Below are 1153433 nucleotides of genomic sequence, written 5' to 3' on the forward strand. Positions count from 1 at the left end.
GTCAAGGCTTTGTCTTTAAGAAACAAAATCCCACTGTAAACTAGTGTGAGTACAGGTTGGGAGGTAGGGTTGGGGGGGCAAATAAATACAAGGGAATGTCGTGAAGCCCATGGGCTCCTGGGCTCATGTGGGACTGGAAAACTTTAAGACATTACTCCCTATCTCTTTCTGTGTTGTCTTCTCTTCTTTATTTCTGTACATGTCTTTCCTTATTTTCTCTGTGCATATGGACATTTCTCTCTGCTTTTCCATGCATTTTTGTACTCCATGACAATCCCATAGCTCTTGAGTTTTCCTGTCACCACTTCAAAAAGCATCAGAGACTGAACTTATCCTTTCTGAATTCCAATTCTGAACTCCCAGGAGAGAGAAGTACTGGCCGGTAGGTTATGATTGGCTAGAGTCATGGAATTTAAATTTCTATGATAGGGGAATTGGGAGGGAAAATCCACAGAAAGACAGTTGTACAGACAACCCCAAAACTGTCTTTTATGCAAATGTTAGGTTTCCTGGTAAAAAAATAAGCAGCTTTAAAATGAATTTTCTTTCTTTTTAATAATAAAATCCTCATGAATATGTTTTAAAGAAGTTCTCAGTTATGGTTTTTTACTGTTTGATAGACAGGGAAAAGGAAGCACACTGGTAAAGCTTTCAAGGCAACTAACAGTTCAGTTTTGAAGCTGTTAAATTATAAAAGAAAAAAGTATTGGGTATACTCATGTTCTTTTATACACTTTGTTCCTGCCTTCCCCTAGAGGCAGTGTTAGGTCACTGCTCCAGCTACATGACTAGCCATCTCCCATAAGACCCACGGCTGCTGTAAATCATGTTTCTCTAGAACGGGGAAAAAAAAAGAAAGCCTCAATATTCTATAAAAAAAAAGTATTTCCACCTTTCTCAGACTTAAAAATACATATTAAATTTGTCTATTATAATATCAGTGTTCCCTTAAAGTTTATGATGTTTAACTGCACTGGTAAAACAGATTAAAAATATCAGCACATAATTTTTTCTCCAACTTTTTATTTAGAAAGTTTGTAAACTTAAGCAAAGTTGAAAGATTCAAAAAATGCTTTCCCCTATATCCTCCAGGTAGATTCACCAGTTTTGCCACATTGTATCTCCCTACATGCTTGCATCTTTCTTTATTTATTAGACATGGCTTACTCTGTTAGAAGGAAATCATATAATTCCTCCTGGAAGAACTTAATTACTCTCATTTTTCTGGATACTGCAACCCTCTTTTTTTGTCAAATAAATTATGCTCTTTTAAAACTATACCACGAACAAATGTGTATAACTAAAAAGGCTCAGGGCCTTTACAGTTACCTATTTTGTTCCTCTTGCATAGTTAAGAGGCTTATTACAATATAGATATAACTTTATCTCTTGTTAGGAAAAACTTTATCCGTGGTTTGCACGCAAATTGTCTCTAAAATCTGTGTTGCTACTTGTTTTCTAGACCAGTTTGCCCATGCTGATTTTATTTTGATTTTTTATTGATATATGCTGGAAAATGATTTAGAATCAACAGCAGGTGGCAGTGCTAGTAAAGGTTGTGACTTTTGGTGTATAGTCAGCTTGGAAAGGAATGTATCTTTTAAATCTACACAAGTAATACCGTTAGTAAGGAATCTTTAAATTTATCACTAATTCATTTTATTTCAAGAATTATTTTTGCAATCAATTGCATATAAGATAAATGTATTTAAAAATACTGGTTTAGAGACTGAATTTTGTTTTAATTGTGGGACTAATAACTGAGAAAAGTCAGCTTATTTTTTTCCTTTTTTTTTTTTTGCTTATTCTACAATAAGAAAAAATAAACACCGAATACTTAAAATTAGAAAGATTAGGTAGTTTGAATCCTGTTAAAATTTGCAGGAAAAATGTTACAGCAAAATCTTTTATTTTTCTATTGATGAAGATGTGGTTATTTTGAAATTTTGTGGCAAACTTCAAGAAATCTTTTATGAAGCTAAAATACTCTATTTTAACAGGGTAGCACATTTTAGAAAGCTTAAACTTCTCTAGGCATTTGTGGAAATAATTTAAAATTTCCTCTTTAAGTTATAATTTGTTTCATAGATCATAATTTTGCTGTGTTTGTCTGCTTTCATTTTAAAGAAGAGAAACCTGGAAAATAATTTGTTCCCATTGAGGTATTCTACTTGGTTTTTCACAATTTTTTGTGTCATTTTACCACAAATGATGAATTTTGAAGATGTATCAAAAATTTGTTTCTTAGATTTTTAATAGATCTATACATGTGTTTAAATAACTTACATATTGCATATTTAAACATTCATATGTTTGTATATCCATGTGTCATCTAGACATTAGCTTACAGCAGACTAGTTGATTTCTGTTATTAGCCCAATTTAACTTATTAAGAACTCACAACACTTAAAACTACAAGAGAATTGGGAAATCAGGGTCATTGCTCAGATGAAGAAACTGAGGCCCAAGAGAAATTTCACTGAAGGAGACTTAATGTTGTGGGAAGACCTTGTTACATTGATTCTTGGGACTCAGGAATGACTCAGTTACAAATTATTATTTTATTTACTTACATTCTCTGGACTTCTGCTGTGTTCCCCCCCCCCCCCCCGCAGGGAAGAGGGGGTGGAGGGGGCAGTATCATTCACTAGGTCCTGTATTTTATTATGAAGAAAATGATTTTAACAAATATTCTTTTTCCTCCAGGAAGCACATAGTTAGCCACTTAATTAACTGAAGAGTTGACTTCATGCTTGATGTGTAATTAAAATTAGATGAGCTTTTCTGAACCCTAGTTTCAGTGCTTCCTGAGAAATACCCTATGTAGTGACAGCTATTATTATCCCTACTTTTTAAGAATAAGTGAAAAAAGTGACAAAATATTTTAGTTGCTTTAAGATAAAACACTGAGTTATCAGGAGATTTGAGTGGGACAAAAGGACTCTTAGGCGTAATCACTGTTCCCCAAGGAACAGCTTTTTCCCTGAAGAAGAAACAAAACAGAACCAAATCTTAAATTTTTCTTCCAGAACTACATTAGAGCTAGGAAATGAGATGGAAACATCTATACATTGTATATTGGGTAAATCATTATGAAATAGAAACACATTGCCTTTTTTCAAAATATCAATGGTTTATTAAAGTTATTAGTTAACTCAGACAATTTTTTGTACTTTTGAAATTTAGTTGTGATTAATTCTTAATCATTACCCCTTAAAATGTAGTTTTTACACACAGAGTAGCTTTTTTTTTTGTTAAGGTTAGGTGAGTCACTGTTTCTTGAAAATTCTCAGGTCAAGTCCATAGCCAAGTAAAGTACCTTTAAAAAAGAACTTTATCAAGTTTGGCCTGTAGTAATCTATGCTTTAAATTACAGCACAACTCATTCCAAATCAATATAATGAATTGATTTGTAAACGTTTCAGGCAGGATTGCTTTCTTTGGATTTTGTCTATTGAATGTGCACTACAGTTAAAGCATCTTCTTTTTTTCCCTGCATAATTAAGTCTGTGTTCTTGGCCTTTCACTGAGTTTAAACTGGTTTTAAAAGGCAGAAATGTATGTTAAAGCAAAATTATGCACATCCATTATTCTTAGTCTTATAAATATTGAAGCATTTTTTTTCTCTTTTGTTGAGAAATAGAAGAGAAAATAAAGCTGAATGCCCTCAACTTTAGTTCCCATTTTTTAAGGTATTTTATGCCTGGAAAAAATTGAACTTACTGTTTTCGAATGCCTAAATTTCCTGAATATACAGTAAAATTCTTTATTTTTATAGATATGATTATGTTTAAATTATGGTATATGACAAAGCGTAAGAAGGAACATGATAGTTGTTTAAATTTTGAAAAATCTGGAGAGATTTTGAGTTAATATGTACATGGAAGGAGCTGCAGGGAAAGATCAATTCAACTAACATTTGCTGAGCACATAGAATAGTGCCTTCTATGTGCCCGGCACTGGGCTAGTCATTTTATAGGTATCTTTCAGTTTCCCAGGAATCCTGCAAGGAATAAAATACCTAATCATTTACATATATGGAAAATGGAAAGTTCAGTGCACCTAGGATTAAAACACAGGTCTTCAAAATGATGCTTTGGACTCCAAAACCACCTTGTTGCTTCATCACCTAGTACTTTTCAAGTACTGGGAAATGTAAAAATAAATCAGTTCAGTTCCTGTCCTTAAGAAATAATATATGGCGGTCTATTGGGAGAGATAAGCATTCAAGCAAATAATTTGTATTATCATGTGATAAGTCCCAATATATAATGATGTACTACAATAAGGGAGGGCATTATTTCTGATAGAGGGAGGTAAATATGTAATCATTGGGATGTGCAAAGGTATAGTGCTGAAGAAATGAAAAGTATTGTCCTATGGCTGATTTTGAGGGCATGGAATTTTATGCTAAGTAATTTAGGACCCGTGGGTTATTCTGCTTTCAAACAACCCTCAATACTGTCTTCCTAAGTCATTGCTGGGGCCAGTAGATTTTAACTATTTTATATCTTTGAATGCACAATTAATTTATCAGACTTTTGTAGGACACATCAGACTTTTGTCGAATAGGATACATTTGAACACCTGTATTTGCAATGCTCATTAGCAAAACATACTCACTTTTTAAAAAAGATACACATATTTATAAAGTAGATTCCAGTTGTCAATGATTATTATTATTGTGAAAGAATGCATGCACAAGGAGGTGCTGGTAGGGCTCACTCGTTAACTTCGTATCAGATTTTTCAGTGTTTATGAACCATGAATAAGGTATTTTAGGCAATGTACATGGTTGCATTGTAAGAGAGATGACTTGTAGGATTTTAGATTCTTTGGAAGTATGATTATAAAGAACATTTCTGGAACTGGCAAACACCTAATGTTCTGAAATATGTATTTGCTGTGAACAAATCTGACACACTGAATAACATACAGGAAACCTATGGATTGATACCTTGCAGGCATTGGTGATATTTGTAAGTGCTATTATCTACTGTGAGAAATCATTGCATTTTTCAGTTCAACCACCCCAAATTGTATTTTTAAATTTCATTTGTAATTTGGGAATTAACAGAAACTTACATATTTGGAGCATCATCCTATGTAATATCTGACTTTAGCTTGATGAAATTGTGTTTTCTGTCTCCTTAAATGTTATTCAGTTATGGGATTTCTTGCACTCTTGGTTTAGTGCACTTTTGTGCCCTTAGTAATAGTAGTTGTATTTTGAAACCAAAGTTATTGATTTATAGATATATCTATTGGTTCTGAAGTACTTTTCTGACAAAAATATGAATGTAATTTAAGTTAGGAATTTAAAGTCCATACAGTGCTCAAGTTACACTTCAACCTTACAATGTGAGGCAGTCACCCCACTAAGAAAAAAATATATGGAAATGCAACAACAGTTCTCTTCACAAATACTTTAAATAGTAGTTCCTCTGCCATATGTAGAGTTTGAACGGTTGCTTCTCTTCACCACAAAGCAGATATCCTTATCACTAGCAGCAACATAAACTCAGAAATAAAGCTTATCATTATAATTTTTACATTTTTCCTAAATGCTTTCTAAACATGAAACTTATTACTATAAGTAATAATGCTTTCTAAACACGAACTTATTACTATAAGTAATAGAAAGGAGATTTTAAATCAGGAAAGGAATAAGCAGTCTTTCTTTTTATTATGGGTGTCAAATTAAACATAATAGAAGGGTAACAATTGATCATTAGTTGTTGTTTTTTTTTAAGATCTCTAGGTTTAAAGGAATTAATGTTTCCAAGACAACATATGAGTCAATTGAACTATAAAGTGTGTGTGCGCGTGTGTGTTTCATCTTGCTATTGCTACTTTTTAATGAAAAACAGCTACGTTTCCGGTGTTCTTTTTAGGTTATTGTTTTATAGAAGTCATTTTCATGCTTTGTAAACAGGCCCAAACAAATTCTAAGTTGATTTTTGTCATATCGGTATCAGGAAATAAGGCCTGTGATACCTAATCATGGCCTTACTGTTGAGTTGTTTTATGCGTAGGAGGCAGAATCTACAATTCTTATTAGCTTGTTAATATGTCAGACATAATTGGAAAGTATGGAGTGCTTCCTAATTATTATCCTAGTAACCTCAACTCAGTCTACTTTGGTTTTCTCAACAGTGTGAAGAGGTGTGAGCTTCAATTAATATTTGGGATTATGAAATCACAGATTTAAAGGTGTGAAGTGTGTAAATGTCATTATTCTAATAAAAATTCAAATTTACAAGATGAAACCTTTGAATAGCCTTGAATAAATTGTATCTCCCAATAAAGCAAATCCTAAAATGACCATAAGAGGGTGCACAGGCATTGTAGAAACAAACAAACCCAATTCCTAGAATGACACAGAGAAGTTTATCTTTGTGACCATAAAATATTTAACATTTTAGAAAACATTCAAAGCTTCCAGAGTATTTTGTTGAACATGACATGAGTGTATGCTCATCTGAGTATAACCCTACTTTTCTTGATTTCTTCTCAGTGCACAAATTGTCACTATGTTGGTTCTTGAAAAGCTTAAATAGGATCAAATCAGGAAAGCAGTGTCAAAAAACGGGATGTAATTATAGCTGTTGCTATTAAACAACTGAATCTAGGGGTTTTTAAGTCATAAATTACCATATTAGGGAAATCTAGATCCTGTTTTATGCTCTACTTGGAAAGGTGGACTTTTCACTTTAGGGAAGGGGAAATTAATTCTTAGAATAAGAGGCTTTGGGAAAATTCGAGAAAGACAAAAATGCTATAAAATGTCTTCTAAATGCAAAGTACAAGGTTTCCATTTGTTATTTTGGGCCTTAAAATTATTTTCTACTTTAGATTATATAATTTTGTGGAACCTATCAGTTGGCTGACTTTAATGAACCATTTCATCCTTTGCAATTTTTAAGAAATAAACCCAATTTTTTAACAAAGAAAGAAAACCAACTTAGACAAAATAGCTAACCTAAAATTAACTTTAAATATTAGTAGATTAATTGACAAATTTTTGTTGCATTAGACAATTAGATGAGATCAAAAATTTTTTTAATATAACATCTTTTGTTTCGTGATAACCTTAGAAAAAATTGAGAATTATATCCCCTATTAGTTATAAATGAGAGGAAATAAATGATTGTTGGGCATTCAATATTAAGGCTATATCTAAAGGAACTAGTTTAGAAATAATCTCTTTGGTGATTTCATGTTAGCTTTTCAAAATAAAGTCAACTTTTGAAGTGAAATTTTATAGTAGATGTTAAGTCAGTGGAAACATTTCTTGGTTGTAGTAGGTCATCTACAAAGAGAAGCCCCAAAGCTCACAGCATTCCTCAGTTTTTTCCATTAGGATCTTAGAAACACAGGAAGCCCTCCAAAATCACCATCGCCATATCTTTTAGGTGACTATTCGCCACAAGAGCTGAATTAAGGGAAGATCTGGTAAAATGGTTCTTCACATTGCTGTGTATGTAAGAATCAGATTCTTGGAACTTGGTTATCCAAGTAGATATCCAGATCATAACCCAAGTAGATATCCAGATCATAACCAGATCATAATCCAGAGCAGTAGAAATATCTCTGCTTATACCTCAGCAAATTTTTATTACAGGTAAATTATTATAAAGAATTCTTGGAGTGATAAAATAACAATTGTTGAATACTATAGACAGGTGTATGAATGTTAGAAATTATCAGCGAAGTCTGGGCCTAATCTAACTTACACTCCAGTTGCTCAGTTTCTAGTTGAGATGGAGAAGGTGGTCAATTTAGAAAAGAAAATTGATATTCTTGCTGAACTTTCAAAAATGTATTTCAGCAATGATTGAAAGATCTACTGAGATTCATACTGATCTCAAGATTTAACAAAGGATGGGCGCCTGGGTGGCTCAGTTGGTTAAGCGACTGCCTTCAGCTCAGGTCATGATCCTGGAGTCCTGGGATCGAGCCCTGCATCGGGCTCCCTGCTCGGCAGGGAGTCTGCTTCTCCCTCTCCCACTCCCCCTGTTTGTGTTCCCTCTCTCGCTGTGTCTTTCTCTGTCAAATAAGTAAAATCTTAAAAAAAAAAAAAAAAGATTTAACAAAGGTAACATAAACCTCAGCTGCGTAAAATAAGCCAATAAGAATCTAGATGTAAGCAATGACACTTTTTAAAGACGGATTTATTTTATTTTAGAGAGAGAAAAAACGTGCGTAAGTGAGGTGAAGGGTAGAGGGCGAAGAAGAGGGAGAGAACCTCAAGCAGACTCCCTGCTGCGTTTAGAGCCACCCTGAGATCATGACCTGAGCCAAAATCAAGAGGTGGAAGCTTAACTGACCGAGCCACCCAGGCACCCCACAATTATACTTTTTTAAATTGAAGTATAATTGACATACAATATCCTACTAGTTTCAGGTGTGCATCATAGTGATTTGTGTTTTTTATATATTATGAAATGATCACCGTAAGTCCTGTTACTGTCTATCACCATACAAAATTGTTACAATTATTATTGACTATATTCTCTGTGCTCTCCATTACATCCCCAAGACTTATTTATTTTATAACTGGGAGTTTGTACCTCTTAAACTCCTTCACTCATCCCCTAGCCCTTTACCACTCTGGGAACCAACAGTTTCCTGTATCTATGAGTCTGTTTCTGTTTTGTTTGTTTTGTTTTTTAGATTCCACCTATAGTGGAATCATATCTGATTTATTCCACTTAGCATTAAACTAAGGTCCATCCTTGTCACATATGGCAAGATTTTATTATTATTTTTTTTTATGGCTGGGTAATACTACATTGTATGTACATACCACATCTTCCTTATCCATTTACTTGTTGATGGACACTTAAGTTGCTTCCATATCTTGGCTATGCTGCAGTGAACATAGGGGTGCATATGTCTCTTTGAATTGGTGTTTTTGTTTTCATCAGGTAAATACCCAGAAGTGGAAATTTTGGATTGTATAGTAGTTCTATTTTTAGTTTTTTAGCGAACTTCCATACTATTTTCCATAGTAGCTATACCAATTTATATTCCCACCAACAGTGTACAAGGGCGAGTTTTTCTCTACATCTTCACCAACACTTGTTATTTTTGTCTTTTTGATAATAGCCAATCTGACAGGTGTGAGGTGATGTCTTATTGTGGCTTTGATTTTCATTTCCCTGATTAGTGATGTTGAGCATTTGTATGTTGGCCATCTGTATGTATTTTTTGGAAAAATGTCTGTTCAAGCCCTTTGTCCATTCTTTAATCAAGTTGTTTTATGATATTAACTTATGTACGTTTTTATATATTTTGGATATTAACTCCTTAATCAGATGTATGATTTGCAAATATCTTTTCTCATTCAATAGGCTGCATTTATGTTTTGTTGATGGTTTCCTTTGTTATGAAAAAGCTTTTTAGTTAGATGCCATCCCAATTGTTTATTTTAGCATTTGTTGCCTTTGCCTGAGGGGACTAGTCTAAAAAAATATTGCTAAGACCAATGTCAAAGAACTTACTACCTATGTTTTCTTATAAAAGTTTTATGGTTTCAGGTCTTACATTCAAGTCTTTAATCCGTTTTGAGTTTATTTTTGTATATGGTGTAAGACAGTGGTCCAGTTTCCTTCTTGTACATGTAGCCGTCCAGGCAATTATACTCTGAATGAAAAAGAAAGCAAAGATATGTTAATCCACATTTCATACCGGAAGGAGAGAGAGGTCTGAGCATATTGTGAAGGGCAGTAACTAGTCATCTTAAAAAGAACAAAGGACAGAAGAAAGAAATATAGTCCATTTATTCAGCATTTAGTTACTATATGCCAGACATTGGTCAACCTGTTGCTATTTTAAGACTCATCAGCTCTTAGTACCTGGAGTTCTAAAGAGATGAACTTATCTTTGTCTTAGATTCTATGTCTACTCAGAAGATGTCAGATATCCTAGTACTTTTAATAAACATTCCAGTCACCCTGCATTAATTACTAGACACTGCAGACTTGGGCATAACTGAGTTCTAAAAGGCAGTTATGTCTTCTAATTTAGTGTTGATATGGGTCTTCTGTGGCTCATTATGCTACATTGGTATTTTTCATAGTAGTCAATTAATTTTGTAGCTCAAATGGACAGAGTTGGTGCTACTTTGACATTTAATGTCAGGGTGGCAGAGAGTTACATTTAAAAAAGAAAAATTGCACTAGAAATAGAGAGTGTTTAAAGGAATTGTTTTATATAGTGAAGATAGCTAATGTTTTGTTTCATTTTGCTTTTCCTGACTCATAGGCACTAGGGACAGCCAAGGTTTTTTAATTCATTCTTCAACCTGTCATAAGGATTCCATGTCATCCTTCAAAGACAGTTTGATATTTATCTTCTTTAAAGGTCTCAAGGGAAGGAAAATCTATAAGCTACCTTGGTGACCCATCTTAGTGTAGAATAGCCCTTATACATTTACATAAGAAAGAATGAAGAACATTTCAGTTTGACATAAAAATTATCATTTACAACAGGTCACTGAGGATGAGGGGACGACTACGCATTCTTTCTCTACCCATGTGAAGACTAATGACCTCTCACAGCTCTAGCTTCCCCTGTGTTCTGCCTGAAATCCTTGTGATCTGTGAGTGTTAAATGAATGGAGATCAAGAACAGCTCTCAGGCCGTGGATGTAATTTTGGGGAAATGAGAGGTTGAGGAAAACTCCTGAATATCCTCCTCTTCTTCCATCTTTTTTTTTTTTTTTTTTTTTAATCCATAGCTTTTTTTCTGACTTTCCGCTGGTCTCATCCATTTCTCCCAGCTCATTTTCTCCCAAGTTCCCGTCAGTGAATACAAGCTTAGGTCATGACAAGTTATGACATTCAGGTGCAGAACTCTCTGAGGCTCTGTGACAGAAAGGAGGCGATTTTTTTAAAAAAGAAAAAACAAAAACCAAAACTGACTTAAAATGAATGAGGTTGGGCCAGGCATAAAAGCTGGAGTGTACATCTCAACTCAGAAGTTGATGCCCTGGGGATAGAATGGACAGGTGGTGGGTGAAGGGAATACATTTTGAGGAAGCAGCATAGTAATTAGACTCTTGGGCCTCTGTTTAACATAAGGCCCTGTTGTGTTAGGTCTCAGGGATAATCTGTGTTCTTCTGGCTGCATATACCATAGTTTGAAACTTTAAAGAAAACAAGTAAAAGCAACCAAAGCAGGAGTTATATTTTAATAAGATGATAATTTTGAACTACTCTCTCCAGAGATGGTCTATTCAAAAGTTTTGTGGGTATGATGCTCTTTTAATGAAAACATGAGAAATGCATCATATTACTACATAATCAAGCTGTGATAATGTTTTCATTGGCTATTACATCACTGCTCTGTGATCTGCTCTGATTCCAGATGAGATTTAAGGTGTTGACTACGGACTATAAAGTCCAAAATTATCTGGATCTTGATTGCTTTATTCTCCCCTAATGTGATCATTGTAAATTTAGAGTTCTGGGGCATTTTTGCTGCTAGTTTTCATTGATGGAAATTGGAGAATAGGATACATGTGTCCTTGCTTATTAGGAAATCAGCTTTTTGAGGGGGGTGGAGAGAGAGAGAGACAGGGTGGACTTAAAAATACAACAAACAGCATCTGTGAACACTGAGCTTCCTTTGAGAGAGGAAGTTTTATTTCAAAATGTTAAATATTTAAATTATTTTAAATAACTGGTTGCTTTTAAAATCTTAAGTATTGTTTTGCATATATAATCTTGTACTTAAGTTGTATGGAGTTAAATTTATGTTATACAATAATGCGGTTCTGGCTTAGGGCTAGAGGTGTGTTATAGACTGAATGTTTGTGTCTCCTCAAAATTCCTATGTTAAAGCCCCTGCCCTGAACATGATGGTGTAGGAGTGCTGACAGTGTTGGGATTACATGTTCTGGGCCTCTTGGAGATTAATATACATACTTTAGAAATAGCCATCAAGGCTGGGATGGGGGGAGGCTTACTTCAGGCTTCCATAAATCTGTTAGAGACAACATAGTTTTTTCTTTTCCTGACTCACAGGTGGCCCACAAAATCTAAAGTTTAGCTGTCAATTAGGTGTGCCAACCCTTTGAAATGCATGCAAACTCTTTGGTCTTTCTATAGTGCCCACCACCCTTGCCCCACCACCTGTCCCCTTGCTCTATAAAATTTATAGACTAAGGTCCAGACTTTGCAGAGAATAGCTGTTCAGGGTCTGGGTCATCACCTGCCCAGTCCATCCTGGCAGTAAGTTACCCTGAATAAAACTGTGTGAACTGTATGGAGTCAGTCGCCTGCTTTGTTTTTCAATCTCAGAGTGCTTCCTCAATTTGGGGGATAGTTTTCTGTTCCTCCCCCACCTTCTAGTAGGCAGTGTTTGTAGGTAAGGACTTTAAGAAGTAATTAGGTTTAGATGAAGTTTAGGTTAGATGAAGTTAGGTTTAGGTTAGATGAAGTCGTGAGGGTGGGGCCCTCATGATGGGATTAACATCCTATAAGGGGAAGAGAGAGGGGAGTGCTTCTCCCCGCCAACTCTACCCTATGAAAACTCAGTGAGAAGGCAGCCTGCTGCAAGTCAGAAAGCTGGCTCTCACCAGGAAGCATATCTGCTAGCACCTTGCTCTCGGATTTGTCAGCCTCCAGAATTTTGACAAATAAATATGTATTATTTAAGCCACCTAGTTTACAGTATTTTGTTATAACAGCCCGAGTTGACAAGGATAGGATGGGAATATTGAAACAATTCTAAGATGTAAAGTATTATTCCATTAGCTTCTTTTATGAATGTCCCTTTGAACTTTCTAGCTATCTTTCACAAATCCCTTGCTGCCATGGACCCATCCTGGTGGCTTCGGAAAGTATCCATCTCTCAAAATCTGTACTTTGGAATTTTGCTTGTTTTCTATTACACAGCCAAAAAACTATGTCATTTATTAGTACATCCCCCTCCCTCTTAACCCATATTCAAATTACTACTAATTCTCATACCAACGCCCTAAAATATTTTGATTCTCCCCTTTTTATACTTATCTACACTAGTCCAATTTATTACCATCTCTTGACCTGATTGCAGAAGTCTCCTAATTGGGCCTCTACTTCCACTCTAGCTCTACTCCAATCCATTTTATTCAAAGTGATCAGCAGCATCTTTTTTTTTTAATGGGTTTATTTTTCAAAGCAGTTTTAGGTTTATAGAAAAATTGAGTGGAAAGTACAGTTTCCATACACCTCCCTGAACCCAGTGGTTTCCCCTATTATTAATGTCTTGCATTTTTGTGCTATACTTGTTACAGTTGATGAGCCGTAATTGATAGATTATTATTAACTAAAATTCATAGTGTCATTTTAGGATTCTCTCTTTGTAGTATACATTCTATAGGTCTTGATGAATGTATAATGATATGTATCCACCGCCAGAGTATCATTCAGAATAGCTTCACTGCCTTAAAAATCCTCTGTATGCTCCTGATTCATCCTACCCTCCCCTCCCTTCTGGTACCCACCAAACTCCCATCCCTCTCCATTCACTATTTTGAGAATGAAAGTCTAACATTTTAACACATTGTTTTCTGGTTTATCTGTTTATGCTATTAACAATATCAGAATTAATTTGTTTTACATTATAAAGTCCTAGAGCAGTGTGTTGTGGTGTTTTTGTTGTTGTTGTTGTTGTTGTTGTTGTTGTTTTTAAGATGAAACCATTTTGAGGATTTCAAGGAAGTTAAGGACCCCTCATCCTGTATTCACTGATATCCATCCTATCATGTAGTTTCACATAAAATTTCACTGGCTTTCAGTATTAACTAAAATGTGTAAATTTAATGTGCAAACTAAAATTTTAAGCTGTCCTCCTGGGGTAGCGCTATTGGTTATAAAGAAACAGAATTTACTTTTAGAACAAATTTGATGAATATATTTTTTCTCTGGTGAATAGGGATTTCTTTCTACCAGAGGTCTGAGTTTTTAAGATTGCCCAAACACTCATAGGTTATAAAAAGTCATTCTCATTTCTGTGTTTGTGAAAGCCATTTCAGTCTGTGCTGTTTCTCATTTGTAGCATTTTCTCTTTTTCATTTTCTGTTCCAATTGTTTTAACCTATTCAGTTCTTCTTATAAATTATTCCTTCTCCAAATATGGGATTCTGTTTCTAGATAGAATATTTACTGAAGATACTGGAGTTCATAGAAATAATAGGACTGCCGATCTAGGAAAACCCTCATACGATAACATTAATTTCCTTGGCTTGTCCCTCTCTCCACCATGATCCCAACAGGTTCCACAGCAGATTGGTAAGAGGTCCACAGCTTCATTGCCTTTCCCATAGCCATGGTCCACTCTCTGGAGTTTGCAAAGGAGGCCTGAGGGTTCCATGGACTACTGGATTTCAGCAAGATCTCCCAGTCCTGTGTGTTTGATGAGTCTACCTCACTAAGACAAGCTTAAGGGAAGGAAGCCCAGAGACCTCACTTTTTTCTGGTAAAGCAATCACTCTTCATTTATCTTATGACTACAAGTATCCAAGGTAATAATCATCAAAAAATGCTGCATTTAAACTGCTTACCCTTCTAAAAAAAAGCATCAGGACAAATCCCATTATACTTTTCTCTCATGTTTATCTAAGTCACCTTCAGAAGCCCCCAAATTTCAGTTCAAATTTCCAGATCATCACCTGGTCTCATGGTCCATAAGCTTCAAATATCTCCTGATATGACCATGTCATTTGCCTTCACACCATATTTCAAATTCTTTCACTGTGCTTTTACAGTGTATCATGAAAATCTGAAGTCCTTGATACTTGTAACTCTTCTCTCATCATTCCCTTTACCCTTTTTTCTTGAACTGAGACATGGTCATTCCTGAGGACATTGATTCTCATCTAGTTCTCTTTATTGGTGGCAATTTTAAAATCTCACCTCCTACATATAATGGAGACTGAAGATGAGGTAGATGTCCTCCTTCTGTTTCACTGTTCTTTCTAGATCGCTGTATTTCCCTCTTCTCTCCAAAAGATAAGATCCTCTGAAGTACATCCCTTCTTGGTAATCTACAAACCTCTCCCCATCATTCACTGAAGATTTGAAAACCTGGATCACTGTTTTCATTATGATGACTTCAGTAATCTTGAGGATGATCATACTCAACCCCTCTGAACTTCTTGACCTCACTTTTCCTGACCACACTGTAGTCCATGTGCTAAACTCTGTCATTACCAAGAGGTACTCCACCTTTAAAATACTGAATTCAAACATTCCACTCTTTAACCAATTGTATTAGTTTCCTATTGCTGCTATAACGATCTTAGTGGCTTAAACAACACCATTGTTTTATCTTATATTTCTGGAAGTCAGAAGTCTGAAATGGGTTTTAAAGGCTAAAAGCAAAAATTCAATAGAGCAGCATTTCCTCTGGAGGCTCTCTGGAAGAATATGTTTCCTTGCCTCTTCTGGCTTTTAGAGGCCACCTACTTTCCTTGGTTTGTTACCTCTTCCTTACTGTTCAAAACCAGAACCATGGCATCTTCAAATCTCCCTCTGACTTTCACTCCTGTTTCTATCATCATATCTCTTATTTGTCTCTGATTTTTCTGCTTTCCTCTACTAGTGGCCCTTGTAATTATATCTGACCCACCTGGATAATCCAGGGAAATCTCCCTATTTCAAGATATTTAACTTAACCACATCTACAAAGTTCTTTTTGCCATATAAGGTAACATATTTACAGGTCAGGGGATTAAGATATGGACATCTTTAGTAGGCCATTATTTTTTTCTGTCAGATCAACTATCTTATATTTCCAGGTCATTTATTGATTTTTTCTTCATCATTATTTGATTACATTTGGATCTAATTCATTTAATATACTACTTATTCATTGTCTATTACTGTTTTAACAGACTCACTTTTCTCCTTATCCAATTTATATTTGATGGTTTTTTACTCCTTTACAGACACTCTCAACACCCCTCTCCCTTTCTCCTCTGCACCCCTGCCTTCTGTAACACTCATCAGGTTGTATTCCTGGTTACACACAAGCAACTCTCTGTCCACCCACTTTGCACCTGCACCTGAGCAGCAGAAAGTGGCTGTTCATATGTTGAAAAATTAAAATATGAAAAATTTTAGTATATAGCAAGAAAAGTTTTGTATACCAGAGTCTATTTTCTTTTTTTAAAAAATATTTTATTTATTTATTAGGGAGAGAGAGAGAGAGAGTAAGCATATGCAGGGGGGGAGGACAAGGGAGAGGGAGAAGCAGACTCTCTGCTGAGCAGGGAGCCCAATGCAGGGCAAGAGTCTATTTTTAATAGAAGTATGTAATAACTAACATCTATCAAATATATCAAACATATATCAAATTGTGTGTTCTTCAACTTGGGAACATCTTTCCTCTTGTCAGAAGCATAGAATATTAATTTAAATTTTGGAATTGAAGCAAAAAGGCAGAGTGGTTAAAGAAATCATTCAATAGAGAAAAAATACACCATTTCTTCTTTACAACATGTTAAAGGGGAACAAACAAATTTTTGTTTGAAAAAAATTTTCTTTGTGCCCTTTCTGAGTTCAGGTGCTTGAAAAAGTGAAAGCATGATAAGAGATTCTCTTGAAAGCGTGATGAAATTTGGTTCCATTAGCAATGGTTAGAGAAATGCTGCTAAACAGGAAAAAAGTTTTTTGAAGTCTCAGAGTGAAAGATATAACAAATACCTCCTGTTCCTCTTTTCTGATAGTAGACCTAGGTTTCCCTTTTGTGAGTCTTCCCTTTCCACTTGCAGCCCCTGTGATTCAGGTGGGCCTGATTGCCCGCCTAGTTCCAGAGGGTTTCAGAAGGATATCAGGCTTGAATGATCACCATGTTCCATATCCCTGGCCACAGTCACTGGTACAGAGATGAGCTCATGACCCAAGCAGTCTTGGTCAATGGTAATGCCAGGACTTCAGTTGGAACTCTTGGAACAAAGTGTGCATTTTAGATGGGCTTGATTGGCTTGGTAGAATATAAAACTGTGGCTGCCAGGGCTGTCTTGCTGGAGGCAGGCCAACTCACTGAAAACCAATTCTACGAAAATGAATTTTCTGAAATTAAATTTCCCAAATGAAAATTTGCTTCAATGACAAATCTACCGATTTACCAAAATCTTATTTCTTTTAACTACTTACAAGGATTACTACAATTTAAACTTATTGGAATGCTTTTAAAAGATGTAAATGCTTTTTAAAAATAAGTTTTTATTTTTTTAGTTATTTTTATATAAGCATCTTAAAGAATTTACAGTTGATAAATTCTAAGGATCATAGGGTGATTTATTCTTCTAAATAAATATTTCATATTTAGAAAACAATATTTCATCATCAATAACTATTAGAGCATGTCATGTGAATTTTTTCAGTTTCTGTTTACTTCATATCTTTTTAATATCATTTTTTTATTGTTAAGATTCTTCTGCCAGTCTTCCATGTGATATTTAAATTTTAGTTTATTTCCAAGAAGTGGTAGTAAAATTTAATATTTGGTGTGAGTTTTTCTTCTTTCCTGTTAATTTTATACTTTAAACATATCATTTTTAGGATTTTTAATCAATTTCTATTCCAATTCTCCAAAATTTTTTTTGTTTCCTATATGCCAAATATGACACAGTAATCACTTAGTACATTACAATAATAACAGCAGTCGCCTCTGTTCATCCTAATTTTCCTAACACTGCTTTAAATAATTTTATTTTTTAAAGTCAAATCTCTTAAATTATTTCCAAGTTCATATATTCAATTGTTTATTGTGAGAAACAGAATAACTTCTTTTCTTTTGGATGATTTTTTTTATGTCATATTCCCTCCACTTTGGGGCATTTTTAGCTTTCATATACCACTTCCTCAGATAACATATGAGCTTAACTTTATTTTTAGCAATTGTTTGCAAAATTTCAACAAAGATGTTAACACCAACAAAGTTATTAGACAAATTTATTTTCACAGAACTGATTTTGGAAAAAATAATTTTGGTAAAATGGCCTAAAATCTACTTTCTACTACAGAGGAGAGACTTGTCAAAAATGAATTGAATGCAGAACAGAGAGATAGATTGCTGACAACAACATCATTTGAACACCTGGATCCTACTGTGCTTTAAGATAGAGTTTGGAGATTGGGTTCTCAGGGATGCAAACTTTGAACTAGACATTAGCATATAAGACATATATTGGGATCATCACCTATGGAAGTGAAATGAAGGAGGCTGATTGGGCAGAGAGAGAAGTTGGGCTGTGATGTAGTCTCAACAAGGACTGCAGACAATCCCACTTTTTCGGGGGGCTGGAATGCCTTGATCTACCTCTGTCTTTTCCTAGCATCAAGGTACCAGGGAAGCTGAATTGTAAACAGAAGGTTGCATGGGAAACAAGGGGAAGTAGAGACTACTCAGCACATTTCATGTGAATTTTTTCAGTTTCTGTTTACTTCGTATCTTTTTAATCATTTTTTTATTGTTAAGAACTACAATACCCCTGCCTTAAATTGTTTGACCTGTGTTTCTGGCCTCCCCCAACCCTCTCCTCTTCTTGTAAACAGAAGGTTGCATGGGAAACAAGGGGAAGTAGAGACTACTCAGCACACAGTGAAGCCTTAGATATCTTGCGCAGTGGAGGATTTCTCTCTGGTGACTTTTTATGTCTTTTAGAAGTGGTACTCTCTCCCATGGAATGTGTTGGACAGAATCACAGTGCCAGTTCTACCTCTGAAACTCCCCTATTTCCAGTCACACTATTCATAACTTTTTTGTAACAAAATTTAATTTCTCTTATTTCCCAGTTCTTCTGGAAGGCTCTTGCTAGAGCCTCCATGAATAGCTTCCATGTGACTCCTTCTGCCTTTGACTCTTAGAACTAAACTTATGTTGTTAAGACTGATGAACATGTAAATGTTTTCATCGCACAGGAAGTAGCTGTTTCTGGGAAGGGGAAGTCTCCAAATAGGGCTTTTACTTAGTATCCTGTATAAATGGGGCCTATTTTCACTTGCCTTGAGGCCAAAGTCTTCATGGTATTAGATACCAAGACACTTAACATCTGTCTCTGAAAGACGTAAAGCATACAGGCATACCTCTTTTTGTCGTGCTTTGTTTTATTGTACTTTGCAGATACTGTGTTTTTACAGATTGAAGGTATGTGATAACCCTGTGTTGATCATGTCTGTTGGTACCATTTTTTCAACATTTGCTCACTTTGTGTCTCTGTGTCACTTTTGGTAATTCTCGTGATATTTTAGACTTTTTCAAGATAAACATGATCATTTCAAATAGTGATAAGTGCTCTGTAGAAAATATAGCAGAGTAATGGGCAGAGAGTGGAAAGAGGGAGCCACTTTAGATAGTGTGATCAGAAAAGGCCTTCATGGGTGACATTTGAGCTGAAAACTGAATAACATGGCTATGTTAAGGCATGGGAAAGAGGATTCCGTGCAAAGAAAATAAATAAGTGATGATGGTGGATAGGAGCCTAATATAGACAGTAATAGACACTTGGATTTTTATTCTAATTGCAATTGTATTCTGGTGGAGGATTTTAAGTCAGGGAACAATATAATCTGATTCATGGTTTAAAATGATAACTCTGGATTTGGGGGACATAAGATTGTCAGGGAGCAAGAGAAGAGGCAGGGAGACTGGTTAGCGATTATAGTAATCCAGGAGAATGATGATGGTGGCTTGAAGTGGTAGGGTAGCTGAGAAGATGGAGAGAAGTGAGAGAATTGAGATATACTTTAAAGGCGCGACTATAAGACTTGCTGATAATTGAGATAATGCTAGGGAAGATAGTAGTGAGGAAAAGAGAAAAATCAAGGATGATAAATTTCCTTCTTTCTTTCTTCAAGCAGTTTCCTCATAAGGTGATGGTCTTCCTTTGCCACTTCCATATCTGCCCCCTCTCATGTTCAGTAATAGACCACCTTCCAGGTATTGTCATGAGAGCTACTTTCTGGAAAGAAAAATCTATCTTTTGCTCTGACTGCCTTGTTTTTGAGAAACAGGCTACTAGAATTTTGTTGACTATATATTTCCATCTTGAAAATACCATGTTATATTTACTGCCTTTGTTTTTGCTGTTACCCCTTGAATGTTTGTGTCCCCACAAAATTCATATGTTAAATCCTAACATGTTTTTTGCTATTATCCCTTGTTTGTGTCCCCATAAAATTTATACGTGAAATCCTAACATGCAGTGTGATGGTATTTGGAGATGAGGCTTATGTTAGGTGATTAAGTCATGAGGGTAGAGCTATCATGAATGGAATTAATATCCTTATAAAGAAATCTCAGTTTCCTGGACCCTTCTGCCATGTGAGGACACAGCAAGAAGACAGCCCTCTATGAACGAGGGAGCAGGCTCTCACCAGATACCAAATCTTCAGGGACCTTGATCTTGGACTTCTCAGCCACCAGAACAATTAGAGATAAATATTTGTTGTTTGAACCACTCAATCTATTGTATTTTTGTTATATCAGCCTGAGTGAACTACAAAACCCCTGCCTTAAATTGTTTGACCTGTGTTTCTGGCCTCCCCCAACCCTCTCCAAGCTCTAGAAAGACAATTTTATCTTTCACATATTAACTCTTCTCTTTAGTTTTCCCCACTATCTTTAGCAGAATTAGCTGCTCTTTCCTTCTATATCTTTTTGTACCTGTCTCTAATATTTTATTAGAACACTTCATGCATTCTATTTTCGTTGTTTAAATTTGTGTCTCTTCTGTTGGAATGTGAGCTCTTCAAAGGTAAGAAAAACGTCCTTTTTCATCCTGGTATCCCTAGCACAGAATCTGGTACATTATAAGCTCTGATTAAATGTTTGATCAATTAAAGGCATTGAATTACCTCCCATTCTGTTTTAATTACTTTTACTTGTAACCAATTACTGAAATAATCAAAAATATTATCAAATGGCACCTAAGTGCCATTCTTACCAAAACAGTTAATTTATGTGTTTAATGTTTATTTAAAGGGATATTTTAAAATTTGCATTATATGTTTCCAGTCTCTAAAGTTCTTTGCTATACTGGATCCAACAGATGTCTCAGAAAGTTAAATTTTGCTTACCTGTGTGAAAACAGGTGAATACTAACTGACCTCTCTCCTTTTCCCTTGGTCCTACTAATGTCAGTTCTGGAAAGCTTCAGCCCTGTGCTGTTTGATGGAAACTTGTCAACAGTATGTCACAGTGTTGCCACATGAACTCTTCCTAAGGAAGACTGTGGAATAGCATGGCTTTTTTTGAGGAGCATCTTGCTTCTGAAAAGCAACTTGTTCTCTGTTGCCTGAAGTCTGCAGGTAGAGATGCTGATGGTGAGAGTGATGTCCTGCGTGAAGGGTGACCAGAGATTTTAGATTTGGATTCATCTCCTGAAAATGTGTGTGTGTCTTCTAATTTTGGAAGACTTATCTTTTTTTGCTTTGAAGCAAAAGGATAAGGAGAGAAACAATTTGATGATTCAGAATAAAAAGGGGAAGGCACTAGTGTGTGTCATATGTTGGCAGGAACGGATAGAAGGATAAGTACACCTTTCACACTTTACCAAGGTGATAATTGTGGTAACTAAGTTGAACTAGGAGAAGGCATTCATTGATCGAATACGTTTTTTTTTTTTTTTAAGATTTTATTTATTTATTTGAGAGAGATAGAATGAGAGACAGAGAGCACGAGAGGGAAGAGGGCAGAGGGAGAAGCAGACCCCCTGCTGAGCAGGGAGCCCGATGTGGGACTCGATCCCGGGACTCCAGGATCATGACCTGAGCTGAAGGCAGTTGCTTAACCAACTGAGCCACCCAGGCGCCCTGATTGAATATGTTTAAAAAGTATTAAATTGTTAGCAGGATTGAATACGAATTTTTCTAAGTTAATCATTGAAGGGAAACCAAAATAATTTATTTTGACCAAGGATAGAATTGAGAATTGTGCTACTATTACTGCCATCTAAAGAAATGTGTGACTTGGGGTACGTCTGTGATTATATTTCAGTCTCAAGCAGCTTGCCATTGATATATATTGGGAACCGCATGGTATTGGCTCATCTTAAGATAAAAATCTCCTCTGCAGCCTGATTTCTTTGCTTCTTTTTTTGCAGTAAAAGTCCTCAAAATGGTTATCTGCACTTGTGGTCCCTGAGTCCTCTCTTTATATCTCCCTACATTCACTCTTCTCAGGCTGTTGCCACTCCACATCCCACCAAAATTTCTCTCATCAAGGTCAACAGATAGCCTCAGGCTGCTCAGTCCAGTTCTCAGTCCTCATCTTACTTGACTATTAGCAGCTTTTTACACAGTCAAGGATTCCTTTTTTCTGAGAACTCTTTCTTCACTTAGTTCCCAGGATACCACACTCTTCTGATTTCTTTCTGCATTACTACTGCATCTTCTCTCTCTCCTCTTTTCTGATTTGTCTTATTTATCCTGACCTTTTAACACTACTTTGGCTCAGGCCTCAGACCTTGGATCCTTTCTCTCTCTCTCCTTACTCTGTTGGTGATCTCATCTGCCTCGTGGCTTAAATTTCGTCTGTGTGTTTATAATTGCCAGATTTATATCTTTTGACCCAGACCTCTCCTCATTCTAGAATCATATATCCAGCTGACTATTTGATAGCACCATTTAGATCTCCAATAGATATTTTAAAATTAATATGTCCACAGAGGGATTTCTAGTCTTGCTCTCCCCCAAATTTATTTCACTCACAGTCTCCCCCATATCAGTTAATGATGACTCCCACTTTCTAATTGTCCAGCTCTGAAAGCTTATACATTGACTCCACCTTCAAAACAAATCCAGAATTTTGCATCTGCTTACAATCTCTTTTGCTACTAACACAGTCCAGTCTACCATCATCCCTCATTGGGACTGTTGTAATAGTTTTCTAACTAGTCTCTCATGTTCCATACCTACCCCACTCTAGTGTATTCTCAAATGACAGTCTGAATAGTCTTGCTAAATGTAACCCATATCATATCACTCTTCAAATCACATTCCACCAATGGCCCTCTGTTTTCTTCAGAGTCAAAGCAAAAGGCCTTACAGTATATTATGTATTAGTAGCTTGGTTAATTACATCAAACTACCATAGACTGAGTGGTTTAAACAATAGACATTTATTTCTCATAGTTCTGGAGTCTGGGAAGTATAAGATTAAGGTACCAACAGATTTGATTCCTTTTTTTTAAAAGAAGATTTTATTTATTTATTTGAGAGAGACACAGAGAGAATGAACAAGGGGAGAAGCAGAGGGAGAGGGACAAGCAGACTCTACACTGAGTGGGGCTCAATCTCATGACAGTGAGATCCTGACCTGCGCCCAAATCAAGAGTCTGATGCTTAACTGACTGAGCCATCCAGGCACTCCCAACAGATTTGATTCTTAATGAGGGCCCTCTTCCTGGCTTGCAGAGGGCTTCTTATTGTATCCTCACATGGCAGAGAGAAAAAGCTCTGGTGTCTTCTCTTCTTAGAGGGGCACTAATTCCATCATGGGAGCTCCACCCTCATGACCTCATCAAAACCTAGTCACATCCCAAAGGCCCCACCTTTAAATACTATCACATTGGGAGTTAGAGCTTCAACATTTTGGGGGAGACACTAACATTCAGCCTATAACAGCTTATAAAAATCTACCCCCCCCCCATAGTTCTCAGGCCTCCTCTACAATATGCTGGTCTGACCATGACAGCCTTCATAGTTTTCCTTGAACCTACCAGATAATATCCCACATCATGGCTTTTGAACTGACTGTTTTTCCTGAAATGTTCTTTCCCTAGATACATGTATGGATCTACCCATATGCCCCTTTAAGACTTTGCTCCATTGTCACTGGGTAAATGAAGCTTACTCTGAGCAAGTTGTTTAAATTTGTGACCTCCTTCCCAACACTCAAAATCCTTTTTACTTTTGCTCACTTTTATCCCATAGTACTTTTTACCTTCTAATATATTGTATATGTGATGAAGACAGTGGTTTGTACTCATTGAATATACTTCCTGGCTGTACCTCTTATGCCTCTTGCATTTTGGTGGGACATATAACTCTTTTTTGCATATGGAATATGTGTGGAAGTGATGTGTATCACCTCCAGGTCAGGGTGGTTCAGAGCAAGTATTTCTTCCTCATGTTTTTACTTTCTTTCCTCACCTCTTGGCAGGATGCAGATGATTAAGAGAAACCACTAGAAGGAGAAGCCTGACTTTGTGAATCACAGGAAGGATGTCCATAGAACACCCAATTGAAACATGGTATGAGGAGGAAAAATCGTTATTGTATTCCAAAGTTATGTCCAGCTTCCATTCTAATTGGTTAATGCCCATGCTATTTTATTTCATTATTTCATTATTTCATTATTTATTTATTTAAATTCAATTAGCCAACTTATAGTACATCATTAGTTCATTAGTTTCAGATGTAGCGTTGAATAATTTATCAGTTGTGTATAACTCCCAGTGCTCATCACATCATGTGCCCTCCTTAATGCCCATCACCCAATTGCCCATGCTATTTTAGAACATTTAGAATATCACTCTGGGTACATAAATGGATCAGTGCATTCTCCTGAAGCTGAGTGGGATAAGTAATAGTTATTAATGGAGGGGAATATCAACAATTAATATGGATACTATAGGTGTCATCAACAATTTCAACAATTCCTTAGATGAATTGAATAAGGATCACATGCATTCAAGATCATTTAATTTTGACAATAATTTGGGCTAGTTTATGTGAAAGTTAGTATCTTAACTTGCAAATTTGAGGAAATTCAAAGTCATTTTCATTCTTTCAATGTTACGGATGTTCATCAGCAAGCATTTTACTTTAGCGTTTATTCCTGACAACATAAGTTCAAACAAACCCCAAATTAATACATATATTGTTTCCTAGCTATGGAAGTTTGCATATCCATGACTTATGCTAACATCTGAACTGTATCCTGCAACTTATCAGAACTGAGGCTTAGTTAGGAGTAGATGTGTCAATTAGGATAAGGTAGGGGCAGGAGAAGAGAAAGCTCTACAGTCCTGAACAGGTGAAGTAGTAGACCTTAAAAGAAGGCATGAAGCTGAGTTTTAAACAGAGCAAAAATCTTAGCTAGTGAGTTGGACAGGTCAGGAGAAAAGGTTTCTAGAAGGGAGTCAAGATCCTACTTTAGATGTCTGAGCCAAAGGTAAGGAACTAATTATTATATTTGGAATTCAAGAAACCAAATGTTCAGGTAAAAAGTGAAATCTAGGTGCTACTATGAACAGCCATATATAGGCTGACTTGATAATAAACTTTGGGGCTTTGAGTTTATGGTACAAAATTGGTTCCTGCATCTGATATAAGACTGAACTTAGAATTGAAAATTTAATGTTCCAAAAGCTAAAAGTTTGAGTGATGCCAGGCAAGGAGACAGAAGATGTTTTCACCATTGCTTCCCAATAAATACCCCCACAGTGCTTTGTTAATAAAATAATGAATAGGCAGAATGGTTTAATTTAGATATTTAAAAGATAGTTAACTAAAACAATCTTCAGTTGTTCAGTGTGTTAAAATATATTTGGTTGTATCTTGGTAATCTGAATATGAATTTTATTTTCATAATTTCAACTTGTTCTTAAGCTTATGTGGGGAAGTTTTTAGATATGAAATATATATAAGACATTTTGTGACACAAAGTACATCCAGTTGATCCTTGAACAACTCAGGGTTTAGGGGCTCTGCCTCCCCCTGCCCAGTGTAGTTGAAAATCTATGAATAACTTTTGACTCCCCCGAAATTTAGCTGCTAATAGGCAGAACCAGGAGAGATCACTTTTTACTGCCATGTGCAATTTACTAGAGAGATGAACTGCTCAGGGGGAGATGATTGGTGTCACACGGCATTTTAAGCAGATACTTGCAACCCTTGAGCTCTCTGCAATAGCAACAGGAAGTGGCTATGAAATTATTACAGTAGTACAGTATGTACTGTAGTTAATTTTATGCAGTTGATTGAATTCTTCATCTTTATATTTGTTTACATTTCTAAAAGTGAATGGCACCAAGTATGGTCTGTACATGTCTGTGTGCATAACTTTTGATAAACTTTAACTTTTTACAATAAATTTGTGTATGTTTTAGAGTAGTAAATGATAAAATAGAGTAGTATCTATCTGTATTTTATGCATTCATGACATACCTAACTTTCTCTTAATTGTTTCAGTATTTCTAGGCTACATGGTTTGTCTCTTGAGTTTTTTCATTGCTAAAAATCTTCCAATATACTTATTGAAAAAATCCTCATATAAATGGATCCATGCAGTTCAGATTCATGTTGTTCAAGGATTAATGTGTATTATTTGCAGTTAAAGCCATTTAATTAATAGTAACTTAAAAATAAGTAAACAAACTAAAAATAGGGATAGCATTAGTTTGAATTAGCCTTTTTTTTTAAAAAAAAAAGACTATTTGAGAGCGAGAGATAGAGAGATTGAGATAACGAGTGGGGGTGGGGGTAGAGCGTGAAGTAGACTCCATGAGGAGCAGGGCGCCCCACGTGGGACTTGATTCCAGGACCCTGGGATCATGACATGAGCTGAAGACAGATGCTTAACTGACTGAGCCACCCAGGCACCCTGAATTCACCTTTTGTGCATAGAACTGCCAATACTTAGTGTGTATAAAAGTGACCATGTATTTTCAAAAGTCCACAGGTTAAATTTCTTCAAAATGTAGAAAACTAGGATTTTAATATGAAATCTCATATGCTTGATTTCCTAGGTCAGGAAATTAGGGTTTGCTTCTCAATGAACAAGTAGGAAAAGCCAGAATTATATATATGCTAATTTTGTGTTGAAATAAACTTTTGTTTCAAGAAAGATGCATGGCCCACACCCTCTTTGGGTGGGATTTAATGCTCAGCTGTATGGCTCTTTATTAGCTGGAGTGACGGGTGATAGTAAAAGTTATATTCAACCGCCCTTGCTTTGTTGAATCCAGCTAAGTTCTCTTAATGGTGAGCTGGAAGGTTGTGTTGACCCTTTGCCTGCTCCCTGAAGATGTGGCTGGTGGTTACTGACTTCTTGTCAAGTTTCTCTCCGTTGTCTCCATATTGCCCTCTCTTGGTCCACAGGCAAACATGAGAATTTTGATGAATTGCCTAGAGATTGTGTATGTTGTTGTTATTGTTTTAGAGAGGGAGGGAGAAAGAGAGGGAAGGGGCAGAGGGAGAAGGGGATTGAGAGAGAGAGAGAGACAGAGAGTAGATGCCCTGTTAGTGCAGAGCCTGATGTGGGGCTCGATCTCACAACCCTGAGATCATGACCTGAGCCAAAATCAAGAGTTGGATGCTTAACTGACACCCAGGTGCCCCAGAGATTGTGTGTCTTTGATCTTATTGTTACAGTCACTCAAATATCTTAAATAACATTCTAGCCACCATTCTAATCAATGCTTTGTTGTGTCAACTCTCTATAGCAGGATAATCTTTTGAGGTTTTTAAAACATATTTCTCCCCTGTATTATCTCCTTTTTCTTTTATGCAAGTAAAAGATTAAGTGCTTCCTTTGTTCAGAGGTGTATGGAACAGCATAAATGTAAAAATGGTAACTAAAATTTATTGAAGATCTTAAAGATTTTTTTTTATTATATTCAGTTAGCCAACATATAGTACATCATTAGTTTTTGACGTGGTGTTCAATGATTGATTAGTTGCGTATAACACCCAGTGCTCATCACAATACATGCCCTCCTTAATAACCATCACCCAACTATCCCATCCCCCCACCCCCCTCCCTTCTGTAACCCTCAGTTTGTTTCCTGGAGTCCAGAGTCTCCCGTGGTTTGTCTCCCTCTCTGATTTCTTCCCCTTCAGTATTCCCTCCCTTCCCCTGTGGTCCTCCGTGCTATTCCTTATGTTCCACATATGAGTGAAACTATATGATAATTGTCTTTCTCTGCTTGACTTATTTCACTTAGCATAGTCCCCTCCAGTTCCATCCATGATGATGTAAACTGTAGGTATTCATCTTTTCTGATGGCTGAATATCTTCTGAATGTCAAGTACTTTACTACTTTCTAAATGGGAACTACTTTAATTCTCATAGCACCTTATAAAATGGGTATCATTTTTATTCCCAATGTTGACACGAGAACAGAGAGCTGCAGTGACTATATCACAATCATATTATGCAAAACAGAAATGGCTAGGGTATTTTCCTTTCTAATGAGAATTTCCAAAGCTGAAGTCACCTGAGGAGACTAAAACTGGTGTCCTGGAAATAGAGGAGAAATGGCATATCTCTAAGAGAAAAATAACAGGACAGAGGAAGATTTTCCTATGATTAAGGTGAGATTCCCCAGACTGGGAAGAAGAGGTTTGTGCATCTCAGAAGGCACAAGACCTTTTTTGATTCCTGAGGCAGGATTAACATACTCTAAAAGCTGGTCATCAAACTATATATAGCCTGTGGGCCACGTCCAGTTGGCTGCCTATTTTTTGTTTGTGTTTTCATAGACTTTATTTTTTACAGCAGTTTTAGGTTTGTGGAAATATTGAACATAAGGTAGAGATTTCTTATATGCCCTCTGCCTCCGACACATGCATAGTATCTCCATTATCAACATCCCCCACCGGAGTGGTACATTTCTTATAATTGATTAACCTATATTGACACATCCTTACCACCCAGAGTCCATAGTTTACATTAAGGATCACTCTTGGTCTTAAATTCTATGGGTTTTGTCAAATGCATGATGATATACATTTACTATTGAAGCATCATACAGATTATTTTCAGTGCCCTAAAAATCCTTTGTGCTTGGCCTATTCATCCCTCCATTTCCCTACCCTTGGCAACCACTGGTTTTGTTACTGTCCCTATAGTTTTGCCTTTTTCAGAATGTTATGTAGCTGGAATCATATGGTATGTGGTCTTTTCAGATTGGCTTCTTTCACTTTGTAATATGCATTTAAGTTTCTCCATGCCTTTTCATGGCTTGACTGTTCATTTCTTTTTAGCCCTGAATAATATTCCATTGTCTAGATGTACCATAGTTTATCCATTCATTGCTGAGGGACATCCTATTGCTTTCATGTTTTGGCAGTTATGAGGAAAGCTGCTATATGCATCTGTATGCAGGTTTTTGTATAGACATAAGTTTTCAGCTCCTTTGAGTAAATACCAAGGACCATGATTGCTGGATTTGTGTGGTAAGAGTTTGGTTAGTTTTGTAAGAACCTGCCAAACTGTCTTCCAAACTGGCTGTCCCATTTTGCATTTCCACCAGCAATGAATGAGAGTTCCTGTTGCTCTACATCATAATCAGCATTTGGTGCTGACAGTATTTTGGATATTGGCCGTTCTAATAGGCTGCCTATTTATGTAAATATATTTTATTGGAGCACAACCATGCCCAGTTGTTTACATATTGTTTATGGCTGTTTTTGAACTACAGTGGCAGAGTAGAGTAATTGTGACAGAGACCTATGACCTGCAAAGGCTAAAATATTTACTGTCTGCCCCTTTACAAAGTGTTTGCCAACCCCTGTACCATGGGATTGCTGTTACCATATCTATTCTAGGTATGGCTGTTTTACATCAAGCTGACATTCAGAAAATATTTTCCTGTTTCCTATGACCCTATTAAAACTCTTACAATATCTTAGTTGTTATGGATTAAACGAATTCTTGAACAGACTTCTGAGGCTCAATATTATTTTTAAAAATCATGCTTTAGGAGTGCCTGGGTGACTCAGTCAGGTAAGCATACGACTCTTGATTTTGGCTCAAGTCATGATCTCAGGGTCATGAGATAGAGCCCCGTGTCCTTGGGCTCCCCGCTCAGGGGGGAGTCTGCTGGAGATTCTCTCTCTCTCTCTTTCCCTCTGTCCCTCTATCCTCCACTTCCTTGCTGTCTCTCTCTCTAAAATAAATAAATAAATCTTTAAAAAATCATACTTTATTTTGATTTATAGTCACATATCTTTATTTCTTAGCAGTCATTTTTTTATCAAGATAAAGTTATTTCCTTAAGTACATGAATTCAATTAAAGTTTATTTTTAATATATATTTTGGAAAGTGTAACATTTTCTTTTAGCATTCTTTATTGCCCCCCTCTTTTTTTCTAACAAGCAATTATGCCTTTCCCCCTGTTTCACTGATTCACCCTCCTATGTAGCAATTTAAAATAGTGCCAAGGAAAGATGCTTGTCCCTGTTGAATCTGTCAAGCTGTTAACTAGTTTCTTCTCAGGTGTCTGCTGAAGATGAAGCAGGTTTTCAACAAATGTGTTTCAGAGACACTCTGGCTAGTTTTTCATCATTATTTTCAGCTACAAGAGGGTTCTAACCAAGAGAATCCTTTGTATTCTAAATATTATTTTACCAAATTGCCATCTTCACACCTGTAGTAACTTCATATTTATTTGGCATAGACAACACGACCTACAGAATAATTTATGATCTAAATGTGGCTTGTAATAGCAGACTTGCTGCTGGTGCTTAGAAATTAATTCAGAAATCACTGTCTGTAGTGTAATAATTTACCATTGTTTTTGAACCATGTTATGGAACCTACAAGTATTAATTAAGAATTATGGCATAAGGCCAAAGAGAATCTGGTGAAGTTTTATATTGTAACAAAACAACCAGTTATCAAAGTATTTTTAATAAAATAAACATTTTCATGTTTCCATATCAGGTTGGGAGAGATACTGTTTAATGTACTCTGAGGGCTTGAATCATGCCAACACCACATTTAGTCTACAATTTGGATAGTCTAATAGATAAATATGTCACATTTAATGAATTTTAAAAACTTAGTAAGAATAATTCACCAAGTTTGAAGCAATTGCATGGATTTAAAATTGAAGTGAGACTTAAAGAGGAGGATTTAATAAAGCAGGTCAACAGTGGTGATTTTTAAAAGTTGGATTGAGTTGAAAAAATTCATTAACAATTAAAAATAGAGCAGAATGAAGTGGAGATTCATGGGATGTTTAAAAAATATGGTCTGTCTCAGATATAGTGCATCCCTGAAAACTTAGTTCAAAGTAACTTTCTCTCCAAGCAGTTACCAGAATATCCCTACTGAAAGTGATGATGCTGATTAGAATGGTCATTAACATCTTACAGCATTTGATAGCACTCTAGTCTATAATGCCCTTTCTCAAAATGAAGCTCATTTGATTTCGCAGTGTGTCTAGAAGGTATCTTTATTTCCCGAACTCCTTTATTTATAATTGCCTGTCAGTGCAATATTCTTCTATCAATCCTTCTTTATCAGGGATTTATGTCCAAGATTCTAATTCGGGAAGAAGGTCTGGGATTAGGCCCCCAGGAATCTAATCTTCCTGATTCTAACATGTACCACCAGGATCAACTTGTATGAAACATTTTATGTGCTCTTTTGCCTCTATGTTCAAGATTTGTTTTTCCAACTGAGGCAACAATTATTAAATGAATTATAAGGCTAATCAAAACAAAACATATCCATAGAATAGGAATCCTAGAAATTAAAACCTGACATTAAAATTTTACAAAAAACTTCCATTTGTCCAGAATTTAACTCAACTTAGTTAATATGACAACTCTTCCAAGTATTATATGTTAAGTATTACAGAGACTTCCAAGCTGAGTTAAACATGCTCCTTGTCCTCAAAGAGCTGGCAACGTGGGAGGTGAGATAAAACAAAGCAGAGTATTATCACAAAAGGAAATCCTCAGATTAACTGAGAATTATTACAGTTATCCTAAAGAGGCTATTGATGGCCAAAGAAATAAGAAAGCAGTATAACATACTTGATACCCAAAGGCCACTGTATGATTTACAATATTCTTTTGATGCTTATGGAAGAAGTATGACTTCTCTCTCTCTTCTAATGTGTTAGAATCCAGGAGAATCTACCTTTTGTGGGAGAGAACCAGACATACTAAATAGGGGAAAATAAAATGGCATCCAAGAAAAGTGTAGATTGCAAATGAAGGCAAGTTTAAGTAACCAGTTGGGGGGTTAGAAAACTGGAAAAACAAGATGATAGAGAATGGGAGAAGATTGGGGATTAATTCCAGATGATAGAATCATGTGCGCCTTGCCGAGGTTTCTGTGTGCTCCCAGGAAATGTTCACAAACAGTATTTTAGGTACATATAAAAGGGCTGTGACTGGTGGACAACTTGGAAATAGCTACAAAAATATTGGAGGATGTTACGGTTAATTGGATAATAAATAAAAAGTTATTTTTTCTATGCAGAGAAAGAAATTCCTGAAGTGTAAACTGTGCTTCGCTGTCAAAAATTTCTCCTATTTTTTCTTTTAGTAATTAATTCAGGAAGGGCATACACCATACAGCTATGTATCACAACTGATCACTAGGCACTACATGGCACTACTACAATCTAATAAAACCTTGTCATGCAGAGTTTTTTTCCTAGTGAAGAAATCTCTGTCAGCTTTGCTAAAACATAGATTTACTGTCTGGCATTGTTCTTTCAGGCTTTCACTTTATGAGGCTACAAGTGTTCTCGATCCTAACAGGAACCCGTTTTTGTTGTTACCTGTCTGGATAAGTGGCTTCGTTTTCTTTTGCTGATGGCCTGAGGTGGATTGGGCTGAAGACAGTACTACATTAGGCTTGTGTTCTTTTGAGGCAAATACAGTTTGTAAATAACGGTGGAAACATACCTTGATGAAGAATGTTCAATAGACATTATGCTTTTGAAAGTGCTTAGCCTTTCCACTATATGTAATGGGATAAAGATTCATCCTCTCAGTTAATAATTAGTGAGTGTTTGTTATAGACCAGGTAGTATTTTATATGTTAGCAGTACAGTGGTACACAGGCCAGGATTCTAAGCTAAACAAGTTTATTAAACAAGTGAGCAAGTATCTGAACAAGATAATGATTATTGCTAAAAGAAAACAACAAATTGGTGGGATAAAAAGTAATGTGAGTCAGAGTCAAGTGGTAAATTCGGTGAACTGATCGGGGAAAGCCTCTCTGATGATGACAGGACATTTAAGAACTGAATGACAGAGACAGTGGCATAGGATGATCTGGGGCTCTGAATGTTCGGCACAGGGAACCAAACTAGCACATCAATGGCTGGATGGAAGGAACAAGACTATAGGTGTGAAGAAGCTTGTTGGGCATTTCTTAATGTTGACTTGGTAGAGATGTCCATGTAAGCCCTAGTAGTTCAACTAGGGTTGGAATACAGCTGAATTTGGAAATTTTGATAAAAATGAAAACTTTTCTTTATTTGTTTTCTTTGTTGTTTCTTCTAACCAGATGAAAAGTATAAATAAGTTACCAGGGGAGGGCGTCTGGGTGGCTCAGTCGTTAAGCTTCTGCCTTTAGCTCGGGTCGTGATCCCAGGGTCCTGGGGTCGAGCCCCTCATCAGGCTCCCTGCTCAGCGGGAAGCCTACTTCTCCCTGTCCCACTTCCCCCTGCATGTGTTCCCTCTCTCACTGTCTCTCTCTCTCTGTTAAGTAAATAAATAAAATTGTTAAAAAGAAAAAAGTTACCAGGGGAGAAAATTAGTTTAACCTACTTAGACAACAAGCAATTTTCTTGTTTAATCACATAAGATTTACACCCAAAAAGCAAAATGATTTTATATTATATAAAATTGTGTTTTATGTTATTAAAGCAGAATTACCAAATAGTTATTGGCAGTGTTTTATTAATCTTGTATAATTGTTGTGGGATGTGGAGTAAATGAATGTTTGTGAGCACCCACAATATTTCAGGATGCACTGTTCAAAATTCTTTGTAACTGTTGTCTTCTTTAAACTTGCTCCATTTTATGGACAGGAATCTGAGGTACAGGGAATTTAACTTACGCAAGTAGGAGAGCTGGGCTCTCATGGCTCCTAAGCACAAACCTGCCATATTACTCTTACCCTTACAGCTTGAAAGTATTGACATTTCTTTATAAATAAACAGAAGAATTGTGATCTATCACTTGTTCAGGTGAGGTATCTTTTTACCTGGTTCTAAGTAGTGAAATTTGTCCTGGATATGATAAAACATACATTTCTTTTACATTTGTAAACTTTGATAAACCTTATTATTTTTTTTTTACTCCGTTTCAGGAAATTTTGGAAGATTTCAGGCCACTAGTATCATTTAAAGTTTTTTTTATACAATTTTTTTATTATTATGTTATGTTAATCACCATACATTACATCATTAGTTTTTGATGTAGTGTTCCATGATTCATTGTTTGCATATAACACCCAGTATCATTTAAAGTTAACTAAAGCTTATTATGTGGAAGCATTAAAGGTTTAGATGGCTTTGTTATTATTTATCATCCAACCTACTGTTGTACTGGGGCAAGAATATAGCATTTGGGGAAAACAGAACCACTGGTTATTTGACATATTCCTGTACAAGGACTTACAGTTCAGAATGAACTTCATTCCAATACTGCTTTTGAAGTAGCTGCAGTTTTGAAACTTTGTGACACAATTCATCACTGTGATTTAAATTTTCAAAATTATTCATTTCTGTTTCTACTACTGGAAATGTTTTACTTTAAAAATGATCAGTCCCCTGCAGGCCTCATAGGTATAGACTTGCTAATCCATATACTTAGTTCATGGCTTTGAGTTACAACTTGTATTCTCAGTGACTAGGTTAGTGGTCACCAAGAAAGCTAGCTACTACACGTGACTGGTTTAGTATAACTCAAACAGTGTGTCATAACAACTGTAAGTTAGCATATCATTTTGAAATACAGATAACACGTTGAAAAGAAAATTTCCCATCAAGTCATAGAAGCCAAGAAATCAATGCTTTTTTATGAAGAAATATTTGGAAAAAGAAACCAAGCCGCATAGATCCACCCTGGTTTTATTTAAGTGAAATGAATGTCCCCTTATATAAAGAATGTCCCCTTATATATTTTCAGTCTTTTTGAAGAGGTAAATGAGAAACGGTGTTTCACTGCTGAGATGTATCTTGCACATTTGATGGAAAATTACTGAAGAGAAGCAGTCACATTTCAGAGTCTCAAACCTGTTAGAAAGTAAGAGCAGTTTCTCTCCATGGAATTATTATTGTGAAAAAATAGGCTAGCTTATAACACTGGGGTGCTTGATTTCAAGTCCAAGTTTATATTGGGCCCTCAACAAGTGTGGGACTGTAATAGGATGTGGTGGTTTGATATAGGTAGTTTATAAGTCTGATCCTTAAAAGCCCCTGACATTCTACTGAGAATTCTCTGCTCTGATTTTTCTCAAGTAAGGAATGTATGTATGGGGGTCACTGTTAGATATTCTGAGTGGTTAAAGAAAATAAATATGAAACAATTACTACTGTATGGGAACATTTCCTGAGTGTCTATGTTATGGTATATCTCTGGCATATTTGAATTCTTGGCAAAAGAAGAAAAAACTACCATAGATATATTGATACCCATAATAACTTTGGGACAATATTGGCCATATTTAATTATCTTGGAATACAGCTGTTCTACTCATATTGTTTTCAGAAAAGAGATAAAAATAAGACCAATTATAAGAAGACCCAAGTCCCCTAGGTTTTCTCTTCAGTGGGTAAGATTTCAGGGAAATCCCAATTTATCTGATTTAATGTCTGTGAAAAAGTAATTCCCAGCATATAAATAGTTCTAATACAGATCTTTTCATTGCTTTACAAAATCCTCAGTGTTTCAACCACCTTTAATTACTACCATGCTGACGTGTAAACAACGATCTATAGTGATCACAGCATATGTCCTAGGCATGCTTACTTTGGCAGATCCCACTCCTTACTGTATCACATTCTAATTCTCATGCACCTATTTGAATGCATCACATTAGATTGATTTTTTTGATGTAAAATTTTTAGATAATTTTATTTTAAAAGAATAAATTATTTCTTTTGCTCTTGAGATTTAATTTTTTTGTATTTGCATATGAGCCGAGCAGCAGTTGACATTCATTTCTGTGGACATTATTTGTACATTGATTTATTTTTGTTTTTGGAGCTGATGATAAACAAATTTGGGGGAGGGGGCCCTTGGAAAGCTCATAGTTCCTAGGTTTTGTGTTACAATACCTAATGCAAAAAATTTCCCTGGCTGTGCAAAGCTGGTCTAAACTACTACAATTCTATACAGTGGTTCTTATGGAAAAGTTGGTAAGTATTTGCTTCTACTTTGTAGAAGTACTGTTGAAATGTTTGGGTTTCTTGAGACAAAATACTGTCACCTTAAGGATAGAATAACTGTCAGAATCGATAAATCTGAGGTGATACTGCTACTTAATATAGAATAAGTATTACTCGGATACCAGTTTTTCAATCTAACATAAAATGATCATTGGTTAATTACACATATACATCCACACATATGTATGTATGTATAACTTTTAAGATGACCATATTATATGTCTTTATAAAAAGGAGACAGAAGCCTTCCTACCCCCACCTATACTGTAGACACTGCAGATTAAAAAAAAAAAAAAGGTTGAACCTTGTGGATCGAAGATGAGGCAGGAGATATAAAACGGATTAAAGTTAAAATGAAGGTAAATTCCTGAAAGCAAACAAAGGCATGAGAAAATGCAAAAAGCTTTCAAGGTTAAATAGAGTGATAATCTCAAAAGCCAAATGAATTTAAAGTTTTATCACAACCTTTCACAAATAAGACCTTAAAGAGATGCCTGGGTAAACATGATGAGCTGCTGCAGTAGTTCCCCACAGGAATACCATATCTATCATCTGATTCCCTCTTCCTTACAGTTTTCCCCCTATGTAAAAAAGTCTCAGTTTGAGACTGTTTTAATGAATTACTAATATATGGGTCGTCTCAATACAATGTGTATTTTGTTTTCAGTTCAAATCATTGGCTCCGTGAAGTGCGGTTACCATTTGTTAAATAGAGAAAGAATATTTAAGTTGTCTGAAAATGGTCAACACCCCGCATAGAGTTCTGTGCCAATGTGGCTGGATTTTGTGTTTAATATCTCCATAGAACAGCTAGTTTTACTGTGGCATTAGCTGAAGATTTCTTTCTCTTCCCATTAATCTTTTCCTGTATACTTGCTGAGGGCTTTTGACCTGGTCACTCACAGACTTGCCAGCCAGCAGTTGACCAGTATGTGTCCTTTGTTTTGTATTCTGGATGATCTGGTGGGTCATCAGGTCACTGCCCAACTATATTAGAAATAATAGCTGTAAGTTAAATCATGATGAGCCTTTAAAAGCCCATAAAATGGAGAAAAAAAGCCATTTGATCACATGTAATGTTTAAGAAATAACCTGGTAGAAGTTTGTGTGAAAAATGACAGGTGCATGTACTACAACTAACCCTGACCACTGACTCTTAGTTTATAGCAATGCTGAGTCTTTCTAGTCTTCAACAATGCTAAATTTGATTTTTTAAATACTAGGATAATTGGAAAGGGGGTTACAGTAAAGATAGTACAGAACATCTTCATTTGACTGCTAAATTTCTTTCTAAGGTCATACTGTGCTTCCTGTAATTTCAAAAAGAAAGTATATATTGTACTTGCATTGCTTGACTGTTTTCTAGTAGAAAGTATACCATGTTGTAAATTTATAGTTTAAGAATATCGTGGATAAGAAAAGTATCATATCCAAAATTAGAATTTGTGGAAAGTAGAATGAATAATGTATGTATTCAAAAGTTAAAAAATAAACCTTGTTTCCCAGTGGAATGTGGAGTTACTAATGTGGAGAATGAAGGAATGATATTAAAGCTCGAGACAGCAGAAATTCAAGGAAGACAGGCGTTTCAGGTATCTTATTACTTGTGAGAAACGACTAAACCTTTGAAAGTAGGACACTGAAGTGAAAAAGTAAATCTGCAGGAGGTATCAGTAGATATGCAACCCACCATTATCTTTTTGTTGTGGGGACTGAGCCAGAAAGTTGCTAGGTACTGGTAGCTGCTAGCCTGTGGTGGAGTCAGGTGGGAAGCAGTTTCCTAGTCTTGCTCTGAGAAAAACACAATGGAGATTAGTGTGGTTGGGGAGAGGGGAGGGAGAACTCAGATAAGATTGTAGATGACAAAAGTGATACTGAATTCTGGACCAATTAGAAGTGGCAAGGTATGGGCTTATGAAATTCTGGATAATTTACAGCAGTGTTTCTCAGAATGCTGCTTGGCTGCCTGGAGGTACTTGAGATGATTTTAGAAGGTACATGGGCACAACATTAAAAAACACTGAGCCACATGGAAAGAAAGTCACTTTTTTTTTTTTAAGATTTTATTTATTTATTTGAGAGAGAGAGAATGAGAGACAGAGAGCACGAAAGGGAAGAGGGCAGAGGGTGAAGCAGACCCCCTGCTGAGCAGGGAGCCCGATATGGGACTCAATCCCGGGACTCCAGGATCATGACCTGAGCCGAAGGCAGTCGCTTAACCAACTGAGCCACCCAGGCGCCCAAGAAAGTCACTTTCTTCGCAATTTTTTTTCCTAATTAGAATAAGGAGGAAAAAAAAAAAAAACCCAGTGTGGGACTAGTGTGTCCTTAATAGCTCACTAACATTTGCTGATCTCCATGTTTAATAATTGGAAAGCAGGTCTTGGCAAACCACTGCGTCTAGCTAGAGGTTTTTGGTATTTTTTACTGACACATACTGATTTTTTGTTTACAGTAGAAGTAGACAGTTTTTTAATGTAAATTCATTTAAGTAAAAATAATGATTCCATTTAAACTAAAATATTAAGAGTATAAGAGTCTAGGTGTTATAAGGATAATATATAAGTCATGACAGCAGCATGCAAATGAAGGCAGTTTGGCCAACATTGATGGAGAGAGATGGTTCAGGTCCTCTTAATGAGAGATTCTGGAGATACTTGGCCAACCATACATGCAAAAGTTGTCTTGTGTGTCTCCACCTTCTTAGTGGTCAGAACTCTATTTACTGGGAAGAGATAAAAAAAAACTTCCCATGTCAAAAACTAGGAAAAGCAATCAAATAGTTCAAGTGGAGGCTTAGATAGACCATCCCTGCAATAAAAAGGTGACTTAATACTATTTTCATCCCCAGATACTCATACTTCTCATTTGTACAAGTTAGCTTGCAATAGTAATGTTTTTGGTAAATAAATGGGGAAAATACTGACTTTTCTGTTGACTTTTAAAAACATGTGCAGTTTATTATACAGGTTGGATATTTAAAAATAAAACATATTTGGTAATATTTAAAGAAAAGTATAGCTAAAATTTGGGCCTTAAACAAAAATCACAGATATATTCCCTCATCTTCAATAAATCATAACATAATTATGTGTCAAAATATTCCATTGAGGGGGCAGTGATTCTTGAATGGTCTGGGCTGGTACCTAGGAATCCAGAATGGGATATATTTGGCAAGAGTTAGTCTTCTTACTCTGACTCTCAGTTGTACTTTTCTTACCAAACCAGGGTCATCTAAGAAAGTAATACTCACAAGTTATATGACTTTTCAGCAAGAAACTAACTCATAAATTTAGAGGTTGCCACTTAAGAGGACAGTGATGTAAGTGGATTATTTTATGGAGGCTTTGAGGCCTCCAATAACTTTCTGTAAAGATTCTTTGATGTATTAAGAGAGCTTTTGCACAGCTGATTTATTTACTGCATGCTCTTTACCCTCTGCACCATGGGCATTAAAAAAATGCCTTGAGGGCTAACTAAATCTAGAAGTGGCTGAGTTGAGTATGGTATAGAAAAAAAGTTGAGTTGAATGATAAGCATTTAAGAATATTAAAAAGAAATACATGTGGGGCGCCTGGGTGGCTCAGTCATTAAGCGTCTGCCTTCGGCTCAGGTCATGATCCCAGGGTGCTGGGATCGAGCCCCATATTGGGCTCCCTGCGCCGCTGGAAGCCTGCTTCTCCCTCTCCCACTCCCCCCTGCTTGTGTTCCCTGTCTCGCTGTGTCTCTCTGTCAAATAAATAAATAAAATCTTTAAAAAATAAAAATAAAAAGAAATACATGTATATCCGTTGGGCTCTACTGGTAACAGATTGGTTCAATGCAGATCTCAATAGGTTATAAGGTAGTATTGGCCGTTTTCATGTCCACCCTCAGCCCTGAAATTGCTTTTTCTTCAGTGCACTTTGCTTTTCTTTTTTCCCTAAACACTCTCTGTTCTGTGTCGCAGTTAGTGGTGGATGCATCGGTCTTTTTTGATAGGTTTTTAAGCTCTGTATCTTATATATCTTATTCAGCTCCCAAGACACTGTCTTACTGATAGTAGCCTTTCAGTCACTGCTTTTTGAATTAAATCTTGAGAACAGTTTAGCCTGCGTCAGGAAATAAGCAGACTGTCTAGAGCCTCAGGTGCCATTCCAGCTTTACCACTTGCTACCTGAGTGGCCTTGGAAAAGTTACTCAGTCTCTTTAAGGCTTAGTTTATCCACCTGAAAAATGGGCTAATAATAGTACCTGTCTCTTAGAGTTGCTGTGAAGGTTGAATAAAATAATTTATGTCAAGACTAAGAACAATGCCTAGGGCCATATACGGGATACATATAAGGGAGTCAATACATTTGAGATACTTGATTTTGATGATGATATCCCAGTACTTTTTTCAGAGACTACTTAAAAAGATTATAGATTAGTAGTAGAAAGAAAACTGTATTGAAATCCTGGAGATTTTCATCTTGTTTTTATTGGTATTTATGTAACCCTTACCCTGAGCAGGATTTCATGAGCTTGATTCCTCATTTAGAAATGAAGGTGTTTGGACTTGATGTCTCTAAAACTCCGTCCAGTTTAAAAGTTTTATGATTATTATCCTGTTTATTCTAATGGAAGGGTATTTTAAAAATACAGGTTAATATATGAACCTTTAGGATATTGCATAATCTGTGTATAATAGATAGTACTTGATTAAAAGTTGAAAAATATTAAGGCCTTATTGAGACCATAACAATTAAATAATCTTTTTATCTGTATAAACCTCATTTAAATGAAAGTAAGATGTATGGTTTTTTATAGAATTTGACATTTTTATCTGCTTAGCAAAAGTTGAAGCTAAACAGATGATTTATTTTTATTTTATTTTATTTTTTTTAAAGATTTTATTTATTTATTTGAGAGAGAGAGAATGAGACACAGAGAGCACGAGAGGGAAGAGGGTCAGAGGGAGAAGCAGACCCCCTGCTGAGCAGGGAGCCCGATGTGGGACTCGATCCCGGGACTCCAGGATCATGACCTGAGCTGAAGGCAGTCGCTTAACCAACTGAGCCACGCAGGCACCCCTAAACAGATGATTTATTAGGTGAAGTGATTAAGCCAGATATTGCTAGAATTGAATAAAATGCTGCACAAACTTAATGAATGTGTCATTTAACCAGGGGCAGCTTCCTAATGCTTTGGTGACATCTTTGGATCCTTTATGCTTCTGTCTGGATGACTGCTGAATAGTTGAGCTGTTCTTCTGGAGTTCTCTCTGTGACTTGGGTTCCAAAGCAAATTGACATTTAAATCTTGATGACTGGAAAGTAGAAATGACCCATTCCATCAGGTTGTCCTTGAAAACCTGGATTCGAAGAGATTACCCTGGATCTTTCATGGTTCTGAGTCACAACACATGATTGATTAAATCTTCTTTTTACTTTAAATACCCAGCAACTATAACTCTTTTCTTTCCCCTCTGTTGAGTTTTGAAGTGATAACATTTAGTGCTGTCTCTCATTCCTTGGGCCCCATTCACTCTCCAAATCATTGCAGTCCAATTTCTGCCTTGCCACTTCATTGAAACTTCTTTGGCAAAAGATAACACCTTCAAAATTGTTAACTCCAATGGATATTTTTATCCTTTTTTTTTTTTTTTTTTTTACTCTACTGCTTTAGACGATATTGCTACATTCTCCTTCTCTAAACTTCCTTTAAACAAATATACTTTCTTTGCTCTGTGCATTCATAACTTGTTTTCCTTTCTTACTGACTGGTCCTTCTTATTTGAGACTTTGTATTATCTTTTGAACCTTAATTTTATCCTTTCTCATATACTCAAACTCAAAAGATCCTGTGAGCTCTACTTTCTTTTTTTTTTTTTTTTAAGATTTTATTTATTTATTTGAGAGAGAGAGAGTGAGAGAGCACAAGAGGGGGGAGCGGGAGAGGGAGAAGCAGACTCCCCGCTGAGCAGGGAGCCCGATGCAGGACTCGATCCCAGGACTCCAGGATCATGACCTGAGCCGAAGGCAGTCGCTTAACCAACTGAGCCACCCAGGTGCCCATGAGCTCTACTTTCAAAAGGTACCTGAATCCTACCAGTTCTTGTTACCACTCTTAACTACTATCATTCTCTCATGAATTAATGGTATGGTCTTCCAAAACAACAACAACAACAAAGGCCTGTTTTTGCTTTTGCCCCACACAGTAGATTCAGTAGGTAATAGCCAGAGTAGGTTTTTTAAAACATAAATCATATTACTTTGCCAATTTAAATTTCTACTGGCTTCCAATATTATTGAAAGTAAAATTCCACATAATGAAGTCTATATAATGTTCATTAAGGCTCTACTTCATCTGGCTCCTTATTCTTTCTCTGACATCACTTCCTTTTACTTTCTTTGTCCATTTGTAATATTTTTCATCCGTACTGACCCCATGTTGTTTCCCAATCCAAGCACACTCATAACTCAAGAACCTTGCATTTGCTATTCCTTTTTCTTGGAAAGCTCTATTCCTAGATATTCATATGACTCATCTTCTCACTTTAGATTTTTGCTCAAAATCACCCTAAAAGTGAAGCATTTCCTAACCATGCCATATAAAATAGCAATGCTCTCCCCACTCCAGACCTTATTTGATTTTTTTAATTGTACTTATCTTCAACTTATTATACTATTGGTGGCAGCTAGATATTTTGTCTTGACTTTTCTTCTAAGCTTCCTGAAAAACATTTCTACTTAATTGTCCTAAGGACACCTTGAATGCACGTGTTCAAAACTTAAGCACATTTTATGCTCCCTGAAATACCCCCATTTGTAACCTGAACAAAACCTTTGGCATCATGCTTCTATGTAATTATTCATATTCTTTTTCCACTTGTAACACTCTTTTTCATTTGCTAATTCCTACCCATGCTGTAAGATCAGATTTCATTTCTTTTAGTTTTTTATTAGCATTCTTTCCACCCTTAGAATGGTTAATTGTTCCTCCTCTCTCTCTTTCTATAAAACCTTGAGCTTATCTTTAACCACTGTATGTATTGAATTATAGCAATTTGATTTCTTTAATTATCTCTCTCCCCTAATAAATTATAATCTCCTTAAGGATAGGGATTGTGCTCTACATATCTTTCTGTTCCTAGCACCTTAGTATTGTCAGCATAGAAGGCACTCAAGGAGTGTTTGTTAAACTGATTAGAATTTTAAAGAAACGACTAGCCCAAAAGGGCAGAAGAGAAGAGAAACAGGAGGAAAGGAACTTTGTGCCCCAACCCGATTCATTGCCAAGATTAATCTTTATGCAACTCCAAAAACTTGAAGTCTTGGGGACTGGAAGTAAGGCATTGGGGTAGAATAGGATTGGCATGGGACAGATGCACTTGAAGAGAGGGAAGATAATAGAGGTAAAACAACAGAGCCTCCTTCTCTTAAGTTTCACAGCACTGTATCAGGTGGCTGGCCCAGCTTTAGTTATCCTGTTGGATGGTGGCAGAAAGATAAATTACACAACAATGAATTCTTACATCCAGAAGCATCTTGCAAACAGAAGGAAAATAGAGAACAACGTTATGTTTCAGAGAAATGCCATGAATGAACAATATAAATAAACTTTTAGTATATTTCAAATTTTAGATAATTGGATAATTGATTTCCTTTGATGCAAGGTTGTTTTCTTATCCTTTTCTAACCAATGGCAAATAAATAGATGCTGAATTGAGGCTTAGGGTAGATAATTCAGTGGTTGATGTTTCCATACCTAGTAATTAAAGAGAATAGAAATCTACTTCTGACTCCAAATATTTGCTTTTTGTTTAATCTCTTGCTTCTTCAGAAAGAAATGTTTCCAAAGACATGTATTCAAGTGCTGGCTTCCTTCCTTACTAATTAATCACTTAACTTACTGGATTCAGTTTCCTGATTTTTGAAATGAGTGTAATAATATTTGTACTACCTAGCTCCCAGTGTTGTTGTTGTGAGGCTCCAATGAAAACTATAAAGTGCTACATGGAGGTATTATTTTTAAGATCACCATAAAAACAGGAGACTGTCTAATTGGTATATATTGTCATCTCATTTAAAATTATATTATTTGATGTTTGGTATATTAAAATGACAAATAACATTTACTTTAAACTATTGTTTGTTATTATTACTTCCAGAACAAGCAATATGATTGATAAATTAATTATGAATATATTGAAGCCTTTCTCTGAGACAGTCTCCACACTCAAAAACTCAGAGTCCACACTCAAAAGCCAGTTATGATGAGCATGTTTTCTTTTGTTTTTGCTGGTGGCTTATGCTTCCTGAATGGATTCCAAGAAGGAATCATGTTATATTGATTTCCTCTTGTAGCAGGTTTGTTGTATAGCCAGCTTGGAATGTATACATGATTGTAGGAGTTCATAATATTTGTTAGAGGAAGCAGATCTATCTTTATAATAAGCACTTGGCAGACCTTTTTTTTTTCAGGAAAAAATATTCCAAGTTTTTACTGGATATTAAGTGAATTATCATTCATTTACTCATTCAACAAATATATACTGAGTAGCTATTAAGTGCCCATGTTTTAGGCATTTGGAAATATCTATGAGCAAAATAGTTTCCAGCTTCTTGTTTCAGTAGGGGGAGACAAACATTAAACAGTAAATATAATAAATGAGTATATTATGTAGTATGCTAGAATGTGAAAATTAATATGGGGAAAAAAGGAAAGCACGGTAACAGAGATCTAGACGCTGAACTTACACAAATAGTGAGTATTTAAGTACAACTGCAAAGAAGGTAATATCTAATTCATAGTGTACTAGCAGTACTTAGAGAAATCCAAAATCTAGCTTGAAAACATCAGCAAAGGTGGTGATGATATGGGGAAATGAGGCTAGCTAACAGATTGCTAGTGGGTGTGTGAATTATTCCAACTTGTAAGTAACATAATCTGGCATTATTTATTAAATTTATAATGAACAACTATTTCACCAACTTCTGTGAATCCATCCTACAAAAGGGAAAATATTTGTATATAAGGAGTTTATTCCAGCATTTTCTGTTGCAAAAGAAGGAAAAGGAGGTGATTGGGTAGGAGCCAATGCACAACTAAAGCAGAAGATGAGCACCCATCTGAATATTACCAAACATTTAATGATAACTGAATCCATGAAATTTCATGGATAATACCAGAGAAAATAGAATTAAAGAACAAGTAGGATTTTAAAGCAGTATAATTTATATCCTTAAAGAGATTAAAGAAGCTAATGCAACCAGGAAACAATGACAGGCTTAAAAAAATTAGCTGATTAGAGATCATCAAAATAAAAAGCTCAGTAAATGGGCTGAACAGTAGCATAATCAGAGATGAAGATTTAATTAATGATTAAGAAGATGGAACAAATGAGTTTACTTAGAATTCAGCACAAAAGACAAAAATATGAAAAGTATGAAAGAGATAATTCATTTAGGTTCAAAAATTGCTATATTCATTTAAACGATCTCCAGGAGTTTCCAGTTATTGCGGAGTGAGTCACCATGAGCAGCAAAGGCTCCAGAGACACTCTACAAGGCCAGGGTTTGGGGCGGGGTGGCAGGGTGGTGGGGTGGGGGGTGGGGGGGTCGGTGGAAGGGGAGGGGGAGGGTCCTGCGTGGTAACCAGGAAGTTTTTGGAGATGGTGGAGCTGCAGATCATCTTGAAGAACTCTGACCCTCAGAAGGACAAACCCTTCTTGGGCACCATCACGCTTAAGTCCACTCCCTGCCCCAAGTTCTCTGTATGTGTTTTGGGGGATCAGCAGCACTGTGATGAGGCCAAGGTTATGGATATTCCCCACATGGACATTGAGGCACTGAAGAAACTCAACAAGAATAAAAAGTTAGTCAAGAAGCTGGCCAAGAAGTATGATGCCTTTTTGGCCTCAGAATCTCTGATCAAGCAGATCCCACAAATCCTGGGCCCACACCTGAATGAGGATGGCAAATTCCCTTTCTTGCTGACCCACAATGAGAACATGGTGGCCAAAATGGATAAAGTGAAGTCCACGATAGATTCCAGATGAAGAAGGTGCTGTGTCTGGCAGTGGCTGTTGGCCACGTGAAGATGACAGATGATGAGCTTGTGTACAACATCCACTTAGATGTCAGTTTTCTGGAATCATTGCAAAAGAAGGATTGGCAGAATGTCTGGGCTTTGTACATCAAGAGGATCATGGGCAAGCCCCAGTGCCTGTATTAAGGCACAGCTTAATAAACTCTAGTGCTACCATTAAAAATGACAATAATAAATAATAAATAATTAAAAGATTTCCAGGAGGAGAAAAGATTCTGTGACAGTACCTGTACCTGTATAACTGTATATTCTCAAACATTGGTTATTTTTAATGTAAACTTTTTTTTTTTTTTTTTTTGCAGATCCAATAGGTTAAAACTTATGAATGGCATTGAGGTTGAACATCATTTTCTTTTTTTTTTTTTTTTAAAGATTTTATTTATTTATTTGACAGAGAAAGACATACCGAGAGAGGGAACACAAATGGGGAGTGGGAAAGGGAGAAGCAGACTCCCTGCCGAGCAGGGAGCCCGATGCGGGACTCGATCCTGGGACTCCAGGATCATGACCTGAGCCAAAGGCAGTCGCTTAACCAACTGAGCCACCCAGGCGCCCCTGAACATCATTTTCTATATGGAGTAGGTATGTGTGTGTGTGTGTGTGTATTATTTTCCCTCATCTATTACCTATTCGTGACCTTTGACTTTTTTTTCTATTAAATTATTGCTTTTTAAAATATATAAACCTTCTTTCTATGTAAGGGATAATAATCTTTTGCTCATCATATAAGGTTCTAATACATAATCTTAGTTGTCATTTAAAAAATTAGTTATATTTCGTCTTTGAGATTTTTTCCCATTTATTCAAATGTCAATATTTTCTTTTATGTTTTCTGAATCTTATGAGTATCTTAAAAAGTTTTCCCTTTTGCTTAGCCCTCCCAACCTGACCTGTATTTTATTTAACTCCTTTATAGTTTAGTTTTTCAGTTTTAGATCTTAAATCAATTTGAAATGTATGTTTAATTACCATGTGAATTAGGTAGTTCTCATATTAAGTCTGTGTGTATGAGTTTAAAAATTTGAGCTATTATGTTCCATTCATCTCCTTACTTACTTTCCTCCTAGTACCATACTGTTTTAGTTACCAAATCTTTATATTTATAACTGGTAGAGAAAGTGATTGCATATTATTCCTTTTTTCCAAACTTATCTCTGCTATTTTTCTATATTTACTCTCTAGAAAAACTTAAGAATCTATGTTGTTTCTGTATAAATTATGACTTTTTGTTTTAAAATAAAACAAATATGTAAAACCACAAAAAAATATATGAGCTTCATGAATTAATATAGTGTGAACACCCTTGTAGCCACTACCTGAGTAGGAAATAGAATTTTGTCTGCCATCCTAGAATCCATCCATGTGCCCTATCTGAATCCCAATTGCCCCAATAAAAACCACTACCTTGATTTTTATACTTATCACTCCCTTGAGTTTCTTTATTAGTTTATCACCTGTGCACACCAGGGTGCTAAACTAATAAACTCAAGGGAGTAATAAGTATAAAAAAGAAGACAGTATAAATGTTTAATTATTTCTTGTAATTTACCAGTTTCCAAGATACAGAATTGATTTCCAGTCATCTTGCAGAGACCCATTGGCTTTTTTCCCTATCATTATGAACTCATAGATTTAAATGTGTTGTGATATGTTTCAGTCTCTTGGCATTATTATTTTTCTGAAGCATAAATTGTCTCATTTTTGCCTAGTGGGAACCTCTTCCATTTGGCCCATGAGTGTTTTGACAGTATTCTGTTAGTTTTTGATTCCTTCCTTTCTCTACTCTCTGTCTAGTTTGCCAGAAATTTCTGGCCTTATCTTGTGTATTTCCCATCTCAGTCCTAGAATCAGCCTTTTTCCAAGAAATCAAACTCTGGATTATTCAGTGGAAAGTTGGATTTCAAATTTAAAATCTGGATATTAGGGATACCTATTTATGTTGGTCTAGTCATTGTTTCTAGGCATTTTAATAAAATTAAGTTTGTAGGAAGAGGCGGGAAGCACATAGAAATACTATACCTTTAAATATATACATATCCAAAAATAATATATGAGTTTATATTGATATTTTCCAATAAATTTAAGTACTATAGGATTTTTATGTAACCTCTTCTCAGGGACATAGGAGATGATCAGATTAAAATTATGCCATAATTTCTAATTTCCTTTATCCTGAATTATACATAAAACAGCCTTAAAATGACATTACTAATACAGCCATTATCAATATGAGTATGGAACACAGTTATAAGTAATTTTTGTATATGCTATTCACATTCCTTGCTCATTTCATTTTTTAGTGGTTGAACTATAAGGTCTGAGTATATAACAGTTACATACTATATCCTTTTCCTTTTAATTTAATTCATTTAGTTTTAGTTCTAAATGTAATTATAAATGTAATGCTCAGTCATCAGTGCTTATGTTGATATTTCTGTAGTCATTTTGGTTGCCAGAATTCTTTCCATAGTAGATTTCTTAGGAAGTGCTTACGAGAGCATTCCTGAATTCTTGAACGTTGGTAATAGTTTGTCTTATGCCCTTTATATTTGAAAATCAGTTTTGCTGGATGTGAAGTCCTTGAGACACATATTCTGTCATTGAGATTCTCAAATATATTATTCCATTTTTTTCTGGCATAAGACATTGCTGTCAAAGTCCGATGATAATCTAATTTTATTTTTCTTATAAGATAAATGCTTTTAAAAAAATGCCCAAAGATATTTTTTCCCTTTAAAGTTCAGTAATTTTTTAGAGTATTCTTTAATGATAGTAGTTCCGAGTCTGTAAGGTACATGGGTGCTCTTTTAATATGCAGTTTCAAATCTTGAACTCAGGAAAGTTTTCTTGTATATTAGTTTTTAGTATTTGTTCTATCCCCTTGCTTTGTTTTTTTTATTTCAGGGACTCCTATGATCTATATCCCAGACAATATCTTCAGTATTTTATCTCTTCAATATTTGTCATGTCCTTCCTTCTAAGCCATTTTTGTCATTTCTTTTTCAAAAACTTCCAAGGTGTAATTTACATAAAGTAAAATTCACCCATTTTAGTGTACTGTCCTTTGGATTTGAGGAAATTCACTAAATGGAAATGGTGTAAATGTGGTTTAAATGTCATCACAACCAAGATATAGAAACAGCTCCAGCACTCCCATCCCCCAGACTTCTCTGTACTCCTTTGTGGTTGAGAATTTCCCCCACACCAATCCCTGGAACCACTGATATATTTTCTGTTTCTATAGTTTTGCATTTACAAGAACGTCATATAAATGGAATCATATAGTATGTAGCTTTTTGAGTCTGAGTTATTTCATTTAGTGAAATACATTTAAGATGCATACATGTTGCATTTATCATGGTTTGTTCTTTTATTGCTGATTACTGAATAATATTCTAGTATGTGAACGTACCACTGTTTGATTCTTCATTCCTCAGTTGAGAGACATTTGGGTTGTTTCTAGTTTTAGGTAATTATGAATAAACCTATAATATTTTTGTATGAGGTTTTTGTGTGAACTAAGTTTTTATTTCACCTGAGTAAATACATAAGTGTAGGATTTCTGGTTGATATGGTCAGTATGTGTTGAGAAAGGCCTCTGCATCTAGAAAGAATGAAGCTGGTGTGAAGAGAAAGGAAGAGCTGAGTGATCTAATGGTATTAAGTTCTTGGTCTCAATTTTTCCTAAGATCCAGATGCTTCTTTGTTTTCCCCATAACTTGGTTGTTCAGTTATTCTTTAGATTTCATAAAATAAACTAATGTCCTTTGGATAATTCATTTTTGTCCCATTAGGCAGTTCTAAATATATTTCTGATGTGTGCAACAATGTAAAACTTGTTTTATAGCAACCTTTTATTGAGCATTTAGAGGGAACTAGCCACTGTGCTCAATCCTTAACATGCATTTTATAATTTGTGCACTGAGATTATCCAGCCCATTGTACATTGGTTGCAATGACAATTTAACTCACTGTTGTGAAGAAGAGAGAGAAGGAAAAATGAAAATAACCTCATGTGGAACTGATGTGTTTACTATAGGGTTTGTAACAGGCTGTCAGGCTGTGCCAATGTATTTATTGTTTTGGAGAAATGCACTTTTGATTACAAAAGACTTTATTGTTTAGTACAGGAACTTAAATGTTGACAAGTCTACTTTGCACAAAAGAACAATCACATTGCTATGAATTCACACATAAATATGTAGATTACTTCTTTGTTGTATATATTAATAAATAAAATATTCATGAACTAAAGCCTTAAAAAGAGAAATTTAACATCATGATGGTTAAAACACTTTGCTACTTCCATTAGTTCTAACAAAATCCAACTTTCTGGTTCACTTTAGAACAGATTTTTAAAATATAAATGATATAATATACCCCTCAATTTGGCCATGACCTTTATTGAATAATTTAAGATATTTTGATTTTCCTTCTGTTTTGGGATGAATGTTGTCTTTTCTTGATTTATTTTATTTTATTTTATTTTTTTTTAAAGATTTATTTATTTATTTGAGACAGAGAGAATGAGAGAGAGAGAGAGCACATGAGAGGGGGGAGGGTCAGAGGGAGAAGCAGGCTCCCTGCCGAGCAGGGAGCCCGATGCGGGACTCGATCCAGGGACTCCAGGATCATGACCTGAGCCGAAGGCAGTCACTTAACCAACTGAGCCACCCAGGCGCCCTCTTGATTTATTTTAAAAGGACACATATGATAGGTGCTATTTGAGCAGTCCAGATGCTATGTGCTTCTGGAGTCAAGAAGAGGGAGAGGTCAGTTTCTGGGTTGGATCTCAGGGAAGGCTTTGTGGAGAAGGTGATAGTGGAATGGGGCCTTGTAAGTTATTTGTGTTCAGAGACCACTGGTGCTAAAGGAATACCTTTATTTAATCTCTATATAATATACTAAACTGGTGTTCTGGTAAAAGATTCACCTAAAAAAAGTAATTAAATTTCTTTTTCACAGTATTTTGAACATACCATTAAAATCATTAAATCCATATGGCTGGATTCTTGACTAATTATTAAAAGAAAATCATGCCCTCTCTGATTCTATTTCCTAGAATACAATTATTCTCTTATCTAATTCATGGTGGAATTTTTTTTTTATTTAGCCATAATTCTATATTGCATCATTGTAATTGATTGACATGAATTCCAGCAAGAGTTATTTTTAAAGTTTCATGATCTCCTAGAAAAATAATAGGTCATTAAAAATGAACATTATTTATTCAGTAGAGATCAAAAGAATCAATGTGGTCACTCAGTAAAATATACTTTTGGACTTAAAAATGACTCAAATGGATTTTTAGAGTAATAAAACAATCCAGAATACAATAAAAGTACACTTCAAAACAGGAAAAAAATCATCATGACATTTAGAAGCAATAGAAAAAATAATATATAACCTATCTGTAATTGATTACAATAGGACCTCTGACATTTCTGTGTACTAAGGGGCTTGTTCATGGAGCCATTGCTAATAAGCAGGGAAGTGTTGCTGATTATTTATGAAACATTTAAGAAATAATGGTTCATACTCGGCATAAATTCTGAATCAATGTCTTGAATAATTGTATGCTATATAGCATTATCAGCCTGATATGCTGATATACAGGGATCACTATAGACACTTGTAAACATAAGTTTTCTTAATATTTACAAGATGTTGAAAGATTTGATTGCCTTAACCAGAAACCGCAGACATTTGCTATAATGTTTGTGTGTCCTATAGTAAATGTGGTGTTTTACATGTGGTACTGTGTTAAGCATCACACAAATGAATTTAATCCACTATGCAAATTTTATTTAGTAATACAATAGACTACACGCTTTAAAATGCTTGTGTAGTCATTGATTGATTCCATTAGTCTTTAGATAACATCAGTGGGGCATATTGTGGCCCCAGACTCTGGGCAGGTGAACCTCTTTTACTTTATCTAACCTGCGATATAGGTTCCAATTTTTATTTTTATTATCTTTATTATTCTTAAAGATTTATTTATTTATTTGAGAGAGAGAGAGACTGGGGTGAGGGGCAGAGGGAGAAGCAGACTCCCTGCTAAGCAGGGAGCCCGACTCGGGACTTGATCAGTCCCAGGATCCTGGGATCATGACCTGAGCCGAAGGCAGATGCTTAACAGACTGAGCCACCCAGGTGCCCAAGTTCCAATTTTCATATATGCCATGCCAATAAAAGGTTTGGGAAGCTCTGAAAATAACATTTATTGATCATTAATTATGTGGAAGATATTGGCCTCAGAACTAAAAATGTTTAAAAACAACAAAATATCTTATGCTTTTAGAAGTATTTAAAATCTAATGTAAGAGGACTGTATAATGAATAAAAAAATACAGATTGGTTATTTCTTTTTAAATGAACTTAACATGTATTCCAAGTCCCCATTTCTACTATAATGGAAATCAATCTTGCCAAATCAAGGTAACTTCTAGTCTAAAGCTGTATCTTCTGGATAAACTCCGGCAACTTAAGTCTCCTTTCCTGCCCCTCTTCCCCAGGAGGATCTAGGTTCTAAGGCACTTCCATATTTTCATGACATTGGAGGGAGATAATAGGTCTGGGGTTCCTATCTGCTGTGTTCAGTGCTGGAATACCTTGCCATCTGTTTTGTCAGTGTCAGCAGAGGGCAGTGAGCATTCTGGGAAGTTCATTCTGTGCTGTAAGCCTCCCCACCCTCACCCTATTTCTCATCCCCTTAACCTTCAGGGACACCATATCTTAATTTTCATTTATTTTTCTCCCTGACTTGGGCAAGAGAGTCTTTTCCGATTCTCTCCACATCCTACAGGATTCAAGGAAGGATGGTGGAGTGGGCATGAATATCAAGATATTTTTCTGTCTATGCCTGTCCTGTTGTAATCTATACTCAAAAGTGATGGCTCCATGCTGGCAAACATCACACTACTAGGCTGCCTAACTCCAAAATCCACACAATAAATGGAGTTTTTTTCTGCCTTCATATTCTTATGAAAGTTTTGGTGGTTTCTGTAGACTCTACTTCTCTGGGTTTCAAGCCATCAGTGGGAAAAGAAAGAGTCTGGTACAACAGTTGAGCAGTTATGCATAGCACCCCCCCCCCAAGTCCTCTACAAGCTCTCTCTCCCATTATCACCCATGAACATATGAAGGTTCTGGACAACTGGACTTACATAAGCATATTCCTCCCCCTCCCTAATGTGGTTTATAATCTAAACTAGTATTCTTCAAATTTCTTTTTGATAGAAACCCTTTGTGAGATATACATTTTCATATCAACCCCAGAAATCACACGCTTACCTTAGTCTTACTAATTGCAGTGTACTCTGTTCTAATTAATTAGGGAAGAAACAAATGAAACAATGCTAGTCTAGACCTAGGAAATTGTTTTTGTGACTTACCTGTGGGCCTTGAGCACCAGTTTGAAAAGCAATGCTATAAACCTTTGCCCTGAGATCCTTCTTAACTCCTGATGAACAAAACCAGATTTTTAGAATTCTAGTAGACATCTTTCCCTTTCAAGTGGCTGGGCCTTGCAAATCGAAAGAGCTCTGACCTTCAGACCAGTATCAATGCTATATGCTTTAAAAATCCATTTGAATTATTTGTTTTGGTCTGTACCCCACTCTCCACCTTTGACAAGGAATAACTCTGGATATATGGGCAGACAATAGTAAGAGAAATGTGGGAAAGCATCTACAGATTTTATCCTGTTACATAAAAATCAGACAGAGAACCATAAAATTTTAAATTTCCAAAGACACTTAGATTAATTTTCCCAGCCAAGAAGTTCACAAAGGACACTGCTATTCTGGGGGATTATCTGACTTGTCCAAGGACACAGAGCTTGTTAGAGGCACAACTTGAACCCTTGGCTGTTGACTGTCATATGATCATTTTTTCCACCTAACACTATTTGGCCTTTTCTTAAAATTAGAAAATTGGTCAATTGAAAAGTAATATAAAGTACTAACGTGGAGTGGGGGCTGATTTGCATCATGTGCTTACTAATTGTTAGGGCTTTTTGCTCTTCGTGACCTTAATGGGTCTGCGGTTGAAGTATTCATTGTGTCTGATCCAGTTCCTAATTTTATATATTCTCTCTCTTTCTCTCTTTTCCATCATACTTAGGGTGCTGAAGGAAGAGTGAATACTGCATTTATTTTTGTGGGGTCAATATTAAGCCTTGGCGTTAGAGAGCCTGGCAACTCATGTACCATAAGATAAACGTTTGGGGATTAAACTGGTAGTCACTTTGTTCTTTGGCTGATTTACTTGGTAATATAGAACCATCTTCCATTTCAACTCTTCTTAGAGAAAACATATTTCATACACTGACATACAGATATCTGGACAGTTTTGATGATCTACATCAGGGATCAGCAAAAAGAGGTTTATTTAAAAAAATATATATCTAAAAAGAAACATGTCGGGCGCCTGGGTGGCTCAGTTGGTTAAGGGACTGCCTTCGGCTCAGGTCATGATCCTGGAGTCCCTGGATTGAGTCCCGCATCGGGCTCCCTGCTCGGCGGGGAGTCTGCTTCTCCCTCTCCCGCTCCTCCCTCTTGTGCTCTCTCTCTCTCTCTGACTCTCTCTCTCAAATAAATAAATAAAATCTTAAAAAAAAAAAAGAACACAATCCCCTTTTAAAAAAAATAAATAAATAAAAAGAAACATGTCAACAATTCTTTTAGAAAGTGCTTTATGAATGTGTCAAAGATCTTTGAAATACACACGAATATTTATCTCAGAGTTATGTCTAATCACAAAATACTATGTTGGATAAACTTAAATATCAGCAGTAGGAAGATGATTAAGTGGATTATGGTACTAGTGCAAAATAAATTATTATATAACCCTGAAATATGATATTTGATGAACAGTGTCCATGACTGTGGGAAATGTTTTGCGTTTTTAGTTTTATAAAGGACATATAAAATTGCATCCTCAGTATGAGATTAACTATGTAAAAACAATTGTATAGAAAAAGATTAGATAGAAATAGATTAAGATAAAATTTGTACCTTCTCTTTTCCCTTCCAAATCTTATTTTTTTCTTCAATTATCATGCACTACACATACTTAGAAAAAAACAGTTTAATAGAGGTATTTTACAAATATGTAGTATCAGTTTAAAATGTTGGAAGCAGGAAAAAAATCTCAAGTTTTGAGTTTTTATGGATTTTAGGTTGTGTTTGATTATAATGTTCAAAAAAGCTTTGTGAGTTGAGGCTGTAGCGCAGTTTTTCTCATGGAGTATCCGGAGATGTAACATCAGTGAATCACAGCCCCTATTAGTAATGCCCAATATGAAGAAAGAATATGTTGAATGGAAAGAACATCAATCTTTAAACAACAGGTGGAGCTATTATTTAGCATTTTGAGTGGGTCAGGGTGTTTGTTTATCTCCTGCTGCTATTTATAATTCAGGACTGTTGTTATTTGATCCAGAATAGAGGAGCACGTTGAAAAGAGAAGAAGAAATGAAAAGCTCCTCCACCTCCTCTCTAAGGAAGCTTACCTGCAATCAATCCTGCCTGAATGAGCAGCCCTTACAAGTGGGTGTGCTCTCTTGAATTCACTGGCTGTACCCACAGTCCCCGCTGCAGTAGTTGAAGCAATCTTCCTTTGAAGATATTGATTTCCTATGGAATTGTCATTTGAAATGATGGATCTACAGTTGGGTTGGGACCTGGAGGAAAGATGGTTGTGTTTGTGTTGCAGGCGTGAATCTTGACAGGCTTTGTCCTCCACACAAAGGACAAAAGGAAAGGAAAGAAATTATTAGAGTTGGGAGAAAGATTAAGGAAAATACTTTAATTGGCTTCTGGTTTTATAGGCCAATTTCTAATACTTAGGACAAGGTTATTTATGGGTACATCATTTCACAGCAGTTGAATTTTTTTATTATTTCTAAAATGAAAGTAGTAAGACTTATGGTTGTGTACTTTACAACAGAAATGCAGAAAGTTTTCTGTTTTGGCTAGAGTATTCATTGGTCGTAATTTCTGTTTCTCAGAGGTGGTCTGAAGGCTGATCTTTGGGTCACAGTGATGACAGTCCTTTTCCCATAGGTTAGATTTCCTGGATCCCTGGAGCCTTCCATTAAGAAGGACTTGATTCTTGATTGTTTCCATCCTAAAATATTGGACCTTACTCCTTTCTTTCCACTCTCCCTTCTGTTATCTTCTTTTAAATAATATGAATTTCACATAAATCATATTTTTCTGTAATTATCTTTGCTTTTTTTTCTGCCATACTTTGAGGCAAGTTATTCTATCCTTTCTTTTTTTCCTCTTGTCATTTGTTTTTCCTGTATGCTCTACTTTTTACCTCAGAAACAACCAACCTCATTGGGTTGGGGTTCGTTAATCAGACTGATTATTTGCTTGACACACATTCTTTTCCTATTATTCTAAATAGGCCCAAAGATATTAAGATACCATTTTGTTTTCTTCATTTTTAGAGAACAGTCAATGATGCAAAGTATGTACGTGAGATTCTTAGAGTGTCTGATATACAAAAACATTAAGTTCCTACAGCAGTTAGTGAATACCTATCATCAATGAATGTAACATTCTTCATAAATAAATTTTATAACAACAAAAACTTAGCTTTATTATCAGACTATATTTTTTTTCTTTTTTTTAAAAGGTTTTATTTATTTATTTGACAGAGAGAGACACAGTGAGAGAGGGAATACAAGCAGGGGAAGTGAGAGAGGGAGAAGCAGGCTTCCCACGGAGCAGGGAGCCCGATGCGGGGCTCGATCCCAGGACCCCGGGATCATGACCCGAGCCGAAGGCAGACGCTTAACGACTGAGCCACCCAGGCGCCCCTATCAGACTATATTTTTTAAACCATTTTCTACAGAAAATTTTCTGTAAAACTCATTTTTCTACCTACATCAATTATAATAAAGTTAGATCACTTGTAGGTGTTGGAACATCATCAGTATATACTGTATATATGGTACTTTTCAGAGTTTTTTGGTCATTGAGTCATTATGTCCTTAGGGTAAATGACCACTGTGATTCTTTGTTATTGCATTTAATATATATACTGGTTTTTTTGATATTGCATTATATATATATGTCTTTAAGCAGCTGACTTTTCTGTCTTATACATGTGCTTTCCCTCTTTTCTCATTTTCTACTTTTAATCTACTATGTACTAGAAAAATCATATCTGTACTAAGCAGAATTCTGTCTGATGTAGGAATAAGTAGTAACTGCGTAATATTTAAAAACACAAATTTTGTAATGTAAGAGTTGAGTTTTTGGTGCAGCTTTGACCTCTATTTTTTTGCTGCCTTGAGCTCTTTAATAAAACACTTGATTTCCTGATTCTTACTAGGATTGCAGAGATTTGAAGTTGTTGGGTGAGTGGGTTATTGAAATATGTGACTATTTCTAAGCAATGCCCATAATAATAGGTAGATCAACTCTCAGAATGTTCTGAGGATTAAATGTATGCTATACGTGAGCATTTCATACATGATAGTAACATAGAGTGTGTGTGTGTGTGTGTGTGTGAAAGAGAGAGAGAGAGAGAGAGAGATATGGAGAGAGGTAGGAGTGGGAGGGAGAAACCAAACCCATCCTCTCAGGAAAGAATTGACCATAAGGGGTGGCTTAAAACTTCTTTGGTAAGCCATCTCTAGCATATTTCACTGATCTGAATCACAATTTTCAGCACCAATGTCAGGCAAACAGCAATGCCACTTTCATCTTTGTTTTGTTTAGGACACATTCTCTGTATTTCTTTTATTTAAAGAATCTATTTAGTTTGGGGAATGGACTAGGATTTGTGTATGTGGATTAATGTAAGGTGAAATAGAGTGTGAAAACATCCAATTGGAGTAGTGATTCATCTGATTTTAGTATGCAAATGAATTTCTTTCACCCCCAAAAAAGGAAAATTCACTTGGTAGATGCTTGCTGATGATCACCTGTCATCTTGGCAGTGACTTATTACTGAATAATTAAAATCACACTTCCAAACTAGAGAAACCCTTCCAATTTGGGCATAAACACGTACTAGGATGCAAGTACCATTTTAGATTTCAGTGAATGAAACCTTAATTAATTAGAAATCAGTATGTTAGGAACTCAAATAGATTTCAATAGTTAAATAATTTCTACTCTATAATGGTAAAATAAAACAGCCTAATATTTTTTAAAGATTCTTCAATAATAACAACAACAAAAATGTGTATTTTCTAGGAAACTCTCAGATAGCCAGAGTTCATCCTCCCATTTCTGATAGGATATTGTTAGTTGAGTTTTTATTTTAACAGTATTTTTTTTCCTTCTTTTTTTTTTATTCTTATGTTAATCCCCATACATTACATCATTAGTTTTAGATGTAGTGTTCCATGATTCATTGTTTGTGCATAACACCCAGTGCTCCATGCAGAATGTGCCCTCCTCAATACCCACCACCAGGCTAACAGTATTTTTAAGGGAGAAATTTTTACTCCTTCAGGACAGTGGGCCTATATGCATCCTTTAAATTCGTACAAATCAAATTCTGATTAGACATATTTATAAAAGTTGTTTGTTATGGATTTTCTATATAAAGAGAAAGATTTTTATATTAGTCTTCTTCATGCATGTCCATTATTAATGGGAACAATATCATTTGAAAAACTATTTTACGTAGATTCTCACATTTATTTTAGCAAAGTAAGTAAATTCTATTTGGTGTTCAGTGAAACAGGCTAAGTTATGTTGCTGGATGTGTAAATATGTGCCATTTCTCACTCATCTTTGTTTAGACAAACGTTCATTTCTGACATTTATCTATCTTATTTACCAGTCACTGCTATTTATATTAGTAGGCAACGCTATTTCCTATTTAACTTTGGTATGATCACTATGCAAGTATAATTTTGAGCTCAGCCACCTGTTTACACATTCTGTCTTATGGCAAAACAAAACTCTTTCTAGAGTAAGTATTTAAAAGGAGAGAGGCAATGGTGTGAGTGAGACATTTGGCAATCCTAACCATAAAGCAGCCTTAAATTAGATTTTTTTAAACTGTTAGCCTGCATTAATTACTGAGGAGGCTTATTGGTAGGCAGTATAATTGAGATGCTGGTGAGTATGGATGGAGTAGCAGGACCATTATGGATCTAAGCTTTTAGCTTATAAATATTGAAACTGTGTTAACATGTATTGATGTTTGGTCATGAACCCAGGGGCAGTGAAATACATAAAGAAGGCACTGAATACATAATAGATGAAGGAGCCACAACTCTGCTGTTACATTGATGATGTACTTTTCACAAGCATTTTTTTTTTAACATGGAGAATATTCTTTCTTGTCAAATATTTGGAAAGGAGCTATGAAATCTTCTAGTGCATAGGTTTGCCAAATTTCAGCAGTTTACAGAAAAATCTCAGAGTAAGCTTCTCAGTGAGTGTGGTGTACTAGGGATTCTAGAGATCAGAGTTTAATTACCTGTGTTGTTTTCCACCTTAACACCAGGAATCCATTTGGACATCGATTTCAATGATCTATTATTAGGTGAATGTCATTTTACTGAGTGCTAAAACTGAATGAAGTCCCCCAGTCAAATGTTTTGTCTTGTATACAACAGTAAAGGATGCATGAAAAGAATAATTTACTTTGAGAATATGGAATTTGACGTGGTAGGCTCTGCTGTAAAATAAGGAATTCTGTTTTCCTGAATTAGGGGTAATCTGGGCATATAAAGGAGATGGAATTCTGGTGAGCAAAAATAGTTAATATGTTTTTGTTAATGAAAACCATTTATTTCTGATATCTTTTTTTTTTTTTTTTAAGGTGAGCTGAAAGAAAAGCTATTAGACCAAACTTTAGGTAGTGGAATGAGAGTTTTGACCAAGGTTTTTTCTTCCTATCATTGAAAAGAGTTTTCTGAGTATGAGTTTCTAACAATATGGGTAATCAGAAATTTAGAAAAGAAAAGACTAGTCTTGTAGGATGTCAGGAAAGGGCATGAGCAAACATTAGATTAAATGAATGCACACAAAAAAGACCCCTAATGGGATGAATACCCAGCTTGTCACAAAAACGCTTAATGATGGAGGAAAATAAATTTGTCAGTTTCTCATTTCTCATATGTGAATATTCATCATATAGTCTATGCAGCTGTATCTTAGAATGCCATTTCCTTTTTTTTTTTTAACATAAAGCAGATTAGTAATTTATTCTTAGGTGCTGCATTGTGTACCTTGTATACTTAAATGAACTGTTGTAAGACAGGACTTTAAATGATATTTTGTTATTCTCAGTATTTTTTTTCTTACTGTATGATCGGTTTTATGGAATATGGACTACATTTTTTTTTTTGGAAATAGGCAAAATGTTATGTGAAATGGGCATATTCCTAGTTGGTACACAGGTATTCCGATTGATATTTATGGAGTCTTAAATGAAACTTGTGCTATATTAAATCATATATGCACATATATGTTAAGGTATGGACGTTGTACCTGATTATTTATTAGTAGAGGACATGATCTCTATTATTTCTCTAGTATGTTTTATAGGTTAATGCAAAGTCTATCATATCTTTTCAGACTCAATAACACATATGACTCGAATTTTACAAAACTGTAACTTGGAAGTAATATTTATAATATCTTATTGGTCTTTATAATCTTTATTTCAAACTAATTTAAATGACCAATTTAAACATTTAAAATAATTAAATATATAGATTGATAGTATAGATATATATAAAATACCTGACTCCAGAAGTGAATTTAAGATGAAACTCATGAAGGTTAAGCCTTAGGGCCCCCACTTGCACAGGTCCTTTTCAATTCCAGTGTATCCTCCTCTCTGGATATAGAGAGGAAGTGCAGATCATACTGTAGGTAGTAGTCCTCTGACTGTGGGTGGTTCTGGGTCACCAGCATCTCCACGTCTACCCACCTCCTCCATGAAAACCTTATCCTGGTAGAACTCATTGTTCATCCAGACCCTACCACTGTTTATCCCAAGGATCTGAACAAATGGTATTCTCTCCCTGTCTGTATCAGGGGCCTCTGAAGGTCTTGATTTGTGGCCATTTGTGTCTTCTCCCAACAAGGACCAGCTCACAAGGGGCAAGGAGGACCTAGCTAGGTCCAGGGGTAAGTCTAGGGAGGATCTAGCCAAGTCCATGGGGTGGGGCATATATTACAGATCAAAGTGCTGAGATTCTTCAAGAGCTTGCCCACAGTGATCGTAAAACACCATAAAACTGTGGTTTTATAGTGAACATCAAACAGTAGAGTAAACATAAAACAACATAAAAAACATAAAACTCCCTCTATGCTGAAGCTTGAAAAAAAAAAACCTTCTAAGCTACCAATAACACAAAACAAATTTCCATTAACCATGCTAGAGGAAAGACTGAATTATCATTTTTTTGAAAATGATATACAAATTATTGATAGAATGAACCCAAAACGTAGAGGAAAAAGTATTACACAAGTATTATGGAAGTAGCAATTAATAATATTGTTAAAAGTGATGTTATTTTTTTGGATTTTGTTATGTTCATAGTATTTTTCAGCTTTTTAAAACTTTATAATTTATTACAAATTCTTTCCTCATTCTAAATATATACTCACTTTCACAGCTACTTTTGTATTCATAGTATTATATTATTTTCTAAAAAAACAGTTCTCTAGGCTACACAAAACCTGGATCCCTTCTCTGCCTGGTACATAATAGCTATTTAAGACATGTTTATTTTATTCCCCTCTAGATCCATTAAATTTCCATTGACTGTATAAGTAATGATGACTTTATCTACTAATATTTGTTACATACAAATGCATAGTGTCTATCAACTATGTTTCACTTACTTATTATGCCATTTTAGTGGGTTGAATGATGGCCTTCAAAAAGGTATGTCCACATTCTAATCCCAGAAATTTGTGAATGCTATCTTATTTATAAAATCAGTTTTTGCTGGCCAACAGACACATGAAAAAAATGCTCAACATCACTTGGCATCAGGGAAATACAAATCAAAACCACAAGGAGATACCATCCCAAACCGGTCAGAATGGCTAAAATTAACAATTCAGGAAATGACAGATGTTGGCGAGGATTGTAGAGAAAGGGGAACCCTCTTACTCTGTTGGTGGGAATGCAAGCAGGTGCAGCTACTCTGGAAAACAGTATGGAGGTTCCTCAAAAAGTTGAAAACAGATCTACCCTATGACCCAGCAATTGCACTACTGGGTCTTTATCCCAAAGATACAAATGAGGTGATCTGAAGGGGCATGTGCACCCCAATGTTTATAGCAGCAATGTCCACAATAGCCAAACATGGAAAGAGCCTAGATATCCATTGACAGATGAATGGATAAAGAAGATGTGGTATATATATATATATATATATATATATATATATATATATATATATATATATATATATATATATATATATATGATAGAATACTACTCAGCCATTAAAAAAATGAAATCTTGCCATTTCCAATGACGTGGATGGAACAAGAGAGTACTCTGCTAACTGAAATACGTCAATCAGGAAAAAGTTATCATATGATCTCACTCATATGTGGAATTTAAGAAACAAAACAGAGGATCATAGGGGAAGAGAGGGAAAAGTAAAACAAGATGAAATCAGAGGGAGACAAACCATAAGAGACTCTTAATCATAGGAAACAAACTGAGGGTTGCTGGAGGGGCTGGGGTGGGTGGATGGGGTAACTGGGTGATGGAGATTAAGGAGGGTGCATGATGTAATGAGCACTGGGTATTATATAAGACTGATGAATCACTGAACTGTACATCTGAAACTAATAATATATCGTATGTTAATTAATTGAATTTGTATAAATAATAATAAAATGGGTTTTTGCAACTGAAATTAAGTTGAGGATCTTGAGAAAAGGAAGTCATCCTCCATTTTTCAGAAAGGCCCTAAACTTAGTGACAAGAAACAAATAGAGAGGACAGACAAAAGAGGAGGAGGCAATGTTACCATGGAGGTAGACCACAGAGGAGGAGTGATGGGTACACAAGTCAAGGAATGCCAATAGCTACCTGAAGTTAGAAGAAGCAAAGAACATAATCTGTCTTAGAGCCTTCAGAAGGACAGTGGCCCTGCTGACACTTTGGTTTTGAATTTCTAGTCCCCAGAATTGTGAGAGAATAAACTTCTGTTTTTTTAAGCTACCTGGTTTGTGATAATTTGTTACAGCAGCCACAGAAAACTAATACACCATTCATTTTATCACAAACATTTTCTGATGTTATCATCATGCACATTTTATTGTAGTAAACAAATGACCAGAAATTAGGTGAAGGAGGTGGTATTGGAGGCTGAGAGGGAGAAATAGAACAAATTTTGAAGACAGAGCAAAATCAGGATTTTATATTAATGAAACAGACAATTCTGCCTTTTCCTTCCCCTGTTGCATTCTTTCTGATATTATGGTTTATTTTTTTCTATCTGTATTGGGGAAATGGTTAAAGAATAGACTTTATTAACACTTTGTGAATTAGAAAAGAGCCTAAGGATCACTGTGGTAGTTCAGGACCAGAGTCACAAGAGAAGTAAAGAAGAGTAGTTACAAATTTTATGAAACTTCTCAATTGCACAAGGAGGCACACTGTGTTTTAGCCATATGAACAATCACCTAAAATACATCCTTTTCATATATACAGGCTCAGAAATGTATCATTACATCAGGAGGTTGTGAATTTTCCAGTTTGTCATAGGTGTGACTTATTAATCATACTGTTTCCCTGAGTATATAAAGATCTTGTTTTTATTTTTATAATGCATTTTAAAAAGTATTCACTTAAATAAACTGACTTCAGTATGTTTTTGCTTCTTTAGTTGTACAAATGTTTTCATGAAAATATACGATGTAAATACTCATAAGCTAATTAGTATACAAGTTTTTTTCATTAAATAGGGACAGTGATCTAGACTTAAGAATTGATGTGACTGTTAGAAAAAATATATTAGTCATTTAAATGAATGTTAGGAAATATACTGAACTAATATATGTGGAAAGATTATTTCATTTTCATCCAAGAAAGTAATTTAACCATTTATATTTAATAATGGCTTCCTGTTTTGATGTGTCTATATATTGAATTTTTATATATTATCTTTGGAAGGTATAGTCATTTTTCTTAAAAATTGATGAGGACCTCATGAATTGTATCCACTGAAAATCAGACTCATTGTTCTCTGTAAGAATAGAGATGAGAAGGAATGCTTTGTTTATCTTGTTTTGTATTAAAGGACATTTTTTCTTTTTTTAAAGATTTTATTTATTAATTTTACAGAGAGAGAGAGAGAGGTAGAGCACAAGCACGGGGAGCAGCAGAGGGAGAGGGAGAAGCAGGCTCTCTGCTGAGCAGGGAGCCTGGTGCAGGGCTTGATCCCAGGATCCTGGGACCATGACCCGAGCCAAAGGCAGACTCTTAATCCACTGAGCCACCCAGGTGCCCCAAAGGACATTTTTTCTAAGAGGAACTTAATGTATGGACCCTGGGACCATGACCTGAGCCAAAGGCAGACACTTAACCCACTGAGCCACCCAGGTGCCCCAAAGGACATTTTTTCTAAGAGGAGCTTAATGTATTTTATCAATATTGGCCCAGATTCTGTTGGTAGTCTGTCCATTAGAAAGAGAGGTGGGAGATGACGGGTTCTCTTATTTTTTTATTTTTTATTTTTTGAAGTCTATTTTATCTGATATAAGTTTGGCTATCTTTTAAAATTTTGATTATTATTATTATTATTGTTATTATTATTATTATGGTTTTTATTTTAATTCCAGTTCGTTAACATACAGAGTAATATTAATTTCAGGTATACAGTGTAGTGATTCACCACTTCCATATAACATCCGGTGCTCATCAGGCTGGCTCAGTTGGTAGAGCCTGTGACTCTTGATCTCCGGGTTGTGAGTTCAGGCCCCACATTGGGCATAGAGCTTACTTAAAAAAGGGGGTTCTCTTATTTTAGATAAATCTCCTATGTTGTTCCATCCCAATCTATCCTCTGAATCCAATTCTATTTATAAAAAATATAAGTTGCTTCTCATTGTCCTCAGGGTAAATTTGAGTTGTTTAGCATTCATAAAAAAGCCCCTTTTAGTTAAATGACTCCATCTCCTACTATTGCCTCCCCTCTTCATCCTCTATCATTTTATATTGCAATTATACTGTACTATTAAGCCATGCTATTCTATGTCTCTGTACATTTTTATAAGTATGTCGGGGTTCTAAGTGAGATGCAAACATAATGTAATTTGTCTGGAAAACTTGTGGGGTGGGCACTTTTCCTACATTGACAGAACTTTTAGAAGAGCTTATTCTGAGGCAAAAAGAAGGATGAATGTGTTGTAATAAGTGAACCTTGGCTGCAGAAGGGCAGAGCCAGCCTCAAGTTCAACATGTTGTGCATCACTTGTTTAGCTTCCTGTTGGGCACGTGTCTGAATCCTATGGAGACTAAGTAGGAGAGAGATGTAGAAAAATCATAAGAAATGTTAAAAGGTAGTAGGTCGGGGGGGATGGGTGAAATACAGGATAGGAATTAAAAAGAACACTTATGATGAAAAATAAAATGATAAAAAATGGTAAAAGGTAAAAAAAAATCATAAATCACATTTCCCCTAAAATCTATGTAAAACATTTAGGCTGCAGCATCCTTGCTTTTTGAATCTTCTTTTTGAGTGGAATTCCTACTATGCTTTGCCATAGAACACCCTAGAACTTGGATTATATGAAGATCCAGTGATGGCCCCCAGAGAGCTTGGTTTCCTATGATATGATACTCCCTTCATCTGTTGATGCCAAGGAGATGTTCCTGGGAATATACTTTATCATAGGTTTCTAAAAGACACTTTCTATCATCTCAGAAATATCTGGTTGCTGGTTGGTGTTGGAATTAGTAGAAACTATACATTCTGAGTTAATAGATAGAGAAAAGTTAGAAACTTTTGGAAGTTTGGAAGTTCCTGACTTAATTATTTGGTGTCCTAGAGTCTTGCTAAGTAAATGAATCTTATCTGATATATTTACTTATGTTATAATATTAGTGTCTGGAAATGGCTAAAATATGTTCCCTCTACTGCTATTTAAATATTATCAAACTATGAAATTTATCCAGAAATTAAATTCTTTAATTCAAAGACCTAACTCTATTATGGTGGGATTTTAGTCCCTTTGACAGGGTTGCAGACCTGATTTTTGATGAGATGTTTTTCAGGTGTCCTCCCAAATCACACCTCCTAACTTCCTATAGCATCAATCCTTCCAGAACTGCCTCCAACTAAGTACATTTCTCTGGAATCTAAGGGCCCTCCAAGATAGCCGATGGCTCTCTGAGGAGAGGGCAAGATGCTCTATTTTTGACTCCTGACACACTTCACTACTCCCATCTACACATGAGAATCCTCATATTTACATGGAATATACTGAATAGGAAAAGGTCAGTGGTGATGGTTGATAGAAAAGCCAGTCCAAAGCAGTTATCAAGAAAGATGTACTCTTTATCTTCTTTTTGTTTTGCTTTATGATAACCCACAGAAATATCAAATTAAAGTGAGGAAACAGTCTTGGCATAATAACATTGTGGGTTGAGATCTACTAGCTTCATGCAAAATTCAGATTTGTGCATTGAAAGAAGTAATTGGTCCAAGAGAACTCAAAAGACCTGAAATAGTTATTGCATCCCCTTCGGAATAATATAGTTAACTAACTTATTAATTAGTGGGAATTTTTGAAATCCAAACTTTTATCTATAAAACCTCGATTAAATTGAACAGACAAGCACAATCTTAACACTTGACCTATGTGGATGGAGGAGAACTTAGATAGCGTCACATGAACTAGGGATAAGAATGACCACCTAGGGTTGTGAGCATCCCTGTAGACAGACCCATTGTTGGGATCTCCTGCCCCTCAGTCTGTGTATTGCTCTGCTGAGGACCAAAGTGGACCTCCACATCCTGTTATGCCTGAGATACTGCTGGTCAGACTTCCTTCCTCTTTAGTACATTTTTGTGGCCCCAGTTTCCGTATTTTTATGCAGATTCCAACAACTGGGTTCATGAAGAACAGTATTCTTTCTGTTTTAATGGCATTCAAGTGTTTCCCTCTTTGAAATTGCCTGACCAAATTTTATCACTCTGTATATGAAGCATTTGGAGAAGTTAAGCAGCTTTCTGTTCACATAGGTTGCTAAGACCAGAAGCCAGGTCTTGACTGAGACAGACCAGAGCCAGGACTCTTGTCTGCCTCTCAGTCCATTCAAACTTTTTTTTTTTTTTTACATTATGTATTTTTTGACTAAAACTCAGAGTAAGTGGCTCCTTTTCTATCTGAGAATGAAAAATGGCTGAGGTGTTCTTGGAAGTAATTAGAGCTTACTATCCCAGCCAAGGGAAAAACAAAGCTAAGCCTGATCGCTTATTTTTAAGTATTTATTAAATGGTTTCTTGGTGTGGGCATTGAAAAATATAAAACCTTAATGAAGACCATACTACATGACATGGCATATTATATATTTATTTGAAAAAGGAAACAATGAAATTATTTACAAAGCACATAATGGCTATACTTACTTAGCTGCAATTTGGAAATTTGAGAGCACTTAAAAATTTTTTCACAAATATTAAGTAGGAGTCTACAAAGTGTCAGGCACTATGTGAAGTGCTTAGGATGAAATGATAACAATTTGGACATGTCTCCTGCCTTCATTGTGCATACTGTCCAGAGGGGGATATAGACAAGTAAGTGGGTAAGTAAGATGGAGTGGGAAAATGAACATCAGAGGTGAAGTACAAGGCATATGAGTACTTAGCAAGGGCACCACATCTAGAAATGGGGAATATAAGTTTTGCCAGTAGTAGTGACATGTAAGCTGCAAGGTCAAGGATGAAGAGAAGTTAATGTGGTGAAAATAGGAGTTGGATGGGGATGGACAAGCATTGTAGATAGAGGAGCAGCATGTGAAAAGGTTCCAAATTAAATGAAGAAATAATTTTTTTTCAGGAACCAAGAGAAGTTTAGAATTGTTGAAATATACCAGCTATGTGATGCCCTCAGCTTTGTTTTTCTTTTTCAACATTTCCTTGGCAATTCGGAGTCTTTTCTGATTCCATACAAATTTTAGGATTGTTTGCTCCAGCACTTTGAAAAATGTCATTGGAATTTTGATCGGGATGGCATTGAAGGTATAGATTGCTCTGGGTGGCATAGACATTTTAACAATATTTATTCTTCTGATTCATGAGCATGGAATGTTTTTCCATCTTTTTGTGTCTTCTTCAATTTCTTTCATGAGTGTTCTGTAGTTCCTAGAGTATAGATCCTTTACCTCTTTGGTTAGGTTTATTCCGAGGTATTTTATGGTTTTTGGTGCTATATTACAAAGCAGTGATCACCAAGACAGCATGGTACTGGCACAAAAACAGACATATAGACCAATGGAACAGAATAGAGAGCCCAGATATGGACCCTCAACTCTATGGGCAAATAATCTTTGACAAAGCAGGAAAAAATATGCAATGGAAAAAAGTCTCTTCAATAAATGGTGCTGGGAAAATTGGACAGCTATATACAGAAGAATGAAACTCGACCATTCTCTAACACCATACACAAAGATAAACTCAAAATGGATGAAAGACCTCAATGTGAGACAGGAACCCATCAAAATCCTAGAGGAGAACATAGGCAGTAACCTCTTTGACATCGGCCACAGCAACTTCTTTCAAGATACATCTCCAAAGACTAGAGAAACAAAAGCAAAAATGAACTTTTGGGATTTCATCAAGATAAAAAGCTTCTGCACAGCAAAGGCAACAGTCAACAAAACAAAGAGGCAACCCACAGAATGAGAGAAGATATTTGCAAATGACACTACAGATAAAGGGCTTGTATCCAAGATCTATAAAGAACTTCTCAAACTCAACACCCAAAAAACAAATAATTAAGTCAAAAAATGGGCAGAAGACATGAAAAGGCACTTCTCTGAAGAGGATATACAAATGGCCAACAGACACATGAAAAAGCGTTCATCATCATTAGCCATCAGGGAAATTCAAACCAAAACTACACTGAGATACCACCTTACACGAGTTAGAATGGCAAAAATGGACAGGGAAAGAAACAACAAATGTTGAAGAGGTTGTGGAGAAAGGGGAACCCTCTTACACTGTTGGTGGGAATGCAAGTTGGTACAGCCACTTTGGAAAACATAGTGGGGGTTCCTCAAAAAATTAAAAATAGAGCTACCCTATGACCCAGCAATTGCATTCCTGGGTATTTACCCCAAAGACACAGATGTAGTGAAAAGAAGGGCCATATGCACCCCAATGTTCATAGCAGCAATGTCCACAATAGCCAAACTGTGGAAAGAGCTGAGATGCCCTTCAGTAGACAAATGGATAAAGAAGATGTGGTCCATATATACAATGGAGTATTACTTAGCCATCAGAAAGGATGGATACCCCACTTTTACATCCACATGGATGGGACTGGAGGAGATTATGCTAAGTGAAATAAGTCAAGCAGAGAAAGTCAATTATCATATGGTTTCACTTATTTGTGGGACATAAGGAATAGCATGGAGGACATTAGGAGAAGGAAGGGAAGAATGAAGCGGAGGAATCGGAGGGAGAGATGAACCATGAGAGACTATGGACTCTGAGAAACAAACAGGGTTTTAGAGGGGAGGGGGTTGGGGGATGGGTTAGCCCTGTGATGGGTATTAAGGAGGGCACGTACTGCATGGAGCACTGGGTGTTATATGAAAACAATGGATTGTGGATCACCACATCAAAAACTAATGATGGTATGGTGACTAACATAACATAATAAAAAAAATGAAATATACCTGCTACAAACTTTTCTGTGGTTATTTCAATGGTAAGTATACAATGTTATTTTTTTCCTCAGGGCACACATTATTTGGCAAATAAATACTTTTTCTAGACCTGGACATTTAGGAAACAATTTTGGCTTCTTTTTTTTTTTTTTAAGATTTTATTTATTTATGAGAGAAAAAGAAAGAGAGTGGGCAGGTAGGAGGGAGGGGCAGAAGAAGAGGGAGAAGCAGGCCTCCCTGAGCAGGAGGGAGCGGACGGAGGGCTCAATCCTAGGACCCCGGGATAATGTCCTGAGCTGAAGGCAGAGGCTTATCCGCTTAACGGACTGAGCCACCAAGGCGCCCATCCTTTTTATTTTCTGAAGAAAGGACAGAATGATAATCTCCAAACATACTGGTTGTTTATTATCTCTGCCTCATGTTTGTGACTGTGTGTGGAAGTGTTGCCTGTAGGAGTGGATACCATGCTTTTACATAACTTGAACTCTGTGAATCCTGACAAATAAATGCCTTTTGTTGTCACTTGCAACACAGAATGCAGGCATTGTGGTAAAAAAAAAAAACCCTTGTGTGACTTGTAGGATACAATAGTTAACATGTTTCCACGTCTTGGCTCTCTTAAACTTTATTTTATATATTTTATAACTTTCTTGTTTACTTACAACACTTCAGAATCCTACTTTAAAGCTTGGAAGTTTCTGAGAATTTTGCCACATTGGACAGTTATACTTGACAACTGAAAGGGAAAAAAAAAGATGCATAAGAAATGATCGTAACTAACTTATGCCTATCCAGAGCAAACTGGTGATGAAAAATTGTCCTGTTTATCTTTCTCTGTACTGAAACAACTTGCTCCCTTCCAGCACAGCTGATGCTTATATATTAGGTCATTCAATATTACAGTGATTATGTAGATTCCTAATGCACAAATATGCCCTCATAATGTATAGTAATTATTAGCAATTATCATCATCATCGTTATTAATGGTATTAATAGCTAAAGTTTGTGTCATGTTACTATATATCAAATACTGAGCCAAGTGTCTCATGTTTATTATTTCATGTAATCTACATAACGTTCTTATGAAGCAGGCATTATCATTTTCTTTATCCTACAGTTAAAGGAATAGATGCATAGAGAGGTTATATACCTTGCCCTAAATCACAGAACTAATATGTGGGAGGAAGAATTTGAATCTAGGCTGTCTGACTTCAAAGCTCACTTACATACTATTTAGAGTCTGTTGCTGAAGAGAGTAGCATCACAAAAGTTTGCAAAAAGTTTGCAACTAGCAGCCTGCCTAAGAAACCAGTTGAGTATGACATTAATTTAAAGGATAAGTTTCCTTGGCATGATGGACTATCTTCTTATGAGTATTTTCAGGATATTTATTAGGTTAAAATTAACTTGCCGTTCTTGTGGATGCTAATAAGCTGCCCTGTTTACCTTTAAGCTGAACTTTACAAATGGTATTGTACCTTTATAACCTTGACATTTATTAGGGTTTAAAAAGTGCTGTTCACTACTTGAAAAAAGAGTAAATGGACTCTTAGAGTGCTTTGAAAAAAAATCAGTGCTATATGTGTGAATTGTTTGAGTGGTTCTTTATGGTACACCAAGCACTTTTGCATTATTTTATTTTATTCTTAAAGCGCTCCAAGAGAGATAGAGTGGGCATTATTGCCTCTGTTGTGCTAAGGAAACTGATTCTCAGTGAGTTAAGGATGAACCAGAACCAGAACATGGAACTCTACTATTTTCCCTATATGCTGCTTTTCCCTATATGCCTCTATACAATTTGGAAGAAAAATAGATTAAGGAATTTCATAGTGAATAATATGTAAAAAGATAGTCATCTCCCGTTCAGGTGAACTAGAATGTGACACTGCCTCTTGACTGCTTAACATTACCAGATATGACTTGGTTAATAACCTCACTGTAGACAATGAAATTCCCAATGATCACAACTCATAAACATGGCACATGGCTTTTTTGCTGGCACCTACTATGTCATTAGAAGATGGAGGGTGGGCTTCATGGACTTTAGTTCTCCCCCTTTACCCTACACTGATGCCTCCATGGAAGGAGGACAAGTGTTTATAGACAGTAGCTTTATAAGCCCTAGGAGAACTTGGGAAGCTCCTTCATTTTTTTATGGAGGAAACTCATTGACTGTCTTGGCAAGGATTTAAAAAGAGTTTGTTATTTTAGTAAATAGAACTAAGGTAATTTTCTTTTTGAGAACCCATTGTAGGAGGAAACTCCATTCCAATAATTTGCCAGCATACTCAAATTCTTGCTAAAACTTGTATTCAAATAATCTGTGTTGTGTTTTGGAAACTGTAGGTCAAAATTTTCCATATTGAACTATAGAAATAAGAATGAGGTAAGTGGAGGGGTGACTGGGTGGCTCAGTTCTTTGAGCATCTGACTGCTGATTTTGGCTCAGGTCATGATCTCAGGGTCAGGGGGTGGGGAGATCCAAGTCCCCACATCAGACCCCACACTCAGCAGGGAGCCTACTTCTCTTGTTCTCTCCCTCTGTCCCTCCCCCTGCTTGCGCATGCTCTCAATCTCTCTCAAATAAATCTTTTAAAAAAGTGAGTCAAGTGGTAAAATAATTGAGTTGAAAGTGTGGATTTTGGTAAATAATGGGCAAGAATTCGATGCAAAAACATGTTTGAAGAGATCGTGGTAACAGTCCCAAGACACCAACAATGTTAGCCTAAAGCAAGTATCTGAAGTGGCCAGTGTGCATAGTGATAGGAGGGCAGGTAGGTCAAATAGAAAAGGCAAAAATCCGTGTACATTAGCCAATAGACAATATCTTTTTCATTAAAATAGTGTTAGAATAATTTTACAATGATCACATGTTATGGGAACTTTTCTTCAAATGTTATGATAAAAAAATAATTTTCTTCTATTGAAGAAATACTTCATTACCAGGCAAGTACTTAATAGTCAGAAGCCTGGGTGGCAAAATTGCCCATTGTATTGGCTAAAACATCCAGCTTGATGCAGACCAGGAAGCACTACAATCTTAAGAACTTGAAGAAAATAAAATTACACAGGGGTGGATGGGCTGATTTAAGACTCCTTTAGAAAGAGAGATTGAGGTTTGCCCGGGGCAAAGACTTCATGACTCTGGTGAGGAGGTCTAGTCTCTGCTTCAGAGATGTAGGCCTTAATCAAATCTGTTATACCTGGGTTTAGCCCAACTCTAGTTTATGTACTTAACTTTAGCAATATCTATCATGGGTCTGCCTCGAACTAGCTCTGTGACCTTGGTCTAATACTTAACCTCACTGGGTTTTTTTCTATAGCACAATCAATATACTTCCTGCTCTTTTTCAGTCCTCACAGGGATGCCTGTGAACAAATAACATAGTAAATGTGAAGTTGTTTTGAGTTCCTCAGAGGAAAGACGCACTGAACATTGGAAATTATTGCAGTTATTAAAGTTGATGATTATTATTAGCAGTACATTGGGATAAACAACACTGCCAGTCAAGATTTGAGTATTCTGAGCTAAAAATCGAGAGTTAAGCTTAAATGTTATGAGGGTTCTACTGGAGTAGATACAAGGTTCAGGTATAATATCTTTTTTTTTTTTCTTCTGGGAATGGCATTAAACGATAGGTTTATTTAGGACCCACTAAAACATTTTCTTAGATTTTTTTTTAAAAATTATAATTGGAAGGTGCTAAAGTATCAGAAAAAATCTGTTCTATTAGATGAGATTTACTCATTTCAGTGATGACTGACTCACTTCAGTTTTTTTTTTTTCTGCTCCCTCTATACATCCCCTCTCTTCCTAGGCCCCTCTACATACAACTGTGAAATAATTATAAGAAGCAATGCACTGAACAGTCTCAGCTCAGCAACATGCAAATATGTAATATTCAATTTTTTCAATATTTTGTCAGCATTATTTTCTGTTCTGCTACCCACTGATAAGACTGGGGAGTAGAGAACCTTGATCTTTACAGTAGAAGTATCTCAATACATTCAGATAACTTTTTTCAAGTCACATTCAGTATTTATTATGGTCAATGTCTACTTTCAGTGGAGGGGTAGTGGCCTGCATTCTCTTTCACCTGTGTTGGTTGAAGTCTGGGATCTAGGTAAGGACTAACTCTCCATGTGAGTTGGCCATCACCTCTTCTCCATCTAGCTACTGGCTGTCTGATAAGATTTGATGCAGCTGGTCTCTAAGTGCCTGTTCCCTGGGATGGCACTTGAGATGGGCATGGGTGGCTAGGGGCATTCTCTCTGTGGCCCCCTAACTGAGAAACTTTATGGGGATGGTGTCACTTCTTTTTCCTCAAAATCCTTAATGGATGGTCTCTGTATGGGCTCCTGCAGTGACAACCTATCCTTGCCTGACATTATCTTTGTAGCCTGCTCTGAGCACTCAGAAAGCCTCAGAGCCCCTGCCATGGAGCTTCAGCCTAGGGAGAAATTGAAGAGAGTAAGCTTTGCCCTATTCCCAGTTGTTTGCAGGTCTTGGTGCTTAGCAAACAGCTGTATAATGAATGGCCTATGAGATGTCTGTCTACTTCCACAAAGGACAGAGGAGAAAGGAGGAAGTGCGAGTGCTCTACAAATTCTCTCCCATCTTTTCTCCATGGATACCACTTCTCTCCTACAACTAGGCTTTTTAAAAGTTTTTATTTATTATTTTTTGGTGGCAAAATTTCGGTTTATTTGGAAATGCCTAATGCCAGGTAATTGGCATAAAGACCACTCCATTTCACATCCCTACATGATTCTTGAATGGTTCTGAATCTTTTAGAAATTAGTTTGAAATTTGTTTTTATTCATTCTCTTTAATTAGGCAAAATAAGACATCAATATTTCATGGTAAATGAAATCTCTCTCCTATTTTAAAAAATGCCAAGAGATAAAAATCTAGGCTAATCAGTTCCAAATTAAGGATGTGTGTGTGTGTGTGTGTGTGTGTGTGAGTGTTTGTGTGTTTCTTCCCACAAATCAGAAATGTAGACATTGTTTTCCTGGCTTTACTGATGTGGAAAATTAATCTCAGAGAAGTTGTCACATATGTAATAGAAGGCAGAGGATATATTCCAGTTGAGATTTGGCAGACTTCAGATTCTGCATTCTTTCTGCTAGACACAACTACCTCTTAGCCTGCCATTCCACTTGGTTGGCCAGCATTTGAACCCTATTCCTATGTATGGGAATGACCTTTTCCTTATGCATTTTGGAAGGGGCATGACCACTTCCCATTATAGAGGGTGAAAATATTAGATACTTTCTTAGCGTCCCTTTTAGCTAGGACAAGGACATGTGATCTAGGTACTGACAAGTCAGTTCTGGTCATCCTAGAATAGGGGGCACTTTGAGGAGTTCTCTCTTGTCAGCGGTAGGAGTTGCCTTGTTGGGTTGAATCTCAGGGGGAGCCAGAAGAAGGTACTGCTTCTGCCTGTGTCCAGTGTCGAGGGCTGGCAGTGCTGATGGTGCAAGCTGCAAAGTCTAACTATGTGTCTCATTTCCCAACTTTGCCAATGAAATTGTGACATATCTAATATTCTTTTAATAGATGCCTTCCTATTTAAATTAGCTAGGATTGGTTTCATTTTGGGGGTAGTTCCAATCTATAGTCTTCTGAATCATTTTTGGCCTTATTCTTCTGTGTTTGATTTTTTTTTCTGGGTTTGGGGTCTGTGGTGTTTACTAGAGAGCAAGGTAGTATTACCATTGGATGTGTTTTGCAAAACACTATCCATTGTTTCCTTAAAACTAAGTGTGATCATTAGGATACAAAGAATAAAATTGCTGTAACATACCTGGCAATATGCAATAATATGCAAGAGCATAAATGAGTTTCCCCATAACTTAACAGGTACGGGATTTGGATTTTGTGGAAAGGGAAGCAAAATAAGCATCCGAAGGGATTAATTTTATAAAGCGATGCCCTTCAGTTGCCATCTGCCTAGCAGCACCCACTCAGTTCAAGAGTTAATGCATTTGAAGCCCTTTCTCTGTCGACTCCTCCCTTTCCTAACAAACCAGTCTCTCCTTTGATTTTACCTTTACATTCTTTATTAATTAATTTTTCTCTCTCTTTTTTTGTAAGCTTATTCCCAACACACACCGATACATAGAATACATTCAGTGGCTCCTCAGGGTTGTGTCTCATTTTCATTTTCTTCCTCCTCCAAAATCAAGGATACTGTGTCTCATTTGCATTTTTCTCTCCAAAATCAAGCCCAATGCCTGAAATAGAGTTGGCAATCAGTGAATATTTATTTAAAGAAACAATTAGTACTGTAAATTCTGGTATGGTTAATTTCTTTCAAATTTCACCTTTTCTTAAGTTAAATTTTCAAGAGAGGTATCTCTGCATGATTTATGTAATTCTTCATTAAATTTCCATGATTTATTTGGCTTCTTCTCAAACCCCTTGTTCTTTCTTAACTCCATCCTTCCCATATTCTCTTCCACCACTCACCTCCCCCATGTAAACCCACATATAACCTATGTGCCCTATACAACAATGTGGTCCAGGGTTCATGGCTATTTTTTTTTAACTTTAAAAATCTCCTCTGAAAAACCTTGGTATTAATAGCAGCACATTTTAAACTACCTTGTATTTTTACTTCCTTTGGCTCCACTCCATTGTTGCTACTCTCTACCCACTAATACTTAGGAAAAGGGTTTTGATTGCTTAGTGACACATGGTTATATTCAGCATTTTAAATATAATTTTGGGAAGAGAGAAGTTTAGATTGGACTTAGACATGCCTTTAACTTTATATGCTTAGAGCCTACCTCCCAAAGTTCTCTGGTACAGTCATTATCCTAGTCTATAGTGTAAAACTCTATTTGTGTTACCTGTCTCAGAATTCTGAATTTCATGCTGTGAAATATGGGGTTCCGTTTTGTAACACTCCCTTTCTAGAACCTACTCTTTATTTTCAAAGAGAACAAGGATTATAGTGGAAGAAAAGAATGAGGATAATAATGGCTCCATTTTTACAAGCACCCTGTCAGGTTTTTGTGATGTAACCTTCGTCAATTTAAGTAAAGGCAGGTGAGAAAGACCCAGGGGCTCCAGCCACACAAGGCTGCCCTACATGTCCCTACTGTTCTATCTAACCCTAACTCTCTCCCAGTCTTTTCAGAAGGAGAAAAGAAAAAGACATGAATAGTTCCTGTCTGTTGTACTGCAAACTGGATAGAATATTTCAAAGAGGAAATTATACGTCTGGGATTTGGAAAACATTCATTATAACTGATCATAGAATAAATTGACAGGGACTAGTGCAATGTGCTGGCCTTACAGTAGATTTGAATATGTAGAACAAAGGCAAGGACAAGCAGTAACTTAACCTTGATTTTCAGTCAATTTCCTTAAATATTCTTTTAAGATTTCTACTGTATTTTGGGCTTAAAAAATATTGAGATCCTTTTCTAAAATGAAACTATGTTAAGCATCACATTGTATAAACAGATACCTTTGAGGCATTTAAAGTTTAGTCAGAGAGGAGGCAGGGAAGAAATACAGCAAATGATAATACAATGTAAGATTTAATACTAACTACCTTACAGTGATTAATTACCTTGTGCCTTAAACTCTTTTAACTGCCGCACCAATAGGACCTCATTTAATCTTCATAACAACCCTATTACTAATCTGCATTTTACAAAGAAGGAAACTGAGGCACAGAGAGGCTGCCCAAGGCCACACAGAGAGTGAATGGTGGAATAGAATTCAAACCCAGACAGTTTGGCTGCAGAGCATGTATGCATGTTTTAGACAGTAATAAGAGGTGACATAAGGCAGGACATGCTAAATGAATGAGTATTTCGGAGGTGGCAAGATGGGGGCTTGGGCTAAATCTGTTCCTTCACTCTTTGGGTCACACTCTATTTTACCTGCAGGTTGTTTTGAAAAGTTTCTGTGTATTTTTAAAAATTTGAAATTAATTGCCAGTACTTAAAAAGTGAGGGGTTTTCCATAAATATTCAGATATTTGGCTCTTCCTGAAAATTCAGAGGAAATCCACATTCTTATGAGGAAACATTTTGCAACTCTGCAGCTGTTGTTCACTTAAAGAGGCATTACTCTTCAGTTTGCTACAGTCCTCACCACTCCCTTTTATTTCCCGGACAAACATTGTGTGTCAGCTGCCGTTTATTTTCCCACTTCAATATTTTTTGTTTGTTTCTCTTGTGGTAGAGTTAGGATGAAAATTACTTCTTGTACTGGTGTCTATGTCAACTGTGAGAAAAATGAGAAATGTACATAGATACCAAGCATTTACAGTTATTCACTCATTTATGTTATTTGTCAGGTTTGTAAACTTGAGGTTGTAAACTATGGAGGCCACAACACAAGGCTCACTTGGATAGGAAAACTGCTAAATATAAAAAAGGAATTTACTTGGTTCTTAGAGAGTGGATAGGATTGTTGTAGGTAGAACAAAGTATGTTAGGGAAGGTAGGAAGGTTAAATGGGTAAAAATGAAATCGCAATTTGTATAAAAAATAGATTCTGTAGCAAAACGAGCATTACTTAGTTTTTGACTGGAGTCATTTGCGATGGTTTTGGTGGATTTTGAGGTTGAAATGAATGAAATACATAAATAAATCTAAGAATGTTTTAATGGAAGGACAAATTATGTTTTCTCTTTCTCTCTGCCCCGTCTGTAAGACAGACACATGTGCACATACACACACATACTCAGATATATATGTATATACCCAAACATACAAGTATATGCACACACAGATACACATTCTTTTTCCCTTTGAATTGTTTGATGGCTTTAAGTGACAGGATAAGACATAATGTTGATGCAGCTACCACAGTAAATTAATTACTGGACCATAATTGCACCCGTATGATCAGGTATAGTATTAGAGATACTATATTCCTTCAGACAGACATCTATGGTATCCACAGGGTCACAGAATCAGTAGGGAATAAGGGATGAGCCATGAATCCCTTACAGATAGAATCAACAGGTAACCAAGTCCATGTGATTGCCAGCTAGTAAAGGTCTGGCTTTTCAAATTACCTGCAAGGTCTTCTATTGTCATCTTATCTCTACAAGCTCTGAGTGCAGCATCCTCCAACCCTTGTTCCAGATGGAAGAACTAGTTTTAAAAAATATCATTTTAAATAGGTTATTACCTGCCATCTTTCAGAATAATAAAGTAAAGAACAATTTCAGAACTGTCCTTGAGTGCATTTGACTGAAGCATCTTCATGCGCAGTGAGGCTCACTGAGCATCAGTTTGTTACACTTCACTGTACTAGAGACAGTTCACAGTGCAATAGTCCATTCCAATTTATCTTATGCCAAGAAAATGAGTATTTTTTAAACTCCGGAGGCACAATTTCCTTTCTTACGTGTTCTGTCTTAAAAGAAAATATCACTTCCAAACAAAAAGCAAATATTTAAATCTCTCCCTTACTCCTTTCCATCCCTATCTTTAAAAGATTAGATATCAGAGCAAAATAATTTGTGGTAACCATGCAAATTTTTAAGATGTAGCCTGGCTGAGCTACTTCTGTTCAATACATAAAATTTTTCTTAATAAACTGCTTGAAGCAAAATAGGAATTTCACAGATGTTAAGTCTATTTTTCTCTCTTCAGATATAACTGCTGATTTCAAACATGTAGATTTGGGACCCATGAACAATAAAATTACTGTCCTGCAGATGCATAATAATAAATAAACATTAAAGGTTGAAAGTATATGCAAAGCACATACAAAAGCAAGTGCTAACCAGGTTTTATAATTGAGAAATGTCAGCATTTGCTGCAGTGGAAAAAGCCTAGACATTTTGGAGTTTTGTTCTGTGGACACTAATTTCCATCTGTAAGGGACTCTCTTCTTTCCTTCCTTCCTTCCTTCCTTCCTTCCTTCCTTCCTTCCTTCCTTCCTTCCTTCCTTCCTTCCTTCCTTCCTTCCCTCTTCCCTTCCTTCCTTCTTCTGTCCCATCTATTCTTTGTAAAGACCATGTCCTCTGCACCACTTACTGTACCAGGTGCTGGGACACAAACTCCCTGTATTAGTCTGCTTGGGATGCCATAACAAAATACCACAGATTTAGGTGGTATTTTCACAGGTGGTATTAACAACAGAAATTTATTTTCTCATCTCCCTGGAGGTTAGAAGTCCAAGATCAAGGTTTTGGCTGGTTTGGTTTGTGCTTACACCTTTCTCCTTGGCTTGCAGACAGCTGTCTTCTTGCTATATCCTCACATGGTCTTTCCTCTGTGGACATGCATCCCTGGTGTCTCTTCCTCTATTGATCAGTACACCAATCATATTGGATTAGGGTCCCAATCTTATAACCTCATTTAGCCTTAATTACCTCTTAAAGTCTCTATCTCTATATGCAGTCACATCCTAAGGTACTGGGGGTTAGGACTAATATATGAATTTGGGAGGTACAGTTCATTTGGAGAGGTTTATAAAAGAGAGAAATAGAGAAGGGAACAAAAGTATGAATCTCTTGACCAAAGATACTTGGTCACTTCACCTGTCAACTTCTCACCATTTTTCCTGTAAATGAAGAGTTGGGTAAATAATATCTAGGGTTCCTACCAGCTCTGATGGTCTGTGATTCCAAATCTATGTCTAAACTTAGGCTTGACACACAGTGTGAAATAAATATGGAGAATGGGAGAAGACCATGACTAGGCAGTGGGGACAGTAGCAACTGAATAGTTACTACTCTCTTTCCAGGGGCTACTGGTATGACTGCCATCATTCCCCTTCAATTTTCTAAGAATGGTTCCTCATCTCCCATGTATTTCAGGCAGTTGGTGATTTTTATTAATCAATCACCCACCAACTTTATATTCTGAAAGAATGAACTAACATTTAACAAATTCTAAGCAAAACAAAACAAACAAGAAAACCCAAATCTCTCTCCTGGGAGTTGGGCAGACATTTTGTTGCCTGATTTTAGGGACTGAGTTCCTGAAAGAATTAAAAAAACATGTGCCACCAATCAATAAAGTAACTTCTCCCCTACCATAATATCAAATGCATGCAATGGAAACCCTTAATGTTGCATATTCAGTGACATATATATAAGGCTTGTTTTCATAAATTGTAATTCCTCTTTCCAAAAATGAATTTCCCTTTTTCTTTTTACCTTTTATCCAGTGTGAAGTAATTTAAAAATCCATTAACACATATTGCCATGTTAATTGGATGATATTTTTCAAGGTCAAGAAACTATCAATAGATATTGAATAGTGACTATAAATAAACTCATCACAGTAATTAGATTTGTCAATTAAAATTGGGAACAGCTAGCTCTTTATGACTGGATTAAAGGTGGATCACTTTGGGAAAATAATTTTACTCAACATAATAGATGAAGTTTGGATGATGATCTCATATGCAAGTTTGACCCCATGAGTGAAATAAGCTTTTGATTTTTTTTCATATCAACCAATTCTGAAACTCTAGGATGATGTATGGATACTGCTGAATTTTCTCTAAAAATATTTAAAAAATTAAAACAAGTGAAAACTCCAACATATTTATAAGACACTCTAATAACAAGATCTAACATTTATTAAGAACTTGGTCTGTGCTAGCCTGTGCACTAAAACTTTAATGGTTTGTATTATCTTTTTTTATTCCTCATAAAAACCACATGGGGTATATAATTATCTTCTTTTTGCAGGTGAAACTTATCCAAGGTCATTCATGCTACTAATAAGTGCCAGAGCTGGATTAAAATTTAGGTCCATCTGACTCCAAGCCCAACACTCTTGTCACCTCTCTGCATGTCCATGACTAGATAAATATTTTAATTAGTTTCACTTTGTTTGTTACTCTCTCCAAGTGAGAAGGTTTTTGGTGAAGAAAAATGTAACTCTTGTTGTTTTAGTTTTAGTAAATTTGGAAAGGTTATTCTGAAAACCAGATCGCATAATTTATTGCATATTTCTTCCTTTTTAAATCTGGATATTGTACAGTATATAGAAATTTGTGGCCACTATTTGCATTCAATTTTGTTGGTGACACAGAGCTGTATATTTTTTTTCCCATGTATTCCTTCTTTATAAGGAGGTCTAAATTGCATAGCAACTTTAGCATTACTGGTCTGGGGATGTCAAGTGTTTTGAATGCATGGAAGAGAGGTATGACTGTTAATTTTTGATACTGCCGAAGTGACCTATTCACTCAGCAAATAATCATGTGCCAAGACCTGGTCTAGGTGCTGGCAATACAACAGTGTAATCAAAAGACAAACATTCCTGAATTCAAAGAATTTATATTCTGGGGGTAGAAAGGCAGAGCTAGTGTGTGACCTCAGAGCTGTCTGACCCCAACGTGCGTACTCTACCAGTAAGCTATTCTGCTTTTATATCTACTGAGTCACTTTTTTTTTTCTTACATAAAACACATACATTTGGTGTGTCTGTGTGGGGGGGGTAAAAGTTTGGGGTGTGTATAGAATGTGTGGGTCATAGCTGGGTAGTAACATTTAAGCTTTGTCTGCTTTAGTTTATCAAAGAGTGTCACTCACTACTGCCATCTGAGAGCATGATGCAGTAGGGCAGCGTTCCTACTTTCTGACTGTTGCAGAAAAATGTCTGGACTTTGTGCTGTGCTGGATCCCCCAGGGGAGCGGCTCCCAAGAACGTCTGTGATGAGTGAGGGATTATTATATGGACTAGCTGTCATTGCTGATAATCAATTTGAATGCCAAGTTTTTATTTGTTATTTTAATAAGTATTGCCATTGAGGAATCATTATGTTTTAGGTTCTGGAGAGTGGAGATAAGTAGAGATTTGGAAAAATGACACAATGGGACATATATAGCAAATATCAAATATTTTGACATGGATATCATATTGACTGGAAGTATAACTGAAAATAAGGCTGAAGAAAATAGAATGTATGCTGTACTGAATGGTGTTTGATCTTATGGCAGCCCATATGAGCTTTTCATGCTTCTCATACTGGGAAGCAGACATCTCTGGGAACATGTGGTTGATGCTAAGTGGTATAAAGGCTGGTATATAAACCTGTTCTCTCTGTAATACCAACTTTTTCTTGATTACCCAAAGGAAAAAAAAATTAAAAATACTGAACATGGATAGATTACAAAGAAACATGCAAAGTCTATATGCATTTTAATTTTTATATCTATTTTTGAAGTATAATACACAAGAGAAAAGTAAGCATATGTGTAGAGATGGTGAATTTTCACTAATGACAACCAATATGCCATCAAGAAATAGAACATTACAAGCACCCTGAATGCCCCCATGCACTTTTCTGGTGTCTACCTCCTTTCGCCAAGAGTAAGCATTCTCTCCAGACTTCTAAAAGCACAAAGTAGTTTCACCTGTTTTGAACTTTATAGTCATGGCACCATACAGTGTGTATTTTTTTGTGTCTGGCTTCTTTAACTCATCATTATGTTTGGGAGAGGCATCAACATTTTCTGTATAGTTGTAGACTGTTCATTCTCTTGGCTCTATAGTGTTCATTGTGTGATTATACTACATTTTGTCTATACACTCTGCTCTTAATGGGCATTTGGTAGTTTACAGTTTTTGACTAACACAAGTAGGTGTGATATGACATAAAACTCTGTCTTTTCATGGACATATGTGTGCATTTTTTTTTTTTTAAGATTTTATTTATTTACTTGAGAGAGAGAGAATGAGAGACAGAGAGCATGAGAAGGAGGAAGGTTAGAGGGAGAAGCAGACTCCCTGCTGAGCAGGGAGCCCGATGCGGGACTCAGTCCCGGGACTCCAGGATCATGACGTGAGCCGAAGGCCGTCGCTTAACCAACTGAGCCACCCAGGCGCCCCATATGTGTGCATTTCTAAGAGCCACGTGGCTGGGTCATGTGTTTGTATATGGTTAGCTTTAAAAGATACAGTTTTCCAAAGTGGTTGTGTAATTTATATTCAGACTAGCAGTATGTTAGAGTTTTGGTTGCTCTAGATTCTTGATAAAAGTTGCCATCTTTTTAATTTAAGTCATTCCAGTAGGTATGCAGTAATACTTGATTGTGATTTTTAATTTGCATTTCCCTAATGAAAATTTTTGTATTTTTTTGTCATTTTGGTATTCTTTTTGGTTAAGTGTTCATTTTTGTGCACTTTTTTAAAAAAAGATTTTATTTATTTATTTGAGAGAGAGAGAATGAGAGAGAGAGATCATAAGCAGGAGGGAGGGGTAGAGGGAGAAGCAGACTCCCACCTGATCAGGGAGCCCCATGTGGGACTTGATCCCAAGACCCAGGGATCATGACCTGAGCCAAAGGCAGACGCTTAACCGACTAGGTGCCCCATTTTTGTGCACTTTTTATTTATTTTATTTTTTTTATTTTTACAGATTTTATTTATTTGACAGAGAGAGACACAGCGGTAGAGGGAACACAAGCAGAGGGAGTGGGAGAGGGAGAAGCAGGCTCCCCACTGAGCAGAGAGCCCAATGCGGGGCTCGATCCCAGGACCCTGAGATCATGACCTGAGCTGAAGGCAGACGCTTAACAACTGAGCCACCCAGGCGCCCCTTTGTGCACTTTTTAATTGGATGTTTCTGTTTTTGTTTTTTTCATAGTGATTTGTAGAAGCTCATTATGTATTCTGATATTAGCCCCTTGCCAAATATCTATGTTAATAATATCTTCTCTCAGACCATGTGTTGACATATAAGTATATTTAGCTAATATATGTGACTTGAATAAAATACTGCTCACAAGAAGGCACTTTGGGTTATGCCCCAATCATAGGATGAAACTTTTCTCGTGTATTTGTTCCACTACCACTTAGGGGTCCAGGTACCATATTCTCCAGCCCTGTCCTGGCCCCCTTTCAACCCAGAAAGATTTGAGAAGTGATTAACAAGGCTCAATTCATAATGTTTACTAGTACACTTCATAGTCTCAGGAATATTATAGAATTTAGGATATGGAGTCATATTTAATGGATTTTAGAAAATTAAATTCATGTTTAAGGATGAGTTGCACGTGCAATTGAATTAAATCCATGTTTTAGGAGCCTTAGGTGGTTCTCACTCAAAGGAAGAAGTGGTTTTTAGAAAACAGTGCCCTTTTTGTTAGTAGATACATGGCATGTTTTAAATCCGAGAATGACAACACTATTGTTATGTTGAAGCCCCGGTAGAAAGGTCACTGATACCTTGGTCCATATCTTGTTTGTGCACAATGTAAGTACTTTTCTCATTCTGTTACTCTTCCTCACTATTTAAATATATGTATCGGTTAAGAATGCATTCTTCTATAAATAGCAATTTAAACCCATGAGGGCTTATTGGTTTTATGAAACAAATTCGGGGTGAGGAGTCCAGAGCTGGTATAGCAGCTCAAGATGGTTGTGAGGGACCTGGTTGCTTTCCATTTGCACACTCTCTTCTCTTTAGCATGTTAGCTCTTTGTCCTCCTGCTAACTGACTCAGGGTTATAGGATGACTATTGAACCTACAGGGAGATAATATGTTATCCAGGCAGGAAGAAGCCAGAGAGCAAAAGAACTAATAGGCTAGTCCCTAGTAGGCTTTATGTTCATATTGAAAATCTCTAGGAACTTCTGCCTAGTTCTTATGGCCTGAACTCTGACACGGCTGCACTTGGCTCCAAAGCAAGCTGAAAAGTGCGATGTTTTTGCTTTCGAGCTGAGAGAGTAGGCAGACATGGACAAAGAGACCTGTAAAAGGGATATAGTCCCCAGAATAGGCCACAGAATCTTCACCTCCCTCTCTCCTTTCTTACATATTTTTTAAAACTATTGGTTATCATTATAAAAGTATTAGAAGCTTATTGAAGAGGGGGCGCCTGGGTGGCTCAGTCGGTTAAGCGTCTGCCTTTGGCTCAGGTCATGATCCCAGGGTCCTGGGATCGAGCCCCGCGTCAGGCTCGCTGCTCTGTGGAGAGCCTGCTTCTCCCTCTCCCTCTGCCAGCCACTCTGCCTTTCTGTGCTCTATGTCTCTGTCAAATAAGTAAATAAAATCTTAAAAAAAAAAAAGCTTATTGAAGAGTAGTTGAGAAATACTTAACATCCTGTACAGTCACTATAAATATTTTGGCTTGCATTTCCTAGTCACTTTGGAAAACAAAATTGGGGTGCTCAGTGTCCTCATTGGTTTTGGGGGTGTCACTGCTCACAGGTGTTCTCAGTGGACAGAGGTAGGTAATACACACATACACATTCCATCTATATTTATTTCTACACGTATCTGTTTATTATGAAATAAGTGAGTTCACACGGATATATTTAATTCCAACCCCACATCATCTTAGCTGTGTTCTTTCCCCCTCTATTTGTCAGCCCTAAACACTGCGAGAAACTTGGCTCTCTTTATCCTCTACTTATTTACTTATTTGATCAATCTCTCTGTAACCAATCTCCTGTCTTACCACTTTCCTCTCCCATTGCTCTGGATGTCTTCCTAGCTCTGTCCAGCCTTCAACATCATGTGCAAGGCTGCTCCCTCACATAGACATGACCTTCTCTTCCCACTTGAGCTCAGACAACTATGAGGCTGCTCATCTGCTCCTGCTCTCTTCCTACTTCCTAGAGGAAGCCCCATCCCCTAGAGGCAGCTGAATGCTGCAGCTTCTCACTGGTTCAGTGGACCACCTACCCCTACCTTGATGGGTCCTGGTAGTTAATTCTGGACTGAGTTTGGCAGGAAAAGAAGGGAAGGAGATGAAAGCAACCATTTGCCTTTTTATTGTACGCTGTTTTCTGATGTTAGAAATTTTATATTTTCTTTAAGTAAATTGGTTGATCTTTTTTGGGTGATTTAATATATTATTTTTAAGTCTAAAATAAGATGCCCATAGAGATATTGAAAAATATATTATTTTTTCTAATTTTTTTGCATTTAGTTATCTAATCAATTGGACATTTATTTTGTCATTTAATCTTCCCCAAGAGGGGAAGATCTAAGCTATTTTTTTTTCTATGTTATTGCAATACCACCTTCCTTTTTTTTTTATTTTCCTCATATTCTCTTCTTGTGGCTCCCCTTATCCCTTTTTTGTTCCTTCTACTTGTATTTACTTTTCCTCTTTGTAACTTCATTTCTATATTCCCTCAGATCCTGCCACCAGAGATCACAACCCCTGCCAACTCCGCCCTAGAGTGCCCTTTGCTTTCCCCTCTGCCATCCGCGGAAGGCTCTCTCTTATGCCTTGAATAATTGTCAGCTAGGTTTTAGGCAATCAGGCTGAGTCATTCATAGTAATGAAGGCCAAATAAATCACAGATATGTAAGGCTCTTCCTAGGAGAGGTGAGGGAAAGAGAACCCTCTGATTCTCTAAGATCTTCCAGCCCTAGCTTTCAGTCAGCAGAATTATTTTTTTTTTATTCTTCTCTGTGAGGTGACTGTCTTACCTTATGCAAATTATGACTTGCTACTCCAATAGATTTCTACCCTTGGGATACACTGGTCAAAAAAGGTTTCCCATAATATCTAGGTCAAATATTTTACCTGTTGGAGAGGGTGAGTTTAGAGGTTCCAGAAACATCCCAGGACAGCTGCCTCAGTCCTCCTTTTTCTTTCCCTCCTCTTTCCCAGATAAACAGAAACATGCCTAGTTTGCATATTGGAAACAGTTAAGAATGTGAACTGCTTGATGTTTCTGTCTCAGTAAGATACCATGAGAGTAACAATTACTCATTTCACTACTGTAGGTTTTATATTCCAATGTTATTTACATTTTCTAATATATTTCTAGTCTTTAAAGTCCTAGGGCATAGTTCTCAGACCACAACTTAAAATAAGTAGGGATTAAGGGGCTAAAGAGATAAAGATGAGGTTTAATGAAAATGAGTTGGAAGGACTAAAGGACTGTAAGTAATTTTCCTCTCCTCTTGATTCCTAAGTGAATGCGTTTGTGAGGAACTTTTAGAAGGATGCTTATGTCCTGAGTAAAGTCAAAGAAAGCACTAAAACGATGTGGTTACAATTAGGAAATGTTTGGGGATGGAGAGGGACAGAAAGTATATAACGTATTTGTGAGCTGAGTGATTTTTGAAACTACCTTCAAGGTGAAAGTAATAAGCCAACGCTATGTCAGTCTTTCTGGAATATACAGTCAACTCTTGATTATGTAAGGGAGCAGTGGAGTGGATAATTAGCAGAGAATGGATAGTTCCCTATGCTTTTCTATTAATGCGGGCAAGAGGGTAATTGGATAAGGTTGTTTAATAGAGGAGAGAGAGAATCTTTTTTCTCCTGAACCTTCTCATTTTAAACCATAACTTTGTTTCTCATTTCATAGAAGTAATCAGGAGAGAATTTCTTTAACTTCCTATCATCACATCATTCAACACCCCGCATCCATACACATAATCTCTTTCACTATGGGCAAAATGTATCTAGTTACGGTAATATCCTCTGTCTCCCCACCCACCCCAACAATTTACTCTTTTTTTTTAAAGATTTTATTTATTTATTTGACAGAGAGAGACACAGCGAGAGAGGGAACACAAGTAAGGGGAGCGCAAAGGGAGAAGCAGGCTTCCCATGGAGCAGGGAGCCCGATGCGGGGCTCGATCCTAGGATCCTGGGATCATGACCTGAGCTGAAGGCAGACGCTTAATGAGTGAGCCACCCAGACGCCCCCTGACAATTTACTCTTAAGACCCTACGCTCTCTGGCCTAGTTAAGGGTGTTACTCTAACAAATCTTTTCTCTCTTGCTTTATCATTTCTTGCTTTTTACCAGATCATTCCAATGAATTAACCTATAAGCTTTCTCCTATCTTCAAAACAAATGACAGTAATAACAAAACCCCCAAATTCCCTGTACTCCATTTATTTACTCTTCTTTTGCGTGAAACTTAGAAAAGGCTTTCTGTACATGCTGTATACTCTTTGTCCTCATTCATCTTTGAGCCCACTTGATGATCTTGAAACCACTCTCATAAAGTACGCCTGACTTTTATGTGGCTGAATGGAATGGTCAGCTATCACCTTGTCTTACTCAGCCTCTCAGTATCATTTTACACAGTTCAACACTTTCTAACTTCTAAAACACTGTAACTGATTTCTAGGATGCCCCTTCAGTCTTGGTTTCCTACATCACTAGAGATTCCTCCTTAGTGTCTCCTCGCTACCCTGACCTTTAAAATTTGGAGAGCAATTTCTTGTTGTTCTTTTCATTCTTATGGCTTTAAATACCGTCTCTGTGCCAAGGACTTCTTTACCCATATATAAACAGCTTGGTTTTATTTATTTAACTTTCTTGAGGTTCCTGATCAAACATTGGGTTTTTAGTGTCTTCCCCGACCTGCCTTTGTAGAAGAGTGAGCCTCCATAGTCACTCTCTATAGGCCCTGATCTTCCTTTTTCTCCTCAGTCCCAAGCAACATCTGACATGCTATATATTTACCTCCTAAAGTTTCAATAGACTATAAACTTACTGAGTCAGCTTTTTTACTTTGTAGACTCCTGACTCCTAGCACCTAGAACAACATCTGTCATGTAATAGGTACTGAATAAATATTTACTGAATGGTTGGTAATAGAAACAAGCATACTTATTTTGCTTAAAAGTTGCAAGGGCTGGAGTTATATCATGTTTGTGTAATAGGGTGGGAAGGGGAAGAAGGACATGTTGTGGGAAGAGAATGGAGGCCAGAGTCCAAGGGTCAGCTGGTTGGGACCAAACCAAACGCTTTGGAAGGGAATTCTAGCTCTGTCTGAGTTATGATGAAGTGATTCATGCAGTATAAAGATGGGTGATAGACTTTGTTAGGCATCAGGGTAACCAATTAGGATATCCTCATGTGGAGGTGGATAGCTCCAAAATTTTTTGTTCAGTTGGAAAGCAAACCTGAGGATGTGCTAGCTAGAAGAAACTATTTTCAGGACTGATTAGCCCCATGAATTCTTCAAGTCTATTTGTCACAAACTATAACTTCTTCAATTATATATATATATATATGCAAACAATGAATCATGGAACACTACATCAAAAACTAATGATGTAATGTATGGTGATTAACATAACATAATAATAATAAAAAAATAAAAAAACAAAAAAATATACTCTAACTAAAATACAAAAAAATATATATTTTTCTAAAAGATGGGAGACTAATGTTCTTTTCTTAAGAAGTATTTTTGGCTTACAAAGAGAGGCAGCAGAAAAAAATAACAACACATTATATATATGAAAATCAGCAGCTGCGATGGGATGAAAATAAGGCAATGGGATTTTTAAATTAAAAATATTCTTATTTCAAACCTCCTGTCTCTTACTATTAAAAAAATTCTCTAAGGCAACAAGATATAGCTATAAAATAAGCTTGAAATCTGTTTTAATCTTGGCTCTACTGTAAAACTAATGGAATAGCAAAATGAGGAATTACTTATATTCTCATTACTTTCGCTTTTTTAATTTGTACATTGAGGATGCTGGACTGGAGTAGAGCTAGCAAATATATTTCATCTGCTGTGCCAACTGTGATCTATTGGTAAGGGCAGCCTAGAGCACTGTGTGGATAAGCATTGGAGACCACACCTAGGCTCAGTGAAAAAGAAAGCTGAAATTGATTGTTGCTGTCTGCCTTGGGTTTAGGAAAGATGAATGGTAGCACATGTGCATTGTGTCTTTGCTATCCTACAGTATACACTCTATAAGATATTTTCAGTTCTAGAATTCAGTGATTGGAAATGCCTAGTATATTATGTGCTGTCTTTGCAATAAAGGCAATGATAAGATTTTATATGTAAGATATTAAAATATATTTTTAGTGTATGTTTTTGGAGAATCTGAATATGTTTCCTATCCATTTCTCCTAAATGTCCTGGGATTTATATATATTAGTCATAGTATTTTTACATTGTGTGCTAAGTGCAACATGATTAAGTCTATACAAGCAGCATATAGAAAGAGTAGTATTATTTTGCCAGGGAAAACTCAAGTTAGCATAATGAATATAATTTTTTATAGATTGTAGTTTAATTTCAAAATAATTTTGCTGTTTTTCCCACTGGCTTTGCCTCATAAAAACCCATAAGAAGTACTATTTTAGCATCCAGGAAATGAGGCATTTCAACTGCAGTCTTTCCAAATTACTCTAGAAACTTCTATAAATCAGTGATTCTGTCTACGTTAAAATATAAGGATGAGACATAAGGAAGACTACCTAGAAATATTTAGAGATAATTCAACATTAAACATGGAACCTTAATTATGATGCTTCAATTTGTATTTCTTAGAGTAATTCTTCTCTACCCTCCACCCCCAACATACCATGCAAAAGAAATAGGAAATTTTGGGTCAAGCATATGGGTCTGATAGAATTTAATCTATTTTTCCAGTAAAGTACCAAATATGATACAATTATGTAACTGGATGAAAAAATCATTATGTTTTGAATGTTTTTAGTGCCAGTAATCTAAATGATCACAAGAAAGAAATGTCTGTTTGTAGAAGTAAGCATGTGTTCTTCATGTAACTATTAAATGTGTTTAATTCATCTTCAAACCTGGCACTGAATTTGGCACTTAAGTTCTTAAACTTTTTGAATAGAAATAATTTAAACTGGACTTTGGATAAATGTATTCTGAAATATATTATTCCATGTATAATCCTGGAGTTATTTGTGATGTTTGGATGGCCTGGACACATTTTCTCTAATTCCTAAACTTGATATATAATGAAGGGATTTCTTTTTTCAGAACTGAAGAAGGATAGTTAGAAATCATCAAATTCAATTTTCTCATTTTCTTTTCCTCGCCTTTCTTTTACTTTATAGTTGATATGATTTCTGTATTCATCTTGGTCATTTATTTTTCTTCTGTTTTCCCATCTTTCTTATCTTGCTCTTATGATTTTAGAAGTACTACAATGAAACAAGCCAGATCCCACTTTCTAGATGAAGCTTAGAGGCAGCTAACCACCTGGTTCAAAGTGAAATGTCTGTTAAATTAACCGAACACTGGTTTGCTTTCACACCCTGACCAAATTATTTGATTTTAGTCTGGACTGGGTTGATGGTTTTCCATTCAGGCTATCCAATTTAGTCCTTTTAGTAAGCTGATTTGATTAACTGAATTTATTTTACTCACATTACTGTAATCTCCCAACTAATGATCTGCAGGTAGCTCAAGGGCTTGAGGGTTTTTTGTTGTTGTATTTTTACAAAGCAGTCATCTGCTATTGGACAGGTCCACGATGTGTTCATCTTTCAACATCTTGGACAGTGCTGTCTACCCAGTAGGCTCTCAGTATTTGGTTTATTTTAATCTCTATGTATTCTCTTATTCTATTTACTTGAAATATAGGTTAAGAGGTTTTATCATAAATTAGGACCTCACTTATGTGGTTATGATATGAATTCTCTGGAGTCTTCGTTGAATCACTGGATATTCTTCTGAGCTCTTTCAAAGTCTTCCCAAATTTTGACCACCTTTCAAGACTTCATGTTAATGGGAATTCTATCTGGTATCTGAGATTCTTTCAATAGTTGCAAATACCCTATTCTTTTCGCTTTTTATTTTTTAGATTTATTGAAACTCCAAAATTTGTTTTTTCATTGAGTGTTAGTGATATGTGTATAGATGAAAATTTCTGAATAAAGGTTACCTGAGAGAAATGTAGGTGATTAAACCCCAAATCTCTTTTTGTCAATGATAAACCACTACAGAGGGAAGAAGTGTATTTAAGAACACTGAAGGAAATGCAGAAGTGGGAATCTTGTAGTCACCATAGGGAATTCAAAACTGGATGTTGACAAGCCTCTTCCTTTTACATATAAGGAAATGAAATCAAAGAAAGATTAAATGATTTATTCAAGATACACACTAGTTAGTGACTGAAGGATCCTGACTCCTATTCCAGTGCTCTTTTGATGCCACTGTCCTGGGAGGTAATTCCTAAGTTCCTTAGATGTTCTCATCTCTCCATCTCTATTCCTGCCCTTTCTTCTGTCTAGAGTAAATCATAAATGGCCGGGTCCCTCTAAACCTTTTACTGAAACTATTAAAAGAGAAACAGTGAAAGATCCTGCTGAGCTGGGGGGTAGTTAAATGTGGGAGACTGGTAAGGGTGAGTAGTGAGTGGTTAAACATCAAAGACTTCATAGGTCATGTTTATCTAATATTTTCAAAGTTGTTAAAAAACCTCACCACCTTGGATGGGCTTTTACAGCAAAGACCAACCATCGCACAATCATCAACACTCTCCAGCAATGATTTTCTTCCTTATTCTGTTATATAGGAGTGCATTCCAATTTAAGGTACTTTAACTGTCAGAAATATCAGAAAGAGCTTTTGCACTTTAAGCAATCTTCTCAAACCCCTCTCCAGTAGACACACAGTGAGAGCAATTTTGAAGCAATCCTTGTTTTGCCTTCCCATTGCCCTTTCACCCCAGATGTAGCTTTCAGCTAATTAGCTCTTCCTGACATCGAGATGAGAGTTATAAGGTGCTCTACCTAGAGAGGTAAATTGGGGAGGTCACACAACTCTAGCCTTGCTGGGATTTATTTGTGAAAGCCATATTTTGTTTAGCTACTTGACACCTAACTTTTCAGTTGCCCAAGTGCTCACAATTTCAAGGTTCCAATGAACTGAAACCTACCATCTTAACTTTAGGTCAACCTCTTTACTCTGCTCTTGCCTCTTATCCTTAGGTATTACCAGTCCCAATCATAATCCATTTTTATTTTACTTTTTAAAAATTTGAAGAAATATTGAATGTCAGGACAGAATCACTGGACTTATTTCTATAGGCACATTACTTGAAGATTTAAAAAGGCAATGAAAGAACAAGGACCCCCTCAATATTTTTAGCATACAGTATGCTTTGGGAGGCAGCAAATCAGAGGACCTTGCTCTGCTAGACCTTCAGAGAGGAATGAAGCCAATTAATGTACAATTACCAGCAGCAGTGCTTTATTTGAAGGGTCTTTTACAATGAAACTTTTTTAACAGGGTAATTGTAGACATCTGCTTCATGTACCGTAGCAGCAACATAGCCAGTATTTGCTAAGATCTTCTGAGCATTTACAGCTTTACACAAAAGGACATATTGGCAATTCCATTTTCTATATAATAGGCAGACTATGCAAAATACCGAGCTAGAATTCAGCATTGTTGTAGAAATGCTCAATGTCACCAGAGCAATTGACTCATTCCACCTGGCTTTCAGACATTTGGAGAAGCAAAACATATGTACCTTAATTGCAAATATGGGCTTAATGAACGTGCAGGCGTTATGTTATACCAAATGCAACAATTGACATGATGGCAAGCTGCTTAAGAACATGTCACAATGTTTGGTTTTTAAGAGGTTTGCCTTTGGCAATGTTTCAGAGAAGAATGTGTTCCTTACATTTGCAGTCCTGTGAGCCAATAATAAAATGTTCAGCATATGAAACTGGTATTTATTTTAAATTGCTATGTCAATATTTTTGTTTAAAAGCAGGTTTGATTCCCTGTGTGGACTTTGTTGAAGCCTTCTATCACTGCTTTTTATTTGAGTTTGATTTAGCTTCTTTTCCCCCTGATTTTGTGTTTTGCAGAATGGCTTGCATGAAAGCCTTCTGATTGGGTTGAGGGGGATAAAGTTGCTATGTGAATTTCAAAGCCCAGAAAATGTAAAAAGGAGCAACACTTGCTGAAGGCATCAGAGAAGTGAATGCAATCAAGCAGTGTTGGTTTGTGACCTTGAAGCTTCCCAGAATAGCTACCACATTTGGCATAATGGAAGCCCTGGATTCAGATGCCTCAGGATGACCTCATCAGCAGCAGCCCCCTTCCTCCTACTGTGATGTCTCGGGGCTTTATATCAATGTTTAGTCCGTTAGCAGGAATCCAGAAAATCGGGCTTTTGTTTTCAAAAATACAAAATAAAGGCAGCCATTATGGAATATTGCATAACTGATTTAATCCTAATGTGATGTCAAAACAAATTTACCCCACGTTTGAGAGAATGCTTTATCTACCATGGGTACCATTGCCTTGTGGATGTTGGGTGCTCTTTCAATAAATTATTGGGCAGTTGTGTTCATGAACTCTCATGATTCTCCATCCAGGGCACATTTCTGTGGGGTAATTAAAGCAGTCTTTTTATAACAGCAGTATGAAACAGTATGCATCATCTATACACACTGAACTGAAAAAATATTGTATTCATAAATTAAATTGGACATTTTGAAAGGTTAACGCAAAAAGCTACTTTGCTCTTGGTAATCAATAAGGAGAAAAGGATTTCAGGTAATTAAAATCTGTGAAGTGAACATTTCTCATTTGGAACCTATTAAAAAGAATATAAGCAGACAGAGGCAAGAGATAAATATGGAAAACAAGTACTTCAAAATTTTTGTTAAATGTTGGCAAGGGAATATAATAACATATATTCAGAGGTCCGAAAGAACATAACATGTTATTACAGATAATATAACAAATTATACAGTCTGTATATAAATTATATATGTACATTATTTAATTTATGCATTAGGTTGTGATTGTAAAATATGACTGTTCTATATTTTGGGCTCCAGTTTAGCTATTATGTATGTCTTCCTTACTCAAAGTGTAACTCAGGAACCAATATGAACCATGGATGCTTGAGAAAAATACAGAATTACAGGCCCATCTCTGACCTACTGAATCAGAATCTGCAATTTAATGAGATCCGCCGGGGATTTCTATGCACATTAGAGTTTGAGAACATGGCTTTGGGTGATTGTCTTATGGTAAGGTGGGTTGCCTCTTAGAAATTTGTGTTCATTTTCTTAGATGCAAATCAGTAGTGTTTTTGTTGGCTGAATGCAAGGATAATAAGACTCTACAGAGGCTATTCTAGAGTGCCCGACTTCCTGCAATGTAGCAACGAGGGGAAATACTCTCTGAGAGTGGAGCCAGGCTCTAACACATCTTACTTCTGGGCCCTTGTTGACACACCTTTTCTTTTTGTCCAGTGGCAATGTTCTTTCTTTCTTTACCATTTGCATATCAAAATTTAATCTCTGGTTCCAGGTTACAGTTTCCTTTATCTAGACTTCAGAAATCACCTCAGTGGAATTTTTTTGATACCTTTGTTGGAATATTATCAGTTCTTTAGAATTTTTCTAGAATTTTGACCCTGGTTATAGATGCTAGACTTTGAAACATCTGAACACTTGCCCTTCTGTGGTGGTTCATTTTATGTGTCAACTTGACTGGGCTAAGGGTTGCCCAGATAGCTGGTAAAATATTATTTCTGGTTGTGTCTATGAGGCTGTTTATGGAAGAGATTAGCATTTGAATTAGTATACTGAGTAAAGCAGTTGGTCCTCCCCAGTGTGGGTGGACATCCTCTAATCCACTGAGGGCCTAAATAAGCAAAAAGTCTGAGGAAGAGTAAATTCACTTTCTCTTCTCGAGCTGAGACATCCATCTTCTCCTGCCCTTGGATATTGGACATCAGCTTCTGGTTCTTGAGCTTTTAGACTCAGACTGGGACTTACACGATCAGCTTTCCCACCCTCCCTCCAAGGTGGGTCAGTCCTTAGGTGGCCTGCCTGTGATTCCTGCTTTCCTCATTTAACCTTCTGGTCTCAGGCATACAGCTTCTGCTAGATACAGTATGCTAGAATATAAAATTCATTTTGCTTTCTCTTCAGTTTTCATATAGCTCTTAGAACATTGAAGTGGTAGCATATGCTTCATTTTAGTTTTGACATAGAGTTGCAAAGATGTATTGTTTTTATGGTGGAAGAAATTTGTTTTTTGCTAAGGATTAAAATATATGGCTATGGATTATGGATAATAAATATTAATTTATCTATTTATCTATCTCTCTAAATCTTTTCCAGTGAAGAATAAGGCCCTGTGCTGTGTGCTGTGTGGTATAAGGATGAATTATAAAAGACATGGTCTAGAGCTCCTAGTGCATGTAACTGTAATACAGGTAGGCCACTATATAAGTGCTATGAAAATAGAAATGACAGGAAGGGCATTAGGCACTCAGAGTAGAAAGAAATCACATTAGCCTGATATTCAGGAAAAGGCTCAAAGAAGAGGCAGTGTATGAATAGAACCAAAATGGAATAGGGAAATGGTATTCCCAGCCCAGGGCACAAAAAGGGCACAGATGCTAAAAGAGATTTATATATGATATACCCAGAACCATAATGGACATTTTGGTGAAGCTGAATGTATGTGAAGGCAAATGATGAGAGACAGAGGAATCAGAGGATAATGTGCTAAGCATATGAACTGGATCTCTGGAAGGAGCATAACTGTTAGCAACAAAAATGGGAGGAAAATAATGCTGGAGGAAGAAAGGACACAAAGTTCAGCAATTTTGTGCCCGGTTACTAAAGGCTAGCCATGGAAAGGTCACACTTAGCAATGAAGGAATGTATATGAAGTCTTTTTTTGTCAGTCTAAACAAGATTTCTCATCAAGACGGAAAAAGGTGTATCCTTTTAATTAGACATTAATGGCACCATCAAGTGATGGGCAGCTATATTGGGAATACTGGAAGCCCTGGACAGACAGAATAATACATGGGCCATATGTTTGGCCAAATGGATCTAATAGATTGGGAATCCTGCAAACCCATTTATCAAACTTTGCAGCTCAGGACAGATGAATCAAGAAAAGTGGTTCTCATGTACCAGAAGAGAACAGGTGAGTGTGGGGTAAATGGAGAATAGTGTAATGGAGAAAGCATGGACCCAGGACTTAAGACAAGGACTACCATTCAAATACTGTCTTGATTCACAGTGTGACTTTTGGCAAGTCATTTCAACTCCCTGGGCCTTGGTGTCCTCATCTGTAAAATGAAGATAGTCTCTATTCCTGACCACTGTGGGTACTTTTTGCCTAATTTTCTAGTTCTTTTGAAGATCACCAGTGAACCAACAAATTTCAATTGGGAGACTGTGCCAATCAATATGATGAGGTGGGCAATTTATATTTCTTTCTGAATATCAAGATAATAAAAAGTTTGTTGGGTCTACATTCCAGATATCGATTCACATGGAACTGTTGTTGGACACTCAGGTAGTAGTGGTTGAAGTGCGGTGCTTGAGAAGAAGCACCAGTGGACCCAAGATCCATGTTCACGGCCTTTTTGACCACTGGACTGCTGGAGGAATCAGAGGAGAGTAGGGATTAGAAGTTAGTACTGGGGACATCCCAAGGTGCCTCTGTAGCATAGGACATGATATTGGGTCTTCAACAATAATATTCCACCCCTAGCTTATGCCTGAGTCCATGATGCTTCAACTTCAAGTTATATGTGTTTTGGGTTCATCATTATGGAAGTTCTTACAGCAATTTGTGATTAAGACTTTTGCTCCCAAGTGTGATACAGTCAGTTTATGCCCTGCAGGGAGTATCTGCCAATCAAGTAATACATCTCAGTGCAATATCAAAAAGAGAAAAAAATTCTGATGGCTGTAGTCCCTTCTCATTACAATTTTCTGCACAGTCTACTCTGGAAAGAAAACTGCAAAAATAGAAAAAGGTGTATTTTCAGAAATTATTCACAATTAATGCCGAGTAAAATCCCTAAATGTTTAAATGTCAAGGGAAAGACAATGCTAACTTGACCTCCTTCAATTTTCATATGGAGGCTTGTGAGGTTTGGGTAGGATAAAGAGAAAAGCACCTTTTATTCCCAGAAGCTTTTTAAACCTGCCTTTAGTAGGCACTGTGTGTCTTCTTTTTGTAATCTCAGGTTTTATAGTCTCCTTTATCAATTGTGAGAGGTGTGGAAGGGCTAGTTTATATCTTTCAGAAGGGACACCTGGGTCAACAGGTTGAAAGAACTTTGAAAGTTATTTGTATCTTTGCCAGTCACTGCATTGTGTGAGAATCACTGTAGCTAGTGTGTAAACTACCTTTGAATAAGAGACAGAAAATGGAATTTATCAGGGGACAATGCCCTTTGTTTAGAAGGAGCAACAAAAGATGAATGAAAGACCACAGCCAGTCTTCTGTGTTTAGTGTCCCATTTTTCCAGATAAAAAAGGGGATAATATTCAATCTTGATTGTGCACAGAGGCCTTTGGTACTTTAAGGAGATGGAGGAAGAAGGGAAATGAAAAAGAAATAAAGCGACCAATATGTTCTTGAACTGTGACTTCTGGCAGCTGCCTTTAAAAAACAACCATTACATTTTGTGGGTAGATCTGTGAGGCTTATCCATTATGTGTGCAAACACAATCTGATTAGTATTTGTTATAAGCGCGTCCTGTCTGCTTTTATTACAGACATCACCTTCAGATGTGGGGCCACTGCAGCTATTAAATCAGGAATATTTAGCTATTATTTGTAATAAATGTCAGCAGGGCTGAACTGAAGCCAGCAGGAAATGTTCAGGGCAGAAAACACACTGACATTCATTCATGCAAATTTGTACCACTGGTAGAATTAATCATAAAGAGGGAGGGTAGAGCATACAATGCATTTATATTACTGGTTTGGCCAATTCTCCTTCTTCCTGAATATGAGAATTATAATGAAGAGAAAGCAATTTGCTGACAAATAGTCCCATGTGAAGTGCAGGCGGTGAGATTAACTTTCCAAAGCAGACATGTCTGGGTTTATAGTGGACCACCCCTCCTTCCCTCCACGCCAACCCAGCCCTCTGAGGCAGCTTTGTGGTATCCTTTTTTTCTCTTTAAAAGACATCTAGATTTAGCATGCACATAACTATTACCTCTTAAAATCCCAGGGACACTCTAAAGAACATTCCATGCATATTGCTGAGTATTGGATCAGCCTTACCCTATTATAAATCAGAATGCTTACATAACCCAGGGAAGGTATGATGATAGGAACTGGGTGGATGACTATGAAGAAATTGTAGTTTACCAAAATGGAGAGAATTTAAATTTTTAAAAAATCTGCGTCTGTGTAAAGTGAGGAGAAATAACCCATACAACTGAAAAATGTCTCCTCTGAGAAGATTGCAATCACCATCATCAACAAAGTTATGGCTTGCACTGAACCTCATGGAGTATCATTTCATTGTATGAGTGAGTAAAGTTAATACCAGAAAAGAATTAGTGTACTTATTTTTTTTTTTACAAAGTTGAGAGAAATATAAGATGAAAGCATCCTTTAAAATTTTTCTCATTTTCTCACAGCATGAAATTATTATTCACTGGGAAACAAAAACTACTTGAAAGAACAGACATAAAAATTATAGGTGACTTCAAAGATATTAATTATTCTTAGTTGTTTTAGTCCTCTGACTTGAATTAAAAACATGGAGAACATGAAATAAAACTATGCTTAAGTTAACACAAAAATTCTTTTAAAAATTGTACACTAATATTGGTCAAAATTAAGAGAAGTCTTCTAAAATGTTTTATGTATCATGGAAGTCGTTTCAAAGTAATGCTTTTCTAAAACACTGTCATTTTCTCCCCACTGCACTGAATTTATAGAGTGTGTATTATAAACTGAATACTTTTCTTCCTCATTTTAATCCCTGATGTGATTATATTGCTTGCATTATTTTTCTTTGTATAGATTTTAGAAGAGAGCTTGTACAAATCAAATGGAAAGGGACATTTCTGTTGATTAAGTGAAAATTGTACTAAGTATAGTAACTGAATTGAATGACTTATGCTATAATTCGGGAGATCAGTAGTGGCATCAAGGTGAAGGATGGAGTGTGTTTTCACCTGTGGGGTTTCTGCAGCACTAATGGAGAAAATCAGAAAAGCTGATGCAGCATTGTGATTTCATGACTTTTCAAAGCTGGAGCTACTTTTTTTTTTAAAAAATAATGCCCTTATAGTATAATTATTGATTCCATGTCTTATTCTCCAGAGGATTTTCAGGAATTATATTGAACATATTTTTAAAAAAATAAATGGAGAAAAGATGTATAAATTATTGGCAATAGTTAACATATACTTATAGGGAAGGTCTGTATAAGGCGGATACACATACACAGACTATTAGGTCTTACATAATTTTTAAAGCTGAGTCAAAATTTTGGCTTTGGGCTTCCTGGCGGCCAAAGAGAAAGAGCAATGTAATTCTTATGTGATTAATGTTGTTGGAAAGAAGAAAAAGTATTAATAATATGAGGCAGGCAGACTCTGTGGTAGCCCCCAAGATTCTTGCCTCCTGGTGTTCATATCCTATGTAAACCCTTCCCTTTGAGAATGGGGAGGATCCATGACTTCTAACTAGTAGAGTATGGCAAAGGTGAGGGGACATGCATGATTACATGTGAGTGATGATATTACATAAGATTATACCACCATCTTGCTAAGACTTTCAAATTCTCCCTTGCTGGCTGTGAAGAAGCAAGATGGCATATTGTGAGCTGCCATATGGAGAAAGCCAATGGCAAGGGGAGGGTAATCTCCAGCAAACAGCCAGCAAGGAACAAAGGCCCTGATGCTGGCAGCACAAAAATTGAATGCTGCCAGCAATTGCATGAGTGGATCATTTCCCATTTGAGCCTCAGATGAGACTGCAGGCTTTGCTGACACCTGTATTAAAACCTTGTATGACTCTGGGGCGCCTGGGTGGCTCAGTCGTTCAGCGTCTGCCTTCAGCTCAGGTCATGGTCCGAGGGTCCTGGGATCGAGCCCCGCATCGGGCTCCCTGCTCGGCAGGAAGCCTGCTTCTCCCTCTCCCACTCCCCCTGCTTGTATTCCCCCTCACGCTCTCTCTCTCTGTCAATTAAATAAATAAAATCTTAAAAAAATAATAAAAAAAAATAAAATATGACTCTGAAACAGAAGGCCCAGGTAAGTCATTCCTGAACTCCTAACCCACTGAAATTGTGAGATAATAAGTGTGTCTTGTTAAAAGCGCTGAGTTTTTGCAGCAATAGATAACTATACAAAATATAAGGAGAAATCTTCAGTTTCTCTTCTGTTTGGGTCCTAAAACTATTCTTTATGTTTAATTTACCTTTGGGACCAAAGGATTTTTTTTCTTCTTCTCCCCCCATCAACTTGCCTGCATCCTTCCCCCTCTGAGAAATTTGTTCCCTTTGCTCTCTAAAGACATCACTTTCCTATGTTTCTTCCCTTTTCCATCTCGAGACAGTTCTTTCTACACCCAAAGAGAAATGAATGTCCAGGGGCACCTGGCTGCCTCAGTAGGTAGAGCATGCTACTCTTGATCTCAGGGTTGTGAGTTTGAGCCTCACATTTGGTGTAGAGATTACTTAAAAATAAAACCTTTAAAAAAATTAACATCCAATCTCTGGAGAGACTACCTGATGTTTTCCTAAGAGATTTTGATGCTGCTTTAAAAAATAAGCATAGCAAACACATATTTATTATGTGTCAGGCTCTGTTCTAAGTGCATACATGTTAACTCATTTTACATTAATAAAAACCTTTTTTTTTTTCATGAAAGAATTGAAACTCCGAGAGATTAAAGTATTTTCTTAAGGTCACACATTTGTTAGTGCAAACTGGAATCTGATTCCAAGCAATTTGGTTTTGGAAGCTGTACTTTTACCTAGTAAGCTATCCTCCCTCTTAAAGGCTAATAATAGGGAAGATAGCTATTAGAGTGTGTATGTGATTGGATATAAACCTGAGTCTAAGTTTCTTTGTGGTACTTGCAAAAGGTGAATGTGCTAAGTCATTTAATTTCCATCATGTAAGAATACATTTATGAAATGGGCAAGGAATCAACCATAAAATAAAAGGCAATTCAAAGTTGTTTTGGCTTCTCTGTTGGGCATGTGGCCCAAATCACCTCATCAGGAGGCTCACTTCAGTGCCAATTTTGATTACTCTGAACTTTACTTAAGAAGGCAGCTTTTTCTTTCTCTTTGATTATTCTCCTTGAACCTTCGAGTTTAAGCAACAGGACCAACTGGTGTGTCTTTAAGAATAAATCACCTTTGGCCTCCTGTAGCCATTCCTCCATCTCTACCTTTACTTGCTTGATTGCTGAAGTTTTGTATAGTGTGATGATTAATTTTCTGTGTCAGCTTGGCTGGGCTACAGTGCACAGACATGTGGTCAAACGTTATTCTGGATATTTGTGAATGTTTTTTTTTTTTTTTGGCTGAGATTAACATTTCAATCTGTGGACTCTGAGTAAAGCAGATTGACCTCCCTAAGTGGGTGGGTCTTATCCAATCAACTGAAGGTTCGACTAGAAAAAAAAGACTTACCTCACCCCAGCAAAAGGGAATTCTGCCAGCAGATGGCCTTTGGACTTGAACTGAAACATGAGCTCTTCTTGGATCTCTGGCTTGCTGGCCCATCCTGCAGATTTTGGAATTGCCAGCCTTCATAATCATGTGAGCCAATTCCTTAAATAAATCTTTCTACATATATATACACATCCCAATGTTTCTGTTTCTCTGGTGAACCCTAATATAGCAGCCATGTGCTTTGGAGGGAGGTTGGTCCTCCTTTCAGCAAAAGGAGGTAAAAATGAAATGTCAGAGGAATTCTACTGGGGATATTTTAGGTAATGTTTCCTCAGTGATAAAAAGAGATACAAAAGAGGAGAACCCTCTCTTACATCACTCTGGACTTTATTGACTGGTGGGACACCAGGGCCAGTGCTCTTCAACTTGGGATGAGAAGAGAAGGTAGCCAGAGAAACTGAGGTGATATGCTCAAGATGGCAAAGCAGGAAGATGAGAGATTATAGTCACTTGAGATACACTGAACTGCTGAATTAGGCAACCTAAGAACTGAGTTCAGAACTTCTTGACATATAATATCTGTATTGTTTAATAAATTCTATTTAGATATTTATTTGCTGCTGAAAATATGCTAATGGATATTTTTAACCACAATACATCTCTAGGGAGCTGAACAAGTAGATGTGCTATGTAATTATGGATATTGATTACTAAATCAGGTTACAACCTTTTGAGAATATAAGGTCCAGGTAGTTAATGTATTTGAGTGAACAGTAGGGAGTGGTGAGGACTGTGGGGTACTTGAAGAGGGTATAATCTGCCTAAGGGGCAGCTACCCAGCTCCTATAAATTGTTGCTATTTGAAAATGCTATCCTTGTACTGTCAGGTTTTTTGAATTGTTGAGAGAATCCGAAAATCTGGATATTTCTTTGAAATCTCTCAGTTCTTTTTTTTTTTAAGATTTTATTTATTTATTTGAGAGAGAGAGAGCCCGTGTGCAAAAGAGAGCATGAGCAGGGGAAATGGCAGGCAGAGGGAGAAGCAGGCTCCCCGCCAAGCAGGGAGCCTGATGTGGGGCTGGATTCCAGGACCCTGGGATCATGACCTGAGCCGAGGGCAGACGCTTAACTGACCGAGCCACCCAGGCGCCCCTGAAATCTTTTCAATTCTTAAAGGTTTAGAATTAATTCAATTTAAATAAAATTTAAAACATGAGTGGACCAAACAATTCAAGTTGAAAGCCAGAGTCTACCTATAAGCTTCTAGTTTGCAATTCCTGACATAAAAAAGTGGTTTCTGCTAAATATAGTGATTTCTTGTTTCATCTTATGTTATTGTGATTAATATTTACCTCCTTTTCTTTGTACTACATAGGTAGCACTACTAATGATCTTTTAAGGCCATTCCTGGGTAATGATAAGACGACCACATTATCTGAATACAGGAGAATGCTTATCTTCCCATTTGCTTTAATTTAAAGCATTAAAAAGTAATTATGATATAAAGTTTAAAAGACAGAATGTAGAACACATTCTTTTTACTATCATTTAAATTGATATCAAGACACCATTTGCTCTACAGAAATTTTCTATGATTTCTTATTTTCATTTTGTTTAGAAACATGCTTGCTGAATTAGCAACGCAGTCCGTCTAGATTTTAAATTCTAAATGAATATGCAAAAATTCCTATGCAGGCTCCACCACCATTTATTTGACTCTGGGGAAATTATTTAAGCTTTTGAAAGCATTGTTTTTCCTTCAGTAAAATGTGAAAGTTGAGAATTTAAATAAGTAGCATTCCTTTTGACTTTAAGATACAATGATTCTTGGTTTATGGCAATAGCATACAAGTTACATTTTGGGAAGCATTTATGGTACTGTCTTTGTAACATTATTCTCTAGTTCAAGTATGTTACCCTTTAAAAAACTTTGTAAGGGAGTCAATCTGTTAATCCACCTCAACCTTTAAACTTTTTCAGAGTTACAATTTGAATAACATTTTGGGGTTAATGAGTTCCATATGTTCTCTAATCAACAGGTAATGAAGTACTTCATTTGTTCCCAAATAGAGATTTTAAAAATGAACCACAAAAATAAAAATATTTACATAACTTGTCCTCATAGGTGGGACTATGACACCATTCATAATTTATTTGCAAAATTAAAAAAATAAATCTATAAAAGTATAATGAAATGGGTGTAGTAATGTTACTGTGGTTTACTACAGTGATGAAAAAAATAGCAACATCACACCATTGTGGTATCATTTATTAAAAGATGACTTACACTTTTTCAAGTCGACGAGTTCCCCAAGCACACTCCAAAGGCATTCTGAATTTTCTTTTTGATTCGCTTGTATCTCTTTTCAGGCTCTTGGCTAATTATGCCACATTCTATATATCAATCTTCTGTGTGAATAGAACACATATATGCTAAATAGAAGTTTCTTACTGAATGTGTACACAGAATTCATTGACTAACAAATATGACCTAACTCTTTAGGGAAGGAGAATGAAATTGACATGTTCCCTAACACTGAGGTTTGGTGTTCACAGTGAATTGAAATAATCTGGTCTTCATCAGAGTTCTCACCTGCTTGAGAAGATTTTTGTTATGTAGAGATTTCAATGCCCTCTACTTTACATTGTAGGTGTTTAATGACCATTTGTGTAAAAGAAAATTTTACACACAAAAAAAGAAAACACTGCCCCAAATAGGTTTATTTTGAGGTTGGAATATTTAAGAATTTTATCCTCTTCTCGAGATACTTTTTGTTATATTCAGCACTAGGAAATTTTTAGAGATCCTGGAAGCAGTAGGGATGAGTTATTGTGTTTATTAAATCTAAGTTAAAAACTCTCACACTTGATTCCTCAGCTGGCAGCTCTAAACTAGAGTATTTATGTTTGTTAAAAATTGATTTTTACCATGGCTAAAAGGTTTGTTTATTTTTCTCCTTTTTTCCCTCAACCATTCTTATAAAAAGGAATGAATATAACTGTTTTTGTGAAATTCATTCACTTTATTTTTTTGGCAGCTGAGATTTCTCTGGTTATTTGAATATGACCTTGTGATCCCCTATCACCATGATCTGAGATTCTCAAATGTCTTCCAGTTGAGGTAGGAAATACGTCAGAACTCATTAAGAGGTTACCTGCACACTATATTGATTTTTATAAATTGCTCCTTAAATTGTAATGGGCAGCCTGACACACATAAAATCACTGAGGTCAGGTAATATTTGGATGAAATTAATTCATTTTGCTAGTAGTTATGGATATAGCTATTCTCTGGTACTGTGCTATAAATAATTGTCCTTTGGTAAATTATTTAAAATACATATTTTTATCTTCATTTTAATGAAGGTTGAGTAAATTGTGCTCATTGTTATGTTAAAGATGTCAGTCTTGGTGCCTAACAAACCATGATTCTTCTCAGGCCAATCTTACCTATCTACAGCCATTGCTGAAGAATCTGACCTCTGCAGATAATGGAACCCTGTCCCCTTGATTTGACTGTTTGGGAAATTGGGAAACATTAGTGGTTAAGAAGGGGAGCAGAAGCTGAAAGATGTCATGAGATAGAAATAGAACTCTGAGTGATGATCATAAATCAAAGTTCTGAGGCGGTAGAATTGTGAGTAATCAAGTGGTTACAAAGAGGAGAAAGGATTATAGATCTGTCTCAAGGTGTATGAATAGCGACGATGGAGTATATAATTGGCAAAAACAAACAAACAAACAAAAAAAAACACCCTAAGTTAAGGTAATGCGAGAACACTGGTGTAAATTCTACCATGTCACCAGGATTTTATCCTTCTGAGCTCCAGATTGTCCTGGGTTTCTGTAGCTGTGTAATCCTTACGGTACATTTCTTGTTATATAAGGTAACTCAAGTTTGTCTCTATTTCTTGACATACAGTGAGAATTAATCCATTTTTTTCTAGCCACAGACCCCATTCTTTAAGTGAAATATTTTTTTAGCTCACTAATCTATAAAAGCAGATGAAGTCCTGCACACTTGAAGCAGTGGTGGGGAGTGTCTCTCACGCTCTTCCCTTTTTCTCCCCATTCCTTATTGTCACCTGCTGAGACAATTTGTAGTCCCCTCCTCCTAGTTTAAAACCCACTAATCTGAACTGAAGATATAGGGAAGCCCATAAACAGGTGATGAAAGGGACAGAGATATCCAGATACACAGAGGCATTTATTTTTCTTGGTGGTTTTGGATCATTATTTTATTGTGATTCCAGTCATGATTCTTTGGCTATGGGACCTCTTCTCTACCCTCATTCCTCCCATTATCTCACAAAATACCACAAAATTGTGTTCAACTTGTAAGCTTAATATTTCCAGCCTAAACCACTTCCCAGAACTCTGGATTTCTCTGTCCAGTTGCCTACCAACCGTGCCCTTTGTGTGGCTAATAGACATCTCATAAAATAGTGGGAAGAAAGAAGCCATTACACAAAGCAGTTGTGTAGTTACACTGAACGTATGAAAAACTGTGTTATAGTAGCCAGTACTGTAAACATGTTGGATCTGGTAATTTGACTAAAGCAAAGCATCATCAGACATTACATTAAATTAGTATTAATTTTAATTTATTGCTTTATAGCTTTGATTATATTGAATTCATCCTTTTGATTTTATGTTAAGTGAGGAGTTTACATCTGGATTTATGTTTTAAATATTTTAATTACCATGAACACAATTGAAATTATTGCTGGTAATGTACAATGCTTTCTTTTTCTATAAAGTATCAGTGAGAACCACTAACTGACACCATATAACATACTGTTAACATTATTTATGTAGTTTTTTTTTATCTTTTATCTGTAAGCATCCCAATAGCAAAACTTTTTTTTTTTTAATCAGATAGTTTTAGAATGGGAACTATATACTTTTGCTGAAAAAAACAGGATAAACTGATGAGGCCCCCTTTTAATGTGTGAAAGTAGAAAAGCACTATTTAAGACCAAGTAGAGTATACAAAGATATTCCTTATATCCACTTCATTTTTGACCCTTACTATGTCTTTGGAAGGAAAGGTTATGTTTAGAGTGTTTGTTGAGAGTCAGTTACTAATATGAATAAAAAGGTAGTAAGTTAGTTTTTGAGGTAGTATCAGATGTCACAGCTTCAAAATACGTTGATTTGCTGAAAATATTTGGTTTACTTGAAAACAGATTTCCTTTTAGGAATACATGCTTTTGTTGATACCAAGAGACATATTAGTTTACCTTTCCTTCCATATTCCCCTCTTTAATAATTGTGGTATGGCAAAAGGACAGAGATTATGTGTAATTGGAGGAAGCTAAAATTGAAGTAGAGAGGAAGAGAATAGTGGAATAGGGAGGAACCAAGAAAATGCTCAGATAAAATAGAATTTCATTGATACTGGTGATAAAAAATAAAACTTCCTCTGGCCACTAGTATTGTTTTTATCGCTAACAATCTTAGTAAAATGATCTCCAGAATTAAACTCAAAAGAAGTGTTTCTGCTTTTGCCTTCTATATAATTGTGGAGAGGTTGTTTATGGACAGATAAGATTTTTAAAGCAGATAAGAGATAAGAGACTGTGAACAGTGTTTCTTACATAATTTTACCCTCACAAAAGTCTTCCAGGTCTGTGTTAAAACTCTCGTGCAGACTATGAAATAGAAATGCCAAGTACTTAGGTAATATGCCCTGGGTTGGAAATATGTAGTGGACGTGGGTGTCAAACTCAGAGTTGTCTGGCTCCCATCTTCATAATTTTGCCATTACATCTCTTTAATGAAAATGAGAAAGATGACCATGGAATACTATGCATTTAATAAAACATAAGTCTTGTGTTCTTGTAAAACTAGTTCTAAAGATAATTCCTATATTAATAGTCTAGTAATATTTGAAGCCCTGTCTGTATTTTAAACCTTCCCAGATAACTAATTTAAAGAAAACAACACAATTTTATATTTATTTTTAGAACATCAACCCAAAACAAATATTATTTTTGAGTTGCACTCCATAGAGTATATCCTAAAAAAAGATATAGTGACTGAAATACCTGTCATGTTGAGACGGTTGTCTTTCAGGATCTAGAATTATATACCTAATATTCTTACAATATGTAGACCAGTATACTAGTTCCTTATTATTTCTAACATTATTAGTATTAATCTTACTACTAATTTCCAAAATTGGACACTTTCTTGGACCTGTAAATAATTTTGAGAATTATTGGACTCTTTCATTTCTCCAGGCTAAAGCGCTTGATCCCATTAGGTCATAGTTATCAATACCAAAAGACCATTCCAATATTCATTTTTGGGACACCTGTTAACTTGGCAGTTATCAAGAAAAAGGTGATGGTATGTGTTTCTTAAATGATTAGTGGGAATTAGAGAACACACTAGTTCTTCCCACAACCCTTTACCACTGACTTCCTAGAAACCTACGGTCAAACTTAGTACACATTTGTTATAACTAAGCTCCATTCTTGGTAAAAAAAAATGGTTTCTCATCTTTAAAAGTTTTTTATTTCTTTTCTGAAATCCAATTTTATTGTTCTATTCTCACATATACATTTTTTTGGCAATATGCTTATAATTTAGATTGTTTCCAATTCTTTTTAGAAAGAACAAATATTCTCTTTCCACAGAATAATATAGTATTACCTTGTCAAATACAAATAAAGGATAATTTGGTTGTTGAAACTATGAGGCCAAGGAAAATTATGACTAGAGACATAATTTATTGACTGTATTACTGAAATTTATCATTGTCTTATCATACGTCCTGTGTAACAATACTACCTTTCAAAAAGTTGTCTAAAAGGGGTTGCCTTTGTAAAGTTTCTTTGGAATATTACTGGCTAACTGCTTGAAAAATGTGAAATGGCAAACCACAGACTGTGTGCATGTTTAAAAGTTGATCTTCACAACTAAGAGGAAATAGTGGCTTTTGACTTAGTTATTCATTCCACACAGCAGTGGATGGGTGGTTATTGTACAACACCAAACATTCTGGGGCGAGATTTGCTGTAATAACACAAACCAACAGGTTTAAACCTCAGAAATGACCTTTTAAAGGGCAGGCATTCAATTTTGACAAAAATGATCAACAGCAGGCTTGAAGGTAAAATATAAAAATTTAAAACCCTACAATTAGGTAGCTTATTTAAAAACACAGGATGAGAGGCACAGATGGTTCATATTAACAAAAGCAAACAAACAAAAGACTAAACACAGGAGTATAAAATTAGCAATGTCAAGAGATGAACTACCTTAACAGACTGGCTCTAAAAATATATACCTCTTCATCTATGAGCATTTATTGGGAACTGGAGGTAAAATAGAAGTCTTTGCTTTAAAGAAGTTTACCATCTAATAAGGAGGGTAGAATTTATATCAGTTATTTAAATCTATGTGCAAATGAAAGTTCACCCTATAAATTTATCTGTACAGAAGTATGAAACAAGTTTTGACAAAGATTAAAGAAAACTCATGCATGGGTACAGATACCGATGTAAATTGTTGTGCTTCTATATGTTCCAAGGGCTATATATTTCTCTCAATCTGTTCTTCTGCCAAATTATGTAAAATCAAAGTATAGAAAAGTGATACTTGTTTCCAAGAGTAATCACTGGATTCAGATGATTGGACTTACAGTTCAGGTAACATTTCTGAACCAGTGAACCATCTACTACGTCTGCATCGTACTTCATTGAAAGCTGGGTGAGAATGAGAAGATAGTGGGTTGGATAGGGGGCATGTTCATAAAAAAATATGAGTGGTTTTTGTCCTTATGAGAGTAGTAGTTTGAGATTATAGTTATGGCTGGGAGAAAAAGAAGTGTGATTGAATGTATTCCATAAACTACTCTTCATCCCCTTTTTGCCCTTTGTTCCTGGGCTTGTTCTTTCTCTTTTTAAAAATCTTTTATTTCCCAGATAATTCTGCACTGAGCCCAAAGTGGTTTGAATGGAAGAAGTTGGATTGCTTATGGGGCAGCATTTTAGTTTTTCTTTTCTATTAGCCTCAATTCTTGACTCAGTTCTTAGTCACAGTGGATCCACATTTGTGACTGTTTTTGGCTGTGTGTGGAAGGGCAATTTGATTCTTTTGCTCATCTAAAGGCTTGGGATTCTGGATTTTTCCTAATTTGAGGGCCTGAGCAAGGGAGGAGAAGAAGAGGCCTTCTCAAATGCCAACTAACTCTGAACTTAGTTTTATGAATGCCCTAGGCATTTGATTGTTGTCCTTCATAGATACTTTCTGTGATAGTATGTGAGGCTGTCAATAGGAAGCTAATCTATTTGATCTCTTAAAGTGAATGGTTTCAAGGACACCTGCTTATATGGAACACTATTCTATATCAAATTGCTTTTATTAAGTTATTTTATAGATTGAAAAACTGAGTAGCATAAAAAGTTTAGTGACTTTCCAGCACCGCTCAGCAAGTCATTGTCAAGATAATGCAGACTCCTGAAACTGAATGTAAAGCCTAACAATCAGGTAATTGTATATGTGCATTTTTTTTGCCGAGGCCTCTTATGGGCTCCATTATATTTTTTGTGGTTGCTTGTTTCTTTCAGCTGGCCATACTTCAAAAGCACCAGCTCTCAGAAGCAGTAACTCTGAGAATGGCACCATTGGCAGCATCTGGCTCATCATTGACCTGGAGACTCTGGCTCTGTGTAGCAGCCCATCCACACAAATGTGCCTGTGATTGACCCACAAAATGTACTCACTCCATGAGTGAGATTGAATGACTTGAATGGGCCAGGGGTAGTAATGTGTGCACAGAAATCTATAACATATTTTTCTTTTTTGAAACTGTGAATGCCACTTGTCATAATAAAGAATTTTCTTTTCATTTGCAAGATTTCGCTCTGTCTCCGACTTCTCCATGTTTCCTTTGCTACATTAGCCCTGAATGAGCTGTAAATGGGATAATATGGAGCACGGGAAGGATAAGATGTTCAAAGGGAGCAAGGTGGTGGGGGTGGGTGGGTGGTGGTGATTCTTTTCACAGTTGACTTGCTGAGTGGTGCTGGAAAGCCACTAAACTTTTTATGCTACTCAGTTTTTCATTTGATCTTCTAATGACTCGTTCAGTCTTCCAGGTGGCTGGCCCCGTCATCAGTACTAACACTTGAGACAGTGCACCCTTCCAGCTGCTAGTACCTTTGTCATACCTACTGTTGCATTCAGTGCCAGTCTGACAGGGCAGCGTTGGCAGAATTTTTCTAACCTCAGGTACAAAAGCAAAGCAAAACAGTTATATGATAAATGGATCAGAGCCATCTCCTATCTCTCCTTGAAAGGAAATACTTACTTTTCTTTTTCCTCAGACAAATGAGGGTGAAATAAGGCAGGCTTGTTGTGGGGAAGGAGATGAATCAAAGAATTTCCTTATGTTTCAATCAATACTAAATGCTTTGACATATGTTTTCCACTGGGAGGGCGGAACTGGGGTTGTCATAGAGTAATTAGAGGCTGGTGCACTGAGCATTGTTTATGCCCTTCAACCAAATACCACAGGTAGTTAAGCCTTTTTGTGTGTGTCTGTGGCAGGGATTCTCCTTCCTCGCGGTGATGGAGAAGTGTCTACAGATGTTTTCTACAGATATCTCCCAGTGGGAACTCCCTTTTACTGACTGCTTTCTCTTGTCGCCTGCTTCCTTTCTTCTCTCTCAAATCTGTCCATTTCCTCCCAGTGAACTTCTTGCTGCTGTCTGTCTCTCATACCTGCCTCCTAGATCCCTTGCATCTGACTTAGCTTTGTCCCTTCTTCTTCCTTGCACCTGCAATCTGGCAAGAAGGCTATCTGTTTTTTTCCAGATCTTTTGTCAAAACTCGGTTTTGGAAAGTGTTTTCAGTATATTACCACAATAAGTACATTTCTAAAGATTAATTGTCATGTATTCAAAGGAAGAAACAATATATACACACACATAAGTATAATAAAAATAGTGTCTCTAATTTAAATCAGGCATTATATGTGAGTATATGCTATGCTTAATGCATTCAGTTAATAAATATTTACTGATTAAAGGGGCCTGCAAGTCTAGATTTAGAAATAAATTTGACCTGCAATGAAACAAGATATGAAAAAGTAAATAAATACATTACTAAAAATCAAAAGTTGGTCCATCAATATTGAAGCTGTATTTTCTTCTGTTGATATGATTACCATTAGATACATTACTATTATACTAGGAAGAATAGGAAAGTCTAACTGAAATAAACTGTTGGACTAGATAAGCAATCTTGTCAACAGTTAAGACTTTTTGAATTTTTGTGCAAAAATAATATATACAGTATTTTAAATTTGTTTAATCCCCCTGGAAAATTATTTTTCTTTTACTTCTATGTACTTTTATTTCTCCTCTAGATTTTTCTGCAGAACATATTGTTTTCCCATTCATTATTCTCATACTATTGCTAGCATACTTCTATACTTCTAGTTAAATTGTACAAGTCCAGAGTTTTAAACAAATGTTTTTAAAATTGTAATTTATTTATTTGTTTATTTATTTATTGGATTCTTTTTTTAATTTAAATTCAATTAGCGTTTTTTCTAAATTTAAATTCAGTTAGCCTAAAATTGTAATTTATAGGGGTGCGTGGGAAGCTCAGTCAGTTAAGCAGCCGCCGGCTCTTGATTTCCATTCAGGTCATGATCTCAGGGTCCTAGGATCTACTCTGGAGTTGGGCTCTGCACTCAGCAGGCAGTCTGCTTGAGATTCTCTCCCTCTACCACTACCCCCACTCGTACTCTCTCTCAAATAAAAAATAAATCTTTGAGAAAAAATAAAATTGTAATTTATATTAGTTTTTGTAATCAAAGATAATCTGGATACATATCAGATTTATTATTCATTGTTTTTATTCTTTTGATAGACGACATACTGGTCAGATTGATAAGGAACCCTTGGGGAGCATTTATCTGCAATTGTTTGCATAGCCTATCTTTCCATCTCTAACTAGCTTTGGAACCTAAAAGGAAAGGAAAAATATATACCTTGCTAAAGACAAGAGAAGCACACATGGTGCTGGAACACAAGAGTTTGTACAGATGTGGAGAATGTGTTCTGTCCTGGCTCACAATTGAGAATCAATTCTATAGAAAGGGAGTGGGGACAATCTGAAAGTGTCATTAGCTTCTTAGAAATCATTTGAAGTGGAAGCAGAGAAGAGATGAAATGGGATGAGTAGAACAGAGGATAAAAATAAATGCCAAACCTGGAGGCATTAAAATAATACTCTGTGTATTTTTTTTTGGGGGGGGGGGTTAATTCTCATTTTTGTTAGGAGACTTTATCTTCTTAATAGCAATAAACTGATTGATACCTTTAGCTATAATTTTTATCCTGGGTGAAATTTACAACCATGAATGCAAATCCGAGTTGTTTAGAAAATATTCCAGGTGTGGAACAGTTCTTTTGCTTCTTGTATTTTTGTGTTAGAATATGTGGGAAATGCCTGAATTTGGGAACCCTGTGGATACCTAACCATTTTCTTTGCCATGATATTTGAAAATATGTTACTAAAGACAGTATGTTACTAAATTCTCACTGTAAACCAGCGAGAATTCTTCCATTTGCCTTTTTGATACCTGAAGACAGAAGAGAAGCAAAGATGATTTATAGTAATGTTCTGTACTCAGAAATTTTTTTAGACAAATACTTAACTACATAATTGGGTGACTTCATCTAGGGAGGAGAAATTAGCACACTTTATTAAAAAGAGTATACACCAAGGGCAAACAAAGCTTTAATGAAAATTCACTAAAACATTTTTAAAAGTACTTTTCTAAAAAAATATTTTTCAAAGAAGGTAATTTAAAAGTCCTTTGGTGGAAATATGCTCATTTTCAGACATAGGCACCTCTCTGGCATCATTACATGAACACTAAAGATCCATTAGGGCCACTCAAACCACCAAGGAGAACAGAGACTTCAGCTGAAAAAAATGAACAAGTCTTTCTACTGTAGGGGAATCTTTTTAAAAATCAGACCTTTTCCTGCTTTCTAAAGTGGTAACAGAGTTTCAAAGTTATCTCTCCCATGAGGCAGGTGAGTTCAGGAATATTATAAATATAATGATAACTCTCTTCCTGATATTGCTTTCAGGAAAGTCCTTATCTATGGAATGCTCATAGTAGGATGTCCTTGTTTTAAGATTGCCAAAGGTAAACAAACCTAGAATCTGTAGATTTATGAAACATACTCTCTAGGATCTTGTCTGTTACTGTGGGCCAGAAAGTTTGTTGTATACAAAAGGGAAGGTCTTGTAGAATTATGTGGGATACCCCAGAGCCCTCCTGGCTTCACCTATGCCTCTTGATTCTGGGTAGGATCTATGATTCATGTGAGTCTTATGTGACAATCTAAACCTTTGTGTTGCCCCCAAAATAGCTTCAATGTATTAAATAACTAAATTGGATAACTTTTGCAAAAAAGTATTTTGTAATACTTTTATATATGTGATCTCATTGGATTGTCACAAGAACCAAGTCATTGCCCTTATTTTACAGAGGAAATAACTGAAGCTCAGAGAGGTTACTAATTTGTCTTAAGTTACACAGTGAATGGTAGAGCCTGGCACTATGCTAGACTCCTTACATTCAAATGAAAATATAAAATCTAGTTTCTGTTTTCCTGTAATAATCCTCTATGTTTCATACAAATGATATTCCCTGTCACAGCAAATAACATGTCAGACTTTTACTAAAAAGAAACATGAGTATAAGGTTGAAGCAGTAGTAGGATAAAACCTATTTAATTCTGTGTGTAAAAAGAAAAAGACTTTATAAGGAGGGGATTTAACTGGAAAGGAGACTGAGAAGACTGTAATTTCAGGGAATTTGAGAGAATCTGAACTTTGAGTAGCTAGGATAAAGGCTAACAAAAGAGTAGCCAACTTGACTTATATTCTGAGATATGTGAGGAATAGAAGTGTTTCAGTGGATGTTAGAAATCATTTCATGCCATCTACTCTGTAGTGATGTAAATCTCAGTCGACAAAATCGGGTGTGCTGGAAGTGTAACTTTACTTTTTATTACTTATTTTAACCTACTCTAGCCTCCTTTTCACTGGGTAATGGAAAATCTAAGTCAAGTCACAGTTCTGATCCCTTCCCTGAAGTGAGTTTAAGTTCTAGGGGCCTTTGAAGAGCCCTGACAATGCATTGATACTGGAACACCCTTAGGTCCTTGATACCTGCTGAGCTGTACATCAACTTATTGGATCCTTGGTCTTTGCCTTTTTTTTTTTTTTCCCAGATCATTGCTGTGCCATGCCTTGACTTTTGGCTAATAGGCTGCTAAGGGCTCATTCTAAGTTTGTTCTCTTCCTGCATTATCCTAGTGCAAGTAGAAACTGCAAGCTTATCTCAAGCCCATTGTTTTAAACCCACCCACTGTCATGTCTGATGTGCAGGGAAATTCTGGGGTCTTCCTACCTCTTTGGGCTTTACTGGGCAGTGAGGTAGTTTCCCTGTAATCTGAACTTCCAACAACTCTTTGAAATTGTTTTCTCCTGCTGTAGACTCTTGGTCTGATAAGGGGTATAGTAAGTGCTCAGGCAACTTTGTTCGGGCCACATAATTATCTAAGCTCTCTTTGCTTCCCCTCTGAATGAAAGTAGAAAACTTTACTTTTACTTCTGTATTTTTTTATATTCTGGAAGTCCCCGTGGCCTTAGATTTTAGACACTCCAAAGTTTATTCTGTGTTCTCCTGCTGTCCCAAACTTTTCAGAGATGCCAAGTGTTTAACTGCTCAAATGGGAGAAGTTTTTAATTTTTTTATTATTTTTATTTTTTTAACATTTTTAAAATTTAAATTCAATTAATTAACATATAATATATTATTGGTTTCAGAGGTACAGGCCTGTGATTCATCAGTCTTATATAATACCCAGGGCTTATTATATCACGTGCTCTCCTTAATGTCCATCACCCAGTTACCGCATCCCTCCACCCTCCTCCCTCCAGCAACCCTCAGTTTATTTCCTATGACTAAGAATCTCTTATGGTTTCTCCCTCTCTGGTTTGTCTTGTTTTATTTTTTTTTGCTCTCTTCCCCTGTGATCCTCTGTTTGTTTCTTAAATTCCACATATCAGTGAGATCATATGATAATTGTGTTTCTTTGATTGACTTACTTCACTTAGCATAATACCCTCTCGTTCCATCCATGCCATTGCAAATGGCAAGATTTTTTTCTGATGGCTATCAAATGGGAGAAGTTTTAAGCAGTAACAGGAAATAGGAGAAATGTAAAGATGAGAAATGAGAGCTGGGGGGTTGAGGAAATGGACTGAAATCGAGAAGCAGAGTCAAAACTATTAGGTAGGTAGTTCAAGTTTTCTTCCTTCCATGATGCCATAGCCCGTGGACAAGAGAGAAATGTTATAGCAACAGTAATAATGATGGCTAACTTTTGTTTATGGCTTACTCAGCTGGGGACTCATCTAATAAGTATTTATAAACTACCTCATGAATCCTCACAACTCTACAAGGTGTATGTATTTTCTTCATTTTACAGATGAGGGAACTGAGGCACAAAGAGCAATGGCATGTGCAAAAAGAAGCAGTAACAGCGACCTTCTATGGTATTCTACTTCAGTGGTAATAGGCCATATGGTTATATTAGTTATATGTTGCTTCATAACAAATTACCCAAAATTTAGCAGCTGAAATCAATAAACATCTTATGTTGTTTCTGTTGGTCAGAGATTTGGAAGCAACTTAGCTAGGTTGTTCTGGCTAAGGCTTTTTTTTTTTTACCAAATTGCAGTTATTGTATAGGCTTGGTCTACATTCACCTGAAAGTTCGAGTGGTGCTGATGAATCTGCTTCCAGTGAGGGTGACTCACACGCCTGGTTAGTATGTTCTTGCAGATGGCAGGAGGCCTCAGTTCTTGGCTGTATAGACCTCTCCACAGAGCTGCTTGAGTTTCCTCATGATATGGTGGTTGGCTTCCAGACAGAGTGATGAGAGATGTAGAGAGGAAGAGAAGCTGCAATACTTTTTATGTCCGAGACTTGGAAGTCACACTCTGTCACTTCTTTCATATTTGCTTATTAATTTGTTAATTTCATTTCATTTGTTAGGAGTCAGTCACTAAGTCCAGCTTATCGTTCAAGGGCAGGGCAATTAGTCTCCACCTTTTGAAGGGAGGATATCAGAGAATAGGTGGGCATATTTTAAAAGCATCAAAGTGGACATTCCACATTCATCATGAATGTTATAATTTAGTCTAATTTGACTTCTAACTTGCTCTTTACACATGTGTGTAAAAAAATCGTGTCTCTATAAAGAAACATATCCAAGACCTTATTAGGAAGCTATCTCATATGCAATCGAATCTGCCCATACTTTGTGCTAGTACTATGGTATAAAATGATCAATCATAGCTTTGATGTGTGCTCTATGGTGCTTAGGAAGCAAATTTTTAATTTATAAAAATGTTAGTTTCCTTTGCTTTTATTTGTAGCTATCTTTTGTGGGTTTTCCACTTTTCCCCTTGATATATTGAAGTCAGTCTCTGTGATATATTAATCAGCCTTGGGTTACATTTCTAGGTAAAATGCAGTTTACAGGCTCCAACTCTACACACATAGGTTCAAATCCCCACCTCATCACTTAAGAGTTTTGTGATCGTGGATATATTAACAGTTTAAATCTCAATTTCCTTGTCTGTAAAATAGAGCTAATAATAGTACACATGAAAGATTATGCTGATTAAATTATTTAACTGCATATATATTGTTTAGTCCACTGCTTGATATGTTAAGTGTTCAATAGAGATTACTGTGTCATTGCAGTTATTTTTCTAATTATCTCATAACAGAACAAGCGTAATACCTGCCAAAAGACATACTAACTTAAAAAAAATTTTTTTGAGTGATAAATTATATGAGACCACCAATCTCTTTCTCATGGGATCATAATATTTAAAAAGTGCTTCCTCTTTAAGAATGAAGCTTTAAACCAATCAGTTGTCATGAACCTGATTTTTAAGCACCTGACTTTCAAAAAAATGTATTCATATTCCCATAGGATCAGGCCAAATGATTTAATTGATTTCTCTACTTCCTGCTAAGGTCAGTTGGTTAATGATGGTAAAACACTTAATTGTGGTAGAGTCACAGGTCAAACTTCCCAGGTCATTTCAGTTTTACTGAGAATTCGTCTTTTGTTTTCTCTTTTCAGCTTTGTTTTCCATTAAGTCAGATCTCAGATGATTGTATTATCAATCACTGTGGCAACACTTACTCTATATGCCCAATAATATGCTCAGAAAATCGTGTACATTCTTTTCATGATACAATTCTATTGCTGTTTTCTTTTTTTTTTTTTTTTTTAAATTTTTTTATTCTTATGTTAATCCCCTTACATTACAACATTAGTTTTAGATGAAGTGTTCCATGATTCATTGTTTGTGCATAACACCCAGTGCTCCATGCAGAATGTGCCCTCCTAAATACCCACCACCAGGCTAACCCATCCTCCCACCCCCCTCCCCTCTAGAACCCTGTTTGTTTTTCAGAGTCCATCGTCTCTCATGGTTCGTCTACCCCTCCGATTTCCCCCGCTTCATTCTTCCCCTCCCGCTACCTTCTTCTTCTTCTTCTTTTTTTTTTTTTCTTAACATATATTGCATTATTTGTTTCAGAGGTACAGATCTGAGATTCAACAGTCTTGCACAATTCACAGCGCTTACCAGAGCACATACACTCCCCAGTGTCTATCACCCAGTCCCCCCATCCCTCCCACCCCACCCCCCACTCCAACAACACTCAGTTTGTTTCCTGCGATTAAGAATTCCTCATATCAGTGAGATCATATGATACATGTCTTTCTCTGTTTGACTTATTTCACTCAACATAATACCCTCCAGTTCCATCCACGTCGTTGCAAATGGCAAGATCTCATTCCTTTTGATGGCTGCATAATATTCCATTGAATATATATACCACATCTTCTTTATCCATTCATCTGTCGATGGACATCTTGGCTCTTTCCACAGTTTGGCTATTGTGGACATTGCTGCTATAAACATCGGGGTGCACGTAGCCCTTCGGATCCCTACTTTTGTATCTTTGGGGTAAATACCCAGTAGTGCAATTGCTGGATCATATGGTAGCTCTATTTTCAACTTTTTGAGGAACCTCCATACAGCTTTCCAGAGTGGCTGCACCAGCTTGCATTCCCACCAACAGTGGAGGAGGGTTCCCCTTTCTCCGCATCCCCGCCAACATCTGTCGTTTCCTGACTCATTTTAGACCCAAAGACACCCCCAGATTGAAAGTGAGGGGGTGGAAAACCATTTACCATGCTAATGGACACCAAAAGAAAGCTGGGGTGGCAATCCTTATATCAGACAAATTAGATTTTAAACCAAAGACTGTAATAAGAGATGAGGAAGGACACTATATCATACTTAAAGGATCTATCCAACAAGAAGATCTAACAATTGTAAATATCTATGCCCCTAACATGGGAGCAGCTAATTATATAAGGCAATTAATAACAAAAGCAAAGAAACACATCAACAACAATACAATAATAGTGGGGGACTTTAACATCCCCCTCACTGAAATGGACAGATCATCTAAGCAAAAGATCAACAAGGAAATAAAGACTTTAAATGACACACTGGACCAAATGGACTTCACAGACATATTCAGAACATTCCACCCCAAAGCAACGGAATACACATTCTTCTCTACTGCCCATGGAACATTCTCCAGAATCGACCACATCCTAGGTCATAAATCAGGTCTCAACCGGTACCAAAAGATTGGGATCATTCCCTGCCTATTTTCAGACCACAATGCTTTGAAACTAGAACTCAATCCCAAGAGGAAAGTCGGAAAGAACTCAAATACATGGAGGCTAAAGAGCATCCTACTGAAGAATGAATGGGTCCACCAGGAAATTAAAGAAGAATTAAAAAAATACATGGAAACTAATGAAAATGAAAACACAACTGTTCAAAATCTTTGGGATGCAGCAAAGGCAGTCCTAAGAGGAAAGTATATAGCAATACAAGCCTTTCTCAAGAAACAAGAAAGGTCTCAAGTACACAACCTAACCCTACACCTAAAGGAGCTGGAGAAAGAACAGCAAATAAAGCCTAAACCCAGCAGGAGAAGAGAAATCATAAAGATCAGAGCAGAAATCAATGAAATAGAAACTAAAAGAACAGTAGAACAGATCAACGAAACTAGGAGCTGGTTCTTTGAAAGAATTAACAAGATTGATAAACCCCTGGCCAGACTTATCAAAAAGAGAAGAGAAATGACCCAAATCAACAAAATCATGAATGAAAGAGGAGAGATCACAACCAACACCAAAGAAATACAAACAATTATAAGAACATATTATGAGCAACTCTATGCCAGCAAATTAGATAACCTGGAAGAGATGGATGCATTCCTAGAGATGTATCAACTACCAAAACTGAACCAGGATGAAATAGAAAACCTGAACAGACCTATAACCACTAAGGAAATTGAAGCAGTCATCAAAAATCTCCCAAAAAACAAAAGCCCAGGGCCAGATGGCTTCCCAGGGGAATTCTACCAAACATTTCAAGAAGAATTAATACCTATTCTTCTGAAACTGTTCCAAAAAATTGAAACGGAAGGAAAACTTCCAAACTCATTTTATGAGGCCAGCATTACCTTGATCCCCAAACCAGACAAAGACCCCATCAAAAAGGAGAATTACAGATCTATTGCTGTTTTCATTGCACATGATAAGCAAAGCAATATGCCAGTTTCTGAGCTGGGAAGTGGAATGTACCAAGACATAGAATTGATGCTTTTTTTTTGAATTCAGGAACTATTCAAAATGTTTAGTTCCTGGGCTTTTTAAGACTATGATTCTTAGATTGAATCTCTAGAAAAGTAAGTAATTTAATTATCTGAATTCAAATAAGTGTATGCTTTCCTCTCTTATAATGAACATCATCACTATTTAATGATAACATTGGAATATTCTGTTTCACAGAAAGCAGTGAATCATCCAGCTATCTATGAAGGCAGGGTATGATAGATGTGACAGTCCACAGAAGATTCTGTGAGGTAATTTGGCTTCAGTTTGCCTAGACCAGCCCAGTTCAATGCTTAAAACTATATATCTCTTCAACATATAAATGGGTATTGTTGTCTCGTGGCTGTGGAACTTTTTCCATAAAAGTTGTTTCTCCAGAGAAAGTAGTGGGAGGGAAGAAGATGCTTTAAACTTTTTCTTTTAGGAGGCACTTGAGTAGCTCAATTCGGTTAAGCATCTGCCTTCAGCTCAGGTCATGATCCCAGGGTCCTGGGATCGAGCCCTGCGTCCAGCTCCCTGCTTGGTGGGGAGCCTGCTTCTCCCTCTCCCTTTCCCTTTGCCCCTCTCCTGGCTCCTGCACTCTTTCTCTGTCTCTCAAATAAATAAATAAAATCTTTTTTTAAAAAAGCATTTTTCTTTTAGTAGTTTTATAGAAATTCTCAATTCTAGGTGTACATCAGAATCATCTATGGAGCTTTAAAATATCCAGATGCCAAGCCTCCAGCCTAGATAGACTTAATGAGTCTAAAATCTAGGGGTTGGGAACAGAGGTGTATAAATTTAAAAATCTCCACTGTTAATTTTAATGCACTTTTAGATTTGATAGTTATCACATATGTTGAAGTTTTGTTTGGAAAAATATACCAGGAGTCATTTTGCAATTTCCTTTTACTAAAAGCATATACTAGGAATTGATATACAGTAAACAAGCTCTTTTGTGAGTAGGGATTTTGCACAGAGCTTCAAAGCCAGTGTTGAAGGAAATAAGGAAATGAGGAAGTGGTTATAGGGAACCTCTCTGTTCCTGTAACTTGGATTAGAGGAATTATTGGGGAAAGCTCTGCTTTTAGCAGAAATCTAATAAATTATGACCTGGGTTTCAATTTTATTTTTGACAAACATTTCAAAGTTATTTTTTTCTCGTGTTCAATTCTACAGACTTTATTGACTTGCGATTCAAAGTAAAGTTGCATAATGATTGTGTTTTTGTGATAATTTATACTTTCTGTTTAGAATCTATTGTATTCTAGGAGTGCCTGCGTGGCTCAGTTGTTAAGTGTCTGCCTTTGTGCCAGATCATGATCCCAGGGTCCTTGGGTCGAGCCCCACATTGAGCCCCGCATCGGGCTCCCTGCTAGGCAGGAAGCCTGCTTCTCCCTCTCCCACTCCCCCTACTTGGGTTCCCTCTCTCGCTGTCTCTCTGTCAAATAAATTTAAAAAATCTTAAAAAAAATAAAAAAAAATCGATTTCATTCTATAATCTTGCATAGGTCATTTGCTAATTTCAAGGTTTAAAGTTTCAGAATGAATGCTCTGTTACATTAATCTTACTTTCGGTTGTGGATAGTTGTGGATATCCTTGTGGATAGCTCATGTGTTTTGCTCACAACTCTGTATCTATATATGCTTATTGTGTTCACTGTTTTGGCTCTACCTCCAGTGTCTAGCCTAGTACTTGGAACATGGTTAGAGGTCTTTATCTATTGAATGGATAAATTCTCCAAATCTGCTCAGTTTTTACTCTATTATTCTACTTCTTTTGGTGTGATAGAAATGTATGACATGTTTTATTATAGAAGCTTTTTTTTTTTTTTTTAAATACCTGCTATGACCATGTGGTACTTTTTGGAGCATGAAGAAACATTTCCACTGAGAACTGAGTTAGTCCCCTACTCTGTTCCCTTTGCTACTTCACATGACAACACCTCTCTAAGATAGTTTTAAGTGTTGAACTTGAAATGTTAATTCATTTGTGTTCATGAGCTGGACCAATTCTTTAAAGCCATCACCATCCTGCTCTTCATAGTACAATTAACCACTTTGCACTTAGATTTTCTGGCGCCAGGCTGCATATGTATTACTCTGGAAAAATATCTTGGCTTTTGTGAAAGATGGCTTGGGAGAATTCAATGTGTGTGAAGTGAATGATAGTGAAAATAAGAATTATTTTTAGGAAGATGGTCTTTAAAAACTAGTTTTCAATAGAAAATAAGACAACGATCCTTAGCAGTAGTATATATGTAGCTTTTAGAAGTTTTACTGATTTTGCATATTTTATCATGTTTGATATCATTTTTAATCCTCAAACAACCGGGGATAAACTTGAAACTTTGTACTTCAAAGATTAAGCAGTAGAGAAAGTGTTGCAGACTTTCTTATGACAGTTAATAGTTATAATAATATCTATCATTTAAGGAACTATTGTAATATGTCAGGAGCTCTGCTGCTTGTTTTATAAATATTATTTTATTTAATTCTTAGGGCAGTCCCCAAAAGTAGGCATTGTGAATAGGCAAACCGAGACTTAAAGCAATTATCATGCTGAAGACCAGGCTATAAGTGGCACCGTGCTGGGGTTTGGCCTCAAGTCCATTGAAAAGTTCTTGTTCTTAACCACACTAACATGCTCTTGGGCTTGAATGCAACTTTACTAATAATGAATTCTTATGTTCCCCATTACATCATGCTTTCTCTTTATCACGACGACTATAGGCCTCAAATCCATGAAGACAATGTGAATATGTTGTCCACACTTTATTTAGTTTTACTCAAACTAAAGCATTATAAAAGTTATACAATAATGAGTTATATGATGAATTTCAGTATTGATACTCAAAAGTAATTATTATTTGATTTGGATTTTACTGTTTTACTGCTTCCTAGCATGCAAAACAATAATAACCTGGCTATTGTTTACATTGAGATTTGTTGTTTTATAAACTATAATTCTCAGAGAACAGATATTCACTCTGACCAAATAATATCTTTCCTCTATCCCAAGCATACCATTATTCACAGGTGTACTCTAAAGAAATCCTTTTGGATTACGGTGATATAAGTAGCTAGTACTTTAGAAAATCCACAGAAAAGCAAGCCATGGAAAGGCCAAATAGGCTGGTTTTGAGAAAAATCCTTTTCTTTTCTTTTCTTTTCTTCTTTTCTTTTCTTCTTTTCTTTTCTTTTCTTCTTTCTTTCTTTTTCTTTTCTTTTCATCTTTCTTTTCTTTCTTTCTTTCTTTCTTTCTTTTTTCTTTTCTTTCTTTTCTTTTCTCTTTTCTTTTCTTTTCTTTTCTTTTTTTACCAGTCCTCACCTTCACCTCTTACCCATTGCATGGCTGGATTTGCAGTGCTTCTGTTAATGTGCTGTTTCTCTTTGTCCAATTTACTGGCCAGATGACTGTGTCATAAAACCACCATCACCACCACCACTTCTGGTACTAATTAGCACCCTGTTTGTCAGCTTCAGTCCAGTGGTGAGGACTTGAGTGGTTATAAATCCTGTAATACCTTTTCACCTGTGAAAGTAGCTCTTCCAAAGACAAAGAAGAAAGCACAGCAGGCAGGAAGCCTGCACAATTGCCACCTGAGCTATTCCTTTCTCTGGACAATTTCAAGCTTTAACATCTGTTCTAAACACTACATTTATTAAACTAAATAACAAAATACATTCATCGTGTATAATAGTCCTCCCATGGGATACAGAATGGGATTTCCCTCTTCTTAAAGAAAGTGAAACACAGTGGACAGAGTCTCAGGTCTGTTTAATGTCAAGAAAAGCAGCCCGGGAAGTAGGAAAGGAACTTATTAGGAAAGATTTTTTTCCCCTCTTTGACCGTGGTATGACTGCTGCTGAGGATATGCTTATGTGTATTCTCCTACAATTTTTAATTACTGGGTTTAATTGTTGGCAGGTGGGTAAGAGTTCTGTTACATGTAATGTTTAATTGTTTATCCTTTGCTCTTTGTTAGAAATTGAATGCATTAGTTTGAAAATGAGACTCAAGAGGTCTGTTGTGGTAATGTGTTCTTTTCCCTGCTAGAGGACAAAATAAACTCAGATTATAAAGTTCTCATTCTTGCAAGGTCAGAAACTTTCCTCACAAATAGAAGTCACATGACTACCTATGACTATGTAGGTCACTCACTTCACATTCTTAATAAAAGTAAAGAATGGCAGGAAAATATAGCCCTTTTTAGATGAATATCAAAGTCCATTCTGAAACTAACATAGAGACCCCATCAATAAATATTCCAACTTTCTCCCTGCATTATGATAGTTAAGACTTAGACCTTTACTCTCTTTCTCTCATCTTTCCCCTACTTTCCTCCTAGTCTCCTAAAGACTTCATCCAGATTCTGAACATACTTCCTTCATTCACAAGACTTTCATTTAGAACTCCTATGCTCTCAAGCCTCAGTCATCTATAGACCACAACCCCTGTCAGTTTACCGAGCTCACAGGAAATGGCTTGGCTTTTAGAAAAGGGACTGGAAGAGTGGAAAAGTCTAAAGGGGAGTAAAAATAAACTGGTTATAGTTTATAGAGGAAGTTGGTGATAGATGTGATTCTAGGTTATGAATGGTGGTGAAGTGTTGGAGGTAGTGGAAGATAGCACTGAAGTGGGAGCAGTAAGTTAGGGGGGAAGGGAGGAGGATAGGCCTTAGGGAAGATGAAAAAAATGTATTTGGTGAACACTGGAAGAAAACATGCTCTGAGGATGTTGGTAAGCTTTTGAAATAAGGGAAAGAAGACAAAGAAGGTTCAATACTTAGTGGTCTTGAACTTACATTAACAATATCTATAGTGTACCTGGGGTGATTATTACCTTATCCGCAAATACACTGTTTCTCATTGTGACCCACATACGATTGTACATTTATGGCACATGCATGACTACTGACTCACCTATCCGGTATCTGGGTAATATATGGGAGCTTGACCTTTTGTAAAAACATACCTGTGGTGTGAAATGCAGCAAAAATACTGAGTGGTATGAATTACTACTTTGAGTTTGACAAAGAAGTCTTTTGTTTAGCCAAGTTAAGCAAAAAAAGTACTGTATTTCACTTATGAAGAACTTTATGGATTTTATGAATCCAAGGGAGAGGTGCAGTTTGCTTGCTATAAACTTACTTAAATTGGTGATTTGGCTTGCTAACCTATCATAAAGTGACTTTTTTTGGTTGTTGTTATTAATAGGTACAGGAAAAAACTTAGATCATTCTTAGATCTAGACCACGATAACCATGAATTCACATTCTCACATAGTTCCTCCTGTTCACCTTAAAATGACTCAAGCTGATTCCTTGGTATCTGCCTCCATATCTTTAAAGACCATCTGTGTATTGCACTTTAAGACATTATTTATTGAATTTTCATTAAGAAATGTGAGGACTTAGGGGCACCTGGGTGGCTCAGTCAGTTAAGTGTCTGCCTTCGACTCAGGTCATGATCCTGGGGTCCTGGAATCGAGCCCCACGTCAGGCTTCCTGCTCAGCGGAGAGCCTGCTTCTCCCTCTCCCTCTCCCTCTGCCACTCCTCCTGGCTTGTGCTCTCTCTCTCTCTCAAATAAATAAATAAAATCTTTAAAAAAAAAAAAGAAATGTGAGGATTTAGTTTTATTTCACCTACTGCACATGTATATTTCCCTTCCTTCATACTCCCAAAATATTATAAGTCTGGGTAGGTCAAAATTAGGTATGAGGAACTAAATGCTATTTAAAACTGAGCCATGTAGTATATTCTTAGCACTCTTCCTTTCTTACACAAGAGTGGGAAGGAGAGGGCATTTTAAGAGAACACTGAATGAATAGCTCTTGATGATCTCAAATGGGGTTGGAATTCTAAGTTAAGAGAATTGTCTCTCAGAAATTTGAAGGTGTTGTCCTACCAAATTTGCTTTCCATTATTTATTTGGGGATGTCCAAAGGTCTTTAAATGCTTGATGCTTTGTTTATGACTTTTTCCTCCTTTCTGAAAGCCAATACAATCTTCTTTTTATCTCTTGCAATTTGGTCTTTCACAGTGATTGTTTCGATGAGCTAGGCATTCATTTAGAGGACTCTTTCTTTTTTTTTTTTTTTAAATTTTATTTATTTATTCATGAGAGACAGAGAGAGAGAGAGAGAGAGAGAGGCAGAGGGAGAAGCAGGCTCCCAAGGAGCAGGGAGCCCGATGCGGGACTCGATCCCAGGACCCTGGGATCATGACCTGAGCCGAAGGCAGACGCTTAACCATCTGAGCCACCCAGGCGCCCTAGAGGGCTCTTTCAATTGGAAATTCATATTCTTCAGTTCTGGGAAAATCACTTGATGTGTCTCATTAATGATTTTCTCCCTTCTGTTCTTTCTGTCATTTCCATTATTAGCATATTAATGATAGTTTTTGAGGTTTTCTTTATCTGGAATGGCCTGTTTCTTTCTAGGTGATTTTTTTAAAAATAGGATTTTACTCTACTTCATGTTAGAGACTTTTCTAAGATGTCTGTTCACATTTATAAGGTGCTAAAATGGTGGTTGGGTATTCTGAATATTTAGGTGGAGCTTATCAATTCTGCACTTTACTAAGTTGGCCTTGGATGGGCTATTTCCTCTAGGAACGCTTAATGCCAGTATCTTTAAATCTTTTCCTATGGGATGGCTGGACTCCCAAGGTGAGTATTCTCCAGCCATCTTCCTAAAAGATATTAGCCTGGCTGCGAGATTCTGAAATCCAGCTGAGAGAGGAGCCCTGTGGGTGACATGTAGGGCGAAATGTTGTATTCACTTATTGCTCCTATTTCCCCATATAGTCTTGCTGTCAACTGTGCCTGTAAGCTCTAAATTCAAAGATTCTTTTTTTCACCCTCTGTGAAAATAAACTTCCAATCTTTTGCAGGGATGAGGCAGTTCTTTGGCTGCACAGTGTGGGAGAGAGGGAAGGTATCTATGAACTCTAACTACTTCTAATGTAGATTTCAACCAGACTTCCTTTCTTTAGTTCTTCTTTCACCCTGCTTCCAGGGGTAACTAGGTGGAACTGAACTCAAGGGATTCACTGCTTGGGGAGCATCAAATTGAACACAACCCAAGGAAGTGCTGAAAGCAAAGAACTTTTTATTACTTGTTGCAAGTAAGGTGACAGGGAGATAGTTCTCAAAGCACTCTCTCCCTCTGTTAGTACAGGAAGCTTTTATTCAGTGCATTAGGGGGTGGGGGCAGGGAGCTTGCATAGGCACTTTGGTTCTATTGCACATGCCTAGTATGTCAACGTGCTTGTGCATACATGGTATGTTCAAAAAACAGTAGAAAACTCTACCTATAGGAGGAGATCTTAGTATTATGATGAGCTATAATGAGATCTTACTATTACAGTGAGTATTATAATGAGGTAACGAGGTCAGCTCAGGGAGCTTCTGTACAGGCTCTCAGCACAAGGTGGCTCATGTAAGGGCCACTTAGCAAGGGACTATCAGGTGAAACACCTCCTTGGGTGTCTCCTTACTTAGACGTGTTGGTTCTCCAAAATGAACCACATTCCTTCCCTGCTTTTGTTCCTTCCCCTCCTTCCTTCAGCTGAAGGCTTTCATCTCTCTTATTTGAGTAACTTCCCATCGCATCCCAGCTAACGTAGGGAGGGGCTCCAATTCCTGAGTTTTTGTGGATTCTGAGTGTGATTATTTCTTTCCTTTCAGGATCAAGTTTCTCATAATTCAGTTACAACTCATCCATCTACTGTCCAGCTTCAAAATGTCATTGCTGCCTTCTTCTCTTATTTCTTTGTTTTTTCTTCTGAGTTAATACCTTTAAATAGCACTTTATTATCATTTTAATGGGGTTTCAGGAGAGAGCTAGAGTAAAAGCAAGTATTCTGAGAGCTTTACTTGGAAGTTGAACATTCTTTTAAAAGTACTATTCCTCTCTGAAATGTTTATTTTCTCTCAATTGGGCCAATATTTGATATATTGTTCTTAGAATATTGTGGAAACATTCCCTCCCACACTGAACAATAAGGAAAAAAAAAAACTTAAAAATTTATAAATGTAGCCAAACCTCTTTACAATGCTGGTTATGCAATATCTACCTGATCTCAAACTTTTACCCTGGATATATGTGTTTTATATGTTTTGACCCACTACTTTGCAGTAAGATTAAAAGACAAGGTAAGCTGGTTTTAGGGTAGTTCTGACGAAGCTAAGAAATTCTGGCATATAGACACAAGCATGCCAAGTGATAATTGCCAACATCTCAAGAGGAAAAATAAATACTTTAGATCTCCAACATTCTGGTATAAAAAACACCCATAGTACACACAAATCAATAATAACATGTAATTTTTGAAATAAGATTTTATTTAATGACTGTCAACAAGAATTTAATCCCTGCATTTCATTGAAAAAATGTTTTATCCATTTGAATACATAAGGTGTTTTTTTCCTTCTTAATTTGTGACTCTAAAAAGATTTTGCAGACATTAGAACAGCTGCCAGTGTTATAAATTATGATATACACTAATTAGAATTGCACTGAGTATTTAAAAGGGAAAAAAAAAGAAATGTACAAACACCTTTAAGGTATTAAATTGTTCAAAAAGGCATTCTTGTTATTCCCAAATGCATGTAAAACTTCATAAAATGCTACATAAAGTTATTGTCCATTTGGTTACTTTGGAAAGAAATTTGTGAGTAGTTTAAACAAGGCATTTTTTATTGTGTTTGCAAGATATTTCTCTATCATGGCCGCTCTTATTAATTTTTGTGTGTGATGTGTATGTGGGAATTAGTGATACTTGAGAGATCAGAGCCTATTCAAAGACATAAAAGGAACATACTTTTAGAAATTCATGTTAAAACAGCCTGAAAACTCCTGATACTGATGTTTCTCAAGAACTACTTAACATTTTAGAATTCTGAGCCAATGTATCTATGCCGGAAAATAGTCCGTCTTTGAGTTTGGTTCTCCATTGCCTTGTCCTCAGCCCACTTGGTTCAGGAGAACAAAATACTTCTTTGTTGATCCAGATGAATCGATAGGAGTTAATTAAAGCAGCAGTTCTTCTGCCTAAGACAGTTCCAAAATGAAAAGAGCTTGATTTCAGTTTTTTGGGGGAAGTTTTTCTATTTACCAGTGCCTTTTTATGCATGGATGAGGTTTCCCCCCCTGCAGTTAGGACTCCAGGAAATGTTTGATGTACAATATTTAGAACATTAGGGACCAAAACAGACAAGCAATATTCCCTCACTTATCAGGGAGTTCTTTACCTAGCACCTCCTCTAGATGGATCACAACAGAGAACCAAGAAATGAATAAATAAGGTTTGTGGGTTGCCAACATATATGCCCATGTACTAAATAAAGCTCACAAACTGTACTCATAGGAAATCTTCTTAGATCCTTTTATAACAGTTGTTCAAGTTTCTATTATAAACGTCCAATAGGTTCTTTTCTACTATACCAATATTATTTCAAAAATATTTTAAAAGAAGGGGAAAGGGAGGTAGAGAGCTGGATGCAGAAAAGCTGAAGGGACACATACTGTAGGTGAGGGAGGAAATAGGTCGATAAATCCCTAAGATTCCTGAGGACAGCACTGCACAACTCAGAATATAATGGTGATGTTGATAGTGGTAGTCATTGTAATGGATTTAATTTCCTGAGCTGTTTCTATGGGCCAGGATTTGCTTTATGTAAACTTTCATACTTGATCTTTGTAATAAATCTGTGCAATACAAGTTGTTTTCCTGAATTTATAAATGATGTACCAGAGGCACAGAGAGGTTAAGTCATTTGAATGAGGTTCCACAGTTAATGATGCAGATACGGGGTATGCACTTCTACAGCTATGCTATGCTCTACTGAATAGCTTTCATTTGATGGCTCTTAGTCATCAAGAAAATGTTAAATTGTGCTCAAGATTTTTGGTTAAGAAGATAGTACTGTAGCATGATTAGAGGGATAACTGTCAGTTTTCTAGAAGAATTCTCTTTTATCTAATTGCAAGTGTATGTGAGGGACAACTAAACAAGGCCCAGTGACAAACCTCTCAGGGATAAGAGAGGAAATGTTTGATGTGCATTTATTATGGATGTTAGTCGAATCAGCAGGGTCTGATGAATGACATTCGAGATGCCTGAGACGAGGGTGGATACTGCTGCAGAGCCATTAAGGGCTGTTATTGAGGATTTATTTGAGGATAGCCAAGTCTTTCAAATTTGTCCAAGGGAACATTTGTTTATAAAAGGAAAAGCAATCTTGTTGACATAGATGAATAGAATAAAATTCAAAAATAGGAAAAATACTAGAATAGTCAATGCAATCCATACCATTGGGTACAGTCAGTGATACCCCCCTTTTTTTTTCTCCTATGAATGAGTAATGTCTTGGATAATTAAAAAAAAATCAGTCGATGTCAGTCTTTAGGTGGGTATGCCTATGAGTAGAAAACCACATAAAGAAGTTGTGCTATCTCAACCTCAAAGTGGGCTTAATTTTTTTAAAGTTGATTTATTTATTTTAGAGAGAGAATGAGAGAGAGGGAGAGTCTTAAGCAGACTCCGAGCTTAGCACGGAGCCCCACATGGGGCTCCATCTCACAACTTTGAGATCATAACCTGAGCTGAAACCAAGAATCAGACACTTAACCCACTGTGCCACCCAGGCACCCCAAAAGTGGGGCTAATCTTTGATGTAATTGATTTTTATCAAGTTAAAAAATAATGTGTCTTAGATGAAACTTGGTACATATGTATCAAGATGCCTATGACTGCTAACAACTTGGATGACAAATGTGCTAAAGTTGAACAGATCATGAAAAATTAGAAAATAGCCAATAAAAGTCAACTAGGAGTGATTACTTGCAAGTATATTAATGATAAAAAATTAATAATATATATGATTGAAAAAAGCCTGGCTTGGAAGAAATATGCCTGGAGATTACCTAACAGAGGACTATAACGAAAAATAAGAATCACAAACCTAAATGTGAAATATATACATGAATTTATAACATCTAAAGTTATTAAAAGTCATTAATTTAATAGTATTTCTGATGGTTTCATCGATGAAATTAAACCAGGATTGGGAAAGGACCCTGATCCAATGTCCAAATACCAAAATAATGGCTGAACTAGATAACACAAAAGAACAATGTTAAAATTCTATATTTCACACTCCCTAAAAAATTTTTAAAGTTTACTATGCATCTTTTTCATGACTATAATTTAAATGATGATTTTTAAACAATTATTTAGTATTATAAAATGGAATATAGAAAGTCAGCTCTTAAAGGTAATTGCATGTTCCATTTTTTAAAACATGTTGTAGGTTGACATTTATACAACCTTTCTTCCATATTTCATACCTTTTCTTCAGTGCACTGCAATATACTTTCACTTTATATGCTATGTTGTTGTAGAGACCGTTAGTTTTTAATGCTCTCAAGCTGAATTGTAGTGATTTGTCTTCATAAATAGGCCAAAGTTGGGGCGCCTGGGTGGCTCAGTCGGTTAAGCGACTGCCTTCGGCTCAGGTCATGATCCCGGAGTCCTGGGATCGAGTCCCTCATCGGGCTCCTGGCTCGGCGGGGAGCCTGCTTCTCCCTCTGACCCTATCCCTTCTCATGCTGTTGCTCTCTCTCTCTCAAATAAATAAATAAAATCTTAAATAAATAAATAAATAGGCCAAAGTCATAAAAAGCATGATTTAATGCATTTTCTTTTTTTTTTTTTTTTAAGATTTTATTTATTTATTTGACAGAGAGAGACACAGCGAGAGAGGGAACACAAGCAGGGGGAGTGGGAGAGGGAGAAGCAGGCTTCCCGCGGAGCAGGGAGCCCGACGCGGGGCTCGAGCCCAGGACCCTGGGATCATGACCTGAGCCGAAGGCAGATGCTTAACGACTGAGCCACCCAGGCATCCCTATTTAATGCATTTTCTAAACAACATATGACATTATATAATTAAATCTTAAGTAACTTAATGCATAAACAATGTGATTCTAATGTGCTTCAGAGTTTTTGTGTAAAACAACACAATAAAGGTTCATTAAAATCTATTGTTTATTATGGCTTTAAGTGTCCTAAGCCCAGAGTTCATTGTATGAAGTAGACTTGAAATATAACTTTTGAGAGAAATTTAGACTTACTTCATGTTACCCTAAGTAGTATCCAAAGTTTGGAAACAGGTATTTGAAATTTGGGAGGTGTCAAAGTAGATAGTGTAAGTAGTAATACAACATTTACACACATGCATACACAAATCCCATCATGTAGTGCTACTTATTTTATAAAAATGTTTTATTTGTACAGGCCATGTTTATCATGTGCAGCTCTAATAATAGCTAGACAGAGTAGGGAATGATTAGAGGGACAGTTTCTGTTTTTGCTGTGAGGAAATTTTAGGAGGAAATAGCTTAATAGCACATGGTAAAGTTCCTGTTATTTTTGGTAAAATCAGATCAGAAAGCAGCATATAAATGCTTTCTAGACAGTTGGATTTAGAAATAACGTAGATTATATCCTTATTATAGACAATAATATATTTAGAGTTGTGGTTCTCCGTTTTCATTAAATCTATACTCCTCCTTCTTTCCATATCTCTTATTTATAATCATAAAATTTTCTTTCCATTCCCTAGATTTTGATATACTTCCTTATCCTGCAATCTAGCTTGAGAAACACTAATTTAGAACATGACTTTGAAAACAGTGACTCAGTTTTTCTTTTGGGAACCACCTTGCCCTCTTTTAGTCCACAGAGTTTGGTTGAGCTAATTCCAATCTAATCTAGAGAGTTAGGAGTACTCCTGGATTTTTTTTTCTTTAATCTCTAGCTGCAGTTCAAAGATTGATACATGAAGTAATAGGTACACAAAATTCAATTCTAAGAAGAACTTTGGCAAGAACTTGTAGAAAAGGCTCTTTTTACTTATTTATATTCTTTGTAGGATTGCTTTCTGTTAGGATAGTGCAAGGTTGGAAATGTCAGTACTCACAATATAGAGAGGTCATGCTAAAATACAGTTATTGCAAAATGAAGCTGTGTGAAGTGTTGGAAAATGATGAAGGACTGATCATATTGTTCGAACCCCTGGGTCCAACCATGCCTGAAGCTAACATTTTTTTTTCTGAAATTTTCAGTCATAGAAAATAGCAAATTAATGCCCCTACCCCATTTTTCCTGTGCTTTAATGAACTGATTTGGCTTTCCTTTCATTGCAAGCAAAACATCCTGACTAATACAGAAATGATTCATGGAGATATGCATATTCCATTAATTAATTCTTATCTGTTTGTCAAACACACCCACACCCACGCACATGCACACACGCACACACACACACACATATATGCAATGCAATATAGTTTTCCTCCAGCTTGTTACCTCTGTTATCCACAAGCTCTCTGGCAACATGAATATGGATTAATATATTCAGTAACCATAATAGAAATTATTCTTGAAGCACAAACAATTACTTTCTTCAGATTGGATACTAACAATCATGTCCTTTTAAACCAGTGTAGTTAGCTTATTACCATGTTTACCTGCAACCTCTTTATCACTAAAGCTGACAGTATTCTTTTGTGCTCAGTTTATGATTCTCCTCTTAATTCATAGTGTAGCTGTTGCTTGGCTGTTTTGTTTCCTCATCCTCTCTCTTTCCAACCGAGTTTCTGTTTTTGAGGTGTTACTGACTTTTGCTCCTTTTCCTTTCTCATACCTACTATATCCCTTACTGCTAATCCTTAACTTACCCCTACTATATCCCTTACTGCTAATCCTTAACTTACCCCTCTGTCGCAGCTGCTCCTTTGCTGATCCCCTCCCCCCTCTACCAGTCCTTAAGGCATCTTCTAGGAGGTACATGTATGAAAGGAGTTTTGTGACTACGGTGTTTGGATTTCTTAGCACAGTGTGCCAAGGACATAGCAGGCGTTCAATACATGTTTATTGAATTAGTATAAACTTACCTTACTAAAATAGCACTCTAGACTTCTAAGAAAATTAATGCTGTTTCAGAGCTGCCTGATTTATGCCCAGAGAGCAGATTAGGCAAGGAGAGAAGTGAGCTTATTAATCTTCCCTTCAACATATGGTTAATTTTGATGATGCCTGTTAATCACTTGCTGCTGTTTGGAAGGTAGTAGCAGCCATGTCTCTCTTCTAATGAGCTTAGGTCTTCCTACAAATGCTCTAAGAGCTAAGCAGTGAGACTTCAAATGTTGGTAAGCAATTGTTTATCTTTCAGCACAAGTTCCTGTACTATTTTATCCATTTTTTAAAAGTTTATGAGACTCTGGGGAGATTATTAGGAAGAAAAGGCTGCCATACTTTTGGCGTTGTACTATTGCTGCATTCTCTATTTCAGATCCTCTCCCACGCTCATTGCCCTGTTTCTGCCCTTACAGAGACCTCTAATGGCCCAGTTCCTCATTTCCCTCAGTCATTATTCCCTCTTACTGCGCTGGAGTCCTTGCTTGTTTAGAATTTTTGTCAGTCACCTTTGTACAGTCCTAATGCCCTGGGTTGCCTGTGCCTTCAACCTCTAGCCGCATCTGCTGTGTCTGGATCCGGTCCTGGCCAGTTTATCCTTTTTTATGTTCCTAGGGCTATAGAATATCGGTAGAGAATCATTAGCAAGTGTTGCTTTGACTGGCTGTGGGCTCTAATTTACTTTTTAACTCACTGTGAATAGCAAGACTTTTTAAATTCATCTATCAATTTCCTAGTAACAATTTTTCTAAAAATTTCTGATTGCTTCGATCCTTTAATCTCATTCCACCAGCCCCAATATTGTCAGATAACCTTACCTCGGTTCACAAAAGGATAGAGACCATCACTTTAGTCACACCTTTGCCCATCTTCCCTCTTTACTTCTCATGAGTACCCTCTCTTGATACTCTCCTTTCTTCCTTGTGTCCTTTTGTGTGGAAGTTGTGTCCTGCCCTCTTTTTAAGGCTAGCTGCAATCCATTTGCTCCTCAAAGACTCTACTTATTCATTCTTTTCTTGATCTATAGCATCTTCAATCTTTTCATCATCAAACTTTTCTTCTCTGAAACCTGCAAATGTACAAAGGTCTCACCTCTCTTTCACCATTGCCAAAATCTGAGATTCAGAACTAATAATCATTGTCTCTTTATAATTATGTACTCTAAGCCACTGTTTATTTAGCTTCGCTATCTTGAGTCTACGAAACCCTTTCTTTAAATTCACCTATGGGACCCTAATTGACAAATCCAACAACTTTTTCTGTTTTTACTCTCTGAGCACTTGGCTTTCTCTAACATGCTGTCTTGTCATTAAAATTCTTTCTACCTTTGCTACAACATCTTAAGAATATCGTTTTTCTTATCAATAGACTCTGCCTGCAACTCCCTACTCCCATGTCTACTTTATTTTCACCTTACATCTGCTTGGGGATCTAGTATACTACTGTGAGGTCATCTTTTACAATGCTGGTTTATTATGACTCTATGCTCTTGAAAACCAAGATAAGGTCTTAACCTCACAGCCAGGCAAATAAAGGCAGCAATCTTCATCTCTCCTACTTACCCTACTTACATTATCTCACCCAATTTGGGTACTACCCCATCCCAACAGGGATTTCATGCTACCTCTAAACTAATTTGCTCACTTTACTAAAATAATTCCCATAGAACTCCTTCCTTTTTGCCAGCTAAAATTTCTATGACTGGGGAAAAATAATACTCTTAGAAGCTTATGATTTCCAAACATCTATGATGAACAGAAACACTAACTCACTTTTGCTTTCTTTGAAATATTTCCTTCCTTTGATGGGAAAGCTAATATTTATTAACTTCCAGATGAGATATCCACAGAATATGGGTCTGTGCTGTTGAATATCTAAAGTGTGCCACGACTGAGCTAGGTTTAGGGATGGCCTGAATGAAAAAACAGGCTCTACTCAAAAGGACCTCAGTGCTAGCCTGTGGAGTAGGGCATTAAGCCTAGCTTTAGCTCATATCTGAAAGCTTTCACTAGTTTAAATATGGTTACTTTTTAAAAATTAAAATATTCCTACTCGTGAGAAATAAGTAGATGTTTTATTAGTATTCCTAAAATCATGGCGAGATATGTATATATTTTTTTTACCCAAATCAGTAACACTTTTGGTTCAGCATGTGAAATTTAATTATTTTCAATGATGTATTGCCACTTATCCAATTCTAGAATATGGACAAATCCATGTTAGTGAGTTTATAGTTACTTTATGACTTACTAACTTACTATATCAAAATCATATCCATTTCTGTTTAAAGGTTTTTAACAAAATAATCATTTATGCTGAAAAGAAAATATGTTATATACATATTTACTCTATTACCCGATGAAAACACAAACACAGAGTCCTTAAAATGAATGTTTACTCAAATACACAGTGCCCCAATTTTTCCCTCTTTAATGGATTATTATTGGTTTCAGGTGTTATGCTATGTTAAATATATTATATCATGGCATCATATTCATGGAGAAATAGGAACACCCACTTTATGTGTGTGCTAGATACAAGACATTTGTTATAAATGCTTCCAGTGGCTTGCATACCTCAGTTTAAAATGTGTGTACACTGTCACTTTTGGGTTTCTCCAAAATATTGTATAGTCTATAATCATCATTAACATGAATACTGTGAATAGCAAGAAAAGTTGAATTTTTTTCCTTATAATTTAGCTACACCTCTTTGTGAAGAATCATTATTAATTTATCTGATGACTTCAAATGATTTAAAATGCTGCTTTTGATATGGTTATTTTATATACAGTAACCTAGCTTCTTACATTTTCTTGCATTCTTTAGGTTACATGAAGGTGAGTAAAGAATGCATGTTTTATGTGTAATATATATTATATGTTACATATGTATATATAATTTGCTTTCTCTTATACTACTCTTAAGGAAATTATCAAGATTAGTTTTAAATGAACTATGTCTTCCCATGGAATGTTTTAAAAATCCTAGTCTATTTCAAAACAATATATTGAGACACTCCCCATAATAACTCAGAAAGAAGTTTGAAAAGTGACGTCATGAATCCTAAAGAATATGAAATATGGGTTCTTCTCTTTTCATACTATTTTGAGGTTGATGTTTGCCAGTGTACAAGTCACAAAACTTCATGGTTTAACTTCTTTACCCTCCATTAATGAAAATATATGTGAGGATCATGAGGTCACATCTACCACAAAATTCTTCCACTGGTATCCATTCTAAATTTGTGAAGACTTTGTCTTTCTTGTTGGGGTTGGATTTGGAAGACATGTGAGCTTTGTGGCCTTTATAAAGTCTACAGTTCCAATAGTTTTGCTTGCTTTATTAGCCTATGGTCCTCTGGGGTCCTCTGAATTTGACTTCAAAGACAATTTGGTGCAAGAGTGAGGTGAAGCCTTTCTGTACTGCAATAGTGACGGGTTTGGGTGTCTTTGCTTCACTAGAGGTCTGATTGCCTGCCTTGCATCCTACATAAATGCTTTTTTATTTTTAACTGAGAGTCTATTTCCTTTGATATGGAACTCTTTTGGACAATATGTCCTCTGACCTGAACCCAAATATCATTTCTTGTATGTTGGGGATCTAATGAGGCATTTCTAGGATGTCTGAAAAATCCCTAGAGCATACGATCTTTGAAATTACTACTTCTCCTGATAGGGACATAATGTGAATACATGATTAAAAGCCTGGTTCTGTTTTTGAAATGTCTGAATACAAACACAGAACAGATAAGAAAATGGTGTTCAAGGCCGATTGCCCATACTTCCCTGTATACTTAGCCAACTCAGAAGAATGGCTAATACTTTCCATTCTGTTTACAGAACATCCTACCCTCTGCCCAGGTCCCGCTGAACACAAGGGGCTAACAGGCTAATAGCCTGCTCTATGGTTTGGTATGTTTTTACAGTTATACTACTGGTTGGCTTATATGCTTACAACAGTGTATTCCCAAACTGATTGTGTCAATTATTATTATAATTATGTAATTTACTTGATAATCTATGAATTAATGTAGTGTGAGTGTGAAAAGAGAGTTGTTTCCATGATAACTAATTAGAATGCTCTGGAAAGGCTTGATAAAGGTGAATTGCTAAAAATACTGTGTTTGCTGTCAAATTAGGTGTGAGCAAGCCCAGTATAAACAATTGGAGGATAAGTTATTAAAACATAGAAATTTGTTTTTTGATAGAATTTTAAAATTCTTGCTTAAAAGACGCTAAGTAGAAATTGCATATAATGATTTATATGTATGATTAATGAAAGAAGGAAAAAGGGGAATTACAATCAGCAGATCCATATATTTGTTAAGAAAAAAGCCTTGTCCTGCATCAAAATATATAATGAGTGTGGTTTATTTTTCACGTAAAATGAAATATTTAAGATGTTACACAGTTTTTCTTTGATTTACATACTTTTTCTTTGCTCTTTGCTTTCCTACTTTTTCAGTTATCTGACCAATCACTGTTCTAGATAGCATAAGACCTTGTCTACTGTAAATGCTTTGGTCCAAGTAACTGTCTTTTGCTGCTTATTTCAACTCAGAATCCCTAATTCCGAGTAGGAAGCAGATTTTTTGCTTGGTCAAGTCGAATTTCCTTAGTGCACTGTATTCTCCTGCATGGGGCTTCTGCACTACCTTCCCAACATCCTCCCCAACCTTTTTCTTATACATCCAAAGCAACAGCCTCATCTGACTCCTGACTACTTGGTAACATGTCATAGACTTACACTTTTGATCATATCGTTTGGTATTGCATCAGCTTCCCACCAATCTGATCCATCCGCTCTGTCTACTAACAAAGTCCTACTCAAGTATTCCAGCTCAAATATCATCTCCTCTGTAAAATCATTCCCATAGGGAACTCCCTTAATATTCCAGGAATACTTTGTTTTAGCACTTACCACTCATGTTGCAAGATGATTTTTTTTTTCTTTTAATGCAGCATTTATTTCAGCCAGAGTCTAAGCTCCTTAAAGGGGAGAGAAACCATGTATTGATTGTTTCTGTATCCCCAAATCCTAGCAAATACTAGGTATTCAGTAAATGTGTGTAAAATGAAGTAACAAAGAGATCAAATTTGTTTCAAATTGAACTAACTACTAGAATCTTCAGAGAATAAGGTCTCCTTCAGAAGCTTGTGAACTCCCTTGTCTTTCCACCTTAAGTTACCTCTTCTCTCTTTTCCTCTTACCCCATTCTTGAATGTGTCTCAACTTCTGTATCTTTCATTAATCCTAAACCCACTGTATTTCAGTTTCAGCCCCCACAAATTTATGGCAGATTTTTAAGAAGATGGTAAACAACTGCTGATGGTGCATTCTAGAAGGAATTAAACTATCAGATGGTGGGTTTGACCACGTTAAATTTAAGGCTCCCTCTTGCGCTAACATTCTGTGAGTTATCTTTCAGCAGGTACTAGTTCCCTCACAGATTTATGGTGCCCTTCACATTACACCATATGGACTGTCATCCATTCTACTTGGTAACTGTGACTCTCTTATGGAGCCTCTCTTTTATCATCCAGTTGGTGACAAGTAAGAGGGAGTGGGTAAAGTGCCCATTTACTCTTCTACCTACTTCTTAATAAATCCACAGCCAAGGGAATGGACTCTGTAGAATTGGAAGTCTGTCCTGGCAGATCAGATGGCTGGCCTTGTTTACACATCTCTACATTCTACTCTCTATTATCTGAGATTAGCAGAGTGATAAAACTTTGTGTGTGTGTGTGTGTTTCCTACTTTACATCCATAATCTACATGAAACAGAAAGGACCATGTACTTCCAGTATATAAAGGAAGTTGCAAGAAGAAACAGAGTGAGACATATTCAAACACTGGGTCACATCTTATTGTCAAATATATTCAGATGGATTGGGATAAAGATGGTCCAATGCATGTATCCCTATTACCCCTGAGCATAAAAGCTGATATCAGCAGATTCAATTTAGGATGAACATTTCTCTAGGATTAGGTGGGGACAGCAGGATCTTAAGTACTCAGGGGTGAATGCCAATTTCTGACACAAGTACTGCCACAAACTCAAAGATTTCCTTATCATCAAAGAAGAGTAGATTTTTTATTGGTGGAGCATTTAATAGGACTAAGATCATGGAAATTATCTAGAGCCCAGTATTTGTAACACCCAATAGTCAACTTCATGATGCCCTATATAGAATTCTGCTATTTCTGGCCAATGGATGATCATTTCATTTGTTTGCTGATTATTTCCTAAAAACATGCTATACACTTATATTCTACCATGAGTGGTTAAAAACTCTGAAGTCTTATTTTTTTTTTTTTTTTGTGATTATATGTTGCTGATCATTTTATTTCTCTAAAGCTATTTTGTTGGGAGCAATTTGGTTTAAGATTTCAAAACAAAATGTGGGGATTTAACCATATGACTTTCCACTGTATTTACAAAAACAAAGTTTCACTAAATAAGTTTATACATGGCTCTGAAATTATACCTTTATTGAGACTAGAAAATAAACATTTTGAAATAGGTTTCCTGGAAATCTGGTTAATGCTAGCATTGCAAATCATGTATGTAGGTGTGTGTGTGTGTGTGTGTGTGTGCGCACGTGTACGTGAGAGACCTACAAATAATAAGAAACAAAATGTAGTAGATCAACCATCTATAAAATCAAACAGGACACAGACTAGAAACAAATGAACACTTTCAAAACTTAATAAAACACCCAATTGAGGGTATGTGGGCTAGAAGCACAGCTACATCTTTTAACCACACAAAATTGCATTTCATTTCAGGTTCCTGTCAAACAAAGCTACATGTATCAGACACTTAAAATGAAAACTGACATTAGTACCAGCTGTTGGATGAAGGCAGGCAAAAATCTTTCTTAAGTTTAGCTTTTGCTGCATCTGTAACCTGCAGTTAGCTGTGACTGATTCAAGTTTATGTCCTTGAAATAGAGAGTGAAGCACCCTGGTAGATAAAATTAATTGATGAAATTTAAGTATATGATTTAATGTACAAAAATGAGTCACATGGAAAACAGAAATTAATATATATTCATAACAAAATTACCCCTTGGCTCACTGACAGCAGGGAGCAAAATAATTCTGGAATCGAGAGGAATTCAGGTTAGAGCTGAGGGACTTTGCCGGTTATGCAATTACCTTGTGGCCTGAAGGGGCCAGTGTCTTGCACTAGGCAATGCTATCACTCTCAAGTATTCCAAAGCCCTAAACAATTCACTCACTTCCCTTCCAAAAGTGTATGCATAGATGATAATCCAGGGGAACTGGGGAGCTTCAGATGCCCTATTATTAATATCTGGCATGTAATATTTCATTCATGAAGTAATGACTTTGGTTCTTTGGACCCTCAGCAAGAAACTAAAACAAATGTGACTACACTTTATAATAAGCGACAAATCTCTTCTTGCTCCCTTTTGGTATTTATTCATTGTGATATCATTAATCAGTGCTGTACTCCTGATAATAAATCATGATGTTCCCGAGAATGCAAAAATGCATTATTCTTCTGTTGTCCAGTATTCTGTATGCCACAGTCTTAGTTAAAAACAGCTAGAAGGGTCTAGGAAAAGCATTTAGTTTAAATTCAGTTATTCAACTGTTTTACTTTTGAGACCATCATGATTACCTTGGGATCTCATTAAGAATTGTGAAGATTGCTTTGTCATTTGTCTATTGTCCCTGGAAGGAAAATAAAATTCCTTCTTTTTGATTTTGAATCTGTAGTCTAGGAATGTTTGCTTTTTTCAATCTATATATTATGAATATGCATATTTGCCTGTTCTAGTATCCATTGCAGATGATGGACATAAAAAAGGAGGCAAAAATTATGTCCATTTGATCCACTTCCTAATGGGAACATTATCCATCTGTTCTTAATAGACTGTAATCAGCCCTATTTATTTTTGATTTTTTTCTAAAAGAAATTGACAAAGACAAAATAAAAGATGCATTTAGGATTCGAGAAAAATAGCTTCCTCATCATGAATCTCTACTAGATCTAATTTGTACCATGTCACAGATCACATCATGAAAGCAATATCAACAGATTAAAATAATACTCGTACAATCTGCAATCAAAACAGAAACAGTTGGCATTTGATGTCTGACACTTATGTTTTCCAAGTGTATTTTTAAAATTGAAGTAATAGTAATATCCACTTACTAAAAAAAGTAAGATGGATTTATAAAATAAGGCTCAGGATGAGTTTTCTTTTGCACCACACCCCAGGCTGTTCCTGGAGGAACTACACTCAATACTTTCAGCTGTTTTATTCCTGATATCCACCCCATATTTCTATAGTAAGTGGTTTATGTATGTGTATGTTCTTTTACTTCTACGATTGCCCCAATACTGGTACATCATAATATTTGATTAAATAAATATTCAGTTTTTGCATTAAGGATTACATATATACTTTTAACTGGTAGGTCAGGGGCATAACCCACTACCTTTCTGGTATTATACATTTTTTTGAAAATTGCCTTTTTATATTTTCTATCTAATTTCTTTCAGACTCTTCAGTGGAACTGTGAAACACTTCTTAGCACCTTTATCCACACAGTAAAATATATCAGATAATCTGTCAATTTCTTTTTTTTTTAACCAGGAGACATCTGACTTGGAGCCCTCCCATGCTCACTTACAGGCATAAGGCGGCTTGTGCTACACAACCCCAGGGTGTGCATTTGCACAGACTATGATGTGAATGGCAGTTTCTGTCTCTATTCCAACACTAGTTGTTCCCCAGGCCTGATGCATCACTGTTGCCTTGAGTCTTCTTTTTACCATTATTGCGATATTCCTTTCATCTCTCTCTCTGTGTTTTCCTGGATTTTAGATTTTCATTGCTCTAGGTTCTCTACATCATTTTAGAGGAGCTCTTTTCTAGATTCCAGAAGGCATGCAAAGGATGTAAAGCTTACAGTTTAACAATATTTTCATTCTACTCTCCCACTTGCTTGATAGTTTGGTTGGTTATAAAATCATAGTTTGAAATGTTTTCCTCAGAATTTTAAGGCATCTCCCTCTGTTGATGTTGAGAATTGCTGTGTTATGTTGTATCTCAATCCTTTGTGTATAATCTTTTCATTTTTTCTATGGAAACACTTTAAACCAAATGTTTTAGAATTTTATGATAATGTGCCATAGCGTGGTACTTTTTCAATCCATTGTGCTTGGTATTTAGAGTCCCTTTCAATGTGGCAACTAACCTTCAGTTGTGGGAAATACTATTTCTTATTTAATCCCCTTCCTCCTCCTTTTTTTTTTTTTTTTTAACTTAGATCTCTTGCTAGGTAAATGTTTGACTTCTTCCTCCAACCTTCTAATTTTCTTATTCTTCTTATTTGCCAACTTGCTTTTTTTTTTTTGTCCTCTTTTTGCAAAGTAGGCTTGATTAAATCTTTCAAAGTTTCTATCAAAACTTGTATTTTGGGACACCTGGGTAACTCAGTGGTTAAGCGTCTGCCTTTGGCTCAGGACATGATCCCATGAGTCCTTGCTCAGTGGGGAGCCTACTTCTCTGTCTGCATGCTGCTCCCCACTGCTTGTGCTCCCTCTCTCACAAACAAATAAATAAAATCTTTAAAAAAACCCACCAAACTTGTATTTCATCTATTCTGTTCTAACATTTCCATATGCTCTTTGTTTTTTATACCCCATTTTAAAAAACTACACCTTTTTTTTTTTAATTTTGAGGATGAAATAGCTTCTTTTATCTCTCAAATAATGTTTGTTTGTTTGTTTGTTTGTTTTAAATCTCATTACATTGTCTCTGTTTTTGCCAGGTTCCTTTTATCTGCTGTCTCTTTTTCATGTTGGAGGCTTCTTTTTCAAATCTCTTTGGGTTCTTGGCAACCATTCAAATGTAGTAGTGAGGACTGAAAAACTGATGGGAAACTTTATGGTATGTATGTGTGGAGTAAGTGTTATTTATAGAAAGTAGATCTAACACAGATCCAGAGATTTGTTGTGGGGCCCCTGAATGTCTTGTTGGCCTCTTTTCTGATCATTTTCTCCAGAGATTAATTCATTCTATTGCTAGAGTGTATGGCTGCTAGCATGATGAGGGTTTAGGTGGGAGAGAGGGCTGGAAACTCATTGTTCAGTACATAGAATTTATTCTCTATTTTAGTAATAGAATTTAACTTTATTCTCCTCACCTCTGCCTTCACCAAGTTTTTAGCTTCTCTGGTCAATTTCTTTCTTTTTTTTTTTTTTTTAAGATTCTATTTATTTATCTGAGAGAGAGAATGGGAGACAGAGAGCATGAGAGGAGAAGGGTCAGAGGGAGAAGCAGACCCCCTGCTGAGCAGGGAGCCCGATGCGGAACTTGATCCCGGGACTCCAGAATCATGACCTGAGCCGAAGGCAGTTGCTTAACCAACTGAGCCACCCAGGCACCCCCTCTGGTCAATTTCTTTAAAGACTGAAGCTCTCCATCTCTTTATAAAGGGAATAGTTGCCTGGTTGTCTAGGGTAGGAGTCTGGGCTTGAGGAGAGGGGTTGTCTGAGGGGAAGCATTGTACTATATACACTTCTGGCTTTTTGCCTCCTACTCACCAAATTCTACACTGGCAGAGGCTTCCTAAGGCTCTCCAGAATTCTGCAGCGTAAACTGGCTTTATCTCATTGGTGTGCCCCACCGCATATGCTGACATTTTAGTTGTCTGCACTCACGTATGTTACAACTCATTCACTTCCTTTACACATCCCAACATTTGTTGACATATAATGCCTACTGTTTCCTCATTTTATTTTCCTTGTGGTTTAAAACTCTTTATTATCTTGTTATCATTTTGGTAGGGGCTCAGAAGGGAGTAAACATAAATACATGTGTAAAATCTGCCATGTCGTACAGGAAATTCTCTTAATAGAATTTTATTTATCAAAGAAATTGCCATATTGAAAATATCTGTGTGTTTATATACAGAGTATTTTCACTATGCTAAAAATCCTCTGTGCTCTATCTATTCATCCCCCCCCCCGCAAAGCCTTGGCAATTACTGATTTTGGAATCAGTTGGAATCATCCAGTTTATAGCTTTTTCAGATTGGCTTCTTTCACTTAATAATATGCATTTAAGTTTCCTCAATGTCTTTTCATGGCTTAATAGTTCATTTCCTTTAAGCACTGAATAATTTTCCGTTGTCTATATGTATCTCAGTATTTTTATCCACTTACCTAATGAAGGACATTTTGGATGCTTCCAAGTTTTGACAATTGTGAAGAAAACTGCTATAAGTATTCATGAGCATGTTTTTGTGTGGACATAAGTTTGCAACTCCTTTGGGGAAATACCAAACATATGATTAGTTTTGTAAGAAACTTCCAAATTGTCCTTGAAAGTAGCTGTACCGTGTTATATTCCTACCAGTGGTGTATGAGAGTTCCTGTTGCTTCACATCTTCACCAGCATTTGGTCTGTCGTTGTTCTCATAGGATCCATGAACTGTCCTGTGAAGTGGGATGCTGGGGAGCAAGAATGACAGATGTTGAATTTCATGCCCATTTAGCTGAGAGACAGATTCATACTCAAAATTACTTTGATTTAAAGAATGTGAAAAATTTGATAATCTTTATATATCTGGTATTATGGGTGCTGTTCATGCCCTATTGCTGCTCTAACAGATTACCAGAAACTTGGTGGCTTAACACAAATTTATTATGTTACAATTGTGAGGTCAGCAGTCCTAAAATCAAGGTGTCAACAAGGTTACATTCCTTTTGGAGGCTTTACAGGAGAATCTGTGTTTTTGTCTTTTTAGCTTCTAGAGGCAGCCTGCACTCCTTGCTTCTTAGTCCTGTCCTCCATTTTAAAAGCCAGCAGGGTAGTATCTTTTTTTTTTTTTTTAACAAAACTTTTTTTTTTTTTTTTAATTCAGTTGTAAACAAAATGAAATTATGGTCTGCTTTGGTGGGGCTTAAGCCATCATTCTTAAAGGAAGAAGCATATTTGGATATACATTTGGAGCTGAATTGAGGGACTCCTTTTTTTTTAATTTTTTAAATTTTATTATTTTTTTATTCTTATGTTAATCCCCATACATTACATCATTAGTTTTAGATGAAGTGTTCCGTGATTCATTGTTTGTGCATAACACCCAGTGCTCCATGCAGAATGTGCCCTCCTCAATACCCACCACCAGGCTAACCCATCCTCCCACCCCCCTCCCCTCTAGAATCCCCAGTTTGTTTCTCAGAGTCCATCGTCTCTCATGGTTCATCTACCCCTCCGATTTCCCCCACTTCATTCTTCCCCTCCCGCTACCTTCTTCTTCTACTTTTTTTTCTTAACATATATTGCATTATTTATTTCAGAGGTACAGATCTGAGATTCAACAGTTTTGCACAATTCACAGCGCTTACCAGAGCACATACCCTTCCCAGTGTCTATCACCCAGTCACCCCATCCTTCCCACCCCACCCCCCACTCCAGCAACCCTCAGTTTGTTTCCTGCAATTAAGAATTCCTCATATCAGTGAGATCATATGATACATGTCTTTCTCTGTTTGACTTATTTCACTCAACATAATACCCTCCAGTTCCATCCACGTCGCTGCAAATGGCAAGATCTCATTCCTTTTGATGGCTACATAATATTCCATTGTATATATATACCACATCTTCTTTATCCATTCATCTGTCAATGGACATCTTGGCTCTTTCCACAGTTTGGCTATTGTGGACATTGCTGCTATAAACATCGGGGTGCACGTACCCTTTCGGATCCCTACTTTTGTATCTTTGGGGTAAATACCCAGCCGTGCAATTGCTGGATCCTATGGTAGCTCTATTTTCAACTTTTTGAGGAACCTCCATACTGTTTTCCAGAGTGGCTGCACCAGCTTGCATTCCCACCAATAGTGTAGGAGGGTCCAGCAGTGTAGTATCTTGAAATCTCTTTTTTCTCTGTCTTTTTCTCTAAACTTCCATTGTCACATCTCCTTCTCTGATTGTCCTGTCCTGATGAACCTCTGTAATTACCCTGGGTCCACCTGGATAATCCAGAATAATCCCTAACTCAGGATCACATCTTGAAAGTCCTGGTTATAATGTAAGTTAACATAGTCATAGGTTTTGGGGATTAAGATGTGGATATCATTGGTGGAGACATTATTCTGTCAACCCCACATGAATTGAAAATATTGCATACAAATGTAATTTGGATCAGAAGAATATAATTTTAACTCAAGAAGGAGAGGACCAAAAACAAACAAACTGACAAATAAATAAGGGTTTATAATTCATAGTTGAAATATTTTATTATTTTTTATTATGAAATAATCCTGTGTTCATTATGGCTCATCCAACTAGTAAAGAAACAGTTTATAAATATGTATACTGTATATATATAGTTTCTTCACTTTTATTATATATGTATATATACATATACATATATATTGTTTCTTTACACACACACATATATATTATATTATATATATATATATATATATATATATATATAACATGAAGTAAAAATTAACTTAAAATTCTAAGGCCCATTGACAATCACTATTAAAATTTGGTGTTTATATTTTCAAATCTTTGTCTTTTAAAGAGGAATATCAATCCATGAACACAATAGTGAAATCTGATGCATGCTTCAACCATATTGATAGACTGCATATTTCTTTGATGGAAATCCAGGAAATGATTGGCTTCAGGTCAAGTTCTGTATGTCTGTTATTCTAAATAATTAGTTCATTATTTCCTGTTTTATTCACTCACTATGAATGTGAAATGTCAATTTTAACCTTCTACTTTTACTATTCATTACTTATCCCTTATTAATCTCCTACTTATCCTACTCATTATTTATCTTAATTGAGGAACAGACTGTGTTTAGATCATCACTTGACTGAATCTTAATCCCTTCTAACATGAACCTCCTTGGTATTCATGTCATTTTATTATTCTACCATAAATTTTATATTTAAATTTTATTCTACAGAACATCGTTTTGGAGTCTTGTGGCAAAGAATTATTAGTATTCAAGATTTAATAAAATAGGAAACAACCAAATGAAAAATGAGCTAACAAAGTAAGAGTATATTCCTTGAAAGACTAGCAATATAGCTTTAACTGTGCCAAGACAGATGAAGAAAAAAATTTAAATAAAGTCTGTTTTAAATAGAATATAGATATAAGGTAGCACTTTTAAAAAGAAACAACAAAGCCAAAAATTTACATGAAATGTAAGGTTTTCTAGATGTAAATGTATAATTAATGGTCCCACTGTATGATGAATTAATAGTAGGAACCAACCATCTGAAAGGGGTATCAGGCCTGAAGGGTTTTACAAATACTTTTATTCAAAAGCTCTAAAAACAATAAATCTTATCTTGAACAAAATGTTCCTGTTATTGGCTGGCTCCTTTTATGTAGATATTAATACCAGGGATGCCAGAATAATTCAACAGATCAAGATAATTTTCTATACAGAGTAATATAGAACAAACAAGTGAGCATTTCAATTGATACAGGGAACAATTTGATAAAATTCAACATTTATTCATGATAAAAATCTAACAGATTAGGAATAGAAGGGAACAGTCTTAATCTGATAAAATTATGCATTAAAATTATTTAAAAGTATAACTAATGGTCAATCAGAGAAAGACAAGATCATATGATCTCACTGCTACGAGGAATTCTTAATCTCAGGAAACAAACTGAGGGTTGCTGGGGTGGTGGGGGTGGGAGGGATGGGGTGGCTGGGTGATAGACACTGGGGAGGGTATGTGCTATGGTGAGCGCTGTGAATTGTGTAAGACTGATGAATCACAGACCTGTATCTCTGAAACTAATAATACATTATATTATATATAATTATATATTAAAAATAAAAGAAGGTAGTAGGAAGGGAAAAATGAGGGGAGAAGTCAGAGGGGGAGACGAACCATGAGAGACTATGGACTCTGAGAAACAAACTGAGGGTTTTAGAGGGGAGGGGGCTGGGGGTATGGGTTAGCCTGGTGATGGGTATTAAGGAGGGCACATATTGAAAGGAACAGTGGGTGTTATATGCAAACAATGAATCATGGAACACTGCATCAAAAACTAATAATGTAATGTATGGCGACTAACATAACAAAATAAAATTTTAAAAAAGTATAACTAATGGTGAATAAATAGTACAATGTTACTTTTGGGACAACTTTTATTTCTTCTACTTTTGAAAATGATAAGCTGATATAAGAAGAAGAAAGGTAAAAATAAAATAGAACAGCTTTATTATTGACGAGGATTCTTAGAGAACTTGATTTGTACATACAGCCACATTGGCTTTCTAATTCTTTTCTCCTGTTTTGAACTTGTTTCCCAAATGGAAACCTTCCTCTGCCTGTCTCAAGGTGAGTACTGCATAGATGACCAAAGAATCCAGGATTCCAAATGGTAAGTGGTTTTGAAGAAAAGTACCCCAGAAGGGGGTGATTAGAGCATGCTTAATTCCTTATCCTAAACTTAGCAGTTTGATGAAGTAGTAGCCATAGTCACATGGTATTGTAAACTTGGAAGTCTATGGAAATGTGAGGAATGAGTAATAAAGTTATACCTTAATAGATTTTATTGAAGCCAGGAACAAGGTGGTGATTCCTACATTATATCCACTATTTGATATTGTACTAGAGAACCAGGACAATAGACTAAGTCATCAAAAATAAATGGTTTAAGGAAATGAAAGACACAAAGGTAACAGATGCAAAATCAAGAAAAATAGATAAGAAGTTAGAAACATTAAGAGAGTTCCATAAAGTTGCCAGATATAGTATAAATATTGAATATTGAAAAAATAGAAGAATATTGTAAAAAGGGTAAAAGAAAGCTTGAAAACTGGAGAAATATATTATGATTATTAATGAGAATACATATTTTATAAAGGTGACAGTTTTCCTTCAAATCATTCTATACATTAAATGCAGTATCAATTACAGTCCAAAAGTAATTTTTTGTGTAAATTTACAAACTGATTTAAAAATTTCTGTGGAAGAGTGACGGCCCAATAATAGGTCAATAAGAAAAGGTAAGAATATGGAGATTTGCTGATAAAATATACTAGGAACTCAGAAACAACTCGTGGATCTCATGGAAATTTGATGTATTTGATATGAAATAAAGGAAGAGAGGTAGATTATTCAATAAATGGTGTTAATTCTATTGATTTTCATGTGAAAAAAGAAACATTACCAAACTGTGTACAAAAAGGAATTATTTAAGTTGTAGAACTAATGTAAAACATAAAATTTTAAAACAATTCGAGGAGATTATGGGTGGATCTTATACTTTTTTGTAGGAAAGTATTTATTAAACCAGACATTAAAAATATCAAACAAAAATGGAAAATTTATAGGTATGTCTATTTCACAATTTTAATATACTGAGAATATATTTCAACATAAATGAAAAAAGATTACAATTAAAATTTTATGCATTTTCATGGGCCCCTGAATCCTTTGAAAATTATACAGAATTGCAAAATTATGTCACAGGCATTTTATCAGTCTGTAAAATGGGTGTATGACCCCCAAAATTAATTATAAGAATCACTATTTTAGGCGATCTGTACTAAGCTATACACGTATTCATGTATACTCAGGAGAACAGGAGAGTGCTCTTTAATCTATTTGTTCCTCAAATTCTAACATTTTTTGGCACTTGTCTTTGCTCTTCCACTGGTCCTTGGCTTTTAGACTCAGTACATGTATACTACTCTCCTTTTTAGGAAGAATTTGATTGACTTTTCAAAAGTGTACCTGTTAATGATAGTCTAGGAAAGACATCTGTTTCCCTCAGTTTTGCAATAGAACTATGGTGAGGTCATTCCCTCTGAGAATTAGAAATTAGGAGCAGATATATCTGACAGCTGTACCTGATAGCTTGAGTGTTAAATTCAAATTTCTTATGAAATTAAAAAACAATGAATACTTCTTAGTATAAGTATATCCTATGAAATATTTTGAGCATACTTCTAAAAATGTGTGGCTAATGTGAAATTAAAATTTAAGTGGTATGATACATTTAGCAACCCTACCTTTCTATGGTGTGAAGATCCTTATCATTGCCCACTCCTAAGTAACTTGGATAAGACCAAGGTGTCCATTCTTTGCAACATAAATAGGGATTTTATGAATATTGCTCTCTGACCCAGAAAATGATTCAGCCCTGGACTTCTACATTAAATTTATTGCAGAAGACCAAAACCATTCATCATTCATTAAGTCTATCTTCCTAGGTGATTAAAAAACAAAAAACAGAACAAAACAAAACAAAAAACCATGATTTAGCTCACCAGGATTACCAAAAGTATTCAAATCATTTAAAACTGTAATTTGAGTCAAGTTTCTAAAACACCAAGAATCCTAAATTTACAGATTCTCTTTGAGAATGTTTCTTCTCTCATCATTACCCATCATGTCCCCACACATACACATTATTATTATCTCCAAGTCTGTTGTTTGACTTTCAAGTTTTACATTCCAAATACATTTTTGGTGTGTGTTATGCAGGAAATCAGGGAACTAATACATAAAAGCAAGCCTTAGAAAAATCTAGTCAAAATTGAAGAATTTAACTGTACAATACCTTTTGAGTACAAGAAATTTAAGGTTCCTTTTAAATCTATGCTCTCTGATCCATAGCGTTTTAAAATATTGACTCAAATTATACTTTATGTGATTAAATTCTTTTGGCAATCTTGGTATTCTGTAGCATGATTTTATATTTTCAAATCATCCAGGAAGGTAAATTTATGAATAATGAATAATTACATATTTGAACTTAATTACTGTAGGAGTCCAGGGTGGGTGTGTTTTCTGGGACTGTAAGAAACATGAATAATATGATGATTTAAGGTGAATTGTAGAAACTGTCATTTTGCAATTCAAAGAATAACTTTAAGGATAGATGTTGTGGAGGCAGAATAATGGCTCCTCAAAGATGCTTGTGTTCTAATACACAGAACCTATAAATATGTTATTTTACATGCAAGGAGGAATTAAGGGTACAGATGAAATTAAGGTTGATAATCCGTTCACCTTAAAATAAAGAGGTTACTTTGGATTATCCAGTGGGCTATGATCACAGGGGTTCAAACTATAAGAGGGAAGCAGAAGAGAAATCAGAGTCTGAGAAATATTTCAAGATTCTATTCTGCTTGTTTTAGAGACGGAGAAACTATAAGAGGGCAGCAGAAGAGGAATCATAGAGAAATATTTGAAGGTTCTATTCTGCTTGTTTTAGAGATAAGTCAAGGAGCATAGGCAGACTGTTGAAGCTAGAAAAGGAAAGGAAACAGATTCTCCCCTAAAGCCTCCGGAAGAATGGAGCCCTGTTAATATCTTGGTGTTAGTCCAGTGAGACCCTTTTTGGACTTCTGACCTTCAGAACTTAAAGTTAATAAATTTGTGTTGGTTTAAGCCATTACATTTCTGCTAATTTTCCACAGCAGCAATAGGAAACCAATACAAATATATAATTTATATAACACAAAAGATTTTCAATTCTAGGCTAAAGTTTCTCTCTTCTAAGATAGTGCATTAAGATGGTATATTTACTTTTTAGCCATCATTTATTGGGCTCACTATATGTGAGTACTTTGCTAATGCACTTTACATATTTTACTTCATTTTTTCCCCAACCAATTAGGTTGGTTATTATTGTGCTCTCTTCATGGATAAAGAGGCTGAGCCTCAGCGAAATGAATTCATGTGCCCATCTTTGAAAAGCAAAATAGATCTATCCGAATTTAAAAGCTCCTAAGTATTATATTTCATCTTCATTAGTGGAAATAGCTAATGTGTGATATGCCCATTGTTAAAACAAATAAATTTTTTGGGGGAAAGGATACACTGTTCTCAAGGGCAGAAAGATTAAGGAAGATTTTGGAAGAACTTTGGGTTAAGAAAAGTTTGCGTGTATTGTTTATAATATAATCTGGGTAGACATTTCTAAAATTTTTTTTCAAGATTTTACTTATTTATTTGACAGAGAGAGAGAGAGCACAGCAGGGGGAGTGGCAGGGGGAGAGGGAGAAACAGGCTCCCGCTAAGCAAGGAGCCTGACACGGGGCTCGATCCCAGGACCCTGGGATCATGACCTGAGCCGGAGGCGAATGCTTAACCAACTGAGCCACTCAGGTGCCCCTGGGTAGACATTTCTAAAGAGACACTATGCGTGTTTTCTGGTGTGCTAGTACTGAAAGAGATATATTTTACATGGGTTGAAAGTTGTGACTTTTCTTGCTTCATGCTAATGTTGGCATTTTGTTATACATTTAAAAGGAAATTCTGATATTAATTCAAGTTGTGACCTTAACTAATATTGGTTGTACTTTTGGTCCTGATAAAAATATGAGTTGTGAACATGACACTGGATGTAAGATGGCTAGAAGAGAAATTGAATGATCTAAGCAGTTCACAGGAATAGCATCATATTGGCCTAAATGAAACAAAACTTAATTTGCCCAACCTTAACTATATATCAGGGCTTGCTAATGGAACAAAAGATGGGGGAGAATCTGCTTTATCAGTTAATTCTAAAATTCTCTGATACTACTTTTCTACTTTGTTTTATTCCATTTGACTTTATTTTAAAACAATCAGGAACCATGAATAGAATGTCTTCTGTTTTATTCTTTGCCTTATTTCCTGCCTGAAGGCAAAATCCCGTTCACTGCTGGGGTTTATCTCATCAACTCTTTTTCCCAGATGAGAACTTAGTGGACCACAGTTAATGATAAATAAGTGTATGCAGTATTTAGATAAAGTTTATATTACTTATAACTGGTATTTCAGAAAGTGTTCAGACTCTGGGGGGGAAAAGGAATTGACTGAAAACTAAGAAAGCAGTTAAATTGCTTTGATAGACATCTTTTTTTTCCTTTTCTTTTTATTAATTGAATATTGTGATACTTCGCTTTCTTGTGTCTAATGTTTTGCATCTGATGGGTGATGTCTCTATCTTTACCAGAGTAGATTTCAAGAACTTTTTGTTTTCCAATTGTGTGGCCCAAAGCATTCCTACTATTTCTATGAAAGAAACTCTGACCCGATCTGGCTGAAGCAAAGAGACTCAGCTTACTGAAAAGTCCTAGTGTACAGCTGTCTTCATGGGCTGAAACATCATCATTAGAATTGACTTCCTCCCATCTTTTAGCTCTATTTTCCACTGTTTGGGCTTTAATCCTGTGGGGGCATCAAATTCCTATCATCGCAAAATCAGTTTCAGGGGAAAGAGAGCTTGCTTTCTAGGTTTGAGATCTGTTGATATAACTGGTTTAATGTAAATCTTGTGCCCTCCCTGAACCAGCCCTGTGGTTGAGCAGTGGAAAATCCTAAGTAGCTAAGCAGAAGTTATGTATTTCATTTGTGGGGGCGGATTCAGCCTCAACAGATCCAAATAGTAGGAGACTAGTGGCATCATTATCGTAAGAAGTGGAAATGGATGCTAGGTTGCGAAACCAATGAATAATCACGAGGTCTTATTTTTCTAGACCCTGCTTTACAACCAAAGTGTGAGGAAAACAGTCATCCTTGATTGTTTTGACAAATGGTACTGTGCATTCTCTTTGCCTGGTTAGGATGAGTTGAGTTTAGTGTTTCCTTTGAGGATCGTGGAAGTGACTTGACCTTTGTAAGAATAAAAGTAACACCACTGACATCAGCTCAAATGAAACTAGTTCTCCATAGTCAAGTGAAAAGTTGCTGAACAGTGCCTATTCTAAAAGCAGATTACAATGAAAGATGACACACAGAAGAATTAAAGTAGCTGTTAATTTTAGATTCTTGCTAGTTTTAGTTACAAGAAAGAATTTAATTAACTTCAGTTTAGGTAGATAGCAGAAGAGAACATCTGCTTTCTTGATCTAGAGGGAGTTAAAATCAGTTTTGAGCCATTAAAATAGAAGGGTTGGGAATCCTGATTGAACTTTATAGCAGATGAACAAGTATAGGAATATAACTTTCCTAAAGCTACATACATGACTAGCTCGAGTTTTTTTGGACTGGTTTAATGGCAGGATAGGTTTATTATTAATTGAGTGAAACCCTAAACATGTTCAACGTCATATATAAGTACCACATCATTTAAAATTATGAGTAACTTTCTTAGAAAAAGATTCGAGGAAATCAAGTTTGATAACTTGGATGACCACGTATATTTACTCACTGAAGTGAACTTTTAATCAGTTTGTTTTAAATGACAATGCAGTTGGGATCCAAGGAAATGAATCTCATTTACCACTCCCATTATCCAACTAATTGAAGTCAAATGAGTCAGACTTAAGCACTGCCTTTGGTGCTCTGATGTGTATAGTTTTCTGGTTTGATTTCTAATCCAAAGAATTCATTGATGTGGCAATTTGGTATGCTGAGAGCTCAGCCAGCTAACAGAAAAATGGTACACAATGTATAAGAGACTCCTCTGAAATCCAGTTCAATGAAAGATAGTGTTTAGGGCTTCCTGAATGAATTACAGCCTGGTAAGATACTGCTATAAAAGCGGCGAAACCATTAGCATAGACAGTAGAGATGCTCGGCTGGAATGCTTTTATATGCCAATTTAATGTTTGTGATTATGCTGCACAGATTCAGTCCTTCATAAACCCATTTCTATGGCAACAGAGAAATGTTGAAAGCCCATGGCATATAACTAAGACTTTTGTGAAAATTCTGACTAATCTAAAGGAATACGTTATCTTCTTTTAATGCACAAATTTTGAGAAATTGAAAATTACTGAATAACACATGAAGCAGAAGATCTGACATCTTATAGTTAAGCCTGCTGAAAGCCTTATTTGATAGCTTATTAAATGCAGCTGGTATATTTAAAAGTAAGACTAGAGGGGGAAAAAAGAGTTGAGTCTGTAAAATGCTTTCGTCCAAATAAGCCTTTAACACCTTGGTGATAGTAAGAAAATTCAGCCAATCTTCCTGCAGCAGTTTACTTTTAGGATTCATTTTCAGTTTTTGAATGGGATATTGTGAGATGCAGCACAGAGATTTCAATAACAAATAAATAAACAGAAGATAACCCATGGAAACTTTTAATAATCTGATAGCCTTGTAAATGCTTTCTTCAGAAATCAACTTTGGGGACTTTGACATTTATTTTCTTATAACAAGGGTGAATCGATTATTGAATGGTTGAAAGCACACAATGCATATTGATCTGTTCATGCGTAGCCACTTTCTCCCAGCAGGCACCTTGCTGCCTGCAACATATTTTTAAATAGGATTACTACTCATTAAATTACAATGACCTGAAGCAATGGTCAACGAAAATGAAATTGCCTCGGTTCATCATGGTTTGGAGCATTGCCATGGACATTCAGTGGCTTGCTTTCCCTGGTGGAAGTCGACCTGAAGAATGTACATAGATGACTGCTTCAATGTCTAGAATTTAGCTAAGCAAACCCCAAATTTTGTGCCTATGACCAAGACTGAAATATGATCAAAGCATTATATCATAATGACAACTAGTTTTAAGGAATCTTTATTAAGCAATATATATTTTTAATCAGATATCTGATATTTTGTATAGCAGTTTACCAGCTACTGATGCAAGAGATTAGAGTTTAATTTTAGTCAATATCAGAATGCTGATGAATACAAAAACCTGTTTTCTTGCTGTGAAAATAAAGCATGTTTTGTAATCTGTACTATACAAGGCACTCTTTTGAAAAACAAAGTAATTGTCCTCCCTGATTTTATAAGCTAAGAGGAATTTTTTCCTTTTTTTTTTTTTTTTTATGGCAGAGAAAGCATATAGGCAATCACTTTAAAACAGTGTCCCAAGATATTAATGGAGGCATCTAGATTAGATGATCATAAGAGGGTAGGAAGAGGTATAATGCGGACGTAGTAACATTTTTCCAAGGGTTATGTATTATTCACATAGTAATTCTTTTTTTTTTATTTTTTTTTAAAGATTTTATTTATTTTTTTGACAGAGAGAGACACAGTCAGAGAGGGAACACAAGCAGGGGGAGTGGGAGAGGGAGAAGCAGGCTTCCCACGGAGCAAGGAGCCCGATGCGGAACTCGATCCCAGGACCCCGGGATCATGACCTGAGCCGAAGGCAGACACTTAACCGACTGAGCCACTCAGGCGCCCCTCACATAGTAATTCTTGACCATCAGGGATAAAAGGCCTTAAATGTCTTGTTACTCTTTTCCTGCTTATATTTTATTATTCTATGACTTAACCTATATTTACACATTATAATCTGTCTAATAATTTCCACCTTCTTAATTCATTTGCTGATACATGAGGACTTGGTATTCGTATATGTTTCATATCTTTCTCTGAGAGATACAGGGCCTAGGTTATGATAAAAATTTGGGGGTCCAAAGCCCTCATTCAGGTATCTTATAACTCTCTGTCTACTAGGACTTCCCATTGTATACCTTTATGCATTGGGAATTTGTTATTGGTAGATCATGTAATCTCTTCATTTCCTCTGAGAAATTGGGGCCAAGTTCAAAAAGCTCTTCTGATAAAGTGTCAGGACCATAAGGTCAGTCACAAGGTGTGAATTTTCTTTTCTTTTCCCCTTTCTTTACTTTTTTCTTTTCTCTTCATTTCTTTCTTTCCTTTCTTTTCTTATCACATGTAATATAGCTAGTTAAACTTACAGAAGCACATTTAGTTCCACATCTTCTGTCTCTCTAAAGTTCATGTTATTGCCACGTTATCTTCATTCTGGTGTGACTCTGACTTCTATGTCTACTTGAACTATTGTAACTCTTTGGAAACTCAGAGACTTCACTATTGAGTTAAGGCCCTCGGGCTCTGGGCTGGGGTAGCTATGAGCTTAGAGTTCCTTGATGGCACATTAGTGACCTTACTATCCAGGCGTGGTCTTAGTGTTTACATGTTGTCTCTGTATCCATACTATTTCTTTACATTCAGAGTGAGCTTCACTTTTTTCTGGGGTATCCATAATAGGACCTTTAGCACCCCACTGACTGTCCTATACAAAGTGACACCCTCTCTCCACTCCAGCATTCCCTGTTGTGTTACTCTGTTTTGCTTTCCTCTATAGCACTTCTCATCTGACATACTATACATCTAATTATATATTTATTTATTGTTGGTTTCCTTCCATCTGAGCCCCTTTAGGGCAGAGACTTTGTTTACTGTGGTTTCTCCTGTTCCTAGATATAAATGCTAAGTAAATATTAGTTGAGTGATTGATTATATGCATGAAGGGCTGAGTTTTGAGGGTTAAGAGCCTAATCGCAGTCTCATCTCTGCTATTAGGAACAATTCATTGACAATGAGATTCATGGGTCTTTGAGGAGGATATAAAACTGAGAGATCAAATTGCATTCCTGATATTTATAAAAATGTTATAATTACTTTAGCTTAACAGTTTCATGTTTTACTGATTGGCACCTTCTGATTATTTAGATCCGCATAAATTGATATTATCTGTGTTGCAAAGAAACAAGAAAAAGTGGAAGATTAAAAACTGATTTCTATCTAAGAATGATGTTGCCCTTTTGGAGAATAATATTAGGTAATATAGGTAAGAAGTTTCTGTGTAATAGCTTTTGCTTTATTTCTGGTGCTGAATTAAGCTATTCACTTTTATTGTTCAAAAGTGTAACTACTGTTTGAATGCAAATATAAATGGATTATGACCTTGATAATGTAATGTTTGGAAAACTTAACAGTTCTTTCACCATAAATCCCAGGAGAAACTAGCTCCTCGTGGTGGGTTCTGTGCAACCTTTCTGTTGTGGAAATAAATAACATGACCACTTATGAGAAAGAACTATCACCATAAAAGAGAGATCATTGCTCAATCAGGGTGAATTTAAGGATGGAAATTTAAAATGCAATAAAAAATGTCAGCTGTTTAGGAATAATTGGTCAAATGGAACATTCAGCCTCACTTGAATGATTTTAGATTATGAGTCATGACTTCATCTCAAAAGTTAAGTATTGCAAACCCCTGTGAATTTTAAAGTCTAGTAAATAAACCAAAAAAAAAAAAAAAAGGAAAACTAAGCTGGTTGGAGTATAAAAAGATGTTAACAAATGAAAGTTCGCTTGAGGATATGAGCAGATGTGAAGTTCCGGAAAATATCTAGAATTGATGATCTTTTCTTTATGCTGTTCGTCATTTCCTTCTAGAAATTGTGCTGCTTCCCTTCTTGGAATTCTTCTCTCCCTGATTTTATTATCCAAATCTTACCCATAACGAGGGCTTCCTTCTCCAGAAAACCTACCCTGTCATAATTTACGCTGAGAAATCTCTTCTTTTATAAAATCTGGGAGACTTTATATTTATATATAATATTTCTAAACTTTAGTTCTTTGATTCTTCAATAGGATTTTCAGTAACCAGGGGGCAAGGACCACAGTGGTTTTGCTTCCTCATCCTTTTTCTCCTTCTCCTCTTTCTTCTCTTTTTTATTTCATTTGACTGCTGGCCCATTGATAGAGTTGAATGTGTTTTCTATTTCAAGGTGCTTGATACAGTTTGGGGAACGTGTAGTACAGTTGAAGGGTTTGGAGTCACACAGGTGTGGCATTTAATTAATACTCTGCCAAAGATCTAGTAGGTTCTTTGACCTTTGGCTAGTTTCTTCCCTTTATTTTTAAGTGACCACTTTAAAATGATATACCTGTTAATGTCATTGTGAAATTAAACTCGATAATGTATGGAACCTGTTTGACATACAGAATGTACTCGATCATGTCCTATCTCTTCTCATCTTTATTTTCCTCATTTGACTTTGTGTTGATCCTAATTTTTTGTTTGAGTCATGAAAACTTGTATGGCAATTCTAAATGAAGATACTCTGCCTGATCACTGTGGTGCTACCTAGAGGTGCTTGGTAAAGTGGAAGATAGAAAGAATTATTTAGTCAAGTAAATGATCATTTTGGGGGTATAAATATTGTTCTTTCATTTCAGTTTTCTGACTTTTCTTCCTCTCTTCCTCCTTCCCTTCCTTCCTGCCTGCTTTTTTCCCCCAAAAGCTTAACACCTATATCCAGAGATAAAAAGCAATTTTTAAAAAAAAATTTTTTTAATTTATTTATTTGACAGAGAGAGACACAGCGAAAGAGGGAACACGAGCAGGGGGAGAGGGAGAGGGAGAAGCAGGCTCCCAGCTGAGCAGGGAGCCCGACGCGGGGCTCGATCCCAGGACCCTGGTATCATGACCTGAGCCGAAGGCAGACCCTTAACGACTGAGCCACCCAGGCGCCCCAATAAAAAGCAATTTAAAAACTTTAATATAGTGGCTTATAAAGTGGGTATAGGAATATAATTCATTTTATAACAGCTCAGGAAAAAAATGGTATTTCATTACTTCAATCCTTCCTTAGTTTGACAAACAGAAGCAGTATACACATAATACATTCTTTCCATTGATGAAGATATTCTCCAGAAGCTCACAATTGTGAATTTGAAACTATACATGACTCTGATTAGGCACATCTTGCTATCATTTCAAATTCTTATCTAATTCCGGTGGTTAAACTTGACATTTCTTTCCTACATTTCCCACAGGTGATTTACATTTCATATGATATATAAAATTAACATCAGTTTTCCTAAACTTAATCTAATTTTATTTCTTGTCCACATTTCTTTTTACTCAGGTCCATTTGTCTAGCTTTTCTGTCCTTACTGAAATTTGCAACACCATCTAATTTATCATGAACTGAACATTTCATTTCCTAATCTTTCTTCCAAACCATTACCGATCATGTTAAATGAGACAGATTCATTTTCTGTCCACTCATCAATTCCTTAGTGGGCTCTATTTTCATTATTATTTACCTTTACTTTTAGCCCTTAAAATAGTTTTTATTCTCTATTATAATATTTTTATGGAGGCCATTTAAAATTTTTGAATAAAATTTTATGATACACAAAATGTTACCAGAACTGGAATTCGTTATGTCTCTGGTACTTCATTTACTCTCTCTCACTTTATATATATTTATATGTATATTTTTTAACTAAAATTAAAATGTGAAGAAATTGCACTTTTCCCTTACGATGAACCAGTGTTGTTTCTTTGTACTTTTATTTCTTAGTATCTTTTCAATTTTTATCTTGCTTTTTATTTGCTCATTCCAGAATGGAAAAGCTTTGTGCACTAGAAAATATGGACAGGATTAGGCTGTTTATTTGCTTTATTTCACTTTTGAGCAATATGTTTAGTAACATCTTTCTTGAGAAAAATTTATTTGGTTGATTTTTATAATAACTACTCTGGCATAAGAGAGAAATCTCTATACTTTTGGGACCCTAAAATAACCTTGTATAATTTAGAAACAGTATTTCTAATTACTGAGCTTTTTGTAACTTTGATGATAATATTTATTTCTAAACTTTTCCCATATTCATATAAATAGATCTGTACTTACTATTGATCTTGTGACCTAATTTTTCTCTCTGGGCCATTTTTTTTTCTTTTTGTCTGAGAAAAAAGATGCATTTTCAAAATACCTAAGGATCAGATTAAATTTAAAAAAATATTTCCAGCATTAAAGTTTTAGTTGCATCTACAGTCATTTTTTTTTTTTTACTAACCATTTGAAATAATTTTGCCTAAAGCAGCTCCTTTTTATTACTTTCTTACTGGCACTTAAAAAAAATATACATGTTGCCATCTAAAACTGGCATCCCTTCCTCAACCTTAATGTATTCACTAAGGAGTGGTTGTAAAATTTTAACTTAAAGTACTTTGGGGTTGTTTCCCATTCCAACAAGCTCTACTGGAAAAGAAAATATCTGGGAGGGGAGCATACCTAGGAATGATTTAAATATAAATATGGTAACTAATGTTAGTCTCACTCTATGAATATATTTATCATTTTAATTGCTGCATAGGGATTCTAATTATTATTTGTCCTTGCCATTATTAATAATTTTTTTCATTTGGCTTCTTTTGATACCAATTTAAAGAAATGTTTTCTAAGAAGTAAGGCTCTTGTAGGATATTGTGATCTTTAATAATACAAACAACTATTCAGACAGATTTATAATCAGAGATTACTTTCAATTTCTGAATTCCTTGATGTAAATTGGCACTTGACTATATATTTAAGTTTTTTAAAAAATTTGGGTATAGTTGACACACAATGTTACATTAGTTTCAGGTGTACAACATAGTGAATACTCGACTATATTTAATAAAGCTTCTAATTTTACTGCTCCAGGCTAGTCTTATTCAAAATTTAAAATTAAACCTACTTTTCTTTAAGGCTCCTAACCTCTATTTAAATCATTTCTTTTGAATGTTTAACAACTTAGTAACCAGGTACTAGGGGTGTTTATTTCTTGTATCCAGTAGATCTGGCAAAGACTCAAGATGGTTCCAAAAGTTTCAGCAAGAATAAAACTTTCCTGTGTTACATTTCTTTGATTCCCTGAGCCTAGCTATAATAGATTGTGTTAAATTATATGGTCTAATTTATGTTAATGTGTAAACTAGCCAATATGTTGTAAACTTCTCCCCAAATAGTTTCTCCTCTATCTTATCAACAGAGAGAATTTCAGAAAGTGCAATTTAACAGAAGAGGTAAATTTTGCCATCTTGATATATATTGCATCTCCCACATCATAAGGCTTTTTTATCTGCCTATTTTTCCCACAAGTAAAATCAGTTCTGTTGAGGAGACTTCAGTGTTAGGGCCTCATCTGGGTTAACTGAACCTGATCATGTTTATCTCATGAGATTTTAATTGGTTTGATACAAGTATGATGCATTATGCATTCAGCCCCAAATTAGTGATAATCTATCTATGTAGTACAGTATCATTATTGATTGCATTTATCACATTTTAATATACTAGCAATGTAATATTTCTAAAATTTTAAAATTTAACATTTTTGAATAGGTAATCATTTACATGGCTTAAACATTCAAAAACTGTAAAATGATAGTAAAAATTTCCCTAAAACCAATGTTTTTCAACCACCTGATTTTTCTTCATATAGACAACCACAGTTATCCTTTCATTTATATCCTTCTGAAAATATTGTATGTATATGTAAGAAAGTACATAAATTCACACACATCCTTATTTATCTTTTTTAAACCAAATGGTTGAATATTATACTCATACATATCAGATATCATTATTTCATATTAGTACATAAAGATGTAGGTTATCCTTTTACTATGGATGCAATATATAGATGTACCACGGTTTATTTAACTAGACCCCTATTAATGGATATTTAGTTTTTTCCCAAACTCACTCTAGTTTAAACAATCCTACATTGAATAACCCTGTACATAAGTTATTTGTACCCATCTGAGTTGAATTATATTTGAATTAGTTGAATTAATAATATTTGATCCTGATTTAATAATATTTGGTGCCTTGCCTTAGTTTATGGAAGTTTAACTTCCCTTTTATTGAGTTAAATTTATAAGCATTTCCAATTAAAACATTTTGTCACTGAAAATAGAAGGATGTTATACCTTTTTTAAAAATTACCTTTTAAAGAATGAAGTATGAAATGGTTGATTTAATTAAATTTAAGAAAAAGGACAACACATTCAGTGTTGGATCTGACTTATTCAACTAGTATAGCATGAAAATATTAGAAGTAAAAGGATTTCTAGGATGCTTTTCTGTAGTAAGCCAAAGAATCAATGAAGGGGGATAAAACTGCTTTTCTTCTTATTTCTAAAGCCAATTACAGCATGAATTTGAATCTGGATATGGCAAAGTTTTTGGTTTTCTTGCTTCCCAGACTTGGTGTTTACTATGAGAAAGAAAAGCAGGCACTCATTTGAGGCTGATTACATTTTGGATACAGGGACAAAATCATAACATCTCTCTTCCTATAATCACATTTTCACCTCCTCATGCAGTGCACACCTGTGCCTTGTTGGCAGTTGTACTCAATGGGAAGTCACACATCACATAGCTCCAATAAGGGAGGAAATTAGTTTCTTGCAATATGTGTCTTTTCAGATGACACTGGGTGTTTCTTACTGAAGACCTGCAAACTAAATAAATAAAAACTCAGAAGAGAAAGTTTGAACAGAATTCAGTGCAAAGAGCTTCTGGCATGATGGGTACAGATCTCCACGCCATGGGTAATGGAATCATAATGACTTTAGTAAATGCTCATGCCTCAGTTTATTTAAAATTTAATAGCAATCCAAGGAAGAAAGTGTTAGTATAAAATTATGTATACTAACTCTGCACTTTGCATGAATTTTCAGGCTGGCTCAGCTGAACAATTAAGATGTGGCAGTGCATTCATTTGCCATATGAGTTCAACATTGTCTTCCCCTACCCCACCCCCTGCCCAGCCCTCACTGGAAATATTTTGCAGCTGTGTGACTTTCACATTGTAAGACTCTGTCTGAATTTCTCTTGTGAAGCCAAGATAGTTCTTGGAACTTTTACTTTGCTAGATCGTTTTCAGCTTGCCAATTATTTAATCTTCTTTTCATTTTTGTCTTATTGCTATTAGCTACTTTCAAGCTATCTTTGCTATCTATGACTTTGTTTTACATATTTTACAATCTGGACTATCACATGCTTGGATGTGTTTTGCTACCTCCTTAATACAATTAATGTCTGTATATAAAGGGAAATTACTGCATTTATGTATTTAATTTGTCAAGTTGGATTACTCAACAAGCATATTAGATATATGATTAGGGCAAAAACAGAGTGGGAAAATCATTCAAAATTTTATTTGAAGTCATATGTTTATTTCACAATAAACACAAAAGTAGTCATAATTAGAAAAAAATCATGATTTTGATGGAATTATTTATTCTTATTTTGTGACTTAGTGTTGTTTTATTTGGAATTATATCCAGGAGACCATGAAGTCTCTTGAGATCCTTAGGATCTTTAATAATTTTAATCTGATCCTACTCATGCATTCTCCCAACAATTATTTTGTCTTCTTCCCAAGTTCCCAGATATTAGAAAAGAGAAAATCTATTTTTCTTTTCATTTGTCTACCTCATTCTTTTTATGGGCAGGTTATTGTGTCTACAGAGCAAAAATGTTCATAGTTCTAAAAGCTTGATCTATTTTAGGGGTTGGCAATGATGGCACATGAGCCAAATCCAGTTTGCCACCATGTCTGTATGGTCTACCTGCTAAGCAGGGTTTTACACCTTTTAATGGTAGGAAGAAAATGAAAAGATGAATAGTATTTCGTGATAAATTAAAATTATATGGAATTGGGAGACCTTTACTTCCAGGAAGAAGGAGTACTCCTCCTGCTAAGTATATCTAAAAACATTACATATGAAACAAACAAAAAGACCCTGAAAAATAGAGAGGAAAAGACAAACAAATTAGGGTCCTCAGGACCCAAACAATAACACTGTGATGTTGTGATGAGTTTCTTTATTTTTCTTTTTGGCTCATGTAGCCTACACTTGGAGCTGAAAGAACCAGAAGCCTGGAAATGTCATTGGTCACACAATAACAAAAGCTTCATCTTTCTAGCCAAACACTAGGAAAGGGACAGCCTAGGAAGAAAATTTTCTGACAATAGCTGCTATACTTCAGCCAAACACCACATAAAGATTAGTCCAACTCCCAACTTTTCTGGCAAAGGCTGAGTATGAAACCCTTGCAAGGCTGTAATGAGGCATCCCAACCTCAATGGTTTTTCTACCAGGGTCCATGTGGTGGTTCCCTACTTCCATCTCCCTAGCATCTGTGGAAACAATGTGGGGAGCCTAGACTCTTATCTAGTAGTAATGAGATGCGTCTCCTCCTTCCCACTGTGGTGGTGTCAGAGGAAGCTTAGTGATGATTCAGGATTTTCACCAGTACCCAGTTGTAATGAGTCCACCCCTTACCAACCCATGGTGTCAGTGGAGGCACTCCTGTTCCTCCCAGCCATGATAGTATTAGTGGAGGCCTAGAGGGGATCTAGAACTCCCACCCTGCCAGCAGTATCAAGGAGGCCTTTCTGCCCTTGAGAGTCCGTGGATGTCAGGTGGAGAACTTGGATTTCTACCCTCACTTTGAAGTAATGAGATGGTAAAACTCCACATTTTTCCTTTGGAGCAGTGTCTAAAAATAGAGGATTTAAAGAATATCTAGAATCTCATAGGATAATACTGAAAATGTCCTATTTCCATTTGAAAATCTCAATTTGAATGAAAAAAATCAGTATCAATATCAATATGACAAAACCTTAGAATATCTGACAAAGATTTTAAAGCAGTCGTCATAAAAACGCTTTGATGAGCAGTTACACAGTTGAAATAAATGAAAAAACAGAAAGTCTTAACAATGAAATAGGAATTCTCATCAAAGAAATAGAAGATATAAAGAAGAACTAAATGGTAATTTTAGGATTAAAAAATACAATAACTGACATAAAAACTCAATGGGAGGACTCAACATCAGAATAGAAAGATCAGACGAAAGTCAGTGAACTTGAAGATAGAACAATAAAATTTACCCACTCTGAACAACAAAGGTAAAATTGCTTGAAAAAATAAATAAAGCTTAAGGACATGTAGGACTGTAACAAAAGATCTAAGACATCACTGGACTCTCCAGAGGAGAGGAGAAAGAGGGTGGGTCTAAAAAAGTATTCAAAGAAATAATGGCTAAAATCTTCCTAAATATGTTAAAAGTCAGCAAGTTGTTGTTCAAGCCCAGAACCCAGGGAAATCCACACTGACACATTATAGTCAAACTTCTGAAAATTAAAGGCAAAAAAACCCCCAAAAAACAAAAAACAAAAAAAAAACTCTTAAAAGCCATGGGAGAGAAATGAGTGTTTATTAATAGGGACAAACAATTCAAATGGCAGTGTGTTTTTCATCAGAAACCATGGAAGCCAGAAGAAAATAGTACACATTTTCCAAATCCTAAAAGGAATGGGGTATTAACATAGAATTCTTTATCTGGTGAAAATATCCTTCAGAAATTGTAAGGAAATCAAGACATTGCTAGATGAAAGAAAATTAGCATAATTTTTCACCAGCAGATTTACTCTAAAAGAATGACTGAAGAAAACTCTCTAAACAGAAAAGAAATGATAAAAGAAGGATCTTGGAATATCAGGAAGAAATAAACAACATAAGATCAAAAATATGGGTGAGTACTATAAAATTTTCTTCTCCTCTTGAGGTTTCTAAAGTATGCTTGATGGTTAAAGCTAAAATTATAGTACTGTCTGATATGGTTTTACAAATATGTATAGAGAATATTTAATCTAATTACATTACAATATAGGCAATTTTATCTATAAATTATAAATTATATTATAATTGGTAAAATGTTAACACCAGTAGACTGTAATGAGTTACTTATATATAATGTAATACATAGCACTACTACTACATAAGCAATGCAAAGAGCATCCTGAAAAACTGTTGGAAAATCAAAATAGAATTCTAAGAGAATGTTCAAGTAACCCATAGTAAAACAGGAAAAAGAAAAAATGAACAGAAACCAAAAAATAAAATGGCAGACATAAGCCATAGCATATCAATAATTACACTGAATGTAAATGGTCTAAATATATCAGTTAAAAGGCAGATTGCATAGTGGATTAAAACACACACACACACACACAAACTTGACCTTGCTTGTATGTTTTCTATAAAATCTCACATTAAATGTAACAAAACAGTTAGGTTGGTATTTATAGATCATGTGACTATTAGTATATGAATAGCATATATAATCCTAAATATGTATGCACCAAACAACAGAGCTACAAAGTATGTGAAGCAAAAACTGATTGAACATGAGGAAGAAATAGACAAATACATAATGATAGTTGCAGACTTCGACACACTTATTTAATTTCCTAAAATGTCCATAACAAAGAGGGTGAGACTAAAAAAGTATTCAAAGAAATAACAGCTAAAATCCTCCTAAATATGTTAAAAGTCAGCACGTTGTTTTTTGAGCCCAGAACCCAGAGTCATCATAAAAATGGTAGCTTAAACCAATAGAAACTTACTCTCTTTGAATTCTGGAAGCCAGAAGCCTCAAATCAAGGTGTTGGCTTTTTTTTTTTTTTTTTCTGGATGTTCTAAGGAGAATCTGTTTCATACCTCTCTTCTAGCTTCTGGTAGTTGCCCAAAATTCTTGGCATTACAGACACCAATTCAATTTCTGTTTCCATATTCCCATGATCCTCTAGTGTGTGTCTCTGTGTCTCATATCAATCCCTCCCTTTCTCTATTAAGGACCCTTGTTGTTGAATTTAGGGCACATCCTCTCTTCAGTATGATCTCATCCCAAGATCCTTAACTTAATTACACCTGCAAAGAGCCCCTTTTACAAAATAAGGTCACCCTCACAACTTCTGAGGGAAAATGTCTTTTCTGAGGCCACAAATTAATCTATTACAACTCCTATATCAGCAACTGACAGAGAAAATAGACAGGAAATTGGCAAGGATAAAATGATAACACTGCTAGCAACCAGTAAGATATAATCAACATTTATAGAACATTATACCAAACAGAAGAGTACACATTCTTTTTAAGTGTCCGCAGAACATATACCAAGATAGATCACTTTCTGGGTATAAAACAAACCTCAAAAAATTTAGAAGGATTGAAATCATACAGAATTTGTTCTTTTATCACTACAAAACTAAACTAGACATAAATAACAGAAAGAAAACAGGAAAATCTCCAAACACTTGGAAACACAGAGTTCTAAACAACACATTTCTAGATAATTTATGGGTCAGGAGAAAGACTCAAGAGAAATGACAAAAGGAAACATTTAATTAAATGAATATTAAAATAAAACAAATTTGTGGGACACAGGTAAAGCAGTTTTGGGAAGGACATTTATAACACTGTTTAAATTAAATAAGCAGAAATGTCTCAAATGAGTAATCTAAGACCCTATGTAAAGAGCCTATTATATAAGAAGACCATAATTAAACCCAAAGGAAGAAGAAGAAAGGAAATAATAAAGATAAGAGCAGAAATCAAGGAAATTGAAAGCAGAAAAACAATGGAGAAGATCAATGAAACCAAAACTGGCTCTTAGGAAAAAATAAAATCGACAGACCTCTAGCAATATTGACAAAAGAAAGAGAGAAAAGACAAAATATTACCACTACCAAGAATGAAATGGGACCTGTCACTACAGACACTTCAAATATCAAGAAGGTCATGCAGGACTAATACAATTATATACACATGTATTTGACAACTTAAATGATTTCTGAATTCCTCAAAAAGTACAAATTTCCACAACTCACCTAATATGAAATGGGACATTTGTATATCCCTATAAATATTAAGGAAACTAAATTTGTAATTTAAAAACTTCTGAAACAACATATCTAAGCCCAGATGCTTTCACTGGAGAATTCTAGTAGAAGTTTAAAGAATTAATGCCATTTCTATACAATCTTCTTCAGAAAATAGAAGAGGGAGAACATTTCCTAATTCAATTTATGAAGCTCTTATTACCTAGATACCAAAACCAAAAGCAGTTAGAAAGATAGAAAAACTATAGAATTATATCCATACCATGCCATACTACTGAGCAGGAAAGAGGTACAAATGTGACGCATGCAACAATTGGGTGACTCTCCAGAAAATTATGCTATATAAAAAGAGCCAATTGCAAAAGGTGTATTATAGCATTCTTGAAATGACAAAATTATAGGATGGGGAATAGATTAATGGTTGCTAGGAATTAAGAATGGGGGTTGGGGGAAAATGAGTGTGGCTATAAAAGGACAACATGAGGGTTCTTTGTGGTGCTGTAGATATTCTGTATCTTGACTATATCAATATCAATATGTTGGTTGTTATATTGTACTATGGTTTTATAAGATGTTACCATTGGGGAAATAGGGTGAAGGGTGTATGGGATCTCTCTGCAGTATTGTTTACAACTTAAGTTAATCTACAATTATCTCAAAATAATCAAAATTATAGAAAATTCAAATTTCAGTGTCCATAATTAATTTTTTATTGGTACTCAATCACATTCATTTTGTCTATATATTGTCTATATGTGCTTTTGTGCTGAAACAGCAGAATTGTTTAATTGTGACAGAGACTTATGACCTATAGAGTCTGAAATATTTACTATCTGTGTTCTTATAGAAAATGTTTGCTGAGCCCTGATCTATTTGATGAACTTCCCTCATCTCTGCTTCAGCAGCTGTCTTTTTTTGCCAGTCTTTAACATTTTCTTGGTGGCTCAGTCCTGCCCCATACTTACCACCTGATATTGTTTTCAGGCTGAGAATGTAATGCCCTTTGGCTCTCTTGATTAGTGCTCTGCTGTTAACTTTACTTCTGGTCTATTCTAGAGCTTACCTTGTATTGTTGGTCTGGAAACTCATCTTTTGCTTTATTTCTGAGGACAAGCCTTTAAATTGTATCCCATTTCTTTTTTTTTTTTTATTTTTTTTATTTTTTATTTTTTATTTTTTTGTATCCCATTTCTAATAGGTGATTGCTATTTGGCTGCCTCAAGAATATTTGTTTTTGAAACAGGATAGTACCTTGTTTGGATTTCTTCATTCAATAAGTACTTATTAAATTATTGTTATGTCAGACCCTAGAAATTCAGGATCAACAAGGCAGACAGTTTTCACTCTCATGTAACTTAAATTCTTGTGGGATAAACAGACAACATTCAAGTAAGCAAATAAATAAACAAGATAATTTCAGAAAATAAGAAAGTGTTGTGAAGAAAATAAACCAGTGCGTGAAGAAAATAAACCAGCGAGAGGTGGTATGGGCGGCTGGCCTTAACTAGGCAGGTAGTGGTGTTCTGTCTGAGGAGGAAGCTGTTTCACTGTGCCCCTATGGAAATATAGAGCCAGCAAGAGAATATCCTGGGGAATAGCATCACAAACCCTTTTAATAGCAATTACCAAAGGCCTAAAATGCCATTTGCTTGTAAAGCTTAACTTGTTTGAGCAACAGATATGTGGCCATTGTGGCTAGTATGCAGTGGGTGGTATATGAGATGAATTTGAAGAGGTAGCAGAGGCCAGATCAACTGGAGCCTTATAGGCCGTGATGGCAATGAGTTTAGATTTTACCATAAATGAAGAAAAGTCATAGGAAGATTTTAAGTAGAGGAATAACATGAACTGACTTATGTTTTTAAAAGATCGTGTTGACTACTTAATGGATCTTGTGATAATCTGGACAAGAGATGATGATGTCTGCCTATGTATTCTCAAACTGAATTAATTAAAAGTTCACGTTAAGTAAATAAAGGAAGGGGAACATTAGAAGTGGTTAATTATTTCAAAAGTTCTCCATGGGAGCAAGAACATGAATAATGGAGTCTTAGCTCCTTGGTTATTTGATCAGTTGAAGGCTGAGTATCCTGGGAAACTGGAAGAAAAGGAAGGTTCATGTTATCATTAAATATTAAGGGTTACTTCCAGAATAGTCAGGTATGTGATACATCTAGTGTGGTGTAGTGGTAGGGTTCTTCAGAGAAACAGAACATATATACATTATGTATATGTGTATATACATATATATGTATATGTGTGTATGTGCATACATATATACATATGTGTGTGTGTAAGAAAGAGAAAGAGAGGGAGAGAGGGTGCAGGGTTGATTTAAATAATTGGTTTACACAATTGTGGAGGATGGCAAGTTTGAGATTGGTAGGCAAGCAGGGAAGAGCTGATGTTGCAGCTTAAGTCCAAAGGTAAACAGCAGGTAGAATTCCCTCTTCCTCAGGAGTGATCAGTCTTTGTCTTAAGGTCTTCAACTGATTGGATGAAGCCCACTTGTGTTATAGAGAGTAATCTGCTTTACTCACTCTACTGATTTAAGTACTAATCTTAAAAAAATAACTTCACAGCAACATCCAGATGTATTTGTTCAAATATCTGTGTACCATGGCCTAGCCAAGTTGACACATAAAATTAAACATACCTAGAAGCCCCAGTCGCCTAATGGATAAGGCTTTGGCCTCCCAAAATTAAACATACCTAGGGAAGTTGGACTGTAGATACCACAGCCCTGAAGAGACCATGTAGACCAAAGCATAGGAATCTCAGGAATAATAGGTGGAGTCAGATGCTTAATGACGAGACGGAGACACCTTGACTTTGGGGCTGTACAAGTCTTGTCATAACTATTGTTGAGGTATGACTAGAACCTTGGAAGTAATAATTAAGATTAGATTTATCAGCTGTTTAGAGAGATGAAGGCTTAGAACTGGATTTAAGTTGATTCAAAGAAAATAAAAATATAAACATGACATAGAATGCCAAGGAGGTTGAGAGTAGTTCATAAGTTACATTTTAATTTTATGAGAAAACACCAATTTAAGAATTAAAAAGGCACAGGTAAAACCTCTATTATTTGTGCTGCTAGTATTGGGGTAGGATGTCTCTTTTACTGCTAATTCTAGTCAACTTTGGTTCCTGTTTCCCCTCTGAGACTTGGAGCACTTCAGGAGGCAAAGAATAAGAAAGACCACTATCAGAGTTTTTGTGATTAATTTTCAGAGTTCTCATTACAACAAATATACATTAGTCATCTTCTATTTGTAAAACACGAGCTGTATACTCAGGGCAACACAAAGACATAATTTCTGCACTGAAGGAATTAACACTGTAGGTGGAGGTCAATAAGGAGGCAGTGTATATATTGGCCACTTTGGCTTTTGGGTCAGACCAGTAGGGGTTATAATTCCATACTTTAACTACTAGCTGTATGTCCTTGGGCAACTAATATATTCTCTTTGAGACGATTGTAAAATGGTAATAATACAGTGGATTCACATGTTATACTTGAGTTACTTTCTAAAGTAAAAGATAAAATGATAATCCCATCTAATCAATATTCTGCTTGAAAATATCTCATCACTTATGAAATACTGCATCCACAGTTTCATATATACAGAGCTACACGGTACCTCTTATGTAGTAAAATTTGGCAATTTCTAAATTGGACTTATGAAAGAATAAAAGGATAGTCTGTAAATAAGTGTCTGAGCATTCAACCATTTTTCTTTCAAAATGGCCATCAATCCCCAGGGAAAAAATGGGGAGTTATGTAGGGAATTATTTGTTTCTGCTTTCTTAAAGCATTTTCTCCATAATAAATCTTTTTAATTATGTATGTGTGCTTATAGATTTGATTTCATTGTGAGAAGTAAATTGAATAGTGAAATAGCTACATTTTTTAAGGAGTCGAGGGAGAGGAGATTTACTGGGAATATGTTCTAAAGCAAGTCTAACTGCAACTCCAATGTTGTAAGACCATTGTGCAGAGTAAATAAAATACTTAGATAAATCACCTATTATCACACATGACATAGGGTAAACACTCAAATGGTAACTATTTTTGGTTATTTTAATTGATTTATATATTGTAGATATAATTTGATCATCACAAGTTTGATTGAACTAGGTGATGTTTATAGTTTCATTCAGCCTTAAATTTTCTTAAATATTTTTAAAGTCTAATACATGATTGATTCTGACAATTCACACAACTGTTTAGAGTATCTTGAAAAGGGAAAAAAATGATGCCTGGTTTGGAAATCAGGAAGGGTCTCATGGAAGGTGGAGGGTTTTTGAGACACCCTTGAATAGTGGTGTTTAAAGGCTAAAGAGTGATGTTGACAGCCACCTTTGGTCGAATATATAATAGTCACTCCTCTCCCTAATCTAGCCTTTCCCTATGTCCTTGCTGGTAGAGCCCTGACTCCACAACAGACCAGAAGCTTTCTTTCCCAGCTTTCCGTGCAGCTAGGCATAGACATGATTTATAAGTTATGGCTGTTGGGTAGCTTTGAGGAGATCTTTTATCTCTGATTATCAGAGAGAAAGGAGAGACAGACAGACAGACATTTTCCCATGAGCACAAAAATATAGAAAACATTTCTGTAATTCTATGTGCCACATGCCATTTTACAATTTTTACAGTTTTTCATATTAGAATATTAAATCCTCACTTTACATATATTAAGCCATTAGACCCTAGAAACTATTTTTATCTCTATTATAGATGAAAAAAATAAAGCTTGGAGAACTTATATGTATTCTGAAGGTTATAAAGCAGTAGATTTTATTTTTAACTCAAGTTGTCTAATTCCAGCAGCTGTGGTCTTGACTATTAGCTATGTAATGAATCCCAGCAGATTGAAAGAAGGAAAACACTGGCTCCTTGAAAACTGTTGGGTCAGAAAATTAATCAAAACATGCAACTGAGTTCCTCTGCATTTATAGAATTTAGGAATATTTAAGGTCTTTATTGTTTAACTCATGGTTAAGTGGATTTTCTATTATTTGCAAGTAATAGAGATAATCTAGGGATTCCTTAGGCAGTACTGGTGGTAGTGTTGGAGTGGGAAATGAACATTTCAAGCAGAGCAGCATGGACAAATTCAAGGATGGGTTGGGTTTAGGGATAGTTATTAACCTCCATTTGCTGGCCCAGAGTCCATTTGAGAGAGGCGTAGGCAGTGAGTCTGGAACTACAGGATGAGTTTTAAAGTAACAGCATCTAATTCCAATCTTCACTAATTCCAGGTAGCACTGAGAGTTTCTTTTTAAGGTCATTAATGTGAGAGCAATGAATGGAGAACATTGCTTTAGGAAAACAACCAGATAATGCAGAAGGTCTTTCTTCCAGAGATAGGGACAAAGCAGCAATTACATTTCATAAATGTGGCTACAGAAACAAATTTCTCTATGGCATCTGTAACTGAAGAGTTATCTCTGGCCCTGAATTGTAGTTATATATATGCAAACTCCTAAGAAATATCTGTGCCAGGACTATGTGCTGCCCATTATGTTTGCGTGGAGATGTTTGATTTCTCACTATTTTCTCTTTAATCTATTGCAAAATGTTTTAGAGCAAAATTACTTCCATTATCAAGTCCTCTAATGCTTTTTTTCTTAGAATCCATATAACGTACGCTTTGTAGTTCCCCTGTCTAATGAAACACTACAGCAAAGGCTCTAAATCAAACTTGGGCTTCTCTTCAGTCCTCCCATTTTGCTGAAACTGAAGGACAGATCATCTGTATTACCAAGATTGGCTGTTTTCTTTTTAACATTACCTCTATTCTCCTGATAGTAGAACATTCTTTCCAGTATAAAGTAAAAAATGGGTTTTGATTGAAACAGAACTAATTTCAGATGTGGCTCTAACATTTCTATTTTATGTCCTTGGATAAGTTCTACTTAGGCACTCCAAGCCTCAGTTTTCTCATATGTAAAATGAAAATAACAGTTCTTTCCTTGTAAGGCTGTTGTGAAGGATAAATGAGTCCATATATGTGTTCAGTAAATGCTAGACATCTTATCCTTTTTTCTGACTCCTAAAGAATAAGTGGAAGTAATTAAGAGTTTTTGGAATATATCCTGGAAATGTGAAAGATTAAAATTATTTTTAAAAAAGGAATTAATCATTTTGAATCTGTTTAAATGTTACTTTATATTATATAATTCAAGATAAAGTGTCTGCTTCTTTTGGAACTCTTTGTAACTTGTTTCTTTAAGATTCTTGTATTACATTGATTTGTAGAGAGCTTAACCCATAATTTTTATATCTAAAAAAATATCTGTTTCTTCTATAGTCATCTGCTACCTGTTTATGATATCAACAAGGCAGTCACTATCAAATGGTAGCAAAATGGAAAATCAAATGAAACATGGAGGGCATTCTTTGTGTCCTATTTGTACTGATTAGTTCTTTGAAAAACAAAGATTTTATCATAGGTTCTCAAGGAAGTTCTTACTAAATTTGAATTTATGTTCACAGATTGATAGTAACAGATTTTCACTTTGTTTTGACAAAAAGCAACCATGACATTTAACAGTGACTCACCTGCAAGAGAATGATAAAGAAATCAGGCAGTAGATCAAATGAAAATCAGTCACTAAGTCATATATAAATCTGATTCACTCTGATACTCACCTTTGGTTGGATTTTCATGGGTATCTCTGTCTGGAAATTCCAAATGTATCTACTAAAAGCAGATACTTTAATGGTTATAAACTTAGGGATACTCTGAACAGAGAAGTTCAGGAACTGGGAGACCCATAGGCAAAGGCATGAGATAAATAAGTCTAAATTCAGGACAGGTCCAGGACAAATTTTCTTAATAATGTGATATTTTTCACAGAACTGATAACTTCTAAAAAGAGCAACAAAACTAAAATCATCCTTGGAAATTGAAAGCAGTTTCATAATTTCCTACTAAATAAGTATTGATTTAATTTTGACATTCAGTATTTAAAATTGGTTTCACCATGTGTCATTCAGAGTTGAATTTATCCCAGGGACATTTAAGTAAGTTGCTGGTAAGTGTAGTGTCAGTACAGTAATGATAATGGGAAGAAAATTATAAAAAATCCATACATTTCAAACTTTAAAAAATTTTGTAGCACAGTTACATTACATATTCCAGATAGAGCCCTTACCATCCCTGTGTCTTCCCTTAAACATCCAAGGGAATTATAGATGCAGTATCAAGATTTAAAGAAAGGTCCAAAAAGCATTTTAGATCCCCCAAATAACACAACTGGAAAGGACTTTTTTGATCCAACATACTCATTTCACAGGAGCAGAGACTGAGGCACTGAATTGACTTATGTTGAATGACAACAATAACAAGGTTTAGGAAGATTTTACAATCCAAGTAAACAGGCAATCACTGTAATCACATTATTTGCATGTGAACATCAATTATAAGGAGAAACTTGAAGGTGATGGTCTTTCCGATAATACTTGACATAGAAAAGAGAAGAGAAGATAAAAGGACCACCAAATATGACAAATAAACATGTAAAAAATGCTTCACATTGTGTGTCATCAGAAAAATGCAAATTAAAACACCAGTGAGATATCACTATACACCTATGGGAATGCCCAAAATTCAGAACACTAACACCACCAAATGCTGGCAAGGATATGGAGCAATGAAGGGGGACTCTTATTGCTGATGGGAATGAAAAATGCTACAGCCACTTTGGAAAAGAGTTTGACAGTTTCTAATCTACTAATCATACACTTACCATGTGATTAGCAATTGCACTCCTGGTATTTCCCCTAAGGAGTTAAAAATTTATGTCCATATGAAAATGTGCACATGAATGTTTATAGCAGCTATATTCATAATTGTCAAAACATGGAAGCAATCAAGTCCTTCAGTAGATGAATAGTATATAAACTGGTGTATCTACACAATAGGATATTATTTAACACTAAAAAGAAATGAGCTATCAAGCCATGAAAGGACATGGAAGAACCTAAATGCATATTACTAAGTGAAAGAAGCCCATATGAAAAAGCAACATACTGTATGATTCCAATTATATGACATCTGGAAAAGGCAAAACTGGACACAGTAAGACCCAAGTTGCCAGGGGTTGGGGTGGGGAGTGGAGGAAGAAGGGATTAATAGGCAGAGCACAGAGAATTTTTAGGACAGTGAAAATACTCTGTATGATACTATAATAATGTATACATGTCATTATACGTTTGTCCAAACCTACAGAATGTACAACACCAAGAGTGAATCCTGAGGTAGACTATATGGACTTTCGGTGATTATGATGTGTCCATGTAGGTTCATCAGTTGTAACAAATGTACCACTCTGGTAGAGGATATTGATAACAGGATGCAAGGCCTGTGTGGGGGCAGGACATATATGAGAAGTCTCTGTATCTGTCTCTCCATTTTACTGTGAACCTAAAATTGCTCTAAAAACATAGACCTGAGGATAGAAAAGTTTGAGAGAGATAGTAATGGGTTAGCCTGATCCCAGATTGTCTTGGTGGAGTTTGTGATGAGCTCAGTCTAATCCAAAGGAGCCATTGTTTTCACTCCTATAATTTGTTAAAGACAAATTGCACCAAACAGGTTAAACTGGCAAGGAAGACTTTATTCAAGACTATTGTAATAGGGATTGAGGTTATTGAAATAAGGGAGACAGTGAACTCAATTCTGTTGAAACAAAAGGTAGAAGAGTTTTTAAACACTGGGGTAAATTATTGGAAAACTACAGGAGGACACACTGGTCAATGTGATTAGATCATCTGTGTTTGCTAATTGTTGCTTATCAAAGTTAGGCTCCTACCTTCCCACAAAGACTCAGAGATAGGAATACTATCTTTCTTGATGATTACTTCTCAAGGGGATGGTTCCTGGGTCTTAGAGGAAAATATCTTTGGGTTACAAGAGTCTCAGAGAAGATTTATATCTGAGAGGCAGAGAAAGAATTTACAATTGCAAGTTTTCAATAAAAAGGGGAATTGGGGCTTATATTCAGGAAGACACCTGTCTAAAGTATTATCAAGGTAAGGCGAATGGTAAGGCTCTCTTGGCATGATACCACTATTTTGTAAGTCACCTTTTGTACATATTCACATGACATTTATGATTGTCTAGATGAGTCAGATGCTCAGGGAAGTACATGCTTAGAGTCTCACAATAAAGACTTGAAGGAAGTTGCATTTAGACTTTTCACTAGTACTTATTCTACTGTGTTAGCTTGTTTCTTTAAAATAACTAATATTTGGGTAATATTTACAGTTTCTATAGCACTTTCATGTAGATTATCCAATTTGCATTTCACACTGAAGCACAGGTAGAGAAGCAATAATTACCTTTAATTATAAATGAGGTAATTGAAACTCTGAGGAATTAGGAGACTTTCCAAATAATGGAATCGGAATCCAGATCTCATGATCCCATTAACTAATGAATTAAGCACATATTTAGACAAATACCCAATATGTGTTCAAGTTCTATGTCAAGAGCTAGAGATTCAAAAGGAAGCAATGTTTCTGCCCTCGTGGAGCTTGCATCCTAATGAGAGATGAAAAGACAGAATGAAAGGAAAGAAATATGAGAAGGAGATTATGACAGGAACCAATGAGGGCATTGAGGGAAAGGGTATCCTGTCAGGGAGGCTAGTTTTGCTTCTTTGAATGAGATGTTTGGGAAGGCTTCTCTGAGGAGTGGACATTTGAGCTGAGAACTAGCATGATAACATTCCTAAGAGAGGGGACAGTAACTATACAAGTCTAGAGGGGGAAGCAATCAGCAAAATACTTATTATGTGCCAGACATACTTCCCAGCCCTTTATGAATATGAACTTCTCTAATGCTCAAAGCATCCTTTGAGGTAGCTTTTTTTTTTTTTTTTTACTCCAAAGTTATAAATGGCCACTAGAGGTACTGGAGGAAGGCTGGTGTGGCTGCTGCATAATGGGAAGGTAGGAGTATAGATAAAGCTGAGGTCAAAGAGGGACATAAGAGTCAGGCTGCTCAGGGCCGTGAGCCATTAGAAGGACCTGGGGTTTTATTGTACAAACTATGAAATAAACTAGAGTGTTTTCAGCAGGGAAGTCATGAGGTCTGACTTACCTACATCACATCAAACATTTGTTTATAGACTCCAGGGTGCCTGGGTGGTGCATCCGTTAAGCGTCTGACTCTTGGTTTTGGCTCAGGTCATGATCTCAGGGTCATGAGATAGAGCCTCGTGTCGGCCTCTGCACTGGGCTTTGCACTCAACACAGTCTACTTGAGTTTCTCTCTCCCTCTGCCCTTCCTCTCCATGCATTCTCTCTCTCTCACTCTTTCTCTCTCAAATAAATAAGTAAATCTTAAAAAAAAATAGGTATTCCTTCTCTCTAATGTTTGCTATTTATATTCAGGAACTACTCCTGAGGCCAACTATTATAAGCCCTCTACCTTAGAAAATAGGTGAGGGGAAAGAGTAAAAGGGTTGGTTGGAGAGAGGTGGGGCTGAAGCTAGACCATACCTTATTGTGTGGAAACCCTCCAGCAAAACACTGGGGCATGTGTTACAGTATTGATATTGACAGATATCTGTGTCTTGTCAACATGGGAGAGCTTTGGGGTATAAACATTATAGTGTTTTTTATAAACATTTTACTTATTTTTTTTTTAAGTTTTTTATTTATTTAATAAATCTCTATGTCCAACATGGGGCTCAAACTCAGGACGCTGAGATCAAGAGCTGCATGCTCCACCGACTGAGCCAGCCTGGTGCCCCTCTAAATGGTCATTTCATTTTAATACACTTACTGCAACTCCTTATCACTAGTAGCATCATTCTGGATATTTTTTCAACAAGCACATTTATCTCTGGTTATTCAAAGTAGTTGGCATGTTGATCTGCAGATTTATGCCTCTTTGAAGAGACTGTGTTTATTATTACTATGTTGAGACAGTTTATCAAGGTTAAAGTATAAATGAAAATAACCAATATCTTACACAGGAGATTCAGGAGGAAAGTTGCAATTCGTTCTTGATTCTGAGTACATGGAGCTTAGGTTGATACTTGATATATACCTGGGAAAGAATATGATGGATGTATTGAAAGTTAATGGGAATAAAAAAATAAAAGGTATATAAACTGCAGTCTTAAAAATGAAGTTAAAATTTTTTCAGCAGTTTGTATTATAGATTGTATAATCCTTTAACATCCTGAAAATAGAAGAACTTACACAGAGATTTAGTGACTTTCGAGTCAAGCAAATTAGTTGATGAACAGGGATCATACAAGAATATCTTTCTTAATAGAAAAGCCTGAGATGAATAAAAACCCTTAAAATCAAAACACTAAAAAGATTAAGCCAATTGAGTTCCAATCAGCATACTTCTCAGTAGGCAGAAGAGTATTTTCAGCAGTGTTCAATGAGTTCTTTTTAAAAAATGATATCTGAGTGATGAAGTGACTGATACTATTACAATATAGGGAGAAACACTGATGGCACTTCTCTCCCTCCTTATTTGCAGCACTTCCTTCAGTGCAGTTGGTGGTCTTGTTACAGACAGAAGAGCCCACTCAGCATATCCAGTGTTAGATATTTCCAACTTCTAACCTTGCATCTGGGAGAGATTGAGGATGAATGCCCTGAGAGCTCTGAGTGTCACAGGATGAAGCTCACGTAAGTGCCAGTGTGAATACATTTATTCCTGGGAGTAAACATTCTTTTCCCTTTCTCCCTGGACTTTGGTAGAATATCTTCTTATGAACTTCTAGGTGGGTACTGTCCTTACCTAACAAATCTGGATTCTGGGTCGTCTGTTTAGTAAATGCTCTCCGAATCTCCAATGTGCCAGACCCATGCAGCTGTTCTTGTTTGATTGTCGACTTAACTGTGAACTGTGCCTCCTGACATTTGCTTGTGAAGATAACTTTGGCAGAGTTGTTAAGAAGGAGAGAAGGAGATTTTGTGTCAGTTAAAATGCATCAACATTTTAATTGTTTTAGTTCATTTTCTGTCCAGAAAGCTCTTGAAAGTTTGCCCATTGCGCCTGGAAATCCTGGACATTTATTCTGCCCTGGGGGCTCTTGGTGCTCGGGTATATCCATTTGGCCCTATTTCTCTTTGGTATGATTTCATGTTTATAAATTATTGTTTTTCCCTTTTGTAATAAGGCACAGGACAAGATACTAGGGAGGAAGAGGGAATAATTACTATTACCATTCATGGGGAAATAGAAATATGGCAAAACTGTCTTGCTTCCTTGGAGCGTTTGGGATGAACTACCATGATTTGGAAGCATTTTGTGAATTTGCAAAGATCTTTAAGACTAACCATAGGTTTCTGTGTTAATTTCATATTGATTTTTAGCAATTTCAAAAGTTTGAGACTTAGCTTAGTATGTGCTTCTAGGCTTTTTAATTAGATCTGTATATATAATCCCAAACTGTTGATGGAAACTTTATGAATTGTTTTAAGGTTTAGGAGAAAGAAAAAGAAAGAAGCATTTTATCCTTTTACTTAGTGGTGATTTTCCTTATGGTGATTGAAGTGAATACAATGGAGAATTTTACTCTTGTTAGAATATTTTGAATATTTTAAAACTTTTATAATACTGGGCTTTCATATCATTCCACTGTGTTAGAGCATGACATTTTCATAATCCAGTGTTAAAATAAACTTCATAAAATAAGAAATTGTTAAGGCTTTATTTTGTTTTAGAAGGAATGTGTATATTTTTCACTTAATTTTCTAGGCTGCTAATTTAGTTACTAAGAGCTTCATAGATTCTCTTTCTATAAACTAGAGAATTATAGGATGATTTACTAAAGGCAGTGCATGTGGAACAAAATCTAAAGGTTTTACAATAGCTGCTTTTCAGTGAAAAATGTGATTTAACTTTTTTTACCTGGATAATTTTGCTTCCTGTATCACTAAGACATGTCTCATCTTGTCTCCACTTTGATCATCTTTCACAGGGATTAATTCACAACCTCCCCGACTTGTCATTTCCTCTTCATTCTCACACACCACCAGCTAGTTCATTCTGTATTTTAGTAGAAAGCCTGCTGTACTTTAGTAAAGGCTTGGCTCTGAGTCTGGTTTATGCCACCAAATAACACTATGATTTGGGGAAGATTATTTGATAATAATCTCTTCATGCCTCACAGAGTTTTGTGATTAAAGACATGAGATAAAATACATTGGGACGCTTTTTAATGTTTAAGTGCCATATAAGTAAGAGGCATCCCACCCTTATTTATGTCATTCCCTTGCTCAGAAATCTTCAACTGTTTTCTGTTCTTAAGTAATCAATTCAAACCTTTCCTATCATTCAAGGACTCCAATCTCCTACCTTAATATTGCCCCTTAATATTACTCCTTCTTTACTTTTCCAATCCTCTTCCATTCCCTCTCATGCACTATTGATTTCAGTGATGTTTTCCAAATTCTGAGCTTTTGTACATGTTAGTTTTTCTACATAGAATTTTCTGGCCCAAATATTCAAATTGTTGTGCATTCAGGAGGTTTTTCATGACTGTGTTCCTACATATGGAAGCAATCTTTCTATTATCTGAAAAACCAAATCTGTTTTTCTTTATTTCATCACTTTCTATGTTATTTATGGTCAGACCTTATTTCCTGTACTTTAGTTTCTTGAAAGGTTCTTTGTACCCCAAAGTACCTAGAATTTCCCACTGCACATTTTAGTTGCTCTGTAATATTTGATGAATAAATATAAAAGAGCATATTGTTTTTCTTTTTTCTCTCTCTTTAAAATTTTTTTTAAGCTTTTGACGTATAATTGACAAAGTAGTAAGATACTTAACATGTACAGTGTGGTGACTTGATATACATATACATCATAATGGGATTCCCCTCATTGAGTTCATTAACATATCCATCATTTAACATATTTACCATTTTTGTGTGTGTAAGAATATTTAAGTTCTACTCTCTTAACAAATTTCAATTATACAATATAATATTATCAACTATAGTCACACATTAGATCCTCAGACCTTATACATCTTATATTTGAAAGTTTGTACCCTTTTATCAACCTCTTTCTATTCTCCCTCTCCCCAGCACCTGGCAATTACTTTTCTACTCTGTTTCTATGAATTCGACTCTTTTTTTTTTTAGATTTCACTTATGAATGATACCCTGCAGTATTAGTCTTTCTTTGTCTGCCTTATTTTACTTAGCATAATACTCTCCATTTGCAACCATGCTGTTGCAAATAAGATGATTTCCTTTTTTTAAAGGCTAAATAATATTCCATTAAATGTATATTTGTGCGTGTGTGTATATACATAGATATATAATATATAGATAGATAGATATATCAAGATACAGATATTCTTGATCCATCATCCGTTGACGAACTCTTAGGCTGTTTCCATACCTTGACTATTGTGAATAATACTGCAATGAACGTGGGAGTACAGATAACTCCTCGAGGTGGTTTTGTTTCCTTTGGATATATATCAGAAGTGAGATTGCTGGATCATATGGCAGTTCTGTTCTTAATTTTTTGAGGAAACTCCATGCTATTTTCTATAGTGACTATACCAGTTTACATTCCTGCCAAAGTGTATCAGGGTTCCCTTTTCTCCACATTCTTGCCAATATTTATTGTCTCTCATCTTGTTCATACCCATCCTAACATACTGGTTTAGGATAACTTCATAGTGATTTTGATTTGTGTTTCTCTGATTAGTGATGTTGAGCACCTTTTCATGTGCCTGTTGGCCATTTGTATGTCTTTTTTGGAAAACATCATCTGTTCAGGTCCTTTGTCCATTTATTAATTTGGTTATTTGATTTTGGTTTTTTTTGCTATTGAGTTGTATGTGTTCCTTATATATTTTGGGTAATAGCCTCTTATTGAATGTGTAGTTTGCAAATATTTTCTTCATTTCCCATTCCATAAGTTGCCTTTTCATTTTGTTGATGGTTTCCTTTGCTGAGCAAAAGCTCCTAAGTTTGATGTAGTCTCACTTGTTTATTTTGCTTTTGTTGCTTTTGATGTCAAATCTGAAAAATCATTGCCCAGACCAATGTCTGTGGAACTTACCCCTATGCTCTCTTCTAGGAGTTTTACAGTTTCAGATCTTACATTTAAGTCTGTAATCCATTTTGAATAGATTTTTATGTATGGTGTAAAATAGGGGTCCAGTTTCATACTTTTGCATGTGGCAATCTAGTTTCCCCAACACCATTTATTAAAGACACTTTTTTTTTTAAAGATTTTATTTATTTATTTGAGAAGAGAGAATGAGAGACAGAGAGCACGAGAGGGAAGAGTGTCAGAGGGAGAAGCAGACCCCCTGCTGAGCAGGGAGCCTGATGCGGGACTCGATTTTGGGACTCCAGGATCATGACCTCAGCCGAAGGCAGTCGCTTAACCAACTGAGCCACCCAGGCGCCCTAAAGACACTATCCTTTCCCTACTGAATATTCTTGGCTCATTTTTCATAAATTAACTAATCATATATGTGTGGATTTATTTCTAGGTTCTGATTCTATTCTATTGTTCTATATGTGTATTTTTATGCTACTAACATACTGTTTTGATTTTGATGGCTTTGTAATATAAAGTCAGAAGTGTGATGCCTCCAGCTTTGCTCTTCTTTCTCAAGAATCCTTTGGCTCCTCAGGGTCTTTTGTGGTTACTTACAAATTTTAGAATTGTTTTTTCTATTTCTGTGAAAAATGCCATTAGAATTTTGATAGGAATTGCATCATTGAATCTGTAGATCGCTTCGGATAGTGTGGACATTTTAACAACACTAATTTTTTGTTTCTTCTTCAATTTCTTTCATCAGTGTCTTATAGTTTTCAATGAATAGATCTTTTACTTCCTCGGTTATATTTATTCCTAAGTATTTTATTCTTTTTTAATGCTATTGTAAATGAGATTGTTTTCAGATGAAGATTTTTTCAGACTTGAAGGATTAATAAAACATTAGTTTCAGAGAAATTAAGACTATCATTTTTCTTATTCCCCGAACTCCTTTCAAGAAGTTTCTGTGCTTAATGGATCCTAAAGAAAAAAAAAATGTTACTATGATGATGATTACAAGTATGTACAGATTGCAAAAATATGTCAACACTAATTTTTTAATTGAAAGTTAGATAATGAGCAAATTTTTCATTAAAAACTACTTTTCTGTGTAGAGATTTGTCATTGAAGGTTATCAATTTCTTCTGACAATCCCCTCAAGTTAGTAATATCTCTTGCTTAGACTTTACTTGCAGGGACAAAATGCTGGAATATTGTGAAGGCAAGGAAAAATTTTTTCTGTACCCTCAACGTCTTCCAGAGAGACAGATTAACAGGAGAAAGAACAACAGCTTTAGAACATGTGCACAGAGGCCCAATAATGAAATTGAGTCCTAAAGAAATGACCAAGGCAGGCAGTTTTTGTACTTTTTAGACAAAGTAACAATAAATCTGTGAGGAGGAGTTGACAGGACAAAGAAAACTTAACTTTGTGATCTTCAATTAGTAAATAATTCGAAACAGAATTTGTGTTGTGTAAATTAGTAAGAAGTAATAAGGGTTGTTTATACAGCCTTCTCAGCTCTAAATTTCCCATCTCTGACAATAAGGATGTCTCTTTATTTTCTAGTACCTGGAGAGTATCGTTCACGTGAGAGATTTATTTCCTGCTTTCAGGGGGACATAGGAGGGTCCAAGTGTCCTTCTTGCCTCGACTGTCTCTTAAGTTAACTTTTATTTGAAATAATCGATATGCCAAAGTGGCCCAATTGCGGGTAGCCTACCCCTGACTCCTACATTTGGAAATAAGAATGAGGAATAAAAGGGACATGTATCTATCCTATTATTTATCTCTTGGCCATATTAGGGATAGTGTGTGTGTGTATGGGAAGGGAGGTGTTGGGGTTGTCCCAGGAAATGTGGGCAAATGACAGGACTTTGAGGCTCATTTGGGAAGATTTTACATTTCATTTGATCTTAATGATAGTTCAAAGTATTTAATAGGCATTATGTTATTTGTATTTGTATAATTGATGGGACATGCTCTTCTCTTATTTCATTAAGGAATTGAATACCTATTTGGAAATGTTACACCATTCCTAAAAGGCAGTAAAAAATGAAGGGAAGAGTTAGATTCACTAAGTGGAACATTTGTCCCAAGTTTACTCTATATTTCTTTTATGTGGGTGTTCTAGTCACTATAATGGCATAGTAAAACTTCCTAAAACTTTAGTAATACAAAACATCATTTATTATTTTCAGAGATTCTGTGGGTCAGAGATCTTTTCAGGACATGATGGGCTGCTTTGTCTCTGCTCCATAATATGTAGGGCCTCACCTGGAAGATATGAAGACTGGAGGCTGGAATTATTTGAAGGTTTCTCTGGGCATCTCTGTCTCTAGCCTCTCTATGTGACCTTGCTAACTTGGTGGGTTTAAGGTAGTTGGACTTCTTGCAAATTGGCAGAAGACTCCCAAGGCTCATGCCCAGAGAAAGAGAGGGAAAGCCAGGAGAAGCCAAATTGCCTTTTTTGACCTACTCTCAGAGAAGTCACACAGCATCTCTTCCTGTATTCTCTTCGTCAAGGCAATCACAGAGTCCTACTCAATTTCAAGGGGAGGAGAAATAGACCACACTTTTGGTGAGAGAGCAGCAAAGTTCCAGAAAAGCATGTGGGACCAGAAATCTCACCCTGGCCATTTTTGGAAGACTGTGATGTATGTGTTGAACTTTCAACTTAAACTATGGTATAGGATTCCAAAATTTAACATGAATTACAAGGCCTTGGTTTGGGAGTGTAGGTCTATTTCAGACTACTATTCTAGCTTTATTTATTTATTTATTTTTTTGGAGGGTTTTAGGATTTTTTAGTTTTTCTTGGTAAGTTGCTTCAGCAATGGTCATATGCTTGACAGCAAAAAATAAAAATTAAATGGCCATATTTAAACAAACATATACTCCTACAATGATTTCCCCAGAAATAATGACCGTGTAGAAGTAATTAGAACTTCAACTGTGTTAAAATTGGCTTCCTTTTGCTGACTTGGTTCAGCAGATGCTAATCAAGATTAGGAGATGCTAATACAAGCTTGTAATTTCAGCATACAATATCCAGAAATGAACGTGAAGAACTCTGTGACCTTCAGAGATGGAATTATGCCCTTTCTAGCAAAGCCTTTTATTTCTAGAATGTGTGCTGTTTTCAGCAGGCCTGAGTCATTAATGTCTGTCTCCTTTCCATGTTGTTCTGGATGGCCAAAGCATCATTATTGAGAAACTACTTTGTGCAGGGCACACTTTTTTCCTAATTGCTTTGCATAGAGATGAGTGCTTTTTCAAGGTTGAAGCCTTTGGATGAGATAGACTGCTACTGAGCTAATCAGAGCATATGTGAGGAGGGTAAGGGGGTCAATGATGTTCTAAGAACAGAGCCTTTTTCTCTTTACCTTTTTCTCTTTTCAAATACAGATCTATTCTACAAACTTTAACATTTTCTTATTGTTGTTTTGCTTTATTCACACCTGTATATTAATTTTCTCTGTCACAGTAATACCCCTTAGACACACACATGCACGTGTGCACACACACACAAACACACACACATATTAATTCTAAGAAAGATTAAAATCAGTATTTCCATGATATGGGCCTTATTTTAGAAAACGGTTCTTTTGTGTTGTTATGAATATTGCAATCAGTTGGTATATTTCTGTTAGCCCACTCTAAATATACACTTTATAGAACTGAAGGCAGAGAATACATACTTCGGCCTGCAACTTTATGCTTCTAGAGTAGTCAAGATTTTAGTATATGTCATGATCTAACTAACTTTTAAGGCATAGTGGTAGACCACTTTTTTTTTTAATAGACTTTACTAGGTTGATAGTAAAGTAGTAAGTTGATATGTTGACCGCTTAAGTCTATACTTCAAGTGCCATTTTTTTATTCACTAATTTTTATGCATTTTGATTTAACTCATTATATTTTTGCCCTGAAATAATTCATGCAAAATGTGCCATTCAGAAAAGCAGAGTATATCCTGCATGATTGTTAATGTATTTTTTACATGGATTTAGATAGCTGAAGTGCAAAATGAAAATGGACTTCTTGCTTCAATAATGAATATTTTAGTCCTTGTCCTCAGGGAGGTGAAAGTGCTGATGATGTAGCTTCATGACGTGCAAGTCTTGGTATTAGCATTACTTGGAGTGGAGAAACTCAAATGAGGTATTTGTGATGCACTTTTCTTACCCACACCCATGTTTGTGTGGCCCAGTGACATCTGTAATGAGGTGTCTCTCAGGGTCAGGGTGCAATATTAGTTACCAGCATTCTGTGATTTCTCCAATGGTTCAGTGAACCAATGGTGTTTCTAGTAATAAAATAGGAAAAGAAAAAAGGAAAGAGGGACAATGCAAAAATGAATAAAGGAAAATACATCTATGTGTAGGCAAGAAAGCGAAGATTAGATTAGCCATACGGAAGCAATTCCTGTCTGATTTGTTGAATAATATAATTTGAAAAAATGAAAAAGGAAAATTGAGCCAAAGGAAATAGCATGGGCATATGGACCAAATTGAGTCAAGATTATAAAATTAGAATTTAATTTTTTTTTGCCATCTTCTGTTTCTCTAAATGTTTATTTCTGTTCAGAATCTATGGCTATAAAGACATATGCATCTTTTCTCTGCATGTTTTGAAATGTTTTTCTGAAGTCTGGGCTATACCAAAATTTTAGTTGTTTATTATGAACTTTAGGTTGCTTAGTAACTTTCTATATTCAATAATAATAATGCCAACAATATATTAAATATCTACTCTGAACCAGAAATTACACACACACACACACACACACACACACACACACCCCTTAAGAGTAGATGAAGGTGTGCAGAATTTACTACCTCAAAATATTCCTTTTTGGCATATGGGTTATTTTAGGCTGATTATTTTTAGGAAACAGAAGACAGGAAAAGCTCTGAAAACAGTAAAACTTACCCTTTTGTAAGAGACATTTATATATATAGGGGAAATCCCTCTCTGTACCATGAAGTGAAGGATGACCCCAAATCCCTAGAGACTGCTATTAATGAAGAAGGTAATGACTTAAATCTGCATAGAAACCTTACCCTTGTTCACTGTGCTTTTCTTGGTAACCTCCCATAACTGGCCCCCCACTACCCCAACATGTTCTTTTGTCTTTAGCTGGAGATGGTATTTAAGGTGGTAGCTTGGGCCATTTGGGGTAGTTACTCAGCTTTCCAGGGTGTCTCTCATGTATACTGGAGGTACACATGCTATTAATCTTCTGTTTGTTTTTCTTCTGTTAATCTATCTTATTTTACAGGGGGGTCTCAGTCAAGAAACTTGAAGGATAGAGGGAAAATTATTTTTCCTTCGCCACATAGATCATTTTGATTTCATTATACATATGGCAAAACTGAGATTCAGAATGTTTGCCCAGAAGTACATATTTTTTAATTGGCAGGCCCCAAACTACATCTTCATAAAAAGTCTGTCCTTTCCCTACTGTTCTGTCATATCTGTTGGTCACAAGTAAGTCATAAAATTTAGAATGATAGTTCTTAATGTAGCTTCTGCTTACCAGATGCAATTATTTATAACTCTGGTCAGATTTTAAAAGGAAGTTCCATTGTAAGTGGAAAAAGGCTTAAACTTGTGTCAGGATATTTGAAGTTGCCCATTGATATTATGGTTTTGTTTTGTTTTGTTTTGTTTTGGTTCAGTTATGTCATCTTAAAAAAAAAATGTAATCTTTATCTTTTACCAGCTAATCTACAGTTAAAAGGTCCTTTTAGAAGAATGAATTATAGATCAGAGGTTTATATTATAAGCAAAAAGATCAGAAAAAAGGGAATTTAGTTGTTGCCTTAATAACATTGATAGCAAACAGATATAGTCTCTATGCTTCTGCTTTCTCCATTTTTCTGCTTTTACTAATCACACTAGAATTTAATCTTGGTCGTATCCTCCTTCTCTTACCACTCAATTTTCAAAAAGACCTAGTTCAAATGCAGCCTGTTTCCAAAGCTTTCCTTAATACCTTTCTTCCTTCCCCAAATAAAGCAAGAATCTAGTTTCTGTTTTCCTGTAGCATGTTGCTTGGCTCTTACAGCACGGTTCTAAACTAACATCGTTGAGCAAGAATTCCTGTCCCCTCAGTGGCCTTTCTAGCTGGACTACGAATCACACTGACATGAGACAGATTAACAGGAGAAAGTCAAATTTAATAGGTGTACGTATGGGGAATCCACATAAATATGGAAATTCCAAAGACAGGCAAAATGAGGTATAAATGTGATTCTGAGGGGTAGGAGTCTGGGATTTCAGATGAAAGGAATGCAATTCTTGGGCCAAAAGAAAAGTAGTATTTGGTAATTAGATGTTTGCCCTGCCATATAGGTAGGTCACCCAGATAAAGTTTATCTCTGCTAATAACCCTTATTCTGGGAAAGACCCCCAATTCAGATTCTTGTGTGTGATTAAGAGAGGGACAGAAGTTTCTCTTGAGCCTCCAGGGTTTCAAATGCCTTCAGCTCAAAATAATCCATATTCTGGGGGAGCTGTCCTGAACCCCTTCATGGTTGATTAATTATTAGTTATTTATAAAAGTCTCTTTTCTGTCTTTTAAGAGTAGCCCTAGTGTCCTCCCCAAAAATTCATCTTACTGGTTCATCCTTGATAACATCTCAAAAAAATGTAGGTTAACCAAAATATTTGTTACCATCTCTCTGTGACTTCCTTTTATCCTCATACTCTTAATTATGTTTCTGTTGATGTGAAAATAGCAAATAGCCTGTTGGCATTTTTAGCATTTGCCTAGCACACCAGTAGAAGAACATACTGGAGAAGAATTATTAATTGAAATTTCAAAATCTAATATAAGTAGTCATTATGGGGGGAATCTATCTCTGGATAATTTTTATACCAAGTGTATAATTTAGTATTATTCATGAATTACATATGGAGGGGATGAGGCTGGAAATGAGGGCTAGGAATGACACCTTTAGGTTTTATTTATAAGATATTAATTCCTCCTTGATTCCCATTCGTAGGTTCACAGATTTCCATTCAGTTTAGATCACAGTTCGTACTACTCACTTCTCTCCTGCTTGATTTTCAATGTGGGTTTTCTCCATCCTATATCCTATGAACAAAATAAATCCTTCTATTACTTCATTCAATAGATCAATGTCCTATGCCATTGTATTTATTTCCATATGTTAGTATTCGCAGCTGCCTTTGTTCAGTACCAGCAATCAGGGCAGTTTGATATTGTTTGGTTCTCTAGCACAGAAGGGAAGTGGCCCTGTGGCTAACTAGAATGACCTGGTGGTAACTTGTGGATATTTATTCAGGAAGGTACGTCCTTTAGGGGCTCCCTCTGTTCGTCTCAGTGCAGAGCTGGACTTCCTATTTAAAACTTGGGCTATAATGGGCTGCACTGTAGTTATTCTTTTAAAAAGAAGTGTTGATATTTCATTCAATTCCTATATTTCTGAGAAAGGCCAACAAATATTTCTCTTTTCTATAACATTAGTTTAGTTGTAATTTTAGTGGGGAAAATGCCTTAAGTAATTTAACTTGGGATTTACAAAAATTAGATGAGCAGGAACAGAGCTTGAAATGTAAGTGGAGAGCTGAGCTGCTGTACCGGGTCTTTGTTCTTGAGAAAGTTGCCAGACTGCTTACGTGTGAAAGAGAGAATGTGTTAGGGTCCCATGGTGCCTATTAAGGCTTTCAAAGTAACAACTGAACTTCACTGGGCTCTGAGTGCTTGAGGTAGATAGATGGCTGATGCTTGGATTCAAATGCTACTCCTGCCTGAAGGCCCTATTTTTTGAAATACTGAGATAGCTTGTAAATTCGCTGAATGCAAGGGAATAAAAGTGACTGTTATTCACCAATTAAATTCCTTCCTCCCAGTGCAGAAATCAATCCTGTACTTTAGTCAGTGGGGGAGATAAAACTCTAGGACAGCAACCAGCTATGGTGGCAGAAGGAAAGGCAATGAGAGTTTAGAGACAGGAGCCACGCTTGGCTAAAACAGGGGAAGAGAATGGACTCAAATTGGCATTGGGTGTTCACTCAAGGGCATGTATCCTCTGTCCTCGGCATAAGCTGATAGAATAAAAATAGACCACATGGGGCAAAGGGCTGACTTAAAAAATTAGTTCAAGCAGCTTGGTTGCCTCCCAGAGATGTGGAGGGGCATTCTGCGGTTACATCCCAAGGGTGGACAGGAAGCAATACTGTTTTCACTTTGTTTGCCATGACTATTAAAGAAAAGTCCAGGAGATGGCTGTTGGAGTAATGAAACCAGCGTATTATGGGTGAGTGGATACCAGGTGACTGGGAGCATTGTGGACTGAATGCAAAGTACATTAGAATGAATAACCCAAGGCAGTGATTGTAATTGAGTGAGATTAAATTGGAAAACTTTCAGGGGCCATGACGAAGGCATTATATTGCTCACAGCACTAGAAGACAACATGCATGTAAATTAATTGAGCTCATGTAGGCCAGAACCTGGATCAGAACATCTATATTTCGAAAATGGTATTTATGGAAAATTATGCATTTGATGGGTAGTTATGAGTAATTAGTGGTAGAAAAGAATTCTTTCCCTCTTGAGTGAAAAAGCAACCCAGGAGTCCTGGAATAGTGAATTCGCTCTAGAATTTTCCCCATGTTCAGTTTCCCATCCCTAGCGGATCCCTGCCTTACAGAAACAGGGACTGTGATTTATCCCTGCTGTGGAACAGGTGGCTCCACGTCCTTCATTATACCTGAGCAATTTGTGATGGTTCTGTCACACTCTCAATTTGCTTGCCCATGGATTGGTGGGTCTTTTGGGGTCACAGTAGAAAAAAAGCAATCCCAGAAGTTCCTCCTTTTAAAATGGTATTCTTAGGATAATCTAATGTTTTCACTATTTTACATCAAACGCCATTGCAAGAATAGCTCACAGGATTGCAGCCTTGAAGAAGCATGGGGCTGGAGCTTCAGAAGCCCCAGCTTACCTTGTGTTCTTTTTTGTAGGGCTCTGAATAAGCCATACACAGGGAACATCACAGTGGTAACTCAGCTTAGTGATCACAATTTCCTGCTTTGTATTTTTGAAAAGTTTTACTTCTCAAAGGGCCTAGATCAGTAAGCCCTCTACATCAAACTTGGACAGGATTTTTGAAATTTCATTTAAGCACAGAAATTTAAAGTTGCCTGTGATTGTAGCGTGCATTATCCCCAAAGTGAATTATTTCACATGTTGTGCTTCTGTGCAAAACAAAAATGCACATGTCCACACATGTGTACATCCACACACATATGTTTAAAAGGGTGTTTATTGATGAAAGTGTTTTTGGTGACCACGTTTTCAGGCCATATGTGTAGCAAAAGATGCAGTCATGTTTTACCCTGTGAAGTGGGGTAGGTAGCCCTATTGTGTCTATTTGCACTTTGGGGGAAATGAGTTTATTACACAAGATAGCCAGTTATGAGCAAGGACGTGAGTGAACAAGAGGCAGAGGATGATACGTTGAAGAAAGAAAGGAGAGAAAAGGATGGTAAGGAATGTGTCTTACTTGGGGGTAGTGCTTATATGACCTGAGAGATAACATCATGGGAGGTGGGAATGGAATTTGGGAAGCCCAACTCTTGACAATTATATGTAGCTTTAAATGATCTCTTGCTGTTAGTCATCTATACTTAATATTGAAGGGGAGCAGAATTTGCCACTCCAAAATATCTCTTTGGCATGAAGATCTTGAGCTGCTTATTTTTAGGAAACAGCAGACACAGGAGAAGCTCTGAAGACTGAGTAGAAGTTATCCTTTTGTAAGAGACATTTAGATTTATAAGGAAAAAAATCTCCATTTGTAAGAGTGTTTCCCTCTCTGTCCCAGGAGGAGGAGGATGACAAAATCTACCCTCATCGGTGGGGCAGGCAACTAACTTAAATCTGCAAACAGCCAGACCTTTATTTACTGTGCTTTGCCTGATATCTCCTATACCTGGTTTCCCTCACACACAATATCTTTCCTCTTTAGCTGGAGATGGTATTTAAGGTGGTAGCTTGCTTTTCTCCTGTTAATCTGTCTTGTATTACAGAGGAGTCTCAGTCAAGAACCTAGAAGGGTAGAAGAAAAAATTATTTTTCCTTCCTCTAATATATTTTTCATTCATTGCATTGGAAATTCAAAGTCCACCACCTTTCTCTTTCTCCCTTTCTCTTTTTGGTGAGTCACCCCATTGTTTTGTCTTTCTTAATCTGGAAACACAATAACCAAAATAACATCATCAACAAAAATAATAATTCTTCGCTTTGCATTTTTAAATTCCTTTCATTTTGCTTATTTTTATTGCGTCTTTTGGTGTTCTTCTGAAAAAAGGTTTGCATACAGGAGGTAGGTAAATATGAAACTGGCTGCATCAGGGGTCATACAGTTGAGTCTAGTGATCATGAGTTTCTGATTTCTGGCCTGTTTCTTATGCTTCTTCTTCTTTTTTTTTTTTTAAGATTTTATTTATTTGACAGAGAGAGCACAAACAGAGGGAGAGAGAGGGAACAGGTTCCCTGCTGAACAGGGAGCCCGATGTGGGACTCTATCCCAGGACCCTGGGATCATGACCTGGGCCGAAGGCAGCCGCTTAACCGACTGAGCCACCTAGGCGTCCCACTGTTTCTTATGCTTCTAAGCATAATGGCAGAAAACCTGACTTGTCTTTGCTCTGTTTCCTATACATGAAAAGCCCTGTTGCAATGACATTGGTTTGATGTCTTTAAATCACATAAAAGTTACTAAGTGTAACACATTTTTCCAAATTTTATTTTGCTTTTTAATTCATTTTCACTTTTTTTACATGATGCTGTTCAAGATTTTACATATGTGCACACACACACATGCACATACACATAAATATGTTTCTTTTCCTGAGTTATTTACTGTTTTTTAAGTCCTTGCTGTTTCTGAACCAGTTCTATAATAATGTCTTCAGTTTTTTGATACACTTTTTTTTCTTTAAATTAAATTGTCTGAGATTTGTATCAAAGTATGCTATGAAGTGTAAATGTGCTTTTTAAAAAAAGTAATTGTTTATACCACCTACTGAATAATTTACCCCTTTGTTATTGGTATCCATGATCCTTTATATCACATATTAAATTCTTTTGTACACAGAGGTCTATTTCAGGGTATCTTTGTGGTTTTCATTATGTCTGTAAATTTTCTTGCCACTATCACACGATCTTATTATTATAGATTTTAAGTACACTTTTATATTTAGCACAATAAATTTACCTCCATTATTTTTCTTTGTCAAAAATATATTAACTGTTAGACATGTCAATTCCAGTTTATATACAGGGAACCACTGTGATAACTTCAAAAACAGTTCATCTGAATTTTATAGGCAGTGGCATTAAATCTATATATTAGTTTAGAAGAATGTGTATTCATAAATAAATCAATTTTCTTTTTAAAGATTTTATTTATTTGTTTGACAGTGAGAGAGAGCACAAGCAAGGGGAGCAGCAGGCAGAGGGAGAGGGAGAAGCTCAATGTGGGGCTCGATCACAGGACCCTGAGATCATGACCAGAGCCAAAGGTAGACACCCAGGTGCCCCAGTAAATCAACTTTCTGATTTATAGTAGTGGAATAGTTTATGATTTACTCAAATTTTAATATTTTATATGTTTTTTATGAAGATCCTACTGAAATTTTGCTTGCTATCTGAAAGGAATTTTTTATTATAGTTTATAGTAGCTAATTTAAATTATTTGCTTTTATTATTTTTTTCTTATAAGAGGCTACACTAATTAATTCCATTGTTAACTATAAAATTTTATAGATCATATGGGGTTTTCTCAGTATAGAATTATACTAATGAGAACACTGTTTCTTTGTGTATTTGTTAGAGCATTTAGAAAAATGTTAAATAATATTAGGAAATTCAATATGTTAATCTCATTCCTGAAACCTTTAGAATTTGATCACCAAAAATGGTTTTGGTCTGATTTTAAGATACATTAATGGTGAATTGTTCATTTCTTAAAATATGTATTGATAGTAAGTATTGAATATTATCACATGTCTTTTGGAGTCTATTGAGATTATTAAAAGTATTCTCTTATTTGAATACTGCTGTTAAAAAGATTTTCTATGATTTGTATTCCTGAATTAAAACCGGCTTGGTCATGGTAGAAGCACTGTTGAATTTAATTTGCTTGTATCTTATTTAGAAATATTCATACCTATATTCATAAATGAATTTTCTTTAAGGTTAGTTCTATGTGTCAAATGTAATAATATTAGTCAAATTGAAGTTTAATATTATAACAGAATTTAAGTGAATATAGAGTAGCAGGACATTTTCAAACTTTTTATGCCATTCTCTGCAAGGCACCTGACCATGCTTTTCTTAAGGCAGCATAGTTTTGAAAAGCCACACATTTGCATAATGTCTTTGCTGTTGTTCCTTTGTTCTTTGAGTTGTACTGAACTAATTGCTTTAGAAAGTTATTTCCCAAATTCTTCCCACAGGAAACATTTAGGTAAATCAGGCTCTTCAAAGTTAGAATCAGGGACTTGGTACTGCTGGTGTACATCCTAGAACATCAAAGAGCAAGACTAGAGACTCTGAAGAAACATAACATCAAAAATTCCTCCTCCCACCACTCCTTTGGTTAAAATGTCCATTCTGACTAGAAAGGAATCAAGAAGGAACCAGGAAAAAGGCAATATTGCTGCTAACAAAGTCTTAGGAAAAGGCATTCCTTCACATTGATTCTGATGAGGGACTTACATGCATCAGACCATCAAACTTTCTTCAGATACTTCCATCCAAAGTCCCTTTTTCCTAGCTTCTTTCTTTAATGGTGTGTATTGCAATTATCTATTCCTTAGGAATGTGAAAGAAGTTACTGAACTGAAAGAAGTTACTGAAAGCTACTGAAGTCACTTTCTTTTGAGACATTTTGTAATCTTTTCCACAATTCCACTTTTTATTATGGCTTTTTTTTTTTTTCAGGTTTTCTACTTCTACTTGAACTAGATTTTGTAACTGTGTTCCCAGAAAGGAGTACATCTCATTGACACTTTTAAATTTACTATTGCAGAATTGTACATACATAATTTAAAAATCTTCTCTGTTGTTGCTTATATAGGTCCTTTGATGATTAATCATTAATTTGGTAAACTATTTCAGGTGGATCCCCCTGAGCTATAGTTCACTCTGAAGGTTTTGCTGAGATTTTTCCATTAATTTCTAATTACAACAGTAGAATTAAATTTCTTTTTATAAGCTTTCTTGTACTATACATGGCAGTTGTAACTTTGACACTCTTATCATGTCACTTGGATTTCTGTGTCTGGGTGCTCTGTGGGCACAGTGTCTTTTCTTCATTCAGAGTTCTAAATTTGCCCTTGGCAGTGAGCTGTCTCTATTTTATGACATGCTGATCTATGAGCTATATCTCTCCTTTGTCTGTTGTTGTAAACAAACCTGAGATGACTGGGAGTATTTCTCTAGTGAATGAATAGTCTGCTTAACATTCTACAGTTTCAAGCATGACAATATAAGACACTCATAAATACCCTGGTTGTCTTGCCTCATCACTGACTTTCAGGAAATCATACTTAACTTTCATATCTTTCCTTTGGAATGAAAACTTGGAGGCCTTCTGAGAAGCTTGAAAACAATTTCATTGAAAGATGAAGGACTTCTTTGTATTAGCCAGGTATGGAAGTAAAGTATATCTGGTTGTTTTCTACTCTTTCAGCTTTCTATTGACCTTCATTGGATATGAGATTTAATTCCCTCAGACTCCTCACAACATATGGTAAATGATTAGGAACCAGTGATTCCCATCAATTGTGGAAAGTGACAGGACAAACATCTGAAAATGCGAACATTTTTTTTTTTGTATGTGTAATGACTGATTTGCCATGAGCCACCTACATCTCTCTGTTTTCCCTTTTACAAAGACATGGATCTGCCAAGCAGCTCATCTCTCTATTGGGGCATGGAATAGAATTTTTCTTCCAATTGGTGATTAAAAACCTACTGATTGCTTTTACTTGAATCATTCTGTAGTATAGAAGCATAGACTCTACTTAAGACTGATCTTTTTTAAAGTAAACCTATCATCCATGCTATACTGTTTTATTTAATAATAGCCTTTCTCACTAGCTGAAGTCATATTTTATATTTTAATTTATTGATTGGTATTTATTCTATGAAAATATAAGCTATATCAGACTAGGACTTGTCTGTCTTACTCTCTATCATATCTCTGTTGTCTAGAATAGTGCCAGGCATTCAGGAGTAAATCGTTCCAAACTTTCTGATATATTTGCCCTTCTTTTTATTGGCGTGGATTAATATTTACATTTTAAGTTGAATAGTCTCATCTATATGTATGTTAATATTATAAGCTACCTCAAATCTTTTTAAAATATATTAGAGTACAAATGAATAATAATTAAGAAACCAACCAGCATAATGTACTTAGAGATATGGCCTGAATTTTCTTAAATTATGTTGTTATATTAAAAATATGTCAAGAGAAAAGGGAAATAGATATTCTCATGTACTGTTGTTGAGCATATGAATTGGTATAACTTTATGAAAGGCAGTTTGGCAGTATCTAGCATAATATAAAAAGCACACACCTTTTGACATAGTGATATCACATTATCAGTGTTAGAAATGTTTATAAATATAGTCATGCCAGTGCACAAAGATTTTTGTAAATGAATATTTATTTCAGCATAGTTTTATTTATTTTATTATGTTCAGTTAGCCACCGTATAGTACATAATTAGTCCTTGATGCAGTGTTCAATGATTCATTAGTTATGTATAGTTTTAATAGGGGCACTGGGTGGCTCAGTCATTGAGCGTCTGCCTTCAGCTCAGGTCATGATCCCAGGGTCCTGGGATCGAGCCCTGCGTAGGGCTCCTGCTCGGCGGGAAGCCAGCTTCTCCCTTTCCTACTCCCCCTGCTTGTGTTCCCTCTCTTGCTGTCTCTCTCTCTGTCAAATAAATAAATAAAATCTTTTTTAAAAAAAGTATAGTTTAATAACAAACAAAACAAAACAAAATCAACCCCTCCCCTCCACCAGACAAATCTGGAAGAAAATCTAATGACCAAGAATCATTGAAAATTATTATGGGGTATGATCTGATGTAAGATTATGAATCAGTTAAAAAAAAAAAGGAAAAGAAGTAGTTCTGCAAGTTCTGACATGAAAAGGTGCCCAAGACACAAAATAAACAAGTTGCAGAATAATGAAGTAGTATAATTTTTTTAAAGATTTTATTTATTTATTTGACAGAGAGAGCACAAGCAGGGGGGAGCAGCAGAGGGAGAGGGAGAAGCAGACTCCCTGCTGAGCAAGGAGCCCGATGCGGGGCTCGACTCCAGGACCCTGGGATCATGACCTGAGCTGAAGGCAGATGCTTAACAGACTGAGCCACCCAGGCACCCCGCGGTAGTATAATTTCGCTTTTAAAAGGTTTTTATTTTCATATATACATAACAGTAATTTAACAAATACTAGTGGAATTACCAAAGTAGTTAGATTTTGTATTTTAAGATTGAGAGCCAGTTTGTCAGAAACATAAACCAAGTAAAAAGAACAGTGTAATGACTTAACTTTTGGTGAATGTATCACAGAATCATGGATATTCTCCAGGTGAGGTTCTAAGAAATCATTTAGTTGAAGGAGTGGAAGAAATTTTCCTCAGTCCAAGGTTCTTCCAGCTGGACAAAGAATTAAATTTACATGAGAAAGATTAACAGGAGGAAAAAAACAAAGTTTTATTATGTGGGCATGGAGGCCCAATAATGAAACTGAGTCCTGAAGAAATGACCAAAGCAGGCAGTTTTAATACTCTTTAGACCAGGAGACAATAAATCTATGAGGAATTGACAGGACAAAGAAAATTTAACTTTGGGAGCTTCAGTTAGTAAGGAATTCTGAACAGAATTTGGGCTGGGGTAGTAAATTAGTAAAAAGTTATAAGGGTTTGTTTTGTTTTGTTTTTTTTAAAGATTTTATTTATTTATTTGACAGAGAGAGAGATAGTGGGAGCAGGAACACAAGCAGGGGGAGTGGGAGAGGGAGAAGCAGGCTTCCCGCAGAGCAGGGAGCCCGATGTGGGACCCGATCCCAGGACCCTGGGATCATGACCTGAGCCGAAGGCAGACGCTTAACGACTGAGCCACCCAGGTGCCCCGGTTTTTTTTTTTTTTTTTTTTTTTTTTTTTTTTTTAATGCACCATTCTTGGCTCTAAATTTCTTCTTGTTGGTGATAAGGATGTCTCTTTACCTTTTGGCACAGGAGTGTACCTTTCACGTGAGAGATTTATTTCCTGCCTCCAGGAGGACAGAGGAGTGTCTGAGTGACCTTCTTCACAGGCTGTCTCTTAAGTAACTTTTATTTAAAATAATATCCCCAGGTGGCATATTTGGGGGCAGCCTGCCCTTGACCTCTACATAGTGTAGTGGAAAGGAATGTGATTTGGGGACTATAGACAGGGTTGATTTTTAGCTATGACCTTTGATTGCTATGTAATTTCAGATCATTACTTACATTCTCTGAGCCCCACTTTCCTAATATATAAATCGGAGATACTAAGAATGGTTGATGTGCATTGAGGGCTTACTATGTGCTTGAATACTTATTTAAAGCCTGTATCACCAAGCCCGTAAGGAAAGTAATTATTTCCGCTTTACAGATAAAGAAACTGAGGCACAAATTAAGTAACTTGTCCCAATAATATAGTTAAGCAAGTGTTAGACTTGACATTCTAACCCCTGCAACTGGACTTTGTATCCTAGCCACTTAAGCAACATTCCATACTATTCCCTGTTGATACTCATAGCTAGTTTGCTAGAAAAAAGATATTTTATTTGACTGTCATAGCAGAATGCCTGACATGTGGTAAGCTGTCATTAAATAAAGTTATTTTCTTATTCCAGAAATTATGGTACTGTGTTCTGTTGGGTCTAGAGAGCAGAGGACTGAAGAGCCAAGCCTTTGTTTAGTATTTTAGACTTCAACAATTTAATTAAATGTATGCTTGCAAAATATAAATTGTACAAAACTGATTCATATGTTACAACTAAAAAATAATTAATACCCAGGCTGGTGAAGTTTTTCCCCATAATCAACCAGCTAATGAAAAGCAGAACTTTTCCTTCATTTTCCTTCCTTCCTTCCCTCCTTCCCTCCTTCCTTCCTTCCTTCCTTCCTTCCTTCCTTCCTTCCTTCCTTCCTTCCTTCCTTCCTTCCATTTCTCTCCCTTACTCCAGTCTTCTTTCTTTCTTTCCATACATAGGGTGTGTTGGGATGGCATATACTTGGAACAGGGGTATATGCTACCTTTAACATTAAAATCTGAGCACCTAAGTTAATGAACTCTTAAAGAAACTGCTGCAAGTTTGGCAAACCCATAAAAATAGCAACATGATTTGGAGCTTGATCACAGACAGCCAGAAGTGGGGATCTGAGGGTGGGAAAGGGTCACTCTACGGCTGCCAGCCAGATGACTGTACACCTGCAGGAAGGATGGGTGCCAAATAAACTCAGATGGAATCCTGATACTCAGCAGTGGAAGATAAAATGGATCCCTAATTAGAAATGTACAATTGGGGGCGCCTGGGTGGCTCAGTTGGTTAAGCGACTGCCTTCGGCTCAGGTCATGATCCTGGAGTCCCGGGATCGAGTCCCACATTGGGCTCCCTGCTCGGCAGGGAGCCTGCTTCTGCCTCTGACCCTCCCCCCTCTCATGTGTTCTCTCTCTCTCATTCTCTCTGTCTCAAATAAATAAATAAATAAATAAATCTTTAAAAAAAAAAAGAAATGTACAATTGGGAGAACATAATATATTGATGGTAAGCATACAGTGATGTAGCGTGTGAGATTGCAATGTGCCACGATTATCACACCTCACATTTGAGGGAGGTTAGCAGAGCCATCTGAACAAATTGAAGGATGGAAGGGCATAGCTACTGGAAATGTAGTCTTTTATTAACATAGACTATTAGGTAAAAAGCAACTTAGAATCCATGTTGGTTTTGGTGAGCACCAGGTGTTTTATGCAACTAATGAATCGTTGAACACTGCATCAAAAATTAAAGATGTACTATGTGTTGGCTAACTGAACATAATTAAAAAAAATAAAAACAATGGTCACCAAAAAAAAAAAAAAAAAAGGAATCCATGTTGGTTCTTAAACTTTGCCCAGTAGCAGAGATGAATGACTTTATAGTTCTCAGGAATTCATTCCTGGAATGCTTCAAAAATGTTTTAAGAATTTCTAGCATGAGGGTCTGCGGTAAGCTCAGAATGTGTGTGTGTGTGTGTGTGTGTGTGTGTGTGTGTGTGTGTGGTAGGGGAGGAGGCAGTGAAGCGACGATCCTATAGTAGTGTTGGGCAGGAGCAATCCAATTTTATTTCCCGATTCTTATGAACCATATTGGTAATTTGACACAGAGCTCATGTGATGGAATTAATAAACTTAAGTGATGCTCTTATTTCAATTTTGGTTTATAGAACTTTGAAACCTTGCTATTTTATTATTTTGCTGTCAGTTTTCCCTGGAGTAAACCTTGGCATAGGTTCATTTGATTTTTTTGTAATGTTAATACTATTACTGCTAGATATTTATTTTTAGCAACATTGTGAGCTTTTATATGATGTATTTTCTCTGCATCTTTGCAGGATACATTTTGAGTTTTTAAGGTATATTTTTGGTTGGCATTGTATCATTGTCAAATGCATTATCACACTGCCATCCCAATTCTTATTCAAAATGTACAAGGTAAAACAATTCAGTTTGTTTTCTTAACAAACTGAACAACAAAACCAAAAAAAAAAAAATACCTAATTTGTAATAGAGTGATCTCCAAATTGAGGAGGTCAGGAGGGAGAAAATATTAATGCAAATTTGATGTAATTTAGAACATTGATTAGCTTAATCTGTGAGCTGTCACTCAGGTATTGAAAGTAAACTTTTCCAAACACTAGGATAAAATAGAATGTTGCATATTTGCATTAGAATTGTTTTTTTTTCCAAACTGAATTTCTATGCAACTTTTCTTTTAATTCAAAAAGGCATAGTAATTAGCTCAGCTGATGATCTCGACGTTGGTCACACTAATTTTTCTTAAGTGAATTAATTTTTGAGTTGTGTAAAAATACTCTCAAGCCTATGGTATATTTTTTAGCTTTTTAAAATTGAAATAATACCAAATTTTTTATTGTTTATTTTTTCAAAATAATTTTTGATGTTATAAAATCAAATCCTTTCTACCTACAAGTGTGTTATCATAGAAATTGTATAGTTTTGCTCTTTTGTACATGAGGATTTCTAATGAAGAGTGTGACAAAGTGTCCATTTCTCTGGGAACAGTACTGTTTCTAAAACAAAATGTCTCCCCTCCAGGGTCTAAGGGTCTAAAGGTCTGAAAAGGTCTATGGGTATGGGTTTACCTAATGAAATGTAAAAATAAAAGAATCAAAGCTAAAAGCTATGTAAATGAAACAGGATGGCTTTTGTTAAAAATAAAACCAATATGTGAAACAATTAGCAAATATAAAAATAGACTCATGAATAGAATCCCCTCTTAAATTAAGCCCCTTTACCTAAATTTTAGTATCAACCATGTTGATATCATGGAGAACTGTCAGGAGAGCTGACATTCTTAAAAGACATAACATCCCCTGTAACCTTTAAAGAAAGCTGCTTTCTGAAAGCCCTAAAGGCATACTGGTCAGACTGGCATTTGTATAGTGTGGTAGGAGATGTTAAAATAGCAACACATGGAACCCTTTCAAGCAATTTTTATGCCATGGGCAGTGAGGCTTTTGGAAAGAAATCTATAAGTAGTGATTTGTCACCACTTATGTAAAGTGGAATAATTTCAGACAGTCTTTTTTTTTCTTCCAGATCAGAAAGTGCTATACCCAAAGTGAATAATAAATCAAATTTGAATCTTTTTGTCTTGATATATACATCTCTGAGGATATTATTTTTAAACCTAACATTTATTTCTTCATTCTCCACAGAACTAAAGTCCAATTTTATAACTTTGCAAATTTTTTCAATCACTTCCTTTGGTATAACAATTACAAGTGCAACATATTTGTAATAAAACTGTCAACCATGGTTCAACTCAAAATGTATCATGGGGAAGTCAGACTTCTGAAGTGGGAAAAATCTGGTACTTTTCTTTGAGAAGCAGTGAAGGTAAACTCACAGGACACTTCAGAATCAAATAGAAATTTCCCAAACTCAGGGAAGTTTGGAATCCAACTTTTCAAAATTACAAAGCAGACTTTAAGGGTACTTATAAACTATTGTCTGCACCTTTTAGAGCCAATATGGTGTGCAACTTCTTCAATTGTTGTCTACCCTGAGAAAAGATTGACTGCATATTAGAGAAAAAGATGAATATCTATTAATAATTCACCCTCAGTCAGCTGTATTTTTACTATCAGTGAGGCTTTTGAGATCATTGTGACTTTTGTGTGTGTTTGTGAAGTCCAAAAATGAAGCTGTATCTCCCCACCACCTAAAATATCCCTGGAAGACTTGTAAGTCCCCTATTTTGTATACTTTATAATCTGAATATACTCTGTAATTATTTACTGAGATTGTCCTCTTGAGTTTTACATCAGAGATTTAACTTTATTGCTCAAGATTCTACATTTGTTCACAGGATTCACAATTTCAGTTATTCATAATTGAGTATGTGATGATGTGTAGTATTGATTTTGTTTAATACTTTCATCTCAACAGTAGTTTATAAGGTAGATGGAGGAGATATTATAGCTGAGGTTTTGGTTTCCTCGCCATCAACATTTTGTGCTACAGTAGGAGAACAAGCTGAGATTACTGATGAACTTTTTCTACTTAAACCAGGTTACTGATGAGGTTCAATGCATAAGAAGAATTTGGGATCTGACAACTCAAGAATACATTAATGGCTAGGGTTCAAACCATAGTTTAATAAATATGCATAGTTAGGGGTTTTACTGTTTGAATGCTGTCTCTTAAAACAAACATCTATTTGTAATTTTCATATTTATGTCTTCTACTGATTAAATTTTAATTCCTAAAGTGTAGAGGTCTTATTTGTGCATGTTGAATATATATATATATGAGTAAGTATTCAGTTCCCAAAGTAAAACTCCATTTTTCTATCGACTCTGAAGATTTACTAAATTGTGATATGGGTATTTCGGTAGGGCATATGGAATTGCTGAGTATAAATGTCAGGATATTGTAAGATTAAATGTAATGGCCTCATGCCTTCTAAAGTAACCAGGCAATAGTAACCCTATGTAGACGTTTCCCTGGGTGAACAACCCATCGATGGCGAATAAGGTTAATTATCACTTCTTCCTTGCCTCTTTGATCATTCTAAACCCCTGAGTTATGTATACTTTACTCTGAAGATTCATCATCTGGGAAGCTTTCCTGAATCATCTTTAAAGAACTGAACTTCCCAATATGTGATTCTTTAGGTCATCTTCTTACGTTGGAAATGTGACCAGTAGCAGTACATTAGTACTAAAAGATAGAATGAAAATTCTTTTATATTGAAATCCTTTAGGAGTCATTTTGGAAATTACTTGTGAGTGAAAAATCTAAAACATGGTTTTTTATTTTTGGTTAAATTTTTAGTAAAGTAAATTCTTTTTTTCGCAAAGTAGGTTTATTTACCACTGTGAAGTCCATAATTTAATTTCGATAGAGGATCCTATTTACCAATAGCAACATAATGTTTTGAAAACATTTATTAAATTGAGTTCATATTTCCACAAGTGACTCGTTCAACACCAAAAAAGATCATTACATACTAAGAAATTCTTTATCCTCTGAAGTTGGAATAATGTAGAATGTCCCCTCATTCCTAGATAGTGGTGACACAAATCTGATCCTTTTAGTTTTCTTGTCAGAAGGAAAAAAACCTAGGCGAGAATTTGCACATTAGTGAAGTTACTTTTCTGAGATAAGCTTATATAATAAAGAACAGCCTTTACTTGAGATATTTGAGACAGTGCCTTTTTCCTAAAAGTTAGACACACGCGCACGCACACGCGTGCACACATGCATAGCCTTAGAAAAAATATGTTGATCTTATGACAAACTTTTAATTCATTAAGTTACTTTTTTGGTAAAGTTCATTATGATCATGTGAAAGAGAGAAAGTGATGTTTCCTGACTTTGAGATAGCTATATCAACTCTTTTATGGCATCCAAGTAAGATATAAAATTAAGTGAGAGCCAACCGGCCCTATCTGCTTTCATGTTTCCTACAGTAGATCTCAGTCTTTTGAACCTTAAACTTTTAACTTGACTACTATTTCTGTTATATCTGGGCATACTTCTTGCATTTTTGGTCGCATTTCAATAATTCTAATTATTGAATGCTGTCTCTTAAAACAAGCATCTAATTATGTTGTTTTCCTTCAAATTGAAGGGGACTTAGCCAAAAGCAATTTGCTCAACACAATATTTTGTTAGAAAATACATATTCCTAGTTCCAGGGTTTTTTTTTTTTTTTAAGGCTTTTTTAAATTCTTCGTTGTTTCATATTCCTCTTTTAGTAATTTAACTTTACCTTGTGCTCTTTCAGTACTAAAATGTTGTAGTACGGAAATATAACATGTAAGTATACTAATCAAAAAAATCTATTAGAAAAACAATAAATACATATATTACATATTAGAAAACTACCCTGAAGAGTGTGACTTGTGTATGTGAATGTCCATACATATGTCTGTGGACACAAGCCAGTAACAGAAGTCGACACTGGATAAGTTAGAAGAATAATGGGTATTTTAGATTTTCATATATTGATTTCTCTTGAATGAGCCTGCATTGCTTTCATAAAGTGAACTCTGCTTCCATTTCTCATTGCTTCAAGAGAAAGAGGGTCTAGGCCTAGACTTTGCAAGATACCTAAAATGAGAGTTGCAAGACAGAATTGAGTTTGAGGTAGAGAATGAAAATACCACGGGGAAAATGCCAGTGCTACACAAATGTGAGCACACGTCCATATGTGCACATACACACACATACCACATACACACAGAGTTTGCTTTTCTCACATATCATTCTGGTCACATAATAAAGAAAGCAGTACTTTGAGAGAAAGATTCAGCTAATAATACTCAAATGCTTTATAAATATTCACAATGGTTTGCAAACTGGATGCTGATCCATTAGGCCCAGTAGTTTATTCACCCTGTGCCTGCTTTTCAGTACAAAGGAAAAGATACTTGACTAAGCAGATGGGATCAGCATGATGCAAGTACTGGTAGGAAATGCATAAAAGAATGTCGCTTGAAGAACAAAGTCATATCTCATTTCAATTTCAAAATATTTTTAAACATTCTGTAATTTTGGTCAGTGTGTGGTTTCGTATTTGCAGTTATAAAGCATTATATTTACACATAAATTGCAGACTCAGCACTTAGTGAGCTATTGGCTGGCATAAGACATTGACAACACTTTAGAAAGCTTGTGTGTTTGTATGTAAGATAGTCACATATAAGGGATGAGTTCCTGAAAACCAAGCACAATTCAAAGTTATCATATTTCAAGAAAATTTTCTTAGAAGAATAAAGGTAAACCGTGAGGGCCTCCTTTGAATGCATAAATATTCAAGTTTGTAGCCTATTTTATTTATTTTATATTTTTTTATTTTTTTAAAGATTTTATTTATTTATTTGACAGAGAGAGACACAGCGAGAGAGGGAACACAAGCAGGGGGAGTGGGAGAGGGAGAAGCAGGCTCCCCGCAGAGCAGGGAGCCCGATGTGGGACTCGATCCCAGGACCCTGGGATCATGACCTGAGCCGAAGGCAGTCGCTCAACCGACTGAGCCACCCAAGCGCCCTCAAGTTTGTAGCCTATTTTAAAAATTATTTTTATTTTCTCTAAAATAGTCGGAGTAATTTCTCTGATAGTAACATTAGGGAGAATCATAGTCTTTCAGTCATCATTTGTATCAGTCAGCGTCCATTCAGAAGATAAAATCTATGGAATGATTTGAACGAGGAAAGTTGTGTTAAAGGGTTTGGTAGTTAGAATTCTAAATATTATAGTATTACTGATACAAAGAGCAGCTCCTACCCCTAGGGATGAGATAGAGCACCCAAGGAAGAGTTGCCTCTGGATGACTGAGAGGCAGACATTGAAGGAGGTGGCACAGGTGGGGCTCACTGGGTGACAGAAAAATCATTGTAATGCTGCACTGGTAAAACTTGCTAGAAACCTGCCTTCTAGAGCTTGCCAGAACTCCACCTCTGAGAGTGCTGGGGAAACCTCTTCACCATGAGGTGTCTCTCCAGAAAGTTCTCAACTACAGGACTGCCTGACCCAGGTGCTATGGAAACTCCTGCGCTCTGGGTGCTGGTGGCTGGTACTAAGGAAGCTGCCTGCAGTGCAGGACCCTGTCCAGGAGCACGCCAGAATCAGGAAGGAACACACTTTTCTCATGCAATGTCCTCCTAGCACCCTCCTGACAAAGCTTAACGTTCTGCCAGCAAGCAGAGGAAAAAAAATACTTAAAGGGTTCTATTTTTTCATTGAGCAGGCAATGAAAAATGTATTTGGAGCGAACAGACAGTAAGTTGATAACAGGCACAGTCTTTATCTTAACATTTCATTGCCTCTAAATTTTACTACCAAATTACGGATTTCCAGATTTTTTTTCCCCTACCACCAAGCACCATTATGGCCACTTCATCACTTGAAAAATAAAGACTATAAAAAGATTTTATATTACATTGAAGGTGTACATTAAAATAATGGCATGAGATGCACTCAAATCATTAATAGATGTATTTAAGCACATAAAAATGTGTTGCCCAGATAATAGGAATATTCACCCAATGAAATGAATTTATAATTTATAGTTCAGTCACCATCATTTTAGAAATTAGGCAATTCTTGATGTGTTTAATTTTTCAGTATTTGTGTTACTTTATACTTTGCATACAATAGATTCATAAATATATTTTTATCATATTACTTTAAATTTCTGAAGTCAAGTTCATAGAAAATGTGATTTCACTAAGGATATCCTCCATCACGTGGTTAAACCATTATCTTACTCTTCGCTGTTGGAAGAACAGACAAGAGAGTGTAGATTGATTATCCTAAAGCTAATCACTGTAAGGGAAAGAGTTGTTTCATCTTCCATCCATCCCAGTGATGACTTGGTTATTTTTCAACACTCTAACATTGTCATTCAACCTGTGCTTGACTCATTCTCACTTACATAGTTGAAATTATACTTGGGGGGATTTCTTCATCTTCTTAAGCCATTTTACCTTTCAGAGTTTCACATTATTTTTAGAAAATAGTAGTTTGGGGTTCTGGGCCTGGAGCCCAGCACTCTATCCAAAACCTCTAATCTGAATTAATCATTCTGTAAAATCATGCAGGTCATTTAACCCTTCTCTTCAGCTTCTCAACCTCTGAAGAAGAGGTGCTGTTTTCACCAATAATGCTGAAATCGAAGTCATTCTACTTTAAAATGCCATTAAGTTTAGAAAAAAACAGGCTTGGGTCATATTTTAAAAGCAGTTTTCTTCAAGTTGAGCTTTCCTTCTGTAAAACCAGTGCTAATATTATAAGGAGAAAGCATTTTCCAAGACGGATACTTGGTCGACATTCCTGGCTCATGAAAGACAATGATTTCATGTAAGAGAGTGCCAGGGATGCCTTTGGGCTTTATATTAATTTGTGAAACATTCCTTTCATTATGTTTCCTGTTCAAAAATTATGCACATTTGAATCAAAGCCCAATGACAGTGTCTAGTAACTGAAAAATATTTATTTCTCCTTGGAAATCTTACCTGCCTAATTATCCAATCTTTTGGGAACACAGCCAAAGCCTAGAGTGAATTTTTTGTTGTAGGAAGAAAAGTGAAAAAATAATTTGGTGCTAAGGGGAAACAACTCTCTTACAGCTCTTGTGGATCATCTTGTCATGTTTGGAGTCACTCCTTCTAGGCTGCCATCGTTATCTGGTCTTGTGTCATTACAGTTCACATCCTATGATAACCTCAAGGTAAAGAACTCATTTCCTTTACCACCCTTCTTTTTTCTTCTGCTCTTTCATATTCGTGTCCAACTTGCTCTGGCTTGTTCATATTCTGGGAGTAATGGGGTGAAGTTAATATAAGACTGTTAACTCTCAGCTACTCAGGGGCTAATTATCCAGTCTATTGATTGCACAGTCCAGCCTTTGCTTTCCCTGCCTTTTAAAGGGTGGTTGACTGCCTGTTAGGACTTGAACAAGACAAGAGTAGGCGGTGGAGAGAGACAGGGATAAAATTCAAATCTATCTCTTTTGCAGCTTATTAGTGCTGGTTAAGAGCATAGGTGAATGGCAAAAATACAGTTTGGGGACACTGCATGTTAATTTCGTCTTACTTTTCCTTGTCATCTTTTACCATGGGTAATTGAGTTGGCTTCATTACCTTCTGTTCATATAGTTAATTCTCAGAAGTTGGGTTTTTTATTGCTTCAGGGCCGTGACTTAATGGATACTTAAGGCATTTGAGGGAGCTATGGGTAAGCTACATAAACTTCATTTTTCAAATAAGGAAATGGAGACACAGAGTTTTCAAATTGAAGAAGGGCCCTTGGTGGAATAATGGGTCAGAGAGACTTTTCACTCTTTGGTCTGAGTTCACAGATATATAGATCTGATAGAACTACTTGATGCTAGTTCGTCTCATCCAGTGGTTCCCTGACAACGGTCAGCGAATCTAGTATAATACGGCCATGAGGAGTTCTGAGGAGAGTTGGCACAGGGTTTGTCTCTTATTTGTGCAACTTGTGGAGTCTGATATATAAATATATTTCACTTAGCGGAATGTTATGGAATGTAGTAAGCACTCAGTAAAGGGTCAGCTTAATTCAAATTGTAGTAATCATAGGTGTAATGGTATTAGTACTACTACTGATGAAGTCTTTGGTTTTTTAATATTTCAAGAATAATAGAACCATGCATTTACCTGTGGCAAGGCTGTATAGGTTATTAATTATATCAATTAATTATGTAGTAATTTAATTTCAGATTATGGTTTTATGAGGTTTTCCTTAGTGCAACTCCCTTATTTTATAACTACAAACACATAGGCCTGAAGAGTATAATTATTTTTCTAAGTTCGCCCAACAAGGGCAGAGATGCCAATGGAATAAAAATGTAGGACTAAGCGGCTCCTAACTCACTTTTTATTTTTTACAATTGTACTGATGTTGGATCACCAGTGATTTAATTCCTAGAATTAATAAGTGACCTACATTGCCTGTGTTCTTGATGTCTTGATTGGAAATGGGACAGAAGAATAACTTTTATGAACTAAGAGACCTGGGAGAAAGGATAATAGCAGCAATCCTTAGGTGTTAGTAGTCGAACAAAATGCAATGGAATTGTGGTGGAAGTAATGTGTGTCACTTCTAAGGCAAGCCTTTTAGAAAACAGATTTGCCCTTCTCATATTATTTCATGTTCTACCAGCTGGGTGCAGAGAACCATGAATTCTTAGGGGATAGAAGACCTACAAGATAGATATGTCTTGGGTCCCTGGATTGCTACATGGAGGAAAACAACTTTCTAAACAGGAATATCTGCATCAAACTATGAGGACGATGAGAAACTTCCATCATCATAACCTAATGACATTTGGGGGCTATGTTAGTAATACTCCAAATAACATCTACACTAATTTTTTACAAAAGATGTTATAAACTCGCAATGTCTGAACTATAATACATATGTGCATAAGTAATATATTTTCTTATAAAAAGAAAATTCAGTTTGGCATAAGTACTTAACTGTTTATTTTCAAGAGGCTTCTTGTAGTTAATTTGATAAGGCATTCATATAATACTATCAAATTGTAGTTAATTTGATAAGACATCATATAATACTATCGGAAATGCTGAAATATAAATCTACATTCTTCTCAAATAATATTTTGTTATGGCAAACAAAACAAATTACATTTCAAATTATTTGGACTAAAAACAATAGTGAACAGAGCATGCAGAATAGCACATACAAGGTAGGCAAGAATGCATGAAGTTAAACAAAACAATAGTCATGTACCATTATTTGTAATAAGTATAATACTTTTTTTTTCTGCACAGCAAGAAGTCACCACACTATGAAATTTATGTGAATTTCTGTAACTAATATTTCTCTTTCAAAATGAAATCAAATTTGTAGGTTTTTTTGTTGTTATCATTTCACAGTGTCTCAAAACTATGGTAATGTTCACAGTTCCTCCTAATGCCACCTGCTATTTAATCACATATATTCACACACAGAGGCGTGAGCACATTTTAAAAGAAAAAGTCCTACATTTGACTGTCACCATACCCTAGATCCCCATGCTTTTGTCTTTAATGCTTTAGCTAAAACCTAATGTCCAAGCTTTCTTCATGTTCCTCTCTTCCTGCCAGGCTCATTTATTCCTTGCTTCTCATCTCAGAGATTCTTTAAGAGTATAACCAGTGGTTCCTTTCCCAGAAGTACCCGTTTAGAAGACTGAGATTTAGAGCTGACTTAGAGAAGCAGAGTGTCTGGGTCAAGAACCTGTGGGTGCTCCTGGTGGGGCAACAGTTAAGTCATGCCAGATTGGGCTGATCAACCAGTTCTCAGCCGGGAAGCTTCCAGATTTCATGGCTATCAATGTGAACAACTGTGCTGGCCACTCCATCCAGTAATGTTGTTGCACAGCATGACCTGAGATGAGATTCCACTCCTCTCAGATTCAATTGCTGTGTGCCTCTCACAGTGCAGGCATATCACAACCCTGAGAAGGAGCAAAGCAAATATTTTTCATATAACATACCTCCCATACTTCATCTAGTACTCAACTAAGAGACAGTAATCTGCTTCCAAGACTGGAGGGAAAAAAACAGCCCTGCGTCACTGTTGAACTTACTGAAAAGATCATCATCAAGCAAAGTTGTTAATGGTTGATTCTACATGACTTTCACTCTCTCTATATAAAGAGACTTTAGAACCTGAGTTCTGAGTAAGATGTGGGAATCCTGGTCCACTGGGATTGGAAGTAACAGATGATGCTTGCATATGGCTTTCTCATGCCCATTGTCCCCAGCCAGGAATGCCTTTTCCCCTTCCTTCCTCTCTCCCTCCATTCCTTACTTCCTTTTCTTTTCTTTTTTAATGGAGACAGCTGCATCACGTTTGTGGAACCCAAGAATAAGTATGTAGCCCTTCCCAGGTTGATTATTTCTGTACACACTTTCCTTCCATTTCTCTGATAGCACTGAATCAAGCTTGCCTTCACAACTGATTCTGAGAGGTAGCTGGTACAATTTTTGGCAAAACAAAAAGATTCGCCTTTCTTCCAAAAAATCTATTTTGTTCCACTTTCAGCCTTACCTTTTGCCCTTGAACAATACATTTTACCTTTCTCCCTCTCTAATTGGGGATAGTTTTTCTGTCTCACAAATAAAAATTTGGAAAATGCAGATATCTCAGGAAAAGTCACTTCTTTGACTTAAAATCATTTGTTCTGGGAGTCAAAAATTGCTATAAGTCTTTGACCTGAAACAAAGAGGAGAGGGAGTTTGAGGTATGTGTGTCTGTGGGGGTGGGGGAAGGCCTTGGAGGCTGGGGAGAATTCATGACTCAGAAGGATTAGAGACCACAGAAAGAAGCTGGTTTAGATTTCCAACTTCTTTTTGCTCACGGCCAGCTCTGTTCCTCTTCAACTATGTGGATGCAAATAAAAAAGAGGCATTGAAAATATGCTACTGGCATAGTCTACTCTTTCATATTCCTTTGTAATATGGTTCTCTATCAAGTTACAGTTCTAATGAGAAATTGCCTCTTTGCAACTATGGAATATGTACCAATGTTCTGGAATAATCTTGCTGAGAATGCAGGAGGAACACAAGCAATAGACAGAATGTTGCAAATCAACCCATCCGAGTTTTTTGTTATGGGCGGGGGAGGCAATCATACTCCATTCCTGCTGACAGAACTCTTGCTCAGAAATAAATATTGGCAACATCTCTTTTCTATACCAAATACAATGAATATTTTTTTTTCAGGATAAATGCCATAATAAACTTGGTATGTTAGGAAAGAACCGAGATGAATGAAGCTTGGCGTTCCCTGGTTTATACCCAGAGAATAGCTATTCATTGTGTTTTATTCTCATGCTACAAAGTAAAATATGCAAGTTTATCTTTTAAAATTACTCAGGGAAAAAAAATAAAATTACTCAGGAAATGACAATGAATTGCAAAATATAGCACAAGAATCCGGAGCAGAGAAAATAGAGGATATACTAATTAATAGAAATGTCTTGTCTCCCCCATAGGAAATCAAACTAAAATATAATAAATTTTTCCGTAACATAAATCTCTATTAATGATCAATAATTCAATGTCTTGTCTGTTTATGCTTTTAAGCCTCAATGCAAATTGCAGTGGTTTGATATCCAGTCTGAATCTGTTATCATTGGGCTGATGCAGTGGGAGAAGTTGCATTCTGCCCAAGGCTCTAACAAGCCTGCCTAGTTTTCCATCAAAAGACTAAAAACAATCAGCGGCTTTTTTGTTGTTATTTAAAAAGAATCTGTAGTGGGAAAAAAGACTGTTCTGGAAGAAACAGTTAATATATTCAGTGGTTTGTTCAATTAGACCCACAGTTTCTTGATGGCCACTGTGGTGTTCAGCAACACTCCATAAAATTAACATCTAAAGCACAAAAGACCCCCAACGAATAGTTTTAACAACAACAACAACAACAACAAAAACCACAACAATCCCCCAAATTAGCAAAGAAGCAAAATGCGAACTGAGGAGATCCTTAAGTTAGAGACCAACCTGTCAGGAGATGTTTCCAGTTTCAAATCATATAAGGTAAGAAAAGTATGAGATTGTACAGGTGCTATATCATAAAGCTGAACTTTAGCACTGTACTTATTTTTTTCTTTAAAATGCAGTACAAAATGGACTCATCTTTATTGTAGTCTTTAAATAATTATTAGGCTTAATTGCCACAATTCATAGAAATTTTAAAATTAGCTAGTGGTGCTTATCTCTCTGCAGTGCTCTGTGTTAATAAAACATGCCGCTCCATAAACACATTTCACATCATATTTGTCCATGATTATTTCATTGTTTTTCCAAGTACAGATGCCAAGAGACAAAGTGTTGCCGAATTCCTGTAATTACCAGCATTTCCCTCGATTTGTGTCCATGAAGTATGTAGTCAATCTCTATTGTCTTCTGCCTTAGTTTTGAATCTGTCCCCAGTGCAGGAATGTCAAAAACACCATTTAGCTACACAGCCTGCTCAATTTAAAAAAAAAGGAAAACCGCATGCAAGCTACTAATTAAGAAAAGAAGAGGAGTGAGCTGTGAATAAAAAGAACTGCCTTCTAAAAGGCTTTAAAGAGAAACTTGCAACTATGCTGCTTTCCAAAAAGGGATGATTCTTAGTTATCAAAGCTAAATTCTAATATTGCAGTTAGAGGCAAGATTTAACTAACGCCTTAATATTTTAAAAGCAGTGATGTGAATGAGAATTCAGGTAATGTCCATTTCTTCTCTACCTTTAAAAGGAAGCTTAGTAAATTGATTTTTTTTTTCAGTTATCAGACACTCCTTTTTCAAGAAGCTGCTTCCGTCTCTTTAAGGTCATTTTGACAATTTTGTTAAATGTGCATTCCTTTGAAAAAAAATACAGTGATGTCCTATAATGCACAGATATTTGGCAAAGTTGTCAATAAAGTTGTCTCCTCAATGGATAATTCTTCCAAATGATTTATTTCAATAGCTCTTCAGATATATTTAGAATAAACCATATTTTGATCACCGTAGATATAGGATAAATGATTTAGACAGGTCAATAAATAGCAAATAGTAAAAAAGAAAATTCTCCTTCTGTTTAATGTTGCAATATAGAACTTCCCTGCAAGAAAGTGGTTAAAAATTCCAGGTATAGATCTAAAAGTAGAATCTAAGCAGGCTCTGTAACTATATCTACCTTGAGAGCAGGAAATATATGTTCTCTTGAAATTAATTCTTCATTACTTAAAGCTCTGTTTTATTGATTGACAAAAATATGAAAAGGTCTATATATTCAGCAGTATGTTACTGATTTTGGTTTAACTGGATAACTGTGCTGGAAGAATACAGCTATATTAAACTATTTGGATATCTTATGTTTCTTTATGTTCACACCATGATACTTTGAACATGGTAGTCTAGTCACTTGCCCTTATTTCCACTGTTATTCTCCCAGAAATGAGAAACCCATTGAAGTCCATCAATAGTTCACCATGTTTATTTAGGATCTCATTTTCTACCTTAGGACCTAGGTCTAGGGGCACTTACATAGGAAGGCCACTAGATGCTGCTAGTATTCTTTCCATTGCTCAGTATTCTGCAAAGACTTTGTCTTCCAGGATGAGAGTCCTCAGATATTGAAGTCTGTCTTCTCAAATTGGAGCCATTTGGCTTCCCACCTTTAGGAGTAGTTTGGTTACTATCTTCAGACTATTCCTTATTTTAGGCAGGAGGAATTTAAGAAGGTCCAATTTTTGAGACTTATTGTCAAATGACCTTGTAGGATATTATATCAGTTTTTACCAAAATTCTGTGTTTCCTCCATGCCTGCACTTCTGCTTTGGACCTCATGCAGTGTCTCTGAGGGGTTGGATTCTTAGCAGTCTCCATTTTCCCTTCTACCTTCAACCCCAAAAGACTGGAGTTTTATTTTTCAACTTGATTTTGACAACTGGGTTCCTGCTAGCTCCTGAGGAATGGCCTGTCTTCCAGTTGCTGATAACCATGTGAAGCTTCTCTTGGCTAAAATACATGTACTGTGCATATATTCAAAATTAGTTCAGATGGAAGGACAATATAGCTTCACTGTGGTGACCAGACCAATACAAGGGTTTCATCTGCTAATCTGCTAGCTGGAACAGTGTCCTTTTCCTTTCTGTAAGTACTCCTTACTTCTACCTCCCTCCACTAACTTATTTAATAGAGTAAAATCAATGAAGATAATGTCCTTTGATATAGGAAATTGTTCTTTGCCCAAGGTTATGGAAGTAGCCCCCTTTCCTGTGATAATATTAAAGCTTTTGTTCTTATTTGAGTGAATTATGTTTCCTAAAACTTAAAACTTAAATGTGTTGCTTGTAATGAGATTATTTTCTAAACTAGTAACAGTTCTTGAGATTTATTGTAAATAATATATTGTTGTTTCAAAACTTCAAAAGGAAATTGAAATAAGGAAAACTTCAAAACTTCACTTATCTATGCTCTTGTATGATATTTCCATTATAAATATATCTAGAACCTTTAACGCTGTGCCAATATCCTATTAAACCCTTTATAAGCAGTATCTTTTTAAGTCACATAACCATATTAAGTAGGTACAATTATTTGCTCTATTTTTCAGATTAGAAAACTATAACAGAGAGAGGTTGCCCCAACTTATCCACTGTCTCACAGTTCAAGGTAGTAGGACTTGAATTAAAATGTAAGTTGGATACCAGAGTTCAGTCCATCAATCAATGTAATACATCCTTCATCTACTTAAACCAAATTTGTTTGCAAGAATTAGAATAGCTAATAATTCATCACTTAAATTCTTCGCTTTATATTCTTTAAATATACTTTGGTGAAAAATTATTAAAAATGAGCTTTGTTAAATTATTTCTTTTAAATATGTATTTGCTCTTTCTCTGCTGGTAGTCAGGCCCTTACACAGTCTCATCTTTCGCACATTTTCAGTGGAACTATTTGGCATGAAAGGTCCATGAAGTTCTTAAAGCAAAAATATGTCTTTAAGGAAAGGCTAGTATTATGTTGAGAAAGTTATTTTTTTCTCATGGATTTCTGAGTTCTTCAGGGATCTGGATTTCGCTTAAATTAGTGGAGTTCCTATCAGTCAGATTGTTCACTTTTCACTTGTGATGCTTGCTGTCTATCACTTAAGAGAAATGCATGGATCCATTTTGTTCAGTGTGGTCTCTAAAGGACAAGTTTGATATGGAAAGAATTGAAAAATGGTAGCATGTAGTAATTTATGGATTTTTTAAATATACCCTCTATAGTAATTAGGTTTCATCTAAAGACTGCAAGGAGAGTGTTTTCCCCTAATTCTGACAATAACAATTATTCTTATCTAGTTTAGTTAAGAAGGAAAATAATTCAGGTGCTCATAGCTCAGAAACTAATGACAACTTTCAAACCACTTCACAGCTCTGCAACAACTCCATAGGCTATAAAGAAGATAGGAACATATCCTCCTGCAACAAATACTGAGCTTTATTGGGTGAAAATGAACTGCCTATTATCATTTGTTGGAAAAAGAAGATTCAGATGTAGATTTGAATATGAGGATATGCGGCAGAAAAATGCTAGGTGCCATTAAAGATAACATACTATGGTGTCAAAGGAAGAAGCCATATTTTCTATCTGAGATGATTTTGCAAAATATACCTGGGTTAGTGGACATCCTTCAATAAATATTTAAAATGTGTGCACCCTAACTACAAGTAAACTTAACAGAAAAAATATTGTACATGGCACACGATACTGTAATAGATTTTAAAGACTACAGAGTCTATTCAGTTGCTTTTCAGTGTTTCTGTCTGATTTGTTGATATCTGAGCCTGGTTTCTTAAGTGTGTATTAATCAATGTAACTTGGAGGTTTACAGTAGATCTCAAGTAAGAACAACTGGGCTCTATGTTTAGACTTAACATGAATTAATCATGGTAACTTTGTTAATGATCTTTATGCCTCAGTTATTTTACTTCTAAATTTGGGATACAGTTAGTCCTCAATATTTCAGAGAGAAAATTGTGACACCCTCTAAGTAAAAGCTAACATGAATTGCTCACATGGGAAGAGAGTCTACCAAGGGAGATTGTTCAGGAAATGGGTAAGAGGGAAATAAGAGAAGGTGATTAAAACAAAAGGATGGAATAGACAGAGAGAGAGAGCTGTTCCCAGAATTAAAGAGGAAAGAGAAAGTTTCTTAGGGGTGGAGAACTAACCCCATCTTTCAATGGACAATTCATCAGGATATCACCCATGAGAGATCTATGAATTCCCATATAGGTATTATGTTTTGGAACTTTGATTATGAAGTCAAGAGGATGACCTTGGAGGAATTGTTTTCATTTATCTAAATACCAAATGTAACTACAAATACTAACCATAGCTTTACTCAAAATGACATGAATTATTACTTTCAAATTGATACCTGGAAACCTGTATTTAAGCACCAATGATCTGAAGGACTGACTACTCCAAAGCAAGCAAAGAAAGAAATAAAAATCGTTATATATATTCATTAAATAATTTCTACACATCCTTCAATTTTTATAAAGATATTGAAATTTTAAAGTTATCTAAATATTTTAAATGGTTGGATTTTGAATGTGTAAAACTTAACTCCCACATAGAGAATGAGACTATTTTATTCTAAAGAAAAGGGCCAAGGAAGAAGATAGTTAATTTATATATTGAGACAAAGTATTTAAAATATAAGTAATACATATTTTAGAAAGAAGCTGGTCATAATGTGACAAAAGGATTGTCAGAGATACTTACATTAGGTGCAAATCCATTTCAAAAGAAGCAAACAAGAAACTTTCCTCATATTGGCTAAAGGCTGATGAGGGGAGGGGATATTTGTATTCTGGATATTGTCACTTAACTGTAATCCTGAGCAAGTGCCTTCATCCCTTTGAGTCATCTTTAAGGGGGAAAGAGTAAGAGGATCATTAACTGCAGATACTTGGTTAGAAAGCTTCATACTGAAAGCATGGCCTCCAATAGGAGGGAAGACAGGATGAAAATATAGCAGAAGTACTGCTGAGGTTTGCTATTACTTTTTTAAAAAAGTTTTTGTTGACATATAATCCATATATAATACAATTCACCAATTTAAATTATATAATTTGATGTCTTTTAGTACATTCACAGACTTAGACAACCATCCCCCAATTCAATTTTGGAACATCTTCCAAAAAGAAACCTCATGCCTATTAACAATGATTCCCCATTTAGTAACCTTCCTTTCAAGGCCTTCCCTAGGCAAACACTATATGTACTTCTATCGATTTGCTTATTTTGGACATTTCAAATAAAGAGACTCCTACAGTAAATGGTCTTCTATTACTGGTTTCTTTCATCTTGCAAAATATTTTCAGTGTTCACCCATTTCATAGCATGTATCAATACTTTATTCCTTTTTGTACCGATATGCCACATTTTGTTCATTCATTTATCAGTTATTAGACGTTTGGGTAGTTTTTACTTTTTTGCTATTATGAATAGTGCTGCTATGAACATTCTTGTCCAACTTTTTATGTGGAAATATGCTTTTATTTCCATGATTACTTTTTGTATCAGAAATATTTTATATCTGAGTAGTTTAAGGTAAATAGATTAAAAAGTATGACAAAGACAATAAAGGAAACAATATACATTTAAGTTTGTGAGGAGTAACCTATTTACTACATTGTCCTTGTGGAAAATAGTTTCTTCAAGATAAAATTTATAAAGACATGAAATAATTATAAATGTAAAAGTTTTTTTGAGCTACTCAAATGAAAGGCAGGATATTAATTTAAGTTTTGGGGTACTTATTACTGTGACTCTGGACTAGAAGATGTTGAAACTGAATTCTATCATAAAGGAGGAGATAGCTGTTATAATTAAGAAGAATGTTTTGCCAATGAAGTCAGGCTTCTGCTTATGATTTCAGTGTATTTGAGTTTGGTATCCCTTGATAGTTTATACTATAGAGGTCATACTGTTGTACATCTGGCATTGTGTCTTTTAGGGAAATTCCATCTCCACAACACCAGGTGGACTTTCAATACATGATACATCCCTTTGGAGCAAATTAGCTGGGAATAGAAAGATGTGGGTATATATTTTCTTCGTACTAAGTGATTAGTGAAAATAGACATAGTGATGAATATAAATAAAAATTAAGAAAAATAAACAGCTGTTCTCTATTTAGATGTGGTAAACAGATTCTAAAATGAAAAAAAACCAGACAATTTTGATAACCAAGGAAATACTTAATAAATGGGTCAATAAATTTCTGACTTTTCAAGTTATCCAAATAACTAAACATTTTAATTCCAATACATATGTTAACATAAAAATCAAATCTGAATTTAAACTAAATGCTAAGATGTTTGAAAAATGTCTTTAAAAAAGCTTTTTAAAAACTTGTTTAAGAAAAAATAAAGTTGGTTTTATCTTTCTATCCTTGAAGATGTAGGCTCTGGTCCCAAATAATAATAATCACATAAAATTCATAAGCATACTGAGAAGAGTGGCTAGAGAAGTCCTAATAAATGAATAAGCACATGTGTAGTGCTGCAATTAGAATATAAAGCAAAATCCTGGGGTGTCTGGGTGGCTCAGTTGGCTAAGCATCCAACTTTTGATTTCTGCTCAGGTCATGATCTCAGGGTTGTGAGATGGAGCCCTGCCTTGGGTTCTGCGCTGGGCATGGAGCCTGCCTAGGATTCTCTCTCTCCCTCTCCCTTTGCCTTTACCCCTCTGTCTCCCTCTCTGGGAAAATAAATAAATAATAATAATAAAAAAAAGCAAAACTCTGAAAGGCATTCTGTTGAAGTTAAGTTTCAAATATCTAAATATGCTTTTTCTGGGACTGGATTTTTAACATTAAAAGTTGATACTTTTTCAGACACATTATCTCAGAGTACATCATATTCTGATACTCATATGCCTATCTGAATATCAGATTCTATATTTATATTTATCCTCCAATTGGCATATAGCTCAATTTTGCACTCCCAATAAGAAATCTTTTGTACAAGACTTCATACAGTTTGTAAAAAATATTTCTTCAAAAATAAAGTAGGTGATACTGCTCTAGCTCTTGTAGTTCTAAGCATGAGACAGCTTGTCATTGGTCTTCCCTTGTCAACCCTTCTCAGATATAGGAACCATTTAGATAATAATGACTAAGGTTCTTAGCAATTCATTTTATTTTAAATTTTTCTGGGGGAGGGAGCTGGATTGAAGGAGAACAGTAGGAAAAGCATGAAATGATATGATTTGATGGATTTAAGAGCATTTATAGAAGATATAAGCATAATGAAAATAATAGACGTTTGCAGGGTTTTTTTTTTTTTTTGAATAAAGACAAGCATAAAATCTTACTTCTTTTGTTCTTTAAATTTTCGTTTTTCATTTTGATTGCCTGATTGCTTAAGTTTATATTCTAGTGGTATTAACTACCTTGTTCTATTTGCATTAGTGCAATGATAATCATAGCTAAAATTTCTACTTAGTTTTTCATACATGCTGGGCACTGTTCTAAGTACTTTCACATACATTATAATAATTGTTATCATCAAAACAAATTACGAGGGAGAGAGATTATTTTCACGTAAGGAAATGAAAGTGTGGAAAAGTTAAGTAATTTGTCCAAGGTCACCATACAATTAATTGTCAGAGATGGGATTTGAATTTAAGCAGTCTGATATCAGAGGTAAATAGTTAAAAATTACTGCATCTGTCTTTCATATGTTAATATTAACAACAGTCTCATTTGGGTTTTTTTTTTTTTTTTTTTTTTTGTGGATAAAGGTGGGTGATGTAGAGAGTATCTCTAAATATAGATTCATTATTTGCCACATTTGTGTGTGTAATATACTTATCCCTTAAGAGTATTTGCCCATTAAAAAAAAACAACAACATTGTATTAAAGTCAAAATAAATTATTCTGATTTTACCTGAGAGAGAGGAAACTTCTAAAATAAAATACATTATTCAGTCCCGGCCTTGCCAACACCAAAGTTTAAGGTTTCAGGTTCCTAGTCCTGTTCATTACATGGCACTTCCCTCTAGGAATTAAATATAACATCAGCTAAATGTGTCAAATCTAACTCAAAACCTAAAGTTATGTTGTTCAGATCCTCTAGAAAAATAATAACCTTTGTGGAATAGAGAAAATGAAGGTGTATCATTTTGTTTTAAAAATAGGTATTATGATATTTTAAATATACCATAAAAGATAATGTCAGCATTTTTGAAGGAATAAGACAAAATAAGTCAAACTTATTTGCTAAATTCTCCATAGTGCTTCAGTATCAATGTCTTTCAAGTACATTTTTTTCATAACACCTCTTCTGAAGACATATCTTTCATTACCCCAATGTGTACCCTAAAATTAACTATCATTTTTTTTCTGATATGAATTTGCATTTAAATTAATATAGGACATTTAGTTTTGTTCATGTGAACTTCATAACTGGACCCTTATTATCATAATGTTTTATTATTTTTCTTCACTTGAAATTCAGGTTCCATTTTGTTTTCTTTTATTCCATGTCAGGATGCAGTTACTTTCAGCAATGATGAGAACATGGCAAAAGGCTAATTTACAGTGTCCACTACTGTGTCTGTCTCATCATTCAGTTAATGAGGGCCCCTTTAGGGATCCTAACTAGAAGCTTTGGCAATTTTATAAACTCAACAGAATCAGTGTCAAACCATGATTCTAAGGTGGTGCTGTTTTTTTTACCTTCCAAAGCATTTTCCTCTCTGATTATGGAAAAATGACTTTGATGTGGTGTGATAGACTACTGGGTATTGATGCCTTTTTAAAAATCTACTTTAAAACAGAAAGATACCCAGCTGTGACAAAATGACAATGAAGAGGAAACAGGTTGATTTAGTTACTCCCCTGTGTATCTCTTCAGGAACATTTAAAGATGACTTAAAATTCAGGAATTAGGAATGTGTGTGTGTGTGTGTATCATATATATAATATACGATGAGTGAATATTTACACTAGTGCAGTGAATGAAGCTCCTAGGGAGTCATGGATAGCTTTCTCAGCTGTAATTTGGGATTTAGTGATGGTACTATAGTAAACATTTTTTTTCATGGAACTGGGTTTACTGATCTGGAGTTTCTCAAGGAATGTTGGTCAAGGCATGTTTAATTATGCCATCAGAGAATTCACCAGTGTGCTGAGTGCATGCCACCACTTGCTGCACATTAAAATATTGCAATGAAGGCAGATGATCAAGTTTTGCAATACTATCCATACCACAGAAGCAGTTTGTGTTTGACCAAAAAAAAAAAGTAGATTAAAAACATGATATTTTTATTAAAAATAACTGGAATAGAAGCTTTTAAGACAAAGGAATTATGACTTTGAATAGTGTTTTGAATAGTCCTTGTAAAGTGTAACCACTCAAATGCAATTAAGTAGCCACTGTGGTAATTATTTCATCTATATTTTATTTTTTCTCTCTCTCTCTCTTTCCTGTGAACACTCTGCTCTTTGACACAGCAGACTGTGATACAAGAACTTTGTCAAAAGCACTTTGAATATGGTTCTCACAGCCTTAGTGGCTAGCATCTTTTTTGCCTTTTGAGGAGACAGAGTCATAAATTGCTGGTCACAAATACAAATGAACATTGCTTGCCAAAACTAACAAGCTAAAAACCAATAAATAAATAAATATTTGAATTTTATTCTAATCTCATATAAACCAGACTACATGCTTTCTAAGAATGGGAAGACCTGTAGCTTTGCAGTTCATCTGAATGACAAATATTAATTAGGAATACTTCACGAATAATTTATATGAATATTTAAACTGTACAATGTTAGGAAGCAAGGTGTCTGTAGAGGTAGTTGGCAGGTATTTCTCGTATGTGTTAAGCTACCAAAATTGGGCTGTTGAAAAATATTATTCTTTTATAACTACATCTTTATTAGAAATGCAGGAAGTACTTACAATGTTATTTGAACAGCCTCCCAACATGTAAGTTATGTGGCAAAGCTTAGATGTGGTAAAAACATGATGGATTAGAAAGAGGCTTTACATCTTTAAAAAAGAAAGATGTTCAATTGCATTGTCAAAGGAACCATACTTATTTGAATTAATGGCTGCTGACTTTTGCCTGGGGTTTTTTCCAGATGTCAACAGAAAGGATAAACATAATCCTCAATTAACTCCCCCTGTATCTGCCAAGCAGTCAGGCCAAGTCCAGGTGAGCAGCAGAGAGAATCAAGGGGAAAGGAACCCTGCCATCCCCTTCCCCATTCCTTTAAAGCAGAATTAATGCCATGCTAATTAAAATGGTTTCATTTTGTTCAGAGTATTTCTTGAAAGTTCAGGCACTAGGAAATGTCAGTTGTTATGTTTTGGTTGAAAATGGATTTTAGAAATACTTTAAATGGTATTGTTATTGATCTCTTGAAAGGAACAGTTGAGTATACTGCTCTAAAAACACACATACACAATAAAATCCTAATATTTTCCATTGAGATTTAAGAACACAATGACAAATCTTCCCTCAAGTGGTCCATGGGGTTCTCGGAAGCATCAGGATTCCTTGATTAGTTTTTTCAGAGTGCCTTGAGGAAGCAAATTTCAGGAGCAAGAGTATTCTCTAACAGTGTGGTACCTGAGAGCAGTTAGATAATGTAACATTGACCAAGCACCCATAACTGGGGTTCGATTTCCATTCGTAAAACGGAGAGGAGTAAGGTCCTTTTTGGTGGGTACCTTAACCACCTTGAGAGGACCAAATCTCTGAAGATTCAGTCTTATTCTCCATCTGTTAATATTTGTAGATTTTGCAAGAAAATGGCTGTAAAAGCTCCCTTTAGGGAGTGAAAGGATACATTTCTCTGGTTCAGTTTTCTTTTGTACTACTCAGACTGAAGCATTTTTTCCATCTTTTCCACTTCCCTCCCTCCCTTCCTTGCTTCCTTTTTATCTTTATTTCTATTTTTGGTCTTAGATGCTTATTAAAATCAATAACAACTGAAACATCTGCTTGAGTTAAGATGCTTATTGGTTTTCTTAAATTAGAAGTTCAGAGATACACTGGATTCAACTGATATTTGATCAGAGACCAGCGCAAGTACTTAGTTTCTTTCCATTTCTGTACTTTACCTTCTACAGGGTCAGCTTCATCTTAATTCAAGCTTGTCTTTAAAGACTACCTCTTTTCTGATAGCTTTCATGGGAGATCAGGAAAAACTTTTTCCTTGAAGCTCATCTCTTCTCATAGCCAAAATTTGACTGGACCCAAACCTGAAGTCACTGCCAAGCAGGTGGAATTTCTGATTTGCTTAAGCCAAGGCATTTCACTTAGGGCTCAATACCACCCCAAATGCCTGGCCCCAAATGGAGGAGATGTGATTCACTAAAAGGAATCTGCATGCTATACTCAATTTCTAGCCAGTTTTACCTGGTCCTGATACTTTAAATTTAATTCAACAGCAGTGACTCTATTATATATATTATTTTACATAATATTTTACATAATAAAAAGCAGTCAATTAGACCAGTTCCTCCCCTTCTTCCCCTCTCTATATAGATAGATAGATAGATAGATAGATAGATAGATAGATAGATAATTATGTTGAGTTTGTGTACTCAACACCTTCACTTTAATGTATAATAGGCCCTTACAATTTAGCATGTCTCAAATCAAACTCTTTTTTTTTTTAAAGATTTTATGTATTTATTCATGAGAGAGAGAGAGGCAGAGGGAGAAGCAGGCTCCCAAGGAGCAGGGAGCCCGATGCGGGACTCGATCCCAGGACCCTGGGATCATGACCTGAGCCGAAGGCAGACGCTTAACCATCTGAGCCACCCAGGCACCCTCAAATCAAACTCTTGATTTCCATTCCCTGTCCACTATTTTCCACCTCTACTCATTCCTGTCAGTAAAAATTCACCCAGTTGCTGAGCACATTTTGAAGTTAACTTTGAGTGCTTGCTTTTCTTGACATTTCAAATCTGTTTGGCTCCATATTCATTATGTATCCTGTCTTCTCCTCCCTCCACTACTACAGCTCTCATAAAGCTACCAGCACCTCGTTTCTGTAATGGCCTCTTACTTTACTTGGGACTTCAACTCTCACTCCGTTATTTTACTCTACTCACTATAAACAGGGTGATATTTTAAGATTTTTTCAGAAACACTAATGGCCTCCCATCACACTGAGAATAAATTCCAAAAAAGATCCTTCATAATCTGCCCCTTGGATATCTTACTGCTTACATTGTTTCCCCACTTATAAGTCCTGTTTCAGTCTTATATCTTTCTGGTAGTTCCTCAAAAGTAATAAACACATTTACTGTGAGTGTTTCACTAAAAATCTATTTTCAAATAGATTGATAGGCCATCTTTCAAAGTTGTACCACCTTACACTCACTGACAATGTGTAAGAATTCTTTTTGCTCCACATTCTTGCCAAAACTTGGTCTTTTCAGTCTTTTGAATTTTACTCATTTTGGGTTCTGCTATTCATTCCTTCTTTTTCCTGCTGTTTTTCTTTTCTTTTCTTTTCTTTCCTTTCCTCTTTTCCTTTTTTTCTCTTTTTCTTTTCATGTATGAGTGTGTATGTGTGTTTGAAGGGCTTGCCTTTAGCAGTTTTGCTTGTGCATAGGAACCATTAATGAGTAGAAATTAGGTATCTGGGAAATTACTTGTAATGATTAATCATCTGTTTTGTTAAAGATGGATTCTTTTTCTTCTTTCGGTGAAGTAATATTTACTGAGCAAAAATAGGGTCTGCCTAAATAAAGTGTCTTGAAGTCCTAGAGTTCATAGTCATGTCAATTTATTATTTTTTTCTGGATATTTTTGTTTTTATATAAGAAGTAGCAGACTCATTCATTTTTTATTTAAGCTATCTTGCCTTTCCTATTTGCTCGGATGTTAAACATGACTAAGAGTCTTTGGGTCTTGTCCTGTGCCTTTGAAACAGGAATATATATGTGGGATAGCATTTTAAGAAGGTTTTATTTTACACCATCTATTTGTTATGTTGTAATTTACTAGTACCTTATTGGGTCCTCTCTGTTGAAACATGATAAAGTATAATTAACTATAGGCAAAGTCCAGATTTGGGTATTCTTTCTTCTATCATTAGAATAAAAAATTGCATGGACACCATTAATTATGTAGATTCCAAAGTGTGGATAAAACATGACATTATTTCTCTAAGTCTGGAGGTATTAAATTATCTTATTATGTAAACAAATAAATACATGGTTTAGGAAAAAAGAGTTTTATGTCGTATTTCTCTTGTTATTTTGTAAATACTTAATCTTTTGGAATGATTACAAATTTATTGAAAGACATAAACTGTTTTCTGTTTGATGAATTTTTATTATTTTTGTTTCTCTTTAAGAGGTTAGAGTAGTGTGGATTTGGAAGAAGAGATGGAAATAAAATCTTTCTGAAGTTCTTCTAAATCCTTCAAGATAAAATATGCAAAATTTGTTGAAACTGCCTTTTATATGTAAATCCTAATATGTAGCACATAGTAGATTCTCAATAAATATTTGTTTTATGGCTATTTTAATGGTTGAGTAATATTCCACTGGATGAAGAAACCACAATTTATCCTCTCCCTTGTGATAGACATTTGGAATTATTTTTTCTAGTTTTGGACAATTATAAATAAATCTGCAATGAAAAATAATATTAAATGTATATATATATATAAATAGCTATAAAACAAATATTTATTGAGACATATCTAGCAAAATGTTGCTACAGCCAATGTCAGAGAGATTACTACATGTACTCTCTTCAAGGATTTTTATGGTTTCAGGTCTCATATTTAGGTCTTTAATCCATTTTGAGTTTATTTTTTGTATATGGTAAAAGAAAGTGGTCCAATTTCATTCATTTGCACGTGACTGTCCAGTTTTCCCAACACCATTTGTCTTTTTCCCATTGTGTATTCATTTCTCCTTTGTTGAAGATTAATTGACCATGTAACTGTGGCATTTTTTCTGGGTTTTCTGTTCTATTCCATTGATCTATATGTCTGTTTTTATGTCAGTACCATACTGTTTTAATTAGTACCACTTTGTAATATAACTTGAAATGTGGAATTGTGACATCTCCAGTTTTGTTTTTTCTTTCTCAAGATTGCTTTGACCATTTGTGACCTTTTGTGGTTCCATACAAATTTTAGGGTTGTTTGTTCTAGATTTGTGAAAAATGCTGTTGATATTTTAACAGGAATTGCATTAAATGTGTAGATTGCTTTGGGTAGTATAAACATTTTAACAATATTTGTTCTTCCAATCCATGAGCATGGAATAACTTTCCATTTCTTTGTATCATCTTGAATTTCTTTCAGCAGTGTTTTATGGTTTGCAGAATATAAGTCTTTCACCTCTTTGGTTAAGTTTATTCCTGGATATTTTATTCTTTTGGTGCAATTGTAAATGGTATTGTTTTCCTAATTTCACTTTTTTTTTTATTAGACTCCACAGTGGGCCTAATGTGGGGCTTGAACTCACGACCCTGAGATCAAGACTTGAGCTGAGATTAAGAGTTGGACTCTTAGCTGACTGAGCCACCCAGGAGCCCCTTGATTTCACTTTTTACTGTTTCATTATTAGTGCATAGGAATGCCACAGATTTCTGTACATTGATTTTGTATCCTGTGACTTTCGAATTTATTTATCAATTCTTGTTGTTTCTTGGTGGAATCCTTAGGGTTTTCTAAATTCAGTATCATGTCATCTGCAAATAGAGTTTTACTTCTTCCTTACCAATTTGAATACTTTTCACATCTTTATGTCACTAATTGCTGTGGCTGGGAGTTTCAGTACTATGTTGAATAAAAGTGGTGAGAGTGGACATCCTTGTCCTGTTCCTGACCTTAGGGGGAAAGCTCTCATTTTTTCCCCATTGAGGATGATGTTACCTGTGGGTTTTTCACATAAGGCCTTTATTATGTTAAGATATGTTCCCTCTAGACCTACTTTCCAGAGGATTTTTATCATGAATGATGTTATACTTTGTCAAATGCTTTTGTCTGCATCTATTGAAATGATCATATGGTTTTTGTCCTTTCTCTTATTGATGTGATGTATCATGTTGATTGTTTTGTGAATATTAAATCACCCTTGCATCCTGGAACAAATCCCACTTGATTGTGGTGTATGATTTTTTAAATATATTCTTGGATTCAGTTTGCTAATATTTTGTTGAGGATTTTTGTATCTATATTCATGAGAGATACTGGCCTGTGGTTCTCTTTTTTTGTGGTATCTTTATCTGGTTTTGGTATCTGGGTGATACTGGCCTCATAAGGCACCTCTAGTTCTTAGAGTTCATGAAGGCCATTAATTATTTTTTCCAGTGAAAAGACAAAGTCAATTTTTTCTTCAAATTATAGTCACATTGGCTTCATGATATATCCATCAGCCTAAGATTCCTTAGGACAAGGACATATCCTGCAGAGATGTGAGTTCTATGTCCCTGGTGACACTGTTTGGTACTCAGAAGTTGTGGCATTGTCTCAGATATTGGAGGTGCAAATGCACCTTGCAGTTACTAAGGAATTACATTCTCTGTTGCATTTGATTCTGTGTTAAATCCTTCTGTGAAAAAGAGGCAGATAAGTAAGAGACTCTCTTGGGTATAGCATATATGGGAAGGGGCATCTCAACCAATTCAGTGACCATTCTTAAAGTCAGTCCCCCCAGTTCCACTGAAACAGGGCTAACACAGTATTTTAAAGATCTGAGATTAAATACTGTGTCTTTAAGTTGTATCCGCTGCTTCTTTAAACCTCTGGAATTGCTTTCATGATGATGAATTCTGGTTCTACTGATATGCCACATCACAAATGTGACAGGGGACACTTGAGAATTATAGCAGAGTGTACTTTGGAGAGGTCCCATTTTCTATATGTAAAAGCCACTGGGTTCACTCTTTATATAATTCTAACTTGAAATGAAAATTAATATATGGTAATCAGAGTTCATGTCATGAGAATACTTATCTTGAGAATACCTCTTTTATCTAAGTGTTCATTAGCAAAGGTAATAAATCTAATAATCTCTCCCAAATAATCATGCATTAAAAAACTATTCCTGAACAGGGATACAAATGTATGTCACCTGAATTAACTAAAGAACAATTTTGAAGAATTTAAAGATCAATTTTAAGCAGGTGCTAGGATTTTATTAACTATTTTTTACTTGCTAGAAAAGAGAGCCATCTCTCTTTATCAATCAAGGCTCATACACTTCATTTAGAATTTTTGACATTTGTAGTTATAAATAGAGCATGCGAACAAGAGCAGGACATTTAGGTGACTCTTTTGGTAGAGTTCTGAAGGATGGGGTTATGCACACTAATAATATGATTATCAAAATTGTTTCTGATGATGTATAGTATTGAAAAATGGGTCTGATGATTTCTTAGTCTGTACTCTACCTAAGGGAAATGGAAATAGATGAAAAGATGTATAGCAGTTAAAAAGATCAGGATACTGAAAGAGCAGTTATCATTATTACAGTAAATTTGGTCTGGAACATTTGAAAATGAGCCTGAGCACTTGGTTGATAACCATTGCCCTGAAGAAACCTACAAATGATTTCCCTTGGAAGTAGGCTAAGGAAGATAATTCCAAAAGAACCTTCTTGATTATAGTTAATAAGCTTTCAGCCTGTAATGATGTCCATGCACATGGAATGAACAAATTCCTGAAGTGGACTTCTGAATTCAGTAAGTCCTCAGGATTTTCTTAAGTAAAAATTGTCCTTTGTGTGTCTTAACAGTGGAAGTCCATATGTGTGGGTCCATTTGTATATGCAAATCAGAATGCACATGTATGCTGTATTTAGAGAATACAAATTCTCATTCTCTTGTACATTTAGCTATTTGCATTGATGTCTGTGAGATTGGATATTATTCAGTAGGAATGGCATAGTAATTCTCATTTCATTTACATTTTATAGGTTTGTACCAGGTGTGTGTCACTCCATGTATAGCATTTATGACTCAGAAACAGCTCTATTTCAAGTCTGTATTTGTGAGTAGACATGTGTTTGTAGGTTTCTATTTTAGGAATTTAAAGGTTAATTATATTCACCTGAATAGTGTTATTCACCTTTGGATGGGATAGCTTAAGTCAGGGAACTATATTAGGCAAACATCATGGTAATGAAAATCTCAGAGGAGAGGAGGCTTTGGAGCAGGACAACTTGGCCTTGAATCCTGGTTATAATACTTACTAGCTACTTGGCTTTAGTCCCTAGTTTCTTCACTTATAAAATGTGAATAATGATGACAATAGGACCTACCTCATAGGATGTTTTTAAGATTAAGTGATATTACAAGTGAAAAGCACCTAGCACATTGCTTGAATGAAACACAGTAAATCTTGAATAGCTGGTAGATATTGCTGTAATTCTTTCTATATCAGTAAACTTCATGAAAGGGGTGGTGGTGGTGATAGAACTGCCATCTATTGTATTTCCAACCCAACCAGCTGCCTCACCATTATGTGCTATGGGCCAGAAGAGCAAAGAGATTACAGATGGTCTGGAACAAGTCATTCCTTCTGCCTGAGAAATAATTTAGAATGAATTTTGAGATTTAATCTTCACAGTACATCAATATTCTTTAATAGACAATTTAATAGACAAAATTAGAAGGCTGAAAGAGAAACAACACACTAAGTCTTCAAAATTTGGTATTCCAAGGTGTTTTGGAAGAACTTATTCAAGATATACATACATGCCAGGGTTGAAGAATCAAAATGAAGCATAGAGTTATTTAGAGAACACTCACAATTCCAAAAAGGCAGTCTGGGTAATTCATAGCAAATAGTGGTGGCTTTATAAGACAACTATCATCAATAAACATTTATAAGCATCCACTAGGGCCAAGACCATACCTGGCACTAGAAATTACTGAATGATTGCTTAACTCCAAGTCTCACTTTAGTTCTGGAGACCTGGTTATACATTGGTGCTTAAGGGAACAGTCATGATGGGAAATGATCACAGTAAGCTTTTATTGTGACTACTGAAAAACACGTCACACATGGTTTCAGATTTTTGATGGAGCAACTGAAAATATGATTATGTTAAAATATGTCATATTCATCAACATGACTTTATTTAATGTACGAACTGTTTCAATGAAATTTTTAGAAGACTTGAAAACAACATTTCTACACACACACACACATGAAACCATGGGGGAATTCTTGCAGAGAAATATTTAAAGATCCCAACTTTATTTCAGGCTACAGCAGAATAACTTATAGAAGACAGAGTGAGTACTAATGATTATACTAAGTGAGACTCTCTAAACTCTATTTTGCCAGTGGACTTGGTGTAATTCATGTCAGCATGGAAAGAATGGAGTAAGAATGGACAGTTTGGGGTCACTCATATATTGTGCTTGGCTCATGAGCAACATTAATGTACCTTGTTAGGTAATTCTACATATCTCAGCATTGAACGCTATGCAAGTAACATTAAGATTACCTTTTATTTTCAGAAAGAAGCTCTTAATTACTACATTGGTTACATCTATCTTTAATAAAATGTCCCCCCCCCCTTTTTTAGACCTAGGGCTTCTCAAACTTTGTATAGACACATCATGGGGACCCATTCTATTAAAATGCAGATTGTGATTCATTATGTTTGGGGAAGGATCTGAAATTTTGCATTTCCGACAAGTTCTCAGTTGATGCTGTTGCTTGTAGTTCATGCACCACATTTTGAGTAGGAAAGCCTGAGCCAACACATTGACAGTTACTTTATTTTAAATGGAAATGCCTTAAATTAGGGAAAAGTCTGCCTTGGTCTTTACTGGGATGTGGTTGCTTTCAGTTCCAGAACCATGAGGAAAGTCTTTCTAATGACATTCTATCAACCTGAGAGAACAAATCTTATATTCCAGGATATTCCTTGTTTTATGTAAGACTTCTTTCAGATTTCCTGACCTATGTCAATAGTGAAGCCACATTTTTTATTTTGTTGTAAATTTATGAGGATAAGCTTATCAGAAAGTAAGCATCATCTTGGAAACAAAATCTGAAATGTTTTATTTCCATTCCTTTACAAATTAACATGGATGGCTGTGTTTTCGATCTTGGATTTTCCAATCTATTATTTTACTTTAGTTTTAGTTTTTTTTAAAGATTTTATTTATTCACTTGAGAGAGAGAGGGAGAGAGTGCACAAGCAGGGGAAGAGGCAGAAGGAGAGGGAGAAGCAGACTCCCCACTGAGCAGGGAGCCTGATGTGGGATTCAGTCCCAGGACCTGGAGATCATGACCAGAGCAGAAGACAGATGCTTAATCATCTGAGCCACCCAGGTGCCCCTATTATTTTATTTTAGTCCCTCATTTATTATTGGGTTAATATTTTGAAAGAATACCAGAGGTAAGTTTCCCTTTTATATAGTTCTTTTTTCTTTGCATCCTGGAACCTTTCTCCCAGTAGAGCTAGTTCAGGAGGCTGAGGCATATTACCCACTGAAACAAGCACGTAAAATAATCTAAATGGAATAGTCAAATTCTTGACTTTTCAGCTCGTAGGTAGACTTTTATAAATCTATTGCGAAGTCAGAAGTTTGAAAGTCAAAACTCTTTTGGCTGGAATGGGTAGACTTTAGTCAGAGAGAACAGTTTTGTTTTGTTTGAATTCCAAAAGATGGGCTCTGAATATCAAGAGCAAAACCTAGAGAACTCAGGGCACAGAATTTACACAGCAAACCACAAGACTGTATGAATGCCATGAAAGCATTGTGCCTACTCACATGGAGCCAGTTTTGATCACTGGTTGAGAGAAGATCAGAGGGAATGTGACTAGAACTCAGAGGCTGCCTAGAATCATGATCTGGGTGGTGGGGGTGAGGAGTGGGGCTGGGCAGTTTATAAATACACAGATATGTTTGAGAGAATCTGAGAATAGAAGACACATGTGACCTGCTTCACAGAACATAGGTTGGTGAGAACTACAAGCCTCTTTTGGAAGATCTCTGTGTAATGTATTACTGAAGAGACACAGCAGCGGAGGCTGAGAGGAGTACCTGTGATATACCTGGTGGACTCTCTTGAAGTCCTGTCCTCTTAAGATGGGGAAGGAGATCTTACAACAAAGAAGCCTAGTCAGAATGCAGAGCGGATACATGCTTGGACTGGATCGAGGCCATCAACAGAAAATATCAGCATCTTATAAAGGAGACTAGAAGAGATGAGTTATATACAACACTGAGAGTGAAGAGTCCTGGGCCAGATGCCCAACAATACAAACGGCCTTTGAGAATATAGATTACCTCAAGAAAGAAAGGAAGGGAAGGTCAGAATGGGATGGAAGTGGTGGAAGAATCCTAAGGAGTGACCCCATTTGACGGAGTTATGCTACACGGAAATCAAGATTTAAACTAGAAGTGATTGTGCTTAACTTGAATTGCAGACTGAGTTACCATCTCATCACTGGGAATTGAGGAATTGAGGCTAAATGAGCTAAATTAAGTTTAGCAATGTAATAATAAAGTTAAAATTTATTAACCTGAGTTCTGTGCCTACATCAATTCATAGTATCTATAGTAAGAGAATGATAATAATAATGCTAGCCCTACTTGCTTCAATTTTAATTAGGAGAAAAAAAAACACATTCCTATTGAAATTCAGAGTAGGAGTCAACCTCAGGGATAATCAAGTTTTGTCATCGCTCTTCTTACAATTTTTGAATACTTTCCCTCGTGTTCTGCATAAAGCTCTAAGTCCTTCATGAAGCCTGTGAGAGCCACGGGGTCTTGCTCCTTGCCAGCCCTGTAGCCCCATCTTGTTCTGTTTGCCCTGTCACTGTCTTTGTTCCAACCACACATTCTTTTGGTTTTTCAAACTTGACCTGCACTCTCCCACCTCAGGGCCTTTTCAGTTGTAATTCTCTCTGCTTGGAAGATTCTCCCTTCCAACCGCAGGTCAAGTTTCCTTGTTAAATGCTTCCAACATCACCCTGCGTTGCTTCTTTATAGTACTTAATCACAGTTGAAATATGTGTTTGTTGTTGTTGTGGATGACATGAGTCTTCCCTCACAGTCTGTGGACTTCCAGTGCTTCAGAGACTGAGCCTATGTTTTTTGCTGACATAGTCCCAGTGGATAGCACAGGCCTGATGTGGTTACTCAATACTTGAGGAGTGAGCAAGTGAATGAGTGAATGGTATGATCCAATTTTACACATGAAGATGTAGGGACTGATGAGGCTGAGTTTTCCAGATATTGCTGAACTATAACCAAAGGTGTTTTATTATACCTTGGGAAGAAGATGGGAGTAAAATTTTCTCTAATCCTCGAAGATACTCAAAAGAAATTCAAGAACATCACCTTATTTAAGAAATCATTACCCCATCTTCTACTGTCCCAGCCTTTTTAAATACATATTATGTTTATGTTTATTACTGAAACTTGTTCTTTTTTTAAAGATTTTATTTATTTATTTGAGAGAGAGAGAATGAGAGAAAGCACATGAGAGGGGGGAGGGTCAGAGGGAGAAGCAGACTCCCCGCTGAGCAGGAAGCCCGATGCGGGACTCGATCCCAGGACTCCAGGATCATGACCTGAGCTGAAGGCAGTCGCTTAACCAACTGAGCCACCCAGGCGCCCCTGAAACTTGTTCTTAAAAGAATCATTGGTCATACCTATATCATATCTTATATATAGTGTTATGGTTAGACTTTAACACATTTATTAACTGCAAGTTGGTCTCCTTGGCTAGCTTCTTAAATTTTGTGGGATTTTTTTGAAAGATGAATACCTATCAGACTGACAATTGCCTCTATAGGTATTTTTTTCTTCCCATGTTAGCCAGAAAGGTACATGATATTTTGAAAAGATGTTTGCTATACCATCAAAAGTGAAGCAATAAAGACCACGGAGACAGCCATACATGTCACTAGACAAAATAAGAGAGTCTCAGCTTGTATTCTCTTATACAAAATTACACAATTTTAAATTGCACTAAATTGGTACTAATTTGGCAATCTTAGCTTTGATATGCTTCCAGTCTTAAAATTCTAAGGACTCTAGACTTGAGGGAATTCACACCAGGTTTGAATGAAATGTATTTCCAGCACAGTGGGAGAAAAGTTTTATTCTATTCCTGTTTTTCTCTATGCTTCTTGGTGTGGAAGCTGTGGAACTAACCAAACCTTGTCAATATTTAGCATCTCTTATTTAAAATGACAAGCTTTCAAAAAATAATTCAGTATCAAGGTAAATAACCATAGCTCTGGCTGCCTAGGTATGTTTTAAACACTGTTGAGGAAAGGGAACATTTCTCCTAAGAAAACTATATGAATGTCAGGCAACTATTTTTTTCTATAAGGCCTTATAAATAATAACTAACATTGTGCTAGGACAATAGAGGATTTTCTCAATATCCTCTGGGTGCCAGGTAGAGTTCTGGCTGTTAGCTCGCATTTATGACAAAGTATTATTTTTCTGCTAAAACAGATAGATTTTGAATTGACATTTTGACATCACAGGAAAATACATACTGTCCTTTCAAAGACTCCTCTCAGATACATCAGGAAAGCAACTATTAAGTGAAATGTATGACAGCAGGACTTCATTCTACTTTTCTTATTCGAGTGTTTATTTGTTTAAATTGGCCATAGATAGGTTCCTAAGGATTTGAACTGTGTCAGAAATGATTTGATTTAAGTCAAACAATGAACATAGTCACACCTTGTCACCACTCCCCAAATGACTTTTTTGGGGGATGGGCCACCTTCATGGGCAAAACGTAATAGTTCAGTAAAGCTTCCCTGGGCATTGTCTCATTTGTAAGATATATTTAAGACTGGAAAATGACATAGGAATATTTATCAGATATGGATATTAACAAAACAATTTCTATTCCTATAAATGTGAATATGGAAGTGCTTAGAGGCAAGTATGTGACAGCTTGAAAATAGCATGTAAATTATATAGCATACCGGATAGAGATATTACCAGAATAATTTCTGTATCTATAAATATAGACTTAGGGATGTGTTGGAGTTTTCATTACAGAAATATTTACTTAGGGGAATTATCACAGTGGGGATTTTATTGTAACTGTGTGTGTGTAACAGGCAGTTGGTAAAGATTTATTGATTATTGTATTTAATTAGGTATGGGGGAATATTCAAATCTATTTTATTTTTTATTTGAGAACTTCCTGTTATTCTTCTGGTGCAGACTTCTCCAAGTTTTCACATATTTGTTTCTTGAACCACTTACTAAGTTCATTCCTTTGGTTTAATTTTCTATTTAGATATGAGATTGTTCCTAATGTAAAAATATACCTTATGCATTTTGATAACCCTGTTGAAGACATGACTTCTGGTCACATTTGCCTTATCCACACTTACCCCCTGCCTGTATGAGCTGTTGTAGTAAGCTGTAGATCATTGCACCTTTTTCTTCAGTTCTTCTGAAATCATTTTCAATCATTTTGATAAAAGCTGTCTAGTCCTTATTCATTTTCCCATTCAAAAGGACCCAAAAGTCACTGGGTTCTCATTTGCATGCCTAATCCAGTCTTGTGTTATTAACAGTATAATATGAGCTTAGATACTATTCTTCTCCAACATGAGCTTAGATACTATTTTGTTGAGATAGTAAATGACATTATAGGCAAAAGTAGTTTATTATTACTATTGATATTAATATTACAGACATTTAGTTGTGACTTTTTTCTCAAGAACTTTATTTGTAAAGCTGGCTAAAAATTATATTCATTTTATGTTAACTTTACCCTTTAAAAATCATGTTTCTAAATCTTGTGGTTAATACTGTAATTAAAAAGTGTTTCAAGGTCCCCTTTCCTTTACGTGAAACCAGTTCAGTCAGCAAAGTGGAAGTCAGAGCTTTGATTCTCTTCTTAGGTGTCTCCTTATTTGAATGATCCAGCTTTCTCTTAGATTACAATGAATCACATGAAAATGAATATGCCAAAGTATATAATCCAGGAATTTTGGATATTTTTAAATTACTTGTTCATGTAATTTAGACATCAAATCCATATCAACCTTATAATTTAGTCAAAAGAAAGATGTTGTCAAGCAATTATTTTGAATTCCTAAAGTATGCCAGGTACAAGCACTTTGTCATTTCAACCATACTGTTGGGGATGGCTCCATGCAATGAGGATACAGATGCTTACCAAGGTTGAATAACTTGACTAGTTATTGTCAATATAATAACTTGACTTCTGAATGACAGAAGTGTGAGTCAAATTTGTGTCTTTCTGTTTCCAAAGACCGAGATCTACTGAATTTTTGGATTAGCTTCTTTCATGTTTGTTTTCCTCACCTCTAATGCTTTTAGACCTCGGGAGTGAACCTAGGGATACAAGCTGAATAGTAGATTTTTAAGGTTTCCATTGCCAACATTTTTCCTCCTCTTCAACAGATTTTTTAAATGATTCAATAAAAGAACTAGTTTGGTTGAAACCTAAAATTTGAGATAAGAGATTCAATATTCATGCTTTTCAAAATTCAAGCTTTTTACCCATTCTGTGCAAATATCTCTCATGGTATTTGGAGATAGCACTGAGAGAACCTCAGGTTCTCAGGTATCAACCATATTGTATATGGTTATTAATATTGTAAATATTTTACTAACAATTTAACTATTCAGTTTACTTCTGTTGGGAGAGGTCATCAAGAAGATATAACTGCCAGTTGACCTGTGAGCTGGGTCTGGGCAATTAGAGGCTCTCCACCCTCTCACCTGCCTTGGAATGTGTGTTCTGCTTGCTTTCCCTGCTCCCAGAAGCTGCTCCAAGGTTCAGCCTTGAGATAGGAATGTGTTGAGGCTATCTGGACTGGGTATGTGACTAAACTCAGTTAGGGCCTCTTTATAAACCTCTAAGAGCTGGCTGGTGAGTGCAATCTACCTCTTTTTGCGGCTGTCCAGGACAATCCTCATGCATTAGTTTCCTTGATTATTAAACCGGTCATCTACCAATCTGGAGTCATCTGCCTCTTAGGTCTTTCCCTATCCTTCATGTATGGGGGCCAGTTTCAGATTATATTGGGAAGTTCCAGAAGAGGTTTCTAACCAATAACTTTTACCACTTGTAAGGAGTAAAAGTGAATAGCTATTTTGTGGGATGCCTTGGTTACTTTGCTCTTTCTCTCAGGGACCCCTGTTATAATATTGGTCTAGAATTCGTTCTGAATTTCAGATGATGGTAGACAGTGAATAATCATTAATATTTTTAGGGTTTCCACAGAGTATGTGATACAGATGGTGAAAAAGAACATACATCAAGAGATTTGCTAATACATAGATGGCTTAATCAAACCCTCACTTGTATCATAGAATGATAGAGTGTGAAAGGTAACACATTCTTCTTTTAATTGAGGAGAATGAAGTCTAAAGGAATAATTAGTTGATAGTAGAGCTAAGGCAAAAACCTGTTCATCCACAGAGCTGATCAATGAAGGAGCCATGATTTAAAGTCTGGCTGCTTGAGTTCCCATCCCAGTATTCTATGTAGTCTCTGAGGACTGGATGTCCCCTGAGTAGGCCATTAAAGGGTTTTTAGAGGAGGATTGGGTCATATATTTCCTTCCAGTGAGTTCTGAGTGTGGGTTGCTCTCTGGAAGTGACCTCACATGGTGTCCCCCGCAGTTGTAGAGTAAGCTGCCTCCACACTGCCCCCACCCACTGCCCCGCCAAGCAGTTTGTGTTGCTGCTCGGACTCCTGGGTGGGGCTGCCAGTCCAGGACTATTCTGAACCTCTACACAGACAGGTTCAAGTTCCTCCTCGATGGTGAGCCACTGAAGTCACCACGGCTCCAACATCATCCATGCCATTCCTAGTCAGGCACAGGTTGAGAGTGTTTCCTCCTTATCCCACGGCTTGGGATAAGATGGAGATTGCTGGATTCACAGGGCAGATGAGGATACCAAGGTACAGAGAGGGGAAGGGACTTGCCTGCAGTCACAGAGCCAGGAAACAGCTGGTAAGTGCCAGGAATGGCCAGCAATCCCTGTACCAACGGATGAAAGATGACTCCAAACTTCGCCGTGAGAGAAGGCAAGGGAGTCAACGCACAGAGACGAAGACCCTTTGCTCTTCTTTGCTCCCACTTTTATTGGTCCTTTAGGATATCCTTATCACTGTTTCTCAAGCACGTGTTGTGTGACAAGAGGTCTTACTGAAACTGAGAGGATTTACGGGAAAGAGAAGATGCTAATCTGCGCCTTCTACTAAACGTAGCCTAAGGACAAGCACTGATGTAGCTGTTTCTTCTTTGCAGCAAAACTAGAAGAGGGGTTGATTTTCCCCATCTTACCCTCTGAGGAAGCTGAGGCTCAGAGGGCCTAAGGAACTTGTTCAAGGTCACAGAGCTGGTAAGGAGGACGAATAGTAACAATAACAGGAATAATAATACTTAGGTAACACGCTTGATAGTTACTGTATGTCAACCATCATCTCACTGAATGGTCACAGTTCTAGGAAAGTAGAGATTATTTACCCCCATTTTGCAGATGAGGAAACTGAAGCCCCAGAAGTGGAGTAAAATGTGAAAGTCACATGGCTACTTAAGTAGGGATGATGACTTTTAAATCATTATGAAGAATCTATAGTTTAATTCTATTTATTTGAATAAATGTAGAATCTTGTGTATGTACTAAGAGTCTTTTGTATATGGTAGCTATTCAATGGTTATTTGTTGATTTGAATATTTTAATTAGAAAGAAAATGGAAAGGAGTATCTTCATACCATTTCAGAGAATCCAGGAGTCCTATTGATAAGGGGATTTATTTTATTTTATTTTATTTTATTTTATTTTTTAAAGATTTTATTTATTTATTTGAGAGAGAGAGAATGAGACACAGAGAGCATGAGAGGGAGGAGGGTCAGAGGGAGAAGCAGACTCCCCGCCGAGCAGGGAGCCCGATGCGGGACTTGATCCTGGGACTCCAGGATCATGACCTGAGCTGAAGGCAGTCGCTTAACCAACTGAGCCACCCAGGCGCCCTGATAAGGGGATTTAAACCAAAGGGCTATTCAAGAAAGGGTAAGAAAATAAGCCCCAAAGGTAGGAAGAAAGAGTATGCTAAGGATAAGGACCCTCATGCTATGAGATTTAGGGTCCTGATGGAGAGTGAAAGTGGATTTAAGAGGGCGTGAAAGCAAATGTGCCTATTCAGCTGCTGATCAGAAAATGACAGATGGATTCAACAAGAAAGTTGAAAAGGCACACCAGGAGAAGAAAACAATACTATTATCTAAGATAATGGGGACATTCTTCACAGATCATTTCTGGAAAAATCAGCCAGCAAGTTTATCCCCTGATTGGGGCACTGAATACTTTTCAATCAGAGCACAATGAGTTGACATAATAAAAGTTCTCAGAGCAAAAGTAAAGCAAAATAGAAGACATTATGGGCAGCAAGCGTTTTACCTTTGTACATTTTGCAGTGCCGTTGAGCAATTACATTAACTATCTTTTTTTTAAAAAAAAGATTTTATTTATTTATTTGAGAGAGAGAGAATGAGAGACAGAGAGCATGAGAGGGAAGAGGGCAGAGGGAGAAGCAGACCCCCTGCTGAGCAGGGAGCCTGATGTGGGACTCGATCCTGGGACTCCAGGATCATGACCTGAGCCAAAGGCAGTCGCTTAACCAACTGAGCCACCCAGGCGCCCCTACATTAACTATCTTAAGGCAGTGTTTCTTGAAGTGTCTAGAGGTATTCTGAGACCCTTTCAGGGTTCTGTGAGGTCAAAACTATTTTTATAGTAATACTAAGATGTTATTTGCCTTTACCAGTTTTACTCTCTTGTGGATACACAATAAATTTTTTCCAGAGGCTACGTAAAGTGTGATATCACAACAGATGGAATGCAGATTTGTGAATATAGCTGTCTTCTATTTAGTAAAGATACTAACGAGGTTTCCAAAAATATAATAGAATGCCCCTCCTTTGTTTTTTTGTTTCATTTGGAAATCTAGTTATTTTTACTAAAAAAATATTATTTATTTTAGTGTATGATGGGTATATTATTATTCTCCTAAAATAAATTCATATTTTTAAAATTCCTCAGCTTTAATTTCAAATATGATAAATATTGGTAGATAAAATAAACATCAGCAAAAGCCCTTAGCACCCTCAGTGATTTTTTTAAGTATAGAGAGAGCCCAAATCCAAAAAGTTTCAGAACCTCTGTCTTTAGGGATATGAGAATATTTCTTCTAAAAACTGCCTGTGGGTGCTAGAGATTGCACGTGATCACCAATGTCCATTTCTCTTCTCCTTTTGGAAACATAGGAGGAGAATACTTCCTCACATTACTACAAATAAGCAGACTTATGTGACTAGTTCTAGAATGCTTTGTGGGTAGCAGTGATACCTCTGTGTCACTGTCTGTCAGAACCTTTGATGACCAATATGAGATTTTTAAGAACTCTCTTTTCCTGCCATTGTGACCATGGAGGCATGTGTTGACATAAATATGCCAGAGATTAAAGTGGCCTGGAATACTGAGCCAACCTTAGGAGGAGAGTGGCTCTGGGGGACCACCTGGACCTGGCATGAGTGAAGAAAAATTTTTTGTTAGTGATAAATTCCTGAAACTTACAAGCTAGTTACTACTCTTGAACAAACTAGCCTATCCTGGCTTGTACCAGCATCGACAGACAATATTAGGGGCTCATTACATTGAGAACTAAGGAAAAGTCCTCATACTATTAGAATAAAAGGTGATTCAGAATATTTTTCAAAATTCTCATTATTTTTTGATGCTTTAGAGGTAATTAAAAAATGACATCAGGCTCTGTGTACCTAATGTACATAGATAATATGTAGTTCCTTCTCTTGAGGAACATGTGACCAAAATGCTGTCCTTTTACTTTGGGTGGTTTGGGAAATCCAGAGCTCGGATGTAATAATCATTTGCGTTTATAGAAAGTAACGTTTTCCTAATGGTAGCTCACTGAATGATGGTTATTAAATGATTACTATGCAATATGCACTTTGTTGGGGATAACACAGCGATGAATACAGTCTTCAATGTCACCATTTAACTTACAGGCAGGAACTTGAGGAAAAAAGGGCAAAGTCTGTATACCAACTGAGTTGGCACATTTTCCAGTGCTTTCCAGGAAGTCCCTGCAAGGCCTTACGCTTACATCTTATTGACCACTCTTAGCTATGAGGAAGGCTGGAAATCACAGGGTTTTCTTGTTAGGTACATTGACACCCTGCAGAAAATTGGTGGTTCTCAATAAGGTGGAAGAGCAGATAGATATTGAGTAGGGAGCCAGCATGTCTTCTATACTTATCCTTCGTTTTTTTGAGGATCTCTCCACCTTAATTATGTTAAAAACATGAGTTCTCGCATGCTGGCAAGGTATGGAGTCCTTAGTCCCCAGTGCTCCAGAGTATCACTGTATCACCCACCACCCTGGTTCACAGGGCTGCTTCAGGTCCAATGGCATTCTTCTCACATCTTACTTTGGAGGCTGGGACATCTTTGAAAACTGCCTATGGATCCATCTGCAGCTATGTACCACATAGTCCTACATCCCACCCAGACTCTGCTCTGGGAGTCAAGCCCAAGTTCCCTTTGCTCTTGGACCCACAGATTTCTGTTCTCACAGTTTCTTTATAATAGCAAGGAAATTGGCTTTCCTTCGTGTTGTAAACCCAGTCATTTTGTGTATACCTAAAAATCCTCTCCATTCTTTGGAAGCAGAAGAATTCATGGACTATTTTTTCTGATGCATCTCTCCATAAAGCAACATTTTCAGCACCAACTACCCATTGGAATAGAAAACAGGGAGAAGAAAATACCATTTAACATCACAGTGTCGGTCTACTACATTAGTGACTGGTTTTCAATATAATGATGTAAGATTTCTGATATGCATATGCACAATGTACTATGGGAAGCCCTAGGATTTGGTTCCAGGGGTTTTCAGTGATGACTTCCTGGAAAAGGTTATGTCTAAACTGAGAAGTTAGTTGAATCTATCCAGTTGAAAATAAAAGCGGGAGGGAGAGACTAAGAAAGGGAGAGAATGAGAAATATTCCAGAGAATGGAAACAGCACATGTAGAAAGAAGAAAAAAAAATATGAAGGAGTCAAGGGATTGTCAGTAATTCAGTCTATGGCTTGAGAGTACACTGTGAAATAGAGAGTGGTGGTGATGGAGAAGGAGTAAGAGAGGAAAAGCTCATTTGGATTTTATCCATGAGGAAACCAAGCAGCCCTAAAGGTTATATTTGGTAGTATCGCTCTGGTTACTGTTTGAAAAATGGATTCAAGCGGTGTAAAACTGGAGTTAGGGAGACCTTTTAGAGATCATTTGTAATTATTTTGATAAGAGATGATGTAAGGTTGACCTCATGCTATAGCAGTGGGAAGGAAATAATTGAATGATTTGGAGGGTTATTATGGGTATAGAATAATTGCAACAACACAAATCAACCTTTGTCTTTGGATTGGCAGTTGAGTGTATGTTGGTGACATTCTCTGAGACAAAAAACATAGGAGGAGGATCACATTCTATGAAGCAGCCCCCTTATCTAAAGTCCCTCCCCATTTCCTGCTCTATTTATTTTTATAACTTATCAATATTTGTTATATTTTATTTTTTTCTGAGTTTGTACATTGCCACTACAATGTAAACTCCTTGTGGGAAGACATTTGTGAAAGTTGAGTTCTCTACTGTATCCCTGACTTCTAGAACAATGCCAAGTACATGGTGGCTACTGAATAAATATTGGATAAATGGTTGAGTGACTGATTGACTGCCTAAATGAATAAGAATGGGCCAATAGTAAGATAAATAATGTTCAGTATTTAGACCTTCTGTGTGTGAGTTGCCTTTTGACATTCTTTTGGGGATGTCCAGTAGACATTAGAGATATTGTATAAAGCTCAGATGATGAATTGATGTAGATATAGAACTTTGTGAGGGTCTCAAACTATAGATGGCTTTTGAAATAATGAGAGTGAATGAGATGTCTATCCTGTGATTCAGCTCTTGGTTAAAGAAAATATCCCATCAGTAGTTATTCTTCTTCACAGCTACTTTTGTTCTGGATAGAAATTTCCTTTCTTCCTTTTTTTTTTTTTTTTAAGATTTTATTTATTTATTTGACAGAGAAAGACACAGGGAGAGAGGGAACACAAGCAAGGGGAGTGGGGGAGCGAGAAGCAGGCTTCCTGCAGAGCAGGGAGCCTGATATGGGGCTCCATCCAGGACGCTGGGTCATGACCTGAGCCCAAGGCAGCCACTTAATGACTGAGCCACCCAGGCACCCCAGAAATTTCTTTTCTTTATCAAGACCATGGAAGACTACTTTTTGAAGGCACCTTTCCCACAGTTCACTCTCTCAATCTTTTCTTCACCAGGAATATAATCCCTTCATTGAGATGTATCGATTCTTATATTTCATATTATATCTTACATGTCATGTTCTATCTCATGGCTTAGGTTACTTAGGTACATGGGGACCTTATAAGATTTGGTGATTGATAACTAAGAAGTTGCCAGAAGCAAAGGCTACTTATCTTGCACTCTTTCCAGGCTTATTTAAATGCTCTTGGAAGATGTTATATTCATGTAAGTATTTTCCTAACACCTCCCATTTTCTTTCTTTCCAATTATTCCTTTTTACATTTTTTAGATGACCCACACCTAAATGATTTTTCTCAGGAAAAAAGTTTAAGATATCAGATAGATATTTGCTTTTTTTTTCTTTTCTCTTTTTAGATGGAATTAGCCTCTAATTTGCCACTGATTGTAATAATAAGGAACTCAAAATTCTTCCCACTAGTCAGAGCCAAATTTCATGAATCAGTTCTAGAAGGTAGAGGTTAGTGGTGGCTCTCTGTAGTAGTTATTTTGGGGGTAACTTAATTTTTTTTTGCTTTATTTTTTAGAGTAAATGTGAGAGGAGTCCTCAGATGGAAAATGTTGATGCTCATAAAAGTGGCTGGAAATGTTATGTGGCTGAGGAACCGATGGGGGCCAGGCATCACTAGTATGTTATTTTCATCCCACGTAACAAGGTGCACTGCAGGGGTCTTGGGAGACTCAAGACAGATTCATGAAGTGGGAGATAAATTGACTGACTTTAGTGATAAGAAGAAATATTTCCAGGTTTTATGTGACAATTGGAGTAATAGTTTCCTTATAGCTTCTAATTAATTGATAGTGTTTCTATGTAAGAGCTTAAAAGAGTTTGAGGGTTGGGGATGTGAAAAAGGGAACTATCTGCCTAGTATTATTTTTTTCAAGAAAATATGCCGTTATGTTGAGATTTCTTAAAAGTCATCCAGCCTCTTGTAGTAGGCTTCTGTTCACCCAGTATGAGGGATGGCTATTGGTTGTTATAAAATTGTTTGCAATCAATCTATAAATGACTCTGGAAACATGAATGAAACCATTGAAAACTTGGCTTTGCCATATAAATTGTAACATTTGTGAAGTCAGGGACTGTGAGTTATTTTTTAAAATTCTATTCATCATATGTCACAGCACCTCATCCCCATAAATGAGATTAAACAAATATTTACTGATCATTTGTTAATTACACAAATAATTTGAAATCATGCTTTAATACATGATCTTTTTTTTTTTTTTTGGTAGAAGCTCAGTGTTTGCTGTATGCAGGATGTTTGTTTTTAGCTTTTAATTCCCTAACTTGGAAGTCTTATAGGTAAAAATTTGAGGTACAGAGTGCTTTACCCAGAAATTTATTTGTAGAGTTTTAAATGGAACCAAGGACTTTATATTCTTAGTCTTTGTATTAGATAATAGAAATGATTCTTAAAGTGTGTTTTTCCTTGTGGTTAGAGAAAGCCCTTTGGGAATCAGTTATTCCTCAACTGTACAATGAATAGTTTCCTCCTTATCTTGAAAAAGGAAAACTCTTAGAGATCAGCAGATATTCATTAAGGGAAAGGTTTGAGGGTGAAACATGGATCTACCCATTTGTAGTGCAGTTCGTAGATAGTTGTTTGAAGCTCTAAGCAGCAGTCTCTATATTCCATACCTTACCCTCCTTCATCCACAATCATAAGAAATGCTGACATAGTTAAAAAGCTTTTAAAGTAGCAAGTTCATCTTCTGTCTTTGGGGGAGGAGGTAATGATAAAATAATTATTGTCCATAGAAACAATACCAGCTCTTCATTAAAAATCTAGTAACAAATTGCTCATGGAGTCAAATAAAGATCATCTATTTCCTTCCAGTTTAAAAGTCCCCATAAGTTCCAAAAGCAGATTGTTCTTTAACCCTTCTTTCAAAAATATTTTTGTTTTAATCCCTAAAACCAATCCCTGGCATTGGTGAATAGCATGATTTTAGATTCAAGCTCGTTTCCTACCTCAGGCTTAACACTGAAAGTCACAGTTTTAATAGAATGATTAATTTTGGAGAGGTAGGCAGCCAAGCAATCATGTTAGATACTGGCTATTTATTAATAATAAATGTAAAATACCCAGAGAAAATATACATTCTTAAGTTAATCAGACAAGTGGCTTCAGGAATTACAACACAAAATCTTTCAGCTGTTTCTTGAAAACACTGGAGCACTGGAGTTCAATATTGATTGAAAAAATCTGTAAGCACCAGCATGGAATACACAACTAATCTCTTTGTATAGTCTACACAGTGAATGTTTTATGTCAGTGTATGTGCATGTACAGCCAAGGAATCTCTATCTAGGAAAGTGTGACTTGTGGTTAAAGGACTTGCTCAAGTGAGCTAAATTACTTTCAAGTACCTGGCTCTCAGAAATGCCATGTGATTTAATGTTGTTCCTCCTGATCCATTCACTTCTATGAGACAGAAACTTCCAAGGAAGGTCAGTGGTATATCTAAGAGATTATGACAGCTGAATTATGGTTTCAAACAGGTTTGGCTTTTATACTACCCTAGAAAATGAAATAGCTTTTGATTTAGAGTCATTTTACATTAATATGCATTTCTCTCTTGTATATTTCACTTGAAATTAGGCAGGCCCAGTTTATACATTCTACATTACTTCTTGAGATGCCTTCTGAATTACATATTTTAAACAAATCATTCTGTCTAAGCTGACATCAGGTGCAAACAATGAGAGAATAAGTAAGAGGCTCTGAATTTCCCTAGCTATTAATAGCAACACTAAAGGCATCGAGACCTCTGTCTGACATGCTAGTCACGGTATATTTCTCTGTTAATGATCTTGTATGCAGCAAAAATTTTAAAAGCACCAGATTTCAGGTTCTATGATATCCAACATATCCATCTATGATATCAAGTTTTTTTTAAAGTTATGAATAATTTGGGAAATAAATTTTCAGGTTTCTGTGACTTTGATGATAGGAAACTGAATCCCAAATTGTATAAACTTATCAGTAGTAGAAGATAATGCATTTTCTTCTACCTGCTAAAATGTACTATTTCCCTTTCTGGATGGTCTTATGATTTTCCTTATTATGCTTGACTGGATAGAAACTTCACATCCAGGTAGCATTGACATCTTCACAATATTTATTCTTCCAATCCATGAGCATGGAACGTTTTGCCATTTCTTTGTGTCTTCCTCAATTTCTTTCATGAGTATTTTATAGTTTTCTGACTACAGATTCTTTGCCTCTTTGGTTAGATTTATTCCTAGGTATCTTATGGTTTGGGGTGCATTTGTAAATGGGATCAACTCCTTAATTTTTCTTTCTTCTGTCTTGTTGTTGGTGTATAGGAATGCCACTGATTTCTGTGCATTGATTTTATATCTTGCCACTTTACTGAATTCCTGTATGAGTTCTAGCAGTTTTGGGGTGGAGTCTTCTGGGTTTTCCTCATAAAGTATCATATCATCTGCAAAGAGTGAGAGTTTCACTTCTTTGCCGATTCACATGCCTTTTATTTCTTTTTGTTGTCTGATTGCTGTGGCTAGGACTTCTAATACTATGTTGAATAGCAGTGGTGATAGTGGACATCCCTGCTGTGTTCCTGGCCTTAGGGGGAAAGCTCTCAGTTTTTCTCCATTGAGAATGAAATTCACTGTGGGTTTTTCATAGATAGCTTTTATGATATTGAGGTATGTACCCTCTATCCCTATACTCTGAAGAGTTTTGATCAAGAAAGGATGCTGTACTTTGTCAAATGCTTTTTCTGCATCTACTGAGAGGATCATATGGTTCTTGTTCTTTCTTTTATTAATGTATTGTATCACATTGATTGATTTGCAGATGTTGAACCAACCTTGCAGCCCAGGAATAAATCCCACTTGGTCGTGGTGAATAATCCTTTTAATGTACTATTGGATCCTATTGGCTGGTATTTTGGTGAGAATTTTTGCATGTTCATCAGGGATATTGGTCTGTAATTCTCCTTTTTGAATGCTACCTAGAGCAATCTACACATTTAATGCAATCCCTATCAAAATACCATCAGCTTTTTTCAAAGAAATGGAACAAATAATCCTAAAATTTGTATGGAACCAGAAAAGACCCCGAATAGCCAGAGGAATGTTGAAAAAGAAAAGCAAAGCTGGTGGCATCACAATTCCAGACTTCAAGCTCTATTACAAAGCTGTAATCATCCAAGACAGTATGGTACTGGCACAAAAACAGACACATAGACCAGTTGAACAGAACAGAGAGCCCAGAAATGGACCCTCACCTCTATGGTCAACTAATCTTCAACAGAGCAGGAAAGAATGTCCAGTGGAAAAAAGACAGTCTCTTCAACAAATGGTGTTGGGAACATTGGACAGCCACATGCAGAAGAATGAAACTGGACCATTTCCTTACACCCCACACACAAATAGACGCAAAATGGTTGAAAGACCTAAATGTGAGACAGGAGTCCATCAAAATCCTAGAGGAGAACAAAGGCAGCAACCTCTTCGACCTCAGCCACAGCAACTTCTTCCTAGAAATATTGCCAAAGGCAAAGGAACCAAGGGCCAAAATGAACTATTGGGGCTTCATCAAGATAAAAAGCTTTTGCACAGCAAAGGAAACAGTCAACAAAACCAAAAGACAACCGACAGAATGGGAGAAGATACTTGCAAATGACATATCAGATAAAGGGCTAGTATCCCAAATCTATAACGAACTTCTCAAACTCAACACCCAAAGAAAAATAATCCAATCAAGAAATGGGCAGAAACATGAACAGACATTTTTCCAAAGAAGACATCCAAATGGCCAACAGACACATGAAAAAGTGCTCAACATCGCTCGGCATGAGGGAAATCCAAATCAAAACCTCAGTAAGATACCACCTCATACCAGTCAGAATAGCTAAAATTAACAAGTCAGGAAATGACAGATATTGGCAAGGATGTGGAGAAAGGGGAACCCTCCTACACTGTTGGTGGGAATGCAAGCTGGTGCAGCCACTCTGGAAAACAATATGGAGGTCCCTCAAAAAGTTGGAAGTAGAGCTACCATACGACCCAGGAATTGCACTACTGTGTATTTAGCCCAAAGATACAAATGTAGTGATCTGAAGGGGTACGTGCACCCCAATGTTTATGGCAGCAATGTCCACAATAGCCAACCTATGGGAAGAGCCAAGATGTCCACCAACAGATGAATGGATAAAGAAGATGTGGTATATAATACAATGGAATATTATGCAGCCATCAAAAAAATGAAATCTTGCCATTTGCAACGACGTGGATGGAACTAGAGGGTATCATGCTAAGCGAAAAAAGTCAATCAGAGAAAGACATGTATCATTTGATCTCACTGATATGAGGAATTCTTAATCTCAGAAAACAAACTGAGGGTTGCTGGAGTGGTGGGGGGTGGGAGCGATGGGGTGGCTGGGTGATAGACACTGGGGAGGGTATGTGCTATGGTGAGTGCTATGAATTGTGTAAGAATGTTGAATCACAGACCTGTACCTCTGAAACAAATCAGACATTTTATGTTAAAAAAAAAAGAAGATAGTAAGAAGGGAAAAATGAAGTGGGGGGAATCACAGGGGGAGACAAACGATGAGAGACTATGGACACTGAGAAACAAACTGAGGGTTCTAGAGGGGAGGGGTGTAGGGGGAAGGATCAGCTTGGTGATGGGTATCAAAGGGGGCACGTATTGAATGGAGCACTGGGTGTTATATGCAAACAATGAATCATAGAACATTACATCAAAAACTAATGATGTAATGTATGGTGATTAACATAACATAATAAAATTAAATTAAAAAAAAAAACAGAAAAGAAACTTCACATCCATCTGCATCCTCTTTCAGTCTCTCTGGATGACTTTTAAGGGTACTTGAATCCAGGCTTTAGAAGGATAGGCAGAGTGTCGACTGATAGTCCCAAATCTTTGCACTGTGGTTGACCGCAACTTTTTGAGCTTGAAGTTATGCTATTCTGGATTCTCTTACGTCTAGGTTTTGAGTGTAAGAAGAAATGTATTTTATAACACAGGAATACTGACTTAGGTTTGCTTTCCCTTACTCCATTTACTCTATGGAAGAGTGGATCTAGTATCACTAATTCATTGATTTATTTAACAAATGTTTGTCATGTTCCTGTTGTCTACCAGGTCTTGTTAAAGACATTGAGGATACAGAGATGATTATAACAATGTTCATGCCTTATAGCACTAATTTCTCACTAATGAATTAATAATGTTGTTAGTGGTGGCGCCTGGGTGGCTCAGTCGTTAAGCGTCTGCCTTCGGCTCAGGTCATGATCCCGGGGTCCTGGGATCGAGCCCCACATCAGGCTCCCTACTCAGCGGGAAGCCTGCTTCTCCCTCTCCCCCTCCCCCTGCTTGTGTTCTCTCTCGCTGTTTATCTCACCCTGTCAAATAAAAAAAAAAAAAAAATAATGTTGTTAGTATTATTTGTTGAAATTAACTCTGAACACTTAAGTTTCCATTACATGATGAAATCTCACAACTTCTTAGTCATAAAAGGAAGGGCATATCAGGAGAGAAAGAATAGTTTTATGCATGAATAATGGGGGTTGAAAGGGAGGGAAAAGTTCTGCAGGAGGCAGTGATGTGGAGGCCCTCACCCATGTTTCATCCATCAGCAATGGCCTTTCTTTGGTGCTAGAACACTTTTCTTATATTTTAGTTCACATAGTGACTCATTCCTCAGTAAACCAAATGCTTTCTGCATGCCTGATATATTTATCTAAATTATGTGTACTAAGGCATCTCTTTATAGTATTCAGTATGCTCAGTTTGAGGAAACTATTTTAAAGACAGAATTATATGGTGTTTCCAAGGAAAGAGACATGGGACCCCATTAAAAAAGAAGATGACCTGTAATAAAGTTGCATGAAATATTCTCACAACCACCTGAAAAATATTTAAATGCAACTAAGTTCTTTGTTGATAGAAAGTTTGCAGTTATTTTGGAGCATTAGAAGCTTTTGGTCTTAGAGGGACCAGTTAACCAGGAGCTCTGATCCCCACAGCAGGAAGTATTTTTTCTTTAATATTACAGATTTATTCCTGAATGCACGAAGCAGTTTGTGCTGCTGGAGCTGATGATCCTCCTACTATCTTGTCTTTTCAACCAAGCCTCTTTTAAAGATCAGGTCTATGCTGGCATGCTTCCAGCTTAATCTGTTCTTCTCCATATAATGCTGTCTGCATCATTATTATTGATTTGCTATTTACTACTGTATTATATGCTTCCCTAAACATTGCTCTGTGCCTACCATGCGCTGTGTTTCAATCAACAAATTATAAGTAAATAAGTAAAAAAAAAAAAAAAAAAGCCTTTAACATTGAAGTTTGCAGGTTAGTACAGTTATTCTTAACTATAGATGAACATTAGACTCAATGGAGGACTTTTAAAAAATGTGGATTCTTATTCCTCACCAAGTCTGATTGGAGAATTGTATCAGTACCTTAAAATTTTTCTCCATGTGATTTTACTGCATGTCTGCATGTCCCTTGGAAGTGGAAGAGATGGCCTTGACAACAAATAGGTATTAAAGAATACAACAGAAGCATTGTCTGGGTAGAGCATATAATGCGCTTACAGATGGGACGGTGCCTAGCTCTGCGTGGGCAGGTCACCTGACTGAGGAAATGATATTAGTTAATAGATGGTTAGAGTTATATCGGTAGAGCAGATAGGGAAGGTCAATGTATGCAAAGTGCAGGGAGGCACGAAATAACTAATATTATAACAGTTTTCTAGTATATAGAAAAGTTCCAAGAGTTGTATAGTGAATACACATTTACCTTTACCTATATCCCCAAATTGTTAACATTCTAAAATAACTCTTGGGGAAAAAACAAAAACAAAAACAGAAACAACCAAAACAAACAGAAGAACCAAAACAAACCCTAACCAAACAACAGACCTTTAGCTTCTTAATGCAAATTATCAATGAAATAAAGGCATTTGATGTTCTAGTTATACTTTTCTTTTTTAAAAAAATATTTTTATTTATTTATTTGAGAGAGAGAATGGCAGAGAGAGAGCATGAGAGGGGGGAGGGTCAGAGGGAGAAGCAGACTCCCTGCCGAGCAGGGAGCCTGATGTGGGACTCGATCCCGGGACTCCAGGATCATGACCTGAGCCGAAGGCAGTTGCTTAACCAACTGAGCCACCCAGGCGTTCCCTAGTTATACTTTTCTTGATGCATAAATAATATGCCTTTTAAAAAATTAATGTCCCCCTATCAAAATAATCTTACTGCATTTATGAAACAACAGTTTAGGTTTTCTGTACAGTTTTGGCTAATTCTAAAAGTCTGAGTCTGTGTGTGTCCATGTTTTGCTAACAAAATAGGCTGAACATATGATACACTTTATATAAATGTATCTATTTTTAAGATAAAACTTTATGAAAACATCTCTTCCTCCTTCAATCCCAATTTGTGAGAATTTATTGCCATATCTCTTTGGGAAATTATTTGATATATTCCAGTTCTGAGATGCTTGTTTGCTCTCCATGAACATCTATGGTAATACTGGGGAAGGAAAAAGAGGACTGTCAATAAAGTTATTTCACAACCAATATACAGCAGTATGTTTTCCATTAGAAATTTGAGAATTAGTGACTCTGGAAAAAAGGGCAAGAGTTAATATTTAGGATGACAATTTTTTTTCTGGACATAAAGGTAAATGCCTAAGGTAGGAACTGTACAGCTTTCTTATTTTTTTGAACCATATATTGCTTACATTCAGGAGCATGTTGGATATTGTCTATACTCAGTCCTATGTTCTGTATTGAATTGTCTTTGATTTTAATTATGCAATGTGTGCTATTAGAGCATTGGTAATCTCTTGAAATAAATAATTTAAACTAAAATGTTTCTCAATTACCTTCTAAGACATGTCTTATAACTCTATGTAATATCCTTTAGAAATTGTTCTAAAATATTATTTTGGTTCATAACTATTTCAAGATTTTTGGAATTATTCCAACCTTGCTCATTGATTTTCACTACTTACAATGTATCTCTTTTTTTCTTTTTTTTTTATTATGTTAGGATAGTCATCATACATCATAAGTTTTTGATGTAGTGTTCCATGATTCATTGTTTGCATATAACACCCAGTGCTCCATGCAGAATGTGCCCTCTTTAATACCCATCACCAGGCTTACCCATTCCCCCCACCGCCCTCCCCTCTAGAACCCTCAGTTTGTTTCTCAGAGTCCATAGTCTCATGGTTTGTCTCCCCCTCCGATTTCCCCCCCTTCTTGAGCAACACACAACACAAAATACACAAATGGTCATATTATGTAAGATGTATCTGTATTAAGATAATTATTAATTCAGGAAATAGAAAAGTCAGAACCACTGAGGTGGAATTTAGAGTTCTGCTCAGTGTTCAGCATTATTTTATTAGTTATCACATTAAATTGAAACCATTTGAATCTACTTTTGGTAACTTATTTTTGCTCAAAACAGATAGTGCTTATGAATTGCAGATATGTGAAACTTCTGCAACATTACGTGTTATTAAGGTTTAATGTTTGTGGTTGTCAGAACTATCAAATGCAAATTTCTCTCAGGTGTTCATGCAGTCAGGAATGATTTTCAGGATAGATATGCTAGTTTGAAGCATGGATTAAATCATTTCTGAGGTGATTCCACTTCTTTTCCTTTGGGCTGGACTAACTGCTATCTCTATGTTAGATATATGGTGACTTATAAATGTGAAGCCTGATTGTAGCTCTAGAAGGAAAAAATAAATTGTTGGTCACCTCAGGCATTTAGACTGCTGCTGTTAAGCAAAAGACATTTATAAACACTATCACTTGAGGAGGGCACTTGTCCCAGATTTCCAGTGTATCCTCTGCTGTCTTGATTTGGGGACCTTTGAATAATGTATACACTTTCTTATATGTTAACAGACATATTTGCATTAAAGGTTAGCCATACATCATCATCATCATCATCATCATTTCCTTCAAAATCAATGCTAAGATTTTTGGCTTGAAGTGGATAAGTCTTTAAAATTTTGACTGCCCAGCATGAATTCCCATTTCTTAACAATACCCTGATTTTCTTTTGAAAAATTACCTCTCCCCCTATATTTGGTCTGGAAGGGGGAGTTAATCATATTGTACTGTTTTTTGGCTTACTGAATTCAGCTAGAAGTTCCCCCACATTTTAATACTCATATACACTCAAGGGGAACATGTGAAACCCAAGTTTAACCAAATAGAATCTCTCTTCTAGGATTTTAAATCTTGAGTAGAATGAAACAGGGTGGAAGAAATAGCTAGAACTCTTTGATTCCAGCAGCTTTTTTTCTTACAGAAAAGCAGTTCTAGTCTGGGTTTTTGCTTTGATTCCAATCCTAGTTCTCCACAACTCCATCCACTTGGTAATTCCCCGATATTTTTCTAATAAGTTCATTTTTATTTAAGTTTATTTAGAATGGGTTTCTGTTGTTCGCAAACAAATTAATATAGGTCACACTGAAGTTAAGTTACATAGTTAAGTAACACCAGTAATTTTGAACAAGGAAATTAATATAGCTTTTAGTCTTGTAGTCCAGACTTTTGTTGGTGTCTGGAGACTATCAATTAACTGCCACCTTTTTTGAATTTTTTTTAAATTTTGAAAAGTTCTTTTGCTCTTGACCTTCAGAAATGAACAATTCTAATAAAATATTAAAAGATATGGACCTGATTTATTTTAGTAGAATGAAAATGAAAGGGGAGAGTTTTTTTTTTTAGCTTGACAATATCTATATCTACTTTCCTCTAATTTTAATGCAGAAGCTGTCAGTGTACATTGGAGACAACTCAGTAAATCTTTACAGAAAGGAGACATTGAAAAATATTCTCCTGATTATCCATTTCCATCTTGAGACCAGAACTACACTACACATGATATACAATAAGTTTCAACCAAAATGGAAAATATAGCTAATTACCATTTTAGTCAAACACATCAGGGATTACCCCCGAAAAAAAGTAAGCAAATAGAGCCTATTTCTAATTATCCAGGAAGAGAAACTTCCGATTGTGAATTATGTTTTCATAGATCTTTTTCTCTTAGTTATTCTTCTCTGTTTCCCTCTGTGTGTGTGTGTGTTATCACCTATTTGAAACTTTCTTTTGCTCATTTGCCACAAAAAAAGAGGATGCATAAGCAGTTTAGCTCACAGTGTTCTTGTAAAGGGTAGATGGAAAGCAATTGCTTCTATTGAAATCATGGCCATTTTACTCAATTTCACTGATATACATACTTACATAAATAAGCCAGAGAGCTTCTTTAATATTCCGGCAATTTTCACTGTAGTGGAAAAATTTGGTCCTGGTTACACTGAAGCTGTTTACTTTCTGTATGACTTTGGATACATCACTTAACCTTTTTCAGGACTTGCTCTTTATGCTGCATAATGAAGTGCTTGGATTAAGTGATCTCTAAGGACTTTTTTCCTCTAAAATGAGAAAAGTAGATATTGTTACAAGTGATTGTCAACATATGCATCTCTAGGATCAATTTCTTCAGTTGAGTGAAGTCAAATTCTGGTAACTAATCTCCTTTTCTGTGGAAAAAAGCCAACAACAATGATTGTGTATAATTTGCTGTGTTTCATCCATATTAGTTTTAGGCTTAGATAGGGTGTCTCTTCATCCAGTGCAGTCTTCACTTAAAATATCTCATGAACAGGATGACTCATCTAGTTTTAAAATTAAATCTTAGTGGCCAAAACATGGTATTTGAATCAGATCCTCAGAGTTTTAGGATGAAATTGGAGGCTTAGTGCTTGCTATTGCTTTTGAGTGGTTTACTAGCTTGAATATAAGACCTTTATGCTCTGTCTGGGTGAGGAAAGTATTTTACAATGTAGAACACTATGTGGTTTATCTCTCAATTTTAAAAAAAAATTCTTTTCTATATATCTCAGAATAAGTTTAATTTGACAAACATTTATTGACTACCAGGGATGGTTGTGGAAGATAATGGTACAAAATAAAATAATAGCTGTATTATGCAATAGTAAGCTGCAACAATCTACTTACTGAATATGCCTTTCCAACCTTCAGCTCCTTTTTTTCACTCTACCCATACATTAACTTCAAAGTAACTTTTAGATCCTTGATTTTTCAATTTTCTATTTCTCTACCCTAGCTTCATTTTCTTCTGCATTTCATCTTGAAACCATGAACCTCATTTTCATCTCCCTTTCTCCCATAACCTCAACAGCTTTGTCTCCTTATCTTTCTCAATATCTGCACGTTGAAGCCTCATTGTCAACCTGGATTATCTGTTTAACTGTGTTCGGGCACCTGAGCACTGCTAAAGGAAATCACATAACTATGGAAGGATGGGACAGAACAGATTTACAGTTTCTAGCTTCAGTTAGGTACTTAAATCTTCCTGGAAATCCTTTAAACTTTTCATCCGTCTCTCTCCTATGCATTATTATTCTAGGTTTCCATAACTCTTCCCAAATTCCCTAGCCTACTCCTATCCTTCGACTCACAGAAGTTGACTCTGCTTTGGAATTCATAGAGAAGACAGACCAGACTAGGAGGACTTTTCTAGTTTCTCAACATATCTGTATCTGCTCTAGCCTTTTCCCTCTCTTCTCAGAGGAAGTATTCTTTCTGTTAAAAAAAAATCCCTCCTACTTTGCTATGGGTGCCATCATCCCCATTTCCTCAGGGACATCAATCCATTAAATATCATGGCTGAATCTTGTAACTGCAAGATTCCTGTAACTACTCCTTTCAATAAATTTCCATCTCTGCAACCTAAAACAATTCATAAACCCAGAAATCACTTCAATCTTGTATATTTTTCTAGCCATCACACCATATAATTCTGTCCATTAACAACCAAGTTTATTGAAAGAATGCCCCTCATCTCTTACTCATGCCACTTATATATAGCTCACTGTGATTAGAATCCCATCCCTGGAAATTACTGGAACTACTTTTGCCAATATTTCCAAAAACTTCTAATTGTAAAATTGGATGGTTCTTATATAATTAATTTTTGAGTAGTATTTGATAGTAGAGTTGACTTTTTCATTTTCTTCCCTTTACAATGCTTTCCTCTCTTGGCCTCTTTGTTTTCTTTCTACTTTTTGAACTGTCTGTCTTAGCATCCTTTTTGGAGATATATCCTCCACCATATTCTCTATTTCTGTGTTTCCCATGGTTTCATCTGAAGCCCATTACCTTCTCAAAAAATATGCTGGGTGACAAAGGTGCAGATTCTGCCACATTTTCTGTTACCTCACTATTACCGTCAGCTGCTTTTGTGCTCTCCTCAGGACGGAAAAGCTTGGGAATCAGGTTTCTGAGAAGACCCATGGCTATAACAAAGAAATATAGATTGATGACTCACAATGCCTGACTCAAACACAAAGTTGCTCCTGTGCATCTTAGCCTATCTCCGACAGTTCTATGATTGCTCCTGTTAACTGGCCAGTGGCACCGCAAATTCAACTTGCATAAGACTGAACTCATAATGTCTCTCTCCTAAATCAACTGTTTCATTTTATCCTCCTTAGTAAATGGCACTTCAGTTTCATCTGATTTCATAAGCTAAAAATTGGAAGTAATTTTTGTATTATTCCAGCCCTCCTCATTCCTACTGTTCATTAAATCCTGTCAATTTCTAAATGCATCTTCAATAAATTCTGTTCGCCCTGTACTCAGACTCTATCTTAGCTATGTTAGCTTTGTTTAGCATAAATATCAACTGTATTATTTCAGTAATCTTATAACTAATGCTTTTGTCTCACTTAGCTTCTTTTTATTCTTAAAGACCTGATTGTTCAAACTCTTGTGTGAAATCTTCAAATTGTTCTTTATTACCTTTAAGAGAGAATTCAAGCAATCTTGGGTGTAACAAACAAACAAACAAACATGTATTCATCTTATTTGATCTTTCCCATGTGTTTCCTTCCATGCAGCCCCTTTTTGGACCATACCCTAATGCATGCTTTTTGAGTTTTCTGTGGCTCTGCACTACAATCCCTTAATGCTTCCTTTCTTTGATTCAGGAATCACTATAAATATAATCTCTCAAAAGCACTTTGATGGTCCACTCCCAACCACACCTATTGAATTCTTTTGTGCTGCCCTTCTCATGCCTTGTTCTTATCTGCTAGGATAACACTAATGATGCAGTATCTTAAGTATATTTTAATAGTTTGGTAACTTTCTATTTAGTTTATGACAATGTGAGATCTTTGAGGACAGGAGCTATATCTTTTCCTGAGTGCCTAGCATCTTTCTTATATAGTGCCTATGAGATATAACTAATATAAAATAAAAGACTGATAAATGAATCAGCTCTAGTGGCTTCCAGAGTCCCATGAGTTCTATAAAAATACTTAACAAATTTGTAACATGAGTGAGATTTTAAAGGTAAATGGGCCTGGTCAGTCATGGACCTGGAGCTCTGATTTTTAACTGCTCTCTACCATAAACTTATAAATGACACAACCTTCTCTAATCTCATGTTAGACAGTATGTACTCGTATCAGAATTATGTGAACAAGTTTCTTGATGATTAATGAGTTCAATGGAAAAAAAAAGTGTACCTTGCAATGTCAGGATAAATAATTTCTTTGCCTGGACAGGTAGTCAAGTTTCCCACAGAAGGAGCTAGGGAGATATTTATTCTTAGTTTTTTTTCAGACTGGAATGGATTATTCAAGTTAACTTCTGAATCTGCTTTCTGCCAATGGTCACAAGTCATAAAAACTGTTCCACAAAACTCCTTCAGTTTGCAATATTGACTTTCCTGTCCACTAACTTTATTCTGTCTCTTGATTGATCTTATTTGCCCTTTGGATTCAGTACAGTTTTCTTGCTACAAACTTGGACAATAAATATTGTGGTTCTAAATCCCAGTTACATAGCCTCAGGCTTCCTTTTGGTGTAACCCTTCCTTGGTTAATCTAGCACAGTGTTTCCCACTATGGCTGTATACTATAAATATCTAGAAAGCTTAAAAAACACAGATTAGCAGTTTTCAGCCCAGACCAATTAGAGAAATCCCTGGATATAAGGTTCAAGCGTGGACATTTTTTAAAAAGCCAGACATGAGTATTATTGACAGAGACCCAATGGCCTAACACAGTGACAGTTTTGTTCTAAAAGCAGAATAAAAGACACCATCCTCTGTTCTTTGGAATAGGGAGTTGAGAAGAATCTATAACTCAGTGTGGAGGTATAGTTTTCGATCAAGGCAATATTCTACTAAAGGAATTCACAGATAAGTAGAGAAAAGTAGGTTTTAGAATGGTACCGTAAATAATTCACAAAAACTACAAGATCATTGATTCAATTTAACTGTGTTTCAAGACAAACCAATTTCCTAAAATCTCACCTAAAACTTTTGATGTGGAAATACTTTTGTAATAATACATGAACTTTTGGGCGCCTGGGTGGCTCAGTTGGTTAAGCGACTGCCTTCGGCTCAGGTCATGATCCTGGAGTCCCTGGATCGAGTCCTGCATGGGCTCCCTGCTCGGCGGGGAGTCTGCTTCTCCCTCTGACCCTCCCCTGTCTCATGCTCTCTCTCTCTATCTCATTCTCTCTCTCAAATAAATAAATAAAATCTTAAAAAAAAATAGTACATGAACTTTTATTTTTCTCCTGATTACATTGAGTAGAGGATATGTCTAAGATTTTTAGTTTCCAGAAGTTCAATTAAATTTTCTTTCAATTCAAATTTTAAGTTTCCTCTAATTGAAATTCAATCTAGTGGTAGCAGTAGTAGTAGTAATAGTAGTAGTAGTACCAAACTGTTAAAAAGCTGTTAGCAACATATACTCATTGGTTTCCATTAATGACATTAGTACAATAAAAGTTTGTTTCCAGCATTTTTGTTTCTGGGGAGCTCTAAAAGCTGAAAAGCTTAATCTCTGAACACATTGTTTTTATTTGCAGGACAAAAATGAAATAGGTTTACTTTGAAATTAGAAATTGCTAATCCTATTTCCTAGAGCTGTTAACAGTGAGTCACTGTTTACAGTTGGATTATCCACTGAACCAAGGGCCACATACCATGTGTGATGGAAATTGAAAAACCCTGTATGACTAGCTGCCATTGATTTTATGTTACTGCACAATGGTAAATGTGCCATCTCTTTAACACTATACTCTATAGCTCTATTAAAGTGCAATTTCACGATTAGAAGCATGTGAAAGTAAGTCATTGGTGAGGAGAAAATTTTAAATACAACTATAATATTAATGAGACTGACTTAACTTTTGGCTGCCCCAAATTATATATATATATTTTAGGAAGGCATTTCATAAAAATGTGCAGGTGTTATCAAAGTCATCATGCCATTCTGGGAGATAACTATTCTTTTCATGTTGTTTTCATTACTAGATAACATATGAAACATGAGTTGATCTCCTGGTCCTCATGTTAGGATGTAAATGTTATCTTCAGTCGTCTTATGTAACAGTATATTACTCAGGGTACTGCAGAGAAATGGAATGTGTGTGTGTGTGTCTGTGTCTGTGTGTATAACGGCATCGGTACAATAAAAAATTCTTTCCAACGTTTTAGTTTGTGTATCTTCATTAGTATCTATATGTCTCTATCACTATCTATCAAGAGATTTATTATAAAGAATCGAGGAATGGGCTCACATGATTACAGAGGCTGGCAAGTCCCAAGATCTGTAGGGTGATTCAGCAAGCCAGAGACCTGGGAGAGCTGATGGTATAGTTCTAGTCCAAAGCCAGCAGAGTCAAGATCTAGGAAGAATCGATATTTTAGTTCAAGTCTGAAGGCAGAAAAAAAGCTATCTTCATAATTTTTCCTTATCTGAGTATCATCTGTAATTGGATTCTCTCTCTTTGTCTACACACACACACACACACACACATTTGAAATCAACTTTTTCACTGTGTTTTTTTATACTCTTACTTAAATATTGGCAATAATAGAGCATCTATATAGTATATATATATATATATATATATATATATATATATATATATATATATATATATATATATATAATTTGGGGGTGGGGTGGGACCCACCACATCCTTTAATTACAAACACAGTCCCCCTTCCCAGCGTTATCATACACATAGTGGCAAGGGATGCCAGGGTCTGGGCAGGAACAAAACCCAGACCTAGATATTCCTGTATTTGTAAAAAACATACAAATACATTATATAAAATTATATATACATATATGTTTGTAGAGAATAAAAAATGATAGTTTGATTTAGGTAGGGCAGAGAGTTAGGTGAGGAAAGTGGGGGTGGGGGGGGCAGTGCCCCAGTACATTGCATTCTTTAGAGAGTATGTTGGAGGATGTATGAGCATGAGTGGGACTTGATAGCCAAGATACTGAGAAATGTCCTTGTAGCCTGTTCTCCTTAATCCTATCCAAGGGAGTCTGAAGGCCTGGGTTCTGCCCAGGACCTGGGTTGGTCCTAGAATGTAGCGTTCTAGTTTACTTTGCCTAGCGGCTGATGGTGCCCTGGGTTTTGTATAGGTGACATCTCCAATTTAAACCAAGGTTTCTGAGGAAGTCAGTACTGGAGCAAGAGGCTGCCATGCTTGGGGGTGGCAAGTAAAGGAAAAGGTAGCTAGAGAGCAGGACTGCCTCACTGCTAGAGATCTTGAGCTGGAGCCTGCTCCTCCTGCTAGAGTCAGAGAAGCAGGAGACCCAGGTGTAGGGCAAGCTGTAAAAGTTGAGATGAGGAGAAGAGCTTAGCACACAGGGTCCTGGAGTTTCCTTGTCTGCCTGACTGCTTCCCACACTCCCCCTCCTCCTACCAGGGCCAAGGGTTCTACCTACCCATTGGTCAACACACCTGACAGACCTGACCACTAAGTACCATGTTCATTTTTTTCTCTTCTTCCGGAAACTTTCTTGTGGGGATGTGGGCAGAGGGAAGGCACAAACATTAACTTTGTGCCTCCTGGAGTCCAGACTGGGTTTGCCTTGTGCAGTGAGTACCAGGGATAAGAAAGAGTACCCCCACCCCTCATTATGGGGAAGAAAGTCCATGTCTCACAACCCCAGGGCTACAGAGGTCTTGGCTGCCCCTCTACTTGGGGAATGGAGCTAGATCCACCTCTGCTCCACCTCCCTGCTCCCCCAAGAGATGATCACTCCCTGCTCACCATGAGAAAAGGATGCCTTGGGATCAGTGACCCCCAGCTCCAGAGCCCTGAAGCAGTGGAGGTGTCAGTCATGGAGAGTCATTGTGGGGATGATCAGAAGAGAGAATACTTTTTCTTGAGTTTGTTCTGCTTCCACAGAACAGTTTGTCAAATTCTTCAGAAGATTTGGAAAGATATGGAAGATATGGAAAATACCTTTGATAAGTCCTCACTTGACAGACACATCTCAAACCTCATCTGAACCCCACCTGGAGGTGCTTGGTTCACCTCTCATCGGTTGCTACCAGCATCTCATAGTGACAGATCTGTAGGCCTGGCCTTCCATTCTTACTCCCCATGGGCCGAGGTCTGTGGACTGTAGCTAGCTCAGGGTGGTCTTGCCACAGTCAGAGAAAGAACACTTAGTTGTCCTAGGGTTCAGGGAGGTTCGAAAAGGTGTCTGATCCAGTAGGGACTGGGTTTTCTTCATGTAGGCAATGACTTTTTCATCTCTTCCTTCAAGATTATCTTTCTCAAGTTAGAAAGTCACTTTACTGAATTCCTGTCTTTGACCCTTCCTGAGAGCCTTCATCTCTTTTCTGGGGTTATCCTCTTCCTCTCCCTCTTTCTGTGATGCCTTCTCCTTCTTTCATCCTATCTCCACAATGACCAGTGACAGAGGGCATGACCAATAATCAGTTTCAATCTTGGTGGGCTTGTTGGAGTCAGGGGCTGGGCTGCAGGGAACATGGATGGCTAAATGATAAACTCCTCAGTGAAAGGCTTGCTCTGAGAGCTGCCTTTCATGCAGTCTCTGCTTGTGGATGTGTAGCTGCTTATACGTATTGGAGTCTGAGTAGGATGATGATAGAAATGGGCCAGGGTGTTTTGGGGTGGGGTGGGGTGGGTCCCAGTGATTCTTGGGGCTGAAGTCTTGGAGATGGCTCCAGGGGTCTGGCTCTCTGCCCTGCACCTCTGGGGATGGCGGGGAAATACAGATTTGGATGACAGCGAGATCTTGGCTTCTGAGCAGTTCCATGTATTCCAGGAGGGAATAGGGACAGTGGCGCTTGTAGATCATGATGAGGTCAGGTCATTCATGTCCAGGATAGTTTTGTCCTTGGGGCTGGCAGCCAAGTCCCTGTAGCCCAGCACCTTAATATCCTTGGTGTTTGTGTGCTAGCTCTGTTTTTCCAACTGACTTGAGAACAAATGCACAACCAATAAAATATTTGTAAAAATTTGTAAAAATAAGCCAGATTATCACCAGCAGTTTGCGATAAATTAAAGTTTGGGAAAATTATTGTTAAAAGACTGTGATACAACTGTAACTTGAAAAGTTTAAAGCAACTGTTTTTTAAAAACAAATGTTTAATTTTGTGTAAATGCCTAATAGTAGGCTATATGTGGGATTTTGGTAAACTAGATGTAAGAACAATTTAGGTCTAAATAAATGAACATGGATGTATTCATAAATAAATTTAATGTCATATATAACATATATGACATTAATGTATTCAATGAGCTGGAAAACATTTACCAGAATTAAATTTTTTTTAAAGATTTTATTTATTTATTTGAGACAGAGAGAATGAGAGGGAGGAGGGTCAGAGGGAGAAGCATACTCCCTGCCGAGCAGGGAGCCCAATGTGGGACTCGATCCTGGGACTCCAGGATCATGACCTGAGCCGAAGGCAGTCGCTTAACCAACTGAGCCACCCAGGCGCCCCGAATTAAAAATCTTAACAGATGATATATACACATGAATTGAAGTGGATATATAAAAACAATTTTCCCTACAACTCAGTTAATAGTCTTGAACAACCCTTAGTGCTTATACTCCATTGGGTCACGTCTGTAAATCAACATCAAAATCTGACTGCTTCAATGAATCAGTGATTTCTTATTTTTTGAAGACTCTCCATTTTTTGCCTTGATCTCTTGAGATGCAGTTGTTTGTTTGTTTATTTATTTATTTCATTTATTTATTTTTAACCCCCCCCACCCAATTTCTATTTGACTACTTTTATTTTAGTTGCGGCATGGTGGTAGCAGAACAAAAGAATAGATTGGGAAATCAGGAGAACAACTACTACAGAGCCAATGCAAGCAGATTTAGGTATACTAATTAGTGGTTTTCAAGAATGTTCAATATAGATGTATTTTCCTAGAAAAGCTTCAGCTACAAACAAAACAAAACATAGATAGGTGAATTGGCAAAGAGTTACTTTGCAGACTGCCAACTCAGTGTTACATTACTTCACAGTTTTTTACTATGAACTTAAGGGCAACCAGGACTTCTTCAGTTTTTGCTTATGAAAGCACAAGGAAAACCTTCTGTTTTAAGTAGGATGTGGCTTGTAGAAGCATCTTATTAAAATGACATTCTCCCTGTGGGCATATGTATTAAGAACCAGTTCACCCAGCCTAAAATCAATTACTTCTGCCTATGGTAAAGAAAGTCTGAGTTAAACATAATTCTCAGAGGTAGTTAGCATTCCATTGAAGGTTATTGCTTCCATCCAAGAGAGGAGTTACCCAATTTAATCAATTCTCTGAGTGTTAAACCTCAGATGGTAAACAACTTAAATTATATAAACAGTGCGATTATTAAGTGTAACAATTAAGACACTGTGTTTTAACTAGATAATTCACAGAGTAATCACTGGTTAGCCAGAGAGTTCTGGTGGTTTAATACTTATTTGGACTCTTACTCAGAAGTGAACACAAGACACCTTTGCATATTAACTTATTTCCATGGCTCCAGATTTGCCCTCCTCTCATATGTTTTGCATATAGCAGTCAGAATTTTCTTTCCAAAGGAAAAACTTAGGTTGCTCTTCTGCTTAAAAGAATCACTTTGCTCTTCTGTGCTCTTTTGGTAGAATTCAAACAAATTTATGTGGTTTAGTGGGTGCTTCATGATCACGCTATTTGCTTCCTTAGCATCATCTTTTTATCTCTGTGTGTCTTTCCTTTCTTTGACTTGACTTTTACACTCTGGTCATTCTGGATTTTTTTTTTTTTTTTTTTTTTTTTAGTTTCTCCAGACATGATAAAATCTCTCACTTCTGGACATTATTATAAGCTGTTGCCTCTATCAGGGACTTTCTTCTCCTACTTTTTGCCTAACTTATTTCATCATTTAGTTTGCAACATAGTTACCAATTCCACTGGACATCTTTCCCTGACTGGCCAAGATGGAATTGATATTCTTTCTGCATAGTCCCGTAATGCTCTGTTTTATACCTGTGGTGAGTCTCTCCATGCTGAACTTGCTGGCTTATTTAATCCTATGCCTCTTCTTCACACTGTTGTATTCCTATAGGGTAGGCATTAAGCGGGTAGTAGTTGTTCAAACAAATGTTTATTGAATGATTGCATGATAAACTCTTAGTTAATGTAAAGGTGTTTCTCAATCTCTTATGGGTAATAAAGAAATGATTCTCAACGCATCCTGGAAATTTGATCCACTTCCATTAAAAGCTATAGCTTACTTTGCAGTGGTTTTAAAGGAAAATGGGAGGCATAGGAACATCATTATAGGAGGTGTGTGTGGGGGGGAGGGTATATTTAGTTTGAAGAGTTCCCAGGTAACTCATACATTCCTCTGCAGCAATACGGCTTCTGAACAAGATTCAGTAATTTAAGCACAGAAGTTTGAGCTCTTCCTAAACCAGCTACATTTTAAATACAACTTGAAAGTCTTTACACCTAAACCTTGGGGAGGGAAAAAGAAAAAGACCTTATCATTTGGATGTTACAAGGAAAGAAGAAAATGGCTAAGCAATTACCTGTGCCTCCATTTTCCCATTCTAGTTTTAATAGTTTCATTTCTCACTTGGGAATTCTTTTACTTTCCATTAATGTTAATGGCTCCTTCAAGATCAGAACTTAGCTGTACTAGCCCCCTGTTTAAGAGGTATGTGGAGGTGCTTGTTAGGTCCTAGGGTTTACCCAAATAGCATGAATCTTAAACTACAGACAGAAATCTTATCTGTAAGCAGCTACTGTCCCTTTTTATAGTTAGAATTCATTAAAAGATTTGGGCCCTGTATTCATACTAAAAAATGAAATAATACATGGATATTAGAAAGTAAAATGTTTAGAGATTTTAAAAAAGCAAATAGTGGCTTTCGGAATCATCAGCTTTTAGGGAAAAATTAGGAAGGGGCTTCAGAAGGTTCAGAATTCTCTTTTATATCAATAAGGAATTGGCAGGTACTGTCTTAATCCTGGACAGGATTTACTTAAGTGTTGGGGAAGCATAAGGGAAAAATGGTTTTACTGAGCTATTTTTAAAATTTTTGCACCGTATATCTTAGAGATGGAATGCTTTTATAGAGAGGAACTTGCTATTTGAGAACAAATCTTTGAGGATCATGATGGATCAGTCAATTAATGGTATAGAGATAGGAGGCTCACCTCTTAAAAAAGCAAATTTGACTCCTATATCACACAATATAAAGTTGATGACTTAAATGTAAAAAGTGTTTTGTAGTGCTTGAGGAAAATACAGGTAAATTGTATAACTACTGACATTAGTAAGTCATCTAAAAACCTAACACCAGAAGCCAAAATCATCATAAACCTCTCTAGTAAAATTCACCACAAAAAATTAAAATAGATATTTTTCTCTCATATATAAGTCAGGTTGGGGAAGTGTTTGAAAAATATATATCTAACAAAGAATTTTCTTTTTTAAAAAGATTTTATTTATTTATTTGACAGAGAGAGAGAGAGTACAAGCAGGGGGAGGGAGAAGCAGGCTCCTGCCGAGCAGAGAGCATGACGTGGGGCTCGATCCCAGGACCCTGGGATCATGACCTCAGCCAAAGGCAGATGCTTAACCGACTGAGCCACCCAGATGCCCCTAACAAAGAATTTTCTTAATTTATAATGAAATTTCACAAATAAATAGGAAATAAAAATGGAAAAAAATGAAAATCTTTATGCTAAAGTGTTAAATAGGCATTTCATACATGCAAAAGAATAACCAGTGAAATGAAAATGTTGAAAATCAGTAGCAACATGAAAAGATGCATTATAGGGGTGCCTGGGTGGTTTAGTTGGTTAAGCGACAGACTCTTGGTTTCGGCTTAGGTCACGATCTCAAGGTGGTGGGATTGAGCCCTGTGTTGGACTCCATGCTGAGCATGTGGAGTCTGCTTCGGACCCCCCCCCCCTTTGCCCCTCCCCCCACTTGCTTGCACACTCTCTCTCTCTCCAAAATGCATAAAGTCTTTAAAAAGAAAAAAAAAGATACATTATAAAAAATGATATGTAATTTACATCCTTTTTGACAAAGGACAAATAGTTTGGTAATGCCATATGTTATCGGAGGTATGGGCAGAAATATACTCTTATACACAGCTTGTGGGGTATGCATTGATACCCTTAAGAACATTCAATTCTATTGGCATTGAAAGTTTGCATACAGAATTTATTGTAAAGATAAAAGTAAATCAATGATAAAGATGCATGTACAAAGATATTATTTTATATCCAAAATGTTAAGTTCCATGGGAGCCCAGAATTAGTCTATTTTATTCTGTTCTATGAAAATTATCTAGAACAGTGTCTGACACATGGTAGGTACTTAATAAGTACTTATTTTTGTTGTACTTGTTTGTAATAATGATAAAAAGCAATTTAATGTGGGGTGGCTGTGTGGCTCAGTCAGTTTTAAGCATCTGACTCTTAATTTTGACTCAGGTCATGATCTTGGGGTCATGAGATCAAGCCCCATGTCAGGCTCCGTGCTCAGTGGGGAGTCTGCTTGAGATTCTCTGTCCCTCTTCCTCTGTCCCTACCCCTGTACACGTGTTCTCTCTCTCTAAATAAATAAATCAATAAATAAAATCTTTTTTAAAAAAGCAATTTAATGTGTAAAAATATAGAAATGGTTATATAAATTAGGATACATTCAAGAAATAAACTTTTATGCAGTTATTTATTTATTTATTTTTAAAATTTTGTTTATTTAGTTGACAGAGAGAGACACAGTGAGAGAGGGAACACAAGCAGGGGGAGTGGGAGAGGGAGAAGCAGGCTCTCCGCTGAGCAGGGAGCCTGATGCGGGGCTTGATCCCAGGACCCTGGGACCATGACCTGAACCAAAGGCAGATGCTTAATGACTGAGCCACCCGGGCACCCCTTTTATGCAGTTATTTAAAAGAAAGATAGGAAAAGTGTGTTATGCAAGGACTTTTATTTTATATTATATATGTACATATATCATTTAAAAAGCAGGTAATTTAACATTATGTTCAGTATAGTCTCATGTTTCTAAGTGTTTTAAAATGGTGTACATTGAAAGGTTAGCTGTGGTGAGATATCATGTAATATTATTTTTTCTAATGTCATATTGTTACGTGTTACTTGCCAAATAAAATAATAAAATGAATTAGTGAAAAATTCATGTGAATAATTCTCCACAGTTTATGGAACACATTTCATACTGATTAATATTGCTAAAGGCTTCTGTGATCTTACTCCCATTGTCCTTTGCATTTTAATCAACTACTTTCTCTTCGTGTACCCTTTGTTTCAGGCAACCTGAGCCCCTAACTTATCTACAAAGATAACTTCATTCTATTATGTCTATTTTAACATTGCTTCAAATATTTTCTTTTTCTGAAAAGACCTTACCTTTTATTTCTGTTAAAATTCTTTTATTTGTCCAAGATGTCTTAATAATAAAATCTTCAATTTTTGAACACATAATTTTTAATTTAAATTATTTTCATTCCTCTATTTTGTATCGCTCTTGTGGCATTTAACTCTTTACATATTATATTTCTGTTTTCTAAACATGTAATTTTCACTATAGAATACGTTTTTTGATGATATGGACTAATGTCTTATTTATCACTTTACACCGTATAATGCAGAGCAAAACACCTTGAGTAGAGCAGATGATTTTTTTGAATTACTGAGCTGAGATGTCAGAAAAAAGTTCGAATACAGTCTTACTCCTATAGAAGAAAAAAAAGGAAAAAAGATAATGTTTATAAGGTAGCTTAAAGTTCTAAAGGGAAAGTTCAAAATATTTGGCAAGTTTTTATTTCGCTTACAAAATAAGAGTTTATGTATATATTCTTAAATTTAACTAATTCAAGTATAGAGCGTTGGAATGAGGGATATTTTTAAACCATTGTTTTATTCATTCTGGGTCATTGTTTTCTGTCATTTTACGGCAATTAATATATGTCACTGATCTTATCAGATCACACATGCAGGAATCAGAGCAAATGTGATTTTGAAGCTCTCCTGAGTAAGAGATTTGGACTGATATATGCCCGCAGAAGTTTTTGTGATTTTCTCTAACTTCCAAATATCTGAAATCTTTCAGAGCTGATCCATCTGAGAATTTAAGACCAGAAAGTTTAGATAAGCATCTTAGGAATTATGACTATGTTTTCTCAAATGTGGCAGGTGTGCAGCACTTTATTTTGGCTTTCATACAGAATCTTAATCCATGCAGGAAGTATGCCACTTTATCTGTCTCAGTCATTAGTTCTACTGACACCACTAAGTTGGGAGATCCAAATTGCAATCACGGATAGCACACACCTGTTTAACACTTAACAGCTCTTGTCATGGTGGTCATTTAAAAAGAAGGTGGTTTTAAATGCATCCTTGTTTTCCTGGGCAAGTCATTGTGGGGTAGGCACATTTCCTCACCGAGACACTTGTCTGACCTTGCTTCTGTGGCCATCGAGTCCTTCCACTCTGCCATTAGCAAGCAGTCGTTCAGCTGTGAGGTCCCTGTTGCCTCGGCTGGACCCTCAAAGCACTCTGAACTTAGAGTACTCAGATGCCCCAGGACTGGCTATTTTTATTTCTGTTTTTCCCAAGAATGGCCAAGTAGGTATGTGTTAGACTTGAGTTTATGAAAGAGCCGAAGCAAAGCAGCCTGTTCCACAGTGAAAAACAGGGAAGTCTCACTATGAGTTGCCCCAACTCTCTGAGCTGGGGATGAGCTGTGCTGATTTATTTTGAAAGGGTTTTTGCTCAGATCTCATTACAGTGCTTAAGAGGCTGCCCCAACTGTCCTCAGGTATGAACAGGAGAATAAACTACAGCCCAGGGAGAGGGTTGAGCACAGATGTCCTATTGATATAGGGCCTTTTTCTTTATTATCAACAGCAACAACAATAATAGCAACCGTCACCATCACAAAAAACAAAGATATTTTCTATTTTTGCTTATACCCACAATGCATGTCTAGTCAGGTTGCCCATTTGCCTGGAGAACACCACTAAACTGCTTTCAGACCATTTTTTTTCATGTCACTCATATGATTATGTTGTAATGTTGCAGATGTGATCATGGATATTTAAAAAATACAGTTGAATTGTATTGTAATTTGCTTTTTTCCCCTCGGTTTTCAAAGCTCAGGCACTTTAACAGTTTACAAAAATATTTTAGGGTTTCATTTTTTTCCAGATTAAGACAATGTATGCCTATAGCATTATTTAAGAAAATGGTGTTTTTCTCTTTCAGACTCATTATCAGAGAGCTGAATTCTAAATCAGAGACTGCGGAGGAGAGATGTGCAACCTGAATAAAACATTTCCAGAAGAGCCTGAATAATGGTCCTGAATAAAGGGAACTGAAATGTTCTTGAATTATAATTGGGAAAATTTTAAGTGTGTGTACTCAGGAACACATGTACTAAGAAGAGGTTAGTTATTATTATTCTTTGTGCTATTTAACATTTATGGGGCCCCCAAAGTATTTTTAGTTCTGAATTGAACAGAAGTGGTCTGATAAGTGAGCTCCCAACTAAATTAGCCATGTGGAGATTCACCTGTAATCATTCTCTGGGTGGAGAGAGGCAGTGTTGATAAACTACTCCTGAATAAGTGGACTGTTTATACAGCCATAGAGTCTAACTCACAGCAAAATAAAATAATTAGTTCAGACAAATATGGCCTTTAAAAATATCACTTGACCCTTTTTTTCTTTTACCTAATTTCTCTGTGGCAGGGCATTCAGAAATTAGCAAACACATTTGTTGGGTTGATACAAGTTTACTGAGAAATTGGAGAAGGAAGTAAAGATGGAAAGATGAGGAAGACTAAAGATTAGGGTCAATCTCTGACTCCAACAGCTTTATGCTCCACAGGTAAGTAATCTAATATTGTTTCTTCTTTGTCTCATATCAACAATATAGAATAAAGAGTGATGGCGACTTTTGAGAAACTGCCTCTGATACTTAATTCTGAAAAGCTATGGTAGAAAAATTTCTGAAACAGTAAATATTATAGCCCAGAGGAAATTAAAAAATAAGAATGCTTAATCCTATGATAATTGAATACTAGATAGAGTTGAGAAAGGTAGATATGTGAGCTGTGATAGAATCTATAAGAATGAATACATGCTTCTAGATGTAAATTTCTGTGCCTGTTACTTAATAGGCACAAAAGTAAAAAGTGGTCCTACCACCTAAGAAGAAACCAAACATCCACCCGTAATTATAATATAGGGGACACTTTGAATTCTAAGCTAAGAAATATAGACTTTATTCTCTAGCCATTGGGGAGCTGTTGAAAATATTTGAGCAGGTGAGTGGCATGTCCAGAACTGTGTTTTATGAAGATTAACCTGATGGCATTTTCAGGATTGATTAGCATGAAGCCTGTATTGTGACAGAACAGATTGTGGTAATGCAAGTCTGAAATATGGTGGTGGCAATGAGAATAGAAAGGAAGAAATTGATTTGAAAGATCCATGACAGTGGACTACAGGACTTGATTATTAAATATGTGACCTGCAGTAGGGAGATGTCAGTGATGACTCCAGATACTTTGAGACTGGATGAGAAACCAAGTATGGAAGTTTCAGAAAGAATGTCCTGACTTTCAATGGTTTATTATTATCTCTTAGATGCTGTGAGTCATGTAATCGATTACATTCTAAAAATCTTGGGCCCAAATCCATGTTCCACATCTACTAAGCATGCTGTGTCATCCTGCCATTTATTTTTTGCACAGTCATGCATTGCCAACCATAGGTATGACATTACTAAGAAGTATAGCATGTGGGAAAACTATAGTTGACTACACCAAGAGAATGCAGAGAAATTTCATTTAATGTATTTTTAAAAATTTAACTTCAGTAAATAAAAATTTTAGTAAAAATCCACTTCCAAAATAGACCAGATCATTGAGTTAGAAATCTTTTGTAAATTTATCTATCTCACTGAAACCAACACTAAACACACACACACACACACACACACACACAGGTAACTTTTCTCTGAGATCACTGTTAGTTGTTCAGGAAATATTGCTGAAGTGGTGTAATGTGCTAGGGCAGATTCTTTTAGAATTTTTATATTATGCAATGTGCATTTCATTTTAAAGAGTTCAAACCACCCCTTACTGACTCGAAAGTTAATGTATCTCACACTTACATTCTCCTTTGCATTTTTAGCAAGTTTCAGCCGAGTGCTTATTTAACTGCTTCACATGTTCACAAATTGCCAAGATCCTGAAGGACATGTATTTCTACTCTTCTCTCCACATATTAAAGCATACGGGTTTTAAATAGATGCCTTATACTTGAAGCATCCCCTAGACTCATTTAAATGGTTCAGAAAACTGGTAAAGTAATAATTCCAGTAGACTCTTTTGCTTAAAGGGATTGGGACTATTCTTTGTGGAAATATATGTGTGCCATTTAAAAATTTTATTCATAGGGGTGCCTGGGTGTCTCAGTCATTAAGCGTCTGCCTTTGGCTCGGGTCGTGATCCCAGGGTCCTGGGATCGAGCCCCGCATCAGGCTCCCTGCTCGATGGGAAGGCTGCTTCTCCTCTCCCACTCCCCCAGCTTGTGTTCCCTCTCTCACTGTGTCTCTCTCTATCAAATAAATAAATAAAATCTTTAAAAAAATAAAAAAATATAAATTTTATTCATATGTAATTATTCTGCAGAAAAACAAAAACATGATTGGTAAAACCACAGTTAGTAAGGCATTTTACTAATTTCATTTGTGATTTTAAATATATTCCACTTTTATTTTCCTCTTTTTAAATTTCTTGTCTTTAAAACTTTATTTTCTTTAACAATATGTGTTTTCATTCTCAAACTGTAGAGGTATCATGGTGGTACAAAAAGCCAGAGGATAAATGTCACTATCTTTATGGAAAGTATGAAAATGTTACTCTAATTTTTGGGGAGAGGTTCTAGCAGTAAAATAAAGCTTTAGCAGTAAAATAAACATTTACTGTTGTTTTTGTGTGTAGGCAGCATTCACAGGAATTTAAGTGATAAACTCAAAATTTCAAAAGGATGTAAGGTTTGGAATAGGCAGCTTTATACTCTGCCCATGTTTCTGGAGGACTTGCTCACAAAGTGATGTGAGCTTCGTGGCCAAGACTTCCAAGTATTAGGATCAGACAAATTTGTTTGTGTTCTGATTCCATTATTAACTAGCTGGGAGGCCTTGGTATTTATTTAATTTCTGTAAATGTTAGCTTCATTGTCTGTAAAATAGGAGTATTACTATACTATGTGGTTACAAAGATGAAATAAGATATTGAGTGTAAAATACTTAGTACACCCTGTCACATGATTGGTGGTTCACCTATGTTGCTTGTATTAATTCGCACCTGCTATTAGCATTATATGGTGCTCGTAAGAGAAGATACCTGTTTGATATTGTGAATTTTAAACACCTTCCTAGGGCACCTCATAAGTTGGACAGTTGTTTTTCTGTTCATTGCTGTGTCAACTTTGTGTTTTTTCCTTCATTACCCCATACATCTCTACATTGTCATTGTGATTTAATAATCTGGTTGCCTTTGTTACTACAAGGAAAGTGTGGCTTCCTGAGTACTCGTTCTGGGAGTGGATATGGATCTCCCAGTATACACTAAGTGGGGATAGGTTTGTGTAAAATCATATCTAAACCTAAAATTCAAATATTGTTCATTACAAATTTTATTTGTATATTTCCAACTTGACTGAAAACCAAAATACTTTATCAACTTGATAAAGTATGGAGAGTGATCCTGGGGATTGTCTGGGTTTCTCTCCTTCAACACAGGCTTAATTTTGGAAGTGTGTGTGTGTGTGTGTGTGTGTGTGTGTGTAAACAAAGTTGTTTAAAATCACCAGTTAACATATTCTCCTTGTCAAAGATCAGAGTTAATGAATGCTTGGCTCTTTAAGGTTAAAGTATTTTGAACATTTTGAGGATTTCTTATATGTGGAAAGATTTGGAGTTGTCCTTCATTCATAGGTGGGTGTGAGATTATCTGAGGAGCTGTGTCCTTCTCAGACCGGGACTCTTTGAGTGTGGGTTCTCAAAACGCAGGGAATTAACCACTGCTAGGACATGAGCTAATTTTAGGTAGGAGAAAAACAAACACTTTTTAACTTTAATAGCTGAGATTTTTAATTTAAGTGTGGGGTAGTAAAATAACAGCTAGTGAAATAAACCAGAGATTTCATGAGATAACTGGAATTAGTGTGAAATCAAATAGGTAGTGTCAGTAGCAAATATCTGTATTCTTTTCTCATGATACATGACATGTCTTATAAGGATTTGGCCAGAATTATGAAGATATTATATAAATGATTGAAGTTTTGTTAAAACTGCCCTTAAAAGGGAAAAAAAATCAGGTGAATCATGTATTTTTCACTCCATCTTATTTCAGTGATGGATACTGAGCATTTTGTGCTTTCACCACCAATGAACAAGGGTGAATGCATTAGACTAATATCTTCCAATGGAGAGAATATAAGCAACTTTGTATGTACTGTCTGCTAATGCATTTCTTTTGCTTACTTTGGTTTAAGGTAACACAGCAACTCGTTTTAAATTGTACATTGTGAAGAAAGCCGATCAGTTTTAAGTAGGGTTCGTATTCCACGTTAGAAAATTTAAATATCCAGAGAACACATATTGGTTAAATCTGTGGGCACATTTTTTCGTTGACTTGTACATTCAACCAATACTGATTAAGCTTCTATTTTCTCTTTGAATTAACTATAATATACTTATTACAATATTCATTTTTTAAAATTTTACTTTAATTTTTGTTGATATCAGGAAAAAGAAAGCACTCACACTTATTTGTTAGGTAAAATTATCATAGATTTTATTATTTTTCTTGTTGTAAGAATCTAAAGCAGTGTTTTGCAAGTATTAGGTCATGCACCATCTTAAGAAGTCTCCTGAGATACCTTCCAAAATGTAAGTTCTCTACAGGTGGGGTCTGGAAGTCCATAACTGTAATGAGTTCTTAAGGGATTTCTATTTGTACTTCAAAGATTGGGAGCCACTGAAGAAAAGAGTACGGACTGAATATAGCATTTGTGCAGAATTCTACATATAGATAGATGTTAAGCACACTCCTTAAATAATTAATAAATATGGTTCTATAATTGGAAGAATAGCTGATTGGTTTTATTCTTCTTTCATTCTCAACTCCCCTCTTTTCCTTTCCCTTTCTCCTTCTTGCTTCAAACCCCCTCCAAAGGCAACCACACATAGGTCCCTAACTCCTTAACTAAGACTACTTTGAAAAAGTTGATTCCTCCACTATTATCTTTATATACTCTTGGAGACCACCCAAGTACAATGTTTCAATTTCATTTCCTTTTCAAAAATGCTTAAGAAGTGAACAATGCACATACAATGCTCTCAATCTAGAAGCTGAAAAATAAAGTGCCTTGTTTCAGAGAATGCTGTGGCTTGAATAGGTGACTGTGCTTTAAGATATTTTCATTGATTCATTTGATTCACTTTCTGTTGAGCTGATCACAAATTGCCAGAGCAATTGTCAGTTTCAGGATAATAATATTACTACTTCTAGCTGTACCTTGGTGAGGAAAAAAAAAATAAAGGGAAAGTTAAACACATCTTGTTCTAATGCAGAGATGAATAGCACTGAAAGAGCCCCATTGTGGTGCTTCTGGCATTGGTCAACAAAGCTGAAAAGCAACATGGGACAAACAAGGAAAAATGGGGCAATGTTCCCATAAATTCAAAATTAAGTTCCTTCTTCAATTTCCGTGAAGCAAACTCCCCGTGGTGAACATCTGGCAGGCCATTAACTTTTGTTACTTTATTTTATTAAAAAATCTTAAGGTGAGAGAAATTTCTCCATTTGGAAACTTGATTTAGCATTGAGGCTAAAGTCTGGGCCATCGTGTTGTCATTTGCATAGTACCCATGATCTGAGAGAACATATTGTCCATACAACCTTTACTAAGCTTTCTACCAAAGGTTGCAATTCTTTGTCATTTTTAAAAATCATTAATCCTGAGAGTTATATTTTTAATATATAAATCAGCTGATCAGTGGCCTATATCTACTGGAGGCAAAGTGACTGTGAGATTCTTCATACTTTATGGCTTCTCGCTTGCATTTTTTTACTGTATTATTTTCCTACAGGAGCTTGAACGTCAAAACTATTTACACAGAGCTTTTTCAATGATCCATCAGAAGGATGTGAACTGTTGATTGCACCATTTTCTTTATTTGTACAGCTGCTATAACCTTCACTCTAAATCATTTTCTTACTGTGTCTTCCCTTTCTCTTTTCCTTTTCTTTTGTGAGCTGTCACTTTCTAAAGTAAACATTTCATATTCCACCATCAGAACTATTTGTGCACATTAACTTTAAAGCCATGAACTTGCTTATTAGTCAAGTTATTTTCTGTAAAAAATACTGGGTAAATGTTAGAGAAACAAATGATTTATGTTTTGTTTAATTTAATGTAATTATGAACTTCCGTCTTTATAATGTATTTGTTTGATTGCATGTATGCATCTATCATATCTCTGTCATCTATCTTAATTATTTGACATACGATTTTTAACCTAAGCAATTTAAAGTTGAAACATTTATTCAGTTTTGGGAATGATTTTAATAGATTTTTCTCTAAAATAACACAAAAATACAGTTTCTGCTTATTATAGTTACCTTGTCGCTGAACATTCATACAAGAATTACATCAAGCTGCTAACCAACCCTGTATCTTTCAAGAGTAGAAACTTTTGAATGTTCTTCTTTCAGTCTTACAAAACCTTTTTGACTATAGGCAGGCAGTGAAACTTCAATATTGACTTCTGAAACAATTCCAATAACTTTTTTTCAGTTTATAACAATTTTTTGATGTTAATATTTTTAGACATAAAAGATTAAGTAGCTGAATCTTGAGTTTTATTTTTGAATTCTAGTATAGTTCTGCATAGTGAGTTACATTAAAAACAAAAAATCATTGGTTGTTACGTATTTTTCCCCAATAGTCTCAGCTTAACTTAAATATGTACATCTGCCCAATCAGTGTACTGAATGCTGTGCTGTTTGCAAAGTGAATTTTGTAGAATTACTTTGTATTTGGCAGTAGCTCTGAAATTTGAGTTAGGGTAGATATGATTATGGAGATGAGAAGTCAAGCAGGAAAGACATGATTTTGAATAGGGAAAACAGTTCAGATTTTAAGGGATTTTTATAAAGGTTTATATGAAAAGTAAGTGCAAAGTTTTATGGTTCTAAATGTGCTGTTCTTTCCTATATAGTGGAGTTTATTATATTTTTGGAGAATTTTTAATTTTATCAAACAATTTTTAAACATATATACAAAATAGGTTATAAGAATTCAAACAATTTTTGATGTATAATTGAATCCCATAGCTCTTTGAGAGAAATATAGGACCCATAAAGTATTTTATATTTGTATTACTTTTTAATTATATGAGTAATACAGAAACACTTGATAAATTATTCTGAAACCCTGAAGTATATAGAATTAAAACAGGCAAGGCTACTTTTAAGCTTTCAGCAACAAATTCTAGTTCCTTCTACAATGTAACAATGCAATTTCCTTATCTATTTACTACTACTTGATTTTTTTCTTTCATTTAAAATGTCTTAGAGTTCTTTTCATATGACTTATCTTGTTCTTTTTAATTACTTCAGAGTTTTCCATAGTAACAATATGATATAATTTTATTTAGAATTCCCTCATTATTGAGCAATTTATTCATATTTTTGCTATTAACAAACTGTGCTCCAGTGAACTTCTTTTGTGATATGTCTGTATACATAATATTTCTAACAGATATGTTCCTAGGAAAAGAATTAATGGTTCACCATCATTCTCACTTTTGAGTTTGACACATCTTGCTACAGTACCTTTCTCTATTAACAACATATAAGCGATCATTTGTCTCTACCAGTGCCAAACCAGATAAAATCAATTATAATTATTTTCTACTAATTATTACATTATTACCTCAATTTCCATCTCGTTGACTGTTGAGAGTGTAGATCAGCTTTTCCAATATTTTTCCTAGGAATTGTCTATCCCTTTTTTTTTTTTGACTATTTTTCTGTCAAGTTTTTTTTCTTATTGATATGTAGAAGTACTTTATGTAATCTAGTCAAAATCTAAACATAAAGGAGATAGAAGAGTGAGGTAAGTTCCCAGCCCTTTCTTCCAGCATCTGCAAAATATGGACATTCAAGGCACCTTTCTCATAATAAGGGCTGAATAGTTATTAGGTGTTATATCTTATGATTATATATCTAAATCTACAGTGCTCTTTCTAAAGAAGTCTATCAAGACTCTTTAAGGAGCACAAGAGTACAAAACAGGGTAGACAAGTTCCAAAAATGTTAATTATATGTATTTCTCTTACCTAACTTGCAGATTCCCAAAGGGCATCTTTAAGAGGGTCTTCGGGCTCTTGTCAAATATTAAACAGACACTCACTGTCTGATTCATTTAATCAATATGGACACAAAGGGAGTTTGCTCAGTCCTCCTCCCCAAATAGATATCTTTCTGATTCACTTAAATTTATTTTTGTATTGGATAATTTAATCAGATAATTGCTGATTGCTAATTAATTTATTATTTATAGATATAACTAATATGCCTATAAAATGGGAATTTATTTTCAAATTTAATTACCAGCTTATTTCAGATTATTAATGTTTCATGAAGTCCCAATATTAAGTCTTTTTTCAATGACTCTTTGCATTTTCAGCTCCACTGTTTATATTTGTGTATAAGTATATATTTATATATATTTGCATATTTTATCAGAGAAAGATTATTTAGAGAAGTGGAGGAAAAATGAACCTACATCTGACCAGAAGACATACCTTATTCTTGAAGAACAAGAATCTAATTCTAATGTCCGTGCAGACAGATTGTAATAGGTGATTTTCTTTTGTGAAAGAATATGTAAGGACTTTTCCTTTACAGTGTTCTCATTTTGTAATTCCCTAAAATTCCTAATAATCCCAAAGACTTGAATACTTTTATCACCTTACTGTACTTTCAATCTTTTTTGAAGTTTCTTATGCTGTTGCTCTTTTATTTGGAAACTTGATTCTTACCCACTTGATCTGTTAATTGGGGTTTTACCTTCTGAGGTTCTTGGAACTGCTTTTTCTTACCAGCTGACTCTTTGTGCTCTCAACATGCATCTTTACGCTCACTCTCTGCCTTTTCATCTCTCAGTTTATATCATCTCTCTCATTCCTCTTTTCTTCAGCTGCACTGGGCTTGTTTTATTTTGTGCACATAGACGAAAAATGCCCTCATGACAAGAAATGTCACCACTAATCTTATTTTCCATTTCTAGTGTGTATTTTATTAATTTTTTTTTTCATTTCTTAACCTACATAGCGACACAGTGCCAGGCTTATTTCAAGATTTTTAACTCAGTCAACACCAACTGGGATGTGTTAAACTAGGAGAAAAAAAGAAATCAAACAGAATAAGAATTACCAGAAATCAACTGCACTTTCTGGATGAAGAACTTTGGTAATTGAATTGTTATATAGCCACTAGGTGTAGGGAAAGGAATACAGAATGCCCAAGATAAAACTGAGGAGAATTCTTGAGTCTGTTAAATTAGATTTGAATTTGCTGCTGTGATAGAACCTATTCCTATAGGAAAGCATCATAGGACTAATCCTGAAAAGAAAATTACTGTCAGTCCTAAAGCTCATTGACAACACAACAGCATTGCCAGACATGTAGCACATTAAGTAACATAACCAAGTGCCTGGTTATGACTGACCATTAGCATCAGGAAACAAACGTCGCATATGTATTAGGTTGAGAGTAGCATTTGTCTTTTTCCCCATGTGTGAATAAGAATGGGCAAACGGAAAGATTTAAAGTTTTTCTGTTTTTGGTATTTTACTGAATAAATTGAGGCTAGCCTGGAATTTTAAAATATCTTGAAAATGTATTTTCACTGTTTTCATCACAAGCTAACTCTTTGCACATTTTGGTGTAAACATTTGTTTAAGTAACCCTACACATGTGGGTGTATGCCGTAAGGTGAGGGGGAAAAAGAGTGTCAAATAGCATAATTTTCTCCAGAAAGAACTGTTGATTTCTAATGATGAAAAATGAAATTAAGTTTTAAATACAATGAGAAATACTGACTTATGTCGTATCACAACACTGCATTGTAATGATCTTTTCCAAAGCTGGAAGTCGTCCCAACGTAATTCTAGTGTTTCTGAAAAGGATTATTATTATTTATACCTTATAACCTTTCAAAAGAATCTCATATTTTGATGCTTACAGAATATCCTCTACTCAGTCAGGTGGTTTAACACAATCCTTGAGGGTCAGATCCCTTGTTGCAGGATGGGTTTGCTGGTCTTCCATAACAATAACAGCTTTGGGTTAGGTTTTGATGTCTTATATCCTAAAAAGAAAGAAGAAGAAGGAGAAAAAGAAGAAGAAGAAGAAAGTTGAGTTTTCATTTTTTAAATAAAAACTATGAAAAATATGGTAATCTAAAAAATATATAGAGCAAAGAGTTGGGATGAAATTTAAATGTAGTCTTACATAATATGGATAGATTTTATGTAGCTTAGATCCATAATACTATTAATCTTTTTATCAAGCTGATGAAATATATCTCATCAAAAATATGTTGCCATTTTCTTGTATTTCAATGTAATTTGACTACTTCCACTTCAAAAACCACAGTTGCCTGATGGGTTTTACTAGTTATGTCTTGTGAAAGAGGCGAATTTATGCTAAGGCCATCCCAGTTTCCCTGCATTTATTGAGGATTAGCAACTGATTGGTAGATAAATGATACCCATGGAAAGCTAAGGATACATTGAACTTATAAAGCTATTCTTTTGTTTTGATTTGCAGGGATAGGGTTGGCATCAAAGGCCTGCTGTGTCTGCTTCCAATGCTTTGTACTTTATCAGTATAATCAAGAATGGCTCAAGCCTAAAGTAGCAAGGGAGGAGTCAGGTCCTCAGTTCAGATAAGGTGTTGGAGATGTAGGAGAAAACCCCTACTTGCTCAGGGCTCTGGGCTTCAGCTCCCCTATCGTTACCATGTACTTCCTCAAATGTTAGAAAAGTACAATTAGAATGACATTCCACATGGCTGGTGCACAGGATAACAATGTCGATACAAAGGATAAACAAAACCTGGACCCACATATTTTATGAGAGAATTGGGAGAGAAACACTAGCTAAAGAAAAACAGCATATAGATTTTATTACATGCTGAATACTGAGAAAAATAGAACATTTTCTTATACATTAAATTGCAGAAGTAGATATTTAGAACAATTTTGAAGTCATTGTTGATGATGGGAACAAATAGGTAGTGTTTTATATATATATTTTTTTTTTTTTCATTTTCTCCAAACTGGTAAATGTTTTCTATCCCTTCTCAGCTGATGATATTGCCTTTTAGATGATTGAGGATGACTTCCTTCTAGGAGTTCAGATTATAATATAATATTTATATAAGACATTATAATTCACAAATACCTTCACATTCACTGTCTACTTAGTATGGCCTTTATTGTGTGTGTTGTGCATTTTATTCCTTAATATTTAAGGACTAAAAGGAAGACATAGTTTAGTATTCCCCATCTTACTTCACACTATTTTCTGTAAACCAAATTTTTGATCTCATGAAAAACTCCAGAGCTAGACACCAAAAAGAAAATAAAAGGACTAATCAATTTGAATAGGTAATAAATTTTGTTTCTGAATGGGAGAAACATAAAACCCATATGGAATGATGAGGAGAATAATGATGTGACGGTATATGATTTTTGAATTGCTATCTATTCTTTTAAATTTCTTTGTCCTAATGAAACTTTTTCATTCAGACAGCTAAGCATTTAGTGTTTTTGCTTCAAGAAGGGATGAGATCACAGAAAGTAAAGAAAACAAAGCACATTACTTCTTGAGTTCTGATATTCAAATTGCCAGTTCACATTAAGAGCCAAGAATTATGGTTCTTTTTTTAAGATGTTATGTATTTATTTTGAGAGAGAGAGATAGAAAGCAGGGGGAGGGGCAGAGGCAGAGGAAGAGAGAGAATCTCACGCAGACTCCATGCTGAGCATGGAGACCAACGCAGGGCTCCATCTCAGGACCCTGAGATCATGACCTGAGCCAAAAATCAAGAGTCTGATGCTTAACAGACTGAGCCCCCCAGGTGCCCCATGGTTCATTTTTATATCCTACACTCCAAGAAGAAAAATAGAATTGGAAGAGAAATAATGTGTATCACAAAAGATTAAGTGAATGGGTAGATACAAAGATAGGGTGGATCCCAAACAAGAAGCTTTCAGAGCCATTGCTTGCCAGGAATGGGCTTGGGTAGAGCACTGAGGTTTCAGGGCAATTTGAGGGCATAGATGACCTGCCCTTCCCTTTCTGTACAAAGTTCAGGTAGCATCAGGACAGAGGGGAAGTGGCTGTGAGGTATGTCTAGTCAGGGAGAAACAGATGGGGAGCAAAGTAGTTCATGCACTCCAGTGAAGTTTCCAAATAACAGAATGAACTCATTTGTCTCTGGCCAGCTTATATTAGTAATGAGTGAAAAGGGGTTTCTGAAGAGACCATGTAATTGGGAACAGGGGTGGTTTAATGTTCTCTATAGGTAGTGATGTTTGTACACCTGATAGAGCTATGTAGATGGTTCTACGCCACCCCTGGCAGAATGTAATCCCCTTAGGGGTGCCTGGGTGGCTCAGTCGGTTAAGCGTCCACCTTCAGGTCAGGTCATGATCCCAGGGTCCTGGGATCGAGCCCCGCACCGGGCTGCCTGCTCAGCGGGGAGCCTGCTTCTCTCTCTGCCTGCCACTCCCCCTGCTTGTGCTCTCTCTCTCTGTCAAATAAATAAAAGCCTTAAAAAAAGAAAAGAAAAAAGAATGTAATACCCTTAAACCTAACGCAACCCTGGGTATAGTTAGGAGGAGGCCTAGATTGATTGGAACTATGCTTCTATCACTGAGTGGAATAGAGATTAATAAATAGATTTTTTTCTTAAATTAGATTTAGCAGATTAAGGCTGCCCTGTTAAGTAGAAGGCCTCCTTTCCCTGACTAAAGGAGGTTCTTTGGCAACATGGTTGTTAGGCTTGAGAAATTTGGTATTAATTTAAAAGGTTGAAAAATTAAGTGAAACTAAAAATTAAAAACAAAACAACAAAAACCTGTCACATGTGCTGGTTCAGATGAGTTATTAGTTACTTGTATTTAAAATTCAATGCTACTTAATATGTGATTAGTAGGTTGTAAGTGATTACTGTGTTGTAACTAAGAAGGAATGGTATAAAATAATGTGTAATTTTGATGACAAATTATTTAAGGCAGCATCTTATTAGTTTTAGTGTTTTAATGGGTTTGACTATCAATTGCATACTAATTATGCTTCATATTTCTGAATTTTATCTCTGGTTTATTATGTAGATTTTAATTTCCTCTTATGAGTGTAGCCTTTTAACTGTTTCAGAGTGGGTCTTTTTTTTTTTTCTGTACTTTTGCTAGACTTTCGATTTTGTTTAACCGTGTTTCAAAAATACATATTCAAATAAATTTTCCTCTTTATACTGGTGCCCTGCTGGCTCATTTGATAGAACATGCAGTTCTTCATCTCGTTCAGGGTTGTGAGTTCAAGCCCCACATTAGGAATAGAGTTTACATTAAAAAAAGAAAGAAAGAAAAAAGACACCATTTTAAAATGGGCTATCTGTTACTTCCATGTCTAAGTTATTTTCATTCAGCTTAGCTAATGATACATAATTTTGAGTTTCACAAGCATACCAGTTGGCTTATTTCAGTTGGAGATTAAATTTATAGTAACTTATGGAAACTCAAGGCAATTGACATCATTCAATTACTTGACTCTTCCAACAGTCGCATCTTCTTCATGAGAGAGAATTTGTGTATAATAAGAGCTAAAAAATCTTCAAGTGGACCTGGGAAAAATGGATAACAGGTAAATACATGCAGAAGCCTGAATGATCTTTTCAAAATGCAAATGCAATCATATTATTTCCCTCTTAAAAACGTTCTATGGCTTCTCGTGGCATTTAGAATAAAGTGGGGAAAAATATTTACCTTTACCGACAAATCCTGGTATGATCTATTCCCTGCCTACCTCTCAAACTTCACCTATGTCTCTTTGTCTCCTTCTGCAGCTTTATTGACTTTTTCAGTTCCTCCAGTGTCTCATGCTCTTTCCTGCTTTAGTGTCTTTTGTATGTACTGCTTCCCATGCTTGAAAGCTTTTCTTCCCGGCTTCTTCAATCTGGCTTTTACTCATCTTTCAAGTCTCATCTTGAAATATAATTTCTTCTGGGGGCACCTGGGTGGCTCAGTCGTTAAGCATCTGCCTTCGGCTCAGGTCATGATCCTGGGGTCCTGGGATCGAGCCCCGCATCGGGCTCTCTGCTAGGCCGGGAGCCTGCTTCTCCCTCTCCCACTCCCCCTGCTTGTGTTCCCTCTCTCGCTGTGTCTCTCTCTGTCAAATAAATAAATAAAAAATCTTAAAAAAAAAGAAATATAATTTCTTCTGTTACTCTGGACACTGGAGTGCCATTCTATAATTCTAGACAGAATTATGTAATTTCTCCTGAATAGTACTTTTTCATGGCTTTTTCTATCACCTAGCTCATATCTTGACACATTAAGGGCATTCAAGGAATGCTTATTGACTGAGGGATCGTTGGACTTCTGAAGCCTCTCAGACTATATTTCTTAAGTATCAATACATCTTTATGTGAGAGTTACTGAGATCTTTGCTATTTCACTACCTCATCATACTTCATACCCCAGTGACTGTATACTTCCATTCCAAATTAGTGTTTAGTTGCAAGTTCAAGAGCTTTTGATCTCCAAATTCATTGCTCTAATCTTCAACACTCAAATTCCAAGTCTTTAATGTTTTCCCTCTTTCCCCAAGTTCTATCATAAGGGCCGATTGGGAAAGACGGTGCTGGGAAGGAGAAGTTGAGCAGAGCAGCTCAGACATTCCTCTGGAAATTTCCATGTTTATGGCCCTTTGAGATGAGGCAACAGAACATGCTCATTTCAGCCATCAGATAAAGAAACTGCTTCCTAATGTTTTATATCCTGATGTAAATGGGTGAGGAAATATGAGGACGGATAGGAGTAGATTTCTCAGTCTGTAAATTTACCTAAAAGCTTGATGGCAAGCATTACATCATGGGGTATTTATATCTATGGAAAAAGAAACTGCATTTTTTTTTTTTTTTTTTTTTTTTTTTTTTTTAGAGATTTTATTTATTTATTTGACAGAGACAGAGACAGTGAGAGCAGGAACACAAGCAGGGGGAGTGGGAGAGGGAGAGCAGGCTTCCTGCTGAGCCGGAAGCCCGATGCGGGACTCGATCCCAGGACCCTGGGATCATGACCTGAGCCGAAGGCAGTCGCTTAACCAACTGAGCCACCCAGGCGCCCGAAACTGCATTTTTTTTTCATTATTTTATTTTCTAGTTTAAGTTTCTTTCTCTTGCATAACTCATTGTGCAGTGAGAGTCCCCACGGATCAGTTGGCTGAGCAGCAGTCTGGAAACTCAGGTGCTCTGTAGCCCATCCCCTGCTGGGTTTTTAATGTGCTGTGTAACCTTGAACATACCTCTTAATATCTCTGTGCTTCAATATCAGGATCTGTAAAAGAGTGGAAAAAAGTATTAAACTTTGGGCATATTTGTGAGGAAAAACTAGTAAATGTGGTTGAAAAGCACTGTGAAAATATAAAGTCCTGACCATAAGAAAAAGAGAAAATCAGCCAAACCCTAGAACAACTGAGACTGTCCTTCAATGTACTTATAGATGCTGATGGAGAGACTGAGTTTTGATGTGAGGAAAATTTTCCTGACAGTAAGTTGTTAAAATAGGCTACCTCTTTGGCTTATAATATTTCCCTGCTGTTTCACATTTTATTATGACAGTGCCAATCTCTCATCAAAGTATATGTGGAAGCTATAAAATAGAAATTGTCATAACTACAACCAGTTATATGAGACATGGCCAGGCTTTGAGTAAACAGCCTTTGTTAGTGGTCACGTTTTATCTGTATCTCAGATAACTACTAGGCTGGTACTAGCAGAATTTGTCAGGAAAAATAATGGGTTTTTTTTTTTTTTTTTTTGTGGCTTTAGAATTTTACAGCTTAAAGTATTGTTCTTTCCAAGAATATTTGCTTAATTAAATACCAATCCAGAAATGGCAAACTGTTGAATTTCAGGCCCTTGAGAATAGGGGAAGAATATTATATCTGTGTACATTTTAGGGGCTACAGGAACCACATCCTATGTAGTCATTTATTTTCTTCTTATTTCCAAATGTATTACCAGATGTATTTAACCTCTTTCTAGAATACATGGGAAGGAGCTGACATCTGATAAGGAATGACCTTCTGGAGGAAAGGATTAAAATAGTGATTTAGGAATTGATGTGGATATGAAATATTGTTTAAGGGGATTCTAAAATATTTGCCTTTAGAAGTCATATAATGATTTCATAGAAACACATTAGTTTCCAGAAATCCACTGTTGTTCTCTTGAACTTTAATATTAAAGTTTATTAGATCTACTTTTTTATAGTTGAAACATCGGTCTCCTGAATGTGTGCATGATCAAAGACCCCACCTTTGAAATCAATGTCTTTGCAGTGATATCTAAGCAAGATTAAAATGTTGCTAATAATATTGAAAGTCTTAATTAAATGTAAAAGCCAATGTAAAAATTCTGTGGCATTACCATATGGTTAAGAGGTTTGCTTTGCATTTTTAAAGATTGTCCTAGATATGTCAATAAACTCTGATGGATGTGCATAATATTTCCATCAATTTATCTGAAGTAAATCTTATGATTCTTACACAAGAGAAAGGAGCTTGAAGATTGTGAGATCATTTTGGTTTTATCTACAGTTTTTAAGTTGAAATATTTAGTAGTTTTATTTCAAGTTTTTGTCCCTAACTTGTCTGTCCTTGATGAAAAACCTCAAAGAATTTGGAAGCATGATTTCAATAAATTAGTCAATTTGCAGTTTTTCCTAATTGAAATCGAAACTTTTAAGCATACAGCTTTTACTTGTAGCTATAGTATGTTACATTTGATTGTTTAATTGTTGAACGTATAGTGCAGGCCTTTCTTAACATATATTTCACATACAACTTTCAGTTTCTGAGCTATGGTCATATCTTAAATGGATATTAAATTATCTATCCACTCTTGGCCTTGAAGTTTCTTTTTGATATGACCCTTTTCTTTCTGTTTTTGGTTTTTGAATTTATAAAAAGCAGTGGTGGCAAATGCTTTCCTTTGAATTATGGCATGTTTAAAGAAGTTTAATTAATATCCAATACAACATATAGAATTAACAGCATTTTAGGCTCTTCATTTAGTTTTCTTCATGATCACAGTAAGTATATCTTTTTCCAAGAGGAATATACAGTGTTTCCCTTCAACAGCATAGGTTAAAATGAGAGAATCTTAAAGGAATAATGGAAGAAAAGCAGATCCAATGAAGGCAAGAGCTATATCTTACTTAGAAAACCAGGAGCAAAATTTATAGTGCACTCTTTAAATAATATGTTAGTTTGACTCCTCCTGTGCTATATAATTTCATGCATTTAATGTGAACTTGGGGACTCATTTATATGTAGACCAAGTTAATCTTACCTGCGTCTGTACCAAGTGAAGTTGCTGCAACTTATAGGACAGGCAGGAGAAGCAGTAACTTATTCATATCAGTTCTCTGAGACTAGTTGAATCTTACTGGCTTATCACAAAACATTTGTTTGATATAGTGTGCAAAGCAGCATTTAGTATGTTAAGACTTTCTCGTGTGGCATAAAATCCTATTGGTCATTAATAATATTAAGACTTCTGTAATTCATATGATCACTAAAATTGAAATTACATGCTCTATTCATATTCTGTTCACAAATTATGTGCTCTTTCACAATGGAAAGTGAAGAACTGAAGAACTGACAGTTATTTCCTGGAATATACTCTATTGGCTAAAAAAAAGTTAAATAAATATCTTGCCTTCAGATTTCATCTATAGGACAATTCTTTTCCTAAGATCTGTTTTACACATACCTCTCAGTACATCACGATATTGTTCATTTTTTCTTTCTTGGTGAGGATTGACTAGTTAATGTTTACAAAGTATTTTGAAGGTGTAAAGTGCTATGCAAGTGCTAAACCCAATAAAATGTATTTTATACTGAATCTGAGAGCTGATTTGTGCAGCATCGAGCTTTGTGAGTGAATAGAGCAAAGATGATTAAAATCAACATCATTTGTAATTTAAAATACTGTGAACAACAAAGAAGATCCTACTATGGCTTTCGTTTTGGCAAGCTGCAAATATAGATTGCTGAACAGCGGTAGTCTGTCAATATAAAGCATTTAGCACTTCACTAAGCAGCTTGAGAGTTTTCTACATTAGGAAGAAAAAATATAGATGAAGTCAGATTTGGTGTAACATTATTTTGATGGATTGACTATATCATTATTAAAAAGAAAACTAAAACTCAACAAAATCTAAGAAGAAATAGTCTTTGCTATAGAACTTATCAGCGTGGTGAATGTTCAGAATGAGACTCTCTCCATGAAGGCTCCCCACTCCATTCTAAATATGCAGAGGGATGATGACAGAAACCAACTGCACAGGAAAACAAAGCACAGAATTCATAAAGAAAGATTGAGAACAGATAAGAGATTGACAGCCACTCATATGAGAAGTTGTTTTGGAATCCAGCTGGGCAGTTTCCACGATCAGTTTCAAAAATGCACAAGATGTTTTATTAAATAATAAATGTTGATTGAGTCCATAAAATATTCTCAGAACTTTGGGGAACACTTTTATTTATTATATTTATATAATGCCAGTCTTAAAAATAATTTAAGATTGCTCTTAAGGGATAGAAAATGAGTAGGACACAAATAATAAACTCACGGAAGAAATAGTTGGGGAACTATAATACAATGCCTAAGTATAATATCTATACTACAAAAGAGAATGTGGAAGTTACATGATTAAGATATTGATTTGATATTTTGGGAATTCAGAGGAAGAGATACTGCATCCATCAGGGGAAACTGAAAAATACTTCTTAAAAAGTGGTGCAGTTTTGCCAATATCTCTATCTATCTATCTATCTATCTATCTATCATGTATTGAATTGTTTCTGAGAGAAGAATTTAAGGTAACAACAGCAATATAAAAAGATTAATTTGGTTCATTAATTCCACAAATATTTAACCTGATTCTTATATTTAAAAATAAAAGTCTTGTATTTAGAAAATGCATTACTTTGTTAATAAGTCAAGGTTGTGCATTTACAGTTCACTGATAGTTTTTTGTTCTGTTGTGAAACATTACTAAGACTAGTGTGTTTAAGAACAATCCACACATATTTTTTGAAAAGTTACAAGATTCATTCTCATGTTTCTTCTTAAGTTTTGGGCAGATAGGTAAAATCATTATGCTTCAATCATTCCATTGGCCAGTGGACTTCCTCAGTAACAAAATTGGAGATATGATCTGCCAAAAAGCTAAAGACAACTAGACACTATGATAGTAGTAAAACTATAGTTTTATTATTATTCTAATCCCTTCTACTGATGCTTTTATTCTTTAGATTATAATCTTTTATACCTAGGACCCCCATACTGCTTCTTAATTTCCTGCCATCCATATTCCTGCACTCCCATCACTTACTTGTTTTCTTTCTCCTATTAGAGTTTCTTGTGTATCTATTTTAATATGCACACTCATTGAGGAATATTTTAAAAATTTAGAAGTATAAGGATATTAATAAAATCTCTCATGATCTCACCATCCAGAGATATTTTTTAATATTTTTGGGTATGTCTTTCGAATCATTTTTTTTCATCCCTACACTTTTAAAAGTTAGTATATGGAACTAGAGGGTATTATGCTAAGTGAAATAAATCAGAGAAAGACAAGTATCATATGATCTCACTGATATGAGGAATTCTTAATCTCAGGAAACAAACAGAGTTGCTGGAGTGGTGGGGGTGGGAGGGATGGGGTGGCTGGGTAGACATTGGGGAGGGTATGTGCTATGTTGAGCCCTATGAATTGTGGAAGACTGATGAATTACAGACCTGTACCTCTGAAACAAATAATACATTATATGTTAAAGAAAAAAAAAAAAGATAGTAGGGAGGGAAAATGAAGGGGGGAAATCAGAGGGGGAGATGAACCATGAGAGACTATGGACTCTGAGAAACAAACTGAGGGTTTTAGAGGGGAGGGGGGTGGGGGGATGGGTTAACCTGGTGATGCATCTTAAGGAGGGCATGTATTGAATGGAGCCCTGGGTGTTATACGCAAACAATGAATCATGGAACCCTACATCAAAAACTAATGATGTAGGGCGCCTGGGTGGCTCAGCCATTAAGCGTCTGCCTTCAGCTCAGGTCATGATCCCGGAGTCTTGGGATCGAGCCCCGCATCGGGCTCCCTGCTCAGCGGGAAGCCTGCTTCTCCCTCTCCTACTCCCCCAGTTTTTCATTAAACATTGGGCTTCTTGAGGCTTAAGATAGTTTAATTCATTTTTAGATCAACAGCACCTAGCACAAAATGTAATATATATGGGGTGGTTAATGAAGGGTCCTTGAACTGAATGACAGGGCTATCCTAGGTTACTTTAAGATGACTTGAAGTCCATTTTTGATGAATGATTCCTAGGTTATATGTGAAACACTCATAACTAAAACAATAACTATTAATTCTATTAACTAACTATTAATAACTATGAATTCTGGTCTTCCCCACATGGCAAGTCCTTATGCTGTAACAGTCAGTGTGCTTTTGTATATATTGGCTGATATCACCTTCAGAAACCTTAAGGAGTAAGGACCCTTATTGTCATGATTTTACAATAACTGAGGTTCAGAATCTTAATTTTCTCTAGTTCATGTAGTGAGCAGGTGGGGAACAGTATGTGGACCCAGTTCTGACATGAATGTAACCATTATACCAGACTGCCTCACAGAGGGCACCAACTAAAAGGAGGCACCAGGTATAAGAAAACAGAGCTTCCAGAACGTAAAATCACCCATCAGTTTAGTTTAAAAGTGATCTGAGAAGGTCCTTAAACTCATTTGCATTTTCAGCCCCCCCCCCCCCCCCCGCCGCTTTTGGCCAAGAATTGTGATGTGCTATGTTAGATGAAATAACTAAGTTCTGTTAAGTAGAGGTAAGACATACTAGGGAGTTTTTTTGTACTGTATTCATTTCTAAATATTTAATTCTAAGAAGGATATTTTCAAATTGGGATTTATCCCACAGAGAGTGAAGAAACTAAAACCCATTTCATTTAAGAGTTACAGTAACAGGGTTTTAAGAGCTAGGAGAAGAAAGAGAAAAAAGAAAAAAAAAAGAGTGTGTGTATGATTTTGAAGGAAGGTTGTTTGAAGGATGTGGGGGTTGCAGTGAAGTTTGGGGATGTTGACAGGAATGGAATCCTATTCAAAATATTCCACATTGGAGTGTGGACTTGCAGAAGTCTGAATGGGAATCTATTCCATGTGACTGTGGAGTTCAGACTTAAGAACAGCGGATGAAAATTCCTAGGAGACCAAATCTAACTGTGTATAAGGAGTATCATTTTAACAATTTCAGCTGTCCCTGGCCACCAGATGGCAGGTGACTGTGCTTTTGATCTTTTTTATTACCAAATGCCTGGCAACATGCCTGACTTGCAGTCAACTTCAGTGTTGGTTTACTAAATACATGAATGGGTGTTCAAAAACAGTATAAAGAGCTAAATTATGAGGTATGGATTCCTATTAATGTAAGGTTAATTCATTCACAGGCATTGACAGGAACTGTCTAGTATGCTGTGGAATGGTTCTTTAAGAGTCTGGCAAAAGGAAAGCCTGGCATCAGGCAAAGTGCAGAGAGTTTGCTACAAAAACCTGGTTGCCAGGTTAGAGTGGAGCTGCAAGCTGGACAATGAGCTATGGATTCCTGCTTAGAGACCAGATGAATCCTAGTGCTTGGGTGGGGATGAGGCTGTAGATCCGCACTAAGAGGTTCCAGCTGTCAGAGAACAGGCAGGCCATTTACATGAGTCAGTCTTAGACAACTTTGATATAAAAGATTTTAGCATTTTGATGAGTTACGATTACTTGAACACTTGGAAAAATAAAATTGCAGATCTTTTCATAAACTGTTAGTAATTACTAAAAGAAATCATTTCCAGAAATAGTATGTTCAAATCAGTGGTTCTCAAATATGACAGCATAACTCCCAACTGAGAGCATTAATTCTGATTTAGGAGTGGGATGAAATTATTTCTAAGTTAACTTTTCTCTTTTAAAAGAAATTAATCAGCCTCCTCTTCTCTTTCCCCAACCAATAAAATATAATTATACAGTTTTTTAAAGTTTTGGGTGTTCTCTGATATATGGAAATGTTTTTTTCCCTTATATTTATGAACATCAGTGAAATATTCAGTTTAAAAATGAAAGTTTAATTAGCTTTTGTTTACATTATGGTAAATAATAGACTGTTTTCATTTTAATTAGACTGAATCATCTAGTAGTTTTTTTCCCCTAGGAGGCTAGTAGTCTGTTTTTAATGTTTTTAAAGTGAGAGAAAAAATTCTGTCCGTTCCAAGTATCAATTCTTCTCTTCTTATTAATAAGAACCCCAAATTTTAGCTGACTACCTTGCTGCCCAGCGCAAAAACTAGAATTCCTTTGAAATGGTTGTGGCCTTATGAGTAAATTTTGACCAATGAGAACTAAGTGTTATTTGCAACTTCCAGCAAATATCCTCAAAAGGAATGAGGTTTCCGTTCTGATTCTCTTTCTTTATTCCTGGGATGTGGAATGATGTGGATGATGACCAGACACAAGCAGCCACCTTGTGAAATGAGGCAGCACACTAAGGATGGTAAAGTAACAGGAAGCTGCCAAACAGCTCTGGGCTGCCTAAATCTATTACTGAATGAGAATAAATGTTGTCCTTGTTAATCCTATTTTATTGGTGGTTTTTGCTGCTGTTGTATATTGCTGAACTTATTGCTGCTATACCAGATTTAACTGTCAAGGGCACACACACGCACACACACACACACTTTCACATTTGTGTAACACTATTGTAATTGATTTGTGTTGGAGCTGCTCAGTAACCTTTACAGTTGTGACAGTGATTAAAGTTTACCAAACACCTTTGGTGATTTGAACTGTCACAAATTGACACCAGTGACTGATGTATTTCTTGATTTTGCCTTCTGGGAAAGAGGAAAGCTAACCTTGAATCTTCCTCCAAACAGTATTCTCTAAGTTGTTGAAATCTGTGTTTGGAAAATAAATCATACATGGGAAAGAGAATTTAGAAGAAAGTAATAAAGTTTTTAGTTAAATAAAATGCATTTTTGGCACTTTGAAGTCTATAATAATATAAGTTTGTGATAAATATTATTTTATTTAAAAGTACTACAGCTTAGGCTGTTCATTGAAATGGTGTGGAAATGATGTAGAGTAGTGTAGGGTGGATTGAGTCTCAAGTTTTTGCTTCTTCTCGTGGTCTGGTACCTTTTTATCCCATGGGTTTGCTCTTTAGCACAGACTTGACTGCAATTAATTAACTGAAATCTTGCCGAATTCCGTTCATGGAAGCTGGAGCCAAAGGCTCCCTCTTTGCCTTTGGGTGCTAAGGGCATTGTGCTGATACTTTGATTTGAGGTCATGTTTATTCCTTTATTCATGCTGTTCACAATGTGACTGCTAAATGTACACCTATATTAAGAATTCCTGCTGTTAGCGTAGGTGTACCAAATGGAGTCCAAATAAATGCTCTATAGGGAAATTGGGCAAAGTCTGTGAAACTTTTTTTTTTTAAGCCCTAGGAATGTTTTAAGAATATCTTTAGTAGAAGCAACTAAATTAGATTTCTATTTAAGTCTTGTTTTAAACAATAGTTCATCTGAGGCAAGAGGAATATGTAAAGATTTTTGTGACTCTAAGATCTGTGAAAGAAAATAATTGAAAAAACACTTTACACCAAAAGTAATTCTAGCTAATTGTTTTTAAAACCCATGTGTTAAAAGTAACATCTGAAAGAGTTGTGTTGCAGAGAAGATTTACAATTTGTTATTGTGCAAAAATTACTAATAAATGTACTGCTACCAGGTATATATAATACCAGACTCTCCTTGTATACATTCATCTACACAGATGGGCCATGTAGTAGAGAGAGAAAGTGAGATTTGTAATTTCATTTTAGCTGATTCCGATGTGGGACTAGGGAGCACAGTTTGAAGAAACTGACTTGTTTATCTCATCACAAATAGAGGGAGAGCTTATGTCATATAGTCATATATATATGTATGTATATATGCATATGTATATGTGTATAAATATGTTATTCACTTATTCTTAGTCTTTTAACCTGCCAAGTATAATATATCTATATAAATGTGCATATATCATAAGTGTGCAGCTCAATGGATTTTCACAACCTCAGAATACCCAGGTAACTAGGACTTATGTTAAGTAAAAGAAAATTTCCAACTTCTCAGGTGCTCTTGCTCTCTTCCAGTCCCAACTCATCATGAGGGTAAGTAGTATCCTAACTTCTAATAACATAGATACTTTTTTTTGCATTTTTCTTAGTTTTAAAAATTGAGGAGTAAAATATTTTCTTTCAAGTGAAGAAAGTACAAGGGTTTTAAGAGTTCAGCTTAACAAATGTTTATACATATTATATACTCATGTAACCATCATTCAGGTCAAGATGCAGATCTCTCTCATGCAAGAAGGTTTCTTCCTGCCCCTTTCCTGTCAATTCTCATCTCTTCCCCAGAGATAACCACCACTCTTACTCTTAATTATTTATTCAATGAGCCCTTATTGTGTTAACTGCTGTGCTGCCTGCTACAAATGAACAACATGTCTCTGCCTCTGAGGAGATCACTGTGGAGAATCTAGATCTATAAGCAAGAGATTTCAGTATTGTGCGCTAGGAGCTATGATCCAGATAAGATGAGAGTTACCTGGGAATACCTAGAAAGAGCGCTAAATCCAGCTTAGACATTCGGTAAGGCATCGCAGTGGAAGGGTTGACTACACCAGAGGTGAAAGCCGGGGAGGAATTAGCCAGGGAGAGGAACTACAGAGGAAGCCCTTCTACTGAATCCTAGAGGCTTGAAATTGAATGGCTTGGAACTCAGAAGGACTGGATCTTAAAATGTTAGGTGTAGAGACAGAGAATGAACTTCAATGATAGTCAGAGACCAGGCCACATAAGAATCTGGGCTTTGTCGCAAGTTTGTGGCAGATATGATATGAGCAGATTTGAATTGCAGCAAATTCACTGGCTGTGATTTAGAGATTGAATTGAAAAGAGCAAGAATGGATTTAGGGGATTTAATCTTGAATTGAAGAAAGGGGATTGTCTCAGTATTCTAAGTGACACTAGAACCAGAAACAGGAAAAATAAGAACTACATTTAACATTATAGCCCACATTAACCAAACCATTAACCTCAGGCACTGCCATGTGCTTTCATTACTGACCATTTGTGGATCCTCAACATAGCAACAGGGGCAGATATTACCAACTCCATTTTATTGATGACAAAACTGAGGCACACAGCTGAGCAACATGCCTAAAATCACACTGTGAGTGATGGAGCCAAGGTTCAAACTCAGAAAATCTAACGGTAGGACTTGCCTTCTTAACTACTCTGAACAGAACTTCTCTGTTAACACATTTAATTCAGCATTGGCAAGTGTCTTCAGTTCACATGCGCTGTGAGCTGAGAGGACTTTTCTCTATGGGGAGAAACCTGTTGAGTTTTCTCCTGTTTAGCTTGTACTCCCTTCCTCACTCCCATACATATAAAATGTTCTTGGGCGCCTGGGTGGCTCAGTCGTTAAGCGTCTGCCTTCGGCTCAGGTCATGATCCCAGGGTTCTGGGATCGAGTCCCACATCGGGCTCCCTGCTCAGCAGGAGGCCTGCTTCTCCCTCTCCCACTCCCCGTTTGTGTTCCTGCTCTCGCTATGTCTCTCTCTGTCAAATAAATAAATAAAAAATCTTTAAAAAAAAATGGGGGCGCCTGGGTGGCTCAGTTGGTTAAGCGACTGCCTTCGGCTCAGGTCATAATCCTGGAGTCCCGGGATCGAGTCCCGCATCGGGCTCCCTGCGCGGCGGGGAGTCTGCTTCTCCCTCTGACCCTCCTCCCTCTCATGCTCTCTGTCTCTCATTCTCTCTCTCTCTCAAAAAAAAAAAAAAAAGTTCTTTACTATGAGCTAAGGTGTTATAATAATAAAATTCTTGCAATTTTTTGATTGTTCAGTTAATAATTAGCTTGATGACCTAAGCATATCATTAAAGAGTTCTCGTTTTCTTTACAACAAACAAATAAAACAAAATAAACCTTGTTTTTTTCTATGTTCTAATTGCCATCTGAATCCAGTTCACACTCCCTAACCCAGTACCTCAGATCCTCCAAAATTCTGAGGCAGTCTATGGCTACACTCATTTTTCTCACTCCAAATCTCAATATATCATAAGTCAAACTCCACCTGAAATTCTTGCTTTTCCTTGTGCTGCCCTATTCTCTCACACTTACTTTTGTTGCCATCTTGGATGCTCTCTGCCTCTCCGTTGAAATCCAAGGCACTCTTCAGGGCCCAGCTCTGGGAATCATGTTTAACCCCTCATACCTTTTCCTTAGACTCCATTTAGGCTTCCTCCTCTACTAAACCATTGTATTTCCATAGTATTGTACTTTGTTTATACCTTTATAGCACTCAGTGAGAATTCTATTTGGTGCCCTTTCAAGGAAATTAGGAAGGACTGCTTGCCTGCTAAAGTGATCTCACCATCTGGCTCCTATTGCCTAAAGTTTTACAATTAAAACCAGAAGCAGATTTGCCACGAAGCTAACAAAGTTTCAGCTTCAGTGCCCCTCATTTGAACAGGCCCCTGTGAGTGCTGGGAGTTGAGGAATGTTCTAGTAGAGAATGGAGGCAGGTTGCTTTCAAGAAGCATGTATATATAATCACATTTGAAAATTTTCTAGAGATCTAAAAATATAAACATGCATGACTCTCTCAGGTCTTCAATGTTTTGTTGGCATTCTTTTCTTATTCTAAAGCCATGATCACTTTCATACCTGATTTTGCATTTATAATTTTATATATTTTTTTTAGCCCCACAAATTATACAAGCTTCAGGTTTCCCCAAATCTGGATCCATCCCTAATTATCACATTATTTCACTCACTTAAGTCAGAGTAATGCCTTGCCTGGTTTCATGTTCTAACATATTCCACTTTTATTGCTGAGGATACTTAGCCATCTTTCAGATAAATGCCAGGCCTGGTTAGAAATCAGTCCTATTCCCAGCCAAAGCTTGAAAGCAGCAACTCAGTCTATCTGCAAAGGTCAGCGATGTTTGGATCCTCTTCTGGTCTTGTAGTCAGGTTCTTAGGAATCTGGTACCTTTCCTCTGTTTATTGTCATTGCCTGGCCTATTCTAATGACTAAGTCACTTTGTTTCCCTGAGTCCCTGCCTGGGATATTTGTTAGGGAATATCATCTCAGAACTGTAGAAAAGGACATACTGCTTAGGAAAAGCTTTGACTCAAGCCTCTAGAAAGACTAGACACTGGATTATTTTAACACACACAGCAACAGCAAAACAACAACAACAATGGCAACAAAAAGTCGATATTGCAAGAATGAGGAGTAGCTTGAGTGGAATCAGCAAGGTGGAAATGTAGGACAAGAAGGGAGCTGACTTGCTAAGAGATGGGTAAAAGGGGCGAGGTAGGAAATGGTTTGTCAGGGCACTGGGACATTTGAGGGCCTTGGTAACTAAGAATGAGAATTATCATTTATCATGACTTGCCCTGACAGCACAGTATCAGAGAATATTTCTGACTTTTCTTGCTTAAGTGAGCCCCTGGATATACTTTGAGCTATTCTGAGTCACACTAAAAAGTTAACATCTGTTTATAGATAAGGGGAGTATATAGGATTCAAAGTATATTGATAGTACATGAACAAAATTATCTGTAAATTTCTTTTGGTTACGTTTATAGATGATTGATTGCATTTTTTTTCTTTTTTTGCTCCCTCTGCCAATTGTTCTGCATTAAGCATTTAGTTATTTTTTAATTAGGGCAAAGCAAAACTATTACTATTAAAAACTGTTTGGAGAAAAAGATATAAAACTAAACACAAAAAATGGACTCAAAGATCATATACCAATTTATTTACAATGATTATCTTTAGATGGTTGAAATATATGGGTTTTAAAAACATTACCTTATTATTATTATTATTATTGTTATTATTTTACTTTGTGTCAGTTGATATACCCATGTTTTCATATTTTGGTATATATTATTTTTGATTAGGAAAATGAATAATATTATATAAAGAAAATATGGGAAGAAATACTCTGAAATATTAAGAACGATTATCCTTAAGTGGAACTATGTGACAAGATTTCCTTGTTTTGACATTTTCTTTTGAACAATTTCTATAATGGAAACTGTGTGCATTTCAATTTTATTTAAAATAAGTCAACATATTAATATCTATTGTATATAACTATTTTTGTGTATAACTATTTCTAGAAGAACAACCATCTTTTCAAAAAGCTATATTACTTTGTTACCATATATTCTAAATAAATAACTAGTATATTTCCTATTATGCATGTCTTTTTGACAATATCATTTTGGATGTCTCATAAATTTTTTTGAAGTATTGGATGAATTCATTGCAGAATGCAGTAAGCATAAAGTTAACATGAGTTAAGAATTAAATAGTTATTCATTTCTTCTGCAATAGTATCTCATACTTCTTTCATTTTAATAGTGGCAATATGATAATAAATGAAAATATTTTCAAGAATGATTCCATCGATAGCCACTCTAACACAAGTGATTAAGTAGAAAACCATAGTCTGTAGTTACTAAATGATAGTTTGATTCCCTTCAAAATAGATATTCATCTTGGTTGGCTACTCCAGTAGAATTTTGTTTAAGACTCTAAGACTTGCATTAGAAGGCAGATGTGACTTAGTCTAGCTTTAAATTCTTGTTAATATAGTACACAAGGAAAGGACAACTAGTCAAAGAATCAAAATGTATACGTCTTAATCCTGAAAGTGCTATCACTTCAAAGTGAATTACAGCACTCTATGGAAAAAGGCTTGCATTGTTATTTAAGTTCATCCATTCATTTCAACAGGATTAAAATAAATGATGCACTTACCTTACATAGCACTGAAATTCCTGGTGATGAAAGGAAAGGGTGAACTTCAAAGGTGCAATGTGCAAGAGTTAAGATTTGATGGAGGGATTTACTTCTCAAATTGTCATTGCCATTGATTGGATTTACTAATCAATGAGCAAGAGTTGACTGAAATGAGGAGCTGTGCCTAAAACTGGCAAATCTATACTTCATATTTTACTTTTGCCTTTTGAAAGACAGGGCAATTTTGATCAGTGGCTGAGATAACATTATGTATGAACCTCCAAAACTTATATCCTGGATCCTTACCTAAAACCACTTCAAAAAGCACATCTAAATTTTTTTGAAATCTATTTATTTGGAAATGTTTTTCTAAAACAATGTTTTATAGTTCTAGATTTTAATAATGCCTAGATTCAAGTCATCTAGCCTTGTGACTTCATTTTTGTATTTCTACATTTTTATAGCCTTGACATAACTTTCTGCTTTTGTTTATTTTTATTGTTTGAGCTATTTTTTCAATAGTTAGTATGATTTTTGAGGACATCAATCGTAATCATTGAAATTTTATATAACAATGTATGATCAATTAGATGAAATTAATCAAAACTACTGTATGTATTTTGCAGGTTTAGTGATGAGTTGCAGTGGTTTTACACTTTTCCAATAATTATTTTAAGCTAATTCCCTTTTTAGAAAATATATACGTGATTACCAATCATATTACTTTGAGGTTGCATTGATCATACCTTATGGCAGCCATGATAGCAAAACCATTCTTTAAAAACATTTTATTTTACCAAGTTTCTGTTTGGTGTGGTGAAAATGGTTTGGAAATACAGTAGTGATGGTTGCACAACATTGTGAATGTAATTAATGCCAGGGATTTGGACATTTAATAATGGTTAAAAGGGCATATTTTATGCTATATATTTTTTAGTACAATAAAACTAAAAACCTTCAGAGAAAAATTAAGTTCTGTGTATTTTGCAATCAAAATAGCATTTAGAAACATTAGGTTTGGGACAAAAGACTGCCACTATATCACGACAGGCTCGTGTCGATGATTCAAGGTCTTCATCTGAAATTTTAGAAAAGAAAGAGTTTGTAAGTTGCTCTCATTGAGAACTTTTTACCGAGTTCCCCATGGTTGAATATGAACTTGACTTTTGGAGTCTTCTGAGTGACTGACTCTGTGGAATTTTCAGTAGATAATGTTTTGTAATTTTTCCATCTGATTTAATCAACAAAGGGTTTTTAGGAGTATCCCTCTCCAATATGGAGGTTGAGGTGGTTGGCAACTTGATCCTCTTATTGCTGTTGGCCACCCTCCCCCTCGCAAGAATCCCCAACTCTCCACAGCAGCCAAGTGCTGCTTAGAGGCATGTGGAGAGGCCAGGAGTGTGACTCCCACATCCTCTTAAAATTCTGTCTTTCTGTTTGGACTAGTCATCCCAGTCCTCAAAACCATCCCTGAGAAATGGGAAGGGGAAAGCTCAGGGTGAGAGAAGTGGGATATTTCAAAATTTTGCCAGAAACAGCAAGACCGGAAAATCCTTGGCAAAACAGAAGAACTGGCTACTTTAACACCTTTCTCATTCCTGAGATCCCCTGTTAACTGCGGTGCTACTGTCCCCAAAGGTTCTGTTTTTGCAGGTGGAAAAGCAGTTGGAGCAGTAGCACCTTCTCTCCAACTTAAACATATTTTTCCAGGCCCTCTGTGGAGCAGCTTGCTCCAGTGAGCACAGCCTTCAGCTATCAAATCCCAGAAGACCCATTAGACCTTAACCAAACGACAGCCTGTAAAGTTCCTTGGAGTGAAGAATTAGGTTGAGCTGTTAACCTTCCCCATGCAAAGGACAACAAAGAAATTCTAGTAAGAGGTAAAAGGACAGAAACTCAGTTTACTGTTTTACTATTAAATTCTCATCCCTTGCTCATGGAAAAAAAAATGGCGTCCGCTTTCACAGCCATTTTCCTTTGGCAGTTGGCATAGGAGTCTACCTGCAGCATCAGCCTTTGCTTCTCTGCCACTTATTATCCCATTGCCGCTTGCTGCCTACTCCACTCAAGCACCTTGTATAAAGTGATACTGCTTAAGCTGAAGTGCTAAAATCGGCCTGCCCTAAATGGGATATGAAAATGTGGGAATATTAGCCCTTAAACAGTAGGCTAGAATTTCTTTCATCCATCTATCCCTAAGGCAAACTGGGTTTTAAAGCCAAAATCACAGGTTGCCTTTTGCTTTGTAAATCAGCAGTTGAATGTGTAATTGGGATATTTTTTTTAAATGTCAAAATGACTCTTGGGTGTTGATCTGGCAAGTGGAAATAACGTAGAAAGGCTGTATAAGTAGTTTTAGAATGGCAGTTAAAATCTCATAATCTGACTTTAACAATTGATTTTGCTCCAAATTTCCATATTGGTATTATTCAGCTTTTGGCTGAAGATCTGGAAATGGAACTTTTCCCAGTGAAACTTGGACTAAACCTAATATTGGACTTATCGTGTTCATAGTTTGGGTAGGTAAATTTTATACATCTAATTTGCAGACCAGCTTATAGAAACAGGAGATGAAAAGACCATTTCATTTATTGCCGTGGTGGGGTGGAACATTTTCTCCCAATATGTTTTCCAATTTACTTTTGAAATTTATGGAGCTTAAGAAAAGTACCATTCCATTATCTAATAGTTCTTGCTAATAGGCAGTTTCCTTAAATACCCAGCCTCAATTTTCCATTGCTCATCTGACTTCAAATCTTCACCATTTTCCAATCTTATGGACTTTATAACTTAATGTTTGCTAAATCCTTAGTTAATAGCCATTCTCAAGATTGTGATTTAAAAAAATGTATATTAAGTGATTTTCCTCCCTTAGAAATTCTATAAACTACTGATGGAATGTGCTAAACATTTATGCTCAATTTCTAAAAGAGTAAAAACTATTCACAAACTATTGCTCTGGATAGCAAGGGATGAACCCATTTCTTTTGCCTTGGTAACAGAATTGTTTTGCTTAGTTTGATGCTATCAAAGTATCTCTAAGAAAGAATAACATGTGAATTGATCATGTTTGTGGTTGTTTTCGAGGTGGAGCCAAGAATGGTACATGTGGAAGGACATAATACATTTAACAGAACTGGAAAGCAGCAATTTCTTTCAATCATTGGTAACCTGCGGGGTGTTTTAATCATTGACCTACCAGCAAAAGGCTGCATCTTCCATTACCAGTTCACTGATATATTTGGACCTTTTAGTCCACTCACATTTCAGCATTTTTTTCTTAAGATTTTACTTCTTTATTTGACACAGAGAGAGAGAGAGCTCAAGCAGGGGGAGCTGCAGGCAGAGGGAGAGGGAGAAGCAGGCTCCCCTCTGAGCAAGGAGTCTGCCATGAGGCTCAATCCCAGGACCCTGGGATCATGTCCTGAGCTGAAGGCAGATGCTTAACCAACTGAGCCACCCAGGCACCCCACATTTCAACTTTTATATTAGATATTGAAAATCTGTCTTTACTAGACTTGTCAATTTGGCTGCTTTAAGGATAACAATTGTGAATATTTTCTGCATGTTCCTCTTTATAATTAATTTCAGCTATTTGGTAATAAGAGCTAAAATATATTGAATACCTACTATGTACCAAGTGTTATTTGAAGTGCTTTGTCTTTATTTATGTAGTCTTGACAGGAATCTTATTTGTTAGGTATATTTATTATCCCCATTTCACAGGTGAAGGAAATGAGATACTGATTAATTCATTTGCCTAAGGTTTCAGCACTACAATGAGGCAAATCCAGAATTAGTCCCCATGTATTCAGTCTCCAGAGCCTATGCTTTTTTTTTTTTTAAAGATTTTATTTATTTATTTGAGACAGAGAGAATGAGAGAGAGAGAGCACATGAGAGGGGGGAGGGTCAGAGGCAGAAGCAGGCTCCCTGCCGAGCAGGGAGCCTGATGCGGGACTCGATCCAGGGACTCGATCCAGGGACTCCAGGATCATGACCTGAGCCGAAGGCAGTCGCTTAACCAACTGAGCCACCCAGGCGCCCCAGAGCCTATGCTTTTAACCACAACTCTACAATGGTCAAAATGTGAATATTTCTACTATTAAACAATACTTCACAACAGCATTTATGGAGTATTCTTGCCCAAAGTATTAAATCTGAATTCGATTAAGCTTTTAGATGCAATTTCCAATTTATAGGAAACACGATAGTGTTAAGGAACCCACAGTGACACTGTCAGTGAAATCCAGACTATGGGAAATTGGTGGATAATACAAGGAATCTACTTTCTTCAACAAATAAAATTGCAAGGAAGAGAATGTATGCATGTTAAAGGAGTAGAAATCTGTAGATTAAAAAAGACTTAAGAATCTGTACTCCCATGTTCATTGCAGCATTGTTCACAATAGCCAAGAGGTGGAAAGTACCTAAATGTCCATCACTAGATGAGTGGATAGAGAAAATGCGATATATACATACAATTGAATATTATTCAGCCTTACAAAAGATGGCGGGAGATTCTGCCATTTGTGACAACATAGGTGAATGTGGAGAATATATTATGATAAGTGAAATAAGCCAGGCACAGAAGGACAAATACCATACAATACTACTTATATGAGGAATCTAAAGTAGTTAAACTCATAGAAGTAGAGAGTAGATTGGTGGTTTCCAGAGCTGGGGAGGAGAAGAAACAAGGTGGTATTAATCAAAAGGTACAACGTTCCAGTGACACAAGATGAATAAGTTGTAGGGATCTGCATGGCATAGAGACTGTAATTAACAGTGCTGTGTTGTATACTGAAGAATCTTTTAAGAGAGTAGATCTTATGTTAAAGGTTCTTATTACAAAAATAAAATAAAATAAACCGGGCAGGAGGAAACTGTTGGAGGTAATAGATAATGTTCATGGCATCAATTATGGTGATGGTTTCACAAATATATACTTACCTCCAAACTCATAAAGTTATATACTTTAAATACTTACAGCTTTTTGTATGTCAACCATACCTCAATGAAGTGGTTTAAAAGAAAGTAGGAGATTTAGTAAATTTAAGCCACTAGTAACAATTAGCATTGTTGACTTTTTTTTTTTTTGAGAGACTTAAACATGTATCAAACAGTAACTATGCAGGGAATTTTATTTGGATCCTTATACAAGAAAAAAATTAATAAAGACATTACTTAGACAATAAGAAATTTGATCTGGAGATTTGATGATATTAACAAATCATTGTAAAATTTTTGAAATGTAATTTTAATGTGGTAAGTTTAAAAGAATCTTCATCTTCATTTTATATATATTTGAAATGAACATTTCAAATATTCATTTATATTTATTCATATATGTATTCATTTCAAAAATATATATTCATGTATATGAAATATTTAAGAATAAAATTATATATGATATCCAAGATTTATTTCAAAATAATATTGGATGGGACAAGGGAGTAAAAGTAGAGAAGATAAGAGATTGGCCATGGATTGAAACCAGTTGACATTATGTGATAGGGATATGCAGGTTTATTCTATTTTTGGTTTCTTTTGTGTATTTGAAATTTTTAAAAATTAAGAGAAAAAAACAGAAAAAGGATAATTAATGACAATCTTTTCAGTCATTTTCAAAAACTGTGTGATTTATAACAATGTATGAAATTAATTACTATGTAAGAGTGAGCCAAAAGGTTTCAGCTGCTTGTGGTTTTATGTTTTTATGAGCTGTCATTTTCAGATTTGAATCAGCTTATGTTTTCTTTCATGAAGAACTCTGCAAGCATCATTGTGACTTTAAGGGACGATAGTGGGAAAATTTATTTTCAAAAGGAGCTGACAGCAAATAAAAAGATTGCCGAAATCCTTCAGAACAGAATATGATCAGATTTACTCTAAGTGGTACTCATTTACCAAAAGTGATTAAATTATAGTCAGGATGTACCCTGAAGTACCCACTTCAGTAGACAGCTGGGAATATATTTAGGAAATATATAACACTGCAGTACCTCTGTGTATTATCTCGCACAAACTACTCTTATATTTTCATGATAGTAGAACACATGACTGTGTTTTCATTGCATATTTCTTTGGGGCTTAGAACATGAAACTTGTTGCAAAGAAAGATCATATTTTTCTTAAGAAAAATTGATCAAACTTTGTTAAAGAAAAGGCACTATGTGCACTGTTAATTTTTTTTCTGTAGATATTAGAAGATAAACGTCCTAAGAAAGGTAATCTCTGATTTAAAAGGAAAAAAAGGTAGTATAATCATAAAAGTTAGAAAATGCCACATATGGGAATAACTTCAGCCACAACAGAAGTGCTAACTTTTGTTGGTAATGCCTGGCTGACTTCCTTCAAGCAAGCATAACTATATGCTTTGGGAAAACCATGCCCTACTGGTTATTAAATGTATTTTCCTTCAGGAATGGCAGAAATAACTGCTCTTAAAATTAACTATCAAAGTAAGCATTCCAAAATATATAATCTGTCAAAAATCATATTTTGGCCTTCAATACCCAGAAGGAAATCATTATGAATTTATTGAGCCAGAGCCATAAATACATATAACATCTGCCGTATACTATGCTTATGAGAACTACTTCATCTGCTAGATTAAGGTTACATTTATTGTACTTGAGTATAGTTAAGCAGAATACTTCAAAACCTTATCTTACTGCAGTTTTACCTCTCCGCCATAAATTACCAGCACTTGTAGCGGAAGAAACAACTTGAGAGGTGTGCAACTCCTGATCCCCCTGTTTATCTCTGTTCTCTGTAACAGAAATATCAAGTTTACATTTTCATTCAACAGTCTGCAGGGGAGAGGAATCAGACAGATCGTGACGAAAGCATGTGCCTGACAAAATGCCCTTTGCACTGTAGGACACAGCCTTGCCGCCGCCGGTAATGGTGGGGTGAATAGCAAAGTTATACCACCAGATCAGTTCATGCCAGTTATTTCAACAGGTTTTGTGCATTAATATATGATACGCTGGTTCTTAGATCACATGGCAAGATGCTAGTGAAATCCTTTTCCAGGAAAATGCTAAAGACCCCTAATTGGCTATAATATTTTAAGTCAAATATTCCACTTATTTTTTAGCTGCTCGTGGATAGGTAGAAACAGAAGTCTTTTTGCCAAAGATACTTGATTTCCAGGAAATTCAGTGTTTGCTGATTATGTTTGGTTGTCTAAAGGATTTTTTTAGCATGATTTTTAAAGCAAATATTTTATTGACAATGTTCTGGGCAGCGTTTTATGTGATTTATTTACCTTAGAGAGATAAGGTAAATTATTATAAACTTTTGTTATTTGCTTTGGACACAAGGATTCTTTTCTATCAATTGTAACTCATTTTTTTCCCTCAAGAAAAGGATGGTTTAAAGTTAAAAATAATTATTAATTTATATTATGACAATTATGATTCCCGAGAAAATAATCTTCCGTTATCTATACATATCTGTGAATGAACAGTTAGTGGATACATTATGCAATTAAAATGTTTGTGATTATTTGATTTATCCCTCTGTGTCACCTGTAAAATTACAAAAAAATGAAAGGATGAAACAATTGGATGAAGATTTCTTTCCGACCTTAATGGTTTCAAAATGAGGATGTATTATGAACTGAGTGATGGGAGATGCTATCATTGCCTGTATCATTTTACACAAAGTTCTGATTTTATGTCCCTGTCATAAATACTAAAAGCTGGAAAAAACAATGATTTGTCACTTTCTAGTTTTTCTCAATTCATAAGTTCCCCTTGAAAAGCTGATTCCACTTGAAATATTTCTGCACATACCAAACAAATATTTTGTTTTACAATCAACCATTTGCTTATCACAGAGTGACCATTATTTCGTTCCTGGTTTACAACTTTTCTAGCTGTGTAACTATTATTAGCACCCATTTTCACTCTAAAATCGTCTGGATTAGAAAATAAATCTTATGGTCAATCGAGTCCACAGCTGTATACATAACTAGTTCAAAAATTCTAGTTGACTTTAGAATCCTGCTCTGTATGAAATGAATCTTATGCAGTTACAGTCTGAGTTGTGAATTGTGATGGGGTGCAGGATATGCTCCCCCCAAATATGGCAACTCGGCACACTGATTATTTTATTTTATTTGTTTATTTTTTTAAAAAGATTTTATTTATTTATTTGACAGAGACACAGCATGAGAGAGGGAACACAAGCAGGGGGAGTGGGAGAGGGAGAAGCAGGCTTCCTGCTGAGCAGGGAGCCCGATATGGGGCTCAATGTGGGGCTCGATCCCAGGACCCTGAGGTCATGATCCAAGCCAAAGGCAGACGCTTCATGACTGAGCCACCCAGGACCTAACACACTGCTTATTTTAAGTTGAAGAAGTTTGAGAAAAAGCAGAAGCAAGAAGGTCACTCTGGGAACTTTCTCCCACCTTCTCCCTGAAATAGGTTAGAAAACCCTCATGTGAGAAATGCCCTCTCTATTCCAGGAGTAAAGGAACATCCTTAGGAAGACAAAAGGATGCCTAGGATAATCCTAACAAACTTTCCTTGCTAAGTTTCCCCCAATTTATTGCACTTACTTCATACTCCTTGATCTATCATATTTCTCCATGACTGTCCATCGTTCATCAAACCCAGTGTAGAAATAACTCATTTATTTCTTTGGGTCTTCATTTCCTTATAAGGGCTCCGTGTCAGGTAAAACTTACATTAAATACATTTGTATGCTTTTCTTCTGTCAGTTTGTCTTTGTCAGGTTAATTTTCAGTCCCAGCAAGGGGCCCTAAGAAGGTTGAGGAAAACTTTTTCCTCTCCTACATTTGTGTTGCCTTTTCTATGAATATCAAGGATAAAACAAGAAATGCTGAAAATTTAAAGGGCTTTAAATAAAGTATGACTTTAAAGAAATCAGATTATAAAATGTGAATCAGAAATTAATATATTAAACATGTTTTATTAATTTTGGAAAAAAGTAGAATATAATGAGTTGTAAAAATATATTTGAGCAATAATATGTTGATACATACAGGAATTTCTCAAAAATGAAAGTACATTAGACTGACAAAAATTTCAACAAATATTTGTCTGTAGCAGTCTGTTCAGCAATGTCATATACATAAAATACTAAAAGTAGATAGAATTCAAAGTATTACAATGTATTTTTTATGTAAATTATATTGGAAAGTTAACATTATGCATATATATTTTTTTAAATGGGTCAAGTACAACACCTTAATTGATCAATGGGGAAATCAGCTTATGACATTTAGATTCACCCATGACCTCCTGTAAAATAGAAATTGTTTCCTGTGCACTTTTTAAGGACATTGGACTGGCATCAATTATCTGGGGAAATGGAAAAACCTGAACTGACACTTTAAAGGATAAAGAGCCTTTTAGACACCTCTAAAGTGTGTCTTAGTAAACCATGCAGACTGATGCTATAGTATCCTGAATGTAACTTGCAGAATGAAATATGGATAATAATTAGGTAAAATGTTATTTTGAGATTTTTTATTCCCAAATGGTTTATTGCTTTCATAATCTAAATTCCAGTGCCTTTGTAGGTCCAATTAAGATGCTTAATTGACGAATTCCAAGTAAGCAGACTGCCTTGGCAAACAGAGGGGATTGTGCCTTGTAATGATAATTCTGAATTGAACAGAAAGAATATTCACAAATTTTAGCAGAGGAACATGTATTTAATAATGTGACATGTATTTTCTAAGCCTAAAGAAAATCAAGCCTGAGAATCAGGGGTTCTGTGGTAACCTAGAGTGCCCTTGTTTTCTTTTTTCAGGTCTATTTTTTTTTAATTGAAGTATAGTTGACACATATGTTACATTAGTTACAGGTGTACAACATGGTGATTCGACAAGTTTACATATTGTATTATGTTCACCACAAGTGTAGCTACCATCTGTCACCATACAATACTATTACAGTATTTTCAGGTCTAGGTTTAAACTTCAAAGGTTCTTCATTCTTTCCTCCACAATGCCTTCATTCTTAAGTAATGGATAAACATAAAGGTAGAGGTAGCAAATTTTAATTCATTAACATCATTTTCTGTTTTTTGTCAGTAACTTTCCTTGAAATGCAGGGTGAGGCAAGCCATTCTATGACTACAAGGCACTCCTTCCAAAGTAATCTATTAGAATAACCCATGCTTTAGTTTGACTGAGGGCACTAAAGAGAGAATTGCATACACATATTTGATTTTGACATGCGCATTAGCACCCAAGGATACAAGGCCTTGTGTTGAACCAACCCATCGTCACAATGCACTTCAACTCTTTTATGTAGGGACTTTTATTATTTTACATGTCCTCTGTCATATACATGTGGAGGCAGGTGTTCTCTGTACTGTGGATGAATAACACACAAAACATGGCAGAAAGGTAATTACTTGTGTAGTATTTACATTTCTCTGATAAATTGTGTGACTATAACTGTGTTGTGTCTTTAACATTTCTCTGTTACGAATTATATTTACGTCTTATCAGAGTGTCATTCCAAAAAAACAGGAAAAAAGGGTAATCACTAATAGAGTATCATTCATCTTTATAAAAGTTTAGGACTTTATCCATGACACATAATTTATCCATAAATTGTATATTTATAAGTATATATAAATATATATACAAACACACACACATATAAATGAATAAGAATAGAATAGAATATAAGGTCCAAAGGTATTTTGTAATATCTTTTAGGTATATTTGACCATGGGTTTGTCCAGCTATATGATGAGAAACAAATGGAAAGCTAAAATTGGATATAGTCATTTTCTACTTCTATCTGAAGATGATTAACTTATTAATATTTTCTTATTGTGAATAATTGTATCCTTGTCCCCACTGCCCTGCTCTCCTTGTTTGAACTACCCCTTCTGTGTTTGAGAGTCATTCATTTTTCCATCTATTGGCATTTTAACCCAGTACTCAGACCAACTTCTGTAATTTCCATACACTAATTTTCTCTGGAAGTAGTACGAGTAGCGCTAATGTTCCTCTCACTGACCAGCAAGTATTAGTAGTCCTTAGTCACCACGCAGAAACAATCTCTGCCATATATGCTGCATATAAAACTAGTGCCTTGCTCACGGAGCAGAAGGCAACACTACAAGTACGTTTGTGTTGTTAGAGCGCTGCCTATTGGTCAAATCTCCCTGATCATTGCTTGTTGCCAGATTCATTTGTCTTCTGATTTACCACATTTTGGAATCATATGTCTGAATAAAACAAATACTGCTCATGTTCAAATAGTTTAGAGTTGTCAAGAAGTTAAATACATTGAATTAAATCACTTCTTATTCAGTTTACCTCTTGAGGGACAAAAGCTAGAGGAAAAATTATCATGCTTTTGAAGCCAGTTTATACAAGTCTTTTTGCTTAATTTACATGAGGAATTGACTCGTGGACTTTTCTTCCTACAGGTGACGTTTGTGTGTTTTTAAAATATATAACAGAAAAAAAAAAAGAATTCAATTCAAATAATTCCTGCCAGCCAAGCCACTCTATTTGACATAGGTTTGCATCTTCTGTATACTCTGCTCCAGAGAGCAGGAACTAGATGTAGTTTTGCTTCAAACAGGTGTTATGAGAGAATTTTTCAAAATCAATGGGATTCAGCTTTCAAAATTTGTTTTAGTCTTTCTGTTTGCCCTTCTTGTTGAAAACCCATATCCTCAAAATAAAAACCTTCCTTCAACCTCCTGACTTAAATTATTGGTATTTAGTTAATGACTGCTATTAGGCGTTACCAAGACTCCTGGGAACAAACTTGGTGAAATAGAATATAGAAAATTATGAAAAAGTAGAAAAAAACTAGTGTTAGGAACATGGTGTATAGCAAATAAGAACTTTTCACCCCAAAGAGATTACTTTAGTTTCTTGTTTAAGTGGTTTTGGTCCTGGAAAACTTGATCAGATAGAAATAAGATGGCTCTATTTTCAATAAGAGTAAAGAATGCTTATTAAACATACTTTCTTTTGTATTAACTTGTGTGTTTAGCTTCCTTATTTCAGAGACAGCAAAATGTTACATTTTTCCATTTCAGCATAAGCTTTAGTCCACTGAAATATTTATTTGCCATCTGATAAGAATGGGAATACCTTCCAGGTGCTATCTCAATCAAGAGGGCATCGCTACAGGCAACCTTTGCCTCTTATCACTATACTTTCCTGAAGATAAGAAAAAGTATAAGCATCTGGGTTAGACAAATAGTGCTCATGTTGAAATAGTGCTCTTCATTCTACATCTGGCAGGCAGTGGAATTTGAATTGGCTTGTTTCTTATGCAATACTACAGTGCCAGGATTTACTGCTTTAATGGTCACACCAATACAAAATATGTAGGTGTGAATGTGGTATGGGTGTGTGTGTGTGTATTGTGTTTGATAAAGAAATGTTTACAGGATACTTCAATTGATATTTTATTGAGAATGTGTGTGTAATTCTTTTTCAGTAATGGCTATCTATATCTAAATTTTATTTTTATTTTATTTATTTTTTTGAAAACCCTTTTTATTTTTCATCTTTTTACTTATATTTTTATTTAAGTATAATCAGCATAAGGATTATATTAGTTTTAGGTGCACAACATAATGATTTAATAATTCTATACATTATTCAGTGCTCATCACAGTAAGTGTGCTCTTAATCCCCTTCACCTGTTTCACTTATCTCAATCCCCTCCACCTCCCATCTGGCAACCACCAGTTTGTTCTCTATATTTAAGAGTCTGTTTTTTGTTGTCTGTTTTCTTTGTTTATTTTCTTTCTTAGATTGTACATATGAGTGAAATTATATGGGATTTGTCTTTCTCTAACTGACTTATTTCACATAGCATTAAACTTTCTACATCCATCCATGTTGCTGCAAATGGCAAGATTTCATTCTTTTTTTATGGCTGAGGAATATTTCATTTTTACATACATACCACTTCTTCTTTACTGACTGTCTGTTGATGGACACTTGGTTGCTTCCATATCTTGTCTACTGTAAATAATGCTTCAATAAACATATAAGTGCATATATCTTTTTGAATTAGTGTTTTCATTTTCTTTGGGTGGATACCCCAGTAGCGGAATTACTGGATCATGTGGTAATCCTATTTTTAATTCTTTGAGGAACTTCTGTCCTGTTTTCCACAGTGGCTGCATGAGTTTACATTCCCGCCAATAGTTCAAGAGGGTTTCTTTTCTCCACATCCTCACCAATACTTGTTATTTCTTGTCTTTATGATTTTAGCTATTCTGACAAGTGTGAGGTAATACCTCATTGAAATTTAGCATCTTTTCATGTGTCTGTTGGGCATCTGTATGTCTTACTGGAAAAATGTTTATTCATGTCCTCCGCCCATTTTTGAATTGGATAATTTGGTTTCTTTGGTGTTGAGTTATATAAGTTCTCTGTGTGTTTTGGATATTAACCCCTTATTAGATGTATTGTTTGCAAATGTCTTCTTGTATTCAGTAGGCTGCCTTTTTGTTTTGTTGAAGGTTTCCTTCACTGCATAAAGTTTTTTATTTTGGTGTACTCTCAATAGTTTAATTTTGCTTTTGTTTTCCCTGCCAGAGGAGGCATATCTAGAAAAATATTTCTATGGCTGATGTCAAGAAATCACTACCAATGTCTCCTTCTAGGATTTTTATGGTTTCAGGTCTCACATTTAGTTCTTTAATTCATTTTGAGTTTATTTTTGTGCATGGTATAAGTAAGTGGTCCAGTTTCATTGTTTTGAATGTAGCTGTCTAGTTTTCCCACCACCATTTGTTGAAGAGACTGTCTTTTTTTCATGTATCTTCTTGCCTCCTTTGTTATAGATTAATTGACCATAAAAGCATGGGTTTGTTTCTGGGGTCTCTATTGTATTCCATTGATCTATATGTCTATTTTTTTGTATGTAATTATCATACTGTTTTGATGACTACGGTTTTGTAGGATATCTTGAAATGCGGGATTGTGGTACCTCCAGCTTGTTCTTCTTTCTCCAGATTGCTTTGGCTATTTGGGGGCTTTTGTGGTTCCATACAAATTTTAGGATTATTTGTTCTAGGTCTGTGAAAAATGTTGTTGGCATTTTGATAAGGATTGCATTGAATTTGTAGATTGCTCTGGGGAATATGGATATTTTAACAATATTGGTTCTCTCAATCCATGAACATAGTACATCTTTCTATTTGTTTGTGTTGTCTTCAATTTCTTTCAGTGTTTTATAGTTTTCAGAGTACAGGTCTTTCACCTCCTTGGTTAAATTTATTCCTAGATATTTTGTTTCTTTTGGTGCAATTGTAAGTGGAATTGTTGTCGTAATTTCTCTTTCTGCTACTTCATTATTAGCATATAGAAATGCAACAGATTTCTGTATATTAATTTTGTACCTGTGACTTTTGATGGAGTCTTTATGGTTTTCTGTATTAAGTATCATGTTATCTGCAAATAGTGAAAGATTTACTTCTTTCTTATTGATTTGGATGGCTGTTATTTCCTTTGCTGTCTAATTGATGTGGCTAGGACTTCCCATGAAGTCCTAGTTCTATGTTGAGTAAAAGTGATGAGAATTGGTATCTTTGTCTTGTTCCTGATCTTAGGAGAAAATCTCCCAGTTTTTCATCATTGAGTATGATGTTAGCTGTGGGTTTTTCATATATGGCTATTATGTTGAGATACGTTCCCTCTAAACCTACTTTGTTGAGAGTTTTTATCATGAATGGACATTGTACCTTATCAAATGCTTTTTCTGCATCTATTGAGATCATTATGGTTTTTATCCTTTCTCTTGTTAATGTAATGTATCACATTGATTGATTTGTGAATATTGAACCACCCTTGTGTCCCAGGAATAAATTCCACTTGATTGTGATGAATGATTTTTAAATGTATTGTTGGATTTGGTTTGCTAATATTTTATTGAGGATTTTTGCATCTATGTTCATTAGAGAAGTTGGCTTGTAGTGGTTTATTGTTATTTTTATTGTGTTATGTCTTTATCAGGGTGATGCTAGGCTCATAGAATGAATTTGGAACCTTTCCTTTCTCTTCTACTTTTTAGAATATTTTGAGAAAAATAGGTATTCATTCTTTAAATGTTTGGTAGCATTCACCTGTGAAGCCATCTGGTCCCAGACTTTTGTTTTTTGGGAGTTTTTTATTTTTATTTTTAATTTTTATTTTTTTAAAGATTTTTTAAATTTGAGACAGAGAGACAAAGAGATCACAAGCAGGGGGAGGAGGAGAGAGAGAGGGAGAAGCAGACTCCCCATTGAGCAGGGAGCCTGATGTGGGGCTCGATCCCAGGACCCTGAGATCATGACCTGAGCTAAAGGCAGATGCTTAACTGACTGAGCTACCCGGGCGTCCCTGTTGGGAGTTTTTTAATTACTGATTTGATATCATTGATAGTGATTGGTCTATCAAAGTTTTCTGTTTCTTCCTTATTCAGTTTTTGAAGGTTATATGTTCCTGGGAATTTACTAATTTCTTCTAGGTTGTCCAATTTTTCATAATATTCTCTTATAATTCTTCATATTTCTATGGTGTTGGTTGTTATTTTTTTTCCCTTTATTTCTGACTTCTTGCTCTCTGTCTCTGTCCTTCTCTCTCTTTCTTTATGAGTCTGTCTAAAGGTTTATCAATTTTGTTGATCATTTCAAAGAACCAGATCCTGGTTTCATTGATCTGTTCTGTTGTTTTTAGTATCCGTTTCATTTATTTCTGCTCTGATCTTTATTATTTTCTTTCTTCTGCTGGTTTTGGGCTTTGTTTGCTCTTATTTTTCTAGCTTCCTTATGTGTAAGGTTAAATTGTTTATTTGAGACTTTTCTTGCTTCTTCAGGTAGGTTTGTATTCCTATAATCTTTCCTCTCAGAAGGGACCTCTCAGAAATTGACCCATACATTTTTTGGTAGTGTGCTATCTCACCTCCATGTATTTGTGTTCTTTCAGATTTTTTCTTGTGATTGATTTCGAGTTTCATACCATTGTGGTCAGAAAAGATGTATGATATGATTTCAATCTTTCTAAATTTGTTGAGACTTATTTTGTGGCCTATTATGTAATTTATTCATGAGAATATTTCATGTGCTCTTGAAAAGAATATGTATTCCACTGTGTTTGGATGGAATGTTCTGAATGTATGTTAGATCCATCTGACCCCATATGTCATTCATAGCCACTATTACCTTGTTGATTTTCTGTCTGGATGATCTATCCATTGCTGTAAGTGGGATATTAAAGTCCCCTACTATTATTGTATTACTATCAATTTCTTTCTTTATGTTCATTAATAATTGCTTTATATATTTGGGTGCTCCTATGTTGGGTGCATAAATATTTACAGTTGTGACGTCTTCTTGTTGGATTGCTCCCTTTATCATTATAGGTGTCCTTCTTTGTCTCTTGTTACGGTCTTTGTTTTCAAGTCTGTTTTGACCAATGTAAATATTGTTACCCCAGCTTTCTTTTCACTTTCATTTGCATGATGAATGCTTTTCCCATCCCTTCACTTTCAATCTGCATGTGTCTTTAGGTCTGAAGTAAGTCTCTTATAGACAGCATATGGGTCTTGCTTCTTTATCCATTCAGTCACCCTATGTCTTTTGATTGGAGCATTTGGTCCATTTATATTCAAAGTAATTACTGATAGGTGTGTATGTATTGCCATTATGTTATTTGTTTTACGATTGTTTTTATAGTTCTCCTCTGTTCCTTTCTTCTCTTCCTCTCTTGTAGTTTGATGGCTTTTTTTAGTGATATGCTTTGATCCCTTTCTCTTTATTTTTTGCATATCTATTACAAGTTTTTGATTTGTGGTTACCATTGGGTTTATATATAACATCCTATGCATATAGCAGTCTATATTAAGTTGATATTTGCTTAAGCTTGATCCTGTTCTAAAAGCACTAAATGTTTACCCCCCACACACATTTTATATATATGATATCATACTTTAGATCCATACTATTTGCCATTTTAATTACTATATATCTCGGTGTGGGCATCCTTGGGTTGATTTTGTTGGAGGGCTCTCTGTGCCTCCCGGATCTGGATGTATGTTTCCTTTCTGAAATTAGGGAAGTTTTCAGCTATTATTTCTTCAACTAAGTTTTCTGCTTCCTTTTCTTTCTCTTTTTCTTCTGTGATCACTGTAATGCAAATGTATTTACACTTGATTATGTCACCAAGTTCCCTTAACTTATTCTCATTTTTTATTATTCTTCTTTCTGTTTGCTGTTCAGCTTGGTTGCTTTTTATTACTCTGTTTTCCAGCTTGCTGATCCATTCTTTTGCTCCCTCTTCTCTACTATTGTTTCCCTCTAGTGTATTTTTAATTTCAGTTTTTCAGCTGGGATTGGTTCTTTTTTATATTTTCTATCTCTTTGTTGAAGGTTTCACTGAGATCCTCCACTCTTCTCATTAACCAGATGCCTTCCCTCATCCCATTTGCTGGAACTGTGGTTGCACTGAACTATAGGGTGCTTTCCTTGCATCATCCCCTGAGAGGCTTTTATTGGTGGGCATGGTGTACAGTTGGACCAGATGTCTGCTCCCAGTCTATCTGTTGGGGTTGCAGTGACCCTAAACTACAGGGCTCTCTCTTTTTGCTACCCCCTGTGAGGTTTTTGATGGTGAATGGGCCAGGAGTCAAATCAGATGTCTGCTCCCAGCCCACTGCTCCAGCTGCAGTGGAACTAGTATCTTTGATAATCTGCCACTCTCCCTAAGGCAGGGGTCACTTTGGAGTGGTGCTGGTCACTATCAGGGTATCCGGAGAGCTACTTTGGAGGGACTCCTGATGAGTGGGGCAGGTTAGATGGGGTAAGTCAACAGGAGAATAAATGGGCAGAGTGTGGGTGTTAGTAAGCCTAGATGGCGAATATTTGTTCTGGTTTCCAAATATTACCTAGGCTGGGGGTGGAGGGAGAGAAATGACACTTGCCAGCTCTTTTGTTCTTGGAGAAGTCTCCCAAAGATCTCTACCCCTTCAGTGCACATTCTGAGATTAGTAAATAAATTTTCCCATATAGTGCAGGCACTTTTCCAACTCCTTCTTCTATGTGGGGTTGTTTGTTATGTGGTCTCTTTAAGGGTGGGGACTCAGTTTCCTACTGCCCTCTGGCTTTCGCAGAGCTAAGTCAGCTGATTTTTAAAGTACCCATATTAAGCTCCATTGATTGTAAAAACTGGTGAAGTTAAGCCTCACTGGTTTTCAAAAGCAAATGTTAGGGGGACTTGTCTCCCAGTGAAGGTCCCCCATGTCTGGGGTGCCTGGCTTAGGGTCTGTTCTTCTCCCTTTTCCATGCTTGTGGTGTCCCTGCCATTTGTGGTTACACTCCCTAGCTGTTTGATTTCTGCCCACGTACCCACCCCTCCTACCCTTTTAGATGTGACCTCCTCTCTATAATTAACTGTGAGGAGTCTGTTCTTCCAGTCTTCAGGAAGTTTTCTGGTTTAGTTGTACTAATACAGCTGTTACATGGGTGATAGTATCTGTGGGAAGAGGTGAGCTTAGGCACCTCCTACTCTGCCATCTCCCCAGGCTTCCTCTCCTATATCTAAATTGTGCATTGTAAAATAATTTTATGTTTGAATAAAAGTTAGGTGAAGAATATTAAGTAAATTCCCATTTAGAGCAAATTGTCTCTAAAACTTGCTTTTAGACAAAGCTGTGTTTTAATTTGCACTAAGCATCTTTTTAAAAACTATGACTTAATATTAGCAGATAAATTCCCACCCTTTGAACTGAATTACAAAATTCATTACTTTGGGATCAGAAAAAAAAAAAAAAGACAACAAAATACTAAATAATACCTTACATAATGTACAAATCAGTTACATGGGTATTTACTTTTCTGTTTTTAGAAAGAACTAAGTCTCTTATTTTTTGAAATTTCTTATAAAAAAGGAAATGCATATTAACTTTTATTCAGGTCATTGTAAGTAAAATAAACAGCCTGACCTTAATAACTAACTCCTGTATTAACTTTGTACGTGCTCAAGAATTATAGGCACAGCTGAGTAAATTACAGGAAGAATAATTAGAAAAACAAGAACAACAGGTGACAGTTTGGTCAGGCTGCCAAAATCCTAGATTATTAATTTATTTATCTATCCTTTTCCATTTTACAGTTTTCCTCTTGATATTGGATACTGTGCTCATTCCCTATTGCTCATTTTAATGAATACTTAACCATATAAAATATTTGTTCATTTCAAGGGAATTCCCTCTGGTTTCAAAAAAGAATGCAGAAGCCATTTCAGAGCTTAATTAGGGAGATTTGGAACCTCTATGCTTGTTCAATCGATTTTATCACAAGTAAAAGCATTTTAACTATTCCCTTTGTCTACACATCATTTGCAACCCAGCAAAAATATTCCATTCCTTCCACAGTAAGCTTAACTAAGCAAGACAGTCAGTTGGAGTGAGGTCACACTGGAAAATGTTTTTAAAAGGGTTTTATAAACCCTTTAAAATTTTAAGTTAAGTTTTAATGAGCATTGCAGAAGAGTTAGATTCCCCGGGGGCAAATCAATTTTGAGTGTTACAGTGCCTGTTCCTTTTAGCCTGTGAAGTACCACCTTAACTGACTTCTCCCTGGTTATGTTGAGCCAGATATTTAAGATGAAAGAATGCAAATATACAGCCTGTGAATTTCTCCCTTACCAAGGGGTCACCAAATCCTTCAGCCATTTTATTTTTTCAAGTGGTGAGAGGGATGGAATGGGTAGAACAAAGTAGTTGGCTATTTCAGCACTAAGAGAAGTGTGAGGTTTAAGGTGGACCATGCAGGGTTTCGGAAACTGCATCAGGAAATGTTTAGTCTTTGTTGTTGTTGTTGTTGTTGTTGTTTCCTTTCCCCTGAGTCTAGATCAGCTCCTGGTATATAGTAAATTTAAAATTCAGTCTGGGACCCACTGGTTTAACGTGACTACTGAAGGATGAAGGAAAGCTGCCTAATGAAGTTCAGAGGCCATGTTTACTTTCATTTTTTTCTCGCAGATGTGCTTTGTTCTCTGGATTTTTAGGCTCTCATAATGTTGGACGTATAGGATTCTCCCCTACACAGTTGCACAATTGCTTCTTCATATAGTACCTCAAATAAACTGACACCATGCATCCTCCTAAAAGGGCATTATGCTCCAGAGTGTACTTCTCTGGAACTGTTTACTACATTCTCTTGTCTCCCTGCAGTAAGGAAATTATATATTAAAGATTAACTGAGCATATCATTTCCTCTCTCTAGGCTGCCATGAAGTAAGTCTACAGACTACTGCTCAGTATTTTTGCAGCTTACCCCTCTGAAAGAAAAATTTTAAGGCTAGATGAATGCATGTTCTTTAGCCCATCTGTGAATAAATATTTAGCCTTCTACAAATGCTAAATAATGTACTGTATTGAGCCCTAGAATGTATTTCTAGAATGTGTTCTATTACTACATTTACCTGTTATCTTTTCAAATTTTTGTTTAAAGGTCATCTTCTCAGTGAGGCCTACAGAACTGTCCTATTGAAATTTGCAACATGTACCACAGCCCACTCTTTATTCTCCACCCTTACTCTAGTTTTTTTTTTTTTTTTTTTCTCATGGGATTTTGTAGCACCTAACACAGTGTATCTTTATTCTTATTAGTTCTGTCTTTTCCCCAGGGAAAAGACATAATGCATGCTGCCATGGGCCGGTAGTTTTGCCTGTTTTGTTCACTTACATATCCTAATTATCTAGAACAGAGCCTGGAACAAAGGGAGTGACAAATAAATGTTACATTGTGTAAATGTATTCAGTAAATATTATTATTAATAAAATATAGATTCTAGATACATAAATAAATATAAATTGATAAAAACTGAGCTCATATATTATTATGCTCATTTTTTTCATAGCTGCATTTCACACATGATTTAAAATTTATACCAAACCTATGAGTAGCTGTTAGTCCCATTTCATTGAAGAGGAAACAGGGAGGTTGAATAACTTGTTTGAGGTCACGTGGTTTGTAAGAGGTCAAGGTGGACATTAGGCCCATTTGTATCTGACTCCAGTGTACATATTCTTTATACTTCCTATGAGATTTTGTTTATCTTTGATATGTCTGAGAGAAGCCCTTGAATAATATATGTAATCATATTAGTTTCTTCTTGATTAGAACCTTCCTTTTTTCTATCTGAATTTGCTTTGGATATTTCAGTTCTTCTATAGGAGAGTAAATAATCCCTGACTTTAGATAGCTCAGTTTCTTCTCAAAACGAGAGTCTAATCACTGACCAGAATTTAAAGCTGAATTTAAATCTGTTGGCTCCTTAGCATTTATTTGACTTTGACCTTTATATAATCCTTGGGCTTCTGGTGCTAAATGACACTAAGGATGACTGGCATCTTATTCTTGTACTTAGCTATTTTGTAAACATTTTGTAGCTGCTTCATAAGAAATTGCTTGCAAGTATAAGGAGCATAAACAACAAAAACTGTAGCTAATTTAATGTAATTTTTCCTGGATGAATTATTTTAAATGTTTTTAAAGTGAGGATGTAATTTCTTTTAGAATTCCTGATTGGATTCATCCCCCAGTTTGGAAACACAAAAAAGAACATAAGCTATTTAAAATCTCATCACCAAGGGGGAGGGAAGGATTAAAAAGCTATTTTTTTAAAATGACTTTTTCAATACATTGTTACATTAAACAGGATAGATTAGATTATACTGAGGTAACAACCTGAAAAATTGAAGTTGTTTACAGCAAAACTTATTTCTTCCTTCCATCCGTCCCTGGTCAGTTACTGTTCTGCTCTATCCTATTCATTTCAGGACTCAGGCCGATGGATCAGCCTTTAGCTAGAACAGTACCACTGGTTGTTCCAGAAAGACAAAAGAAACCTGGCAACTCACATGCTGGTTCTTAAAACTTTTGCTCAGAAGTGGCACTTCATCAGCCTAAACAAATCACACGTTCATGCCTGAATTCAACAAGGCAAGGAAGGAGCCACCTGCCTCACTTGATGACAATGGGGAAGGGGTGCATGATAGTTTTTAAGGGAGGCGAAGAGTAATTTTAAACATTAATAAGATCTACTTAAAAGATCTTTTAAAATTTAATGCACTGGTTTTTTAAAAAATTGTTTCTGTCTCAGAATAATGTGAGAATGTTTTTCCTTGATTTTTGCTGTATCTTAAACATAGCTAGGCAAGACTATATTGTCCTATATACACACTTACATAACTCTCTAAGACCACCATGCTTTCCACTGATGGTCAAATTAGGTAAAAACATTTCCTACTACATTTTTTTGGAAGTAACTTTGTATTTACAATGAAAAATAGAGTTTTTGTTCTGAAAATCACTCGTTTGGATAACCCCACCCTAAGCTGGCTCTCCCAGTGTTCAATTTCACCTCATATGTTTACACATACACATTTGTTGTCATACCTCTGCCAAACGGGAATAACCTGTGTCAACCATGCTAGCCAAACTGTAGTGCCTTTTACATAATGAGAATGCAGCTGGCCCAATGGATTGATTCCACATACTCTGAACATATGGCTTGGAGAAGGCCAAAGGAGCTCTGATCAGGAAACTCGATTCCGGTTAGAAAAGATGTATTAGAGTCCATAGTCCTGTGAAGAAAAATATTGTTTTATAAATATAGGCTTCCTTAAGCACCTGTCTGCACAATTTACCGAGGTTATTCAAGTTTAAAGTAAGAATAGCAATGAGGGATTATGCGTCAGTTTGAATATCAAAATTTATTTTGACTAAGGTCAGGACTACAAAGTAAAGTGAAACATAAACCTCTTTCATGCACCTCTTACTACTGGAAATCTGAAGGTTGACTTCAGTGTCCATTTGGGTTTCCAAATCACTAACAGGCTGATATTTTTCCTCTTTGACCAAAGAGACATTTAGACAGCTTTTGTCCTCCTGCCTGAGATATTCCAACAGTAAAGGTTACATTCCTATTCCAATTTATTGTGTTCCCCAAGAATGTGCTCGGGGTAGGTAGGAGGGATAGGGATATGCTCAGTGTCCTATGGGCTTGAGGCCTTGGCTTCAGCACAGATTAAGACGGCTGCTTGCATTGCGTCATCTTCTATCTCAGGCATTATAGGCTGCAGGTACTTCTTTTTTAAAAAGATTTTATTTATTTATTTGAGAGAGAGAGAGAAGAAGTAGGGAGGGCAGAGAGAGAGAGAGAGAAGCAGACTTCCTGCTGAGCAGGAAGGCCGCCCTGGGGCTTGATCCCAGGACCTGGAGATCATGGCCTGAGCCAAAGGCAGACGTTTAACAGACTGAGCCACCCAGGCACCCCGGTTATTGGGTACTTTTAAGGCAAACTTTTTCCTCACTGTAGGAGTTGGGTGTTAGAGTTCTGTCAGCTGCTTCTACAGCCTTTCCCTTATTAGTCTTGAACTTCCAACATCCTTAGTAGAAAGCTGCTCCCAGGAGCTCCTGGTCAATAACCATGTGGCCCCTTTTGAGAAGTAGAGAGCAATAATTTGGGGCATAGACTCTTCCCCTCCATCCTCAATCAGTTACTTTATTCATCAGTTCTATCATCTAGCACCCCTTGGGATACTACATTGCAGAGCTTTATTCCTTCAGGCATCAGCTACTTAGGAAGCTCTTTTTGATCTTCAAGGATTGCCTGGTAAAGTTAGATTTGGAAACACAGCATGAGATCATTGTATTCCTTCCACAGCCTGTTAGTTAAAGGTGATTTCTAACACGGCATTAGTGAATATTTAATATTGGAGCCAAATGCTTCCTCTGTTGGTGGTTCTCCTTAGAGGTATGAGATCTAGAAATAAGTGGTCTTGTGCACAGAACTTGGTGGGTGCTCAAGGAATGGCTCTGAGTTTCCTACAGCTTGTGAAGAGCTAACTGTGTTCCAGAGATTTTCCAGGTATTCTCCATTTATCCCACCACACCCATGATTCTCCACCTTTTCCTATGCCTCAAGAGGTTATCATTTTGAACTGCATCAGTAGGTACACTTGCCCTCTGGCTTCTGGTTTGGTCAAGGAAGGCACTGGCAGGAGAATGGAAGATGAAAGGAGAGTAAGGTAGGGACATTTAGTCCCATGGCTCCCACCCTATGCCATTTTTTATAGTGGCTGCTCCATCAGTCCTGAAAGATGCAGTACCTTTCCATGCTCCTAAACCCTGGTAATCTGAACCATTCCTTCTTTGAATTAACCACACATCTGTAATTTGTCCCTTAGGTAAACTCTCCTCCGTAAACCCTTTTGATAGATCTCCTTCTTTTGTGGCTTTGGATGATATGAAGGCATTTTGTAACCAAATGATTGCGACTGTGAATAACTGATCCAACAAATTATGCACACCATTGTGTATGGTACATTCCTGAAATGCTGTTTGCTACAACTTGTGGATGCAGTTGATATTGTTTAATTGTATCTCATTAACTTTTATTCTACCTTTGTGTTCTTAGTTTCTTGAGATAAAATCTTTCCCTTCCCTTACTACCTAGTCTTCCAATTTTGATAAGGTATGTTCCTGGATTTGGAATCCAGCAGTGTAGGGACACTAGTTTTCTATTCAGGTTGACCAGAAGCAACTCTTTGTTTTCAGGAGAGTTTGGGAAAAATGATTAGAGTGGAGAAGGGTGAGCTAGTTCTCTGGTTGATTTTGTAACTCTTGAGTAAGAGTTTTAATGTCTCTAGATTATAATTTCCACTTTTGTGAAGTGAGAAAGCTGGGCCAAACAAGTGCTTTTTTCCATGACTACAGTTTTATTCCTTTATTAAGCCTCATCTATATACTAGGCACTCAGAAGACTGCTGATGGTCTATTAAAAATCTAGAGCAACTTAATGGAGAATTGCTCTAGGAAGTACCATTTTTGCTCCTAAATTATTTTCCCTGTTTCTAGCATTTCCTAAGTTGGGAATCTGTCATCTTTGGAAGGTCCATGGGTGGTCTTTAGGTAGGGTATATAGTCCTTTGAAATAGTATGTTAAAAAATGGAGTCCATGCATGTTTTTCTGAGGTGAATGCCTACATTTGTCCTGATTCTCAAAGGACTGATGACTTCCTTTCTCACAAAAAAATCAAGGACCAGTGTCCTTTTCCTTTTCCTCCCCCTACTCCTTTGAAGGCATGGGGATGTTGCAGTTCCAGATTTCCAAATACATAATTTATGTATAACCTACTGCCCCAATAAATGCATTTATCATGTACTGTGAGCCATCTTCTTTTCACAAGTTTTCACATTTCTTTAGAATCTACTGATGGATTTTCAGATCAACTTTTGACTTGCAGATATGAGAAAGAGGCTTTTTGTCTATGTGACTTTCTTTTTAGCTATAAACAGCAGAAATATTCAAAGATTCTGTTAGGATAAAGAAAAGAAGCAGATTTCTCTCACAGAGAAAATCAGATTAGGAGACTTTATTTTAAAATAAAGTGTGTATGTTCTGTTTCTTACTGTGTTTTTCTTTCTCTGAAGTACTAACTGATCTTACAGAATTCTCATTGAAGTTTCTGTCTCTATCACACTGCTCTATCAAGACTTTGTTTTTTCTTTCATTGATTTTTTTTCTCCTGTTCTCCTTATAAAAGGCATCAGGTCACATCTACATAATAGTAAGTAGAGTAACAGATCAGTACTTTCATACAGAATCAAACTCTAGAGGAGGTAGAAAATTACTTGCCTATGGGTGATGTTTCTTTTTTCAAAATATCTCCCTCTCTCTTCAGTATATTTCAATCCATTTTCCGATCCTCAAAATTCACCCAAAACATTTTAGTTTAACCAATGATTGTCTATCTATCTCCCTATCTGTCTACTTGCTGATCATCCATTTTTTTAAATCTTTGTCATCTACTTTTCTATCATCTATTTGTCGATCTCTGTTTATCAATCCTGAGAGAATTTTGAGACATTGTTTTAAGTACTTTACAAGAATTAACTCATACTTTATAAGAATTACCTTATTTTATTCTCAAAACCTGTAATTCTCATTTTTTTTTTCATTAGAGACCCTTTATGCTCTTAAAATTATCAAAAATCTCAGAGGATTTTTGGTTCATGTAGGCTTTCTCTATTGATGTTTTTTTCATATTTGAAAATAAAATTGAGAAAACTTCAATATTTATTAATTAATTAAACAGTAGTGATAAAGCCATTGCAAGCTAAAATAAATAGTATTTTTATGAAGAATAAAAATATTTTCCAATACAAAAACAGTGTATGAAAAGAGTAGCACTGTTTTATGTTTTTCTAATCTTTTCAATGCCTAGTTTAATAAAAGACAGCTAGATTCTCATATCTTCTTTTGCATTCAGTCTGTTGTGATGTGATATTTTATAGGAAGCATATGAAGATATTCCAGCATCATTTAAATATCTAGTTGGAAAATGTATGACTATTTTAATAACCTAAAGGTTATTTCAGTGTTGAGTCCAAAATCATGTCAATAAGTATTTTATAGTCTGTTACATTTGAATCCACTGGAGTATTTTTCACATGGAATGGATATTTTTACCCATGTAGAATTTTGGAACATCATGCATTAGTCATTTGAAAAATGTTGTTTCATGGATATATGCAGACCTTGGTAGTGTTTACACATTTTGTTGTATAATATAAAAGAACAAAATGAAATAAAATTAATATTTTTTACTGCTTTGTCAATAACATTCTTAAAGGAAAAAGGAAATTGGCTTTTTTTTTTTTTTTAACTTCAAGTGTGTTGTGTAGAAGAATAGAATCATAATATATGTTACTGCTACTACCTTGGTTTGTAGAAGTCAACGCAGTGAAAAAGACAAATAATGTTTTAACATTATTATGAAAGTGGTTTTAAGCTCACACATCTCCTGAAAGGGTCTCTAGAATTCTCTCACATCCACAGAGCAAACTTTGATAAGCACTGCTCAAAACAGCCTTTTGAGGGGTGCCTGGGTGGCTCAGTCATTAAGCGTCTGCCTTCGGCTCAGGTCATGGTCCCAGGGTCCTGGGATCGAGCCCCACATCGGGCTCCCTGCTCTGTGGGAAGCCTGCTTCTTCCACTCCTGCTCCCCCTGCTTGTGTTCCCTCTCTCGCTATGTCTCTGTCAAATAAATAAATAAAATCTTAAAAAAAAAAAAAAAAAACAACAGCCCTTTCAGTAAGGTTACCATTATTTCCATTTTATAAATGAAAAAAATTGAGGCAAAGGGAGTTGTTGTGGCTTACTCTAGGACCAAGTAGTAAGTGAAGGAGCTGGATTAATAACTGGGATAATCTGCTACGAAATTCATGTCCTGGACCTCCATTTTGATAAATGCAATAACATTTTTCAGCCCTCACCTTATTTGACCTACGCTATTTGTCATTACTGTTGTTTCCTGTCTCAACTATTTTCTTCCCTCTGCTTGCATAGCACAATCCTCTCCTACTTTTCCTATACTGCTCAGGCAACTGGTTTATAGCCTCCTTTGCAGTTTCATTGTCCTGTAACCATCCATTCTCAAGCCAGAATACCTTAAGCCTTCCTCTTTCCTCTCCTATCTTGCTCACTTTAAACTCTCCTTAGGCAATATCCATGTGCAAGCTTCAATTACCATTGATATGCAAATGACTCAACGATTTATATCTCCAATTCTGATTTCTCATCTGTGAAACATTTTTTATTTTTAACTCATTTTACATGATTTCTTCTCAAACACATTCTAAACTCCGTAGGACTGTAAGCAGAACTAGGCATCCTCTTTCCACCCATGACTCCAGCTACAGCTATTTTTCTGTTTCCTATTGAATAAATGTTATTTCCATCTACCCACTTGTAAGATAGGAGCTTAGGAGTTACCCTGGTTACTTTTTTTTCCCCTCAATCCCACTCCTTACCACCTATAATACTCCCAAGCTGCCATTGTATCTTATGTGGCTACCAAAATTGTCCCCCTTCCACCCATTTTCCACAGTGCAGGCAGAACGTCATGTAAGTTCAGACCTGTTTCCTTTCTTCTAAAGAAATTCAGGGACTCCTCACTGCATTTAGGATAAAGCCTAATACTTTAAGATGGCTGATGAATAGGATGTTACCCAGCAACACAGTTAAGCCTGTTGTTATTAGTGGGAACCTGTTTCACCTTCAGAAGTGCCTTGGTTTGGATGATTAACCTACATGGCCAGCCTACCTAAGGAGATCCTGCCTGATTTGGTCTCTGAAAACATGTACAAAGCTCCCTCTTACTGTGAAATTCACCATGAATGCCTTTCTTCTAGTCCATGAGTTACAAGTATTTTTATTAACTTACATCCTATTATTTTTTTTCAGATTTCATCTCAGATTTCATCTCACTTTTTCATCTTGATAGTTTTGAAATTTTTTGCTCAAATTTTATAAATGTTACATTTATAAATGTTACATTTTAGGGTAGGCTTTCAAATTCTACCTGATTCACCCCATAGCACCATAAACACTCTCTATTGTAGTTCTTGTCTCATTTTGTAGTGGGTGGTTTTGTGATAAATTTCTATAATCAATTTTAGACTATAAGCTTTGTGGGGGCAAAAAATGTGTCTTTTTTAGCACACTGTTGTATCCTCAGTGCTTTTCAATATTTGGACAGAATGTACATTCAGTAAAATTTTTCAAATAAATAAATTTTCAATGCCTGAGATAGCAATTCATAATCTTTGCTAAACTTTGTGAAAAAAATGTTTAATTATTTTTGGATACTCTTTTAAAATGCAGATATGACTAGCTTTAAGCAATGTTAAGATCTCTTTTTTCTGAGTTAGTTCATCAGAGAATTTTTTCCTCTTTCTAGGAAGAGCCAATGGGATAAAACTGGAGGGGGAGAAAGGGAAAGATCACTCAAGAATACGGAGATGGCAAGAGTTTGTGTGTGTGTGTGTGTGTGTGTGTGTGTGTGTGTTTAGTTTAGTGTGGCAGGAAGCTGATGATTTCTGCCTTGTAGCCCTACAGGGTAAGATGCAGAGTCCCATGCAATTTTAGAGTTTAACCAATAGAGAAAAATATTTGGATACAGGCAAGCCAATGGACATTTTTGTTTTTCTATTTTTCCATTCTTGGCTCTCTGGTCCCCCAGCATGATGGCACTGCAGTTCACTGAAGGAGAGGCAAGAGGAAATGGTACAGTTGTATGCCAGATAAAGAGGGTAGCTGGAGACAGGTCACTGTAGCTTTGTTTAATGAGCACATGGGAGGACACAACCTCTGCCCCCAAGTCATCAGAATTTTCCAGGAGTTCAATATTGATATAATACCCTGAGTCATAGGTAATTTGATAAAGGCCTTTATTATAAATGCCTTGAAGAAAGCTTCCTTAAAAGGGGTCAGTCTGGGATCATGCTAAATTTGATAAATGTCCTCACATATTTTAGCCCATTGGTTGGCAGTGGATCGAAAAGTATAAACACTGGGCACACACTTTTTTTAAGCTAAAATTATGAAAACATCAAATGACCTCTGATCTATAGGACAGCAGGAGACACTTCACATTGCTTTGCTGACCTGCGAAGTGGCACATGACTCCTATAATTACATGAGTCAGAGCTCTTCCTGAGCCTCTCTACTTCCACCTTCAAGGCAGATGATGTAATAGCCACATGTCAAAGCATCTGAGGATATATTGAAGGCTTCTGGTATTTAGTTTATTTAGCCCCAAGGCGTGGTATGTAATCTATTCCCTTGAAAGGTACCAGACACATTTGAAATACAGTTTGGTGTTGTGCATTTTTTGTGACTTAATGGTAGTGCTTGTTTAGCTTTTGTGTAGAAATCTTCCCAATGACTAGTATTCAGGCATAAAGACAGTGACTAAAAGTGTTAGACATTTTTATAAAATAAATAACAAAGCTTGTCTCTATCAGTCAAAATTTTTTTCCCTCATAATTTTCTATAACTTTTCATTTGGTGATTACACCCTTGTAACTTTGAAGGTTTAATTTAATCATTGGTAGCAATATGTAGAGAAGGAATTCTTTTACCTCTGTAGTCTCCATTATTAAATGTGTAGGAATGAAGATTATTCCTACCAATCTAGAAAACTAAAAAAATGAATTTTAATTAATGCAGATCTCATCATAAATTCATTATTAAATTACTTGTTAAATTTCACCTTACTTTATATTTTTGTTTTATAAACAAAATTATCAAAATAAATCTCTTCTAGAATTAGGGACTAGAAATAATTAAAATAATGTACATGTAAAACTCAAAGCCTTGATAGTTTTGAAATTTTTTGCTCAAATTTTATAAATGTTACCTTTTTTTCCACTTAGAATATAAATTAAATGCCACCTAAGAACATATTTGGAAATGAATGATTCAGTTTGGAATTTGATTTGTATTGTTATACATTTGTCCATAAATTTTAAAATAAATGCTCTAATAATATTTGTTTGACTGATAAATGTTTTTTAAACACTAGCAATGTTCAGATCATAATTAAAACTATCCATTTTTAATAAGCAATGTTCATTAAATACACATTTTGACATCCCTTTATTATAGAATGTGACATGCTGCATTGTCATTATTTCTGCAAATGTCTCTCATCACATCAACTATAAGAACATCTATTGGAAAAACATTGCGATTTATTTAAGTTTGTGTCTACTGAACAAGCACAATTTCTGGTCCATGGCCAGGACTCAATAATCCCTTGTTGAATGAATAAAATATCTACAATATATACATAATTATAAGGGGGTAAACTTATAAGAGGGAGAATTGACTACTCAAAACCCAAATTCAGAAAGATAACTCAAACACAAATATGTCAGCAAAGAGAGTTGATGATATACTGTGGAATCAGTAGAATTTCTACATTGAGTTTTGCTTTCTGGTATGTATATGTGTGTTTGTGGGGCTGAGGGGGCTGTCAGCATGACACGGTCAGGGACAGTGGAGGATGAGCATACCATAGGGTCTGAGAAATTCAAGGTAGATTTAATATAGCAACATCATCCTAAAAGTGTGTTATTTCGTTCAACAAATATTTATCAAATGCTTGCTATTTGTACTGTTTTAAATTGTGAGGTTGCATCAGTAGATAAAACAGGGCCTCTACTCAGAGCTCACTTTCTAGTTAAAGAAAATAAGTTTTGGAGGATAAAGGGGGTTCATTTGTTACAGAGACAATATGAAGATATTTTTCTCACTGTAAAGATAACATTTAGATCATCTCTGACAAAAAGAGATGCTGAGAGAAAAGATTCCTGGATTTCCATCTAATTCTCTGAATGCTGAACAGATTTACCCAGAAAGAAATTTTTCCCATTGTCTTACCATGCCCCGCCCCCCCCCCCAAACACACACACTGCATTGTTAGCCAGTTTCTTTAGCATCTGTGCATAATGGGAATGAAGGTAAAGGAAGGATAAATGCTAGGATTAAATAATGGACAGGAGAGGAATGTTTATCAGGAGAGAAGAATTAGGGGGAAAAAAAGGATATTAAACTACATTTAGATTTTATTTCCAGAGCAAGTAGAAATGAGAAAAAAAAATGTTTGTGAAAACAGCATCCTGCTTGGCTAAGATCTCATGTGATTATATTCAAACCTAGGTATTAATTTTTACACCCTTTTCTTTCTTTAGTATATTTTCTCAATGTGTTGAACAAATATTCTTTAATCCACCCTTATTTACTTCTCTGTAAAGTTGAACACATTATAATTTTCTTTACCATTTAGGTGTAGATTTCCTTTACCATCTTTTGCAATCTTTACCTATTTTTCTATTTACATGTGATCCCCCAAATATACCATGGTTATCAATTTTGCAGAAAATTGTTATGTTTCTTTCTCTCTATTACTTTGTGCTTATTAAAAATCATCTATCTTTTTTAAACACTAGAAGTTTTACATTTTTATATTAGGGAAGTCCTGAGATTTCTTTGGAGGGCTGCTTGAAGCTATCTCTTTATTAAAACTCTATCGACATATTATTAAAGAGACATTTGCTCATGTCAAAACTTGAGAGTCACTGGAGAATGCAGAAGGCCTACCTCTTCCCTCACTGAAGCCACCAATATATACCACATCTCTCAGTAATATATGTTGCTACCATGATCACTCTACTTTCCATATCATTCAGCATAGTGCAAAAAATAGTCATTTTCCTATGCCACTTATGATTTTATTGCTTTGATTTTCTATTTTTTTTCTTTTGCATAAATGTATTTTAATAAGCTAACACATTCTAAGACAAAGTATCATTCTAAGACAAGGTAAAAATATGTAGTCACTATGACCATTTTTTTTTCTCCTTGTACTTCCAAATTCACTTATTGGTTTTCATGTACTCTGTCTTGAAATTAAAATCTTGTTACTGTCTATAAACCCAGTCTTCTTTCTGGATAGTCTAGTTTTATAAGGGCAGAAACATTTTTGTAGGTAGATTCACCAATTCACTGAAAATTGTGTAGTTTAACAGCCTCCGGGCTATGAAAATTTAAAGACTTAGGCATTCTTCAACTCCAGTGCAGTTGATTAACCTAAGGATTTAGTAGTTAATACAAGTTACACATTTGCACAGTCATTCTTAATGTTTATAAAGGTGTAAGGTTTGCATAACATTTGCATTGTTATCCTTGTCAATCAGCTTTAGCCATTCTTAGTTTGATAAGACTAGACAGGTGTAGTTGGGATATGTATAGAGGCATGAGGCTAGGAAAAGCAGTTAAATGTATTTGGTCACGAAAGTGAAATAAGATGAATTCAGGGTCAAGAGTGGGTTCCTTAGTGACCACCAAATTTATTGGACATTATTCTTTCATTTTAAAAGTATTTAGGACTATTAGCCTGATTCTTCATTTTCTCTTAACTGCAGTATTTTCACTAGTTGTGGTCCTACTTTGCCCTTTTAAAAAGTTACCTTCCTATGTGGTTGCTCTCTTCCTTTTCTAATGATAGCACACAAGAAAGTCATTTAAACCGTAACCTCTAAAGCCACTTAATCAAATCTTACCTATAAAGCGGAGTGTGCATCCTCACCACAGTACATTCACATTGGCATTAGAAAAGTGAAATCTTAATTTTCAGACTTATGTAGTTGAAAGGACTCTACCACAAAATGTGCATGATGACATTTACACAGCCTCAATGACACAACACTTTAGAATGAGAGCTCCAATCTCGACTGTGGCCCACCTGCAAGTCATTAGAGACCATAAAATGTTTCTCAAGTCCTGACCACGTTATTTATAGAGCTTGACCAGCCTGTCAGAGAATAATAACAGCATTTTATACTTCTGCTGTGCCCTACATCTCAATGTTCCTTACCAACATGAATAAATTCTTATATCACTTCTGTGCGGTATTGGATAAATATTATGACATCAAGTTTTACAGATGGGGAAGTAGAAAATGAAGTACAGATGTTAAATAATTTTCTCCAATCCCAAGTCACTATGTAGCACTTTTCTACAGGCCATATAAATAATATCAAGGATCAAAACTGATGTGTAGGGAAGTAGGGATGGGTGGAGGGAAGTGGGGCTCATTTAAGTCAATTGAATATAGAAAAGCCATAGTGGGAGTAGTTAAGCTAAGAAAATGATTGAAAAAAAAAGAGGGATTAAGTCACTATGATTTATTTATAGCTTCTATCCTACTAACTTCCAAAAAAGGATTTGAAATTGGAGAATTAGGATATCTCTCTCCCCAGGGTATTTCTGCAGGGAAAGGAATGGGAATGGACACTAGGAGAAAATTGTGAAGATTCCTGATGAGGGATTATTGCTCAGTTGGTCTGATTGTATTTTTTGGTAATGAGTTTGTAGATGGACTAAGCAAAGAGTTGGTTGAGAATTGATATTTATTATATCTTTAGCCCTAAAACTCTCATCTTCATTCTTTTCTTCCCCTTAATCTTTATCCACATCTACTCGTAGCTGGTCACTTCCCCACTCCTGTATGTAATATATATGATTGATATGTACTTAATAATATATAATTAAATGTTAATATGTAAGTAATATAAAGTTAATTTATATATAACTATATAATATAATAATAATATATATAGAATATATACACAGTATGTATTATATATCTATATACCATTATTTTTGTTTTAATATTTTGATTTTCTTAGAAACTCAGATTAAACCAAGGTTCACTCCACATGCAGATCCCACATGATTAAATAGCTATTTGGATCATTAAGTCTTTAATATCTATCACCTACAATGGACTCCATGACAGCAGCAGGAACCATCTGTCAAGTTTCCAGCTCTACTTCTTTCTCTGATATATACCACAGGGTCTGGCATATCATAGGTGCTCAATAAAAGTTTTGTGAAAGAGTCTCCCATGGGGATAGAGCATACTGTCTCCAGTGGAATATACAAGGCACTCATGGAAAGTGACTTTAGAACAAGATAGTAAAAGGGCTTTAACTTTTTTTACCTGCAGAGAAGCTAGGCTTCAATTGAGTGGTATAAACAATAAGATGGAAACATTTGAAAGAAATCTCTAAAATTAAATTAATATGGAATTTATCATCATCCTGAGAACAAATTAAATGGGAGAATTCACAGTTACCCACTAGAATGCTCTAGCAATGAGAGGATTAAGTGGGAATATTTATTATACAACAAAAAATGCACTGAATACAATTTGGTTCTATTAAAATGCTACAGATAGTTTCTTGATTATTCTGAAGTAGCATGGATATTTTCTTGATTGCTTTGTTTTAGACAGTGGAGATTGACTAGCAATCAAGATTCTGGACTTTGTGGAAGCTACGTTTAACCACATGGAATCAGATATTACACACCTAAACAAGTAATATAAATACGGTCATTTTGGATAGTAGAATTACAAAGAAAATAATATAGTGTTTTATTAAGAAGTAACTAGAGTAAAGATGAAGATGGATAGCATTTTTCAATACAGTTGCCTGAGATAGTTTCTCCAAGGACACTGCATTTGAAGTGAATCTAAAGGGATAAAAAAGAAATTAGACATATTAGGAGCTGGGGGCAGAACATCCTGGGGTGGAGGGTGGGGTGGTGGCTGTAAGCACCAAATGCAGAGGACCAAGGTCGAAAGAGGCTGCCATGGCACATTTGAGAAATACAAAGGCGGTCAATGTCATTGTAAACATAGCTGTAGAGAGAGAGGACTATTATAAAAGGAGGCCAGAGACATAGACAGGAACTTTATTGAGTCCATGTGTGGTCCATGGAAAGTTGTTAGGCAGTGAATTTACATGGTCTAATTTACTTTTTTAAAGGATGGTTCTGGGTCTTATGAGAATGGAATGCATGAAGACCATAGCAGAGGTGGAGAGAGGTAAGAAGTTCTTGAAGAAGTCTGGGTGACATTACGATGACTGGGAGTAGGAAGATGGCATTAGAGGTGGAGATGTATAGGAGTGAATATCAGTAGAACTGGGCAAATACTGACGGGCTTATTGTGAAGAAAGATGTTTAAACTAAGAGATATTCCAGAGATATTTGGTTTAAGCTATGGATGTATGGTAGTATCATCCTGTAAGATGAGAAAGACTAAGAGAGGAACAGATAATGAGAGTTATAACCAGGAGCTTGAAATTGGACATGCAAAAATGTCAAGTTGGCCTTTGTTAAGTAAGGCTTTCCTAGGAGATAACTGTACTGCAAATGTATGTTGTTTAAAGCCACTGGACTATGTGAGAATACCTAGAGGTGAAAAGTGAGGGATATGCCCAACCTAGGCCTAAAACACACTAGCATATGAAGATTCTGTAAGTCCTTGTTACTTAAAATACATTTTATGGACGTACAGCGTCAGAATCACCTGGAATCTTACTAGAATTATAGAATTGCCAGACTTACTGATTTATGATCTGATTTTTTACAGGAAGTTCTACTATACAGCATTATATTATAGTCAACACTAAAGTGGTATAATGATTGAAGTAGAAGGAATAACTAGGAACATGTGGTAGCAGAAATGGCAGAAGAGGAAAGGGTTTTAGGCTTGACGAAGTTGTCAAACTTAAGGAATGCCCCTGATAGGTCAGATGAGGTAAGGACATTCAAATTTTTTTGAATTTCATCCCGATTTACTTTCTTAAAGAATCAGTTTAAAATTTTACTTATTATTATTAATAATCCTCATCAACATAAAACATACCCTATTGGCTCTCATGAGGTCCTCTCTTTGTCTTGTAACCACCTCTAGTACTAACTCATTATTCTCCTTTTTTCAGAAAAACCTTCAAACGAACTGATAAAACAATTGTCTCTGTGTCTTCATTTCATATTTCCTCTTCAAAAAATTCCAATCTGGTTTCTCCCCTTATTGTACCAGTTATGGAGGATAGAATAATTTTACGGCTGGACTGGGAAAGTTTAATGCTTTTGTTGGGGAATCTTAGATATTTTCTTTGAGTATGAAAACTATTTCTTAAAAGTACTTTTAAGTAAGTATCGCTAAGTAGGCCAATTTTATGTTCATTATGGGTATAACTTCTATTTCCACATAGCAATCATATCTAGGATTGAATGGTGCATCTATATACAAGCATAGAATAAAAATGAGTTTAAGTAATCACCTTCATGGTAAAGTGGATAAAATTAATACTGCACCAAGGAATCTGTCAAGATAAATAGAAAGAGGAAATTGAAGATGTTGACAGCTATATCTATCTGGGTCATGTGTTGATGGGGAATTTAGCAGAAGAAAAAAACTAGAGTGTGTAAAAAATAGTCATCATTAGGTGAAGAGCTGCTAAAAACAAGAAGAAAGGAAAAAAATAAAAGAGCTATATAATTCTACCATCCTGTCTCCAGCTGTGCAAGTGCCACATGTCTGAAAGATGCCACTAAATGCTAGGTGAGAGCTCTAGGAAAAGGATGTAATCTTTAAGTAACTCAAGGTGCAGTGAACAGAAAATGCACTCAGCTCTACTGATACATTATACTTGGGCTGAGTTATAGTCATAGTGTGGCAGTTATAGGGCAGGTAATGAATAATTCAATTAAGTTTAATTCTTTTTCTCAAGTTATAAAGCTAGGCCCTGTTCTAAATATCAAGATTTGTAAGTTGATGGCATCGCATTTAATGGCAGAGGAAAGGTATGTTTATCAAAATGTTACTAGAGACAGCAGCAAATGGAAATTCCCAAATTACAGATGAAGTGTGGTGTCTTTCGGGGACTGAGGAAAGGAATAATCACATTAAGTTGTGGGGATGAAAAGGCATCTCATGAATAAGAAATCTGCATTTTCTATGCATCCCCAATACCAGTTATAGGACCTACTACATAGGCATACACAAAATATGAGTTGAGTGCCTAACTAAATGAGATAGAAGTTTAGGAAAATTTAAGGAAGTGTCTAAATGTATAAATGGGGAGAAGGAACATGAATTAAGGCACCAAACTAGGGAATAATAGAGGGTCCTTTGAAGAACAGGAAATGAACCATTGTAACAGGAACATAGAGTGTGTTATATAAAGTGTTTGGTTTTGCACTTTGTGATGTCCTACCATGCTCTACTAGATGAGGCATGTGCCCTGGTATGCAGGGTATGCTTATCCAAAAGAAGAGGACAAGTGGTAGTGTGCTCTAGCCCAAATGTGTGCCTGCAGGATTATATCCTCCCAGAGTTAGCGTCTTTTTCTAATTTGCACAAATGTGCCCTATAGACTAGGGTGGTTTTGTATAAGAAGGTATTAGGGAATGAGTCTAGGAAGGTAAGTTAAGGGCACATAGCAGAAGATCCTGAATATTTCTGGGAGCAATCTGTTCTTAATTCAGGAGGCAGTGGGCAACCTAATCAAGGACAATTTTTTTTTAGCAGAGAAGGGCCATGTTTGGAGCTATAAATCAGATCTTATAAATGGTATGGGAAGCAATGGGATTGGTAAGATCAATTAGAGGAGTAGGTCACAGAGATTTAGTTAATATAAGAAGGCAGTATATTTTGTGGATTAAATCACAGATTATGGTAACTATGTGATTCATTAGTCAAATGTGAAAGCACATCTGCATTACTACACATATAAAATCAATGTCTATGACTAATAGAAAAATAACTTCTACATATGTACATGTTACACAAGCAAGACAAAATTTGCATAATTTAAAAATGTATACATAAGACAGTTTCTACAAGCCAAGCACTGGCCAGCTTGGTTATTAGGGATATTAAAATTAATAAAACAGGGGTGCCTGAGTGGCTCAGTCAGTTAGGTGTCTGACTCTTGATCTCAGCTCCGGTCTTGATCTCAGGGTCATGATTTCAACTCCCGCATTGGGCTCCATGCTGGGTGTGGAATCTACTTAAAAATAATAATAATAAAATGAAATGGAATAGAATAAAATGAATGAAACATAGTCCCTGCTATGGTGAATGACAACACTTAACACGCTAATAAATATCTTCTCTTGATGTTTCTGGAATTTAATTATTTTAAGCTAAATGTTTACATAGTGATGGTAAGGTAAGAGTATTCTTTTATCATCATCAGTTGTTCCTAGTTTTCACTGGTATTTTATTCTTTCATTTTTACATGGGAAAGTCAACTTTATTTAAAATGGTATGATAAGAGTTTTTATGATACTTAAGTGAATAAACAACCTTTAAATCTTATGTATAAACATAAGAAAGTTTCATGAATATGTTACTCCTGATTCAGATGCTGTGATATCTATAGTCTTTAGCCTACTACATTATTAATAGAAGCACCAAATGAAAGGAGATATATATTTAAGATATGTCAGTCACTTCATTTAATGTTGAACAGGTATCATAAGTTATTTTTTGTTCTAACACTATTGTTAATTTCCGTTATATCTGGATAATCTATATTAGTACCAGAAACAATAGAAATAATTTAATTAAAAATTGATTAAAATTAATTAAAAATAGAACTGGATTCAGGACAAAGAATTGGGATGATGAGAGTTCATATCAGGGTGAGAATAGATTGGACCATAATTCAAATTTGCAGGGAGGGAGATTATTAGATGGTTGCCATTTATCCTTCCCAGTTTGCTCTCCACTCTTTCTCACTCTGTTCTCATAGCCAGCAGTACTACTCATGTGGATCACAACAATGGGCTTTCTTGCTACCAGTTGGGTTTGGCTAATGGGAAGGGTATTTATTCTCCTGACTTCCTCTCTGCAGGACCATCTTGGGTTGGCTATTTCCCTCACTGCAGTTCACTGCTCTTTCAAATGTGACTGACTTTCACCTAATGTATTCTAGTAACCATTCCTTCTTGTTCCTTTGGTTCTTCCAGGGCTTAGAGCAATTCTGATTTTACTAGCTGGGCATTATCCTACAGTCCCTTACAGTATTGTGAAATTTTGCAAATAATCTCTTTTTAAACTCTCTTCAAATTATCCTAATCTGAAAATGATATCTCTTTTCTTTTGGGGACACTAAAGGGACAACAATAGAGCAGGAGGTTGTAAGAGCATGTGCTGTATTAAGTGGAAGGAATATCCTGATCTTGCCAAGAGGGCAATATTCAGATATTATTAAGGTTGAGAACACTCAGCCAGGCAGAGGAACAGTCCCTTGGAGAACAGAAATTAGAGATTAGAGAAAATAGGCAGGTCTAAAGTTCTGGGAAACCATCAGAACACAAGAATTAAAAGATAAGGACAGAACATGTGGTAAAACAGACATGATATCAGTGAAAAGGAAGATATTAAAGGCAATCACTTTATTTCCCCCTTATCTGAATGACTGCAGGGACAGGGACAACATGTATGTATCTATGACTGTTTGAGCTTCTGATTGGAAGCACATGGCTAAGATAATCGGGGTAGAGGCATATATGTTAGTTTTACCCAAATCTCTTCCACCTCTTCTACCAAGTCTGAATCTCAACTTTTTGTAGTTCCTAGGGATAAGCTAAGAAACTAATAGCAAACGAAATTAAGAAGAATTATTCAGGTGATATGGTAGGCAGAATGATAACCCCAAAGAGGTCCACATCATAATCCCTAGAACCTGTGAATATGTTACCTAACATAGCAAAGGGACTTTGTAGATGTGATTTAAGGTCAGGAATTTGAGACTGGGAAATTATTCTCATTTATCTGGGGGGCTCAATCTATTCACATGTACTAGTCTCCAAGAGCAGAGAACCTTTCCTGGCTGTGGTCAGAGAAATGGATGAGACAAGGAAGAAAGAGAGAGATGTGACTTTTCCGGCTTTTATGATGGAGAAAGAAGACCATCAGCCAAGGAATGTGGGTGGAATCTAGAAGTTGGAAAAGACAAGGACATAAATTCTCACCTAGAGCCAAGAGAAAGAAATACAGCCCAAGCAAAACCTTGATTTTATCTCGGTAAGATCCATATTGGACTTACAGAAACATCGATGATAAATTCATCTTGTTTTAAGCTAGTAGGTTGGTGGGGATTTGTTAAAACAGTGATCAAAAACTTATACCAAATGGGTTCACAGAGTATGGAACTTAGAAATTTTGGATAAAGAAATAAAATACAACAGATAATCCCAGCTCTCTTGGGAAAAAGTTGATAAGGGTAAATGCCTATCAAGAAAGACCCTATACTAAGGTGAAAAAAAGTGATAAAAAAGACGACCAATAGGTTAATGATCGGTTCTGCCAATAACTATATAAAAGGTCAATAACTTATTCATAGAAAGTTTGGTGTTATTCAGAAACTCAAGAATATTCACTTGTTTGGCATATGTGGGATATGACAGTGATGGAGATGAAGAGAAGGAACTTAGTTTATAGTTAAGCAAGGATCACTGCTGCCACCTGAAGTCACCAAAAATATGCCCTCTCCTACTCACTTTTGTGTGCTCTTAACTGTTGCATAGCACACCTATTTGCATTTCTTAATTGCCCTTGCTAGGGGTAAACAAGCCCATTTAGTGTACTCTTCCCAGCAGTGAAACTGAGGTTAGTGTTGGCAATGCTTATAGAGATTTTTATTTTGATCATGCTGTTTTAGTGTTGATTTTCATTTTGATCACACCATTTTAATGTTGATTTCTCAAAAATTGTCAAGAATTTAACTCTGCCTTCTACTTTAGAGAAGAAATAAAATATTCTGACATGTTGTTCTGTCCATTTCAAGAAGAGTGGCTGCAGGAATCTCTATATGATTTACAGATAAAGATCCATAGGTTCTCTATAGCCAATCAATTTCAGGAGAGACTGTAGAGTTGGAGAATGGGATTCTTCTCTCATTTAAGGCTAGAGAACAAGAAGGTTTTCACACTTAAAGGAAGAAAAGTATAAGATATGTTAATAAAACAAGCCTGTGTATACAATTCATTTCTACAGGTCATAACCCAATTTGAAAAGCAGTTAGACCAAAAGAGAAAGAATTATGGAACTTTTTCTAAAAGCATTCAGTATTTTTAAAAATTGGTGCTTTAGATTTTGTGATGAGTGTACATTAAAAAAACAGAAGTCAGCTGGATAATTCAATGAATGTAGATTTTTCCCCCACATTGTCGTGTTTCAATACAGTTCACAGCTGTATAAATAATGCCATTCATAAGCAGAACTCAGGCAAATTCAATTCTGTTTCTATTAATGTGGAATGTGCTAAAATTTTCCACTTTTGTTTGCTTAAAGAACATGTATGTCTTGGCACACAAAAGCTCTCTTGTGTTCATATAATTGTAAAAAAAAAAGTTAAACACCCACCTCAAAATCCTAAGGGCATTAAGCAGTCATCCTTCCAAAGAGGTCTATATTTTCAGACATGACGTGTATTACTGATTGTGGAACAAAATCCACTGTATGATTTCTGCGGTTGTCTAAAACAGACAAAGCAGCTGGGAGAAAAATCTTACTGGTTGCTATTTCCCCAGATTGTCTTTCATCTCCCTCTGAGGAATTTGTTTTCAGAGCGTACACAACACAATCCAAAAAGGGAGCCTTTTTTCAATGAAACATGTTCTGTCTTAAGCGAGTTCTAAAGTGACCTAAATGTGAAGCTTTAGAATCTGATGATACCTACCCCATGGAGGCCTGACAGTAAGTCATGTAATACATCGATGAGTTTATGGGTTTCTCGGTTAGTAATTCCAGATGGTGTATCTGTGCTCCGGCTGTGCACTCTGTTTAAATCATCTCACTCACAATCAACAGATATCCAGAAGCACTTTAATTGGAAACATTTATTTTTACCAGTTATTTATAACTTTCAATAGAATCTCATTCAAGAACATGGAGCCCCTTGTTTTTCATATTAGCTGAGCTCTTTCTTTTTCTTTCTATCTTTCTTTTTTTTTGGAGAGCAGGTTTTGATCGGGTACATACTGCCTGAAATGATATTTTTCCTGAGATTTTTGTATGCTCAATATATTTGGGGCTTAGTCTTAAGAAATGCTCCTATCAAATCTTCTGCCCCTCTCAATACCACCTTCTTCTTGCCAACTCTTATTTTGGACTAGGAAAGACTTCAAAAGAAAAGCATGTTTGCCATCGTTGAAAAATTATTGCTCTTAATGCCAGGGTTTTGGTATCAACTCTTCAAACCACCATCATTAATCTTAATTAGAAAACTAAAGCAAAGGTTTTTACCATTTGCAATTAATATGGGACCTAATTTGGATTCAGATTCCAAACTGAACTCACTGTCTGTCTGTGTTGGAAAGCGTGTTTTATACCTGCCAGTACCAATATTGTTTTAGTAACCAAGGAAAGAGCAGTGCCTTGACTGACATCAGAATAATCTGTGTCGACCATAAACATTAATCTTGTTTAGAAAGTCAAGCTGAACTTTGTCAAAGAAGAAAGGTCTAGGAGAAAACACACACACACACACAAAAACACAAAACAAAAACCCAACAACCAAAAAAACAAGTTTACTTCAAGGCTATACATAGTATCAAAAACACTGAGCTACATCTTCACCTTTTTCTCCCTGGAGAGGCAGTAGATTTGGCCATTTGTAATGAAGGCCCTGTACTTTGCTCTTTCTTAAATTGTTCTACATTCTTTGGAGGAAATATGACATCTGAGCTTGTCCCAGGAACATCAGGAGACCTACTTATGATGCTCTGTGTTGAAACGATGCAAAAACATTTGTATAAAATACTAATCAAGAGAAAATATCTCTAAATTCTCAGAGACATTACTTCCAACTTGGCAAACATTTCAAGTTGCTTTTAATTTTATTGAATTTAGATGAATTTACTAAACACGGAGATATCTCTAAAGAGATATTGGCCAGACTATTTATTATATTGGAACCACCGTTTATCTCACCTTCAAAGTGAACCTCTTAACACTGATGGTCTATTTTTTTTTTTCTAAAAGTCTGTGAGTGGGGTTGTGAGGACTTTTCAGGGATGTTGAAAATGGAGCTATAGTGTTTGAACCTACTGAAAATTATCTAATGTTCAGAAGATTTTATTTTCAAAAATTTACCAACTGCTATAGTAAACTGATACTTGTATGCATGTAAAGAAACACACATATCTTGGTATTTATATGTGTATAAATATCAGCTTATTAAAGCACATGTACATGTGTGTATATATATATTTATATATAATATATACATATATAATATGTTACTTATGTTTTATACATTTTTCAAATGTGAAAAAAGAAGTTTTTAAAAGGTATATGGTAGCAGGCAAATCAGGACTAAAATTCCTAGTATCTGATTTTTAGTATATTGATAACTAACCTGCCTTTCAGTTTTAGCATACCCAAATAAACAAAGCTAATGATTGTTATTTAAGTGTTTTACCTAGTTTTATTTGGCTGGCAGAGAGGTGTGTGACTGCTAAACATTCTCCTAAAAAGGCTTAGAAATTTCTGATAATTTCTGATGCTGTTTTCGTATGGTCTGTATTTAACCAAACTTTTTGCATCTTGATCCTAATAAAGAATAGAAAGCATAATATGTTTGAAGATGGATATTATATATATGGAAATTCATCATAGTAATTTGTGTATGTTTTGCCCATATTTGAAAAAAATCCATAATAAAACATTTTATTATTTTATTTTTTAAGATTTATTTATTTATTTTAGAGAGAGTGAGAGAGCATGAGTGAAGGGAGGGGCAGAAGGAGAGGGAGAGAGAGAGAAGCAGACTCCGGTGAGAGCAGAACCCTCCACAGGGCTTGATCTCATGACCATGAGATCATAACTTGAGCCAAAATCAAGAATCGGATGCCTAACCAACTGAGCCATCCTATAATAAAACATTAAAAAATATATTAATATGGTCAATAAATAAATATGGTCAATAAATTTATTCTGATTGACCAGAATAAATTAAATAGATTCTCAAACATGACAGCTGACTCTATTGACTTCAAAATATACTGCAAATATAAACCTTTCCTCAAAGCATATCCTTCTTACCACTCTCTTGGGCCCAGAAACTTACTCCAGCCAAATATAGCTGAATTTCACCCATCCCTAAACACTTGGTAATATCAACATTAAGGGAGGTTGGCAACTGTGAAGAATTTTGCTCTTTCAAAGAGTATTCACTTTTACCTTCTCAATTTCATTATAAGAATGGCGTTTCTCACAGTTTTATATAATATGGTTTTATGTGTATATACAAATGACTTTTCAGTGTTAGACATTCACTATCAGAATTCTATTAAAATAGTGTTATCCTGGTTTTGAAGGATGTTAGATGAATTAACATGGGGATCATTTATGTAGACAATATTCATTATTCTTATTTAGAAGCTCATATTTTCTGATGGCCATGAAAGGGTTTTATTTTGTTTCTGAATTCTCAGTTGGCAACTAAATCAAAAACCCATTTCCAATAACTGCCACTACATAGCTCACATATTCCTAGGCTTCATTTTCTTCAGTTATCTTATAAAGTGTAAGTGTGATAAAGCTGCGGAATAATCTTCTCTTGCAAAGGGCATCAGTAGACACCTAGTTTGTATTTTCTTATCACTCTATGTTTCTCACTAAATACCGCATTGGCTTTATCTTTTAATCTCTAGTTGTAAACTCCTTCATTATTATCTGAGGGGAATTGTGCTAATAAACATGATGCATTAGGAAATGTCTTTAAAATCTGTAGTCTAGTGAATAATTCCAGCAGCAGGCTAATACTTTGTAATAAATTTAAGAATACTTTAACTGTGGAGTATCTTACTGTCTGCTTTCAGTGTTTTTTTCTTTTTTTTTAGACTTTCGATCTGTAACGTTTTGAAATAGAAGCAAAGAACGTCTCAGAAGAGATCTTGGCAATCCCAAAGGCAATCCCTGTTTTGCATATAGTACCATATGTCAAAAGACATTAGTGCCGAATGGCCCTATTGTGGCAAGTTGTACATTTTTCTTACTTGTTGGGGTTTCCTTTGGAATCAATACCTTTTTTTTTTTTTTGTCAGAATAAGGAAGAGATCCAATTGATTGAAATATAGAATGTAATTCAAGTCGTGTAACATTTCAAAGATACAAACTAGCTAGTCAAATATTTCTTGAAGAACATATTCGTAAATTAGTTCACAATTTGATTAAGCTTAATTAGTCTTCCATTTATGGTCTTTCAACATACAGTGACTCTGAATAAAGATGCAAATAGCAGTTTTTCATATTAAACAAAGTGACATTTGTTTTGATTTCTATCAGCTTATTCTGACTGACCTAGTGTTATGGTTTGTAAATGTTTCAGAAGTTTGGGGGGAAACTAGGTCATCATTTTAAATTGAATTAATTAAAAATGAGTTTTTGGTTAAAAATAAAATGCCTAGGGGGGCCTGGGTGGCTCAGTCAGTGAAGCATCTGACTCCTGATTTTGGCTCAGATCATGATCTCAGGGTCCTGGGATTGAGCAACGCCTAGGGCTCTGCGCTCAATGCAGAGTCTGCTTGTCGCTCTCTCTCTGCTCCTCCCTTTGCTCTCTCTTTCTCTCTCTACAACAAATAAATAAAATCTTAAAAAAAAGAATAAAATGCCTATAACACTCCTAACAAGTTTTAATAATTTGACTACACCCTTTTGAAAAATAATTGTTACTAACTTAGGGGAAGTATCTTCTTATAAAGTCTAAATATTGATGCTGACCTCTGGGGAAAAATGTAAGAAATAGCATGAAGAGAAATAGAATGATTATTTCCATATCATTTTCCTATAAATATATGTCTAGAAGTAGCAGGGGCTTTGGAACAAGTGGGGCCCAAATCTAAAACTGTTACATAAGAGCATTGTATTAAGTCAAAGTCACGCATATATAATTAAGTTCAGATAATACTCTGCTGAGTATCTCGGGAGATAGTGGTATAAAGTCTTGCAATATTTTCATTGTATGTTTTTTCCATATACCACTAGAGGCCACACAACTCCAAAAATAAATGAATGATTACATAGACTGCTAATGAAAGCATAAAAGAAAATAAGAAGTTAAATGAAAGGATTACCACTGTCTGCATGGTAAGGTTTTATATTCAGGGATTTTCCTGGAAGAGTTTAGATGGCTCTTGTGAAGCCACCAAGATTTGTGCTTTTTACTTCTTTCTCTGTCTGCAACATACTCTTCTGTTGCACACCCCTTACTCAAACCTTCATGCACAGAATATATGAGATGTGTGAGTAAGTGCAAACGGCACACAGAGCTTTGAAAGAAATATAACACTGAACCTAATAAATTATCTACTAAGAAACTGAATTAGAACAAAAAAAAGCACTGTATTATAATTTAGACTGCTAAAAATTTGCTTGCTTGCTTTTTATATTAGGATAAATAACTCTGTTTACATGTGTGACAAAAATATGACCATTCTTTGTCAAACTTTACATTATGCCACAAACATATTTATATAATAATTAGGTAAAGAGCCCTGGAGATGAGCTGCCTTATTCCTTCAAGAGCACACCTCCTCCCAGATGATCTGAGAATAGCGCGGGGATACACGTTACATTGCCAGTAAACAGACCAGTGTTCTGGATCTCTTCTTATATCCTAAGTAAAATTAGATGTAGCGTTTTCGGCCTGGTTTCTAACTGTTTTGTCTGCCAGCCGGCAGCTTGTCACCTTGAGCAGACTTAACCAATTCAGTTCTGTGGTTCCTGGCTAGACTTGAATCATAGGAAGCTTTCATACCATCTCAGAGGAAGTTTAAACTGTGATTTCTATGGTGAAAAAGTAGTGTCTAGGCTCTGGGAATTTATTTTATTAAAAACTAATAGCACCTGTGCTCATTTTTATAGAAGTCATGGTAATGTTAACAAGCATTTCTCTAAATGCCTTTTACTCTGGGCATTTTTTTTTTTTTTCATTCTCACATAATTTTTCTTTTTTCTTTTTTTTTTTATTATGTTATGTTAATCCCCATACATTACATCATTAGTTTTTGATCTAGTGTTCCATGATTCATTGTTTGTGTATAATACCCAGTGCTCCATGCAGTACGTGCCCTCTTTAATACCCATCACCAGGCTAACCCATCCCCCCACACCCCTCCCCTCTAGAACCCTCATTTTGTTTCTCCGAGTCCATAGTCTCTCATGGTTCGTCTCCCCCTCCGATTCCCCCCACCTCATTTTTCCCTTCTTACGATCTTTTTTTTTTTTTTTTAACATATAATGTATTATTTATTTCAGAGGTACAGATCTGGGATTCAACAGTCTTACACAATTCACAGCGCTCACCATAGCACATACCCTCCCCAGTGTCTATCACTCTGGGCATTTCTAACAGTTTTCCTGATGAGTAAACATAATTTTTCTTCTTTTTCAGCTAAGAGAAGAGTAGTTAAGGGATGTTAGATAGCATTGTGATAGCAAACTAAGATCTAAGGCAAAGTGTCCTCGGATTTTTCAACTATAATAGTTCATATTGACAATTCATAAATGATGTTATGTCAGAATTAATAGATCAGAATCCTACAGGACTTCTCTTATGTCCAGAACAGTGTAGACTACTCAGGAGATATAGAGATATGTAAGGCCCAGTTCTACCTCCCCAGAAACTAACAATTTAGATATAAAACTAAAAATATATCTTTAATACCAATATAACTATATGCTGTTTACAGAGGTACATCTGAAATAGTTAAAAAAGGCTGGTCAAAGATAGAGGATTACCATAAGCAAAATAAGAAAACAGGATGGCAATAGTGTTCTTGAAGAGGAACACAAAATAGAAAGAATTAAAGAAAACAAAATGTTTACCTTATAAAAGAGACTGCAATCTTTGCTGAAGCTCAAAAATATTAATATTTTCCCTCCAAACAAGATAGCTTCACAACACAAGGATATTATAAATACAAGGAAATATCAACAAAGAATATTGATGAGATACTTTGAAACAACATTATCAATGTTTGGAAAATCAAAATGAGTTAATAATAAAGAGTTATATTGTCTACTTGAGTAATATAAGTAATTGTGGATTATGTAGATATCCTTGACATTTTATATTACATATAATTCTATATAGTATGCACTTTATGTTAGATATTTATAAATACATTATATATAATTTATCTATGTATATATATGCCTTCTTCTCATACCTAATATATATTCATATATTTTGTGTTACATATTATATATATCACATATTTGTACATAGTTATATTTTAGAGAAAAAAAAAATCTACCTTTCATCAAATGGTATAGAGAAAGGATTAATATATTCCAAATTTCAGATATTATGTTTCTTTTTAAATCCCATTGGAAATAACTATAAACTAATAAAAACTTTAAAAATGATAACTCTTAGCATTCATAAAAATTATCATATGGGGGGCGCCTGGGTGGCTGAGTCGGTTAAGTGTCCAACCTTGGTTTTGGCTCGGGTCATGATCTCATGGGTCATGAGATTGAGTCCCGCCCGCATCAGGCTCCGCTCTCAGTGGAGAGTCTGCTTGGGGATTCTCTCCCTCTATCCTTCCCTTTTTTCTTTCTCTCTCAAATAAATAAATAAATAAATAAATAAATAAATAAATAAATAAATCTTTAAAAAAATTATCAGAGTAATTCTTACATCAAGACATATATTTGAAGAGATATTTAATGTTTATGTATTTTTAAAACTTTTAAAGTGTCAATACTGCCTAGGTATAGATTCAAGGTTGCTCAAACAAGTTTTTTCTTTTTTTTTCTTTTAAAGATTTTGTTTATTTATTGAGAGAGCGAGAGAGAGAGAGAACGAGTGGGGGAGAGGGGTAGAGGGAGAGGCAGACTCCCTGCAGATGCAGGGCTCGATCCCAGGACCCTGGGATCATGACCTGAGCTGAAGGTAGACACTTAACTGACTGAGCCACCCAGGTGCCCCAAACAAGTTTCTTCTTAAATAATAAACTGTTTCTAAAATTTGTATGGAAGTACAAAGGGCCAAGAATAGTCAAACCTCCCCAATAAAAGGAAATTAAAAAGGAAGCAGATTAAAAAGCCTCTTAGAAAACAAAAATATTAGGATTGTTTAGGAGTGATTTGGGAACAGATAATTGCCAATAGTAGAGAGTAGAAGATTGTGAAAAAGACTTCTATTTAAGAGGAACTTTGCTTTATGAAAGACATGTCATGGCAGGTTATCGACCAAAGGAGTGACTATTACCTTTGGGGATGTGGAAAACGTAGATTTCTTATACAAGAAACAAGGCAGCAATCATAAGTAAAAGATTGAAAAACTTGGTAATATCAAAATTAAGAACTTTAGCACTACAACAAAAACTTATGATGTACTATATGTACATTAACTGATTAATGATTAATTAACTATATGTAAATTAACAGAACATAATGAAAAATAAAAAAATTTAAAAAGGGAAAAAAAGAACTCAGGCTTGTGAAAATGCATTTTAGGGTAAGTTAGAAGATAGAACATGAACTGGGATAAGATATTTGCAGTATATGTAAACAAAAAGTATTAATTTCCAAATCTTTGAAGACTCTTAGAATCAATAAACAAGTAAACAGAACTGAAAAAAATCTTCAAACTTGATCAGGTATTTTGCAAGAAAAGTAATACAAATGGCTAAAAAAGATGTGATGTGTTGAACTTCGTTAGTATCACAAAACTGTATGTTAACTATATGCCCCAGTTATCTTTATTATACTTTAAAAAGGCTTTTTAGTAACAGATGGTAGATGTGAAAAGACAATTAATATAAAAATATGACTAGAAAGTAAAAATGTAAAATATTTAGTCAAGCAAAGGGTACAGTCTGATAAACACTTTTCATTTTTGATGGAAGGGTAAATGGAGACAATCTCCCCGCAAAGCAACATATTAATATCTAAAGAAACTTAAAATATTTTCTTCTTTAAGGAAGTAGTTCTTAGACTCAGTTCCTAAAAATAATCAGTGATACAAAGATTTTATATAAAGATATTCATCACAGTGTGATTGACAGTAACAAAAATTAGAAATGAAATGTAAACTATTATAATTATATATAGTATATACACAAAATGCACATTAGGCAATAGTTAAAATTATGCTTCAAACTTTTTAGAATAATCAGTTAATTATTTTATACCAAACAATACCTAAATATTATTTTAAGAAGCAAGCAGAAGGGGCGCCTGGGTTGGGCCTCTGCCTTCGGCTCAGGTCATGATCCCAGCGTCCTGGGATCAAGCCCCACGTCCAGCTCCTGGCTCGGCAGGGAGCCTGTTTCTCCCTCTCCCTCTGCCTCTCCCCCTGCTCGTGCTCTTGCTCTCTCTGTATCTCTGTGTCTCGAATGAATAAATAAAATCTTTAAAAAAAAAAAAAAAGAAGCAAGCAGAAGAATCAGGAAATTAAAATATGTCTCCATCCAGAAATAATGCATTAGGAGAATATTGTTCCTAGTTACCCCATCCCCCTTTCTCTCTTTCTTTTTACTTATTTATTTATATATAAAAATAAATGAGTATTAAATATAATATATATGTCTTTATTTTACACACAGATCCCTCTGATTCATGAGTTTTCAGGAATATCTCTTTTACCGCCATTGTATGTGAACAAAAAGTTATCACTGTTTATAATATTCTTGCATCAACATATATTCCTTTCAGATATATAGATAATTCGTTCACTGCTATCTGAAATTCCTAGTGGGAAAACCTGAGGCCAGTTGACTAGGTCCACCTCTAACCCCCAATGGTGACATTTTCTGCAAGGATCCTGAAGAATTCTTTATTTTTCAAGTTTGACGGTATAATCACAATATTTTCAATATTTTATTATATGTCACATTATTGAAAAATGCAGTGTACCAGTTTAATATTTATATATACTTTTATGATAAATGTTTGTTCATTTGTTGAATTTTCCTTTTTCAGCCTCATTTAGATCAATACTATGATTTTGGGGCATAGCTATCTATTCCACAGGTTTCTAAGTTAGTTTTTATTTCTGTAAGATTTATTTTGGTCCGCTTCACTATAATATTCCTGATTTTTCTTGATTGTGAGGCACTCTCAACGAGCTGTTGCTTTTTTTTCTTTTCCTTTTTCTTGCATTGTGTTTCCTTTTAGATTGGACTCTGACAGTTTTAAAAATGTGTTGTTCATTTCTTTTATCCATTTCTGTGGTATACTTGTTTACTTGCTAAATATTTTCTTTCTCTCATCTCACTCTGCCAAAACCTTTGTTTGTTGTTATATCATGTGGATTAATTCTCCTTGATTCCATGACTACTATGTCTGAAACCCATCTTTTACCCTCTACCCACCTATAGTTTGTGACTTGAGATGTGACTTTTTGGTCCATTTGGGAGGAAGAGCTTTGCTGGAATTACATGTAGCTTCTGTTTGATATCCTGGACACTTCTTACACTTCTTAGTTTATGTGAGATGGTATGAACTAGGGTTGTCTGTACTTAGCTAGAGGGAATATCATGATCCTTTGGCAGAAGACTTGGGTGCCTCAAATCACTCCCCCTAGCTCATCATGCAATACTTGTAAATGGCTAGAAGCTTTTATTCTGTAGGGGTTGAGCCTCTGCTTTTCCTAGACTACCTACTTATCATGTTTATCTACTGGTCTTCAAATTGGTGGGTATTGATGAGAATTTTGGAGATTTCCTTGACTCACATTCTCTCCGGAAATGATGCACACATGTTATAACACAAACATTGCTGTAGCAGAATTCTTTTCCTGGTCCAGATTTTTCAAAGATTATGGCATGAAATCTGACTTCTAACTTGGTTTGTTTTGCAGATGTTGAAATTTCTATTTGCTTATTTCTACTTTTCAAAATTTTGTCTAATTTTGAGGGATGTAGATTTTGTAATCCTGCATTGTTATCTGGAAATCTCCTTTTATTTTTTATGTTTCTTTTTAAGGTATCATTTTAAGTAATCTCTACACCCAACGTGGGGCTTGAACTTATAACTCTGTGATCAAGAGTTGCATGCTCTACCGACTGAGCCAGCCAGGTACCCCAGAATTCTCCTTTTAAATGATACATTTCTGGAAAAAGAGACATCCATATGAACAGTAAAATCCCCATATTGTAAAACAAACAAACGCTTAGAAAAACAATTGTAAAATAATGAGTAATATATTTTGTTAGGGCTTTACTGGTTATTTTATTCTTTATTTTATAATTTTCTCTGTTTTTCAAATTTATTTTTCTGAGTATTTGCTGCTTTGATTGTCCAAACAAAAACTGAATTATTTCGGAAATACATAAAATTCCTCAATCATATCAGAACAAATAAAAAATAATAATTACTTGCATTTTGCAAGATTTAATTATGTTTTAAGCTTGATGTAAAATGTTGACTGACTGACTGGTAGAACCTTGTTAATGAAGTCTATTAAGTATATAGTATGCAGAAAGTTTAAACACAATAGTATGCAGATAGGAGAAATTCTGAGGAATGTGAAACCTCAAACGACTTTTACAAATATCAAAATTTATTCAATTATATACCTAGTGCTCATTCCATCGGAAATCAATTCTGTTTAATTCCCCTTATTTCCTGAGTCTCTGTACTTGAGGATATTCATGTAAGTTGTTACCTTGCACCACTACGTTTCTGTGATTTTCAGATTTCTGGTTTCCATAGACCAGGCTCATTTTAAAATCCATTTTGGAATTGTTAGAATATTGCCAACATTTTGTTTTTCCAAGCTCCAAAATGAAACAAAATATGACTAACATCTCTTTTTACCATCTTAAAGAAAAGATGGTATATACCTGAATAATCCCCAATAATTATAGGCTTTGAAACACAAGACCTATTTTCCACATTTGGTTCCCCTCACTTAAAAAAAGTTTGAAACAGGACACTTTGTGACTCTCCCCAGAAGTTAAAGTTTCAGTATTCAAAAGCGAAGTGCTGGTTTAAGATTAAAATGATGCTGGGGCACCTGGGTGGCTCAGTTGGTTAAGCGTCCGACTCTTGATTTTGGCTCAGGTCATGATCTCAGGGTTGTAAGATGGAGCCTTAATGTGGATTGAGCTCTGCGCTGGGCTCTGTATTGGGCTTGGTGCTGGATGTGAAGCCTGCTTAAGGTTCTCTCTCCCTCTGCTGGATGTGAAGCCTGCTTAAGGTTCTCTCTCCCTCTGCCCCACCCCAAACCCGTCTCTCTCTTAAAAAAAAAAAAAAAAAAAAAAAGATTAAGATGATGCTAATAGTAAGTTGTGGAGTTGTGACTGTTAAAAAAGCTTATAGCTTTGTCACAAGCTATTGGATTATAGGATAAGTACAGTAAGAAGTATGGGGCTCTTGAGCACATTGTTGCAATGTAAGGTATATTACATATAACACAGCACTTTCTGCATTAGGAGGTGAGAGATGTATATCTTGGTTTAATTGGAAACATCCTTTTCCTCTAGAAAAGATGATTCACATACCCCACTGGGTAGAGCACACTCACAATTCAAGATACAAAATGGACTTAGCGCAGTCACAGAAACAATGAGGAACTGAATCGACTGCAGGCAAATCATTTCAATTCATTACCAAATGAAAGTTAGGCCTGGACTATTTTATTTTGGATTGCTTTTTGCAATCTCATAATCTCTTTAATGGAAGTGATTTGTTAATAAAACAGTGGTAATGAAACAGAAGTATCTGTTTACAACAGTCCCCTTATATTTCTTGTGCTTATGCCTGCTTTCATTATTCATAGAGAAAGGTACACAATTTGGTCTGGTATATATCAGTAATAGAAAGCCACTTAGGAGGATAGGAAAGGACATCATCAATAGAGTATAATCTCTGTTTCTGGAATCATTATTGCCCTCTTTGGAGTGCTTTTTCAACCTCAAAGGCAATGGATCTTGAAGCAAGCTAAAAGCTATAATAAAAACATATTTTACCTTTAGTCCTTTAAACAATATTTCTTTGATCTAAATGGGCTCTCTGCTTAAGCAATTACCACTTAAGTTTTTCTCATTTCTTGACTTGGGAACCTATATTCTAGTCTTATCCAATAGTAAAATTCTAGAAACAAAAAATTCTCTTTTAAAGATAAATGAATTATTTTTCTTCATGTGGCAAAATCCCTTTATAACACAACTGATGTTGCAATATCTTGTTGTGTCTTGCATAAAAGTCTGAATTCTCTTAAAATTAGTGGATAGTTACTGATAGAGGGGTGGTAAAAGCCTTATCCAGGATATTAAGACAAGCTATATTGATTAAAACTGGGGCAGAGAGGAGAAGACTTTTGATCTAAAGCATTAAGAAGATTAATAGATTTTTTATTTTTGAAATGGCATCTCCGAACTAAAAATCATATGGGAATCTTATATTCCCGCATGATTCCCCAATCAAGGATTTTCTATATAGTACAACATTTCCAACCTTGCCAGTCTATAGATAGTGTTGCCTGTTGGCCGTGATGTGATTCCCAACTCCACTACGTAGCTGGTGACATATAACCCTCTTCAGGCAGTTTCCTCATATCTAAAATAGAACTAATGATTAATTCCTATAATAAATGGATTTTTATGGTTAAATTAGATAATTTATCAGAGCACAAAATCTGAAATAAACATTCATTTAACATAAGCTTATCAATAGCATATTTCAAGGAGGTGTGAACTCACCATTTACAATGATGTTTCAGGATACTTAAGTCATTCAATTCATAAGTATTGCACCTTATATAATTTTCAATCTGTAGCACTTAAGATGTCATAGACAGATAGAGACACAGAACTATCCCACTAGAATATCTGTGGGAAGGGAGGGGGCATTTGTCTATGGAAGAATAGTGGAATGTTCTTATGAACCCTCTGCATAATCTGCCAGATGGAAGTGAGTGGCTTAAACTCTTCAGGTCATTTCCTGTTGCTGAGAGCTCAGAGCAAGATCAGCTACATACTTTGTGGGGCTCAATGCAAAATGAAAATGTAGGATCCTTTTCAAATAGCAGGAAATAAGTGCTAGTAAAAGTACTAAAATATAAAATTCTTTTCTTCCGGCAGTCTTTCTCCCTCTTTCTCAACCTAAGGATGTAAATATAGATATAAATACATAGTTTTAAATTTACTGTTTACTTGCATGCTCTTTGGGCAGGAGGATACCTGGAGGGTGATTGCAGACATTCCCAGGCCCCTCAGGGCCCTGTCTCGTGACTGAGTGTGCTTGCATGGCTCACCATATGCTGGGTCCCCACCTCTGGCCAGGCTCCAGACCAACATGCTGAATTCATTGAGCAGGGAAGTCAGGCCAAAACCACAAAGGGCACTAAGACCCCTGCTTCTGGAGGCCCTAGCTACCTAGCTCAGGGTGAGTGAGAGACTACTGTGGAATGTTCCAAGGCTCTGCCATCTAGGGAGGAGTGATCACCACCAAGTCCCACCAGGGTGAAGGTGCCTGACCTCCACCCTCTAGATGCTCATGACCAGGCCCTAGCTGGTGACAGAGGGCCAGTGCTATCATTGGGCAGGCAGGAGAGGAGGAGGCTGAGAAGTGGTCCAGCAGAGGTGGAGGGGGATGGGACTGCAGGTAAGGAGACATTCTAAATCCTTGAACTCTGTACCCCTGGGCATCTGAGGAGGCAAATCTGATTATTCCTAGTGTTTAGGATGTGCCTCCCTGGAGCATTAAGAAGAGCTGGGATGTGGGGCGCCTGGGTGGCTCAGTTGGTTAAGCGACTGCCTTCGGCTCAGGTCATGATCCTGGAGTCCCGGATCGAGTCCCCCATCAGGCTCCCTGCTCGGCAGGGAGTCTGCTTCTCCCTCTGACTCTCCCCCCTTTCATGTGCTCTCTGTCTCTCTCATTCTCTCTCTCTCAAATAAATAAATAAAATCTTAAAAAAAAAAAAAAAGAAGAGTTGGGATTGTGGCTTTTTCATTTCAGTTTGAAAAAAAATACCAGTTTCTTTTTAAAAAAATTTTATTTGTGAATAAAAATCAAGCAATATCCTCTGAATGAGGATTGTTTGGAGTAAATTCTCTTTGCAATTGTATGCCGACCTGATCATGATTTGGTTCCCCAGCCAGTCTCATACTGCCTTTTGGATCGACCAATAGGGAAATTTGTGTTTATTACCCAACTGATTTTCCTGACTGCCATTCCACTGCCCTATTGACTAATGTGCTTTTCCTCCTGTTTCAGTAGATAGCCTATTAGGATTCTCTGTGTGATTTAATTAAATAAGGCGCTCCCCAGAATTCAAAGACAAAGTCAATTGACATTGAAACAATTAGAAATACGCATAAAATATGTGAAATTAGGTGGAAAGATTTCACGGGCACTGTTTCTATTACTTTTCTCCATAGAGAAGTCTGTTCCTTCTCTCATCCCCCACATGCTTCATACTGAGGGTGAGGATGGGAATGCATCTTCCTCTCATGATCAAAAAGCCTCCTTCTTTAATGCTCAGGATATTGTTTTCTTACATCCCACCCACTCTTAGCCAATGCTGTCCATATATTCTTTTGAGAATTTGACAACTAACTCAGGGTCCTTCTTCTCCTTCAGTTTTCTCAGGTTATCCTGGGAACCTCAGGGCTGTTCGCATGATGAATCCAGCACCTTGCCTGTTTGATTTTCCTGGTGAATCTCTATTCCACTTCATCAGCAACCCACACCTAAGGGGTCACACAGGACAGCAAGTCATAACTGAGTTTTTTCAGTTGTGAAATCTTGGAGTCCGTTGCTCCACTTTTACAGTTTTCTGTTTCTTCAGATTTCTCACCAGCTTGCTCTCCTTACTTTTGCTCTTCCACACCCTTATAATTCCCAGTCCTTTGCTTTATTTCTCTGGATGCTACTAGTCCTTACTGTGTTCCGTTTCTTCCTTGGGCTGTCACCTTAATCTTACCTGATTTCTGTTTCATCACCACCACCTTGCAAAATTTCAACTTTGATTCTGTTCACACCATCCTTCTCTGTTTCTGTGCTTTGTAAGGGGCATAATAGAATGAAGGGGGAAAAATCTAACTCTAGGATCGAGTTTTACTTCAAATTTATAGTTTCAGGTCTTTAGCTGAGCAGGACCTTCATTGTTCCCCAGGATTTATTGTTTATTTAAATTCAAAAATAAAATTGTTGGGGCACCTGGGTGGCTCGGTTGGTTAAGTGTCTGACTTCGGCTCAGGTCATGATCTTGGGGTCCTGCAATTGAGCCCTGCAGTGGGCTCCGCATTGAGCAGGGAGTCTGCTTGTCCCTCTCTCTCTCTCTCTGCCCCTCCCCCTGTTCATTTTCTTTTTCTCAAATAAATAAAATCTTAAAAAAAAAAACAAAGAAAACAAATATAAAATTATGTAGCCAGCTTTTTCTCCCATTCCCTGTATGTACATGCTCATATTTTTGTCACTTTCCTCTGCATTTAATTCTATTTAAGCATTCATTCAACAAACTGCTTTCCTACTTCACAGAAAATCTAGAAGCTAATTGCCAAGATTCCATATATTCATTCCTCCTTCCTTTTCAAACTACAAAGTTATGTATGTCTCCACCAGTTCTTTCTCTCACCATTCAAACTCTGGCATGAACACTCTGGTCTCTCTTTGGGAGTTGTGCTCCATCAGTCATCCCTTCTATTTTTATCTTTAACAATATCATATCATTTGGCCCCTCTCCTCTAACATATAAGAAAATGATAATTTCCCCTACCTTATAAATATGGAAAACAAAAACTTCATTTCTCATACCGTTATACTACCTACTATCCTTTCTTTCTCTAGTTTACAGCTGAAATTTATGAAAGAATATTCTATATGGGCTATCACAATGCTTACATCCCACTTATAAGTAAACATTCACTTTTACTTCATTTCCAAACATACTGTACCTGGGGACTCCAAAGATATCTTAAGGACATTTTCTTGTCTGACTCTACTTATCTGAGGCATTTGGCATCATTGATTACCCCTGTCTTCTTGATTCGACTTAAACTTTTGCTATTCACCCTTATCTGAGAAAAAAAATTACTGGAAGGAATTAATGGGAGACCAGATATTACAAAAGATAATATAGTAAATTTGAAGCTATAGGAACTCTCCAAAATGGGAAAAAGAAAAAAAAAAAGAGAGAATAAAAAGTACATATAGACCTGTGGGACAACTTCAAGTAGCCTAATATACTGACTTTCCTAAAAGAGAGTGGGAAACAGAACATTTGTCACCAAAAATATTCCTAATTTGATGAAAATTATTAACTCATAGATTCTAGGAACTAAGTAAACCCCAGACATATACACATGAATTTCAACTTCTGCATATTTGTGGAGGACTGTCAACTAAGGAATACACCATTTTATTTTTTATTTTTAAAAAATTTAAAAGATTTATTTATTCATTTTAAGGGGGGGGGGGCAGAGGGAATGTGAGAGAGAGAAATTCAAGCCGACTCTGCCCTGAGCACCAGTGGGAGGCAGGCTTGATCTCACCACCCTGAGATCATGACCTGAGCCGAAACCAGGGGCCCCAGGCGTAACCCACTATGCCACCCAGGTGCCCCCCGAAGACAGGCTTTTCGATCAATTACTGTTTTATATAATGGACAACCTATTAGACATCTTTACCTGGATGCCCCGTGTTAGACTTTAAAGACAATATGGCTACTCCTTTACCTATTTGTTTGTCAACCAGCATTTATTGAGATGCTGATAAGTTCCAGACACGGCAATAGGGATCAGAATTACAAAATTGAAAAGAATGGTTCCTGACCTCTAGGTGTCTACACAAGGCAGACAAGGTATTTAAGATGCGATGTGTTAAATTCCATAATGGTGATGACTAAAAGGTAAAAAGTACCACAGATGAAGGCATAACTGAATCGGACTGGGAGAATCAGCCAAATGTACTAGTATTTCAATTAAATGCTGAAAGTTGCGCATTGACTGTTGTATTCAGAAAGTCATTTGTGAGAGCTCTGCTGCAGGCTTGGCAAGGGGAGCGTCTTGCGACCCTGGCTGCTTCAGCCACCAGAGGGCGCTCATTCCCCGCCCGGAAATCCGTCTGCTCCCGCGGGAGGCCCGGTTGCGGCAGGCTACACGAGTCTTGTTGGAGCGTGGACGAGGTGCCGGGCCCCAGGTGGTTCGGGGGAGAAAGGCGAAGGCTGAATGGGGGCACTTGAGGGAAGGGTACCTGAGAACAAAATCTAGGGGCCAGGACTGAGCCAGAGGATGGCCCCGGGAAATGTGGGGAGGGGGCTGGGAGACGCGGGGGCGTGGACGCGGGCTCCTTGGGCTCGGGGCGGGGGTGCTTTTAGAGGCGGGGGTCTTGGCCTGAGCAGATTTCTTAGCATCGAGAGAGGCGAGGAGGTCCCGAGAGTATAGACGTGAGAGGAGGAAGCTTGTGTCTGGAGAGACGCCCGCCAGTAGCTGCGAAGAGTCCTGCCCGAGTCCAGAGCGTTTGGGGGAGGCGGGTGAGAGAAGAAATTTGTTAGAGAGAGAGAGAGAGATCATTTGTAACTTAGTTAAAACATATTCATTAGAAGAGTAGCGACATAAGTCCGATTACAGTAGGATGAATAGGATATAAAGGAATGGAAACAGGAAATACAAATTACTTTTTCTTTGTGGGTAGTTACGTAGGAAGGTTAGAAATGGCATGATCACCAGATCAGAAAGTAGGGATGACACCTAAGGGGAGAACCATAATTTTGCATAAACATTATGGGATGGAGAGTGGTAGTGCTCACCAGTATCTGAATTCCCTTCTTCTTGCAACTCTTACCCTACATCCGGCTACAAACCCTTGCCTTTAGTGGGGCCATAGGACTGACTTCTGATCAGAGAAATTTGGGCAGAAATTATGCTCAATACTACCAGATATGACCTCTAAAATCTCTTATGGACTCTTCTGTATTCTTTATAAAATTAAAATAATTCTTGTTCTCTCATGTGGTGCAGATGATCCAGAAGACTTGGTGAAATGGTGGAGCGCAAGGGGGAAAAAGCCTTGGTCTCTTAACCACAGTGTGGAAGCTCATCTACGGACATGGTACTGTGACATGACTATCTTTAAATTTAATTTCTATTTCTTTAAGCCTGGGGATATTTGCTTTGCAATATTTCAGGTTGCAGCAGTTTTCAAAACCAGAGCTTCTAAACTCTTTGAAGGGTTTTAATAATTCCTTAACATGTTTTATTGGGATGTCCAAGTATATTCTTTTATTTACTTGTGATTTATTGCCTCTGGATCCCAAAGTCCCCAGAATTAACATTCGTGCAGTTGGGTGCAGAGAGACAAGCCAGCCCCTGTGTACTGCCCCCACCAGAAGTCACTCCTCTCCCTCCCCTTCGTTCACTGCCACCCATCTGCTGTTTCTGCACCTGCTGCTGTGGATCTGTACCCAGGTCCTGGCCAGCTTTTTCTCTCAGAGCCCCAGGAGTCCTGGAGAGGGCTAGAGAGGCGCATTTTGCTTTGACAAGCCCACCTGTGCTAGTTGCTGCCAAGTGTATCTTTTTTGCTCATAGACAAGGTCTACTGTTACAGAGGATCTCACTTAGAAACATAGGTCCTGAGATGAAAGTATGTAAGAATTTCAAGAAGGCAACAGCAGAGCGTTAAACCAAGTGTGGAGATCCCTTCTGGGCATGGAACCTTGTACAACTGAGCAGATCACCCGGAAACGGAGCCGTTGAAATTCCAGAGGTGGTTCAGGTTTAGGTGCTGTTTGATCCAGAGGTTTATAATGTCAGGTTTTCATTCTGTTTTTCTCTGCAGTTTTCTCTGATTTCTCACTCTGAGTTATTTCGTATTGGTTCCATCCTTTGACTAGCTTCCTGCCTGGAAGAAAAATGATCTCTTATGAGTGTATTAGGTAGTCCTAAGCAAAATTGTATTTTTGTTCCAGATATCTCATTCCATGTCTTGAGATTCTCACCAGTCAATTAGGCATGGGTTACATGGCGTGTGCTTAGGGGATAGGCTACCTGATTGGCTTAGTGTAGCTTATGTGCTTCACCACTGTAGTAAGGTTTCCTGGAACCAGTGGCTCCCAGCATGATAACTAAGGACTTTTGAAAAGTAGGAATTGATACTATGGAAGAAATCAGAAATGTCCACCACAAAACATTTCTTGCGTTAATGATTGACAGATTGGAATACTTTATCCTGGGACAGGATTTGTAAATATGCTTCTTGTTTCCAAAGTCTTAACTGAAATTGTAACTAGGATCATATAAGCTGCTCTCTAGGTAAATATCATATGACAATTGTTAAAAAACTGTGATGAGAAACATCGGTCTATTTAGGGATATTGAAAAGAAGCACTGGGTACAAAAAATGCTCTGTGTTTTTCCAGCACTGCTGGAGGAAGATGTCTCAAGGCTTCAGATGACCAGTACTAGTTACATTCTAGATTTATGTATCTCTGAAGATATAAAGAATAAAATACTAGCCTGATGTAAATATCCTTGAAGCAAGGGAAACATTTCCTATAATTGTTCTGTGGTTAGTGGACAGATTCTCTTATATGATTTGGTTTGCGTAATAAAACTGCACACCGGGAGGAAGTGGTATATACAAATTAATAGTAACTACTAATAAATTATCAATCTAGCTTAAAATAAGCCTTTTAAAAGAGTTCTGAGGTGTTCCATCTCCCAAGAAACTGAATTTCATTCAGGAATTGAAAAACCAAAGAAAAGAACAAAATTTAAAACCAGGTAAACAAAAAGATCTTGATGATGGTCTTAGCTTGTATAGCTGAGGATCTGACCCCTGGTAACTTCATGCATTTGTTTGTCCATTAATTAGTTAATTAATTAATATCACACATTGGGCACTCTAATATTCTCAGATTTGTGCTGAGATGCAAAGATAAGGCTAATCTGATGGAGTGGACCTTTGATCATTAGGCCCCAAATCTTGTTTTCTCATTGTCTTAACAATAAAACCTAGCCACTGTCCCTGATTCCTATGCTTCACCACCAGATTGCAAAAATGCTATTATATAAGTTTAGCTATGAGAATATATACTTTAATTTATACATTAAATAGGAAAAACAGGCATGGAATGAAGAAAATTGTAATGTATTTGTTTTGATTATTAAATAACGCAGCATATAACTTGATTAATTTCAAAGGCATTTATTTTTTACTATGATAGCCACTGAATTTCGCTTTTGGGGCCTACGTTATTTTTACAAAATAGATTATTAGATTATAATTCCCCTCCTCAAGTCATTTTTGGTTTGGGTTTTCAGTTAGCAAGACAAGCAATTACTACTGTTGAATCTGGCAGCTAGCCAGTGTTTTTAATTGAAATGGTATTTTGCAAAATAAAGAGCATGAAGTTATTCAAGGAAGTGGTGTTGATGTGTTAACAGGAGCGAAGTATAAGGAATGGTGATTATATATTTTTAACATGCTAAAAATGTTCCAAATTAACAGTTGGTAAAATTGTTATGAATGTTGCAGCAAATTCATCTACTTCTTGGAGAAACTTGAATAATATGAGGGCACTTGCAAAGATGCTTTTTAAAAGAGACAAACAGATCATAACAACATCACAGGAAAGCAGGGACTTAGTTTAAATAGAATTGGCATGGCTTCAGAGTTAGATTGACCTGGATGATCCCATATTGTCCATCATTTAGATGAATGACCATGATTAAATACTGTAAACACTATGAAGCTTCAGTTCTCTCACCTCTAGAAACTGGATACCAATTTTACATTACAGATTTTTTGAGTGTGTGTGAAGATTAAATGAGATAATATCTGGAAAACACATATCCCTGTGTCTGGTGTGTAGGTTTTCAATAAATGATAAATGCTGTTTTTATGTTTGCTTATTGGGGACATGTTGACAGAAATGTATAGAAAAACTGATAACTTGTATAAAGAAGTTTTACATTCTACTGATGTTGTCTATTAATATATATCCGTATTCAAATCTCTCAATATACTTCCCTCAGTTTAATTTAGCTTCTCCTTCTGCTCAGTTTTTTTTTTTTTTTTTTTCTTTCTTGCTCGGTTTTGTTTTGAACTCATCTAGAATGAGTCCAAAGTCAGGATTTAAATCTTGCTAAGCCTATGAAGCCTATGCTGACCTCTGAAGTTCAAGTAAAAGTTATATTACTTTCTGTAAAAAGTATGGACTACACAAAAGAATGATTGGTTGCATAATCAAAGTAACCAAAGTCAATTAATTATTAACTTATTAATTAATTCATTTATTTTTTCAACAAATTGTTGTCTTGTGACTGTTGTAAGTCAGGAATAATTTGGGGCACTGGAAGATTAATCTTGTTAGTTTAATGGTTTTCAGCCCTGATCTCACATTAGACTCATGTGGGAAGATTTATAGAGTACCAGTGCCTGGGCTCTATACCCAGAGATTCTGATTTAACTAATTTGTGTGAAGCTCAGATGTTTTTAAAACCTCCCCATGGCAATTCTAGTACGTAGCTGTGCTTTGAGAGCCACATATTTAAAGTAGTGCTTCTCAATCTTGTGAACAATTGTAATCGCCAGGGAAGTTTTAGAAAAATACTGATGTCTGGGTACCATCATTACTGGTGTAAGAGTCTGCAATGTATGAATGGAGGTCTAGGTCCTTGGATTCCCCACAAGAAGATTTACATGGGGATCTGTGCTGGAATATAGACAGCAGGAAGGAAAGCAGCAAATACAAAGCAGTTTATTAACACGAACGTACTCTCAAGGTGGGATAGGGGACAGGTTCTAGTAGGTGGAACTGGCCCCTAGGTGGTTTTGGCTATTATTGGGTCTCCCAGGGCTAGCAGCAGCTGTGAAGTACAGAGGGTCGTAATGGAGGCTTTTTCCAATCATTTGGGAGACTTCTCCCACAGGTTGGGAGAGGGAGTTTATATGTGTTTATATGTAGCTGGTATTTTGAAATTAATGTACTTTTTATTCTTGTTCATTCCTGGGAGTTCCTTTTCCTTTTCCTTCATTTTCCCTACTCATTTTCACATTTTTATTTTGCTTTTTTAAGGTATAATTGACAAAACTGTAAGACATTTAAAGGGTATAATGTGATGATTTGATATAGATATACATTGGAAAAGGATTTCCCTCCATTGAGTTAATTGATATATCTATCACCTCATATGATGTGACTTTGTTTTTGTTTGGTGAGGACATTTAAGTTCCACTCTCAGGAAATTTCAATTCTATAATACAGTGTTATCAGCGATAGTCATCATGTTAAACATTAGATCCTCATACCATCTTCACACTTTGAATCAGTAACATTCATTGCTTAAGGCAGATTTATCATAGAACAAAGAAAACATTGCTCAGATTTGATTGGAAAATCAGAGATTTTTACACTCATAGTGTATCAGTGATAATGAATGCACTGGTTTATAAATTGCCCAAATTAGTTATTCTAAAGATCAGTTATAAAACAGAAGATCATAGGGGAAGGGAGGAAAAGTAAAACAAGATGAAATCAGAGAGGGAGACAAACCATAGGAGACTCTTAATCATAGGATACAAACTGGGGGTTGCTGGAGGGGAGGGGTTCAGGGATGGGGTAACTGGGTGATGGACATTAAGGAGGGCACATGATGTAATGAGCACTGTGTATTTTATAAGACTGATGATGAATCACTGAACTGTACCTCTGAAACTAATAATGCATTATGTGTTAATTAATTGAATTAAAATAAAAAATAAATAAAAATTTAAAAGATAGTGGAAAAAATAAAGATCAGTTTTACAATCTATTTTTTTCTATATTAAGGGACTGAACCTTATGAATCTTTAGCATAAGATTTTTCAAACCAACAGACAGTAAAGTCAATATAGGAAGCTAATGCAAGAGCAATTCTCCTGGGCTTGGGAGATCAATTTTTAGGAAATTAAGAGAAAAGATTCAAAAATGTACTCTGGTGTTTGCCTGGGGAAGACCTTTTGCCACGTGACTATCTCTTAGAGTGACATTCCTTTGGAAGAGAGGGGTAGGGTCGTGATAGAACTACTCAGGTAGATTGGGAGAATCCCCAAGCCAAAGACTTTTACCTTATTTCTCAAGGTAGAGTCCAATCCTATTAATGAACACTTGTACCAAGATGAATCTAAGTTGATAGACTTGAAGAAAGCTTCACAGAGTACCATACATTTCAATATGGCTTCAGAAACTACAGCACATGAATCTCCATGAAAGAGATGTTGTACTACTGGGATAGAGGAGGGTAGTGACCATAAGAAACTAGATTTGGGGATGACAATGGACAGCAGCAACTGTTAGTCAGCAGCACTAACCAGCATCAACCAGAAGGTTGTTGTGGAATGTCTTTAATTTATTATTAATTTGATTAATGTAATATAAATTTTTATTGAGATATATAAGCATAGAAGTACACTGATCTTAAGTGCACTGATGAATGAATCTTGCATATGTATATCTCTGCATAATGACTGCTCTGGTCATTACATTTCTTCCACCCCAGAATATTCCCCATGACTCTTGTAATCGATAATCTATCCCTCCCAAATAATTACTATTTTATCATCTTTTGTTGACAGGTAGTTTTGCCGGTTCTTAAAATTCATGTAAAGAACTGTACAGCAAGTTCTCTCTTGTGTCAGGCTTTTTCTCCTCAGAATAATATCTTGAGATGTATCCATGTTTTGATGTGTACTCACTGTTTTTCTTCTCAATTTCTATGTAGTATTTAATTCTATAAATATACTACAATTTATTATTTTTTTCTCCTCTTGATGGACATTTGGATTATTTGCTGGTATTCCTGCCCTTGTATGATACCCTTCCCTAGAGTGTGAGCTAGATCTAGTGATTGTTTCTGATGAACAGAATATGACACAGATGAGACAATGCTACTTCTATTAGGTTAAAGTTAGAAATGACTGGTACTTCTGTCTTTTTGGCATTCTCTGTTTATTGTCTTACTGTTTTGTATGCACTGATGAATCAAGCTGCCATTTGAAGATCTGGGGTAGCTGTGGCCAACAGTTAAGCAAGAACTAAGGGTTTCAGTCCAGTAGACAGGAACTGAAAACAACCACCTCCTGTGTTTGGAAGCAGATCCTTCAGCAGTTGAGTCTGTGGGTGATACCAGAGCCATGGTTGACATCTTGATTGTAGCCTTGTAAGAGACTTGGAAACAGAGGGCCCACCTTAGCTGTTCCCATGTTTTGGATACACAGAAACTGTGAATTAATAAATATGTGTTGTTTTAAGCCTGTAAGCTTTGGGGGTAATTTGTTATTCAGCAAGAGATAGCTAGTTAAATTGGGCATATTGTTTTATAACTGTCAAATTTGTTAATACTGTTGTTTAGATTCTTACTGAAACAGGTAAACAACTGGACCAATTACATGAAAATAGGTTTTCTTAAGACTTTGGACATCAGACAGTCACATACAGTGATATTTGAGAGATGGGAAACTAATGAGGTGAAGTTGTGATTGCCCAGTTTAGTGCCTTAAAAAGAGTTTTCAGGCGACATTGAAAGGAGGGGAGACTTACATGGAGCCTAGAAGACTCCCTTATTTGAGGAGCCAGAGCAAACATTCTGGGAAGAACAGGGCAGCTTAAGTCCTCAGAGCAGAATATCCACAAGGAGAAAGGAACAAAGACAATTCTGGAATCTTCCATCGGTTTCCCTCTAGTGTTTGGTGGATGCATTAACAAATACATGGTGTAAAACTATGTTAAGTCAGGGAGAGGGCCACCTGAAAAAAGTAGAGGGAATAATATTCAGAGCTCACACAGAGCCAGGAAGTGTCTGTTTCTAAGTCCAACTGTGAACAATCACAGTTCATAGGGCACTGATTAAATCAGAATGGTCACGTTTTGCCTCTTGACAATAATTAGCTTTAGAGAAAATACTGCTTTGGTTCCACGAATTTCCAAGTATTTTAACTATGTTCTAGAACAAAGCTTGAGCATATTTATAGAAATTACATTATATATAATATATATTAATGGATATACAGATGTATGTGTGTCTCTTAGCCAAAATCTAATAAGGTAAAATTCACAATGTCCTTCATCTAATGAAACATTTTGAAGCATGCAAAAAAGAATCAGATATGTATGATTATGAGGAGGAAAAAAAAAAATCAGTCTAAACCTACCTAAAACTGACACAGATGTTAGAAATAGCATACAAGGACTAAAGCAGTTATTATAACCCTGTTCCATAAATTCAAAAAGCAAAGGGAAGTTGGACATTTTATATAGAGACATGAGTTAAAAAATACATGAGTAAAACACTGGATGAGGTTAATGGCATGTTAGATATGGAAGGAAAATAATGTTAGTGAACTTGAAGACATAGTAGTAGAAACTATCCAAAATGAATGCAGTGGGGAAAAGGGAGGGAAAAAAAGGAACTGAGCCCAGGAGACCTGGAGGACTACAAGTGGTCTAATATATGTGTATTGGAGAAAATCAAAACCTAAACCCAAACTTCTTTCCTCACCATTTTATCCCCAATGTCAAGCACAGAGCTTGGATTATGGTAGGACTCAATAAATATTTCTTAGGTGAATGAGTTAACATTTAAAGTGAATCAAATTGTGAACCTTATGTTAAAATTTATTGATTTGAAGTATATTTATTAGGCAAGTGAAAGAGAACCAAAATCCATTTTGTGGGAAATACTGATTATTATATATTATATACACAAATATATATATTATTGCTTAAACAGATGTTTAGATCACTATTTTGAATCTTTAGTAATTAAATCTGTTTCTATATGTTTAATAATCAAAAGGAGAAAAATATACAGTGAAGAAAGAGTTCACATTTGAGCAGCAGATATACAGATACGCCACAAACCTGCAAACACAGTAGAAATACACATTTATTCATAGAATAGAGACAAATGTATTTATTGTATGAATGCAATAAGAACAGGACTTTTGGGGCACCTGGGTGGCTCAGTCCTTAAGCGACTGCCTTCGGCTCAGGTCATGATCCCAGGGTCCTGGGATCGAGCCCCGCACTGGGCTTCCTGCTCGGCAGGGAGTCTGCTTCTCCCTCTGACCCTCCCCCCTCTCGTGTGCTCTCTCATTCTCTCTCTCTCAAATAAATAAATCTTTAAAAAAAAGAAAAAGAAAAAGAAAAAGCCCTGATCACCCTTGCTTTTTGCTTCATTAAGGTATAAAGTCACTTTTACTCAAAATCCTGCTGTTTTCAAAGCATCTTTCTTTTCTTAGGCCATAATCTTTTTTTTTCCTTAATAAAGTCATAGACTATTAATGTTAAAACAATAAAAGAGATACTTAAGCTCATCCATTATATCTTACTAACTCATTCACGAGTCCCATGTGGAATAATCTGAATCAAAGGTCATCTACCGTATGTTTGAGCACCTTTAGGGATGGAAAACTCAATATATTTTGGAATAGCTTAGTCCACTGTTGTAACAACCCAATTATTTAAAATGTTCTTTAATAGTAACTCTTAGTTTTGCTTCTAGTCATTTTTCATTTATTATAGACCTGCCTTTGTTTCTTTCAACCTTTAAATAGAGGGCATTAAAAAAAGCATGTATGTAATTTAAAATTTTAATTACTTTGCAAGTACAAATGGCAGAATAAATTCATAAACATCAATGAAAACATATTTTATGCAGCTTTAATGTAGTACATATTTAATAGCTATCATTTTAGTGGCATATCATTAAATATTATTTCTCAACTTGTGGAAAGTGTGTTTCAGTTAATGTTAATAGTTCATAAAAATTTTTAAGACTATCTCCAACTCATCTAAGAAATGTTATTTTGATCAATAAAAAAGTGCTTTAAATGGCACCATAAAGAGTAATCTACTAGAACTAGGTTAAAGCAAATGAAGTAGTGAAGAAATTTTTCTTTATCTGAAAAATTCATTGAAGAATATTTGTAGGTTTTAAGCACATCATTAGGAAGCATTATCATTAGGGATGTGGTATGGAGAGATACATTTAGAGTGTATATTTATCTAGCTATCAAAGGTAGAATAAAAATGTGACTTGAGGAATAATATATTACTCTTGATTGTTGCATCTATTACAAAAAAGAAAAGAATGAAACCAATTATGTGTGATTTGAGATTTCATAAATATTAAATACAACAATAAAAATATTAACCTAAAGAAATAGTATGAAAACTTTTTTCACATTCCTTCACATGTTTGCAGTTAGTGTTTATAATATCTATAAAGTTATTCAATTTTAATATTCCAAAATGAGGATTAAACTCTGTATTTAAAGAACAATTGCATACCTTATGCAAAATTAAAACATAAATTATACTTGTTCTTCATTTGACATAATGTTTGTTCTCAATTTTGACTGGCCAGCCCTCTATATTTCCTTAAGTGTTCTACAACCTTGATATATACAGAATTGAAGAACGCCAGATGTGGTCAATAAAATGCTACTAATTCTACTCATGTACTTCTAATAATGCAAGTTAAAATTAATTCTCTTTTTATTGCTGTCTTTCTGAATTCTCTGTTTTGGACTTATGTCTTTCACATTAGTGATTACTTTGTCTGATGTACCTATAACTATGCTCACTTTAATTGCAGTTATCTTTACCATGAATATAGGTCTTTACTCTCATCTAAATTTATTCTTGTTGGCCTTATATTATTCACTGTAGGGCATATATCCATATATTTCTATGGATCTTTATATCCTCTACAGATATAGATATATTCTGTAGATATATCCTATCTATTCCTATAGATATAGATATATCTCCTACAGTGAATAATGTGATGGTTAACCTTATTTGTCACCTTGACTGAATCACGGGGTGCCTAGATATTTGACTACACATTATTTTTGGGTGTGTCTGAATCATCGAAGCAGATTGGCTTCCCCAATATAGATGGAGATCATCCAATCCTTTGAGGGCCCTGATAGAATAAAAGATGGAGAACGGAAGAATTTATTCTTCTCTGCTTCAATCATTTAACCAGGACAAGAGTAATCTTCTCCCTATTGATTGAGATTTATAGCCTCAGCTCCCTAGTTCTCAGGCCTTTGGACTCAAACTGAATTATATTTCCACTTGAATTACACCAAGCTTGCAGGTGGTCTCCATAGTCATGTGAACCAACTTCTCATAATAAATATATAAGATATTTTAAGATTTTTAAATATTTTAAATATTACAATCCTTCTATATATAATATATAATATGTATTTTTATATATTTATTTATATATGTTTTATATATATTTATCTATATATCTCCTATTGGTTCTTTTTCTCTTGACATTCCTATAAAATATATGCATTTATGTATGTGTATATGTATAAAAATAAGTTTCTATCATAATATATCACAATATATGTATCATGATATCTATCTGTCATAATCTATCTATCATGCCTATGTTTGGGCTTCCAGGCAAGTTTCAGTAGTGAATTAGGTCAGTGATTTGGGTCAAAAGTTTGGGGAAAACAAACAAACAAACAAACAAAAACAAAAAAAACCCTTAAAGGATAAAAACAAAAAGAAAGGATAATTCTGAAATCATTAGTGTAAAGATGTGATAAGTTTTTTAAATAGACAGAAAAATTACATTAATTTTAGTAAAAGAAATATATATGTTATTTTAAGTAATTAATTTACCCTACAAGTGGGATTTGAGTTTCTAAGGCAAGAAATGAATGAGTTTTCTCTCAGATTGTTTCCTGAAGACATTCTAATATACTCTTTTGGTCAAAAAGGCCAAACATATCCCATCTGTCATCAGAAATAATATGGGGAACAACCCAGAAAACATCATTATAATGTTATCTTATTTTTCATTGGCGTTAGCAAAAAGTCAGAAACATTATGAAAACTCTCAAGTCCTCTGGGAAATCTGTAGGAACCATGATGTCAAAGGTAACACTAGAACCTCAAGTTCACTAGGACTCTTCTCCCCATCCATCTTCTGTTTCTACTTGTCTATTCTTAGCTTATTTTGCAGGCTGTTTCCCTTTATATGGTTGGGACAATGACCATCGTTAGCCATTCCCAGTTTTAATCATTTTCCCAAGAAAGACAGCATTTTTTTTCCCACTCTTTTCAAATCAGTCCTGGACTCTGATTAGTATGACCTGTTCCCAAACCAATCCCCATGTCCAGGAGAAATGAGCTAATTTATGTTGATCAACTCTGTATCAATATATGTATGCTGAAACCAGGGAATTAGGCATTAAGTTTACAATCAAGAATAGAAGGATGAGGAAAAATACATCAGGTGGCCAAAAACAATAGACACTACACTCCATTATGTATAGTAACATACTGGATGTAATGTGTCTCAGTCTGTATTACTAAGTATGATTCTGGTTAACAAATTTTAATAAATGCAAATCAGAGCTTGAATTAAAAGGCAATATTGTATAGTGATACATTTATTGTACCAGAAATCAGGGGTTATAGATCCTAGGTTAGTCCCTTAATACTCACAAAGTCTTGGACAGGTCGTCTAAATGTTATGTTATTTTTTATTTTTTAAAATGAGAATTTTACTGCTGTAAACACAATTTTCTTCAAAGTATCTTTGAAAATGTTTAGAAAAGACTAAATAAAATGGTAAAGGGGAGAAATAGTTATAGACCTAAACTATTTTATCTGTCTATATACCTATCTGAAGTAATTATGAATATTATAGCATTTAAAATGCTGTCTTCTCTGTAATTCTTCAATGACATTTAAGGTGGGCAGAGACTATTGCATAGATAGATATCTATCTATGCCTAAAGAGAAATACTTCGTCAAATTATATGTAAAGTTTATTTAGTTAAATAATTTTACTTCTTGCTTTAACTGTTAGAGCCTTGACACTTGTACAATTTTACCATGCTGAATTCCAAATACAGAGTTTTGAATAAAACCTCAATTCCCCTTAGACTATTTACAAGCTTACTCTGAACTATACAAAGTACCCCTGATCAATAAAGTAGCACTAACCAGACTTGCCCTGTAGTATGCAATCTTCCAATTTTGTTAAATATTCAGAAGCCATCCGTGATAGGAAATCTGAGTGGTCTTCACTCTTTCTTTGTCTCTAGTATCGACTTTTATATATGATAGGAAGGAGGAAAAGGTATATTTGGTATGCTCCTCAGCTCCTTTCTTAAATATTTCATCTTACCAGATACCCAAATGCCAACTCTACTTTTATGCCTGAATGACTGCTGTGGCTAGACAGTTTACCTGGAAGCTCACAACTTATACAAATATCTGGAAATGTAGAACTAGAAATACCATAATGCTTAGAACTGTAATGATATGGGATATTATGGACAGAGAGTCTAGGGCCAAACTTCTCCCACCTTCCAGAACTTCCAGTTATGCCTTAAATATTCAATAAGGAGAGGAGATAGAAAGGGTAGATAAGATCATCGGTATTCATCACAGAATGACTTCCCCATGCATTCATAAGAAAACTATAAGGATAATCCTGTTAGGGCCATTTGTTGTATTTTCATATGACAGCTTAGGACCATTTTTCTTTCTTTTATCCTGTGGAACAATACAGTAGTATTTTTCTCAAACAAAAAACTCTACAGCTAGCTTAACTTGCACTTAGATGAATGTCTACTGACATGATGGTTTCTCAATTTGCTATTTATTTCATACTTAAAATTGTAGTTAATGACAAGAAAAACTATCTTGTATTACAATTATATAATAGTTACATTAAACTGTAGAACATACACAGTCTTTACAGTCATTGTCATTTTCCCAGGAATAGCTGATACAATAATGAAAATATGACAAAAGAAAAACTAGCCATTGGAGTCACAGAAACCTGGTTTTAAATCATGGCTCTATCCATTTCTAGCTCTTTGATATATGGAATTTACCTGCCTTTATGAATGTGTACTTTTTAATCTATATATAGCATAACAGTATCATAGCATTGTGTTAAGAATATATTATACTGTCTAGAATGTTAGCTTTCTTCCTTCGTTCTGTAGTACTCTCATAGAGAGCCCAACTGTCTTTCACTGATTTCTCCCCAAATTAGAGAAGAGTGTTTCTTGTATTTGTATATGGTGTTTATGTTAAGAGGTAATATTTTATAATTTACATGCATCAATGAAATTATTGCCTTAAAGGGGTGATGTAAATCATGAAATTGCCTAAGACTGTACATGTGAAACCAAGTTTCTCAATGGAATTGCATGTCTGTCTGGGAATAGGAGGTAATTGGCGAGTGGTACTTCACTTCTTTCTATATTTTATTATTACAGCATTTCTTCGTGCCTTATACTTTATTTTGGCTAAAATTAGCATGCTCACTCATGCCTCAGAATTTCTCGTGTTATCCCTTGGGGTGAGAGAAATAGATTATGTGATATGTGTAAACAAGGATTAATTTAATCGTAGTCAAATTCATATTTGCTGTGTGAGTGAGGTTTGCAGAGGATTGTATATATGATGACGTTAGGTACAGTTTGACATCTTGTTTTTTGAGGCTAACAGTTTTCGAAAGCATTTATAAATTACTTATTAATTGTGTTTTGCAAAGTCACAAAAAAAGAAATCAAAATGAATTGAGCAACAAGTCAAATTTACTTTGAATTGAATGTTAAAAAATGTTTCATATCTATTAGAATAAAAATTAAGTTTGATGTGATTCTAAAAGCCATCTCTATCTTCTTTGCAAATGGCAGTTTTCTTGCGTAGGGATGTATGTCAAAACAGTATCATACTTGGGACATCCTGTTCATTTTTATTCTCAGCATTGTTCATCACTCAACAGCACAACACTTACTTAGTGGCAGTCTATGAACTCTATAGAGTAGGTAAGTTTAGTGGTAAGGGTGTGTGTGGGGGGAGACTGGGAGAAAGAAGCCTAACATACACATGGCTAGAAATGACATAAGAGGAAATCTTAAGCAATCATACTCATCCTTGGTTTAAGCTTTAGCTATTTTGTGGTAAAAAAAAAAAAAAATTGTTTGGGGAGATTGGACTTTATCCAAAATCAATTTACAACTCTCAATTTTTTAAAGCCTTCACAGAGGGAGACATGAATTTGACACCTCTATTAGAGCTAAACTTCTGAGAATATCAGGAATTGACATATCAGTTTAATAAAGAGCGAAAAAAAATCCAACCAATGCAACATCAAGGTTTGGGATGCAATAGAGTAAGTTGGGGATTTTCTTTCAGAAGACTGATAACAAGGTAGTGTTAACTTGTGGGATGTTGAGAGGTATTGGAAACTGGATTGTATAAAAGAATTGAAGATATCATTAAAATAATAGAGATCCCATTTGTTTTTAATATCTTGTAAGTAAAAGAGTAGTGAAAGTGAAAGTAATGATGCTTGAAGTCATTAAAAGTCTTGACTAGTCAAAGTGTAGAGGACTGTGAGCCATAAAGGGTTATAGCTTCTGCAGAGTCAGAAAATCACAAATAGAAGCGATACTACATGCCCAGTATAAATGAATTCATCTGTGATTACGAGCATGAGCTGTCTGCGATTAGAATCAAAACTATCCTGTCACAGTTGGAGCCATTAGAATGGGCTTGGGTGGGATTTAGAATGTGAAAAAAATCTGAGTTTGAATCTTGAGACTGTCCTTCAAATTACAGAAAGTCCTTAAAAGCTTGCTTCCCATAGAAAATTGTACGGTTAAACCAGAAAAGAAAACAGGACTTTGACTATAGGTAGGCTAAAAGTCAGCATTTAGGTTTAATTTTTTTTTTAAAGATTTTATTTATTTATTTGAGAGAGAGAGAATGAGAGAGAGCAAGCACATGAGAGGGGGGAGGGTCAGAGGGAGAAGCAGACTCCCTGCTGAGCAGGGAGCCCGATGCGGGACTCGATCCAGGGATTCCCGGATCATGACCTGAGCCAAAGGCAGTCGCTTAACCAACTGAGCCACCCAGGCGCCCCATTTAGGTTTAATTTTAAAAGAACAAATTTAACCATTCTTGAATGATCCCATAAGAATCTAAAGCTCTAAATAGGAGAATGTGGTTTGTGAAAAATTTTCAGAAAGGAACATTTTCGTGTGTGTATTTTTTTAAAAGAAAGGTAAGAAAGTTATTTAGGGTATAGATTGAGTAAAGAGTTAAAAATTTTGTCATGATCCTAAAAAACTCATTCTGGTTTCAGCCATTTAAGGAGTTTCTATATATGGTTTATTAAAAAACATTTTCCTTAATTAGTCACTGTTTAATCTTTACTATATCCTACATATTCCATTCAAAGATCCATAAAAAGTAACATCATACCTATTTGGTTATTTTGGCTTTATTCAAGGTGGATTTTTTCCTTTTATTTTATAGCTACCCTAAATTTGGGACCATTATTCTCTTGATTTTATTACCTCAGCAGGTGCTGTGCCCAGGTTTTGGCTACCTAGCTTTGTTCAGGTTAGATTCTCAGAGGCAGGAACTTAAAAAAAAAAAAAAAAATAGTGTGATGGCTAAAATACAGATCAGGCACCTGCTGTCAAATAAAATCAACATGGAATAAATCACCATTGCCTGTGAGTCAAAATTTTAACTTTACTTTGGCATCTGCAGAGCATAGCACAGCACCTGAGACATCATTATGGGATGCTTTTGTCAAAGAGCACCATTGCCCTTTGATATCAGATGCCAAAGAGTTTATGTATGCCTGGGATTTATAAGACTTTCTTTGGCTCCGTCTTGATATGATCATGATCAGAGTTTATTTTATTATTATTTGTCTATTAACCATTATTTCATATTTTCTATTAGGTTTGATGAGAGATTTTTAGCCATACAAGTTACCCTTATATAAAAATTTTTAGGAGTGCCTAAGTGGCTCAGTCAGTTAAGCAACCGACTTTTGATTTCAGATCAGGTCATGATCTCAGGGTCCTGAGATCTAGCCCCTCATTGGGCTCCATGCTCAGTGGGGAGTCTGTTTGAGATCCTCTCTCTTTGTACCCCCATAAAATAAATAAATCTTTAAAAATTGTTTTTAAAAACAAGTAATGTATTTTGCTAAGTAGATTTTATGAAAGTCATCCAATTCATAAAATAAAAAAATTGATTCAACTGGCAAAACCATACTCATTTCAAAATGTAATTTTTGCTGAAGTAGAATCATATCCCTTGTTTTGAACCACTTAAAATAATGTAGTGATATACTCATTCAATTTTTGTTAACACCATTCGGGCCTCTACTATATGTAAAGTTCTTTTTTAGACATAGTAATTTAAGATGATGGGTAAGAGTCAACCCTCCTGTCTATAAATTTATAATGCACGGTGATCAAAGAAAATAATATATGCATACCCATATGCATATTTGAAGGAAAATAATTTAAGTGACATAATATAGAGGTTCTCAAAGTTTTTTTTTTTTTTTAAAGATTTTATTTATTTATTTGACAGAGAGAGACACAGCGAGAGAGGGAACACAAGCAGGGGGAGTGGGAGAGGGGGAAGCAGGCTCCCCGCAGAGCAGGGAGTCCGATGTGGGACTCGATCCCAGGACCCTGGGATCATGACCTGAGCTGAAGGCAGTCGCTTAACCAACTGAGCCACCCAGGCGCCCGAGGTTCTCAAAGTTTAATCCTTGGATCTCAGTATCAGCATCACCTGGGAACTTATTGGGAATGCAAATTCTCAGATTGTATCCCAGACTTACTAATTCAGAAACTAGAGGGTCCCAGAAATCTGTATTCTAACAAGCTGTCAAGATTATTTTGATACATGATTCAGTTTGACAATCACTGTGCAGTATATTTACGAACAATATTTTCATATTCAGGAAGTAAAAGAGAGCGTTTTTCTTTTTTATTGAAAGGAAGACATCTTGAGCAGGCAGTTTTGAACCAAACTTTCAAGGGAAAGTAATAAAGGAATAAAGTCTTATTAAATACCACCTATGAGATAGAATATTTATTTAAATATTACAATAATCTATGAGATTACTTTCACTTTGCAAAAGAGGAAATGATCACAGACTTTAGTGAAATTGCCCAAGGTCACAAACCTAACTCTTGACCAACACAGGAATTGAAACTTGATATATTAAGATCTCAGTGAGAAGAATATATAAGAAAAAAAAATCTTACTCAAATACAGTTTTCTCAGCCTCATAAGGACTCTAGTAGGCAGAATTCTAAGATGACCCCCAAGATACCCAGCCTCTAGACACTGCTATAAAAGGATTTTAAAAAATCAGTTGACCTTACAATATGGATATTATTTAGTTGAGTTTGGCCTGTTACACGAGACCTTTAAATCGAGTCAAGAAGTCAGAGAAAGATGAAATCACAGATCTGAAGCATGAGAAGGATTCTAGGAAGCCTTGCTTGTTTGAGATGAAGGGAGCCATTTGGCAAGGGATGTAGTTGATCGTTAGTAGCTGGCAGTGGCCCCTGGTTGATATCAAGAAAGAGGAAACCCATTCATATGGCCACAAAGAAATGAATTCTGCCCACAACTAGTTAGCTTGGAAGCATATGCTGAACCTCACATGTGAATTGCAGTCTCAGCTGAAACCATGATTTTGGACTGGTAAGATCTTGAGCAGAGGGCCCAGGTAAACTAACTGGACTCTTGACTCCCAGAAAGTGTCAGTTCATAAATTTGTGTTGCTTTAGCCCACAGAGGTTATAGTAATTTGTTATGCAGCAGTAGAAAACTAATACAGATTTTGGTTAACAGAGGTGGTAAGCTGCTATAATGAATACCTAAAAATGTGGGGAGTACACAGTTGGAACTGGTCAGTATGGAGAATGTGGGAGAAATTTGGGGAGTGTATAGAGGAAGCCTAGATTCCCTGGAACATAGTGTTAGGAGAAATATGGATGTTAAAGGCATTGATGGCGAGAGGTCAGAAGGGAATGAAGAACATGATAAAGCCTAAATAGCCTTGGACAGATTGTGAGTGGAAATCTGGACTTTAAGGATGCTGACAATGAGGGCTCAAAAGGAGGTAATGTATGTGTTATTGGAAACTGAAGGAAGGGTGATTCTTATGTAGAATGCTTAGCAAAATTGTTTTCTACAGTTTTGGGAAGAACTTTTAAGCAATGAACTTGGATGTATAGCTGGGGATGTTATAGGAAAAAATACTGGAGGTCCTGCTTGTTTTCTTCTTGGTGCTTATAGTAAACATGAGAGGGGGAGACAACTGAGGAAAAACTGGTTAAAATAAAAACAACAAAACGAAACAAAGCAAAAACCAAACCCCAAAACAAAACAGAACAAAACAAAACAAAAAAACCCCAAATGCTTGATGATTTTGGAAATTAGCACACTATCTTTCCATGTGGCAAAAGATTATAAAATTAAGATTTGCTCTCAAAATATGGCATAGAGTAAAAGCCGAGGGTATGGCTATACAGTCTTTTGTTAAAACCACAGGAAGATAAAAGATCAATCACATGAGAGGATCTTTTAAGAGATTAAGGGTGTGCCTCACCAATCTTCTCAAACCAGAGCATCTCTAGGTTAGGAGAGTTGTCCCTTAGCCATCTTAGCAGGAACAACAAGAACAACTATATATGTATATATATATATAAAATCTCCAAAAGATTGTAGTTGTGGATTTTATGTAATGGAGTGAAGCCGAGTATAATTCACAGAAGATATTTATGATTCTTGAGAAAATTATATCAACAGAAGTGTTTCTAGGTTAGATTTTAGAGGAAAGAGGGAGAGGGTATACAATGAAGAGGCTGTCATACACCCAAAATTCTGTTGGGGAGCAGGCTGATAAAACTGTTTAGCTGCCAACACTTTCTATTTGTAATGACTCGGTCAAATCAGGAGCCCAGAGAGGGAATGGAGCTGAAAGCCCAGAAGGCTTATTCCTAGGCCTTGAAACCTGATCAGAGAAGTCTGGTTGGATTTTGCCTGGCTGGATTTCAAAATTGCTTTAACCCAAACTCCTTTTTAACTTATATTTTCCTTCTTTTTAAAATCAACTGCCTATAATTTTTATCCTATACCAATTCCACCATTAAAGGTTGTGAGTGTGCATAACTTGGACATATAACTTTATCTTCAGTTCCACAGGTCCACAGATAGGAAGTAATTGTGATCCAGCAGGGGTTTGAACTTAGAATCTGATCAGCCCTAATTCAGATCATTTAGATAATGAGATTTAGATGATGAAATTTTAGACTTGAGCCATTGTTTGAATGGGGTGAAATTCTTGGAAAGCTTAGGAAGTGGTGAGCGTACTTTTGCATTTGGGACGGGCATGAGTCTTTGGGGGCCAGAGCACAGACTGTGTTAAGCTGGATTTTAAGATGGCCTCCAAGATGTACACACATGTTTACTATTCAGTCAAACATTCAACTAGTTACTGCTGTGAATGGGTTTTTTCCAGAAATAATTAAGGTCCCAAATCAGTTTTCTTCTAAACTACCTGGCAAAAATATGTATTATTATTATTTTTTAAATTTCAATTCTGGTGTAGTTAACATACAATGTTATATTAGTTTCAGGTGTACAAAATAGTGGTTCAACAATTCTGTATATTGCTCAGTGCTCATCCTGATAAGTGTACTCTTATCTCCTTCGGCTATTTCACCCATCTCCCCTCTAGTAACCATTAGTTTGTTCTCTACAATAGTCTGGTTTTTTTGTTTTGTTTTTCAGGCATTTTCTGGGGTATTTACATTGATGTGAGTGTTATCTAGTTGTATCCATGGGACAGTGAGTTTAAAGTCCTTTTACTCCAAACTCTTCCCCAAAAGTAAAAAAAAAAAAAAAAAAAAAAAGTATTTTTTTAAGAGTAGATTATTTGTGGAATATAAAGTTGTTTTGAATAGTGGAGCCCCAAATAGCTGATACAAATGGACCACTGTTTTCCCAAATTAAATATTATTTGCTTTCTTCTATATTGTTCCAAATTATTGCATAAATTACCTCACTTCAAGAGAATCCTTTAATTTGTCACCTGAAAAGGTAATCATTCCCTCTGTCTGAATAATCTGCTTTATCTTCCATTCATTTTTAGGTCACCATCATTAATGTCAAATGCCTTTTTTCTATTTTTTCTCTTTTCTGTTCCTTTTTGTTTTATGTAGTTGTTTTTGGAATTCACTTTGAGCCCAGAGTTATTTTAACTTAAAAATACCTAGTTTTTGAAAATATTTTAATGTATTTTTAGATTTTGTCTTAAGCAATTTCATTGTATACCTTTGTGTATTTAACAGAAACAATTTTAGTGTTTTGTTTTAGGTTATCTTTGGTACCTTAGAATTTTGGGGCATTCGTTGAAACAGATATATACTCACTGTTTCTCTTGTATTTGCAGTAGTTAGTAGCAGTACACGGGTTCACATGCAATAAAAGTTTGACCTTTCTAGGTACTACAGAGATATAGTCCATGTTCATCTTATAACATAAAACTAGTGCCAGCCAAATACTTTCCTGAATTCGACCATCAAATCCATTACCACATGAATTGGTAACCAGATTTTTTCTGCTGAGAGATCTATCAGTAGAATGGACTATAAATTTAAATTTGACTTAATTAAAACCGGATGACCTTTTTAAAAGCCTCTTGGACATTGTTGGAGAGGGAAACGAGAGTAAGTACACAGACCTTCAACTGCCACATTATATACAATAGCTGATTTAACTACTTTATTTAAGTACCACATTTCAGATTGATTTAGACTCCCTAGAATGTATGCATGGGAACTTCACTTTTGAAAAGATCTGTTTCTCAAAATTACAAGATGACATTTATTTTTCAGATGAAACCCACTTGGAGAGGGTTATCATTTCCAGGTAAAGTTAATTTCTTCCTTTGGTTTGAGTTCTATCTGTGAAGCTATATTTGTTTAAACCACTCTATAATGTTGGTAGCACTAGACTTGATTCTCTTTAATTGTGTGATCCCTGTTGTAGAATAAAGTTGATTTCTCTACATCATGAATGAGGTATTGGCAGTTTCTGATGTAGGAAAAATTTCGGTGTGGAGAGAAACAGAAAGATGGAAGAAGGGAGAGAGAAAACTCTTAAGATAATTTGATTATTAAATTTTTCTTCTTAACCAAGCTTATTGGCAAAATAGAACTAAAAGCTATTGATACTCTAACTTATTTAGAACCTTACCCAGTGGACATTTTCTACATTAAAAAAAAAAAAGATTTATTTATTTATTTGAAAGAGAGTGAGAGAGAGCATGAATGGGGGAGAGGCTTAGGGAGAGGGAGAGAGAGAATCTCAAGCAGACTCCCCACTGAGCACAGAGCCTGATGCTGGGCTCAATCTCACAACCCTGAGATCATGACCTAAACCAAAATCAAGAGTCAGATGTTTAACTGACTGAGCCACCCAGGTGCCCCAACATTTTCTACATTTTAGGGTTTTACCTCCACAATTAATAATCTTTGTTCATGGGTTTTACTTCCACAATTAATAATCTTTGATTTGGACAAACTATTACCTTATTAATTGTGCTTTTGGTGGATATAATGTATACATAGGTATACATATATGCACATGCATTTTGTTTATCATGTGGACTCTCTGAAACAGCCCTAGAAATGTCAGCAAACCTCCTGGAGGCAGGAGGTGAGATTCATTTCAATTTTAAACTACATTAATTCTGAATGAAATCAAGCCTATTTTCACATTTATTATGGTAACATGGCCTGAGGAAAAAATTGCAAATTTTTAATAAGGGCATTTCCATTGGTTTCCTTCCATTCCCAAAACTCATAAATCAATTCCTGTCTGTCAGCCATTATAAATTTGTCAGTTGTTATGAGTAAATGTGACAGCCAAATACTATTTAAATCTAAAAGTTATATCTCTGTTAGTGAGCTAAACACAATGTTGGCCTCAATGATGCCCTCTTTGTTTTTTAGAGTTTATTTTTTTTCCAGCTCATTTAAACTATCTAAAACAACAGAAAGACTTTACCCAAATTGAATATATTCCAAGTACCAGTGGAGTATATATTTCTTTGAATAATCTAGCAAAAAGTAAAATTAAACTAAAAGTCACAATAAAGAAAGTGGGAATAGCAAGATATTTTATCCAAAGTTTTTTTAAAGGATAAAAATATATATTGTACTGTATTATAGAAACAAATGACTTTTAGGATCTTCAAAACTTAACACTTCATATCCTTAACACCTTTGTATACACATGGTAAACATTAATTTTGGGGTAATAAAAATGTGATTTAATACCATATCTACAGCTTTATGCATATTCTGAAAGTCTCAGCAGACTAATTAGAAGTATCACATTTTATGGAATGAGCATTCCTCCTTATTGGCCTCTAACTACTGTGTAAAATTTAAATAAGGGATGTGTGTCTACAGCAGAGAGAAAGGTGGAGAAAATGCTAAATAGAACTGCAATTAAGATAATAAGGTGAATGTTTTGGGTCTATAATTTTTGCACCAACAAAAATTCTTTAGAAGGGTCACAGTGAAAAAGTGATGATAATCAGACAAGTAAGATATTTGAACATTACAGAATTTATGATAGTATCCAAGGCAGTCACTCCTTAGGCCAGCTGAATAGATGTTAAGAAACAGTCAATAGTACTAATTTGTGCTTATTATTTCTTACTGCCAGTCATGGAGCTCTGTAATTGAAATGCTCAGTAACAGTTTTCTACCTAAATTTTAATGATGCCCTTTATAATTCTCTTTTTAATGCAGTTCCTGAACTTTAGAAAGGTTCCTCACTGCCAAATGTCAGTTCATTGTGAAGTGCTGCATTGGAAAACCTTGTGCTTAATAAAAAGGAAAAAAAAGGTAGTATTGTTCATTGTATCTGTTGAAAATCACATTGTCCAGTCATGTGCTAAAATTGTTGATCAGTCCTATTTTACCAAAAAAAAAAAGTAGAGAAAAGATTACTTAAAATTAACAATTTGTTGGGGTGCTTGGGTGGCTCAGTCATTAAGCGTCTGCCTTCGGCTCAGGTCATGATCCCAGGGTCCTGGGATCGAGCCCAACATCAGGCTCCCTGCTCGGCAGGAAGTCTGCTTCTCCCTCTCCCACTCCCCCTGATTGTGTTCCCTCTCTCTCTGTGTCTCTCTCTGTCAAATAAATAAATAAAATCTTTAAAAAAAAATTAACAATTTGTTTTCTAATGAAACAATTGTCATATGCAAATTATCTGAAAAGAATATTTTTAAAGTAATACTCCCAATTAATTTATTAAATGGCATGTGGCTGTCATAAACAACAATTTTATAGTTACTTAGAGAACTCTAAGAATTATTATCATGGCATTTACCTTTAAAATTTTCCAGATAATTACCAGATAAAATTCACCAATTGTCACTTTTTACCCAATTCTTACCTTCTGGGAAAGAATTTTCTCTTTTCTTGTATATTTTAGAATCAAAAGGCCCCTTTGCCCATTCTACTTTTTTGATCTACTGTGCAAAATCATGTGAAACTGGAATTCCTGATACATACAAGTTACTAATTTTCATTTGGTAAAAGGAATGCTTGAAGAGCAGAAAGAGACCACCAGAATTTTTCAGAGTAAATGAATTATTTACTTTGCTATTATTTTAAAACTTGATGACAAATTGACAGTTTTGTAATCTGGTTCTGCGCTGAGCAAATATAGTTTAAATTTAGTTGAAGAGACAATAATGTTCATCTTTTGGACATTTGGACATTTATTAAGATCCCTAAAAGTAGGAGATCAAAATTAAAAGCCAACTGCAGTCTTATTTATCATTTCAGAGAGAAGGTTTATTATAATGTATTCTGTTTATACCTATTTAACAGTTGTGTCTGCGGACTTATTGAACAAAGGTACATGTGTCTTTTGGGATTCACGGCTTTGGAGAGATTAGGACTTTTAGATTTGCTTTTCTTGTGGAGCTCTGCCAGAAGTCATTTATAGGCAAATTATTCTGATTAGGAATAGATCGTTTCTCAGGACTGCCATAAAATAAATCTAAATGTCTCAGCTGTGTTTCTGGTCCAGCAACACCCTCATTAAAGAAACACCACACAGTTGCTGTGTTGGCAGCCCCAATTTTAAACACCAGTCTAGGCTGCATGCAAAAGAGAATAAATTGCCTTCTTATTCCTCTAACGGTCAGTAATGCTTGCAATTTAGGATTGAGAGGCTCTCTGAGAACAATGTCCAGAAGCATAAGCTACTTCTCCTGTAAGAGTATGATACCTGTGAAACAGATGTCATTAACTACAATTCTCAATTTTTCATGTTTGACAGGCAAAGCCAAATATTTTAGGGATTATGTAACCATTCTTAATAGGTAATAAGTGAAAATACTCCCAAGTTAAATTTCATTTCCCAGTTTCAGAGGACTTCATTATCCTTAGTAAAACTAGTAAGTGTAATGTGAGAAGAAGAAAAAAAAAAACCCTGAATTTGAACACTCAAGATACTAAAAAAATTAAGATTTCAGTGGGGCTTCAGTCATGTCATAGATCAACTGCAGTGCTTTTTTGCAGTGCTGATTTTAGAATATAAGCTCTATAGCTTGTGTTTTTAACCAAGACAACCCCTTAGGGTTTGAGAATATGAGAAACTGGCCCTGTCAGAAAGCAGACTGCTTAGAGGTAAATTTTCAGTATCAAATTCACCCTTATTTTTAAAATGTGGCTTTTGGGGTAGTTGTTTACCACTTACTATGCTATTTCTAGCTGTCATTTGTGCTGACCTGCTTTCAAAATGAGGAAAATTATATATGTCTCAAAGCTAAGGAAAAATACCAGAAGTGAATGAAGTAATATGTTTTGCCATAGAATTCCATTATGAAAACTGAGCAAATATTAATCCATTTTAATTACCTATGCACATACCATGGATTCACATAATAAAGCAGAAAATGAACAAATGGCCTGTGCATGATAAGATACACATTATATACATTTTGTATCAAGTTTTATGTTAGTAATTGACCTCACTGACTTTATCCTTTTTATCATAATGACAGAATCACTGGACTAGGACTTTTGAGAATACTTGTAACATTTTGATTCTTTGTTGAGAAGAGGAAGAAAATGTTCAGTTCAGCCCAGCAGACATTTAATGAGCACTTACTCTGTTGCAGTCACCACATGGGACCCTTAGGTACACAGTGAAGAGAACAGTTTCTAACTCCGATTTGCCTTATAGTCAAAAATAATTTACATATTTATCCAGACTAGAGTGCATGTTCAACTCCTAGGTTCTCTCCAGCTAAGAACAGTAACACCAAAAATCAAAACTACTAAACAAAAATCTACAAAGGATGCACCAAACATCAAACCATTAACAGTTTCAACATGAACATTTTGTTTTCTTTCTCTGATCCTCTCTTCACTATAACTTTCGCACTACATAAATAAAATTACTTAAAATTTTTCCAGTCAAGAAGAGGAAGTAATGAAAATTAGGTAATTCATCTGGCCTTTCCAGAAGCTTTTAACAGGTGTGGGAGAAGGAACCCAGACCTCTGGCATTTTATTGAATGGAAGAATTGAAATTAGAAGACTGTGCCCTGAATCTGGCCTCAACACCTCCTATTTATGTAACTTATTTCTATAAGCTGTATGACTGAAGAAGTCACTTAGATTTGTAGCACCGTAACCAATTCACCTATAAAGTGGCCTATGATACTTTTTCTTCCCACCTTACAAGATTGAAATGATTGATAAATAATATATAAGAGCAAACACAATTAGATATCTCAGTTTTGTAATAAATAGATTTTAATGTAAAATATTCCCCTGATATTTACTATTTCTCATATTAAGAAATGCCAAAAATTCTGAATGGTCAACAAATGGAAGTTACTAATTTTAATAGATTTAGTTAACATGGTATTTTTAGGAACCAATGTTCTGAGTTTTTTTTAAGTTATTATAATCCCAGTTAATCCTTAAAATGCCCTGATTTATACTTTGAAGATTAAAAAAAATATTAAATGTTGATATTTTGATCATCTCTCCCAACACTATTAGTCATTCTATAGTCTCACTGGCAAAGTGCAGGCTCTAGCAATAGAAGTAAACCCTGCTGGGATGCCTGGTGGCTCAGTTGTTAAGCGTCTGCCTTCGGCTCAGGTCATGATCCCAGGGTCCTGCGATCACCCTGCATCGGGCTCCCTGCTCAGCGGGAGCTCCCACCTTCCCTGCTTGTGTTCCCTCTCTCACTGTTTCTCTCTCTGTCAAATAAATAAATAAAATCTTTAAGAAAAAAAGAAAAAAGAAGTAAACCGTGCAAATGGAATGGTCTTTCAAAGGAGTTTCAGTGCCCAACTATTATTGATGTCATAGAACATGAAAATTGAAGCCAAAGAATTTAATTCCAAAGCTGGAGAGCATATTCTAATCATTGGATTTAATTCAGTTGTCACTATAACTATTATATGAAAAAGATATATATCACCAAGGTAATAAATATATAAATGAGAGTGGCTTGGCAGATCAATGGAAGAATAATGTTGACTAAAAATTGAATTCTTGGGGCGCCTGGGTGGCTCAGTGGTTGGGCGTCTGCCTTCGGCTCAGGTCGTGATCCCGGGGTCCTGGGATCGAGCCCCACATCGGGCACCCTGCTCAGCAGGAAGCCTGCTTCTCCCTCCCCCACTCCCCATGCTTGTGTTCCCTCTCTCGCTGTCTCTCTCTCTGTCAAGTAAAATCTTTAAAAAATAAAAAATAAAAAATAAATAAAAATTGAATTCTTGTGGTTTTAGAGCTAAAAAACCTTCTAAGGTCTGGGCCGATACATATTTGCTATATTAACTCAACTGTGTAGATATTTTGGCTTATTCACATAATTGAATGTAATTAATATAGAATTACATTTATCGTTCTCTTTAGATAGAAAACAGTGTCTATCTATTTTGAAGGTCAAGATGCAGGCCCTAGACCCTTTTTGATAGTTTTGAATGAGGCAGTGGGAGTTGCTGCATTTGCCTGTCCGTGTGTCCCCCAAAAAGGCTTTATAGAACAGCTGAAGACAAACTGCCATCAGTGAATGAAAGAAATTTCACAGATACAAGGAAATTATGAGGATGTGGGTCAAAGGGTCAACTGATGTTTGACTTATAAATCTTGTTTGGGAAATACCAAAGGAGTGAGTGAATGTGAAAACTCCTACCTTGAGCTTTTCTTTCAAGTATGTCAATGAGTTTTTCAGACAATGAATAAAAAGAAAAGGAAAGATCAGAAAAGGTCACATTTGCTTTGGATTTGGGATGTCGTGCTTTTATTGGAAGAGTGGAATTCTGACAAAAACCAAAAACCAAAAAACAACAACAACAAAAAAGATTTCTGGTTTGACAGCATAGCTCTTGCACTCCAGGTTGCAATGTCTGAGTAAAGGCGATTTGCTGACATGGAGGAATACTGGTCCAGATAGTTGGTTTGAGGGTGAAAATGGCAGGTGTGGTAAAGGTAGCAGCTGAATATTAATCGCCCACAGGATTGTATCCCACTTGTTCTCTTTCAAATATAAGCTTTAAGCCACAAGATGACTTTCAAGTACTGTATCTCTCACTCTATACACTTTTGTCAGATGCCCAAAACTTCTAGTCAGATTTACTTATCTATTTTTTTAATTAAGCTATTAGTGCTAATAAACAGTAATAATGAATCAAATACCTTCTTTTCATTTTTATCCATTTTATACCTTGTAACAAGAGTAAGTAGTAAGATAGGAAAAAAACAGATTTTGTAGTCATAAAATCAGACTTGGAGTGTTTGCTCCAGCATTGAAAAGCCTTAGATTTTCTTAAAATCATAAAATCCGAGTTTCAGTTTCCTCTTCTATAAAATGGGAATAATGATTTTAAGCACATCTTAGGAGAGTACATATTAAGTAAAATAGAATTGAATTCTCTGGACAATCACCTGGCAAACAAAATTGTCCAATGTTTGTTTGCCCAATTCTCTTCTTACAGAAGGAATTAGAGACACTTCTGATTTTATCTACCTAATTACTTATTATAAGTTTGCTTACTATCTCATGAGTATAAGAGAAACATCTTATATCTCATTTTTCTCTGTGTTCACTTTCTTTCAACTTGAAAGTGAAGTGTTCAATCAAAATCTAATGTGAGTCTTTTTTAAGGATGACAATTTTGTGCCCTTGTTTTCTCCTTCATTATATACTTATTTTTTAGTGGAAACAAAATAAATTGTTTATTATGTTATTTATTCTAATATATTTAGAATTAATTTGACAAAATTTCCTAACACTCCTTAAAAAGTTAACAGCTGTAGGCAACAGAATTTCATTTCACATTTTCATTTTACAACATCACAGTATAGCATATGTGATCTCCCACAGTGTGGCAAACTTGTCAACAGTTCATCAAAGAGCAGATACATTCCTCATGATAGAGGAGAAACAATCCTCAGAATGAAACAACTATAATTTCACTGTGTTTTTTTTTTTTTTTTCCAATGAGCTTTAAGTGTTACTTTATTTTCTGATTAACCCAGTGAGGGTAATTCAGAATTTTGTGTCTATTTTTCAAGTCATGTGAGTGAATATTATAAAAGGGCCCAAATTTATACATTTGTTAACATTTAAATATAATATTGAGTCTTTATTTGCACTAAATGAAAATCAGTTATTGATGATGAAGAAGAGGCAGTGATATCAATGGAAAAGCTGTATGCTATAGAGTAAAACAAAACTTTAAGTTCTTAGTATCACTTGAACTAACTAGTATCATCTTGAGAAAGTAATTTAACATCTCTAGGGCTCACATTCTCATCCATAAAATGGATAATGATAGTAGTACCCACCTTATAAAGTTGGTTTAAGAATAAAATGAGATGAAGCTTAGAAACAGCACAGTCTCTGGGACACTGTGATAGGTATGTTTTGTTTTCATTATGATAAAATAATAATAACCATATAATTTTTATTCCCACAGAAACATATTTGGAATGGCATGGACATTAATCTAGTTAAGTGTTCAGTTGATATTAAAGGCCTTATTTGTGCCATCTGCCTTTTTGGTAGCAGTGAGATACTGACTTGCTCTTCAGTTATAATACAGGATACTGGCATTCAGGGGGTTTGGTTGGATGACAGAACTGTGAATTATCTGCTAGCTAGCTTCTTTCAAAATTTGATATAAAGTGTCATCTATAAAGCATTCTTCTTATATAAGCAAACAAAAAAAATCTGAATCTGATCAAGCCTCTAGAGTTATTTTATATTGTCGATTTTTTATATGTACATATTATTTTAAAGTATTTAGCAACATATTAAGCTCGTTTATATGTAATGAAATTTCAGGTGATTTGGATTTTCTAAAGTCTATGGAAAGTGTAATAATATCTAAGATATGGTAATAGAGGGGGTGCAAGGAATAGAAAGATGGGCAGATTTAAGAGAAATTAAATAGAGGAGTTGCTAGGACACAGTGGTGAGTTGCAGGCATTATTAGAGACTGGAGCTGACCAGGTTTTCCTAGATCCATAGAAAAGATTACTATAGGTTTGATGGCTCCATAGAAGGAAGAGCAGATATGGGTGCTGAGGGAGGTAGTTTATCATAAAGACAATTGGTGGCATGTTAAAGTTGAAGTGCCTGTAGGATATCTGGAATGAACTTGAAATGGCTTAAATTTGGAGAATGGTTTAGGCTGAAGATACAGTTAGTACAAACCAGTCAAACAACAAATTAATTGATCAATAAAACATTTTCTAAATAAACTACTTTGTTTTTTTTTTTTTTTTTGGATGCCACATAAAAGTATTGTATCTTCTGCAATTAGCTGAACTGTTGATAGCTAATACAACATTTTTATTACAAATATTCTTTCCTCATGAATAACTTTATTTTCTTAATCCATTATTTTCTTATATATTGGGAATGTCTATACACCCTTTAGGGAAGAAAAAGTAATGCTTAAATAAGTTAAATTTGGTGAGCATACTTTGAAAAATATTTTCCAGTTGGTTACCAAAAGGAAAAAAAATTAATTGCTTTACTGAAATGAAAATATTTTACTTTTTCTTTTAAAACCAGGCTTTGTTTCTCTTGCCCTTCTCCTGTGGAGAAACAGCAGGGAGTAGATTTTTTTAATACAAGAATTCATTATCACTCTTGTATTACCTCCCTGTGGTTTCTGGAAAAATGCAATCCCGACTACAATTCCTGGCTGTGGTGTTTGTCTATGCATGTTTTGAAAATGATTGTAGCTATTTTATGTCATCAGGCCTCTAAATTATACTCTTCAAAAAGTTGCTCAACTTATTTTCCTCATCTTTTACCTTGGTAAAAGAATTTTAAGTCCATGGTTTTTGTGGCCATCTTACACATTTTAAGTATCCACCTTATTTCCTTTTCAACCGCAAAATTATTTCTACTTTATGGAAAATATGTTTTCTCATTGTACCACTTGTCTGCCTCCCCCCAAATTCATCCAAAATCAAAGCTTTGTTATGGTCTTAAATATTAATAATTCATTACTGAGATGAATTTAGAAATGGAATTTGCTGAGGTAGAGTACAAGAAATCTACATGGAAAAGATAAATCAGCTCTTACGCTGAAGAATTTTGTGGTGAAGAAAAACTAATATAAAGAATTGTAATAAGTTCTTTGTCAGTAAGAAGGACAATTGAAATAGTTGGAAGTTCAGTAAGAGTAAATAAATCCTGGGATTAATGCCTCATGCATGTAAAGTAAATTATTTCTGATTACCATTTAGTTCATTTGAAAATAATTTACTTTAGCTACCAACATAGCTGGTATACCTTAACTGCAATATGGCATAGATAATTAAGGATTATTTTGAATGAGAATAAGAATGAATTACAGAGAGAGAAGAAGATGACAGCGGAGTAGAAGGACCCTGGGCACACCTCGTCCAACAAACACAACTAGACGTCTATCAAATCATCCTAAATACCCCAGAAATCGATCTGATGACTGACAGAACAAACTCCACAAATAAAGGGAGAGAAGCAGCCACATCAAAGAAGGGAGGAAGTGTGGAGAGCTGGCTTAAGGGAGAACAGATCGTGGGTGCTTTGGAAGGGAGGAGGCCATGGTTGTAGAGAAGAGCGAGAGGGGAAGAGAGCGGAAGAGAGAGAGACACACACGGGAACACACAAGGAGAATGTCCCCAAACCCATTGACTTAGAAAACAAGAGGACCTGAATTTCATGAGTTCTTGCAACCAACAGGGCTTAAACCCAGGAGTTTTAAAGGTCAGTAGACTTGGCTAGGATAGAGCCCAGATGGCACTGCACTGCTCCTGGAGAGAAGGCAGGCAAACAACCTAGGAACAGACAGTGCTCAAACAGTTATCTGAAGAGTGCCTGGAGCACGTAGTGGGGAGATATTTTGCTCTTCTCAGACTGCTTTCTTGAGAGACAGCATTCATGGAGACAGCTCTCCTGGAACAAAGGAGCTGGCTGGTGCCATTTTCCTCCCCCACCCCTCAGCATAAACACAGAGCCACCTGGGGGAAGCAGCACAACACCAACACTGGCTGCCTAACTTACATACACCAAGCCCCACTCCCCTGTGCTCTGGTGGGACTGCCCTTCTCAGTCACTTGCCTCAGTCTTAGTGCTGCAGTGGGCCCTTCCCCCAGAAAACCAGCACAAACCCCTGCCCACACCACATCTCCCAACCAGAGAGGTCTGTGGGGCCTCAATTCTGGTGGAGGTGGTAGCAGGTCTTATTTCACAAGCAGAGGCAGAGTACAGCTAGTTAAAACTCACTACATTCAGGCTAGGGACCAAGCACTGCCCTCAGCAGGCAAAAAGAGCCTCTGCAGATGACTGGCTTGAAGGATAGAGCAGCCAAACACAACAGCACAGTGCACACAGCACACACTAGAGACACTCCCTGAAGTGCCAGGCCCCAGGAACTACATGACCTCTTCTTCATAAGGCCATTACTTTAAGAGGCAGGAGACAGAACTGGCTTTTCTAATACACAGAAGTCAGAGATTTAGATAAAATGTAAAATGGAGGAATTTATCCCAAATGAAAGTACAAGATAAGGCCATGGTCAGAGAACTAAGAAAAACAGATATAAGTAACATGCCTGATGGAGAGTTTAAAACAATAATCATAATGATACTTCCTGGCCTTGAGAAAAGAATAGAGGACTTCAGGGAGACCCTTAACACAGAGATAAAAGAGTTAATAAAAGATTCAGCCAGAGGTGAAGAGTGCCAATAAACGAGATTGGAAATAGGCTTGATGCAATGAACAAGCTGGAAGAAGCAGAATAATGAATTAGTGACCTGGAACATGAAATAATGGAAAGTAATGAAGCTGAACAAAAGAAGGAAAGAATTAAGCAACACAAGAATGTAGTTAGGGAACTCAGTGATTTCTACAATTGTAATAACATTCATATTATAGGAGTCCCAGAAGAGGAAGAGAGGAGGGGGCGGGGGGAGAAAATATATTCGAAGAAATAATAGCTGAAAACTTCCCTAATCTCAGGAAGGAAACAGATATCCAGATCAAGGAGGCACAGAGAATTCCCATCAAAATCAACAAAAAGAGGCCAACACCAAGATATATTGTAATTACATTTGCAAAAATACAGTGATAAAGAAGAAATCTTAAAAGCAGAAAGAGAAAAGAAGTCCTTAACTTACAAGGGAAAACCCATAAGGCTACCTGGAGATTTCTCAACAGAAACTTGGCAAGCCAGAAGAGGGTGGCATGATATATTCAAAGTGCTGAATGGGTATAATCTGCAGCCAAGAATACTCAATCCAGTAAGGCTATCATTCAGAATAGAAGGAGAGATAAAGAGTTTCCCAGACAAAAACTAAAGGAGTTTATGATCCCTAAACCAGATCTGGTTCCACTCATAGAGTGGAAAGAGAGACCCAAAGTGACAAAGACAAGAAAGGATCAGGGAAAATCTCCAGAAACAATAACAAGTAATCAAATGGCAATAAATCAATAGTTGCTTTGAATATAAATGAACTAAATGCTCCAATCAAAAGAGATAGGGTGTCAGAATGGATTAAAAAACAAAAAACAAAAACAAAAATAAACAAAAAAAAACAAGACCAATCTATATGCTGCCTACAAGAGACTCATTTTAGATCTAAAGACACCTGTAGTTTGAAAGTGAGGGGAGAAATATTTATCACACAAATGGATATGAAAAGAAAGCCAGAGTAGCAATACTTATATAGGACAAACTAGACTTTAAAACAAAGACTGTTAATTAGAGACAAAGAAGGGCACTATATAATCATAAGGGGGACAATCCAACAAGAAGATAAAATAATTGTAAATATTATGCACCCAACATGGGAGCACACCAATTCATAAAGAGTTAATAATAAACACAAAGGAACTAACTGATAATAATACAATAGGAGGGGATTTAACATTTCACTTACATCAAAGGACAGGTTTTCTAAACAGAAAATCAACAAGGAAACAATGACTCTGAGATCATGCCCAGAGCAGAAATCAAGAGTTGGCTGCTTAACCCTCTGAGCCACCCAGGCATCCCTCTACCAAACATTTAAAGAGGAATTAATACCTATGGTTCTGAAACTATTCCAAAAAATAGAAAAGGATGGAAATTACAAATTCATCCTATGTTGCCAGCCTTACCCTGATTCCAAAACCAATAAAAATAACACTAAAAAAGAGTAGAGGCCAATATTCCTGATGAACACAGATGCAAAAATTCTCAATAAAATACTAGGAAACTGAATCCAGCAGTGCATTAAAAAAAATTGTTCACGATCAAGTGGGATTTATTCCTGGGTTGCCAGGGTGGCTCAATATTCACAAATCAAACAACTTGGTACACCATATTAATAGAAGGAAGAATTGGAACCATATCATCATTTCAATAGATGCAGAAAAAGCATTTGACAAAGTACAACATCCATTCATGATAAAAACCCTCAACACAGTAGGTTTAGAGGGAACATACCTCAACATAATGAAGGGCATATATGAAGAACCCAGAGCAAATATCATCCTCAGTGGGGAAAATCTGAAAGCTTTTCCTTTATGGTCAGGAACAAGACGGGGATGTCTACTCTTACCACTGTTATTTAACATACTACTCGAAGTCCTAGCCATAGCATTTAGACAACAAAAAGAAATAAAAGGCATCCATATTGGTAAGGGAGAAGTAAAACTTTCACTATTTGCAGATGACATGATAATATATAGAGAAAACCCAAAAAACTCCATCAAAAAACTGCTAGAACTGATAAATAAACTCAGTAAAGTCACAGAATGTGAAATCAACATATAGAAATCTCTTGTATTTCGGGGCGCCTGGGTGGCTCAGTTGGTTGAGCGACTGCCTTCGGCTCAGGTCATGATCCTGGAGTCCTGGGATCAAGTCCCACATCGGGCTCCCTGCTCGGCGGGGAGTCTGCTTCTCCCTCTGATCCTCCCCCTCTCATGCTTTATGTCTCCCATTCTCTCTAGATAAATAAATAAAAATATCTTAAAAAAAAAAAAAAGAAATCTCTTGTATTTCTATACACCAATAAATGAAACAGCAGAAAGAGAAATTAAGGAATCAATCAGTCCTTTTTACAATTGCACCAAAACCAGTAAGATACCTAGGAATAATCCTAATCAAAGAGGTAAAAGACCTGTATTCTGAAAACTATAAAACACTGATAAAAGAAATTAAGGGTGACACAAACAAATGGAAAGACATTCCATGCTCATGGATTAAAAGAACGAATATTGTTAAAATGTCTATACTACTCAAAGCAATCTACAGATTTAATGCAATCCCTATCAAAATACCACCAGCATTTTTCACAGAGCTAGAACAAACAATCCTCAAATGTGTATACAATCCCAAAAGACCCCAAATAGCCAACGTGACCTTGAAAAATAAAGCAAACCTGGAGATACCACAATTCCAGACTTCAAGTTATATTACAAAGCTGTAATGATCAAAACAATATGGAACTGGCACAAAAATAGACAAGTCAGTGGAACAGAATAGAAAACCCAGAAATGACCCCACAACTATATGGTCAATTAATCTTCAACAATGCAGGAAATAATATCCAATGGGAAAAAGAATGTCTCTTCAACAAATGGTGTTGGGAGAACTGGATAGCAACATGCAGAAGAAAGAAAATGGATCACTTTCTTATACCATATACAAAAACAAATTCAAAATGGATTAAAGACCTAAATGTGAGACCTGAAACCATAAAAATCCTAGAAGAGAATACAGGCAGTACTTCTTTGACATTAGCTATAGCAAGTTCTTTCTAGATACGTCTCCTGTGGCAAGGGAAACAAAAGCAAAAATAAACTTTTGGGACTTCATAAAAATAAAAAAAAACTTTTGCACGGCAAAGGAAACAATCAACAAAACTAAAAGGCAACCTACAGAATGTAAAAAGGTATTTGCAAATGACATATCTGATAAAGGGTAGTATCCAAAATATATAAGGAACTTATAAAACTTAATGCCCCAAAACCAAATAATCCAAATAAAAATGGGCAGAAGACATGAATAGATATTTTTACAAAGAAGACAATCCAGGTGGGCAACAGACACATGAAAAGATGCTTAACATCACTAATTATTAGGGAAATGCAAATCAAAACCACAATAAGATATCACCTCACATCTGTGAGAATGGCTGAAATCAACAATACAGGAAACAACAGATGTTGACGAGGTTGTGGAGAAAGGGGAACTCTCCTGCATTGTGGTGGGAATGCAAAGTGGTGCAGCCACTCTAGAATATAGTATGGCAGTTCCTCAAAAAGTTAAAAATAGAACTACCCTACAATTCCACAATTCCCCTACTAGGTATTTACCCAAAGAATACAAAAATACTAATTCAAGGAGACACATCCCCCCAGTGTTTATAGCAGCATTACCTACAAAAACCAAATTATGGAAACAGCCCAAGTGTCCATTGATGAATGGATAAAGAATGTGGTATGTATATACAATGGAATATTACTTAGTGATTAAAAAGAATGAAATCTTGCCATTTGCAGTGACATGGATAGAGCTAGGGTGTAAAGCAAAATAAGTCCATCAGAGGAAAACAAATACCATATGATTTCACTCATATATGGAATTTAAGAAACAAAAGAAATGAGCAAAGGGAAAAAAGAAGAGAGAGAGAGTGGCAAATCAAGCAATAGACTCTTAACTATAGAGAATAAACTGATGGTTACCAGAGGGGAGTTGTGTGGAGAGATGGGTTGAATAGGTAATGGGGATTATGGATTGCACTTACTGTGATGAGCATTGGGTGTCATATCGAGGTGTTGAATCACTGTATTGTACACTTGAAACTACTATTACATGGTATGTTAACTAATTGGAATTTAAATAAAAAATGAAAAAAAGTGAATCAAAGTGGATTTGCTTGGCAGTTTTTCTCCTTCATTATGTAAAAATTTTTAAAAGAAAAAGACTGAAGGGAAAACTTAGTCTATATTTATAGGTGTAAGGTTTCTATTTAGTTAAATGACTGATGTCTTGATGTTTTCTGACTAATGTAGAATTTTTCCTTCAAATACAATCTTGGTATCTGCAGTATTCCTGATATATTTTACTTTTACATTGGACATTAAGGATATTTAAAAAACAAGTTGGAATGGAATAACAGAAGTAGTACCTTTGAAGATCCTAAAGACTGTTACCTCTGAGTAAGCTTACAAACAGAAAGGAATGAAGGAAGAAAAAGGAAGGGAGAAATGCCCTAAAGTATTTGAACACCAGATAAAACTGTCATGTTGCTAAAGGTAGAATTTTTATTTGACAGAAGTTTACATTGCCTACTTTATTTAGTACATTTTTTAAGGGTGAAATAAGGTAATTAAAATGTCTGGATTTAATTTTTAACTCCGTGAGAGACCACCAACCTGATGATATGAATGTGCTGGGAACCTTAGAAGGAAATTTGGGCATAGGCAGATGCATACTTTATATTTCAGAAAAGTAAATTCTGATGAGGCAAAAATTATAGGTATGGTCCAATGACATGGAAATGGAAGGCCACAGAAATTCTAAAATTAAATCTCTTTAGTTAGGAATCTCAAATTTTTAGATCTTTGGAATTAAGATTAAAGATACTAATAGTTAGGGTGCCTGGGTGGCTCAGTTGGTTAAGCGACTGCCTTCAGCTCAGGTCATGATCCCGGGGTCCTGGGATCGAGTCCCGCATCGGGCTCCCTGCTCAGTGGAGAGCCTGCTTCTCCCTCTCCCACTCCCCCTGCTTGTGTTCCCTCTCTCGCTGTGTCTCTCTCTGTCAAATAAATAAATAAAATCTTTAAAAAAAAAAGATACTAATAGTTATATAGGATATTTAAGAACTTAACAAAAAATGAATATGTAATCTTAAATTTCTTTCATGTTTTTGACTATTGAAGTTTAGGCAGGAACAGGCAATTCCATTAAGAAAATACATCTTTCTATAGCATTTCTTACATTCATATGTTTTGATAAAATATGGAGTTAAATACAATGACTTATCATGACATTCATTATTATTGAAAATAAATTTTAGACCCTATGGAAACTAATAAACTTATCCCATTTGCAAACTTTATATTCTTTGTAGCAAGTATTTTATTTCTGACAGTATAAGAACAGTTTCCCGAGGCATCATTCTCTGGGCTTCTCAGAGCAAAAGGACCATATTCAGTTATCCTTCTCATTTCAATTGAATTCAAATTTCCAGAATAAATGGCACAATATGCATAATAGGCAAAACTATCAAGATTGACACATTAAATGAGCCTACAATACACAGATGCAACTCAAGTACTAATCATTAAAATACAGTGTTATGAATTACAGACCCAGAGAATAATAATTTTTTTAACCCTACCACTACAAACAGAAATTCCAAACTGTCTGTGATACCTAGTCTCCAAAAGTGGTCCCCAGTGAACTATATCTCCCGGTATGCCCTTCTGTAGTTCCCTTCCTCTCTGAATCTGAGGTGTTCTATGATTTGCATTAGCTAATAGTATATGGAAGTAATGGTGGTCTGCCAGCTGGGGGCCGTGTCTCTAAGAGGATGGGCAACATCCATTTCTTTGCTCTTGGAAGACTCACTTTCATAAACCACCATAATAGAAGTCTCATTACACTTCTAGAGAGATGATATGGAGTAACTGCCATAGAAATATTGGTATAAATAAGGAATGTGCCAGAGGTGGTTGGTTGTTTCTAACTGTACTGGAAAATTGGAGCAAAAGAAGTACAAGTTCTGGACTTGGAATTCTCAACTCAAGGAAGATACCCAAAAACATTCACAACTTCTTCAAATAATACCTTTATTTCCTGTAGTTTCATGGTCAAAATTTCTGAAAAACAAACTATGACCAATAATCCAGATAGTACTTAACATCAGGAGAAGCTCAATATCATGCACAATGGTCACTGAAAAAATGCTGAGTGAATAAATTTAGCAAGAAAGGCATGGCTCAAGACAAATAAGGTAAAAAGAGAAGCAATGTTTATAGATAAATACACTCAATTTTAAGAAAAATGGAGAAGGAGAAAACATATGGCCCCTTTCTTATAAGACTTTAGAAATTATAATTTTGACTCTTTGATTTGAAGAGACTTACGGGAAAATATATCTTTTATGTATAATAATGGCTTTGGTGTTACTTTTTGGTTTCTTATTATTTTAATTAAATATTAACTTTAAATATATTTTGGGAGGATGTTTAAATTCAAATGATCAGGTTTTTAGATTCTGCCTCCAGTCATGGTAATTCAGTTATGTTTTTGAAAAAGAGGAAAGACTCATTTCAGTATCCCTTTCTCATTTCTTATTTGAAAATGATTCTTCAACTTATATTTTTTGATGATTATTTTTAAATAACAAGCAGCTGGCATTTGTGACCTGACATGAAAAGCATGACAGTTGAGTTTTTAGCCACACATACAGAAACCCAGCTCACCATAATCTCGGTGGAAGGATTAGATTTCTGTTTTTATTAACTTTTCCTCAAGAGACCGACACTTGGCTGTTTACTTCCACTTCCACTTTGGGGGGTATCATTGTTGTTGCTTCTGGGTGACATAAACGACCTGTTCAGTTTAAATTCACTAAACTTTTAGAATGCAATTTAGTATCTGCTGGAGCCTTAAGGTAAACATACATGCGAGACAATATTTCATACTGGAGTATTCCCTATCCACCTATGTTATGAAGAGTGATCTTCATAGACGTAGTTGCACTCTATTCTCTAAATTGTTTTTAAATTTCCTTGTAGCTGACTTAAGTCAATAGAGCAGTGTAGTGCACCTTTTGAAAAATCTCCTGTCTCACTGCTCAATACTCCCCATTTTTTTTTTTCATTTTAAGCAAGAGAACTCACCGTCATATACTGTATAGTTATCTGTGATCTATTGGTCCAACTCTGCTGGATTAACGCCAGATTTCAACACTTAGCTCCCCACTGGCAAACTACTTTCCCACCAGTGGTTAAAAAACGATCACTTTTATGCTTAAGCACACACATTGACATCTCCCGTCTTGAATTCTTCTGAAAAAGAAGAAAAATAGCTAGAGAAGTCTACCATAGCAGCCCCCTCTGGCAGGGATTCGAAAGTAAAAGAGCATTTTCAATTTCAGTCAAAACCAACTGGTTCAGAAAAGTTCAGGTACTTCAGAAGTTAACACAGAGCTCCCTTTGGTCCCATCAGGATTGATATTCCTATCTGCCCAGTTTGCTTTTACTCACTTCAGCTGTTTTGTTATTACTTATAGAAAATGTTGCCTCAGCTGGAAAGCAGAATCATATCAGAAAGCATTTTTAGAGGAGTTTAATGATGATATTTCAGTGGGACAAAAGGAAAAGAGTGCCCCCTCAGGATTTCTTTAAAATTCATAAAGCTAAGGTTTTGAAAAGAACATGATTGGAATGCAGCAAGAATCCTATCCTTAACAATTCCTCTTCATTGAATTGCTTCCTGGTTGTTCTTTAAATGGCAACCCTTCATAGTATGGGGCATCTTTACTTACTGGAAAAAAATGGCAGCCTTCTCATGACACAAAACTATTAGTTTCACACAAAGAATTGAAATAAATTATTTTCTCCCTTTCCTGTTTTAGGATGAAATTTTCAGCTTTGGTCAAGAGTGTTTGACTTACTTCTCAAGGGTAAATGGGATAAGAAATCTTGAAATTAAAAAAAAAAGTGCCAATTGAATTTGAAAAAAGAAGTCGATAGTTTTTTTTCTTGAATTTGAAAGTTTTGTGCTTTCCTTGATTTCTTAAGCAAATGGAGTTGTTAGATTACTGTAGGTTTTTCATGAGTTACCAACATACAACAGATTAAAAAAACACAGTATTTTAATGAGGCTTTAAGAGAAAATCCAGAAGTTTTCTTACATATTTATGAAAGATATCTAAATAGAAAATTGGTGCTTACAAAAAAATCACAGTAAAACCAGAAAGGGTACAACAGAACAGCAAGGAGACAAGAGTAAAAGAATGGTGTTGAGACAGGTGTTGCCTTATATGAGACTATCGATACAAAAGTACTTACAGAAGTTACCCTTGTGGACTTGTGAAGATAGAGGTACTTCAAGAAACAAGTGTTGAAGTAGTCAGTGGAAGAAATAAAGAGCTAGGTTTCATATTAGAAGCCATACCTTAACTTTTTCTAAATCTTTACAATAAAGAAATGGACATTTTTATAAAGGCAATGTATAAGCAAACAACCCTGAAAGTCCTAAGTCCAAGTTAAAGGAGAGGAACACATTTAAAGGAAATATTGGGAAAAAAAAAAAAAAAAAGAAACTGAAAGAGTCTAGGAGGAATGAGAAAAGGAGATACACAAGAATACTGTCTTTGCAGACAAAGGAGACAGCATTCAGGAGGAGGAAGTCATAAACAGTTACAGCTGTAGAGTAGAGGTCAAGGAGGGTGATAACTGTTGGGTGGCCAGAGAAAGATGGAAACACATCAGTGAACTTTGTGACAAGGTTTTGTTTTTTTGTTGATCTTACAGGAATTTCAATGGAGTGATTGATGGAAGTTTGAAGAGAAAAAGGAAAAATCAGGAGCAATATTTAATTAATGTTATTTAAGAATTTTAACTGGGGGGCGCCTGGGTGGCTCAGATGGTTAAGCGTCTGCCTTCGGCTCGGGTCATGATCCCAGGGTCCTGGGATCGAGTCCCGCATCGGGCTCCCTGCTCCTTGGCAGCCTGTTTCTCCCTCTGCTTCTCTCTCTCTCTCTCTGTCTCTCATGAATAAATAAATAAAATCTTTAAAAAAAAAAAAGAATTTTAAGTGGGAAAGGGGGGTTGATTAATAGGATTGCAATCAGAAGTAATGATAGCAGAGGATTGTGTTTGTGTGTGTGTGTTTTGATATAAGGTATTTTATAATATTAAAAAATACTTCTTATCTGAATTATAAAAAATGAGGAAGAAATAGAAGCTGAGACAGTACCACGTAAGATGCTAGTGAGAAGATATTTAGAAATAATATTCCTCAAAATTAATAGAAAATCTAATAAAGCACCATAGTAGAGAAGTGAGTTTTAATGAGAAGGAGTCTGTCTTTCACTCTGAGATCACAGGGATAGAAAAAGAAAAAAAAAGTAGAAAAATGGTGAGGATATATATGTGAACACACATGAAATGTTTTTTGGGTTTGTTATTTTTTTTCCTTTGGTTTTTTACTTTTCAGTGTTTTATTGGTAAAAATCAAGTGTATAGAAAAAGTAAAAAATTTGTATAGCAAACGCCCATATACTGACATACAGTTTCAATTGTTAACATATTCCATTAATTGTCTCTGTCTTTGTCTCTCTTTCTCTCTCATTCTTTTCCTCTTTCTATAGCTGAAAAATTTCAAACTTGAAGGTATAAAGACATTTCATAATTCAGCATTCATCTTCTGAAGGTTGTTCATCAAAAATTAATAAATTTAAGGTCATTCCCTAATATTTAAGATCCAGTTTGGAGTGATTTTGATCAGGTGAACAGAGATTGCAAGTGAAAGTGGAAACAAGAGGTTGGAATTTGACCAGGATCAGGAAGTTGGAATGTTACTTACAGACTAAGAGCTAGAAGACGTGAGGACTAATAAGCGAAGATTGGAACAAAATTGTAGTTTTACAGTCTAAACATTCAGAAAACTATGCCTGCTCTATAACAGAAGAAAATAGACAAATCTCTTTTATGTGAGTTTTGAGTGCAGAAAATTCCTCACCACTTTCCCTATCCCATTCTTCTAACTCTGCCATTGTTCTTGAACTTTTCATGTTATATATTATTTTAGGTTAAATGAGTTGACAGTCTCTGTTAAAGAGTGAAAATAGTACCATATAGTTACTGTATCATTAGTATTGTCATTCAGTGAACACTACTTATATCTTAACAATGCCTAGCATAAATAAATGGCTCTTTAATGCTGAATCTCTGGAGCCTATGGTATTCTACTTATAACTAATTTTGTAAATGAGATCTCCAGTGGTGTCTTTAAGACACACTGTGTTTTAACTGCTTTCATTGTGTGGAGGATTGGACCTTCCTTCAGTTGACTCTTCATTTATAAGTAACTAAAATGACCAATGAAATATTTTCACTAGTTTGTAATATAAACATATACATCTCTTTTATTTTTTAATAGTTATTTATTATTAAGTGTTATTGTTTTTATTAAGAAGAATACCAGTATCTGTTTCTGGAGATTTCCTTGCCATGAAAGGACCAATAATCTACAGCATATCCAGGGTTTACTCATTCCTAAATGCATTGCCTCTTATACCAAACAAAGGAGAAAAAGTGAGAGAGACAGAGAGACAGCAAGGCAATCAAAGAACTCAACTGCCTGATGATTCCACAGTTTTTACACTTCATATGCAAAAACCAAGGTCATTGGGAGAAAGTCTTAGAATAACTAGAGGAAATTGCTTTTATAGCACACAAGAGAAGTGTGCAGATATAAAAAGGAAAAAATAATATTTCAAAAATATTTCACTCATATTGTCATTGTGAAGTTGAAATGAGTTGATACATGTAAGCCATTTAGAACAATACAGACAGGGGGTAAGAATGCAATATAAATATTATGTGATATAGTTGTTTTCACTACTTAATGCACTTGCACATACCATTGATTTAGAAAATATTTCCCTTTTCTCTTTTATTTTTTATTTATTTATTTTTTGATTTAGCAAAAAAGGAAGTCACGCAGCAAAAAAAAAAAATTTAAATATTTCTCCAGGTTATTTGGCCCTCTTAGATTTTTTTCCTGTCCATCATGAGGATAGGAAGGAGCAGAGAGGAGACACAAAACAGCCTCAAAAGCACAAGTCCTGATGTGAGCATTTTTTTTCTCTAATGGGTACTAAATGGAAGGAAAAAAAAAATCCAAAATACTTGTATATTGCTTTTTACCATTTTTATAAGAAAATTCAATAGTTCTATAGCATTTAAGCAATTTTTATTATTTACCTGTCACTGAAGCCTTAAGAGGAGTCAAATTACAGGTAACATCCACTATAGAGTCTGATTGTAATGTTGCACCTTGGGTGAATTATATTGTTTTTGAAGACATGTTTGAAGAAAATCCACTAAATATCATACTTTTACAGTGACTGTCGAATATTTCAGAATATATATATATGTAATATACATATGGACTCATCAGAAAAATAAAAATTAGTTCATACCAAATTTATTTTATTTTATTCTGTATTCTTGAATGTTGGTCATTCATATTTATTTATGTCAAATAACAAGAAGATTTAATTAACCAACATTAATAGGCTTCTGCTATTTTAAATTCTAAATATAAATATTATTTTACATAAAACATGTCAGAAGCATAGGGACTTCCAAAAATTTGATGTGGTATTATGATTTTTCCCCTGTTATTTTGAAAGTGAAACACAAATTTCATATATTAGACTATAAAGATGAAAAATAATACTAGGTGGCAAAGATTGAATTCGGAAGAACTGCCTTCCCTGTGGAAGTTGCAAATTTGCCTCCGATACGAGAGGAGTGATTGTTAAAACAAAATACTTCCCTTGCTTTCTAAAATACATCAGTTCTATTAGAAGTCTCTTATAAAATATCTTTACATGTTAATCAGTTTTTGGGCTTTCAAAGTTGAAACCTGAAATTGAGCCTGTGTGATTAGGAATTCCTGAACACAGGCCTTCCCTGAGCACAAACCCTTAAGCTTGGATGTAACTTGGATCCTGGTAACAATGGACAGATTTTTAGTATCAGATACTTCAGCATTTTATAAATTTAGTTAAATATAGAAATGTTCCATCTGTCATTTTCTAAATTTGGTCTTGTTTTACTTATTTTTTTAACAAAACATATGCATGCTCCAATAAAACAAAATCTGATTATTATTCATTAAATACCTGCAATCTGTCACAACCTTAAGGATGTTGTATTTTATTTTCTAGTCTATTATGATACAATGAATCTGATTATCAGTATGAATCAGATTATCATCCAGAAAGTAAAGTTCAACAAACAAAACACCAGTTGTCTCAGTCCTGAAGTTTATGTGAAATTTGTCAGTTGGCTGATTGATTTACAGCATTCTAAATATCATTAAAAATATATATATATATAAACGTTGAAGGTACACTTTTTTAAAAAAGATTTTATTTATTTATTTGAGAGAGAGAGAGAGGGCGTGCATGCATGCATGGAGGGGAGCAGAGGGGGAGGGAGAGAGAAAGGGAGAGAATCTCAGATTCTGTGCTGAGCACCAAGCCCAACACAGGGCTCTAACCCAAGACCCTGAGATTTTGACATGAGCTAAAACTAAGAGTCGGGTGCTTAACTGAGTGAGCCATCCAGGTACCCCATTGAAACTACACTTTTGATACTTCTTCATACTTAGAATTATGATGTATTCCTTAAATGCTCTCATTCTGTGATTAGTAAATATTTTTGTCTTATTATTCAACCAAAGTCTCCCTCACTCTTATTTTATTTATAAGGCAATTAAAATACAGCTAGAAACAGAAAACTGCAGTGTAGACCAACCCTAGCCACTCAAGAGATGAGAAAAATAAGATTTACATAAATGGGGAGATCTTACATTTGCACAGGGATGGGAAGTAAGCTCCATCCAGTTCTATAGAAGGTAATGCTATAGCTGTGCATAACATTTGCATTCCAAAATTTCTTCATGCCTAAACCAATGCTGAGACATATCTTCATGAAAGCTATTTCATTTTGTAAATGCTAAAGAACGAGTAAAGGAACAATTATTCTGGTTATCAAATGAGTTTGTTAGGGGCCAAAAGAGTCTTTAGATCAAAATATAACAAAGAAAATGGCTGTTATTGTCTCTGGTAGTTTGATTTTAATGTGCGCAGATTTTCACTTAGTAATTTTATATTTCAGTAGCTTTCAGAATAGGACTTGGCATTTGTGTTTCACTTTTTAATTTCTTTGGAATATATTTAATTCCGAAATCTAATAAATAGCTATCTGTGCACACATTTAATCAGTCTATAAAATATTTAATACATATGCATTGCTCTTATCAGAACAGATACTATACAGAGTCTGCTCTTTGCATCATTAGCTTCTGAATCAACGTCTTAAGTGGGTCCAATTTTCAGAGTTAGGCTCCTTGCTTGAACTTCAGCCTTAAAGGAGCCCCAGAAATTTGGTTTCTCATAAATATTTTGGAAATTTATTATTTATTACAAGGGCTAAGTTGCTATAGCAAAGATATCCCAAAGTACAGGTGCTTATAGAAAAGATAATAACTTTCATACGGCAATCCCAAGATGAGTGTCCAGATTGCAGGGTGGCTGTGCTTTGCATTTTCATTCTGCCTGGACCTTCCTATTTCCTTGCTTGGCAGTCTACACGGTTGCTATCCTTATTTGTATAATCAGAGCTTGATTGCAAACACATCATTATTTTAATGCACAGAAAGAGGAAAGGAGAACACTAGTAAAGAAGGGGGCTTTTACATTGGAGATGACTCAAAGGTTAGCAGTCAGTCTCCTTAGAATCTATTTTCAGAGGAGGCTTTTTAGAAAGAGACTCTTTCAGAGGAGGCTGGGAAATATCTCTTGCTGGGCAGCAGTGTACTCCATTACAATTCCGTTACTGTGGAAGAAGAGGAGATGTCCTCCTTACCCTGACATGGGAACGTCTGTCTCCAGGAATTCTCTAAAGTTGGTAAAGATGTGCTGCTGCATAACTGCATGCACCTTTGAATCAGCATTGTCAATTCTTCAAGTAATCTGTATAAATTCAAATTCTACAGTAGAAATCACTTACCTATAAAACTTAACATGTATATTTTATAAAACATTTTAATGACATTTTTACAGGACAACTAATTTACAGCTTTCATTAATTCCTGCATAACAAGAGTTGAAAAATATGAATATAAATGTATTAATAAAAATACGGGGCCTTTATTGGATCCTCAAGGTCTTAGTTTATCTTTCAATATGACCAATGAATGTACTCCCATTCACTCATTTGTTCTTCTAACAAATAGTTATTGAAAGCCTATCTTCGTATATGTGCCCATGGAAAATTAAAAGTAACATGTTACCTACTTAACAAGGACATTAAAATTTAATAGGAAATACAACACATATTAAAGAGATCTTCTGAAGACAAAAATAAAACAAAAATGCCCTTTTTGTTTGGTTTGTGAGAATTTGATTTCCAGAGGTAAATAGAAAATTTAAGTTCAGGGAAACAGTAATCCATTCTAGTTAGGTTCCAACTATGGAAACATCCAAGAATTATTTGTTAAACTTGGGAGAATCACTTTTCTATAAGAACTGATTGATCAGAGAATGTTATTTCTGTATTTTTCACAATTACTTGAAATTTTCAAAAACTGTTTCTCAGCAGTTTTGCAGCCTCAATGACATATGAGTTCAGAAATCCCCAGACGGTTGTGTCTTCTCAAATAGAGATAAGGAGACTGTCAGGATGTCCATCTTCTCTTCGAAACTGCTTTAAGAATGATAGACCACAAATCATTCTGGACAGGAAGAAATGAAAGTCTATGTCAACTATGTTCTTTCCCCTCTGGGTTTGAAGATGAAGAAATCCTCTTAAACTATACATTAATGTGTAGTAATTGATATATTGAGATCAGCTTGGATGCTGTCAGTCTCACTGTGTGTGTATCTAAAGTTAGCAGCTTACAAATAGCCATTTGCCTTCTGCTCAAGGAGCAGAAACAGAAATTTGCATGATATCCTACCAGTATGTAAATATGGGTAAAGACCAGTGTTAAACCATTTCTAGGGACTGCTTTGTTTATACTTAGTAGATGTATTATGTCCCTGTGACAATAATAATTATCTTTACTTTTCTTAAGTTCAGCCTTTTCTTAAGGAACTGTTTTGGTAATTTATATAGGAAAAACTTGTGAGACACTGAGGCCCACTACATTGATTAAAAACAACATGTTCATGGCATGCCTTCACATTAAAATCTATAGATATTTTAAGGATTTTCTTGAATCAATTGGAGCCAAGTCCATAATGATGTTTACTGTAAATGTAGCAAATGATCTCTCTTTCTCTCTCTCTCTCTTTAGATTCTACTTATAAGTGAAATTGTATGGTGTTTGTCTTTCTTTGACTTATTTCACTTAGCATAATACCCTCCAGGTCGATCCATGTTGTTGCAAATGACAAGATTTCATTCTTTTTTATGGCTGAGTAATTTGCTAGTGTGTGTGTGTGTGTGTGTGTATGTGTGTGTAAAGATGTGTATACCACATCTTTAGTCACCTGTCAATGGATACTTGGGTTGCTTCCATATCTTGGCTATTGTAAATAATGCTGCAGTAAACATAGGGGTGCATCTATATTTTTAATTAGTGTTTTTATTTTTTGGGTAAATGCCCAGTAGTGGAATTAATGTATCATATCATATTTCTATTTTTAATTTTTTGAATAGCCTTCATACTGTTTTCCACAGTGGCTATCCAATTTATATTACCCTGCATTCAGGTTATACTAGCCTTTCTGACTGGCATGAGGTGATATCCTCTTGTGGTTTTGATTTGCATTTTCCTGATGATTAGTGATGTCGAGCATCTTTTCATGTGTCTATTGGCCATGTGTATGTCTTATTTGGAAAGAATATCTGTTCAGGTCTTCTGCCCATTTTTAATTATTTTTTTAAGATTTTTTAATTTATTTATTTGACAGAAAGAGCATACAAGTAGGGGCAGTGGCAGGCAGAGGGAGAGGGAGAAGCAGGCTCCCCTCTGAGCAAGTAGCCTGATGTGGGGCATGGGGCTCGATCCCAGAATCCTGAGATCGTGACCTGAGCTGAAGGCAGACTCTTAAGCGACTGAGCCACCCAGGTGCCCCTTCTGCCTGTTTTTTAATCGCTTTGTGTGTGTGTGTGTGTGTGTTGAGTTGTAAAAGTTCTTTATGTATTTTGGATATTAATCCCTCATTAGATATATCATTTGCAAATATTGCAAATATCTTCTTCCATTCACTAGGTTACCCCATCCCCCCACTGTTTTAATGACATTTTTGTCATTGAAATGCCCCTCCAGCAACCCTCAGTTTGTTTCCTATAGTTAAGAGTCTTATGGTTTGTCTCCCTCTCTGATTTCATCTTACTTTATTTTTCTCTCCCTTCTCCTGTGCTCCTCTGTTTTGTTTCTTAAATTTCACATTGAATGTAATCATACGGTATTTTTCTTTCTCTGACTCACTTATTTCACTTAGCGTAATACAATCTAGTTCTATCCATGTCCTTGCAAATTGCAAGATTCCATTCTTTTTTATGACTGAGTAATATTCCATTGTGTGTGTGTGTGCGTGTGTGTGTGTGTGTGTGTGTATCATGTCTTCTTTATCCATTCATCAGTCGATGGACATTTGTGCTGTTTCCATAGTTTGGGCTATTGTAGATAATGCTGCTGTAAACAGTACAGTTACACCTTTGAGTTAGTATTTTGTATTCTTTGTGTAAATACCTAGTAATGCAATTGCTGGATTGTATGGTAGTCCTATTTTTAACTTTATTTTTTAACAACATAGCTGTTCTTTTTTTTTTTTTTTTAAGATTCTATTTATTTATCTGACACAGAGAGAGAGAGCACAAGCAAGGGGAGTGGCAGGCAGAGGGAGAGGGAGAAACAGTCTTCCCAAGGAGCAAGGAGCCTGATTCGGGGCTCAATCCCAGGACCAGGGATCATGACCTGAGCCGAAGGCAGTTGCTTAACCAATTGAGCCACCCCAGGCGCCCTAACAATATAGCTATTCTTAGTGACTCACCATTTCTAACTCTTGCCAGCCCTGGCAACCACTTATCTACTTTTGTCTCTATGAATTTTTGCATTCTGGACATTTCATTAATTGAATCATATGGACTTTGAATCACATTTAATCATATTGAAAATGTGGCCTTCTATGTTTGATTTTATTATATTTTCAGGGTATTACTCATGCTAGAACATGTGTCATTCATTCCTTTTGGGTGAATAATACTCCATTTTATGGATTTACCACATTTATATTAGTCAGGATTCTCCAGAGAACCAGAACCACAGAACCAATAGGTATTCTTATTAGGGCATGTGTATGTGTATATATGATTTATTATATGTTACTTCATGTGATCATGGGGACTGAAAAGTCCTACAGTCGGCCACCTGCAAGCTGGAGACCCAGAAATCAGTGGTATAGTTTATAGGCTTGAGAGCTGGAAAGCTGATGGTATACATGTCAGTCCCAGTCTGAAGGCCTGAGAATCAGGAGTGCTGAGGAAAAGATAAGATTGTTGTACCAGCTCCATCAATAGTTAGAGCAAGAACTAGTCAGGCAGAGTGAGAATTCAACCTTCCTCTTTTTGTTCTATTCAGGCCCTTGATGGATTAGGCTATGCCCACCCACTTTGAAGAGGGCTATCTGCTGTATTCATCTCACCAATTAAAATACTGATATCTTAGCACACCCAGAAATATTATTTAACCAGTTATTTGAGCATCCCCTGGCCTACTCAAGTTGACATGTAAAATTAATCATCATATACATTTTGTTTTATTCATTCATTAGTTAATGGACATTTGGGGTTACTTGGGGCATTTGGTTTTTATAGTGACTTTTCTGAACTAATTCTGTAAAGTCTACATCCTTCATCCTCTGTGACCACTGGAATCTCTGCTCATTTAGCTTAATTGTCAGCTAATGTTTGGATAGAGATTTTGTCGTTGTCTTTTTTGAGAGTGATTCTGTGTGTGTCTTGAGGTATATCTTCAATACCCACTTAGACAGTTGAAATATTCCCCCTTAGCCTTCACTTACTGCTTGAACAAAGCCTCAAGTCAGCCAGAGGTGAGATCTTAGGGCCTTCTCAAGTCTTTCCTGAGTATGTGCAGAGTCCTTGGCAAGTGCACAACCCTGTGACTGCACATAGCCTTTAGACTCCTAGTGATATGTTGGAATTTTTCAAAGACCTTATGGGCATCTAATTCTATAGGTTTTCTTTATAAAGGTTTTGGTTTGCCTTTGGCTTGCCCTAATTATTGTCCACTACTCCAGGGGGTTGCAAAGTTAAATAATTACCTGTAACTTTTTCAACATATACTCTATTGGAAGGCTTTTCACATTGGGTTAGTTCAGAGTGAGATCAAATAAAGGCAGTTTTGCAAGTGAGATCATCTAAGAATTACCACACAAGTCAAATACTTAACATTTGTCTGGAAATGGAGCTTTGGAAGTGCTCTAACACTGTTCTGCCCCCTCTGTTGGCTTGGCTGCCTTACTGCTAGTTTTCACTGTGACTGCAGCCTGGTGGTTTTCAAGGCTACCATCAAGATGGGGAGTTAGGATTGTGATCCGGACAACTTAAAATGCCACAAAGCTCACTGGTTTTACTGAGATTCAGCTGTTTTTCTTGAGTAAACACTCCCAAGAATTGCTGCAAGTCTTTGCCTAATTTCCAGAGTCCTGAAGATGTTGATTCTGACAATATTTTATAGATTTATAATTGTGTATATATAGAAGAGAAGTTTTGGAGATTCTTACTAAGACTGCCATTTTTGCTAATGTCGTCTGGTTCTCTTGAGAACGTATTGACATGGAAAGTAACTTTATCTCTCGCTTTTTGGATGCAGTAACAGATATTCATTATGTTTTCAGTCCAACTGTTTTTTCCGCCGAGGGGGCCATGGACAAACAGGACCCAGATCACTGTTCACTATCATTATTCCTGACAATGTAACTGGCTTAACAATCCTTACAACAGGACTCCATCAGCATTAAGAAATAAAAAGAATCAAAGTAAATGTTTTGAAAGATGAAAGTAGTCTCATAATAACCTCTTATTATAAAAACACACATAACCTAGAAAATCAGTATTAATTAGGAAAGCATGGGCCCTAAGACATTGTTAGGAACCAGATTGTACACTACTGTACATACTCTGAAATATGATAGTAGCATACTAATCATGTTCTTTGAAAGTGTGACAGGCACCTTTGTTGCCTTTGTTGTCTTGGAATTTGTTCAAATTTAAAAATTTCCTTTTGAAGACATGGGTTGAATTCGAAGGGGAAATGATTGCTTTATTTTTATCAATTAAAGTTTCTCACTTGAAAAACAGAAGATTGCTGTCTCATGTAGACACTTGCAAGAAAATCATAATCTTTGGTTTAGAAAAGATATTTAAAGAAAACTTAAGAGTACCTGCCTAGAAAACAGAGGTAGAACGAATGCAATTTAAAAGAGAAAGTGGATTTTATTAATGTTTATTGTAGCAAATCTAATAAGTATGTTTGTTGTTCTACAGAGATATCTTAAGTTTAAACAGTTCAATTAGAAATTTCTGTCAGGTGATTCATAGTGAAATGTCTAGAAAGGAGTCATTGTATGAAAGTTTCAATAGTTGTGTATTCAAAAGTGGTATGCTAAATTTTGAGAATGAAGGTAGGAAAAAAGTGATCTAAAATTTTAAAAAAATTATTTACATTTTTCTTTTGATAAGAACTTTTAAGTTTTACTCTCTTGGCAACTTTCAAATATGCACTACAATATTATTGATTATAGTTATCATGCTATACATTACATCCCTGTGACTTATTTATTTTGTATCTTTGACCACCTTCATGCATTTAGTACCCTAACCCCCCTTCCCCTCTGGCAACCACCATTCTGCTTTGTGTATCTCTGAGTTTTGTTTTGCTTTATTCATTATTTTGTTTTGTTTTAGATTCCACATATAAGAGATGATGCAATATTTTTCTCTGTCTGATTTATTTCATTTAGCATAATACCCTCAAGGTCTGTCCATGTTGCACATGGCAAGATTTCATTCTTTTCTAGGGCTCAGAAGTATTTCAGTGTGTGTGTGTGTGTGTATGTATCATATCTTTATCAGTTCATCCTTTGATGGACACTTGCATTGTTTCCATATATTGACCATTGTAAATATTGCTTCAGTTAACATAGGGGTGCATATATCTTTTCAGATTTGTGTTTCCATTTCCTTCTGATAAATACCCGGAAGTGGAATTGTTGGATCATATGATAGTTCTATTTTTAATTTTCTGAGGAATCTCCACACTGTTTTCCATAGTATTGAACCAATTTGTATTCCCATTTAATAACACATTAAGGTTCCTTTTCCTAACAGTCTTGCCAACACTTATTTTTTCTTATCTTTTTGATACTCTACAGCATATGTGTGAAGTAATATCTCATTATAGTTTTGATTTGCATTTACCTGATGAAGTGTGATTTGAACATTTTTTTATGTGCCTATTAGCCATCTATATGTCTTCTTTGGAAAAATGTCTATTCAGATCCTCTACCCATTTTTTAACTCAGATCATTTGCTTTTTTTGGCATTGAGTTGTGAGTTTTTATATATTTGGGATATTAGCTCCTTATCAGATTTTTATTTGCATATATTTTCTCCTGTTCATTAGGTTTTCTTTTCATTTTGTTGATGGCTTTCTTTCAGTGCAGGAGCTTTTTAGTTTGATAGTCTCACTTGTTTATTTTTGCTTTTGTTGCCTTTGCTTTTGGACATTTTAATCATAATGTGTCTTGGTGTGGATCTTTTGGGGCTCATCTTTTTTGGAATTTTCTGGGCTTTTTTAATCTGGATATCTGTTTTCTTCCCCAGATTAGTCAAGTTTTCAGCTGCTGTTTCTTCAAATAATTTTTCTACCCCTTCCTCCCTTCTCCTTTGGGACTCCTATAAATGCAAATATTTTTCTGCTTGATGTCATCTATTGGTCCCTTAAACTCTCTTAACTTTTTAATTTTCTTTTTTTATTTTTGCTGCTCTCCTTGAGTGAACTCCACTGCCCTGTCTTCTAGATTGCTGATCCTTTCTTCTACCTTATTTAGTCTGCTATTGAATCCATTGAGGGGTGTGTGAAGACCTGTCAGTGTTCCAAAGGGAGGGATCTCATTCAGCACCTAATTTCAGGCTGATTGGAAGCCAGATCATTATGCAATAGCTTTTTTTTTTTTTTAATTTTTTTTAAAGATTTTATTTATTTATTTGACAGAGAGAGACACAGCGAGAGAGGGAGCACAAGCAGGGGGAGTGGGAGAGGGAGAAGCAGGCTCCCCGCAGAGCAGGGAGCCCGATGTGGGACTCGATCCCAGGACCCTGGGATCATGACCTGAGCCGAAGGCAGTCGCTTAACCAACTGAGCCACCCAGGCGTCCTATGCAGTAGCTTTTAAAGTATGCAAATATGTACAATCCTATGAGACCACAATTGTAAACCCTGCTGGCCTCTGAACCATGTGATCTGGGGATGGCTCTTGGGTGACAGTTGCAAAATTTATGGCTCCAGATCAATGTATAAGTTCCTTTTTAATAGGTACCAGTGTGCTATAGTGGGCTCGGGGAGAGTGCAAAGATAGAGTCCCTCAGCCTATGTTCCCAGAGAGTACATCTGTAGCCTCTAGATGTATGGCAAATCTGAAGTCTGCCCCTCAGACTGAAGCTCCAAGACAAGTAAATAGGCCTTTTGCACAGAAAAACTTGATGTTTCAGCTTGTTATATATTGCCCTGGGGATGGTAGCCTGCCAAGAACGATTTCTCTGATTGCTAAAGTCCCAGGAGAGCCAGGAACACAAGTTCCCCTGACCACCAGAGCCAGGCAGTCAAGGAGCATCCCCTATGTGGACTGCGTGTTTCTACCGACTTTCCCAGAGCTACGGGAAAGCACAGGTCCAGGACATGCTTGCTGTCTTTAATGGGGCAGTGGAAGAGCACCTGGCTGGGGCACTCCCAGTAATGTTATCAAGGTAGGGGAACACAAATATGGTACCGGCCAGCACCTTCATCCCCGGAGAGTGTCCCAACAAACCCCTGCCTCTCCGGCAGATGTTTTCATATTAGCAAATAAATATCTTTTGCCTATAGTCTAGGCACTTCTCAAACTGCTGCTTTTGCATTATTACCTGGGGTCATTAGTCTGCTTGCAGGCCCTTTAAAAGTATCTAATTTCTCTGTAGTCCTTGGGTTTCCTAATTGTTTGCCCTGCTGATTTTCAAAAACAGATGTTTTGGGGGTTCATCTCTCTATTTCAGGTTTCAAGGGTTGGGGTGCCTGATGTAGGGCACAAACTCCTCACTCCTTAGGGGGAAACTCTGGATTTGGGAGATCCTCCCAATTGTGGTTGCTGTTCTGGGCATTGGGTTTTTGGTGGGACTGTATTTCTGCCTCTCCTACTCATCTCAGCTTGGCCCTTTTACCATTTGTTGTAAAGGAACTGTTTAGCTAGTTTTAAGGTCTTTTTCAGAAGGAGTTGTTTCTGTGTAGCTACAGATTCGGTATGTCTGTGGGAAGTGGTGAGTTCAGGATCTTCCCATATAGCCATCTTAAACTACCTTGAGACAAAGTGATTAAGCTTCATCTGAGGAAGACAATATATTTTTTTCTTTCCAAATAACTGAAGGCCACCAAGTTATGAGTATTTTCAGCTGATTAACTTTTTGTTTATGTTTTGCTTCACTTGCCAAATTATCCTACATGCAATCTCTAAAGCCCCTAAACTACTTGTCATTTAAAAGCTATTTGTCAGTGGCTATTTGACACTTGGAATACATTTTTCTCCTAAAATAATGTTATAAATAGTTGCTTGGTCATAGACTAGATCACAATTTCTAAAAATAAAATGTGTGGTTAATATACAGTAATGGTGATAAAGGCTGGGGGTATGAGACCCTAGAGCATTTGGGTTTGATTTAAGAGAGGATGAGTTGCCTGTTGTATTTGTGAGGCCTGACCAATCTTGGGGAATGTCAAAAGGAAAATAAAAGATTTTTTTTTTTAAATATACCTACCGTCACTTTATTCCTCCCTTTTAACTGCTTCTTAATGTCTGTTTTTCATAAATACTCAGCATCCTTAGCCATATAATTTATAAACGACTCCATGCCAACTTACATTACCCTCTGTGCATCAAACATGTTCATTTCTTTTGTACTAAAATCTACTAGGTATTATCTAGAAAGTGACCAGACACCATAATTCTCACCAAGTTATAATTGATATTTATAGTTTTGAATGGTTATATGTGAGAAAGATACCTCTCTAGTCTAGTTATCTATTAGCTTGAACCTATGCAGTACCTCTTAATAATTGCTTGATGTTTGGCAGGTTTCTTTCCATGCCTGAATTTCTCTATATCAAATATCAAATAATAAGAGTGACTACCTCTTTCTGCCTTATCTCTTTGGGAGTAATAAATGATATACTCTATTACTATCCTTAGAACTGTACATAAAATAGGGTAAATATCAATAAATGTGAACTTTTACTCTAAATATAAGCTTTTAATTTGTGAAATCCCATTGTACCCAATACAGTGGAATGAAAGTAAGAGGATGGCTTGAAGAAAATTTTGATCAAGAGATCGCAAACTCAGATTATCTTTGCTTGGGAATAGTTCCTTTAAGCTTTTCATAGCTTCTTTGTTTTCTTGGTTCTCCTTAAAGGTTCATTTAGTATGTTTTAACAGTAGGTTCTGCATTAGTTTCCTATTGCTACTATAACAAATTACCACAAACTTAGTGGCTTAAAACAACACACATTTATTGTATTACAATTGTAGTGGTCATAAGTCCACAACTGGGCCTATATTCTTTGGCTTATGAGTCTTCCATCAATGTCATTAGCTTCCATTAACCCATCTCCTTATTCTGACTTTTACCTTTTGCCTCCCTCTTATAAAGACCTAGGGATTACATTGGGCCACCCTAGATAATCCAAAATAATATTCCCCATCTCTGGATTATTAAATTAATCACATCTGTAAAGTCCTTTTTGCCGTTAAATGTAACATATTTACAGATTTGGGGGACTAGAATACAGACATCTTTGTGGGTCCATTTCTCTCTCTACCACAGTTCCATTAAAGCAGATGAGGAGATTACAAAATGACTGAAGCCTTCATAAATATCTTTTTTTTTATGTACAACAGATTGACTAATATTCCTTCAACATTTATTCTCCGAAGTAAATGGGAACCATATTCAAACTGAAGTTTTCTTTTTCTCCAAAGCCCTTGCTTTCTCCATGTTAGTAATCAACTGTAAGTGATTTTTTGAACATACTCTAAGAAAAATAGTTCTTAGGTTCAGACCATTCTGGTTTATCTATCTATGCAGATGGAGATAATTCAGTAATATAGGGTGTCCTATAAGAGTTAATTTGAAAACTGACTTTGGAGTGAGTGAAACTGTGTAAGCTCCACACTAGTAAGAGAATAACCTCGAATAAATAATGCACTATTCTCTCTGATCCTCTCACTTCAGTACATATGAATGGTTCAAAATTATTTTCAATACTCTAAACTCTAAAACAGCAAGTGCCTCACCTCTCTTAATCAAATATGTATGTCCATAGCCTTGCACAGTAGATGCTCAATAAATATTTCTTGAATTAGTATCTTCTCTCTACCTTATAGGCCATGGTGTAATATATTTTTAAGTAATACGAAATATTTAAATGACAAGTCTTATAGTCTGTACATACTGATATTTCCATTTTGAAATGCCCTAAGGAGTACAATATTACATAAATCTTGGAAGTTATAGCTGATTGTACAGCTATATTCCTAAAAGAATTGAAAGTTTGAACAATTAATTATGTCTTTAAAGAATCATATGAAAATAAAAAGCAACATGTTTTAGTGAAGTTGAAAAGTATGTGAGAAGAAATAGGGAGGGTAAAAAGATCTGAATGAAAGCTGAAGAGAATTCCCAATTCCTTTCTAATATACTGTAATGTTGATTAAAGAAATCAGGAACAGATAGGGGAATTAAAATAGAGATTAGAGCCTGCGTAATATTTACGAGACGTGGAAAAAGGCTCAGAAATGTAGTTCAGGGGCACCTGGGTGGCTCAGTCATTAAGCGTCTGCCTTACGCTCAGGTCATGATCCCAGGGTCCTGGAATGGAGCCCTGCATTGGGCTCCCTGCTCAGCGGGAAGCCTGCTTCTCCCTCTCCTACTCCCCCTGCTTGTGTTACCTCTCTCGATATGTCTTTCTCTGTCAAATAAATAAAATCTTAAAAAAAAAATGCAGTTGAATAAATAAAGAAGAGATGGTGTGTGTGTGTGTGTGTGTGTGTGTAATATATATTTCACTATGTGTGTAAATACTCCACAGTGGACTATTACTGAACCACAAAAAGCATGAGATCTTGCCATTTGCAGCAACATGGATGGACTTACAGAGTATAATGCTAAGTGAAACAAGTCAGTCAGAGAAAGACAAATACCATATGATTTCACTCATATGTGGAATTTAAGAAACAGAACAACTGAACAAACAGAGGGAAAAAGAGACCAAAAAGCTCTTAAATACAGAGAACAAACTACATAAGTTTTTTTACAAAACATCTCAACAATATATATATAGTTATATATATATGTATGCTTATAATAAGTATAATTATGTAAATTTACTAGGCTGATTGAAAATCAGAAAAGGATTAAGTGTAGGCAGAAAAGAGATTCAAAGGACTAACTCTTAGAACTTTAAGGTTTATAGATAAATGAATAGCAACCAATAAAGTTGACTAAGAAGGAGGTGGGTGGGGGAAGAGATAAAATATCTAAAGGGGATTATAAATTTATATATATATATAAAATTATATGTAATTATACTTATAATAAGTATACTTATGGTAATGAGCACTGAGTATTGTATACCGATGTTGAATCATATTGTACACCTGAAACTAATATAATACTGTATGTTAATTATACTTCAATTAAAAAAACAGTGATCAGGAACAGAGATAGGGAGGTTATAAGGAGAGCCTGGATAATTGGGAGATGGGGCGAAAAAAGGTGTAGAAATAAAGTATGAATTTTGCCTTAAATCTGTTATAATGATAGATTTTCTGGAGGAGACAGGTACTTTGTGTTTTGAAAAATGAATTTCACATTTACACTATTCCTGCAGTAGTCATAGTAAAATTTTCATAAAAAAGTATGTGTTACTGAATCACAAATCTATGTATTATTCATACACGAGAACATGTTCTAGTTCAGGTCAAGTATCTAGTTGGACCTTTTATACTTTGAATTCCATTATGAGAATGGAGCAGTCTCTTCCTTTGGGAAATGAAAAGAAAAAAATGATAATTTTGTACAACCCTAAAATGATTTTTTTTGTTTTTCATAAGAAAGATGTATTTAAGAATATTATTCCTGACTCACTTGCCTAGGAGTTAGCCTCAATAACAATCAACTAGGGGTAGGATGAGAAAAGTTGAAGTCTTGCTTCTCCCAGAAAGAGCCTAAGGTCAGGAGCTGCGGACAGAGGAAGCCCGGGGAACCATTTCCAGAGTCTTTAAATGATTGTTTTTTAAAAATAATTTTCACCATTCCTACCTTGAAGTGGGTCAGCAGAGCTCTTCATCCTGTCATACTGAAAGTCGATCCAGTCCTACATATATTTTTCTTAATGTGTTCTTGTTAGTTTTAATTACAAAAATAGCACACATTTTTTACAAAACATCTCAACAATACAGAACTTTGTAAAGTAATAAAATTATACTCCCTTCCAGCCAGTTCTGCTCTTTAGGATAAACCACTGCTAAGTTAAAGTTAATAAGTTTTAAAATGGCGTAAAATGAATTCTACAGGAACAGATAGCCCTTGTAAACAGCATGCGACACTTTTGTTTTAACCTTTCTTATGTTCCACAATTGTCCTGTTGTCTAACTTGGGTCTCAAGCACAAAAGCTGTCCCTTGTGCCCAGGACTGTATCTGTGCTACCTGTCTCAGTCTTGACTTATTTCCATAAATTTTAATGAAATACAATGACCATTTCTCAGAACTCATCTTACCTGATTTACCAGTAGTATTTGATAGAGATGAAAACTCTCTTCCGTGAAAATGCTCTCCATTTTCTGCGGACCCACAAATTGCTTGATTTTCCTTTTATTTTTATGGTTACTCCTTCTTAGTCATCTTTATTGGTTGCTATTCATATATCTATAAACTTTAAAGTTCTAAGAGTTAGTCCTTTGAATCTCTTTTCTGTCTACACTTAATCCTTTTCTGATTTTCAGTCAGCCTAGTAAATTTAAATGCTGTCTGTACACTGATGATTCCCAAATGTTCATGGCCAGACCTCTTACCTCTTCCTAAATTCCAAACATATATCTTTGTTGTCTAATGGGCATCTCAAAATTCACATATTCAAAACTGAGTTCTTGATATCATACTTCCCCAGAACCTGCTGTTTTCATAGCCTTCTCTATCTCAGTAAGTGGCAACACTATTCTTCCAGTTATTCAGGTCACAAGTCACGGACCTATCTCATTGTCATACCCCAATTGTATTCACTTCTTTGGCACCTGTTGCCTCATCTTCAAAATTATATTCAGATTAGTGACCACATCTCATTAACTCTATTGCCAGCATTCTAGTACAAGTTACCACTGTTTCTCTTATTGTATATAACTAGGCTCCCAACAGGAAATAGATGACATACTCAAATACAATAGTTAACAAAGTTTTTTTTTACAAAGACATTGTACATAAGTATGAGTACGAAGAAAATCAGAACTGGAGCTAGTGGCAGCTAGGTAATTTTCATTCCTGAGCCTGGGAGACTAATTTTATGGGTTGAATCATGTCTTCCCATGGGGAGTGGGGGTTGGGAAGATACTGAAGTCCTAATCCCCAGTACCTATGAATGAGACTTTCTTTGGAAATAGGTTCTTTGCTGATAAATAAGTTAAGATGAGGTCATTAGGATGGGCCTCACTCCAGTATGACTGGTATCCTTATAAAAAGGGGAAATTTGGACACAGAATTGACATGTGCTGAGGGAAAACAATGTGAAAACACAGGGATAGCATCATCTGTAACCCGAGAATACCTGAGGGTACTGGAAATTAGGAAAGAGATTTTCCTTCATGGCCCTCAGAAAGAACTAACCCTGCTGACGCCTTGATTTTAGGCTCCCGTCCCGAGAAATGTGAGGTGATAAATTTTGTTATTTAAGCCTTTCAGTTTGTGGTACTTTGTTAGGACAGCTGTAGGAAACTAATACAAATGAGGAGAATTGGAATAACCCAGAAGTTTAGAAAGTTGATTTAATTTGGTGGTTTTGAAAGGATCAGTGACCTTTCATTGAATAATATAACCAGCCATAGGCAAACTCTAAATCCAAGGAAATACCGACCTTACTCTTCTTCCTTCCTCTGATCTCTTCCCAGGTTTTCCTGGGAGCTCTGCTGGTCAAGTATACACAGGTCAGCTTCCTATGGCAGAGAAAAGGGTGAAGAGGGTAGAGAGTAGAGGTGGAAGGACAAAATGAACCTGTCTGGGGTGGCTTCCAGCTAGTCTCTCTTTCATTTTCTCTTTCTCCCACTACCTGCTCTCAATACAGCAGTGAGGGTGTCACCCCTCTGCTTAAAACCCTCATGTCATTAAAAAAAAAAAAAGTCCTTAAAAGGACCACTAAGGTCATACATATATGGCTGGCCATTACCTCTTACCTCACTTCCTAGTACTCTCTCCTTTGCTCATATAGTTCCAGCCAACTTGGCCTTCTCTTTTTACATTTGTTATTTCCACTGTTTGAAATATTTATCCTACAGATATCTGCATGACTTCCATTCTCCTTTCATTAGGGCTTTACTCAATAAGGTCTCCTCAGACCACTCTAACATTTTATTTATTTATTTATTTATTTATTTATTTATTTATTTATTTATTTATTTATTTTTTTTTTTGTTTTGTTTTGTTTTGTTTCGATTAGCCCAGTTACAGTACATCATTAGTTTCTGATGTAGTGTTCAATGATTCATCAGTTGTGTATAACATCTACTACTCGACATATCACGTGCCCTCCTTTTTTTTTTAAAGATTTTATTTATTTATTTGACAGAGAGAGACACAGCGAAAGAGGGAACACAAGCAGGGGGAGTGGGAGAGGGAGAAGCAGGCTCCCCGCAGAGCAGGGAGCCCGATGCGGGACTCGATCCCAGGACCCCGGGATCATGACCTGAGCTGAAGGCAGTCGCTTAACCAACTGAGGCACCCAGGTGCCCCTCACGTGCCCTCCTTAATGCCCATCACTCAGTTACCCCATCCCCCCACCTACCTCCCCTTCTGCAACCCTCAGTTTGTTTCCTGGAGTCAAGAGTCTCTCATGGTTTGTCTCCCTCTCTGATTTCCTCCCATTCAGTTTCCCTCCCTTCCCCTATGATCGTTTGCACTATTTCTTATATTCCACATATGAGTGAAACCATATGATAATTGTCTTTCTCTGATTGACTTGTTTCACTTAGCATAATACTCTCCAGTTCTATCCACGTCAATGTAAATGGTAGGTATTCATCCTTTCTGATGGCTAGTAATATTCCATTGTATATATGAACCCATCTTCTGTATCTATTCATCTGTTGAAGGACATCTTGGCTCCTTCCACAGTTTGGCTCTTGTGGATGTTGCTGCTATGAACATTGGGGTGCATGTGCCCCTTCTTTTCACTACATTTGTATCTTTGGGGGTAAATATCCAGGAGGGCAATTGCTGGGTTATACGGTAGCTCTATTTTTATTTCTTGAGGAAACTCAATACTGTTTTCCAGAGTGGCTGTACCAGCTTGCATTCCCAACAACAGTGTAAGAGGGCTCCCCTTTCTCCACATCCTCACCAACATTAGTTGTTTCCTGTCTTGTTAATTTTAACCATTTTAAATCCTTATTGTCCAAACACATTTCCTGTTCCATTTCTCTGTAGTGTTTATCACTATCTAAAAATTGGTACACATCTTCCTTGATTTACCATGGGGATACCTACTGATAAACCCATTGTAAATTTGAAAATATACTAAGTTGAAAATGCATTTAGTACACCTAACCTACCAAACATCATAGTTTAGCCTTATGTACCTTACACGTGTTCACAACACTTAACATTAGCCTACAGTTGGGCAAAATCATTTCACACAAAGCCTATTTTATTATAAAATGTAATTTATTGAATACTGTACTGAGAGTGTAAAACAGAATGGCTATATGGGTTTAGAATGGTTGTAAGTGTATGGATGTTTGCTCTTGTGATAACGTGGCTGACTGGGAGCTGCGGCTCACTGCCACTGCCCAGCATCATGAGAGAGCTTCGTATACCTTATCACTAACCTGGAAAAAGATCAAAATTCAAAGTTGGAGATATGGTTTCTAGTTAATGTGTATTACTTCTGTGCTATCATAAAGTCAAAAAGGCCTATGTTGAACCATAAGTCAGGGACCATCTGTTTATTTTATGTGTTTATGCTATTTATTGTCTCCTTCCTCCAGGAGCCTATAAGTTCTTCGGGGAAGTAATGCTTGTCTGCTTTGTTCACTGCTGAACTCCCAGTGACTGAAATAGTGCCTGCCTATAGGCTTTAATGAATATATTTTTGAATGAGTGAATAGTATTTTGTATTTTTATTGTTATGTTTTACTGTCTTATGAACTTAATATTCTCTAGTAACTAGTTTTTTTGATTAGTATTATTTTATTATTTTTTAATTATAATATTTCTATCATCAGATTTCCTGGTATGAAGAGATCCAATGGGACAGGTGGCTTTGTTGTAGTTGATGTTTAATGGTTTGCTGTAATGAACACAGAATCCCTAAAATCCAAATATATGCACAAATTCCATGTATGGTATCTTTCTAATAAGCCTGCATTCCTTGATGATAAACAATGTGACTTCAAAGGGATTATTTATGTTCTTTTAAGTTGGGGAACCATTTTATCTTTGGTCTTTCTTTCCATTTCACCCTATTTAATGCATTGAACTGTGTTCCTTAAGTGTAAGCAACAATGGCAGACAGTATTTATTGTTTTGTTCAAAACTATTTTGAAAAATTTGGTGAGGGACATTGTATTTCAGCACACATTTCTTTTGGAAGAAGAAAATGTAAACAGCCAGTACTGCCAAATTGTACTGTCAACTCCATGTATAACTATAAAGAAAGAATAATGCTATTTTTATTGCTATTCTCTATGTAGATCTGATACAATAGATCCTAGGTAAATACGTTATTACTAAAAGCCTAGAGGAGTTGACAATTTGAAATACCACTATTTGCCAGGGTTCTGAACTCCAGTATAGATTATACTGATTTTGTGGCTAATGATCCTTGCTATTTCTTTCTTCTTCCTAGTGTTCTCATTGGCCTTTTGTCTTTTTTATTCTAATACAAATCACTGTCATGTTTTAGAGTCCCTGCCTCTAAAATGTAGATCCTTCTAAGTCTCTTATGCTGTGTCTGTACAAACATTCAGGCTTTCCAAAAGAACACTGTGTGTTCTTTATTACAGAAAGAGAATCAGAATTAGAAAACACAAAACAAACAGCATCTATAGCTTTTAAGTAAGTTTTTGATGGCCTAAAGTTTACAAAGATTTTACATTTTCAGTGAAATCCAGAAAATCTTCTAGGTGATGTGTTAATCATACAGAAAAAAGATATCAGCTCTTTTTTGGGACAAAAGTTGGTTCCTTTTAACAATATAATGAGGTTAACAGGTCATAGATGCTTATGTTGTTAAATTAAGCCAATCGGCTTTGGTAACAGAATAGTGTTCATAACAGTGTTTTATGCAAGGCACCCTTCTCTGAGGAAGAGAAGGAAGTCTTGATTTTTTTTTTCTTTTTAAGTTTCTCTTCTTTCCCTGACACTAACCTCCACCAGCCCCCTCAAATTCTGAATTGCTTCTCTCTACACACCCTATAAAACTTCCTTTCTTTCATTATGGATAGTCATAAATTGCAAGTATATGGTTTGCATACTCCCTTTGCCCATTGCCCTTGTGTGTTTTTTTAAGGATATGAATTAAAAATTTTCTCAGTTCATCTATAAACTTGAAAGCAATCTACTTACAATTAAATGAGGGATACTTGTCCCTCAACATCTTTGGCAGGCATATTTGGTTTAGAGAAGGCAGGGTGGGGTGCTCAGAATGTTATTTAAATTCAGTTCTGAGATAAGATCCTTTTCTATGGTCTCCAAGGCACAGATGGAAGCACCATCACATATTGAAAACCTTTCCTAGGGCTGTGACCTTGAATGTCTCTTCATAAAATGAAACAACTAATTTAAAAATGAAATGCAAATGTGATTTGTGATTTTTGTGCCCTATATCATGCATCTCACAGAAAAAAATGTCATTTAACTGAACTCAACTTTTTATAATGAAAATTACTTAAAGTGGTATAAATAATAGGCATAGTTTTTGAATGTACCAAATTCTTGTATAGGGAATTGTTTTGGTGTACCAGTCATAAGAATAACATAGGAAAGAACAAAGAAGTCTCCTGTTTTTAAAATAAAACACTTTCTTAAAATTAATTAAAAAATTTAAACAGAGCCCCACTTAAGAGGCAGTAAGTAGATGCAACCAAACCCATTTTAAAGTAGCTGTAAAAGATATTCATTATTCCACATATTTGCCATTTATCCTTTAGCTTCAAGGGCAATGCTTGCTGCTCAGCCTTAGATTTGCTGAAGTCATATGTATGAAGAAATGGGCATGATTGCTCATTGTAGGCTAAGTGGCAGCATAAGTCTTAAAGGCACACATTTGTGAAGTTCAGAGCACTTTGAAGTGTCAGTTGGCATGTGCTTGATGAAGAAGCTCAGCGAGAAAGCCAGCTGGCCTGCAGTCATACTAACTGCAAAATAAACAATTAATACCAAAGTATATATATTCACATATTCAAAAGAGCAGTTTAATCTTGTTGAATCCCTTATTGTGCTGCTCTCAAGCATTTGGGGTGACAGGTGCCATAAGTCAGCCTACTGAGTAACAGCAAGTGATTGTAACAAGAGAATGAACAGAACAAGCTTGCAAAGAACAAACAGAAGGCAGGAAGGGTGGGTGGTGTCAGAGAGAAAACTGAGGGGAAATCTCTTTTTTTTTTTTTTTTTTAATTTATTTGAGACAGAGAGAATGAGAGAGAGAGCATATGAGAGGGGGGAGGGTCAGAGGGAGAAGCAGGCTCCCCGCCGAGCAGGGAGCCCGATGCGGGACTCGATCCCGGGACTCCAGGATCATGACCTGAGCCGAAGGCAGTCGCTCAACCAACTGAGCCACCCAGGCGCCCGGGAAATCTCTTTTTAATGTGAAACTTTAAAGCTGTTCTCATAATTAGAAAGCATATAGAATACTTGGATATACTTTTTAAAAAAATCTATTGCCAGAAAATTATGAGATGACATATTTATTATTGAAATAGATATTTCTCAGTATGGATATAATACTTTCCATTTTGCAGTATTACAAGAAACTGGGAAGTGAAATATATTGATAGAACACCACCTGTAGAGCATTCATACTTAAAATTTTATAAAATAAAGTATAACACTTTAGACAATTTAAAGGGAAGCTATCCCTTTTCTCTCTGCAGTCATATCTAAAGTGTCCCAAAATATGTAGAGAACTGAATAGGAATAAGGCACATTTTTTCCCCTATATTTATTTCCAGTAACTAACATACATACCACTTAATGACAGTTAATGTACCATAGTGGTTAAAACAATGCCAAAAAAATAAATAAAACTCTGAGCAGTTGAATATTAAACCTATCCAAATCTAAGGGTTCATAAAGATGTTTTGAGGCTTAAAAGAGAACAGTTTTAAACTTTTTTAAAGTTTTTTTTATTTACTTCAGAGAGAGAGAGGGAGTGCACACGTGTGCGCAAATGGATGAGTTGGGGTGGGGCAGAAGGAGAGCTAGAGAGAGAGAAAATTTCCAGCAGACTCCCCGCTGAGTGCAGAGCCAGACTTCGAACCCTGGGGCTCCATCTCACAACCCCAAGATCATGACCTGAGCTGAAATCAAGAGTCAGATGCCTAATTGACTGAGCCATCCAGTTGCCCCAACAGTTTTAAACTTTTAAGTATTTGGTGCAGTTATTAGCACATTTAGTGATCAGTAAATGATAGATGCTATTATGTGAAAACATGTTAAATTATACGTTTCAACTTGGATGTCAAATTATAATAGATAAAAAATTCCATAGAGAAGTACCACATTGGATTACCCATTTTCAAGTGATATAAAGAAATACACAGTTGTAAAATCCACGGTTGTATAATTCACAAGGAGTGGATAAAAGGGTCAAGGAAGGAAGATTTGTGAAGAGATTTATTTTGGATACAGTTCCTGCACTGCTTTGCGTCTCATTCACACCTCCATAAGAGATAGGTTGGGTTGTTTACTTCTAATTTCAATCCTTGTGTGCACTAATTTCAAATCTGAAAGCTTGGTGTGTATGTACTCCAGGAAATATGGAAGCACATTGATTGGGGTGTTTGACACACATGTGAGATAACTAAAGGTTCACACAGCCTGAAACCACGGTGTAGAGAATGCTACTGCTACTTCAAGAAGCAAGTGACCAAACTGCTAATGGTGAATAAAAGTGCACCATCTCCAGGGATTAGTTGTGCAACACCTAGTAGGGTGTAGGTATGTATTAAAAGAGATCTTGTCCAAAATGGTCTCCACTAGAGGATGCAGGGCCCCCAGAAAGGAATCTAGAAAAAAACCCTGAGGCTGATGTGATACAAGAACAGTCAGCCAAAGCAAAAGGGTTAGGGTAAGAGGAGTCCATCAGGAGAATTTCTTAAGAATATACTAAAATTCCTTCAAGAGAAAAATTCAGCCTTAATTATCAGCCATTCCCAGAGGGTATAGAATCCTGTTAAAATAGATAAGATTTTTACATATTCCTTTCCCTCATCCCTTCCTCTGTTCCAGTTCCAAGGAACCAGAAACTATGTGTATACGTTAGAGTAGGTGAGTTCATATTACAGTAACAAATGCTAAATCACACTGGCCTAAAACAAAAAGGTTCTTTTCTTATTTGTGTCACATGCCTTTTGCAACACGATAGGAAGTCACTGCTTTATTGTAGTTATTTGGGGACCCAGAAGGATTGAGCTGGGACTGTCACAAACATTGAAAATTTTACATAAAAGAGACTCAGGAAGAGCTCACATCTTGTCCAGAACTAGATTGGCCACAGTTTCAATTGCAACTAGGTTGGGCGGCCCACTTAAATACAATATGCCAAGAAGAATAGTGCTACCATATATAATGAAGATTGAGTGTGAGAAATATTTGATAAACATCACTAAAAACTTTTATAACCTGCCCTTCTAGCCAAAAATAATTTATATGCTTTCTCATAGTTAAAATATACGACCACCTTCTCAAAAGGTGCCACCCCAAAGTCTTACTCATTTTTGACATCTAACTCCAAGTGTAAGATTCTTGGGTGATGACTAGTAGTCTCTACATCAGGTTTGATGTGTTTTTTTCTTGACATGGAGGCCAGTGAACTAATAAAGAAGAGTTATCTGCTATCCATATAGCCAAATTACAACAGTGAAAGATGTGAACAGAATAACCATAATAAAAAATCACATTTGGAAAAGTTCTTGCATATGGCAGACTTAAAAATAGGTGTTTTTCTTCTTATTTTTTTTTTATTAACATATAACGTATTATTTGTTTCAGGGGTACAGGTCTGTGATTCATCAGTCTTACACAATTCACAGCACTCATGATAGCATATACTCTCCCCAATGTCCATCACCCAGCCACCCCATCCCTCCCACCCCCCTCCACTCCAGCAACCCTCAGTTTGTTTCCAGAGATTAAGAGTCTCTTATGGTTTATCTCCCTCTCTGGTTTCGTCTTGTTTCATTTTTTCCTCCCTTCCCCTATGATCCTCTGTCTTGTTTCTCAAATTCCTCATATCATTGAGATCATGTGATACTTGTCTTTCTCTGATTGATTTATTTCACTTAGCATAATACCCTCTAGTTCCATCCATGTCATTGCAAATGGCAAATTTCGTTTTTTGATGGCTGCATAGTATTCCATTGTGTGGATCTTGTCCAAAATGGTCTCCACTAGAGGATGCAGGGCCCCCAGAAAGGAATCTAGAAAAAAAACCTGAGGCTGATGTGATACAAGAACAGTCAGCCAAACAAAAGGGTTAGGGTGGTATAGGTTGGTTCAACATAAGATGTGGTATATATATATATACTACATCTTCTATATAGATTCACCTGTTGATGGACATCTTGGCTCATTCCATAGTTTGACTATTGTGGACATTGCTGCCATAAACATTGGGGTGCACGTGCCCCTTTGGATCACCACATTTGTGTCCTTGAGGTAAAAACCAGTAGAGCAATTGCTGGGTCATAGGGTAGCTCTATTTTCAACTTTTTGAGGAATCTCCATACTATTTTCCAGAGTGGCTGCACCAGCTTGCATTCCCACCAACAGTGTAGGAGGGTTCCCCTTTCTCCACATCCAAGCCGACATCTGTCATTTCCTGACTTGTGCATTTTTGCCATTCTGACTGGTGTGAGGTGGTATTTCATTGAGGTTTTGATTTGTATTTCCCTGATGCTGAGTGATGTTGAGCAGTTTTTCATGTGTCTGTTGGCCATTTGGATATCTTCTTTGCAGAAATGTCTGTTCATGTCTTCTGCCCATTTCTTGATTGGATTACTTGTTCTTTGGGTGTTGAGTTGAGAAGTTCTTTATAGATTTTGGATACTAGCCCTTTATCTGTATGTCATTTGAAAATATCTTCTCCCATTCTGTCGGTTGTCTTCTGGTTTTGTTGACTGTTTCCTTTGCTGTACAAAAGCTTTTTATCTTGATGAAGTCCCAATAGTTCATTTTTGCCCTTTTTCCCTTGCCTTTGGCGATGTGTCTGGGAAGAAGTTGCTGCAGCTGAGGTCGAAGAGATTGCTGCCTGTGTTCTCCTCAAGGATTTTGATGCGTTCCTGTCTTACATTTGGGTCTTTCATTCATTTTGAGTCTATTTTTGTGGGTGGTGTAAAGAAATGGTCCAGTTTCATTCTTCTGCATGTGGCTGTCCAATGTTCCCAACACCATTTGTTGAAGAGACTATCTTTTTTCCATTGGACATTCTTTCCTGCTCTGTGGAAGATCAGTTGACCATAGAGTTGAGAGTCCATTTCTGAGCTCTCTATTCTGTTCTACTGGTCTATGTGTCTGTTTTTGTGCCAGTACCATACTGTCTTGATGATTACAGCTTTGGAATAGAGCTTGGGGTCCAGAATTTTGATGCTACCAGCTTTGCTTTGCTTTTTCAACATTCCTCTGGCTATTCGGGATCTTTTCTGTTTCCATAAAAATTTTAGGAATATTTGTTCCATTTCTTTGAAAAAAGTGTATGGTGTTTTGATAGGGATTGAACGTGGAACATTTTTCCATTTCTTTGTGTCTTCCTCAATTTCTTTCATGAGTATTCTATAGTTTTCTGAGTACAGATTCTTTGCCTCTTTGGTTAGATGTATTCCTAGGTATCTTATGGTTTGGGGTGCAATTGTAATTGGGATCGACTCCTTAATTTCTTTTTCTTCTGTCTTTTTGTTGCTGTATAGAAATGCAACTGATTTCTGTGCATTGATTTTATATCCTGCCACTTTATTGAATTCCTGTATGAGTTCTAGCAGTTTTGGGGTGGATTCTTTTGGGTTTTCTATATAAAGTATCATATCATCTGCAAAGAGTGAGAGGTTGACTTCTTCTTTGCCGATTCGGATCGGATGCCTTTTTTGTTGTTGTTGTTGTATGATTGCTGAGGCTAGGACTTCTAGTACTATGTTGAATAGCAGTGGTGATAGTTGACATCCCTGCTGTGTTCCTGAACTTTGGAGAAAAGCTCTTAAGTTTTTCCCCATTGGGAATGATATTTGCTGTGGGTTTTTCATGATGGATTTTATGATACTGAGGTATGTACCCTCTCTCCCTACACTGTGAAGAGTTTTAATCAAGAAAGGATGCTGTAGTTTGTCAAATGCTTTTTTCTGCATCTATTGAGAGTATAATATGGTTCTTGTTCTTTCTTTTATTGATGCATCGTATCACATTGATTGATTTGCGGATGTTGAACCAACCTTGCGGCCCAGGGATAAATCCCACTTGGTCGTGGTGAATAATCCTTTTAATGTTCTATTGGATCCTATTGGCTGGTATTTTGGTGAGAATTTTTGCATCCATGTTCATCAGGGATATTGGTCTATAGTTCTCCTTTTTGATGGGGTCTTTGTCTGGTTTTGGGATCAAAGTAATGCTGGCCCCATAAAATGAGTTTGGAAGTTTTCCTTCCATTTCTATTTTTTGGAACAGTTTCATAAGAATAGGTATCAATTCTTCTTTAAATGTTTGGTGGAACTCCCCTGGGAAGCCATCTGGCCCTGGGCTCTTGTTTGTTGGGAGATGCTTCAATTTCCTTAGTGGTTATGGGTCTGTTCAGGTTTTTTTTTTTCTTCCTGGTTCAGTTTTGGTAGTTTATATGTCTGTAGGAATGCATCCATTTCTTCCAGAGTGTCTAATTTGCTGGCATAGAGTTGCTCATAATATGTTCTTATAATTGTTTGTATTTCTTTGGTGTTGGTTGTGATCTCTCCTCTTTCATTCATGATTTTATTTTTTTGAGTCTTTTCTCTTTTCTGTTTGATAAGTCTGGCCAGGGGTTTATCAATCTTATTAATTCTTTCAAAGAACCAGCTCCTAGTTTTGTTGATCTGCTTTACTGTTCTTTTGGTTTCTATTTCATAGATTTCTGCTCTGATCTTTATTATTTCTCTTCTGCTGGGTGTAGGCTTTATTTGCTGTTCTTTCCCCAGCTCCTTTAGGTGTAAGGTTAGGTTGTGTATTTGAGACCTTTCTTGTTTCTTGAGAAAGGCTTGTATTGCTATATACTTTCCTCTTAGGACTGCCTTTGCTGTATCCCAAAGATTTTGAACAGTTGTGTTTTCATTTTCATTTGTTTCCATGGATTTTCTTATTCTTCTTTAATTTCCTGGTTGACACATTCATTCTTTAGTGGGATGCTCTTTAGCCTCCATGTATTTGAGTTTTTTCCAACTTTCCTCTTGTGATTGAGTTCTAGTTTCAAAGCATTGTAGTCCAAAAATATGCAGGGAATGATCCCAATCTTTTGGTACCGGTTGAGACCTGATTTGTGACCCAGGATACGATCTATTCTGTAGAATGTCCCATGTGCACTAGAGAAGAATGTGTATCCTGTTGCTTTGAAATGGAATGTTCTGAATATATCTGTGAAGTCCATCTGGTCCAGTATGTCATTTAAAGCCTTTATTTCCTTGTTGATCTTTTGCTTAGAGGATTTGTCCATTTCAGTAAGGGGGGTGTTAAAATCCCCTTTAACATACAATATACATAATATACAATAATATTGTATTATTGTCGATGTGTTTCTTTGATTTTGTTATTAACTGGCTTATATAATTGGCTGCTCCCATGTTAGGGGCATAGATATTTAAAATTGTTAGATCTTGTTGGATAGACCCTTTAAGTATGATGTAGTGTCCTTCCTCATCTCTTATTATAGTCTTTGTTTTAAAGTCTGATTTGTCTGATATAAGGATTGCCACCCCAGCTTTATTTTGATGTCCATTAGCATGGTGAATGGTTTTCCAACCCCTCACTTTCAATCTAGGGGTGTCTTTGGGTCTAAAATGAGTCTCTTGCGTATCAATGGGTCTTGTTTTTTTTTATCCAATCTGATACCCTGTGTCTTTTGATTGGGGCATTTAGCCCATTTACATTCAGGGTAACTACTGAAAGATAGGAATTTAGTGCCATTGTATTGCCTGTAAGGTGACTGTTACTGTATATTGTCTCTGTTCCTTTCTCGTCTATGTTACTTTTGGTCTCTCTCTTTGCTTAGAGTCCCCTTTCAATATTTCTTTTAGGGCTGGTTTGGTGTTCGCAAATTCTTTTAGGTTTTGTTTGCCCTGGAAGCTTTTTATCTCTCCTTCTATTTTCAATGACAGCCTACCTGGATATAGTATTCTTGGCTGCATATTTTTCTCATTTAGTGCTCTGAATATATCCTGCCAGTCCTTTCTGGCCTGCCAGGTCTCTGTGGATAGGTTTGTTGCCAATCTAATGTTTCTACCATTTTAGGTTACAGACTTCTTGTCCTGAGCTGCTTTCAGGATTTTCTTTGTCTCTGAGACTTGTAAGTTTTACTATTAGATGTCGGGGTGTTGACCTATTTTTATTGATTTTGAGGGGGGTTCTCTGTGCCTCCTGGATTTTGATGCCTGTTTCCTTCCCCAAATTAGTGAAGTTCTCAGCTATAATTTGCTCCAATATACCTTCTGCCCCTCTCTCTCTTTCTTCTTTTTCTGGGATCCCAATTATTCTAATATTTTTTCATCTTATGGCATCACTTATCTCTCGAATTCTCCCCTCATGGTCCAGTAGTTGTTTATCTCTCTTTTTCTCAACTTCTTTATTCTCCATTATTTAGTCTTCTGTATCACTATTCTTTCTTCTGCCTCATTTATCCTAGCAGGTTAGAACCTTCATTTTTGATTGCACTTCATTAATAGCCTTTTTGATTTCGACTTGGTTAGATTTTAGTTCTTTTATTTCTCCAGAAAGGGATTCTCTAGTATCTTCTATGCTTTTTTCAAGTGCAATTAGTATCTTTATTGTTGCCATTCTGAACCCTAGTTCTGACATCTTACTAATGTCTGTATTGATTAGGTCCCTGGCAATCAGTACTGCCTCTTGTTCTTTTTTTTGAGATGAGTTTTTCCATTTTGTCATTCTGTCCAGAGAAGAATAGATGAATGAGAGAACAAAATGCTAACAGGGTAACAATGACCCCATAAAAATATACACTAACAAATCAGAAGAGACCCGAAACCCGGTGGGGGGGGGGGGAGGAAAAAATAAAAAGGAATATTATCAGGCTGGTGAATAGAACAGAGCCACACAGTAGAATTTGGGTATATTTTGGTCTGTTAGAAGAGACTGCCTCCCGGGCGCCTGGGTGGCTCAGTTGGTTAAGCGACTGCCTTCGGCTCAGGTCATGATCCTGGAGTCCCTGGATCGAGTCCCGCATCAGGCTCCCTGCTCGGCAGGGAGCCTGCTTCTGCCTCTGACCCTCCCCCCTCTCATGTGCTCTCTCTCATTCTCTCTGTGTCAAATAAATAAATAAAATCTTAAAAAAAAAAAAAATGAAGAGACTGCCTCCCAAAATTTTAAAGAAAAAAAAAATATATATATATACAAAAATAAGGTTAAATACAATGAAGGGATAGACTATGAGTGTAAGGATGAAAATTAGAAAAGACTTTAAAAAAGGAATTGATAGGAAGTTGGTTGAAAAAAGAAAAATTAAAAAAAAAAAAAAGGAGAGAATGTAATCAGGCGGGAGACTAGAACCAATCCATACACTAGATTTAAGGTATATTGTCTTCTGTTAGAACAAGCTGTACCCCAAAATTTTAAAGAGAGAAAAACATATATGTACAAAAAATAAGGTTAACTATAACAAAGGGATAGAATATGACTGTAAAAATGAAAAAAAAAAGATTTTAAAAAAAGGAATTGATAAAATGGTTGAAAAAGGGAAGAAGAAAAATTTTAAAAAATAGAAAAAGAAAAAATAAAGAAAATAAAATAAATAACTTTGAAAGACTAAAGAATCATGGGAAAAAAGCCATGAATTCTATGTGCTGTACTCCCCTATCATTGGAGTTCTGCCGTTCTCATTGATAGGTAAATTTGGTCTTGGCTGGATGTTCTTGCTAATCTTCTGGGGAGGAGCCTGTTGCAGTGATTCTCAAATATCTTTGTAGAATTGCACCACTCTTGCTGGGGGCCAGGGTAAGTAATCTGCTCAGGTTTGCTCTTGGGAGCTTTTGTTCCCTGAAAGTTTTCCGTTCGGTTTTGGAGGATGAGAATGAAAATGGCGGCCTCCCAATCTCCAGCCCTGGAGGAGCTGAGACCTCGGGGCCCCACTCCTCAGTGAGCCCTCAGAGAAAGGCAGTCAATCACTCCTCTCTCCCTGGTCTCCGGCACACTCCGTGCTCACCTGGCCTCTCATCAAGCATTTCTGTCTCTGGCACATGACCCCATTTGGAGTCTCCAAACCCAGCAGATTCCTGAAGCGGGCTCCCACGCTACTCCTTCTGGGGGAGGAAGGGGAGTCTCCCCGGATCTGCTGCTTGTTGAGTTCGTGCTCGAAGAGCAGTGGCCCAACTGTGCCGCAGATCAAGGTTTATGGCAACCCCGAGCTGAGAGCCCACTCCTTGGCTTTGTCTTTGAAGCCGGCTTCCCTGCTTCAATATTTGGGAGCTCTGCCACACTCAGGCAACCCCGGTCTTTCTGTAACTCTGAACGTCCTGAGACCACACTGTCCCAGCGAGGGTTCCACCCTCCGCTTAGCCACTGGAGTGATGTCCCTCAGAGGAGCAGACTTCTAAAAGTTCTGATTTTGTGCTCCGCTGCTCGATCACTTGCCGGTAGCTGGCTGATGGAGGATCCCTCCCCCCACAGTCTATCTTCCCAAATATCACCTAGGTTCACTTCTCCACATGTCCTACCTTCCAGAAAGTGGTCGCTTTTCTGTTCAGACAGTTGCTGCTGTTCTTTTCTTCAATCTCCTGTTGAGTTCGTAGGTGTTCAGAATGGTTTGATCCCTATCTAGTTGAATTCCTGGGCCCAGACGAAATTTAGGTCTCCTGCTCCTCTGCCATCTTGCTCCTCCCCCCCAAAGTAGATGTTTTAAATGCTCCCTATCCTGACAATGGGGAATGGATGGGGCTCTGATTTTTATCCCCCTCCCCCACCAAGTACCTGTATTGTTCTCTTTGGCCCCCAGATCCTCTCTGTTTCTATTCCAGTAACCTTTGACAGTATCAGAAACTGGTATTTGGAAGTTTGTTCTTGGGGTTAAACAGATTACTCAACATACCTCCTACCAATATATGCTAGGGGACACAAGGGTCATTTTCAGTCTTGAACATTCAGTTTCCTTTAGAGCAAGCTGATGGTTCTTTTGGCAGTAGCACTGTCTAAATGACATAGGAAACCTCCAGTGATGAGAATCTGATATGTTTGATTCCAGTCATCACCATGTTGCAATAGCCAGAATTCCCATTCCTTTCTAGAATATCTCTTAGATGTATGTCTGTTTGACATATCAGACACCATTGCCAGTGACCACCTCTACCATCATATCATCAGCAGCTGCACTTATGTTTATGAATGCTTTAGATTGATAAACATATTGGGTTAATCCTTCTTAGCTGCTATCAGTCAGTAATCCATAGATAATGAGAAAGTTTTCTCTAGAATCAGTCTTTGTAGAGCAAAGCTTTTTCCTGTCTCTTTCAATGAAAGTACCATAAAACAATTCATTTTTAAATTTTCTCCCCCAAACACTGTATCATAGTTAGGATTCTTTGGTTTAAGTACTATCAGGTAACTCTGGCTAAGTTAAACTAAAATGAATTTACTGAGTGTACTTGAGATAGCTTATGGGGTTGATGGGGAGGGCTAGGAAATTAGACTAAAACATAAAAGGAAAGCTTTAAAGTTTCAAGGACATTAATTGCTAGGCAATTTCCGCTTTGTTAAGATGGATGAACAAATTCCAATTATTCCCTTGCCTTCATCGGTCCTCTCATGATTCAAATTCATTGAGACAAGGTTGATTGGTTAAGCTTAGTTTGATGACTTACCCACCTTTTATTGTCTCAGAAATGAAACGAATGATCTAGCATGACCTAGCTTCCATGGAAGAAGCTACCAGGGTTTTTGTTTGTTTGTTTTTGTTTTTTCTTCTCTTTATAGTAGAGCAGAGCACTGTATTTACTATTCTTCCAGATTGTTCTGAGTGGGAGCTAAGTTTTCCTCTTCCCCAATACATAGAGTGCCATTAGGAACAGTGATAGTAGTTGCTTGGTAATCAAAAAACAAAACAAAACAAAAATGCATAAAGCTGGTTTGCTTCTGTTTGAAGTGTTTGAAGAACACATTTTAATAAACATTTTCTTGTTAATGATAGGAAAATAAGAAAAATTTTTGGTGAAGAAGTTTTGTATCCATATCACTTCCTAGGTCAATAATCTATACACAATAAGACATAAAGAGGCGTGTTTGAAAAACTGATAAAATTAGCTCATTCAAACCTCTTGATTTTGGCCTCCTTCTTGTTGTCATACTCTGCATTGAAAACCAAAGTAGCAGCTAAAAGTGTCAGGGCTCTAAAATGCCATGTCTTTGGCAAAATTGCCTTTTCTGTCCCTCAATTTAGTCATTCTCTAGATTCTGATAAGCTGATGTAATTTCCTCATAGCAGATGAACTGATTCATTTGTGCCTTTCCCTGACACTGACTATTAATCCTTGGTGGAGGCCAGGCCTCGAGGCTGGTGGTGTGTCGGTCATTGTGGAAGTGAATTATGGCTGTGTTGATTTCTTGCAGCCTTCTACAACATGTTGAAGGATTACGTGAGCCTTGTCATTACAAATAAACTAGCACAAAACAAAGATGTAATATTCATTAGAGCTATAATGTAAGTACTATAGCTAATATAGTAACATGGGGGAAGCTCCAGAAGAGCAAAGGAGACTGTGTTTTCTGTCTGCATGAAAGACAGCAGGAATAAATTACTTTGATATGCATTGTGTGTTCATGTTTCCTGTGCATTTTCGATTTCTTCGCATAAGAAAAATTTAAATCATTGACTGGATAGCAGTTGACAATGGTTCATTTTTATTCACCACTGTCCATAACTGCATTGAATAATTACAGTTTGTCCTGCCATCTGAGACTCTTTCTGACATTTGGCTGCCTCTGCCCTGCTGCTCATTTATGCTTAAGTTTGTACTTGCTCATTAACTGATTTGTCCTAAAAATAACTTTGGAAGTCTCAGATCCTGAGCTTTTAGCAGTTAGCCTACATAACTAAGGTTATAAAATCAGCATCTGGCTAGAACTCAAAAAGCTGACTCTGTTCTCACTTGCTAAGATAAAGAAAGGTATGTGCTTCTAATTTGCTCTAAAAACTCTAAAATACTGTATGCTATCATGAAGGATGTGTCACATTGTACTGCAGTGTTTGTTACTTCATTTCAGGCTTAGAATTAAATTATGGCATCTCTCTTCTATGTGTGGTGAAAGCTGTTTTCTCTTGTTTTTTCCACAAAACCTTAAGCTAGAATGCTTAGCAATAGTACCCTGTTTGGTGGTTAAACACTTTCATATAGTTTTGCAGTTTTTAGAAATAAACGTATTAACCTACTTTAAATTGATCTCATTCTGGGTATTTAAGAATCACTGCATTTTGGAGTGCCAGACTTATTTGGTAACATTTGCATTTTATCTTTGATTTAAACATTCCCAGGTTTGACTAAATTAATTCCTTAGTTTCACAACAAAAGGCATTCTGGGAATAATTCCATGTATGTAAAGATTCTAAGAAAGAATTCTTGTTTCCAGGATTCCCTCTAAGAACATACGGGTTATTTCTCTTGTGGCAAAGTAAGATAATAAATAGGATATAAATACAAAATAATTATTTTATATTTTGATGCAAATTAATTAGATATTTAATGCAGTTAAGAAAGTGAAAATAGAATTTAGTAAAATCAAACCTTGTGGTGGGGGGCAGAAATTTGAAGAATTGGAAGTATGAGAGTTTAAAATTCAATTCCATTGGTGTAATATTTGGGTTAAGTCTTCATCTATTGATTTTGCACTTAGAGTTTACCTTGTATAATTGTTTGCTTTATTTTTTTTATTTTTTAAATTTAATTTTATTATGTTAGGTTAGTCACCATACATCATTAGTTTTTAATGTAGTGATAATTGTTTGCTTTAAAAACATGATTCTACTCTAATCTACTTGAGCGCAGGCATCTTAAAGTGCTTCTCTTTTTATATCTAGCATAAAACCTAGTATACATAATGAATTAGATAAAAGTACTTACTAATGGAGGGCACCTTGGTGGCACAGTCAGTTTAGCTTCCTACTCTTGGTTTCTGCTCAGGTCATGATCTCAGGGTCGTGAGATTGAGACATTTTGGGCTCTGTGCTTGAGACTCTCTTGCCCTCTCCCCCTCCCCCTCCCAGGCTCTCTCTCTTTCTGTCTCTAAAAAATAAATAAATCCTAAAAAAAGTATTTACTAGTGGTCTTGACACATAGTACAATTTTTAATAAAATATCTTAAAAATTTAACAAAACTCTCAGCGTTTTATCTTTTTTTGTCTTCCCAGAAATTATCCGAAAAAAAATAATATAAATGTATGATGAATTTTCTGTCTCAGTTGCCTCATGTTAAATGAGATCTCAAGCAGCGTATATAGCTTTCTATTACTTATTTATGATTATTGTGAAAATAAATAACATAAAATATTACATAAAAAATACAGTGGAAAATGAAATCTTACACTTAATAAATACCCGATCTCACCCTAATGACTAGTAGTAATGGCCGCTGATAACATTTTGTGTCTTTTCAGAAGTTTCCGTATGTAAATATGCAAATATGGTTATAATTATTGTAGGGCTATAACATAAAAATCTATACATCTGTAGTATTTATAAGGTATTATATATTCCAACAGGTTGAATATCTCCCTTAAAAATAGTTTTTATTTGAATTTTTGTTTTCAGTAACATAACTGGGAGATCTGTCCTTGTCAATATGTATAAATATAGTTAACCACTGACTAGAATTCTTTTGTATGAATAATAACAATTTAACATACCCAGTCCCTATGGTGATTATTTATGTTGATTCCAACTTTTAGCTCTTATATAAAATGTTTCAGCATGTATCCCTCTATGTGAATCTTTTGAATTAACCGTAAGACTGTATTTCTATGATAAAATCATAGAAACAGAATTTGTGTATATAAGAATGAGTGGGCGCCTGGGTGGCTCAGATGGTTAAGCGTCTGCCTTCGGCTCAGGTCATGATCCCAGGGTCCTGGGATCGAGTCCCTCATGGGGCTCCCTGCTCCGCGGGAAGCCTGCTTCTCCCTCTGCCTCTCTCTCTCTCTGTCTCTCATGAATAAATAAATAAATAAAATCTTTAAAAAAAAAAAAGAATGAGTAAAATTAACGTTTTGTTAAGTTATTTTCTTGCTTTCCCCTGCAGAAATTAGTGGTCTCTTTGTTTTTTATTTATAAATTGTTTTTTGAATCAGTTTAGGCAATTTATATTTTCTTAAAAAATTTTTTTATCCACATTTTCCATCTTAATAAAACATTTCAGCCAAGTATTTTTAAAATATTTTTTTAATTTTCCAAAGTACACATTTTTCCATTTTTATTTTTAAGTTAGCTTTTTTTTCCTTTTTTCTTTCTTTCTTTCTTTTTTCTTTCTTTTTTTTTTTTTTTTTTTTGCATTCTCCCATGTTTAGGTTAACTGGTAGGTTTTTTTTCAAAATGTTTTTCTTTTTGTTTTCCAATTTATTATTTTTTCATTTTCTTATTAATGCCCATTTTTAAAAACTAAATTATTTCTGCTTTTCTTACATTAATTTTTTTTCTAGCTTCTTAAGTTGAATGCTTAATTAATCTCTTAAGGGTGTGTGTTTGTTCTGAAGTGGATCTGATTTCCCATTTTTAATCTTTAAGCACACTAGAGTGAAAGATGGTAAAATCAGTTTTTTTATATTTCTTTATTTTATTTTAATTCACCTCCTACCCCTTTCCCCTACCCTTTATTTTCCAATTTTACTATACTCTGAATTCTCTATCACTAGGATTTATACCATAAGTGTTCTGTGAATAACTATAATTCCTTAACATAATATAATTTAACATAAATATATTTTTGTTTTTAGTTACATCTGACACTCATTGCCAGTTCATTCAGCATGGCTTCATCATTATTTTCTTGATTAAACTTATTTCATCATTTAAAGTTTTTCTAAGAAGGAGTCCTAAGGGACATTGTTATTTTTGTTTGCCTAATGAACCTTACATTTTTATTTGCTAATGGTTCCTTCTTTAGGAAGTCAACCTGTCCTAAACTTAGTTCTTAGGGTTTAAGTGAGGCTGACTTTAACCTTCAGCTCTAGGTATAACTTCCTTATGACTAAATAAATGACCTCTTCTTGTTAATAATTGATTCAATAAAGCACATGAACCAAGATAGAATGAGATACAGTCCTTGAATAATTATTGAAATCATGGTGAATAAAGAGCTCTCTTTGCAGAGATTTTTAGTGATAAGTTTGTAGCCATCTTTGCCACCATGAAGATTCTGCCTAAGAATAAAGATCATACAGAGGAGATCAAAGTTTGTATATGGAGAAAGCAGTAATATCCTGATGTGATTGTTTGAGCCTCTAGACTCAGTTCTGGTTCAGTCCATCTGTACTCTCCAATGATATTAATGCAGGGCCAACTCTCACCAACTTTTTCTCACCAACTGTACTGTATTTTCTGTCTTGGACATTTATCACCAATCAGAACATAATTGATATCCTTTTCACTTTTATTGAGGATAAGAATTCTTTATGACTCACAGTGAACTCATATTTTGCAGGTTGATATTGTTTTGTATGTGGTAATTTAGGATTAGGGTATTTCATTAACACTATCTTTTTACCAGTTCCAAATCTGATTGCCTTCTTCCAGCTCTTCTCCAAAGTTCTATTCTAACCCCCTGCATCTAGTACAAATAGATTGTCCTCACATTTCCTTATTCAGCCCACCTGCCTTGCTACAGTGTCATGTGACACAGGCTAACATATGTTCCTGTAGCCCTCAGAATTTCCTATTCCAGGCATAGGACCACTAGTTAGGACTTCTGAGACTGTACTGGGGAGCTTTGCGTATCTTCTGTTCAGTTTAATCCAACACTCATTTATTTAACAGCTATTTTTCATAGTTTTGGATTTGAGACTTTCTCTTTTCTCTAGTTTTACAGAATATGGAATTTCTTCCTCTGTTTATATGCTGGATTGGCTAGATTTAAAGAGAATGTAGACACTTTTTATTTTGATGATGTATTAATAGTTTATTTTTGCTTTTGTTTCCCTTGCCTCAGGAGAAATATCTAGTAAGAATTTGCTATGGCTGATGTCAAAGAGGTTATTACTGCCTGAGTTCTTCTCTAGGATTTTAATGGTTTCATGTCTCATATTTAGGTCCCTAATCCATTTGGGTTAATTTTTGTGTATGGTGTAGAAAAGTGGTCCAGGTTCATTCTTTTGCATGAAGCCGGCCAGTTTTCCCAACACCATTTGTTCTGCACAGCAAAGGAAACAATCAGCAAAACTAAAAGGCAACCTATGGAATGGGAGAAGATATTTGCTAATGACATATCTGATAAAGGATTAGTATCCAAAATATATAACAAACTTATAAAACTCAACGCCCAGAAAACAAGTAATCCAATTAAAAAATGGGCAGAAGACATGAATAGACATTTTTCCAAAGAAGACATCCAGATGGCCAATAGGCACATGAAAAGATGCTCAACATCACTGATCATCAGGGAAATGCAAATCAAAACTACAATGAGAGATCACCTCACACCTGTTAGAATGGCTGAAATCAATAATACAAGCAACAACAGATGTTGGTGAGGATGTGGAGAAAGGGGAACCCTCCTGCACTGCGGTGGGAATGCAAAGTGGTGCAGACACTCTGGAAAAATAGTATGGAGTTTCCTCAGAAAGTTAAAAATAGAACTACCCTACAATCCCACACTTAAACTACTAGGTATTTGTCCAAAGAATACAAAAATACTAATTCAAAGGGGTGTATCCCCCCCACCAATGTTTATAGCAGCATTATCTACAATAGCCAAATTATGGAAACAGCCTAAATGTCCATCGACTGGTGATGGGTAAAGAAGATGTGATATATGTATGTATGTATGTATATGTGAGTATACCCCCCACACACATTATATATATATACAGTGTGTGTGTGTATATACACACATATATACACACTATATATATATATATGATATATATATATTATGTATATATAATGGAATATTACTCAGCCATCAAAAGGAATACAATCTTGCCATTTGCAGCGACATGAATGGAGCTAGAGAGTATTATGCTAAGCAAAATAAATCAGTTAGAGAAAGGCAAATACTTTATGATTTTCACTCATTTGCGGAATTTAAGAAACAAAACAAATGAGCAAAGGGAAAAAATATAGAGAGGCAAACCAAGAAACAGACTTTTAACTATAGAGAAGTACTGATTTTTTTTGCGCTTTCTTAGTTTTGAATTTATGTGTGTTTATGTTACACATTCCAGAAAGAATTGTGATCAAACTGATTCTATAGTTAAAAAGGTATCTATCTGAAGGGATTTTTTTTTTTTAAAGAAATGCATCCTTTCAGTTCTCTTGGAGAATAATTTTTTAAGCCATACAATATTGACAAAGACATAACATATTGATTATAGCTATTAAACTCCTGAGTGGCTTTCTTACCATTTCACACCCCATATCCAAATAACTTTCTAAAGAACAGTTTTTATCTTGTCACACTCATTTTAAAAACCTTCAAAAAATCTTGTGCAGAAATGTATAACTTCCTTAGTATTAGAACTCATGATTTTCCATAATCTTTTCCTGTCTTAGCTTCATCTATTGCATGTATTGTATATGACAATTAAAATAAATTAATTAGGAGCATCTGGGTGGCTCAGTCATTAAGCCTCTGCCTTCAGCTCAGATCATGATCCTAGAATCCTGGGATCGAGCCCCGCATCGGGCCCCCTGCTTGGCAAGAAGCCTGCTTCTCGCTCTCCCACTCCCCCCGCTTGTGTTCCCTCTCTCGCTGTGTCTCTCTCTGTCAAATAAATAAATAAAATCTTTAAAAAAAAATCAATTAATTATTTTGTTCCTGAAAAGGGCCTCATGTATTTCTGTTTTCTGCCTTTGCTCAAATGTTTTCTTCTTTCCAAACTCTTCGGTTTCCATGCTACCTGCGAAAACCTCATACATTTGTAATGACCAGCTTAAATACTACCTTTTCATGAAGATCTTCCTGATTATCCTCATTTAAAAGTTAGGTCTTATTTCAACTTAAATCCTGGATTATTCATTGTAGAAAATACTTACAGAATGTTGGAGTTTTTTGGTCATTTGTGTATTACATCTTGTTCTCAATTTCGAACTTCTTAGAGGCAGAAGTATCTGTTGTATTTGCATGGTATTTAAAAGGCAGTCTATTGAATGGTACAAGCTTTTTCAGAGACATTATGGCATACTTATTTTATTTATTTACTTTAAGATTTTTATTTATTTATTTGACAGAGGGAGAGAAAGAGAGCGCGCGCACAAGCTGGGGGAGAGGCAGGCACAGAGAATGGGAGAGCGGGCTCCCAGCTGTGCAGGGAGCCCGATGTGGGGCTCATTCCCAGGACTGTGAGATCATGACCTGAGCCAAAGGTAGATGCTTAACCGACTGAGCCACCCAGGTGCCCCGATGGCATACTTATTTTAAAACAGAAGGATGATGCATGTACATAGTTAGGTATGATGAGATTGAAATTATTTCTTTCAAAGTTAAATGGAGAAACTTTCTTCGCAAAGGTATGTGGTGGTATTTATCAGGCTTAAGTATGGCATATTTTATTGAATTGCACATTTTGCCTGAAGATCATTAATTTAGAGCATTATTTTATATTAACTCAGTGTGTTGTGATGTATGTGTTAAATTTGGCATGGAATTTAAAGATAAAACATGAGAACTCAAAAACTATTTAAACTACAATCATGTTTTGTGGAACGTATCTCAGTTTTTTAGGTAGCTTCACAATAGGTTACCATAGAAAGAAAATATTTGAAAATAACTGGGTGAAGGGGAAATACCACAAGAGAGAGAAAAATTTAAGAACCCAGGGAACCTGGGCATCTGGGTGGCTCAGATGGTTGAGCATCTGCCTTCAGCTCGGGTCATGATCCCGGGGTCCTGGGATCGAGTCCCACATTGGGCTCCCTGCTCAGCGGGGAGCCTGCTTCTCCCTCTCCACCCCGCCCCTGCTTGCGCTCTCTCTCTCTCTGTCAAATAAATAAATAAATAAAATATTAAAAAAAAAAAAAAAAGAACCCAGGGAACCTAATGCACAGTGAACATTCAAAAGATACTTGGTAAGAGACACACTAGAGAAATTTTGCATTTACAAATTCCAGTGTAGTAATGTAGGAATATCAAACTAATGGCAAATTATGTCTCAAAAAATTGGAAAGTTTTATAAAAATTGGTAACTGTGAAACAGGACTAATATATTTCAGTAGAAGTTATGAGATCTATGTATCACCACTATATTTGTTTTAAAATAATAACAGTAAGTTACGTTTATAACATAATCCCCATGATTTTAAAAAACAATATAATTATAATGATAAATGTACTTATTCTAAATGTATTGTTATAATTATCTATTTGATTATAAAACCAGTTTTCTGTATTGTTTTAGTCTAGAATATCCATGCAGGGAATCTGGCAATCAGTAAACAAAATGTTTCACTTTTGACAAGTCCCAAATTATTCTAAGTTAATATTAAAAATGTACTTGTTTTTTAACCATGCTCTTTTTTTTAATTGAAATATAATTAGCATACAGTGTTGTATTAGTTTCATGTATATATCATGATCACCAATTCTATACAGTACTCAGTGCTCACCTAAGTAAATATAGTTACTATCTATCACCAAAGAACCTTCTTACAGTTTTATTAACTATATTCGCTATGTTGTATTTTTAATCTCTGTGACTTTTTTATTGTATAACTGGAAGTTTGTACCTCTTAATCCCCTTTATTTCATCCATCCCTCACCTCCCTAGCAACCACCAGTTTAGTTTGTTCTCTGTATTTAATAGTCTTTTTCTCTTTGTTTGTTTGTTTTTAGATTCTATGTATAGATGAAATCATATGGTATTTGTCTTTCTCTGCCATTTCAGGAGTGATTTAAAGAGACTAATTTAACAACATTGGGCAAAATAGATTGAATGAGTTTTTAAATAATTTGAGTCATCTAGAAAGTAGGCCATTGTAGATAAGGGATAATGAAGGCCTTAAATGCATGCTGACTATTGCAAAGAGAAGATTAGTGCCTACACTCCTGCATGGGTGGTGGGAATGTAAATTGGCACAGCTACTGTGGAAAAAAGTGTGGAGGTACCTCAAAATTACAAATAGAAATACCAAATTTACAAATAGAAATGATCCAGTAATTCCACTACTGGGTGTTTAACTAAAGAAAACAAAAGTGACTACAGAGGAGAGATTAGTGTCTGCAAATGCAGATATTTTAGTTATTGAATGAATACAGCATGGCAGCTGACATGACGATGCTGCAGAGGGAGAAATCAAAGTCTTCAAAGAACTTGTTTAATGGAAGCTCTGTGGTCTTATTAAATCAAGGAGAAAAGTTGGGGAAAATGGTCAGGTAACAGGGGTTGATGAGAACACCTAGATCTGGAGGTCTCAACATTTTCTGTACATGTGAATCACCTGGGATACTTTAAAAAATACTGATGACTAAATTGCACCCCTGGAGATTCTGAGATAGTGAGTCCAGTGTCTCAGGCACAGGAAGTTTAAAAGCTTCCTAAGAAAATTGTCATATTAAGGGAAGTTCTCATCTAGATTCTGCCTACTTAATGCAGTCCACAAACCAGCAACATCCACATTATCTGGAAACATGATGGAAATCCACATTTTTAGACCCCACCACAGAACATCTTAAATCTACAGTTTGAATACTTGCTTAGGTGATTTGCATGTGTATTACATTTTTAGTAGTGCTTATCACTTATCTATACATGCTAGAGTCATCTGAGGTGCCTTAGAAACCAACCACGTGTTGATCCCACCCTCAGAAATTCTGATTTAATTAGTATGGGGATGGTGGCTAGGGTATAGGTATTGTTTTAAAAGTTCCCCAGAAGATACAGACATGAGTGAGCTGTGAGAGCTACAGGTATAGTGTTGTTACCTGTACATCCAAGAGTCAGAGTCCCGGGGGAGTTTTTTTTTTTCTCTCTTGATTGCTTGTAATAGCATTAAAATGTAACTAGAAGGAGAATGAGAAATGTTTTCGTTCTCTAAATGTATTGCAAGATGGAAGGTTGGTTAATGAGAATCTACAGAAATATTCTACGTGACTTGTATTTTAGGTTTATTTGGAGCAATTTGGAGCAAGATTGAAGAATATAACAGTACAAAAAGGTCTCCCAGAAAGCAGTTTAAATATCCATATCATCAGTGTACAATAATCTATTTGGAGTTAAGGTAAACTTTTTAGGCATCTCTGATTTTTCCTTCTGAACTGTTACAGATAGCTACCCCATTTTGAGGGACTTTATAATGACAGCCAATGTGAATTGTTGCCACACTCAATTTGCAAGGGCAGAGTTTCAAGCAAGAATAATTGCCTATTCCACTCCAGAGATGGGATGCCGACTGCTTCATTACCAGCTGGATGAACCAGGGCATGAGCAATTTCAGACAATGTGAACCATGCTCCTTTACACTACTCATGGGTGCTAGTTCCCAAATCTACTTAGTCACTCTCCCCAAGTGACAACAGACATGTTTTGCTTGCTGAAAGGTACTCTTGGTAGGACTAAAAGAGTTGTGCAAATGCACCTGTGCACTGTTCTCATTCTACAAGGTGAATCATTAGCTATGTTGGAATATTACATAAGACATTGTGGAATCAGTGATTTGTTTTTCACCATTATTAATTTTTTTTCCATCTGATTTTATTCCACTTCCAAGACAAAGGGAAAGACTGTTAGTCTATTATTAAATAGATTACATAGTAATATTGGCATACATCAAGCCAATAAATATAAGTAGGGAGGTTTAACTCAGAATTTGATCTGTTTCAAGAAGTTCTACAGAAAAGACCATGAGCCTTGGGAAGTAATTGCTTTTAAAAAACATTTGCATTTTGAACTGTGCATAGTTGATATAAATTATTATGAGAACCATTTTAAGGCACAATATTTGTTTGACTCAATTTAAATTATTTTAATATGCCAACTGTACTACTTAAGTAACAAGTTACTTCATTCAAAATTGGTAATAGTTTCATTTTGAGTTAGAGGAAACATTGCCATTGCTTGCACCAAAAGGCGATTTCAAATTTGTATTAGTGAATTATCAACTACAATTTTAAACCAAAACCAGGCACATGGGACATTAAAAGTAGTTTCTGGTACATTGGAAACCATGATGGAAATATTAATTTTTAATTACTTGATATTTACTGTATCTCTCTCTATATATCTTTCTATGTATATTTGCAAAATACATATGCATATAAATCATGAGAATAAAGTATAAATTATTTTTTTAATTATGTGCACACCACCAAGTCTAAAAATACATTTTCAGTTACTCCAAAGTCTCCTGTGTGTCTTCCTCACTCACCCTTATTTTGCTCAGACATAAACCGTTTCTTGAATTTTTTGTAATGTTTTTAATAGGTATATTGAGTTATAATTCACATAACATGCAATTCACCTTCTTAAGGTCAACAATTCAGTGGTTTTTAGTACATTCACAGATATGTTTAACTATCAACAAAGTCAAATGTAGAACATTTTTATCACTCCAGAAAGAAACTCCATTATCAGTTCACAGTCATTCTCCATCCCACCACCCCACACCTAAAAATAACTATTAATCTGCTTTTGCTTTCTTTACATTTTCTTATTTTAGATATGCTAAATAAATAGAAGGACAGACTATATGATCTTTTGAAACATTTTTACTTAGCATAATATTTTCATGTTTCATCTGTGTTGAAAAATGTATCAGTACTTCATTTTTATGGCTGAATATTATTCCATTATATGGGTATACCACATTTTGTTTATCCATTTGTCAGCTGATAGACATTTAGGTTATTTCTACTTTTTAGCTAATATGAATAATGCTGTTATAAATATTCATGAAAGTTTCTGTGGAGGCATATATTTTCATTTCATCATGGAAGAAGACACAAAAATAGTAAGCATAGGGTCTCTGTATTAAGGATTAATTTTCCATAATTTCTGAATCCACTAATATTTTCTATGCGTATGCATATGTGTGTATGTGTATATGCAAATGTGTATGAATATATATTTGTAGGCAATATTTGTTTTATATGACCTATTCTGTATATCACATATAAGATATGTAACAAATCATATACATACTTCTAAGAAATAAGTAGAGACACAAATCCTAATTTTTACCAAATTAGGGAATTTTTACATCTTGACAATATCCACATTTTAAAATTTATATTACCCTAGTTTATTTTCTATCAGTGCTTAGAATCGTCTTTATCCCAGAGGAAATCCTTAAACGTGTTTATGGAAACTCTTCTAATAAGACTCAGGCAACATATCTTTTCACTAGAGGGCTAAATAATATCCATTCACACAATCCCTTAGCTGTTTAGGAAATATACATTGAGAGAAAATGAAAAGGTGATTCATCTATTTTTATTCTTTAAGTAAATGGGTTTAAATATGAAGGCAGAAAGTTACCTATGTGAAGTATTGCATAATTCAAAAACTTTTGACAAATAAACTACAGTTTCAAAACCCCACATATACAGCTAGACTTACCCATTTCTTATGGTAGGTCTGTACACATTTTTGCTTCCAAATTTAGCTACAAATATTTTTATTCTAAGAACATAGTTTGGCATTTGAAGCTGACCAACTGGTGATTTGTTTTTTCTTTTTTGCAAACCTAGTACCTCATCTTGGCAAAAATCCTCAGAGGAAAATAATTATAAAATTGGATAAAAAAAAAAGATGAAACTAATAAAATAAGATCAAGACTAAAGTACTGTTTTAGCCCTCAGAATGATCATTGTGTGCACTGTGTAAAAAAGAAAGGATTTAATTAAAGTGATATCAGGAATAAGTTATACCTAAATGATGTCTTAATGGAGAACTTTAGAATTATTTTAAATTTGGCCATATATATATGTATATTTATTTATTTATTGTGACTTTTGTAGAATCACTTGTTCATTAAATCAAGTAAATAATTTATTGTCTTACTACAATATAATCATTTGGAATCTACATTGACAGTAAATGGTTTTCATTGCCTACTTGGTAGGAATGATGCAATATTACCAAAAGAGAATGGTTGTCAAAAAGTTTGATAACTTTTATGTGACTAAGAAGAATATGCTGTAAATTTTGGGGTTATTACCTCCTGTAATATTTTATACCTTACATATTATTAGGTTCTATGTTCTTTCCCTCCCTTCCTTCCTTCCTTCTTTTCTTCCTCTCCACCTTCCTCCCCCTCTTCTTTCTCTTCTTCCTCCTCCTCCTCCTCTTTCTTCTCCTCCTCTTCCTTCTTTTTTTCTTATAAACAGTTAAATGTCATTGAAATCACCAGTTTATTCTTTGGGCATTGTATCTGATAAACAAATAACACTCTTATTTTTTTTAAAAAATTGCATAGCAGTAAAATAATGTAATTTCTCACTAAAACCATAGGTAAGGTAGTAGTCAACAAAGACATTAAGCATAATAAATTAAAGTTTGCCCTTTTTGTGGCTTGCTAATGTTTAGAGTTCATTACTTTAAGGATCCAAATTAAAGTTATTGATTTTACGGGGATTTAGAAATTTGCAGAATAAAAACTTTCATGAAATGAATGTACATACAAGTTGATGTATATAATCTCTCAACGTTCACTGTAAGTGAATCAGTGAGAGTCATTCTAAGTTAGTATCAATCAGGTCCTGCTACATTCTGTCAACATTGCTTCAATCTTGATAAATAAAACCCATTCAATTGAATTAATTTTAGTTCCTATATCTCTTTGTATAGCTCATACATTAAACTGAATTTTCCTTCTGAACATCTTATATACATATGGCATTTTATCTCAACTCGATTTAGTCTTAATTTTTAAAGTATGGGTTTTATTAGGAATTAGAGGAAGTAAAACCTATAAGGCACATGCTATGTTCACATATTATTTATGGTCCTACCTTTTCAAAGCTCTCTCACTTTTTCCTTAAGATAACTTTATTAGGTTTGTGTTTTTATATCATTTCTGTAAAAGAACAAAGATCAGAAAACTTTAGCAGTTTTCTGGAAATTATAGAGTATGAGTGAGCCAGAATTAAAGCTGAAATATGTTCAGCAGCAGAGACCTAATCCTTTCTTCTAAGTCATTCCTACCATACATAAGAAACTAGAATCACACTCTTCAAGTTATCTAGAAATCAAGGATGCCTGCATGTTTCATATATGAATATATATATATATATATATATATATATATATATATATATACACATACACACACACACATATATGAAACACATGCGTGTTTCAGTAGGCTAGGTTATACTGTGTTAATAATAAATATGCCAATAATCTTACAAGTTGATGTATCAGCTTGTGATAATCCAATATGCGTTGCCTTAAAATTTGTTTCTTTGTATTTACAAAGAGATCCAGGCTATTAGAGGCTTTGTTCCTACACAGTCTTCAATGGTCACCAGAGAAGTGGGAAGAGATGTGGTATACTGTGCATAGATTCTTAGAATTTCAGCTAGGAAATAACATATGCCATTTATTTACATTTCCTTGGCCAAAGAAAGTCACATAATCATGTATAATTTCATAGGGGGCAATGAAGTCCAATCCTATCCAGTTCCTAAAAAAGGGAGAACAAAAACAATTTGATGTAAGCATCAGTGACTACTACTGTTTATCTTCTAGTCAGCACATATTCAGCTGACCTTTCCATAGGCAAAATACACTCATCCTTGTGAGGCAAAGCCAAAATATCCCATTCATTCACAGCTTTATCTCCAATTCAGTATCTTTACATGATATGCTATAGCCTCCTTTTTTGTCCCACTAAAACCTGCAAGAAACAGAAACTGCAGGCAAGATGGTAGTTTCTATCTTATGTAACATAATCTTACAGATAACAGGCATCACCTTTGCTGTTGTTTAGATGCCGATAATAGGCCTTTCCAAACTCAAGGGAAGAGAAATACACAGGGTGGGAATACCAAAAGGAAGAAATTGTTTGCATTTATCTTACAACCTGCCTCACACAGATGTGATAGATAAATATATATTTGATTTGATCTTTGTGAAAGCCTGAGATACAATTTTTACTTTGTCTTTTGTTTCTCTTAGGATTTCTCCTTTTAATCTTTTACTAGTTAGGGTTGAAAAATAAATTACATTTTCCAAAACTGTAGGTTTCTGTTTTCAGGACTTGGTATTATCTTTCACTACTCCTTGCACACTGGCTTTCTATTGTGGTCAGTATTACTTTGTGTAATATCTTGCCAATTCAGCCAACTGCAGCCAGCACACACTAACAATCTGTTTTCCAATCGGTTCCCTAAGGCTGCTGTCTCATAGAAGTTCACAGCCAATAGAGAGTAGGTAGAACAACATTAGCCCTCTTTGCTTCTGATTCCAAATGTATCTATCACTTCTATTCCCACACTCAGTAGTATAGGATATTTCTCCAGTACTCTGTACAGTGAGAATTAAGTTTCACTTAACTCCAGATATGCCAGACTCTCTGGAGAATTATATCCTCACCCTTGTCTTTTGAAGCCAACCCTGAAAGTAAAAGTGGTAGAGGAACCATCTCTAAGCCCCATATGAGGACTACACTTCTCTCTGAATCTACTTTCTCATGCAGAGGCAGGAAAGCCTGTCCTTCAAAACTGGCTATTATATATTTTTTTATTCTTCCAAAAGATTTAGTTTTTTAAATTTTATTTTATTTTATTATGTTATGTTAGTCACCATACAGTACATCAATAGGTTTTGATGTAGTGTTCCATGATTCATTGTTTTCGTATAACACCCAGTGCTCCAAGCAATACATGCCCTCCTTAATACTCATCAGTGGGCTAACCCATTCCCACAACCCCCTCCCCTCTAAAACCCTCAGTTTGTTTCTCAGAGTCCATAGTCTCTCATGGTTCATCTCCCCCTCCGATTCCCCCCCCTTCATTTTTCCCTCCCTCCTCCTAATGTCCTCCGTGCTATTCCTTATGTTCCACAAATAAGTGAAACCATATGATAATTGACTTTCTCTGCTTGACTTATTTCACTTAGCATAATCTCCTCCAGTCCCATCCATGTGGATGTAAAAGTTGGGTATTCATCCTTTCTGATGGCTGAGTAATATTCCATTGTATATATGGACCACATCTTCTTTATCCATTCATCTGTTGAAGGGCATCTCGGCTCATTTCCCAGTTTGACTATTGCTGCTATGAACATTGGGGTGCATATGGCCCTTCTTTTCACTACCTCTGTGTCTTTGGGGTAAATACCCAGGAGTGCAATTGCTGAGTCATAGGGTAGCTCTATTTTTAATTTTCTGAGGCACCTCCACATTGTTTTCCAAAGTGGCTGTACCAACTTGCATTCCCACCAACAGTGTAAGAGGGTTCTCCTTTCTCCACAACCTCTCCAACATTTATTGTTTCTTGCCTTGTCCACTTTTGCCATTCTAACTGGTGTAAGGTGGTATCTCAATGTAGTTTTGATTTGAATTTCCCTGATGGCTAATGATGATGAACATTTTTTCATGTGTCTAGTAGCCATTTGTATGTCTTCTTTGGAGAAGTGTCTGTTCATGTCTTCTGCCCATTTTTTGACTTGATTATTTGTTTTTTGGGTGTTGAGTTTGAGAAGTTCTTTATAGATCTTGGATATCAGCCCTTTGTCTGTAGTGTCATTTGCAAATATCTTCTCCCATTCTGTGGGTTGCCTTTTTGTTTTTTTCACTGTTGCCTTTGCTGTACAGGAACTTTTATCTTGACGAAGTCCCAAAAGTTCATTTTTGCTTTTGTTTCACTGGCCTTTGGAGATGTATCTTGAAAGAAGTTGCTGTGGCCGACGTCGAAGAGGTTACTGCCTATGTTCTCCTCTGGGATTTTGATGGATTCTCTTTCGCATTGAGGTCTTTCATCCATTTTGAGTTTATCTTTGTGTATGGTGTTAGAGAATGGTCAAGTTTCATTCTTCTGTATATAGCTGTCCAATTTTCCCAGCACCATTTATTGATGAGACTGTCTTTTTTCCATTGCATATTTTTTCCTGCTTTGTTGAAGATTATTTGACCATAGCGTTTAGGGTCCATATCTGGGCTCTCTATTCTGTTCCATTGGTCTATATGTCTGATGGATTCCCTGGGGAACTCTACCAAACATTCAAAGAAGAAATAATACATATTCTCCTGAAGCTGTTGCAAAAAATAGAAACAGAAGGAAAGCTTCCAGACTCATTCTATGAGGCCAGCATTACCTTAATCCCCAAACCAGGCAAAGACCCATCGAAAAGGAGAATTTCAGACCAATATCCTTGATGAATATGGATTCCAAAATTCTCAACAAAATTCTAGCTAATAGGATCCAGCAATTCATTAAAAGGATCATCCACCACAACCAAGTGGGATTTATCCCCAGGATGCAAGGTGGTTCAACATTCGCAAATCAATCAATGTGATAGAACACATTAATAAATGGAGAGAGAAAAACCATATGGTCCTCTCAATTAATGCAGAAAAAACATTTGACAAAATACAGCTCTCCTTATTAAAACTCTTCAGAGTATACGGATAGAGGGAACACTCTTCAAGTTCATAAAATCCATCTATGAAAAACCCACAGCAATTATCATCCTCAATGGAGAAAAGCTGAGGGCCTTTCCCTTATGATCAGGAACACAACTAGGATGCCCACTCTTGCCACTGTTGTTCAACATAGTACTAGAAGTCCTAGCAACAGCAATCAGACAACAAAAAGAAATAAAAGGTTTTCAGATTGGCAAAGAAGAAGTCAAACTCTCGCTTTTCGCAGATGACATGATACTTTATGTGGAAAATCCAAAAGACTCCACCCCCAAACTACTAGAACTCATACAGCAATTCAGTAATGTGACAGGATACAAAATCAATGCATAGAAATCAGTTGCTTTCTTATACATTAACAATGCAACTGTAGAAAGAGAAATTAGAGAATTGATTCTATTTACAATAGCACCAAAAACCATAAGATACCTCGGAATAAACCTAACCAAAGAGGTAAAGGATCTATACTCTAGGAACTACAGAACACTCATGAAAGAAATTGAAGAAGACACAAAAAGATGGAACAACTTTCCATGCTCATGGATCGGAAGAATAAACATTGTTAAAATGTCTATGCTACCCAGAGCAATCTATACCTTCAACACCATCCTGATCAAAATTCCAATGACATTTTTCAAAGTGCTAGAACAAACAATCCTAAAATTTGTATGGAATCAGAAAAGACCCCCAATCACCAAGGAAATGTTGAAAACAAAAAACAAAGCTGGGGCATCAAATTGCCTGATTTCAAGCTGTAATACAAAGCAGTGATCATCAAGACAGCATGGTAATGGCACAAACTATTTAGATTTGGGGACTAATGTTCACATTTGAGATTGAAAAACCCTTTCTCTTATTCTATCATTTCACTCAAAAGTGTGTTTTGATTCTTGAACTGAGAACTTCGGTTCATTTTTATTCTGTTCTGGGTTCTTTTCCTGGATTTGCTCAATCTGCCTTTGATTCGGTGGAATAGAGAGACAAGAATAAAAGTATGGAAAAATCAGGTAGATAAATTCAAAATTTTATCTCAATTATATATGTTTTCTCTTATTTATGTTTCCTTTCTTAGCTCTTTGCTTTCTGTCTTTTGCTTCATAGATTACGTTTTTTTATGCCTAAATTCTGTAGCTTTTTTTTCTTCTAATTTTCACTCTCCCCACTGACAGCCATTAGAGATATTTTTAGCATTCTGTCTTGCTTTATTTCATTCTTTTTATTTAATGTAGATATTTTACATTATCTACTTTTTTGCTCTATAAAATTGACCCCTTGGAAGCTCATAATTTATTGCAGTCCTCCAAGAATAACCATAATCTGGATATTATCTTCTGAATCTTAGAATAGGTCAGTTTTTGAAGTATGCTGTTCCTCTAATAGTCTTCATATTGTTTTCCATGTGTGTGTGTTTTCAAGATTTTCTTGGTTCCATGTTTTCCTCCCAATACTTTTTACTCTATATGAGATAATGATACTAGGCTATGTACTTAACAAAGCTAAGAGTGAGTAGGTTGCCTTAAGCCTTACTGTTGAGGCCTCAATGTATATTTGGAAAGCAAATTGAGATGATCAACTCCAAGGCAAATTTAGGTTTTTGGTTTTTTTTTTAAAGATTTTATTTATTTATTTGAGAGAGAATGAGAGAGAGCACATGAGAGGGGGGAGGGTCAGGGGGAGAAGCAGACTCCCTGCCAAGTAGGGAGTCCGATGTGGGACTCGATCCAGGGACTCCAGGATCATGACCTAAGCCGAAGGCAGTCGCTTATCCAACTGAGCCACCCAGGCACCCGTCAAATTTAGATTTTAAACAGACATTTTAAAACATTATTTCTTACCTCATATACCCTAATCTTGCTCAAAATTATAGAGTTATTTGCAAAATTAGAATTTCTACTCTGAATTTTTATGAAAAAATTGCTCCCAGAGAGTAGCATGTGAAGACTAAACACCCTACCACTCTTATTTTCAACAAGTTATTATTTAGAATTTAATATATCTTGAGAAAAATGATGTGTGTATGTATATGGGAATGGAAACCCATATGTGTTGGGGATGTACTTTGGCATGAAATTATAGAATAGCCCCAAAAGAGAAGAATTGGTGTCTACATTTCTGATGTGTATAGTCTCTGAATCAGAGAACAGGTGAGGGTTGAAAACATGTCTTCCATTATTTTTTTCTAGATAGGTTTAGTTCTGTGAACTGCACATATCATGGACTCATGGACCTTAAGTCTGAGTAGCCTTTTTTTTTTTTTTAAGATTTATTTATTTATTTGAGAGGGGAGGGGCAGGTGGCACAGAGGGAGAGGGAGAGAAAGTCTTAAGCAGGCTCCATGCTCAGCACGCAACTGGATGCGGGGCTTGATCTCAGGACCCTGAGATCATAACCTGAGCTGAAACCAAAAGTTGGATGCTTAACTGAATGCACCACCCAGGCACCCCAGTCTGAGTAGCTTTTTAAAAATTTATTTATTTGTAATTGAAGTATAGTTGACATAAATATTTTTTTGGTTTTAGGTTTACAACATAGTGATTTGACATTTATATATATTATGAAATGCTCACGATGGTAAGTATAGTTACCATCTGTCCCCATACAAAGTTATTGAAGTTTTATTGATATTATTCCTTATGCTGTACTTTACATCCCAGTGACTTACATATTTTATAACTGGTAGTACTGTGTACTTTTTAGTTTTTGCTCCCCCCATGGCATTGACCAGTTTGTTCTACTTATGATTCAGTCTCTGTTCTGTTTTGTTTTGTTTTTTAGGTTCTGCATATAAGTGAAATCATATGGCATTTATCATTCTCTGTCTGACTTATTTCACTTCTCATAATACCTTCTAGGTCCATCTATGTTGCACATGGCAAGATACCATTCTTTTTCATAACTATTATTCCATTGTATGTGTATACCAAATCTTCTTTATTCATTCATCTATTAATGGGCATTTAGGTTGGTTTTGTATCTTAGCTCATGTAAATAATGCATGTAAAGAGGTGCATATATCTTTTTAAATTATTTTTTCATTTTCTTTGGTAAATACCCAGAAGTGGTTACTGGATCATATGGTGTTTCTATTTTTAATCTTTTGAGGAATCTCCATACTGGTTTCCATAGTGGCCTGTTTTTTCTTCAATCAGACTTTCTTTTTTTTAACAAAATAAACACACATTCAAGAGAATTTACTAAAACGTATTAGGAACCATGGCAGTCTGTGGTATTTGAACTGAAAGATCTGCTTCCCCCTTCCTCCCTCCCAATTCAGAAAGATGGAAACTTTACTCTAGACTGGTGCAGCCAAGAACACAGAGTTTCATCTCCCCTAGTTCCTAGTTGGAGAGCTATCATCCCAGGAGGGGCAGGATGTCAGTATTTCTCACTTGCCCCCCTTCTATCTGCTACTGAGGCTAAGTTATAGGCAAGTGTCAGTGAGGGGTGGAGTCTTTCTTCTTCTACCCAGCCCCTAAGGAACTCTACCCTGTAGGTGGTGTTGCTGAGAATACTGGGACCCCAATCATCCTTGCCCCAGCCTGTAACATGAGGAGAGTCAAGCAAAAAAAGCTGAAGGTACTGCCCGCCCCCCCCCCCCCAGCCCGCTCCCAGCAACCAACCACCACCACTGAGCGCAATCAGATTTTCTTAATCTTAAATTTTTTATCAATTCCTCTAAGTTTTTGGCTTGTGTGTCAATATTAAATTTCATGTTATTGATGTTTTTAATCCCTTATTTATGTCTTGGTTATTTTGTGAGAAAATGGAAGAGGCTAGTAGTCACATGTTGCTGGTTTGAAGGCCATTAAGCATGCTTTCAGATTTTTGTCATCATATGATTATATTTAACAATATACTATATTTTACTACTTTTAATTCTATAATATTTAAGGAAAAAGTCTTTATTAATAAAATTATATGCATAAGATCCAAAAAAGTTACATTATAATGTCAATGGTAGTGTGAATTAGGAAACCAGAAAGTACATTTTGATCAATACTCAAGTAATGTCAATTCAATTCAAATGTGAATAATAATAGTACAGTATTAATTGGATTTATGTGTATATAAAATAAAAAATATTGGTAGAATTTCATGATGTGTCATTATAATAAAAGTAACTCTTAGAGATGCATCTCTAACATATTCTTGAAGTTTCAAGAATATATCTGAACCATACCCAGTGTATGATGAATTATAAAAATAAATAAGTTTGGAGAGTAAGTGAAGTAGAATCATCTGAATCATACTGCTGCCATGTCCTCTAGCACAGTAAATTATTTCTATATTGTTGTAATAGTGACTTCTTTTATTCTTACTTATTTTTAAATCTAAAATTAACAAATAACAGGTACCCAGAATAAAGAATCCCTGAACAATGTATTTAGGGTTTCAAGTTATCTATACCTCCAGAATTAAACCGTAGCAGTGATTATCTTTTACTTATTTTAGAAGTGATCTATTGCCTACTCACCATTTAGAGTTACATATAACAATATACTTCTCTCCAAATAAGATCATTTGGAAACATCTACAGTGGTACATGCCTTTTTTTTTTTTTTCCAAATTTTTGTTCAATAATTAACTTTTTAAGAAAAGTACTGCTTAAGGAATATAGCTCCATCTGAATTTTATTTCTTTAAACAACCTTGCTATTGTGCCAGTGGGAGAGAGATACACTTACTATATTTTAGTGGTGTCGTGCCTACGCCTCAATGTGTTTTCGTAATAATACAAAGCTTACCCCTACTAGGAGGCAATAATAAATAACATAAACATTAAGAGTAATAACAATTAGAAAACAAACTTTATATAAAGACCTTTCTAAATTTGTTTAAACTATATGTTAATTACAATATTTGTGTTAAATAAATTTATATTTAAATTACATGTATAATTTAAAACAAATTTATATTTATTATTTGTATATAATCATAATACAAATATAATTTATAATATAATAATATTTATGATAATCCCATGAGTTGGGATTTATTTAAGGAAGCACTGTAGAATCCCTAGGTACAACAGTCAATAATGTTTGTTGTGATGAAAAGGGATAATAACTTCTTATATATTATTGTATTTAACTAAGTAAACTGCATTATTTTGTAACAAATGTGATATATTGTATTTGTCTCTGACTGCCTCAAAAGTGAATACTGTCAAAATAAATTTTACATTTGCATTCATAAATTAATGTGTTATACATGATAGGCCTATTTTTATAGATATTATAGATATAGAATATATATTTCTATATTTAGCTTGAATTTAATATTGGCAATAAAACATGATCTTATAGTGGAAGTTGACAATAAATATTCTTCGTAGCCAACTAGATTTTGACATACAATTAAGGAGAGCCTCACAGTGTAATTTTCACGTAGATCAATAACATTAGAATCTCAGCACAATTCTGCCTCTGCTGATACAAGTGAAGGCCTCATTTTAAATTACTTCAGCTAAAATGGGATTACTCAAGTAATGTTAGATAAAATATCTTCCCTTAGCCAGTGCTGAAGATTTCACATAAGAAAAGATAAATATTTAAGTAATAATTTAATCATGGATTTTTTGGAACTTATTAAAGTATGACACAGGTGGTTTGTTATACAGAAAAGAGCTAATTTTATAATGTATAAGCAAATAGATTATTGGAATTGGTTCATTGACAAGGATGTGTATAGCTATTGCATAGTAAGTCCAACTTTTTTTTTCCACTTTAAAATTCATCTTTATATTGAAAACATCTGGAGACAAGGCATAGGGAAAGAATCATGTCTATTCTAACAATGGCTCTGTTTCTTTATTTTTATGTCCCCATATTTTCACCAAATTCTAATCCTCTCAATCAGATTTTGTCTATCTAAATTATACTTTCTCACCCAGAATCTACATTATCCCCTTTATTCCTCTGACAGGTTCAGAGGGAGAAAAGAGACCACTTAGTCATAAAATGAAGCCCTTTCAATAGGGCTATGTTTCAAGAACCTGGGGTCATTAGTGAAAAATGTATTATATAAAAAATATAAAATAAAGCAGTACCAGATCATTTACTAAGACTTGCTTAGCTAGTATTTAAATTCAGGAGTTCTGACTGCAGAATTCATATCCTTAGCCAACATGCTATACAACTTCTCTGGGTGACTTTTTATGTCTACTGTGGCCTTTTATGACGATACACTTTCCGTTTTATTAATTAGTACTAGAAAACTGAAGTTACATTCACATTTTTAATTGCATGCAAGAAGATTTATATTTTAATAGGCTGTACAAAAATGTTTAGTGACTGTTTCAAAGTCTGGCTGTCAAGGCCATAGGGAATGCTCATTTGTTTGAGCAATGAGTCTTTCTTGTTAAGACTATGGAAGTTGTGAAATCAGTTTATTTTTCCTTTCTTCTGAATCTTTTCATGTGTCAGCTGTAATGCTGTTTGAATCAAAGACATTTGATTACCATCTATGTTCTTCTCTAAAACTGAATGGAAAGCTTTGTGGAAGATTGGCAGGCTTGAATAGTGGATTATTTTGACACTGGCAAAGTATTGCAACAGGAGAGAACTTGCAACTCTTCTGTTCTGTGGTTGTCAAAGCAGAATTTAATGCCAAACTTGGCAAAGGTTTCAGAGCTTTCTGCTTTATCAATTACTGGTTCCCTAAGAAGCCCAAGCCATCTCTTCCTATTCCAAGAAGGTGGTCCCATTGGTCAACTAGTTTAAGAGGCTATAGGGGGTTGTTGTGGTATTTTCATTAGGATACAAATACCAGTCATATTTTTATCTGTAATATAAAAGCCCTTAGGGAAGATATGAATTCCATTCAATCCTATTCAAAATTTGTATTATTAGAAAATACTGCCTGGATAAATGTCACAATTCTCCTTCCTGGGTGCAGCCTCTGGAATCAGATGGATAGGTCTTATTCCTACTCCATTTGCTTGGTAACTGTGGTACTTTGAATAAATGTCCAATAGGCTTCTTCATATGTTAAATGGGTATAATAATAAGACTGATTTCATAGTACTTGTATGAGGAATAATTGAGATGATTTCTATTAAGTAATAATGGCTCTTCCTGGGACAGAGTCAACATTTAATAAATATTAGCTGTCTTCATCATGATTATGATCATGGACAGAAAGAAGTCTAGATAAATAAAAACATTATGGAGGCAGCTTTATATTTCCTTATGCGTATGATAACATATAAGGAAAGAAGGAGGGCATAGAAAAGATTGGAGTGGGGAAGAATGTATTGTTTCAAAGTAGACTGACATAATCTGAAATACAAAAGACTTGGTCATAATTTGAAATACTAAAGACAGGAAGACTTATGGCAGGACTCTTTGTCATATTTAGTAATCCATCATATACCTTAGAGACCTGGATATTGATTATCTTTATCTAGATTTGCTCAATCCTGAGTCAAAAGGAATTAGGCTTTAGAACATGAGGTATGAAATTTGCCCCAAAGAGATAGAAATCCAAAGGAAATAATTGTGAGTGTATTGAAGATTTAAGCATGGCTGCTCCAAACTCAGTAAACTAACAAAGAGGGATACGGGCTTGGGAACCTCACACTGCTCACACACTCTTAGGAACAGGGCACAGGAAGTGTTTCTACAAAGATTTGGCTCGGTCTTTCTTATTCATCAGGACTTAGCTGAAATGTTTCCTTCATAAGAGACCATCCCAAACTATCTGATATTAACACCTCTCTCCCTTTCTCTTTTGTTGACCTCATTTTCCCCTCTTATTATACTTATCATAAATTGTAATTATTTGAGTATCACTTTTTATCTAGTATTCTCTAATGTCCACGAATGTAAATGCCCTATATGTTCAATTTGCTATTACGTAGAGAACACTGGATATAGTTGTTTTGTACTATAAGCCCTTAATACAAATTTGTTAAGTAGAGAGAACAACAATTAACAGTAAGGACAATAAAATTTGAGGCAATCTAAGTCTACATTTGTTATAAAATAAAGGCAAAAATAAAAGGATAACCCCTCAACAATGCAGCTCTTTTATGTTATTTCCTCCCTTCTTTGTGGAACTATCACTTAATTTAACCTGACCTGTATGAAAGTGTTGAGGGCAGGGAGGCAAGAAAGTCATTAGGTGATGTACCACTCATTCTGCCCCATATCTACAGCAGTCACCTTGTTGGTGCTTATTAATTTTAATACTTCCCATATTTATAATGTATTCTGCCTCATATTTATAACAAATTATATAACTGAAGTTCATCATAAAAAACTCTGTGAGATTTTAAGCACCATCTTCCTCAGCTATATAAATTTTTTCAGTTCAGATACCTGTATGATAAATTACAATGTCATGTACTTTCCTGTATTTCATGAGATAGGATAACTTCCAAAGAAAAAGTAATGTTTAGGGTTGATTACCCACAAGGTCCCTTGAATAGCACAGTGTTTGTAATTAGTTTCTGTTCAGAAAAAAAAAAAAATTCTCTGATAGATTAAGAAGACCTGTTTTCCACATTCTATTCCTGGCCATTGTAGGAATTAGAAAGATTTTTTTGGACCCGAAATAAGAAAGGCTATAAAGTGAAGGCTCTATAAACATACTACTACCATGTGTATCTGAATGTTAAAAAAGCTTCTTTCCTTGAAGAAGTAATCACAGTGTTCATTCTCTTTTGTAGACCCATAGCAGTTAAATGTACCAACTTTAAGAAAATGTCTTTTATTTCAATATGGTAGGGTATTCTTGTTAGAATAAGATGACACGTAGTTACAGACTTGAGATTTCTACACAGATAGATTGAAGAGAAGCAGTAATTTTCAAATTCACAACAAGCATATAATTCAAGCTATTTTCAAAATTGTTCGATTAAATGGAAAATAATTGCTTTTGAAATAGTTATCAAGTAATAAGTCTTCTGATTTTCTCCATTATTTTAGAAGCTGATATAAGGAGACACAATACTCTCAGGAGAGCACATTTTGATTCCAGGTTTTGATTCCATTGTGTTTGATTAGCAGCTGGTATTACAATGAGTCCAAGTTACATGAATGGCCTAGGGAGTGTACTCTATGAAGTGTCATCTCCTAGAGAAAGTATACAGTAGCCAAGGGAATTATTTCATTCTTTTTTTTTTTTAAAGATTTTATTTATTTATTTGAGAGAGAGAGAATGAGAGACAGAGCACGAGAGAGAAGAGGGTCAGAGGGAGAAGCAGACCCCCCGTTGAGCAGGGAGCCCGATGTGGGACTCGATCCCAGGACTCCAGGATCATGACCTGAGCTGAAGGCAGTCGCTTAACCAACTGAGCCACCCAGGCGCCCCGGAATTATTTCATTCTTTAGAGTCTAAGCAAACTGTGGAGAAATCACTATGAGTGGCAAGAATTCAGGAGAGGACAGAGAATTGAAAGGAAACAGAAGATCCTTAGAAATGAGAAAAGAAGTTTGGTTATTAAATAATTCATTCTAAGTTAGTTACTTGGGACTGGATCTGATACACTAGGTCTTACATATATTTGAAATATTTTTCCAGATCCAAGTAAGTCTAAATATGTACATATGTATGTAAATATGTTAAAGGCATGCACACACACACTATTATAAAGAATCTCTCTTTAATACTTGTAAAATACAGAATTAGTCTATGAGAAATGCAAAATTATAAAATGTCATATATATGGATAAGTAAAAAAATCTTTGACAAAAATTAATTTCCTACATTTATATACATTTCAGTCTACCTTACTGACATTCATAAAAGCCTTTTTGAAGGACTCTTTAAGTATTACTACATATTACAAAAAAAAAGTTACAGATTCAGGGTTAAGGAATAATTGAGTTCCTGGAACTTCAACCTGAGCTAGTTTGTAATCTATGCCTCAGTGATTTCAGTGATAACATGAATACAGTGTGCCTACATCAAAGGGCTGTTGTGTTAAGGGATAGATTATGCAAAAGGTACCTGTCTTAGTTCTTTCAGGATTCTATGACAAAATACCACAGACTGGATGGCTTATAAACAACAGAAATTAATGTCTCACAATCCTGGAGATGAGAATTCCAAGATCATAGTGCTGGTAGATTAGTGTCTTAATAAAGTCCTGCTTCCTGGTTCATAGATAGCTGTCTTCTCACTGTGTCCTCACATAGTAGAAGGAGAGAAGGAGTTCCCTCAGTCCCTTTTGTAAGAGCACCAATCTCTCATGATCAACTCACCTCCCAAAGGCTGCACATCCAAATACTATTACATTGGGGATTAGATTTCAACAGATAAATTTTTTGGCGGGGTAACGACACAAACACTCAGGTTCCAGCAATGTCCAACAGAGAAACAGCTAATATAGGATACTCAGAAAATTTCTGTGCCCTTTCCCTGTCTCATTAAGAATGCCACTCTGTAAAATATAAGCATTTTAATGTTACGTATTTTTTAAGTGCATTGCTTTTGATGATCTAACATACAGAAGAAAAGAGCTTAGTAAAAAAGGAAGAAGAAATAGTTTACATATTTGTGGCTGTCTTTCTGAGCCAAATGGTTTGAGCAAGTGGCTCATGATAGTGAGACTATGTTCAGTTGATGGCACCAATGTGCTGATACTAGTCAATGTGTTGTTGATTAAGCAGGTTACATGTGCCCTAAAGGCCACTTGATATTTGTTGTTCAAGTTTAGGAATCCAATTTCTATCTTTCCTCCATGATAAACCATTTTTTTAAGAGGGAGTTGATCACCCAAAATTAGGTTTGATATTTTCTTCCAATAATGACTTCATAATAGCTTGTGAACTTAGAAAGTTGAGACCTCAGCAGGTTGCACTGTCTGGTACAAAAGAGACTTTGATCTAAAAGGTGAGTATTGACAGGCAGCCAACCTAGGTTTTAAAGATATTTATTACTTATGTGATAAATATCTGATTTTTAAGAACATTGACAATTTAAAGTCCCCACCAAAATGAATGAATTTCAAAGTGTCCTCTTGAGTACTGTGTTTGAATGAACTTACCAGTAGGATAGGACTTGGTATTTCTAAATGCTGAAGAGCATCACTAAGCTATTCATATAGCTAGCAAGTTTTATCTGCTGGTTAATTCTACCTCTAGGTCACAATAATAAAATCATATCCATATAAATTAGAACATTTATGTTCCTATTTTCCATAAAATGCAAATAATCAAATAAACTGTTTATTAGGCTGGGAACACAGAATGTGAAAAGACAGGATTCTAGAACATATTCCCGTTTCACATAGTGTAGAATTTCTAGTCATGTTAATAGCTCTTGAAGATGTTAAGCAGTCTGGATTATTCATTAATAAATTCCTGTTTAAAGGACTACAAGTAAGAGTAGTCAATGATGTGGTCATATTTTTTAAATTCATTTTATAGGTGAAATGATATAGAATAAAAGTAATAGTGATAAGTATCACTTATCACTTATTGTAAATTTATCATATTCCATAGTGCTAAGTTTTTTATGGATATTATTCATGTGGCATTCAACATTTCCCTTTAAGAGATAGAGGGCACTATTACTATTTTTTTAAAAAATGAAATTAAGCTTAGATCATGAAATTAATTTGCGAAAGTTACAGAACCATAGAGAACTGTATGCAAACTTAATTCCAATCCCTATGGATTCTCAGGATTGAGAGTGCTTGCTTCTCCTAATGAATATCATCTTGTTCTTCACCTCTCCCACTCTTACTGGCATGAAAACTGAGAACTAAATAATTTATTATTATCGCTCCACAATAAAAACATAATCATATCATGAATTTGACAAATTACATCCAAGTTCTCTATGACTAGAGCCATATCCTTCTGATTTTTGAAAGAGTATATCATTTTTTTGACCCTGAGATATTTGTGTCAATTGCCATGAAAACACTTTTTGACAGTAAAATCAATTATCCTCCGAAAAGTTTTAAAATGATGGTAAAAGGAATGCTATCAATCTAACATTTAGAAAAACAGAAAAAGAATACTCCTTATTTATAATCTAGAAAGTTGTCTCTGCTCTGGAAGATTAAAATACTCTTTCAGGAATTAAGAATTAAGTGAGCCTTAAGAAGATTTATGGAAAAATAAATTAGATTTCTATTTTAGTTTGTACCAGTTAAGGTTCTATGAACAATGCAAGTAACATCTCAATAAGTAATTACAATGGAACTTTGTAGGCTAAAGGTGTTTTCTATAAATAATGTGTTGAGATCAATTAGCATCCCTAATGAAATATATAGAACAACTCTAAATGACATAAATTGAAATGTGCAAAAGCAAGGGAATGTAAATTTTCTAGGAGGGATTTACCACATTTACTTTGGAAGCATACCAAAGCTTTCACCTCCTGTGAGCAACATCTGAAATCATGTCAGAATCAGATTAGATATATTGTCTATAATTGGGTTTTTCTTTATAAGAAAGGCTTTAGAAGAGTGAATATGTATATGAATAATATTTATAACTTATAATGATAATAGTTAATAAATAATATAATGTATAATAATACATAATATATATAATAATGATAACAGTTAATGAAATTAAGTTTCAACTAGAGTACCCTGTGCCAACATTTACATTAGGACCAATTAGAAAATAAGAATGAATATTGGAATAAAATGAAGGTGAGAACACTTACATAAAAGCATCCAAATTCTTAATAGGAGCAATTAAGACAAAAATTGCTGAGAATCTAGATCTACCTGTATAAGAAAACTCAGGATTATTTATTTCTCCTCTTCATGCATTTTATAAGAGAAAGAGTTCAGATCTATGATCCACTCATGAAATATCATAAACCAAACATTTTTATAAAATCATAATATTTAGTACTTAGTTTTAGAACTATGGCAATACACAATACACCATACAAAGACCTTTAAGGGGCAGGATGAAGAAGGAGGAGTAAGAGGAGAAAAGGGAGAGGGGAAGAATGAGAGAAATCAGGGAAATGAGAGAAGTCCGGGAAATAAAATTTTTCTTCAGTAATTCAGTTATATTCTCTTATTTATTATTATCTCTCCACAATAAAAACATGTCATATTTATTTCAGAATGGTCACAAGTCCTATTGCCTCATCTTTTTTTCTCTTTAGTTACCTCTGTACTGCCTGTGGCACTACCCAGTGCCCCAAGCTAACTTGGTGTTATTTCTGGTCATGGTCCTCTTTCTCTTCCCTAAGCATCATAGGATATTCCTCCCCCACTTCTGTTCATTCTTTCATTGTAACGTTATAGCCATTAGTTTTGCTCATGCATTCTAATGTGACAGTTTAACATTTTAAATTATTCTTTATGAATACCAATTGTAAATAAAAATGCAAAGGAAACCATACAGAAAATATTGCAACATATATAAAAGACCAAAAGTCACTATCTCTAATATATTAAGAGATTTTTCATAAAGAAAAACATGATAATGCTATATCATTTCCATTTTAAAGCTGTAAATCAAGGGGCACCTGGGTGGCTCAGGTGGTTAGGCCTTTGCCTAGGTTCATGTCATGATCCCAGTATCCCAGGATCTAACCCTGCATCAGGCTCCCTGCTCAGCAGGGAGTCTGCTTCTCCCTCTGACCTTTCCCTCTCTTGTGCTCTCTCTCTCACTCTCTTTTTCAAGTAAATAAAATCTTAAAAACAAAAACGAACTGTAAATCAAAAGAACTTTCATACTTGAGTTCAGTTTGTCCTTTAGGAACCAATTTCAAAGAAATTAATAGGAATAAAGCACCTTTATTGCAATACTAATTTTAATAGTGAAACTGAAGGCTTTCTAAATATCCCAGAATAGGAATGTAGTTAATTATATAAATGGAGTAAGTATTGCTACTCTGGTTTTCTTTTTTTTTTTTTTTTTTTAAAGATTTTATTTATTTGTCAGAGAGAGACACAGCGAGAGAGGGAACACAAGCAGGCGGAGTGGGAGAGGGAGAAGCAGGCTCTCCGCTGAGCAGGGAGCCCGACATGGGGCTTGATCCCAGGACTCTGGGACCATGACCCGAGCCGAAGGCAGATGCTTAACGACTGAGCCACCCAGGCGCCCCGCTACTCTGGTTTTCTTTTGACACGATAAATGTTTCTTCATCATTTCGCTTTCAATCTGCAGGTGTCTTTAGGTCTAAAATGAGTTCCTTGTAGGCAGCATATAGATGGGTCTTGGTATTTTTTATCCATTCTCACACCCCATGTCTTTTGATTAGAGCATTTAGTCCATTTATATTTGGAGTACTTTTTTTTTTAATTTTTTATTGTTAGGTTAATCACCATACACCACATCATTAGTTTTTGATGTAGTGTTCCATGACTCATTGTTTGTGCATAACACCCAGTGCTCCATGCAGAACGCGCCACCCCCCCATACCCATCACCAGGCCAACCCTCCTCCCACCCCCCTCCCCTGTAGAACCCCCAGTTTGCCCCTCAGAATCCACAATCTCTCATGGAGTACTTATTGATAGATATGTTTTTAGTGCCATTTTTTACTTCTTTTGTTACTGTTTCTGGAGATTTTCTCTGTTACTTTCTAGTCTTTGTTGCTTTTGGTCCTTCCGTCCCACTCAGAGTCCCCTTAATATTTCTTGTGGGGCTGGTTTAGTGGTCACAAACTCCTTTAGTTTTTGTTTGCTGGGAAACTCTTTATCTCTCCTTCTATTCTGAATGATAGTCTTGCTGGATAGAGTATTCACTGAGATTTTTCCCATTCAGCATGTTAAAGAAGATCCAACAATTGTAAATATTTATGACCCCAATTTGGGATCACCTGAATATATAAAACAATAACGGACATAAAGGAACTCATTGATAATAGTAGGGGACTTAAACACCCCACTTACATCAATGGACAGATCATCTAAGCAGAAAATCAACAAGGAAACAATGGCTTTGAAGACACACTGGACCAGATGGATTTAACAGATATATTCAGAACATATCATCTTAAAGCAGCAGAATACACATTCTTTTCAAGTGCACATGGGACAGTCTCCTGAATAGATCACATACTAGGTCACAAATTAAGCCTCAATAAGATAAGTGTTGGTAAATGTGTGTGTAGAAGCTAATAGAAATAGTTGTACTGTTAACTCATTAAAGGTATCCTGGGTATAATGTGTAAAAAATATAAAATATATTTGTAATAATATGAGACTATTACACTTTTTATCAGTTTATTTGCCAACTTCTACATATTTTTTTATAAATCTCGTTACTCATTATTTGAAATTTTTCTGTGTAGATCCTCTCTGCTCATTTTCCCCCACTAATGTGTATAAATAATTTTACCAATTTTAGCTATCTTTGCCATTCCTCTTCATACATCTATGTGCACAGCTGTACTTTGGTTGCATAAAGACAAACTCCCCTCAAAGCAGGTTAATCAATGAAGAAATATATGGGTTCACATAATTGATAAGTTCAAAGGTAGACATGGAACCTTTTGAATTAGAATTAGGCTCATAGCATTGAATATTATGTCCATTGATTCTAGGCATGTCCCCTCCATTTGCTAACAAAGATGAGCACTAAGATTTCTGACTTCTGTGGGCATTAATGCCTGTAATTCAAAGAAGAGGTTTTATTAAAATTATGTGCATTTTCAGAAAAAAATGAAATTAGAGACAAAAAATAGAGATCAACAAAACAGAGCAGTTTTTTAAAAGATAAAAGATTGACAAACATTTAGCATAGATGAAAGAGAGAATACTCAAATAAATAAAATCAGAAATGAAAGAGAAGACTTTATATCTGATACCACAGAAATACAAAGGATCATGAGAAATGAGGAACAGTTCTATGATAACAAATTTGATAACTTAGAAGGTATGGATAAATTTCTAGAACCACACAACTTACCAAGGCTGACTAATGAATAGGAAATCTGAACAGACAAATTATACGTAAGGAGATTAAATCAGTAATCAAAAACTTCCCAACAAAGATAATCTTAGAACAAGATGGTTTCACTAGTGAATTCTACCAAACATTTAAAAAAGAATTAATGTTAATCCTTCTCACACTCTTCCTCCAAAAAAGAAGAAGAGAGGGAACAATCCAAACTAATTTTATGAGGCTAGCATTACCCTGATACCAAAGCCACATATGGACACTACACAGAAAAGAAGACTATATACTAATATTTCTGATGAAATTAGATGCAAAAATTCTCAAATATATTAACAAACTAAATTCAACACCACATTAGAAGGAGCTGACACCATTGTCAAGCAGAACTTGTCCCTGAGATACAAAGATGATCCAACACATGTAAATGAATAAATATGATACACCACAATTAAAAGAATGAAAGATAAAAATGACGATAACATCAATAGCTGTACAAAACATTTGGCAAAATATAACACTTTTGTGATTAAAAAAAAAACACTCAACAAATTAGGTATAGAAGCAATATATCTCAACATAATAAAGGCCAATATGACAAGTTCACAGCTAAAATCATACTTAGTGATGAGAAGTTAAAAGCTTTTCTTGTAGGATCAGGAACAAGAAGAGTGCTCACTATCACCACTCCTCTTCATCTGGAGCCAGAGCAATTAGGCAATAAAGAAAATAAAGACATTCAAATAGTGCAGGAAGAAGTAAAATTGTCTTTGCCAATGATATGATCTTATATATAGAAAATCCTAAGGATTCCACCAAAAAATTAGAAGAACTAATGAACAAGTTCAGTAAAGTTGCATAATATAGAATCAATGTAAAAAAATCGTTTGTGTTTCTATACACTAACAGTGAAATAGCTGAAAAAGAAATAAACACCTCATTCACAACAGCATCAAAACCAATATAATACTTAGAAATAAATTTAACTAAGGAAATTAAAGATCTATGCACTAAAAACTACAAGAGTTTGGTAAAAGAAATTGAAGAGGACACAGACAAATGGAAAGAATATCCTGTGTTTATGGATCAGAATTAATATTTAGTTAAAAATGTCCATATTACCCAAAGACATCTGTATGTTTAGTGCATTCCTTATCAAAATTCTAGTGGCATTTTTCACAGAAATAGACAAAAATGATTTTAAAATTTGTATGGAATTACAAAAGATTCCAAAGAGCCAAAGCATCCCTGAGAAAGAACAAAGATGGAGACATCCCACTTCCTGATTTCAAACTATACTACAAAGCTATAGTAATCAAAACAATCTGACATGAAAAATAGACACATAGACCAATGAAATGGAATAAAGAGCCCAGAAATAAATTTTCCATATATAGTCAACTAATATTTGACAAGAGATTCAGTGGAGAGAGGGTAGTCTCTTCAATAAATGGGGCTAGGGAAACTGGATAGCTATGCAGAAGAATGAAACTGGACCTCTTTTTTATACCACTCTCAAAAATGAACTTGAAGTGGATTAAAGACTTAAACATAAGATCTGAAACCATAAAGCTCCTGGAAGAAAATTTAAGGAAAAAGCTCATTGACATTGGTCTTAACATGGATTTTTTGGATATGACACCAAAAGCATAAGCAACCAAAGCAAAACTTAGTAAGTGGGATTACATCAAACTAAAAAGTTTCTGGACAGTAAAAGAAACAACAAAATAAAAAGGCAACTTCTGGAATAGGAGAAAAAAAATTTGCAAATCATGTATATGATAAGGAGTAAATATTCAAAATATGTAAAGAGCTCATACAACTGAATAGAAAACAAAAACAATCTAATTTAAAAAGTGGGCAGAGGAAAAGAATGGACATTTTTCCAAAGAAGATTCTCAAATGGACAACAGGTACATGAAAATGTGCTCAACATCACTAATCATTAGGGAAATGCAAATCAAAGCCACAGTGAGATATCATTTCACATCTGTTAGGATTGCTATTATGGTTAGAATATGGAAGAAAGGGAACTTTGTATATTGCTGGTAGTAGTGTAAATTGTTGCAGCCACTATGGAAAATAGTATGGATAGGAGTGGACAGCCTGGTGTAGGGATCCCCTGGTTGCACTGGGACATAATGTTCCCCTACCTGGAGTCCCTTTGGAAGAGAGTATATTGTCTCTCCAAGGACAAAAGACCCTGCAGGTGCCATTGAGCAACTGGTCATGGGCAGGGGACAGATAACCTGGACGCTGCTTTTTGCTGTGCTTCCCCATAGACTCCAGCCACCCTTGCAGGTGTACAACTATTTTAGTGGGACAAAACAGCACCAGACACAGCATGAGAAGGTGGTATTCAGAGGAGGGGAGAGGGGCTACACCTTGCTGGGTCTTTTAAGATTCAGAGTTTCGAATCCCAGTGGTGCTCCAGAGATAAAACATAGGAGACCTGTGGCACTGGGCATGTCAGTGGCCCCAGGCACAGACAGGGTGAGGGCAGGGATCTGACAGATGCCTGGGATACAAGAAGGAAGATTGTTTGCTTTTCTCTGAGGCCTCCCTGAACAGTGGCTGCAGCAAATTCCCTTCCCCAGGGACGAGAGGGTAAGGTGATGCCATCTCCCACCGCCCTCCCTCCAGTACCGTGGGACTTCAGTGAGTGCCCCCAGTGGAGGTGGGAGCTGCTTACACCAAACCCTGCCCCACTGGGCCCTGCAAGTGCATGGTTACTAGTGCAGGTCTGACTGTAAGCCAGCTACAGTGGGCCTCTCCCCCAGAAACCCATCACAGGCATCCTGCATGCACCAAGTCAGATAATCATAGAGTGCTCGAAAGTGTCAGTTTCAGATCTGGTGGAAATAGGACCAGGCTTTCTTTCTTTCTTTCTTTTTTTTTTTTTTCCTTTTAGAATCAGGCTTATAGTTTTTGTTTTTTCATTTCCTTTTCTCTTTTTCTTTTACATCAGGCTGCTTTTTTTTTTAAACTTCCATTCCAAGCTTATTCTAACAAACAAATCAAAGCTCACCTAGTTAAAGGTCCAAACACTGCCCCCTATAAGAAAGGAGGAACTCTGCAGAGCATCAACCTATGGGAAAGAGCAGCCAAAACCCAACAGCAGAGTGCACACAGCATACACCAGAAACACTTCCCGAAGCACCAGGCACTGGACAGTGTATGACCCCTTCTTAATTTGGCATTACTCTCAGGAACAGGAAGCATACAAAATGACAAGATGGAGGGATTCTCCCCAAAAGAAAGATCAAGAAGAAATCACAGCCAGGAATTTGCTCAATACAGATATAAGCAATATATCTGAACAAGAATTTAGCACAACAGTCATAAGAATACTAGCCAGGCTTGAAAGAAGCAGATAGAAGACACCAGAGAAACCCTTGCTGCAGAGGTAAAAGACCTAAAAGCTAGTCAGGCTGAAATAAAAAATACTATTACTGAGATGCAAAACTGACTAGATCTAACCACAATGAGGACCGAAGAAGCAGAGGAATGAAAAGGTGATATAGAAGATAAAATTATGCAAAATAGTGAAGCTGAAAAGAAGAGAGAAAGAAGACTATTAGATCACCAAGGTAGACTTAGGGAACCCAGCAATTCCATAAAGCCTATAATATTCATATCATAAGAGCCTCAGAAGAAGAAGAGTGGGTAAAAAGGGGCAGAAGGTTTATCTGAACAAATTATAGCTAAGAATTTCCCTGATTTGGGGAAAGAAACAGGCATTCAAGTCTAAGAGGCACAGAGAACTCCCCTCAAAATTAACAAAAATAGGTCACATCTAGACATATAATGAAACTTGCAAAATACAAAGATAAAGAGAGAATTCTGAAAGCAGCTGGGAACAAAAGGTTCTTAAACTACAAGGGTAGACACATAAGGTTAGCAGCAGGCCTGTCCACAGAAACTTGGCAGGTCAGAAGAGAATTATATATTCAGCATGCTAATTGGGAAAAATATTCAGCCAAGAATACTTTATCCAGTAAGACTATCATCCAGAATAGAAGAAGAGTAAAGAGTTTTCAAGAGAAGGAAAAACTAAAGAAGTTCATGAACACTAAACCAGCTCTGCAGGAAATTTTAAAGGGGACCATTTGAGCAGGAAAGAGAAACCAAAAGCAACAAAGACTAGAAAGGAACAGAGACAATCGTACAGGAACATTGACTTTGCAGTTAATACAATGGCACAAGATTTGTATCTATCAATAATTACTCTGAATGTAAGTGGACTAAATGCTCCAATGAAAAGACATAGGGTATCAGAATGGATTAAAAACAAGACCCATCAATATGCTGCTTACAAGGGACTCATTTTAGACACAAAGACACATCCAAATTGAACGTGAGGGGGTGGAGAACCATTTATCATGCAAATGGACATCAAAAGAAAGTCAGAGTAGCCAAACTTATATCAGACAAACTAGATTTTAAACTAAAGACTTTCATAAGAGTAGAAGAAGGGCACTGTATCGTGTAAGCAGAAGATCAACAAGGAAACAATGGCTTTGAATGACATGCTAGACCAGATGGACTTAACAGATGTATTCAGAGCATTTCATCCTAAAGCAGCAGAATACATATTCTTTTTGAGGGCACATAGAACATTCTCCAGAATAAATCACACATGGGATCACAAATCAGGCCTCAACTGGTACAAAAAAAAACAAAAAAAGTTTGAGATCATACCATACATATTTTCAGACCACAACACTATGACACTTGAAGTCAACCACAAGAAAAAATTGGGAAAGACCACAAATACATGGGGGTCAAAGAACTTCCTACTAAAGAATGATTGGTATAACTGGGAAATTAAAGAAGAAATAATAAAAAAATACATGGAAGCAAATGAAAATGGATGCAGCAAAGGTGGTCATAAGAGAAAAGTGTATAGCAATACAGGCCTTTCTTGAGAAGCAAGAAGTCTCAAGGATACAACCTAATCTTACACCTAAAGAAGCTGGAAAAAGAACATCAAATAAAGCCTATAACCACCAGAAGAAGGGAAATAATAAAGGTAAGAGCATAGGGCACCTAGGTGGCACAGTGGGTTAAGTGTCCAACTCTTGGTTTCAGCTTAGGTCATGATCTCAGGGTCCTGGGATCAAGCCCCACATTAGGGTCCAGGCTTAGCATGGAGTCGGCTTGAGATTCTCTCTTCTCCCTCTGCCCCTCTCACTCATGCTGTCACTCTCTCTGTCTCTCAAATAAATAAATCTTTAAAAAAGATAACAGAAATAAATGATAGAGAAATTAAAAAAAAACAAACAGTAGCCTAGATCAACAGAACCAGGAGCTGGATCTTTGAAAGAATTATCAAAATTGATAAATGCCTTGCCAGATTTTCCAAAAAGAAAAGAGAAAGGTCCAAAATAAGTTAAATCACAAATGAAAGAGGAGAGATCACAATCAACACGGCAGAAATACAAACAATTATGAGTGTATTATGAGCAATTATATGCCAACAAATTGGGCAATCTGGAAGAAATGAATAAATTTCTAGAAACATATAAAAGGTCAAAACTGAAACAAGAAGAAATAGAAAATTTGAACAGATCCATAATCAGCAAAGAAATTACATCAGTAGTCAAAAATCTGCCAACAACAAGAGTCTAGAGCCAGATGGCTTCTCAGGGAAATTCTACGAAAACATCTAAAGAAGAATTAATACCTATTCTGAAACTGTACCAAAAAATAGAAATGGAAGGAAAACTTCCAAACTCATTCTATGAGACTGGCATTACCTTGATTCCAAAACCAGACAAAGACTCCACTAAAAAAGAATTACAGAGCAGTATCCCTGATGAACATGGATGTAAAAATCCTCAACAAGATACTAGGTAATTGGGCGCCTGGGTGGCTCAGTCATTAAGCGTCTGCCTTCGGCTCAGGTCATGATCCCAGGGTCCTGGGATCGAGTCCCACATCGGGCTCCCTGCTCAGCAGGAAGCCTGCTTCTTGCTCTCGCACTCTCCCTGCTGTGTTCCTGCTCTCTCTCTATCTCTCTCTGTCGAATAAATAAATAAAATCTTAAAAAAAAAAAAGATACTAGGTAATCAAATCCAACAGTACGTTAAAAGGATTATTCACCAGGAGCAAGTGGGATTTATTCCTGGGCTGCAGGGGTGTTTGATATCTGCAAATCGATCAACGTGATACATCACATTAATAAAAATAAAGGATTAGAACTGCATGTCCCTCTCAATAGATACAGAAAAAGCAATTGACAAAATACAGCATCCTTTCTTGATAAAAACCCTCAAGAAAGTAGGGATAGAAAGAACATACCCCAGTATCATGGAGGCCATATACGAAAGACAACTAATATCATCCACAATGGGGAAAAACTGAGAGCTTAGGAAAAACTAAGACGTTAGGAACATGATAGGGATGCCCACTCTCACCACTGTTGTTCAGCATAGTACTGGAAGTCCTAGCCTCAGCAATCAGACAACAAAAAGAAATAAAAGGCATCCACATCAGCAAAGAAGTCAAACATTCACTCTTTGCAGATGACATGATATTCTATGAAGAAAACCCAAAAGACTTCACTAAAAAATTGCTAGAACTCATACATGAATTCAGCAAAATTGCAGGATATAAAATCAATGTACAGGAATCTGTTACATTTCTATACACCAATAATGAAGCATCAGAAAGAGAAATGAAGAAATTGATCCCATTTACAACTGCACCAAAAACCATCAGACACCTAGATAAACCTAACCAAAGAGGTAAAAGATCTGTACTCTGCAAATTATAGAACACTTATGAAAGAAATTGAGGAAGACAGAAAGAAATGGAAAAACATTGTATGCTCATGGATTGGAAGAACAAATACTGTTAAAATGTCTATACTACCCAAAGCAATCTATGCATTCAATGCAATCCTGATCAAAATAACACCAGCATTTTTCAGAGAACTAGAACAAACAGTCCTCAAATATGTATGGAACCAAAAAAGACCCCAAATAGCCAAAGTAATGTTGAGAAAAAGTAAAGAGGGAGGCATGACAGTCCCAGGCATCAAGCTATATTACAGAGCTGTCATCATCAAGACAGTATAGTACTGGCACAAAAACAAACACATAGATCAGTGGAACAGAATAGAGAATCCAGAAATGGATCCACAACTAAATGGTCAACTAATCTTCGACAGAACAGGAAAGAATATCCATCCAATAGAAAAAAAAACAGTCTCTACAACAAATGGTATTGGGAAAACTAGACGGCCACATGCAGAAGAATGAAACTGGACCGCTGTCTTACACCATACACAAAAATAAATTCAAAATGGATGAAAGACCTAAGCGCAAGTCAGGAAACCATCAAAATCCTAGAGGAGAAACAGGCAGCAACCTGTTTGACCTCGGCCACAGCAGCTTCTTAATAAACACATCTCCAGAGGCAAGGGAAACAAAAGCAAAAATAAACTATTGGGACCTCATCAAGATAAAAAGTTCCTGCACAGTGAAGTAAACAATCAACAAAACTAAAAGGCAATTGACAGAAAGGGAGAAGATACTTGCAAATGACATATTGGATAAAGGGCTAGTATTGAGAATCTATAAAGAACTCATCAAACTCAACACTCCAAAAATAAAATATCCAGTTAAGAAGTGGGTAGAAGACATGAACAGACGTTTCTGCAAAGAAGACATACAAATGGCTAACAGACACATGAAAAAATGCTCAACATTATTCATCATCAGAGAAATACAAATCAAAACCACAATGAGATACCACCTTACACCTGTCAGAATGGCTAAAATTAACAACTTAGGAAACAACAGAAGTTGGTGAGGATGCTGAGAAAGGTGAAACCTCTTTCAAAGTGGGAATGCAAAGTGGTATAGCCACTCTGGAAAATGGTATGGAATATGTTCCTCAAAAAGTTAAAAATAGAACTACCCTATGACCCAGTAATTACACTACTAGTTTTTTTTTTTTTTAAGATTTTATTTATTTATTTGACAGAGAGAGAGAGAGACAGCGAGAGAGGGAACACAAGCAGGGGGAGCAGGAGAGGGAGAAGCAGGCTTCCCACAGAGCAGGGAGCCCAATGCAGGGCTCGATCCCAGGACCTTGGGATCATGACCTGAGCTGAAGACAGACGCTTAACGACTGAGCCACCCAGGCACACTTACACTACTAGGTATTTATTCAAAAGATACAAAAATAGTGATTAGAAGAGACACATGCACCCCAATGCTTATAGCAGCACTATCAACAATAGCCAATTTATGGAAAGAGCCCAAATGCCCATCAGCTGATGAATGGATAAAGAAGATGTACATGCTCTCTCTGTCTCTTTCTCTCCCTCTCTCTGTATAAATCATGTATATATACACAATGGAATATTAGTCAACCATCAAAAAGAATGAGAAATTGACATTTGCAACGACATGGATGGAACTAAAGTGTATTATGCTAAGTGAAATAAGTCAGAGAAATACAAATACCATATGATTTCACTCATGTGGAATTTAAGAAACAAAACAGATAAACATAGGGGAAGAGAAGGAAAGATAAAATAAAAACAGAGAAGGAGGCAAACCATATGAGACGCTTAACTATAGAGAACAAACAGAGGGTTGCTGGAGGGGAGATGAGTGGGAGGATGGGTTAAAAGGGTGATGGACATTAAGAAGAGCACTTGTGATGAGCACTGGGTGTTATATGTAAGTGATGAATCACTAAATTTTACTCCTGAAACAAATACTACACTATATGTTAACTAACTTGAATTTAAATAAAAATAAATTTTAAAAAATAGTATGGAGTTTCCTCAAAAATTAAAAAAAATAAAATTACTGGTGCGCCTGGGTGGCTCAGATGGTTAAGCATCTGCCTTTGGCTCAGGTCATGATCTGAGGGTCCTGGGATCGATCCCCTCATCGGGCTCCCCACTTGGCAGGGAGCCTGCTTCTCCCTCTCCCTCTACTGTTCCCCCTGCTTGTGCTCTCTTGCTCTCTCTGTCAAATAAATAAATAAAATCTTAAAAAATAAAGAAAAATAAAAAATAAAATTACTTTATGATACATCAATCCCACTTCTGGATATATATCTAAAGGAAATGAAATCAAGATCTTGAAGAGATATCTGAACTTACGTGTTCATTAAAGTAGTATCAGAACAGCCAAGATACAAGATCTAGAAACAACCTAAGTGTAGATACAATAGAGTATTATTCAACCATGAGAAAGAAGGAAATCCTGTCATTTGTGAGATATGCATCTCACATAAATACATCTTGAGGGCATTATGCCAAGGGAAATAAGTCAGACAGAGAAGGACAAGTACTGTGCGATATCACTTATATGTGGAACCTAAAAAACCCAAACTCATAGAAACAGAGAGTAGAATAGAGTCACCAGGGGCTGGAATGGGGGGGAGATGGTGGCAGTGGTGAGAGAAATGGGGAGATGTTGGTTGAAAGTTATAAGCGTCCATTTAGAAGATGAATAAGTTTTGGAGATCTAATGTACAGCATGTTGATTATACTTAATAATAGTGTATTATATAATTGAAAGGTGCTAAGAGGGTAGACCTTAAGTTTTTTCACCACAAAAAAAGAATTGGTAATTATTATGATGTGAAGGAGGTGTTAGCCAAAGCTAAGTTGGTAATCATTTTTCAATATACAAGTGTATCAAATCAGCATATTATGCCTTAAATTTTTACAGTGTTTTATATCAATTATATCTCAATAAACTGGGAAAAAAATGTGTGCACTTTCAATTCCAGAAAAAGATTTTAATTGGTTCTGTTAGGTCACATAAATTGAGTGCTTTGATTCACTACAATGGATTTAGTAATTCCTCTCTGGCAGAAGAGGAACAGCATTAATTCATAGCCCTGCCAGAGGGAAGGGTAGGTTCCACTAATAACATGAAAGAGTTTGCAGAAGTTAGGCAAAAGTATGGCTATTATTTCCAGTATATTAGTGTTCTAAATCTTAATCCAAATTTATTTCCTGTTTATATGGTTTTTTTTTAGTCCTTCTCTATCCACCTTATACCATACTTTCTCTAAGTTGTTTAAATTATATTTAATTGCATTATATAATGTGCTTTCTTTCTGGATTTTTATGTATTTATATTTTGATAAATGAAATGGCACATTTCTCCACATCTTATTTAGGTCTTTGCATATTGATTAGGTACCTATATTTCAGCAAAATCACTAACTAGATACGAACATTGGTTAGACATGCTGCTTTTTTTGTGAGCAAACTACTTTTATTAAAATCAAAAGATTTTAGATATAGTAGGGACAAATATCCATCATTCTGCTTTTTCTTTTACACAGTTGAGCTATGCTTGGTGCCACTGACAGTGCTTCTCTGAAGTTGTCTCCATGTACACTAGGCATCAGATCTTTGAGGTTCTTTCTTTTTTTTCCTTTTTTTAGTTGAATAGTGTATTGACATTAGGTATTATTGGAGTATAATAAACTGAACATTCAAAGACTTACCTAAAGGACCCTTTGGATTGTACCTAATCTACTTTCTCATTCTCTACCAGTGTTCACTTCATACTCTTTGGGACAATCGGGGTATTACACCACATACTTAATGAAACTTGCATATGCAGTGGGTTGTTGCCTTAAGTCATATTTTTTTTACTATAAGAAATGCCTGGGCAGACAGCCTCTTCAGCTGTTAGGGTAAAATCTTGTCACTGAGGAGGGGTATTGTGGTTGGACAGAGCTTTCATATTTATAATGTTTCTATAGTTAAGAACATCACAGTAACTTATAGAGCTTTTGGCACATGCATGTTGATTAGTCTTGCAGATAACCACTCATCAAAATGAGCAATATTTCTGCTGGAGCTGCAATAAAGAATGCTGATTTATTTTTAATACCAAATGTACAGTCAACTGTCAATTAACTGTATTAATGCAGAGATGGAACACTAAAAATTCTCAGCATTATTTTAATAAATAATTGAAATTTGTCCTTTACTATTTATTCTATTGCAAAAAGCAAATTTGAATGGCTTGAATTGCATGATTTTTAGTTTTTTTGAACTTCAATGTAATAATGAAAGGAGAAATGGGCAAAATGGGCAAAAGTCATTCAGCAAAAGGGAGGAGAAGTCAATGACCTAGATAATTTACAAACTGTATAATTAGTTCTGAAATAATTAGGGTTCACTGTCTCCCTTCTGAAAAGAAATAGAAGGGAAAATAGTATTTGTGTTAAATAATGGAGCTAGATATTACATTTTATGGGGTAGTATTTATTTCATAACTTCGTCAATTTTACTCATTGTCTTTAAAGTTTATCACATTGAACTTACATAAAATTAATAATAACTTTTCAAGGCAGGGCACAGATAAGGAAGAACTATGGCATAGGAGGTCCTCAGTTCTAGTCCCGGTGAAACGTAATGTGATATTTTCTTTTGGATACCTCAAGAAAACATGACCCGTTGAACACCTATTCTGTGTCAATCACTCTGATAATTACCAAATTTAGGTAGACATACAATTAAATTAAACTCTAGAATAATGTGTAAGTTGTTTTAGGGAAAAAAGACTTGTATATAAATAGATCTAATAGAAGTTACTATAAAAGAATGTACTAAGTAACAGTAAAAGTTACTAATTATTAATTACTTCTTAGAAGGAAATCGGTCAGTCTTTCATGGAAGAAACAATATTTCAAATGTCACTTGTGGGAAGGATTCCGAAAGTTAGGGAATATGAAGAAGGACAATAAAAGGTAAATTAAGTAATGATAATAGAGTAATGCAAGAAGAAATCAGAAAGCTTGCTCAAGGATAAGCATGAATTTGAACTAAAATGTAAAAAAAAAAAAATGAATCCACTTACTGAAGTTACAGTTGGAAAGGGGAAAAGAAAAACATTTGGAGCCAATTCATACAGAACTTTGAGCATCATAGACTTTAATGGGAGCTGACTTGAGAACATGGATAAAAGTGCTGCTTTTGAAGTTAGGACTTGATTCCATCTTATATTTGTAGGTCACTAGCTGTGTAAATAACCTAAGTACTTTTGTCTCCATTTGCTCATCTATGGAATTATAGTATTACTGCTTGGGTTAGTATGTAGCCTGGAAACTGCATGTAAGGTATCTAGAACATTGTCTGTACCAGATAGGCATTCTGCTCCACAAAATATAGGGAGTCATGATCTAGATTGCTATAGAACATTATTATTTCCATAGTACAGGGTATCAATACAAAAATGCTTTGCATAAAGTGACATTGGAAGTAGAGAGACCACACTGATATTACAGCAATAGTCCAGGAATTAGGAAATGTGGTAATGTGAATGATGACAGCTGATAGGGAAATAGCTTTATAAATCAGAAGAAAAACTTGAAGCTGAAAATATCAGTTGGACAATTTTCCACTGCTCATCCAGGAGGTTTGTAGAAGGGTAAAAATCATCCTGTGCCACACTTGAAATTACATAGGTGAGTCTAGTAGTGATGTTTTCATGCAAAATACATCTGGGAAGAATATAGCAGTTCCTAAAGTTAAAAAGTGGCTTCTAAACAAACTAAGTGGGAGAGTCAGAAGATGAACATCACTTTTATTTTTATAGGAGAGGACCCTGAAATTTGTTTAAATAACTAGTTGTGAGATTTAAACAAATAAAGAGAATTTGGAGGAACAAAACTTTATATTAAGTAGTTTCTATTTTAAGAAATAAAGACTTCCCTAACCACTAAAATAACCCCTAAATTAATAAAAGATTATTTATAATAATTGATTTAAAAAACTCGGAGTCACAACCAACCTGTTAAGTCTTTGCTAACTACAACAGAACATCTAAATTTAAAAGAACAGTCTTCAAATATTTAAAAAAGAGTTAATATCTATTCTACTCAAACTATTCCAAAAGATAGAATAGGAAGGAAAACTTCCAGATTTGTTCTATGAGGCTAGCATTACCTTGATAGCCAAACCAGACAAAAAGATACTACACAAAAAGAATCCTACAGGCCATTATCTCTGATGAATATAGGGCATAAATCCTCCACAGTATTTTAGCAAACTAAATTCAACAATACATTAAAAAAAAAGCCATTCACCATGACCAAGTAGGATTTATCCCAGGGATGCAACGGTGGTTCAGCAATCACAAATGAACCAATGTGACTCATAAAAATAATTATCTTAATAGGAGCAGATATAAAGCATTTGATAAAGTACATCTGTTCTTGCTAAAAACTCTCAACAAGGTAGGTTAAGAGGGAACATACAACAACATGATAAAGACCATATGAAAAACCCACAGCCAACATCATATTCAGTGGTGAAAAACTGAGAGCTTTTCCTTTAAGATCAGGAATAAGACAAGGATGTCCTCTCTCACCACTTTTATTAAACATAGTACTGGATGTCCTAGCCACAGCAAGCAGATAAGAAAAAGAAATAAGACATCCAAATTGGTAAGGAAAAAGTAAAACTGTCATTATGTGCAGATGACATGATAACTATATATAGAAAACCCTAAAGACTCCACCAGAAAACTACTAGAGCTGATTAATGAATTCAGTAAAGTCACAGGATACAAAATTAATATACAGAAATCTGTTTCATTTCTATACACTAATAATGAACTATCAGAAGGAGAAATTAAAACAATCCCATTAACAATTGCACCAAAAATAATAAAATACCTAGGAATAAACTTAATCAAGGAGGTTAAAGACCTGTACTCTGAAAATGATAAACACTGATGAAAGAAATTAAGGGTGATACAAACAAATGAAAAGATATCCCCTGTTCATGAATTGAAAGAACAAATATTGTTAAAATATCCATACTACCCCAAACAATCTAAACGGATTTATTGTAATCCCTATCAAAATACCAACCAACACAAATAATCCTAAAATCTCTACGGAACTACAAAAGACACTGAATATTGAAGCAATATTGAGAAAGGTTGTGACTATACATACTGTGGTGAGTACTGAGTAATACGTGGAATGTTGTATCATGGTATACACCTGAAAATAATATAACTGTTAATTATACTTCAGTGAAAAATTAAATGAAATTGTGGTTCTGATGATAATAAGAATAGAATATTACAATAATTTAAAAATGGTCAATATTTATTAATTACTCGCTACAAAATAGGAATTAATAGGTTGATAATCACCCCAGTTCATAGGAGAAGGGACTCACTCTTACAGAAGTTAAGTAATATCACGTGGCCATACTTGTAGAAAATGGCAGTCTATGTTACTCTGTTTTCTCTTAATTTTCTATTTACTGCCGCTCATAGTGGAACACACGTTTCACATACCATTTGCAGGTGTTGAGTGAGGATAAAAACCAGTCAGAATGAATCATAAAAAGCTAATTCACCTGATTTTTTTATGCCTGTCTCTATACCAGAGACCAGCTGATGCTCAGGACCATTAAACTGGTATGCTATTTGTCTACTATCTAAGAGCTCAGTAACTTCATCCCATCTTTTTTTTTAATTGAAATTCAGTTAATTAACATATAATGTATTATTGGTTTCAGAGGCAGAGTTCAGTGATTCATCAGTTTTATATAATACCCAGTGCTCATTACATCCTATGCCATCACATCTTTTTATGATGTTCTCTGTTCACCATTAGTAATTCTTCTTTTATATCTTAGGGTAAATAGAATAACCAGTAATAGAACCTTGTTGGATACAGAATAACAGGAAGTAGAAATAATAGGAAAAAAATACAATAGGCGATATTAATTTTATCATTTTCCATGCAAAATTCAACTGTATGAGAATATAAGCTATTCAGAGCTCCAAAATCGAATTAAAAAAACAAGTAAATGGGTAAAATGAAACAAGAAAACCACAGCAAAATAAAAAAATAAAACAGGTTTCTTGTTGAGAAACAGACAAGAATGACATTGAATTTTTTATCAATTATAGCTACTTTTATAGATGTTTTTGAGAGTAAAATTGGCCACTAAAGATGTCTATATCTATCAGTAAGGATGTCATTTCAGAAAGAAACAGAGATATCCCAATGTGTGTAAGAATTCAGAAAAAAAAAAGCCTATTTAGGATGAATTTAGATCTAAAAAAAAAAAAAGGAAAATAAATCAGAAAGTAGAATGCTCATATACTTGTCCAAAAATAAAATATCAAAAAGTTATTAATGAATCTTCAGAAATTAGTGAAAATAACTACTTAGGAATAAGAAAGCTATAATACTTTTATTTTTATGTGTTTTATTTAAAAAAAAAAGAATGCTGTTATACTTTTAAAAAGAACAGATGGATAGAATCATGGCCAGTAGCATAAAACTAAGCCTAAATAAATGATAAAAACATGAGTTCAAACTTAACAGAAATGTTAAAAATGAGCAAACGTTTATTTTCAAAAGTATAAAAATTAGATATGTTGGATGAGAAAAATGTCAAGAAGTGTCATTTCATCTTTTTATGAGGGAATCATGTTTAAGATTCAGATGAAGTGAACAAGTTCCTTTAAAAAATGTAACTACCAAAACTTAACACAAGCAGAGACACAATCTGAGAGGGCTGTAACTATTAAAGACTTAACTATTCACAGAAAGAAAATTTGAGACCAAGATAGCTTCAGAAGTATATTTTACAAAGCATTTAAGAAGCAAGTGAAGAAAATACTACACAAAATATTCCACAGAATAGAAAATGTGGAAAAATTGCTAACTAATTTTATGAGCTCAGTATAACTTTGAAACTAGCTTGATGAGGACATTACAATTCAGTAAAATTACAGACCAATTTCACTAAGAAACACAGATGCAAAATCCTAAACAATATATTAACTCATCAAATGTAATAACTTATAAAAAGGATACTGTAATGTCATAATGTCTTTTGTCATGAATGCAATGTTAGTTTAACATTTGAAAATCAATTAATGTGTTTAACCACATTAGCAGGAAATGGAAAAACTGATTAATTCATCTCATAATTTCAGAAAAAACATTTGATAAAATCAATATCTATTGTTTATAGACATTTGTCAAACTAGAAGTAGAAGTTAATTTGATAAAAATTAACTACAAAAACCCACCCTTAATTAAACAAATTGGTGCTAAACATTATGCTTGTTTGTAGAATTTTGAAAGCTCTCCCTCTCATTTTCTAAATGAGAAAAGAGAATTCCCACTGCTACCACTTTTATTAAATATTTTACTAGAGAGCCTAGGTGGTATCAAAAGGAAAAAAAATACTATAATTGTTAACAAATGAACAAAAAGAACTGTCATTATTTATAGTAAATATTGTATATATTGAAAATTCAAAAGACTCTATAAGTTATTAGATTATGTGAATTTAGCTAATCTCTTTCATATTGTTCTAAAACTAGTTTTACATATCTGTAATCAGACAGAATAGTTAGAAAATACAATTTTTCAAAATTTTGTGATTTGCAATAGTGTATGTAGATAAAGTACTTAGAAATATTTTTTCTGACTTGAACTTTATTAATTTAGTAGTTTTGTTTATAAATTTATGTAGTTTTGTTTATAAATTTATTGTATATTTGTAGTTGTTACAAGAGTGCTATAATCATAAGTGGTTTATATCTAATTTTATGTTTGAACATTACATAACATTAGCATAAAAATTAAGTTTATTTTTCAAAATAAATTAAGTCAACATAGGCAGTCAGATTTCCTTCCATTTAACAGGGTCTGTCCTTTACTCAAGCCTAAGAATTACTATGTCATTCTGTATATAATTATGAAAGAATGCAAAAGATATGCAAAAACTATGTACTGAAGATCCCAATAAAGGAAAGGATCTGATATATCCATGGGTTATATGGTCAGTTTTCCTTGATTGGTCTACACATTAAACTCAATCCAATAAAAATCCTGGCAATGTGCATCTGTATAGGAACTGGCAAGCTGACTCTAAATTAAAGGAAATGCAAAGGACTAAGAATATAAAAACACTCTTTTAGAAAAAAAATAAAATTAGTGGACATATACTAACATATCATGATTTATTATAAAGCTACTATGATTAAGACAAATTAGTATTGGCACAGGATAGACAAATATAAGAATGGGCCACAATTAAGAGTCCAGAATATAACTCATGCTTCATATTTTGACAAGGTATCACTGTAGAGCAGTGGGTGAAACTTTAGTCTATTCAGTCAAGTGTGTTTTGACAATTGGATACCCATATAGCAACTAATAAAAAACAAACGACAGTGATGGGTTATTTGCAATACATATCATCAAAAGAGAGTTCCCACCACAGGAAAACATAGATAACCCAAGAGACTTAATGTCCTGCAATTTGAACAGGATGACCACAGAGATACCCAAGTGGCTGGCTAATAAATATATGAGAAATGTCTCACCTTTCATCAGAATGAAAATTAAAAATATAAGGGAATAACACTTGTCATGTAGATGAAGTTCAAAAAATAAAAATTGACCTAGAGTAATATAAAAATATACTGCTGGTGGGAGTATAAATTGTTAGAACCCCTTTGGCATAGTTGTTACTACCTACTAAAATAGATATACATACCCTATGACCCAACAGTTCCATTCCAAGTTATCAAGGTATATACCCAACAAAATTTTGGTCACTACACCAGAAGACCTGCACAAGAAAGTTCATGGCATAATACTACAAAATGGGAAAAATCCCAAATCTCCATCAACAATAGAATGGATATATAAACTGTGGTAAATTCATACAATGAAATATTATGTAACACTGAAATTAAGTAAAGGGCAAAACAGGTGAAACTGCCTTATGGTGTTAAAAGTCGGGAGAGTGCCTACTTTTATAGAGAAGGAAGGAAATAGGAAGGATACAAAAGAGCTTCTGGGGTACAGGTAAAATTTCAGTGATTGACTTAGGTGGTAGCTACACATGTTTCTGCGCTTTGTGGTCATAAATTGAACTATATTCTTTTGTGCCTTTCTCTGAGTGAATATTATACTTCAAAAAGTGTTAATAAAATAGCAACCAAAATTATGATTTATAACATTTCTAATTTTCTTTCCTTGCTAAGTTATTAATCTGATAATAGCAAATTTAAAATGAATGTTGTGCCTCTAGTCTATTGTCTTTTTGAAAATGAATAGGTAAAAAAATTAAAGTTGCTCAGAGAGCGCAAGGTCCACAAAATTATGGAATAAAGGGTAAATACTCAAGACATAGGAGTTATAGTTAGTAGAAGAACAATAGTTGGGAGAGAAAGAAGGGTTAAAGAGAAGTTTATTATTTAAAAATATGCGTATGGAAAATATTACTCTTATTTCAAAGAAACTGTGCTTTCTGAAAGCAAATACCCTCAAAGTATATTTTTTATCTTTTTAGTTTTTCTTTTTTAGGACTCATTTTTAAAATAAATCTTGACTTGCAACCTTCAGATAGTTCTAATAAACTTGATTTAATTGTGCAAGATAGATTACCCTTCTAATTGGAGAAAGCATTTTCTACTCCCAACAGCTAGTAGGATTTAGCTGGTGGGTGAATGTTTAAATGCTGTGGTAGCTGAAACTCTTTAGGATATTTTCTCCAATTGTCACATTTGACCTTAGTTTTCTAAGCTGTTTTGAATATGATAGAAGAAATAACAGGGAAAAAATTAAACTGAAAGGGCAGAATTACTTCTAAGGTACGTAGTTAGCATTTCCATAATTAAGACTGTCTCCAGGCTTGATTCTATAAAGAAGTTTAAGAGATAACCTGCTTGCTTCAAACTGAAAAGGTCCTCCTACTCAGAAAGACTCCCACACTGGTGAGTAACATGGCCAAACTCCCAAAAACATGAAATTTATTCCATTAAGTTAAAGATTTTTCTTTAGGATTCTCTGCCATTTTGGTAACATTTCTTTCAGGGATAAGATATTAAGCCATGATCTGTCATGAGTGGCTTAGCAGAGATTTATTCATTAAATTACTGTATTAGTTTCCTTTGGCTGCTGTAACAAATTACCACAGCCTGATGGTGTAAAACAGCAAAAATTTATTCTCCTATAGTTCTGGAGGCCAGAAGTCTGAAATGGAGATGTTGGCAGGGCTCTGCTTCCTTTGAAGGCTCTATGAGAGAATCCATTCCTTGCCATTTCTAGTTTCTGGTGCCTGACGGTGTTCCTTTGTTTGTGGATGAATCACTCTCAGTTCTGCCCACTTTGATGTGTGGTGTTGAATTTCCTGCTTTTCTCCTATGAGAACCCTTGCCATGGTCTTTAAGGCCCACACAGGTAATCTAGGCTAACCTCCCCATGTCAAGATGTTTAATTTAATCGCTTCTGGAACCACACTTTTCTTAATAAAGAAAGATTTACAGATTCTAGGGCTTAGGACCTAATACCTTTGAGAAGTCATTATTAAGCTTCTGTGTCTATTAAAGAGATTCCCAGTCTGATGTAAGGGAGCAAAATGTAAGCAGGTACATTTTGATAGAAAAAAAAAATGAGGAAATGGTTCAAAGAGCAGAGTATATCTTGGCAGTGGGTGGTTGAAACAGATTTAAGGCAATGAACATTAGGATCATGCAAAAAAGGAAAAGAAAGATCCTGAAATGACCTGTATGATAATGATACAGCACTAATTTAGCATTTAATGGAAGTCTGGCACTGTCTTTGATACCAGAAGATCTGAGTTTTTTGTGGAAGGAATTAGGGAAAGAAAAAGAAATCACTTTGTTCTTGTCATAGTTCTTCCGCACTTGCCCTGATTCCAGTGAAGTGGTAGAATTATAAATTGTGTATAGGTAATTGACATGTACCTCAGAACTAGCTACTTATAATAATATAGTATAATTTAAAAGTAGATACTTGAGGGATTTTAAATTTGGCTCTAGTTTAGTAATGTATGTATGGTAGGAGGTATTTCCATGCAAATTTATGATTCTAGTTTACTGTTTTATTTGGGAACTCATGAAGCTTTAATTTGCATCTGTACTTTTGTATAACATTTTAAATATGTTATATCTAATCCAATTGAGCCTGTTACCTTCAGTATTACAAAAGAAGTATTTAATGCACATACCATCCATGTGAAAAATGTGAATTATGTAATATGTACAACTCAGAAACATCACGCTCTTGAACTTACTTGCTTGGCCTTCCTACTTATAAAGTGAAATTTCAAGAGGCAACTACTGGAAAATGACTTTGTTATCAGTTTTAGATGGTTTGAAACCAGGTCATTTCCTTTTTGTTGTTGTCTGTCATTCCTTTGATGAACAGTTTGCCTTATTTCCTCTTAATGGTTATGATATAACAGTTATCAACCCAGCCTTCGGTTTTCTTACCTGCTGTGCAATGAAAAAAAGATGAGCCAGGCTTCACAGAGTTATAGAGTTTGAGACAGGAATGATGATTTCCCACTACAGTCCTCATTTGGTTGCCAAGATATATAACATCAGAAAATATGGTATTTCCTCAGAACTTAAACCAATCTTAGAATGATAAGCAGGATCTGTATAATTTACTTGAGTCAACATTCAAAGCATAATAATATCAGTTCTTTAAATTTATGAGTCAATTTATGATAAAAATATCTTTTTAGGGTGCCTGGGTGGCTCAGTTGGTTAAGCGACTGCCTTCGGCTCAGGTCATGATCCTGGAGTCCCAGGATTGAGTCCCGCATCGGGCGCCCTGCTCAGCAGGGAGTCTGCTTCTCCCTCTGACCCTCCCCCCTCTCATGTGCTCTCTCTCTCACATTCTCTCTCTCTCTCTCAAATAAATAAATAAAATCTTTAAAAAAAATTAAATAAATAAATAAATAAATAAATAAATAAATAAATAAATAATATCTTTTTAAGCAACTGAGCAGTAAAATATGGATGATGAGATGAGATTCATACTTTTTTTATATATTTGTTCATGACCTTTTACCAGCAGTGTTTTAGTAGCCTCCCAACTGGTCTCTGTATCTACAATTTTCTACTTATCACATATATCTATCATTTTGCTCTCAGACTAATGTGTCTAAGTCTACTGTATATATCCCAAATGAAGAATTTGATTTATTCAACAAATTATTTAGATGATAAGGAGGATTAAAACACAGTCCTTGAAGCTGTTCACCATTTTGACTTAGGTACACAGGAAATGCACATAAATGGTTATTATACAAAAGATTGAAAGTAAAAAGCATGAGAAAGGTAAATATAAATTTTAAAAAAATTAGAGGAGGGTGAGATTATTTCCTAATGTGGGGGCAATAATCTGTGTAGAAAGTCCTTCTTATGATTGAACATGATACCTGGATATTATCTGCATACAAAGAGTTAAGAGGTACAGAGAACATCTAAAACATTTAAACTTCATTCTCTAGATAATTTTTAATCATTGGCAGATTTTAAGTGGGGGTGTTCCACAGTGTTTATTTATTTTTTTTTAGTAAGAGAACATTTTTGAAAATAAGTGGCCACTGGGGAGAGGGTATAAAAGAAGAACAGTGAATTAAGGAAGCTGTTACAATGGTGAGTATCTGCATTAAGGAATTGTCCATTAAAATGGAGAGGAATTGGTATTTTTTGAGAAGTACAATTAACAAAACTTGGTGAACGACTATATACGGAATGATGAAAATGAGCGCTGAAGACAAAGCAGTTTTCTATACTGGTTGATTTGATGGATGGTGATAACATTCTGTAATGAAGAAAATTAGAGAAGAGAAGGTTTGTGACAGAGAAAGAGCAGAGGAAGATCTTAGAACTCTGAAAATTTAATTTCATATCCTTTCAAATGGATATTCTTTAAATATATTTTTTTCACATTTTAATTAGAGAAGACCTTAAGTGCTGCCTTGGGACAGAGTGAAGAGGTTCGAAGATTCCTTGTGGTTCTTCCTTAGCTTGCATCCTAGTAACTTAAATGAATTTTGTAGTTAGCTAGACTCATCTACCTCAGAGGGTACTTAACAAATATCCAGTTACTACTGAAAATGCATCTTTAACAGCAGTTTTGCTCAACTCCCAAGTGTCTTATGCAATTATCACTTCCAATCATACAGAGTTCTGGAAACACAGTTTTATCCATCTTGTTATATTTATGGCAATATTTTGATTTCCTTTATAGTTTGGAGATTGGCTTCTTGGCAACTGTTGAGCAAGCTTGACATTTAAAATACATGTGGTTAAGAAATAATGTATTCTGTTTGGCTTATTTGAGTTTAAAGGTGTAGTAGGGGAGACAGTGCAGTTCTGGAGTTTAAAAGAAGCTACAGCAGGAGATACAACTTTAAAAGTCATCATGAAGTTGATAGTTGAAACAGTTAATTGACATGTTATTGCTAAGAGAACAGAAGATAAAGTATAGAGAATAGTTATGAGATTAAAAGCACTTGGGGATGCTAAAATTTAAGAGATGGAAAAAAGAAGAGCAACTGAGGAATAAAACTGAAAAACACCCAAATTGTAGAAGAGATTAGAAAGATTATATAAGGAAAGACAGGAAAAGATGAACACCTCAAGAAGATGGTGGAAAACAGAATGGGAAGGTGAAGAGAGATTTTTGCATAGAGTCACAGAGCAGGTCAGCAAATCTAATAATTAGGAGATCTTGGTGAGAAACTGTAGTAGAATTGTTCATTTCAGACACATGGAAGGGTTGAGGGAGATGGATTGCTGGAAAATTCTCTTTCAAAGTTTGGAAGTTAATTAAAAAATAATGTAGATTTTTTTCTATAGGCACAGGATTTAGAGAGTGTTTATGAAATAGTAAGATTAGATCTTGTTTATAGGATGAGGAGAAAGAATCAGAGGAGAGGGATTGATAAAGAGATAGGCTAATGGAATAATGTTTCCAAGGAGGCAAAAGAACTGAGTATGGGAGTAGGGAGGTGGAGACCAAGAATCCAGGGAGGAAAAAAAAAAAAAAGATTTGATATGGCAATCAGGGAAAACCTACATCAAGAAAACAGGAGGATTAATATTTAAGGAATTTGTTATCCATATCTAAGTTCTTTTAGTGAAAGTTGGTGCCAATAATTAAGAGTGGTGGTTATTTCTCTACAGCCTTACTTTGAAATTATCAAGACCTAGGCCACATTCTACCATGCACAGAAATATTATTAGTGAGCAGGCACAAAAAATTCATACAAAATATTTAGTAACTTTGGTGAGTTCTTAGCTTTGTGTTGTTTAAGGTGTTGAATTAAAATTCATGAAAGGTTCATTGAAGACATACATAAATACTATTCTAAAATCAGCATTTTTTAAAGTTCATATCAGACAACCAAATCATCCAACTGTATAACTAGGTACAGAAATATTAAGGATTAATTCTAGAGTGTTTCTATGATCTCAATAATTTCTTTAAAATAATTCAGCATAGGCAAGTGTGATATCATATATATAATATTTAGTTTCCATTTATTTCTAGTCAGTTTTCCTAATCCATATTCCATGAGTGATCAGCTAGTATTATGTTTGATAATAGGGAATTTCAGGAGCCTCTGCTATCTGTATCAACCTTCTGTGCTTTTTAAATTAAAAGAGTCAATGCCAGAAATTGATTTTCATTGTTGGAAATAGTGGCCTGCTAACTATCATTTTGAAGGGTGGGCTAGCATGGTAAACTGGAATAGATAATTAGAGATATTCAAGATATGTGTGCTGGATACTCCCCAAACTCATATGACCAGGTTGTAAAATCCTGTAGGCTCTGGTACCCAAAGCTTAATTCCTAAATGTGCCTGTGCCACTATTGGGTTAGGAGAATTTCTGGCTCCCTGATATCTCCTATAAAGCATAATAGAATTCTGCCTCTGGAATATTGTCATATATAACTCTAGGGAACATTTCATGCAAAGAGTTGATCAGAGAACATAAAAGGATAGAGAACTGAAAAGTAATATACCTGACAGAATAGGTACTATAAATTGTTTGTGCTGCTTGCTGCTGAGTGATTGTTTAATAAACGTTCATATGGGTGACAGAATTTGCTTTGAGGCATGCTTTCATTATAGCATAGTTGGGAAGTGTTGGTGGAATAGCTAAATCTTTGCCCACTTCAAAGTTTTCCAGTGTTTGCATCAGGCATGACCTAGTTGGCATAGGTCAGTTTGCTTATAGAGATCATCTCCATTCTGCAAGCATTGGAAGTGTCTCTAAAGAATTGCAGCCAGTCCACTGTTGAACTATGACAACCCACCTCTTCAGGGCACTTCGTTATTCAGCAAAGCCTCTTGTGTTAATAGGAACTAAAGTTTAACTGAAGTTCTTCTTGTATCTCCCTCTGTAACAAAGACTTTCTGAGAAGGATAATCCACAGTATTTTTTGTGTGAATTTCTGATTGATGCAAATGACTGTTCCTAAAATTTAATTTAAATGTAAATTATTTATGTATATGTAATATCATGCTGCCTATGCTGAAGTATTTCAAAGTAAATTACAGATATCTTAAATACTCTTTGTCTTTTAAATAAGATGCCCATAAAGAGTGTAGCCTTACAGGAATACATGATAGTCTAGATAGACTTAAGTGGGTTCCCAGATCCTTTCCTTTCAAAGAACTGCTACTAACATTAGACACTGTCTAGTAATATTGTTCTCAAAGAGGGCGGTCCCACTCTGTCAGGAGGTATTTGGAAATATGGAATGTGGCTTTTTTGGTTGTTAAGATGAATGTTGTAATTATTGAAGAATGCTGCCACAGTGCTAAATTCCACACTAAGAAACAACAGTCTAAAGAATTCAAGGCAGAATCATCCCACCAACAATGCCAGTTACATTTCTGTTGGTGAAAACTGCCAGATTAAGCAATATCAATTCCCTCATACTTCTATTATATTAAGGGATTTGGTACATTGTAATTAGTATTTCTTGTGTTTCTGTCTCCAGTCATCTGGATAATTTGAGGGAAGACTGTCATTTTAATCTTCATTTGTTTGAGAACTCTTACAGTATTTGGCAAACAGTGGGTTTTTAATAAATGTTTGTGTTGAATAAATGGCATGCATATCGTCCAAGTTCCTCAGCTTTTTGTCTTGAAGAACAAAATGCCAGTGTTTGCTTTTGGAAGCCAGTTTAATCATTTACAAGCAATTAGGATAAGCCTCTAGATATATACCTTTAGATAGTTAAAGAATAAATCAAGTTGAATTTAATTTTACTAGATCTGGTAGGAATTTCCTAATTGGTATAATTCCAAATAAGTGTAGAGAAGGACAGGACTTCAATTAGAGTCAAATGTTTCTAAAGATAATCCAAAGTTGTTTTTTTTTTTTAACTATTTGTTCCTCTAATATTAATGTAAAACAAGTTTCAGCACAAATAAGAAAGCTCAATCTCCACTTGCAGATTCTATAGCAATATATTTCTGAGTTAATTTTTTCATGACTTTCTGAAAATGTAGGCCTCTGATGCTAATTTGTGGTCCAGATTGTGTATGAAAACAATTATCAGTGTTGGGACATACACAGTTCTCTTATTAAGCATCATAATACCATCTAAATATGTTGCATAATTCTATTAGAATATTAAATTTTAATTTTGTATATTATGTACAAATCTTTGTTCTTTGAAATATTTAATAAAATATCTAAGTTTATGTTAACCCATTAACTAAAGTCTTATAGTTCCTCACCAGTTTCCAGCACTGTATTATAAATCACACAGATACCTTGCTAACATTCTGAAGAGGACAAAGCCAACCAATACCAGACAAAATTTCACCATTTTCCTTGGTTATTTGGGATTTCTTTTTTTTGTGAATGATGTTAAGGTGACAATTGGTTTTCTTTTTCCAGCTTTTTTAAAAATTTAATTTAATTTTATTATGCTATGTTAGTCACCATGCAGTACATCATTTGTTTTTGATGTAGTGTTCCATGATTCATTGTTTTCGTATAACACCCAGTGCTCCATGCAATACGTGCCCTCCTTAATACTCATCACCGGGCTAACCCATCCCCCCACCCACCTCCCCTCTAAAACCCGATACATCAAAGGCAAGTGAAACAAAAGCAGAAATGAACTTTTGCATCTTCATCAAGATAAAAAGCTTCTGCACAGTAAGGGAAACAGTCAACAAAACAAAGAGGCAACCCACAGAATGGGAGAAGATATTTGCAAATGACACTACAAAGGACTGATATCCAAGATCTATAAAGAACTTCTCAAACTCAACACCTTTTTCTAGTTTTATAGAAAATGTGTTTTTATGTGTGTGTATATGTATTTCTCTTTTAAAAATAAGTTTGATTTCCATCTATTATGTCTCAGTCAATAAAATAAAATAGAGCTGTCAGAGGAACTTTTTGCATGTTCATAATACTTGAAATTTCAGGCTTTCTAGATTTTACCTAACTTGTAGAACCTCAGCAGATTTCAGGGTTATAGGATTGGTTTTAGGGAATTCATCCATTAGATCATTAATTTATGATTATAAGTTATCTGGTGGAGTGTGGGATAAAAACAAATGGGAAAGTATAACTTTAATAGTGGTATATAGCCTGAGAGAAGTTTTGAAGGTGTGCATGGCAGTGATGAGTTGAAGTAGGTGAATGCATCATGTGAATAGTGTCTCTGTATTGGTTTCAGCACTCTGGCATTTGCTTGAAGATAGTATGCCTGCGACTTTCTGTTATTTCTCACTGCCACTGATGCAGGGAAGAATAGTTTCCACCTAACTTACATTCTGAATTCATTCCTAAATATCAGTGATACCTACCCGAAGACGAGCTAGGAGATCACTGAGTTTCAAATCCTCCCTCTGCATGCATAAGTTTAATTTTACATTCATAGTATTAGACCGCACAGCAGATGAATTGTTTCTTCTGCAAGTAACACGATGGCAATAAACTGCAGATAGATTCCTTTTTTTATGCAGTTATGCTCTCTAGAGAAAAGGAAGGGAAAAAATCTCTATTTGTATGTGCTCTGGAAATAGATCAAGTAAGTGTCATGTGACCTCGCAGGTGATATAGAAAATTAACAATGAAAATGCGTGGACTATATTTGGTAGTACTCTTATTTCTTGACATCATTAGAGAATTGTACACCAATCTGTCATCATCACAAAGAAATTGTATTTTATAAAACTTCTTTTCGAGTTAAGTCTCTTGACCAATATCTAATATTTTCCTAATTTTATTGTTCAATAGGACTGGTTAGTAAAATACTGATAAATTTCATATATTCTTGGCAAACTCTTGAACTCCAACATTCAACATCCAATCAGACAGTATCTTTAACAACAGTCACAATTTGACCTATGTGTAGATAATCTGAGTTAGTACTGGGGGAAAAAGTCTGTAAGAGAGAGATAAGCCAAAATCCCTGAACAAAATTAAAATTTTATTCTTGATTTTATTTTCATTTCTCCAGGATATGGTATGTTTTTTTTCCTTATTTATTAAAGCCATAGAAACCATTCTATTATGATTGATTTAATTTAAATACACAATATTATTTGGTTGGTGAGAAGGAAATACATGATGTCTTAGTGATATTGCCATGGCAATTTGGATATGGTTTTCATGAGTTAAGCACCTGTTTTTAAGGAGCTGGTAAAGAGAGGCAGCCAAATCATGTCATATCAATCTTAGAATAGCTGTCAGATGTCATTGACTTCTAGCTACTGCAGTGATTTGGATTAAACTGAAACTGATATGGAAACTTGCTTGAAGGCTAGGTATGTCATTCCCAAGAGCTAAATTCATTGAATGCCATTACTTATTGTACCTTTGAAAGGTCATATATTCATAATAGAATTTGATGGTGGGGTTGTTTGTTTTTTAATAAGTCTATTTTACTCATTTGATGTTTCTTTTCATGATCTATTGTCTAATTTATTTTCAAAAGAAAAATTCAAACTCATAATTTAAGAAAACTTTTAATTTCCCTCGGCTCTTCAGTTACTCATATATTAATATTTCTTTTAAAATAAATACAATAATGTATTTATCTCATATTTAACTCACTAATCTGTTGCTATACTAATCATTGAAGTCCTTATTTAATTTAAATAATTTATTTTCCACATAATATATTTTCATTAGAAATTACTATCTCAGCTATCTTCAGGGACTTAATGACACAAATGTTTGAATTGGGTAGATTGTAACACAAAATATTAAGTGTTAGGGCCTATGAATAACTTGAGAGTGCATAGCCAGTCCAATTATATTTAAATTTCCAAATATTACCAACTTTATATTTGCCAAACAAAACACTTCCATGGGACATATGAGACTGGTAGCTTGGCACTTTTTAACACTTGATTTAGATATTTCTAAAAATAAGTTCAAAGCCTAACTTATTATATATTTTCCTTTGTGTGTGTGTATACATACCTGTGTGTTGTGTTATCATGTAGATGTAATTTCTTTTTCACATTAAACCAGCAACCAGTATTTTTACCAATTTCGGGTAGTGTATGGTCACAAAATTATTGTTGCCTAGTTAGTACTACTTGATTTTGTTAGTTTTCTCTTTTATTTTTTGTAGCTGTATTTGAAATTATTTATTTTTCCTTTGTTTTTCATTTTATTTTTTCAGAATTCATTCATAAAAGTGGAATTCCTACATCAAAAGTTGATTATTTTCAAAACTCTTGGAACATTTTGCCAAATTACCCTCCAGTCAGTGGTACATAAAAATGGCCATTTGATACATCCTTGCCAAGTTTTGTGCCCTAGTTTTCTCATGTATAATATGAAGATAACATTATCGCTTTACAATAACTATGTGACCAAGTAGGCTTGTTGTATTAAACGAGTTAGTAATATGTAAAGTATTTAGAGTCAAGCCATGCACATTTTTGTTGTTACTATTTTAAAATATAATAGTAGGGGGAACCTGGAAAAGATGGCAGAGGAGTAAGGGACCCTATTCCAACTCGTCCCCAGAATTGAACTGGATATCTACCAGACCACTCTGAACACCCATGAAATCAGCCTTAGATGTAAAAAAGATAGGTCTGATCTCTACAAACAGAATATCACAGGTGGTTGGTTTCGAGGTACAAAGTGGGGAGCCATGATTCCGGGGCAGATATCGGAGGAAAAATGGTAGGAGGAGGGAGCTCAGTCATCGAGATCCTGCACCTCCGGTGAGCGATAGCCTCCCACACTGGGGACCGGGCACAGACTCACAGACTGGTAGTGGCGGGGAAAGGACTTTAGGGCAGCCCCTTGGACAGAAACACAGAACAGGGGGGCCACGCATGCAAACTGGGGGCAGCTGGCAATTTTAGCAGCACAAAGGGCAGAGATGTGCCCTTACATGGAGGCAACGACTGGGAGCGCTGCTGAGGGGCGCATAACCCAGGGCGCTGCAGTTTATAGCAGGACAGACAGAAAGAGAGATAGTGTGGCCTGGAGAGCCACTGAAAAACAGACTGCAATCTCTCTGGTCTGAGGCAGAGGGTTGGAAACAGTCTCTGCTCTGACTCTCAGAAGAGACACAGAAAGCCACCAGAGAAAGCTGCCAGAGAACAAAAGCCCGCAAAAACTGGTTTTCACTGAGCCCATCCCCCACCACTGGGGGCAGGGCAACTCTGCCAAGCAGTGTTGCTTGAATAACAGCACGGCAGGCCCCTCCCCAAGAAGACAGGCTGGGAAAACAAGAGGCAGAAGCCCTAAGGTCCCTATAAAATAGGTGCATCTTGGATGGTTGTGGTCAATAATTTGGACTCTATACATTCCTTCAACCACCCCTCAACAGAATGACTAGGAGGAGGGTACCCCCAAAATAGGAAAGACTCAGAGACTATGATTTATGCCACAGATTTACAAATGGATTCAGATATAACCAAGATGTCGAAGATGGAAATCAGGGTAGCAATTGTGAAGACAATAGCTAGACTGGAGAAATCAATTAATAACAACATAGAGTCTCTAAAGGCAGAAATGAAAGCTGAATTGGCAGAACTTAAAAATGCTATCAAATATCCAATCTAATCTAGATAATCTAACAGCTAGGGTAAGTGAGGCAGAACGAATTAGTGATCTAGAAGGCCAATTGATAAACAAGAAGGGAAAAGAGGAGGCCAGGGAAAAACAACTCAAAATCCATGAAAATAGAATCAGAGAAATAAGTGACACCAATAAACGTTCCAATGTCAGAATTATTGGGATCCCTGAGGGAGTGGAGAGAGAGAGAGAGGACTAGAAGATATATTTGAGCAAATCATAGCTGAGAACTTGCCTAATCTGGGGACTGAAACAAACATTCGAGTCCTAGAGGCAGAGAGGACCCCTCCCAAGATCAAGGAAAACAGGCCAACACCCTGGCATGTAATAGTAAAACTTGCAAATCTTAGAACCAAGGAAACCATCTTAAGGGCAGTTAGGGGGAAGAGATTCCTTACATACAGAGGGATGAACATAAGAATAACGTCAGACCTATCCACAGAGACCTGGCAAGCCAGAAAGGCCTGGCAAAGGGCAGAGACATGCCCTGACCTGGAGGCAGGACTGGGAGCACTGCGGAGGGGCGCACAACCCAGGACACTGCAGTTTATAGCAGCACGGTCAGAAACGGAGACAGTGTGGCCTGGAGAGCTCAATGAAGAACAGACTGCGGTCTCTCTGCTCTGAGGCAGAGGGTTGGAAACGGTCTCTTCTGCTCGGACTCATGGAAGAGACGCAGAAATCCGCCAGGAAAAGCCGCCAGAGAACAAAAGCCCCAAAGACTGATTCCCGATGAGCCCATCCCCCCGCCATAGGGGGGCAGGGCAACTCCGCCCAAACAGGGTTGCCTGAGTAACAGTGTGGCAGGCCCCTACTGCAGAAGACAGGCTGGGAAAACAAGAGGCCAACAACCCTAAATTCCCAAGAAAACAGGTGCATCTTGCTTGGATTCTGGTCAATAATTTGGACTCTGTACATTCCCTCAAACACCCATCAACAGAATGACTAGGAGGAGGAGCCCCCAAAATAGAAAAGACTCAGAGATTATGACATATGCTGCAGATTTACAAATGGATGCAGAAATACAAGGTGAATTGGCAGAACTTAAAAATGCTATCAATGAGATCCAATCCAATCTAGATAATCTAACAGCTAGGATAACTGAGGCAGAAGAGCGAATAAGTGACCTGGAAGATAATATAATAGATAAAAAGGGAAAAGAGGAGGCCAGGGAAAAACAACTCAGAATACATGAAAATAGAATCAGAGAAATAAGTGACTCCATGAAACGTTCCAATGTCAGAATTATTGGGATCCCTGAGGGGGTGGAGAGAGAGAGAGGACTAGAAGATATATTTGAGCAAATGGTAGCTGAGAACTTCCCTAATCTGGGGACTGAAACAAACATTCGAGTCCTAGAGGCAGAGAGGACCCCTCCCAAGATCAAGGAAAACAGGCCAACACCCTGGCATGTAAGAGTAAAACTTGCAAATCTTAGAACCAAGGAAACCATCTTAAGGGCAGTTGGGGAAAGAGATTCCTTACGTACAGAGGGCTGAACATCAGAATAACATCAGACCTATCCACAGCGACCTAGCAAGCCAGAAAGGGCTGGCAAGACATATTCAGGGTACTAAATGAGAACATGCAGCCAAGAATACTTTATCCGGCAAGGCTGTCATTTAGAATGGATGGAGAGATGCAGAGCTTCCAAGATCAGCAGAAACTGAAAGAATATGTGACCACTAAGCTGGCCGTGCCAGAAATATTAAGGGGGGTTCTATAAAAGGAGAAAGACACCAAGAGTGATATAGGACAGAAATTTACAGGGACAATCTATAAAAGCAGGGTCTTCACAGGCAACATGATGACAATAAATTCATATTTTTCAATAATCACTCATTTTGAGACTCATTTTGAACCTAAATATACATCCAGACTGAAAGTGAAGGGATGGAGATCCAGCTTCCATGCCAATGGACCTCAAAAGAAAGCTGGGGTAGCAATTCTTATATCAGACAAATTAGATTTTATACTAAAGAGAATAGAGACACAGAAGGACACTATATCATTCTTGAACGGTCGATGCAACAAGATCTAACAATTGTAAATATCTACACCCCCAACATGGGAGCAGCCATCTGCATAAGCCAACTGTTAACCAAAATAAAGAGTCATATTGATAACAATATGTTAACTGTAGGAGACCTCAATATTCCACTCTCAGCAATAGATCATCTAAGCAGAAAATCAACAAAGAAACGAGTGCTTTGAATGACACACTGGACCAGATGGACCTCATAGATATATACAAAACATTCCACCCTGAAACAGAATACTCTTCTTCTCGAGTGCACATGGAACTTACTCTGGAATAGACCACATACTGGGTCACAAATCAAGTCTCAACCGATACTAAAAGAGTGAGATTATTCCCTGCATATTCTCAGACCATAATGCTTTAAAACTGGAACTCAATCACAAGAAAAAATTTGGAAGAAATTCAAACACTTGGAAGCTAAAGACCACTCTGCTCAAGAATGTTTGGGTGAAGAAGGGAATCAAAGAAGAACATAAACAATTCATGGAAACCAATGAGAATGAAAACACATTGGTCCAAAACCTATGGGATACTGCAGAGGCAGTCCTAAGGGGGAAATACATAGCCATCCAAGCCTCACTCAAAAAAACAAAAATCCCAAATTCACCAACCAGCTCTACACCTTAAAGAACTAGAAAAAAAGCAACAAACAATGCCTAAGCCATGCATTAGAAGAGAAATAATTAAGATTAGAGCACAGATCAATGAATTAGAAACCAGAAATACAGTAGATCAGATCAATGAAACTAGAAACTAGTTCTTTGAAAGAATTAATAAGATCAGTAAACCACTGGCCAGACTTATCCAAAAAAAAAGAAAACGAGAAAGGACCCAAATTAATAAAATTATGAATGAAAGTGGAGAGATCATGACTAACACCAAGGAAATAAAAACAATTATTAGAAATTATTATCTACAACTATATGCCAATAAATTGAGCAATGTGGACAAAATGGATGCCTTCCTGGAAACCTATAAACTGCCAAGACTGAAACAGGAAGAAATTGACAACCAGAATAGGCCAATAACCAGTAATGAGATTGAAGCAGTGATCAGAAACCTCCCAAAACACAAGAGTCCAGGGCCTGATGGATTCCCTGGGGAATTCTACCAAACATTCAAAGAAGAAATAATACATATACTCCTGAAGCTGTTTCAAAAATTAGAAGCAGAAGGAAAGCTTCCAAACTCATTTCATGAGGCCAGCATTACCTTAATCCCCAAACCAGGCAAAGACCCCATCACCAAGGAGAATTTCAGACCAATATCCCTGACGAATATGGATTCCAAAATTCTCAACAAAATCCTAGCTAATAGGATCCAACAATACATTAAAAGGATCATCCACCACGACCAAGTGGGATTCATCCCCAGGAAGCAAGGGTGGTTCAACATTCACAAATCAATCAATTTGCTAGAACACATTAATAAGAGGAGGGAGAAGAACCATATGGTCCTCTCAATTGATGCAGAAAAAGCATTTGACAAAATACAGCATCCTTTCCTGATTAAAACTCTTCAGAGTATCGGGATAGAGGGAACATTCTTCAAGTTCATAAAATCCATCTATGAAAAACCCACAGCAAATATCATCCTCAATGGGGAAAAGCTGAGGGCCTTTCCCTTAAGATCAGGAACACAACAAGGATGCCCACTCTCACCACTATTGTTCAACATAGTACTAGAAGTCCTAGCAACAGCAATCAGACAACAAAAAGAAATAAAAGGTATTCAGATTGGCAAAGAAGAAGTCAAACTCTCTCTCTTCGCAGATGACATGAGACTTTACGTGGAAAATCCAAAAGACTCCACCCCCAAATTCCTAGAACTCATCCAGCAATTCAGTAATGTGGCAGGATACAAAATCAATGCACAGAAATCAGTTGCTTCCTTACACATTAACAATGCAACTGTAGAAAGAGAAATTAGAGAAATAATTCCATTTACAATAGCACCAAAAATTATAAGATACCCCAGAATAAACCTAACCAAAAAATACTCTAGGAACTACAGAACACTCATGAAAGAAATTGTAGAAGACACAAAAAGATAGAAAAACATTCCATGCTCATGTATCGGAAGAATAAACATTGTTAAAATGTCTATGCTACCCAGAGCAATCTATAACTTCAATGCCATCCTGATCAAAAGTCCAATGACATTTTTCAAAGTGCTGGAACAAACAATCCTAAAATTTGTACGGAATCAGAAAAGACCCCCAATGGAAATGTTGAAAAAGAAGAACAAAGCTGGGGGCATCATGTTGTCCGATTTCAAGCTATATTACAAAGCAGTGATCACCAAGACAGCATGGTACTGGCACAAAAACAGACATATAGACCAGTGGAATAGAATAGAGAGCCCAGATATGGACCCTCAACTCTATGGTCAAATAATCTTCAACAAAGTAGGAAAAAATATGCAATGGTAAAAAAACAGTTTCTTCAATAAATGGTGCTAGGAAAATTAGACAGCTGTATACAGAAGAATGAAACTCGACCATTCTCTAACACCATACACAAAGATAAACTCAAAATGGATGAAAGACCTCAGTGTGAGACAGGAATCCGTCAGAATTTTAGAGGAGAACATAGGCAGTAACCTCTTTGACATTGGCCACAGCAACTTCTTTCAAGATACATCTCCAAAGACTAGAGAAACAAAAGCAAAAATGAACTTTCGGGACTTCATCAAGATAAAAAGCTTCTGCACAGCAAAGGAAACTGTCAAAAAAACAAAGAGGCAACCCACAGAATGGGAGAAGGTATTTGAAAATGACACTACAGATAAAGGGCTTGTATCCAAGATCTATAAAGAACTTCTCAAACTCAACACCCAAAAAACAAATAAGTCAAAAAGTGGGCAGAAGACATGAACAGACACTTCTCCAAAGAAGGCATACAAATGGCTAACAGACACATGAAAAAATGTTCATCATCATTAGCTATCAGGGAAATTCAAATCAAAACCACATTGAGATACCACCCACCTTACATCAGTTAGGATGGCAAAAATTGACAAGGCAAGAAAAAACAAATGTTGGAGAGGTTGTGGAGATAGGGAAACCCTCTTACACTAAGGGAGACCTCTTACACTGTTGGTGGGAATGCAAGTTGGTACAGCCACTTTGGAAAACAATGTGGAGGTGCCTCAGAAAATTAAAAATAGAGCTACCCTATGACCCAGCAATTGCACTCCTGGGTATTTACCCCAAAGACACAGAGGTAGTGAAAAGAAGGGCCATAGGCACCCCGATGTTCATAGCAGCAATGTCTGCAATAGTCAAACTGGGGAATGAGCCGAGATGCCCTTCAACAGATGAATGGATAAAGATGTGGTCCATATATACAATGGAATATTACTCAGCCATCAGAAAGGATGAATACCCAACTTTTACATCAACATGGATGGGCCTGGAGGAGATTATGCTAAGTGAAATAAGTCAAGCAGAGAAAGTCAATTATCATATGGTTTCACTTATTTGTGGAATATAAGGAATAGCATGGAGGACATTAGGAGGAGGAAGGGAAAAATGAAGGGGGGTGGTATCGGAGGGGGAGACGAACCATGAGAGACTATGGACTCTGAGAAACAAACTGAGGGTTTTAGAGGGGAGGGGGGTGTGGGAATGGGTTAGCCCAGTGATGAGTATTAATCTATCTGGATCACCATTGTTTACTGAGGTAATTAGTAAACAGTAATCATTTAGACCTTGAAATTTAAGAATCCTTCCATTTTTTTTTCAAGTGGTAAAATAGAAAAGTAAAATGCCAAATGTACATTTAAATAAAAATTAGCAGTTTCAGAAACACACATATAGAAATAAGAAACATTTTTAAAAGGCAATTTGATGACTCAGATCTTATCTAAAAAATACCAGGCTTGATTTCCACTGTCTCTTGTGAAGTAAAGGCTTCTCACTCTTTGAAATCTCAGAATCTACTAGATAATCCTTATCTCTCCCTGCCCCCCCTCCAGATTTACATAGTTTTTCTTTTATTGTGGTAAAAAAAAAATGGGACCTACTCTCTTATATTTTTAAGTGTACAGTACAGCATTATTAATGATAGGTACAGTGTTGTATAGCAGATTTCTAGAAATTTTTCATCCTACATGCCTTAAAGCTTTTAACCGTTAAAACATCAACTCACTACCGTCACCCCCATCCCAGCCTTTGGCAGTCACCATTTGACTTTCTGCTTTGATGAGTTTGATTATATTAGATACCTCATATAAGTGAAATCATGCAGTATTTTTCCAGTGACTGTTTATTTCACTTAGCATAAGGTCTTCCAGCTTCATCCATGTTGTAGCATATAACAGTATATTCTTTTTATGGCTGAATAGTATTCCATCATATATACCACATTTTCCTACCTCCTTTAATGTTGCTGGTTTCATGCTTATCTGGGGTGCAAAAGCCTCATAACGGATATCTGGATTTCTTTTACAAGAAATCGATCCTTGTATTATTGTATTGTTCTCAGCCTCTCCATGAGAGTAAGGAGGGTCTGGTGCTTCTTAGTCTGCTATATTGCTGACATCACCCTCTTTTTTCTTCTTTTTGCATGAATTATACAATCAACATGTATGAACATTATAACAATTTAAGTACACATATATGCTGGAAGTGAGAAAGAAAGAAGTATTTTTAAATGAACAATTCAAGATTTAGAAGACTGACATCCAAAATATGTCTCTTCTCTTTTTTTTACCTGACATATTTCTCCATTAACTTTTATTTGTTCATGCAGAAATGCTCTATCATAATTTTTTTAAAGTAAAATATAACAAAATGCAAATAAAAACCAAGAAAATAAATGTGATATTTTTTTGAATTATTTCTCCTCAAGGTTAATTTTTAGCATTCTCTCTCTCTCTCTCTCTCTCTCTGTCAAGCTTTAAAAGATTTAAACTCTGTTTTATTATTGTCTTTTTCCATCTACTCCTACACCCATTAACCCATTAGGGACTATCTCCAAGTAGTTATTGCATTGTTTCTTATTATAATAAAAATCCGGTTTGTTCATGTACTTAACCTTTCCTTAGTCCTTTTTGATTTCTCTGGTGTTATTAGATTCTATTGATACCTTTGACTTCTACATGCACTACCGACTCTAGTCATGTCTTTCTCATGGTGGCTTTATAATCCCTCAAAGGCTCTTTGATTTTCCCCATCTCTCACATGTTAGAGTTTCAGTTTTCTTTCACCCTCCTAACTTTTACTGGGCAGGGCCCTTTTTTTTGTTTCTTAGCCTTAACATTGCCTATGTAAGGACTCATATATTTTATCTTTTAAGATAAGGATACTTCCACCTTTATATTCCAAGATACAGCAAACTCAGTAGGTCCAAATTGTTATCATTATCTTTATCCCCTATCTGCTCGTTCACAATTATTTCCTCTCTTAGTTAATGACATTTATATTCATCTCTTCCCCCAAATAAAAACCTTCCCAAATGTCTTTAGTTCTTATTGCTTACTCCTTATAGAGCTGTTAGGTTCCTTTTGGAATATTTACCAAGACCCTGACACAGGTCCTGAGAACCAGGGCTCCCAAATATTATCCGCAGCCCTGAACTGACCATATCCCAAACCCAGTGAAATTCCTAATCCAATAATTGGTTCTTTAAATTCCTAATTAACACTACCTGACATTGAAGCTTCAAGACACCTCAAAAAATTCCTTAAAGTGGCCAGTGGCCTTTCTGATGTTGGTGTCCAGTGAGAAGTCAGGACATAGTGCTTCTCTCCTTCATTCAACACTGTTCTAAAATCCCTGTATCACACAACATTCACTTTCCTATTCCTGCATATACGATGCTGTGCCAGCCTTTGACTACCAGGAGATCCTCAAACATTTTTAATAAGCTCAAATTTTGCTTTTTGGATAAATATAGGCTAAACCAATTTTGTTTTCAGAAGTCATTCATTCTATCTTCCCTTTGTCCTTCTTTTCCCAAATTAAAATCTTGATGTGAGATCACCAGCAGGAACTGCTATGTCCAATGACAGGTTAGAGTATTAACATAGATTATCTGCTGGGCATCCGTAGCCTCACTTACCCTTTCTGTCAGCTTTCCTTTCTTCAGCTTGGTTGAGGTAAACAGCTCTTCCTCTAGCAAAGGTTTGATCTGGTGTGTGAAATTTGGAGGGGTCCCTAAAATGCTAAGTACCAAAATGAACTGCAAATCAAGAATTTGATGGTAGGCAGCAGGAAGGGATGTCTCCCCCAACATCCTCCCAACACCAGCCCACCACCACTATCAAGCCAAATCTGCCACACCGGGACCAGATTTCCATTTTTTTTTTTTACTTCAAGATTTAAATATTTATTCATTCTTAGATTTCAGTTTTTTAATCTAAATAAATTTGGACCAGTGCATGCTTTAGAAATCCATAATGTCACTATAGTTGTCATTATAGTTGGTTTGGCTTTTGGCTAAAAATTAAGTCTTGTTTATTTTCCTCTTACTGGTAAAATGAATAAGCTGTCTCCGTGTGTGTGTGTGTGTGTGTGTATGTGAAATATAGTGTTCATTATTTTGTTCTTATAGGAAAAATGTATTTTCTACTCTTTGGTTATGTAGCCAAATTACATGAAAAAAATTAGAAATTTTAGTTATGTCAGGATGCATCTCTTTTCAGTCAGTAGGGATATAAAAATCTGTAATGAAATATAAAAGGTAAAAAGGTAAATTGCCCTTTTTTGCATCTTAAAATCTCCAAAGAAAATTGAAGTGTTCATAAATCTTTATGAGTAGTGCACTTCACACACACACACACACACACACACACACATACATAACCAAAGGATGTATAATGCTGTTAATAAAAAAGGTCTTTGAACATTTGGTATTTGAAGTACTACTTAAATGGAGTGACATCTGAGATTTTTATACTTGGATAATTCTTTTATCAGTTGTTTGATATAATGTAACAATTATTCATGACATGATGCAGTTGAAATGGATTCACTAGACAAATAATAACCTACGTTCTGCTTCTCCATTATAATCCATGACTTTTATATTTATCCTTCAGATGAAAAATTTATTTAGGGATGCAGAAGAGGCACAAAATGCTTTGTTGAGTGGAATATAGTGTAGAGCAGCATGTAAGAAGAGGAGCAGCTAGCCTTATACCAAAATTGCTCTCTTACCAGCCTCTGTTATTTACTGACACAGTACTGGATGGAATTTTTGTTTTGTTTTGTTTTACCAATAAAGTAGAGAGTAGAGACAGAGCAGTATCTTTTTTTTTTTTTAAAGATTTTATTTATTTATTTGAGAGAGAGAGAATGAGAGAGACAGAGAGCACATGAGAGGGGGCAGGGTCAGAGGGAGAAGCAGACTCCCTGCCGAGCAGGGAGCCCGATGCGGGACTCGATCCCGGGACTCCAGGATCATGACCTGAGCCGAAGGCAGTTGCTTAACCAACTGAGCCACCCAGGCGCCCCGAGCAGTATCTTTTTTAATGTGCCTCCTATATGTCTTTCCTTCTTTCCATAGGCATTGTTAGGTATTCTTTCTATTCTTCCTTCATAGAAAGCATAATCTCTTTATAATTTCTGAAATCCTGAATTAGCACATCTTATCACAGTTGGTAGTTACTTTTGCTATTTCAAACATCTGTCTGTCAATTTGGAATATTTGCTGTAGCACAAATTGTCCACACTTATCTCACCCAAATCAATTTTACATATGTAAATATTAGATGAAACCAAACCAAACCAAAAAATAAATAAACAAACAGAAAAAGGTAGCAAATAAAACTATAGCAGTTTTATAATTATAGCAGATGCATTGATTGTTAGGACTGATAATGCATTACAAAAATACAGTAACGCCAATCTAGGCTATAATGACCATTTTTCTGTTACCCACTTTCCAAGCCTTAGTACAAATTCCCTACTCTTAATTATTGGTGGATTGCAAATTATTCTAAATAATTAGAAACAACATGATACAGATCACATAGAATTTATGTACTACGTGCCATAAAATGCCTTGTTTTCGTCTTCATTTTTAGTGTAAAACTAAGAAAGTACACAAATTTTTTTAAGCATAGTTATTTTCTTCAAGAAAGAGCTTGAGTTTTTATACTGAATGACCAGCAAAACAAATTCAAAATATATTCACATCATTGAAGTTATTCTTTTCAAAGTAAATGGCAAATTTTGAACTGGTTTTAGTGTACCATTACTGCAAAGAGTTTCTTTTTCCAATTCTGAACATATATTGCCTATCACTAGCCCTATTAGCTTGCAAATGAATATGCTGTGTTCAGTCATAAATTTAAAGGTATATTGGATAGAAGTTGTTCAGAACAGAAAAGAATGAAAACGTAAAGTAAATCTGATGGTAATATTCATTGGTGCAACATGGGAAAATACAATGCTTGCTTTATTACAAAGTTTTCTTCTGACCAGAGCTTTATATGTTGTTTGATGTTGTTATGATATTCACAGTAAGCTTTTTCATGATAATATGAACTTGTGTGGATGTACTGGATTTCTTCCATTTGTCCCCTAGATCTGCTTCTCTCTTAGGATATTGATTGTATGAACTACATCAACGGGCTGCTTTGCCCTCCAGTTTCTTATTTGATTTGACTAATCAGAGGAACCAGCAGGAGATGGGGGACAGGGAAAGGAGGGAGAAGACTGGATTTGGGTTAGTTATTTTCCTGTTTCTCTTCCTGAGATAGAAACAGTTCATATTTGTTTTTTTTTGTTTTTTTTTGTTTTTTTTTTTTGCTGTTTCCCTCTACTAAGAGCCATAGTTTGTGTCAGGCAATCTAACCCATAAAGCTCTTATTTGCCTATATGTTGTAAAGTCTTCCTGTTCTTAATATCTCTTGGTATACCACATTATCCTTTTTAGGTCTCCTTAATGAATGAATAGTTATCGCTTTAACTCTTCAAAGCACCCAGTTTCAATGCACCATATGTTTCTTGCCTGGAACCTGATTTATACAGTGAGTGGGGATAATGGGCATGTGCTTCTAAAAGAAGTTGTTTATAGACTTGAAACATTAGTAGAGTACTTGCAGTCATTCTACAAACTATTTTAATACTAATCTAAGAAATTAATTGTAAAAAATAATGCTTTTGTTCTTTTGAAAATGTTCAGAGAAGTCAATTAATTATGAGGGGAACTAGAGACCCTGTGTTTAATATATATTTTGTATATATGTATATACATACACATACTGATATATATATAAACACACATAAACATATATATTTGTGAAACTAAAATCCTGTAACTTAATAACATATCTTATTTTTATTTTATCGTTGAACTTCTCCTTCTGCAAAGCCCCTATCTGGAATCCAAAGTACAGCCAATCTGCTGTCAGTCTGAGACTAATCCATGTCCTTAGCTCTAAGAGCTTGTGTTCACCATGCACTATTGGAGAAGAAAAATGAAACAAGGAAGATAAATTAAACCTGTTTCTACCCTTCATGACATCCAAGTCCAGCTTCCTGTTTTCTTCCCATACAGCATGCTACAACATCTAGCAAATTGGCAGTTCTCAGTAGCTGAGGCCATGATGGCTGTAGTTCCAAAAATTTAACTTCTCAGTTAAAACAGAATGATAAAAAATAAGAACAAAGGCAATTATATAAAATCCATACCCTCATCATACCTAAAACATATCCAAATTTTATATTACCTGTGGATCAAGCAAAGAAATAAGCAAACAAACTCACAGTTGTGAACCTTTGGGAAGTGCGAGGGAAATACCAGGAAAAAAAATGCATGGAAGAGGGGCGCCTGGGTGGCTCAGATGGTTAAGCGTCTGCCTTCGGCTCAGGTCGTGATCCCAGGGTCCTGGGAGCGAGCACTCATTGGGCTCCCTGCTCAGCGGGGAGCCTGCTTCTCCCCCTCCTTCTGCTTCTCCCCCCTGCTCATGCTCTCTCTCTCTCTCTATCTCTGTGTCTTGAATGAATAAATAAAAAAATCTTTTAAAAAAATGCATGGAAGAGAGAGGGCAGCCAGCAGGGTCTAAAATTAATCTCAAACCGTCATCAGAAATGGAAGATCATTTAATATGTGAAAATGGAGATTACAGGGACAAGATCTATAAGAACATGTTGGATGCTAAGAATATGCACTGGAAAGAGTGGAGGGACGGGGAAGAGAATGGAAAGAGAAAGACATTTTTTGGAATCAGCATGGTGAAAGGAAAAAGAATAAGTGGTAAAATTCAGGATATTTCAAGGCAAAAGTGATGTTTTTAAAAGTTTTTATTTATTCATTTGAGAGAGAAAGAGCGAGCACAAGCAGGGGAAGCAGCAGGTAGAGGCAGAGGGAGAGGGAGAGGCAGACTCCCCATTGAGCTGGGAGGCCAACGTGGGGCTCCATCCCAGGACCCTGAGATCATGACTGGAGCAGGAGGCAGACACTTAAGCATCTGAGCCACCCAGGTGCCCCCAAAAGTGATTTTAAAAAAATCAAGACATACACCCATCCTTTATTTCTTCACTCCCCCTTAAGAAATATCTAGTGAAGAACGATTCTTGATTACAGAGACAGAAGTAGGCGCTTTTGAACCAGGATTCTTATAAAGCATAACAGATTGCCAGTCCTTGTCCAAAAAGATGCAGGGAATCAAGCACTCCTCTTCTTTGAAAACTGTGACAAAATTAAAAAATGTGATGCTCTACCATTCAGCTGGTAAGAATTGTGCCCAAAAAACTCCAAAAAACAGTGGTGAAGCAAAAAAACAAACAAGCAAACAAAAAATTGTAACATGAAACTTGAGAGCATACTATATATCTATATATCTTAAAACAAACATTTGTGGATTTGAAAAATCATGTTGAATCAGAAATTCAAAATCTAAAATATAATGTTAAAAAAACAGGAAGAAATAAAACAAACGTGGTTGAACCAAGGAAAGGAATGAAAGAACTGATAAAAATCTGATCAGAAATGAATATAAAACTGCAAGCTGATCAAGGAAGAAAAAATTTGAATGCAAACATGAAACATAATAACGATTGATACATACATATAGGAAGATGAACGAAAAGATACAGAGAGAGGATAAAGCAAGCAAGCAAATGGGTAAAATGTGAACAACAGGTGAATCTGGGTAAAGGGTACATAGATGTTATCTGTATCCTTACCCTTAAGCTACTTTCCTTTAGAATTAATAATCAAGGAGTTTAAAAGCCTCAGAAATAAATTTATTTATTTATTTATTTATTTATTTATTTATTTATTTATTTATTTATTGTTTTTTTAACTTTAAATTCAATTAATATATAGTGTATTACTACTTTCAAAGGTAGAGTTTAGTGATTCATCAGTCTTATGTTAACACCCAGTGCTCATCATCATGAGCCCTCCTTACATTATGTGCCCTCCTTAAATGTCCACCACCCAGAATTCAAATGCTATTAGATAAATTTTAGAAGTCCAAGAAATTTCTTAGAATGGAAGATAGGAAAATAAGAAATCACAATAAAAATTTTAAAATTTGAAAATAAATTTCATTCTCAGTTCAGAATGCTAAAAAAAAAAGCTAAATGAACAAAAGCAAAATTAAGAAATAAATATAAACAGAAATTGAGATAGAAAATAGAGATAGAAGCATTTAATACATTCATATCTCAAATATTACTTATTTGAAAAAAAAGTTAAAAAGATAAACTATGTGGCAACTTAATAAAGACCAACATGAATGAAAGCACATATACACAAAATTAGTAATGAGAAGGAAAAAATAACCATTGAAACAGAAGGAAAAATATCACAAGTGTCTGATAACATAGTGAGTATTGAAAATGTTATTTGAATATATATTATTAGAATCCTTAAAATGCTTTCTCTAAAGGGCACATTACTAAAATTGCTATTTATTTTCTGAAGATGATAACTTACACCTAAGACACACATATTCAAATAGAAAATATAAGTTGATATTTAAATCTGATTTTAATATTAGTGGTAGGAATAATTAATACTCATTAGTAATAACCACTACTAATAAAGTATTTATGTATATATATATGGTTGATCTACTTATATTTGCTTTAATGAGATATACATATTTTGCAAGGTATAGTTTTCAATTAGATTTATGTTATGTTTTGCTTTCATCTGTGATTAAAGTTAAAAATGTATTAAAAATTCAGAATAATTCAATATGCAATATTTTTGTTGCATCGAGATCTTATATTAAATATCAAATATACTTCAAGAAAATACCACCTTCATAAAAGATTAACACATTACTCTGTAATTCAGATATTAATTGATATCTATTATTTACTGTTAAAGAGTAGCAGATCATTACATTTGTGACTGATTTAAGAATTTTGCAATGGGGGCTCCTGGGTGGCTCAGTTGGTTGAGCGACTGCCTTTGGCTCAGGTCATGATCCTGGAGTCCCTGGATCGAGTCCCACATCGGGCTCCCTGCTTGGCGAGAAGCCTGCTTCTCCCTCTAACCCTCCCTCATCTCATGTACTCTCTCTCTCATTCTCGCTCTCTCAAATAAATAAATAAAATCTTTAAAAAAAGAATTTTGCAATGGAATTAAAATTAAAATTTAAAAAAGACATTAACAGGACAATAGAAAAATACAAATAAGGTGTATAGCCTATTAACTAATATTATATCAATGTTAATTTCCCAGTTTCAGTAATTGTATAAGATGTTAACATTAGGGGAAGCTAAATGAAGGGAACATGGGAGCTCTTTCTGTATACTCTTTTTGCAATTTTTTTAAGTAATTTTTTTTTAAAGATTTTATTTATTTATTTGACAGACAGAGAGACACAGCGAGAGAGGGAACACAAGCAAGGGCAGTGGGAGAGGGAGAAGCCGGCTTCCCACTAAGCAGGGAGCCCAATGCAGGGCTGGATCCCAGGACCCTGGGATCATGACCCAAGCTGAAGGCAGACACGTAATGACTGAGCCACCCAGGTACCCCTAAGTAATTATTTTAAAACAGTTTCAAAACTGAAGCTAAAATAAAGACATTTTCAAACAAAACAAAACAAAACAAAAAGAATTTATGCAATAGAGAAATGAAAAAATGGAGTATGAAAATTTGGAGAAGTCCTGGATGTTAATCCTAAAATCAACCTGAATGAATTTCTCCACAGTTGTTAAAAAACTGAATTTATAAAATTACAAGAATCACGTATTTGGCTCTTCAAATTATTCTTTCTCTTTCCTTCTTTCTTCTTTCTTCTTCTACTACTACTTCTTCTACTACTACTTCTTCTTCTTCCTTCTGTTTCTTCTGCTTCTTCTGCTTCTTCTTCTTCTGCTTCTTCCCTTCTTCCTCTTCTTCCCTTCTTCCTTTTCTTCCTCCTCCTCCTCCTCCTCTTCTTCTTCTTCTTCTTCTTCTTCTTCTTCTTCTTCTTCTTCTTCTTCTTCTTCTTCTTCTTCTTCTTCTTCTTCTTCCTTTCTTCTTTTCTTCCTTTCTTCTTCTTCCTCGAATGCAGAAAAGCTGGTATAACAAATGAAGTGGCTTGAGGAAAATATAATTTTTGTCCTCTGGCTCCTGGCTAAGTGGCCAAGGGTTGGTAAAGTGGTTCTGCCAGTTTTAAAATGTGGCTTCCATTACTGACTCCAAGGAGCCTGATCTTGCTGTTACCATTTTTTAGGAGGCAGGAAAAGGCAAACATGTGGAGGGAAAGGCAGTTCCTTCTTAGGAAGTTGTTCCCATTATTTCCACTTATATCTCAGAGCCTAGTCCTATGGTCACACCTAGCTGCAAGGGTAGTTGTATTTCTAAAATACCAAATGGAAAATACATATTGAAGTGTTTGTCTTCTCTTCCACAGGATTGAATATCTGTTTTTAAGTGATTAGAATATTTGGTGACTGATTACTTATTGTGAAATGAAAATTAAATAGTATAGCCATCCCAGATATAGATTACTCTTGTTTATGATTAGGGGAATCAACAGATTTTTAAAAATGTATTAATGACATTGTTTATGTCAAAACAATTTTGGTTGCCCTTCTTCATCTTGACTTTAGTAACTGATTTCACAATATAGAAAAAAAGGAAATTATTCACAGTGTTTTGCTAGTTCATGATCATAAGACATATTCTGAATGTGAATAGAATGATTTGTATTTTGTAATTGAGGTAACCTTCTTACTTTGCTTTGAATAGAAGTTGGTGTCTTGATTACATCTAGCTCTGAAGGAGGATAGATGATACTGTTTTCATTGTAAGCTTTTTTTTTTTTTTTTTTACCAAGAATGAGCACTGGGAGTTCTATGACCAAGAAGAAAATTACAAATAGATTCAGATAAATGAAAACGAAGTACCATCTGATAGACTATGGCTAAATTAGATTAAAGGTGTATCTCCATAAACACAGAACAAGCAGCAAAACCTTATTCCCAACTTGCTGTTTGATTCATAGTCTGGTGAAAGTGCTTACCTTTTTCAGCTCTAATGTAAAAAATATTTAGAAGATTTTAAATTGTATCCTGCAGTCTGCTGTTACGATGCATAGTAGATTCAGTGCAAATTAAGCTTGATTGAATATATAATTTTTTAAAATCCCTTCTATTTATCAATATAACTTTATGATTTCTTTTTTAATCTTTTAAACTTAAAGGTTTAAGGGGACAAAATTACTTTGCCTTGAACCTGCAAGTGACAACTTCTAGCAGATAGGGTACCCATCAATATCACTGATGTCTTTTAAAAGAGTGAAAATGTTGACCTGTGTTCCTATGAATGTTCCTCCAGCCATCCAGCTTCATGTGAAGAAAATTTATTTCCAATATATATATTACTTCTGATAAAACAGCAAACCTCCAGGGCTCTGAGAGGTTTAGTTGATCAAAATGGTTTTTTAAAGATGTTCCTGAGGAGGAACCATTTGGATCATCTGTCTTGATATCGTCTGTTACCCATTTCTAATTTGATTCTTCACATTCTTTCACATTTTGGTATGTCTGAGCGAAAAATACACATTTAAATTGTAGTTTGTTGTCCATATTCTAATACAGAGATGTAGCCTTATTAAGAAACTGCATCTACATAAATCAAAAAACATAAAGCAACTCTTAGTTTTTTTTGCTAGATACATATTTTAGTGTTTTACCCTTAACACATAGTAAGGACTTTCCCACCAGGAAAACATCTACAAATTAAAAAATGAAAATGCAGGCAGTAAGAAATGTTCTAAACCTCTGTTATAAATTTATATACCAATGAGTAGTGTAATATTGTACAAAACAGACTTATGAATTCTGAAGTAATTTTTCAATTCTTCAGGAACACTTTTCCCATTACTGTAACTGTTTTATTTTGCTCTGTTGAATTTGAGAGCAGAATCACTTTTGCTACTTAGTAATTAAAAGATAAAATCTGTTATAATATGTCATTATAGATCATTGCCAAATAAAAAGGAAGCACCAGATGGTGTGCTTTATGTTAAGCTACAGTGAACATGCATTAGGACTCCTTTTTCTCTCCTAGGGAAATTGCAATTTATTTTGGAGAGATCTTTTATACTATGGAAGCTGTAGAGCAAGAAGCTGTTTTTGCTAACATGGAATCCATAAAAAGTTTGGTATCATCTCTGGCTTTAATGCTCTGTGATGGGTTACCTTACAGAAACAATGTCATGCTTCATTTAGTTTCCCTGCTTTTTGCTCCTCACCCTCCTCTTCCTTCTTCTTTTTATCGTATGGACAATTGATGAGAGACAACTGAAGCTAAATTATAGGAAGTCTAATGGTCTATCAATTGTTAATAAAAATTTTAGAAGATTAACAAATTCTTTACTTGTCTTTCTTTTATTGACATTCTGTCATGTCCTGAGAGAAAAGATTCCCCATCCCCCATCCCCTGACAGTGATGTGCTTTTAAAAATTTGCCTCTCATTGTACTTTCCTTAATATTCGAGCTCTTTTTGAGGACTTTGAGCCACATGCCGAGGCCTTTCTCATCACTGTATCTTAAGTTTTATCTTAAGTGTTCAACCCTTTGTCCTTTGCTGTCCTGCTCTCCTGAACTCCTTTGTTTCTCAGATACGGCCAGCTGTTTCCCATGTTAGGGTTTTCAAAAACGGTATTTCCCTCAGCTTTCTTGTCTCCTCCTTCAACCGTGCTGCTCCTGCTTACTTTGTGTTGTCACTCTAAATGTCAGGGAGGCCACACCCTCATCCCATTTCTGATCTTGACATTGGAACTTGCTCCCTTAGTTTATGCTAGTCATATGTTTATATTCTATTGAATTGTCTGTCTTTCTCATTATATTTAAAATCCAGAATGACAGAAACTATGTAATTTTTAATAACTAATATATAACTAACATAAATTCTCTAAATAATTAGTATTATGAATAACTAAGATAAAACACATAGGAAAATAATCATTTAATGTACTATCACACTTTTTATAAAGTCAGTATTTAATTATCAATAGAAAAGCTACCACAACTACTTTGGAAATAATTCAAGTTGAATTGGATTCTCTTCCTCACTCTCCAAGTCCTTGGCCATTAACAGATGCAGCAGAAGTATATCGGAAGAGTTACAGTGCTTTGCATTTGTAGAGATGTTCATTTGGAGAGAGCTGATTAACTTAGGGCAATTTAGTGAATCATTGTTCACTGTCTTTACCAAAAACTGAATGAAGTAATTATGTAATATTTATCGGAATGGATTTAGATTAAAGATTTTACTGAAATAGAAAAGCTGTTGAGTAAAGGATTTTTGTTTTCTTTTCAAGATGTCCTAAAATAGCACTAATCGCTATGTAAGTAACAACTGTTTTGTAAGTAACAACTGTTTTGTTAGTAGGAAAAAAGCTGTTTTACCACCCCTGAGATTTTTGAGATGGACATTATTAGGAAATTAAAGAAACTAACCTAGTGAGATAAAATTTTATCTCCTTTGAAAAGGCATCTTGATTTCTTTATTGTTTGGGCATAGCTCTCTAGCATTTAGTCTAAGTGAATAAATGAAGTTGAACAATTATAAGGGAAATGTTAATAACAAATTCAGAGAAACAAAAGTGTTTATATATACTTTAGTTTCACTTTGGGAATTGTATTAGTCTCCTAGGACTGCCATAACAAAATACCACAGAATGTGTGGCTTAAACAACAGAAATTTATTTTCGCACAGTTCTGTATGCTAGAAGTCCAGCTGGCGGGGTTGGTTTTTTGTGAGGCCTTTCCTTTTGGCTTGCAGGTAATCACCTTCTCGCTGAGTGCTCCCTGGGCTTTTCTCTGTGTAAGTGTACTTCTGGTGTCTCTTCCTCTTATGTGGACCTATTGGACTAGGACCCTGCCCTTATGACCTCATTTAACCTTGGTTGTCTCCTTAGTGGTTCTGTGTCCAAATATAGTTACTTTGGGGGTTAGGGCTTCCACATGTAGATTCTGGAGGACACATTTCAGTCCATAACAGGAGTGTTTACACACTATACTTTCCAATCATTCATTCAAAATATGAGATACTACTTACCAGTCACAAAAATGAAAATGTAAGAATGACATCTCAGAAACCCATTTACTCATAAAATCCCCATGCTGCTAGTCAAGGAGTTGAAACTTAGAGAAAGGACAGTAAAATCCAGAAGTGAGACATAAAAAAAAAAAAATATGAGGACTAATGTGAAATCTTTTTTTTTTTTTTTTTTTTTAATTTTATTTATTTATTTGAGACAGAGAGAATGAGAGAGACAGAGAGCACATGAGATGGGGGAAGGGTCAGAGGGAGAAGCAGGCTCCCTGCTGAGCAGGGAGCCCGATGCGGGACTCGATCCCAGGACTCCGGGATCATGACCTGAGCCGAAGGCAGTCGCTTAACCAACTGAGCCACCCAGGCGCCCTAATGTGAAATCTTTTTATACCATTCCTTAGGCCACTGTTTCAGTGTTCAGGTGAATAGTAATCTCCACTGATTCTCCTTTAGAAAGGTATTCCTTCTTCACATAAGTTTGTTGAATGCTTCATACAAAATGTTCTTTGTGAATATTCACAATGCTGTGTGCTCTAAGAATTACATAAAGTTGGCAGAAAGATTCATATTAACCTAGGTTACTGTTTTCACTTCTTGTTAAAATATGTGAATTCCAGAGATATTTCTGCATAAAATGCACTGAAAAAAAATATCCCAACTTAAAGCACCATTACTCTAAAGCACAGTGAACAGATAGGGATCTGTCACATTAAATGTTAATCTTCTACTTGCTGACTTACCTGTGCTATAGGAAATATGCTTAAACTTCCTGGTTTGTTTTTTGTTGTTGTTTTTTTTTTTTTTTTTGTATTGTGGCTATTTTAGAGCTATTGTCTGTGGGGAATTTTAACTGTAAACCTTTCTATAACTCTACTTTAAAAAGTAGAATGAAAAAGGAAAGTTTAATACTGTAGAATAAATAGAAGTATCAGAATGGAGATTCACTATTTATTGTGAATTATCTTGCTTTTATTGGCTGCAGTCAAGCTTTTGAGGTTAAATAAACAGTTTTCCGAGATTGACCGAGTATGCTTCATTTGTACATAAACATGCTCAAGAACCATGACAATATTAGAGGTTTCAGAGTGTTGTATACATTAAACAAATGCACACATTGTATCTGAAGATACTATTTATTCAACATCATGCATTTCAGTTGGTAAAAATCACATGTGCATAGAAAGCACTTCCCTCAGAATCAACAGGAAGAGATTCTTGTCTTCTTCCGAGAAGAGACCTGGCAAGAGAAAAGAGTATCTGAAGCATTCAGTGCCATTCAAGTTCAGATACTGAATAAACTTGCTGTCAGTCAAAAGTCAGATATATTAGGAAAAAAAACAGCTTGTAAGTAAACATCAATTCAGTTAGGTTGGAAAAAAACCGAAAAGCCAAAAGCACAATGGACTAACTCAGGGGTAGCTGCAGAATGCTTCAGGTTCTACTCTGTCTCAGAGGTCAGAGAATAGAGTTTTGTTGGGGAAATAAAAGAGTACTTTTTGTTTTTTGACTTTGCTCTTCCTAGATGTCTAGAATGTCTTTACGCTAACTTTGAGGGTGAAAAAAAAATTTTGTTTGATATTTTGTAGATGACTTGAAACTCATTTAAACAGATTTTTGAATCATGCAGAGATTACACATTCTTACACTTTCATTATACTACTTCTAACACCTGGACTTACTGCAAAAATTTTAATAATACAACAAAAACTGACAAAATGTAAAAAAAAATCACTAATATATTTTTAATAATGGAAATCTAATTTTAAATGTCAGAGAAAAACATAATTAACTGTTTATTCATCATTTTGTGTAATTTACCATTTGTATTTCCTCCATTTAAAGAGGTTTTTTTTAAGTTAGTGAATTGTACATTAAGTAAAGCAATATATGGAGATGAAAAAGAAAATATTTTAACCCATATTTATATACTTTGAATAGCATAGCTAAAAGTTATTGAGCACTATCTTATTTCTTAAATTGAATGTTACTCTTTTAGCTTTCAAAAGGAAAAGATCCAAAGGTAAATAAGAAAGGATTCTTGCTCATTCCATGACAATTAAATGAGTACTCCCCCTAGTACTGAGAAATTTATATGTGACGACAGGGCATCGCAGTTTTAGTAGTTAATTTATAAACATTAATTATTATTTTTTCAAGCTTTAGTAGCTGTGTTGTAAATGTTAACTATTCGATTCTTTTTATGCAATGATCACACTTTATTAGACTTTCCTTAGTGAGATGCAGTCAAAACATTAAATATTATCCTGTAATTTATTTCTCTAATGCATACTATCTAGTGCTTCCCTGTATTTCCTAATGTAAAAGCAACCAAACTCTATTTTTTAATCATTTTTATTATTTTTTGACTTTACTTCTATTGTAAAAAATAATAATATCAAACCAATTCAATAACTTATTTGTAGATTCTCAAAATACAAGATTTTTACACAATTTTTTTGATTACCAAAATGACTGTTCCTTCAGTTATTCATTCCATAAATTTATTCTTTACTGATCACCAGCCCTTTCCTTGTAGATCCCAAATATTGTTCCAATTCTTGTATTTCTATTTATTAAACACATTCAGTGAAAATATAATCTGCAATGACCAATTATAGTTTTAAAATAATTTTGGTTCTTACTATATTTAAACTGATATTTTCATAGCAAGTGACAAAAGAAAATAGATATTTTTCCCTATGAGAATGTCCAGAAAAATATTCAAAAGCACATTTGCTTGCTATATTGCTATAAAATGTTACTCAATTAGGGACACCTGGGTGGCTCAGTGGGTTAAGCATCTGCATTCCACTCAGGTCATGATCCCAGGGTCCTGGGATCCAGCCCTGCATCAGACTCCCTGCTTCTTCCTCTGCCTGCAGCTCCCCCTACTTATGCTCTCTCTCTCTTACAAATAAATAAGTTAAATAAATAAATAAAATATTTAAAAAATGTTAATTCAATTAAGATGATTTAAATCTTTACTTCTATAATACTTTGAAAAAAACAGATTAGCTTTTATCTTTCTGAAGATCCTCATCAAATTTTGTTTTTTCTTTGATATGCATTATCTTAAATATTAATATTCTGATAAAACATATTTTTGAAAAAAATACTTCTGACCTAGAATGAGTTATCTTACTACTTTTATTTCTAATACATTAATGCACATGCATTGCATCTATAATGGTAGAAGTTTTTTACCATCATACTCATAGGCCTAGGAATTATATACATAAAATATATTGTACAATCTGTGCATACATACATGAATAATAGATGATTATTCACAATGAATTTATAGGCTTCATATAATCAAATACAGAAATAAAAATGACAAATGAATATGTGTTGGCTTGAACTCTCTAAGTTGGAGAAGACAAAAATATTTCGAATATTTGGACATTTTAAAAAGAGCTCTCCCAAATGAACTTTAAACAAGAACACCTTGGAATATTTAATGAGTACCTTATGAAAATATGACCTCAGACTTGTTCACACTGACTTTGAACACATCATCATTTCTTTCAAGATTGACCTTAGGGACTTGATGCATTTTAAGTGAGTTGCCAACATCCATGATGAAGTCCTTCGATTTGCATGTTTCTAAACCGCTCCCCCCCCATTTACCTAAGACGATCAGACTCTAGGGGAGCTTCTTGCTGTAGAGACATTTATATTAGCAAACTAAGTTATAAATTTTAAGCTGGTGGTGGGGGTGGGAATAAGGAGGGAGGTAAAAGCAATATTTATCCTGAATAAGGCCACCAAATATCTGCATAGAATAGTCCTTTTCCAAAGGGCACAGTAGAATATTATTAGAATATTATTTTAAATTATAATTGGTCATTGCAGATGATAAATTGACAACAGAATTAACACAAAGGAGTGAACTTTATTTTGGAATGTAAGCATCAGGTTTTGGTACCTGAATTTCTTTACTGAATGAAAGACTGCAGAGTAGAACAAAAAGAGCTTATCATTTCAAATGTGTGACTTACTATCTAGGCCAGCTTACTATTCCCAGGTTTGTGGATTTGTCCTCAATATCTTTATTTGTAAAACAACAACAACAACAATAATAATAATAATGAGAACAACAACACTGATAATCCCTACCTCAAAGCATTTTGTGAGGAAGATATGAGTTAAACTCTTCCTATAAAGCATCATTGTTTATAAAATTTGTTAGTTATCTTAAATGAGTGAAATAAAATGGATTGCATGTCTAGAATGAGAACCATGGTATGTATAGAAAAAATATTTAAAACTGCATTTTTCTAATTCATCTCTATCCAATAGAACTTTCTGTGGCGATGGGAATAATCTATGTTCTTTATGTCCACTAGGGCACTTATTAGTTCCAGGTGGCTGTTGAGCACGTGAAACATGGCTAGTGTGACTGACGAATTCTTATTTTAATTTCATTTAATATAAATTTAAACCTAATTAGTCATAGTGGCTTTAGACTATTTTATTGGATTGTGCAGTTTTAACTTTTTAAAAATATACATTCCTCATTTGGGGGAGATTCTGAGAAGAATGTAGTGCTCAGGATTTTTAATATTTCTGAACACCTCATAGAAACAATGAGTGCAAATTTTGCATAGACAAAGTTTACAAAACAAAAGAACTAGGTGACAAAGAGTCTCCAAGGATTTCAGTATGTGATCAGATAGGGACAAGCTACTGGCAGCTACAAGACCAGAGTAATATCAACAATGGAACATGAAAATGCACAAGAAATAAATGGATCAACAGATAGACTTGAGAACTTCAAAACAGCCAACAGTTACTTAAAGGAAAAGATGGAAAAAGAATTTAAGGACAGCAAAAGCAGGAAGATTTTGCCCACTCCAATAATAGAAGAATGCAGTAGGTCACAGTAATATCTAAATGAGATGATGCAGTCTAGGCCCAATAAACCTCAAAACTAATAAGCCAAGGCTAACTTCTAGAACAATCCTCACATTAAGGAGAAACTGGAATAGAATCTAAATTAGGCAAACCAAGTCCAGTAGAGAGAAAGAAAGAAAAAGTCCAGATAAAAGTAAGGAAAAGGAATAGATCTTAGAAATTCTTACCAATAAGAGTCACAATTACTCATATTGCTCATTTTAAAGAACATTTCTTTTCCATATTCAGTCAGTTTCCCTAGAAATGCCAAATATTTAACCTCAATTTTTCTAACCTCAACCCTTAATGTTTGCTTGAATATATAGTTTATTATACTCCATTTTTTCTGTGCATCACCACAAACATTTCAACCAACAAGTCATAATTTCAAAGTACAATCAGTAGAGAAATCCAGATTCTTCAACAGAATTTGTGTACAATGGATAGGCATAATTGTAAAGGAATCATTTTCAGATATAACCAACTTATGCTTTGACTCAGTGATTTTTTTTTTACTGATAAAAAACAAATAAATGAAAGTAAGGTATAGTTTTCAGTGGTTTAGAAGATTCTTGTTCCCAGTAAGAGGTTTTTTTAAATGAAAAAAAAATGCAGCAAATACAGAACAAAAAATTTATTTCAATTTATTATACATCTAAAGAACATGTTGATATCCATCACTCAGGTCATTGAACAGGACTTTTCCAGCCATCTTGAGAGGTGGCAGCCTGAATTACAATGTAAGCCAAAATGATTTACCTTGCCTGGGCGTCTCAGTATTCTTATCTGCAAAATGGACATGCCATCCAGAGAGGGGTTTTTTTTAGAATTTCTTAATTTCTCTCAAGACTGCATATATGTGTATATTTAAGAGATATATAATCTGTGTATATATATATCATATTTTATATCTAAATTTTGTACATACACTGTGTATGTGTAAGACTTTATATGTCTGTATGTCTGCATATATATTTGTATATATATGTATATATATATGGGTATGGGTATGTAGATGTGTATACTCCAGCTGCTAAAATGTAGTATAAAGTTAATTTTTATACATTGAATTTTTCTACTTAGGAATCTTGATGAATTCATTTATTGATTTTTATAGGTAATATGTAAACTCTTTTATTCTCTGCAACATAATCTCATCACCTGAGAATAATATTTTCGTATTTTTTTTTGTTGTTAGTGTTGTTGTTTTTTGCTTTCCAGCATTATATGTGTACTTCTTTTTCTTGCCTAGTTGTAGATAGCTGGGAACATAAGATAAAAAGAGAGAGGCAAACCGTAAGAGACTCTTAACTCTAGGAAACAAACTGAGAGTTGCTGGAGGAGAGGTGGGTGGGGGGATGGGTAACTGGTGATGGGCATTAAGGAGGACACTTGATGTAATGAGCACTGGGTGTTACATGCAACTGATGAATCTCTAAATTCTACCCCTGAAATTAATAATATACTATGTGTTAACTAAATTGAATTTAAATTAAAAAATTAAAAAATATATTTTAATATTGAATACATGTGAGGGTGATGGACATCCTTTAGAAAGGAGGAAACAACTTCAACATTTAAAAATTAAAGCTAATATTTTCTATGTTTAAAAAAAATTTGGTAGATACTCTTTAAAATTAAGAAATGTGACAATTTAGTGTACAAAAATGTTTAATCATAGTGAATTGTCTTCATTAAAAATTATTAATGTGACATGTATGTTTCCTCTTTTTTACCTAGTTTTGTTTTGAACTGTACTCAACTTAGAAAATTAAACTAACTTTAGAATCAGCCAAATTGCAACAGGATATAATATGTGTTTTATATCTTGTTGGATTTGATGTGCTTATATTTGGTTTAGGAGCTCACATACAGGTGAACAGTTTTTATAGTTTTCCTTTCTTTTAATGTCTTTGTCAAGTTTTGCTATACCTCATAACACAATTAGACCTATCTGCATTTATTTCTTTTTTTTAAATTTTATTTTATTTTATTTTGTTATGTTAGTCACCATACGTCATCAGTTTTTGATGTGGTGATCCATGATTCATTGTTTTCGTATAACACCCAGTGCTCCATGCAGTACGTACCCTCCTTAATTCCCATCACAGGGCTAACCCATCCCCCCATTCCCGTCCCCTCTAGAGCCCTCAGTTTGTTTCTCCGAGTCCATAGTCTCTCATGGTTCTCTGGGAGAGTTTGTGTCAGATCTGTCTCATCTTTTCCTTCAACATCTGGTACAATGTACTACTGGAGCTATCTGGCCTAGATGTTTCTATGTGGGAAAGATTTTAATTACAAACTCTAGCTCTTTAAAACATTAGTTAGATTTTCTTTTCTTTCCTGTACAATTTGCAAGTCGAACTCTTCTGCTTTTTTTTTCCACTTCATCTAATAGTTTCAAATATATTGGTACTTTATAATTGTTAATAATGTCTTAGACTTTCTTTAATATTCATAAATTTTGTAATGATGTTCCTTGTATTGTTTCCTTTTGAAATTGATGTTGCAAATTTTTTTTAAAAATTAGACGTACCAAAATCTTAGCAGTTTAATTGATTTTTATAAAGATACAAAGACAAGTAATTTTTGTTGGTGCTCTCTAAGTTTTCTTTTTTCTTTTTCTTTTTTTTAATTTATTATTATTATTTTTAAAGATTTTATTTTTTTATTTGACAGAGACAGAGACAGCGAGAGCAGGAACACAAGCAGAGGGAGTAGGAGAGGGAGAAGTAGGCTTCTCGCAGAGCGGGGAGCCCGATGCAGGGCTCGATCCGAGGACCCTGGGATCATGACCTGAGCCGAAGGCAGATGCTAACGACTGAGCCACTCAGGTGCCCCTCTAAGTTTTCTTTTTTAATATTAATTTTGCTTCTCTATATATTTTAGGTCTTCTAGTTTTCTTGGGTTATATTTGCTCTCATCTTTCTATTTCAGAGACAGATGATTTTATAATTGATTGGAAACTTTTCATCTAATTGAAAACATTTAGGATCAAATTTCTGTCTTATTGCAGCTCTAGCTTCAGCTCTTATTTTGATATATTACAATATTCTCCTTTTTATCTAGTTTTTTGAATTATACTAATAAAATTGCAATTACTTTTGGTTAATTATTTCCCATTTCCATTTGTATTTTTACCTTGAGCCATGAATAATTAAGCATGATTTCTTGATTTCCAAGAATAAAATGATTTAGTATAATCTTTTTTTAAATTTATTTATAGCTGAATTTTTCTGTTATTTCATGATTCAAGCCTTTGGAATTTGGAGAGGTATCTTTTATGTCTCAGAATACAGGTAATTGTGGTAATTTTGTGTGCATTTGAAAGGAATGAGCTTTTTTTTTTTTTGGTCAGATTGTCTTATCACTAAAAAAAAGGTGCTAACATCTACCACATACAGATTTGTCTTTTTGTCTTTTCTTTGATTTCTGATTATTTGATTCAGTTATTTTTCATTAACTTGTTGCCCTTTTTCTCTAGTAATTCATTGGGCCACAATGTTTACTTTTTCTAATAGTCACTGTATTAATATTTATGTAGTGACTATTAGAAAAAGTGAATTTCTTTTATTGATATATTCACAGTATACACTTTTGCATTCTTTCAATCTCTTTCATTCTCGTTCAGTCAGCAATATTTTTATTTCAGACAGTTAATATTTATTTATAGTTTTACTTACACATGCCCTTCTTATATTGTTCTTTATTTCTTCCTCTATCTGCAAGACTTTATCTGAGATCATTTATGTTCTGCTTGAGAAAAAACACCTTAATGCTGTAGTGAGTGTTGCTATGCTAATGATAAATTATCTCAATTTTTGTTCTTCTGAAATTTCTTTCAGCTTCTTTTTTGGATGGCATTTTTGCTGCATATAAATTCTAAATTGGAAATTTGTTGGATATAGCATTCCAAAATAGAAATTAGTTTTCATTTTGGCATATTAAGTATAACATTTATCCTCTTGTCTTCTGCCCTCTGTTGTTTCTGTTAAAAATTCAACCTTCAGTCTTATTGTTGCTCTTTTGACCTGACATTTATTTTATTTTCATTTCAGTATAGTTAATATGCAGTGTTACAGTTTCAGATATAGTCTAGCAATTCAACAATTCCATATATCACCCAGTGCTCATCACAAGTGCTCATCGCACTCCTTAATCCCCATCACCTATTTCACCCATCCCCCCACCCCCCACCCCTCTGGTAATCATCAGAGGTTATCTGTTTCTTGATTTGACTCTTTCTCTCTTTTTTTTCCCTTTGCTCATTTGTTTCATTTCTTAAATTCCACATATGAGTAAAATCATATGGTATTTGCCTTTCTCTGACTGACCTACTTTGCTTATCCTTATATACTCTAGCTCTATTCATCTCCTTACAAGTGGCAAGATTATATATATATATATATATATATATATACACCATTCTTCTTTATCCATATATATATATGGATATATACTATATATATATATATATATATATATATATATATATATATATATACCATTCTTCTTTATCCATTTATTTGTAGATGGAAACATGGGCTTCTTCTGTAGTCTGGTAGTTCTAAATAATGCTGCAATAACCATAAAGGTGCATATATCCCTTTGAATCAGTGTTTTTGTATTTTGGGGTTAAATACCCAGTACTACAATTACTGAATCCTAGGGTATTTATATTTTTTAACTTGTTTGAGGAAACTCCATACTGTTTTCCATGGTGGCTGCGCCAGTTTACATTCCCACCAAAAGGACACAAGAGTTCTTCTTTCTCCACATCTTCATCAACACTTGTTTCTTGGGTTGTGGATTTTAGCCATTCTGACAAGTATGAGGTGATATCTCATTATAGTTTTGTTTTGCATTTCTCCATGGAGGACTGATGTTGAGCATCTTTTCATGTGTCTGTCGACCTTCTATATGTCTTCTTTGGAGAAATGTCTATTCATGTCTTCTGCCCATTTTATAATTGGGTTAATTCTTTTTTGGATGTTGAGTTATATAAATTCTTTTGTCTATTTTGGATACTAACCCTTTATCAGATATGTCATTTGCAAATATCTTTTCCCATTCCATAGATTGTCTTTCAGTTTTGTTGATTGTTTCCTTCACTGTGAAAAAGCTTTTTATTTTGTTGTAGTCTCAGTGGTTTGTTTTTGTTTTTGTTTCCCTTGCCTCAGGAAACATATATAGAAAAATGTTGCTATAGCAGATATTAGAGACATTACTGCCTATGCTCTCTTCTAGGATTTGTATGGTTTCAGATCTAACATTTAGGTCTTTAATCCATTTTGAGTTTATTGTTGGGTATGGTATAAGAAAGTGGTCCAATTTCATTCTTTTGCATGTTGCTGCCCAGTTTTCCCAACACCATTTGTTAAAGAGACTGCCCTTTCCTCATTGGAAATTCTTTCCTACTTTGAAAATTAATTAACTATATAATTGTGGGTTTATTTCTGGGTTTTTTATTCTGTTCCATGGATCTGTGTTTCTGTTTTTGTGCCAGTTCCATATTGTTTTGATCACTACAGCTTTGTAATATAACTTGAAGTGTGGAATTTTGGTATTTCTAGCTTTGCTTTTCTTTTTCAAAATTGCTTTCGCTATTTGGGGTCCTTCATGGTTCCATTTACATTTTAGGATTGTGAAATTTTAGATCTGTGAAAAATGCTGTTGATGTTTTGATAGGCATTGCATTAAATATGTAGATTGCTTTAGGTAATATAGATATTTTAACAATACTTTTTCTTCCAGTTCATGAGCATAGGATGTTTTTCCATTTCTTTGGTGGTCTTTATTTTCTTTCATCGGTATATTTTATAATTTACCTCGTTTACCTCTTTGGTTAGATTTATTCCTAGGTATCTTTTTATTTTTGGTGCAGTTGTAAACAGGACTGTTTTCTTAACTTCTCTTTCTGCTTCTTCATTATTAGTGTATAGAAATGCAACTGATTTCTGCACATTGATTTTGTATCTTGCAACTTTACTGAACTATTTTATCAATTATAGTAGTTTTTTGGTGGAGTCTTTAGGGTTTTCTATATAGAGTATCATGTCATCTGCAAAAACTGAAAGTTTTACTTCTTCCTTATCAATTTGGATGCCTTTTATTTCTTTTTATTGTGTAAGTGCTATGGCTAGGGCTTCCAGTACTATGTAGAATGAAGCTGGAGAGAGTGGACAACCTTATGTTCTTCCTGACCTTAGGGGGAAAGCTCTCAGTTTTTCCCCATTGAGTATGATACTCACTGAGGGTTTTTCATATATGGCCTTTATTATGTAAAGGTGTGTTCTCTCTAAATGTACTTTCTTGAGTGCTTTTATCATAAATGGGAATTGTACTTTGTCAAATGCTTTTTCTGTATCTACTGAGATGACCATATGGTTTGTATCCTTTCTCTTTTGATGCATTGTATTATTGATTTGTGAATATTGAACCACCCTTGCTTTGTGAATAAATCCCACTTGATTGTGGAGAATGATTTTTTTAGTGTATTGTTGGATTCTGTTTGCTAGCATTTTGTTCAGGATTTTTGTGTCTATGTTCATCAGAGGTATTGGCCTGTAGTTCTCTTTTTTTGTGGTGTCTTTTTCTGGTTTTGATATCAGAGTGATACTTGCCTCATAGAATGAAATTGGAAGTTTTCCTTCCTCTTTTGTTTTTTGAAATAGTTTGAGTAGAATAGTTATTAACTCTTCTTTAAATGTTTGTTTGAATTCGCCAGTGAAGTTGTCTAGTCCTGGAATTTTGTTTGTTGGGAGTTTTTTGATTACTCGTTCAATCTCCTTGCTGGTAATCAGTCTGTTCAAATTTCTATTTCTTCCTGCTTCAGTTTTGGTAGTTTATATGTTTCTAGGAATTTGTGCATTTTCCTAGGTTGTCTAACGTAATGGCATATAGTTTTCCATAATATTCTCTTAAAATTGTTTGTATTTCTGTGATGTTGGTTGTTACTTTTCTTCTTTCATTGGTGATTTTATTTATTTGAGTCCTTTCTCTTTTTTGTTTGTTTGATGTGTCTGGCTAGAGCTTGATCAATTTTGTTGATCCATTCAAAGAACCAGCTCCTGGTTTCATTAATCTGTTCTATTGTGTTTTTTAGTTTCTATATCATTAATTTTTGCTTTAGTCTTTAATATTTCCTTCCTTCTGCTGTTTTATGATTTTTTTTAAATTTTTTTTATTCTTATGTTAATCCCCATACATTACATCATTAGTTTTAGATGAAGTGTTCCATGATTCATTGTTTGTGCATAACACCCAGTGCTCCATGCAGAATGTGCCCTCCTAAATACCCACCACCAGGCTAACCCATCCTCCTACCCCCCTCCCCTCTAGAACCCTCAGTTTGTTTTTCAGAGTCCATCATCTCTCATGGTTCGTCTACCCCTCCGATCTCCCCCGCTTCATTCTTCCCCTCCCGCTACCTTCTTCTTCTTCTTTTTTTTTCTTAACATATATTGCATTATTTGTTTCAGAGGTACAGATCTGAGATTCAACAGTCTTGCACAATTCACAGCGCTTACCAGAGCACATACCCTCCCCAGTGTCTATCACCCAGTTACCCCATCCCTACCACCCCACCCCCCACTCCAACAACACTCAGTTTGTTTCCTGCGATTAAGAATTCCTCATATCAGTGAGATCATATGATACATGTCTTTCTCTGTTTGACTTATTTCACTCAACATAATACCCTCCAGTTCCATCCACGTCGTTGCAAATGGCAAGATCTCATTCCTTTTGATGGCTGCATAATATTCCATTGTGTATATATACCACATCTTCTTTATCCATCATCTGTCGATGGACATCTTGGCTCTTTCCACAGTTTGGCTATTGTGGACATTGCTGCTATAAACATCGGGGTGCACGTACCCCTTCGGATCCCTACTTTTGTATCTTTGGGGTAAATACCCAGTAGTGCAATTGCTGGATCATATGGTAGCTCTATTTTCAACTTTTTGAGGAACCGCCATACAGTTTTCCAGAGTGGCTGCACCAGCTTGCATTCCCACCAACAGTGTAGGAGGGTTCCCCTTTCTCCGCATCCCCGCCAACATCTGTCGTTTCCTGACTTGTTAATTTTAGCCATTCTGACTGGTGTGAGGTGGTATCTCATTGAGGTTTTGATTTGGATTTCCCTGATGCCGAGCGATATTGAGCACATTTTCATGTGTCTGTTGGCCATTTGGATGTCTTCTTTGGAAAAATGTCTGTTCATGTCTTCTGCCCATTTCTTGATTGGATTCTTTGTTCTTTGGGTGTTGAGTTTGATGAGTTCTTTATAGATTTTGGAGACTAGCCATTTATCTGATATGTCATTTGCAAATATCTTCTCCCATTCTGTCGGTTGTCTTTTGGTTTTGTTGACTGTTTCCTTTGCTTTGCAAAAGCTTTTTATCTTGATGAAGTCCCAATAGTTCATTTTTGCCCTTGCTTCCCTTGCCTTTGGCGATGTTTCTAGGAAGAGGTTGCTTCGGCTGAGGTCAAAGAGGTTGCTGCCTGTGTTCTCCTTTAGGATTTTGATGGACTCCTGTCTCACATTGAGGTCTTTCAACCATTTGGAGTCTATTTTTGTGTGTGGTGTAAGGAAATGGTCCAGTTTCATTCTTCTGCATGTGGCTATCCAATTTTCCCAACACCATTTGTTGAAGAGACTGTCTTTGTTCCATTGGGCATTCTTTCCTGCTTTGTCAAAGATGAGTTGACCATAGAGTTGAGGGTCCATTTCTGGGCTCTCTATTCTGTTCCCTTGATCTATGTGTCTGTTTTTGTGCCAGTACCATACTTTCTTGATGATGACAGCTTTGTAATAGAGCTGGAAGTCCGGAATTGTGATGCCACCGGCTTTGCTTTTCTTTTTCAACATTTCTTTGGCTATTCGGGGTCTTTTCTGGTTCCATACAAATTTTAGGATTATTTGTTCCATTTCTTTGAAAAAAGTGGATGGTATTTTGATGGGGATTGCATTGAATGTGTAGATTGCTCTAGGTAGCATTGACATCTTCACAATATTTGTTCTTCCAATCCATGAGCATGGAACGTTTTTCCATTTCTTTGTGTCTTCCTCAATTTCTTTCATGAGTATTTTATAGTTTTCTGAGTACAGATCCTTTGTCTCTTTGGTTAGATTTATTCCTAGGTATCTTATGGTTTTGGGTGCAATTGTAAATGGGATCGACTCCTTAATTTCTCTTTCTTCTGTCTTGTTGTTGCTGTATAGGAATGCCACTGACTTCTGTGCATTGATTTTATATCCTGCCACTTTACTGAATTCCTGTATGAGTTCTAGCAGTTTTGGGGTGGAGTCTTTTGGGTTTTCCACATAAAGTATCATATCATCTGCAAAGAGTGAGTGTTTGACTTCTTCTTTGCCAATTTGGATGCCTTTGATTTCTTTTTGTTGTCTGATTGCTGTGGCTAGGACTTCCAATACTATGTTGAATAGCAGTGGTGATAGTGGACATCCCTGCCGCGTTCCTGACCTTAGGGGGAAAGCTCTCAGTTTTTCCCCATTGAGAATAATATTCGCTGTAGGTTTTTCATAGATGGCTTTTATGGTATTGAGGTATGTACCCTCTATCCCTATACTCTGAAGAGTTTTGATCAAGAAAGGATGCTGTACTTTGTCAAAAGCTTTTTCTGCATCTATTGAGAGGATCATATGATTCTTGTTCTTTCTTTTGTTAATGTATTGTATCACATTGATTGATTTGCGGATGTTGAACCAACCTTGCAGCCCAGGGATAAATCCCACTTGGTCATGGTGAATAATCCTTTTAATGTACTGTTGGATCCTATTGGCTAGTATTTTGGTGAGAATTTTTGCATCCATGTTCATCAGGGATATTGGTCTGTAGTTCTCCTTTTTGATGGGGTCTTTGTCTGGTTTTGGGATCAAGGTAATGCTGGCCTCATAAAATGAGTTTGGAAGTTTTCCTTCCATTTCTATTTTTTGGAACAGTTTCAGAAGAATAGGTATTAATTCTTCTTGAAATGTTTGGTAGAATTCCCCTGGGAAGCCATCTGGCCCTGGGCTTTTGTTTTTTGGGAGATTTTTGATGACTGCTTCAATTTCCTTAGTGGTTATAGGTCTGTTCAGGTTTTCTATTTCCTCCTGGTTCAGTTTTGGTAGTTGATACATCTCTAGGAATGCATCCATCTCTTCCAGGTTATCTAATTTGCTGGCATAGAGTTGCTCATAATATGTTCTTATAATTGTTTGTATTTCTTTGGTGTTAGTTGTGATCTCTCCTCTTTCATTCATAATTTTGTTGATTTGGGTCATTTCTCTTCTCTTTTTGATAAGTCTGGCCAGTGGTTTATCAATCTTGTTAATTCTTTCAAAGAACCAGCTCCTAGTTTCGTTGATCTGTTCTACTGTTCTTTTAGTTTCTATTTCATTGATTTCTGCTCTGCTCTTTATTATTTCTCTTCTCCTGCTGGGTTTAGGCTTTATTTGCTGTTCTTTATCCAGCTCCTTTAGGTGTAGGGTTAGGTTGTGTACTTGAGACCATTCTTGTTTCTTGAGAAAGGCTTGTATTGCTATATACTTTCCTCTTAGGACTGCCTTTGCTGCATCCCAAAGATTTTGAACAGTTGTGTTTTCATTTTCATTGGTTTCCTTCTATTTTTTTAATTCTTCTTTAATTTCCTGGTTGACCCATTCATTCTTCAGTAGGATGCTCTTTAGCCTCCATGTATTTGAGTTCTTTCCGACTTTCCTCTTGTGATTGAGTTCTAGTTTCAAAGCATTGTGGTCTGAAAATAGGTAAGGAATGATCCCAATCTTTTGGTACCGGTTGAGACCTGATTTATGACCTAGGATGTGATCTATTCTGGAGAATGTTCCATGGGCACTAGAGAAGAATGTGTATTCCGTTGCTTTGGGGTGGAATGTTCTGAATATGTCTGTGAAGTCCATTTGGTCCAGTGTGTCATTTAAAGTCTTTATTTCCTTGTTGATCTTTTGCTTAGACGATCTGTCCATTTCAGTGAGGGGGATGTTAAAGTCCCCCACTATTATCGTATTGTTGTCGATGTGTTTCTTTGCTTTTGTTATTAATTGCCTTATATAATTGGCTCCTCCCATGTTAGGGGCATAGATATTTACAATTGTTAGATCTTCTTCTTGGATAGATCCTTTAAGTATGATATAGTGTCCTTCCTCATCTCTTATTACAGTCTTTGGTTTGTCTGATATAAGGATTGCCACCCCAGCTTTCTTTTGGTGTCCATTAGCATGGTTTTCCACCCCCTCACTTTCAATTTGGGGGTGTCTTTGGGTCTAAAATGAGTCTCTTGCAGACAGCATATCGATGGGTCTTGTTTTTTAATCCAGTCTGTTAGCCTGTGTCTTTTGATTGGGGCATTTAGCCCATTTACATTCAGGGTAACTATTGAAAGATAGGAATTTAGTGCCATTGTATTGCCTGTAAGGTGACTGTTACCGTATATTGTCTGTGTTCCTTTCTGGTCTATGTTGCTTTTAGGCTCTCTCTTTGCTTAGAGGACCCCTTTCAAGATTTCCTGTAGGGCTCGTTTTGTGTTTGCAAATTCCTTTAGTTTTTGTTTGTCCTGGAAGCTTTTTATCTTTCCTTCAATTTTCAGTGACAGCCTAGCTGGATATAGTATTCTTGGCTGCATATTTTTCTCATTTAGTGCTCTGAATATATCCTGCCAGTCCTTTCTGGCCTGCCAGGTCTCTGTGGATAGGTCTGTTGCCAATCTAATGTTTCTACCATTGTAGGTTACATATCTCTTCTCCCGAGCTGCTTTCAGGATTTTCTCTTTGTCTATGAGACTTGTAAGTTTTACTATTAGATGTCGGGGTGTTGACCTATTTTTATTGATTTTGAGAGGGGTTCTCTGTGCTTCCTGGGTTTTCATGCCTGTTTCTTTCCCCAAATTAGGGAAGTTCTCTGCTATAATTTGCTCCATTATACCTTCTGCCCCTCTCTCTCTTTCTTCTTCTTCTGGGATCCCAATTATTCTAATGTTGTTTCGTCTTATGGTATCACTTATCTCTCGAATTCTGCCCTCATGATCCAATAGTTGTTTATCTCTCTTTTTCTCAGCTTCTTTATTTTCCCTCATTTCATCTTCTATATTACTGATTCTCTCTTCTGCCTCATTTATTCTAGCAGTTAGCGCCCCCATTTTTGATTGCACCTCATTAATAGCCTTTTTGATTTCTACTTGGTTGGATTTTAGCTCTTTTACTTCTCCAGAAAGAGTTTCTCTAATAACTTCCATATTTTTTTCAAGCCCAGCTAGTATCTTTAAAGTGATGATTCTGAACTCTAGATCTGACATCGTACTAATGTCCGTATTGAGTAGGTCCCTGGCAGTCGGTACTACCTCGTGTTCTTTTTGTTGAGGTGATTTTTTCCGTCTTGTCATTTTGTGCAGAGGAGAATAGATTAATGAGAGAACAAACTGCTAGCAGAGTAACCACGTCCCCAGAAAATATACTCTAAACAAATCAGAAAAGACCTGAAGCAGTGGGATAAGAAAGGGAAAGAGAGAAAAAAGAAAAAGAGAAAAAAGAAAAAGAAAAAGATAAAGATAAAAACAAAAACAAACAAAACAAAACAACAACAACAAAAAAACCAGAATGTGATCAAATATGATCAGGCTGGTATATAGATGAGTGCCACACACTAGATTTGGGGTGTATTTTGGTCTTTTAGAAGAAAGTGCCTCCCAAAATTTTAAAAAAAGAAAAACTTATATATGTACAAAAATAAGGGTTGATATGATGAAGGGATGGAATATGACTGTAAAAATGGAAATTATAAAAAATTTTATAAAAGGAATTGATAAGAAGTTGTTTGAAAAAAGAAAGAAGAGGATTTAAAAAAAGAAAAAAGAAAAAGAAAAAAAAAAGGGAGAGGATGTGATCAGGCAGGGGAATAGAAAACACCATATACTAGAGATTTAGGGTATATTTTAATCTGTTAGAAGAAACTATCTCAAAATTTTAAAGAGAGAACAACTTATATATATAAGCCAAAAATATGGGTAACTACTATGAACGGATAGAATATGACTCTAAAAATGAAAAATAAAAATTTTTTTTTTAAAGGGATTGATAAGATGTTGGTTGAAAAAGGGAAAAAGAAAAATTCAAAAAGAAATAAAAAGACAGTTAAAAAAAATTACAGGACTAAAGAATCATGGTAAAAAAGCCGTGAATTCTATGTGCAGTAGTCCCCTTGCGCTGGAGTTCTGCTGTTCTCATTGATCGGTAAACTTGGTCTTGGCCGGCTGTTCTCGCTGATCTTCTGGGGAGGGGCCTGTTGCCGTGGTTTCCAAATGTCTCTGCCGGAGGCGGAATTGCCCCGCCCTTGCCCCCTCCCGGCTAAGTCATCTGCTCGGGTTTGCTCTCCGGGGCTTTTGTTCCCTGCGAGCTTTCCGTACAGCTTTGGAGGCGGAGAGTGAAAATGGCGGCCTCCCGATCTCCGCCCCGGAGGAGCCGAGAACTCGGGCCCGCTCCTCAGTGAGCCCCCAGAGAAAAGCCGTCAGTCACTCTCGACTCCCCGGTCTCCGGCCTGCGCCCGCGCGCCTCTATCTCTGGCACCCAACCCCGGGTGGAGTCTCCAAACCCAGCAGATCCCTGCGGTGCACTCCCGCGTGGCTCCTCCCAGGGGAGGAAGGTGAGTCTCCCCGGATCTGCCACTTGTTGGGTCCCTGCTGGAGGAGCAGTGGCCCGACTGTGCCGCGGATCACGGTTTATGGCGACCCCGAGCTGAGAGCCCGCGCCTGGGCTCCGCCTCTGCAGCCGGCTTCCCTGCTCCAATACCTGGGAGCTCTGCCACACTCAGGCACCCCCGGTCTTTCTGTGACCCCGAGGGTCCTGAGACCACACTGTCCCGGAGGGTTCCACCCCCCGCTTAGCCACCAGAGTGACGTCCCTCGGCGGAGCAGACTTTTAAAAGTTCCGATTTTGTGCTCCGTGGTTCTATCACTTGCCAGAAGCGGCCGATGGAGGCCCCTCCCCCGCCCTCTATCCTCCCGAATATCGCCTGGGATTCACTTCTCCACACGTCCTACCTTCCAGAAAGTGGTCGCTTTTCTGATGAGAGAGTTGTTGCTCTTCTTTTCTTCGATCTCCTGTTGAGTTTGTAGGTGTTCAGATTGGTTTGATCCCTATCCAGCTGAATTCCTGAGAGGAGACGAAATCCAGGTCTCCTACTCCTCCGCCATCTTGCTCCGCCCCCCTCTGTTTTATGATTTTGTTTCTCTTTTTCTAGTTCTACTTCTACTAGGTAGGTAAGGTTAAATTTTGTATTTGAGATTTTTCTTGCTTCTTGAGGTAGATCTATATTACTATAAACTTCCCTCTTAGAACTGTTTTTGCTGTATCCTAAATGTTTTGGACCACTGTGTTTTCATTTTCATTTGTTTCCATGGACTTTTTGATTTCTTCTTTGATTTCTTGGCTAACCTATTCATTGTTTAGTAGCATGTCTGTAATCTCCTTGTATTTGTGGTCTTTCCAGATTTTTTCTTGTGGTTGTATTACCATTTTATAGCATTGTGGCCAGAAAGATGCATGGTATAACTTTGATCTTTTTGAATTTGTTGAGGCTTGTTTTGTGGCCTAATATTTATCTATTCTGGGTAGTGTTCTGTGTGCACTTGAAAAAAATGTGTATTCTGCTGTTTTAAGATTGAATGTTCTGAATATATCTGTTAAGTCCATCTGGTCCAGTGTGTTATTCTAAGCCATTATTTTCTTATTTATTTTCTGTTTGGATGATCTGTCCATCAATATAAGTGGGGCAGTGAAGTTCCCTACTATTATTATATTCCTATTGATTATTTCCTTTATCTTTGCTGTTTGCTGTTTTATGTATTTGGGCGTTCCCATATTGGGTGCATATATATTTATAATTGTTATATCTTCTTGTTGGATTGTCCCCTTTATTATACAGTGTCTTTCTTTGTCTCTTTTTACAGATTAGTTGTGGGTTTTTTTCACTTTTAAAAAAATTTATTTTAATTCTAGTATAGTTAACATACAGTGTTAAATTAGTTTCAGGTGTAGAATACAGTGATTCAACAATTCTCCACATTACTCAGCACTCATCATGATAATGTACTCTTAACTCCTTTGTCTATTTCACCCATCCCCCACCACCTCCCCTCTGATCACTGTCTGTTTGTTCTCTATAGTTAAGAGTCTGTTTCTTGGCTTGTCTCTTCTGCTGTTCATTTGTTAAGATCCACATATGAGTAAAATCATATGGTATTTGTCTTTCTCTGACTGACTTATTTCACTTAGCATTATACCCTCTAAATCCAACCATGTTGTTGCAAATGGCAAGATTTCATTCTTTTTGATGGCTTAGGGGTATCCCATTGTATATATATATACCACATCTTCTCTATCCATTCATGCATTGATGGACACTTGGGCTGCTTCCATATCTTGGCTATTGTAAATAATACTGCAATAAACATAGAGGTGCATATATCCTTTCAAATTAATGTTTTTGTATTCTTTGGGTAAATACCCAGTAAAGTGATTACTGGATCATAGGGTAGTTCTTTTTTTTTTTTTTTTTTTTAATGTTCAAGTCTGTTCTGTCTCATAAAAGTATAGCTATTCCAGTTTTTTTCTTTGACATCCATTTCCATGATAAATGTTTCTCCAACCCCTCACTTTCAATGTTTTCTTTAGGTCTGGAATGAGTCTCTTGTAGATAGCATAAAGATGGATCTGTCACCCTATGGCTTTTCCTTATGGCATTTGGTCCATTTATAGCCAAAGTAATTATTAATAGATATGTATTTATTTCCATTTTTTACTTGTTTTCTGGGTTATATTTTTGTAGTTTTCCTTTGATCCTTTTTTTTTCTTTCTCTCTTCCATAATTTGTGGGTTTTCTTTCTTTTTTTTTTTTTAAGATTTTATTTATTCGACAGAGAGAAAGATAGCAAGAGCAGGAACACAAGCAGGGGGAGTGGGAGAGGGAGAAGCAGGCTTCCTGTGGAGCAGGGAGCCCAATGTGGGGCTCCATCCCAGGACGCTGGGATCATAACCTGAGCCAAAGGCAGACACTTAACAGCTGAGCCACCCAGCCACCCCTGTTGGTTTTCTTTATTGATATACTTGGATTCCTTACTCTGTATTTTTTCATTATCTATTACTGTTTTTGAATTTGTGGTTATCATTCAGTTTACATATAACATCTTCTGCATATAGCAGTCTATATTAAGCTGATGGTTGCTTAACTTTGAATTCAATCTTTACTTCTCTCCCAGATACATTTCAGATATTTAGTATGATATTTTACATCCTTTTATTTTGTGCTTCTCTTGACAGATTTTTATAGCTAAACTTGATTTTTTTTTTTTTTCTTTTGTGCTTTCTCTTTTTCTTACTTTCACTTACGGTTTTTGTCTTCCACTCACAAGAGTTGCTCTTAACCTTTCTTGTAGGTCTGGTTTACTGGTCATGAATTTTTTAAATTTATTTGTCTGGAAAATTTTTTATCGTTTTATTCTGAATGATAGCATTGCTGGATAAAGTATTCTTGGCTGCAGATTTTTCTCTTTCAGCACTTTGAATACATCATGCCCCTCCCTTCCAGCCTGCAAAGTTTCTGCTGAAAAATGTGCTGATAAACTTATGGGGTTTCCTTTGTATTTAACTGTCCTCTTTTTTCTTGCAGCATTTAAAATTCTTTCTTTATCTCACTATTTTTTGCTATTTTAATTACTCTGTGTCATGGTGTGGACCTCCTTGGGTTGAATTGGTTGGGGGATCACTGTGCCTCCTGAATCTGTATCTCTGTTTCCCTCTCCAGATTCAGGAAGTTTTCAGCTATTATTTCTCCAAATATATTTTCTACCCACCTTTTTGTCTCTTCTTCTGTCTTCTTCTGGGACTCCCATAAAGAGACTGTTATTACACTTGATGGAATCAGTGGTTCTCCGAGTGTATCTTATTATGCCATCTTCGTTTGTCTCTTACCTGGTCAACTTGATTGGTTTTCATTACTCTTTCTTCCAGGTCACTGATACATTCCTCTGCTTCCTGTAGCCTACTATTTATTCTATCTGTTGTATTTTTAATTTTATTTATTGAGTTCTTCATCTCTGATATGTTATTTTTTATCTCTTTGTCAAGGATCTCACTGATGTCCTATACCCTTTTCTGAAGTCCAGTGAGTATCTTTATGATCATTACTTTAAATTCTACATCAGGCATAATTACTCATTTCTATTATGCTTAGATCTTCAGCTGTGATTTTGTCCTGTTCTTTCATTTGGGACATATTTCTCTGTCTCCTCATTTTGTTTATCTCTCTGTGTTTGTTTCTCTGTGTTAGGAAATTCAGCTATGTTTTCTGCTCTTCAAAGTAGTGACTTTATGAGGAAGAGGTCCTGTAGTGCCTCGCAGTGCAGTGTCCCTTGTTCACTAGAACCTGGCACTTAAGGAGGATCTACTATGTGTGTTTCTTGTGTCCTGTTATTGTGTTTGAGTTGCTTTTCCTTTCAGTCCAGATGTCTGCACTGACTCTTTGCCTGATGTGGGCTGTGTGCTTGCTCTCTCTGGTGTGAGACCCAGGTAGTCTGGCTCTGAGGCAGCATGTTTGCAAAAGGGCTTGAGGGCAGGGCAGTGTATTAGCAAAATTTGCACTGAGCACCTAATCCTAGGTCAGATCCCTGGAAGTGCAGCAGCAGCTGGGCATACAGTAGCAGCATTGGACAGGGGCTGAGGAGTCTTTGTATAAGGCATGTGGGTGGGGGAGTGGGTGAGGTTAACAAAATTTGTACTGAGCCCAGGGCTGAGACCAGTAGGTTTGGGGTAGGCAAGTCCTCAGGAGAACTTGTGGGTGGGGTGCAATGCTAGTAGGTTAGATAGCAAGTGTCTTTGCAGTGATTCCTCCAGCAGGTGGCTCTGTTTTATCCTGGGGGGCAGGAGAGGAAAAGGGCACCAACCAGTTCCTCTGTTCCCAGAGAAATCCCCCAACATTCTCTGAAATCAGTATAAACAAATTCCTTCCCATTGTGCAAGCTGTTGCTTCTGTGTTTCCTTTTCCTGAGCTGTTGTCTCTTTAAGGATGGGACCTGGGTGTCACTTGCTCTCCCTGCTTCCCCAATGCTGAATCAGCTGAATTTTAAAACTCCACATTCCAAGATCCAAGTCATGCTGGTTATACTAAATTCGTGGAACTTAGCCCATCTGGTTTTCAAGGCCAGATGTTAGGGGGATCCATTTTCCCTATGTAGGCTCTCTGGTGCTTTCCCCTCTCTTTGACCATGGCTCTCTCCCTCCTGCAGACAGCTCCTGGCTACCCTTTCTGCCCTTCCTAACCTCTCCAGTGGGGCTTCTTTTCTACATTTAGTTGTGTTTTCTCTGCCACTCTTTGGATCACTGTTCAGTTTATTTACTGGGATGTTATATCTAGTTGTAAGCATGGGATGAAGTGAACTTAGAGTCCTCCTACTCCACCATATTCCTAAGCCTCCACCTTTTTCTTTTTTTAATTTTCTCCACTACTTTTATGATATTATTTTTGTCTTGGGTTTTCAGTTGTTTTAGAAGTGCCTCAGTATGGTTTTATTTATATGGTCCCTTCACATGATTTTTAGAACTATCTGGTTGATGTCTTCCATTAATTTTGCCACTTTCCCTGCCATTATCTCAAGCATTGCTTTTCCCTCATTCTCTTTCTTATCTCCTGGGATGCTATTTACACATTGGTTACATTTCTCATCATATCCTATTTATTTTATTTTCCATTCTATTGTCTTGTGTGTCTCATTCTGAATATTATTTTTTCCTGATTTATTTTTTAATTCTAATTCTCTTTTCAACTATATCTAGTCTTCTATAAACAATTCTGCATTATTCTTAATTTCAGTTACTATGTTTTAGGTTATCAAATATACATTTTTTCTTATTTTATAGTACTCTGACAAATTATTAATGTAATCTTTTTCTACCAAATGTACTCTTTTAATTTACATAAATATATGTAGTATAGTTTTTTTAAAGTTTATGCCTGAAATATTCCTTATCTATATCCATATGCTTATATGTTCTCATTTTTTTTCATGATTTAAAATCACATAGTTTGGGGCGTCTGGGTGGCTCAGTCGTTAAGCGTCTGCCTTCAGCTCAGGTCATGATCCCAGGGTCCTGGGATCAAGCCCCGCATCGGGCTCCCTGCTCCGCGGGAAGCCTGCTTCTCCCTCTCCCACTCCCCCTGCTTGTGTTCCCTCTCTCGCTGTGTCTCTCTCTGTCAAATAAATAAATAAAATCTTTAAAAAAAATAATAATAAAATCACATAGTTTAATTTTCTTATGTGTTGGAAATTTTAAATAAAAAATGTAAAGGTTATTTGAGATTCTCAATTATCTTCCTTTGAATATGACTGAGATTGGATACCAGAAATACTAGATCACTTAAATCCAATAAAAGACTGAAGTAATTTGATGATGCATTTTTATCTTTGGGAAGAATGCTTTCTTTCTTGTTTAACCTTACTCCTAAGATTTAGCACTTATGCCTCTCAGCCAAAGCCTATGGAATGAATAAGACTTTGTCCAGTTCTCTCCCTCTACTTAATATCATGTATTCATTTCAAAATTATTTTTAGCTTATTAACCTACCAGTTACCTGCTCTGCAAATCCAAATATCTGCTCGGGGAAAGCAGTGCCAAATCCTGAGTACAAATCCTGAGTACCTCTCTGAGATCTTTGCCTGACAATCTCTTACTTCCTTTTAAGATGTTCATTGCCTTCACATATATACAGATAGGTATGTGCACACACATATATGCGTGTGTGTGTGTACACGCATATACACTTAGATATGTATATAAGGATATTGTTTGTTTTTAAGGAATGATTATTTTAAACCACTAGACCACTACTCCAACTTTACAGAAAATGGGTTGTCATCATTTTATTTTAACACATTTTAAATACTGCATTTTTCAGTATTTTCAACATTGAATATTCAGTAATTTGAATATTTAATTTTTCAGTCACTGGCTAGTGTCAGTTAAGATCTTGAGTTGCCCTTATAAAACGTCATTTTACTTCCACTTTCTTTTCTCTTTTCCCTGCTATTACCCATGAAGGATGTTTGATGATCAAGATATACACACACACACACACACACACACACACATACATGCATATAAACACTTATATATTAATTGTAAAGATGATAGGTTTGGGCTAATTGAATCAACATAGAGAGCGTCTCCTTTGCAATCTCTGCCTTATTTCAGAAGTCTTCTCTTGCTTATGTTCAAACTGAGTTTTCCTTTTATAATCCAATTCTGTCTGCTCTTGATCTTTCAGGGGTTCTTCATGGTTTCTAGTTCACTGAGGATACTTCCTCTTTTGCAGACAAACCATAGAATTATTATAAGTATAGTTTGTTTGTTTTTTTTCCTGGATTTGAGGGGTGCCTGTAACTTATACTCATCATGATCCAGACATTCTCAGTATTTAAATTAAAGCGGGTTTTGGTTTGTGTTGTATTTTAAGTCACCATTTATTCAAAGCCTAGAAAGCTGAAAATTCAAAATATTTTAGCCACTGTTTTGCATATAAATTACATTTTTGACCTAAGAGCAGACCCCTTTTAAACCTGGAGTTATTTTTAGGGGCGCCTGGATGGCTCAGTCGGTTAAGCATCTGCCTTCGGCCTCAGGTCATGATCCCAGCATCCTGGGATTGAGCCCCGCATCAGGCTTTGTGCTCAGCAGGGAAGCTGCTTTTCTCTCGCTCTGCCTGCCTGCCTGCCTACTTGTGATCTCTCTCTCTGTCAAATAAATAAATAAAATCTTTAAAAAAAAAATAAGCATGGAGTTATTTTCACACATTGAGTAGAAGAATTGGTTATTTTCCGTTTGTGAAATACAAGTGGATTTATTTACATTGAGTAGATATGTCTATCTGGAACATTTAGTTTCCCATTTATCGTAATATCCTCCTTAATTTTGCCATTCATGCAGGCTGTGTAGACAATATTTCCCTTTCCACATAAATATTATTTAGTTGTAAAGGTTGATAAATGATTTAGGAATGTGTTAAAATAATCTATTTAAATCCTCATGATACAATCCTGAGATTTACAAATGTGTATTAGCAAAGAACATACAATTAATAATACTACTGTGTACCACTTTCACCTTTTGCAAATTTAGGACAAAAATTAAATCTTCCAAGATTTCTATAGAATTTTGATCACTTTAATTTTTGACATTATCTATGCAAAACAATTTGAATTAGCTGATATTTTTAAAAACAACATAGTGAGAACCCCAAAGAATTGAAGAAAAATAGACTTCCATAAGGAGAATCATAACTTTTATAGGAAGAAATTAGTGTATAAGTGATGAATACAAATGTGTAAAAGCTATTTTGTTAATCAGTTTGACTATCACTGCAGGGAAAAAATATGTGTATCTATAACGTAATGCCCTGGTTGTGGTTAATTATTACAGATGTGTTGTCATTTAGCAGAAGACATGTTTTAATGAGAAGACTTTAGTATTTTGCAGTAAATAATATAACGTAAGTAGTTGTTCACCATAAAGTTATCAATTGCATTTTAGAATTTCATTATACATTTTGGTTTCGTATTGCTTTTTGTGTAGGTGGTCACAACCACAGACTTTTTGAAGCCGTCTTATGACATAGATATTGTTCATTATTTTATAGTTTACATAATGCATTCTTTGTGATTGATTTCTAAATATACTCTTGCAGTAGTTATTTTTAAAGAAATGAGACAGTTATTTTGACACTTTATTTGCACAGATTGGCAATTAAGTGTGTCTGTTAAGTTACTCAACTTGAATAGTCAAATGTACGTATGAGATACCAGCCTCATTATTTTGCCTTTTTTAATTACATACTTTGATATAAAGACACATCAATACATCTTATTAACTGTAAAACAAACACCAAACATTCTATGAAGAAAGTTTTCTAATATAGTAGTCATCTTTCTTCTACCTATTTTTAAATTAAAGAAATAATTTGCTACACAAAATCAGTATTACTGAATTGCTGTTAAATCTTCTAGGCTATAAAAATAGAGGCACTTGATAGTAAAATTCATTACATTGATATATAATTATATTAGTGCTGTATATGATATATTATTGTAAAATATTTCCAAATGATTTTTCTGAAAGAATGAAGGCAAGTAGAGCATGGCCTTCATAACCTATTCCCGAGCTTGAGACTGGCAGAACACAGGTCTGCTGGATATACACTCACAAGCCAGTAGCCTTGATAATACCACTGTTGACTTCAGTGCGACAGGCTGACCTTAAAAATTAATTGGAAGTTACACCACATTAAAGATGTGTCTACTGCTTTAATAGGCATTGTGAGGCGGAGAAGCATCTATTAGCCCTCCAGCCCTAATGATTCTGTGTGGGTCGCTTAATGAGATATAAACCCCAGAGCCAACTCAGAAGCAAAAATGGTAGCACTGATGGCAAGAGAAAACATTATTTTTCCTTATCTTATTCAATTTTCTGAGTATTCTAAATATATACTGTTTCTCTAAATCTATTTTACAATTGTGCTAAAAATCTGTTTTCTAGTTTTCAGTAAATGGTTACTAATTTTGCTAATGGTGTACATTTTTCACCTTTATTGTATATTTCATAATTCCATGCTTAATGATATTTTTTTTAAATAAACAATTATTTCAGTGATCTCTCTGTTTAAAAATGTAAGCTACTAGAGGCTAAGAAATGTCAGATTGCTTTGTCTACTTTTTTTTTCCCTTTTGTCTTCATAAGAGAGCTTCTGAACTGGAGAATTTAGGGGAAAATAGCCTATATATGTTTTTCAAGAAATGAAAGTATGAGTATTATCTGAACTCTAAATTGGGGACAAATTTTTCTTCACACCTCTAATACTTCTATAATTATCTGCTTAAGTTGATGTTATTAGGTTGCTGGCTTTTTTACATAACATTCAGAACAACCCTTGAATTATCATTGTAACAACCAGTGCCAGATGTTCTATGTGCTTTTTTGGGCACGTAAAGAATCTCCTTGAGCTCATTAAACTCCTGACCAAAATGTTCAGTTTTTACCAAGAAAACTATTCATCTTGCCAGGCCATTAAACCCTAACAATAATTTCAACAGGTACAGAGCTCCAGCTATAGCTCACTTTATTCAGCTGTAATTGTTCCTCTGTGATTTGAACTTATTCTTAAAATTTCCAAATCAATATTTGAATAGATGTGGAGAGCCTAGGATATTTGTGTTTGCTTTAAATTGAGTAAAAATGCTACTGAATTCTTTTTGTGTTCTTATTCACACATATTCTCTATCATAAGCATTTGGACTTCTTTGTTAGCAAGTATGTTATAGGATTAATAAAAGTGGAGGTTTTAAAATTCTTTGCTGGTGTAGCAGGTTTTTTTAATTTTGAGTATGTGATTTGTTCTTAATTCAGAGTAGTACACATAAGATGGAAATGTACTCAAATGTACCAGCTTTATCTGCATTTTAGGAATTGTGAGAAATGTGTAAGCATCTACATGATGCTCAGGATCGAAGGAAAGGGGATACACAAAAAAGTTTTCTGTTTTAAATCACAGAAGTTCTCTCTAGCTTTATGGCATTTTGAGACTAGTGGGAAAAAAAGACATTTTGAATCTGGTGGTGTCTATATTGTATATGAATGCCTAACACACGTAATTCTGTTTGATTAGCAGAACATGCCAGTTTTAAGCAATGAAAGTGTGGATTTACCTATTATTTTGCATGGCAGATTCATGTGTATTTATTTGGGTTTTTTCCCCCTAACTTGCAGGTCTTTGGAATCAAGTAAAAACATGATCAGAAATTATATTTGTATGATGTAGCTAGTTTGACTCTAGGCAGCAGAATAAAGAGGCACAATTCTCTTGATTATATAGGATCTGTTATGCATTATAAAAATACAATCAGAACGTAAATAAGATATTAATGTAGACTGGATAGAGATTTTAAAATAACGTGTGTGTGTGTGTGTGAGCTAGAAGTAAATTGGTATGTGGAATCTGTGAATTCACAATACAGTGATGCATTTACAATTGCTGAAGATGTCATACTGGCAATTCCAGAGCCTTAATTGGTTTGAGTTGGAGAGGAGAGAAGAAAGATACCTAGCCAATCAACAGGCTTCCTTAGGGCAGTCCTCATCAAAGTTACTTGTCTCTTTCTGAAAATCAGACTTAAGTCCTTACGAATATATGAGATGGTTCTATTTAATACAGTCTATTAAGATCTTGGGGTTTTCTTTACCTTTTTAATCGGGAGGATTCGTCTTTATGATAAGTACAGAAAGAGTACTTTGGTGAAGGCAGTCATTTATTATTTCATGAAATAAGCAAACATTTGAATTCTTCCCATGCCATGTGTCTGCTTCCTATTTTTATGGCACTTGCTTTTTAAAAGAGTTTCTTTTTAACTGCAGTTTTTCTTCTTTTATATCCTGGAGGGAAGGAGAAAACAAGCTTGTACTTTTCTTTCAGCTTGGAAAGAGAAAAAGTATTCCCCCCCAAACAAAAATATTGACAGTCAAGAGGTCCAGAGAAGATCAGTAAGCCAGAGCCATGAAAGACATAAATAAGACTTTTTTTTTTTTTTGGCCCAAGGGATGTAAGCAGATATATGCAGTACGCACTACATGCTTAGTTTTATTTTCCTGGGGGCGACATTTCTTAAGGTGACTGACAGAATTGTTTTGGTTTTTTCATCAGTTTTTTGTTTTTTTTTTTAATCAGTGATATTCATGTGGCTTCCTCCACTATGTCAGGTCTCACTGTGAAAACAGCAATAATCATATGATTATCTGGGGCAATTTATTAATAAGAAGAGAGACAATGCAAACATTACTTGATGAAGTGTCTCTGTTTTGCTTAAAGGACATGTTCTCACAAATTAACAACCGATAGAGATGTGGGTACATGGTTGACCAGTATTCACTTAGAGTTTTTTTAATAAAAAATAACAACAAACAAAAACCAGAAAGTGCAAAGTAACTTGGGGACAACTTAAATGATGTAATGATGGTTCCAAAATTGCTTTATACCAAAAAGATAAAATTAACTTATACATTGAATTTAAATAAGTAGCAACTGTGCTCCTCTCATTGATGTTTACCTAAAATTTTAAGGTTAGAGGCAAGGACTAAAAGGAAATGAGGTCTAATACTCCTGTAGGGAATAGGAAATTCAACATTCTTGTCCAAGGCATTTCATGTCTATTGTGAGAATAGAGAACAATTTTCTCAGAAGACAGACTCATTTAGTTCACTGTCCATTCTTTGACTCAGTCTCTCATAAAAGCTGAATGTTTGTCAGTCACTAGAAATAAAAAGATAAAGCTGTTGCCCTCTAGTACCTTAGAGTCTAGCTGGAAGAAATATAATTACCTATAATAAAATATGGAAATACTTTTTAAAAAAAGTGCAGTGTGCTGTGGAAATACAGATGTTATAATTGGCTTTGCTTCCTCAACATGATGCCTGGAATGGGGAAGCAGTGAATAAACGTTTTAAATATCATATTCAAGGTGAAAGAAAAGAAAGAGACCCTTGTTATTGCTAGCTGCTTTCTTTTTTATCGTCACTCATATTTTATCAATATGGTATTTTCTGAAATATCTGGGAATGAGGCATTATCAGTGGAAAATGAGGGTAGAGAAACTTCCATGACTCACTTTTAAAATAGCCAGTGAACACAGAACAGAAAATGTTCTTAATAAGATGATGTACTGAGGAAAAAAAAGAAAAAAACGACTTGAGGAGAAATGTACATGTAAATAAGAAATGAATGAATTTATTCAGAATAATGGCCAAAAATATCTATATAGTTTAAAAAGAACAATATATGTAGAATTTTCATATATGGTTTTATATCTATATCTGTGTAGTTATTGATCTTTTTGGTAAAATACCACTGATTAGCAAAACTCTGAATGAATTCTAGATTTAAGTAAAACAAAAATGAAAATGAAGATTTGTTTTTCAAACTGAGCTATAATAAAAGTCTGATAAAGGAGAGTCAAGATCAGATTTATGGTCATTTCACCACTAACATCTTGTCATAGGATCTGCAGGTGATACTTGTATATGTATACGTAGATATCTTTGTCAACATTTAAAAATTTATTAAATCTGTATACTTATAAGACATATGTAAATAACATGTCAAAAATGAGATGCATGGGCCAGTTTCTTCTTAAAAGAACCATCACAAGAATAATAGCTGATAACTTTTTGAGAAAACTATAAAGACAAGAAGAGGGATAAAAACTATTACTTTTATTAATAAACTCTGCAGTGTAGGAAAAATAAACTTTAGGAGAAAATTCAAATTGCTGCCATATAAAAAAAAGAGACATGTAAAATTATATACTATAATATTTTGGAGTACTTTATCTTCTAAAATCTGTTGTATTTGGATGTATGTGTTTTTTACCAAATTTTATCTGCTTACATTACAGCAATTCACCATGTCATTAAATATTTTTACAAAAATCTTACTAAATGCATAAAATTTCATTCAAAATTTACTGATATTTGATACATTTAAAAATGTTTCAATGATTTTTCTAGTTGACCACTTCATCTACCCCTTCTATGTCAGCAGAGTCTGTGTTTTCTTTATCTAGTGATGAAATTTCATGGTTAAAAGTTTTTGTTTTTTGATAGATCTAAGACCTTCTATTGAGAGTAGAAGTTGGAGGAACAGAAAATAGAAGGGGTAGTAGACAAGAAGAAAGATGAAGCTATCACTAGAGTAGTATCATTTAATACCATAATGGTTGATGTAGTGGCAGAATAGAGTTTAATGAGAAGGCTTTTATTGTACCTGCTTCATACTATTTGCTTAATATATAACATCTCACTTAATCTCGACATTCCAATGATACAAGTAAACTGTTACTCACCTTTTATGGCTGAAGAAGCTGAAACTCAAGAGTCTTGGAACCCAAGCTGTCTGACCCCAAAGCTTGCCCTGTTGACTATAAGTTTTTCTAGAAAACTTACCTGACTATGCCTGTGTTCAAGGAACAGCAGAAACACGTGCAAGAGTCAATGCTTCCTGCCCAGGTTTCCATTTGGGGCTGCTGGTTTATATTGACATCATAAATCCTGGGATGGAAGTAATTTTGAAAGGTCACCTAATCCATTCACCCTGCCTTAAACTTTCCTGACAGATGAAGAGCTACCTTAATTCGCTACCCCTTCAAAAGAAAGTACAGCTTCCTTCTGTCCCTTATTTCTGGATTTAACAACCTCTAGTGCAGGAAATCTCATCTTTTTTTTTATAACGTAAATCCCACTCAATGCTCTTTAAGCTTGTTGCCTTTTGCTCTGCTTCTTGAGAATACACAGTGATGTCTAAATAACAGTATTTCCTATACTTAAAGATGGATACTAAAAATGTCTCTTCTTCAAACGGTATAATTCATGTCCTTTTAACTTTTATTAAAAACACTTATTTTTCACTGTCTTTAGTTGTCTTTTATTTTTCTTCTTGGCATTAGTGTTCTTTTCCTTTTTTTTTTTTTTTTTAATGTATTAATGGATTATTCCGATCAGGGAGTTCTAGAAGGGGTTTGACCTTGATTTTTTCTGGCTTTCCTAGGAGACCTTTGTTTAAATTCCTCCAAAAAGGGGCACTTGGGTAGCTCAGTTGGTTAAGCATCTACCTTTGGCTCAGGTCATGATCCTAGGGTCCTGGGATCGAGCCCCCCAAATCCAGCTCCCTGCTCAGTGGGTAGTCTGCTTCTCCCCCTCCCTCTGCTGCTCCCTCTGCTTGTACTCTCTTGCTCTCCCTGTCAAATAAATAAAATCTTAAAAAAAAATAAATTCCTCCCCCAAAAGAAAAAATTCCATACCTGCCCTGTAGTCTTCATCAACAATGTCAAAACACTGTGAACATCTTCTTGTGTTTTTTTTTTTTTTCCTTGTTGTGATTTTCATCTGATCACTTGCTTTCTTTTAAAGACTTAATCAAATGTGAGTATTGGTATAGCCACACTTGGTGGGTAAGGAAGTTCTCCAGTACAAACACCTTCCTACCTAGGTATTTATTGGTTAATGATGTCTTTTGAAATTCTGCTTACTGTTAGGTGTTTCGTTTTTTTTTTTTTTTTTTTAATCTCTAGCCCTGCTTGTATTTGATTCACACTGTGCAGCTAGTAGGGATTCATCTCTATTCAATGCTTCCATCTTAAATTAAATGGGATTAATGCACTGAAAAGTTCTTTTTAAGTGATTAGGTTAATAATTTGGAAATTATGGCTTTCCAAATAAGGCATCCCCAAAGCTCCTTTACTTCATTTTTTAGAACTACATTTTTGCCTGTCCTCAGATTTTCCCATCGCTAATGCAATGTTCACGTGATTAATAATTTTAAATATGATTTATCTTCTTTGTGCTTTACTTTGAAAACAGTAGAGACCATCTTCTCAATTGATTTAACAGCTCTAGATCTTACTACTAGAGGTCACATTGCAAGATGGCATTTGTCATCAATCATGGTTTTAATTAAAACTTGAGTTATAGCTGAGTAAACTTTGTCCTCTGCTGATAATTTCTCAAACATTTTTACCTTAATTTTTTCTTCTTAAAATATATTAAAATAATAATACAATTTATTACATATTTTATATTTTCTATTTCCTGGCACTGATTAGTATTCATATTTTAGCAAAAAAAAAAAAGGAAGCATTAAAATCTGAATGATGGGGGCACCTGGGTGGCTCAGTCGTTAAGCGTCTGCCTTTGGCTCAGGTCGTGATCCCAGGGTCCTGGGATCAAGCCCCGCATTGGGCTCCCTGCTCGGCGGGAAGCCTGCTTCTCTCTCTCCCACTCCCCCTGCTTGTGTTCCCTCTCTTACTGTGTCTCTCTGTCAAATAAATAAATAAAATCTTTAAAAAAAAAAAATCTGAATGATGTTCCCCCCCAGCCAGAGGGAACCTTGATTATATGCATAGTATCAAGCACTGTAATACATAAAATGTCCTGAACATTTACATAAAAATTTGCTTCTTAATTTTGTATCCTAAAATAAGCTACCACTATCTCTGCCTTTGTACTCTTTCTTGTAAAACAAAACCAAAAAAAAGCAAAACTCCAAACAGCCATTTACTCATTAAAAATTACAAAGAAATGTAGTACTATGTAGACAGCTAAAAAGCAACAAGATTTTAAAAAAGTATTCATGATAATAAAAAGTATCCAATGGAAATTAACCAAGTATTTTTAATATAGTAGCTTAAATTTTCCATACAATCATATATGAACTCCCCTATGAAATCTGAAAAAGCATACTGTAAATCCATGCCTTCATGGAAACCTAGATGATCTGACAGTCATAAACTGACCAGCTTAAGAAATGACCATGGATCTTTGGATAACCAGAATATTCAACAGGTGGTCTGCAAGTGTAAGTTTAGACTAGGTTAACTCTACAAATATATGGATTTCAAAATCATATATTTTGTTAAGTATTTGAGTAATAATTTGAGACATATATCAAATGTGTTTAAACCATTCAAAAAAAACTACATAACTATTTTAGATGTGCATAATATAGAACATTTAAATATTTTATGAAGTTAAAATAAAATTCATTTTGCTGAGTCAACTTGTCTATCTTCAATTACACGAAATTTTAAATTTATTTTAGTTTATTTATTTTTAAAAGAGAGAGAAAGTACACATATGTGAGTGGTAGGGGGGGAGGGAAGAGGAAGAGGGAGAGAGCATCTTAAGCAGGCTCCACACCCAGCAGGGAGCCCGGCATGGGGCTTGATCTCATAACTCTGAGATCATGACCTGGGTCGAAATCAAGAGTTGGGTGCTTAACCAACTGAGCCACCCAGGCGCCCCTGAAATTTTTTTTCTTTTAAATCGTGTATGTCTGGTCCATCATTTTACCCACTTGGGCTGTTATAACAAAATAACAAAGACTGGGTAGCTTATAAACAACAGAAATTTATTTCTTATAGTTCTGGAGGCTGGAAATCCAAGATCAGAGTATCAGCATGGTGGGGTTCTGGTGAAAGAACTTTTAGAGTTACAAGCTGCTGATTTTGTGTTGATTATTAAAAAGGTGAGAGAGCTCTCTTGTGCCAATCTCTTTCATAAGGACTCACCCTAATGACCTAATCACCTTCCCATAGGCCCCACCTCTTAATACCATCATATGGGCATTAGGTTTTGATCATATCCACTTTGGAGCAACATGAACATTTAGACCATTGCACCCATTTTTTTAAAACTAAATTATGTATTCAAAGATGACAGTGTCCTCAAATCATGTTTTATATAATTTCATAAGAATTTTAAAGAAAACTAAGAGCAATAGCTCTATCAAACAACACATCAAAATGTTTATTAAAATATATGAAAATCTAACTTATATCACCATTTTCAAACTTTTGCCAAAGGTTTATTCAACAGCAAGTAGTTTTATTTCATTTTTTTCAATTCAGTGATAGTTCACCCAGGTTATAAATCCCACCATAAAGTAGTAAGAAAATGTGAAGAATGAAAAATTTTAAAATATTATAAAAGATTCTTTATATCCCAATAATAGATCATTTTAGGAAAGTTTAGGATTTAAATTAAGAGGTATAATTTAAATCTGTTAAGCAAATAACTTCTATTTTAATAAAATACTTGAATTAAGATTAGCCAATTTAGAATTAATAAATTGTCAATCCATTTTGCTGCCAAAAAAGTTATTAAAAATTAGCATTCTTTTGAATTGGCACAACAAACCCCACATAATTTTTCTCTTATCTAATGTGATTGAATCTGCATGGTTTTTATATGGAAAAGCCTGTAAGAATTGCCTTTATTTCTACTACACTATACTTAATAAACAAGAAGGACTTTATATTTCCAAATATTTGAAATATTACTGCTGGTTTCAGTTTCTCATATTTTGTATATGCAATTTTCATATCTAACTAATTTTACCTTTTCCCTTCTCAATAAGTTATTAAAACAGTTTAATTTTTGCTCATTTTAAGATTTGTTGAATGAGAGTTCAGTAAGTTTAAAGATTATCTTTAGGTCAGATTTATTGGTATTGCCTAATGACAATAAAAGATGAATTGCAAATTAGGTGATTGTGAGTCACATCAGTATTCAGAGTCTGGAAAATAAAACATTTAAGGAGCAGATCTGGTATCTCCTATATAAAAATTCATGTAGAAGGAAATAGTTATACCATAAGGAGTCAGACTGATGGATGAGTGCATTGGAAAAGCACAGTAAATGGGAGATCAACAAGATCCACTTCCAAATCTTATTTTTCAATTCAATCATATGAGACCAAGCTGGTGCCATATCAGGAAATGGTCCACACAAGGGGAAAATGTGATCATGACATTTCTCATTAAATCAAAATGACACAATTATTATACTCACTGCATTTCACCTTGCACAATCCAGTGACTGGCCTAGAGAGAAGTAATTCTCACATGTTTTTCATACATGAAAAGTAAAGGATATAGTGCAAGATTTATACCAAAAGAAAACAAAATACTGAATTTTTCTCCACAACTTAAAAAATACTGCTATTCTTAATATTTAGGAAATTATTTTGTAAAAACTTAATTAGCAAACAAAAAGGAGAGGCAGCTTAACTAATTCTAATTCTATAATGCAACTATTAACATCAAGAGGACAGAATAAAAAGTTTTCTTTGGATTTGCCTTATTTGTAACTATTTACAAAAGAAAGTAATTGATGTTCTTCTGGAGTTTACCTTTACTTTGCAACCAGTTAAATAGGTTTTGGTCTAAAGGATATGAGTGAACTTTTAAGCTAGACATTGCTAAATTTAATTATGCCTGGAATGGCCCTACATGGCATATTTTAGAAGTATCTAGGTCTCAGAACTGAAGGAAGAGCAAGTTTTCTTGGAAATTCAGACTCTCAATACCCTATATTAATCATTTGTACTATAACTTGATATTTATACTGAGCACAGATTTCTGTTTCCATGAATATAGAAAAAAAAAATAAAACAAGCAAGTGGCTTTCAGTGGGCTGTAAATCAATACTTTGGCAAAAATATAACCTGTTAACTTTTCGGTGTTCCTATCCAAACCCCAGGCTAATAGCACTTCAATATTTCAAACGTTAAGTAAATCTTCTATAAAAAAGCCATACTTTTGAAACCAAAATATGTCTGGTTTTGATTTGTTATTCCCACATAAGCACAGAACATAAACTACTTCCCATTGCTATGGCTTTACCACAAGCATGCTTTCTCTGTCTGTGAGCACAAAATATGAAACAGGCTCTTTTCATAAAGGAGGAAACCAGTTTAAAAAAAAAAAAAAAAAGTTACTGTGGCTTGGAAACTTCACCTTTCCTATCCCATAACCCCATTCAAGAAGGTCACTTTTTTCCTCCCAGAGGATGTCTCAAATCCATGCTTGTTTCTGTCATTTTCATCTCTTTACCTGAAAGGATAGGACTAAAATTTCCTTATGATGAGTGGGCATTTAAACATTACCCCTATTGATCATATTTTCTTGGATTATATTAAAAACTTAATCCATTTTGCAAATGCATGGAGTTCTGAAAACTTTTTAAAGATTTTATTTATTTATTTGTCGAGAGAGAGAGAGAGAGAGAGCACAAGCAGGGGGAGCGGCAGGCAGAGGGAGAAACAGGCTCCCTGCTGAGCAAGGAGCCTGATGTGGAACTCCATCCCAGTCCTGGGACTCTGGGATCATGACCTGGGCCGAAGGCAGGTGCTTAACGGACTGAGCCATCCCAGTTCCGAAATCCTTACTTAAACTTTATTTAAAACAAGTCCTGTCCCATAAAATTTATTTGATTTAATAAGTTTATTAATAAATACCGAGATGATTATTTTGCCTATATTAACAACTCAGTTAACCTAAGCCAATTTAATTTGAAAACTCTCAATCACTAGTCATAACAGAGCTACTAAAAATAGTAATTTTCTTTTCCAATTTTATTTTGTTATGATTCTGTTATACATTACAAAAACTTAATCAGAATCTATACCCAGTAAATCTTCATGCCTCTGATGGTACTGTCTCCTAGACTATGCCAAGTGGGTCAGTGTGGTAACATGGTCTTCTGACGAACATATAGCAGTGACCTGGCGGGAAACATGTACCTGCTTGGAAGACTCTGAGCGATCATTTGATTCCTGTGTATCCAAGCCTATGGAAAATGTTACAACCTTCTCTTTATTTAGAAAAGAAAGAAAGAAAGAAAGAGAAAAAGGAAGAAAGAAAGACGAAAGAAAGAGAAAGAAAAAGAAAGAAAAAAAGAAGAAAGAAAAAAGAAAAGAAAATAGAAAAGAAAAAAAATCTAACTTTTAGAAAGAAACCAACTTGGCCACATTATATTGTTCACATAGAAATTGAACAGTATAATCAGATACATGTAGTTTTTGAAAAAAACTTGAGATGTTCTGATTGAGCAGAGAAGTGAGGACATATGGGCAGCATTCATGCAGTTTCTGCATAATCCATCATGTAGAGCAGATTGAGTCAGTTAGATGTATGTGTCTATGTTTTCCATCAATATTCTGTACTTGAGACACAGAACTACCAAGAGTTTTCTTTAAGAAGCCATTAAAGAGGGCACGTTCTGCATGGAGCACTGGGTGTTATGCACAAACAATAAATCATAGAACACTACATCAAAAACTAATGATGTAATGTATGGTTATTAACATAACAATAAAAAATTTTTTAAAAAAGAAACTTTTTAAAGAAATGGAATAAAAAAAAAGCCATTTAATGCCTTCCAATTGTGTAGGACATACAGGGGGAGACACCTTAGGAAACTTATTCTCTTGCCGAGTTTAGGGGCTTCACTTGGTGATGGATTTTTTCCCATGGTTATGATGGGAATTTCCACTGGAGTGTATTTTTTAGGAGAAAACAACATAATTTTTGATAAAGAATGACTTTTATTTCTTCCATAGAAATACATAATAAAATCTTGCAATCATGAATAAAACTTTTAGACATACTCTAATGTAAGAATAAACAAGTGGGATTGATACCATGTTTGTATATTCCAAGTAGTGGTGTGTGCTTTTGCCACTTTCTACTTGTAAATTATCCCCAGTGTACTATCTTTTTTTTTTTTTTTATCTTTTGTGTCCTTTTCTATGTCAGCACACATGTAAGCATTGAGGGGATCTTGGTGATGCTTTATCTATTGTCATTTTATTTTGGCGTCCATGCTTTTCCTCAACCCTCTTCTCAGCAGGAGATAAAGAGAGCAACTGAAGTCCCAAGTTGGATCTCACATCAGCAGTCTGATTGGTGTTTTTTCTCTGAAGCACTGAGACACTGTTTGCTTGGTGGGCAAAATAGGTCTATCTCACCACGTTAATGCTTACTGTTCATTTCGCTTTTTTGTTTTATGTGATTAAGCTCCATTATGAGGATTTTCAGGTCACCCACAGTTAAATGTTATTCCAGCTGATGGACACTTTGATCAACTTGTCTCACAACTTTCCTTTGAAAATTGGATGTTCCCTTTCAAAAGATTTCTCAGCAAAAATGGTTTTAAATTAACTCATCAAAGAAAAAATAATACACAGAGGCCAATTAATATATTCACTGACTTAGCTTGTGTTCCCTCTTCTTTCTTTCATCCTGACCCATGCAGTTAATTTGAAGGACAAGTATTAAATATATGAGTAAGAAAAAAAAAGAGAGAGAGAGAAATCCACTAATCTAAGACTGCCCTTGCATTGGCCCCAGAATTTATTTTCAGCATTATTCAGTGGAATGAGGAAACCATACCACATGTTGTATTGTTGTTATTGTTGAAATGTGTGAACTTGAATCTTTAATCTGTTGATTGAGGCAGGATGTGCATTTGCCAGTGATTTAGCTATGAATATAATGCATAGAGACCGCAAAACAAAGGTTATGTTTTTATGTTCATAATAAGGGTATATTTTGAAGAGAAAATTTTCTTAAGGTTCAATGTATAAATGTGTTTCACTTATATTACAGGCCTATACTATTAGACAACATTTATAGTTTACATTTTTTTTGGAAAATTTAAGACATGTATAATAAATTGGACCACTAATGCTATACTAGGTAGAAACTTTCACTTCTACCCTTATTATTAATCAAGCATGTTAAAATAGTGTCATTTTACTGATAATGATTTTTATTTTAGAATCATTTCACTTTTTTCCCTGCTCTTTACAAAAAAAGATCTACTAGTATTACTTATTTCTTTTAAAGGCGTGTGCATGTATGTGTGTCCTCATAATTACATGCTATCTTACATTTTGCTCTCTTTTACTATGTCAGCATGGTTACACTTTAAATAATAGCTCAAGTTATCAAATACCCAAGGGCACTGATAGTCTTTCAATGAGTTCAAGATATATTCCTAACTTAAAACACACTTGTAATGAATTCCACACCTGCATAGCTGAAAGGCATTTTATGTATCGGGGTCTCCAGGGCTTTTCACGTCTGGAGATTATAATACAGCAATTAAAGCAAGGTTTGTAGTAGCATTCTCATTATCTGAACAGAATTCCATCTGCTGAAATTGACAGAAAATATTTAATTCTAGACATTTGAGGATACTGTCTGGAACATTTGCATTAATAAAGGGGAAACCATAGAGTGGGTCATGTTACTTTCAAAGAGATTAAAGAACGTATAATGACAGAGAAACTCAGGCAACTTCCTTATAACAAGAAAAGTAGGTGGGAGACTCTTACATAGAGCTTTCAAATGACTGTGCAGTGTTAAGCTGCAGAAAAGAGATTAACTGATGGGACTGACAGCATGAAACTGCCAGAAAACTAACCATGCCATTTCCTGATCCTAGTACTACTCATCAATGTCAAATTATAAGTTATAACATGCTAACGGAGGGAGACGAGGGGATTACAAAATACTAAAATGAAGATACTAGGGAAAAAAATCTCTATTAACACTTGATCTTGATACTGTCCAGATAAAGGAAAAAATAAGTAATGCCTTTCTAAATTCATGGGTTGCAGAAGTAGAGCTTGCCAACGCTTCTCATTATTGTAACTTAGATATTATCATGTACCTCAATATGTGATCCCAGTTTCAAAACTCTAGTGTCTAACTGGGTGAAACTGGCACTTTATAGCATTTGTTGAAGAACCTAAAACAAAATCAACTTAATAATAAAAACAAATAATTGTATCACTTTATAGTGCTCTCATTCATTGTGCCTTAAAATAAGTCTTCATCTCTTGGTACTTAAGTCAGATCCTCTTATTGTATCCATTTATTTCTTCTTCTTCTTTTTTCTTTTAAGTATAATTGACATACAGTATCCTAATAGTTTCAGGTGTGTATCATAGTGACTCGATATTTTTACACATTACAAAATGATTCCCATGATTGTTCAAGTGTAGTTACCTTCTGTCATTTCACAAAGTTATTACAAATTATTGTCTGTATTCACTTTGCAGTACATTAGATCCCCATGATTTATTTTTTATAACTCTAAGTTTGTTATGTCTTAAGTTCCCTTTCTATTTCACCCACCTCCCCCACCACCCTTTCCTCCCTCTTAGTAACTAGAGGTTTATTTCCTGTATCTATGAGTCTGTTTCTGTTTTGTTTTGTTTGTTCATTTGTTGTTGCTGTTGTTGTTGTTTTTAGATTCCACATATAAGTGAAATCATGCAGTGTTGGTCTTTCTCTGACTTATTTCATTTAGCATAACATCCTCTAGGTCTGTCCATGTTGTCACAAATGGCAAGATTTTATTCTTCTTTCTGGCTAAGTAATATTCCATTAGATAGATAGATAGATAGATAGATAGATAGATAGATAGATAGATATCACATCTTCTTTATCCATTCATCTGTCAGTGGATGCTTAGGTTGCTTCCATGTATCCATTCATTAATTGCTAAGAAGATGGCACTTTTAGCTACTAACTATCTTCCCTAAGGTTATCAGTAAGTTGTGAAAGGACGTTTCAAACATAACTCTTCTCATTTCCAGTTCTATGCTTTTTCCTTTACACTATGCTGCAACTTAAGTGGTCTCTTAAATGAGAGTTTTTATAAGCCTCTAAATCCAGACGTATTTGATGACCTTTATTTTTTTTTAAGGCTGTCCTCATTTGCAGCTGAGCGTGAAAGGTCATTCTAATGTGTTCATTTTTTTTTTTTTTTGTGGCTCACATTTATTATATAAAATGGCAGTATGTTTTATACAATAAAGACATGTAGTCAAAACCAGATTCTAATGAGAATTAGGTTAAAATGGTATAAATGGTATAAAAAGGATGAGCTCCTAAATCAAACCCTCATTATCTGCTAAGGGACCTAAAAATGGCCAAGAAAAAAGATAACTGTTCATAGCTTTGAAAGCAACTAAGCTTGATAGACAAGTAATTGTCAAAACCTGGAAGGACTTCCAGAAAATGGAACCTCAGATATCATGCTTTAATAAAAACAACTAATGTCAGAGGTTCTGTTTCCACATAGGTTGTAAAAAAGTCATAATAGTGTATACCAAAATTAACAATGAGAAACTGGTTCATCTACAAAATTCATAGCTGAAGTGTCTATATTCATATCAGACAAGCTTCATTTCATAATATAAAATAATACTAGTTATGGAAAGGATCATTTCATAATGATAAAGGGGTCAATTCACCAAGAAGTCATACTAATACTAAATGTATATACACCCAACAACAGAGCTTCAAAATGCATGGGAAAAAATCTGATAGAATTGAAAGGAAAAACAGAGAAACTAAAATGGTAGTTGGAGACTTGAATATTGCTCTCTCAGAAACTGGATGATAAACCAATAATCTCATAGAAGAATTGGCCAACGTTATCTACCAAGTAGGCCAAATTGATTTTTATAGCATAGTCCACTCAAGAACAGCCCCATACATGTTATTTAAAAATGCATATAAAACATTAATCTATATCTATATATTTATCTATGTACATAGATATCATAATCCAGGCCACAAAACAAACTTCAGTATTAAATTAATAGAAATCACTCAAAATATGTTCACAGATTATAACAGAATTAAAGTAAAAATTAATAACAGAATGATATCTAGAAGAGTCCGAAGTATTTAGAAATTAAACAACATAATTGCAAATAACCCCAGGTCAAATAAAAAGTCTTAAGGAAATTTTTAAAATATTTCAAATGGAGTAAAAAGGGAAGAAATCGTTTCAGAATTTGTGTAAGGCAGCTAAAGGAGGGCTGAGAGTAAAATGTGTGACATTAAATGCTTACGTTAGAAGATAAGAAAGGTCTCAAACCAGTGATGTAAACCTCCACCTTAAGAAACTAGAAACAGAACAAATGAAAACCAAAGTAAATCGTAAAGAGAAGAGAAGCCTCATGGCACCTCAGTTTCTAAAACCACCACCGTGAGCAGTGATCTGGATAACTTGGTGCAGAAGATTAAGAATGGTGTAAGGAGTCGATAAAGAGTAAAATAGGGATTATGAATAAAAAATTTAAACTTCTCCATGCTAGGGAACTTGATGAGTTTTTTCACACCTCTTTTACTTCCTGTTGACATCAATTGTAGACAATGTAAGTCATATATAAGCTTCAGGTACCCATATTTCTTCTCCTGTCCTGTTGGATGTCATAGGTGCATGGCAGTAGGCTGTAGGTGGAGCATGATGGAAAGCCAGCCTCACAATAATTATCATATCTAACACTGGTATAGCACTCTGTGCCACAAACTGTTCTAAATGCTTCCTGTATAGTTATGAAATTTAATTAGCCTGACAACCCTGGATGATTATTGTTATCACCATTTTACATATGAAAAACCTGAGGCACCGAGGATTTAAGTAATTCTCACAAGGTCCCAGAGCTAGTAAGTAGCAGTGCAGGATTTCACCCCAGGCAGTTTTTATCATTATGCTATAAAATAAGTGTTGTAATGCTTTGAAATTGTTCATAAGTATTTTTTCCTATATAATTTTTCTCTCACTCTGTGCTTGAAAGCTAAACCTATTTAAGTTGTGGCAAAAATACACAGTGCTGGTCTGACATTGAGCTCGTTGAATATTACCGCAGCAACTGGCTCAAAGTAGAACTTCTCATTTGGAACAGAGTATGAACCACTGATTATTTTGGGGATCCAAATTACTTGGATTTCAAATTTTTTCCAAGATTTAATTTGGTTTCCACATTTTCATGCTTTCTTTTTAAAACTGTCATTCACATTTTGAACTTTTAAATTCTCCTCCAAAAGTTTTAGTAAAAACTGGTTTGTAAAATTCTATCAGTAATATGTAAAACTAGTTTATTTCCACAAAATATACATTTTAATGATAGATGGTATCTGCAAAACACTTTATTTTGGCGTCTTATATTCTTCTTTTAAAATGCACCTTTCAACAAAAGAAATAAATGCATCTTTCAGGAGCGCCTGGGTGGCTCAGTCGGTTAAGCATCCGACTTCCAATTTTGGCTTAGGTCATGATCTCATGGGTCCTGGGATCGAGCCTTGTGTCAGGATCTGCACTCAGCGGGGAGTCTTCTCTACTTCTCCCTTTCTCTCCACCCCTCTATGTGCTCTTCTCTCTCCTTCTCTCTCTTTCTTGCTCTCTAAAATAAGTGAATAAATCTTTAAAAAAAGTCTCTTAAAAAATGCATCTTTCATGTTAGTCTTTCATTGCACAGCCAGGTTATATGTTATATCAAATTGTTTTTTTCAATTGCTAATTACTTACTATTTAAAAATTGAAAATTATTTAGAAATTGAAGTACATTACACATGAAGTTGGTGTTTTTTTGAGGCTTGACATGGTAATAAGTCATTTTAAAAATAGAATATCACATTAACATTCAAAATTAGAATAAATATATTTAATAGCAATAAAGTACATATATAAATATATTTATGCATTTTGGAATAATCTTATAACTACTTTTCAAAACTAATTGAAAACTATGTGAAATATGATTAAATGTGGCATAAGTCTACAGTTTTCTGAACAGTCACTACTTAGGAGCATTAACACTTGGTGACTTTGCCATAAGCTGTTAACTTTGAAAATGACCCTTCGAGCTAGATATGATTGATATGGATGACATTAATGCATTAATATCGTCAGTGTAGCATTTGTCAAAGTTACTGTAATCAAAAGACAGCCAACTGTTAGAAACTGCAGGAGAATGTTCTTATAAGTTGTATATATCTTTTTCTGTGTAGGAATTTCTGATATATATTTTCAGAATAAGGTGATTAAAGTACTGTGACTAGAACAAAGTCAAGAAGTACAGATTTCATATTACAAAGATTGATTTCAAATGAAGATATTGGCTAGCTGCCCCTAATTTGCACTCTTTCATGTTCCTATTGAAATATTCATGAAATTATGTAAGAGATATTTTCGAACTGCAGTGCCACTGGAAACTAGGAATAATGCCTGATAACCTTGCTGATCCCAGGAACAATTTACTAATTTCTACAATGAAAACATAAATATCACTCTGTAACTGAACAGGGGAAAAACACAGGCAAAGTTTTACCTACATATATGTTTCTTGCTGGGTAAGTTACAATTATGCCTTACTTATAAAAAAGCACAATGGCTGAAAAGGAAGAGAATGGGTAAATATATTATGACATATCTATATGACAGAATCTTATACAGTCATTAAAATGGTGACTTTGAAGAATAATTTGGGATAATGTAAATAGAAACTTAATATATATAACCTAAACCAGTTTGTCTACATTCTTAACAAATATCTGGCATAGAAATAAACAACAGAAGAAGGTATATCACAATATTAATGGTTAAATTAATATACTAGTGATTTTAAGACCCTTACATCTTTCATAGCTGCAAATAGTCTATGCATACTTTCTTTTTTTTTTTTTTTAAGAGATTTTATTTATTTTTTTGACAGAGAGAGAGAGACAGCGAGAGAGGGAACACAAGCAGGGGGAGTGGGAGAGGGAGAAGCAGGCTTCCCGCTGGGCGGGGAGCCCGATGCGGGGCTCGATCCCAGGACCCTGGGATCATGACCTGAGCCGAAGGCAGACGCTTAACGACTGAGCCACCCAGGTGCCCCGTCTATGCATACTTTCATAATTTCTTGTATGTGTGATAAAACATAGGCTAAATGTCATACATTAATGCATTTTGAATACAGTGTTAATTTTTTCTATGTTTCTGCCCATGGGTTTTGTAAAGAATATTTTCTACATAAATAAAAATGTTTATATCCACAGGGTATCTTATGTTGCCCTTGGAAACATATACCTCTTCTCCATACTGGTTCATATTTGTTTTTATTTTACCTCTTTTGTCACGGTGCTACTGACATCTGAATACTGAGAAAAACAGTGGAATAATATTTTCATTTTCCTAATAGTTGAGAATATGGAAGTAAAAACAAACTGTGGCATAATTTTATAGCTACAGTTTTCAAATTTGCTTGACATGTGAAATCTAAATGCTAAAATAAATTGCCACACACTTTTTAAATGCCTATTTATCAAATGATTTTCCCGAAGCTATTTATATATTAAAATGAAAAATCAAACAAATTAAAGGGGATATGTAGCCCCTTTCCAAATATGAGTAGCATATTAGTGCATGGTTTAATTAGGTTCAATAGAAAGTTTCTATTATTTCTTCAGAGTATGGTAGGCAAAGGGCATTTTTCACTTTGCTGCTGTGAAAAAGTATTGTTTAAAGATTTATTCTCCACATAACAAAACAAAAGGACAAGAGTACTTGAAGGACTCCTTAATTCTCTCTGTTGCAGTATAATTGTGCAAGGTGATGTCACATGCCCATAAACAATCATAATCAACGGTGTTTATAGAATAAATTAAGAAAAGCTGCCACAGCTTTTATTATGACTGAGATGACTTACCTTCTTCTTTTAAAGAAACTAATAGGCTTATTTACTCAATAGAGCAACATAATGGAAATTTTCACAGGAGAATAAATCTTGTGAAACATACTGTACTTTTTAGCATATTGTTCAAAAAGCTGAAAGTGAGGACTTGGCCTTTTTCAGTTTAAATCATTAGGTTAAAAGTGTGAGGAGAGACACAGGCGGGTGGGGTGGCGATCAATACGCTTTAGAAAAAAGAGTTAATGCTGTTGTTTCATGCTGATTTTAGTTATTGCTCTTTTGGAGACTAGAAATCAGTGTCAGTGAGAGTGTTACCCCGGGTGGCACACGTAGGGGTTGCAGGTGTTAGCATTTATTGTAGAAAAATCTTCAATATCCCACAAAAGAGTTCTTTGTTTTACTTAAAAGATCTAGTTCATAATCATGCAGTTTTGAAATTTAATTGTTCCTGGTCTCCTGCCATGTGAATTTTGATGGGATAACAGACTGCCATTCTGAGATTTTAGGAGCTTTAATCTCCTTATCTATAAATACAAAGGCTACTTGCTTCACATTTATTACCAGATATAAAATAGGGACACAACAGAAATCAATTTTCTCTCTTCCTGCTCTCTTCCATTCCCCCATTCTTCAATTTTTTCCCACCATTTTGGTGGCTAATCAACTCATTACTAGCTCATCAAGTAAAGCACTCCTGGAAAGATTTTATAATAGAAAGGAAAGTCCCCACTAGATCATTAAACTATGTTGAAATGAATACATACAAGCAGATGGTAGCCATAAGCACTCATCACCCTATGAATGAGTGGCCTCTCAAGCCTTTGGATCAAATCCATTGTGGTTTTCAAGGGATCTGAGGCTTTTATTTATTTATTTTTAATTAATTTTTTTAATTTTTATTTAATTTTTTTTAAGGGAGAGAGAGAGAATGTGCGTGCATGTGCACGTGCAAGCAGGCCCGGAGAGGCAGAGGAAGAGGGAGAGAGAATCTTAAGCTGGTTCCACACTGGGCCCTACAGTGAGCTCGATCTCAGGACTCTGAGATCATGACCTGAGCCAAAATCAAGAGTCGGGCACTTAACCACCTAAGCCACCCAGGCGATCCCCAGCAGGATTTTAGATTGATTTACTTCTTAGAAATTATTCCAAAATAATTTGTTAAAAACTGGAACTTTGTGAACCTTGTACTTTGAAACATTTTGTTTTTAAAATCAAAATATAGTAGCAGAAAAAGATTAAGGGAGTTCGATACTGAGAGAATAAAAAATGAAACTAAAGTGCATCTGATAGCCGTTACTGTTGATATGTCTTTGGAAGTTTGAATATTATTTAGTACACTGAAAAAGGTTTCCAGGTCAAGGTTATTGAGCCTGGTATCTAAAAATAAGAACTTATAGGGGTGCCTGGGTGGCTCAGTCAGTTAAGCATCTGCCTTCCAATCAGGTCATGATCCCAGGGTCCTGGAATGGAGCTCCATGCTGGGCTCCCAGCTCAGTGGGGAGTCAGCTTCTCCCTCAGGCCCTCCCCCTGCTCTCTCTCTTTCACTCTCTCTAATAAATAAATTTTTAAAAAGCCAAGAACCTATAATTCTTAGCCTTTGAGAGAAGTACTATATTGAATTTTTTAAAAAAGCTATATGGAACACTACATCAAAAACTAATGATGTCATGTATGGTGATTAACATAACATAATAAAAAAAAAGCTATATGGGAAAATTTTATTGTGTATCTGTTATGGCCAGGTGCTTTACATCTGGATTTGTAGGTATGGACATTGAAGCTTGAGGTGTGTGTGTGTGTGTGTGCATGTGTGTGTACATATTTGTAAAAGGTGGCAAAAACATATGAGAATATGCTTTTATTCCTTTCCTACATCAATCTTTTTCTTACTACTAGCCTTATATTTTTTCAGTATTAATGTGTTTATGTCAGGAAAGAGAGGGGGGAGGATAAATGGGAACATCTTAAGAGGCAGCAAAAGTAAATTTTCTGTGATGTTGTAACCAGAATGACAATGATGTCTAAGTCAAGGAGTAAACAAATGAGAGCATTATAGGGAAAAAAATTACTTTTTCTCCTCAGCGTGACCATAATCACCAAATTGAAGCCATTAAGGAATTTCAGAGTGAAAACCTTTGCCTATTGCCAGAGAAGATAAAAAAAAAAAAAAAGGGAAAATAACGAAAAATGTGTTTATTTTTTTCTTTTAATTTGTGTTTTGGTGTTCTTTCTTAATGACTAAAGTTGCTGAAGGAAAGGAGATATATTTTATTGTACTTAAGTTCAGTAGGATGTAAAAATTTAAATATAAATCAATGGCCTTGGGAGAAAAAAAAATACTTGTTTTGCATCCTTTGTCAATTTAACATATATGTTAAAAATAAAGTGCAAAACATGAATTTTCAAAGGTCTAAGTTAATTTCTGAAGTAAGTAGTGCACCAGCTTTTTCAGAGAATTTTTCTCTGTATTGTGCAGGATGGTGTCCTATGGATAATATCCTGTGAATTTTCATTTAGTGCTCAAAAAAGTATGTATATATAAAATTATATATATAAATACATATGTAATTATATGCATACTATATATTACATATATGTATACATATTTTTAATTATCTCAAGAATTTCTTTCTTAATGTGATATTTCATTTAATTTGGTTTTAAACTCCTTAGTGAAATACTTAAATAAATTGACAGACTTTCAGATTAAATCATTTAAATATGTTCTTGTGGAATAATTTAATCTTTTCTGGCATAGGGTTGGGAATCAACAGAGAATTAATATCTACTTGAACTTCTGTTATGTAAAAGCCAAATTTGCCTAGAGCATAGAGTCAATTGAACAGTTTGAAGATCAGTACAATGTTAAATACAACATAGTGCCGAGGTAGCAGTGGAATTCCCAAAAAACTGAAAAAACAAACAAGCAATGTAATATGCATGGAGAAAATAATATTTTTCAAAGTACAGATAGAGGGGCGCCTGGGTGGCTCAGTTGGTTAAGCGACTGCCTTCAGCTCGGGCCATGATCCTGGAGTCCTGGGATCGAGTCCCGCATCGGGCTCCCTGCTCGGCAGGGAGTCTGCTTCGCCCTCTGACCCTCCCCCCTCTCATGTGCTCTCTCTCTCTCATTCTCTCTGTCTCAGATAAATAAATAAAATCTTAAAAAAAAAAAAGTACAGATAGATAAAATAAAGGGAAATTAAACAGATATAGGATAGAAAGAGAAATTGTCAAATGGATAGATAAGTCTGTATCTATATATATCTATGTTTATCTGTCTAGATAGGTATCTAAGGGTTATGTGTATTCTTAAAATAGTAAATTACTATGCTTAAATATGTAATAATCTCCAAAGGGAAAATTTTATTTCTATACAGAAGAATACATATTATAATTTAGAATTGTTTGTAGTTGAAATTAAATAATTATCTTCTAAAGAATAGGCACTAGAAATTTTTAGATATGTGGTAATATGTGTTTAAAGCAACTATTGCAAAATATTTATTAGTCAAAATTTTGTTACCTTCTTTTCCCCAAAGTGAGACAATGTCTATGACAGTCTTTTAATATTACCAATCGATTAAAATATTCATTAAGACTCATGATAGAATACATATTCACTCCAAATGTCTAACTCACTACATTAGTCTCTAATGCCTAGAAAAATCTCTTGTCATCCTAATGGGCCTCTTCGCAGCAATCTAAGCTGACCATTTTCTCCTTGAAAAATCTCCCCTTCATTTATGATACACTGTTTTGTATGCTTTTTTCCCCTTTTATTCTGACAAACACCTTAATTAATTTCCCTCTCTTTTTCTTTTTCTATGAACCCTTACATTTTTTACTCCTGTTTCATCACTAGGTAACTTCTCATGATTTTTTTTCCTTTCTCCATCCAACTTTTAATCTGTTCATCATCCATCATCCATCCATCCCCCTATCATCCACCCATCCATCCATCTAGCAAGGATTCAGTTAGAATCTCTAAAGTTTTAAGTGATAGGGATTTAAATTAGATGCATTTCTTCCTCATTGTAGAGAAGTAGAAAAATCGTATATAAAGGTAATTAAATATACATATCTGTGTGTGTGTGTGTGTGTGTGTGTGTGTGTGTGTAGAGGGAGTGAGAAGACAGGAAGAATCTGGTAAAGGACTTATAAGGCAGCAGGGTTGTAGATACGGGCCACAGTCTAATGACAATCCAAAGATGTAAAATGTACAGAAACTGGTCAAGAAAGGCTCGATTTGGATGTAGGGTAAAGGAAAGGGAGTATTCCCAGGATGATTTCCAGGGTTTTTTGTTTGTTTGATTGGTTCGTCTTGGTTTTGGTTTGTAATTATTTTGGAAAGAGGATAGTGCTCTTCAGCAAAATTGAGAAATAAAAAGAGGGGCGAGGAAGGGAGGAGAATAAGTTCTGTTTAGGACACATTGCATTGAAGAAACTTTCAGACACCAAGGTGGAGAAGTTAAAAAAAAAAAAATGGAGAAGCACAGTTCAGGTAATAGATTTTCTTAGAATAGATGTACCTTTCTGCAAGTTTTCAGCATGTTGAAACTCTGAGAGCAGATGCATTTACCTGGAGTTTATTAACAGAATGGAATTTATCCTGAGAAGTAATTGGACACATGCACAAAATATAAATGGGTAAAGAACTTAGATGCATTTTTATAATGATGAATGAAGACAGTAATGAAATTATTTGCAAGCATTATAAGGTAGATATTGATAAGAGAAGATTGCTATGATATAATGCATGAAAAAAACAAGTACATATAATATGTATAGTGTGATACCACTTTTGTAAATATGTGTATTAATAGAAAAAAACCTGAAAATATCACCATCATTTAATACTGTAACCTTGAATCAGTGGGATTATGAATACTTGTGGTATATAATTTATGTATTTTGAAATTGGTTTAATACGTATGTATTAGAATTAACCATATATAATTGCCATTTTTACAGGTCAAAATAGTCAAATATTGGCAAGTTCAACCTAATATTATCCTTATAATAATAGTTTTAAAATGATAATGCATTTCAATTTTTGAAGAGAAAGCATGTGGGTAGGACAGTCACCCCAGTTTAGGATAGACTATTAAGTCATATTAATATTTGAAAAAGAATGGAATAAAAACTTGTAAACTGATAGGAAGCCAGAGTTACAGAATGAAATCTAGTGAGCCCAGTATCATGGAAAGCTAGGAAGGAGAAACATAGTATGTTCTGTAAGCCATAATTGTGTGTATATTCCCAGGACAGAGTTATTTTCCACTTTTAGATACATGTATCTACTGGCTTGCTAGATATCTCCTTGTGAATATTTTGCATGTACCTCAAACTCAACATGTCAAAAAAAGTCATTAAATTTTCATCCTCCACCTAATCTTAAAACTTGCTTCTTTTCCTTAATTTTACATTTCTGGTAATGACATCTATTCCTTTCTCACAAGTAGAAATCTTGATAGTATTTTTTTTTCTTGCTTCTCCAGTTCCTGATGTGTAAAACATATTCAGCTGAGCTTAAGTTCTGTTGATTCTACCTTCTTCATATCTCTGTCTTCTGCCTCATCCCCTGTGCATACTCTTCCACTGCTTTTGTTCAAGGGTGGTCATCATTTTTCACCTGGACAGTTGGAATAGCCTCTTGACTCTTTTCCCTTTTTAAGTCTTCCCCAATCAGTTTATTATTCTTCACACTGCAGCCAGTTCTCCTCTCTCTCTCTTTTTCTCTTTCAAGTCAAAACTCTGGAACAAAAACTCTTGCCATGCTGACCCTTATTTCTTTATTCCTACTCTCAAAACAACTTCTGCTTCAGGCTCTAGCAAATGACTATTAATTTTTCTTAGAATCCTCCTCTCTTCCTTCTTAAGATTTGCCACAGCATAGTATTCCTGCCTCTCTTACGAGATCTGTCTCTACATTAGCATTCTCTGAGAGAAAAGGAGCTGCATCTTAGTTATCTTTTCATGATTCTTAACATGAGGACTTACGCATTTTATTGAAGAAACAAATAAGTAAATTATTCATCTATGAAGCTTGGGATTCAAAAAGGCATTTCCTTATCTAAAACTAGGAAAGAATAATTTCAGTGTAAAAATCATTAGGGTAAAACAGATACCACAGACTGTGTGTGCTTATCAAGCTGGAAAAAAGTTTTCTTTACACTTAAAATTTTTGGTATACATTTTATATAGTCACTTAAATCAAAAAAAATCTACACTGTGCTAATGACTATTTGAGAAATCAAAATAATGTTCCTATTGTATGGAAATTATATTTAAAGGAAGAAAATAAGGAAAAGGGTTTCTTAAATAATGCCGTCTCTTACAGAAGTTCTCAGAATAATATAAACTAGTAAGAATAGAGTTCTGTGGGAAAATGTTATAATAAAAGCCAACCCCTAGTTGTTTATACTTTGTGGGCTATTTTCACACAAACCAACCTTGAATTTTAAATAGGGCATAAAGCCCTTAAGCTTGCCCCAAGATTTGCTAATCCTGTACACAAATATACAATTATCTTTGCCACATTCCTTCAGTCCAGCATCCTGGGCAAGTTAAACAGGGTTGTTTTTAGAATAAAGAAGAATGAGGTTCAAGGTCTGAGAGAAAGCTGGAGAAAAATGTACTACTTCACAAAAGGTAGTCTTTTTTACCTTAAAGAAAGCATTTTTAGATATTTGGACTGATTAAAAAATCACTTATCACCTATCAAAATCAAGACATGAGGACAGGGGTGAATAGAGAGTAGAGGACATATAGATGAATATAGGATTTAGAGTAGAAACATTTCTAAATGTCATTTTTAATATCCAACTTCCATAATATAAAGATTTATTTATTTGAGAGAGAGGGAATGGGGGGAGGGACAAAGGGGGAGGGAGAGAGAATCTCAAGCAGACTCCCCACTGAGCATGGAACCCCACATAGGGCTTGATCTCAAGACCCTGAGATCATGATCTGAGCCAAAAGTAAGAGTCAGACGCTCAACCGACTGAGCCACCGAGATGCCCCCAATTTCCATAGTTTAAATGCTTATTATACTTACAATAGCCTCTTGGCTAGCTACTTGATTGAAGTGTTGGATCCTCCCATTAACTCTAAAATCATTCACTGGTTTTCTTTGTAATAATGGTTCTCCAGGACATAAATACTAGAAACATAAGTTTAACTATCACAACTCTGTCTGGGGCACGTGGGTGACTCAGTCTGTTAAGAGTCCAGTTCTTGATTTTTGCTCAGGTCATGATCTCTCAGGTTTGTGAGGATCGAGCCCCCCCCCACCCCCCCCCCCCCCGCCAAAGGGCTCTGTGCTGGGTGTGAAGCCCACTAAGATTCTCTCCCTTTCCCTTTGTCCCTCCTCCCCTTCCCTTCTCTAAAACAAAACAAGACAAACAAAACAAAACAAAACTCTTTCTGATATGGTTGTGATTAACCTTTCCAACATTTCTATAATATATGAACTGCATCAGTTAGGGCTAGGGTGGGTTTCTTACTTTGTGTGTTTTTGTTTTTAATAAGAGGCCCAAAATAACAACTGAAAGAAGACAGAATTTTATTTCTCTTTCATGTACAGTTCTTGAGGCAAGAAAGCAGGTGATGACATAGTGGCTTTACTATATAAAAGTATTCCAAGACCTGAGCTCTTTCCAGCTCTGTGCTTTACCATCCCCATAGTGTGGTCTCCATCCTCATAATCCAAATGAATCTCAAGTTTGATATCTATGCATTAAGCAGAATGTAGTGGAAGGAGGAAAAAAGAAAAAGAGAACACATTGTCATACAATATTTCTACTTCTGTTCCTTTAACTATGTCTCAGGCCTGGGAACATACCTTATTGAAAGGGAACTTAGAAACAGTCTTCATTTCATGAGTACATCCACCATGTTGTAAGTCAATGACTAATGAAAGGGAGGGAGCATGAATATCAGGGTGAGAAACACACAACTTATCCACACTATGCTGTGTCTACTATGTTTTCTTGACTCCATGTCTGTACATCCTAACTCTTTTAGGTGGAGGAGGTTTTCCTGCACAGCATCAAAGTTCAAGTCAAATATATAGGTGGCAATTTATCAATCTTTCTATCATGAAACATTGATAAAATCTTAATTTTCTTTTGGTCCAGTGTTTCTTCCAAGTATCAGTGTTTCCTGGTAGAATAGATAGGACCAAGTGGTTTATGAAAACTCTTTTAAACCATATCTGTAGGAAATAGAAGACAATTGCAGTACTTAGGATGTCTCAAAAGTAGAGTCTTTTCATCCTTTTATTCAATATGCAGGCCTTCCTCACATGATTTCATTGAAGTCCTTTGCTTAAATCTTTCAGAAATTCCACCTCAAAACCCCCACTCAGGTAGAGTTAGCTGAAATGAATATAGCTCTAGTCTATTTCTAATTAGTAGTTACTTTATTTTCATGTAGCTTTTATTTACAGGAAAATGAAGCCCTTAGATTCCAACTGAGATCTCAGTTCACCTTGCTCTTCTAATCATAAGAATAAAAACTGTCAGCAGCCTTTGACTCTTGTTCGTGCTTGGACCTCCAAGTATCTTCCTGAATGGTATGCATTGCTCAGATTTGGCATACTCTTTTTCTGCCAACATGATGAATAGCATGGAGATCCACATTACCATACAGTAACTAACTTTCTGAGGAAATATATTTTATATACCCATTATTTATTAATGTATTATAATAATTTACACTATTATATAGATTTTCTAATCATTACTACCAAATACGGTATAATCATTTTGTTTCTGCTGAAGGCAAACATGTTCCTCATTTTCTTAATCTTGTTTTCATTTTACTAGTGAGTTTATAAAGCTAGTAGTTAGAATTGAGGCAATGTAGGAAGACTTCTTGGGTCTCCCCATACTACATGGAGTTTGGATGTTACTGAAATGTATCTATTGCAGTTTCCTCATCTGTAAAATACAGACTTTAATAGTATCTACATTTACATTGCTAAGAATATTAAATAAGTCCTTAGAACTTGAACACTTGATAAATCTGCTTAAAATTATCTTACCACAACTAACCACATATATATCCATTTAGACTTAATTTCTTCCTTATTTGTTCTCACATAGGACTTTACCAAAGACCTCTTAAGGGACTTATCAGAGTCTGTCTTTTCTCAGGGACTGTGTAATTTTATTTATTGCCTTCATGAAGTCTTGAGCTCTTATTGTTTTATTGTCTCCTTTATGATTTATCAATAATGCTTTACAGTTATAGTAGTTATTTAATATATATTTGTTTAATTACATTCAGTATTTTATCTTAAAGATTTATTCATTTGAAATAGAGAGAAAGGGAATAGCAGGTGGAGGGGCAGAGGTAGAGGAAGAGAGAATCTTGAAGCAGACCCCCCACTGAGATGGAGCCCTATGCGGGGCTCTATCCTACAATCCTGAGATCATGACCTGAGCTGAAATCAAGAGGCAGATGCTCAACCAACTGAGCCACCCAGGCGCCCCTACATTCAGCATTTTAGAAGAAAGGGATATAGGTGTAACAGCAACAGTGTTATTTAGCTTTTCAAAATTTTTTCTTGATTAAGCCATTTTATTTGTAATACAAGAAATTATGTTTTCAGACCTGGGACAGTTACTTATATTCTTTATTAGTATCCTTTGCCTTTGTTGCAGTAGCAAACTCTTCAACAGGTATCTGTTGATCAACTTATGGAGGCTTCATTTTAAATTATCCTGTATGTTCTGTAGACTTTGGAGAATATTCATCATTTTAGAGTCAGCTCAAAGTGCCTTCTCTGTGGAGCCTTCCCTCATCAGCCCCCAGATACTTTGTTGTTTTATTCTTAGTTCTCTCATATTTTGTTCATCCTCTACCACTCTTCATGTCATAATTTTGTAGAGATATATTCACGTTTGTCTTCACAAAGTGTGTACTTTTGAAGTGCAGTACTACATTTCTATTATTTCATGTCCTACCATCCTACATGATATAACTGAAAGTTTATTACGGATATAAGTGTGTGTTCAATATCCCATATTTTCTTTCCAGCATTATTGAATTATATAATGAAAATTCATTGTCAGAATAATGATTTCCAAATACTGCATGATTATCAAGGTAGTTAAATAGAATTAAACAGTCCATTGAGTCACTATAGCAGTAAATAAACAAATACCTGAGAAAGATGTTTAGTGAGACTGAGAAGCAGTGGGATTCATGTGTTTCGGAGCTCAACTTCTGCAACAAGTTTGTCTGCATTTACATCCCACCTGTACCTTTTGCTGAATATGACCTTAGATAGGTTATTAAGCTATTTGTCTCTCAAGTTCTCCATCTGCAGAATAGAGAGAGTTGTCCTCAACTCATAGGGTTGTTGGGAGGATCAAATGATTTAATAAATGTAAAGCCCTTACAGTCATGTCTCACACATGGTAAGCACTATTTAAGTATTTTCCATAGAATACTAATAAGACCTTTTCAGCAAATCATGGTACCCCAGTTCCTGAGCATTTCAGTTAATGAATATTTAAGCACACAGAATTGTTCACCTGCATTCTCTGTGTTGGCATGTATGTATTGCTGGCATTAGAAAGAGAATTTTAATGGATAGCAAAGTCACTAGAAAGTAAGAATGAGGACAGTGAGCCCAAGGATAGAATAGAAAATGTGGGTCAGCAGAAGAACTGGATCTGCAGGAGGGAAACTGTCTCATATACAACTATCCAGATCTGGGATGGAAGCAAAGCCAGGTGGCAGCTGATGTGGCATTTGGAATGTGATAGCAGAACTCAGTTGCAGTTGACTAGTCTCTTCCTCTTAAATAACATCATGCATTTTAATGGTTTCATGCTGAATGTTTAATGGCACATTTTATAAGTTGAAACTGCCATCTTCTCAATTTCATTTGTCATTTGGATGCCAGAAGCCCAAAGCTTCCTTTCACATAATTCCCCTGAGAAAGCAGCCTTATTGGAAACTACTTGTTTTCATCTGTTCACATGAATATATACATTAAAATTCAAAGAAATAGTTTTCTTTGCCTCCCTATTGGCAAGTCTTGTCCCTATGATTTCAACAACTGGATTTTATATTAGTTTTGATAATTTTTCTAGATCCTGAATTTGAAAGCCTTCCTGTTACTTCCTTTTTGATCCTTAAGAATTTTTACTATATTTTATGTCATTTCTTTTCTTTTTCATTGCTTTCTCCCATAAGTAATGTGTGATTAAACATGTAAAAGAGAAGATTTTGTTTTCTTGTGATTTTTTTTTGCTTTAAATTGACCTTTTGTAGCAAAGAGTATTAATTCTAATGTCATTTTGTTATTTGACTTTGTATTTTTTCCCTGCTACATTTCTAGTACTCTATATTTTTTTCTTTAAAGATTGACATTGAAAGGATAGTAGATGAATAAAAATATTAGATTATTTTTATAAAGCTAGTTTACATTGTGCAAATAATAACTAAAACCTTAGAACATTTAGTTGCTCATCTCTCCAAAGAGAACTGAAAGAAGACCACAATTCCTTTATCATGTATTTTTTGTAACTATCATAAAATTGCACTACACAGTCACTTATAGGCTGTTAAATAAGAACTACGGACTAGAGGTTTCCTTGTGTTATGTATGATTCATTAGATTTTCCATTAGTTACTACTATTATTTCTAGCAACCTTAATTCCAGCATTTGGACAGTTGAGATTGAAAAATAAGGTGTCTCATGTATTGGAATATGTAAGGACCACATCAGAGCCCAGGCAGATCAAAATGGAGGAAACTTAATTATATCTTTATTGCCCAATCACATGCTTTTTATTGCCCCTTTACATAAATGTTTCAAATGATCATTGCTCTTCTTTTGCCTCTTGGCTTCCCATTCCTCAGAACATGGTTCTCTGTCCCTGTGACAATTTTGCAGTTCTTGTCAATACTTATTTCACCTGAGTCTAAGTCCCCCATGGCTACTCTGCTAGCTAAATTAGTAAATATCAGTGGCTGAACATGGCTTAATGAAAAATGAGACACATTTGTAATTTTAGATTACCTTCATTACTTGAAGAAATATAGAGCCTTTCCTTTCTTTTCTCTAGATTGAGTATAAATTCTCTAGGTTATTTGGAGGATTTTATGAAACTCTTTGTAAAAGTGCTTCATATAGAGTAAATTTATAAAAACTAAAATTTAACTCATATATTTCACAGAACTTAATGGGGGAACAAATAATAAACTTTGACTCCTTATTTCATCAGTGCTGCTGTGCCTTCCCTCAAGGAAATTTCTTGAGTTTTTAAGCATCCCAAAGTAGCCTCTATTGGGTGGCACACATTTGAGTAGTTTAGAAGTCTTCAGTCATACATTGCTAGAGTCCCAGATCCTCTTCACTTGGAATCTTCTTGCTGCTTAGTAGCCCTCTTGGTAGCCTATTGGCAAGGCCAGGCTTCGGGGTTATCCACAGTATCCACTGGACCCACAGGAAATCACATAGCCTTGAGGAGCCAAAAAAGGCCAGAACAGGCTGCCTCACTACAGACTATTCTCCCAGTCTACACACTTCTTTTAGTTCTCCATTATTCAGTTTCCCCCTGCTCAAATAGAAACAGAGAACGTAACAGCAACATCTAACTATACAGTGAGATAAATGATGTCAGCGTTCTCTTCCAGCAGGTAGCCCCAAATTCTACAACCGTTTCCCATGGATTTCTCCATCCCTCAGGTTTTCCTCCTGTCTGGTTCTTAGCTCTACCCCTTTAGAACCATCTTCCCCATTAGCTCGGTATTTTCCACAGATCTTAAAAAAAAAGGAAGGGAAAACCCTTAGTCAGGACTCACTGTCTACTATGTTTACTTCACATTTCTTCATGTTTCTCAAGCCTCTGCTCTCATACAGACCACTGGCTGGGTGTGTTGATGTGAGTACAGTGAACTGATTCACATCTTACCAAACCCTCCAGGAGGTGTCTTTCTTCCCTTCCTCTTTAAAATGTGGGGATATACTTAGCACCTGTTGTTTTCATCTTTGAGGAATATAGCAGAAATTCTGAGGAATCACAAAATGTTCCTTCAAAAATCTTGTTATTATTATTAAAGTGTTTCAGGCAAGAATGTAAATTAGGACAGAGGAGGTTGTGGGAATGCTTCAAGCAGACTTCTGAGACAAATGGCAACTCTGTCCATGGATTAGGGTGACTGTGGCTGTGATTTATACATGCGAGTATTAAGATTAATAATAATAATGATGATACTAATAATGATAAAGATGATAATGGTGTAATATTCACAGAAGTTGTATGCTTTTCCAGGAAATATTTTAAGTGTTTTGAAGGTACTTGTTTAATACCTATGGTAACCATATAAAGAAGTACTATTAAAATTATTTTATACTGGAAGAAAGTGAAACAGAGGGAAGTAACTTCCACAAAATTTTTACAGCTAGGAAGCAGTGGAATCAGTCTTTGAACCCAGGAAATTTGGCTCCAAAACTTTCTTTTTTAACCAATTTATTATTATCTCTTACTAAATAAAATATTAAAATAATGACACCTTTATATTGATCAATATGTCCACTTAATTTTTTATTTGAGTATAGTTGACATACAATGTTACATTAATTACAGGTGTACAACATAGTGATTCAACATCTTTATGTGTTGTACTATGCTCACCACGAGTGTAAATATCATCTGTCAGCATCCAGTGCTATTATAATATCATTAACTGTACTCCCTATGCTGTAACTTTTATTCCCATGACTTTATTCATTCCATAATTGGAAACTGTATCTCCCCCTGCTGTTTACCTATTTTGCCCATTCCTTCACCCCCTTCCCTCTGGCAACCACCAGTTTGTTCTTTTTTTTTTACGGCTTTGATTCTACTTTTTGTCTGTTTATTCATTTGTGTTATTTTTTTGATTCCACATATAAGTGAAATCATATGATATTTGTCTTTCTCAGTCTGACTTATTTCACTTAGCATAATACTCTCTAGGTCTGTCTATGCTGTTGCAATTGGCAAGATCTCACATTTTTATGGCTGCATAATATTGCATTGTGTGTGTGTGTGCGCATGTGTGCGCACGTGCATGTGTGTGTGTACCACATCTTCTTTATCCATTCATCTATCCATGGATCCTTAGGTTGCTTCTATATCATGGCTACTGTAAATAATACTGCAATAAACCTAGGGTACATATATCTTTTCAAATAGTGTTTTCATTTCCTTTGGATAAATACCCAGTAGTGGAATTATTGCATCATACAGTATTTCTATCTTTAATTTTTTGAGGAACAAAAAGACAAGAAACAGGTGTTGGCTAAGATGTGAAAAAAAGGAAACCCTCATGCACTGTTGGTGGGAATGCACTGTTGGTGGGAATGCACTGTTGGTGGGAATGCACTGTTGGTAGGAATGTAAATTGGTACAGCCACTATAAAAAACACCATGGAAATTCCTCGAAAAATAGGTTCACTTTTTAATGAATAATCCAGATTATTAGTTGTTGATAAAAATGTAGTTTTATTCATCCATATATTTGTGCATAAAATATTTAGATGACATTTGCTGGTTACCTTTGAAACTATGTTTATCATAAATTTTTTAAAATTAATCATGAATGATAATTGAAAAAAATGCTGCAGCTTTTAGGGCAACTTCAGCAGTGGTGATTGAATTGATTAATTTAGGTATGTAGATTTTAACAAAAAGATTACATGTACAGATTTTATCTTCTTATGACACCTGGCATCTGTATTTTTCTTAACTATGTTACAAATTTTATTCCTCTACTCAACTAAAACATTATATCTTCTTTTCCATTCAATAATTGAAAAAGCTCTATTTTCAGATGGCAAATCTTTAAAACAAAAACACTTTTTTTTTAAACATTTTTTTAAAGATTTTATTTATTTATTTGAGAGAGAGAATGAGAGAGAGAGCACATGAGAGGGGGGAGGGTCAGAGGGAGAAGCAGACTCCCCGCCGAGCAGGGAGCCTGATGCGGGACTCGATCCAGGGACTCCAGGATCATGACCTGAGCCGAAGGCAGTCGCTTAACCAACTGAGCCACCCAGGCGCCCCCAAAAACACTTTTTTAAATCTATTCTGCAATTATATTTCTTTCTCCCTAATGTTTTAATCCATTCATAAATACAGTATGTATGCAATTAGTGTGATGGCAAACTGAAAATTAATCATTGGGCAATTCTTTGAAATAAATATTTCATTGAGCACAAATATTCTAAATTAATAAAACTAATGTGATCACCTATGCCCACAGCATTTTTTAAGAAAACATACCCATACCTATAATTCTTCACAAAATATGAGTTATTATTAGACAGCCCATTCCATTAAAAAAATGTAATTCATTAGAAAAGATTAAGAAAAAAAATAAGCTAAAGAAGAGGAAAATTTTATTAGCTCTTCCTGAAATACAGATGAATTTTTTTGGCTTTTGCTTTTAAAGTCTGAGAGGGTATATACAAAGTAATTTTCCTAACAGGTAAAAATCCTCACCTAGGAATATATTACTAGCATAAATGCTAATATTGCATGGCTTATTTATTGGAAGCTGGACTATTTGGGTGACTTTGGATATCTTGCTACAATTAGTGATTCTTATTAAAAACAACAAAAGGATGCATCAGTCTGGAGGGATAAAGAAAAGAAAAAATATACCTTTGATACATTGTTGTTGTTTTTTTATATATAAGGTCAAATTTGTAGAAACCGAGGATTCTTGTGTTTTGGTTTTATCTATTGCTTTGTAACAAACAAACCTTGAAACTACATGGCTTAAACAACCATTTCATTTTCTAATAACTTTATGGATCAGAAATCTGAGAAGGGTTTGACTGGGTGCTTAGTCTTTGATAGTTGTAGCTCATTTGAGGTGTCCGGTCCCAGAGAATGTACTTCCAAGTCTGGCTCTTCTAAGGTCTTTGGTCTTTTTCTCTCATTCTCTACAAGATGTCAAGATATACCATCCTTTATGACTCCTTCTGTAGATTAGGCTTCTTAAGCATAACAACCTCAGGATATTTGGATTTCTTACAGTGTGGCTCAAGGCCCTTGGACACCAAGGTGAAATCTGCCAGTCCTCTTAATTCCTAAAACAGGATATGGCATTGTGTCCCTTGGGCTGCTATCTGCTGGTTAGAGCAGTTTCAATCCAGTACAGATTCAAGGAATTGGGGAAAAAAGACCCCCACCTCTTTGTGGGGATAGAGTCAAAGAATTTGTGGAGCTTTTTAATTTGAGGTATGGAATTGTTAAAAAGACACTTTAGAAATATTGTTTTACTTCTTAGTTTTGCTTTCTCTTTTTCAAACCAGCGCTGCACTGGTTAACACATGGCTTGCCATACACTTTCTAATGAGAAAGCTTCAAAAAGCTCAATCCTCAAATGCCAGTACAAACACTAGCTTGGCAAAAAGTCACCTGAATTCCTCTCTTCGATACACAGAACCTAAGCTTCATGGACTTGTTTTCCCAACACAGAAAACATTATAGTAAACAAGGGATTTGAATTTAGATATTTACCCAGCTTCTCTGAATCCTGGGCTCATTTTTGCCTCAATCCTCTGCCAGGAGTTCTGCTGTTTTTCTTATACTTTGGCTCCCCACCTCCCCTAAGCTAATATGCACTTCCTGGCAAATTAAAGGCATTCTGGACTGGAGCAGAGATTGTGGCTTGAGGGTAAAATTAACTCTACCAACTGAATAGTTTCCCCTGTTCATCAAAATATGCAGTTGGAGGCTTAAAAATGTGTGTGTGTGTGTGTGTGTGTGTGTGTGTAACTTGGCTGTCAGTTAAAAAAGAAATAAAAGCCAGATAGAGTAAAGTTTTCATGTATGAGAGACCCCGCTCTATACTTTTATGTACCACTTAGACTGTGGTCATTCCCACATTGTGCTTTTGTAGCACTGTTTGAAATGCATACTCTGCTCTCGTTTTTTATCTCTTATATATGTTGAACATTCTCACTGAGGGCTAAAGTAAGTTATCATTATTCTTTTTGTGTTTAAATATTCACTTCTCTAGTATCAACTGCTCTAATATATTCATGTTGCCCATGATCCATCTAAGGGTAATAGCAAAATGATAGTGACTGTAGTGACGATATGTACCATCCTTCAGAGGGTTCCTGAAAGCTATATGAGACAGAATGTGGTAATGGATATATATATTATATATGATATATAATATTTTATATATAGAGATTGCTGTTCTACATTCAAAATTCTAAAGAAAGTTGCATTCTTTAATTGTAATCTTTATGATTTGCTTGGCTCATGGGCACTTTTCTATCCTGTGGCATTGGTGTGCTGTACCTTTTATGGATGTCGTCAACCTGTGCTAATTGAAATGTTTATAAAATGCTGATTCTGAAATATTGCAGCTTAACAGTTCAATAGTTCTTTAATGGCCCCTCTGTTTTATTAATGAAATGATTTATAGAAATATTTAATCTCACTGATTTACCATTAGCATTAATGAGTCTAGTTATTAAGCACTCTATTTCCAAAGGCTATGAAAACAGGTCTGGCAAGTGTGTAGTATTTTGCAATGAGTTATTTGTGCTGAGATAGAATCAATGCTGTGGGAAGCTTATTTCTCAAGTGGAACAGCATTATTTATGAACATGTAACTTGATGACTCTTTTTGTAATTTTCATACCATTGCTTTCTTATTTACAAGAAATTTAATACCAATTATGAAAACCATCCCACGGATCTTTTAAAGACATTTAGATGGTATATAAATATATTTTTTATATTAATTAAACTAAGCTCTGACAGTAAACCATTTAAAAATACTTAAACTGGTCCTTGCAGAATACATAGGTTTATTCTTTGGAGAAACCACAATTGTAGTGCCTATTGTCTATGGTAAATGTTTGAGATGACCATCCCTATTTATATAGACAGTCATCTTCAAATAACAAATCAAACTCCACAAAACACATTTGTGTCCACTTAAGACAGTTTTTTTGCATATTTAAATATTTCATATTTTATGGGAAGAATTTAGAGATCTTAAATGTATTATGTGACATCTCTTCAATATGTGATGTCACATTTTATGTCCCTAAAATAGATGGGGGTTTGAAAGTTTTAAAACTATTTTAATTACCTATCTTGGATATTAAAGTGATTTTTTTAGGTTTCACCTTAAGGTTTTGATTCTCATAGTAATGTTGGTGCCTCTGAGATTTCAGTGGCTATTTTGGACTACAAATCTGTTGAAATAAATGAAATTGGGGAGGGGGAATAAGAATATATCTTGAGGGGAAAAAAAGAAAAAGAATATGTCTTGAGGTATAAGCCTTCAAAAATAAGGTCCCAAAATATTCAGTAGCTTGAAATGGCATCAGATGACCCTGCTATTGTTACTCTCTCCTTCCAGCTTGTAATGTATGATATGTCATAATAGGGAACTGGCATGATCCAGTGACATAAAATACCAACATTATGTGGTTTAGCCCACTGAAATGGTATATTTCCCCTTTCTCTTGTTCTATTTCTGGCTTGGAGCAGAATTTGTCTTTGCATTATTTGGCAGCATGTGGATATGATTTATGTTGGAGAGTTTGGTGACTAACCAGAAACTTGGGGATTTTATGAAAATCCCTCTTCTATCAGCTAAGCAAAATGTTCTTAACTTGTTTCCTAAAAGTAATTTAGTGGCAGCCCAAGATTTTACGGCAATTATAATTTCAAAGTTTTTATTCCTATTTAGAAAGAAATTTAGAAGAAAGAAATCTGTGTGATTCTTTGACCACAGTTGAAAGCATTGAGATATGATTCAGGTAATTTCAAGAGAAGACATTTGTACATCTTTAAGTTTGATTTTGCTGTTTAGTTATCTGAGCCACTCAAATTAATGGAGCAATATAAATTCACAGAACTGATACTTCGCTAACATTGTACATTGATTCGTCAAAACAAAGATGGTTAAATATCTGATTTAAAAATTATCTGAAGCAATCAGAAAGGCTAAAGATTTTTAAATTGCCAATGAGTTATTTTGCAAAGGGCTCACAACATACCCAACATTCTTAGAGGCCTTTTGTGATAAAATTCCTTTTCTTAGGGGGCACCTGGGTGGCTCAATCGTTGAGCATCTGCCTTCGGCTCGGGTCATGATCTCAGGGTCCTGGGATCGAGCCCCGCATCGGGCTCCCTGCTCCGCGGGAGGCCTGCTTCTCCCTCTCCCACTCCCCCTGCTTGTGTTCCCTCTCTCACTGTGTCTCTCTCTGTCAAATAAATAAAAAAATTTTTAAAAAAATAAAAAAATAAAAATTCCTTTTCTTAGGACATTTACAATTTTTTAGGAGGCCTTAAAAGAAAATGTGAAATCTGATCAAATATAAATTAACATAAGCCTTCTGGGAATCCATAAGAGAGAAAGATCTATAATGTAGAAGAATTGACACAACGTAGACTGTAAATAATACCAAGTGAGAATTTTTAGAAAATCTCAAATTATATCAAGTAAGGAATTTATTGATACAATTTTTTCAAATGAAATCTTGGACTTTTATTTCTCTTTTTTCTACTTACACAGAATGTGTTCAAAAGAAGAGGCCACACAGTGTGCTGCATACAAAATAGAGCAAAACTAAATAAAAAATAAATGAAAGTAGAATAAAGAGTATAGTTGAAGATCATCCTGCTTGCCTTTTTTATTTTTAATTTGGAGAAAGAAGAGAAATGTAGATGCATGGTTTCTTATTTACATCCCTAAGATTTACAGAACTTTGTAAAGGAAAACTCCTTACTAATTTATTTTGTTATAAGTCCTGACCTGAACCAGTGCAAATCTATTTAGAGTTTTTGTTTATCCCACTTAATATAAATATTTGTAAGTTTTGCTGATGAAACATTAAGGTGTTATGTAATAAATAGTATAATACCTTATTACATTGATAAAATTACAGTGAATCCAAATTCTGACATATTTGCCTCAAGAATTTCATCTGAGATAACTTGAATATAATTCAAGTTTAATGACTTATGTTGATAAAAACCTCACCTTGTATCTCTTTGTTCTCAACATTAGTTTATTGTCTATAAGGGATTGTGATTGTGAATCTGGACATCATGATATGGATTAAAAGCCATAGAAAACTGATTTAGTTAGCCTGTGCCTTTTAAGGTACATGTCTTCTTTTAAAGAAAATAAAAAGTAGTGTTTCAGAGCATGAGCTTCAGAGGCAGAATAACTTGGGTTTGGATAGCTGTGCTTTACTTGCTTTTGACTTTGGGCAAGTCATTTTGACTTTCTAAATCTCTACCATCCTTTCCGTGAAACAGGGATGAAAACAAAATTGTATACCTTGTAGGGCTGATATAAAAGCAATGAAATATTGCATGGAGAGAATTTAGGCCAGTGCCTGGTTCATATTTGCATTTAATAAATAGTTATGATAATAAATAAATCTGGTTTAAAATTAAAAGATGAAAGGGGGACTAAGAAAAAGATTATTTTAAGACATCCAGGATCAGTAGGATTATAATGCTGAGTAACCTCTAAAACTGTTTTCTAAAATAGGTATTTCTGGAGTGCCTGGGTGACTCAGTGGGTTAAGTGTCTGCCTTTGGCTCAGGTCATGATCCTGGGGTCCTGGGATCAAGCCTCCTGGGGGGTATTCCTGCTCAGTGGGGAGCCTGCTTCTTCCTCTCCCCCCTGCTCATGCTCTCTTTCTCTCGCTCTCAAATAAATAAATAAAATATTAAAATAAAATAGGTATTTCTATGATTGCATTCTAAAACAAAGATTTGATCTCTCTCCTTTTAACCTGTGGTAACCATGCTTAAATCTTTAAACATGTCTTAAGTTAGCTCATTTTGGGAGGTGCAATGAGGTGATAGGATGAACAACCTATACTATTGAGTAGGATTGCAAGTTGCAGATGATTCAGAACACTCTGTTGTGGTTTCTAATTCCCAAACTCCAAAGACCACAAATTCCCCAAAATCCTTGACTCTGCTTCAACTAAGTTACAGTAGAAATGGCTGATTCTTGTCACAACTTGTCAGAACTCTCAGTGAGAAAAATCAAGTGAAAATTGTAAGAAACAAATCACTTTCAGAATAATTTATTCATAGATATTTTGAACCTAGGAAAACCATATAGAATTAGATAATGTAACACAACCATCACTTTATTTTATATAGGGGAGGAAAAGAACCAAAGAGGCTAATTTGTCTGTCTAATATGACACAGGTAATAAATAGCAGAAAGAAGCCTAGAATTAGTTTTCTAAACCAGTTTTTCACCCTTTTCATAGTAAAACTCCAAGTGTATTATTTCAAAAAAAATGTGCACATTATGGACTCTTCTGTATGAGCAGAAAGACAATATGGCATTACAAGAATAAAATAAATATTATTATGTGATATTTGAGGCAATTTTTATTGTAACTCTTGTGGGTAGCATGTATCTTTGCATATAAATGTACTTCATCATGCTAGGATCCACTAGCAATGCTTCATGTGAAAGTAATTTACATTTGGTCAGCTTGCTTTATGTCACAGCCTGCTTTTAGCAATCAAAAACAAAAATAATTTATAATAGAAAGTATACTGTGTCAACATCAAAATACAGATTCTTAATAAGGATGAAACTGGAACCATGAAAGGTGTAAATGTTCAAAATACAAGACTAATAAAAATTGCGAGGCTAAGACTCTAATAGTATTAGAAATTATAAAAAAAGTCAAATCTATATTTCTTTATTAGATAAGAATTTATATTTATTTATAATTATAACCTTCTTTGTTTAACTTACTGTATAAATATTACTTTCAAAATACATTTTATAGTTTTTGTTATTAATTTGTGAATTCTAAGTGAGATCTGATATGCACACACACACAGTTGTAGATACTATTAACCTTGAAATTATTTTTAATGTTGTTAATATTAGGTTGTTAAATACACTCTTATTGTTCTATGAGTGGTTTAGAGGACTCCAGAGGAAATTGAGAGTCAGATGGTTTATGATCATATAGTATTTATTCCCCTTTTTTGTTGTTAGACCTTGAGAAAGTTAAATGATACCCCTAAACCATAGTTTTCTCATTTCCAAAATGGGAATAATACAATATTTATCTCTGGTGATTGTTGTGGAGAGCAAATGTGACAGGGAATAAAAAAGTAGGTGCTCAAAATGTACTAAATAATATCACTGTCCTTATCAACTTAAATATGTAAATTCTCCAGGTTATGTCAATTAGACTTTAAGAATGAATTGAATTTTTTTTGGTGAGATTGCAAATTCAACATTTCTGGTGGGTAATTTGAGATAATATATCAAATACCTTAAAATATTTTTATGTCTTTTAACTTTTAAGAATGTATTAAGTTTAAATTTTTTACATTAAATTATATGGATGCACTCAAAAGGAATTTGTAAAATACTATTCTGCAAGTGTTCTTTATAAAAGTGAAGTAACGTATGGAATGTACTGTTTTGAAGCTACTAAAAATTTCTTAAAGTGCTTGATGAAAGAACAAACAAAATAATTCTTATTTACTGGATCATAATTCTAATTATAGGAATTTACTCCAAATATTTTATCAAAGAACTGTGCCATTACTTACTTATAAAAATGCTCACTGGAGCACTTTTAGAATTATTTAAAGAAGGGGGTGTGTAAAAATGTCCCCAAATAGAGAATTGTCTACTATATTCATATATTATATAGTCACTGAGAATTTTTTATAGAAAATATTGAAAGATATAGAGAAATTTTCATATATTGTTAACTGAGGGAAAAGCAAAGTATAAAATTATCACAATTATGGTCATGAATACACATACTTAAAATATATTTATAAGTTATATGGATATTTCTGGTTCCTGACAATATGAGAACTAATGCTAGCTTTAACTTCTGACTGCCTTCCTCAAAATCATCATTAGAGAAAAATATAGCAGTAGAAAACATTGACGTGAACTACAAAGCCAAATCAAACCATACCAAACTGCAAGGATGCTATGGCAAATCTGAATGCCATTTTTTTTTTTTAAGATTTTCTTATTTATTTTAGAGAGAAGGCAGCATGAGCAGGGATGGGGGAGAGGAGAAGAGGGAGAGAGAGAATCCTCAAGTAGACTCCCCGCTGAGCATGGAGCACAACATGGGGCTCAGTCCCAGGACCCTGAGATCCTGATGTGAGCCGAAATCAAGAGTCCATGACCCAAACGCCTGAACTACCCAGGTGCCCCTGAAGGCTTTCTTGGACGTGTGTGTGTGTGTGTGTGTGTGTGTGTGTAGAAAGTGGGTAGTGTCTAAAGCATGGGGTGGAGTTTAGCTAGAGGAACTGGTTGCAGGAATGATTTTAAACTCTGATTTTTCCTAGTGACTGGTCACCTGCTCTCTCACAAGGACATTAGCACAGCATAATTACCTGTTACAATGATACCTAGGTGACTGATCTACTTACTACCTTGGGCACTCTCTCTTCCACTTCAGCCCCTCCAAAACCTTAGGGTTGGTAGATTACAACGTAGGTAGGCTATCTTCTCCAATGGAGCAATTTTTTTTGAAATATGTAAAGACCATGAAACCCTGATGATGCATGTGATTGCCTGGGAGAGCTTTCCCAAAAGGAAAAGGGCAACAGTTCTTTTTGTCTCTTTGGAGTTATCCATCCTTGAACACATGGTGATGTCCTAACATTCTTTGGCATTTCTTCATTGCACATTACCAGAAAGAATAGGTGATACTCTCAGTAGAAAATGAGTTCACAGCTAAAATAAAGTACATAAAGGAGGAAGGTGGAAGAAAGGAATATATACATCATATTTAAATAGCACTTTTCCCTGATTGCCGTATTATGGGTGATTTTTGTTTCATCATAATTTTTTAATTATGTTCTATATTTTCAGCTAAAAGCACAACGTGACTGCCTAGTTTATATTATCAGACTAAGAAAGATAAATATTATTTTGAACAATATTTGATTTAATCTTCTAGAGGATTTGGAGAATTCCACTTTTGTGAATAAGTTTTTATCATTGTTTCCTAATCTCCTTTAAAAGTTCTTATTTTTCTTTCCATGTTTGAATGTCATTTTTTAAAGTAGTAAAAGATGTCATGTTGAATTCAGCAGTCCTCAAGACCACTCTCAGTTTGAACGATTTGCTAGAAGGACTACAGAATTCACGAAAGCTATTAAACTGATGGATATGGTTTATTTCAGTAAGAGTACAGATGAAGATCAGCAAAGGTAAAAGGCACATAGGGCGGAGTCCAGGAAAGAACAGATGCAGCCAGTTGTCTTCTCTCCATGGGAGTCTTACACATGGGGCTTAATTCTTTCAGTGACAGTATGTGACAGTACAAAGTATTGATGTTGAGCTTCCTGTCAATGGAGAACCTTAGTGTCCAGGATTTTTACTGGGCATTGTTCAGTTGACAGGATTGACTGCCCACCTGGTTGATCTTAGTTACTTAATCTGCAACCCCTCCAGACATGACACTGATAACGGCATGGTCCATGGCTCCCACAATAAATCACATTGTTAGTATAAAATATCCTGGCATGTGGGCACCTGGGTGGGTGGGACAGTCAAGCTTCCAACTCTTAGTTTCAGCTCAGGTCATGATATTGGGGTCCTGAGATCGAGCACCTAGTGGGGCTCTACAGTCAGCATGGAGTTGGCTGGAGATTCTCCTTCTCCCTCTGCCCCTCCCACTCATGCTCTCTCTCTCTTCTCTCTCTCTCTCTCTCTCAAATAAATAAATAAATCTTTAAAAAAAAAATATCCTGGCATGGCCCAAGGCCTCAGGTAAACAAAGACATCTTATTACAAAAGACATCTTATTACTAAGGGCTGAACGTTGTCTCCCAGGAGCTAGGCAGTGGTCAAACCTTTCTTTGAAAATGCAGGATTTGGACAACCCAGGTTTACTGACTTCATCTTTCCTTGTGCACATGTGAATTTTGCTTTGACTTGTGTTTCCAGTAGGGATTAATGAAGTACTGGGAAATTACAATCAAAGTTAGTAGAATTATTTGTACCAATGAACAAAATCTAAAAGGCTTAACTGTTAATATTACACAAAAGACAGTATGGAATAAAAAGAGGACTGATTCTGGATATACAGTGCTTGGGTTTATATACATACTCTACTATCCAGCTAGCCATGTAATCTTTTATAAATATCATAACTAGTTGCCTCAGTTGCATTATGTGCAAAATGAGGTTTTATTATAGTTAATACACGTGATCCTTCTAGTGATTCTCTAAAACATTGCTTAAAGGTCTAAGAAACCTTTCTTTCCCAGAATGCAGAATCATTTGTTTGGTGTGGCTTCTGCTTCCTCTAAATAACTTTCTTCTTTTGTGTTGTTAACAGGTAAGTCACCACTACCAACAGAAATAATGTGCTCTTTCCTTTAGACAGGGGAATTAAACAGTACCTGTGCATCAGGCACAATCACTCCAGTTTAGCAGTTAGCAATGATGATTGTCCTTAGAGTTAATTCTTGGATGCCTCTTGAATTAATACACGTACAAAACTCAAATTATGTTTGGCAAATAGCAGTAATGTGGTAAATGTCAGCTTGTTTTATTATTAACCAAATGCTGATGCATACTTATGTCATTTCAAAGAGCTCTGTGCCTACTACTATTGATTATTTTTCATCTTTTTCAGTTGATAAAGAAATGATGTGAATGAATATATGGACTTCTATATTTCTGAGAAATTTTACCTCCTGGGAAAATTTGACCCTTTTCTCATTCACTGGCATCCATTTAAGTTCTGATTTTCCATCTTATGTCAGATATAAATAATTTTATTATCAAATAAAGATAAAATGTGTTTATCATATGTATAGAGCAAGTACATTGAATGAAAGCACTACTGGGTCAGCCCTTCTGGAGGTGACTCTCAGGTTGGGTCAGCTGTAGCTCTCTCCAGGCTTTGTTATTTTTCTGTTTAATAATTATATACATGGGGCGCCTGGATGACCCATTAGGTTAAGCGACCAACTCTTGGTTTCAGCTCAGGTCATGATATCAGTGTCATGAGATCAAGTGCCACATGGGGCTCCATGCCCAGCGTGGAATTTGCTCGAGACTCTCTCTTCCTCTCCCTCTGCCCCTGTCCTGCTCATGCTTCCTCTCTCCCTCAAATAAATAAATAAATATACAAAACTAAACAAAACAAAAACAAAAACAAAGATTTATATACACAAGGGAGAGGGAGTCTGATTAATATGAGTCATGTGCCCACACTTTAGCCAGGAAAAGTGAAGAAAACTTGAAGGACAGCCCCACCAATTCTTGTTTTATCATGGTTGTGCAAACTCTGAAAGAAAATGTAGGCACCATTAGCACACTAGGAGATGGGATGGTATTGCTTGTATATAGAGTCCTTCTCTGTAGTAATCAATATTATCCAAAAGCAAAGTCTATGAGGAGTATAATGTGATAGTCAGATACACAAGTACCCCAATGGCCTACTTTAAATCATGATTTTAAAGCACCAGATCAGATGATTTCAAGCTCTTTTGATATAGTATCTCTTTCAGTAAGAATGTGATACCTAGAATTGGGCCCTCAACTCAAATATTATGTATATTAAACTTGATAACTGTGTATGCATGTATAACAACTAATTATTTTTACATTATAAATCATGTACAAAAATACAAACTAAACAGGATGAGATAAAAAATAGAAATAGGAATTCTAATATTTTCTTCTTATCCTATCTTGGGTGCCTCTTCTGTGTTGGAGGCTGATACAAAGCATTGAATATACAATACGTTAGGTATCCTATGTAAATGCTATTTTTTCTTTCCATCAAAATTTTCCATCAAACAGCCACAAACCGGAGATATGCCTAAAGAACATGTACTTTTCAATATAGTTTGATGGCAGATGCATGTGCATGGTGATGGAGGACCCACCAAGCTTATCATATCTTGGTTATACAGAGGGATGCTACTAGAACACGTTGTCCTTAGACCTGGAAGCCACTCCCTAGTACCTCTATCGTGATCCTTCTAGTGATTCTCTAAAACATTGCTTAAAGGTCTAAGAAACCTTTCTTTCCCAGAATGCAGAATCATTTGTTTGGTGTGGCTTCTGCTTCCTCTAAATAACTTTCTTCTTTTGTGTTGTTAACAGGTAAGTCACCACTATCAACAGAAATAATGTGCTCTTTCCTTTAGACAGGGGAATTAAACAGTACCTGTGCATCAGGCACAATCACTCCAGTTTAGCAGTTAGCAATGATGATTGTCCTTTAGACAAGATTACAAATTTTGCACACCTTCAGGTTCCTACGGTTATCACTGGTCTGACCTCTGAATAAACTTTATTATATAAAATATAACATGCTGTCTTTGCTGTTGGAGATTAGTGAAAACTTAAGTGGATAATTGTAGATTTTGCAGATTTTTGAACTGTTAGCAATAGTTGTCAAGCTTTGATATTGTAACTCATAATGTAATCAAAACTTTTTTGGTAGACTTATTTTCAATATGTCCAGAGATATATGATTTTATACATTTAGTAGCCTATGAATAAGCATCCAGGAGTTACTTTTATTAGCCAAAAAGATACCACGAACTCCAAACATTAAATTCCCTCTTCTTTTTTTAAGATGTCAAAAGAATATTCAGATATTAAAATATTTTAAATTACATAAAGAATATACCAAAAGATCAAAACAGCCTATGTCTTCATTAGATAGATAGAAAGGGATATATGTTTTTTAGCATCCAGTTACAAATATACAAAGTTTAGCCAATATATTGGGCCAAGTGCCAATATTTTAACCACTTTTTAACCTATAAACAGTGCTTTCATATAGTTCAAATACATTAGCAAAGCTTTTTCAGTAAAGACTTTCTTCAGCACTTCTAAATGGACTTATTATATCATATCAGATATTATGAAGTTATTTGATAAAGTGGACTTCGTTTCAAGGTTCTTAATTTATGTTGACTAAAGTTTTGAAAGCAAAAAGAATCAAAAGATGTTTGTGCTTAAAGTAACTGTTTAACATGTACTAAGATAATACAAACTTACAATTTCTTTTTTTTTTTTTTTTAAAGATATTATTTATTTATTTGAGAGAGAGAATGAGAGACAGAGAGCATGAGAGGGAGGAGGGTCAGAGGGAGAAGCAGACTCCCTGCGGAGCAGGGAGCCTGATGCGGGACTCAATCCCGGGACTCCAGGATCATGACCTGAGCCGAAGGCAGTCGCTTAACCAACTGAGCCACCCAGGCGCCCACAAACTTACAATTTCTTTAAGAGTTGTTAAAGAATAAAACTATAATACAGATTTTACCTAAGTTACCATAAATTCTAAATTGATGCCGTTAAGTATAATGGGGAAATACTCTTATCTGATGTAATAAAAAGATGCTCATGCTCTTTTTTTAGGCAATATGTTAAATCAGCATTAAGGCCATACATAATTCATCTTCTTTTATAAAATATAAAATAAGGATATTTGTCATACAAGAAAAATAATACAAACCTACTTTGCCTCAGCAAGAATATGCAATAAGCCCTTGAGATCGCATTGTCACATCACTGACTATCCAAAATGACAATGGATAAGATCATATAAAATCGATGTACATGTTGCTATTCTTGTATTTTTCTGTGTAGATTTCATAGCTTCCACCACTCTTTCTTTATAATCCTCAGATAAGGGATTGAGTTGTTGCTAAAAGGATTTTTGCGACTTTCTTGAGATGAAATAGGTGGACTACAGATTCATGAAAATTATAGCAGCATGAACATGAGGGGATTAACAATGTTGAGTGTATTCCAATAACAATCTTTTAAGGAATTCCCTAGGAGTAGTTTTCTCAAAAGAAAAATTGCAAAAAGGAAAATGAACAAGGGTTTTATTATAGCTTTTGTATATGACCTTTAGAGAGTAAATAGTAAAGATGTTTAAACCAAATTGAAAATGCAAAATAACTTGTGTCAGTTTAAAATATTCCCTCAAAAGTCTTCTTTGAATTAATTAAATGTCTGCTTTTATCATATAATTTATCACAATGATCAAAAATCTCTAATTCATTTGTCTGTCTTCCCTGCTAGAGTATTAGCATACACAGGCCCGTTTTCTTCTGTAATTCAGCATTGCATATACCCAATCCCAATCACAGTGCCTAGGCACTCATTAAATAATTATAGAATGAATTGGATTAATATATATGTTAGTGTATATTTAAATGATACATGTGTGTAAATTTGTATGAGTCCCTTTCTTTCCACTAAAACTGATTCTTTTAGGAAATTAGGCTCTGACTTTTTGGGTGTGATTTATTGATGTGTTTTTTACTTAAGAACATATGAAAAGTAGGTTTGAAACTATCAACAGTAAAAGCCATTCTTACTTTGCATTATAAATGAAAGGAAGATTTTTGAGTTTTCTTTTTTTTTTTTTTTCTTGGTGATGATGCTGTGATTCCTTGTTCCTAACAGTTTTACTTGTAGTGAAATGGCAAAACAAAAACAAAGAACAAAGCCTAGGAGCATCAAAAAAGTCAATTTGATAAGTGTATCCTAATTACATGGGAAACGTTTTCAGTAATATATTAGAAATGTACGGGGCGCCTGGGTGGCTCAGATGGTTAAGCGTCTGCCTTCGGCTCAGGTCATGATCCCAGGGTCCTGGGATCGAGTCCCGCATCGGGCTCCCTGCTCCGTGGGAAGCCTGCTTCTCCCTCTGCCTCTCTCTCTCTCTCTCTCTGTCTCTCATGAATAAATAAATAAAATCTTTAAAAAAAAAATTAAAATTGAAAATTAAAAAAAAAAAGAAATGTATTGGCCTTTTGTACACTGTGGCTTATACTTCAAATATAAATTTTCTTGCTGGAATTTGAAATTATATTCACAAAAACATCAGCGAACAAATGTATAAGAATGAGAGGACTTACACAATTACGTAGCAGTATTAAGATGCAATGAAAAACTATTTCTCACCATCTTGCTTAAACATTATTGACAGCATTTTAACAATCTTTAAATATTGTTTAATATTGCTAGTATTTGCTCTTTCTTATTTACAATGATTTCCCACCCTTGTATCAATCCTCAGTATAAATACTACCACAAAGTTTGTGCAACCCAATGTTAATTGAATTAATAGTTTTGAAAGTAAGTGACCAAATAAATTTTAAAATCTACAGTCAAATGAAATGTCTTTAAATCTGTATTCTATTTGGAATATGTAATTCTTTTTTCTTTTTATTCTTATAGCATATTAAATACTATCATAGACTCAAGTGATTTGTTCTCCATTTCCATTTTTGAGCTTCCATAACTATCATTAATATAATTTTATTTTTGATTAGAAAAAGTGATAATAGAACAAGAAAAAATCTTATTAGTGAGTTGAGGTACAAATATATATATATTTTTTATTTTAAACATGTAAAATTTGGGTTTGTTTTATCTTTGTCCTAATAGTTTCTTGAATAGGTAAAGTAATGTGAGGGGTTTTTCCCAAAATTTAATATATCAATCACTCTCATTTAAAATACTGATGTTCAAATGTAATTTATTTTCCAAAACTTGTTCCAACCATCTTCTGTCTTTTCCTTAATTAAGTTAATTTTGACGATACCTCTACAGACATTGGCTCAACAATAATTTGAACTGACTTCTAAAACACTCTTGTCAAAGAGATTTTTAAATATTTGCTCCCTCAAGCAATAATTTTACAGATATAATTGCAATGAACCACACCTATGCTATTAGATTAAAGTTAATTTTATATCATTAGTCCAAGTAAAATAATTTGTTAAAGAGCTTAAAGATTCCTATAAAACATAGAATATTGTTGATACATAGCCATAGAAATCTACATTGCCATAGAGTTTTAAATCTGGAAAATATCTCAGTGATTATATAGTCTATAAATTTTCTTTAATAATTGAAAGAAAATGTGGTTCAAGAACAAGTGTCCAGCAAACCAGAAGTATGTGTCATTTCTAGTATTGTGCTCCTTCTTGCATTCTACAAATGTTAAATATGTTACTACATTTCTGATACTATGTTTTCAGCTAATCTTTGATTTTCTTTTTCTTTTTTTAAAATATTTTATTTATTTATTTGAGACAGAGATAGTGAGAGGGAGCATGAGAAGGAAGGAGGGGGAAAAGCAGTCTCCCCACTGGGCAGGGATTTTGATGAGGGGCTCAATCCCAGGACCCTGGGATCATGACCTGAGCCAAAAGCAGACACTTAACGGACTGAGCCATCCAGGTGCCCCTTAAGCTTTGATTTTCAATCCCCAATTGTATCTCAATAGATTCTACTCAGATGCTCCACTGTTAACATTCACTAAAAACAAACAAAACTAAAGGTATCTTCTTGCAAATCTGGGTTATTGGTACTAAGCCTTGAAATATTGAAATCGGTGTTTACTCTCCTCTCCTTTAGAAACATTCATTGAGTAATACAGTACCTAGCAATACATAATAGGTATAGTTCTGAGTGCTTTACATGGGTCATCTGATAATCTCTCAAATGAATCTATAAATGATTCATAAAATATAAATGAATCTGTACTTCCCACTTAAAAAGAGGGAAATGATCTTAGATAATAGAACTTGCTCATGGACACATTGTTATTAGTTTACCCAGGCTGTGGTGGAGACCATCTGATGTCACAGCTCTCTCCTATGACTCCTATAATAATTGCCCCACTAGAGATTTCCCTTAAAATTTCTTGCTTTATTTTTCTTTCCTTTCATTCTGCTATGATGACTTTATTCCACAATCATGTATTATCAGATGCCTGTGGAGGAAGGATGGATGAAAAAGATATTTAAAGAGATAGTTGACATAATAGCAGTTTGTTCAGGAGAATAGATTAGCAAAGGATAGAAGTAGGTTACATTTTTTAAAAGCTGGCAATCTCAAATTTAAAATAGTAAAATTAAATAAATGTGAATTTTACTTACAAGGTGTACTCTCTTCTGGAATATCACATTTCACAGCTTCTAAGACTTGGCTGGTACCCTTTATGATTATTTGTTTTTTATATATATACAAATTAGTCATTGACTTTTTTTTTCCCTGAAATAATCCTCTCAGCTAAGATAGCTCATTGACTATTTATCCAATATTTCCACTAATCAAGTAACTGAATTTTTTACATAGAATCAAAATTCCGGGTAAGACCATAGGACACTTGCTTTTGGGGGGATTGTAAACATGGGTTATTGCCAAGTCTAAAAGTAGGTAAACTAATGTGTTGATTTCAGGCATCATCTAGAATGACATCAATGTAAGAATTAAAATTTTTTAAAGATATTTTATTTATCTATTTGAGAGAGAGAGAGCACAAGCAGTGGAGAGCAACAGAGGGAGAAGGAGAAACAGACTCCCCACTGAGCAGGGAGCCTGATGCGGGACTCCATCCCAGGACCCTGGGATCATGACCTGAGCCAAAGGCAGACACTTAACCAACTGAGCCACCCAGGTGCCTCAGACTTAAAATTTATCTTAAACAAAGTAATATATTTAGGCCAAAGCCAAAGTATAAATATTCCTGAAAGGTTAACGCTTTGATAATATTGGACTATAACTTATTGTAGCAGGATCTGTGAGGGGAGTTCATGTTTAATAGAGGCACTGTTGATGTGTTGTTATTATTATGTTAAATCCCCAAATTCCCCACTCTGATAGCTGCTCTAGTTCTAGTTTTTCTCAGACCCTGCATGGAGGGGGAGACTTAAGGAGACTTTAACATGGGTAAAATGAGAAAGGAAGTTTTCCAAGGGTAATACCTTTCTACGGAGAATACGTTGGGCAAAAGACAAGTTTATCAACTAAAAAGACAAAATGATTCTTCCCAAGGAGGTGATACTATAGTAGTTTCTAACCTTTAGGTTTTATGTTGCCTTTTCCCCACCTCTTTGACAACACTTGTTATTTCTTATATTGTGGATTCTATTCATTCTGACAGGTGTGAGGTGATATCTCGTTGTAGTTTTGATTTGTATTTCCCTGATGATGAGTGATGTTGAGTGTCTTTCTTTTCATGTATATGTTGGCCATTTGTATGTCTTCTTTGGAAAAAATGTCTATTCATGTCTTCTGCCCATTTCTTAACTGAATTATTTGTTATTTTGATGAAGTCCCAATAGTTTATTTTTGCTCTTGTTTCCCTTGCCTCAGGAGAACTGTCTAGAAAGAAGCTGCTATAGCCAGTGCCAAAGATGTTGCTGCCAGTGTTCTCCTCTAGAATTTTTATGGTTTTAGATCTCACATTTAGGTCTCTAATGCATTTTGAATTTATTTTTGTGTTTGGTGTACGAAAGTGGTCCAGTTTCATTCTTTTGCATGTTGTTGTCCAGTTTTCCCAACACCATTTGTTGACAAGACTCTCTTTTTCCCATTGGATATTCTTTAGTGCTTTGTTGAAAATTAGTTGAGCATATAGTTGTGGGTTCATTTCGGGGTTTTCTCTTCTGTTCCATTGATCTGTGTGTCTGTTTTTGTGCCAATACCATACATATTTTGATCACTACCACTTTGTAATATAACCCTGAAGCCCAGAATTGTGGTGCCTTCAGCTTTGCTTTTCTTTTTCAAGGTTGCTTTGGCTATTTGGGGTCTTCTGTGGTTCCATACACATTTTAGGATTGTTTGTTCTAGCTCTGTGAAAAATGCTGGTGGTATTTTGACAGGGATTGCATTAAATATGTAGATTGCTTTGGGTAATATAGACATTTTAACAATATTTGTTCTTCCAATCCATGAGCATGGAATGTGTTTCCATTTCTTTGCATCATCTTCAATTTCTTTCATCAGTGTTTTAGAGTTTTCAGAGTATAGATCTTTTACCTCTTTGGTTAGGTTTATTTCTAGGTATCTTAATGGGTTTTGGTGCAATTGTAAATGGGGTCAATTCCTTGATTTCTCTTTCTGCTGCTTCAGTATTGGTGTATAGAAATGCAACAGATTTCTACATGTTGATTTTGTGTCCTGTGACTTTACTGAATCTGTGTATCAGTTCTAGCAGTATTTTTTGTAGCATCTTTAGGGTTTTCTATATATAATATGTCTTCTGCAAATAGTGAAAGTTTTCCTTCTTCCTTGTTGATTTGGATTCCTTTTATTTCTTTTTGTTGTCTGATTGCTGAGGCTAGGGCTTTGAGTACTATGTTTAATAACAGTGGGGAGAGTGGACATCCCTGTCTCATTCCTGACTGTAGAGGAAAAGCTCTTGGTTTTTCCCCATTAAGAATGATGTGAGCTGTGGGTTTTTCATATATGGCCTTTATTATGTTGAGATGCGATCCCTCTAAACCTACTTTGTTGAGGGTTTTTCTCATGAAGCCCTGTTGTAGTAGTATTTCCCCTTTTAATTGAAGGATAAGATTATCTGTCAAGCATCCCTTCTTATATTTAATTTTAATATATAATCACCATCCATATCTATTTAGCTATTTTCCTTTTCTCCTTCACTGAAAATATTGTTACATATAATTTTAATACTCATTTTCCTTCCCTGGATCACTTTAGTTTTTCCAGAGACATCACCATTTTCAGGTGAAATGTACCCAGGAAGAATGCCAACTCATGTAAAACTTGGATTCCTGAGTTACAAAAATCAAGGATCCTGCCACTTGATTTGATGGAGACTTTATATTAGCTGTCACTCTAAGACTTTCCCCCTTCTTGTAGACCAAATCCTTAGGGTTTGAAAATACAGGAAGACTGGTTCTGGTTTTGGTGGTTTATCAGCACCTGGGTACTAGTGGAGCATGATTGTAGGCTGTGATAATTTTTAAGATGCTTAAAATCAAATATTTTATTTTAGGGAACAAAATTTTTCCTGAAATAGTATTTAAACTATATACCTTAAAAATAACGAAGATGACTTTGAAATAAATGTAAAATGTATCCCTTTTTAACACAGAGAAAAGCATTAATATGTTAAAAAATAAATTAGTGGTCTTTAGATACATAATGCCCTTCCATTCTGACATGTATTCCTGAGATTCCTGAATTAGATAATGAGAGTGGTATAACATTTGTTTTCTTCAATATTTCCGTTGGTAAAGTAGGACATGTTTTTCCTCAGTGTACGAGTTTCCCTGAGCTGCTGTAACAAAGAATTGCACAGTGGTGGTTTACAACAATAGAAATTTTTTTCTATCTTAGGTTCACTAGGTGAGAAATTTGAAATCATGTCACCAGTGTTTATTCCTTCTGGAGGCTCTGAGTGTGAATCTGTTCCCTGATTCTCTCCTAACTTCTGGTGGTCACTGGCAGTCCTTGACATTTATTGCCTTATAGCTTCATCACTCCAGTGTCTGCCTCCATTGTCATGTAGCCTTTCCTGTGTGTCTGCAACTGTCTGTCCTCTTCTCATAAGGACACTAGTCCTTGGATTTAGGGCCTGCCCTAAACCAGTATAACTTCATCTTATCTGACTGCATCTGCAAAGATCTAATTTCTAAATAAGACCCACCTTCTTAGTTTCTGGGTGGACATAAATTTGTGGGGGACACCCATAATACTCAAGTTTTCTATGTGAGCGTTTTGTAACTATTGATGGTATAATGGATTAATTATATATGTTATTATTTATCCTGGGATGTACCAGTATAATTAACTGAATTTTAGAGCATTAAAATTTCTATTTATATATATGGAAGATAATAATTTCCATATACATTCTACTTCTTTTTTTTTTAAGATTTATTTATTTATTTGACAGAGAGAGACATAGCAAGAGAGGGGAACACAAGCAGAGGGACTGGTAGAGGGAGAAGCAGGCTTCCCACGGAGCAGGGAGCCCAATGCGGGGCTTGATCCCAGGACCCTGGGATCATGACCTGAGCCGAAGGCAGACGCTTGACGACTGAGCCACCCAGGCGCCCCTACATTCTACATTTTGATGAGACCATGCAAAACAGGAATTTATAACATGTTGGACTAAGGAAGCTCAATAACTTAATAATATCGTTAGAATAAGAACAATTGTCATGTGTGCTAGTAATCCGTTATGTGATCTTGGGTGAATCACCTTCCTACCTAAAAAATTGCATGATTCATACATAAAGAGGTTGAACTAGAATTGTAGATGAAAAAGCAGTAGCCTATGGGTCAGTTAATCATTGTACATATTTTATTTGGCCAGCAGAATAATGTAAAGCAATGAATTTGATTTTCTTTATGTAAGATTTGTACTCTCCAGTTAATCACAGTCATCCCTTTTTAAAATGTCATATTGGCTACTTCATATTTAGAACCTTAGTGACTTCTAAAGACATCTCATTTGTGACCCTAGAGTTTCTAACTGTGTAGTCTCATGATTACTAAGTTATAGATTATTTTCAAAATTATAAAGTCACATTCTGTGACTAGTTTATCATATTCGAAAATGTTATAAATTCATTTGACTTCTTAAAGGACAGCTATTTAATACGTATAAAATACTATTATGTTGCAATCTCTTTCTTACTGCTTGAAGTACCACTGTGTATTAAGTGGACATCTGCATTTAGCTTTTTCATTATGACTTCTAGATTATTTCTTTGAGAGGTTAAAACTAATTCAGCTCCTATCAGTGGATATGAGTAGTCACAATTGCCTCTGCCCAAGGACACTCATGTAAATCAAATGTTAATTTCATCTCTGCAAGGTGCCATTAAAACAGCAATAAGCTGTCTGCCCACATTTCAGCTTTGTGAAGACAACATGCATTTAAATACTCTTTTATATCCTTGGCCTTATGCTCACTAGAGAAATTTCTATTCAGAATAATTTTGCTACCAATGTCTGTCCATCTTCTCTCTCTTCAAAGTAATATCCAGTCCTTGGAAAAGTCTTAATTGGTGCTGACATACAGACCAGTAGTTGGATATCTATATTCTAAATGCTAGTATAATTAAATATCCTGCATACAAATGGGTTTTACATATAAAATGAAGATGTAGAGTTCTCCTTTAAGGAGGGAATGAATCGTGCATGTCACAAAAGACGCTTGGGGTCTCAAAGAAGAGACAAATCGTTACGGAAATATTTATTAAATTACAGTAGTAAGTGCTATGATGAAAAATTGTTATTCATGAATCGACCTTTTCCAGGTAGAGGGCTCAAAAAAGCCTCTTTGAAAAAGGACAAGTATTTCTTTTTTATTTTTTAATTTAAAACACAATGTTACATTAGTTTCAGGTGTGCAGCATAGTGATTTGACAAGTCTATATGTTATGCTATTTTCACCACAAGTGTAGCTACCATCAGAAGGAAAATAATTTTTTTTTAAATTTGATTTAGCGCCTGGATGGCTCAGTTGGTTAAGCGACTGACTCTTGATTTGAGCTCAGGTCTTGATCTCAGGGTTGTGAGATCGAGCCCCGCCCCTGCCTCCTCCAGGCTTTGCAGTGGACATGGAGCCCGCTTAGGATTCTCTCTCTCCCCCTGCCCCACACCTCTCCCACATGCACACGTGTGCACTCTCTTTCAAATAAATAAATAAATATATTTTCTTTAAAGTTCTAAGGTTTTTGCATTATTTTAGAAATGGTAAAATTTCTAGTTTAGAATAGATGCCACTATGTCAAGGAGGTTGGTTGTAATCTCTTGGCTAACCACTAAAAGAATAATAAACCGTAAGATCTAATAGATGAGAAAGGTGAAATAGAAAGATTAATCCAAAAGAAGTCAAGATAGAATAAAACATAAAAAAGAACAACTGGGATAAACAAAAAGCAAATCGTATAGTGATAGCAAAAATACTGATAAAATCAGTAATTACAAAAATATAAGTGAACTAAATATGTCAATAAAAAAAGAAATATTGGTAACCCTCTAAAAATAGTATGCTACTTAAAATAAATATAAAAGTTTACTGAATACTAGGGTTTAAGAAAATCTACATTAGTAAAAATCCACAAATATTTAGATATTAAGCAATACACTTCCAAACAACTTGAGTCACAGTAGAAATTATCATGAAAACTAAACACATATATGTATATAATAATATACATACATATGTAGATGTTTAACCTAGTGTTCACATATTATAGCACAGCAAAATTAGTAATGAACTAACACCATTACTCCACAGGAATTTATATTAAGTGGATTTATTGAAGACAAAAATACTGAAAATCAATTACCTAAATTTATTACTTAATAAATTAGAAAAAAAGCTAATAAATCACCTTGCCCCTTCCCCACAAATAGAAGGAAACATTAAAAATAAGTGTGAAAATGAATGAAACAGAAAACAAATGCACATGTTGAAAGTCAACAATGTCTAAAGCTATTTTTTTAATTGATAAAACTGATAAACCACTGGAATGGTAAAGGGGAAGTCAGTCTAGAGTCCATAGAAGAATAGATATTATGGAAAAAGTTATAGTAATTAAGTAGAATTTAGATGAAATGGAAAACTTAGACACAATTTCCAAAAATGGACACAGGCATGAATAGAAATATATATAGTCATAAATTATTAAAACTGTGTGATACATAATAAGATACATTCACACAAATAAAGATGACATTTTTAGTGCAATTTTTTCCAATATATATAACCCTACCTTGGATGATTTTTTCAGTGGATTCATGTAGGGAAGAAATAATGCTAATTTGGTAATAAAAAAAAGAAGTTCTTTATAATGTATTTTATAAGGTCAGCATAATCTTGATTCCAAATCTTGAAAATAATATATAAGAACGTAAAGTTATAGGTCAATTTTTTTAAGCAAAGAGATGCAAAAAGTCTTGAAAATGAAAACACCTTAAATGTTGGATTTATTCCTGAAACACAGTTGACCATTGGAAAAATCAATTTATGTCTTCACACTTAGAAAACTAAAGTGAAAAATCATGTGATCATCTTATTAAAGAAAATTCATTTCATAATATTTAATACCCATTTATGATAACACAAGCCATGCTCCTAGAAACCTAGAAGTGAAAAACAATTTTCTAAATGTGATAGAGTAGCTGCACTGAATTTGCAGCAAACATCCTACTCTATAATCTTTCCCCTGAGATTGAGATTGAGACCAGAGTGTCCATAGACCCCAATCCTATTGAACATGCCATGGAGACCATGGTGACATTAAAGAGAGGGATGAGAAACAAATTAGGTGGCTCGAAAGGTGATCTTCCCAAAAATCTTAATCTGATTAAATCATTTCCTTGTTCAAAACCTTCCAGTGGATAAAAGTTAAGCTTCTTAGCCTGCTATACAAGGAGTTTCATGACCTGGTAATTATTTCTCTCTCTTGACCTTCTAATCAAACCCTCATCCACTATGACTTAGCTGTGCCTACTGAGAGGAAGGTAAAGCAGCTGGATTGTGATCCACTTCTGTGATTATCCAGGGTACATTGCCAGTTGAAAGTAAAGAAGGCAGACAAACCAGTCTAATCTTCTCAACATGATTACTAGATCTCCAGGTAAATGGTCAAATAATATTTATAGAGAGGAGAGTTTTTATCCATGAAATTTTCTTCACAAGGTGTTCTTGTTTAAACACTGCTACTATAGTAATTAAAACCCAGAATCATGCTGCCTGAATAAGGTCATATAAACTGGAATATAAAATAAAGATTTTTTATGAACTAGTACCTCCCCATGATGTGGGTTAATAACCTGTGTAACTCACTTATTGACCTTATCTACACTGGACCAGAAGGTACATGTCCAGTGCAGTGATGGAGAATTAGTGGAGCCACCATCAATGTGCCTCTTTGCTTGGCTGAGTTTCTTTATAGCTTATGTCCTCAAAAGTATTGATAAAGATTGATAATAGCTAAAATTTCTGTTTCACATAAGAATAATTTTCCAAACCAATCCATTATTTTAATTTACAGCCCTTTACTCGTTCATTGCAAGTGCTGTTATTATCACTTTGAACATGTTATTGACACAGAATATTAGACCTTTGCTATTTTTTAATGGATCAGTAAGCTAGAGGAGGTGACGGTAAACAAGTAAAATAAAAAACAATGATTAAGATAATTTCAAATAATGTCGAATATTAGAAGACAAATAGTGCTTGTGGCAAGGAATACCTGAGATAAGGAGGACAATAAATGGACATTTAAAATCTGAGCAAAGATTTCAATAATTTGTGTATGAGAAACTTAAAATGATCTGAATGAGAATGTGAGAGATGAGAAGCAAAGCACAGTACTCAGGTAATAAAAGGAGAAGTGGCAAAGCTCTCTGATGAGTTGAATATGGAATGAAAGAGAGAACTCAAGGCTAAGTCTTGGGTTTGGGATTGAGCAGTTAGGTATATGGTAAAGGTATTATTTGAAATGAGTAGACTTAAAGAGGAACAAGTTTGGGAAGTGGGACTGAAGGGAGGAATCACAAGTTATTTGACATTAAGTTTGAGATACCTCACTGTCATATAAGAGGAGACCTTGAGTAGGAAGTTGGATATCTGTATATGGAGCTCTGGGGAAAATTCTGGTCTGAAGTTATTAATTTAAGAGTTATCTGCATATAGAAACTATTTAAGGAAATGAGACTTCATAAAATTAACCAGGTAGAGTGTTACATAAATAAGAGAAGATACAAAAGACTGAGTCCTGGGTCACTCAAATATTTAGAATGTACAAGAAAGAAAACACTGGAAAAGGAGTCTCGGAAGACGTGCTGGTAAGATAGAAGAAAAGCCAAGATTGTGGTATGCTAGAAGATAAAGAAGAAACATGTTTTAAGAAGGAAGGAGATGAAGGATGACAAGCTGAAAACTTAAAATGAGGCCAAGAAATTATGCATTTGACAAAATGAATATTGGTGATCTTGCAGAGTGGTTTTAAAAGACTCCTGAAAAAAAATGAAAGGAGCCTAATTGGAAGGTGATCAAGGGAAAATGGGAATTAAGACTGAGGAAGGTATTAAATATTATATATCCCTTTAGCAAGGGCTGCAGAAAAGTCAGGTAGCAGCAGGGGAGAGTACTTGTATTATCTATGTATGTTAGTAGAAATAATCCACCAAAGTGGGAATATTGATAGAGTAAAGAAGGTAAACATTAGTAGAACAAAGAACCTTCTGTTCAGACTAATTGAAGTTAAGATCCAAGATACAAGTTATAGTTCAGATTTGGAGAGAAATGGCACTATTTTGACCAGAGAAAAATACAACATAAGGAGAGACATAGATGGACACTGCTGGTTGGAAAAATTAAGGTAGATATATTCTTATTACCTTCATTTTGTAAGATAATTAGGAAACAAAGTTATCATTATTGAGAGGTACAATTAGACTAGGGTATTGAAAGCTTAATGATAAAATAAAATATGCTAAAAAAATGTTTTGGTTAAACAGAACATTTCCTAGGGATTTCTACCAGTATTGCCAGCTAGTATTGAGGACTAATTTGAAATTGGGGAGCATAAAATAAAGTGAAAAGTCATTTTATTTTCATGTTCTTCTATATGGTGTAGTCAGGAAATCTGAGAAAAATTTGGGTAAACCAAAATTGTCTTTGCAAGCAGAGTATAATTAAGGAATAGAGGGATAAGAGAGTGAAGGGTATATGTAAAGGAAGGATTGAAATGGAAAGTAATCTAAATAAGAACATGAAGGAGGTGCTGGACAAAGAAAAAAATTATGAGGTCTTTACATACTGATGTGGCTGAAGATTGGATATAGTCAGGCCCTAAAATGATCTAAATAATAAGCTGCGGTCAAGAGTGGAATAATTGTAATAAGGAATTTGGATATGGTGCTCCTATTAGAGACAACAAGGTCTGGAACAGTGCCCTCAAACAGGACACCCCTGGTATTTTGGGGTGGAAAATTCTCCATCGTGTGTAACTTAGCAGCACATTGTACTTAGCTTCCCTGGCCCCAGCTTGCTAAATGCCAGAAGCATCCCTCCATTACAATAACTAAATACCCTTAACGTATTTGCAAACCTCTCTGAGTTACTTCCCAGGTAGAAACCACTGGTGCATATATATGGTGGATCCATGGATACACTCATGGAAATGGAGAGTCATTTGGAACTACTTCCCTCCTTAACCATGCTATGAACTCATTTGCATCCGTGTCTATTAAGTATTCGTTTTAAATATTAAGGACCAAATCCATCTTTTCTGTTCTATGTCTAGCACAGTGTCTAGCCCACAGAAATCATTCAAAGATATTTTGAATAAATATGTAGAATGATTGAACCTATTTGCCCTGTTTTACTTTAAGTTTTACTGCATATCTTACAGATGCTTTTTGATGAATGATTGTATTTTACTTTCCTAATGAGGAATTAATAACTGTGTAATTTCCTTCTGGAATGCTGAAGAGAAGTTCTTTCCTGTCTTTTTAACCACTGTAGACCTTGAAATATATTGGTCTTTTTTTTTTTATTTTTAAAGATTTTATTTATTTATTTGAGAGAGAGACTGAGAGAGAGAGAGCATGAGAGGGGGGAGGGTCGGGAGGGTCAGAGGGAGAAGCAGACTCCCTGCCGAGCAGGGAGCCCGATGCGGGACTCGATCCCGGGACTCCAGGATCATGACCTGAGCCGAAGGCAGTCGCTTAACCAACTGAGCCACCCAGGCGCCCAGAAATATATTGGTCTTAATCCACAGAGTTTTTATGACTTTTTTTTGTAAAGGTTGAACACTTTCAGATGAACACATACTCTGATTCACAAGTCCTGAACAGTCCTTACTGTTTTTCATCAGTCCTGCTTCATTCAAATTCATTATTGATATAATCTAATAATTTCAGTTTAGATGATACTTTATTTGGCCCAACTGAAAAAAAAATACCCGACACTAAGTAGGTACAAAATAAATATTAATTACAAATAACATCCATTTGATTTTCTTTATTTTTCATACAAGTAAGGACAACTCTGGTAGAATATAATACTACTTGAATTCCAGATGCATAGAGATATGTGTGCTTAGTTAAAAAACATACCTTGTGCCATAATACACAATGTTTAAATGCTTGACGTATTTTATTTATAACCTACGATTTCTAAACTATATGAATATAATCCCCCAGTTAAAGATTTTAACATACTAAATATGCAGTAAAGATGTATTATTAACCTTAGTTTGCTTCTAATAAGAACGTATTTTTAAATCCTTTGAATGTACTTAAAATTCCATAAACTAGAATCACTTGCATTTTCAACATCTATTGTGTTTAGCTTTTCCCAACTTTATTTTATTCTAATAGGCTATGAACGGGTACTTTCTTGCTGATTACCTCTCTGAGTCCAAAATATAACGTACAAGAAAAAACCAAAAAACCAAAAGTCTATGTAATTCAATATATATTGCTATATTGTCATGTGTCCTGATAGGCTTATCCAACTAATAGGGTAGTTTTTGCAACATCCATCCCAACAGTGTTTTACACAGTACATCTGATAAGGTGAAAAAACATTTGATAAGATGAAAGGTGAAAAGGAAGATTGAAAAGAAGGCATTAGATTTTAACTTGACTTCATGTGTTTTAATTTGAACTCAGTTCTTTTCAAGACATTATTTTAGGTGCTTTTTATATGGTTAAATAGTTTTGTTTCCAACCCAGCTTTTTAATATATGAAATCAAAGAAGTTTTTTTTAAGTCATAAAATTATTCTCTAATTAATTGATGGAAAAAATGAATACAGTGATTTAAACCAATATGAACTTTTATGAAATTTCACTAATTATTGCAATAACTTCAGAGTAAAATAAAATTATCCATGCAGTAGGCAATGAATTCATACTTAGTATCACCATGACTTCACAGATGTTAAATTAGCCACAAAGGAACTCTTGGAAACAATCCAAACTTAATAAGAATGGACAGGAATGCTATTTTAAAAGGAACATGAAGCCAAATATCTGGTATATAACCCTGATTCAGTCCACAATAATGTGTCAGTATTTCTCTGCTATTTTTGTAGATAGGGATTATATTTTTGCTTCTATTCTTAGTCCTCTTTCTTTCTCAAAGAAAGCTGAATTTTAGAACTGGGCTACTTTTTTTTTCTCACTCTCTCTCAGAAAAACCAAACTATTTTTAGGCTTCAGGTATTTGTGTCATTAAACCAATGTGACAAGGCATATTTTGAAAGGGAACATGACTAATAAAATTGGTTTCAAACTGTGAGTGTGTGGGTATTTAATTCTGGAATAGTACAACAATCAGGTCTCAAAAACCTCTTGAAATGGCTGCCTGCCAGGCTTCAGCACACAGCCCCTTAAAGATGTCCCTTGATAATCAGGACTCGCTTGTCTGCCATAACATTGGGGCTCTTGGCAAAAGACTTTCCCAATTTATGGGCTTGGGGAGCCACAGCCTTGGGCTCTGTTGGAGTAGTAGTTGAGCATCTGCCATGCCAGAATGCCCAGGATTTCCACTGGCAACAGGATGTCCTTGCCTGGGCGAGCACTGTGAAGTGTGGGAGTTCCAGAAGACTCCCACAAGGCTGTAGACAAGGATGCCGGTTGCCAGGCTGACAGTTGTGGCTGCCAGCATCAAGCAACTGATGTTAAGCCATGGCTGCAAAGATGTCTTATGAAACTCTGCAAGAATATCTGCATTTGAAACATCTCTGTATCATCAAGTAAACTTTACTTAACCTCTGGGTCATCAATAGCCAGAAGAACCTGAGAGAAATCAAAGTACTCAGAATTAAGGTTGAGGATTAATTAGTCCTACACTAGAGCACATGTGAATTTCCTTTATATTATTCCTATAATATAACTCTTACTGAACATGTATCAAATGTCAGAAACTGTATTAAATGTTTTAGATACATTAGATTTTGTATTCTTCATAACAGCTTCCTGTGTAGGCAATACAATACTCAGTTTCGAAATTGTGAAGTTGACACTAAGGTTAAGTCATTTGCACAGGGTCAAGGCTAGTAAGTAGGAGAGCTGGAATTTGAATACAGGTTTTTCTGATTCCAAAGCTGCTAGGTCATCCTGCTTTTCCAGTGGCTTTGCATTTTTTATTCTTATTCTCAGGGCCCATTAGAGCAGAGAGGATCTAGGTTTCAAAGACTTTATATATCATTCTAGAATTCTAGGTTTAGGTAATTTAAGGAGATTTTAACTACAGTCAAAATTAGTGTAGGGGTGCCTGGGTGGCTCAATCAGTTGTGTCGAACTCTTGGTTTCAGCATAGGTCATGATCTCATGGTCCTGAGATGGAATCTTGTGTCAGGATCCACACTCAGCAGGGAGTCTTCTTGAAATTCTCTCTCTCCCTTTCCCTCCTCTGCCCCTCCCCACTGTGGGCTCTATCTCTCTCTGTCAAATCAATCAATCAATCAATCTTAAAAAAAAAAAAAATGGGTGCCTGGGTGGCTCAGCTGGTTAAGCGTCTGCCTTTGGCTCAAGTCATGATCCCAGGGTCCTGGGATCGAGCCAGATGTGATTCCCACATTCGGCTCCTTGCTCAGCCAGGAGCCTGCTTCTCCCTCTGCCTGCTGCTCCCCTGCTTCTGCACTTTCTCTCTCTCTACCAAATAAATAAATAAATAAATAAATCTTAAAAACAAAAAAACAAAATTAGTTCTGATAAAAATCTTTTTATTTATCTTTTTTCTTTTTTTTGCCATCTGAGAAACATAACATTTTATTTATTTGTTTTTTAAGATTTTATTTATTTATTAGAGAGAGAGACACAGTGAGAGAGGGAACACAAGCAGGGGGAGTGGGAGAGGGAGAAGCAGGCTTCCCACCGAGCAGGGAGCCCGACGCGGGGCTTGATCCCAGGACCCTGGGATCATGACCTGAGCCGAAGGCAGACGCTTAACCAGGGAGCCACCCAGGCGCCCAGAAACATAACATTTTAATAGATGAAATAAATACTCCAGTACATGCAAGGTAAAAACTTGACATTTGGGGAGGAGGGCAGGGGGAAATCACTCTGTAGTGTAAAAAAAAAAAATAAAACACACTCACAGTAGCTTTTCCCTCCATTTGCAAATCGCATGGCAAAGTCATACTCTTTCCACACCAAGTATACGCCTAATCCAACATGATTGCTTAAAAAAATAACAACATACAAAAAAGGTAGCTACATCCATGTCTAAGGAGTGAAACTGAGGTAACCCTTCTTTTAATTAGGAAAAAACAAAAACAAAAGACCAAAAAAAGATATGAACCCATGACCTCCTTCCTGCCCAATTGATAAGAAAATTTAGTGGTGGAACTCCAGAAGAGGTCTTGGGGCAGAGTGGGGGCGTGCCACCTCCCTGTCCCTGCTGGGTGTGCGCTGGTGGGCATTGCATGGGTGTCGTCAGAATGCATGGCCCTGCTTTCTGGAAGGTTCTTCTAGAGCATCTGACATGGGCGGGGGGGGAGGGGCGGCAGTGCTTCCCCTGGGATTTCTTTGGTATAGATGAAGAGGGGCAGAGAGTAAGTATCTTCCTCTAGTCTGGGGTGGAAGAAAGAAGGGGCACAGGGTGGGGTGCTAATTCACAGAATTGGAATTCACTGGCAGTAAAGTCTTGGGCGAAGACCTCTCCCGTAAAGCCTGAGATAGTAGGGTGCAACCTTCAGACACAGCAAAGGCCAATTATGACAATTAGACATTAGAAAAATCACTTAAAAGAGGGATTTAGAGGAATATGGTACAATCTGACCATAGCTTTTAACAATTGACATGAAAAACTACTTGGAATCAACATTATGTTTGCATAATACTGCTTACCCATGAAAAATATTTACTACACAAAATACGGGTATAGTCTTTATTATAGCTATATAATTTTCACTACTTTGGATGTTAGCTGTCATGTATTAAGAGAGACACATGACTGAGAAGCCCTTTTATAAAACAGACAAACTCATAACATAGCCCAGGGAAATTTCTTGTCTTCTAAGTTAAATAAATTGGATATTTTTGAGAAAGTTCATTTTACTGTGAAAGAGATTATTTATAAGGATATGATAGTTCATCATTTGTTCATTTGTTGGTTTAAATGTCTACTATAGTATGTCTTTATTCATTTATTAAATTATATGTGAATGAAATATAATAAAGAACATGCCCAGGAAACAAAAAGTGCTATCACCTGTTCACCCAAAGAATAAGTGTTCTCCTTTTCAGTCATTAATTATATCTACATCATGATGCTTTTGGAGAAGGTAAAACACAACTATAATAAATATTTGCAGATTTCAAGATGCTGAATAAAACAGGATTTTATATTCTGCTATCCTCAGAATCAGTTGTTAATGAAATTACCATAGGAAACTATAGACTGAAGGCAATAAACGCTATATTCAAAAGATGATTTGTCTAATTTCTTCATCTTGTATAGACGCATTTGAGAGACCATGCGTATACAACCGAGAAGAGGGAAAAACTGGGAAAAGATATAAAATAGTATAAAATGACCCCTCCTCCTTTACTTTGGCATTTATGCCATTTTCAATCATTTCTCAGTCTCGTGGCCTTTGCGCACATTTTCTATCTGCTTTAAACTCTTCCTGCCCTCCAGTTAACTCTTTGTTATCCTTGCTTGAAGCATCACCTTCTTGGAGAAGTTACGCCCACTGTACCAGTCTACATTAAGCTCTATCTCTATCTCATATTTTCATGGAGCTATGATAATTTCCTTTAGAACCCCTATCTGAGTCTGTAATGTTACTCATTGATTTAATTATTTGATTAGCGCCCTCATTTGTCTGAGGGAATACGGATCATGTCTATTTATTTTTTTTCCATTTTATTCATATCATTAGCACCCTGCTTGGCACATAGTTGTCAATCAATCATCCTTGACTGAATTAATAAATTAATGAATGACTTATAGTTTAAATTGGATGTCTATTTAAAAATCAAAGAAAAACTATCCAAATAATATGAAATTGTTCATATACTCATAGTTTTGAATATACTGTTTCTCTCCTGGAATATTATTATTTATCCTTTTAAGATTCAAATTAAATATTATCAGTTGTGCTCCTTTGTGAAATATTTTTTTCACTTGCTGAGAAAATTTTAATTACTGCATCCCCAAGAGCTAATGCTTTTGGCCATCTACCTTGAGAAACAGTCACTGGTCTCAGAATGAGAGGCATGCTGAGAAGACCTGGACCTTTTACCTTGAAGCTGAGCTTCCCCAGACACCACAAAAGCAAGGACAGTAACCACATGCGATCATAAAGCCACTGAATGTTTAGGTTTGTTTATTAAACAACATTATTACAGAAATAGCTGACTAATAGAGCTATTAACACTTTAACCCAGTCACATCACCAAGGGGTCAAAGTAATCAGATTTGGTTCATAGTGATACCAATGCATGTGAATAATTATTTGCCCATATCTCACAATTAAAGAAAATATCTTGCTGTGTATAATGGGATGTGCTCTAAAGTCGTTTTAAAATGATTAGAACAATTTTTAAAAAATACTGGAAACTCTTTGAAAGATGGATAAATGGCTTTGCTTTCTCTTTCAATGAAACTTCAAAACTAATTATCAAACCCCTGCTCCTAAACCCCAGTCAAAAAGAACGATTTTTACAAGATTACAGTTTATTGTTAGTGATGTGTTACTTAATGACAGACATTAAGAAATATTAGTCACTGTATTCAAGTCTGTTTGATATCATGTATTATCTAAGGTTGTGTATGACCTAGGTTTTGCATGATAGCCAGATTTTTGCTGTAACTAATTGAACTAACCCTTTCTCTGCATAGAAAGTAAGTTGAGTCTAAGACAAAAAGGTGCCGTACAAAATGGTCTCAATGGGGTGTAACTAGTAAAAAGATTTGGATTTCCATTGATAATAAAAATGGTTTTGCTAAGTAAGATCTGGGTTCCTGGTGGTTGTTAAGTAGCCATGATATGAATAAGTATAAAGCCACACTGATGTGGGTGAGATGGCACTGGCGGGACACACAAGAAGGGACTGCATACCACACACTCTGGCTTAATTGGGATGGGGTGTGTTCTTCCATTTCTCTCTGTCCTTGTATCACTAGCTGGGAGCCTGTAGCCATTAGCGCTCACAAGAATATAGGCTTATACTAAGGATCTTTCACCTCAGACATTTATGACTTGTCTAATCTGTCAGGCATAGTTTTTTATTCATATATTCATTTCTTATAGGCCTGGCAAATCAGCCGTTTGATTACTAGCCACTGTATTGTGCCTTATATCTGTCACACTGATATTTCTTTTCAACAGTAGGGAGATTTGAAAAGGGATTTTCACTTCTTTAATCAAAGTGTGTTTGAGGGTATGATAGTCTGATTTTCCTACTACTGTCATCATCCTGAGATGGAAGAAAGACTGAATTGAAGTAATAGTAGGATGTCTCTCTAAAAAGCTCAGATGACAGGAAAAGTTCTTCAAATTCAAACTGGTATTTAGTGATGTGGAGAACAAATGCCAAAGAAAAGAATTAAATTTCCTTACAACTTACAGCCCATTGACAGGTCCGTGAGACAGGCAGAGTGACCTTCCTCTAGGAACTCAGCTCCCCCAATGTTAACACTTGGCTAAGGGCAAAAGGCAATCTTCGCTTAACATTGTCCCAACCTCCAGGATCTTGTAATTCTCCTTTAACATATAAAAATTCCTTTGGAAACTTCCTTTATTTCTATCCCCCAAGATATATGTTAGCAGTCATCCTCCAAGCATATGGCCCACTGATAGACATCTGAAGGGTCTCATTACTCAGGTTTTACTAGACAGTAATAAATGAACTTTTCCTAACAACAAGGTCCTGGAAACCCTGCTTCCAAAATTCCTTAGAAACTTGTGCTATCCCTAACCCCCTCCCAACTTGAAAGGATATAATCAGCCACTCCTCATGACCCCAGTGCAGCTCTTTCTGCCACGGGTCCTGTCCCGGTGCTTTAATAAAACTACCTTTTTGCACCAAGACATCTCAACAATTCTTTCTTGACTGTTTGCTCCAAACCCCAACATTTTTACCTCATTTAATACTCCCTTAGTGATTAGGAATGAGGAAATCAGAGTATTAAAAGATTAACTGACATTAGCTGACATGTTTTATGTTCACCTTCAAGAAGGAGGCAAAGCAGTGCCTTCATTACTTGAGTAAAGATGTGAGAGGTGTATGTGAAGGGTGAGGGGAGATATAAAGAAACTGAAAAAGATGAATGGCTTTCTAGGTTCTCTTACATATATTTTTCATTGTGTCTTCAGGAACTGTGCAGGGTGATGACTTTCTGTTAGACAGCCTTATACATTTATAAATATTGTTCCAAATAAGCAGTAAGTATAAAATCGAAAGATGAGTTCAAGTACTTAATGATTTCATTAACTACCCAGTGTCCTTAGATCCATACCAAAACCACTTCTGGTTTCAATTTTCTTATCACATGAGGAAGTTGGATTACACACCTTCCCTAAACCCCTTTTTAGCTCCACCATTCCCCAGAGCCAAACAAACTTTAGCTCAGATTATTTAAAAAGAGGCTACATAGCTAAAATACTTGGATTTTATTGGCCTCTTGTGTCCAATACTTAAAGTTATCTAAATGATTAGGACAGCCATCAGTTATCTAAATGACTAGGACAGTCATACAATTTTACATTAGTAACCAGATCTAATAAAAATATATATGTATGTATATATGGTTGAAATGACCAGACTATTAATTGGGTAATTATACAAAGAAATAATGACAGATTTTTAGGGCTCAACTATCTTTCAAAATGTAACATAGTCCATTCTTATGTTTCTGGAAATGGAGAGACTGATAGACTTAAACACAAGTAAGGAAACATCTATTCAGTTTATGTACTACATAAATACAGTGTCAGAATAATTTTCTTAGAATATACAGAGATTGGGGCGCCTGGGTGGCTCAGTTGGTTAAGCGACTGCCTTCAGCTCAGGTCATGATCCTGGAGTCCCTGGATCGAGTCCCATGTCGGGCTCCCTGCTCGGCGGGGAGTCTGCTTCTCCCTCTGACCCTCCCGACCCTCCCCCCTCTCATGCTCTCTCTCTCTCTCAGTCTCTCTCTCTCAAATAAATAAATAAAATCTTAAAAAAAAAAGAATATACAGAGATTGTAATTGCTGTGAACATTTCAGTGGTAAATGGGTTGTGTTCCTACAAAGGAATTAGTGACAGAATCATTTTACCAGTTTGGCTCATACCTCTGTAATGATTGCAGCAATAGTTAGCTTTAAATCTCTACAATGATTACAGGAACATCTAGTATTTGGATAGTAGGTAGAATGGGTGACCTGTTAAAACATTTTTGTCCCTTTTATCTTTACATTGTACAGGCTATGAAAATTATAAATTTATGCTCAGTGTCTTTACATAGCATGATGAATTAGTATGCTTTCTTTGAGAAAACCTCAGCTTTACAGACTCATTAGAAGGTTTGATCTCTTGCAGGACACAGGCAAGTGTGCTTGGATTCTGGTTTCTGGCAAGTTCCTAAAACCCTTGGAATTCCCTAAGTGATAAGAGCTATAAAGGTATCTTTTGTTATGTTAATTAGGTGGCATTTAGAAAGTTCCAGAGGGTAGGGGCTGGTTGCTATAGGAGCCAACCATCAGAGTAGAGGGTTGGAACTTTCCACCCCACCCCCTTTACCTCTAGGGAGGCGAGAGGGGCTAAAGGATCAGTTGCTAAAGACCAGTGATTTAATCAGTCATGCCTATAAAATGAGGCTTCCATAAAACTAAAAAAGACAGGATATCTTAGAGCTTCTGTGTTGATGAAAACATGGAGAGGTGTGGGGAGTTAAACTGGAGGATACCCAGTTGGTGTCTGGAGAATTGTTTGTTGGTATGCAGGGTGCCCCCACCCAGCCATGGACTCCCACATCAGAATTTAGGGGGGAGATCACAAAAGAACTTCCTGCTCATAAAATACCCAATCATTTTCATATTGCTGCCAATAGACTTTTAAGTGCCCTCTCCGTGGTGAGTGATTATCAGTATGATGCTATTTTAAGACTGAGCAAATTTTGAGTCAACTTTGTTTCTGCTTCAGGACTTACTCTGATTTTTATGGATAAAATGCAGTCAAAATTGTAAGGTGCTGAGAAAGACTGGTCAAAGGATTTTGACTGTCCCTTCATTTTCTTTCCATTCATATGTTCTACCGCATTTAAATATCACTCAGACTGCTTTCCTCCCTGAGTTGAAGGCAGAATTATTTCCATCTCTGCCACTTTTTTGTCTTTCTCTCTTGCTCTCTCACCTGTCATGTAGGCTGTTAGAAAATCCTGTTGTCTACATCGTCAAAATATATCCTGAATGATTATTATTCCTTACTGCTTTTTCCCTGATTATCTAACTGGGATTATTCTAATATCCCCTTAACTAGTCTCCTTGCTTTCACTTTTCCCCTCCACTGTTAAATATCTACTTAGGAACCAGGTCAAGAACTATAACATAATCTAGATCATGTTTTTTTGTTCAAGACCTTATAGTGCTTCACATTTTTCTCAAATTAAGTGCCAAAGTGTCACTGAACATGAGTTTGCTCCTTACTGAGTCATACATAGAAACTACACTGGGTGGAGTTGTTGCACATAGAAAACTTTATTTGCAGCAAATAAGGAGATCACAGGGAATAACTTCCAAAGCCATGACTCTCTGAGCAAGGGGGAATGGATTCCTTTTATTTAGGGTTAGGATGAATATTTAGATAAGGGAGCCTTGTCATTATATGTAGAGGTGGGCATAAGGTCGTGCAGGTGCCTTAAGGAAACGTGCCTATACACACATTGTACGGTATATAAATGAGGCTTGTGCTTCTTGGGAGGAGATTTTAGTCTTATAATGAGCTAAAAGTAACTGTCAGTCACTTCCTGGGTCACTCCATGGCTCATCTGTGCAGGTGTGGGGTGGGGGTTAAGTTCAAAATGGTCTGGGTGGTCTGGGCCTGTGGAATTTAGTCATTTGCCCCGTCAGTCATTATTGCTTGAGGAGTAATTTTGCTTTCCATCACAGGAGGCTATGCCCCTTCAGTCTTTTGCCTGAGTTAAGAGGTAAACTAGAAAGAACTTAAGGAAAAATGTGGGACAAACGTATGTTGGTATAAGCAGGTGAGCACTGAAGTTTAGGTCTTGGGGTCTAGCTGGTGACAAAAGTCCTTATAATGGCCCATGATCTGCTCAGATCTCTGGAAAGCAGGTAATTTTGTCTGTTCTATTCGCTGATGTGTCTTTAATGCCTTAAATAGTATGAGTACAAGGTAAATGCTGAGGTAATATTGATATATGAATAATGTCTGAGTAGTTACTGAAATCCTGATCTGCCTTGGATTAACAGGACAAATGACTAACTTCGAGACTTCCAATGTGGGGAGGGGGGGATTGCTCTGACTTGTTTTATTACTTCACTTAGGGTGGAAATGATGGGCCCATGGGGATAGACAGTCTGAACATCCTTTTATCACTGAAGTTAGTGTTAATGTGGTCATAATTCCTATTTTATTACCTCCTTTGGGACACTGAGGGCCAAGTATCTCTATTCTCTGATAGAAGTATGATAAAGTATGAAAACATAGTTTATGGACAAAGAAAAACTTCTCATAGGAATATGGCAACTGTGTTTGCAATACATAAAATTTATTATTGGGAAGAGACACTTACAAGTTTTTTCACTTCCAAGTGGACTTCCAAGAAACAACTAACTTTTTTTTTTTAAGTAATTGACTTAAAGACTAGTTCTGAGATAAACTGCTGTATAGAAAGGCTTGAATTCAGTAGAACCAAATGCTTTCTTGAATCTATCTAAACATCTTCAAAAGTAAACTCACTGCTCATATTTACTATTGCTCTTTTTACAATGTTTTATTTTTCCATAGCAAGTGTTATCCCCTGATACCAAGCTGAGGAAATAGACTATACAGTAATAGAGTGTAATATATTAGGAAATAAATTAATGATACCCCAAACTCAACAAGATACTATTACAAAATTGCTCTAGGCAGTGGGGGAATTTAAAAATAATAATGAAATTATATGAGAGTCAACTTTTACATAAAATTATCTAGAGTGGGAAAATGTTTTCCTTAAGAGCAAAAGTAAATATGTTCTTTGCCTAAATAAAAAAAAATTCATATGCTGAACTTATTTTTGCCAATCTTTAAGTTGAGTAATTGAGTTTTAAATTGAATCACATATATCTAACCCATTAAATCATAATGGTCATACACTAGTGTACTTGAGGTCTCAGCTTAAAACCTCAAATGACCTGTAGACTCCTTGAATTACTGTTATGTTTTCTCATAACACCATATGCAATACAGTAAAAATGGTGCTGTGCCTTGATGCTTTTTTATTATCCAAGAATGGATTCCTCTGTTCTTCTATCCTACTCTGCTTCCCCTGTGTTTTTCGACTGCTCTGTAAGAGCACAGTCTCTCAGATTTAAGTGAGCTCCTGGGTGGATTTAAGAGAGAATGCATCATGAGGTCTCTCCCTTGGAAGTATTTCCAGAATGTATGATCTAAATTATTGGAATATATGGTGAAAATCTAACTGGTAAATCTAGTCTCGTACCTCATATACATAATGAAGCAAAATGAGAGAGATATACATAAACATAAACAACAGATAGTGTGAAAATGTAAATTTACTAAAAATGAAATATACATGTGTAAGAACCTTTTAGAATGGTTTGTGAGAACAAATTTTTTCTTCCTTCTCAACCAGCTTTATTTTCTAGTGCCATTTTCATGGTGAAAATTGCAATTACCAAAACATGAACACTTCATATTTGCAGAGAATTTCATCTCCAAAATGTATTCTGTTAATTCCTTAATTGTTCTACCCATCTGCACAGTATATTTAAATATATGAATGATGTATTTATAAAGTCTAGTTACTATTTTTATAGTCTTTGAATATGTGAAACACCTAAACATTTTTTTTTTTTTTGCGTTGACATTCTGGCTTTAAGCAAATGCACATAAACACCCACAGCTTCTTACACATTTTGTTAAGTTCTTCTATTTTTGATTAAGTTTTTCTGATGTATTTTCACTGTTCCTAGGACTGTCAGTAATGACAAGTGCAATGTCATAAGCAGATCACTTATACATGCATCTTGGCATAACTTGTTCAACTATATCCATATGTCTTTTCATTATTTAAAAAAAAATGTTCCCCAATGCCTACTGTTTGCTAGAAAATGGGCCAGATGCTGTGTATACAAGACAGCTCTGGTTTTTGCCCTCATAGAATTGGTTTTTCATTTGTATGAAAGACATGGAATAAGCAATTGCATACATAAAGAATAATAAGTATTGTAATATGAAAAGTATACAGTGTCATCAGAAAGCATAATAGTAACTCACCTAGTTATAGGACATTTGAAATTTTAAGCTGAGACCTAAAATATACTAGAGTGTGAACATTATGATTTTTTTAAAGATTTTATTTATTTATTTGAGAGAGAGAATGGGAGAGAGAGAAAGAGAGCACATAAGAAGGAGGAGGGTCAGAGGGAGAAGCAGACTCCCCACTGAGCAGGGAGCCCAATGCAGGACTCGATCCCAGGACTCCAGGATCATGACCTGAGCCAAAGGCAGTCGCTTAACCAACTGAGCTGCCCAGGCGCCCTGTGAACATTATGATTTAATAGATGATGTTTATTTTATTCGCTTAGCATGTGCCAACTCCCAGTATTCTACATGTCGGACATATAGTAGGCATACAAAAAACCTATGCAATAAAGGATGGATGAATAAGAGTTTGGCCAAGAGGTTTGGCAGTGAGGTAAGTGCAGGGTTACAGAGAACAGAAATAAGAAGGACTGAAAGTGAGGGAATATAGAGGAAAAATGTTCACCATTACCAGGGGAATAATGAAGAGATTAAGCTGGAGAGGTAAATGATGGCCAGATTCCCAAAGTTTTGTAAGACAATTAGAAAACATTGAAATGATCTAAACAAAAGATTCACATGATTACATTATCAAATTACATTTCAGAAAGATCACTCTGTTCGCTCAGTGGAAGATGGCTTAGAGGGGCCAAATCTGGTAGAAGAGATGATTTAAAACACTGTCAGGGGCATCTAGTTGAGATCAAATGGTCCTCAGACTAGTAAGATAGCAGGAGTTTTCATGAAATGTGGGCATATTCTGAAACACTTAGTTTAGAGATGTGACAGACTTGTTTTGATTAGATGTGATGAATGTGGGAGAGGGTGGCGTCAGAAAGGATTCCCAAGTACTTAGAGAAGGAACAGTGGCAATTGAAGGAAAAACAGGCCCAGGCATGTAGAATCTGAGATGCCTGTGTGGTATCCATATGAAGGAACCCAGCTGACAGATGAAAGGAAGGGGTCTAAAGGGGCTGTCAGTTTCCTCCTCAATAAAATGACAATACATGCCTCCAAGATGGGAAGGGTAGTTTAGTGACTTGATATCTGATCTGTAGGAGAGTAATTGATTGTTTTAGCTGAGAAGTAATTTCTGAGGATTTTGCTTTCAAAGAAATTGGGAAGTTTAAGATGCTGTTACAATAGAGGTGAAGAATTGGATCATGGAATCTAGACTAGATAGCCTAGTAAGTGGAGGCAGGAGGAAGTGGAGAAATGACCTGAATGTTCTTCTGAGTCAAAAATAGCATGTAGGAGGGGCGCCTGGGTGGCTCAGTTGGTTGAGCGACTGCCTTCGGCTCAGGTCATGATCCTGGAGTCCCGGGATTGAGTCCTGCATCGGGCTCCCTGCTCGGCGGGGAGTCTGCTTCTCCCTCTGACCCTCTTCCCTCTCATGCTCTCTGTCTCTCATTCTCTCTCTCTCAAATAAATAAATAAAATCTTAAAAAAAAAAAATAGCATGTAGGAGTAATTGACCAGTGGTTTGGAGGGAAGCATTCTTATTATTCTAGGTTAATTAAGAGGAGTATGTAGGCTTAATTTTTTTTAGAAAATTGATAGTTATATATGATCCTGTGTCAGTACCTACAGAGAACTACTAGTGCTGGGCATGTAACTGAATTTCTTGGAAGTAACCAGGGTATAAAATAAGCCTTGCTATCTTATTTATCTTTTCTTTCTAAATAGCAAAACAGAGAAGTGGATTCATCAACATGTTGGGCTAGCACTGTTCAAAAATTAAAGTAGGTGAGAAATGACAGATGCCCAGCAACTCTCCATGGACTCATTGATATCTAGGCCAAACAGTCTGAGAGCAAGTGGAGGACTTTTCATGTAGAAATTGTTCTCTTAGGGCAAATACAAATTCCTGCATATTCTATGATGCACAGTGATGCAATACTTCCACTTCTAGCTTCATCCCAGGCCTATATATATATGACTTACTTGGCTCTTTTATAGGACAAACTTCTTTTTGTAAATATCTATATATACCTATTCAAGAAAAAATCAATTGACAAAGGTATTTTGTGGCCCCCAAATTACTGATATAGTAGGGAACCAAAATATTGATATTATAGTAGGGAACCAAAATACCTAATCTGGAATAAAATTAAATGAGGCTATTTCACCTCCTAGCCAATCCTGCTTTTGACAATAGGTAGGATCAGTTTAAACGGACACCACTGTCATCTCTATCTGTTCATTGTTCTCCAAGAGAAAATAAACTGAGATAAAGGATTTCTGAGATAAATGACTTCTATCTCTTTTATAAAGACAGGAGTTACAGGATAAATGTTTTCATTCAACACCTTCAGGTAGTTGAATATTATATAGAAATTTACTTAATTTTCTTCAAAATGAGCAAAAGTTCAGGAATCTAAATTCCTATTTTGCTAGGGAGATAATTGACTATTTTGTTGAGAAATCAGTTCCGAAGATTTAGTTACTATGAGAATGAAGATTCTGAAACAAAGGAGATGTGGAAAAAAACTGCTTAGCATTGTCAAAACAGAATGAATTGTATAAATGCACAGTCTATTGGGGAAGTAGGGAATGATTTTCTGGCTATGTCTGTAGGGATCTGAGCTTACTATGCAAAATTATTCCTCATTATCAATTTCAGCTTACCACATGAGTCTTCCAAATTTTATATGGCATAGACCAAAATGAATGAAGTCAGGGAGAGGCCAATATATGATACTTCTAGATAAACTGAGATGAGTCTATTTTATTCCATTCTGAAATATATATATATTTATATATATAATATATTTATATCTATATAAAATATATGTTTATATATAAAATATATTTATATATATTTATATATAAAATATGATATATATTTATATATAATATATATTTATATATATAAAATATAATATATATATTTATAAAATACATATATATAATGATGTCCTTTATCTGTTATTTTTTTTACCTTTATCTGTTCTTAAAACACTGCTTGTTGTCATAATCATAAGGAAAGTGTTGAATTAGTAGTTCAAGCACTGACTTTATACTCTCACATCTAAGAAAAATGTGTCTTTAACTTTAGATCATCCCTTCTATAAGATAATAACCTTCCTTGTTAACCTGATACATGATTTAGCAGTATTTTGTATGTGCCATTTTCTCCTTTTACTTCTGACTAAAGAAAATCATGATATCAAAACCGTGCAACTCAACATGGTAACTCCTAACATCTGTCTTTTTAAATTTAAATTAATTAAAATTAGAAACAATTAAAAATTCATTTCTTTGGTCACACTAGCCCAATTTCAAGTGCTCAATAGCCACATTTGGCTAGAGGCTATATTATAGAACATTTTCATCACTCTACAAAGTTCTATTGGACAGTGTCATCATAGAGTTACACTGAAAACACTCCTCTATTCAGTTATCTGATCACTTCTAAAAAAAGTGGGTTATTATATTTTTATGGGTATTTTCCATCAAAGAAGCAATGTGTGTTAAGAGAAGTTACATCGTTGGTTAAAAATTCAGAATAAATTTTCACAAAGACAAAAACAAAGTTTACAGATGTAGGTTAGATTTTCAGTCTAGTCCACAAAATCTACTTAATAGTCACTGAATTGTATAAACCATCAACAGTAGGATTCTCAAGACCCTCTGGGCCTTACATGTTTTTTGGCAGAAGTTTCTAAGGAGTGAGACCATATATCCTCACTGGCAGATCTCTAAATTTAAAACTGTTTATACAGCGAAGCAATAAATAATCCAATAAATAATTCAGATTAGATTTACGGATATTTACTAAGCTTAAATGTAACTGGTAGCAATGAAATTTCCCCAAAGCTCAGTGATTAGAGTAGATTGCATTTCCAAAGATATACAACGATATCTTTGTAATGTGACCTTTCCTTTCCCTAGCAAAAGTGGAATCTATTTTCTCTACGCTTGAGTTTGGGCTGTCTAGGACAGCCAGCCTTCCAGATTTGCCCAGGAATGCCCTGATTTTAGGATTGAAAGTCCTGTGCCCCAGGAAAAAACTTGACTCCAGGCAAAGAGGGATGGTTGGTGACCCTCACTATTCCTATGATTCATTTTGAACAATAGAATGCAGCATAAGTATCTGTAACTTCTGAGGCTGGGATTTAAGACATCTATAATTTCTGCCTTCAGTACTTGGATCGTTCTTTCTTAGACTTAGTCACTATCCTGTGAGGAAACCAAAGAAGCCACATTAGGAGGCCCACAGGAGGAGAACAAAGGCCCCAGTGGATCTGCCAACCAGCAGCTAATCCAAACTGATGACTTTGTAAAAAGCCATTTTGGAAATTTTGGCTGTTTACTATACCTCCAGATCACACCACATCAAGTAAAAAAAAACAAAACAAAACAAAAAAAAACACCACCACCACCATCAACATCAACAGCAAAAAAAACGAGTTTAGCCTACCTATAGAATCATGAGAGATAGATAACAGTGGTTCTTTTAATCCCTCTAAGTTTGGGGATAGTTTTTTATGTAGCAATGAATAATTGAAACAAGTGGCAAAAGGTCAGCAAGTACTCAGAAGTAAGTATCTAAACATTAAATACTGTGTGTGGTAGAAAATGGATTGAATGTGCAATCACTATGTTGATTTTTAAGCTCCAGATCCTTATTTTTTTAGCTCTGGGATTTTGAACAGATCAGTTAGTCTTATTTTTTCATAAATTAACTAGAGATTACATGTCTTACAAAATTCTGAGAATTTTCAGATACGGTGACACATACACCTTAAACCACAAAGTACTACAAGGATACAAGAAAATGTTACTATGTCAGTCAAGATAAAAAGCTTTTGCAAAGCAAAGGAAACAGTCAACAAAACCAAAAGACAACCGACAGAATGGGAGAAGATATTTGCAAATGACATATCAGATAAAGGGCTAGTATCCAAAATCTATAAAGAACTCATCAAACTCAACACCTAAAGAACAAAGAATCCAATCAAGAAATGGGCAGAAGACATGAACAGACATTTTTCCAAAGAAGACATCCAAATGGCCAACAGACACATGAAGAAGTGCTCAATATCACTCGGCATCAGGGAAATCCAAATCAAAACCTCAATGAGATACCACCTCACACCAGTCAGAATGGCTAAAATTAACAAGTCAGGAAACGACAGATGTTGGCGGGGATGTGGAGAAAGGGGAACCCTCCTACACTGTTGGTGGGAATGCAAGCTGGTGCAGCCACTCTGGAAAACAGTATGGAGGTTCCTCAAAAAGTTGAAAATAGAGCTACCATATGATCTAGCAATTACACTACTGGGTATTTACCCCAAAGATACAAAAGTAGGGATCCGAAAGGGTACGTGCACCCCAATGTTTATAGCAGCAATGTCCACAATAGCCAAACTGTGGAAAGAGCCAAGATGTCCATCAACAGATGAATGGATAAAGAAGATGTGGTATATATATACAATGGAATATTATGCAGCCATCAAAAGGAATGAGATCTTGCCATTTGCAATGATGTGGATGGAAGTGGAGGGTATTATGTTGAGCGAAATAAGTCAAACAGAGAAAGACATATATCATATGATCTCACTGATATGAGGAATTCTTAATCTCAGGAAACAAACTGAGGATTGCTGGAGTGGGGAGTGGGCTGGGAGGGATGGGGTGACTGGGTGATAGACACTGGGGAGGGTATGTGCTCTGGTAAGCGCTGTGAATTGTGCAAGACTGTTGAATCTCAGATCTGTACCTCTGAAACAAATAATGCAATATATGTTAAGAAAAAAAAAAGAAGAAGAAGAAGGTAGCGGGAGGGGAAGAATGAAGGGGGGCAATCGGAGGGGTAGACGAACCATGAGAGACGATGGACTCTGAAAAACAAACTGAGGGTTCTAGGTGGGAGGGGGGTGGGAGGATGGGTTAGCCTGGTGGTGGGTATTGAGGAGGGCACATTCTGCATGGAGCATTGGGTGTTATGCACAATGAATCATGGAACACTTCATCTAAAACTAATGATGTAATGTATGGGGATTAACATAAGAATAAAAAAATAATTTAAAAAAATGTAAATATAACAACATGTTTATTTAGAATATGAATTTCATTAAAGAGGGGTAGCTTAGATAGAGGTGAAAGTGCCACTGGTTTCCATGAAAGTTTATTGGTAAAATCTTGACTAGGGAAGAAAAGCAACACATCCTATTCCTAGCTCAGCCAAATACACTAAGGTACTTTGTATAATATCAAGATCTATCCCTTCATGGTCACTGAGAACCCATAAAATTATTTTAGACCTCGTGAGACTCTTCCACATTACATTTCACTGTGGGTCTTTCACTTTAGTATTTTAAAATTTCAAGATTTACTTTGCTCTTAGCATTAAATTCTCATTAGTTTTCCTGTTTTTTGCTCATTTTCTCTGTGATGTGGGTAATGTTAAAAGAGTAACTCAGGTAAAGTAACACACAGCTTCTAGCTCCTATGATGATACAGGAAGAAAGTAATTCTCTTGCAGAAGAGTCTTTGAAAGAATAGTGAAAAAGGAGTGCCGTGTATTAAAAAACATTTAATGAGCATGAAATCTGAAATAAGTTTTTTGGTTTGTTTTGTTCAGAAAAATTGTTGTTTGGTTAATGTGTAGAAATACTGTATGAAAATTTTAATTAAAAATTTAGTAAGCCCATGGGGAAGGTTAACCATCTAACTTCCAGGTCTTCATATAGAAATGATGATAAAAACATCTCAACAAAGCCATAATTTTTTGTGTGTGTCAGAGTGCATTTCAGAACATGGTAAAAATAAAGCTGAGTTTTTACCAGGCAAAAATATTTTTATCCTTTTCATGGTTAGTATAATGCTGCTGCATTTTTAAACTTGTTATAGAGATCCGTTAAATTTTACTGCTGAAATTGAGGAAGGAAAATTATACACATGGGGTCTTTAACAGGTTTTGTGTCTAACAGCTTTGACACTATCCCACTGATTTTTGTCCCTGCCCTGATGGGTAGTCTTGAGAAGTGCCTGTTTTCTGGAGTCTAATGTCACAGCAATTAAATTCCCACAGGAAGCAGTAGCTTTAGGAGATGTGATTAGATTGGAGATACTGATGCTTGTTTTGATTTTGAAAATGCATCATCGATCAAGGCTACTGATTTCAGCAACTGCTCTTGCTGAGGGGAGGCGTGGGCTTAGCTTCTGCCTTTATATTTCACTGTGGGGAAAATGAAGTCTTCTCTGCCTGTCAAGCCTTTACTCTGATACAAGGCCAATGCCTTTAGCAGATAATCCCCCAAATGTCAAATAACCTTTATTTCCCAGAGGTCATGTTGATCTTTTTCTTCTCATTCTGACCTCAGAACAGACCTATTCATTTTACATCTGACATCAGACCATGAGAAAACAGAGTAAGTTTTAGCTTTTTTCCAGGGATTGTTGGGATGCTTTTTGTTGTTGCTGTTACTGTTCTCCCCAGCCCCACCGCCAGCAACCAAAGAAATGTGTTGTGTGTGTGTGTATATGTGTGTATGTATGCATGTTATTATTGTTCAAGGCACAGCAGAGAAATTCTAAGCACTTCATTTAAGTTAACCAATTTTTGGAAACAAGGGAAAGCATCAGTGATAGAAGGTAGTCTCTAAATAAAATTAATTAATCAGCAAGTTTCTTGTTAATAGGCAAGATTTTCTTCTCCAGCCACCATTTTGGGACAGATTCCTCTCTTCCATGATTACCAACCCCCTATATCCCATAAGATATTCTTAAAGGCCCTGCACATCTGAAAATGAAGTTAAATGATTCTACTCATAATATTGAATGCATGTTTATTCACACAAAACTGTCCCCTAATAGAGGTGACTCTATCATATATTGATGTTTAATTGTCAGAGTAGCATATACAATGAATATGTATGTAATATGAATTGTGGAATCAAATGATTATCTGACCAATAATATAAGTTTACCAATCCATACCATTGAAAATCCCATAGCTTTCCCTTAAAAGACCCTCAAAATTATTATTTTTTACTTCAAATGCCAAATTATCCTAAGGTTAATGTTTGGTCTCAATATTATTTCAACATTATTTTGGAAAGAAAAACTCAAAAAGTTAAAAACTCATTTTTTTGTTATTTCCAAAATAAAGAATGTTGAGGAAAAGTACTAGTTTAAATAAGTCAGCCCTTCCTAAAATTATTTATATTGCATTAAAATATATATTCTTCCTTATATGAAAACAAAAAAGAGTAATATACTTCTCAAAAAAATAAAAAAGAGTAATATACTTTTAAAATGAGGATAATACATGATTAAGCTTCAATAATTGGGTCCCCCATCAAGTTTTGTGATTTTAGGAAATATACATAATCTTGTTAATCCTCAATTGCTTTACCTGCAAATGGGGATTATAATAATACTTAACTCACAAGGTTGTTGTGAGGGTATAATTAGATATACATGTAAATCACTGTAATTGAGTGAATGCTACATAGTAAGAGGGCAATAAATATTAGTGCCTGCTAGGCTAGCTGTTGAAATATAATTTTTAAGGTATCATATCTGTAGATATTACTTTGCTCTAAGAACTAATCTTTGGTCTCTCATTCATAAGTGTTTTCTTGGGTGGCAACTACAGGTGAGCAACGTGCTGGGAGCTTAGATTACAAACTAAGTTAAGACAAATTAGGAACCAAGAGTTTGGAATGGGACAAAGAATGGTGCACACACTCAAACACACAGCAGTGGAGAGCTTCGATACATACTGTGGCAACATTATGGAGGAACATGCACAGTGATCTGGGCCCCTAGCCCTTTCTATACAAATGATGACAATCAGTGACACAGAGGATGAAGAGGTATGGATCATGGTGATTGACTTGGAAGTATAATCAAAACAAAGAACTACTAGCATGATCAAATGCACAGAGGTAGAAATAGCATAGTGCAGGGCTGTAACTAAATGCACTGGATGAGAGCTAGGAAGGTAGGCAAGAGAAGGATCAATCATTGAGAACCTTGCATGTTCTAAGATGCTCTGACATTATTTTCTGGATGATAGGTGGCTAATAAGCAGCTAAGAAATGTCGTCAAACTTTGCATTTTAAATAGACCATTCTAGCAACAATGCAAGTATGCATTTACTTAGGGCCTCTGAGAAGGATTTAGGCTGGGTTCTTAATCTTTGTAGCAGAAGATGATTTAGGTCAAGAACTTGGCAGAGAGGTTAAATTAGTATATCAGGCCCATTGTTTTGAAGGGAGCTAATCCAGATGCCCTTTTTCCCACAGTACATATACCATGAATGCTCCTCCTACTCATCAGATACTATCACTACTTCCCCTCAAACCACCTCCATAATTAACTATTTTCAGGGATGCCACCACAAGAAAACTGAGGTGTGTGTGTATGTTTAATTTCTCAGACTCTTTTGAAGTGCATTGATATTGCTGTATTTAAACCTAAATCAGTTGGGCAGAAGGAGTAGGCTGCACTTAGAGACAACTACTACCAGATTGGGGAGGGTTTCTTCTGTGTCTTCTGTTACTCTGCAGCCACAGCTGACTTCAGGGATCAGATTTTAAGAGTAAAGGAAGATGAGAATATTCCATTTCTGCTGGTTCATAATGAATCAGATTTAGGAGATAAAAAGAAGGTTTCTGTAGAGGAGGTAAAGACCAGAGCCAATGAGTGGAATGTTAGCTATGTGGAAACGTCTGCTAAAATGTGAGCTTATGTTGACAAAGTATTTTTTGATTTAATAAGGGAAAGTTGAGCAAGAAAGATGGAAGACCTCTGAAATGGAATTTACTGTGGTTCTGATCATGTACACCTGAGATGTGCCTGGCCCAGCCATCTGGGCTTACATGGTTCATACCATAAATACCTCTGAGGGGCCTGCTATCTGTGTCTGGAAAGTGCCCACCCTAGTGGTTCAGTCCAACTTCCAGGTTCCCAGGTTCATGAGGCCCTAGATCACCTTCTTCTCAGTGCATTTGTCCCTCAACACTCCTTGCACTTCTGGGTCAGCTCGGCCTTAACCTGCTTGCTTACTCGGTGTCCAGGCTGGGAAGACCCAGTTGTCACTGCCCCATGAGTTTGGTCTCAGCCTAATATTCTAGAGAATATTGCTTGGAATGATGCTGCATAGGGGCACCTGGGTGGCTCAGTCGTTGGGCGTCTGCCTTCGGCTCAGGTCATGATCCCAGGGTCCTGGGATCAAGCCCCACATGGGGCTCCCTACTCTGCGGGAAGCCTGCTTCTCACTCTCCCACTCCCCATGCTTGTGTTCCCTCTCTCGCTGTCTCTCTCTCTCTGTCAAATAAAATCTTTAAAAAAAAAAAAAAAGAATGATGCTGCATATGCACACAAATATAAATATGCATGAAATTTGCAAACAATGAAAATCCCAACTAAAGAAGAAAAAGACTAAAGATTTTGTGCCATGAGAAAAATAAATAGGATGAAGTGAGTTGATAATTGATATCATTAATGTTGCACTGATACTGAAAATGAGACTCATTTATCAAAAACACATTAAAGAAGTCATGTTAGCATGTGGTCAAGAACTTTTCATGGATATGACACCAAATTTTGATCAATGCAAAACATTTATTTTTTTTTTTTAAGATTTTATTTTATTTATTTGACAGAAAGAGAGAGAGACACACCTAGAGAGGGAACACAAGCAGGGGGAGTGGGAGAGGGAGAAGCAGGCTCCCGGCTGAGCAGAGAGCCTGATGCGGGGCTCGATCCCAGGACCCCAGGATCATGACCTGAGCCGAAGGCAGACACTTAACGACTGAGCCACCCAGGCGCCCCAACATTTATTGTTTTTACCCACTCCGTATATGTTAGTTTCTAGCAATGTTTGCCATGTATGAGGATGAACAGAATGGTTTGAAATAAGAAACAGAGTTTAATGATCTCAGGATTCTGTGAGAACTTTACCTCTTGGGTTTAATAGAAAAGTCAAGACATGAAACACTTATATCAAAGTCCGTGTACAATCCTGAAATAGTGACAAAATAAATTGTGTGATATTCTTGAATATTTTATCTATTATTAAAAAGGTATTCAGTAATACTACAGGCATCATTTTTAGTATTGATTTGATTATGCCAAACTGACTATTTTTTTCACAGTATCATTTATTTAATATATGCTATTGAAAAAGATCCTGCAACACATGTATGTGTTTATATAAACATATATAGACATGTATAGACATATACATATATACACATAGCCAATATATATACATACTCAATACATATATATAAATATACTCAAATGTGTGTGTTTTTTATATATTCATATACATATCCAAGGATATTGGCAGTTTTTTCAAACAACAGGTATTTTCAAATGAGGGTATTCTCTAAACAATGAAGCCATTTTAAAAGAAATATTTAACTGGGGCTTATTAATAGGATGAAGAGGAAACAAAAGTACATTGAAACTATGGGATTGTTCCTCATAAAATGGGAACATTGATGTTATTCAGATATAGTAATAGGTATATCTACTCAAGTTTATGAGAGCATATTACAAGGCAGTGACTTATTTATTAGCAAAGAAATAGTATGTGTTTGCAGACCTAGGATAGTTTCATTTTGTTGACTACTCAAGTAACTTCTGCAAAAACAATTTTTTTTTTTTCTGGGCATGTGGAGACAATTGATTCAAATGATTTGCAATCATAAAAGCAATCACTGGTCGAGATTCTGCTTCTTTATGTGGCTTTTTTGTGTGTGTGTTATTTTCTTTTTTTGTATTGATATTTTAGGTGATGTTGACTTCTATTTAAATGTAATAATTCTAAAATTGTAGGTCATGGTAGGCATCAAAGTTAAGAAAGAAAGAGGAGGGAAGGATGGAAGGAGGGAGGTGAATGGGAGGAAAGGGAGGAAAGAAGGAATGAGAGAGTGAGAAAGGAGAGAGAAATTGAAAGAAAAAATAGAAAAAATAAAATATGAAAATGACATTTTCCAATAAATAGCTTTTACATGCAATGCACATGTTTTTAAGTAAGTATTATATCACAGGAAAAATACTGTAAGCTTAAGTACAGTCTCAGGATTGTCAGGGAAACTGATTAATTTTGCTCTCATTTCCATTTTCTCAACAATCTTTGTCTTCAGAGTGGATAAATGCAGTGTCACTCTGGGTTCGCTTGGCAATCTTAAAATTGTCACAAGAATGAATTGGGTGCCGTTTTCTCTTCTTGTTACAATCTTTGTCATGAGCTCTCACAGACCTTTTAATGCTTGATATGCTCTCATTCTCATTACATATTCTCATTCCCATAACAAAGATTATAATGAAAGAAGAAAATGTCATAAAATTAATCCATTCTCATAACAGTCTGTAACGAGGACAGAAAATTGAGCAAAATTAATCCGTTCTCATAACAATCTGAAGATTGTAATGAGAACAGAAAATGGCATGAAATTTATCCTTCTTTTGACAATCTTTAAATTGTAACAGGGCAGGAATGGGATACAAGATTAACAAGCCCTTGGGACAAAGGCTCTAACTAGAACTGAAAATCATACAAAATTAATTTGGGTATGTGTGTGTGTGTGTGTGTGTGTGTGTTTGAGAAAGGCGTAAAAGCCTGAAGTTGTAATGTTTGGTGCCATTGGGATACCATATTAAGATCAGTACCTATTTTAATTTGCCTTAAAATATTAGAACCTGACACCTTTGCTAAGATAGTGAATTAAAACAAATGTGGATGTTCACTCTTCAAGTAGACCCGGAGGGCAAAACTGTTTTAGTAAGTAGGATAGTAAAGAAAGTGGAATTTGTTATTGAATTCATGAGTTTATGAATAACCCATTTGTTATCCAATAACTTTAATTTAAACATCTTCTTTTAAAATGAATAACGCAGTAGATGTAGTCTAATGTTGAGCAACAGTTGTATGACCATGGATTTTAACTCATTTGTATGCACAACTGGCCCATGTGCTTCTATGTATGCAGGCTGCAGTGGCTCATTTCCACTAGCATACATCTGTGGTCAAATAGCCAGATTTTTGGTTTTACACTAACACTTTTTATAGTTTATCTATTGTATAATTTCTTCACTTAGTCACTTAATGAATTGAATTTATGATTGCCTTTCAGAACGTTTTTGTTTTAAATATCCTCAATTTCTGAAAGGAAACTAAGGTCAAACAATACTTGCATAGACTGCAAATCTATTCAAGCAGAACATGAACAGCTTTTTATTTGCCTTTATAATTGAAGTATAAACAATGTAATGAATTAATTTGCTAATTATTCTTACTTATGAGGGCACACATATTTGTGCGTAGAATGGATTTTAAAAATACTTATTTAGCACCGATGTTAAAACATCCATTATAAATGGATTTATGAATATATTCACACTTTACAAAAATTACAAACTTTTTTTCCATAAGTACAGGACCTATTACAAACAAGCAATAATTTCAATTGCTTAAACAAGAACCTATCATTTTAAAGGTATATATTAGGAACTAATAATGAATGGCAATAATATTAAATACTTCATAAATTTTATTTTTATAGCATCAAAATGAAAAGTCTCATTTATATATTGTTTTCCCTCTTTTAAAACTGTACCTCCAGTAACATTTGAGAAAATTGCAAGTATATCAATGAAATTGCAATAAATTATTGGGATGCAAACCTATTTTGTGGTATTTTCCTGATACTTTAAAAGGAAATATCTACTTGAAAACCCTCATAGTTATGTATAATGGTATCACTGCTTGAAAATGCATTATTGAACATCACTTGTCTTAAGCATCAAAGATAGTATTCCAATAAATTGGAGGTATAATTAGCACGTTTAAAAAATATCCTTTTTTAAGTTGCACTATTAGGTTTTTCATATGCAGAGCCTAGCTATGAATGATTTGCTAAACTCTTTCTTCTGTTTCTTTTGTTGACAAGAAAATATATACAACTGTAACTACAATTAAGAGTGGTTTTTTTTGTAAAAATAAAATTAGAGTCTAGGTCAAGTAAGTAAATCTAGACATGGTCATGGTGCCATATTTTGAGAAATTTGCAAGGCCTTGGTTTAAATTGCCACCCATTTTTCTACATCCAGAAGAAAGATAAATATAGTGATTCATAGTACTTGTGAAACCTTCAGAAAGTAAACCTTTTGCTTCATGGAAAAATGAGAAATTTGGGAGGTGGCACTTTTCATCATCAACAAAAGCTATTTTTGCAGACCAAAGAAGAAATGAAAAACTTTTCATTTATTTAGCTGTTCCTGGAAAGGTTGTAAAAGGTCCTATCATGAAAGACGAAAAGGAAGAGCTGTTCACAGAAAGCTTTTAAAGAACAAACATCATAAGCTCAGATTCATATGGTAGGTGGAATACTGTAGGAAGGTGCAGGGGGCAAAAGCACCAGGATGTGATCCCAGAAAGAGGAGCCTCTTCTCTGTACTTTTTCCATTGTTCCCACCTTTTATATACTTAGCTATAGGTATGTTCCAATTTAATGTACTATTCTGTGTGGAAATCCAGGTTTCAAAAAAATGTGAGTGGAAGTTCTCTTTTAAATTAGTTTTATTAAATAGTACACCATGGGGCAGCTTTACAGAGTATACTCATATAATTCCAATGCAATATGTGCCATTATCAAAATGTGTTCATCATTCATGGTAGGCTTTTTCAAATTGTACTGGTATGCTACACCAAAGTCTTTGTATCTGAATATATTGATACATACTACCAATAACAATATACCTCATTGTTATTGTTTTATGAAGTAAATATAGCCATTTCTAACATGGGCAAAATTAAATATTTTCATTATATTATAGCATAATCATTAAAACTTTCATGTGAAATATATGGAGAATGTTTTGTGTTTTTACCAATCATATGAGAATTCCTTTGCAGTGGGAGAAACTCCAAGAGACTGTGGTAACCATAGTGGCAGGTGAAATGGAGCCTTGGAGAAGAAAAAAGGGAGTTGTTAATACAGGGAGGAGTGGAAGGCAGAGCACTGTGCAAGGAAAGGATGGGCAGAGAATAGAAAAGCTCCCAGTGACAGTGGTGATAAAGGATTTGTGGGCCTGATTAAAGTGTTTGTTCTGTATATACGATGAAAATATTTTCCTCTAGGTCGTCTACAAAATAGTAAATAATTTATATATTGCTCTCTAATTCACCTGTATAAACAGAATTTTGCTTTGGAAGCTTGAAGAACTGGATAAACTAATACTGATGATATTGAGTTATACATGTAAGGAATGGAGCAAGATAATTCATATCTTGTATTTAGCTAGTGGATAGAGATTTTACCAAAATAGAGACAATTAGACTTGGGATGTGGCTGTTTCTTTAGTAATGGTTATCTCTCCAAACTTTGTCAGTCTGGGAGTATAGATATGATCCAAGATAATGAATAGATTATTTACTAGGTGGTATTGAGAACTTCCCATCCAATTTCTCAGACACTCCTTATCATTGAAGTTACTCCAGCTCCTACATTTCCTAAGCATAGCAAACCATTGCTCCATCCCAAGAAGACCTTGCCAGGTGGGTCAGTGTCCACCCACCATTGCAAATGGAAGGGGTCATCATCTCCAGCCCTAGATAATGCTTGTGTACCACTGGTGTTAACTCTTTACTGTGGAAACTGTGTTCCCCAGAAAACACAGTCACTTTTCTCTAGTATCCAACTATGGATGAGCCTGTCCATCTGCCTATCATTTTACTTTTGATGATGATTCTGAAATGTCTGTAATCATCTTCATGTTTCTCAAGGACCTAATCTGCTAAAGCCTAGCCTCTAAGGCAGAAAATTGCATTCTGATTCTTATGCTATTTCGGCATTTCTTTCCCCCCCCCACCATTTTGTCTCCCATTTTAGATTACTTGACAGTAGTGCCAGGGGTTCCCATTGAGTTCCTTTAGTTTATCCTGCTCTGTACCAAAATTTTATTTTTATTTTTATTTTTTTCCTATTCACCAACACCTCTCTTTAATTATATTCAGATTTTATGCTCCCCTGTTAACTCTCAAACTGAGATCTATAAACTCTATAATTTATGTGTTAAATCCCTAGATTTGAATTAAATACTGTGAATCAAAACCCATTGAAAAGGTATAATTGTACATGCCCTCCCACCAAATAAAATTCAATATAATATATTCATCCAGTAAAGTGATCACAGTTTTTTTTGTTTTGTTGTTTTGTTTGTTTGTTTTGTTTTGTTTTTTAGCAACACTAAAATCATGAAGTGGTTCTGCACTGTGTCTAGTAGTAGTATAGGTAATTTCCTTTGGTTTCACTGATCATGTGCAGCATGGCAGTGATAATTCATTTTAATAAGAATGAGACAGGTGATATATTGAGTCTAGCAAGCAACATGAATGGAGAGAAAATGCTTTGTTTAGACATAGAAGAAAAATACCACTTTATATGTAGGCATTTATTTAGCCTTTATTTTAGACTTTTTAACAATTGTATCCTGTCACTTCTGACAGCTGTTTCTTACAAGAAAAGCCTGTCTTAGAAACTAGTCCTGAGTCCTAATAGCTCTGTGACTTTGTATAATACTTTATAAAAGATAAGAAAATAAGCATGGGAACTACAACTGAAATTAGGAATGAGAAAGTCTCGGATGGAGGTGGGTCACACTTTAAAAAAAATAAAGAGAGGGATCATTTTTTATTTGAGCCTCAACATGTTTTCAGGTTCTGTTATAAAGCCAAAAGTGTAACAAAAAAATTTTTTCTCAGTAGTAGAATATAAGTTGATTTTGGTGGTAGGTAGTTTTAAGGTAATTGCACTGAGTGACATTCTTAAGTATATTTCTACTAATAACCAATAAAATTTATATTCCTTAGAGAACTATCTTGACCATTATGCCAAAATATTTTTCCAGAACTTTGTTTTAAAATCTGTTAATCAACAAAGTAATAGAATACTTATTTATTAACAAAACAAGTATGTGTGTGCATATAAAGGAAATGTTCACACAATAATACACTTCATTTATATCCTTTTTTTAAGCTTTGAGATAATAAAAAGAATTATTTTTTCTATTCGGTAATTTCCTCTCTGTTCTTCTAGGTACAGTGGAAGTCCAGGTTATTTCAGAGTCAACTTCACCAGTGAATGAAAGAGAAAGAACAAAGGAGAGAGGGAAACAGTGAGTATAATGTTGAACCTTGTAATAACTTGCACCTAGGAAGTATAAATATAATGAGATTTTGCCTAGACATTATGATCTGCTATAAGTGGGGGGCTTAGATTTTGCACATTAGACATAAAAGAATTAAAATATTTAGATGAGCATAAATTACTTAAAGTGGTAATTTATTGTTTTCTATCTTGATTTGTACAATTTGGGAATTATACAAAGAGAAGAAGATGAAACCATGACTAATGTTGACAGCTGGTCTCATTTATTTTTGATGCAGACCCAAAAGGCTTGCAAAGTTTCATATTTCTAAAGCTGTATTTAGTATGTTTCCTTCTGGGTAGTTCAGGTCTCCTCTTCCTCCAAAAATAGTCTTTGTATAGCAGAGGAACCATTGTTGGATCTCCTCCTATTTCTATACAAGCCTCTCTTACCCCAGCTGCCACTGCTGTTGTCCTTACAGAAAGTGTAAGGCCACAATGAAGACAGTATCCAGAATTTAGTTAACATGTGGAGGCAATATCCCTCTGTTTTATTTCTGAAGAAACCTAGACATTGTATTGAAACACTATGTAAGTTATGCTTTAAGAATTTTCATAAAGTTTAAATGTTTTTAAAACAATGCTAGTATTGGTGTCAATGTATCAAATGTGAAACTGATAATGAATCACAAAAAGTATTACACTTAATATTTAGGGAGAAGAATCTTGGGTTGCGCTTGGGTTGCACTTCAGTTTTACTTTCTACTATAGTATTTCTTTAGTTTTAAGCCTGTTCATCATTTTTAAAGAAAACAGATCTTCACTAATAAACTAATGTTTTAATGTTTAACTCTTGTAAAACTGAGAATCAATGAAAATCTTAGGGAAATAATTTTATTTATGATTGCCTAAATTATTGCTTAGCTTAATCATGTGAACTAGTTAATTTATACTGATTATAAGCAAAGGAATATTGTAATGATAAATTGGAATATATCTTATTCATTATTTTACTTCCATGGTATAATCAAGAAAACATCTTTAAGAGGGAATTTTTATTTTAGCTTTTCCTTGTAGAGCCTTCTCTATAGCTTTAGGTGCTCATATTTAACCTTCATGTTGTAGTTGGCCTCAACAGATTTTCCTATTAAAAATAGTTCATTTAAAAATAATGCAAATAGTATATGTAAATATATTTTAAAATTAAATAATATATGCATATATAGAGTAAAAATTGTGTTGGTGAGAGATTTCATTAAAATTTTATTCAATCATGTACATCATACATATGTACATACATATGGTATCATATTATGCTATTTTTTAAATTTTTTATTTAATATGTCATGTGGACAAAAGTTAAGATTGAATATGATAATAATATGTGGAAAATTTGTTTGAGGTTTTGTTTTTTTTTTTTTTTTTAAGTGGGTTGCTGTTCCAGTTACTATTGCTGTGTAAAAATTGTCTCCAAAACTTAAACGCTTAAAGCAATAATAATTGTTACTTCTCAGTTTCTTTGGGTTAGGAATTTGGGAATGTACTACCAGCGTAGTCTGGCTTCAGGTCTCTTTTGAAATTTTAGTTAGATGGTGGATGGAGCTGGAATAGCTGGTGATTGGAGAAGCCAGGGACTTGGCTAGACATCTCTTTTTTATTTAGTTTCTGGGATGTGATCTCTCTGTCCTGGACCATCCTGTGAGTCCTCTCAGCATGGTGGCGTGAAGACAGTTAGACTGCCTACATGACAGCTCAGAGCTCCACTGTTAGTGCTTACATGATCAAGTCAGAAGCTGAATCGCCTCTTATGATCTAGCTTTGGAAGTCATACAACATCATTTCCATCCTATTCTTTCTGATGATACAGTCACAGATATAATTATTCTGTCTGTGGGTAGGATGATCATCAATCCTCTTTTGCTTTGAGACAGTCCTGGTGTTAGGTTAAAATCCCACCTCCTGGGAACCCCTAGGGCAGTTAGTCATCCTACTCTTAGTTAACAGAAAACTATTTAAGTTTAATAAATTCCTTTAGTAAATTTCAGCAGGGTTTTATTTTATGGTTATTGATTTTAGGGTTCTGTATAGCCAACCTTTACCTCCAGTGTTATATTCTAGAAGAATGATTGTTTTGCTTTAATTTGGCTTTTAATCTATAATTACTTTTTGTGTTATGGTATAAAGGAGGAGGTAAGGTTTATTTTCTTCCATATAATTTATTTATTTAATTTATTGAAGAGATCATTTTCCTCCAACATATATATATATATAAATAAATATATATATATAACATATATATAAATAAATATATATATATAACATATATATATATATATATATATATATAATGTGATTTTTTTACATGATTTCCACTGCCATAATTAGTGGAAATGTCTTGATGTCTTGAACTATGATACTAAAAGTCCTTCACCTTTGTGCTCTTATTATTCAGTATCGCTTTGGTTATTCTAGATCCTTTACATTTCCTTGTAGATTTTATAATCTGCTTGTGGATTAAAAAAATGTACCTAGGATTGTGTTGAAACTACATATCAGTTTGGACAAAATGGGCATTATAAATAGACTCAGTCATTTAATCCAGTAATGTGGTTTTGATGTACATTGATTTAGTTATTGAGTTTTTCTCAGTACTTCTCTGTATTTTCCAGTTTCAAAGTCTTGCTTATTTTCATTATATAATTTCCAGATATTTGATACTGATATTTTTATAGAGAAGTGTAACTGATTTTTTCATTTCATTTTTTCTTGCTTCTTATGTTTGTATATGTATGTGAATATATGATTTTTTGTATGTACGTATGTTGTATTTATATGATTTTTCACATTATGTTTGGGAACCTTCCTAAATTTACTTATTATTGTCAATATCTTATATTTAGATTATTTTGTATTCTCTGTATAAAATTTATGTCATCTAAAGTAAAACTAAGCTAGTTTCTTTCTTTTTTTTAACCATAATTTTTGTGGGTTTTTTTCTAACCTGATTTTGAAAGCTAAAATGTTCAGTAAAATTTGAATAGTAGTGTTACAGTGCATCTAATTTTTATCTAATTTTGGTCTAAATTTTAACAGTGTATCTAATTAGTGAGAAAGCAGTCAACATGTTATCTTTCAGTGTAATATTAGAGACAGATATATTTGGTAGATTCTCTTAGTTATAGTTTTAAAAATGTATTTGCTATGCCCAGTTTCATGAGAATAAAATTTTTAACCGTGAAATGGTACTGGATTTTATTTAGCAAATAATATTTCTAGCTCTTTGATTTTGTCCTTTATTCTGTTAACATGGTAAATAAAAAGGAATGGTTTTCCATAAATAAATCCCACTTTATTATCATGTATTAACCGTTTGATACATCAACTGGATTAAATTTGCTGTGATTTTAGAATTTTCATGTCAATGTTCATGGGAATATCTTTTTCCTGATTTTTCTTCCTAATGTCCTTGTCAGGTTATGGTATCAGCATTATGCTGGTTACATAAAATGAGATAGAAAGTGTTGCTTATTTTTCTATTCTATGGGAGATTTTTTTGGGACATTTGGTATTATTTCTTCCTTAAATATTTTGAAAAATGCATCAGTGGAACTATCTGACCCAGTTATTTTCTTTTTGACAAGGATTTTACGTATGGATTAAATTTATTTTACAGATATAATATTATTCAGATTTTCTATTTATTTTGTATTAGTACTGGTAAATTGAATTTCTAAGACATTTGCTTAGTTTATTAAAAATTCTCAAAAAAATAAAAAATTAAAATTAAAAAATAAAAATAAAAATTCTAAGCTATTGACATAAAGTTATATGTAATTACCTGTTATTATATTTTTAGTATTTATAGTTGTGATGTCCCTATTTCCATTTTCATTTCTGGAATTTGTGTATTCTCTTTTATTCTGATCTCCTCTGTTAGGTGTTTATCAATTTTATAATTCTTTTTGAATATCTATCAATTGGCTCTACTGATTTTTTTTCTATTGTATGTCTGGTTTTGTTCTTTGATATTTCCTCATTTAATTTTTTTTTCTTTCCTCTTTTATACTTTGGCTTTAATTTACTATTCTTTTTCTCACTGATTGAGTTGGAAGCTTAGGTAATTTACTTTTACTCTTTTCTCAGTAATATGTGCTTTTTAAGCTATAAATTTGGTACATGACACAAATTTTGATATGTTTTATTTTCATTGTCATTCAGCTCAAAAGATTTCTTAATTTCTATTGTGTCTTTTTTTGGGGGGGCGAGGGGTTCCTTAATTTCTAAACCCTGCAAAAAATATAGTAGTTATTCTACTGTGTACTACATTGTACAATTTTTATTTTTAACTACTTAGAGTTTCTTTATGGCTTAAGTTAAGATCTGCTTTTGTAAATGTTCTATGTGCACTTTAGAAGAATCTTTTTTTCTACCATATGGGCATAATGTTCTATAAGTATCAGAGTAAATTATTAAATTATATTGTAAAAATCTTTCTTACCAATATGTTTAATTTGCATTGCCTCTGGTATTGAAAGGTAAATGTTAAAATCTCCAGACAGAATGGTGGCTGACGGGGCGCCTGGGTGGCTCAGATGGTTAGGCGTCTGCCTTCAGCTCGGGTCATGATCCCGGGGTCCTGGGATCGAGCCCCACATCGGGCTCCTGGCTCAGCCGGGAGTCTGCTTCTCTCATTCATTGCTCATGCTCTCTCTCTCTCTCTGTGTCTCTGTGTCTCAAATGAATAAATAAAATCTTTAAAAAAAAAAAAAAAGAATGGTGGCTGGCTTTCTCTCTCTCTGAGTTGTTTTCAAAATGTATGTTTTGTTGCGTTCAAAATTGAATTTGTATGTCTTTTTGTCGAATTAAGCCATTTATCAGTATAGAATATTTTCTTTATATCCAATGAACTTCTTGCTTTAAGGATTATTTTATCCAATCATATTAGTAGCACCCACTTTGATTTCCAGTGTTCACATGGTAAATATTTCTCTATCCATTTGCTTTCAGCTTAATTGTGTCCTCATATTTAGAGTGGACTGTGTGTGTGCATGTGTGTGTATAATAGTTTTTTAATCTGGTGATCTTTGATTTTTACTAGAGTTTTAATATCATTTAATTTAATGTAATTGGTAATTGAATTTTACTAGGAGTTTTAATATCATTTAATTTAATTTAATTGGTAATTGAATTGGTTTAAGTCTACCATATTGCTCCTCTTTTGAATTTGTCCCAACTGTTCTTTGTTTAGTCAGATTTTTTTTTATTTAATCAGTTTTTAAATTACCATTTTATCATCTTTTAGCTTTTGTTTGTGTTTACTTCTGTTGTTCTGTTAATTATAATATTCATTTTTAAATTTATTAAAAACTACATTAAAGCAATACATGAGCCACTTCCCAAATGTTGCCACAAGTAGGCTCCATTTACCCTTTATGTACCATTTGTTCTATTCCTATCTTATGTTTTACTATTATATATGTTACAAATTCCACAATAAATTCTTATTGTTACTTTAAGATGTCAATATTTATTATAGTTATCAATTTATTTACTATTTTTGGAAACTTCCAGTCTTTCTTAAAGGTTTATGATTTCATCTGGGATTCTTTACCTTTAGCATAAATAACTACTTCTAGTATTTCTTAGAGTTCATATCTGTTGGAGACAAATTCTTTCAGTTTTTCTCTTTTTTATAAAATCTTAATTTTGCCTTTGTTTTTGAATAGTATTTTATTGTCGTGTTATATCTTTCAATACCTTAAACCTGTAATTCTATTGTATTCTGCCTTTTACAGTTTATGTTGAAAAGCCAGCTTTCAATGGTATTTTTAAAGTAATTTGTCTTTTTATTCTTTCATCTGCTTTTAAGTATTTTCAATCTGTATTTGTTTTGTTTTTGTTTTTGTTTTTTTTGTTAACAATCTGTAATTTTCTTTGTAGTTTTCTAGCTTTATGGTCACTGAATTGCTTGAATCTGTGGTTTTATATCTTTCATCAGCTTTAGAAAATTCCTAGTCATTTTTCTTCGATATTTTTTCCAATATTCTCTTTTTTCTCCTCTTATACCTCAACTATGTATATTATAAATATTTTGAGCTCTTCTTTGTATATCTTTTGTTCTTCCCCTTTTCCTATTTTTTTTCTCCATGTTTCAGTTTGAATATTTCTGTTGATCTCTTTTTGAAATCCCTAATCCTATCTTCTGTTGGTTACAGGCATCTGTTGAACCCTTCCATCAAGACCTTAACTTCAGGTAGTTATATATTGGTACTTAATAGGGTACAGATTAGATTCTTAAACTATTGATTCTAAATATATTTTGAAGTTATTTCTCTTTTCATTCATTCTTTCCATATTTTATCTCATTTTACTTAGTGTATTAATCACATTATCTGAGATCTTTGCCCGTCACACCCAATATGTGAATCATCTCTGGTTCTGCTGCTGTTCACTAATAAACATAACTAGTAAATTTTTTAAAAGATTTTGACATTTTAATTTCTTCCTAATATAAGTCACTTTTTGCAGGCTTGGAAGCAGAATCAAATTAAGGCTGTCCAGTCCTCTAGGGATCCAGGCCAAGTCTTGTGATCTTCAACAGAATAACATCATAATACAAAGTGCTAACGATGGGATTATAAACTCTAATTAATTGCCACTTATTTATATTTTTCCCTTAGTAAACAGCCAAAAGCCCAGATCTTAAAGGCACATTATATACAGAATATCTCGATCTGTAAAGGACAGGATCACCCAAATTATATTCTTGGACAAATTATTGGTAAACCTGATCAGAGCTAGCCAAGGATTAATGAGCAGGAATTTTTATATTTTGAAAACTTGCTCTGAGGTTTAGAAAAAAAGTTCTGATTGCTATTAATAAGAAAGCAAGTAAAAAAATATTACAGATGCATCCACACCAATATTTAATTTTGCCAGGATCTTCAACTAGAACACAAAGTTAGAGATAAATATAGAGAATAAAATACTTCGATATTTTCAAAATAAATTACTCAACTGCCACCTGTGTCTGTCCCTCCCCAGATGTGATGATCTAAGCACTGGATATGGAGTGCTGGAATGCGGTGCAGAAATCCATAGCTAGTAATTTTTTGTTTGCTAAATTTATGTATTATATATTATAGAATCCTGGATTTTTGTTTTTTCTAAAAATTATTAAATTGTCTTCTGTCATGCACTTAAAAATTTATTAATTACCTTGAATCCTTTAAGTCTTTATTTAATATTTTTAGGACAGGTTATCTTAGGTTCTTCTTTTTTCAGTGTTGAAAATATCACCCCTTGGGTGTGCTTTTTATTTACAGTTAATGGTCTTTCTAGAATTTCAGTTAAAGGTCCACGATGGTCACCAGGGTCACTCCATTCTGGCTGGTCTTGAAATCCGAACTTCATTTCTTAGCTCTATATTGCCTCTAAAATATTTTCACATTTTCCTGGCCTCTAAGTGGCTATGTTCTACTAAGCATGCACAAATATCAAAGACTTTTTCTCTGAGGCCTTTTCCTTTCTAAGACTCTATCCCCTCAAATGTCACTTGTCTAAACAACTTTGAGATGTAGTATCTGTCACCTCTGCCAACTGAGATCTCTCTTTTTGTGGGTTCTCTTTCCCCACAGTATGATCTGGACTGTTCTTTCTTTTTTTTTTTTTTTTTAAGATTCTATTTATTTGACAGAGAGAGAGACAGCGAGAGCAGGAACACAAGCAGGGGGAGTGGGAGAGGGAGAAGGAGACTCCCCGCTGGGCAGGGAGCCCGATGTGGGACTCGATCCCAGGACCCTGGGATCATGACCTGAGCCGAAGGCAGACGCTTAACAACTGAGCCACCCAGGCGCCCTATCCATTCATCTCTCTCTTTTTTTTTTTTTTTTAAATATTTATTTATTTGACAGAGAGAGACACAGCGAGAGAGGGAACACAAGCAGGGGGAGTGGGAGAGGGAGAAGCAGGCTCCCTACTGAGCAGGGAGCCCGATGCGGGGCTCGATCCCAGGACCCTGGGATCACGACCCGAGCCGAAGGCAGACACCCAACGACTGAGCCACCCAGGCGCCCCTGGACGCCTGTTCTTTCAAGGAGAAAACTATTGTGAATATTGGCCTCATCCTCTTGTGGCCCAAAGTTAATTACTGCCCAATGCCTAAAAAGAATTTCTTTATATATTTTGTTAGTTTTTAAAATATTATTTTTCTGGGGCGCCTGGGTGGCTCAGTCGTTAAGCGTCTGCCTTCGGCTCAGGTCATGATCCCAGGGTCCTGGGATTGAGCCCCGCATCAGGCTCCCTGCTCCGCGGGAAGCCCACTTCTCCCTCTCCCACTCCCCTGCTTGTGTTTCCTCTCTCACTGTGTCTCTCTGTGTCAAATACATAAATAAAATCTTTAAAAAAAATAAAATATTATTTTTCCCTTCTCCCTCTCTTCCTCCTCCTCCTCTTCTACTTCCTCTCCCTTCTCCTCTTCTTCCTCCTCTTTCTTCTTTTCCTCTTCCTCCTTCTCCCCTTCCACCCTTTCTCTTGTGAGAGAAATAAACCTGATACTGGCTTCTAGATCATGACTGGAACTGTAAGTTCTTTGGGTGAAAGTTAATAACAATTTTCTTCTTCATTCATATGGAATTGGCAAGATTAGTAGTTTTACCCAAGGCACAGATCACAATCAGACATGAGAAGTTCCTTTCTGTATGTGGAAGGTATCTGTTAGTTCAGGTGCCTCATTCCCTGTCCAGCAAATTTAGGTTCAGTTCTCCGCATAGAATCAGACTTTGTCCCTAACAGTTTAAACTTTAATTCTCCCCTAGGCATTATAAGAGACACTTTCAAAATTTTTCATGGTCTCTGTACCTTCATGTTCTCTTATGAGCAGAACACTTCAGATACATGTGGGTCAGCCTCCAATGACCCAACACAATACCGTTTTCACCCCATATTAGAATAATCCACTTTATTGATTTATTGTTTCAGGGCCTTCCTTTTTTAGCTTTATATAATTATGATACCAACATGCTGCATGTATGAATATATCATCTGTGTATTTTAGAATAGATGATAGAATAAAATCAAACATTCTGTTTAGTTCCTGTATTTTACAACATTGCAACATAGTTGATATATGAAGATACTGGAATCAATATTAGAGACTGCATCATTTCTGATAATAGAAGGATACTATTATACAGATCCTCCTCTTCTAACATGGAGATGTGCTTCCATTTGTTTGTTTTTAATTTTCATGCAAAATAATTGAGTGTGTACTATGAAAATTCTGTGGTGATCTAGGCACACAATCTCTGATTCTTATTAACCTTAAATTAGAGCCTTGAGAATTTCTGAGAGGCAAAAATTCCATGAAAATTAGAATTTGAACATGAAATACTTAGTGGAAAGTATGCCAATAACAGATCAAATAAACATAGAGTGTTCTATTCCAGTTCACATTTTAGTGCTACATGGAACAGTTTTCTAAACTTATTTTAGGTTAACAAGCCAATACTGCAGCTGTTACTTTTACATGAGAGGATTTGTCTTCTGGTTCATTCAGTTATTGGTAACCATATAACACAGTTTTAAAAAATATATTTCTTTTACTTTTCTGTGCCTTAACTTTTAGGGCTTTAATTAATAAGATTTTGCATTTGACTTGATTTACAAGAGGGAAATGTATATGATATAATAACATTTATTCTAAAATGGTACATTTTTCCAAAGAATTATTATAAATATTAAAAAGGGAAATTACCATATTTGTGATACTTTAATATCACTCACCTGGTCCTCAAAGTCCTCCTACAAGAGATGTGTACACTATTTTAAGCCTCTTTGCAATGTTTGGAAATAATACAAAGTCTAGTAAGAATCAGTAAAATAGTATGATAGAGAAATCTTACCTCAGTTTATAAATTTTGGTGACTATGACTAAATTGCCTGAGTGCTGGTTTATAAACAGAATACCAATTAGATGTTTACAGATTTTAAGAAATAGAACTCCAAATCAGGTAAACTTATCTTTTTAGGGAATAGGCTGACTAAAGAAAGACAGATATTTTTCCAAGCTTCATATGAAACTTAATATTTACAAGTAAGGTATAATACCTAACTTCCCTTATGTACAAACTCTGTTAACATTATTGTTATCCCTTGCGCTGGCCTGCTGCTCAAAAAGTGTTTCTTTTGTTTTGTTTTGTTTTTCTGTAATCCAGTTCTTCTTAAATTTGGATATACATATAACATTGACATAAGGTGCTTATTCAAAGTGTATGTCCCTTGGCTTCACACTCAGGGATTCCAAATGCCAAGTCTAGACTGGGACTCAGATAATATGCATTATAATAATGGAAATCTGATCCAAGTAGTTTAAGGACAACATTTGGCAGATACTACTTTGGGTGCTCTAGTAAGTGCTTTGTGACATTGGAGTTGTTGCTTAATAACTCCGAGACTCAATTTTCCATATTTTAGTAGATGGAATGATTAATCTAGCTCATATTTTAGATAGATTTTTAGATACACAGTAATTATAGCAATATTATCTATTGATATATTTGCCATTAGTCAGGAATCATAGGACCCAGGATGAAATAATGATAAGCTTATTGTGTATAATAATTTATGCATTTATGGTGTTTCATAATCTTTTTTCTTAATTGTTGTGTGTGCGTGTGCGTGCGCACACACACACACACACACACAAATGAAAACCAAAACCAAACAAACAAAAAAACACTGTACACATGAGAACATTGAGCCTAAGAAAGAATAAATGATTTTTAAACTGAGAGTACAAAAGGACTGTGGTGGAACCTGAACCCAACCTGATAGATTCTGGGTTCACTTCTCCTCTGATTATACTGCAGTGCATCCCTATTATCACAGCTGATTAAATCATCAGAGAAAGAGTTGACCTACCCATTCCGCTAATATTTATTTAGTGCTAACTATGAAAAAGGCAATATACAAGATACTAGATTACAGCAGTTAATGAAGCAAAAGAAAATCCTTGCCCTTATGTGGCTTGCATTCTACCGTGGAGAGAAAAGAATGCAAAGAGGGTATGAGTCATGTGTAAGTTGCTGAGAGACCATGAGGTAAAAATGTGCCTGGCATACATGAGAAAATCAAGGAAATCCATGTGTTTGTGAGTAATGAGAAAGGAGAAGAGCAATAGGAGATAAGGTTAAAAGTCTTAGATAGTTTTGTAGACCATCCGTAGGACTTTGGCTTTTAACATGAGTAAGATAGAAAGTCATTAAAGTTTTCTGATGAGAAAAGTATTATAATCCAATTTATGTTGTCCCATGCTAATTTTGGTCGCTATTTTGAGATTATTGTGAAAGATCTAAGTGCATAAGCAGAAAAAAAGAAGAAAAAACCTAGAGAGTTATTGAAATGAAAGACATAAGTGAAGTGGGCCAGCTTGGTATCTGTGGAAGTAGCAAGAAAATACTAGATTCCCTATTATAGGAGTAGAAACAATGGTATTTTCTAACAGATTGGAGATTGGCTTTGAGAGAAAGAAATAAAAAATGATTCCCAAGGTCTTTCTTGACATTCTATTGAGATGAGGACAATTATGGAGAGCATGTTTTCTTGGAGGAAGCCCACAATTTCAGGTTGGACTTTTTAAGTTTGAGATGCCTAAGAGGCATTTGATTTTATATCCTAATTACGGAGATGAACTCAAGGACCTAGATTTTAGGGAAAGATTCGGATTGAAATCATAAATGTGGGAGCCCTCAGTACATATATGAGATATATCCATGAGACTGATGAGGTCTTCAAGGAAATAGACACAAAGAAAAAAGAAGAGATACCAGGACAGAAATTGAGGATGTAAGGAAGAACCTAAAAGGGAGACTGAAAAACACCCAGCAATGTAGGAGCAAAACCAGTAAGTGTATTACTTTAGATACTTCGTGAAAAAAATGCTTTAAAGAAGAGAACATGTCTGCCAAAATATCCAGAGAGATTATAATCTTTCATGTTTCTCTGGATTTTTCATAAGATAGGAAATACTTCAGTGGTAAAGTATAGGAGGGTATACTTTATAAAGGAGGCTTATGCTTACCCTGGGCAGGCTTAAAATACAACTTCTGTTCTCTAATAGATACTAGACTCAACTTTAGATCCAATTTTCAATTTGGAAACTCTGTAGCCCCAAAACACTTTCCTAAGCTCTCTGCTTTTATTTTCTCTTTCTTTTTTGACATCTGGGGACTTCTCTTTTTTGAACTGATCTTTATATTTTTCTTCCATTCATTTTATAATTTATTCCGTTTTTTTTTTATATTAACTGAGTGTTGACTTATCAGAATCAGTCAGAGTCATGATATTTTCCTCGACTATTCTATGAGAGACTTATGTCTGGTTCCAAACTAAATGCAATATAGAATAAACCCATGTTTTGGATCCAACCTGTCTTAAAAATAAGCATGCTCCATTCTTTTGAGTTGGGGATCTTAGATAGTTCCTCTGTCTTGGCAATCTTACTTTGCGAATTAGTTAGCCAGTAATCTATGAGACTTCTTCAGCACAATGAATTCATGAAATTAAGTCTTAAAATTATTTTTGCTAACTTCTCACGATACTATAGAAGTTGTCTTTTTGTTTTGTGGAGTTTTTGTGACTTTAGTTTTTTGTCCTTGAAAAAAAAGAAATTAAATTACCTTGATGTCATCTTTCCAAGAAAGTTCAAGTATTGGTTGAGTCTTGATAATAATGATCAATGTTGAACACATCAGAATGGGAAAAAAATGACAATTAAATGAGAACCATTATCTGATATTCTCAGCCCTTAGATTATGGCTGATGTCTAATTCTCATTTATTAACCCTACTTATGCTTTCTGGGACACATAGTAGACTGAGGTTCTACTTGAAGTTAGGTATCTCCCATTTCCCCTTCACTTGACTTTCAAGAATGCCAAAGGAAAGAGATACCAAGATGTTCAAGATGTTCAGTCTCATTTTTGCTTAGCATGCAGCAATTACAAGATTTTAGATCATAAAATCTATTGTAAAGGAACTGTGAACATAAATTTGGGTAATTGACCCTTAAACAAGAGTGTTCAGCTGATTATCAGTGATGCTTGCTTCCTGGAAGAGTCTAATCACCCCTGGAGTCTCCCCAAGTTAGCTGGTCTGAGCAGATTGCACTTTCTAGAGATAAGATGAAAGTTTGGAAAAGTCAAAGGCAAAAGTCATATCTATTGGGGAATAAAGCCAAGGCCTGATATGGGCAGAGTAGTACATAAATAAGTAAAGAGCTAAGAACAAGGCTAGGCACTTAGAGAATGTTCAGTCAGTGCATCATAGTTAGTCTTACTATTATTGAACCAAATGGTTTTACATTATACCAGCCAATGCTTTAACATTTATAAAGTGGTTTTATATAAAGCGATTGATTTGGTACATAGAACAAAGGGCAGGTCTTCTTATCTTTACTGTACCAGGAAGAAGCTTTACTCTTTCTTTCCATTTTACTGTATGGCCTTCAGAACAGTAAAAGATCTAGAGAACTAAGTCAATTTCCTGCACAACATTGTTCTATGATTCCTATCAGTAATGGAACTTATCCCAGTGTAAGCAGCCAGGTTTAATAGCAGGTAATAGGCATCGTCATGTCAGAAAAAGAATCTGAGAGGGAGGAAGGAGAGAAGGGAGGGTAGAAGGAAGGAAGGGAAGGAGTGGAGGAGAGAGAGAATATGAGAATTTTTTCCCTGGCAACCAGAGTCGTCTTTCTTCTGACAGATAATGTTTTAAAGAGAGAGGAAAAATTTCCATAGCTTCTTTCCAATATAGACAGCCTGAGGCTATGTTATGGTATTCATTGAAGGTATTATGGCATTATTAGTAAGTCCCTGATAAATGGAAATTATTGATGGAATACCTGGAATTCTTAATAAACATTCTCGGCAGGCTGAAATGTACCTCAGAATATATTTAAATGTACAGATAAAGAAACTATTTCAGTTCTACTTTCCAGGAAGACTTCAAGGGTCCAAACCAGTATCTATTTTAATAATTCAAGATGAGTAACTATCCTAGATACTTATCTTATCCTTTCTTCATATTCAGTGGTTTCTTAGTTCAACACTATTTGAGATAGATAAAACAACCAAAGGGAAAAACCCTCAACTTTCTTCTTGTAGTTCTTGTCTTCCTACTTTGCACTGTTTACTTCTTCCCTACCCCTTCCTGCCCCCAGCTCTGGAATCTTTTAGTAAAGGAAATCTTTAGATTCTGACCTAGGTATCATAGGGCCTGGGTAAAGATCTATATTCTCTGTTTTTACTATAAAGTAGGCTCACCTCATTTCAGTTGTTATTTTTCTTAATTTAGAATAACTGGTATTCTTTGCATCTTATTGATTCATTCTGCTTTTACTTGTAAATAATTATTAGAACCAGTTATTTCTTTATAACATAATACATAAGTTGACAAAAATTCAATGTGTACTGAGAGCTAATGTATGAAAATACAACTGCAGTAACCAGCTTTATGTTTTTTTAATAAAATATAACTACACAGTCGAGTAGGAGAATATGATACACAGTACTTACTTTTTTTTTACTTAAGAATTTTCCAAAACAAAGCACTTATCAGTTTAGATTTTTAAAGACAGCTTTGCTTTTAGTGGTTTTGATATACATAGTTAAACAAGGATTTCTTTAGTTAGACAAATGTGCTGTTTCCAGGATTTTACAATGATATAATGATTTTAAAAAATGATGTAATGATTAAAAGTGTGTATGTGTATATATTTATTTTCATACAGTAAAAGCACATATGTATGTTAAATATTTGAAGAAGAATTAGTAGATTGAAGATCAGATGCCATTTGAATTTAATTAATTGCCTAGTTGCCCTGTCAAAAGTCAGAGATTTATTTTCTCATCTGTAGTATATGAAAGTGCTTAGTTCTTCTTGTCCTTATTGTGCATTAGAACTCTGTAGTAGTTGTTCATCTTATAGGGAGAAGTTTATTCTAACATGGTTCTAATTTGAATTTTGTAATTATGTTGAATACTATTTTATGAATATATATTTTGCGTATGATTTCCCATTCTGCACTTTTATCCATTTGTTTTTAGCAGTTGTTCTTTTTCCCTTATAAATTCAAATCATGTTTCTATGTTAAATGAGTAACTATGTCTATCATATTTCCTGCAAATATTTTATATTTTCACTTTGATCAGATCATTTTTATATTGTAGGGATAGTTGTGGCACAAAAATTCTATTTTAATGTAGTCGCATCATAGTAAGCAAATAAAACCTCCTTGTTCCTGCTTCCACTAAAGTGTCTTTAATTTAATTTCTCTTATATTTTAGGGTTACATATAAGATTTTGTTTGAAAACAGGAATCATCTGGTCCTTCTTAGTAATGCAGTCATGCCTTAATCTGATAATAAAATTTCTCTGCAGTATGACTACACACTGTATTTAGTCTCTCATAAACAGAAATCTATATGATAAATCCAAACCATATTCTGTATTCTATCTTTGTGGTCATTATTTCTTGCTTTTATTGTATTGCTTTCCGCCAGGAATGTCTTTAATAGTTTATTTTTATAAAATCTTACCAGAGTTCATTTTTGAAGGGCATTACAAGAGAAAACAACATGGGACTTAACAAATATTTGTTGTTCTGAATTGTCTTACACTGCTATAATAGATGTATTGAGTTAATTGCAGTTATTAAAGAATTTGGTTTGTGTCCTAATGCCATTACCTAAGGAAGTATGACTTTTGATAAAACTAAGTCACTTTTTTGAGACTGTTAATTTTTAATTTTAAATTTCAATTTATCTACAAAATAGAGATTATACAGGAGTACTGCCAGGTTCATATGAGATTAAGTTAAATAATTTTAAAATAAATGTTTGTAGTGGCATGAAAATAGACACATAGATCAATGGAACAGAATAGAGAGCCCAGAAATAAACCCAAACTTACATGGACAATTAATCTAAGACAAAGGAGGCAAGAATATACAATGGCAAAATCACAGTCTCTTCAACAACTGGTGCTGGCAAAACTAGACAGCCACATGCAAAAGAATGAAACTGGACCACTTTTTAACACCATACACAAAAATAAACTCAAAATGGATTAAAGACCTAAATGTGAGACCTGAAACCATAAAACTCTTCAAAAAGAACACAAGTAGTAAGTTCTCTGACATTGGCTATAGAAACCATAAAACTCTTCAAAAAGGACACAAGTAGTAAGTTCTGTGACATCTATTTTTCTAGATATGTCTCCTTAGACAAGGAAAACAAAAGCAAAAATAAACTATTAGGACTACATTAAAATAAAAAGCTTTTGCACAGTGAAGGAAACCAAGAACAAAATGAAAAGGCAACCTATGCAAATATATATCTGATAAAGGGTTAATATCCAAAATATGTAAAGAACATATACTACTCACCAAAAACCAAACAATCCAATTAAAAAGTGGGCAGAGGATATGTATATATATTTTTTTCTAAGGAGAACACACAAATGGCCAACAGACATGAAAAGATGCTCAACATCACTAATTATTAGGGAAATGCAAATCAAAACCACAATGAGATACCATCGTACACACAAGAAATGAAAAGTGTCGGTGAGGATGTGGAGAAAAAGAACCCTTGTGCACTGTTGATGGGAATGTAAAGTGGTACAGCCAGTGTAGAAAACAGTATAGAGTTTTTTCAAAAAATTAAAAATAGAAGTACCACATGATCCAATAATTCTGCTACCAGGTTTTACCTAAAGAAAACGAAGACACTAATTTAAAAAGATATATGCACCCCTATGTTTATTTCAGCATTATCTACAATGGGCATGGTATGGAAGCAACCTAAATGCCCATCAATATATGGATGGATAAAAAATATGTAGTACACACACACACACACACACACACACTGGAATATTACACAGCCATAAAAAGGATGAGGTCTTGCCATTTGCAACAACATAGATGAACCTAGAGGATAGAATGCTAAGTGAAGTAAGTCAGACAGAGAAAGACAGATACCATATGATTTCACTCATATGTGGAATCTAAAAAAATAAATGAATAAACTAACAAAAAGCAGAATCAGACTTAAAAATATGGAGAACAAACTGGTGGTTGCCAGAAGGAAAGAATATGGGATGATGGGCAAAATGGGTGAAAGGAAGTGGGAGATACAGGCCTCTAGTTATGGAATGCATAAAGTCATGGAAGCATAATGTACAGATAAAGAATATAGTCAATGATATTATTATAGTGAAGTATGATGACAGATGGTAGCTACACTTGTGATTTTAGCATAACATGTAGAGATGTAGAATCACTATGTTGTACACCTGAAACTAATGTAATATTGTGTATTAATTATACTCAAATAAAAATAAATAAATAAATAAATAATGTTTGTAAAGGCACTTTTTATATTACAATTTTCAAACAAAGTCTTAATTATTATACTCACTTGAATATAAAATTGGATGGATAAATATCAAATGGGTTAAGATTTCTTATCTTAATAATATCTTAAATATCAAATGGGTTAAGAATTAAACTTATATTCCTTTAATAATTGGTTAGCTGAAATTGTCTTAATTTTGTAAGCATATGTTGTTCTCAGTCATTAATGAAGTTCAATAGGTCATTCAAGGACAGAATCCACTCTGTCCCCAGAATATTTCACTCTATTGAGTTATTTTCAGAACTAAAAAGCTGCTGCAGTAAGGTCTATTAATCAGCTACATAGTTTTAGTAACTGTGATCTGAGCCTATTTAAAATTTATCAAATTTTCTAGACTTTAAACCTAAAATTATGAACAGTTAAAAAATATCTATGATATATCCAATTATTTGACTTTCCAAATTATAGTTTATTTTTCCTTTGTCTTTGAAGGGAAAGAGCTAAATTTGTGATAAACATATATTGAGTAAATAATAGTTATAATTCTAGAAGTTTCACTTTGAGATTCAAAATTTAACATTTATGTTTCTCCCCCATCTGCCAAAATCTCTTTCTATGGAATCAGAATATACTTATTCATACAAGAGCAAAATCTTAATGTCCAACTCCTGTTTCACCCAATCCGTCCCTGAATCCTGTCAACTCTAATTTCCACTGAATTTGTTTTTCCATTCTCTGTCTATGCTGCCACTGCCTTATTTGGGTTTTCATCATTTCTTTCATCTGGATAATTATGATAATTTCTTATTTGATATAATTACCCCTAACTTTTTTCCCCTCTTACCCATTTTTCAAAGTGCCACTAAAGATGCACATTGAGTCATATTGCATTCCTTTCCTCTACATCTGCATTTGCTTCCTATTCTCTATCTTCATGTAACACCCATATTTCTCTGTAAGATCTGTAAGGCCACTCAGAATCTTGCCACAACTTATTTTTCTAGTTTCAGCATTATAAACAACAAATCCTCTGAACAATCAGATTATATGTTATATGTTGCTTTGGCTGACCTGTTGGAATTTTCTTTTCCCACTTCTAGCCTAACGAAACCCTATTCCTCCATTTTAACATACATTAATGTCACTTCCTATGAGAATATTTTTCTGGCCAACTCCATGATTACAATTACTTTCTCCTTTCTTTGTGGATCCTCCAATATATCAACATTGGTATTTCTGTATTTGTTTTGTAATTGCCTATTTCTTTTTAGATCAAATTTGGGTCAGAATCAGATGTCATTTTGTTTTGTTTTGTTTTGTTTTGTTTTGTTTTTGTTTTTCCATAACTATACCTTTTAGTCTGTGGCACATATTTGGCTCATTGTGAATATTTATTGTTGTTTGGAAAGAGGAATAATGAAAAAGAGAGCTCAAATGATCTGTGAAGAAGGGGAAGAAGATAGGGCATGTGAAACGGTATCCTTCACAAAGTAGCATTTTTTTTTTTTCCCCCACAGCACTCTTGCCATTTGCAGTAAGTCTCATCATTCATGGGTTGTTATTACTGAGGTCCTCACAGAAGAAATATTATTCCATTTCTGGCTGCTCTCTACAGCACTTATACTTTGTTATTTCCCCATGGACTTCTTGTCCTTCAGTTTTTTTCACAATCCTTTTTTCTTCAGTAGTATCTGTGATGAAAGACTGATGCCAGGTAATCAACTTTACTTCTTTTGGAAAAAAAAAAAAATTCCACTCTGAACTGATGGTTTATTTTATAGACAAAAGCATCCCTCCATATTCTCTGCAAAACCTTAGCAGCATTTCAGTACAATGTGGTAGAATATGCCAGTTGATGAAATGCCAAAGCTCCATAATGGAAAACTAAGAAAAAGATCAAAATTCTTTTCACCTAAGAAATTGCTATTAGTTCAAGTAGCACTTAACAAGTGAAATGAATATGCCCTGGATTAGAAATTTCATCTTTGGCAGCTGTAATACCTAAGACTCACTGACTGTCCTTTGTTCCTGCTTATTCAGAGAGCCTCATTTTATAGGGAGGATGATTCAATTTGGATTTAATTCCTCTTCTTTTTTTGTAATCATAAAATGAGGTGTTGGGTGATCATATAGGGTTCTCCCACTTGCAAATTCCTCATTATTTAATATAATGTCAGTTTAGCTCACGGAAACACCTTTTGTGTTCTGCTACCCAGTTTTATTCAACCAGAGTGCATTTTTATGACATAGAACAGAGAGGAAGTGAATGTGGGCATGGGGTTGAGGAGGCAAAACAGACGAGGTTGGCAGATGGTTAATGATCCTTCTAGCTATATCCTCAGGAATAAGATGTTAAAAAAAAAAGTACCTTAGTGTGTCATTATACAAGAAAAAAATAAATGTGGGAAGATAATCTGAGTTGAGGAAGGTATTGCAGCACTTAATATACAACTGTGGAAAAGTTTCTGATAACACTTTTTATAAGAATAATTGGATAAAATATATACATCTTCCATCTACTTCCACTTGAATAAAACATAACGAGTTCTAAGAGACAGAGAATAGACTGTAGTCCTATTTAATTTGTAGCTAGATTATGTGACCTTGGATTAGTGACATCCCCTCAATGTGCCTACCAGCAGTAAGTAGGGGTGGTTCTTTTGTTAGACATCCAGTGGGTGGATTATTTGTGAGGTCTCCAAATATAGCAAATAAAAAGGAAGAACACTTAGTTAAATTTGAATTCAAATGAAAAATAATTTTAAGTATAGTATATCCCATGCAATGTACTAAAATATTCATTGTTTATCAGGAATTCTAATTTAATTGGACCTTCCTCATTTTATCTAGCAATTCCTTATTAGGATATTAGAAGTCTCTTAAATAGGTATAGTTTTTTTCCTGTTGTAGAAGCATACATTCACACAAGATGAGTGAAGAATACCAGACATACTGAGCATAGAGGTTATTTTCCTCCAAACCAGAGGGTTTTAGACAAAAATATTGTCAATTATACCTTGGTCTTCTTGAGCCTTTGTATCTTAAGCTAGAAAGGCTAATATAAGACTGGCCACTGTTGGATACGTGTGTACCCTGAGACTACCAAATAACACACCTGAGCCTCTGCCCTGAAGGATCTCTTGTATGGAAATCAGGAGATATATTCAAGGACATTTATTGCATCATTGTTTATAAGGGTAAAAAATTGGAAACAGCTGGTTTGTCCATCAGGAAAATACATACAAACATATGGTCTATTTTTTTTTTTTTTTATTTTGAACACAGGGTAATGTGATTAATGTGTGGGCTCTGGATCTGGACAGCTTGGATGCAAATTCCAGCTTTACCATTTACTACCTATGTAGCATTCTAACGTTGCTTAACTTTTTGGGTCCCATTTGGATCATCTGTAAAATGACAATATTTTAAAAATATAAATAAAATATATAACATAAAATGAATTACAACATAAAATATAATACAAAAATACTAAAATCTTCCCCAGAGGACTATATGAGGGTACAGCAAATTAATATATACATGTGTTTAGCACAGTGATTGACACCAAGATCACCTAGAAAACCTGGAAATATTCAGTAAATATTAGCTTCTATCAAAATGAAATATTATACAAAAGTAAAATAAATGAACAAAAAATATGGACAATTAAGTAGCATTTATGTGAAACAAAACAGACGAAGCAATGTTATAAATTATCTGATGCTTATGTATATAGTGAATATGTGAAACCACATATTAAATGATAAATACAAAATTATGATGGTGGATGTCCCTGAGAAATGAAGGAGGGGCCAGTCTAGGGAATAAAATAGTTATTTATAAAGTTGTAATTATTCTATTTAGAAAACATGAGGACAAAAATCACAAAATGTTCATGTTTGCTAATTTTTGGTTTATGGATATTTGTTATTATGTCCTAAGTAGTTTGCTGCATGTGTTCAAATGAATTTAAAAGTAGACAGTGTATAGATACAAGACTTGTAGTCTAATGAAAGTTCTTTGTTAAAGTCTTAATTTTTATATGATACCTGCTGAATTAATGTGCAGATGTGATACTGAAGAATTTTATCAAATAATTTAAGAGATCTAGCATTTATTGAAGGTCTAAAATATGCCAGGTATATTTTAAACATGACCATGATGTGAAGTGGTTATTGCTGTTCCCACGTCAGTGATGAGGCTGAGGGTAACTTTGCTGATTGCCAGTATAAGGGGTGAGAGAATTGGGAATCAAATCCATGTCTGCCTTACTTCAAATCTTATTCTCCTTTAATTTCATTTAATGCAACCTAATTTTACAAATTTATATCTATCCCAGTTGTCATAGACTGGAAATCTACTTTTAGAAATTTTACTCTCCTGTAATTTAAACTTAATGAAATTATATGTGGTTTGTGTATATATATATAGTTTTTTTTTCAGTTCTACCCAGGCTATTAGCAGATTTTTCACATGACCTGTCAGGCATTCAGGGGTAAGGAACATAATTTAAAACATAGAGGGAGTAAGTAATTCACTTTAGCATAGAATTTGGGGTCAGGATCTTTCTGGCATGTGGTATTTGAGTTTAAGACCAATACCACATGAAGTCCTATTTTTAAACAGGAAAAAAAAACACATTAAACTATATTCTATAGTTATATTTTTACCAAATGTTAAGTTAGTTTTAGCCTTTAGGGTTTGTTTCTGAAATAGGTGCTTCTGATAGTGCAGAAAAATGTCCTGGTTAATGAAGACTCTATCTAGTATGTGACATAACCTCTATGTGTACTGCATACATCCATAAAACACAAAGAATGAGGCTTATTGATGAGGCCTAGATTCAGAACTTTAAAAATATTTAAAAATGTTTGATTTTGATTTTCATTTTAGACAAACTTTTCATTCGTTATCACATAAAAGCAGATAACTATAAAATTTAATGTTGGTAACAATTTATCATATTTAATAAACAGGTTCTAAATACATAATCTTCAGACAGAATAGGATAGGAGATGAAAATGAAATGCATCTAAATCTGTAGTATTTAAGATGAAAAGATTTACTCATTTAATCATTTGAGAACGAGGATAAAAAAAAAGAAATGTCCAATCCCTTCTTAGTTTCGAATGCTGGAGATAAGTGCAAATTTAATAATATAATAAGTAATAGATAATCTTTTCTCACATGCATCTTTTTGAGTGCTTTCCAAAAAACTTAAAATTGTTAAATTTTTGGAATAGGACAAGTTATAAGAAGAACTAAAAACTAATAATGTAGCACATTCTCCTTATATTTTAAAAACGGTCAGAATCCCTCTTCAAATAAAATTATTGAAGGTAATTTTCAAGTGTTTCTTCTTCTAGGCTTAATTTTTAGTGAAAAAAAAGATGGGGCTTCTTCTATAATATACTGCCTGAAAATATTTCCAAGGAATTTGAAGTTTATAGACATGCATGATATACTTTTTTAAAATCTACATTAAAATCTATATTTATATGTGACTAGTATAAATGTGTGGTTAAATATAACTGACAATGGATGTGAGCCCAATAGCATTGCATGCATAAAAAGTGAAGGAATGACTGTGCTTCACTTTGTAAAAGCTTAATTTTTTTTCCATGAGTGAAAATCTTGCATGAAGCCAGATGCACAATATATGATAGTTGAAGATTAAGTAAATCATTCATTGATTTTTTAAGAAAATTATTTAAACTAATGTTTAATTTCTACATTATTTTAGATGAAAGAATGGAATTAAACTTACTCTGATAAATAACTTTTATACAACTTACAAAACTCAGTATCAAAATAATAATAGATTGGATAAGATAATAAAATATTAGTATATGTATATTCTTTGATATGAAGGAAATGGGCATTTATTCATCAATTTATTTCATTTCTTATTCTCTGTCAAGAAAAATAATTTCTTACAATTCACTTGAAGTAGAAGAAAACTCAAATAGTTGGACTTTAAATCCCCATTTTTCTTTACATTATCCTTATGCATTTCTAAATTTTGATTTGAAAAGTGAGGTTGTATCCATATATAAGAAAAGCAAATAAAGAAGGAAAAGTAAATTTTTAATTTGTATAAAGTATTTTAGAATACCAGTAAGATACAGTTGGTATTTTATTTTTGTGAGAAATCACTTAGTTTTCATATCTATAATCATTATCTTTTTCTTTTGTAATGTTTATTATTGTTAAATATAGTCTAGATAAATATTTGTGTTGTATCTGCTGTTTGTCTACCTTCACATCCATAGGTGACTATTAATATACTGAGGAGAAAATAATAGAGTATTGAAATAGATTTTCATTGTATGGATAATGCATTTAGTCTGGGGTTACATGAAAAATATATTCACATATTATATGTGAATAAAAATATATTCATGTAATAAAATATATGCTGACATAATATCTGTACCACAGAATGAAGTATGTATGCAAAATTGCATAAATTAAAAAATAAATAAGTAAAATTGAGTGAAAATGCAAAAAAACTTAATAAAAGGGAAGAATAAAGTTAATTACATGACCATAAAATTTCACATAATCTTGTTCATCTTCACAAATTTTCTACAAAATTCCAAATAGTACATTCTGTGAGGATAAGCATTATATTTGTCGAATTCTTTATTATACGTCCCCAGCACCTATGACAGGACTTGACACATAGTAAGCAGGCAATAAATGAAGGAAATATACATATCAGAGTTTTTCTTGTGCAAATATACACACATACGTACACACACATTGTTTTAAATTTAGACAGGGAATACAGGGGGGAATAATTTTTAAATTCTCTGTATACCTACTGGTAGTTTAGTTTTATAAAATTTTGAGCAATTTTAATAATTCTCTTGGTGTGAAACTATGTTTTAGATTTATTAACTGTTTTGCATAAAAACTTCCTGAGCATAGATGATAAAAGAAGGATCTTTTTTTTTTAAACTTGTCGGTCCATTTTGAATGTGTGAAACTACAATGTATGCCACAATTGGGAAGTTTATTTAATTGATGCTTGGTGATGAAGCTTTATCATTTAGTTTAATGAAATTATAGTGTGGACTAGTAAGTAATCTATTTAATTACAATTCTAAATTAATTCCATTAATGAAATATATCTGTGCATATTGTCCCTGTCCCTGTGATTGTCCATTATCATTCTTTTACCAGCTTTGTGAATTATTGAGTTCCACTAATTAAATTTCGTATTATGAGGTGTACATTAGAAAGTATGGAGGAAAAATGCATCTTCTTTTTTCATAGAGATAATTTCTTGATTATTTGTTTAGTGCCTACTTAGCAAATATATAACCATCACAAAATTTTGTTTGCTTTTAGAAACATTCCGTACAACCAAAACATAACCTAGAAAATGAATTTCAATCAAAGAACTTAATTCATATTGTGATAATATCTAACTGACCTCTAATTTACAGCCTGTTCTTTTTAATGAAATACAAATTTATTACAGAAAGATCAGAGTCCACATTAACAACTACACTCATTATTGTGATAATAACCAGGAAGTGTGATTTGCAAGAAAAAGTGAAGTGTCAGTGAAAAAAATTCCAGATAGTGACTCTTCACAGTGATCAAGAATGTAATTTATTATCTTTATATTAATTTCAGGAATTCTAAATGCACACCTTTTAACATTTAAACACAGTCTTCTCTTAATTTTTATCTTTTATAATTCTCTGAAACATGTGCAGCAGATCACAAATTCAGGGGATTTTCACTTCATTCTGAAACAACCATCTGAGAATTTTTATTCCGGATTTTCTCACAAGGGCACAGTAGAAATCAGCAAAAAAATTAGAATGAGCTGATGTATAACGGGTTTTCTTTATTGTCTCTGTACATATGGTTGATACATATCCACCATTCTCTAATAATTATAGTTTAGGAATGAATTCCTCCTTTTAAGCCTATGTTTGAACCAGCGTCCTGATGGTTCTGTCTCACAAGTCATTCAACAATAAAATAAAATAAGATAAAAAAAAAAAACATCTAAATGAGGAAATTCAAGTAAATAGTGCCATTTAGTAATAAAATGATATAAAGTGCATACCTTTAACTTTTGCATGAAGGAGGAACTTTTTTAGAAAGGATCATTTAGTTCAATTGTACTGAGGGTGTTTTCTAGTTTGCCAGATAGCTGTTGGTTTTTTTTTTTTTTTTTTTTAAAGGTTTTATTTATTTATTTGAGAGAGAGAATGACAGACAGAGAGCACGAGAGGGGAGAGGGTCAGAGGGAGAAGCAGACCCCCCGCTGAGCAGGGAGCCCGATGTGGGACTCGATCCTGGGACTCCAGGATCATGACCTGAGTCGAAGGCAGTCGCTTAACCAACTGAGCCACCCAGGCGCCCCGATAGCTGTTGGTTTTGAGCATCCATTTTATTTCTGTCTCACATCCATTTCTGTTAAGTGAACAATATTTTCAACTACACTAATATATCAAAGTTATTGATTCCTTCAAAGTGAGTTGCATAAATGTTTCACTTCAAAGCATTTTAATACATACATAATATTTCTCAGTCTCCACGCCATGAATAACTAGTGATCTTTATGCTGCTGCTTGTTCCAGTATTGCTTTCACTTTACAATTAGGTACAATTCCACAGAGGGCTACTGTGAGTGTGTATGGCCCAATCTTTGGCAAGTATACACACAATTATAAAGTCAGGGCTACTTTCCTGTCACCCAAGTTACAGAGAGATGCATTAAAACTAACAAAGCGATAAAAGGGGCCTGAAATTGAAGCAGTTTAAGAAATGACAGTTTAATGAAAGCAGTGTAAAAATACTATCACACTGATGGAAAACATCTGTCTTCCACGAATCTTGAATGATAGAAGGTTGTGTGGCTCTTGAGGAATGTGTTGCCAGCCTATGGTTATATCAACAGCAGGTCAGGCATGGCCTGTCTCTTTACCATCATAGTTATGGCTGTCCAAATGTATACCATTCCAGCTGATACTTTGGCTTCAGCATCTCAGTAGGTTGCTTTAAAGTTATTTTCCCTGCTTGTTGGGCTTTTTCAGTGGAGTGTGGGACTAATGCTATTGAACTATAAGGAGAAATAAAATAAATGTATTATTGAGAGCTGTTTATAAAGGAAAAAAGTTTATAAGTACTGTAATTCTAGTTATTGTAATAATCAAAAAGCAACATACCCTGCTATTTGCTTACAATTTTACTAAATCATGGTTGCAATCACCAGTTCATGATTTCTTTTGTTTTTATCATAGCGGGTGAATGTTTATAACAAGAGTGCTTTAAAGATTGTCATTGTGTGATGAAAAGGTTAATGTGTTTCTATATGGTATGTAAATTACCATGACAGACTTTTACAAGAGAGAAGAGAAAAATTTATTTATATTCCAAATTGGCAATAAGCAAGTGGATTAGTCTCATGCCCCAAATTTGGAAGAAAATGGAAGCTAATACTTTCAGTTAAAGATCATTATATTTTCCTTGTCTCTTATTAAGAAGTAATTTTGAAATCAAATTTTGCAGGTGAAAAGCCTATAATGTGGAATACAAAATTTCCTTGGAGATAAGAAAAAAATTGAATTGCTTCTCACCTGCAAAAGTAGTTAATCTAGGTGCTATTCAGACATGCTAAATGTTTGGTTATATGTGATTTTAAAATAAATGTGAAAATTTTCGTTCTTCAAGGAGTTCATCTCTCCATTTATTCCATTGACGGGAATGTTTTCCTGTTTTCCCCCGTAGGATGAATTTATCAGGTCTATCAAGGCATCTTTAATCATTTATTCAGTCTTGTCTATCACATCTAGACTTGAATTCCAAAAGTGCTCGTGACTTGGAGAGTAGAATGAGGAAGGACAGGAATACAATACACAAGTGTGGTAGCTATGTACAAAATATGACTTTCTTATTTATGTGTCTCAGTATTTTTTTTAACAGAGCATGAAAATTGATGTCATAATTTGCATGGTTTTAGGTTACTAGTCTCTTTTCTGTGATCCATAATAGTGTTATTATAGGAAAAGCTTCCCTAAACAAATTCAGGCACACTTACTTGGTACCTGAATAACTTTGGGTTTCTCATAGACTGAGCCACACTTTTTCTGGTGCACTCAGGAAACCTCATATTGGTGAAAACCTTATTTCAGAGGGGAGTTCACTTGAGTTTTCTAGGTTAGATACAATAGTGATTTACATGTTGAAATCATTTGATGAAATAGCAATTATTTGGAGACCTCCCAACATTTTTATATTAATGTAGTAAAAATGTTTTTGTGTAAGTCACTACACTTATTATAAGTGGATTTGCCCAAGTGTGAAACTAGGTCAGATTTCATATCAACACATTTAAATTCATATATGTAATCCTACCCAACAATAAATTTTCCAAAACAAATCTAGCTTAATACTAAGGTACAAATTACCCTTCATTTTTAGAAAAGAAAACTCTATGGAGGATTTAAAATAAAAAATCTTTAATATTTTTTTTCTGACATATAATATTAAAAGTAATTTTTTATCTAGCACTCTTCCCTTTCCAATGATATTTGAATTTTCATGATATCAGGAAGAAAAACTTAACTCATTGCTAAATATCTTTAACAACACTCTTTAATATCTGAGCTTTAGGTCAGAGCAGTTTATAGTTTTTGTCAATTCAAGTAAAATGGATTTTCTGAAAGCATGTCAATTAAAAATAGAATATATTCAGTTTATAAATAAGCTATTAGTTTTATAGAGCTATATTTAAACGTAAATGGAGGTAAGGAAAAATCTATTGTTTAATAAATGATATTCTGTGGCTGCCATTTCAGTGTGATAATGTTAAACATAAAAAATGATAGTTAAATATATTTTAAAATTCTATTATTTCATCTCTGCTTCAGTTATACTAACATTTCCATCAGAATTATAAGGGTGCCTGGCTGTCTCAGTTGGTAGGGCATGCAACTCTTGATCTTGGGGTCATGAGTTCAAGCCCCATGCTTCATTTCTCTTTCATGTCCGAGTAAAATTTTTGGTTCTTTCCTTTGCTGGTACAATAATGTGACAGTCCGCCACCTGATCCTTAACCATTTAGCATTCCCTTTTACAAAATTAAGGATTTGTAATTTCAAGTAAGCTCAGTATGTCTTCTTTCATTCTAAGTAAGCTAGATTTAGACTTTTCACTAATATGTTAGTCTTTTCTGTGACAATCTCTCTTTAAACCTTCTTTGCATGAGCTGAAAATAGAGAAGTGTTTTATACAAATCTCCTATCTTCTCACAGAGATATAGTATAGAGTGTATAGTTTTAGTCCAATATACCTGGCCTGGAATCCTATGTCTCTTCACAGTATTGGTGCAAGGCCTAAAATTCAGTGAGTCTCCTTAGTTTCAGTTCTTTTCCTCTACTACATCCACTTCATCCCCTTTCATTATTTGCAGGGTGAAGACACACACAGTGTTATAAAGGTCTACATATTGCAAATAACCTTTATGGCTTCACTACCGTCAACGAAAAACTCAAATGCATGACAGATGCAAATTTAATTTTCACTGTATCATTAATACAAGCAAAAGGAAATATCACTTTTCAATTCCTATTTTTCTTTGTAACCCTAAAAATTTGGATAATGTGTGAAGTTTTAGCCTTCTCTCTAATAAAGTCATAATAATAACCTACTTCCTAGGATTATTATGATGTTAACTTTCACAGCCCTCTCTGAGACTACTGATTAAGTAAGCAATTTTCATGTGCATTATTATGCTTTGTTTCCAGGGACCAGAAGCCCCATGGGGCAGCCTCTGCTTAATCTAAGGAGATAAGGAGATTAAGATAGTGAGTATCACATTGCGTATTGCCAATCTAGAATCACTTAGACCCATTAATTATTTACAGCAAACACACACAGAGAAAACACTCCATGTGCGGATTCTAAAGCAGAAGCTCTCAGCAGCTTGAGTTGTCTTGCAGAATACTCCCTGAAGCAAAGACTAGAGAGCAGATACAAGAAAGGGAAAAGTACATCAGGCCTCTGGGAGGCAGTAATAATAGTTGCAAGGACATTTTAATTTGTTTAAATTAGCATTTAAATCTTTCATAATAATGTGTAAAGCCTGGTTTTTAAAATAACTTCTAAGTGAAATTTCACAGTAAATAATCATATCCCTAACACAACTGGCCATCCAAAGAAAAGTGGGAATAGAAATTAAATAAAAAAATAGAGACTGGAATAATTTCCACTGCAGTTGAACCTTAAAAGTAGTTTGTTACTGAAATAGTATTTTTAAAGTCTGTACTCATTATGGGGGAACAATTAGTATAGTTTCAATTTATAGGACTTTCTTCTTTTTTTTGGTATTGTTGATCTTTTTTTTATTTAAATTCAATTATCCAACATATAATGCATCATTAGTTTTTGATATAATGTTCAATGATTCATTAGTTGCGTATAGGACTTTCTCTGTTTCACTCAAGATATGATGGCACGCAGTTTCTGGTATTGTACTTTTTCTTTTAATAAATTATTTAATGGTACTGTGTCATGAAAAACTATTCCTTTCCTTTGTCCACCTCCTTTAAACTGTAAAGTCAAATTCACCTGGCAATTTTAGTAACCAGGAGATTTTAGTCAATTATTGGAACCAATTCCACATTTTACTGCAGGAAAATGTTGCTCTTTAAAGATACACTGTATTCCTTCTTAATTTATCTAGTTACATCTTCCTAAATAATTAATAGCCACATGCTATTTTGAAGGTCTATAAGCCCCTCTTAATCAATTACCCTCTTATATGTAGTTCTCTATTATTTGGGGAGCTTTTCTTCTACCTGGGAAATGTTACGGCATCTGGTACACAAATGTTCTATGAGCAACCTGGATTAATATCCATATCTCTTGGGGCAATAGCTGTTTGTCAAGTCAAAATTTCAAATTTTCTCTAACCAATCTAAATCTAGGTAAATGTAACTAGTCTTATTCAAAATACAAATTTCAAGTGCATCTTTAGCCACGTGGTTTGCTTTTTGTTCAATGTCTCAGCTTTGGCAAAGTGTAAAGGAGCAAAGCATCTCACAAAAGCTATGTAATTTAAATTCTTGCAACCAGTTTGTTGATATGGGACTTATATGTTTTTAAAGCTCAGATGTTAATCTGTAGGACAATTGTATTTCTATAAACAGAGTGGTCATTTAAAAAGTATGATGCATGACTATCAGAATTTGGTTATCTTACTATCTAGTGATTTTACCTATGATTTATAAAAGATATTTTTAATATCTTTGGCTATTAAATAAAGCCACACTCTGATAAGCATTCTGACAAGGGAGAAAATTTACTTTCTTCTTTAGAGAGAAAGTGTGTGAAAGCAGAGTGTGAGATATAGCTATATCTCCTTCTTTTTTTTTTTTTTTTAAAGATTTTATTTATTTATTTGTCAGAGAGCACAAGCAGGGGGAGCGGCAGGCAGAGGGAGAAGCAGGCTTCCCGCTGAGCAGGGAGCCCGATGCGGGACTCGATCCCAGGACCCTGGGATCATGACCTGAGCCGAAGGCAGACGCCCAGCCGACTCAGCCACCCAGGTGTCCCTATCTCCTTCTTTTAATTACTCAACATCCTAACATCAGCATTAGACCAAGATCAGGAAAGTATAAAGTTATCTTTCTTCCAGTCTGTGTCTTTGTATGGGTCTGAGCACACATGCACCTAGAAAGCTAGTCTTTCTCTGTAGAGAAACGTATTTGTTTCAGCATTTCTGATAGTATTCATAACTATTAGGTATTAAGTCTAAACAGTCAAAAAAATTGGTGTTCCTCATTTTACCTGTTTTAATAAATCAGTGTGGGCATGCCTATTTGTTTCAGGAGGAACAGGAGTAAGCACAAGAATGAGAACTAGAGTGAGAGAGTGGGAGAGAGAGAATAAAGAACTGTGCAAATCATTTCCAGTGAAAATGAGTATCATTAATTTTTTTGTATAATATAGTGTAAAAATTATCACAGTGATATAATTGCATATCCCTGTAGAAATATTTTTTAAAGATTTATTTATTCACTTTAGAGAGACAGACAGAGTGTGAGTGTGCATGAGTTGGTGTCAGGGGGGCAGAGGGAGAGAATCTTCAAGCAGACTCGCCACTGAGCATGGAGCTAAATGCAGGGCTTGATCTCAAGACCCATGAGATCATGACCTGAGCCAAAACTAGGAACTGGACGCTCAACCAACTGAGCCATCCAGGTGCCGCTCCATGTAGAAATATTTTTAATGAATGATACAATTAAAAATGTTTATGTGCAAAAGAGCCAGAAGAGCCTACATAATACTGAAGTAAAATAAAGTTGAAAGACTGACACTATATAACTTAAAGACCTGCTATAAAGCTACAGTTATCAAGATGCAGTGGTATGGACAATTAGACCAATGGAACAGAATAGAGAGCCCCAAATTAGATCCACATAAATATCGTCAACTGATCTTTGACAAAGAAGTAAAGGCAATACAGCAGAGCAAAGATGGTCTCTTCAACAGGTGGTGCTAGAACAACTGGACATCTACATGCAATAAAAAATTAATCTGGACACAGATCTTATACCCTTCACAAAAATTGACTCTAAATTGATCATAGATCTAAATGGAAAACACCAAACTGTAAAACTCCTACAGGGTGGCTTAGGGGACAACCTTGGTATGGTGATGACTTTTTGGATATAACACCAAAGGCACAATCCATGAAAGAAGTTGGACTTCATTAAAATTAAAAAAAAAAAATTATGCTCTACACAAGACAGTGTCATGAGAATGAGGAGACAAGCCACAGACTGGGAGAAAATATTTGCAAAAGTCACGTTTGCTAAAAGTCTGTGATACCAAATATGTGAAGAACTCTTAGAACTCAACAATAAGAAAACAAACAACCTGATTAAAAAGTGGGCCAAAGACCTTAACTATCCCCCAAATTCATATGTTGAAACCTAATCCGCAATATGATAGTATTTGGAGGTGGAGCTTTGAGGAGGTGATCAGTAGAGTCCTCATGAATGAAATTCATGCTCTTATAAAAGATTTCCCAGAGAACTCTCTTCCCCATTCTACCATGTGAGGACTCAGTGAGAAGATGATGGCCATCTGTGAACCAGGAAATTGGCTCTCACGAGACACCAAATCTGGAGCCTTGGTCTTGAATATCCCAGCCTCCAGAATTATGTGAAATAATTGTTGTTTAAGAAACCAAGTCTGTAGTATTTTTCCTATAGTAGCCTGAACAGACTGAGAGAAAATATCATTTAAAAAGATATACAGATGGCAAATAAGCCAATGAAAGGATGCTTCCTATCATACTCATCAGGGAAATACAAATTAAAACAACAATGAAATGCCATTATAACTTAAAATGGTCAAAACCCAGAACACTGAGGACACCAAATGCTGGTGATGATATGGAGCAACAGGCCCTTTCATTCCTTGCTGGAGGAAATTTAAAATGGTACAGCCACTTCAGAATAGAATTTTGTAGTTTCTTACCACATTAAAACGTATTCTTACTATATGATCCAGCAATCACACGGTTTTCCATTTACCCAAAGGAGTTAAAACCATGCAAAAACCTGCACAGAAATGTTTATAGCAGTTTTACTCATGATTGCCAAAACCTAGAAGCCACCAAAATGTACAATAGTAGATGAATAGATAAATTGTGGTACATCCAGACAATGGAATATTATTCAGGTCTGTAAAGAAATAAGCTATCAAGCATGAAAAGACATAGAGGACCCTTAACTGTGTCTTACTAAATGAAGGACTAATATGAAAAGGCTACATACTGTATATCCCAACCGTATGACATTCTGGAAAAGGCAATACCATAGACAGTAAAAAAGGTCAGTGTTTGGCAGAGGTTATTGTGCTCGGGGAAAGGATGAACAGGCAAAATGCAGAGGATTTTTAGGACAGTGAAAATACTCCATATGATACCATAATAATAGATATATGTCAATATACATTTGTCCAAACTCATACAATGTGCAAAACCAAGAGTGAACTAAAATGTGAAATGTGGACATTGGGTGATTATCCAGTTATCAAGGCAGGTTCGTCAGTTGTAGCAGATGTACCCTCTAGTGGAGGATGTTGATAATGGGGGCAGGCTGTGCATGCAGGAGGGCAGGGAATGTATGGGAAATCTCTGTACCTCCTGTCAGTTTTGCTGTGAACCTCAAACTGCACTAAGAAATAGTCTTAAAACATTTTTTAAAAAACCACAAAGGCCACAATTTAGGATATATATATATATTTTTTAATATTGTAAAATATTTTTTCAATGGCAATTAATACAGGCATATCAGGGGCGCCTGGGTGGCTCAGTCGTTAAGCGTCTGCCTTCGGCTCAGGTCAGGATCCCGGGGTCCTGGGATCGAGCCCCGCATCAGGCTCCCTGCTCAGCAGGAAGCCTGCTTCTCCCTTTCTCACTCCCCCTGCTTGTGTTCCCTCTCTCGCTGTGTCTCTCTCTGTCAAATAAATAAATAAAATCTTTAAAAAAAAAAATACAGGCATATCACCAAAATTCTAATTTACTAAGTTAACATAAGAATCTTAGAAAATAAAATTATTTTCTGGGAAATGCATTCTTATCTGCCAGTGTATGCACATAACTTTTTCAATAGTATATGTAGGTCTTAAATTGCAATAGAAAGTGCTAATTTACTTGGAATCACATCAAATTGAGGATATTTTGCTTTTTCACGATGTGTGTGTGTGTGTACATGAAATGAGGTGCCCTTAATTTTTAAATGACCATAAATTAATAAGTTTTGGCTATTTTAAATTCATATGTTTAAGTATTTGCACTTTGAGTATATATTATATATCACATATAAATATGCTACAGATGATGACTATGGTAGTTCATATTTATTACCTACACAGCACACATTCCCTTATTTAGTCCAAAGCATCCTCCTGAAAAATCTCCTGTTTTGAAATGCCTAAACTGAGGCACAGAAAGAATGTCACCCAGCTAGCATGTGGCAAAATCTGGACTTCATCCCAAGTATTATTAATATCCATGATCTTTACACCAATGCCACAGTGCCCCTTGATGTCAACACGAGTGTCTCACTTGAGACACATTTGAAATTATTCCTAAAATTCAACAGATGTTTAGAGTCTCATCATTTTTCTCTTGAGACAAAACCCCTGTGTAGTATAAAACATTATCCAGCACCACTTTTGCATTTAGATCTGTGATCTCACAGTTACCTTCATTCTCTAAGGAAACATTTTTCAGTCATCTTGGTCTTACAAAAGTGTACTTCTAATCAGTATTTGATAATAAATGTAACAAGAGAGTTGCAGTCATTAATTTTGAACTAATCATATATACAAGTGTTTGATATACTATAAATGGTCTAGTGAAAGAAATACCAGAATTTCCACAATTTTATGATTACAGTTCTCTTGAGCCTTACTTACGTATACATAGGATATTTATCATATTTTGGTCTAGCAGTTGTTAAATATTTTTCTACATTTGCATTTAAAAGTATTTAAATTAGGTAAACAATGATATCAATCCCACAAAGGCTACATAATGATATAGAAAAATATATACTAATAGTGGGATCACAGAACACATATTGTATAAAATATATATCTATTGAAAGTAGACAAGATTATGAATAAATACTGGAAGTGAAAATATAAAAATACATGACATTAATAAGGCCCAGCTTATCAGTGAAATTAGTAAGGCCCAGCTTATCGGTGATTTTTACCATAGATTGTACTTTTGGTGTTGTATCAAACTTATCACAAAACCTAGGTCATGTAGACTTTCTCCTGTTGTGTTCTAGAAGTTTTAAAGTTTTGCATTTTACATGTAAGTCTCTAATCCATTTTGATTTAATTTTTGTGAAAAGTGTAAGGTATCTGTGTTCTCTTCCCCCCCCCTCACCATATGTTGTAAAGATTATCATTTCTCCTTTGCACCTTCATCAAAAATCAGTTGACTATATTTGGTGAGTCTATTTCAGGACTTTTGATTATGCTCCATTGATCTTTGTGTCTGTTTCCAGCCATACCACACCATTTTGATTACTGTACCTTTATAATTACCCTTAAAATCAAGTTGACATCTCCAGTTTTTTCTTCTTTCTTAGTATTGTGTTGGCTATGCTAGGAATTTTGCCTTTCCACATGAATTTTAAAACTACAATTAGTTTATTGGGATTTTGTTTGGGATTACATTCAATCAATAGATCAAGACTTGACATCCTAATAATATTGAATGTTCCATTCATGAATATGAATATCTGTCCATTTTATTTACATATGCTTTAATTTTCCTCAGCATTAATTTTTAGTGATTAGGTAAACATTAGGTAAAAACTAAGGAAATGCCAATAATGTATGGCCTTTACTTAATAACATATCAATATTGGTTCATTAATCTTGGAAAATGTACCATTATAATGTGAGATGTTAATGATAGGGAATTGGATATGGGGCATAATGGAACTCTGTACTATCTTTGCCATCTTTTTCTGTATATCTAAAACTATCCTAAAATTAAGAGTTTATATAAATAAGGAAACTATTGTCATAGTAATTGGATTGGGTAATTTTTTCCATGAGTCTTTAAAGCTGTTGTCATTAAATTTGTATATTAAAAATGACCTTAATATTATAGTTTGGTAAGTCATTATAAATTACACAAATCTTTCTCCTTGTTCTTTTTTTTAAAATTTTTTTAAATTTTTTTTAAGGTTTTATTTATTTATTTGAGAGAGAGAGAATGAGAGAGAGCACATGAGAGGGGGGAGGGTCAGAGGGAGAAGCAGACTCCCTGCTGAGCAGGGAGCCCGATGCGGGGACTCAATCCAGGGACTCCAGGATCATGACCTGAGCTGAAGGCAGTCGCTTAACCAACTGAGCCACCCAGGCGCCCTTTCTCCTTGTTCTTAAACACTATAGTAAATTTATAATATTTTATGTACTAATCTACAATGTGATGATATTAAATGCCAACTAAACCTTACCTCATTAGCCTAGAGTACTAGAAAAACCTTCTAAAAAGTTATAGTTGTTCTAGGAATAATTTACAAACTAGGAGAATGTGGATAAATAATATCTAAGCATTTTCTGAAAGGAAACACATTTATTATTCTGTTTTTAAATGCTAAATGACTATTAAGTTAAATATTTTTCTATTTTGTTTTTAAAGTATAACTGCAGTCCTTATATTACAAACTGTCATGTATAAGTCATCTAAGAGAATGAATTTGCTAAATATTATAAGAATATGCAGAGCTCTTTTGGCGGGGTGGAATAGTTTCCTGTGGCTACAGTAAAAAATTGCACAAACTGAGTAGCTTAGAATTTACTCTCTCACATTCTGAAGACTAGAAGTTCAACTTCAGGTTCTAGAACAGAAATCACGAGATGTCAGTAGGACTGCAGTCTTTCTCTGAAGGTGTAACAATTTGTTTCTTGCCTCTTTCAGCTTTGAGTGACTGACTGACTGCATTTCTTTGCTTGGGGTCACATAACTCCAATCTGTGGCTTATGGTCACATTGCCTTTTCCTCTTCTGTGTATGTCTGATCTCTCTCTTACAGAGACACTTGTGATTGGATTTAGGGCCCATCTGGATAATCCAGGATGATTTCCCTTTTTCAGGATCCTTAATCACATCTGCAAAGATTCTTTTTCCTTGTATAATAACATTTAAGTTCCCAGGGATCAGGGCTTGATGTCTTTGGGTGATCATTACTTAACCTCTGCAGAGGACACGGAGGACACTTTTCATTGTGTGTACTTATTTAACAAAACAAAGATGGGCTAGTGGTTCTGTTAAGTGTTAAACAGTGACATTTAAGGTTTGTGTCATTTCCCAGGGGATATTTAGGAAATCTAGCATTGAGCCTTGGATTTGTTTTCTTACTGCTTAAAACAAATACATGTTTGCATTATGTTTCAAGGGAAGATTTTTTTAGACTATCCCTATGACGTCATCGTAGCTTGCCTTTGTGTTTTTGTGTGGGTTTTATTGTTTGTTAGTCATTGCACTCTAGACAAATGTAGGGACATTGGAGAAATTGGGAATCTTAAAAAAGGAGAATTTTCAAATGCAATTTGGTTTGCTTTGTTGGGCACCCAGTTTAAGCAGCCATACTTCTTGGATATCTAGCAACTGAATAAAAACATCTAAGTACCTGCATGATAAATCTGCCTCTGTCTTTATGGTTCTAAGAATGCCACAACCAGGGGGAAGTATGTGGAGGTGTTTTTTTGGTGGGGAGTGGAGAAGGAGAGATGGAGGGATAGGAGGCTCTGCTCTTACTAATAAATGGGATTTATTTATAAGTCAGACACCCAATTAAATCATAGGCTGACTGAACAATAGCAGAAAAATAGCTTGCATAATCAAAGTTTTTCATTTTACCAATAAGGAAATGACTATAGAGATGTGGATGGTTATCTAATATCACCTACATAATTAATGATAGAGCAAAAATTAAAACCCAGGTTTTATACTATTTTTATTCCAAAAGAAATAGGAAATGGTTCTGAGAAATTACATCATTTGTTTTAGATCACACAATTAGTAAGCGACAAAGCCAGAATAATCCAGATTCTCTGTAAAAACAGTACCCAGTCATGTCTAGAAAACTCTATTTCCCGGTCCTACTACCCTTAGATATAATTACTGATAAATTTACTTTGATTAGTAACTTATTGTATTATTTGTTTTATTTACTTATCTATTTCCCTTTCAAGACCTGAATATTTGATATGGCTTTATTTATTTCTTAATCCTCAGCACTTGTGGACATTTAGGTTCTCTTTTTCGCCCTCTCTCCCTCCCTTTACACATCTATGCATATGTGAATATCAAAGAAGAGAATTAAACTTAACATTTGTTTTTACTACAACTTTTTCAGTTTCAGAATGGCTACTCTTAGCTAAATTCAACTTTCCCATAGTCAACCTGAAAGAAAGAATTGCAAATGAATCTTTGAAATACATACACATATACACATACATACACATATATAACAATTTAATGCATATGTGTATATGTGTCTATGTGTCTGCCTACATATGCACACATTAACCACATCAGCAGTAGTTAAGAGACTCAAAAAATAGCATTGAGAACTTATGTTCACAAGGTATTAATGTTAAAAAAAAAAAGAGAGAAAAGAGGAAGGCATGAATTAATAGACTGTGCTAGCTTATATATATATGCCAAGTTTACTAGTTTTCTTTTGCTATCATAACAAATTACTACAAATTTAGTAGCTTAAAATAAAATACCTTTATTATCTTCTATTTCTGTAGATCAGAAGTTTGACATGAGCCTCATTGGTCTAAAAATCCAGATATATTCAGGATTATGTTCCTTTTTGGAGGTATTAGGGAAAATCCATTTCCCTGTATTTTCCAGCTCCTAAAAGCTACTCATTCTTTGGCTGCTGGATCATTTCCATCTTCAAAACCAGCAGTGGCCAGTTGAGCCTTTCTTTCATTACATCTTTCTGACCCTGACTCTTCTTTGCCTCCACTTTTATTTTTAAAAACCCTTGTAATTACATTGGGCCCACCTAGATAATCTAAAAAAAAATGGTCCTTTTTTCACATCAGTAGATTAGCAACTTTAATTCCCCTTTGCCATCTAATCTAACATATTCATAGGTTCTATGCATTTTATCATGGGCATTGTTGGACCCATTATTTCACTTAGCACACCCATCATGCTTCAGTTTCCTGGAAGTTACTCTCAGAAACAATAGTTGTCATTTATATTGATGCATAAGGCATCAATAAAATGTTGGAAGTGTACTGTGCTAGTGTTTATTTCCAAAACGCAATGGCAATCATTAAAGGCTGATAACATATGTCTCTGATAGACTACATAAAACAACTCCTTCTTTTATAATGATGACTTTAAAAAGTGTTAACCCAGATTTTGGATGATAATGGATCATATACAATATATCACAGCATTTGAGGAAATGCTTACAAATACATATCATCAAATATTTTGTTTGCCATAATTAAAAATGGTTTGGATTTAACTTTTACTATCTTGACAGAGTGATTTTTTTGAAATTTAGACAAGGAGCACTACTAAAGTGTTTATCTTGAAACATGAAATACATTCACCAATACTCCATGATCATTTTGATAAGAATAATTCATAATTTACTCATCATATTATCTATCCTAATACTGCCCTTTCTACTTTGACTTATGGCATCTTATTGTCTTTATGAATGTTGCTGAAATACTCAATCTTATTTCAAGATTATGTTTTTCAAGTCTCAAATGATTTGATATCTTGAAGGATTTGTATTTGTCTCTCATTAAAACTTGACATCAAAATGTGTATATGAAGTTATAAAAATCAACATTTGCCAAATAAGAACTTTAAAAATAACCTTTTGTTTTGTTTTGTTTTGTCTTTTAGTATAAGAGAAACAAAACTTTTGTTTTGTCTTTGTTTTTAGTATAAGAGCTAGGTAGCTTAACAGATAAAATGTTATCAACATTTTTCCTTTTATTTATTGATAGTAGTAAAGTTCTCAAATTGATTTTTTTAAAGATTTTATTTTATTTTTAAAGATTTTATTTATTTGTTTATTTTAGAGAGAGAGTGAACGTGAGCAGGGGGAGGGGCACAGGGAGAAAAAGAGAGAATCTCAAGCAGACTCCGTGCTGAGCGGGAGGCCTGACAAGGGGCGATCCCATGACCCTGAGATTATGATCGGGGTGAAATCAGAGTCAGATGCTTAACCAACTGAGCCACCCAGGTGGCCCTAAAGATTTTATTTTTAATAATCTCTATACACAATATGGTGCTTGAACTCACAAGCCCCAACATCAAGACTGGCATGCTCTACTGACTGAGCCAGCCAGTGCTCCTCAAATTGATTTTTTTGAGCTTTAAATTATTTTTGCTCTGGATTCCTGCCTATTACTCAGTAAATATTTTAAATCTGAATGAAATTTATTATAAAGCAGATATAGTTAGTTATAAGATGCTTTTGATCATGAAATATCTCATTTCGATGTTCTTATGGAAAAAAGACATGAAAATCTATTTCAGCATATCATTGTTTTTTGTAATTCATCCTTTATTGATTCAAACCTATTGAATCAGAGTGAGACCACTTAATGAATTACTTCTCTTAATAGCATCCAATGGATGATTCAGGCAAAATAATTGCTTAAAATATCTTAATGAACACCATAATTCTCATGTACAATTCTTGCTAAGTGGAGTATGTCAAAATTATTTTTCTTCCATAAACTAATCAAAGTGTGAGGCATCCTTAGTCTTTAGAAGTTAATGTTACTAAAAAAACCTCTTCTAATAAGGAATCTCACTTTTTAAATTCTCCAGATTCTAAACTTAAAAGCATGGCTACCAGTTAAAGGGTTTTTGTTTGTTTGTCTTTGTTTTTGTTTCAAAATCAGAGTATTTGAGAACTCATTTCTAACTTTTAAAAATTAGTCTTAATTATTAGAAATTTGATCAACAGTCTATGAAGATTGTACCAGCTTATAAAGTACAATTTGTCTTAAATTAAAATACTCCCTTATTTGACAAGACAATATAATGTTCTGTGTCATGCCATGAATTATATGGGTATACTTGTCAGTATAAATTTTCTGGCAATGGTAATAAAGAATTCTATCATTCATTTTATTGCTAGAGAGAATCATCATTTCTTATTCATACTAATGCAGCATTTCCATTACTTCTCACAAAAGCCTTGGCAATGCTTCAAAATGAATGTTATTACAAAATATTCTATTACAGCATGGTAAATATATGACTTTCTTTTCCATTATGTCCACAGTTCTCCAAAGAGGATTTTACTTTGATTATGCTGATCTACTGTCAAGTGAGAAAAACTGACTTTTAGATTTTGCCTTACTGAAAGTATGAATGGGTTTTTTTCCTGGAAGTCCTCTCATATACCAGATTGTATTGTCACGTGCAGGCTTTGTTACTGACTTCTCTTTGTTTTCACTTCAACACTTGAATGTACAGCTTCTTTGGAAAGGCATCTACTGTCTAGATACAAGGTAATGTGTTTTGAAGTCAAAGATAATGATTAATATGTATTAAATATTTTAGTAAAAATTAAAAAATCTGAAACACATTTATTTTTAATTACTAACAAGAAAGTCATAAAAGTAACTGCTTATTGAAGGGTTTAATACTGATGAGTATTGCTGAGCTCATACTTGACAACAGTCACTTGGTATTCATTAATATCAATGAATGTTGGAATAATATGATTTAAAGTTTTTCCTAAAACTCATTAAAAATGTTATTAATTATAAAAACAAAGATTGCAAAAGGTTTCTGCCTATAGCAGTTATTACAGATAACGGCTGTAAAGTACATTTATATTATAGCATGAAATTTCATGATATTAGTATTATATACAATTTTTATTTCCTTACTCAGTTTTTAATAGATCTATCAAAATGCATAAATATGTTATAAAAAAGGTAATCGCTTTGTGTGTGTATTAGAGAGGGATAGGGTGGCCAAATGTAAACAAGTATTAACAAAATATTTGAGTACCTATACTTTTTGTAAGAATCATAAAGTCTGTAACATGTATTTTTTCGATTATGCTTTGTAGCATGCACATGGGGATGGAATGATAACTAAGATATTCAATATCGTGGCTCTTTGAGCTTACCATTTAGTTTTTCTCATATTGCAGTTTTCATTCTCAACTTCCTTTATTTCTACATCTTCCTCTTTTTCACTCTAAATTTTTCTTGCTCTTCAAGATAATTTTTTAGTAATTTGATTCTCCTTCCCCATCACTCAGTCATTTAGACATCTGCATGTATTGCAGGATGTTCACATCAGTTTTCCAAGCTGGGAAACATGAGTAGCTGTTCTCATAGTTTCACTGAAGTAACACCAAATATTGTGCCATACTTGCCATTTTGACAATCCTTGATCTTGAGTCATTTCCATCATCAACTTTCTCTATTCTCCTTCTTCAATTATTAACTCCATATTTCTTTGAGAATGACTTCATCCTTTTCCTTCCTTTTTTAAAAATGGAGTTAAACAGTTTATTACACATACAGAAAAGCCAGAGCTGGTGTCAGCTTCCTGCACCCCTAGTCCCACAGAATGACACAAAACCGGATGCAGCAGGTGATAGATGACAAGAGCAGCGGGTTGTTTTATCATTTGGTACTCAGCTCTAGATTACAGCCCAGCAGTTTTACCCCAAAGAGGATGGGACAGAAAGGGAAGTGGAAGTGGAAGGGAAATATCCTTGTGGCAGCCTTCCATAGAGAGAGTGCTTCTGCACAATAGGAAGGTGACAAACATTGCTCCCACCATGTTGCAGGGACAATCACAGGACATTATATCAAGACTTGGATCAGTAGTTAAGCTTTGCCTGTGTCTGCATTATGTGGAGATGTGCAAAGTTTCTGGGGCTCCATGATGGATCTGTTCTCCGGTACTTACACAACAGTTACTACTCTTCATTTTCTGTTTTCAGTCCAAGGCTAGGCTTTCATTATTTCCTCATCTATACCTAATCTTGTTTCTCTAGCAATTCCCATAACTAAAAATTACCTCCAATTTCAAACCATTCTTCCTGTTGACCCTAGGGTTAGCTATATAGAGATTAAATCTAAGGGTAAAATTTATTTGATCCAAATCTATTTAATGGTTTTCCATTGCTTTTGGAATAAAGTAACGCATCCATATTTTTTTAAGGATTTCACGATCTTGCCCCAAACCATTTTTCTAACCGTTTCCCAACAAGTATATTATGCCATTTAATCTGATTGATTTACCATCTCCTGAGGATTCATTGTAACTTTCACTTATACTTCTCATCCCTGCAGCAGTTTTGCATGTCAGTGTTCTCTCCAGCAGTAAATATGTATTGCAAATGATTCCTTCTTCACCATTCTTTCTCAGTACATTAGAACTGAACTTTCCTACTTTTGACTTCCAGGTGTCTAGCTATATCCTTCTTATATTGCTTTTTGCTTGTCTTATTGATATTTTCATAGGTAGCATGTATCTCTACTGTATAAAATATAAGAATCGTGTTACTTTTTATTTCCTTCTTGTTCTTAGTACATAGGCTATACTCAATAAAATGTGCTCAGTGAATTCTAGTGATTTACTGTCAGTTCCAAATTCATGCAATATCTGTCACTTTTGTTAGTTGAACTCCATCCACATATGGTTTCATGATCAAAAAACAGTTCATGTTAGATAACTAACTTACAGAGAGATGTTATGTAGTATTCATTAACTATATGTTAAAACCAGGGCACCTGGGTGGCTTAGCCAGTTAAGCATCTGCCTTCAGGTCAGGTCATGATCCCAGGGTCCTGGGATCCAGCCCCGAATCTGGCTCTCTGCTCAGTGGGGAGCCTGCTTCTCCCTCTCCCTCTGCCTGCCACTCTGCCTACTTGTGATCTCTCTCTCTCTCTCTCCCCTCCCCCCCGTCAAATAAATAAATAAAATCTTTTTCTCTAGTAGCCATGCTATTACAGTATTCAAAGACAAGAGTCATGGAGCCATGGACCAGCTCTCTTTGATCTTGTCTCCTGAGCACCAGATTTCCCAGAAGCTCTACATTCCTCAGAGCACAACCCTTGCTGCCCTAAGAGCTGCTTGATGTGGGGCTGGATCCCAGGACCCTGGGATCATGACCTGACCTGAAGGCAGATGCTTAACCCACTGAGCCACCTGGGTGCCCCATAAATAAAATCTTAAAAAAAAAACCAAAACTGTATGTTATGACCAACTTTGCTTCACAGTTGCTGATTCACCCATAACTCACATCTCTTTTCTTCATTCAAAGTTGGTAACAGTAGAAGTACTGCTTTATTGCTTATCTGGAGTCCTAAATTGTTATAGTTTGAAACTAGAATAATGATGGATCCAGGACATATGTATGCAACTGGTATATTAGCAACTCTTACTCTAATAGTAATTCCAACCCTCATTTAGTTTCCCCTGGCATTTATTGTAAGATCATGTTCGGAAGTTGACATGAACAAGGAAAAATAGATAGGGAAAAAGGAATAGATAGGGAAGAGGATGCATTACAGGCATACCTCAGATATTCTGTGTGTTTGGTTCCAGACCATTGCAATGAAGTGATTATTGCCATGAAGTGAGGCAAATTAATTTTTTTGGTTTCCACTTGCATATAAAAGTTATGTTTCTACTATATTTTAGTCTGTTAAGTGTGCATTATGTCTAAAAATGTATATGCCTTAATTGCAAATATTTTATTGCTTAAAAATGCTAATTATCATCTGAGCTTTCAGAGAGATGTAGTCTTTTTGCTGGTTGAGGATCCTGCCTCAATGTTGATGGCTGCTGACTGATCAGGATGGTGGTTGCTAAAGGCTGGGGTGGCTGTGGCAGTTTCTGAAAATAAGACCACAATGAAGTTTGCCACATTGATTGACTCTTCCTTTCACAAACAATTATTCTGCAGCATGTGATACTTCTTGATAACATTTTACCCACAGAAGAACTTTCAAAATTGGAGTCAGTCATCTCAAACCCTGCTGCTGCCTCATCTACTAAGTTTATGAAATATTTTAAATCTTTTGTTGCCATTTCAAAAATCTTTTTTTTTTTAAAGGAGAGGGTCTTCCTTTTTTTTCCCCCCCTTTAAGATTGTATTTACTCATTTGAGAGAGAGACAGAGAGAGAATGAGCAGTGTGGGAGGCAGAGGGAGAAGCAGACTCCCCGCTGAGCAGGGAGACCAATGTGGGGCTCAGTCCCAGGACCCTGGGATCATAACCTGAGCCGAAGGCAGATGCTTAACTGACTGAACCACCCAGGCGCCCCAACCATTTCAACAGTCTTCACAACATCTTCACCACAAGTAGATTCCATCTCAAGAAATCACTTTCTTTGCTCGTCCTTAAGAAACAACTTCTTAAAACTTCATCATGACATTGCAGCAATTCTGTCACATCTTCAGGCTTTACTTCTAATTTTAGTTCACTTGGTGTTTCCACCTTATCCACATTTATTTTGTCCCCTGAAGTTTTGAACCTTTCAAAGTCATCTATGAGGGCTGGAATCAACTTCTTCTGAACTCCTGTTCATGTTGATCTTTTTACCTCTTCCCATAAGTCATGAAATTTTCTGCATGAGGAAGCCTAGTCTCAAAGGGATCATTTATTTTTCCAAAGACACATCACTGAGAAATAACATGATCCAGTTCCTAATGCCAACTTACTGAATTTGTCCTTCATAATATTTTCCCTTAAATTTTTGAAATTTAACAAAAAATATAAACAATAAAGCAGTCTTATTTAATAAGGAATATCAATTGATAAATCTGTATCACTAGATAATTTAAAAAACTAACCTAGAAAGTTTAGGAGAATATGAACTCTATGCTGAGAGAACAATAATATAAAATACCATTTACTACTTTAGAAGCTTAGTTTTTCTTTCAAATATTTCTATCTCCATGCCTTTTGTTAAAGTTGACTTTAAAAATTATGGAAATGAAGAACAAGTTAGTGGTTGCCAGGGATTAGAGACATGGTTGAGAGGAAGTGGCTACAAAAGGACAACAGAAGGAATCTTGGTGGTGATGGAACAGTTCTGTATCTTGACTATAATGTAAAACTCGTTCAGGACATTGCCATTATTGGAAACTCGGTAAAGGATACATGGAATCTCTCTTTATTACCTTTATACAATTTCATATGGATCTGCAGTGATCTCAAAATGAAATTTTTAATTAAAAATTGCAACTTTATTAAACATAGTAACATTTCAAAGTTTTATCACTTTGAGAATATGCTGTAATTGAAGTAAACAAAATGGTATCCAGAGTATAAAAATTACTATGCATATAAAATGTTCAGGACAAATACTGAATTTATTTATAGAGGTCAAGATAGCTATAGTGAAAAATATACTTTGATTTGTTGGGATAGTGTAGTATGGTATAATGGGAAGCCTGATATTCTTAGTACTAGTTTGGGATTTCCTATTTTCCTTTTTCATTTACCCATTGCTTTAAGTCATGTGATCATGATGTTAGTCTTACTATATCATTTCTTAGGTCAGTGTATATTTCAGTTGCTTTAGTGTGCATATAAATAGCAATATTGTTTTAATTTTTTATTTTCTTGTTCTGCTCTAAGCCCAGGACAAGAAAGACAAAGATTATGATAATATTTCTGTGATAGATCTATGTTATAATTTAATTCTTACTATTAAAATATTGCTCCTGACGTTCTTGTAACACTATTTGATCATTAGAACATCCTCCAGGCCTAACTGAGTTCTTCTGTAAAATGTGAGTGTGAGGATGAGTGATCTTTATTACCCCTTCTTAATCTAAATGTTATGACTCTCTAAGTTAAATTCTTATGTAATTTCTCAAATGCATTAGGCTTCTCAAATAGAGTGAAATCTGCCAATGTGCACCAAACAGATAATGTCACACATAAATGATAATCAAGAAACACTCCTGGATGAGATTTAGTTGGAGAGACCTGAGATGCATATTTAAAGCCCCTCATATACTAAAATTTTATAATTATTTGACTTATAGGTTATCTATGATATCTTGGTAGCAATTACTGTGGGTTATGACATGATATTTATATTTTTACAGAGAACTAGGAAGAACATCCCAGAATTGCCTAGCTAACCCTTTTATTTGTTCGTTTATGTATCTATTTTATATGTCCAAATACAAAAGTAGAAGTATTACTTACTGTTTGGCTATGTTTTATTTTTAATACTGAACATTTTCATCATTGTATATGGAGGGGGAAAGAACCATGAAGAAACAATGTCTTCATTCAGAATCTAGAAATAATTGTTTTCTGATGGAAAAAAGCACATTTTGGAGAAAGGAGATTTGTAATAAATTTTGTAAAAGGAGTTCTCATTCATATTTCTGAAGTGTAAAATGCCTTTGCCACCTTGTTCACTGAAAATGATTTTGAAGATTTACCCAGTCTCTGGCCACTTCAGATTAGGTCTTTTCCATGTCAAGTAATTACTTGCTGAAATGACTCCTTTCTCATTCTTTATTGTTTTATTTTATTTTATTTTCTCTTTTCAGTGTGTCTCATGTCTTTGCACTTTGAGCTCTTTAAAAAGCTTCATATAATGTAACTACCCAACTATGCTCTCTTCAGTTCAACCATTTTACGAATAACAAGACAGAATAAAGCTTCTTCCTCAGGTTTAGATATTGATTTTTTTTTCTGCCAAGAATGCTATTTATTCCAGATATACCACCCTTAGAATAACTTCCTTCCTAGACAATGATAATCTACAAGGCATAAAGATCAATATCAATTATCTCAATTCAGAAGTGAATAGTAAATCAGTAAGCCTTAAAACATAAACGAAATGGGAGAACTGTCTAAGCCTTTAAAGACAATAAAAATATTGAAGAAATTGGAAATGAAAAATGTAAGGGAATTATTTATTATTTACTCAGAATGTTTTTTTTTTTCTTGATTAATTGTTCTTTGTGTATCTATGTGTTTGGGTCTGTAAATAATGAGAAATGTATAAAACAGCAGAGAGTTACAGTCACAGAAATACCACAGTTTACTGTTGAAAAGTGAAGATATTTTTTAAATAACTTAAGTGGTAAGCATGACAATATCATTAAGCATTTTAAACAAAGGAACTGATTTTTTGTTTCATTTTGTCTATAGCCTCTCCCATTCTCATAGAATAGACATTCTGTTTTTATAGAATGCCTGACTCTATAAGAGTAAGATTACTCAAAATGTGAACAATTACCTAATTTTGTCCAAATATATTTTATTTGGAAATCTTTTTAAGTTTTTTCATTTAAATTCCAGTTAGTTAACATACAGCATAATATTAGTTTCAGGTGTACAATATAGTGATTCAACACTTCCATACAATACCCAGTGCTCATCACAAGTGCACTCCTTAATCCTTATCACCTATTTAACACATCTCCCAACCCACCTGCCCACTGCTAACCATCAGTCTTTTCTCTATATTTAAGAGTATGTTTCTTGATTTGCCTCTATCTCTCGTTTTTTCCCTTTGCTCATTTGTTTTGTTTCTTAAATTCTACATATGAGTGAAATCATATGGTATTTGTCTTTCTTTTACTGACTTCACCTAGCATAATACTCTCTAGCTCCATCCACATTGTTACAAATGGCAAGATTTTGTTCTTTTTTATGGTTGAGTAATATTCCATTGTGTATATATATCACATCTTCTTTTTCCATTCATCAATTGTCACTTAGGCTGTTTCCATAATTCGGCTATTATAGATAATGCTGCTATAAACATCAGGGTGCATATATCCCTCTGAATTAGTATCTTTTATTCTTTGGGTAAATGCCTAGTAGTGCAGTTGCTGGATGATATGGTAGTTCTATTTTTAACTTTTTGAGGAACCTCCATATTGTTTTCCAGAGTGGCTGCACCAGTTTGCATTCCCACCAACAGTGCAAGAGAGTTCCCCTTTCTCCACATCCTCGCCAACACCTGTTGTTTCTTGTGTTAATTTATCTATTCTGACAGGTGTGAGGTCATATCTCATTGTAGTTTTGATTTTTATTTCCCTTATGATCAGTGATGTTGAGCATCATTTCATGTACCTCTTGCCATCTGGATGTCTCCTTTGGAAAAATATCTGTTCATGTCTTCTCCCCATTTTTTAATTGGATTATTTGTTTTTTTCGGTGTTGAGTTTTATCAGTTCTTTATGTATTTTGGATATCAATCATTTTTTCAGATATGTCATTTGCAAATATCTTCTCCCATTCTGTAGGTTGCCTTTTAGTTTTGTTAATCATTTCCTTCACTATGCAGTTGCCTATTAAGAAAAATATTTTATTTATTTATTTCAGAGAGAGAGAGAGAGAGGGAGCACAAGTGGGGTGGGGGGACAGGCAGAGGGAGAGGGGGAAACAGACCCCCCTCCCAGCATGGAGCCTGATGCAGGGCTCGATCCCAGGACCCTGAGATCATGACCCGAACCAAAGGCAGACGCTTAACCAAATGAACTATCCAGGTGCCCCACAGATGCTTTTTATTTTAATGAAGTCCCAGTGGTTTATTTTTGCTTTTCTTTCCCTTACTTCAGGATATATATCTAGAAAGAAGTTGCTATGGCTGATGTCAAAGAGGTTACTGCCAGTGTTTTCCTCTAGGATTTTTATGGTTTCAGGTCTCACATTTCGGTATTTAATCCATTTTGAATTTGGTGGGGTTTTTGCATTTTTTAAATTTTATTATGTTATGTTAATGACCATACATTACCTCATTAGTTTTTGATGTAGTGTTCCATGATTCATTGTTTGCATATTAATACCCAGTGCTCCATTCAGTACGTGCCCTCTTTAATACCTATCACCAGGCTAACTCCCCTCCCCTCTAGAACCCTCAGTTTGTTTCTCAGAGTCCATAGTCTCTCATGATTTATCTCCCCTTCCGATTTCCCCCCCTTTATTTTTCCCTTCCTACCATTTTTTTTTTTTTTTTGTATAACATATAATGTATTATTTGTTTCAGAGGTACAGGTCTGTGATTCATCAGTCTTACACAATTCACAGCGCTCACCATAGTACATACCCTCCCCAATGTCTATCACCCAGTCACCCCATCCCTCCCACCCCCAGCACTCCAGCAACCCTCAGTTTGTTTCCTGAGATTAAGAATTCCTCATATCAGTGAGATCATACGATACATGTTTTTCTCTGATTGACTTATTTCACTCAGCATAATACCCTCCAGTTCCATCCACGTCGTTGCAAATAGCAAGATTTTATTCCTTTTGATGGCTGCATAATATTCCATTGTATATATATACACCACATGTTCTTTATCCATTCATCTGTTGATGGACATCTTGGCTCTTTCCATAGTTTGGCTATTGTGGACATTGCTGCTATAAACATCGGGGTGCACGTACCCCTTCAGATCCCTACATTTGTATCTTTGGGGTAAATACCCAGTGGTGCAGTTGCTGGGTTTTATGGTAGCTCTATTTTCAACTTTTTGAGGAACCTCCATACTATTTTCCAGAGTGGCTGCACCAGCTTGCATTCCCACCAACAGTGTAGGAGGGTTCCCCTTTCTCCATCCTCGCCAACATCTGTCATTTCCTGACTTGTTAATTTTAGCCATTCTGACAGGTGTGAGTTGGTATCTCACTGAGGTTTTGATTTGTATTTCCCTGATGCTGAGTGATGTTGAACACTTTTTCATGTGTCTGTTGGTCATTTGGATGTCTTCTTTGGAAAAATGTCTGTTCATGTCGAAAGGCAGCAAATATTTAAAGTCTAATTTGTCATTGAAAATTAAAAAAAAAAAAGTCTAATTGGTCACTAGTAAACCTTGCTCTCTATCATTGTAAATAATACATTTCCTTTAAGTTCCTCCTCATCTCCTACATGCAAGATGCTCATTGCTCTTTAATTGCCATACAAGGGACAGATTATTTCTATCATATTAGGAAATTAGAAGAAACCATCTCGTTTGCCAGCTCTCACAATTCAACCCTCATTTGTGAATATTTCCTATTTTTTTTTCCACCTTCCCCAGTTACTGGCTTAGTTCCCACTCCAATTATTTATCATTTGAATTAACTGATATGCCTTACTAATAAATAACCGTACCTCTATTTTTGCTCTTTTACTTTCAGGATAAGCTATGCCATTGTCAGTATGGTATTTCACATAAATAAATGCTATTCAGCTTGAAAGTCTTAGTGGTTTACTATAGCATCAAAATAAAACCCTTTGAGTTGCCAGGAAGGCTTCCATGGTTAGATTCCTTCCTGTATCAATCAGTCATGCCTTTCTCAGTTCTTTCTTTGCAGCCCATGATTCAATTATATTGAACATTTGAAGATTGCCTAATAATTGAAGTTAATATTTGGCTCCTTTTCTTTAGTGTTACTCCTAGTACCTAGAACAACTTATCCCTTTTCTTATCCTAGAGAATTCCTATTCATTCTTTATGACTCAGTTGTGTCAGAAAATGATTCCATCCTTCTGGTTTTTAAGTGTTTCTCTTATTAGCTCCATAGGAATCATGCACAAACTTTTTTTGTCATGTATTCACACTGAAATAGTATTGTTATGTTTATTTTCAGTTGTTTGAAGGTATGCATCATATCTCAGGGCTTACTCTAAGGTTCAGTATCTCAGGGCCCAGTATAATGTTTAGCATATAGTAGGTACAAGTCAGAGTAACAGTCCACTAGAAAATAAATTTCTTCAAAGTAAGCACCAGGCATGTCTCATTCCTGATAAATTTCTTGCATATGTTTAGTGCTTGGGATAGTGAGTGCTCTTTAATCTTTGTTGAGTGAATGAATGCATGAATGAACTTTGTTCCATTTGTTTTATATTCTTCTGGATCCCATTATTAGGGATGTCTCTGACCAAACATTTTCCACATTTTATTAAGTTTTAAGACACACCAGCATAGGATATTTAATTTAAATATCCTATAATTTGAAATAGATATCAGATCTTTATGCATACAAAATGATATTAATTATCGCAACAGAATTAACATTCATAACTCATAAAAATTATTATATTAGAACTTTGTCTCCCATGGTCATTACACACTAATATATGTTGCCCTGGTTAGGCTAATACACACATATATTTATAAATAGACATGCAGCATTTGCTGTATTTCCTCTTTTTTTCTCTTTGTCTCTGTTTCACAAGTATTTGAAATAATAAAACTTAACATTACTACATGTATGATAGAGAAGCCAAACTCTCTAGAATTATATTGTCCACATATCATTGAAAGAATAATTTAATATTAATTATTAATTTGAGGCTATTTATACAAGAATTTGCTACTAAAATGTGGTATACTTGATACCACATAATTCTATACCTTCTTCCTCCATGTTGCTAGTTATTATTGAGTTTGGCAATGCAAGGCAAAATATCTAATCATACCAAAAATAATAGCTAAATATTTTGAAGATAAACTTAACTTCTGAATGATCCATACCTTTGCAAAAAAATTGAGTAGTTGGGAAAATATATACTAGCCATAAGCTACTAGTTAACTCTCTTCATCATCTTCTTAGATATTACCTGCAAGCAAATGTAACATGAGGCAGATCAGATCTGGAAAGTTGCTTTCACTATCTTACCTACATTCTTCCTTCTCTTTGGAGGGCGCCACGCCAGTTCCCTGTCTCTTTCTGTATATAAGTTTAAATACATTTCTCACAGAGTTGGCCGTGAGACCCAGGATAAAAGCAGTCAATAATTCTATATTGATAAGAATGTGAACTCATTTAGTCTGATAAGAATAAGTGAATTCAGGACATGGGTGCCATATACTCCTAAGGAATTTATTTTTCTACTTTATTAATGTGAATATGAGAGCCTGAAACTAAAGATAGATGAAGTGGGAAAGGAGTGGGTTAGACCACACAAAGCAAAGAATGCTGCCTATGTAGAGAAAGCAGGGCTGAGAGATTGGGATGGGAAAATTTGTTTGAAATCTGAATCAAGCCACACTTAAAGCCAGAATTACCTTTGAATTATAGTTTATATTAGCCAATAAGTTACTTTGTTTGGCTTAAGCCAATTGAACTTTGGTTTTATTTAGCTTGCAACTGAAAATATCTTGCCCTTTATAATACTTAAATAATAAAAGTCTTTATTCAGCCAGATTTCCATAAGGAGCTTTCCTTTATTCTATTCTATTGAATCTAAGTATTTACACATATATCTTTGTATCTGAAGGCATTCTTTAACAGGATTTATGAAAGCACCATTCTGGTTATTTTGTTCATGTAGTTTATCTTTCCTACTGGAAAAGGAATAGCCATTTCACAGATGGGAAAATGGAGTTAGAGAGGTTAAATAATTCATCTACCACCATGAAGCTGTTAAGTGATGGAACTAAGATTCAAAGTCAGATTTGTGAACTCAGAGAGCATGTCCTCTTAATTGCAATGAAATATTTTAAATACAACTTTACATGTGATAAGTCCAAATGAGTAAGCAGAATAGAGCACTGATGGGTACAGCAAAAATGTAAGGAAGGGAGAAATGATTGTCCATTGAAGCTATTGCAAGGTCATTTCCATCCTGGAAGCACTGAGGAGAAAGGTCAATTTTAGGTTGGATCTCAAGTTAGCTTTTAGAGGAATAAACAGGCTGGTTAGGAAGTCAAAGTTTGAAATTACTTCCTTTATCTGTCTCAGAATAGGGTCTTATATCCAATTCAATCCTTCCCTAGTTGAAGTCCAGACCTTCTCTGGGCAGAGGTGATTTCATAAACTTTCTATCCCCAGTCTCTAGAGCTATAGCCAGATTTGGCTTTGGAGGGCCATCTCTGGGTATGGATATGAAATGTGGGTTGCCACAATATTTTCCCAGAGTAGTGTGTACCAAAAATTGTTCTATGGAAAATAAAGTCCTTGGAGCAAGAGGTCTGAGGAATTTCAGAAATACTGCAAAAAATATCTTCTTTTTGGAAAATATAATGTACATTAAAAAAAATTAAAGGCTCTGAGATATACTTCAAATATATTCACTTAGCACAGTTTTTTCCTAAATTAATTTGACAATATTTTTCTGGCACAACACTGTTTAGCATTTTGTGCTAAGAAACACTGGCACAAACATCAATATGAAATTTTAAATCATAACACTTTTGTCTTTTCATGACATTTAATTCTTAGTAAAATCATAAGCTCACACTCAGATGACCCAAAGAATAAAAGGAGAAATATAAAATGGATACATTTTAACATCCCTATTGTTTAGTGCTATGAAATGCTTTTGATTACATTTGGCAAAATTTAGATATTCTGTTATTAAAAATCTAATTTGATCAATACATACCTATGTCAAGTATCTGTGTAAAATATCTATATTTGTTTTAAACATCACATAGCTGTCCTTTGAAATGCCTAGTACAGAGGTGTATATACACAATTGTTTATCATGATACATGTGTCTGAGAATTATCCATCTTTCTGGCAAAATAGCCTCAATTCAGAAATCCAAGTTTTCCAAGCAGCAAGAACACTGAATACATATAATTAGAACAGTGTGAAAAGCTAAGCTCAATTATACTCCTCAGTGTGAGTTGTAGGAGGACCTTCCCAGGTTTCATTTTCATGAGCTCCATTCTGTTCAGCTAGTGTATCAAAAGAGGATTAAAGCCTGAAAGATACCGAGAGTGGAACAGACCTGTGCTGAGGGAGCTCTCTTAGCACTAACACTTGAGAATATTTGGCCCTGATAAAAACGATTGTCCGAGTTTCTAGAAACCTTGAGCCTGGAAGTGATGGAAACTCAAGTTTACTTCTAATTAGAAAAAAAGGCATGATAACAAAAATGGGCTTTTCTATTTGAATTTTCTTTAATGTTGTTCATTTTACTTATCCTGTTCTGTGCTTTGTCAATCATTGTTTTACATACAAAGAAAGGAGATGCTGAAGATGTGATGAGAATCCTATAATTTCTAATAGTTATTGTAAAGCCAATTTATAGATGTATTTTTCTTAACTTTTTGTAATCATAATTCTAAAAATGCAAGTACCTCATATTTTGCTGTGATTAAAATGATATCATATCCTCCCAGGCTTATAGGGTTAATTTTAATTCCTAAGGGTACACAGGGGCATGGTGCCCCTATTAATAAAATAAAACTTTCATTTGCAGATGTTTAACACTGGGAAGGAGTATTTCAGAAATAAAGTAGCAGGAACGAGTATCACTACCTCTGTTACTCTGAATTTTATCATCCCTTGAGGTCTTTCACTTGCTTTCCCTGCCATTAACAAGCCGACTGCCTCACACACAACGCATCCTTTAACTGTCTGTCCCAGTAGTACACACAACTGCTTTGTTTAGTAGGAGACACCTAAAACTTCGGAAGGACTTTATTAAACGCAATAAAGAAAAAAATAGGTATTAGGCGCCCATCATATATCAAATGGTGGGACTTCCAAAATAGAATTTTGCAACTTAATGTATCAAACGTGGTCCCTCAGTACATATACCCAGGTTCAATTCACTTTCTAGATGAAACATTTCTGTGTTAGGCCTGTAGTTTTGACATGAACTTAAGAGTTCTCTTGCCCAATTTCTTTTTTGTCTAAATCTGAGCCTACTTTCACATTTAGGATGCTGTCCTGACATGTATTTGTCAGGAATTACCTCCCAGCTATTTTGGCGCCTTGATAGTTATGGAAAGTTATATTATTCTCATCAAATATTTCTGTTTTCCCTGTGGAAGCATTACATTTACTCATCCTATCAATGTAAAGTCTGGCTGTGTTGACCATGTGACTTAGTAGTTCTCTCCCTGTGAGGTTAATGCTTAGCCCATTCCAGGGATATCAGTTTTGTCTCTGTGACTTGCTTAGGCCTGTGTAATATAAATAGAAGAGATATTTGTCATTCTGAGCAGTGTATTTAAGAGTCATTAATTTCTTCCATCATTTTTGTTTCTTTTAATAAGGCAGATAAGATGATGCCATAGCTCTTGGCCCCAAAGTGAAAAACATGTAGCTGATTGATGATAAATATGTAACATGAAGGAGAAAAAAAAAATCATGTATTACTGAATCCCATTAAAATTTGGGGGTTTCTTTGTTACCACAACATAGCTTATCTTAGTCTGACAAATACAGTGGTTAAGACTGAAAGAGGCAGTTTCAACTCTAGAGGCTATCAGCTCGAATATTTACAATATGTTTTACATTTCCATTTTAAGAACGTCTGTGCTATTCTTCTTCATAAGTCTTGAACAATGATAAGAACTTTGTTTTATGCTACATAGGATTGGTGCAATGATAAGTAAGGAAATAAATTTTAAAATGCTCTTTACTTTCTACAGTCCTGAATAAACATTGTAATAGTCATAAAAATAACTGTAGGTCAAAAAGCACTATATTTTTTACATGATAACACATTTTTTTTTTCACAATTGAATTATTAAAGTTGTGTTCGTAGGCAAATGTCCATTGAAGGAACTAACAGATCATTTTAAGGAGTACTTGCTTAGTAGCAGAACTGAAAAACCCAGGATGCCCTGAACATCCTGGGGAGGCATCTTAGGAATCATCCTGCTTGAACTGGTCAGCTCATTCACAGTGAGGTGAGGCTTCTTACTGATACATTTGATTGCTCTCTGGTAGTTGATGCAGATGCAAAGGGGAATTGATACAGCTTTTTGCTTGCAGTCAACACCTGCCTGTGGTTATTGGGCAGGCCCAGCTCTGACAGCATTTTTAATCTTCTGGACATGATAAGAAAGAGGCAATGGCAGCAGTAAGGAGATAGTAGTTTCACCACAGGAACTGAACCTAAAAGTCAGAAAACCTAGGACAAATATAATTCAAGTTGGTTTTATTTCTCCTCTCTACCCCTATGACCAATATGAATCAGGCTTGTCCTGGCCTTCTAGCTCCTTTTACTTCCATTCCCTCTGTGGAATGAAAGGGTCTTTCTTCAGGTTGACATGTTCCATTCTGAGGACTTCCACACCACTCTTTTTCCAGCCCCACTCAGTGTACCGACTCCTTGAGACACACACACACACACACACAAGCGTACACACACGTGCACACATGTAGACCCACATACCCACCCCTTTCTTTGTAAGTCATTCCATTTGTTTTCAGTGTGGAATTGTAAAACAAATTATGTTAAGGACATTTCTGCTTAAGCAATAGATATGAATAACTTATATTCCTTTATTTGTGATAGAATTGCTTAGATAATTCTAATTTTTTGCAGACATGAGTCACAGTACCCTTTATGCATAAATCTTGCAGTTGTAATAAAAAAACAAGGCATACACTTATTAAAAAAAATCTTATTTAGTCTTCAACATAATGTGCTACCTATCTCTAGCAAATACTTTTTAAATTTATTAATATTTCCTCTATATACATCATCAAAAATAAAAGTTAAAAACAAAAGAATATTGATGGCCATTCAATAGTCCCATTGAGATCAATATTGGGTTAAATTTTAGAAGCTGAAAGAAAAATGAGACTAATGTTTTTTCTTAATTTTATCAGCATGATAATAATATATTGCCGTTTGTATCTTTTATTAGTATTTGCAATTTGCAGAGTGCCTCTCCAGAATTGCTTCATGTTTCTGATAAATGCAAGGATGCCTTACTGTAACTCAGTCTTGACTATAATACTTTGCTCAATGTTTATTTATTGAATAAATTTGTCGATTTCTTTTAAATAAAACTAAATATTGTTCTCATTAAAAATTAATGCACTCCACAGAGAAAATCTAGTTTACAGGATAAATTGTACCCAGAATTATTTAATGTCTATTGTATTAGAAATAAAGCTAATAGCAAACATCATATTAAGAACTGTCCCCTTTCAAAATTTATAAGCAGTTAGCATAATTGTATTTTTTAATTTAGAATTTATTATTTCATGCATCATCTTAAATATGATGTTTCTTTTCCTCAAATAATAATTATGAAAACACTTATGGGGCACCTGGGTGGCTCAGTTGGTTAAGCGACTGCCTTCGGCTCAGGTCATGATCCTGGAGTCCCGGGATCAAGTCCCACATGGGCTCCCTGCTCAGCAGGGAGTCTGCTTCCCCCTCTCCCCTCTTCCCTCTCGTGCTCTCTGTCTCTCATTCTCTCTCTCTCTCAAATAAATAAATAAAATCTTAAAAAAAAAAAAGAAAACACTTATGAGCCATATATTTTTATTTAGATTGCTAAGGTTTAAAAATTATATTAAAGACTTGAGTTTAATTCTTATAATTAAGGCATAAAAAATGAAAAATGCTATTTTCTTCAATGGCCGACTTCAAGAAAAATCATAAAAATGTACTAACAAAAATAGGTACTCAAGTCAGGTTTTATAGAACTTAAAATGTACATGGTTTTCTTAGACTTGTAAACAAAGTAATATTTTCATTGATTATAGAGTCAAACAAAATGCTGGCTTAATTGCCCAATAATCTTTAATCAGTTTCCCCGTTCAGGTAGTTCTGTGTTTGTGAGTGTGTAAGAGAGATAGGAACAGATTTCTGAAGAAACTAATTCAGGATACTATAGGTTTTTACTAGCTTTTTATTTGTTTATTTGTCTTAAGGGGGCAGCAAAGGCACACAAAGCATCTGCTAGTAGTATATTCATCTGAGGTGTCCTGAACTAAAATTAAATGCAAGCATTTTTGTGATAATAGAAATTAAAGACAATGTGGTGATGTTTCTTATTTATGAAAACAAAGTCCAGTGTTTTAGTAGGATGGAACCTTTTCTTGGCATTTATTAAAGATGCACAGTTTACCTATTCATTCAAGTATTTGCTATGTGTCACAGCAGTTTAGTTGGACAGGTATAAGGTGGTTGTGCTACCGTGAACTGTAACTGCATAGGAATGTTTTCGCAAGCATAACTCATCTGCAGTTTCTTTCTTTAGTCATTACTAAAGCCTAGGGGACATAATACTTTAAAAATAAGATGCAAATTTCATACATGATTTTTTAAGAGCCACAAGGTTCTATACTGACATGTTGATTTCATAAATGACTTAAATACAACTCAGATGATCTAATATGATTTGATTTTGAATAACTTTTAGATTCTGTAAAGTAATGTCAAACATGTGTTTCTAGAACTAGAGACCAGTAGTTGTGAAATAATCCACACTCTTTCAGGAACAAGAACTTTACCATTGGGAAATTATTGAATCCTTTTGAAATACTAGGTAGCTATTTATAGTAGCCTATGGTTCAAAAATATGCATTGTAATAAATGTAAATTTAAATGACAATTGTAAACTTTTTCATTCAACTGAGATTTAGTGCTTAGAAATGTATAAACATAATGCAAATGCCCCTGAAAATGTGTACTTCTAGAATATATGTCTATATCTGTATATATCCGTACAAAGTAACGTGTAAAAGTTTTAAGTATCAGACCAGTATTCCAATCAGATCATTTATTTATGTTTATCTGTAGTTCTATTAAGCCTGGTGATCTGGCTTCTAAACCTTCAAACATTTAGAAACAATGAATTAGAAACTATAGGCAAGGCTCACCTGGTGGCTCAGTCAGTTAAAAGTCCTACTCTTGATTTTGGCTCAGGTCATAATCTCAGGGTTATCATCTCAGGGTGGTGAGATCAAGCGCCAGGCAGGGCTCTGCACTTAGCGTGGAGTCTGCTTTTCCCTCTCCCTCTGTTCCTCCCTGGCTCATGCATGCTCTCTCTCTCTCTCTCTAAAATACATAAATAATAATAATAATAAAAAGAAATTATAGGCAGGCACACAGGGAAATGTAAAATGATGACATGTACTATTTGTGGAATCAAAGAAACTGTTTAAAAGATCACAGTAGACGCTTCAACAAATTCTTGGCCAAAAAGTATAAGAACAGTTTTAGAAAGCTAAATAAGCGTTTACTAAAGGCATAATTTGTATTACAATATTATATAGTAATTGAAGTTAAAGATGATGCCAATCTTCTAGAAAAGCTTAAATTATCTTGAAAGTACTATTTAGTAAAGCAAGAAATGAATATACAGACACTATAATAGTTCAAAATTATAAATAACCTAAATTTTAAATAACACAGAAAGTAACAAAAAGCAAAATAATGTTTGGTATTTCCATATATTAGTATATTATGTACCCATTAATTATGTTATTTTTCAATAATATTTGGTTAAAATAAAAATAATATTATATGTTAGGTACAAAATGCGGAATATAAGAGCATATATTCAATACGTTATTTCTTTTGGTAAAATATATTTTATATTTAACAAGTCACTAGAATAAAAATATTTTATTTTGGCCACAGAAATATCTGGCCTATAAACATATGTAAATGTCTTAAAGAACATAATAAGTTTCGGTTTTATAAAATGTATTAAGTTTTCAAAAAATAAATAGAACTGCAGAGTCATTGATACCCTTTGACTTATCAAATACATTTTGGTCATTCATTTTTTTGTGCTTTCAGCAAACATCTTTTGAATGTCCGCTATGTACTATATGCTGTTCTAGGTCCTAGGGATATGCTACTGAAACACACAAACCCTCCAAGAGATTACAATTTTTTTTTAATCCAAGAGCTTACAGTTATAAAGATAAATATGCAAACATATCACTGTAAGAGAGTGGGAAAATGTTTTACAATAGGGATCACAAGGAACTATAGAATCATATAGAAGGAACAAGGAGAACTACACAGAAGATAAGGAAAAGTAGTTTCCCTGAAGTAATAGTTGGGAAGACAAGAAAGATAAGTAGGAGTTACAGATAAGAAAATGATAGGACAAGGACAAAGGAACACTTGTGAGGGACCACATATGGGAGGACATGCTGTGTCTGGAGAACCGAAAAAGGTTTTACATATCTAAATCAAACATAGTAAGCAGGGAAGTGGTAAGACAAACTGGATAAGAGGGCTCTCTAAAATTTAATAATATTTTTGGCCTTTACCTAAAAGCAAATTGAGGACTATAAATCTTTAACCAGTCAAATGCCATAACTGGATTTGAAATTCAGATTGGTCATTCTGATTATAGGGTATAAAATAGATGGGAGGGAGACATTCATAAAACAAGGGGACTTGTCACAATGATCTAAATTTTGCAGTAATTTAGATCAAAGATTGTGGGGATCTAGACCAGGGTTATCACAGTGCAGGAATTTGAAATTGAGGACTCACCCATAATCAAGGAACTGAGACACTGAGTCATCCTTGGATGAACTGACTAAACTGAATTTCATTCCCTCTAAAGCCAGGGACAGGCTCTGGGATCATTGACCCCATAAAGGTTCTACCATCCTGTTACATGCTAGGTGAACAGCTTGCTAGATTTCTCTTCTTTTTTACCTTTTAAAATCCAACACTCTCTCTTTTTAATACTGTAGAACAGAGGTTAAGTCAGGGACTCTTTTTTGCTAGTTGATGTTACCTTCAGAGGGTGATTCAGTGAAGCCAGCTGGCCTATTGCAGGCCTCTCTGGCCTCCCTCACCTGCTAATAACAGAGAGCTGCAGAATTGTCAGTTGAGCCCATAAAGAGTGAACTTTTGCTCAAAAGATGTCACTGATCAGTTGCACACTCTGTTGCCAATTACCCTTTCTTCACTAGTGCTTATGGATAGTCTTCCTCACTATCTTTATATAGATGGCAGCAATCTGGGATGAAGACCTTCTAGGAAAGGGTATGTTCAGTATTAGCACTTCCTAAGTTTCAGTTCTAAGCTTTATAAAATGTACTAACTGATCATAGATTTACCACTTCATAGAAGCATGGGGCTGGAGCGAATCATACAATGCAAATACTGCAGCAGGTCCATTAAGTGACTTAGCTACATATTAGCACTCTGTGTACATTTGATGCAACAGAGGTCCATTTAGTTTGAGATGAGTTGCATCATTCAGTGACATGAAATGTTTTTCTAAGAAGATGTCTGATATCTTATAAACTTGTACTGAGAATGGGTTCTTAAAATTCAAAGAAATATCATCCAGTTTTCCACCAAATAAAAGAAATGGGAATAAGAAGAATAATTCTTGGTAAAGAGAAAAAAAATTAGTAGATACATGGATCAATTTTGAAATGCACTTTGCAGTTGACTATCAACAGAGTAAATAGTTTGTTGTATATTTTTATTTGGTAATATATAAACATTGCCTCTCACATTATACTGTATATAACTGGTGGCTATTGGATAGTAATAGAGTGCTACTTCACTTGTTAATCATCCAACAAAGAGAATGTGACTTAGTGATCAATGGCAATTACATTAGAATTGCAACATATGGTAAATTGAATGTTTTTGTACAGTGGCATTTAGTTGTTTGGGACCATGTACCAAATTAATGGGAACATCAGGTAAATTTAACATCTTTACTGCTGTAATTGATCCTAAAGTAGGTAATTGTGTTATCTATAAAGTCAGTTTGTCCTTTTTCCATTATTTATGATGTGCAGTTGTGCACCAAGCATACACCAATCACAATGCAATTGCAACATATATGGTTGGTGCCTGCACCAAATGCCGCACAAAACATGAAAGGGAAAGCTGAAAGTTACTGTGTAGCAGTTTTCTTTTCTCTCTATTAAACTGAAAGATTATTTATTATTTCTACTTTAGTTGCATTGTAGATGAAGTAAATATATAGCATTGTATTAATCTTTTAAAATTTCTAATAACCTAAAGAGTTTTTCTTTTGGATTATTATTTTATTTATTTATTTATTTTAAGATTTTATTTATTCACTTGACAGAGAGAGACACAGCAAGAGAGAGAGCACAAGCAGGGGGAGTGGGAGAGGGAGAAGCAGGCTTCCCACAGAGCAGGGAGCCCAATGCGGGGCTCGATCCCAGGACCCTGGGATCATGACCTGAGCCGAAGGCAGACGCTAAACGACTGAGCCACCCAGGCGCCCCTCTTTTGGATTATTTTAAAGTCATCCTGACTGTTCTGATTCTTCGATATCCCAGTATTTGTCTTGGTAAATTCAAAGGTTTTGCATAATTAACAGTTGCTGAAATTTCTTGACTCTCCTTTGAAAGGAGAGGCAGTCTTTTCAATTATCCCTCATTACAAGTTTTCAACTCCGGCTGCACATTTGGATTACCTTTGGAGATAAAAACAAGTCACAATTCTAGATTCTACCCCTAAAATTCTGATTAGGCCAGGGCTAAGGTACTTTTACAACCTCTCTAGGTGATTATGATACACAATGAGAGATGGTAGGTGTAACTCTAAATATGGGTCCTACCACAACAGGTAAAGGTAAAAAATTCAATTTATTTGGTCTTGTCTGACCATATTGACAGTAAAATCAGGATTTACTGGAGGGAAAAAGGCTTTAAACTAGCTGACTTTTGGAAAAACAGATTCAAACTGAGCAAGATGAGCAGTTAGCAAAATACCGTTGAGTAATATTATTATTTAAAGTCTTATAAATATTAAAGTTTAGACAAAGTTTCACTTTTACAACTGAAAAACAAAACAAAATGATGACATTTAGATCACTAAGAGGCAACTGAAACAAGGAGGTCAATAAAAATCACCTCCATTCCAGTATTTGGTGTTAACATATTCAGATGCCTAAGAGAAATGGTCTGTGCTTGAAATTGGCAAATGATACTGACATTCACTGAGCACTTTCTATAGTAGGCATATTTTATACCTTTTTACTTCTCAAGCAATGCGAAGAAGTGGGTACTGTTATTATTCCAATTCTACAGAGCACAAACTGAAGCACAGATAGGTTCAGTGATATAATTAAGTCCATGAAGCTACTAAATGTCAGTAAGTCATCTGGCCCAGTTTGACTCCAGAGCCCACATTTCTGCCTGACCCCTATATCAGCTTCTGCATTATATGATGAGTAATCTAGGTAAGGTACACTGTGGTCAGATAGCCAAGGCCTAGATTCCACATGAAGATGTAGGAACTGGCTCCCTTTTCTATCCTATAAATCTGCTGCTTCTTTTCTCTGTGTATCTTGCAGTGATCTTGCCTTACATCTAACCCAGAGAACAGAAAGCCTCCCTGGCTGCCTGCCCTTGCAGAAGCCTGTGGGGGTCCAAGGAAGGAATAAAGAGATGTGATCAAAAGACAGCCATTGAAAAATTCATAGACTTTTGTTTCCAGCCTTATGGAAAACATAAAATTTCTTTGATATTTGTTCACCTAGATGATAATATGTTTTCTTGTGAGAATTCCTGATACTACAAGAATTCAGAATGATGCTTAAATTATTTTCCAGTTTTCATGATTGTAGATATAGAGGGTGAACTAGTAGAGACAAGAAAATAAAAATCTTACTGTATTTTTAAACATTATTTTTGTCTATACTTTAGTTGATATATGCAAAAAGTAAAAGAGATTTAATCTCTGAAATCCAGCCATTTAAAATTAAGAACAGAGGTCAAAGTCACATATATGCAGGCCACAAATAAAATCTAAGAATGTATAAAGAATTCATTACACACTAGAGTTTGTAGCAAGTTATAATGTAAGTAGAAAAATTAGTTGTGGAAAAAGGAAGCTAGTAGAGGAATTCATTCCATTTTGTGGGGGTTTTTTTTTGTTTTTTTTTTTTAAAGGCAGTAAAAGAAGTGTGGCCTTAGATACCAAGTGAAGATGAGCTTTGATAAGAACATCTAGTTTGAATGTCACATGGGTCTAAAATACGTTGAACATAAGAGATGGTTGGGAAGAAACACTAAGGAAGATATTTTCACTTGTGACCCAAATAAAACATACAGGAGAGACATGGAAGAACAAAGAGAGAAAGACAGGGAGACAGAGAGTGAAAGTAAGAAAGGAAAGAAAGGAAAGAAAGGAAAGAAAGAAGGAAAGAAGGAAAGAAAGAAAGAAAGAAAGAAAGAAAGAAAGAAAGAAAGAAAGGAAAGAAAGAAAGAAAGAAAGGAAAGAAAGAAAGAAAGAAAGAAAGAAAGAAAGAAAGAAAGAAAGAAAGAAAAAGAGAAAGAAAAAGAGAAAGAAAAAGAGAAAGAAAAAGAGAAAGAAAGAGAAAGAAAATAAATGAATTGGAGTCTACCCATGTAGCTGAATTCCAAAGGAACTGCTGAAGAAGACAATGCAGGAATAACTAGAAGAGGTAAATCCGGTGAGCCTGTGACTTCTAAAAGTGGAAAAAGTATGGATGATGTCAGAATTGCTGACAGCTCTCCACAACTGTGCAGAAGGAAGGTACAAACCCATGGGAAGAGTCAAGAGAGTGCCTTCACTGAACTTTAAGATTCCTGGATGAAAGGTGTTCCAACTTTGAACTGAAGAGTTTGAGCTTCTCAGGCTATCAGATGGTGTTATAATTGGCTATTTAGAGCAGATATATATACTTTAGGGATGATATCAGATTCAGTTCCTATGGATGCAGTAAATAAAAAAAGGCTGAATTTATTTCCTTTCTGTATTTTTTGATGTAACCATGCTATTTTCCATTTACAGCACTTTTTTTTAATCTCTAAGCTCTTTACCACATAATATCAAAAGAGGATTATATATTCATAATGAAAAGTAAATGTCCTTAGTGCTTGTAAGATTTTTTTTTTAAATATTTGTTAAATCAGCCACTATAATATATTTAGGAAAAAGTTAGGAAACAATAGTATTTATTAAACTCTAACAGCTTCACTTTTTATCATTTCCTTGTAACATCATCTTGTGGATTTAATTCACAGACAAGGTATTCAAAAGTAGAAATAAAGTTAAATGGTTAGTTAAAGCTGCTTTATAAAATACATTAAAATCCTGCAATTAAGGGCGCCTGGGTGGCTCAGATGGTTAAGTGTCTGCCTTCGGCTCAGGTCATGATCCCAGGGTCCTGGGATCGAGTCCCGCATCGGGCTCTCTGCTCCTTGGGAGCCTGCTTCTCCCTCTGCCTCTCTCTCTGTCTCTCATGAATAAATAAATAAAATCTTTAAAAAAAAAAAAAATCCTGCAATTAAAATCATGTAAAATACTATCTGATGACATGCAACAATATTCATGATAGAGTTTTTATTATATAAAATTTTTAAGTTTAAAGCATAATGATTTTCTTAAAAAAGAATATACATTTTACATATAAATAATGGGAAAGAGATCTCAAAAAACTGTATCACAGTGTTATTTATCTATGGATGGTTGAAGTTAGTTATTTATGGGAGATCTTTACTTCTTTTTATGCATCAGTGATTTCTAAATTATGTACAACAGATGTTTAATATGATAAAAAATTTCGTTTTTAAGTGACATCAGATAAATCATTAAATTCCACTTAGGAAAGGAATATGAAGTTTCTGGTGGATATAAGAAACTTTGTAAAAAGATGTGGGTTTGTGTGTTTATCTCCTCTGAGGATTAAATTGCCATCTTACTCAAACTTTATGTATTTGTAAATGACTACATAAAATATATAAAATATGCTGTTAAAAGCAGAACTATTTTTGTAATAGTCACACTTTAATCTCTTCACTGTGATTTTCTGCCAATATGATGAAAGCAGATCACTGTCCTTGGGTACATGCACAATAGAGCTTTTCTAGACTGTAGAGATGGATTTCAAGCTACCTCTGACCAGTAGTTATCTTAAATGTGAGTTGCATTATTCTTAGTTCCAAAAATCCTTTGATCTTTTTGTGATGGGGGGAGGAAGAAGCTAACAGTGTTTCCATTCAAAAACCTTTTGGAAAAAAGTACCTTGACTGATATTTTCCTTTTCATTTACCTGCAGAAATCTAAACATAAAGTATTTTGGTAAGCAGAAATCTTTTTAATCATTTTACTTATGTTTATCACAAGGTGAAGTTTCCAACAGGAGCTATACATTTATTTCCTTTTATTAATGAAAGTAAAAATTGTCAGTTAAATATAGTTTCTTGAAATGAAATCTTTACAGTAATTGTAAATAAGATGTGCCTTAAGAAAAAAATAAAAACAATAAAAAACATTTGCAAAATATGAAACTAGAGTGATGTTTTCTGGCAGTGTCTAAGGAGCATTAAAAACAGTGATTTTAGCCAACCCTATCTGTCCAGCAGAGACTCAACTAAGTTTTAAAAAAATGGTGCAAAACATCACCAATTTAGTCAAAACAGTCAACCTTCTAGCCCCATGAGGACACAACCTAAATGTGCCTATTTAAAGATCAAAGATATACTAAGATAATTTGGAACTTTGATCTTCACATGACTGTGGAGTTTCAAGTAGTGCTATAGGGCCTTGTTTTTTCATCACCACAAGACTTTTTCCAGCAACCTGTGTTATCTGTTGAACTATAAGTGCAGGGATGCATGGTTGGGAAGAGTACAGCAATTATGTGAGAAGCCCAGGGCAAGGACAGCTCTGGGGGAAACACATGTTCTATTTTATATACAAGTGATTTTCCAACGTAAAGATGAATATTTTAAAATGCTTATGCTCAGTTGAGGAACATTCAAAATACAGATTTTTATTTTTAAAGTAGTATTTTTAGGTGCGTCAAGTCTTGAATACTGTAAGAAGGTCATTAACCGGAATGTTTAGGATTATATTTGTTCTGCATTAATTATATTCACAAATATCTTATATATCAATCATAAAGTCTTTTTCAGCACAATATATATGTTAGCTCTTTAAATAATTGTTATCCCACAGAACATAAAAAAAGATAATAATTTCATAAATCCTGTTTTGCCAACAAGAGAGGGAATCTCTGTGATCAGACATTTGTTCGGTACCTGCCCATGCATTGAGACTTATCATTATTCATAGCTTGATAGGTCACTCTAACTTTGCTTCCCACAGTAAGTTATAGGATAGTACAGAATAGTATAATATAAAGTACAGGTAGTCCCTTTAGAATAATTTTTTAATCTGTATGACCTCAGTTTATACTCTCAGATCAATAATGACCTATTCCATTTACATTTGTTAATATTAAATCTCTTACTCTTTTAGTCATATCCATTTAATATTTTCTTCTATCTTCTGTCAATGTGATTTTCAGATGGAAACAGGCAAAACTAGTGAGGGTAATATGGGAAATGATGCCTAAGACAAGCAAATTTTAAAGTTAACTTTTAACTGCTGCAAATAAATATTGAATAAATCCCATCTTGTTTTTATGATGCAGTTTTAATAGAGGAGACTATCAAATCACCCAAATTTACTAAGTGTTGGAAAAGTGAGGGAAATAAATTCAGGTGAGGAAAGAGGTGATACAATTTTGATTGATTAAAATATAGACCATTAATTTGGCCCCATTGCTAGAGAGTATTTGGAGAAGTAGTCTTTTTGGAACACTTAAAGCAAAAAGAATCACTGTTTATTGGGAGCCATCATGGATTCAGTATGAATAGTTTTTTCAGACTTACCTCATCAAAAGCATATTCAGAACTCAATAACTCATCTGGAAAAGCCTTCCATAATCCTCTTGTGAGTGAAGATGGAAAAATGAGTGACATTCATAATAATTTGAAGTAGTTTACTAGCGATCTGATAATTAGTTTAATTTCCCTCTGAAAGTGAGTTTTAAGGGAAACATATCTCCTGGCTATGTATATAAGTTGATCTATTAAAATTTTCACTAATTGGGGCACCTGGGTGGCTCAGTCGTTAAGTGTCTGCCTTCGGCTCAGGTCATGATCCCAGGGTCCTGGGATCAAGCCCCACATCGGGCTCCCTGCTCAGCGGGGAGTCTGCTTCTCCCTCTCCCACTCCCCCTGCTTGTGTTCCCTCTCTCACTGTGTCTCTCTCTGTCAAATGAATAAATGAAATCTTAAAAAAAAAAAATCATTAATTTTTTTAGGAAGAAAGAATATAGATTTCATGTTACTGAATTTGCACAGGATATGAAAAGTATGAACTTTAGTTGCGAATTTGGATGATGGAACTAGACTCAAAGGAATTTGGTCAGCTAAAGTCACATACTTACCATCTCTCAAGATGAACCTTAATTGATAAGTATAAACCTATACATCAACAGACTAACAGGCAAATAAAAAAATCAGTACAGGTAAAAGACGGGGGAATGTGGGTAATGGCAGGCCTGTAGAAGTCTATGATATATCTGCCAAAATTTGTTTTTAAGCAATCAGTATGTAGCCCAAATAAAACTGAGCCAACTTATGGTCAGTTCAGACAGGATTTCACGTTCAAAAGAAACAAGAGTCAAATCTAATTGAAACATTACAGTGCAATCTGCATCATTACTGGAATCTCTCAAATATGTTAAAATAGTAAATTTCCTATCACCCCCAAAATCATTTATTATAGCACCTCCTTTATAGGTATATCTCTTTTATTCTTCCTCACAATTTACTCCCCTATCTAATACATTATTATTCAACTCTTGGCTTTTATGTGAGAATCTTTCACTTCTGGTGTGTCCTAGCTTGCATATTGCCAGTTAAGAGGACATTTCCTAAGAACTCTGTATAACCCAGTCCTGGTCCCATCTCCCCTAAAACAAAACAAAACTTGCCATTTTCTATTTATTCATGACATTTATCATTTCAAACATATTTTTCACCTATCCACTCTAGCATATAATTTCCATAAATATTTGTTGCAAGACTACTGGTTAAGTCATATGCTCTAAAATCCTCATATGCATTTTTTAAAAATTCATTTTACCCCTGTAGTGTAATACCTAAACTTCAGTACAGACTAGACTACTCATCAGGTTTCTTTTTCCATATGTCCACTCTGATTATATTTGGCCCTTAAAGTCATAGCCTCTCATAAATGGGAGACAAGGAAGAGAGTTTCATGGAAGGAAATAATTTTACCTCCTTTGTTTTCCCAATAAGGTTGCCTCTTCCCTCCTCTGCTTCTTAAATTTACTAAAATGACCTTATTATTATTATTTTTTTTAATCAGAAGCTCCATTTTTCCCTTGATGCTTACTTGAAAAGTCCCCTAGAATTTACACTTAAGCAAGAAGAGGAGTTTAAGACTAATGCCTTGCAATATATTGGAGAATTTATTAAATTTTATGTGTTTTATATTCTTCAAAACATACTTGATAATTGCTTTCAGGTCAGGGCTTCAGGCTGGAAGAGTTATACCTACTCTGTTAGTTATTATAATAATTATTTTTATAATTGTGATGTAAATAGTAATAATTTATTGGACAAGAAAGGTCTTTATGACTATTTCTGAATATACATTGGTCCATATCCCTGAAATTTAATTATCAAATCAAACAGGTTCATGAATTATGAAATAAGTATTCATTTAAGATAAACCTGGGATGTTTTCATACTCATGTAGGAATCTTACCTGCTTTATCATGAAGTAATGAGACTTTGGAATATTAAACACAAAATATTTCAGGTATATATCCTTTTATTTTATTTTTTATTATTTTTTTTAAAGATTTTATTTATTTATTTGACAGAGAGAGACACAGCGAGCGAGGGAACACAAGCAGGGGGAGTGGGAGAGGGAGAGGCAGGCTTCCCGCGGAGCAGGGAGCCCGATGTGGGGCTTGATCCCAGGACCCTGGGATCATGACCTGAGCCAAAGGCAGACACTTAACGACTGAGCCACCTAGGCGCCCCAGGTATATATCCTTTTAATTCGATGTAATATTTATATATCATTCAAGAGGTGTCTGACAAAAACCAAAAGCAGAATTGAAAGCCAGCTTCACAGAGAATGAGAATCTGGAATATCATTTCTCCATGTTATGTTTCCTTTTTCTCCATATTAGATTTTATAAATTTTCTTTCTTTCTGAATTAAGTTTCTCTACTACTTGGCTCACATGGGTATACAGAAGTTGGGCAGCCACTTCTTATTTCATGTATTTTAGACATAGCAACACTGAGGAGAAGCTAATCAATGGTCTTGCAGTTCCAAATTTCAGAGAAGAAACTGCTTAGTTCACTTGGGTTTAACTACTAATTAAGAGGAATAGAGAACCACCAAATAAGTAAGTCTAGAAACTCAAGGGTTTATTCTGAACCAGATAGGAACCTCAAATTGCCACTTACCCTCTGGTAACCATCTGTTTGTTCTCTATAGTTAAGAGTCTGGGTGTGCGTGGGTGGCTCAGTTGGTTAATCGTCTGCCTTTGGCTCAGGTCATGATCCCAGGTCCTGGGATCCAGCCCCGCATCGGGCTCCTTGCTCGGCGGGGAGCCTGCTTTCCCTCTGCCTGCCTCTCTCGTTCTCTCACTCTCTCTCACCCTGACAAATAGATAAATAAAATCTTTATTTAAAAAAAAAAAGCTGTTTTTTAGTTGGTCTCTTTTTTCTTTGTCTTGTTCCTTAAATTCCATATATGAGTTAAATCAAATACAATTTATCTTTGTCTTTGTCTTACTTCACTTAACATTATACTCTCTAGATCTATCCATGTTGTTGCAAATGGCAAGATTTCATTCTTTTTTTTTTTTTAAAGATTTTTTATTTATTCATTTGAGACACAGAGACATTAGAGAGAGAGAGAGCATGAGCAGGGGGAGAAGCAGAGGCAGAGGGAGAAGCAGGCTCCTTGCTGAGCCAGGAGCCTGATGTGGGGCTTAATCCCAGGACCCTGGGATCATGACCTGAGCTGAAGGCAGACACTTAACCATCTGAGCCACCCAGGCACCCCGATTTCATTATTTTTTATGGCTGAATAAATTCCACTGTGTGTGTGTGTGTGTGTGTGTACAACATATATATACCATTGCTTCTTTATCCATTCAGCTATTGAAGAACACATGGGCTGCTTCCAAACATGGCTGTTGGAAATAATGCTGCAATAAATATAGGGGTTCATATATCTTTTTAAATTAGTGTTTTCATATTCTTTGGGTAAATAGTAGTGGAATTACTGGAAAATGTGGTAATTCTATTTTTAGTTTTTTGAGGAACTTCCATACTATTTTCCACATTGGTTGCACCCAGTTTGCATTTCCACCAACAGTGCAAAGAGTTCCTTTTCCTCCACATCCTCACCAACACTTGTTATTTCTTGAGTTTTTTATTTTAGCTCTTCTGACAGGTGTGAGGTGATATCTCATTGTGGTTTTGATTTTCATTTCCCTAATGATGAGTGGTGTTGAGCATCTTTTCATGTGTTTTTGGCCATCTGGATGTCTTCTTTGGAGAAATGTGTGTTCATATCTTCTGCCCATTTTGTAATTGTATTATTTGGTTTTGGGGTGTTGAGTTATGTGTTTTTTATATATCTATATTGGATACCAATCCTTTATCAGATATGTCTTTTGCAAATATTTTATCCCATTCAGTAGGTTGTCTTTTAGTTTTGTTGATTGTTTCTTTTGCTGTGCAAAAGCTTTTTATTTTGATATAATCCCAGTAGTTTATTTCTGCTTTTGTTTACCTTGCCTCAGGAACATATCTAAAAAAATATAGCTATGACCCATGTCAGAGAAATTACTCCCTGTGCTCTCCTCTAGGATTTTCATGGCTTCACGTCTCACATTTGGGTCTTTAATCCATTTTGAGTTTATTATTTTGTAGGTGTAAGAAAATGATCCAGTTTCATTCTTTGCATGTAGCTGTCCAGTTTTCCCAATACCATTGTTGAAGAGACTGTCTTTTTCTCATTGCATCTTCTTGCCTCCTTTGTTGAAAAGCTAATTTACCATGTAATTATGGGTTTATTTCTGGTCTTTCTATTCTGTTCTATTGACCTGTGTGTCTATTTTTGTGCCCATACCATACTGTTTTGATTACTTTGGCTTTGTAGTATAACTTGGAATCTGGGATTGTGACACGTCCAGTTTTGTTCTTTTTCAAGATTGTTTTGGCTATTTAGGATCCTTTGTGGTTCCATACAAATGTTAGGATTATTTGTTCTATTTCTTTTTTTTTTTTTTAAAGATTTTATGTATTTGAGAGAGAGAGAATGAGAGAGAGCAAGCACATGAGAGGGGGGAGGGTCAGAGGGAGAAGCAGACCCCCTGCTGAGCAAGGAGCCCGATATGGGACTCGATCCCGGGACTCCAGGATCATGACCTGAGCCGAAGGCAGTCGCTTAACCAACTGAGCCACCCAGGCGCCCTATTTGTTCTATTTCTATGAAAGATGCTGTTAGTACTTTGGTAGGGATTACATTATTAAATGTGTAGATTGCTTTGGGTAGTATGGGCATTTTAACAATATTTTTTCTTCCTATCCATGAGCATGGACTATTTTTCCATTTATTTGTGTCATCTTCAATTTTTTTCATCCATGTTTTGTAGTTTTCAGAGTACAGGTCTTTTACCTCCTTGGTTAGGTTTATTCCTATGTGTTTTATTATATTTGGTACAATTGTGGATGGGATAGATTTCTTAATTTCTCTTTCTGCTACTTTATTATTAGTGTATAGAAATGCAGTGTATTTCTGTATACAATTCTCTATCCTGCAACTTTACTGAATCCTTTATCAATTCTAGTAATTTTTTGGTGGAGTCTTTAGGTTTTTTTTTTTTTTTTAAAGATTTTATTCATTTATTTGAGAGAGAGAGAATGAGAAACAGAGAGCACGAGAGGGAGGAGGGTCAGAGGGAGAAGCAGACTCCCCGCCAAGCAGGGAGCCCGATGCGGGACTCGATCCTGGGACTCCAGGATCATGACCGGAGCTGAAGGCAGTCGCTTAACCAACTGAGCCACCCAGGCGCCCCAATCTTTAGGGTTTTTTATAAAAAGTATCATGTCGGGCGCCTGGGTGGCTCAGTTGGTTAAGCGACTGCCTTCGGCTCCGGTCATGATCCTGGAGTCCCAGGATCGAGTCCCGCATCGGGCTCCCTGCTCGGCGGGGAGTCTGCTTCTCCCTCTGACCCTCCTCCCTCTCATGTGCTCTCTCTCTCACTCTCTCAAATAAATGAATAAATAAAATCTTTAAAAAAAAAAGTATCATGTCATCTGCAAATAGTGAAAGTTTTACTTCTTACCAATTTGGATAGCTTTTATTTATTTTTCTTGTCTTATTGATGATGCTAGGACTTTCAGTATTATGTTGAATAAAAGGGGTGAGACTGGACATCCTTGTCTTGTTCCTGATTTTAAGGGAAAAGCTCTCAGTTTTTCCCCATTGAATGGGATGTTAGCTGGGTTTTTTCATATATGGCCTTTATTATGTTGAGGTATGTTTCCTCTAAACCTACTTGCAAAAGTTTTTACCATGAATGAATGTTGTCCATTGTCAAATGCTTTTTCTGCATCTGTTGAAATGATCACTTTGTTTTTATCCTTTCTTTTGTTGATGTGATGTATCATCTTGATTGATTTGCCAATACTGAACCACCTTTGCAGCCCAGGAATAAATGCCACTTGATTGTGGTGAATGATTTTTTAAATGTATTTTTGGGGTTCAGTTTCCTAATATTTCATTGAGGATTTTTGCATCTATGTTCAACAGAGATATTGGCCTGCAGTTCTCTTCCTTTCTGGTATCTTTGTCTGGTTTTAGTATCAGGATAATGCTGGCCTCATAGAATGAATTTGAAAGTTTTCCTTACTTTTCTATTTTTTTGGAATAATTTGAGAGTAGGTATGGAGTCTTTAAATATTTGGTAGAATTCACCTGTGAAGTCATCTTTTCCTGGACTTTTGTTTGTTGGGGATTTTTTGATTACCGATCAATCTAATTGCTGATAATCCATCTGTTCAAATTTTCTATTTATTCCTGATTCAGTTTTGGGAGGTTATATGTTTCTAGGAATTTATCCATTTCATCTAGTTTGTCCAGTTTGTTGGCATATAATTTTTCATAATATTCTCTTATAATCCTTCATATTTCTGGTGTCAGTTGTTATTTCTCCTCTTTCATTACAGATTTTGTTTATTTGAATCTTCTCTCTGTGTGTGTTTTATTTGTTTGATGAGTCTGGCTAAAGGTTTATCAATTTTATTGATCCTTTCAAAGAACCAATTCCTAGTTTCATTGATCTAATTTTTTGTTGTTGTGTCTTTGTTTCTTGTTTATTTCTGATCTAATTTTTATTATTTACTACTTTTTACTGGTTTTGAGTTTTGTTTGTTCTTCATCTAGCTCCTTTAGATTAGGTTAGGTTGTTTATTTGAAATTTTTCTTACCTCTTGAGGTGTACCTGTATTGCCATAAACTTCCTTCTTGGAGCAGCTTTTGCTGCATCCCAAAGATTTTGGACCATTGGGTTTTCATTTTTACTTGTGTCCATGTATTTTTTTTTTTTTTATTTCTTCTGATTTCTTGGTTGGCCAGTTATTGTTTAGTAACATGTTATTTAACATCCATGTATTTGTGCTCTTTCCAGATTTAACAATTTTTTTTTTTAAATTTATTTATTTATTTATTTATTTATTTATTTGAGAGAGAGAGACAAAGATAGTGAGAGAGAGAGAGGGAGGGAGGGAGAGAAAACAACCAGGGGGAGGGGCAGAGGGAGAGGGAGAAGCAGACTCCCCACTGAGCAGGGAGCCAACTGTGGGGCTCGATCCCAGGACCATGGCATCATGACCTGAGCCAAAGGCAGATGCTTAACTGACTGAGCCACCCAGGTGCCCCTCTTTCCAGATTTTTTCTTGTGGTTGATTCCTAGTTTCGTAGCATTCCGGTCAAAAAAAGATGCATGGAATGACTTTGATCTTTTTAAATTTGTTGAGGCTTGTTTTGTGGCCTAATCTGTGATCTATTCTGGAGAATGTTCCATGCACACTTGAAAACAGTGTATTCTGCTGTTTTAGGATGAAATGTTCTGAATATATCTGTTAAATCCATCTGGTCCAATGTGCTAATCAGAGCCGCTGTTTCCTGGTTGATTTTCTGTTTGGATGGTCTGTCCATCGATGTAAGTGGGGTGTTAAAGACCCCCTACTATTATCGTATTGCTATTGATTACTTCCTCTTTGTATTTTGGTGCTCCCATGTTGGGTGCATAAATATTTACAATTGTTATATCTTCTTGTTGGATTGTCTCTTTAATGATTATATAGTGTCCTTCTTTGTCTCTTGTTAAGGTCTTTGTTTTAAAGTCGATTTTGTCCAATATAAGTATTGCTACCCCAGCTTTTTTTTTTTTTCTTTCACTTCATTTGTGTGATAAATGCTTTCCATCCTTTCACTTTCAATCTGCAGGTATCTTTAGGTCTGAAATGGGTCTCTTGTAGGCAGCATATAGATAGGTCTTGCTTTTTTATCCATTCTGTCACCTTATATCTTTTGATTGGAACATTTAGTCCATTTGCATTCAAAGTGATTATTGATAGGCATGTATTTATTACCATTTTGTTACTTGCTTTATGGTTGTTTTTGTGGTTGTTCTCTATTCCTTTTCTCTGTTGCTCTCTTTTCTCACAGTTTGTTGGCTTTCTTTGGTGATATACTTGGATTCCTTTATCTTTATTTTTTACATAACTATTACTGTTTTTTAATTTGTGGTTACCACTAGGCTTGTATATAACGTATTAAGCATATAGCAGTCTATACTAAGTTGATGGTCACTTAAGTTTGAATTCATTCTTTACTTCACCCTGCCCTACATTTTAGGTATATGGTGTCATACTTTACATCCTTTTGTTTTATGAATCCCTTGACTGATTTTTAATAGATACACTTAATTTTACTGCTTTTATGCTTCCTACTTTTCTTACTTTTGCCTATGGTCTTTCCAGTCCACTCAAAGAGTTCCTTTTAACATTTCTTGTATGGCTGGTTTAGTAGTTATGAATTTATCTGACTTTTGTTCATCTGGTAAACTATTTTATCTCTCTATTCTGGATGATAGCCTTGCTGGATAATCTTGGTTGCAAGGTTTTTGTTTTGTTTTGTTTTGTTTTTCCTTTCAGCGTTTTGAATATATCATGCCACTCTTATTTGTAGTGCAATGTCTCTGCTGAAAAATAGCCTTATGGACTTTACCTTATATGTAACTGTTTTCTTTTCTCATGCTACTTTTAAAATTCTCTCTTTATCGCCACTATTTTGCATTTTAATTACTATGTGTCTTGGTGTGGACCTCCTTGCGTTGATTTTTTAGAGGGGCTCTCTGTGCCTCCTGGATCTGTATTTCTATCTCTGTCCCCAGATTCAGGAAGTTTTCAACTATTATGTCTTCAAATACACTTTCTGTTTCATTTCCTCTCTCTTCTCCTTATGTGATCCCTATAATGTGGATGTTATTATACTTGATGGTGTCACTAAGTTCTCTAAGTCTATTTTTGGTTTTTTATTATTATTTTTTCTCTCTTCCATTCAGCTTGATTGCTTTCCATTACTCTGTCCTCCAGGTCACTGATTCATTCTTCTTTATCTTCTAGTCCTCTATTTATTCCAATCTAGTATTTTTAATTTCAGTTATTGAGTTCTTCATCTGTGTTTGGTTCTTTTATATGTTTTCTATCTCTTTGTTAAGGGTCTTATTGAGGTCTTCCACTCTTTTCTCAAGTCTAGTGAGTATCTTTCTGACCATTACTGTAAATTCTCTATCTGGGGTATTACTTACTTCTGTTTAACTTAGCCTCTTGTTGTGATTTGTCCTTTTCTTTCATTTGGGATATTTTTCTCTGTCTCTTCATTTTGTCTAACTCTCTGTGTCTGTTTCTGTGTGATAGGAAATTCAGCTATGTCCCCTGCTCTTGAAAGTAGTGGCCTTTAGAAGAAGAGGTCCTGTAGGGCCCTTCCTTGCATTGTCCCCTGTTTACCAGAACCTGGTGCTTCAGGGGTGTCACCTCTGTGTGTGTCATGGACCCTAAAGTTGTGGCTGAGCCATTTTTGCCTTCAGTCCACTTGTCTGCAGTGGTTCTCTTTGTCTGTTATGGGCAGGCTTTGGCCCCTGTGTTATTAGTGGGCCAGTCTGGGCTGCCTTGGGCTTGAGTTGTGTTGGACCAGTCATTTGCCATATATGCAGTAGCACTGAACTGCAGGGCACTTTCCCTTTGTTGCCCCTTGAGAAGCTTTCATTGGTGAGTGGGGCCTGCAGTCAGACATCAGGTTCCCAGCCCATGGTTGGGGCCACAGTTGGACTGATTGTGTCATTATCTACCCTTCTCCCCGGGGCAGGAGTCACTTTGGAATGGTCCTGGTCTTTATCAGAGCTGCTTGCACACTGCCTGACTTATGGCACCACTTTGGATGGGTTTCAGCCAATAGCATACTGGAGGGGTCAGATCCATGGAAGCATGAGGGGCAGGGGTCACTGTCCCAAATCTAGACTCTTGACTTCTATGATATAGTGATATCAGTGTCTTCATTGCATTATCTTTAAAGTACAGTTGAGAGGTGCCTGGGTAGCTCAGTCATTAGTGTCTGCCTTTGGCTCAGGTCATGATCCCAAGGTCCTGGAATCGAGCCCTGCATTGGGCTCGCTGCTGCACGGGAAGCCTGCTTCTCCCTCTCCCACTCCCCCTGCTTATGTTCCCTCTCTCGCTGTGTCTCTCTCTGTCAAATAGATAAATAAAATCTTTAAAAAAATTTTTAAAAATAAGGTACAGTTGAACCATGAAAAACACAGATTTGAACTGCATGGGTTCACTTATATGTGGATTTTTTTTCAATATATACAGTACGATATTGTATATGTATTTCTTTTTCTTTATGATTTTCTTAATGGCATTCAGTTTTCCCTCTTACTTTATTGTAAGAATACACTATATTATACTAATATGAAATATGTGTTAATGTTAATGTTAACTGTAAGGCTTCTGGTGGACAGTAAACTATTAGCTGAGTTTTGGGGGAGTCAAAAGTTATATGAGGATTTTTGACTGTATGTGTGTTTGGCACCTCAATCCATGCATTGTTCAAGGGTCAACTGTGATATCTTGAACAAAATTCCATTTTTTTTTCTATTTCTCTGAAAAATGTAATCTGTCTTTAGACACTAGCATTGATAGTAAGGTGAAAATCAAGAGAAATAATGAGGATCCAATATGGCAGAATAATCTCTTCACCCATCCTATTTTTTTTTTTTTTTTTGGCCCTTTCTGGGAACAAGAAAGTACAAACACAGCAATAGAATCATCAAGCCTTAATGCCGAGTCATAGAGGCTGGCTTCTCTACCTTATACTCCAGGGTATATTTTTTTCCATTGATGCCACTAGGCAATAATGGTGAGCTAACATGATTTCAAAACAATAACATTGGGGAAAATGATAGGTTTTTGCAGTGCCCCAGATGTATGTGAACTTTCAGAAATAATACACTTCTGTTATCCAGAACTCAGATCTTTGCATGATCGTCTCTGTTCCTGTTCTTTATTCAACTTATGACAAAAACCACCCCAGTTAAACTCTCTATGTAGTGCAACCAAGAAAAGGAAGAGCAAGAAAAGGAAAACATGACAACAACCAAGATTGGATCTTCTGGCAATTGTGATGTGTCAAATATAAGACAGATTTAATTTGATTATATAAAATAAATGTAACTACTTTAGTGGATAAGTTTAGTAAATTAACTGGACTCAGTTGGATGCAAACCAAGCTTGTTCTTTTTGTGTTCTTCTAGGTTGTCTAGCTAGTATCTCAGGCAACTCCAAGGGTTTTCCCACTCATTCTCAGGTATTATACAGACCACCAAACACTGCAGTCCCTCATTTTTCAAAATATTGTGCACATGCCATGCAGCAGTGTACTGGAGTCAGCCCATACTGACTCTGGAGCAGTTTGTTAAATATTTAGGAATTTTGTGAGCCAGTTGTTAATCTGTTGGTCTCCTGAAATTGATCATGGTAGGTATATTTATATCATTGATACCACCAAACACTACAAATTAGGGCCTATTTATTTATTTATTTTCCAGAGAGGTGGTTTATCATAAGCACAAAACTACATGTAATGCTTTCAAAAGCTAACTTGAAGTGACTTGACTAAGTTTAAGAAAAGAAATTACTCACTTTTTCTTCCTTCCTGAGGGAGGTGCATAGTACACTGAGCTCTTATCTTAAATAAGTATATTATCTTCAATCTCCATTTTTTCCAATGATTTCTACCTATCTGCCTGCCTTTCTTCCCTAACCTCCTTTGTTCCTTCTTTTCTCTTTCCTTCCTTCCTTCCTTTTTATTTCTTTTTTTCATTTTATTTTTAAAGTTAATTTGGGTATTTTTAGTGGTGTTTGATGGACTGATGCTACCAAGATAAAATTTTTACTCATTCCAAGGTCTTCTAGTTAATCTCTAGAATTTAGGACAATTTGATAAACTATTCCCCTGCTCTTAAGACAAAAGAATGTCACATTTAACATCCATAGACATAAAAAGCATTGAGACTACCTGCATTCTGGTTGTGTTACATTTTGTATGTACCATGTACTTGAAGAACAGCAGATCTAGACTGTAAGAAATTCCCAAGTTACCAAATTTATGTAGGCACCCCCAATACTTCCCAGATAGCCTAATAAAATATCTTAACTCTTGATCTTCTACTCTCTGCCACAAGAATTTTAAATCTTTACCACTTCCTTCAAACTTTTCATTATGTTATTATACCGTACATCAGAGAAAACATGTGATATAAGGCAGTAATTTATTTTCCCATTCATGTTCTGATCCCCAAACCCATACCAACATCTAAATCTATTCTCTTTTCCAGCCCCGCTGTTAGAATAGAGAAAGCATATGCCTTCTTACTTGAAACTAATTCTTCTCTATATTCTTAGAGATCTCTCTGTTGCAATCTTCAAACTCTTGCAAATTGTGCAGAGTGAGCTTCTCCTTATTTCTTCCCTTATTAGGGATGCTTTTAGTCCTTATTCTATAACCAAATTGGCCTTAAATCTATCATAATGCTATATATCATAAATAGTGCTTTTTTCAGATGCAATTTTTTTCAGATTCTGAAATGAACATACATTTTATAATAAGGGCATATCACAATTGTATTATAGTATTTTATCTTTCTTAATGTTTCATTAAATAATGGGACATCTTAAAATCTAAGATACTGTAGTATTGATAAAAATGTTATTTCTGGCAAAAGCCTTTCCTCATGTTTCTTTTCTCATCATTCTTATTTCTTACTTAGTTCTTATTTATCCTTTTGATTTTGTTTAACTATATTTCTACCAAGCATCCCAAATCCCTATATGATAATTTTGAGTTAAGTTAGATTAAACCAGTTAAATTAAATATGTGAAGTAGATTGTAACATATAAATAAGTATATGGAGGAGATAAATAAGTGCAAAGCAGGAAGACTGGATTTAGACTGGACTTTAAGACTTGTCAGTTGTGCAAAGTTGAATGAGTCTCATCAACTGGGAAAAGCTGGCTAGTCCAACCTTCTCATTTTTTAAAGGGAAGGAAAGACTAGGTGACTCACCAAGGGTACCCAGCTACTTTGTGATAAAGAACAGGACCTTAGATCAGAGACCGGCAATTTTTTTGTATGCAGGACCAGACAGTAAGTATTTTAGGCTTTGTAGGTCATACAGTCTTTGTTGCATTTACTCAACAGATGAAAACAATCTATAGAATCAATGCAGTCAAGAATAATATATGTAAATGAATGAACTTTACTCTATTCCAACAACACCTTCTTTACAAAAATTAGCAGCGCATTGAATTTGGGCCTTAGAATATAGTTTACCAACCCCTGTTATACAGCATAAGACAGAGAGCCTATATCCTCTCTGTTGTACAGACAGTAGCATGAAAATAAAGAAGACTAGGGATATAGTTACTAAAAAGCAAGAAGGGAGGAAAGTAAGACAAGAAAATGTGACACATGTGGTTCTATCTTGGCTTCTTAGGTGGTTATCTGAAAATACACACAAATTAAGTTGATTTTCAAAATGAATTTCCAGAGAGTTTTATTTTTTTGAATTAAAGTTTTATATATAATTCATACTCGAAGTCAGTGATAAAAAGGGATTAGTCTTTTGTAATTCAATACCTTGCATGCTGAAACTTTCTGAAACAAATAGAACCTCCTGTAATTTTAAGAGAAAAGAAATGTCGTTCCAAACCATTTCAAAGAGCAGAAATCCAGGCCAAAGAAAGAAAAGGGGAGGGGGATGTGCTTCAAAGATGGGGTAGATTTATTTCATAAGGCAAAACTAAGATAAATTCTTAATTCCAGAGGCTTTTACCCATCAACTTCTGCCAGTATGATTCCTCTTCCTTCTGCGTGTCAGTTGCCGATACTTGAATGGGATATGTAGGATTAAGTTATTCTAACTGAATAACTAACAGTCACCATAATAGAATCAGGAGCTGTTTCATTGTCTGTGAAGATAGGAAATATGATGACAATACTTAGTTATCTTTTTTTCATAAACTGATTCTGGAAATGGGTCATAGGCCTTGACCCACTAGAGATGTGAAGTGACAGAATAAGGTTAGCCAGTGAAGACTCATAGATAAACGTTTTATGCATACATTACTAATGAGAAAAAGAATAAAGTATAAGAAATAATCTTGGAGAATGTGAGGCACCTGAGCTCTTCACTGAGAAGTGGTTGTTTCACAACAAAATGAATGCAGATCCCACTTGCTAGACTGGTGTTGACATTCTATGTTATAGGTTGTGTCAAAGACAATCTACGGGAGAGGCTGTCTACCTGCAGAAGGTCATGGAGTTAAACTGTCCACCATGCTGACTTGGCACAGTGGCATTTATCACAGCACACAGGTTTCTTCTATGGCAAACAGAACCTTCTCAGGCGTGAGAAGAAACCTGGCATTTTCTGCTACCTGCAGGCTTCTGTTTTTTGAAGCCAGGAAGGGCATCTGTAAAAGTTGGCTGCCTGCATGGCAGACCATGCAAAATGCCAAGGAGAGTGATTTATGTCCTATTCGCTGAGACTAAAGAGAAATACACCTAGATTTTAGTAATGAAAGGTCAGGACAGTGAAACATTTTCATTACACTTTTTTCAAAAAACCTAGGGCAAAAGGTACAGTTTCCACAATTTACAAATTTCTACTTCCTGTGGCACTTTGATCTCTAAGACCTAAATTGTGATAGCTATTTAATTTTCATATCCTTTTTTCCCTTTAAAATGTTAATTTCAGTGCTTCTATTTGTTTCTCAAGGGTAAAAAGGTAGACTACATCTCTTTTCTTTAACCTATCCCCATTTTGTTAAGTAAAATCAGTAATTAACATAAAGTGTTTTTTAATCAGGTGATTAGGACACAGTCAGGACACACAGCATGGATAATCACTGGACTTAAGAATTATAAAGTCTTAAAATTGGAAAGAAATATGAAGATCATTCGGGAGTCAAATCCCCTCTTTTTTACAAAAGTGTGAACTTGTGCCTTCAAGTTAAACTACTTGCTGAAATTTCCCATGAAGACAATAAAAAGCAAATAATAAAAATGATTGACTTTTCCCATATTGCTTCTAATTTTCATAACATTTACTAACATAGAAGTTGGAAATACATAAGTTAATGGCTAGTGATCAGTCCATTTTTACCTAATGTGAGTTGGAGTTTCTTTACTTGTCCATGTTCTCAGGAATTATTTCTTGATACTTAACTCTCAATGTCACTGTGCTAGGCCCCATGAAAGAGAGAGATAAACAAGACACAGACCCTGTCCTTTTAAGAAAAGAACTTCTGAAGTTTTGGTAATTCTCTCAAAAGTCACCCATCAAATGCAGTCATTTGAATAATTTATGTGTTTATCATTATTCTATTTTTGCAGTTTCTCAACACGCAAGAGAAAAGGATAAAAAGAGGTTCTGTTGTGTTGTACAGACTAGTGGACAAGAGAACACATGTATAATCATACACATGACTGCATTTTAATTCTTATGCAGATGATCTTTTTTAGCTGGAAGAACAGAGCTAAAAAGGAAACAAAATGATATGTACACTGACATGTCATAATCATCCAAAGTCCAAATTTACGTTAAGGTTCATACTTGGTGTTAAACATTTTGTAGCTTTGGATAAATAAATAGACATGTATCCACCATGGTATCATATAGAGTATTTTTCACTGCCTAAAAATTCCCTGCTCTGCCTGTTCATTCCTACTCCTTAAACCCTAGCAACCATTGCTCTTTTTACTGTCTCCATAGTTTTGCCTTCCCTAGAATTCCAAATAGTTGGATTTATACAGTAATTAGTCTTTTCAGATTGGCTTCTTTCATTTAGTAATCTTCAGTTAAGTTTCCTTCATGTCTTTTTATGGGTTGACAACTCATTCCTTTTAGCACTGAATAATATTCCATTGTCTGAAAGCCATTCACCTACTAAAAGACATCTTGGTTGCTTCCAGATTTTGACAATTATGAGTAAAGCTGCTATAAACATCTGTATGTAGGTTTTTATGCAGATACAAGTTCTCAGTTCTTCTGGGTAAACACCAGGAAGTATAATTGCTAGATCATATGGAAAGAAAATGTTTATTTTTGTCAGAAACCACAAACTGTCCTCCACTGTGACTGTACCATTTTGTATTTTGCCCCAGAAATGAATGAGAGTTCCTGTTTCTCCACATCCTCGGCAGCATTTGATCTTGTCAGTGTTCTGGAATTTTGCCATTCTAATAGGTGTATTGTGATATCTCAATGTTTTTTTAATTTGCGTTTTCCTGATGACAATGATGTGGAGCATCTTTCCATATGCTTATTTGCTATCTGAGGTATCTGTTAAAGTCTTTGGCCCAATTTGTAATTGGATTGTTTGCTTTCTTAATGTTCCTACAGAGATCGCTACACTTCCAAGTATTCTGATTTATTTTGCCTTGTAAAAAAAATATATACATATATATATATATGTACATATATATATATATATGTTTCAATATTTGTAGTATCTAAATAAATGCGGGGAGGACTTCTCCGTACCAAATGTTTTTTTGTTTTTTTGTGTTTTTTTTAAAGATTTTATTTATTTATTTGAGACAGAGAGAATGAGAGAGACAGAGAGCACATGAGAGGGGGCAGGGTCAGAGGGAGAAGCAGGCTCCCTGCTGAGCAGGGAGCCCGATGTGGGACTCGATCCTGGGACTCCAGGATCATGACCTGAGCCGAAGGCAGTCGCTTAACCAACTGAGCCACCCAGGCGCCCCCAAATGTTCATCAAGAAGCAATCATTAGGGTTTTTTGGTCAGTGCCATTTTAAATCAGAAACACTCCTGTAACTATAGAGTATAAAATAAACAATAATGGGTAAACTTAAATTGACAATGTTTCCAACATCAAAATATGCTTTAGTTTTAAAATAGGAGATACAGGAGACATGTAGGTTGCAGTAAAGTAAATGAGAAACAGAATGGGAAGAATAAAATTATGAGGTAGAAAAAGACTGGGAAGAACATAATGAGTCAAACAGAGGATGTTTATTTGGGAAAATTACTCATAATGACACCTTGCTCTTCACTAGACTATGGGCTTAGTGCCACCACTTAACTTTGAAATGATAATTATTTGAATATTCAATATATATAGCTAATCAGTGCTTCATCTTTAAACCTTCAAAATTTATTCTGAAGAGTATGTTCTACTGTGCCTAGCCAGGAGGAAAAGTACAGCATGAAAAGATTAGAGCAATATTGCTCTTAATGTAGCAAAACTGGTATTAAAGCAGTTATTTGAATCTTGTAGTAGGGATACCTTCTTCCTACAGTAAATACTTCATTAATACTAATGAGACAACATTGTTACTATTCAAAAAATGAAAGCAGTATTTTATGTATATCTTTCACTTAGTCAAATTCTTCAGATGAAGCCCCTTATTGATTTCCACATAAAACTATTGGTTAAATATTTTTGGAAAATATTTCTTTCAATAGAAATCCATGTAATACCAGTAACTATTAAAGTCAAATTTCATTTTACTCTTTATATCCATGGCCACAACTTCTCACATATATGTATATATACTGATTAAATAATGCATGCTCTGTAACCAATTTTGAATGCAAAAGATTGCTTATGTTTGTTCCTATTTGTTACCTTCACCTGTGGGAAAATTACAGTCTTTTCAGAACTCATTTAATATGGAGCAGGTGGGACAATTAGGTGAATTATTTTGTCTGAATTATCAGTTCACCTTGATGGAAACATGGTTGCCTCTATTCTATTGGTTAAGTATCATTTTTTATTTTAATAACAACTACTTCCATGTAAAGTGTTTTTATCCTTATAGGATGCTTTAACCTGAGATTTCAGTATTGATTAGTAGAATAAATTTAAACTTTGGCCCCCAAACCAAAATTTTAGGAAGTATTGTTTATATTTTTGAAATCAAATATGGAAGAGTACCAGGAAAGGAAATAATTTGTCATGTCTTTTTTAACCATGTGGATAATTTCTCTCAGAGACACCATAATATCCTTAAATTTTGGAATTGAACATGAGAAACAGCTTTACAGACATTCTAAACACGTACACAATAATTTGAATGTCAGACTTAATCATTTATTAGCTACATAATCTTGAGCATGTTACTGGGTGTCAGTTTTTCAGCCTGTAATGTGGGGATAACAAAGACGACTTGATGGAGTTCATTGTTGTTGTTGTAAGATAATATAGGTAAATTACCTATAGCTCCTGATATAATTAATAAACGTAGCAGTTTTCTCTGCACATGATTAAAATACAAAAGCTTCTTATAAGGCAAGATGAACTGCCTAAAATAGTCTAATGAATCCAGTGCTATTCCCATCTAATCTCTGGCCAAATAATTATTTTAATGATTAAGCTTATACAATTATAACCAATTCTGAGCAGTTTCAATATAGTGAGCAATGAAAAAAGAAACAATTGTCCCAGTCATTGCTTTTAATTGTGCTTTATGTAATTTCTGTTTTGTATAGATTCCATGTTTCCATGTTCAGTTATAATAGAAAATATGGTTTAAAATGCTAAACTCAATGTTGATTATATCTCGTCTCCTCCCCAGATTTGAACATTGGCTCAAGGGGCCTGCATAGTAGTGCCATAATCTACTTTTCCCTCCCTTTCCCATTGCAGAATCTTGATATGAAAAAAGTATGCTGTTCAGTGGATGGGAATTTTCCTCTGCTATTAACATGTCCCTCCCCATAGGTTCTAGCTCAGACATTCTTGAAGGGCAGCCACACTTAGAAAGCATTAGAGAAATTTATGGGCAGTTTTTTGGGGTTTTTTTTTGTTTTTGTTTTTGTTTATCAGCTATCACATGATTGTCAGGCACCACTGGCAGTTGTTAGGAGGATGGTGGATATCCGGCCATGCATGAAATACTCCTTCACAATAAAAAATTATCCTGCTTGACTGTTGGTTGGGGCTAATACCAGTATTGGGTTAATTCCACTACAAATACATATCAGCAGTACTTTAACACAAATAATATTGAAAACTTTTGTAAGAAGGTAAATTAAAAACCTAATAATTTTGGGGTGCCTGGGTGGCACAGTAAATTAAGCGTCTGACTCTTGGTTTCAGTTTAGGTTGTGATCTCTGGGTTGTGAGTTCAAGCTCCACATCAGCTCCACACTCAGTACAGAGTCTGCTTAAGATTCTCTCTCTTCCTCCACCTCAAATAAGTAAAATATATCTTTAAAATACTAATAATTTAGGAAAAAGTTTTTATAGAATGGGAAATTTAAACATTAGAAAAATATTCTTTATATTATTGTTAAATTATTCATATTGTGCATTCTGCCTCCTCAGTGCATAATTTTTTATACTGAGATATTGATACTGAGTCAATAATGTCACCTTTGTGTCATATTTTTTTATTAGTATTAGTGGTACATTATAGGTATGCTATAGTGTCCCTTGAAGCTTTTTTTATTATAATACTCATAGAGCAGACTATGACCTGTAAAGTAGTTTTAAAAATCCAGAAACTATAGTGGTAACATATACACATTATTTACTACTCATTTTCAAGATCTTAATAAAATTCTTCCATGTCGGGGCACCTGGGTGGTTCAGTTAGTTAAGGGCTGACTCATGGTTTTGGCTCAGGTCATGATCCTCAGGGTCCTGAGATCAAGCCCTGTGTCAAGCTCCACGCTCAGCAGGGGCTCTGCTGGAAATTCTCTCTCTCTCCTTCGCCTTTTGTCCCTTCTGCAACTTGCTCGTTCTCTCTTTCTTTTTCTCTCTCTCTCAAATAAATAAAAATTTAAAATAAATAAATTCTTCTATGTTGAATATTTAATTTTCTCAATATGTTTTTTTTCAATTAAGTAGAATTTCATTTCACAATGAAAATAGCAAATAAATTATTACAAACTATTTTTAATAAGATTTAGCACTGGGCATCATTTTCCTGATTCTTCCAGTATTGAAGGTTTAAGGATAAAAGAAAAAAAAATAGTATCCATCATGGCTGCAGGCAATGTTTGTGCATTGTTTCCCTTTCATAAGCCATCACTATTTTGTTGTCATACATTTCTCTTATATACTGCTAAGAGAAAAAAAAAGAGAAAAGAAAAAAACTAAACTAAAAATAAATTAAAATTTAGTGTCTTAAAACAATAGTTTCATTTTGTCTACAATTCTTTTGACTAGGAATTTGAACAGACCACACAAGTATGGCTCTTATTTAATCCATGGTATTCTGGCCTAAACTAGACTAGCTCAAATGACTAGTGATTGCTAAAATGACTCAATCAGTGCCACTTATCTCGAACCTTGGCTCTAGTCTTTGCTGAGTACGTTTTCTGCTCCATGTGACATTTGCTAGGGCTGGGAAGTTCAAGATGACTTCTTTATTCATTTGTCTGACACTTCAGCTGGAATTACTCAAACTGCTGGCAAGGAATCTGTCTTGTTTTATGTCCTCTCTCATGTGTCTTAGTCTTTCTCACAGCATGGCTGACCCATGATAGTTCATCTTCTTATGTGGGGTCTGACATCCCCCAGAGCAATTCCCAAGAGACCAAAGTAGGACTTATAGTCAAGTTATTCAGTGTCACTTCTGCTACACTCTGTTGGTTACAGAGGATTAGCCCAGATTCAATGAGGAAAGGAACTACACAGGGCATGAGAAGCAGGAGATATGGTTTATTGAGATTGGAGAGGAAAGGTGTGTGTGAGGGGAGCACATCTTTACAATTAGCTACCTTACCACACATATGCCTCTCTGTTCTGGTTTATGGGATGAATGAGTGTGTTCTTTGGAGTGTCTTGCTTGACCTCTTTTCTATCCAGAAATTCCACTACTGATTACCAACAGTATGCTCCTTAGCATTTTACTTTTTATAAAATCCCATTATCTGGCAGGCAGCCTCTCAGTAGGGGTGCCAGTGAAATGGTCCACAGCTATTCTCTGAGGTGCCCAGTTAACCAGTGGGAAACTCAAAGCATCCTTTCCATACCAAATTGTGAAGTGTGTCAGTTTAAGAGCTCTTCTCTCATTTATTCTGTCTCTCTGACCCTCTCTCTCTTCAGTTTTATCCAGTTTGTTCCCCTCTCCAACCAGTACCCTCCCCAGCTAGACCCAAAGGCAGAACAAATATTCTGTTTAAGCCAACATTTAATCTCTAGGAATGATTCTCAGAGAGCAATCCTTATTTGACTTCCAATAAAGTAAAGCACCCCTCTACTTTTCCCATTTAGAAGGCAAGTATTTTTCATTCATAAGAATATTGTGCCTACCAACAGCCTGGAAATAATCTTTTCACTTTCGTCTCTTCAACTTTCTACTTCCGGTATTTTAGCCAACCTAGGAGGAGGTTGCTTATTTATTATGATTATGGTAAAGCCAGTTCTTTTGCCTCTTAGTAAGGCTTGAATGAGAATATATGGCTCCAGTTATAGGTGTCTTTCTTTAAAATGCAGATAATCAGTGCCCTTGGTTTTCTTTTACCTACATGCTCTAGTAGCAATTCCAGAGAAACAAAAATTTCCAATCAATATCATCTTATATAAACACCATGACCTTTTGTCTATACATTCCTGATTTATGAAAATGTTCTGATTGGAGTTTTTATTTTTGGAAAAAGGTGTAACAAATTTCTTCCAACTCTGCTATCACATAGAGAGGATGGTACAAATCAATTTTGAAGGAATAATAATAACAAACACATATCCAATTAGATAAAATGACATGCTGATGGCCAAATTGCTAGGAGCTAGAGACTTATTATATAGACGTCTAGTAAGGATTTTCTCCTTAAAGAACAAGTTGTTTAAGTAATTTGAACATACAAGGTAAAAATACTTTTAAAGGACAAAGAAAAACAAAAGGATTCTTTTCGTTTTACTTTCTCTGGGTAAATATAATATCCTCTTCTTATTTAACTTGTCACTTTATTTAATGTGCAAATCTTGTGTTAAAACAGTCATCCCATGTCATAGGAAAGAATTTTTCAAGGACTGTCTTCTGTTCTACTGGGATACAAGCTTCCAGTGTAACATGGGAAGCCTCAGTTAAGACTAGCAGGAATCACTGTGCAGAGAATAAAGACACTCCACTCAGTGCATCCAAATTCAGTTTATAAAAGCTGACAGACCACAATGCATCACTACTGTGAGAAGCCATCAGTTTTAGGATGGGTCAATTTGGAATGAAGTAATGAACTCAGGCTTAAGTAAAATGGCAAATATTAACTAACAGATGGCAAAGATATTAGTCATTTCTATCACATCTATTTACGTGGTAAGTGGAAACAAAGAATTTTTGATTATAGATGAAGAAGATAATATATTCGTTATAACTCTTGTTTCCAAGTGACAGAAAACCAATGCACTATTGTTTAGGATTAAGACTGTGAGATAGGGAAAATGCAAAATAACAACTGCCCCGTAAGAAAGAAATTATTTATCTTTCAAAGAAACATAAGCAGTTCAGAGTCGACATGGTGGCTCCGAAGATACAGAAAGCCAGCCTCCTTTCAATGTTTTGCACATTTAAGTTCAATGCACAGCTTCTACCTTGTAATATAGGTGACCATTTGGAGGCTCACCCATTACGTCCACCTTGTATTCAGCAACAGGGAGAAAGAAGTAGTGATATGGTCATGTCCAGCTTCAAGGAACCTTGGGAAATTTATCCTTTTGTCTCGTGAGAGTTCTACATACCTGCTCTACTACTAAGGAAGGAAGGGAGAAGAGCTATTGGGAGGTTAACTAGAAGTATCTGCCACTCCCATCTTAAACTAGTTAAGTAACAATGGAAACATTAAAACATGGGAAGGTTTATAAGAACCAAGAACAACTGAGGGGAGATAGACATTCCAAAGCCATTCAGACTGTCTCCCCCTGTGTATATGCTTCATGTTTTCCTCTCAGGCTTTCCAGTTTATGTTATACCAGATGTGACTGCTGACAGTTCTGAGGCTTTATGACTTTCCAGTTTATCTCCAGAATATCTAATTCTGTTTCTCACTTCCAGTTTCAGAATTCCCTGATGGTGCTTTTATCAGTTCAGCTTAGATCAGCCACCAATTTTTTGAACCAATCAGCTGTCACCAGGGGAGCAAAGTATTTAAGATAGCCATTCTTTTGTTAACCATTGGTGGGAAGGGGACCAGTTTCCAGAATGAAGAGGAAATTGAATAAGACAAACGAACAATGAATTCTGGACATATGTAATTTACTTACATATGCAATAATGATACTCATTTAAAAAAATCTCTTGGTAGTAAGCTCTCAGAACTATTCTATTTGGTTTACAATAGCAAAGCTCTTTTGTTATTTCCTTTCTAATTTATAAATCACAATGGCATTTGATTTTCCAATTTCAGCCTGGTCATTTCTTATTTTAATTGATGGCAATATTTTGAGATTTCTTGAATTAGACTATTTTAATATTAAACATCTAATCTTCATTATGATGTGAAAAAATATTGAATCTGGGTGCCTGGATGGCTCAGTGGGTTAAGCGACTGCCTTCGGCTCAGGTCATGATCCTGGAGTCCCGGGATCGAGGTCCGCATCGGCTCCCTGCTGAGCAGGGAGTCTGCTTCTCCCTCTGACCCTCCCCCCTCTCATGTGCTCTCTCTCTCTCTCTCATTCTCTCACTCAAATAAATAAATAAAATCTTTAAAAAAAAAGAAAAAATATTGAATCTATGATATAAACTAACTTGGTAATTCACAACTCCTGATTAGTGAAAGTTTCTTTTGTCAAGTGGACTTTTTTGGTATGATTTACTCTCTTGAAATGGTAGATAGAGAGTGTTTTTTTTTTTTTTTTAGTTGCCATCAGATTTTTTTTATTTAAATTCAATTAGCCAACAATTAGTACATCATTTTATTTTTATTTTTATTTATTTATTTATTTTTTATTATGTTATGTTAATGTGGTTCTACAGATAGCCTGAGCATGTTCTGTAACATCAAACCTAACCACAAGTCTTCTGGAACTTGTGTTTCTTGTATTCTATTGACCTTATATAGCCAAGAGTTCTGCTCATTAAATTTCTGGGTCAGAAGTTAATTAGCCTCACACAGTAGGCTATTTTCTTAAGACTTTAACCATGTAAAATTGCATTAAGTTTATTGAAGCTACTAGTTTGGGGCTTCAGAAAAAGCATACCTTTTTTTTTTTCTAAAAAGAGATTTTGATTTTTCTTACGTATGTGTACTGTCCAGTATGTGATAAGATTCCCAGTGAGCAGAATGGAATAAGAATCCCAATAAGCAGTATGAATACCAGGAATTTGTTTCTGTTGCTCACTATGGTCCACCTTTCAGTATTCCACCCTACCCAGAAGAAGACATTATGTTCTGTAGCTGTAAATAGATGGGGCAAGCAGGCTTCAAAAACAATTCTAAATCACTGAAGCATGCAACTAAGATACATTCGGACAAGAAGTATATCATATACTACTTAGGTTGATGATATATAGCTGAATTTTTTTAACTACCTACAATATACCAGCATTACTTCAAGAACTTTACCAATGTTGCCACATTAATGTATTAGGAGATGATACTCACTATCATTTATGGAAGAGGAAGACAATTAATTAATTTAAGTATTATGCCCAAAGTCACAACTAGATGTAAATGGCGGAATCACAATTTGGACCATGATGTAAGTACTTTAAAACATTATGTTCTAAATTATGTTCTTTTATCAACTAACAATGCCTCTCAGCTGTGTAAATTTATTAACATTATTCTAATTTCTGTCTAAAGTGACCATATGATTGGAACTTTTGTGACCATTCTGAATTCTGTATCAGTTTCACAATGCACTTATTTAATAGATTTATTTTCCTAGGTCAATTTATCCAGCAAATGTTTAAATTATGTTTGTATTCAAGAACTACCCAAGCTACTGATGAACAAAACAAGAGTTACTTTTAGAATCTTCTCCTCACAGAGTTTATGTGAGGTAAATAAATGATTAATCAAATTACTTGAACATATACTTTATTATTCACTAGAAATACAGTGGGAAGCAGGACAGACAAAATTCTTGACCTCATGGGGTTTGTAATCTATGAGATTATATTGAGTATTTTAACAGACTTCTGTGACCAAATGAATTTTAACAACTGACTTCACCACTAGAAGAAAGGGGTAGGCTTGGGTCAGGAACAGTACTCCATTCAGAGTAGGGTGAGCAGCAGTGGATGCTAACCACTCTAACCTTGGATGACAAGGTTAGAGAGACAGGTAGGGACAGATCCTATAGTCTTGTTGAGAGAAAGAGTTTGGTTATTATTCTGAGTGACATGGGAAGCACTGAAAGTTTTTGAGCAGAAAAGGAGCATATTCTGATTTATGTTCTTAAAAGATCACTTTGGGAAGCTGAATGAATGTGCTGTAGGAGGGCAAGAATGGGGCAGGAGATCCAATGAGCAGACTTTTGTAATGCTGTATGGATAGTGCTATATGGCAGTTTACCAGGTGGAATCATGAAAAATTTCATAAAAGCCAGCTAATCGTGGGTTTAAAAAAATACTAGAAACAAACTATAAAAATAAAACCTTGGAGATAGGAGGATCCATATATCTCACTAACTTAAATATATAAATCAGCCTTTGTTTTTTTCTTTCTTTGTTTCTTTCTTTGTTTCTTTGTTTGTTTGTTTCTTTCTTTCTTTCCTTCCTTCCTTCTTTCCTTCCTTCCTTCCTTCCTTCCTTCTTCCTTCCTTCCTTCCTTCCTTCCTTCCTTCCTTCCTTCCTTCCTTCCTTCCTTCCTTCCTTCCTTCTTTCTTTCTTTCTTTCTTTCTTTCTTTCTTTCTTTCTTTCTTTCTTTCTTTCTTTCTTTCTTTCTTTCTTTCTTTCTTTCTTTCTTTCTTTCTTTCTTTCTTCTTGCTATCTTGCTGCTTGCTTTCTTTTTGCTTTCTTTTTTCTTTCCAATAAAGAAGTCAGGAGCACTTTGCAGTCTGCGTAGATTCAGGGTCCATTCATTATAATTCGCCAGTAACACAATTCTTTTTAAATGTAAAACAAGTAGTCTATGAATCAACTTCAAACAATTAAGTATAAATCAGTCTTTTACCTGAGAGAACCAGCTTGAGAAATAATAATCTTTGTAGCAACATTAGTCAACTTTGCTAATAAAAATATTGTCACCAATATAAGAATTTTCTTCAAAGGAAAAATATATGGGATTTCATAAAATAGCCAAATTAATGTTTCCCTCTGAAATGTCTTACGTTTTCAAGAATTTAACTAAGGAACTTACACAAAATATGGTGCCTAATGCAGAGAATTCATGCCCTTTCCTTTGCTTACACTTCACTATTTAATCTCAAAGAGGCCAGAGCTCTTAATTAAAGACAAAGATGGATATGCCTTGGTGCAAAGTTGTTTTTATTTCTGAATGAGCACACTTGTGAAACTGATTTCCTCAATAGCAGGGCCAGGTGGAGAGATGGAGGTCACCTCTGTGTAGCAGCATGCTCCTCCCAGGTCGATAGGAAGCCGGCAATGCTGTCTTCCTCAGTGACCAGATGGGCCAAGTCCTGCAGAATAGTCCACAAGCCATTATTCTGTGCATCAGGCTGTGCAATTGATTTCAAGATAACAGACAAGAGGGAAAGGGCTGTCAGGCTTGACTGCCTCCTGTCAATGCAGGAGCCCTGGAACAGTTTAATTCAGAAATTTTTTGTCAATTTGGGTAAGCTAGGGTGGAATCCTGACAGGGCAATTCTTTATTTGTCATGCAGTTTGAAGGTGCGGTGGGAATCTGCAACTTTTGTGCCTGGGCAGTGACTGGCCTGGCTCAAACAGTACGTCATGATACATGGCTCAGTTTCACAGCAAGCCCCATGGAGGATTTTGTTTCATGGGCAGGAAAGAATAAAGAAGGTGGAAATGAAGGGCATAGTTTATTTTTCAAAGCCTATCTAAGATATTCCCTATTTCTCGATGCCTGCGTTGCCTTTATATTGTAAACTTATTTCTTGTCATTTTCTAAATTTCAATTATCTACAGAACATAAAATTCCCTCTCTGCTTGTAATCAAATCAGTAATGTGGGAAATGGAGAAACTAATGTCTCAGGAATAGGGAAACATACTCTAAGTGTCGCTACAGTTATATTTTGACTTGGATTGGGCAAATCAAGTTACAATAATTATGACATGTATGGATGGATTTAAAATTGTGCATCAGGCTGTGCTAAATCATGTGAAAAGTGTTTGAATGAAAACATTAATTACATCTCACAGGTAAACATCAAAGAGACTAGACAAGTCATGCTTTTGTTTTGTTTAATACTAGAGATATCAGAGCTACTTGACTACAAATTCCCTAGGGCCATTTTGTTTTGCTTTATTTCATCTGTTGTACAACTTCATGAACATTCAGGTTGTTTCTCTATGGTTTATAAATAATGATAAGGTCAATGTGGCTTTTCCCCAAGTTATTCCTAAAATTTTTAAATGGGAAGTAAGGGGTCCATTGGAAGAAAAAGTTAACATTCTGTTCAATAAATTCTGAAAGCTCAGGTGCCTGTTGGATAGAAGTAAATTCCAGGTATAAAAGATAAGCCAGTCACAAGTCACAGAAGCAATAGGAGAATTAAGTGAGGTTTCTGAAATGAAATGGATTTTCTATTTGGAATATCAGAAAAATAAGTTGAAATGAAATGAAACCAAACCAAAACCAAACAAATGCAGTGGACTTTTGTGGTTTTAGTTTAAGATATTGTTTTTAAATAGTTCTGTATAATGTTATTATGGTAAAGATAAAAAGAAATTTAAAGACACAATCCTTGTCTTCAAGGAGCTTACATTCTAGTGGAAGAATTTATTTAACAAATATTTTAGGCCCCTCTTGCTAGAGGGAGACAATGAGTTACCCTGGCACTTTATTGGTATTTCTGAAAATTATTTTAAATTATTTTAATAAAGATGTTTATCTGTGATAGTTGGTGGTATATCATAAGAAGCTGAATTTTCTCTTTTGGTTTAAAATATATATGTTCATCATTTTTTTAAAGATTTTATTTATTTATTTGTCAGAGAGAAAGAGAGAGTGAACAAGCACAAGCAAGGCGAGTGGCAGGCAGAGGCAGAAGCAGGCTCCCCACTGAGCAAGGAGCCTGATGTGGGATTCGATCCCAGGATCCTGGGATCATGACCTGACCTGAAGGCAGGTGTTTAACCAACTGAGCCACCCAGGCATCCCAATGTTCATCAGTTTATTTGGTTACAGTATTTCCTGTTGTTTTCCATAAATGTTTGCAAAATAATCATGAATGATTCATAATTTGTAGTATTTTAAAATGTAACTATTTACAACTAATATTTTATAATTCATAAGTAACATAGGCCCAAGAGAAGCTTGATTTGGGATTCACTAAGAGGATAAATTTAATTTCGAAAAAAAGTTTAAATTTCTGCTATAATAAATAAAATCTTAATAAATTGATATTACTGGGGCACCTGCTTCCCCCCTCCCTCTGCCTGCCGCACCCCCTGCTTATGTACTCTCTCTCTGTCAAATAAATAAATAAAATCTTTTAAAAATAAAAATAAAAAAAAATAAACTGATATTCCTAAGTAACACAAGTTTATCATACCTGCTTATTTGCAGATAGGCCAGCAAGATTTGCATAATCTTTTCTTGCTAGTATGTTAAATTTGGTATTTATGAAAGTAGGTTGTAGATGTTTTTCTGAGATATTCATATGGCTTATTCAGGATCTATATTGTTAATTTATATTGTTGTATTAAATTTGCTAATATTTTAGTAAATATTTTTGTATCTGTATTCATGAAATATACTGACCTGTAGCTGGCTTTTTTTTTTGTAATGTCTATGTCTAGTTTGGGTATGAAGTTAATGCTGGCCTCATAAAATAAGTTAAAAAGTGGTTCCTACTTTATTTTCTGGAAGATTTTTGTGTTTGGCATTATTTACACTTTCATTTTGATAACCTCTAATAGAAAAGCCATCTGGACACAAAGTGTACTTTGTGGGAATACTCTAAATTACAGACTAAATTTTTATAAGACAGATAGGGTAATTCAGCTTTTCTATTTCTTCTTATGACAATTTCAACAATTTGTTTTCCAAGAAAGTTGTGTTTTTTATCTAAGTAGTTGTATTTATTATCACCAAGCTGTTCATAGTACCATCCTTTTACAGTATAATATCTGAATGATTTGTAGTGATTGCTTCTCTCAAATTTTCAACAGTGTCTTTTTTTTTTTATCAAACTTGCTAGAATATTATAAATTTTGTTGCTTTTTACTATGCACCAGCCTTTGGGTTTTTTTTTTTTTTCTCTGTTGTTTGTCTGTTTTCTATTTTGTTAATTTATGCTGTTAGCTTTATTATTTCTTTCTTTCTATTTGCTTTGGATTTCATTTGATCTTCTTATTCTAGAGTCTCATGATGAAAGCTCCAACCATTGATTTTAGATCGTTCTTCTTTTCTTTTTTTTTTAATTTTTTTCATTTTTTTTAAAGATTTTATTTATTTATTTGACAGAGAGAGAGATAGCAAGAGCAGGAACACAAGCAGGGGGAGTGGGAGAGCGAGAAGCAGGCTTCTTGCCGAGCAGGGAGTCTGATGTGGGACTCGATCCCAGGACCCTGGGATCATGACCTGAGCCGAAGGCAGACGCTTAACGACTGAGCCACCCAGGCGCCCGATCTTTCTTCTTTTCAAACGTAGACAATTAAAGCTGTAATTTACCCTCTACCTACTATTTTAGATGTGTCATATAACTATATATCTTGTGACTTCATTTTAATTTCATGCCAAATGTTTCCTAGATCTCCTATAATTTTCCTTGTAAAATTTATTAATTATTCTGAAGAATGCTGGTTAATTTCTGAATATGTGTGAATGATCCAGATATGTTTTTCTGATTTCTAATTTGTATTCATTTTAATGAGGGAACATGCTCTATTATTTCAAATTTTTAAAATGCGTTATTGGACCCAGCATATAGTATACCTTGGGTAATGTTGCTTATGCATTTGAATGGAATGTGATTCTGCTGTTGTTACATATGGCATTCTTCAAATATCAAGTAGATCAAGCTGTTGATAGTGTTGAGTAGGTCTTTTATATGCATATTCATTATTGGTCAACTTGTTCTTCTGATGAGGAGGTTTTGAGTTGTCCAACAATAATAGTAGATTTATTAATTTCTCCTTTTATTTCTCTCAATCTTTTCTTCATACACCTTATAGCTCTATTGGTGTGTACACATTTAGTATTTTTATATTTTTTTATAAATTAGTCTTTTTATCATTAATAGCTCTCTATATCCTGATAATATTCCTCAACCTCTACTTTCTCTGATATTAATATGGTCATTTGGATTTCTTATGATTAGAGTGTGTACAGGATTTTTCCTATTTTAAAAATCTAGACTTTCCACAATAAATTCATAATCTTTCAATATTTACCCTGAATGTAAATGGGCTAAATGCCCCAATCAAAAGACACAGGGTATCAGATTGGATAAAAAAACAAAACCCATTGATATGCTGTCTGCAAGAGACTTATTTTAGATGCAGAGACACCTCCAGATTTAAAGTGAGGGGTTGGAAAACCATTTACCATGATAATGGACATCAAAAGAAAGCTGGGGTGGCAATCCTTTTATCAGACAAATTAGATTTTAAACCGAAGACTGTAATAAGAGATGAGGAAGGACACTGTATCATACTTAAAAGGTATATCCAACAAGAAGATCTAACAATTTTAAATATCTATGCCCCTAACATGGGAGCAGCCAATTATATAAGCCAGTTAATAACAAAATCAAAGAAAGACATTGACAATAATACAATAATAGTAGGGGACTTTAACACCCCCCTCACTGAAATGGACAGATCATCTAAGCAAAAGATCAAGAAGGAAATAAAGTCTTTAAATGACACACTGGACCAGATGAACTTCACAGATATATTCAGAACATTCCATTCCAAAGCAACAGAATACACACTCTTCTCTAGTGCACATGGAACATTCTCCAGAATAGATCACATCCTGTGTCACAAATAAGGTCTCAACTGGTACCAAAAGATTGGGATCATTCCCTGCATATTTTTGGACCACACTGCTTTGAAATTAGAACTCAATCACAAGAGGAAAGTTGGAAAGAACTCAAGTACATGCAGGCTAAAGAACATCCTACTAGAGAATGAATGGGTCAACCAGGAAATTAAAGAAGAATTTAAAAAATTCATGGAAACAAATGAAAATGAAAACACAACTGTTCAAAATCTTTGGGATGCAGCAAAGGTGATCCTAAGAGGAAAGTATATAGCAATACAAGCCTTTCTTAAGAAACGAGAAAGGTCTCAAATACACAACCTAACCCTACACCTAAAGGAGCTGGAGGAAGAACAGCAAATAAAGCCTAAACCCAGCAGGAGAAGAGAAATAATAAAGATCAGAGCAGAAATCAATGAAATAGAAACCAAAAGAACAGTAGAACAGATCAACAAAACAAGGAGCTAGTTCTTTGAAAGAATTAATAAGATTGATAAACCCCTGGCCAGACTTATCAAAAAGAAAAGAGAAAGGACCCAAATAAATAAAATCACAAATGAAAGAGGAGAGATCACAACCAACACCAAAGAAATACAAACAATTATAAGAACATATTATGAGCAACTATATGCCAGCAAATTAGGTAATTTGGAAGAAATGGATGCATTCCTAGAGACGTATAAACTACCAAAACTGAACCAGGAAGAAATAGAAAACCTGAACAGACCTATAACCACTAAGGAAATTGAAGCAGTCATCAAAAATCTCCCAAAAAACAAAAGCCCAGGGCCAGATGGCTTCCCAGGGGAATTCTACCAAACATTTCAAGAAGAATTAATACCTATTCTTCTGAAACTGTTCCAAAAAATAGAAATGGAAGGAAAACTTCCAAACTCATTTTATGAGGCCAGCATTACCTTGATCCCAAAACCAGACAAAGACCCCATCAAAAAGGAGAACTACAGACCAATATCCCTGATGAACATGGATGCAAAAATTCTCACCAAAATGCTAGCCAATAGGATCCAACAGTACATTAAAAGCATTATTCACTACGACCAAGTGGGGTTTATTCCTGGGCTACAAGGTTGGTTCAACATTCACAAATTAATCAATGTGATACAATACATCAATAAAAGAAAGAACAAGAACCATATGATCCTCTCAGTAGATTCAGAAAAAGCATTTGACAAAGTACAGCATCCTTTCTTGATTAAAACTCTTCACAGTGTAGAGCTAGAGGGTACATACCTCAATATCATAAAAGCCATCTATGAAAAACCCACAGCGAATATCATACTCAAGGTGGAAAAACTGAGAGCTTTTCCCCTAAGGTCAGGAACAGGGCAGGGATGTCCACTATCACCACTGCTATTCAACATAGTACTAGAAGTCCTAGCCTCAGCAATCAGACAACAAAAAGAAATAAAAGGCATTCAAATTGGCAAAGAAGAAGTCAAACTCTCACTGTTTGCAGATGATATGATACTTTATGTGGAAAACCCAAAAGACTCCACCCCAAAACTGCTAGAACTCATAGAGGAATTCAGTAAAGTGGCAGGATATAAAATCAATGCACTGAAATCAGTTGCATTTCTATACAGCAACAAGACAGAAGAAAGAGAAATTAAGGAGTCGATTCCATTTACAATTGCACCCAAAACCATAAGATACTTAGGAATAAATCTAACCAAAGAGGCAAAGAATCTGTACTCAGAAAACTATAGAGTACTCATGAAAGAAATTGAGGAAGACACAAAGAAATGGAAAAACGTTCCATGCTCATGGATTGGAAGAACAAATATTGTGAAAATGTCTATGCTACCTAGAGCAATCTGCACATTCAGTGCAATCTCTATCAAAATACCACCCACTTTTTTCACAGAACTGGAACAAATAATCCTAAGATTTGTATGGAACCAGAAAAGACCCCAAATAGCCAAAGGAATGTTGAAAAGAAAAGCAAAGCTGGTGGCATCACAATTCCAGACTTCCAGCTCTATTCCAAAGTTGTAATCATCAAGACAGTGTGGTACTGGCACAAAAACAGACACATAGACCAGTGGAACAGAATAGAGAACCCAAAAATGGACCCTCAACTCTATGGTCAACTAATCTTCGACAAAGCAGGAATTAATGTCCAATGGAAAAGACAGTCTTTCAACAAATGGTGTTGGAAAAATTGGACAGCCACATGCAGAAGAATGAAACTGGACCATTTCCTTACACCACACACAAAAGTAGACTCCAAATGGTTGGAAGACCTAAATGTGAAACAGGAATCCATCAAAATCCTTGAGGAGAAAACAGGCAGTAGACTCTTTCACCTCAGCTGCAGCAACTTCTTCCTAGAACATTGCTAAAGGCAAGGGAAGCAAGGGCAAAAATGAACTATTGGGACTTCATTAAAATAAAAAGCTTTTGCACAGCAAAGGAAACAGTCAACAAAACCAAAAGACAGCCGACAGAATGGGAGAAGATATTTGCAAATGGCATATCAGATAAAGGACTAGTATCCAAAATCTATAAAGAACTTCTCAAACTCAACACCCAAAGAACAAAGAATCCAATCAAGAAATGGGCAGAAGACATGAACAGACATTTTTCCAAAGAAGACATCCAAATGGCCAACAGACACATGAAAAAGTGCTCAACATTGCTTGGCATCAGGGAAATACAAATCAAAACCTCAATGAGATACCACCTCACACCAGTCATGGCTAAAATTAACAAGTCAAGAAATGACAGATGTTGGCGAGTATGCAGAGAAAGGGGAACCCTCCCACACTGTTGATGGGAATGCAAGCTGGTACAGCCACTCTGGAAAATAGTATGGAGGTTCCTCAAAAAGCTGAAAATAGAGCTACCCTACTACCCAGCAATTGCACTACTGGATATTTACCCCAAAGATACAAATGTTGTGATCTGAAGGGGCACATGCTCCTCAATGTTTACAGCAGTAATGTCCACAATAGCCAAACTATGGAAAGAGCCTAGATGTCCATCAACAGATGAATGGATAAAGAAGATGTGATATATATATATAATGGAATATTATGCAGCAATCAAAAAATGAAATCTAGCCATTTGCAACAACATGGATGGAACTCGAGGGTATTATGCTAAGTGAAATAAGTCAATCAGAGAAATACAAGTATCATATGATCTCACTGATATGAGGATTTTGAGAAACAAGACAGAGGATAATAGGGGAAGGGAGAGAAAAATGAAACAAGACGAACCAGAGAGGGAGACAAACCATAAGAGACTCAATCTCAGGAAACAAACTGAGGGTTGCTGGAGGGGAGGAGGGTCGGAGGGATGGGGTGGCTGGGTGATGGACATTGGGGAGGGTATGTACTATGGTGAGCACTGTGAATTGTGTAAGACTGATGAATCACAGACCTGTACCCCTGAAGCAAATAATACATTATCTGTTAATAAAAAAATTTTTTAAAAAAGAATGAAAAAAAACCTAGCCTCTCCATTTTTTTATCTTCAAATACATTTTTTAGACAACATATAGTTGGCTTTTTTAACGTTTAAAAATTATTAGAGGGGGAGCCTAGGTGGCTCAGATGGTTGAGCGTCTGCCTTCGGCTCAGGTCATGATCCCAGGGTCCTGGGATCGAGTCCCGCATCGGGCTCTCTGCTCCTTGGGAGCCTGCTTCTCCCTCTGCCTCTCTCTCTCTCTCTGTCTCTCATGAATAAATAAATAAAAATCTTTAAAAAATAAATTAATTAATTAATTAAATTAAAAAAAAAAATTATTAGAGGGGTGCCTGGGTGGTTCAGTCAGTTAAGTGTCTGCCTTCAGCTCAGGTCATGATCCCAGGGTCCCGGGATTGAGCCCCATGTGGAGCTCCCTGCTCAGTGGGGAGTCTGCTTGTCCCTTTCCCTCTGCCCCTCCCCCTGCCCATGTGTGCTCTTTCTCTCCCTCTCTCTAATAAATAAATAAAATCTTTAAAAAAAATTATCAGAAAAATCTCCTTTGTTTTTTCCTTCTCTTGGGAATCACAGTCCTTTAGTCCCCAGTGTCCAAGGTTATTTTATAAATTGTGTCCATTTATTTGTTTACTTTTATTATGAGACAACAAGTCCTCCACCAGTTACCTCAGAATGGTAGAGTTGAAGTCTTATGTTTTATTTTTTAAATAAATTTTTGAAATGCAAGATATATATTGCTTTTTCATCAGCTCTGAAATTATAATAGCTATATAATAGTAGTCAAAAGAATTTCCTGTGGTCTCAGGAAACTTATAACTTCAATCTGTATGCATATTTTTGTTTTAAAGAATTATGATACAGTCATCAATAAAGAACTTTAAAGTTAAAAATATGTGTTAAAAAGTATATGAAAACTATTTTGTGGGACAAGTGGGACAGAAGTATGAATTCATGGATTAAAAAAGGATTGATTTAAAATTCTAGTTATTAAGGAAAAAATATTTTTTTAAAGCATGAAGGTAGATTTAAAATCCCTAGGCATATAGATTATAGCAGATATACTTTACAGTGTTAAATAATCATTTTATTTGATAATAGCAATATATACAACATGCTAGAAATTGTATCATTTTTATGTATTTAGACTCATGATGGCTTTTTAAAATACCACTTAAATGTGATAGAATTGCACTATTTTTTTTTTATCATTTATTAAGGGTTCTTGAGCAGGAGAAATTTGAAGATCACTGTACATCACAAATTTTTTGACAGCAACCTTGATGAGGAATATTTCATGTAACAAGTGAGATGTAATCAAAGGCAAACACTCACAAAAAAGTGTCTCATATGTTCAGGGAACCGGGAGAAGCCCCAATGTCCAGGAATGAAATGACTCTTTGGAGGACAACAGGGGTAAAAACATATATAGAACACACACGTACACACATATCCACAAATATAGCCGCTTATAAAGGATTTTAGATGTTAATATGTAACAAAGTGGATGCTATCATAGGTCTTTGAGCAAACAAAATGACAGATAAGGTATTATCTGCATGATGTCTAATCTACTGCAATATGCAAAAATGAATTGTGATGGGAAGGAGGGGTAGGTAGGAGGCTATTGCAACTGTATAAGCATAAGGCACAAAGGATGTGGGTGTACGGCGAAGAGATGAATGAAGTTACTGTTTTGAACTTAAAAATAGCAATTATGTAAAAATAGCATTACATGTTTAAAGCCAATATTTTGGATTTTTCCTTAGAATATATTTTTACGGGGACACCTGGGTGGCTCAGTCAGTTAAGCGTCTGTCTTCAGCTCAGGTCATGATCCCAGGGTCCTGGGATCAAGTCCCACGTTGGGCTCCCTGCTCAGCGGGGAGCCTGCTTCCCCCTCTGCCTGCTGCTCCCCCTGCTTGTGCTCTCTCTCTCTGACAAATAAATAAATCTGAAAAAAAAGAATATATTTTTATGAATGAAAATATCTAGTAGCATTCTATAACCAAATAATTTTTTAATATTTTGAGTACAGCAAATTGATTTTACTGATCAGCTGCCACTAAAATTACATTTTACTGTATATTTCTTTTTTCCTTCATATATTAAGTATGAAAGTATTTTGTTAGCTTAATCTAGGCCACAATAATCTTTCTCTGCTTGCCTGGTTTATCTGGCTCTTGTAAAGCTCAAGCCAGCAAAGACAGGTTTGGTAGACCCACAACTTGTCAGTGTTCCTGATTATTCACTCAGGCTTCCTTTTGCCCTGATGTTTCAGCACTGTCAATAGTAGAGATGTCATTAAAATAAAGTTTCTTTGTGTGGTACTTCAGTGCTTCAACTAAAATTAACTGAGGCGGGCGCCTGGGTGGCTCAGATGGTTGAGCGTCTGCCTTCGGCTCAGGTCATGATCTCAGGGTCCTGGGATCGAGTCCCGCATCGGGCTCCCTGCTCCTTGGGAGCCTGCTTCTCCCTCTGCCTTTCTCTCTCGCTCTGTCTCTCATGAATAAAAATAAATAAATAAATAAATAAATAAATAAATAAATAAATAAATAAATAAATAAATAAAATTAAATAAATAAATAAATAAATATAAATAAAATTAACTGAGGCAAAACCTTAACTAATACAATGGTCATACCAGCATTTATCCTCTGTGACAATTGTTAAAATTATCTCAACCCCAAATTTAATAGCTAAAATGATAAAAATATATTATTTATGACAATTCTTTGGGTTGACTAGTCAGTTCTACTGCTTTACCCCTTCATTTCTGCTGGTGCTCTGGCATGATTAGAAGGTCTGAAATGTACTCAGTCCCATGGCTGATAGTTGATCCCGATTATTGGCTGAGAGCTCAGTTGGTGTTGACAGCAAAAGGCTTCAGTTCTCCTCCATATGTGCACTTCTACCGAGTTGCCTGGGCTTCCTCACAATCTGGTGATCTCCAGGTAATTGAACTTCTTAAAGTAGCTGGCTTTCAAACCTTTAAAATCAGAAACTGCTATACCTTCTTAACTTTTAGGCCTGGAACTGGAAGAATGTCAGTCTTGCTGTATTCTATTGGTAAAATCATATCATAGGAGCAGCCCCAAAGTCAAGAAGGGTCTACACAGTGTGTGAATAACAGAATATGGTTCAGTGGTGGCAACAAAAGATTCAGTCTAATACAATAATGTTCTATCAAAAGTGGCTCATCTGTTTTTTTCTTTTAATGAGTTTTCTGGCTTTATTTTACAATCCTGAAAGATCATACTTGTTCTGCCATTAATACGGATAACTATAAGTTGGCTGAGCCTAATATCCTAGAAATATCTAAGCTACAAAGTTTTTTTCTAGAAATTTCTGTTTTTGAGAACATCATGAATATAACAGATTCTGAATAATAAAGAAATTAGTATTATTTGCATGGCTAATGTACAAATCCTTTAAAAATAATATTGATGTGGGCGCCTGGGTGGCTCAGTTGGTTAAGCGACTGCCTTTGGCTCAGGTCATGATCCTGGAGTCCCTGGATCGAGTCCCGCATCGGGCTTCCTGCTCAGCAGGGAGCCTGCTTATGCCTCTGACCCTCCCCCCTCTCATGTGCTCTCTCTCTCTCATTCTCTCTGTCTCAAATAAATTAAAAAAAAAAAATATTGATGCCACTTTCCATTCAATATTGCATTTTCATAATTTTCTTAAAAACTGCTAAAGATATGTGTGTATTTGTGTCTATTTATACATGCATATATATAATTACTATATCACTGAATTATACAAATAAAAGTGAAAATCTAATTAAGATTGTTTAAACATTCTCAATTTCCTTCAATTCATTGAAAAAATGCTGTAAGTAATTCCTAAAAAAGGAGGGGAGTGGATTGTAGTCTTTTTTAAGGGCTCAGAGAATTATTATTTTGATTTTTGTTTTTATTTTTTATATTTATTTTACTTCTTTGTGAAAGAAAATACAATTAGTATGGATAATAAGTTGAAACATAAAACACTAAATTTTTGTCAGCTCAAGTGTTTATACTTTTCTGTTTATTAATCTCTACTCTCACTAAAGCAAATAAACTATCTTCACCAAACAACAAAGGCTACAGAGTGCAGAAATGGCACTCAGTCTTTTATTTTTATATTCAATACAACCATATCCAAAGGACCTGTATTTTTGTACCTGCTTAATATCACATGTACGAATAGTGAATACAAATGCTGCTGACAAATAGTTTACAAAGTTAAGTATATCTTGAGAGTTTTTCTTTGTTTGATTGAGGGTTTTTCAGTTTACTAAGACAAAAATTGCTTCCAGCACTTGAAATGTGATCGCATTGTTTAGATACAGATCCTCAAGTGTCCTGAATCACAGATATGTATCTTAAATGTCAGTGGGGACTGTCTGTGTTAATCCATCCTTTTTTAGACAAACATGCCCTTGGCAGTTCTACTCAGGATTCAATGATGCTCTTTAATTGACAATTTAAAATTTGCAACATGAAATGCCTCTACTCCTAATCCCCAAACTATATTTATGTCTCTTGTAAGTCATAAGCAGGCCAAGGACACTGAGGTCTTTAAGTTTCAAGAGCCCGTGGGATCTGGAATGTATATCAGCCTGTACATATGTAACCTGCTGAGAAATAGCAGTGGTGCCGAAAAATATGGTTCTATTCCTTGATCAGTATAAGTTAAATAGTTCTTTATTTCCTCCCTTTCATTATGTATTTCTAGTGCAGTGCTGTGAAACCCACTGACAGTAAATCCCTGGAAACTAGGGTGTGTGAGAGAAAAATTTGTTTACTTGTAGGGAAATTGCAATTACCTCCTACAGTTTTTTGGGATACAATTTGCAGACCACTTGTATTGAGCGTATTTTTTTACCAAGGACACATTTTTTTTTTTTTTTTTGTGATGGAATTTAACAGTTTTTCTTAATATGCAGGGGGGGTGTTTGAATGGAGGAAGTTGTTGTTATGTTAGCAAATAAAAATATATATGTAACAGTAACCATTTATGGTATCTTATTTTGCTAAGACCTAACAGGATAAAATGAGATAAGAGGAAATTCATGAAGATAGTGAGGACAGAAAATGACTTACGGAATAATTAAAAATAAGCAAAAGACATGGTTATGATCCCAATTTTCATACATAAACATTATGAAAAGTTAGTATTTTTCATGATTTCAGAACACTTTTATGGTAACATTGGAATAACAGGTTTAATGTTTTTGTTTTATTTCTCTGTAATAATTGTGTAAAAAGAGATAGGGGTATCTACTTAAAGTGTATGGCCCATTTTTGTTTCTGTCAGAGTCTTAGAAATGAAAATCTTAAGCAAATGATAACAAGAAAACTGATATTTTAAAGGAAGCCTGCATTATCTAAAAATTCAGAAGAAAATAAGTAGTAAAAATTTAAGCAACTGAGAGTTTAAAGTCATTTCTGATGTAATTTGTAACCATTATGATTTATAAATAATACAGTGTTGCAGAAATAGAATATACTATGGTGTACTAGATAAGGAAAAGGAATATATGGTAAGAGTCATGGTTTCTAATCTGTGAACTTTAAGAAATTTTAAGAACTTCAAGAATATTGAAATATTATAACTAAAACAGCTATAATGATCTCTTTTTTATTATTTTGAAGAATGGAGATAGAATAGGGAAGGAGACCTGCCTTAACAGCTTTGAAAGTTTTTGTGAAGAGCAGGTAAAATGTTTGCTTAGAAAAAAAATGTTTGTTAAAAACAGAGTGACAGGGCGCCTGGGTGGCTCAGTTGGTTAAGCGACTGCCTTCGGCTCAGGTCATGATCCCAGGGTCCTGGGATCGAGTCCCACATCGGGCTCCCGGCTCAGCAGGAAGCCTGCTTCTCCCTCTCCCACTCCCCCTGCTTGTGTTCCTGCTCTCGCTGTCTCTGTCTCTGTCAAATAAATAAATAAAATCTTAAAAAAAAAACAACAACAGAGTGACAGTCCACTTCTGGCACAATAGAATAACAGGTACTTGATATGATCTTTCACAATTTAACAAAATACTGTAAAAGTAGACAAAATATATGTGGCAAGTTATTTTAAGCATTGGACAAAAGGTAACATAGGACTTTAATCCTCTATAGAAGGGAAACATGTTAGATGAGCCCAGAGTTCACCTTTCCTGACTGTGGCACAGGGAAGTAAAGCCTCACAGAGTATGGAGTTAGGAGGCATAGAGAGGATTTCTGGGATCTGAAATGGCTGGAATTCATGGGCAAGATACTGAAGAGAAAGAAGTTGCTAGGAGGAGTTAGGTTAAGTAGACATTTTTGAAGGGCTCAGTCTTGAGTCCTGATTGATTTCTGGAATGTACATTGAGGGTGAGACTCTGCAAGGTTGGGAAGAAAATAGCTGCTACTGGGATAAAAAATGAATCAAGGGGCTCCTGGGTGACTCAGCCAGTTAAGCATCTGCTTTCTGCTCAGGCCATGATCCCAGAGTCCTGGGATCGAGCCCCACATCAGGGTCTCTGCTCAGCAGGGAGTCTACCTCTCTTCCCCTGCCCCCCCACCACGCTCTCTCTCTCTCTAGCTCTCAAATAAATAAAATCTTTTTTTAAAAATGAATCAAGATTCCTAAAGTATAATACTGCTGAAAGACCCTGGAATTTTAGTCCACCTAGAATAGAGAGACCTTCTGAACAATGGGGTATTTGGTTGAGATCACATCTTAAAAATAAAACACGTGCCCTAGAGTAATGGCCATATAGTAGAACCTAAGTAAAAACTATAGCATACTTTCCCTAAAAGTCATCATCATCATCATCATCAAGACTAACAGATTACAGGGCACCTGGGTGGCTGTCATTAAGCGTCTGCCTTTGACTCAGATAATGATCCCAGGGTCCTGGGATCGAGCCCCGCGTCGGGCTCCCTGCTCAGCAGGAAGCCTGCTTCTCTTTTCCCCACTCCCCCTGCTTGTGTTCCCTCTCTCGCTGTGTATCTCTCTGTCAAATAAATAAATCAAATCTTTAAAAAAAAAAAAAAAAAGACTAACAGATTACAGAAAATCTACCATTAACTCAAATGCCTGCCAGAGCCAAAGTCAACACTTTTCAGAGAAAGATAACAAAAGCTAAATTCTCCGGAATGTATCATTAACAATGTCCAGCATGCAATCAAAATCTACTTGATATGTGAAAAAATGGAAAAGTATTACCCTTAGACAAGGGAAAAGACAATAAAAAGTAATCCTGAGATTACCCAGAAGTTAGAATAAACAGACAAAGACTTTAAAACAACTGTTACAGGGCGCCTGGGTGGCTCAGTTGGTTAAGCGACTGCCTTCGGCTCAGGTCATGATCCTGGATTCCTGGAATCGAGTCCCACATCAGGCTCCCTGCTCAGCAGGGAGTCTGCTTCTCCCTCTGACCCTCCTCCCTCTCATGCTCTCTGTCTCTCATTCTCTCTCTCGCAAATAAAAAAAAAAAAATTAAAAAAAAATAAAACAACTGTTACAAATATGCTCAAGAAAATAAAGAAAAGTAGACATAGTGAATAATCTGATGGGAAATCTTATTGTAGATCTAGAAATTTTAAATAAGAAACAAATGGAACCACGTCGTTGCAAATGGCAAGATCTCATTCCTTTTGATGGCTGAAATAAGTCAAACAGAGAAAGACATGTATCATATGATCTCACTGGTATGAGGAATTCTTAATTGCAGGAAACAAACTGAGGGTTGCTGGAGTGGGGGGTGGGGTGGGAGGGATGGGGTGACTGGGTGATAGACACTGGGGAGGGTATGTGCTCTGGTAAGCGCTGTGAATTGTGCAAGACTGTTGAATCTCAGATCTGTACCTCTGAAACAAATAATGCAATATATGTTAAGAAAAAAAAAAAAGAAGAAGAAGATAGCGGGAGGGGAAGAATGAAGCGGGGGAAATCGGAGGGGTAGACGAACCATGAGAGATGATGGACTCTGAAAAACAAACTGAGGGTTCTAGAGGGGAGGGGGGTGGGAGGATGGGTTAGCCTGGTGGTGGGTATTGAGGAGGGCACATTCTGCATGGAGCACTGGGTGTTATGCACAAACAATGAATCACGGAACACTTCATCTAAAACTAATGATGTAATGTATGGGGATTAACATAAGAATAAAAAAAAAGAAACAAATGGAAATATGAAGTACATACTTAATGAAAATGAGATTAAACATATATAGAAAAAATTGTGTGTAGATTATTTTAGTGCTATAAAAGGTAAAAGAATGAGGGGCACCTGGGTGGCTCAGTCGGATAAGCATCTCCCTGGGCTCAGGTCATGATCCCAGGGTCCTAGGATTAAGCCCCGAGTCAGGTTCCCTGCTCAGCGTGGACTCTGCTTCTCCCTCTCCCTCTGTGCCACCCTCCCCCATTGCTTGCTTGCTCTCTCTCCCTCTCTCAAAATCCTTAAAAAAAAACAAGGTAAAGAGATGATATAAGAAAACTAAAGTTAACTCCTAGAATGTTGAGGGAGTTTTTAGTAGACCAGGGAAGGGAACAGTTAATGAAGAGAACTCTGTACACCAAGGAAAAAAAAAGTAGTGGAAATAAACGTGAGGATTGATTCTCATATGTCTTGTCTGGAATGAAGAATTTTTGTTGGGTGAGGAGAGATCATTTCTGAGAAGATACAGTATTGCAGCATAAGAAAGGCAGTTTGAAAACATCACACCTACTCTACCCCTGTGTATTATGTAGGACATTTCTTCAGTATATAACAGTTTCATAGGTAATGGACTGCATGATCAAACCATTGGAAAGTACTGCCTTAAGTAAAGTGTAATTATTTCTTCTGAGAGCTACATGCTTGCTTCTTCACTTGCTTCAGCTTTCTGCTCAAGTATCACTTCATTAGTGAGAACTTTCCTGACCACTTTCTGAAATATCACCCCTTACATCTTGATCTAGGTGTTCACATAGTAATAGACAAAAATTAATTGAACTGCACACATAAGATTTATGTACTTTATTCTACTTAAGTTATAATTCAATAAAAAATGAAAAAGAGCATTTCCTCACTTATCATATTCTCTGTTTTACTTTCCATTATAAAATTTAATATGTGGCATAGAGTATGTGGCATAACACTCAAGGGACTATGAATTTTATTCCTGTTTTATTTGCAGCTGTATATTTAGTGCCCAGAGCAGAGCCTGCACCTAGTTGATACTAAGTGCTTGGTTATTTTTTTTTAAGATTTTATTTTTATTTGTTTATTTGAGATAGAGCAAGAGTGAGCAAGAGAGAGACTGAGAGAGCACAAGCAGGGGAGTGGGGGCAGAGGGAGAGGGAGACGCAGGCTCTCCACTGAGCAGGGAGCTCGATGCAGAGCTTGATCCCAAGACCCTGGGATCATGACCTGAGCCAAAGACAGACACTTAACTGACTGAGCCACCCAGATGCCCCTAAGTGCTTGGTCACTTTATGAATGGATGATTTCTCAGAATTTGATGCTGCTTTTAATTGTGAATCTATAAGAAAGAGATGTACCATGATATTTTCAAATATATATATGGAACTTATTTTGTGTAGGTTTATTTTGGACTAGTATTCTTTTTTATTATTATTATGTTATGTTAATCACCATACATTACATCATTAGTTTTTGATGTAGTGTTCCATGATTCATTGTTTGCGTATAACACCCAGTGCTCCATGCAGAACGTGCCCTCTTTAATACCCATCACCAGGCTAACCCATCCTCCCGCCCCCTCCCCTCTAGAACCCTCAGTTTGTTTCTCAGAGTCCATCGTCTCTCATGGTTCATCTCCCCCTCCGATTTCCCCCCCTTCATTCTTCCCCTCCTGCTATCTTCTTCTTTTTTTTTTTTAACATATAATGTATTATTTGTTTCAGACGTACAGATCTGTGATTCAACAGTCTTGCACAATTCACAGCGCTCACCATAGCACTTGGACTAGTATTCTGCTAGATGACTTAACTTTGATAAAAAGTTAAATGTCCACAAAGATAATGTTTGGGGAATATTATTTGCATGTCACAATCCAGAAAATGAAGATGGAGTAATTTGTCAGAAAATAAATGTAATGAGGCTAATGAAAAGAATAAACAAAACAAAACAAAACAAAACAAAAATCTAAGCATGAAGGAATGCCAGCTTAGACTAATATGAAAATAAGAATGGTGGAAGAAAAAAATATTTCGGGCGCCTGGGTGGCTCAGTTGGTTAAGCGACTGCCTTCAGCTCAGATCATGATCCTGGAGTCCCGGGATAGAGTCCCGCATCGGGCTCCCTGCTCGGCGGGGGGTCTGCTTCTCCGTCTGACCCTCTTCCCTCTCGTGCTCTCTGTCTCTCATTCTCTCTCTCAAATAAATAAATAAAATCTTTAAAAAAAAAAAAAAGAAAAAATATTTCAAGTTATTAAACCTAAAAAAAATTTAGAAATAGGATACTGATACTGTTTGAAGTTAAATAGCTTGGGGAATGCCATTTTAGGGAGACATTTACTTTTGTTTAATTTTAGTTCTTTTCAGAACTTACATTTACTTTTGTTTAATTTTAGTTCTTTTCAGTTCTTCCATGAAACAGAAAATGCAGAGTTGGGGCTGGATGATGCTATATTAAAGAATTGTGGGGTAACAAGGTAATAGGTTCTTCTGTATTTTGTAATCTTGTGGGACTGTAGCCAGCCCCTTCTAATGGAAGTAAGAGTTACTTACGAATCATGATAATTTTATTGTGATATTTTAGATAGTTTATATAATTTAGGGAGAAGCTCCTTCAAGAAATTTTTACCTATAGAATATGAGGTAAAATATGCTTCATTACTAATATCAGTATCAGTACATCTGCAATAATCAGCTATAGCACGACCTGATTATAATATTAAATCAAAACACATCAAAAATGTTTACTTCTAGTCATTCTGTTTACTTATTATATTTACTACAAAGAGAATGGAAACATGTATGTGTGCTGGTCAATTTTATATGTTAAAATTTTCACGGCTAGGCCATGAAGCCTAGATATTTAGCGAAACATTATTCTAGATGTTTCTGTGAGGCTGTTTGGATTAGGTTTACGTTTCAATCATTAGACTTTGAATAAACCGATTACTCTCCATAAGGTGGATGAACCTCAACCAATCGTTGAAGGCCTCAATAGAATAAAAGGCTGACGTCTCCCAAGCCAGAGGGAATTCAGCAAACTGCCTTTGCACTTCATCTGCAATACTGGCTCTTCCTGATTCATCAGCAGGCTGCCTCTGGACTCAAACTGCAACTCTTTGCTGAATCTCCAGTCGGCCAGCCTCCCCCATCAGATTTTGAACTCACCAAGCCACTCCTGAGCACATGACACGACTCCTTAAAGTGAATCTCTGTGTATATACACACATCCTCTCATTTCTGTTTCTCTGGAGAACCCAGACTGATAAAATGTGTAATTATAAAATGCAATAAGATAATATGGAATTTTACATAAATATACTTTACCTCAAGTAGAGTTAAAATCATAAGCAATAAAATTAAGAAAATTGACATATACTTACTTGAATGGAAGAAAAAGTAAAAAGCTGCAATATATTTTTAAATTCTGATATCCAACTTAAAAGTAATTTAGATATCAGGTGTAATTTCATAAAGTTACTTATATATGAATTATGTAATAAATTTTGTATTTTAAAAAAGTATGTATTGCTTTATTTTCTCTACTTGTTAGGCACTGTAAGGATTTGTACCCTGTGTTTTCTTCTGTCTAGCATCACAATTACATATTAGAAAATAAATATTCTTTAGAATTCTCCTAATATCCTACAGGGATATGTTGAAATTATGAATAGGTGAGCTCATATATAAGAATTATCTTTTATTTGATATTTTACCATATTGGCTTGGCAGAACCTATTGATTTGACAGAAAAAAAAACGTTCTACGTAATTGGATAGATACCATTTTAGCACTTTTACACAGATCATTTATCCTAGTGTGTATCAGAATAACTCTTTCATAGAAACTAAAATGAATAAACATCAGTTTATTTGTCTATTTTTTAAGAACCATGCCTTCAAATCATATTTTCATGAATATTTTTATTCATGAAATATTAATAACTGGTTCTACAGGACTTCAATTTCTATGAATACATTTGCTCAGATAGACTGATTTTGATATATAGCAAAAATAATCATTTCCTAATGATTGTAGCCTGTGTGAATAATATAAAAATATAAGGAAACATGTATGGTTTAGAAATACAGTTTAAAAAATGGAATGAACTGCTAAAATTGAAGAGAAGTTTAAATTATTCAGTTAAATCCAATGGTAACATGCCCTTCAAGTAGCATAAAAACTTGAAAAGTACCTCAAAACAGAAGTAAATTTTCCACCTAAGCAAAGAGAAGGTTAGATATGGGTTTAAGTAAACTTAATATACTGAATAGTTTGGGTAAAATAGCTTGTGCTCATCTGAGAATTTGGGGAGTTCTCAAGAACACAGGGACTTTTTTTTGTTTCATTTTGTTTCTGTTTTGTTTTTTTGTTTGTTTGTTTTACAGGAACAATTCTTGACTGGTTTTATTTGTTACTTGGAATGTTTGGAATTCTTTTAACAACATGGCAGGCATCTTAAGACTAAAATTTAGCTGTACTTTGTTATAGGTTTCCAGCTTTTGGAGGAAGGGGTGGGGATGACTTACATAATCCTTCTGGTTCATATTTTGTTCAGATTTATCATGTATCTAATTTTGGTCACTGAAGATTCATCAAACACCTATTCTGTTTCAAGCTGAGGTTGTTTTTACTTTATTTAAATACTTTGTGCCTCAATATCCCTTAATATGTTAAAAATTAAAATATTATTTCTACTAATAACAACAAATTACTTAGTCCATGCTATATGATCCTCACTAAATGCATTACATACATTATTTAACATTTACAACCCATGAGGGGGGCACCTGGGTGGAACAGGTTAAGCATCAGACTCTTGGTTTCAGTTCAGGTCATGATCTCAGGGTCATGAGATCGAGCCCCAAGCCATGCTCCATGCTCAGTGCAGAGTCTGCTTAAGACTATCTCTCCCTCTCCCTCTGCCCCTCCCTGCCTCTCTCTTTTTCTCTCTCTTTCTCTCTAACACATACGTCTTTAAAAAAATACGGGGCTCCTGAGTGGCTCCTGATTTTGCCTCAGGTCATGATCTCAGGATCATGGATTGAGCCCCATGTATGGCTCTGTGCTCAGCATGGAGTCTACCTGAGATTCTCTCTCCCTCTGCCTCTTCCCCTGCTCTCTCTCAGTCTCTCTACCTCTCAAAATAATAATAATAAAAAAATACAAACCATGAGGTAGTTACTATAAACATCTATGGACATTATATATCTTGTATATGTTATTTGACTTGCCTAATAATTATGCTGCAAATTAAGGAATATAGGCAAGCTCATTGCTTTCTCAAAATGTAAACTTTTTTTTTTAGTTAAGAATAAAGAAAAAAAAACCCTACCTAATAGTATTTATTACACATCATCGGTGTTTCCTGGATTTTTTTCTAGACTATTGTCATTATTACATTACCAAACAGAAGCCACCAGCATAATTTGGAAGTGGTATAAAAATCAAACCATTACCTCTGTAGTTTTTTATCCATTCCATATAGTATTTGTAGGTATCTTCAACTCATCATAGATACTCAGGAGTAAGAAATTTACCACAATTCCTCATTGTAGACAGTTACATCAGAAAGAGACATTGGGCGAAATATTAGAAGGGTGGTGTACATAGTTTGAAAATCAAATGTAAATATTTTAAATTCAAGACATCTTAGTTTGTAGAAAAAGAAATCATGTCTGGGGTGAGAGATAGTGATGGTATCTTATATTTGGGGTTCTCCAAAACAGAACATAGCTTATTTTACCTAGAGAATAGGTAATTTTTTTCCTTTAGGCTTCCTGAAGATATTAACCCCACTTAATTCCACATATAGTTTATTGCTGGGCGTGTCTGTTGTATACATATTTTATAGAATTAAAAATACCACTTTTTGATGGCATGACACAATGCAATGACATTCATATAGATGAAAGACAGAATTTATCATTCTTATAGATCCAAACTATAGAAGACTGCAAGGCAAGGACATGCTTTGGGGAATGAGGATTGTTCCTAGTTGTTTTATATGTTACTCCTGGACAGTGAGGGCTAGTGTAGAATGGCTCTGGAGTGCACCGAGCCACATAAGGGAAATGGTTAAGTGTAGATACATTCAGTTGCTCAAGAAGGGTAACTAAACAGCCTCAAACCAGGGCCTCAAAATGGGATCACGGCAATATTACAAAAAAATAAAGTAACAGCAAAAATTATATTACAGTTAACCCCTTGATATGTTGACATTATTTTTGAGCTTGATTATTTGGTGTGTTTGAGTGGCCCAAATAGTAGAGGAGAAATTTAGAGAATGGCATCATAAGTTGCTCCAAATAGCATAAAAAACATTTTATTATGAGAGTAAATGGAGGAAGACAAGTGGAAGTATAAGAAATCCTTATCAGCCAGCCTATAACGAAGTTTCCCATTATATGGCCTTAGCCAAGAAAACAGATAAGGAATTTCAAAGTTTACAAAAATATCTTGGTAGATTTGTAAAATGTGTTAAAAGTTTGAGTTATATATTTTATTACAGTAATATTTTGGTGTATTCCTTGAGTCAGGGTGGCATGCCCAACAGTTATGTTGTTGGAGGCTATGAACTGATAGTTTAGTGAGGTAAATCAGCGGTATTTGTTTATAACCCAGGGTAAAGAGTGGTTATCGTGGACGTGGTCTGAAATGCAGGGCGTAAGGTCGTGGTGGAAATCTGGGGTTGGGAGTAGGAGAAGGTACTGAAGAGTGGGAGTCTTCTTCCCAGGGGGTAAAGGGGGTGACTGATATGAAACAGGTCCCCCTGGGGAAAGCAATAATCTCCATTAATTTTTTGAATGGCACAAATACTACTAACCTCTATTGGATTTCCCTTCAGGCACAGGAGTTTAAGAGTATACATTTTGGCAGAGAACAAGAAGTATAAGAGAATCGGGAACTAAATAAATAGTGAATTCATGAATTGTAATAGAGTCTCTAATATCAAAGGAAGAAAAGCAATAAATGTTCCAAGTCCAATTTGTCAATGTCTTGAGAGGAACAATCTGTAGACATTGCTGTCAGTGATCTCAGTGTCTAAGGTGAAGGTGTCTCTGGTTTTAGGGGAAAGGCACCTCTAATTAGGAGGTCTTGGGTTGGGGCAATATCCTCTGAAGTGATGTTATCTCCTGGGTGATGAAGACATGAACTCCGGGGCCAGGACAGTGTCTTCTAAGATGTAGGATTAGAGTATCCTTCTCTGGTGGATTTTGACTGGGTTTGATGTTGGTCATGTTTTTGTGTCTCCATGGAATAAGAAGAAGGCTGAGCCAATTGTGGCAATTTTGATCCTGGGAACTTGACTTGCAAATATCTTTTAAGTCAAGGAACTTTGTACATACACAACTAGCAAAGACAATGCCGGCATCTATGATATTGCTATAATTGGAGAAAGCCCTGGAACCTGACACAATTAAAGCCCTAATTGAGGATGGCCAAATATAACAGGTCACAACAGTCCAGTGTTTCACCCAGTTGGATGATGCTCTGAGGGATTCTGCTGAAAATAAATTTTAATTATATGGCCCGATTTGGGTACATATTGTTAATAGAGTGTCAGGTTGTTTGCCAATTAAAATATCTGTAACCGAAGTTGAAGCTTTAGCATTAGCCTGTAGGCATGCCCTCCAATTTAGTCAATGACAATAAGCCCTTTGTTTCAGTCCTTAGTTTGTTTGGTGGCAGGCAAGCCAGGGAGATTTTTGAGCTTCAGGGCCTGTATCAGCATGGGAGCTTCAGCATTTCCTGTGTTTGGTTTAAACAACAGTTTGCTTAGAGGGTTTAGGCCTCTGGATCACATATCAATGAAAGTATCCAGACCAATAATAAAAAGACCAATAGTCAACAGAATGGTGTGCAGCTGCACTTGACAGGCTTTTGTTGCCTTATGTTGATTTTTGTCTAGCATGTATTGTTACCAAGGAGGAGGGTTGTTTGGTTTCATAGTTACAAGATATGGTGTTGATTCTATTATTATCTCTAAGTTTCATTTTTATTTACTAAGTGAAGTTCTTTTGTTTTATTTGTTGTTGTTTTCAATCTCACTTCTTACTGGTCCACTCTGTTTGTGGGAATAACCTGGGAACATTAATTTTAAAACCTGAGTATTAAAGATTTTTTTTAGTAGTGGAAATTTAGTCTTTAATGGATCTCATACAAGATAGTGTTATGAATCTGTTGAATTAATACTTATTAAGTGGAGCACAGGGTGCCAGATGGTGACCCACTGTTTAACAGCAGACAACAAGAAGAGTTGAAATAGAGAAGTTTATTATGCAAAGGTCTTAGAAGAAGTACCGGGCATGCCTCAAAGGGCATATGGAGAGATCAAGGCAGGGTACAGAGTGAGACTGTACCTGGGGCTTTATTAGGATACATGGGTGGAGTGCTTTGGGGTTCCCAGGCTAAGGCTTGATTGGTCGATTCAAACCAAAGAGCAGGGGTTGGGAAAATCACATAGGAGTCTTAATATTTAAGGAGCACATAAGGTGAAGGCTCTGGGAAGCAGGGGAGACTACTGATCACAAGGGCTATTGAGGAAGTCATATCAGGAACTTGTATTTGCTTGTGACTCTTTGGGCTGCATTCACTTGGACGAGAGTGTTAGTGTCAGTTTAGGATCACTGCGGTCTACTTGGCCAAACAAAATGGATGCCAACGCAGCAATACAAGCTGTATAGCTTAGCTAAACTCTTGATAGTTGGGCAGGTGCCTGGCCCACCTGTTCTGAACAGATAGCCATGAGATGATCTATGGTTAATAGGTACTAAAAAAGTAGAGATGCATTTGTTATTTTGTAACTTTAATAGGAGTTCTGTGAGGAGCCCATTAGAGTCTTTCAATTAAACCAATTCCCTGGGACTATTAGAGAAATGAAAGTTTCATGGAATGTCTTTTTCAAGAACCCAGCATTGTGTATTCTGAGAAGTGAAATCTGTGTGTTGATGATTACTAGTAATGTCTAGTACTCCAAAGGGGATAAGTAGTGGCCTTAGTATATGCAGAAACATGTGTGACCTTGATTTGGATTTTGGTGATCTGTGAAGCAAGAGATTCCCGGAGTTCTCCACCATCAATGGAACCACTCTTTGGCAACAATTCAAAAGTTTGTAAAACTGTACAGATGAGACCATTTACTGACCACAGCAACATTAAGATGACTGCCTGAAGTTTGGCCATTGTGTTTATCTTTGGATTCCCTTCTGTCAGAGTCATCCTAGTGAAGAGGTGGAAAGCCACAACATTCCATTGAGCCTCCGTGACTTATCATAGCTGCAATGCCATTCACACAGTCTACGAACTTCCATTGCTATTCACTCAGAAAATCCCAAGGGACTTTCCAGGTAGTCAAGGGGTTTGGGGTAAGGGTGACCTCCTCTAGTGTCATGGCATCTGGCAAAGGACTGACAGGGAAGGCCATCCCCTCCTGCTGGTGGACCATGTCAGAGGGCCCAGGCTTGGCTTTATCTTATATCAAGACGGCATCAATTGCGCAGCACTGAGCTTCTGAGGTATTGCTTTCATGACCTAGGGCATAATGGGCAACTATGTGAGAAGAGTCACAGGCTCACGATCTATGAGATTTTTTATTTCCAGGAGATGCCAGTGTGTGGCAAACAATTGTCACTCTTATTATATATACACATATATAAAAAGAGCAGGGCATTTGTTTGTTTGTTTGTTTTACATCAGAGGCCCATGTGCAACTTATGCCATCATAGGTGGTCCAGAGATTCTAGGAGGCTTGCAAGGAGGTTACCAAAGGCCCTACAATGAAGAATTCTCTGAGGACACTAATAGGAGTGGTGCCTTTTGGCTTTAATTTAGACATATTTTAGGACCTTCTGTCAGAAGGAGTTCCATTTAAATTGGGCTGATTTGTAAGTAGGAGCATCAGGTATATTAAGTAGGATTTGTAAACAAGGAGTAGGTTGCCTCCAGAACCCAAAAAGGACCAAAATATGTTGAACTGGTATGTCCTAATGAGTGTGTTCAATGAAATCTCATGAAGGAGTATGTGATCCATGTAATGTCTTACCTAGGTTCCTGGAGAAAAATGGGTGTCATTAAGATCTTGTCTGTAAAGATGGCAAGGCTGCACAGAACTCCATGGATAGCTCAGTAAAGGTGTATTGTGCCAGTTCACAGATGAAAGCAAACTATGCTTGAGAGGCTATTGAAATAAGCACTGAGTAGAGGATATTAGCCAAATTTGTAGTAGCAAAATATTTACTAGTTGCTGATCAGATAGAGTTAGTAATTTCAATAATATTGGGTTCTGTTAGTTTGCTAGGGCTGTCGTAATAGAGTACCACAGACTAGGTGGCTTAAACAATAGAAATTTATTTTCTCACAATTCTGGAGGCTAGAAGTCCAAGATCACTGTGTTGGCAAGGTTGGTTTCATTCTGAGACATCTCCCCATGACTTGTAGATTGTTGTCTTCTCCCTATGTCTTCACATGGTCTTTCTCCTGTTACATATCTGTGTCCTAATCTCATTTTCCTATAAGGAGAGTGGTCAAATTATTAAAATAGGGCCCACCCATACAACTTCATTTTACCTCTTTAAAGACCTTATCTCCAAATACAGTCATAATCTTAGGTACTAGGGGTGAGGACTTTAACATGAATTTTGAGCAGACAAATTTCAGTTTGTAACATAGGTATTGAGTAGGGGCGCCTGGGTGGCTCAGTCATTAAGCGTCTGCCTTCGGCTCAGGTCATGGTCCCAGGGTCCTGGGATCAAGCCCCACATCGGGCTCCCTCCTCGGTGGGAAGCCTGCTTCTCCCTCTCCCACTCCCCCTGCTTGTGTTCCCTCTCTTGCTGTGTCTCTCTCTGTCAAATAAATAAATAAAATCTTTAAAAAACAAACAAAAAAAAAACATAGGTATTGAGTAGGACCTTAAAGTATTGGACCACATCAATAAGATTGGAGGAATTTACCATGAGGTGCCATTTATTCTTCCCAGGTTTGAGAATAGGCAAAATCAGGCTATTAAATGAAGATGCAGTGGAGATATCACCACTTAACAAATTAGGTCTTATATAATAAGTTTTAATTCTTGAAATCCCTGTTTTTACTTACTTTGGACATATTAACCATTTTAACTGGATGTCTGAGGGACTCATTTTATCAAGCCAATTTCTAAGTACTAAAACTTAATTTTAATTCATTACTCATTATGTCAAAACATCTATGGCCACTGTATTAGTCATGGCTCTCCAGAGAAATAGACCAGTAGGATATATATAGATATGGAAGAGATTTATTATGGAAATTTGGCTTACCTGATTATGGAGATTGAGAAGTCCCACTGTATGCCATCTGCAAACTGGAGAAGCAGGAAAGGCTGTGATATAATTCAGTCCTAATCTAAAAGCCTAAGAACAAGGGGAGTCAGTGCTGTAACTCCCAGTCTGATAATGAAGGCCTGAGAACTGAGGGACCTCCAGTTCAAGGCTACTATGAGATATTTTAGAGCAGTTGGTGCTATGAAAGAGAAATTTAAGCAAGGTTACAATTAAAGTGAGACATATCTATTTTTTCTCTATTTTATATGTATTTAATTTTCTAAGATTATAGTAGGTACTTTTTAAAGTGGGATCCTCAGGTATAACTGATTTGAGCCCCAAGATTCAGTCCATAAAGCTTTGTCAGTTCGTGCATTGTAACAAATGTTAGAGCTTAGAACTTATTTTGTAGAGGCACAAAAGTGCCCTTTTATGCTTTTTATCTTTTTGTTATATAAATTCTTTTGGCAAATTTTGGATTTTCAATTGGATCAAATTATGGACATTGTGTGTGTGAGAGAGAGATAATATACATGTATGTATATATACAGAGAGAGAGAGAGAGAAATCTTTTTGGTTTATTTATTTATTTTTAAGTGTTCTGCCCCTGTATCAGATGTAATTTTTTCCTTCCATTCCTTTTTTAAATTTAAATTCAATTAGCCAACATAAAGTACATACTTAGTTTCAGATGTAGTGTTCAATAATTTATCAGTGGCATATAACACCCAGTGCTTATCACATCACATGCCCTCCTTAATGCCCATCACCTAATTACTGTAGCCCCACCCACCCTGTCCAGCAACCCTCAGTTTGTTTCCTATATTTAAGAGTCTTTCATGGTTGGGTGCCTGGGTGGCTCGGTAGGTTAAGCATCTGCCTTCAGCTCAGGTCATGATTCCAGAGTCCATGTGGGACTCGATCCCACATCAGGCTCCCTATTCATCAGGGAGCCTGCTTTTCCCTCTCCCTCTGCTCCCCCCCACCCCACTTATGCTTGTTCTCTCCCTCTCTCTCTCTTGCAAAAATAAATAAATAAAAATACTTAAAAAAAAAAAAGAGTCTCTCATGGTTTTCCTCCCTTCTGATGACTTCCCATTCAGTTTTCTCTCCCTTACCCTATGAATCTCTGCACTGTTTCCTATATTCCACATATGAGTGAAACCATATAATTGTCTCTGATTGACTTATTTCACTCAGCATAATACCCTCCAGTTCCATCCACATCGATGTAAATAGTAATTATTCATCCTTTCTGATGGCTGAGTAATATTCCATTGTGTATATACACCACATCTTCTTTACCCATTCATCTGTTGATGGATATCTCAGCTCTTTCCACAGTTTGGCTATTGTGGACATTGATGCTTATAAACATTGGGGTGCAGGGTAATCATCAAACCAGTATGATACTGGCACAATAACAGACACACAGATCAATGGAACAGAATAGAGAACTCAGAAATGGACCCTCAACTCTATGGTCAACTAATCTTCGACAAAGCGGGAAAGAACACCCAATGGAAAAAAGACAGTCTCTTCAATAAATGGTGCTGGGAAAATTGGACAGCCACATGTAGAAGAATGAAACTGGATCTTTTTCTTATACCATACACAAAGACAAACTCAAAATGGATGAAAGATGTAAATGTGAGACAGGAATCCATCAAAATCCTAGAGGAGAACACAGGTAGCAACCTGTGACCTCGGCTGCAGCAACTTCTTGCTAGACACATCTCCAAAGGCAAGGGAAACAAAAGCAAAAATGAACTATTGTGACTTCATCAAGATTATAAGCTTCTGCACAGCGAAGGCAACCATCAAAGAACTAAAAGGCAGCCTACAAAATGGGAGAAGACATTTGCAAATGACATAGCAGATAAAGGGCTAGTATCCAAGATCTATAAAGAACTTATCAAACTCAACACCCAAAAAACAAATAATCCAATCAAGAAATGGGCAGAAGACATGAGCAGACATTTCTCTAAACAAGACATACAAATGGCCAACAGACACATGAAAAAATGCTCCACATCATTTGGCATCAGGGAAATACAAATCAAAACCACAATGAGATACCACCTCACACCAGTGAGAATGGCTAAAATTAACAAGACAGGAAACCACAAATATTGGCAAGGATGCAGAGAAAGGGGACCCCTCTTACACTGTTGGTGGGAATGCAAGCTGGTACAACCACTCTGGAAAACGGTATGAAGGGTCCTCAAAAAGTTAAAAATAGAGCTACCATACAACCCAGCAATTGCACTACTAGATATTTACCCCAAAGATGCAAATGTAGTGATCTTCCATTCCTTTTTGTTTTTCTTTTGAGCTTCTAGCTGTCTGAAGAGTGTTTTTGTTTTGGTTTGTTTTTTTTCCCTGTCCTTGATAACTCAGTCTGACCCTCTTATGGCTCATAGGAAAAGAGGGAGGTAGGTGTATGACCTGCCTTATACACATCTATCTCTCCTTCCAAGCCTTCTCTGTCCAACTCCCCAAGATTGGGGTTCACAGTTAGCTAAAGCAACCTCTCCTTGGAATAGTGTAGTTAGCCCCCTTGTACCAACTATCATTTCCTTTGCATGTTACTATATAGTTGAACTTCCTAAGGCCCAAGCACAGTTGCTAGAAGGCTTATATTATTTAGACAACTGGATAATTCCAGCAGATGTTCTTGGGGTAGGGTGGCATGTAAAGAGAAGATACTCTTCCCTTGTTCCAGAGGCCTCCTTTTGAATAAGCATTGGACTCCTGGAGTCCAAGGTTGGAACTCATCATGCCCTTGAGGGTCAGGATGCTTAAAGTTTGCTGATGTTAATAGCAATATCTGTAGCAGCAAAGAAGACAAGTAGGCCAGTACCATTACCAGAGCAACACCAACAAGAAGATCAAGGTACTGTTGCTCTACTGTTGGGCAGCCTAACCAGTGTTTTCCTCCAACCCCAAACATACAGACACACTAGAGTTCTGCCCCCAAATAACTATAAAGAAGCACCACCACCAAAGAAGTGACAGGCCCCTAGAATAGGCCTCTACTAAACACAGCCTTAATCTGAAACACAACTGAATGCCCAACCTAAGATGTGATTCAAGTGGCCTATCACTCCTATCACCCTACGGTAGGTTTCATCTGGGCTAGTATCTAGCCCAAGAAGTTTAGCCAGTTAATACTATTAATTTTGAGTATTCCCATACCCAAGATACTTGGATAAGGAGAGTCAGGGCTCCTACCTACAGGCATAGTGGCAAGCAACAAGGCTTTATTTAGCTCAGCTCACACTGTTCATGCAGTAGCTTGGAATCAATTAACAAGACAAGAACAGTCCCAGGGTGCCTGGATGGCTCAGTTGGTTAAGCATCTGCCTTCGGCTCAGGTGATGATCCCAAGGTCCTGGGATCAAGCCCCGGGTTGGGCTCCCTGCTCAGCAGAGAGCCTGCTTCTCTCTCTCCATCTGCTGCAACCCCTGCTTGTGCTCTCTCTCTGTCTGTCTCTCTCTGTCAAATAAATAAATAGAATCTTAAAAAAAAAAAAAAAAGACAAGAACAGTCTCTTATGAAGCTATCCAAGAGTTAGTGGCCAAGGTCATGCCATCCTGCTCTCATAGCGTCAATTGTTTTATAAGATTTAAAGATTCTTTTGATGGTGGAATACAACACAGTAAATGAGACTCATGGATCAGAGGCAAAACTCTTACTTAGAACTCCAGATGAGAGAAGACTGCCAGACAAGGCCAAACAAGGGGTTGCACCTGGAACAGGGTAACAGCAAACTGAAACTGTAGGCGGCAGCTTATGTATGGCAAGGAAGATGAGCTTAGCTAGGTTTCTTGGGATCCCTGTGAACTGGCTAATTTTCTTAATTTCTCTTGGTCTGTGGGGCATAGGGGCTGACCTATAGTTATCTGGACCTAGTTCACCTGGCCCCAGGGTGATTAAGGTTTGTGCATAGTAGCTCAAGTGTGCAAGAGCCAGATTTAAGGTTGGGTGCGGATATAACTGTTCAAGAAGGGAAGCCGACCAAATTCTAGCTCAAACTGGGTCTCAAAACTGGGTCAAGACAGCATTAAAACAAATAATCTAAAACACAACTTATATTACATTATTTGATAATTTTTTATTTTATTATGTTATGTTAATCACCATACATTACATCATTAGTTTTTGATGTAGTGTTCTATGATTCATTGTTTACATATAACACCCAGTGCTCCATGCAGTACATACCCTCTTTAATACCCATCACCAGGCTAGCCCATCCACCCACCCCCCTCCCCTCTAGAACCCTCTGTTTCTCAGAGTCCATCGTCTCTCATGGTTCGTCTCCCCCTCCGATTTCCCCCCCTTCATTTTTCCCTTCCTACTATCTTCTTCTTTTCTTTTTTTTAACATATAATGTATTATTTGTTTCAGAGGTACAGGTCTGTGATAATTTTTAAGAAGTGGTTTTATATTAGGAAAGGCTGCCTGATGAAGCATGCCTCAATGTAAGTAATAATTAATAAAGTACATGACTTGGCAAAAACATGGATAGAAGAACTTGCTTCTTTGGTCTATTGAATCTTCATAGTCAATATTGCCCTTGTCCATATGTTCATACACTCTGATAAAAAATTAATTGTCGGGGTGCCTGGGTGGCTCAGTCATTAAGCGTCTGCCTTCGGCTCAGGTCATGATCCCAGGGTCCTGGGATCGAGCCCCGCATCGTGCTCCCTACTCAGCAGGAAGCCTGCTTCTCCCTCTCCCACTCCCCCTGCTTGTGTTCTCTCTCTGTGTCTCTCTCTGTCAAATAAATAAATAAAATCTTAAAAAAAATGAATTGTCATTTCACTTTCAATGCAGAATTAATGTATATGAAACACAGATTAGAGATGTTAACAAGTGGGAACAGATGTAGAAATTGTTAAAACAGGAAGAGACTTAGAGATCACTTAGCTACATTTTTTTTTTTTAACAAAAGAAAATGTGGCACAGGGACTTATTAAGGAACTTATACAAAGTCACAGTTTATGAATGCCAGAATCAAGATCTGAAACTGGCTCTCTTGGTCTCCAGACTTGTCTTGAATTATTCTCTATATGACACTATTCTTCAAGCTTTGTGAACCAAGTTTCTTTAATCAAAACTATTTAATTTTAGCAAATTCTTAATTTCTGGAAATTGGATATTGTTCATCTTCATCAAGATGCGGATTTCCTGACATTATTTCTCAGGTTTATATTAAATACATTAAAAGGCTTGAGAAGTGTCAAATAATAAAATCATATTATCAGACTGCTATCTTTGGGGCATAGACATAAAATAATCATAAACGTATGGATTACATTTAATTTTACTGAGGAAAGCTTTAAAAAATGGTAGAACCATCTTTGGGGGTTTTATGACTTAGCTTTGCAGAGTCTGTTATCAGTGTTAGCTAATTTCAATCAGATTAATAATAGTGATACTCATATACCTTATTCACATCATGTTTTATGCCATACCTGTCTAAATATGTGCTTTGAGGTTTTTGTTTTTTTTTTACTTTAAAGGTATTAAGCCATGAATATGTATTTTTAAATATTTTATAAAATTCAATATAATTTCTATTCAGGCCACTCTCAATATCTTCCCTCTTAATATCTTTAATATCAGAAATAATGGCATTTCAACTGCCTCTTTTCTTTTTCTTCTTTTCTGTCCAATTAATCTCTGTGTTACTGATTGCTTTATAGTAGAACAGCATGAGTTACTACTCCTAAACAATATGATTCCACTCAAAATGATGCCTTTGGGCTACCAATCATAGGCAAAGCACAGCATGAGTGTTGTAATACAAGATTGTGAACTCTACCCATGATCCACAAAGACGTGCTTTTCCTATGTATCTTGGTAATTTTCCATAAAAATTGGTTTCAAAGAATATTCTCATATTTTAAAACTCCAAACCTTTTAAATGGAAACTTCTGTAAAGACTTCTTAAAATCTCTCTTGAACTGCCTAAAAGCTGCCATTGTTACTTAATTAACAAAACAAATGTGAAGTCTCCATAGGTTTTCTTTTTGTATGTATTTTAGTACAATAACACAGTACAATATTTAGTATAATATTTAGTGTAATATTTAGTATAATAACTTTTTTTAAGTACAATAGATTTTCATGTGAGGGAGAGGAATAAGATGGTTGCACTGCTTACTTTCTGTTTCCTAGGTTTTTTTAATTTGCTTATTTGTCTGATTTTTACCTCAAGAGTAAAGATTCCTGAGTAAACTAAAGTTTGAGAAACACTGGAATTGCAAGGTTTTTTTGTTTTTTGATTTTTGTTTTTTTACTTCTAATTCATTCGTAGCTGTCTGTAGTTTGACTCTGATTATAACAAAGTATAGAAACAGTCCAATAATGAAGGATGCTGAAGAGACAAGGTAAGATGAAAGAAATTTTAATGTTTTATCATTTTCTTAACAAAATTAATTGTCATATTTCATGGTTTCTGTTTGGCAATAGGAAGTTGCTGGTTAATTTTTTAAAAATATTGTTTACTCAGGGTGCCTGGATGGCACTGTCAGTTCAGCTCAGGTTGTGATCTTAGAGTTGTGAGACCAAGCCCCTTATCAGGCTCCATCCTCAGCTCGGAGTCTGCTTGAGATTCTTTCTCCTTCTCCCTCTACCCCTCCTGCTTGTGCTCTGTCTCTCCCTCTAAAATAAATAAATAAATATTTAAAAAATATTGTTTACTCAAACAAATGGAACAGAACAGAAAGCCCAGAAATAAACCCACACATGTATAGTCAACTGATCTTCCAAAAAGATGCCAAGAAAACAGAAAGGGGAAAGAATAGTATCTTCAATAAATGGTGCTGGGAAAACTAGATATTCACATGCAAAATAATGAAATTAAACCTTTGTCTTAGACCATATACAAAAATCAGCTCAAAATAGATTAAAGACTTAAATATGACACCTGAAATAAAAAAGATTTATATATAAATGCAAGGGAAAGAAAACATAGAGGAAAAGTTCCTTGACATTAGTCTTGACATTGATTTTTTTGAATTTGACACCAAAACACAGGCAACAAAAGCAAAAATAAATAAGTGGAACTATATGAGACTAACAGCAAAGGAAAAAACAGAGTGAAAAGACCAACTATGGAATGGGAGAAAATATTTGTAAACCATATATATCATGAGATTAATACCCAAAATATGTAAGGAATTCATACAACTTAATAACAAATAATAATAATAATAATAATAAAACAACAACAACTCAATTAAAAAGTAGGCAAGGGACCTAAGCAAGACAAACAAATGGCCACTGAAGCCAGATATACTCAGGAAAATTAACCATCAAATCCCTCTGGGTCATTTATCCAGTGAATATTTGTGGTGTAGAGAGTGGAATATAATAACTGAGTGCTTCAGGTTTAAAAATATATATTCTCAGTAAGATTTTTAGTTACCAAGTTTCCTGGGTTGACAAACTATATCTCTAATTACTTGGCTAATTGGATACATTTTTTTTTGTTTTATTGTGTGGTATTCTAGTAAAGATATATAAAGCAATTTACCATGAATTTATTTGGTGGAAGCTGGCAGGAGGGGATTATTCTTCTTAAACACAAGGTTAAACCATGAATCCTGGAATAGTGAGTTTCCCTAAAACTAATTTATCAACTTCCAAGTGTTTTCTCTTGGCTTTACCTGAAAAAAGCTCTAAAGACATGGCTAGTATAGTACATTTTTATGTGGTTTTGTTTTATTTGAATGAAACTATAGCCTTTACTCATTAAATTTTATTTAATTTTATAGAAATTTTATATTTATTATAATCTTATATACATATATATGTATATATTTATGAATCATTAGGTATCATGTCACCTGTGAAATAGACTCTTGTGTATTTTTGACCAGAACCAGAAGCAGCTGATAAGGGAGAATGACACAAAGAATAAAGAACACTCAATTAGAAGTTGAAAAACTATAGTTATTTCAGTAATTTTGGCTTTGTGGTTTAAGTCTTGGGGATTTGATTTCCTCTTATATAAAGTGGAAGTACATGACTAAAGCATTTCTAATTTTTTTTTAACATTACTTTGTTATGAATCAGTGGACCTTCTCTTGTTTCCAGTCTCACTCTTAGAGCTCAACTGGGAAACTTTATCAAGATGATGTTACATCAGACCCTTAAATTCTGGTGTTGGGCAGTGTGGTAGATAGAATAAGATGTCCATATCCTAATCCCCAAACATGTGAATAGGTTTTGTTATAAGGAAAAATGGAATGAAGTTCGTAGATAAAATGAAGATTGTTGATCAGCTAACTAATAAAATAGGGAAATTATCCTGGATTATCTGAGAGGGGCCATTCTAATCACATGAGCTCTTTAAAGTAGAAGAGGAAGACAGAAAGGTGGGTCAAAGAGATGAGATTAACAAAAAAAGGGACCATTCCAAGCATAAGTACCTCAAATAGAGTAGAACCACTTACCCCATTTACTTGATTAACCAAAGTTTTGCACTTCTTCTTCTCCATCATTTGCATTATTTATCAACTAATGTGTTTCAGTTTGCAGACCCTGAAGTCGTCTACAATGAAAAAGTTAAGACATTAGGGTTAATTGATATGTTTAAAATAAAACAAACTTAGCTTATTTTTTCAATTAAAGGACTGGGATGTGATATTCTATGATCACACAAGTATATAAATGTGAATGTTGCTAAATGATACAATAACATATATTGCGGTGTACAAAAGGGTGGTCCAATCTAGTGTGGCTGATAAGGAAAGTATTCTCTAGAAAAGATATGTAAAACATGGTATCTAAATGATAAGAAGTTAATGATGCAAAGGGTTTAAAGATTATAAAATGTTTGCATAATTGCAATGATATTATGTTGTTTGCTTTTATTTATCTAAAACCACTTACTCCATTTATGCCATGTTCAAATACTCTAGTAGTCCTTGAAAATATGAGTGATTTAGACACAATCCTAACACTCGGGGAATTTACCCTGTCATGAGCCATTCACCATAGAATAGCGGTAATCAAATTTCTGTTTTTCACCCTCATAATTCTACTCTCCATTTTATGTTCCTTCTCTTGCATGGAAGAAAATTGCAAGTACTTATTTCCTTATCAAATAATACAACGATTTGCTGAATATTTTATTACTTACAGTTTTTAGTCTTCTCTAGTACTCAGAGGGCACTGAACATTTTTGGCAAGTTTTTAGCACTATTTTAGCCAGGTCACTCATCATTGGTATTGTAATGGCTGAACAGAAGTAGAGCACTCTCTTTGCAGCTGATTTTTTTCAGGTGTGCTCTTTATAGCAGTCCTAATGGGCAGACAGTTCACTGCATCTCTAGCTGTTGGCATATGGCATCCAGGAGGACAAGGCAGCCCAGACAGCCCATCAGATTAACCATGTAATAGACCCAGAAGCTGCTTTAAAGCTGTAAAACAAAATTGCTTATGGAGTCTGCCAGCACGCCAGATGCTGCTATTGGAAGAAGTATCTTCCAGTGCTTAGCATCTGGGTTTCATGGTTGCCAGAAAAAAAAGAGAAAAAGAATTGGCAATTCACTACCAATCAGACTGCTTTTGCAATATATTTTTTTTAATATTTTTTAAAATGTCAAATGCATTATATTGCAGCAAAGGTTAAAATTAGTTATCTCTCATGTATGCCACTGCTAACCCACATATTCCATACAATTCTTAGGCAGGTGGTTGGTTATTATCTAAATAAATCACAACACTGAGAATCTTGAATTTGAATGTGAATTTTCAGTCTGTTCCCAATATGCTTATTTTATTGATATTTTGCATAGTAACATTCTTGCCAAATGAATATAAATTTTATATTTAAACAAGGTAAGAAGTAATGCTTTCATATTAGCATGCACTAGTTTGTTTCTTGACTGCCAATTATATAATTGAGTATTATAACTAAAGATAAAATTCCTAAATATCATTCAGTTGATTTTCAGTGGAATTGTTTTTCTAAGCCAAATAAACAATGGGTTTGATTAATTTAATTTAAAGCCAGTTAGATTTAGTCTTTAAGTCCAAGCACAGGTGAGTCATTTCTTGTCAATTATATAATTTATCAGTATCACCTAAATTCTGAAGAAAAGCACCTAATATATTTAGATTTCTCAAAATTGATACAGGTTATCCAAAAAAATAACTGGTGTTAACTCTCATCATATATGCTAACATATTTTACTTGATTCAGATGATTCTTTCTATACTGCCCAATACAAATTAAGTGAACATAGATATTGAATGTGAAAGATCTCTTCCACTAACATAACATAATAAAAAAATAAAAATAAATAAATTTTCAATTTTGTATGCTTCAACATTTAACACCTTAGTATATATGATACCAAAATAGATTACTTCTCCAATTTGTCATAATGGTTATTATACAGTCTTTGTCAGAAAGCTACTAGTTTAAAATACTTTTAAATCTAAACACCTGATCTTAAACTACCAATACATTCAATAACCAACTCCAGTAAATATGAATACATTGTAACTTTTAGTCATTACTATACCATAGGGCTAGTAAACTATGCAGACTTAGATTATTTTGGATATTAAAAATACTATTTACCTCTTGAAATATAATTACAGAACTTTGCCAGTTTTCTGGGGAAAAACAAGTCAGGTAGAATTTTATTGAATCTGAGTTTTTCCATTGAATTTTTCTTAAGTTCTTTAACTGAAACAAATAAATATTTATTGTTGAAATTTTTGGAGAACCATGTGGCAATAGTATCCAATTTAAAGTGCATACACTTGGGTATAAGAATTATAGTTCAAGCAATTTAAATTCTATATATGTTTTCACATGGGCACAATTTAACATATGTGAATGTGTGTGTGTGTGTATTCATTATTTGTTATAGTAGAAAAAAGGAAATGATCTAAATGTTTATCAATGGAGGATGAGTTAATAAATTAAATTAATTACATAATATGGGACTTTGTGCTCTTAATAAAAAGTAGATAAAAGAAAGATGAGATAGATTTCTTTTAATGGCACAAGAAAAGCATTAAGTATTGAACAAAAAGAGCAACATACACAAATTTCCTAGGGTATAATCTGATATGTAACTATTAAAATCCTAAACCTAAATATTCAGTTTTATATACTTATTAGTATATTTATAACAGTGTCTCTAGGGAAGGCAGTGCAGTAGGGAAAGATGCTGAGAGTCCACAGTCTTGCACTCAGTGTATTTCTATATTGTTTCATTGTTTAGAATAAGCATTAATTTATATACTATTAGTGTAATTAGTGTAAGTAGTTTTTAAACATTGAATTTTAAAGGCTAGGCCTATGTACCAGTTTCATTTATTTGCCCATTTACTTTTTGGTTAAACATATCCTGTATATTTACCGTGTCAGGAGTACTATGCTAGAGGTGTGTAAATATGGCCTGCAGCATCATGAAGTGATGGGGGGGGGTCAGTGATAATAAGCATGCACATTCCCCCCAAAATGGTCAAAAAGTGCTACAAAAGAAGGTATTAGAACCTCTGGCACAAAGGGAAAACTATGAACACTGCTTAAATGAATCCCAGAAGAATAGAATTGGGATATAAGTCTTATGGATACATAGAAATTATGCCAGGCAGCTAGGTAGGATAGTCAATATAGGAGTTCAGAAAAATAGAAAGAAAAATCAGCTGAATGACTATGCAGGGAAAACTACTGATGTACCATTCAGGATTTTAGTGGTGAGATTAATGATGAAGCCTGGGGATTAACCTGGAGTGGTTGGGAGGGCCAGATTATAAAGATCCTTGCAGGCAATGCCAAGAAGTTATTCCATCATTTCATGCTAATAAATAATGGAGTTCCATTATAAATTTTAGAACCAAAGAAAAACAAATATGCATTGTAAGAAAGATCACTATAGCGGCAGTTTGCAAAATAGATTAGATTAGATTAACATAGTTAAAATAGATGAGAAGGATAATAGCAAAAATATCATTTGGGAGAACATTTCAGTATTCCTATGTCACTTGTCATTATATGTGTGCCCCTGTGTATGTTTGTATGGGCGTATATACAAAAAAGGTAAAATGGGTGCCAAGGTTTAAGTGAACTGAAATGATCTTGCTTGCCTGTTCCAGTGCATAACATAATTAAAAAGACATTCTGACATGAAAAAAGGAAAAAAAAATGTTTAGGAAAGGAAGAAAAGAATCAGAATAGCCTATGCAAATGATATGATAAAATGATATAAAAAATAAGAATGAAAATGAATTGAATGAATCAAAACTCCTTAAAATAAATGAAGAAGTAGACTGATGACTAGCAAACAAAGTGTAAATGTATTTGGAAATTGAATGTGATGTCTCTATAAAGACAAATTGTATGTTAGTAGAAGTTTGCCTAGTACCTGGTATCTGATGACTCAGAGAAGGTTCTTTCTCAGGTTAATGTGTAATAAAGAATATTTCAATGTCTTGAATTTTATATTTTCATTTTCCCTTTGATTATACTCATGACATAATGATGTGTCCTAGGATTTGTCCTTTACTTTCTACTATCAGATTATGATAAAACCTGCTATCACTGACTTAGAATCCCTTTTTGTCAGCAGCTGTTGTTGTAAGGACAATGGGGTAAATTTTATTACTTCCATCTTACAGGTGAGGGCACCAAAACATAGGGAGCTGAAGAGATGATCCAAAAGTCATAGTTAATGGGCTACCAAGCCAGATGTTAAGCCTTTTTCAATCTGATTCTAGACCAGTGTCTTTCCACTACAGTGTTAAGTGTTTTAAGCAAAGTGAATTAGGTGTGTGATCATAAATTTTCATGACAAAAGGTGGTGTTTTAACTAGATCCACATTCAGTTAAGAAAAGCTTGGCATGACAATTTAAATTGGTAGGTTTTTAGATTGAAAGCTTTCATTCTGACACAAACTTAATCTACTACATTACAGTGATAGGCCGGATATATAGAGGTGGAATGATTAATGTAGTATATCTTGGCTGTAACAAGACTATTGTGCTTACATATCAAAAAATTTGTTAAAATTCAGGGGAACCTGGGTGGCTCAGTCTGCTAAGGGTTGGACTCTTGGTTTTGGCTCAGGTCATGATCTCGCCATCATTGGATCAAGCCGTGTGTTGGGCTCCACGCTCAGCACGGAGTCTACTTCAGATTCTCTCTCTCTCTTCCTCTGCCCTCCCCCCTGTGCATATGCTTGCTCACTCTCTCTCAAATAAATAAAATCTTTAAAAATATAAATAAATAAATAAATTTGTTAAAATACAACTTGAATCACCAAACCATTAGCCCAAAGAATTATTAAATACTATCTGTGTTAAGAATAGTGTATGAGAGCATAATTGGGTGGATGCAAAAACCAAAAAAGAGATTTGTAATATCAGGAAATATATAGCTGTTTAGAAATCTTCAAAGTACAATTTTTGGATAAAAGTTTAAAATGTATGAAACCTAAGGATAAGTACATCAGTCATCTTATTGTACCACACATCGTCTAATTATTTATTTGTGTGTTAATCTGTATTATTTAGGAATGTGTGTGTAGGTGTGTGCATTGTGAATCAATATAAATGTGTGTGTATATATATCTCTCTGTCAAATAAATAAAATCTTTAAAAATATATATATATTCATAAGTATAATTGCTCTTTCAAAACATTATTATAGCTTTTATATTTTAAAGAGTTATAAAATATGTGTTATGGTAGACAGAATAATGGCTCCCCGAAGATGTGTGCCCATAATCTGTGATTATGTTAACTTCATAGCAAAAGAGACTTTGCATAAATTATTAAATTAAAGATTTTGACATGAAAAGATTATCCTGGATTATCCAGCTGGTTCCAGAGTAATCACAATGGTCCAGTTAAGAGGAAAAGCAAGAAAAGAGAGTCAGAGAGATAGATGTGACAAGGATAGCAGAGGACAAAGAGTGGGAGACAGGAGAGGATAGGGAGGTTGATTTGGAAATACTACCCAGTGGGCTTTGAAGATGGAAGACGAAGCCAAGAGTCAGAGAATGCAGGCAGACTGTAGAAGCTGTAAAAGGCAAAGAACTGTCTCCCTTAGAGAGTCTAGAAGGAATGCTATCCTGCCAACACCTTATCTTTAGGAATTCTGAAATCCAGAACTACAACAAATACGTGTTGTTTTAAATCATTAAGTTTGTGTTAATTTGTTACAGCAGCAAAAGGAAACTAAAACACAAATGTGTCACTGTGCATATGGTATGTGTTAGTAAGCACTTAGAGAGGGTAAGAAAGGAAATAAGAGTAGGAAGGAAGTGGAAGGGAGGTTGGAAAGAAGGAAAAAAGAAATTGAATTACAGGGTTAGACAAAGATGGGTTACTAGTGAATCAATATCATCTAGGATTTTTTTTTTTTTAACTAGAGTTATTTAATAGTAAACTCCAGCCTAGGTAATTAGAGGGGAAAACATTTTTATTATACTACAGATGACACCTAGGTTTATATGCTGAAAAATATAGCTATATATAGGATTTGAGTTTCAGCAGTATTGTAGCTAATTAGAGAGGAAACAAATTGGTAACAGCTACTATGAAAACATGGAGAATACAGGACAATAAACAGTTGTAGTTTTTATAGAGGCACCTGGGTGGCTCAGTCAGTTAAGTGTCTGCCTTTGGCTCAGGTCATGATCCCTGGGTCCTGGGATCTACCCTTGCATCTAGCTTGCTTCTCCCTCTCTCTGCTGCTCCCCCCTGCTTGTGCTCTCTCGTGTGTGTTCTCTCTCTGATAAATAAATAAATAAATAAATAAAATCTTTAAAAGAAAAACAGCTGTAGTTTTTATGAATTTCATGATATAATGGCTATAAAGGTATCAATTTTATTTTTATTTTTTTAAGTTTTATCTATTTTAGAGAGAGAGAGAGCATGTGTGCGTGTATGGGTGGGAGAGAGAGAGGGAGACAAGTAGACTCCCCAGTGAGCCGGAGGTAGGCTGGCTCCCAGGAGCTGAGGATCATGACCTGAGCCAAATCAAGAGTCCAACGCTCAATGGACTGAACCACCCAGGTGCCCCAAAGGTATCGATTTTATTTATTTATTTATTTTAAGATTTTATATATTATTTCAGAGAGCGAGAGCACAGCAGAGGGAGTGGCAGGCAGAGGGAGAGGGAGAAGCAGGCCCTCCTCTGAGCGGGGAACCTGATGTGGGGCTTGATCTCAGGACCACGGGATCATGACCTGAGCCAAAGGCAGCTGTTTAACTGAATGAGCCACCCAGGTGCCCCAAGGTATCAATTTTAAATGAAATTTTCAAACTAGGTTTAGCTCACTAAGTAAATTATAGTGGGGAGGGATATGAAATATCTTTATTCCTTTTTGACACTCTTTGCCAACTACTCTGCAAGGTAATAAGGAAAACCATACTGTATATATAATTTTTTATGAACTTGAATCCACGACCATAGTCAGCTAAAGCTTTGCTGCCCAATACAACAGCCACTAGCCACGCATGACTATATAATATAAATGTACATTAATTAAAATTAAATTAATTTGTTACACTAACTACATTCCAACTATCTAACAGCCACACACGACTAGTGGAGACCAGATTGGACAGTGGGACATTTTCATCATCACACTGTCCGTTTCCATATTGGAGAGTATTGGTCTAAAGATTTGATTAGGTATGTAATGTATGAGGAATAAGCCACTTAAAGTCTATTAGAAGTACAAAAAGCTCATTATCAAGTTTAAAAATCAATCTTATGCAGACTGGGAACATTTCTTAAAGAGTGATAGATGCTTGGGCGCCTGGGTGGCTCAGTTGGTTAAGCGACTGCCTTCGGCTCAGGTCATGATCCCGGGGTCCTGGGATGGAGTCCCACATCGGGCTCCAGGCTCAGCGGGGAGCCTGCTTCTCCCTCTGACCCTATCCCCTCTCATGCTGTTTCTCTCTCTCAAATAAATAAATAAATAAAATCTTAAAAAAAAAAAAAAGAGTGATAGCTGCTTAAAAGCAAAATAACTATGAATTCTGGTAAATGGGATAGATTAATTTAAATGACTAAAGAAAAATTTTGAATCAAAGAAAGTAAGTGTATCATAAATACATATGAAAACACTCAGAGTGATAATAAAATATAGTTTTACCCAGGAATGGTATGCTCACTACTCAAAATTGTTCAAAGCTAGATTACATTTCCTTGAATGAAGGGTAGGGGTAAATGGCCTGTTAAAGGCCTTCACCTGTCCATAAAGGAAGATCAAGAAGACTCTTCTCCACTGTGTGTATGCATGTGTGTAGTTGGATGAAAGGCAAGGTGGGAAATAAAAATGCATAAGGAAAGCTCTAGAGCAAAGAGAACCTACATTTATATTAACGCATTAAAAAAAATAGATTGCTTCTCTTCAAGTGTATCCCCTTAAGTTGGAACTACTACTCTGAAAGAAGAAGCATGAATAGTTACCTCCTGGGCTGGAGGGGGAGAGAATCTCATTTCAGTACATTTATGTGAAGGAAAACTGTGTAGTATAATTTCAGCATTCAAAAATCATTCTTCCTTTGTATTGCATCCAAATAAATCACACTGTTTTACTGATGCCTTAAACACAAGAAAATGGATGATGCATTTATTCTACAGTTATAGTTACATTAGTTATAGTTAATTTATACACTGGTTAATTAGTATGTTAGCATCTTAAATGCACACTGTGATATAATATGAGTGACTCATATTACTTGTTTTCCCAAAAGTCAATTTTGAAAGTGAAATATAGGGAAGAAAGCATAAAAGAATTGAGTTCCTGAAAGGATTGGATGGTTCAGAAAAAAACTATAAAAATGACAAAGTTTATAGGAAGGCATTGACATTTGAGGATATGAAACAATAACAGAAACAACCCACAAGCTACTTTTCTTTCTGAAAGATCAAGGGCAATAAGGTAAATGATAGAAATATCTCAGGACATGAAAGGTATCCATTGTTATTTAATCTTGGAATTTAAAGGCATCTCTTGAAACATCAAAGAGATTGCTTTAATTTCCAAAAAAGTACTACCTATTACCAAAAAAAAAACCCCCAAAAACCAGTAAAGTGAACAGTTAATTGTTCACCTATATAATGTAGAATAAATCTAAACTACCCTCCCTCTCAACTTTATAAATCCAAAAGACACAAGAAGGAAGAAAAATAGTTCATCTATTTTTCATTTTTATTTATTTATTTATTTAAGAGAGAGAGAGAGAGAGAGAGAGAGCGGGGGAGGAGGGGCAGAGGAAGAGGGAGACTTAGGCTCCCTGCTGAGTGGGGAGCCTGAGGCCAGGCTGGATCCCGGGATCCCGAGATAATGATCTGAGCTGAATTAAGGCAGACACTAAACTGACTGCACCACCCAGCTGCCTCTAGTTCATCTACTTTTTAATGTACTTATGCTAACCAACTTTTTTCTTCTGCTTCCAGAATAACATTGGTTTTTACAAATTGAAAAAAGATTTGTGGGGTAGTTCCTTGTAGGAGATCAGCTTTAGCCTTTGCCAAGTCTGACCTAGCTTCTCTGTCAGTCACACTCCACTTTACTAGAAATTTTATGAGTTTGCTATACCTCTCACAAATTTTACAGATACTCCTGCATCTTAGAAATAGTTATTGAGCACCTACTATGTGTCACACATATGTATATTTGTGTCTTAGCACAGAGCTGGCTATACCTTTTATTCATCTCATGAGTAAAAGTATGAAATATCTTATGTGTGGCCTCAGATCACATTTTTATTAATTTATTGTTATTTTTTTTTGTAAAAAATGTATTTAATGAAAAATAGTCAGACATGTTTATCCTGCATCACTTAACAAGTTTACTGCTTAACCCTTCCATAGGCTTAGTTTGGATTCTTAGAGCTGACTCAGTCACCTTGTTGGATTTCGCTTGGGTTCTTTTATACTTTCATTCTCATTCTCTATCTTTTCTTCAGATAAGTGCATCAATCCTGTGGGTCACCTTTACACTCATGACTCCAAAATCAATATCTTCTACCCAGAACTACCTTCCAAATTCCACATCCAAATATTTACTGGGCACTTCCACTTGAATATTGTCCAGGAATTAATAGAGCAACTGAACCTTAAGTGTCATTTTTAACTCTTCAATCACTTTTACATCTCATGGATGAGTTTCACAAACTACTTTCACTCATCTTCCTAATTATCCTTAAATTCTTTCCTTTCTCATTGATGAAGCCTTGGTTTGGCAAATAATTTTTCATAGTTTTCATTGAAAAATGAAGTCTATTTTTTTTGGCCTCCAGTAAGTACCACCTCATTCCGACATACTCTTCAAATTCTCTTGTAAATTTTTATTAAAAGTATAGCGTATCTCATTATTATATTCCTTTGTTTAAAAAGTTAATCATTGACTCTCCAGTTATCTAGAGTGTGAGCTATTCTCCTGAGTATGACACAAAAGGATTCCATGTCATATGAGTGGATATGAATATATCATACTAAGGAGGTTATTTCATACCTCATTCGAGGTAATCTCTGTCTCACTCTCTGGCATAGTTCCACATGATGTTAACTATTACATACTCCAAACATACTAGATTTCTTGTCTATGACTTTGTACATATTCCTTTTCTCTTCTAGAAATATCACATTCTTTCATCATCTTATATTCTTGGCAAACATACATGTTGTCTTCATTACCACCTAAAGTATCATTTCAGAACCATTAAGTATGATATTTATTGTATTCTCTCATGATCCTTCTAAATCAGGATTTTTCAGTCTCAGCACTATTGACATTTTGGGCCAGGTGGTTCTTTTTTGGAGAGCCCTCCTTGAGCATTGAAAGATGTTTAGCAGTATTCCTTTATGCAGTGACACCCTCCCCCAAGTCTGACATCGGAAAATGTCTCCAGACATTTACATGTTCTCTGGGGACCAAAGTAGTTTCCAGTTGAGAACTACCACTCTAAATATAAATATATGTCTTTCTGACTTATTCCTTGTAATGTTCCTTGTCACTTAATACTATGGCACATGAAAAGTACAATATAGATACTTGTAGTTTAAATGAATGCAAATAATATCTCAATGTATTCTTGAATAAAATTACCAATGAAAACTTCAGGATGCATATTATTTTCCTACTATACTGTTTTTTTTTTCTTTTCAATTTAGAATTAGTAGAATTTACAACTTGCTTCAGTTGGTTAGGATAGTCAAGAAGGAAAATTTCACTGATCATCAGCCAGTCCCTAATCATATATTAATTCATCTATGAATTCATTCAGCGGGTAGGTGAGTATCTATGAGAATCACATACTTAAGCTTGGTGCAGGCGGCCAAGAAATGAAGAATATTCAAGTAAATAGCTTAAGATCCAGAGCAGGGTATAGCTATATGGAGAAATAATTGCAATATAATGTGATAAATGTTCCACTACATACAGAGTTCAAGTTGATTTTCAGCACAATCATCCCTGGTCTTCAGGGCAGTCTGTTCAGCACTAAACCCTACAAGTTCAATCCAGCCAGCCCTAATCTTGCATTTTATATATTCCAAATTGACATATCCCACATGGAAGCAAAAAGTTATTTGCCTTTAGTTTCCCACTGTGATGAGAGGATGATTTCCTGATTGAAGTTGCTTGACTTTACCAGTTGCTTGAGGTCATGGTTATAGATGCATGTTATGGTGGACAAAGGATGAACTTTAGAATGAGACTGATCTAGATTTGGGTAAGATAAACCATAAAATAGGAGTCATTTCTAAAGTATGTTAACCACTTTGTGCAGTGTGTAATACATATGAGTAATGTTCCAGAAATGCCTTTAAATAATTAGTGGGTACAGCATGGATAAGTGTATTTTATGTATCCAATTGTTTAATGGTCAGGACATGAAGAGTTGGTGTGTATGTGTGTGTATGTATTTATGTACATGCATGCAAACATACTGATATTTTTATTATATCTTTTACACTGACTATTTGATTAATTAAACCACTTCATTATCTGAAAAGATTAAAACAGAACACATTATGAAGGTAGAATTTACATGTATACGTGTGAACATACAGGTTCTAAGCTATGTTTGTTATATGGATAACTCATTACAAACTCCTAAACCACAAAACTACTTTATTAGGGAATATTTTTTAATCTCATCTGAACAATTGGCCCAATTTGATAATTATTTTTCTGAGTGTATAATAGCAGAATGGTATAAGGGAGCAGAAGGGTATAAATTAAGGCAGAGTCTGAAAAGTAAATAATAAAAAGATGGGAACACAGAAAGAAAAAAATGTTAATTCTCTTCAGAGTAAAACAGGAAAAGTTTCATGGAACTGGTAGCATTTAAAAATGGTCTTCAAAGACAAGGACAATTTAAGGAAGGTTATTAGATGGATAGTCCTTGAAAATGGAGGATTTGTGAGAGAAGAAAAAATTGTGAGAAAAAGCATGGAGATAGGCAGTTATGGAACATATGAAGTTAATGCTAATCATTAAGTCACTTTTCAGTAAATATTTCTCAATCCATGAAATTAAACCCAAATACCAAAGCAGAAAGGGCAGATTTTTCATACTGAAGAAACTGTTATGGATTTGAAATGAGGTTACAAGTTGGTGGCCTAGTGCGTGTGTGTTTACATACACACACATACACACACACACACGCATGCACACACACAATGGAATATTATGCAGCCATCAAAAGGAATGAAATCTTGCCATTTGCAATGACGTGGATGGAACTGGAGGGTATTATACTGAGAGAAATAAGTCAATCAGAGAAAGACATGTATCATATGATCTCACTGATACGAGGAATTCTTAATCTCAGGAAACAAACTGAGGGTTGCTGGAGTGGTGGGGGGGTGGGAGGGCTGGGGTGGCTGGGTGATAGACACTGGGGAGGTTATGTGCTATGGTGAGCACTGTGAATTGTGTTAGACTGTTGAATCACAGACCTGTACCTCTGAAACAAATAATACATTATATGTTAAAAAAAAGAAGAAGGGGACACCTGGGTGGCTCAGTTGGTTAAGCGACTGCCTTTGGCTCAGGTCATGATCCTGGAGTCCCTGGATCGAGTCCCGCATCGGGCTCCCTGCTCGGCAGGGAGTCTGCTTCTCCCTCTCCCGCTCCCCCCTCTTGTGCTCTCTCTCTCTCTCACTCTCTCTCTCAAATAAATAAATAAAATCTTTAAAAAAGAACAGAAAAAAAAAAGAAGATTGTAGGAAGGGAAAAATGAAGGGGGGAAATTGGAGGGGGAAATGAACCATGAGAGACTATGGACTCTGAGAAACAAACTGAGGGTTCTAGAGGGGAGGGGGGTGGGGGAATGGGTTAGCCTGGTGATGGGTATTAAAGAGGGCACGTACTGAATGGAGCACTGGGTGTTATACACAAACAATGAATCATGGAATGCTACATCAAAAACTAATGATGTAATATATGGTGATTAACATAACATAATGAAATAAAAAAAAAAGTTGGTGGCCTACAAACCCAATAATATATTATGTATATACTCCTTCAAAGTGTTTAAAGATATTAGCCAGTTTTAAATATCAAATCTCTCATAAAAATCCAAAATTCTCAGTAATCAGAATATCTGGCCCACACTAGGCTTTACCACATTTAAATCCTCCCACAGCATTTGTCATCTTGGAAGCTGTCTGCCTCTTCTTTCCAAATGACAGGGTTTTATGACTATCAGGGGAAGGACCTTCTGCAGCTTTACCCCACACCCCTCCCTAGAAACTCTAACCTCAGGAAGAGAAGGCAGACCCTGGGATCTGAACACTTGCCCTCTTCTTCCTTCCAAGCCTCTCTGTTATCTACCCTTTCCTCTGAGAAGTATGTTACAATGAAACATCCTCTTGGAGCAAAACCTCTTTGTTTTCTCCCAGATTTTCTGCTATTTGTAAATAAGGGTGAGAGAACTCTATCTCAAAAAACATTGTCTCTTCCCTCAAAATTTCTGTTTTTCAGGAAAATGGTATTTTCCTCCTTGCTCTTAGCCTTACAGAAAACTACTTTTGTATTAAATACATTTAAGTATCAATAATGCATTTACCAAATGTTAGAATGATGAAATTTTAAAAGATGGAAAAATCAGCAAGCATTCTAAAGGGTTAGGATATAATGACTTAGTTTTAAGTTAAATCAAGTTAAACAATTCTATCCAATATATTTTACTGTTAATTTTTTAATTGTTTCCGTTTACAAAATTTTCCTTGTATTTTATTCACATTCACTGTCATATATTATAATTCTGCTGTATACCAGAGACCTCTATCAACAATGCAAGGAATACATTGCTGTATAAAATGTGCATATGTTAAATGGCACTAGAGTCAGGAACACTAAATATGAGATTACTTTGTCTTTATGCTTTGCATTTTAGATTGCCACAGATCTTTCTAAAATCTAATTATAAACAAAGACCCTAGAATACTGATATTTATGGGGAAAAGGACTACAGTTGAAAGTGCAATATATTGTTTGGAATAACAAGTATGACATTGGCTGTTGGGAGCATTATGAATTATATTTTAATTATTTAATATTAGCCAACAACATGGAACTCTCTTTTATTCGGTCCAAATATACTCTAAGAATGTGTAACTGTCTGCTATATCTCTAAGATATCCTGCTTGAAAAGATGCTGTGATTGATTATAAGTCTGCAGACCAATATCCTCCTCCATCAAAATTCAAGTGCATTATCATAGCACAGAGGGTGTTATGGCAGATGTCATCCAACTGCTTCATAGCTGCATGATCGATGGTGCGAATGGTGATTGATGCTATTGACATGCTGTGGCACCTAAAATAGTGTGTGTCTCTGTGCATGTCAGGGGGTGGGGTATGTTCATATTTGGATGAGAAAATGAAGGCAAAATTATAGGACTTGAAAAATAGTTGGCCATAGAAAATTGGGCAATTGCATAGTGAATGTAACAGCTATTTATAGAAAAGGAAGAATATAGTACCAGCAAGAAAACAGTGCTGTGAAAAAAAAAAAAAGTGTTTGTCTGTTGGAGGGGGTGGAGAGTTATTTCACTAAGCAGAAAATGTGTGGCTTTCCCTTTCCAGCTATATTTATATTTTACCTACTTTCAACATAAGTGTAAGAGTGGGGGTGGAAAGTGGTGTTGAGTGTAAATGTTCTCTTGTTTAACAGAAATGACATTTTTATCTGTCACACTTCACTAGTGGAGGAATGAGGAAAAGGAAGGGGAGATATTGAAGGATTTAAGGTTAAAAAGTAAATTGCATCTGGTGTAACAATTTTGAACCAAATATTATCTAAAATATCTGATTTTCAGCTGAAAAAAGTATAGGTGGAGAAAGAAATATATCAGAAATCTCTTGATATTAATTTTATATATTCAGTTTAGAAAAGCTTAATTTGAAACTTTAAAAATAGGGACAAATTAATTCAGCAAGGAAAGAAAGCCTTTTTAGAAAAGATCCATTAAACAGTGAATGTACATATAAATGTAAATAATTTTATGCCATCAGTCTTCATGAGGAGGGAAGCCGAGCACAAATTATTTAAAAGAAATGGGAGAAGAGGAACATGATCCCAAGACACATTATACAGGGAGGGATGCTAAATGCAAATGAAGTTAGTACATAGATATTTAGGATTACTGATTATATTGTTCCCAGTGTTTTCTTCACTGGGAAGCAGCTACTCATCCTTTTCCTATGGTGATATAAAAATACTTTTCTTTTCTTTTTGCATTCACTTAGAAACCATAAACATAAGAGTACAGATGATATATAGAATGTCACATTGCAAATTAGATAATATGGTTGATTTTTGTGTATAAGGAGCAAGCTCCTGAAATTGTAAAAAGAAAGAAAAATATCACCTAAATTAATTAATAAAAGATTAATTTTTTAGGTTATTTTTATTCATATTTCTAGTTGCTTTTTAAAAAATTATACAAGCAATATCTTAGATAAATTGAACACTTAACCATGTTCCAGGCCCTATTCGAAGCATAGATACATAAATTCCAGACCCAGGTTACACACACACACACACACACACACATATACACATACCACTAATTCAATACCCACAGTGACCATATGAGTTAAATATAATGTTGTTATCCCTGATTAACCAAGGACGGAAATGAGGGAAAGAAAATGTAAGTAACTTTCCTGATGTTACACAAAAAGTTTGTATTTGAATGGAGATTGCTAGTGTTAAAAGATAAACTGAGGCATATTAAAATTTTCAAGAGTTTATTTAAGGAAACATCAGTTTGAATGGGACAGCACCAAATCAAAAGTAGTTTAGAGTGTTCACCAATAGGAGCTGGGGGAGAGATTTTTATAGAGAAGATACGGAAGCAAAGTGAGGAAATTATTTGATTGGCTATAGCTTAAGTGGTTGCCATATTTGGGAAAGCCTAGTTGGCTGTTTGTGATTGGTTGTTCTGAAGTTTTGTTTTCTCAGATTCCAAGGCACTGATTCTGGCTTAGGTTTTGTTTTGCTTACACAGGCTACCAAAGTATTAAAGCCACCCTAGTCAATGGCATCGTCATTTAATTATTTTAACCCTACTTGGGTGGTCTGGCTCCTCAGGCAACACTCTTAAATGCATGTTCAATTCAGATGGCTTATAATTATAGGAAAGCCCAAAGAGATTATTAATATTATTCCAAAGCCCTGTACTCGTACATATTATGAAATCATGTATAATATTTTAAAAAGTATTCTGTTTCTGGATTCTTAATTGGGAGGTAATAGATAGGCTTACAACCTCTAAAATGCTGTTTGTGTGCTTTTTTTTTTTTCCTTTTTGGGGGGAGAGTTTCCAAATCTTTCCTTTAATTCTCACAGGGACATTTGACCAAAAATGTGTAAGAATAATTCATCTACCCCCAATTTCTAATTTTACCTGTGAGAACAATGAGACCTAGATCTGTTGCTAGATGTATGAACGGCCCCACTCTGGTTGACCTTGGCCAATGTGCAGCCCTCTGATGGAAGGAATCAGTGCTGTCTAGAGAAAAGAACAGTGGACTCTGAGGGAGCAAGACCAATGAGTTGAGGATGTGGGAGAAACCATCTCTAACTCAGACTTTAATTGGCTTCCCAGGTATCTATTGTGCTTTGTCTTCACTCTCCTTGTTGTATTATTCCAGCCCTCACTCCAGAAATTTATTTTACTTTTTTTGATATTCAAGATTTTGAAACTGCATCTGTCAAATATGCATTACCAAAAATTATTTTGCAAAATTCTACTCTAATAGTTATATATACTTGCATAGTCATATCCTCTTCTTCTTCTTGAAAAAGGAAAACAAACCTATAACAAATATATATATTTTTTTAACTGGAAGAGGGTTAGAGATGAGACTCGAATTTTGTAAATAAATTTATAAAATACTAAGATGCTAAACATCAGCATTAATTTTGGGAGATGGTCTTATAAATTTTTATTTTGAGAAACTAGATTTCTTATTGGCTGAACTTAGCCTGAAGTCTTCTAAAAAAAAGTAAATTTTGGTGCAGAATACAGTCAACCTAAATCCAGACAACAATATAATAACTTAAGCAGCCAATCCTGACAAGATTATTCAGGATGCAATCCAGTGCTGCTGGTAACTGTACATCACTGAAGATAAACCCAGAATAAATAACATGCTTGATGCTTCTAATTCCTTAAAATCAACATAAAAACCTTGCAAGTTATTTCATGCCAGGTTTGACAGGTGGCGATGTTTGAGGAGTCATAGAATATACTGCAAGGATAGCGCTGAATGGTGCCGCGTTTGAGGTGTGCTTGGTAGAGAGGGGAACAAACCCGAAAGTGGTATGTTATGACATGAGCTGCCTTTAAACTACCTTGAAATATTTTCCACTTTTGAAAAGTTTCAGAGATCAGCAGTGCATAAAATCGTGTTCAGATGAAAAGATGAATGGTAACTGTATAAAATTAAAAGAGTGCGGAGAGTAGAAAACTCTGCGTCACGAAATTAAGATTTCTTTTTTCTTGTGACCTTACTAGCTTTGTGGTATTATCGCTCTACTTCATATTTATAATTTCTACTCATTACAGGTTTTCACTTTGTCTCTTTGAGCATTGTGAACCTTCTTCACCTGTCAATACTCATATCAAAGGGTTTTTTTATGCTGTGGTTCTTTTTTTGCGGGGGCACACATGAAGTCAGATAAGAAGTGACATCTTCACTGTTAGACTAAACTGTGTGGTATAGTGTTGTGATAATCAGAATAAAGACATCATGAAGTATTTTGTGCATTAGCTACTAAGTGTAGGAACCTTCTAAGTGTTCAGATTTGCTTCCTAAATTGAGTTTATTTTTTAATTTTTTTTCTAAATTAAGTTGAAAGATTAGACAGAAATAACGTTTCGGTGGATGCTCTTAAAAAAGAAAAACCATAAATCAAAAAGATAATCTGTACTAATTACAAAATAGGAGATTATATGAAAGTTTCATGCTCTTATTTTTTTAGAGCAAGGAAAACTTATTTTTAACTAACATCTTCAGCTTATTTAAGAGTAAAATTGATAAATGTGCTTCTATTCTTGCTCCTAGGAATAATTTTAAAGTCAAGTGAGATATGTTTATCTGCTTACATGTGGAATACTACCCGTGATTGTTGGAAGAATTCCTGTATCTTTTCATTTCTTCAATTTAATATAATATTATATTTAATATATATAATATATATATAATTGAATTTTTACCAAAGTCAGTACTCATGCTCAATGCCAAGTTTTCTCAAAGATAGGTAGGCCATGGCCCAGGGCTAGGGTCCTTAGGTAAGTATAGTTCAGTTAAGAAAGGATTAAATAGAAGATTTTTTAAATGTACACCAAAATTAAAACATAAAATTGAAACCATTCAATCTTTTCTAGATATCTAAACTTCCAGATTAGATGACTGTGATTTAGATAAAACAGACCTTTAGAAAAGGCAGAAAAATCGATAGTCACAGACTAAAGAAACAATGGAAGACCAGAGGAAGAATTTAATTTGGCTTATCATCATGTTGAAAAGAAGAACATACCACATTAATATTATGTAAAAAGTCTTCTCTTTTATTATACAATGGATACTGTAAACATGGAAACTCATTTTGACTCTTCTTTTAACTGGTTTGATGACCTTGGTAATTTTGCTCATTTGCAAATGAGATATTTAAAAATTCCTTATCTCTCAAATTATATAAATATTGTTATTTTCCCTTTATGGAACAGCAACACTCAAAAATTTAAGCCAATATATAGAACTTTATTTTAGTTTTTAGTTTAACATATCCATTTGTGTGAACACTTAATCTCATCTCCTTAAAAATTATGTCCGTAGGCAAGAATGAAGGGAGAATATGAAACAGTGTAAAATGAATGGAAAGGCTATAAAAAGCAGTCATGTGTTTCTGTATTAAAAGAGATAGTTCAATCAACAAATATGTATACATTTTATTTCACAGTCAAATGCTTTACCTTTTCCTTTTTTTATTTAAATATTTCCTTTGTTGAAAACTTTCAATAAACAAAGGTCAGATATATAAATGGAGATGCTACTGGGGAAAATATGAATGATTTATAGTTTGAATTCTGTCCTGGAAGTTCTCATGTTTATTCTTTTTTATGACTTTTCTAACTGGAATAAGCCTCGTAAATATAGAAGTTTGTGAATCCTCTTTGATTTTTGTTTTCTATGTAATAAATATAAATGAATTTTGCGGGACCCCTGGTGGCTCAGTCAGTTAAGCATCTGACTCTTGATTTCAGCTCAGGTCATGATCTCAGGGTCATGAGATTGAGGCCCACATAGGGCTTTTCGATGAGCATGGAGCCTGCTTAAAATTCTCTCTCTCACTCTCCCTCTGATCCTCTCCCCACACCGTGCTCTCTATCTAAAAATAATAATAATAATAATGATGATGATAAAATAATGAATTTTGAATGAATTTTTGTTATATAGGCAATTATGTTCTTTCCATCTTATAAATTGAAAGGCCAGTGAAAATGTACTATGATAATCATTGGAATACATTCAAGTCCATTACCCCAGCACTCCTCAAAAGATACTCTGTCTAAAACAACTGCCATTGAAACACCACACTAAATCATTTAAATGGAGGTAATTATTTCCTATCATCACCACCATAAACACTTTTTTTAAAGATTTATTTATTTGAGAGAGAGAGAGAGAACAGGGGAAGACACAGAGGAAGAGGGAGAAAGAGAATCCCAAGCAGAGTCTCTGCTGAGCGCAGAGCCTGATGTGGGCCTTGATCCCACTCTGAGATCATGACCTGAGCTGAAATCAAGAGTGGGCTGCTTAACAAACTGAGTCACCCAGGCACCTTAGTAAACATTTTTTCAAAGTGAGAGCAGTCGTGTCTGAATACTGCACAGTGGAATATTTATAAAATATTTTTATCTATGAATACAGCTTTGTGAAAAAGATGAATTTTGACACTAGTTTATCCAGTAAGTGAAGTTTTTCAATAATTCCATTGCAAATGAATTGGTTTGAATATTTATTTCTATGTAACTGGATTTTATGCTTAAAACATAAACTATGGAAGCTGACATGTTAGCAAGCATGGAAAAACAAATTCTCCTTCCATTGAGTGGCATCCAGTATCACAATTAAACAACACTGAGTAAGGCAGTGGCTTTCACCCTGTAAATCATGATTAAGTTTGAGTGTGATTCTTTCATAATGTTAAGTAATAAATTTTCTTCTGGTGTTCAAGCAGCAGGACAGGTCCCTGTGGTGGGAACATATGTCTGTCTTTAAAACTGCTGATTTGAAACGGTACCTCTTCAAATGCTCTCATTATAAACAACCTTCTATAATGACTCCATATTTTCCTTCTAACAATATTATTTTCTAAAGTGAATTCACTGTCTAAGAACTCGGTGACAATCTCTAGAGATGCTTCTCAGGCACTGAATTCATCTTAGAAATTAATATTGTTAGAAGAAAGCATTAAAGCCATTAGAAAAGGTTAAGGGGAAGCTCCCCACCTAGTCCTGACAGAGAAGAGAAAGCAATCTTAAATCTTGGCTTCTCTCCTCACACATACAATAAGGGTGCCAATAGGTGCTGATTATGATGGTGGTTTTTATGAGGTAGACACCTGTTAAGTAGGAACTGGACTGTAACCATCAACTCATTTCCCACACACCACTAAACAGCTATCTATTTCTAATGACTTTTGGCCAATGTTCATTTCTAAGCCAGTAGTTCTGATGTGGCCCAGGTTGGTATTGCACATTTAAGTTCCCCTATGTATGAGAATGAAACAAAATTGAAATGCTCTCTTTTGAGCAGAAACACAATACAAAGTGGTACCTTACATTATGATAAAATTAAAAATAATTTTGACTAAAATATCCTCATGTGCAAGTACAGGAAATATATATGTGTGTATATAGCACTCATATAAGTGGCATATGTACTCTTAATGTTAAAGCCATATTTATGTCTAATTTCATAAAGAAAGGTATACATGAATACATCACAACATTGCTTCAGACTGCCTTAATATTGAATAGTGCTACTATGCACATGTACACCCCATAGAGTTTTTATACAATATTTCTAAAGCACAGATCCAGATATATTAGTACTTTAGTAAAATATCTTCACTGGCATCCTATTTCTTACCATTTCTCTGCATGGCAATCAAAGCTGTCCTCCATAATCTGCCCAGTCTGTTTTTCTAGGCTTATCTTCAAATATCTCCATCCTTCCCCACATGCACCTATACTTTTTGTCCCAGTTATGTCCAGTTATATCTGGCTTGGTGTTCACTTGGTTATAGGCCCTGTACTTCCCTAACTCTGTACCTTTTCTCATACTATTCTCACTGATGGAAAGTCCACCCCACCCATAAGACTGCTTAGAACAACTCTGTTAATTTTCCCAAGTCCTATTCAAATGTTGTCTTCTTCATATATTATTCCTCTGCCCTCTTCTTCAGAACTAGTATCTCCTTCTTTAACATTCACATAGTAATTTATACCTCTCTCATGTCATTGATCAACCATGTGAATATTTTACTCTCAAATGATTATATTTGTTCAAATGCTTATACTCCTCACCAGATTATAAATTACATGGAATCTGGGGCTGTACCCTTAATAGTTGGTTGGCCAAAGGCAATGCCATGTCCTAACATATACAGGAGCCAATGTGTGGTGCGAGTGATATGGAAGGGGGGCAGTAAATAGAGCCTAAGTTGTCAGTTGGTAAGAGAGAAGACTCTTAAAAAATGCTTTTTGATTATATTCTCTACTTTGCTTTTGGTTCACACTACTTCCTTGAATATATTATTCATCTCTTTCTTAATGCAATATTTATGTCAAGTATTATGCTTTTTAAAAATTCTGTTGAAAAGGTGTCATTCTGGAGACTTTCCTCAGATGGAAAGTGTGCTGTCTCTTCTTCAATTCTATACAAAGGATTCACTATACAAATACGATAATGGAAACTCAGAGATGCTTATTGATGCACTGTATTTCAATAAGTCAGTCTAACATCCTGATGAAAAAAAATCTGCTGTGATTTTCACATTTAAAAACTGAGATACCATCTGACAACTGGAAAGCAATATGCAAATAGACTTGCTGTGATTTTAAGCAGCTTTCTCTGTAATTCAGATGTGCACAGTGCAGAAAGTCTCCTGTGCTTTCCACACACGTCCAATGTAATTGTTCTATCTGATACGAACCTGTCCCCTTCTCCCAATGCTAAAAACAGTACTATGGGAACTAAATTGGTCTGGGAGGAAGAGACTGAGCCTACCAAGTATTTTCAGAACAACACCAAAGGTTTTTCGCTATTCGTCTAATTTGGAAATGACATCGGTGTTAAGACCCTAGTGGATCAGTTCTAGCCCAGACAACCCTGGTTTTATGTATGTAGAAATGAAATGAGCTTTGGGTTATAGCTAATCAGCTTAATAACAATATCAGCATCTGCGCAGTCTTATGGCTATTCCTAACCTTGGTTGGGTTCCTGCTTTGCATGCCCTTCTCCCAGTGTGTAGATTCTTATCATACAACCCAACTCCCTGTCTTGTACCTAAGAGATCATTTCCAACTGTTGATGCCCATTTCTTCCTTTTATAATACAACTTTTACTCTACCCATGTGGATTCCCTTTTGCCTTCTCTGTGACATTTATAGAGTTTAGCAATCTTGCCATGCCTTGCTTGACTGTTCATATTGTATTATCTGTGTACCTCATAGTGGTTTTGATTCTTTAATACTGTTCTCAAGCACTTTGCTTGCTCTTTTTATACATATTTCTTGCTTCATGCTCTCGGATTAACAAAACTCCCCATTTGTCATTTACCCATTTCATAAATCTCTGTTTTAATGCCTTTCTTCTTCTTCATTGACCCTCTAGTGCCTCTCTTAACTGCCATTCCTGTTAATATCTGTTAGAAGACAACTGATAATTAATATTCATACTATTAATACATGTTTCCTCTTTCATATATAATTGGATTTAATAGATCTATGGAATGTATAAATAAGGAGTATATCAGGTCTCAACTCCTGCCTTTTAATTTTCTGGTTCCAAGTTGAATTAGCAGGAGAGTTTAAGAACTAGTAATGGACTACATTTATTTTGTTAATTGCCTGTAGCTTCCTCTGCCTGGAAAGAGGTTCACAAGAGTCCGTGTTTCATAACACCATACTTCCTGCCCTCCATCACAAATGCTTGTATCTTAATTTTGCACTGTACCCAGGGTCAGTAAATCTATATATAGACTTATAAGTCATCTGTAGCTTACCCTAGTTTGAAAACATGAACAGAACTGATAGGATTATCCCCACTTGGCAATTTGAAGTAAGAGAACAAGTCAGTTGGCCATGGAAACAGCATGGAAGGATGACATGAGATAGAATTACATACATGAAGAAAGGTTGAATTTATGAAGATGCCAAATGAAGGAAGTACAAAAAGAAGTAGAGAATATTTATACAGGAAAGAAAATGAGAATAAGAGACTAGAGAATGGAGGAGATTCATGTCAAAGCTTAACATCATTGGGCAGAGCATTAGCTGGGAGGCCTCAAAATTCTTGTTATGAAATTTTGTGGAACTATAGTGAATCCTTCCAGTTTTAAAAGGAGAATCCTCTCCTCATGAGATCTAGTGTGGTTCTTTCTTAAAGTTTTGTACTAGATTTCTACATTCCTCTTTCCTAAATATACATAAATAATATGAACACTTTTATGCCTATTTTTGAAATTAGTTTTCCTGTTACTTGAAATAACTTCAGTGTGCTTCTGTTCTTTGCAGCCAAAAGTGCCAAAATACAACATGAGGTTTTTTTTTGTTTTTTGTTTTTTTTAAAGATTTTATTTATTTATTTACTTGAGAGAGAGAAACAGCATGAGAGGGGATAGGGTCAGAGGGAGAAGCAGGCTCTCCGCCAAGCCGGGAGCCCAATGTGGGACCCGATCCCAGGACTCCGGGATCATGACCTGAGCCGAAGGCAGTCGCTCAACCAACTGAGCCACCCAGGCGCCCCTACAACATGAGGTTTATTTTTTGCCCGTCTGTATCTACTTCATCAAAAGTAATAAATATCAAAGGGTGAATCACTCCTAAAACAGGAAATTTTTTTGTGTGTTTGATTGCTTTTGTAATTTTAATTTATGGGCCTAAAATCATATAAAACATACAATTTCAATACTAATTGTTTTTTTTTTTTTTTTAAAGATTTTAATTATTTGACAGAGAGAGCACAAGCAGAGGGAGAGAGAGAGAGAAGCAGGCTCCCCGCTGAGCAAGGAGCCCGATGTGGGACTCGATCCCAGAACCCTGGGATCATGACCCGGGCCGAAGGCAGCCGCTTAACCAACTGAGCCACCCAGGCGTCCCAATACTAATTGTTATGATATAAATATTTAAATATACATATTTAAATATAAATATATAATTACTTATATAAAAGTAAATATTCTTAGATCAGTTAAAAAGATAAACAAAACCTAATGTTGTTAAAGGATAACATCCTATTCTTATTAAAATAAACTAAATTTTAGGTGCACTTGGGTGGCTCAGTCGGTTAAGCGTCAGGCTTTAGTTTTCAGCTCAGGTCATGATCTCAAATGGTGAGATCCAGCCCCTCATGGAGCTCCACACTCAGCAGGGAGTCTGCTTGAGATTCTCTCTCTCCCTCTGCCCCTCCCCCCACATATTCTCCTTCTTTCTCTAAAATAAATAAATATTTTTTAAAAATAAACTAAATTTTATGTAATAACTTGTTTTAATTTTTTTTCTAGATTGAACCAAACACTGCATGTGATTCAGTGATATGTGATTAGGAGACATTATTCATCCTTTGTGAACCACTGTGTTAGGCAGCCACTAGGCTGGCCTCAGTGATTATCACTTCCTGGTATTCATGCCCTTTTGCTCTTTTACAATTTCCTCCCCTTAAGTACGGTCTAGGATTACTGACTTTCTTTAACAACAACAACAAAAATGGTGGAAGTGATGGATTGTTACTTCCTGTGTTAAGTTTCAAGGAGTCTGTGGCTTCCATTTTGTATTCCCACCCTTGCTCACTTTCGTCTAACTCTGAAGGAAGGTGAGCTGACCAGTAAAGGCCAGAACAGCCATGAATTGAGACCCTTAGTCTAACAGCCAACAGAGATTGAATCCTGCCAAACCCATGTGAATGGGTTTGGGAACATATCCTTCCCCTATTGAGCCTTCATATGAGAATCAGCCCTAGCTAATACCTTAATCACAACCTTATGAGAGACACTGAAGCAGGGGTACCCAGCTAGCCATGCTGTGATTCATGACTTAGAGAAACTGTAAAATAATAAGTGTTTGTTGATTTATGCACTAAGTGTTGGAACAATTATTTAATCAGCAATAGGTAACTAATACTGCCATCAAAAATTGTTATTTTTTATTGCTGGAAATTATAAAGATGAACAAAAGTGCCCAGTTGTGAAAATAATTAAATACCATCTTATTATTTCTAGGGAGATAGTAAAGGAGAGGGTCTCACTTATCTCATCTAACATTCCTATACATCATAGCAATCGTCAAATTTAAAACCTAAAAATTTCTCATTGTTATTCTTGCTAGCTTAAAAGGTTATTGTAATATATTATGATCAATAAATAGTAACCCACCATGTCTATATACTGGTTTTTGTGAAACGTCAACATACCTTTTTGCCCATTACACTTCAGTCTCACTGATTTTCTACAGAGTATTTTTTTTTTATGCATATAATCTTTTAAGACGGGTCAACATGAAGGTTCTCTAAGTTTGTAGAATTTTAATTATAGTGACTCTTTTCCATGGTAAACATTCTTCTACATTTTCCTCTTTTGTGAGTTATTTTTTTTTTGTTATGCCTGTTTTATCTAATCTATTGCTATTATACAAATCACCCCAAAATTTGGTGTTAAAAATAACCATTTTTTTGCCCATGATTCTGAAACAGGGTTCATTTTTGTTCAGTGTGATTGGGTGGGGTCACTCATGCAGTGCATTTGTCTGGGAATTTGACTAGAGCTGAAATATTCAACATGCCTTAGATCACATGAAATGTGCCTCAGTGATTATGCCTGGAATAGCTATGGGCTGGCCAGGCAACTCTTTTTTTCTCTGATTGGTTTCTACATCAGATTAGCCAGAAAATTTTACATGATACCTCAGGGCTCCAAGCGATTGAAAGGTGAAGCTGCCAGGCCTTTTTAGGGCAAGGCATATGTTGGTTTGCCACCCTCCCAGGAGCTTTCCTGATATAATCTGAAATTGGCTCCTGTACTCAGAGGGCAGGGAGAGACCAGAGAAAGAGACAGGCTACTCCTGATTGGTAGGTGGCAGTTTTAATAAGCAAAGGAAGCTCACATACAGGCTTGTCTTGTGTGGCAGCAAGACAAAGGAATCCCCACAGCCACCAGCCAAATCATAAAAATTTATAAAGAGGCCCTAACTGGGCTCAGTCATGTATGCCATACACTTGTTTTCAACACCACATTACTATCTGAAGGCTATGTCCTTGGAGCAACCACTGGGAGTGAGAAAGTAAGTGGAATCCACATTCCAAGGACAGGGGAAAGAATGGAGGAGCCTCTGAGTGCCCAGATCCAGCTCACAGGCTCATCGGTGGTCACATCTTTTTGATGATGTTTCCCAAAAAGAAGGAACTAATTTAGTGTCAATTTCACTACACTCTATTGATAAACATAATTCCCAAGGCCAACCCAGAGTATTAGAGGTGACATTGATGAGATCCTTTGATGGGAGGAGTGGCTTCTGCATACAAGAATGGAAGATATGATGTTGGTCATCTTTGGGAATTATATATCACAATGCCCAGGAGCTTTAGCTATGTGATGCCTGTTGCTATGGATTCTAGAAAGATTTGGTAATAGTCATAGCTTGCTGAACTTAAAATATGTATTGTTTATGTTTATAATTTATATAATATATATGTATACACACAAATCAAATGAAAATCAGCATTGCTATGTAGATTTGCAATTATAACTCTTAAAACCATAAATCCTAGAAAAGGTAGAAAAGACTGAAACATTTTTAGATGGAGAAAGGGATATTAAAGTCCCAAAATAAACACTGAGTGGCAGAGGAGTCAGCAGAAACTTTAAAGTTTTGTGGAAAAAGACGATGAAAGGAAAGCATTGAGGGAAAAAAAAAAGTAGGTAAAGATAATCTTTAAAGAGTTAGAACAGTACCTGCCTCTATAGTTTAAACAACCGAGAAGAGATGCAGTTTCCCTGTCAAAGATATTAATAAAAGAAATAGCCACATGATATATTCTAGAGATTTATAGTCCACATTGTGATTTTTTTTGAGCCCCTGTTGCTCTCAGAAGTATGGTATTCACATTGTTAAAAATACAGTGGAAGTGAGATAAACTGTGTTTGTAATCTTAAAATTTTAGCTTGCTTTAAAATATGAAATCTTATCTTATTTCTGGAGGAGGATTGAGGAGGTTGCTATCTGAATAAAAGTAAATAGAAGGACTTACATGAGGTATTTGAAGTAGGATGTAATGTGCACATTATAGTTCAGGGAATTTGTGGAAGCCTGGTATCAAACAAATAAAAAACACTTTTCAGAAACTGAATTAAGGGGATATTCCTAGACAATTAGAATGGTGTCTAAAACCTACACTATTTCTGCAATATTTATTTTGTATATTAACTGTAATTACACCACCTTTAATTAGCACATGATTCTATTCCAGAATGATTTATATTAAACAATTTACCAAGAAATGATACTGAAATATTGGTTTTATTTATATATTTTGAACACTATAATTGGAAATGTTATCATATACCTTAAAATTCACACATTTAAAGTGTATAATTCAATGCTTTTTAGAATAGTCACAGAGTTGTACAACCATTACTGCAGTTTGATTATAGAACATTTTCATCACCCCCAAATAATTCTGGTACACATTAGCAGTCACTCCTTATTGCTACCCACCACCCCACATCCAAGTCTAGGGAACCACTAACCTATTTTCTATACCTATAAATTTGCTTATTCTGAATGTTTCACAAAAATGTAATCATAGATTATATTGCTTTTGTCAGTGGATTCTTAAACCTAATCTTTTCAGGAATCATCTGTATTTTAAGATGTATGAGTACTTAATTCTTTACTGCTGAATGATATTCTGTTGTATGGATACATTACATTTGCTTTATCCATTCAGCAACTGGTGGACATGGTTTCACTTTTTGGTTATTAAAGAATAATGATGCTATGACAACTCATGTATAAGTTCACATATGGACATATATTTTCATTTCTACTGGCTATACCTAGGAGTGAATTTCCTGGGTCATATGGTAACTCTGTGTTTAACATTTTGAAGAACTGCCAAAAATCTTTTCCAAAGTGGCTTTACCATTTTACATTCTAACAGAAATGGATGAGGATTCTAATTTCTCTGTATCCTCTTGTTATTTTCTCCCTTTTTTATTATAACTATCCTTATGAAACTGAAGTGGTAGCTCATTGTGGTTTTGATTTACAATTCCTTAATGACTAATGATCTTAAGCATCTTTTCTTGTACTTATTATCCATTTGTATATCTTCTTGGGAGAAATGTGTGGTCAGATTCTTTGACCAATTACTGATTGGGTTGTCTTTTGAGTTGTAAGCATTCTTTATGTATTCTGGAAACAAAACCCTTTAGATGTATGATTTGAAATATTTACTAGCATTCTGTAGGTTATCTTTTAACTTTCTTGATGTTATTTTGTTAAGCACCAACATTTTTAAATTGGAGTTAATCCAATTTACCTATTTTTCCTTTGTTTTTTGCAAGTTTGGCGTTATATCTAAGAAAATATTGCCCAACCCAAGGTCACCAAGATTTACTCACATGTTTACTTCGTAAAAGTTGTAGAGTTTTGGCTCTTACATTTAAGTCTAATATACATTTTGAGTTAATTTTTGTGTATGTTGTGAGGTGGGGGTCCAACTTCTCTTTTTTTCTTTTCTTTCCCTTTTTTTTCTTTTCTTTTCTTTCCTCCTTTCCCTTCCCTTCCCTTCCTTTCCCTTTCCTTCCTTCCTTCATCTTCCATCCTTCCTTCCTTCTGTTTCTCTTTCTGTCTTTCTTTGCATTTGGATATCTAGTTATCCCAACTATTTGTTGAAAAGACAGTTCTTCTCCAGTTGAATAAGTTTGGCACCCTTGTTGAAAATAAATTGGCCATAAATGTAAAGGTTTGTTTCTGGATCCTCAATTCTATATGTCTCTTCGTATACCAGTACCACACAGTCTGAATTATCATAGTTCTCCAACTTGATTCTTCTTTTTCAGGATTGTATTAGCTATTATGCATATCTTACATTTGCATATGAACTTTAAAGATTTATTTAATTATTTATTTTAGAGAGAGAGAGAGTACACACATGAGAGTGAGGGTAGGGGCAGAGGGAGAGAATCTCCAAGCAGATTCCCCACTGAGCATGGAGCCAGATATGGGGCTTGATCTCATGACCCATGAGATCATGACCTGAGCTGAAACCAAGAGTCAGACACTCAACCAGCTGAGCCACCAATACACCCCCTGCATATGAATTTTAGAATCAATTTGACATTTCCTACAGAAAAAGCAGTGGACATATTCATACGAATGGTGTTGAATCTGTAGACCATTAGAGGTGGTATTGTCATCTTAACATTGAGTCTTGGAATCCATGAACAAGGGATGCCTTAGACCTTAATTCCTTTCAGCAATATTTTATACTAATTGGTATAAATATTTTATATTTCTTTTAAGTTTATTCCTAAAAATTTTATTATGAATGCTATTGGATATAGGATTGTTTCTTCAATTTTATTTTTGTACTTTTCTTTGTTACTGTGTAGAAATACAGTTGAGTTTTCAGTTTGATCCTGTGTCCTACAACCCAGATGAGCTTTTTATTAGTTCTAATATTTTTAGTGAATTCCTTAGGATTTTCTCTATATAAGGTTATGTTCTTTGCAAATAATGATAATTTTGTGCCTTACTTTCTAGTTTTGATAGCTTTTATTCCTTTTCTTTGATAGATTGCCCTAGCTAGAACTTCCATTAAATGTGATTAGACAGCCTTGTCTTGTTCCTGATTTTAGAGGAAAAGTTTTCAGTTTCACCATGGACTATAATTTTAATTGTGGATTTTCATACATACCCTTATTCAGGTTGTGGAAGTTCTCTTTAATTCCTAGTTTGAGTTGTTTTTATAATTAAAGGATGTTGGATTTTGCCAAGTGCTTTTTCTGCATCAATAGAGATGATCATGCAGTTTCTTACTTTATTAACATGGTCTGTTACATTGATTTATTTTCTCAGATTTACCAACCTTTCATGCCTCAGATAAATCCCACTTTGTTATGCTGTTTAACCCTATTTATATGTTGCTGGAATTGGTTTGCTAGGATTTTGTTGAGGATTTTTGCATCTATGTTTGCAGGGCATATAGGTTTGTAGTTTTCTTGTATTGTCTAGTTTGGGTATCAGTTTTGGCTTCATAAAATGAATTGGGAAGTTCCTTCATCTTCAGTTGTTTTGAAGATTTTGTGAAGAATTAGTATTTGCTCTTTTTTAAATGTTTAGTTTGATTTACCAGTGATGCCATTTAGGCATGGGCTTTTCTTTTGAGAGGGTTACTTAATACGAATTGAAACTTTTTACTTGTTATAGTTCTACTCAAATATTATACTTCCTCTTGAGTCACTTTTTGTAGTCTTTACCTTTATAGAAATTTGTTCAGCTCACTTTATCTATTTTGTTAGCCCACAGGTGCTCAGAGTATTTCCTTATAAACCTTTTTTTCCCTTATGAGTTTTGTAATAATTTCCCTCATTATTTATGTGATTTTAGTAATTCATGTCTTCTTTCTTCTTTTTTCTTGGCCAATCTAGCTAAAAGTATGCCAATTTTGTTGACATTTTCAAGGCATCTTTTTGTTTCATTGATCTTTATTGTTTTTATGTTTTCTATTTCATTTATTTCCACTACTCTGTGTAACTGCCTTCTTATGCTTCCTTTGACTTTTCTTTTTCTAATTTCTTAGAATCTAATTTCTTTAGCTGCACTGAAATTTTTTATGTAGTGTTTTTATTTTTATCCATCTCAAAATATTTGCTAATTCATTCACCTCCAAGTATTTTTTAATTCCCCATGTAACATTTTTGTTCACCCGTTATTTCAGAGTTCATGTTGGTTAATTGCCACTTATTTCTAAATGTCTTAAGTTTCCTTTTGAATTATAATTTAATAAAAATTTCCTTTAAATTCTCTTAAAGGAATTTAAATTCTCTTTAAATTCAATTTCCTATTGAATTATAATTTAATTACATTGTATTTGGAAACATACTTTGTATGATTTCAAATTTTTTTAATTTTTTGAAGTTTTGTTAAATTTGTTAAATGTATTGTAGCATATGATCTCCCTTGTAGAATATCCAGTGTGCACTTGAGAAGAATATGCATTCTGCTGTTGTTGGGTGAAGTGTTCTATACACATTTCCTTCTTCCAGTTTATTTATAATGTTTTCAAGTCTTCTATTTCTTGGTGGATCTTCTGATTACTTTTTCTTTCCATCCTTCGAAGTGGACATATTGAAGTCTCTACCAATAATTGTTCAATTTTTCATTTCTCCCTTTAGTTATTATTTTTTCCATATATTTTTGGGCTCTGTACTTACATGCATAATTCAAAATTAATTAAAATATAAACACAAAATGTCAAAATGTATGCAAAGTATCTAGAAGAGTGCTCAGAATGCACTTTATTTATAAAAAATATCAAGTTTATTGTGCTGATAAAAATGTAATGACCATTTAGTTTGATTTAGGATGTTTGTTCAAAAAAATGTTAGCTGATAAGACTATGATTTTGTTGTTTTTTTTACTGTGTCTAGATAATATACACCAGATTGAGGTTTTAAAATTACCCCAACTAATAAGTTTTCACATTTTGCCAGTTGAATTACCTTTTGAAACACAAATTGCTCAGACTTATTACTTACATGGATGACATCTTTTATTAATTTTCAGTGTTACCAGTTTTAACATGCTTGTTTGAACTTGTTTGAACATAGTCCATAACTGTGTCTCTCACGATCAAATAAATGAATCAACACATACCTCTGCAGTTGAATCACTGTATTATTAATACTACAAATTTCTTCCATTGCTGAAGTATACTTGTCTTTCTTTAAGATTTTTCATGATATGGAATTATAAAAAAAGTAATCATATATAAGCCTAAATAAAAACCTAATAATGTATATTAGTGAATATATTACTTAAAAAAACAAACTACTTTGGAAAACGATGAGATCTTTTTAAAACTAAGAGAGTCTATCAATAAAATAGAGGCTATATGCTAGATAAAATAAACAAAAAGCAATGATAAAGTAACCTCAGAGGAAATTTATACTGAACTAAACTCTGGGAGGGTGATAAGATAGATCAAAGCACTGAACCTAGAATGAATTTTTGTATGTGTGAAAGGAAAAAAAAAATAAGTATAGATTCTAGCCACATAAAGCTGTCAGCTTGAAAATATATTGCTTGCATGGTCAATCACTTGGATAACATTATTTTGTGATATATTAAATTTAGAAGCTATCTCTTCTGGCTTTTGAAATATGACACACAAAACATTCAATAATCTTTATTTTTATGTTATGTTCAATATAAGAGAAAACCAAAATAAAATTCATCCAGACTTAATACTATAGTTTGGTATATATTTTCTTCTTTTGATAATTTTTTATACATTGTAAATGCATGCTAAACTAATTTTATTTATGGTTTGAGACTATAAATATCTCTCCAATTCTATATAATATTTAGTAGCAGTAGAAATTAATTCAACAACTAGTCCAAAGTCCTACAATTTAAACTTTCATTTTACAGATAGCCAGTTAAAAACACAAAATTGAAATAATAAAGTAAAAGGAATTTCATTTTTTAAAGATTTTATTTATTTGAGAGAGACAGAGAGAGAGAGAGCATGTGCACACAAGCATGGGGGAGGTGCAGCAGGAGAGGGAGAAGCAGACTCCCCGCTGAGCAGGGAGCCAGACAAGGGGCTCTATCCCAGACCCTGGGATCATGACCTGAGCCAAAGGCAGATGCTTAACTGACTGAGCCACCCAGGCATCCCTGAATCTCATTTTAATAGTCCTTTCTGTTTCCTAAGTTCTGTGTACTATGATAATTTGCACAAGCAAATTCTATAGGAAATACTAATATGTCAATTTTATCAATTGATTTTGCTTTAATATATATTTTTTAAAGATTTTATTTATTTGGGCGCCTGGGTGGCTCAGTCTTTAAGCGTCTGCCTTCGGCTCAGGTCATGATCCCAGGGTCCTGGGATCGAGTCCCACATCGGGCTCCCTCCTCGGGGGGAAGCCTGCTTCTCCCTCTCCCCCTCCCGCTGCTTGTGTTCCTGCTCTCGCTATCTCTGTCTCTGTCAAATAAATAAATAAAATCTTTAAAAAAAATAAAATAAAATCTTAAAAAAAAAAAGATTTTATTTATTTAAGAGAGTGAGAAAGAGAGAATGAGCAGGGGAGGGGCAAGGGAGAGAGAGAAGCAGACTCTCCACTGAGCAGGGGAGCCAGACATGGGGCTCGATCCTAGGACCCTGAGATCATGACCTGAGGTGAAGGCAGACACTTAACCGACTCAGCCACCCAGGTGCCCCCCACTTTAATATTTCTTAAATAATAGGGCCTTATAACTTTTGGAGCAATTAAATCTTAAAATTTTTAATTAACTGGTAGAGAAAATATTAGATACACATTGTTTTTTTTTTTTTAGTATGTCTCTTAGTTTTGATAAATATTTTAGAAATAAACATCCTGAATATTTGAATTGGACAGAAGGAAAGTGGATAGGAAAACCTCTAAAGGAAAATAGTAAATATTGTGATCCACTGATTATGTGAATTTTACTTAAACAGTTTACCAGAGATGTGTCAAAGACTCATGTCATGCTGAAATTTCGTTTTTCTCTTCATTGTATGTACTGAAATGCTTTCTGCATGTAAGTAGCTCTGTAGTTCATTTTTGATAGCCACAGTCACCTTTTAACTTTTAAAATTAGTTCTGTGTACAACTAGAAAATACTAATACGTAACCAAGAACAGAGAAATAATATTTATTATTACTCTTTTTTTTCATTGATGAAACTTGTGAATAATAGCCAACAGTTATAGAGTAGCTATATGATTGACATGAATGTGATCTTGATCTGAGATTGAGAGACAAGATCACACTCAGATTTATATTCTCCAGTTTAAGATGCTCATTTTCAGGTTGGGTTATGAATTTTGTAAGCAGTAAGATTTAGCATGCATGCTTTATTGAAAGTTTCATTGCAAATAACCTCCCTTTTCCCGTTGAGTTTTGGTGTTGAGGGGAAGCACTTTCAGTGAACAATTTGTGGTTAATGCCTTTCTGTGGGTAAAATCCCACTGAGAAGTGCTCTAGCTAACTTGCTCTGGGTTGTGTTCCAACTTAGTTTAAGGGACTTTAGGGGACACACTCCTGCTGATTCCACTGTTCTTTCCTGTCTTCCTTTTTTTGTAATCTTGACCCAAAAACTATTTTAAGTGATGTCTGATTTGGCTTCCTATGGCTCTCAAATGTTCACTGACAAAGGATTATTGAAAGAATGTGTGACTCTCTCTTTCTTTTCTTGAATTCAGAGTTTCTGATGTTGATATTAATGTGAAAGGGTCATCCACAAAGAGACAAAGAACACTAATGTTGTAAGGCTTCTCAGGTCTTCTCCTTTATCACGGCTGGGGGGACTCCAAACCATTGGGATCAAATATCTTCTATCACCTCCTTGAAAACATCAGCATCTGTGTCATCATTGGCCTGTAGGCTGTGAGGATTATTCCTAAAGTATTCCTCTCTCTCTGTATAGTCCATCAATTGAATGCTATAGAACCATGGGATTTTAGGGCTAAAGGTCACCTTGAAGGTCAAATAGTCCAACCCCTTTCCTTTATAGAGTTAAGAAATTGAAGCCTATAGTGAGTAGGTTATTTGTCCATGAGCATGGATAAAGATACAGAAATGAATGAGAAAGTAGGATCTCTGTCTACAGCAAGGGAACTCCACACTACACTTGCATTAGTCCTATGGTTTCCCTTATTATATCCTTAATACCTACCTACCTTATCAAACCTTGCTTAGATACTAGGGAATCTTCTTATATGATAGCTGAGTTGAAAAGATAACAGTCTTTAGTAAACACTAAACAGAATTTTAAATTATAGGAAACCTAAATTTGTCAAAATTATTTGTTTTTCTAAACACGTCATATTGCCAATCTAGTTTTCAAAACAAGCAAAAAATGATACTGGCTTTTATCCAAAATAGTAGTAGCTTTTATTCAAAAGAACAAGAAGAAGTCTTTGATGAAAATAAATTACAGCATTAGGAGATAACTGTAAGAATAGTGAATATGGACCCTCAGTGAAGGATATCTACTACAATTGGATTCATAACCAGTGAAGTTTATCAAATAAGTTTATAATGAAAAATTGCCCTGAGGACTGCTAAGAAAAAAATCAAGATCTTCAATTACATAGTTCTTGAAGGTATAGATTAACATGCAAGCTAAATGACTCAGCATGAATCATACAAGTAATGCCTTTTGGTAAATTATACTTCAATGAGGACTTCTATATAAAAGTAACTCAAATTCTTCCCACTGGAGTAATAGCACATTTCAACTGAAGAGAGGTCAGAAGTAAAAGAAGAATGTGCTTTACTTGTGGTGAAATGACACAAACATTTCTATTACAAAGAAGAGGAAGGTTAAGAATCTTTTTTATTCTGAGATAGAGTAGAAAAGATTCAGAGAACCAAAGAGGAAGACTGGCCAATAAACTGTTTCCCTCAGTATGTTTCAAGGGATGAAAAGGCCTTTAGAGATATCTAGTCCAAACTTCCTCCAAATGAAGATAGAAGGACCATTCAGTCTTAGCTTAAATACTTTCCATTAAGGTGAATCTACTTCTTTATGAGGTAGCCTCTTCAATGTCTTAGCTATGATTTTATATCTTTTTCTATAGATTGAGTGAAAATCTGCATCCATGTATCTACTTCAAACATATACCTTGCCTTTTTCTATAAATTTTAGGTTAAATTTTCAAAAGAATATTTTCAGCATTAGGCCAATTTCCATTTATCTATAATAATGAAAGAAATTGACAGTATTCAATAGTTACAGTCAAAAAGAGATATTTTTCATCATTACTTAACGATATACATCTGTATCCCCACTTTTATTTATTCTCTCTTCATTTCTAAAGTTTTATGATTTTTATAGCTTTATAAGGCTGGTTCTTAAAATAGAAGCAGATGAAAATAGTATATTCATGTATAATCAAATTATGTCTTTATTTTAATTGATATATTCATAGTGGAAAGAGCATTTTCATTGCTGGCATTGGTTTATATGAAGAATCCTGGAGAACTGTATGTCTTAAAACCACAAATTATTGCTTACCATCAACTATCAGTTTTTTTTTTATTTCATATTGAAAAATATTTGGTCTTGTGTGTTTGATTTTCAAATTACCTTACTATAAAATAGTTAAATATTCTGAATGCTTAAAAATGTATATTATTTCAGAAGTTCCTCTAAATGGTACAGTGCAAGGGCAGTTTACTGAATATCCTAGGCCACATGTATTTCTATGGAATTTCATGTTCAATCTTTGAAATATGCCTAAAGAGGCAGAAAAGTCATAAAGGTGATATTAATGCTTTGATCAGTTTGGAACCTTTCTTCCCATCACTGCCACTTTTTGAAATTAGAGGTCAACCGCTTGAATATTAACACCTGGGTATTGGAGCAAGGACACATGCAAATGTTGGTAAGATCCTGAAGCAATGTTCTCAAGTAAACTAGCTCAAGTCCATATCAACCTATAAGCCTTTTCTCAGCCAGGTAGAAGAGAACTATCCTAACTCTGACATATACTAGCCATTATGGCTCTAAAAATTTAAACTACATAATAATCCCCTGGATACTTGTTTAAAAAGCAAAATCCCTTACCTTTTCAGTGCTGACATCTTGGGGGTGAGACCTATGCAATAGTACAGGGTTTAATGTTCTGCTTCACATCTTGAAATTCTCAATAATTTGATTTTTGAACTATTTTTTTTAATTCCAATGTAGTTAACATACAGTGTTTTATATTAGTTTCAAGTATACAGTATAGTGATTCAACAATTCCTTATATTACCAGTGCTCATCAAGATACAGGTTATTTTAGTCCCCTTCACTAACTTTACCCATCTCCCACCCACCTTCCCTCTGGTAACCATATTTGTTTTCTATAGTTAAGTGTCTGTTTCTTGGTTTGTCTCCTTTTTTTTCCCCATTTGTTAATTTTGTTTCTTAAAATCCACATATGAGTGAAATCAGAGTATTTGTCTTTCTCTGACTGGCTTATTTCACTTAGTAGAAATAAGATCCATCCATGTTGTTGCAAATGACAAGATTTCAGTCTTTTTTTTTTTTAAGATTTTTTTTTATTTATTTATTTGAGACAGAGAGAATGAGAGAGACAGAGAGCACATGAGGGGGGAGGGTCAGAGGGAGAAGCAGGCTCCCTGCCGAGCAGGGAGCCCGATGTGGGACTCGATCCCGGGACTCCAGGATCATGGCCTGAGCTGAAGGCAGTTGCTTAACCAACTGAGCCACCCAGGCGCCCGATTTCAGTCTTTTTATGGCTGAATAATATTCCACTGTATATATACATATCATATCTTTTTTATTCATTTATCTATCAATGGACACTTAGGCTATTTCCATATCTTGGCTATTGTAAATAATGCTGTAATAAACATAGGGATACATATACCCCTTCAATAGAGTTTTTATATTCTTTGAGTAGATATCCAGTAGTATGATTACTGGATCATAAGGTAGTTCTATTTTTAAGTTTTTTTTTTTTTTTAAAGATTTTATTTATTTATTTGACAGAGAGACACAGCGAGAGAGGGAACACAAGCAGGGGGAGTGGGAGAGAGAGAAGCAGGCTTCCCGCGGAGCAGGGAGCCCAATGCGGGGCTCGATCCCAGGACCCCAGGATCATGACCCGAGCCGAAGGCAGACGCTTAACGACTGAGCCACCCAGGCGCCCCTCTATTTTTAAGTTTTTGAGGAACCTCCATACTGTCTTCCACAGTGGCTGAACCAATTTGCATTCCCAGCAACATGTTAGTTACTTCCTTCTGTTGGCCAACTAGTTATGCTAAAAACGATGACATAAGAAGGAAAAGAAAAGATAAGACAGTCCATGGTTTCTTTCCTTTCAGTCCTTTCTTACTCATTACTAAGCCTGAGGTAGGAAGTGTTGGTAGGATCTGTGTACATCAGGAAATGAAATAGCTGAGTTAGTTTTGTAGAGCAGTTCATTTTTCTGTAAGAATGAAATACATAAGATGTATAGACTAAAATTATGAATTGTGTTAATTCAGTAATTTCATGTACATGTTAAATGTTCTTTATGTTTGCATTTTAAACTGGAATTATACAGTATAAAAATGGACGTAAAATTTATGCTAATAATTTTAAATTTTCATTTTTCTTTACTTAGAGCAACATTAAATAGCAAACCACAAACATCATGACAAGGCAAAAAAGAAGGCCTATTGCACAAAGCAAAAGGCTTTATATTTTACAACTTAATGATGTATGTTCCTTCTTTTTAAACAAGGGCACCCATGGGCGCCTGGGTGGCTCAGTTGGTTAGGCGACTGCCTTCGGCTCGGGTCATGATCCTGGAGTCCCTGGATCGAGTCCCGCATCCGGCTTCCTGCTCAGCAGGGAGTCTGCTTTGTCCTCTGACCCTATCCCCTCTCAGGTGTTCTCTCTCTCTCAAATAAATAAATAAAATCTTTAAAAAAATAAATAAAGAAAGAAGGGCACCCACATTTTCATTCTGCACTAGGCACTGAAAATTACTGTTTCAATAGGTGTGGGGTGGGAATGGACATCTGCATCCTTAGCGAGCTGTGATGCAGGGAGTACATGGTAAACACTGTCTCTACAGAACTCATTTGATTCTTATGAAATATAGCCTTGTATTTTTATTTGTGTTTACATGGATATAGTTCTGGTCATATAAGATTGCAAGGTCAGTTAAGGTAAGACATACAAAATACTCTAGATATCTTACAGTATTTAGCTGAGTGTCTTCTATCTGGTATCTTTTTAGAAATATTTGCTTATTAAAAAAATATAAAGAATTATAAAGGGCCACCTGACAATAGTCTAACAAAGTAGTAGTAAATAAAACAATTTTAATAATAAGATTAAATTTAGAAAAAATTATGGCCCATTGTGACTGTCATGACCTATTTTTATATAGTATTCATAAAAGTTACATTGCTAAAACTGAAGTCATTCTCATCTATAAATTGTGAACACAAAATATTTCTCCCAAGTATTCATAATTAAAAGAAACTACAGAACACATATATAGAGATTTATGTTTACAACAAAATTTTCTGGAAGAAATTTAGTAGCACAAATTATTTTTTAAGTGAAATCTTAGACATAAACTCACTATATTAAACAATTATCGTCAGAACTGTTCTCTTGAAAGAAAGAGCAGAAGAGCTGAGCTCCACCCACCAGAAGTCAGCCTACCTTCCTCTACAGCCTGTAGGACACAATTTAAGAAGATGAAGGTGTTGTGTTTCCAAATAATGTAACCTTAGATGGCCAATCCTCCCTCCCCCCCCAAAAAAAACCCTCTTTAAGAGGCTTGAAATACACTTGTTGCCTTTTAATTTAGGTTAAATTGAATTATATTAATTTTTACTTTTAAATTGAGCCAAAATGCCTTGGAAATACTGTGGAAAAGAGTCTAACCATTGCTAGGATAGTAAATGTTAAAGTGTTTTTTTAACAGGCCTACTAATTTTTAGAAAATGAATATTTAAATAAACTCAAAACCTGTGACCACCTGAGTCACCTGTGTGAATGAGTTCTATATATTTTTTTCCCTTTACCTTATAAAAAAAGTGCACAAAACAAGAGATTTATTTAGTTTGGAGTTTTGCCAACTAATCTTTACAGAATAAAATCCCTAAAGACACATTCTTGACAAATGGGGATGTATAAAGTTATTCATAAATTCAGCAGCCCTACTCAAAAATGTCTGGGAAAGTGTTTTATACATGAATGCTCCACGTATAAAGGTATATACATTTATATGTATAATCATTGAATACTTATTGAAGATTACATATGAGCTTCGGTCCTGAGGAAGAGTGATCTGAGTAATAACAGAATGACAGCTAGAAATGGCTCAAGTACTTCTAGTATTCCAGGCAAATTATCTGTGAACCAAGGAGGACTTCAACAGTAGTTCATAATAACTGATTTGGTGCTGTTATAGTCAGTTAGGTTTAAAATCTCTGTTTAAATATTGGCCTGGGACTCCTGGGTGGCTCAGTCTGTTAGGCGTCTGACTTGATTTCGGCTCAGGTCATGATTTCAGGCACATGAAATTGAGCTCTTAGGGCTCCACACTCAGCAAGGAGTCTGCTTGAGATTCTCTCCCTCTCCCTATGCCCCTCCCCACCCAATGCTTTCACTCTCTCTCTCTCAAATAAATAAATCTTTAAAAATAAAAAAGTAAAATAAATATCGGCCTACATATGGTTAATCAAGGCACATGAAAGCAAGTTTGAGCCTACAGGCATGCTGTCAGTTAATAGCCCCAAACTACTGACCTTAGTCAGTTTCTACAGTCCTGAGAAAACTGCTATTTTATTTGAGACTATATTCTCGGAAACATAACATAGAGCAAATGTACCCTACCTTTCATAAATCTTTAATTTCATAAGTTTCCTCTCTTGAACCAAGACTACAGACTATGGTTATACTTTGATCAGTATAATCAACTAGTTCTAAAGTTATGGTGTGATTTTGTGAAGTTACCTGACATCCTCAGGCTGTAGTTTCTTCTATTTGCAGAGGGTGACTAAATTACACCACAGAGGGTTTTTGAGTAACAGTTTATGCAAAGTAGCATTTCCCATATCTCATGCTCCATCATAATAACAAGCATTGGAGCTTAAAATTAAGAAATTGTGATTAGGAAAAGTTTCACATTCTGATAATTTAATATAAAATTTTTCTTATTATATGTCAACACAGGTTTTTTAAATAAGTGTATATATATAAACTTATATATGTATATATATATATTCTTAATTGACTGCCTCTAATATATATACATCCTTTATTTGTGCTAAAAAATCTAGAAAGGATTTTAGAGGCAATTTATTGAAAAAGTTTGACATAGCATTTTGTGAAGAGGATGGAAGATAAAGTTCATGGGGAGGGGGGAATTGGTCATGAATATCTGAGATGATCTGAAGTAATAAAAACATTGACAAATCCATTATTGTGCTCCCCGTCCTGTGAAGGAGAGCTGGATAGTCATATAGAATGCTGTCTTACACCCACAATTCCATTACTTTTGAAAACGAAGGTACTGACCTTATCAACAAAATGGACATACACTTTTTTCTTCGCTTAGTGGGAATCAGATATTTAGGCTGTGATAGTCAGGACTATTTCAGAAAAAATAAGATATCACCAGTTCTCATTTATTCTCTTACCTCCTTGTAGATCACTACCTTGTGTTCATGCATGTAATCATGAGTATATGAGCTGACGTGTTGCTTACAAGTCCCTGCCCACATACATGTATATGCAAGATATCCAGCTCAGATACTTCATTAAAGGAAAACTATGATTGTAAAAACACTTTCACTTCTGTCCTTTTTAAAAAAGGTCTATAATGACAGTTAGTCAGAATAGACTAATGATTTAAATGATCTAATTATAGCTCAATTTGATATGGTCCCCTTGCAAATTGAATATCCCCAACGTATCTTTGATTGTTATTTTTAAAGTTAGCAAAGATTTCTGATATAAGAAATGTTCTACACACTTCCAATACCTCATCTTAACCTCTGCTTTTCTTTTTGTCTTCTGTTGTAAAAACCATTTTTGATCAAAGATGAGCTCTTTCAAAAACTCATATTTTCTTCTTCCAATTTTTGTTGTGCCCCTTTACTTCATTTTATGAAACAAAGGAATGAGAGAGGAAATCTTAAAGAGATGCTATTCACTGTTGACTGGTATACAGATATATCCAGCAAATAAAAGTCCAGAAACACCTTTTATACACTAAAGAAACATACTGCTTTGAGTAAAAATGACATGCCAGATTTTTCTTACAAAATGAAACAGCTTGACAGCATTCAGTTTTCTCCCCCCTTTCATGACCCTGATAATTTTTCGTGGCACCATTTGACTCTACTAAGTATATATTTACTCCATAACTACCTACAGCAAAGGAATATGGGTAGTAATATTGCAGGTACATGAAGTACAAGACATTCTCACTTGCCCTTTCCCAGTTCTGCTGGCACTTGCTGACAGTTGTAAAAACTTGTTGTTGTCATAAGCAGAGACAACTGCGAAGGCACACAGGGAACAGATGTATGCTATAATAATAACAAGGTGCCACTTTAAAAAAATACTTTTCAGCTTAGGGCTACATTTAAACCTTCAGGTACAGTTCATGAAACTCATAATGTGGGAGAGTGAGTACCTCTGGTTTCTTTGAGAACCTCTAGGGGAAAAGACTCTGAGATATTGTTATTATCACCATCTTGCTAACTGAATCATAGTTAGTTCCTTGGTTATTACACCTAAGGGAGTGACTTACTACCCTCTAGGTTGAAATAAAGGGCAAAATGAGATTCTTCCATTGTTGGAAGGTGGAATACATTCAGGACACACAAAGGAAAAGGCATTCTATTCAATCTCAATCTTTTAAAAATAGAGAACTAAATTAATCTGAATATGCAATCCTCAGTTTGGCCATATAAAATAATTGAGCATAGGTTTCAACTAAACTGAATGTAGATGGAAATCTCTGTACAGTTAGATACATTATTCCTTCTGAAATATATGCATATCTGTTTTTATAGAATTGTGAAAACAAAATAAGCAAGATTTCATACAAAAGCAGAGCTGCACTTGAAAATGAAAGGATGTTAACGTGTCACAGAGTGCACATTTTTTATCTCAGTTAAGGTGTAAAATTATAAGATGTTGTTGAAGTAATTCAGTCAAATAAAGGTAATACTGATGAAAACCACTTTCACTTTCATTGATTCATAAACACTGGAGTGTAAATGTGTAGACTTCTTTTCAAACTCCATAGATAGAAATGAGTGTTCTAACTTTAAATATCTGGAAAGGAAATATAAAATGTATGTTACACTTGAATCTGAAATATGAAATGGTGACTGTGTTTTGATGATGAAAAGTTGAGCCCTTTGACAGTGCCCTATTTTGCTCAGGGATTGTACTTTTATGCCTTTTCCTAATGTGACTAATTTTGTTGTTTTCTATTATTTGTTTCCTATTGTGACCCCAATTTATTTTAAAAGGAATTATTAATTGTCTTGTCTATTTGCAATAGCTCAATGTGGAATAGGCAGATGAAACCAGGGACTCCTCAAAGTTATTTCTGGCCTCGTGATCCTCTATTTATTTGCTAAATTGCCCCAGTCTAAGAAATGGTTAAAAAATGAAAATGCCACTATGACAGTTTTCTGATTTACTCTCCAAATAAATCTAAATGATTAGGTCTTCTAAAACACTATACAAATAATTAAACTAAATATATTGTAGGAAAGAGTGGATGGTACTAGGATGAGTGCTTTTGACTGGAGCAGGTGACCACTGATTTTAAGTGTGAACCGTGGAAATAAAAGCAACTGTGCTTGATCATTTACTCAGCACTGGAGGCAATAATCAAGTTCCTCAAATCAATCACACCATCGAAGAGTGATGGCAGGGAGCAGACGTTTTATCAGCAAAACTGCGTATTTTGTATCAGTTTGTCTCTTTGTATTTTTAGACATAAATCTTTAATGCGGAGTTTGTGTTCAGACATCGTTCTCTCCTCCCTACAGGTGTTGACAACACAATAGGATTTGTGGATTTTGAGCACCTGAGGGAAAAATTGTCATATGAGAAAAAATTGATATTACATTATAAGAACTACTTTAATAAATATATCTCTTCATTTCAGAGTAACAGTATTTGGGCAGATAATTTAGGAGAAAAATACCTCAATTTTAACAAATTATATTTTATATCATATATGGGTACTAATATAGATAGCCAAGAATGGTGATCAACTTTATAATGCATAATTATACAAATATATATTTTATGTATCAATATAGATATTATTAGCAAGCAATGGTATTCTGTTTTATAGCTCTTCCTATTAAATCAAGAATGCTATATTTTGACTCCTGTTAGATTAGAAATAGCATTTTTTTCTGCTGATTTTCTCAGTAAATATTCATATTTTGTTTTGAAAGCTGTTAGACTGAACTTAATATGAAATTTTTTAAGTAACACATTTCTCAACATTAATTCTGAAAAATATTCTTATTGTATTTTGCTTAATATTGACTTATAAATATAAACTTCTGAATAATAAGGAGAAAGGATAAAAGGGACATGGAAGTTATCAATTGGTATATACATTTAGCTCTCAATGATTGTGTCCTTGAGAAATACAAAACTTAATAGAAGTTGAAGCACAGAATATCTCTATTTTCTCATATCTTACTTATTTCAAACTGATAGATAACATGATGCCAAACCTATGAGTAGTTCATGTAGTGAAGTATAGTTGAATTGCTAGTGAATAGGAGCATGGCTGATAGATTTTATTGTATAAAATATGGTGCAGTTTTGCTCTTACATTTAACTTGAAAGCCAACACAAAATAGTAAATATTAAATGACTTGAAACATTACTAAGTGCTTGTCTCTCGTTAATAATGTTACATTTAACTTAAGCTTGATGCAAGTTATGATTCCCCTGAGTAACCACCGTGTAGTATACACCATGGAGATCGCTTATTTATAAAAGTGACAAATTTATATAATCAGGTAAGTTTGATAAATCTGTAATATGGTAAGGTCAAAAGCCATCTGATTGAATATAAATCGACTAACCTTGGCAGATTCACCACACTCATTTAGAAATCTTATAATATAATGTTTTTGCCATTTGTTTAAAAATTTTAGTAGTAAATATGTGTGTGTGTATTCAAATTTTGCCACTTGAAATGTCTACACAATTACAAAACACATCCTCATTTTAATGTATATTTTTGTATTATTTGATTTCACTATATTGTGCTGTTGTGTATGTTTTATAGTGTTGAAAGCCTAATCCTTGCTTTGTCTTCTGCATTGTACATGGGATAGTTATATTGGGTAATTTGTATATACTTATTCTTCTGATGCCATATAGTTGCTTGCTAAAATTATACATTAATGTTTGAGCCATTAAGTTTTGTGAATGCTGTCTTGTTGAAAGTCATTATTATAAGTGGGTATTATCCATCATTTATATCCCTGGATAGAAGATATCATTATGAGAATTTTCCAATGGGTGGCCTAAATAAAAAGTTTGATTATTTTTGTTTGAAGGAAATGCAAAGGGATTTTCATTCCCAAGTGATAGATATCACTGATGTATAAAATTATGTCTTGCTTTTGCTTTATTTGAGATCTTATTTTGGTCTCAAAAGAAAAACAATTTTCAAAAGTAAAGTAAAAAATACATCTACATTAATAGATACGTGTTATGATTAGTAGACCATTCAAAAACCAATGACTTTATTTCCCAGTGCCCAGCAATAGAAAAAGGCAACAAAGTGTATGCTGATGATTTCAATAACCTTGCATTCAAAAGGCTAGAAGCTTGGAAACCAGAATCTAACATAATTCTGCACATATTATCATGAGGCAGTATACATTTATCTTTAGTCCAAAAGTCTGAGAGTTCTAGAGGGGAGGGGGTGGGGGGATGGGCTAACCTGGTGATGGGTATTAAAGAGGGCATGTTCTGCATGGAGCACTGGGTGTTATATGCAAACAATGAATCATGGAACACTACATCAAAAACTAATGATGTAATGTATGGTGATTAACATAACATAATAAAAAAAACAAAAAAAGTAATGTTAATGTTCTTCATTTTAAAAGTCTTAAGTTCACATGAGTATTTATGTACAATATTCCATAATATAGTCAGGTGACTAAATTTTTAGATGTCAATTAGCAGTGTCCTCTCAAACCAAAAATTCAGGTTTACTAAACTTACTTTTTGAACTATATTTTTCTTCGATGACTTCATATAAGTGCATCACCTACCATATATTTGAGTTTTGGTTGCAGGTAGAGGAACAACAGCCTCCTAGATCAATATTTCCCAGTATTTAATCATTGGAGCAATATCTCTGCAGAATTTCCCTAAGTATTCACTCACATACATACACATGGACACACACATGCAAATACAGATTTATGATCAACTACAGTGGGAAGCTTGTGGTTAAACAAAAGCAAATGCATCCCTTTATGGCAAGCATTCTCAGATACTATAAGTACAATAACTTTAAAGTGTCAGAATCCAGGACATGCATACATTATAAAGTATTCCTAAAAGAATTGGGCTCAGAAAGCATTTTTCATGGGAATATCACACAAGAATATCATTCTCTGGAATTCTTAAATAATCTAAAGATTTTTTTTATTGTTGCTAAATCCAACTGGCATTTTGAAATGACGTCTTACTTAAATTCTCATTACTACTAATCACTTCTTACCACTTCAATATTGGCTTCTAAGGCATTGTGCTTTCCTTCCCATTTGTATCCTTCCATTCACAGGAGAAAACAAATAAAACTTTTTTTTTTTTTTTTTAGAAAATCCACCAAAAATCTAATTCATCCTGAGGGCTTCTTCCCCTTACTGTAATTCTACCTAATGATATGAGGCAAAGCTCTTTCCTTTTCTCTTACAAAATGGAGGAACATGAACCAATGAGCTTTTAAAGTCTGATGTCTAACATAATATGAGCAGAGGCATTTTTGGGGGGAGGTGGAGTCCAATTTGGGATTACAAAGGTGCCACAGAGCACCTATGCTCCTGGTGAAACTACCTCTTCCCAACTTTGACATTACTCACATCAGGGTCAAAGGTTGGGTAATCTGAAAATGCCCCATGCAAGTAGTGAAACCACCACTTCTTCTGACCCACAATCCTCCCTCTCTCAGAACTATAAACTTTCCAAAAGATCACTCCATAGGAGACCATAACTGGAACTAAGCATCACATCCCCATAAGAAACCATCAAAATTAATCAAAACTCTGTGTATCTTCACTTATGTCAGTTTTCTAAGTAATTCAACCCACTCATTTCTTCCTTAATCATTTGGATTTTTAAAGACACAATACTGTGTATATCCAGTGAACTAACTCATTCTCTCATAATGTAAACTCTTTCAGTGTGACCATTGAGCAGAGAAAATCCCCTATACCCTGCATGTGTCTCAATGTTCCTTCCATTTCTTGTTCTAACTGAAATCTAGATATTACCTAAGGACACTTCTTCCCCAGAAGTGCTCTCCAGTGGTCTTTTGCTCAGACTCTAAGTAGCAATGGTCCAGGAGTTAGGATAAGTTTCATCCCTCTGCAAACAAATGAATAAACAATCTCTTTAAAATGTATCAGGAGGATATGTGAATGTTTTCCCTAATAGTTGTAAACACTTATACAAATACCATTGATGTTTTATCACCTTGCTTATTACCTTTCTTTGATCAGTACTTATATTATTATTCTTAGTGATGTCAATATATAAGCAATGTATACAACACTTTCTAATTTTAGTTTTGTACTTACCTCACCTCCAGTAATTTTGTCCTACACTTTACCTCTATCACCCATTTCCATCATCATTCCCTCCAGACATCATCATTACCAATATCTGGACCACCTCCAAAATCTGAATTAAAAATTTTCCAGTGTCTGCCTCATATTTTCATTTTAAAATAGAAACTCTTCAAGAACCCCAACTCTTCAAATTCTTTGATTCCACCATTATCTCCAGTCCACTGAAACCAATAATTCACTATTGATCTCCCAACTTTGGTAGGCACTCCTCCTATTACCAAGATTAGATTCCTTGGCCTGTTATCAAAATCAACTCTGTATCTATCCTCTATCTCCTTACCTTTTTTGTGCTTTCTTTGATAGAGCTAGCTAAACCATAAATCCTAATATCTGTTTATGCTCAGTTTGCACCAGGACAGCTGTACAGGATTGGGAAAAAATACACTACTAATCTGAATAATCTCCCTCTAAAATATAACCCCAAGACTTAAGGGAGCCCTTAAGACACATATTACATTTCCCTAAAGAGTATATTTTCCCTATCTCTTCTCTTTACTAACCACTCTTCCCTTCCTCCATCTCAGGCAATTGCTCTCAGCAATACTCAGAATTGTATTTGGTTTCAGGTTATAGAAAAAATTTAATGTAGTGGACTGATTTTTTCATTATCTTTCTTCTCTTGAAGACCACCCAGTTTGACCCTACTGAAACTTCTCTAGTCAGTGTCACCAATGACCTCCACAGTGAGACATTCAGTGGTCAATTCTCACTATCTTAGTCAATTTACACACACTTGTGTATGTGTTTTGTTTTGTTTTACTTTTTTACTTTTTTTTTTTCTCTTTTAACCTCTCTGGCCATTCCTTCTCTGTTATTTTTACCAGATAATCCTTTTCCATCTCAAAAAGATGGAATACTCCTACTTTCAGTTGAAGAATATTTTTTCTTATACTTTGATAGTGACAATTATATCACAACTTCAGTTTACCATATAGAAAATAATGATACACAAATTTATGATTCCAGTTTCAACTTTTTCCCTGGAATAGATTTCCATGTCCAACTGATTTATTAAGAGTTCTACTTAGATCTTACTAGGAACCTCAAACATAAAATGTCCTAAACTAAACTTCTGATTACTCAAACCCACTCCTCCTTTGGTGCACTGCATTTTAGTAAATAGCACAGATAGTCCCCAGCTTTTGATGGTTCAACTTAACCGTTTTTGACATTATGATGGTGTGAAAACAATACTCATTCAATAAAAGTTATACTTCAAATTTTGAATTTTGATCTTTTTCTGGGCTAGTGATATTTAATATGATACTCCCTCATAATCATATTATGATGCAGCAGTGAGCTACAGCTCTCAGTCAGTCTTGTGATCACTGATACACCTACAACTATTCTGTACCTATACAACCATTCTGTTTTTCATTTTCAGGTTCAGTATTGAATAAATTACATGAGATAGTCAACACTTTATTATAAAGTAGGCTCTGTATTAGGTCATTTTGCCCAACTTAAGTTAACATAAGTGTTCTGAGAACGTTTAAGATTGGCTAAGCTAAGTTGTAATGTGAGGTAGGTTAGGTGTATTAAATGTATTAAATGTATTTTCCACTTAAAATATTTTTAACTTATGATGGGTTTATTGTGACACAATCCCGTTGTAAGTTGATGAAGATCTATATAGCCTTTCACCCAGGTGTTTAAGCCAAAAACCTTGGAGTTATCCTTTACTGCTCTTTTATACTCATACTCCATATTGATCATACCAAAATACTTTGGTTCAGGGCACCTGGGTGGCTCAGTCAATTAAGCATCCAACTCTTGATTTCGGCTCAGGATTGTAAGATCAAGGCTCTGCTCCTCCTCTCTCTTTCTCAAATAAGTAAGTAAGTAAGTAAGTAAGTAAGTAAGTAAATAAATAAATAAATAAATAAATAAATAAATAAATAAATAAATAAATAAAATCTTAAGAAAAAAGAGAGAGAAAATTCTTTGGTTCTACCTTCAAAACATATCCTGAATCTGATGACTTCTCATCCTCACTCCCTCCACTGACACTTTTATCTAGGCTTTATTATTTCTTGCCTTTATTTTATAATAGAGCCTTTACTTGTGTCCATGCTTCTACTCCTACTTTTTTCATGGTATCTGTTATATAGTCTTTTTTTTTATTATGTTATATTAATCACCTACATTTCATCATTCGTTTTTGATGTAGTGTTCCATGATTCATTGTTTGCGTATAACACCCAGTGCTCCATGCAGTATGTGCCCTCTTTAATACCCATCATCAGGCTAACCCATCCCCCCACCTGCTCCCCTGTAGAACCCTCAGTTTGTTTCAGAGTCCATAGTCTCTCATGGTTCGTCTCCCCCTCTGATTTCCCCCCCTTCATTTTCCCCTTCCTACTATCTTCTTTTTTTTAACATGTAATGTATTATTTCAGAAGTCACAGGTTTTTAAACATGAGTCAGATTATGTTTCTTCCCAGCTTACTATCTTCTAATGGCTTCTTGCTGGGTGACTGTGTCAAGTGTGAGTAGTAAGTACATATTGATGGATATACCAGACATAGACATAATTTAGCTAAGTTAAACAAGATTTGCTTACATAAATGATTCACGGAGAAGTCAGTAGAGTCAGGATTCCCAGTAGAGAGATTAGAATCATAGCACAAGAGATCTAACTGAGCTTTAGGGTTATAGGAATTTTTGCTGAGTTGAAATTTAAAGTTTCAGTGAATGAATTAGAATCATAATACACCACCTGAAAATTTAACTATCTCCAATCAGGCCTATATCTTCATTATGTTGGAGCAGTCTAGCATATAATCTTGTAGGATTTACCTTTGTTCATTCACCTGGGCCAGAGTCATCATTTCAATATTAAAAATAGAAATATACTTGCTAGAGATAGTATACAATCCTCAGGTATGAACAAAATTGTCATTTCCTAAGTTAGACTTTTTATCTAGCAGCCTAATCTATCTTTCCTTAACTAAGGGCAGAAGGATTAAGCTTGGTTGTTCTCCAGGTCTGTCTGCAGTCATACTCTAGAACTTATCCAGTACTTGCCATTAAACTTAAAATAGAATCTAAATTCTTTACTAATGCCGATAAAATCCAACTCAGTCTGTCCTCTGGCTACCTCTCCAAACACATTTATTACCATCTTCACCTTTTCTTAGTGTGCATCAGGACCTTTGTTTTCCTACCCTCAAACACACAGTGAACTTCCAGGTTTCAAAAGCTATCATGCTCTTCCTTCAGAAATCCACATGGATTGCCCCTCACTGTATTGAGTTTTGACTCAATTTCAGTTCCTTAGAGAGAGTTAATCTCATTACCTAAATAAAAGGTCATCCCACTTCTTTTTCTGTTATACTGCTTTCATTTTTGTTCATAGAACATATTAGTCTCTTAGATTTTTTCTTGTTTGTTTGTTGTTTTTACTGAATGAAAAAAAATAATTTATGTAATTAAATGTATGTGTATTTACCTGAAATGTCAAATATGAAAAACATCTAATAACAAAACTCTATTAAGCTTTTGATTTAATTGGAAGGCTCATAGGTTTTCTGTTGTTTCACTTCACGTTCTAATGAGTATCACAATTAAGTGTTGCTTTAATTAAAAAGCAGTTTTAATGTATGTAACCAAAGTTGTTTACCCTGACAGCTTATTCTGACATGTTAATAATTTCAAATTCATTCATCTAAAATGTAAATCAGCATTATATTTAATGAAATCAAAAGGTTATTGGGCTTGAAAAGCTCAAAATAAATGAAAGCATTTCTAAGTACTAAGAGAATAAGGACTCTTAAGAAGGAAATGTATGTTTTTTCCTGATATCTGTGTTTTCAACTGAAGTGCAATTCTTCCTCTATCTCACCTTTGGGGAATCAAAAATGAGAACTCAACAGGAAAGAAAAGTGTGAGAGTGTAGGTTGTTTGCTCTTGAAAACTTATTAAATTCTGAGAGAAAACAAGATTCAAAATAATTGAAAATGCTCATTTTCAATCTGCCTTGTTTCTACTAGTAGATGTTACTGTTGACAAAGTAAAATGTGAAGTTAACAAATAGTATGATGCACTTCTAATATGTACTTTTATCTGTAAATTACTAAGTCTTCTATATTGGTAATATCCTCCCCCACCCAAAAGGACCCCCTCTCTTAATTACATACACATGTGTGTTTAACAATTACAACGTATATACAAAAACAGTGTCCTGAATTTCCAAAAAAGTACCATGGACAGAATTACCAATTAATTCCATGATCAGGGAGCAGAGTTTTTGAAAACCTTTGCTCTAAGGAACGAGATTATATTTTAGATTTACTGAAGAGTCTGCTATTTCTAACCTCGATGAATGAGTAGTACTGTATATTTGTTGTTATTACAGATCACTGTTGTGTTAAACATCAAATAGGGATAATCTTTCCTTTGGGGTGTGTGTGTGTGTGTGTGTGTGTGTGTGTCTTCTCCCTGAGAATAACTGTGTTCATCTACTGCTGCTTCTTTCTAACTGAAACACTGAAAATTCTCAGGTGAGAATGAGATTGGTTTTACTTTTTTCAATTGCTCAAGACCATCCCTAGTTCACTAAAAAAATACTATAACTTCACTTCTGACACTTAACAACTAAAAGCCCTTTTGTTAATCTTCTTCACCCTACTGCAATTCCACTGGATTTGTTTCCCACCCTAATGTAGCTAATGGCTTTTCAAAACAAACAAAACATGCCTTTTTATGCACTATAACTTTTGGATGCTGACAAAGTTTATTTTCTTTTCTCTGGGTAAATACATGATAAAAGTTGTTCTCAAGTAGAATGTTTCTTCCTTCTTTCTCTGAAAGTGTCTAATTCAATATGGGAAAATTATGAATTAAATAGTGAAGTAAATTTTCTTTATTTAATATACTTCAAAGAAATTGTTATAATAAAGTTAGAAGTGTTAGATATGATACTTAATATTTTATTTATTAAGATGCCATTATTATGTCTTACCCAAGATGAGAATTTATAAGGTGCATTTAAGCTACTGGTAAATATATGTTTTATTTAATAGAAAAACTGATAGAGTAACATTAGCTTCCTTCATCTTATCCAGTTATTCACATGATTTCCTAGTATATTTTTCCCCAAGCGCAAATAAAAGAACATGGTTGCTTTAGTTGCTGTAGAGATATTTGTTGCATAGAGATATTTGTGTCACCTCAGGGTGTTAGGTCCCACAGGCATCACTTGTTTCTCAGTATTAACCCAACAATTGGATCAGTATATCCCTGAGTTTTCCTTTCACTTGTAAACATATAGAAAACCAATTTTGTTATTGAGCTAAATAAACTCATAAGAGATTGCTCTAAAACACATTATGCTAATAAACTCTTTAAATAATGCATCTTTTTTACCTATATATTCTTTTTGAAGAAATAAATATTAGACCTTCTTATTTTATCTTCCATGTCTCTTGAGGTCTTTATTTTTAATCTCTTGGCTGCTCTGTGTTGTATCCTGGTTAATTTCTTTAGCTAGTTCTCCATTTCATTAAATCTCTATCTTTAGGGCACCTGGGTGGCTCAGTCGTTAAACATCTGCCTTCTGCTCAGGTCATGATCCCAGGGTCCTGGGATCGAGTCCCACATCGGGCTCCCTGCTCGGCAGGAAGCCTGCTTCTCCCTCTCCCACTCTCCCTGCTTGTGTCCCTGCTCTCGCTGTCTCTCTCTCTGTCAAATAAATAAATAAAATCTTTAAAAAAAAAAAAAGAAACCTTAAAAAAAAATCTCTATCTTTAGTATTGTCTAAAATGCTATTTAATTGGGGCGCCTGGGTGGCTCAGTCGCTAAGCGTCTGCCTTCAGCTCAGGTCATGGTCCCTGGGTCCTGGGATCAAGCCCCACATTGGTCTCCCTGCTCAGCGGGAAGCCTGCTTCTCCCTCTGCCTCTCCCCCTGCTTGTGTTCCTGCTGTCCCTCTCTCTCTGTCAAATAAATAAATAAAATCTTAAAAATAAATAAGTAAAATAAAATAAAATAAAATAAAATGCTATTTAAAATGTCTACCACTCATCCTAATAAAGCTGTTAACCCATTTTAAAATGTATCTCCTCAGGGAACCTGGGTGGTGCAGTTGGTTAAGCACCCAGCTCTTCATTTCAGCTCAGGTCATGATCTCGAGGTCATGATCTCAAGATCGTGAGATCAAGCCCCAAGATGGGCTCCGTGCTCAACATGGAGTCTGCTTGTGATTCTCTCTCCCTCTCCCTGCCCCTCCCACTTGTGCTCTCTCTCTGTCTCTCTCTTTAAAATAAATAAATAAATCTTTAAAAAAATGTATCACTTTCTTCTACCATATAAATAAACCAGCAATATAAATTATTATAAATAATTATAAGTTATTATATATAATTATTATAAACAATTATAAATTATCTTGCTGGTTCATTTACTAACATTTTGTTTAGGGTTTTTACATATATATGCAAAATGATATTGGCCAGCAAATGTCCTTCTTCATGCTATCATTGCATAGATTTGGTATCAAGGGTGGGAAATCTTCCCTTATTTGGAAGACTGGAAAGCCTTGTATTTTGAGTATGTACTCAGATACTTTTTAAGGATATGGTTGCATGAATTTTTACAAAGTGAACAAATCCAAATTGCCACCACCAAAGAAATGGAATATTACCAGTATCTAGAACTCCCTTGCACCCTATTCCTAGATTTTACTTTCTCTCTTCCTCAAGGATAATGACTATTGTGACCTAAAACAGGATAGATTAGTTATGACTGGTTTTCATTTTGTTTTCTTTGTTTAACTTCATAGTAACTAACTCTTTAATATCTAGCATTTTTTACTCAACATTAGGTTTGCAAAATTCATTCTTGTTGTGTTTAACAATAGTTTATTTACATGACTCAATAAGAATGCTTCCTATGCGTATGTCACAATTTATCTATTCCATTTAGATAGGCACTTGGATTGTTACATTTTCTGATTAATATGACTAACATGAACTTATAATATGAATATAAGTAACCTTGCACCTGCTTTATGTGTGAACATATTTTTCTGTTGGATATGTATAGGGGAGGAATTATTGGATCATAGAATCTACCAAACAGTTTTCCAAAGTTTTTGACCAATCTAAAATCCAGTGGATAGATTTTAAGTACTAATTCAACATATTTAATGTTAAGTATCCTATTCATATTACATTTCCTCTTTTTTTTTAAATAAACAACAGGTTTCGGAGACTACCATTTTGTCTAAGTTTTCAAACTATTAACACAAAGATTTTCCCTATTTTTTATATCTCTGTTTATTCTTCCTTTTTTCTCCTTTATCCATCATTCCTGAGGCCTGCTTATTTTGTTAGTCTTTTCAAATAACCAACATTTGATTTTGTTCATTTTATTTGAACTTTGTATCCTATTTCATTTCTACTCGTATTTTTTATTGTTTTTCCCTTCCACTTCCTTTAATTAATGAGTTAATTAATTAAGAAATATTTTATTTTGGGGCACTGGGTGGCTTAGTCCATTAAGCATCTGCCTTCAGTTCAGGTCATGATCCAACATCCTAGGATTGAACCCCATGTTGGGCTCCCTGCTCAGAGGGGAGTCTGCTTCTCCCTCTCCCTCTGTGTGCTTGCACTCTCTCTCTCTCTCTCTCTGAAATAAGTAAATAAATCTAAAAATTTTTTTTTTAATTTTATTTTTAAATCATGTCTACACCCAACATGGGGCTTGAACTTACAACCCCAAGATCAAATTGCATGCTCTACCGACTGAGCCAGACTGGCACCCCTACTTTCTTTAATTTAAATTCATTATTTGTCTTCACTTCTTTGTTGAATATTTTTTATCAACTTATTATGGTGTAAATAACTTACAGTAAACTGCATATACTTAAATTATATAATTTGATATGTTTTATAAATAATAAATATTTCAATTTTGGATAGATTTAGATTTATAGAAAAGTTACAAATACAGTATGGGGAATTCCTATATACCCCATATCCAGTTTCTTCTGTTTTCACATCCTACATTAGAGTGGCCTATTCATCACAATTAATGAACCAATATTGATACATTAATATTAAAGTCCATAGCACAAGATATACACTCTTGGCAAATTGTAAGTATTCAATATACATATAGTATTATTAACTACAGTTACCCTGCTGTACATTAGATTTTCCAGAATGTATTTATCTAATAACTGAAAATTTGTACACTCGAAACATATCTTTCTATTTCTCAAACCCTCTAGCCCCTGGCAACCAACATTCTGTTCTCTGGTTATTTCTGTAAGTTCTACTTTTTTTAGATTTCACATATAAGTTGTATCATGTAATATTTGCTTTCTAAGTCTGGCTTATTTCATTTAGCATAATGTCATCCACGTCATCCATGTTGTCACAAAGGGCAAAATTTCCACCTTTTTAAAGCTTGAATAATATCCTATTGCATCACATTTTCCTTATCTACTAATCCATTGATGGATATTTTGGTTGTTTCCCTATCTTTGCTTTGAATAATACTGTAATAAGTATAGGAGTGCAGGTATTGTTTTGAGAAAGTGATTTCAGTTCTTTGTACTAAGAAGTGGAACTGCTAGATCAACTGATAGTTCTATATTCAATTTTTTGAGGAAACTCCATGCTGTTTTCCTTAATGGAGGCACCAATTTACTTTCCCACCAACAGTGTACAAGGGTTCCTTTTTCTGTGCTCTTACCAACACTTCTTATCTCTTCTCTTTTTGATAATAGCCATCCTAACAGGTGTGAGGTAACATCTCATTGTGGGTTTGGTTTGCATTTCCCTAATAATTAGGGATGTTAAGCACCTTTTCATGTACCTGTTGGCCATTTGTATATCTTCATTAAAGAAATATCTATTCAGGACCTTTTCCCAATTCTCCTCGGGTTATTTGTTATTTTGCTATTGAATTGTATGTGTCTCTTGCATATGTTGGATATTAACCCCTTATCAGATATATAGTTTGCAAATATTGTCTCCCATTCTGTAGGTTGCCTTTTCATTTTGTTGTTTCTTTTGCTATCCAAAGCTTTTTAGTTTGATATAGTTCTACTGATTTGTTTTTGCTTTGGTTGCTTATTCTTTTGGTATTATATCCAGAAAATCATTGCCAAGATCAATGTCAAGACATTTTTTTTCTCTGTTTTGTTCTGGTTTTGTGATTTCAGGTTTTACCTTAGGTCTTTAATCCATTTTGAGTTATTTTTTTTTAATAGTATAAGACAGGGGTCCAGTTTCATTTTTTTGCCTGTGAATACATAGTTTTCCCAAAATCATTTAGTAGAGACTGTCTTTTCCCCATTGTGTGTTCTTGATGCTCTTTTCAAAGATCAGTTGACCATATATGCATGGATTTATTTCTAGGCCTTCTATTCTGTTCCACTGATCTATGTCTGTTTTTATGCCAATACCATACTATTGTGTTTACTATCAGATTTATATCATTCCACTGCCTATTGTTTCTCAAAGTAGAAGTTTTCTTGGGGGGGAGAATTTTTGTTTGTTTGTGTTTTGTTTTTTAATAGAACCAGTGGAAATCAAACACTTTTGAATAATCAGAGGTGCAGAAACTCTTTGGTAGGCATAGGTCACTTTCAATTTAGCACATACATGGGACATATTAAATGTTAGTTTTTCAGTAAATAATTGAGGAAGGAATGAAAAAAATGAAAGTAAAGAAGGAACTTAAATATTTTCTTTTGAAACAGAGTCATACTCAGACATATCTAAAAGGTATTATAGAAATCAAAAACATGGCTTTTATTAAAATCTGGCCATCTTTACTAATGATGTTATCTTACCCTTTGGGATTCCACAGAGCTCATAGTATTTTAACAATGGAAATAAATGTATCTATTTGCATGTCTTCAGTCCATATTATTGGTTTGAATTAGAATTCCAGCCTTTTTTACCTTTTTGCATTTTTTTCCTGTTTTATGTTCAATGTATTGTTTTGACATATTACTAAAAAGCTCAAATAAAAAACTGACAGTTCAGCAACTGGTCTATAAGAATCACCAGTTCTCCGGGGCACCTGGGTGGCTCAGTTGTTAAGCATCTGCCTTCGGCTCAGGTCATGATCTCAGGGTCCTGGGACCAAGCCCCGCATCGGGCTCCCTACTCGGCGGGAAGCCTGCTTCTCCCTCTCCCACTCCCCCTGCTTGTGTTCCCTCTCTTGCTGTGTCTCTCTCTGTCAAATAAATAAATAAAATCTTTAAAAAAATAAAATAAAAAGAATCACCAATTCTCCTATGGCCACTACCTTGGAATTGAGAAGGGGTGTACTTATTAGGAGATCTTAGAAAACAGGTCAATCAGTTTTATTGACAATCTCCCTTTATCAATCATTTGAGTTCATTAAAATAAAATTTTAAAAGCCTCTCTCTGCATCAAAATCTTTCAAATATCCCCTACGCAGGTGATGCTTAAAGGCACAAAACATTCAATAAAACTGACTTGGAAAGGATGCAGTGGAAAGTGGGTTCATCAAATTCTTTAAATTACCTACACTGCTAGAACTTTTTTCCCTTTAATTTCATAAACTGAAGTTTTATAAGTATGTTTAGTTAGTTATGTTTTAGATCTGTTCTGTACAATAACAGGCACTAACCGAATATTGTTATTTAAATTTAAATTAAGTAAATCAAATAAATTTTGAAGTTTAGTTCCTTGTTTTTTTAGTCATATTTCAAAGTGCTCAATTGCTGTACTTGGCTTGTGGCCACTATTAGGAATAGTGCAAATATAGAACTTTTCCATCATCTCATGAATTTCCATTGGACACTATTTTTCTGGAACTTAATGGCTAATTATATAAACTTTCTCTATACTCACATTATCTCAAGAAGGTTCTTCCCTAAAACCCACTGGTTACATAGGATCTAGTCCATATGGATGATCCTTCTCTAAAAGTGTATTTCTGTCTTCCTATACCCTCATAGGCTTCCTTGCCCCAATCAACTGGGAGGCTTTGATTTTAGCCATCTTCATTCTTTACCACTTTCTAGGAAGAGCATTGTAGCTACGGATTCAGAATAGGGGACAAAATAAGACTCTTTGCTATTCTGTGACTTTGAAGGGAAATATTAAACTGAATAGAATGTGTCAACATAAAAAAGAAACTGTTCATATACATTTCTTTGCATTGTCCCTCAACTTGCTCCTACTATACATGAGCTTTCTTTCAGACTACTCATGATAGAGGTTTAAAAGCTTTGATTCTGGAGGTGCAGTGCTGTTTTAGTGATAAAAATAAGCCTTAATATTTTTTTCCTTTGCTTTATCAGTTTTTATGTGGGCAGCAGATAATTTCTAGAATTCCTATGAGATGTTCTAATGAAATAGCAGATTGAGCTGCCAGCAGTGTCACTATTGCAAGATAAAAACATAATGCCATGAATCTATATATCAAATGTTGTGTTGCAAATGAAACACTATCTACTCCATGTAAAATCAGCTTCTCAGCCCTATCTTTGAGTTGTTTTTCTTTGATTTCACAATGTCACTGAATGGCTTAGGTAACACACTCTTTTCCCCCTTGAGCCTGTGTGGACGAATTATTCCAGCATTGCTTTATGAAAGGAATATTGAATCACTGGTTGTAAAGAGAAAAATCTAATTAAACCTTGATAAAGTGTTTGTCACTCTGACTCATAGAAGACAGACTTGTGTCTGACTTGTCTTGAATCGACAAGAATGAGCTAAAGATCGGTGATTTTAAAGGTCAGGAAGAATATAAGGGCATGGGGATCCGAATGCTTTCAGATCACTAAAGGAGTTAAAGAAGATTACAAATTATTATGGATTATGAAGCCATTCCCATTGGTTCTGAAACTGGATTGTTTAAGGAGTCACTTACAGTATCATAGACATGCTAACACCCTAGGAGAATCCTAATGCAGTAGCCTTTGGAGAAATATACCACTGGGTCTGTCTGATTCAGTGTCTCACACTGTGATATGGATTTATAGCTTGTTTTTTTTTAATCCGTTTAAATTAACTGAATAAAATAAAAATAAAAGTCCCAGCCTACAAAGTTAAGATAATTTTCAAATGAAAGTTTGCTCCCCTAACCTTGCTTTGTGTTTCAGAATCTTTTTATTTTTCCCCAAACAGACTTTGACTTACAGATAAGGTTCATGACTTAACAATTGCTGGACCTAAAAAAAAATCCTTTTCAAACGGATGACAACCAAAGTAAAACCTGTCACTGAAAGCAATAAAAAGATTAGGGAAAAAAAGTATTGAGGTGTGGGGGTGTGGGCGGTTGGGAGAAAGGTTCAGAAGGGAAGCTTTCAGTCATTCCAGTCTAGAAGCCATTGTGAAGTTAAAAAGTCAGGAGATAAATGTTAAAACCTCACAAAACGAAAATGCTAAAGGATAGCTCAGTTGATCAGGATGGTCTTAAAATATAAGAAGTAGATGAAGCCAACACAGCAATAGTATCAAAATAGAGAAAGCAGACCACCAGAGTGAGGAATTAAGGAAAATCAGGTTTTGGCATACAAAATCAGTTTTTATGCCAAGGTTGAAAATTTATGTGTTTCTCTATGAACACTGACTGGCCATTGGGACCTTAGAAGTCCCACTAAGGCATCTCAGTCCAATATTGTATTTGTATGGTTTTTAACCTTTTCTAAGCCACGGATCCTTTTCAAAGTCTGATGAAATCATGTACCCCCTTTCTTGGAAAATGAACAAGGCTAATATACACACATAAAATCCAAAAGTCTAAATCTCTATTCTATATTAATACTTTCTATAGCATCTGTGGTTTTTCTTCCAGCTTCACAGGTCTAATTCTAGTGAACAGCATTTCATTATTATATGTAGCAGCCTTTTCTCTTGACAGACATATATGTGCAGTAAATAATTTATTATTCTGAGGGTAAATATGCCTACATGTAAACTGACCTGGTAGTGCTAGGTTTGCTGTCTTGAACAATACAGAAAAAAATCTCTCCCACCTGATAGTCTTTTTCATATTACAAAGTGAAACTTGTGCTCCATGACTTGCTTCTCTAGACTATATTCTTCACATCATTCAACTAGTTATAATGACATTTTCTAGAAAAGAAAGATTTGGGGTGCCCAAGTGATATTCAGCACTTTTCAAATCCCAGATAAAATTAATAATTCTACTCTAGCTTGCTATTATTGCTCACCCTATAAATTCTACTTCATAAATTGGTCTCTCCATATGCTGTGGACTTTCCCATCTTTATGCTAATGTGCTTACCCCTGCCTAGAATTAACATGCATTTCCTGCCTCTTCAAATCCTACTCATTCTTCATAATAACATATATTTAATGCTATATATATAAAATATCTAAAGTTTTATATCTGTTATATTATTTAACCTTATAATAAAATCTGTGAGTGACATTGTTATTCCCAGAGAGTGTGATGCGCAGTATGTTAAGACACACAAACTGGTGAATCCACACAGTTTCACTTTAACTACCTCATTGGCCTCAAAACCTCATTCATAATGCTACCTCATAAAATAATTTTTTTGTAGTAATCTGATATCTCTTTGGGGATAATAACCAAGGTCAGAAGATCTTTAGATAAGCTAAGTCTATGGGATACCTTTGGAAAATTCATCCACAATGTTGCTGTATTAAAATGGAGCATTCATCGGTTGAATGTTGGAAAAGCAGCCAAGATTTGAGATTTTCTAATCATGTGTTATAAATAAGAGAACTAGGTATAGAAAGAATTGAGAAATGAACAAGATTTATAACTATAAGGATTACAGAATAAAACAAATGGGTAAAGAAGGGTTTCTCAGAACCAAAGCATGTGTGCCAAACCAGGTGCACTTTCATTTATGGGTCAGCATGCTCAGAATATAGCAAATAAAAATGCTACGTAGTGCAGGAGAATAAAACTAAATTATTTGCTTTGTATTGTTGGCTTCTATTCATAAGTTGGACATTTATTAAAAGCATATCTAATAAATTATAATTGAGCTCATATGACCAAGCTCACAATCAATATGGGAATGGACTTCAGAAGGGCATAGATGCCCAGGGACATGATGTACTGGGAAACATGAATGTAATAATCTACCACAACCTGTTCTCTGGACCCAATGTTTAAAGACCTTTTCATAGGTGAAATATACTCACATTTTCCCAGGACCCCCAAAATACTTCATGTCTTCATGGTGTTCAACAAAATGGGGGTTTGCTCTGAATTTGCTGGTGTCAGGAAGTATGAATAACTTTTTTTTTTCTTTTTTTTTTTTTCTATACCATTATATGAGACTTTTCATATATAGTATTTTTTATTTATTTATTTATTTATTTATTTATTTATTTATTTTTTATTCTTATGTTAATCCCCATACATTACATCATTAGTTTTAGATGTAGTGTTCCATGATTCATTGTTTGTGCACAACACCCAGTGCTCCATGCAGAATGTGCCCTCCTCAATACCCACCACCAGGCTAACCCATCCTCCCACCCCCCTCCCCTCTAGAACCCTGTTTGTTTTTCAGAGTCCATCATCTCTCATGGTTCGTCTACCCCTCCGATTTCCCCCGCTTCATTCTTCCCCTCCCACTACCTTCTTCTTCTTCTTCTTCTTCTTCTTCTTCTTCTTCTTCTTCTTCTTCTTCTTCTTCTTCTTCTTCTTCTTTTTTTTCTTAACATATATTGCATTATTTGTTTCAGAGGTACAGATCTGAGATTCAACAGTCTTGCACAATTCACAGCGCTTACCAGAGCACATACCCTCCCCAGTGTCTATCACCCAGTCACCCCATCCCTCCCACCCCACCCCCCACTCCAACAACCCTCAGTTTGATTCCTGCGATTAAGAATTCCTCATATCAGTGAGATCATATGATACATGTCTTTCTCTTTTTGACTTATTTCACTCAACATAATACCCTCCAGTTCCATCCACGTCGTTGCAAATGGCAAGATCTCATTCCTTTTGATGGCTGCATAATATTCCATTGTATATATATACCACATCTTCTTTATCCATTCATCTGTCGATAGGAAGTATGAATAACTTTTAAAACTGAATATTTTAATATTATCTAGAAAGATAGAACACTAGAGTGAAAGAGACAACTAAAGATGAAAGAGAAAATCAGCCCCTGATACCAGGGACTGACCTGGATACTAACAGGTAGGCCACGGTGTTATTAGGAGCTATCCTGGAATTTTCAGCTAGATTGTGGCATTCTTCTGGTGAAAATAAGAATTTCACAGAACACAAACCCAAGATAAGACCAGTCTGAAACCATAATGAAGTGAAACAAACAAAAAAAAATCACCATCACATAATTTCTAAACATAGACAGAACAAGATCATTATGGAAACCACAAAAATATAAAATATCCCCTTTTCCCTAAAATTAGCATCCACTAATTACTTACCAATGATAGCTTCAGCCTCACTCTAGCATTTCCTCCTAGATAATATTAAGATACCAAGTCTTAAAATCACTCCCACTACCTGAGAGAATTAAATTCAGAGCAAAATATCATTTCTGGAATCCATCATATTACAGAATACAAGCCCAAATCCTACAATAAGTACTTTCTAATATGCTCTTACTGAGATGTCCCTGGTTCCCCATAGTATGCATTCTCTCTCAGTGCAGTGAGTTGATAAGCCCATCTTGTTCCATTAAAGGTGCATCTTGGTAGTCTTTGGCTGGAGAGCAATGGCACTATCATGCCTGAATTCCATAATCTGATCATCAGGTCTAGATGATGAGTTCCATTAAAGGTGCATCTTGGTAGTCTTTGGCTGGAGAACAATGGCACTATCACGCCTGAATTCTATAATCTGATCATCAGGTCTGGATGATGAGGCTTCTCAATTGCAGCGATTCTTGATCTTAAGATCTCAAAACCAAAACCAGACAAACAAGCAAGCACCCACTCTATAAGTTTAGGCAAAGGCAGGGCAACCATAAAAGCTGCTTGAATTCTTTTGAAAAGTGGAGGAGTGAAAGATCTTGGTAAACTCTTATCAATAGTGATTCTGAAATCTAGCTAAATATAAGTTGTTAGGGTCTCCTCTTCTAGGGGCAAGAAGTATTCCTTGATTAGCATCCAGTTCTGTTCCCTGGGAGTGGTTCCTAATCTATGAGTCTCTCCTGTATTGATTCCACCCCCTGAGTGTTTGGCTCTGCATTCTGAAATTTATTTCCATTTTCTTAAGAAATGGGCATATTTGAAGCTGAATAGATTTTTGAAGTCTAATCTCTGCAAAAAATTGATGGTCCGGAAGCTTCTTTTTATTCTGGCTTGTTTTGATTCTTCACATCATTCAACTAGTTATAAAAAATTATCATAAAAAGTTTTCTTTCCTATGAATTTAACCATGGCTTATTGCATGCTTTAAAAACCATATCCATAATTCTTTGGGCTTGTTAGACTTCTGTGGAATAGCATCCACAAAATTCTTAGAAGTTGTTTTATTTTCTTGCTTAAAGTTCATGTATTCAGACATTAACTTCACATTTCTAAGGTCTTAAGAGTATTGTATTGCAACACTCTTAAATAATTCTTACTCTGAAGCCATTTCTTTGAGCATCTTTTGTTTTAAACAGGTGGAAGGGATTTGAGAAAGTTTTATTTTGACCCGACAATTCTTAGGTGCTCTGTATTTCCTCAAAATTCTCCTTTAAAACTAAACAATTCTTTCTTCACTTTATCTTTCTCTTCTGTACCTCTGTCTCTCTCTTCCTACGCAGCTAAAAGAAGCCAAATGACTCTCTATATATTCTCCTATTCTTTTACCACTACAAAACAGTTCACCATCCTTCTGGTCTCCAGGAGTAGTTTCCTCACTGTCTTTTTGACTTTCACTAACAGTCTATTCACCATTCCTCGACCTTCCACCCAATGCCCAGTGACAGATTTCAATGCCGTGTGTTTAATATTTTGAAGGGTCACATACCAGATTTAGGTTCCAATTTCCATTTCAGCTACCTATACTTAAAACAATAGCCATTTATTTGCTTGCTGCTCTACAATCTGGGCTGAGCTCAAAGTTTATTTGCTGATTTAGTCTGGGGACACATTGCATGGATTCAGTCATCTAGTCACACTCCTAGGTTTAAGTGATCCAAAAAGACTAGAGCCAAATGGCTGGAGGTTAGCTGGGTCCGTAGGTCAGGGTACCTTGGTTCTCATCCAGATGGTCTGTTTTGAACAATAACCCAGGTTTTTTTTTTAACAAAGTAGTAGTAATGTCTTAAGAAAACAATCCCCAATGCTGAAGTGCTTATTAAGCCTTAGCTTATATCATTTCTGCTGAATGCCTGTTGCCCAAAGCAAATCACAGGGCCAAGCCCATTTAAGTAAGCATATACTAAGAGGTATGAAATATTAGTGGACACTAATGTAATCATCCATCAATTTTTATCTATAGGAATTTGGACATGGGTAATATTTTTTCTGGATTTTATATCTTACAATGAGATTTTATTAGCTCTGTAATAAAAACATTAAATAATAACAAAAATAAATTCTTTCCTATGCAATCATGTTATTTCAAAGACAGAAGCAATACTTTATACTTTAAAACATTTAAATTTTATGCTTTATAATATATATGGTTAAAATTTATGATTTGATTTATAGCTTGTCAAAACAATAAAGGCAAATTCTAAATATTGTGCTGATAATATTTAACGATGTTCTTATTTATTTTTTGCTCTCTTCCCCTATGTGCTGTAAGTGTACTAATATACTACAAGAATCTTTATAAATAGAAAATGCATTTAGTTTCAATTTTGCTTAAATAGTGTACTTATGAAGAAGAGTCAACACAGTTATTTAGGAAAATTCATGCTTGATCATTTTATTCAGTACCTGATACTTAGTTGATATGTTTCAAAATAAGATTCACACCATCATTCAAATTTTCTGTCTGTCAAAAACATGATTTCTACATTAAATACTCTCCATGAAATCCACCAGGCATAAGAATTTTAAGAGATCATATTGCCAATGTGTTGCAACTGTCTAGCATTTTTACAAGTCGGTTGGGTTCAACTAGAAAGATTTTATTTTTTCAATGGAATACCAAATAACACAAAATCTTTATGCTTTCAGGTGCTTAGAGGAAGAGTAGCTAGGTTAAAATCTATGTATTTTTCTGTATCTTCTCATAATTCAAATGTTTCTAGTCATATAAAAATCTGCTAAATTGGGGGCGTCTGGGTGGCTAAGTCATTAAGCATCTGCCTTCGGCTCAGGTCATGACCCCAGGGTCCTGGGATTGAGCCCCACATCGGGCTCCCTGCCCCATGGGAAGCCTGCTTCTCCCTCTCTCACTCCCCCTGCTTGTGTTCCTTCTCTCGCTGTGTCTCTATCTGTCAAATAAATATATAAAATCTTAAAAAAAAATCTGCTAAATTAACAAATCCCTTTAGTAAGCATAGCAAATAAAATATTTTAATGATCCCCCTTGCTCCTCCATTCAATATGTAGATAACTTTTGAGATCACATAGACTTTATTATGTTTATTCCACTATACCTGCTGACTTTAATAAAGTCACATTTTATTTAAATTAACCATCTCCATCTCTTCCTACAGCTCTTGTTCAGACAAGATGAGCATAGATAATAGCTTGCAGAAAGTAAACATGCAAGCCCATGAACAACAACAAAAAGAATGAAATAAATTAAGTTTTTTGATGTTTAAAACCTAGGCTCATTTAATCAATTATAATTACAAACCCTCCACAATTTTATTTGATTTATTTACCACTGGCAGAGATAGCTACCAGGTAGAAAATCAGAAAACAGGGGAGAAAAAAAGAAGATAAGGCAGAATTTGTGATTTATCCTATTTCTTATCATGTATACATGATCATTGATGAGGAAATGTATCACTGTTCAGTGCATGGATTTGAGGAGAGTGTGCTACTATAGTCCTACTTACTTAATTTTTAAGATGTGAATGTGTATAGACATATAGATGCAGTAAAGGAGAAAAAAGTGGGTAGAATATAAATATAATACACCAATATCCTTTTTGATTTAATGAAGAACATATGGACATATAATCAGTGCTAGAGTCTAAAATTCTATGTAGAAGTTTCACTGGCTGTTTTACACACAGACTTGTTTTGTTGTGTCATTTGTAAAGAAAACAATAGGGCCTAAGAGAGAATAATGTTTGACAGTAAAAAAAAGATATCGGAGGGGTGCCTTGCTGGCTCAGTCAGTAGAGCATGCGACTCTTGATCTCAGAGTTGTGGGTTTTGAGCCCCATGTTGTGTGTAGGGATTAGTTAAAAATAAAATCTTAAAAAAAAAAAAAAGACATGGGATATATGGCTAACAAGAGGAATCATGTCCACTGGAAAGATAGGGTCTTACTCTTTGAGACAGTATATTGAGCATAATGTGGTGAAACTGTAAAACCCTGAACTCTTGCCACTAGCCAGGGATAGGGATTATACTACATAAGCTTTATCGTGGATTTTATTATTGTTCTTAATAGAAATTTATTTTCAGAATGATCACTTAACTTACTGAAAATATAAAACAGGCAGATAATTACACCTCCCAACACTACAAAACACAAGAAAAGAGGGATAGAATTAAGTGCTCAGATTATGGAGAGATTGAGAGCAAACAGGTAGGGTATAATACAGCCACTATAGATTAGAAAATAAAGTGGGCAGACAGCAATGAAGCAGTCTCTTTTTTATAGTTCCTTGGGTACTTGGATCAACTCTGAGGAAGTATACTTGAAATCAGATGAATACATACAGTATTACCAAGGGATTGCAGATCATGATGATGGAAAGAACACCCCTATTTGCCTCCCCTCATTCTTATCCCATTTAACTCAGAAAAGGAAAACCCCATTAATCAGTAAAAAAACTACCATAATGAAGGACAAAAAAGGGAAAAAAAAAAAGGAGGAAATGGAGGAGGTCATTGCAAGGCTGATAAAACAGTAAGGAAAATGAATATTTTCATGAATTTCTGAAAGACCCAAAGCAGATGGGATAATATTAGTAAACTAGAGCAGAGAAAACTCATACAAAACCACTCAAGGAAGACAGCTACAGCAGAGATGGAAACTAATGTATTTGACAGAACCCAACAGAACCTAGGATCAAATTCAGGCTTACAGGAAGCATATAGCAAGGCAGGAGAGGGCTGTGAGGCAGATAATTATGGACGGAAAATGTCAGACTATCTTAAGACTGCCAGGTTAGTCAAAACCTCTCTTTCTTCCATGAGCAAGACTTCAGGCTGTAGCATTTGCTTTCCAATGGAGTTCAATGAAAGGATGAGTAAGAGTGGGAGATTTGCCTGGAGAGGGTACATTGTATGGGTTTCATAATGGAGTGAAAGAAAGGGTAGATTCTGACATTACTGTGGAGTACCACAGAGAGTCCTAGAGTGAATAAACTGAACATCTATCCACAGAAGAAAGGAAAAAGAATTTTTTTTTTTTTTTTGGCTAAAAGTAAGTAATTAAGGAATCATCATTTTCTTTGTCTTTACTTTAGGATTCCTATTCTCAAGCTAAAGTGGGATGACTGTATTTTGAAAGTAATTCTTTTTTCTTTTGACAAGCAGAACAATCTAGTTTATACAGTGGCCCCTAAATAACTTGACAGAGAGGCGTTGGTATTGGGTCTGGAGCTGTCTAATTATTTATTCTTCCAAGGCCAGTGATAAGATAAAGATAATAAAATAAAGTAGATAAAGAGTCATGAATTGAAATAAATTTTCTGGATTATAAATTGAGCTTCTTTACTTTAAATAATCTATTTCATATTTGTTAACCCTCCTGCTTAATTCTGTTTAGAGTGGGAAGTAGTGGGTGTGGATGAGTTAAACTAAAGGGCAGGTAAGAGAATTTGAACAGGAAGGTTTTGGAAGTTTTAACATCTTGTTTATAATACTGGAAATTCTTAGAACAGAAGGTACATAATTTTTAAAGGCTAATATGGATGATTCTGCTTCCCCTTATATTTGTTCCCCTTCATCAGTATGGATAATCACAAACTGAATAAGTAAGAATATACATTTATAATACTGTTAGAATCTGTTATTGTAATGATATAAACACTGTTAATCAAATGAAATCACATGACCTAAAAACGTAAGGAAAATCACACAGACTTCATTTCTCCATCTATTTCCTACATACTAACTCCAGCAACATATAGAAAAGGATATAAATATAAAGATTGGTGTCCAGGGGTGCCTGGGTGCCTCACATGGTTAAGCATCTGCCTTTGGCTCAGGTCATGATCCCAGGGCCCTGGGATCGAGCCCCATGTCGGGCTCCCTGCTTGGTGGGGAGTCTGCTTCTCCATTTCCCTCTGCCTCTCCCCCTGCTTGTGCTTTCTCTCGCTCTCTCTTTCAAATGAATAAATAAAATCTTTAAAAAAAAAAAAAAAAAAGATCGGTGTCCAAAGACTGTAGGTTGACTCTATTCTGTCCAAACTCAAAAGTAAATTGTCAACTTTCAGCTTTACTTTAAACTGGGTTGTCTTTGCAAGATTATATTGTGACCTTGCCATCCGTTTATTATTTTATAGTTATCTTTAACATATTTATTTAGATTAATTCATATACTACCAAACTGACACTCTTAAAGTGTACAATGCAGTGTTGTTCAACCATTTGCAAAATCTGTTTAGAACACTTTTATCATCCTAAAAAGAAACCTCATAACCAATATAGCAGCCATTCCCCATTCCAGTTCACTCCTTACCCCTACATTTTACTTTCTGTCTCCATAGATTTGTTTATTCTGGTTATGTTATATAAATGGAATAAATTAACATGTCATCTTCTTGGGCTGGCTACTTTCATTTAGCATAAGGTTTTCACAATTCATCTATGCTGTAGTCTGTTTCAGAACTTTATTCCTTTTTGTTGCCAAATAATATACCACATTTTGTATATCCACTTATCACTTGATATATTTGTGTTGTTTTTATTTTTTACTATTATGAATAATATGGCTATGAACATTAGTGTACAAGTTTTTGTGTAGACATGTGTTTTTAATTTTCTTGGGTATATATGTAAGAATGGAATTTCTGGATCATATGGTAATTATGTTTAACATCTTGAGGGACTGCAATGAACTGCAAAACAACTGCACAGTTTCTCATTCCAATTTCTCTACATCCTCACCAACACTTGGTATTATCTGTCTTTTTGATTATAGGCATCCTAATAGCCAATGGTATTGATCTTTTCATGTGCGTATTGACTATTCGTGTATATTTTTAGAAGAAATATCTTTTTAAATCCTTTCTCTATTTTTAATTGGATTTTTTGTCCTTTTCCTACTGATAAAAAATAACAGGAAAGGAAAAGACATTGCTTTTTTAAAATTTATTATTTTTATTATTATTTCATTTTTTATTAACTTAATTTTTTAATATACTCTAAGGTCTTCATTTACTGATTCCTTCAGTGAATATTATTGAGTGCCACCAGTGTGATAGGTGTTATCTTATTATGTTTGGGGTGTATCAGTGAATACAGCAGGATACATTCTTTTTCTTTATAGAGTTTGCATTTTAGTAGAGAGAGACAAGAAAGCGAACCAACCAAAACATTTAAAACTAAGTATATTATGTACTACTTTAGGAAGTGCTATGGGAAAGGGAAAGAGAGAGAGAGAGTTTAAAGGAATTAGGAGTTCCTGTGAGTAAGAGGAAGATGGGCAGTTTCAGGATGAAAAGTATTGATGTCAGAATATGTCTTTGAGAAGGAGGAATGTAAGCAAAGACCTGAAAGAAATGGAGGAGTTGACCAAAAAGGATATCTGAGGGAGAGACAGAAGGAAAATCTGAAGCAAAGACCTTAAGATGAAAACATTTGGGGAGTTTTTGAGAAACAAAAGAAAAAAATAAAAGACTAGAGAAGATGGAGTGAACTGAGTAAGGAGAAATAGAGTAGGAGAGACAGTCACAGAGTAAATGGAAACAAATTATAAAAGACCTTGTAGGACACTGAGAGATGTAGCTTTTACTTTGAGTGATATGCACAGCCCCTGTTGGCCTTTGAACAGAGGAGTGACATAAACTGACTTGTGTTTTAAAACTTTTTTGATGTGCTGATATACACAGTGGGTAATGAGGATGGCAGTTCAAATAAGAGCATGATGGGCAGCAAGGAGACATGTTAGAATAAATCTATCATAGAGGAGGAATTGGCCAACTCAGGCACACAATTCAATGCTGAGAAGTTACAAGATGAAGACTAAAAATTGACCATTGGTTTTAGCAAACTAGAAGTCATCAAGGGTCTTGTCAAGAGCAGTTTCCATGGAATGGTAGGGGAAAAAGACTGGAGTGGGTTCCAGAGAGAAACTGGAAAACTCTTTTAAAGATCTTTTTTTTTTTTTTTTTAAGATTTTATTTATTTATTTGACAGAGAGAGACACAGCGAGAGAGGGAACACAAGCAGGGGGAATGGGAGAGGGAGAAGCAGGCTTCCCGTGGGGCAGGGAGCCCGATGTGGGGCTCGATCCCAGGACCCTGGGATCATGACCTGGGCCGAAGGCAGACGCTTAACGACTGAGCCACCCAGGCGCCCCGATCTTTTTTTTTTTTTTTTAAGATTTTTATTTATTTATTTGACAGAGAGAGAGATAGCTAGAGCAGTAACACAAGCAGGGGGAGTGGGAGAGGGAGAGGCAGGCTTCCTGCTGAGCAGGGAGCCCGATGTGGGACTCGATCCCAGAACCCCAGGATCATGACCTGAGCTGAAGGCAGACACTTAACGACTGAGCCACCCAGGCGCCCGAAACTGGAAAACTCTTTAAGTATTGAACATCCTTTCAATAAATTGTGCTGTAAAGAGGAGCAAGAAATAGAACAAGTGGAAGCATAAATGGGGTCAAAAGAAAATTTAGTTATGACTTGCAAACTTAAGCATCTACAAAAGTTCATAGATTGACACTAAAGTGTTACAAATGAGACTAGAAAATACTGGTTTTGGGTTTTTTTTACTAAAAATGCTGAGAGCCTTAGTATATATTTTTGTTTGTTTTATTCCACACAGCATTCTTTCTACCTGTCCTTAATATTATCAACTTTCATTGTGATGTTTTCCTCTTTTGATGTCTTACTTACTAATAAAGCAGTAAAAATATTGTTTTCCTTCTTAAGAAAAAATACTTTTTTTTTCCTAAAAAACTCTCTGAATTTTAATTCAAAATATCATGTCCCTGCTGAGTCAGAAAGAAAGAAAGGAAGGAAGGAAGGAAGGAAGGAAGGAAGGAAGGAAGGAAGGAAGAAAGAAAGAAAGAAAGAAAGAAAGAAAGAAAGAAAGAAAGAAAGAAAGAAAGAAAGAAAGAAAGAAAAAGAAAGAAAGAAAGAAAGGGCTCTGAATGAAATTCTAAGAATCAGTAATCAGGCAATTGAAATCAGTTTTCCAAAACACATAAAAAGGAAACCATCAATGTATTTTGCAACTCTTGCAGACTCCAGACTGTTATTGATTTCTTTATTGATTTTCTTAATATTTTCTGGGGAATATTGTATGTGCATACTAAGGTATTGGCATTTTAATATTTTTCTTTGGGGAAAAATGCATGCAAGTTTTTGTTAAAAAGAAATGCTAAATAATTGCACATCAACTTCAATACAAACAGATAAATGAAAGGTTGGCTGCTTTTTTTTATTGCAACTCACATGTCTCCTGAGGCTTAGTTTTCCAGAGTCATTTTTAAAAGGCAAGTGTCTGTGGATTATTTACCTCCTTACAAGACTTTACAGCAAGATCTTATAGACACATGCCCCTTCTATTAAAACCTGATCATGATGTGCTAAATGTCAACAAAGTCATTTAATCATGCAGCGCCATGCATTTTTTATAATGATTCCTTTTAGGGCTGTTAGCAAAATATTTAGCAGAACACATCTCAGAACTATTTTGAAAACAGGATGTTAGACTAGGAACAGAAAAGCACTGGTGGATCCTTCTCTTCACTCCTCTATTCTGTGTCCTCTTTTTGGGCTTGAAGATAATTAATAATGGCAAATGAAAAGTCAAATAATACTCTGTCATGGTCTATTTCTGAAAAACCTCCTTGACACTAACATATTTTCAAGCTTTTTTAAAAAATATTTTCTCATCTTGCCATTGTTTCAAGATGACATAATAGTAATAATACTTGTGAACATTAAAAACAGCAGACTTCTTCAAAGACCAGTGGATCGAATGTGGTTAATTCATTATGTTATCATAATTTTTAATGATTGGAGACGGCACTTCAGTGATCAAAAAACAATGTTTAGGTAAAAGTAACTTTTTCCTAAATATTAAAAACTTAATTTTTATAGAACATCATTTTATGAGTCAACATATTAATGCATATATAAAAACAGTGGATCTTAACTAAACTATAAGACTTATCAGATAGCTATTAGAATTTTCACCTAAAATGAACACTTGCTCATTTTTAGAAATACAGTTTTCATGGAAATAGTATATGAGTATATAAGTATATAATTAAATGTTGTTAAGAAAAGTCTTCTTCATAGATCTATTTCAAATTTCAACCAAGATAATGCTTGCGGGGGGCGCCTGGGTGGTTCAGTTGGTTAAGCGACTGCCTTCGGCTCAGGTCATGATCCTGGAGTCCCAGGATCGAGTCCCGCGTTGGATTCCCTGCTCAGTGAGGAGTCTGCTTCTCCCTCTGACCCTCTTCCCTCTCGTGCTCTCTGTCTCTCATTCTCTCTTTCTCAAAAAATAGATAAAATCTTAAAAAAAAAAAAAGATAATGCTTGCGGATGATAGAGTAGATATATCATAAAGCAATTTATCAGTAATTTCTCATATAGAAAACAATTTTAAAAAATCATGAAGTTAATATGATGTTTTCAATGTAGGTGGAGATGTGTAATTGCCATTTATTCTTTAAAATAAACTGCTAGCCTATTACTCCAGACAAGACAGAAAATGGGGAAATAATCACCCTGGCTTCAAAGGTATCATATCCTTCATCAAATGTGAAGGTGAATCTCCCTATTAGAATAAGAATAGATTTCTCAAAAACAAAAATTAAAGAAAACAACAACAAACCTTAGTTAGGGTCATTTCTATAAGCAATCATGTGGAAAATAGACCTATTTTAATCTATTTTCATTAATAAATCCTGAAATAATGGTAGAATTTTGTTTGACTTAAGATATGTCACAACTGTTATGTCCTTTCCTTTTGAAAATGAAAATCTGTTTCTAAATTTTGAAGAAAAGTGAATGATATTCCCGGGTGTTTTTATTTTTTATTCCTAACCTGTTCATCCAAAGAAAATATGTTATGTAAATGATGAGAAATAATAGTTTAGAAATAGAGGTTTTGTAAGTCCCAAGATAGTACCTATATTTCTTACTCCTATAATTCCTCGGGCAACATGCAAAGATTTTCTAAAATGCTTCTTGTTAACTTTTAACAATATACATGAATATTAACATATTGCACATTTAAATATTAAGACAATCCATTTGGTTCAAGTTGACTATTGAGAAGATTAGTATATTATAATGCCTCAGTCTATACATAAGCACTAAATTAAAAGATTACTCACACTGTATAAGAAATGAGAACCCACTTAACATTATATTACTCCAGGAGAGAAAATAAATGATAAAATAGTAGTTGTACTTGCACCAAACAGTAGTTACATAGTTAAAATGATATATTTTGTTTATTTAGTTTTCAACATTTAAAATCAGCTGATTACAAAACACAAAACTTGCAATTACCATTACAGAGAAAAATGTAAGTATGTAAAGATTTTATTTTTACTTTTGTAAAAAGTTCATCGAAAAAACTTGGAATGGGGGAGAAAGCAGAAGGAAGAATAAGAAATGGAAAGTAGAGGCACATATTAACTTTGACAATCATGAAGAGATGTGTAGACATAGGTAACTAACAGAAGGCCTAAAATAAAAGATGGTGAAAGAGGTTTGCCTATGGGGATTTGGATGAGGGTTCAAAAGCATAGGACTTTTTTTTTTATTATTGTTATGTTAATCCCCATACATTACATCATTAGTTTTAGATGTAGTGTGCCATGATTCATTGTTTGTGCATAACACCCAGTGCTCCATGCAGAACGTGCCCTCTTTAATACCCATCACCAGGCTTGGTGCCTGCCATCCTCCCTGCCCCCTAGAACCCTCAGTTTGTTTTTCAGGGTCCATCGTCTCTCATGGTTCGTCTACCCCTCCGATTTCCCCCCCTTCATTCTTCCCCTCCTGCTATCCTCTTCTTTTTTTTTCTTAACATATATTGCATTATTTGTTTCATAGGTACAGATCTGAGATTCAACAGTCTTGCACAATTCACAGCGCTTACCAGAGCACATACCCTCCCCAGTATCTATCACCCAGTCACCCCATCCCTCCCACCCCACCCCCCACTCCAGCAACCCTCAGTTTGTTTCCTGAGATTACTTGATTTTATTAAATCATAAATCGTATGAAGGTAGGCCTTTTCATGTGGTTTATCTATGTCCAGAACAGTTCTTAGCACAAGTTGGCCCTAAATACATATGTGTTGAGTGACATAATTTTGGAAAAATTTCCATTAATTAACTATAGGTGCTAAACCGTCTTGTCATTCACTACATGGAAGGTCTTGGACAAGTTGCTGAAATTCTTATTTAGGTTTTGTCTGTGGGTGATTTTGTACAACAACAGCAGAGTTGAGTACTTATAACAGAGATAGTTGGCTTATAAGATTTAAAATATTTGCTATCTGATCATGTACAGGAAAATTTTTCTGACCTCTGCCCTAGAGCAAAGTAAAAAATGAAACAAAGGAGAGTTCGTATTTCTCCAGGCATGTGTAAGCAGGACAGCTGTATATATTTGCAGAATTGTTCTAATTGAAAGATGTTAATTTGTCACAGACCTGGTTCAGGCCTCAGGGTGGACTACAGGATCCCCGCTGCATAACATCCATTATTAGCACACTCAGGTCATCCTGCAGATAGAGTAAACTTTCAGGTCATATGAAAATGTGGACCCATGGGACTAGAGGGAGTGAGGAAGACCCTATCTAAACAACATGCAATTTGTAGGTGCCTCAGAAGTAAAGAGCCATAGTAAAGAGTTTGGGGGCTTTCTCCTAGTTGTGCCTGCTCTGGGAGCTTATCACTGAGCTTAGAACCTGGGATGCTTAGATTAGTCATGTAGAGAGTAGAGATGGTCACTGACAAAGACTTGGGATTGTGTAGTGTATGGAAATAGCCTCATGGTTTTGCAGAAGTCAGGTAGGAGCAGTAAAAAACAGTGAGTAAAATAAATAGAAGAATAGTGCCAAGTGATTAAATGGTAATCTAACACAAAAATTGAGAGAAAAACAGTAACGTGCACCTCCTATATGCCACATACACAAAGCACTTGGAAATTTTGTGTAAATTAAATAAACATGTGGACTTGCAGATTTTTCAACAGATGGTGGGAAATAAGAATAGTGACCACATCAGTGTTTCAGGTCTACCAGAACTTGGATGTATAGATCTATTTTTAATCAGGACAGCAAAACAATAAAACCTTTATTTCAGTTGGACTAATAGGAAAGCAATAGGTATACCAAATAATAGTGCTCACCATGTAAAGCAAGGAAGTACAAATTTTGAAGACATGAGTATATTAAAGATGTTTTCCAACAAACTAGCTTATATCATACTAGCTTTTTCAGGGATGCATTAAATAAAGCATATTTAAGTGCCTCCTAAGGGCATCATGATCATTAGAGAATGCAGAAGAGAATAATATTTCAAATATTTTTGCATCCTAAAAATTAGCATATAAAAATTAATTAAAACAAGAGTGAGTTTTATAAAGTGACCCTGGACCTGACTACTCCAGTCTGATCATTTCTCACTCCCTTTTCCCATCATTTTCTCAGCCCAGATCACTTACTATTTTGTCCATATCCTATACTAATCCTGTGCATCCCTCTGTCACGGCGAATAGTAAATGTGCAGAGCTGGCATTGTTAATTTACTCATTTCTGGAACCTCCTGTTTTCTCCAGGTCCAATGTTATTAAAGTATAACATAGTTGGTGCTTGATAATTGATGGTTAAATGTATAGTTTAATTGATTAACCTACAACAGCAATAAAATAAATCTTACCTCCAAATCATCCCTTTTATGTATTCATATATATCATGAATATATCTTTATATATCCTACAATTTAACTGTGCTTTTCATGGTGTTTAAAACTAAAGGAAGAAGGAAAGCAACTGAAATCATATTCTCCTTTTATATGGAAGTTGATCATTTCCAAAGTGTTTAAACACAGATACTATATTTAACCCTCACACTGCAATAGGGATTATCATCCCCTGTTTTACAAATGTGGAAACTGTAAACCAGGGAGGCCAAATAACTTGCCCAAGGTCACAAAACTAGAAAGTGATAGCACTGGGACTTGAGGCAAGGTCTTTTGATTTTCTTCCAACACTCTTTCCATTATGTGTGTGTATGTGCCAATCTGAACTGAATATTGTGAGAGACAATGCTTGTAGCTGGCTAATCTGTATATGTAATTTGAGATTCACTAAACATTGCATGTTTGCTGGAGAGAAAAACATGGTGAAGTGGGTAGGTCCTACAGGAGAAGAGCAGACTTAATAGCTGTGATTCTAGGGGGCACAGTTCTTATGCTGAAACTAACATTTCTCTGGATGATGACATTAGAAGTTTATTCAGCTGAGAAAGTGGTGGCCTTGGGAAACCTCTAAAGAGATATCTTGGCTTTATTCACTTCGTTACATAATTAATACTCTAATCTGAAATCAAGTATGAAGTTTCTGAAACTTTGCAAAGCAATCTGATTAGTATTAATTATGTTTCTGTTTGGTACATATCTTATTCGTTTTCCTATTTCTACAATTCCCAGAAGGATTTTTTTCTATGAACAGAAGATATTTATATTATTATAAATATTTACTTATTTTACTTATTTTTAAAAAGTCACATATGTAGCTGTGTGCAAGTGAAAAATGTATCACACTATCATCTTTTGTCAGCATGATGACATAAGACATTGGAAAGAAAGGAAGGAAGGAAGGAAGGAAGGAAGGAAGGAAGAAAAGAAAAGAAAGAAAGAAAAAAGAAAAGAAACAAAGAGAAAGGAAGAAAAGAAAAAGGAAAAAGAAAGGAGAATAAGGAGTAGGCAAACAGGCAAACCAAACCTGGAAGTGATCAGCGTAAAATTGTGTGAACATTTTGAAGAGATTTTAAAACAGTGATAAAATAACATGACATATAGGAACTCCATTAGGCTGAGACTAAGTATGTCTATATTGTTTCCAAAACTATCTCTTTACTCACTTTTTGACTTTACGTACTTTGTCTTTACTATCAGTATTATAACATTGTTCAACAAATGAGAAACCAATTGGGCATGTATACAAAAATGTGACTAACTCAATATTGGATTGAGGCATATGACAGGATTCCATTACTCTGAAATTACGTAATGGAGATGTCTGTTGCAAAACCCTGATCAATGCTTGGAAGTCATGTACTTTGCCTTTCAGACTCCTGGAGTCACTCCACTTCTATTATATCTAACAAGATGAAGATGACTAGCTATGAGCTCGTCATCCACAGAAAGAGGCCAGTTGTCCTCTAAAACAAAGCAAGTTACAATCCAAAGAGCCCAGATTCTGGGGCCAGATAAACTGAGCTTAATTTCTGTCTTGCTCACTTATCTGTACTCTCTTTTGGCTTAGTGACTAACTCTCAGAGCCTTGGGTTTTCAACCTGTAATAAAAATCTTAACAATAATAATAACAGTGACAATACTAATCTTTTACATATTTTGTGATTACTATGTGTGAGGCATTGTTCTAATTTCTTGGCATGTTACCCAATTTAAGTATAGCAGCAACTCTTTAAGGCAGGTACTGTTACTATCATACTGTGTAGAAGAGGAAATTAATGCAGAATTAGCTATCATAAATTATCTGAGTCACATCCTAGGAAGTGGGAGGGGCAGGATTTATACCCAAGTAGTCACCCTGAAGAGGCTATGTGCTCAGTCACTACACTGTGCTGTTTTTTGTTATTATCTCAGTTTGTTTATCTGCAAAATGGTATCATAAAATCCCTACCTCTTTAATGAAGGTTAAATGACTCAATACCTGTATAGTATTTAGAGCAATACCAGGCACATAGTAAAACTTTTTAATGTTTATTAAGTAAATTAAATAAAACTTGTCCAGTTACAGAGCTGGCAGTTGGTGGAACAGGAATTCTCACCCACTGAGTATAAATCTAGATCCCTCACTCTCCACCAACACAACATTTCTGCCTCCTGACATTGTTTCTAATTAAATCAGCCTTGCACAGATATGTGATATTATAAATAATATCTGTAAATGCCTAGTGCATAGAAAGTAGTTAATAAATAATAGCATTCATTATTGATCATCCCAGCATGTCATATTTGACTTGAGAGAGTCATTGGTTTAATTATTTACAAAAATATTAGTTGAGACTTTACTGTGAACCAGGGACTCTACTAAGATTTTCCATATGTATTAACTCATTTATGCTCCACCAACTACACTAAGAAGGTACTCTCTATCTTAATAAACTAAGGAAGGCACAGAGAATTTCATAAACTTGCCCAAGTTGCCAAACTTTCTAAGTAGGAGAGCAAGGATATGCATTCAACTCTCTGGCTGCAAATTCTTCCCTTTTATCCACTTCGTTATAGCACTATTTCACTCTTATGAAATGCATTCAGACAACACAGTTTGGTAGAAAAAGTCTAGACCATGAATTTTAGATTTGGTTTTGCCATCAAATAACTCCGTAATGTTAAACACATGACAGCCTTTTTTCATCACTCTCATCTGTAAGATAAAATCATTGAACTAGATCACAAAGCTGTCTTTTATTTATTTTTCATTGATTTATACAACAAATATGTATTGAATATCTGGTATGTGCTAGGCCCATTGCTAAATTTTACCTCACCATGATACCTTTGCAAGGAATCCATTCTTCTGTTAAACCAGTTGTTTAGAAATTCTTTTAAGAATAATTGTTGAAGCAAAATTTCCTTGGGGTCTGATGGACAACTACTTTATCTTCAAAACATTATTATCAGTGGACACTATTTTTTCCATCATTATTGCTGTTACTGGAATTAGAGTGGAGACTGCAGACCATTCATATAGAGTTAAAAAGAAAAAATATTCTACTTTCTTCTCTACATACTGTTTCTGAGGATGTGATTCTTTAGTACATCCTGGGAAAGAAATTAGATTGCCATGGTTATAGACCCATAATTTAATGACCCCTTAGGTGTGCTAATCTGTAGTACTTGACTTTCTGTTCATTTACAATGTACTCCTGTAGGCATGGAATCAGTAACATTTGTGAGTTCTCCTAAATTCTAGACATTTTTGGCTTTATGTAATGCATAATACATAATGCTTTATGTATCTCAGATTTGCTCAAAATTTGTTTTAGATTTGAGCCTTTAATAGTTCAGTGATAAAATAAGGTATGTGTATATATGCTTGAATGTTTGAACCAGAGCAGACTTGAGAAGTATCATAAAGATTATGCTACCATTCATCCACAGATAATTTTTGTGGAGCTCTTTCTCCCCTGATCAAGTATCGTTTAATATACATTTAAGAGAAGCTAAATCTTAATATATTGCCTATTATCTGTAAGTGCATCATATATATGTATATATAATATTTTACTAAATATGATGATATGACAGATTTAGAAATGATTAGATATAAGCATTCATTGATTTAATAATTTTTTGTTGTTGTTTTTTATTTTTTCCTACCAAGTTTTTATTTAAATTCCAGTTAGTTAACATACAGCATAATATTAGTTTCAGGTATAGGATTTAGTGATTCATTGCTTTCATACAACACCCAGTGCTCATCACAAGTGCCCTCCTTAATACCCATCACCTTTTTAACCCATCCCCTACCCACCTCCCTTCCAACAACCCTCAGTTTGTTCTCTAGGGTTAAGAGTCTGTTTTATGGTTTGCCTCTCTCTTCCCCCCACCCCGTGTTCATCTGTTCTGTTTCTTAAGTTCCACATATAAGTGAAATCATGTGGTATTTGTCTTTCTCAGTCTTTACATGTACTAACTTGCTTAATCTTAGTACAATTTAAATGATATTTTGGCATCAAATTATATTTCTCAAAGAGATGCAGTTGCCCAAATACTTTTGACTTTAAGGCAATGCTTTTTATTTTCCTTTAGAAAGGACTCCTCCAGTAACAAGGAGAAAACCTATCTAAAAGCAGTTAAAGCTAGTAGAAATTTTACTGACTCTAGTTACAAAGAGTCCAAGAAATTGGCTTCCTTAGGTAAATCCAGATTTTGGCTAGTCTTTCTCCTATTCCCCTTCTCTTTCCATCTCTGAATGTTTTCCTGGCTGTTTCCCCATGAAAGTCTGTTGTTTTATCCCTTAATTGCCCATAGGAATTCCCAAAATATCCATGCAGGATTATGTGCCACCCTATCTATTTTCCTAGGTCAGGGGTGGGATGAGGGGTTGGACAATGAGATGGGGATAGTTGATCTCATTAGGTAGAGGGAAGGCCATTCTGGAAAAGAAAAGAAGGCTCTCTTATGAGAAGAGGGCAACAGAGATCCTAGGAAGGCAATAAACGAGCAGAAAAAGCAAACAAAACCAAACATCACTACCTCTTTATACTTCATGTCACTCACATTTAATTTTCTATAAATTATAGAAACTTATATTAGGACATGTTTCCTTAATTGACAACAAATACATGTTTAATGATAAATATGGAGGTAATTTTCTCTCAAAATTATTGGTAGATTGAATTTTATTCTTCTGCTTCTGATTATTTTTCATTGTTCTGGGTTACTCAATTCTCACGTAGTCATTTATCCTTTCTTTTCCATCTGAGATTAGTCAGAGAACAATAATTGGGGAAGAAGTTGTTTAGAATTGGGAGGATTATAGTTGATTTTTCTTTTCTTTTCTTTTCTTTTTTTTTTTACTTTTTGCGTTTTTAAGCAAACTCAAATACCTAAGTGCAAAACATAATAATTGCATAAGACGGGTATAATGATACAGAATACTTTGGAAGTCTTAGTCTTCAGACTTAGTTGATGAAATTAATGAATTGGTCAGTGGCAATGTACATGCTTTGGTGGGGAGTCATATTTTCAATAAATTCTGCTTTGATAATCCTTTGATATGTGAGATTACTTAGTCTGAGGTCACATTATCACATGTACTTGACTTTCCTTTGTTCAGAATCCCATGAAATATAGTCTATAAATGCATGTTTTAAGGTAGGTATGAATCAAAATGTTAGAATGTCATAGGTGGGACAAATATTGATATAAAATATTGGATTAATTCAAGAAAATATGACTTCCAGTTAATGAGTCTTGTATTTATTTCTCTAGAATAGAGAAGATTTACTCATCATCCTCCACCATTCTGCTCATGAAACAGAAACAATAACAATCTCACTAGGATCAAAGTAATGTTTCTTTTATGAATTCAAGGAGATGCCCTCATAGCAGTATAGACTGATAACTAATAGATGAATATGAAATATGTAATTTTCGGGACACCTAGGTGGCTCAGTGGGTTAAATGTCTGCCTTCGGCTCAGGTCATGATCCCAGGGTACTGGGATCGAGTCCCACATCAGGTTCTTTGCTCAGCACGGAGTCGGCTTCGCCCTCTCCCTCTGCCCCTCTCTCCACTCATGCTCTCTCTCTCTGTCTCTCTCTCTCAAATAAATAAATAAAATCTTTTTTAAAAAAGAAATACATAATTTTCATTTTAAAGGATATAGGAATGGAATAGTCTCAAGGATACAACCCAACAAAATAATACAGAAACAGAGAGATGCACATCTTCCTGCTAGTTCAAACGCTGAATTTGTGGTGTGTATCAAAGCAATTATCAATCTTTCCATCAGAGCCTTTAAGGATAAGGACTGCATTTTATGAATGACTTTTTCCTTACTAGAAAAGGTAAAGGTGAAGTTAGATGACATCTTGTGTAGCTTGAAGATAGGTTTCATTTTGTTTATTTGTTGTCTGTTTTAAGAAAATGACATACACACCCCCACACACACATTGCTATGGGATTTTAAAAAAAAATTTTAAAGATTTTATTTATTTATTTGTCAGAGAGAAAAAGAGAGAGCATACAAGAAGGGGGAGCAGCAGGCAGAGGGAGCAGCAGGCTCCCTGCTGAGCAAGGAGCCTGATGTGGGACTCGATCCCAGGACCCTGGGATCATGACCTGAGCCGAAGGCAGATGCTTAACCGAATGAGCCACCCAGGCTCAGGGATTTTTGTTTTTCTTTCTTTTTTTAACTGTCTTTTTTCAATTAAAATATAATGTATTATTTGTTTCAGGGGTAGAGGTCTGTGATTTATCAGTCTTACACAATTCACAGCACTCACCATAGCACATACCGTCCCCAATGTCCATCACCCAGCCACCCCATCCCTCCCACCCCCTACCACTCCAGCAACCCTCAGTTTGTTTCCTGAGATTAAGAGTCTCTTATGGTTTGTCTCCCTCTCTGGTTTCATCTTGTTTCATTTTTCCCTCCCTTCCCCTATGATCCTCTGTCTTGTTTCTCAAATTCCTTATATGAGTGAGATCATATAATACTTATCTTTCTCTGATTGGCTTATTTCACTTAGCATAATACCTTCTAGTTCCATCCATGTCATTGCAAATGGCAAGATTTTGTTTTTTTGTTGGCTGCATAATATTCCATTGTATATATATACCACATCTTCTTTATCCATACATCTGTTGATGGACATCTAGGCTCTTTCCATAGATTGGCTATTGTGGACATTGCTGCTATAAACATTGGGGTGCATGTGCCCCTTCGGATCACTACATTTATATCTTTGAGGTAAAGACCCAGAAGTGCCATTGCTGGGTCATAGAGTAGCTCTATTTTCAACTTTTTGAGGAACCTCCATATGTTTTCCAGACTGGCAGCACCAGCTTGCATTCCCACCAACAGTGTAGGAGGGTTCCCCTTTCTCCACATCCTCGCCAACATCTGTCATTTCCTGACTTGTTAATTTTCAGGCTCAGGGATTTTAAATTATTGCAAGTTAAAAAAAAATCCAACTTCCTGTAATAAGCTGATGGAGGTCTTTCATGAAGCATAGCATGGGCTCATATTTTTTCTTAAGACATGTTTAGACAAATCAGGCTGAAATGAGCAGAGACAGTTCTTTAGAGGGAAAGAGACCAGAAAACAAATGCTTAAGGAGGTTATGTACAAGGGAGAGTATCACTTCTGGTGATAATTTGTGTTTGATAATATATTTCTTACTTATTCCAAGATGATATGAGTTGGCTTATAATTTAATAATTCTTCATATTTTTGCCAGGAGATAAAAGCACTGGTTCCCAAGTTGATGTGCATGTTGGAGCATGAGTAGAGTTCTTTTTCACACTGTACTTGCTCTCCAATAACCAGACTAGGTAACATTTAAAAATCTTCCCAGGTGCTTTTGAAATACAAAATTTTGAACTCCATCACTAATAAAGGGACTAGAGTTAATGAATATTACTTTCTGGCACTGCAACCTGATTTAGTTTTCTGGCATCTGTAATCAAAAAGAAAACATGTATCTGCACACTGATTTCAGACACACTTTTACTGAAGTTGTGTTAAATTAGTTTGTGTCTAATGGATATTGTATAAAATGATGGGTTTTATGTTTAGGTATGGTTTGACAAAGATTTAAAAATGCTTTTATAACACTTCTAATGTGTAAAAAATTCAGGCTACAATCTTAGGTGTACAAGAAATCTAACTCTTTTTTTAAGGTTTATTTATTTATTTGAGGGGGGAGGATCAGGGAGAGGGAGAGAGAGAATCCCAAGCACGCTCCACGTGTGGAGCCCCACTCAGGGCTCAATCTCATGACCCTAAGGTCATGACCTGAGTCAAAATCAAGAGGTGGACACTCAACCAACTGAGCCATCCAGGCACCCTATCTAACTCTTTTCTTTTTCAATAACTAAACTAACATCTCTTTTGCAGGTGCCGTTATTTTATGACAAAATTAAGTCTCAATTAATTCAGTTCTAACTTCAATTCTGGGTAGATGTGCTTAATATCCTTTGGAGTGGTATAATGACATAGCTTTTTTGATTTATAGGGAATACATAATCATTGTCCTCATATATCAAAATTACCATTCTCTGGATGTATGTCATCTGATCTTGCCCTCTGTTGTCAATTTATTCAGAGAATTTTGATGTTTATGTTGACTTCTGGGCAGATTGTAATCTGACTGTCTCTGCTACTTATGAACCCCTTTCAGAACTCCTTTATGGCTATGAAAAAGTTGGTGTGGGTGTCTGTAAGGCACTTTGCACTTTTGTGATAGTCCAAAAAAGGCAAAAGCATTCTATTCCTCAAGACACTCTACTTTTCTCAGTATCATGTCAGAATGAGTAGAAGCTCTGGGATGCTAACTGAGGCTTATAGACCATTTCTGTATCGGACTCAAGAAGTTTCTGTGAGTTTGAATTCATTTTCTAGGCATTAAATGGGAAATGGGGCACAATTTCTCTGTGCTTTTGAATCCCTTCACCTGTCTGGGATGTCCATTGTATCTTTTTGACAATATCTACACATTCCTACCTTTCTTTCTATCAAACTTTTTTTTTTCTAGTATGAGTTTTAAAATTCAAAAACCAAAAATTGATGACTTTATATTTCTCTTCCTTTCTTCTGTAATATTCTTACTATAAAGCAGAGGCTATCATAAGTTTTATATATTCAAATAGAGAAGTGTTACCAATGAACAGGAAATATTGGCAGAAAAATTTAGTTAGTATCTTCAAATAAAATCTCACATTTATAAACTAGATGTTTTGTTAAGACAAGACATACCATTAAGTAATGGACTTTGTAGGCTCTTCTTCTACCTTTCCAATCAGATTCTGCTGCATGGATACTCGTGGGAATTATACTGCTCATGAGCAGAATGGGTCCAAAGATAAGTGGAAATCCCACCTCTTCACACAATATGCAGAAATGAAAGAAACCTTAGGGAAAATTACCTTCCAACAAACAGACTGAACTCTTGGGATATTGGCAGGTAAAAAAGAAGTCAATTTATTGTCAAGAAAAGGGGTTTATTGATTTCTATACAAAAGCTAGCAAACATCTATTGATCCATATATTGATATATGGACTTGATATATCACAAATAAATTAACATTGATCTCATGTAAAATTTAAACTTCTGGATAAAGTTTCTATATTAGATAAATTTATTCCTCTAGTTTTGGTCCCCATACTTTTTAAGTTAAGGAAACCATCCGTAATTTAGAATTATTTTGCAAATGCAAAAGAAGTTGTTTACCCTCCCCCAGTAGGATTTGACCCGCCATTTGGCAAATTTCTTCCATGGCATTATAATACAGACTTCTGTTACAATTACATAAGTTTTAGAATTGGAAAGGGTTCTTAAAAATGATCTATATTCTCTTTCTTAATCCATTTGGGCTGCTGTGGAATTTCTTTTAGAAGGGCACTAATCCCATTTAGGAGGGCTTCACCCTCATAACTGATTCAGCTCCCAAAGGTCCCACCCACTAATACCATCACCTCTAGGGGTTAAGATTTCACTGTATGAATTCTAGGACAAAAACATTTTACCATGGCATTCTCATTTTATAAATCAGGAAACTATATCACGAAGTAGTGACTTGTCCAAGAGAATTTATTCAGCACATGTTTATTGAGTCCTGGTGATATGCTAGGTACTGTGCCAAACCCCAGGACAGACTCCCGGGTCTTCTCACTATGGGATTTCACATCTGGCAAGCACATTACAATGAGACCACAGTTGTCCTCACTTTGTTAAGTGTTAATTTTATAAAAAGTAATTCATTCTTTAAAAATACAGAGCAGATAGAGATCAAAGAAATTAAAAATTAAAAAAACCTCGGGCTAAATATCTTTCAATAAGACAATCCCACTTTCACAAAACTCCTGTGAGAGTGTGAAGAAGAGAGAAACTAGGCTTAGGAGCAAAGTGTGTTCCTTTCAGTGATAACAGACTCGAGGATTGTTCTTCATTAGAGCCATTCCTCAAGTGAGAGAAAGTGTGTGACCACTTCTTTTCCTTTTAGGTTGTTTTTTTCTACTGTCCAGCTGTCTAGAATGTTAGGACTAGATTAGAAGTCTCATTTTTAGATTTATTATATAGTTGAATTTATTCACTTTGGGGGGGTGGCAACTTTAGGGGACTTTGCTTCACTTGCACTGACCTGAATGACTGATGCAAGGAAATGTTTTCCATAGAAAATATAGAAAAAAGAGTCTCAAAATAATGACTCTGTTATACCTGTTTAATTGTATTTTTCTGATTCCAAAATAGTATCACTCCAAAGTAGATTATTTTAAAATTAGAAAGATGAAAATAAGAAAATAAAAAAAATTGCTCATAATTCTATCAGTGAGAAAACCACATTGATGTTCTGTTTTATAGTGTATATTGTTAATATTTTTCTACAAGCATAGTCCCATTAAAATCACTGAGGGGAAAACTAATGATGTAATGTAGGGGATTAACATAAGAATAAAAAAAATCACTGAGGGGTACCTGGGCTCCCTGCTCAGTGGGGAATCCCCTTCTCCCTCTCCCCTGCTAATGCCTTCTCTCACTCTCTCTCTCTCAAATAAATAAATAAAATCTTAAAAAATAAAATAAAATCACTGAGATCATGCTATAGATATTTTTGGTAAATTTTTTCACATTATATTATCAATTCTTTCTGTATTATTAGGTAATTTTCTACAACATAGTTTTAATGTCGGGATAATATTTCATTACATTCACCTACCATGTTTTATTTAATCTGTTTTTTCCTAGCTGCATTTTCAGATCATATTATTTCCATTTTATTTTTTTTTTAAGGACAAAATCATTGAAAGAGTTTTAGAAACACAGGGTCATAGTTTTTTAAAGCCTTTCTGGCAAGGCATTTTTCATTTTACTTTTTTTTCTATTCCCTACTATTATCTTTACTATCAATTTACAGAATATCAGTTTTTTATACAAAGGAATTATGACATCTCCTTCCCTTTTAAGTTAGCAGCAACTTATTAGAAAAATAGTTGCTTTTTTTTCTTTTTTATTTAGATGGAAAATGTACTTTGGGTTTTAATCTTTGCTCCTAATTAGCAATTATCAAGAATCACCAAAGGCATTTGTATTTCATAGAAATGTTTCCTAAGCTGACCCTAAAGTAGATATATGGAAACTTCTAGCCCTCCTCTGTGGTGCTCTTGGAATACTAGAGTTTTGCTTCAACCAGAATATATTAACTTTAACAATTTATTCTACACTCCAACATACTTACATTTTTATGTGTAAAGGGACAATGATTGTACCAAAAATGAATTCTGATTCAGTCACCTGAAAACATACCTGTCCAGTCAAGCGAAGAGTTCATTTTGTAAACGAGAATGAAAAACACATCAATCATGACATGTCAGGAAGAGCAGAAGGAGAAACAAAGGAAAAAAGAAGAAAGAAACTTGGAGATCTCTACAGTCAGCTCTGCGCTATTTTACCCAACTTCTTCATGAAAGTCATTATACATACTTATGGGCAGAGTAAGTGTAGAGGGTGAGGCTTATTGAATGTCTCAAATTAGAATAATGAGTACTTTGAGTTATTTTTTCAACTCCAGAACTATTTTTTTTAAAGATTTTATTTATTTATTTGAGAGAGAGAATGAGAGAGACAGAGAGCACATGAGAGGGGGGAGGGTCAGAGGGAGAAGCAGGCTCCCTGCTGAGCAGGGAGCCTGATGCGGGACTCAATCCTTGGACTCCAGGATCATGACCTGAGCCGAAGGCAGTCGCTTAACCAATTGAGCCACCCAGGCACCCTCCAGAACTATTTTTTACATGAAAATTATTCACTATTATCCTTTATAATCATAAATTTTTCATAAGTTTATTCAACTAAATAAAATAAAAATAAGGTAAATTATTTTATTTAGAACATTAGAGGTATATATTTGTTAAATATTTGGAAATAGTTATTTATAGGCAATTATAAACCATTTTAACATATTATCCAAAAAAAAGGATGAGAAAGAGTTAGTCCTAGAAATTCAGATGATAAATTATTTTGGTAAGCAGAAAATTAAACCAACTTTATATAATTGCCTGACAAATTTACTCATTGAGAATTAAGCTGGAGGATTAACAAATATGAAATAGATTACTTAAAGCAAAGAAGCTCAGTATTTAATCCAGCAAATGTATTTCAGTTCATGGAAATGTATTTCAGTTCATGGGTCTTTTGGTCGGTTTTATTTAATTCTTTTTATCTTAAATTTGGCCTTCAGTTTTGTGTGGAAGGACAAATGACTGTTATTATCACAACCCACAAAGATGTTTTCCAGATAAAAATGTACTTCAAGTGTCCTATTTAAACTATTGGATATTTAACATCTTATTCTAATTAGAGGATCAGACTAAATCTGACTTGCTACAGATCTTCAGGTGGTTTACAGCACTAAGGAAATATAATGTTCTATCTTGCATTTTTAAGTTATATTACTTTACAGAATTGTGGTTTTCTTTTTTTTTCTAATTTTTATCTTATTATGTTATGTTAATCACCATACATTACATCATGAGTTTTAGATGTAGTGTTCCATGATTCATTGTTTGTGCATAACACCCAGTGCTCCATGCAGAATGTGCCCTCCTTAATACCCATCACCAGGCTAACCCATCCTCCCATCCCCTCCCCTCTAGAACCCTCAGTTTGTTTCTCAGAGCCCATAGTCTCTCATGGTTCGTCTCCCCCTCTGATTTCCCCCCCTTCATTTTTCCCTTCCTGCTATCTTCTTTTTTTTTTTTAACATATAATATATTATTTGTTTCAGAGGTACAGATCTGTGATTCATCAGTCTCACACAATTCACAGTGCTCACCATAGCACATACCCTCCCCAATGTCTATCACCCAGTCACCCCATCCCTCTCACCCCCCACCACTCCAGAACCCTGTTTGTTTCCTGAGATTAAGAATTCCTCATATCAGTGAGATCATATGATACATGTCTTTCTCTGATTGACTTATTTCGCTCAGCATAATACCCTCCAGTTCCATCCACATCGTTGCAAATGGCAAGATTTCATTCCTTTTGAGAATTGTGGTTTTCAAATGCATTAAGATAATATGTAGTCCAATATTATGAAAAAAATAAAAAACCCATATTACTTGTAGTTGTGTTTGAAATTTTAATATTTCAATAGCCATTCCAATTTCCATCTCATATTACTTGAAGGATTAAAAAAAAAAAATGAACCTAAACTTTAAAGTGGAATCAGTGATAAAAATTTAGTCTTTTATACAAGTAACATATTAAGTGCATCATGCTGGATTGCATGTGTACATTTTAGGTTGTGTGAATATGATGTTTTAAAATCTGTCTAAGATAAAATAAATTTCTGAAAGGATGGAGAGATGATAATGAAAGGAGAGAGGGATGATGTTCTTAGAAATCCAAGGAACCTTTCCCTCTGCACAGCTGCCTTTGCCCATGGAGCACTCTTTGCAGAAGTGAAGAGCACTTGAAGAAGGAAGTTAAGCAGAAGCAAGGGCACATGGTGGAGAAAGGGAGATGTCATGTACACAGATTAAAGAAAAGATTTCTAAGAGATGCAGTCACCTCAGTGACACATTTGGGAGAACAATTTTAGCTACAGAAATTAAAAACTTCATGCAAAAAGAGAAATATTTGATTTTTGGGAGGTGGAACCTTCCAAACCACATAGAGCAAAATGAAAAGCAGCTCTCAGATGAGATGTGCTATTATCAAATCACAGAGTAACTGAGATAATGAAGTTAGAATCAATGCTAAAATGGTGTTGCTAAGTAATATACTTGAGGATTTGAACGAAGTGAGTGTGTCCTCCAAAACTTCTAGCCCTGGACTTATCCTCAAGATAAACATACATGAGGTATAGAATTTCCTTTTGGGGGCTCCTGCCTGGCTCAGTTGGTGAAACATGCTACTTGATCTCAGGGTTGTGAGTTTGAGCCCCATGTTGGATGTGGAAATTACTTAAATATAAATCTTTAAAAAAAAAAAAAAAAAGAACTTCTGAGGCTCCTGGGTGGTTCAGTCAGTTAAGCATCTGTCTTCAGTCATGATCTTGGGTCCTAGGATGGAGGCCCTCTCCCCCCACCCCTATCCCCCACCCTGGTCAGACTCTTTGCTCAGCGGGGAGTCTGCTTCTCTCTCTCCCTGTCCCTCTGAGCTTTCTCTCATACTCCTTTCAAATAAATAAAAAATCTTTAAAAAAAAAGAATTTCCTCTTCACTCTAATGATTATATTTTTTGAATCAATAGCTTGTGACCTTATTTGCTGTTACTACCCACAGTTCATTATTAGCTTTGCGGTATGCATGAAAGAAAAAAAATATCATTTTTATTTTGCTAATATGTATTCAAGGCCACAATCAAAAACCCACTTTTGTTTTCTCCCTATAAATACTTGATTTTGGAAATAGTAAAAATATATAAATCTCCATTTGTATATACCGGTTTGTAACTTGTTTGTTTTTGAACTAATGGAAGCTTAATTTGTAAAAAGCAATATATATTAGAACTACAGTTGTATTGTTTGGTTATAGTTTAGTAAAATTAAGGTGTGAAGTGACTTAAAATACTGAAACATCCATGTTGCTTTTTGCTAGTTAAAATTTCCCTTGCTCCATCTCCATCCGAATGTACCTTTTGTTTTCTTAAGTGAGTTTAAAGTTTGAAATGGTTTAAAATGCTCCACAAAGAATAAAAACTTGTCTTAGCTCTGGCTGCTGTAACAAATTACCATAGTATGGGTGGCTTAAACAATAAATATTTATTTCTCACATCCTGGAAGGTAGAGATCAGGGTGCCAGCATGGTGGGTTCTTGGTAAGTGCCTTCTTTCTGGTTTACAGAGGGCCTTTTTCTGAAAAAAGAGTGCTAACTAGATCTCTGGCCTTTTCATATAAGGGTACTAATCCCATTCATGGAGGCTCCCCTTCATGATCCAATTACTTCCCAAAAGCCCTACTTCCAAATACTATCACATTAGGATTGGGATTTCATAATATGATATTTTGGGGGGAATACAAACATCCAGTTCAGTGCAGTACTGAATAACTTTGCTAATCCTTAATTCATACTGAAACAGTCCCTGAGAATGTGTGTTCAAGAAACAGAAAATGATTTTTTTTAAGTAAATTAGTTAAAACACTGTTGTGTTTAGAACATTTAAATGATTTATATAACACGGTTCCCTTATAAAGTTATCTTATTTTGACTGGACCTGATCCTTTACACTATTAAAATTAATATTGCTGAATTTTTCCCTCATCACCATTATTTAACATGGTACTGGAAGTCCTGGCCACAGAAATCCGGCAACAAAAAGAAAAAAAAGGCATCCAAATCGGCAAGGAAGAAATCAAACTTTCATTATTTACAGATGACATGATACTATATATAGAAAACCCAAAAACCTCCACCAAAAAAGTTGTTAGAACTGATATACAAATTCAGTAAAGTCCCAGGATACAAAATGAATGTACAAACATCTGTTTCATTTCTATATAGCAATAATGAAGCAGCAGAAAGAGAAATTAGGACTCAATTGCATTGACAGTTGTACCCCAAAAAATAATAATAAGATACCTAGAAATAAACCTAACCAAAGAGGTAAAATATCTGTATTCTGAAATCTATAAAACACTGATGAAAAAAATTGAAGGCAACACAAGGAGATGGAAAGACATTGCATGCTCAAGGATTCAAAGAACAAATATTGTTAAAAGATCTATACTACCCAAAGCAGTCTACACATTTCATGCAAAACTGATCAAAATAACAAGCATTTTTCACAGAACTAGAACAAACAATCCTAAAATTTGTATGGAATCACAAAGACTCCAAATAACCAAAGCAACCTTGAAAAAGAAAAGCAAAGCTAGAGGCATCACAGTTCTGGACTAAAGGTTATATTACAAAGCTATTTAGATTAAGATAGTATGGTGTTAGCACAAAAATAGACACATAGATCAATAGAGCAGAACAGAAAACCCAGAAATGAACCCACAACTATATAGTTAGTTAATCTTTGACAAAGCAGAAAAGAATATCCAATGGGAAAAAGAGAGCCTCTTCAACAAATAGTCTCTACAACAAATAGGGAAAAGTGAACAGCAACATGCAAAAGAAAGAAACTAGAGTACTTTCCTATACCATACACAAAAATAAATTCAAAATATATGAAAGATCTAAATCTGAGACCTGAAACCATAAAACTCCTAGAAGAGAGCACAGGCAGTAACTTCTTTGACGTTGGCCATAGCAACTTCTTTCTAGATACGTCTCCTGAGGCAAAGGAAAACAAAAACAAAAATAAACTGTTGGGACTTCATGAAAATAAAAGGGTTCTGCACAGTGCAGAAAACAATCAACAAAACTAAAAGGCAGGGGCACCTGGGTGGCTCAGATGGTTGAGCGTCTGCCTTCGGCTCAGGTCATGATCCCAGGGTCCTGGGATCGAGTCCCACATCGGGCTCCCGGCTCAGCGGGAAGCCTGCTTCTCCCTCTCCCACTCCCCCTGCTTGTGTTCCTGCTCTCGCTGTCTCTGTCTCTGTCAAATAAATAAATAAAATCTTTAAAAACAAAAACAAAAAACTAAAAGGCAGCCTACTGAATGGAAGAAGATATTTGCAAATGACATATGTGATAAAGGGTTAGTATCCAAAATATATCAAGAACTAATAAAACTCAACACCCAAAAAATGAATAATCCAATTAAAAAATGGGCAGGAGACATGAATAGATATTTTTCTAAAGAAGACATCCAGATGGCCAACATACACATGAAAAGATGCTCAACATCACTGATCATCAGGGAAATGCAAATCAAAACTACAATGAGAGATAACCTCACACCTGTCAGAATGGCTAAAATCGACAACACAAGAAACAACAGGTGTTGGGTGAGGATGTGGAGAAAGGGAAACTCTCGTGCACTGTTGGTGGGAATGCAAAAGGTGCAGCCACTCTGTACAGTATGGAGGTTCCTCAAAAAGTTAAAAATAGAACTACCCTATGATCCAGCAATTGCACTACTAGGTATTTACCCAAAGAATACAAAAATACTAATACAAAATACAAAATGCATGCACCCTGGTATTTATAGCAGCATTATCAAAAATAAACAAATTATAGCAACAGCCCAAATGTCCATTGAATGATGAATGGAATATTCCTCAGCCATATAAAAGAATGAAATCTTGCCATTTGCAATGATATGGATGGAGCTAAAGCGTATTATGCTAAGGAAAATAAGTCAGAGAAAGACAAATACTATATGATTTCACTCATATGTGGGATTTAAGAAACAATAAATGAGCAGAGGGGAAAAAGAGAGAGAGAGAGAGAAAGGCAACCCGAGAAATGGACTCTTACTATAGAGAACAAATTGATGGTTACCCTGGGAGTGATGGGAGACGGGTTCAGTAGGGATGGGGATTAAGGAATGCTCTTGTGATGAGCACCGAATGTTGCATGGAAGTGTTGAATCACTATATTGTACACCTAAACTAATATTACACTGTATATTAACTACCTGGAATTTAAATTAAAACTTTTTTAAAAATTCTTGAATTTTTCTTGTTACTCACAAACATGATGTAAACATTCAAATATGCCTCTGTGATTGTATTTGTTTACTTCATTCCTATTGTATAAATCAGGACTGATTTTTAAACCAGTGTTTTATCAGTTATTGAAAAGATTTTTTTTCTGACAAGCCATGTAGTAAGATATAAGGTGAATAATTATTCACAAGTAATCATACTATCCATTCAATTTCATTTTACTCTTACTTGATTGGTGGTGTACAAATAATTGGACAATTAATAGAACATCTTTGTATTACTGAGCATTTACCAACTCTGTACACCTGGCCCTTTATTAATGATATTCTCCTTTATGTAACAAAAATTACTAATCAGTTGTTAATAAAATTTTTAAAAATCTGCTTAATTAGAGCCATTCAAAACCTATATTTTATTCTAACTTTATTACTGAGAAAATGAAATTCAATTGCCACAACTCAAACAAATTCATCTCTTTTTTGTTTTAGCAATTTATTTTAAACTCAATTTAGATTTACAAAAAATTGCAAAAGTTGTCCTGAGATTCCCATATACCCTTCACTGAGCTTCCTCTGATATTATTCTTTATATAATCGTGCTATAATTATTGAAACCAGGAAATAAGTATTAGTTTAGTAGTCACAGACCTTGTTCAAATTTCAGCAGCTTTTCCCCACTAACATCCTTTGTTTGTTCCAGGATTCTATCCGGGAATCCATATTTCATTTAGTTGTTATTTCTACTTGGACTCCTCTAGTCTGTAATACTTCCTTAATCTTCTCCTGTCTTTCAAAATCTTGGCACCTTTGAAGAGCACTTATCTACTGTTTTGTAGAATTTCCTTTAATTTAGATTTGTCTCATGTTTTCTTCAGAGCAATTATGTTTTTATGTTTAATACTGTTTAATTCATTTGTTAGGGTATGAATTCCACTTTGGGATTCCTCCACATCTTTCTTGGTTTTAATTTTTTTTTCCTGGGGGAAGTGAAGGATATGTAAAACATTACTAAGTTTCTAAGAGTCAGAGATATAAAATAGTTATACTCACAGAAGCTTTACTTCCTCTTCATCTCTACTACCCCTTTCCCATTCTTCCCTTCTTTCCACCACTTGGCTGCATGTTCTGTGCAGGTAACTGGTGAACACCTATGTGTCTATATCCTTATGCCCCTCTTCTTCATATGAAGAGTAAAATAGTATGGGTATTCCTTTGGACTTTTTTTTTTTCTTAACAGTATATTCTATAGACCATTCCACTGTTGACTAGTAACTGTCTTCCTCATTATTTTTTACAGCTGCATAGGGTTCCATTGTGTAGATGCACCATGGTTTTTTCAACCACTGTCCTGTATATAAGTACTTAGGTTGTTTATAATATTTTAGAATTACAAGCAATATTATGTTGAATAGCCTTATGAACATATATTTTCAAATAACTGGAGCTACATCTTCAAGATAGTTTCTGACCTGTAATTACATAAAAGTAAATAAGGAATTATATGAGCACTTTTATTAAGTATAATCAAATATCTGCATAAAAGTGTTGTGCTACTTTGCATTGTCACCAGCAATGTATGAGAGTACATATTTCCCAAGAGATTGTCTCCAAAATGTGCTGATGAAAGATGATGATGATGATAGATAGATAGATAGATAGATAGATAGATAGACGATAGATATAGCCAGTCTGATAGGTAAAAATATTATCTTGGTGTTGTTATAATTTCATAATTTTAATTAAGAATGAGTATCTCAGGTATCCACTAAAGCTCTTTTAATGTAGATTCAGAATTTTTGCTATTTCTGGAGTATTTTCTTGGATTATAGTTTTAGATATTTCCTTCCATTGTCTTGTTTTTCTTTTTTTTTCTCATTTTTTTAAATTATGTTATGTTAATCACCATACATTACATCATTAGTTTTTGATATAGTGTTCCATGATTCATTGTTTGCGTATAACACCCAGTGCTCCATTCAGTACGTGCCCTCTTTACATTGTCTTGTTTTTCTACTTCAGGGAGTCTAGTAATACAAATATTGTTCCATTTTGTCTGTCTTCCATTTCCACTACTTCCTGTTTTCCCTTGTTTATTCTTTCTTTATGCCATTGACATTTTCTTGGTTGCTTTCTTGCCATTCTTCAAAGTCCCTTAGTACATTTTCATTTGTGTCTATTCTCCCCTTTACATCTAATTTTTCTTTTATTTCTGAAGTAATTTTGTCTTCCTCCATTACTTTTCAGAGTTCAATCAACTGTTTTAATTTCTCCCAATTTTCGTGTACATTTCCGTTCATAGCTTTTTAAATTATCATTCATGGAATAATTGACATATCTTCAAATGCTTGGTTGAGTACATTTAATTCTATTGTACTTCTGCTTCATTATTATTTTTTCAGGGGAAATTTTCCCCAGTTGTCACTTGTGAAAATTTATTTCCTAATTTACTGCAATAGTTGTCTATAGACTTTTCCTTTGTTTACTTTAATGATGGTAAGTGTTCTCCAGGGACATCTGGGTGGCTCAGTCAGTTAAGCATCTGCCTTCAGCTCAGTTCATGATTCCAGAGTCTCGGAATTGAGCCCCACATCAGGCTCCCTGCTCCGCAGGGAGTCTGCTTCTTCTTCTGCCCCTCACCCCATTTGTGCTCTCTCTTTCTTCTCTCTCTCAAATAAATAAATAAAATTTTCTAAAAAAAAAAAAAGCTGTTTTCCAGACTTCTTGTTTAATGGCATCCTTTTCTGCTTGTCTATTGAAGTCCAAGTATTTAACAAGGATTTTGCCTTCTGTGTTTTACTGGTAGCAGAGGCCATGAGTCTTGTGAGTTGTGAGTTTGTCTTTCAGGATCCTAATATTTCAACTTTTTCTTCTTTTCTTTTTTACCACCCAGTTGCCAAAATGTGCTTATTTCTTTTGTTTTGCCTTTGTCTCCATCAAAAGCTATGTCTTTGGAAGTGGGTCCATGAAAATCAGGCTTGCCCATGTAAAGCAAGTCTATAAATAGCCTGTCTGGCCCTTTATATGATGCCTGACCCATTAAATTGTTCTTAATTTTAAACCCCTTTCCTTAGTCCATTCTCCTGTCTACTCAGTTGCTTATTAGGTATTTCCAGATTCGTGATGGATTTAATCTTTCTGATGTTTCCACAATTCTCCCTTGGTCCCTCGCACTGGTATCACTCTCTGTTTCCCATGTATATTTTTCCTTGTGTGACTTTGTTCACTACAAGCATTGTTTTACAGTCGGGGTGTGGTGGAAGCATGTAGAACCTAGACTGGGATTTTTCTTTTTTTAGTCACAGCTACTGTTTTTCAGTGTTGTTAGCATTTTCTATCTTCAAGTAATGCTAATAATATGGTTTTTCATGGAATTTTCATAGCTGTGAAATCATTTCTTAACTTTTAAGGACTAAATTTGGGGAGGTTGATTTCTATAGACTACCATTTTCTTCCTTTACTGTATTTTTAAGTTCATATTTTCTCAAGGGGTTACATACTAAATTGTATAGATAATTTGGATGCTTTCCTCCTTCCCCCTTTTGACCTCATTAAAAATTTAAATGCCACTGAACTACAACAACCTATCAACACATTTTATTACTTTTCTTGACATTTAACTATAGTTTAAAAGTAATTATTTTAGCTTCAGATAAAATAATGATTGTAATCCATCATCACACACTTCAATAATTGTTGAATCTGCATAGAAGATTGTATCATATGCACATTAATTGTCTCTAAGTAAAAGAAGTTTGTAATTTAATAAGTAGCAATATTCCAAGTTCTTAACAATTGATCTTTGTACATTATATACTTCAAATGAAAAAAAATGGAGAATTGTTGAGATTTTCTCTTATTTGACTTTCAAATTATTCTAGGATAATTGCTTAATAGAACAAAAGTACAACCCATTATTCTTATTTTGTAGTTTTTCCTTCTACAAACTTCCTCAGGTGATATGAATGACAATCACACTTCTACTTGCTTTGAACTCTATGTCAATATAATTATCTTACCAGCAGTTCTGCTCAGTTCTTCCCTATGTTCTGACTCCTCTCAGGAGCTATTGCAAAGGTTATGCATGTTCACCAGTGCCCAACTTGTTCTATTTTTCTTGGAGTCCTGCCAGACTTTATTTTACAATCCCCATTGCAGTTTAGTGTGGATCTGTGACTGAGTTATGATCAATGAATGTGAGTAAAGTGATTAGCACCATTTCTAGATCCAGTCTTTAGAAACACCTCACTAATCATTCTTTCCCTTTCCCTAACTATTGGCTTAATGTAATGAACCCACACAATATAATAGAAGAAATGTGGGTTCCTGAATGAGTTCAAAGGCATTGCATGCTCCTCCCCTATCCTGGTTGGGATAAAAAATAGCTTGTATGGCAAAAGTTTCTGAAATTTTGATTATTATAGTGGTAAACTATTGGTAGCTAATTCAGGGACCGTTATCATCTAGGATTGAGACTTACTATGCTTCTACCACTAAATTCTTGTTGAATGAGTAAGTATTTTTCCTACCAATGTAGTTACATATTGTTAATGTTCTGTTTCTACTAAAATTAGTTTCATTTTTTTCTAGAAATAGTTGAGTCTACTGAGATATTCTGACCTTGTAGACATTACAATTTATTTTAGGTCCTCAGAATTAATTTTCACCTTGTTTCACAGCTTCCTTCATCAAGAAACTTGGAACAATATTCTGAGACTGAGCCAGAGAGTATATCACTGTAACATCTGTATATGATATATTCCAAATTATTCTACTCTGATATTGTAGACACAGTGAGTGAGGTCCACCCAGGTCCTTGTTTAAGGAAGGATTTACTTCCATCTGTGGGAGTGCTGTCACCAGAGGGCTCTAGGTATCATCTCCTTCAGGGATTGCCTCAGCTTCAGAGAGCTGCCTTGCCCAAGGTCATGCCCTCCTTGGAGTAGGCCAGATTTGGTTGACGAGTGAGGTGGAGTATTTGAATCTGAGCATGTCAGCCAGATTCAAAACACTCTGAAGGGCAATATTCCCTTCAGAGTTTTCCGTTGTTTTGTTGGACCAATATCATAACTGAATTATTCTATGTACTTCTGATCTCACCTTATTTTTCCATAGATGTTGATTCAAATAAGCATCTTATAATCCAAACTCCATTTTATTGTGTTTCCAGAGCACCCAACTCAGTATACCTGACAATATATTATAATTTTTCTTCAAAGCTTAAACAGGTTTAAAAATTCTTATTTATTTATTTATTTATTTATTTATTTATTTATTTATTTTGCATTCTAAACCTCATGAAGGCTTTCTCTGTTATCCTAAATTGTCTGAGGCAAGAATTCTTACTAGGTCTGAATATAATATTTATTGTGATTTAATTGACAAAAAATAAATGAATAGCTAAACAGAACAAACCAGTCCAATAAGTAAGAACAATAACAACAAAATAGAAGAGTAGCCAGGCTAATGAAAGGAATTTTATTTATTTTTTTAAAAGATTTTATTTATTTGAGAGAGAGAGAATGAGAGAGAGAGAGAGCACATGAGAGGGGGGAGGGTCAGAGAGAGAAGCAGACTCCCTGCCAAGCAGGGAGCCCGATGCTGGACTCGATCCAGGGACTCCAGGATCATGACCTGAGCCAAAGGCAGTCGCTTAACCAACTGAGCCACCTAGGTGCCCTAAAAGGAATTTTAAAAAGGAGAAAGAAGGCAGTATGATAGTTACATTGCTATGTTATCTATAAAAAAGCTAAGTTAACACTGGTCCTATATAAAACAACTTAAAAAAAACACATAGTTTTTGTGAAGGTACCTACATTCCACAGTGACTGCTTTAAAAAATCATTTTTTTACAAATGAGACCCGCTTCTCCCTCCCAGCTACTCCCCCCAACAAATAAAATTAAAAGCTGATAACTTCGAGGCAAATGAATAAAAGAACTAATAAATAAATATATTTAAAACAAATCAACTGGGCCGCCTGGGTGGCTCAGTTGGTTGTGCGTCTGACTCTTGATTTTGGCTCAGGTCATGATCTCAGTTTGTTGGGATCATGCCCTGCATCATTCTCCATGCTCAACAGGACTCCTCTTGAGGTTTCTCTCACTCCTCTCTCTCTCTGCCCTCCCCCACGCATGCACACTCTTTCTGTCTCTCTCTCAAATAAATAAATCTTTACAAAAAATCAACCAACAAACAAATAAGCCCACTCATGTTCTCTCGTCATAACAATTATACTGTGTCCTTTGTGTCTCAATCAATACGGAGATTGAATGCTCCTAGAGGCAGTGGATTTGTACCTATCACTCTTGTTCTGGAGTGGTACATGAGGGATCATTTGTTGTGGACACCAGGAATAACAACTGGAGTGCAACAACAATATTAAGGCAATATATTCTGTAATACTTTGCAGCTGAACTAGTAATTAGTTAAGTAAACTCAATACTCAAAGGATGGAAATCAAAAAAGTTTGGAAACAAGACAAAATGATATGTGAAAATAGTCTGAGAGAGTGAAGTAAAAACCTGAATGTTTGTTGAGGGTTGCCTTTTATGAAATGAGGAGTATTCACTGCTAGTTTTAAAAATACTCATACTATTTTGAAAAGTAACTTAAAGACAGATTTGAAACAAGTGACTGGGATATGTTATAGTGATTATGTATTCAGCTGAGAAAGATTTTGATTCAGTGGCCAAAAATAATAACATTGAAATATTCAATCTTCAAATTTGACATTATACACAGAGCTAAGGTTTTGTTTTGTTTTGTTTTTCTGAAAAAATATTCCATTATGCATAGAAATTCTGAAGTATCTGCAGATTTTTGAAATGGATGTATTAAGACTCAGTTTCAATTCCCAAAGAAAGTCTTGTTGACATAGCAAAAAGACATGAGATGTGCTTGAGAAAGTGGAAATAGTTGTTCTGTGAACAGTTGAAACATCTACTGCCCTAATTATTGACTTTTTTGTAAAGTAGTGATTTGTAGTAGAATTAAATGTATTTCATTTAATTGAAGGATAGAAACTTCTTTTTCCCACAATATCCAGCTGAGAAAAATAATGTGCAGAGATTTCACATGTTTTCTCAGTGACAATTAATGGGTGGCAGATTTAGCAACAGAATATATGTTGTCTGGCTTTCAAGGCCATCTAGCTCCCTTCCAGTTCTCTATGAATATGAATTCAATTACTGAGAAACTATTGCATTTCTCATAAAATGAATATGTTGGTGAATCTCTGTCAGAGTAGGAGCAAGGGCTAAATGAAAGAAAGGAGAACCTCTTATCACAGTAAAGCACCAGAAATGAAAAAGACTTCCACTCTCAAAGACTGTAAAACAGAAATTAACAGTCCTCTGCTTTCTGATGGAATATGTCCATTGTCTAGAATTAACCACAAATGCATGTACTCAAGCACTGTGTGACAAATCATGTAAATTGGAATAGAATCATAGCGGAGACATTTGAGTCTTCCTCTCGTATCTGGGCATTCTTTGTCTCCTATTATCAGGCTGTAAATATCTACTACACATTATAAATTTTAATTATGCAGCCATAAAATATTATAGCACCAAAGACTATAGTATATTCAATATTTATTTGATTTTAAGAAGATTTCAATACAGGGGCGCCTGGGTGGCTCAGTCATTAAGCATCTGCCTTTGGCTCAGGTCATGATCCCAGGGTCCTGGGATCGAGCCCCGCATCGGGCTCCCTGCTCAGCGGGAAGCCTGCTTCTCTCTCTCCCACTCCCCCTGCTTGTGTTCCCTCTCTCGCTGTATCTCTCTCTGTCAAATAAATAAAATCTTTAAAAAAAAAGAAAAAGAAGATTTCAATACATATTTTGTTTAGATAAAATTCAATCTAATTAAGAAATCAAATGATTTGTGTGTTTCACATAATGTATTATGTAAACTGTAAAACATGTAAGATATAGATTATATTCAATAGTGAAAATAAATTAGGTCCAAAGCACTTTTAAGATATGCTACAAATGTCATTTTTAGAAAAATAGCAGATGTATGAAGCTACTCAGTGGTGTGCCTTGAAATTTGTCAGTTTAATTTAAACACGTCAGTTTTTGCCAAATGGAATGAATTAAAGTCTTTTCTGTTTTTTATTAAACAAAATCTATGCCACACCCAAACCTTGGTTATACATGTCTTTTATCTTAAACTATGCTCTTTTTTTGTTCCTGATTTAGCAAACATATTGGTATGTGTGAGGTGTTCTTCATACAGCTCTCCAAACTTTGTTCTTTGGTAAAATATTTTTTTTTGTTTTAGTCATATGATCAAATGATCATATGGAAGCTACCATACTTTGCCTATCCCAGTCCTCTCCCACCATTGACTGACTCAAAGATGGCTACTTGACTTAAGGTAGACCAATCATTTCTATCCACTTTAATCCAGGTAATTTATTTAAGGTCAGGTATACAGGATTCTCCAGAGAAACAGAACCCATGGGATGGATGGATAAATGGATAGATAGATAGGTAGATAGATAAAGATATTTATTTTAAGGAATTATGCAGTTATGGAGCCTGCCATGTTCAAAATCTGCACAATAGGCTGGTAGAGAGGAGATGGAGGGCAGAACCGTGCTTCAATTCCAAAAGCCATCTGCTGGTAGAATTTCTCCTTTTCCAGATAGGTAAGTTTTTGCTTTATTAAGGCCTTCAACTGATTGAATAAAGCCCACACACCTTATGGAGGGTAATCTTCTTTACTCAGAGTCCACCAATTTAAATGGTAATCTCACCCCAAAAACACTCTTACAGACACATCCAGAATAATGTTTGACCAAATATCTAGGCACTGTAGCCCAGCCAAGTTAATACATAAAATTAACTGTTATAGGTACTTTGGTGAAGCTCCATTAGTCGATACTCTTGTCATGGAATTTGGGTCTTAGAATGGATCACTCAATCGATCGCACATGTTAGTCTGCAAGTTTCCAGCTGCTGCATTGTTTAGCTGTGTGAGTAAAGGTATGATAGCCCCCCACAAAAAATAAAGATGAAAAACTGGAAGAGAATTGAGAGGCCAATGGTATAAGTCTTTATCTGAGTCTGAAGCCCAAGAACCAGGATCTCCTAGGGCAGGAGAAGGTGATTTTCATATCTCAGTTCAGAGAGAGGGAATTTACTCTTCTTCCACCTATTTGTTCTATTCAGGCCCTCAAGGAATTGAATGATGCCCACTTACCTTGGTCAGGGTGATATTCTTTACTCACTCGTGGATTCAAACGCTAATCTCTTTTGGAGACATTCTCAAAGACATACCCAGAAATGTTTTACCAGGTATCTGAGCATCCCTTAGCCCAGTCAAGGTGACACACTAAATTAACCATCACGTCAATCAATGCATGCTAATAAGAAAAAGATGTCAACAGTTTAAGGCAAGATTTCTCCAAGTTTCTCTTAAATGAAGCTCACGTAAAAGAAAATATTCTCAGTTAATAACCATTTATTTAAAGTTTTTTATTAAAATATTAACTTTAAATTATAAAATAATTATAAATCCCTTATGCTTGTTATTACATATCATAATAATAAAAATGCAAGAATGAATACAAATAAAACTACAAAACCATTCTTAAAAAGTGAAATTAATATTAACCTAATAGGATGAATAATGATTAAGTATTCTAGTCACACCATGATCATGATATTTGGTATTGCCTGCTGAGACACAGGTTTTATTTTCCTTTGTTAGATGTATGGCTCTGCCATAACAAAGAGCCACAAACTAGGTGGTTTAAACAACAGAAATTTACTACTTCGTAGTTCTAGAGGCCAGAAGTCCAAGATCAAGGTGTTGATAACATTGGTGCCTTCTGAGAGCTGTGAAGAAGAATCTGCCCCATGCCTCTCCACTAACTTCTGCTGGTTTGCTGGCATTCTTTGGCATTCCTTGGGTTGTAGCTCTCTGCCTTCATTGTCAGTTGGTGAAATGTGTGTGTCTGTCCAAATTTCCCCTTTTTCTAAGGATACTGGTCATAGTGAATTAGGGCCCACCCTAATGACTTTATCTTAATTAATTATATGTCCAAGGACTCTATTTCCAAATAAGGTCAGATTCTGAGGTACTGGATGATAGTACTTCAACATATGAATTGGGGGGATGCACAATTCAACTCATAACAGTATGTATTAGTTTGGACCATGTGAATTAGATTTTCCACTTTTCTGTATTTGAACTTCTCTGAAACCTCCATTCATATAATATGCCATGACTTTTTTTCTTACTTACTTTTTAAAATTTATACCTCTTCATGTGATTTGTCACTTAATCACTGAAATCATCAGATAGCAAACAATTTTAAAGTCACTATCCAGATTCATCCTATGCTTAAGCCCTAGGAGATCCTGGTTCTTGGGCTTTCAGACTCATCCTATGTTAAAGTAAAATGATATATTTTTTTAAAAAATTACGACTTATTGTAGAAATCCATACATAAAATCTCAGCTGGAAAATAATGGTTTGATGTATGTAACAGATGCTTTGTAGTTCCACCCAAATCTTCTTGGCACTCACAGTTCTGACAGCTTCTTACTACAAACACCTGTGACTCCCTGTCTGGAGGCATTCTCTGGCTATAAAAATATTCTCAGTCTGTGGGCAAGGGTCAAGGCAGAGTGCAAACAATATGCCCCATGAGTAGTATACAACCAGTTGATGTATAGAGCTGATGAATGGGAATCACACTTTAGGTGGAATAACTTGGAAGCATTTTCTAGTGAGATTGAACTTCAGTAACTCACAATGGTAATTTGCTCATTATGTACCTGTGTTAACTTCCTTTCCTTTTCGGTCTCATGTTCCTGCTCACCCACTAGTGCTTCTTGAGAAGACCTACCTAGTAAACTGCTTATACCTATAAAAGAGTCTGCTTATGTGGGAAACTAGGATAAAATAATATGTTAGCTATAGCTCAATGCATAAATTTTAATGAAGACATTCCCGAACCATCAGCTAAAAGAACAGTTTTGTTTAGGGGAGCTATACCTTATCAATGAAAGTTCTGTGAATCCTAGTTCCAAAGATCTCTCATATTCTAAAATATATCTATATTCAGTCCTCCTCTCATACCCGTGCCCCTTTTAGTATCTCAATATCCCTAGCACTCTTTACCAAATACCCTTTGTCTACTCACAAAGAACCACTGGAACTTTCTCTAAAAATGATCAATCTTTTCATACATCTCTACCTCATTCATGCTTTTCCTTCTTCCTGGAATGATCTAGTAATTCTCCAGAGGAATTTCTGCCAGCATTTCTAGACTCTACAAAGAACACTTCCCTTATTCTCTGGCATCTCTTTTACCCCTTAAACATAGTGTGGACTCCCGCTTATTTGTGGTATAATCTTGTATCTGTACATTATTAACACATACCAAAATGTTGTAAATATTTCCACATTTTTTTAAAAATTTCATCTGTTTAAATGGTAAACACCGTAAAGAAAATCATATTCATCTCATTGTTTCCTGTGCCAGATTGGTAGGTGTTCAGTAAAATAGTATTGAATAAGTGAATAGGCCTTATAGTGACTTTCAAGACTCCCTGCTTGGCCTAGAATTTGGGTCAGTATGGTGAAGTACTCTACTGAAGATTTGCTGGCAAAGGACAATATTAGGGTCAATGGTCAAGTACAATGCATCCCCTATTCCCAAACTGCAATTAGATTCTTCTGCTGTTTTCTTTGACTTGCATGCAACCAGAGGGCCTGGGCTTGTTACCTCCTTAGTTTTGACTAAGAAAGTAAGATTTTTGAGCTGAGAGGTGATGATGAAGGGCGGGATTGGCATTAACCTATTACTTGGAGAAGATGGTGTGTGGGGGGGAGCAGCAGGGAAACTAATACAATAAGACATACACACTTAAGACTCAAGAAAAGAGAGGGAGACACTCCACTCCTGCTTTTGCCTGGGTTGGGTATGACTGTGCACCACTTTCAGCCATGTTGCTTCACCCAGCCTATTTCCCCATCTGCTGGAGTAGCTCTCCTGGTTTTTAGAGAAGGTATCAGAACAGACAGCTTCTATAAAGAGCCTTTTATCCTGTCCACAGCCTCCTTGAAGCCAATCCAAAACTGACAGCTTTGACTGGGGTTTGCTACTGCTAAATTGCAAACAAGAACATCAGTTATTACAGGTTCCTGAAGGTGGAGAAATAGACACTGGTTACTTCGTAGTACTGATGGTTTGTTGTTTGTATTCAAGGATAATTAGAGAGGAAAGGAAGCTTTAGCAGGTACAGCACCAGCCCTCATGAAGAACCGAATTTTTTTTCACTTTACTGGGGATATAGTAGCTGAGTCAGTCTTTTTCAGCCTGCGTTTTCATTCTAGCCAGGCTGATGAGAGTCCTCATCCTTTGCTTATTTCTTAAATATCCATATTTTTCAAAGATCTTTGTTCTGTATTTTCCCAAGTTTCTTTTTTATTTCTTTACTAACTCATATATGATTTGCTTCAGAGTCTTAAGTATTACACATATGTCCCAGACTTAATTCTTGGCTCTAAGTTTTATGATTATATTTTAATATAATGAAATGTGGAAATCACCCCATCATTCAGCCATCCTAACAAAATTACTGTCAATGTTTAAAAGTTCCACTTTTAATTTTAATTTTTACATATGTGTATCATCTTATATAGCTTTATTTTTTAACTGTATATATATTTTAAGTAGGCTCCATGCCCAATGTGGGGCTTGAGCTCATGACCCCAGGATCAAGAGTCACATGCTCTACTGATAGCCAGCCAGGCATACCTTTATGTAGCTTTAAATAATTATGTATTTATAATTGTGACCTGACTTTCATTTGACTATATATCTATATGCTATTCAAAAACCTTCATAAATTATTTCCACTGAGAGAACAACCATAATCTAATTGACCATTCCTTTATCATTGGATACATTGACTGCTCTCGGAAGTTTCATGTAACATTTCAGGGAGCATTTGCATAGTTAGAACTTCTTTCCTGCTCTTATTTTTGCATAGGAAAATGTCTCATAATAGAATTGAAATTAAGGATATATAGGGTCAAAAAGTGTGAACTTATAGCTTTTGATAAATATTCTAACAAAACATTCCATAAGAGTTGTCAATGCATATCCTTTTTGTGGTTGCAATTTTGATCCCATGTATTACTAAATATATATATATATTTAACTTACTAGGGGAAATAAACTTGCATTAGCATTTCCACATAGGTTTACTTGATTGACTTGAACAAGTTAGGATACTTGTGTATTTGTTTACCAGATAACTTTCTAGGCTTGTGAATTTTTCTTTCATGTTATTTGCCTGTGTTTGTCATCATTTCTAGTTCAATATTAAATGTGTTCACTTAGATGTGCTTTATTTTTTTAAGATTATTTATTTATTTATTTGAGAGAGAAAGCAATCTGGGAGAGGTGCAGAGGGAAAGGGAGAGAGAGAATCTCAAGCTGACTCCCTGCTGAACATGGAGCTAGACACGGGGCTCAATCTCATGGCCCTGAGATCATGACCTGAGCTGAAACCGAGTTGGATGCTCAACCTACTCAGCCACCCAGGGGCTCCTAGGTATGCTTTAATCCATTTTTGTATGCTTTTTTTTTAACCCTTTACATAATTGTGGTATTATAAATATCTTCATTTCTGCTCTTTTAACATGCTGACATGAGCAAATTTACATGATTATAAAGTCCTTAGAAATACTATTTTTATAACATCCTGCCATGTTATAGAACATTTACTTATCTTTTCTTCAATTTGTGTCCTTTGAAATTATTTTTTTCCTTTCCCTAAGATAAACAATACAGTGAGACATATATTTGTAAAGATAGCCTTTCTAATATTTTTAGGTATTTCCTTCAGAAAAAGACTAACATTTGTGCTTTGTGTTGTTATTGGCCCATAACTGAGTCTCAATAAATATTGTTAAATAATTGTATATATGAATTTAGTGTCTAGAATGTCTGAAGTGATTTTCTTTATCTCCCTTGAGTAGATCGTACCTAATACATTAAGTATAGTTCTTGATCATATCTTAGGAGGCAGATGGTTAACAAGCTTTGATTTTTCTTTCTGTCAGGATACTAAAAGGATTTTATATTCTAATATACTAATTCAGTTTCAAAATTAGGCCTAGAAATATAAGCTTGTGGAAAGACACATTAGAATCTGTGTTGGAATACATACAGCTCTTTCCAGAGGATGACACATTCTAAATGTTCTCAGGACTTTTACTCATCCTGCCACTTTTTCATATTAATCTTTCCATAAGTTAGAATCCCTAACATGTTTTTATTATGCCTCATATTTCCCATGCTATGTTATATTTGTGAAAAAAAAAATGTTTTTCCAGGCTAAGATCAATCCTTTCCATTTAACGTTTTAAAATGCCATCTCATTATTTGTTGCTCGTCTTTTCATTTTATTGATATCATTTTGTATTCCGACTCTGTTCTTTAAAATATTGATTAGCTCTCACAGCTTATGTGCCATCTATATATGTGATGAAAAGACCTTAATATCTTCTTCTAAATATTACTTTTAGGTCCTGCTTGCATGTCACCTCACCACCTGCAGCCTTTACAGGTCATCAGGAATCAATGAAATAGCAACTTTTGGAAGGCAGCTATGCTCACCACTATACCACCAACGCAAATAGCAACTTTTGTAAGGGATTCTTTGGTCAGCTACAAATGCACTGAATTTTACCATCATCTCTGTTCTTTCTTATTCATAAAGTCTTTTAGGAGACACTAATTATTGATGCTCAAATTTTATTTCACCCTTTAATATATATAATAACATATGAAAAATAGGATTTTGAAATTCCTTTCGCTCCTAGTCAGGATCATTGGTCTAGTCATTTATTTAATAATCATAAATACAATAAAATAACCATACTAATAATAAATAGTCATAAAATGGATAGCCATATAGTAGTTATCTTTATTCACTGGCTCAGAATTTTAAAATATTGCCAAACTATAATGGCAAACTCTTATAATGCCTCACCATTTCATCATGTTTTAACGTGAGTCTTAAGTATAAGGATGAGGGAAAGGTGAGAAAGGGAGTGAAGGGTACTTATTACTCACATCAATTCTTTTGGGAGGATGTAGATGCCATTTCCTTGGCATGACACCCTCCTTCATGCATATGTATTACACTATCATATTGACAAATAGCAACATATGTTCCTATAACATTAACTGAAGTGCTGCATGATATTAAGGGATCAAAATCACCACAGATGCTAACAGAGATCACCTGAATATTACATGGCTTCTTCTTCAATTCTACCAACTTTCATGTGAGCAATTGTACCTGGATAATCACAGCCATATTCAGATTACAGTTCATAATTCATCTCCTTTAAAAATTGAGAACACCACCTGTTTTCATTCTGCTTAAAAAAGAAGAGGGGGGAGGTTGATGAGATTAGGAAACACATCCAGTCTTTGTTGTTAGCTGGCCCATTTTGAAAATTGGGGTCATGGATGATGGCTTCCTGAGTGGGGCAGCAAAAGCAGTGGTAATGGAGAAACATTAAAAAGATTCAGATGTGTGGTTCTAAGCAGCATTCGCAAATGTGTGAGTGCATTGACATGCTTGATTATGCAAAAGCTGAGCTGTGCAAATCATAATAATAAGCTTTCTCATTAGATTTCCTGCATTTTCTGCTTCTTGATCAGCCAGAAACACGGCCAAGTGTTCCCGTTCTTTTGAAATTTCCCATTTGCACTTGTTTCAACTACTCAGAAAAAAATAGGGAAAATAGAACAGTGAAATAAGATTTTAATTAAAGGGGAAAATGGAAAATGTTCAAATTTCATAAAACTCAAAAGACGTGTGCACTTTGGTTATAATCAGCTTGAAAACAAAATTTTATTTGGCACTCATAAAAGTTAAATCGTTTCATAAGTCAATTCCTAAGTGAAGAATGTAGTCCAACAACTTTAAAAGTAAACCTAAAAATGCTAATTTAAGAAGGCTAATCAAATCATTTGTTTTACAAAGAAAGTTTTGTTCAGAGAATCAGGGCCATCCAGAATAAAGTAAAATGATAATAATGATAAATAATAATAACAATAATAATAGAGAATTCTTTGAAAGGAATGACAGGAGTACAAACATCTTACAATTTTCGAAGATAGGTTCAGGTATATTCAAAATCATTTTACTAGTTCAAAATGTTTTATTTTTTATTTGTAGTGGAAATAAGTAAATGTAATTAATAGTTACTTATAGGAAAACTATAAATAAAATTAGGAACTCATTCAACATAACCAAAGCAGCCTTTACATCTTTGATGCATCATATGCATCTTATAGATACATAGTGCATTAAAATAATTTTGTGATACCAATCACACGGTTTGTTTGGCTTCCCAATTTAATAGCAACTAAGACAGTGACCACAAGAAGCTGAAAAAAGTCTTGGTCGAAGTTATATGCATTGGCACTAGGTATTCAACCAATGAAAGCATTTGCTCTGCTGTAGATAAAAGCAGAGGCATTTTTCCCTTTATGTGGAGGCAAATGGTAATTTGCTTGATTGTCCCATTATATTTGAAATTATGTTGCATATATTATTTATGTTAGTATTATAGTAAGAGAGAATCACAATAAGAGCAGGGGTAGGAAGTAATTTAAAGAGCAGTTTTGAACCCCAAAATTCCATAACGTTATAATTACAGCAACCTCTGGACTTCCCAGGCTCAAGAACTGCAGTTCCTAAAGTCCTATCCTTGTTGCTTCATCACGGCTCAAAAACAAATACATACCATAGAGAGAGGGGGACCTCCGGTTTCCAAAATCTGACTGGACTCTAGGTTGCATCTAATGATCTGCTATAACCTGCCTGTGTACCACAAGTTGATTCACCCCAGCCACTCACATATTCTAAGCATTAGTTTCATGAATATTGTGAATATTAGAATATGCTGATATTTTTAAGTCTAAGTCCATGGTATCATCTGGTTTGTATCTTCCATGCCCTAAATATCCTACTTCTCTATAACTTGTACACTCTACTCACTGAATTTTAGTGTTCATTCATTAAATTCTTATAATAGGCAGATGTGGAAACCACACAGGATTCTACTCAGGAAAAGACTATGCACCCCTTTCTTGGAGCTCAGGATGCCTCAGCACTACAATCCCCATGCTGCCCACCTGTCTTTCACAATCTTCTTAATTTCACACACTTCTAGGTAGAAAGGCTGACGGCCTCACTCTGTTATCAGGCACGTGATTATTACAAGCACCTCTCATCTCACCTGTATAGGAGTTTATCTTTCATGAGGGTCTACTTTCTTCCCTCCATGACCTGTGCTGTTTCCATATTCTCCAGAGTTTAGAAAATGTTCGGTAGGACCACTATACTTACCCTGCCTCCACCACTTCAACTTCTCTGAGCCCTGCTGTCCCTCTGCCACATACACACACGTGTTATTACTAATCCTCCCTCTGAACTACAACTCACTCCTTTTTTGTCTTCATTTGCTAAGTATTCACTATGGGAGTCTAACCAAAATCCCCTTAAGGGCCCAGTCATGTTGAGCGTCAACTGAGTCAAACTGATCAAAGTTTTATGATTAAGATTTTAAGAACTTGAAACTTAGCACTTGCGGGTATTTCATTATATTAATAACCAAATTATAATTTGTTAACAGTAGGAGGCAAGAGAAATTAACTTACTATTTCAATTGTTAAAAGTAATATGCAATTCATACTTACCATTTTGTAGAGAAAAACATTTAGATTTGAATATTCGTGTCATAGATATGTGGGGACAGCTTTAAGCAAAACAGATAATGAAGAATTTTTGAATTATGCTAAGAGTTATCTATTCCTGACCACTCCTCATTCTGTACCTACCTTCCTCTCCCTGGAAGTCAGCACCCTGATCGTGTTTCTAGTCCATCCATAGGATTATACATACTCACCACCTAATTTCTCTAGCAATATTCTGCAAATTCCTTTCTCATCTTATAAGCTTTACTAAGATTCCAGTGACTGTGATATTATTTGTAAATCTGTTTTCATAGAGTGTTCAAGATATACAGTTCTTTAAGCCAAGGTTACAATTTAATAAGGTGCTTATCCAACAATTGACCATTTCTTTTTCTTTCTCACCGGACTTGTTCCACTTAAAACTATCAGCACTGTAAAAGCAAATACTTAGCTAACAATATTGTATTATATATTTAACAGTAGCTAAGAGAGTAGATTTTAAAAGTCCTCAGCACAAAAGTTTATAACTATGTGAGGTAATAGATGTGTATATATGTGTGTGTGCATGTGTGTGTGTGTATATATATACACACACACTCATGATGGTGTATCACTAAAAGATATACCCTTTGATATATATCAAATTATGTTGTACACCCTATACTTACACAATGGTATATGTCAATTATACTTCAATACAGCTGTGGTAAAAAGCAGATTATTTTTTCTCCCACTATTATGTACTCAATGCTGAGTACAGAGTGTAAGTAAAGAGAAGGTAGTCTGTATTTTTAGAAAAAGTTAACAAATTAACAAATGAACACTAGTGGCTCTGATCCTGTCATGAGGATAACTTTTTATACAAAAAGCAGCACTGCCTGATAAATATATTTTATATACATTTATAAATTGATAATGCTAAACACTGTATATAGAAAGTGGCATATAGGCCCATATTTATTTAAAAATCAAACAAAAGACTCACTTCATTTTGTTTTTAAACAAGGTTATGTAATTTATTGAACTTATAAAGTATTAGTAAACTATTGAAAATCTGTAAGAATCTTCCAAAGTATCCCCCTTCACTCTGTATCGTCTTCCCTTAGCACTTAACATGTTTACTTTCATCAGTCAATCTAGTAACATAATTTTTACTCAGCTCCAGATAATTCTTTAATGGGAAGGATTTTTTTTCTCCATGTTAAATTGTAGGAAATTGTTTCCATGTGATATCTCTTACTGGAGGCTTTGGTCAAAAAGGGTGTTATTCAACAATAGTTTGACCTTTGACTCCTCCAAAAGATGCATCAGAAATATTCATAAATCCTGGAAATAAATATTCACGGGCACTCTCTATCAAGTCTTAAGACTGATTCCAGTCACTCCCAATTATGCCTTAAGTATCTCATGAATGAAAAATCTTAATTTCTTTTCTCATTTGTTTCTAATTTTCAAACATTTTAAAATCTTGATATTCTATTAAAAACAGAGTAGTGTCCAGGAAAACATCTGGGACTGCTTAACTAATCTAATTTTCTTAGGTTATTTTACTAATATTCAGTCAATTAAGAAATGGTAATGCTCTTTATGCTGCAATTCAGTGTGATCATTTGCAAGCTGTGTTATTTTCTCTATTTTTTAAATGAGAGACCAATGAGTCCAATTAATATTAGCTCCACAAACAATTAATTTTACATTAGAAATAAATGGCTTCAGTTGATCACAATTCTAGTCAACTGCTAGAATTCAGTGCTGATTTGGGAATGGCAGGGAGCATAGATTCATAAAGGCTAGGAATTAGATTTCAGTTGAACTTTAAAGAAAATTTTTTTGGATTAGTGAAAAATATTGATAAAGTTTCACAGTGAACAAGGATATGCTTGACTTCATGAATGCTTGAATGCTGAGATTAACCTGTACAATAATGTACATTAAAAATAAATGATCAAAGACACCTTTGAATTACATAAGAAACATATTCATAAAGGAAAGGTAACTAGTACCTGTTATTGAGAGAGAATGCTTAGAAATTTTTTAATTGTGATCTAATCCTGTATGATATATAGAAGTTCAGATTTACTTTTAATAAGTTACAGTATTTCCTAAGTTCTATTTTAATAATAATTAGTACTTAAAAATAGCAGTAATTCAATTTGAACTCAGTAGTATGCAGATAATCTATAAAGGATTTTGAAAAACAGTTTTGGAACAACTGGACATCCTTTGCAAAAAAATTAACATAAAATGGTTTATAGACGTAAATGTGAAATAAAAAACTATAGAGCTTTCTGAAGAAAATACAGGAGAAAGAAATCTGTGTGACCTTGCATTTAGTGGTAAGTTTATGACATAATTTCTTATTAAAGAAAAATTGTTAAATTGGACCTTATTAAAATTAAAACCTACTAGTCTACTTGAGGTACCATTGAGTATAAAAAACAAGCCATATACTAGGTGAAAAATATTTGCAAAACACATATCTGATAAAGCACTTTTATCCAATATGTATAAAGAAACATTAAAACTCAACAATAAGAAAATAACAACCCAATTTTAGGGCGCCTGGGTGGCTCAGTCGTTAAGCGTCTGCCTTCGGCTGAGGTCATGATCCCAGGGTCCTGGGATCGAGTCCCACATCGGGCTCCCTGCTGGGCGGGAAGCCTGCTTCTCCCTCTCCCACTCCCCCTGCTTGTGTTCCTGCTCTCGCTATCTCTCTCTGTCAAATAAATAAATAAAATCTTAAAAACAACAACAACAACAACAAAAAACAATTTTAAAATGAGCAAAATATCTGAAGAGACACCTCACCAAAGATAAACAGATGGTAGATAAGCATACAAAAAGATACTCAATAACTGTTATTGGAAACATGCACATTAAAACAATGAGTTAATAATACACACCAATTAGAACAGTTAAAATCTAAAACACTGACAATATCAACTTTTCGTGATGATGCATAGCAACTGTAACTTTCCTTTATTGTTGATGGGAATGCAAAATAGAAGAGCCACTTTGGAAGGAAGTAGGTAGTGTCTTAAAAACTAAGCATGTTTTCTTAACCATATCATTCCACAATTGTACTCCTAAGTATTGATTTGAAAATTTATGTCCAAATGCAAACCTGCATACAAATGTTTATAGCTGCTTTATTCATAATCCCCATAAACTGGAAGTTATCAAGATGTACCTCAGTAGGTGGATGGATAAACAACTCTGTTATAACCATAACATAGAATACTTATCAACATTAACAAGAAATGAGCTCTTAAGCCATGGAAAGACTTCAATGAATCTTAAGTGTATATTGTTACATTTAAAAAAAAAAAGTCTTAAAAGGATACATACTGTGTGAGGCCATTTATATGACCTTCTGGAAAAGGCAGAGATAGATATATAGGTGATAAATGGATCAATGGTTGCCAGGAATTCAGGGTAGGGGGTTTGTGTAGGTCAAGTACAGGATTTTATAGGCTGATGAAACTACTCTGTATGATAATGTAATGTTGAATATATGAAACTATGAATTTGTCAAAACCCATTTGTTTCTTTACAACAGAAAGAGGGAATATTATTGTATGCAAATTAAAAATAAATCACATAGGAAGCCAGAGGATCCAGCGTGGAATGCAGAATGTGACCACATAGTCTAACTATATTATAAATGTAGTTAACAGCCTCATCAAAGGACACTGGGGAAAGGGCACTAACCTAAATATCTTGGGAAATGAGTGGAGTCTTATAAGACTAATGATAAAAGTAATTGTATATAAATATTGGATCCTAGTTGATACAGTTAATTCTAATGGATATAATGTTTAAAAAGGCTAAAACTACAGGTACACTGTAATTATATAATTAAATAAATGGAAGGAGATAGTGAAAGCCATGTTTCCCTCTTTTGGGGTGGGAGGATGCAGATAAAGCAAGGGGAGAAAGCAAAGACAATCCATATGGCAATGAAATAGATTTGAAGAAATAGTATAGACTCAGTTTTATTGATATATATATATATTACTCATATTTAGTATGAAGGCAGAATATACCATGGGAAAATAATTATTTTTCTCCTTAAGATTAAGGAGAGCCACTAAGGAATTTTGAAAAGAAGAATGAGATAATATATTTTAAATAACTTAGAACAATGTCTGACACAGAGTAATATGTAAATATTTGCTGTTACTAGAAAGGTCAGTTTGGCAGTAGGGTTATGGAAGGTGTATCATTGTAGTTGTTCAGGAGAGAGATGATGATACATATCTTTATCTTTCAATGAAAATTCAATCCATTTAGGCAAAGTGTATTTCAGTCCATATTCCTATCATTAGAAAAGTCCATAGAAATGATATCTGAGGCAAGTCAAGTGGTAAAGCCAGGATGAGACAAATGAATCTTACTTCCCTTTCTATGTGCAAATCACACAACTCCTCCAAATTAACCTTTATCAGTAATAAAGGTGATATTTTGATTTCTTGATGCCTTTTTTTCTTGGGCACAGATATAGCTGCTGTTTACTGGGCATTTTCAAACTGCCAAAATCTTTACCACAGATACATGGAGAAAAGTGTCTGAAATATAAGTTACCTTTTTCCTGATTATAAAAAATAATAAAATGTGGAAAAATAGTAAAGTAAGAAGAAATGATTGTGTTCAATGTTATCACTTAGTGTTTTGAATATATGTATACATAAAGCAGGAAATAAAATCGATTAACAGTCTATTCCTTTTATTTTCAAAATTATCAATTTTAAAATCTGCTTTAATCTGCTTGAATATGGACAGATCAGATATATAGTAAGACATTTAATTTTTTAACACATTTTAATATTAAAAAGTATATTGCAGGGGGGTGGGAGGATGGGTTAGCCTGGTGGTGGGTATTGAGGAGGGCACATTCTGCATGGAGCACTGGGTGTTATACACAAACAATGAATCATGGAACACTTCATCTAAAACTAATGATGTAATGTATGGGGATTAACATAAGAATAAAAAAATTAATTAATTAATTAAATTTAAAAAAAAGTATATTGCTGACAACCTACAAATGCCTAAATTCTCATCAGATATTTCTGACAATTTTTGTAGCATAGATATTTAAAAGTTAAATATTCTTGAGTAAGTGACAGGTTGGTTTTTTTTTTTTTGCATTTAGCAATTTCTTTTTCTTTTTTTTTTTTCATGTAGCATTTATTAGCAAAGAAAGACAGTTTTATTTCAGAGCTTGTATTTATTTTTGCCAGGGACTGGAAGGAGGGTATGGTTGTGGGGAGATCATGTAGACCTGTGCTGGCCAATACATTAGTCACCGTCCACATGTGGCTACTAAAAGTTAAATTAAAAATGTAGTTATAGAGTGAATACTCCACAATATTTGGCATAAGAATATATGAATAAATACACTAAAGGAGGATGAGACCATTGGACTTAGTGATTCAGAAACAGTGGGTGACTTCGCAGACAGCAGTTGCTCCACACTGCTGAGGGCAGAAGCCCTGCTACTGTGTGCTTGAGGAGTGAGAGTAACTGAGGGAGCCCATACACATTACATTAAAAAAGTTAATCCAAGGGAATAGACAAGAACTTTAAATGTATTTATTAGCAATTATTTAGAATATCTGAAAAAAAAAAACAACTGAAACTCTTAATATTTTTTGAAGCATTTGCCCTAAGTTCATCAGATACTCTTAGAAGATCATTTAGACTTCAGTTGTGTTGTGCAAGAATTGCTCATCACATAAACCAACTTCTGGGCCAATGCTTGTTGTATACCAAGAAAATAAGAAATAACTGGATCATAACTATAAAATGTTAATAGCATATAAATTATTTATAGTGGGTATTACTAAAAATAAAGGTCATCTAGACCCCATTTTATAAACCATAAGGAAATAAAGAAAATGGACATTTCCCCTCTTATTCTTAGCCTATCTATTTTAAATGCTTTAGTTAATAATTATTTAATGGGAACTTTATAATTCACGGTGTTAGATAATAAAAGGAACTGGAATTACAGTAATTTTGCATCACAAAACCACAGCCTGACACTGAAAGCCCTGAAAATCAGGAAACCAGAACCATTACTGGGAAAGGAGGTAAAATACATTGCTTGTATTTGTTTAATAAAAGGATAAAGCTCTCACCATTATAAAGGTGAGGGTTTTTAATTTAATTGAGGGTTTCCTTTTCTGCCTTTCCAGAAAGTCAAGCGTTTTGTTCTGCTGCAGCAATTGGAATTTGTCTTTCTGTCGCCATTTTGTTCATGTTTTCATTTGGACTGCGTAGAACTACTTTATATTGCCTCACTTTGCCTGAACTTTGCCTCTTTCCAATGGAATAATCATTGAAACTGAGATTATTTTTTTTAATGTTTTATTTATTTATTCATGAGAGTCAGAGAGAGAGAGAGAGAGAGGCAGAGGCAGAGGGAGAAGCAGGCTCCCCGCCTAGCAGGGAGCCCGATGTGGGACTCGATCCCAGGACCCTGGGATCATGACCTGAGCCGAAGGCAGACGCTTAACCATCTGAGCCACCCAGGCGCCCTGAAACTGAGATTATTTTTAAGGTCAAAGAGAAAACTGAAGGCAAAGATAGGGTATTACTTCTGCGAGATCATACTCTTCTTTCTTCTTCCCTTTCATGGGGTACCTAATGAACTGTAAAAGAACCACAGTTTAGAGGAAGGGATATGATGAACAATCTCAGTGGTCTCAAAACTAATGCTTACAGAAAAGAGAACATGCTCTAGCCATATTGTAACCATGACATTCTCATAATAAATGAATTGGTGTTGCTATACTGTAACATTTTGCTGTCTAGAAATTATTTTTTTTCTCAAAGGATATATATTTTTCTCCATTTTCCTGGAAAATCAGCATCTAACTAGAATTCCTTTAAACGTACCTTCCATTTCTTTAGTTTAAAATCTTGACCTGCCAAAGTTAAATTTTACCATTCTGAAGAGTAATCACAATAGCAAACATTTTCCTCCATATTTTCACAATTATTAACAAATTATGAATATGAATTGAAAAACTTGTTTTTTTTTAATACCTCTTTGCTTTCTTATAGATTGCTACTAGTTGGTCATTCAAAATCTACCTCAAAAGGGTCCTTCAAAAATAAGTTAAAGAGAAATTTAAAAAGATGGGTTTTTGCCATTCAACACATAAGTTCCTCTAGTGAATCATCATCAGATTTGAGAAATCATCCCGTCTCCTTTTGTTTATTACTGCCTTCCAAAACTTCCAGAGATTCATCATAGCTCTTAGTCATTGCTAAATTGCTGAGGTTTACATATTTCTATCTTTTACACTCTTCCTTGGTAGATTTTCCAATCTGTTTGTCATCCCAGTTTTGGAGCCAGACTCCTTCGATTATCTGATAATGGTAGGATTGAAGCCGAATATACATTTCTACAGTTAATTTTGTCAGTGATGTATTTAGGAAAAATACTTTTTATTTAATAAAAATAATCTTGCTGCCCTCTATGTTTGAATGAAGACATCTTTTATTGTTATTAATGATAGCAGTTTCTTTTTTTCTTTTGTTTAAATTTCTCAGTTTCTGACAAGACGTGTGCCTCTTGGTTGCTTAGATCTTTAATACGCTTGGCTTTCTTTTGTTAGTTGATATACGTATTTTTTCATTTTTGAATAGCTTTATTAAAGTATAAATTATATCTCATAAATTTTTTGGCCTTTTTTAAATTTAAATTCAATTAATTAACATATGATGTATTATTAGTTTCAGCAGTAGAGTTCAGTGATTCATCAGTCTTATGTAATACCCAGTGCTCATTATATCACGTGCCCTCCTTAATGTCCATCACCCGGTTACCCCATCCCCCTACCCACCTCCCCTCCAGCAACCCTCAGTTTGTTTCCTATGATTAAGAGACTCTTATGGTCCACAATAGCCAAACTATGGAAAGAGCCAAGATGTCCATTGACAGATGAATGGGTAAAGAAGATTTGGTGTATATATACACAATGGAATATTATGCAGCTATCAAAAGGAATGAAATCTTGCCATTTGCAACAACGTGGATGGAACTGGAGGGTATTATGCTGAGCGAAATAAGTCAATCAGAGAAAGACATGTATCATATGACCTTACTGATATGAGGAATTCTTAATCTCAGGAAACAAACTGAGGGTTGCTGGAGTGGTGGGGGGTGAGAGGGAGGGGGTGGCTGGGTGATAGACATTGGGGAGGGTATGTACTATGGTGAGCGCTTTGTGTAAGACTATTGAATCACAGACCTGTACCTCTGAAACAAATAATACATTATATGTTAAAAAAAAAAAAAAGATAGCAGGAAGGGAAGAATGAAGGGGGGGGAGTCAGAGGGGGAGACGAACCATGAGAGACTATGGGCTCTGAGAAACAAACTGAGGGTTCTAGAGGGAAGGGGGGTGGGAGGATGGGTTAGCCTGGTGATGGGTATTAAAGAGGGCACGTACTGCATGGAGCACTGGGTGCTATGCGCAAACAATGAATCATGGAACACCTACATCAAAAACTAATGATATAATGATGTAATGTATGGTAAAAATCTTCTTTACCCATTCATCTGTCAATGGACATCTTGGATTAACATAACATAATAATAATAATAATAATAATAATAATAATAGTAATAAAAAAAGGGCGCCTGAGTGGCTCAGTTGGTTAAGCGACTGCCTTCGGCTCAGGTCATGATCCTGGGGTCCCTGGATCGAGTCCCGCATCGGGCTCCTGCTCGGCAGGGAGTCTGCTTCTCCCTCTGACCCTCCCCCCTCTCATGTGCTTGCACTCTCTCTCAAATAAATAAATAAAATCTTTAAAAAAAAATAGTAATAAAAAAAGAGTCTCTTATGGTTTGTCTCCCTCTCTGATTTTCTTAAGGTATATTGGGTGAATGAGAGTAGTGTTAGTAGGAATGTAAGCAGCATGCGATCATTTGTTGATACTGTTGGTTCAAGCAGTGGCTTAAAGAGTGCACTTAGCTGTGAAATACACTTATTTAGTTTTACTTCCTGCCTGATCAGTGATTTGACCAAATACATGACATAGTGTGAAATTGTGTATCTTTTAGAATCAAAATTGGATAAAAGCATAACATCAAACTTTCTCTTACCTTCACAAATTCATTGCAATATATGACTTGCAGTTTCTTCCACTATATAGTAAGAATTAAAAAAAAAAAAAAGCCTCCTCATCTTAAAAGGATCCATGGAGAACTTTTTTTTTCTTTTCGAAGCACCTGGAAAAGCTATGATGTTTCTTTTAAACGTTGTTGGTGTTTTTTTTTTTCCTTTTTAAGTGGAAACCAAGTAATATTACTAAACTTATCCCATACTTTGGTTTGACAGTTCAGCAGCTCATAGCCAAATTTTTAGCCAGACTTTACAATAGTCTGAATAGTCTTATGCTTTTTTTAGCACTAGCCTTACCCAAAATATTTCCCTATTTAAATCATTTGTTTTATCTTCCCCTTTATCTTAATGTATTTATTTTGTTCCTGTCTTATAGCATGCATTAGTAAAAAGCCACTTCAGGACCTCATTCGGAATGAGGTGAGGATTAAATAAATTAATGGACTAAAATCCCATGACATACATAATATAGATTATATTTTCTAAATTATATGAAATGCTCAACACAGTGCCTTACTCAGATGAGGACTCCGTTGATATTTTTTCTTCCTTCTTCTCTTGTGTTCCCCACCAATGCCAAAAGGGAAGTCTCATTTCTTTTATCCATTCAATCATTTCAAAACAATTGTATAACTTTAGTATCATTGGGATTTCTATTCCCTTGGAACTTTGATAAATTTGGATAAAATACCCATTTATGAAACTGATGTGGACCCACTGCCCTCCTTACAAGCTCTGCCTACCTTCTTGTAGGCACTTAAATTCTAATGCAGTACAGTCTTGTTATAAAACACTGCCCCCCCCCCATGTTGTGTGGAGGATGTACTGAAATAGTGAAGAAGGGAGAGAGTAGGAAGCTGTTTATGTGGCAAGAGAAAGAATGCGAGCCAGCATAAATAAAAGGTATATGCAAAATGGGAGATGTCCTTGATTTCCTTTACTAGAGCCTTTACTACATGACTACTAATCTAGTTCAGAAGGACTTAGGGCATCCTGTTTATTAAGATGACTGGTGTTAAAGTTTGAAACCATCAGCAAATAAGTTCTTGACTTTTTTGGAGGGGGGATGGTCATGAGTTATTTTGCATTTGTGAAACAAAGGAATTAGGCATATATTTTTTAAAGATGTACTTACCCATTTTAGAGAGAAAGTGAGCAGGTGGAGAGGCAGAGGGAGAGAATTTCAAGCAGACTCCATGCTGAGCATGGAACCCGATGCAGGGCTGGATTTTAGGACCTGAGCCAAAATCAAGAGTTAGACACTTAACCTGCTGAGCTACCCAGGAGCCCCCAGATTTTTTTTTTTAAGAATTTATTTATTTATTTGACAGAGACAGAGACAGCGAGAGCAGGAACACAAGCAGGGGGAGTGGGAGAGGGAGAAGCAGGCTTCCTGCTGAGCCAGGAGCCCGATGTGGGACTCGATACCAGGACCCTGGGATCATGACCTGAGCCGAAGGCAGTCGCTTAACCAACTGAGCCACCCAGGCGCCCCAGATTTTTTTTTAAATTCACCTTGTTTTTACTGATAAAGTTAATATTAAAGAATAGATTTCATAGGAGAACCAACTATTCTAACTGGTTCTAGGCCTTAAAACAGCCAACCTGAGGATTAACTTGAGTATTAGCACAGGCATACTTACCGAGAATTAGTGTAAACATCACTGTTGTCCAGTGTGGAGAGAGGGAAGTGAGGGCCTGAGTGTCCCACACTCACTGTCTTGTAATATATCTTAAACACATCTAACTCAAAAATGAAATTTAACCCCTATTCAGGTACTCTGTAATGTGGAAGATGAAGTAAATGGGAAACAGGATAAGATTATTTAGGCCAGAATCTCACTTTATTTAAACTAGAAGAATGGGGTTAGAGAGGGTTGCATATGATGATTATAAGGTACATTTTACAGAAACATCAGAATATAGGGGGAAATGGGGGAAGATTAAGAACCCATACACGCATGAGAGGCTGACCTTTGGAATGAATAATCCAAACTTGTGTTAGTGTGTTCCACAATTAGGTCAACATGGGCTTTAGGCAAGGCATCCCATTAATAAGCATCACCATCTCCACCATCTGCCCAGAGCTGCTCAGAAATGACCTGCCTTTTTCCTTAATCAATGACATATGAGCTCAGTAGAATATGAGTCTGTTGTTTTAATCTATTTGCAGCTAGAGTTTAGGGAATCTACAAGCTACTGACATTTTTACTAACTAGTCTTGAATTAAAGTGTCAGAGGCCTGAATCAATATTGTTCCCCATATTCTTCATTATGGCATACTTAAGATAATGAGCTCATTTACTCACAGTAAGTACCTTTAGTTAGTAAATGGTGTTAAGTAGAAGAAAGACTATTCAGATTCTCTTTTTCCTTTGTACTTGTTGGTATTGCCCTAACCCAGACTCTCGTTACAAAATATTCTGGACTGGTACCCCTACATCGAGTCCCTCAAATTCCCACGATGTACTCTACTACCACATGTGGTTCTAAAACCACAATCAAATTCTCCGTCATAACAGTGAAAGTTTTAAGTCTTAGCAAGGACTGTGCCTGTCCTTTTCCTTTTTTTTTTTTTTTAAAGATTTTATTTATTTATTTGAGAGAGAGAGAATGAGAGAGAGCACATGAGAGAGGGGAGGGTCAGAGGGAGAAGCAGACTCCCTGCTAAGCAGGAAGCCCGATGCGGGACTCGATCCAGGGACTCCAGGATCATGACCTGAGCCGAAGGCAGTCGCCCAACCAACTGAGCCACCCAGGTGCCCTGTCCTTTTCCTTTTGATGTGCCTGGTGCCAGACACATTGTTTGGCACATGATTAGCACTCAATAAATATTTGTTGGATGAATGAATGAATGGCCATGATATTATCTATTTTTTAAAAAATCTAAACCTCTAAACCTTTCCAATGCATGCAGGTAACTACCTGTACAAATTCTTTCCAAGATACCCAATGTACTTGAGGAACTACTCCCAATTTATTGTCCTATTCATTTGTTCATTCTTTCACTTACGTACTGGGTTACGCTTTGTGTGCAAGGACAGGGAGTAAACAAAAGAGACACATTATCTGCCCTTGAAAAGCTTATATTCTTGTGAAGGACAGACAATAAAAAAACAATAAAACTATAACATGCAAGTAGGTAACACATGAAAATAAGTAGAACTGGGTAAGAAGAATGTTGCCAGTCAGGTAAAGCCTCTTTAATAGGAGGCATGTGAGAAATGACCTGAAGGAAATGAAGAAATTAACATGTAAATATCATGGGGCAAAGTGTTCCAGGCAACAACTCTGAGGGATTGTGCTTCACCAAGATTATGCTGGACCTTCTGTGACACTGCATCTTGCCTTTTACTCTGGGTTAAATGAAAAACAAATGGAGAGTTTTGTTGAGAAGACAAATGTGACCCAGCCTTTTTTATGGGATTACTCTAGCTGGCTGCTGGGTTGAGAAATAATGTAGATCAGAAAAGAGTGACAGGTGACATGCAGTTGAATACAAGCCAGTCAATAAAAATAAGGTGAAAAAATTTATATGTTGATATTCAAAGATGCTGTGACTTAATGTAAGAGAAATTATAAAGAAGGCTGTAAACATAACCCTAGAGAAAAAAAACAACAGCAACAACTGGACAGCCTGTATATGAAATGATCAAAGTAGTTTTGCTCTGGCAAAATGAAATTGAAGAATACTTTCACTTTTTAAAAATTCCTTCATATAATCTGAGTTTTATCTTATTTATTTAATTTAATAGTTAATTTTGTTTTATATGTATTGAATGACTGATATATGCCATGCCTTTTAATAAGTCCTTGTGGTGATGCAGAGATAGAGTAGATGTGTCCTCCATTCTCAAGGAAATTAGAGATGAATGATTCTTTTACTATAAATGACTTACCAGCAGATGAAATGTGAGGGGTCAAAATCAGATTATGTCACTATCCTCCAGTTACAATTTCCTCACTGACAGTATTGCCCATAGCTATGTATTGTTCTTAGACATTACTATATCCTTTTGATAGTTCTTCATTATCAATTAATCCATAAATCTCAGACTTCCTTTACAGTCCTTTAAAAGTGACCTCCTCCACCCCTATCCAGGCCAAATTTATTCTTAATCCCATCACCCAGACATTTAGTACTATTATTTCAATTTCATTATCTTCTGTAGTCATGTTCAAATAGAGTTCAGTAGTTGGTGATTTCTACTTCCTTCTGTTCAATATGTGCTCATGTTTGTTAATGTCAGGTCTACAAAGTCATCAGTGACCCACTTTCGTTCATTTCACATCACTAAATATTTGTTGCCTGAGTTATCTAGTGACTGAATGAGAGTGTTCTATAGTTGTTTGACTTACACTTTCAGACTCTATCTACACCTCCCAGGTTTTGTTTCTTGCACTTCTGACAAACATTATGAATACATTAAACCCAATTGTTTTGCCTACTCTACAGATGCAATTATGCTGCATTTGAAGCTTAAGACACTGTAATTGTTTTTGGTCCCCAGTCTCATTACCTTCTTACCCTTCTCAACCTCTGAATGTATGCACCATCTGTCAACTCCTAAGTACTTTCCAACAGAATCCAAAGCAGCATCCCAATATTCTCTTTCATCAGTCTCAGCAATTACATTTGTCAATTTGGGAAACTGCAATAATTTTAAGTCATATATAATCATTGTGAATTTAACAAGTAAATCAAGGAGCCAAGGGCTACTAAGTTTGTCCCTCTTCCTACTTTGTATTATTCACATGCAAAATTCAATTTAATCAGCTGTGTTTCCCACACATTTAAAATGAAATCTTCTTAATAACCTGTTTTCCTTGCTATGCTTCTTAGCTCGCTTCAGATGCATGTTTGATGTGAGCCAAGGCATCAGCTGCTTTTCAGAAATTAAATCATTAGTCCTATTGTTTTATTTTCATCTCATGTTTTTACCCAATTATGTATTTTGCAAAGTTAATTTCACCTTATTAATGTGTTCAATATAATCTGTGCAAATGATATGAAATTTCCGTATCTCTAGCAAATTCTCTCCTGACCCCTTCTCGAATCCTGGGGATGAGATAGAGAAGTTGAATCTCCCACCTTTTGCCCTCTGGACACAACTTTTCTTCCTCAGGGGGCTATTGAACAGATTCACTGAAGGCCTTCTTATTTTCCCTTGCTTCTTCTAGAAATCAGGAATATAATTCATGCAGGCTTAGTGCTTTGTCAACTTTTAATAGCTCTAATTGCCTAATTATCTGCTTGGGTGCAATTATGAAACCTCCATACTGAGCTTATTTTCAGGGCTATGCACACTGTTATATTGTTTGAATGTACATTAGTAGTTTGCTTCTTAAACTAGGCACAGAGTATTTATCTGTGATAATGGCCATTGGCCCCCACATTATTTCTAGTATTGGGGGAAAGTGTGTGTCCCATCACAGTAAGTAAATGGTAAAACTGATCAATCATCATTGATTAGCTTCTAATTTGAGAATTTCCATCTTTGTTTTGATTCTGTGAACTCACTTCAGCTTTGGCAGTGTGCCCCAACTTTCTAACAACTTTGTGTGAATAATCCATCTGGGAATAAATTGGTGAATAACCTTGTCCACACTCGAAAAAAGAGTAAAAATAGACACTTCAAATACATTGCTTAAAAAGTAGATTTTAGCAGTATGAATTCAAATGGACAATGACTGAATTTTCCCTTTAATTTGTATCTAACTTTCACTTAAACCTCATTTTCAAATTCTACTAAGCTGATTGCTACCAAAGCTCTAGCTTATCAAAAAGTATTGTTGATAGCATCATTTCTCAAGGTCACACAGCTACAGCCTACATAAAAGGTGCCTTTTGATTAGAGATATGAAAATAAAATTCTCATTTCTCCAAAAAGCATAATTGACTACAATAAAGTCTTGGATACCATACCTGTTTATGATGATTCATTTTCTGGGTCTTCTTAATTATGGGGGAATTTTCAGGTTGGATGCCATTCTTCTGCTAATTATACCTCCTTACAATAGTGAATAATATTTAAATAACTTAAATGCTAAAAAGGAGTTGTTTCTACTTTAAACACATTTGACTACCCACAAATCCAGCACATTTTTATGTATATAGTATCTATTTAACAAATATATTTTGACTTAAATATATAATAGCAAGTAGAAAAAGTAGGGTAGAGTGCCTGGGTGTCTCAGTTGGTTAAGCAACTGCCTTCGGCTCAGGTCATGATCCTGGAGTCCCTGGATCAAGTCCCGCATTGGGCTCCCTGCTCGGCAGGGAGTCTGCTTCTCCCTCTGACCCTCCCCCATCTCATGTGCTCTCTCTCATTCTCTCTCTCTCAAATAAATAAAATCTTTAAAAAAAAAAAAAAAGAAAAAGTAGGGTAGAAAGGAATACATGTATTTTTACTAAAAATCTGGTTCATAATGGGCAGCAAGGGTTGATGGTAATTTGAGAAAGTAATCCCCTCCTTACATTTTGTAATGTCTTATTTTTTTTTAAAGCACTTTACATCTATTAATTCAGTCCAGATTTATACTTTACACCTTTGCAACTTCCAAGTACACGAGAGTAGTAGGTAGAGAGCTATGTTGGACTCATGCTTATGTGCCTCTACTTACTTGCTGCATGAAATTTCTGACTGTATAACTAAGTTAATCCTACAGCATAATGAGGACTTCCTCAGTGGCCCTATTAATTTTCTCTTGCTGCATCATAAATTACCACAAACTCAGCAGTTAAAACAATACAGATTTTTATCTCACTCTTTCCATGGCCAGCAGTCTGGGTTTGACTTAGCTGGGTCCTTTTCTTAGGGTCTCACAAGGCTATAATCAAGGTGTTGTCCTTTCTGAAGTGTAGAGTCCTCATTCAAGCTCACTTACTTTTTGGCAAAATTCGGTTCCTTGTGGCTATGGGACTGAGGCCCTCAGCTCCTACAGGCTCCGTGCAGTGTTCTTCCATGGGCTCTCTCCACAGTTGGTTCAATCATAGCTGTTTGCTTCTTCAAGGCCATCAGGAGAGCATCTCTGCTGCTGTTAGTTTCTTCCTTCAGGGAATGTCTGGATCCCCTTTTAAAGAACTCACCTGATTAGACTAAGCTGATCCAGGATAATCTCCTTTTTGATTAGCTCAAATTTAATTATCTGCAAAATCCCTTCACCTTTGCCATTTTCTATTGGTTAGAAGTAAGGCACACATTCTGCCTGCATTCAAAGAAAGGAGATTCTGCAAAGACGTGGGTACCAGGGGATAGAAATCACAGGGACCATCTTGGAATTCTGCCTACCACAGTGGGATTCAAGTTGAGCCATTTGTCTGTTCAACCTTAATTTCTGATCATTACTATTCATCATTTTTTACCCATTGATTTCAACAACATTGAATGCTTTCTATAAGCAAAATGTGATGGGTACTCTAGAAATACAAAGATGAGAAGATCCCAATCCATACCTTAAAGGAAATTAGTTTAGTGAAGAAGAGAGAGAGAGCAAACACCACTCTTTTCAAAATTTAATACAAATCAAAGTCAAGGCTCAAAATTAAATATTATGGACATCAGGAGGAGAGGTAATATTGAACTGATCAATGTGTGGATCACTTCATAAATTACACAGCCATTTGCATATGAACAGTTGCTACCTTATGCTCCCATAACTGAACAGAGCAAGAGATAAAGCATGGACTATCCATTTTTAACTTGTGAATAAATAATATAAGGAGGAAGATTATAGTTACTTTGTTAGCTGCTTTATTTAGAGTAAGAAAGAACTGCCAATTAGAGCTATCTGTAAATGGAAAGACACATTGAGGAGTAATAAATTTGATTTCTTGAAATTGATCATAGGGCTAAATCCCTACTCTTCAGGAATGATAAAGAGATTTCTTACTAGACTTGTGTTTCAATTTGCTACACATAAAGTTCTTTCCCATACGTTTTGTGGATTTGATACTGTGAAAAAAAATTCTGTTCTAATTATTTTAACTCAATTGCACCTTTAAATTTTATTTTAATTTTATTCTAAGACTCCTCTAAATTTAAAAGACCAAGCCGATTTTTCTATCTAGGCAAATAGATCTATGAGTACTCAAAGTGTTTTCATTTAAAAAAATGAACAACCATAGGAACCAAAATATGGAATCACAGGTTAAGAAGGGGCTTTTGAAGAAATCTATGAAAACGCTTTTAGTCTTTCAGGTTAGATTATGTTGCTTATCTTACTCTACAACATCTTGGAACTTCTGTTTTTCCATTTATTAGATACATATTTAGTTTTATATAAATTAAGTTAAAGCAACAAAGGTAAATAAAGGGTAATTTTGGGAATGGGTAAATTTTTTTTAACCATAAGAATTAGAAATTATACATAAACAATTATCTAATATAAGCAGTTAGCCAATTTAGAAAGTATTTTACCTTCTCATTGTTGGTGCCTCTTTGGCTCAGAGAACTCTTAATATCTGAAAAATGAATGTCCATGCCTACTCTTCATTTTAGGTCATGATATGAGGAGAGATACTGCATAGAGTGGGAACCTATAGCTGCCCCCTCAAGCATTTATGAGTTAAACATTTACTAAATATGGAACAGAACTCTTAGCACCTCTTGCTTTAATTTATTTTTTTTTCAATGTCATGCTGCTTGTAATTTTGAATAACTGCTTTTACCTGCTGTGAGGAACAGTAACCACTGAGCATTGTGTTTTTGCTCAAATCCTATTTGTTGTTATGGAAACAGCATCTCTATTAAGCTTCCTGCTGCACAACGGTTGTAGAAAATGTTACTTAAAATGTTCACCAGCAAGGAAACGGGGAAAAGTGAATTCAAACAATACCTGACTATTTCTGTTATATGACATGAAGATGTTTGAAATACAAAATGTAAATAATGATGACTGGGCAACTTCATTATATGGAATCAATGCTTTGAATAAGAAAGGGACTATTGTGTTGGTATGCAAATTAAAAGAGGAACAAGTAGAATGAGTTATTCAATTTTATAGACTTCAAAATGGTTTTGAGTGCATAGATTAAGAGGTTTTTTGATGTGGTGGTTTCATGAGAGATAAAACTTGGAATTTACCTGGGTAGAAACCTGGATTAAGTTGTCTATTATTCTATAGAATGCTCTTTCCCACAAAATGCATTTGTATTTAAACAACATAAATTAGATATCATTCATCTATTTCAAAATGTGACAACAAACTTATTTTAATTTACTTACATAATTTGCTTATATAATTTATTTATATACTTATGTAATTATACATTTGATGGTAATACCTATGACTATGCAACAGACACTTATATATATTTGTATTTATAATCCAGTGGACTTCGTTGGCTACACTTCAGTATTTCAGCCCTGTATAATATTTAAATGAGAAAGATAAATATAAAATAAGAGCTCAATTCCTATCACATAAAATTTTTATCCTTCCATTCCCTGTTCTTGTAAGCAGATTCTAAGAATGAAAAATGTTTACACAACATAACTGATTGTCAATATCATGTCTAACAGAGGGAGTACACAAAGCTCCATGGGTTAAAGTTGTATTAACGTTCTGTGTCAACATGCACAAAACAGAAGCCACCGATCCTTTGCCATTTATAATTTCTATAGCAGAAAATGTGCCAAGTTCTTTACAGACATCATTAAGCCTCTTATAAACGCTATGAGATCGGTAAACTGGATATTGTCCCCATTTTACAGATGAAGAAACAAATGCATAAAGAGAAATAACTTTCTCAAGGTCACAAGCTAGCGGGTGATAGAGCATTTTCAGTTATTTCATTTTTATAATTAAATGGTAAATTTTTACCAATAAGCCTTTGGTATATTTGGACTTTACAAAAAGTAAACTTGTTTACAGTGACAATGTTATCTTTGTCTCATAGAAATTATGGCCATGATTCATATAAAAAAAGTACAGATTCCTCAAAAATGGTTCCCAAAACTATAATTTTTATGATCACTGGAAAGTGATTCTAAATGATACCTAAAACACAAGCTCATTCCCTGCTGAATAAATATGCTGAAACTATACTCCAGAATAAAATATATCTGATTTCTTATACACCCATGGAATTTGTAAAGGAGCATACAAAGCAAATCAGTACAAAATGGAAGGGGTATAAAAATGAGGAAGGAGAATTTGAAACTCCTTTGTGTTCTTACTATTTACAGTTACCTCTAAAATCTTTGTAGAATTTACATTTAGAAAGCTGGTTAGAGCATGATTTATTTTTCTTTAAACAGTAACAACAATAACAATAGGAGGGGAAGTGAATGCTTTGTGATACACCACTGGGACCCAGCCAGATACCTCTTCAGGGCTGAAGGACTGATTTTTATCCAGGCCCTGAGAATTCTGAGGGGTGGCCACCCTGCAGCACTCCATCCTAGGCGAGAAAGAGTTGCCTAATCCAAGGACATGTCCCCTTCCCAGGGCAGCCTGACTCTAACTAGTTGATGCAGGAGTATGAAGGCAAAGTCCCCTAGCTGCAACATCTCTGACAGCTTTCCCAGCTTCAGAGCTCCCTGCAGAGTTCCTTAGTTGAGGTCAGGGTTGAAAGTGCATCACACCCAAGTTTTGCCTGTCGACTCTTTTTTTCCAGAAATTTAACCTACAACAAGATCTAACATTTATTAAGTCCATAACATATGCAAGTAATTTTTCTAAGTGTTTCACCTGTTTTAATTCATATATTCTTCTCTATATAATTAATATCTGATTTTTGAGATGAGAAATTGGAGCACAGAGAAGTTACATAATTGGTCTGAGATGGTGCAACTACAAAGATGTAGCCCGACACCCAAAGTCCGATTTCAGAATGTATGCTCCTAAACACCAGGCTATACTAAATATTAGTCTGTGAAGTTTATTACTCTCCACAGATTTCAATTTCGTTTGCATTCACTAAATACATAGTGCTGAATTATAAGCGGTAAAAGATGGCCATCTAGCAAATACACTTTATGTAACAAAGTAAATATGAAGTACATCAAGGAACAGATTCAATATGATGTCCTTGCAATCGTACTGTGAGTCCACATTTAAACAAAAATAACAATTTCAATACAATCAAGTATCAATGTGGCTAGCAAAATTGGATGGAGGTCAGGGATCAATGTTGAATTCTTAAGGAAAGCTTCACAGAATAGAATAGAATTGATGATGTCTTTGAAGGATTACTAGGATTCCAACAGAGATGCAGGAGGGGTTTTTGATATGGAAAACAGTGCCAGCAAGTAGGATCCAACTTTCAGAGATTTGAATTTTACACATCATGCTGGCTTTCAATGTTAGATATGGGAGAGTAAACATGTACACACAAACGCACACATATTTATGCATACATGTACACCACATATAAGGAGAGATATGTAGTAGAGCCAACTACAGAAAAAGCACATTTAATTGCCCATTGTCTTCTATATGGAAGGACATGTGTGACCAAATATGCTAGAATATATTATACCAATGTTGGGGGTTGTTGAATAAAGAGCCTGGATATAGCAAATATTTATAAATGCTTTGTTGTATTTTTCTCTTCTGATTTTCTGTAATGAATTGTGTAGCCAGAAAAGAGGGAAAACATATACCCTTTAGCCTTCTTTATGGTTTTAATTTATTTGATATTTTGAATACTTAATATTAGCCTTTTGGTATATTAATATAACGATGAATAACAATCCTAGAAATATTTTTCTATCATATAAATGATATTGATATATCCATTTATATAATTTAATTAGTACATGCTCTACTAATTTTTATTTATTTATTTATTTTAAGATTTTATTTATGTATTTGACAGAGAGAGACACAGCGAGAGAGGGAACACAAGCAGGGGGAGTGGGAGAGGGAGAAGCAGGCTTCCCTCTGAGCAGGGATCCCGATGTGGGGCTCAATCCCAGGACCCTGGGATCATTACCTGAGCTGAAGGCAGACGCTTAACAACTGAGCCACTCAGGCACCCCTCTACTAATTTTTAAATTTAAGTGTAACACTGTTGTATACATGGAAACATGTCTGGATTTGTCCCAAAGAAGCAATTTTTAAACCAGAGTTTCAAAATGAATAACCAGCAATCTCAGAAAAATAAGTCAGTCAGAGAAACACAGTTATCATATAGTTTCACTCATATGTGGAACATAAGGAATAGTGCAGAGGACAATAGGGGTGGGGGGGGAACTGAATGGGAAGAAATCAGAGAGGGAGTCAAACCATATGAGACTCCTGACTCTGGGAAACAAACTGAGGGTTGCAGAAAGGGAGGTGGGTGGGGGGTTGGGGTAAACTGGGTGATGAGCATTAAGGAGGGCACATGATGTGTTGAACACTGGGTGTTTATATGGAACTGATGAATCCTTGAACGTTATATCAAAAACCAATGATGTACTATACTTTGGCTAATTGAATTAAAAAAAACCAAGATAGGTCTTAACTTTTTCCCAGACCAATGCTTTATTGTGATACTTAATATAGGATATATCAGGGTGCGTGGGTGGCTCAGTTGGTTAAGCGTCTGCCTTCGGCTCTGGTCATGATCTCTGGGTCCTAGGATGGAGCCCTGCATCGGCTTCCTGCTCAGCAGGGAGTCTGTTTCTCTCTCTCTCTCTCCCTCTGCCCCTCCCCCTCACTCATATTCATTCTCTCTCTCTCTCTCAAATAAATAAATAAAATCTTTTAAAAAATAATATAGGATAAATCAGGCTAGGAAATCTCTATTAAATAAATATTTATTGGTCTCCAATATGCTAATGTGCATAGGTGGGTAGAAAACAACGTTTCCCACACTAATTCGAACACAGGAACTTTAATCGGAGATTTTGTCAATCAGTGTTCTGCGGAATGTAATTTGGGATACCCAGTTTTAATTTGTATTTGATTATCTGTTGTGCTTGTTTTAAAAATACATAAATATTTGTGTGTGTGTGTTCTGGAAGAAGGGTGGTTTGTTTGAAAAACAGAATTCTGCTTTGTTCATCATTTGACTTGGCAAGATGCACACACCACCACCACCCACCACACACATGCATACATAAAAAGGGGTTATGGTTTAGCGTGGAATCAGCAGTTTGTTCCATTTTTTTTTCATTGATTCATAGTTTTTATTGGTTCTAGTGTTAGTTTTTACTGAGTTGCAATTATTATCACATAAGATTCTACATGAAGAAAATCAAATAACATTTCCTTCCAGATTGCTGCTAAAATAATCAAGATTTAACAGCTTCGGGATATAAATCAAGTCACGCTAACATCTCAAATCCTATTCTTGACCCAAACTGCTTACACAATTTTCTGCAAGTTGTTACAAGTGCCCTATTCTCACTAACGCCATCTGAGTCAGAGTGGACGGAAACCAAAGACTCTGTATTTTAATCATCTATCCAAAGAAGTCTTATGTCCACTGAAGTTTGAGAATCGGGACTTGAACTACATCTAAGTATTTGGGGAGGAAACAAATGCAGTAAAAAAGCTAGGTTGGAGGGCTTCCTGGGTGGCTCAGTTCGGTAAGCAGCCAACTGGTGGTTTCGGCTCAGGTCATCATTTTAGGAGTCATGAGATTGAGCCCCAGGTCAGACTCCGTGCTTAGCGGGGAGTCTGCTTGAGATTCTCTCTTTCTGCCCCTCCCCCCATGTGTGTGGGCACAAGTGCTTTCTCTCTCTCTTTCTCTCAAATAAATAAATAAATCTTAAAAATAAAAAGGCGAGGTTGGATGTATGGCTGGGATGGGACGGAAAGAATAGTTGTTCCTCCTGGGCTTGTTTGCAAATTGGTGGCATTTTAGACCATAAGAGAGCCAGAGGAAATATTCAGGAGAAGGAGGTGTCCTTTTTTATGCTGGCTACATCCTCCATCTGATTTTCTGTTCTGCATGACTGCCGATAGTAAAGTAGAACAGCTGAGTTGACACTATAACAGAGGCATGCAACTTGAAACAACAGTTCATTAGTTCCCCCAAAAGTAATAATGAGAGTTTATTTTCAGTTATTGTTGTTACTTTATTACTTCCTTATCCTTTGTCTGCCAACTTTCCCCCCCCCCCTCTTTTCACATTATGGTAACTTTTCAAATATGTACATGTAGGGGGAGGGAGGAAGGAAGATAAAAAAAAAAGATGCATTTAATAAGCAAGATTCAATCCAAATGCATGCCTTCATGTATCACTGCACACTTTCAAGCTTCACTTATATGCATTTAATTTGTGTGCGAGGTATATAATCCTGTATTCATAAACAAATACAAGAATATTTTACTCTATTTCCAGACTTGATCTATATTAATTGGATTAAATTAAGTTAGTTAATTTAATAAGCCCTATTGTTCTGAGCAAAACCCAAGACCTTTTATTTAAATCATCTATAGTGGCCTTAAACCTACCCTTCAAAATGAACCTTTTTCTTTTTGAAGCCTGGATACCAGCCATGGATGCAATATAAGTTAATGCCAAGAGAGATCGTTTAAGTGTGGTTATTAAGGAGACTATGATTGATGGAGTTTGTAGCTGGTAATGTGATTCCCCTTTGGCTGCTCAGTGAACATCGGCAACAGATCAATATCTCATCTGCATGAGATTACAGCCACTTTTGACAATAGCAGTGAGAAGAGGTTAAAAAAAAAGAGCAACATATTTGGCTGAGAATCATGATGGCTATTCTAGTTTAAAAGGTAATGCAAATAAATAACTCCTTTCTTAGAGAAAAATGATCTGATAGGAATTTTTTTTGTTGTTGTAGTTTTTGTTCAGCATTGATCAGACTGATTTTTTTTATCCCTCTCTTGTTCATTTTTTTTCTGTTTTAAACAAGATAGATCTTTAACATGAGCATGCAGAAAACTGTGTCTACACACTAAAAGAAATCACAGCAGGCTTAACAAAAACTTTAACATTTTTCCATCTAGAATAATCCAAAATGTTTGTGTCATTTAGAAACCTTGAAAGCAAATCAAGACAGTAAAAATTCTGTTTTCACTACTTCTTTTGCATTAACTGGATGAATCTGAATCTAAACCTGCATAATTCTCTCTCCCCTTTCACTGGTACTTTTCTTTTCCCTTACCCTGGGAACCTTCTCATCCTCAACACCCTGGCACACCCCATCCCATCATCAAGTTGGATTTTAGGGTGACTCATCTATTCCTTGAGCCTACTCTGCACGTTTCCTAAACTGCTGGAAAGCACGACCTTAATACGTAACCTAACCTATGTCAAGTTGCTTTTAACCTACTGAGTACTGTCATTTTCCCACAGATTATTCCCCTTCAAGAGTAGTGAAGTGGACCTGAAGGCCAAGAGAGTCTGTGCAGTACCAAGTTGTGAGACAAAAGGAAGCTGAAGCAGTGTAACCACAGAAAGGATAGGAAGCTCATAGGGGTGTGTTTCCCAGGCTCTTGAACTGATTTGTATACAGTGGATTTGTATTTGTATACAGAGGATTTATATACAGTGATTTAAAGTCTTTTGTTTAAAAAAAAGATTTTTATTTAGATTAGATTTTTTTTTTTAAGTATTATTGCATCTCAAGCTGATTTTCAAAGGTGGTAAATTATCCCTCTTCATGAAAATTGGATTGAATCATCTCCCTATGCTGTAGTATTGTCTACCTTTAAACAGACTAAAATTTTTATTCAGTTTTATTCAATTCTGCGGGCTATTTATTTTGATGCCATAAGCTCCTAAAGTCCTGGCAAAACAAGTAGAATTGAAAAGAAGGGATTATGGAGGTGTAAAGCTTAACAGAAATAAGGTTCAAAACAAGATCAGAAAATCCATTTCTGGCATAAGATTACACATTAATATGGAATAATTTTCAGACTGAGCTTTTAAAATAACAGGGATTTTTAAGTTAAATTCACATTCAAATGATACGATTTTTAAAATTTTCTTTGAAAATTGATTCTATGTATACATATATATTTAGTTTAATATGTATGGGATTCGATATAGATATCTCTCTATATAGATATCTATATTAATTTTAAAAGATTTAGTGACCCAGCACTAAACAGGTCTTGTAAATTGTATTGTGTCCTCTGGAAATCTAATGCAGACCCAGGTTTGCAAATTGAGATTTAGGACTGCTTACCAATGTGCCTGTTCTTGAATATTAATGGCATTCATGCAAAGATGCCTTGCTGAGGAAAAAACATAATCGAACAGTTGAACAGCTACCTACCATTTGAGGCTGACCAGCTAGTTTTGATAGGCTTTAACAAAAATGGTTCATAATTAAGCATACCTTTCTGTGTAGGCATAACCACTGTTAAGGTTTTAGTTATTCTTTTTCTTCTTTTATTTTAATGGAATGGGGAGGAGGATCATAGTATAATGGGGTCCACATGTACTTTAAAAATTCTCTGAGGAGTAAAATCATTTGTAACCTATAAGGCATCCATCTAAAGCAAGTGAAAATGAGCCATACTTGTCAAGAATTAGAGAACTGAATGTTCTTTTAAAATCATCCTTTCTTAAGCACCAGAGTTTTGCTTTTCAGAATGCACTTCTAGTCTCAGTTCTGAGGCTCCTGTTCCACTTTCTAATTTAGACTCAGGGAACCTAATGAACAATTTTATTGAGAGGGCTTTTTCAACTTTGATTCCAGGAATTTATATTCTTTTATATTTGACTGACCTAATCCTCTGAGCTGACCCTGTAGTACTAAAAGCATTTCCCATGAGAAATTAAACACCTATCGATTTTAATTCTTTTCTTTAGGAAAAGAGCTTCTAAGAAAAACTTACCCTCTCTATTGTGGAAAAAAAAAAAAAGTATTGAAACAAAGTTTTTGGCTCACATTATAGCAGTTGTCTTTTAATTGACTATACTTTAATATGGTCCTTCCAGGTGTCAAAAGTCAAATTCTTGGTGTGTCTACCATATATATAGTATGACATACATTCATATATATATATATATGAATGAAAATACATTTCTCTAATATATAGATGTTTTGTTGCTGTTCTTCATTTACACTGATTTCTATGAAAATCAAACTGAAGGTATGTGACATATCGTGGTTCCAAATGGCAAGTGTTGCATATTATGATGATTCTTTTCAAAGCTTAACTTTGACACAGTGTTTATCTGTATTCTCTGAGAGTTAACCTATGTTGATTAGTAACTCTGTGATACCTATTTTCTCCATAAAGCTTGCAATAAGCTTTGAGCAAAAAGTTACAGAAATCAGATTAAGAATGTTTCCATTCTGTCAATATCTTTTGTATTGTATTCCTTCCATTCACTCGGGTCACTTCACCAATTCTAAAAGAGATATTTTCAGTAAGAATATTGACAAACAGTTGAAACTTTTAAAGTTCAAGAACTACTGCAAACTTGCATTGCCTCTCCCTTTATATGTTAATATTTTGCATCTTCCCTTATCTATTATCTATCTCCATCATGTTGGTTCACCTTAAATCACTAAGCTAAGAAAATTCAGCCCTCTGCTTTCAGAAAGCAAGTCTATTCTGCCCTGCAATGCACACTCTTATGAAAACTACAGAGACAGACAAACTAGACAAGAGCTCCTTTCTGACTATCCTCACCTTCCCACAGGATGTGCTGGGGTTACTAACTGTGAAGGACCCAACTTTATGGGTCAGTACTTGGTTTCCGAGGCTCAAACTTAGCACTTTTCAAACCATCTGTAGTGAAGGAACACTTTTTTCTCATCTCAGAAACCAATATTTTTGTAAGATATAATAAAAATGAATTACTAGAAAAATATTCACATACTTAGATATCACAGAAATGTCACACTGCTATAAAGATTTCTAAATGATGATGCGGCTCAGAGAAGCCTGCCCCAGAATGTGTGACTTTGGCATGTGGGTTAATTTGAGCTGAAGACAATGAAGGCCCAACAGACTCAAGAAGAATTTTGTTTACCTCCCCCTTAACTGCCTGGAAGAACTTAGATAGGAGGCTTATACTAGGAATGAGCTATTGCCAGAGATAAATTTTTACCTCGGCGTGGTATGGCAAACATTTGTTTACCAAACATTTGCTCTTCCCATCTTCCTGTGAATTATCTTTCTCCTCTTTGGTGTCCCAGACTCCTACTCCCTTCTCCTTAGCTCAGAATGGCATATAAACCTCAACTGCCTGACTGTTGGGGAGCTTCATTTCTTTGGGGTTAAATTTGTTTTGTTTTTTTTTTTTTCCCTTTAATCTGTCCTATGTCAGTTTAACTATTAGACCAGCCAAAGAACCTGCAAGGGAAGAAGGTAAAGGTTTTTCTTCCTGCAATGTTATGAAAGTCACTCCTTTAGGAAGGCTGGTATCTGCTGCAGTGTTTGAGCTCTTGTCGTGGTGTGGAACATGCACTCCACTGACTGCTAGGCTATTGAGAGCACCCACTATGGTTTGGAGAAGTGTGGAAGGTGTATTTTGCAGTGTTCTCTTTGTATTCCACTGACGAAGGGAGGAATAGCAAATGATTCCTCCTTAGCAGATACAAGGGCAAGAGATTATTGCTGTTTTTATGCTTAGTTCTCATTTCCTCAGGGGGTGTAATATAGCAAAGGTGATGATGATGGTGATGATGATGATAACAGTAAGAAGAAGGAGGAAAAGGAGAAAGAGAAGGAGGAAGAAGAGGAATAGGAGGTGAAGATGGTTATTGGTGTTAGCATATGCTTTTGTTGACTCTACCCTTGTCGTACAGCGAACTTTAGGAGGAACAACTGCAAGGCTAATTAAGGTGGCGATAGCACTTTACTCCTTTTGCCCTGAGAATACCACTTCATATTTGTACTGTAGGAACCCTTAGAAACCTGAATGGATACAACTAGGGCAAATATTGAGACATCAATCCATTAGCAATTCTCATAGTACAGTACTGACTCCAAGAATTTAAGATAGATGAAAATTGTGGCAAGGCTCTTTGGCAAGTCTTTGATAAAAATATGCTTTAGGACATGCTTATTACCTGCACTGTTTTTTTAGTTTGCTTTAAAGTGACAAAGTGTAGTCATGACAACCTTGAAAAGGTTACTGTCTACAAATTCCTCAAACTCAACTAAAGTAAATGCAGAACCACTGTCAGAATGATAGTATCTGACAATCTATATTCTACAAATAAGTAGCACAGAACTATGATGGTCAGAGATGACTGTGAAAAGGAATTTGGAGCACTTCAAGCTATTTTGAGAAATTACTATCAGTAACTTCTTGGTCCTATAAAGTTCATCCTCAACACCTCAGAGGACTGCCATTTTTTTAAACATGACTTAAATTTGTTTAAACAAATGCTGCTTTTTCGTAAAACCTTACTACAATCCAGTGGAACAGAAAGCCGTCAACCACCTGCTGTATCTTGAGAGCAGGTGACTAGCACATTGCAGTCTGTTGGGTTGAATACTAGGAATTTTGATAAAGCAAACTTAGAAGTTTTATTTTCTTGTTCTTACCTGCTTCTCAGAAAGCTAAGTGTCTGGCTCTTGATCTCAGCTCAGGTTTTGGTCTCAGGGTTGTGAGTTCAAGCCCTGCATTGGGCTCCATGCTGGGCATGGAACCTACTTTAAAAAAGGGAGAGAGAGAGAGACCTGATGTATTGAGACTGCATGCCACTTCCTGAAAATTTGCCATACGTTTCTATGTTTAGACTATTATTAGAGTTTTTTAAGTTATAGTATGTTTTCTGGATCTATTAGATCTTCTGTTAAATTCCCAGGACAAGGATTATTAGTTGAAAATCTTAACATTATATGGGTCTTCATTGACTGGTAATCACTGTATCTGACATAGCGCAATCAGTGATATATTACTGATAATAACAAATGGTTGTATTTTCAAGAAAATCATCCGACAAGAATAAAAAATGATTTTATTGGGACGGTTTTATTTAAGTGCTTTATTCATTATTTACTTTGGGACAATTAAGAGTATAGACTCTAGAATTAGTCAAACATGATTTTTTTTTTAAAGATTTTATTTATTTATTTGACAGAGAGAGACACAGCGAGAGAGGGAACACAAGCAGGGGGAGTGGGAGAGGGAGAAGCAGGCTTCCCGCCGAGCAGGGAGCCCGATGTGGGACTCGATCCCAGGACCCTGGGATCATGACCTGAGTTGAAGGCAGACGCTTAACGACTGAGCCACCCAGGCGCCCCAAACATGATTTTTAATACAGTCTTTGTTACATCTTTCAATTTAACCTTGGATGAGATACCCTATTCCACTTATCTCAGTTTTCTCATGATAGAATAGTAGTACTACTAATATCAAATGATTTCAATTAAGTTTAAATGAGATATTCCAACACGTGCTCTGCACAGTACCTAACACATAATGCACATTACATACTGGTTTCATTAAAGTTTATATTATTAATTGATATATTTGCTTTTTTACAAAGATTTTTATATCATTAATCTTTATTGCTGGCAAAATTAATATAGCCCAAGAGATGTGGGTGGGCACATTTTTTTCCATAGAAGTCTAAGAGATTTGTTTGGATAATATCTTTTCAGAACAAAAGGTAAATTCCTATTACTGTTTTCATGTTCATTGTTGCAAGGCTTTGTTTGATCCAAACATAACTACACTAGTTTTCCTTTTCATAAGATCATGTTCATAAGCTCTTAAAAACTTATTGTTATAGAAAACACTCCTTCAAAATGATAGTTAGAAATGGTGATCAGTTCCTTCTGAATAGGCTTATATACCACCCCCTGGTGACAGAATCTAAGATTTTCTCCAGTAAACAACCATTGTGTTACTAAAAATGTAGCAGTTGTGTGATGTTCCTCATTTTAAGGATCACTTGCTAGAAACAACTTTAAGAGAAACTGTATGATAAAGTAGCTTTCCTGATTACTTATATACCACAGAATTGGTACATCTTGAATTCAGGGTCATTCATTAGTACTGGTAGAAACACAGCAAGTTCTACAAATGTCTATTCCTTAATCTTTTGGAAATTGCTAGAATTCATTGTTTTGGTGTGCTTTACGGCTTCGTAATTAATAGCAAAGACTCAAGAGCTAGATTTATTGGTTTACATAATCCCAGACTTACATAATCCCAAATTATGTTTTTCCAAATCCACCCAAATTTATTATTGAGGCAAGTGGCTTTCCAATGTAAGCAGTGATGTTTTTAGCATTGTTGAAACCTCCCAACTATTATAAATGTGGTTCAAATCCCAACTGTGCGGCTTACTAGCTAGGTGAGCTTGAGCAAGTTTACCTTTTCAGGGTCTCTGTTTCCCCATCTATAAAATAATAGTAAGAGTTCCTACCCTCATAGGGTTGTTTGAGGTCAAGCAAGTCAATACATGCAAAGAGAAAGTGCCTTATCAAGATCAAGGTGTCATGTCATTTGGAATATTTTAAGAGTTACTAAGCTTATTCTCAATTGCTTTTATACAAACTATTTTCAAGATGGTTTCTTCCCCTGACAGAACATGAACCACACATTCTTGAAGTTAAAAGTAGATGTGCATTGCATATTCCTGGAAATTAAAGCAGAACACTTATTTATTTGCACATGCTACAGAGAGCAGCTATACAAGCCAGGTTACATTTATTCTGATCTAAAGATATTTTATAAATAATCTTACTTTTAAATTTTGTGGTCACAATATTGTAGAGAACCCCTTACCCTAAAACACGTAAATAGTATAAGTAGAATCTACTCCTTAATTTCTGAATCTGAGTTTTACTGCATGAAACCTTTACTTGGATAGTTATAAGAGTTAGTTTTTCATCAACATTTGCTATTAAATAATCCCTGTTGTGAATTATATAGGCAAGGCAATCCCAAATTATGTATTCCAGAATCTCCCCCAAATTTATTGTTCAGGCACGTGGCTCAACTCCCCAATTTAAGCAGCAATGTTTTCAGCATTGTTGAAATCTCTAAACTATAACGCATGAGGCTAGTGAGAAGTGTGTTTACAGTGATCACACAAGTTTATAAAAGTTCTTTGTCTTGGGGTGAGGCAGGGAAAGGGAGAGATCTTTCTACGGCACAAATGCAGACAGTAAATTGTTAAAGTGTACAAGGTTCCATAATATCGTCTACTTCGTTAGCTTCAAAATTAATGACAGTTTCAGCATATAAATACAAGGAAGCAAATGAAATAATGTCAAATTTTAATAAACTCCAATCCCTTTTGGTTTCTGGTAAATGTTAGTGCTTGATAGGAAGCTTTTTTCAGTTTCTATGTATAGTTCTTAGAAAGGCAATTACATTATATGTTGTGGCCCAGCTTTCTTTTTAAGAGCAATCTTATCCTCATCATTAAAAGATTTTGATTTTAGAGTTAAATAAATAGGTATTTACATTTTAGTTACTAATTTTCACTTAGACCAAAGCTACCCTGAACCAATCTATTTCTTTTAAGTTTGGTAATTTACAGGAAGAATAAAATCAGAATGAACACACACACACACACACACACACACACACACACTGGAAAATATATCTTGATGTGAGAAACCTGTTCTGATATCATTTATGTTCTGGACATACAGAGAAATTATTATGGTCATTTCTGATATGGAAGTAGGAATGAGGTGAGGAGAAAACAATAAAAGATAAAATGGTAGAAGTCTGTATTGTAGCAGAACACTCGAACATAAATAACTAGATTAATTTCATGTCAAATACACTGATAGGAAATAATCATATTACTTTAGTTTTAGTTCTAAATGTTTAGAATGCTTGGATTATATGTAACTTTGATTCAGTTTTCGACATTTCCCTTTTCATAGCAAATGGAGGAGATATTGTAATTCAGTGCTTATCAGAAATTCAGTGCTTTTTTGGTTTGGAATCTTCACATATAATAACTAAAACAAGTATCATTAATCCTTTTCTATATTTATTTTTGTATCCATGCTGGAAACAGAAAAAAAAATCAGCTTATAACATCAAAGTACTCCATGATTTTTAGCACATTATATTCGAAGGAAACTGAGTTTTGAACAATTGGTTCTCATTTTTGAAATCCCATTGCATAAGCAGCTTAGCCTGGTAACTAATACAATTGTGAGTGCATTTCATTTCCATTCACTTCATATATTCTGGATGAATCTGGGTGGTAGTCTGTTTTCCTGCATAAAAAGAATGTGCAAACTACTTGAGGTTTGAATTGTAAAACTTGATTAATAATTGTGATTATAAAAACTTAGCAAAAAAATGTCAGTGAAAATGGGGGAAATGGTAAACAGATTTAAGGACTAAGTAGCAACTCATTAAATGATCTGGGTTCAATAGAAAACATTCTTTTATATCCACAATTGAGCTATGCAACAAATAAGAATATGTAAGTATAGGCAGACTTAAATGAATACTTCAGCCTCTCAGACATATCATAGTTATAATAAGGGTATATTCTTTTGAGATTAAAGACAAAAGTAACATAGCATTTTATGCCTGGTTCTCAGAAGATTATGTGGAGGAATATTGAGGGGAAAAAAGAAAAAGAAGCATCAAAGCACAAGATCTGAAAAAAGAGGTAGGTGGGGTATATAACATATATCGTCCAAGCTCCCAAACTTAATAGCTATCTTGGGTATATCAAATAGATTTGAGTAAGAGACAAAAATAACTAATTTGTGTGATGTGGAAATTCAAAATTCTTTTGACTTTGGCTTCCATATCTATAAAATGGGGGTAAATATAATGCCTCTATCATCGGACTATTATAAGTACCATGCGAGCTAATGTGTAAAGAATGGTTACCTTGTTTATTGAGGCACAATAAATAGAAGGATGATAGATTGCATTTCTCTTCCCCAGACCACACCAGAGTAGTTGGATCGTAGTAATAATCGCTGCCGCTCTACCACCAGCACCAGTCATTAGAATTCCAAATTCCAAATACTTTTTTTTTTCTTGTTCAGGGACTTTCTGAAGTGTTTGAAAACTGACAGTCCTTGCTTAACACTTGAAATGTCTTGGGGCAGTTTCCTAAACAGGTGCTGCTGATATCCCTCATAAACTTCCTGAATGCACGTCCACATCCTTACCTGCTCTCGTGGCCCTGTCAGTTCTGTGTGCACCCCCTGCCCAATTTACACTCTTTTAAGAGTTATGAAATAACTCTTATGAAATAAGATGCAAACTTCATCTGTCTGCCTCTGAAGAGTTGTATTCAGGCCACAGAAAAATGCATGCTGTAATCTTCTATTGCTTCTCTGGTGATAAAACTCTTTGATGTGTCTAGCTTGATTAGAGCCTCCTCTATTTAAAAACCTGATACAGGTTTCTGAGAATGGTCCAAAATGATGAATGTCAATAAAAGTATGTGAAAGATGAACAATATGGAGTTTTTCCATAATCAAACTTCTCTCTGCTTTTTGCCCCGCCCCCCCAAACCTTTGTGCTGACATGCATATCCTTTACAGTGAGTGTCTTCCTGTTCATGTATGTGGTCCGAGACTTTAAAGTGCAAGTTTCTTGGGATGGGGAGTCCCAGTTTAGGGAGCAGCTGTTGCTCTCAAGTGTCCAGTCACCATCCCCACAGTAATGACTTCCTCCCATTCTCAGCACTTAGAATCTCAGCACATGTATAAATTTTCAAATCTTTGAGTCTTGCTCTGGAATTCCTACTACAGAGTAGTTCTTAATTAATCAAATTTTGGAGATTAAACACTAAAATATATATAGCACTAATCTGCATGGCTTAAGGTTTTAAAGTTTCCTTGTAAATGAAGAAAGGTGTACCATATAATTAATCTAAGGCTGTGGGATCATGATTGCATAAAGGAAGGAGGAAAAGGAAGCAAAAGAGGAAGGATCTGACTTAGGTAGGCAGGGAGACACGAGGGACTGATGATCTGAGAGGAAGTGTAGGAATCTGATGGTCTTAGTGGTATTGAGGAACAAATGATATTGCATTAAGAGTATAAAATAGAAAACCGTGGCTTGATATACAGAATACCATTAGTTTTGATGTCAGCAGTAAGCGAACCTGAGGAGAACAAGATCAAGGATACTGTAAAATATATTATCATAGTTTATAAATGTAAAACATGAATAAATGATTTATGTATTAGGAATGCTTTTGCCTTGAGGTTTCAAAAACTTGATCAGTGGTTTAGAAAGATCTGCTATCTCTGCATTTGAATGAATGGATGCCTGTTTGCAGTTCCAGGAATGGTATTCATATTCAGAGCAAAAACAAAGAGGTGGGCAGTATTAGCATATCCTGGCTTCTTGTTAGATTTTTCAGAATGTCCTAGTTGACTTGCACACACACACACACACACACACAGCTATCATTGTTGCTCTTGTTTTTTGAACTCTATTATGTGTGTATTTATTTACTTTTGCCAGATCTGTCACAGCCCTGTCTCTAGCGGCAAAGTAATTTTAGAAATTTACCAGTTAGCTTTCCAGTCTCTACATTTTGGTTGGCAAAGAAGGAGTTTGGGAATAAATGTTGGGTGACGGAACAGATAATGTCTGCCATGGATGTCAATTATTTAGAGAATTAACTCTACCATAAACAAGTGTGTGAGTTTCCAAAAAAAAAAAAAAAAGGATAAATACAAACGTAGAGTATTCTAAGGGCTGTCAAATGTCATTTCATGGAAAAATAATGTGTTAAAACATAAAGGTCTCTCTATATTTGAATCTGAATTCCAGTACCCACTCTTTATTTTGAGCAGTTTGTCCAAGTTCATGAAACCGAGAGATTATAAAATTTTCTGGCTAATGAGAAAACACAAATATAATAGCAATTACATAAGAAACCTATTGAGCTCATTTGTGGCATAAATGTGAAGATTCTGTTTCCTTTAGTATATATACTCTTATCTTGAATGAAAAAAATCTATGCTTTATTCTTAGGATTTATAATTAAAGGTCATATTTCTGGAATTAAATTTTAAAAACTAAGTTTTGAGTGGAATATCTTCTAGAGCTGCTGTCCTCTGCCCTGGAATCACTCAGAAAGGGCTGTATTTTATAACGAAATGATTTAGCTAGGTAAAGCCATGCCTTATCAGGCTAGTACTCTGTTTATGATTCAAGTGTCATCACAGGAATGTAAATAATCTTGACTTTTTCTTCTTGCTGAAAAGCAGTGAAAGGTAGAGTAGTTTCTTGAAGTACCCAAGTATTTATGTCAACAAACTTCGTTTTCTAAGGTCTTCTCAGATACCATCATGACCTGAGTTTCTCCTCTAATTTGGATTATGGCTAAAGAGAAAGGTTTTTTGTTTTTTGTATTTTTTAGATGATTTATAATATCTCCCAAACTCTCCAAGCCCATGACTTGCTCTGTTTTGTTTGGCTCCACAAAACTGGACAGACATTGCTTTGTCATTTTCATTTACAGCCATTGTGATTTTAGGAAAGATAATCAAAAGTGGAAGCAAATACTCGATTTAGCACATTGGTAACTGAAGCATAAACTGCATCTGAAATCACCAAAACTAAGGGGAAAGTGAGACAAATTACACGATTTCATCATCATTGTAACAAAATGAGGGTTGGAACATTAATTACTATACTCTCAACACATTTAGAAAATTAATTTTCTTATCCTTTTTCACTGAAGGTAGAATGTCCACATAAAAACCCAGGGTGCCCAGCTATATTTGAATTTGATTTTCAGATCAATAATAAATCATTTTTTAGTGTTAAGTATTCATAAAATATTACATGGGATATACTAATACTAAAAACAATCTTATCTGAAATTCAGATTTAACTGAGTATTTGTTACTAAATCTGGCAACCCCACTTAAAGGGAGATTCGGTCTTTTTTTTTTCCCTCTCCGCAGGATCCACAAACCCCAGAGGAAAAAGGTATTCGAAATTAATAGATATTTTGATTCATGTTCATAGAGGGGGATTACAGATCATCTTAGATGAAGGAAGAATATTTTTTTCTTCAATGGTACTAAATATGTATGACCCAAATAGTGGAAATCAGGAAAAAAGTATCCCTGGAGGTGGAGTGTGAGGGCAAGAGTGGCAACAGTCAATGAGCACAAGGAAGAATCTCCTGTTGGTGATCTGGGAATAGGGTCTGTGTCTTCCTCTGGTGTTACCCACCATCATAAATATACTAGCCTGAATAGAAATTGGGCCCTGAAAATGCTACACAGAGAGCCACAGTACCAGAAGATTAATTTCCAAGAACAGGACTAAGTGATCACCTAAGAGACTCCTGAAATATCTAATCTACTGGTATAACTTTGGAGAGGAAAAGGATACGGTGACAAAATTACCCTATGGGGCTTCTTGCTAACCTTGGCTAGTGGAATCTCAGAGCGTCTCTTTACCCTATTTACATATATGCTGATGTCTGACATCTCTAGCATCTAAAGGGAAAATCCCATCTTTCCCTGAGGAGTAAGGGGACAGGTATTTGAGAACTGCATTTGTCAAACTATGGTTTGATACCACTCCTAAGAAGGCAGAGCCTTCCACACTGGAAGCGACTATATTTAGAGAACCACTCAGTCAGACCCTTCAAGTGGACAGAGTCCTAAAATGTGCATCTAAACCACATGAATTAGAGTCTAGAAAAAAGTCTACATAGAAGGTAGAAGTGAATCCCGAATATTGTATTTTAATGGAGATCATTTTAGAATAAGAAGAGTGTATAGCTTATATATTTTCCCCTTGATATATTAAGATACCAAGTGAAAATTTTATGTTATCAAAAATCCATATGCAGTTCAGTATCTACCATAATATATCTGGTTATTAAAACTTTTTTGAAAATTTTTAAAGGTATTAAAAGCTAAGATAATAAATCAAACATGTCATTACATTTTTTTAAATTTTCATCTGTTTTATTTTGTAGTCCACCCATACACACTCTTTTCGAATGTGTGTGAGGGTTGCAGTGGGAGGTATTAATTTAATCAGAAGCCTCATGAGTTAAGTGAGATAGGAGAACTTCAGTGAACTGCTATCTCGGCTTGTTATGTAAGTCTTGAAAAAGCATATGCTTTTACAAAACCCGACTTTTGTATTACGATACTTAAATCACATTCTCTGGGGGAATTTTAATAAAATTGACTCTAGTTTCTTTGAAAAAATAACTGATATTTTGCTCTGCATTATGCCATATTTCAAACAAAGTCCCACTGAGCTATCTGAGGGTACATCCTTTCCAAACTTACCTCTCTACAGACATGGTCCTCGGCATTGGTAACCACCTTGGTAAATTTGTAGGTTGCAAGACTAACAGACAAGTATTAGTAAGCATCATGTTCACCTTTTAACAATGCATCAGTGAGTCACTTCTGAGCCTGACTTAAATGCAATTGAATGTTCAGTCTAGTATGAATGTGAAGACATTTAAATAAATGCAGTGTGTTTATCTGAATCTGAGATCATATTGTACATGTTTATTTGAATGCATGATGTGCAATCAATCAAATAAATGCACTGAGTAGAGTTATGTCATTCTTTGATAGCACATTCAAATAAATGTCTCGGACATTTACAACAATGCAAAAATGTAAACTAGTAAGGATGTTTTGTTTCACCTTTCTTTTTTTACAAAGTATAAATATGATATAATCTCTTGACTGAAGTGATAAATATATTGTGTAATAACCATATAAGACTGGTTTTCATTAATCGCATGCAAAACATCTGCTCAACATGTACCCTTCCCAAATGAATCTGTCACAGGAACATCAGTCAGTTCATTTTGGTCATTATAGCCATTGATAACAATCTCTAACAAATTAGGCTCTAACAAGGAATACTCATTCTGAAGGGAAGAACTGCCAGTTACCCCCAGTGACCCACCTATGATTCTGGCCACAAGAGAGTGGATTAAAACTCAAGTTTCCTACCTTCAGTCTAAAGATACCTCTGGTGCACCACAGTTAATACAAAGGAGAACATAACAAATATTTCATGCAGAGATATATACACCAACTCAAGTGGAGATTGAACTTTTGTTTTATTTCACCAAAATAAACAGCCCAAAACAATACCAAAAATAATACCAAATAACCTTAATTTTTATAAAAATAATTTTTTAACTAATATTCTATTGAGATAGATGTCTGAAGCCCCTGTTGTAGTATTTTCTGTTAAGAAAGTGAGGTTATGGGGCACCTGGGTGGCTCAGCCGTTAGGCGTCTGCCTTCAGCTCAGGTCATGATCCCAGGGTCCTGGGATCGAGCCCCGCATCGGGCTCCCTGCTCCTCGGGAAGCCTGCTTCTCCCTCTCCCACTCCCCCTGCTTCTGTTCCTGCTCTCGCTAACTCTCTCTGTCAAATAAATAAATAAAATCTTAAAAAAAAAAATTAAAAAAAAAAAAGAAAGTGAGGTTATGTTTTTGTTTTTGTTTCCATTTGTTTGAAATGAGAAAGATGGGGGGTCACCTGGGTGTCTCAGTCAGTTAAACGTCTGACTTTTGGCTCAGGCATGATCTCATGGTTGTGGGATCGAGCCCCATGTTGGGCTCTGTGCTCGGTGTGGAGTCTGCTTCAGATTCTCTCTACCTCTACCTCTGGCTTGCTCTCTGTCTCTCTCTCTCTCAAATAAATAAATATAACATTAAAAAAAAAAGAAAGATGGGGAAGTTTGGCAGGTAGTTCATCACATGGATAGTGTTAGGGGACTTGTTGATTCCAAAGGAACAACCAAATTCTTATTAGATAGATCTTCTGTTCCTAAAATCAAGGAATGCTATATCTGGCAGAGCTGGGCAATCACACAGTCAGGATAGGCACTTTACAGAGATGTAAGCTGAATGCAATGATGGCTCTAACAAGGCTCTAACAAGGAATGACAATGATCCCTTGCCACAGGGATCATAGGCAATACATTATTCTCAAGATAAATATGGTAACTTCCAGTAGTGTTGAGGTATCCTTCTCTTTATAAGCGCAGGCACACACACACATCCTTACTCTCACATGTATTTCTCAGTTAATGTGGGTATCCTCTTTGCATTAAGAGTCTAAAAGTGTCCGTCTTCTTTCTCTTCCAGAGGCACAAAAAAATATATAAGCTAGTCTGGGCATTAAGATGAAATGACACTCATTAAAATGTGTGTGCACATGCTGTATTTGTTCTGCCCATCGTTCTGTCCTGCACCCAGCACAAGTGCCTGGAACATGGTGGGCAGTAAATGTTTGTCGAATGATATAATGGATTCACTTACCCAAAATTAATGTGATTGGGAAAGCTATAGTAATATAATGGTGAAGTGGAAAACACTTGGTACAATGGAAAACAGTTCTGGATCCAGCTCTGCCACTCACTACTTTATGACTTTGGGTACGTTGCTTAACTTCTCTGGGCCATACTCTCAGCATCTACACATCTACACATCTTTTTAGATCTAAGATTTGATGATTTGTTAGATCTCATCTGAGAATTTCATTTTGTTATCAAATCAAGTTTCCTGACAATAGTTTATTAATTCCCAGAAGCTCACAGCATATTTGTGACCACAAACTATCATCTGTAGTTAGAGACTGCCAATTCCCTATTATTATCTAATTTTGTTTAACCTGAAATTAGAATATAAAATTCATCAACATTTTACTAGTCTTTTAATTTATATATACCCTTTGACAATTATTTTTGTTGTATCTAATTAGAAATATCATTAATAACCTTAACAAATTAATTACCCATGTTCTGAGCTTTGTGTTTTATTGTCAATAACATTTTTAATTGCCTACAGCTCAATTCCTTTAAGACCTAGTCCATTTTTTTCCCAGGTAATGGGTCTTTAAGCTTATGCTAATTTACGGAGCTAGATGCATATTAGGAATAGTTAATTATTGGTGTTTCTTATTTCAAAAATCAGCTGTTTCCCCCCATCGAATGACAATGCTATATTATGTAAACTTATACGAGCTCACTTACATTTGGATATTTTCATCCATGGTCCACTTCTTTTTTTTTTAAGATTTTATTTATTTGCGAGAGAGAGAATGAGAGAGAGCATGAGAGGGAGGAGGGTCAGAGGGAGAAGCAGACTCCTTGCTGAGCAGGAAGCCCGATGTGGGACTCGATCCCGGGACTCCAGGATCATGACCTGAGCCGAAGGCCGTCGCTTAACCAACTGAGCCATCCAGGCGCCCCATGGTCCACTTCTTTATTGGGATTTAAACTAGATTTTCTTAAACTGTGCGAGTTTAATGTTTATAATGGATATGAATATTCTTCTGATTGCATATTGCTTTTACAAATTGCTATGTTCATTATCTACCAACATATCTTTCTTCTAAAATATTGTGTGCATGTGTGTATACATACAGATTATGCTCAGTTCTTGTATTTAACCTTACACATTTCTCTAAACCTTTCATAGGCAAAAATCAAAATAACAAATATTAAAATAAGTGAAAATAATACATAAAGTATTTGATATTATTTTATTTATATATAATGTATTATATATTTATATATATTATATATTATTTTATATATAACATTAAATTATATATAACATATATATATATTTTGGATAATTCATGAGATGTTACAGTGTTCTCTAGTGTTTCAGTTTATAATATTGATTATGTATAACATTAAATATGAAATATCTAAAGTATAACATTTTGAGCTTTCCTCAAAACTTCACAAGCTTATACTCCACAATAAATCTGTAGACTAGGAAATATCCCAAGCCCGTTGAGGTATTGGAAATTAAATAACATGTACTTACTTTCTCTATGAGTCCCCATTGTTTTTCAAGTTGTGGTGACAGATTATGCTGAGTCATCCATACTTTTCTGCTTTTTACAGCACATTTTGTCCAACTGACAGCTGAGGTTAGAGATTATTGTTAACTTCTGTTCATGCTTGCATGCCATTGGTTAACAGGAGTCTTTAAAAGTATATGGTACACATTATGCATTTAAATTTCATACATAGCCATTTTTCAAATAAGCATAACATAGGAGCTTCATCCTTTTATCTCAGAGGAAACCTCTCTTTCCTCAGGGAAATGAAACCCACTCAAAGACCGACCATATGTGAATTCATACTACAGATAGTTTTTACCATATGTGCTATGAGACTAACACTCCAAGATACTTTCAGCTTTGACTCTGAATTTCCTGTCCTTTGTCAGTTTAAACTAAGTTCTTCACATTATAGTGAATTGAATGTAACTCATGTGTATTATATACTGAAGGTAATACTTTAAAATAAGTGGAGGGTAATTATTCATTTATCTTGTTCATTGAGATAACATTAATCATAGTGACTCCATTTTGGAGTCATATGGAATATAGTTCATAATTCCAAAGAATTCAACTATATGCCTTGTCTATAATCATAATCTGTCTTTATGGTAACTATGATTGTCAAACAAAAAGTCATTTCGGTGATATAACAAGGATATATTTTATTCCTATGTTGAATTTATTATTGTGATAATACACTAGCTATACATGAATAAATGATTCACCTCAATCCTGTGACCAAGATTCTTTAAACTTGTACAGCAACTACCATTCAATATATAAACTAGAGAAGTAGAGAGAAACATCAATGCTGACCTAAGATAATTTTCTCTTTTTCCAGTTATTTTGGGGTCAATGACAGTTCAAGAATCTTACTAATCTTAGAAGTCAAATCAAATCCAATGAAAAAATTGTGTTAGATTTAATAGTGAACTGCATCAGTGTTGATAGAGAATTTATTTTAAAGCATTTAAGAAGATTCACAGATGTAACTTTACTAAGAATTTAAATATACCTATAATGTCAGCAACCACCAAATAATGTAAAAATCATACAGCTTGCTTACCAAAAATAATTGCCACCTTCTACAGTTTCCCCTTTTTTCAAATTCACAGTTTTGTTTCTGCCATACTATCCATATAGAGGATATTTTGACATCAACCATGGATGAATTGATTTGAATTGCATTGGCATTGAATTCTTATGTAGTAATTCAAGAGGTGGATGAGAGAGCAATTGTGATCCAAAGATTGTTTTCTGCAAAGTTCTTTTGAATTATGCATAAATGACATTTGGATTTTGCTGTTTGAAGTTTATAATTCGGATAGCTTTTTAAATATTAATGAGTTGTTTGGGAAGTTTTACCAAACAGGTAATGACCCCTCAGATCAACTGGATAAGGATCCTGAGAAGTATGTGGGGTATTTAAACATTTTCACTTAGTATTTTCTATCCACTGGAACAGTCCATGTTATTTACTACATTATAATGTTTAATTACTGCATGGAAGTCTACTGAAAGACTTCTCAGGTCTTTCAGATGTCATCTATAAATGCAGAATACCTGAGTGTAATGAACTTTCCAGAAATAAATGTGTTACAGGAAAAAACTTTGATCTGTTTGGGAACTGATCATGTAAATCAATATTATAAACTGAAACACTAGAGAAACACTAACAATTCATGAATTATCCAAAATATATTGAAAAGAGAAAGGAAATGAAAGGAGAAAGGTAGGAAATCTTCTGACTGACATGACTTCAGACTGTGACTATGTCTCCACAACCTAAAGAAAAAGAATGTCATATCTTACTGCAGAGACAATGTTTATCTGTACAACTTAAAATTATAGGGGTCTTTTAACAATCATTTTATTACTTCATCTAAGAAAACATCCAAGTTAAATAATTCGGGACTTACTGAAAGTTTTAAATTCTGTTAATGTTTTTAAAATTATGCATTATCAACTTAGCTATTATTCAAGGACAATGGTTTTACCTTTGTTAAAACATTCTATGAGAATTCAGATGAGATTATAAAGTAACTCCAGATATTTGCTTTATGACTATATACATATCAGTTAATTTCTACTATGTAACACCCACTCCAAAATTTGATGGTCTAAGACAATAACCATTTATTTAACTCATAATATAGGTTGGCAGTTTGCTCTAGGTTTAGCTTAACCATTTTCCTGATCTATACTGGGCATCCCCAGGTGTCAGCAGCTATCTACCAGATCATCTGGAGACTGGTGGATGTAGGTTGGCCTCAGCTGAGGTGGTTTGTGTCTGCTACAGCAGAGGAGGCCAGGCTTGTTTACATGGTAAGTCATAAAGATTTCAAGAGAAAGAACATCATGAAGCCTTGGCTCAGAACCAGATCAATATCACTTTTGCCTCATGCTTACTGACCCAACCAATTCACAAACCAGTCTGGATTCCGGGAGTGGAGAAATCATTGTGGATGATTATGACATTTTTGCCACAGCATGATGAATATTCCTCTCCTTCTACTTTTGAAGTTTAGAAAGTCACAAGATTGACTCAAAACTGCTACCAGAGGCTTTCTTGAAGACATAGTTTGGCTTACAGTCTAATATCTTTCATTTGTCTTAAAGGCATTTTGTCTTTTTACTTTATTCAGAATATTTATGGAATGGGGGGGGCTGTCAGGGAATGGTGCTGAAAAGATGTCAGATGAAGCCAAGCTTTCTGAAAATGGCTTATACCATTTTTGCTTTTCATTTATGCCATTTCAATGGGTGTATTTAGCTTGTGTTCTGTGGTTTAGTGGATAGGTTTCCCGCCCCCCCCCACCCCCTCCCTGAGTTAATGTTGCATCCCTGTCTGTATAGAAAGCAACAGTACTATTTAAAGACCTAGCATATAATAAGTGTTGAAAAAAGACATTTTAAAAACAAACTCTATGGTCCTCTGATTGCTCATATCATGGTAGATGATGAGATATTAAGTTTGTAGCTACTTTAATATTTTATGGATAGTAAAAGACTAAACTGGTATAAATGCGAAACTACAGGTTTGTAATGTTTATATTATTCAGTTGTAGAAAAATAAATAAAATTTAATGCATGCAAAAACAAAGTGCCAAGCAAAAAATTTACACTGTTCTTCTGACATGATGTGATGAGAGATAAAAATTACAAGCCAGGAAAGGATCACTTGCCACATGGTTAATTATGCCTAGTGAATACGACCTCATCAAGATAGGTATTTGAGGATTTAGACAACAGGATCTTCTCCTGAGAGAATGTGTATTTTGCATCCAGGTGTATTCTGGATTTGCATAGGTAGGAAAAGGTATCTTGGAAAATGAAGCAAAGTTTAGAGAAGAGGAACAAAAAATCATCAAGTGAGCGTAGAGGATCTTCCCTGATGGTAGACTAGGAATATTACAATTTTTCTATCTAGAATGATTAATTCTAAGTTGATATTTATGGAGTCAAGGAAATCATGAAATTGACAGCTAGAATTTTCACCACATCCTAAACAACTAGAACTTTGAGGTCACCTTTAAGAATTATTTCTCTCTTAGTATACTACCCTGGTTATTCTCATTTTGTTAAATTTTCTAAAGTTCTAAAGATGAAATCCATTGAAAAATGGTTAACTATGGATTAAGCACTCATTATTTCAAAGGTATCAGGTAATCATACCCTAAAACCCATAACCCAAGTGAAATGTTTATGCCTTTCCACTAATCCCTAAAAATTACCAACCTTACTTCTTATTACTATCATTATAGGGCTGAACTTTTTATAAGTCTCTATAAACTCAACCATTTCACTTTACTGGGAGAAGAAAATAAGGTCCAGAGAAGATGAATGACTTTCTCCCATCACACAAGTAGTTGATGAATCCTAATTTTGAGAGTAAGGTCTCAGACCCATACATCCAATATTTGCTTTTTACCTTTAACGTTGGTCTAGGCTTTCCCCTGCCTGTTAACCTTTGCCAGTGGCTTGTGTCAAGGGTACTTCATGGGTAATCTTGTGATTCTCTAACCTCTGTATCAAAACTACTCTTTCTAACTTCTTTATTTTTGTTAGTGGAGCCTTATTTCCTAAGTAACCAGGTAGGAAGGTTGAAACCACTTCTTTCTATTCCTTTTTATGTACTCTTTCTGTCAGAAACTATATTATTTATACATGAAGTTAACAAATATTTATTCATAAACTATCATGTCCCAGAACTGTGTGAAGCTCTTGGTATGAAAAAAAAAATTCTTGGAATTTATAGGCTCAATAGACCTATATGACTTTTCACTCAATTTCAGTATCAATTTCTGCCTTTCCATCATCACTGCTACCAGTCTAGATTATTGTATTAGCTACCATACAGTTTCTCGCTCCACTGTTTCTCTTTTCCAAAGAAGTAACTTCTGCAATAATATCAATTATATTGCTTTCCTATTCAAAGTCTTCATTGATCTTCCATATGTTCAAATCCCCCCTGAACCCCTGTTTATAGTTCTTACCTTATAATTAATTTAACTGCTTTTGTAATTTGAATAAAATTTATCTAGTTTTAACCTCTATTTCCTTAAGTTTATTAGTAAGAACATTTATTGAGCATTTCCATGGGTAAAACTCAGTGTTAATTATCCTGAGGAAGGCAAATATGGGATATGATGTTTGAAATCCGAATGCTAACACTTTATTAGAGGGTATAGAATCTTATGTAGAAATTATGAATATCATTAAAACCAAAGGGAGAACATTTACAGAATTCAAAAGACGGAGAGGCTACCTTTGATTGGGGAGTTCTTGAAGGAAGGATTTCATGGACATTTTTAACTTAACCCTTGAATTACTTTCCCTGCTACTTTTGGTTTATTTTCCATCCTGACTTTAATTTTAAACAATTCTATTCTTGAAAAAGCAATGTTTCTGGATAATATAATGTGTGTATACTACTTTTAATGAATGTTTAGTGCAACTGGAAAATTAAAAACATTTGCATTTATGTTACCTAATGATCTCATATAAGGGTCCACATAATATATTCTATCTTAAATTCTGTATCAAAAAAAAAAATATGTCTGTTGGCAGACACCCAGCAATGTCCCTCTCCTTGATAACTTGGGTCCTTAAAGGAACTTTGTGTGGAACATGGTCTGGGCCCCACATAACTATGATTTCTGTGGCTTTCCTCAGGTACATGACCCTGCCTAAGGCTGAGGGCCAGCTTTGCCTCCAAAGCTGATTTCTTCTTATGCTTGCCTCATCCTGCATCAGGACAGGCCACAACACAACAGTGTTTACATTGTAGGAAGGGCAATGGAAAGGTTTATGTATGTCATGGTGGACGAGTGCTGCAGTTTGGTCAAATTTTGCTTTTTTCTCTACACCTTATCATCCTTTTTAAATTATATATTTTTATTAGAATATATTATTTTTATAATTGAAAATATCTTTTTTGGCGATGCCTGGGTGGCTCAGTCGGTTAAGCGGCTGCCTTCCACTCAGGTCATGATCCCAGGGTCCCATGCTCAGCAGGGAGCCCGATTCTCCCTCTGCCCCTCCCCCTGTTCATGCTCTCTCTCTAACTCTCTCTCAAATAAATAAATAAAATCTTAAAAGAAAAGAAAACCCTTTTGGAAAGATTCACAAGCTTTACAATACTGAGATTATGATCATATTTTCTTTGAACATTTGGGAGTAATTCTTTTCCTGATTCACACTATAATTTCTTTCACAACCATTCTAAACTAATTATCTTCTGTTCTGGTCATCTGGCTAAAAACCTTGTTGCTCTCAAGTGTCTGACTCCTCCTTACTAAGTAACTTGCAATCTCTTGCATTATATTTTTCAAATTTTAGAACAATAAGTTTGTGAGTAATTATTGATAATGACTGGTTTCTTTACCTTTTTACTAAAATCTAAGGTTATCAAAAATTTGGATAGGAGGAATATTATTAATATTGATCACTCTTTTTAAGTAGGATTTTTAGCTCAAAACATTACTTATAAGTAGTTGAAAACAATTTAATGAAATTTGAGAAAACAAGTCTAAATTTTCAGCAAATTTCGTTACTCAGTACACTCAAAGAATAATGCATATGTTTGTGGTTTCTATTCTTTCATACTTGCTATATTATGTTAGAATTTCTATTTGAAGAAATCTTATCTGACTCAAGACCTCACAAGCCTCTTTTTTTTTTGAAGAATCCCTTGATAAATTTCTATCGGTTGAGGTTAACATACAACCCCAAAAAATCTCTGGCTTACAACTACAAAGACTTCTTTTTCTTATTTTATGTCCACTGTTGGTCAGCTGCAACTCTGTTCTATGTCATTTAGATGACAAAGATGCCTATATCTGAGAACCTGCTAGTCTTTTTAAAAGAGTTATAAGAGAAACATGGCAAACTCAAACTAGCTCTTAAACTTGGAAGTTATTCATGCATGTCTGTTCCCAAGTCATTGACCAATGCAGTTAATATGACCCACTCTGAAGTCAGATGAATGGACATGTACCATAAATCACATGGCAAATTAGGATGCCAACAGGATTAGGGATTATAATCTACACACAGGAGGGGATAGAAAATATTTTGAACAATAATACAATCCATAGCATTGATCATTGTGATGGAAGTAGGAGATGAGAACAATACAAAGTTTTAAGTGTTCCTTTTGTGTTCTTATCAACTATGTTATTTCCTAGAATATAAATCTTAATAGATTTTTTCTTTTTTCATACCATTCACTTCCCTTCTTTACCTCTTCTTTCCAGGTCAAAATTCTACCCATTTCAATCACAATCTGTACTTCCTTGAAGGTTTTCTTGATATATTCAATTCATATTTAACTCATTTCTTATTCAAACTAATGTACAGTTGACCTTTGAATGATGGGGGTATTAAGAATGCCACCCCCACCCCCACACAGTAGAAAATCCATGTATAACTTTTGACTCCCCCAAAACCTAACTACTAATAGCCTGCTAGTGAATGGAAGCCTTACCAATAACATAAGCAGTCAATTAACACGTTTTGTATGTTTATATGTATTATATCCCATATTATTAAAACTAAGGAAACTAGGGAAAAGAAAATATTATTAAGAAAATCACAAGGAAAAGAAAATACATTTACAGACCTATACAGTATTTATCAGAAAAAAAAAAAAAATCTTCATGTAATTGGACATGCACAGTTCAAACCCGTGTTGTTCAAGGGTCAACTGTATATTGATGTTTTTGGCACTAACCTTACTCAGGTCTCCACAATATTTTTGCAAATGGTGTTTGTGTATTTTCTCCCAAGTCAAATGTATGCTAATATACTTGACAAGTCTGCAATGCTGATGATGTATTTTTCTCCATTAGGTAGGAGAAACTGTTTTTAGCCTGCAATACCCGGTGCTGCCACTACAGCTAGACTCCCCAAAGGCCTTTTCTGTTCAGGATAGAATGTGAACAAACTTATTTTGTAAAAATATGGATAGCTTTTGATTTTGTATTCACTTCTCCCAGCATGTGCTTGGTGTATACAGAAGTCTGTATCAGCCCCTGTTCCTCTCAAATGTTTACTGAATGTGTTAATAGATAATCCTGGGATTAAGAAAAGGCATATGGATCTCTGGCTGGAGATCTAGGGTATTTATAACATAATATATATTTGTGTGAATTGAGGTACTTGCTTCCATCTCTTTTTTGAAAAGGATATTTGTATATCATAAGGCTAAGAAAAGTACCAAGGGAATTGTTACAGAAGCCACTGGAAGAGAGAGTTACTTATGGAAAATGATCGTCATCAGAGTAAAAAGCTTCATAACATCAAGTAGGAGGAGCCAGGAAAGCATCTGTTTGACCAGGGAATTAGAAATTGAAAATTCGGAGAAAGGGGCCCATTACCTAAATATTTAGTGAGGATGGTATGTGAACACCCCATTCACAGAAGTATGGTTGAAGCTATTTCAAAAAATGCAAATGATTTCCCGTGGCCATTGAGTCACCTTCATATCACACAATTTGTTATTCTTATAATTGAGTACTGAGAAAGAGATAAGAGTTATAGTTCTTAGAAAAATAAAGAGCAGATGAAAGAGAGGGTTTGAAGACATTATCTAGTGTTTTACCATTTTCATGAATAGTTCCTATTAAAAAGGCTAACATTACAGTAATGCAGTAATGATCTTAATGAAGCCAAATCAGCATAAATGAAATAACCATTTATCTGTTGTACGATGTGATCAATTAACTCTTAATAATTGATTGAATTTTCTGGTACAGTAGAATCAGAATCCTGGTCATATTATTAAGCACTTAAAAATACATGTTTGCTATCAGAAAATAAACTTGACATTTTGGACTTACAGTGAAAGGAAAAAAATAGGGATTAGATGGATGAGAGATAAAGCATGTAGAAAATCAATCAAAAGGAAAGTTGCTTGACATCTGTCAGAAAAGAAATTTCGAAGTTAAAGGCTAAAGCAAGGTAGTAAAGGACATAAGCTCAGTTTAACGACTTTAACTTTGAAAATAAATGATGAATTGTTTGGTAAAGTACCAAAGTGGACTCTCTATCTGCAGCCCTTCACAACTAGACTTTCCTTTGGGAAACCTAATTTGCCCCAATATTAGTTCCCATTGCTTGGTTGGGGCTGATGCTGATCATTTCTCCGTTTCTATTCCTGACCTAGAGGATCAGAATTCTTTCTACTCTAAACAGAGGGATGAGATCTGAGATAGATGCTTAATGAAGCCAGCCTAATCAGAATCATGCTATTGAGTTTTCTTTAAACAATTAGAAAAATGAAATTATCTTTTCCATAGAAATGTTAGCTGACAGTCTGGATGTAGTGGTCATCATTACTATTATATTGCAGAAAACTGTTGAGAATGGAGCCATAGAGAGGAAAGAAAGCTAATAGATGAAGAGAGAAATCATAACAACTCTGTTAGCCACGTGCTAATATTACCATTTTATAGAAGAAGAAATTGAAGCTCAGATACTTAATTTTCGAAGTCATTCAACCAGTAGAATTAAGTGGTTAAGTCAGGACACAGATTTAGGACTGCATGATTCTAGATCTCATACACCTTCTCAACTTAAGCTTGAATTTTATAGATGCTCTCTTATTTGATTTACCCAGAAACTCTTGGAGTTTACAGGGTATGTCATAACCCATCTGAAAATGAGAATTCATGTAGGGCCAAGTTAAAATATGTATCCAAGATAACAAAAGAAAGGGACAACGTATATATTCTGAATTGAGCCAGTAAATATCATTAAATATGTTAGGAATTTTGAGGAAAATATTTAACATGATAGAATGATTTACTTCATATCAACTCTTTTCCAGTCATAACTCCTCAAACACTGACCTGAAGCACAGTTTAAATTGATCATCTGGGAGATGTCGGGAAAGGAATGAGCTCTGTGCCTTCAAAGAAAGAGTGAATTGATAAGGGATATTTTCCTCAGAGCATTAGATTTTGAGTTCATAGAGGAAAAGATCGAGTTACTGATTCATTTCTTAAGAATGCTAAGCAGAGTATTTATTGTTCAGATTTACTCAATGGATTTTAACTCTTTATCTAATTACTGGGCCCAATTTTCACAGAATGTTTGGAAATTTACATTCTAAAGACACAAATAGTTCCCGACTAGCCTTTTAAGCTCCAGGAGATCAGAAGCCCTGCTTTTTTTTTTTTTTTTTTTTCACCATCATTGTATGAGTTAGTCTTAGATTTGGATGCATAAATAAGATAGAATTTTATTTCTCTCTCACATAAAAGATGTCTAGAGGTCTAGAAATAAGCAAGCCATCAGTCCAGGGCTGGTATGCAAGCATGAAAAGCAGTAAATACACTGGGACAAAAGGAGCCCCTTGGCATCTGAAACCTTTACATCCTCTTCCTGGAGGAAGTGCACACAGATATCAATGGCCAGAACTTAGAGAAATGACTACATACCTAGTTGCAAGGAAGGCTAGAAAACGTCTTTTGTTCCAGCTGCAGTGAGTCCCAGGAAAGGAAAAAAAAAATTCTATTTCTAAAGAGAGAAAGAAAAGCAAGTAGACTTTTTTTTCTCTTTTTTTATTATGTTATGTTAATCACCATACATTACATCATTAGTTTTTGATGTAGTGTTCCATGATTCTTTGTGTATAACACCCAGTGCTCCATGCAGAACATGCCCTCTTTAATACCCATCACCAGGCTAATCCATCCTCTCACCCCCCTCCCCTCTAGAACCCCCAGTTTGTTTCTCAGAGTCCATAGTCTCTCATGGTTCATCTCCCCCTCTGATTCCACCCCCTTCATTCTTCCCCTCCTGCTATCTTCTTCTTCTTCTTCTTTTTTTAACATATAATGTATTATTTGCTTCAGAGGTACAGATCTGTGATTCAACAGTCTTGCACAATTCACAGCACTCACCATAGCACATACCCTCCCCAATGTCTATCACCCAGCCACCCCATCCCTCCCACCCCCCTACCACTCCAGCAACCCTCAGTTTGTTTCCTGAGATTAAGAATTCCTCATATCAGTGAGATCATATGATACATGTATTTCTCTGGTTGACTTATTTCGCTCAGCATAATACCCTCCAGTTCCATCTACATCGTTGCAAATGGCAAGATTTCATTCCTTTTGATGGCTGCATAATATTCCATTGTGTGTATATACCACATCTTCTTTATCCATTCATCTGTCGATGGACATCTTGGCTTTTAGAGAACAGCAAATAAAGCCTAAACCCAGCAGGAGAAGAGAAATAATAAAGATCAGAGCAGAAATCAATGAAATAGAAACCAAAAGAACAGTAGAACAGATCAATGAAACAAGGAGCTGGTTCTTTGAAAGAATAACAAGATTGATAAACCCCTGGCCAGACTTATCAAAAAGAAAAGAGAAATAACCCAAATCAACAAAATCATGAATGAAAGAGGAGAGAACCCAACCAACACCAAAGAAATACAAACAATTATAAGAACATATTATGAGCAACTATATGCCAGCAAATTAGATAACCTGGAAGAAATGGATGCATTCCTAAAGATGTATCAACTACCAAAACTGAACCAGGAGGAAATAGAAAACCTGAACAGACCTATAACCACTAAGGAAATTGAGGCAGTCATCAAAAATCTCCCAACAAACAAAAGCCCAGGGCCAGATGCCTTCCCAGGGGAATTCTACCAAACATTTCAAGAAGAATTAATACCTATTCTTCTGAAACTGTTCCAAAAAATAGAAATGGAAGGAAAACTTCCAAACTCATTTTATGAGGCCACCATTACCTTGATCCCCAAACCAGACAAAGACTCCATCAAAAAGGAGAATTATAGACCAATATCCTTGATGAACACGGATGCAAAAATTCTCACCAAAATCCTAGCCAATAGGATCCACAGTACATTAAAAGGATTATTCACCAAGACCAAGTGGGATTTATCCCTGGGCTGCAAAGTTGGCTCAACACCCGCAAATCAATGTGATACAATACATTAATAAAAGAAAGAACAAGAACCATATGATCCTCTCAATAGATGCAGAAAAAGCATTTGACAAAGTACAGCATCCTTTCTTGATCAAAACTCTTCAGAGTATAGGCATAGAGGGTACATACCTCAATATCATAAAAGCAAGTAGACTTTAATCATTGCTAAAATTACCATCTCTAAAGTGCCTAGCATATAAAGGTCCTCCTATTTACTGTTTTCCTAAAGTACTTTCACTCCTTCAGATCTTTGCACTTGGTTTCCTCTCTCAGGATACACTTGCTCCTTTGCCTGTTTGCTCCACATGGGCACACCCTTCCACAGCAATAAAGCGGGAATGGGACAGATTGGCTTTCAACATATTGGTCTTTGTTACAAATCCAGTCTTGGACGAAACACAAAAGAGGTTTTATAAAAATCACTGATGTTGAGCCACAGTGCTCCTTGACAGTAACTAAAAGATTAGGCCCCATTTTTATTATTTAAATGGTATTGTCATTCTTGACTAAGGTTATGAAAGGTCCTCAAAACTGTCTTTAATAATGCATTCAGACATTCTCTTCTGTTTTTGACCTTGATTTTTCATTTCTGCGAAGGTCTAAAGAATGCATTAGCTATGTGCACAAAGACTTTTCTTTCCCCCTTTTATGCTTAATGGTTTTTCTTCATGAGGGGTACTGAAGTGGTTGCTATTAAAGCACATATGTCTTAAATCAAAAAGGTCTTCATTTACCTTTATTTTATTGATCTAATTCATACATGAAGTAATATTAAGAGCAACTATGTGTTCTATCTGGCCCAAGTCCTAGGAGAACACACACACACACACACACACACACATTATATTCCAGTTCTGTACAGAGCTTGCTTTCTAAGTGGGAGAGAGATAAAAAATAAGTAAATCCACTACGAGACATATTTTTACAAATTTTGATAATTCTACAAAGCAAAGGTTCCCTAAAAGAGAACAATATATGGGAGACCTAGGATTTCAGAGGCAATCTCTCATTGAAGAGATGACCCCATTTGAGCCAGGGTCCAGAGAATGGGCAGGAACCATTATATAGGTAAAGAATAAAAGGGGAATGAATATTCCTTGCCGGAGGAAGTGAGTAGTACAGATCATCTATGTAAGGAATTGGAGTAGTAGAGTATATCTGTTTATTCCACTGACATTTATAGAGCACTGACATTTATAGAACATTTATATGTTCTAGGCATATGGCACAGCAAGATAGTAGGGTATGGGTTGTGGCTGGCCTCAAAATGTTTAGGGGAAGCAGAAGATAGCCCTTATATGAGTGCAATGTAGCAATATACACAACTACTGGAAAGCATTTCAAACTTGTAATAGGCAGAAAGGATCATTGTCTAATTCTCCTAGAGATGGGAAGGAAGAGGCTTGGTATTGGTAGACTTTTGAGCTGTGGGGGCATGAATTTTCTAACTCATGAGGATCCTGTTTCTGTGTCTTGTTATCTTCTATGGGATTTGTCGGTCTTTATCTCTATGCTATGTACAGCTTTGTGTTACTAACTGAGGAGAAACAAGAAGCCTTAGAATCAGTCATTTTTGAATTAGGAATTCTGTCCTTAAAAGTCTTCTAACGGAGTAAGTTAAGAACGTTTATTTTATCTATTTATTTACTTTTCCACAGAGCTTCTTAGTACAAACAAAATCTCAGATAGAAACCAATATGTAAAGTAGAGGAAGCCCAGTAACTACTTCTGATTGAAATCTCAGGTTTAGGAAGCTGACAACCTAACTATAAACCCTGCTCTCACTCCATGAGGAATCAGGTGTGTGGCCCCTGTCTTCTGGTGATGTAGATTTTTGCAATATAAGAGACTATAGCCTGGTTATCTTTACATTTGTCTTTAAATATCCACCTTTTATTAATGACATTTTAATTATCTATTTAAAAATACATCATCTTTTGCCAATTTTAGAAGTTTCCAAGTGGAAAACTAATTTTTAAATATTAAAATTTTTCTGCCTTAGCTAAGCAGAACAATTCTAGAGAAAGAAAAATAGTTCTCTCAGACTTCACAGAAAGCAAAAAGCATCAGAAGCCCATGAAAATAAAGTTACTTCAAAAATACAGTTTGATGAGAAATGTATAAACAAGAGGTGATTCTGAAGACTAGTAATTTGTTATAAAGTTGTTATTAAATAAACACTTTTAGAGAGACAGTGATAAAAATGTAAATGAGAAGTCCTTTCTGAATCTCTTAGCTCAATAAACCTAGACTAAAGCAACATAATATTTCTATAACAGTCACAAGTTATATCCAGTGGTGTGATTATCAACTAAATAGCAAAAGAAATTCCAGTCGAACCAGAATATTGTTGTAGAGTAAAAACTTTTTTTTTTTTTAAGTATAGTTTCCTCCATTTGAATTTCATCTATAAATCATTGCAGGTTCCAGCTCACTTTTTCTTAGGGGAGATAAAAAAAAGTTGAAGAGATTTGATTCTAACATTTTCCAAAAATTAGAGAAGAAAATCAAATAGAGAAATTATGGCTATTTCTAGATAATGCAAATCTTATCAGCCATATAATTAAATTCCATTAAAAAAAAAAAAAAAACCTACTCAGGGACGCCTGGGTGGCTCGGTTGGTTAAGCATTTGCCTTTGGCTCAGGTCATGATCCCAGGGCTGTGGGATCAAGTCGGGCTCCCTAATCAGCCGGGAACCTGCTTCTCCCTCTGCCTGTCGTTCCCCTTGCTTGTACTCCCTCTCTCTCTCTAACAAATAAAGAAATAAAATCTTTAAAAAAAATAAATTAAAAAAAACCCTAGTCAAACAATTAATAAGGTAAATGTAGTACTTTGGCACTATACTTGGACAGATAAAAGTATTACTGATACTTTATTTTAATTTCTTGTGTTGGTCTTGATGAGAAAGAATGGCTAACTTTTGATAATCTTTCAAAGGCCTAGGTAAAAAGTCCTTATAAAAAAGGAATATTGGACAATGTATGATTCATTCCTGCCTATGGAAAGCTTATGTGGTTCATCATGTACATTGAAAGTCCATTCATATGGAAGGGGCCACAGGAGGAAAAGGCCAGCAGTAGTTGCTAGTCACCACATTTCAAGAGGTAAAAATCTATCAAAAACTCTAAACCTTTTTTCTCCAAAGCATTAGAAAACAATCTTCCCCTGAACTCCTTACAAGTTTAAAAATCAAAGTACTAAACACAGTAATGAAATATTATCAATGTGCATTCTCAAAAGGATATTTTTTCAGTGTTTCAAAGAAAAGAACATGAGGGGAGCCTGGGTGGCTCAGTTGGTTAAGCGACTGCTTTCAGCTCAGGTCATGATCCCAGGGTTCTGTGATCAAGTCCCACATCAAGCTCCCTGCTCTGCGGGGAGCCTGCTTCTCCCTCTCCCACTCCCCCGCTTGTGTTCCCTCTCTCGCTGTGTCTCTCTCTATCAAATAAATAAATAAAATCTTTAAAAAAAAAAAAAGAAAAGAAAAGAACATGATAGAGGTATGAAATGCTATTTTTAATATCTAACAATCCTTGACTGGTATGAAGCAGGATGAGTCAATCCAAAAATGATGATCTGGATTGAGTAAATAATCAAATCCATTAGAATTCTGTTAGTAACAAATGACTGAAAATCAAATTCAAAATAGCTTTGGCCAAGAGAGAATTTGTTAGGTCAAATTACTGGAAAGGCCGTTGTATGAACTCATACACTGGCTGGCTTTGGGCAAGAAGACAGAAGCTCAGTGAGATCATCAGGCCCAATTGCTCTATCTTCATCTCCGTTTCCTTTCTCTGAACAGGCTGTACTCTTAGGTATCTCAGCATCCTAACATGGAGGTCCTGCTCCTCCCTCTTTTGCATCTAATCCAGCAGGACTATGTGCTTGCATATCCCCCATTAGGCACATACCCATCACAGAGTCTATGGCTGCAGCCAAGAATACAGGACATGTTGATTGACCTGGGTCTGTGTCACATGACCATTCCTGTAGCTGCTAGCAAAGCCTCTCCTGGAATGTATGATCTGGGACTTTGTAGGGAAAAATGCACAAGAGGAAGTAGAGACCTTTGCTGGAAGAATGAGAAATGGGTACAATTGAAGCAAAACGAAACAAAAAATAATTATTAAATACAACTTTTTAATCAATTTTTTGGGAATATTTGTGCTTTAGACTGCATGTGTTCCTCTAAAATTCATATGTTGAAACTCTCATCACCAGTGTGATGGTATTTGGAGGTGGGGCCTTTGGGAGGTAATTAGGGTTAGACTGTGTCATGAGGGTGGGGTCCTCATGGGATTAATGACCATAAATAGAAGATGAGACAGATCTCACCCTTTCCACCATGTGAGAAAACCACTAAGAGGGCTTTCACCTGAATCAGACCATGGCACCCTGATTTCAGACTTCCCAGCCTCCAGACCTGTGAGAAATAAATGTCTGCTGTTTAAGCCACCAAGTCTATAGTATTTTTGTTATAACAGCCAGATAGGACTAAGATAATTTGCAACCTTAATGGTATAATATGTAATTTTAATTGATAAAATGTTCATAATGCACTGTACTTGATGACTTCTTAATCATTTCTTTATTATTATTCCATTATTGTTCCAAATTTCAAAAATAATAAAATACTGAACAGAATCACAATATACATTTTCAAAACATTGATTCTTAATTAGTGCACAAAAACACAATAATGAAATGGACAGGTCCATGAACTTAAATATCTCAAATGTTCTTGAGATCTGAAAATTATCTTCAAATAATCAGGAAAGAAAAAATTCTTGCCTTCCACTATTACTTTATGAGCAAACTCATCTGCTTTCCTATTTAATTTAAATCCAAGTTTATACTATACTGCTGTCCTTTCTGAGTGTGCTAACTTTAAATTATTACAACAAATGAAGGATTATCTTAAGAATCCTAGAAATATCATAGTAAGAAAGACAGAAGAAAGATGAGATAGAGAGGAAGAGAGGAAGAAATGAAGGATAAAAGGAAGCAAACAGAGGAAAGAAAGAAGGAATAAAAAGAAAAAAGGAAGGAAGAAGACATTTTATTCTTAGTGTAATCAGCAAAGTATTGTTTATTTTTAATGGGGATACCTTAATCAGGTATTATTAACCAAATTAACTTATTTTTGGTGTCCTAGTTTCTTTAAAATCATTCTGTTATCTAAGATTTCTTTGTTAAAAAAAAAAAAAAACTACTGAAAAACAAAACAAACAAGCCCTTTTCCTCGGCTGGCTTTCAATCACTTTTTCCCCTAAATGCAGAAACAGCAGACTTTATCATCAGAGACAAAAGCATACAATTTCCCAAACCATTCTGAGTGTGAGCTACAGGGCATGACCACGGGATGGTGTTATCTGGTTGTGTTTTATGTTTTATATCTCTCAGCCACTGTTTAGTTAAATAATTTCCTTTTTGTCCTCCATAGGTATGAGAAAAAGTTTGTTTAAATGAGAAATTCTTTCACTGTATTTTACCTTAAGAATGAAAATATTCAGCCCATGCTATAGCATACAGACATGTCTTGGAAAGTTTAAATAAAGCAGGGTAAAAATGTGTGTCAGATATGTACAGACGTGCTTAAGCAAAACTGGCTCAAAGATGTGCTTGGATTACATTTAATTGTCTTCAGGATACATTCTCGTGTCACATCAAGTTATATACGTTGTTTTTAAAATTGATAATGGTATTTTAATGTGTAATGTGTAAAGACATGAAGACAGAAATAGAAATATTTTTATAATTATTTCTCCATCATGTTCTGTGTTGCTTATTTCAAATTTAAATATGATGTTTCCACAGGACTTAGCCTCCTGTTGAGTTACTTTGCATGGCATTCAAATGATTTCCAAAGGTGGCTAAACGCCCCATTTTTGATGAACGTAAATTAGGTTACTCAGGTGGGGTAGTACTGATGGGTAGTTATAGTTAACCTGCACACATCACTTGAACCAGATGGATTCTCCTATTAGTCACTTTTTCACCTTACCGGCACAAACTAGTTTAAAAAAATCAACCCTTCATCACAAGGGCAGGCCTAAAACAACAAAGTTTTTTTTTCAAGGGAAGAACCTGGTCACTTTATTTTTCACTGTAACTTCAAGCCAACCTGTAGTTCCAGGGCAAATCCTCTATCCTATGTATATAGGGCCTGTCCCTCTTCCCTCATTTGAAGATTATACTTCTTATTTTCTCGTTTCATCCTCCAACAGTCAGTTTTATAAGCTTAAGAAAAGAGAAAGTCTTTCTTAGAGCTTAAAGAGAAGACATAATTACTACCTTATAAAATTTATGGTTTGTTAAAAAGGAGGTGTTAGGGAGACATGTATCTTCAATGCCTTTAATACTCAGAAATATTCTAAAACCAGGACCAATTGATTAAGCTGCAAACCAATTGATTAAGCTTGTTACTGCTTTCTGCCCTCAGTCTTTTTTACTCCTAGGACTCTTGAGGATAAAAGCCTCCCCATTCTCAGATTCTGGTTGTTTATCTGTGTATTTATGGTTTAAAAGTATGTTTGCAGTTGAACCCTTTCCCCATTCAAATACAACCAAATGAATATTCTGTAGAAGCTAATTTTTAAAAGCTTTTCCTATTAGTTGTTATTTCAAGCAAAAGAATGAAAAAACTCCAACCCTGGTAAGTGAACTGCCATTCAAAAGATCCTAAGGCCCAAAGCCAATTTTAGGGCTTTTTCTCATTTCCTTTCCAGGGTGCCTGCCAACTTCACATTAACCAGAAAATATCTCTCTATTCTTTTTTTCAGCCTTTTTTCAGCCAGGAAGATTAACCTTCTCCAGGATGTGCTAATCACTTTATGATTTTCTTTTTCTAGGTTTCTCACTGCACCAAGAGATACTTTGTTTCTGTTTTAAGTTATGAGACCAGTCCATATCCTCCTGTAAGGCCTTTACACTGGCCAGCAGATCGTGTGACCTGCACGTCTCCTGTTCATATCAATGTGTAACACCCTTCCAGATAGTTTAACCATGCTTGTGTTGCATTTCCCTTTGACTGGACAGCTTCTAGACCACATCTGGGCTCTCCCCAGTTTCCATACAACGTGAATTGTTTCACACTAATCTTTCGTTGGGACAGTAATCAGTGTGTGTAGTTGGATTTCTTCCTCTCTTCACGTTCCCCTGGAAAACGATTACTAAACATATTGTTTGGCTTACAATTTATGGAGTATGAGAATTAAGGAAGCAGCATATTTTCTTGTATGACTGATCTGGGGAGGACTTAACGCAAACAAAAGTAAACTTTTGTTCTTTAGGAAAAGGTTAGATGTTTAGATTAAGAAAACAAATGATCCAGCTTTACAAAAGAGGTTTAAGAACTTCACAGCTTAGGAAGTTAATTTACAGCTTAAAAACGAGTAAGCATGATTTTCTCGAGTGCTCCCTGCTCTCGTATACATCGCTGAAATGCCGTAGTACAGCTGAACGTGGTTGGCAGACTGGAGGCACTCTGTTTGAAAGCACAATTTTCTCTTAATGCTTAAGGATCACTTTGCAACTGCTGTGATTAATTGAAACAATACATTTAAATGTTGCTGAGCTGCCACTAGCTTAAAGGAGGCAGTTCGCTTCCAGAGCCTCTTTATTCCGTGCAACGGCCGCTGGGCTCTGGTTCCCAGACAGAAGGGACAAGGTTGCAGATACCAAGGCACTTTCCACAATGTATAATTCCACATAGAAATGTATCACAATAACTGTTTCGTCTTTACTGTCGCCACTTTTGTGATTATGAGGACATTATATTTAGAGTAGGGCAATTTAAGTTTCCGTTAGCCAGAGCTGGTGATCATCTCTCACCCCTGACCTTCAGGTTAATGAGAAGTTCCTCTGGGTAATTGTCCTCCCTTAAGACAGCCCTGTGCTATGTAAGCTTTATTGCTGTAAAATGACATTTAAAGCTTGTTTTACATGAGCAAGTAGGAGAACATTATTTCTGCAGTGAGCAATAATTATCTGCCTCCTAGCTGAAAATACATGCTGTGGATAAATTGTGTTCATCTGGTAGCCTTTGTTTGTAAGACAAGTTAATTAAAAGAGGAATGTTGAAAAATATGTTTGCCCACTGAGTGCTGATGGAGTAATATTATTACTTTACAAGAAAACATTACATACAAAACAACTTTGGTTTTGTTCCGAAGTTATGAAAGAAAATGAGGCAAATGAGATGTTCCCGCAAGCAAAATTTTGATCACAATAAAAAAGAACAGATGAGGCAAAATATCTATTTATTCTAATCAAGTAATAAAAGTCTACCATTCTCTGTACCCAGGTGGTATTTGTTCCATTTAGCCTGGACAAGAAATATTTAACCTAACAACATGGTCTTATTAAAATATCCAAGTAATTCTCTATACTTGATATCAGTTGGCTGGGCTCTTAGTAGGATCAGCGTGTTTACTGACAATGTGTTAACTAATGTATGTGCGTACTATAGTTATCTCCTATATGCCTTGCAAAAAACATGCTTGTTATTTTTGTGAAGAGACCAGTAACAAATTGGACTTTATTCAGCATCTGCTGGGAATAACTTACTAATTTTTACTGGAGAAATTTGCCCTTTTAAAAAGCATCCTCACATTCATTAAACTTGTGTATCTAATCATTGAAATCAGGGTTCAGTGTTCATATTTTGTGTGGAAAATAAATTTTAAACTAATTTTTTCTATCAAAAATTTTCAGCAGCCCCTCACTTTGTTCATTTTAACAGTAACTGAGGGCACCTGGGTGGCTCAGTTGGTTAGGCGACTGCCTTCGGCTCAGGTCATGATCCTGGAGTGCCGGGATCGAGTCCCGCATCAGGCTCCCTGCTCGGCAGGGAGTCTGCTTCTCCCTCTGACCCTCCCCCCTCTCATGTGCTCTCTCTCTCCTCTCATCCTCTCTCTCAAATAAATAAATAAAATCTTTAAAAAAAAAACAAAAAAAAACAGTAACTGATATCAGCAAATTTGTCAACAAAATTCAATAGTCCTATTCCTATATCAAGAAACAGAGGTAAATCTTTCTAAGATTACTTTTTGTCTATACTAAAGTAACACTTTCATCAGGAGACCATCACCACAAATAGGGACTTTGCTCTATTGCTGTTTCAACTGGTATAGCAATGGGGATGATACTGCATTAAAACCCCTAACTCTTCCTAGGAGAGGCAAAGGTGACATATAATTAGGGTTGGGCCAATGACTCTCATTTGGTTAGTGCAAAAACCTGTTTATATAATTGATATTTTAAAGTATGTTTGTGCTTTAGAGGTGCCTATTTTGATCTTTAGCATTAGGAAATGGAGGTTAATGGGATGTGGTCCATTATTAAAGCTTCCCCCAAGTTTATCATGTTTATGCTCACCGACTTTGAATTATTTCAAAGAAACCTGTAGAGAGTCTTCATTTCTGAGTCAGGCTATTCAAGAATCTGATGAAAGATATATAAAGCTTTTCCAAAAAAAATGACACATCACACGATTTTGCATGCAGTTTCAGGAGATTAATGGACAACCTGAAGTTCATGGATTCATTAATTCAAGGTTAAGAACATCTGAAAGCAGGTCTTCCCAAATTATAATGTCATTTTCATTTTGAATGTATTACCATACCCTTTCAAAATATCTTTTTTAATTTAAAATTATCCTTTAAAACCCTGGTAATCATCAGGTATTTTATACTATTTTCACTCACTGAGGCAAAATGTTGGATTTCTGTCAAGGGGATTATCTGTTTTGAGAATGAATCTTTCCCAAGGTCAGCTCTAGTTTGAAATATGAAATATGAAGCTATGAAATATCACACCTTCCCGGTCTTTCCCCACTTGGTTCTTCTCTGTCCCTTCCTCAGGAATCTACTTCTCCTTACAGGTCTTGTTCATTCTGTTTTTCTCTCAATCCACCCTCAGGAAGTAAATTCATGAATGCTAGAACTTTATTCCTGTATAAACCTTTCTCCTAGTTTTTAGGTGAAGAAACTCTGACTTTCTTATGGTCTGCTCAAAGTCTCTAGGCTAGGCAAGCAGAGTCAGGACAAGAATCCAACATTGCTAAACTCCCTGATGAGGCTTATAATTTTTCATTTTTATTTTTAATCTATACCAATGATTTAATAGTGGAATAGCCATATGATCATGGCATATTGGTCAGGTAACCAGGATAAGATAGATGCCGTATGGGGAAAAGATGACAACTGACATTTATGTTGTTCCAATTAGTTTCTGGGTTCTATTAGTAGATTTACATGCCCAGTTATATTTTGTGTAAATATGTGTGCATCTGGTTCCATTACTCAGAGAAGGCCTTATTTTCCTGAATTCATAAACACATGTCATAATATTATATGTAACCTCTGCAAGATGTATTGCATTCATTTTGGGATGGCAAAACATAGGTGTTACTCTATTAATAAGCAAACAAACATACTCATAAATAAACATGTGAATAAATGAATATGTACTTTTATACATTCATATGTATAGACATTCACACATGCATGTATAACATAAAATGGAAGGTATGAAATTTAAAGAGAGAGAAGAAGGGCAACTTTACCTATCAAAAAGTATCTGTTGAAAGAAAAATTGGAATATAATAAAAAATAAAATACATGAAGTGAAGTGGAATAGCCGATTGCAATACAAAATTTATATGTAAACCTGGTCATGAGTATACAAAAATATGCAATATTTTAAAATAAATGGTGAAAAGGAATGTTTTGATAATAAGACAATACATAAAAGGTAACATTTAGACAAACCACCCACTGTTTTCCAATTATTTATTCCTGTGTATAACCCTACTCCAAAATTCAATGGTTTAAAATAACCATTTTGTTTAGTTCATGATTTTGTGGGTCAGAAAGTGGGGAACGGCTCAGCTGGGCAGTTTGTCTCTGACCCAGGGAGTGGCAGTTGGGGCAGCTGGGTCTGGAGGATCCATTTCCAAAATAACTTCACATTGTTAGGTTTTTAGATCTTCATTTATTGATCCTTACAGGCAACCATGACGTTTCCAGTTCAGAAAAGAGACTGATTATTCCCTCACACAATACTGCTAGCACTAGCTCACCATATCCTAGTCCCCTACTAGGTGACACGGTGAGGGTAAGATGTAATCTGTGTATAAAGGGGATCATCCTAAAGGAGAGGAAACTGAAATTAGGAATTTCTGGAGCTTATACAAATAGCTGGTGTACCAACCCTTCCTCCTCTTTGCAGACAGACAGTGAGACAAACAAAACTCTCTCTGGGGAGAGGAGCGAGGAGAGAGATGAAAACCCTTTTTCTTTAGGGTTGTTATCACACTCCTCTACCTGCAGTAGTCTTTGTTCATAAAGCCCTGACTGAGCAGAACTATGAAAATACTAATATTATTTCCCAACACACATATCTGGCACTTTAGTTCTCTTTGGCCCATTGTTCTCTTTCATTCTTACTTTCTCTCTCTTTCAATAGCATCTTATATTCCAGAGCTTTTCCAGTATTCTCACAATATGGGTTCTCAGGGAAACCATAATTCTCACAGGGTAGGTGGTTTCCAAGAGGCAGGATGCAGAAACTGGGACCAGCATCACTTCTGCTTGTTCCATTGATCACAGCAGTCACAGGGCCTTCCCAGACTCAAAGGGGAGGAGAAGTAGTCTTTGTAGGGTGGGAAGAAGGTTGACAAGATTGCATTGTAGAAGACACGAGATATAGACACGAGACATTGTGGCCATCTTTGGAAAATACAATCTGTTAGATGCCATTAATGTATTTTGAAAGATGGGCATTATGGAGGGCATGTGATGTGATGAACACTGGGTGTTATTTGCAACTGATAAATTGTTGAATGCCACATCTGAAACTAATGATGTCCTATAAGTTGGCTAATTGAATTTAAATTAAAAAAGATATTTTGAAAGAATGGAATCATTACAACAAGAAATACTGTAGTTGGATAGATAAAACCCACCATTCAAATGGAAAAGTAATAAATATACAAATAAATGCCTAATTCTGGTCAGGGTATACCCTACTGAAGATCCTGATCTATTCCCAAGGCTCCTTAGACTGAGACATTGAGCAAATGTTCTAGAGAACGGGATATTTGACTAGTCTTTGCAGCAGTTGATTTAGTTTAGATGGTTTGAGAGTGGAAGCACATAATCGGCTTCCTTCTCACCTCATTACATTGTCTAGTTAGACTCATTGGACCTAGGAGCTTGATTTTATTTTGTAGGTAAGCTTGGGACTTGAAGATTTTCTTAGACTGCTTCTAGGGCTCCCTATTATTGTGTACTTCTCAACCATCCTCCATTCTCCAGGGTGCTGACTAGGCTTCGAAGTCCTCTAACCATTATGGGATGATGAAAAACAAAGCCAAAAATGAACATGAGACTGGTTCTCTTACTCCATCATCTACCTTCCAATTCTGGAAGTGATATACTATCACCCCTCTAGCTTTATTGAAGATACTTGCTAAGATCTGCAAATGCTATTTTATTTTGTCTCCTTTTCAAGTTTTAAAATAATAATGCCTACTTTATATTACAAATAGAACTCAAAGGAAAGAAGATGGGGATGGGCAGAGGATCAAAGACAGTAGTCCTGGTTTTGCCTTGTAAGCTAACTAAGTCATTCAAAATTCCTGGACTTGTCATCCAGCCTTGTTGGATTGAATTATCAGCAGTGCATCCCTGAAAAGGCACTCATGGAGCTCTAAACACCTGATATATTCATAGTTCACTTCTAAGGAAAGCAGCCACCAACAGGTCTTTTGTCATGAAGTTGCTTTATCTCATGCACAAAAGATACATTAAGCAAAAGCAATCCTACATCCCAGGCACAGGCTAACATTTATTGAAGGAGCTGGGCATGCAAGTTCTTTGTAAGCACTATTGCATTCAATTCTTCCTCCAGCTCTGTAAAGTACTATCATTTCTCATTTTTAAAGACTAGAAAACTGAAGCACATAGAGGTGTTACATCTATGTTCACACAGCAAATGAATAGAGGACCTGAGAGCTAAGGCCAGTGAATACAAATACAGAGCCTGCCCTCTTAACCACCATGCTGTGTTGCGTAGGAGAAGACACTGCATATATAGACTAAGCATAAAGTGGCAATAGAGCATAGAAGTCGAGGGCATAGGTTCTGGAGCCACATGTCTGAATTTACATTCTGGCTCCCCTTCTGTGACCTTGAGCAAGTTAATCAGCCAGTTTCTTCATCAGTATGGTAGAATAATTACAATACCTACCTCATACAACTGGTGCTGTGATTAAATGAACATAGTAATGTAAAATTCTTAGAACTGTACATGTTATATAGTAAACTACAATAAGTACTATAAAAGTATTGGCTACCTTGTTATTGTTTCTTTTGAAAGTAGACAAGATGGCATTGTCTCTTGAGAAATGTGAATAGCAGGTGACCACAGCAATGGTGGATCACTTAAGCTCAGGTTTTATTTTGAATAATGCCGAGATAGTCTTTTGGTTATCCATGGGTTATGAATATGTCCTACTCTGTGAACCACTGGGATTCACACTGAATGCAGATAGTTGCTCTTGCTTTTCTATCTCTGAGTGTGACTCTTACAATAAACTCTCTCTGTGAACTCTATTTCTGGGTGTCTTTTCTCCACAACCTACCAGAGACTGCTTTAATTACCTTTGTGGCAACATAGTTATTCTAATTTAATATAAACATGTAAATGAAAGATATACACACTTCATTTCTGCAAACATGCCAGCATTTTTTTCATCATATTGCTCACCTTTGACTTTTTCTCTTATTCCATTCTTTCTAGTGCCTTCGTGCTCTCTCCCATATGTTTTTTTTTCAGTTGCTTTTATTTGACTGTCACTTCATGAAAGGTGAGTTTTGAAATCTGAAATTTTGAGATTAAAGTGGATTTATGTCCAGTGATAAAGCTAACTGGAACCCAAAATATGAACATATAAACCATTATATTTTCACTTATTCATTACACATTCCTTCAGTTTATTTTGTCTGTCATTAAAAATCAAGCATGATGTCAGCATTAGAAAGCATCTCATTTTGTTTCCTAACAAAACTTAATGCATAGACTGTTATTTATTTTTCACTGACATTACTATATTAGTGTGAGTTGTTGATAAGCTAATTTACAATGGGAGACAAGATCAAGGCTTACCCTTAGGCTGATTTATCATAGTTCATATATTTGCTAACAGGCTGGCAAGTGAAGCCTTTGAGCATATAATGAATTTACAGTGTCTACCCATTATATCACACCAGGTTATTAGTTAACCTATTCCTTGTATATTCATATTCTTTTATATTGAGTTTCAGCAGCAAATGAATAGAGTTGTATTACCTCAATAGGATAAATTCCAAATGTTCAAATGTTTAGCCATTCTGAAATCATATGCCACAATTTATTATACTGATAGTTTACTGCAGTACCTTGCATTCAATTTATAAATTAATTACAAATCATAAAAAAAAGCACAAACAATTTTGGAGCTGGAAGGGAATCTTAGAAATGATGTTGTCCAACTTCATTTTATAGATAACAAAATGAAATGGCAAGAGATGGGAAATAACTTGTCAATGTAACAGAGCTAGTTTGAAACAAGACTTAGAGTAGGCTTCCCTGACACTTTTTATTTGATAAAACCTTTTCATTAAACACATCAAATCATCCTGAAATTACATTTGTTTTCCTGTGAATAATTGCTAGTAACTGAATGTGTTTTTTAGGGGAAGACATTTTTATAAGTGCTTAACAAATTAAATCATGCTTTATAGTCATTGTTGTTTAGTATCAAAGAGAAAGATACATATACTGGAGTGGTAAAAACACCCATAACTGTTCAGAGATAGATGGTAACACTCATACGCATAAGTCTGAAGAGGCAAACTCTTATTATTCATTGTGTGTCATAAAAAGCTTACATAAAAAAGGACTGAATATAGTTAATAGGAATAAATATAAAAATTATATGGTTTACTCATACCAAAAATAAATTCAGGAAGTTATTATAAATTCATTTTAATGTTCAGGTTTAACGATCCAGCATACCGTACCATGTTTCAGTCATATTGGGTAAAACTTGAATTATTATTTATCATGTTTTTAAACATGTCAGAAATATTCCCCTAACATTGTTCTTATCTCAATAATTTCTTTGAAAGTATATGTTCATAAACATTTAATTAAGAAAAATTTGGGGGTCAGATATTCAACTTTTTTGACCATCTAGACTCTTTCTAATTTATGGAACTTGAGCTGCGGTGCTCATGGCAATGCTAACCTGAAGATGTTTGCCTTCTAGTCTGTCTCCTAAAAAGAGTCCTAGAAATATGAATTGTAAATTATAGCATTATATGGTTTCCTTTTATGGAATTATATGAGACTGAGAAATCAAATCCACACTGGAGATATAAGTTCTTAAAACACACTTTAATATTTTATACTTCAATTTAATTTCTATAAGATGTATCTTTCTGTTTCTAAGAGGAAAAAGACATTTAAAAGTCTCCCTTAAGAATCTTTCAAGAATTGAAACAATGAATAGTTCTGGAAGAGATAATAATTTGAGAAGATAAAGATTAGTGAATCAGAAGATTGGTTACTAAATTTTCCTTAGTATACATTTATAGTTTTAAAATTTTTAATTACATTTTGATCATTAACTATAGATTTTGTACATTCCAAGTGTAGGATCAGCTTGAAATATATCCATATGATATACATATATTTTAAAGTCCAGGTGTGATTTTTTTTTCTCCATGATAGCTACTTTCCAAACAATGAAAATTGCAGCCATGTGAAGAACACATTAAGAATATTTATATGAGAAATACCATGTTCATATTTTGGTGGAATATTAAAGGATTTCAAATACAAGCAAAACACAGCTAAGATGGAGTATAATTAATTTACATGATATGGTGTACTTTACAAAACAATGGCATTTTTCACAGAATTAATACTACCTATATCATTCCATCGTGTGAGTCAATTAGGTTCCTGTCAGCAAGGCCAGAAGAGGAGAAAATGAAGGAATAAGTAGGTCATTGTAGATGATTGAATAAAGGAACAGAAAGGGAGGGAAGATTCAAGGTCAAGATGGATGCTTCAAACCCAGTTGATGACAGAAGAGAAGAAAGAGGGAAGTTAGAAAGACAAGATGGCATGAAGCAAAAGTTGTATTTTTTAAAGAAGTTTAGCTGAGAAGAAAAGTGAAGCCAATTGGTAGGACGCTTTAGACATGCATAGTACTAGAGCAATTTAATTTTTTTCTCAAGCTCACTTTCTTTCTGGATGTTTTAAAATCTTTCCTGGCTTATTAAATGGTTCAGAAACATGGAGATACTGCTTTTTTTTTTTATGACAGCTATGTTGAGATATAATTCACATAATTCACCCATTTAAAGGATACAATTCAATAATTTAATAGATTTACAAATTTGTGCAACCATGCATACAATCAATTTTAGAACATTTTATCATCCCAAAAAGAAACTCTTCATGTATTAGCAATTGCTGTCCATTTCCCCAAACACCCTAATCCTAGGTAACCATTAATCTACCCACTGACACTATAGATTTGCCCATTCTGGACAATTCATATGATGGAATCATTCAACATGTGGTCTTTAATGAATGATTTCTTTCACTTAACAATGTTTTCAAGGTTTATCTGTGTTGTAGCACATATCAGTACTTCACTGATTTTTATTCCTAAGTATTATGTCATTGCATGGATATACCACAAATTATCTATTCTTCAGTTGATGTACATTTGAGTTATTTCTATTTTTTTGGCTAACATGAATAATCTGCCATGAACACTGGTGAAGTTTTTCTGTGGATATATTTTCATTTCTCCTGGATATATCCCTATCAGTGGAATTCCTGGGTCTTATGGTAGCTCTATGTTTAATGTTTGGAAGAACTGCCAGAGTTTTCCAAAGTGGTTTATTTTTCCCCCCACAATAGTTGCATCATTTTTTATTTCCACCACAGTATATGAAAATTTCAATTTATGCGTATCCTGTCAACACTTATTATTATCTGTCTTTTTAGTTATAGTCATCTCAGTGAATGTGAAGCGTTATCTCATGGTAATTTTAATTTCCATTTGTCTTATGACTAATGATACTATCTTTAAAGTCCTTACTGGCATGTTTTTATACCTGCTTTGAAGAAATCTCTATTTAGATTTTTTGCCCATTTTAAATTGGGTTATTTGTCTTGTTATTATTGAGTTGTTAAGTATTCTTTATATATACTAGATACAAGTCTCTTATCAGACATATGATTTGTATATTTTCTTCCATTCTGTGGTTTGTCTTTTCATTTTCTTGTAAGTGTTCTTTGAAGCACAAAAGCTTTAATTTTTGATGAAGTACAGTTTATCAAATTTTTTTTTCTTTTGTTGCTTGTGTTTTGGTGTCACATCTAAGAATGATTTGTCAAATCTGAAGTCATAAAGGTCTCTCCCTAAGAGTTCTACCTTCTAGGAGTTTATGGCTTTAGGACTCACATTTAGGTCTTTGACCCACTCAGTGTAAACTTTTGTGTATGAATATCCAGGGTCCTAGCACCATTTGTTGGAGCATTAATTATGTCCCCACTGAATTATTGATAAAATCAATTATTATTATTATTATTATTATTATTATCATCTTAGAGAGAGAGTGCGAGTGGGGTTGGGGAGGAAGGGGCAGAGAGGCAGAGAGAGAGAGAGAGAGAGAGGATCTTAAGCAGGCTCCACCGCCCTGCTCATAGCCTGACGCAGGGCTCAATCTCATGACCCTGGGATCAATACCTGAGCCAAAATCAAGAGTTGGCCATTTAACTGACTGAGGCACCCAGGTGTCCCCCAGCTTAATTATTTTGGTATCCTTATTGAAAGTCACTTGACCATAAATGTGAGGGCTTATTTCTATTCCACTGATCTATGTACCTATTTTTATGCCAGTACCAAACATAATTACTGTGGCATGGTAGTAAGTCTTGAAATTGGGACAGCAAGTCCTCCAACTTTGTTTTTTTCAAAATTGTTTAGATATTTTGGTGGCCTGAATTTTGATGTGAATGTAAGGGTTTGTCAGTTTCTGCAAAGAAACCAGCTGGGATTTTGCTAGAGATTGTGTTAAATCTGAAGACCAATTTGGGAGTATTGGCATCTTCCCCAAATTAAGTCTTATAGTCCATGAAGATGGAATATCTTTACATATATTTATATCTTTAATTTCTTTCAAGAGTGTTTTGTAGATTTCATAGTATTATTTTTGCCATTTCTTTGGTTAAATTTACTCTTCAGTATTTTATTTTTTATGCTATTACAAAGGGAATTGTAAATTTCATTTTCAGATTTTTCACTGCCAGAGAAATATAGAGAAATATAATTGATTTTTGTATATTGATCTTGTGTCGTGCAACCTTACTGAGCTCATTTATTAATTCTATTAGTTTTTTAATGGAATATTTAAGATTTTCTATCTACAAGATCATGGAGGTAGTTTTACCTCTTTTCCAATCAGGATATATATTATTTCATTTTAAACCTAATTGTCCAGGAATGAATCTCCAATACAATGTTGAATAGAAGTAGTGAGAGCAGACATTCAGTCTTGTTCCTGATCTTAGGATTTAAGATTCATTCTTTTACCATTAAGTATAATGTTAGTTTAGTTTTTAATAAATATCCTCTGTCAGGTTGTGTGTGGTACTGGACTTAGGTAACTAGTATTTTATTAAAGATTTTTGGTTCTACGTTTATGAGATAATGTTTTTTAATTTTCTTTTCTTTTGATGTCTTTGTCTCATTTGGTATCAGTTTAATACTGGCCTCACTAAACAAGTTGGGAAGTGTTTCTTCCTTTTCTGTATTTTGGAAGGTTTTATGGAAGAACTGGTATCAGTTCTTCTTTAAATGCTTGGTAGAATTCACCAGGGAAGCCATATGAACCTGGGCTTTTCTTCTTGGGAGTTTTTGGTTAAAAATTCAATCTCTGCAATTCTTAAAAGTGTATTCACATTATCTGTTTCTTCTTCGTGGTTTGTGTCTTCTAGGAATTTATGCATTTTCTATGAGTTATCTAATTTTTGATCTTCATTTGTTTATATTATTTCCTTAAAATCCTTTTAATTTTATAAGGTCAATAGCAATGTCCCCGCATTCCTCATTTTAGTAATTTGAGTCTCCTCTCTTTTGCTTCATTGGTATAACAAAAGATTTATCAATTTTGTTGATTCCATTTAGTGTTATATTGAGATACCTTAATTTACTTCTGTACTTTTTGTTTTCTGTATGTTTCATGTCCCTTTTCTTTCTTTTCCCTCCTTTGTATTTTCTTTTTCATAAAGTACATATTTTATAGAGTAAAATTTTAGTCCCTTTAATGATATTTCACTAAATATTTTGAGTTACTTTCTTATTGATTGCTCTTGGGCTTACAGTATATATCTTCACTTATAAGAAATTATTTTCAGATACATAATTAGTTTATTCCAGTGAGATATAAGATGTTAGTGAATCCTCCAAATTATCTCTATCTTCTGTATTCCATACAAACACCCATAGATATAGCTCCAAAAATAAATTGTTATAATTATCACTTTATGTAATTTGATGTCTACTGAGGAACTGAGAGAAGAAAGAAGAGCAAGTATGTATTTATGTATTTGTTTATTAGTCTCCTTTTGTTCCATTTTTGGTTCTCTTCATTTGTTTCTCTTGACTCAAGTTACCATCTGCCATATCCTCACTCCAGTACATATTTGTTTCCACACACATCCTTTGTGTTTTTATCATCGCATATGTTGTATCTCTATATATTACAGGCCCAACAATCCATAAACATATATGCATAAACATTTATGTAATTGTTTTTAAATAAGGTAAGAAAAAAGGAAAAATATTGATGCTATGCTTTCTTTTATTATGTAAAAATCGTCACTGAGGCTGTGTGTGTGTGCGTGTGTGTATGTGTAGGTGCACATATGTGAGCATACACATATTTAAATTGCTGCCTGGGGTCACTTGCTTTTAGCCTGAAGAATTTCCTTTATATTTCTTATAAGACAGGTTGGTCTGCTAGCAATAGATTTTTCCAGTTTCTTTCTTTATTTCTGTGTATTCTGGGAAAGCTAATTCTGTCTTCATTTTTAAAGATAGTTTTTTCTGGATATAAGATCCTTGTTTTACATCAAAGGCACAAGCAACAAAAACAAAAATAAACAAGTGGGACTACATCACATTAAATAACTTCTGAACAGCAAAAGAAACAAAATGAAACAGCAGACTATGGAATGGGAGGTATTTGTATTTGTAAATATTTCTAAACCATATATCTGATAAGGGGTTAATAGCCCAAATATATGAACAACTCGTATAACTCGATATCAAAAAACAACTATTAATCCAATTTAAAAATAGGCCAAGGACCTGAATAGATACTTTCCAAAGGAGACATACAAATGCTCAACAGGTACGTAAAAAGATGCTCCAGATCACTAGTCATCAGGGAGTTGCAAATCAAAACCCTAAGGAGTTATACTGCATTGTTAGAATGGCTGTTATCCAAAGGGCAAAAGATAACAAGTGTTGATGAGGATGTGGAGAAAAGGGAATCCTTGTCTCCTGTTGGTGGGAATGAAAATTTGAATAACCATTATGGAAAACAGTATGGAACTTCCTAAAAGGATTAGAAATAGAACTATCACATGATTCAGCAACTGCACTTCTGGGTATATATCCAAAAGCAATGATAATGGGATCTTGAAGAGATAAGAGATATCTGCACTCCCTTACTCATTGCAGCATATTTATAAGAGTGAAGATAGGGAAACAACCTAAGTGTTCCACAGTGGATGAATGAATAAAGAGAGGTGATATACACTATCTAATATAAAATTAAATATAAAATATCTAATATATTGGAATATCATCCAATTATAAAAAAAGAAGAAAATCCTGCAATTTGCAACTTGAGAGAATCTTCAAGGCATTCTGCTAAGTGAAATAAGTCAGACAGGGAAAGGCAAATTCTGTCTGATCTCATATGCAGAATCTAAAATAGCTGAATTAATAGAAAAAGAGAGAGACTAGTGGTTGACTGAGGCTTAGAGTTCGAAGGAATAAGATGTTGGTCAAAGGGGTCAAACTCCCAGTTATATGATTAATAAGTTCTGAGGATCTAATATGCAGCATGGTGATTACAGCTGATGGTACTGTATTGTTTACTTGAAAGTTGCCAAGAGTAACTCTTAAATGTTCTCACCTCACATGTACAATAGAATGGTAACTATGTGAGGTGATGGATGGATTAACTAACCTTATTGTGGTAAACATTTTGCAATATATATGTATATCAAATCATCACTTTGTACCCTTTTTACTTATACAACGTTATATGTCAATTGTACCTCCATAAAGCTGGGGAAAAGGAGATTTTTGTTGATATTTTTTTTTTCAGCACTTAAAATGTCATTTCACTGCTTTCAAGCCTCCATTGTTTCTATGAAGATACCAGTTTTTAATCTTAGGATTTTTTGTAAGCCAGTAGTCATTTTTCCCTTGCTTTAAAATTTGTCTTTGTCTTTGTATTTCATTCTTACCGAGATATGTCTGGGTATGGATCTCTGTATCTACCCTATTTGGAATTTGTTGAGCTCCATGGATGTATAGATCAATGTTTTTTAATCAAATTGTGAAGTTTTCAGCCATTGTTTTCTGGAACTTTCTGGTTCTTTTCCTTTTCCTCTTAGTACTCTAATCATGCATATTTCCTGTGCTTTAATGTTGTCCTACATTTCTCTAAGGTTATGTTGATTTCCTTCATTCTTTTTCTTGCTGTTCTTCAAACTGCATTCCCTATCAAATTGTCTTCAACTTTACTGATTCTTTCTTCTATCAATGTCTTCTGTTGATCTTCCCTAGAGACTTTTTTATCCCCAGAAGTTTCAGTCACTGAATGTTTCAATCCCAGAAGTTCCATTTTGTTAATTTTTATAATTTTTGTTTCCTTATTGATAGTCTCTATTTGATAAAGCATAGTTAACACAGCTACACTTATTTCCTTATGTATTGTTTCTTTAGTTTTTTGACCATTGAACATCCTAATAATGGCTTCTTTGAAATCTTTGTTAAATCTGACATCTAGACCCTCTCACAGGAAGTTTGTGTTGCTTGCATTTTTTTTTTCCATATATGGGTCACACTTCCCTGTTTCTTTGTATGTCTTGTAATTTTTTTGTGAAAACTGCACTTTTTAGGCATTTAAAGAAGCTCTGGATACTGATTCCCTCTCATCCTCCAGGGGTTTTTTTGTTTTGTTTTTGTTTTTGTTTTTATTTGCTTGTTTAATGACTTGGCTAGACTATTTCAGTCATGTCTATTTCCTCTGCTATATGAAGCCTCTGATGTTTCTCAAAAGGCTCAGTTTTGGGTATCTAGACAGCCATTCTAAAATGACGTGTTTTTTAGCAGGACTCTGTCTTATTCTCTGATTTCTCTGTTAAGGTGCTTGCCTTATTTAGCATCATCTCAAACTCCATCTCCACTAATTTGAGGCTGATTGCTGTATTGTTTTCAAAAATAACCTGGGGAGTAAATTACCCCTCAGTCTAATCTAGTTAAATTTAGCTTTCCTGGGTGCCTCAGTTGGTTGAGCCTCCCTCTTGATTTCAGCTCAGGTCATGAGATCAAGCCCTGCGTGGGGGTCCTGAACTCAATGGAGTGTGCCTGTCCCTCTCCCTATCCCTGGGCCTGCCCCCCCACGCCTCTCTCCCCTGCTTGTGTGCCCCTGGTGCGTGTGCTTCTCTCTCTCTCTTATTCTCAAATAAATAAATAAAATCTTTAAAAAAGATAGCTTTCTTTGCAGGAATAGTTTATCCGGCCAGTCTTTGAGATTTATTCTGACCCCAAGAGTGATTTCTTTAGCTTTCTTTTTCCTTGGTGTACTCTCTTAAACTAGCTGGCATATGATCTAGCTTCTTCTCAATGAGCTGCCAGCCTCCTTCTCTTAACTGCTTACCTTCAAAATCTCTGCTGTTTTCAATCATAACTACTTAGGCTTCAACTCCTCACACGGTTTCATATAAAGTCAGTTACTTTCAGGAAAGCTTTCGACCTCTTCCTTCTTACATATTACCTCATCCCCTCGTCAGAATCTCTGCACTCCTGCTCCAGAGTTGTGTAAGGGTCCAGTAGCCGGCTTAAGTCTTATAGCAAATAAGGTGCTGGGTAAGAATGGTAGCCTCTGGTGTTCTCAGTTTGTATCTACTTATGTGGAACTTCCGCTCTGTAAGCAAGATGGGGAAAAGGCAATCAGAGCGTCAGTATGTTTGGCCTATTACTCCTGGGGTAAGTTCTTTGCACTGTGAGTGGGGGCTGGGTGGAGGAAGTGAGCCTCAGACCTCATGGCCACGTTGATCAGTATTTTAGCCTTTGCAACTTAAAACTTGGAGGGGGTGGTGATATGACAAATGCTGGTAGCTGATAAAAACTGTGTTCCTTGACTGGGACCTAAGAGGAAAGGAAGCTCCAGGTTTTATCTAGACCTGCCTGGAGCAGAGCTTCTGACATTCTGAGCAGGAGGATGAGGCAAGGAGGGAGATGGTCAAGGCCCAAGTGCCACAGCCCCCTACGGTTTTATAGAGATTTAGTAGATTTCTTTCAGCATTTTTTTTTTTCATTTTGTTTGTCCTTGGGATAACTTCCAGGTGTTTGTTTGTTTTCTGTTCTTGTTTTGTTTTTTACTTCCCAATACTTTAAATGATAACTTATTTGTCTTTTACAAATTTTCACTTACACCAGTATAGTTTGCTGGAGAGTGGATATGGCTTCTCACTGTGCCATTATGAAAGTTAGGAACAATTTGAATACAGCTGATATTTCATATAGTAAGGATGGTAATATTTACAAAATCAATAGATAACTTGGCAAACTAGCTGTGTGGTAGAGATAGAGTTGTTAACCTCATGGTTGCTTTCATGGATCCTGTTTCTATTGGGCTTATTTCTCTTAAGACAGACATTAAATAATAAAATAAATAGTATATTTAGAAAATGAATATTAAGAAGCAACAAAATAACAGTAAAAAGGAGCATAATGTTACAGTGGTATAAAGAGAATGGCAAGAACACTGTAGCAGAGTGATTTGGGAAGGCCTTACTAAGCACGTGGTAGTAGAGCTGAGGTTGGAAGAAGAAGCCAAGCATGTGAACAGTCCAGGGGTGATGATTGCAGAGAGAGGAAGATGAAGAAGTTTTCCATAATCACCATAGCTAGTAATTTCACATTTTCAGCCAGACCTTTGGCACTATTCTAAGTGCTTTATTTACACATTAACCCACTTCAAACATCACAAGAGTCTTATGATGTTAGTGCTGTATTATGTCTGTTTTATAAATAACACTGAGGCAAGTAAATGGCACAGCTGAGGTGAAAATACAGGAAGTCAGGGTCTTTCTCGAAGGGCAGATATTATAGAGTCATATTTAACACCTACGTGCCAACCTTGGAGAGAGGAGTCTTATTAAAGTTTTTAATGTGAAAGAAGATTTGATGGAAAGAAGACCCTGAGTTTCAGCTTTTATTTTGAACTTTTGGGTGAAAAGATGACAAAAAGTGTCATAGTCCAAGTGGTTAATAAGATCAAGGGGAAATTGCACTTTGTTTTGCTTTTGTTGTTGTTGCTGTTCTTTAAAGGTTGATAATAATCCAAGCAAAGAGCTACTAGAGACAGAGAAATTAAATATGCAGGAATCAGTGTAAATAATTGAATAAGGTCCTAATGGTAGAAGGAATTGGGATCCAAAGCATAAGAAAAGTATTATAGAGGAGTTAGGCTTTGGGGAGCTATTTTTTGTGATAAAAGTTATACTCTTTGCAAAGCCTTGAGGTTGAGGTAATTTCTAAAATTAGCAAGAATATAAAATTTAAAGCTAAGAAGGAACTTGGAATCAGATGAGGAAGGAAATAAAAAGAAAGATGAGTAAGTACATTTACCTTTTCTCAAATAACAGTGTTGCCAAATGCCAATAGAGTCTACAAATTCAAATATAGGGGCCATCAAATGTTTTTCAAATAAACTAAAAACAGATGAATTTTCACGATTTAAAATATTCATGTTTCTAGAAGCTGTTTTAAAATTTTGTTTATGTAATAAATGCATTATATGTGTGTTAGAGGGATAGAGTCATTTTATTTTCATGTTAATAGAGGGGATAAAAGAGAAAAACCTTAGTGATTAGGCAGATGTACAGAAGTAAGTAAAAAAAAAAAATGATCATAGCTACACTTCAATTAGCTTATGTACCTGAAGGGAAAAATATATGCCATGATGAGTTTCAATAATAGTTCAATTACAGTAGATCTTGTGAAGGTCCAGTTAGAGGCTTGACAACAAATATATCAAATTCAAAAATAGTTTCTGAGAGTCAGTTGAAGGCACTGACAAGCAGTTATATATTTACATAGAAATCCAAAATCAAATAAAGTTGTCTTAGTCATCCATATAGCAGCTAATTGACCAGATGTATTCCAAAATAATACCACCTCATATTTGCATCATAGAAGTAAATGAAATTGTTAAACCAATTTCATCTAAATAAGGGAGAATAAAATGAAATTTGCAAACATTAACATAAGATTCAATAGCTGACATAAAGCATTTGTGGAAATGTGAAGAGCTCCTAGAAGACTAAGGAAAATGCATTGCCTTAAATGTCCTTCAAAAAGTCTTTAAAACGTCTTGCATCAAGTAAGAGTAACATGACAATTATACTAACAGAGAGGTTATAACTATTTGGTATCTATGTTACAATAATATGTACTCTATCATAAAATGAAAAAAAGTGATGTGACATTTTTAAGACATTGGATGATGAAAATACTGAATGTTTTATCACCATCACCTTTATCCAGTGTTGTTTTCTTTATTCTGATTTTGTGTATTGATGATGTGGCAATTGAACTGAAAGATCGATTTCTTGCTTATATTGTGCATGTTGCAAGTTTGATCTTCAAAAAGTAATGGTTATGCCAAGTTTCCCTTTTTTATTTGTTGTATTGCCCAAAGAAAAACTGTTGATAAATTAAATTTTATCCTGTTTTCTTGTCCTTTGCAAAAACAAACACCCCTCCAAAAAGCCCTAGCAATTTTGCAACAATCTATACCTGAATAATCACGCAAAAAAGTGAAGCCCAAGTATGGGCTGGGTATCTGAGGGAGAGTGGTCAAAGGAACCAAGTTTAATTTTTTTCTAGCCCAAAAGGCATATCATCAACTAGATGTTAGGTCATATATTCTGAAGTTGCTTACGAAGTTCACATTCAGTCTTTTCAAAACAGTTCATTTTATATTTAGTAATTCTATGGGGGGGCAGGTGGTGGGTGAAAATGAAATATATATGAAATATGAAACAACACAAAGGAAAAGAAGAATTATAAAAAAAGCTAGGAGTATCTGGTGATAAGTTAATGGTTTTAGGGTAGCTGTCCTTATTAGTGGACAAGATTGGGAGACACTAGTCATTTAAATTTAGCCTAAAGTCAGATTTGTTTAAGAGAGAAAGAGAGAGAGAGGGAGGGAGATGTTATACCACAGGTAAAGAGATAGAGGAATAAACTATTTGATATAGGAGGGTTTTTTTTTTTTTTAAGATTTTATTTATTTGACAGAGAGTGAGCACAAGCAGGGGGAGCAGCAGACAGAGGGCTCAGGGAGAAGGAGAAGCAGACTCCCTGCTCAGCAAGGGGCCCGATGTGGGGCTCGATCCCAGGACCCTGGGATCATGACCTGAGACAAAGGCAGACACTTAACCGACTGAGCCACCCAGGTGCCCCTGATATAGAAGTTTTATGCTAAAATTATCTTTGTACACCTAGACAAAATATTCCAAATTTTTCAAGATTTTACCACTTCATTAGTAGGTAAGAATCATACACTCTTCTGTAGCACTGTGACAGAAATGGCCCAGCTGAACCTAGATCCATACTATCATGAACCAGGAAGGTCAAATACAATTTCAAGGATTCAGACTCAAGCCAGGTTTCAGCCTCTGGCCAATAAATAAAGTTTATTGTTTGCCTTTATGCATTTTAGTGTTATTTTAACAGTTAAGAAGCTGCTTTTGATAACATTGAATGTGTATGCAAATTTATAGCTAAAAGAATATATGTTGTAGCATTGTTTCTACTAACAAAAAGGAAATATATTTTCATCAACTGTGTGTCACTGTATGTATTAGGAGCTCAATACAATGAAATACTATTTAGTAATTGAAAAGTAGCCATACATGAATATTGGTTGACATGGAAACACAATCCTATATTACTGACTAAAGCTAGCTGCAAAATAACTACATTCATGAAAATATATTTTCATTACCTTGTCTACCTATTTTTAATACCCTCTTCAGCACAGGTAATCTAAACATTTTAAGGTGTCTTTTTATTTTGTTGTTCTCTTATATCATGGACATTCCTGTTGTACCTGTGGTGTTAATTTACAATATTATTAGTGAGCTATTACCCTACCTTTTGAACATTGTGTTCTTTTTAAGATAAATCTGTTTCCTTATGTAAATATGAACTTTGCTTTTTTCTAAGTATTAGTAAGATACTTCATTTGATGCATTTGTCTCATACTGTCCTTATGATTGAATTTCCAGCTAATCTTTAGTGGAATCTATCATACTCAGGACATGAACCTGTATGGTCGTGTAAACCAATTGCTTTGATTTTTTTTCTGTAACACCAAAGTGTAATGTAACCTATACAAACCAATCCATTTGATTTTGAAATTAAGGTGCAGTAACATCATAAAATAAGCTGAGTAGCTTATGCTCCTTTTTATTTTCTCAAAGAACTTTGCAAGAGGTGAATTAATTGTTCCTTAAAATTTTGGTACAATTTCGCTATACATATATATGTGCTCATTTTATTTTTTAATTTCTTTACTACCTGCTAATCTATTAGTTTCTCTGTATTTTTGCTCTAGTTTAGGTTCTTTTTTTTGATGACAAATATGTTCATTTTATCAAATAACAAAATTTATTTTACAATAAATTATGAAAGGAATCAGTCTTATTCTCTTCATCCTCATTTGCAATAGGAAGGGCAGATGGACCTGTCTTGGGTAGTTATTCACTTCACAGATTTTTAATTGAAATCATTTTTACCTTTCATGTCTTCATTGAAGTAGAAAACATCCTCTGTATGGCATAGTTGAATAACAGGACAGCAAAAAAATGTTGATGCAGTATTTATATAATGCCAAGAAATATTCTAAGTGTTCCATGTTTGAGACCACAGGCTCTGGAGTCTGATTTTTGCCAGATTTGTGATCTGGAGCAAAATATTTAATCTCTATGGGCCTCAAGTGTATAATGTATAAAATTGTAGTAACATTGGACTATATGACGATGTAATATGTAATTTCAGTGGTTTTCTTTTTCTTGTTATTTCTTGTTTAAAAAAAAAAGTTAACAGAGAACCCTAATATATGAGAGAGAAAACTAGAACTGTTCTTTTTGAAATGGGTCTGGGGGCTCACCAACTTACTCTCCCTTATCTGTGTTCTCCTCTCCACTCCAAAACAGGTAGCTGAAGAAGTACCTCTTTCTTCCTTTCTTCCTTTCTTCCTTTCTTCCTTTCTTCCTTTCTTCCTTTCTTCCTTTCTTCCTTTCTTCCTTTCTTCCTTCCTTCCTTCCTTCCTTCCTTCCTTCCTTCCTTCCTTCCTTCCTTCCTTCCTTCCTTTCCTTTCCTTTCCTTTCCTTTCCTTTCCTTTCCTTTTTCTCCTTTCCTTTCCTTTCCTTATTTATTTGACAGAGACATAGCGAGAGAGTGAACACAAGCAGGGGGTAGTGGGAAAGGGAGAAACAGGCTTCCCGCCAAGCAGGGAGCCTGATGCAGGGCTCGATCCCAGGACCCTGGGATCATGACCTGAGTTGAAGGCAGACGCTTAATGACTAAGCCACCCAGGTGCCCCAAGAAGTACCTCTTTAGATATGGAAACATTCAGGGAACAGAGTTAAAAAAGAACTGTGTGATGTGATCAGAAATGAGTATCATTTGGCTACATTGTTAATTCTGCCCTAAGTAGAAGTTGGTAGTTTTAGGAGTGGGGTGAAGGAGTGGGGAGAAATGACATGTCTTCTTTCTTGTTTAACATCAGCACAGTAAGCACTCCACTTATTATTAGTACGTCACTGGACCATGTTTTGGCATGCAAGTGCTGGGCATAGGTAGTGGGACTAGAGTCTCTCTGTTTAGCTTTAGAGCAAGTGGAAGAAATCTGTCTTTGATGACAGACAAACCTGGGATCAGATCCTGGCCTCTGTTTACCAGAAAACTGTATGAAAGTTAAGTCATATGATGAGACTGAATTTGTTCATTTTTTAACTTTATGAGATAGCCCACCTTGCAAGATTATTTTGAAGAATTCTGGTGATATCTATAAAATTTCAGATTGTCTTTAATTTTAATGTTTGTAATGCATGGCACTGCCACTGTTTTACCTCAATTTTCAAGCCAAATGCTCCTGTTATATTACTAATAGTAGAGCTGGCCTTTATTGATACAGAAATGCCTCTTTGGACTTTACATAAAGTATTAGGGATTTACTAATTCTCTTAGAGGTATTACACAGTTACTTGACTGAAACTATACATAGTGCTTAAAGCAGTCTTGACTTTATCAATGTTAATTGACAAACCTATCTAATATTTTGCCTACTACCTGTTTTGACCACTACCGATACGGAGACTCATCCTGATCTTTATCTGCCTGAATATGCCTTTGCCTAAATCCAGTAGGGATGACTACACATCATTCCTGGTTGAGATAATCTGACACCCTGAACCTTATAAGACATTAACAATGCTTGAAGGCACAAGTTTTTTAAAAATTATTATATGACCATACAATAAGGTTGTAAGTGCTGGGATGACCTTCCTAGATCATGAATGATTCATCCTAAATCATGTAAATAATGAAAAAATTAATGAAAATCAATGAAAAAATCATCATAAAACATATTTAATTAGCACATGCTAAATGCTTCCAAAATGCTACTATAGAAAAATACGTACCTCTTATGATAAAGATGACTAAAAAATAAGTAATATTTTAGTAATCTCTTCTATTCTACAATAAGAAGTAATACCATCTCTCCAAATTTTATAATTAGCATAAAGTATATTATGAATATCTAAAGAAATACACATTTATATTGGAGTTTAAAATTTACATGTATTTTTATATACATGTGATAGTATATATGTATATATTTGTGTATGTGTGCATGTGCATGCATGAGATGCACTTGTGATTTTAGGAAAATTGTCTCATTTTTCATTCATGTTTCATTTGCATATGTCCAAGAATCTCACAAAAATGATTTAAAAATAAAATAAAATTAATTGATTCATACCTTTGAATAAGGCAGTACTTTCACCTCGACAACCCAGTGCAATTCCTGATATTCTTATTTATTAGTTCTGCTCTAAAGCCTACCTAACTATGTATATCAAAATGAAACAAAACATAATAGAACTTCACAAGTGACTGGTACACACCACAACTAAGAAGATTTCTTGAATTGTGAGCTGAAACAAGTCCTTCTTGCTATCTTCTGGAAGGTCCGATTCTATAAGGCTTTGGGAATCCTATCCAATCTCACTATGTAGCAAGAATGCTTTCCAGGAATGTTTCAAAAGTAAAGCTAATAAAGTGTTTCCCTCCGTAGAAAAGAGGGCTCCTTGTGATGAGTTTTTGAAACTTGTTTCTTAATGCAATTACTGGGAGAAATGAAACAGTAAATGTGGGTATTAGCATTATCCATCAACTATTTCCTTTTCTCTCTCTTCCTAGGTGAATGGGAGGATTCAACTTTCCTGCTACCTTTAAATGTGAATTGCTACAGCCAATGATATGTGAGAAGTGAAGCATACCATGTTTAAACAGTAAGTTTGAAGTGCTTGGGTACTTAACAATGTTTCCTGTTCTTTCCTCGTGCAGTACTGAGCTGTGTATTCTAGATAGTGACTACTGTGTCAGCATTAGGACCAGACTTAGAACATGATGACATAAAGCAGAGCCCTTGCTTGTCTGAAATGGACATGAACATGTCTGAAAAATTAATCTTTTTAAATTGTGTTTAATTGCTTGAGCTTTTTGAAGTTATTTATTTATTACTGCAGGATAACTTTAGCATACCCTGAGTGAAGCAAAAATTAAAATATTAAACTAGTAGTCATAAAGGTAAACCCTATTTTAGTATAACCATAGCAAGAGTGTTATAATTGTATATAATGATTTTTTTCATTTTGAAATTCTTGTCTCATATGTTAAATTCTCTACATGTATCAGATTTAATTCTCACAATGACTTTAAGAAATATTTAATACTTCATTCTCATTTTTACATCAGAAGAAACAAAGGCTTACAAAGGAAACAGAAATTTATATTCCACCAATATCGTACAGGTAGTAAGTAATAGAAATAGATCTCAAATGCAGATTCTTTTTAATTATAAAGCTCATGCCCTTAAACTTTATGTGATATATTATCTCTTATATATGCCCAAAACAAGCAAGTAATATTAACTAACCAAATATTGAATAGTCACTAAATAAGGAATATTTATATATTCCACATATGCAAGGGAACTACATCAGTAAGAAGTGAGGAAGTGGTAGATAATAGATAATACAAAATGAATAAGACATTAAAGTCTTACAATGGGCAAACTGAAGATCTCAGGACAATGTAGAGTGGAAATTGGATTTATAGGCATATATATGCATCAACAGTAAACAGGAAGTAACAGTACTACTGAAGGAAGAGACATTGAACCTGGGGTGACTTATATCAGAGAAGATTGGTCACAGAAGTGTGTGAGCTTAGGGACTGCCAGGATCCTCAAGTAAAAAATGGCTCAGTGAAAAATTATGAGCATTCACATAGGTGATTTTTCATACTCTTGCTGTTAAGAGTCCAATGGGAAGACTGTATTCCTAATGATCCCTGGAATAGATTTGTACTATGGAAAGTGTGATAAACCTGTAAAAGTAATTTGGTCTTTTTTGTACATCTGAGTCTGTAACAAGATTTAAGAATTCCTTTTAGTTATTCTTATTTATCTTATTTCTATTTTATCTTTGACTATATAAATTACTGTGTGTGGTGAGTAATTTTAAAAATGATAGGCTTTGAGTAAATACATTTAAAATTAATAGAAAATTTCTTCAAAAATAAATGGGGAATTTTAAACCAAATCGGACACTGGGTGTTGATGGACATTTCAGGCAGTAGTTTTGAAAGCAAAGTGTATTTCTTAAGACATACTTCTGAAAGTTGAAAATGTTAAAAACTGAGAGAATCAAAACATTGTTGTATTTGTTTGGGTTGTCTGGAAACCAGATAGCAGGATGTGGTTGTATATGTGTTTTTGTCCATACTGTTTCTGTGTATTGACCAATTTTAAGATGCAATCAGGTAGTCTCTTTTTATATATTGTTTTTTTAACTATCCCTTAGAAATGATCTGTAGGTCTCCTGATACAGTTAGCAAATCAAATTTGACAATCTTAGATTTTTTTTTTTAGTTCACAGCGCAGAATTATGGTAAACAATGACTCCAAATTATGAAACATTTTTCCAACCATTTTTGCTCAATATATTTAACAATTAGAAATTTATCAAGTGTATGCTTTATTCCAAACAAAGCAAGGATTAGGGAAATGCACAAATAGTCAAATGTTTATTTAAAGATGATTTTCTTGAATCTCCTTAAATAGAGAAAAATTATATTTAAATTGTTATTCTTCCTTTCTTTTTATAAACCTCTTCATTTTCTGTTTGAATTTGTAATTATGTGGGATATTATCATATTAAAGGAAACATTGTGGAACATTACACAAAGCTTTAGAGTTAAAAATCAAAGAGAAACTTCTCTGTTTATTTTATTATCCTTTTTTTTTTTTTTGGTGAAAAACTTGTTGTCATTGTTGATGATAGGATTCACATAGTCTTATCATTCTTAGGTGGCTGAGTGTTATTACTTGATAGTTTTCATTTTCTTTGCTGTTTCATTTATGTCACCGGTGGAGGTCAAAATCATGACTTCATTGAGAGAAGGCACGAACCCCCTAAGCCAAACTTTTGAATGGCTTATATTAAAGTCCATGTCCTTTTTTTCATAAACTCAGGAGTTAGTAAATCTTAAGTTCATCACAGAATTCTAGCCTCTAAATGGCTGACTGTGTCAGTTGCAAATTCCTTGTCCAGTCAGTAGTGAGGAGGAAAGTCAGAGTCACTTGACAGAAAGCATAGAGACATGGGTACAAGTTTATGTTCATATTTCTCTGGCAAATTGACTCTTTCAGTGATGGCATTTAGACAGCCATGAACTAACTAATCAAAAGCAACACAAAGCAATAATTCTTGTTTCCTGGCTTTTAAAAAAAGGTTTTTTTCCATTGCATGTTCCATGAGTTTTTATCTAATTTATTATGTAGTCTTGGATCCTCGGCTTACTTTATCCCTGGCACCATTTCTGACTCATTTCGGATTTCCCAAATCTTCCCTCAGATCACAACTGTACTCCACAGTTCTTCTCCTTGAGCTCTGTGGATCTACCCATATCAGTCTAATTTTAGAGTGTTTAAAGATGATGCAACTCTCGAAGATAATGTCCTATTACAAACTCTGCTAAGCTAGTCTAAATTATTTTATACTACTAGCTGCTGAAAATGAAAGTGCAAAGCTTACATCTGTATATCTATGAGCAACTGTTTTTCTGAATGACTGCCTAATTTTGTCTAAAGTAAAAAAGTTATCTAGGTTCTTTCTGGACTACTTAGATTTTCTAATTTCTCTAAGAACTACAGCCAAAACTTACACAAGGATGGCAACTTTTTGAATTCAACTGTCCACTAAAATATTGCACAATGTCTATTTTTGTTCTCAAACAATTTATTATAGTTAAACACTGTGTCAAGAATTAAATTAGAATAAACATAATTCACTTTCATCTCAGTATGATGTTCCTTGCTTTCTGTGTATTGCACAACCTGTCTCAAAGTTGCAAACTGTATTAAACTTGAATAATATTAGTGCCCTTTCAATATTTTCAGATATTTGCCACAAGTCAATAAATTTCAAATATTTTTTCATACTCTACGAAGTGTTAATATGCTGATATATTCAGTCTATTCTTGTCCTTCCCGTGTCCTAACATTTTTTAACTACCTAAAACAGCATTTTCATCTTAAAGTCTTTATGCAGGATTTTATTTCCAATACATCTTTTATATATTGCCAATATTCTTAAGTATTTAAAAATGAGTTTCTTCTGTCTCCTTTATAAGCATGCTGAAGAGTATCCTCGAAAAAAAAATAGGAAAATCTAATTTTCCTATTTTCGAATTCCATAGCATTAATTTCTTCTTTAAAAGTTCTCTCCATATGCTCCTCTGTGAAGTGTTACACAATGCCAAAATATTTATTTTCATATTCAGTTGAGAAAGGGTACCCAAATCATATCTATTATATAAATTTGCTAATAATTGTAATTAAGATCTGTTCATCCCTTACACTTTATACAGTGCTTTCAAATAAATCATGTCATTGAAGTAGGCATTTGTACCATTTTTCATTTTAAGGAGAGCTACAAGGGGTGAAATGAATTGCTCCAAGCTGTGTAACTAGGAAGTAACAGACCCTAGCTCGAGACCTCTACCTTCAAATCATCCTACCAGGCTGACCAATTTCCCATTATTGAACTTAACAATAAATCATCACTTGAAAGACAACATTATATGGATTACTTTGTGATTTGGTGATGCCCTAAATCACTTAATAATTTTACAATGATACATGCAAAGAGATAAAGGGAGAATGTGATGATCCCTGGGACCCCACCACTTTCATGAATGATACAATGAAAATTGTATCATATTTATACTCTGTTCAGTTATGCAGCAGTTGATGAAATGAAAGTTGTCCAAATATCTGATTGGGCGCCAATTTCAATTCAAATTATTTCTAACTTATCTCATCTGTTAAAAACAAGATAACAGGCCCAAAATGGAGTCACTTACGTTAAGCCCCACATCACCAAACTGGGCCCTAACTTACAGTTTTCATCTCTCAGAAATGGAATCCTAAACCAGTCAATCAGGAATCACCTGGTTAGCTGTAGTGAGGTAATCTGCTTGGTAGGGCCCTGCAGTCCCCTAAAGGAAAGTGACCTTGCCACAACTAATCCACTTTTTACTAGTATAACTTCCTTGTCCCACTCCCTTCCGCCTATAAAAGTCTTTCATTTTGTACAGCGCCTCACGTGCTTTCTTTATATCTGCTCCACAGAATACTGCCCAATTCATGAATCATTAAATAAACAAACCCAAAAAGATCTTTAAAATTCAGTCAGTTGCATTTTGTTTTTCAACACATTCTGAATAAGAAAAGTAAATGAACCCCTTTACCCCTCTCCCGCCTCTATCACCCAATCATTTTTTTAATTATTTATTATTTTTAATTATTTTTAATTTTTTTAAATTAACATATAACGTATTATTTGTTTCAGGGGTACAGGTCTATGATTCATCAGTCATACACAACACCCAGCGCTCACCACAACACATACCCTCCCCAAGTCCATTACCTAGTCACCCCATCCCTCCAACCCCCTCCCCTCCAGCAACCTTCAGTTTGTTTCCTAAGAAAGAGTCTCTTATGGTTTATCTCCCTCTCTGGTTTCTACTTGTTTCATTTTTTCCTCTCTTCCCCTATGATCCTCTGCATTGTTTTTTAAATTCCGCATATCAGTGAGGTCATATGATAATTGTCTTTATCTGATTGACTTATTTTGCTTAGCATAGTACCCTCTAGATCCATCCATGTCATTGCAAATGGCAAGATTTAATTTTTTTCTTTGATGGCTGTGTAATATTCCATTATATTTATACCACATCTTCTTTATCCATTCATCTGTCGATGGACATCTGGGCTCTTTCCATAGTATGGCTATTGTGGACATTGCTGCTATAAACACTGGGATGCAAGTGTCCCTTCAGATCCCTACATTTGTATCTTTGGGGTACTCAGTGCAATTGCTGGGTCATAGGGTAGCTCTATTTTCAACTTTTTGAGGAGCCTCCATACTGTTTTCCAGAGTGGCGTACCAGCTTGCAACCCCACCAACAATGTAGGAGGGTTCCCCTTTCTCTGCATCTTTGCCAACATCTGTAATTTCCTGATTTGTTAATTTTAGCCATTCTGACTGGTGTGAGGTGGTATCTTCTTGTGGTTTTGATTTGTATTTCCCTGATGCCAAGTGATGTTGAGCACTTTTTCATGTGTCTGTTGGCCATTTGGATATCTTTGCAGAAATGTCTGTTTATGTCTTCTGCCCATTTCTTGATTGGATTCTTTTTTCTTTGGCTATTGAGTTTGATAAGTTCTTTATAGATCTTGGATACTAGCCCTTTATCTGATATGTCATTTGCAAATATCTTCTCCCATTCTGTTGGTTGTCTTTTGGTTTTGTTGACTGTTTTCCTTTGTGGTGCAAAAGCTTTTTATCTTGATGAAGTCCCAATGGTTCATTTTTGCCTTTGTTTCCCTTTCCTTTGGAGATGTGTCTAGCAAGAAGTTGCTGCTGCCGAGGTCACAGAGGTTGCTGCCTGTGTTCTCCTTAAGGATTTTGACATTTAGGTCTTTCATCATTTTGAGTCTATTTTTGTGTGTGGTGTAAGGAAGTGGTCCAGTTTCATTCTTCTGCATATGGCTGCCCAATTTTCCCAACACCATTTGTTGAAGAGACTGTCTTTTCTCCATTGGATAATCTTCCCTGCTTTGTCAAAGATTAGTTGACCATAGAGTTGAGGGTCCATTTCTGGGCTCTCTATTCTGTTCCATTGATCTATGTGTCTGTTTTTTTTGCCAGTACCATACTGTCTTGATGATTACAGCTTTGTAATAGCACTTAAAGTCTGGAATTGTGATGCTACCAGCTTTGCTTTTCTTTTTCAGCATTCCTCTGGCTATTTGGGGTCTTTTCTGGTTCCATACAAATTTTAGGATTATTTGTTCCAGTTCTGTGAAAAAAGTGGATGGTATTTTGATAGGGATTGCATTGAATGTGTAGATTGCTCTAGGAAGCATAGACATTTTCACAATATTTGTTCTTCCAATCCATGAGCATGGAACATTTTTCCATTTCTTTGTGTCTTCCTCAATTTCTTTCATGAGTGTTCTATAGTTTTCTGAGTACGGATCCTTTGCCTCTTTGGTTAGATTTATTCCTAGGTATTTTATGGTTTTGGGTGCAATTGTAAATGGGATTGACTACTTAATTTCTCTTTCTTCTGTCTCATTGTTGGTGTATAGAAATGCAACTGAATTCTGTGCATTGATTTTATATCCTGACACTTTACTGAATTCCTGTATGAGTTCTAGGAATTTTGGGGTGATCTTTTGGGTTTTCCACATGAAGTATCATGTCATCTGCAAAGAGTGACAGTTTGACTTCTTTGCCAATTTGGATGCCTTTTATTTCTTTTTGTTGTCTGACTGCTGAGGCTAGGACTTCTATTACCATGTTGAACAGCAGTAGTGATAGTGGACATCCCTGCTGTGTTCCTGACCTTAGGGGAAAAGCTCCAACAAGAAGATCTAACAATTGTAAATATTTATGTCCCTAACATGGGAGCAGCCAATTATTTAAGCCAATTAATAACAAAATCAAAGAAACACATCGACAATAGTACAATAATAGTAGAGGACTTTAACACCCCCCTCACTGCAATGGACAGATCATTTAAGCAGAAGATCAACAAGGAAATAAGGGCTTTGACGTACTGGACCAGATGGACTTCACAGATGTATTCAGAACATTCCATCCCAAAGAACAGAATACACATTCTTCTCAAGTACACGTGGAACATTCTTCAGAATAGATCACATCTGGGTCACAAGTCATGTCTCAACTGGTACCAAAAGATTGGGATCATTCCCTGCATATATTCAGACCACAATGTTTTGAAACTGGAGCTCAATCAGAAGAGAAAAGTTGGAAAGAACTCAAATACATGGAGGCTAAAGAGGATCCTACTAAAGAATGAATGGGTCAACAAGGAAATTAAATAAGAATTAAAAAAAAATCATGGAAACAAATGAAAATGAATACACTACTGTTCAAAACCTTTGGGATGCAGCAAAGGCAGTTCTAAGAGGGAAGTTTATAGTACTACAAGCCCTTCTCAAGAAACAAGAAAGGTCTCAAATACACACCCTAACCCTACACCTAAAGGAGCTGGAGAAAGAACAGCAAATAAAGCCTAAACCCAGCAGGAGAAGAGAAATAATAAAGATTAGAACAGAAATCAGTGAAATGGAAACCAAAAGAACAGTAGAACAGATCAATAAAACTAGGAGCTGGTTCTTTGAAAGAATTAACAAGATTGATAAACCCCTGGCCAGACTTATCAAAAAGAAAAGAGAAATGACCCAAATCAGCAACATCATGAATGAAAGAGGAGAGATCACAGCCAACACTGAAGAAATACAAACAATTATAAGAACATATTATGAACAACTATATGCCAACAAATTAGATAATCTGGAAGAAATGGATACATTCCTGGAGACGTATAAACTACCAAAACTGAACCAGGAAGAAATAGAAAACCTGAACAGACCCATAACCACTAAGGAAACTGAAGCAGTAATCAAAAATCTCCCAACAAACAAGAGCCCAGGGCCAGATGGCTTCCCAGGGGAATTCTACCAAACATTTAAAGAAGAATTAAAACCTATTCTTCTCAAGCTGTTTCAGAAAATTGAAATGGAAGGAAAACTTCCAAACTCTTTTTATGAGGCCAGCATTACCTTGATCCCAAAGCCAGACAAAGACCCACCAAAAAAGGAGAATTATAGACCAATATCCCTGATGAACATGGATGTAAAAATTCTCACCAAAATACCAGCCAGCAGGATCCAACAGTACATTAAAAGGATTATTCACCACGACCAAGTGGGATTTACTCCTGGGCTGCAAGGTTGGTTCAACATCTGCAAATCAATCAATGAGATACACTACATAAATAAAAGAAAGGACAAGAACCATATGATCCTCTCAATACATGTAGAAAAAGCATTTGACAAAGTACAGCATCCTTTCTTGATTAAAACTCTCCACAGTGTAGGTATAGAGAGTACATACCTCAAAATCATAAAAGCCATCTATGAAGAACCCACAGCGAATATCATTCTCAATGGGGAAAAACTGAGAGCTTTTCACCCAATCATTTTTATCTTATGTAGGTGAGATAGTTTGCACCAACCCCCTTAGTGTTGCTTTTTTTGTTGTTCTGTATTCTCTACTAAAATATAAAGTCAACAGGGATATAGTATCTGGCAGAAGACGCTCAATAAATATTTGTTAATGTGTCAATAAAGAAACCATCATTTTTGTAATAATTCCATTTGTAGTGATAGTCAAGTGTCAGAGTTTGTAATACTTGAATGAATTATTTTTTGAAGATGTAGATCCTCCACTGATGATCTTTTAAAGGTAGGCTAGAGTGTCACAGAGAAATTTGATTATTCTGGTCCAGACAGACAATTTAAAAATGTCTTATTCCTGGGGCGCCTGAGTGGCTCAGTTGGTTAAGTGTCTGCCTTCGGCTCAGGTCATGATCCCAAGGGTCATCAAACCCCACATTGGGCTTCCTGCTCAGTGGGGAGCCTGCTTCTCCCACTCCTCTGCTGCTCCCCGTGCTTGTGCTCTTTCACTCTCTCTGTCAAATAAATAAAATCTTTAAAAAAACTGTCTTATACCTTTTCTTTCCTCTTTCAGAAATATTTTTGCTAGGTGCCTATAGTTAAAACCTGCTATTCATGTAAATAGTCTAGAAAAAATAAAAAGGAACACAGTTGACTAAATTAAAAACAAAAACAACAACAAAAAATAAAACTTTCAAGCACTTCAGAGGGATCCACTGATGTGCAGTAAATTATTGATGCTAATTACAAATATTTGTGTAATAATGGGTATTTACTGTTTTCTCATTCTCTCCAGGTGAGCTCAAAAGCAACACTATTGCACCATATATGAAAGCAACGGTATAATTCTAGCTTGTATTTATATGGATTCAGAGTTTGGAAAGTTAGATAAAATAAATATGTATTCTTCCAGTTCCAAACCCAGTACTGGTTGAGAAATTCTATATTGGAATATTAAAATATCTTGACTCCTCATGTTGATAACACATGATATCACACCATCTGAAGATTAATATCTCAAGGGAGCTAATTAGAATATAAATATGTTGAATTAAATATTGGCTCTTCTTTCTACTATCTTTACTATAACTAGGAAAAATTGTCTAAGACTTAGGTTGGAATCCCAGCACACCTTTGGGGACATTCTTTATTTATATTGACAAAACCTTCACAGCTTTATTGAATGACTGACTTTCCTTGCCAAAAATCCTAACTGCAAAACAACTTTGAATAATTAATAAGTTGGTACTGGGTTGTACTGATCAGTTTCAAGAACTTTCCATATCTGTGGACTTTTCAAGATCCTCTACAGACAAAATCCAACCAAAAGATCAGTCAAAATCTTCTGGTTGAAAGACAGGTTAATCTTTAAGGCTTACTAAATCATTTGAGGAAGAATAGTTGAGATCAGTTGTAATGAACATCTTGGGGCTAGGACAAGTTAATAGCAGTGTCTAGATTTGATGAATTTTTCCTCCTTTCAAGGATGGAATTTTTAGATATTGATTTTTTAGACTTCTAGATTATTGGTTTTCATGCAGACCTCATTCCAGCCCTATTACTTGTGATTTTTCCCCCCTCATCTGCCTTTCTCTGTTAGTGCTTCAGTTTTCAAAAATTCTGTTTGACAAATGGGTGATTATGATACCACTTGCCTTATATAAGTTGAGGACAAAATGAAAGCACTTTTAATTAATATGTTTACACACAAACATACCTTTTTGAATTCTATGATCTTCCGTGTTCTCTCATTCTTTCTGCTTTGAGTCAGGGCTGCCACTCCATCTAGTAGCCACTTAATAGTGTGCAAGAGCTCTCCTTGCACTAAGATTGGAAATGCAGTCCTCTCCTTCTGTGTTTCCCAAATCTCCATGAAATGTTTCCTGTTCAAAATCTATCGTGATCTGGCCTAGCACCTTTAACTTTGAAGCCATACTGACCTTAAATAGCATGCTATTCTTCCCTTTCAACTGCTCAGCCCAATCATAAACTGTTCCCCGTTTATTTCCCTAAGTGCCAGAATATGATGTTGAAGAAAACTTCACCTGAAGAAAAAAGGTAAAAATAATAGTAGATCATTGCTTTAGATTCAGCCACCCTCGTTTTCCACAAATGTTCCTTACTAGCCACTTTTTCTGTAGCACAGGCATCTTTTGCACATGTGGAAGCCCAGTCTGTGGGGGAAAAATTGTTTGACGTAATAATCTTCAACCAGGGAGTTGCAGTACTTTTACATATTACTCAGATTATCCCCCAATCTCACTCAAACTCTGCTTTTCAGAAGGGAACATGGGATTGTATTTTGTGTAAGCAAACAATAGGATTCTCAAAGGGGAATACTGCCTTTGCTGAAATGCATTTTGTCCCTACTACACTAGTATCTGTTAGTGTAAAGGAAGATTCATTCAAATTTTAAAGACATCAAATTATAATACTACCATAAAACAAAGGTTAAAAGGCCTTCATAATTAAAGTAAATAAAAATGATGACATGAAGTCTCACCAAAATACCTACTTTAAAAGAAGGTAATTAGAACTGTTTCAATGACTTCTCATCTCCTTTCAGAAAATGTTTACCAAGTGGATATATTAACCTAAAAAGCATTTTCTCTTTTTGTTTCATTTCTGGAGCCAATTATTTCTCAACATGAGGTAAAATGCTGTTCCAGCCCAATCAGAGAAACTTCAGGGCCAGAAATAATCATGATCATATTCATTAGTTAAATTATAATCAAATAAATGTATAAGGAAAGCAGTGCTACTTTGAGGAAATAGGCATATTTACAAAAATTATCTTTAAGAGGATTATGGATGCCTTATTTCATTGGAATAAAAGGAATCCTCACTTTCCTTCCTTCTCCTGACTCCATTTGTTGCAAAGTATTCCAAGTGGATTCATTCTGTGGTAAAGAGCTGAACACAAAGAAACTGAAATAGAAGGCTTTTACAAAGCAGCTACTGAGATCTACTTTTTTGTTCTGAGCTGGAAATCTATTGAGTGCATGCACAGGAGTGCTTTGTTTTCAACCTACTCAAGGTGGTGTCATCTAAGGATTTGTTTTCAAATTCTGTGCTTCTGAAGAGAAATGGACGGGGCCCTTGACAGTCCTCCGATGAAAGCAAATACCACACCAGATAAAGCATAAACATTGTACTGACTGGAAATCATAAGAAAGAGCAGCAAGGAATTGAGACACTTTGTTTTTAATTCAGTGAATAAAATGTTTAGTCATAGAATCAAATTCATTAAACACTCGTCAATTTGTATTAAATTATAAGTACAGTTGTTGCAAAATCAATCTTCCGTTTATATAAAAATCTTCAGTTCTGGCCAAAGAGTAACTCGTCCTAAATAGTGCTAATAAGTGAACACACTTGAAGAATTCATTTGACATGCTTCACCGTGGTCATTACAAAACTGGCCCTACCTAGAAGTGCTGAGTTGTCCTCTCAACAAGTGGTTTCTGAAGGTCTGCTTTGGGATAGACACAGTGAGGTGGCTACCTTGTTGAAGCCTTAAAAGATAAATGACCTGTATTTTTAGTTATGTGAATTATTATGTGAAGTACATCAACCCAGATAGTAAAATTAGACAGGGAAGACTTTATTCAAGAATATTAAAAAGGGGGGGGGGGCGCGCCTGGGTGGCTCAGTCGTTAAGCGTCTGCCTTCAGCTCAGGTCATGATCCCGGGGTCCTGGGATCGAGCCCCGTATCGGGCTCCCTGCTCAGAGGGAAGCCTGCTTCTCCCTCTCCCGCTCCCCCTGCTTGTGTTCCCTCTCTTGCTGTGTCTCTCTCTGTCAAATAAATAAATAAAATCTTAAAAAAAAAAAAAAAGTGTATTACAAGAGGGAGACAGGCTAGAACTCATTCTGAGCTCAACTCTACTGAAAAAAAGACTAGAGAATTTTTAAGAGCTGGAGTGGGGGATGGTAGGCAGTCTGTATTTGCTAATTGGACTTACTCAAAGAACACTGGCAAGTAGCTTTTAAAAATATTTTTGAGATTACATTTCAAAGGGGCAGGAGAATTTACAAGTTACTAAAGTAAGGTAAATGCTCTAAAAAAAGAGAGGTCAGGGCCTAGAGTCAGGAAGAAAGCTATATAAAGACTAGTACAAGCTAAAGGGAATATTAATATCATCTTGGTTAGTAGAGAAAAAATAAAAATTAAACTGAATTCAAATGATTAATGCAAATCACATAGACAATCTTAGCTAAAGAATCTGTGGTAAAACCATGTGTTTGTTCATTTTGATTTACTTTAGAGTTTTCATCTCTGTGAGCAATAAAGACCTGCAAATGCCAGTTTTGCTTGTCATAGGAGTGGATATTAAAATGAAAAAAAGTTTATATTGCATACATCACACTGCAAACGTAAAGTCTCCATAATCATTCAGCATATTATGGTGCTTCAGTTCAGTATAGTGCTGTAGACTAGGCCTACGGAATCCATTGAAAACATTTGTCATTCATCTACTTTTTAAAACCTACCCTCTGTTTCTTGACGAAACAAAGACACAGGAATACATACATTGTGGCCTATGTTGATGTTTAGCATTATTCTTAAGATAAGGATCTCCACAAACCATTTTTTGGGGATAGAGCAAGTTAGAGAACACTAACCCACTCAAAATATTAGTATAAAAAATTTGCTATACACACACATGCAGTTTCCTTTTGGGAAAAATGCTAGGATATACATCTCATTATAGGACATGTATCTCATAAATGAGGTACAAACAAAAGTGACCAGATATTCTACAAAAAGAAAAACATTAAGTCTTTAGGACTACCTTTGTAAAATTGCATTGTGAGAAGTCCTCTATAATTGGTGAAATAATCTGAAGAGTAAAAATGATGTTGTTTTTTGTAACTGCCTAATATCATCAGAGTGACTCTTATTGTTTCTGAGAATAAAATAATTGAAGCAATTTATCCTCAAGACAAGTGCTATATAACTCTATTATTGCTGTTGTGAATATAGTCAAAAGTATTTGTAGTACAGTTTGAATAGAACAGACCAGATGTCTAAGTGCTGTTTCTCTTACTAGTTGTGGAAACCTTGCTTGCCAAATGACAGTGACAAATGGCAAACTACCTATTAGGGTACAGAGCTCCTTGTGGGTAGGTGATGTTATAGTTCACCTTGTGCACACATTAGGTCCTATTAAGCATTTAAACACTACGTAGGGGACACATACATAAAGAAATGTTATTTGTGTTTGGATCTTGGCAGTGTTTCAGTATAGAAAAGAAAATAACCAATACATATTTAATTCCCATGGAAAGAGGTTATTTGAAAATTAAAGCCATTTGCAAGTTCTTTTTTTCCTCATAATCACAGAGTTACCATATATTATCCAAATTAGGACACTTTTGTTCAGAAAAAAATACTAAACCTCAGTCATATATCAGAGTGTCTATTACTCTACCCATTTTATAGAGAAGGAAACTGAAGTTTGTTTATTGGTTAAGCTTGACTCTATATAAGGTATGTTAGAAGAAAATAAATAGCCAGCAGTCATTAGAAAACACGTGTGTCCCACCCATATTTTGATAAGCTTTGTGAAATGCTTGTTTCCCAAAACTTTTCTGTAACCTTCAAGTCCCTCTGGGCACCATTCTGGATGTTGGGGTGCTGATGAGAACCTCATTTGTGATCAGTGAAAACTGCTTTAGCTTAAGGCTTTGTAAAGCTACAAGGGGATTAATTGAAAGTAACCAAGCACATTTTAAATAAAGAGAATGACATACAGTTTACAAGCCATAAACTTAAACATAAAAATGTGTGTTGGGAAACTACAAATATAGTGCAATAGGGTTCCACTGTTAACCTTACTTTGTTTCACTAAGTAACTTTCCTATTCCCGGGGAATAGAGAAATATGTAGCTAGTTGATTGTTTTTATTTAAGCAAATTGTTTTTGTTCTTGTTCCATCTAAATTCCTCTTCTCCTGGTTTTAGGTTTTGTTTATTATTTTCTGTGTTGCATGGCGTTTTGGGCCTGCTATGTTTTATCAGGAGGTGGCTTTTTGCTTTGCAGAGAAGTAGGTTCATGGTTGCAAAAAGTTGACACTTTAAGTAAAAAAAAAAAAATCTATTGTTATATTTTTCTGTTTCTATTCTTAATTTCCCAGAGGTTGTATAGATCCTTTGTGTCCAATACAGTCAACAATAACTGCTATAGAATTTCGCTGCCTCTAGGTGTGGTATAGCACTGGGCAGGTTTTATTTCGTCCTCCTGCGCACCCTCTTCCTGCTGTAATTATCAGGAAAATTGTGGGGAAAGTACATTTCAGAAGAAGTCTGAGCCAAAAATGCACCATCCATTGGGCAAAACCAATGAAGAAGACATGTTGTACCAGTAAGCATATTCCGTGGCTATAGCACATTAGGGTTTTAAAGTTGAAACATTTCATGCCAGAAATAATATGGCTACAAATTAAAAATTACCTAGTTTTAAAATGTAGTTAGTCAATAATATAATACAGTTATGATTTACTGATGGTCATAGAAATCTCTCTTTTATCTAAAAACATATTGGCAGGGTCATCTGGTTGGCTCAGTAGTTAAGCGTCTGCCTTCCGCTCAGGTCGTGATCCCTGGGTCCTGGGATCGAGCCCCGCATTGGGCTCCCTGCTCCGCGGGAAGCCTTCTTCTCCCTCTCCCACTCCTCTTGCTTGTGTTCCCTCTCTCGCTGTCTCTCTCTTTGTCAAAAAATAATAAAATCTTTAAAAAAAAATTAAAAAAAACATATTGGCAGATCCACCTATTCTGCCTGAAATGCTGGCTTCTAGTAGATACTTTCCAGTAAGCTTCTATGCCTCTATTCTTTTTAAAAAATAGTTAATAATTGTTCTTTTATATTCCTTATTTAATGTATAATTATTGTGTATTTTAAAAAAATGTTTCTTGTTTTAACTGATGTTTGTTTTGGTGGTTTGTTGGTTGTTTATTACCCGACCAACTACACAAGTTCCAATCACATCAGATTAGATGACTTTTGTTAAAGTATAAATTATAAAAGGATCAGTTAGCTTAAATCTATGATTACTGTATGAAGTTTTGTTCTGAAAATGGGTATTGTGCTTAACTTAATTTTTTTTATTTTTTTACATTTTTTAAATTTTATTATGTTATGTTAATCACCATACATTACATCATTAGTTTTTGATGTAGCGTTCCATGATTCATTGTTTGTGTATAACACCTAGTGCTCCATTCAGTACGTGCCCTCTTTAATACCCATCACCAGGCTAACCCATCTTCCCACCCCCCTCCCCTCTAGAACCCTCCATTTGTTTCTCAGAATCCATAATCTGTCGTGGTTCGTCTCCCCCTCCGATTTCCCCCCCTTCATTTTTCCCTTCCTGCTATCTTCTTTTTTTTTTTTTTAACATATAATGTATTATTTATTTCAGAGGTACAGGTCTGTGATTCAACAGTCTTACACAATTCACAGCACTCACCATAGCACATACCCTCCCCAATGTCTATCAGCCAGCCACCCCATCCCTCCCAACCCCCACCACTCCAGCAACCCTGTTTGTTAAGACCTGTTCTTTCTCAATAATACAAAACTATATGTATATTTAAAAAGTAGAAAAGCTAAAAAAAATAGTACTTCCATAATTACAGTACTATAAGAAATTGGTTTACTCCTTCTACAGTGTGATTCAAAAATCTGAATGCTTGGCTTTCATACACAATATATTCAGTACATGGAAGTGATTTTGTCATTAATGTCATTTCAATTATATTTTAACCTTTACTAAAGTGCTATTTCCTTCAGTAGATATGGATAAATCAATATTATGCAATTGTATACACATGAGTTATAAAATTACAACACTAGGAAAGCTATAATGAAACCTTAACTCTGGGATTGCCCAAACATGAAAACAATGTCTGAATAAGGCTAGGAATATCAGGATAAAAGAATTGATGTCGACAATATCAAAATCTAGGTCAGGTGTTACCCTTTGGATAAAGTCTCATTTGCTCCTTTTTAAATTTTATCGTATGTTTTCATAATTAAGTGCTACTGAGCATTTATTGTGTACATGTACTGGCATAGATACATTATATAGCATAAATAATTTGGGCATGGGCCTTAATTTTAAGTAGCTGACAATCTGAGACAAGAAGAAGAGAGACAAGTATCCCCAATTTCAGTCAGGACACACTTAGTGCCAAGAAAAAATAAAACACACACAGTGCTACTAGAATACAGAATAGCACTCAACCTCAGGAGGTGGGGAGGACAGAGAGAATCCCTAAGGTGGAATTGAGAGTTTGCCATCATTGTGTGTGCAAAGAAATACCAAAAGACAGCGGGAAGGTAAAAGCAGTGAGTTTTTGGAGACCAGGCTACATAATGCCTTGGGGAAAAACAGATTCTTCCCAAAATTCCCAAGGAGAAACTATAATTTTTCAAGATTATGTTGTCACACTCAATTTTGATGTCAGAATTTGAGAAAGGTTAGACAATCCTGCCATGTCTCTATAAAGTTTACAGATAAGTTTTCATCCCCCAATAGTTTTTTTTATTTTTTATTTTTTTGAAGATTTTATTTATTTATTTGACAGAGAGAGAGAAGGAGCGCAAGCAGGGGGAGTGGCAGGCAGAGGGAGAGGGAGAAGCAGTCTTCCTGCTCAGCAGGGAGCCCAATGTAGGGCTTGATCCCAGGACTCTGGGATCATGACCTGAGCCAAAGGCAGATGCTTCACCAACTGGCCCCCCAATAGTTTTTAAACATTTAATTAGAAAAGTACCAACCAGTCTATGATTCTAAATTGTTTCATTATCTATTATTATCAATTTGACCTCAGATGAATAATATCAAACTTTGACTGGAAACGAACCAATGCCTATTAGGGAAGTGGGTGTAATGAGGGAAAGCAGACGGGCTCTGGAGCCAGCCAGGTCTCTTTCAAGTGGGCTCAGATCTCAATTTCTCTATGGTTACTACCTTGACTTTCCATCTTATTCTGCTCCTCGCTCTCCTACATCCTTGGACTCAAGCCCCTTTTACTCTCTTCTTTCTTCCTTGACCATTGTATTTATCTTCTTCCAATATACTTTGTAACTTATTTATTATGTGTTTTGCTTGTTACTATGTCCCTCTGTGAGAATTTATGCTCCATGAGGACATCTTGTCTCTTTTGTTCATTATACATTCCAAATGTGAAGTAGAGTGACATGTAATAAATGCTAAACAATTATTGAATAATTAATAAATAAATGAACAACTGTTGGGACTATCCCTCACTAACTGTGTGTTTGTTGGATATGCCCAATCCCTTTGAGTCTTAATTATGTGTAAATCAGGTCAACAATTCCTTCCTACTCCATAGGTTTAAATTTTTTTTAATGTATATATTTATATTATACAGTTGACCCTTGAACAACATGAAGGTTAGGGGTGAGAACCCCCCACGCAGTCAAAAGTCTTGACTCCCTAAAAACTTAACTACTAATAGCCTACTGTTAGGCTGTTGACTGGAGCCTTACTGGTAACATGAACAGTCAATTATGACATACAAAAGATGTGTTATATGTGTTAATTTCTAAGGAAAAGAAAATCATAAGGAAGAAAAATACATTTACAGTACCATACTGTATTGAAAAAAGTCCACATATAATTAATTGAATCTGTGCAGTTTAAACCTATTTTATTCAAGGGTCCACTGTATATATATATATAGAGAGAGAGAGAGAGAGAGAGAGATGTATATAAAGAGAGAGATTGAAGGAAGGAATGAGAAAGGAAGAAGGAAAGGAAGGGAGGGAGGGAAGGAAGGAGGGAAGGAAGATATAATAGAACCCCGAGTATAAACAGCACTTACATGTACGTGGTTATCATCACTTTCCTTCTTGCTTAGTAATGGATGCATCTGTAGCCCAAAGTTATTCCTCCAAGTGTAGATCAAATTGTGCTTTGTACCTGAGTGAGATCTTTGAACCCAGTCACACTGACCAGGGTCCTAACTGTGCTGCTTGCAGCTAAAACACAACTTCTAGAAAAACAAACCCCAGATGTTAGCTTATTTGGACAAGTTATAGGGCAGCAAGTAGTTGCAAGTGGCAACTGAGTAAAGGGATTTATTGGTATGGAAACAGTTGTCATTAACACACATTTCATAGTTTCATTATACATTCATAAAAATACATCTTCTTTGAAATTAGTGCAGAACACACCGGAGAACATTGAATTTGACAGGTGATCTCTAATAAAAACAAAAACAAAAACAAAATGTAGCAATGCTTTTAGAATTAAAAGTATAAAGGGTAAAATAAATAAAAGCATTTTATAAAATTTTATGTAAAAGAACACTCAGTGGGAGGCACATCCATTTGGCTTTCCAATAATTCACAACATGAGACAAGGGACAAAGCCAGGGAGTCTATTCAATACCTCCTGTCTCTATAGAAACAGTACTATTAACACCCACTCCTTTTCTATTTCTATGGTGACAGGACACAGAAGTACCTTAGAAAGGAAAAAGGTAAAGATAAGAGGTGTCTTAAGTGATGATGAAGGTGAGAGGAGGCTGGTGATGACAGGAAGTATGGATGCTTGCCAATCTCCAATAATTTCTTACAGTCATGGAAGGATGTTTAAATCGGGGCTGTAGCTCTAATGATAGATCAGGACACCATTAAGCTACATTGAGTTCATAAAATAAACGTGCCCAAACCACTTGAGTTATTTTACATGCCAATCTTATTAGATTTTATTTGACAATTAAAAGCAAAGTAAAGGGTTTGTTTATTTATTATAAGTTTATTTATTTAAGTTATCTCTACACCCAATGTGGGCTCAAACCCATGACCCCTAGATCATGAGTCCTGTGCTCCTCTGACTGAGCTAGCCAGGCAACCCCAGAATGAAAGTTTTAGAAAGCGTTTAATAAAAATATAAATAATAGGGGCTCCCGGGTGGCTCAGTCATTTAAGCGTCTGCTTTCTGCTCAGGTCATGATTCTGGAGTCCCAGGATCCAGACCCACATCCAGCTCTCTGCCCAGTGGGGAGCCTGCTTCTCCCTCTGCCCCTGACCAGGCTCGTGCTCACTCTCTCTCAAACTAAACTAAACTAAAAAATATTTTAAAAATATATAAATAATATATTCTCCCTTATATTTATTTATACACTGTTATATATAAATAATATGTTCTCCCTTATATTTATTTATACACTGTTATCTCACTTTATCATTGAATTGTTACACAAAAGAGAATAGCATTAATATTGTTTAGTTTTTGGAAGAAATAATAAGATGGCATCAAGTACATAAAGACTATTTTACAGCTTAACTTGTTCCCAGCTTCTAGCTTATTCAGGTAAATTCATTCTTGAAGGAAATTTTCCAAAAATACCAAAGGTTTAGAGGATGAAAAGAGAAGGGAAGGAAAGGAGTCAGACAATTTTAATACCTCAGTTGTGGAATTATTCACGGCTAAATAGGCTCTTAGCTCTTTTTTCTCATTGACATATGCCAAATATATTAACAATGAAATGAAGGACAAACATATTCTGTGCCACCCCCTAAATCATTTCCTACATTAAATTCCATTAAAGTTAAAATTACTTAAAGTTACAGGGAAACTGAATCAGGAGAGCTCATGGTAGATTAAATAGTATAGAGAAACGAATGAAGTGCTCTCCTATTGCATGTACCAGCTCAATTGGATGGGGACAGCCGTCTAAAGGCCTGTGTGCTCTATTCCATGTAGTGGACAGAAATCTTGTGAAAATATTAAGATTGGTATATCTTTCATCTTTAAATAAAAATGCTTTATAACTGGTGTCTCTATTTGATGTTCCATGCTTGTTCCTTTTATTGTGAGGGGTGATTGATTTGTGATCATATTTATAACCTCTTTGTTTTGCTTGTTAACATTTCCTCCATGAAGTCTCTCTTTCTAGCTTTGAAAGAATAAAGATAACCCCCTTGGAAGATTACTTCCATGCCTTCTTTTAAAGTGATGCACCTTTCAGTGGAAAAATTTCCCCAGGACGAGACAGTCAGATTTCACACACCCAGATTTGAAGGAAAAAGATGGCTGTGACAGTGATGGATGGACTGGATTCATTGGCTTAATGGGAAATACCCAGGTATTCTTGCAATGCTTAACCGTCCAGTTGGTGTCCACAGAAAGTTTCATTCAGTAAAACCTTTCAAGGAGTAGGATATGATCATTTTTATCAGTCATTGGTGAAACCAAGTTGTAGTTTAAAAAATAATTTCAATTTGAAGGTAGAACAAATATTATATCAGCATTACTCTCCTTAAATATGAGACTTAGATAGTAAATTAATATCAGTAAATTAATCAAATCACATTAGTATCTCCTGGCTTATAAGAAATCTTTTATTATCCTTATTCTCTGCAATTTTAGAGCTAAGTGAGGTAAGATTGTACCTGCACCATAACACTTATGCCATTATTTGAGGACAATAAAATAGTTAATTTTATAGAAAAGAAATTATCATTAAAACTGGCCATTTGGTATTATTGTTCATCTCTAAAGAGTATGTCAGTAGTTTCTCCAGAAATAGTCTCATATGTATCTATCTCTACATTTAAATTTATTTGATAGCGTTATCTTTTAAATATTTTGAATTCTAATTAAAATTGTATATTCATTGTATGAATGATAATGATGAATGCAGAAATATAAGCTGATGAGTTTAAATTAAATTAGGTTATCAGTGTTGCTAAAATAAACACCCACGTATTTTGTATTATAACCAAATTACTAGTTTTTAAATCATTAAACTTATAAAAAGGGCAAAAAATTACTAGCAATTTTATATGTAAATTCCAGGACTTCTTCAAATAGGTGGTCCAATAAAAACACTTTCTTTTTTCTTCCTATTTTTATATTTGTAGCTAGATTTTATTTAATATTTCTAAATGAGTCAGTATGAAATTTGTGGTATGTATATATTGCTTATTTAACATGTAACTTAGTTGCTTAATTCTGTATAATAAGTTATTGCAATGGCTATTTAGCCATTATCTTGTCTTTTCATTGGCTTTCTGTGAGGCCAGCCACATAGGAAGACATCCCACATCATGGGAAGTAGTATGTTCGTGTAATTGAAAATCCATGGGTTATGGTTTTGCCTTTGACTGGAGTATTAAAATCTTCCTCCTCCCTAGTCACATATCAGTTTGCTAAAACAATTTTTAAAAGCTAAAAACAGGGCGCCTGGGTGGCTCAGTCGTTAAGCGTCTGCCTTCGGCTCAGGTCATGATCCCAGGATCCTGGGATCGAGCCCCGCATCAGGCTCCCTGCTCGGCAGGAAGCCTGCTTCTCCCTCTCCCACTCCCCCTGCTTGTGTTCCCTTTCTCACTGTGTCTCTCTCTGTCAAATAAATTAATAAAATCTTTAAAAAAAAAAAAAAGCTAAAAACACTTTGCCAAAATAAAGATAGTACTGGGTGGTAGAGTGGAAAAGAATGGACTTCGAAGTGGGGCAGTCCTGAGTTTGAATCTGCCTCTGCCAGTTCTTAACCAAGTGAGTGATATTGACCTGGTTGGTTACGTTGACTGTTCTTCATTTTCTCATCTGGAAACAGGAGAAACCGAAATCTATAAGAAGGATTTTTTGGTTATGAGAAATAATATGTACAAAAACACAGCGGAGAGTGTCAAATATGATTCATGTTTAATAAATATTAGATGAAATACTACAAAAATTTAATAGGACAGTGTTTTCCCTGAGTTTCCTCTTCATAATGTAAAATAAAGGAAATGGAAAGGGACTTAATATATAGTGACCACTTGTTTTAGTCCAGCTTCTGCACAAAAGTTAGTACTTTTTTCCCCTAATTTAAAGTACCTTGGGTAACTAAAGCATTCAAGTTAAATAAAATGGCATAGCTTCTCCCTCTCCCTCATGACATTGACACATTAGCCAGGAGTCCCATGTCTTTCCCTGGACATAAGATTTCCCAGAACTTCAGTTCGTGCCACAATGAGACCAAAAAGAGAAGTCAGTCTTCTTCCTTTTGACTTGCACAGGCCATTTTTTTCATGGCCATTGCAAGGTTGGGGAGAATAGAGGGTAGAGCCCATACCTCTTTCTTTATCCACACCTCTCAACAGTTTCTTTTCTTTTTTTTTTTTAACCATCCTTTCTACTCACCTTTTTCTTATTCTAGTAATCTGTATTTATATCTCCAATCCCAGGTATTTTGACATATGTTATCCTCACATAATTTTTTGCTAAGTAAGATTACATGCTAAATTTCCCTTTAAGGCCCAAACAGGAAATACTATTATTTCAACACAATACTAGTTCTGTATAATTAATCTAGATGAAATAGTGCTGGAAGGAATGAACCATTAGAATTTAGAATAATCTTCTAAAATGAGGAAATAGGGCATAAATGCTCTAATTACTCTGTTCCAAGCTGTTTGATAGGAAGATGTCTCTAGACTTCCTAGGTTCGTACAGATTACTGGTCAAGCAAAGTTGGTGGCTGTATAGAAATTTGCCTCTATTTTAGTCTAGGTGGGAGATAATTTATAAAAAATGTAATAGACTAGCAGTGTGGCCTATGGAAAGCAATGAATCCAGACTATATTCTTCATTTTAACAGATAGATAACAAGGAAAATAATACAAAAAAGCATTAATTGAATTCACTATTGTTGCATTCCTAGCATTTTTCCTTAAGGACTTTATATGCATTATTTCACAAAATTCTCACAGGTTGCCAGATTAAGCAAATAAAAATATTGGATGCCCATTATATCTGAATTTCAGATAAACTTTTTTTTTCATTATAGGTATACCCCATGCAATATTAGAGACATACTTAAATTATTTGTTGTTTATCTGAATTCAAATGTAATTTGGTATCCTGTAGTTTATCTGGCAACCCTAAAATTGCTTTAATAATTACATACCATTATTAATAATCCCCATTATAGAGAAAAGAAATTGAGGTTAAATCACTTGTTCTGTGCTATACATATATTTAGTTTGGAATAAAATCAAAATAGTCTGATAGTTCAGTTTCATAGTTCACGCCCCTCAGCATTCCACTGTCCTCTCTACCTCAGTGGCCACTTCTATGAGCTGAAAGCCTGCCCCCTGTGATCACTGTGGTCCCTCTCAACTCTAATCATCCATGATGTAGTCCTATTTGTCAAGGTACAAAAGGGTTTACCCTTTAAAAGTTAATTCCACTTCATTGCTCCACAATGAGTGCCTTTATTTTCACAGCATCATTAAAACAGCACTAATGTAAATAATTTTCACATTTTTTGAGAAACTTCCCAGAGATCAATGTGCCATAACCAGCCAATCACTTACTATATCAGAAAATTGATTTCTGTAATATATCCAGTGGTCCTAGCAGTTTCTCTCCAAAGTTTTACGTGCTAATTACTATCTATTTACTTGTAAAAATGCTAATAAAATATACATGGATTTAAAAATAGAGGAAAATGCCCCTTCAAGTATTACCACGGTTCATTCTCTCTACTGTAAAATGGATCCAGACCATGACAGTCAGAACAGTTGTATCATGCATGCTATGGACTTGAAAGCTCAGAGGCAAAAAGGACCTCCCGGTCATATAAAAAGTAATTTTAAATAGTTGTAGAGTTTGGGAGGAAGGGTGATAAAGGGCCGTTTCACTTTGTGTTGGCTCAGTAAAAGATTTTGAATTTATTTTGCCTAGTATCACCTCAGTCAGGTTCATGTGACACATCTAACATCATGAGTTCATTGATAGGAGTCCAAGATTCTATTTTTATTCCAAAATGGAAGCAGAGTAGATGGCGGCACACAGTTCATCTGAAGTGGTTAAATGAGGGAACTGAGCAATGTCTCAGATCCATAATGTCTGTCCACTGACAGTAGAGAAGATTGTCTTATAATGAAGTCATGGGAAGGACAATTTATACATATTCTGGGTACAGGCAATGTAGGATATTCGAGGTAAATCTACAGATGGAGACTGGACAATCTGTGAGCTTGAGTGACTGCCAAGTAGCTCCATGACCCTAGTGTCAAATGGTATTTGCTATGCCCTAACAATAGCCAAGGACTTGGCAACTTTCTTTCCTGCTCCAGTTCTGAAGAACTGGATTCACTTGTTGCCTTGGAGAGGGAGAAGGACTTCACAATTAGGGCACAAATAAACATAGAGAACAGGAAACTATATTTATTAATAAAAATCTTTGGTCTCCTCTGATTTACTGTTTCCCATCTTCACTATTCTACTGGGTTGGTTCTTTTATTTTTTTGTTTTCTCCGCAGTAATGTTTTGGTCATGTACATATGAGACACATTGTTCAGGATTCCAAATAATAATGTTGATTGGATCAAATACACTGCTAGTCATGTGCAACACCTAGTTAACTCTAATTTCTTATTCTCTTACATAGAAAGAATATCTGAGGGGCGTCTGGGTGGCTCAGTTGGTAAAGCATCTACCTTCGGCTCAGGTCATGATCCCAGGGTTCTGGGATTGAGCCCCACGTTGGGCTCCCTCCTTCCCTGCTTGGTGGGAGCCTGCTTCTCCCTCTCTTCCCCACTTGTGCTCCCTCTCACTATCTCTGTTGCTATCTCTCTCTCTCTCTCTCAAATAAATAAATAAAATCTTAAAAAAAAGAAAGCATATCCAAATGTATGAATGAGAGAGAAAGACTTAAAGGGATAATCTTACCACCTCACTAATTTATTTTGTAAAGGAAAACATTTGCTAACTCATTGTAAGTATAAAAACATTGCAATGTGATGATTCAAGTATCATAAGACTTAGGATGTGAGCTACTATGTATAAGAGTAGGGAGCTATGGGTATGATTATAAAATTCTTCTGCTTAAAATTCTTCAAAGTCTTCATCTAAAGTCATCATAATTCATCAGTTACAGGACACCCTTTATAATCTGTTCACAATTTATCTCTCCAGTCTCTTCCCTTTCACATTCTCTAATGCTTTTCCAGCCCTAGGAGCAACAAGTCATTTGCTGTATCTGGAATACATCATGTGATTTAGTTTCTAGTGACTTTGCTTGTATTTCCCCATCTCCCTGGATCACCCTTTCCCTATATTCTATGCATATTCATCTTTCACAACTCAACCCAAGTGTCACCTTCTCCATGACATCTTATCTATATACTGAGAATTAATAATTATTTTTTTCTTTTTGTGGTGCTCAAATAACATTTCTTATATCTCTTAGTTAGAGCCTTTCTTCACTAATATCATTATTTGTTGATAAATTTACCTTTGATAGTACATAATGAAATATGGTAGGATGGAGCTAATATGATTTCCTATTATGTCCCCAACATGATGTCTGTGATTTAAAAGGTGTTTAATAAATGTTTGTTAGGTGAATAACTAAATGGAAATAAACAACTGTGTACTAATCTTAGACTCTATCATGAATATACAATGCTTATGAACAGGTGAATTCCATAAATACTTAATTGTTTATTACTTAACAGTTAATAGGGCCAGAAAATAATTTTGAGGAACAAGAAATTAAATGATGTTATTTGAGGATCAAATATAATAGAAAGTGGTATGGTTTAATGAAAAAAGCATGGTCTTGGAAATAGAACTAGATTTTCATCTGAAATTCTCTACTTTGAGTTGTGAGGTCAAAGAGTAACTATTTAACCTCTCTGAGGGTCATTGTTATGGTAAAGTGTGAACAATAATAATAAAGGAGGAGGAGATATAAACTAGTGAGTTCAATCTCTGGTACATAGTAGATGATCATTAAATACTAATTCACTTCCCCTTTTCTGGAGTGTTCTGAGCTCAACATTTGAACAGAATTAGTCATGATGATACAATATGCCAGGTTAAAGCTATCTAGAAATAGGGAAGTTAAAGGGAAAAGACTAGGTAGGCACTGAGTTAATAATTATGAAGAGAATAAGATGAAATTTGCCAAATTTGATCTAGACCATTTTACAGGGCTACTTTTAAAATTCCTTTTTAATATTGGTGTTTCCTAAATTCAGTTTTATAATTGTCTAGTTTCAGGTGTAAAAAAAAGTACTAAAATTTTCTTGACACACTTGCAGTATTTTTTTTTTCACACCTAGTATCTTTTGTTATTTCAGTAACTCCACATGGAAGCCAGTTTCTTTATAGTTTCTTCTTTTGGAAACTGTGTCAGCCTCCTCTGCATCTCTCTGTCACATTTATCTTAAACTTTCTGGTGTGTTATATAAAATAATACTAGCACCTTCTGCTTGAAATAGGTAAAAATGAGAGGATGAAAAGCTGACTGAAGACCAACAACACAAAAGAACCCTGGCTCATTTGCAAAATAGTAAAATGTTTTCAGCTGCCTCAAAGATAAACATTTTTTTTAAGATTTTATTTATTTGTCAGAAAGAGAGGGAGAGAGAGACAGAGAGTAAGCACAAGCAGGGGAAGTGGCGGGCAGAGGGAGAAGCAGGCTCCCCGCGTAGCAAGGAGCCCGATGCGGGACTTGATTCCATGACTTGAGCCAAAGGCAGCCGCTTAACCAAGTGAGCCACCCAGGCATCCCAGGGTAAACATTTTGAAACAAGGCATACCTTTCACCTACTTTTATACTGGATAATTTCCTTAGAGATCTGTGAATAGGGCTCATGATAAAATTAACACTTTTGGTAATTAATTGACTGCCTACTTGATTGACTATTCTACTTGGTGAAAAAAATGTCTGGATAGGAGAACTATTCTTTCATTAAGGTATTGAGAACTTGAGTTAAATAGTAAGAAATAATTTATGATTTTTAAAGGATTAAAAGATAAAAGTTAAAAGATCACCTAAGTCCAATTAACAATATAAATAGGCTGTTTCTGTCTTTAGTACAGTGATGTAAATATTGAGGCCAATACTATTCACCTGATCAGGAAACTGTCTCAGGGGTTCAGGATAAAAAGGTATATTTTAATTTATGGGAGCTAAGAAACCCAATAGCCATTCTCTTGATAGTAATCAGAGAGGCTGCTCCACACTTATCTGTGTTTACCTTCACCAGGTTATAACCTTCAATTTTCTAGACTTTCCTAGAATATGGTCTTTTATAGACAAGGAGTGTTAATAATACTATAATATCCAATATCTTTGGAAGTTTATTTTTAATGCTCCATGCAATTACATTTCAAGGGAGGAATCTCAGGAGCATCTATAGAAAGAAACCATGAAACTTACTGTGTGGCTTAACACTTATTGAAACCTCAGTTGCAGCACAATGTGACAGATACCCATTTCTCCCCAATCCTCACTTCTAAATCCAGCTAAAAACCCTGGAAATAGTGAAAGGGACAACAAAAGGAGATCTCTTAAAGTTGTTAGGAAAACGGCAAACTGGTTTGGGATTCCGGGATGAGAGGAACAGAGTACCAAAGTGTTTTACATCCTCTTATCAAAAAAAGAAGATGACCAAGACCAGGCATTTCCCAACACCCAAACCAGGAACAGAAGTCATTCCTAGTAGGCCCATTCTTCTCCTGGACTAATGGGAGCTGTGCCTAAAGCACCCAGTTAGAGCTGGTAGAACCAGCAAGGGAGGCTGCTCTGGAGTTCCACCAATATGACTCTCTTTTCCTTACTGCCCTGGACCTAAGACTTCTTTACCTGGTCTAGAGACACCAGGGAGGCTGATGGGGAAGGGGTAGTGTGGGGTAGGCGAACCTGTACGAAGATCACATCACAACACAACACAACAAGTAGTCTGGGGACCAGTTTCCATTTCCAAAAGACAGGAGTTGTCCTACCATAATAAGCGTCCAGCCAGGGAAGTTTCGTCATCTGTGAAAACCAGAGACTACAATCTTCCACCAAGATACACCAAGTGGCTACAACTGGAGAAACCTTTCTCCATCCTTACCACCAGCAGTGAATAGGTGGAACATCATAGCAGTTCCACATAAACCTAGTGGACCAAAATAACAGTGTGGAATATCTGAAAGTTGAACTGTCATTAGAATGCAAACCCACAAAAATAGGCCAGGCCATGTATGCTAAACCTGAGCATCTTACCCTGAATGCTGGTGGTAAATTCAGTCCATCCAAATCCAACAAACATTACATTTAGCCATTCCCAAAATTTAGAAAAACCTATGGATGATGTAGATCAAAGAATTAGGAAGAGATCAATGCAAAACTGGCCAATGAAAAGATTTATGTTCTATCCATGGAGAAAATGAAGAAAATACTGATGAGTGATATACTAAGAATCTAAGCTATCCATCCACCTCTAAATAGAAGCAAATAACTACTTCAAAGTTTAGGTCAGTCATGCAATCAGCTTTGCATGGCAAGGAAACAACTTTTGAAAAAGAGGGGCTTTCCAATATTGGATGTTATCAGAGGAACCAATGCCTAGTGACAATTGGTTTTTTTTTTAAGATTTGATCACTACTTTATGAATCTGTGGCTTTGCAATACCGATGTCATCAGAAAAAGGGACAGTTCACTCAGACTCAGTAGCAGGAAATAAGTATCAAAGCATCCTCACTGGCTGTCAATACAATCCTCTACCTGACTGGATCCTTCCTTCTTATCCCACCCACTACCACACCACCACCCCACCCCTGGCAGCTACCACTTTACTGCTGCCCACTGTCCCCCCTCCACACCACACGTGTCATGCAGCCCTCCCTAAGACTGGCTGAGAGAAGCACAAGTGAAACAGGCCAGAGTCTCTGTGCTGCAAATCTGTCCCCACTTGTTTTTACACCACAAAATTTTTCAAGGATCTGGTCCTTCAATAGGACTGATAAATAGCTTTTTAGGAAAACAAAAATCATTAAAAAGAAGGTGGGATTAATTCTGATTACTTCAAAGCGGTCACCTTCTTAAAGTAGAGCAGTCCACAGATTTTCAAAGTCTATCGAACAGAGGTGAGGGTGGCCTGGGAGGAAAGACGGAAGGGGCAGGAGTCCTCCGGGCATGTGCCCAGCGGGGCTGGAGGAGCTGGTGGGTGCTCAGGACAGTGTGCGGAGAGGTCTAGCCAGTTGTCTGTCTTCCACAGAAAAAGCTGCCAAGTTAGGGTGTTTGGGCTTAAAAATTCCTGACAGTAACAAGGAGTCCCTGAAGGCAAACGTTGAAAAAAAATGGTGGAAATGGGGAAGGAAAATGAGAGCTGTTGGCCAGGAGCTTCGATGTAAAAATAAAATTAAAAATACAAAGGGAGAGAGAGGGGAAAAAAAGAGTCCCTTAAATGTTTCTGAGGGTTCTGAGCATAAACCGAAAGTAGGGTGAGTCGATGGAGGACACGGACAGTTTGTATTGCCGGCATCCCCATCTGGAGCTTCTTGTTGCTTTGGGGCCTTTCGGGCTCTGACTCCAAACTGCAGTGTGAGCCTCCATTAAAGGCAGAGATGGTGCTGCCCTTGGCATTGGTTTAGAGGCTATTGTCTGAGGAGGGGTAGTTGGTCTGCAGTTGGACACTTGATCTTGCCTTTTCCAGTGCACGGACTTGCTGCTCCAGAAGAGCATTCTGCTCCTTGAGGTCTTCAGTATCTTGCTGGTGTGTGTAGTTTTTCCTTTGCATATACTGGATATATTCTGTGGCTTTGTCTAGGGTTTGGGCCCATGGTGCCTGCTGTCCTTTGGAGTGATGGAACAGAGTCCCACAAACTCTGAAAGCTGTCTTTGATGTAGTTGCTACATTTTTGTTCCAGTGCATTATGATGAGCCTGTTTGTCAGCTGCAGATTAAAACCTAGGTTGCTCTTCATAGCTTTCCGTCTCCATGTCATTGTTGTCACTCATTTCATATGGCCCAGGGAGCAGCCACCGCAGCCATATCAGGGAAAGGGGGAGGGGGAGGGGAGGGGAAGTTAAGAACAACAACAAACCAGGTCCCCCCCACACACATACACACTCATTCATTCCTCACTAGCTCTCTCACTACACACACATAACAGGGTGAGAACCACCCCCTCACTCTAGTGACAAATTCAATAACCTTAGAAAATTGCATTTATCATCATTATCCTGGTGGTTAATGCATCACCCTTGAGAAACTAATTTTCTTTAAATATCAATCTAGTCAACTTTCAGGAGACAAAAGAATAATCAGAGAACATTAACTTTAATTGTCATGTTGAGCCCTCAGGATGGGTTCAGTGTCAGTGCCAACCATAAACCAGTTCTCTTCTGAACTTCTGTTGGTGAATAAGCACCACACGAGGTACCAGATGTGTGTTCTGTCAAAGTGAGAAAAGACAAGATTGCAGTGAACATAGATAAAGAACTCTGTTGAAAAAAAAAAAAACTGGCCAGTTTTCCTTTTTCTTCTTAATACAAAAGATAGCTGAGAGTTCACATTTTTACTTCAATACTGCTGAAAAGAGAAGGTAATCAGTCTGAATGTATGTCTATGTAAGGCTGTATGTAATGTATGTCTATTTTTTTAAACAAAAACTAGACGCTTGACTAAAGACTCTCTTCTCTGGGTGTTTACCCAGAGGACCACCATCTCTGTTCTCACCAGAATGGAAGTTCGCTCCAGAAAGTGTTCCACTCACTTTCTTGCTTCCTGTCCCTCCCTTTCTTCCCAGTTCTTTCCCAGTCTCTGAGTTACTCTGACCACAGTACAGCTCTTTGGGATTCCTTGCAGAGAGAGGCTATTCTATACTTATATAGGGATAAGTCTGTATCAATCCCGTTTTGTCATTTTCATACAAATGGTGCTATATTAAATTCAGTTTTCTCCTCCTTATTTTGGTTCAATGAAACATCTAAAGTTTGTCCTGTAACACTACATAGCGAGCTGTCTCTTTTCTCCCCCCCCATGGCTACATTATAGTATTCTCTTCTATCAATTGCCATAATTTATTCAGCTTTACTAAATGACATCTAGGTTTTTCTAATCTTTTGTTCTTATAAAAATGCTGGCATTGATATTCTTAAGCTTCCTTTGCATGAATATGTGAGATTGCACCTACAGTATATATTCTAAGTAGTACATTTTCTGAGTCAGATAGTATGTCCATTAAATGCTGATTGGTAATATTGAGAGTACTTTACAAATGTGTGGAATGGGTTACCCTATGATAGCATGAATAAGAGTATTCCTTGCTTCATTGTTTTAAAATATTAAAAAATCTCATCTATGATTATAGATGGGATTATATATCCTGCTCTATCTGGTGTTAGATTTAACAAAACTATTGATCTTTTTAAAATGAAACAAGTTGGGGGGCGCCTGGGTGGCTCAGTCGGTTAAGCAGCTGCCTTCGGCTTGGATTGTGATCCTGGGGTCCCGGGATCGAGCCCCGCGTCCGGCTCCCTGCTCAGCGGAGAGCCTGCATCTCCCTCTCCCTCTGCCTGCCACTCTGCCTACTTGTGCTCTCTATCTCTCTGTCAAATAAATAAATAAAATCTAAAAAAAAAAAAAAAATGAAACAAGTTGGGAAACAGCTCGATCTAAACCTCCATCAACAAAATTTTCAATATAGGTGTTTGCTGTGCATTGTAACAATAGCATTTTCATTGGTATCAGTTGTCTGCTAAACTCTAAGTGTTCAGTCATTATGGCTATACCAGCTGAGTCATCTTATTCCCCACCCCTGCAAAATGATCACTGTCTTCCTTGCCAAAAGATCCAGTGAGTTAGATGTGTTTTCTCATTCTTGGATACTTGTGTGGCCAGAAGCACCTCCATAAAATAACACAGAACAGAGATTTTCATTCATCATTACCAAAGCATGCTTTATATAGGAATAGCTAAAGTATATTCTGATTTTTTATTTTATTTTATTTTATTTTATTTTATTTTAAAGATTTTATTTATTTATTTGACAGAGAGAGACACAGCAAGAGAGGGAACACAAGCAGGGGGAGTGGGAGAAGGAGGAGCAGGCTCTCCCCTGAGCGGGAAGCCTGATGCGGGGCTCAATCCCAGGACCCTGGGATCACGACCTGAGCCGAAGGCACACGCTTAATGACTGAGCCACCCAGGAGCCCCTATATTCTGATTTATAAGCATTATATCCTATAAAGTATATAGTTATTTTCATCCCTTTCTTGATAAAGATTGTATTTGAAGAAGTTAAATCTGTGTAGAGTACCAATAATCTCTTGTAGCCCCAAAATTGGTATTTGCCACACCATGTTCAGGAAATTAATCTATTTCGAGGGCAAGAACACATTATTCAATAGCATTTACTAGTACTTGGACACTTTGAGATTGATGTCTAGGGAAATATTAGTCAATTGCTTCTAGAAGGACTACTTGTAAAACCCAAAAGTCAAACTTACGTATATTTATATTAAATGGTTTGTGTTTGTTTGTCAATAGACAATTCAGAGTGCGATGGTCTTACTTAATGGGAGAATAAATTCCCGTCAGTGATGTAAAAAACAGCATCATATATATGAAATGTGGTGTTTTTGTTTGTTTATATGTTTATTTTGTTTATTTTGTTTTTGAATGTCCAGCTTCTGATAAACGGACAAAATTGTGCAAGATGTCAAACATTGTAAGCAGGAAATTAAACAGTTGGGATCCATGGGTATAATCATATAATCCACTGTCTCTTTTAGTAGCATAAAACTCACTTTCCCTCTAAATTTGCTAGTTGAAACTAGTACTTCCCTCTTTTGGGATTAAAATTTGTGCAGCTTCCAAATTTTTGATCATTCTCGGGTAAAACAGAGTGTCAACCCAGAAATTAAAATTTCTACATAGTGAGTTATTACTCAAATCTCTGAACATATTTGAAATTGAGGCCACACATTTCCCTCATATACAGAAAGACTGAAGACAGAGAAAGGGAGTATGCTTTTTGCTTCTCTCATCTTATTCTGTTCCTAAGAAGATTCCATACTAGCTCTTTCTGAAGAGCTAGGAAACATACTCATTCTTTGATGAAACCATAGAGGGAAGGCTGATCTGAATGCTCTGTGAAAGCAGCTAGCCAGCCTGTGATGAATTTCTCATGAGAAGTAAGTCAGTAATTCACTGTGTTCCCAAACTGCAGGGGACATACATGACATATATACTTGTGCACTGATTGGTTAAAACTTGAAGGAAAAAAAACTGGAATTTTTTTTTTAATGATAAGTTTACTTTCAACACACTGATCAACACACTTGATAAAAATATCTACTCAGTGTTTTCAGAGATGAAGTACAGAACTATTTTCTTTTATGTTATCATTCAATTTGTAAACTCCCTCTTCCTTTGCTGTCTATCATGATGAATAGTAAGTGAATCCATATTTTTCTCCCATCCCCTTCTTCAATTAACTTACAGTATGTGTAAAAGAGAATGAGTTCTCATGAATATTCTCATAATACCACTTAGAAAGATAAATTCCATGCTTTCAAAATAGGTTTGAACTTTGAAAAGCTCAAGCATTCTAGTTGCCAATTAAGTTACAGTAAACATCTATTAATTAGAAAACAAAAAAGACAGTATTGTAGCAAATTGAGTTTCTATATCAACTGAAAGCTTACTCAAAACAGTTAAACTATCACAGAGAAGATATATTTCTAAATCCTATAAAAATGAGTATAACCTGAATACAAATACCTGATGATAACTGTATCAAAAAAATAATTAGAGAGCAATTTTATTTATGGTTAGTTATGTGAAAACTCTTAATGTAATAATATACAGAAACTGACAGTTTGTTAAAAATGTAGTTTTCATGAATAGGTGTTACTTTTTCCAAAAATTGAAGAATGTTTCAATATAAGTATAATCTAAAATACTAATATTTATAAGAAAAATCACAGATAATTTTCTATAGTAACTGAAAATTTAACAACATTTTGGACAAAAACAATGAGCAAAATATGGTTCTACAGATACTTCTTTCACTTTATAAAATACATCAATCCCAACCCCAAAGCCACCATCATGCTTGATGGGGAATCATCTGGAGACATGTCTATTACTATAAAAAAAAGAATGATAAATGCCCACTCTCATTGCTATTATTAAGTATTTAGGTACTAGTCAACACAATTAAAAAAAAAAAACTTAGAAAAAAGTAAACTAGTTGTTAAATCTATCAAATTTGAGGGTGACTAAATTGTGTACTTGGAAAATTCCAAATATTTGGAATTTGCTGTATTTGTATTTGTCACAATATAGTAAATAGGCCATTTTTTTCCTACTCATCTGAGTTGCCATGTTAATAATATGCAAACTTACGTGACCGGGTTTATTCATGGTCTTTATTTTGTTTCATTGGCTTCTGTAAGCCTGTGTTAGTACCACACTGTTTAATTATTAGAAATTTATATGAAAGATCAATGAAAGAAATTGAGGATAGACATATGGCCAAAAAAAATTGAGGATAGACATCTAGACAAAAAAAGTAACAAAAAGCAAGATAAATATATGGTTCACACTTTAGGCCAAGGCAAATTATGAATGGATCAAGGACTTAATCTAATAAGGAAGTACTTTCTATGTTTCTAAATCCCACATCTATTTAAAAAATGATAAGTATGACCACATTTTAAAAGTTCATATAACAAAAATTTATTAGCAAATTCAAAACATAACAAACTATGGGGCGCCTGGGTGGCTCAGTCATTAAGCGTCTGCCTTTAGCTCAGGTCATGATCCCAGGATCCTGGGATCGGATCCCACATCGGGCTTCCTGCTCAGCGGGGAGTCTGCTTCTCCCTCTCCCACTCCCCCTGCTTGTGCTCTCTCTCTGTCAAATAAATAAATAAAATCTTTAAAAAAAAAAATAACAAACTATGAAAAGTATTTCATTTACTATCAAATACAAAGTACCATTCTCTCTAATATGTAAAGAGCTACTACAAATTATAACAAAATAATTGGAAATAGTGTAACATTTAACTAGTAAGTTTACAGAAAAGGAAAGCAAAATGACTCTTAAACATATGGGGTTGCTTAAACTTAACTCTAATAAGAGAAAAGCATATTGGAATAATGCTCAAATACCTTTTTAAAAAAATGACATGATTATGGGATGGGCACCTGGATACCTCAGTCAGTTAAGCGTCTGCCTTCAGCTCAATCCCAAATGCTGGGATTGAGCCCCACATCGGGCTGCCTGCTCAGCACGGAGCCTGCTTTTTACCTCTCCTCACAGCTCATGCTCTCTCTCGCTATCTCCGTCTCTTTCTCTCAAATAAATGAATAAATTCTTTAAAAAAAATGACATTATTAGAAATTTCTAAATTGTGTCAATTCTGTACCTGTGGAAAGACAGATAATTTCACACATTATATTATTAGTACAACCTCTGTGGATAATAAGAATCACAAGTGCATATACATTTAATTCAGATAATCTACTTCTAGATGTTTATTCTAGGCATACACATGTACCAAATGATGATGTATATGAAGTTATTTATGGTCCATTGTATGTACTAGCAAAAGATTGGAAATAACATAATTACCCAGTACTTCCATGATAGAAAAAGTAACATAGCTATACAAAAGAATGAGGAATCTCTTTGTATACTGATATAATCTGTCATACATATTGCTTAGTGAAAAAGGGAAAAGTACAGAATATCTGAATTGTGTGCCACCAATTGTGTAAAACGTTGTAATAAAAATATCTGTCCGTATTTGCTCTTATATAAAGGCATTCTGAGAGAATACCTAAGAAGCTAACAGCAGTACCACCTATGGTCAGGCATGGAGGGGAAAGTCAGTAACTAAGAAGATGGAGTTAAGAATAAAAGGGAAATGTTTATGGTTATATGATTTTATATATTTTTGATACACTATGGACACATTTTACCTATTAAAAACTACATATAAAAATATGTAGTTAATATATATAGTGCATGGTAATTTCAAATGCGAGTCATGAATTTAAATACCCTTATTTATATTTCCTTAGAAACATTTCTTCTCAGAGCCCTTGGTGTGGTAATTTTTGGGGGTTCACCATTTGGGAAATGGTAGCATGGGAAGTAGAATACCTGAACTTAAGAAGAGGTATTACCTCGATTAATTTAAGCAAATCATCTTACCTTATAGAGCCTCAGTTTCCTGATCTGTACATGGAAGGAGAATTTCCAAGGACTTATCCAGCTTTTAATTTCCATAAATATAGTAGAGTAAAATAAATTTAAGCTTACTCTTTCTAAGCATCAGCTTTCATGACATAGAACCCACTTAGTTATATGAAATGCAAGTGATGGTGGATGGGCTCTAATTCTGGAACATCTCGCCAACGTTCTTTATATAAGATTCCATGGTACCAGTCAATATTGATGCCATTTTTTCTTCTTAAAAGTTGAGTGAAAATCATTTAACTTTAAATCCAGTTATTTTTATTGTTTTAATCAAAGTCTGTCACTGTGTTGGGAATATGTAAAAAAAAAATAGTGATGGTGGAAAACATGAACTTACTTTTCAGATGCTTCTGAATTGATAAAAGTCAGTACTTTTACTCATACATAACTTTTCATAATTGACATTGATCTCTTTTCTCCATCAGCTACCTTTGTTTTGTTTTGTTTTTCTCTATTTCATTGGACTAATGAATGAGATAGTATTGTGCACTGATGGTAACTCATTGATTGCTCATCTACCCTTGCGTATATTCAACATGAGTAACGATCATTCTCCCTTATTATGAGTCTTAAAAGACAATGATTCTGGAATACTTTAATTTACATCCAGAAAGTGCCACTGAGGGTATGTAATATTAAGAGTTCTAATAAGATGGAGAGTTTAGTGTGCTGTTCACATTTGCCCTCTTTGCTACTTAAATCCAGAATTCTTCAGACCAGTGAATCAGAACAAGGAAACAAACTGAGAAGTAAACAGATGCCTGTCAGAACTGTCGTGTTGTTTTCATGAGTTTGATCTTGTTAGAAAGTTTGACAATAAATGACTAAAATACATTGAAAACCAGATAAGTTTGACAAATCAGTGAAGTCACAAATTAAAGAGGGTATATGTTGATTATATAGCCATTATGTAGGTTAATATATCTCAAGATTTTTAAGAACGTTATTTCTTAAAAATAAAAGAAATTCAATGATTACTTATAAGTAGTCTTTTAATAACATATATTTAGGTATAGTTACTATTTTGAGCTAATGCAGGGTTATAATTAAGATCTGAGATTTGAACATCACTGATACCTTTTTTTTTTTTTAATATCTTATCCACCATTTACTAACCATGTGTTTGACCTTGAGGAGTCCCCTTCCCAAACTTGCCAAAAGTTCTTAGTTTCTTTATCTGCGTAACATAGATGATAATTTATGGTGACTAATGTTGCCTAAATAGTTAAACAATGTAATATAGTTTAAATGATTTATAGTGTGCCTGGCACACATTAAGGTATATAAAATGTAGTTACTACTATTTTTGTACATTTTATTAAATTGTTATTGACTCAGCTTCCATCCTGACAAAATTTACATAAAGGGTCTACAAGTACTTAAACAGCATGTAGCCAACATTATTTCTCCTCTCTTTACAGATGATAAAAGGTGCCATCTGCTATTGCTGGTCCATCTTTTTTTTTTCCCCAGTTGTAAAAACCTATTGATAAAAGTTGAGATTAATTTTTTTACTATACAAGTTAAAATTAGACATTATATATCAACTTGGAAACTCCTGTGAGGCCATCATCATGGTGGATTATATTTGCTGCCATGTCAATTATAGGTGGCAGTCACCAGATGGTTCCTTAGTCATCTGACAGAATTAATGAGCCTGCTCAGTGGCCTCACTTACTACTAGTGATGTTTTAGATTCCATGGGAAGAATTCAATCGAATGTTATCCTTTAAAGTACCAACAACATGTTTCAAAGCAAAGATTCTTAAAGAGTGATTCATGAGTCAACCTGCCTCTTAATCAATCATTATTTAGAGTTAAAAAAGAATCACTTTCACAGTTTAATTTTATCTTCAAAGGCATCCTTTGACATAAGAACTATTAATAATTATGAAAGTAGCAATAAAATTATTACTAATAATAGTTCATTCTTTCTGTGTGCTTACTGTACTCCAAGAATTATACTAAGTGACTTCCTTTATTTATTATTTATTTATTTATTCCTCAAAAGAAAAAAAAAACACTATGAAATAGACATACTCCCACCTGTTAGATGGAGAAACTGAGGCTAAAAAGTGATGTGATTTCTTCAAGGTCACACAGAAACCAACTGAACTGGGCTAGAAAAATTCATTTCTTATGATGTCCCATTTACTGAGCTCCTTTTGTGTGCCAAGCTTTGTGTTTAGCTCTGAGAATAGAAAGCTAAGTAAGAGGAAGCCCCTGACCCACAAGGTGTAGCTTTCATGTCATCTTCAATAGAACAGTGCAGGGTGGGCCAAATGAGGAATTCAAGCCAGAGCAGCATCTTTTTTGGAAGGTGAGTGGGTTGCTCATGACTATAATTTGTAGTATTTAGTGGCTTGTGCATTGAATATTTGATCAGCCTATATCCTTATACCAGTAAAGATTAGTTGTATCCCACAAATAGAACCACACCTGATTAATGATAGATGGTCAATAAAGAGTTGCTGAATGATAGAATGAAAGAATAATCTCCTCTACGTTGACCTGTGCTAAGGAGACTCCTGAACCCTCAGGGCCCAAACTCTTTAAACCTTTGGCTACAGTTTCAAGAGTAACCTAATGCCATTTCTTCCATGATAATCACTTCAATACGTCCTTGGCCTTTCCTCTTGCAGGCATGTCTGCTTGATGACTGATCTAAATGGCATCCTCTGCATATTTAAAAATTTTCCCAAGCAGGTCTTTTTGACCCCATTCCCTCTGTTTTGTATGAAAGAAAAACTATTCATTGTTTCCACTGTTACCAAGTCCCTGTTTTTTTCGTCTCATGGTAGGCCTTGATAAGAATGACAGACATGGGTTGAAAATCTCACTCGCCTCTCTTTCTTTCTTTCTTTCTTTCTTTCTTTCTTTCTTTCTTTCTTTCTTTCTTTCCTTTCTTTCTTTCTTTCTTTCTTTCTTTTCCTCTTCTCCTTCCCCTCCTCCTCCTCCTCCTCCTTCTTCTTCCTTTTCTTTTTCTTTTTTCTTCTTCTTCTTTCTTCCTTTTTTCAAGTAAGCTCTATGCCCAGCATGGGGCTTGAACTCAGGATCCTGGGATCAGGAGTTGCATGCACTACTGACTGAGCCAGCCAGGTGCCCCACTGGTCTCATATTCTAATGAGAAAGCAGATATATGCTGAGAAGGGAAAAATGCAGGCTTGTTGTATAGGAAAATATAATAAAACAAATTGATCAGACAATCTAGAAACAGTGTCCCTTAGAAGATTCAATATTCAATGCTTGTACTGTCTTTAAAAACAAAACACATTTAATTGTGATTGTAAAAGTTAAGAACATTAAGATGGTCATGGGAAAGGTACCTATGAAGGCACCTCCATTGGCCCACTTCAGATGCCAAATACAAAAAAATCTCTGTTCTTTTTTTTTTAAAGATTTTTATTTATTTGAGAGAGAGAGAGATCACGAGAGAGAACAGGAGTGCGGGGGCAGGGAGAGGGAGAAGCAGACTCCCCGATGAGCAGGGAGCCCAACGCGGGGCTCAATCCCAGGACCCTGGGATCATGACCTGAGCCAAAGGCAGACATTTAATTGACTGAGCCACCCAGGTGCCCCGAAAAGATCTCTATTTTTAATATAAATTGGTAAAAATGGGGCATTGATAGCCACAGCCTTCCATTCATGAATAATTAGAGGGACAAGATGAAGCCAAATAATGCTGCTGCTGATCATAATGGTGATGACAATGATGATGATGGTGATATGCTGGTTATATCCTAAATTCACTCAACAAATATTTATTGAAAATGTACTGTGTGTGGGCGCCTGGGTGGCTCAGTTGGTTAAGCAACTGCCTTTGGCTCAGGTCATGATCCTGGAGTCCTGGGATCGAGTCCCACATTGGGCTCCCTGCTCAGCAGGGAGTCTGCTTCTCCCTCTGACCCTACCCCCTCTCGTGTTCTCACTCTCATTCTCTCTCTCTCTCAAATAAATAAATAAAATCTTAAAAAAAAGAAAACGTACTGTGTGTTCGATATGGCACTGAAGCTGACTTTTAGTCTCTTGGTCCTCAATGGTTTAATAGCCTAGCAGAGCACAAAACTATTGACAAATAATAATCTGGAGAATGAGTGAGAACATCTCTAAGGAGGAAGTAGCAGGTGTCTGAAGCAATAGTAAAAGTCAAACTAAAAACATTTCTTGTGGAAGCAATAGTGTGTATGAAGCTTTTTGGCTGGAAGGCAATAGGTGAGGCTGTACAATGGAGAAAAATGACTAAGATTGCTCTTAAGTCCTAAAAACAACAATAGAACCCAAAATAATTTATATAAATCTTTTATTCATTTCCATTTGGCATGATTCCTTTTTTTCTGATAATTTTTGTGAAGTTAATAAGGATTCTCAAATGGCATCACTCTGACTAATGGTGTCTCTCAAGAAAGCAATGAAATTCAACTCTGAAAAAATTCTTCTATATCTCACTTTTATTGGCCTTTAGGTCTTGAGATTCTATGACTATAATTTATTCTAATGTTATTATAATCTGAAAGAAAGTAGTGGTAATACTTTAGGTAATGAACTCTGAACTTTAAAATATATAGGATATGATTTAAATATCTGATAAAAAGGCATTAATTTCTTACACTATTTCTATATTCATTTAAGTAATGTATACCTTTTCAGGATGCTTTTCTACAAAATTAGTTTTTCTCTAGCTCTACACTCGGATTTTATATGACAAGCAACTCTATTATATCAAGCTTTCAACTAGAACAGCATTGAAAAAATCTGAACAAACAGAATGCAAAATGGAGAAAACCATCTTTGTGACAGCTATAACATAGGGTTTTCACAAGAACATTTTTAGTATTGATTCTTGAAAGCAAAAATCATTTCCACAATGGGGAGATCCTATTGGCTATAGCACTTAACATCTTTCTTTTCTTCTCATTGCTGGAGTCTATCAGAATAGTTTAATATGAGGAGAAAAGATCTCAAAGAAAAAAATTAAAGAAAACAAATTGCTTGAGCTAGTTAAACATGTGTTTTGTTTTGTTTTTTCAAATGATGTTCAATACTGCTAGAGGCTTTTTTTCCCCTCATTTAATCTCAAATTACTGCATAAAGCATTTGACATTTGCATACTGTCTTTCCCTCAAAGAGATATTTTAAGTTGTTACAAGAAAAAGGCAAGAGTATATGGGTATTCTAAGAACAGAGGCCTTTAAAAAATCACTAATACTGTTATAAAACTGTAGTACAATAATATGCATTGGGAGTCAGGCTGACTTGGAGGAAATATTTTTAGAAGACTGAATGGGAAGAAGAGATATTGAAATGGAAGAGAGGTGACTCTGGATAGAAATGAAAGTTTTGGATGAATACTTACCATTTACATCGACATAGATAGAACTGAGCGAAATAAGTCAGTCAGAGAAAGACAATTATCATATGGTTACACTCATGTGGAATATAAGAAACAGGACAGACGACCATTGGGGAAGGGAGGGAAAGCTGAATGGGAAGTCATTAGAGAGGGAGAAAAACCATGGGAGAGTCTTAACTATAGGAAACAAACTGAGACATTCCACTTGGTGAAAAAATGGGGCCACTCTCTGTAAGGCAACAAAAGCAAGATGGTAATGATAGGAGGTTGGAGACATTGTACGATGTAAAGAGAGAAAGCAGATTACCTGGAGTGCCATTATCAGCTTCAAAGTTAATATGTAGTTGTGTTAATTTAATTATGGCTGTTGTCTGTGATACACACACACGTGACAGATGGTACCTCCCTGGATTAGATAGGAAGTTACAATTATAGTGACAAACACTGGTATCATCAGTGTGCAAGCCTCATTTTATGGTTTGGCTTTCCTGTAAGTGATAGAAAGAAAAGCTACTTTCAGTCTCCCAGAAGGAAATAGCATGTAACTTGGAGTAAAATAGATCAAGGTAAAAATCTCACTTCTACATCCTACTTCTTTGCAAAGCATAAAACCTCTCAATTTCCTCATTTCTGCTATGGAAATATGTATCCTCATACAAACCAGTTAATAAGGTCAAGAATAGAAAAGAGCTAAGGAGGATATCACTCATATTAAATGTCATCCGTATCTTTCTTTCCCTTTGTATTCCATTTTATTCCCACTGCCTCATTTAGATTCTCATCTCTTTACCCTTAGATTACAGCAAGTTATAATCTCAGCGCTTCCTGGTTATCTCTTCCGAACAATTTTGTAACTGTGTTCATCACCAGCATATGCAAAATCTATCTCATTTTATTCTCAGTTGGTTAAGCTACAATGACTTGCTCAGTGAGTCAACTACTCTATATATCTTGCAAAGCCTTCTTTAAACTTGTTTCCTACATTCCCAAACATTTTTATTTCCAACTGTTAACTCACATGAATCCCAACTATCTCTTTCTCTGTTATCCACATTGTCTTTACCAGCTCCTCAATAATTTCACATTTTTAAAACTTTCTGAGGCTCGATTCAAGGTCTAGCTATTCATTGAAACTGTATTTGAGTATCTAGGCCTAAATCACTTCCTCCAAATTTATCTCTTATTATAAAACCATAAAATAATATTTCCCCATTTTAAAAATTTGGGTTAACTTATCCCCACAAATAGATTTTGATTTCCCAGAAACATGGACTTTAAATTTTTTATCCATTATACAGCCAGCCTACCAGAGTTCTGAGTGCATGATCATCAATTCAATAAATACTTACAGATGGGTTATATCTGAAGGTTTTGGATGGCTTTCTTAATATTAAAGCTGGATTGCCCTTGAAAGGCTGTTCAGCAGTAAGTTCTGATTAAAATAGTCTGTTCATTTACAACAAGGGGAGGTTTCCAGCTGATAGATTTTATTACCTGTTATTTAGACAGTACAAACACTATAACAGGGAGATCTTGTAAACAAAATTTGCCTTGACTATTGGGCATAACCAACTTTAACTGCTACTTTCAATCTCCCCTAAAGGCTCAGAGGGGAACTGAAATGTGACGTGTTTAGCAGGGAGATGGACCAAAAATCCAGTTAGAGCAGAAAATGACTTGAGTTAAAAACAGGGAAACACAGAAACCATGCCAGCTATAGGAATTATCTGCCCTGTGTCCCTTCACACTTTCTATTCGGTCATGTTTTTGTGCCACACATTTTATATCCTCACCCTTTTCAGTACTCACATGTCTAAATGTAACTTGCCACAAATCTTGTCTTAATAGAGAGGTTTCAAAATTTTAGTTTTCCATTGATTCAATGCATTCTAGTTCTTATCACTTGGATAATCTAAGCCGTCCCACCTCCTTCCTTTGTCCCATTATCCAATTTAATCATAATATCTAATCATAATTTATGGGTTGAGATTAAACAAATTTTAAAAAGCACGGCAAGAGTCAGAAGTTTACAAAGTGGAAAGTTCTCCAAGGGTGAGCCAGACAGATTGGTGACTGAAGACATTAGGTGCCCTTTCCCTTTTTTCCAAATTATAGGAAACAGCAGTAAGAGATGGGCTGATGGAGCTATGACTAGACAACTTAGAGATGCTACTGTGTACGTTTAAAAGGAGATATGCCAGATATATCTTGTGGATCACCTAAAATATTAAAATAACAGAATTATAGAGTCAACATTGGAAGTAAGCATGCTAAAATTTTTGAACACCATGTTACTTAAATTATTTAGGACTTAAGACTTAGTTTCTATAAGTTATGGATAACTATATCTGCCTTTTGATCTTTATGGTGATTGAGATAAAATATGTGAAAGTGACTTGTGAATTACAATGTGTGTTTTATAAATGAATTTTAAAAAATGAAGTACTCTGATTCCTCAAAAGGTTAAACATAGAATTACCATATAACCCATCAATTCCAGTCCTGGAAATATACACAAAAGAACTGAAAACAGGTATTCAAACAAACTTATACACATACATTCATAGCAACGTATATATTCATAGCCAAAAGGTAGAACAAATGTCCCTTTACGGATGAATAGGTAAACGAACCGAAGTGTATCTGTACAGTGGAATATTACTCAGCCATAAAAATGGAAAAAATACTGATGCATATTACAATGCGGATAAAGATGACCCTTGAAAGCATTATGCTAAATGAAAAACACCAGACACCCAAGATTACATATGCTATGATTCTATTTGTGTAAAATATCGAGAATAAGTAAATCCAAAGAGGAAGAAAATGGATTCAGGATTGCCAGAGCTGTTGGAAGATAAGCATGATATCTTGCTTCAAGGGTATGGGCACTCTTTTGTGGATACTAAAATGTTTTAGAACTAGATGGAAAAGATGGTGCAAGGTTGTGAATGTACTAAATGCCACTTAATTGTAAACTTTAAAAGAATTAATTTTATGTTCTGTGGATTCTACCTTGATTAAAAAGGAAAGAAAGAAAAAAATACCACAGGTTGAAATATTCCTATCTTACACAGCTCCTGTTGCAACTGGTGGCATAATCTAGTTTAAATCCTCTAATTTTTGCTTGTCCCTCACCACTTTTCTCTTCCGGGTCCCTATTAATTCCACTAATACTATAATTAACAACTCAGAGATCTAGCCAACATAAATATCTGCTTTTGTTTTTAAGTATGGCCATGTTAATTAGTTGATTTTAAATAAGAAGTAGTGCACATAAATTTAAAATAAAGATTATAACTCTCCTGTGGTTTACACATGAATGCAGTTCATGTTGAGTTTGCATATTTTTTTGTGGAAAAATCTACAAGCTTCAGTTTGTTTTCAGCATATCCATGACTTTAAATCGTTGGCAGGGAATAGCTATTTAGCATTAGTCATTTTGCACAGTTTATAACATAATGATTATAATCCAACAAAAAGGACAGAATACTATATTGCCAGGAATGGAAGTGGGATCATATTTATCTTTAATGGAGAAACATGTTCTATTTTAAAAAGCAGCAGAAAAAAAGAAGCAACAGTCACGGAGGACCAAAGTTGGCAAAATCTGTCACAGTTTAGCTCTGGCATTATTTTTGACTGTTGAAGCAACTAGTGAATCACCTATGAGAAGTCTAATTAAAATAATCTGAGCTCTGTAACTGGGATACTAAGCAGATGGTAGACTAAAGATGTGCTGAACTAGCCATAAATAACTGAGACAGGACAAAGTACAGGGGGAAGTGCAAGCTAGTCCCAGCAGTTTGTGGTAGCACGCACAGTTGCCAATATGTTAGCATATGCCTTAGCATTGTACCTTTACAAATGCACATTGTGAGATATATGACATTATCCTTGGAAGCTGAGCATTTTAGATGCTATAAAGATAATCCATAAAATGTGGCTAAGCCTTATGACATAATAATCTATTGAGGAATGATATAAAAAGGAAAGCATATAAACAAAATAGACAATTGGAGGGTAACATAAGGGTTCATAGTCCCTATGAGCAGTAAATTGATAGTAGTAATTTGATGATATCATTTCTCATCATAAAGACAATATTCACTGTTATCATGAAATCTGTTTCTCTTTGTGTGCTGAGCCTTCCAACAGAATGGAACTCGACTGTGCTGGGAGTTTAAAATATTCACAGTGGGGAACAAGCCTTTACAATTATCCTGTCAAAACCATACAATAGTCAGGAACACTGTGCAACAAAATCACATGGCGTTGTGCTCACAGAACGTGCATTCCCAGAGCAGGTTCCTCAGCTTACACTATCAACAATGACACGCAACCAAGTGCGGCACATCGAGGGCTCCCTGGAGTGAAAGGGGTGAAGTAGACCTCAGATCTGCTGTGAAAGAACAAGTTATCGGGAAACGAGGGTGTAAATAAATAATGCAGCCAACCTGAGTTTCTTCTGTATGCCTCTATTTTCTCAACATATATCACAAATAGTAGTGAAGTTTGAATATCAAACTGAACACCACATGTCATCTGCTGCAGGGTACCCTGGCGGTCTGATCTAAAGGCTTTGGTGATACAATGCAGGAGCAGGCAATGAAAAGTCATAGGGTTCCAGAGGAATAGTTTTCAGTGTTTTCTTTTCCTCTCTCAAAATACTTCCTGCATAAACACACAGTCTAGAAGGGGCAACAGCAATCTAAAACAATGAGAGAGCAAATTTTAATTGCCCTATAGGAAGGGATACCACCTCTTCTACCTGATGCTTCCCTACACCACCACTGGGATCTCCTCCATCAAGTTTTCTCACCTTAATTTCCCAGAAACCTTTATTATTCTTTCTCATTATCACATTATCAGTATTCACAAACCATAATTAAAACGTTGTGAATCTGTAAGAACTTATTTTCCAAAGGAGTGCAAAAGAAAAGGAAATGCATTGATGCACAGTGACTTGAAATTATCCCATAGCCTGCTTGCTGAAAATGGTAATGTCCTAAAGTGATGTGAAGTTCTTTAGTATCTGCTGATTTATGAATGGAGTCCTGTTTTTTCTTAAAATAATATGTTATTTCTACTCTTTTTTTACTGGATATCTACCTTTTATGTTGATTGTAGACTTTTAAAAATTCTTCCTTCAAGTAACATTTAGTCGGTTTGTTCCTACTTAAGGAATATCTAATAGCTGGCATACATGTTTATTTGATTACCAGCAAGTTCATTAGTGAGCACTTTTGGGGAAGGTAAGTTTGATTCCTGTTCTGATTAAAAATATGTAGAGAACATCTGAAGTTTGGTTTGGGGAACTGAGCCAAAGTCTGGGTGTAATGAGTGGAAGAATGAGACTTAGCTAAAGATACTTAAGAGTTGTTGCAGAAGATTAGGAATAAAAGTTACTTAAAAACTTGAAATACCGGAGGGGGGAAAGATGGCGGAGGAGTAGGGGACCCTATTTCAACTGGTCCCTGGAATTGAGCTGGATATCTACCAGACCACTGTGATAACCCATGAAACCAGCCTGAGATGTAAGAAGATTTGGATCTCTACAGACAGAATAGTCGCAGGCGGTTGGTTTTGAGGTAGGAAGTGGGGAGCCATGATTCCGCGGGCAGATATTGGAGGATAAATGGCAGCGGGAGGGTGCCTGGTGTGGGGATCCTACACTGCCAGTTAGCGATAGCCTCGTGCGCTGAGGACTGGGCACAGACTTGCAGACTGGTAGCTGCAGGGAAAGGACTTTAGGGCAGCCCTGGGGGCAGAAACCCAGAGCGGTGGGGTCGCCCCTGCGAACTGCAGCCCCCTGGATGGAAACCCCGAGCGGCGGGGTCACGCAGCACATGAGCTGGGAGCAGCTGGCGGTTTTAGAAACACAAAGGGCAGAGACGTGCCCCGACCTGGAGGCAGGACTGGGGGTGCTGCGGAGGGGTGCACAAACCAGGACGCTGCAGTTTATAGCAGCACGGTCAGAAACAGAGACGGTGTGGCCTGGAGAGCTCACTGAAGAACAGACTGCGATCTCTCAGCTCTGAGGCAGAGGGTTGGAAACGGTCTCTTCTGCTCTGACTCACAGAAGAGATGCAGAAAGCCACCAGGGAAAGCCACCAGAGAACAAAAGCCCCAAAGACTGATTCCTACTGAGCCCATCCCCTGCCACTGGGGGGCAGCGCAACTCCGCCCAAACAGGGTTGCCTGAGTAACAGTGTGGCAGGCCCCTCCCACAGAAGACAGGCTGGGGAAACAAGAGGCCAGCAACCCTAAGGTCCCAAGAAAACAGGTGCATCTTGCTTGGGTTCTGGTCAATAATTTGGACTCTATACATTCCCTCAAACACCCATCAACAGAATGACTAGGAGGAGGAGCCCTCAAAATAGAAAAGACTCAGAGATTATAACATATGCTGCAGATTTACAAATGGATGCAGATATAACCAAGATGTTGGAGATGGAATTCAGGCTAGCAATTGTGAAGACAATGGCTAAAATGGAGAAATCAAGTAATGGCAACATAGAGTCTCTAAGGGCAGAAATAAAAGGTGAATTGGCAGAACTTAAAAATGCTATCAATGAGATCCAATCCAACCTAGATAATCTAACAGCTAGGGTAACTGAGGCAGAAGAGCGAATAAGTGACCTGGAAGATAATATAATAGATAAAAAGGGAAAAGAGGAGGCCAGGGAAAAACAACTCAGAATCCATGAAAATAGAGAAATATGTGACACCATGAAGCGTTCCAATGTCAGAATAATTGGAATCCTGGAGGGAGTGGAGAGAGATAGAGGACTAGAAGATGTATTTGAGCAAATCGTAGCTGAGAACTTCCCTAATCTGGGGAATGAAACAAACATTCAAGTCCTAGAGACAGAGAGGACCCCTCCTAAGATCAAGGAAAACAGGCCAACACCCCAGCATGTAAGAGTAAAACTTGCAAATCTTAGAACCAAGGAAACCATCTTAAGGGCAGTTAGGGGGAAGAGATTCCTTACGTACAGAGGGAGGAACATCAGAATAATGTCAGACCTATCCACAGAGACCTGGCAAGCCAGAAAGGCCGGGCAAGACATATTCAGGGTACTAAATGAGAAGAACATGCAGCCAAGAATACTGTATCCGGCAAGGCTTTCATTTAGAATGGATGGAGAGATGCAGAGCTTCCACGACCGGCAGAAACTGAAAGAATATGTGACCACTAAGCTGGCCCTGCAAGAAATATTAAGGGGGGTTCTATAAAAGGAGAAGACCCCAAGAGTGATCTACAACAGAAATTTACAGGGACAATCTATAAAAACATCTTCACAGGCAACATGATGACAATTAATTCATATCTTTCAATAATCACTCTCAACATGAATGGCCTAAATGCTCCCATAAAATGGCACAGGGTTGCAGATTGGATAAAAAGACAGGACCCATCCATATGCTGTCTATAAGAGACTCATTTTGAACCTAAAGATACATCCAGACTGAAAGTGAAGGGATGGAGATCCATCTTCCATGCCAGCGGACCTCAAAAGAAAGCTGGGGTAGCAATTCTTATATCAGACAAATTAGATTTTAAATCTGTAATAAGAGACACAAAAGGACACTATATCATTCTTAAAGGGTCTATCCAACAAGAAGATCTAACAATTGTAAATATCTATGCCCCCAACATGGGAGCAGCCATCTACATAAGCCAACTGTTAAACAAAATAAAGAGTCACATTGATAACAGTACGTTAATTGTAGGAGATCTCAATACTCCACTCTCAGCAATGGACAGATCTTCTAAGCAGAAAATCAACAAGGAAACAAGAGCTTTGAATGATACATTGGACCAGATGGACCTCATAGATATTTACAGAACATTCCACCCTAAAACAACAGAATACTCATTCTTCTCGAGTGCACATGGAACTTTCTCCAGAATAGACCATATACTGGGTCACAAATCAGGTCTCAACTGATACCAAAAGATTGAGATTATTCCCTGCATATTCTCAGACCACGATGCTCTAAACTTAGAACTCAATCACAAAAAAAAAAAAAAAAAAAAAAAAAAAATGGCAGAAATTCAAACACTTGGAAGCTAAAGACCACTCTGCTCAAGAATGTTTGGGTCAACCAGGAAATCAAAGAAGAACTTAAACAATTCATGGAAATCAATGAGAACGAAAACACATTGGTCCAAAACCTATGGGATACTGCAAAGGCAGTCCTAAGGGGGAAATACATAGCCATCCAAGCCTTACTCAAAAAAACAGAAAAATCCCGAATTCACCAACTAACTCTACACCTTAAAGAACTAGAGAAAAAGCAACAAATGACGCCTAAGCCATGCATTAGAAGAGAAATAATTAAAATTAGAGCAGAAATCAATGAATTAGAAACCAGAAACACAGTAGATTAGATCAACAAAACTAGAAGTTGGTTCTTTGAAAGAATTAATAAGATCGATAAGCCACTGGCCAGTCTTATCCAAAAGAAAAGAGAAAGGACCCAAATTAATAAAATTATGAATGAAAGGGGAGAGATCACGACTAACACCAAGGAAATAGAAACAATTATTAGAAATTATTATCAACAACTATATGCCAATAAACTGAGCAATCTGGATGAAATGGAGGCCTTCCTGGAAACCTATAAACCGCCAAGACTGAAACAGGAAGAAATTGACAACATGAATAGGCCAGTAACCAGTAATGAGATTGAAGCAGTGATCAAAAACCTCCCAAAAAAACAAGAGTCCAGGGCCTGATGGATTCCCTGGATAATTCTACCAAACATTCAAAGAAGAAATAATACCTTTTCTACTGAAGCTGTTTCAAAAAATAGAAACAGAAGGAAAACTTCCAAATTCATTCTATGAGGCCAGCATTACCTTAATCCCCAAACCAGGCAAAGACCCCATCAAAAAGGAGAATTTCAGACCGATATCCCTGATGAATATGGATTCCAAAATCCTCAACAAAATCCTAGCTAATAGGATCCAACAATACATTAAAAGGATCATCCACCATGACCAAGTGGGATTTATCCCCGGGATGCAAGGGTGGTTCAACATTCGCAAATCAATCAATGTGATAGAACACATTAATAAGAGGAGGGAGAAGAACCCTATGGTCCTCTCAGTTGATGCAGAAAAAGCATTCGACAAAATACAACATCCTTTCCTGATTAAAACTCTTCAGAGTATAGGGATAGAGGGAACATTCCTCAAGTTCATAAAATCCATCTATGAAAAATCCACAGCGAATATCATCCTCAATGGGGAAAAGCTGAGAGCCTTTCCCTTAAGATCAGGAACACATCAAGGATGCCCACTCTCGCCACTATTGTTCAACATAGTATTAGAAGTCCTAGCAACAGTAATCAGACAACAAAAAGAAATAAAAGGTATTCAAATTGGCAAAGAAGAAGTCAAACTCTTTTCGCAGACGACATGATACTTTATGTGGAAAACCCAAAAGACTCCACCCCCAAATTACTAGAACTCATCCAGCAATTCAGTAATGTGGCAGGATACAAAATCAATGCACATAAATCAGTTGCTTTCTTATACACTAACAACGCAACTGTAGAAAGAGAAATTAGAGAATTGATTCCGTTTACAATAGCACCAAAAACCATAAGATACCTCGGAATAAACCTAACCAAAGAGGTAAAGGATCTATACTCTAGGAACTACAAAACACTCATGAAAGAAATTGAAGAAGACACAAAAAGATGGAAAAATATTCCATGCTCATGGATTGGAAGAATAAACATTGTTAAAATGTCTATGCTACCCAGAGCAATCTATACCTTCAATGCCATCCTGATCAAAATTCCAATAACATTTTTCAAAGTGCTGGAACAAACAATCCTAAAATTTATATGGAATCAGAAAAGACCCCGAATCGCCAAGGAAATGTTGAAAAAGAAATTAAAGCTGGGGGCATCACGTTGCCCGATTTCAAGCTATATTACAAAGTTGTGATCACCAAGACAGCATGGTACTGGCACAAAAACAGACATATAGACCAATGGAACAGAATAGAGAACCCAGATATGGACTCTCAACTCTATGGTCAAATCATCTTTGACAAAGCAGGAAAAAACATGCAATGGAAAAAAGACAGTCTCTTCAATAAATGGTGCTGGGAAAATTGGACAGCCACATGCAGAAGAATGAAACTCGACCATAAACTCAAAGTGGATGAAAGACTTCAATGTGAGACAGGAATCCATCAAAATCCTAGAGGAGAACATAGGCAGTAACCTCCTTGACATCGCCCACAGCAACTTCTTTCAAGATACATCTCCAAAAGCTAGTGAAACAAAAGCAAAAATGAACTTTTGGGACTTCATCAAGATAAAAAGCTTCTGCACAGCAAAGGCAACAGTCAACAAAACAAAGAGGCAACCCACAGAATGAGAGAAGATATTTGCAAATGACACTACAGATAAAGGGCTGGTATCCAAGATCTATAAGAACTTCTCAAACTCAACACCCAAAAAACAAATAATCAAGTCAAAAAGTGGGCAGAAGATATGAAAAGACACTTCTCTGAAGAAGACATACAAATGGCTAACAGACACATGAAAACATGTTCATCATCATTAGCCATCAAGGAAATCCAAATCAAAACCACGTTGAGATACCACCTTACACCAATTATAATGGCAAAAATGGACAGGGAAAGAAACAACAAATGTTGGAGAGGTTGTGGAGAAAGGGGAACCCTCTTACACTGTTGGTGGGAATGCAAGTTGGTACAGCCACTTTGGAAAACAGTGAGGAGGTGTCTCAAAAATTTAAAAATAGAGCTACCCTATGACCCAGCAATTGGCACTCCTGGGTATTTACCCCAAAGACACAGATGTAGTGAAAAGAAGGGCCATATGCACCCCAATGTTCATAGCAGCAATGTCCACAATAGCCAAACTGTGGAAAGAGCCGAGATGCCCTTCAACAGATGAATGGATAAAGAAGATGTGGTCTATATATACAATGGAATATTACTCAGCCATCAGAAAGGATGAATACCCAACTTTTACATCCACATGGATGGGACTGAAGGAGATTATGCTAAGTGAAATAAGTCAAGCAGAGAAAGTCAATTATCATATGGTTTCACTTTTTTGTGGAACATAAGGAATAGCATGGAGGACATTAGGAGAAGGAAGGGAAAAATGTGGGGGGGGATTGGAGGGAGAGATGAACCATGAGAGACTATGGACTCTGAGAAACAAACAGCATTTTAGAGGGGGGGGGAGGAGGGATTGGTTAGCTCGGTGATGGGTATTAAGGAGAGCCCGTACTGCATGGAGCACTGGGTGTTATACAAAAACAATGGATCGTGGATCACCACATCAAAAACCAATGATGTATGGTGACTAACATAACATAATAAAATTTAAAAAAAAAATTGAAATACCATCTGATACCTCGTGAAAACACATTTAGGAAATAAATAATGATTCTAGAATAAAACAATGATTCCATAATAATTACAATAAAAATAATTCATTTTAAATTCTTATTTCTGAATAACTCTTAGCTTTCCAACTTAGTACTATTTTTAGCTGCTTTTTGGTTGCTTTTTTCTCTCTCTCTCTCTCGGCTTTTAGAACCCTTTTGGATTTTGATGCTGGCTTTGGGGGAAAATTGTCTTAAATTTTAACTCATCTGGGTGTGCTCTTATATATTTCACTGATTGTATAATTATTTATTATCTCTCTTAATATAGTTTAAAGAAAGTTTTAAGCCCGTATTTTTCCCTATTTGATTTTATAGTTTAGAGTTTAAAGAAAGTTTTAAGCCCCTGTTCTAATGAAACAGCTCTGTGAAAACTGTCTGGTTCATACAGAGATTCTTAAGTGGGGTGGAGGGAAGAACAATGGAATAATTGGAAATGAGAGGAAGTTTCTAAAAGTGAAAACAGAAAATGGACCAACGATGAAATGTAATTTTGGTTTCATGAAGGCTTAAAGAATGATAGCCTTTATAAGGAATTGATAAAATTAAATTTTAGAGGCAAGGAATGTAGAGGTCTATAGAGGAAGACTTATCCTTTCTGTTAAGACTAAAAATAATAGCTCTACTTAAATCTCTTTTGGCACTAGAAAAATCTTGTGAAATTGAGTTTCATATTCCATTGACATGTCAAGATATCTTATTCACCCGAGAAACAGTTTCACCTAAATATATGACTTGTTCTGCACCATCACGGGGCTTAATTTAAGCATAGCACTTCTACTTTCAAGGAGCATCATGCTTGTATCAGCTCCATCAGGGTTACAAGGCAAGTGGAGAATTGAGGCCATCAATTTTAAAGCCATAGAGTTGAAAAGTCTAGTTTTTAGAAAGTGACTTAAAACGTCTTATATGGGCTATATTTATTGGTTTGGTGCCACAGCATAATGAAATTTATGGAAGAATTACTTTGTCTGAATTTACGACTAAATTGGTAAACTTAACTTGTCATTCATTTATAGAAAGATCTCATGTGACAGTTAAGTATTAGAAAAGACAGAGGTCATTTAAAAATGCATCCAAAGGCCACTAATTCTAGGCTCTCCCCCTTCCATATAGTAAGGGTGAGTACAGTCCATATTGTAAGTAGTGATAGAAGAAAAATGAATATATAAATGAATTTTTAAAAACACATACAAGGAAAAGCAAGGATCTAATGAAAGGTAACATTTTGCTTTCAATAGTAAGCTAGTTTCCTTTTATTAAAATATCACATGCAATTAAAGGAAACTGAGAGATCCAAATCGCCAATACGGAACCACAGTGACTCTCAGAAAGGATCACACAAATACACTTTCAGGAATATTTTAATTAATAGATAAATTCACTTGGGTGACTTCCTCTTTGTTTCAAATATTTAGGTGAGAAAATACAGCTGATTATACTTTGACAATTACAGTGGCCTGGGAAATGTTACTGCCCTCTTCAATTTCTGGTACTAAAGAGTATGCAGAAGGTGATATGAATAATCAGAAGATGGATGGTATTAAAGAAGAAACTGCTAATGGACTTTCTGTTGAAGGAAAAATTAAACAGGGCTAAAATAATCTTTATGACTGAAATGCAAGGGTTTCTATTTTCTTTATTTTTTCTTGTTCTGAGAGGGAAATAAACTTCTATTTTATTTAGGCCATTCTATTTAGGTGTCTTTTTATATAGCAACTTAGCTTGTGCCCTAATATACCATCTTTACCTCACGCTTACAGTTGACTTCTAGCCAGACTCCATAGTGTAGAGCTCTCAGACTTATAATTCATCTTAACCAGAAGCAATCTATTTTCATAACAGTACTTCCAGTGATTGCCAGTTTGGTCTGTAGGCCTTTCTTGCTTGAAGGAGTGTCTTTCTCATTACTTAATAGCCTGCATGCAGTGGAAAAGGATGTCCATCTCAAGAAAGAAGTAAAATTATTCCTCCAAAATATTAATTCATTTTCCTTATCTGAAACCACTTGTTAAACATTTACTTTGCCAACAAATATTCTAGGCTCTCACAATGAGAATGATTTTACAAATTCCTTTCCCTATGGGGAAATGTTGCCTATGCAGTTTACCTTCTACTCTATATATGAGTATTTTTATTTCTGTGCCTAGAACTGTTGGGGTAAGCAACATGGCAAGGCAACTCCAGCCTATTAACACTCTGGACCATGATTATTAATTTAGTGTTTCTGAACCTCCTTGCTTTCACTCTAGGATTTCTTCTCAAGACCAAAGAAATACGAACCAACAATGTTGATAGAGAAAAATCAATATACAAATAAACACTCTTTTTCCCTTAAGTCCGGTGAAGGTCATTCTGACACTTTTTTAGACATCAACACATTCATTAGTTAGTATAATCCACTCATGCTTTTGAATATGAGAGAACATGTTCAGCAACAAGAAACCTTGTTAGCAGTCTTCTCCAACCATCATCTTCAGGGTATCCTTAGTGGTCAGCACCATCTTTTTGGACTAGCATTTTGCTGGAAGGTGATAAGGTGTAACTGTGACAGTTCTGATAGGTTTTGTGCTCTCAAATTCTTTAAATGCTGCTGGAGTAAATGTAAATCCTTTGTCAAAACCAATACTTGTCAGCTACCCATGTGTTGCAAATAACTGCAACAGAACTATTATTTTAGAGTCTGAAGTGTGAATTGGATTTAGAAGCACTTCCCGTTATGTTGAGGTAAAATCCATTATAGTCAAGATATACTTTCATTGGCTTTGGTCCAGTTCCATCAAAATGGAATCTTAACCATCACTTTTTGGTCATTTTTCACAAAAAAAATTAGGACATTTTGTTTGGTGATTATACCCATGCTGAAAATAGGTAATTTTTAAAAAGGTATTTGAATTTGAGTGTGAGATAAATCCTCTCTCTACATATTTTTTCCTCATGCCATATGCTAATTGAGAACCTGTTTCACAACATTTGTACTCTGGGACTCAGTCTAATGAAGCAGTTTACACCTGGAATATTGCCAATCAATGTTTCACAGGACAGAGATATTTCAAACCAAAATCTGGCATTTAAAAATATTCTGCTTGGAACTGGCACACAATAAGCCTGATAGCCAAGATTGACTTCAGCAGGGTGGGGATACATAACCTTCCCACAGAGAAGAGAACCAGGGAAAAGGAGACTAGACTATTTGACGCATAATATTTATATCTAGCTTGGTGGGTAAACTGTTAGAAATTAAAAGTTATAATGCCATGTGATATTTTATGATCAGTCTTTTTCTAACAGTCCTGAGCAAGTATCAGTGGTGAAAAGAGAAGTTTGCATTTATTTTATTTTATTTTATTTTATTTATTTTTTTTTTTTAAAGATTTTATTTATTTATTTGACAGAGAGAGACACAGCGAGAGAGGGAACACAAGTAGGGGGAGTGGGAGAGGGAGAAGCAGGCTTCCCGCGGAGCAGGGAGCCCGATGCGGGGCTCGATCCCAGGACCCCGGGATCATGACCTGAGCTGAAGGCAGACGCTTAACCGACTGAGCCACCCAGGCGCCCCAGTTTGCATTTATTTTAAAGTGATGATGCTAGTATAGAAGACAAAAAAATTGCTTGACTTTGTAATTAGTACCATGTGCCATCTTAGCAAATCCACTGAATATTGCTAAAAAAGTATATTGAGAAATATTGTAGTAATAGTTATCTTTGTAAAGGTGGAAAAAAGTACTCTGTATAAATGTATTAGCACAGGAAGTCTTGAAAATTTTATTTTGACATTGAAAAAACTAAATTATACATCACTGTGACTTATCTTCGGTGAGCCAAATCCCAGGAGCATTGATTTGACAGCTAAACTGGTAGCACTAGATGATATACTCCCCCCCATTATTTTTTTTTTACTCAAAAACTCTTATATCCTATGGGAATCTATCTGAAGTCATTCTGATGGTCAATTATCTATATATTACATGAACATGACTCAAATTTAAATACTTGAAAGTCTCAGAATTAAGATAAAAAATAGGGGCGCCTGGGTGGCTCAGTCGTTAAGCGTCTGCCTTCCGCTCAGGTCATGATCCCAGGGTCCTGGGATCAAGCCCCACATCGGGCTTCCTGCTCTGCGGGGAGCCTGCTTCTCCCTCTCCCGCTCCCCCTGCTTGTGTTCCCTCTCTCGCTTTGTCTCTCTCTGTCAAACAAATAAATAAAATCTTAAAAAAAAATAAGAAATAAAGAATTCTAAACATGTTAATTTTCTATGGAAATAACTTTAGTAAGTGATACAATAATCCATAATTAGCCTAATGTTTTGCTTCCAGTGAGGAAAAAACATCACTCTCTGAGCAAGCATAGTGCTTTGGTAAATGGATGGTACTTTTGTGCACCCCTCCTTCCAGATTAATATAACCCAGTGTCATGGACAGCAGGGTGTGGACTAAATTTCAGTTTTTCCAACTGTCTCAGCTAGATAAGTCTGCTCAGTTTAAAAGGTATACAAATGTTGGAAGCCTGATGATTTAAGCACCTATGACAGTTTAGTTAAAGATAATTTCTTGATGAATGTGACAAGACAACTTGCACAAAGATTTTGCTCCAGAAGCAAGTTTTGGGTACAGGTTTTGCTCAAGGGCTTATTTCATATTGTATTCCCATTCTCTGTGATGATTTGGCCTCTAGCTAAGCCTCTGGCTCATTCTCCTCTACTTTGCACCCCCACTGAAAGTACTTTCCAATAATACTTGCTGTACTTATACTTTCTAAGTCAATACCCAGTTTCACATGTCCATGCATTGCAAATATTGGCCTTTCTCTTTAACAGTTTCCCATCCTACATTTCATCTAATACAGCTTCTGAAAACACAGCATAAATTTTCATACTTTCTATGGCAGCTGTGATAATACACCATAGAGATCTCCTGCCACAGGAAACACTGACGAGCAGCTCGGCTGTTTTTACTGCAATGCTTATTATAAGGCCATGCTTCTCATGGGCTGTTCTTGGCATAGGTATGAAGGTTGATATATTCCTGCAAAATCTGGGATTTCTATGAACCCGGTTCATGGACTTTCTGTTGGTGTGACCAGATCTTCCTTAGAGGTATGCTGCAGTCTGAGACTGTTCCTACCCAGTGCTACTTCTCTCCTACTCTCCCTCCCAGGAGTCAGACCTTCATCATGACTTCTCTGACTCCTTCCCTTTTTCCCTTACATGTGTTTCCCTGATAAATGTCTTTCACAAATAATTCCATCTTAGCATTTTTTCTCTGAGCATCTGAACGAACATAAATTTTACTGAGAGTGGTCCAAAGGGGGAAAAAAATAATCACATGTGGCAAGATAGGTATTGGAGACAGGATCAATCACTGCCTCACAAGTGAAAAAAATGCATCCTAAGTGGTAGGTGAGATATGGAGAATCTCTGTTACAAGAGAGTAGGATAATTGCTAATGATTTCACCACTGGAACTATGTCCCTGTGGAAGGAAGTGCCTTTTTAAGTGCAATGATTCAGGCATTTAAAAAAATAGGATAAGGGGAAGCATCAATGATGAAAAGGCAATAGGCTTCTACACTATATTGATGCCCTGCAGAGGGATAATGAGAAACTGAGGGATGTAAATGAGCAATTAGTGGCTAAATATGAGCTTCAGAGGGTATCTTTGGTAACTTAAAAGGAGACCCTTATCTCCTAGAGTAGAAGAACAGATAGCAGCAAATTGAAGATTTGATAATTATAGTTGTAAAACTCCCAAGACATCTTAAAATTCCTTCTAGGTCAATCTATCGTCCTAAGATCAAAGACTTTTTCTGGGGCCCAGAAACATGGGTTGGGGATATCTGGAAGGATGTCCATACAGATGATCACTCTACAAATGCCCCTGAATTGGCAGAACCCATCCTTGCCCAGTAAGATCTAGCTCTTCCACTCTGTTCTAAGATACTGCACAGTCTTCTTTCCCACAGGGCAACAAGTGGGAGGCACCCCCACTTCTCCAGGCTACTAGGCTGATAACTAGAGTTAGATCCTACCATAATCTAGGTAAGGACCTACTGAGCCTACTAAGGAAAGAAAGGTATAATATACTAAGGAAATGTAAAAATTAGGAGGATGTATATGTAAGAGCTAGGATGTACCACTGTGCTTGGATTTTGAGAGTACTTAATCAGAAGGTTAGAATGCAAGACCAGAAAAGCAAGAATTCATTGATAGGGGAGTCTGAACCAAACTTGAGTTTTTAACATCTTGGTAAGGACCCTAGGCAATGGCCAAATGCTAGGGTTGCTTTTAGAAACCCAGAAACGTGATGGCTAAAATATTAAGTAAAATGGAATGCCTGAGTTTCCTTAGAAGTAAGTAGAGAAGGGAATAAAGAGGCTGAGGCCATGGGCATGTTGGAATGGATATGTTATGTGAGGTAGGAAGATGTATTATATGGTTATGTTTCGTAGGAAGACCCAGAGATCACACTATTCATCAAAGCCATAAGTATGTGTTGATGAGAGGAGCACAAGACCACTAAGAACTTTGGTGGTGGCTCTCATCTATAGACAAGGGCTGATGTTATAGGAAAAGTTGTCTCAGAGCTGTGCTTTATAATACATATGGGGTGATGCTACACCCAAATAATAGAAGCTAGGTGTCAGTGCTTGAAAACCAGAAGATAGGGGAAATTAATACTATAATGACTGTCAAGGTCAAATCAGCAACCAAGGAAGCTTCACCCACAGGGAATTGTGGAGATGATTAAAAGAGCAGTGAGCCCCTAGTACAAAATAGATGAGTAGACAACAAATGTGCTGGTTGACATCTATAACCCTTTTCCCCAAAAAATAAGAATGGGGACACAGGGGTTAGGAGAGGTCACCTGAATAAAAAGCTCATTGTCCAGACCTGTGGCAATTTTTAGGTTTGGAAGATGTTAACTAATGAGGTGATCAGTTCCCTGCATGTAGCATGACAGAACATTATAGGCTGTGGTGATTCCCCATCATATCGCTGTACACTGAAGAGAGGGGAATGCCCATACATTTGAAGACAATTGGGCACAGAGTCTAGGTATGAGCTGATATTAATAACTGAGGACCCAAAGCATTACCATTGTGCCTCTGTGAGAGTGGAAGCTTAGGCATAGCAGGAAATAATGGGAGGGATGATTAAATGTCATGGTTAAAGTCTAACTCATGATGGGACCCTTCTGTCCATGGATCTACCCAGTGGTTGTTTTCTCAGTCCCTGAATGTAAAATTAGACTTTACTTGGCAGTTCAAGTAATACTGCATTGGGTTCTTAGATTGTGGGTCAAGAGCTAGAGCCAAGTTGCAACTTCTTAAGATGCCATCATCCTGCCAGGTAAGATAGTAAACAATAAACAACATCACTTTCTCAGAGGTATGTTAAAGATTATTACTGCCATTAAAAATCTAACGATTGTAGAAGTGGTCCTTATTTTGTCTCTATTTAATTCACTAGTCTGCCCCTATAGAAATCCAGATAGATTTGGAGAATGACTGTAGACTACTACAGACTTAACCAAGTAACAGCTCTAGTTATGGCTGCCTTGCTGGATGAAGCTTCATTGCTAGGATAGATTAATAAGGTCTCAGGTACATCGATTTGGAGAACGGGTACACTTCTATCCTGATAATAAAAAAGGGTAATAAACAGTTCGTGTTCATACTGTATGAAAGTAAAGAGTATTCATTTAAGGTTTTGCTTCAGGAATATTTGAATGCTCTCTCTCCTCTGTTATAGCCTCTCTTGTAATATAGTCTGAACTGAACTGCTTGGGAATCCCATGGGATGACTCTGATTCATCGTATCAGTGACATCATGCTGATTGTACAGCATGAGCAAGAGGAGAATAGTTCACTGGCAGCCTTGGTAAGATACATGTGATACATATGATGGGAAGTAAACTCTACAAAGATTTAGGAGTAAGGTACTCGGTGAATTTTCCAGGGCCCAGTATTCAGGAGTATGTCAGGAACCACCCCAAAGTAAAGGGAAGATTGATGCATCTAGCATCCTTTACCATAAAGAAGGAAGCACAGTACCTGGCAGGCCTCATTGGGATCTGGGGCAATGCATTCCATACCTTGGAATGCTGCCCTGGACCATATAAGAGATGATATGGACAGCTTCCAGCTTTTAGGAAGGCTCATAGGAGGGAAGAGCCTATTGCTGCAGTTGGTCTCGAGACCACAGTTTTCACCATTAGGTGTCACCTTGACAAGGGACTATAGAACACTCCATAACCTTCCCTATTTCCGTCTCAATAAGTGAGCCCATGGAAACCAAGGAAGATGTGCTCCCTCAATCTGAATTCACAAGTAGAAAACTGTAGTACAAGTGGTGGACTTTGGCAGACGTAAAAATATTCTATTAAGATACCTGCTATTGTGAACATAAGTGATGGACAGCTAAAGGTCTGGGATTCTGAATCCATCATCCCACATTCATGCAGAGGCCATACTTTTTACTGGTTGCTCCCAGCCAATGACTGAACACTGGACTCTACTAAGGAAGACCAACTTCTGCAAAATTCAGGGCTCCCCTGACAGGTGATGTTGGCTCAAGGACTCCCCATCAATCTGGCCAAAACTTTCTTAAAGTCATGCTACAATCTGAGATCCTTCCTTCCTAAACTCTTCCTTTCCTTTATCACAGTGGTCATATGTTTGTCATGTTCTGACAGGTCTTCCTGACTCCTCCAGCTTCCTCCTTCTTTCCTCTCATAGGCATTTCTTCCAATAAATCTCTTATACTTCTGTATTTGTTTTGGCATCTGCTAAACCTGAACTAATATTTCTTCCAATAGGCATGAAACTGAGATGTTATCCAAAATTTACCCTCTAGAGAGTCATAGTCTTTCTGGACTAGTGCTTTAATAAGTACACTTTTAAATATATCAAGTAAATTTTTTTAGCATTTTCTTTATTTTTTTAAATTTAAGTATAGTTGACACACAGTGTTACATTAGTTTCAGGTATTCAAAATACTGGTTCAACCTCTCTGTATGTATGCTCATCACAAGTGTAATCACCATCTGTCACCATGTAACGCTATTACAATACCATTGACTATATTTCCTGTGCTATACCTTTTATTCCCAGGACGTACTCATTTCATAAATGGAAGCCTGTACTTTTTTCTTTAGGCATTCACTTGGTAAGACTTGATAGATACTATTTCCTGAGTAGGCAGTTTCAAAGTTCTTCTCTGATGACAAACCAGTCTTTTTCTGACCCTACACCCATAACCATGATTGTGACTATCTATCCCTCCCATCTCACTGTATGCATACACATATACAATCTGTACTTTTGTATAAGCTTACATATCCCTTAATATTCCCAGGTAGGGAGGAAGGAGTGAGTTGAGAACAGAAATCTGAGCATGCATATTTCACCAGAATTCCCTAGGACCCACCAACTTTTATGAATAATTGCCACTTTAACGTTAACATCTCAAATCTCAATGAGTTACTGACTTCAAAGTCTTTCCTCCCAGGAGTTGCTGTTCTTCCTGCATTACAGATCTGTGCTATTTTCTGCATAGTGCAAGCACTGGGGAATAATTGGAGAATTAGGCAGAATACTTTTTGTTGGCATTGGTTTGTCTTTGTTATTGTTTGTTTCTTTTCATTAGCAGGTTATGAAAGGAACATGTATATGAGACCACTCCACCGAGCTGAAGCTATGTTAGGCTCAAGCTAACATGATCAATATGTATTAGTGATACTCTCATTTCTTTTCACATAATAAAGTGTATCACATTTTTCTGCCTGCCTGAATACAGCTTTTTTCCAGATTAGTTTCTAATATTATTATCATGGATTATTTTTTTAGGTCTTTATATCTATTTACATAGTTCACTCTCAAAGTAGATATCCTGATTTTCTGCTTCTAGATCTAATCTGATCTTTCATTCTAAATAAATAAATAAGTTTATGAACTGTGCAAAGCAGAATGGACTCTCAAAGATGTTCATACTTTAATCTCTGAATCTACTGACCATGTTGTGTTACATGGCAAAGGAATTTTCAGATGTAATTAAGGTTATGAACTTTAAAATAAAGAGATGGTCCTAGATTATCTGGGTGGAACCAATCTAATCACAGACAATGTTCTGTGCAAGAACCAGAGAGAGGCCTCTATGAGAAGCAGGGGCTTCAGTTGTACAACTTCAGAGAACTGGATTCTGCTAACATTCTGAAACAAAAGCGAGTTCTTCCAAGAGACTCCTGATGAGAGCCCAGTCATTTGTCACCTTGATTTCAGCCTTATTAAACCAGGAGCAGTGAAACCAGCCAGACCAACCAGACTTTTGACCTATAACTTTGTATTATTTTAAATCACTAAGTTTGTGATAATTTGTTACAGCAGCAATAGAAAACTAATAAGTGTATTATCCATAATCACCTTTTTTGCCCACCCCAGGCAAATTTAATCATCGGCTACCCTGTGCAACCTGTGTATTGCTTTAATGCACTTATTATTTTATTAGACTTTATAACTTGTTTTAAAATTCCCATCTTTCTAACCAGTCTATAAGATCCTTGAAGGTTGCATTTATCTTTAAATTTCTGGTGCCTAGTACAGTAGTTGAACTTTTGAAATAAAGAAAGAATACATCTTAATCTCAGGAAACAAACTGAGGGTTCTAGAGGAGAGGGGGGTGGGAGGATGGGTTAGCCTGGTGATGGGTATTAAAGAGGTCACGTTCTGTATGGAGCACTGGGTGTTATGCACAAACAATGAATCATGGAACACTACATCAAAAACTAATGATGTAATATATGGTGATTAACGTAACAATAAAAAAGTAAAAAAAAAAAAAGAACACAATATTTAGTACCAGTGCAGGTGGTATATTTCACTCATGTATAAGAAGTTTAAACGCAGCATAAGTGATCGAAGCTTAAGTAATTTCCTTTATTTACTTATCACAAAATGTTCTGCCTTAGCTTTAAGTCAGTTAGTGAAATATTTTTAATCCAAATGATATTGATTTTCCCATATAGACTCCAAAGTGCACAGAAAACCTTTTGTAGGAACCTATTTACATATTTCTTGGAAAAAAATGCTTTACATACTGATTCCTAAAAGGTTTTTATGCTTCTATATTTCTCCTTGTAATGGTGAAAAAACATTTTTCTATAGAGTAATATTTTATATTCAAACACAGCTTTCAACAATATCAGTTCTGTGGTTATTTAATCTTAAAGAATATTTCACAATGGGCCTTCATAGTTGATAACATGATTGTATTATATAAACTGCATGTCTTCATTAATCATTGCTGAAATCCCTAGACAAATCAGGACTTCTATCTTGCACTTTGAGTACTCTTGCAAATATCGTATTTTGTATCAGCTAGCCCTTGACTTTCTCTATTTGATATGATACCTGGATTTTGTTAATGTGTGTGATACATATAGCCTAGATATTTTGACTCCCATGTCAGTTATTCATGTATAATGTATAGCCCCATGCTTGGCAAAAACCCACAATAAATAGTAGCAAATAGTGTCATAGTTTTTATAACTTATTGTTAATTGATTAATTATTAATATTTTTGGATTTTCATGTGATCCTTTTACAGAGAATGTGCATTCTTGATATTTGACTGAGGAGACAGAATATGAAATCATCTGAAACCATGTTTGACATGTGTCCCAATTATTTATTCCTATATAACAAATTACTTCTGAAAATAATGATTTAAAACAATGATCTTCCTAATATAGGTCCCTTATTTATGGGACACGAATTCTGGCTGGACTTCGATGAGTGAGTTTTCTATTCTTGTGGTGTCAACAGAAGTCACTTGGTGGTATTCAGCTGGCAGATAGTCTAGTCCCGAGGGTAGAAGGTGGCCTCATTCACATGTCTGGTATGTTAGCAGGGATTTGGCTGGAAGGCTTGTCTCAGCTGGTGCTGTTGACTTGAGTGCCTGTGGTAGACTTCTACAGCACAGTTGTCTTAAAAAGTCAGATTTCTTAGATGGTGACTCTAGGTACCAAGGTCAAGTATTTTAGCAAACAAATGAGAAATTGCATGGCCTTTTGAAGTGTGATATTGAAATTCTCATGGCATTCTTTCATTGTAATCTATTGGTTGTTACAGTCACTAGCTCACCCAGATTCAAAGTGAGGGAATAATCTATAGGAAGAGCATCAAAGACTTTGTAACCATGGTTTAAAACTCACATAATTACATTTGGGGGGACACTCTTGTATCTGGCAAATTATCCATTCCTAATTAAAACAGTATTTCAGTTAAACCAGAAACTGTATAATGTCTGTGTTATGTAGTGAAAAATAAAAATAAAGTGGAACTTTCTTCAACCATTTCATATGTTTAAGGGGGATCTGTCTAAAGGCATATTTGAATTACATCATCATGTATTCTTATGTCATCATACAACTTTTTATATGAGAAATTTCTTTCAAAATAAACTATTAAAATATAAGTACCATTTTGCCATTTAGATAATGGTTTTTACAATCTGTTTTGAGAGTCACTTTATATTATATGAACCAATAACTAATATTGTAGGTGAAAATAAAGTTTTTTTATGACACTGTAAATTTATTCAATCTTCATCTTAAGAGGAATAGTTAGAATTAATGTACATGGCACATGATTGGATCCCACATAAGTAATGCTCTTCAGCTTTTTGCTGAAAAGTAAGTTTGAAAATATTACAACATAAAATTCCAAAAAAGTAGAGTGAATATCACCAGTGATTCCCAAAGCAGCCATTTTACACATTGTATATGCAGAAGTTCCGATTGGGATCTCACATTCTATCATTTTCTGAACACTTTGAAGTGAAATTGCCCTCTGCTTTGGATTATTCAGATTCTTTTCCTCAGAGAGTATCCTAAGCTTGTCAACAGAAAATAAATTGTGTTGGGTGGCAATGAGAAAAAGAGGCAAGGAATTAGCAATCCACAAAAATATGGTCCTTTATTACTACAAAACTATTCCTGGTTAACTCCATTCTAAAACAGCAGAAAACAACTAAAAAACATACACATACACACAAACATAGACACACACACACACACACACAAACACAAGAGGGTATTAATCTCTATAGTTGTAAAATGAACTAACACTGAATAATTTCAGGTCCACATTTTTAAATACGGTCAAGAAAAATTCTGGTAAAATATCCAAATGGCTTAAATTTTTGTTCTCTGGAATTTTTCTGAGGTAGGAATTTTTTTCTTGTTTCACACCATAAAAAATAAGTACAGGGCGCCTGGGTGGCTCAGTTGGTTAAGCGACTGCCTTCGGCTCAGGTCATGATCCTGGAGTCCCTGGATCGAGTCCTGCATCGGGCTCCCTGCTCGGCGGGGAGCCTGCTTCTGCCTCTGACCCTCTCCCCTCTCATGTGCTCTCTCTCTCTCATTCTCTCTGTCTCAAATAAATAAATAAATAAATAAAAATCTTAAAAAAAAAAATTAAAAAAATAAGTACAATATTAGTGGCATGTATAAGAAAGAGGTAGCATGCATACATGTTGACATACATATCTGCACACACAAAATTTTCTCTACCTCCAAGGTTTAGACTGAGAATACTCTCTTGTGCATTCTTTTAATCTCCCTATTTTTTCTGTGACAGTAACATAAACTGTTGATAGCTTTTAATATATTATATATTCAGTTGAATGTCTATTTACATAAGCAACAAAAATTTTTTCATATAATAATGTTATAAAATAATAATAATAATAATGTAGTATAATGCATGTAGAGCTGAGGTTAAGAAGAAAAGAATAAGAATAAAACTATTCTTTTTATCATAGGTTACTCAAATACTGGCAACCATGTACTACAGGCCAAAAATGTTAAATGTCACTTCCTGTGGATTATACCCAATATGTGAATGAGTTATAAATGGTTAGCATTATATTTTAGAACTAGAGGAAAGTTGCAAGATCATCTAATCCAGTACCTTATTTTCTTCAGAGATGATATGGGCTAAGGATATCTCACTATTCTATAACTGGAAAGTACCTGGACCCCGTAGGCCTGTATTCTTGCCTGTATGTAATGGTGTTTACATGAATATCGTATCATTCATATTTATCATAAATTTTAAAGCAGTTTTCAGAATTGGAGAAGGTAAGTAAAAACCAAACCCATTGTATCAACAAGAACAAAATGTTGTTGATATCAAGAAATAGTTAACAAGTTATCGAATAAATATCAAATAAACTCAAAGATTTGTTCTTTGAAAGGAAAGAGGATAAAGCATTTATCCTTTTAAATTTACTAAACTGATCTTATCTTGTGTATAATTCAGGTATAATTTTTAATGAAAGACATATGCACTATGGTACAAAATGTTGCCAAATTACTGATAGATATGAAAAATTAAAATTGGAAGTTACCTTTCAGGCCAAAAAATAAAATCAGGTCATCTTGAGTATTTATACATTTATTATATGCATTTTGTTTTTCTATAGTTTTAAAATTGGCAGATATATTACCATCATATTTAGTAGCTTAGGAAATAAAATTTGTAGCTATGATTTTGTCCCTTTTATAGATCTCATCTTTGTTAGGCAAGAATTGTTACCTTGCTTTATAATCCATTTTATATACTATTTAAAATATTTAAAACTATTTAAGATATAAGGCAATGGAATATTAACAGAACACAAAATTTCTTTTCTATCCATCCTTTGCAGACAAACACAAATTTGAATCTAATTCTACCATAGATAGTGATATTGGACAATCTACTTAACTTCCTTGACCTTCAGTTTCTATCTCTTTAGAAAGTAGATAATAATAGGAAACACTTTAAAAAGTTCTTATAAGGATTCAGTGAATGCGTATGATTGCTAATGAAAATACACTTATGTCATTTAATAGGAAGTAAAATAACTCAGCTCTGAGGGTCAGAAATGGCTGGACCATGTCTCTGGAGAGATCTATTGCAACAACTTAGCTAACATTATTATAATCTATCAGGAACCCTGAGTGCCCTTGAATTCTAATTCTTTTTTGTAACTAATCAAAATTAGGGGAAAAAATGGAGCTTCATGACTGCACTCAGGAAGTGACAATAAATAATTCAGTCAGCAGAGATGGGGTAAAAAAGTGGATCCTCTCAAAATAGGATCACAATGAGCAAGGTCCTAGTGAGAGAGGATTAGCTGGTTTCCCTCCCCCAGTCATAGATTTGCTCTCCTCCATCATCTCCCCTCTCTCGTCCTCCAAAATACAATAAATTTAATATAACTAATTTCTCAGGTTGGAGTTTTAACCCAAAATTTGCTTTTATTACACAGAATTTCTTACAAATGAGATTGTTATAATTAATCAGATACACAGTACCTATGTTTCTCACATCAAGAGGGGGGGAAAGGTGGCCCTATAATAATGTCAGTTTATATAAACCAAAATATTAAGTGTCAGTCTGAAATAAGCTGAGGAGTGCATTATTTTTCCTGAATCCTGACAGGCAGAGAACCTGGGATTGGAAGAGATTAAAATAATGCTGACATACTCGTCATCTTGGCAATTCTCTATTCCCACAACTCTGGTTTCTTAGGAGAAACCGATTAAAAAAGCTAAGCTAACCATCATAGCAACTCCATGGTGCAGAAAGGAAACACCTAACTCAGTAGAAGGATGAGAAGAATAGAGCATGTCTGTGAATAGGAAGAACTGTGTTAGAAATATTGTCTGAAACTTGGAAATAGGCAAAAGATATTACTGGGTGTTCATTCAGTGTGGTTCTGAGCTTAAACTTTTGATTCAGTTTATATCGACTGGGCTATTTTTCAACTGTGTAGGAGTAGAGTTTAACATGTAGATTTTTGTCTGAAAGAGATACAAATAATTTCTTTTGGTAGAAGAGACAACCCCAAACGTAGGATATTAAGTGTTTTTTTATATAACTCAACAATTATATGTTAGCATCCCTTTATTAAATTGCCCATAAATACCCAGTTTCTCAAATGTTCTTTGAATTCTTTTAATTGCTTACCTGTTTTCTTATTAATGAGTTTAATAAAACCTTAGACACCTGTTCATTTTATATTCACATGACAATTGCAATATTACTGTTTTGAAAATTATACTTTAACTATGTACCTCTTAGCAAAGGACCAAAAAGATCTAAGCAGACAAATGTTAGAGAACTAACACTATTTATCACATGAGTATTCAAGGAGAAAGAGTTCCTATTTGTTAATCAGTTCCTGGGCGCTCCATTATTGTGAAGACTCCAGGTTATCGTCAAACAGGAAAATGGGAAGAAGCAAGAGGGGCTAAATGGATGCACATTAAAAAAAAAAAAAAAAAATTGCTGAGCCAGATAGCTGTCAGGTGAGATAATAGAGAGCCTCATCAGCTACATTCCAGGGAGAGGGTATTTCTTTGTTTGTTTGAATTGAGGAGACTTTAGAGTAGTTATGATGAAACAGAAATTATAAAGATTGACATTAATAGCCAAAAGACTACTAGGGGATTGCGTTGTGCTTTGTGAAAATATCTTTTTTTTTTTAAATCTTTGTGAAAAACTAGCCACAATAAAGACATATGTGGGTTTTGCTTTCTATTGTTTCTTTGAATGGGTTTAAGCAACTTCTTAGGCAGAATATGTGTGAGCATGTGTCCAAAGTTGTATAAATTTCCTAGGGAAATGTGCTTCTGAGAATGCCATTTCAAATATTTACATTTGATAGAGCATTTTATAGGGGGGAAAAGTAACTAAATTGTTAACATAGGTACAGGAAGGGAAGACCTTGTTAATGATTATTAGGGTAGTAATTAGACTGGCTAAAGTATCTGGCTGCCTTAACTAGTTTGAGGTTATAGGCTGGGTACAAGTGTGATAGCTGTCCGGGTTATAATCTATCCTTTCAGAAGTTTCTCTCCATCACATGTAACAATAAAGTTGGCCCCAAATTATCTTCCAGAAAATCACTCAGATATATATTTTTTTTTCAAAGGTGATTGATAAGATGATAATTGGCGTTTTCTCAGGTTTGGAAAAAAATTGTTTAATATGATTACTTGCTGGGCTTTACATGTGTTAAATGTAGGTAAAATGCTTACTACACTTCCTGATAGTGAACATTAAAGAAAGTAAAAAAGAAAAAAAAAACCAAAAACTTAGTTCTTTCCCAAGAAACAAACATGAATACTAAGGAATGACATGAAATGAATACAAACAACAACAAATTCTGAAATTATAAGCAAAATTTATTTAAGAATTTGCACATGCATGCACACACACATAGACATATGTAATTTTGCAATCTTTGCATTCATCCTTAACTCTAACGTTACATGAACAGCTATTGGATGAGAAATAATTTTTTAAATTTCTCCCCCAAGCATTTCAGAGGCACGCTGGGTAGTTGGCAGTATTTATTCCTTGAAGCAATAGTTTCTGAGATTCTTTCCTCAACTGATTCTGACCATGTTGTACATGAAGTGCTTGTCACTCCTCTTCACTTCACTGTTTCTCAACTCCCAAATTCTATGCAATTTTTTTTAAAGATTTTATTTATTTATTTGAGAGTGAGAGAGAGAGCGCAAGAGGGGGTAGGGTTAGAGGGAGAAGCAGACTCCCTGCTGAGCAGGGAGCCCGATGTGGGACTCGATCCCGGGACTCCGGGATCATGACCTGAGCCAAAGGCAGTCCCTTAACCAACTGAGCCACCCAGGCGCCCAAATTCTATGCAATTTTTAAAAAATTTTTATTTATTTGATGGAGAGAGAGAGAGCACAAGCAGGAGGAGTAGCAGGTAGAGGGAGAGGGAGAAGCAGGCTCGCTGCGGAGCAGGGAGCCAGATGCGGGGCTCAATCCCAGGGTCCTGGGATCAGGACCTGAGCCAAAGGCAGACACTTAAATGACTGTGAGCCACCCAGCCACCCCTCTATGCAATTTTCGACACCTATTTTAAATGCTGCTTCGGTTAAGTGCTCCCTGGCCCTCCAGCCTAAAGCATTACTCCCTCCTCTGATGTACCTAGGCACTTTGTATATTTTTGTAAGGTAAGCATCACTTGCTACCATTTATTAAGTGTATTTATATCTTTCCTTCCCTATTGAACCATAACCTTTATTCAACAGCATTTCATTCTCTAAACAATTGCATTTTAATTTTGCTCTGTTGCTTGAATCAATACTTTATATCCACATGGTATCATTAAGATTTTGCAGGAAATGAAATGCAATCAGACTTCCTCTGTGCTCAGCTAAGGATGATGTGTGATGTTGGTCATCCATCTTCATCACACAAGTGGCAATTATAGCTATATCTGTTCTTCTTTCTCATTACAGGAGAATATAGCCCCAGAAAGCGAAAGGTGACAGGAGAAGAATGGTAGCAGTTGGGTGTACCTGCGGTCCTGAAAATTCTTGATAGGATCTCCTTCCCCACAGGCCAGAGGCCTGGAAGGTAATTCCCTTTTACAATCACATGGCCCTGAAGCAACCACAGCTTTTCTTGCAAGCAGCAGAATTTTTTTCTTGCTGACAAATAGCCTCTGCACGGAGTTTCAAGCACTTGGGCCAGAAGCACTATCTATGCCTCATTACCATTTAAATAGGCTGATCAATGAAAATTAGCATGTAATTTGAATTACAACACCCACCTCCTGCTTCTTAGAGCCTGGGTTCTCTAGCCTCTTGAAATAGCTGCTACTTTTTCCAGTGAGGATTCCTTCTCTTCAAATCTGAAAACAGGTGTATGCCTGTGCTTTAGTGCAAGAACTTTAATGAAGCAATTGATCCCTGGTTCTGCCTCTTCTTCATCTGTATCCAGTACAACTTACTGTCCTATTAAAACACCAAATATGTAATAGCAGCTCCCTCAGCCAACTCCTACAATGAATATTCTGATTCAATGTCACCCTTAGTTTTAAGTCTATAATTCCATTATACCAATTTAACCAATAAATAATGTTATCCATTTAGGTCAGTGGACACACTATGTGGGGCAGGGATTCAAGGACTATGATGGCTGCTCAGTAGCCATAAGAAACTTGGACAAAAAAATAGAAAGATGAAAAAAAGAAAAAAAGAAAAGCCATTTAATTTACCACGTAAACTACTCTTTATCTTTCCTGTCTTGCTTATGTCATAAAACTTTATGAAAATTAATTATGCAATTATATGTGTAAAAAAACGATACATATTACAATGCCATACAAAGGTACAGCTGTATTGTCATTACTTTTTATACACAGATGTATTGATATGACCTAATTAACTCTCATGATAAGATTATTTTACAATTTGATTCACTTTATTATCGTCATTTATATTGGCAACCACTGCAAGATATTTTCCTGTATATAGTTAAGATAATAAAGAAGTGTTTTCCTGGATCCGGTTATGTTTGCCAGTCATTGGTACGTACTCTGGAACTATAAGCAATTTCTAGCTGAAAGTTCACAGATTATTAAACATTAAGATGATATAAAATTCTCTCTTGCACACTACCCAGTAATTCTTCTGGACTTCAAGTAACTTCGCAACTCTAGAGATTCATAATTTTGATTTAGTTGGGAAAAGACATGATAGTATTATGCAGTAGTACACAATTCTCTAGGGTATGGCACATGTAAAATATTCCTATATCTACACACCAATGTTGTATTTTTCATTCCATCATACTGTACCATCTATTTTCATTGAAAAGTGCAATTTCTTGTTGAATTTTCTCTCTTCCCCACATATTCCAAGTCTCCTTGAAGTCATAGCCTTTCTCTTTCTCTTTTGTTACTCTGTTGTCAAGACTATCTTAGTCCCTGGTCCCAGTTAGCGTAAAGGACATATTTATTGAATGAATGAACAATGGTGGCCTCAAGTAGTAATCTGAGTGGGCTTTAATTCCCTAATGAACTCCATCAGCTACTTCCACTACCCAAAATAAACATACTGAAGACATAAAATCCAAGGTTGCTTTGAAAATACATCCTCAGGGGGAGTTCTGTAGCCTACTTTCCCATCCAGATTACTACCTGTAAACACCTTCTTTACAGAAACAAATGAATAAATAAATAAATACATGAAAGCAGCATGGCCAGGGGACAAACTACAGAGGATTCTAATGATTCCCCCAAATGGCGTAATGTTCTCTACAGCCATTTAACGATGATGGAGCATTAGAATCCATAGATCTCTTATTTAGAAATATGTAGGCTAAGACCCTAGTACTTAAGTGTATTTATCTATGGGGATTTAATTTTTTAAATTTTTAAATAATTATAGACTCACAGGAAGTATATATGCAGTTATAATATAAAACCATTTTTGCCATCAAACACTTTATTTTTGTTTCTCTTCTCATTAAGGAAACAATGCCCTATTTAGCCTCTGTAATAATCTTGTGTTTCCAAGGATTTGAGATAATAGTTTATAGGATTATTCAAGAAGGCAAGAAAATAACAACAAAATCTACAAAAAGAAATTAGGAAAATCCCTCTATATTTTTCCATTAAAATTTGTTTTGTTTTGGGCGCCTGGGTGGCTCAGTCGTTAAGCGTCTGCCTTCGGCTCAGGTCATGATCCCAGGGTCCTGGGATCGAGTCCCACATCGGGCTCCCTGCTCGGCGGGAAGCCTGCTTCTCCCTCTCCCACTCCCCCTGCTTGTGTTCCTGCTCTCGCTATCTCTCTTTCTGTCAAATAAATAAATAAAATCTTTAAAAAAAAAAAAACAACTTTTGTTTTGATGATACTGCCAGTATTTAGCTAAATAAGACTATGAGCTGCTTTTCTACCTTTATTCATTATTTTCTATGTAGTCCAAATTGAATTCTTAACTATTTCCCATATGTACCCCAAAGTACCTGCCATATATAGTTCCATGCTCAGGAGGAAATCATTGTCTAGAATTTCCTTCTTGTTCTCCAGAATTTTCTGTAAATCCTATCTAAGTTGTTAAAAGATTAACTGAGGCATTTAAAATTTTAAGGGTTTATTTGAGCAAAAGTCAATTTGAATCAAGAATTATCAAACCAGAAGTGGTTAGGATGTTGGTTGGGATTGACTACAGCTTAAAGCCTAGTTGGCTATTTGTGGTTGACTGTCCTTGGGTTTCAGTTTTGTAAACTTGAAGTATTTATGGGCTTGGATTTTGGCTTGCTTCCATAGGTTGCCACAGCCTCAGTCCAATGGCTTATTTGTTTAACTGATTTAATAAACCTTGGAAAACATATTTAAGCATCATAGGTTCAATGTGGCCTTCTCTAATCCCATCATCTATATGAATTCTCTTAGTCTTCTGAATCACCCTGTTTATGAATATATAATTGGGAGGGCTTAGATTATTTTATGTCTCATGTAGGACTTATGTATAAGTGTCATTATCTTGCCTTTGGACCGTCATCCCCTTGAGGGCAGGATGCAGGAGTTAGACACCTTTATGTTTCCTAGCTTCTAGTTAACAGTATTTTTGAAAGAGTGAGAAATCGAAAGAGTGAGAATTTGAAAGAATGAGAATATAAATGTATGTCCTAAAATATCTAACTTTGTTTCCTAACATTCATGCTAACTATTCAAAACTTGAGAGAGACATAAATGGGGAAGGAGATTGAGAGAAAGTGAGAAAGTGATAATCTTATACATACCTCTGACTTTGCTGAATTTAAATGCTTCATCTTGTGTTGTGCTGGAAATAAAGTTTATGTCAGCAGGTTCAAAGTTTTTAATTCTTAGAAGTAATTATTATCCTAAGGAACTAACATATATAAAGTCAGAATGGTGAGATTATTCTTGTTAGAAATCACATTTAAATTAAAATCATTTATTATGAATGTAGCCTGTATTGTGGAAGTGCTGAATATAGTAGTTAGTCAGCTGGAGTTCTAACCCAGTTTATTTCTTTACCAGCAATCACTCTGGAAATAGCTGAATGTCTGGGGACTCATTTTCTGAACTAAAAATAAAATTTGTTACTTTTTTTAACCCAATCCTAAACACAGTCATTATTTTCACAGTTCTTATTATCCCTATTATTTCTATAGAATGTAGGAAATTTTATAGTAAATTATTAACTAATGATATCAATTAATTATTCATCTAAAGGATTGTGAAAAGTTACCCCAAGAACAAATGGAAGAAAATTCAGGGAGAACAAATTGATATAGTCAAATGATTATATTTTTTTCTTCTAAAATGTAAGCTATTTTTATGCTATTTGTAGCTAAAGCTAAGAAAGGCTGGTATTAGTAACATTTTAAGTTAAAAGTATGATTAGAGGCCCTTTTTTTTTAGGAAAATAGGCTTTCTGTAATTTGGGGAGATTTAATACTAATAAAGTTCTGCTATTCTGTTGTGAGGGTATGGTGTTTGATTTTCCAGAATTATTCTATTAATTTATCAGTGAGAATTTATATAGACTGCAGTTACATTTTAGAGATAGGTTGTGACTTATTTATTTAAAGCTGATACTAATTTTGAAATAAATGGAAGGGATAGGAGAAGAATATGAAGAGATTAGTTAAAAACAAATCAAGACAGTTAAATTAATAAAATAATTATCTTACTTATATATGTCACCAAATCAAATGAAAATGTGTTTATTAACTTTTGGATGCTTTAATTCCATAAGAATCTTAAAGTCTTTAAACTATTACCGAGTCAGTAATTTAACTGATTTAGCAATATACCATGATGTACTCAGCACTCTGTGGTTGATTTTACAAGGCTTTACCTTAATTTTTTGGTCTATATTTTAGAAAACTAACTTTTGTGCCTTTGCAAGCACCCAAATTCTCGTCTAAAAGAAATATGCAGCTATTTCCAAATTTAGTATTACCTCTTTATTTTTTAATACAATTTAGAATAATGTTTTGCCATTGAATGCCAACATTTAATTGAAGTCTCAATCAATCAATGTTTCTCAGATAAAATGAAAGCCAGTCTAATAAGTATATAATTCTAGAAGAAATATCTTTTTTTTTTTTTAAGATTTTATTTATTTATTTGACAGAGAGAGAGTGAGAGAGGGAACACAAGCAGGGGGAGTGGGAGAAGGAGAAGCAGGCTCTCCGCCGGGAGCAGGGAACCTGATGCGGGGCTCGATCCCAGGACCTTGGGATCATGACCTAAGCCGAAGGCAGACGCTTAACAACTGAGCAACCCAGGTGCCCCCTAGAAGAAAAATCTTATATACTAATGAATAAGGTGCTATTTTTTAAGGCCTTTTTTTGGGTAACAGTTTAAGTTTCATAACAAAATTGAGGGGGAAGATATAGAGATTTCCCCTATAGCCCTTGCAGTCTGTCACATGTGAATAGCCTTCCACATTATCAACTTCCCCCACTAGAGTGGTACATTTGTTACAACTGATGAACCTACATTGACACACAATAATCACCCAAAGTCCGAAGTTTACATGGTTTCACTTTGGGTGTTGTGCTTTCTATGGGTTTGAACACATGTATCAGTCATTATGGTATCATGTAGAGAATTTTCGCTGCCCTAAAAATCCTCTTTGCTCCACCTATTAATTCCCCAGCCCCAATGCTTGACAAGGTTTTTATTGTCTCTATAGTTTTTCCTCTTCCAGAATGTCATATACTTGGAATCATATAGTATTTAGACTTTTCAGATTGGTTTTTTCATTTAGTAATATGCATTTAAGTTTCCTTTATGTCTTTTCATGACTTGACAGATCATTTCTTTTTAGTGCTGAATAATATCCCATTGCCTGGATACACCACAGTTTATCTATTCACCACTAAAGATCATCTTAGCTGCTTCCAAGTTTTGGCAGTTTTGAATAAAGCTGCTATAAACATGTGCAGGTTACATTATGCACCTATTTTCAACTCTTTTGGGAAAATACCAAGGAGTGTGATTGCTGGTTCATTTGGTAAGAGTTATGTTTAGTTTTATAAGAAACCTCCAATGTTTCCTCCAGAGTGCTGTATCATTTCACATTTCTACCAACAATGAATGGGAGTTCCTATTCCACATCTTTACCAGCACCTAGTGTAGTCAGTGTTCTGGATTTTGGCCATTCTAATAGTATATAGGGGTATTTCGCTGTTTTAATGTGCATTTGCCCCATGACATACAATGTGGAGCATCTTTGCATAGTCTTATTTGCCATACATATATCTTCTTTAGGTGAGGTGTCTATTAAGGTCTTTGCTGCCTCTTTTTAAAATTGGATTGTTCACTTTCTTATTGTTGAGTTCTAAGAGTTCCTTGTATGTTTTGGATAATAGTCCTTTAACATATGTACCTTCTGCAAATATTGTCTCCCAGTCTGTAGCTTGTCTTCTCATTCTTTTGACAGTGTTTTTGGCAGAGCAGCAGTTTTTAATTTTAATGAAGTCTAGCTCATCTATTACTTCTTTCATAGGCTGTGCCTTTGGTGTTGTATCTAAAAAGTCATCATCAGACCCAAGGTCATCTAGGTTTTCTACCATGTCATCTTCTAAGAGTTTCATAGTTTTGTGTTTTACTTGTATGCCTATGATCCATTTTGAGTTAATTTTTGTGAAGGGTGTAAGGTCTGTGTCTAGACTCATTTTTTTTGCATGTGAATATATTCCAGCTCCACTTATTGAAAAGATTATGTTTTCTCTATTAGAAATAAAAACAGTCACCAAAGCAGTGTCACCCAGAATAATTTCACCATCCAAAAAAATCTCCTGTGCTTCACCTGTTCAATTATCTATGCCTCCTCTTGATCCCTTGGCGACTACTGATTGTTTTACCATCTCTGTAGTATTACTGCCTTTTCAAGAATGGCATGCAATTGGAATGATACATTATGTAGCCATTTCTGACTGACTCTCACTTAGCAACACACATTTAAGATTCTTCTATGTCTTTTCATGGCTTAATTACTCACCTTTAAAAATTGTTGAGGGCGCCTGGGTGGCTCAGTTGGTTAAGCGACTGCCTTCGGCTCAGGTCATGATCCTGGAGTCCTGGGATCGAGTCCCGCATCGGGCTCCCTGCTCGGCAGGGAGTCTGCTTCTTCCTCTGACCCTCCTCCCTCTCATGCTCCCTGTCTCTCTCTCTGTCTCAAATAAATAAATAAATAAAATCTTTAAAAAAAAATAAAAAAAAATAAAAAATTGTTGAATAATATTCTTTGCATGGATGTATCACAATTTTTCCATTTACCTATTGTTAGATATCTTGATTGCTTCCACTCTTTAGTGATTATATATAAAGTTGATATAAATATTTTTGTGTGCAAGTTTTTATGTAGATGTATTAACTATACATCCTTTTGCTATCAAACTGAATATTGAAAATTGAATTATATTCCTAATTATTAAAGTTGCTCTAGAGAGGGCATGTAAAGGCCGTATGTCAAATATTGTGCGAATTCTTACACAAATGTATAATCTATACTGCATCTTTCGATATGATTATTTTTAGAGAAAATAACAGAAAATTTGCAGATGAAAAGTGATCACTATTTTAAAGTCCGTTTGATATAAATTTTACCAATTATTTGTTTTAGATTTTTTTTTAAATACCATCTTAATAATACCTACTCTTTTAAACATTTCTCCTGGAAGTAAGAATTATATATGATTGACTTTACCATGATGGACACAAGAAAATGATTGGGTCAGGCTTGTCTTAAGGCTGCCAGCCCCAAACATATGAAGTTATTATAACCAAGGTCTAAAAAAAGTCATAAAGCAGCAGACTTGAGAAAAATGAAGGGAGCCTGTGAAAGTTACTGTACTATTTGTTCACTGGGAAGAGGTTGGGGAATGATCACTGACCTCTAAGTAACAGGGAATGGAACTCATCTTTCACTTCTGAATGAGCTCCTTGCTGTAATTGATGGCATTTCCTGAAATGGCTGCGATCATTAGGGCTCCAGTGACTGAATTAAAAGAAAATGAAGGATGCAGATGGCTATAGTAAAGCACGGAAAATGCATTTCTTCCTGGTGACAGATACAACTGATCATTTTACAGGAAGTGCCTCACTGAAAGTGTCTCAGCTATGTAGTTTTCAGGGAAAATGAAGAGTAATGTAAAAATTGGACAAGATGAAACTAGCTGTTTCATTCCAGATATTGACTACACAAGTCACTTTCAATAAATCAGCTGCTTATTGTACCTAAGACAGCAGTTTGTTAATATTATGAAGGTGCTACAAAATGTTCTTTTTGGTTAAGCAATCTTTGAACATCACATGAAAAAAACAAAAAGTTTTCTTTAAGTGGTTTTTTGGTTTCTATTTGTTTTCCAGTTATCAACATTTGAACCACTAGGTATATTTATTTAGAAATAGCTTTGATGATGATTAGAAACAACCGAAAATCAGCAAACTTCTTCTGTAAAGGGCCTGATATTATATACTTTAGACCTTTGTGGGCCATGTAGTCCCTTTAATAGCTGTGCAACTCTGCCATGGTAGAGGAGAAGCATCCATAGACAATGGTAAAAAAAAAAAAAAAAGTTATGACTGTGTTCCAATAAAACTTTATTTACAAAAACAAAGCACAGCTGGATTTAGCATTCAGGATATAATTTGAGGATCTCTAATCTAATGTTTCTGTTTAGCATACTGGATGATATTGTGAGTAAGAACAAGTAGGAAGCTTAACAGCTTGCTACAGTAAAATAAAGGAAATGGTAAGATTAAATATTTTAGTCTTTGATTAGAAACGGGGATATGATCATTTATATTATTTATATAAATGCAGAATACACTTTTAAAAGAACCACAGGTCAAAGATAACCTACATTTTTCAAGCATTAGGAAAAAAAATCACTTTCTAATATAAACTATCATGGACATGGTGAAACTTAGTGGACATTTTTCCTAGATATTTTTTAGTGCTGTTGCACTTGTATTTTTGGCTTCTAACTTTCTATTTAATATTGTTAAACCACTCAATTATTTATTTAACATCCCTTGCAAATACAAGTAATTTTTAAGTTTCACTTAAAAATTTTTAAGTTCACTATAAAACTAAATATGGGGTTGGGGCGCCTGGGTGGCTCAGTCATTAAGCGTCTGCCTTCGGCTCAGGTCATGATCCCAGGTCCTGGGATCGAGCCCCACATCGGGCTCCCTGCTCGACGGGAAGCCTGCTTCTCCCTCTCCCACTCCCCCTGCTTGTGTTCCCTCTCTTGCTGTGTCTCTCTCTGTCAAATAAATAAAAAACAAACAAACAAAAAAAACTAAATATGGGGTTTTCAAATCATTTTTAATAAAACACTTAATAATTATTTTAAATATACAAGAGATCTTGTAAAAAATTGAAATTACAAAGTCTCATGGGGTCATCACTTCAGCCTAGATTTTTATTACTGTGGCTGTTTTTCAAACTTAAGAATAAATAACTTTTTTTTTAAGATATATGTATTTATTTTAGAGAGAGAGAGAGAGCACAGGGAGGGGCAGAGGAAGAGAGAAAGAAACTTTAGCAGACTGTGCTGACACCCATCCCCCTCTTCCCCCCACCCCTTCCCATAATGCAAGGCTTGATCTCAGGACTCTGAGATCACAGCCTGAGTGGGAACCAAGAGTCAATCACTTAACTGACTGCACCACCCATGGGCCCCAAGAAAAAAGAACTTTTTAACTGAAGGGACTCATCAGGACAAAGGCTTTGGGATCTTTTAAAATTCTCTATATACAGGAAGAGTTATGGCTATTATTCCTCCCAGTACAACTCAGTTACTTAGTTTGGGCCAGAAAGTGAGATTGTTATCCTATAGCCTAACATTTTATTCAGCATTTCTGGAACCAATTAGGCCCTTGAAAGTACATTCAGTCAAGATATTCCAGGTAACTAGTAATATTTAACTGAAGCCATCTACCTTAGAGTTATTGTTTTGGAACTATAGAAATAAGGCTCTATATTACCTTGATTTTCAACCCAATCTCTGTTCCATTTTTTCCTTTTATGACAACTCTGTAAGACACAAGTTAGTACATAGGACCTTTAATAATTTTTCAACTTAGAAGAGATTCTATGTATTTATACCCCAAAGAGAAGATTTCTCTAAGGGCCAGAATTAGTCATTTTATTCTTCTTAGATGTTAGCTTATTACTTCCACACTTCCCCATTTCCTCTTTGAATACTACTCTTAGGAGAGGTGCTGCTCTGGATTTGTCAAATTCAAGAATGTTCATGAGCTGTCTCATTCTCGGGATTCAGTCTCTTGAAAGTCCTTCAGGTCTTCCCCAAGGCTGAGGTGGTAACAGATGAATTTTGCTTTATCTTTCCTTATATTTCAGTAATCTCTTTGTTTTAGTCAGCTGAAATTTACCCTCACCTCCCAAAAAAGTGCTGAGTTCTCCCCTGGCAAATAAAAAGACGGTAAGGCATTTTCAAGCTAGAAAACTTTTCTAGGGCCAAAGGGTTAAAACATTTTCTCAAGAACCTTGCTGGAATCCTATAAAATGTTATTTAAAAGTATTTATGAAGCACCACTTTGTCAAAACAGTAATCATAAATATTGCTTTGTAAGACATGAAAAATAAAAATCTGGTTTTCATCTGTTTTTAATATTAGAAGCTTCTATTAAACATTGGTGTTTACTTTCCAAGAAAGGTATTTAACTACACGTGGTTTCAAAGTGAATAGACCATAGTTTAATCTCTTGAAATCATTACTGAATCTGAGCTTTAAAAATACCCTTTTTGGGGGCACCTGGGTGGCTCAGTCGTTAAGCGTCTGCCTTCGGCTCAGGTCATGATCCCAGGGTCCTGGGATCGAGCCCCCCATCGGGTTCCCTGCTCGGCGGGAAGCCTGCTTCTCCTTCTCCCGCTCCCCCTGCTTGTGTTCCCTCTCTCGCTATGTCTCTATCTGTCAAATAAATAAATAAAATCTTTAAAAATAAATAAATAAATAAAATAAAAATACCCTTTTTGTCCAACAGGCAATAATTTGTGAATAAATGTTGTGAAAATATTTTGAGAGCACAAAAAAATGATTGAAGTGTTATGGGTTAACTAGACTATCAAGGACTACTTTAGCACATATTCTTTCTACTAATCTCAAATGCACAATATGCCAATTTCAACTGTCTATTTTCTGTCTCTGTAAACCCTGGAACATTTTGGTTAAAAGCCCAAGAACTAGTAGTAAGAATAAAACCAACAAAACACAATTGTTCTCGGGATACGTGGGTGGCTCAGTTGGTTGGGCCTCTGCCTTCGGCTGAGGTTCTGATCCCAGGGTCCTGGGATCAAGTCTCACAACGGGCTCCTTGCTCAGTGGGGCGCCTGCTTCTTCCTCTGCCTGACACTTGCCCTGCTTGTGCGCGCTCTCTCGTGCACTCTCTCTCTCGTTCTCTCGCTCTCTGACAAATAAATTTAAAAAAACCACAATTGTTCTCATTAAAAAAAATTTATGCATTCATTATAGAAGACACAAAGTAAGAGCACCATAAATTTTAGATGCCATTGTTATGTCACATAGCATAACAAATTTAATTGTAAAAGATAATAGAACTGAGTCTTGTAGGAACCAAAGAAAAATCATTTAGGGATGTAGTTTATCCATATATAGAGAGATTTCTTTTGTCTATTTCTAGTTATATGAAATTCTATGGGGTCATGACTTTGGAAATAAGTAGAGTTTATGAGTTCAAAGGTTAATAGAAACAAAAAGATAAAATTAGTCTAAAGTGTGTGTGTGTGTGTGTGTGTGTACACACAGAGAGATTTCTTAGGAGAGTAAAAAAAAAGGATTTAGCTATTAATAAGACCAAGGGTGACTTCTATAAGAACTCTAGAGAAGTGTTCAATAAACTATGGCTCACAAGCTAAATTTGGCCCGCTATATGGTTTTGTATAGCCAATGTGCTACAGATGGATTTTACTTTTTTAAATAGTTGGGAAAAAAAAGCAAAAATATATTGTGTCATGTAAAAATTATGTGAAATTTAAATTTTAGTATTTACAATAAAATATTGAATTTTATCAATAAAAAATGTATGGAAATTTGCCTTTCTTTTTATATAAGTCCTTATTAACTATACTTGATTTTGCCTCTTGACCTTCCAAATCTAGAGTATTTAGAATGGGCCCTTTACAAAAAATAGTTTACTGACTCCTGCTCTTGAGTATATCTTCTAGGACTGGGGTGCTTCCACAACTGCAATTCGTTATCATAAGTTTGTTGTTCTTTGACTTCATAGAAAAATGAAGATATTTATTCTTTCATACCTGTGTTATCTAGGGAAACCTAAAATTACAATAAAAGTTAAATAAAATTTTCTCTCAAAATTCTGTGCTCTTAAAACTATGATGCATATAAAATATTTTCTTTGAAAGTGAATCTCAAATTAGAGTTATTCACAAATATATTAAAAATAGAAACAGCCAAAAAATGTGAAACATTATGGGAATACTGTAGTTGAAAAACTGAATAAATGTCTTTACTTCTACATAACAGAGTTCTCAGTGTCTGGAAAAATCCCATCTTGCAACTTCTTGGGGGTTGTGTAGTTATTTTAGATTGAAGCAAAAGATGGAGTTGAACACCTGTGGTAGGAGAATTCTAAGATGTCCATGAAATTTCACTCCCCTTTGTACATATCCTATATAATCCCATATTCTTTATTTTTTTAAAGATTTTATTTATTTGAGAGAGAGAGAGCGAGCACATAGGAGCAGGGGGAGGGACAGAGGGACAAGCAGACTCCCCTCTGAGCTGGGAGCCTGACAAGAGGCTCAATCCCAGGACCCTGAGATCTTCACCTGAGCTGAAGTCAGATGCTTAATGGACTGAGCCACTGAGGTGCCCCTCCCATCCTCTCTAATGTGGACCAGACCCTGAATATGATGAGATTTCACAGTAATAATTACCTTATGTTTTATGGCACTGCTGACTTTCAGTAAGGGAGATTTCCCGGGTTGCCTGACTTAATTAATTACACAAGCAATTTAAATCTGGGTAGAGAGGTCAGATGAGGAATTCAGAGATTCAAAGTAGTAAGAGACAGGCTTTAGAAGTTGAGGATGTCCCCCAGTGACCAGCCAGCAAGAAAAGAGTGACATCCGTTCTATAACCTCAAGGAGCTGAACTTTGCCAATGACCTGAATGAGCTTTGAAGAGGACCCAACCCTCAAATGAGATCGTAGCTCTGGCTGACACATTGATTTTAGCCTTGTGATACCATAGGCAGAGCAGCCATGTTGGGCCAGATTGTTGACACAGAGAAACTGTGAAAGAATACATTTATGTTTTTAAATTGCTGAGTTTGGTAAGTTGTTATACAGGAGTAGAAAATTAATACACACTCAATCCATTTTCAAAGAAATAGCATCCTTTGCCCTTACGTTTAATCATCTGTGGCTCTGTTGTTCTCTTTCATCTGAATGTCCATTTCCCAGTATGTTTATAGTCCTTTATCTCTGTTGTTCCTTTCTTATTCTTAGATGCTGCAGCAAGGGCTCTTTTATTTGTAGAGTCATTCGGAGTAATTAAAGGAGAAGGGGAAAGCAAGCACGTCACCAAAACAATGTAAAATGACTGGTAAATATTCCTCAAATAATTATCGTTTGATCCTATGATTATGAGGGAATTTGGCATGTTTTTTACTTGGATTCCAGTCTCCACCACATTGCTAGACTTCCTCTTTTGTTATTTTGCACTGTATTCTCCAATTCCTGATTCTATATTATGAACAGTTGGTCTATTCTCAGTTCCTTCATGTTTTCCCAGAGGCCCCTTTATCATAATCAAATATGCACATATCTATTGGTCTCAAAAGAAGATGTTCTTCCCATGGGGCACCCTGGGTGTCTCAGTCGGTTAAGTGTAGGCCTTCGGCTCAGGTCATGATCCTAGAGTCCTGGGATCGAGCCCCACATTGGGCTCCCTACTCAGCAGGGAGCCTGCTTCTCCCTCTCCCTCTGCTGCTCCCCCTGCTTGTACTCTCGCTCTCTTTCTCAAATAAATAAAATCTTAAAAAAAAAAAAAAAAGAAGATGTTCTTCCCTGAAACAAACCATTTTATTGATTCATATTTTCACTATTTGAGAGAGAAGTGGGGAGGCAACCTGTTGTAAGATTGCAATGTGTAAATGCAATATTAACGTAAGGTAATTAAATGCACAGTGTGTGGTGATGGTGATGTAATTAGTAATTACATATGAACAAGCAGAGAAGCTTTAAACTTGCTCTACTCTTCTCTAGTAGTCCTTTTATTGTTTATTAAAAGAGAAAGATATTCAAAACTTAAACTTGGAATTGGTCTGCTCTCCTACCAGTTTGGGGTGAATATCAAGCGGGTTGGACTTAAAATTTTAGAGTGCAACTTCACAGAAGACTATGATATCTTAATTTTATCTCAATTAGAGATTGCCTTTCTGTGTTTTCACCTCGATTTACTCATCTCTTCTCATTGTTTCTATACTTTATATTCTCTATTTCAGCAAAAATAGCATATTTCTTCTTGTCTTTCTGGAATGTTCAATCCAGCTCAAGCAATTTGCATTTTTTTTTCCATAGTAAGTAGGGCTCTCTATTGCTCTTTTCCAATGCTAAGCAGCATGGCTCTTTTTTTGTATTTCTACAAAATTGCCCAAAAGATTACACCAAATGGTTATTTTCCTTACTAAATTTATCCAGGGCTAGTTATTTCAATTATTTCAACATTATAAAGCATCAGTATACAGACAGCACTAGTTTTGTCCATAGGCAGGCATCACCTTCTCTATTGCTCCTTTTCTCTTCAAAGAACCATGTGTTTTTCCGTGTCTAAATGTGTTGACTATATGCCAATTTTTTTTTTTTGAACAAAAAGAAAACTCAGAGATGATTTAATTTATTCACAAATAGATATAGATATTTCGGTTTTGACTGAGTTTAACTCACCTGCCCAATGATGTTTATACTACATTATCATTCTGCTGCATGGTTAGTAGCCGAGCAGAATGGGCTTCAGTTCTAAATTTTAATTTTCTTAATACTACTATCAAAATGTTTTTCAAACAAGTTTTTTGTATGTCTTCTTCAGCTTGATTATTGCTAGATTGCTTTTATAACATTTCTCTGCATACCTTCCAGAGTAAGAAGCATATATCTGCATAATAAATGTTGTTTATCAGTTGATCAATTGATTGACCTAACGATCTAATAGTTGATGATCTATGATCTTTGTGACTATGTGATCTTATGATCTAATTTTTGTGTTCTCTGTTAGTAATAACATTGAGGTGGATATCACTAACATTTCTATGAATCCCTTTTCATTCCCCTCAGCCTCAATTAATTGTGCCCTTTCTATATTACTATCATATCTTGGCTTGCTCTATTTTATATTCATCTTGAATTTGATATTGTTATTTTCTTAAACAAATTACAATGTGATTCTTAATCAGTGCCACTGTGTAGTACTACCACAATGTGCATGCTTAACTCAAGATTTGCTTGTCTTGTGAGTGGATAAACAAGAAACATCTTCCTGAAAGATTGTATGCCCTTGGCAGAGCTCCTGTCTCCTAGTTATGTATGCTATTTGGGCTCATGCCCTCTCTTTCACGTTACATAGAGAGCATACTCATAAATTCCACAGAATTATAAACCAGTCATTTTTATGGCTACCATTAACACTATATTTTTTTCTGTTAGTTCTCCATTATAGTCATTTAATCAAATTAATGTTGAGTAGCTGATATGCAACTCATGAGTTTATACACCTCTATACCTCGAGGTTTCACTGCAATGGACAAACTAACACTCATGCAATCACTGTAAACACAGAATACACTCTTTCTAAGATTTTATATATTTTGTATCCAATAATCTATAAGTCTAAGAAGTTATATTCATATATGTGTTTTCTATGTAATTGTTAGCTAAAGATAATTTCATAATAATTCCAAATTTCCTCTTTTTAGATAATGCAGAATAACCCAAAGGACTAAATTACTCAGTTAAACAAACTATTTTAATTATACAGAAATGCAGACTTAACTTTCAAAGTTTCCTGTGGACATTTAGGTGAAACTCTATGCAGTGGCTGAGTTAGCATTTTTTCTGGCTCTTAAATTATATATTTTGCTTTGTTTCACCGAGTTGATATAACGTCTGCACTTGAAAAGCAAAGTGAGAATAAAATAATGAAATTGTCTACCCTATTTTTAAAAGAAATTGTCCAGATTTTAAACTAGCATCTTTTGGTAAAGAGAGTATAATTTTTTTTTTTATTCTGACGGTGAAAGTTTTTTAAAAATCCATTAAACTTTCATATGGACAATGTGCTGTCTATTTTACTAAGAATAATGGATTAGCTAAATATTCTTCTTCAATGTTTTGTCAGTCTCCCAATATATCTAAAGTGTCTATCATATGCCATTCAGAAAGATGTAGTCAGCACTGACAGAGAGGATAAATGATTCAAAGAGTGATGGAAATACCATTTTGAAATCTACTCTTCATTCTGTTTGTATTTGAACATTTGTTAGATGTTAAATATCTTGCAGCTTCCACGACAGTGGATGATTTCAAAACAGTATTTCCTTTACAATACAAACATTTCCTTATTTTCTCAAGTACCAAGTAAATTAAGAGAAAAATATGAATGCAGCTCTGAGTAAAAGGGAGTAAATGAGAAAAGTCTCTCAAAATGGCAACCTAATAGAAGGAGGAGAAGCAAACTTTCAAAGAATGAACAGATACCAAAGGATTAAAGACACTCTTCGGAATTCCTCAATATTCCATTAAAAACATAGAGAGGAAAGAAGCTATAATTAATGACTGTTTTCGCTTGCTCACAATTTTTTGACCTAAATTTATTTTAAATTAAATGGGAAGACCAGCATTGTCTGTATACAAACTATTGATGAGAAATCATAAATTAGCCTTTAAGCATATTGATTGTGAGTGCTTGTGGATTTTACTGGAGTGCCTCTGCAAAACACATTGAAAAATATTGTCCTATCATATTGTCATATGATACATGTCTTTCTCTGATTGACTTATTTCGCTCAGCATAATACCCTCCAGTCCCATCCATGTCGTTGCAAATGGCAAGAGTTCATTCCTTTTGATGGCTGCATAATATTTCATTGTATATATATACCACATCTTCTTTATCCATTCATCTGTCGATGGACATCTTGGCTCTTTCCATAGTTTGGCTATTGTGGACATTGCTGCTATAAACATCGGGGTGCACATACCCCTTTGGATCCCTACATTTGTATCTTTGGGGTAAATACCCAGTAGTGCAATTGCTGGGTCATAGGGCAGCTCTATTTTCAACTTTTTGAGGAACCTCCATACTGTTTTCCAGAGTGGCTGCACCAGCTTGCATTCCCACCAACAGTGTAGGAGGGTTCCCCTTTCTCCGCATCCCTGCCAACATCTGTCGTTTCCTGACTTGTTAATTCTAGCCATTCTGACTGGTGTGAGGTGGTATCTCATTGAGGTTTTGATTTGGATTTCCCTGATGCCGAGTGATATTGAGCATTTTTTCATGTGTCTGTTGGCCATTTGGATGTCTTCTTTGGAAAAATGTCTGTTCATGTCTTCTGCCCATTTCTTGATTGGATCAACCCTCATGAAGATTTAAAATAGTGTTTTTACAAACACTTTTCAAATAGACAAAGGATCTAAAAATGCTTTATCGATGTGTTACACAACAGGTACTTTTAAGACTCTAAGTGTGGGTTGTCCTACCGCAGACTTTCAGAGAGCACAAAGTAGAGATAAGCATATGTGAATATACTTGTACATGTGCCGCTTTCTAATAGAATGGATTGTACATCAAAACATAAGAAATCAGCAGTTTTAAAAAGAATTAGACCAACTTGAAAGTATCAGAGAAAGTGAAAAGTGAAAAGAAGCCCTTGGATCTTCAAATTACTATAGGAAGAAAGTAACACGGTTGCAAACACTATGGAAAATAATAATTCAGAGGGCAAAACAGCCAAAAATGCAGAACCAAGACTCACGGAGAATAACATATGAAGGAACCTGGCACGTATTTCCGGCTGGATTTCAGAATTGCTGTGGGCAAGTGTCTCCTATGTGTCCTTTTCTCCTTCTGTGTATATATGGAGAATATATGGTGGTTTTGCCATTCCTGTCTCCTCACCATTGTATGTTGGAGGTGGTGGTAGAAGGCACATATCTTGTCTCTTTAGTTCACAGATTTTCAGATTGAGACGAATGATATTCAAGGAATTATATCCAAGGAATTGCATCTGAGAGTGCTTATCTGAACTCAAACATGACTTAGCTATGGATACCTCAAACCTCAAACTGATTCTGTAATGAGAAAAGATTTAGGAGTCTTAGGATAGGTGATGTGGCTATATTTTCATGTGAAATGATGTCATTGTGAGAAGATTGGCAGATTATATATTATAAAGATGGTCATAAATATATCTCTTCTTATGTGGTAACTTTGACATTCTTCCCTTCAATAAGGGGAGTTTATATCTTATATCCCTGATCTTGAGTCTGGGAAGACTGGAGGTGATGATGGAAATGACTATATGTGTCTGCCTACACTAGGTAATAATAGGAGTGTAACTTTTGCCCTGCAGGCTGGAACAATTGTGCCGGAATCCTAAGCTGCTTCCTAAACCATCTGATGTTTTGTAAGGCTTCCATGTTGTAAGGACACCCAGTTTAGTTCAGACGGAGACTCTAGGACTACACGAAGAGAGTAAGAAGTCAGCCATTCCTCAGCTACTTTTGCATACCTCCACCCTACCTGCTACTATTTCATCACCAGCCACTATCTGGGTATGATCTCATGAGTTATCTTGACAGAACCACAAATTGAGCCCTTTCTGAGTTCTTGATACACAGAAACTAGGAGATAAGAAAAATATTTGGGGTAATTTTAAGCCACTAAGTTTGGGTGATTTTCTATGTAGATGTAGGTAACAAGAACCCCTAACCAGTCAAATTTTTATTTCAGATGTTTTGGGTTTTATTTCTACAAGTTTTATTTGATTCTTTAGTATGTATAATCTATTTCCCTCATCATGTTTGTTTTTCTTTAGGTCCTTGAGCATGTTTATAGCTATTTTAATATCTTGTGTTATTCTTCCATTATTTCTGTCATCTGCATCAGTTTTTATTGACTGATTATTTCTGGGTTATGAGTCATATTTTCCTACTTCTTTGTGTATTTAATAATTTTGGGGTTGGCTATTGGACATCATAAGTTTTATTTTAGAGTTTTCTTTTTTCTTTTTCTTTTTTATCCTTTAAAGACTGTTGAAGTTTGTTTTGACCAGTAGTTTATTTATTTGCAAATTAATTTGTAAACCTTTAGAGGTCTCCCTTGAATGCCCCAGGTATTTATTTCTTTGCATTCTGGATGATCAGAATTTAAACATCTCTTATCCCAACATGTGTTTATTTAGGAATTATTCAGTACCACCCTCTACCCATCCAACCCAGTACTGGTTCTCTTCCTAGCTCCTAGGAGTTTCATTCTAGGCATCCCATGCTTTATGTTTAACAACAGATTCAAAGAAAGCTTTATGAAAATTTATGGAACTCTTGTGTTTAACTAGCTCCTATCTTGTACTTTGCCCCTCAAATTCCAGCCCCTTTTATGTATGTGTCTCACTGAACACAGACAGGCTGCTATTGTCTGTTTCCATTAGCTCTTCCTGCATCACAATATGGAAGGTGCCTCCTTAGGGAAGCTGGGCTGATTTTAAGACTCCAGTTATCTTCCTTCTCTTAGGAATCACAGTCCTGTGCTGCTATTTTCCAATTGGGAAATCCTGTGTTTGAAAACACATGTTTCATGTATTTTGTCCTATTTTCTCATTCTTTTTTTTTAATACAGAATGCCTCACGAGTTTGTGTGTCATCCTTGCACGGGAGCCATGCTAATCTTCCCTGTATCGTTCCAATTTTAGTATATGTGCTGCTGAAGCAGGCACCTATTTTCTCATTCTTTATTGTAGGAGGCCCAGTAACTCCATCAGAGTGGAAGTGATGGCCTCAAGTCTCCGTAAAACTAATTTTTTAAAACTAATTTTCTAAATTATCACCCACCGTTTTCCCCCCATGACATGTTCTAATTTATTTTTTGTAACTTTATCTTCCAATGTGGTACATCAGCCTGGTCATCCTTCTAGTCTATCTAGTGTTTTCTCTAAAGACCACATTTTCCAAGTTTACTGTTTCTGTTTTATTCTTGGCATTTCCTTTAAACTCCCCTTGTTATTTTATAGATTCTATTTATTTTTCTTTAGAAGTTTAAATCATAAAGTCCTCATCATCTTTAAATTTTTAGCTATTCACTTGTTTGTGTTGTCTCATAGTAGTGGATTCTCATGTGTTTTGCAGATTTTTCCTGTGGATGTCAAATCGGTAGACGTTTTCTTCTTTGAAAATCTGTTATACCTGTGTCTTAGGTTAAGCAGTTGTCCTTGTAGAATATTTTTATTTTGTTTTAGCCAGGGTCATGTGGACTGGTTTAAAGACCAGTTTTATATTAGTTTCTCAGTTTGAGTTTAACAGGTTAATTTTATTTGGGACCCAGTACTTCTATATGCATAATGCCTGGTTTTCTAACATCCATATTACTTAAAAAAAAATTAATGTTTTTTTTTCTTTTTTTTCCAGTCAAGATTTGGGACTGCTAACTTACTTTTGGCTGTGCCCACTCTGTGTCTCTGCCAGCAGGGGCAAAGTTTTGTTCCTATTGTGATGTCAGCGTATGTCAGGGTTTCTCTTTTGTCAGGCTCTCTGACATGTAAACAAACAAGCAAACAAAATCTGTTTTAGTGCTTCATCAAGAACTGGTCTTACTGCCTTAAGTTCATTCCTAAAATAGGTGCCTAAACCTCAAATTGTATGTCCATGTCCAATATATTTGTGTGGTATTTGTATGTTAGAATTAAGAAGAAAGTCTTGTGATGTGGCTTTAATCTGACATCTTGAGCAGAAGTTGTAATATCAATATGTTATCTCTCCTCTTCTTTGTCAAAGTAACTTACATTTGTGAATACTGTTAATCAGCCAAATACAATTTTCTTTTATTATGTAGGTAGTTTGATATGTTACATTAGTAATATATTAAACGATACTCTTGCTTATGATTTTGAAATTGTTGTATTTAAAAATATTTTAATATTTTAGTATATACCAGAAATTATCCTAGGTGACCTAGGGGGAACATAAACAATGGGGTTCACCAGCCCCTCTGACCATGGAGAGCATTCTGAAGGACTCCTACAGACACTCAAGGGCTGGTCCCTTTAAATTCTAGTTGCCCTTTTAAACCGCAGCTAGGTTTTTTTTTTTTTTATGCCCCAAGGCAGACAAATCTGCTCCTAGTCACTCAGTACTATTTCTCCCCACTGCAGTTCACACTCTCCGGAACTGGGGTTCCTGTGGTTACCCTGTCTTCATCTCTTGCTGTTTCCATGAGGTTCCTCTACCCTTTGGGGTGCAGATGCTATTCAGTAAGTCCTCAGTTCTTCTTAAGTAGGAATTGCTCTATATGTAGGCGTCCATTCGGTGTGTTTGTGGAAGAGGTGAGTTCATGATCTTTCTGCATCGCCATCTTGGACCCTCTCCTATTCATTAAATTATATATATGCCCTATATACATATATTTGTATAAATATTTGCCATATATATGCATATGTCCTATATTTCTGAAAAATTCTATGAATTCTGTTAGGATTTTAAAAAGCCTTGAAAGGGATGACATTTAAATTATATTATGGACTATAATATTTACAGATAATATGATTTATGGGTTTTGTTTCAATATAATATAGAAGTTGGTGGAGTATCAATTTAAAAAGATTGACCATAAATTAGTCATTTTTGATCCTGGATGATAACTACATAGGAGTATATTATACTATTCTCTCTACTTTTTAAAGTATAAGAGTTTTCCATTAAAATATTTTAAAAATATTATATCTTTTCAAACTTTTTAAGCAGCATAAAATTATGGCATTCCATGAATTCTTTTATTATGTAAAGATATGTACTTTGCATTCAAAAATTTAAACTCCCTATGTATTGCTAAAGTTGTGCTATTTAAAGAAGAAAATTTCAAAATTGCATCTAAATAGAAAACAAAACTATTGAAAAGCTAATAAACCCTAAGCAGGAGCCTCATTACACAACAGGGCCTTATTATCAATTCCATTTATTGTTAATGACATACACTTGGAGCAATGGCTCTAACTGAAGCTTAATTTGAAGACAAAACAGCAAGGTTTTTAGGCCTTTTTTTTTTTTTTCCTTTTGTAGTAAGTTTCTCAATGTGAAATTTGAAAAAAGGCAGAGTATTTTATTGTTGGAATCTAATATTCACCCAGAATATATCCTTTTTGAAAGAACAATATAGAAAGATAATTGGGGAGAAGTAAAAGGTATGTGGAACGTTATGTTGAATGCTTTCTCAAATCAATGTAGCTAGTACTAAATCCAGGTTACACTAATATTAAAAACATAATGTCATTTGTTACCTCTGAATGCCTTTTGGCACACAGTACAAGGACCACAGCTGGGCCTTTAGCATGTTATTGATGTGTTTAATGAAGCCATCCTCTTGTATTGTTAGTTGTCCTTTTTAAAACAAAAGTATTTTTCCTGAATAGTTTGACTATCTTTTTGATATTTTTCAGCTTCTTCAATCAGTTATTTTCCAGGCAATATTAATCAAGCAGAAAGATACCATTTTTGAACATGGATACTAACCTTCTATAGAATCATTTTAACTAGGAAAAAAGCATGATATTGTATTCTCATTCTCCTAAGATTCACTAGATTGGCTTGAAAGTAAACTAAACTACAGTTAAAAGAATCCTGCTTTCTCTAAAGCAGACTGTTTACACCCAGGGAAATTTTTATGTCCCTTGTGGTTGAAGGCACTGTGGAACCAGCTTGAGTTATTAAAGAAGATTGTAAACCGTTAACTATTGCTAAGGTCTATTCAGATCTGTTCCTCAAAACATCTAAAGGACATGAAGTCTGGCTTCATTTCTTTGATAGAGTATATTTCTACTACATCAAATACATCTCTGTATACTGAGCGAGGGAGTTACTCTGTATGTGTGTCTCAGTAGTCTCTATACCTTGTCCACTAAAGGTCTTCCTTCTATAAAGAAGAAGAGGAAGAAGTCAATTTTCTTTTATTTAATGATGACCTTTATCAATTTGCATTTTGGAAACTAATAAACAACAATAAGACTTTGGATATTAAAATACTTCTTATCTCTAACTGGAGATAAGATATGGCCTACTATATTTCTGGAGTGGAAACACTTAGCCTGAAGGTAATACATGCTTTTTTTCATTTCTTTCTGATAAGAAAGAGTCACTTCCCTTTGATTTATAGTTCTCATAAAGTAGGTAATATATTTCATGATTAATTTTAGCTCCTAATCATATGCATATTGAATAAGAGATTCAGAAAAGACTGTAAGAAAATAACTATGTACCTTTACTTACATTTAATAGTCAGTATGATTTATGCATTCAACACATATTTTTTATCATGGCTTTTTTTTTTTTAATGAATCTTGTGGAAATATAGTGGCAGGATAGCTATCATTTTAGATCATCTTTTTATATTCTAAATTTAAAGACAACATAGACATTTGTTTCTGCCTAGGCCCCACTTCTAGGCCCTACTGTCTACTTTAATCACTGTAAAGTCAATTAGGTGAGCAAAGACTTTAGTTCTGCTTAAATGCAATCTTACTTTGTCTTCTCTAGGGCCTATTTCTTGTACCTCTGCAATTTGTGAGGTCTTTGGGAAATTACTGGGACTCATTTGTGAGCCACCCAAACTTCAGGGGGCATTAACACCTTTGGAACCATCCTTGACCAATGAGGACAGGGATGCAGTGCATAAAATGTCTTCTTGATGTGGTTTTGGAATATAGGTGAGGTTCGGTGGGGTGAGGTCCGGAGCCGACTACCAAGGAAGAATTCTTGAGATGTCTTTGTTGCAAAATGGTGGTTTATTAAAACACGGAGACAGGACCCATGGGGCAGAAAGAGCTGCTGAACTGGGGTCTTGAGGAGTAGTGATTATATACTCGAGAGTTGGGGGAAGTAAGGAAAAGGGAGGTTTCAAAGGACTTTGATATGCTAAAGAGGCCTGACCTACAAGATACCTACAAGATACCTACAAGATACCAGAGGCCTTGCATTGTCAAGTTAAGATTGTTTTCCCCTCTAGCAAGGCATTAACATTAAGACAGTTGGGAGATTCCTGGAAGAATGTCACACATGTCCCACCCAAGAGTAGGGGGTAGGGGGTGGTTGCAGGGTGTCAGCTTATGCTTTGTCTTCAGCCAGCCTTCTGCTCCCTCATCATTCTTCTTTGTCCCATGGGAAGACAGATCTGACGGTATTGCCTTGTCAACACGAGCCACCTATAAAGGTACTAACCCAGTAATTCACTCTACTGTCTTTCCTCTTCTTCAGTTTCATAATGCCTTAGCGCCTCATCTCCCAACACCGCAAAATTTTGCTCCCTGAGACAATAATTGCAAATAAACCTCTGTCTCAGACTTTGATAAACTAAGTTTTTGATCTGGCACAGATTGCTTGAGGTCAAATCCTGACTGTTTCATAGCAGTTGTTACCTTACGGTGTTATTTAACTTCTCTGAGCCTCCATTTCCTTATATGTAAAACAGGAATTGTGCATTCCACAGCAATATTATAAAGGTTAAAATTACATAATTATGTAAATTATTTAGAGTATGTTTTGCCTGTGGGACGCACTATAGAAGCATGTGATTTTATTCTGTCTCATATATGTTATCTAATTAAAAAGTAATTATTTTAGGAATTTTACACAGTCACCCAAATTATTTGTGGCAGACTATATAATGAGTTTTAATAATTTTTTTTTACTTAATATAAATGCTAGTCTATATACTCTGGGTTCACTGTCTTTCATAAAAGAGTTTACTTTTATTAAAATTCGGTTATTGGAGCACCTGTGTGGCTCAGTTGGTTAAGCATCTGCCTTTGGCTCAGGTCATGATCCCAGGGTGCTGGGATCGAGCCCTGTGGTAGGCTCCCTGCTCATCAGGGAGTCTGCTTCTCCCTCTGCCCCTCCTCTGCTCATGTGCATGCCTATACTCCCCTCACCCTGTGCACATGTGCCTCCCCCTCAAGTAAATAAATAAAATCTATAAAAAATACATTTAAAAAATCAGTTATTATATTGTATGATTTTTCACCCTTCTTCCCTTTAAAAGATCTCTACTAAACCAATTTATCCATAAGCTAATGCATTTTGTACAAAAGTCTTATTTGTCTTGAATTTCCCAGAAATGCAAGTAAAAGCTTTTAATTTGGACTAAATTGCACAAATTAGTTATTGATTCTCACTAAATTTACTAGATAACCCAAGTTCTAGGGTTTATTATGTAGCATTTAATTATAGCTTGTCAAGATTGTTGGGTTTTTAAAGATATTCTTAAATGAAGAAAATTACAGGAAACATTAAAAGTTCAAGTGATGGAACTTAGGTTGCTGACATATTTATTCACTATTCAGTTTTTAATAGAGGTAGAGGGTATCACTACTTCTTGAATTTGTACTCAACCTTAAAATTTACTTGTGGGCCCTAAAATGGAGCAGGACTGATGGTATACCAGATCCAACTCTAAACCTCAAGATTCAAGACATTTCCACTCTCTCTGGAAACTCTGAGAATGTCATGTGAGACATACTTCTGCAAGAGAGAAAATACATCAAGAGTCATCCTAAGCAAGTTCATCAGATCAGTCAGCCCTGCCTGCTCTACCATGCTGACCTCAAACATGTTAGATAGTACCGCTAATATCAATCTAATCCAGTAACCTCAAACAGTACATCCAGATAATATGTAGGAATAGGAGCAATAATTAATTATTATTGTCTTAAAGCAATTATGTAATTTTTCAGGTTTATTGAGGTATAATGGCAAAAAACAAACCACCTCTTTTAGGTGTGCAGGTAAATGCATTTTGACCAACTTATATAATCATGTAACCACCACCACAATGATGATATGTACTATTTCTATCAACCCAAAGAATATAGAGTGTTTCTATCATCCATCTATAATCAAACAACCCACCATCACCACTACTGTAGCCCCTTGTAAATGTTGATGTCGTTTCTGTCCCCATAGTTTGGCCTTTCCTAAGATGTCATATAAATGGAGTCATAAAGCATGTATCCTTTTGAGTCTGTTCCTAAGTTGACTTAGCATATTCCTTTTGGGACTCATTGATATCATAGTATGAATAATAGCACATTCCTTTTTTATGCTGAGTGTTGTATGGATATAGAATGATTTGTTTGTCCATTAAGCTTTTGATGACTTTTTAGGTTATTTCCATGTTCTGGTGATTATGAGTAAAAGGACCATAACATTTGTTTCCAGGCTTTTGTATAGACCTATATCTTAATTTCTTTTGCATCTAGTATATGATTTTTTTTAGAGTTCTGATTGCTTTGCCCAATAGCCAGCACTTGTTTTTGTCAGGTATTTCATTACTTGTTTCATTCTTTTTTTTTTTTTTGGCATTTGATTAGATATGTGGTGGTATCTCACTATGGTTTTAATTTGTATTTGTCTAATGACTGATGATAGTGAGCATCTTTACATGTGCTTATTTTAATCCAAATCTCTTCTATAGTGAATTATCTTTTCATATATTTTACCATTCTTATTATATCAGTTCTTTCCTTATTAGTAATTTTTCAGATTTCTTTGTATATTCTGGTACCAGTACTTTGTTAAATGTGTTTTGCAAATATTTCTCTCTGAGACGATTGCTTGCTTTTTGTTTTAAAATGCCCTTTTACAAAAAGCAGAGGTTTAAATATGTTCTATTTTAAAAAAATGATTTTCTATTTCAATATCAGAGGTTTTCTCCTGTTTTCTTCTAGATAGAAGTTTTCAATTTTAGTTTTTACTTTTATATTTACATTATTTTCCTTGTACAAGGATGTATAATTATTTCTCTATAAGGTATTTCCCTATTGAATAGCAGTGCCAACTTTGCCAAAATGATTTCCTTATATCTATACAGGTCTATTTCTGTACATTTCATTCTGTTCTATTGATATGTGACTATCATTTTACTAATACCATGCTATGTGATTACTATAGCTTTATAGAAAATCTTAAAATCCGGTAGTGTGAGTCATTCAAATTTGTTTTCATTTTTCAAAATAGTTTTGGCAATTTTTTTATTTCTTTCTTTTCCATATAAAGTTTAGAATCAGTTTGTTGATTAAAAGTAGGTTTATAGGATTTTCTCTGGGATTGTGTTCAATCTGTAGATCAATTTGAGATGAATTTACATCTTGATAATTTTAAGTCTTCCAATTAATGAACATGAGCTATCTCTCCATTTACTTAGATCTTCTTTGATATTTATCAACAATGTGGAATTTTTATTATACAAATTATGCCCATTATTTTGAGATTTATTATGTTTTTAGTAGTATTGTAAATGATATCTTTTTAAAATTAATTATTAATTGTTTATGCTGGTATGTTTAAAGACAATCAATTTTAGTATGCTGGCTTTTTTTTTTTTTTTCTGTAACCAGTTAAACTCATTTATTTTAATATATCCTTTGATATTTTCTATGTAGACAATCATGACCTCTAAGACAGTTTTATTTCTTACCTTCCAATCTATATGCCTTGTATTTCTTTTCCTTGTCTTATTGCACTGGTATGCATGTTGTAGAATAGGAATGGTATGAGTAGAAATTCTTGTTTTGGTCCTAATCATAGAGTGAAACTATTTGGTCTTTAACAACAAGGTATGATGTTAACTCTAGTTATTAACAGATATCTTTTGTAATGTTAAAAATTTGTCTTCTATTCATAGATTTGAAGAAATTTTGTCATAAGTGGATATTGAATTTTTCAAATGTTTTCCAGGCATCTGTTTTTTTTTTTTTTTTTTAAAGATTTTATTTATTTATATGAGAGAGAGAGAATGAGAGACAGAGAGCACGAGAGGGAAGAGGGCAGAGGGAGAAGCAGACCCCCCGCTGAGCAGGGAGCCCGATGCGGGACTCGATCCCGGGACTCCAGGATCATGACCTGAGCCGAAGGCAGTCGCCCAACCAACTGAGCCACCCAGGCGCCCCAAATGTTTTCCAGGCATCTGTTAAATGGATTTTTTTCCCTCTTTTAAAATATTGGTATAAATAAATTAATGTAGTAGTCAGACTTCATCAGAAAAACAGAACCAGTTAGGAAATAGAGATATAGAGATAGATAGTAATTAGATACAGATTAATTTACCATAAGGAATTGGCTGGTTGGCTAACACAAGTATGGAGCTGAGAAGTCCCACAGCTGTCTGTAAACTGGAGACCCAGGAAAGCTGGTTGTACAGTTCAGTATGAGTCTGAAAGCCTGAGAATCAGGGGGGCTAATGCTGTAATTCCCACTCACAGGGCAGAAAACTCACATTCTAGCTCAGCATTTCATCATAAAAAGTAAGTTTTCCCTCCCTGCACCTTTTTGTTCTATGTAGTCCCTCAATGGATTGAATGATGCCCACCTACATCAGGGGGTCAATCTGCTTTACTCAGACTACTGATTTAAATGCTAATCTCATCTGGAAATATCCTCACATTCCCAGGATAGATCTCACTTGCTCATGATACATCATTCTACTTACATATGATGGACTTAGTTTGCCAATATTTATAAAGGATTTTTCATCCATGTTCATGAGGAATTTTGGTCTGTAATCTTCTTTTCTTACAGTATCATTGTCTGTTTTGGTATCACTGCAATGCTGTCCTCATTAAAAGAGTTAGGAGGTATGCCCTCTTCTATTTTCTGGACTTTTTTTGGTTTTGTTTTGTTTTTAAGCATTAGTATTTCTTCCATTAATATTTTATAGAATTCATAAATAAAGTCATCTGAATCATTAATTTTCCTTTTTGGAAAGTTTTAGCTATGAATACAATTTATAATAGATATAGGACTAATTGCACTCTATTTCTTCTGGAGTGAGTTTTGGTCATTTGTGTTTTTTAACATTTTCTTTTCAATCTGTCATTAGCTTATTGGCTAATGCCAATAAATTTTAGAGTGGCTTGTTATGCAAGAATAGCTAACTGATACAGTCATTCATTTAATCATTCATTAATCATCACTGTCTCTTTCATTATATAGTTGACCCTTGAACAATGCAGGGTTTAGAGATGCTGACCTCTTGTGCAGTTGGAAATTTGCATATATGTATTATGTACTGTATCCCTACAATAAAGTGAGCTAGAAGAAAGGAAATGTTATTAATAAAATCATAAGGAAGAGGAAATACATTTATAATACTGTACCGTATTTATATATTAAATTATATATTAAAAAAAATCTGTGTAAGTGGACTGGCACTGTTCAAACCTACGTTGTTCAAGAGTCCACTGTAGACTTAAAATGACAGTAATATTTTTTAGATTCTGTTATATACATTGGGTATAATAAGCCAGAATCTATTGCATTCTGTAAATAATTATACAATATGTAATGCCTAGTGTGATAAGCACTAACTTATACAGGTTTATTAGGCTTTTACTATGAAAGTAGAAAAAACTTTTTACTTTTGAAGCAAGTGCTATTTACTGAGTAGTGCTATATAGCACTTCCTATGTACTAATCTGTAAGTAGCACTCCTCAAACAATAAGAACGTCTTCAAAAATTTCTGTATTGTAAATGGATAAAATGTATAGACCTCAACAAATCTTATTACTTTCTCTGGCTCATTCTACTCCAGCTACACTGACATCTTTACCAGTCATATCTCATGCTTCACATATTCCCACCTTGGAGTCTTTGTAATCCCAGATTCCTCTACCTGAAAAATCTCATTTAGATTAATCCTTAAATGTTACCTCCCCGGAAAGATGTACCTTAGACATCCTGATTAAAATTATAATTCTCTTTCCTGTCTTATCTGCTTACCCTTTTTAATTTTTTCATAGTATTATATGACAATATACCATATTTTCTGTCTTACAACCTCACTTTAGTATACAAGCTCCACAAAAGGAGGGACTTTATTTTTGTTCACTGCTTTGCTTCCCTTACTACTTTATCTTCATTGGCTAGAACAGAATTTAGCATATCACAGGCAGGCAATAAATACTGTTGAGCAAATAAATATCCATTATTTTAGGGACTATAATTTTTATAACAAGTAGCATACTCATATAGAATCAGAAAATTTGGGTTTGATTCTTTGATCTCCTACTACTAAATTAATTTCTTCTGCCTGAAATTTTCCAGTGTTCCCTCCTTAAATGATTACTTTTCCTTCATCATTACTAATAAAACTGTTGTTCAGTATGCTACATACTTCTATACTCACTGTACTAAACAGTAATTTGAAATTTATTTAACTTTCATGTATTTTTTCTTTTTTCCTAAATAGAGTGACCAAAACAAGGGGAAATTAATCTTATTTTTTAATTAGCTAGATTAATTGAATGGATCAACTTTTTAATCCTGCAGCCATCATTAATGAAGATACTTCACACATCTGATTGAGATCTGATATTTTATAGTCATGGATTGAAGAGTCTCCCTTTTCTTTACTGGATAAGAGCCTATAGATGCTTGAAAAACTTCCAGTTAGCACTTTACTTCAGATCTGTTTAATTTATCTAACTGACAAAGACAAAAAAGGCAAAAAGTCATGTGTTCTGTCTTTAGCCTTTCTAAAATTTCCACACAGACTAGATCTTTCAGGCATTCCAATTGCATTTTCTTTTAACTAGCAAAATTCAACCTACCCAGAGCTATCTTCTCATATAACTCATCGTTTACCCTTTCCCAAGTGTCATGGTCTTTTATACCTCCTTGTAAATTATAAGTTTTCCTCAGTTTCCTCTTTGTGTTAGAAATTTTCAAGCCTGTAACACTGCAGTTATGTTGGGACCTTTTCCCTAGGGCAAACAAAAGCAGAGGAAAACTTCAAGATTCAGAGTTGGATCAGGAAAGGAGATCCATCACAGTGATATAGATGTAGGGACAGTAGATACCTTGTCTTCTTTCTTGACATCAGGTAAAACTAATAAAACTAAGTTAAAATGTGAACCTTCACATAATCTGTGTGATCTTATTTTGCTGGAAAAGTGTTCTTTCCTTGTCCTTAAATTTTATTTAAAAGCCATTTTATTTGCCTTTTTTCCATGTTGATAGGGAAAGTAGAGGAAACTTGAAGACAAGGATTATACGCTCTGTTTTAGAACTATAACTTTGTCAGATATGTCCTATGTAGAATAAATTCTTGATGGTGATGAAAATTAAAAGAATGAAGTGTATTTCTAAAGCTTGCTATTTGATTTTTTTTTTAAGATGAGCTTTGTTAGACTTTGATAGAACATTGTTCCTTTTTATAATTCTAGTTTTAGGTGGGGTTTTTTTTCCTATTTTATTCCAATTTCATAAAATGTATTCAGTCTTCCTCCATCTTATTCCCGTTTCCGCAGTGAAAAAGTAGATTTAAAATTTATATTTTAATATACATTTATTCATGTTTAATAAAATATTTTTAAAACTATCATCTCTTTTTTTTTAAAGATTTTTTTTTTTTTTTAATTTGACAGAGAGAGAGATAGTGAGAGCAGGAACACAAGCAGGGGGAGTGGGAGAGGGAGAAGCAGGCTTCATGCCGAGCAGGGAGCCCGATGTGGGACTCGATCCCAGGACCCTGGGATCATGACCTGAGCCGAAGGCAGACGCTGAACGACTGAGCCACCCAGGCGCCCTCATATCTCTTATTTCTGATAGCTTTTTCTTCTGAATTGATCTGTGTTATGTGTTGCACTTTAGAAAGCACTTTATCCATTCTCTCTAGTTAGCTCCACACAGTAGCCTTGAGGAGGACAGATCATCCTACTGTTGCTGGACAAGAGAACTTAAAAATGTTTATTTTAGTTCACAGATTGGAGTGGCAGAGATAGGATTAAGGCCTTCACCCTACTTTTTCAGTGCTATCTCTACTATATCAAGAAGACACTCTGGAATGATGCAGCAAAGTGTTCCAGTCTTGCAGAGTCAGGTGGCATGTGAAAGAAGCCACTCACTAAATACTACATATTTTATGGCTTTGTATGAAATTTATATGAAATTCTAGAAAAGGCAAAATCACAGTTTGCTTTCTGGAAGATCAGTGGTTGTTTAGAAGCAAGGTGGGGATGAGAATTGACTACAGAGGGGTGTAAGGGAGCTTTCTGTGGTGATGGGAGCATTTCAAAGCTTGACACTGGTGGTAGTTAAAATGACAATAGCCCCCCCAATATACAAAACTGTGAGTTTAAAATGAAATTAAACTTAAAAAAAAATTTTTTTTTTTAAGATTTTATTTATTTATTTGAATGAGACAGAGACAGCGAGAGAGGGAACACAAGCAGGGGGAGAGGGAGAAGCAGGCTTCCCGCTGAGCAGGGAGCCCAATGTGGAACTCGATCCCAGGACCCTGGGATCATGACCTGAGCCGAAGGCAGACGCTGAACGACTGAGCCACCCAGGCGCCCTGAAATTAAACTTTTAGATGTTTATTATATCTGAATAGAGTGTAAAAGATATACATTGTCAGGAGACTGTTACCCCTACGCCAGTAACATAAATATAGAATTTGTTTTATTACCTACCATGCTTAATCAATTGACTTTTTATTTTTTAATGATTTGCCTTTAAATCCCTTGTTAACCAGTTTAAGACTGAGCAGGTTGTTAAAAGTGCAGAGCTATGTGTTTTTCTCCCATCTGACCTGATGCACTAATCACTAGGGCACTGTTGTGTTATTCAGAACATGGAATGAGGTCACATTTCTCCCTAGTGGAGTGTACATAGCAAATGTACTTTAAAAACTAACTGGCATTTAATGCCTAATCCTTAAGATTAGTTGATGTTAAAAATAAATAAATTAAGCCAAGAAATGCTTACTTTCTCACAAAAGGATTTGACCAACATTTTTTGGTTAACAATTTTCTATATGTCTAGTCATATATATTTTAAAGATTTTATTTATTTATTTGAGAGAGAGAATGAGATAGAGAGAGAGAGCATGAGAGGGGGGAGGGTCAGAGAGAGAGGCAGACTCCCTGATGAGCAGGGAGCCCGACGTGGGACTCGATCCCGGGACTCCAGGATCATAACCTGAGCCGAAGGCAGTCGCTTAACCAACTGAGCCACCCAGGCGCCCTAGTCATATATATTTTAAAATAAAAAAAGTATGAGTATATTGATCAATGAGTTGAAACAATATAAATAGATTTTTTAAAAGATAAAGCATGTATAAGCTTAGATTCCTTTTTATTGTTTCTTCTCACAGCTTTTAAATAACTTGACATGATGAATTTTCCTCAACCATTATTATTTTGTCTGTGATTTTAATGTGGGTACTACTTAAAAAATTTTGGAAAAGTATAAATATATAAAAGGAAAAAGTAACATAATGAACCTCTATGGATCTAATAATCCAGTTTCAAAATAGTCAGTATATTTTTCTCTAAGTCTATACTTATTCTCCATCCACACCCCACCTTAGTTTTTTTTTTTTTCAGATAAATCCTAGATAGCACTTTACTGCATCCAAAGATCCTTCAATATGTATCTATAAAAGATACTTTAAAAATCATAATTCCAATATTTTTATCTTTTCTAAAGTAATTAAGTACAAATCTTTAATGTGAAAAGCACAGTATTCACATTTCTTTCAATATTTCATAGTATTTTTAACTTACAGTTTGAATCAAGAAACAAAATATATTCAATGCATTTTATTGATATAATTTAAATTGCTTTTGATTTATAAGCTCCCCATCCATTTTTTTCCTTATAATTTGATAAAGAAACCAAGGTATTGATCCTATATAACTCTGCACATTCTGAATTTTGCTCATTGTCTCCCTTTGTATCAGTTAAGGTCGTCTGCGTACCTTTTTATTTCCTGTAAAAAGTGGTTATGTTTAGAAGGCTGATCAGATTTGTCCTATCTTTTTTTTATAATAATACTTCACAGGGGGAGTTATAGCTTCCTATTGTATCACATCAAGAGGTACATTATGTCCATTATGTCTAGTTTTCATTCTTCTTGTTCTTAGTCAGATTGATCTAACCAGCTAGGATTTTCTCATTTTTTAAGCATCAATACAAACTCAGAATGATACCAATGCCAGGATTTTTATGAAATTTAAGATTATGAAAATGTTTAAGATGTCCTGCACTTTTTTTTACCTTCTACATTATTTTAATTAAAATCTTTTTCATTCTTTCGTATCTATCTTTCAGTTTATTTATTATGATACAATATACATAACATAAAATTACCATTTTCGCCATTTTAAAGTATATAGAAAAATATGGGATGTCTCATGAATTTACATGTTAGTGTTTCACAGGGTCTGTGCTAATCTTCTCTTTGTCATTATTATTTTAGTATATGCATGCTGCTGAGACAACTTGCATTTGTTTTTATCTTTGGAATATATCTGAATATCTGACTTGGTCCATATTCCAAATTACCCTATCTTAAAATCCTATTAATGAGTAAATCTGATGGCCCTTAAGCATTTTTCCTTGCAAATGTGTTTCACTGTTTTGTCATTTGTTATGTATTGATTATAATGTTTGTCATATTTTTTGGACAAGTAACATAACTAAAATTATTAATTTTATCCTTTATTAATTATATTTTGTGAGTCACAATTAAGACTGCTTCCCTACTTTCAAGTTTATAGGTGCATTATTTTCTCCTAATACTGACATATTCATCGTGGAGATAATTTTGTCTTTTCTTTGTGTGGCTATGACACTATTCCAACACTACTAATTATAAAGAATGTTTTTCTCACTGATTTCTAATGCTATGTTTGTAATATACTAAATTTTTATTTGCAAATATGTCTATTTCCAGGTTTTCTATCTTAGTTCATTCATTTTTCTAATATTTATTCTCTTGCATATAGAGCTCATAAAATACACCTCATACAGAAAGGATTAGAATATCCTTTTCATGGTTTTTATATTTTCTCTATTCTTATTTGTCCTTTCATATAGACCTTATAATTTTTTATCTCAAGAAAAAAAGATCCACTTCATTATTGCAATAATATTAAATTTACAAGTCAAAGATTTTTATTAATATTCACATGCATCGTTGGTTTGTAGATTTCTTTTTTGGAGCATTTTTTATCAGATTTTATAATCAATATTACATTCACCTTATAACAAGAATTTAGAGGGTTTTTTCCCCTATGTTTATTTTTCAAATAATTTAAGTAGTACTTGGATTATCGTTAAAGTTGTTTAAAGCAAGTCACTTGTGAAAGCATTTGGAGCTTAAATCAAATAATTTTACCGTAGTATGTATTGATTTGGGCTGCTTGTAAAACTTTTCTCTAAGAAGGGCACCTGGGTGGCTTAGTAGGTTAAGCGTCTGCCTTAGGCTCTGGTCTTGAGCTCAGGCTCCCAGCTCAGTGGGGAGTCTGCTTCTCCCTCTGTCCTTCCCCTCTGCTCGTGCTCGCTCTCACTGTCTTGTGCTCTCTTTCTCAAATAAGTAAATAAAGTCTTAAAAAAAAAAAAAACACCTTTTCTCTGAGAAATGATATTCCTTTTCAATATGAAGATATAATTCTTTATTTCAGGAAAGTTATGTTAAATTACAGTTTTAATTTTAATTTTTTAATTTTAATTTTTTTAAGATTTTATTTATTTGCAAGAGAGAGAATGAGAGACAGAAAGCATGAGAGTGAGGAGGGTCAGAGGGAGGAGCAGACTCCCTGCTGAGCAGGAAGCCCGATGTGGGACTTGATCCCCGGACTCCAGGATCATGACCTGAGCCGAAGGCAGTCGCTTAACCAACTGAGCCACACAGGCGCCCCAATTTTTTTTTTTTTTTTAATTTTTAGTTTTTTAAGATTTTTTTTTTTTTTAATTTGACACAGAGAAAGAGAGATAGCAAGAGCAGGAACACAAGCAGGGGGAGTGGGAGAGGGAGAAGCAGGCTTCCCGCCGAGCAGTGAGCAGGGAGCCAGATTCGAGGCTCGATCCCAGGAAGCTGGGATCATGACCTGAGTTGAAGGCAGATGCTTAACAACTGAGCCACCGAGGTGCCCCTAAATTACAGTTTTTATTATGTATTCTTGGTCTTGCTTTTCACTTGGATTTTGTGTGTGTGTGTGTATGTAATTTCTCTACCTTTTTCTATTACTTCCTCATTTTATGTCTCTGTTAATTTTTGCTTGATTTTAAAATTTACTATTCTATTTTTCACTATGTCTTTTACTGTATCATGTGTGATATCTCTTCATTTTCATTGTCTGTTTAGTTTTGTTTTTATTTCTAAAATTATTTTAAATTTATTCCTAAATCATTTTGGAACTCAAGTCTATTTTCAAGCTCTCTTATTTTCATAATTTATTTTTCTCATTTTTTCTAGCTCTTATGCTTTCTTTCATATTTTAATTTTATTTGGCTTATTTTGAAATACTAAGCTTCAATTTTTAAATCTTTTTTGGTAGATCATATTCTTTTGTTATGTCTTCATTGTCTGAAAGATGTTTATTCTGCTCATATATTTCTTTTCAACCTGGGGGGAATTGGTATGGAATTCAACCATAATGCTATTGTGTTATGAATGTTTATATGAAATGAGTTTTTTTGAATTTTAAAAATTATCTTCCAAATATGGGACTATGCCAAGGTAACTTTCATAGTCTCATGGTGGCAGGCTTTTCTCTACCGTAAAGCATCAAATAGCCAGTTCAGGTGCTGTGAGAACTGTCTCCTTTCTTTTCTTTTTTTTACTATTAGCAGAATATTTCCTTTCTTTCTTTCTCTTCCACACTGCCGGCCCCAACTTTTTTCTTTTTTCCCCATAGTATCTTTCTCCTGCTTAATTTGTATTCTATTCCCAACACTTTCTCTTTAGCATTGATTTTGTCCTTGAAGGAAACTTCTTCAGTTGGGTGGTTTTAAGCTTTCACGACAACCAGGCAACCTCAGCACTGTCTAACATTCCTGAAGTCCCCTAAACTCATCCTTAGAATGGAAACAGAAAGCCTCCTCTCCTGATGCTTTCCTCAGATAGTTACGCCTGACTTCTATTCCAGAGTCTTCTCTTGCTTTCTGAATGAATCGTTCTTGGCAATTTACCAGCATCAGGGCTATCAGAAATCATTGCCTTCTACTTCCTCTCACACAGATATACATGGGTGTTGGTAGTTTGGCACAGCTCAATGGAATTTTGTGGTTTGTAAGAATAACACTTGACTACTTTGGTTTAAAATGCTTTAAATGTTCTATTTTATTTATTTACATATTTAATGCTTTAATGCATTCATTATTATGTCTGTTTTGTTAGGAGATTCAAGAAAAATACATTGCTACTCCACTAATAACATATTTCTTTAAATGGAGTTTATTTTTTAGAGCATTTTAGGTTCATAGCAATATTAAGCAGAAGATATGGTTTGACTTTTATATATTAAACTTGTATCCTGCAACTTTGCTGTAATCATTTATTAGTTTCAGGAACTTTTTGTTGATTCTTTCAGATTTTCTCCATAGATAACCACGTCACCTATAAACAAAGTTTATTTCTTCCATCCCAATCTATATACCTTTTCTTCTCTTAGCCATCAGGGAAATTCAAATCAAAACCACATTAAGACACCACCTTATACCAGTTAGAATGGCAAAAATGGACAGGGAAAGAAACAACAAATGTTGGAGAGGTTGTGGAGAAAGGGGAACCCTCTTACACTGTTGGTGGGAATACAAGTTGGTACAGCTACTTTGGTAAACAGTGTGGAGGTTCCTCAAAAAATTAAAAATAGAGCTACCCTATGACCCAGCAATTGGCACTCCTGGGTATTTACCCAAAAGTCACAGACTTAGTGAAAAGAAGGGCCATATGCACCCCAATGTTCATAGCAGCAATGTCCGCAATAGCCAAACTGTGGAAAGAGCTGAGATGCCCTTCAACAGATGAATGGATGAAGAAGATGCGGTCCATATACACAATGGAATATTACTCAGCCATCAGAAAGGATGAATACCCAACTTTTACATCCACATGGATGGGACTGGAGGAGATTATGCTAAGTGAAATAAGTCAAGCAGAGAAAGTCAATTATCATATGATTTCACTTATTTGTGGAACATAAGGAATAGCATGGAGGACATTAGGAGAAGGAAGGGAAAAATGAAGGGGGTGGAAATCAGAGGGAGAGATGATCCATGAGAGACTATGGACTCTGAGAAACAAACAGCGTTTTAGAGGGGAGGGGGGAAGGGGGATTGGTTAGCCCGGTGATGGGTATTAAGGAGGGCACGTACTGCATGGGGCACTGGGTGTTATACGAAAACAATGGATCGTGGATCACCACATCAAAAACTAATGATGTATTGTATGGTGACTAACATAACATAATAAGATTTTAAAAATTAAAAAAAATAAAGAGAAAGGCATGGCAGAAAAGGAGCCACAATAACATATCTAAAATTATTTGTGTCTTTGGCTCACTGTTTAGCTATGCATCCAAGGAGTAAAACTCCAGAATGTCTAGCAGAGAGCAACCACAGGGAGTCAGGGGAGATTTGAGTAGATACCTAATTCTATAAAACTATCAGGCCAACCCAATTAGAGATACCATGGTAAGCGCCCAGAACTTTGAGTTAAGAATCCAGAAAGGCCCTGCTCTAGAAGGACCAAATCCTAGAATTAAGATATATGCTCTAGGAGTAAAAATATATGCTTAGGAGAACTTAGAAAGCAAGATAATCTAGATCTTTACTGTGTATTACCTCCAATATGTGATATATAAAATTACTAATCATATGAGTAACCAGCAACAAGACAAGCAATAAAGAAATACAATAGTCTAGGGGCGCCTGAGTGGCTCAGTCACTCAGTTGGTTAAGCGTCTGCCTTCGGCTCTGGTCATGATCCCAGGGTCCTGGGATTGAGTCCCACGTCGGGCTCCCTATTCAGCGGGGAGTCTGTTTCTCCCTCTGCCTTCCCCTTGGCTTGTGCTCTCTCTCTTGCTTGCTCGCTCTCAAAAAAATAAATAAAATCTTAAAAAAAAAAAAAAGAAATACAATAGTCTATTATAAAAATAGCCCCAGAGATGATACAAATATTGCAATTAGTAAGACCTTCAACATATTCTTGATTTATATGTTATAGAAAAGAGAAAAAAAGAAAATGTGAATGCATGGTTGGAGAGTATTGATAGAATGTTTATATATTTATACAAAGAAGAACCAAGTAGGGGCTCCTGGGTGGCTCAGTCGGTTAAGCATCTGCGTTTGGCTCAGGTCATGAACTCTGGGTCCTGGGATTGAGCCCTGAGTCGAGTCTGCTTCTCCCTCTCCCTCTGCTCCTCTCAGCCACCCCTCTCCCCCGCACCGCTGTCCATACTCTCTCATGCACTCCCTCTCTCAAATAAATAAAATCTTTTTTTTTTTTTAAGATTTTATTTATTTGACAGAGAGACACAGCGAGAGAGGGAACACAAGCAGGGGGAGTGGGAGGGGGAGAAGCAGGCTTCCCACGGAGCAGGGAGCCCAATGTGGGGCTCCATCCCAGGACCCTGGGATCATGATCTGAACCGAAGGCAGACGTTTAATGACTGAGCCACCCAGGCGCCCCTCAAATAAATAAAATCTTAAAAAAAAAAAGAAGAATCAAGTGGATCTCATGGATGTGATTAAAAGCAGAGCATAGGATAGGCTATATATATTGAAGTCAGAAATACACTCTTAGAAATGATATGTAAACTGAAACAAAAAACAAAGAAGGCAAACATAACAAAGTAAAATTAAGCATAAAGTACGTGTGGAAATTTATCAAAAAAGGGTCCCAGCAGGAGAAGGCAGAGAGTTGGGATAGAAACAATACTTGAAAAAATAATGGCTGATAATTTCCCATATCATTTGGAAGATATTGCCAGTGAACTGAAATGGGATAAATAGAAGGAGAAACATACCTAAGTGTATTATAATCAAATTGTTGATAATTAAAGAAGTCATACTAAAGTGGAGTGGGCCCATAACCCAATATAATTAGTGCTTTTATAAAAAGAGGGAAGACCAAGTGGAGGCACAGATACATAGGGAGTATGCCATGTACAGCAGAGGCGGAGATTGGAGTGATGCAGCTGTAAGCCAAGGAATGCCAAGAACTGAGAGCTGCCACCAGGAACTAGGAAGGGGTATGGAAGAATTTTATACTTAGAGGGAGCATGGGCTTGCTGACATCCTGACTTCAGACTTTGGCTTCCAGAATGGTGAAGCATAAATTTCTGTTGTTCTAAGCCACCCACTTTGTTATCATAGCCCTAGGAGAATAATATCCTGCTTTTATGTTCAATTCCTTCAATTATTTTTATTTTGTTTTTCATTACACTATATATATAGTTTTTTTTTAATTTGAGTATAGTTGACACAATGTTACATTAGTTTCAGGTGTACAACTTAGTGATTTTACAGTATGTTCATCCCAAGTGAAGCTACCATCTTTTCCATTACATTGCTGTTACAATAGCATTGACTATATTCCTTATCTTGTGCCTTTATTCCCCTGACATATTCATTCCAGCACTGGGAGCCTGTATCTCCCTCTCCCCTTCATCTATGTTTATACAATATGTCATTTTTTTTTTTTTAACTCTCTGGGGCTAATCCAGTTTCTTACCTATAGGAAACATGCACCTTCTCAACCTTGTTTATTACCTTCGTACCAGTCTGCTCTTTCAGTGTAAAAGGGTGACAGCAGATTATGACTCCCAGGCATCCCACAAAGTAGGTGGGTCACCTTAGCAGAAACCTTTACCAGCTCAAAAATCTGTCTCACATTAGCAGTGAGGATTCAGGCATCACGCCATCATTTTTTTTTTTCTTACTCATAAGTTTAAGGCATACAATATATATTTTAATAGGACTCCTTGAATTCCCTTTTTATGAAATGAGGCAGAATTCCTGTCTACCCAGTCACCACCCATCCTATAATATAAAAATTTAAGATGTGATCCAAGCCTCCAAATAGCTTACTATCTTATGGATGTATTAAGACTCAGTGCCCCTGCAAGTTAATGAAAAATACAAAATAATAGACACCCAAACTAAATTATGTGGAATGAACAATAAATACCTCTATAAGAATTTAGAGCTGGGATTAATCAGAATAGGCCAAAGTAAATAAATAAATATGCAAGGTGTCAATAAATCAGGACTTAGGCTGAAGCTTAAGGAATGGGTAGAAAGGATTTCAGCTGATGAAGAAAGGATGGTATTTCAGGAAGGAAGCAAGTTGAACAATGCTTGAATGGTAGTCAAGTGCATGGTGCAAATAAATGATGATACCAACTCTAGAGAAAGTCCTATGGTTGGGGTTAGTGGAAAATAGTCTTGTCTGAGTGGGAGGTAGAAAAATTGCAAGGAATCTGAAAAAGAAAAAAAAAAAACAGGAGCTGTTAAATCTGTTTAGGAAGGAATTGGGAGTTGCTGTAGAGTTTTTGAACACTAATAGAATGAAAGGGCCTGAAGGAGATTAATCCAGAGATAGTGTGCAAGATAAATTAGAGTCAGAGAAAGGAAAAAGAGTCACAGAAAAGAGTCAAGAGAAAAGAGTCTGAGAGCTGTTTTAGAAAACTGATTACAGACTCCAGACCTCTGGTATTAGGGGCCTAAATAAATGCTCCTGACTCAGGAAGATCAGCTACATTTTCTGAGTTCTTGAAATTCTGATTTCTCTATTGCTATTTAATTTCTCTTTTTCATCTTGGTTGGATTTGAGCCATTGACATCTATTTCAAGGATCTTTTCATTGATAATGAAAGATTTTTGTCTAATCTTAAAAGACCTTGTATAAACTTGGATTTTTAAAAGCACTTAACATATATGGTGTTATGAGTGCATTTAGAATGCTCACTACCAAGCTCAGTATTGAGAGAATGCCAACTTTGAAATTTGCAGCTACCCTTAATTTCCAAGCTGTGTTTATTTTGCTGGCTGTAGAACCTTCCTTTCTACCTCATTATTGTCTCTTTTCTTGAGACTACTCTAGCTAACACACGTTATCAGAGGTAGGTGGATGCCTTTCCTTTGAATTTTACCTTCCTCATCCTTTTAGAAAATGGAGGCTCTTTATATACAGATTTCAAGGCTACTTTTTATGCCATAATTGATTTTGAGCACCCTTTGGCCCGATACTTCTATTTAGATTGAAATTTATGGAAGTAATTTCAGATGTCCTTCAAATTGTAATATCAGTATTATATGAATTTTTCTTTGCAGCAATGCTGAGAAATACATTATATACCTTTTTAAAAAAGATTTTATTTATTTATTTGATAGAGACACAGCGAGAGAGGGAACACAAGCAGGGGGAGTGGGAGAGGGAGAAGCAGGCTTCCCGTGGAGCAGGGAGCCTGTTGTGGGGCTTGATCCCAGGACCCTGGGTCCATGACCTGAGCCGAAGGCAGACCCTTAATGACTGAGCCACCCAGGCACCCGATTATATACATTTTTTAAAAAATTGGTTTTTTGTGGACATTTTCATTTTTTAAATGTAAAACATACTTTTTTTCTATAAAATATATGTTTCTAATGGACAGTCCTTTGAGCTTTTTATGGAAATTTAGCCCAGGGAAAAGAAGTGTAGAATTGAAATGAATGACATTGAATATCCTAAGTATCTTCATTTGAAAGTCACTCATATTCACAGAATGAAAAATAATTGATCAGTATTCAGAAAAATGAGATGATTGAAATTGCTAAAAACATGTTCTGCAATTAAAAAAATTATAAGTGGTTTGTTTTAGGTTATAAAGTTCTGATAATTCTTTGAATCAGAGTCAACTGGGCAGCCTTCCTTTTAAAATCTCCTCCACCTACTGCTGAAAAATCAGCCTAAATAGTTACATGGCAACCTGTGTTGCATTTTGAAACTTAAATTCTTAGATTAGTAATTTTGTGCTAGGCATGTATTACCCTTCTTAGAAATATTATAAGTGCTTTAATGGTACTATTTTTTTCAAAGTGTTATAACTAAATTTTAGCTGTACCAATTATTTTTTCAATTAAATGGCTATATCAATTATTTAAACATAAATTATAAGTAATATAATTTAATATAAACTAAGACGCAGTGTGTTTTTTCAAAATTATATTTTTTTACTTTCTGTTTCTGTAATAAGAAATGAAGTTCATTTTATTCTCTGGCAGGAGTCTTGCATTATTATTATTATTTTTTTACCAAAATTATATGTAAAAAAACCCCACTCATATGATAAATAGTATTTATTGTCTTTAGACTTACAAATATCGTATATTTTACATTATAAATTGTATGATGTTATAATTTGAAAATATTTGGGGTGCCAGAGTAGCTCAGTCATTAAGCGTCTGCCGTCGGCTCAGGTCATGATCCCAGGGTCCTGGGATCAAGCCCCGTATCGGGCTTTCTGCTCGGCAGGAGGCCTGCTTCTCCCTCTGCCACTCCCCCTACTTGTGTTCCCTCTCTTGCTGTGTCTCTCTCTGTCAAATAAATAAAATCTTTAAAAAACAAAAAATTTCCTTTAGCAGAATATGAACTCATAAAATCAGAAATTATAAAATCTTTAATAGGCAATAGAATCCAGCATATTTTTACTTATTGGTCTGTACTTGGTAAGTGCTTAATAAATTTATTGATAAATGAATGCATGAATTTTTCATGTTACTAGGTTTTTAAATTTTTTTTAATATTTTTTATTATGTTATGTTAGTCACCATACAGTACATCATTAGTTTTTGATGTAGTGTTCCATGATTCATTGTTTTCATATAACACCCAGGGCTCCATGCAGTACGTGCCCTCCTTAACACCTATCACCGTCTAACCTATCTCGCCCCCACTTCCCTCTTAAACCCTCAGTTTGTTTCTTGGAGTCCATAGTTCCTCATGGTTCATCTCCCCCTCCAATTCACCCCCTTTGTTTTTCCTTTCCTTCTCCTAATGTCCTCCGTGCTATTCCTTATATTCCACAAATAAGTAAAACCACATGATAATTGACTTTTCTCTGCTTGACTTATTTCACTTAACATAATCTCCTCCAGTCCCATCCATGTTGATGTAAAAGTTGGGTATTCATCCTTTTTGATGGCTGAGTAATATTCCATTGTATATATGGACCATATCTTCTTTATGCATTTATCTGTTGAAGGGCATCTTGGCTCTTTCCACAGTTTGGCTATTGCGGACATTGCTGCTATGAACATTGGGGTGCATATGGCCCTTCTTTTCACTAAGTCTGTGACTTTTGGGTAAATACCCAGGAGTGCCAATTGCTGGGTCATAGGGTAGCTCTATTTTTAATTTTTTGAGGAACCTCCACACTGTTTACCAAAGTAGCTGTACCAACTTGTATTCCCACCAACAGTGTAAGAGGGTTCCCTTTTCTCCACAACCTCTCCAACATTTGTTGTTTCTTTCCCTGTCAATTTTTGCCATTCTAACTGGTGTAAGGTGGTGTCTTAATGTGGTTTTGATTTGAATTTCCCTGATGGCTAATGATTATGAACATTCTTTCATGTGTCTGTTAGCCATTTGTTTGTCTTTGGAGAAGTGTCTGTTCATGTCTTCTGCCTACTTTTTGGCTTGTTTTTTGGGTGTTGAATTTGAGTTCTTTATAGATCTTGGATACCAGCCCTTTATCTGTAGTGTCATTTGGAAATATCTTCTCCCATTCTGTGGGTTGCCTCTTTGTTTTGTTGACTGCTTCCTTTGCTGTGCAAAAGCTTTTTATCTTGATCAAGTCCCAAGAGTTCATTTTTGCTTTTGTTTCCCTTCCTTCGGAGACATATTTTGAAAGAAGTTGCTGTGGCCGATGTTGAAAAGGTTACTGCCTATGTTCTCCTCTAGGATTTTGATTCCTGTTTCACACTGAGGTCTCTCATCCATTTAGAGTTTATCTTTGTGTATGGTGTAAGAGAATGGTCAAGTTTCATTCTTCTCTATATAGCTGTCCAGTTTTCCCAGCATCATTTATTGAAGTGACTTGTCTTTTTTCCATTGGATATTTTTTCCTGCTTTGTTGAAGATTAGTTGACCATAGAATTGAGGATCCATATCTGGGCTCTCTATTCTGTTCCATTGATCTATGTGTCTGTTTTTATGCCAGTACCACACTGTCTTGATGATCACAGCTTTGTAATATAGTTTGAATTCAGGCAACATGATGCCCTCAGCTTTGTTTTTCTTTTTCAACATTTCCTTGGAGATTCAGGGTCTTCTCTGGTTCCATACAAATTTTAGGATTATTTGTTCCATCATTTTGAAAAATGCCATTGGTATTTTGATCGGGATGGGGTTGAAAGTATAGATTGCTCTGGGCAGCATAGACATTTTAACAGTGTTTTTTCTTCCGATCCATGAGCATGGAATATTTTTCCATCATTTTGTGTCTTCTTCATTTTCTTTCATAAGTGTTCTGTAGTTTCTAGATTATAGATCCTTTACCTCTTTGGTTAGGTTTATTCTGAAGTATCTTATGGTTTTTGGTGCTATTGTAAATGGAATTGATTCCCTAATTTCTCTTTCCACAGTTACATTGTTAGTGTATAGGAAAGCAACTGATTTCTGTGCATTAATTTTATATCCTGCCACATTACTGAATTGCTGTATGAGTTCTAGTGATTTGGGGGTGGAGTCCTTTGGATTTTCCACATAAAGTATCATGTAATCTGTGAAGAGAGTTTGACTTCTTAGCCAATTCCAATACATTTTATTTCTTTTTCTTGTCTGGTTGCTGTTGCTAGGACTTCTAGTACTATGTTGAACAACAGTGCTGAGAGTGGGCATCCTTGATGTGTTCCTGATCTTAAGGGAAAGGCTCTCAGCTTTTCCCCATTGAGAATGATATTCGCTGTGGGCTTTTCATAGATGGATTTTATGAACTTGAGGAATGTTCCCTCTATCCCTATACTCTGAAAAGTTTTAATCAGGAAAGGATGCTGTATTTTGTCGAATGCTTTTTCTGCATCAACTGAGAGGACCATATGGTTCTTCTCGCTCCTCTTATTAATGTGTCCATCACATTGATTGATTTGTGAATATTGAACCACCTTTGCACCTCAGGGATAAATCCCACCTGGTCGTGATGGATAATCCTTTTAATGTACTGTTGGATCCTATTAGCTAGGATCTTGTTGAGAATTTTGGCATCCATATTCATCAGGGATATTGGTCTGTAATTCTCCTTTTTGATAGGGTCTTTGCCTAGTTTGGGGATCAAGGTAATCCTGGCCTCATAGAATGAGTTTGGAAGTTTTCCTTCTGTTTCTATTTTTTTGAAACAGCTTCAAGAGAATAGGTAATATTTCTTCTTTGAATGTTTGGTATAATTCCCAGGGAATCCATCAGGCCCTAGACTTTTGTTTTCTGGGAGGTTTTTGATCACTGCTTCAATCTCATTACTGGTTATTGGTCTATTCAGGTTGTCAGTTTCTTCCTGTTTCAGTCTTGGTGGTTTATAGGTTTCCAGGAAGGCCTCCATTTCTTCCAGGTTGCTTAATTTATTGGCATATAATTGTTGATAATTATTTCTAATAATTGTTTCTATTCCCTTGGTGTTAGTTGTGATCTCTCCCCTTTCATTCATAATTTTATTAATTTGGGGTCCTTTCTCTTCTTTTGGATAAGTCTGGCCAGTGGTTTTTCGATCTTATTATTTCTTTCAAAGAACCAGCTTCTAGTTTCATTGATCTGCTCTACTGTGTTTCCGGTTTCTAATTCATTGATCTGTGCTCTAATCTTAATTATTTCTCTTCTCGTGTGTGGCTTAAGCTTTATTTGTTGTTCTTTCTCCAGTTCTTTAAGGTGTAAAGTTAGTTGGTGATTTCAGGATTTTTCTGGGTTTTTTTTTAGTAAGGCTTGGATGGCTATGTATTTCCCCTTTAGGACCGCCTTTTCAGTATCCCATAGGTTTTGGACCAATGTGCTTTCATTCTCACTGGTTTCCATTAATTGTTTAAGTTCTTTGATTTCCTGGTTGACCCAAACATTCTTAAGCAGGATGGTCTTTAGCTTCCAAGTGTTTGAATTTCTTCCAAATTTTTTCTTGTGACTGAGTTCCAGTTTCAAGCATTATGGTCTGAGAATATGCAGTTAATAATCTCAATCTTTTGGTGTCAGTTGAGACCTGATTTGTGACCCAGGATGTGGTCTATTCTGGAGAAAGTTCTATGTGTGCTTGGGAAGAATGAGTATTCTGTTGTTTTAGGGTGGAATGTTCTGTATATATCTATGAGGTCCATCTGGTCCAGTGTGTGAATCAAAGCTCTTGTTTCTTTGTTGATTTTCTGCTTAGATGATCTGTCTATTGCTGAGAGTGGAGTATTGAGGTCTCCTACTATTAGCGTATTATTATCAATTTGTCTCTTTATTTTGGTTAACAGTTGGCTTATGTAGTTGGCTGCTCCCATGTTGGGGAAATAGATATTTATAATTGTTAGATCCTCTTTGGATAGACCCTTTAAGAATCATATAGTGTCCTTCTGTATCTCTAACTACAGTCTTTAGCTTAAAATCTAATTTGTCTGATATAAGAATTGCTACGCCAGCTTTCTTTTGAGGTCTGTTGGCATGAAAAATGGTTCTCCATCCCTTCACTTTCAATCTGGATGTATCTTTAGGTTCAAATGAATCTCTTGTATACAGCATATAGATGGGTCATGTCTTTTAATCCAATTTGCAACCCTGTGCCATTTCATGGGAGCGTTTCGGCCATTCACGTTGAGAGTGATTATTGAAAGATATGATTTTATTGTCATCATGTTGCCTGTGAAATCCTTGTTTCTGTAGATTGTAAATTTCTGTTCTATATCACTTTTGGGGTCTTTCTCCTTTTATAGAACCTCCCTTAATATTTTTTTGTAGGGCCAGCTTGGTGGTCACATATTCTTTTAGTTTCTGCCAGTCTTGGAAGCTCCTTGTCTCTCTATCCGTTCTGAGTGAGAGCCTTGCTGGATAAAGTATCCTTGGCTACATATTATTCTCATTTAGTACCCTTAATATTTCTTGCCAGCCTTTTCTGGCTTGCCAGGTCTCTTTAGACAGGTTTGACATTATTCTGATGTTCCTCCCTCTGTACGTAAGAAATGTATTCCCCCTCGCCACTTTCAAGATTGTTTCCTTGGATCTAAGATTTGCAAATTGTACTGTTACATGTTGTGGAGTCAGTCTGTTCTCACTGATCTTGAGAGGGGTCCTCTCTGCCTCTTGGACACGAAACCTTGTTTCCTTCCACAGATTAGGGGAGTTCTCAGCTACAATTTGCTCAAATACATCTTCTAGACCTCTCTCTCTGTCCACTCCCTCAGGGATCCCAGTACTTCTGATACTGGAACGTTACATTGAGTCACTAATGCCTCTCAGTTTGATTCCTTGAGTTTTAATTTGTTTTTTCCCATGCCACCTCAGTTTCCTTCTTTTCTATCATCTTATCCTCTATCTCACTAATTCGTTCTTCTGCCTTGTTACCCTGACAGTCGGAGTATCCAGTTTAGACTGCATTTCATTCATAGCATTTTTAAGCTTGGCCTGATTAGATCTCATTTCTGCCCTTAGAGATTCTATATTGTCGTTAATATTTTTCTTAAGCCTAGGTATCGCCTTGATAATTGTTACTCTAAAGTCCATTTCTAACATCTTGGTTATATCCATATCCATTAGTTCTGTGGCAGAGGCCACACTCTGAATCCTTCCTTTTGTTGGGGGTTCCTCCTCTTAGTCATTCTGTTGAGGGGTGGTTGAGGGAATGTACAGAGTCCAAATTAAAGATCACAACTCAAGCTAGATGCCCCTGTTTTATAGGGACTTTAGGGTTGTTGGCCTCTTGTTTTTCCAGCCTGTCTTCTGGGGGAGAGACCTGCTGTGCTGTTACTCAGGCAACCCTGTTTGTGCAGAGTTGCCCTGCCCCTCTGTGGGGATGGGGATGGGCTCAGTGAAAACTGGTTTTGGGGGGCTTTTTTTCTCTGGTGGCTTTCCATGTCTCTTCTGAGAGTCAGAGCAGAAGTGACCATATGCAAACCTCTGTTTCAGAACAGAGAGATCGCAGTCTGCTCTTCACTGAGCTCTTTAAGCCACACTGTCTCCATTTCTGTCTGTGCTGCTAAAAACCACAGCGTCCTGGTTTGTGTGCCCCAAAGCAGCACTCCCCATCCTTGCTCCCAGGGCCAGGCACGTATCTGCCCTTTCTGCTTCTAAATCTGCAAGCCACCCCCGGTTCACACATGCGCCCCTGAAGTTCCAGGTTTCAGTCTGGGGGGCTGCCCTGAAGTCCTTTCCCCACCACTACTGGTCTGCGAGTCTGTGCCTGGTCCCCAGCATGGGAGGCTTTTGCCTTCCTGATGCAAGATCATGGAGGTTCCCTCCCCCTTCCATTTATCTTCTGATATCTGCCTGCAGAATCACAGCTTCTCACATCATACCTCGAGACCAACTGCCAGAGATACTCTGTTTGCAGAGATCCAGATATATCTTCTTACCTCTCAGGCTGATTTCGTGGATGTTCAGAATGATCTGGTAGATATCCAGCTCAATTCAGGGGACCAGTTGAAATAGGGTCCTCTACTCATCCACCATCTTTTCTGAAGAACCTTTATTTTTGTTTTTTTATTCTGGGGTTAGTTTCAAAACAAGGACATTAATCTTTTAAATGAGTACATAGCTATGTCTGGGCTTAAAAAATTAAATCCAGTTTAAAATTCTTCCACATTAGAATAATTGTACTGGTTTCATATAATTATTCTTAAATATGTTTTCCTAGGTGATCCATTCCAGAGTGCATTCCAAAATTCTTGTGAAGAGCTGTGATTGATTTATTCATTCTGATTTTGATTAATGATTCCTCTTAAGAAAATACAGTAGTTTTGGGCGCCTGAGTGGCTCAGTTGGTTAAGCGACTGCCTTCAGCTCAGGTCATGATCCTGGAGTCCCAGGATCAAGTCCTGCATCTGGCTCCCTGCTCAGCAGGGAGTCTGCTTCTCCCTCTGACCCTCCCCCCTCTCGTGTGCTCTTTCTCTCTCATTCTCTCTCTCAAATAAATAAATAAAATCTTTAAAAAAAAAAAAAAAAAGAAAATACAGTAGTTTCAAATTCAGTTTATGACTCCAAATCATTATGGAAGAGATTTTTTATGGTTACCATTAAGTTCATATATAACATCTTATTCAAATAATCTGTATTGTTGATGGTCACTTAAGTTTGTACCCATTCTAAAAGCACTAATTTTGTACCCCCCCTCATTTTATACCCCCCCTTTACACATTTTATGTGTAAGATGTTATACTTTATATCTTCTTATTTTGTGACTACCTTAACTGATTTTTATACATACAGTTGATTTTATTGCTTTTGTATTTTAACCTTAGTACTGGTTTTATAAGTGATTAATCTAGTGTTTTTATTATCTTGTATTTACCTGTAAATATTTTCCTTTCATAATTTTCTCTCTCCTGACTATGGTCTTTTCTTTCCACTCAAAGTATTCCCTTTAACATTTCTTCTAAGTCTGGTTTTGTGGTCATGAACTCTTATAATTTTTGTCTGGGAAACTCTTTATGTCTCCTTCTAGTCTAAATGATAGTCTTGCTGGGTAGAGTATTCTTGGTTGCAGGTTTTTTCCTTTCAGCACTGTGAATATATCATGCCACTCCCTTCTGACCTACAAAGTTGCTACTGAAAAATCAACTGTATATTTATGGGGTTTTGCTTCTATGTAACTATTTTCTTTTATCTTGCTGCTTTTAAATTTTTCTCTTTATCCCTATTTTTTGCCATTTTAATCATTATGTGTCTTGGTGTGGACCCCTTTGGGTTTGTTTTGTTGGGGGCTCTCTGTGCCTCCTGGATCTGGATGTCTGTTTCCTTCCCCAGACTCGAGAAGTTTTTAGCTCTTCTTCAAATAAAATTTCTGCTTCTTTTCTCCTCTTCACCTTTGGGATCCCTATAATACAGATGTTATTACACTTGATGATGTCACTGAGTTCCCTTAACCTATTTTCTAGAATGTAAGTCTTCTAGGCCACTTAACACCAGTGGTCTGAAGTTGCATATATACCTTTCTATTCCTGTGTCTTACTTTTGAGACTCCACAACCTCTTTCCCTTCTGTGCCCTAATATTTTTAACCACCAGGATTAGTTCTTTATTTCAAGAAATTTCATCCTTCTTAGTGGATGTAGAATATCCTTTTCTTTAAACTGCATTTGAAAAAGTAACTACTGCTCTGAAAGGCTACCTAAGCCATAACTCCTTCCAAATAGGTAAGTTCTTACACTAAGAGCAATCATTCTTTTTATTATTATTATTATTATTAACATATAATGAATTATTTGTTTCAGGGGTACAGGTCTGTGATTCATCAGTCTTACACAATTCACAGTGCTCACCATAGCACATACCCTCCCCCGTGTCCATCACCCAGCCACCCCATCCCTCTCATCCCCTCTACTCCCGCAGCCCTAAGTTTGTTTCCTGAGATTAAGAGTCTCTTATGGTTTGTCTCCCTCTCTGGTTTTGTCTTGTTTCATTTTCCCTTCCCTTCCCCTATGATCCTCTGTCTTGCTTCTTTTATTTATTTTAGGGCAGGAGAGGCAGAGGTAGAGGGAGAGAATCTTCAAGCAGACTCCCACTGAGCCTGGAGCCTGACTTGGGGCTCTATCTCATGACACGTGAGATCACGACCTGAACTGCAACCAAGAGTCCTGCACTCAACAGACTGAGCCACCCAGTGGCCCCAGTGGGGAAAGAATGTTTCAATTACCTATTTCAAAAAATTATACACTTTTTTAGAAATCAGTAAAGACATGACATTCAGTAGTGAAATGGATAAGGACATGCAGTTCATAGAAAAGTGAAAGGTGGTAGATCAAAAACATAAAAACTCTTCAAACACACATGTTATTAAAATGTAATTAACATGACAAAACAGTTTTCACCATTCAAAGCAACAATCATAAGTTTACTAATATGCAATGTGAAAATCATTCAAAAAGTGTTGATAAAAAGATGTATCCACACTGGAAATGCACACACACTCTGCTAATTTATTCTACACATATGCTAATGTGTCTGCACAAAAATAAAAGAAGAGGCGATCATTACTGCATTCTATGTTTTAGCAAAAGATGAAACTTGAAAAATATCCATCAATATGTATCATTTACATAATCTGTAACACCCTATTAAAATTAGACAAAATATTACATAAAAGTTTTGACTCCTTTTGAAGAGTTGGGTGGATCAATACTCAGGAAATGAAGAACTGCAAATATGGATATTTAAAAAAAAATAAATAGTGAAGAGAGTATGTTTTACTTGTACATGCCCTTTTTGTGTAAAAAAATAAATGAATATTAGTTTTCATATATGAAAATTATGAGAAAAGAATATGGAAGCATATTTAAAATAAACTATTATTAGCATTTATTTTGGCGAAAATGTTAGGCAGATGGGAGAGCTAGGATCTCCAAAACCCTTGCTTTTAATATCTATTTAACCTCCATTTTAGATAGAATTTTAGTATGTTTTTTAATGCATTTTTATTTTTTAATTTGTGTAGGAAACTACTACATTATTTATATTGGGTAACTATAATATTTTTTGAGATTTTATATTATAGAAGAATTTTAAAATAATTGAGTTTCTTATAGGGTTTGTCTTTTAATGATTTATTTTTTATTAACTATTAGCAATAAATGATTACATTCAGTAAAATTTACCACAGTGATTTTCTAGATAGACTAGAAATATAACGTAGTATAATAAAAAATGTTCTGAAGAAATAGACATTACTGGGGGTCAGACTGGTTCAAAGTAATGATAAGGTTCAGTTACTGACCTTCTTCTAAACAAGGCCATGCTCTAACACTGGATAGCCAGCAAAGCACAGGAGGCTAAAGGTTTGGCCTTGAGCCAACAATCTGAATTGAGAGCATAAAATACACCATAAAGCAAATAATAGTTTTATATTTGATAAGAGTGCTTAGAAAATTAAGCTTGGGGGGGCACCTGGGTGGCTCAGTCAGTTAATTGTCCAACTCTTGATTTTGGCTCAGGTCGTAATCTCCTGTCAGGTCATTATTTTAGGGTTGTGAGATCAAGCCCATGCTGGGCATGGAGCCTGCTTAAGATTCCATCTCTCCTTCTGTTCCCCACCCCCGCACCTCTCAAAAAAAAAAAAAAGTAAAAAAGAAGACAAAGAAAATTAAGCTTGGGAGGAGCTGTTTCAAATAGATTACACAGAGTATTTTTTTGAGGATATGACATTTCAACAAAAACTATAATGTAGTGAGAAAGATCAATGCAAAAATGTTCAAATGGAATTTAAAATGGCATAATTAAGGTGCAGCCATAAAACCTGTGTGTCTTTGGGGAGCGAGCTGGGCCAGGGATTGGAAAAAAGTAAGCCAGAAAACTAAGCAGAGAGCAGATCCTATAAGGCCTTGTGGATCACCAGATGGTATTGAGCACAGGAAGGACAAAATAAGATTTATGTTTTACAAAGGTTAGTTCAACTGCTCTCCAAAGAATAAAATATGTGTGGTTTTGGGTGGATGTTGGCAAGTGGGGGAGTATAGGAACCAGGCTATTGCTATGGTGTCAACTAAAGAAGAAGGTAACTAGCTTGGACTAAGGAAGTAGTGGTAGATTTAGTGATGAGTTGATTCTGATTTTGAAACTTGAGCCAGTAGGGCTTAAAGATGGACTTCCTGAGGGTGCCTGGGTGGCTCAGTTGGTTAAGCAACCTTCTTTGGCTCAGGTCATGATCCTGGAGTCCCTGGATCGAGTCCCGCATCAGGCTCCCTGCTCAGCAGGGAGTCTGCTTCTCCCTCTGATCCTCCCCCCTCTCATGTGCTCTCTCTCCCTCTCTCTCATTCTCTCTGTCTCAAATTAATAAATAGAATCTTAAAAAAAATTCACCATGACTCATATTTTGCTGCTGGAAACTGGGTAAATGGTGGTGTGTTTTATTAAAATGAGGAATCCTGTGTGAAATGTAGGTTTTGCAGGAATGCTCACAAAGTAAGATTCTGTTTTCAGTATGCAAAATTTGAGACACCTGCTACTCAGGTGTTGAAGAGTCAGTTCAATATAAGTCTAGAGCTCATGGAAAGTGTCAGACTAGAGATACAATTTTGGAGTAATCAGTGTATATTTAAGGCCAGAGGATGGGTTTTCCCATAAAATAATTGTAGATGAAGAGAAAAAGAAGGCAAATATTTGTTCCTGGCATTTATATTTTATATAAAAGATTGAAATTTTCTTTCTTTCTTTTTCTTTCTTTCTTTCTTTCTTTCTTTCTTTCTTTCTTTCTTTCTTTCTTTCTTTCTTTTTCTTTCTTTCTTTCTTTCATTTTCTTTTCTTTTCGTTCCTTCTTTTCTTTTCTTTTGCTGGGTAGATGAATTACATCAGAGATGTAATGAAAAATGTTGACGATGTATTGTATAACTGAGGGGAGCCAGCATGGTAAGTTCAGTGACTTTCCTTTTTGTATAACATGATGTGAATGTTGGACAGGAGGAATCTAGGCAATCAAAAGGAATGGGTTTAATTCATTTTTTGATTATGAGAAGAGACTATTCACAGTAGGAATTCTATACATAAAAATAAGATATGTTCTTTCCCTCTGTAATTTATAGGATATTGGGTGACACAGACACCCTGGGAGGATAGTCGTGACCCTCTAATTCATTCAGAGACAAGGATAACTTTCTCAAGAAGATGACTCTTGAGCTGAAATTTAAAACATGAGCAGGCATCCTAATGGTGAAAAAAATACTAAATGAGGAAGGAGTTCCAGGCCCAAGAAACCATATGAGCAAAGACAGGTGAAAGCATCACAGAATGCAGGGACCACAGGTAGTTTTCCATCTTTTTTTTTTTTTTAAGATTTTATTTATTTATTCATGAGAGACAGAGAGAGAGAGAGAGGCAGAGGGAGAAACAGGCTCCCAAGGGGCAGGGAGCCCGATGCGGGACTCAATCCCAGGACGCTGGGATCATGACCTGAGCCGAAGGCAGACGCTTAACCATCTGAGCCACCCAGGCGCCCGATAGTTTTCCATCTTTAAACACAAGTGGGAGACATGGTATAATGTGAGGAAAGGCTGGAGTGTGAGGAAATTGGCGTATTATCCGAGAACCCTAATTAGAAGATGTAGGAATAAAAACATGTTGTAGGAAATAGTTTTGTTTTATTTTAACAGATAAGGTTTGTGATTAAAGATCTCACTTTGGCTTCTCTGTAGAAAATAGATTTGAAACACTGAAAGTCTGAAGTCATAGAGAGCATTTCAAATGGTTGCAATAAACAGGGCAAAAATTATATGGCCACATGTAGTGATTTGCATAGGTCTTAATTATAGGATTCAGTCAGTCTTGGCAAATATATACACCCGTGCAACTCAGACTTATCAAATCATAGATGGTTTCCATCAGTCAGAGATGGATCTTGTTAACGAACTTAGTCCTTTCCCAGTCATCGTAATGCAACCTCTGTTCAGATTTCTGTCACCATTAATTCATTTGACCTGTTGTAGAACTTCATATAAATAGAATCACAGTCTGTACTCTTTTGGATCAGACTTGTTTTTTAACCTTTTTTTTTTTTTTTTTAAATTAAAATACAGCTGACACACAATGTTACATTCGTTTCAGGTACACAGCATTCAACTTCTCTATACCTTATGCCATGCACTGGGTCAGGCTTCTTTATTTAACATAAGGTTTTTGTGATCCATCCATGTTGCATGTATCAGTTTGTTCCTTTCTATTGCTGATTAACAGTGTATATATTATATATATATATATAGTACATATAATACATATATGCACGTATAACATATAGACTGGTGCCCATATAAATGTATATATGTTCCTAATTCGTTTATTCATTTCCCTGCTGTTGGAAATTTTATTTCTAATTAGGGCCTGTTACTGTTTAAGATGCCATGGATTTTCTTGTATAGTAATTTTGTGGATGTTTTAATTTCTTTTGGGTAAATATCTAGGAATATAATTACTATGTCAGAGGGTAAGTGTATAATTATCAAGAAATAGCAAAACAAACATACAAAGTAGTTGTATAATTCCACATTCTCACAAAGAAATTATGAAAAATGTAATCGCTTTATAATCTTGCAACAATTTTGTTTTGTCAGTCTTCTTAATTTTAGCAATTCTGGAAGTCTGAAGTGGCACTGTGTTATAATTTGCATTTCTTCTGTAACTAATGATGTAAAGTGCCCATTATGTGTTTACGACATTTCTAATGTCCAATAGTTTAGTGGTTGCTTAAGTCTTTTACCCACCTTTAATTTGTTGCTGTTGGTGGTGTTCTTTTTGTTTGTTTTTGTTTTCTTGTTCCTTTATTGAGTTGTAGGAGTTCTTTATATATTGTCATTATGTATATGTTCCACATGTATTTTATTTTATGTCTTTGGATTCATTTTCTGAATTGGATATTCAGAAAATACTTTAATTTTCAGTCTATTTTCCTTTTTCTCCCTCTTTTATGGTTAGTGCTTATTGGTTCCTACCTAAAAAAAATCTTTGTTTAGTGAAGGTCATGAAGATATTCTCCTAAGTTTTATTCAAGAAGATTTATAGTTTTAGTTTTTGTATTTAGGTGTAGGCTCCATCCCAAATTGGTTTTTGTGTATGGTGTGAAATAGGATAAAATAGGTGTGTATATGTACATCTATATGTATATACATATAGCCATGTTATTATATTGATTAAACTAATAAACAACAAAGATCATATAGTCATCAAGAACCATATTCACATGAAAACATAATTTAAAAAAAAATTGACATACAAAAAGCTGTACATACTTAATGTATACAACTTGGTGTGTTTGCAGATAATATGCATCTATGAAACCATCACCAAGATTTATGCCATAAACATATCCATCAACTCCAAAAGTTTCCCCTTCTGCCTTCTTATTTTTAATTATTACTATTATCATTATTATTATTTTGTGATGACTTAACAGAAGAGCTGCTCTTCAGCCAATATTTAAGTATATAGTGTAGTATTATGTGTGCTATACTATTAAATATCAACAGATCTCTAGGACTTATTCATCATCTTTTATAACTGAAACTTTGTACTCCTTGGCTAATACCTTCCTGTTTCTCCCTCCCCCAACCTCTGGCATCCACTATTCCACTTTCTGCTTCTGAGTTTGATTATTTTAGATTCCACATATCAGTGGTATTGTATAATATTTGTCCTTCTGTGTCGGGCTTATTTCACAGCTTATTTTACTTAGTATAGTGCCTCCAGGTTCATTTATGTTGCTGAAAAATAAAATAATTTGAATAGGGAATATCCTATTGTTCCAGAACAATTTATTGAAAACACTTTAGCTTTTCCAATGAAAAAGTTTTGGTCAAAAATCATTTGAATGTAAAAAAAAAAAGTGACTATATTTCTGGTCTCTCTATTCTCCATTGATTCACTGTTGATTCTTGTTATTTCTGGTAGTTTTGTTCTTTTTTTTAAAGATTTTATTTATTTATTTGACAGAGAGAGACACAGCGAGAGAGGGAACACAAGTGGGGGAGTGGGAGAGGGAGAAGCAGGCTCCCTGCAGAGCAGGGATCCCGATGCGGGACTCGATCCCAGGACCCTGGGATCATGACCTGAGCTGAAGGCAGTCGCTTAACCAACTGAGCCACCCAGGCGCCCGGTAGTTTTGTTCTATAAAGTCACCACGACCACTGTGCTGGTGAATACTGAACAATTACTCTTTTTTTTTTTTAAGATTTTATTGATTTTTTAACAGAGAAAGAGACAGCGAGAGAGGGAACACAAGCAGGGAGAGTGGGAGAGGGAGAAGCAGGCCTCCCGCAGAGCAGGGAGCCCGATGTGGGACTTGATCTCAGGACTCTGGGATCATGACCTGAGCCGAAGGCAGACGCCTAACGACTGAGCCACCCAGGCGCCCCCTCAACAATTACTCTTAAGGGAAATGCAGGGTTAGGTTCTTATAAGCCTCTGGTCACAATATTTCTTCAATTGATCAATACATAATCTTGTTATACATCTGTTTCAGTTTTAGAACATCTTATTTAATACACACACACACATACACACACACACATTGTTGATTCGTTAACATTGAATTCACAGCCAACAGCACTAAAACTCATACCTGAATGAAGTTTATCTAATGCACTCATTTTCTCCATAAGGTACATGACACTGTTCTTGGGCTTAGGAACGCTAGATAGTACTTTAATGCTATGCTTGGGGACCATTATAAACAGCAAAATCATCAAGTAAAAGCAAAAAATGTGAAAAGCATGGCACTAAATAGACTGCAAAAAGGACACTTGTTTACAGTATGAGTTGAAAAAAGGCAGAGTGTTGCCTTAGTGGATATCAGCTGAGAAAGTACATGTCAGGGGACCCAAAGTTTTCACTTCTGTGTGTCTGCCTGAGACTACACAGCGGGTATTGATTTGGGGGTTATAAATATATATTAGTGAGGAGGTGAATTCACAGATAGAGAATCTTTGCCTAAGCCCAGGCTCTTTCTCAGACTGCTGGATAAAGGAGGGGCAGTGCCCTCCCCCCGGCTGAGGCCTCAGAATGCCCCCAGCTGGACCAGGATGCTTCACAACCTAAAAGGGAGAGCCACCCTGGACCACAGCAATACATGCAGGAAAGCTGCTCCCTCCCTGAAATGGCTCCTGCCAGAGCAGCCCAGGAACGCAAGCACTTTTCCTAGCTTTTGAATATAATATATTTAATCCTAAATTGAAACAATTTAGTCATAGCTATATTTAAAATTGGTGAACACAATTCCTGAAAATTAAATAATCAGCTTTTAAATAAGCACATCAATGTGTAATTCTTTATCTCATACAGCTTTTTTTCTAGATTCAATCTTGTCTTCAATTCAGTAAGATCATGACCTCTAGAATTTTTTTTTGCTTGTATATACCCCATAAAACTTAGTCCATTATTTTATTTTTTAAAAAATGAATTGCTTGAAGGGGGGGAAATCAGAGGGGGAGAGGAACCATGAGAGACTATGGACTCTGAGAAACAAACTGAGGGTTCTAGAGGGGAGGGGGGTGGGAGGATGGGTTAGCCTGGTGATGGGTATTAAAGAGGGCATATTCTGCATGGAGCACTGGGTGTTATACGCAAACAATGAATCATGGAACACTACATCAAAAACTAATGATGTAGTGTATGGTGATTAACATAACTAAATAAAATTTTTTAAAAGATGCAAAAAACAAATAAAATCGAAAAAAAATACACTGCACTGCTAAAAAAAAAAAAAAAAAAGAATTGCTTATAGGAGTGACATGCACAAAGCCCAGATTGGGATTTTTGTCTTATGAAACATTATGTAGCTTATTGGTTAAGAAAGTGTACTCTGATTACGAATATGGTATATCACTTCTTTCCAAAATATGTTTTGTTGTAAAAACCAATCTTAAATTGAGGTCAGACTCAATTTTGCACAGTTTTATTTCCATAATCTCTAATATTAGATTACTTTGTTAAAAAAAATTTATGTCCAAAATAAATTGGAAATCTTAAAATTCAATGTAATTGCATCAAAACCATGGTATCCATTAGGTAGACTAAGGAAATAATACATTAAATTTATGTATATACAGGTATTCATGTTTAATGAACACTTGTAAAATTGAACACTGGCAAAAATTGAATTTATGCATTCCAATATTAAAAATAAAAGACTCTGGACTTTGTAGAAAGAATATTTACATGCTGCCTCTTTGTCTCTTCCTGCCACTCATTTGCTATGTGACTGCAGTTAACTTCACTGTGCCCCAGTCTTCATCTCTGGAAACAGGCATAAAATAATACCTCATAAAAGTTTTTTCTTTGCTTGGTTTTGTTTGTTTACTTCATTTCATTTTTTTAAAAATGAGGATAAGATGAAGTACAGCACTTAAAACAGTATGTGCTGGGGTGCCTGGGTGGCTCAGTTGTTAAGCATCTGCCTTCAGCTCAGGTCATGATCTCAGGGTCCTGGGATCAAGCCCCACATCGGGCTCCCTGCTCAGCGGGAAGCCTGCTTCTCCCTCTCCCACTCCCCCTGCTTGTGTTCCCCTCTATTGCTGTGTCTCTCTCTGTCAAATAAATAAATAAAATCTTAAAAAAAAAAAAAAAAACAGTATGTGCCACATTTTTAGGACTATTATGACTATACTTTAGCACTAGAGAAGTAGTATTATCTAAGATGAATTTTTCTTTTAGTAGTTTTAAAATCTATTTTCATGTGTTAATAAATCATTTACCTGTGTTCTTTGACCTGTCATGTGTTGTTGTCCTTTATATTTTCATGGCACCAAAAACTTGCTAGTCTGTTTCCCTAGGAGTGCATGCATGCATGTATATTCTTCTCATAATTTGAATGTTCATATTGATTTCTTATATTTATCTGTACAGCCATAACTTTGCACCCTTGACTCCTATATTGCTTTTCGCAGTAGCTATTGAATCCTTTCTAATGGCAAAAATGAAAATTAATATCCCACACATTTCCTCTCCTTCTGCGCCCTTCATGCTATTTAAGATGATTATATTATTTTAAAAATATATTTTATTACTAAATATATTTAAGGCTCCTTTATTTATCTATTTGTTTTTAATCCTCATTTATAAGAGATAATGTTTGCTAATTTATAGTTTCTCTTCCCCTTCCTCTTCCAATGTAGCTAAATATGCAAATTTTGCATTGGCATAAAAATATCCACATTTTTAAGCCTTAATTTTTAAATAAAATACCATCCATGTTCTCCCCAAATTATTTGGAGGTTTAAAAAAAGTTATGATTTAAATTCTTTAAGACAGGCTCATGGTAACACTTAATCCTGATTTCTAGTATGTTAGAAAATATTTGTTGATATATTAGATATTAGAACTGAAGATGGTTTGGGCACAAAATACTTGGGATATGTTTTCTTTTTTGGATATTTTTATGGCATTGCTCCATTATATTGTGTCATTGAATGTTGCCCTCAAATAATATAAGCCATCTTGATTTTTTTCCACTTTATGTAACTTGATTTTCTTGCCTTTTAACCAAACAAGCAGAATTCTTTGAAATTAAGTAATTTTGTGAGTATGTATGCTAGTACTGACCATCTTAGCCTAATTTACCAGGGCCATAATACGTCTTTTTAATCTGTGAATCTAAATCATCTTTTCTTTCTGGAAATATTTTCTTGAATTACATTTATTAACTTCTGTTTAATTATTTTAGTTTCTTCTTTGATAAAATCAGTAGTGTGCATTTTGGAATTTTGACTATTCAGTAGCTGCCATTTTCTCCCTAATACTTTTAAACATGTATTTCTACTTAATTTCGCTCGCTTCTACTGCCTATCCTCTAAATCCCTTACTTTACTTTCAGCTGTTTGATTTTTTTTCCAGGACCTTTAAATATACTTTTATTTCTAAAACAGTTTTATTTTTTGCCTTTCCTTTTTTCCCTAAACTTTCTGAGTCCCATATCTCTGCTTGAAGGTCTTTTTATAAATTATATTACTTTAAATTTTATTTTATAGTCATATTAATGTAAGTGATCACAAGTTCTATTTGTTTCATGAAATCACTTTTTTTTTTTTTAAAGATTTTATTTATTTACAACAGATAGAGACACAGCGAGAGAGGGAACACAAGCAGGGGGAGAGGGAGAGGGAGAAGCAGGCTTCCCGCTGAGCAGGGAGCCCGATGCGGGGCTCGATCCCAGGACCCTGGGATCATGACCTGAGCCGAAGGCAGATGCTTAACGACTGAGCCACCCAGGCACCCCATGAAATCACTTTTTCATATAAGAATTATCTTCCACGTATTTCTCTTCTGGTTTCTTTCCCTACTTTTTGTAAATATCATGTGTTGGTTCCTTTTTGGTTACTCAACTGAATAAGGTGAACTTTTTCCAGGGGGATCCATCTGTATCTGATCTGTAAGGGCAAGACCACGTCCTTATTCCCAGGGAGAACATGTGTTTTTTGTTTGTTTGTTTTTGTTAAGCATTTACTACTCCCCTCAATAGACAGAGCAGATGTGAGACAGTATTCATGATTTAATTCTCACCTCATCATTCATACTACTCTTCTAGACACCTGGTTGTTTTGACTAATGTAAAAGTGGCCTGAGTAATTTCCTCATTCAACTCCTCCGTGACTATTTTTTTTTCATTTCTAGGGAATTTGTCAATGTTGCAGATAAATGTTTTGGTTATCCTTCACCTTACTTTGTCAGATATTTCTGAGAACTTCAACTAAAAGCAAACTCTCCCTTTTCTTCTGAAATCACTGCTTTGGGGACACTTTCCATCTATTTGGTTATTTGTTTACTTGTTATTTCTTTGAAAATGGGGTTAGTTTTCTTATCTTGTTCTCATTGTTGTTTTAGGGTTGTTCCCAAGATAAAGAGAAGAAAATGCTAAGTGTAAGTTTCCAACTTTGTGCCAGTCATTAAGCTATTGTCTTTAACACCAAATTCATTCATCTACACTCTGTTTTGTGATGTGTTGTTGCTGGAATTATAATCTAATTTTCTTTGAATTAGCTGGCTTCCTATTAGGTTCTTCCAGTGAGGGATACTAGAGATGGACTCATACTCAGAAGTGGAAAGAAGAGACTTCTTCCTGTTTCCTTATTTCCAGTTGGCTTCACTGTCATCAACAGAACTTAATCCTCAGAAAAAGCAGTTGGTTTTAATCTTCAACCACCTGCACCAGCTTATTGGCAGTTTCTTCTCAGGGTCCTAAATCTCTAGGCTTTGTTGTTATTCTTCTCTAAGTTCCTGGGGTGCTGGAAGTAGCTGGTCACTGGTCTCTTCTTAGAAATCCAAGTAAGGTCCAAGGTGCTCTTACTCCATGTTTCTAAAATTGGATTATTCCTAAACCTTGTTTTTCTAACCCCATAGGTTTTAGGTGCTTCCACAATTTTTGACTGCTATGTTACAGCAATGTTCCTATTTGCTTTTTCTGGTCTTGCAATCAATACCTCTTCAACCAATTCTCTAACTTAAGCTCTCTGTTTAAATACCTCACCTAGTTTCTGTTTTCCTGAGAAGAATTTGATTGATGCAACCTTCAAAACATGTCTTTCCTTGGTTTAAAAAACAGTCAGTTGTCTTTGCCATTAACTGTCCATAGTAGATAACCATAGAAGTTAATGCAAGAAGTTCTTGGTTCCTAGATCACTTAGAGACCTTTATAAATTTGTGGAACAGAGATTAAACCAGTTCCATAAAGGTTTCTCTTCCTTTGTGTGGGCTAGCACACCCTATCTGAAATTAAACAGTAAGCCACAGAAGTCTGTTCTGGTAGTGTCATCCATATTATCTCACCTATCACCGATATAATACCTCCCTTTGGTCAACACTGGATTAGAAGGAAGATAATAGGTCCAGTGGAAGTTTATTTTACAATGGTATCCGATCATTTCTTAAAAGGGAGAAGTTGTAACTCTAAGTTGCTAAAGCTAATATGATACTGTTCTTCCCATTTCTTGGAACCTGGTGTTGCCAACACTATTTCCTTGTTCTCAGTTTCTATCTCAGGCTTTTACTTGGTTCTTAGGCTGTCTTCAATTCTACCTTAAAATTTCAGGTATGGCACATATTAACTCCTCATCGTAATTAAAAAAAATCTTATTCTGCATTTTAAAAAATTCTGTGAAAATATATAAAGAGGTTGTCAACTTTGCATTTATCTAATAAGCCTTGACTTTAAAGACCTGGGTTTACTGAACACCTATGTACCAGCTGCTATTCTCTGTACTGGAGATAAAACAGTGAATAAAACAAAACAAAATCCACAATCTCATGAATCACAGAGCAGTAATGGAGTGAAATGCTTCAAAGTTAAGTCAATTACCATGCATGTGATGTCCCACTAAAATTGAGAATCACTGAGCTAACTAATCTGATGACTACCTAGTTTTTGATGTCTCCATTCAGTGAAGTAGATTTATAATCTACTGGATAGTTTAGTATAATATGTATTCAAATATTGAATTTATATAGACAAGTTCTACTTTCATTTCCCCGAATAGAAACTCTTACATGAAAATAGTTGATTGGTATATTTAGTAAGATTAAAACCTTTATTCGAGACTTTTTTCAAAACTAGAAGTAAATTACACTGTGATTTTAACATAGGCAGAGCTGCTTCTAATGGGTCAGTCCTGATGCCACAAACAAGAGAAGATACATATTTAAAGTCTCACTGCAAAATCATGCTTTCTGAGCTAGTAAATAGAAAAAAAAAATATCCTAATGTCACAGAAATGGTTTCTGAATTAAATTGGTAAGAAATGGTACAAAAACAATACACTTAGTGAAAAATAATTATAAATCAAAATTTTAAACTCTCCATGGCAAAATGGGACAGAAATGCTTTTTTTTTCAAAATTTTCAGTGCAGTATCTTTAAATTATAGTTTTTATATAAAGGAGATTTATTTTAGAGTATCTTTAAATATTACTAATTCAAATGAATTTAAACTTTGAATAATATTTAGAGTATACCATCTCCTCATCTCAGCTGCTTGCCAGGCATGCTCTCTGAGAACTCACTATGACTTGGCAGTTACCCACTGACCGCAAGTTCAGATTTATGAGGAGGAAACAATCCAGCTCTGTTTGTTTGCCTTTGGTTCAGCAGTCTGTTCCTGTGGTGATTTCCACATGGCATACATGCAGGAAGGTCACAATCATCTTGGTCCAGGGATTTGGAATCTAAATTACTTATTAGAAAAAACAAACCCATGGTCTTTAGAGGAATATGAAACAGCAATTTTTTGGAATATGTCGTCTTAAAACATTCAGAATCTTACCCTGAGGCAAACAAAAGGCATTAATCATTGTGATGTCTATGTACAAAGAATGGAAGCTTGCCTATAGGTGTCATTGCTATGGGTATACAATAAAATCTAGATTCTCGGAAAGACGTTTACTTTAAAAATATTTTAAAATATGGTAATGACTAAGATTACAGGCAAATGGCATTACTTACATTATTAGAAGCAAATAAGGAAAAATGTGTATGTGTATCCATTATTTACACATATATATGTATATAAAATGGAATATATATATACCATTTTTCAGTATATAATATATATATATATACTGAAACTTGAATGTATTCAGTATAAAGAATGGGGGCAGCTGTAGATGACTTGAGACAGAAAGCTTCTCTATAGCATCTGAACCATCTGCCAGCCGTTCAGTATCTCTGGGTTGCCAGTTGTATTTGGGACTTGCCAAGGAGCCAGATGCTCCCATGGCTTTCTATCGTATAGTAATTGCTCTCCAAAGAACAAAAAAGTAAAAATGCAAGAATAATGTTATCTTTGTATATATTTTAAATGTTTTTGGTTTCTGTTTTTTTATTCTGATGTAAGTGAAAATAAATATTTGAATACAAAAAAATACTTTTTTTTAGAGTATTTAAAAAAACCACATTCCAAAATGGAATCTTTTATATTTCCTTTGACCATGAGAAGTAAATGGATGAGGAAAATGGCCTAGGATCCCAATACATTCTGTGTGTCTACATTCTTGAAGGAGTCTAAGGGTGGCTGAGGAGAAGCTAAATGTTATCAGAGGTAAAGGAAAATAACACCATATATTCAGTATGAACTTCATAGATATTTTTTGAGTAAATAAGTTGTATTAAGAGAGATGATAAACACAATCAGAGCTATTGTCTCTACCACAGAAAGGGACCTTGGGATGGAAACTGGGCCCTAGATGTTTCCTGGGATATAAAGATGTTTAAATTAGTTGTTGGTGTGGAAGAAAGGGACAAGGAGAAGATTAAGGCCAGGTGGAGCATCCCAGCAGGACTAACGTGCTGTGTTAAAAAGGCATTTTGTCATTACTGACCAGCTGACTTGTTCCATTTTCTGAAGCATTTCATATAAAATCTGGCTCTCTGAATGTCTGATATTTTGGTTTCTTACTAACTTTAATGTCTATGTCCTAGTTTTTTCTCCAAGCCTGCTTAACTTAAGTAGGTGGAGACATCCCTTCTTTGTTCTGTTAACAGTAGTCTTTCTCTGTCTCTGTCTCAGTGCACACACACTCACACACACACACACACACACACACACACCTCTGTCAACCTAGTCTGGAATGTAGTAAGTGTCCATAAATATTGGATGTTATTATTAATTTGTATATAAGAAGTATTCTAGCATTTCAGAAGGGTACATAAACCATAGTCTTAAGAAACCTGGTTTCCAATTCTGGTCATGGAAGTTTCATTAAAAGTCTCTGATCCTCATTTTCTCTTGTAAATAAAACATAGATAATAATAATTCTTGTGTAAGATTAATCAAATATTGAATTTTTAAAAATATATTTTAACATATTTTAGGAACAAAATCAGTTTATAAGTGCTACTTATAACTAACGAAAAGGGCACAACTTCCCCTGGGCTCACTTTTCTTATCTGTAATGCACATTTGAAAAATCCCCAACTCTCACCTAAGTTTTAGCCCTGTATCAATCCACTTTCAGGAAGAAGTTAGTTAAAATACACATTTATGAATCATGTTTTTATTTTATTTTATTTTTTTAAATTTTATTTATTTATTTGACAGAGAGAGATCACAAGTAGGCAGAGAGGCAGGCAGAGAGAGAGGCTCCCTGCTGAGCACAGAGCCTGACATGGGACTCAAGCCCAGGACCCTGAGATCACAACCTGAGCCGAAGGCAGATGCCAACTGACTGAGCTACCCAGGTGCCCCAGAATCATGTTTTTAAAGAAGTATCATGAATGTGGGGACTTAATTGATAATGAACTGTATAATGATGATAGGTCTTTAGCACAGCTGAAGGGAGAAGGAAGGCATCCCCAAAGCATCATCTAATTTGAATTTCTTGCTGATGTGTCAGATGGGCTGCCCTACTTACAACTAATGAAAAGGGCACAGCTTCCCCTAGACTCACTTTCCTCATCTGTAAAGCATATTTGAAAAATACCTAACTCTTTTATTTATACTTTATATTCTTTCTAAACGAAATATTTTTCTTTTCTCAATTATAAAAAAGCCACATAATTTTTGAAAAAATATAAATAATATAGCAACCTAATAAAAAATAAATAAAAATCATGTTTATTCCACTCAGGACTAAACATTGTACCATTTAGTAAGAATGTTTCTAGGTTTCTCTCCCTGTGCATAGTAGATTGAATTACTATTCCCAAATAATTACTCTACTCTCCTGCCTATATCGGGTCAAGTTGCCATGTTACCTGTGCCCCTCCTGTGGTAAAGTATGCATCCTTTCTTATTGACTTTGTCTTGGTTCATGTGACTTGCTTTGGCCCACATGTGAAGGGACATGATGTATCCCTTGTCTGGGCCAAAGCTGTTGAAACAGTGTGTGTTTTGCCTGCTCTCATTCTTTTCTGTCTTCAACTTGCAAGGGATCTTTCCTATTGGGGCTTCTCCTTCACCTGGGGTCTCAGAATCTTTGAATGAGAAGAAAATGGAATAAAGCTTGTGCTATGTGGAATTACAAGAGGGCCCCCATGACCTTTATCCCCTGATGTTGCTCCCATGATTATATCCTGGTACAAGGCAAGAGGGATTTTGAAGATGTAATTGAGGTTTCTAATCAATTGATTTAAAACAGGGGAGGTTATCCAGCTGGGGCTTAGCTAATCATATGAGTCCTTTCACAGCAGACATTTTTTTCTGACATAGTAGAAGAGGAAATCTGAGATATTGAAATCACGAGAGAAATTCAATGAAAGGAAGATTCTCTGTTGTTGAGGGGGAGGAGGCCACAGAGCAGGAACCGGAGAGTAGCCTCCAGGAGGTGAGTGGAACCTACCACTTTGTAAGAAAAAGACTGACAGCTTGCAAGAAAAAGGGGGCTTTTCAGCTCTATAACTTTGAGCAACTGAATTATATGAAAAACATGAATGAAGTTGGAAACGGATTATTTCCTTGAACTTCCGGATAAAAACCCAAACTGACAAAGACTTGACTTGGGCCTAGGGAGGCCCTAAGCAGAGAACTTAGTTGAGTTGGACTTCTGACCCCACAGAACTGTGAGATGATAAATGAGTGTGATTTTAAGACATTACATAGGTGGTAATTTGTTAAACAGCAACAGAAATGTAATACAGAGCTACAGCAGCCAGCCCACAGCAACTGACACATAACATAAGAAACAAATATTGTAATAAACAAATATGAGGGTTATTTTGTTACTTCAAAGCCACAATTAAATACAGTGTGTCTTCACCCACACATTCTCCCTCTCTCTCTCTCTCTCTCAACCCACACATAGTGTTTTCATGCCATGATATGCATCATATTAAATATTCTTCTTTGTAACTTCCTCACTCCATAATTCATTCAGAAAAATTTTATACCCATAGAAATAGACCTGCAACATTGCTTGTAATGGCTAATTTCCCTTTAAGACGTACAATATACTAGTTCCTTTTAACAAGAACTACTTTAAATAAACGCTGTTTAGGAAACATTTAGGTTACACAGCTATTCATGATTCAAAAAAGAAAAATCCAACAACACCTCTTGATATTTTCACGGTTGTAGCCTCCTGAAGGATCTTACTAATTTATAGCCTTTTATTATTTTATTTAAATAATTTATAATCTTTCTTATTTATAGTTGCTACTATTCCCCAGTTTTTACTACTGATATATATGTGTGTATATACACAGTTATCTAGGTATATATACATTTATCTGTATATACACACAAACACATCCTTTCATACAGTTTTAAATGTTGTGAAGCCAAGTGTTTCTAGGTAACTTTTGTTTTTGTTTTCTGACTCGTGTCCATTCCCTTAATTTAGAAAGGAAGAAATATAAATTTTAAGTTAGAAATGATGGCATAGAAGCAAACATTCTTTCCTGTACCTTCCACATTTTCTGTTGGTATTTCAGACAGCACTTGGGAAGTCCAAATTTTAAAGCCAGAGCAGCTGTTCAACAAAATGTTCACACAAGCCAGCAGGCTAGTATGCTCTCAATAGGTTTGTGTAACAAATAACTGCAAAGTTGTTTCTGCATAAATGAGAACTTCATGGCCAACTACAAAGTTTACATGTGTAATTTAGGTCTAACACTGGAAAAGATAACTAGGAATGTGTATATCTGGTGTGTATAATGAAGGAAAGTCAGGATAACTATGGAAGCAATGAGGAGTTCAGAACATTTTTCATCTGGATAACTTAAGGTATTGGCTTGAATTCAGCATCATTAATTACCATTTTCCTCAGTAAATTCCTTACAATTCCTTTGAGGCAAGTATCATTTTCTCTATTCAAATCTTCTGAGCCTGATTACAGTAAACTAAACTGTTACTGTTTTTCTTTTCTGTACAATGGATATCTACGTATCGTGATGTTGTTTGTACATCATGGAAATTGTATGAAGTATTTGGAGTTCTTTCAGAATGGAGTATGATAAATAACTTACTTCCTTTTTGTCTGACTGACCAAAGAGTTTTAATTGATAATTTACCATTGGTAGGAACTATATTTCCAGTGCTTTCATCTGAAGAAACAAACAAAAATTGCCTTTGAGGGCGCCTGGGTGGCTCAGTTGGTTAAGCGACTGCCTTCAGCTCAGGTCATGATCCCGGAGTCCCGAGATCGAGTCCCGCATCGGGCTCCCTGCTCAGCAGGGACCCTGCTTCTCCCTCTGACCCTCCCCCCTCTCATGTGCTCTCTGTCTCTCTCATTCTCTCTGTCTCAAATAAATAAATAAAATCTTTAAAAAAAAAAATTGCCTTTGAACAAAAAAAATCTACTCTTTAGGACATTTAGCACACATAAAAAACAAAAAACAACAACAAAAAAACTTGTATTCTTGGCCAAACTAAGTGGCTGTAGTGGTATTTCCTGTTACATTGGAAGTACAGTGCCTTTGCCAAGAAAAGACTAATAATGTATATAATGCCAGTGCAACCTGCGTTGTTTGCCTGATTGCTTTTTAGCAGTAGGAGTTTGAAACTGAAAGCAGTAAATGGAATTATAAGCTTTGTACCTCATTGTATGAGAAAAAATAATGATATGTTACGACCTAAATTTCAATGGCATATTTTATTTTTATTATTGTGGCTATGTAAAAAATTCTTACGAATCTAAAAATTTATAGGACCTTCCTGTAGAACATTTTAATGTTCTAGTTCATAAGTTTTTTGCTTTGAAACCAAATACACAAAGACAACTCACAACGATCTACACTACCAGCACCCTAACTTCATCAGTCATATTCTTGGTGACACAGTAGGCAGTGAGAATATAACATGTCATCCAACTAATTCTGAGGAAATAACAAAGGAATAAAAAACAAAGGTAATTTTATTAAAAAAAATCAAGTGACTGTGAGTCTCCACAAAATTGCCCTCAAAGCTACCTGTTGATGTTTCACCAAGTAATTCTGTGGAGTTCCATAACCTCCATGTTAAAAACCTCATATTATGATTCTTTTCTGGTAAATAGGGATAAATTTTAAAGAAGATATTTATGTGAAAAATGGTGAGTCTCTATCATTAAAATATTATTTGAATGATGCTTGTTGTTTCTATTATGAGAAAAAGAGATCAAGATCTAAACCATAGTCAGTGTGGAAAGATAGACAAGAATAACAATATCCAACCTCATGATGTCTGCATTTTTGTCTCCCCCTGACCTGACAATTCCTGCTGGACCCTGGAGGTTACTTTCTTGAAAGAAAATTTGTTCTCTAAGTCTCTTCCCCTACCTTGATGAAACTAGATACATGATGTATGACTGCTATTTAATTACATAAGTAAGTTCTTGATGTGTCTGCTCATTTTTGTAAAAGGTTAGGAATAAGGTACTTGTTATAAACACAGATCCCAATGATATCACTGTGTTTAGGTCTTAATCTATTTGACTTTGAATACTTTTCCTAGAGATGTAACTCAGAATGAAGAATGTCTGCTGTCTTTCCAAAGCATTATAAGGGTAAGACTATCAACAAAATCTACCATTTACTCTCTCATGAATAAATAAATAAAATCTTAAAAAAAAAAAAACTACCATTTACTTTTATTTATTTATTTATTTATTATTATTATTTTTTTAAAGGTTTTTATTTATTTATTTGACAGAGAGAGAGAGAGAGACAGAAAGAGAGGGAACACAAGCATGGGGAGTGGAAGAGGGAGAAGCAGGCCTTCTGCAGAGCAGGGAGCCCGATGCGGGGCTCTATCCCAGGACCCTGGAATCATGACCTGAGCTGAAGGCAGCCGTTTAACGACTGAGCCACCCAGGCGCCCCTACCATTTACTTTTAAACAATAAACCTCAAGTCCGGGTAGTTAGAAATGACATAGAGTTTTATGCATTACTTTGGAGAAATAGAATCAGCTAGTGAGTGTCTATTATGTGTCAGGTATTATGACCACAAGAGAAAAAGTAATGAGCAAGCTGTTCAGTATTTTAAGGAAGCTTGCCACTTACTTTGGAAAACAGACATTACCTTGTAATTTCAAATTATTGCATAAATGATGGTGTATGTGGTGGTAAATGTAGGGTGCTATAGGACCCAAAGGGAGGGAACTAACGCTATTATGAATTGTCGATGGGAATTTGGGTCAGCCAAGTGATCACAGAGTTCAGAGATATTTCTGTGACTTCAATGATGAGTTTATTTTATTTTATTTATTTAATTTTTTAAGATTTTATTTATTTATTTGAGAGAGAGAGAATGAGAGAGAGCATGAGAGGGAGGAGAATCAGAGGGAGAAGCAGACTCCCCGCTGAGCAGGGAGCCCGATGCGGGACTCGATCCCGGGACTCCGGGATCATGACCTGAGCCGAAGTCAGTCGCTTAACCAACTGAGCCACCCAGGTGCCTGATGAGTTTATTTTAGACAGGTCATGAGGAATAGGGAGTGGGGAGGACAGAGAAGAGAGCTCTAGGAAGTGCGGTATAAACAAAGGCTGGGATGCTCAGGTTCTAATAAGCATGGCAAATTGTGGAATTGAAACAAAGTCTTCAAACTGGCTTATCATTTTCTAATATCGCATCTTAAAACTAAGTTACTATTTAGTAACTTCCACTATATTTCATTATTTTATTTTGTTTTGCCTTGTTTTCTAGTTTTGCATTCTTTATTCCCCATATTATCTGGCTCTTCTGTGGCCCTGCTGCAAAACCAGAAAATGTAGGCAAGATAGAAGAAAGGTATTGTGTCATGAATTCTAACACTTTGATTTTTCCTAATGAGATTAACCTCCTAAGATGTTAATTTTTTTTTATAAGAAAATGTGCCCTGAGGTCCGTCCAGGAGACTACTGATATTTAGGAATATATCCTTTCACAACTAGCACTGAAAAATTAAATCAATAAGAAGTTTGTCATGATTTGAATCTTTCTTATAATTCCTGGTAAGTTACCTTTGAATCTCTCTTCAGAGAAACTAAACAGGTAGTTTCTGATTATTTCCTTTCTCTAACTAAGGAGCTTACTCAGAGACACACCAGGAGGTTTCATATCTGTTATACATAGCACCCTGACTATTGCAAACAAAAGAGATCTCAATAAATGCCCTCTACTTGACTGAATATGGATCAGAGAAATAATTTAGGTACTTATTATAGATAATCTCTTTGCAGACTCACCCAAGGTAGACATTATAAAATTTTGATAAACACACAAAAATCCCTAAAATGCTAATGGGTATATTTGCCCTATTAAAAAAAAAATCCACAGGTTGATGTGATTCCACTAAATTCTATATTGAAGAGTACCTTGTTGTGCCCCGTTTCTTTACATGTACTTACTGTGCTACTACTGATGCTTTGGGAAGCCACTTTTGTTCCTAAGGTTAGAAGAGTTTTATTTAATACAGGTGGAGCAGTAATTATGACCGATGTAAATTTCCAAGCACAGATTGCATAAGCTGCTGGTGCTGGCAGTCTGCTTTGTGTGTATTGATGTCCATGTGCCAAATGTTGTATCTATTAGCCTAGAGACATCAGTGGGATTGGACATCAGCTGAACACGGCATACTGAAAAGTGAAGAGAAACTCCGTATCTTCACTCGAGATGTAAACTCGGTATGAAAAATGAAGTGAATGAGAATTAAGAAACTTTGAAATGAAGTTTGCATAAATTTCAACTCTAAATTTAAATTTCTCTGGAAATTCAAAATTATTACCACTTCGTTATATATTTTGCTTCCATTTTTATACTTGCTTTTTATAAATTCCAGAGCATTTTTGGAAATACTAAATTCTAGAATAATGTAAGAAGAGATTCCTGTGAAATACCTGAAACAATCAGTATGAGATATTTAATACATAAACTACATGAAAATGGGGGTAATTCACACAGAAATACACATAGGTGTCATGTTAGAAAGCTTAGTCATGAAATGCAGGTTGGTGAGCCTAGGCATCAACACAGCAGCTTCAACATTACAAATGACATTACAGCTGCCTTCTCATTCCCCACAATCCCATATATATATTCTGTAAGTTCTTCAGTTATAGAATTTGGAAAATGTCTTCCAAAATTATGCGGCTTGCCTTTTAGCTTTCTTTATGGCTTTTATGGATGAACATAAATCTTAAATTTAGTTAATGCTTTTTATTTATAGTTCATATTTGTTTAATTTTAATAACATAAATCCTTCCTAACATGCAGATATAAAAATATTGTTCTATATTTCTAGAAATGATTAAATATTTTGTTTTTCACATTAAAATAGTCCATTTTAATTTTTGTGAATGCTTGATGTATGGATTACATTTTAATTTTTTGTTCTATTTGGATATCTAGTTGTCTCAACATCATTGTTGTTAATTTCCTTTAAAAATTTTTCTTGATTTAGCTATAAATGTATTGATTCAATAGATCAGTCTTTGTGGTATTGACTATCCCTGTCTTTGAAAGGGTTTATTACTTTATTTATTTAGATCTTTTAACATCTTTCAGTATGTTTCACATTTTGTCTTCAAATTTCTTGAATATCTTTTGTCCTTGATACCTTATAGTTTTATTCTTGTTAAATATTGTTTTTAAATGTTTTTGAATATTTTTACTGATTAATAGAATTGCAGTTTGTTGTTTATGCTAATATCTGCAATCTTGCTAAAGTTTTAAATAACTCTAATAATGATAATTTGCCTATAAATGAATTTTAGGGGCCACTATATAAATATCCATATAAATCATTAATAATAAGAGTTTGACTTTTTCCTGTCAAATTCTTTATTTCTTGTACTGGCTAAGACCTCTAGTGCATCTTTACACAGAGCCTGTTGTAATAGTCTTCTTTGTCTTGCTGCTGATCTAAAGAAATAACCAGCAATTTCACAGAAGTAATTATATTTGCTGAGTGTCTTGATAGAGTTTAGGATGTTAAGAAAGTAAGAAAGTTTGCTTGGGGGGATGATACATTGAATAGGTCATAAATTTTGTCATGTGTTTTTTCTGATGCTATTGAAATGATAATATAGGTATCTTTCATAACCTGTTAATGAGATAAATTATATTTATGAATTTTATAATGTGAAGCCACTTTGCATTCCTAGGATATTTCCCTAATATTTTATATGTTGTTGCTAATATTGTGTTTTAGATTTTTGCATCTCAAAGTCCTTGTTTGATTTTGATATCAAGGTGATATAGGACTTATTAACTCTCCCCCACCCCTTTATTCTGTTCTGTTTAGGAACCTGCTTAAGGTTGTAATTATAAATTACTTAAACTTTTGCTTGAACTCACCTGTAAAACCATCTGGGCCTGGTTTCTTCTTTGTAAGAAATTTGTAATCAGACTCAATTTATATTGTGATTATAGAAAATTTACATTTTTTCTTTTCTTATTTTAATTTTTACTTTATTTTTTATGTCAGTATAGTTACATGATGTTAAATTAGTTTCAGGTGTATAACACAGTGATTCTACATCTCTCTATATTATGCTACACTCACAAGTGGAGCTCCCACCCATCACCATGCAACACTATTACAATATCACTGACTGTATTCCCCATGCTGTACCTTTTATTCCCATGACTTATTTTTTATTTAGTTTTATTAAATTACCTATTTCAAGGTATTTGCCCATTTAATTACAATGTTTTAATTTTTACTGGCATTGAGATTTTCACAATATTCTCATTAACTTTTTAATCCATGCTGTTCTTTAGTTTGTCTTCTTTTCAGTTTCCAGTATTATTTCATTGTGTGCTCTTTCTCTCCCTCTTTTTGTCAGTCTTGCCATAAGTTTTTTTCTTTTCACTAGAGCCAACTTTTGGGCTTTGTTGGGCCTCTCTATTGCATCTTTAAGGAACCAAATTATGGTAACTTTCTTCTGAGAGGACTTGGAATTTCTCTTTCAGAATCCAGGGAAAGATACCAATCGAACGTACTCTAATTCTGAATGTTTATAGATCCATGGGATAATTTCATGGTCTACCTCTATCAGTCCAGTAGACAATCAAACTATCAGCCTCATTTTTCCATTTCAAATCTGACATTGCCACTTTTCCTGAATGCAACCTGATTTCTGTGTGCACTTGTTTTCAAGTGTCAGTTTTACTTCACTGGCTTATTTTTTATTTTTATTTGTCCTTGGACATTTCTTTTGCTTACAACGGTGCATTAAAAGTGTATTTGTTGTAAATTATCTAGGATCAACTATTATTCTAGTAAGAAGCCCCTTCAGGGTACCTTTCTATCATATTGCTAGAAATGGAGTTTCCCTCTGAGACATTTTCAAAGGTTTAGGTATTTCAGATAACCTTTACTTAAATATTTGATCTCAGGGAATGTGTCTGTTTGAAGTCTGCTCTTCAAACCTGTAAGTAAATTAGGGAAGTATTTTGAGATTCAACAATTGAAGCCTTAGCTGGTATTCTCTGAAAATATGAAAATAAACTTGTCTACACTAAGAGAAATCTCTTTCCAATGCTAACATCTTGCCAACTGTTTCATATCATATTTTAGTTCTCCTGATATTACCAAAAAGGGAAGAAGAAAACTAATTTATCGAGCACTTATAATGTGCCATTTTATTAGTTGTTTTTCATTTGCCAGCTCAATAAATCCTCAGACCAATTTTATGGCTGAATGTTATGGCCATTTTTAATTTGAAGAAAGAAAAAGATGGAGAAGTTTGCACAGGCTAATAATAGTTTAAGGAGACAAACCTGAGGTCTGTTTGACCTAAAATTTTCCCACAATATGGTAGTACTACATACCTCTGTTTTATAGGTGTGGATATTGAGACTTACAAGTTTTTTTTTTTTTTTTTTTTTTTTAAGATTTTTATTTATTTGAGAGAGAGAGAGTGCTCTGCGAGAGCACAAGCAGGGGGAGCTTGTGGAGGAAGGAAAGGGAGAAGCAGGCTCCCTGCTGAGCAGGGAGCCCTATGTGGGGCTTGATCCCAGGGCCCTGGGATCATGACCTGAGCCAAAGGCAGATAGTTAACTGACTGAGCCACCCAGGTGCCCCCTCCCTACTTTTTTTTTAAGATTTTTATTTAGGGGCTTACAAGGTTTAAAAAGTAACTTACCCAAATAAAACTGGAACATGGGTCTCTGATTTTTAAGTCTGTATACTTTCCAAAATATTTTTTTTTCTGTAATATGTCATAGCCATACCATAAAATATAGGACAAGACTTCAAGTCTCACATATTCATTTTTTAAAAAGATTTATTTATTTATTTAATTGAGAGAGAAAGATTGTGCATGAGCAGGGGAGAGGAGGAGGGGGAAAAGCACAGGGAGAAGGAGAAGCAGACTCCCCACTGAGCAGGGAGCCCAACAAGGGGCTCAATCCCAGGACCCTGAGATCATGACCTGAGCTGAAGGCAGATGCTTAACCTACTGAATCACCCAGGCACCCCATGTTTCAGATATTCTTAAACCCATCAGGACTCTTTAAGAACAGCATATTTTTATCATCACTCCTTTACGGTGTATATAAATGCAGATATTGACTATCTAATTGTAATATACAATTAAACATATTCATTTACATTGTTCAATGTCATGAGTTTTGACAGAAATAGACACACCTGAATCCATAGTCACAATTATAGTACTGAACATTTTCATCACTCATAAAAGGGTCCCCTAGCCCAGTTGCAGTTCATCTCTTCATCCACCCATATCTCAGCAAGAACTGATATGCTTTTGTTACTATAGAATAGTTTGTATTTTTTAGAATTTTTATATAAATAGAATTCTATAGTATGTGCTCATTGTTTCTGAATTTTCATTCATCACAGTGATGTTGAGATTCATTCATGTTGCATGTATTAGTATTTCATTTCTTTTTTCAATGACTGGTATTTTATTATGCCATATTTTGTTTCTTTATTTATTTATTGATGAACATTTGGGTTGTTTATAACTTTCCGCTATTGTGAATGAAACTGCTGTAAAATTGATGTATAAGTCTTTGGGTTCACATATACTTTCATTAATCTTGGATAAATAGTTGAAGTGGATGGCTAGTCTATGTGAAAGATGTATATGCAACTAAAGAATTTGCCAGTTTTCCAAAGTGGTAATGATATTATATATTCTCACCAGTTTTTGAGAGCTCTGGTTATTTTATGAACTCTCCAATACTTTGTATATTCAGACTTTTTTTTAAAATGTAGACAGTCTAGTTTGTGTGTGTGTGCATGGGTATGTGTGCATTTCTATATCCATGCATGCTCATGTAGAATTATCTCATGTGGTTCTAACTTGCAATTAGTTGATGACTAATGATGTGGAGCAATTATGTGACCATTGGTTATTTGTATATCTTCTTTTGGTCATTCAGGGGTTTTGTCCACTTTTCAAACTGGCTTAGTTGTCTTCCACTTGTGTTTTAAGAACACAGTATATAGGGCGCCTGGGTGGCTCAGTTGGTTAAGCGACTGCCTTCGGCTCAGGTCATGATCCTGGAGTCCCTGGATCGAGTCCCGCATCAGGCTCCCTGCTCTGCAGGGAGTCTGCTTCTCCCTCCGACCCTCCCCCCTCTCATGTGCTCTCTCTCAAATAAATAAATAAAATCTTTAAAAAAAAAATTAAAAAAAATAAAAAGAACACAGTATATATTCAGGTTACAGTCCCCTGACTGATTTATGCATTGTGAATATTTTCTCTCTATCCATGGCTTGACTTTTAACTTTCTTAATGGTGTCTTCTGTTGAGCAAGTTTTTCATTTTGATGAAGTCCTAATTATCATTTTTTCTTTTATGTTTGCATTCATTGCATTCATATCTAAAAATATTTGCCAACCCACAGGTCACAAGAATTCGCTTCTATGTTTCCTCTATAAGTTTAATAACTTTAGCTTACAAATTTAAGTCAATGATCATTGTCTTTTCAGATAAGAATATATATTGGAATTTTTCTATATAGATATCCTCTTCCAACAAAATGTCATGTAAAAGACTTCTTTCTCAACGAAGAATTATCTTGACAACCTTAAAAAAAATCAATTCTCTGTGTGTGTGTATATATATATATATACATATGTAGTTGTTTCTAGGCAATCTACTATTTTTTAAAAAAGATTTTATTTATTTACTTGAGAGAGAGATAGCGAGAGAGAGAGAGTCCAAGTGGGGAGGAGAGGGAGAAGCAGGCTTCCCACTGAGCAGGGAGCCTGATGTGGGGCTCGATCCCAGGACCCTGAGATCATGACCTGAGCTGAAGGCAGACACTTAAAGACTGAATCACCCAGGTGCCCTAATAATCTACTATTTTCTACCAATCACTTTCTTAATGACTCATAAGAGTAGTCAATAAGATCAAGTATCCTGAGTCCCCAGATTTTTTTTAATTGCTTTGGCTCTTATTTGTGTGACTCTCCATATAAGTTTTAGAATAAGGGCACCTTGGTGGCTCAGTTGTTAAGCATCTGCCTTCGGCTCAGGTCATGATCCCAGAGTCCTGGGATTGAGTCCCGCATTGGGCTCCCTGCTTGGCGGGAGGCCTGCTTCTCCCTCTCCCACTCCCCCTGCTTGTGTTCCCTCTATCGCTGTGTCTCTCTCTGTCAGATAAACAAATAAAATCAGAAAAACAAATAAAATCTCAAAAAAAAATAAAAAATAAAAAAAATTAGAATAGCTTGTCAATTTCTCCTTAAAAAATTCCTGACATAATTTTGATAGTTGTTATATTCAAATCTACAGGTCAACTGAGGTAAAATTAACATCTTAATAATACCCACTTCTCCAATCCATGTGCATAATATATTTTTCCATTCATTTTGAGTTTCTTTAATTCATAACAGCAATGTTTTATGGGTTTCCATACAATACATGTACATCTTTTCAAAATTTGTTTATGAGTTTATTTTTGACACTGTTGTAAACAGAATTTTTAGAAATTTCACTTTTCAACTTTTTTGCTGCTTTGGATTTTGTAGATTAACTGTGTATACCAGGGCCTTTCTAATTACATTCATGTAGTAGTTTTGTATTCTTTTGAACTTTTTACTTAGATTGTCATGTATGTAATATATTTTTCTTTGGTTCATTTCCAGATTGATTTTATCTTTGTTTTTTTCTTTTTTTTTTTTAAAGATTTTATTTATTTATTTGACAGAGAGAGACACAGTGAGAGAGGGAACACAAGGAGGGGGAGTGGGACAGGGAGAAGCAGGCTTCCCACTGTGTAGGGAGCCCGATGCGGGGCTAGATCCCAGGAACTTGGGATCATGACCTGAGCTGAAGGCAAACGCTTAAGGACTGAGCCACCCAGGTGCCCCTATCTTTGTTTTTTCAGTAGTTTAACTATGATGTACCTAGATGTGATTTTTTTTTTTTTTTTGTATTTATCCTGTTTGGTTGCACAGTTTCTTGAATGTACAAAAAAAAAAACCTTCTATTTTTTTTTTTTTTTTTGCATTTCACTAGTATTTGGCCTTCATTTTGTCAAATATTTTTACCTCAATTTTGTTACTCTATGTTAGCATATGTTAGACTTTGTGTTGCCATCTCACAAGTCCTTAAAGCTTTGCTTATTTTTTCCATTTCTTTTCCTGCTTTCCCTCTGACTGGATAATTTTACTGTATTCAGATTTCTGACTCCTCCATTATCTTTATTGCACTATTATTCCAGCCAATTTCTCTTTTGGATTTTATATTTCTCATTTTTAGAATTTCCATTTTTAAACTATATATTTCCCATATTTCTATCTTTTCATTCATTCTGAGCATATTTTTCTTTACCTCGTCCAATGTAGGTTTAATAGATATCTCCTAGTCATTTTTTATAATTGCAGCATCTGGATCTATTCAATTTTGGTCTCTGTTTATTGCATTTCAGCAAGCATTTAATTTAGTTAGGCCCAAATTACTAACTTTGTCAAAACTGCAGTGTGCATCAACCCAGATCTCAGTTCAGTTCTTTTTTTTTTTTTTTTTAAGATTTTATTTTATTTATTTATTTGAGAGAGAGTGAGTGAGAGAGAGAGCACAAGCAGGGGCAGAGGGGGAGGGAGAAGCAGGCCCCCCCCACTGAACAGGGGCTCAATTCCAGGACTCTGGGATCATGACCTGAGCCAGAGGCAGACACTCAACCGACTAAGGCACGCAGGCGCCCCTCAGTTCAGTTCTTTTGACTTAGCCGCCAGCTGTTCCAGTATATTTCACACATACATGATGTTGGGGTCAGCAGAATTTGGGTAAAATTTATAAAATCTGGGATTTCTCTTACCTGTCTCTCTCTTTTCAGTGATGCCCCCCTTCTTTTCTAGCAGCTGTGGTTTCACTCAATTCCTTTCCTTTATTTCTTCAGGACAGAAAAATGCCATGTCTTCCATTGGAGATTCAAGCATTCTGCACTATGTTGCAACTGCCTTCAGGCTAAAGCTATAAAAACCTACCACATGCTCTATTCTTTTTAAAGTTTTAACTCTCCTACAAAGGTTTGCCTGTTTTTGTTTATTTTCTTGAACTTCTTTGGAATGTTTGCAGGGAGGTGAATGGGTGTTTGTTTAGTATTTACTAAAATGTTTATAGTTGTTATTTGTAGGATGGTAAGTTACTACTTTCCCATACCAAATGTAGAATAACTCTCATATACTTGTTTCTTGTACTTAAAGAAGAACATAACTCTCACATTTTTTATTCTTTTCTCCTATCTTTCAATACAAAAGAGGTGGAATTTTCATTTCCTCTATTTCATATCTGGCTTTGGAGACATGAAGTAGCTATCAAAATTAGTATTCTTTATATTAAAAAAAGGATTGCTATGATCTTAATCAGGTAGTGATGGCTCCTGTCTAAACATTTAGAAATGATTTGGAATTAGGCATTATCAAGAATAAAGTAAATTAGCTCAAGCTTCCCAAATTATATTTCTTTTATATACATATATGTGCATATAAAAGGTTATTAAATCAAACTTTTCTAGTTATATAAAAATTTGGTTTAAGGGTTAAAGGAATTTAAACATGACAAATAGAGCAATTTGCAAAGAGAGTCATTAAATTCATCACTGCTGGGGTTGAAAAGCAGCATATAAAACCAGAATAGCAAATCTTAGCCTATCAGCAATTGCAACCTATATGGAAAAGAAATCCAGAGACTGCTGAAGTAGTGAATTTTTATTTAAAAATAGTTTGCATAGTACTCTTAGTTTTGTCTCACTTATTTGTAGGGAAGCACAGGAGTAGAAGTACTTCTCTCTCATCCAATGCCAACTAAAGAAAGTATCCAGAAAACTGCTTTTGGGAAGAGAGTGTGCTTTCAAAGAGTGGAAGTTGTTACTATAACTGTGTGTTTGCTGATAGGCAAAATCTCATGGGCTTGCCCTTTACTGCTTCAGGCTAAGCACGGGGAGAGAGCTCTTCAAATTATATATGTTATTACATAGAGTTTGGAGGGCCAAATCAATTTATGGCTCTGTAACCCTCATTTCCAAGAACCACTTAGAGTTCAAAAATACTATGAATATATTTCAAATAAATTCCTCTCCCACTTTTTTTTGTGAGTCTGTTTTTCTATTCCCTTTTGTTAATCATGTTAAATATTCAACTTCCTTATAAAATTTTTGTTTGTTTTGAGTTACAGAGATATATCAAAATATCCCATTATAATTAGAGATTTTTTCTGATTTTCATATATTATGTCATTTAAAAAATTTGTAGTTATTGATACTCTAATATATGTAAACACATTGAAGTTTGTTCTTTCTGGTAGAACATAAAATGCATTTTCTTCATTTAACTCCCTTTTGCACTTTGTGCTATGTTTGTTGTGAATTTATAAATTCCACAAGATGCTATTTTTATTATATAGTCAACATTCACTTAGAAGTTGCCACTTATCTGCTCTTTCCTTCTTGTATCCCCATGCCTCCATCACAGACTGTTTTTCTTTCACCTGTAAAACTCAATTTTTGTGGATTTGTTGACAGGTACTTTGTCTTCTTATTTGTCTTAAATTCTGTTTTATTTTAATCACTGGGGGAAATTTTCACTAGATAGAGAATTTTTGACTAGGAGCTATTTCTTTTATCTTTTAAAATTTTTACTCCACTGTTTCTAGTTTCTGTTAATTGTGTTGAATAATCAGCATAGCCTTATCGTTTTCTGTTTGAAGTAAACATGTTTTTTTCATTTTTTCTGATTTAATTTTTTTTTTCTTTAACTTGAATTTTAAGTGGACTAACCATCAGTGGTTATCACTTTACTTTGAATTCATCATACTTGGAATTGTAATGTTTCTTGAATCTGTTGTTGGAGTTATGTGTATCAGTTTTGGAAAATTATCCACCTCTATTTCTTCAAATATCAATTCTTTATCAATTCTGCTGCATTCTCTCTCTCCTTTCCTTCTGGGATGCTGATTGAAGAAAACAGATATTTCACTGAATCTTATATCCATCTCTGGTACTTTTGAGTAATTTCGTCCTTTTTACTTTCCATTTGTCAGTCTGAATATTTTATTCAATTTTCTAGTTAACTAATCTTTAGTTACACCATATAACCGCTTTCCTGTTAAAATGATGGATTGGTTACTTATTTTAATTATTATAATTTCTGTTTTAGGATTTTTTTTTAATTTAATAAAAATCTCTGATAAAATTCTCCATGTTATTCCTCAATTTTTGAAGCATTAATCACATTTATATTTAATAATGTCTCTGGATCTTCTGTGGGTCTATTTCTATTATTTCTCTTATTCATTCTGTCTTTTTGTACATTTGGCTGTTTTATATTTGAGTTTCTAAAGTTGTGGGGCACCTGAGTGGCTCAGTTGGTTAATGGTCCAATTCTTGATTTCAGCTCAGCTTTCGATCTCAGGGTCATGAGTTTGGGCCCCATGCTGGGTGTGGAGCCTACTTAAAAAAACAGACAAACAATAATCTTTAAGGTTTATATGAACACTTGAAGAGGTGATTTTAGTGTTATCTTCCTCTAGGGAGGATTTTCTTTTGCTCTGGCCAAGCAGAGACGCGTTGCTTTCATTTGCTCAGAGGTTGAGCTGATAAGAAACTGGGCTTCAGTCTTTGAGACGATTTGTCTAGTTCAATTTTATCCTTATTGTTGGAGTATAGCAGTTCTGGGATTACATGTGAAATCCTGGGCTGTTTACCAATATTTCTTCATCATAGAGGGCCATAAACTTGAAAGTTTTATATCCTAGTCTGTTAAGAATGTAGAAAATTCTGTTCCAATTAAAACTTCTGAGCAGCCACTTTCTGTTTGGCTTTTAAGTCTTTCAGCTGCTCCTTTGGACTCAGTAGATTGCAAGAAGTGTGGCTCAAAACTTTAGCTTACCTTTCTTCCCTTTCCTTCCCATTATAGTACTGGATCCTCACATTCACACTGTTTTAGTTCTCTCTCTCTCTTTTTTTTTTGCTCCCCAATTTTTTATGCTTGATATTTTTAAATTTATTCAAATCTAGTTTTGCTTGTTGATTGATGATATTGGTCTAGAAATAGATAGTCTTCCTTTGCTAGAAGGGGAATTCCTATTTTCCCTTTTATGATGTTCAATTAATATTAAACTCTTCAAATACAAATATTCAAATGCATATTAAACTATTTTAATGATGCATTTCTGAATTATTTTCATGAGCTAACCAATGTCATCTTATGACTGTAGATTGAATTATCATTGACTCTTTGGTTAATGAATTCAGAAATCAGGAAAAATCAAAGCTAGCTTAAATACTATGAGAATTAGGAATAGAACCTTTTCTATTTTACTCACTTAATAGATGTAATTTTAGTACATACTCTGCCACTCATTGTGTGGTATTTTGCAAATTGCAAATTACCTCTCCAGGTCTCAGTCTTCTCAGATAAAAGAAATGAGTTCAACTAGATGATCTTTAAAAGTCCTTCCATACCTAAAATTCTGTGATTTAATAAGAATAAATTAAACTTGAATCTTTGATGATTCGAGTTTAATTTGAATCTTGAAATCCATGAGATTTTTGTAGTTTCTAAATTTAGAAAAAAATAATATTCTTTCTCATCCTTAGTGCTAGAAGATGTCCCATATGACCTGGACAAGTTTCAATGCAATAATTACTTTTTGAATATTTAATTGCCAAGACATGTTGAGAAGGTCTAGTAATATCAGGGAGCACATCCTACCACATATAAATAAATCTTATAATGAATAATAATCATAATGTGGAGTGTTAATATTAGAATACAAATTAATAAATTACACAGAATGGAGAACCTACAGGTTCATGTATATGTGAAGGGCTTAATAGAGTGAGATTTAGCATTGCATATCAATGAGGAAACATGAGGTAGTAAAAAAAATAGTGTTGAGACAATTATATAGAAAAGGAAGGAAATCTTCACTTTACAATGTATATAGTTAAGATTGTAAAATCCATATGTAAAAATCACACTTTTAATTACATTAGGATAGCAAAAAAAAATATTAAACTTGAAACACAATTTTCAAGCCATAAAAAATAATTTGTAAGAAAGTGTGCAGAAGGTAGAGAAATTTTAATTAAGATAATGATTTAGAACTCTGTCATCAGACTCATATATGATGTCAGACACATGTCATCATGCCCTGGCCTGGCTGTATAAACTTGGAATAAGTACTTAAAAATTTAATCATCATCTTTCCCAAGTGTAAGATGTGAATAATAGTACCTGTTTTATTAGAAATACTGTGAAAAATAAATAGGGTAATGTCAAAATACCCAGGTTGTTGTCAGAATCAAGTAGTAGCCAGTTAATGTTAAGAATTGTATTTGAAAAATCTCAATTTTTTTCTCTGCTGAGATCAGAAGTACTTAGAGAAAAGTTTAAGACTTGGAGAGAGAAATTAATTTTGGAAAACTTGTGCATTCATCTAGCATAGGCTAAGCACTCCTAAATATCAAAGATACAAAAAACACAAGGAATGGTAGTTATCCCTCATTTACTCCAATCTAGTGACTTGTCTGAAGAATGAGACAGTGATGATAGGCAGCTTTTGAAAGGATTATCAAGTGGGGCTGAAGGCTCACTCCGGTAAGATTGGAGACCATGAAATAGAAGGGCAGCAGCCTACATGTTCATTGATTTTATGTATCACAGTTTAGCATCCCAAATTGTAGGAATAGAGAAAGTGGTTTTTCCTGTTCTAAATGTAAAGATCTATGGAATTGAAATAGCAAAATGATCACTTTTTATGGTTCTTACTAGGTCAGCTAAGAGATTTTGGTTTCTAGGACCTATAGAAAGAGAACTAAAGCCATTCAGAGATAATATAAGAGAAGGAAGGGCTTGAGGAACTAGATACTCAATAATTTCTAATAAACTATAACTTGAAATAAAGGCATAAGAAGGGAAAGGAAGATGAAGTGGAGGCACAGAATTATATGCTAGGGTGTAAGTTTGCAGAATTAAGATACTTACATGTACATGTAAATCTAAGAATTAACTATCAGAAGAACTTACTGAAGTAGAGTGGACATGACAGTTCAAGCAGAATTTCCTAAAAGTCTCTGGAACCCAGCCAGCAAGAAAAGTACATTTATTAAACATGGGCATGTGGGAATTGCTGATGAGAACTTAAATTTAGTTTCTTTTGTATCACCAATATGTAAGAGTGCTTGGCCAGTATTGCCGACTTTTGCATGGATTATTGCACGTATTCACGTTAACTGTCCTCTGTATCCTAGCTTGTTGATCTTTTTTTTTTTTTTCAAGATTTTATTTATTTATTTGAGAGAGAGAGAGAATGAGCAGTGAGAAGGGGCAGAGGGACTAACTTGTTCATCTTAAAGGGATTCTGAAACTGCAAGGATAATGACACAGGTAAGTCTAGAGGAACAGAAATAATCCTGTGAATGAGCTTCATGGAACAAGTCTTCATGGGAAAGTTTCCATTTCCAAGCTAAAGGTATCACCTAGAGTTCAACTACCTTTATTCCAACTCAGACTGCAAAGCCACAGTTGGCCTTTTTTTAAATGAAAAACCAAAAAGGTCAACTTGGGACAGTTTGTATTAACAAAAGGATGTAAAGTATAAGTGACTAAAAGGTTTATTAATCATGGAACATATTTTGGCTTCAATATTTTTTTTTAATGGAGCCCTATTTCAGGCCTAAGAAGACAAAAATTTGAATATATTTTTATTTTAATCACCTTAGTTAAAATTAAAATATGAGCAAGATTATTTGTTTTTGAACTGGGCCTTTGAAATTAAGAATGCTTTGCATGGAAGAATTATTCTTGTTTCTTTTGATGTTTTCTTGAGTCTCTCAAAGATGATTCCTAATGAATTGCCAGATGTAGGTTTGAGACCAGAATTTATAGACTGCAGTTATTCATTCCAGTCAAATGCCACAGACAAGAACAGCAACAAATCAAAGTTAATTCGTAATTGGAACCGACTATTACTAAAAGCAATTTAGCTTTAAAGAACCTTGACATGTTCAAAAGATGAATTACTTGGTGCAGCTTTGTTATTTAAAATTATTTTTAATCATTTAATAGAACAGAAGGCTAAACTTAGGAAGGCCAGACAGGAGTGGAATCTATTTCATGTTCTTTTTAAAACTCAGAGGATAAAATACCTTTTGAAGATAAATTAAAATGTATTTTAGGGAATCATAGCAGGGTTAGGTAAAGTTTTAAGGGAATTTCTATATTGCAGATGGTAATATAATGTAATACAAAACTTTATACATTAAAAAATGTACATGGCTGCCATTACACTTTAATTTCCTTCCTCTAAATTACCTAGCAAATTATCTTTTCTTTATTTTTTTATTTTATGCATTGGTTCCATGAAATATATGAATAAGAAGGTGAGTAAATTAAGCTGATAATTTTGCTAGTAGCCTTATGTTTTAGAAATACACAGTCCCACTCCACTTAATTTATACCCTTTGCTGTACCTGTACTTAATTTAATTCTATTTAACTTCAGCATGGTAGTTGGAGAGACCCTTTCTCTAATAATGTTAGTCTGGGCAACAGGTTATTTCTATTTTTTTTTTTTAATTGTAGAGTGGCCTAGATGAATATCTCTAAAGTCATGGCCTTAATAAATTAGAAATAATGAATCTTCTTGACTTGTCTCATTCGTTCATTTGTATAGAACTTGCAAATAACAATTTTCTCTCTCAAGGAAATCTCATTTAATACCTGCTTTTATATTGGCCTCCCCTGCTTTTCTTGTATTGATGCTGCTCTACTTGTCCCAGAGTAGGAGAAAATACTAGTAGCAAATATAAAATTTCCAGGTTAATGGTTGATTACGGCAGAGAGATTCTGGAACAAAAATGCATTGGTAAGAAGAAAAATATTCTTGATTATTGAAAAACTTGATCATTTTGGTTAAAACCCTTAATATATGTATTTAGTAGATTCTCAGAAAATTTCACAATAGAAATAGATATCTAAGATATGAAAGTGTTTCTGTGTTTTCATATGGAACCATTAAGTTTGGGAATAACAAAAGAAATGAAGCTTTTAAAAATTTTATGGAAAGCATTATTGCAGTTTTTATCTGCAGGTCCCCAGATAGATTGAAGGCTACAGTTCTAATGGAAATTTCATGAAGTGGAAAGTGAAAAGAGTTGAGAACGATGATGATAGATACAAAACAATGACAGGCAAATTGGTTGGTTAATTAAAGCATCCATGTTTGCAGATAATATTTGGCATGTCAAACTGAATGTCAACACATGAGATTAGAAATCTAAATATCCATCACCATAGGTTGAAATTATAGTCAAGATAAAAAATGAAAAAGAGAAAAAAATGCCACACAATGAGGCAAGAATATATAAGAACAGGTCACTAATATATTAGATTTAGTGCACAAAGAGAAAGTTAAGGCAGCAGACAAAATCCAAGTGCTGATATTTGTTCCAAAACATAGTGTTTGATTATTCAGCCAAACTGTCAGATGGAACAGGATATAGAAGTTCTTGTTTTTTTTTAACTACGTAGTGCACCGGCTCTCAATCTTTACTATATATTTTAATCACCTGAGTAGTTTTAAAGGTTCTGATGCCAAGGCCACACACCATATCATTGAAATTATGTGGTTTTAGGGTGGGAACTAAGCAACAGTAATTCCAATTTGGTAAAGTTTGGCAAGTGCCATATATCCATACTCGTGTATGAGCCTGATTTATTTATTAAGTAGTTACTAGCAACTTTCATTTACATTTTTTTGCATAAGGAAACATATATAAATGTAATCATGTTATTTTTAAGTTTCTGGAAAAAATATGTTCCAGCTTTGTGAAGGGCAGTAATATGATTGCTTTCATTTCCTTTGTAAATTAAAATTTCATTTAGATCCTTTTCTAGGAAAATCTTGAAATGAGGATTAATGAGTAATATACCATTATATGGGGGAGAAGTTGAATATAAATACTTCTTTGAAGTCGTTTACCTTGAATACCTATTTACTTTAAGTTTTCCTTGGCAATAAAATGATTTTTTTGACAAAACAATTTACATTTTTTATTACATGGAACTTGCAGTCATCACTGTACAGACGATTAGTGTGATACAGTGAAAAAGTAAGGTTTATAAGTATAGTATACTTTTATCATACTATAACAAGTGGCTGTTTGCTTGGATCTGAAGTCTAATGTACTTTGGGAATATATTTCCACCCTAATTAAAATAAATGGCCTGTAAATATAAGTTAGCATTTTGTAAGTTTTCTCATACAGTTTAAAAGACTTCTTAGAAATTATATTTACCTTTATGACAAGCATGTTATTTTTTTTTTCATTTTCTTCTGCTTTACTAGCAATAGGATTGAGCCTATTTTGATTAAATATGTCTTTTGGCATTTTAGTTTACACTTAATTCATGTTTCACATTTAACACTTTATCCTCAGTTATACATTTGGCTGTTTTTTTTTTTTTTTTCCTTCAGATTGATATAATCAGTTGATATAAACTAGTTTCAGAGACACAAAAGTGATACTGGTCTATTCTGGCCATCTAACTAGGGTGACCAGCCAGCTGTAGTCCCGTGTGTCAAGGTGTTCCTTTTTCCTCTCAAAAGTGTCCTAGTTCAGATGATAAGTTATACTGTCTTTCTATATCTAAAGAGCTGCCGCTTCTGATAAGACTGCTCAGAATTTAAAGTCATAACATGACTTTTTTTTTTTTTCCCCAAAAAAAGGACCAGAACATTGATCATCATCTATCAGGACTGAGGGAGAACTCTTCTCTCAATGTTGAGCACGACCATGACTCTGGTTTTATGTTAAACATCACTATCTTAAGTGTTTCCCCTATGATTTATATATGTTAATTGGGGAAAGAGAACACTGTGGCTTTCTTTTGATCCCTCAGTACACTGAATCTCTGTTGTAACTTAATCAATGTCTACCTTTCAGTAAAGCTGACTCCCTATACTTAGAGTTTAGTTTCTACAAATGTGTAAACTTTGGCAATAGCAATAATCTTATTCACCTTGGAGTTACTCTCTACCTCAGTCTTTTAATTCTACCTTACAGGAAGGAAATAACTTAAAAAAAAAAAAAGGGGGAGAGGAGAAAGGAAATAAGAAAGAATAAAGACTGACTTACCCTAGCAAAGTTTTAATATGGAATTATAGTGGTAAATGTGTGAATATATAGACTAGGACAGGTGTCCTGAGTGCTGAGTGCACTGAAATATGGCCAGAGGAGTAATAGGAGAAAAGTGCCACTCTGGGAATAACATTATGGCAATAATAACAAAAGAGACATCAACACAACAAGGAGATGAATTTTTCCAGGTTTCTTCTTTAATTCTCACCTGATGCTACTTCTTTTCCTCTTCCTCTTTACTTTCCTCTCACTCCTCTTCTTCCTCTTTTTCTCTGCCCTGTGTTATTCTTAGCCCCTAAGGATACTGGGGCCTTAAGGGCAATTCTGGTTTAGAAATGAATGGGAATTATTACTGCCAGGCAAGCGTGTATATTTTCTCTCTCTGTACTCTAAACTGGAAACTAAAATAGTAGAAGCTAGTAGAGATTATATATTATCACTTTCAGAAACATGAAAAAAATAATCAGTTAAAATGTCTCGGAATTGGTGTCATGGGAAAAAATACAAACAAGGTCTTTTTAAAATCCACAGTAAATTCAATTACATAGTAAACAAGTAACTTGTAAGTGGACTTCGTTTTCAATACCTTCTAATTTGTCAAATGGTCATAATACACCTTTTAGAGTACCTCACCATGCAGAGTCCTAGCCATTCTAAGAAAAAAATGCTGAATTCACTAATGAACAGAAAGAATAATCCTCGCTAAAAGATTTGTTATTTTGCTTTAAAATACATCTCAGGAAGTCTTATTGATAGTCAATTATCAAGTCTTTCTCTCAAGCATGTAAGACTAGTCACGTAATGGTAATGTGCAGCCTCTTTTGTAGCAAAGGTCTAATTCTTACTTCAGGGTTGATCTATGTATCATTTGATGCTCTTTATCAGATTATTTCCAATAGTCTATACCAAAAACAAGATAAGCTGGTGATTTTTATAGTCTGGTACTATACATTTGCATAGAACTTTATAACCCCACAGTCTTGGCAATCAGCCTCAGTTGTGGATGCTTTAGTCCCTCACAGATAGCCTTTTAAGAAAAACAGTCTGGGAAGAATTACCATAGCAGAGAGTTATGCTTGATTCTCTCATTTGCATGTTAATACCCAAAATACTCTTCAAGTTTATTCAGGGTGGCTGTTTTATTGCAGAAATGCCATCTGAACTATAAGAATAAACTAAAAAGACTTGGGAGGACCTCTGAGCCCACTGAATTCTTTTTTATAAATGTAAGTGATCATAAAAAGCTTAGCGTCTCTAAGGAAAAACAAAAGAACAGACCCTCTTTTAATATGCAAATACAAGAACTCAACATCAACACCGCCTTAACTCCTAATCTTTTTTTTTTTTTTTTTTTTTACAAATCTTTAATTTTGTGATTCCATTTCTTTGCCAGACTGCATTAGATTCATTGTTCATAAATCGGCCCTGGATTCTCTGAAGCAGAAAGGCCAGGCAGTCAGCTTAATACAGCTTTATTCTTTGTCAGGAATATCTATAGAGAGTTTCCATGGGGGGAAAGAAGAAGAAGGTGGCAAAATCTAGTACATGACAAATTATATGGGAATGATACAAAATTTGGGAAAGATTTGTTCTTTTATTTTCCTATTTCACGTGTCTGACATGAGAGGCTCAACTGTAGAGCACAAATGATCCATTTCGGAAAAAAAAACAGACAAATAGATAAGTGCATATTGTATGTGGTAAAACATTAGATGGCTTTAAAGTTCCAGCACCTTTCAGCCAGCCATCATGTTTTCTATCTGATAATAACTTGTTCCAAGTCGAATCACCATGGTTGGCTGCACCCTATCACACCTTTGGATAAGGAAAGTGGAATTAGAAGTTTGTGAAGTATTTCTTGATTATTCACAAGTTAACTCCTGATTGAAACAGCCTGCACCAAAACACTCAGCTCACCCCACCATATAGCAAAAGCACTGAACTGTGGTTCAAAAAATTGACCTTCAGAGATTATTATGACCTTCAAATTGTCACTAACGTCAATGAGGCATTTTTTCCTTGTTTTGTTCTTTTTAGTGGAATTTGATAGGAAACCTCTGGGAAGAAGGGGACCTTGAATCAATTTCTTTGATAATTTTCTGAAAAGGGTAGAAATCAACTGATATTTGTAGATACATTAGTTAATCAAAAAATACAGTATTTCATTGTTGGTGTTAACTCTTATTTGAAAGAATAGATGCCTGCATTTTTAGAATATTAAATTCTTCTGGAAAGAACAAGGTCTGCTGCTATGCATATATAAATATTTAACTCTGTTTTTTTGTCAACATTCTAATGAATCTATTTGTGGAGCATTTTATAATAATTAAATATTGTAATAACTTCAAGCTTTGGCATTTCATACTGAGGTCATGTTGACTTTAAGAGCACTGAAGTGATTTACAGTTCAAAGCAGGTGGTGGTTTTCTCATTGACACTGATACTAAACTCACAGTCTTAAAATTTACAACTTGAAGGTGAGGTGAGGCAACAAAGAATGACAGTTATGGCCATTATCTCTTGTTTTTTGTTTTAATCTGAGAAGTGAAGAAGATACTTTTGCCACTTCGAGAAGTTCAGTAACACAAAGAGCATGTGCCTGAAGTGTTTTCAAGTGTTAGTGTGCATGCAGACCCAGTAAGGCATCCAGTCGCGGCTGGATAGAAAATGTGTGGATATGAGCAGATCCTGCAAAGATCTCATTTATGCACAATTTTTTTTTAAATGAGTTAGAGTTTTGGGAACTTTTTCTATCAGTGCAATCTAACATTTGGAGAAGAAATTGACATATTCCTTCAAAAAGTGGTTGCTTTTGTATATGGAAGGAAATGTTTGAAAAGGAGTTCAGAGGATGTTAAGAGTCCACATTTCAAATAAAAAATCCCTTCTAGAAATGTGGATAAGTGAATTACAGAGTTATATTTGACCTCTCCCTATTGACAGAAATTTCTCCATACAAGGTAGCTTTCATTCCTTTAGTCAGGCAGTTCTAGATGATACAAATTTCATTCTGATACTGACCCAAAATTTGACCTTATTTAATTGCTATCTATTTATCCATGTTTTTTCAGTTTGTAATGATTCAGAAGAAATATAATCTCTATTGCATATTAGAGATCTTCAGGTGTTTGAAAATACTTACCATTGCTTCAATATCACAAGTATTTGATTGATGTATTTCAAATACCCTGTCTCCTGTTGTAAAATCATAAAAAAAACATTGAAAATATCAAATTTTTCTTGTTCATATATGACCACAATTGTTGGCAGATTGTTTATACATATTGTTATTGAATGCCTTGGAGAGATTATTTAGCATGTGAAGCTATTTATTTTATTGCTAAGTGGACTCCAGGCTGCTATGCTTTGTTGACTCCATTTACATCATCCTGTATTCTGTTAACTTTTGCTTCAGGCATGGTTATGCTTAAGACATCCCATTTACTTATAATCCTTATAATATATAAGTTGGGTAAAATAAAGCCTTCCAGATCAAATTAAATAACCAAATTCCCTTAAATTAATAACATTAATTTCAGACTGAACTCAACATCAATAAAGCTATGGGATGAAGGTTTTAAAGCAGTTCTTAAAGTGTATTCTTGAGCTATGTGATGGGTGTTTTTCTCATAATGAATAGTTAATGGGGCTTACAAGATAAATAATTAGTATTTAAATAAATAATTAGTATTTAAAAAAACAAGATAAATAATTAGTATTTAAATACACACACACACACATACACACACACACACCAAGATATATAAGAAGTAAAAGAGCTGTTGATGAATTTCTGATTTAAAAGGCAAGATTTTGGAAGGTTTTTTTTTTTTTTTTTGCCTGCATAATTAAAATTATCTTTTTCACATGCCCTCTATTGTCTGCTGAACATTCTTTCTGTCATTCATTTCTCTATGCCTATCTTACTGGCTGCTGCTAAAAGAAAGCTATTTCCATTCTAGAAGATGGCTTTGCCCTATATCTAAATAACAGGTGGCAAGCAGCCAACTATAACAGATTTGACAGTTGTAATCTGTAAGCTCCACACTGGTCCTGTGTTTATAATGGCTAGTAAATGAGTGTTGCAATCTGTCTTGAAAAGACTACAATAGGTGATACTTGTTATTTGAAGAAAGTTTCAGAATCTGAGTTATATCTAGAAATGATTCCTGAAAACCATCATATACTGTGATCCTGGCTCTTAGTCCTCTGTGGTTTCACTCTCTCACACCCTATGTTGTGTGAGTAAGATAGGCTCTTTTAAGTCTTTGAGAGAGTGGCTTTGTCTTAGGTGTCTTTTCTCATTTTTGGCTGTTAGTTTATTTTATCCAGACAGTGGGCCTGATTCTTTTGTAAATTGGAGGAAACTCTTTGGGTTAAAATAATCTAGTGGATCAATCCCTATTCAAACCCTATTTTTAATGCCCCAGAACTTTAACATTAGCTTTGCTCTCTCTAACCACTTTTATGCACTTCCACACTTCACATTATTTAACTTCCTTTTCATTTAATATGAAAAAGAATATTCACAATTACTTACCATGGCAACCACTGTAGAAGTAGATACAAATGCCAAGACTGGCACAGAGTTCACAGTTGATATAATCATGCCAAACAGTTTGCAGCATGACCCTGTGCAGTTATTTTAAGGCTTTTGTGTTCTGATGAGTTCATTGAATGTACCATACTAGGAGTGGAATTTTTTTTAAGTTGGCACACTTGAATACATCATCGTCATCATCATCATCAACAAAAATAACAACAAAAACTAACCTGAGTACTTCCATACGGCAGTCAATGCTACACTTCATGGAATATTTGATTCCATATTAAATATGTACTCTTGATTGCATAATGATATAAAATGCTACCGATGTTTACGTCACACATACACTCTCTCTCACACACACACACACCCACCCACAAGTGGATGGTGTGTGCAGGACAGTAAATAAATAAATTAAATAAATAAACAAATGCCAGTCTGCTCTCAAAATTATAAATGATTAGATCATTTTAGATAGAACATGATTAAAATGTTTATTATCAGCTCAGTGAATAAGAGATAATATATTTTACATTATCCTTATACATAGCTATAGCTAGATCTGCCCTCACAAGTAAGAGCCCATTGTGTCAACGCTGAGGTGGCCGATAACAGAGGCCTAATGCTTTCAGCTGTTGGAATCATTTGTCTACTCTGCTATTTAGTGTCTCTTCTGTGGTAGATACTTTCTCATGGGTGTTAACTTGCGATGAATATATTTGCTCTATAAGCTCTCATTTTCATGTCAGTCTACATGTCTCTACCCCAGAGTTTCTTTTCTCTGATCTGCATTTATTTCTCTTTTGAGGCACCTGACCAGGCAGTCAGCCATTTACTACTTTTGGGTGTGTGTGTATTTTAACTTCAGGCCACTTTCCCATCAATGTGAAGTAGATAACTGGGTGCAACACCTAAAGCTTTATTAAGTGAGACTTCCCCACAAAGTACTTTCTTTCAAAGCCATCTTTTGGTGGGCCTACATGGTGGCCGTTGTCCTTTTTGGCTTCCACCCACAAAGTTAATGCATCTGTGAGCCAAACTCAGGCTGTGGCCTCCTTGTCAGCTGGTCAAAAGGGACCAATCTCTTGTAATCATAGGCATGAATTGAATAGCCAGGCACCTAGGTAATAGTGGGAGATGATGTGAAAGGCTGGGATACCTGTTCATGAAGCTTGTTTATGTCCGTCTGGCCCGTGCTTGATTCCTGATGCAATTTCTAACTTATGATTGCTTGCTGCTGAGCTTGTCTAACTTTTGACCATGAGTGTGTAAATCTGTTACAAATCAGCTCTTAACAGGCAGTTCTGGCTGCAGGCTTACTTAGTATACTATGGTAAGTAATTCTATCTTTACCAGGGCTTTGCAGCCTGCCAGTAGCTATTTTTTTTCAAATGTTTATAATTATTTACTACAGAGAACGTGCATTTTTTTCAGAACTTTAAGGAAATGCATTGTGATTCTTTCATTAGGGGTTGCCAGAAAGTTTTCTTGGTGCCTTTTTCCAATATTGAAAACTTTGAAAGCATAGGGTTTGCTGGATCATATGGCCCAAGCTACTGGGCCACTTGTGCTGCAATTTGGAACTGCTGTAAAGCAATTTTCTCACTAAGCCTGAAACCTAGAAGTCTTTTCTGTCATCTAGTTTATGGGTTAAAATAGTATCTCAGGTAGAATTCAAAGAGTTCTAGCAAACATTGTGCATCATTCTTTGTGGTGAGAGTGTTAAAATGAAACACTTAATCTTTTATTTTGGAAGGATAATCTGGTGGACCCAGACTGGTAGACCTCTGCATAATCTAATGATGTACCAGATACCTGAAACTTCCTAAGATTTACCTCTCACTCCTGGGAATATACATGCTTTACCAAGTACTCAAAAATATTAGTTACTTCATGCTCATCCTTTGAAATTGGTATAGTCATGAATATAATGGCTTCGTGTGATATTCTGCAGGATGCCAAGCTGATCCAAATCTCTTTAGAATATGTATTTGCAAAGAATGAGAGAGCCCGGTGGCAAGATTGTAAATATATACTGTGTTCCATTCAAACTGCATGTGAAATGTTTTTGATCATCCTTTCTGATAAAGTTGGAAATAATGTATTTTCCAGATCAGTAGCTGCATATCATGGATCTGAGGTCATGTCTATTCTGCTCTAGCAAAGATACCAAAAGGAGAACAGCTGCAATTCATGTTCTGATTTTGTTGATTTTTCCATACTCCATTTCCATTCTCCAGATTTATTTGGTTTTTGAAAGGGACACATACATAAATTAAATGACAGGGATCACTATCCCTGTATCCTTTAGATCTTTAGGGTAGCACTAATTTCCGTCTTTGCCCTCCAAATTTTATATTGCTTTTTATTTTCTGTGTTGGCCCATGCAGAAAGAATTTTCAGAACCTTCCAACTGGCTTTCCCTATAATGAAAATTCTTAACCATAGCCCCTATCTACCTATCTATCTATCTGTCTATCTATCTGTCTATCTATCTATCTATCTATCTATCTATCTATCTATCTATCTATCTATCTATCTAAATAGATAGATCTAGATCTATTAGATATCCCCCGCATATATATATACACACACACATATATAAATACCATGTGCAATCCGATTATACACTTGGACAAGTGTATAAATTAGATATTTGTACACTTTGTGACTAGGAAAATGCCCACTCTGTATGTCCACAAATCTAATATGAGCCAGACCTAAGCCACACTCCATTTATTACCTTGTTCCCATATTATTACTCTTTAATAGGGGATCAGTGATGATGCTTGGAGTCTCTTGGTATCAATATCAACTAGAAACCTGTGTCAAACAGTCTTGAAAATATGTGGGTTCCTTTTCCCCAAATGTTATTGGAACAAATATTTACAGTACCATTGGGTTAGGCTGAGAGAATCATTACTATGTATACTTGTCATTGTGTTTGAGGGCTCTTCAGTCAATGATTTCCAGGTTTGCAAACTTCTTACATTCAGAATCTCAACAAGGGCTTATATCCCTTTTGTTTTTTGTTTCTTTTTGAGAAAAAATATTATAGATTTATAGGAATTTTCAGAAGCAATACGGGGAGATCCTGTATACGTTTATCCCAGTTTTTTTTCCATCTTACATAATTATAGTACAATATCTAAACCAGACTTTTTTTTTTTTTTGGAACAGTGTGTTTTTACAGTTCTGTGTCATTTTGTCGTATGTGTAGATTTGTGAACCACAACCACAATCAAGACAGAGAGCCATTCTATCACCCAAAGGTCTCCCTCATGCTACCCATTTACAGTTATACCTCTCCTTTTCCTCAACATTCCAACTTTTGAAATCCACTAATCTGTTTCCTATCTTTATAATTTTGTCATTTAAAAATACTATATAAATAGAATCACAGGATATAAGCTTTTAAGATTGGCTTTTTCACTTAGCATCATGTCTTTGAGTTCTGTATAAGTCGTTGTGTAAATCAGTAAGTCATTATTTTTCGATTATATGATTGGAACACAGTTGTTATTAACATTCACCCTGTTGGAGGACATTTTGGTTGTTTCCTGTTTTGGGGTTTTACAAATAAAGCTGCTATAAGCAATTGTGTACAAGTTGTGTGCACATATTTTTTCATTTCTCTGTAATAAATGCCCAAAAGTAAAATGCAAGATAATATAGCAAATGTATGTTTCTTTGCTTATAAAACTACCAGGCTATTTTTCCCAGAGTGTCCATTTTATATTCCCACCAACAATGTGTGAGAGATGTATGAAAGATCCGGTTTTTCATATCCTTATCAGCATTTAGTATTATCACATTTCTGTTCACCTTCCCTTCCTTGTCTTTCTTTCTGCTATTCCAATGAGTACACACAAATAATGATTTCTCATCTTAATTTGCAGCTACCTAATAGCTAGTGATGTTGAAGATCTTTTCATGTGCTTATATGCCCTCTGTATACTTTCTTCGGATTTGTTTAACTGTTAAATTTTGAGATATATACGTATTCTAGATAAAAGTGTTTCCTCAGATGTATGGTTTGTAAGTACTTTCTCTGAGTCTACAGCTTGTTTTATCCTCTTTACAGAGTCTTTTGCAGATCAAAAGTTTTTTATTTTAATGAAGTCAAATTTATTTTTTCCCCTTTTATGGATTATGCTTTTGATGCCTAGTTTAAGAACTCTTTCCTTGCTCTAAACCTGAAGATTTTAAATTTATAGTTCTACATCTTACATTTAGTCAGTATTACATTTTAATTTTTTTAAATGTGAAATTTTAGTGGAGGTTTATTATTATGTCTACAGATATCTCGTTACTGCAATGGTATTTATTAAAAATATTATCTTTACTCCATTGAATTCTGTTTGCCCCTGTATCATAAATGAGTTGGCCACATTTCTTCTGGGGCTACTTCTGTGTTTTATTTTCTGTTCCATAGATCTAGGTGTCTACCTTTACATGGACAACTGTTAAACTTTTTCAGAACTAAAAAATAACTAAAGGTTTGCAATGACCTCAGTAGTGTATATTCAAGAAAGACTACTAAACCTTTGCTAAAACAGAGGCTTTGTGGCCTTCTCACTTACCATACTCCTCTTATACCTGTGTTCTTCTCTCTCCAAGCTCCATGATAGTTTTGAAAGCCAGCACCATGAAATCAATGAAGAGGGTTGAAACTCCTCAAAAAGCCTATCCTTTAACATTAATACTATTTAAACTCTCTTACATTTCACTAGAAAATTCCCACTCGCAGAATATTGTTACTATTTGAACTGTCAGAGTTCTGAAAAAAAATCCTTGTCCCCAGGGTATTTGTAACAAACAATTTAGGACAATTTTTTTGACATTGCAATTGCTTTGTTGCTGTGATATAGTTGGGGATCACAAGTGCCTTGACAAAACTTAAAATGAATATCTGGGTAATGAGATGTACATAGGGAGCTTAGAATTGCTCTGAAATATTTATGGGAATTTTTAAAAAGATTTTATTTATTTATTTGAGAGTGAGAGAGTACAATCAGGGGGAGCAGCAGAAGGAGAGAGAGAAGCAGGCTCTCCGTGGAGCAGGGAGCCTGACCCAGGGCTCAATCCCACACCCCAGGATCATGACCTGAGCTGAAGGCAGACACTTAACTGACTGAGCCACCCAGGTGCCCCCATTTGTGGGAATTTTAAAGACTGTGTACATGTATATGATTGTACACTTGTCCAGAAAAAGTGATTGAGAGAGTCTTATTCACTTGCCACTGCCTAACCTTGAAACAGTTGTAATCTTCTTAAGCATTGAACACATAGGGCTCCTTAGCAAAGGATAGAAGGCCTACTGGTCATTTAAGGACATCTCTGACTAGTTATTGCTGACAATAAAATATTTGAGCAGAACACATGAGGGCTCCTCAGCAAAGGATAGAAGGCCTATTGGTCATTTAAGGACATCTGTGACTAATTATTAGCTGACAATAAAATGTTTGAGCAGAAAGTTCAATGGTCACATACTAGGGGAAATCTGCTTTTTAGTATCAGTCCAGAAAAATCACTGAATAAGCAAATGGCTATAACAAGAACAAAAGCAATAACAAGATAAACAAGAAAATCCGGTCAGAGGGGGAGGGAGTATATGATTTTCACAGTTGTAACATAATGTTATCTAAAATTTCTAGGTTTTAACAAGAAATTATGAAACACAACAGAAACATTTAAGTGTAGCACATACACATAAAATAAAACCAGTTGATAGAAATTGTCTCTTAGGGGGGCATAGAGGCCATAAAACAGCTAATATAAATATGTTCAAGTAACTAAAGGATAGTGCACAAAGAATTAAAGTATGACAATGATCTATCATGAAATATGGTATAAATAGATATAAATTATATTAAAAAACTAAATGTAAATTCTGGAGTTGAAAAATATAGTAACCAAATGGAAAATTAACTACAGTGAGGATCATTAGAGCAGATCCAAACTATAAGAAAAGAGATTCAACAAACTTGAATATAGATCAATTGACATTATACAGTTTGAAGATCAGAATTTAGAAGGTGTAATGAAAAATATTACAGAACTTCAGATGCCTGTGGATATCATTAAATGTGCCAACATATGTATAAAGCAGTCCCAGAAGGATGGGAGAAAGAAAAAAAAAGTTGGAACTGGGAAAATTTTTGAAGATATAATGCATGGAATGTCCCCATTTTTCTCTTTCTTTAAAGATTTTATTTATCTGAGAGAGAGACAGCACGAGCAGGAGGGGTAGGGGGAGAGAGAAAGAGAGACTCTCAAGCAGGCTCCATGCTGAGCATGAAGCCCAACTCGGAACTTGATCCTGGGACCCTGAGATCGTAACCTGTGCCAAAACCAAGAGTCGGATGCTTAACCACCCAGGCACCCCTGAAATGTCCCAAACTTGATGAAAATATCAATCTGTACATCCAAGATGCTCAACAGACTTCAAGCAGGATAAATTCAAAGAGATCTCAAAGAGAGACTTCCATTTTCAATTCTCCACATAGAGTTTAGAAGTCACCATTCCATCCTAAGAACAAGTAAAAAGATAAACAAACTGAAAAATTACCTCTTCCTGGATCTATAAAAGAGAGGAGGACACTGACCCAAGACTGAGGAGACAGAATGGCAAATACAGGGAGTTACGGTTTACTGAAGCAGAGACTCAACAGCAAAAACCAACAGAGGAACCAGAGCCAGGGTGGAAAAACCTGAACTGCTATTAATGACTTGCTGGAGGATCAATGTGTAGAAATCGGAGAGTTAAAAAATCTTGAGGGACCTCCACCATGTTGTGGGATTTAGCACCAGGGATTTGACCAAATTCCCATAGTAAAAATGGAAGAAAAATTCTCTCCTGCTTCCAGCATGGGGAGGGGAAAAAGGAACCATTTTGAAATATGCCAGTGTACTCTTCTTAACAAGGCCTGCCCTCAGGGGAAACAGTTAACCAGAGCCTAACATTTTGAGGTATTATCAGAGCCAAAAGGACCAGGGGAATGAAAATACCCACTCCAGCCCACTCCAGCAATCCTGCACGACTTAAGAGGAGAAGGAAAAAACTGAGTAATACTTATGAAGTTCATAGTCCAGAGGCTAGGTTCACTAAAAGACTGAGATCTACTCATAGGACTATAGAACACTTCCCCTCCCCTCACATGTCACCACTGCATTATGAAAAGCCTATTTACAGCAGTTTCTTATACCCAGTGCAGCTGTACCCAGTATAGCAACCAATAAAAAATTCTAAAGCATACAAAAAAAACCCCAAAACAACAACCCCACCCCCCCCCCCCCCCAGAATTTGAAGAGACAAAGCAAACATCAGAACGAGACATGGCAGTGATGTTGGAATTATCAGGCCAGGAATTTAAAAACAATGATAATTAACATGTTGACTCTACTGAATAGAGAGCATACAAGAAGGGATGGTTAAGGTAAAGCAAAGAGACGGAAATCCAAAGAAATAATCAGAAAGGGATGCTAGAGATAAAAACATTGTAACAGAAATTAAGAATGCCTTTGATGGGGGCACCTGGCTGGTGTAGTCGGTTAAGCATCCCACTCTTGGTTTCAGCTCAGGTCATGATCTCAGGGTTCTAAGATTGAGCCCTGCATTGGGCTCCATGCTCAGTGTGGAATCTGAGGGAGACTCTCTCTCCCTCTCTCTCTCTCTAAAATAAATAAATAAATCTTTTTAAAAAATAAGAATGCCTTTGATGGGCTTATAGATAGAATAGAGATAGTTGAAGAAAGAATATCTGAGGTAGAAAATATATCAATAAAATCAAGGGGCACCTGGGTGGCTCAGATGGTTAAGCATCTGCCTTCGGCTCGGGTCATGATCCTAGGGTCCTGAGATTGAGTCCCGCATCGGGCTCCCTGCTAGGCAGGGAGCCTGCTTCTCCTTCTGCCTCTGCCTCTCTCTCTCTCTCTCTGACTCTCATGTATAAATAAATAAAATATTAAAAAATATATCAATAAAATCTTCAAAAACCTAGGAGTGAAGGAAAAGAGCAGAGGGAAAAAAACAAAACAAAACAAAAACAACCACAAAAAACACCCCCCAAAACCAGAACAGAATATCCAAAGACTTTGTGACAGAACATTTAACATATGTGTAACGGGAAAACCAGAGACAACAACAACAACAAAAAAAAAAATGGGAAAGAAACAGAAGAAATATTTGAAATAATAATGGCTGAGAACTTCCTCCAAATTAATGTCAGACACCAAACCACATATCCATTAAGCTCAGAGAACATCAAGGAGAAATGTCCAAACAACTATACCTAGAGATATTATTTTCAGATTATAGAAAATCAAAGATTTTTATTACCAAATGAAAAAAGCAATCTGTAAAGGCTACATATTATGTAATTCCAACTGTATGACATTCTAGAATAGGCAAAACTGTGGAGAAAATAAAATGATCAGTGGTATCCAGGGCTGGTGGTGGGGAGAGATGAATAGGCAGAACACAGAAAATTCTTAGGGCAATGAAAATTCTCTGTATGATATTATAGTGATACATGTCATTATACATGTGTCCAAACCCATAGAATATACAACACCAAGAGTGAATCCTAGGGTAAACTAAGGACTTTGGGTAATCAGTGTCAGGGGTATTTGGGAAATCTTTGTATGTCCCTCTCAATTTTGCTACAGCCTAGAACTGCTCTGAAAAAAAACAAAGTCTTTAAAAAGAGAGATCCACAGTAATCATAAATCAAGGCAAAGAGAGCATCTGGAGAGCAAAAACAGAAAAATAATGCATCATGTACAAGGAATCCTCAAGAATTAACAGCTCATTTCTTCAGAAACCATGGAAGCCTGAAGGCAGTGACATGACATATTCAAAGTGCTGAAAGAGAAAGACTGGGAGAGCTTGTTAGCTCTCTACCCATTCCCCAAACCGTGCCCTAGTTCCAATTCTGACACTATCTAACTGGAGATAGCATCACATTCCACAGGTTAAGAGTTGAATCCTAAAGACTGCCCTGCTGCTCTGCACTTCACGTGCCGGTCACACGTCTATGTTATCATCTATGCTTCCAGGGATCCCCTTCTTGGGTTGGAACTAAAAAGGTATTCTGAGACCCATTTTTCAGTGTGGTGGTGGTGGAGTTCCCCACACCAAGAAGCAATACTCCAAACACCAGCTGGGTTCCTGCAGTTCACCTCAATTAATACTAATCTTTCAGAAACTCTTCCAGAAAATGGAAGATGAGGAAATATTTCCTAAATCATTCTATTAGGCAAATAACACCCTGATATAAAAGCCAAACAAAGACATCACAAGAAAAGAAAACTTCAGACCAATATCCCTTTGGAATATAGGTGCAAAATATTTTTTTAAATTTTATTATGTTATGTTAATCACCATACATTACATCATTAGTTTTTGAGGTAGTGTTCCATGATTCATTGTTTGCGTATAACACCAAGTGATCCATTCAATATGTTCCCTCTTTAATACTCATCACCAGGCTAACCCATCCCCCAACTCCCCTCCCCTCTAGAACCCTCAGTTTATTTCTCAGAGTCCATAGTCTCTCATGGTTCGTCTCCTCGTCCGATTTCCCCGCCTTCATTTTTTCCCTTCCTACTATCTTCTTTTTTTTAACATATAATGTATTATTTGTTTCAGAGGTACAGGTATGGTGCAAAATATTTTTAAAAATACTAGCAGATCAAGTCTAGCAACACATAAAAACTACACACCATAAACAAGGAGACTCTATCTCAGGCATGCAAGCTTTGTTCAACATCTATAAATCCATCAGTATAATAGACCATATTAACAAAATAAAGGAGAAAAAAAATCATGACCATGTCTTTAGTTGCAGAAAAAAATCTAGAAAATGACAACATCCATTTATGATAAAAATAACATACTAGGAATATAAAGGAACTCCCTCAATGTGAAAAATGTCATCTGCTAAAAACCCTATAGTGAAAATCCTACTTGATTGGAGAAGTTTCAAATCTTTCTCCTTAAGATCCATAGGAAGGCAAGGATGTCATTCTTGCCACTTCTATTCAACATTACAGGAGGTTCTAGCCTGTAAAAGAAATAGAAGGTGTACAGACTGGAAAGGAAAAGTGAATTTATCTCTATTTGTAGATGCCATGATTTTTTTTGTATATGGAAATTCCTAAAGTGCTCACTAAAAACTATTAGTTGACCATAAGTTCATACATGAGTTCACCAAAGCTACAAATGCAATCAATATTAAAACAGTATTAAAAATTTAATTGAAATAATATTTGCTATCAGTGAAAAATCCAAAAATGAGAAATGAGGAATCCAAATGAGAAAATAATTCCCTTTAAGGTTTTATTTATTTATGTGAGGCAGGGAGATGGGAGAGGCAGAGAAAGAAAGAATCTTAAGCAGACTCCATGCTGAGCATGGAGCCCATCACAGAGCTCAATCTCACAACCCTGAGAAAATGACCTGAGCTGAAACCAAGAGCTGGACACTTAACCAACTGTGCCACCCAGGTACCCTAGCAATTTCCTTTAAAACAGCATCAAGAAGAATAAAATACTTAAAAAGAAACTTAAAAAAATAAGTGCAAGACTTGTTCATTGATAACTATATAACATTATTGAGAGAAATTAAAGAGGATCTAAGTCAATATAAAAATATCCAGATCTATGGACAGGAAGATGAAATGGGTAGAACTGACAGGCCACAAAGAAACCCTCACATTTGTGGATAGTTGATTGTAACATGGTTTTCAAGACAATTCAATGGGACATAATTGTTTTTTCAACAAATGGTGCTGGGACAGCTGGATATTCACCTGAGAAAATAAATGAAATGGACTCCTTCCTTACACCATACACAAAAATTCACCCAAAATAAACTATAGGCCCAAATGTAAGAACCAAATCTCTAAAATTCTTAGAAGAAAACATATGAGTAACTTTGTGACCTTGCATGGGGCAGTGGTTTCTTAGATATGACACCAAATACACATATCACAATGGGAAAAAAATAAATTGGACTTCATTAAAATTAAAAAACTTTTGTTCTAAACATACCATCAAGAAAGCAAAAGCCAGTCCGTAGTACCAGAGAAAACATGTGCAAATCTTATAGTTAATAAGGCACTTTTACCCAGAATTTATGAAAAATTCTAACAATTCAATAATAGACAAATATCCCAATTAAAAATAGGTAACATTTGAATAGACATTTATCCAAAGTAGATATACAAATGGCCAATAAGGACATGAAAAATGGTCAATATCATTAGATAAATGCAAATCAAAGCCACCAGATACCACTTTATAACTTCTAGAATGGCTGTAATAAAAAAAAGATAGGCAATAAAATGTGTTAGCAAGTGATATGGAGAAATTGGAACACTCATATATTAATAGTGAGAATCTAAAATGTTGCTGTGAAAGTTTCAGTGGTTCCTCATAGTAGCTCACAGGACTGCTATATGACCTAGCAGTTCTGCTCCTAGGTATGTACCCAAAAGAACTGAAAACAGGCATTCAAAAAAACATACATAAATCTTCAGAGCAGCATTTTTCTTAGTAGAGAAACAGAGAAGACAACCTAAATCTTCATCAACTCACGAATAATTTAACAAAATATATATTTATGTAATGCAATATTATTTGGCCATTAAAAGGGAAGCATTGGTACGTGGTATAACATGGCTGAACCTGAAAAATGTTGTAAGTAAATGAAAGAAGTAAGCAAAGATTATTTATTCATTTTTCCATTTATATGATATCAAAATAGGCAAATCTATAGAGGCAGAAAGTAGATTTGTGTTTACTTAGGGTGAGGGGGTGACCCTTAATATGTATAGTGTTTTATTAGGGAGTAATTAAGACTATGTAAAAGTAGATCTTGGTGACAGTTTCACAACTCTGTGAACATGGTGGAAACCTAGAATTGTACACCTCCAGTGAATTAATTTTTAGTATGTTCATTATATTTCAATGAAACTGTTCACATAAAAAAACTTACAGAAAACAGGGATGCCTGGGTGGCTCAGTTGGTTAAGCAGCTGCCTTCGGCCCGGTTCATAATCCCAGGGTCCTGGGATCGAGTCCCATATCGGGCTCCTTGCTCAGCAGGGAGCCTGCTTCTCCCTCTCTCTCCCTCTGCTTGTGCTCTCTCTGTCAAATAAATGAAATCTTAAAAAAAAAAAAAAACTTACAGAAAACATACTTGATTTTTTTTTTTTTTCCATGAAGACTCCCCTGAATCAGCAGTTACCTGGCCTCTCTTTCTGTTGTTATAGCATGTTTTCTATGTTGCCATTCTAGCATGGACTCTGAATTATTTATTTATATAATTGTCTCTCTAGACTGTAAGGTTCTTACAAATGAGGGCTTTTCATGTGTTCTTTGTACTTTTTTTTTTTTTTTTTGAGAGAGAGAGAACACATACAGAGGGGTGGAGGGAAGGAGAGAGAGAGAATCTTAAGCAGGCTCTATGCTGAGCACAGAATCCGACTTGGGGCTGGATCTCACCACCCTGAGATCATGACCTCAGCCAAAATCAAGAGTCAGATGCTTCACCAGCTTGAGCCACCCAGACACCCCTGTGTTCTTTGTATTTTTATCTTGAGCACTGTGACTGTGAAATACAAAAGAATAGAAGACTAGCTTCTTCAATATTTCTTGAAAAAGTAGTATTTTTCTGGCATTTTTCTCCATGAATTCTATTCAGGCACACCAAACATGCAGAACAATTCTTTGCTAGCCCTAATGAGCCAGCCACAAAACCGTGTAATAATCAGTATCCTATAATATTGAATCCAGTCTGTGTGTGTCGGGGAGGGGGGAGAGACTATCATTACACGTCAGTTGTTTCCACAAAGGCCCCACGTGTGATTGAAATTTGAAAAGGAAGTTGAAGAAATGTAAAGATAAGCAGCTTATGTGAGGAAATTATACATTGTATGATAGAGATGTTCTATGAACTTGGGAGTGATTCATAATTTAATTTAATAAAAAAACAATAATTAAGACAAAAGACAACAATATATCGTAGATCTCCGATGCAAATGTTAGTTTCTTATGGTGACTATCACATCTCCCTGAGCATAAGTGGTTCAAGAAATTTATATTTGTTTTTTCTCCAGTAAATAAGTTGCATCAGAAGAATAAAATGGGGGCGCCTGGGTGGCTCAGTTGGTTAAGCAACTGCCTTCGGCTCAGGTCATGATCCTGGAGTCCCGGGATCGAGTCCCGCATCGGGCTCCCTGCTCGGCAGGGAGTCTACTTCATCCTCTGACCCTATCCCCTCTCATGTGTCTCATCTCTCTCTCTCATTCTCTCTCTCAAATAAATAAATAAACTCTTAAAAAAAAAAAGAAGAAGAATAAAATGGAATTCTGAGTGGTTACTCTGCTTTTGTACAGAAGTGTCAATAATCTATATTCTGTGATGGTATCAATGATCTTGTTTTCATTAAGTGTCAGAGAATCTCGGTATCCTTTTAGGGCCTGCCTGGAGAATCAATCTCTGTTTTCTCTTTGCCTCTGATTTACAAAGTTTTGAATAATTCAAAGCCATTTTTATGATTGGATAGTGACTTTAGGTTACATGGTGAAATAGATTCTGTAACTGGTTGCTCCTTTAAAACTATTCAGAGATAGATGTATTTCCATAAATAATTTTCCCCTACCCTAATTTTTTTATCCCTGGAAAATGTTGGATGCTAACATATTTTTTTTCTTTCTAATGTATTAACTTCTCATTCCTTAGATATTTCCTTAATTTAGTATTTTCAGTCTTCATGTCAAAATATCTAAATAAACTTGTTCTTTTTCCCCTTAACCATTTCTCTTTTTTTGTACCAGTTTCCTCGCATGGTCACTGTTTTTGCTCCTGAAACCAGAAAATTTGAACTCAGTTTTCATTCTGACCTCTAGTCTCCCCTCCCATGCATGTTTCTCCACCTACCTATCATTACCCCTGGAATATTGCCCAGATTTTTCCTGTTCTCACCTTGCATCTATTCTGTTTTCTGCCAAACACTTTTATCTCTGCTATTTCACTTCTCTGGTTTATGATGTTTCTAAATCCACCCCTCTATGTCCGAGCCCATAGAGAAACAGCGATCTTTGTAGTGTTAGTTGAGGAGAATAATTTTTAGCATTTCTTAAAAGAAACAATAAACACAGAGTATATTTTGTTGAATATATTTTGAAAATAAAAGAACTGTATGAAAGGATAGAGAGGAATAAGAAGACATAGAATAAGTAAGGAAAGCAAAAGAAGTACGGTGAAAAATACAATTTGGTGAGAGTAGGATGCTTGAGTAACAGAAAAAAGAAGAATGCATAGTGTGGTCTATGAGGGACAAAAGTTAATACATGAAAAAGCAAGGCAGACACTAAATAATTGTACAAGGGGTGGGAAAAAATGTCCAAAAATCAACAAGAACAGGAAGTGAATAGGGACATGGGAAAGTTTGGGAAAGGAGATTCTGCTTTTAAAACACATAGTGAAGGCTTTGATTGTTCACTCTGTGAGCTCATCAAGAGGGAGCCCCCAAAGCCTTTAGGTATAAAATGCCTTTAGTAGATGGAGTGGAACCAAGCAGCTCAGTGTCTGGAGAATGGGCTGCCTGCGCTCTATGCTTTGGCCCCCATAGCCACGGCACAACACGCTATTCATAAGTGGCCCTAGTGTTCCCTGCCTCTGAGAAATTCAATGTGTAAGCTTTAGTTAAGAATGAAAAGCCATTATAAATTTTTGTCTCCATGCATATGGATAAGCTTTGGTAATAATGTGTGTTAAAAAAACAAAAAAAAACACCACATAGTGGAACCTAATAGAAACTTTCACATGGTATTGTTTCTACCATGCATAATTCATAGGGAAGAAATTAGAAGAAAGCAGGAAGACATTGACTTCCTTAAGTTTTTGTTTTAGATTTTTTTTCTGACTTTTAATTTATTCCTTTGAGAAAAAAAATGCTTCTCTTGTGCTCTATTGATATTGTTTTGCAGGGAGCTTTAAGTGTCATTCAGGTTTTCTTGTTCAATCTGAAATCATATTTTATATGTTAATTTTACCCTTCATTGTTTGTTGTCTGATTTGTTTTTAATCATCATCTTTTAGAGAATTTTATTCAGGATTCAAGAACTATTATCCTTCAGTGATTCTACAATATAATGAAGCGTATTTGCAACACAATATTTTTCTTAAATCCATGGATATTATCTTCATATGTATTTTCAAAGTCTCCTAGAATGCCTTCGTGTAACTGAATTAAATATAGTTTAATTAAATTAAGTAAATTAAATTACTCATTACCAGTAATAATGTTAAGCTTTAGAATGCATTTGAATTGGAAAAGAATTTGAATACCTGGCTTAACAGCTCTAGTGTGGTGTGAAATTAATTTGCATTATACATATCTTACCTCTTTTCAATAAATGCATAGATGGAAGACAGAATGAGAAAGATAAGAGACTCTGAAAAACACTTTTAAAATTTATTAATTAAAAAGGGCATTTTCCATGGTGAGCAACTGAACTAAAACATGATTACTTATTGAAGAAAAAATGTTCAATTATATAACAACATTAAATAATGAATCATTAAATACCTAAAAACACTATTTTCCTGGAGGCCATATCATTTCATTGTAACTCAGCATAAGCACTAGGACTATTGTTGCTAATCCTAATAAATTCATTCTGAGGGGTTTAGTTTAGATAATTGGTTACAGGAGGGAAGGAATAACAGGTAATGAAACCAGAAATATAACCTATCACTTGATTCATTTCACTTGATATTTTTGCTACTGTGGATTTCTAACACCAGTATGATTTTTTATCTTGTTTTCTGGCAAGTAAACTTTTTTCTTTTTCTACAGACGAATGGAACCCACCAACAACCTCTTAAGAAATGTTAGACTTCTTCCTAGAATAAATTTATGTTAAGACATGCAAAAATATGTAAATGATTATCTTAGCTTAATTATATGAACATACATAATAGTATAGTGTTAGACAATATATATACATTTTTCACTACCTGATACTGGTAGCATACTATTCTAAAGATGGAATCTGTGCCTCTCTGTCATAGTATGCTATCTTTTAATCTTAATTGATCAGTGGGTCTGAAACATCCAGTAGATGATATCTATAAGCTGTGAAAGATCAAATATTTAAAAAGATATTGAACTAAAAATGCTGCCTCCAAAAAGCCTAACAGACCTTATTTCAGGACAATGAGGCATTTAAAAGTCTTTGATAGATGCTTTAAGCATGGAGAGTGTTCAACGATGAGATTATAAAAAGGAGGCAAATTGAAACTTCTTAATAAAAAAAGGAGGAAGAAACTAACACACACACCCTCACACACACACAATCTGCAACCACAAAGGGACATGGAAAGAAGGAGAACGTGTAACAGTTTTTCATAAGAAAGGTGTAACAGAATCAGAACATGTGGAAATAGTTAATGTAATCAGTTTTTCCCCATAAATTAAGAATCACTCAATTAAATGATGTCCCTTACAAGATTACATTTTAGAGATATTAAATTCGTGCTTATGACATCAGTAAAGCAGGGGAATGCAGAAAAAGAGAAATTCAGCTTTGAGAAATTATCCACATTGTTCCAATTACAATATTTATAAGGAAGAGTGATCTTAATTTCAGCATACATGTAACAAAGTTTTCTATTTTGTAATATGTAAGTGGGGAGGAAAATGGAGCATCATTAGCTGTTTAATTCTTAAGGCCTTTGAAGGTCTAACTTTATCTAAAAGTGTATTCCATTCAAAGCTATAAATTAAAAATGTATTCCTGAATTTTTGAAAAATCATTTATACAAATGATATTAAATGTTAGAAGAGATCCTAAATGATTTAATGATTTAATACTATATTACCTGAGCTAATTTGACTATGCAAATATAGTAAGTGACTTCAAGTCTTTTTATACGTGCATAGTCTGAAAACTATGAAGTGCTAATAAATTCTATTTTTAATAATGTTGCACACCATTTAGTTTAATATTATTGCTTTATATATTACCAAAGTAAAATCTCATTTTGATATGGCACATGGAGCTGCTAGAAATTATCCAGACCTCTAAAGTTAAACTACTCTTAAAGAATGGAACTGGCTTATATCAATATGTTAGTGATAAAGTCAGTAATCTGCTTAAAAAAAAAAAAGTTCAGTCATTAAACAAATGATATTTAAACACCTAGAATTTGCTGGCACATTTACAAGCATATAATGGGAATGGACACTCAATATCTATTAGAGGGAAACTGACTGTACCTTTTAGAATCTTTAGAGTCATAAGGATTCTGTTCAAATCATAACTTTAACTAAAAAATTATGTCTTAGTATGCATATGAAAGCTATTCTTCCCCAAGATAGAATGTGTTATTTAAGGAAGATGATTTGCACACGATTTATAAAAGTCAAGCAATCTAATTGAACCAAATTGACAGTATGTGTCCATCACTAACCAGGGTAGAAAGTGACCAGACTCAGGAAAATGTCTCTAGGGGGTATACCAGATCTGTCATTACAAAAGAGATGGATGCATCCAATGTTCATGGCTTGAGGACATTAATCATAAAGATCATACAATTTACCTCCAACCCTTGTTATGATTATCTAGTATGAAGCAATATTCTGATTTTAATTTGATTTCTCATACAACTTTGCCTAGAGGGAGTGATTATGAACACAAGTATATTATATGCCCTACTTTAACACATTGGCATTCTGATTTTAATGCATTAGTTTCTGAAAGCTTGTTTAAAGTAGATTTTCCCCCAAGTGATTAATCCACCATTATACAAATGATAACAAATGAAATTTTGAAATCTATAATCTGGCAGGTCCTGTTTTTTTCAAGGCAATGTTACACTACAGGACCCTTAGAAATGCCTACATGGATTCCAAACTTACCGTACAAAAATCTCTTCACACTTAAAAAAAATCCACTTTTACATCACAATAGCCAGAAAAATTTAGAAGAAGAATGTTAGACAATATGTAGCTTATCACTTTCCTTCATTAATAAAGTGGAAGCACAAAGAAAAAATGACCTGAATAGTGTGTCAGTAGAAAACAGACAAAAGAGGCAGGAAGTTACCTTCCGACTTTTTTGTACTTTCCAAATCTCACCTGAGTGCTTGTAGCTGTCAGAACTTAATGCATATCTAAAACTCTAACAGCATGGATTCTGGGAAACATAATGTGTAGCTTCTAGACTCCGTAGTAGAGAGTATAAGAGAAGGAAGGTGCAATGGACTTTGAGCTATGCCATATGACACAGTGATTTTTGTAAATGTCTCAGAGAGATATGTGTTTTCTTCAGGTAAGATGTGTAAGGATATTTATTATGGAATTGTTTGTGATAAATAGCAGTGAGTTGGAACATATCTAAGTCTCATCTATAGAGGAAAAGGAAAGCAATATATGGTAGATATATACTATAGATTAGTATGTAGAAGTAAGAAGCAACAAACTAGATATACATACCTCAAGAAGATAGATATAAAAATAGTTTCAAGATAAAAAAGGGACTACATAAGATACCATGCAAAAATAGCACTTATGGAAATCCAAAACAGTATAAACAGTTTGTATTTTATGAATTATTAAAATACTTGCAAACAT

The 1153433-nt window shown here is 35.3% G+C and overlaps 1 long non-coding RNA gene, 2 other non-coding genes and 3 pseudogenes across 3 annotated transcripts; 2 read left to right on the forward strand and 4 right to left on the reverse strand.

Moving 5' to 3' along the window:
• The first annotated feature begins 13925 nt into the window (after positions 1-13925).
• LOC123860983 (uncharacterized) lies at positions 13926-969335 on the forward strand. The gene is made up of 9 exons (XR_010412903.1): positions 13926-14469; positions 24163-24253; positions 182754-182905; positions 275196-275376; positions 275682-275820; positions 364421-364511; positions 531162-531316; positions 642778-642856; positions 968965-969335. It is a non-coding gene; the product is annotated as an uncharacterized LOC123860983 (long non-coding RNA).
• Positions 45732-46487, forward strand: LOC123835362 (large ribosomal subunit protein uL1-like; annotated as a pseudogene).
• A 27654-nt stretch (positions 969336-996989) lies between the features above and the next one.
• LOC123835367 (protein max-like) lies at positions 996990-999145 on the reverse strand (annotated as a pseudogene).
• A 60804-nt stretch (positions 999146-1059949) lies between these two features.
• On the reverse strand, positions 1059950-1060056 carry LOC123836397 (U6 spliceosomal RNA). Its single transcript, XR_006788960.1, has one exon. It is a non-coding gene; the product is annotated as a U6 spliceosomal RNA (small nuclear RNA).
• A 14440-nt stretch (positions 1060057-1074496) lies between these two features.
• LOC123836626 (U6 spliceosomal RNA) lies at positions 1074497-1074593 on the reverse strand (annotated as a pseudogene).
• A 6321-nt stretch (positions 1074594-1080914) lies between these two features.
• On the reverse strand, positions 1080915-1081065 carry LOC123842015 (U12 minor spliceosomal RNA). Its single transcript, XR_006790340.1, has one exon. It is a non-coding gene; the product is annotated as a U12 minor spliceosomal RNA (small nuclear RNA).
• Between the last annotated feature and the right edge of the window lie 72368 nt (positions 1081066-1153433).

Source organism: Mirounga angustirostris, unplaced genomic scaffold, assembly GCF_029215605.1.
Source record: "Mirounga angustirostris isolate CCGP_5_RB_7025 unplaced genomic scaffold, mMirAng1.0.hap1 SCAF_7, whole genome shotgun sequence".
NCBI classification, from domain to species: domain Eukaryota; kingdom Metazoa; phylum Chordata; class Mammalia; order Carnivora; family Phocidae; genus Mirounga; species Mirounga angustirostris.